This window comes from Aotus nancymaae, unplaced genomic scaffold, assembly GCF_030222135.1.
Source record: "Aotus nancymaae isolate 86718 unplaced genomic scaffold, 86718_ANA_hifiasm-v0.15.2.pri h1tg000032l_0, whole genome shotgun sequence".
Lineage (NCBI taxonomy): Eukaryota > Metazoa > Chordata > Mammalia > Primates > Aotidae > Aotus > Aotus nancymaae.
In genome coordinates, this window is record NW_026988445.1 from 6785938 (window position 1) to 7939370 (window position 1153433).

Genomic DNA, 1153433 nt, shown 5'->3' on the forward strand with positions numbered 1-1153433 from the left:
CCTACTCAAGAGGTTGAGGCAGGAGAATTGCTCGAACCTGGGAGGCAGAAGTTGCAGTGAGCCGAGATCGTGCTATTGCACTCCAGCTTGGACGACAGAGTAAGACTCCGTCTCAAAAACAAAAAAACATAATTCTGGAGGCTTTCCCTCTGTCCCAGTTTGCTTGCCCCAAGAAGGAGTGAAAGTGGGAACACGCTGGAATCTGTTGGGGCTGGTTACACTACCCTTTCCTCCATTCTTCCCAGTGTTCGGTTCCTTCTTCCATTCTTGCCAATCTAATAATTTACTCTTTTGCTCTTAGGAAGTAAAGAATGGATAGAAAGCACAAAAACTCCTTTCCCATTTTTTTTTCTTCTTGGGAATGAAATGGATTTTTTTTCCTTTCCAAAAAAATAAGAAGAGGTAGAGTTTAAATGTCTCCCTAAAAGTAATGAAACTACTATCTTTTTAGAAGTTTCTGGTTTGAATTTGCAGAAAAGATTAGAAATTGTTTCTGGTTGAGCTGAGTTGATTTTAACGCCTATACATTTTGTGATCAGAGGCAATACTTTAGCTTCCAAAGTGAAAAATTAATGTTGGCTCATCTGCTTAAAGTCAGATAACTCTACCCCTTGGTTAAGCAAGTGAAACACCAAGTCATTTTGGTGGAGAAAAGCAGTGAAGCCATTTGTTTAACCAGATTGGCCAAAAACAAAATGAGAGGGATAGATTTCAGATGCAAGCCATATGCTTCTGTTCCAAGGGAGAAGAAAGAAACCAGTCAGAACATTTGGTGGAGAATGAGGGCCTGAATGCTAATTTAGGTGAACAAAGGAACAGCGGAGGAGAAAGACATAAAAAGATGAGAAAACAGCTGCAGACAAATACGCAAGTTAAAGATTACTTTGATACTGGTGAAGAATGTTGATTAATTTGCTTAAGTTTTTGATGCTGAGACCACATCAGAAACAACTTTCACCTTGTTCAGGGATGAGCTCATATGTTCAAATTGCAAAGAACTTTGTGTGAGCCAGCAGCACCATGTTTGCATTTAACACAGTTGCTTAACTGAGGGACAAGATGATGGTCATGTCCAGTTTGATGCTTTTTGAGGCACATTGTGGCCAACATTGAGATTACGTAATGTGTTTTTCATGTTGGAGCTGTGGTTTCCACTAGAAGAGGGTCAAAAGTGTGACTCTGGTATATTGTGAATAGTTTGGTGATATATCCCAGATTTGTCTAGTGAATTTTAACTTTTTGTTGATTAATATTTACTGAGAATTCTTCACCTGGTCCTAGTTATTCTGAACATTCTTTGACATGGTTATATTCTCTTTCATCTCGAAAACACATACATCAGTCAACCACATAAACAACTCGCCCTTTACTGGAATTAGACCAGAATTTTCATCCCAGGTCTGACACTCACCCTTCTGTGAGCCTGGGGAAGTCACTTGATTCATTTTTTCAACAAATATTTTTTAGGTACCTATAGCTTTTCAGCACTGGGCATGATTTCTGCCTTCATGGACTCTAAGCTGAATGGAGAAGACAGACCATTAAGCAGGTCCTTAAAACCAAGTGCCATAAGTGCTATTTTAGGGGACCTGAAGGAAGGAGCCTATGGCAGTGCAGAGAAGGTGACACATCTGTCTTAAAGGGTCAGAGGGAGCTTTCTCATGGTTTAAGCTGAGTCTGAAAAGGTTAAAAAAAAATATTCGAGGGGGCCAGGTGCAGTGGCTCACGCCTGTAATCCCGACACTTTGGGAGGCTGAGGCGGCTGGATCACAAGGTCAGGAGATCGAGACTATCCTAGTTAACATGGTGAAACCCCATGTTAATACAAAATACAAAAAATAAAAAAAACTAGCCAGGCATTGTAGTGTGGGCCTGTGGTCCCAGCTACTTGGGAGGCTGAGGCAGGAAAATCGCTGGAACCCAGGAGGCAGAGGTTGCAGTGAGCCGAGATCATGCCACTGCACTCCAGCCTGGAGACAGAGCGAAACCTGGTCTCAAAAAAATAAATAAAATAAAATAAAAATATAAATAAATAAATACATATTCAAGGAACAAGCGTTTTGCAAGAAAGGAACCATGTCTTAGGGAGACAAGAGAGCTGTGCACAGGGAATTTTAATTCAGAGAATTTCAGTTTGCTGAGAACATAGACTGTGAGGAAGGCTGGAGGGAGCCTGGAGAGTTTGGGAGGCAGAGATAAGAGGAGTGTGGTGGGAAATAAGCCAGAGGAAGTAGGTAAGATCTTTGGTTTCTTTAAACACGAAATAGTAGTAATGATGTCCACTACACATACACATTCTGAGATTCACAGGAGAAAATGTTCACAGAACAGTTCTGTAATCTACAAAGCACTGGACAAAGGCAAGACATCATGACTGGTGCGTTAGCTGTAAACTGTGGTTCACTTTTCCGGGAGCAGGAACGGTTTTGCACAGAGTTATGCTCTGACAATCTTTTTTGACCAAAGTTGCAGTGTCACAGCAATTTTTAGTGAAAATATAAATTGTAATAATAAGGTGTATTTGTTTTCTATTTCCCTGTACATTTTTCGTAGATGTCTTTATTAGTTAATATTAACAATGCCTGGCATGTGCAACCAGCCAATATGAGAAATACTTCCCAGAACGCCGAAATCATATAGAGGCAATGATCTCATGTAGAGGTGGTCTTAAGTCCTCCCTGGACAATTCCTTTCTGCTCTGCCACCATCAATTCTAGGCCCTCTCAGTTGATAGCGGAATCAAGTTTAAGTTTTTTTCTATGTCCCAATTCATCCCTTCTTTCTAGTTTTGTTCTCAAGAATAAATTTTAGCAATGCATTTTGAGTAATTTTCTTCAGAAGAGCCAGCCAGTATTTCTCCTTGTTAGTTAAACCCAAAGCCCGGGTTTTTGCACCCAGCTTGTAGCTCAGGTCACTGTGTAAGCCTAAGATTCTTTATTTTCATGTTTTCTTCCTCTGATAAGAGCGACCCAGAACAGATAGGTCTTAAGCCTATCGAAATGTTTCGTCCTGACTGCAGATGGATTTTCCATTTTCTAAGGAAAGGTATTGTGTAGCAGGTGATAGCTATCTTATGTGTATACACTTGTAGTATGTGTGAACACTTATAACACTATAACCTCTCAGTACCTGGTTTCCAAGCTGCCAAGGTTCTTGAACAGAGTATGTGAGTGAAGTTCAAAGCCAGAGGAAAGATGTGAAGAAATTATTAACTTTTCAACTCTGTTACTTACAATTCCTGTATTTCTCTTAAGGATACAGAAAGGGAAGGGTCTGAAAAAAAGAACTTTATGCTTTAAACGGATACTTTGGTATTTGGTAATATTTAATTTTCTTACTTTTTATTTTTTTAGGTAGAGTCTCACTGTGTCACCCAGGCTAGAGTGCAGTAGCGTGATCTTGGCTCATTGAAACCTCCACCTCCCAGGTTCAAGTGATTCTCCTGACTCAGTCTCTGGAGTACCTGGGACTTCAGATGTGGGCTACCATGCCTGGCTAATTTTTGTATTTTTAGTAGAGACAGATTTCTCCATGTTGGTCAGGCTAGTCTCAAACTCCTGACTTCAGGGGATCCACCCGCCTCGGCCTCCCAAAGTGCTGGGATTACAGAAGTGAGCCACTGCACCCGGCCAGTAAGACTTAACAATTTTTTTTGTTGTTGTTATTTTTTGGCACAGACCTTTTTATTTGTTTTTGTTTTGTTTTGTTTTTTAATCATTTTTAGAATCACAAATGTCTCTTTAAAGTGTTTTCCTTTCTATTTGGAAGATGGGGGCGCTTGGTGAGGTGTCTGTTGGTGGAGATGTCTACCTTGAAAGGCAAGTTGGGGAGAGCAACGCAGAACATGGGGAAGGCTATTTTGGGAAGTTGTGAAGATGCGAATGATATATTTTGTGCTGTTGAGAAGTCTGGTTAGCTTTGGCTTTTGAGGATATCACTCTGGGAATGTGCGTGTGTCTGTGTGTGGGAACAAGAAGGAGGCCACACTAGTGGGATTAAAAAGAGACTTTGAACCGTACCCCCACCACCCCACCAGAATTGTTAGAATTAGTTCCCAGATACCCACTCAACTTTGGCAGGATCCCTGGGAGGCTCAGTTGTCCTTCTTGGAAGCCAGGAGAATTCTTCCTCGGCGGTTGTGGGGGCCAGTGTCTGGTCAGCTGCTCAGTAGCCATGGCTGCTCCTTCTGTTGCCTTGGCTGTTGGACTTGGAGGCTTCCTGGTTGCTAGTGACCTGGCCTGCTTGGCTGTGCCCTGTCCCCGCTGGGGCTGGTTTATGTGGCTCTGATGGTTATGCACGCCGATGTCACTTCTCACACTTGTGTGTTCCTCAAGTGCTCTTCGCAGTGGAGCCTGGAGAACCTTACTGTTCCTTTCTTTAGTTTCCCGAATGGCCTCACGCTGTTTCTTGCAGCGCCCCCTAGTGTTAGCACACTTCCCTTTGATTGTCTTTTCTGTCTCTTGGCTCAAGTTCCTACAGTTCAGGGTGGGAATCACGTAGGATTGTCCCGTTTAGTAAATAAAAATAGAGGATGCCCAGTTATTTGGACAGAGGAAGCTCTTCACATTTTAGAACTCAATATTCACTCCCAGCTTTCCTACTTAAAATTCATTTATTATCCTTCCCATATTTTCTCTAAACAAACTTTCTCAGAACGCTGTTAACATTCTGGTAGTGATGGCAAAAACTATTAGTACAAGAAGGGGACAGGGCAAGGATATGTCCAGTGGGAGAAAAGTTAAACCATTGCATGGCCAATAAAAAAGGTGAGTGCTGGAAATCCAACTGACCTGCTATGTGGTACGAATGAAAGAAACAAATCACCGTATTCCAGAAACAGGAAATAATGTCCATTAAGAAAGAAATGTTTCCCATTTTGTTCCATTGGTAATAAAATGTCATCACGTGAGTTGTGATCAGTCTGTAACTTTATCCACATGATGCTTCAGCTTTTGTTCTTTTTCTTTTTGTCGGCTTGGTCTTTGCCTGGGAAGACTTTATGGTTCCACTGGGAGAGAAGGGGAGAAAAAGATCTTCTTGGTACTACTTAAGCTTTTAAAGGACGTTTACTTTTTTTCTTTTCCTACAGACTACAGCCAATTGCTATTCCTTCCCTTTGAAAGAAACCCAGGCTGTACCTGCTCTTTCATCTACTGTGTGGAAAACATCGATCGGCGGGAAGCCCCGAGTCTTAATTTTCAAGGATTTTAGTTGTAAGCTGTTCAAGGCATAAGCTAAGGTTTCAGGGAAAGGTAATTTTAGTAGTTAAGCCTGATTTCTATTTCCACCCTCTGTCCTCCAGGGCTATAAGGGTAGCTTTCGGTGAGTGGATAAGCTCTTTAGCTAAGATAAAAACTTCTGTTCCTTGGTATCTGATAAAGGTTCCTGGAGACTGACACTTTAAAAAAAAAAAAAGTAAGTAAGTAAGAGAAGAAAAGAAGAAAAGGAGAAACTGAACCCAAAGGCGTACAAAGGGATTAGAAAACTGCACCCCAGATGGAAAACTTTATGGGCTCTGGAGAAAATGTATAAGTGAAAGTATCATAAAATAACAGGAAATAGTGTAATCTACCTGATGGAGAAAATTGTCACTTTAAAAAAACTATCCTAATTTCCTTCAAAATTGTTCTTGTTCTTGAGCCAATAAACGGCCGCTAAGCTGACCGTGGGTCCTTCTTCTGCCAAACTTCTACTTGCCAACAGAACCTTTGTGTGTTTACAATTGAAACTTTTCCATTCTATTTTTTTTAATTAAAATAAAACCACCCAGAGGCAGACAGAAACCATACAGTAAAAAAAGAGAATTGCTAATGATCTGGGTAAATTATGATCCAGAAGTTCAGAGGAAAATCAGAGTGTGGATTAGAGCAAAGACTCCAAACAAATTTGGGGTCAACCCAAAGAAATGGATGAGGGACAAATCCTGTGTTTTCATTTCATAAGTAATAATAATACAATTAATTTTAACTACGTGCACGGTAGAAGATAAATCAACAGATGAATGTCTAAGGCACTTACTCTGGGGAAATGTGATAGTCATGTAATTTTTGCTTTGTTTTTTTTCTCCCCGTTCAACTGCTAGGATAGATTATATGACTTAGTAAACTATTGCTGAGCATACGAGGAAAAATGTGTTTGGTTGCTTAGACCCGGTATTATCAGGATTAATTTCCTGTTATCTATGCAGATTATTCTGACTGGGATAATATGGCACTCCCAAAGGTAATGGTTTGAATTGATTTCATAATCCATGGTCTAAACACACAGACATGCACACACACATACACACAACCTATTCAACAATATGAAGGTTGATGAGGCCTTGTGGTAAGTGCAGTGGAGAATAGAAAAAAGATGAAGTAGAATTCAAAGATATAAATACAAATACAAAAATAATTCAAGGTAGAAAGTGATAAATGTCACAGGCGTGGGCAGATAAAATATGAGAGCTCGAAGGAAGAAGGGATGACTTAAAGATAGTATGAGGTCCAATAGAGTCTTCATAAAGGGATACACTGGGCGTGGTGGCTCATGCCTGTAATCCCAGCACTTTGGGAAGCTGAGGCAGGCGGATCACAAGGTCAAGAGATCGAGACCAGCCTGGCCAACATGGTGAAACCCCGTCTCTACTAAACATACAAAAAAATTAGCTAGGCGTGGTGGCGTGCGCCTGTAGTCCCAGCTACTCGGGAGGCTGAGGCAGGAGAATTGCTTGAACACGGGAGGCGGAGGTTGCAGTGAGCCGAGGTCACGCCACTGCACTCCAGCCTGGTGCCTAGTGATGGAGTGAGACTCTGTCTCAAAAAAAAAAAAAAGGGGATAGCATTTACAATGCACCATTAAGATTTGACAGAATTGAGACATGGTCTTGAATAGGTTTGCATAAATTTTCAATAGAACACTGCACATTTATGGACTCATTTGCGCATTTAATAAATTTTTATGCTACTACAGGTATTCTAGGTTCTGGTGGTGGAGCTTTGAACCAAATAGTCAAATATTCTCCATGGAGTTGATATTTTGTTAGGGTAGGGGTGGTGGTATTTGAACACTTTATTTTCTTCCAACATTTGTTGACTTTAGACTACTGACATTTGCTGCAAATGGAGCAAGCTTGTTTTTCCAACTAATCAGTTTGAACTTCTTAGAAGATTTTAGAGTACATGTCAGGGAAAATGCTGAGATAATGTTCAAGTATGCACAAATAAAACTTCAAGCAAAAATTACAGAAGTATTTGAATTTCCTAAAGAAACAATTAGAAAAAATTACATGGATTGTGCACAATCTGTCAGTAAATTGAGGAGAAAGGAAGATGATAGTGGTTAAGCAACCTTAAGCTTCTACTAGAGGTAAAGAACAAGAATTAAAGCAACAGGAATGAAGGGGCTTGCATCATTTGTAGTGCTTGATGCAATGCAGAAGAAATATGAAGTGTATGGAGTTAGATTAGGAAGCAGAAGATTAGATTGAGAAGAAAAATGCTTCTAATGGCCACTTGAGAATGTGAGAATTAGTCTCTTGATGCATTGCAAGCGACTTTCAAGTTTTTTGTCTTATGCAACTCTTGAATCTACTCAGGAAGATCAACTGTGGAAGAAAAGACAAATAGCAACAGTGTCTATATAATCTGCAGAGCTAGGACAGGTCCATAAATACACCAGGAATAGACTAATCCCACTTGCCAGAAAATAACTAAACATTTGCTCATTTGAGATTGTGTAACCACTAGCAAATGGTTTGTCAGTATTTATTTTTTCTTGAACATATAAATAAGCAGACAAGATTTCAAAGAGGAATTAATTTTCTTTCTTTTTGAAATTTTTGTTATCAAAGTGAAAGAAGGATCGCTGGATATTCTCAGATCCAGCTGTTATATTCTGCATCTTTTAGAAAACAGAGCCTGAGGCAACGATTAAAATGTCAACAAGTTATTATGGAGATGAAATCACAGGGCAATGGGAGTGAGAGGGAATGGCACCCTGAGAAAAAGGAAAGATGAGAATCACTGTGATGTGATGGATAACGTCAGTGACCACTGTGTCACAATGAGTTGCAAACATATATGCAGGTCACTCAAAATGTGTGTTCACCCATCTCATGGAGGAGAAATGTCTGGTAGGTTTGCAAAGAGAATCATACCTCAGAGCAGTTCATGCAGAGGATAACGGAGAGAGAAATTGTGAGCTGCATTCCCTCCTGTCTCCTGCTTCCCATTGGTCAAGGTTCAATCTCTGGGGAGTTAATTTTCTTGAAGTTTTAGCTGCAGCCTCTGCCTCTTTGCAGCCTCTCAGGGAGCCAGATCCCATGCTTCCTAATGTGGTGTTCCAACCAAGTTTGGAAAGGGAGGAACAGCTTGGCCTGTGTGGGATACTGACAGAGAATGAATGAAGCAGACAATGGAGCAACTGCAAAGACACACCAAGGTTTATATTCAATACACCAACCAAGGGATAGTAACAAAAACCCAACTCCGTGAATTTGCTCCTTCTGTTTGCATCTCTTGGCACTTAGACTACATTTCACTTTAGTCTTAGTTAGGCCATTCCACTGAAACACTATGTCTATTTTTTCCACTATATGAATTGTTTATGTAGATAGATGATAGATAGATAATTTTTTTTTCTAATTAGATCTTCATGAGCTCCGCAGTGGCAAGAACAAAGTAGGATTTATCTCTCCATCTTCAGCACTCACCAGCGGTCTTGACCTTCCTTCAAAAATATCAGAATGAACAGAAGCATAGATGGAAAAAAAGACAAAAAGCAGAGTTAGTTTGAGTGACTGAAAATATTCATTATTTCACTTACCTTCCTCTTCATCAAATGCATAGAAACCTCAACCAAGTCAGTAGTTACTTGGCAATAAACTAGAGTTCCCATGGCGGGTGAGCAGGAAGTATAGCGGAAAACGCAACATGTATCCGGAAAATTCTCCAGGTAAGTATGAGATACCCTCCTTTTCTCTACACAAATCACCACCAATGTAACATACCAACCTACCCTCAAAAGATTTGGATTCATAGCCTAGTGAAGACAATAGCATATCCAAAGGCATGAGAGTGAAGAAGCATAGCATTTTGAGAAAACATGAACTTCATTTTGGGAAAGAATAGTGTTTTGAGTTGCCTGGATTTTTGACAGTTCTTCCTCCTGAACTCTTAGTTACATTCCTCGAATGGACTGTCAGCAGAAGGCAGAAAAGGTCTGGGTGGCCTCTAATTTTCTCTATCACCTGAAATTTCTTTAAAGTGGGTATGTGTACTTCCATTATTAGCCAAACGAGGAAGCTAGAGACAGTCTCCTTCCTGCCACATAATTTTAGAAAGAAAGCATTCCTAAAAGAAACTCTTAGTTCCCTAAATTGGAAATGGGGGTGGGAAAAACATAAATGACTTGCCAAAAATATATGCTGCACTGATGCCGGAAGTCAGGCTTACTCTTACATCACAGCCAAGCTGTGAGCTTTCCTCCCCGACCTGGTCAGTGTTTTCAGCTTTCTTGGGGTTATACATAGCCCAGAAACATGTTGCTACAAAACAGAATGGAAAACACCAGGCCCTGTTTAACTCGATTTCTCTGGATCAGGGTGGGTCACTGTTATCCTGAAATAGCATGTGAACAGCACAATTTTCTCAAACTCCTTCTACCATATTAAATTACCAAAATAAATAGCAGCTATATTTTATCTGCAGTATCAGCAAGATCATATAACACAACGTAGGCTGGTATCACTTAACAAGTTGGGTTTAAAAAAAACAAAACCATGGCGTAGTATTGGAAAGAGTTGGGCGCTAATGCATACCACTACGTGTCTAGCTCCTTACTACATTATGATGAATTAAAGCTTTAGATCTGACTAATTGATTCAGAATCCCTGGGCTCTGCAAAGTGATGCCTCTCTCATAAACCAAATGTGAAGACTGAGTTCTACAGCTTAATGCGGCAAAGTGGGCTGCCCCTATGGAATGATTATACTCTTCTGGGTTGGCATAAGAGGTGTTCAGTACAGTCCTTCTTCTTTAGAACTTGAAAGACAGTGAAAGAAATATAGGTGTTACTTTACTAAGTGACTCGAGAGTGGAAAGGAGAGGAAATGTAGCTAAAGGAAAGATGTGAATGTTTCACGATTTTGATCGAACCACCTGTATTTTTCAAGTAGAGCCTATCCTCCATAATTAGACATTTTGAACTCTGCTGGGGACACAGCTAATACAGTGAAAATCTGTAGATTCATAGAATAGCTTTTTTACTTTTAAGAGTGTATGTTACTTAAACTAATTGCTGATGAAATGCTCCCAAATTCTAGCAGGCCTGCTAACTAAGCAATTCTTTTCATTTCTGTTAGTCTGTTATTAAAGGGTGCATGTTCTATAAAATGATTTACTTTAAAATGCAACAATCCTAGTAATCTTGTTTATAATATAACATAAACATTCTCTAAGTTGACCAGATCTGAAAATCTAACAAGTGAGTTTCAGTTTTTGTGCTCAGACAAGAGTGAAAAAACAAAACCCTAAGAAACACAAACTTTCATAATCTTTTGATTAGATGATATAAAATGGCGCTTTTAAACCTTTAAAGGTATTTTTATTCTGATTTACATAGGAATTGACAGCAAATAGGTGAATAATAATTTGTGTTTTTTTTGAGATGAAGTTTTGCTCTTGTTGCCCAGGCTGGAGTGCAGTGGCACAAACTCGGCTCACCACAACCTCTGCCTCTCGGGTTCAAGCGATTCTCCTGCCTCAGCCTCCCGAATAGTTGGGATTATAGTCATGCACCACCATGCCTAGCTAATTTTGTATTTTTAGTAGAGATGGACTTTCTCCATGTTGGTCAGGCTGGTCTCGAACTCCCGACCTCATGTACTCCGCCTGCTACAGCCTCCCAAAGTGCCAGGATTATAGGCGTGAGCCACCACACCCGGCCAATAATGCATTTTTAAAAGAATTACTGTGATCTCATTTTCATAGAAGCAAAAAAAAAATCATGGCGTTTCCAGTGGTATTCAAAGTCATCCATTTAACCCAATTCAGAAAGCCCTTCCGTCTGCAACTTCCACACAGTAGACCATTTATACTCTTGATCTCTTCCAGTGGTGGGGATCTCCCTACACGAGGCCACCCATTCCATCTTTGGATTACTGAGACAGTTAAAAAGTTCTTTCTTAAGATGAGCTAAAATCTGCCAACCTGTAACTTTCCATCTGCCTGCCCTACTTTTTCCTCTTGGAAAAATATAAACTAAACCTGATTTTTTTTCTATATGATAACTGTTCAAACATTTAAAAACAGTTATCACACTCCCTTTGCTTTTTGGCCATTAATTTTTCTTTTCATGTACCCTTCAGTCAAGCCAAGTTTCCCTATTTTACAATTATATGATTGTTTTTGGAAAACAAATGTAGAACTTCATATTTACATCTGTTAAATTTCATTTTGTGAGGAGAAATACAAATAGCTGATAAAGTGTAAGAAATAATTCCATCTTAGTAAGAGGAGTAAGCTAAAACAATGAGACCTCACTTCTAACTTACACGTGAGTAAAGATTAACAAAAGATGAGACCAAGAATTTTGGCAAAGGAGCAGGAAAACAAGGACCCTCACCAACCACTGTGGGAGAGTAAAATCTATACGGCATTTTTTGGAAAACAAGTTACCAACGTGTGTATATATATACACACACACACACACACACACATATATATGTCAACACTCATATTTCAAAATTATCTTAAGGAATTAATGGTTATGGGCAAACATTCAGTTATAAGAATGTTCATGGCAACGATGTCCAAAATAACAAAATTGAAAACAATCATACAGTCGTTAAGTAAATTACAGAATGCCTATTGTGATATTGAAAAGTGACATTACAGAAGAATATTTAATAATGTGGCATTAGCCAGAAAAAAATGTTTTACAATTGCATGTGATGCCTATTCTCTAAAAACTATAAGTGCACATTTGTCTTTCTGTATGCACACATGTATTTATATAAGCGGAGAGAGAGAGATAAATATGAACAAAAAATCTTAGAAGGATTTACACAAAAGTGGAGCCAGTGGTCATTTAAATGAAGCCCTATTTTGGTTTTATGTAATCATTTTATGTCATCGTTGCAGATGATGGGGAAACATTTTTCTGGCACACGATCTGTTAGCTCCTCCCATACCTCTTTGTGTTTGTATCATTTTTAAATTCAACAAAGACATCCCCTTTGCTTCTATCCAAATCATTCCGTAAAAGGTACAACAGGCCAGAGCCTAGGACTGTTTCATTGTTTGCCAATAGGATTGCACTGTTCCCTCCATTGGGTAAAGGCATGCCAGTGTGACTGAGGGTTGACAAAAAGATGAAATTTCATTAATTTAGTGATGTATTCTTTTATCAAATACTAATAAAACACCCAGTAAAATTCAGGCCTGTGCTAGATATTGGGCTTCTTAATCATCTATAAATCAACATCTCATTTTGCTTTAAGGACATTTAAACCTGGGCCAGGGACTCTTCATCCATTCGTTCATCTATTATGAATCAGCTGATCTGGCAAGTGCTGGGGAAATCAGACATGGCTCCTGCCTTTATGGAACATACAGCATACAGTCTTATATGTGTGTTAAGACTGAGTAAGAGAAGTTGCATAGCAAATTTTATTTACTTCTTAAAATGCATCAAGCATCATCATAAGTGATTTACAAGTATTATTTTACTTAATCCCCTTCCCAACCTTATGATGTAGTGTTATGTCATCTCCACTTTAGAAATGTGGCTGGTCTTGTTGGCAGTGGGAATTTAGCCACTTCCTTTAGAAGTCCTGGCTAGAGAGTGGTCTGGTTGATACAGTGTGCAGCTGAGTGACCCAAAGCACCCTGCAACTACACTCGACACCATTCAGTGTGAAGGAGAAGCTGTGAAAGCGTAGGAGAGATGCATGGTGATAGGAGATGGGCATAGCGAAGAGGTCAGGGTTTTCCTGTGGAGGCCAAGATCTGAAGGCCAAATAGGAGTCATGTGATGCAATGGGGAAATGAGAAGCACATTTCACTCAGAGGGAAGAGCACAGACACCCTGTGGTGGGAGGAAGGTGAGTGTAAGGGACCGAGAGAAAGCCAGGGCAAGAGCAGTGGAGAAGTAGGTAGGAGCCAGAACCTGGGGTATCTTTGTAGACCACATTAAAGAATTTACCTAAACTTCAAGAGTAATCGACTCTCCGAAGCCTAAGCCAAGGATGTTTGAATCACTACAACAAGAAGTCATTCTGGCTATAATGTGAAGAATGTACTGATGTTCAGAGATTAATTAGGAGGCTATTGAAGTAGTTTAGGCAAGAGCCCAGGATGGTGGCAGTGGAAGGAAAGGACAATGAATAGAACTGAGGAATATCCCTAGATAGGCAAGGGAGCCCTACCTGGGCCTGTCTCTTCACAGAACCTCATTCTGGTCTATTTCTGCCTGTGCTACTCCTAACAGAATTGACCCACACACAGCCCCACCCCCACCTGCTTCTAGACCACTCTCTGGTCCCCAGTACCTGTTTGGCCCTAGGTTCCAGAGTGTCTGCTACAGCCTGAATGTCCGTGTCCTCCAAATTCATATGTTGAAAACCTAATCACAATATAATACTATAAGGAAGTAAGGCCTTTGGGAAATATTTAGATCGCAGGGGTGGGGCCCACATGAATGGGATTAGTGCCTTGATAAAAGAGTCCCCAGATAACTGTTTTGTCCCTTTCATCATGTGAAGACATAGCGAGATACCTTGTAAGAACCAGAGTGCAGGTCTCACCAGACGCTGAATCTGCTGTCACCTTGATCTTAGACCTCTCAGCTTCCAGAACTGTGAGAAATGCATTTCTGTTTTTATAAGCCACCTAGTTTATGGAATTTTATTATACTAGCTTGAATGGACTTAGTAGGCTAGGAGCAGCAGCTATGCACAGAGGTTGTAAAGAGAGCCTGTGGAACTTGGACATGCAGCCTGAGTGCCAACGTGTGTGTCCATGAGGTCCCTTGCAGTAGGTCTCTTGCAGGTGGGATGGGACAACATGGGGTAGCCTGTTGTCTGCCATCTATGAAATGTGGTCCAGCAATCCCCAGTCCCTAATTAAGGGCACAAAACTCCAAGGAGATGGAGAATTTTTCATCTGAACCCTGCTCTCCTGGTCATTATGAAGATGTGTTTGTCAAGGTGGAAAAATAGAACTATCTTACCTAACAGCTTGTTCACTTTATTTATACCTTTAAATTATTTCCACATATGGTATGTGTTCCCTTGCTCTGGACCCTGCAAATGTTAGGGGAAAGACTATTTTAGAATTGTGTAGGGGACAAAGCCAACAGGATCTGGTGATGTAGTATGGGTTTTGAGGGAAAGGGGGATCTTTATGATTGTGGCTTTCTCTCTCAAGGGGATACATGGGGGTCACACATTCTGGGATAGAAAACACTGGGAGAAAGCTAGGACTTAGGGGAAGATCAAGAGTTCATTTTTGATATATTGATTTTTGGTGCCTTTGAGAAATTTAGGTGATGTCAAGCAGAATTTATCCATCTGGATCTCAGTGTGGTTATATCCCTAGTACTAAACGGCACAGAGGGTTACACCCCCTTTCTGCTTAGTAAGCATGAATAAATGAGGCTATGCTAGGCGTTAAGAGAAAGATGAAACCTCACCAAGGGCCAGATCCATTTGTGCTCTGTGGAATGACACAGCCCTGAATGAGAATGAGACTAATCCAAGGTGGGGGTAAGGGCAGCTGGGTGTGAGCAGTGGGTCTCCTGGGGATTCATTCTAAGACTGCAAGGATCTTTATGCTGTTGCTTATGTATCAGAACTATTCTCTTGCAAGTTAGAGTGTTAACTTCTCCTTAAAGTAGCATTCCAGCCATAAACCCTTATTGAGCCTTATTATTATTGTTATTGCAATATACCAGAAAACCATGTAAGTGGCATAGAAATTGTTGTGTCTTTTGCCCTTTTATTTTTGAAACAGTGTCTCACTCTGTCACCTAGGCTGTAGTAAAGTGCACAATCACGGCTCACTGTAGCCTCAACCTCCTGGGCTCAAGTGAGTCTCCCACCCTCAGCCCCCTGAGTAGCTGGAACTACAGGTGCACGCCACCAAGCCTGGCTAGTTTTTGTATCTTTTTTAGAGATGGGGTATCACCATGTTTCCCAGGCTGGTCTCGAACTCGTGGGCTCAAGTTCACTTCCTGCCTTGGCCTCCCAAAGTGCTAGGATTACAGGTGTGAGCCATCACACCTGGCCTTGCTCTTTTTAAAAAATGTTTATTTTCTCAATATATGCATTAAAAAGATTAAGATGGAAGTATCTACATCATTTCCTATGTGATTGAACAAGCTGAATCTCAGTAGATTGCTTCTTCAAAGTGGAATGGCTGCCTAGTAGAAGAGTCAGGAGAAGAACAGAGTCTCACTACTTTTAGGGTAAATATATGCTTCCTGTCCTTGGATTAGGGCACAGAAAACATGATGCCTTGGTCTTCAATGTGGCTAAAAAGCATGGAACTAAGTAAGAGGTTGAACTCCTTCCTGCTGAATTAACTGGTACAGCTGTAACGACTCAAGGTCAATGGGAGGACACCTTCCCAGAGCCTGAAATCACCTGTAGAATGAGCAGCCACACCTGGGAGGGAATCTTTTTTCTTTTTTCCCGGTCAGAGATCAAGACAAGAACTATTCATTTTAAAAATAAAAGTAGTGTCTTCCACATATAAAAACATTTCTACATGTGTATATTGAATATTTATGTTTCCCATGTGGTGATTTAAGCACAAATGATTCTGAAACATATGGAGTACATTTTCTTTAAAGTAAACAGAGATTGTTAATATTCAGGAAGAACTGATGGCAAAAGTGAGTGTGAGCTCCTCTAAATCCCTGAGTTTGAGGACGTTACCAACTTTAAGTTACAGAAGGAACTCCACCTTTCCTGTGATATAGAAATTTGAAAGCTAACACAAGTTTGACCTCTGTTTAGGAGTGATGTGGGGTTTATTTCCAAGTCATTCACTGTCTTGGTGCATGGCTAGCAATGACTTAACTGTTTAGGGGAGTGTCTGTGATCCGCACCAATACGTTCCACCGAAAGCAAACTAAATTTTTCTCAAACAATTTTTTATTAGGATCCCGAAAATGACTCTGGCTACTTCATAGTCACCTGACGTACAGGGAAGATTGAGTGGATAAAATATCTACGTTTTACAAATTTTACAAAAATATTTGAACATTTTAATCGCTTCGTCGTGGACTCTCATAGACATTGCAAGGGCCTCATGCAAGTGAGCGATCTTGAAGTTTAAGCCTTACAAACTTCATGGTAAATCATCTCCGTAGTAAGGCACAGGGGACAATGAAAAGCAGAGCGGGGAACAAGAGCTTGACACTTGCATGCTTCTTTCTTTTATTACTTTTGGAATTCTGGTTGAATCTATTTGTATGACTTAAAAAATGAGAATAAAGACCTCTGCTCTGCTGAAGGATTTCACATTTGTTTGAAACCCACTGGGCAACAATTTGCTCTTCAGCGATAGATTAGCATGGAGGTAAATGGCCAGCAGGTGGGCATTGGTGAGTGTAAAGACCTTTAAATGTATTGTTTTCAACACCAGGCCTAAGTATTTTTCTATATATGAAAAGTGTATTGAATGAGTTTTAAACCAGCATTTCAGAGCATGTTCATTACATTGCTCAAGAATGAGTAAACAGAAAAATATGAGACATTGAAAATATTTTGCAACGAGAGAAGAGTGAAGCATTAGTTACTCAGAAGTCTGCTTCCTCCTAAATAGGTTTATTTAATGAAGTATAAGAAGTATTTAGAAAACATCTTGTTCTCAATGAGGACATGTATTTTGACACAGGCTGAGATAAGAATTTTTTCAAAACAAAAACATTAATAAAAGTAAAATGCGTCTTAAAATAGGAAAAACAGACTCAATATAACAGGACATTTAAAGAATATATTAGACAATAAACTTAGAAACAATCTCAAAATTCAGAATAAATTAGCATAAAGATAAAAATGTGAGAGAATTGTTAGCACATATGAAGGACAATTCATGGAGACTGAACTCCTGAATAATAAGTATTTTCATTCAGAAACAAAGAAAAAAAAACCACAAAGAAATCTTTCTACATATTAAAGATTATGTGATACTAATAGATTTAGCTTTTTTGACCTGTATTAGTAAACAGAGATTCACATAATAAAATGTGTGTATAAATACATATTCAGAAGCTTCAGGTACTAAGAGATGGGGCCTTTGGGAGGTGGGGCCCTTGGGAGGCACTGCCCTCATGAATGCAATTAGTGTCCTTATAAAAGAGGCGTGAGCGAGCTTGTTTACTCCTTCTACCACGTGAGCACGAGGGAAGGCGCCATCTTCGACGAACAGGCCTCCAGACGCCGAATCTGCCGGCACCTTAATCTTGATGTAGACTTTCCAGGCTACAGAACCGTGAGCAATACATTTCTGTTGTTTATAAGTTTCCTAGTCTGGAGTATTTTGTTATAACAGCCTGAACAGATTAAGAAAGAAGTGGGGTGCTGCTGTAACAAACACCTAAAAATCTGGAAGTGGCTTAGGAACTGGGTAATGAAAAGGGTCTGAAAGAGTTTGGAGGTGCATGCTAAAAAAAAGCCTATATTTCTGTGAATGGAGCATTAGGGACGATTCTGGTGAAGGCTCAGTATAGGAGAGTTGTAGAGGAGACTTCAGTTCTCTTAGAAATTACCCAGGTGGTCATAAACAATATAGACCCTAAAGGGCATTTTGATGAGGCAGAAATTAAGACCAGGTTACTGAAAACTGAAGGAAATGTGGTCCCCGATGTAAAGATGTAAAGTGGCAATGAACTCGGCTGAACTTTGTCCATGTTTTAGTGCTTTGTGGAAGGTAAAACTTTGAAGTGTTGAAATACAATATTTGGCTGAAAAAATATCTAAGCAAAGTGTTTAGATATTTATATAACCATTTTCTTTTTGTTTTCCTGCATATTTTAGAATGATATCTTGAGATTATTGCTTTATACCAAAGCCTCACTTGATTAGATTATGTTGAGCATAAACTAGTTAGAAAGCAACATTCTTTTGCTTGAGTTTTACTGATTGGTGTGTATGTGTGTTTGTGTGTGTGCATGTGTGTGTGTGTCTGTGCACACATGTCCATGTGTGTATGTATATTAAAGATATAGTTATGAATTTGTCAATAGAACTAGATTTTCCATAAAGTAGACAAAAACATAGTTTTATTTATTACTTATATAATTTTATTTTTAAAATGAGAACCACTCAGACTGCGTCCTCTCTCTCTTCCTCTCCCAGAGTGAGAGAATAATGATCATTAGTGGATATGGCGGTTGCAGTGAGGGAACACCAACAGCCAGCCTCATACTCAGGAGAGAATGCTATACCCTCTTTTCATGGTTTCTGGTGCTCTACAGTTCAGAGAAACTGTAGAATTTTATCTGAAATAATCCCTGAAAGTATAGTCTTAACCTAGTTTTATTGATTCCACAAAGACAGATGGCTTATATTTGTTCTGATTGGTAATTAAGATAACTAAAATTAGGTAAATTAGGTAAATCAGGATGACTGTGTTAAGATTAATTTAAATATGTATCATTTAAATACTGTTTTAACGTGATTGAAAATAAACTAGCTACTAGGCTGGGCGGGGTGGTTAACAGCTGTAATCCCAGCACTTTGGGAGGCCAAGGTGGGAGGTTCATGAGGTCAAGAGTTCGAGACTAGCCTGACTAATATGGTGAAACCCTGTCTTTACTAAAAATACAAAAATTAGCTGGTCATGGTGTTGGGCACCTGTAATCCCAGCTACTTGGGAGACTGAGGCAGGAGAACTGCTTGAACCCAGGAGGTGGTGGTTGCAGTGAGCCAAGATCATGCCACTGCACTCCAGCCTGTGTGACAGAGCAAGACTCAGACTCCATCTTGAAAAAAATAAAAATAAAATAAACTAGCTACTATGTATATCAATGAAAAATTACACTTTTACTGGTATTTCTTTATTAAGATAAATCATGCCATTTCACATTTAAGTTTTTTTTTTTTTTTTTTTGACACGGAGTCTTGCTCTGTCGCCAGGCTGGAGTGCAGTGGCGGCAATCTTGGCTCACTGCAACCTCCACCTCCTGGGTTCAAGCGATTCTTCCACCTCAGCCTCCTGAGTAGCTGGGACCACAGGCACGCACCACCACACCTGGCTAATTTTTGTATTTTTAGTAGAGAAGGGGTTTCACCATGTTGGCCAGGATGGTCTCGATCTCTTGACCTCGTGATCCTCCCACCTTGGCCTCCCAAAGTGCTGGGATTACAGGCATGAGCCACTAAGTTTTTAAAAGTAAGAAACAACAATTTTACCAAATTTACATGCCCCAGTTTGTTATCAGAGTGGAAATATTTTAAAAGAAACTAAACTGGGAATTAACATAAGTGTTGGCTTTAAGATGTTATTTTAAAAGCCAAAAATGAATCCATGCCTCTCTTTAAAACATTAACAACTAAATTAATAGGTTATTGTTTGAATATAATTTAAAATCTAACTCATTTCACTGTTTTGTAAATCATGGTTAGCAAACGTAATGAAATTAATTGTATGTCAATTGAACATGAATGTTAATTTTAACTACCTAAGTTTCATTTTGCTAAACTACAGACTTGGATTATTTATTATTTCTATAAGCTACAAAAAGCAATATTGCCAATTTTAAAAGTAAAATTTCTGGCAAATGTTATAGTTGAAAAAAGCAAACTACCTATCTTCATCTTAACTACCTAAGCTTCATCTCGCTACCTCAGTTTCATCTTACTAAACACAAACCTACATCGATTTGTTTCTATTAGCCTGTCTCTTATGTGCCTATAAGGGAACAAAAAGAGTGATATTACCAATTTTAAAAGTAAAGTGTGGCAAATATTGTAGTTCAGAGAAGCAAAAGAATAAAATGAATTAGAGTCGGGGTAGGCTCCATAGTATGAGTTAAACCTTTTCTTGGTTAGTAAAAAATAAATGTTATTAACAAAATAGCCTGTTCTTTCAGTTTCTCCTTTTCCAAAGAGGAGGGTAACTAAGGAGGAAGGTACTCACTTTTAGATTGAAACCTGGGTGTTTAAGGAAGTGAGGACTTTGAAATGACTCTCCAAGAACTTCCAGTGGCCCCTGGCACACTTCCAGCTTTGTTGGTGCCCATCAGTCATTCAAAATCTGCCCAGGCCTCTAAAACTGTCCTTATTAAAACTAGACTTGAGCGAATCCACAAACATAAAAGTAAGACTAATGGGAACCTTTGCCGAAAATGCAAATCCAACCTAAATTGCCGCCCTGTTTTTTAGGTTAAAAAATTCTGGCGGGTTATTTTTTTTTCCAAATTAATTTTGGATCATAAGATTCTATTAGCTGGTTTTTGCTGGCACCACACTGTTGAAAGGATGACAAGAAATAGGGAGCCTTGGAAATTGTACATGTCTGCCCTAAGAATTCCAGTCCCATTTTATAACCCAGAAAGTCTTAGATCATTTGGATCTGGTTTAGATAAACTGAGTAGAATGAAACCAAATCAGTGCATCTTCTAAGCTTCTCCCAGCCATTCTTCATTAAGGGAAGAGCCATTTTTGCCTTTTATGAAAAGGCAGAGCCAAAAGATCAATATTTACTGGCTTTCCTTCCATCCAAAACTTTTCCCACAGCTCTGCTGCCAACTTATGAGCAGAAGTTTCAATTTTTGCATTGCTGTTTTTCAGATACAGGGAAGTTACATGGGACATTCCCTGTAGCCTTGTCAGTCCCTGGGCTTCCCCTTCGTTCGAAGTGTCTCTGTAGAGCTGTGTACCTGGCATTTGTGACAGCTCCGGCACCAGCATGTCCACGACTGAAGATGTGCCCTGCCACGTCTTTGCTGCTGAGGGTACACAGAAAACCCCTGAAAAGGATGCTGTAGTGTTATAAGCACTTTTTGGTCTTCTTCAAACTTTAGCCACAGGGGTACCTTGGAACCACCGCAGAAGATTATAGAAATAAGATGTGTATATTATTATTTTTAGGCTTCAAAACTATCTCTGTCAAACGTTGTTTATCAAACATGATAGAGAGAAGCATGTTGTAGAGGAGAAAGCACAGTCTTCAACCCTTGATGGACACACATTGCCTGACTTCCTGGGAAATCTCATCTTCAAGGACGATGATTTTTTGGCTCCCTGTAAACTTCTAATGAGTGGGATCCAAGACAGAGCAGCCTTATATTAAATTCCAGCCCATAGCAAATATAGACTCCTAGAACACTAGAAATAGAAGTTGTCTTTGAGATCATGTAGTCCAGTAGCTCATTTTACATAGAGAGAAATGTGGCTCAGAGAGATTGGGTAACTTCCCCAGGGTCTCACAGCCAGTTCGGGTCTGAGGTGCAATGAGAGTCTAGGTTCTTCCATGTTCGGCAGCTTCAAATCTGTCCTTGGAAGCCAATGGTTTCTTTCAGTTCTCATAAATTAGAACAGTTCTGAAAAGCAATCAAGTTGTCACTTTTTGTTCCTTCTGTTGTTATATTGCAAATTTTTGTTTAAACCTTTACAAATTTTATAAAACTGCCTTAAAACTTCCAACTTTCTCAATGATAATTGTGAATGTCTGAATACATAGTTTGGCTAAATTCAAAGACAGTTATTGATTGAAACTCTATAACATATACTGTCACAAGGCCCCATGAGGTTGTGAGTTCCATAGCAGCCATTAATTATGGATATTTTGTTCAGGACCTGGAACAGAACTTGTACATAGTAGATACTCGACAAATATTTTTGCAGTAAATTCTTCCCAGTCTCTATCTAACTTTTCCAACTTAGTAGTTCAAGTGATATTGTCCTCCTAGCAAAAACTAATATTCAAAAAGTTTTTTATTGTCAATTCATGAGTCTCACACCCAATTGAATGTCCTCAATTGTGTTGTATGATTTCATAGTTCTTCCATCGACTTGAACTAAGAATCAGTATCAGTTCTATGTATTTGTCTTAGTCTGTTTTCTGTTGCTACAGTAGAATCCCATAGACTGGGTAATTTATAAGAAAAAGTTTATTTAGCTCATGGTTCTAGAGGATGAAAAGTCCAAGAGCATTGTGCTGGCATCCAGGTGAAGGCCTTTTGCTGTATCATAACAAGGCAAAGGATATAAAATGACGAGGGGGCAAAAGCAAAAGAGCCAAAGAGAGCTTGCTTTCATAACAAAGCTACTTCTGTGATAATAAACCCTCCAATGATAGTGGTATTAGTCCATCAATGGGGGCAGAAAGATTGTTTCCAGCACATTATCTTTTGGGAGACACTGTCAAATGATAACAGAACATTATTCTGTTTGTTAAATTGTTGAATTGTTTTTTTGAGACATATTACTCAGTTGCCTAGGCTGGAGTGCAGTGGCATGATCTCAGCTCACTGCAGCCTCCGCTTCTGGGTTCAAATGATTCTCCTGCCTCAGCCCCCCAAGTAGGTGGGACCACAGGCATGTGCCATGACACCTGGCTAATTCTTTTTCTATTCTTTTTAGTAGAGATGGGGTTTCACCATGTTGACCAGGCTAGTTTCAAACTCATGACCTCAAGTGATCCGCCTACCTCAGCCGCCCAAAGTGCTGGGATTAGAGGCGTCAGCATTTGTGCCTGTCCTAAATTGTTAAATTATATTATGCATATGGAAAGATGCTTTTAAATGTGCTGTTCACGGAGTTTTCTCAACATCAACATTGCCTGGTTTTTAATTAAAAAATGTAAAAATAATAGTAAATCATGCTTCTGTCATTGATAATTTTGCAGTTTCTTTTTTTTTGAGACAGAGTCTTGCTCTGTCACCAGGTGCCAGGCTGGAGTGCAGTGGCACAATCTCAGCTCACAATTTTGCAGTTTCTTTAAAAGAAAATATGTACATAAAAATTAATTCTGCAAAAAACGTGTGAAACGTGCAGACTGTATGGTATTTCTTGGAAGAGCAGCGCAGAGAGAGAATACTGAGCTGGAATTGTCTGGGAAAGTTTTATGGAAGAGACAGGATTTAGACTAGGACTTAGAGGATAGACATGAATTGGGAGAGAACGAAGAGAAGGAAAGAATATCCGGGGAAGAGGAACTGACTGATCAGATGTTACCATGTTCAACATGAGACCAGTAGGTGAACAGCAAGTGGAGCTATATGGAATAAGAGGACTGAGTTTTTTATTATGGAAATTCTGTTTGGAAAGGAAGGATCTGATACTTTATACATATACTATATATACTTTATGCTAGATAAGTAAATTTTTTTTAAACTACAATAGAAATGAGAGAAGAAAAGGCTGATTGAGAAGTATAGGTTGTTGTGTAGTTGATGGTAATGGTACACCCTGGAGATGTTCAGTTTTCAACCTGTACAAATCTGCATGCTAGTCCTGGTGGAGCCTGACCTTGCATGACAGCAGCAGGAATGAAAAGAAAGTGAAGATGTGCTAGAGACTACAAATAATTGAAGTGTTGTTGAACATAGCTTATTGGGTAGTAAGAAATTAAAGGCAAACCATGGTTTAATATGTAGTTTCCCAAATAACATTTTAGGCTGAGCTCTTGATGTTTTAATTCCAAAAAATAACTTGTGAAATTTCACTATGAAGTTGGCCCAGAAGGTGATATATTTTTGGTCAAAGGCTTTTTTGATGAGCCTTAAGAAATAACAACTCCATACTTCTTTCATTTGTAAGCCTGACCCCATGTGGAGGTATGGGCTAGGCAAATAAATAACAAGAATAAGAACGCCTTTATTCCTCTCACATTCCCTTGACTTTGTCCTTTGTACCATGGCGAACTGGAAGGGGACATTGAAGCATTAATATGGTGTGTGAGGCTCTCACAGTGGCCCCTAAGGAACAGTTTTCAATATGTTACACTGTTATGCTAAGAAAGTTTGCAAACCAGGTCATTTGACTCAACTCCCCTCTAATAAGCATCAGCAGTGTCAAGTTGCTCAAAGAATCTTCACTAAATCTAAATAAATAGAAGAATTTTACAAACTTTCCACAAAGATTTATTGGGCACCTCTTGTGTGGCTACCACTCTGGAGTGTCTTCCTGGCATATAGGTTGGTGCTCAATAAATATTTATTGGATGAAGAATTAATGAATTAGTGAAAACCTGTGTTTTAGGAGGCTGATGTGCCGGATTGGAGAGGAGGAAGGCCAGTGACAATAAGAACAGTTGAACTTTTGTTGTAATCCAGACCTTAGACTGTGAAAGCTTAAATGAGAATACAAGGAAAAGGGCCGGGAAGTGGTGGCTTATGGGAAATGTCAGTGAGACCTTGTGGCTCACTGGTTACCAAGACACTATTAAGATGAAGGAGAAGAAAAGAGTCAAAGACAGTTGAGTTTTCAGATCTGAGTAGAAAGAGTACTCAAGTAGTGGAAGTGAGCAGGAATGGTATTATTTTTAGCTATGTTTGGTTGGGGTCATGGGAGAAGCCTTTGCATGGAGACGTCGTGAAAGCACAAGTCTCCAGCTGGTGTCTGGGTCAAAGCCAGAGCTAGAACTGCCTCAATTCATCAACGATTGGAAGTACACGTCAGCCATTAAGACAGATGGACATGTCACAACTCAAAATCAATTACTTTAGGTTTAAAAAACCATTTTTGTCTGTCTCATCAATCAAATTTCTTTTGCAATACTGATGAGTTTTATTTAAACCCAACATGCTTGCAATATGACTGTTAAAACAACATGTAATTCTGAACTGCATTAATATGGTTGAAGAAAGGAGCAATGTCGCTTAGCATTGCCTCTCAAACCTTTTGTCATTATCATTCCCTAATGAGCCTTTTTAGATTGCTTGAAACCGATGGTATTTGGCGTTAAGATAAAGGGATTAGTTCACAGGGAGAAGAGTGCAAAGAGCAGAAACCTAATGACCACATCAGGAAGACGGCAGGGAGGACTGGAAACAGAGATGATGTATTTAAAGGATTGAGAATGTAAGATTTGTGAGTCACTAAGTCAAGGGGGAAGAGAGTTTTCAATAGGCAGGTAATGAGAGAATTGTCAAGTACTAAGGAAAGATAAAAAAGAAAACGAAGAAAAGCCCATTAGATTAATCATTTTCAAACTGGATTTATAAAATTTGCGTCCGTGGTCATGAATAGATGACATATTAATAACTAGTCAGATCAGCTTTAGAAATTAAGTGGAAATAATTGCCTGCCCTCAGTTAGTTGGAGCCATGTATATATTTTAAAATAAAGCTGTTTGGTATGTTGTTTTTAATATGCTGTATGAATCCTGGGTAACTGTATCACAACAAGGATTTAGATATAGTTTCTTTTTCAGTAGTGAAGGCTCTTCATTGTTAGCGTCAAGGGAAACACAGTCCATCTAAGGTCGAGGCATATTTTCAGCAGGAACTGGCAGTTGTTCAGTTATTGGGTGGCTAACAAAGAATTTTCAGTGTAAGGACGAAGGGGGGTAGTCACTCAGCTCTGCCGTTCAGGTAGCCAATGTGCTCGGCGATGTGGTTGAATAGGAATGGACACACATCGCTAACTGCATAGAGATTTTCAGGCCACTGCCGTGTGGGATTTTGTTTATTGGTCAGTTTTGCAAATAACTTCCCTCAGAGCAAATATTCAAGTAGTTTATGCTTGGAGAAAATTAGGAAGATGGTTCTGCATATGCATTGAGTCCTAGACTTGATGGGTTTTGAGAGATCATCTATCCCGGCCCTCAGCCTATGATCTACTCTGTTTCACTATATTACTGACAGATAGTCAGCCAGTTTCTCCTTGATAGCGTCCAGCAAAGGGGCCTTCACTACGTTGCAAGGAAGTTTTTCCTGAAATTAGTAATCTGTATCTTAGAGCAGTTGCAATTTCCTGGTATAGTGCATAATGTGTACTCGCCAGTGTTCTTGGCACTTTAGAGATATTCACTCATTTAATCTTCACTTTAACTCCATGGATAAAATGTCCACATAACAAAGTAAATTACATTAATATCCACTTATTTTTAGATGAGGAAATTAAGGCATGAATTGGTTATGTAACCTTTGTAAGGCCAAAGGATTCGAACCATGATGATCTTATTCCCGTGTCAGCTCATAGCTAGTGTACTAAGGAACAAGTGGTTTTTGTCTATCCATTTCAGGCTCATTGGCATGGCCCTATATGTTAGGCTACTAAAAGACAGATTAACAAGAAAAAAATAAACAGAAGTTTATTAGCGTGTGCATTGTGCATGTACATGGGAGCACCCAGTGATGAGTAACTCAAAGGGGTAGTTAGAACTTGGGTTTATATAGCATCGTAAAAAAACACAATATATTTTTTAGGGGAGAAGTGACAAGACAAAGGAAAAGGACTTTGAGTTTCTCAAGGTGGCAAATTGTGAGAAAGCAGATATATGGGGGAAAGTAATAGTAAGTAAGGGCTAATTTTAGCAAAGTTTGTTATGTAAATTTTTCTGGTGCCCACCTTTGCACTGATAGGGTGTAGCACTGTCTCTGATGATTAACTTCTTCCTTTATGGTAGAGAGGGGAAGGAGGACACCTTGACAAATTTATGTCCTGCTATTTAGGCAAAGAGTGGAAGGGCAAGAGCTTTTCTTGTATTTGCTTCTTTATAATCCTTACACCAAAGTAGCAAGCTTTGGGGTAGCATCTTGTACTATTCTTCACTTGTTCGCTCTAATGTTTAATACCTCTTACTAGTTATTCAAATATTTGAAGACAGTTATTAGGGCTTCCCTAAGCATTCTTTTCCCAGACTAACTGTCCAGTTAATGCAATAATTTTTTTTTTTCATGCTGTGGTTATGATCTTCTAGGAAAGCGTAATTTAGTTTGTGATTGTCTCTCTTAAAACCAGTGCTCAGAACTGAACCCAGACTCCACTAGGACCTGAAGATTGCATAGAATTGTGTGGAATCATATAATTGTTAGGTTCTAAAATTAGTCTGGAAAGTAAGAATTGAGAATAACCAAAATGACTCCTGAAAAAGCCCTTAAATAACTCATAATAGAGAGTACATAAGATATTGTATATAATTCTGTACAGAAATTCTTCTGCCCATTAAAATTTGAGAACCATTATGTTGACTAAAGAATGCAAAAAAAGGAAAGTTGATATACAGATGCCTGCACGTAAAACATTTTGTCTTTAAGGTAATGATCAAATCACGAGTAATGAATAAAGGATGGATGCAAAATGCTCAACTGGTTCTATTTGCCTGAAATATTACTTCATTGTGATTAAATATTGATCTCTATAATACATATTAACATATTTGTGTTGCATGAGAATTAAGAAGGGGAATAAGGATAGGTTCTAAAATCAATTTGTAAGTTAATAGCCTGCTGAATAGCGGGCCTTGCCATTCAGCATATATTCTCAAGAGGGGAGATATCATTCCCAAGGCGGTAAAAATTGGTTCTTGGTGGGCAAAAGCATATTTCTCAAATATAAATCCCAGACATACACACAAAACATTTCATGGGTCAAGTGACAATTATAAAGACATGTATAAAGAAGCTCCTTAGAGGTGATAATGACAAAAGAATTGAGAAACACTGCTATATAACATTGCCCCTTGATCTGGATACCATATTAATGCAGTTCAAAATTGCATTTGTTGTTTTGGCAGTCATATTGCACACATTTTAGTTTTAAATAAAGCTCATAAGTTATATAAGTTGCAGTGAACCACGATCATGCCACTGCCCTCCAGCCTGGTGACAGAATGAGACTCTCTCAAAAAAAAAAAAAAAAACAAGAAATTTGATTATTGGGTTGTGATGAAACAGACAAAAATGTTTTCAAACTAAAGTAACTGATTCTGCATTGTGACTGTTGATCAATCTCAATGGTTGGCATTTGCAGTTCCATCGATTGATACATGGAGGACACTTTCAGCTAGGCAAAGGGGGTGATTTTGTTCAGCAGATGTGGGGCTTGCAGCTTATAAACTGTGCTCCCTGTGAATGCCTACAGAGGCAGATGAATAAGTTCATTTGGTTTTGGGTTTTGACTTATGAGCCCTTATGTTTCATCCTTGATGCTGTACTGAGAAAAAAGTAAAACCTGTGGCCATGACTAGTTCTGGCAAAAGGTCTCTCAAATATTTCTCAACTCTATCATCACCATCACCAAAAAATAAGCTCAAAATCTCACACCTTATTGAGATGGAAGAAGTGGTTTCAGTATGTTTGTTTGCAAAGGATGGAACATTTGGCTTTTACACATGTATTTGTGATTTTTTGTGGTTATATAGTTATTACCTTCTCCCTCCCCTTACCACTTAACAAATGGCATCAAATTCCTTTTCAGGAAGGAAACTGTCTAGGTAAGGCAAAATACCATTTACATAATAAAGTGCCATTTAGTTGTAAAATAATATATCCCAGGAAGAGTTTGGAAGGAGAGCGTAGAACATCATAAAAGCTAAATTGCTCTGCATAAGAAAATATGAAACATTTACCCTGTTTAACACTTCTGGAGAAGAAAAGAAAGAGAGACAAACATAGGATTGAGATGGGCTGTATGGCTGTATCTTGAAGAAGTGGTAGCTGGATAAAATGGCCATGACATTATTTTGAAAGAACCTCAATGTCTATCTTCCAAGGCTCAGGGGTAAATTATAATCCCTCCTCCATTATCTATTATTTTAGTGTAATATTTTAAAATGAAAAACATTTCAAATAATAACAGACACCCACATGTGCACTAAGAACAGATGTTAGCCTAGGTGCAGTGGCTCACCTCTGTAATCCCAGCACTTTGAGAGGCCGAGGCGGGTGGATCACTGAGGTCAGGAGTTCAAGACCAGCCTGACCAACATGGAGAAACCCTGTCTCTACTAAAAATACACAGTTAGCTGGGCGTGGTGGCACAGTCCTATAATCCCAGCTACTCGGGAGGCTGAGGCAAGAGAATTGCTTGAACCGGGGAGGCAGAGGTTGCCATGAGCAGAAATTGCACCACTGCTCTCCAGCCTGGGCAACAAGAGTAAAACTCCATCTCGAAAAAACAATAACAACAAAAACAGATGTTAATATTTTATACTTTTGCTTCAGATCTCTTTTATTTTTTTTAAAAGCCCCATAAATATAGCGGAAACTCCATCTCTACCTCTTCCCCTTGTTTCTCTTCCAGAGGTAACCAATTTCCTAAAATAGTGAATATCACTGTCAGGTTTTTTAAAGAGTATGTATTCATTATATCTTCCTATATTCATTAATAATTATCCGCTATTATTGTTTATATTTCAATTTTTTTACATAAGTGTTACCAAACTGCATTTTTATCTCAAAACTAACCTGTTTTATGCAGCTTGCTTTCTTCACTCAACATTATATCTTTGAGTTTTAGCCATGTTGAAAAACATAATCCTGGTTCATTCTTTTAACTGAACTGTAATATTCATTATATATATAAATTTAATGTAATTCACCAATTCTCCTGTGTAAAGAAGTTAAACTGTTTCTTTTTTTCTGGTCTCCAAACTTCCCTCAGTAGAAGTAAAGAGGAGGACTCCTTCCTTCGACACCCACATTTTTCTATCTCGTAATACTCAGACTCTCCACCATTATCTACCTGGATGAAGGCATTATGTCCTTTATGCTTGTTTATGTCAGTCACTGTGGTCAGTCCCAGACTCCTAGACTCTTTAATTCACATAAGGTCCTCCCTCCTACACATCCCCAGCCTCTGCACGCCTTCCACTTTGCCTTTTGGAAGCTATGCCCTTTTCTTGAGTTTTCAAGGATTTACACTCCGTATTTCCTCCAGATGTTCCGTTTTTGGTTCTTAATGAAACCTAGGCTTCCTCCTGAGGTCACTGCCTCCTCTGTGTCCTTTCACGTGGTGGCTGTTTTCCTCCCTTATCCTAGAGGGGATGGTTGGCCTCCTTGCTTCTCATTGCCGTTTCCAAACTGTGTACCATCCCACTTCCCTTTGAGTCTCCAGTTACCTACTCTACCCACAACCCTTCCTTGTAACAGTCACTCAAAACCTGGGTTACCCCTCATTTCACAAAGACATTTAGTTCCTAGGCCAATGCTTCTCAAACTTCAGTGAACACGTGAGTGTCTAGGGGGATCTCGCTGAACTGTAGATTCTGATTCAGTAGTTCTGCTTTGGACCCTCAGATTCTGCTTATCTGACAAGAGCCCAGTAATGGTGAAGCTACTGGACTACTCTTCGAGTAGTAAAGTTCTAGATCATTGTCACTTTCCCAACAATACTACTATCTTTTCTGGGGGAGGATTTCAATCTGTATAGAGACAATCCTTCGAGCACCCTGAACTTCAGATCATTAGCTTTCTCTCCTCCCGTAAGCTTGTTTCTGTCTTAGACATTCCCTCCCCTACACCTTATTATCCAAACTGGCAACCCTTTCATGATCTTAATTTTCAGCATCTAATTCTCCATCACCTCTTATCTTGCCTACTCATTGCTTCTAGTCCCCAAACAAACAATTCTTGAACTTCACTAATCCATTCAAACCCATAGTTTGTCCACCTCCCTCATTGTGTTCATGTTCACTCTTGACTTTATCCAGTTTAGAGACCATGGCAGTTGATTATAATCACTCTCTTGTACATGTGGCCAACTTCCATGTCCCTTTTTTCTTCATCATACTCAGTTGACAAAAATCTCAAACCTGGCTAATTACAATGCTCCGCCTACTACACACCTGCACCCATGCTCCTAAATGAAGACAAGGAAAAGGTTGCAGTCCTATTGCACCATTAGTCTCATGTTAAATTTATGAGGCCAAACCTCAAACGGAAGTGGAGTGCCATCTGTCAACCATGCTATATATACTTCCCTATCCCATTTTCTCTCTTGCATTCTTCCAGATAACAATTTTGTGTCTTCTCCTTCCTCAAATCTCCAACAGCACCTCCTCATTCCTCACTCTCAGTTGGAGACCTCACTTACTATTTTATGGAGAAATCAGGAATAATAAGAAGACTTCACAAACTTCCACCCTAACATACACTCAGATATTTCTCCTTCGAACTCTATTTCTCTTACCTACCCAAGGCCATGCCTCTAGAAATTCTCTCCTTCTCTTCTTGCATTATATCTTCCTCTCTAATGCATTGCATCTTCCTTTCAGCATAAAGCATACTTTATTATTATTATTATAGTTTAAGTTCTGGGATACATGTGCAGAACATGCAGGTTTCTTACATAGGTATACAAGTGCCATGGTGATTTGCTGCACCCATCAACCCGCATCTACATTAGGTATTTCTCCTAATGCTATTCCTCCCCTAGTCCCCCACCCCCTGACAGGCCCTGGTGTGTGATGTCCTTCTCCCTGTGTCCCTGTGTGCTCATTGTTCAACTCCCACTTATGAGTGAGAACATTTGGTGTTGGTTTTCTGTTCCTGTGTTAGTTTGCTGAGAATGATGGTTTCCAGCTTCATCCATGTCCCTTCAAAAAATATGAACTCATCCTTTTTTATGGCTGCATAGTACTCCAAGGTGTATATGTGCCACATTTTCTTTATCCAGTCTATCATTGATGGGCATTTGGGTTGGTTCCAAGTCTTTGCTATTGTGAATAGTGCTTCAGTAAACATATGCTTGCATGTGTCTTTATAGTAGAATGATTTATAATCCTTTGGGTATGTACCCAGTAATGGGATTCCTGGGTCAAATGGTATTTCTGGTTCTAGATCCTTGAGGAATCGCCACACTGTCTTCCACAATGACTGAACTAATTTACACTCCCACCAACAGTATAAAAGAGTTCCTACTCCTCCACATCTTCTCCAGGATCTGTTGTTTCTTGACTTTTTAATGATTGCCATTCTAAGTGGCGTGAGATGGTATCTCATTGTGCTTTTGATTTGCATTTCACTAACAATCAGTGACGGTGAGCTTTTTTTCATGTTTTTTGGCCACATAAATGTCTTCTTTTGAGAAGTGTCTGTTCATTTCCTTTGTCCACTTTTGATGGGGTTGTTTTTTTCTTGTAAACTTGCTAAGTTCCTTGTAGATTCTGGATATGAGCACTGTGCAATCTCTGCTCACTGCAACCTCTGCCTCCCAGGTTCAAGTGATTCTCCTGCTTTAGCCTCCTGAGTAGCTGGGACTACAGTATGTGCCGCCATGCCTGGCTAATTTTTGTACTTTTAGTAGAGACATGGTTTCACCATGTTGGCCAGGCTAGTCTCGAACTCCTGACCACAAGTGATTCACCCACCTCGGCCTCCCAAAGTGCTGAGATTATAGGTGTGAGCCACCATGCCCAGCCCCAAGTATACCTTCTTTTTCCACCTTAAAAAATAAAAGCCTCTTCCCTATTTGTCCTAGTTCTCTGCTCATTTCAAAGCAAGCTCCTCAAAATAGTTTTCTTCACAAAGGTCTTTGATTTCTCCCTCCCTTCCCTGTTTTAAGCCCACTACAATTAGGCTTTTGCCCATATTACACCTCTGAATTGGAATTCTTTTCTATCATAGCCAACATTAGATGTCTTATTAGCTGCAAATAAACAAGCTTTTAAAAATTGCTTAGTCATACAGAATGCATAAATTATTAACTAAATGTGAACAGTTAAAATAAACACAATAACTAGCTGCATGCATACCCTGAAAATATGGGTTTACCTTTGACTGCGAGTTACTTCCCATGTGGGAAGATGAAAATAGTTCTGCAGTCAGAGCTGGCTAGATCAGTGTCTTACTGCCTGCTCACCTGTTGACAGATAGATTCACCTAGTCATTTATCTACCTTTTGAGTTCTTAATTTACGAATTCACCCCACATTCTGCATTTTTTTCTTCGCCTTCCCCCACCTTTTTCCCCCTCTCTTATCAGTTAGTGGCTGTCATATAAGCTTTCAGATTCCCTCAGGGAGCCACAACACTCACTATGAGGATCTTTTTATGAAACTTTGTTGACCTCACTGCAAATCCTCATACACTACATATTTCACTTTTCTACTGCGTTTTCCTGATGTGTTTATTATATCCTTTTATACAAGAGTCATCCAGACTGTTGCTTATTCTTCTAGCTGCTTTAACTTAAAATAGGGAGATTTAAAAGAGTACTTCATCTTCAAGTGAGTCAACTAGTGTCTATACTTACTTTACTTTTAGTCTAAGCATTTACCAACATTGTAATTTTCTGCTCTTTCCTTGCTTTTACGTTCTGCACACTTTATTTTATTTTTGCTACATTTTTCTGTCTTTGACTCTAGTTTAATTTATGTGCTGTAATCTCCTAGCAGACCAAGTGCTCTTCCCAAATACAGCATAGAGACCTTCACTAAAAACTGCATTTTGTTATGAGTGGTAGTTGTATAGTGCATACCTTAACTAGCTTCAGAATGGAAACAAATGCTTATTTTTCATTAGGGATTCCATTGATTTGAAAGAAAAATTTTCTGGGTAGGGCAATCAAGGTTATCATTCCATGAAAAAGCAGCCATGTGTCAGTATGGCTTTTTGGGCCAGTCCCATTTGATGCAAAAGAACTGATGCTTGGAGTTGTAAATGCACCAAGTCTTAAAATTCTCTATGGAACAATTGTTTGTGTGCAGCAGACAAATAGGTGTTTGCCAGAAAATCATCATCATCAAAACTGTGTTTATGAAGAGGCTAGGGCATCTAGAGATTTTTGAGAAGTTTACATACCATATCCGATTTTTAAAAAAGGCAATACTTACTTCCATTATATGTTATGATTTGTGATGGATAAGTATATTACTGAAAACAGAGGGTTTTGTTTTTTTTTTTAATTATGCTTCTATGTCACATACTTTTTGCTATGCGGCTTATGCAAGTTTCTTGAGAGGTCTGTGATTAGGAGGACTCTCACCAGGTCAGCTGGGCATGTGCTTCTAGAACAGTCAGATTTTCCTTCTTCGCTTGCTACGGAGTCTCTGCAAGTCTTCAGATGTCTAGTACTTGGCACCTGTAAGACTACAAAGAGGAAGTAGATAAACATATTTTGGGTGTCAATTCCATGAAATGTAGTTTTAAGTTTGTGTCAGCACTGCTATGCCGCCTAGGGACTGAAACCCATTCTGTTTCTTTCTCTTTTGTGTGATCATTTGCTTTCTGCACAGAGGCATTTGTGGACAGCAGTCTCGGTGCAGTAAGGATGTTATTATGTTCAGGACTCTGTGGCAGAGGGGACTGGCAGACAGGAGGACATACTCAAGAGGCTGACCACTGGCCATAGGGCAGGACGGGATCAGAGTGAGAGTCCAGCAGGACACTCGCGTGCACCTGGCTCTGGGTTCACTCTGAGTGCACACAGGCCTCGGTCACATGTTGGCTCACAGCCAGTTGGCATCATTTCATATTGTTTCCTCCAGGTCTGGGCTGATGAGAACAATGGAGCTGTATTGGACACTTTATTCATGAATAATCAGGTCAACATTCTGGCATAAGGTACATCAGTGAAATCTCTTAAAAAACCAATAAAATACACATTTATATGTTAAATTTATCCTTATTATTCTATGTACTACTAATGAATGCATTATCCATAAAATTGTCTTTCAAAATTGTTTTCTTTAGAATACATACACACATACATTTGAGCATGTATACATATAGATATATATAATGTGTGTGTGTGTGTGTGTGTGTTTTACTCTTGTTTATGAAAGGATTTTTTTCAAATCAAAGGTCTCCCCAAAAGGCCTGTGTTTATGATTGTGGGAAGCAGAATGAAACGGTTCAGCAAACACTTTAGTGTGATCTACGGAGGTTCAAAATAAAAAACTGACTTCGTGGGTAGAAACTGAGTTTCACTGCTTGAGGGGTTCTGTAAACTGAAGAGAAAGGACCAAAGCCTTGGCTGTTAACCATGAAAATTAGCTCTAGGGCCATATAAATCTAAGCAATTCAGGTCACCTCCCCCCACCCCCCCGAAAAAAAATTCCTAAATGTCCTCATATGAATGAAGCAGATTTCAGTCCTGTTTCCTGTTAAGCTGTTAGGCAGAAAATTCAAATGGAAACTATTTTGTTTCAGATGCTTGTCCATCATGCAATCAAATACTTTTGTATTTACGATGTGCAAAACGATGTACTATACTAGGTGCCACTGTATGTTGTCTTTTCCTTTGGATCAATATCGGTAATAATAGAAATAAGACATGTATTAAAAATTAGAGCAAATAATCAGTGAGTGAAAATTATTATATCAGGAAAGTACATTTAATTGTCGAGAACAACAGAGAAAAAAGTAAATAATATAAGAATATAATGTAATGTAATGAATAAGGGCACCTAGAACCAACCAGGTGTACATTTGGGGTCTGTCGTTAACCTGCTGTGTGGCATTGGGCAAGTCATCAAATCTCTCTGTGTCTCAATTGGCATATCTGTAAAATGAGCATCAAAATCAGACCTGTCTTGTGGGATTACTCTGAAGATGAAATGAGTAAGTTTATGTGTGCAAAGTACCTTGATGAATATCAGGAATGTAACAGCATTCAGTCAGTGGTAGGTGCTACTACTGCTGCTACTATTACCACCATCATTATTACATTAAATGACGAATCTTCCAGGAAACAGTGAGTCTCAAATGAAATTTGTTAGGAGAAATATAGATGGGTTAAAAGAATGAGATGACGAAACTAAGAATACAGTTTCCACCTGGTAGAAGGTCCGCAAGTCAGCGCTCAGTCTCAGTCATCAGAATGCAACATTTCTCAGTTCCTTCTTCTTCTTGTCTATCATTCCTGAGTCTCTCTAGAGACTAAGTATATCTTGCTATACTGAGAATCCCTGGGTCCCCTCTGTTAGAGGGATCCAGTCAGCAAATAGTTGCTATTGGACCAGAACAGGAGATTCATCCAAATTTAGGCCTCTATGGCAAAGCAAGCTCATTCCTCTTTTGGGAGAGAATTTAACCTGTGATTCTCTAAAAGGAATGTATCTTTTATAGAAACTCTTAGTCATTATATTTTAGATTCAGTAAAATGGTTATATTTAAAACCCTTTCTCTTGGTCAGTAAAACTAACCTTTTGTCTTGCAATAGAATGTTCAAATGAAATATGCATATATTTAACTTCATCACATTGGTTGTTTTCTTGCATTATTTTATGGAAATAGTATGAAGATTGAACAAGTAACCTGTGGAGATAAGACAAAGCTTAAAATTTAAACCTGGAAAATTCAATAATTGCCTGCCTAGATTTAAATGGAACAGCAAGAATATCTTAACCAATAGCCTGACATCATATACTATACATGGAGAATTTCCTGGTACCTTTGCTGAGTTTAATATTTCAGTGAGAAAGTTTTACATTTCAGTGTTCCAGTTTTTTGGCCAGTACTCAAATATCTGCCACAGTGGAAGGAAAGGGAGCTGAGTCAAGGATGAAGAGGTTTGAAAAATGAATGTGGATGCATGGGGTTCTAGTTTCGTTTTGCCATTCAGTTGGCAAATTTGTGTGACCAAATGCAGAGGCTCTACTCTCCCAGATTTTTAGTTTACTCACTGTATATTATTGCCAGTTTGGACAACACAAACCATTGCTTTTAGCTGTGGAGTTCTGATATTCCTAGTGCTTCTTCAGATATTTTGTTTCTATTATAAAAAACATTTGTAGTAGAGACCAATAAGAATGTCTTACTGAGATGATATTTGGGCCATTATAGACAAAATGTATTGAATGCTTATTGTTTTAAGATATTAGATTAAGCATCTTATAAATATTGTGTAGGTTAAGGTAATCTTTACAATACTGTGAGATTACTATTATTATACTCAGGTTGCAGGTAAAGAAACGAGGCAGATAGAAGTTAAAGTGACGAAAGCAAACATATATCTACTAATATCCATTACGTCTTTCTTCCCAAATAGAATCTCTGATTTTCAGCTGAACACCTAGGAGAAAGACTACCCTTCCCAGCTTTCCTTGCAATTAGGTGTCGTCATACGGCTGTGCTGTGGTCACAGGACATAAATAAACGTGTTGAGTGGCAGGTTTAGAAACATCCCTAAAAGACAGTCAAACTCTGCCTGTGTTCTCTTTCATTTTTTTCTCTATCCTGTTTGAAATGCAGATACCATGCCTGAGGCCCTGGATGCCATCTTGAACCATGAGGAGGGGGACCTCACCCTTTGCATGGCAAAACTGTCCCTAAGGCCACTGTGAAACTGAGCCTTTATGCCACTCACTTAATAACTAAGTCCAGACTTTTACATGAAAGATAAATCAAGTTATTTAGTTTATGATACAGATATTTTGGGTCAGAATCAAAATCAATCTTAACTAATATGAGTATATTACCTAAAAAAAAATACAGCTAGTGAGTGGCAGAGCTGAGATTCAAACCCCGGTTTGTGTAATCAGAAAGGGCACAAGTGCACTGCTATAGTGTTACACTAACCTTAGGAGTAAGAGGCTCTTCACTCTACAATATTAGATATTTAAAATATGCATACTCGATCCTAGAATAGTTGATATTTCGTTTCCAGTTAGTCTATCCTTCTAATTAGATTTGATTCTGGCTGATATTAAATTGCACTCTATACCCTAAGAACATACATAGTTTTTGGCAAGAGAAAGGGTCCTAAGAAGACCAATTCGACCTTCAATTTTTGTTGCAGATGCTTGAACAACATAAATAATGCACACCAAAGCTCTTGAAAAATTAGATTTTCATGAAAATAATTCCCAGCTGCCTTCTTCATTTGGATTAAGGAAAATGTGCCTGAAGGACTTGCTCTGTGAGGAGCTGGGGTCTGTATCTGCACATGGAAACTGTATTGCTGGGGACCACATTAATTACTCACATAATTCAAATAATAAAACCATGTAACATTTCTTTGGCTATTTTAAATAAGTGGATTTGAGATCTCAATTATATGCAAGATACCTCAATTCTGCACTCAACATTATAAATAAGATGATAATGAGTTATAGTTTGTCCTTAAAGTTAACAGCAGCAGGAAGGGTAGAAAATAATCATTGCAGATAATTTGATTTCACAGCTCAACATCCCAAGAGAACTAATGAAAAGCTATTAAATTTATAAGAATTTATAAGGTGGCCAGGAGCGGTGGCTCACGCCTGTAATCCCAGCACTTTGGGAGGCCGAGGTGGGCGGATCACGAGGTCAAGAGATTGAGACCATCCTGGCCAACATGGTGAAATCCTGTCTCTACTTAAAAAATACAAAAATTAGCTGGGAGTGGTGGTACGCACCTGTGGTCCCAGCTAGTGGGGAGGCTGAGGTGGAAGAATTGCTTGAACCCAGGAGGCGGAGGTTGCAGTAAGCCCAGATCGTGCCACTGCACTCCAGCCTGGCGACAGAGCAAGCCTCCGTCTCAAAAAAAGAAAAAAGAAAGAAAGAAAAAGAAAATGACACTGAAGCCAGCTCAGAGCAGCTTCCACTAGTTAAATCGGGGAGAATTTGAGCATCAGAATGATCACTGACAGTAATGAATTACAGTGCATTGAATAAGACCATTGAGAGTCCATAATGATACTGAAAATATAAATAAGAAGTATAAATAAGTAAATAAAGGAAGGGAGAAACTTTATATTTTTGTTCATTTGTTTATATCCTATTCACCATCAGATAAAAACTAATAGAAACAGAATAAATGACAGACTTCGAGAGCCACCATTTTGCCACCATCATAAAAACAATTGATTTGTGCAAAACTCGTCAGTGGCAACTAAAGCCATTGAAAGTTTGTTTGGTAATCGGATGCTGAGTCTCAGAGCATCTTCCCACAGATCACTTATTAAGAAAGTTATAAAAGGTACCTTTGGAAAGTGGAGAAGCGTGGCAAACACCACCTTAACTAAATGATTAAAGTTAACCTCACTAACAGGGACCGATTGAACTCATGTACCTCTTACTAAAGGACACATATCACTTATGTCATAGCCCTGCAGAAAATGCATAACCTGAAGCCAATGAAGGAGAAACAGTCACACACAGGCAAATAGAAGGTCATTTAACAACACAATTAGACTGTACTCTCCTGTGAATTCTGCCCCCTTCTCATCTCTCCCATCCGATAAATCATCTCGTCCTGCTGACTTCATCTCCGAAATATTACTAGAATCCATTCACCTCTCTCCATCCTCTCAGTTACATCATGTCACCTAATTGCTAAAACAGTTGCTGGCTGTGTTCCCCTTGAATCCACGCTTCACAGGTTAGCTTGAGTGATCTGTCTACAGTATAAATCTGATCATGCCACTTTCCTGCTTAAAAGGTTTCTGTGCCTTTCAGTGGCTCTTAGAATGAATGCAGACTCTTAAATCTGTTTAACAAAGCCCACTCTGACCTGGCTCCTCCTTCGCCCTCTTGCTGTATGCTTTGACGGCCTCCATTGCCAATGCCTTGTTTTCAAAATCTGCTACTTCTTTCAGTTACCAGATTGAGATATGTTCTGTTCTGCATGAGCTTTTTACCTATGCCTGGAATATTTTCTCTTTCTATACTTTCTACTCAACTTCTCTCTTTCTGAGACAAAATCCTACTTCAGGTTTTAGCTTAGATAGGATTTATTCCTAAAGATTTTTCTTGTCCCTCCACCTACACCCCACCCAAGCCTAAGTTAGGTGCTCTCTCTATATGAATCTGACATACCCATCTCAGTGCTTCTCTTACTGCATTGTAATTCCTTGTTTAAAATCTAGTTCCTTGAGTTGTCTGTAAGTCTCACGAGAGCGGAGGTTGAATTTGTCTTCTTCACTATTTTGTTACCCAGTGTCTGCCTCGGTGTTGGAGACAAGGCAGAAATGCAATCAGTTTGTTGTGATGGAATGAACGGACAGTATAGTTGCAATGGGAGGAGAGAAAGAGGCATTTTACAGAATAGCGAATATTTCAAGTAGAGCAAATCATAATATTTAAAGGCTGAGAAGTAAGAACATTTCTCAACTTTCTATTAAAAAAGCATTGTCTGTGCCCACCTTTTAGTTGCTAAATATCATTCTCCAATAAGAGGAACCAGGGCTTCCTGGAGAAGTGGTTGATTCTGGGAATGGGACAAGAAAATAGGTGAACTTGGAACATATCATGGAACCTGAATGCAAGGATGTGCTTTAAAGAGAATGAAAGGACACAGGGGTCAATCAAAAAAAAAATTCAAATGGCAAAAGCCAGACAAATGTAAGCAGTAAAATAAATAAATAGTGTTGAATTGTCATCCAAAGAATAGGAAAAGATATCCATACCAAAAAATCCATACTGATATGAATTAATTGAATAAATAAATACATGAGGCGAGGGCACAGCTCTTCCTTACAGAAGAATTCTAATTAGTAAACATAGAAGAAATGAAGGAAATAGACACTGGGTAAATATCACAGTAATAATTGTTGCAGGCAAGTACCATCTTTAGATCCTTAAATTAATGGGTAAATGTATAGGGAGGTACAGATTATTTGTATGGTGTCAAACTATCTTCCCCAATATATTTGTTAATTACAAAAGGGGAGAAAAATAGTGACTTTACAGTCCGAAGACATGGCAGATACCACATCAACCAAATGACCAAACTTAACATGACCAGTAATGAGACATTTAAACATGGTGTACTCCAAAATGATTCACTGGGAAGCACAAAACATCACCTGTGTGGTATTTTTGTTAAAAGGCATAATTTTAATTTAATCATGAGAAAATATCACACAAACAAATTGAGTGGTATTCTGAAAAACAACTGATCAATACTTTTCAAAGAGTATAAATCTCCTAAAAGATAAAGACTAAAGAAGAGTCACAGATGGGAGGAAACTGAGAAGACATGACAACTAAATGCAGTTCTGGACCTTGTGTTGGATCCTGTCAAAGAAAAAGTGACATGAGTGGAAAAACTGGTGAAATCTCAATAAACTCTGTTGGGTGGTTAATAGTAGAGGGAAAAACTGTTGTCTTAGCAACCAGATTATTGTGGAAGAAAGCAACTGTTTGCAAACACATTAAAGTACATTGAAGGTGAACACATATGAAGTGACACATAATATTTAAGATGTCAAACATTGATTTTTTTTTTCTAAATTAAAATAAATCCTTCAAAGGTGCCTGTCATTTGCCAAAGTTCTAGGAAGTCTAACAATAGCCTTTAGAATATTTCTGGATTCCTCTCTCTCCTTTGGATTGTAGCAGAACATGAGATTTATATAGTCTAGGTCATCCATTTTTTAATAGACTGATTGTTGGTCCTTCTGCCAGAAAATTCTGTGGTGTGATGGTCCCCTAAATTTGGTCAGGCCTGGTGGGCTTAGATTAGTGCTTGCCCTTGAGGTTTGGTGAGGAGGTGCTTGTTGTAGCTCTTGGGGTACAGAAATGGCTCATTTTCAGACCGACAGGACCCATGGAACTATTATAATCTGAGGTTCTGCTAGGACTGGGTCCCTGGGTGCAAGTGAAGTTTTAAATTCTGTAATAAGAAAATGCCTCACACTTCTCCCAACTTTCTGAAATGTCTTCACCTCTTAGGAAAGCCCCCTGTAGGGCATGGCTGCTTGCCTGAGCACAGCTCCAACACCCCCCTTTGCCAGGTCCTCTGTGTGTGTGTGTGTGTGTGTGTGTGTGAGAGAGAGAGAGAGAGAGAGAGAGGCAGTGTGTGTGTGTGTGTGAGAGAGAGGCAGTATATGTGTGTGTATGTGTGTGAGAGGGGGCAGTGTGTGTGTGTGAGAGAGAAAGAGGCAGTATGTGTGTGTGTGTGTTTGTGAGAGAGAGAGGGGCAGTGTGTGTGTGTGTGAGAGAGAGGCAGTGTGTGTGTGTGTGTTTGTGAGAGAGAGGGGCAGTGTGTGTGTGTTTGTGAGAGAGAGGGGCAGTGTGTGTGTGTGTGTGTGAGAGAGAGAGAGGCAGGCAGTATGTGTGTGTGTGTGTGTCCCTGTGCTGCTGATGGTAAAGGGGATGTTTACAGGATGGGCTCTGTCCCCATGAAACTAAAGTCTGTCAAGTGCACCCTGGGCAATAAAATTCTAGAGTTCCAGCACTTTGGGAGGCCGAGGCGGGTGGATCACGAGGTCAAGAGATCAAGACCATCCTGGTCAACATGGTGAAACCCCGTCTCTACTAATACAAAAAAAAAAATTAGCTGGGCACGGTGGCGCGTGCCTGTAATCCCAGCTACTCAGGAGGCTGAGGCAGGAGAATTGCCTGAACCCAGGAGGCGGAGATTGCGGTGAGCCGAGATCGCGCCATTGCGCTCCAGCCTGGGTATCAAGAGCGAAACTCCGTCTCAAAAAAAAAAAAAAAAAAAAAATTCTAGAGTTCAGGCACACCAAGCTTTTTTGCTCATAGAAAATTAATTTAAAATTGTAATTTAATGTTAAATTATGAAGTATTGTCTAACATGCACAAAGGAGAGAGAATAATACAACAAACATCCATGTTTAGATGTTAGTATATGTTTTAGTAGAAAATTTCCTAGTCATTCTTTTGCTAATGAGCAACAAACAGCAACAAAACATGGAGTAATTAAACGACTGCACATCACTTTGCCACGGTAGTTTTCCTCTCCATACACATGATTTCACTTTATTCTCATGTACTTTTAAAAAATAACACATTCACAAAAGAACTGGATTAAGCAATGCTTTGAAGTCATTATACTTGAAAGAACTTGAAAGTTATAAATAATATTTCTTTTTAAAAACATAAATATTAACTCAGATTTTTCAAGTTTACCTTCCCAGTAACTCGTGAGGTTTTTTAACATTTTTTTCAAAACTCAGGATTGCAGTTTCTGTTTATGATGCACTTCCTCTGCTTTGAATGCTCTGAAGATGTTATTTGAATTTATAATATTTTACTCAGAAAAATCAGCGCAACTATTTATTCATGGACTGGTGTCACTTTGCTCATGTCTCCTACACTTTTGGAAATAGGATGTCCCCTCTGAGGAGCAGTTTAAAAGGAAAACACCTAAACAGCCCATGACTAAGACCGAGCACATTTCAAACTTTTTTCCTGAATGAAGAAGTCAAGGAGTTGACTCACCGAAATATGATTAACTCCATCCAACACCTTGTTCTGATATTTTGAAGTTGACTGATCATTGATTTGACCAAGATGCCTGGCTTCGCTTCACTAAAATGATTAATGTGTGTGGGTCTGGGCGCAGCCACAACTCTGCCGGTTTCCGGTCTCTCAGATGAAGCAAGGGAAGCGTTGGTCAGAGGCCCTCAATATACCCCGGAGAGTTCTCTCAGAGACACAACAACAACAAGGACAATCTTTCTTTGAGATTGATGAAAATAAGAAGAGTGACTGCCTGAACCCACAGATCTTGGCTGAGGATTTCCTGGAGGAAAACCTTAATTTTACCTCAAATCTGTTTCCTTCCATGTCCTGAACAAGGATGACTATTAAGGTTACCCCGTAGTTGACCAGTGTCCCTGAGTCTTGTCACTCTTTAATTGTGGAAGAAGGGAGGAGATTTCTTGTACTCCTTTTATATTATTTCCCCGTCTTCTGCGTTGTTTATTTAGCCTGCACAATACTCACATGATGGTTGATTTTAAGTGCGAACTGGGCCAGGCTGTGGTGCCCAGTTGTTTGGTCAAACACTGGTCCAGATGTTGCGGTGAAGGTATTTTCTAGATGTGATTCACATTTACAATCAGTTGACCTTAAGTACAAGAGGTCACCCTTTATAATTTGTGTTGGCCTCATTCAATCAGACGAAGGTCTTAAGAGCAAAAATTGAGGTTTGCTGAAACCATACCTGACTTTCCATCTGCGTGCCTGCCCTACAAATTTCAGAAAGAACTGCCCCCCACAATTGTGTGAACCAATTCCTTAAAATAAATCTCTGTAACTCTCTCTTTCCCTCTCTCTATATATAGAGGAAGAGAGAAAGATATAGCTGTATATCTGTACATCTGTATCAAGTGATTCATCTATCTATCTACCTATCTTACTGGTTTTACTTATCTAGAGAACACTGGCTAAGACAATTTATTACAGGTTTATTCTCTCTCTCTCTTTCTTTCTTTCTTTCATTCTTTCTATTCTTTCTTTTTTCTCTTCTCCTTTTTCTCTTTCTTTCCTTTCTCTTTCAGAGAAAAGCCTTTGTTTTTGCCACCAAAAAAGATATTCCATTCTACCCTAAAAATGAACAATTTCTTTATTTATTGTCTGGTGTATTGTATTTCTTTATCTTTTGTCTGATATTTAGATTTGATTACACACATGAAAATTGTTGAATTGGGACTGGGAAGTCATTCATATTTTGATAGATTTCCCCCTGCCACCACCATTTTCCTGTTTCACAGCATTAACTTAAAAAACAAAGTCTATCTGATTCATCCTCAATGGAGGATTTTCTTAAGCTCATAAAATTCCTGATAAATGGAGTAAAAAGTACACAAACAATTTTGTATTTCACAATGTAGAAGACAGTAAGATCCAGGAACATCTCCTAGTATGAGAATAGTCAAAGGATTATAGTATTTGAGTAGTAAGAACAGAGGGAGCTGAGGCCGTTACTTTTGATATTACCTTCAATAATATATAAGAGGCGGTATATGAATGTAAGGCACAGAAGAGACCAGTACTTGCCTCTATCGATTTTTACTTTCCTGAGATTTTTTTAAAATAGTCATCATTTTTCTGGCGTGACACTTCATATTTCAACTTTGATCTTAGGGTAGCTTCTTAAAACCAAGTCATCAATTCTCGAAAAGAAGGAATTATATAGAAGTGTGTCCAGTACTCTGATGTGTTACCAAGAGACAGGTATCAATAATATGCCTGATTGTCAATTTTTTTAGTTGTTCTTCTGATGCTAGTTACACTACAATGGAAATTAGACTCACAGATATGTAACCTCCCTATTTGCACTGTTTGAATAGGCTGCTCCTTTTTCAGCAGCGTTTTCCCCCTAAACAGGCTAATTTTGGAGAGTACATTTGAATGTGGAAATAGACATTTTAATCTGGACGCATCTATTGTAAACTCGCATTGTTACAGCAAATGCCCCACATTCAAAGAGGAAGCACACTCTCATCATTTTTGCTTTCCTTGATGTTTCATTTGAAACAGACTGGGGTATGTATTGAATGTGCAGACTTGGTAAACATGCACTTTCATGGTGTCTCTGTGAGCCGGCTTTGTATATGGTTCAGAGAAGTTTACAATGAAGAAGCCAGTCGGTGCTGGTTCGCCCAATGTCAACTTTAATGCCAGGTCTACCTGTGACTCCACAATCGGTTACAGGGATTTTCTTCTGAGAGGTTTGCTGGATTGGACTGGTTGTTTGGTGTCACATAGACCTAGTTTAATTTCCTAAAATTCATGGCTTCACTGACAACCAAGTATATTTGGTGATGATGAATTCGAGCATTTATTTTTTCCTCCGTCTAACAAAACATACCTCAGACAGCCTCACTCCCTACAGTCCAACAATAAGTAAGTTAGCATGTGATGCCTGTGACTTCAGCTTTAAAAATTTATGGTGCCTCCATTTATTCTTGTCAATTTTAAGAGTTAATGCAACTTCTTGAAAAATCGTTTAAGGGCAATGCGGTAAAACATGGGCATGTCTCACAGCAGAAATGTGAGATTTGCTCATATACAAAATCAAAACGGATCATAAAACAGCCACTGAAACCTTTTGCCAATTGTCTGTAAAAGGAGACCCCTAATGACCTACAGCAGGAATATAGATGCAAGGCTGTACTTTGCCTCATGCCCTGGGGAGGCTTTTGGCTTTGAGATTTTGTCTCCTTGCTGCCAAATGCTGAAGCCAAGTGCATTGCTAAAGCTTTAGACACATTTTCATCAATAAAATTTCTTATAAAACAGATCCTGAAAATGCTGAACCTATCTGCCAAATAGCCAATTAATTATTTTACATCTTTGTTGAACAATGGGTAAAGGTTTTACCGTCACAAGTCAGTGTTCTGAAAACCACAAGGCCTGGCTTTCAATTAGCAGGAGCCATCACAATTAAGGATGAAAAGAAGTAATGCTGGGTGTTGGAAATTCTCCCCGTAAAGAAATAAAACTCTCAAGGAACAATGACCCAACTAATTTGAGGGAGTTAGGTTTTTCGAAAAACAGGTCCTTGTTAAAGGGAAAAGTTCAAACACTGCTCAGATTCCTAGATGCCTCAGTTCTCATCCACCCTCCCAGTGGCCCTTTCTTTCCATAAATTGTAGCTATTGAATTTGGACTATGCTTCCCAGCCATGTGTTAGTGGCTATGAATCCCAGGTCAGACATTGTGAGTCCACTCTATCACTGACAGTCACAATCCTGCACTGGGTCCGGGGAATGGTGCCTCCAGTTCTCTGATTCTCTGCATTTTCCAGAGAAGAAGAAAACCTTAGTATTCACACAGTTGATCTGGTTTCTCAAGTTCAGGCATAGAAGGAGAGGCCCTGTAGGGGAGCATGTTTCAGGTCCCAGTCTGCTGACTTGGATCTTAAGGTAGGCCGATTGGAAACGGTGATGTCAAACTGAATGGGCCATGTAATTAACTGTCATGTTTGTTTACTTAATTAGAGCAAAACCAACAACCTGCAGGGAGACATAGAGGTTGACAGTTGGGAATGGACCCAGGAATTGTCTTTCAGCCTACAGTCTAGGGAAGAGGGAGACTAGAATCTTCATTGCTGAGTGAAATTCCTGAATCCTCTGTACTCCTGAAATGTTTAAGTAACCAGAGGTGTGTGTGTATGTTGGGGAGTGTGGGGGGTGTGTGCGCAGAAGTCTCTAGAAACTATTTCAAATGATAAAATGGGATGGAGCTTCTGTTGGGAAGCTTGATTTGTCTCCTTGAGTCTCAGTATCCCCAGTATTCTGTGGGATATTAAGATATGTCTGTGGTGGGTGGTTCTTAGGAGGCTGTTACTTTGGACTAGACTCCTGCACTAGGCCCCAACAGGCCAGACTAAAAATCAAAATAGAGTCACCTATGCTAAAGTTTCATGTCACCAAGCTGAAACTAAGTTGTTATCTAAATTTCAAAGAAATCAGAAGAGAGAGAGATAACAGCCAATTTCCCAAACAAGCCAGTTTGAGCATTCAATTTTCATGTGAAGTTCCCTGTGTTACCATCTTTAACTTGAAGTGACCTGATGTTGACCAGCCAGTTATTTTTCTATTATTCTGCCTCTCTGTCCCCATCGTATAAGGAAAGTGACTTTGAAATGACCAATCCTTTTTTTGGTTTTGTTTCTGCTTTCCTCAGTTCTTTTTCTGCCTATAAAGCCAATCTCTGCTCCACTCATCGGGATACTTATCCTATGTTATGGAATGAACTATTGCCTGATTCTAGAATCACAGTAAAACCAATTGAGATCTTTTAAACTAAATTATGTTTTAATTTTGTCTTTTGACAGGGTCTTTACTTTCTTATCTCTAACAATTTCAGGACATGGAACTTGCACCCGAAGAAAACACCCACTCTCAACTGGCTTTGCTTGAACAGAAATCCCCAGAGTTGTGAATTTTGACCTTGGAGTCATAGGGGTGGCTCCTGTTGGAATTCCTGGAAGCCACAGATTTACATCAGAGAAAAAAACATTTGGCTTGGCCTTTTTCTCTTTATCCAGTCCAGGATGAAATCCTATGCTTTCAGAAACCTGTTAGTGAAAATTGTTGGCAGGTCTTAGTACATGTGTTCAATGCTTGTACCTTCTCCTGTTCCATGTGAATGAAGGTTCAGCTCTGGCCTTGGGCATGTTTTCTATCTCTGTGTTGCTAGCCAAGTCAGAATCATCCACACTACTTCTTCTTGAGGGACCATGAGAAAGAATACCGATAGGAAGTTGGTATAGTTTTCTTTTTGGTACCAGCCCAGCATCTGTGACAGTCTCATCTTAAGATGGCCCACTCTATAAAATTTGCATTTACAAATAAGATGAATTAGGTAGAATATAATTTTCTTTAAGAAAGGAGTTTTTATTAGTGGAATAACCACCGACTCTCTTAGTAATATGCTCTTCAGTGCTTCTTTGCTGTGATTCAGATTTCTCTAAATGTGATTCCCAGAGAAGTTTTTAGAAGAACATTGATGATAGATCGATGGCTAGTAACATTCTTTATGGGGTCATCCATAAAGTCCTTTAAGCAAATAAGCAAATTATTCTTTAAAAATGTACTTGAAATTCAAACGTCTGAAAGGCAAACAAAACCCAACAAAGCAATGACTTCTAACGGAAATGTGTTCCCAGAGAAATAAAAATATTATGAAATCTCTGATTTGTTCAAGCATTACTTTCATAGGCTCAGGCCACCCCTGTCTTAGTCAGTTTGGGCTGCTAGTAACCAATATATCATAGACTAGGTGGCTTATAAAACAAATATTTATTTATCACAGTTCTGGAGGCTGGAAAGTCCAGGATTAAGATGCTGGCTGATTCATCATCTGGTGAGGGCTCACTTCCTGGTTTACAGATAACAATCTTTCTTGTATCCTCACCCAACAAAGAGCAGAGAGACAGAGAGAAAGAGAGGGAGGCCGGGCGCGGTGGCTCACGCCTATAATCCCAGCACTTTGGGAGGCCGAGACGGGTAGATCACGAGGTCAAGAGATCGAGACCATCCTGGTCAACATGGTGAAACCCTGTCTCTACTAAAAATACAAAAATTAGCTGGGCATGGTGGTGCACACCTGTAGTCCCAGCTACTCGAGAGGCTGAGGCAGGAGAATTGCTTGAACCCAGGAGACGGAGGTTGCAGTGAGCCGAGATCGCACCGTTGCACTCCAGCCTGGGTAACAAGAGTGAAACTCCATCTCAAAAAAAAAAAAAAAAAAGAGAGAGAAAGAGAATATCTCTCGTATGTATCTGCTTTTAAGGGCACTAATCCCATTCGGGAAGGACCCACATATATGATCTAATCACCGCTCAAAGACCCACCTCCTAATGACCCTTACACTGGGGACTAGGCTTTAATATATGAATTTGGGAGGGACACAGACATTCAGACTATAAAACTGGAGCTGTGCAGTTTATACAGGATCACACAGAAAGGTGGTACGACACAAGGTCAATTACTTCCATTTTGTGTCTTTAATCTTTAAATCTGTCTGTCTCAGTCAGACTGAGAACCTAGGCTGAAAAGAACATTCTCTGGTAGATGAGGGTTCATGCACACAGGTGTCAATTTCTCCAGGGACCTTGGAAGTCAAACCAAGCACCTACCGGTCCCCACCTTCGTTGCAGAAGTCAGGGCTGAAAGCTGAGGAGTGTTTCGCTTTCACACCTCCTGCTTGGATATGTTGGGCACTTTTCCTCACTACCATCACTGAGTGAAGCCCTCTTGGGCCTGAGTGACTATTTGAGGAGGGTTTCTAACTGCTGCCTATCAGAGGGTAGTGTTTTGAGCCAGGAAGTTGGATGACAGAAGAGGTTGCGTCTTGAGGGGGTCCATAAGCAATGGATAGCTCCATTAATGTGATAAATAAGGTTCCCACCTCTGCCTCCTCATTTTGCTAAGTTTCCTCCTTCCCCTGCAACAAATACACACATTATTTTGGTATTCTGTAAGCAGAGGCTAAAAAATAATATGCTGTGAATTATAAAATATCTTTAAGATCACAAATACCTTATCTTGCAGTATGATGAAAGACAAGGTTGAGGCAATTATCCCAGCAGTCAGAAAGAGGGATAGACTTTCAGGCCAGATTTTATCATTTGCTAAATTTGGTAGCTCTGGGCAAGTCTTTTGATCTTTGTGCCTCTCAGTGTCCTCATCTTTACTATGGGGAAGGTCATTCCAACCTTGATGGATTGCTAAGAGATGATGTATGGGAAACCACCTCGTATAATTCTTGGAACATCATACTACCTGAAAACAAATATTGCATCTGAAAAATCTGTATTACTCAATGGTGTTATAGAGTGGGTTCCTTTGTTCTGTTCAGCATGCTGCATTAACATTCAGATATTCAGCTCTTCTCTATATCTTTGAGCGTGCGTGTGACGGTGAGGGCACGGGGAAGAAGGGACAAAAATCCAACACCACTTCTTGATACACTTTTTTCCTTTGTGTACATTTCCTGTAAGCATTTCCAGTAAGCATTCTCATCCTTATTTTTTATCTCATCTTGTGATCTAACACTGGATTAGAAGGGCTCTGAGAGGTAGAAACCCTCTGTTTTATGGAAGTCTCCTCCCAGCTCAGCCTCAAAAAATGCACGCCCCAAGGGACACTCACAGCTGGCGTGGCTCTGAGAGCTGATATTTCTGAGAGAAATGCCTAAGTGGTTGGTCTCAACATAGAGCTGCAGGCGCCTCAAAGCCTGGACAAGGAATAAAAGGGATTCAGAAGTTTCCAACAAGCAACAAAGAAGATGACTGGATATTAATGAGAGGGTGGGTTCCCTAGAGAGGACACAGGGAAGCAAGAGCTGGTACCCTAGCAGAGGGCTGTGGGGTGGACAACTCAAGCTGAAAAGCAAATGAGAGCTGCACTCAGGTATTGGGAACAAGGGTGCCAGTGAGACCTGAGCAAGGGTCCCTGCAGCATCAGAAACAATAGAGCTTTGACTGCAATTAGCAAAGAAGACCTGTACTGTATGAAGTGTGGACACCTCGAGGATGCAGAAGCCAGTAGAGGGATCAGAAGGACCTTCCTCACCTGCTGTAATGCACGTCCAGAAGAGAGCACAATTTATTATAGTTATTATAACTATACAAACAAATTATTACAGGACATGTAGTCCCTTTGAGTACCTAGGAGTTGGTGGGGGTGGGGAGCTGGATGGTTTGTACAGAATCACATAGAAAGGTGGTAGGACACACCATCCATCACTTCCATTTTTGTTCTTTAATCTTTAAATCTGTCTGTCTCAGTCATATTGTGAAAATTGAAGCAATTACGAATTTATTTTGAGCCTCAATAATTATTGTCTATAAACAGTATTTGATATAATTTGGATGTTTGTCCCCTCCAAATCTCATGTTGAAATGTAATCCCCAATGTTGGAAGTGGGCCTAGTGGGAGGTATTTGAGTCGTGGAGGCAGATCCCTCATGAATGGAGTGGTGACTTCTCCATGGTAATGAGTGAGTTCTCACTGTGTTAGTTCATGTGAGAGCTGGTTGTTTAAAGGAGGCTGGCACCTCCTCGCTCTCTTTTGCTTTCTTTCTTGCCAAATGACATGCCGGCTCCATCTTTGCCTTCCATCTTGAATGTCAGTTTCCTGAGACCCTCACCAGAAGCAGTGCTGATGCCATGCTTGTACAGCCTGCAGAACCATGAGCCAAATAAATCTCTTTTCTTTATAAATTACCCAGTCTTGGCTATTTTTTCTTTCTTTTTTTTGCAACACAAAATGAACTAACACAGTATATCATTGTGATAAATCTACATCTATATATATATTTTGAAACATGATCTCACTCTGTCACCCAGGCTGGATGGAGTACAGTGGCATGATCATAGCTTACTGCAGCCTGGAACTCAGGCTCAGGTGATTCTCCTCTCTCAACCTCTGGAGTAGCTAGGACTACAGGCAGGTGCCACCACACCTGACTAATTTTTGTATTTTTTTGTAGAGACTATGTTTTGCCATGTTGCCCAAGCTGGCCTTGAACTCGTGAACTTGAGCGATCTGGCGGGCTTGGCCTCACTAAGTTCTGGGATTACAGGCGTGAGCCACTGCACCTGGCTGATAAATCTGTATTTTTAACACAGAGGAGCTTCATAAAGAGGACATCTACATAAGTGAAATCATAAACTTATAATGGAAGGTGTACTACTACTATTTTCTAAGACTGAATAATCTGCAGAAAACTTTCCTTTTCTAGCAATTAATGGTAAGCTCCACAAGGTAGGGAGTTTTGTGTATTTTGTTCACTAAATTTATCCCATTCCTCAAATAGGGCTTGGAATTTAAGTGCTAAGTATTTGCTGAATTGTTAATAAGATCATAGCAATCAGTAGGGTAGGAGAGAATGGGGAAAAAATAAGTAGGCAATCTACCTGATTTGAAAGACCAGCTTAAATTTTATATATATATATAATTATAAATATATGTATATATAAAAATAGTTTTTAATTTTTAATCAACTATTCAGACATAATTTATGTAGAATAAAATTCAACATTTTAAATGAGTACGGACTGAGCACCGCTAATTCCCAAATCCCAAATCCAAATTGTTCCAAAATAAAAACTTTCTGAGTGCTGATGTGATGCCACAAGTAGAAATCTCACATCTGGCATTTTGGACTTTGATCAGGGATGCTCAGCCTGTACACGTGTTCTGGAGATGCTGCTGTGCTGCGTAGTTACTCCAAACACATCATTTTTCACTGTATTAATGGTATGTCATTTATTTTTTACTGTTAAATACTTGTGTTTGAACAAGTATAAGAAAATGATTGCTTCTCAGTACATGTAAATTCAGTCAGGAATAATGGTGATGCAGAGCAACCACAGATTGTCCTCATGGATGGCTGAGATGGTAATACCTTTATTTCTCATGGTTCAGTGCACACAAACTTTGTTTCATGGATGGAATTATTTAAATATTGTAAAAATTACTTTGAGGCTATGTGTGTAAAAAACATAAACTAACCTTGTCTTTTGACTTGGGTCCCATCTGTAAGATGTCTCATTAGGTATATAGAAATATTCTAAAATCTGAGAAAAACAAAATTGGATATGCTTCTGGTCCCAAGCATTTCAGATAGGGGATGCTTAACCTGTAGTTTGATATGTCTTGACACATTCACTAGTGTAACTACCAATCCAGTCAAGACATAACCATCCCTATTTCCTTGAAGCTTCCTATTGTCTCTTCTCAGTTAACACTGGCAATCTCTGTCCCTAGACAACCACTGATCCTATTTAGGCTCTAATTTTAGATTCGATTTCATATAAGCATAATCATATAGTGTGTACTATTTTATATCTGACTCCTTTTTCACAGCATAATGTTTTAGATCTTCATGTCGTAGTGTGTATCAATAATTCATTCCTTTTTACTGTTGGGTATTATTCAATTGTATGAATATACCATCACATATGGGTATCCACTAGCTTTTTTGACATTTAATTTGTTTCCAGTTTTTTGAATATTATAAATATGTAACGTGAACTCTTATATACATAAGTACATATTCATGTGGACATATGTTTTATTTCTCTTGGGTAAATATCTTGAAGTAGAATTTATGTGTCATATACAGATGTGTGTTTATAAGAAACTGCCATACTGTTTTCAAAGTGTTTGTACCATTTTACATGCTGCTCCCACCAGCAATGTAGGAGAGTTTCAGATGCTTCATATTTTGGCCCAAAGTTGGTAGTGTCAGTCTTTTAAATTTTAGCCCTCACAGTGGTTGTGTAATGGTGTCTCATTGTAGTTTTGATCAATTATTTCCTTTTAAAATTGGTGAGTTTTTTTTTATCCTAAGAAGTCTCTGATTATCCCAAGATTGCAAATATCTTCTCCTATGTTTTCTATTAGTTTAATTAGGTTAACTTTTATGTGAAGACCCTGACACATTTTGATTTCGTTTTTAAGCATGGTGTAGAGTATTTTTGCATATGAATATCTAGTTGGTTAAGCATCTCCCCTCACTGAATTATCTGAGCATCTTTTCTGAAAATCAGTTGACCATATATGTGTAGTAATACTTCTGGACTTCCCATGCTGTGCCTTTGGTATATATATTTATTCTCTGTTAATACCTCAGTGTCTTGCATACTATAACCTTGCAGTAAATTCTGAAATTAGGTAGTGTGAATACTTCAGATTTCATTTTTAATACTGGTTTGGCTATTTTTGGCCCTTTGCATACAAGTTTTAGTATTGGCTTGTCAGTTTCTACAAAACAAGTATGAAAATTTTGATGGAATTGCGTTAAATCTATAAATAAATATGGGGAGAATTGATAATTTTCCAATATTTAGTGTTCCATTCTGTGAGCATGGCATATTTCTGTTTATTTAGGTCTTTAATTTCTATTCGCAATGTTCTGTAGTTTTCAGTAAAAGTATCTTTCATACTTTTTGTTAAAGTTATGCTGAAGAAGTTCATGTTTTTTGGCATTATTATAAATAATACTGCTTTTAAATTTTATTTTCCAGTTTCTCACTGTTAGTATGCTTGCTCACACATATGTGCATGCACACACACACCATATACACACACACATTTCTTTACACCTACAACACTTCTGATAGCAAATGTGTGGGGTTTTCACACCAAGCAATTCTCTAGTTCTCTGTGGACACGAACTCAGAGTCCTACAAATTAATTTTGACACTAATGATATGGAATTAGCACAGAACCCACAAGATAAGGGTTCAGTCTTACAGACTGTCCCTGTCCCCTGAACTCAGGAAGGCGCTTTAATTACTATTAGTGGTTTATTATTAAAGATACAATTCATTAACAGCCAGATGCATAGGTCAAGGTGTGGGGAAAGGGATGTGGCATTTCCGTGTCTTTTCTCATGCACTCCATTCTGGAACCTTAATGTGAAAATCAATCCAGAAGCTCTCCAAACTTCATTGTTAAGGGATTTTATGGAGGCTGCACTATGTAGACATGATTGATTAAATCATTGGGTGTTGGAGACTAAGTTAATCTTTAGTCCCTTTTCTCTCCCAGGAGGTCATGGGTGGGGCTAATTGTTCCAATTCTCTAATCACATTCTTGGTTCATACCAGGAACCAGTCCCTATCTTCTAAAAATTACCCAATTAGCATAAACCTGGATATGGTTGCAAAGGGCTTATTATGAATAACAAAAGATACTCCTCACCTCTATAGCTCTGTGCTAGGAATCAGGCATGAATACTAAATATGTATGACTTACTATATTACAATATCACACACATACACAGATGTATGTATGTTTGTATATATAATCAGTTTGTATGTATATTTATATAAAATTTCATCTAAGCTGCCAAATTTGACATAAAGTTCATGATATTCTCGTATTCTTTTGCTATTTATAGGATTTTCTTCATGTTTAAAATTAGTGATTTGTGTTCTTTTTTCTATCTTGATTTGTTTAGCTAAGAATTTATAATTTAAACAATCTTTTGAGAATGTCTTTTTCTTTTAAATTTACCTTCATTATAGAGGATGTTTTCATTTGATGTAGAATTTTGTCTCTACAGGTTTGTTTTCTTTCAGCCCTTTAAAAATGTTTCACTGTTTTCTGGCCATAATTGTTTTGATGCATAGATAAAATGTATAATTAACCTACCAATAATTTCTGTTTGAATGCATTTTGAAAATTGGTATATTATTATTGGTAGAGTTACATTAAAGTCTAAAACTATGATTGTAGCTTTGTCTGTTATTTCAGCTCTAGTGTATTATTAGTTTAGCTAGGTTACTAGGTCCATATGAATTTAGAATCATTTAATTTTTCAGGTTTACTGACACTTTTATTGTCATAACATACCGGCTTTTATTTCTAATATTGTTTTATGTCTTGAAGTCTACTTCAATTTTGCACAACTATACTTTCTTTTGCTTAGAGCTTTCAAATGTTCTGTCTTTCTAGTTAAGGTATGTCTCTTGTAAGCAACAAATAGTTGGATTATATTTCTTTTGTAATTAAGTCTGACATTTTCAACCCTCAGGTATACTTAGTCCATACTTTGATTTGATTACTGATATATTTGGATTTACATTCATATTCATATTTATTTGTTTGCTGTTTGTCTTATTGTTTACTGTGATCTTTTCTCTTTTTTCCTTCTTTTTTGATCAACCATATGTTTTTATATTCAATATTCATTTATATTATCTTTCTAGCTACATGTTATTTTGCTATCGTTTTAGTGGTTGCTGTAGGAATTACAGCCCATATTTGACTTACAGTTTTACCACTTCCAGAGAATCAAATGCTTTTGAAACACCTTAATGTCATTGGTTTTGCCTTATCTTTTGTATTATAATTTTTAGACATTTGATTCTATGTATATGTCAAGTTTCACAGTATATCATCACTGTGTATAGATACTGATTTAGAGGTACTCACTAGTTTAACCTTCCTTTGATCCTTTATTTCTTCCTGCATTTCTATGTATCTATCAGGGATTACTTTCTTCTACATTAAGATGTCCCTTTCATTTTTCTTAGAGGATGGGTCTGCTGGTAACTAACTCCATTATTGTGTTTCTGAAAATGCATTTGTTTTACCTTTACTTTTGAAGAATAATTTCACAAGGTAAAGAATTTAATTCTATTGTCATCTGACTTCCATTATTTATGCACTTCTGTTGAGTAGTCATCTGTCAGTCTTTTTGTTCCTTTCTTGGTTATACACAACTCACCCCTGACCCCACCGTTTTTAAAAATAGGTTTTACTCGTTCTAATTCATTATAAACAGCTTTATTATATTGTATGTAGATATGGTTTTACTTGTTTTATCTTGCATGATTCTCATAGTACTTCCTGATTCTGTGGCTTGATACGTTTCCTTAGTTTAGGAAATTGTGTGAACATTACCCCATTCATGTGGTTTTGTAGGTGTTCTTTGTCCTCTCTATTTCTGGGATTCAAATTTTTAGACGTCTTTACTGTGCCCCACGTGTTTCTTATGCTTCTTTTTTTGTATTTTCTATCTTTTTGGTTTTTCTTCTTCTACCTGGATATTTTCTTTTGTAGTGATCTGCCTTCTAGTTCTCCTCTCTGCCACTAAGTCAAATAAGCTTTTAAACCCATATGTTGAATTCTTAGTTTTAATTATTACATTTTTTGATGCTAGAGTTTGCGTTTGATTCATATATATATATAATATACATATAGATAGATAAATAGATTTGAGTTCTAAGATAAAATTCTCAGACTTATCTATGTTTGATAACTCCAAAAAGTGGGTCACATGAGTATGTTTTTATTTTTGGTTTTTTTTCCTTATACTATTTCCATATGCCTGTTAACTTTCGATCAAGTGCTGGGTGAATTAAATATGGTAAATCACCTTATTCCAATCAGAGAGTAAGCTGACTTGTAGCTGACTCAGTTGTAACTTTTGTAAAGCTCTATTTATTTGTGATTTGTCCTTGCCCCTAGAGTATGGTTTTCTAAGAGACCCGACTAAAAGCCTGGCATATTTTCTAAGGCTGCTCTTTCTTGGTAAATCCAAAAGTAAAATCTTTGCCTCATTTTCATTATATGATTCTAGAAAACACTGCTTTTATTATCTTTTTCTGTTTAGCTACTAAACTTCTAGCCCAGAGTAGCATAAGGATTCAGCAAATGTCTTGAGGGGAAAAACCACAGAGTATCACTCCCTCTGCCTCCCTTCTTACTAGGTTTTGGCCTCTCAATGCCTGGTTTCCTTGGTAGTCCCAAGCTCTAATATTTTTTTCCTGGTTCTGTAATGTTGCTTGAGACTGATGTCTTCTCTGTGTCTTAGCAGCACCCCTTTGCCTGAATTGTTAGCCTCTTGATCTATACTGAGAATCAGCAAATGCTCCTTAGGGGATGTGCCTTGAAGAATATCAACTCATCGGTCTGAGATTCCTTTGACTTCAGGATCTTAACTCCCCCAATTTTTCTTGCCTTTGCAGCTCACCAATGACCTTAAGGTAAACAAAACTGTTGTCTATTTTATCTGGCCTTGCTAGTTCTTCTGGGCTGAAATGTCAGTGTGCTGCAAACTAGTTTACCATAGCTGAAGGCTAAAATCATGCTTGAGAATCCTCGAAAATGTGTGTGTGTGTGTGTGTGTGTGTGTGTGTGAGTTTACAAATTTGAAATATAGTATTTTTTCTTTCCTCTTCCTCCCCAAAATCAAGTTTCTCTCATGCATTAATTTGCACAACATGCAACAGTAAGTTCAAAAGTTGGCAATTTTGTTCAAGTAGATGAAAGTCCAGCAAATATTTTATCTTTTCAGGCTTACCCCACATCCACACATCATGCTTTCGATAGTTAATGACTCCTGGCTTTGGATATTGCACCTTTATTTCTAACAATAGCTTCTTACCTTTCCTGCTCTGTTCTCAGTCTTAAACCTACTTCATCCCTTATTCCTTGTATCTATTCCATTGTCAGCCAAATTCTTGCTGTTTGGACTCCGGTTTACTAAATGCAGTTTAGTCCAAGCTTTTTGCAAATGATGTTGGATTCGAGTTCCCTTATGAACTAGGCTTTTAAAATGTTAGTAAGCTTGTAAAGAATGCAGGTTTCTAGGCTTTGGCCACAGATCCTGAGTCATAGTTGGTCTGAGATGAACCCTAACAATTTGTATTTTTAGCAAGCACCCTAGAACCCTTAAACTACTTTGAGGAGCATTGAGGATATCCTACCCTGGCTCCCACCCCAGGGCCTCACACTCTGGTATTGGCTGACTTCACCAGCTCTCAAGTCTGGTCTGCCCAGGGCCCCGAGAAGGGACATTACTCACTGTGAGTTTAACTAATGTGGTTTTGTGCTATTTGAAGTGATCCCTGCCCTCTAGGGAAAAATAATCAGAGGATTATATAGAATTATCTCCCCCAAAGGCTATGAGAACATAGTCCATTATCCACCTTAGGTGGCAATATGGTGGATTATGTGGCATTTCATCTTTGCTACTCTCTGACTCAGAATATTTAGAATGTAAAGTTAAACCCAGAAACACCTGCCATTGATTGTCTGAACTATTCTTGGGCAATCTGGAAAACCCTTTCTCATCTGATACACACAGTCTCCCCAACATTTTAAGCTATTATTTGGAACATTTCTATTCTTTATTTTATAAAGACTCTGAGCCCAGCCAAGAAGACATTTTTGTATTCCCCTGTCTCCTCCCTACCAGTGTTGGAGGAACGTCAACATGAAAGAAGAAGGGATATTATTTAGGGTGGCCCGAGGGGTAATAAGTAGGATTAATGGGATGAAATTGAGCAAGGGAAAATTTAAAGTGAACATCAGGAACATTTTCTGAAGATTGAAATCAATGATCCTGTGGAATTAAGATCCCAGGGGAGGTTGTGGGAACCCTATTACTTGAATCAGTTCAAACTAGACCGGACTAAATATTTGAATATAATCCTACCTTGGCAGAGAGTAAACCTGCAATAGCTGGAAGATGGAAAAAATGACCTAATAGGTCTTTTCCATCCCTGACTTCTATGAGTCATCCAATGTATGCTGTTATGCGTCACACAGCCAGCCAGACCCAGGTCATTCACTATACATTTTAGCCACAAAATCCTCAGATTCTGACAGAGCCCCAGCGAAACAGCTACCTCAGCAGAGATGGAGGGCCCCTTTGGGATTTCTGGTTAGTTTATAATCAATTAAATATCAGAAATGAATGCAGAAATAAGTCATAGAAGCAGAGGGTGGTGAGTAATTGAGTTCTTGTCCCTACCCTCTGGGAGGGTCACCCTCGAGTCTTTGCAGACAGTCAGAAATCTTTCCACTGCAGTTGTCTGTAACTCCGCCTCGCTGGCTTGGCTGGCCTGTGGAGTGTGCTGGGGCAGCCACTGCCCTCCTAACTGCTGATGGCAGGCGGACCAGCCTCCTGCGGCGGCTCGGGGCCTGCTGTGGCCTTTTCTATAGTGATCATTGCCCAGCAGTGGCAGCGTTAGTGTAAGGCTGTTTCCTCTCATGCCCCTGCCAGAGGAACCAGCCCTCAGGAACATTGCTTCAGGATTGTCAGCTCACATGAGTCCCAGAGCATTTTCCTAAGACATTAATGTTATTATTAGCTGCATCCTTTCTTCAAATACAACTTTAGAAGAATAGCTAAAGCTGATAAAAGCAACATTCCTTTGGTTTAAACAGGGGAAGGGGACCAAGGACTCCCAAGAACTCCCTTCCTGGCCACCACTCTGCTTCACACCTCTTCCTCTTCATTGAGGAACAGATAGAAGCCACCACGAGGCACAGATTGAAAACACTCCTCTAGGTCCTTGCGTGTATTTTCTTGCCGTTATAGACTCAATAAAACCGGCAAAGGCCGAATGAAACAATTGCTGCAGCTCTAGCTTTTACAGAGCCTCCTGACAAGGCATCTGCTGTAGACATTGGTTATATATCCTCTCTTTTCCGTCCTCTGATTCCTTAAGCTCCTGTGTGACTGGTGGCTGGAAAGTGATTGGAGAGGACTGCAGAAAGGAGAATTGGCTACTGGTGCTAACAACTTGTGTTTCACATTAATTACATTAGACCTTAACCACTGCTTTTTCTTCTTCTGCATTTTCTCCTCTCTCTGGTGTTGTTTTGTGTAACTTCAAGTCGGCCCTAAATGTAAGAATTGCCACCCGGTTTTCCTAGACAGGAAATATGGAGGCATACATACTGAGCTTCAGCACTGCAGCTTTAGGAAGTGTAGACAGCATCTATTGCTCCCTCTATGGCAGCGGTCCCCAACATTTTTGGCACTAGGGACCAGTTTCATGGAAGACAGTTTTTTCATTGATAGTGGGCAGGGTTGGAATGATTTTGGATGAAACTATTCCACCTCATATCAACGGCATTAGTTAGATTCTTTTAAAAAGTGTGCAACCTAGATGCCTTCGCATGCCGTTCACAGTCGAGTTTGCAGTCCTGTGAGAATTGAATGCTGCTGCTGATCTGACAGGAGGTGGAGCTCAGGCAGTGATGCTTGCTTGTCTGCCACTGACCTGCTGTGTGGCCCGTTTCCTAAGAAACCATACACAGATTGGTACCAGTACGTGGCCAGGGGGTTGGAGACCCCTGCGCTAGGGGATGTGTTAGACCCATCTCCTACACTGTAAGCGGCCTCCATGTTTTAGTTTTCCAACTCATGATTTTCAAAGCATCTTGAGCTAAAATACAAAATTCTTCCAACTAATTGGGAGATAAATAAATGGATTTGAACTCAAGTCTATATGATATGAAACATAGCTGATAGCAGACTCTTTTTTTTTTTTTTTTTTTTTGAGACGGAGTTTCGCTCTTGTTACCCAGGCTGGAGTGCTATGGCGCGATCTCGGCTCACCGCAACCTCCGCCTCCTGGGTTCAGGCAATTCTCCTGCCTCAGCCTCCTGAGTAGCTGGGATTACAGGCACGCACCACCATGCCCAGCTAATTTTTTGTATTTTTAGTAGAGACGGGGTTTCACCATGTTGACCAGGATGGTCTCGATCTCTTGACCTCGTGATCCCCCCGCCTCGGCCTCCCAAAGTGCTGGGATTACAGGCTTGAGCCACCACGCCCGGCCGATGAGCAGACTCTTAACCCCCGCCTTGTTCTTGCTCTCACTTGACTACATGGCCTGCAAAACAGAGGGAATTTGAATTCTGTATTTCTGGCGTATACCTACTCTGTGTGGGATTTCCTTGGTGCAGCCAGGTAAGGAACGTCACTGGATTCATGTTTATGTCTTTCTTCCTCTGACACTCCTTGTTTGGTGCTTTCAATTTCAAACAGTCCGAGATTCAGAGGGAGGAGTTAGAGGGTCAAGTCATGTGTCCTTTCTGGATCCCTGGGTAACTTTCTTTTCCCTATGTCTCTCTCAGTAACCAGACATAAACTCCTCCATTAACCAGAGATAAGCACTGCCCTTAACTAAAACCTAAGGCTCCTTACTTATTTCGTTCCTTCTGTGATTTCCTACCTTCATGAAAAGGAAGCTTCGAGTTAGGAGCAAGTTAGGAAACTGATTGGCAAACCTGGAAGTCCCTGAATCTCAGCTGGGTGAGGGGCATCAGCATCCTAGATCCAGAACTAGAAGGGCCACCAATGAGCCTTCAGTTCCTTACTGCCTTTTCTGAATGAGAAAAAAGAAACCTACAGAGAGGTTATGTGGCTCACATCCTTAAAGTAGAGAATTAAGAGTGAATTAAGGTTTGACTTCAAAAGTCCACGTTTTTTTATTTCGCATTACTCAGAGAAAGCAGAGATAAAGCGTCAGGGCCTGAGCTTGAGGAAAATGTGACAACTTTTAGTTTGTATAGAAGTGTCCTCAGAGGGCAATCTTTTACAAGCCAGTCCTCAGAGGGCTTTGTGTGAACACATCACAGACATATGGATTACAAACATTTAAGATCCATATGGGTTAGAGAACAGAGATGGGGAAAAATTTTGGCAAACACATTTGGTTTTTTAATATATGTGCGTGCCTATATATGTATATATATTATCAAATTTAAAACACTTGAAAAGCAATCCCAGGCATTTCAGCCTAAACCACAGAGTGGCTCATCCATCCCCACTAATAAGTTCCAATCCGTCTGTTGTGTGGTCTTTCCATTCCATGGGTTAGGACCCCGTAAGTCTGTTATACTTCAACCTGAATCCTGCCTGTTTTATACATTTTTAAAGATAGGTATAAAGAGACCAAATCTCGCTCTCCCATACAGGAACCCAACTCCCAGGAGTCAGCATTTAGCAGAATAGCTTCTTTGTGTTTTAAAATGTTTTAAGTCCACTTATAAATAAATTGGGCTATACCAATGCTTTTGTAATGCACGTTGTGAAAAATGAACAGTCAGCTTAAAATAGATTTTCTTTTACTGCCAAGTGCATTATGTGAAAAATGTACTCCATCTGGCAGGACAGACCGTGTGGTCGTGTGGATGGAGCTCCGATAAGGGAGCAGTCCTTTGTGTTAAGAGAATGCCGCTAGAGACCCTGATCTCTATCAGGACGCAAGCCACGATCGATGGAGCAGCTCATGATCAAACAAACCATCTCCTCTTCCTGCTGCACACAGGCAAGCTTCCCCTTCTGTGAGCAAAGGCAGCCCACACTCACCAGCCTGGAATCTGTTACTCTTCTGCCTCGCTTTCTCTATCACTTGCCAATGCACCAGCTCCTAGAACAGGGACCTAAAGTGGGTCAGTGTAAACCTGCAGTCCCGCCTTCATCATTCACAATAGTGACCTCCTGGAGCTTTCAACTGATACTTCTTCATTTTGACAAAGCCGATCTTACAACAAGCTCCTTGCAAGTTTTAATTTTTGCTCTTGTAACTTTACTTATATACTCTCCAACCTGACATATTCTCCCACTCTTTTCCCATGAATTCACGTCCGTCACTTTCTTCAAGGTTCACAGCAATGTTCAGGCTCTGAAAGACGGCATCCTTAATCCCATTCAAATGTAATCATCCTCTTCTTGGAATATAAGTACTCTGATTTTCTCAAGCTTTTCTCTCCTCTGGTGTTCCTCTTCCTTTTCTTCATGTTTAACAAGCATCTAACTAGGCCTGTGGGAGGAGCTGGCAAATTATACCAAATTTAAGATTGCTGCCAATCTGAGTTTTTCAGTCTAGCAGTTGGACCCACCATGAAATATCCTACTTTCTTTAACAGGAACACTTTCTAAGAATAGATAGGCATCTATCTTGATTACTATTCTCACCAGAACTCTACTAATTAACTGTCTCCTTGCTAAACTGTTAACTGGTAATTGACAATCTTCAGAGTATTTGTATGTTAGTGGAGAATTTTCAATCTGGCATTATTCTGAGCCCTTAAATTGAACCACTTCAACCATGCATCATATAACTAGCACCATATTAGGGCCTATTTTGGTTGAAAATCCTGGAAATGGTCCCCCCATTCCTGCTCAACACCGCCCATCCTGTTCTGTGCTTGCGCCCTCCCGGGAGGGTGATGTGGAGCGTAGGCGCTCAGATGCATGAGGCCGACAGAACTCACTTTGGCACCTACTAGCACTGTGACTTCAATCTATCCAAGCTTCAGTTTTCTTACCTATAAAACAGGGGTAATATTAGCACTCGATATTAATTATGTCCTTAAGGAAATTAGTTGAAATGATGCATGTAAAATATTTAGCCCAGAACCCAATAAAGAACCCTTGAATTTTAGTTGTTATTATTGTTGTTGATCTGAATCCTATTTTCTGTCTTGATTTACCCACAAAATGTGAGAAATTGATAGATTTTCCTTCTGATCTTTGACTCTAGGCTTTTTTCCCTAGATTTTGACAGCTTTTATATATGATTTTACATCTTTCTCTGTCCTAATCTAGGTGACTTTCTTGTCTGGTTTGCCCTCAGCTTCTGGGTTCCCTGCTCGTATTATTCTGTATCTACTCAGGAGAGGAATATTCCAGGAGCCAAGGAAGAATCTCTGTGGTTACATAGCAAGAATCCTCATATGTAATACCCATACTACCCAAAGAATCATCACTTGGACCACTCTACCACTTCTATACCTTCCATGGCAGGTGTGTTTGGAACAGCACTACACATGTAACAGGCAGTAATACAGGTTCACGCAGTGAGGGGAAGGTGTGCTAACAAAAGCTAAGGGGGATAAAGGCATTCCCATGGACTTTTTGGCCAAAATGATTAGTTAGAGTTTGTCCTGTATCTGAAATTTTCCTGAACTGTCTACTGTCATAGCAGAATGGAATTCATTGTTCAACTAAAAGTCACAGAACTGACAAGACTTTCTGACCTGCCTTCCCATAGATGCCAGGGTCAACCTGGAAGGAATCTTGGGTAGGTGAACAGATATTAGGTAAGAGCTTCTGCAGCTTAATACCCAGTGTAGGTCAGAAGCTGATAAACTCCTGGTGCCCACAGATAGCTCCTAACCAGGTAGGAAACTGAGGTGGAAAGACCATGCCAGACATCAGCACAAGTTCAAGATGGTAGACAGTGGAGTGCAGGATGGTCAGCACCACAGGTAAGTTGAGAAGTGGTGAAAGTGACCAGGGAGTGGGCTATAAACAAAACAGAGACACTGAAGCCTTGTACTTATTAGGGGCTGATCATGAGACAAGATTGGTTTGGCTGTTGGAACGTTCAGGGCTGGTCACAACTCTGGATTCATAGTCTACTCAAAGCTTTTATTCAAGGGTTTCAAACTCTGTTTTGGTATTGAGGGTTCTGTCTGCTTTTGCTGCCCTCCATCTCAACATACTAGGTACATATGGATTAAGGAAAATCAGTTTGGCATTTAAATTATACATCAGGCTGGGTGTGGTGTCTCACACCTTTAATCCCAGCACTTTGGAAGGTCAAGGAGGGCAGATTACTTGAGGCTAACCTGACCAATATGGTGAAACCCTGACACTACTAAAAATTAAAGACATTAGCTGGGTGTGGTGGCACACTCCTGTAATCCCAGCTATTTGGGAGACTGAGGCACAAGAATTAATTGAACCCAGAAAGCAGAGGTACAGTGAGCCAAGATCGTGCCACTGCACTCCTGCCTGGGTGACAGAGCCAGATTCTGTCTCAAAAAAATACATTATATACATCAAGTTTACAGGTATTTTTTGCTTTCGTGTTTGTTTTTAAACAGGAGAAGGAGGTCCTGCTTAGCCGTGTATTTTACCACCAAATGAGGGACTTCAACAAACCTTTTAGTTATGTTTAACACCACATAGACTGCTGGCGTAGGCAGAATCATGGCCCTCCAAAGATGTCCATGTTCTAATCCCTGGAACCTGCATGTTACTTGCATGGAAACGGGACTTCGTAGATATGGTTAAGATAAGGTTCTGGAGATGGAAAGACTAACCTGGATTATCCAGCAGAGCTCTGTAATCATCAGGGTCCTCACAAATTAAAGGGGCAGTCAAAAAAGTGCCTGAGGGAGAACTCTGAAGATGCTTCACTGCTGGCTTTGGTGAGGGAAGGGGAGCACAAGCCAAGGGATTCCAGGGGCGACCAGGCACTAGAAAAGGCATGGATGCAGGTTTTTCTATAGAGCCCCCAGAAGAGACACCACCTTATCAACACTTTGATTTTAGCCCAGTGAGAAGCCATTTTGGACTGCTCGCCTCCAGAACTGTAAGATAATGAATTTGTGTTGTTTAAAGCCACTAAATTTGTAGTAATTTGTTACAGCAGATACAATGTGCTGCCACTATTACCTTAAGGACTAGTTTTTTTTTCAGGTCTGGTATTTTTTTCTCTTAGCATTTCTTAGGAAATAGTGTCACCTGTTGAATAATTGAAACTTTATACTTCATGATCCTAACCACTTTTTTTGTAGAGAATGTTAATGAGATATTAGGCATGCCTTTTTTAACTTACTTTCTTTTAAAATAACAGTTTTTTAAAACTTTTCTTCCAAATTCCTGTTTAAATCAGTTTTATCTTTTTTTAAAAAAATCTCCTTAAACATATTTAGAATGCCTCTTTAAATTAATTTTGAATCTTTACCTTGAAAGGAAAAGCCTGTATGTTTTTGAAAAAGTTTATAAAAACCAAACTCTGTGGTTCCAAAGGAAAAATATTTCTTATGGTACTCAAATGTCAGGTATTGGTTTTTCATTTCTGAGCCCATTCTTTTTCTTTTTATCCTGGTCTTAGCAAACAAACAAAGAAAAACACTCTGCAGAAGACAATGGTAATTTATTTTCTTCATTTCTCTTCCCCACAATCCCTACATATCTGTATCATCAGGAACCTGTCAATTCTGAGAAAGAAATTCTTTCATCCTTTTAAAATCTACTCCTTTCAGCCTGAATTTTCAGTCTCACATATGTCTCATTCTCCTGGAATCTTGTTCCCTCAGTTAGCCCTTTTATCTTCTTCCCACATCTGAAAATGTAAACTAACAAACATACACCAAGTTATTTCATTGGACCCTGTTTTTTCTCTCTGTTCTTCCTTTTCTTTTCTCTCTTATGTGTTAATCCATTTGCATTGCTATACAGGAATACCTGAGACTGAGTATTTTATACAGAAAAGAGGTTTATTTTGGCTTATGGTTCTGCAGACTGTACAGGAAGCATGGTGACAGCGTCTGCTTCTGGTGAGGGTCTCACAAAGCTTACAATCATGACGGATAGCAAAGGGGGAGCCCGCATATCACATGGCGAGAGGGGGCAAGAGAGAGAGGAAGGGGCCGCAGGTTCCTTTTAGACAATCAGCTTTCTCAGAAACTAATAGAGGGAGAACTCACTTATCACCAAGGGGATGAAGCTAAACTATTCATGAGGAATCTGCCCTCATGATCCGACATCTCCCACCAGGCCCCACCTTCAACACTGGGGAATCACATTTAACATGAGATTTGGAGGTGACAAAACATCCAAACCATATCACTTGAATATTGGATTTTAAACAGTTCTTCACTTTTCATTCACATTTCAGCTCTGGCAACTTGAATCGCATACAAACCTCTCCACTGAAGTGATTTTTGTAAAAGTCACAGATGACCTATTGATTGCTAACTCCCAAAAGTATTGTAAGGTTTAAATATTCCATGACAGCACATATAAGAAACACTAATGGGCACATGACAAGATATAAAAAAGGTTTCAAAACATACTACAAGGAATTGACATATTTAATCTGTAAAAGCCCCTTACAGAAATACTCATATTAAAAGGGTAATTTGTATAGTATTATAATTTAAGAAAAAAATTATAATTTGTTTATAAATATGAGGCTGGGCATGGTGGTTCAGGCCTGTAATTCCAGCACTTTGGGAGGCAGAGATGGGCAGATCACTTGAGGTCAGGAGTTTGAAACCAGCCAGCCTGGCCAACACAGTGAAACCTTGTCCCTACTAAAAATGCAAAAAAATTAGCCAGGCGTGGTGGCAGTTTCCTGTAATCCCAGCTACTTGGGAGGCTGAGGCAGGGAGAATTGCTTGAACCCAGGAGGCTGAGGTGGCAGTGAGCTAAGATCATATCACTACACTCCAGCCTGGGTGACAGAGTGAGACTCTGTCTCAAAATATAAAAATAAAAAATAAATAAATATGAAAGCATCCACTTTCTTTGTTAGTCAAATACCTGTTTAGATATTTGAAAAGCAGACATGATTTTCTGTGCTAGTAAAACTGTGGTAAAATAGATACTCTCAGAATTGTGTGTAAACTTCCTTATTAAGGATATTCATCATGGGCTTATTACTAAGGGCAGAATTTTAGGAACGAATTAAATTTCCAAAAATAGGCAATTGGTTAAATTACATCAGAAGACTATATAGATAGTTTAATAACATTGTAAAATAGCTAAGATACGGGATGTAAGATGTGGTCAGAGAGAAGAAAAAAATGCAAAATGTTTTAAGTGACTTTTTTTCTTTGCCTTTCTGTATTTTCTGAGTTTCTGAAAAAGGTACTGATTTCATAACTAGAAACTAAACACGTTGCATTACAGACAAATCTTTTGTTATAATTAATAATGAGCTATAATAACAAAGGAGAGGTCACTATATCACTTCTAGGGGCTGAGATTTTGCTAGGTCTATGGAAAAGCCGTGAGTTGGAGGTGGTGTTGCTGGAAAAGTGCTAGCAGGCAACTATGCTGTAAGGTTAGATAAGATGGACTCCTGTGTTATAACCATCTGAGAAGCCCATGGTTAGAGCAGTCACCTCTTATGGAGCCTGAGGAGGCTGACAAAAAAAGTGCCCGAGTAGAACACTTCATCAGATCATGGAAAAGAAAGCAGATCTTGGGTTAAATGAGTAATGGAGAAGTGAATGTACCCTATTCTCCAGGGAGAAGAGTGGGGAGAGGTTCGGGGAGGTGTAATTTTAAATAAGTCTTGGACAAGTCTGAACTTGTTCCTGTAGGCCCAGCCCACAGGCAAGCAGGTAGGAGGCTGTAATGCTCCTTCAGGAATTAGGCCTGACTGAGGCCCTGTCCAGGGTGTTGGAAAGGAAGGGCCACCGCTAAGAAAGAATTGCCAGTACTTGGGGACTGTTTGAAGGCAGAGGTCACGAAAGAAGTTAAAGCAAAACATGATTATAATTTCTGAGGCAGGAGGGGCCAAGAAAATTGTGGAAGCTCCGTCAGAAATGCAGTTATGAGTGGAAGTTGGTTTTAGGTAGAAGATGGAAGGTAATGTGTTTACTTTTAATGCAACATTTGAACAAATGGTAGCTAGTTTAGTATAATGTCCAGCAGGCAGGTGAAAAAGCTTGAGAGAGGTTAGCGTTGGGCACGGAATATGTAATTATAAACTTTGTGGAGAACTTGAAATACAAATTGAAATTGTGTAATTGTCTGTGAACAAAGTCACCTCACGTCACTATTGGCTGATAAAGGGATAGGTCCCTTATTGCACATAAATTCCATTTTACAAGTGCCATCAGATTTCTAGGCAGTGCAGTTCAGAGATTCTTCTTCTTGGGTGGTGAAAACCACTGACTTTGGCTTCAGATTGTAACCTGACCTGTGATGGGTTATCAAATCCTGGAGATTAGCTTCATATAAGGAAGGCTTTTTACTGCATAAGAATGCAAAATCCACTAAATCTCATCACTGAGCTGTATTGTTGTTATGAAACTAATTCATTCTGGTGTAGGAGAAATTCCTGTCATCAAAATCTTCAACAAGACATCTGTTTCATTCGCTCCTAACACCTAATTCCCCAGATCAGAGTAAGGAAGAATTAAAGGTGAAACCAAGTGGATAATCTAAAAAATTTTAGTTTTAGGAAGAACTGTGCAGTTTAACAAAGTGACAGAGCATTTGTGTTTGTGTACAACTGCATCTCAAAGAAAGCCTACTGCTGTATTATCTTTGTTTTAAGTGGCAAGAGATTTGGCTTCTAGTCTTAGCATCTCCCCCAACAAATTCTGTGATGTTAGACATGTTATTTATTTTCCTTTGAGCTGCTTCTTCACCATTTACGTAAAGATGACACTATCCTATGATCCTAGCTCACAGGATCAGTATAAAATAAGATAATAGATGTGAAAATACAATGGAACCCATTCTAAGTTTATCTGCTATTTCTAGGTATAGATTATATTTGCAAAAAAGGTTCTTAAGAACATGCAAAAAAAAAAGCTTGGTGAACCATTTGGTAAGGTGATATTCCAACATAATAATTTTGTTGTGAAAATTAACAAGTATTTTTAAACCTTGTTTAATAAATGCTTCCTCAAATTTATGTCTTCACAAATGTGATGACATCCCTGTTCAGATGACGGTGAGCTTGCACGCTCATGCACGGGCACACACATATGCAGAGTAGGTATCTATGCAGGTGGTGTTTCCTGGTATTGACTGGCACTTGCTGTCACTAGTTATGAAATGTGAAGGTAATTGAATTATTATAACTAATCTTAAGTCAGTAAACTGAAGCTAAAGAAGCAATTAGCAAGTGGTGTAAGCCACCACACCTGGCCAATCTCTTTTCTTTATAAATAATGTGGCCTCAGTTATTCCTTTGCAACAAAATGGACTAAGACACTACATGACCTCACTTATCTGTGGATTCTAAAAGAGTTGAACTGATAAAAATAGAGTAGAAAGGTGGTTACCAGGGGCTAAGCAGGGAGATGGTTGGGAAGATGTTGGTCAAAGGATACAAAATTTCATTTAGACAGGAGAAATAAGTTCAAGAGATCTGTTGTACAACATGGCGACAATAACAATGTATTATATACTTAAAAATTGCTAAGTGGGTAGATTTTTCTCACCACACAAATTTAGTATGTAAGGTAATGCAAAGCTTTATTTAGCCATTCCACAATGTATACATATTTCAAAACATCATGGTGTACATCATAAATATATACAATTTTGTCAATTACAAAAATAGGACATATATCAGTCAGCCCACCTTACATGCTCTACCAGTATATTCTCCTTAAAGTTTGTAGGTTAATCTTTAAAGACTTTCCTGTAAAGCTAAGCCAGCACAGACGTCCACTGCTCTCAAAGCTTTCTGAATGAGGATACCTTTTGACCCTGGGGTGCCTGGCACTTGAACTTTCACAGCAACTATTGGCAGAGGCCAATTTCTTCCTGATATTTAAGTGGAAGGAAAATGTGTTTCAGCATGTTTGAATAAGGTCAGCACTTAAAAACAACTATACATACCCATGTGGGTGTGTATATTTTAAAAATATGCATCTACATTTGCGTATAATATGTGAACAAGATCAGCCTATAAATATGCAAAGATATATTTTATGTGTGCAGTTATACATGAAGGAAATATGGAAGGCATGGTGTGGCACCATTTATGGCACTGATGCTGTGGTGGATGTGAAACTTCCCCTAGGACTATCTAAAATATGAAGTTGTCTATATAGTATGTTGATCCCCAAAACACTTCCAGTCACCAACACTTCGCTGAGTGGCTTATGATAATAAAATCATTATTTCAACAGTGTCTTAAACATAGATGTATAAATTTAACAAAAACAATTTTTTTTTTTTTGAGATGGAGTCTTGCTCTGTAGCCAGGCTGGAGTGCAGTGGCGTTATCTCAGCTCACTGCAACCTCTGCCTCCCAGGTTCAAGCGATTCTCCTGCCTCAGCCTCCCAAGTAGCTGGGACTACAGGCACATGCCACCATGCCCAGATAATTTTTGTATATTTAGTAGAGACAGAGTTTCACCGTGTTGGCCAGGATGGTCTCGAACTCTTGACCTCAGGTGATTGACCCACCTCGGCCTCCCAAAGTGCTGGGATTACAGACATGAGCCACCGTGCCTGGCTAACACAGCCAATTTTTATGGAATACTTGTATGTGCTTTAAAATCATTCACTCATTTAATCTTAAAATGACACTTTGAAGTTAACACCATCAGAACCCTCATTTTGCCAATTAAAAAAAAAGAGAGAGATTGAACCTAGGAAAGCTACCTACATGCTTAATCACAGCACAGCCTTCTGCCTTGGCAGAGGGCTTCCTGGAAGGAGAACTTTCTATGTCATTAACATCTACTGCCCAGAAGTGGATTAGGTTGTTAGTTATCAAAAAGGATTCTGACAAAATGACAAAATGAGAATATTTCAGTTGGTAAAGAAAATCTTAAAATAGTTTGTGGAATAATCTACTCATACTCAAAGGGAACTCAGTGATTAGGAGGAGACCCCACAACAAAGAAATTCTTGAGACACAAATCATAGATCATTAATGATGATCCCCTGCAGAGAGTAAAAGTAGGTTTTGACTTAAATGGAGACGTAATTAAAATCAAGGAATTGGGAATTTTTCAGATGGAAAATTGCTTTGAATCACAGGTGTCAAGAGTTAGTTTGTGCCTCAATGTTTTATACAATTTCATACACACCTAAATAGGTATTTGTGCCCAAACACACATAGATATGTATTAGTGCACAAAAGCATTTACACCAGTCTCTGTCATTGCATACATGGCATGCCAAGTCAAGCACATGTCTAGCAGAAGCCTGAATAGCTGATTCCAAAATAAAACGTTCAAAAAAATAATTGTTTTTTCAGAGAGAAGGGGGGCTGATGGGGCAGGTAGTCTTTGATGTCAAACAATCAGCTGATTTGTTTTTAATGTATTTTTAGTGGCACATAGAGAAGTCAAACCAATATGTTGAAAATGCAAAAATCGACCAAATACATTAGGCTTGTGTCCAGAGAGGCTCATTTTGTGAAAAGACCTACTAAACTAAGTTGTATACTGAAGCACAATTCTTCCCACAAAAGGCTCTGTCAGCGACACCAAAGCAACAAGGTGATCAGGCTTGATAACTGTTACCAGGCAACACAAAACCAAACTCCACTTATATTTTCATGACATTTGTACCTCTTACGTAGCCATGACTGAATAGGCCAATAAAAGCAGGACACCTCCTGAGACCAAACTTACAAGTATTCTAGTGGATGAGAGGAGTGACGCTCAGAAGCTGATCAACAGAAAGTGAATTCTTCTTCAGTCAAGACCATGTTAGCTAAAATTAAGTCAAAATGAACATGCATTCATGTTCTATTCAAGGAAATTTTACTAGAATTGTTTCTATTACAACCCCAGTGTCCTGGCCTCAAACGGAAATCTATTTCAAAATAATGTTATTTACTATTTGCTATACAATAGAAAGAGCACACACAATATCACAAAAGATGCTGTTAAAACACAGGCAGCAAACAGTCTATGTATTGATTTGTTAGATGGGGGAGGAAGGGGTTTCTCTTTGAGAGGAAATCAAGGTCTGGAAAGACAGCTTTACAACAAAGAAAAAAAGGATTAATTTGCATGAAATAGCAGAATTTCTGAGGCTGAAAAGTCTGCATTGAGGGAACTTCATGGTACTTGGCTTTTGTCCCGAAACAGTAGATGTCCATGTGTTTTATTGTACACGAGGCAGCTTTCCAGTAGAAAGAAATGAAAATACCTGTCCTAAAAGTAATTTTAGATTTTTGAGATAGAGTTTCCCTCTTGTTGCCCAGGCTGGAGTGCCATGGCACAATCTCAGCTCACTGCAACCTCTACCTTTCAGGTTTAAGCAATTTTCCTGCCTCAGCCTCCCAAGTAGCTGGGATTATAGGCATGCGCCACCACGCCTGGCTAATTTTTGTATTTTTAGTAGAGTCGGGGTTTCACCATGTTGGTCAGGCTGGTCTCACACTCCCAACCTCAGGTGATTTGCCCGCCTCAGCCTCCCAAAGTGCTGGGATGACATATGTGGCCCACCGCACCCGGCCCTAAAAGTAAATTTAAACGTTCACCTTTCAGAAGACAAAGACTGTTCCTTTCTTTTCTTTTTCCTGGAGATATACCTTTTGTTTATTTCTTTTTTTGCTTGTGTAACATCGTAGTTAAAGCAAATAAGCAAATCAGTGTTTCATCCAGGGTCACAATTTTATTTTATTTTTTAAATTCTAGAGTCTGTCTTCTCTCTCTTCCTCTCCTCCTCCTTTTTCCTGTTTCTGTCTCCTGTCCCTTCTCCTTCTCCTCTCATTTTTCCTTCTCCTTCATCTTCTTCCTTTTTCTCTTCCTCCTCCACTTCTTTTTCTCCTCTCTTCCTTTTTCCTTTCCTTGTCCCTTCTCCTCCTCCTCTCTCTCTCTCCCTTCTTCTCCTCTCTCTCTCTTCCCTTCCCCATCTCCTCCGTGTTTTTCCTCTTCCTGTTTCTCTCCTCCTCCCAGTCACAGGCACGATTCTGGTTATTTGGCTAAGGTGATCCCCTCTTACCAAACTCATATAAATATTGCATGTTATAAGAAGTGTTGATTGAAAGACTCAGGTTTCTGTGCCAGGGCATAGTTTGGTTTGGAACACAGGTGAGTGGATGGACCCAGGAAGGCATTGGGCCCAAGGGAGTCTGTCATGGTCTGACTCAATATGCTTAAAAAAATAGCTTGGTAAAGACTGAATTGGACTGATTTTTTTTTTCCAGCAAGCAACACAGAGTATTTGGAGTAAGGCATTTTAACGCAAAGGCAAAAGCTTTGTTTCTTCTAGATAATGTCTATCTTCTTTCATCCTGTAATTCCCTATCCGCCTCTCTGTTACAGAACTCTTCACATTATTTAGTGAGTATCTGTGTTTCTCATTCCTCAAACTCATCATTGGCAGGTGTATTTACCTAACATATATACCTGGCAGGTATATTTCATCTAATGCAAAACTGATACCCTATCATTTTTAAAACAAAGTCATAAAAACATTGTATTGAGTCAGCATCATGGAGTGTAGAATTTCTTGAAAATTTGCAAGGGTTTATGTAAGCTTAAGGTTACTATTCTGTCATGTTGGATTAGGAAAGAGGTGCTGTGTATGATCCTGTGTTTTCCAGTCACTTGTGCCTCTTGGGACCATCATATTGTTGGATGGTACTGCTGCCCTCCAGGGTGGTGCTTGTAGCTGAAACTTGACACTTAGCTACTCTAAGATTCACTAGCAGCCGCTGCAAATGTTTGCTTTAAGGTAAACTTAGATGACCAATTCTGTTTGTGCTGAAAAGAGTCTCCATATTGCTGGCCTGTAGGGCAGAATCACCAGAGACAGGCTTTCCTAAGATGGGTCATCCTTAGCAATTCCTTCTTCTTTCAACCTCTGGAAAAGTGCAAAAAGCAAGTTACACAACTCCAACACATTCAAGGAGGATGCCCCTTTCTGAGAGACATTTTAGCCCTTTAGCAAAACAAAGGCTGCCACAAAAACACCTTTGAGAAATGTGTTTTCTCAAACAATTACTTCTTTTGACTTTCTGGTACTTTCTGGATGTTTTATGATCAAATGTGACTTCTTAAACTTGGAAAAACTAGTTGTCTGATGATTCAATTTTTTTTCCTCCTCCACACTTATTTGCTGTGTAGACACAACCTTGGTGAAACCTGTTTGATTAGGTAACACAGAGGAAATCTTCAGATGTGGTGGAGCCCCACCCATCCTTACCCAAATTTCCCAGTGGAATTTTGGAAAGCATTGATGGCCTTTCGTAAATGTACCACACCTCAAATTTTTATTTTTCCATTCTGTGAGCAGTTCTTTCTTTCTGACCCTGCTCTCCATCAAAGCAAACCAGACAACTTCAGGTACTTCCCTTAAATACTTTAGCAGCTGGGCTTTCGCACCTAGTCAGAGTAAGCAAGATTACCTTTGGTGTGTTCTCATAGCCACTGATTTTGATTAGTCTGAGGAAAAGTACAAATGACTTCCAGCTGAAGCAAGCTTCATCCCTATCCAACTGGCTCAAGCTGGGGAAAACTTCCTGTTGGCTCCCTGAACAGACCTACTGCCTTCTGACCAGGTCTTTGTAGGAGTTCAGGGAGTAGTAATGTGAGGTATACGCCCTTCTTAGTCAACCACTGGAGAGGGGATTCAGATAATTAAGTCCTCTAGTGTCTTTCCAACACTAGACAGATGCATTTTCTGTCATTGTGGAATATAAATAGAGCTGGGAATGCCTGTATAACAGGACCTTACAGCTAATTTTTCCTCTCTGATGGGTTGCCAGTACTTTGAAAATAAACTCTCGTGCTCTTTCATGAAAGAGCATCCACAATTCAGTTGATATTTAGGTTGAAGAATCATAGTGGTCCTCATTTTACAAATTCATTGCTCCTGATAAAAGAGAGCCACAGTAACCTACCAAATACCCACCACCTTCTGCTGCTTTTGGACCTACATGTTTCTCCTTCAGCTAAGTCTGGAAATGTTCTTTTTCACAACTTTGCCTACAAGAAACTGTAGAGTAATTATAGACACATTCTTTTTAAGGGACTCTTTTGGATCCCTTTGGGATTAGTAAGCAGTTAAAGGTCAAACTCTCTGGGTAATGGAATTGGGTTGGAATTGATCATAGGATACAATTCTTGGATACAGATGAAAATATGACTTCATTTGATCAACTACCATCCCCAGAAGTATCAGTGCAACATGTTAGTGCACTAGAGTCAGTATATGGAATCTAGAGAAAGCCTCTAATATTTTAATTTGCTTTCAGGCAGTGTCTTATTTACCCCCACTAAATGTCTTCAATAAACATTAGGTAATCTAATTTTCCAAGGAGATTGCATTTCGCTTATTTATCTCACTGAATATCATGTGTTAAGTATCTTCTTAAATACAGAAATAAACTTTGGGAAAGCATCAGTCAACGTTATTTGGCATCGTATTTGCACTGTTACCTGATTAGAGTAATTCTAAGTTATAAAGCTGTATGCAGCATTTGCAAATGAAACAAATGATGAGTATATAAAAGAACCACAGAATATTAGAACATGAATGAAATTTAGAAATCTATTTTAATTCCTTCACTTCACCAGCAAGAAAACTGAGTCCCAGGGAAATAAATGGACATACCAAATATCTCTGAAGAAATTAATGGTGAAGAGAATGAGAATATGCCACTCCAAAATATGCCACTTTGGCATATGGTTTATTTTAAGATGAAGGCAATTGAGAACCAACAGATTCAGAAAGACAGCTTCTTGGAGCTTCCCTTATTTAACTAAAAGTAAAAACTTCCAAGAAATGAAAACTGTCATAAATCCTGTCTCTGGGGGAGTTTTATGCCCATAAACTCACTGAGATCAGTCTGCACAGGCAAACCTTATAAAAATAACCCTCATCTTCCCATATACTTACCTTCTTACCATCTGCCAGCCTTAGAAATTCAATTCCCACCCTCTTTCTTTCATCTGGTAGCTTCTCTATAATTTATCACCCTTTGTTAAAATGGTATATAAGCTTCTGAGTCTAACTGCTTCTTTGGTCATTTACTTTTTTCTGTGAGGCCCTTGTTCATGTTAAATGAATTATATCAATAAAGAAACACATGCCTTTTCCCTTATTAATTTGTCTCTTGTCAGTTTAATTCACAAGCCTCATTCACTAAACTAGGAGGGTACAGAAAAAGAACTTTCCTCCTCTACCATAGAAAAGTTAAGACCAAGGCTCCTTGTGTTCATCTTTTGATTTTGTTTGGTACCTTAAAAAAATGAAAAGCAAAGTTATCTTCTATTTATAAAAAGTTCTTAATACATCATGATACTTTTTTGTCACTTTATATAATTTATTATATTCTTCTGATTCTTGTTAAGAAAGGTTGCAGGAACAAGGAGAATAAAGGAATTTAATTAAGACTGGGTCTACTTAGAATTATTGAGGTTACTATGTTGTTTATGTTGACAAGAATATTCACGTGTTGATAAACTGAGGAAGATAAATGCCAATTTACCTGTTTTTTGTTTTTGGTTTTCTCCCTCTGAACTGACAACAATTGTTTAAACAAATACATACAGTATAGTGTATAAAAGCTTGAGGTTTCGAGTCACATGGCTCTGGGTTAATTCAGTGATTTATTACATAAAGGCTGGTTCTGAGAGCTTTGACAATATTATGTTTAGTCTGTATTGACCCAGCAGATAAATCACTTGATGGTTCTGAAGTCTCAATCTGATGTTTATCTTAGTCCTTGGAAAAGCTATGCTGTTCCTGGAACTTAATATAAGTGATTGTTGAAAATCCAAAGAGATCAGGTAGAGTGAGCCTCCATCCTTGGTTTTCTGCTTTCTTCAATGAAATCCAGCCTATACTTCAGAGAAAGTTCTGTCTTTTTCTTTTTTTTTTAAACCAGAGCAAGAAGTTGATAGAATCCTTTTGGTACTGCACAGCAGAAACAAGCTGACTTGAGAAGGCCTACACTGCTTATTTATGTATGAAGTTTAATGCTAAAAGGTGCCATTAAAGGTGAAGACCACATCTAGTGTCAAAGCTGTAAAATCTTAAACATCCCTAATGACTGCTTTTAAGTCATTGCTATTTCTTACAAAAACAAACCACTGCTAGATTAAGTGCGGGGCACTCTACAAATGATACCAGTCATTTGAATTTCTCCTTATGGAACTTCTGCCAAGTTCAGACTCTGCCAAGAATGATTTAACCATTCAGAGTGTCAAACTGACCTTGTGCTTGAAGAAGTGGGTGGGGAGAAGTCTAATTGCCTGAACATCATTTTCTCATATTCTAAAATACTGAGGAGATTAAACCGTAAGTTTGACTACCTTTCTTCAACATTGTAGTTAAAACCTACATCCTATATAGTTGCACTATTGAAACTGCGTGCGCTGGAGGCCTTTTTAGCTTTCACTTTTTTTTTTGGAGACGGAGTTTCACTCTCGTTACCCAGGCTGGAGTGCAATGGCGCGATCTCGGCTCACCGCAACCTCCGCCTCCTGGGTTCAGGCAATTCTCCTGCCTCAGCCTCCTGAGTAGCTGGGATTACAGGCACGCGCCACCACGCCCAGCTAATTTTTTGTATTTTTAGTAGAGACAGGGTTTCACCATGTTGACCAGGATGGTCTCGATCTCTTGACCTCGTGATCCCCCCGCCTCGGCCTCCCAAAGTGCTGGGATTACAGGCGTGAGCCACCGCGCCCGGCCAGCTTTCACATATTAAATCAAACAAATATTTTTGGGAAAGCTTTTAGAGAACAATGGGAGAAAAGAGAGATAGGTAAATAGAGCCCAGAGTTGGCAAAATTAAATATGGTGGTTGTTCAATTGTAGGTGTCTGCTTATGGTCAGTATTTTTACTGCCCTGAGAACTATTAGGCTGCAGTGGTAGGTCTGTGTTATAGGGAATAAAATATTGTCTGCATCATGAGTCCACAGTTCTGAATGCATTCAAAAACAAGATCGTAAGTCCTTCTAAAAACACATAAGCACAAATAATTAGTTTTCAATGCTTTCTGGCCACTCTGCTATGAGACTGGCAGGTAAAATTGTTGCAGAGCTAATGTTAACAAACTTTGAGTCATCATGAAAGTAACTGAAAGTGCTACCTAATCATCCTTATTGTTAAACCTCCCCCCATCCTTTTATTCTGAATAGAATTGCATGTTACAGTTTCAGCTAAAGGGTTCTTTATATACTTTGGAAAAGATTTGTTATTTATATTATAGCAGTGAGCCAGTGCTTTCGTGGGGTTGAGGGGTAAGTCTTGCTAAGTTCTGCAACACACACTCAGAGGGCGGGCGGCCTGAACAAAAAGTACTCTGCATGAAGTGGAATTAGTGGTAAGTAAAATTGATGAGAATCTCTCACTCATCCAAACTGTTTTACAACTCATATGGAAACAACTTTTCCATGTAGGTGCGGCATTTGCTGATAAAAATTGTATTCCTACGTTTGAGGTCTCAGTTTGTTGGATTACAGATAATGTTGGTTTTCCCTCTATTTCTGGCCTCCCACAAAACCTGTAGAAGTCCCAGAGTGATGTTTGTGACAATTCTACAAGCTATCAGTAGCAGTGTAGGTCCATTTCATGAACATCTACTACAAGTCAGGTATGGTTTGACATGTTATCAAACTTAATTTATTCATGCAAATATCATGAGGAAGATTTTAGCTGTGTTTCCCAAGTGGACTGAAAGATAATTCAAGTGTCTTATTCAAGATTGTGCAACAATTACTATTTGGCGGAAGTGAGGTTTAAACTCAGTCCTGCTTAACTGCAAAGCCCAGTTTTCCACTACAACATTTTATTCATGCTTGTCCACACTTGTCCCCATCTATCACCTTGGTGATATAGATGGTTGTTACTTATTATTTTCTTTCACTGTATCTTATTTAATTCTGAGATTATGAATTTAGAAGAAGCTGTGGAACCTTTCATTGGAGGTTTTTTTAAAAAATAAAAACTAGGCCGGGCACGGTGGCTCACACCTGTAATCCTAGCACTTTGGAAGGCCAAGGTGGGTGGATTGCCTGAGTTCAGGAGTTCGAGATCAGCCAGGGCAAAATGATGAAACCCTGTCTCTATTAACATACAAAAAATTAGCTGGATGTGGTGGCATGTGCCTGTAATCCCAGCTACTCAGGAGGCTGATGCAGGAGAATTGCTAGAACCTGGGAGGTGGAGGTTGCAGTGAGCCAAGATCATGCCACTGCATTCCAGCCTGGGCGACAGAGCAAGACTCTATCTATAAAATAAAATAAAATAAAAACTAGTTTGGAAGAATGACTTGAATGTAGTCCTGCTCAGAAGCTACTTTGTGAGCCTATGATTCCAGGAACTGGCAGAAAATGTAGTACTCATTAAATAGTTCATTTTCTCATTCAATTTTAAGTTGCTTGCTAGGAAAGGGGTTTGAAAACTGAATTAGATGTAGTCACTGCCAAAAAAAAAAAAAGGTAGTCACTGGTGTATGCTACATTTTCTGGACAAATTAATTGTCTTTCTTAGGATCTAAATGTGATTTTCCGGAGACTTTCAGGGAAAACGTTAAAAATATTTAGCTATGCCGTCTTTGGATATCAGGAAGATGTAATATTTGGATAGGAGTTATAGAAGTTCTGAATCTGAAAAGCCCCTGAATATTTCAGTTTTGATTCTGTTTCTTTGTATTCTTCTTCATCTACATGTTCTAACACTTCTTTGTTTATTTTAGTGCTGAAAGTTTGCAACTTGTGGTTTATACTGCTAAAAGCCTCTTTGGACAGTCTTATCCTAGTTGAAGGACAAAATTATGCCCGGGGCGAAACGGTAAAACAGATAAAGTTTATCTTTGGCATCATCCTAAACTGCCTAGATCCCCATTCTTAGTCTTTTTAATTCATTTCTATTACCAATGCCCAACAGTGTCATAGTTCTTCATCTTCTATCCAGGGTAAAAGTATTCAATAAATCCATTCATATTACAGGATTACTAAATTAATAATATACTTTCCAGAAATCTTTTTTTTTTAATTATACTTTTAAGTTCTGGGGTACATGTGCAGAACATGCATGTTTGTTATATAGGTATACACATGCCATGGTGGTTTGCTGCACCCATCAACCAGTCACCTACATTAGGTATTTCTCCTAATGCTATCCCTCCCCTAGCCCCCATCCCCTGACAGGCCCTAGTGTGTTATGTCTCCTTCTCTGTGTCCATGTGTTCTCATTGTTCAGCTCCCACTTATGAGTGAGATCTCCCATTTATAAGTGTGGTGTTTGGTTTTCTGTTCCTGTGTTAGTTTGCTGAGAATCATAGTTTCCAGCATGATGCATGTCCCTGCAAAGGATATGACCCATCCTTTTTTAAGGCTGCATAGTATTCCATGGTATATATGTGCCACATTCAGAAATCTTTTTTTTTAATCTTAAAGGAGAAAATCTAAGGAGCAGATCAATAATTATTTCAAAGATATAAATGACTAATTGTAGCAGATAAATGCTTTGAGTGTTAGTGTATGTCTTTAAATTTCCTCCTTTTGGGAAGCTGCACTTCTGCTGAATGCCAGGGGGAGGCAGGTGAGCCAGGCGGTCTAATGATGGGTGTTTCATCTCTTTGACAATAAAGTTAGCTCCAGGTTTCTGTGTTGAGCATCTAAGACCAAAGTCCTTTCTTGGAATCAATACAGGGATGGAGGAAAATAATTGTTCTTTCTGCTGGGATTGCTAAAACAGGTAATTATGAGGATGAAGTACCTGGACAATCATTGTTGGTCTGTGAAAGAAGCTCCTATGCAGTCAAAAACAATAAGGGTAAAGTCAACACACAGTAAGAAGAGCTGCAAGACGGAGACAGCTCTGCTTTGACATTATGACTCCTTCAAGCCAACTTAATTACAACTGAAATTAGATTTAACCATGCTGTGCAAATGGTGTGTGTGCACACACGTGTGTGGTTTATATGTGTTATTCACATAATCCCTTCCTTATGTAGAACCACATTTCTCCCATCAGTGCCAGGGATAGACATGCAAATCAGGATAGCTAGGCATCTCAGTTATGGTGAACTGTAAGGCACCAATTTCCACCCTACTTTTAGGGTGTTGGGAGTTGGAGCTTGTACTAGGTTGACTTAAGTTTTTTTTGGTACTCGGAATCAACAGTCCTGACTCATTAACAGTAGGGTTTAAGATATTTTTGAGGGAGATATTTTTGAATGAGCTATATTTCTGTTGCCACTCTCTCCTACCCTGTGAATGTTGATTTGTTGCTGGTTTTGAATAATAATACTTTGTTGACATTGCCACTTGCCTTTATTTTCTGGTAAGCAGCTGTGATGTGGTTTCAATGTTTCTTTTTCTGCTGATGTTTTTGATAGGATTCAATTCAATTTAGTTTGAGTCAAATTTTTCAGTTTAATTCATCTAGGTGCTCAATGAGGCTCTTTTTTGGAAGGTAACCACTTTGCATTCCAACATTTATTCCACTTATAGAGGCCTAAAAATATGAGCCACTATTTCAGATTTTGTATGAAATCTGTGCATCTTTTAGGTAAATCTGTTGAGTACTGATAAAAATCAATGATTTGCCTCTGTTTTGACCTTTAATGCAATTCTGAGCTCTTTCATAAGTAGAAGATAGGATTGGTGATTACAAACTGATACTTGAAAAATTCACTGAGAAGAGAAAGATCATTTACGTTGGTATTTCTAATCCTGGGTGGTCATATAACTTTTTTTCAAACATTGTCAGCACCCCAATTAATGAAAGACTATAAACATAAGATGAAAGTATCAATCCTCTGTTTCTTGTTTTGACTTTATATTTATTCTAAGTGATAACTGTGTGTTTATTTATATATGAGTATGTCAACACATAATTCTTTAAAATAGAATCTATAAATGGCTATAATAACCACCCTAGTTAGATATCACATGGATTCTAATGGAAGACAAACTGGTGGGACTTTTATAACTCTCTATTACTGCTCACTTCCTTTTTGATTTTCTAATATGACTTTGCTTTTGGCTCCCATATTGTTGACATTGAGTGTGACTAAGCCTTTTCACTGAGGACCTTCTGTTCTCCTAGTCATTGCTTTTTACTTTCCACCTGGAAGCTGGGGTCATCTTTCCACTTCCAGGGTGACTCCTGGTTCACAGTGAAGGGTACTGGGTGAGAGGTTTTGATTGTGAGGGCAAGCCTGCCCAAAGGTCACTGCTGCTGTCCTGGGCACTAAGTCAACGTCCCCAGCATGTCAACTGAGGACTTTCTCACATTTGCTTTTATTATAACGCCATCTTTAATGGACCAAACTCTATAAAATCAGCTAGCCGAAAAGTTAAAAATTCAGGCAGTCAGCTGATCCTTTTGCCTGCAGATCAGCAAATAACCATTGTGAATGATTGCTTTTTCAAAATTAATTACTTTGGATTGAAGCTATGTATTCTATAACAAAACCCAGCATGCTTGCTTTGATTAGCCTGATTAGCTAACAAAGTCATGTGAAAAAACATGTATTTTTTGTATTGACTTAAATGAAAATAACCTTCACCTTTTTTTTGTGACTGACTTGAATCCAGTTTTAATCTTTATGTCATCCATAACCTAAATGAGATTCCTTGATGATAAGAATTATTTTGTAGTAAGATTCTTTAACAAGTGAAAATGTGTTTATAGCCTCAATCGAAGACTTTCTTAATCAGCTGTAGATTAGACTGTGACTGTAAATATAAATTACAGTAGTTCCTTTGGTTAAAGCAATTTTCATATATATGAGAAAAACTCAAGGACTAGTTTATTTAGTTAAACACTAATTATTTTCCCATCTCCAAATGACAATCACTAGCAGTTAAATTGTAACTTTTAAATTAATTATTTTGACTTTACAAATATACAGGCTTATGCATAGAAATCTGGCTTTTCAAATGACTAAATCAAGTTGACTAGCGATCATTAATGATGATGTCTGAAAAGAAAACACTGGCTGTCAAAATGGTACATCTAGTAAATTAAGCATGGATTATAACAAACGCTATGCTATAGTATAATGGGGCATTAAGTATTAAGATATAAAAAGTGTGAAATGTGGCTTTTGACATCAACCAATTTATGATCTACTAAAGGACGACTTGTACACATACACACACATAAACATGCACACAGGATAGTCTCTAAATAACAAGTAAATGTTGCAGTCAGAAGTGCAGAGAAATCTGAAAGAAGGAGCTGTCCCAGAGGACTAAGGCGACCAGGAACTTGATAGTAAAACAAGGATAAAACAATTAATATAGTTGAAGAGGGAGAATGAAATGCTAAAGGAAAAAAATCATAAAATGAGTCTTTGTTCCTCTTACAGCGCAATTGTAGCGATATTAGAAATGTAAGGAAGCACACGGTTTTAATAAAAAGATGGAAAAATGACCTGATGTCTCTGATGGAAGCTACATTATTCATAATATTTTTCTGTCTACATACTGTAAAACAAATGAACAAGTTATTGGATTAAATTAACAGGTCAGTGGCCGCTCTGGTTATTTATTGATATATAATAAATTTCCTCAAAATTTAGTGTCCTAAAGCAACAATAAATATTGATGATCGCTGATGGTATCTGTGGATCAGGAATGTGGGAATGACTTGGCTAGGTGGCTATGCCTTAATCTCTCATGTGGCAGCCGGCAGATGTTGGCTGGAGCTAGAAGAGCAGTGGTGAAGAAAGCTGAAGAAGCTGGAGGTTTGCCAGGCACTTCTCCTGGACTTGCACAGCCTCTCCATGTGGTCTTTTTGCAGAGGTTCCATTGGGCTTCCTCAAAGTATGGTAGTCTCAGGACAGTCAGACTATAGACGTGGCTGCCAAAGGCTACCAGAGTGAGTATCGAGCAATATAAAAGCATCCTCACATGCCTTTTAAGACCTAGCACTGGAAGTCACGTGGCAGCTCTACCACCACTCAGTCACATTGTGTCCTGTCTCTAGGGAAAGGGACATAGACTCCATCTCTCCACATCAAAGGCCAATTGTAAGAAGAGGATGCATGACGGAATATATTTATTGTGGCCATTTTGGAGAAATATAATCTGCCACATTCATTTTGGGCATTTGTCTGATTAGGCCTCATCCTTGACTTGTGCTTATTGGCTGAAATGTGTAGGTAATATGCACTCGAAAAGTGAACAGGATTCATTTATATGCTGGTACAGTCACACACATATTAGTGATTTAAATACTCCAGCTCCCATCCCCAGTTCATGGCTACTGGTTCATAAAAGTACTACAACATTTGGAGATTGGCTCCATTAAAAACAGAAATAAAAAGTAATCTTCCAAACACCTTGAAGAGTGTTAACATTTGCTTTCCTTACTTATCCTTCATCTGACTCCAAGGCCAATCTAGTAGTGTTTCATAGTAGTTTTCTTTCGGCTGGATTTAATTGCTTGAGAGATGTCTTTTGCTAATGAGATTGAGCAATCTAAACTGTAACCTGCATTCCTGAGACTTAGGCTCATGTATTTCAAAATATAGCTAAGGGTTAAATAGACTTTTGAAATAGAACAGCCTTTTTATTATTGTTGTTGTTATTGTTAATATTTTAAACATGCAGCTTCGTGTCCCAAAAATATTTTTGATGTTGTTTTAAAAGAAAGGCCAATTCTTTTTTAAATTCTCAAACATGAGCCAGAAAAAAATATTACTGAATTCCATTCTCTCACCTAAAGAGAAATAGAGTTTTTCTTCATTCCCTGGTGTTATATTTTTTAAGAGAGCTATTTTGTTATTTCTGATTTGGGTTTCGTTTTGGGTTTTTTTGCCTTGCTTTCTATTCTTTTGTAGGTGAAACATCATCACAGAAACATCAGCTACACTGCATATGGTTAACTTTCATTCACCCCGCTTTTACTAGGCACTTTGGACTGAACCAGATTACTCCTCCAAATGCTTCTCAACTGTCTAAAATGGCTGTAAAACTAAAATTCGTGTTTGTACCCTCTCCCTGAGCGACCTCACCCCTCCTCCAGCAGGGCCCTGCTTCACCAGGGATCGTTGATGTTTTAAAGGGCACAGTCTATTTAATATAAACTGTTGCTTGCACCAAAGAAGCCAAAGCAACTTCACAGAATGTCCATGGCATTGACCTTTACCTCTTATGATATCCCTTTTGCATATAAGGTTGTAATTCTTTAGTATTAATACCCAGTATCAAGACAGTGAACTAGAATTATGGTTTAGAAGAAGATCTGCTTTGTTTGGGGTCAACAATAGGGAGTTGGAAAACAATTTTCTAAATATGCTTAACTGTTAGCATTTCCTATCATAAAGTTAGACAAGTGTTGCAACTAGCTGAAATATTTAACTAGTAATCCCTTTAAGTATTACTATACAGATGATAAGCTCATGAAAAGATGTTCAACATCATTAGCTATTATTAGAGAAGTGTGAATTAAAACCACAAAATACCACTACATGCCTATCAATGGTTAAAATGTTTTTTTAAAAAACCTGACAATATTAAATGCTGGCAAGGATGCAGAGAAGCTAGATTGCTCACGCATTGCTGATGGGAAAGAAAACAGTACAGCCTCTCTGGAAAACACTTCGGCAATTTCTTTAAAAACTCAGCATGCACTTACATACAATTTAACAATTGTATTCTTGGGCGTTTATCGCAGAGAAATGAAAATGTACGTTCACACAAAAACCTGTACATGAATGTTCATGGAAGCTTTATTCTCTTAATAGCTAAAAACTGGAAACAAACCAAATGTCCTTCAACAGGTGAATGGTTAAACAAGCTGTGACATCCACACCAGGAATGCTGTGTAGCAATAACAACTTTTGATACAGGCAAAAGCTTGAATCCATCTTAAGGGAATTATGCTAAGTTTACAAAACCAATTTTAAAACACTACATTGTATGACTTCATTTATACAATATTCTTGAAATTGTAAAATTATAGGGATAAAGATAGAGAAGAGATTGGTGATTGACAGGGATTAGAAATGGGGTGGGGTGGGGGTGTCTATAAAGAGTTAACACAAAGGTCCTTTGGAGAAAGAGCAGTCTGTATCTTCATATATGGTGATAGTTATATGAATCTACACAGGTGATGAAATTCCATAAAATAAATAGATATATATGTACATAGATACACATATAGACACATATACATATACACATAAATGAGCTCATGAAGTGCCTGCACAACTCATGAAATCTGAAAAATCTCCCTAGATGATTTCATTGTCCTTTCCCTGGTTTTGATAGTTTTGCAAAATGTTGCTATTGAGGGAAACCGGGTGAAAGGTACATGAGAACTCCTACACATTTTTTTTTACTGCAACTTTCTGTGAACATACAATTATTTTGAAATAAAATGTTAAATAATGGTGTGCTGGACTCACTTTAAAGTCCAACCCTGTATTGTTATAAGGTGCATTTATTTCTGCTAAGGGCAAAGAACAAAAGCAACAAAAAATATATAAAAAGCTAGAAGCAAGAAAGAGCTGTAGTTGAAATTCATTGGTAATTCACTTAGAAATTCATGTATGGTAGATATGTTTGGGAATTATTGTACTTGCTTACATATGTTTTTCACGAATACATTTATTTATATGAGCGTGACAAAAAGGCAGAAGTAAATGTTGCCATAACACATTGCAAAGCCTGAGAGCCTGGGCTCAGGTTCCCACTGCTTTGCTTGTTGCAGAAGCAGTTTCTTCAGACATAAAGCCCAGGGAAGACAGTAAAAATAATTAGAAATATGTAAACACGCTGGGCTCAGTGGCTTACACTTGTAGTCCCAGCACTTTGGGAGGCTGAGGTGGGCAGATCACCTGAGGTCGGGAGTTCAAGACCAACCTGACCAACATGTAGGAAACCCGTTTCTACTAAAAGTAGAAAATTAGCCAGGTGTGGTGGTGGATTCCTAGAAACCCAGCTACTCAGGAGGCTGAGGCAGGAGAATCGCTTGAACCCAGGACGTGGAGGTTGTGGTGAATCGATATTGTACCACTGCATTCCAGCCTGGGCAACAAGAGCAAAACTCCATCTCAATAAACAAACAAATAAATAGTAATACATCTTTTTTCCCAAAAAAGTTTAATCAATATTTAAAAAATTTTCCATTTTGCATTCCCATGTTGGAATTCACTTAGGCATCAAATCAGATGGTTGTTTTTTGGAGGAAGAAAAGCAGCATGAGAGTAAAATTTTGAGATGCTATACACTTTTACTCTTTTACACAAACATATAAGCAAAGGTTGAAGTTTTTTAATGTATCTTTAACAATTGGAGTTTATCTTAAGAGCATAAAAACTGTTTATATAAACAGTATATGTAATATTTTAGATGGTTCCAAAGAAAATGTCATGCCTTTTTAAGAACCTTCAAATAAGTGAAAAACTTGTACAGTTTATTTCTGACAATCAGTTTGATTAAAAAACAAATACAATTTAAAAATAAAACAGCATTCATCATAGCAATAGGATACTTCTTTTACAAATTATGTAACATTTGCTCAATGGAATACTTTGCTGTAAGTTAGATATGTCATATTTCAATAGAGGACTTTTAGCAAATATGGTTCAGTAAAAACACAGAATAGAGAGAAATGTATGTAAAGTACTCACCATTTAGCTAAAATGGGGATATACAAAATATGTATACATATCCACTATGTTTAAACAATGAAAGGAGATACCTAAATATTTTAAAAAATGATTACCTAGAGGGAAGGTAGGAAATGAGAAGGACACAGGAATAGAAATTTAAATTCTCTCAGTATGCCTTGTTTAATAGATTTGACATTGACACCATATACATATTTTACATAATTTAAAAATTATATAAAAAAGAATAAGCAATCCCTAGAAATTGCATGAAAAATGAAACATATGGACTAACCTAAATATGTACTGAGTTGTTGGCATAACCTCACCGACAAGAGTTCACTGAGTGACTTTACAACATAGTAGTAAACTGTATGTTCCAGATGAGATATAGTTTAAAGACAGAAAGAGCCATAAAACACAACCCTAAATTTTTTGTTTCTTGCACTATTCATATGCAGCGATTTTTTTTCTTTTTTCTTTATTTCTTAAAAAAAACCACAAAAAACGGGATACACGTGCAGAATGACAGGTTTGTTACATAGGTATATGTGTGCCATGGTGGTTTGCTGCACCTATTGATCCATCTTCTAAGTTCCTCTCCCCTCACCCCCCATCCCCCAGCAGGCCCTGATGTGTGTTCGTCCCCTCTCTGCTCTCATTTGTTTACAATGTTCAGCTCCCACTTATGAGTGAGAGTTTAGTTTGAGAGTTTAATGAGAGTTTCCTGTGTTAGTTTGCTGAGGATAATGACTTCCAGTTTCATCCATGTCCCTGCAAAGGACATTATCTCATTCTTTTTTATGGCTGCATAGTATTCCATGTGTATATGGACCACATTTCCTTTATCCAGTCTATCACTGATGGGCATTTGGGTTGATTTCATATCTTTGCTATTGTAAATAGTGCTGTAATAAACATATGTGTGCATATATCTTTATAATATAATGATTTGTATTCCTTTGGGTATATACCCAGTAATGGGATTGCCGGGTCAAATGGTATTTCTGCTTCTAGATCCTTGAGGAGTCACTATAATGTCTTCCACAATGGTTGTACTAATTTACATTCCCACCAACAGTGTAAAAGCGTTCCTATCTCACCACAGCTTCACCAGCATCTATCGTTTGATGACTTTTTAGTAATGGCCATTCTGACTGGCATGAGATGGTATCTCATTGTGGTTTTGATTTGCATTTCTCTGATAATCAGTGATGTTGAGCTTTTTTCATGTTTGCTGGCTGCATAAATGTCTTCTTTTGAGAAGTTTTTGTTCATATCCTTTGCTCACTTTTTGATGGGGTTGTTTGTTTTTTTCTTATAAATTTGTTTAAGTTCTTTGTAAATTCTGGATATTAGACCTTTGTCAGATAGATAGGTAGATTGCAAAAATCTTCTCCCATATTGTAGGTTGACTATTCATTCTGATGATAGTTTCTTTTGCTGTGCAGAAGCTCTTTAGTTTACTTAGATCTTATTTGTCAATTTGGCTTTTGTTGCCATTGCTTTTTGCATTTTTATCATGAAGTCTCTGCCCATGCCTATATCCTGAATGATATTGCCTAGGTTTCCTTCTAGGGTTTTTACAGTTTTGAGTTTTACATTTAAGTCTTTAATTCAACTTGAGTTAATTTTTGTATAAGGTGTAAGTAAGGGGTCCAGTTTTAGTTTTCTGCATATGGCATACTAGTTTTACCAGCACCATTTATAGAATAGGATATCCTTTCCCCATTGCTTGTTTCTGTCAGGTTTGTCAAAGACCAGATGGTTGGAGATATATGGTATTATTTCTGAGGTCTCTGTTCTGCTCCGTTGGTCTATATGTCTGTTTTGGTACCAGTACCATACTGTTTTTGTTACTGTAGCCTTGTAGTATAGTTTGAAGTCAGGTAGCATTATGCCTTTAGCTTTGTTCCTTTTTTCTTAGGATTGTCTTGGCTATATGGGGTCTTCTTTGATTCCATATGAAATTTAAAATAGTTTTTTCTAATTCTGTGAAGAATGTCAATGGTAGTTTGGTGGGAATAGCATTGAATCTATAAATTACTTTGGACAGTATGGCCATTTTCATTATATTGATTTTTCCTATTTATGAGGATGGAATGTTTTTCCATTTGTTTGTGTCCTCTGTTGTTTCCTTGAGCAATGGTTTGTAGTTCTCCTTGAAGAGGTCCTTCACATCTTTTGTTAAGTTGTATTCCTAGGTATTTTATTCTCTTTGTAGCAATTGAGAGTGGGAGTTCATTCATGATTTGGCTCTCTGCTTGCCTATTGTTGGTGTGAAGGAATGTTTGTGATTTTTGCACACATTGATTTTGTATCCTGAGACTTTGCTGAAGTTGCTTATCAGTTCAATAAGTTTTTGGGTTGAGATAATGGGGTTTTCTAAATATAAAATCATATCATGTGCAAACAGAGACAACTTGACTCTTTTCCTATTTGAATACCCTTTATTTCTTTCTCTTGCCTGATTGCCATGGCAGAACTTCCAATACCATGTTAAATAGGAGTGGTGAGAGAGGGCATCCTTGTCTTCTACCAGTTATCAATGGGAATGCTTCCAGTTTTTGCTTATTCAATATAATATTGGCTGTGGTTTCTCATAAATAGCTCTTATTACTGTAAGATATATTCCATCAATACTTAGTTTACTGAGAGTTTTTAACATGAAGGTGTGTTGAATTTTATCAAAGGCCCTTTCTGCATCTATTGAGATAATCGTATGGTTTTAATCTTTAGTTCTATTTATGTGATGGATTACGTTTCTGATTTGCATATGTTGAACCAGCCTTGCATCCCAGGGATGAAGGTGACTTTATTGTGGTGGATAAGTTTTTTGATGTGCTGCTGGATTCAGTTTGCCAGTATTTTATTGAGGATTTTTGCATCAATGTTCTTCAGGGATATTGGCCTGAAGTGTTATTTCTTGTGTGTGTCTCTTCCTGGTTTTGATATCAGGATGATGCTGGCTTCAAAAAATAAGTTAAGGAGGAGTCCCCCTTTGCAATTGTTTGGAATAGTTTCAGAAGAAATGGTACCAGCTCCTCTTTGTATTCTGACAGAATTCAGTTGTGAATCTGTCTGGTCCTGAGCTTTTTTTGATTGGTAGGCTGTTAATTACTGCCTCACTTTCAGAACTTGTTATTGGTATATTCAGGGATTCAACTTTTTCCTGGTTTAGTCTTGGTAGGGTGTATGTATCCAGGACTTTATTCATTTCTTTTAGATTTTCTTGTTTATTTTCATAGAGGCATTTATAGTATTCTCTGGTGGTAGTTTGGATTTCTTTGGGGTCAGTGGTGATATCCCCTTTGTCACTTTTTATTGTGTCTATTTAGTTCTTCTCTTTCTTCTTCTTTATTAGTGTAGCTTGTGGTCTATTTATTTTGTTAATTTAAAAAAAAAAAAAACCCAGCTTCTGGATCTGTTGATTTTTTTGGAGAGCTTTTTGTGTCTCTATTGCCTTCATTTCTTCTCTGATCTTATTTCTTGTCTTCTGCTAGCTTTTGGATTAGTTTGCTTTTGCAGCTTTGTTTTTTTTTAAGATGGAGTCTTACTCTGTCGTCTGGGCTGGAGTGTAGTGACATGATCTCAGCTTACTGCATCCTCCACCTCCTGGGTTCAAGCATTTCTCTGCCTTAGCCTCCCGAGTAGCTGGGATTATAGGCACCCACCACCATGCCTGGCTAATTTTTGTATTTTTAGTGGAGATGAAGTTTCACCATCTTGGCCAGGCTGGTCTTGAACTCCTGATCTCATGATCACCTGCCTCAGCCTCCCAAAGCGCTGGGATTACAGGTGTGAGCCACCACACCTGGTGCCACTCTAGCTCTTTTAATTGTGATGTTAGGGTGTTGATTCAAGATATTTCTGGCTTTCTGATGCAGGCATTTAGTGCTATAAATTTCCTTCTTAACACTGCTTTAGCTGTGTCCCAGAGATTCTGGTATGTTGTTTCTTTGTTCTTATTGGTTTCAAAGAACTTCTTGATTTCTGCTGTAATTTCATTATTTACCCATAAGTAATTCAAGAGCAGGTTGTTCAATTTTGATGGAATTGTGTGGTTTTGAGTGAGTTCCTTAACCCTGAGTTCTAATTTGATTGCATTGTGGTCTGAGAGACTGTTTATTATGATTTCAGTTCTTTTGCATTTGCTGAGGAGTATTTTAGTTCCAATTATGTGATCTATTTTAGAATAAGTGCCATGTGGCACTGAGAGGATTATATATTCTGTTGATTGGGGGTAGAGAGTTCTGTAGACATCTACTAGGTCCACTTGATCCAGAGCTGAGTTCAAGTCCTGAATATCTTGTTAATTTTCTCTTGTTGATCTGTATAATACTGACAGTGTGGTGTTAAAGTCTCCCAATTATTATTGTGTGGGAGTCTAAGTCTCTTTGTACGTCTCTCAGGACTTGCTTTATGAATTGGGTTCTCCTTATTGGATGCATATATATTCAGAATAGTTAGCTCTTCTTGTTGAATTGTTCCCTTTACCATTATGTAATGCCCTTCTTTGTCTTTTTTGATCTTTCTTGGTTTAAAGTCTGTTTTGCCAGAGACTAGGATTGTAACCTCTCCTTTTTTTTTTTTCCATTTGCTTGGTAATTTTTTCTCCATCTCTTTATTTTGAGCCTGTGTGTGTCTTTGCACATAAGATGGGTCTCCTGAATATAGCACATCAATGGTCTTGACTCCTTATCCAATTTGCCAGTCTGTGTCTTTTAATTGGCACATTTAGCCCATTTACATTTAAGGGTAGTACTGTTACATGTTAGTTTGATCTTGTCATCATGATACTATTTGGTTATTTTGTGTACTAGTGATGCAGTTTCTTCATAGTGTCATTGGTTTCTATATTTTGATATGTTTTTGCAGTGGCTGGTACCAGTTTTCCCTTTCCATATTTACTGCTTCTTTCAGGAGCTCTTGCTGGGCAGGCCTGGAGGTAATGAAATCTCTCAGCATTTGCTTGTCTGAAAGGATTTTATTTCTCCTTCACTTATGAAGCTTAGTTTGACTGGATATGAAATACTGGGTTGAAAATTCTTTTTTTTATAATTGTTGAATGTTGGTTCCCACTCTCTTCTGGCTTGTAGAGTTTCTGTTGAGAGGTCCACTGTTAGTCTGATAGGCTTCCCTTTGTAGGTGACCTGGCCTTTCTTTCTGGCTGCCCTTAACAGTTTTTCCTTCATTTCAACCTTGGAGAATCTGATGATTATGTGTCTTGGGGTTGATCTTCTTGTGGAGTATCTTAATGGTGTTCTCTGTGTTTCCTGAATTTGCATGACATCCTGAATTGCTAGGTTGGGGAAGTTCTCCTGGATAATATACTGAAGTGTGTTTTCCAGCTTGTTTCCATTCTCCCTGTCTCCTTCTGGTACTCCAGTCAAACAGAGGTTTGGTCTTTTTATGAAGTCTCACATTTCTTGGAGTCTTTATTCATTCATTTTAATTCCTTTTTCTCTATTCTTGTCTGCATGTTTTATTTCAGTAAGGTGGTCTTCAAACTCTGATATCCTTTCTTCCACTTGGTCGATTTTTCTGTTGATACTTGTGTGTGCTTCAGGAAATTCTTATGCTGTATTTTTCATCTCCATCAGGTCGTTTATGTTCCTCTCCAAAGTAGTTATTCTAGTTAGCAATTCCTCTAACCTTTTATCAAGGTTCCTAGTTTCTTTGCATTGGGTTAGAATATGCTCCTTTAGCTCATCGTGGTTTTTTTTATTACACATCTTCTGAAGCTACTTCTGTAAATTTATTCATCTGATACTCTGTCCAGTTATGCACCCTTGATGGAGAGACATTGCAATCATTTGGAAGAGAAAAGGCACTCAGGTCTTTCAGGTTTTCAACAACATTTTTTTATTGATTCTTTCTCACCCCCGTGAGTTTGTCTAATTTCAGTCTTTGAGGCTGCTGACCATTGAATGGGGTTTTGTGGGGGTCTTTTTGTTGTTGTTGATGCTGTTGGTTGTTGCTTTCTGCTTGTTTTTCTTTCAGTAGTCAGATCCCCCTTCTGAAGGGTGTTGCAGTTTGCCAAGGGGTTCACTTCAGGTCCTATTCAACTGATTCACTCCTGTGTCTGGAGATGTCACTCAAGGAGGCTGGAGAGCAGCAAAGATGGGTGCCAGCTCATTCTTCTGGGCCCTCTGACTTCGAGGGGCATCAGCCTGATGCCAGTAGGATCACTCCTTTATAGGGTATCTGAAAATCCCTGTTGGAAGGTCTCACCAAGTTGGGTGGCATAGAAAGCAGGACCCATTTAACGAGGCACTTTGTCCCTTGGTGGAGATGATGTGCTTCACTGGGGCAAAACCCACTTGTCTGGGCTGCCTGGATTCCTCAGAACTATCAGGAGGAGAGGCTAAGTCTGCTGGTCCGTAGAGACTGCGGCCAAGCCTCCCTCTAGGTGCTCAGGCCCAGGGAGATCCAAATTCTGTCCTTGAGGCTCTGGCTGGAGTTATTGGAGCTCCTGCAGGGAAGCCCTGCCCACTGAGGAAGGATGGGCCAGGGTTAGACTTGAAGAGGCACTCTGGCTGCAGAGGGTCATAGTCAGTATGTTAGGCAGTGGGGACAAGTTTTAGGACCAAGCCATCCAAGCTCCCTGGCTCTAGCAGGGGAAAAGCATAGCCTGGAGCTATAGAAATGGGTTCTACCCTTCCCCTACCCAGGGAGCTTAATGTGTTAGGCAGTTGGGAATCCCAGTGCTATCTGCTTCCTTCCCCCAAGGAGCTCAAAGGGCTTAGGCAGCAGGCAGCCACAGCCAGTGCTGGTTACTCCTTCCCCTGGGAGTTTGGTAAGCTCAAGCAGATTCCAGTAGGGATGCTGTAAGAATCTGTACTTTCTGGGGTTGGGATGTTAGGCCCTGATGGCATGAGTTCACAGGTGGGATCTTCTGATCAATTGGTTGGACAGATCCATGGAAAAAGCACCGTTTCTGTGGCTGAGTAGCACACTCATTCACTGCCTCCCTTGGCTGAGGGAGGGGGTTTCCCCATTCCTGTGCAGCTCTCAGGTGGGCCGCCACACCATATGGTCTTTCTTCCATCCATGGGTCATGCCAGCCTTCTAGTCAATTTTGATGAGAGAACCTGGATACCTTATTTGCTGGTGAAGGATTCACACGCTTATTATGGTTTTTTTTTTTTTTCTATGGGAACCTCCAAACGGCCCTGCTTCTACTTGGCCACCTCAGCCCCACCCCACAACTTTTAATATCATGTATTTTTTCATGGTAGCGATAGAGACAGGAGACAGCCAAATGCCGCCCAGGTCATTGTGCACAGGGGGCTTGCCTAAACATGCTCACAATGAAAAATTCTGTCCCTAACACATGCACAGTTAGGAAAATAAATCAATGTGGAGTGGTTGAGAGTAAGAGCCCTCATGCACCCTGGAAGAATGGGGTGGAGCCACCAGGAGTTCATGCCTCATGAAGTGGCAGGAGCCAAGCATCAACTCACCTGTGGCCTGGTATTCAGTCTGTGAGGTGAGAGCCTATTGGCAGGACCCCTTCTTTTTTGCTGAGAGCTTTCTTTTAATAAATTCTGCCCTCCTCATGTTTCAGTGTGTCTACATGCCTAATTTTTCCTGGTCATGAGACAAGAACCCAGATATTAGCTGAGCTAAGGAGCAAAAAATCCTGCATTAGTAGTATTGGCATTGCTATTGAGCAGTGATTGAATATTTGATGATATAAAGAATTATTATTCATAATTTAAGAAGTGATATTTTTATCAATATGTCTGAAAGAGGCATTATTTTTTAGAGAAACATGCTGAGTTATTTACATAAAAAATAATCTGCAGCTTAGATTTGTTTCAAAATAATCCAGGTTTAGGGAAGTAGGTGGGTTGTAGTTTAACTAAGGCCAAGAGTTAATAATTACTGAATCTGGGTGGTAGGCGCATGAACTTTATTATTTATCCTATTTTTGTATATATTTGTCATTTTTCAAGTTAAAATATTAAACATTTGAATCAACAAAGGTCTAATATCCAGAATCTATATGGAACTTAAATCAACAAGCAAAAAATAAATAATTCCATCAATAAGTAAAAAGTGGGCAAAGTACGTGAACAGATATTTCTCAAAAAAAGACATACATGTACCCCAGAATTTATAATTATAATAAAAAATAAAGGAATAATAAAGACATTCAAGCAACCAATAAACATATGAAGAAATACTCATTATCACCGATTATCAGAGAAATGCAAATCAAAACCACGATGAGATACCACCTCACATGAGTCAGAATGGCTTTTGCTAAAAAGTCAAAAAAAATAACAGATGCTGGCAAGGCTGCAGAGAAAAGAGAACATTTATACACTGTTGGTAGGTATGTAAATTAGTACAGCTACTGTGGAGAGCAGTTGAAAATTTCTCAAAGAACTAAGACTTGAACTGCCATTCAACCTAGCAATCCCATTACTGGGTATATACTCAAAAGAAAATAAATCGTTCTACCAAAAGGACACATGCACCTGCATGTTCAGCATGTTCATCATAGCACTATTCACAATAGCAAAAACATGAAATCAGTCTAGGTGCCCATCAACAATGGACTGGATAAAGAAAATATGCTACATATATACCATGAAATATGATGCATCCATAAAAAGAATGAGATCACGTTCTTTACAGCAACATGGATGCATTTGGAGGCCATCATCCTACGTGAACTAAAGCAGAAACAGAAAACCAAATACTGCGAGTTCTCACTTATGAGTGGGAGATAAGCACTGGGTATACCTGGACATAAAGATAGGAACAACAGACAATGGAGGGGAGAGAGAAGGAACGGGGCAAGGGCTGAAAAGCTGCGTATGGGTACTAGGCTCACTACCTAGGTGACAATTTCGATCAAATCTCAAATCTCATCATCACATAATATGCTTTTGTAACAAACCTGCATGTGTACCTCTTAATTCTAAAATAAAAATTGACAAAACAAGTCAGTCAAATCAGACTTGAAAATTTAAAAATGAAAGATACCATTGCTACCTTCAATACCACAGATGTTCTCCTTAGAAATCCATTGTTGGGAAACCTAGACTAATTAAAAAAGAAATACAAAAGCAAGTGCTTTTTTTTCTAGTGCTCTCTATCAAGATTATTTAATTTTTTTTCAGACCATAAGAGTATTGCAGTCTAATATAAGATTTTGGAGGGTCTTGGCTGTACTGGTGGCAGCAGGGCGACTGGCGTAGTCCGGAGGTCTCGGGCCCGATCCCACGCTGGACTCTCCGTCCTGCGATGACTGCTGCCCTGGCCGCCGTCACTACATCGGGTTTGGAAGATGGAGTGCCTAGGTCCCATGGCGAAGGGGCCGGGGAAGTGGTCGTGGAGCGGGGGCCCGGCGCGGCCTACCACATGTTCGTGGTGATGGAGGACTTGGTGGAGAAGCTGAAGCTGCTCCGCTTCGAGGAGGAGTTCCTCCGGAAGAGCAACCTGAAGGCCCCATCCAGACACTATTTTGCACTGCCTACCAACCCTGGCGAACAGTTCTACATGTTTTCTACTCTTGCTGCTTGGCTGATTAATAAAGCAGGACATCCCTTTGAACAGCCTCAAGAATATGATGACCCTAATGCAACAATATCTAACATACTTTCCGAGCTTCGGTCATTTGGGAGAACTGCAGATTTTCCTCCTTCAAAATTAAAGTCAGGTTGTGGAGAACATGTATGCTATGTTCTTGATTGCTTAGCTGAAGAAGCATTGAAATATATTGGTTTCACCTGGAAAAGGCCAGTATCCCCAGTAGAAGAATTAGAAGAAGAAAGTGTTGCAGAAGATGATGCAGAATTAACATTAAATAAAGTGGATGAAGAATTTGTGGAAGAAGAGACAGATAATGAAGAAAACTTTATTAATCTCAACGTTTTAAAGGCCCAGACGTATCACTTGGTAAGTTTCATCAGATACATGCCGGACCAACAAGCAACGAATGTACATGATCTGCTGGAAATTTAAATGAGTAGAAACCGTTGTTGGCCATTGTTTTGTATGCTGTTTGTAAAGTAGCTCTCCAAATTGCTTTGCTGTATATAAAATGTTGTAATTATAGCAAATATACAAATCCAGAGGAGAGAGTGAGGCAGCCTCCTGTCTATACCACGGAAAATTGACACAGTGCTACTTATGCAGACTAAAAATAATTTGGCTGGTGGCATTTTTTATTATGAAGAGACATCAAATATTCTATTTCAAGTTATTTTACATTTTAATGGGCAAAGATTTAATGATCTTGATTATAGGAAAATATTTAAATTATAGTTCTTTAAATAAAATGGATCGACTGGTAGTTATATGGATAAGTAATCGGACATTGCTTTAAGTCTCTTTCAATTATGAAATATAGTCTGTAAAAGTACATATTCAATGAGATATTTCAGATATTTACGGTATTTTTACATTTGCCATGTATATAATATGTATATTATATGTTATATATTAATAAGGGATGTATACCTATTGCACCCTCAAAAAGTACATATGGAAAATAATACTGTTTTAGTCCTTTATTTAATTTTTCTTGTGTGAATCCTCAAAACAAGTTTGAATCTAGTTTTAGTTTCATATCATGAGGATTTCCTTGACTACTCCCCAGGATGATCTTTGTATTTATCATGCTAATGAGGATTAATAATACTAAGGCAGTACGGATGACAACTAGTTATTATTAATGATGCATATATGTGTGTGTGTTTTCTGCCCAACTTGAGATATAATGTTGTGGTCAACTTGCCTGAGTTTATGACTTGACTCTAATACTTACTTGGGCAAGTTTCCAAACTTCTTGTGCCTCATCTTTTTAAACTGTAAATGAGATAAAAATATGACCTCTGCCATAGGATTTTTGAAAATTAAAAGTTACTGCATGTAAAGCACTATAATATCTGTCACATAGAAAGTACTCAGTATTGGCAAAAACCAAAACCATATCTTTTTTCCATATTCCCCCCTCTGAAATCTGATTTGTAAGCTCCTTGATAACAGAGATAGCTATCCTTTTTAATATTCCCCATAACGTAACACAGAAGGTACCAAATAAATACCTCTTAAATGAATGAAGGTATCTTTTATTGATCAATTGAAAATTATATCAGAATAATATGTTAAAATTTAAATCTTTAGTTGTATCAATACTGTACATTTGCAGATCATTTTGTAGTTTTCAAGTACTTTAAAACACATTCTTTACTGACCTTTTAAAGTATTTGGGTAGATGTTATCTCCATTTTACAAATATAAACAGTGAAATTTATAACCTTGGGACAGTTTAATCTTTTAAGAAGCTTATAAATCAAAGTACCCGAATTTAAACTGCTTCTCCAAACTCCAAGTCTATTACTTTTTCCTCTTTACCTCATAACAAGAGTTGAACAAGGTGTAGATATGTTTTGATTCCTGCCTTTAGCAAGGACATTGTAATGTTGGTGTTTATGTAATGTGTGTGTTGAAGACGATGATGACAAAGTGCTCCTCAACTATGAGAAGAAAAATAAAATAGAGATACACATAATTATTCTTGGGAAAAAAAAAAAACAAAAAACAAAAAACAAAAAAAAAAAGATTTTGGAAAATTATTTTTAATTTTAGAAATGTAGGAAAAGCAAATTAGTTATCTTGGGGCATGGATGAAATTTAGCTTGAGCTTCTTAGTGACGATTTATGTGAGAAAACCCAGAGAAACACATAAGCACAAACTTCCAGCTCCTGTTTGCCTTGTGTGCTGATTAAGTCTTCATCACCATTATTCTACTAGAGAGGGTCGTGGCTCTGCCATTAGAAGGTGTGGGTTTCAGTCCTACCGCTAATCTTTCTAACCTTCATGTATAACTAACTGTAAAATGAGTAGATTATATCTACTTCATAAAAAAAAGGTGAGGTTTAAATGAAAAAAAGATAAGTGCTATATATGGTGGCTACAATTTAATAGATGTTTTTAGATATTTGTAAATGTTATTTATGTTTCCATTTTTTACTTCCTTTCTAAAGGGATAATATCCACTGCACATGGCTGTTGTCAGCATCGAGTGAAATAATACTGTGTTTAAAAGTGGTTATTAGTCGTTATTATGCTTGTGTTATCATTAGGTCACAAGATAAGATACCATTAAGCAGACTGCTCATCTCAAGTAGGGTTTTTGGGAAATATTGTTCATGGTTTGGTGGACTTCCAGAGACCCAAGTAAATTGACATCATCTCCAGAGCATGTTTATTTGGGTGAGATTGGTATTGATTTGTTGGAGCTCAGAGGGGCATGTTTACTAGAATGAGTCTGTCCTTGATTGTCTGACTTTCAGAAGGGAGGTGCTGGCACTGGTTTGTTGGCTTGTGAAAGTGTGTCGATCACAGAGGTGAGTTATTGATGGATTGAATAGGTTAAAACACAGTTCTGATGACTGTTTGTTACAAGGCAACAGAACAATGATGTTTTTCTAAGTTTGTAAGAACTTTTAAATACTTACCTCTCACTTTTTGCATGCCTACCAATTTCTCTAGGATATAGCTCATCTAGAAAAATAAATCTTGTACCCTCTGATGCTGAATACCAAGGCACAGCTCCCAAGAGAAAGGAAAGAAATAACCCCCTATTTATGGTTTTAGGATAAGCCAAGATGTTTTAATTCAATATAAAAATCTTGACAAAATTTGTCCACTTTGTGAATTCTCATTTTGTTTTATCTACACTTATCACCTGATTGGTTAGAGAGGTGAAATTTATTGGAGAACATAGAAATGTGAATGCTTAGCAAATTTCACTAGAATTACTCTTGGTGAGAGAAATTGATGGTCCTAAGGAGAGGGGGTCACCAATTCAACTATTTTCAAGGATGTTGAGCGAGTTATTGATGAATAGACATTTTCTCCTAACTTTGAATTTATTTTTTTCTATCAGTGTAAAGAGGTAACCAAAACATTTTTGAATAATTATGATGTTCACTAAACTTGTGTTTGTTTTGCTTAATGACTTGCCCACTGTGTTATTTCCAAGCAAGTAGCAAGCAATGAAACTCTCAAGGATAAAATGCACACAGACTCACAAAACTCAATGAAAGCCACCAGTCAGCTTGTGACTCCAGTCACAATTGCTTACTTCTGTCTACATCTCCTCCCATCAGCCATTATTCATGATCTGTTTAGCACAGCTCTCCTGAAGCTATTTCCTTTTTCGGAATAAATAGGTTAAGGATTAAGCCTGGAATAAAGATGTTACCTCAGTTGCCAGAGGCCTTCTGTGGTTCATCTAATTCCAGTCTTCACCCTGGTCTTTTAGTCTCAGATAGGGTTGAGCCAAGACATCTGGGTACATCTGGGCCAGGCTGATAACTGGCTTCTCTTAAAGTTGATATTTTAAAATATTTGTAGCACATTAAAATAGTGAGAGCAGGGATGATGGAAATATCAGCAAGATGTTTTTGTTTGTTGGCTGTTTGTTTATTTTTATTCAAAAGGACTGCCAACTTAAGTTGGAGTAGAACCAAATTACATGTCACCAGGTAGAATAGAAGGCTTGTTAATAGGCCTCCATTTAACCAGCTTGTTATATAATCTGACACCCTTACTCCTCTGGAAAGCATAATGGCTCATGCCAACATTATGCTGAATGTTCACAGTCAACCACTCTCTGGTACACACCCCACCCCAGACTTCTACCCTACTGTTCTCACTCAGCAGTCACCAAAGTTTAGTTTTGTTTCCAAACATGAATTTAAACAAGTGACACTTGTCATGGTGGTTATGCAACTTAATTAACTTTTACTCTAGCTGATTAAATATAGTGCACAAACATAGAGAATTGTTCTGTGAAATATGAATTGAATGTTTCTGAAAGACTTGATAACATCTGAGGGCTACAGTATGTCTATATAGTCTACAAAGCTTGGAAAAGAAATTTTAAAAAATCATAGAATATTTTTATACTTTTTTTTTTTGTAAATGTCTTAAATTCTTGGTTCACTTTGAAGAAAGTGAAACTCAAAATTATAGCCCGTACATTATGAATGTGGTGTGTGGTTTATACAAGAAAGGATAATCAGGGCAACAGACCATAATAGATTATATGAAAATGAAAGGCCTTGGTCCTACTTCAAAGATGGGTACATTCATGTTTTAGTTAAAATAAAATTTTAACATATATACATATATAACTTTTATGGATTTGTCACTAACTGATTTTTTAGATTGAGAAATTTCAATTGCATCTGATAAGGAACTTCTCTCCATGCAGTTGTCACCTACAGAGGGGGCCACATTGTCATCCTGGGCTTACTAGTATTCATATTCTTATCTCCTGGTCTTTACTTTTTGTCTTGTATTTGGACCTCTGCTTTTTCTGACACTTTGCTTTAATGTATTCATTACCCATATTTATTGGTTCTAACACTTGATCTGCTTGGGTGCACGGGCATATTGTAACCTCTACTTACCATCCCTGGTTTCTAAGTTCATCTAATTGATGCCAGGAAATGCATCTCTGACTTCTGGTCTTTCTGCTGATTCTGGCATAAAATTATACTAGACCCATGTTTGAATGGCCCATTTGAATAGGAATGTTCAGGAAGACACTTGTTACCAGTGAGTAGCTACATACAATAAATAGCAGCATTAATTGAAGACTAGGTTTTTTCCCACCACTGTGCCCTCAGCATTGTAAGTAGTCAGCACAGGTTTGTACAATGAACTGTTAAGCAGTTATTGCATGTCAAGAATTTATTGACCATATCTTATTTAATACATCAACTTTATGAAGCAGATGTTGTTATTCTCATTTGAAATGAGATGAATCTGAGGCAGAGAGGTTTAGTGGTTTGACCAATATCAGATAGCCAGAAAATGATAGTAAATAATGAAGAGGATTTGAATCCATACCTATATGACTACAAACACTAAACTTTTAACCTCCATGTCGGTTATGATTTATGTTAGCTTTGTTAAGGCAAATGCTAAAAGTGTTACAATTTAAATTAAAGAGGAAGACACAAATTAGTTATTCACTCATTCATTCATGCATCCAACACATCAATTGAGCACCTATAATTTGCTAGGCATTGTTGCTGATGCTTCTAAAGTTATGAGATAAATACAAGGTCATTGCCTTATTAGAGACTACATTCTAGTAAGGAGAGTTAGAAATAAATAAATATAAAATACATTAATATGACAAAAGGATAAGTTACTGAAGTACTGTGGTAGAGCTCGTTAAGTCCTTTGAGGAACTAATAATTTGAGGAGACAAAGCATGAATACATTAAAAGTTACACAGTTAAAAGTATCAAGCAACCTAAATGATAATAAGAACTGAATATAATATAAGAATAAGAATAGTAGAAGAATTGCAACAAAGCACTGAAGATTGATTTCTATTAAGTATTATAGAAAACAAATGATGGAAGTGTAGAAGAGGGGAAGATTTCTCTTGGCTACAGTATTGTGAGGAGGTTTTTGGGGAAGAGACTAAAAAGTAGGTAGGGTTTGGTTGGATGGAGGGAGGAAAGTACTCTGGGACAATGAAAACAAGTTAATTGTCTCAATGAGACAACGGAAAGTTCATTTTCCTGCTGATAGTTGCTAAACGTGACAGATTTAAAGAGTGCAAGTTTGGCCCTCATGGCTCTTAACACTAAATCTGAAGTTCCATTCAATTTCATCAACCTGACCTCAAAAACATCAGCATGGTGCCTGGAAGCTCATGCATCAATTTCTGAGCCTCAACAGATGGATATGCTTTTTATATAAAAAAAAAATGCAAACAAAACACTACATTTACCATGCCCTGTAGAGTATGAAAATCTAGCTGACATTCTCATTTACTCATCATCTGTCTCCTTTAATATGTTATCCATCATTTGCTCCTATTTCCCTTAAGAGCTTGTGAAAAGTTGGAGTGCAAATGGCCAAGTAGCCAAACGCCTTCCATTATTTCTCTGATGGGAATACAGGGGGGAAGTGAAATTCCTCTGACAACAATGGCTGATGCAAGACAGAGTAGGAACTTGAGTCTGAACTAGTGAAGCACTCCTCTGCTGGGCAGGGCATTGAAATGATGGTTGAAAGTAGGGCATAGCTCTGTATCTACACAGGGAAAGGTGTAGTTTGAAATAAGGTGTTGCCAAATCACCATTCTAAAAAGGAGCCTTTTTGTCCATGCTGTTTGGAATTGGAGCAGATGACCAGAAGGGTAGGGCCTGGACCTTTCACACATCCCCTGGAATCCTAAAATGGTAAATTCAAAATGAATCCTGAGGGCCAAGGTGGCTGAAACATGTGGGGAAGTGTGAGAGTATGATTTCAGGCAATGAAAGGAAGTGGTAGATGACTTTTTTTCTCCCTATATTGATGAAGACGTTGAGGAAAGAACAATACCGTATTATAAAAACTGAACCAACAATATGTCCTATTATTTAACTGTTGTTTGACTGCAGCGATGCCAGTTTAAAAAGTGTCAGAGACACTGTTAGAGTGAGGGGAGTTACATTTAATTTCCAGGGCTCAATAATTGCCCATGGAGTTTTGTAACTCGAAGACTCAATTGTTTTCTTATATGGGCTGTTTTTCCACTTGTAATTTTTTTTTTTTTGGAGACCTTTTTGGGAGGTGGGGAGGGGTGGTATGAGATTGAGAAAAAAGTAAAATTCACAATTGTTTGTGACATATACAACTTCAATTATTTAGAAATATTTGAGTTTATCTAGTAAGAGGCAAGTTATTCTAAAATTAAAAACTTTTCAGAGTTGAAATGTATTAATATTCCAATCACCAAAGTAAGTAAACTTTAAATAAATTCAGTGAGTTTATATTAAATTCTGAGTGTTTAATAAAAGTCACTATGCTATGTTCCATGGGAGAATATGAAGAGACATTATATTCATCTTTTGTGAAGTGCCAATCTTACTAATGTCCAAAACAAAATCTTAAAAAAGAAGCAAAAACATCATTGTAATAAAACTTTAGTGGCTGTGTTTATAAATAAGTATTGGTTCAAAATTCCTACCAATGTCAAATGCAGACCAAATAAGGTTTTCTACAATGGAGTCCACATACCCTCTAAGTCAGAGGAAAAATAAAAAAATTACAATTCTCATTTTGTCTTGATTTGTGCATGTTTCTGCTCACTTATCATATGATCAACACAGTCAGATTCTCCTTCAGCACTGGAATAAGTTACTGACTCTTGCTGTGCCTCAGAAATCAGGGCTGGTTTGTGTTTAGGGCTTTGTTCAGTTCTGTGCTTGGACCTGGGAAAGAGGAGCCCCTGGCCCAGGCCCTGTGTTTCAGACAGCCTTCTTGAATATCACACACACAAAAGTAAATAAATGTTTTAAAAACACATTACTACTTCTATCACTTGGAACCCAGAGCTCAGTGTTAGAACAGTGTGATATATTACCAAGGTGGGCTGCATAATCTGGATGGCTCGGAGCAAAATGAAAATGCCCCTTTTACAAAAAGCAGACAAAATACTATGAAATATACATATCAAATACTTTTCTTTCCTCCAGGGTCTCTCTCTCGTAATGCTGTTTTTATCTGTTCTTTAAGGCTATTCTAAGTAAGGAAATTTAAAATTGTTAGCATGAATCTTATTCTTCTTTATATTGTGCAACTCCAATTTTAAATACAAACATCAGAGCGTTTAACTTACATACAAACTCACTGAAATTATACCATCTACATTTTGTGGCTCAACCCCTAGAGCTGACCCAAAGAGAGAAACACAAGCCAGACCCAGAAAAAAAATAGAAAGAAAAGAGGATTCCCCCCACTGGCATGGAGCCAGGTGAGGGAGCACTTGGTAGGGAGATCGGAGTTGGGAGGACAGCCCCACACTACTGCCTGGGAGGCTCTGCCCTCCATGAGTCTCTCACACACTTGCTGGACCTGACAGCCACTGGGTTTCCCCTTCCACCAGCCCAACCACTGAACAAATGTGCACAACCCAGGCCAGGGGCAGGATCTAAAGAAGTGAGCTCTGCCTTTCTCTTTCCTACCTGCCCCACTCCCCAACTCAAGGCAGATTGGCAGCCCCACAAGTATCTTTGAAACTTTGCACCTGATGGTGCCAGTTACCTGGATCAAAGATGGGTAAGAGGCTTACTTTCAGGGAGACATGGTCTCTGTCTGGTTGCAGTCTACCACAGGGTGGCTACCTCTGGGCATACAAGCATGACTGCACCCTACCTTCCCAGGCCTCTACCCACACCCTTTCCAAGCCAAGTGTGGTCACAAGGCAGGGTTGAGGGAAAGCTGGGTTGGCCCAGAGTTTTAGGGGAGTGAGTGGCTTAGAATAGTCCTAGGGAGAGTGCAGGAGACAGATCCAGCCTGAGAAAGTTCCACACCCTCAGGTCATGCTCCATTGTACTATTGAACCTCACTTAGAAAACACAGACTCAACAAAATTACACTTATCTTGAAACAACTTTGCACCAGCAAAGTGATGTAGATATATTTTAAATGCTGGTACTGACTGACACTTGAATTTGCAGTGACTTCATGCAAGTCAAAAGAAAAAGACTAGCAGATAAGTTCATTGCCTATAAGTTTGTGACTTTTACAAACCCTACATTTACATCATTAAGTAGTAATACAGTGCAAAAGCTTTTTTTGTTTGTTTGCTTTTATTTTCTTGGTAAATATTCTTCTATCCCTTTATTTTGAGCCTATGTGTGCCTTTTGCACATGAGATGGGTCTCCTGAGTACAGCACACTGATGGGTCTTGACTCTATGTCTTTTAATTGGGGCATTTAGCCCATTTACATTTAAGGTTAATATTGTTATATGTGAATTTGATCCTGTTATTATGATTCTAGCTAGTTATTGTGCCCATTAGTTGATGCAGTTTCTTCATAGTGTCAATGGTCTTTACATTTTGGTTTGTTTTTACAGTGGCTGGTACTGGTTTTTCCTTTCCATATTTAGTGCTTCCTTCAGGAGCTCTTATAAGTCAGGCCTGGTGGTGAAAAAATCCCTCAGCATTTGCTTGTCTGTAAAAGATTTTATTTCTCCTTCACTTATGAAGCTTAGTTTGGCTGGATATGAAATTCTGGGTTGAAAATTCTTTTCTTTAAGAATGTTGAATATTGCCCCCACTCTCTTCTGGCTTGTAGGGTTTCTGCAGAGAGATCTGCTATTTGTCGGATGGGCTTCCTTTTGTGGGTAACCCGACCTTTCTCTCTGGCTGCCCTTAACATTTTTTCTTTCATTTCAATATTGATGAATCTGACGATTATATGTCTTGGGGTTGCTCTTCTTGAGGAGTATCTTTGTGGTGTTCTCTGTTATTTCCTTAATTTGCATGTTGGCCTGTCTTGCTAGGTTGGGGAAGTTCTTCTGGATAACATCCTGAAGTGTGTTTCCAGCTGGTTTCCATTCTCCCTGTCTCCTTCTGGTACTCCAGTCAAACGTAGGTTTGGTCTTTTCCACAGTTTTGTGTTTCTTGGAGGCTTTGTTCATTTTTTTTCCATTCTTTTTTCTCTAATCATGTCTTAACAGTTCATTTTATTAAGTTTATCTTCAGTCTCTGATATCCTTTCTTCTGCTTGATCAATTCGGCTATTGATACTTGTGTATGCTTAATGAAGTCATTGTCCTGTGTTTTTCAGCTCCATCAGGTCATTTATTTTCTTCTCTAAATCAGATATTCTAGTTAGCAATTCTTCTAACCTGTTATTGAGGTTATTAGCTTCCTTGCATTGGGTTAGAACATGCTCCTTTAGCTTGGAGGAGTTTGTTATTACCCATTTTCTGAAGCCTACTTCTGTCATTTTGTCAAACTCATTCTTTGTCCAGTTTTGTTCCCTTGCTGGCAAGGAGTTGTGATCCTTTGGAGAAAAAGAAGCATTCTGTTTTTTGGAATTTTCAGCCTTTTTGCGCTGTTTTTTCCTCATCTTCATGGATTTATCTCTGGTCTTTGCTGCTGGTGACCTTCAGATAGAGTTTTTGCATGGTCATCCTTTTTGTTGACGTTAATGCTATTGCTTTATGTTTATTTGTTTTCCTTCTAACACTCAGGCCCTTCTTCTTCAGGTCTTCTGGAGTTTGCTGGGGGTCCACTCCAGACTCTGTTTGCCTGGGTATCACCAGCGGAGGCTGCAGAATAGCAAAGATTGCTGCCTGCTCCTTCCTTTGGAAGCTTTATCCCAGAGGGATGCCTGCCAGATGCCAGCTGGAATTCTCCTGTGTGAGGCATCTGTTTACCCTTGCCAGGAGATGTCTCTTAGTCAGGAAGCATGGGATCAGGGACCCACTTGAGGAGGCAGTCTGTCCTTTACCAGAGCTCCAGCACTGTGCTGGGAGATCTGCTGCTCTCTTCAGAGACAGCAAGCAGGAACCTTTAAGTCTGTTGAAGCTGTGCCCACAGCCACCTTTTCTCCCAGGTGCTCTGTCTAAGGGAGATAAGAGTTTTATCTATAAGGCCCTGACTGGGGCTTCTGCCTTTCTTTCAGAGATGCCCTGCTCAGAGAGAAGGAATCTAGAGAGGCAGTCTGACTATAGCTGCTTTGTGGCACTGTGGTGGGGTCTGCCCAGTCCGAACTTCCTGAAGTCTTTGTTTACACTGTGAGGGGAAAATCACCTACTCAAGCCTCAGTAATGGCAGATGCCCCTTACCCACCAAGCTCAAGCATCCCAGGTCAATTTCAGACTGCTGTGCTGGTAGAGAGAATTTCAAGCCAGTGGATCTTAGCTTGCTGGGCTCCATTGGGGTGTGATCTGCTGAGCAAGACCACGTTGCTCCTTGGCTTCAGCCTCTTTTCCAGGGGAGTGAATGGTTCTGTCTCACTGGTGTTCCAGGTGCCACTGGAGTATGAAAAAAATTCCTGCAGCTAGCTCAGTATCTGCCCAAATGGCCACCCAGTTTTGTGCTTGAAACCCAGAGCCCTTGTGGTATAGGCACCCAAAGGAATCTTCTGGTCTTTGGGTTGCTAAGACCATGGGAAAAGCATAGTATCTGGGCCAGATAGCATGGTCCCTCATGGCACCTCACACCTTCCCTTGCCTAGGGGAGGGGAGGGAGTTCCCTGATCCTTTGTGCTCCCCAGATGAGGCAGTGCTCCACCCTACTTCCACTTGCCCTCTATGGGCTGCACCCACTGTCTAACCAGTCTCAATGAGATGAACCATGTACCTCAGTTGGACATGCAGAAGTCTCTCACTTTCTGTGTTGGTTTCACTGTGTTGGTTTCACTGGGAGCTGCAGACTGGAGCTGTTCCTATTCGGCCATCTTGCCTAGGAATTGATGAAAAGAAAATCTTAAAACAGGTAGAGAGGAATGTTAACTGTGTAAAAAGGAAACATAAGAGTCTTATAGAAGATGTCTGGGTAGCAACTACAGAATCAGGAATATTGTGAAATAATATCTTCAAATGTGCTGGCACAAAATAACCTCTAACCTAGATTTTTTTTTTTTTTACCCAACAAAACTATCTTTTAATAATGAACATTGACCTAAACTGTCAGTTTGTTATTATCAGATGCACATCTCGATTTATGCTTTTAATACATCATGTTTATAACCTTATGCTTTAAATCTTCTATAAGATGATGACTAGGAACTATCATATGTTTTTATATTAATAATTAGTATATTTCTCATCAGAGTGGTTCAATGAAGAACATGATGTGTCATTGATGTACTAATTGGAACAGCTCCTGGGATTCTTTCTAAGCATCTGGAACCACGTGTCACTCACTTATGTAAATCATAGTTAGATGATTTTGTTATTTTTATAGCACTAGATTTAAATCGGTTGTTTGAGGATATCCAGACATATTTGCTTTAGGGATATTTGCATAGGAATCTTCAATGCTATAATGCAATCTGTTTCATTTTATTGAAATTTACCCATATACCTCACAATTTCAATGAAAATAAATTATATAAAATGACTCTACAACTTATAAATGATATGATCTTGAGCAATACTACCCACCTCCGAGATAGGTAAAAACTAAATAATATAACTTAAATAAATTATTTATTATGATATCTGGCACATAGAGAGCACTCAATAAGTGAAATTGAATCCCTCATTTTCTGGGGATTGTGGCTTAAGTTCCAATGTTGAAGACAGTGAGAGTTGGGAGCACTCACATTGTTAGAAGGTAAAATAATGGGAGTTATATATATATATTTTCTCTATAAACTCTCCATGGTTTATTAGGAATGATAGAACTTCTCTTGTCTCTCCCCAGATGTCACCCCAATTTACTGACTTTCCTGGGTTCTCCAGCCAATATGAGCAAAAGATGAAGAGTTAAGGAAATCAACTCAGAGTGTTGTGATTCAACAAAGCATAGCTAAACCCACCAACTGCAGGACTATAAAATTATCTTAGAGTGAATTCACACAGTTCAATAAACCAGTCACATGTATTGTTCTTATTAAAATCAAGGCCAAAAGAATAGAAGTTCTCTGCCTTCCTGTTAATCTTAATTCTATTCATCCTAATATCAGTCATGTTTCCCAATTTCTAATTTATACTGTTAACATTAAGTATCTACATTTATACTGTAACATTAAGTGACAGTGTTTTCTCAGCATAGTTTGCCGTTTTCAAATAGTTATATATTGCTTTGTAGTTTATAAAGTACTTTAGCCTATATAATCTTATTGAATCTCCGTAACATTTGATACATTGTGCTGGAGGGAAAAGTTACGTTTTTTTTCTATTTTACATGGAAGAAAGCAAGTTTCTAAGAAGCTAAATGACTTGCTGAAATCACTCAACTAGAACTAGGCTGAGCCAGTATCCTTCATCTGACATTTAGCACGTATGCATTAAATATCCTGCTATGTCATGTACTCTTTAATATAATGGAGGTACAGCAGTCAATATGACAGACAAAGCACTATCTCTCTTGGAGCTTACATTCTAGTAGGGGTTGTCTGATAAAAAATAATTAAGGAAGATCATCTTAGTTAGTTCTAAGTTCAGTGAAGGCAAAACATCACTGTACAGTGTAGAGAGTGACTGGGCGGTAGAGGGGGAGGCCACTTGGGCTCAGTGGTTAGGCGATTACACTTAACCATGGACGTGAATGAGAAAGTGCAAGCCAGGGACAATATCTAGGAGAATTATATTTCAGGCAGCAGGTACAGCAAAGTACAATAGACTTGACATGAGTTTTCACTTTGCAGGCAACAGAATGTGTCTGAGTAAATGAGAGGAAGAATGTGAGGGAAGATTTAGGAGAGGTAAGCAATGACCAGATCCTGTAGTGCCTTAAAGCCCATGGGAAGGAGTTTGTGTTTTTTTTTTTTTATTATTATTATTAGTGAGATGGGAAGCCACTGGAGAGTTTTAAATTGGAGTGATTTGCATTTTTAGAAGTTCTTCTTGCTGTGCTATGTAGACTTGTCTCCTTGGAGGGGAACATGTATGTAGGCTAAGGGAACTATTCCAGAAGTCTTCTAGGCAAGGGGTAGCCCTGGGTTCAGGTGGTAGCAGTGAGACTTGCTGAGTGACTGGATGCAGACTGAAAACCATGGTGTTGGATTAGAAACTCACTACACCCTTCATTATGACACATCAAACTCCAAAGTTTCCAAATGTGTCTCACAACTCTGGGAGGATCCTGGCAGCACAGCCCTGTCTTCCCTTCACTAATGTGCATCAGTCACTTAAACTTTCTATGAACTCTCAGAACCCACCAAACTCATTCCTTTGAAACACTCTACCTTCCATCTTCTCACTGCTGTCTTCGTATCCTTCAGTTTCAAGGTACATGTAACCTGTTCGGAGATCTTCCCTGACTTCCCTGGAGAATGACGTAGCCTCTTTTGCTCTCCTCTATCCCTGCCCATACTTCCTATCAATTATCATAGTGTGTAACTATCTGTTTGTCTGTCTCCACTAGAATGTGAGCTTCTTGACAAAGACTGTGTCTTCCTTGTTTATAGTTATGCTCCCAGGGTACTTAGTTATGTTCCCAGCTCATAGGTTACCCAATAAACAGTAATAGCTACACTTTGAGTACTAAACACATGATAAAGAGTATCCTAAGCATTTTACATATGTTAATCTATTTAATCCTTCCAACAATTATAAGAGGTGGAGTCTATTACAATTCACCTTTTATGAATGAGAAAGTTATAAAGAATTAAAGGCAATTGCCGAGGTTCCAAAACTAGTAAACAGGTGAAGCGAGGATGTACATCCAGGCAGCCTCTCTCCCAAGTCTGTGTTCTTGACCATTACCTTGTTCTGCCTCCAAAATCATAGATGAACCAATAATCATGGTTCTTAATCCTCTGCTTAGCTCTAAATGATGCTTTAAAAAATTTTTCACTTGACTAAATTCTGTCATTATGGATGAATAATAACAAAACCTAAACAGCTTCTAGCTTCATCTATCCCTTTATTTAAATAACTCAATAAAGAAGATGTCACTTTCCAGCTTCTACTGGCTAAGGCTGGGTCCCTTTCATTCTTTTTTCCCTCCCAAATAATGGAGGACCAATTTTGCTTCTACTGCTTTTCACCCCCTGGTTCTGCAGATCATGTGATGTTTTGCATTTTATTGAGTTCTGCTGCTTCTAAGCTGCTAAATTCACTGCCACACTCATCTCTTAAATTATTTGGTTAGTTCTTGAGCAATTAAAAAAAGCAACTTTAAAAATATTTACAACATGGTTTTCTCCATAGCTTGCTGCTTGTAGACTGATTTACAGGTACAGGCATTGTTAGGTGGACCTAAGCCAGGATTTCCTCCTGTCTGTGGTCTCAGCACCCAGCACAGTTCTTAGCACGTAGTGAGAACTCAATACCTATTTGTTCAATGAATAATGAACACACCATATGAAACATTTCAGATAATTTTGGTCATATGTCTGTTTGGTGAAATCATACAAAATGCTCAGACCCTGGCTGGTAGGGAAACAGTAGCACTGAGCACTGGTGGCAGGCGGGGAGTGAGGTCCTGTTCTTGCTCATGCAGGTCCATCAACACCGTGTTTCCTTCCTGACTCTCTGGTCACCCACCTTTGCTCATCCCATGGCTGATTTCCCGTTCAGCCCCTCCAGCCTGAGTCATGGTGTGACCTATTTTCCAGGCAGATTCTGACAGGCATTCTCCTTCCTGGCACTGAGCTTCTGTGGACAGATATCTGGTAACAACCTCATCTTGTCATGCCCTGAGGAAATTTCATCCTCCACCCCGACGTTTCTCCCTTCCCCCAAATTACTAACTGCTAGCCCTGATGGGTCTTGTCCCAGGTTGGAATGATCTATTTTAAATTCATCTTGTTCTTAGAACTCCTTTGGTTGCTTGAACTTCTTGCTTTTTTTGTATGTCTTTTGGTAACCTCACTTATCCTCCCTTTAAAAAAATCTCTAGTTTCATCAAAAATTTTGCCTGTTTCAAAATACATCCAGCCATTCTGAGGACAAACACCAGCATCTCTTTGCTCCTTGAAAAGCACATCTTACCTGCATACGCTTGGCATGCGCTAAAAGTTGGACACACTGCTAGGCACAAAACTGTGATAACTGGGTTGTCATCCTTGTATTCCTGTGAGGCAATGAAGGGCAACAAGTATAAACAAAATACAGCAATGAATGTCCCCTAATTTTCACAATAGTCACGTCCCAAAGGTGGTTCCTATTTGTATTTTTATTTCTTTGTTCTGCCAACTCTCCAGTGTCTCTTTCCTTCAGACAATATTCCAAGTACAGTGGTATACAGTGTGGAAAAATTTGCCTTGTGTGCTTCCAGCATCAGAAAAAAAGTCAATGGCATTTTCTATTGAGGAAAATCAGCTTTTAATTATCTTTGTTTGGATTTTTGCTGTTTGTTCTGGATTTCCTGCTCTAAAACTCAACACCTCTAAATGCTATCATCTGTTTTATCCTGGTTAATTTTTATTTCAATAGTGAAAATAAATTCTAATATTAAGCAGGTAAATTGCTCTACAGAAAAACAAATTTCAGAGAAACACATGGAAAAGGAAGGAAAAATCTTAGACCCTTCACTTTTATGGTTGTGATGGTAACAACGAGGTAATGATGATGGTGATAATGATGAGTTGCTCTAATGACACTTCAAGACAAGATTCCACCCTTCGTTGTTGTTGTTGTTGTTGTTGTTGTTGTTGTTGTTGTTTTAGAACATCCAGCTGAGCCTGGCACAGTTTTGGAACTTTCTTTCAAATTAATTCAGAGACCATAATTTTGTCCTAAAGTTGAACAATCATTTGGAATAAGGCCATTTCATAACATTGCAAGGTTGAAAGAAATCTTAAAGTTTATATCAGACAAGCATCATCAATCGTTCTGGTGTCCTCTCTAACATTCCTGCCAAGAGGAGGGTTTGACCGCTCATAGAACACTAAGAGGAAGGTCTATTCTCTGAAGCATTGGGAGGTCCTGTCTTTGATCACTGATCATTTTTCTTCTCATTCCTGTTGCAGTTGTACTTTTATTGTGGTTGGGTAGCTGTACACTCCAAGGAGGTTTGGGGTAAGAATTCTAAGACAGTCCACCCCAGTCCAGTCACACAAAAGCAGTTTGCTATGCTGGAATTAGACCAAAATAGACACCATTCATCTTAATAGGAATCCTTTTGAGTTTGAATCTTGACTACATGAGCCAGTGAGAACATCAATTGCCTCTTGTAAGTTAACAGCTTTGCATACTTTAGAAGCGATATGCCTAAACAAAAAGGAATTTTCTTCCAGTAGTTTGTGGTAGAGCCAGTAGGAGCAGTAGTGCATACCATGTGTAGAAGGGATTTACTGGATTCCTGAACAAGTCTTCTTTTTGCTTATTGTGTATTGCGTTAGTCTGAGTCCCTCTACTGTCCCAGTACTAACTCTGACTAATGTTAACCATTAGGCAGGGTATAACTTTTTTCCTTTCTTCAGCAATAGCTCATGCTTAATAACTGCCATGACAAATAACTGTTCTAGTGTACTGATCACTAAAAGGAATGGATAACTTTCTCATATTTTCTTTTAAACTTGTTTATTTCTCATATAATTGACTTTTAAAAAGCTGACTTCACCTATATCAGGATTGTAGTCATTTTTGGAATAATATGTTGCATTTATAAAATGTATTTTGGTGTGAAATAAATCCTTCTTTCTCTCTTGCTGTTTTATATTTCACCAGTCAGAATTATAAAGAGGTAAGATTGAGCAGTAAGAACACTGTTAATGAACAGCCACTGAATACATCTTTGGAAGAATTGGGTCTGGGAACTCTTAGCAATTCATGGCAGAGCAATTCTGTTTGGTGGTCTTTGAACAGGACCACAGAACCACAGGCTTTGCAGAACATTAGACGATGTGAGTGATCAGAAGCCTCATGACTCATTCAAGGGTGAGCTGAGTGGGGTGATCCAGAGCTGGCAGGGAGAACTTTTAAAGAGAGACTGAAATGTAGCTGAATGACTAGCTGAATGGGCGGTGCTAGGAAACTTGCTGCCTTATGTATACAGGCGTTTGTTTGGTAAAAAGGCCCTAGGCATTAAGTTTAGGTGCAGGATTGGACACATCTGCAAGATGTCTTACTGGGCCTGGAATTAGTAAGAATGGTATTAACTTGTATGAAGGAGACTCATCTATTTATTCTACACCTTCTATGAGAGTCCAAACTTTAAAACTTGCATCTGAATTTTTCGGTTGCAAAGATTGAAATGATTCACTTATTTATGGATGTGAATTATCCTTGGGGTGATAAAATGTGGCTACTCTGGAAATGACTTAATTTGGTGAGATCCGTAAGTTTCTGAACCTTCCAAAAGGTGATTTCTATAGCTACAGAATGGTCTATGAGTGTGTGCTTCGATTCCATATCAGTATAATATGAAGAATAATGCTAATAATAGTCCATAAGTGAAATGAAATCTATTCAAAAATGTTACATTATAAGTGACAATTCACTGATAATATTTCTAGAAGATCAAAAGCAGAATTCAGACATTTATGTATACATAAAATTCCAGAAATATATAAATTAAGAGTGCATGTATATAATTGTATAGAGTTTACATAAATTTTTGAAAAAATTCTATGTATGTTTCTGTAGATCAAAATTGAGATCACAGTCCACATATGCTTTATTCTTTGGCTGCTTAAGGAAAGGTAGGAAGAGAGGCTTTTCTATGAAAAAAGACTGTTCTCATGCCATTTTCAGTCTGAGTGGAATTCAAAAGTATTAGAGTTTTCACAAACAGCCTTCTTCTCAAAGGTTTTTTGGCCAAGTTTTGATACCCCAAGAGGCTGAGGAAAATATCTGACCTTCTGGGCACATACCACACTGTCCAAACCTTTTTAGCCTGACCCGTCACAGGCAGTGACAGCAACAAAACAGGCAGCATCTTAAGCAAACAAGACAGCTAGACTTCGAATACAGGCAGCCTTATATTTTCGTTCTTGAAGAAATGGTCAATTCAAAAATGTTTTCTTTTAACAGAGTTAAAAATAGTTGAAACTGAAATAGCTCATCCTATGAAACACTTAAGAGTAAAATGTGTGTTTTACTTTTTTTTCATTTCTTTCTTGAAAAAAAACGTGTTGTGTTTGACGAATCAGGCCCCTGCAGCCAGGATGGAATGTTAACCATGCCACTGGATGGCAAATTGGAGGGGCACATGCCTTTCATCTTAATTATAGGCTGGACAGGGGAATGCACTATATTCTCTGCTGCATATAAGCAGGAGAAAACTTTCCCAGGGTATTTTTCTTTTGCATTTCTGACTCTTATTGGATTGGAAGCTTGTCCATGTGACCCAGCAGGGTCCACTTTCCATAATAAGGTTAAAAATATGCCAGAAATGTTTTCTTTAGCACGGCCTTTGAGTGTCAAATGTGAAAGCGACAGCACTCCCTTTCCTTCTGATTCTATTTCACCTTTTCCTGGAGAAAGTTCCACTGTTATCTTACCATTCTCTCCCAATGTTACTCTTCTGATAGGCTCCATAAACTGGAGTGTCATCTGAGATGGAATAATTGTAGACATTCATTTTGTGTCATTGTAAAATACAGATTTGCTTCTTTTTTATGACTAATGACTCACCTTCAGTAAATCACAGCCCTTGAAATGTTTTTCCTGTAATGGAAATATATTGGCACTGAGTCATGCATACTCTTAATCAGGGTCCCTTATGACCAGTGAGTTGCATCTAGAATTAGGAGTAGCCTATGACTGCAACAGAGTCTATCTAATGGGCTTTTAAAAGGGTAATAAAGTGATCAAGAGCATCTACTTTAGGTAAGAATTGGCGTTAAATTTGTGGATTGCCATGGCTCTTTGGTAGACTTTTTATTTGTAAATCTCTCCTTTATCTTTCAAGTTGGATATATAATGTTGTTGCAAGGATTAAATGCAATAATGCATCAGATGTGTTTAACAGAGTGCTGAGGTTCTTTTAAGGAGAAAGCCTTAACCTTATTCTCATTTCTAATCAATTGAACCAACTAGCTATAGAAAGATTACATAATTCCATGGGTAAAATGCTCTCAGTATGATTAGGACTACTGTCCCAGTCCTCTCCTGATTTCTAGACACTACTATCATTGAAACTGTTTAGATCAGTGGTTCTCAAGTAGGGACAATTTTGCTCCCCCAGCAGACATTTGCCAACATCTACAAACAGTTTCTGCTGTCATACCTTCAGGGCAGTGGATGTGACTGGCATCTAGTGGGTACAGGCCACTGATGTTGCAAAACATTCTATTATATAGAAGACAATCCCTGACAACAAAGAATTATCTGGACTAAGGTTCGGACAGTGCAGAGGTTGAGAGACCCTGGTTTAGAATAAGAACTTTAGGGTCTATTGTTTGGTCTGAAAAGCTATCACAGAAGACATTCAAATAAACAAAACTATTACATTTTTCTCCATGCCTCATTTATTCTAGGAAAAGTTTCTAGTGTCTACTGTGTTTGAAACGCAGCATTGTTGGTGATTCTGGTAGGTTCTGGGCTTGTGAATCCAATGCGCTTCTAAAGAGGTCATGAAGCTACATAATGGGTAAAGGACAGATGGAAGAATTAGTTAAATACTCCTGATGGTAAATGGATGCATTAAATCCTAGACATCAAATATAAATTAGAAACACTGTAGATGATTTAATACCATTGCTATGACTAAAAGAGAATATTCCAAACTAAATTCATTTCCATAAGAAGTTATTTTCACCTATTGAGGAGCTTGTACTAGTTTGTAAGTGTAGAAACTGGCCTGTCTACAGAATAACTGCTTCTTTCTCCAATCCAGGGGATGCCAGAGCCAGGTATAAAGAATGCCAGACTCAAGGCTTACACAAATCATAGTCATTAAAAAGATAAATGGTTAATTTTTATTAAATTTAAAATTAGAACTTTCCCTGTTAATTCAGTAAAAGTATTTTGTTTTAACCACATATCTTTTAAATCTATAAAATTCACTTTACTTTTAGGGAAGTATAATCTTCCTCTGTCAAATTGCAAAAAAACTGGGTTCAATTTAAAGATCTACATTTATGTGTAGTCACACTGATTAATAACAATCTGTAATATATGTTATTTTCCACGTGTATGTAATAAGTGTTTTCGAGGTTATTCTACTTGCTCCCTTCCCCTGCTCTAAATGTATTTTTCATAATTTGCTTTTGATTTTTTTTTTCTGATGTCCCCAGGATCAGTAGGTCACTCAATTCACCACAACTAAGTAAGGCAGTTTCATAATCAGAGAAATAAATGAATCTAGACCTCTGTCATTTCAAGTCTATGTTTATGGTTCATGACAAACCGAAAGGTTCTCAGCCACATATTATTCTATTCTTGGCACTGAGAGATTATTTTGCTTGTGTTGGCATGTTGCTCTGTTTAGATCCAATTTTCATTGGTACTAAAATTGTTGTGTTGTAATTGACTGATTAGAAAAAAATTTAGAAAAGTGTAGTGTAATATATATATAAAGGTACTTTTATTTTTTGTTATTTTAGCAGCTTTATTGAGGCATAATTTAAATACTATATAATTCTCTCATAAATGACCAATTCAGTGATATTTAATACATATATAAAGTTGGGCAAGCATCATTACAATCCATTCAATTTTATAACATTCCCATCATCATCATGAGATCCCTGGCGCTCACTGCATCACTTCTTCCTACCACTAGTCTCAGGCAACCACTAATCTACCTTCTTACCTTCTGTCTCTACAGATTTTCATTTTCCAGTTTGCAGAACTGGAATCATACACTATATAGTTTTATAAATGTCTGGCTTCTTTCAATTAGTGTATTGATTTTGAGGCTCATCTATGTTGCTGCATGTATCAACACTCCATTTTTTTAATCAATGAAAAATATCCATTGTAATACCACATTTTACTTATCCATTCATGAATGGATGGGCAGTGGAGATGAAATTGTTTTGTAAAATGTCTGCAGTGGCAGCATGTCCTCATGATATTAAATGCACTGCCCTTATTGTAACTGATAAGTTAGTTGGAGAACATTCACAATGGAGAGTGTGCAGTAGAAATGGCATTGTCAAGGGAATCTACAGATTATAGTTCTATTCCCAGATGCGAACTAGATATGTTCACCTAGTCCTTCTAAGTGTCCAATGACTCATTTATAAAAATGAAAGAACTGAACTCCATGGTCCCTTTTTAATGCTATCATTCTAGAATTTGATCAAAACAACACTTTATTTCAAGTAAGTGACATTACATAGAAAGGTCTATAATTAAAGTAGAGACTATGCAGCCACTGAGATTAAATAGTAAAGTAAGCTGTTTCTTAGCAAAAATACCAAGAAGGAACCTGTGACGTGTGAAATCTGTCATGCTCATAGCTTTGTTTTGAGAAACTGCCACTGGTGGCTCCTTCTACTTATGCTGATATTCTTGTTGCCCCATGAGTTTACTGCCTTGATCACAGGTAATCAGATGATTGGGCCAAGGATGCACCTGACACAAAGGCAGCAATATATATTTTGGCCAGTGGCCCCCATATGCCCTGAAATATCTCTTCTATAATATAAAGTAAATGGCTGGGCCAGTCCTTCTTGAGAAGTTTGGTAGGAGCAGAAGTCAGCAGGTGGTAGAGTCATGGAGAAACCAAGAGAACCATAGGTCAAAGGCAATAAATAGAAGAGATGAGGGATCAGAAACTACATGGAAACAGAATCTATGGGCAACAAAGGCCCAAGGTAACATTTAATTCAAGTAAGCCGAAACCCTGAGGTGGCAGCTAATGCTGAGTATGAAATATCTGGCCACCAGTGACATATTCAGAAAAAAGCTATCCATAGACAGACACATATATTAACATAAAAGTCAAACTTTTAGGTTGCAAAATCATCATGATTTTGTGTTCATCTCATCAACAAGAGTGAAAGACTAGGAGAAGAAAATAATGAACTTTTCTTAAATGGGATGTATTGTAAACAGGTGGTATTTATACACCTGTGAGTAAGGTTGATCCAGTGCCTCAGACGGCATCTCTATACTGTGCCTTGACTTGGGCTCCAGCCTTGAGTACAGTGAAGTTTGAATTGCGTTAGTTAAAATGTAGTATCATCTCTGGGGGTAAGTAACAGAACTTCAATATCCCCTCTTGTTTCTCTTCCTCTCCTTCTGCCCTTCCTCCCCCTCCACCTCCTCCTCTTCCTCTTTCTCCATGTTTGTGCCTTAAATATGCTTTCTTAGACTAGGAATATCTGAAAGAGACTAACCACTACTAACACTGTTTGCATTCTTGTCGACAGCCTAGTCTGGTGCCTCACACATAGTAAGTACTTAATGAATATTTGTTAAGGTAATGATAATTTCTTTTTCGAATATCTGTGGTTCTTATTTCAAATATACATATTCATAAAGTTAAAGCACTTTATGAAATAGTTAAGGTATTTTCTACATCTTAAAAAAGATAAACAAATATATGCGGGCTAGACATATTAAACATTCCCTGTAATATCCTGGCTCTAGTTACCTAAAGTCATCGCTGGGTCATGCATTCACCGGAGGTCAGTGCGTGGAGAAGGCTGCTTTGAAGCTTCTCTGAATAAGGGTGTAATTTCAAGTTACTAATAATTCAGGAACACTTGATCTCTTCCCTTATTCTTGCCCAGATGAGTCATTTTCTTGGTAGTTTACCTTGAGCTCTTCCTATTTATACACACAGACTAGCTGGCATTGAAAATTGTGTGCATCTGTCTTTCATTTTGAAATATATGTCTATATGTATTTGTTCTTCCTTACTTTTTTTTTCTCTCAATTTTTCATTTCTCTAGTCCCACTGTTTTTGCCTAAAACTAGGGAAGTTGCTTCCAGGGTGAGTTAGTTTTGTGTTTATCATGAAGATCGGGTCTCTACCTTTAACTGAATTATATGAAAACAAAATAGCAAAAAGATCAACCACATTGTTTCCCCCGCACCAAAAAAAAAACTGCCCAGAAGAATTTCTACTTTTGTGAGCCTCATTTGTTTTCTAAATCCCCAAAGAGATATTTGACTCAGCAAAAACGGTCTCTGAGCCTTCTTCAGCAGCAGCAACAGCAGCTGAGCTGTGGATCTTGGCTCTAGGACTGGCCTAGTTATTCAGCAGATACTCTCCCAGCCAAGCCCTGGAACAGCTTTTAGCCACTGCCACAAATGCTGCCTACCAACTGTTGCCTAGGTGAGGAGAGCCTTGGCCATAAATCCTGGCATTCTCTTACCCCCAAATCTGACTGATTCATTTGTTCACACCACACCTTTAGAGTGGAAGGTATGATTGCTTGCTTTTCCCTTTCTTTCTTTCTTTCTCTTTCTCTCTTTCTTTCTTTTTCCTTCTTCTTTCCTTCCTCTTTTTCTTTTTCTTCCCTCCCTCCTTCCCTATCCCCCCTCCCTCCCTCTGTCCTTCCCTTCTTCCCTCCCTCCTCCCCCCTCCCTCCCTCTGTCCATCCCTCCCTCCCTCCCTCCCTCTCTCCCTCCCTCCCTCTCTCCTTCCTTCTTTCCTTCCTTCTTTTCTTGCTTTCTTGCTTACCTTACTTTCTTATTTTCTTCCTTGTTGGCAAGTGATCAGACATAAATGGATTAAAGAAGGCATCTGTACTCATGGATCACCAACAGGCAAAACAAGAAAAGTGACTGTTGCTTATTTAAAATAGGTTTCAGGTTTTAAAACATTTCCATCATTTTTTTTTTTAGAGAATCTTGTACTTTGAGCAAGAGTTTGCTTTTTGTGGGTTTGATTTGAAGATTTAGCTTTCTTGATTCTATGTAGTTGCAAGAAAGACAACTGGCAAATGGTTAATAAGTGGTGTGCAATTGCTATAGACAGAAGTAGCACACCATGCTATAGGGGAATGCCCTCCCACCCTGTTCATATGTTGAAAGTTAATCTCCAATGTGATAGTATTTGGAGGTGGGGCTTTGGGAGGTGATCAGGTCATGAACGCAAAGTCCTAATGAATGAGATTAGTGCCCTTATAAAAGAGAACCCAGAAAGCTCCCTTGCCTCTACTGCCATGTGAGGACCCAGGGAGATGATGACCATCAGTGAACCAAGAAGCAGATCCTCACCAGACACTGAATCTGCTGGGGCATTGATTTTGGACTTCCCAGTCTCCAGAACTGTGAGAAATAAATTTCTGTTCTTTATAAGTCACCTAGTTTATGATATTTTGTTATAGCAGCCAGAGCTGACTAAGAGAGCCACACACCTTAGAAGCCATTAGTCAGGAGACATATGAATGAGGGGAAAAAAACTGAAACTCATTTCACAGGAAAAGGGCTAATTTTTTATTTATTATTTATTTATTTAATTTATTATTATTATTACTTTGAGACAGAGTTTTGCTCTGTTACCCAGGCTTCAGTGCAGTGGAGCAATCTCAACTCTCTGCAACCTCTGCCTTCTGGGTTCAAGTGATTCTCAAGCCTTACCCTCCCAAGTAGCTAAGATTATAGGTGCACACCATCACTCCCAGATAATTTTTGTATTTTTAGTAGATATAGGCTTCACCATATTGGCCAGACTGGTCTCGAACTCCTGACCCCAAGTGATCCACTAGCCTCGGTCTCCCAAAGTGTTGGAATTACAGGTGTGAACCACCATGCCTGGCCTAATTTTTTCTAATATGTTAAATGTTCCAACAAATTAGCAAGAAAAAGATCAACTCAGTGAAAAAATGGCAGTATATAAAAATAAACACTACATAGAAATTGAGATATCATTTTTACTTATCAGCATGGAAAGAACTCAAATGTTTGCGTACATACTGTACTGGCAAGATTGTGAATGGCTAGACACTTTCACACAGGGCTGGTAGACGCAGAAACTAGTGCCAACTCTAAGAAAACAATCTAGCAAAATCTACCAAGATTATAAATGCACATACCACTTGACCCACAATTCTGCTTCTAAGAATTTATCTTATGCTTATACTCAATGCTTGCCTATAAAAGTTAATGTGTATAAGGTCATACCTTGAGTCAGTGGTTATATAGCAAAAGATTTCAAATGACTAAAATGGAATACTATTCATCTGTTTAAAAAGAACAAGAAACCTCTTGTCTTGTACCAATATAAAGATCTCCAAGAAATGTTATTGATTAGAAAAGTTAACATGTAGAATTATATGAACAATACATTACCATTTGTAGAAAAAAAAGGAAAAATTATTGTCTGATACAGAATATCAAAATAAGAAACATGGAATTTCCTATATTTGCATAAAGTAGCTGGAGGCAGGATGCACACAAATTCCCATGAGAAGGGATTAAAATGGCTGAGGGCATTTAAAAAGTTTTATGCTATTTCTCATTTAATCAAAAAAATGGAATCAAAGAGGTTATTTGTAAAGAATGTGCCATAAAATAAGGGTCAAATACAGAAGACTGGCAGGAACAAGCTGAGGCTTCACTCCAACAGTGAGATGGTCTACACCACGTGTCACTTGAAGCAACTGGTTGCATCTTTCTTCCCCTAACACATGCCTCTTCTTATATTTTATATCTCATTTTCTTGTCATTTTCTTCTCTCCATCTCTCATCGATTTTCTAAATACATTTCTGCGCCTAAATTTTGTCATCCTATAATTATGTCTTTATATTTCTAATCACATCCATATTTTAGCCTCCTCAGAGCTTAAACAGCATTAAATCCTATTTGTAAACTTCATTCAGATAGAAGATGGAATGAGGTTTTAATCCTGTTGGCCTTATTCTGAGAATCAATAGAGACAACAGAATAGTTTTGATTTATGGCATGGACAATAGATTCAATCCAGCTGCTTCCTTATGGCCCAAGAAAACTTTCTTGTAAGAAGGTGGGCTTAAGCCAGGTATGCTAGCTAGGTTCAAGCAGATTAAGAAAACCTTCTAGTCCATGTCTTTCTTATTCTACTGCAGTTTTGTAGAACTTCCACTGACTAATAAAAGAAGATTTATGAACGGTCAGTGAGTTCCAAGCCACCATGACCAAGAAAAACCCAGCAACTAAGAACAACTTACCAGCAACATGACCTTGTTCAAAGTCTTTCAGAATCCCAGTATCTTCATTTCTACAATGTGGATGTTTTTGAGACGACAAATAAATTATAAATAAAGATAACAGCAATAACCATGTGGTAGCCAGTCTCTGAGATGGACTCCTGCCTCCTGGTATTCATACCCTGGAATTTATATCACTCCTCCCACATTGTACCAAGTTTGGCCTATGACAAACATAATATGGCAAGGGTGATGGCATTTTATGGCATAATATAGTAGGTAACTTTAGAGGTTAGGTTATAAAAGATGTGTCTTAGTTATGCTTCTTTCTCTCTCTGTCTCTTTCTCAAGGGGAGGTCAGCTACCATGTTGTAAGTAACCCTATGGAGAGAACCTCATGGTGGGCACTGAGGCCTCTGCCAGCAATAAGCTTGAGAACAGATCCTTTATCCCAGTCAAGTCTTTAGATGACTTCAGCCTTGGCCAAAACCTTTGAGTGCAACCATATAAGATATCCCAAACCAGAAGCCCTGGCTAAGCCATGCCTGGATCCCTGATCTTCAGAGATTCTGTGACATAATAAATGTTTTTTATTTTAAGTACAAAGCTTTGGGGGTGATTTATTATGCTGCAATAGATAACTAACATGACCATGTAACAGTAGGAATAATAACAAACAAATCATGTCCCTTTTCTTCATCAAAAGAACTTCATGGTATTGCTCAGGTCTAGACTTGGGCATGGTCATTCTGGTGGAGTGACTTCATCCTTCTGACCAGCATCTAACTCCTGAGGCTACAGTGTCCACTTACTGGAAAACTTGTTGCTTATTCCATGTTGCCTCCATTAATTGCCACTGCTGATACCTAGGACACGAGTCTCAAGAGCAGCTATTCAGAAGACCAAGGTCTCTGATAGAAATAGATGTTCTGTTCATCTTTGTTGCTGCTTACACTAAGCCATTGCAACAGATTTGTTGCCTTGATTCTGATTCTAGATTTTTTTGCATAAATTGTATCTATTTTTAAGTGGCAACAACCACTCCTAGAACACATACAAAGCATGATCAAACCCTCATCATTTATACCTCAGTCCTGAGCCACTTCTTCCATCAACCTGATTCCTTACCTTTTTGGCCTTTTTTCTCACCACTGGGTCCTTGTCTTGTCTCTGCTTCCCTAGTTTTGATTTTCTATTCTTCGGTAAATGTCCCACTCCATTTCACTTGGTTCTGGAATCTTTCTCTCCGGGTGCTGTCTCCATTGTAGAGAACTGGCCATGTATACCTTGCCACTGTAAGTCAGAGTCAGAGAAAGTCTAGCTCTGTTGTCTGTTCTCACCTTTAAGACATTGTCTCTGAGTATCTGGTTCTGAACAATGCCCCGTCTCTCTCTCTCTTGCTTTTTCCAGATGCCCCATGTGGAATTATTTAGCCTTCATTAGTCTGGGACAGGGTGGTTTCTGTACCTTTCTTCATTCTTAGATTTTTCAGCTTTATCTTGTTGTTTATATCAGAACCCCTTATTGATGATGATGTCCATTTTTAAATATAGACTGCAATGGTTCTCAATAGTGATTGGCATTAAAATCTCCTGAAGAAGAGAATGCTTATATACTGTTAGTGGGAATGTAAATTAGTTCATCCACTGTGGAAAGCAGTTTGGAGGTTTCTCAAAGAACTAAAAACAGATCTACCATTTTATCCAGCAATGCCTTTATTGGGTGTATATCCAAAGAAAGTAAGTCATTCTATGAAAAAAACAAATGCACTTGTACATCCATTGCAGCACTATTAACCATAGCAAAGACATGAAATCAACTTATGTGTCCATCTGTGGGACTGGATAAAAAACGTGTGGTACATACACACCATGGAATACTATGCAGCCATAAAAAATGAACATGTCCTTTCCACCAACATGAATGCAGCTAGAGGCCATCATCCTAAGCAAATTAACTCAGGAACAGAAAACCAAATACTGCATCCTCTCACTTATAAGTGTGAGTTTAATATTTGGTACTCATGGACATAAAGATGGGAACAATAAACACTGGGGACTGCTAGAGGGGGATGGGAGGAGAGTGAGCACAGAAGAACTAGCTGTTGGGTACTATGCTTACTTCCTGAGTGATGGGATCATTTGTATCTCAAACCTCAGCATCAAGCAATATAACCATGTCACAAACCTACATGTGTACCCTCTGAATCTAAAATAAAAGTTGAAATGGTTAAAAAAAATCTCCTGGGAACATTGGAAAATATTCAGATGCTGAGATTCTATTCCAGATCAGTCATAAATATTTATGAAAAGCTTTCAGTTGATTTTCCTGAGTATCTAGGGGATAGAACCAATAGTATTCAGTGAGGGCCAAGAAAATTCAAATGCTGTACCCACTAAACAAAAACCATCTGGGAGCCAGATTCACACTCGGGTGGCCAGTTTGTGACCTCCAACTAGAGAGTGTGTGGATGGTCTTGCTGGGAAGCCAGGGACTTTGTTTGTGTACTCCCACAAGATCCTCCAGATGGGTAAAGGAAACAGTGAGCAGAGAATTCAGAAGCAATTAGCTAGTGCATACGCTTCCAGGGTAGCCCTGCTCCATGAAGACATCTGATAACCTGCAGATAATTATAAGTTTATGGTGAACAAACCATTGCTGAAAGATGGCATCGTGCACAGCTGTTGTTTGGAAAAACCCGCTGTAGAGTTTTGGATTTGGCACTAGGAATCCCTAACCGTGGCTAAACAGAAAAATTCTGTTTGTGCAGATGGAGATGCAAGATAGAATGAGTGTCAAAGCTTTAAGAATGAAAGAAACAGAAGCTTGACTGTTTTGAAAAGAATAAAAGTGCTGGTGTCTAGCGATAGAGTTCTTAACCTACATATGTGAATGTCCATATGCTTTTGCAGTTGTTAACTCCAAATCCAACATGAAGAAAACTGATTTGATCTTTGCATTAGTTTGCAGAGCAAGATTCTCAAATTGAGTAAATTATGATTTTAATTGCTTTCCAATCTATCTCCCTTAACATGTTTATACAGTGTTTATAAAAGGTGCCAATAATATACATAGCAAGTGCTTTCTGATTTCTTTTTAACATTTTAACATAGCTATTTAAGAAGTTTTAATATAATCTCTGTTATGCTGATTAATTGATAGGAATAGTATTGATGGCTTTTTAAGATTTGAATTCATTTTATTCATAAGCCAGATGTACAAGTATTAAACAGTATCCATAGTCTTGAGGAATCCATAATAAAAGAAAATTCAGTATTTAAAATTGGAATTATTTAAGAAAATTTCTCAGTATTCTAGCCTCATTCTAGTTGGTGATTCAAGTTATTGGGGGTAAGAGCGCCTAGTGGGGTACATGGGGTCTGTCAGTCCCGGAGATATATATAGACATTTTTTGAATCCTGGCTTCACCACACACACATTATGTGACTCTAAGCAATCACTTAACTTCTCCCACTGAGTCTCTAAAAAGATAGTAATACCTGCTTTCCCAGCTCGTTTTTGTTATAATCAGAAACTGTAAATATAAAGCACATCATATGCAAGATACTGAGTGCACACTCTGAGCAGATACTTGGTTAAGTGCAGGGCAAAGAACAAGAAGCATAGGGTACAGTCTCTGTCTTCTAGCAGCTGACAATATATTTGAGAAAATATAGGCAAATAATTAACAGGAAATTAATTAAAAATACAAAGTACTTGCATTAAGTATGTAAGTTCAGATGAAATATCTATCTTTTAAAATTTGTGTATCTTACATCTAATATGCCATAAAGTTTCCTATTATTAAACATACCCTTTAACCCTCACCCTAACTCTAACCTCATATGTAAAACATATATAGTTTAATTTAATCTTTAACATAACCATTAAGAGATATCACTTTATTGATAAGAAGTCAGTTAAAATTTTTATTATAATGGTGAGATATGTAATTCATCTATGTGACTAGTCAGAGATTTGACTATGCATCAACTAAATGCTATTTGTAATACAGATGGGATTAGTGATTCTATCTATATATTAATAATATTAGTCTTGAGATATGTAAACTGCAACTGTCAATCTAATGGCTGTTGGTATCTCAGGCCAATTGAGTTGAGACCTAGAGCAAGTAAACCCCAAGGTGCGGACATAAGTCAGGTTTCCATAAATACCAGTGGTTTCAGAGGCAGGCTACTTTCCAAGGACTGATTTTCAGTACAAAGGTGGCCAAAAGGCTGCTGGAATAAAAGGTAGGTGTGAATCATCCTAGGTGTTAGTCAGAGTCAATCAAATTAGGATAACCAAAAACAGAGCAGGGATTCTGCACATACAAATTCAGACAGAAGACAAGGAGGTTTAATTTCTTTCCTTTATCTGTGAAGTTGCCCTAAGATGAAAACTTTTCATTTTGCATTAATGACAGTGTAATATTAATGATGGGTAAATTTCATGACACTTTCACAAAGATAGACCTTATCTTCATAAAATTATTAAACTTGGTTATAACATTAGGGAGTGTTCAGTCAGTGAGGTTATGGGTGTATATGTTTTCTATATTGGATTTTTGAAGATCAACCTCCTAAGTTAGATTTAAGTCTATGGTTAAAGGTAATGACATAGATAAGTGATATGATTCATGGTCATCTAAATTTTTGTCGTGTCCTTATGGCACAAATTGCTTTGACCATTTTAGTTAAAATGGTGTTTAATAAAATTTTGGGGGCTCTATAAACTATGTTTTTTGATGTAGTATAGAGCAAAAACAAAAAAGACAGGCTATGCTTTTCTTTCATTTTGCACAAGAATATTGTATCTCAAAATTTGAAGAATCATGGATACTCATGAGTATATGAATAGCATGGAAACCAGGACACACAAATTATGTTCAAAGATATAATTTCTGAAAGCCCGGAGGTCTTTAATGACAATAAAATAATCCATTAAAATATTCTTCTTTAAATGTCTGAACAAAAAAGCGTGGTGCTCTTAAAGGAGACACTTGCAATATCTAAGGAGCACATGAAACCCCATGCCTTAGAAGAAATTCAAATTCAGAGGGAAAGTAACTTTATTTGGAAGTTACAGTGTCCTGAAACTAACCAAACTTGTGGAAAACAAGCAGTCTTCTTTCCCTTGGAAGGCCTTTGGGAAAATATGTCTATGAGTGTCCCTGTGGAGTCAGTATTTCGGAGACAACATAGGAACCACATGTCCTTTTCCTTGCCTGTCCAGGGATGTCTAATGTGGGTGTTCATTGAGCCTGACAACCAGACTATCCTTAAAAGCAGCTGATCTCATTCTCTGTGGGCGCTGAGTTCCTCATTCTCAAAGTCAGAAGTTGTGTATGAGTCCAGAAGCTCCAGCCCTGCCCCATGACCCACCTTTCTGACAGTCTCCGTGAGAGAGCCCTCAGACCCCTGCTGCCATCAAGCAGCGAACACCCTCTTTTGCTATCAGACAGCTCCAAGAATGCGGATGCAGCAGTTAGCTCATTCTCTTAAGCCTCTTGTGGTTAACATGAATAGCATTCTTTCAATTGCTGCCGATATGAAATATCCCAAGTCTTCAAGTCAACAATTAAAAACTCAAGGTCATATTTTTACAGGAGACACTGAAAATGTTTGCATTTGGGAGGTAAAACGTTTTAAATTGGAATGGTATGTGTATTTATTCTGCATCTAGATGTTGCAAAATGAAGGAGAGGTTTGTCAGTTATTCAGGTTTTATTAGGCTAGAGAAAGTCAAGACAGATGATATGCTTCCCAAATAAGAGATATTATTGCAGAAGCTGACTACTTAGAAAATAGTTATTTTTGATTGTGTAAACCAAAATGAACTTATCTTCTTTATCCCTCAGTTTTCCTATAAAGAATAATTTAGCTCTTGAAGATGAGCATATCTTATACTTCACAAAGTTAGAAAACCCCTCCCCCTCTATTTTCAGTTTTTATATCTGTAAAATGAGGTAATACTACTACTTATATAGCATCGTCTCATCCTGTTTATCTGCAGGTATTAAGAAGCATAGCCAAGATGTGCTAACATGCTCTCTGGATTTGTTTTCTCAGAAGTTTGTTCCACCCAAACCCCCGTTGTTTTTTTTTAAATCGATGTCTTCATGCCACCCCAATTTCCCACCACTTCCCTGGAGTACTTTTTCCATAGTCACTCTCATTAAGATTCTAACAGTATTATGTAGCCTCCAGCTTTCGCTATCCCTTGGAATGATCCCTTTCCTCAAGCTAACTAACTGCCTCTGTACCTTTAAATGTCAGTTTAAATATCACCAACTCTAGGGTCCCTGAGAGCCCCACCAGCCCCACCGGGTGTTACACTCCTTCCATCTTCCATTAACCCCAAGGGCCCTCCAAGCATTCTGTGCATACCATTGCATGGCACTCAGGCTGAACTGTAATTTCTTATTTACATGCCCGACCTGACCATATTTATGACACTATATATATTTTAATACTGAAAGTTCTGGCAGAGTACTTACTTGACACATAGTAAGTGCTTATTAAATGCCCACTGAGTCAACCAATCAAATAAATAAGTGAAGTATTTTGTGAACCATTTGTTTCTAAATACCTGCCTAATTTCATTCCTTTTCTAAAAACTATTGATACGTTAGATGCACATGAGATACATTAGAACACATGTGAGAAAGATCCATTCATCAGATATTTCTCAACTGTTTGGAAGAGCTGACGTGGAAAAACGCAGGAAACTTGCTTGCATACTATGTCTGTGTACTGAACTCCCTATTTTGTGTAAAATATATAAGTAATAAATTTGAAAGTAATATGCTAATATCACCAGATCTTCACTGGTTGATAAATTTGTTAAGGTGACCAACATTACATTTGCCAAAGCAGATAAATCTGTTCCTTTTAGGAAGTTGAACAGTGGTCCGAGTTAGTTTGGCCACCAGGAAAGATGCTCTGACATGGGAGACAGGGTGGGAAGAATGCCACCATGAACCAGCAGCAAAGCCTTGGATACAGATGGCCCAGACCTAGAGAGGAAGGGACACAATATGTCTTAGTGTGCCCGGGATAGTCCCTGTTTGTATAGGCTGTTTGAGTGGAATTATTTGTAGTACTCTGTTTCTCTCTTAAAGGTGTTCCAGGTTGGAAAGTAGTTAGAAGGTAAAAAAGATGGATTTATCTGCCCATGAGCGCTCTCATCTTATTTCTTGTTCCTTGCCTACCAAGGAGGAAGAATCTACCCTCTGACACTACACTCGACCATTTTGCATCAGTGGGTAGTTATTTCATTTTTAACTGGTCTAATATTATTTCTATCCTTTCTCTTTATAAAATAATTTGGAATAAATGATATTGTTTCATAAATTAAATTATGTGAGTAAAATTAATGGTAATTGGACCGAAATCTAACCATGGGAATTGTCTGTCCTTATTTTTAGTCATTTTGTTCAAACAACTTAGAGCTGAAATGGAAGCATGCAAACTCTTCCCACAGATAAGTTCTTCCTCCTTGACCTTCCAAAATAATAAGTACCTGTAAATTTAGAGGAAAAGTGCAGCAGAATCAAATAGGCACAAAAAGTAGCATAGAATAATTCTTTTTAGATGGCCATTCCTGTCTAGATTACAAGTTGAGTCTTCGGAGTTTAAAGAAACAACTAATTGTGGTTGGCCTCATACATGGTTTGGGGCTGAGGTTGGGGAAAGGATAGCCACAGTGGCTGTGGACTCAGCAGCTAAATCAAGCTCTTTGAGTTCAGTGCACAAACCCTCCTGCAAAAATCGTCAAGTTGAAGATGCAGAATTGTGTACTGAATCCTCAAGGTTCAGTGCACAAATGCTCCTGCAAAAATCCTCAAGTTGAAGATGCCCTTTCACAGGCAGCAGTCTGCCATTGAACTGAGAACCCAAAGGCTTTGTCAGGCAGCTGGAGGATTTGTCTGGTACATGGAGAGGAAACAGACAGTGGCAGAAGCAGCTCAGATAAGTTTTGGAGAATTTAAAAAATGCGAGGGATCAGAATCAAAGTGTTCTAAGGAAGAAATAAAAACCTGCTGCCCTTTTCTCATTTCTTATTCAAACTATAAGCATGAATCTGAAATCCTCTAAACCTTCCTGACTATTGCTTCCTTATTCCTAGTGGGACATGTTTTCAGAAGCTCCTTTTCTTATTTTTTCTTTTCTTATGCATTTGACCACATGCGTTTGCTAATGAGCATATACAGCTAGAGCTTAGAACAGCCTTAGAACACCTAAGAGTTTCCATTTATCTTAGTCATGTTGTTAATTATCACCACCTCTTTTCTGTTTCCATGTATATTAATGTAATCTCAAGACCAATATTCTGTAACATATTGGATAATTGCACAAACTACTGTGTAGGCAGCCAAAAGGGAGCTTTTTCCCAGATAGATGATAAGGACGATAGTTTTATGTAATAGCTTGAAATGTTTGTTTTGATGATGGATGAATGAAAATACATATTGGGCATAGCAAAGACTAGTTAAGGGTGTCCATAGGAAAGTGTGGGATGTGCAAAGTTAGATGTATGAAAGAATACCTACACATCACACATACACATACACACATCGACACCTCTATCTACACATATACCAATGGCTCCATGGGTGCTCATGAAATTAGTTTCATAATTCACTTCTCAAGACCTTGTTTCCCACAATGTGCACAGTGGAGACTGAGCCACCATCACTAAAGATGAACTCATCTGCAACAATAGCCTTTTTTCAAAAGGAAAACAAAACCAAAAAGCGATGCTGCATAAAATAATTCAACCGTCCTTATGTTTTCCTTCAGATTCCTCTTTCATTTTCCACAGTGGCCATTTAAAATATCCATGTTCCTCAAATTTCTATGCCTATTATCTCCTGTTTCCAAAAGATAACCTGACGTCCCAATTTCCTACTTTCCAGGAAGGTAGGCACACTAGGATGGGTTCTTCATCAATCTCTACCCACAAATCTCGAGGGTTAATAGGCTGCTCCTATTATCTCTCCTTTGTCTCTCTCTCCCATTGTAATGGAAAGAAAGTAGCTTCTCTTAAAGAGGAACCTCTCATGGTTTGCTCTGGATCTGATTTTCTCTTTACTTCTTACAGACACCTTCCACTTTTTATTTCCTCACTCACTTTACAGAAGCTGTTTACTATGAGGTAACTAGCACCTTCCTTTTGGACATTTGTCAGTCTATCATACTCGCTTTCTCCAAAATATTTGACACTGTTGATCATTTATTCTTAAAATTCCTTCTTCTGTGGACTTCCATGATCCATGTATGTCATGTATGTGCAAGCGTGTGTGTGTGTGTGTGTGTGTGTGTGTGTGTGTGTGTGTAGCCCCTTCTCTTGTCAATCTTTTTGTCTATTTGGAGAATTCAGAAAATAAAATAAATTCTTTAATAAGTTTAAAAGTACTAAGTGTTAAGGAAAAAAGTAAAGCAGGGGAGGCGATAGGAAATGCTGAAGTGGACGAGGTTCAAATTTTAAATAGCGTGGTCAGAAAAAACCTCACATTAAAAGAGATAAAGAGAGCAAGCCATGCGGCTGCCTTTGGAAAGAGCCTTTCAGGCGGGGGAGCACCTGATGCAAAAGTGCTGAGGTGGGAGACGTTAGAGGTTTTCTAGTAAAGGAGTGACCTAGTCTGATTCATATTTTAACACCATCACTCTAGCTGCTGTGTTAATGGATAATAGTGGGACAAGAGCAGAAGCTGGGATGCTAACGGGAAGCTAGTGTCATCATGTGTTGTAAGGGAAATAGTAGTGTTTCAGGTGGGGTAGCAGTAAAAAAAATATTTGGAAGGGCTGAGATGCTACATAGTTAAAGGTCAGACAAGGAGCTAATGAAGTGGTGGTGGGAGATGACAGAGACAGGGAAAGAACGAAGTATGACATCACGGTTTTTAACCTGAGCAATTGAAAAGATTAAGCAAAATAAGGAAGACTGGGAATAAAATAGATTTGAGGGGAAAGATTTTAAACAACTCGAAAGGTCTGAAATTTTACACCAAGCTAACAAATTGGCCTGGCAGAAGACAAGGAATTTACAGCCATAGTGGTAGCCAAATCATGTCATATCATGTGCAGAGGAGTCAATAATTTATTATATTTTCTTTAAGAATTCCTGTAGGATTAAAAATACCAGATTGTATAATGTGCATATTTAGAGCCTGGAACTATTGCAGCTAATTTATTGCAGTAACGAATCAGTAACTACTAATTTAAGAGCAGCCAGCCTGAAACAGAAGTAACACCCAGGGTGGGTGTAGAGACTACAGAATATGATGGAGGAAGTGGAGTAGAAGCTTAGAGCAAATTATTTCTATAGCTTACATATCTCTGGAAGATTTTCTTTTTTCTTTTCTAGTAAAACTTCCACAAATAAAGTTCCTTAATTGTTTAACCCAGTTTCAGTTAGACTTTTTTATTGGTTGCCTCCCAAAGCATTCTAACAGATATCGATCTATCTATCGATTGATCAATTGATTGATGCCAGAAATGGGGCTCACCACATTTCAATGAAATACAAATTCAATGTGGAATTTGCTGAGTAGAGGAGACAGGGAGGAGAGCAGCGAGGCCCCCTTTTATTCCACAGTAGGAAGTTGGCCTACTGTTATGTTCAAGCAAGACAGGTGTCTAGGTTGTGGCTTTTATGTGTTGTTATTCAGACTTGATGAAGCTGTAGCTTTAGGCAACTTGATAGGTCATTTCCTCCACCTGCAGAAAGATCCTATAAAAAAGAGACAAGTCTAGGCTTAAGGTGGCATGTCTGACAAAGCATGTGTTGAGTGTCTACTTTGCCAAGTACTGTCCTCATCAGTGGATAGATGCATCCGTAGAGCTTACATTCTAATTCATACACATATGCTACTAGAAAAAAAATACCCAAAATAGGTAGTGACGAGTTGTTAAAGATAAAGCAGAAAAAGGAGATAGAAAATGATATGGGCTGCTCTTATAGACAGGATGACTAGGACATCTGAGGGGAACTTCCTGGGCAGAGATTTCAGCAAGCATAAATTCCTCAAGGCAGGAGTGTTCCTGGTATTTCAAAGAATAACAAACTAGATGTTCAGGATGGCAGAAGCACAGTGAGCATGCGGGTAGAGGATCAGAGGAGATGCACCAGACCACATGGGAATTTAAATGAAGTTATGGACATTAGAATTTGTTTATATTTGTGATGGGGCCCACTGGAGAGGTTTAAGCAGAGAAATGACATGATTTTATTGAGATCTTAGAAGGATGGCTCTGGTTGATAACTGGCACATGATAGTTTGAGAGGGGATAAGAGAGGACATGCAAGACCAAGTTAGGAGACTACTGTGGTATCTACAGCAGAGATAGTGGTGGATTGATTGGGCCATCTATGGGCTGGCAATGGTTGGGGCAAGAAGTTTTCCAATGTAGGAAATGTTTTTAAGGTAGAGCTGACAGACTGCCTTAGGGATTAAGTATGAAGTATAAGAGAAAAAGATGAGTTAAAGACACATATTGCTAGAGAGTCTACTCATCTAATCTGGAACCCTGTAGGGATAGAAATGTCATATTCTCCACCTCAAGCCAAGATTGGCAACAACAGATACAGGGAGTTGGGGAATTAAGCAGGAAATGAATGAGACCAGGCTTCTTCCAAGCTTCTCTTGCTAAGCACATATTTGCCAAACAAAAGAAGCAGTCATACCTGGAAGACAAAGATAGGGGTATAGTATTTAGGGGCATCCTAAATGCTATTAGGATCTCTGTCCATAAAGATATATTTTTTTAATTTCTTCAAGGCACAGGCCAAGAATATGGTTGAATCGCTCAAACAAGGAGTTGTGACTTAGGCTGAGTACAGAGATATACTTCAGGAAGACAAAACTGCGTAGATTCATGAAGCCCTAAACAGACAGGGGAGTTGGCTTTGATACTGGCCCATGGAATTGATCACAAGCACGTAGACCCAAAGCAAATAGACCAGCAGCCTACTAAATTTTTAAGTGAGCTGTACTGCCAAAAAAACCCTATGACTGGCCAAAAAGAGCCTGTATTTCTCAAACCTTAAGATAATCCCAAGGATCCAGGAATCACATCAACAGGAAGTGGGCTGCTCAAGTAGTCAGGCTCCAGAAATTGCATCCTTTCCAAAGTTTATCTCCATGGCAGACAATGGACAAGGGAAATCCATTCATTGCATAGAACCAGGGGCCTTCTTATTAGTCGACCAAGGAATGCCTTCCATTGCCAGGACAGGTTGTCCTTGTTATTTATGGCCAGAAGATTATAATATGTGCCATGCACTAGTGATTTCTGTGTGTTTCTCACTGACCTCTTTTCCAAATGGAAGTTTTGTTTCATTTATCCAGTTCTCTACTAACTTTTGTTAATGGAAGTGTTGGGAATCTATTACCTATGCTCTTGGCCTGTGTCTCCCAGAAGGGAGAACCTGAGGCAAAAGCATATGTGCTGTTACTTTATGAAGTTGTGCAAACCATAGATGCCAGATTGAGAGGCAAGGGAAATACATCAGGTAAGAAGAGAGAGCCGATAATAAGGTTACGTTATTGGGTTGGCTACTGCCAAGTGCTTAAGTGCTAAGTGCTTATCTCACAGGACAGTCCTCTGTGGATCCAGTTACAGTGTGTCTTTGGATAGTACATCGGTGAGGTAGACGGGTGGAGGGAGACGGAAGAGATTTTTTAATTAGCTCTTGTGTCCCAACACTTGTAAGTTTACCCTTTGGGTACTTTTGTACTTCTCGGCAGTGCATGTATGGATACCAAGTGAAGCTCTATGGTATCTCACACTTCAGGATCAACGGAGATGCCACAAGACAGGAGGTGACATGAGGTGGTGCCAGATGCCACCTACATGAAGTTGGTTGAGCCCCACTTACATATGGCATGGTGATCGTAGCAGAAAAGAAGAGGCAAGTGAGGCTAAGAGTATTCAAAGCAGTCTGTAAGAAGGGTCTGGTGAGGAGAATAGCTGGGTCTGATGAAGGAGACTAGCTATTATGTAGTAATAGGTAGTATAGGATTATATGGTAATCCTAGACTCCAAGTAATCCTAGATTACTAGACTCTTGGAGTCTAGGATTACTGTTATGGATACACTAGGTGAGAATTTGGCTTGCCTGTCTTTTTGGAGGGGCTTCATGAAGTTTATGTAATAAAATTTTTGAAAGCATATGTATCAAAATATGATATCAGTGAATGTGGTATAACCAAGTACTAGACCATAGCAGTCTTTCCAACAATGATTACACCTGCACCCACCATTATGTAATGCCCATGTAACTTTGTAGCCTTGACTCCCACCTCCTTTTCCAGGGGTGAACTCAATTATGGTGGCCTGATCAACACTGTCTCAACCCTTTGGGACCACAATGATTGGCTCATCAGTGTTCAGTAATCCAAGGCCAACACAACCCAACTTAACAACAAATGGTCAAGACTTTTGTTATAGAGGAATTCTGAACTGTATGTTTCGCAGATGTGAGACCTGGAGCTGCTGTAGCCCTTTGTTAACCATGAAGGAAGCCAGTCAAAGGATAAAGCCAGTTATGGAGGACATAAATGAAGATACAACAGAAAAACATTGTCAATGTCTGAAACAAACTGTGCCTGAAAACTAGGCTACAGCTTACATGAAACAATAATTCTGTCTATTGTTAAAATAGTTTGAATTTTCCTTGTCATGTAACAAAAAACATCCTAGCTGATATATTAATTGGTAGGTCAAAGCGGAGGACAATTTTGCCTCAGTTATACACTTCTAAATAAATCTATGGAGTCATAATAGTAACTCAGGCAACTGTAAATATGTGGTGAAGGACCTTTGCAAACCAGATCCAATCAGGGAGACTAGCATATAGGTTCTTGATATAGTTGCAAAGAAACAACACCAGAATATGCTCTAACTCTGTGTGCTGTACCTAAGTCAGCAAAATTGTAACTATATAGAATGTGTTATCAGAAGGGATATGAGCAGCATAGGAAATGGTGATTTCCAAGGAAAAAGGATTTTTAGTGTTCATCCAGTACTGACCATGGATATGAAATACTGGGTCATAAGCACTCTCATCACCAGAATGGTATATCGGGACTTTCAAAGAGTCATTACACTAATCCATTTCTCAGATAACCATCCAATCTACAGTCCTCTGCTCTACCACACTAATCCATTTCTCTTTGCTCAGAGTCTATGATTTTAAAACAGCTTTCAGGAAAATAAAATACAAACTAATTGGAAAGAAATATCTTTCAGTGTAATTTTTTTCCACCAGAGCAGCTATAAAATTAAAGCTAAAACTTAGGCAAACCAAAACAAAGACAGAATATCTTTTTAATTGTGTAGTTTCACATATACTAATCAATTCCAATGCACTAGAGGAATGGTAATATTTTGGCATCAATTCAAAAGCTAGTACTTCGAGACATTTATCATATCATCGTGAAATTTAAACTTCAACAAATTTTAATAGTGATATGATAAATGGAACCCATATTATTACAACTCTGATTTGGTAATGGGTATATTCATCATCATCATCATTATCATCTTAAAGCTGGGAAAGTAGTAATGTTGGTGATGGATAAAATATATGCAGTTATCTTCTCCATTATATATGTCTATATTAAGTGCCTCAAATGTGTCTACATCACATTTCAATATACTGCATGTATGTGCTTAATAAATATCTGTAAACCTTTTGGAAAGATGGCTTAACAGGTGAATGGTAAAAATAAATGAATTGTTAAACCTGGAAGAAACCAAAGCAAAACAAGATCTTAACATATAGAATTATAAAATTTACCAAATGCCTTTACGTTTATTATCACATTGAATCTGTACAACTTGTATGGTCAGTATCATTAGTCTCATATTACAGATGAAAGTGAGACTTGAGGTTCACACAAGCACACAGCTAGTGATTAAGAGAGTTAACTCTAGAGTCAGACTACTGGCAATGACTCTTAACTTCTTCACTTACTGACTGGACCAATGTCACAGCTGTCTCATCTATCAATGGGTAGTAATAACGATGTTGGGAGAGTTAAATGAAACAATTCATGTAAAGGCATGCGGAAGTGATAAACATTAAGTAAATAAATGGTAGCTATTAGTGTTGTTTTTGTCACCAGCTAATGTTCTAATTAAGACAAACTAAGAGGAATACAATGAAAACTAAAATGACCTCTTATGGAAATACACTGAACCTGAAATGAAAACACCATTGGGGACTTTTTGCATCTCTCTCTTTGTTTGTGGCCACAAATGCTTTAATTTTGTTTCTCTCTGTATGCCTATCCCATTGTTTTTCTCTGCAGAAGGCATCTTTCTCTATACTCATTAGTAGCAAATGACCAAGGTGCCAGTCTCTTACTTCTATATGTTCTTTTCTGTATAAATATACATGTATTCCTTTAACTTGAGTACTCACCATTGTCTGACTATGATTTCTTTGTAAGTGCCTCTAAATTGAGCTCTTCAATTTAAGAATTCCACTGTTTTTCAGCATCCAGTAAACTCTAGACTTAGACCAATCAGAAATAGTTGGATGATCCTAAGGTCACAGCATAGAGACAGAGACCCACATCATGTGCAAGACTTTCCTTTCTCAGGGAAGACAATGGCAGAGAGCTGGACAATCACCTCGAAACATTACATATGCAAATTACTGGGTACTGAAAACCCAATGGACTCTAGTGGCTTTCATTCTGACCATCTTGATTTCCAAGTGACTCTGATCATTTGATTCCATTTTGCTTTCACGTACTCCTATCCAATCTCATAGTATGCATTTCTAAAACTCCTTTTTTTGATTGCACACAGACACAGTAAAAGATCACCAATTGCTTTAGTGGTTCAGAAAAACCTGTGCTTCTGACGGAGAGCTCAAAGCTTAGCTACTTGCATTTTTTATTCTCAAATTGGTGTTGAGTCAATCCTATCATCTTGCAAAGTTGGTTTTGCCTTTCTTGGACTCATCTTCAGGCAAGCCTCTGCAGCAGCACAATCACCCTTCTTTGCTTGCTGTTACTGTTGTTAGTACGATTATGTGAAAACCCAGTAGACAAAGCAATGTGCTGGTCTATCATTATTCATTAAAATGTTGTTACCAGCGCTGAATGGCTTTCTTGCCTGTGAAAAATTTCTTTTTCTTTTTGCTTTTTGACATTCCTACAGTATTGATGTGCTTCCATTGAGAAATATAAAGACTTGGGTCTGTGATTATTATTATTCTAAAGTATTAAATAGAATTTCTGTCAGAAATTTCAGCAAAATAAATTCAACACCCACATAGAGCTGCGTATTTTAATTTCATTGGAAAAAGAAGACATGAGAGTCTGTTAGACTGATTAGTCTCCAAATGCTGGGCCTATATTAATCTCCAAATATTGTGAACCTCAGTTGTTGCTTTTATTTGAATCCTAGAGGGTTATCCTTTTAGAGGAAGTAGTGCCATCTTCTTGAACCATTCTGACTGATTATTCTTCTATTTAAATGACTTGCATGACTCTACATATGACTGGTTTGATGAATTTTATCTCTGTGTTGACCAACTGTTCCAATAAACTGCCTGAAATTTGTTGGGTATTTTAATGCTGTGTAGAGAAAAACAATGTGAAATCTTTCAGCACCCACTTCTACTGGGGGAGTGACTCATTCCCTTAACCGTAAACACAGGAGGTTTCTTGAGATGGTGAGGAAATAAAGGAGCTTAAAGGGAGAAAATGAGAAAAAAACAAAGCTCTTAAAATTGTTTACTTTGTCCAACTAAAAATAGCGAAATAACCAAGTCATATTTTTACCCAACTCATTCTATCCAAAGTTCCAAATTTAGAAAAAAATTGGACAAAGCTAATGTACATCACAGGGTCATGTTTGAGATAATTAAGTATGTGAGCCATTGGAAAGGAAAAGAGCTGAATGAGATGCCAAACTTCTGGCTCCAGTTTTAATAACCCATTCATGACTTTCTTGACTTGCAATTTTCATATAGTCACTAATCATAGCTTATCTCAGACATACATTTCTATAAAATAAAATATTTGGAGTTGTTTAAATATATTATCTCTTTTCACTCTTCCTGGGTTCTTTGAAACAATCCTTGGTAAGGTCACCTGTATGCACTGTGTTATTAAATCTGATGCATATTTTTTATTCTTCTCATTACTTGACCTCTCCATCGCGCTTGACAGTGTCGCTGACATGGTTGAACATCTACTCCTTCTGGAAATACTCATCTTCCCTGGCTTCTGTAACTCGTCACGCTTTCATTTTTACTCCTACTCTGGCTGTTCTTTCTTGACATCCTATTTTAAGCAACAGGCCCTTACTGGATCTTTAAACAGTGGTGTTTCTCAAAGCCAAATCCAGGATCTCTTCTTCTTACTCTATACTGTACTCTATAGATGAATCTATGACTTCAACTATTACAAATTTTCTCAAATTTAGATCTCTCGACTGAGTCCTAGTGTCTTAGTCAGTGTGGGCTGCTATAACAAATACCATAGATTGGGTGTCTTAAACAACAAACATTTATTTCTCACAGTTATGAGTGCTGGGAAGTCTGAGATCAAGGTACCAGAAGATTCTGTATCTGGTGAGGGCCTGCCTCCTGGCTTGTCAATCACTGCCTTCTCACTGTATCCTCACATGGGAGAGAGAAAGAGAGAAAAAAAAAGCAGTATAGTATTTTTTTCTTATAAGAGCACTAACCCCTTAATGGAGTCTCCCTCTTGACCTAATTATCTCCAAAAGCTTGATCCTCAAATACCATCACTTTGGGGATTAGGGCTTCAACATACAAATTTTGATGAGAAATTTGAAAAACACCTAGTATATCTAATTGCCTACTGAAAATCTCCACTAGGATGTCTCTCAGGCCCTTTAAATTCAACCATCTCAACCTAACCTCCTAGTCAGGATTCAGGGAGGGGTGGGGCTTAAATGGGCCTCAACTCTCCTCTACTTATCTTATATCACCAGGTAATCCACATGTCCATATCTAATTAACTTCTGCATGTAGCAGGTTGGCAGACAGTGGTGGAGAGAATGGTTTCTGAGGTTCATAGAGTCTTGAAGAAGATATCCGGTACTTTCTTCTGTTTGGTTTGGACAGGAGCTGGGGCCTTTCATCAGAGTTAATTGGTATGAATTATGGTGAGATTTTGGACACAGAGGTTTTGGGAGGAAAGGTGACAATGGCTTACCCGAGTGTGGTATTCTCTCTGGTGCCTAAAGAACTGAGGGAAATCTGAAACGAAGGTAAAGTCCTTGCTGCCTGTGAAGTATGCAAGTTTGAGCCTTTCTGGCTAAGGAGACTGGACAGCAGATGGGGTTTCACTCAGTGTCTCTACAGGGGTCAATGACTTGTGTGATACCATATTATCTACCAATGGGAGGAATAGTTATTGCCACCTCTGAGTCTAACCCTGTTGGTCCAAAAAATATTGTATTTCTGATATAATTAGAGACCAGAAAGAGGGGAACAATCAACATGAAAAACACAGCTGGACCAGAACTGCTGGAGAAAATAGAAAATGAACAATTAAAAGAGAATATTCAGAAAAAGTTTAAAGCAGATTTTCTGAAATAACAACAACAAAACCCTAAACCCAATGATTTTTAAACTCAAATAATACAGTCCATGAAGATGGTAATGGTCACTACTGAGACTTAAATTAGTAGTCCGAAGAAATACAAAGGGTGGAAATATTGAGGGAAAAAGTATGAGAATGTGAAGTTAGGTCTGGAGACCTAAATGTGGAAATAATAAGAGCATCAGAAGGATAAAAAGGAACTTTAAAGTTTTACTAAATAACTCAACAGTTTAAGCTACATTTCATTTTTGTCTCAACTTTAATCAAATTACTATTATATTTATATATCAACAGAAAAAAAAATCAGAGAACCAAATGGAAAGTCCAGTGATAGATCCCAGACTAGATATGTGATTTTAACATGTCAGAAGGATGGCATTTTCAGTACAGTAGAAAAACCGTGCTTTATTTAAGAAATGAAGCAAATATAACTGGCTTTCTCTATAATAAAATCATGTTGGACCCCTACTATATACAGTAAGTCCAGATGGAGGAAAGATTTAAATTTAAACAAATAGAACAATAAAGGATGTTAGGAGAAAATATAGGAGGTGGCTTGTTCAACTTAAGATCTGGAAATAATTGAGACCATGACAGGAAACTCAGAAGCTATGAAAGAATTAGGGTAATATTTTGACTTTATGATATTAAAATTATGTAGAGCAAAATATATAAATAATGATAGATTGAGAAAAACAATACAACACAAAGAAAATTTAATAGCTATAATGCATAGTCTCATAAACTGATTTAAAAGAAACAAATGAAATATAACCAAAAGACATTAATAAGAATTTTATGGAAAAGAAAATCCAAGTGATCAACAAAATGATTTTAAAGCCCTCTGGTAATCATGGAAATACAATTTAAAGAAACAATAAAAATATAACTTTTTACCAACTAGTCTAGGAAGAACTTAAAAAAAAGTGATAAATGCTAGTGATGGTGAAGTCTTTCATGCAATGCTATTAGAAATGTAAGTTGCTTCAGCCACACTGGAATATATGCTGATATTTACTAAAATTACAAGTAACGTACATTTGAACCAGCATTAGCATTCTCAGTTTACAGACCTAGTGTAGTCCCACTTTTGAAGATGAAGTTCATTAACGTGAAACTCTCAGGAGGTAAGAATAGCTATATAAGGATGTTTGAAGTTCGAGGGGGTGGTAACTAAGCTTGAACTGTTAACCCACATGTGGCTTCTCCAGCATAGCAGTTTCAGTGGGACCAATCTTGTACTCAGTGGCTCAGGTGTGTGTGGGTGTGTGTGTGTGCATGTGTGTGTGTGTGAGAGAGAGAGATTAAGAAAGAGAGAGAGAAAGAGAGAGAGATTCCAGAGACATAAAGTAGGGGTTTCTAGTCTCTGAAGGCCTGGCTTGAGAAACTGGCTCAGAATTACTTTTATATTCTAATTGTCAGAATAGTCACAGAGGTCACTGAGTATCTTAGTTATCTATTGCTGTCTAACAGTATCATCACAAATTTAGCAGCTTAAGACAACAGAGAGTTATTATCTCACAGTTTTGTGGATCATGAGTCTAGGCATAGCTTGTCTAGGTCCTCTGCAAGCCTGCCACCCAGGTGTTGGCCAGGGTTGAGTTCTCATCTGAAGGTCTGACTAGGGAAGGAGTTGTTTTCAAGCTCATGTGGTTGTTGGCAGAATTATGGTTGTTGTGGGCTGCTGGACTGAGGAACTAGATTTCTGGCTGGCTGTTGACCAGAAGTTATCCTCAGTTGTTTGTTCTGTGAGCTTCCCCAACATGCTGCTTACATCAGCAAAGATAGCAAAGAAAGGTGTCTGCTAGCAAGTCCAGTGTTGCAATCCTACATAATGCAATCATTTTTGCTGTGTTCTAATGGTTGAAGAACATCACTAGTCCTTCTCACTCTCAAGGGAAGGGTGTTACCCAGGAGTATGAATGCCAAGAGCTGAGCATAGGAATATCATCATCACTGCTCACCACACTCAAATTCAAGATGGTGAGCCTAACTCTTAATGTCCATGCAAGGAGTGTCAAATAATCCGTGGCCTCCTTTAAGCTGCCACAGATATTTATAACCTTGTATAATATGGCCTCCTTAGGCTCTTAACGTTTTGTGTTTCTATGTCACACTTTGGGAATTATTCTTCAGGGTATCCATGTTTCTATCTGTTCACTCAACCCTTTCTCTCTAGAGTCTTACTACTAATCAGGCAGCTCATTCATTCCTTCAACCTGTATTTATTAAGTGGCTGTTATTGAGGCTCTAGGGATAAATCAGTGAGTGAAATGAAGCCGCCTTTCTCATACAGCTCACAATCCAAATGTAAAAAATAGAACATGAACAACTAAGTGCTTAATAAACCAGGTCGTGATACAATAAGTGAGGTGGAAAGTAACAATAGGGAGGCTAAAGTGCAGTTTATATTTGCTGTCCTGGTATAAATATTGATAACGCCTGAATTCATTCTTGAAAATTCTCAGTATGGACAATAAATTATACAATCACATTAGCAATAGGTTGGGGAAGGAGTCACTATTTCCAATAGTTTGGATTCGCAGGGCTCTATCACAAAGTAACATTCAAGACATCACTGGATGAAGTAAGGAGTGAGTTTTGCTTATGTCTGGGGGTAAGAATTCCAGGTAAAGGGAACACGTGGAAAGGACTGGAGATAGCAGTGTACTGGTGTATCTGAAGAATGATGAGAAGGCCAAAACAGCTGGGGGACAGTGAAGGAAGTTGACATTAAAAGAGGAAGTCGAGGAGCTGGTGCAGGATGTGATGACATGGGCCTCCTAGGCCATTACACAGACTTTCATTCAGGGCAATATGGCAGCCTCTGGGGTGTTTTGAGGAGGGGGATGATGTGGTCTTGCTCATGTTTTAACAGGGTCCTTCTGTTTGCTGGGCAGAGAATAAGTTGTAGAGAGACAAGACAGAAGCAAGGAAGCCTCCCAGGAAGCTACTGAAATAATTAAGGAGAGAAATGAAATGAGGCTACTGAAATAACTAAAGAAAGGGACAAAAGCAGGCTATTGAAATGACACAGACTTAGATCACTGTTTGAAGCTGGCAAAAGCTAGTCAGATTCTGAAGTTAGAATTGAAAGGATGATTGGATGTGGGTTGGGAGCTAAAGAGAGGAGTTGAAATATCTCCAAGAAAAGAAGTCTTTTCCTGGGAAAAAGGCTATATAGGAAGAACAAATTGGCAGGGAAATCAGGAGGTAATTTATGGATTATTAATTTTAGGTGTCTAATGGACTTTTCCAGTGCTTCTAGAAGACAGATTCTGGGTCTTCGCAGCCTCAAAATTTACCAAAATTTCTGTGGTCATTCTTTTAGGTCTTCCATACCCTTATTCCTCTGGCTCAGCTATCATCTTCTAATGGGGAAGAAAAAGTCTACTCTCTCTGTTACTCCTTCGATGTGTTCTTCCTCTCCTCAGGAATTTCTCACATGATCTTCCCACAGATTAGCTAAGATCTCTTAAGACCTTAAACTTTTGGGGGAAAAGTCCAGAAAAATTGTTAATTCTTTGGCTAGCACCCTACCGTTTATTTCCCTGAAGAAAGTGAAGTTCATCACTCAAAATATTCTCCAGCCACAGTAATATTACACAGCGTGTGTTAGGAGTGCATTCCATTTCATACCTGTGTAGTATTTCATTTAGTTATCTCTGTAACTCCTTGAATAAATTCTGATAGTGGTACTTCCCATATTGTGAGTTTTGGAAGTTTTCCTAAGTTTGCTAAGTCTCTACTTCCTTGATTGTTAAATGCAAGGTATCTTGATCCCCCGGGGGTTGCTGTAAGAATGATAAGTGATGTTAGGTCTAAAGTCCTCAGCAGAGAATTTGGCATTAGATGCTTCTTGCATGGTAATTTTCTAGTTTATTTGTGGCAAAGGTTGTGTTTCTTTTTTTTAATAGAGACAGAGTTTCTCTATTTTGGTCAGGCTGGTCTCGAGCTCCTGACTTCACGTGATCCACCCGCCTCGGCCTCCCAAAGTGCTGGGATTACAGGCGTGAGCCACCACATCCAGCCTGGTTGTGTTTCTTATATGAATTAGAATGTTTAATTAATAAAATAGTGATTACAGAAAATGAATCATCAACTTTCTTACTATTTCAATGTAGTTTGAGAAACAAAAGATGGATAACAAGTCAGAAAGCATATATTAAGTGACTGTTAAATGCAATAGTGTGGAGAACAAAGTGCCCATCAGGCTGTAGTGCAGGAAGTACAGGAAGAGAAAGCAAAGGGCTTTTAGGCATAGGGCACTGAGTAAATCAAGATGTGGAGAGGGGATTGTGGATGTTTTGTTTGGGGAGCGATGGATAGACTGATTTGACCAGAGTGGCATTTTCAAAGAAGGGAGCATGGGACATGAAGTTTAGAAATAATAAAAGGGACCAGATAATTGATGGCATTTAAGGCTGGATGAAGGATTCAGATTTTCCTTAATGAGAAATAGAGTAGTTATTAAAGGCTCTTGAGTCAAGGATTGATTATCACTTAGAGAACATATTTATGAAGTAACTATGAAGAGTTCAGAACTCTGCATTAATCATGCAAAGAGACATCAGAAACGTTTCATTTGGCTATGGTATTTCAGTTTGATTGGATGGAGAAAAAGTGAAAATAGGGATTCCAGTCAGGAAACACATACGACAGGTGAGGCTTGAGATGATTAGGGCTGAGTGAGGAGGTCAGGAGTAGCAATTAGGAAGGAAAGAATAGCTGTTAGACACACAGAAAAACACAAGCTGACAGCACTTGTAGGGTGAATGGATGTGACAGAAGAAAAAGCAGAAGAAGGGTGTCATGGACAATTTCAAGGTATTCAGCTTTAGTGATTGATAGAATCATATTGTAGACAGAAAAAGGGAACTTAGAAGGAAAAATTGGCTCAAATAGGGGGATAAACTGAGGTAACAGCTTTCTGTAGTAGATGATAGGAAGAGGAGAAAGGGTTTTATTTTTATCTACACACAGAATGTTTTCAGTAAGATAGGAAAACATAGTTTTATACATTAACAAAAAAGTACATATCCCATATTCATCAATTTGCTTATGTGTTAAGATTAGGATTTGTATTATCACTAAAATTTATGATTTTAAAATAATACATTTTATTTTCAGAGCATATTTTCACCTAAATAATCTAGCTAATCCTGTTAATCATAGATGATGATTAGTATGGTCTTGGAAATGCCACTGCAAAATTGACAGTCCCTCCTGCTACACCACACCCTCTACATTACAGCTCAGCCCAGACAGATATGCACTTGGTTTAAACATCAGACATTTAATTACAAAATAAAAATCCCTAGAAAGGGAACCTGAGAATCATGTTAGAGAGAATCTTAGTGATTATCAGGTGCTGGTCAGTATCAGCAGCTTTGTTTTTCTTTTTTTTTTTTTAAATATTGTTTTACTTATTCATTTGTTTGTTTTTGGTCTAGATGGATTCTAATCATGGAATTCTCTTCCTACACAGAACAACAAATTATGTCCCCAGTCAACAAATTATGGCTTACTCTTCAGTGGAGTTTCCATTCCCTGTATATGGCCTCTGTCTGTTTCTACTCTGCCAAACTGTAGTTTTTTATTAGCCTAAATTCCCTGGACTGCAATTGTCTCTCTGCACATGCCTGGTGAACTGTTCAGTTATTACTTTTCCAATATAGAAATGGCCTTAACTTAGAGGGTTATGCCTCATTTAAAGGGAAGGAAGAAAAGTAAGATAAAGGGAATAAAAACTTTATTCTTTTCAGAGGCATTTTTATAGCCTTTAAAAAGTCTTCATATTTTCTTTGACATATGTATAGCATTCAGTTTTGTCCTTAGCTCTTACATTCATTTAAAGAAAGGAGAATATATTTCTTGTTTGTGAAAAACCACAAAGAACAAAATAAATTTGCATCCTGTTATCTTGAATCTTTAGTTTCCCCAAGAAGTTCGGGTATAAATAATCCAATAATTTTAGTACTGGGGGTGGATTGAGTTTGTTATAAGTGGCAACAGGTGGAAAGCATGCTCTAGCAATTAAACTGAGTATAACCATATTCCTTAAATTTCCAATGAAAATTCCATATGCATATTTGATCATTTTAAATGTGGTGGAATTTTTGACTGGCTCAGTGATGACTTGAGAGAGGAGATTAATTATGTGTCTTATGATTTTTTTTAAAAAAAAATAGTATTAATTTGATCTGGAGTAAAGGATGGGATAAGAAAAATACTAAGTGTTTTTCTGCGTCATGGTCATATTACTCAAATGCCATGCAATGCGAATCTAAAAGCTTTACCAAAATAATTATTTCATTCTTAATGTGAGTTAACTTGAGCTAAATGGCTTTTTTGTTAGCTACTGCCCTCCCCCTTTCCTTGGCTTCTAGGACCAAATGTAAAAAGAAAACTAAATTCAGTATTAGGATATAAAAGGGAAAAAATGCAGATAAGTTCCTGGCATCAGCTGCCTCAGAAATGCAGGCCAAGGAGTGCTTTGCATTTTGTTCAGAAGATTTGGAAGTGAACCTAAATTTCAGAGATGCCTACCTCTGGGAACCAAAGCACCAGGCAAAGGAATCCGCCAATGCTTGGGAAAGATGATGAGTGGAGCCAAAAACGTTTTTCCTGTGGTGTGATACAGAGTTGTTCAGTGTTGCCCACCCACACTGCCATCTCCCACACACACCATTGCAAACTTTCTCAGGACCTGAGCAGATTCAAAACTGGGCAGGGGCCTTTGCTTTGGCAGAGTCAAAAACATAAGCTGAGGAGCTTTCTGGCTTCTGGAAGCAGCATGGCTTGGTGATTCGCAGCTGATATCAGATTTAGAATTGGCTCATCTTTTGAATGAGAGGCATAAACTGTGGATGCTTCCTGTAATTGGGAAGGGTGATGGCTGAGGGTCAAGGGATGACAGTGAGCAAGAAGAGTTCCCTCTTGGTTGCTTGGCTTTGACCTGAATTTGCATGGGGACCTTGAGAAAAACTAACCTGTGGTGCCTCAGTTTCCTGGTACATAATGTCACTGCTTCTCTGAAGAAGCCTGGAGAATAAAGCTTGGCTTAAAATTCCCCCTCCATTTGTTGTTTATTTTCTCTTCCTGTTTGCTTTTATCTCGCATCCCAGTGTGACTTTAGGGACTTGCTTTTGGGAGGAAGACAAGGAACCACATTAAACAAAAAGATGGGGAAAGGTGTGTTGCCAAGTTTAGAACCCACTCAACTGTGCGGGTTTGGAGTTTTCCAACAACCTCCTGCCTCTTGAGCTTTCAGTTTGTTTATTCTTGGCAAAATATAGCTTCCTGTTTTTAAGAAAACCAGCTTATAAAATGCTTAAAAAATCTTCTTGGACATCAAAACACCCTTCCCAAACAATATTTTGATGATTTAACATGTAAATGAGTCAAAACAATGTGAGTATCATTTCCTATGAAGTACGCGTGGGTTTTAGAAATTAAGGGGGTAGTGCTTAGCTAAACATACTTTGGTTATAGAAGATCAAAAGCATTTGAAAACCAGTTTGAGATGTTTGCTAAGTCTAAATGATGCCAAATCCAACCAATCTCAGCTGAAATGCAAGCAAACAATTTATTATTAAAATAGCTCACGGATGTGATTCCTCTTCCATCTCTGGGCTTGTGACTCTTGTAGCCAAAATAATCTCCATGAAGTGATTGTAATAATGTTTATGAGCAATCATGGAACCAAAGCTCTCAGCCCATCCATGGAAGTGAACAAATAACTTGAAAGACCAAGCACCTCAATGTCTTGGCTCACTTATTTTTATGTTCAAGGATATGTGATATTCTCTATCACTGCCAATTGAATGTTTTTTGTGTTTGTTTAGTCAGATGAGAGCAACATATCTTTAACACTCAGACTCCAATATTCAAGTTTCTAAATCTACTTGTAGATTCAGAAGTTCAGGTTAACATCCTGCTGGGATAGACTGCTCCTCAGATATGTAATTGCTCCCAGTCAGGATTCTGTAAGTGCATGGACATATTAGGAAGTACACAAATTCCATATTATCCCCAACAAGATCTCCTACAGAGCAACCACAGTGACAGCCGTAGGTGTCAGTAGATTTAAGTTCTGGACTAATCCATAGATTTTATTAAACATCAACTATAAATATGTTATTATAATAGGCAAAACTCCAAATAAAAAACAGGAATAAGAGGCAGTCTTTGACCTTAAAGAGCTTTGGATCTCACAGAGGGACTTCTGTGACAGAAACAATATATGAGGGTCTGTGTGACAGAACCTCATGGAAGGTGTCTATGAAAATCTAGATTTTTTTTTATATGAGAAAGAAATTCCTCTTTTGAAGATAATCACAATCTTTTTAGAATATGGCACTTGGAAGAATGGGTAGAGTTTATAGACCCCTGAAGCGGGGAAGAGATAGTGGCATTCAGGTGGAATAGAATGATTACAGCCAAAGCTCTGAAGAAGTGAAGTATACAGAAAGTTTGTGAAAAGGTCTGGAAAAGCTGGAAAAGGAGCAGTATGATGTTTCCCAACTGTATTATCTTGAATAACATGTGATCCTTGAGAAAAGTTATATAATTAATTTAGGAAGTCTTGTGTGAAAAACACTAAAATTATTTGTTAATTACAAGATTTTGTGGGAATATTAACAGATTCTCTCCAAGAGAAGGTATAAAGACACAATACTTGTTTACTTTGGCCATTTGACAACTACACGTAGCAAAAAGACAGTATTACTAATTTGGCACATCAGAGAAAAAAGCATATAGGAGTTCTTGTAATGGCTTAATGAGCTTTAAATACGTAAATCTACAGTATTTGTGTACGCCTGGCACATACCTGATAAATTCTTTTTGTTATAGTTGTTGCTGTTACTTGGATAAGTTATTTGACAAAGATTTTCACGATATCTTTATAGACAAAGTGAATATGTATTATCTGAGTGGCATAAAGACTTAGGGGACTTTGTAACTGGTTGAATGATCAATCTTGGGGAATTCTCATTAACAGAGGCTGACAATCCAGTGGCAAGTCTTTAATGTTGTGCCAAGAGCCTCAATCCTCATCTTTAACCTGGTTAAAATATTTACTAATGACTTGAGTTAACTTATAAAGGTGTGAAATCAAATTGGCAGATCATGGGAAGTTAGGAAGGATTATTCCAGTAGTTCACAGGATCTTAATAAGAACAAGAGTCTCTGTGAACTGGCATGATCAGAACTAGCTGGAAGTCTATGCCGAGATAGTGAGTGGACTTTAAAAATGACCCACAAATTATAGACATATTGGGAATTTTTAGTGGAGTGAAGAGAAGCTTTAAGAGCAGGTATGGTAACTGCATTCAAATATTTGGACTTTTTTATTTGGAAGAGGAATTAAAATTGATTAATATCATGGAGTAGAATTGGGGCCAAGAAATCCACAACAAACTTTTCGTGAGTATTTTTTGAATGGCAACTTTGTGTCAGGCATCGTGCTAGGCAAGGAAACACACTTGCCCTAAACAAGTCCAAAATCTGTTAGGAGATAGACACCCAGGCAGCCTTATCCAAGCATGATGGGTGGGCCCCTAATTGAGCAATGCACTATGAAAGAGAAATGAACAATTTAATTGACCTGACACTGATTTTTTTGGACCAATGTTATACATCATATAATGTAAACATTCAAACAATTCTGTAAAATTTATACTTTTTTTTAAAAAGCCTAGTATTTTGCAGCTCTTGTTCTACAGTTTCTTTTTTCCAGAACAGTCATTGTCACCTTTTTTAGCTGCTTATTGTACTATTCATCTCCATGTCTTTACATGGTATGGTTATGTTGCTATTTCTTAGTTTTTCAGTTTTAGACTTTATCTATTGATTTTCTCTTATGGAAGATGATTTAACTCCCCCTCCCCTTTTTTTGGACCATACACATGTACCCTTTCATTCTTCATCCTCCCAATATAATAACGTGGAGTTTTTGGTTAAAGCTAATATTCTGTTACTGTGGCTATGAAAACTGTGTTCCCAGCTGAGTCATAAAATATGGTTGCTTTTCCTTTCCTGTACATCTTTGTATTTTCCCTACAATTAATATATTTTTATCTGTAAATTTATTATATATGTATTTATCACTAATTCAACCCAACACACTGTATTACTTGTCTCAGTCTTTTCTTTAAAAATTCAGGATCATTAGCTTGCCATTAATTTCATCTTCCAGATTTTCTCCCAAAGTCTTCTGAGCTGCTCAAACTGGTGGTTGTTCCGTGCCTGGGACATAGCTCTATTTGGGGGTTTCTTTTCACAGACATCCTGAGGATTCCTTTTGCTGTTCTCCAGTCTTGGATTCCCTACTGCTTGCATCTCGCATCTTTTAGTGAGCCATCTTCTTTGAATGACCACATGCTCCAGTAGTTTTCTTCAAGGGAGAAATGGAGAGAGGAATTTTTGAGACATTGCAGATTTGACAGTCTCTTCATTTTACTCTCATACTTGATTAATAGTTTGTCAGGGTTCATACATCTAGCTTGAAAATAATTTTCTATCAGAATTCTGGAGGTGTTGCTTTATTGATTTTTGTTTTTCAGAGTTGCTGGGAAGTCCAGAGTCTTTCTGATTCCTGATCCTTTCTATGTGACCTATTTGTTTTTTCATCATTGGAAACTTTCAGGATCTCTTCTTTGTTGAAATTTCACAATGAGTTGCCTCAGAATGAGTCTATTTTTATTTATTTTTCTGGGAACTTGGTAGGCTGTTTCAAAGTATCTTTCAATTTTGGAAACTTTTCTTGAATAATTTCACTGATGCTTTCCTCTTCTCATTTCTTTGTGGACCGCTTGTTTTTTGAATTTTGGACCACGTGTACAGGTCCTCTTATATTCACATCTTTCTCTTCTATTTACAACTTCCTTTCTCTTTTGCTCCTTTTTTTTTTTTAAAATCTCTGCTTATTACATGATTACATTAATTTTTATTTCCCTGACGATATTAATAAAAGCCTTAGGAGTTACTGAAGTTTTCTTCTCTCTGCAAATTTTTGTCTCATCAAGTTTTTTTGTGTGATGTGTGTGCACGAAGGGAAAAGGTTACTTTTCTGGTCTATATATACCACTTTTGAAGCTTTCCTCAAATGTCTGGTCATTTTATAATTAAGGGCAGGTCAGTCTTAAGCTGATTTGATGCTCTGAGTGCATGAACGGGGACTGTAAATTGTCAGTTTCACTATAGAGTGATTTGGCTGGACAATTTTAATAAGAAATCTCTGCTGTCAATACCTTTATATCTTTCTTTTTGGCAAATAAATATTTACCATGGAAAATTTTTTTTTCACTTCTTGCCTGGCAGCTAATGTTCTGGGAGCAAAGTGGACACAGACAGCTAGGGTGTTTACTTTCAGTATGCATAAAGTGACTTTTTTCATAAAGACATCTACACCATCAGTCATGCCTGCTGCCACTTAAGGTTCAGTGTTTCATGCTTTTTAGACAATAAACTGGGGAAGGACAACCTGGCATAGTGAGCTAGGAATCTGATGATCTGCCCATTTCTTAAAAAAAAAATACTTTGAGTTAATCTTCTTTATCTACTCTCCTTCACTTTCATTTCTCAACGTACCTGATGAGGCCAAATTTTGTCCCTTTGGGGATCATGTGTTATAAATCTGCTTTGATTTTTAGTTTTGCCTACTGCTACTTTAGTAGTTCCATTCCTTGGGTATTAAAGTCATTTACCATTAATTCTCTGCTTTCTAGCTTCCAAATTTGTTTCTTCTCTCTTGTTCTTTTCCTTGAAGATTATCTAGGTATCTAGACACACATCTAGCTATACAATATTGATTTAGGGTCAGTTGTATGCATGTGTTTAATCTACTCTCTTTCCCTGGAGGATTTGGGATGCTTTCAGAGAAAGTAACATTTGTGAAAGACTTTGAACAATGTCAGATTTTTCAGTGAAACCGGTGAGGAAGAACACACAAACAGCAAAAGAGATGTAAGCACTTTTATGGAGAATTCAGGAAATGCTGCCTATGGCTAAGACATTGTTGGCAGCATCAAGAACAGCATAGTTTTTAGATTGGAAAAGTGGTGACCATCATTAAGACATATGAAGAGTAAATTTTTGGCACCTTAAAAGTCATGTGTATCCCACAATTGACCAAGTTGTCTCAGCGACACATCCTTCTCTGTAACTGCTAAGCCCTTAGGTGGACTGTGATAGAAAACATTTCAAATTGCTTGGTCTGTGAAAAATGCCAACTTTTTTAGCATATATATAATTTTTTAAGCTACTTGATCTCAGGTAAGGTTTGAGAATCAGAGAAATGAGGAGGAGGAGAAAGAAAGAAAAAGAGATAGAGAAAGAAGAGACAAAGAGAAAACATTCATACTGATGACATCATGGCTGTGTTTTAAAACTGAGCCTTAAGTCTGTAAGAGTCATTTCTGTTCTATGTCAACATGGAGAAATGTGCTGAGCTCTTGGGGTCGTTGACTAACAGGTCTACCAGATGGATCCTGAGTTTGGCTGCAGGAGCAGAGCATTCCATCACAGGGTTTAAGATGCAACAATGCATTATTAAATCTGTTTGTAACACAATATGCAAGATGACATCATGTGCCTGGGTGTGTGTGATCTCAACAAAAATGTGTGCCCTGCTGTGTAGGAACAGTGAACCCCAGGATACAGAAAGAAATTCTAGTACCTTATAAATAGCTGCCCATCCACCCATTATACTTTTCTCTCTCCTCCCAAATCCAAAGTATTATTTAAACGATGAAGAAAAGTATTTCATGCAATTCTGCATCAAAAAGATGTAACCAAGAAATGATAAATAAGCATCTGAAATGAAAGAAAAATGGATATAGCTTCAGGAGACTGATTTTTAGTCTGAAATCTCAGTCATAGTCTGCCAGGAAATGAAAGCCATTGCATATTTAGAGCAGTAGGACTTTAATGCAGGGAATTGACTATACTGGTGATAGAAGAGCTAGGAAGCCTAATGGGACAATAGAACAACCCAGAAATTAGCAGTGGCAGGAAGACGCTACCACCTCTGTGCTGGACACATGAAGTGGGTGAAGCCTACTAGGTCAGTGGGAGAGACGCAGCTGCTGCCCAGAGATGTCATGAGAGGCAGAAAGAGAAGTGGCCAGGCATTCCCTCCATTTCTTGTACCTCCAACCTCCTACCAATGTTTCTTTCTCATAGGATGAGTCCAGAGAAAAGCCAGTGATGTAGGGAAACCCAGCTCTAAAAAGCAAAACAGAGCAGGGGAGGGTGAGAAATGGATCTGAGGACAAACAGGTCCAGAACCAGCACATCCAGAAATACCAACGTTGCCATAAAGGAAAGAGGATCAGTGTCTACGAAATCATCACTGATCTGAACACAGTGAAGAAATGATTATTTATCAGATCTAGAATCAGATGTGGAAGAATTAGGAGCAAACTTTAAAGGTGAACAGCATAGAGGACAATCACCTCTACCACCCTCATAGCCAGAACATTGGACTGGCGTCTTGCAATGGGCCCTCCTAGTATGTCTCATTGTCTTTCAGTTATTGTGCACTGATAAAATGAGGCATGGACAACATTAATGGAAAACATTATTTTGGCAGAAAAAAACTGTGAATTTCATAGATGCCTTTGTTGTTGATGCTGTTATTGCTAATAATAATGATATCCAGTATTCATATATGTATTTATGACTCAATAATTCACTACTAGCAATCAAGCTGTTTTTATGGTCAATCCTGTTCCCAGACATTCCTACTGTAAAATTGAAGTAATTTCTTTAAAAGTGATATTCAACAGTTGACTGTTGAAGCAATGTTCTGTTATTAACTAACATGTAATTAGTTCATTAAAAAATACCTCAACTGAATAGCATGTAACTTAATACAATCTACCAAAGTGGAGAAATCCACAGTTTCTCACAAATGGCAGCAAAATTACAGTGCAGGGAAACTGGAAATGAGAAGATGCCAGCTGGCAGGACACTAAGTGTTTCAGATTACTGTGTGTTTATGACCTCTGTGTTCTAGAAAAAAAAAATTAATTAGATTATGCTATTTGAGAATCTTGGAATGTCATGGCTCTGTGCCAGGCTTATCAGAACCACACATTTGAAGTTTAATTAAGCTGTTTTAAATTTCACCAGTATTTCTGAGTTTTGAAAAAGCAATAAATGTAGGAACTAATAAATAACAGTGGAAGAATGCTGAGATTCCCTCAGATGGCAGCCTTCAGTGTAAAATTATGGACTGTTTCAAAGTCGTCTATACACTCGTGTTATTGAACATAAATGTGATATAAAGCAGTACTCTTTGTTCAAGAGGTTTTGGAAAATAAATGGATGCAATATAGGGACTGTAATTGTAGATAGTTATGTTGTTTTGAAAATTCAAGTAACTGTTCAATAACATGTCTTTATCTCAGGCTGGAGTCAAACTGGGGAAAGGCACATGAATTCCAGTTTAGGGAAAGGGAAGCAAGGGAAATTTGCTTCTTGTTCACTTTGATTAGAGAATCCTACTGTCTGAATTTTTAGCTGGTTACTTTATACAGAAGAAAAACAGCTCATGTCATAATACAAGTGGGCTTAAATTTAATTAATTTATTATTTACTTTTTAATGGTAGTAAAATATACATTATATAAAATTTACCATTCTAGCCAATTTCAATTGCACAGTTCAGTGTCATTAAGTACTTCCATGTTACGCAACCATCAAGCACCATCCATCTCCAGAATTTCGCTTAAAGTTATTTGGCTAATTGCTTTCCAGAACAAGAAACCTTTAAAAAATTTTTTAAGAATGGTTGGTCAAAGTCTTAAAAATATGCAAGACACTACATCTGTGTCTATACATGTAGGAATCAGTATGATCCTGCCTCGTGACCCTACAATTGAAATATCTAAGACTACATTCCTAGAAAAAATGGGTTGTGACTGAATAACACTTTGCAATCAGATTTATGGAAGGAGAATATGAACCCCTTTTGAAAAAACAAACAAACCTGGCAAAACAAACACTGATATGACTCACTGCTTTGATTAAATAATTTCATTCATTCATTCAAAATACTTAGTGAGCCCTTATTTATTCTAGATATTCTTCTAGGCATTGGGGAATTTGTGGTGAACAAATATACTAAGTCCTCACTTCCAAAGATCTTATATTCCAGTAGGAAAGACAGACAATGTATTGATAAACATGCTGATAGATGGTGATAAATGCTATGATGCAAAACACGTATGGATAAGAAAAGTAAAAGCAAATTTGGTTCTCCTTTTCCTACTTCTTCCCATTTATAATATTTTAGTGACAAAAACAACACCTTCTTAGAATGGAAACCCCATTTATCAAACAAGACATTGGATCTTATTCCTTGCTATGACCTTAGTCTAGTACACGAGGTGATAGGCTAAGGAGATGAGGCTGAGCACATAAGAGTGTGGAAGCCTTTGCTCTCCTCTCTGTTTCTCAGTTTTTTCAGCATCTTGATTCCTTTCTCTTTTCTTCCTTCATTTCATTGAAAAAGCGATAACTAAGGATATCTATCTACTCATTTCTCCAACAAATGTGAGTTAGAAATCTGCCATTATGGAGCACTGTGCCAGCTGCTGCAGGGAGTCAGGAATGCATAAGGCACAGATTATCTCCTCAGAATGCATTGGCATTTATTAGGTTGGTGCAAAAGTAATTGCGGTTTTGCCACTTTTAATGCAGAAGCTGCGATCACTTATGTACCAACCTATTAGATATGTAGTTGCAGAAGGAGGCAACCAATGCTATATGTCACATAAACAGCAGAGATAACACATGCTTTGAGGCCTTCAGGAGATACTGAGAAAACTTCTGTTAAGGAAATCTTAGAAGAATTCATAGAAAAGGTAACTGTAGAGATGGAGTTTGTTGAATGAGCAGTGCAGAATTGTGAGAGAATTGTGAGGTTCTCAATAGGGAAAATGTGATCAATATGTCCACTGTGCAGAAACATGGAGGGGGAGAAAGACTGACCAAGGTTTGATGACAAGTGAGTACATTTGAGAGAGTATCTGTGTGTGGGGGTGGGTGGGGGACCCTGGCAAAAAATTAAAATTTAGTAAATCAATTGTTTTATCTAACTAATACCACCTCACATACTTGGTTGACTTTACCATGGAATTAAGCTCATTTATTCATTCATTCAATAGATATTAATGGATTGTCTATTGTTCGGGTACTAGGGATATGATAGTGAAGAAAACAGAAAAATTTGCAAGTTCGAAATCCATAGAGCAAGCTAGAAACTCCCGAGCAGGAGCTGATGCTTCATTCCACAGGTAGACTTTCTTCTTCTTTAGCGAGACCTCAGTGCTGTTCTTAAGGTCTTTCAATTGATTGGATCAGTTCCACTCAGAAAATCCAGGATAATTTCCTTCACATAAATTCAACTGAGTGTAGATGACTACAAAATACCTTTACAGCATCACATCTACCAAATACCTTTATAGCATCACCTCAGTGAGTGTTTGCCTGAGTGACTGGGTACCATAGCCTGGCCAAGTTGACACCTAAAACTGACTGTCACAGATGACTCACCAATTTTTACCCAATAACAAACTGACTGGCTTTGTGTAAACTATGACAACTCTTTCCTCTACCTTCTGTTTTTTTAACTGGCTCTTTTGAATTATGCATACAGCTTCAGACTTGGATTTCCTGTCTGGCAGGCTGTAGTCAGATTCCAAATGACAAAATATTAATTAGGAGGACTGCACACGATCTTGTTTGCCAATTCATTAGCACTGGGAGCTTGGCTTCAGCAGCTGTTTTTCCTGATGCCAAGGGGGTAAATTTCAGCCCCTAAATAGCAGCCATCTCGATCTCATGTCCGACTTTGTGGCCATTCTAATCTTCATCCCTTTCACATAAGAAGAGAGGTGCTGCTCGCACCGCTGCCGATAATTCAATATTAAAATGCTCCTTTAAGAACAAAATAGTGCCTGTGTGATTTGGTGTGTGTCATGGGGAAATTCTAGGGAGAAGAAATAACTGCTATCCTGTTCATCCTATTGACCCCAGTGAACTCTGTTCAATAAATATTTGCAGAGTGACTGAATGCCAAAGCATGCCTTGAGTTTATGCAACGTGGTGACATTTCCACCGCTAAAACTGTGCTACTACAAACTTTATCTTGGAGAACTCATGATAGGTGGTGAAGTTGTTCCGAACCTAGGAAGCTGCTATTGGCCAAATTATGTGCTCTTGGAGAGAAACATTTCCTGTGTATTCAAAAAAAGTGGGGGCTCGGCATGACTAATATGGTAAGAATGTTCTCATCTTCTCCAGGAGAAGAATGGAGTCAGGTAGAGCTTTGCAACAATCCGTGGTCACAAACCTCAGTAGACACCCAGGTCATTAACTAACCACATGCATGTGGCACATGGAATGGAACATCCCAGAGCTCTGAAACCACAGGCATCTCTCTGCTGGATTAAAGGAAGTAATTTCACAGGCCCAGACAGAAAAGGGATGTGGTGATTTTTCAAACGATTCTGATTTATAGTCAATAAGGTGCAAGGTTATGGTACACAAAGTAAATGAATCATTTATACTCCTCCTCATCACTCCCTTCCAGAAGCCCTGGCTTCTGCTGGTTTATAGGAAGATACCAAAAGTGTCACCTTTATGAGCACTATGCCTGGGCTTTGTATCTGTCATCCAGCCTCCCATCTGTGAAGTGATTCTTCAGAAAATCCTGACTTTGGTTACTAGCCAGTCCAGAGTGTAATATTTTTTCCTGTTTAATTAACAAACAAAAGGCTTGCCCATTTACTTCTGCCAGCTATCTGAAAGTTCAAAAGGTAAAGAACATTTCCCTCCTCAAATAAGCCATGGAATGTATTTGGAAATTGAGTTTTCATCAGTTGCTGTTTTGAGCCACTTATTCCACTGCTGAGGAAGGTGAACTGGGAGTTCTTTCCTGAAAGAGGGGAAAGGAACCCAGAAACTTTGTATTTAGAATCTCACATCTATGGGAGAGGTCTAGGAATTCAGGGTCATCTTCCCGACATTGATTTAGACTAGTACACCCTCAGATGGGAGGTACTTATCATAACCCTTGGTACAATGAAAGTTCAAATTTCTACTGAAAGAAAATAAGATGAAGGCATGGCCATTTTGATACCTTCGGATGGTAGTCCATAATAGTACTTCATAAACCAACCTATCCTAGCAAAAGACTTTTTTCATAAATTGCATAAATTACATTTTAAATTTATAATGATGCAAAGCTGAATGCTGAATGTGTTTGCTATGTAGGGCTGCCCATTAGGGACCAGGCATACTATTCATAGAACTTGGTTGAAAACCCCCAAAGTATCCCCTTTCATGCTGATCCAAGAATGCTGATGCCACATTTTGTGCCACTTTGTTAAGGAAGTGACATGTGAGTTGAACCCTGAAATGCAAGGAGGATTTAAACAACAGAGAAGGACGTAACATAAGTGTCTATCATCTGTCTAATCTAATCTCCCAACATTCTGAGGGTATTTTTCAATTATTTAAGAAAATTCGCTTGAATCCCCATCTGGCATATGGTACAAGGTCTAGTACCCTTCCTCAGCATACCTCAGCAGTATTTATTTATTTATTTATTTATTTTTTATTGCATTTTAGGTTTTGGGGTACATGTGAAAAACATGCAAGATTGTTGCATAGGTGCATACGTGGCAGTGTGATTTGCTGCCTTCCTCCCCTTCACCTATATCTGGCATTTCTCCCCATGCTATCCCTCCCCAACTCCCCATCCCCCCGCTGTCTCCCCCTCCCCCCCCAACAGACCCCAGTGTATAGTGCCCCACTCCCTGTGTCCATGTGTTCTCTTTGTTCAACACCCGCCTATGAGTGAGAACATGTGGTGTTTGATTTTGTGTTCTTGTGTCAGTTTGCTGAGAATGATGGTTTCCAGGTTCATCCATGTCCCTACAAAGGACGTGAACTCATCGTTTTTGATGGCTGCATAATATTCCATGGTGTATATGTGCCACATTTTTCCTGTCCAGTCTATCATCGATGGGCATTTGGGTTGGTTCCAGGTCTTTGCTATTGTAAACTGTGCTGCAATGAACATTCGTGTGCATGTGTCCTTATACTAGAACGATTTATAATCCTTTGGATATATGCCCAGTAATGGGATTGCTGGGTCAAATGGAATTTCTATTTCTAGGTCCTTGAGGAATTGCCACACTGTCTTCCACAATGGTTGAACTAATTTACACTCCCACCAACAGTGTAAAAGTGTTCCTATTTCTCCACATCCTCTCCAGCATCTGTTGTCTCCAGATTTTTTAATGATCGCCATTCTAACTGGCGTGAGATGATATCTCAATGTAGTTTTGATTTGCATTTCTCTAATGACCAGTGATGATGAGCATTTTTTCATATGCTTGTTGGCCTCATATATGTCTTCTTTTGTAAAGTATCTGTTCATATCCTTCACCCATTTTTGAATGGGCTTGTTCGTTTTTTTCTTGTAAATCTGTTTTAGTTCTTTGTAAATTCTGGATATCAGCCCTTTGTCAGACGGGTAGGCTGCAAAAATTTTTTCCCATTCTGTTGGTTGCCGATTCACTCTATTGACTGTTTCTTTTGCCGTGCAGAAGCTGTGGAGTTTGATTAGGTCCCATTTGTCTATTTTGGCTTTTGTTGCCAATGCTTTTGGTGTTTTGGTCATAAAGTCCTTGCCTACGCCTATGTCCTGAATGGTTTTCCCTAGGTTTCCTTCTAGTGTTTTTATGGTGTTACATCTTATGTTTAAGTCTTTAATCCATCTGGAGTCAATTTTAGTGTAAGGTGTCAGGAAGGGGTCGAGTTTCTGCTTTCTGCATATGGCTAGCCAGTTTTCCCAACACCACTTATTGAACAGGGAATCCTTTCCCCATTGCTTGTTTTTATCAGGTTTGTCAAAGATCGGGTGGTTGTAGATATGTTGTGTCGCCTCCGACACCTCTGTTCTGTTCCATTGGTCTATATCTCTGTTTTGGTACCAGTACCATGCTGTTTTGATTACTGTAGCCTTGTAGTAGAGTTTGATGTCCGGTAGTGTGATGCCTCCTGCTTTGTTCTTTTTGCTTACAATTGACTTGGCTATGCGAGCTCTCTTTTGGTTCCATATGAAGTTTAAGGTGGTTTTTTCCAGTTCTGTGAAGAAGGTCATTGGTAGCTTGATGGGGATAGGATTGAATCTGTAAATTACTTTGGGCAGTATGGCCATTTTCACTATATTAATTCTTCCTAACCATGAGCATGGAATGTTTCTCCATCTGTTTGTGTCCTCTCTTATTTCGTTGAGCAGTAGTTTGTAGTTCTCCTTGAAGAGGTCCTTTACGTTCCTTGTTAGTTGTATTCCTAGGTATTTTATTCTCTTTGTAGCAATTGTGAATGGCAGTTCGTTCTTGATTTGGCTCTCTTTAAATCTGTTATTGGTGTATAGGAATGCTTGTGATTTTTGCACATTGATTTTGTATCCTGAGACTTTGCTGAAGTTGCTTATCAGTTTCAGGAGATTTTGGGCTGAGATGATGGGGTCTTCTAGATATACAATCATGTCGGTATTTATTTTTTTTAATTGTACTTTAAGTTCTGGGGTATATGTGCAGATCATGCAGGATTGTTGCATAGGTATATACATGACAAGGTGGTTTGCTGCCTCTATCCCCACGTCACCTATATCTAGCATTTCCCCCATGTTATCTCTCTCCAACCTCCCCACCTCCTGCTGTCCCTCCCCTAGCACCCCCAACAGACCCCAGTGTGCGATGCTTCCCTCCCTGTATCCTTGTGTTCTCATTGTTCAACACCTGCCGTGAGTGAGAACATGTGGTGTTTGATTTTCTGTTCTTGTGTCAGTTTGCTGAGAATGAGGGTTTCCAGATTCATCCATGTCCCTACAAAGGACACAAACTCCTCAGAGGTCTTTAAGGATATATGTGTCCTTTGATCACCATTTCCTATACTATCTTGCTTCCACTGACTTCTCAGTCTCTTCTGTGTCTCATCTTCTTAAGCCATTTTTTCCCAGCCCTACATCGCTATGATCCTCAGTTTCTCAAGATACCACTGACATAAAGCTGTTCAATATTCAGACTTTACGATCACCAAGAAGAGTTGCAACATGGCACGGAAGTGGCAGCATCTTAGATTTTATGCCATCCATTGATATGGCTCAGCTCTGTGTCCCCACCCAAATCGCAGGTCGAATTGTACTTCCCAATATTGAAGGAGGGGCCTGGTGGGAAGTGATTGAATCATGGGGGTGGACTTCCTCCTTGCTGTTCTTGTGATAGAATTCTCCCAAGATCTGCTTCTTTAAAGGTGTGTGGCACCTCCTCCTTGCCCCCCTCTTCCGCTGGCCATGCAAAGATGTGCTTACTTCCCCTTAGCCTTCTGCTATGATTATAAGTTTCCTGAGGCCTCCCAGAAGCAGAAGCCTGTACAACCAGCAGAACCATGAGCCAATTAAACATCTTTTCTTTATAAATTGCCCAGTTTGGGGGTATTTCTTTATAGCAATGCAGGAATGGACTAATAAATACATTCCTGACCCAATTTCCTTGGTTCTTTCAGCCACAGAAGATATCTTACTAGCCTTTCTATTTAAGGTGCCACTTGCCATTAATCTGAGGCCACAGCTAAAGTAAGAAAAGCCTGATGCAATAAACAATAAAACATCTCCTGATGTTATGACTCAAAGAACTAAAAAACTTTCTCTTTCACAAATAAAATGATGATATGAAGTAGACCCAAAGGCTATCCTGGAAACCTTAATTCAGACTGCTGAATAAAAACCTTAATTCAGCAGTCTGAATTAAGGTTTCCAGGATAGCCTTTAGGTTTGCTTCATATAATCATTCAGGGACCTGGTTGTTAGTGAATTGTTGCTTTGCTGATCTCTGGGCCTTGTATTGTTCACATGGCCAAGGCTGGCAATCCCTAGTGGTTACAGCCAGCATGAAAGGGGAAGAGAATACCTACTATCTCTGGCTCTGGCTCAGGACTGGGACATCCTACTTTTGCTCCCATTTCCTGAGTGAGAATTTAGTCATAAGACCAAACTAACCTTAAGGTGGCTTGTTTATCCCAATTTCTTTACTACAAAGGAAGGTGAGAATAAATGGTATGAACTAGGAGTTCCTGCTACATCTTTCCCTTGTCTTTCAGAAACTTCTTCCTTTTGACTCAACATTTTTCTCCACTTCTCAGCTCCTAACTCCTCAATTTCTATCCCATTTTAAATGCAAAACAGTTTGGTTTCTCATGTTTGAATACTCTCCTCCCAAACCAGACTCAGTGGACTCAACTTTTTTTTTTTTTTTTTTGAGATGAAGTCTCACTCTGTCACCCAGGCTGGAGTGCAGTGGCGCAATTTCAGCTCACTGCAACCTCCGCTTGCCAAGTTTAAGCAATTCTCCTGCCTCAGCCTCTTGAGTAGCTGATATTACAGGCACATACCACCACACCCAGCTAATTTTGCATTTCTAGTAGAGAAGGGGTTTCACCATGTTGTCCAGGATGGTCTCGAACTCCTGACCTCAGGTGATCTGCCTACCTCAGCCTCCCAAAGTGCTAGGATTAAAGGCATGAGCCACCGCACCCAGCTAGTGTCCTCAACTTTTAACAGAATAGCCTGGTAAGCTCTTTTGCTATACAAAGAATCAGCTACCACTGAGATATTCCCTATTGGCATTCCCTATTCCTATAAGGCAGTCATCAACCCATTATTTTGCTTGGTGTGTGCATGTGAGTTCCCACTCAGGTACAAACATGAAAGTAGTTAATTTTTTTCCCCTCTCTGCTGCATAAGGGACTGCATGCAGTGGGGTTAAGGGATTGAGTATTCCCTGAAAAGGAAACATTGAAACAAAAGAGTGGAGAGAGGAAAGCATGGGGTAAATTCAGAAGTCAGAGATAGGTCTGGCCTTCCTGGCTCGTAGGCTACGTGAAAAGGAATGGGGGCATTAAGGACTCCTTTCAGTCAAAAGTAATACAAAACTAATGCAAATCAACAGAGGCTAAATAGGGTGATCATATGAGAGGTGATAGAGGCATTCTAGTTCCAAGTTTGGCTAGATCTAGGGCCCCAGAAGGTGCCAGATAGAGGGCAAGTCTTTGTTTCTGTCTGTGAACTGTTTGGCCTCTGTCTTTCAAATAGTATCTCTCCATAGGAGCCTTGACATCTCTAGGCCATATATTATCTGCAAAATTTTCAAGCTGTTTCCAGTGAGCCACCAAGGTAAAAATAAAGGTGGATTCCAGTGCCAGATTATGCCATGCAGAATTTACAAAGTAAAGGACAGAGAGCCAGTGCTAACCATTCTTGGATTCTCCTGACAGATGAAGGTTTTAAAAAGGGTTGGGTTGTATAGAAGTTGTGACTGTGAAGAGGGGAAGGATTTTTTTTTTTAAAAGAAATTGTGTGTGTGTGTGTGTGTGTGTAACTCTTCTTCCTGTTGTGAACTGTTCATGTGAGTTACCTCTTTCATTTCAAGCCCATTGAGAATTCATCTTTGAGAGCTCTCTAAATTGAAATAGAGACAACTGATGTCCAAGTCACAGCTGAGCAAGCTACAGACACCATGACAGCAGGGTAGCAGGGTAGAGGAGCTGCACTAAGATTGACTGATGCTTGCAGAGTTTGCTGACACAAGAGATGTGTCGGTGCTTCTGATGGACTAGAGGAAAGCCAGATAAGAGAAGAGCCAGTGTGGACTCAACCTGGGTCTGGCCCAAGAAGGTGACAAAGAGGGGTGAGGGTGACTCCAATAGCAAGGAACTGGAGGTGAATGGTGTGTTCTTAGGTTCTGCAGAAGGACTCACAAGAAATTCATCAAAATGGATAAGAAGAACAACAGAAAATAGCTTTCCAATATTGATAATATTCAAAGGTACCTTGAAAGTGCCTGCAAGAGGTAGAGATGGTTGTAAATATCTGCTACCTAGATAGCATGAAGCCAGCTTAGTTGAGAATCATTTTAAGTAGGGATCATCCTCACTTGTTAGCATTCCTTCTTCTCCATACATAACTCTGATCCCAAAGGGATCAGAAACTACTTAACAAGCTTGGGGGGTTGAGCTGTTAGGAAAAGTAGAGAAATATGGTAAAGAAATGTAAAAAAAGTCAGCCCTGTCAATCCTCCCCACCCCTATTCCCTGCTGCCTCCCAGCCTGAACCAGGCCTAAGTTGGGTAATAGGAGAGTATTTTACTTTAAATCAAGTTTAAAGTTGTCATTAACATTTTGGATTCAGCATTGTAATTTCTGAATTGGGACTGTATTGGTGACTTCAAGTAACTCTAAGACCTACATATCATCAGAAAATTGGCCAACAAAAAATTTTATCTAAGTCTGATGAAATTTTGAAGGGATAATGGAAAATAAAAATAATTTTATTTGATTACATTATAAGTACTGTTTATATCTCCCTAGATACCATGGCTTCAGAGGAAAAAGCACAGTCACTCTTCCAGAATCCATAACAGTTCCTGAAAAAGACTTCTTAAGTCAGTGTCCCCTCCACACCTACCAAATCTGTGACAAGGAAGCCATATGGTTATCAACAGCCCCATCTGGGTCACTTGGAGAAAGCAAGAGGCAGATTTCAAAAGAAGATGCTGGCAGCATGTAGATGTCCACTAGGACAGGAAGTCGTGGCACATGGATTCTGAAGGATTGTAAGATGAATCACTCCTAATGAAAGGGCTCAATTAATGCAGAGCCTCAAGTTCTGTTGGGTGGGCTGGCATACAGAATATGGGAACATTCTGTTGGCACTCAGATCTTGAATGTTAGAAACCCAGCAAGGCGCAAGAGTGACAGTAGGGGCTTCTCTGTGGGCTTTGTCATTCCTTTGCCATTCATGGTGACACTCATATGCCACTTGCTCCAGCCTGGACACAGGGGCATACAACCCTCTCAGAAATGCCTACTGGGCAGGGTGACAGGCTGGTGCCACAGCCATCCCTGTGGATTGTCCTAAACTTTGTGATGCTTCTATGAACCAGTTTAGTGGGTCCTCCAGTAGCCTGCAGACAGGTGTGAAGAAGCTAATATTTCCATACAGTGTTGCAGAAAAAATTGGAAGTACTTAGTCCATACTTAAAAGGCACCTTGTAAACATCTAGTGTTATAGGTTCATTCATTTATTTAAAACATTTATATATATATATATGTATGTATTTATACTCTGACTATACGATTGGCATTGTGTTAGAATCTGGGAATATAAAAGTGTTTAGAAAAAATGCCTATATATTTGTCTCCCTCACCAGAATTGAGTTCTTCTAGAGTGGACACCCTGCCTACCTTATTCACAACTGTGTCTTCAATACCTAGAACAATTTCTGGTATACAGCAGGCACTCAATAAATGTTACTTGATTAGATAAATCAGGACAATCACTGTCTTCAAGAAGATTAAAGTCCAATAGAGGAGAAAGATGTGTAAGCACAATGCAGTGTAGTAAGTTCTGTGACACAGGAAATCATAAAACTATATGTCAACAAACAGAGGGTGGGGGTAAGGGGGGAGTGAATAAGGCTCCAAAAGATGATGCAATGTGGGACATTAATGGATGAGTGGAGCATTGCCCATTTGTGCTGTGGTTCTCCTCCTCTATTCTTCTCTTTGAGGATTCTAGATTTCATGTATTCTCTTTTGATGGCTTGGGACAATGGGCAGAGAGTGAGCATTCTGGGCCTGCTGTGTCCTGGGTGTGGCTCTTTCTGTAGCTGTGCCAGTGGAATGACTTTACAGGATCTCAGCAACAAGCCCAGGGGACTGTAGCTTGTGGGATCTTGGCAGAACTGTCTCAGTGCTAAGGTCAGAATTGGGGAAAGATGTTGTAATTGCCTTAAAGGCACGTGGACTCAAAGGCAACGCGGACATTGAGCACAGTTCCTTTTGCAGACTGCGCTTGCAGGAAAGTGAATGGAGCTTTTCCCATGTGTGGCCAAATTGATGAGGTTAAATATGATTACACCTAAACATGTAAACATGAAATTCCCAAGTTAATGATGATGTAATATTCTGTTAGGGTTAGGCTAGATTATAGCTGATTGTGTTGCTTCATATTGGAACCTGGTCCAAAATGTTGACTCCTCTTATAAATCCTGTAGTCATCCCCAGGAATAGCATGATCCACCAAAAAGAAAGCTTTCTAAAGTTTCTAGAGAGTTTCAGTGAGAAACTGAACTTAGGAACACCTGGAAAAACCACAAACAACACTGACTGGCCCTTGCAGAGCCCCAGGAAAATGCCACACATCGGGAGTAGGGAGCTACTGTGCCCTTCTTAGGCATCCCAAGAGCGCAGGCCTGGGGTGAACGTGCTCTACCCCACATCCTAACAGGGAAGAAAAGCACAAGGCCATTAAACAAAAAGGAAAAATAATACCACACTTGGTTGAAATCCCATCCAACTGGGGCCAGGGCTCGATCTGCAATTCTTCATCCTTTCTGGTCTTCATTCAGCTGCCATTGACATCCCCACAGGATGGATTCTTTTTCCAGGGCAACAAATGCTCAATTCATCAGGGAACCGAAGCACAGCTCCTGTGCTGTTTCTCCAGGATCCTTACAAACATTGAATGTAAATGCAAACCAGAGAGATACTATCTTCAGAAGTGAACATATTTTCACCCTAGTATAGGATGTTGATCCTTATCACTCCCTTCCACATAGAGAGTGTCCCTTCTTTGCACCTTGTTCCTAGTGACTTCAAAGGAAGCCTAGAAGGAGCCCCGTAACGTGGGTTACCCTGCTCTGTTCCAATCACAGGGTTTCTGACAGCATTTAAGTGCAAAAGCAAATGTTTTATCTAGGTAAGGACCTAAAATAATGAAGTTTGGCTTTTTATTTATTTATTTATTTATTTATTTTTATTGCATTTTAGGTTTTGGGGTACATGTGAAGAACATGCAAGATTGTTGCACAGGTGCATACGTGGCAGTGTGATTTGCTGCCTTCCTCCCCTTCACCTATATCTGGCATTTCTCCCCATGCTCTCTCTCCCCAACTCCCCACCCCCCGCTGTCCCTCCCCTATTTTCCTCCAACAGATCCCAGTGTATAGTGCTCCCCTCCCCGTGTCCATGTGTTCTCATTGTTCAACACCCGCCTATGAGTGAGAACACGCAGTGTTTGATTTTGTGTTCTTGTGTCAGTTTGCTGAGAATGATGGTTTCCAGGTTCATCCATGTCCCTACAAAGGACGCAAACTCATCGTTTTTGATGGCTGCATAATATTCCATGGTGTATATGTGCCACATTTTCCCTGTCCAGTCTGTCATCGATGGGCATTTGGGTTGGTTCCAGGTCTTTGCTATTGTAAACTGTGCTGCAATGAACATTCATGTGCATGTGTCCTTATAGTAGAACGATTTATAATCCTTCAGATATATACCCAGTAATGGGATTGCTGGGTCAAATGGAATTTCTATTTCTAGGTCCTTGAGGAATTGTCACACTGTCTTCCACAATGGTTGAACTAATTTACACTCCCACCAACAGTGTAAAAGTGTTCCTATTTCTCCACATCCTCTCCAGCATCTGTTGTCTCCAGATTTTTTAATGATCGCCGTTCTAACTGGCGTGAGATGGTATCTCAATGTAGTTTTGATTTGCATTTCTCTAATGACCAGTGATGATGAGCATTTTTTCATATGTCTGTTGGCCTCTTGTATGTCTTCTTTTGTAAAGTATCTGTTCATATCCTTTGCCCACTTTTGAATGGGCTTGTTGGTTATTTTCTTGTAAATCTGTTTTAGTTCTTTGTAAATTCTGGATATCAGCCCTTTGTCAGATTGGTAAGCTGCAAAAATTTTTTCCCATGCTGTTGGTTGCCGATTCACTGTAATGATTGTTTCTTTTGCCGTGCAGAAGCTGTGGAGTTTGATTAGGTCCCATTTGTCTATTTTGGCTTTTGTTGCCAATGCTTTTGGTGTTTTGGTCATGAAGTCCTTGCCTACGCCTATGTCCTGAATGGTTTTGCCTAGGTTTTCTTCTATGGTTTTTATGGTGTCAGGTCTTATGTTTAAGTCTTTAATCCATCTGGAGTCAATTTTAGTGTAAGGTGTCAGGAAGGGGTCCAGTTTCTGCTTTCTGCATATGGCTAGCCAGTTTTCCCAACACCACTTATTACACAGGGAATGCTTTCCCCATTGTGTGTTTTTGTCAGGTTTGTCAAAGATCAGATGGTTGTAGGTATGTTGTATTGCCTCTGAGGCCTCTGTTCTGTTCCATTGGTCTATATCTCTTTTGGTACCAGTACCATGCTGTTTTGATTACTGTAGCCTTGTAATATAGTTTGATGTCCGGTAGTGTGATGCCTCCTGCTTTGTTCTTTTTGCTTACAATTGACTTGGCTATGCGGGCTCTCTTTTGGTTCCATATCAAGTTTAAGGTGGTTTTTTCCAGTTCTGTGAAGGAGGTCATTGGTAGCTTGATGGGGATAGTGTTGAAACTATAAATTACTTTGGGCAGTATGGCCATTTTCACAATATTGATTCTTCGTAACCATGAACATGGAATGTTTCTCCATCTGTTTGTGTCCTTTCTTATTTCGTTGAGCAGTGGTTTGTAGTTCTCCTTGAAGAGGTCCTTTACGTTCCTTGTTAGTTGTATTCCTAGGTATTTTATTCTCTTTGTAGCAATTGTGAATGGCAGTTTGTTCTTGATTTGGCTCTCTTTAAGTCTGTTATTGGTGTATAGGAATGCTTGTGATTTTTGCACATTGATTTTGTATCCTGAGACTTTGCTGAAGTTGCTTATCAGTTTCAGGAGATTTTGGGCTGAGACAATGGGGTCTTCTAGCTATACAATCATGTGGTCTGCAAATAGAGACAATTTGACTTCCTCCTTTCCTATTTGAATACGCTTTATTTCTTTTTCTTGCCTGATTGCTCTGGCTAGAACTTCCAGTACTATATTGAATAGGAGTGGCGAGAGAGGGCATCCTTGTCTAGTGCCGATTTCAAAGGGAATGCTTCCAGTTTTTGCCCATTCAGTACGATATTGGCTGTGGGTTTCTCATAATAGCTTTTATTATTTTGAGATACGTTCCATCAATACCTAGTTTATTGAGGGTTTTCAGCATAAAGGGCTGTTGAATTTTGTCAAAGGCCTTCTCTGCATCAATTGAGATAATCATGTGGTTTTTGTCCTTGGTTCTGTTTATGTGGTGAATTACGTTTATAGACTTGTGTATGTTGAACCAGCCTTGCAACCCCGGGATGAATCCTACTTGATCATGGTGGATAAGCTTTTTGATGTGCTGTTGCAATTGGCTTGCCAGTATTTTATTGAAGATTTTTGCATCTATGTTCATCATGGATATTGGTCTGTAGTTTTCTTTTCTTGTTGAGTTCCTGCCGGGTTTTGGTTTCAGGATGATGTTGGTCTCATAAGATGATTTGCGAAGGATTCCCTCTTTTTGGATTATTTGGAATAGTTTGAGAAGAAACGGTACCAGCTCCTCTTTGTATGTCTGGTAGAATTCGGCTGTAAACCCATTTGGACCTGGGCTTTTTTTGGGTGGTAGGCTCTTAATTGCTGCCTTGACTTCAGACTTTGTTATTGGTCTATTCAGGGTTTTGACTTCTTCCTGGTTTAGGCTTGGGAGGAGACAAGTGTCCAGAAATTTATCCATTTCTTCCTGGTTTTCTAGTTTATGTGCATAGAGTTGTTTGTAATAATCTCTGATGATGGTTTGAATTTCTGTGGAATCTGTGATGATATCCCCTTTATAGTTTTTTATTGCATCTGTTTGGTTATTCTCTCTTTTTTATTAATGTGGCTAGTGGTCTGTCTATTTTGTTGATCTTTTCAAAAAACCAGCTCCTGGATTTATTGATTTTTTGAAGGGTTTTTTATGTCTCTATCTCCTTCAGTTCTGCTCTGATCTTAGTTATTTCTTGTCTTCTGCTAGGTTTTGAGTTTTTTTGATCTTGCTCCTCTAGCTCTTTCAATTTTGACGATATGGTGTCAATTTTAGATCTCTCCTTGCTTCTCATGTGGGCACTTATTGCTATATATTTTCCTCTAGAGACTGCTTTAAATGTGTCCCAGAGATTCTGGTATGTGGTGTCTTCATTCTTGTTGGTTTCGAAGAACATCTTTATTTCTGCCTTCATTTCATTGTTTATCCAGTCAACATTCAAGAGAAAGTTGTTCAGTTTCCATGAAGCTGTGCAGTTCTGAGTTGGTTTCTGAATTCTGAGTTCTAACTTGATGGCACTGTGGTCTGAGAGACTGTTTGTTATGGTTTCTGTTCTTTTGCATTTGCTAAGGAGTGATTTACTTCCAATTATGTGGTCAATTTTAGAGTAGGTGTGATGTGGTGCTGAGAAGAATGTATGTTCTGTGGATTTGGGGTGGAGAGTTCTGTAAATGTCTATTAGGTTTGCTTGGTCCAGGTCTGAGTTCAAGTCCTGGATATCCTTGTTAATTTTCTGTCTCGTTGATCTGTCTAATATTGACAATGGGGTGTTAAAGTCTCCCACTATTATTGTGTGGGAGTCTAAGTCTCTTTGTAAGTCATTAAGAACTTGCCTTATGTATCTGGGTGCTCCTGTATTAGGTGCATATATATTTAGGATCGTTAGCTCTTCTTGTTGCATTGATCCTTTTACCATTATATAATATCCTTCTTTGTCTCTTTTGATCTTTGTTGCTTTAAAGTCTATTTTATCGAAGATGAGAATTGCAACTCCTGCTTTTTTTTTTTTTTTTTTTTTTTGCTCTCCATTTGCTTGGTAAATCTTCCTCCATCCCTTTATTTTGAGCCTTTGTGTATCCTTGCATGTGAGATGGGTTTCCTGGATACAGCACACTGATGGGTTTTGGCTTTTTATCCAATTTGCCAGTCTGTGTCTTTCGATTGGGGCATTTAGACCATTTACATTCAGGGTTAATATTGTTATGTGTGAATTTGATCCTGCCATTTTGATGCTAGCTGGCTGTTTTGCCCATTAGTTGATGCAGATTCTTCATTGTGTTGATCCTCTTTACCATTTGGTATGTTTTTGGAGTGACTGGTACTGGTGGTTCTTTTCTATGTGTAGTGCCTCTTTCAGGAGCTCTTGTAAAGCAGGCCTGATGGTGATGAAAGCTCTGAGTACTTGCTTGTTCGCAAAGGATTTTATTTTTCCTTCACTTATGAAGCTTAGTTTAGCTGGATATGAAATTCTGGGTTGAAAGTTCTTTTCTTTAAGGATGTTGAGTATTGGCCCCCACTCTCTTCTGGCTTGTAGGGTTTCTGCTGAGAGATCTGCTGTGAATCTGATGGACTTCCCTTTGTGGGTAACCCGACCTTTCTTTCTGGCTGCCCTTAGCATTTTCTCCTTCATTTCAACCCTGGTGAATCTGACGGTTATGTGCCTTGGGGTTGCTCTTCTTGAGGAATATCTATGTGGTGTTCTCTGTATTTCCTGGACTTGAATATTGGCCTGCCTTGCTAGGTTGGGGAAGTTTTCCTGGATAATATCCTGAAGAGTATTTTCCAGCTTGGATTGATTCTCTCCATCACATTCAGGTACACCTATCAAACGTAGATTAGATCTTTTCACATAGTCCCATATTTCTTGGAGAATTTGTTCATTCCTTTTTTTCCCTGTTTTCTCTAATCTTGCCTTCTTGTTTTATTTCATTGAGTTGATCTTCGACCTCTGATATCCTTTCTTCTGCTTGGTCAATTCAGCTGTTGAAACTTGTGCATGCTTTGCGAAGTTCTCATGTTGTTTTTTTCAGCTCCATCAATTCACTTATATTCTCTAATTTGTCCATTCTTGTTAGCATTTCATCAGATCTTTTTTCAAGGTTCTTAGTTTCTTTGCATTGGGTTAGAACATGTTTTTTTAGCTCATGGAAGTTTCTTATTACCCATCTTCTGAAGCCTGATTCTGTCATTTTATCACACTCATTCTCCATCCAGTCTCGTTCCCTTGCTGATGAGGAGTTGTGATCCCTTGTAGGAGGAGAGGTGATCTGGTTTCAGGTGTTTTCATCCTTTTTGCGCTGGTTTCTTCCCATCTTTGTGGATTTATCCACCTGTCGTCTTTGTAGTTGCTGACTTTCTGATTGGGTCTGCGAGTGGATGTCCTGTTTGTTGATGATGAAGTTATTTCTGTTTCTTAGTTTTCCTTCTAGCAGTCTGGCCCCTCTGCTGTAGGAGTGCTTAGGTCCACTCCAGGCCCTGCTTGCCTAGGGATCACCTGCAGCATCTGCAGAACAGTAAAGGTTGCTACCAGTTTCTTCTTCTGCTTTGTCCCAGAAGGATACCTGCCAAATGTCAGTCTGAGCTCTCCTTTATGAGGTGACTCTTTGGATATACGGGGGTCAGGGAGCTGCTTGAGGAGACAGTCTGTCCTTTATAGTAGGTCAAGTGCTGAGCTGTGAGCTCTCTTGTTCATTCAGAGCTGCTGGGCAGGTATGTTTAAGTCTGCAGCAGCAGAACTCATAACCCCCCTTTTTTTTTCCCAGGTGTTCTGCCCTGGGGAGTTAGGGCTTTATTTATCAGTTTCCTCTGTGCTGCTGCCTTTTTTTTTTTTTTTTTTTTTCAGGGCTGCCCTGCCCGGCAAGGAGGCAGCCTAGTCACTGTCTGCCTGCAGAGGCTTCGCTGAGCTGCTGTGGGCTCTGCCTAGCTGCCGTGTGAACTTCCCTGCAGTCCTGTTTATATGTGTGTAGTTAGAACTGCCTTGGCAATAGTGGCCCACCTCTGTAATGACGGACTCTCTCTGTAATGGCGGGTTGCCTCGGCAACGGCGGGCTGCCTCAGCAATGGCGGACTGCCTCCGTAGTGGTGGAGTGCCTTGGTAATGGCGGATGCCCCTCCCCCACAGAGCTGGACCGTCCTGGGTTCGGCTCTGCTTGCTGTGAAACTCTCAACCCTTAGCGTTTCCAATTGCTGTTTTTTTCTGTTTTTGTTTTTGTTTTTGTGGGGGTGGGACTAGCTGGGCCTGATCACCTGGCTCCCTGCCTCAGAGCCTTTTGTTTTTTAGTTGAACGGTCGGCTCTCTCCCAGGTGTTCTGGTCGCCTGTTAAAAAGGCACCGGGATCTGTGTGATTTCTGGTGCGGTGACCCACTGCACTGGCTGAAACAGCAGCTCTGAGATTCGTGGTGCTTTTTTGCCCGGGAATCTCCTGGCCTAGCTCCCTGTTTCAGTCCCCTCCTTTTTTTTTTTAATCAGATGAGTGAGCGACTCCACCTACCCAGAGCTTCCCAGATCTCCCCTTGCTGGCTAAGAGGGGACCCTGTCCCGTTTACTCTGCACCAGGAACCGCCACGCTGGGGCACCGGCAAAACAGCCACGCCAGCCTAAACAGCCGTGCTGGCGACCTGTGGGGCTCCGCCACATGGGAATCTCCTGGTCTGTGGGCAATAAAAATCTATCTGGAAATGCAGCGTCCACTCACCCTCTGTGCTTTTACTGGGAGCTGCAATCCTGAGCTGCTGCTAACTGGCCATCTTGGATCTCCAGCTGAGGTTTGGCTTTTTAAAAGATTAGCTACAAGAAAGGAAAATGCTGCAGGAAGACATAACAGTAACAGTTATCATGGTGTGTATATGCAACATCTGGATTCCAGAGATTATGCCAATAAGCACAGGAGTGTTGTTAAGGTCCTGGGCACAATTAAATCTCAACTCTGAGTGAATTAGAAAAAAAGAAAAACTGAACATAGTTCTTTAAATGTGAATCTGAGTCTGTTTTGTAAAGCTGTTAGGATTTAACAAAAGCTGGCTAATGATTCTATGCTAAAAGAAGAAATGTTTTCTTGTTTGATAAAAATATACAGTAGACTCTATACACTCAATTTAAATATAGCAGAGAGTTAAAAATGAAAATGCTTGTTATTGCTTGCATTATTCCCAGACTCATCTTGGAAATTCCTGTCCATATCATTTCTCTTGTGACCCTGTTCTTGTGGCTAATGTGTCTCCCAGATTCTTCAGTGTGATCACTTGCCTGGCCTGCTGTTGATGGTGTAATGGAAAAAAGCAGGAGTCTGCAAAATGAGCCTCTAGTCACCTTCTCGATGTGATGGCCTGGTGACAGGTTAGTTGGCCTTCTTAACCTAAATTACTTCATGTGAATAATAATATTTTGTCTGTCTAAAAGAAGGAGGCTAGACAAGATAAAAGATGTATCTCAATTTGATGTATAGTTTACTATTTATCTTAAAATAGTGCCCTGGATCAACCAAATCACTATGCTATGATCATAGAACTTATATACAAAAAAAAAAAAAAAAGCAAAAATATGGCTTGGCCAGGTGTGGTGGCTCACACCTATAATCCTAGCACTTTGGGAGGCCAAGGCGAGCAGATCACTTGAAGTCAGGAGTTCGAGATCAGCCTGGCCAACATGGCAAAACCTTGTCTCTACTAAAAATACAAAGAAATTAGCCAGATGTGGTGGTGCACACTTGTAGTCCCAGCTACCCGGGAGGCTGAGGCAGGAGAATTGCTTGAACCCAGGAGGCAGAGGTTGCAGTGAGCCAAGATTGTACCACTGCACTCTAGCCTGCACAATACAGCAAGACTTTCTCTCTCTCTCTCTCTATATATATATATATATGTATAATTATGTATATTTTGCTTATGCCTACTTATGTACTTTTGCTTATACCTACTTATTTTCACTTGAGCAACTTGATGTTTTCTTAGCTTATGATGAACTATTTATATTTGAAATATATCAGCAGATGATTTTTTGAGGTTTTGTTACCAGCTAGAAGATCCACAGCTCTACTGTTTTTCATAGAAATTTAAAATAATGTTGAGAACAAAAAGGTTGGTCACTAAAATGTCCCTTGAAGCACCCTTTCTTTCTCATTTTTATAGCTCAGCCTTACCTTAAGCCTTCAGCACTTCTTGCCTTGATTATTACTGGTCTCCCTGTATTCCACACTATCTTCCTCCAATTCAGTACTTTTCTACCACTTATTTTTCTAAATGTAGGTCTAATTATTATACTTCTGTGCTTAAAATCTGGTCATGCTCCTTCTTAAAAGGCTTTCACAAAGTAGCTCTAACTTGACCTTTCACCTCATCTCCTGTCACTCCTCAACATGAGATGTCTGGCCGCAAAGGACACTGGCCATCCTACCACATTCCTTGTGTACCTTCTCACCTACAAGATAGCCCATGCTATTACTTCTCTGTAGGATTCTCTTCTGTTTTAGTTTTCTATTGCTATAGAGTCTTTAAAAACCCACTCAATAGCTAAGTGGCTAAAACAGCATCCATTTATTATCATATGTAGGTTTGAAGTTGAGGCCAGGCAGAGCTGGGTTCCCTGATTGGTATTCCAGAAGGCTTAAGTCAAGATGTCAGTCAGCTGGAGACTTGACTAGGGAAAGATCTGCTTCCAAGTAGTTTCAGATGCTCAGCAGAATTAACGTCCTTGTTGTAGTTATAGAACACAGGTTCCCATGATATTGCTAGATGCTGTCTGGGGTCTGCACTCAGCTCTCAGAGGCTACTTTCAGGTCCTTGTCACAGGGTCCCCACCATAGACCATCTCACCCTTTCAATCTCTGTGACTTCAGGAAGGACTCAGACCTTTTAAATGTTCAACTGATTAGATAATGCCCACTCAAATATCCTCCTTTTCATTAACTCAATTGATTAGAGACCTTAATTACATCTGCAAAATTTCTTTTGCCATAGATACAATGCAGTCACAGGAGTAATATCTCATTATATCCACAGATGTCATGCACTCTCAATGGAAGGGAATTATACAAAGCCCAGGTCATTGGGGTCATCATTCTGTCCACCACACTTTCCTTTTCTTCTCTGCTGGAAAAACTGCTATTCATCATGTAAGAGCTAGCTTATATGAGTGAGTCTTCTATGTTAAGTAGTCTCAACATCCTTAGGCTGGGGTGCTGACCCTGCACTCACCATTGATCCCCATCCATCCTAATAGCATTATACTTACCATCTCATATTATACCTAAATATATGTAGTTGTTTGATTAAAATGTAAGAAAGGAATATTGATGAATTCTCAGTTTTGTTTTGCATAATCCAGATCCCATGTTTGTTGCTACTGTGTTCTCTGCATTAAATCCCCTTTCTAAATATTGTTTGTATTACTTGAAAGCGTGGTATGCTATGCTATCAGGTAAGGAATATTTTCCCAAATAAGGTTGGAGGCTTAATGTCAAGTGAAGCATGAGTCTCCCTTACCTTGCATATTAACATTGCACATTCAATAGCTCGGGCTTTTCATGGCCAGTGGCATTGATACAAGGAATCCAGTGTAAGATTAGAACTGCTATTCACGTTCATTATGCATTCACATTTGTTCATAAAGGAGGAGATCACATGAGACTATATCCTCAGCAAATTGGTTAGACAAATGCTAAAGAATAGGTGTAATGTTCTAAAATTTGTTTTTTTGTTTGTTTGTTTTGCGATGGAGTCTCGCTCTTGTTGCTTGGGCTGGAGTGCGATGGCACAATCTTGGCTCACCACAACCTCTGCCTCCCGGATTCAAGCAATTCTCCTGTCTCATCCTCCCAAGTAGCTGGGATTACAGGCATGTGCCACCATGCCAGGCTACTTTTTTTTTTTTTTGTATTTTTAATAGAGATCGGGTTTCACTATGTTAGTCGGGTTGCTACCGAACTCCTGACCTTGTGATCTGCCTGCCTTAGCCTCTCAAAGTGCTGGGATTACAGGCATGAGCCACCATGCCTGGCCTAAAATTTCAGTTTTAACAATTACTTTGCATCTTTATCCAAATGAATAAAGCTGGTGGTGGCCTTAAATGGAAGAATGGCCTAGATATAAATTTTTCCCCTGTGAAACTTTCTTTCATAAAAGAAACAGAAGGACTTCACCTTTAGTGTGCTTGATTTTTCCTCCTGAGAATCATTCAGGTCTCATCCAGCTTTCCCAGGACTAGTGAATCCAGCTTTTTATATTAGCCTGTCCAGGTGCGCACAATTGAGGTGAAAGTTATGTGAGATTATTGGATGGTACATAGACACTAATGTAAATTCAAGATTGGGAAGAAACAATTGTTTTTGCCTACTTATCAATGAAAAATATATCCTGCTTTGTCCATTTTCTGGAAAGAAAACTGGAATTTGAGTAATTTTATACTATAGCTGAATTTCAGGATTCCTCATTTTGAAAAGAATGAGCATGGGAAATTATCCAGAACCACAGCTCTTTCCTGTGACACTGAAAAAAAAAACCAGCTGGAACTTCCCTTTCTGTATTCTTTCATGCAGGACAACACCATTCAGCAACTATTATAAGTTCAGAACTTCCCAGATAACCGCCAGATGAAAGAAAAAAAATGACTCCTACCTTTTAACACGTTTGCAGAGATCTGGGTTCTAAACTCTGTGCCAATGGAATGCTGGAAACAGGGGCACCAGTTAGGATAATATTTAACAAAGCATTTTGAACTGGCACCAAGCTTCCATTAATGGAATTAAAAAAGATCTGCCAGTGTTCTGGGGAAGATGATTCCCACAGTTCCCCTCCAAAATGTTTTCAAATGTGCAGGGAAAAAAAGAGATGAATCAAGAATACCTCACAAATTTTCTAAGCTGAGATGAATTATGTTAGCTTCTGTTCTCCCACAATGTATATGGATACTGCTGTTGCCCTAATCAGCAGAGATGGTTTAAAAATTGATCTGAAAAATTAGCACTTGACCCTGTGATTCTGCTTTTTATCGACACTTTCAATCACATCTGGTCTTTTTAACTGTAAAATTGTTGGTCTATTCCAGAGCCCATTGCTCTGACAGCTGAATGCATTTTGCATGCAGAATAACTCCTCTCCCAGAGATTTAGGAAACCAGGAAAACACAGCTTTCATTGCTAGATCACTTAACCACAAAAAGAATTCTAATAAGTTTCCACAAAAAGGCCTTTGATTTAAAGTTGAACTCTTTCAGCCTCAGTTACACAAAAAAGTAAGGCATCATGTCCTCTGGCAAAAAAAAATAATAATAATAATAAAAATAATATATATATGTGTGTGTGTAGTAGGGGTTAAAATGAAGTACAACTGTCTTGAAAATACTTTAAAAATAATTGTATAAGTTATATTATTTAACTTGGCAGCATCATACTGACCTTCTAGTCCAGAACAACTTGGTATTTATAAAAAAATATATATTCGTTAATTCTGCAAGGATTTACTGAACATCTGCAATGTGTCAAACTCATTTCTAAAAATATGTGATATAAATTACCTCCCTATGATAATAAAGAGTAATTTGGATCACTAGAGAATCAACCTTTTGATTTTAAACTATTATTTTATAACGTAAGCCATATACTAAATGGCCCTCTCTTCAAAATGTTACATTTATTATACATCTACTGGGCTACCTCATTTAAACCACCTAATGGTCACATGAACTAAGATACCATTTCATAACTGATACTCAGAGGGTTTAAACCATATGCCCAAAGTCACATAGCTTGTTGAATAGATGAATCAGCCAAGATTCTACATCTGACTGCATAGTGTATGCTTATATCACCCCATTATGTTAACTTCTTAAGGATGTTGATTATTTGAATAAGGCAGAAGCTTCAGTAGTTTTCACAGGCTTTCAAAGAGATAGACCTCATGGCAACACAAAAATAATCCAGTATAATTAGGTCATCTGAAAAAAAGTTATCTTGCAAAGATTTTAAGATTTCTATAACTTAGGTTATGGGTTTTATATAAATTCCTTGTGATGGCATCTAACTTTGTTTATCCTATGACTCCATCTGTGTCTCTAGCTTTCTAAGAAGTTCCTGTCCTTCATCTTCCTGGGCTCTGTGCCACTGCACTCTGGCCACATCATGTGACTCATCATCCCCACATACCCTGAGTTTTACCTGATTCCACGACTCTTCCCAGAGATCTTTTCAGCCACTCTTTGACTCCAGTAGTTGGAATTGCAGACTCTTTTCAATTTGCTCCCATCACCTTCTGTGTGTATCTGTATTATTGTATAGATGATGATATTATTTAAATTATAGATTCATATTAGATTATGAATTCACTGTATATTATGTTTGTGATCCTATTGTCTGGTATAGTGTTAGCATGTGACTTAATACATGATCATTAAATGAGTGGAATGTAATTTCTCTGTATAACATTATACTACAAGAGAATGTAATTTTTCTTTTTGCTCTTTTATGTTCATGAAAAAGTAGAATGTTAGATGACTTCTTACTATAGTTGAATATTTTCAAAGCAAGGCTTTGGGTGATTTTCTCAACATCTCTTGTAGTCACACATGGAATTGACCAGTCAGTCATATATCCCTACCACATGAAAGCAGAAGAGCATGCGCATTTACACCACTCTCTCCACCACATATGCATATTCCAGTGCAAAAGAAGAACAAACACACAGTACATTCATTCAGTCATTCATTCAACTGAAATTTGCCACTTAATTTCTAAGGCATTTTAATCACAAATAAAAGGATTCCTTTTCCATGAACAAAGACTTGATACTCTCAATTCTCGTGATTACAATTAGCAGCTCTGATCTCTTATATTTCCAAGATATTCTTATTTAAGTATTATTGAGACTTCCCATTTTTGCCAAGATGTCAAAATAACATAGACTCTTTTCTTCCTCTCCTAAATTTGATATATATATATATAATATGTACTTTTTTTTGAGACAAGAGTCTCACTCTATTGCCCAGGCTGGAGTCCAATGGCATCATCTTGGCTCACTGCAACCTCTGCCTCCTGGATTCAAGTGATTCTCCTGTCTCAGCCTCCAGAGTAGCTGGGATTACAGGTCCCTGCCACCACGCCCTGCTAATTTTTGTACTTTTAGTAGAGGTAGGGTTTCTCCATGTTGCATAGGCTAGTCTCGAATTCCTGACCTCAAGTAATCCACCCACCTCTGCCTCTCAAAGTGATGGGATTACAAGGGTGAGCCACCATGCCCAGCCAAGCCACTGCAGGGATGTTAAAAGTTAAGACCTGGAATTTAGCTTCTCTCATTGTATACCCTATTAACTGATGTAATAATGCCTCCAGACAAATATGAGGTTACAATGAATAACAAGAAATTTTATAAGTTACCTGCTATAAAAGGAAGGTAATACATTGAATAATCTATACTAGAGGAACAGAATAATAGTATTAGACAGAAAACCAATTTAAACCAAACATAGTAAATATTTTCAAAGAGATATGAAAACACATAGCAATTTGAAATAAAGGCAAAAAGTTTCTTTTTTTAAAGAACTATTTGAAAATCCTGGATGAGAAAAAACACAATTGAAATAAACTGCTTAAGAGCTAAATTAAATAGCAAATTAGAGATGTGGCTTAAGAAAAAAAATTCATTTTAGATAGTAGGTTGAGAAATTTATCCATCATATATTGGGAAGAGGTACAGATTGGCAAAGTATAAAAGAAAATTCAAGAGCTATGAAGAGTTGAAATGAGTTATTATCATCTATATAACAGTCCAAAAGAAAGGGAAAACTAACAGAAAAAAATATTCTAAGAAGCTGTCAGAATAAAAGATTTAAGATTGAAAAGAGGGCAAAAGAAGGTGGATAAGGTAAAGCCAATAATTATCTGATGAAACTTAACACCATTAAATACAAAATTTTAAAAATTTTAGCTTTCTGAATAAAAATGAGATCACAAAGGACTAAGATCATATTAACATCAAACTTCTCTTATTGATGTATAGATTTTTCTTATAACACTTGATGTATTAAAATAATATATTTCAAATTATTTAAGAAAAAATTCTAAAATTATAATGTGATACATAATGTTTTAATACATGCATGAAATAAAGAGCTACTCGAACATCTATAAATTCCATTGAAAATATTATTTAAAAAGTAATCTGACAAAAGGGAAATAAATCTAGAATGATACCACAAGAAAAAGCACAAAATATGAGTAAAATTAGTAAAATTTAATGCTGGCTACAATAATTTGAAGCAAAAATGCTAGGTGAAGGGAATTGAGGGAAGGTGATATATTATGCTAAGGTAGTTGTCTTCTTTAGGGAGAAGACAAAAATATTTATAAGATTAAGAAATGAGGAAATAAAATAATCATAAGAATTTTACTATATTTGTAGTAACCATAAGAAGAATGAAACTAGGTTTAATAAAATATTCACACCAGGTAAAGAAATTTGGTATTTCCAATGGAAGACAGGAAAGAAGAAAACATAATATAAAATGTGTGGTAAATAAAAAATACTAAACAAGAATGCAGAAATAATGGTGTCTATTCTAATATATGTAAGTCAATGAAAATAACTAATCCAAAGCCAAATTATAGTACCTTGTGATTATAATAGAATATTGGATTATAGTATTTTGATTACAAAACATGTGCTTAAAACAAAAAGGTATGAAAAGACCAGAAATAAGGAAAAGAGAAACTCTAGGCAAAAATGAATCACAAGAAAGCCAGATAATTTTAATATCAGAAAAAAAAATAGAATTTAACTTGAAAAAATAACAAAGGACAAGTATGAACTATATATGCACATAAAGTCAAAATGATAAGTGATCATAATAATCAGGAACCAAATATGTATCCCACAATGTAGCATCAATATATATATAAAGTAGCAACTGATAGAATTATAGTGAGAAGTAGATGATTTAATGATTGTCTTTGGAGATTTAAATATAACCACCTTGTAATTAAATGATTAGTAAATAAGGAAAGATTTAGAAAATGTGAATAGTATGATTAATAAGCTCATTAAGAGAGATAAAAAAATTACACATAACAAATGACAAATATTTTTTAAATGTAAACACCAACAAAATAGCCATGGACTAATCACAAATGAAACCAACAAATTCCAAGGTCCAACTTGATAAACATTATGTTATCTAAACATATTAGATTTGCACTAAAATTAAAAAACAATACAAAAGTTTGGAGGAAGTCTGTCTAAAATGAATGTTTAATGGATTCCCAGGCCCACTAACTTAGCAGTAAATTATTGTGTTTTGAGTGTGTGTGTGTGTGTGTGTGTGTGTGTGTATGTCTATGTCTAATATCTAAACCTACCAGGACAAAAACGGAGATAGAAGGCTATAGTAAACAGAACCCCCAAAACACTAAATCACTGGCATTAGGTACCTCTGAAAGTCAATTGAAGGTGAGGCTATGTTTAAAAACAGGTAGATTCACCAAGACCATCTGTCCCTTTTTGCCATAAAGTGACTGCCTCTCCTCAACCAAGAAGAGGTAGAGATTGAAGATCTGAAAGAGGGAAAATAGATTCAGAGACACCAGTACTAGCTGGTAGAGATGGTATAACACACACACACACACACACACACACACACAGAAACTAATTCAATGGATACACTTAAAATGTTGAGAACTTCAAGCTTTTCTTTTTTCCACTCAGATCTCAAAACTGGCAGCCAGGATTATATTCTTTTAGTAGAATCTTCATTAATGAAAACTAGCCCAAGAGGAAGGCACCAATAGCAGTTCATTGTGGGTCAACAAGCCTATCCACGTTTCAATCAACCTTTTCACGGCCATTTCAAAATATGCCAGAAAGTTAACAACTAACAGATATTTTAAGATTTCTAAAATTAAATATAGAGGTTAAACAACATAAAACAGCAATTTAGGGGGCCCTAAGATCATTCAGGGAGAAGAAGGCTTCACATAAACTATCATATTGCTAAAGAGATGAAATATTGCTTTCATAAGACAGTAGGATGATATAATACAAATAGAACACAACATAAATAACAAAAAGGATCCATAGAAATTAAAAATGTTATAACAAATAAAATAATAAAAGAATTGAAAGACGATTTTCCCTCCAAAACAAAACAAACAAAAAACAGAGCAAAAGACAAATAACTGGTTATAGGTGAACCTTAAGATACTGATTTCCTAAGTGTTTGGGGTAGGTTTTTATCCCTTAGAGGACAGGGCTATTCAGAGAATGGTCAAAGTAGAGCAGGGCCTAATGGCACTCCCCATATGAAAAAGGTCAGGAAGAACTCTTTTGGATAACTGAACATAAATATAACAATAACCAGCTAAAGGAATTGAAAATATTTAGCTGGAAGAAATGGGCAGCATAAGGGAAATTCTACTTCATAGAATTGTTTTATTTTCTGTGTTATATGCATATGCAGAAAGAAGGAAATAGATTGATGGCAGTGCCTAAACTATGCAGGTAACACATTTGTCCCCTAGCTGAGGCCAATACTAGCTACTGATGGCTCACAGCTGATTTTCTTGTTGGAAATTGCCCTCAGCTTTAGGAAATTTCCCTGCCCAAGATTATGCCCTCCTTGGGTGGCCAGTGATCAGTAACTTGGAAATACCAAGTCCTGACCCACTTTCATTTAGTGAGGAAAACAGTGAACTGTTAGCTCAGCTTCATAACTCCCCATAGAATCAACTGAGGCATCAATTGCCAGTGTATTGAAGGTCAGCTGTTTCTTATGCTCAGTCCTGTCTTAAATATATTTTCTTATAGGTTTGTTTACCAAAAGCACTCCCCGATAAAGGTTATTCATGTGATTTCCTGTGTCAGAATTTCTTTCTTGGGAATCTAAGAGAACATCTAACATGTATTTGGAAGGCATCTCAATCTTACTACTAATTAGAAAATACAAACTAAATGATTAATCTGTTTATACTCATCAATGGACAAAAATTACATAGATAATACCAGGACAAGTTTAGAAGAAGGCAATCTCTTTCTTTTAATTGAGGTTTTTAGACCATTTTTATTTGATATTATTGGTAAGAGTAGGTTTAAATCTATCATCTTTTTATTTGTTTTTATTTGTTCCATCTATTCTTTGTTCCCTCTATCTTATACTTTGAATGGATGTTTTACTCATGCATGATCATGTAATATGGCCTTTGGAAAATATTGGTTCACTGAATTATGCAGAATTTCCAAATGTTGACACAAATCATAATACAACATCAAAATAATCATACCTGTTAATTTTACCACCAATCTCAAAATAGTCTTTAAGTAATGAGTGACTGTCAAATTTAGAATGGTGAATAAAGGTTTTCGAAAATCTAATTTTTGCTTGATGCTCAAATTTTATCAGACGACAAATACTGTCAATTGTTCTCCTTGAAGTGACTGGTTCACTTTGTTTAATTTCAAGAAGATATCTTCCAAATGCTAAAACATGAATGATGATAACTTGTGAGTTGTTCTTGTACATAAAGATGATGTCCTTTGAAAAAGTGGCTAGTTCCACTCAACTAATAGAATAGCACATGTGCTAACCCTGAAGACTCACATTGCATTTCAGTGTGCAACAGAAATGCTTCTGCACACTTCTCATTTTGTCACACAGAATACTAAAGAAACATGTACAAGTGTTGGAATTTAATATAATTAATTTTTACTGCTTCATCAAGGATGTTGTGAAATAAATTGGATTTTCTAAAAACTGTAATCCATGGCAGTAAAGAATAGAACTACTAGTATAATTTTCTGCCACTGCTTGATTTGTGTTAAGGTGCCAGATGTTTACCTACCCTTGATTTTGCACAACCAGCACAAATTTGAACCCAGTGAAGAAGGCAAATAACAATACTGTGGTTCCCAAATTGTGCACCTAAGTTCTCTGGAGTACCACAATAAACTCACAGGGTACCTCACGATATTTTAAAATTTCCAGGAAAACTCAGCAATATTCAACATCTGCTGCACATTTTGCAAAGTACTAGTTCAAGGTAGTTTTAAGGTAGATTCACTATATTTTTTATGATAAAATATCTTTGAAAGCTTGCTTTTCAGTGCTTTCTGTGATAAAAGGCAATGTGGAATAGTGAATGAGAGTTTTAGTATTCCATCTGATTCCAAGGCTTGAGAAGTTGTACCCACAGGTAGACACATCCTATTAATAAATAATTGTGGTTATTTAGGAATAAAGTAAACATACACAATTTACTTGTATTATTTTTTCAAATGGCTATTAAGATTTTAGGACATAAATACCTGAGTTCTTTTGACCTAAGTACATAATAAACAGACTGCTAAGTATTTCCTTTAGCCTAGAAATGCTGTGAGGAAAAAGTATTGAGACACTAAGGGTGCTATGAACTGAGAACTTTTGGGAACTTCTGTCTTTGTATTATCATGGAAAAAAAAATAATTTGAGCTTGCAGGGTCCCTGAAAAGGTCTCAGGAACTCTCAGGGATCCACAGACACCAGTTTGAGAACCAATGTATTAGATCAATTACATTCTTCTCAAAAGTCAAATGAAATTGTTAAAAGTTATATGAATTATCTGTCATCAAAAAATGGGCAATATCTTCATCTGCCTTATTTTGTTGCATTCCTGTCTGCTTGTTTAATGTCTGGTAGACTTTAAACAAGTCTGCTGGCCTAAGGTGCATACATACCTCACACTAGTCCCATTTTTTGGTTTGGAAGGGTATTTATGCATGTAAGATCTTCCCTCTGTCTACAGGTGGCTTACAGTCTTGTGGGAGTGAATGGCAAAAATGCAGATTGCCAATAGTCTTTAAGAAACACTATGATAGCAGTGAACAGAATGCTTTGGGAAAACATAGGTTTTCTAATGTAGCTTTGGTGGATCATGAAAGAGTCTCCCAAGAGATGATAAGATGACTATCTCAAAGAATAAAGGAATGAGAGCAAGAGAGAGAGAGAAAGAATACCTGTATGGCCGTATTGAATATGTATTTGAGGCAAAGAATGGTGTTAAATAAAGTTACATAGGGAGGTAGGAATGTACCAATGCCAAGCTGGTAAGTTAGGACTTTATTACTGAGATGCTAATGACAAGTCATTGATGGATTTCAAGGAGAGAACTGATTGATATATTTGTAAAACTCTCCGATAGCAATTAGAATGGTCTAGAAGGGGGCAAACTTGTTAGGAGCTGGCTGCAAAATTATGGTGAGAAATGGTGAGCACCTGAGCTAGAATAAATGTGAGGCAATGAAGAGAAGATGTCAGGTTAGAGGGGCTCAGGATAGTGCATTGTAGTTGGCTGGGTAGTGGGTGGGAAGAGTCTGAGTGGGGAAAAAATGACAAAAACAAAGGTCAATTTAATTTTTTTAAAATAGAGGGAGAAGCACAGGTTTTCAGAGAGAAGACCTTGAGTTTATTTCTAGTAACCTGCAGTGTCTATTGGATATCCAGACGACAGGTACTTACACAGTAATAGAGCTAACATTGTTTTGGCAATCATACATGGAAGCAGAGCAGGCTTTATGCTATTCAGTTCTTCAAAGAATTATTGCCTAAGGTCGGTTTATGATAGGCCTCCCAACCATTGAGCAAAGAACAGGAAAAAAAAAAATGTTCCTATTGTTTATAGTAAACTACGGTTAATATTGATAACACAATCCAGTGATGCCTGTAGCGATTTCCCATGACACCTACATGGGCAATCTCTGACTGATTTTTAGCATAGCACCTAGGAAAGGATGCTGATCATGTGGCTATTTATTTATATATTGAAATTGTACTTATTTCTCACTTTGTACAATTTCAAAATCATGTTGACAGGCAACATGATTTTGCTTACCTTCATAAGATAAATTTAAAGTCTGCATCTGTTTACCCCCAGTTGAAAGTATCGGTAAGTTCTATGAAACAGAGAACTTCTCCAGTCTCTGGAGCTCTGTTTCCTTTTCCAGAGGGAATTATGTGCAGCTTGTCACTTTTCCTTCTCATACAGACCCCCCTTTCCCAGACCCAGCTCTGTGAGTAACCAGTGAGACCGAAGGCCACTTACTAAGCCTGGGCTACTCAAACAAGGAAGCCTTGACAACTGAGCCACAGCCACTTGATTATTCAATGTGGGAGCTGAACAATCCCCTCACCCTTAGGCTGAACCCAAACAGCCCAAAGTGAATCAAAGATATCCCATCATATTTGTCTTTGAAAATAGCCTGGGGCTCTCTTTTGAACTGATCCTTGAGCCAAAGATCCAGGCCATTTGCAGAGATCTTGGCAATAGGAACCTCAGCTGTCAGCAAGCAGAAGCAGTGAGTTAACACGAACATATTTAGTGAGGTGGAGTTAAGGGAAATCCATTTTCCAAATCCTACATCAAGACATCTGACATTCTTGATGGTACTTTAGACAGAATCTGGCTCTTTCCAGGATAATTTTCCCCAAAGAGTAAAACATCTCTGTCTTGGACTCCACTGATTAGAAATTCAGACCTGAGAGTGACAGAAGTTTACTTTTGTATTACCTAAGAAAAAATGTTTTACTGTAAAAGAGTCATGTAGTAAAAAGACCACTGGACTTAAAATCAGAAGACAGGAGTTTTGGTGCATGCTCTATCACCTGCTACTGTGGCAGGACATTTTATGAGTTATTACAAATTTTACTGATTTTATTTTATTGATTTTATTGTTTTCTTTGTATTTACTTTCCAAGCTGATATCTAGGCTCTTATTATTTCTTTGCCTCCAGGAGTTTTGCAGGACAGAAAGCAGGAGTTATATGAAGTCAATAGCTTCTTCCGTCTTTTGTAAGTTCCCAAACTGATTGAATTAAGGCTAGTCGCAAATTCTACAAGGTTAATGTTTTACCTTAATTGTTCTGCCTGTCTTTTTCCCTGGCACTTCCCACTAAACAAACGCTGAGCACAGAAAACAAGCACATTGACTGAGGTATGCCAGGGAAAGTTAAAAAAAAAAAGAGAGAAAGACCTATGAACATAGCAACAAATTCTGCTGGCACAAACGTAACTTCTTTATTAAAGAAAAAAAAGGAAAAAACAAAACAACAACTTAGTCTATAATATCTGTGTTGCATCAGAATCGACCATCAAGTTGAAGATTCCCTACCATCATAGAATGTCAGATTCAGTAGCAATTTTGAATATTATCTGAAACCCGTTCGTTTTACAAGTGAAGAAACTGAGATTTTCTGATCGTAGTACCAGCAGCTATGCTTATCTCAAACACTGAGCTACAGCTTGTTGGTTGATGCAATCAAATTTTTAAAATGTATTTATAACTGTTGCAGGAAGAGATTAAATGTCTTGTCAAATTAATAACAGACTTGAGCTTTCCTTCCAGTTAAGTTTTTGGTAAATTATTAGCATGATGATACCGTTGCAGTATGTTAATATGCCCCCTTCCGACACTACAGAAATTCAAGAATGCAGTATAACTTCAAGGTTCCCTTTGCTGACATTGTTATTATTCTGGTTGGCCTCAATATAAGTCAGCTGACTGCTACTTAAGACTAATTGAATGGACACTTTTTGAGTTAAAGCGCCATCTGAAGGAGCTTGACATCTTGAAAAAGATGTCATCCAAACAAGCCTGACATCTTTTTCTCTGTTGATCTCTAAACATATATATTTATATCAATGTGGGTTCAGAAGAGAAAACAAACTAACAAACAAAGAATCAGGCTTAGGTATTTTAAGCAGAAATAATTTGATATAGGGGATTCGGTTTGCAAAATTTTTATAATGATTATAAAATAGGCTCCTCCAGGAATGATTTCTAGAACACAGAAACACACAGGGGAGAAGGTGAGCCTCCAGGAATGACTTCTAGAACACAGGGGAGAAGGTGAGCCTCCAGGAATGACTTCTAGAACATAGGGGAGAAGGTGAGCCTCCAGGAATGACTTCTAGAACACAGAGGAGAAGGTGAGCCTCCAGGAATGACTTCTAGAACACAGAAGAATTCTCCCCAGGAAAGTTATTGTTTTTATGATAATTGAAAAGTGGAGAATCAAGAAGTCACCTCTGGAACTATTGAATTTGTTTACCTAACAATGCTAACTGTGAGGTGTGCATCAGGAAGTTATGGCTACCACTTCCACAACTTGTTCTTGGTAGCCATGAAACTGGTGACTGAACACTGGAACAGTGACCATTAACTACTACATAAATGGCCTCTTGAAAGGCATGAAACTAGGATCTGGACACTGAAACCCTGCTGCAGATTATACCCACAATTCCATGATCTTTCTCACTCACAGAAATCAACCAAAGCAGCAAGAAGATGGTGTTGGCCTTACTTGTACATGGCAAATTTTATGTCACTGCAAATTCTTGGTGGAGCCTAGTCTATAGCTAACATCCCAGATACAAGAGGGTATGCATGTTACTTCTGGTTGTACATCTTCTGAAGTACAGGAAAACTGACCAAAAAAAGGGGGGCTGGAAATGGATGCTAAGTCCAATTTGCACATCCACTGTAACATCTGAGGATGTTTACCTCAGATGACATTAGAAATCGAAACTCATTATTTTTCTTTTCATATATACTTTTCCTCCTTTGTTCTGTCTTAGTTAGGGGCACTAAGGTGCATCCTGTTTTCAAGTAAAAAACCTAGAAGTTATCCCTGATTTTTCTTCTCTCCCTTTCCTGTATCACCCCGTATAGTACAAAGATCTTTCCCTTATACTTCCTAAATCTTTCCACATGTGGCCTTTCTCTTTATTCTTAAGGCTACTTTTTATTTCATACCCTCTTATTTTTCTTTGGGACTATTCCAACAACGTATTTATTTATTATTACATTTTTTAAAGACTGAGTCTTGCTATGTTGCCCAGGCTGGTCTTGAACTCTTGGGCCCAAGCAATCCTCCTGCGTCAGCCACCTAAGTAGTTGGAACTATAGGTGCATGCTATTGTGCCTGGCTATTCTAATAATCTCTTATTTTAATGTGCCCCTCACCTCCGTGGATCATCCACTCTGCAGTCAGAGAAATCTTTCTGAATGCCAGTGTCATCATTTACATCTTTCTGGCAATAATTGCATGTCCATGTTTCTAGCAAGGAACATGTCTCCCTTCCTCAACCAGTCCTGGAGTTCTTTTCCAGATTTATTCTCTGATGCTTATTCTTCCTTATACTTTGCACTCAGTCTTTCTGAAATACTTGTAGCCACAATGAAAATCTGCCATCTATCTATTCACCCATTTATTAAATATTTATTAAATATCTCACATTTATAAAATATCTAATATAGTCAGGGAAATGAAGACTAGTATTGCTTGGTATTGTCTATGAGGAGTTTACTGTTACAGTTTATAGTAAACAGAGGGCTACAATATAGTATAATAAATAATTTCTCTGTACAAGATTGTTGGATGGGGTAGTCAGAAAAGTTTTCCACATTGTGACACCTAAGCTGAGTCTTGAGTGGTGAGTACCAGGTAACTAGATGAAGACAAAGGGAGGAAAGAGTTAGGAAATAAACTCCAGATGAGAAAGAAGTGGACACAAAGTCAGTGAGGCCAGAGAGAGCAAGATGCTTTAAAGTTCAGATTGCTGATGAATAAGGAGGAAGCAATTCTTCAGAAAAACAGAACCAATAGGATGTGTATTAAAAACATATTCTAAGGAACTGGCCAATATGATTATAGTGGCTGGAAAGTCTAAAAATCTGCAAGGCGGGCTGGCAGCTGGAGCCCAAACAAGAGTCAGTGAAGTCTGAAGGCCATCTTTTGGCAGGATTCCCTCATGCTTGGGGGAGGTCAATCTTTTGTTCTAGGGAGGCCTTTAACTGATGAAATGGGGCCCACTCACATAATGGAGGGTAATCTGCTTTAGTCTGCCAATTTAAATGTAAATCTCATTCCAAAGCATTCCTCACAGAAACGACCAGAATAATGTTTTACCAAGTGTGCTAAGCCAAAATGACACATAAAATTAACCACCACAGGGATAAAACTGAATTCAAGGTAAGAAAGGCCAGATGGTGAATGCCATGCTTGGGAATTTGGAGTTTGATTTTGAGGTCAGATGGGATCATGAAAGAGTTTGGGTAGAACTATTTTGAGGAAAAATAGTTCTGCTCAGAGAGTAGAGGACCGAATGGAGTAATGATAAGGATTACAGGGAAGGGGGACCTTCAGAAGAGGAGGGAGAGAAATCAGAAACTGATAAATTAAACACAGGAGGCTCTTGCAGCAATCAATATAAGGAAGAAATCATGGTATTCATATACCTCTGCTGTATCCGCCAATTATGTGTTTTCACCCATTGTCCAGTTGGAAAAATGCTATTTAGCTACCAAAACCTACTTGCGGTAAACAGAATTCCAAAATGACCCCAAAGAGTCACACCCTTGTATAATCCCCTCCCACTGAGTGCTGGTGAGATGTGTGACTGTGAGAGGATACTAATCCTGTGATTAGATTATTTCATATGACATAATGGGGGGTTTTACAGATGTAATTAAAGTCTCTACTCAGCTGATTTTAAGTTAGTGGAAACAAAGATTTTCCAGGGCTGGCATGACCTAATCAGGTGAGCCCTGAGTTTGAAAAGTCAGAAATGGAAGAAGCAGCAGCGAATGTTTCACCCCTGGTCTTAAAGAAGCAAACTGCCATGTTTAGGAGAGGGCCATTTGGCAAGAATTATGTGGCTAAAGGTCTCAATCCCATAATCACAAGGAACTAAATTCTGACAAAAAAGCCTCACATGAGATTGCTGCCCTGGCCAACACCTTGACTATAGCCTTGTGAAGCCCTGAACAGAGGCTCTAGATAAGCCATGCCTGGATTTCTGAAATATAGAACTGTGAGATAATACATGGGTATTGCTTCAAGCCATTGAGTCTGGGGCAATTTATTTTGCAGCAATAGCAAATTGACATACCTCCTTAAAATTTCTCTCTTCTGAGATCTTCTTTGATTTACTTTTCTCCCTGAATGGAATTAGTTACTCTTCCTTCTGTACCACTACTATGAAGGGTAAATATTTATATTGTTGCATTTATGTTTTATTATTATGTATTTGTTTACATTTATTTTCCACTAGACTCTCAGCTAAGATCATCTCTCTATCCTGGAGCTCTACCACAGTGAACGAAGCATAGCAGGTGCTCTCCAAATTAGGTAATTGAGTTGATCATAAAGATAATAAATCACACTCAATAAATGGAATCAAATCAAATAGTAACTTTATCTTTGGGAGTTTTGGCCACTCTTTCAAGCACTACAGGTAAGATCTAAACGATGAACACATCATATTAATTACGATTGACTTTTAGAAGCTTGTAGAATTTTCTTAGAAAAACACAACCAACTTTCTAGACCTACACATAAACCTTCACAGAGTCAGGGACTGATTTAGTCACCACTAAAAATCCCTCTAATTATGCCACAAGGCATAATTTCCCAAGAATACAAATAACATAACAGAAAATAGCTTCTCAAGCTAGGAATGCAAGCTACCTCACATTTGGTAGCAGTTTAGAGACATTTCCCCTTTTCAATGAGATGAGGTAGGTGGTGATAGGAATAGTATCTGAGGAGAGTCCGGGAAAATATGAGTAGTTGGATTTAATCTGAACAAAAGAGAACTGTTTGCATCCCACATTTGGACTAGAAAACGAGAGGTGTTTAAGTGCTGACTGCCAAAAGCCATCATCTGGGATCTGGACATGTTTCAAGCTCCTCCAGATTATCATTCAAAGCTATTTTAGCTCTATGAAGACAGGTCAAGATGGATACATTCAATATGCTGATTTGCCCACTCAAACTAAAGTGAAAAGTTGAAAGAGTCATCTCATTAACTTACACAAATTCTAATCACTGAAATAGTGGTGGTAACCATGCTTCCTGATACTGAGGTTAAAGAAGAATTGGACCATATGTAAGTTAAATGCCAAGAAAAAAAAACTATTCAGATTTTATAATTCCCCTATTGCCCGTCCTGCCTAATGAAACACAAAATATGAAAGGAGAAAAATAAAGTACTGCATTATATTCAGTGACTAGATGTTTGAGCAAATGGAATTTACACATTAAATTAGTTGGTGAACTTCTCTAGAAGCTCCAGGAGAGTAGCACCATGGTTTACAGGGTTCACTCTGCATCCCTGGCACCAGGCACAATGCTTGGGAAATTGTAGGCAATCAATAAATATTTGATGACTGACTTTCCAGGAAAACACATCCTAATGCAGAAAATAAGAGCAAAATCTTAACTAAATGAAATTACTAAAATCTACAGCTGGGAGAGCTCTTTTCCCTCCCTTTTTCAGGAGATTAATTGCTGTACTTAACATTTGTAAAGTATTTCTGACACATCAAAATGGCCAGAAGGGAATTTGTACTGAAAATCTAATTCGTTATTATTAATAAATTGCCTTGTGGTCCCAGCTATCCCCTAGGGATGCAGAGATGGGAAAGGAAGGGAAATTTACTTTTAATATTTTTCTCAATGTCTTAATTTGGGAAAACTCTGAGGTTTTTTTGGTGGTTCATTCTGAAGTCTGGGCAAAGGTTCAAGCCCATTCCTGAGTTATCTAAACTGATTCATCCTCCCCCATCCAAAGCCAACAATTGCAGAGGTTTGCAACAGTACTCTGCCCTAACTACTTAGTGCTGAGAGGTTTTTAATCTTTTTCTTGTTGGTCTCCTTATCTTTCGGTGCTTCTCTGTCTCATCCCCTTTTCCAGAGGCTCCTAACATAATCAGCATCTCCTACAGCTGATGACAGACACAAGAAGCAGATGAACTAAAAGGTTAATGGAAGGGGAGTGGTAAGTCCAGCCTGACCTAAAGAAAGAAAAGGCCACTGGAAATTTAGCTGGATTACATGCGAGCAGAGATAGCTAAAAAATACTTTAAAGAGCTCAGAAATGGAGTCAGAAAAATGGCATTCAACAGGTCAGCTGGTTATTCTATCAGCCCCAGGTAAAATTATTGTCTCAGAAAATTTAAAAATATATAAATTTTTTATATTGAAATTTTCCCAAGAGCCAATGCATTCATTTAATGCATTCTAGTAGTTTGCCAACTTCTTCTCCTGGAAAGTTCTTCCAAATTGTGATTATCATGTGTTAGTGTTTCCTTTCCCACACCCATTCTCTTATTCTGACAAGATCACCCGTATTTGTTTATGGAGAATGATTTCTCTGCCATTGAGCGCTACCTTGATGAGACTCTGAATCAAGATATGCAAGGCTGAGCAAGTGACCTACAGTGATACTACTGGACTTTTCCTTTTAGGGATTTGAAAATGGAGTGAAACAAAATGAAATAAAAATGACTGGTGCTGTCCCAACACAGTGGTGGTGCCCAGAGAACTTTAGCATTAGTTTTTGCTACATAGAATCTCAGAGTTGGACTGTTTTTTTGGTCCTTTTTAAGTTTGTTACTTTGGTGTTCTCTCCAGTAGATGAATGTCCTACTCTCTATCCTTTCAACAAGTTATATTTTGCTTTTAACTTAGAGTTAGTCTCCATTGCTTGCCACAAAGAAACTATAGCAGACAAATGCCCAGCTTATGTGGTATTCTTTCAAGGAAATATACGGTGACTGATAACATGGGTTTATAAGTTCTCAGACAACAGGATGGAGCAGACAAAAGAGTCTAGAACTAAACAACAGCATTCTAGTTCAAACTCTGTTTACTCCTACAGTCCTTTTACAAATCTTTCAAAGTGTTATGACTGCAGCAGTTAAAACTTCTCCCTAGCTACACATGTATTACTTGTGGTTCTAGCTGGGAAGTAGAATTCTATATAGACTGGTACTAAGTGTGATTCCAGTGCTAAGCCTGGCCTCTTTTAAGGGTGGAAACAATAAGCTTACTTCTGAAGGAAGAAAAGGTTCAAAAATTTTCTTTGAGATACAAACAAGCTCCAGCTACAATGGACATGAATTATCATGCCTGGATCTCTAACTACGTAGCTTTTGTCATCCCCTACAGTCAGTGCCTGACATAATTGTGGAACTTCCTGAATCCTTAACAATTAATATGAAAAAATTAGGGGCAACCATATTAAATATATCGAGCTCTGTGAGAGAGACCATTGTAGCCTGTGGTATCTTAGAAAGGTTTTGTGGACAAGGTAGGATTTGCCTTGGACTTTGAATGATGAATAGCATTTGAAAAGAATGAAGTGGGAAGGCCTTTCAGATATGAGAAATGAGATGAGAAAAGGCATTCAGGTAGAAAATCACAAGGCACATCTGGAGGACAGCATTTAGGACAATAAAGGTATGTTTCAGCTGGATGGTGAACAACCTTGAAAATCCAGCGAAGGGGTTTGAGTTTTACAAATCAGGGTCTTGAGTATAGAAGAAATGTGGTGAAATGATGCTTAGAAAGGCAAATCTAGGGTGGGTTACAAGAGAGGAAAGCTTGGAGAAACTAAAGGTAAACACAGTAGAGAATTATGGGTAAAGGTTTGGAGAAAAAAATATAACCCCATGATATAATTTTTGATTGCCACTTGTTTTGTTACCATGTTCCTGGCATCGATTAGGTTTCTAATGGCTCCCATTCCTTCTCTGAGCAAATTATGGGAACTTTTCAGTTAGTTAAGGATCCTAATGGGTTAGGATCTAAATAATCAGTTTTGCTTGCCCTATATTGAGTTACAGATAAACCCCCGGTGCCACAGTAAATGCCAAGCCAGCCCAATGCACCCATTCCTGACATTTATATTTGGGCAATGAGGATTTATGTATCTTTTGCTACACTTTATTACTCTTTTCTTCTGCCATTCAAAAATATATTCAGCAAAACTGCTCAATCACTTTGGGTGCTAACTTAGCTTTTCTTGGCCAGGTTTCAGAAATTTAGGCCAAATATTCTTACAGGTCCTTAGTCTACCAATGAAGAGGAAAATAAATTTTGTCATGCTTGTGATCCTCAATCAGTCAGTATTGACTGACTAGGGCACTGCAGTAAGAAGAATTCTAAGTCTGTCTGGGCTCAGTGGGAAAGAGTCATGATTGATTAGGAGCAACATCCACAGGTGAGGAGATGCCGCTCTGATCCAGGGACTCAGGTAGCAGGGCTACGCTTACACTAGGTAAAGCATGATTTTCTTCACAATGTAATAGTAGGTCTCAGGAAAGCCCTAGTGCTTCCAAGGGTCCATTCAAATAATTCCAAGAGATCTTAAAGTTGAACTAATTCATCTAAAGTACAAAGAACTTACATTCTTCTCTGCGATGTGTTTGAGGGGCAGAGAATAAGATCCAGAGGTCTGAGGAGGAAAATAGAATCATTATCTTGGAGATTAAAATGAAATTAGAATTGTTTTGCAAATGGCTTTTTGATATAATGATCATCTTTTCTAAACTGATGAGTGGAGACACTACATAACAAGGAATTTTTTGTAAGTTAAAAATTCAATTATATTAACATTTTATTAAACTACAGTTAATAAGTTTGATTTAGTTATGAGAATAAATGATGTGAAATTGAGACTGTCCCTGAAACTCAAAATATCTATTTAACAAATTTCAAAGTACTAAACAGAGAATAGTACAGATTGTATTATTACCATTTGACTTGGATTTGTAAGGCATATAAAGATTTTCCTGCCCATTGGTTGTTATTTTGATAGATACTCTGGTTTATACTTTAGAATTTTGAGATCATCACATAAAGCCTATAAATGAAACTGCATGTAGCCAGATGTAAGTAGTCAATGATAACAATGTGTTTAACCTTAAAAAACACCAATATTATAAATCTTATAAGTCTTTATAAAACAGTCTGGAACTGGAGACTCATATTATGAAAACTATAAATTGTTACAAAAATGATATTTCTTTCCTTGATGGTTAAGTTACATTTCAATGATTATTTTTGCTTGCTGCAGGATTTGGGATGAGAAAGAGTGAAAAAGATACTATACACGTTGAAATCAATCAGAAATTAGATAGAAGGATCTTTACAAAGCTAAAATAATCCTTTGTTAGTTTTGGTTTGAGTTGTAAATATCTGATTAATAAAGGGCATGTATCTATTCTAATAATTCAACCACAAGTCTCAGATATGGTCATTGCAGTAATATGGTTCTCGAAGTCCACTCCCTAAGCAATACTAAATACGGAAATTTTCATCATAATCACATGGAATTAGAAAATATTTCATAAAACTTACCATTATCATCATCATGATGAAATATTTATTGATCATCTACAATGGTCAAGAATTTCTATTAGCACTCAGATAAACAAGAGCCTCAGATAAATAAGTGCCTAGCTTATAAAATGGCAAACATATACTACTAAAATAAATAAGTTTGGAAATAATAGGAAGGGAAGCAATGCCACAACAGTCAAACAAACATTAGCCTGACAGCAAGTTCATTGAAATACTTCTTTTTAAATGATGTATACTGTTCAGTCGTGTTAATGGAAGTTCAAAATGTTCTCTTCTATGATGCCGTGGTTGGGTCACTTGGTTTTGTTATTTGACACCCCCTTGGCCTGGATTCATGCTCCCCACCCTCTTTGCACTCCTCCCCATGCCCAGCTGGTGTCTGGGTGTGGGACTGAGGGGAGGCTATTGCACAACAACACACAGCAAGAAAGGGACAGACTCTGGCAACAGGGACCCCAAAGATTCAAACCAGCTGCTTTAAAAGGCATCTCTCGATGTCCCCACCCTGCCCCTGACAAAATTACAGTGATCTTGGAAAAGTTACAAGATCAACTTGCCGATTAGTGCAGATGTATCCAATGTAGGCAGCATAGCCTGTAGCAAAAAGAGGAAACCATTAGGTGTTAAGACCAGCTCCTTCACTACAGTCTTCTGTGATGCAAGTTATGAAACACTTCCTGCTTTTTAACTCAAAAATGGACCCTCCCACCAAAAAGACACAACTTTTCCCATTTCTAGAGGACACTGTGAGCACACTCCAAGAATATGAAGTAGGTAAGAACATATTAAACATTGTCATTGTCATGAAGATAAAATGAAAAAGAATAAAAGTTATAAATACTTCATAGAGAGATATTTTGAATTCCAGGAAACATATAAAACAAAGTTTTATAGGATGAATGTGGTGCTAGAAATGTGACCGTGTAAAATGAGAAACCTGCTTATTCTTATTGAGGTACCTGATTAAATAATCATTAAATCTGTCTGTGCTTGGCAGATTTCAGATCACATTCTTACGCATCTCTCACTGGGTGCACAGAAGCCACATGTAGCGAGCAGGGCAGCCAGCGTAACCACCTTGTAAATTAAAACACTGAAGTTCAGAGGTCTTGGTGGTGTGACAGAGCCCAGGAGTACCAGATTTAGAATTAAAGCAAGAAAGGTGTGACTAGGGGAGTGACTTTGAGGACAGATTTTTGCCCTGAGGAATATTCTTGAAGGTTCTTTCTTGCATTTTACTCTAAGATGAATCTGTAAGTAAGCCCAAGGGAGGAGCCACACTTCAGTATTGGTCATTGCTCCTTAAAATGCTTCTTAAAAAGTCAGGATGACAAACATGTTATAAACATGAACTTTATAAGGAGATACACTTAAAAAGAACCAAAGAAACTGAAGCTACAAAGATGTTAAGTGGATTCTCCAGGGAAATTTAGGTAAGGTGAAACTAAAGCTATGCCATGCAGCCAGTGAAGAAGGAACATTCATTTGTTGATGGCACTCTTTCCTTTGCGTCATCCCCACTTCCAACTGTTTTACTCTGAAATCATTTTCAAACATGCAGAGAAGCTGTGATATGGTTTGGATTTGGATCCCCACCCAAATCCCATGTCAAATTGTAATCCCCAGTGTTGGAGGAGAGGCCTGGAGGAGGTGCTTTGATTATAGAAGTGGATTTCCCCCTTGCTGTTCTAGTGGTAGTGAGTGAGTTCTCACAAGATCTGATTGTTTAGAAATGTGTAGCACTTCCCTTTCACTCTCTTCCTCCTGCTCTGGCCATGTAGGATGTGCCTGCTTCTCCTTATGCCATGATTGAAAGTTTCCTGAGGCCTCCCCAGCCATGCTTCCTATACAGCCTGCAGAACTGTGAGCCAATTAAACCTCTCTTCTCTATAAATTACCCAGTTTTAGGTATTTCTTTATAGCAGCACGAGAACTGACTAAAAAACGCTGAAAGAAAACTGATAGCTCATATTCCACTACCCATTTGCTGAACTATTTCTGAGTTCATTGCAGACATGACATTTCACTCCTGAACATGTCTACTTGTATCTCCAAAAAAGACAGCACTTCCCTACATAACCTTAATACTCCTTTTACATTTAAGAAAATTAACTGTATTTTCTTAATAGCATCCAATATTCAATCCATATTCAAAATTTTTAAATTGTCAACAAAATATTGTTTGTAGTTTTTTTCTGAAACAATCCAACCAAACTTCACACATTGGACTTGATTATTTTGTTTCTTTAGCCATTTTATGCAAGTACAGTCTTCAACCTTTTTTTTCCCCTTAACTTTGACTTTTTAAAAACATACCACATCAGTTTTCTCGTATAACGTCCCAAATGTTAGATTTGTTTGTTTTTTTAACTTGTGGTGAGATTTAACTTATGACTATCTCATGTATTTCCATTAGACAAGATGTTAGGTCCAAGGGCTTGTTTAGATTTTGGTTAAATTGTTTTGGCAAAAATATTCCACAGATGATGTTACAGATTTTATATTGCACAATGTCAAGGGATCTCACTATAACAATGCTAAGTTTGGACATATGGTCAAAGTGGGATCACTGGATATTTCTATAGTAAAGGTACGTCTTTCTGTGCCTGATTTCTTTCATTTAGCAGAATGTCCTCCAGTTTCATCTATGTTGATGCAAATGACAGGATCTCATTCTTTTTATGGCTGAACAGTACTCTACTGTGTGTACATACCAGATTTTCTTTATCCATTTGTCTGTATATGGAAACTTAGGTTGCTTCGAAGTCTTGGCTATTGTGAATAGTGCTGCAAAAAACATGAGAGCACAGATATCTCTTTGATAAACTAATTTCCTTAATTTGGGGTATATACTTAGCAGTGGGACTGCTGGATTATCTGGTGGCTCTGGTAGTTCTATTTTCAGTTTTCAGAGTAAACTTTGTACTCACATCCATAGTGGCTGTACTGGTTTATATTTCCACAACAGTGTATGAGGAGAGTTCCTTTTTGTCTACATTCTAACCAGCATTTGTTATTTCCTGTCTTTCAGATAAATCCATTTTAACTGGAGTGAGCTTATATCTTATTGTAGTTTTTATTTGCATTTCTCTGATGATCAGTGATGTTGAGCATCTTTTCATATACCTGTTTGCCAAATTTTACATGTTGTCACTTGTTTGTGGGAGCTAAAAATTAAAATAATGGAACTCATGGAGCTGGAGAGCACAAAGATGGTTACCAGAGGCTGTGCTGCAGTGGGGGATGGGGGCGGGAAATAAGGATGATGAATTAACAAAAATATAGTTATATGAAATCAACAGGATCTGGTCTTTGATAGCACAACAGGATGATTACAGTCAACAATAATGCATTGCACATTTTAAAGTAACTAAAAGGGTACAATTGGAATGTTTGTAACACAAAGAAAGGATGACTGTTTGAGGTATTGGAATACGCCACTTACCCTTATGTGATTACTACACATTGTATGCCTGTATCAAAATATCTTATGTACCCCATAAATGTACACACCTATTATGTACCCACTAAAGATGAAAAATTAAAAGAAAAAAACAAAAATAATTATTTCCCTTTATCACTTCTATTTTCAGGAAGTGACAAAATAATGTAATAATGAAATGTTAAAAGTTGAAAAGCACCCTTTTAAAGCATTTAGAAACACTGAGATTCTTTTTATAACCTGAAATTAGGTTGAACTAGTAATATCACTGTGCACATAATCTACTCTATTGCAAATTTATAAAAGCTAGACAGAGGACAATTATTAACTACAATCTACTTGCTTTAATGTCCATTTGGATCTTTATTAACTACAATCTACTTACTTTAGAGTCTATTTTGATCTAGATGATCAAATAGTTTATCTTCTACTCAGGAGAAAGCAGGGGTAAAATATAAGATTATGCTTACAAAGGATAGAGGAAGACTGTTTTGATATTGTGGTGGAATTTAACCAAAGTAATTGATAGGAAATTTCTACTCTACCAAGCGGGGAGAGTGTTTACTACATAGCTAGGTATTGGGAAAGGGACAGGAGAAGTATCGCTCTGACATAAGAAGAAATGAAGTGACTTATTGTTTCCCCTGCACTCAGCCCTCACCAACTCCTTTTTCACTAGTAAGCCATTTTGACTCATGAAAATAGCAGCATTGATGTTCCAGAACAAACTGCAGGTTTAATCTTCCCCCTTATTTATTTATTTTTAACCATAGGACATAAAAGGCATTTATTTCAATGCAGATCGTAATATCCCAGTGAATAATTTCCCATGACAGGACAAAGTCATCAAAAGTTCTGAGATGCCTTAAAAACTAATCAGGGTTTTCCTTGCCTTTCACTGCTCATCCCACTCCCCATGTCTCCTTCCTCCGAAGAACTGTACTAAAAGCATCAAGAGCTAATAAAAGCTATTGAACACTCTGTCTTCCTTTGTGAGGTGCCAGGCATTGATTTTGTTCCAAGTGTCATAGGTAGTGGCCACTTGTTCCATGCTCTTTGCCAGTCACTGGAATGAAAGCGAGGAAAGGAAGAGAACCAGAGAAACTACAGTGCAGGGAGGGAAGGAGGAGGTGGGGGCCAGTTCTTTACCTATAATAGTCTGCTGTACTACAAAAAGTCAGCCAGAACTGTGGTTTTTCAGTTGACAGTGAAAAAGAACACACATACTATAGAGAGAGTGCAAATTCTCTCCGTTCTTGTCTCAATTATTTCACTTTTGTTCCCCAAAGAAATGGTCAGTTGAAAATATCAAACCATGTTGGGCAAAAGGATTAGCTCAAATGTAGCTTCCATGGATGTGGGAATAAGGTAAGGAGGGGCAGTACAGCAGAAGCTGAAAGTGGGGAAGTATGATCAAGGAAAGACCACCTCAAAGTTTCACTGTGGGAACCCAACCCTGGAGAACAGGCAGAAAATGAATGCCAGCACAAATGTTAATGTAACAGGATAAGTGGGGGGAAGCTGCCCTTGGCAAGAGAACTAAGCATGTTCATTTTTATAATATAACAGAGAGAATGAGAAGGAGATTGTGTGCTAGCTCACCAGGTGCACTTTGCAAGCTTTCCCATTTCCTATTTCATTAGTTCCTCTAATATTATTGCAAGAGGCTTCAAAGCTATATATAAAGAGGCTTGCCATCCTGCTGGACTCATTTTGACTTCTGTTTGTATTTCATGGTTTGCCTATTAAAAAAAAACTTTTTGTCAGAGGAAAATAAGAAGCATTTCAGAAATGAGTGAGCTTCTATTTACAGAGGTCAGATGCAAAAGTAAAGTTTCAGTAATGTTTTTAGAACCTGTATGTCATGGGTTTGCACAACTTATGGTCAAGTGAAATGTTTATAGCATCTATGTGATGACTTAGTTGTTATTTACTGTTGTTTTATAAATTGTCTCTAATTGCAGACAACATGATTGTATATTCTGAAGACCCCATTGTCTCAGCCCAAAATCTCCTTAAGATGATAAGCAACTTCAGCAAAGTCTCAGGATACAACAGCAATGTGCAAAAAGCACAAGCATTCCTATACACCAATAACAGACAGAGAGCCAAATCATGAGTGAACTCCCATTCACAATTGCTACGAAGATAATAAAATACCTAGGAATACAACTAACAATGAAGTGAAGGACCTCTTCAAGGAGAACTACAAACCACTGGTCAATGAAATAAGAGAGGACACAAACAGATGGAAAAACATTCCATGCTTATGGTTAGAGAGAATCAATATCGTGAAAATGGCCATACTGTCCAAAGTAATTTACAGATTCAATGCTATCCCCATCAAGCTACCATTGACTTTCTTCAGAGAATTGGAAAAAAACACCTTAAATTTCATATGGACCCAAAAAAGAGCCAAGACAATCCTCAGCAAAAACAAACAAAAAACAAAGCTGGAGGCATCACACTACCTGACTTCAAACTATACTACAAGGCTATGTTATAAAAAACAGCATGGTATTGGTACCAAAACAGAGATATAGACCAACGGAACAGAACAGGGATCTCAGAAGTAATACCACACATCTACAACCATCTGATCTTTGACAAACCTGACAAAAACAAGCAATGGGGAAAGGATAGTAAATGGTGTTTGGAAAACTGGCTAGCCATATGCAGAAAGCTGAAACTGGAACCCTTCCTTACACCTTATATAAAAATTAACTCAAGGTGGATTAAAGATTTAAACATAAGACCTAAAACCATGAAAATCCTAGATGAAAGCCTGGGAAATACCACTCAGGACACAGTTATGGCAAGGACTTCATGACTAAAACACCAAAACCCATGGCAACAAAAGCCAAGATACACAAATGGGATCTAATTAAACTAAAGAGCTTTTGCACAGCAAAAGAAACTATCATTAGAGTGAGCAGGTAGCCTACAGAATGAGAGAAATTTTTTGCAATCTACCCGTCTGACAGAGGACTAATATCCAGAACCTACAAAGAACTTAAACAAATATACAAGAAAAAAAAAACCATCAAAACGTGAGCAAAGGATATGAACAGACAGTTCTCAAAAGGAGACAATCATGCAGCCAACAAATATATGAAAAAAAGCTCGTGATCACTGGTCATTAGAGAAATGCAAATCAAAACCAAAATAAGATACTATTTCATGCCAGTTAGAGCGGCAATCATTAAAAGTCAAGAGACAACAGGTGCTGGAGAGGATGTGGAGAAATAGGAACACTTTTACACTATTGGTGGGAGTGTAAATTAGTTCAAGCATCGTGGAAGACAGTGTGGTGATTCCTCAAGGATCTAAAAATAGGAATATCATTTGACCAAGCAATCCCATTATTGGGTATATATCCAAAGGATTATAAATCATTTTATTATAAAGACACATGCACACATATGTTTATTGCGGCACTATTCACAATAGCAAAGACTTGGAACCAACCCAAATGTCCATCAATGATAGACTGGATAGGAAAATATGGCACTTATACACCACGGAATAGTATGCAGCCATAAAAAGAATGAGTTTATGTCCTTTGCAGGGACACAGCTGAAGCTAGAAACCATCATTCTCAGCAAACTAACAGAAGAACACAAAACCAAACACCACATGTTCTCACTCATAAGTGGGAGTGGAATAATGAGAATATATGGATACAGGGAAGGGAACATCACATACTGGGGCCTGTCAAGGGTTGGGGGCTAGGGGTGGGATAGCACTGGGAGAAATATCTAATGTAGATGACGGGGTGATGGATGCAGGGAACCACCAAGACACATGTATAACTATATAGCAAACCTGCATGTTCTGCACATGTACCCCAGAACTTAAAGTATAATAAAAATAAATAAAATGTTATGGCAGAATGTTTAGAAGTAGGTCATGATTTCTTTTCATGTAAATACAATGGAATAATTTTTTATTTTAATTTTTTTGTCTTTTTCCTAAATGTGGTTTCTCTCTAGTATTTCTCATACCTTTATCTTCCCACCTCACCCCATTGACCTGCAATCCCTTCACTCTTTACTACCCCGTGTCAGGCAATTAAGCATTCTACTTTCATTTCTTTAGCAATGACATGATGCAGAACAAATGCAGAAAGAAAGATCGACTGTGACTTTTGAGCTTCAAAACAAACACTTCCAACTCATGGCAAAAAAGTATAATTTGAAAGTTCCAAAAGTTTGGGTTTGAGGAATTTCTAAAGTATTTGCTAAAAGGAAATAGGTGTATAATTATTAGATTTTAAAAATAAGCCATTATTTATTTATTTATTTATTTATGGCTCTTTACTTATTATTTTTGGCTCTTAACATGAGAAGAACAGAGAAGGAAGAAGTTTGATAAAGAGTGGGAAGTTGGGGTAGGTCCCTGAGAGGTAGCCTTGTGTCCTGCCCATCCTTCTTCTCCAGCAGTCTCCAGCTTTGAGGAAGTGAAAATAGACTCTGTTTAATCTTCAGGTAAAACCCCAAAAGACAACAAGTATCCTCCTTGTCCACAATGGCTCAGGAGGAGTAAATATCTAGGGTTGGTCTAGCCAGGGAGGACTTATGATCTAGACAGCATGATCTAGTTTCCTTCAAAAGAGTGTGCACTAAGACGGTGATGAATGTTGTCTACATGCCCCACATGAGCACAGAATCAACTATGGCACGCAAGTCAACCACCCAGCAGTGACCTCTGTCGACTAATGACTGGAGGTAGATGAAGGCTGATTATGTCAGCAACCCATGAAAACTAATGATATGTAGGGGTGCTGTGTATTTCAACAAGAATTCCATAGTTATATATGAGAGTTTAAAATCAACTGGATGGCAAAGAGAAAAATCAATTTCAAGCTTTCTAAAATTTTTAGAGCTCTAAAAGAGATGGTATATTTGATTAAACATGTGTGCAGCTCTCCACCCCAACCCTCCCTCACTCCCACACCCAGGTTGGAGTGAGGAGCTAATGAAAATGTAAATACAATTGGAAATTTTCATGCATTCCATCCGTACCCTTGCCTACCTCTTTTCACTTTCAAGACAAGTGGCTTTTGTGGCAAGCAATTATACAATTGATATTTCCATTTACATGTGAGTACCCAGTCCAGTATTTACACCTAAAGAGGCTTCACTGCTTCTAAACAAAGACAGAAGGACTTATATCTAGGTTTAATAAAGGTAGGCCAGCAGGAGGCAATGAAAACATTGTTTCTAACAGAAGAAAATTGCCTAAGAGGAGAGTTGATGGGTCAATGAGAACCAGTTCTTTGAATTTGGGAGAATACACTGTTAGTCTTCCAATAAAGGCACCTGGGAGTTTATTTTTGCGCTGCACTTTAATTCAAAACTGAAGAATTTTTTTTTTTAATTTCACAAAGCATTAAATCAGATTAGGTCCCTTGTCAATCTGTACAGCTGGGACCTGCACTATCAGTCAGTGAACACATAGAAAAACTTGTTTAATATTAATATCAGAAATATATAATTTGTAATGTAAACCTACTGCCAAAGGAGGGAGAAAAAACCTAGTGCATTCCAAAGAGAAATAAAAAGTTGTTTCTTTAAAAAAAATGTATATATCTTCTGTATCAGATTACCTGGGCCACAACTTCATTTTAATAGTATGGAGAACAGGATGTAAATTTATAATAATGTTATTTTATTTAAACTCTGAGTATAAAGGAAGTTATAATGTCAGTAATGAAATGTTATTTTCTAATTGCATCATGAACTAGGAATACAGACATGGGATTAGATTGTAGGAGGAGAGTTTTAGAAGAAACTTGAGGACAGTTTGTAAAACCCTGGAAGTTGTTTCAAAAGAGGTCATGAGAATTGCCAAGAAGGTAAGTCCTTGAGATGGTAACACAAATATTAAAATTGAACTGATATTGAGAAAATGTTAAATAGAAAATTGTTTAGGGTTATTGGAAAATAATTATTACTGGAAGAAGAGAAATTGAACAAATAACACAAGGCCCTAAGACTTCAGAATTTCCCTGATAGAAGATCTAGTCTCTGATGTTCTGGGCCACCCTTAATGGAAAGAAACCAAGGATCTGGTGAAACTGTGAAATCCTTCCTGTCTTCAGCATCTATGATTATAAGATAATGCCAAATATTCTGAAAATATATGCAATGTTTGGCTATTTTTCCATCAATGAAACTTGTTGATCTTTTCACTAAATAAATACCAAATAACTTTAAAATAATTGAGATGCTAATGCTTTTACTCACTATCATAGGACCTTTCAAATCTTAACTCTAAAACTTCTTTTTTTATTGTAGAAAATTATGATAGAGCAAAAACTTTAAGAGCTGATATTCAAAAGCAGGATGACTTGAGAGTGAAATGCTTATCCTTTGTCCGACAAAAATTTACTTTGTCTTTTTTGGGGGGATGACGTAGAGTACGTTCCTCTAGGTATGTCATTAGGAATAAGAAAGCTGAAAAAGATTGGACTTTTATCACCAGACAGAGTGTCAAATCCTGGGTTTCTAACCCCTATATCTGAATCATCTCGGGAGCTTTTAAAAAGTTCAGATTCCTGGGCTTCAACCCAGACCTCCGGTCAGAATCTCTAGGGGTTCAAGACTCAATAATCTGTACTTTAAACAAGATAAACAGATGATTTTTTTGTGTCCTAAATGTATGAGTGAAAATTTTAATAAAAATTATGTTGGGAAACTTTCTGTTCAGTTTCAGATTACATTTTAAATAAAACATGGAGATATTCAAATTCTCTTGAATGTTTAAAATCAAATTACAAATACTGGAAAAAGGGTGATCATAGGTATTGGCACAAATGCAGATTTGTCTTTGAACTATGCTCATTGTGAGAGAATTTTATAATTTATCTTCTAATCTTTGTCATTGTTTTGCACACATCTAATTTAACAGCCTTTTCTCTCTTTTTTTTGTCATTTTTTTTTTATTTACTGACTCATCTTCATGGACTCTTACCTGCATATTCAATTTAAATTTCAAAAATATATAATCTTAATGTGTATTTATATTTTGTCAATCTATTTATTATTTAATTAAAGTACATAAATACTTTAAAAGACAACCGACATAACAAAGTTTGGGGCAAACACAATGGACTCTTGACAACTAAGCTGGTGGTAGTGGAAATATGTGAGAAATTAGCCTTCTGGAGCTAGGAATTCAGTTTATCAGTAAGTGTAGTTGATAGATGAAATTCTGATCATTTAGGAAAAGCTATCCTATATATCATTGTTCTCTTTTAATATATGAGCTTACCATAACACTGAAAGTAAGCCATTAGGACACATACTCTCTGAGTGACAGAGATAACAATCAAAACCAAGTTATCCTAAGAGCAAGGCTCTCTCCTTTTTCCTATGGTTGGACCCCCTTAGTGTAAGCTTGCCTGCCCAAGACTAGCTTTATTAGTAGTAGGAGTAAGATACACATCTATTTGTGATTGAAGAATCCTTGGAATCCTCCCATCCAAGAAGTACCTCCTCTGGCAGCATGTTACAAGGCCTGGAATGCCTACCTTCATTCTGTTGTCTAGCTCTGTGACTGACAGTCCAAAATGAAATGCAAAATACATTAGCTGAGAGGATTTGCATATTAAATCTTCTTCAAACATAAAATGCTTAGTTAATTAGTTAGGGTAATGCAGTTTTCTAAAAACAAACTTGCCTGCATGACTTGGCACATTTTGGTTATACCCAGCAGACTAGCAGCATTGAGGCAATGTGAGACAGTTGGGGCCCCAAGGAGAGAGGTGAGAAAGGAAAGTAAAAGAACGAAATCACTTTTCCCATTTCATGCTAAAGTAGGACCTGATTTTTCCAACCTCAACAATATTGAATGAATGTCTAAGAACCCAAAACTTCTGCCCTTTATTAACCAAATAAAGAATTTTTGGCATTCTTTTGCATAAAAACTACGTTGACTATAGAGTAATCCTTTTGAAATGACTTAAAAGCTCCATCATTCTCTGACTCTGTTCTCTCCAGCCTCATCTTTCTCAGAATTCTCACCATTTCAGACTACCACAGGTTCTTTCAGGACTTTGCATAGAGTTGCAAATGACTCCCCTCAGAAAACCCCTGTTTTCTAGCAGAACCTGACCAAATTGTTGCCTCAACTATTCAATCGACCTATATAGTTCTAGACAGAATTTTTCACTCTCTTGTGATCTCAATATCACAAGATACTGTGTATATTCTTGTGTATACTTCTATTACTGATGTATTGCACTATATTTAGTTTATCTGTTACTCATCTGTCTCCCTAACAGTGTAGGGATATCTATCTCATCTTTATTTTTCCAAAGCTACTAAGAAGAGTTGCTTATAAATGAGTGAATTAACAGATGAAAGCTCTAGGCCATCAGCATTTAATTATGAGTCTTTAATGAAAACCGAGTTAGAGAGTATTGACCCATATCTTAGATCTATAGTGAACAGGGTGATAACATCACAGCCTCACCTGTTGGTAGCTGGCCATGACAGCCACCGAGACTGAAATAGCCTTTGCAGGTAGCCATTCTAGGATGCTATTTCCCTTTATAGGTTTTGTGTCCTGAAGCAGTTACTTTTGTTCCATTGTCAAATATATTTCCTGCTGCAACTCAGCCTGCCACTGATGCATTTCAAGAAACTTAAGCTTGTACCATAAGGTCCTGCATCTAAAATATTTATGTGAATTTTTCTACCTGTCATTTTTGGGCTGCAATGCTTTAAATTCTGTAGAGCATGGCTGTTCTGTTCTCTGCTTCCTGTATTGATTGCATCTTATTCAAGAGCATCAACAATGATTCGGCACTGGCAAATCAAACAGTGTGCACTAGTAAATCAAAGACTATGCTGGACAATGTAGCCCTTTTCTAGGTTCATGCCTGAGAACAATTATAAGCTTTTCATAAGAATATCAAATGCTGCCAAAGTATTTTTTAGGACAAGTTATTCAACACGCAACAAAACAAGTTTCTGTGTTTTTTTTTTCCTAGACAATGTGGGATAATTTTCCATATAACCAAGAAGGTGTAAGGGAGATAGTTATTAAATCTACCCCTGCTTATTAATCTTTTCTTTTACCAACAGGATTATAAACTCATAAGGGTTCTCAGTATTTCTGGTTAAATTTGTTGGGGCTGGAGCAAGGAGAGCCAAAATCAAATAAAGGTAGGTTTGAATCTAAGACTTCCTTCAAGATTAGGTTATTGTTTACTAGAATTTTCTAGCCATTGTCTAAAAGAGTCAAATTCAAATCAATAAGCAAAAATCTGTGTGAGGCTGCCATGTAGGAGCCCACTGAGGTTACAGAGATAATGTTGTTTCTTTGCCTCTAAAATCTGTTTTGTATTTATTCATGTGACATTGTTCTAGTCATTGGACAAATTATCACCACAACTGGGAGAATTTTTTGTACTCACAGGAGAGTCAGCATGGCCCATAGGATGGCAGAATAAGTTCATATCCCTGCACCATATTGATTCAGGCACAGGAATAAGAAAAGACCCAATCTCCCAGCCATGCCAAGGCATCTGTACCAATCAATGTCTTGAAAAACCCAGGGCCCGTATGAAGTGCTGGTATTTATTTCCATTCCATAGGCATAAAACCAAACAAATAGTACATGCATTTCAAGGGGCCTACAAAGGAACTTGTTTTAACTTCTACCATAGAGCTGTTAATTTCTAGCTAATGACAGTCAAAGGTTCTTTTGGAATTTTTTTCTTTTGGGTACCCAGAACTTAAACTTGGGATGTTGTATGATATTATAACAGCTTTTACTCAACATTTAGCACCAGACTGAATGACATCTAAATTATGAGCTTTTGCTCCATGCAAGGCACCCTTGAAGCACTTTGCATATGCTAACTCACTTAAGCTTCAGAATGAACCCAGTGAAACTCAGTGAAACCCCATTCTACAGATGACATGGTCAAATAGCTTAAGTAAATTGCCTGAGGTGAACACAGTGAGTAAGTGGGAAAAATAGGCTCCAGGGCCTGGGCTAATAATGATGCTAATAATTCAAAGTGGCATTATTTATAAGATTTATGACTTTCTGGCCATTCAATAATAGAAGATGAGAACACAAACTATATCTCATCTACACAATTGAAAGCTACATAGCCACAAATTCATGTAGAAAAGTGTTCTCATTAACATGGAAAAATAAAGGCAAGTTTTAGAGCCATATACTAGCATGCAATTTTTATAGGAAAGATAAATAAAATTATGTAATATATATTTAAATGAAAATACAAATGTATAACTAATTTATAAAAATATAAAATCTAGAAGAACATATATGAAAATGTTAACAGTGGTTCTTTGTGAGTAGTAAAATAATGGGTATTTTTTCCCTTTTTGTTTAAATTTATTTTCCCATTTTTACTACAATAATCACATTGTTATAAATCAGACCATTTGCTTTAAAAAGTTATATAAAGTAAAAATTAAAAGGGAGCCTCTAAAAATAAGTGGTTTTGTATTAAAAAATGGAGTTCTTTTGTGATAAGGCAGCAAAAAACTTGGACTTTATATTGTGAAATGGTAAACTAGCAACGAAGAAGGAAAATACTCTATGTGCCCATGGGAATCCATAGAGAAGGACCCAGGAGTTGGGTGATATCCCCAGTTACAACTGAATTTCACAGACTTACTGGGCCCTGGTATCACATCTAGGCATTCATTTTTCCTAGACATCATATCTCACAAGAGATGAAAACAATCGTTCTAAATTTAACTGATTGGAAAACAGGAAGAAACTTAGACAAGGTCATTGTATAAAGGAACTGTAATCTATGAAAGGCACAAAAGCCCATTTTCTTACAAAATGCCAACAATAGAAGTTTTTCAGGGCACAAAAAGTATCCTTGTCACTGACCCTTTGCAATACTCTGAAAACAATTTTTAATTTTCTCAACTCTAAAATAATAGAACCATTGCTTTTTTACTTGGATACTTAAGTGGGGGGCAGTAGCTAAGAAACATGGGAGAGATATGTTTGTTTCTATTGTATGAAGTGGTTGTGATTACTCTGCTGCAGTTGTGGTGTGGTATTTGATTTGTATCTTAGGGTCTAAAGCAATTCTCAATTGAGAAAAGGGCAATGAGTAAGGGGTCTAGACTGAGTCTGACTTCAACCCACTTCCCTTTATAAATCCCTTTAGAAATGTATGTTACCTTAGATTTCCAGGCATGACATCGTCCTGGCCACCCTTTCTTTTTCTCGTTTCTCTTTTTTTGCCATATCTCTCACATGTCAGCATGTCCCAAGACCCTCTCTTCAGCCCTCTAATTCTGTATCTCACCTTACAGAGAACTTGCCTTCTATTCTGCCTTCACACTTGCACAAGTAATCATCAAATTGATGTTATTAGTCCTGCAACCATCAGGGAAGGCTTTATAGAGGAGGCAGGCTTTTTGAGAGGTGTTGAATTTCAATTGGGAAACTGTGCAGGAGGAAAAGGCTCTCAGATAAGGGAACCTGTACTAACTAAAGCACAGAGAGGTAGAGAAGTTCTGGGTCTGTGAGGGAGACTGCTAGTTTGTGGGAAACTTGTTCATTGATCCTTGGAAGCATCAATAAATAATGCTTTTATTTTTCTGTCATACCTCCACGTTCCTTTTCTTGGTTTTATGTCTACAAGTACCTTTCTGGACAAATGAAGCTTCCTGGTCAATTTGTGCTTCATTTATATACTGGTTATTTTTCTCACTTCTGAGTATCTGAGGCTATCAAGGTAAAAATCCCAGTCTCTCCCTGCTGACTATTCAGACTAGAGCTGAATTTTTCTCCTTCTTAACTCTTATTAACCATCAGAGTTTATTCTGATGCTCTATGTTTAGAGTTGTTTGCTCATGTAATGTGTCTTTTTTATGGTTTGGTCTTTTACTCAGAATTTTAAATACCTGGAGCCAGCAGGACTTTAGTGAGACAGCATTTATGGTACATTATACTTACTTAGCTTATTGTAGTCCATGCTTGAACCAGCAAGACTCATACATATATCTCCTATTGAATTGTTTTGGAATGTAATAGTCAAAGACCAAATCCGTTTAATTTGTTTGGTATAGTATTCTTTACAATGGCCAAATCAGTTTAATTTGCTTGGAACAATCTACACAGCATTATGCAGAAATACATACTTCGTAGATGCCTTTTGACAAATGTGATATTGATGATCCAATCTTCATAAAGCACCTTGAGTTCCATGAAAAAGAAATCTAAATAGATTAAATGAATGCAAATTTACTTTTACTTAGGACACTTAATCCTGATCATTTAAGAACTAGTTTTTAAGAGAAAGGAAAGTGTTTTGAATCTTCACTGAAAAAGTTGTACATTTCCAATCAAAATTACTTTTAAAAGCTAACATAGGCTGGGCGCAGTGGCTCATGCCTGTAATCCCAGCGCTTTGGGAGGCCAAGGTGGGCAGATCACTTGAGGTCAGGAGTGGAGACCAGCCTGGCTAAAATTATGAAACCCTGTCTCAATTAAAAATACAAAAATTAGCTGAGTGTGGTGGGGCACGCCTGTAATCCCAGCTACTCAGGAGGCTGAGGCAGGAGAATCACTTGAACCCAGGAGGTGGAGGGTGCAGTGAGCTGAGATTGCACCACTGCACTCTAGCCTGGGCAACAGAGCAAGACTTCGTCTCAAAAAACAAAACAAAACAAAACACCCTAATATATGTTGAGGTCTTCTTAAATGCCAGACATTTAATAATACCCTTATGATGTAAGTATTATTACTACCATTTAACAGATGACAAAACTGGGGCTATAACATTACTGTAACATGACCAAGGTCATACAGCTGGTAAATGTTCAACAATAGTTAAGCAAATTATGTTACATCAACACAGCAGAACTATTTAAAATCATCAAAATGACCATAATACTGACTAAAGAAACATTAAAAAGTTATTTTAAGTCTAATGAAAAATTCAACTATGGCATTATGCATACCTAATGATAAGTGACATTTTAAAATTATAGACACAGATTGTGACAGTCTAGGAAGGAGAAAGAAAATAAATGATTACATTATTAGGATGATGGGTTTAATGCTGTTTCATTCGTTTAGTTCAAGTTATTTTTTAATGGAATTTTATGTGGTTTTTAAAAATAATTACGTAAAAGAATAAATGTGAATGTCAGCATATTTTTGGAAGGATAACTTATGTTTCTGTAAGAATTCTTGAGAAAGATACTATAGAATTCCATATCTATCTCCTCTTTATTCCCATCTATATATTATCCACTTTTGTAGATAACTGTTCCCTCTTAGAAATGGAAAAAGTGATTGACAAGGCAGAGCTTTGATCCCAAATTTGTATATTTTCTTTATATATATATATATATATATATATATGAAAAATTTATATATTTTCTCCTCAGAGAAGAAATAAATTTTGTTTACATAGTCTAAAAGATATAAGAAATTGGGATATTACCTAAGGAACAGGTTGAGTTTGATTGCCAATGTAGATTTCTGTTTGAGATGGACAGAAATAATGATGTTATCAGCTGCCTCATTTTGCTCTGCAGATATCTTGTTTCTTGTTGAAATGAGAAGGGAGAAACAACTTAGCTGCTGAAGCTTCCTTGTTTGCCTGTTGACAAGTACTGTGAAATATATTTGACGTTTTTTGGGGTAGAGATGATTATGGCTTTAGTCCCCCATCCCAGCCCCCACACACAAAGGGAAAAAATACTTAAAGAGAAAAATACAAACAAACAACAGTATGAAAACAGATTTTTTACAACCCCTGAAATAAAATGTTAATATATTTGTATTACAATGAGGCATAATCCAAAATAGCAGAAAAGCAACCTCCATAAATTGAAATAGGCAACGACTCTTAAAAGAATAACAGCCATTTATAGAAACATTTAAAATAATTCAAAGGAACTGGAGTACAAAAACAAACTCTATACCCATGGCTCCAAATCTCTGGTTCCACAAGAGAGGCAAGGACATGTTTCCGCATACATCTGGATCTATGCTGCCTGCCCTTCCATCCACTGACCGACACGCACAAAAGCCTCGGGGATAACCTACCACTGAAGAGGAGGCTTTCCTACTTGCACATAGTATGAAATCATGAATCCTACATTATTTAGATGAGCAGTGAAAATGGAAATCTTTAAAGTTTGTACTTTCCACAGGAAGTCTCCATCCTCCCTGAACAGATGATTTTGATTTCAGAGTACACAGTGGGCCTTTAACTTCTTCAGCTTCAGGGGGATGTTAAATTCCAAGACTCTTTCACTATCCTAAAGAAACAGCAATAAAACATGTTTCAAGATTCAATTCCTTCAGCTTCAGAGGCTGAGATGGATGAACTAGTTTGGGGGAAATGAGACATGACCCAACCCTTCACCTAAACGAAAATGACTCCAAATTGAACTTTTTAGAAAGTTCAATACTATGTAATAGAAACTTTCTTTAAAAGAAATACTGATTTTACATTGTATACTATCCAATTCCAATTGTGCCTAGAAGTAGAAGACCTGAAGTAAAATGGAAAGAAGGGATGGATTCCTTTCCTCCTACCAGTACAGGGAAATAGTGGGGAAGACCAATAAAGAGACAGAGGGCATGTTCTCCCTGTAACCAGTCACTCTGGAAAGTTTATGCAAGCTATTTGTAATCACTCATTTGGTTAAAAACGAATCTTCCCACCTTGCCATGAATGTACCTATGCAACAATCTTGCATGATCTGCACAGGTACCCCAGAATCTAAAGTACAAAACAAACAAACAAACAACAACAACAAAATGAATCTTCATGGCAGTTTTTAAGCCTTTTATCTCAATGGATCCAAAGACATATTCTGAATTAAGCTAACTTAACATCAGTTCATCTTCTAATTTCTTTTAACCTATAAGACAATTCTTCAAGGCACTGGAATTGACCAAATATGAATTAGAATTGACCACATAGGAAATTCTTTCATCAAAATAAACGAATGAGAAATGTATGTAAGTGATGCTTCTGAACTTTTTCCAATAGTGAGTGATTAATTTATTTTTTATCATCTCTGCAGTATGATCTGTGAGCAACAGCCTAAACTGTAAGACAACTGGCCTGGATCTGAGGTACTTTTTATGGCAATAGAAGAAAGGAAATGTACTTGCTATTGGGAGGAGTGAACCTATGTATTCAACTCTTCATTGAGACAGAGACCACAGAACTGCCAGTTACTTAGGAAGTCATGCCACAGTAGAAAGCACACTTGGACAGGCAAAGTGGGAGTCAGTTCCTGGCTACACTTACATGAATCTGGACAAACTACTTAATTTTTAAGCTGACTCTTTTTTTTTAATTTACAAAAGCAGCAGAAATCTACTTCATTCCTTTGTAAAATGCCTACATATAATAGGAAAAATAAAAAATGGAGTATGCTAGCTCTACTAAGTTCTGTTAGGCCAAGCTAATCAGGCATTGACAGAAGCAAGCAACCCTTACCACACAGTAAGTAGTGTACATTTTTAAGAGGCTACTTAAGCTTAATTCAAGAAAGATCTTACATCTTTAATTGTTTTTAAAGACCTATCTTGTATATTCTTTGGCAGCAAAGAATTCAAAGTGTGCTCAGGAATGGTGGAGAGAAGAAGAAAAATGGAGCCAGGGAATGGAAGGAAGATACTCTTCAGGAATTAGCGGGTTCACTGACAAGGAGAATCTGTCTGTGGGTTACAGTCAGAGGGAGGAGAGCATAACTGACTGCCTGTTAAAGGAGACAGCAAAGGAAAGCCAAGAAGGCCAGGGAAGCATCCTTTGTAGGCATCGAGACAGGTGGGGAGGTATGATAGCTCTTCAGCAATCTTAGTAGTAACTATCTCATTACAGTGTGGGGAGAAGGTGAGTGACTCATTTTAAGTAAAAGAAGATAGTGCTTGATGTAGGGAGGATCACAGAGACAAAGATGTAATACTATGTATTTCACTCAAAGAAACCATATTTTAAAAATCCCCAGCAAAGCCTTCCTTTCTTCCTGTTTAGAAAGTTGAATGAGCTGACAGTGATTCTGTAGAAAGCGGTATCACAGAGGGGACAAAGGTATTGCTAAACTCAAACTATAAATTCTATACTTTAAAAAAAAATGTAAAATTAAAGTGTCTATTCATGGTCTGGAACAAATCAGATACCTTCAGCAATTATTATACTTGATCTGATTATGAAGTTGACAAAAAGTGCATTTGAATGAAGCTCTTTGTGATCACAATACCACAATGTTGTTCAATAAATTACTCTCTACACTTTTCTAAAAGCTTGAAATACTTAAAAGCTTGAAATATTTGAAATTAAAAAATAAGAAAAGGAATTGTAAACATTAAAGACACACATCGTCTTACAAGTTCAGATAATCCCACTGGGGCAGTGTTTAAATAATTGATTTTGAGTAACTTTGGCCTCAAAGTGAAGCCTTGCTGCTTTCCCAAGTAATCCGGGGACTAAATGGGAATGCAGATGGTGTGATGGAAAATTTTAAAGACTTCACCTAAAATATTCTATTATTTCACCTTGTTGACTTGAACAAAATAAATCTACATGTCTGTAATTCCAAGAAGCATCTGTTTCTTGTGGATACACAAGGTCTAAAAATGTATAACATATGTTTAAGTTGCACCAAGAAATATGATCACAGTAAACTCAAGTAAACCTCAAACATATCTATCTCAAACGGTTTGTGCCTGTAGGTCTGCATGTAACGTGCCTAGGCAAGACCAAGTTTGCACCAGATATCATTAGGAGCATCATTTCTACTTGACTGGATTCTTGTTGTATTGTCTTCTCTAGTTTTCTCAAGAGATTTAGGAGGGAGGAACTCATAGTTTGCACTTAGCCAATGCTCCTTTCCTAACACGACCTCAACGCCAACCAAGATTTTCACTGTTTTATGTAGAGTTTATTTGTGTGTGTGCTACTTTGCTGTCAATTTTTAGCAACTTGTTTACTGAAATTCGTCTCTACTTTTCCCTAGCAAGTAAGTTCTTGGTTCATCCGTTTCTACACCTCGTGATGAGTAATATTCACCACTGGCTGCATCATCAAAAAGTCATAATCAAAACCATGTTATTGGAATGTGAGTTTTCTGTGTTAGTGAAATTTCCCAGCTTTATATAACCCATTGGATGTAATTTGCACGTAACCTTGCACTGGTAGGGCTAATAGTTACTCTGCATGACTATAGTCATTTGCTTTTACAACACAGCTATATTTTACCTTTCCAGGAAGAAAACATATTCCTTTTCAATCCCTGTATTATGAAAAGCTCTCTGCTTTATTTTCTCAGAGGCAGTTCTTATCTCCCCAAACTATTGAATGCTGTGGGCAGAGAAAGCATTATAAATGCATTCTAGTAAAATCTTCTCTGATGTCAGATAAGATACTGGTTTGCAAGTCAGTTAAAATATATTTCAATGCTGTAGATATCAGGTTACTATTTAAATCTTTAACAGTTGCCACCCTTCATAATTTGGAACAACAAAAAAAAAGCATTGTTTATTTAATTTATTTCGAGATTATTTAACAATTCCTGAAGCAGATTTTTAGGAGTTCTTTTTTCTTTAGTATTGTTCCTTTACCTATTTAATGAAAATTCTTGTTTGAGAGAGTTTCCACTAAGAGGTAGCCTGCATTTTCTCATTCTTCTCTCTACTTTCTACCCCTAAGTGATTCTGGTTTTATACAGAACTAAAATTTCTCCAAGCATGAGGACAGTTGACTTCATTTGTGCCACTTTATGGAAAGAAGAAAATGCTTAGTGGAAAATTAGTCTATTGCTGCTGTAAGAAACTACCATAAATTCAGCATTTTAAACCAATGTAAATATTATTTCATAAATCTATAGGTCAAAAGTCTGGGTGACCTTGTCTGGGCTCTTTGCTGACGGTCTCACAAGGTCAGAATCAAGGTGTTAGCCAAGCAAACACTTCTTAGGAGGTGGGGAGAAGGATCCCTCTCCAAGATCATTCAGGTTGGTCGGCAGAATTCAGTTTCATGCTGTTGAAAGACTGAGGTCCCTATTTCCTTGCTGATTGTCACTCAGGAATCATTCTGGGAAACTACTATGTTCCTTGGCTTATAGTCCCCTTCTTCCATCTTTAGAGCCAGAAATGTGATAGAGAAATCATACTTTAAATCCCTGGGTCTCCCCAGTCCACATCTTTTCTGCCTCTTCTACTGCTGCATCCTTCTGACTACAGCAAGACAAATTTCTGTTTCTGGGGGCTCATGTAATTGCTTAGGCCCACCTGGATAATCCAAGATAATCACCTTATTTTAAGATCCATACCTTAATCACACTGACAAAGTCACTTTGGCCATGAGAGGTAATATATTCATTTCAGGGATTAGGGAGTGGAAGTTTTGAGTGGAGTGTTATTCTGCCAAACTGAACAGAAGGTGTTTTTCTGTTAGTAGTGTGGGCATCAGGAAGACCTGAGAAAAACAGAATGTTTTCTTTTGCTACAACTTTATTTGCCCAGAAAAAAAATACGAAATAGGTAAACTGGTAACTCTGAGGGTCCTGGGAAAATTCTCATGATGATGTGTTAAGAGATAGGAATTCAGTTAGCACCTGCATTCCTGAAATCTAAATAATTTGGTAGTGCATTTTGTTAATAATACTTTTTGTAAAATACTAGGTTAGGACCTATCAGGCTTACTTTTCCAAGGCTTACGAGGGATTTCAACTAGTGTAAGTGTCTGAGGCCTTAGTAAGTGACTTGTATTCTTTGTTTAAGGATACATTTATATTTTTTTTACAAAGAGTTGTTTTTTTGGGTGCCACTTTTGGGAGTGGAAGTGGGTGTTAGGTTGAAGTCTAAGAAAATATAAACTGGATTTGAAGATTATGGAAAGGAAATTCATATATACTGATCAGTTCTGTTCTCAACTCTTAAAAGTATCAAAATATATGACCCTTATGTGGATTGGTTCCAGGTGGAGATGACACTCAGCAAGCTGAGGGCCAAGAATTTGCCAATTTTGAGGAGTTGTCTCAAACCTCCCAGGTTTATCTTCCCCTTGTCCTTCTCCCTGTGGCACGAGCTGTGCAGAGAATGGACTAATGTTTGGGATCCAGGTTTTGATATTTTCATTGTTCATACTTACATAACTTCCCTTTACCTGCTCCTACACTGCAAGCTAGGGACTTTCCATTTATGCTCACTTTGAGATTCCCCTGGGCTTGGCCTACTGCAAATACCATTAGGAAATGGGACTAATGATGACATAGAACCTGCTATATGCCATGCATTGTTAACACACACGATGGGAGCTCATTTAGGTTTTAAAACAATCCTATGAAGCAGTAAGAAAGCTATTTTTAATTTCCTCATAATGAAATTGAGATACAGAAAGGATCAATGTCTTATCCAAAGTCATGTAAATATCAAATGGAATTGGGATCATTCAAAACAAGAAATGTAAATGGCTATAAGATTGCCTGGCACCCTTTCATCAGCAATATTAGAGCAAAGTGCAAGCTTTAGGTAAAGAAGCCATTAAAGACATTCCTCTTCTTATGCATAACTGATAAGTGAACAGATTACAGCAGATTTTTTTTTTTACTTAGTTCCTTAGACATGGGCCTATAAGGCACTTCTAAGGTTTTAAGCTTCTTTTTCTGTCCCAGTGATTTTTAAGATATGGTTTCAATTGAGTTATTTTTCTGGACACCTTTGGAACACCAGGGGTTAATCCATTTTTACTCTGTTTGCAAATCTTCCCTTATGACAGTGAGCATGTGCATGTGCACCCCTCCCAGAGAACACCCCTCCTCTTTCCCCCAGAGAAGCACAGCACCAGAGATTAACTGGGAGCTAAATGCAGGCTGGTAGCCAAACCAGAGTGATAAGCATCCTGATTTTGATGGAACACTTAAAAATCATTTTTAACTTTTCCAGACCTAATCCAGTTAGGTCTGGAGGGGGAGGGAGGCCTTCTTGTGGGTTATACAAATAACTTCACTCCAGTAACTCCTCTTAACCTAAGGTGGAAGGAGTTGCACTAATGAGGGGGAGGGGACCCCAATTCTATGACATGGCCTGCCTCTACTCTTCAACTGGGTGTTTTTCATTTGCTTGTTTTGGTGGTTATACAACCTGGCTTATTTCTGTCAGTTGATTAAAAAATACCCCATTTTTCACAGAAGAGCTATGTGAGTGCAGTGCGTCCTGGTTTACTGCACAATCTTTGGCTGCATAGTTAGGGCACCATCTTACATGTGTCTTTCTGTTTATGTGGGGGCCATGATAAGAAGTGAGGCTGACAAACTCCAGGTCATTTCTGCAGATGAGGATGCTGAACAGGAAACACTTTTAGAGGCCACCATGGCAAGAATTTTCTCAGAGATCTACACTGATTGCATAGTTTTAAGAAATATTATTGGCTTTTGTTGCAGTGGGGATTGTGGGAACGAGCTTTAGCTAAGTGCAAGGCAGCTCTGAAAATGAGAGACTGAAGAAGGTGGGAGACCAAAACCCCCTTTTTTGCTTATTATCAAAGCTCCACCCATTACTATCAGTTTGAAGAAAACTATGAAATTCTTCACACACAGGCAAAACCCAGGCATGACTATGGTCAAAGCAATACTAACAGTGCTTGGTGTTCCCAAACTTTGTATTCCCAAGCAGCATGGGCATTTCTTAGAGAATAGGTAAAGCAGAGAGAAGGTTACAAATGAATTCAGCTCCTGCACATTAGTGTATAGCCAAGAGGTTTGTGAGAATATTGAAGTGCTCCTGTTATAGCTAGTACATAGTTTCTATAGTGGGCACTCTAAGTGCCTTCTCTAAGCATCCTCACCCTCCCACCACTGATATTTTAGCCTTTACTGTTGTTAACTACTTTGCCCCTGAAGAAGAAGGAAAGCCTTTCAGTTTTCCTTGGGTGTGGAAAGGAGTTTAGGAAGCAGAATATAAACCTAATTCATCTAAACAAAGGAAAATGCCTGGATCTGGGCTTTGCCAAGGACCACGTATATAAAATGGGAATAATATAAAGCACATAGGGTACTTTTAAGGATATTGGTTTTCTTCTGTTCAAAATGTACCAATCATCAGAAAGCTGGGGTGTACAACACTTAGGTGCCTCAGGACTGCATAGGACAAGCCATTGTATCAAAAGGGATTTACAGGACAGTCATATCATCCTTCCTCCTATGTCTTAAAGTTTTGCCCATTTTAAACCAGTTCTACTTGGTTCAGATAACTCCATTATGCCCTCCTGCCTCTTGGTGCTTATGTGTTTAGCTCCACAAAGCTCTACTCCATTGCTCTACTTGGTTATATATCTTTTAGTACTCTTTAAATCTTTCACATGCTTGAGTTTTTTCACCTGTTATGTTGGAAACTCCTTAGGATTGGGAACATGAGGCTTCCTTAGGACTCCAACTGCCCTTGGCCATCAGGGTTGGTGACTGACAGAGTGGCCCATGCACTCTGCCTAGCCTGGACACAGTTCACCATGCTCTTTCCAGAGAGCATTGGGCAGAGAAGTAATGTTGATCAGAGATGACTATTACTGAATATCTACAAAATCCAAGGCTCTTTCACTTCACTTAAATCTCATATTTAAATCTCACATTTAAATGTCACTTCATTTCAATCACTTGTGATGAAAGATGCTGTTATTTCCACTTCATAGATGAGAAGACTGAATTCTGAGAGGGCTACATTGCTGATCCCAGAACAGATGGCAGTTTCTCTTATCTCCCAATGTGATGCTCATTTGACCTTTATCTCACCATTCCTCTATGACCGTGTTCTCAGACTGTGTAGATGGCAGCTTGTTACTGGAGTTAAAGCTCTAGGCCAGGTGCAATGGTTCACGCTTGTAATCCCAGCATTTTGGGAGGCCCAGGAGGGTGGATCACAAGGTCAGCAGTCCAAGAACAGCCTGGCCAAGATGGTGAAACCCCATCTCTACTGAAAACACAAAAAAATTATCTAGGCAAAGTGGTGGGCTCCTGTAATCCCAGCTACTCAGGACGTTGAGGCAAGAGAATCACTAGAACCCAGGAGGCAGAAGTGGCAGTGAGCCAAGATCGCACCTGGGCGACAGAGCAAGACTCCGTCTCGAAAAAAAAAAAAGCTCTAATGGTTGCAGTCAGTTGTTGGGACAGCACATAATTCATCATAATCTGATATTGATCACCTTATTACCCAGAGTATTGCAAATCACCTTGTTACCCAGACTTTTCATTACACTTCTCTTTGAGAAGGGTAATGCTTAAAGCATAGAGATTATATGTCTAATGATACCCAGTGGGTGTGGTTCAGATATGGAAAGAGGTAAGGGGATACCAGGAAACCCTCATATCATGTTGCATGTTACCAAATTATGGATTTGGGTAAAAGTAGAATCTGATTATGTCATGTAAGATTTTTGTAGCTGATTTTTAAACTCTCCAATGACTGTCCTGCATGTACCAGGCTCAGATGGGAGAAGGAACAGAGGATGCAGAGAGGCAGGAGAGGTGGACAAAGAAGAGCTTTGCAATGCCCAACTCCAAAGCCATGTGGTCTGATGGAGAAGGCAATCTGTGTCCAAATCTCAGCCAGGTCATTCTTTAGAAGTTAGATCTTGACAGAATCACCTCAAGCATCTGAGCCTCAGGTCTACTCATCTGTAAAATGAGAGTAATAACAGCCACCAACTCCCTGGATTATGCTGAGGATTAAATTAGGCAGTATTTATGGAGCATGGCACATCCATGTTTTGTACATATTAGGTGGTTCTGTCTTACTCAACGCTCCTTTATTCATATTTAAAGGCAAAAATGGACTGACCAAATCGAAATAAATGAGAACCAAACTCAAGGGATGGGTATCATTTTCATAAACATTCACAGACCAACATTCAGACTGTGTGACAGGATGAGAAGTTGAGAATCTAGATGAGATTTTATCCAAGGATAACAAGCCCAGTGTGGGTTTGGATGCCAAAAAAAAAAAAAAAAAAAAAAAAATGGTGGCAATGCTACACTCTTTATTTTGGAGAATCACGATGGCTAATGAGTCACCACTATGGTTATAGCTTTGCTTTGGGTTATAGAGATCTGTAGATATATCCAATGGATCAAATTTTCCCTAGTAATGTTGAAAAAAGATGCACAGATAAACTTGTTTCTCTATCACAGGCTGCAGCCTTCTCTGTTCAGCAAAGAAGAAATGGTAATGTTTGAGTCCAAAGCCAGCCTGCCCTCCAGACCTGGAAAGTGCCCTCCATTATAGAATTCTGCTTGAGGTAATAATTTACATGAAAGGAAAGAAAACTAAAACTTAGCCAAAAACAGCTGCCCAAGTCCATCCCCCACCTCTGCTGCCATAAAGTTGATATAGCAACTGGGATTAAAATGTAACCTGAACCCAGAGAGTTTTTATAAATAAGATGAAAGCTGCCATTTAAGATTTTTCAATGGCACCAACTGGATTAGATCTGCTCTTGAGATAGGCATCTTTTGACAATCCCTGGGAACTGTATCTGCTTACTGGAAGGCACAGTTGATGCATGCAAAGTCAATTAAAAAGCTAGATGCATAAAAGGCAGTGGTTCCACACAATTCATGCTATGCATTTTCCAAACAACCCTGGCTTTGTTTACCAGGGTTTTATGCAGAGGAGTGGCAGTGTGGGTAGTGATTTGAGACTGAAGTCTGAAAGTCAAAAAATAAAATAACCAAATTAATTCCTGACTGTAGAGCATCAGAGAAATTCTATATCTGCCATAGATATTTCTATAAATAATAATTTAATCTGACATAGGACTTTAACAAAATAAAGCCCTTTATATTGACATTTGAGTATATGTATGTATGACTCTCGCGCGAGCGCGTGTGTGTGTGATGCTAAAATCCCAGGTTTTTACAACTTGTGTCATTTCTTGCAAACCGCATCTCTTTTTCAACAATGCTAGAGAATAATACTTTCATTGTCAGTGGAGCCAATGATGGGTGAACTGGGCTCACTTACACACTATGACTCAGGTCTGGTCAATCAAAATCTAATATTCAGAAATGTACAACTTCTCTCAAAGTCATTAGAAGCCATAAAAATTTGCTGAGACTTCTGGGACTCAGGTAGGTATTCTTTTCCCTTAGGCATAAATCTGCAAGAATGTAAATTCTGGAGCTGTATTCATCATCTTGCCCTCAGATGGAGCTTGTGGGAAAATAATACTAACAGCTAACCCTTACTGAGCACATGATTGGTGCTAGGGCAGAGTTCTAAGGGCTTTATGTTTTTTAACTCATTCAATCTTCATGACAACCTGTAAAGTATTTGCATGCTGTTGCTATGTCATGCCTGCTGCTTTCAGGCTCTGCCTGCTTTCTGAAGCCTGTGTGATGACAAGAAGAATACACAGACAGAAACCAAGTCTTGGTGCCACCATTTGGGCTCTGCATTTAGCCATTCCTTAAGATAGCACTTGGAATTTATATTACATGAGAAAATACATGGTGTTTCATGTAGGCATGTTTTGGTTGATTTCTATGTAACTAAAAATGTCATAAAGGACACAGACAGTACCAGCCCAAGCCTTTCAATGTGCAAATAAGGAAACCGGGGCTCACAGAATTTAAGTTACCTGCTGAAAATGACACAGCTAATTTAGGAGATTGGAACACAAGTTTCAGACTTCTAGTTAAATGTCATTTTCCCTTTAACATGGATAACTAACCTTCCTCGTGTGCGGGACCAAACTGTGGACATCATGGTAGTATCAGTGTAGGTCTAAGTAGATGTAGTTTTTTCTCTCTCAAGTCTACTTCACTAACCAGTTCTCCAGCTGGCTTCCCTCCCCTCCCATTTCACTAACCATACACTCACCCACGTGGACATACACTTCGTCTCACATATATCAAACTGAGTGGCTAGCAGCTCTGGGGCTTAGAGCTAGTCACAAATATCTTTATAATAGCATCACCACTGCTGTTGTACTTGTTGTCATCATCAGCACACTCATCACCAGTATTATCTTTAGTGTTTATATAGTAGTCCTTGGTAGTTTACAGCTTTTTTCCATGAAATGCTCACAACAAATTTGCATGGTGATATAGTTTGAATGTGTGTCCCCACCCAAATCTCATAGTGTAATGAAATTAATATCCCCAGTGTTGGAGGTGAGACCTGGAGGGAGGTGACTGGATGGGTGATGAAGATAGATTTCTCATAATGGTTTAGCACCATCCCCTTGGTGCTGTTCTTGTAAGTCCTTGAGAGATTTTGTTGCTTAAAAGTGTGTAGCACAGGCCAGGTGCAGTGGCTCACACCTGTAATCCCAGCACTTTGGGAGGCCGAGGCAGGTGGATCACGAGGTCAAGAAATCGAGACCATCCTGGCCAACACGGTAAAACCCCATCTCTACTAAAAATACAAAATTAGCTGGGCATGGTAGCATGCACCTGTAGTCCTAGCTACTTCGGAGGCTGAGGCAGGAAAATAGCTTGAACCCTGGAGGGAGAGGTTGCAGTTAGCCGAAATCATGCCACTGCACTTCAACCTGGCAACAGAGTGAGACTGTCTCAAAAAAAAAAAAAAAAGAAAATGTATGTAGCACCCGCCCTTCTCTCTCTCTCTTGCTCCTGCTTTCCCCATGTGATGAGCCTATTCTCTCTTCACCTTCTGCCATGAGTAGAAGCTCCTGGAGGCCATGTTAGTGCCATGCTTCCTGTACACTCTGTAGAACCATAAGCCAATTAAACTGCTTGCAAAAAAAAAATTGCGAGGTCTCAGGTATTTCTTTACACAATGCGAGAACAACCAAATACACATGATGAGGAGAGCAACAGTTATTATCATTGGTTTAAATGCAAAGAGAAAATACTTTCTAGTTAAAAGATCTTAGCTTAAATTCTCGCTCAGCTCAATTAAGCTCAGCATGTGTGGATGAAGCATGACTTTGCAACAAAAGTTGTGCTTGGTCTTGGATTTCTTCAACCTAAAAAGTAGCTCACGTTGCCAGAGAGTACATGAGCTGCCTCTCCTTCCCTTCACAATGCTAATGGTCTTTGTGGATAAATTGGTGGTTCTCAATTTTGTGTCTTAGAGTCTCAAGGTTTACACACAGGTGGAAATAGGGTCTTCAAGTTATTGTCAATATTTCAAAATCATAACCTTTACCATGGAAATTGAACCTGACCTTCAGGAAACACTGCACAGGCTAATGCACGCATTTCTGAAATGTTGATTTTGAAGGGAGACTTTCTATTTGACAGACTAAAGAATGCTTTGCTTGCCACAGGACATAAATTCAGAGCTTTCTTTAACATGCCTGTCTAATCTTATGCTGCTTTTCTATCCAGATCATTCAGTCCATAGTGCTAAACCTTCCCCAGGCAGCATTTTCTAGAACTGTCAAAAACTCTGGTGGTGTCACGAGCCTGTTTGCTGCATACAAGCCCCATCATTCCCAATTTTATGTTTAGTTCCAACACAAATGTGTTTGCAGATCTGAATACTAATTCTCCAGGGCCTGGCAGGGGGTTCTATTTAGGGAAACTGAGAAGCTTCTGTAAACTGAGGAGTTGGCTTAAAATTTTTCTTCAGAAGTCCACAAACATCCATTCCACAATTTCTCTCTAAGTGAATAGTATTTCATTTGCAGCAATCGATAGGATGGTGGGGTAGCATAGAAGGGGATAGGGTGAATATTTTCTCTGGGTTTAAATAGCAGGGCCGAGCCAAATACAGGCGGTGCTCTGGCTAGAAAATGGCCTTCACCTCACCCCAGGTCTCAGTCCCACCATAAACCTGAGCCAGCTCCAGCCATAGAATATGTGCTTATGAAAGCAGCTCACCTGCCCTTCTGGATCCCATACAATGACTCAGCTCTTTGTTAGGATGGAAGGAAACAGCTCCTGTGAAGTCAAGCATTTTAGTCATTGCAGTGAACCAATTATTTCTGCCATAATTAAGTAAATCTCTTGTCAACTTTTAGTCAGTGGTTCACATCACTTGGAACAAAATGTACCAGGGGAAAAGGAGATTCACCTTGAGAGTGGCATTATTATGCCACTCAGAGTACTTAAAAAAGTTAACAATAAAGTCAGTACACGCGAAGTAGACACAGGAGTGACCGCAGAAGAGCCTTTTTCTCCTCTCTCACTGCTTATGAAGTGACCTGCAGGAATGACCTCAGATGACTGCACCAATACCTTCATCTGCCACTGCAGTGCTCCCTGCAGAACAAGGTCCTAAGAATACTTGTAAGGGAAGGCTGCCTGTGTCCCTAGAAACTTGTGCAGTCTGATGACATTACGAGGCCCCTAATATAGACTGCCATAGAACATTTAATGTTAAATCATTATTAGTTTGCTAAGGCTAAGGGTAATGGCCTCCAGCTTCATCCACAAACCTGCACATGTACTCCTGAACCTAAACTAAAAGTAAAAAAATAAAAAATAATTATTAGGCTAAATGATAAACAAATTTCCAGGTGTCCAATGCTTCCCCATTTTGCTGTCTTATATGAAGCCAGAAGAAATAAAATTTGTTCTCATTCAAGTCTTTAGGCTGTTCTTACTTTCATTTCTTTGATCTTTTGGAAAAATAGCTAGAAGAGAAGATTTGAAATGTTCCCAACACAAAGAAATGATAAATATTTAACGTGATGGAGATCCTGAATAATCCAATTTGATCATTACATATTGTATGCATGTACCAAAATGTCACATACACCCATAAATATGTACATAATTATGTCTCAGTTAAAAAAGAATAAAGCAATACATAAATTTTCATAAAAATGGAATGAATATCTTGTAAGGAAAATAGCACTCATAATACTTTTTATTTTTCCTACCTTAACAATCTTGATTGCATACTGAGATTTTTCTGTGTGATTAAATTGGATATAGAGCAATGTATTTAATATTCTTAATTGAAGTAATATTCAAATATAGAAAAATGCTTAGTTGTAAGTATAATGATTTTGACAAATATATGTAACTGTGTAATCAATACCCAAATCAACACAGAATATTTCATCATTCTAGAAAGCCTCCTGTGCCTTATTCCAGACCTCTGTTCAGATTTCAATTGTCATAATTTTGCCTGTTCATGAACTTTATATAAATGGAATCATATACTATGTACTCTTCACTCTGCATGTTTCTGAGATTCATGTGCTTATCAGTTAATTTCTTTTTATTACTAAGTAGTACTCCATTCTATGAATATACCACACTTTGTTATGTATTTTTCTGTTAATTAATGTTTTAGTTGTTTCCAGTTTTTTTTGTTTTATGAGAAAAACTATTATAAATATTTGTATACAAGTCTTTTTTTTATTGCATTTTAGGTTTTGGGGTACATGTGAAGAACATGCAAGATTGTTGCATAGGTACACACGTGGCAGTGTGACTTGCTGCCTTCCTCCCCTTCACCTATATCTGGCATTTCTCCCCATGCTATCTCTCCCCAACTCCCCACCCCCTGCTGTCCCTCCCCTATTTTCCCCCAACAGACCCCAGTGTGTAGTGCTCCCCTCCCTGTGTCCATGTGTTCTCATTGAGAACTTCGCGAAGCATGCACAAGTTTCAACAGCCAAATTGACCAAGCAGAAGAAAAGATATCAGAGGTAGAAGATCAACTCAATGAAATAAAATGAGAAGGCAAGATTAGAGAAAAAAGGGTAAAAAGGAATGAACAAACTCTCTAAGAAATATGGGACTGTGTGAAAAAACCTAATCTACGTTTGATAGGTGTACCTGAATGTGACGAAGAGAACAAATCCAAGCTGGAAAATACTCTTCAGTATATTATCCAGGAAAACTTCCCCAACCTAGCAAGGCAGGCCAACATTCAAGTCCAGGAAATACAGAGAACACCACAAAGATATTCCTTAAGAAGAGCAACCCCAAGGCACATAATTGTCAGATTCACGAGGGTTGAAATGAAGGGTAGCCAGAGAGAAAGGTTGGGTTACCCACAAAGGGAAGCCCATCAGACTCACAGCAGATCTCTCAGCAGAAACCCTACAAGCCAGAAGAGAGTGGGGGCCAATATTCAACATCCTTAAAGAAAAGAACTTTCAACCCAGAATTTCATATCCAGCCAAACTAACATTCATAAGTGAAGGAAAAATAAAATCCTTTGTGAACAAGCAAGTACTCAGAGATTTCATCACCACCAGGCCTGCTTTACAAGAGCTCCTGAAAGAGACACTACACATAGAAAGGAACAACCAGTACCAGCCACTCCAAAAATATACTAAATGGTAAAGAGCATCAACACAATGAAGAATCTGCATCAATCAACAGGCAAAACAGCCAGTTAGCATCAAAATGGCAGGATCAAATTCACACATAACAATATTAACCCTAAATGTAAATGGACTAAATGCCCCAATCAAAAGACACAGACTGGCAAATTAGATATATACAAGTCTTTATGTGGATATATATTTTAATTTATTCTGGGTTATGAGTGAAATTTCTGGGTCATAGAATAAGTATATTGTTCAAATTTATAAGAAAAAGCCAATACATTTTCTAGAGTGGTTGAATAATTTTTACAATCTTATCAGCAATTTCGAGAGTTTAATTGCTTTCCATGGTCTCCAATATTTGGTGTTTGGGCTTATGTGCCATCTTAGTAGGTATAAAGTGGTATCTTACTGTTGTTTTAATTGGCATTTCTCTGATGATTAGTGATGCTGAAAATTTTTTGTGTGTTTATTGAGTGTTTGTATCTCTTTCTTTATGGGAACTTCAATCTTTTGCTTAATATTTAAAAAACTGATTTGTCTTTTTGATAATTCAATTTGTAGGAATCTGTTCTGTAGCTATAAGTTATAGTTTAGATATCTGTAATTGTAAATATTCCTCCCATTCTGTGTCTAGCATTTCAATCTTCTGAAAGGTATTTTTTTTTATAAACAGAGAATTTTATAGATTTTGATGAAGTTTACTTTATCAACAGATTGTCCTAGAGAAATCTTGGCCTAGTTAAGCCTTCAAAGTCCTATGTTTTTCCTAAGTACATCTTAAACTTAACAATAGACACCCTAGAACTCAAGTCCAGAATACAGCCTCATCTAACGGCTGAGATGTCCAATGAAGTGAACTTACATAGAGAATCCTGAGGATTCAGTAGCTCTGTGGGTCCTGAGCATCAGAGTATCATCCTTCACAGCATGACAAGGGTGAGGAGTTTCAAGGCCCTAATTTTGGTGTTATTTTTGGAGATGATTTGGGTTTCTGTAGTTTTGGCTTTCTCTAGGATCAGAGTCATGCTTTGTAGTAAAGGCTGCCAAGCTAAACTTTTCTCTGAGTGAGAAAGCACGTGTTTACCCACGTGCAGAGCTGAGCGCCAGTGTCTTGCTGTAATTGCATCTGTAAAACCTCTTCCTCAAATATTACTCTTTGCCTCCGTGGAAAAACAGCATCTTTAGCAAAAAGGACAAATGGGCAAAAGGTTTCTCCCACACCACCAGAGGGGTAGCATTTAAAAATGGAAGTGGCTTGTGTAACCTACTTTTCTTTGGTTTTAAAATAACAGCTCACGGACTTGCATTTGTTTTTAATTCTTGGCCCTGTGACCCCAGCTCCTGTTTTACTTGATAAATTCCATCTCGCCTTCCACAGGCAACCATTCAATGCTGAGCTTTTCCTAATGCATTTAATCAATCTATTTTTAGGTAAGTTACCAGTTTTCTATGCTGGGAATTTTGCATTGAGAAAAAGAAAAGTATTTGTCAGTAGTAATTTATTCCTGGATCTCTCATTTTAAATTATTTTTATAGCTGTCTAATATAATTACTGTGCATAATCAGGCAGGGTATAGAATATAACACAGAGGCCCTGGCAATTTTCTATAAAGTGATTCTTTCTATTTTTTGTTGTTATTCCCAGCTCTGAGTTAAAATACAACAAAAGATAAATCTTGTAGACTATCTATTTTGCCCACATAAACACACATGTGTGCATATGCAAATATGTATGCATGCATAGATTTCATGAGAAAAAATAAAGAAAAAAACCAATGTTTGAAAACAAAGAAGTGACTAAGTAAATTGAGAATTATTTCCAGAAACACAAGAAGAAACATCATTACAATATTTTTATTGATGAGAAAAGAATGGCTCCCTAGAAAGATTTTAGGAAATCTAACACAGTTCTGGATACATGACTGGTGGATGCATTCCATCCATATAGATGGAAACCAATAGGCATATACTATTCAAACACTAAGTAGGCATTTTTTTTTTTTTTCAAAATACTAGGTTAGTGCAACAGTAATTACAGTTTTGGACTGTAAATTTTATATCATTACAACTAGGCTCAAACACATCTTTATTAATCAAAATAGGAATCATTACAATCAACATATTTTTTGCTAATAAGAAATAAATTTGCTCATTCCTGTAGCATAAAAATCCATGCTTCATGATTCAACAAACTCTTGGAAAGCATTTTCTGCATCCTGCTGGTTGTGGAAGCATTTTTCCTGCAAAAAGTTGTTCAGATGCTTGAAGAAGTGGTAGTTGGCTGGCAAGAGGTCAGGTGAATATGGCGGATGAGGCAAAACTTTGTAGCCCAATTCATTCAACTTTTGAAGCATTAGCTGTGCAATGTGTAGTCGGGTGTTGTCATGGAGACTAACTGGGCCCTTTCTATTGACCAGTGCCGGCTTCAGGCATTGCAGTTTTCAGTGCATCTCATCGATTTGCTGAGCTGACTTCTCATTTGTGATGGTTTCACCGGGATTCAGAAAGTTGTAGTGGATCAGACTGGCAGCAGATCACCAAACAGTAACCATGACCATTTTTTCGTGCAAGTTTGGCTTTGGGAAGTGCTTTAGAGCTTTGTCTACGTCCAACCACTGAGCTAGTCATCACTAGTTGTCATAAAAAATCCACTTTTCATTGCATATCACAATTCAATGGAGAAATGGTTCCTTGTTGTGTAGAATAAGAGATGACAACACTTCAAAATGATGATATTTTTTATTTTTCTTCAGCTCATGAGGCACCCACTTAACAAGCTTTTTCATCTTTCCAATTTCCTTTAAATGCTGAACAACCAGAGACTGGTCAACCTTGAGTTCTCTGGCAACCTTCCTGTAGTTGTAAGAGGTTCAGCTTCAGTGATTGCTCACAATTGTCAACTTCCAATGGTTGCCCACTGCGCCTCATCTTCAAGGCTCTCCTCTCCTTTGCAAAAGGTTTAAACCACCACTATACTGTACATTTATTAGCAGTGCCTGGGCCAAATGGATTTTTGATGTTGCCAGCTGTCTTCGCTGCTTTACCACCCATTTTGAACTGGAATAAAAAAACTGCTCTAATTTGCTTTTTGTCTAACATCATTTCCATAGTCTAAAATAAATATAAAATAACAGCAAGTAAGTCATTAGCAAAAAAATAAAGGAAGAAATGCATATTACAATGATGTGCATTTCTTGTTGTTATAACCACATTTATTAAGATGTGGTTATGTTATCGTAACCACATTTATTAAGAATGTATTCCAATATCAAATGTCAAATTTGAACAGTGCAAAAACTGAAATTATATTTGCACCAACCTAATATAAGGGTTCATCAATTTTTTTTAATTGCAAAAGTATTCATGCATACTGTAATATTTCAAGCAATTGAGAAACAGGTTAAAAAAAAAAATGTGGCTCAGCCGAATGTGGTGGCTCATGACTGTAATCTCAGCATTTTGGGAGGCCAAGGAGGGTGGATCACAACAAGGTCAGGAGTTTGAGAACAGCCTGGCCAATATGGTGAAACCCTGTCTCTACTAAAAATCCAAAAATTAGCCGGGTGCGTTGGCAGCTGCCTCTAGTCCCAGCTACTCGGGAGGCTGAGGCAGGAGAATCGTTTGAACCTGGGAAGCAGACAGAGGTTGCAGTGAGCTGAGATTGTGCCACTGCACTCCAGCCTGGGGTACAGAACGAGACACTGTCTTAAAAAAAAAAAAAACAGTGGCTCTTTTGCTCAATAGTCCCATCCCCCAGGGAAAATAATATCAATTGCCTGACTGTCTGGTGTACATCCCTTTGTGTAAACATATAAAATCATGTAATTGCATAATTTATCACGTTTTGCTTTTTATTCAAAACAGAAAGTGAATTATACTGTGTATTACCCCAAAATTTGTTTTTACCATTTATTAATTCATGAAAGGCATTTTCCAGTTTAATATATATATTTGAATTATTCTTTTTAATGAAAGCATAAATGAATTTACTCACTGCATTAAGTCTGCTAGAGATGTCATAACAAAATATCCCAGACTAGGTGGTTTAAAGAGCATAAATTTATTTTCTGACAGTTCTAGAGGCTAGAAGTCTAAGGTCAAGGTGTGCTGGGGTTGGTTTCTGGTGAAGGCTCTCCGCTTGGCTTGCAAATGGCTACCTTTACTCTGTGCATGCACGTTACTGGTATCTCTTCCTCTTCTTATGAGGGCATCAATCCTACTGGATTATAGTCTCTCCCTATGACCTCATTTAACTTTAATTTACCTCCTTAAAGGCTCTGTCTCCATACGTAGTCACACTGTTGGGTAGGGTTCAATCTAAGAGTTTTGGGAAAGACAATTCAGCCCATAACACTGGCTAATTCCTCTGTTAGATTGGTATATAAAGTTTGTTTGTTGATCAATTTAACTATACCTTTCAAAATAACCTTAAGTTTTGTAAAGATGGTTTGTATACATCATATATATGTAACAGAAAATGCAATGTATAGAGGGAAATATAATTGCTCAAATTCCTTCATGCCAAACAAATCACTGTTAACATCAGGTAAACATTCTACACAGCTATATGGAAACAGAGGACAGGTAGGTAAGTAGGTGGATCAATACATAGATATGAGATAAATTTCCTTCTTGGTGAAGGAGGTGTCAGTGAGTTCTACTCTATTAATTCCCACAAGAGCTGATTGTTGAAAAGAGCCTGGCAACTCCCCATCCTTGCTTCCTCTCTCACCATGTTATCTACGCCCACACCAGCTCCCTTACACATTCTACCAGGAGTGGAAGCAGCCTGAAGCCTTCACCAGATGCAGATGACAATCTTAAACTTTTTCATCATCAGAATTATGCACCAAACAAACCATTTTCTTTATAAATTACCCTGTCTCAGATATTCATTTACAGCAACACAAAACAGACTAAGCCTCCTTCTACCTCTTACTCTCTCTTCTCTTCTCATCCCCAGGCAGTCGCTGATTCACATCGTGTTACTATAGATTCATTTGCACTTTCTAGAAACTTGCATAAGGAAATCATAGAGTGCATACTTTTTTATCCCTAGATTTCAAAACTCAGAATAATTATTTTGAGAGTTAAACATCTAGCTGTGTGTATCAATAGTTGGCTCATTTTTATTGTTGAGTTATATTTAACTGTATAGATATATCACAATTTATTTATACAACTATGTTTTGATAGACAATTGGGTTGTTATCAATTTTTGACTATTACAAGTAAACATTTGTATACAAGTCTTTGTATGGATATATGCTTTCAATTTCTCTTGAGTAAGTTTTAAGAGTGCAATGGTAGAATCACATGGAAGGTGTATGTTTGACATTTTAAGAAAGTACTCAACTGTTTTTCAAAGTGGTTGTACCATTCTGACTAGCAATGCATAAGAAATCCAGTTCCGTCATATTTTTACCTTTATGGATGAGGGCAGTCCTTTTAAATTTAGCCTTTCTATTTAGGGGTGTAATGATTACTCATTACGGTTTTAATTTGCATTTCCCTAATTACTAGTAATGTTGAGCATATTCCATGTGCTTATTTGCCATCCATATATCCTCTTCTGGGACATATCCGTTCAAATTGTTTGCCCATTTAAAAGATTGAGCCTTTAATTTTCTTATTACTGAGTTTTGAACATTCTTTATATATTTTAGGGATAAATCCTTTATCAGATGCAAATATTTCTGTGTGTGGCTTGTCTTTTGCTTCTCTTAATAGTATCTTTCAAAAAGCAGGAGTTTAAAATTTTGTTGAAGTCTAATTTATTGTGTTTTTCTTTTATGAATTGTACTTTGTCATATCTAAGGAATCTGCCTAATCCAATATCACAAACAGCTTTTCCTATGTTTTTATCTAGAGTTTTATAATGTTATACATTACATTTAGATCTCTTACCCATTTTGAGTTAATTTTTGTGAATGGTGTTTGGTGTAGACTGGAGCTTGTTTTTGTTGTTGTTGTTTTGTTTTGTTTTTGTCTGTGTATATCCAATCGACCTAGCCTTGTTTTTTGAAAAGACCATATGTTCTTTACTGAATTACCTTTGCCCTTTTGTCAACAATCTCTTGTCCATATATATGTGGGGGCCTATTTCTAGAATCTATTTTGTGCCATTGATTTAATTCTCTGTTATTTTACCTGTATCACACAGTCTTTATTACTGTAACCTTATTCATAATAAATCTTATAATTAGGTAAAATTAGTCCTCCAACTTTTTAAAAAACACTGTCTTGGCTATTATAATATGAATTTTGAAATGAGTCAATTTCTACAAAAAAATTCTGCTGGCATTATGATTGGGATTTCATTGAATCTAAGACCATTTTGAGGAGAGTTGTCATCTTAACAATATTATGTTTTTAACCCTTGGACAAGGTATATCTGTCTTAGGGTTCTCTAGAGAAATAGAGCCAAATACAATGTCTGTGTGTGTGTGTGTGTGTGTGAGATAGGTGCATATAGACAAAGACAGAGAGAGAGAATGAGAGAGAGTGAAAGAGAGATTTATTATAAATTGGCTTACATGCTTATGGAGGCTGGCAAGTCCAAAATTTGTAGGGTGGACCAACAGACTGGAGACACAGGAGAGCCAGTGCTGCATTTCCAGCCTGAAGGCTGTTTACTGTAGAACCAGACAGAGCCTATGTTGCAGATGAAGTCTGAAGGCAGTAAACTAGAGGATTTTCTCTTGTTCAGAGAAGAAGACTTTCAACTGATTGGGTGAAGCCCACCTATATTAGGAAAGGCAATCTGTTTTACTCAGTGTACAAATTTAACTGTTAATCTCACCCAAAACAACCTCACAGAAACACTCAGAATAATGTTTGATCTAATACCTGGGCACTCTGTGGCCCAGCCAAGTTGACATATAGAATGAACATATTCTTCATGTATTTAGGGTTTTGATTGTTTCAGCAATGTTTAATAATTTTTGATGTATAGGTTTTATACATATTTTGTCAAACTACTTTCTAAATTTTCAATTTTTTGATGCCATGGCAAATTTCATTTTTTGTTTCAATTTCCAATAGTTTGTTCCTAGTATATATAAAAATGGAATTGATATTTTAAAATTAGTATCCAGAAAACTTACTATACTGAATCCTTTAATGTCTGACTCATCAGGTCAAGGTAAAGTAGTTTTTCTGTAGATTCTATCACATATACATAGAAAATCATGTATTACCCAGTTTTACTTCTTTTTTTCCAATCTGAATTTCTTTAATTTCTAAGGAATGACAGTATAAATCCATTTCTACATCTTTAAATTTTTCTGTAAATGGGTTTTTGGTTAATGTTCTGAAGGTCTGAAAGGTTTGTTGTTAGCCTGATGGGGTTACCTTTATACGTGACCTACTCCTTCTCTCTAGCTGCCCATATTTTTTCTTTCATGTTGACAATGATGACCATGTGTCTCGGGAATGGTCATCTTGTATAGCTTCCCAAAAGGTTCCTCTGAGTTTCCTAAATTTGCATGTCAATCTTTCTAGGAAGGTTTGGGAAATTTGAGTGGAAAATATTTTTAAACATGTTTTCCAAGGTGCTTGCTCTCTCTCCTTCTCTTTCTGAGAAGGAGAATGAGTGATACATTTGGTCTCTTTACATAATCCCATATTTTCGGAGGTTTTGTTAATTTTTTAAAAACCTTTTTCTTTATTTTTGTCTGAGTTGATTCAAAGAACTGATCTTCAAGCTCTGAGATTCTTTCCTCAGCTTGGTCTATTCTGTTGTTAATATCTCTGATTGTATTCTAACATTCTTGTACAGAGATTTTCAGCTCTAAAAAATCAGTTCAGTTCTTTCTTAAAATGGCTATTTTACTTTTCAGTTCTTGTATCATTTTATTGGATTCCTTGGATTGAGTTTCAGCTTTCTCTTGAATCTCAATGAGTTTTGTTGTCATCACAGTGTATTTCTATACAGCCTATGTGCTAAAAACAGTTTTTAAGTTTTTACATTAAAAAAATTAAAAGAAGATTTTTTGATATGAAAATTACATGAGAATCAAATATTAGAAATAAATGTTTTATTGGCACACACTCACACCTATTTGTTTATATATTGTCTGTGGCTGATTTCCTGCTACAGGATAGAGTTAAGGAGTTGTGGTATTGACTGTGTGGACTGCAAAGATGACAATAGTTATTATCTGGTCCTTTAGAGAAAAAGTTAGCTGGCCCCTGATTTGGACCATTTGATTCTGATACTTATCTGGTTATTCCTACATCCTTAAATTATGCTGTTTTTCAAGATCTTGTTTGTTTTTTTAATTCAGCTATATATATAATTTCCAACACTGGGTTTATGATACCGTCATGTGGCAGAATTCTGGGGTTCTCTGACTCATGTATTGTATCTAGTTGTCATCCTGGAAGATGGGCTCATATAGCTATCAAGAGGGGACTTGGATATTTTGATAAAGTGAATGATGCAACAGAGAAATAAAGTGTGAGGTCCACTACTTAAGAGATAGGAAATAAATTGTTATATATCTAGATGGACTTTGTGAGAACCCAGATAAAATTGGGAATGAAGAAGACATCTTTAAGTAGTCTTCAGAAAACAGATGACAATTGAAGACATAACAAAAATATAATTAAAACTCAAGAATTTATACTTCAAAACTGACTATTTACCATACACTCTAGAAAAAATCCCCTTTCTACATTACAGTGCTTGTCTGAAAAGGCTGACTACATCATTTGTCATTTTCTGGAAGTAAAAGGATGATGGTTCTGGTTGTTACTCATTTACACTGATTTTTCCTTTTGCCAGGAATAGTTTAGGGTGGAGAAAAGAAACACTGGGCAGAATTGAAGAAGGAGGCATAAGAAGGGAAGCTGAGACTATTCTGGGCACATTCCTAACCTTTGATGATGACTGCATGGAGAGCAACTTTTACATTCTCCAATAATTCATTTCCAGTATTAAAATAAATGCCAGGCCAGCAGCAGCTTGATCCAATGCAGCACTCCCAGAGCTTTGTGATCTTGTGCCCCAGTGTATCAAAGAGAAAATCATTAGCTGCCTCCTAAGTGCAAAGCTGGCACTTTAGACTTTTCTCTCTCTTGCCATCAGGTTATAAGAATATATTAAGATTGTGCATAGCCTGAGGCCAGAGATGTCATTTTACTCATATGTATTTCACACTCACCCTAACCCCCAGCTTGGCACATGGCAAAGATATCATATGCCTGAATGAATGAATTGCCTGGTTTATCTGCCTGCTGTGAAACCACTAGTATGTTACCTTAATAGATAAATAATTCATTTTGTGTGTGTGAACTTTCAACGTTTTTATTCTTGTTTTCTCTTTTACATCTTATAGTCTGCCATTTAGACGCTCTGTCCTCCCCTTTCTCTTTCCAAATCCCTATCTTTCATATGAAAAATGCATTCATAATTGAATGCCTATGTGCTCAGCTCATTTTCAAACTTTCTAATCTCCTATTTACCTCTCAGCCTCTTATAATTTGGGTTCCACTATTCCTTAGTCCAATTCTCAATTTCTTCAGAATTTTCTATTTCTTTTGATGTTGGTTGTATTCTTTCTACAATTTTCTCTTTCTTAGTTTTTAAATTTATTTTATAAAATATAAGCTTATGACATTAGCTCTTCAAAAATCAAAACTTCATTTTATTGAAGTAATATTTAGACATGGAATAGAAAAAGATAAATATAAATATTATAATGAAAAACAATAGTTTTCTATGTTTTTCCAGATCCTGCAAGTTTATTGCTCATCAGAGGAAACCACTTTGGCCCCCTTTAGATATTTCCTATGGTATTTGTCTTATGTTTTTAAATAATAAGCATGTTTGGGTATATGGTCATTTCTCTATTTTTCTTTTGATGTTAACTATTGGATCTCTACTTTGAAAAATGAGGCATTAAATTTTTTTATCTAATTTACACATATATTTTCTTATTTTTCATCTTCCCAACAGTTACATCGCAAATTTTGCTATTTATCTTTTACCAGAATATAGAACATTATGTTCTAATGTAATCCCAAAATCTCTTCCAAAAGTTTAAACCATCTTTCAATATAGTCAAACAAGACAAGTTATCTTTCTGTCACGTTATTCTTCTTAAAGACATATCTTGGAACCCTCAGTCCTTCTGTTCTATTTTATACTGGTTGTTCTCTAGAAAGCCTGAAAAGGAAAGTCAGTAGAAGATCTTTAATTTTTCTATCCCTCCTAGGAACACCTGAAATAACCTTAACCTTGGACCAAAACACTGTGAAATAATGCCTGCAATATAAATACAGCTAAAAGATATGTGAAGATTCAGTAGAAATCACTGTATATTGATTACTAACCCAGAAATGCCTTCAACAGGATGTGCCTAGAATTTTTATTGTAAATAAGCCTATAATTCATAGATTAGTGGGCTATCACTGCACTGGTAATAGGAATTAGTTATGTAGTCAAAATATGATTATGATAACAAGATTTATAAATTGAGTGACCCCAAAACTTAGCAGCTTTCCTGTGCCAGCTTGCATCACACACAGAACTTAACCCATCACGACCAAAATGGGTAAGAGGCATAGGAAGCTGTGTCTTTTGGATTTGGGGACTCCCAGATATTGACAAGATAAAGGCTGTGTGTGGCTCCCTTCTTGTGTTATTTGACAGTCATTACTAATTGTTGTGTTTCCTGTGAGTCTGATTAGCTATCCAGGTCTTTGTGATCGCACACTGCTACACAGCCAATATTCTGTTTACTCCATCAACGGGAATAATCCTTATCTCTCTACTTGCTGAATTTTCTCATTTGTTTAAGAGTATAGACTCCAGAGAACAATTTCCTGGGCTTAAGTCCTGCTCCACTTACTAGATGTTTTTGGGCATATTATTTAATTTCTCTAGCCTGAAATTCCCTCCTCTGTAAATTGAAGATAGTAATATTTTCTATCACAGTAGACTGTTATGAATAAATTACATATGTAAAGCATTTAGAGAAGCACATGGGGAAAACAACTGTGTAAGTAATAGCTATTATTAAAGCATACTCTCAATAGTTTCATGAGAAAAGATATATGAGAGGTATATATTTTAAACCATCAAGCTGAAAACTTCATTATCACATCCTATTTGACATGATAATTTAACAGAATAGAGAACTGCAAGTTGGGAAACACTTTCCCTCAAGTTTTGAAAAGTGTTTCTCCATTATTTCTAGTTTTTGTTGTTGCTTTTGAGAAGATCAATATCACTTCAACTCTCAAATACTTTATGAACGCTTTTTTTTCTCTGTTTAAAAATGTCTCTTTGTGCATGGTATTGCAAATTTTACAATGGCATGTTTTATTAAGACTCTTTTTCCTTTATCTTTTGAGCATCTGGTCAACTCTTTTTATCTAGAATTTAATGTTCTTCAATTTCAGATTTTTTGAGTTATTCTTTCATTATTCCTGCTCTGTTGTCGTTGCCATTGTTTTGCATATTCATTTCTTAAATTTTTATTAGTCATATATTGGATTCATAGATTAATCTCATTTTCTTATCATTCTTTCTTATTTTTCATCTGTTTTTCCTACTTTCTTAAGAGTTCTTCTACTATAATTTCTTGCTCTTCTATTATAATTTTTATTTCTCTATATATATTTCTAATTTTCGAGCGCTATCTTTTTAGTTCTCTGAATGTTCCTCTTTATTGCTTCCTGTTCTTGTTTCATGGTTCATAGAAAATTGTGTATTTATACATATGTTTATATGTGTATATATAAGGTAACATATGTAAACATACACACATATATGCACTCATGGCTTTTGGGGTTAAATGTTTTTTTCAAATATCTAATGATCTTTGACCATTTGTATTTTGGAGTGAGGCACTGCAAAGAAAATTGGAGTCTATGGTAAATGAATCAGTGGTGAATATAGTAAGTACTATACTTACTTTCTTATAAACTGAGGCTATAAGAATTGAAAAAGGCATTAGGTAAATTTCTAGTTGCTGTTAATGTTTTACTATTTCTTGAGCTGAGTGATGATTGTAATAGCTTTTTTCTTTGTCATACGTCATTGATCTGCATACTCATTATTTGTATTTTTTCTATATTATATTTCAATACTTCAACAAAAGGCAGATTAGCAAGGGCCTTTGCCAAGAAGTTGGCTTCATTATATGATAATTAACCAGAAAAGGTTTTTTTTGTTGGGGGGAGGGTGTCATTAACTGAGACAATCCAAGTGTTGCTGTTGATCTAATCTCTTGGGCAATACCTTATACCATAGGAGTGATCTAAGTTCTACCTGGGTATGTAGGCTAAGCCTTACCAGCATTGTCCTGGAAGCAAAATGGGGAGAGAAGCTACACTTAGAGCCATTGTTAGTGGTTTTCACATAAACTCTTGTTTTCGGAGTGGCTCCCTGTCCTCAGTACATCCTGGATACCCTGAGTTCAGTTTCTTATGTTCAACCACTCTGAAGAATCAACCACTTAATCTCCCACACAACTGGGAAAGGAATATGCCTCTTGGCTGTTTGGTATTGATGTAGGAAAGGATATGGTGGTTTAATACTTTATTTTTTTTCAGAATCTGAACCAGTCCTTCTGTATTCAGACCCACTGCTACCCTCACCTTCAGAGGCATAAGCCACATCCAATTATTGAGCCTTTCCTAAAGACTGTCGTGAAATTAGGCTTTATTTTTGGCTCTGCCATGCATGCTACTACCTTCTTCATAATATTGGATCAAGTAACACTTCTGTTCCTTTGTTTCCAGCTTTTGAAATGTTGTCGATGTATCTCATTTGCTCTTCTCTTAATTGTTCTTTTTGTTTAGAAGTTTCCTTTTAATCCTTTTACTGTCATTCTGGTTATATTTTAGGAATAATCAGAAGTAACTGTACGTTTTCAATTGGCTCTGCTTGACTAGAAGTATTGATTCTCCCTTTTTCTCATCCCACTTGTCCTTGGATTTGAGCTTACACTTTTCCTAGACTTTAATGACCACATTCATTATATTGACTTCTGATTCTAGTCCTCTAGCCTTGATCCCTTCAAATTTCTAATCTTATGTTCAAAATGTGTTCCATGTGAGTGAATCATAGGTGCCTCAAATTCATTTTGATAAAAATAAAACCCATTATTTTACTTTACCACTACAAATTGACAAATATTTGACTCATTTAGCTTCCTCATTACTTGTCATCTTAATCCATTAACAAGTCCTATAAATTCTGTCTCCAGGATTTCTAGCAAATTTGACTTCTTTCCACTCCTCTTGTTCTGCTTTGAATCTGGGCAATCAAAATGGCCTCCTAAACTTCCAGCCTATTCTAAAAACATCTGCCATGTTTTGATTATTTTAACTTTACCATTATTGAAGAATCAAATTCAAATTTCTTGACCAGGCAATTCGAGACTTTTTATTATTATTATTTCACTTTAGAATATTTTTCTGATCTAATCTTTTATGATACTTCTCTTAATTTACCCACAAATCTTCTGCTGTAGAACCTCTGTATCCACTGTTCTGTGTGAAATTCTTTCTCCCTATTCCTTACTCAACTCCTGTTTTTCCTCAGAGTGCACTTCAGTTGTCTAGGTTAGTTTTCTTTCATACAGTCTTTCTTAGACTGTATGCATTTTCTTTTGTGAAAATACTGATTTCAGTTTGCTTTTTGAATAGTCTGATTACCCTTTGAGGGTGGGGGTGGGGATACTATAAGCTAATGACAATATTCTTCTAGCAGTAAATATTCCCCCAGAGAACCAAAGTTTATTGGACAATAATGAGATACCTTAAACATAAACTTAGCACCATCTGTGGCTAAAGAAGAACAGTTGAAGAGAATGGCAGGTGATCGGCACATGCTGTTAGAAAATCCAAGCTGATCATAGTCTTTTAAAGTGATGTTAAGAACCCAGTACCTAAGTATTATGGCCAAGAAATGATCATGAATGATCTTCGGATGTCAAATTGAAAATATTCCTATCTGAGCAAGATGAAAGTTTCTGAGAGAATAATCAAAACACAACTGGAAAATACCATACCACGAACTTGGTGTCATGATGACTTTACAATTCTTTATAGCTATAAACCATTTAATGTTCTTCAATAAAAGCTTGGAAAAGGCCAAATAGCATACAATTTTCTTTGGCAAAAAAATAGCCTGATTTAAGCACAGTGAAAAGGTTTGTATGGGTTCAAAAGGGGTGACAAAGACACTGCTTTTGCTGTCATTGGCCTGCTTTCAACTTTTATGTCCAAAACAAATGAATCTGGATTGAAGTAGTTAAAAGAGCAAAGTGAGCTAGTTCAAGTCTTTTAAAGATATTATTGCTACACTATCCTCCCCCATTTGAAATCTGTGTTCGGAGATAGAGGCCACTTCAACTCAATGAGTCACTTCAACTTCCTAGCCAGAACAATTAAACTTCTTGTATAAAATAAGACCTGAAGCCTACCCTCCGCCATATCATCCCACCTCAAAAAGCCCCAAGGGTCATGTCTGACATTTAACAGCTCACAAATTCAATTTTGTAATGAATGAAGCCAACTTAATGCTTTTACAAATGAATACTGGGTTATTGCAAATTTTCTTCTTCAACATTTGGGTAATATAAAAATGTATGATCAGTTCAACTGCCAGCCTGAATAACATTACATATGCCTCTTTATCATGATGGAATGATGAAGATAGCATTTGTAAGCCAGTGGTAGGGAGAATGAGAAAAGGACAAGCAAGTCTTCCATCCCTCACTCTTTCTCCATGCACAGAATCCCCCAAAGAAAGAGAGAAGAAACTCCAACAAATACAGCCCAGAAACACAGAGGTACAGTTTGTCTAGCTAGTACTCCTGCTGACTAGATGAAGAAGGTACTACTCTCAGGGATTAACTGCACTGTTCTACCAGTTACTGAAACAGTTAATGCAACTTGTAAATTTTCCTCTTCTTTATTGCTAGCAGCTGAGCAGCTTTTTTCTTCCCCCTCCTTTCAGTTGTTATTGATGTCTTGCCATATTTTGCATACAATCCCCTAAACAGCATTAGCTCATTTTTACTCCAGTCTTGCAGATTACCTCATCTGGGTTATGTTCTTTGGTGCGTTGGTGTTGAGTGCAGAATATGTCTTAATTTTTCATTCTTAAAGACATTCTCAACTGTAACAGGTACTTAATAAGTTTGATTTTTAGATCATGTGTTTGACCTGCCTATGAGAAGGACTCCCAGATTTTAATTTCTTCATGTGTTAGTATCTATAGCAGGTGGATTTATGTGGAAAGAGAGAGAGGGAGTTTTATGTTACTTTCCTTTATTTCTCAATTGTTTCTGAAGTCCATCCTCTTCGTGGAATGCATATTTGACATGATTGCAATGAAGGTTCTATTTTCATCCAGCTTAAGATAACAAAGGCTTCTGCTACTTATTTGAACACAGATTTTTCTCTAAGACATTTTTGTTTACACTTTGTTCAATCATATTCTCTATACTTGCTCCTCTGGACTCAGAGCTCAGTTTTAAAGACAATCAAATTTAATGCAAATAAATTAGTCACATGTACGTAGCAGCATTGCTATTCCCTCCCCCAAACCTTATCAGATGCCTACCGTGTTCATGCAATGTAATGCAAATTTAGTTACTACTCCTTTTTTCCCAGTTATGCTAGTTAAATCTTAAGAGTTGAAAAGATGCAAAACATCCTGTGCCATCGTGTTTCTGAACTTTTTCCTTTAGGCACTTGTAGCACCATCTCTAGCTCTCTGTCACTGTCTCTATCTTTCTCCATATGTATCTTTATCTCTGCCTCTGTGTCTGTATGTATATCACCATCTACCTGCCGTGGGTAACTAATGAACTAATTGTAACTAATGAAGCCTACCCACTGCAGGTAGATGGTGATATAGATGACACAGAGGCAGAGATAGAGATAAATGTATAAGCCTTTATGATTTCCTAGCTACCTATGAGGGACTGGGCAAAAAAGATAAAAGGGGCTCAGCTCCTTTTCTTCAGAAGTCCATAGCTGAATGTAGAAGAAAGAGATGTTTAAAAAGACACATTTCAATTAAATAGGGTAAAAGTGGAGTAAACAAAGTGGTATGAAAGCTGCACGAAAGACTGATTAGCTTTGCCTGTGAATTGGGTTAGGTTTACAGAGTGGATGAAATCTGCTGACAGACAAGTAGGAGTTTGCAAAACAGAAGTAGGGGGTGGTGGTAGTAAAGACAGAGAGAACAGTATGTGCAAAGGCATACTCAGTTAAATGTTTGGTGTGTTTGGGGAATGGCAAAAGAGCCAGTGTGGCTGGAGTTTGGGTTGTGTGGGAAGGAATGGCAGAAGCCCAGGCTACAGGGATGGAAAAGACCCATTAGCTCATAGTCCATCTTCCCCATCTCTTCCTTCTCTATCTTTGAGCCAAAGTATCCTTGATGTTCTCATCCATGGCTGGCCCAAGAAAATGTATTTAATCTCTTTGAACTAAAATAAAGGAGGTCAAGAATGGAGACAGACTAGAAGCCAGGTCACAACCTTTCTTCTCAATAGCCAAAAACTCTTTGGTTTTACATGAGAATGTCCTTGTGCTTTTTAAATTTGAGTTACTCAGTGTTTAGGTAATGTTCTATTTTTAATCTGTTTGCTAAAGTCAGCCATTCCTCATCCTAAGACCATTTATCTAGATCTACAAAAGGATAAAATGTCATTTGGTGTATCTTTATGAAATTGCAATTGACTTATTATTTGAGATTCAGAGCTGGCATTAACATGAGTGATGAAAAACAAATTATTTATTGAGTCTTTCCTCTTTCCTCCCCACACACAGTCAAAACATTTTTCTCTCCCCCAGAGCAACCAAGCAAGCTCTATTATACCTCCACTAAGGGACGATTTAATTTCTTCTTCTATTTAGCCCAAGAATGACTGCATGCCTTTTAATTATAGGAAGTATTCCTTTGCAATGATGGCAGTAGAAATTGCATAACTATAACTTCAGATAATACCCATTAGATTTCTTATTTAGGAAAACGTCAAAATTGTGCTGCAGATAGCAAGAACTTAGTTCATGAGATCCTTTCACCAAAAGTACTAAAATCTTTAAGGACCCAAAAGCACCTTTTCTATTTGTAGATATTCAGTTACCCATTAAACAAGTATTTTGTTGGGTGAGATATCAAAAAGTGAAGACCAAGTTGCCCTTGAGAATCAAGTTAAAAGCCAAGATTAGAGCTAAAAGGTATATGACAGTATCCTAGGAATCATCTAGTAATCTGTACTGAAAACAAGAAACTCAAAAGGAATTTTTTATTTTGAAAAAGCTGGCTGGGCACGGTGGCTCAAGTCTTTAATCTCAATACTTTGGGAGGCCAAGGCAGGTGGATCATAAGGTCAAGAGTTCGAGACCAGCCTGGCCAACATAGTGAAACCCCATCTCTACTAAAAATACAAAAAATTAGCTGGGCATGATGGCGGGCACCTGTAATCTCAGCTACTCAGGAGGCTGAGGCAGGATTATCACTTAAATCCAGGAGGTGGAGGTTGCAGTGAGCCAAGATTATGCCATTGCACTCCAGCCAGGGTGACAATGCGAGACTCTGTCTCAATTAAAAAAAAAAAAAGAAGAAGAACAGGCTGGCTGAAATGTCAAAAGTAGATATCAAAATATCAAAATACGCTAAATGAAGTCTCATGCATATGGCATGAAACACAATTCCTATTATAAAGCAATTCCAAGAAGATATGATAAAATTGGAATATCATAGAAAATTAGAAACATTTTCTATAGTTTTTAGGGAAAAATGTTTCTATTTAACCTTATTTTTTCTAAACATTTAGAGAAATAGATTTTTTAAAAATACAACTTTTAGAGTGTTCTCATTCACAATCTTAAAATTTGTTATCAAATGCATTTTAATTCAAGATGGTAAGTATCAAAATTAATTTTTTATAATCTATAATTACCTATTTTAAAACATGTGATGTACAAAGTGCAATTCATCATTATTAGTGTTCCGGCACAAATTATACTGTACTGTGAGACTATGCTTTAGTTACCTTTGTTCATTTTCCCTTAGTGATTTTATGTAACTATATACTTAAAAAAAGTAAGAAGCAAAGCATAGCAGATTCATTCATTTTGAGCCCTTCATAAAAAGTGTAAAGGTTAATAAATACTGTACATATATATATGTGTGTGTGTGTGTGTGTGTGTGTGTATAACACGTTAAAATTGATGTAACAATCATTTTATGCCAGGCATTTTGTCAATTGCATACATCCAATGTAAGCCTTAAAACAATTCCAGAAGATAAATAACATTAATCCAATTTTGCTGAAGAGAAGAAACTTGAGAGAAAAGTTTTAAGTAACCAGCCTGAGTTCAAAGAGCCAGTAAGCAGCAAAGCCTGAATCTGACATGTCTGTTAAGGCTTACTTACATCCCAGCTCTTAATCACTACTGTGTATAACCTTGCTGCCACTGAGGGAGTGGGTGTGTAATTCTTGGTTGACACACAAAGTGGTCCTGATTTATTTCTCATTATAAAATAAAAATGGGCAAGCTTTGAGTTATCAACAATAGAATCTAATGTAGGAGAAACTGAAACATTCAAATTAATGGTCTATAAATAGAGTAATTTCTATACTTAATCATTTCCTTTCTAAAAGAAAACACTACTTGCTATCTTCACAGTTTGTTAGAACAAACTACCAATTCAAAAGTTGTGTTTTTTTTAAAATCTACCTAATCAAAGTCATTCTTGCTGTCATTTGAATGTATTTTCTTTTCCTTGCATTATTTTAAACAAGGAAGCCAGGAATAATTGTTACTTACTGTCTATTCTACATGATTATTTTAACTCTGAAGTCATTGCTTACTATTTGTGAAGTAAGAGTTATTAGCTCTAATTTTCAGATAAGTCAACTGAGGCTCGGGTGGCTAAGTAACCTGTATATGCTTGTTTATGAGCCTGTGAGAAAGGTGTCCAGAGCAAATGCAGATGTGTTTTTCTTGTGTGTAAAGTGCTACTAATTTGTTCAAGACCTTTATTTCACATTCTTCATGCTTCATCTGCTATGACCCAGATAGGTGATGTTGTTGAACCATGAAGATGTTTCTCCATAATGTGGTACATGCAGTCCAAAAAGCAACCCCTTATTTTTGAAACTGTTCCCTTTGTGAGAAAGTAGGGGTGGGGCAGTTAAATCCTATGCACATTGGCAAATAGATTATTAGCAAAGGCAATAATAATATCAATACAATATAAGCAAAGCTTAACAGTATTTTGAATGTATACTAAATAAATACCATGGGAAGTACTGGACATTACTTTAGAAATAAAGTAAAAGACAGCTTGATGAAAGTAATACAAAGGAAAGTATTACAAGGCAGAAGGGTACTGAGTTATAGAGACAAGGGTCAATGCATAAAAAGCAGGGAGAACTACCCAGAAAGCACAAAACCTACTGTCAATCTGAGCCAGTGGGAAGAACATGGGGTGACTTGGCATGGGGGACCATGCCATGTTCCTTCAAGATTTACTATATCCAGCTGGCTTGGTATACTTGCAACCTGTTGCTTTGACTACTTGGCATGAAGTAGTAACATGCTAGAGGAAATTGCATATGAACGGCAAGACTTCCATAGTCTCCTGACATCATAACCTTACTTCCCAATCACCTATCAAAAACATTTATTATACTAGAGTAGACTGTATTGCCCTCAGAGGTGAATGATATGGCATTATCTTTTTTTTACTATATTTTAAAAAATATCTGGCAGTGTGACTGTATGATCATTAAAAATATACAAAGGCAATGCCCTAGGTGAGTAAATCAATAAGTCCAATAATTAACAGGATATGTGTTTTCTCAAACAATAGTTGGTATTGTTTTTTTTTACTCCAAAGGGTTGTTTGTTTTTTTTTTTGAGATGGAATTTCACTCTTCTTGTTGTTCAGGCTGGAGTGCAATGGCGTGATCTTGGCTTGCCGCAACCTCTGCCTCCCAGGTTCAAGCAATTCTCCTTCCTCAGTCTCCCAGGTAGCTGGGATTACAGGCATGTGTCACCACACCTGGCTAATATTATATTTTTAGTAGAGACGGGGTTTCTCTATGTTGGTCAGGCTGGTCTCAAACTCCCGACCTCAGGTGATCCACCTGCCTCAGCCTGCAAAAGTTCTGGGATTACAGGCATGAGCCACCATGCCCAACCAAAGGGTTAATTTTTAAGAGTATTCCTGGGTATTAAAAGCAAACAACATGTGAGCTCCCTATGCTTATTCCTTGGGTGTAGGAATCAGTGTTTGGCATGGGCTGTAACCAGGGGACTTAGATCAAAACTGATGCCATTATTGAAGAAGCTGCATTGGCTCCATCATTCACTGATATTTACTTAGCATCCTCTTGCATTGAAGGTCTCTCTTCGCTGACTCCAAATCTTGCCACCTTGGCTCTAATCTTGCTGGTGCCGTATTTTAGGGGAGTGATCAAGTGCACTAGAGAGAGAGGGACTCAATTATGTCCTACAATGTGAATGGTAAAAGCATGGCTAGAATTTTTTTAGACTCTGTGATTTTAGACAAGTTATTTAATTTTTCTGAGCCTTACTTTCTTCAACTGTAATATGGAGAGTAATAGTTCCCTATAACTTCCTATAATTATCCTGAGATTAATTTGTAAAAATGAACGTGAAGTGCTTAGTGAAAAAAATCACAACTAACATTTAATAAAACGTCATGATGGCAGTCACTACTATTACTACTGCTACTACTACTTAGTAGTAGCCACTCACTCTAGTGAGTGGCTGATTATTACATGGGTTTTGATATGTTAGCTGCCAGACTGTGCACCTTCTATTAGAGGTACATCCCCTAAACCTTACTATGTATATCATGATTAGCTAAAGCTGAATTGTTCAACTGGTTTATAAAACTGAGGTTATAAATTTATTTAAACAAATTTATTGAAAGCATTGCCAGGAACTTTTGATAGAGGCTGCACAGAAATTAATCAAACCTGTTTCTTATTTTGAAGGGGCTGATGAATCAGTGACAATAGCCTGTAGATGATAGTGTTGTGGAGTCACAGTAATGAATGTGGTTACGAAAAACACAAATTATAGTAGTTGACAAATCTGGGTTCAAAAATCTGCTCCACCATTGACCCCGGAAGAAGCTGATTAACCTCCAGACCTCACTTTCTTTATCGTCAGGTAACATGAACCTATCTTTGGATAAGTAAAAGTCAAGTATGTAAAAGGCAGGCACTGTTACAATGCCTGGCACACAAACTTATTCAATGCACAATGACAACAATTAGCTAAAGGACACAGTGGATAATTTTGATGGGGAGGGATTAAAGAAGGATTTATATACAGAAAAATGGAACTTAAATTGGACCTTTAAAGAAAATCCATTTTAATATAATTTGTCTGGTATAGATTAATGTGTGATTTTTTTTTTTCAGTGATTGATTTTGCATAAAGTACAATTGTTTAAAAGGTCAAAAGTAAGTTCATCAGTCAGGTCAAAAATTCAGGGTTGATCTTAAGAAAAAAGAAAAAAAATAAATATGAGATGTATAAGAAAAAAAAATTAAATACTTCTAACCCTAAAGTGCACTTTAGGAAGCCCTAACTCCTACATGGAGGAGTTACTTCCCCAACTCACTGGGAACTACATGCTTGTCCTGCACCCTGTGGCTGTGTTAAGAACAGCTGGCCCTGAGGTCGGAGCACAGCTTTGCACTCTGTGGCAAAGAGACAGCACAACAGGAGTTCTGTGATTGATTTCTCTGATTTTTTTTTGAAGGTAGAAATAAAAAAAGTGTTCTAAGAGAGACACAAGGCTCAACAAGTTGAAATTGGGATTTATTCCCGGTATTACTTGGATTTTCAAGAATTTTTGGAAATCTTGCCTTTCGGCCACAGCTCTCCTCAGCATTATGAGTTATTTGCCAAATTCATTTCAAGCTCTTGAATTTACAGTTAAAAGAGAAATAACAAAGTCTTTCATTTGTTCCTAAGCTGTTTATTTTGCTTGTAAAACCAATCATAACGTCTACCCAATAAAAAGAGAAATGCATAAAAGTTGTAACTCCAGAAAAGTTAACTGTTGAAGCCTGAAATTCCCCCAGGCAAAGCCAGAAGTCATTTTAATGAGACAGAATTTTCTCTTTGAACTTGGGAGGGCACACGAAACAAACTCACTGAGAAAATTCTTCTTTTATCCTTCTCTAGAATTCTCCCCTTCAAGTCAGACTGTGGCTAAGCTTGGGATTGGAATTATTGGCCATTAAGGTCTAAGCAGGCAGAAATCTGGAAACAGTCTTCTATTGCTTTGTAGCATAAGAAAAACTGCTTAAAGGGCAGCGTGATGTGCATGGTACAGTATGGCACAGGACAGCCTGCTGCAGTGTGGTGCTTACTGTGGGTGTGCTGTTGACCCCACCCCTCCTCTATTCCTGCCCTGTCACATAAACACCAAGTCTCACTATTGCGCGCACGCACGCGCACACACATACACACACACACACACACACACACACACACACCCCCTTACAAAGCCAGACTGACATCTGTGCGTTTGGAACCTAAGATACTAAAAGTGTTATGAAATGGCCATCTGCCTCCTCTCCTTTTGCAGCTAAAAGCCCAGAGCAAGGCTGATAAGCTTACTGAACAGCAAAACTTTCACAGAAATGAGGAGAAACAGAACAGCCAAATCTAAAAGGTGCATCATCCAATTTGTTTCAGACCTACTAAGACCAGGACTGGCCATATGGGATCCTGTTTTGCAAAAAAATTGGACACAAATCAAGGGTTTTGTTTCCTTGGGTTTAAAAACTTTTCATCACTTTTTCCTTCTAGCATAAAAATACAACACTAACTACTTTACCAGGAGAAGTAAAAGCGTTTGAAAAATAATTTCACCCCCTGCCAGTGCCTGCTATTGAGATCAGTGTCGGTTCCAATTTGTTCCTGACTCTCAAAATATTTTTTTTTCTCATTGGGAATTTTCTCCTTATGTGACTACTGAGGCAGAGCATCTGTGGCACACAGAATCAAAGAAGTGAATAAAATAACTTTATATGCGGACGCTATGCTCTTGAGGATGGCTTTCTCTCTAGACTTTCTAAGATCCTCCTCTGGATGATACATTTCAGCCCACAGAGTAACTCCCATGGAAGGAAGCAGCAGCTCAGTGGCTGGGCTCTCCCGAGATGGGGCGGAAACCATACTTTTGGCTGCATCATGAAATAACACACATTAAATTCATTCTTTTCATCTTCAAAGAACAATATAAATCTTCATCCTTTAATTCTTCTTGTCGGGTGGGATCATTGTTATTGCTGATATCATTGTTATTATATCTTTTGTAACTTTTTTACTACTTACCCTCTACTTGCCTTACACCTTTTTAATGAAACTGAGGCACCAACTTGCAGAACAGAAAACAAAACAAAACCACACCAAAGGGAGAATGCTGTTAAGGCTCCCAGACATGCCCTTCTCATCTTTCTGTGCTGTGAGGACACCTGGGTCCCTCAAATTATCTCTCACTGTTGTAAAGTATATCCCACACAGTACAGCAGAGAGTCATGAGAATTAAAATATCCACTTGTGGTGAAGATACATTTCTTCAGATAACACTTTGGAGAAATATTTAAGGACAGGACTGTGACTCAAGGATGACAGACCTCCTGTAATATTAGAGAACATAGAAGCACAGAGATTTTCAGGCTTCACTGGATCACTTGCTCACATGTGTCCTTGAAAAAGTGATTTACTTGCTCTAAATCATGGGTTCCTCACGTGTCTGGCATGTGAAGAAGAGGTTTAAGCATTTAGAATGCTTAGCACTATTCCTGGAACATAGAAAGTGTCTAATAGATGTGAGCTGTGATTGTGCTATGGTGGTAAATTCACTTGCTGTTGGGTGCCTTTTTGCAGAGTAACCATGAAATTCTCGAAGATCTATTTGCACTTTAACACAAGGCAGTGGGTTAGAGTAGATTGAACATGATCTCCCAGAAATGGATTTAATATCATTCCTCCATATAAGAGTGTTGCCAGCCATTCTAACTCCATCAAGAAATGTGTATTCTTTGAACTTTGACCTGTCCCAGGGTTATTTGAGGCTGGAATGGGATAGCATAATTAAATTGCTCAGCTCACAGTAGGCTCTCAGTAAATGCAGCTTTCCTTCTTGCACTTGTCATTCTTATAAGCAGAGCTAGGTTAGAAATTTACATGGTTGAAATGATCCTTTTATGTATTTGTTTCATGTCACTTTTTAAAAAACTATTTTACTTTAGGTTTTGAGACACATGTGCTGAAAGTCCAGGTTTGTTATATAAGTATACACGTGCCATGGTGGTTTGCTGCACCTATTAACCCATCATCTAGGCTTTAAGCTATGCAAGCATTAGGTGTTTGTCCTAATGCTCTTCCTCCCCTTGCTTCCTACCCCTAACAGGCCCCAGTGTGTGATGTTCCCCTCTCTGTGTCCATGTGTTCTTATTATTCAACTCCCATTTATGAGTGAGAACATGTGGTGTTTGGTTTTCTGTTCCTTTGCTAGTTTGCTGAGAATGATGGTTTCCAGCTTCATCAATGTCCCTGCAAAGGACATGAACTCATTCTCTTTTATGGCTGCATAGTATTCCATGGTGTCCATGGGCCACATTTTTTTAAATTTTGTCTATCATTGATGGACATTTGGGTTGGTTCAAAGTCTTTCTTATAAATAGTGCTGCTACAAATCCAGCATGACATCAAAAAGGTTATCCACCACTATAAAGTCAACCTCATCTCTGGGATACAAGGCTGATTCAACATATGCAAATCAATAAATGTAATCCATCACATAAACAAAACCAATGATGAAAACCACATGATTATCTCAATAGATGCAGAAAAGGCCTTCGATAAACATAAGCACCCCTTTATGCTAAAAACTCTCAATAAACTACACATTGATGGAACATATCTCAAAATAATAAGAGCTATTTATGACAAACCCATAGCCAATATCATACTGAATGGGCAAAAGCTGGAAACATTCCCTTTGAAAACCGGCACTAGACAACGATGCCCTCTCTCACCACTCCTATTTGACATAATATTACAAGTTTTGGCCAGGGCAATCAGGAAAGAGAAAGAAATAAAGGATATTCAAATAGGAAGAGAGGAAGTCAAATTGTCTCTCTTTGCAGATGACATAATTTTATATTTAGAAAACTCCATTGTCTCAGCCCAAAAACTTTTTAAGCTGATAAACAACTTCAGCAACTACAAAATCAGTATACAAAAATCACAAGCATTCCTATACATCAATAATAGACAAACAGAGAGCCAAACCATGAGTGAACTCCCATTCACAATTGCTACAAAGAGAATAAAATACCTAGGAACAAAATTTACAAGGGATGTGAAGGACCTTTTCCAGGAGAACTACAAACCACTACTCAAGGAAATAACAGAGGACACAAACAAATGGAAAAACACTCCATGCTCATGGATATGAAGAATCAATATTGTAAAAATGGCCATACTGCCCAAAGTAATTATAGATTCAGTGCTATCCCCATCAAGCTACCATTGAGTTTCTTCACAGAACTAGTAAAAACTACTTTAAATTTTATTTGGAACTGAAAAAGAGCCCGTATAGCAAAGATAATCCTAAGCAAAAATAACAAAGCTGGAGGTATCATGCTACCTGACTTCAAACTATATTACAAGGCTACGGTAACCACAACAGCATGGTACAGGCACAAACAGATATATAGACCAATGGAACAGAACAGAGGCCTCAGAAATAACACCACACATCTACAACCATCTAATCTTTGACAAACCTGACCAAAACAAGCAATGGGGAAAGGATTCCCTATTTAATAAATGATGCTGGGAAAACTGACTAGCCATATGCAGAAAACAGAAACTCAACTCCTTCCTTACACCTTACACAAAAACTAATTCAAGATGGATTAAAGACTTAAGTGGAAAACCTAAAACTATAAAAACCCTAGAAGAAAACCTAGGCAATACCATTCAGGACATAGCAATGGGCAAAGACTTCATGACTAAAACACCAAAAGAAATGGCAAAAAAGCTAAAACTGACAAATGGAATGTCATTAAACTAAAGAGCTTCTGCAAAGCAAAAGAAACTATCATCAGGTTGAACAGGCAACCTACAGAATGGAGAAAATGTGATTTATTCATCTGACAAAGGTCTAATATCCAGAATCTACAAGGAACTTAAACAAATTTACAAAAAAAAAAAACCATCGAAAAGTGGGCAAATGATATAAACAGACACTTTTCAAAAGAAGACATTTATGTGATCAATAAACATGAAAAAAAAAAGCTAATCATCACTGGTCATTAGAGAAATGCAAATTAAAACCACAATGAGATACCATTTCATGCCAATTAGAATGGTGATCATTAAAAAGTCTGGAAACAACAGATGCTAGCAAGGATGCGGAGAAATAGGAATTTCTTGTTGAACTAATTTACACTCCCACCAACAGTGTAAAAAAGAATGCTGTTACACTGTTGGTGGGAGTGTAAATTAGATCAACCATTGTGGAAGACAGTGTGGTGATTCCTGAAGTATCCAGAACCAGAAGTACCATTTGACCGAGCAGTCACATTACTAAATATATACTCAACAGATTATAATCATTCTACTATAAAGACTCATTGTCACCTTTTTAATGAACCTGTTTGATAATCTAGAGTATCACATGCCAGAAATAGTTCTTAACTACAATTACTTGGTCAGTTACAGTGGTGTGTAAACCCTCTGTCAATATGATTTGCAAGGTGAGGACAACAGAAGGACTTACACAATCAGGTTTTTATGAGAACTGAATGAGACAATACATGACAGACGTTTAGAAAACTGCTTGACACATATTAAATGTTATCATAAGCTGCTATTTTATTTTATGATTAAAGTATATTATTTTTAATTAAAACACTTTATTTCATCACCCTTTGTAGTCACATTACTCTTTTTTTTTTTTGAGACAGAGTTTCGCTCTTGTTACCCAGGCTGGAGTGCAATGGTGCGATCTCGGCTCACCGCAACCTCCGCAATTCTGGGTTCAGGCAATTCTCCTGCCTCAGCCTCCTGAGTAGCTGGGATTACAGGCACACACCACCATGCCCAGCTAATTTTTTGTATTTTTAGTAGAGACGGGGTTTCACCATGTTGACCAGGATGGTCTCGATCTCTTGACCTCGTGATCCACCCGCCTCGGCCTCCCAAAGTGCTGGGATTACAGGCGTGAGCCACCGCGCCCGGCCACATTACTCTTTATACAGTGTTTTAGCACTTAATTAGATAACAGTTTCTGATACCTAATTATGTGATTTCTTTGGTGGCACTTATTTTATTGTACATGTTATAATGGTTAACGCTATATGTAAAGTTGGCCAGGCTATGGCACCCAGTTGTTTAGATAAACAATAGTCTATATGTTTCTATGAAGGCATTTTTTAGATGTGCATAACATTGACAATCAGTTGAATTTAAATAAATCGATCACTCTCTGTAGCATGAGTGGGCCTCATCTAATTCACTGAAGGTCTTAAAAGCAAAAACTGAGGTTTCCAGGGAAGAAGATATTCTGCCTGAAGACTGCAGCATCAACTACTGCCTGAGTTTCCAGCCTGCTGGCTTGCTCTATGGATTTTGGACTCAAGATGAAAACATCAACTGTTACCTGAATTTCCAGCCTGCCAGCCAGCCCATACTTACCAGTCCCCAGAATTGTGTGAGCCAATTTCTAAAAATAAATCTCTCTCTCTTTCGCTTTCTCTCCTTCCTGCCCCTCTTTCAATAGACAGTGATGGCTATAGCTATAGAGATCTGTTTCTCTGGAGAACCCTGACTGCTACATATGCCTTGTTTCTTCAATTACAGCAGAGTTGGGAAATTACATCCCATCTTCCAAATCCGCTCTGCCGTCTATATTTCTACATAATATTTATTGGAACGTAGCCATACTCATTTACTTATTTATTGTCTGTGGTTGTTTTCATGCTATAATTAAGAAGCAGAATTGAGAAGTTGTTATAGATCATATGGCTCACAAAGCCAACCATATTTACTATCTGGAGCTTTACAGAAAAAGTTTACTGACATTTGAATTAGGGTAAAAGCTGCATGACATCAGACAGTATGTTGTCTTTTTGTAAAGAAGTCTCTGTAGGCCTCAAGTGTTGAGAAAATACTACTAGGACAACCAAGAAAGTTATAAGGCTTTGCTCCTGGAGAGAAAAACATACACAGTAGATGATTTCTTCCAAATAGTGGTCAAGATATTTACCTGTTTGTGGACAAGGCTGTGGAACAAAATAGTCTACTGAAAAGATGGTCCTATTATTTCTCTGGTCATGTATCTCCTTCTGGAATTTACAGCAGTATCCTATATTACTAAAATGTTATTTCTGTTTGACCCAGTGTTTTAGTCCTAGACAATAATCCTAAGACAATAAGTCTAAAAGAAATCTTCATATTTCCAACCAATATGGTAGGCTGAACTAACACAGGAGTCTTTTTAAAAATTTCATTCACACAAAAATATAGATTAACTATAACTACAAATTATATGGGGGGGTGTGTGTGTGTGTATAACTAAAAAGAAAAATTCCACACATGTAGAAACAAAGAAACTCAAAATCAGGGGAGTTTAATGGGAATTAAAGTTGAATGACCCTCAGAGGTTTACAAAACTGGACTGGAGTTTTTATGCCCCCCTTCAGGTAGGTACAGGGTTGAGTATGTGGAACATATGCTCTGTGAGGAACTAGAACTGAGCTCCCTGCATAAGGCTTCTGGTGAGAAAGGTCTGGAACATCTCCGCAGAAAGGGTCAGGAAGGTGGTTTGCGAAGTGACCACCTGCTTTTGGCCATGGATTGAAAAATAATTAGCCCAAAGAAATCAGAATTCTAACCTTAAGCTGTGCACATTTCACAAATTCCACCAATCAAATTGAGGTAGAAGTGGACTGACTTGAGAAATTGACATAAACATTCTTTTATAACAGGAATCTGAAGGTTTCCTGTAGGAGCAAGTAATAAACCACTCAAACTTTTTCCAGTGATTATTTCCTAAGATGTACCGATGTATAAAAGTGAGAACACTGAAATTCTGATTTCAAATCTTCCTTTCTGGCTAGAAAAAAATATATTTCTCTTTCAAGGTCTATTCAAACATAATTCGGTAATGGTCACATGAAAACCACCTCCCCACTCCCAACACTGGCTCCTTACACACACTTTTGCTTTCACTGTCCTTTGTTTATACCTCTAGACTAGAACTTTCACATTACATATTTATCTTCTTATTTCTCTATCTCCCTTCTAGAAGTGAACTGTCTGACGGCAGGAAGCATATCTTATGCACCTTCGTATCCTCTGAAGGGAATGTAAAAATGTCTCTTGAAAGCCCTAGAAACTTATTTGCATTAATCTTGTGAGGTATACAAAGAAGCAAACAGCATTGACTATACTATCAAGAAACTGACAATATTACTTAATAAGGAACATTTAAGAGATGCTTGGGCATCTAGCTAAAGCACTTGGATGACAACTGATCTGATGACTAAAAACTATGTTTGACTGATTATAAGAAGAAATATTATAGAAAGTAAGTTCTGTAGGAGTTCAGGAAACCAATCTGGCTAGCTCAGAATGGGGAGTGTTAGAAGTTAAGGCTAGAAAGTTTGAAAGGTTTGGTGGTGCCAGATTATGGATAACTTAGGAATGTACACTTTATCTTGTAGCTAGTTAATGGGAAACTATGGGTGCTTTCTGCATGGGGAAGTTAACACAAAGATCTAGTTTAGAAGTAAGAATCTGGCAACAATGTGTAGGATGACTTGGATTGGGGAAGCCACTAGAGGCAAAGGAACAGCTTGCAGAACTATAGCAACAATCTAGAAATGGGTGATAAGATTCTGGACCAGGTACTGAGCATGAAAAGGAAGGAACAGAAAGATATTTAGCAACAATCTCAAATACCCTTTATAAAATAGATAATTAAAATTTTAACTTTCTTATTGAGAAATGAAGATAAAAATATATGAATTCTTCACAGGACAAGGACACTGTCATAGATCAAACATGGTAAGAAATTGATAAGGTACGATGAAAGTATAATTTCCTTTAACATTGCATTCTTTAATAAATGAGAAAATAGATGTTCACCCAAACCAAGTAAAAAAGACTTTCATAAATATCTCTGTAAAGTGATTTACCTGATAATTCTTAAAAAACTATTATAAAATAATTATTCTAGTAGAATAGGGTTCTGAAAATGGGAAAAGTATGGAGGTGACATTTGGTTTGCTTTATAAATTCTAGGTTATAGGAAATTCACATATTACAAAGGAAGTCTTAGAAGTTCTGAACAAATAGAATAAATTGATTTGTACTGTAGAAACTTCCACAGTTAGGCAAAATCATCACATCGTGATAAAAGAATGCAAAAATCCTGTGTCTATATAAGAAATATAACATGCAATGCATAGTAGAAGAACCTCAGGGTTAGCCAAATTGATGTGGTTTAAGTTAATAAATAACTTAGCTAGTTCCTTTCTTCCTTTAGTTCATTACAAAGCTTTTTCTCTCTTTATCAGTAAAGCAATCAAAAAATGCCATTCTTAGATTTAAATAAGTCCTCAGTCATCTATGAAAGCTAGAGTTCCAAAGCTCTGAAACACTGCAATTCTCTTTTTATTCCCCTAATATAGTATAGCACTTAAAAAACTTTGTCTCTGCCCTAATCATTGTCATCATAAATTAAGAGATCATAATCAGTGTCGAGTAGTGGATCATCTACTGGATGGAAAACTCTTGGCGCTACACATCCCTTAATTAGAGTGGAAGCCATGATGATTCAGCCAATAGTCACTCTTCTCTTGGGTAGGGGATAGAGAGAGGCTCAGTTAAAGCTCTTTGAAGACTAAAGTAAGAAGAACACAGGTTTTGGAGTCAGACTAGCAAGAGTGCCAGACGAGTCTAGACCATCTATGCGCTGTGCACTATATTTGTTTGCTAGAGCTGCTGTAACAATGCACCACAAACTGAGTGGCCTAAACAATAGAAATTTATGTTCTTACAGCCCTGGAGGCTAAAAGTCCAAGATCAAGGTGTTGGCAGGATGGCTTTCTTCTGAGGACCTCTCTCCTTGGCTTAAATGGCTGTCTTCCCACTGTGCTTCACATGGTCATTTCTCTGTAACTACTTGTGCCCAAATTTCTTCTTATAAGGACATCAGTCATATTGGAGAAGGGCTCATCTTCATGATCTCATTTTATCTAAATCATCTCTTTATGGACGCTGTTTTCAAATCACATTCAGACATATTTGGGGTTAGGATTTCAACATATGCATCTTGGGTGGACATAATTTAGTGCATCACATGTACCCTCAGCTAAATTCTTTAGAATTCTGGGGCTTGGTTACTTGGAATGTGTGACATGGTCAATTCTGAAGAATTGCAGATGTTGACCATGAGGTGAAGACCAAGCTTTACATACTCAAGGCAGCGGTCATTGTCTCAATATAAGCATATTCATGTCAATCTCCACTTTTCGCCATTAAAGTTAAGTTGCTTTTAAAAATAGTAACAGGTCGGGTGCGGTGGCTCACGCCTGTAATCCCAGCACTTTGGGAGGCCGAGGCGGGTGGATCACGAGGTCAAGAGATCAAGACCAACCTGGTCAACATGGTGAAACCCTGTCTCTACTAAAAATACAAAAAATTAGCTGGGCATGGTGGCGCGTGCCTGTAATCCCAGCTACTCAGGAGGCTGAGGCAGGAGAATTGCCTGAACCCAGGAGGCGGAGGTTGTGGTGAGCCGAGATTGCGCCATTGCACTCCAGCCTGGGTAACAAGAGCGAAACTCCATCTCCAAAAAAAAAAAAAAAAAAAAAAAATAGTAACAATGGCTTTACTTGATGTATTCAAAGTATACATTTTTTTAAAAGTCTGTGTTTCCCAGAGTAACTACCAAACCTAGCATATTATAAATAAAAGGATATTTATGTAGGTTGAAACTATAAAGACTGGAGATTTATTTAGAATTTGCATACTTGGAGATTACTGCATATTAAGATGGCATGGGGTCATATATATTCCTATATAATAATATTTATTATTTTGTTTCTTTTCCCTCAATTTTCACATCAAAATAATCACCAGAATCATGATTATTTTGTGAATATGTCCCCCCACTCCAAATTCGTATGTTGAAATCTAACCCCAAGGTAATAATATTAAACAGAGAGGCCTTTAGGAGGTGATTAGGTCATGAGGATTCCACCCCAATGGATGGGATTAGTGCCCTAATAAAAGGGTCCTGAGGAAGCTTGTTTGCGCTGCCTGTCATGTGAGTACAGAGCTAGAAGGCAGTATCTATGAATAATACGTCCTCACCAGACACTGGATCTGCAGGTGCATCAATCTTGAACTTCTAAGCCTCTATGAATACATGAAATAAATTTGTGCTGTTTATAAATGACCCAGTCTAAAGTATTTTGTTATAGATTGTTGCCATAATGGACAAAGACAGTCTACCAGCATCTGCTTGCTACATATGCTTTTCTCTCCATCTTTACAGCCCTCATCATAGTTCAAGGCCTCAGCATTTTTTTGGTGGCTGGGGTGTGGGTCCTTGACCATTTTAATAGCCTTCTCATTGGTTTTTTTCTCCTTTTGGTCTTGCCATATCAAATCCATAAATACTGCGGTCAAGCTAATATTTCAAACTACAAACGAGATTACATCTATAACTCATAATCTATCAATTGTGTGATATTGTATATAGCAGTCTACCTGAAATATTGTTATATTGGGACAGAAACTGTAGATAATGTTCAGGTGTGTGACATAGTCCAAGTAATTATCAGAATACTATGAGAGGCTGTTCCATAGATAAAATTGACTTGATTGCTCCAACCATTATATACTTTCCTCTCCCACTTGTACATGATCAGTCCATGCCAGCACTGATTTAGGAGAACCCCCCAGCCAGACCTGGGCCTTCCCTCTAGGTACATGGAAGTCCCCAGAGTTCCCCTTGTTGCCAGTTGGAACTCCATTCCTCTCCTTGTTACTTCAAAATTTCCATGAACAGATATTCACCTTCTGGTCTGCCATCACATTTCCATGGTACCTTTTATGCCATATATCACATCAAGCTCTCATGATTCCTTTGCCTGCTAGTCTCACTCCTAGCATAAAAGCACCTCCACAGTGTTTTCTTCACTTTTATTTCTCTAGTGCACTTAGCAATGTCAAAGTGTTGGGGTTTTGGGGTGCAGGGGAGCCCTCAGCTCCCCCAAGAGGACGTTCTCCAAGATTCTTGGGACCACGGCAGGTGTGCTCGTAAATACCAGACTCAAAAAACTTTGGCAGAAAAGTGATTTATCTAGATAGAGAAAAAGAAAAAAGAGAAGAAGAGAGAAAGAAACAGCTAACTCTCACACTGAGTGAGAGAAAGAAAAGCTGCTCTCACACGGTGATAAGGGTTCCCAGAAGGGGAAAAACCAGAGAAGGAAAGCTCCTCTCACACTGAGTGAGAGAATCCAGAAAGATGGAATCCAGGAGAGGAAAGCAGCTTCCACACTGAGTGGAAGAGAATTGAGAGAGAGAGGGAGTTTAGGAGCGAAAGACAGGCTTCCACGAGAGAGTGTGAAAGGGGACTCCAGAGGGGAAATCCAGGAGAGAGAAAGGTGGCTTCCATGAAGGGAGTGTTCATGGAAGGGGATCCAAACGTGGAGTCCAAAGGGGTTGGAAGAAGGGGACTTTTAACCTGGGAGGAACCCCCAGCTTCTCCAAGACCACTAGCCAATGAAAGGAGTTCCTTAAAACTTCCACTGGAGTGATTGACTTTTGATTCTTCTCGCTTCCGCGAAAGTTAAAACAGAGACCGTTAAATCTCCGGATAAAGAGAGATGGGAGCAGGGCATGGTGCTAGGAAGTTCTTGCCCTTAAAACTATGCCCCTTTGTGGACCCGGAAAGAGAATACATTCCCTCAAAAACAATAACCACTTGAGATGAAAAAAAAAATCACAAGGTATGGAAATGACAGACACTTTCTGCACCTAAATATTTTTAATCTTCATGTTTATGGATATCTTCATGAAGAAAATACAATAAGAGAAGAAAAAAAAGAAATGAAGGAATAAGTACGGTAACAAAACAATGAAAGAACAGTGAGAGAAAGGGTGAATTCATCCTTATTTTGCATAACCTATCCTAAGATTTACCCACCCAATAATCACCGGGCCTGTACACACAAGTGTAATCCAGCCATCCCAAATCTGCTGACTACAAGCATGCTGATCTTGCTGCCTTCATGCTGTGTTCCTCCTCTCTTCTTTTTGAGAACATGCCCAGCTCCTGATCTCTTGTCTTCATCTTCTCTTCCTATTTTTGTTCCAATTCTCAATCTAGCTCAGTCATTGAGAACCATTTTGGCTGTGGCAGCTTGGTCATCACTCCAGACAAAGCTTTGCCAGAAAAAAAAGATTAAAAAAGGCAAGGAAGAAGAAATGAAAAAGCAAGGGGAAGAAAAAAAAAAGAAAAAGAAGAGAAGAAAAAGACAAGAGAGAAAGTGTCAAAGCATTTCATGGAGTGAATTTATCATTTTTCTATACATGGTCTTTTATTTCTATTTGAATTATTCACTTAAATCTCATTTAGCATAAAGGCAGAAAATGTTTTCCTTAAATGTCCCATAAGAGTGCTTAGATTTTTCACTCCTTAGAGAAATCACAAAATTTTGACTCAAGTAAATGTAACTAAAATGGTTCCAAACAAGAATTATTATTAAAAAGCGCTTGGCTGTGAAAATGAGAGTAGCTTTAGTCTGCAAAAGGATTTTGGGGAAAAAAACAAACACCCTCCTTCTGCCTCTGAACTAAAGGGACATGGAAACCATGATGATAAGACAGACCATTCAACTTTCCATGGAAAGCTGTGACCCAAAAGCTTAACAAATAAGGACAGTCTTGAATTAGCAATTATGCTGATGTTCCTTATACACACACAGACAAAAAAACAAATGAGGATATTTTGCCAATCCTTTAGTCCTGGGTCAAAGTATTTAGATAATTCTATGATGAGTAAAGTTCATATTTTCTTTTAAAATTTTTAGGCTCAGGGGTATATGTGCAGGTCGGTTGTAAGGGTAAATTTGTGTCATGGGGGTTTGCTGTACAGATTATTTCATCTTCCAGGTAGTAAGTATAGTACCTAATAGGTATTTTTTTTCCTGATCCTCTCTCTCTTCCCACCCTGTATCCTCAAGTAGGGCCCCATGTCTGTTCTACGCTTTGTGTTCATGTGCTCTTGTTATTTAGTTCCCATTTATAAATGAGAACATGTGATCTTTAGTTTTCTGTTCCTGAATTAATTTGCTAAGGATAATGGTCTCCAGCTCCATCCATGTTGCTATAAAGGAGATGATCTCATTATTTCCTGTGGCTTTATAATATTCCATAGTATATATGTACCACGTTTTCTTTATCCAGTCTACCACTGATGGGCATTCAAGTTGATACCATGTTTTTGCTCTTATGAATAGTGCTGTAATGAACATAACACATGCATGCATCTTTATGGTAGAACGATTTATATTCTTTGGGGTATATACCCAATAATCAGATTGCTGAGTGGAATGGTAATTCCGTTTTTAGTTCTTTGAGGAATCACCACACTGTTTTTCACAGTGGCTGAACTAGTTTACACTCCCACCAGCACAGGATAAGCATTCTCTTTTCTCTGCAACCCTGCCAGCAGCTGTTATTTTTTGACTTTTTAAAAATAAAAATTCTGACTGGTGTCAGATGGTATCTCACTGTGGTTTTTATTTGGATTTATCTAATGATTGGAAATCTTTCTTAATGATCTAAACAAGCATTTACCTTCCCTAACACATCTCCCACTTAATAAAGTTATTCTTTCTACAATGCTGCATTTAACACAACTGACTGAACAGGGGTCTTTACATATAAGAAGAATGATCTACCTTTAAAAGCTTCAACCAATCAGATTTTTTATATTCCAAGATGACTTTTAATTCATAGTTTCAGCAAATATGTATTGAACATAAACCATGAAATAAGCCATATGTTGAGACGTAGGGAGATAGTCTTCTTTGAAACAATTGAAGTTGGGAAGTGTTGTCATTATTACTTTTATTTCAATAGATAATCCATAATTTAGGAATCTTAAGTATTTATAATTGAGTATAGAAATATAGATCAAGTTACATTTACAATTCAGCAACCACTCAAAATCTACATAAAGAATGCTGTCTCTGTAGCATACTTCCTAAGTGAAACATGTAAGGAGATTACCCACTTAAAATGTGTTGTTCTACCTTAGTGCTGGTAAATTGGTAAATGTTGTGGATGTAGCTTAATAACCACTTACAGAGTCTACAGTGTTGCCTCAGCCAGTGCAAGATGTACTCAAACACACTTTGAAGGCAACTTGTTGTTTGCCTACTATGATAGTTCTTTGAACTGAGTTTCATTTAACGTAAATCATGTGAACCAACACCCACAGTTCACAGCTTTATGTTCCCCCCAACACTTCTGTTTGCACCATTGCATTGTAGGCTTACCCAATGTCAGTTGTGCTTGTTTCCAACTGTGTTTCTATCTACTTTCCTTGTTCCTGTAATTATGCAGCATACAAAGCAATAAAATGTGAGCCTCCAAAGAGAGTTTTAGTTTCTAATATTTCTGTTAAATTGGGTGCAGGCAAGTTGACTGTAAAAGATAGGAAAAGATTCTAAACATCTTTAAGGATTCTGGGCTCAGATTGCTTTGTGTGTCTCTGTAATTTTGGCCTCACTTTAAAGAAACCAAACTTGTTGAATCATGGAATAATACATTATGGGTGTGAGTATATGAGACTATGTGAGCTTCTATTAGGTAGCCCATGTGCATGTGCACACACACACACACACACACACAAAAGCCATGGGTCTATTTAAAAAAAAAGATGGGCACATAAATATACATTCATTAAATTCAAATAAGCAGTGAAGGATATATATGCATTACTTTCACGATTCTCTCCTTATCAGGCTCTTTCAATTAACCAGCCAACTGCAGGTCCAATTGATTCAGGGCAGGTAAGACCTAAAATCGGGGCTTATCCTGGGAGGGCTTTTGGCTTCACCCAGGAAAGAATTCAAGAACGAGCCTGTGATGTTAAACAGCAACTTTTATTGAAGTCACAGTGTGCAGCAGCAGCAGAGATACCGCTCCTTGTAAAGCAAGGATAGCCCATAGGCAGTATGCCCAGAGTAGCAGTTCAGAGGCAGTTTTACAATCACATTTATACCTACTTTTCATTATATGCAAATTAACGGATGGTTTATGCAGAAATTGATAGGAAAAGCGTGGTAACTTCTAGGTTGCTGGGTTGTTGCCATGGAAAGGGGCAGTAACTTCTGATTGTTGCCATGGCAATAGTACTGTTTTAGCTAGTCCTCAAGTTGGTTCAGTGTTCAAGCCTCATCTTGGAGTTAAGTCCCACCTCCTACCTCCCTGTTACTTTTACACTAAAATGCAGGGATGACTGAGAAAGAATATGGTGTGTGTAGCAAAAGGCACACTGGTTTCTACTCTTCCCTCTGCCATTTTGAGCAAGACATTATTCTCTCAAAATCTTGAGAGAATCAAAAGATTTGACTTCTTCTTTGTAATATTAAAAAAATAATTCCTGCTATGCCTTCTGTGAAGTTTCAAAGGGAATGCTTCCAGTTTTTGCCCATTCAGTATGATATTGGCTGTGGGTTTGTGATAAATAGCTTTTATTATTTTGAGATACGTTCCGTCGATACCTAGTTTATTCAGAGTTTTTAGCATAAAGGGCTGTTGAATTTTGTTGAAGACCTTCTCTGCATCTATTGAGATAATCATGTGGTTTTTGTCTTTGGTTCTGTTTATGTGGTGAATTATGTTTATAGACTTGCATATGTTGAACCAGCCTTGCATCTCTGGGATGAAACCTACTTGATCAGGATGGATAAGCTTTTTGATGTGCTGTTACAATCAGTTTGCCAGTACTTTATTGACGATTTTTGCATCTATGTTCATCATCGATATTGGCCTGAAGTTTTCTTTCCTTGTTGAGTCTCTGCCGGGTTTTGGCATCAGGATGATGTTGGTCTCATAAAATGATCTGGGAAGGATTCCCTCTTTTTGGATTGTTTGTAATAGTTTCAGAAGGAGTGATACCAACTCCTCTTTGTATGGCTGGTAGAATTCAGCTGTGAACCCATGTGGATCTGGGCCTTTTTTGGTTGGTAGGCTATTAATTGCTGCCTCAACTTCAGCCCTTGTTATTGGTCTATTCAGGGTTTTTACTTCTTCCTGGTTTAGGATTGGGAGGGTGCAAGTGTCCAGGAATTTATCCATTTCTTCCAGGCTTACTGGTTTATGTGCATAGAGTCGTTTGTAGTAATCTCTGATGGTGGTTTGTATTTCTGTGGAATCGGTGGTGATATCCCCTTTATCGTTTTTTATTGCATCTATTTGATTATTCTCTCTTTTCTTTTTTATTAATATGGCTAGTGGTCTATTTTGTTGATCTTTTCAAAAACCAGCTCCTGGATTTATTGATTTTTTGAAGAGTTTTTTTGTCTCTATCTCCTTCAGTTCTGCTCTGTTCTTAGTTATTTCTTGTCTTCTGCTAGGTTTTGAGTTTTTTTGATCTTGCTACTCTAGCTCTTTCAGTGTTGATGATAGGGTGTCGATTTTAGATCTTTCATTGCTTCTCATGTGGGCATTTATGGCTATAAATTTTCCTCTAGACACGGCTTTAAATGTGTCCCAGAGATTCTGGTATGTTGTGCCTTCGTTCTTGTTGGTTCTGAAGAACATCTTTATTTCTGCCTTCATTTCCTTGTTTATCCAGTCAACATTCAAGAGCCAGTTGTTCAGTTTCCATGAAGTTGTGTGGTTCTGAGTTAGTTTCTGAATTCTGAGTTCTAATTTGATTGCACTGTGGTCTGAGAGACTATTTGTTATGATTTCCGTTCTTCTGCATTTGCTGAGGAGTCATTTACTTCCAATTATGTGGTCAATTTTAGAGTAGGTGTGATGTGGTGCTGAGAAGAATGTATATTCTATGGATTTGGGGTGGAGAGTTCTGTAAATGTCTATTAGGTCTACTTGGTCCAGATCTGAGTTCAAGTCCTGTATAACCTTGTTAAGTTTCTGTCTCATTGATCTGTCTAATATTGACAGTGGAGTGTTAAAGTCTCCCACTATTATTGTGTGGGAGTCTAAGTCTATTTGTAGGTCATTAAGAATTTGCTTTATGTACCTGCATGCTCCTGTATTGGGTGCATATATATTTAGGATCGTCAGCTCTTCTTGTTGCATTGATCCTTTTACCATTATGCAGTGCTCTTCTTTGTCTCTTTTGATCTTTGTTGGTTCAAAGTCTATTTTATCAGAGACTAGGATTGCAATTCCCCCTTTTTTTTTTGCTTTCCATTTGCTTGGTAAATCTTCCTCCATCCCTTTATTTTGAGCCTTTGTGTATCCTTGCATGTGAGATGGGTTTCCTGAATACAGCACATTGATGGGTTTTGACTTTTTATCCAATTTGCCAGTCTGTGTCTTTTGATTGGGGCATTTAGTCCATTTACATTTAGGGTTAATATTGTTATGTGTGAATTTGATCCTGCCACTTTGATGCTAGCTGGCTGTTTTGCCCATTAGTTCATGCAGTTTCTTCATTGTGTTAATGCTCTTTACCATTTGGTACATTTTTGGAGTGGCTGGTACTGGTTGTTCCTTTCTATGTTTAGTGCCTCTTTCAGGGGCTCTTCTAAAGCATGCCTGGTGGTGATGAAATCTCTGAACAATTGCTTGTTTGTAAAGGATTTTATTTCTCCTTCGCTTAAGAAGCTTAGTTTGACTGGATATGAAATTCTAGGTTGAAAGTTCTTTTCTTTAAGGATGTTGAATATTGGCACCTACTCTCTTCTGGCTTGTAGGGTTTCTGCTGAGAGATCTGCTGTGAGTCTGATGGGATTCCCTTTGTGGGTAACCCAACCTTTCTCTCTGGCTGCCCTTAGCATTTTTTCCTTCATTTCAACCCTGGTGAATCTGACGATTATGTGCCTTGGGGTTGCTCTTCTTGCGGAATATCTTTGTGGTGTTCTCTGTATTTCCTGGACTTGAATATTGGCCTGCCTTTCTAGGTTGGGGAAGTTCTCCTGGATAATATCCTGAAGACTGTTTTCCAGCCTGGATTCATTCTCTCCATCACATTCAGGTACACCTATAAAACGCAGATTAGGTCTTTTCACATAATCCCATATTTCTTGGAGGTTTTGTTCATTTCTTTTTAATCTTTTTTCTCTCATCTTGCCCTCTCATTTTATTTCATTGAGTTTATCTTCAATCTCTGATATACTTTCTTCTGCTTGGTCTATTCGGCTATTTAAACTTGTGTATGCTTTGTGAAGTTCTCGTGTTGTGTTTTTCAGCTCCATCAATTCATTTATATTCCTCTCTAAGCTGTTTATTTTTGTTAGCATTTCGTCAAACCTTTTTTCAAGGTTCTTAGTTTCTTTGCATTGTGTTAGAACATGTTCTTTTAGCTCAGAGATGTTTGTTATTACCCATCTTCTGAAGCCTGTTTCTGTCAATTCATCAGACTCATTCTCCATCCAGCCTTGTTCCCTTGCTGGTGAGGAGTTGTGGTCCCTTGGAGGAGGAGAAGTGATCTGGTTTTGGGTGTTTTCATCCTTTTTGCACTGGTTTCTTCCCATCTTTGTGGATTTATCTACCTGGTCTTTGTAGCTGGTGGCTTTTCAGATGGGGTCGCTGGACGTCCTTTTTATTGACGATGAAGTTATTTCTTTCTGTTTCTTAGTTTTCCTTCTAACAGTCAGGCCCCTTTGCTGTAGGACTGCTGGAGGTCTATTCCAGACCCTGCTTGCCTGTGAATCACCTGCAGTGGCTGCAGAAGAGTAAGGTTTGCTGCCAGTTTCTTCTTCTGTTATCTTTGTCTCAGAAGGTACCCGTCAGATGTCTGCCTGAGCTCTCCTTTATGAGGTGTCTCTTGATATACGAGGGTTGGGGAGCTGCTTGAGGAGACAGTCTGTCCCTTATAGGAGCTCAAGTGCTGAGCTGTGAACTCCGTTGTTCCGTTCAGAGCTGCTGGGCAGGTACATTTAAGTCTGCTGCAGCAGAACACATAACTGCCTTTTTTTCCCAGGTGCTCTGTCCCAAGAAGGTGAGGCTTTATTTATAAGTTCCTGTAGTGCTTCTGCCTTTTTTCAGAGATGCCCTGCCCAGTGAGGAGATAGCCTAGTCACAGTCTGCCAGCAGAGGTGTTGCTGAGCTGCTGTGGGCTCTGCCCAGCTGCTGGGTGAACTTCCTGGCAGTTTTGTTTATAGGGGTATAGTTAGAACTGCCTCGGTAATGGTGGTCTGCCTCAGTAATGGCGGACTGTCTCTGTAATGGCAGGCGCCCTTCCCCCCACAGAGCTGGACCATCCCTGGTCCAGCTGTGCTTGCTGTGAAACTCTCATTCCAGAGCGTTTCAGATTGCTTGTCTTTGTTGGGGTGGGACTGGCTGAGCCAGATCACCTGGTTCACTGTTTCAGCCCCCTTTTTTTTTCAGTTGAACGGATGACTCTGTCTCCCAGGTGTTCCAGTCGCCAGTTGAAACGGTGCCTAGATTTGTGTGAGTTTTTGTGTGGAGACCCGCTGCGCTGGCAGAAACAGCTGTGCTGGAGACTCATGGTGCTTTTTTGCCCAAGAATGTCATGGTCTGTGGGCAGTAAAAATTCGTTTGGAAATGCAGTGATCACTCACCCTCTGCGTTTTTGCTGGGAACTGCAATCCAGAGCTGTTCCTATTTGGCCATCTTGGATCGTCCTCTATCTTGCATAACTTTAAATTCTGAGAAAGCCCATAGGATGGTGCTTGCAGAAAATTAAAATAATAAATCTTTAATAAATAAGTTAATATGTGAATGAACTCATTCTTTTACTTTTCCAAGAAAGAACACAGTGCAGTCATGTGCTGCCCATAGAAACATTGTCTCCTGACCTATCCTTTTGATACTGTGTCAGGTTGGCTTGATGGACATCTTAGCATTTGTCTTTATTGTGATTATTGTGCTGTTATAGAGAAAGTATGCGCCAACCTTCTTATACAAGTTTATGTGGTACAAGATAGGTATTTATTAAATTGAACTTAATTGTGTGAATGAATGAATAAAGAATAAGCAAATGAAATAAAATGGTTGGACTTTTCTTGGGACACTTTTTTTCCAGAGATTACAGTGAAAGCAATAGAAATTAGTGGTTGTTCAGTTAACAATAACTGAATAGCCCTCAGGAAATATTTATTGAATCTTTTAGAATAAATGTGTGGATGCAATGTATAAACATGGAGATAAACTTGCCTTAAAGTCACTAAATGTTTACACTAACAACAGAAGGGAAATTAAAAAGGTAATGTTATTTATGATAGCATCACAAAGAGGAAAATACTTAGAAATAAATTTGACCAAAAATATGAAAGACTTATAGGCTGAAAATTATAAAATATTGGTAAAAGAAATGTAAAAAGACACAAATAATTGGAAAGACATTTTGTATTCATATACTAGAAAAATTGATTGTTAAAATGTCCATACTTCTCAAAACAATCTACAGATTCAACATAATTCCTATCAAAATCCCAATGTCATTTTTTACAGAAATAAAACAATCCTAAAATTTATTTGGAACCACAAAATGACCCTGGACAGGGAAAGCAATTTGGAAAAAAAGAACAAAACTGGATTCATCATATTCCCTGATTTGAAAGCACATTATAAAGCTATAGCAAGCACCAGGATATGGTACTGGCATAAAAATATACATAGAGGTCAATGGAACAAAATAGCTCCAAGATACTTTCATGCATATATGGTTGGCTGATTCTCAGTATGGGTGCCAAAAATATATAATGGGGAAAAGATGGTATCCTCAATAAGTGATGTACATGCAAAATAATGAATTAAAAATTATCTCACACCATATACAAAAATCAATGCAAGATGAAATTAAAAACTTACATGTAAAACCTGAAGTGATAATACTCTTAGAAGAAAATACAGGGAAGAGCTTCCAGACCTTGACCTAGTCAGTGATTTCTTGGCTATGAGCCCAGAAGCACAGGCAACAAAAGCAAAAAAATAGACAAAAGGAATTACATCAAATTAAAAATCTTCACAACAAAATGCCAAGTCAACATATGTAAAGGGAGAAAATATCTGCAGATCATATATCCAATAAAGGATTAATATCCAAAATATATAACTCTTATAACTCAATAGCAAAAAATCAAATAACCTGATTTAAAATGCTCAAGGGGGCTGAATAGACATTTCTCCAAAGAAGACATACAAATTACCAACAGGTATATGAAAAGGTGCTCAACATCACTAATCATTAGGGAAATGCAAATCAAAACCACAATGAGATTTCGCTTTTCACCTGTTAAGATGACTATTATCAAAAAAAAAAAAAAAAAGGACACAAGTATTGGTGAGTAAGTGGAGACAAAGGAACCCTGTACATTGTTGGCAAAAACTTAAATCAGTACAGTCTCTATGGAAATCAATATGACATTTCTTAAAGAAATTAAAGATAGAATTACTATTTGATACATTAATCCCATTTCTGTATATGTTCAAAGGATTTGAAATCAGCATGCTAAAGAGATATCTGTCCTTCATGTTAATTGCAGCATTATTCACAATAGCCGAAATATAGAAACAACTTAAGTATTCATTGATGTATGAATGGACAAATAAAATGGGGTGTATATACAATGGAATACTATTCAACCATAACAAGGAAATCTTGCTATTTCTGACAACATGAATGAATCTGGAAGACATGGTCTTAAGTAAAATAAGCCAGACATAGAAAATAAAATACTGCATCATTTCATTTTAGATGTCGAATCTAAACTAGTCAAATACATAGAAGCATAGAGTATAATGGTAGTTGTCAGGAGTTAAGGGGAAGGGGAAATGGTGAGGTGTTGGTAAAAGGATACAAAATTTCAGCTATGCAAGGTAAATTAGTTCCAGAGGAAAATAAGGTATTAAGGGTAGCTTAAAACCATTTGCTACTCATATTGTAATAGAGCAGCTTTTTTAAAAAAAAATGAGAGCTGTATCATGTACATGATAAAATATTCAAAGTTTAAGAAGCTATGTAGTGAAAAGTAAGTGTCCTTCCCAGACCATATCATAGACACACTCCTTAGGGGAGCTATTGTTAATGTTTTTTTGCTTATTCTTTCAGAAATTTTATATCTGCACAGAAACATATTTATATACTCCTTATATATTTTTGACCTACACACTAAATATATTGAATATACTTCTTTCATTGTAAACTTAACAATGTGTCTTACAAATTTTTCCTTATCAGTACACATAAATTAATGTCAATGTGTTTAACAGCTTTACTATCACTCATTTAACTGTTTTCTCATTGATATTTAGTTTGTTTCACATTCTTTGTTATTCTGAAAATGTTTTAATAAATCAGTTTGTGTGTCGGCACACACACGCATGCATGTGTGCATGCACACACACATGCACATATACACACACACACTTGTTTATAAGCCTGATAACATCTGTAGAATAAATCCCTAAATGTAGAATTTGAGGGATAAAATTTTGAAGTTTTTAGCTCCAGGGAGCAGAGAAACAGGCTTATTAAACTTATTTTTTCAATTTTAATGATGTTTGAGAGTTATCAGCCCTGCTGGGAAAAATAATCAATGGATTTTATTTCCTCTTAAAGTTAAAATTGGACATTAAAGGCACTTGGCACTTAAGGTGGGATAATACTAGACAATCAGTCTCAGCTCTGTACATGGGAACCATTTAATTTTAAATGTAGGAAAGACTTTGTGGAAAATCTGAAAGACTTCCTGGAATAAGAATGTCAGGAGACCATCTTACTCTCTTTGGAAAATTCATCTTAAACGTGACAGAATTGATGGAAATGTGCTTTTTTCAATTATTTCATGTGTTATTTTTTTCTTCAGATGGGATTGCTTTTTTTCCCCCAAGAGAAATGATTATTTTCTTCAGCTTTTCCCCTCTTCCTGGTTTCTTTTCTATAAAGCTATAAGCGGATAAGACTCATAAGAAAATTTATATGCATTAGTTATTCAACAGAGAAGAAATATTCATATATGGGAACACTAATAGGTATATATATATACATACACACACACAATTGATGGACAACTAAAGCATGATTTCAACTTTGTTTAAATAAAGATAGTTTAAAATATATCAACCAAATGAGTTTAAATTTGGCACAAAAATGAATCCTTCTATAAATAGTCACAATGAGTTCTTATGAGAACTTGGGATGTATTTTTTAAACTAATTTATTAGGAACAGTTTTTAGAGTGATTAGGCTGTGTCTATAAACACAGAGAAAAATTTTAGCACAAACTATTCCATCCAAAGATGTTGGTTGAAGCAATAAGTCGCCATTTGTTTGTATTAGTTGTTCTCAGCCCTTGTTGCACATTAAAATCATTATTTGAGCTTTTAAAATAATACAAATATTCAACCAGGCCAATTAAATCAGAATTTCAGCCTGAGAAAAGGAGTAGCAGGCATCCACACTTTTAAAAAGCTTTGCTGGTGATTCTCATTTGTAGTCAGGGTTTAGAACTGCTGGCTACAGAACGATAAGAAGTAGCAATTTAGAATGTAACCCTTTTTGATAACTATCAGGACACCAGAGTGAGTGTAAGTTGGATCATCTCTGTCAGTGCATACAAAATTACAAAGAAAATGACTCCAAGGACCTGTTTTATTTTCCTGAAACACTCAACAAATTCAAGAATGTAAACATGGAACAGAGAAAAGATTTCAGAAGCGTGTTAGTGTAGACCTCTTCAGAGAGAGCAGATGCTGTGCTGGAGTCCTCATCTGCCAGTGAAAGAAACATGGTGGATACTACCTTTTCCTCCAAACATATAAAGAAAGACCTCAATGGATATATTCAGAGATTCATGGTAAATGTTTCTTGCCACTGAGAGACAGAAGACTGTTGTCTGATCTATGCAAGAGAAAGCTTAATTAGGAGATTGGAGTCTGTTTTCTACCAGCCAAATGCTCTGTTGGTGGACAATGGTATTGTAGGATGAGATTCAGTCCACTTCTCAGAGTTTGTCAGGAAGCCTTAAGTGTTTTCCTGTACAAAATGGCAGTGTCATGGGAGAGAGAGTCTGAATGGTTCTTGAACCAAATGGTTGACAGGTGAGGTGAGCCAAATTCAGCAGAAAGGTTAGAGATGTATCATCAGATGGGATGTATGGTTGCAGGTGAGTCAGCAGAAGAGCAAAACCCCAAATAGCCCACAAAACCACACATAAGAAGGAGTTAACAAAGCTATCTCCCAAGTCTACATTTTAACCAGCTTCCAGACAGAAAAAGAGAGAGAACATGAAGCCATCCAGCTCAGTAAAAATCGGCTTATTCCTTGTCCTCATTTCCCTTCTCTTACAATACTAAAAAGAAGAAAAGAACTAGCAAGTACAGAATGAGGTGAGCAGGAAGAGGAGGAGGTAAAGCCACCCATATCCCCTTTCCCACTTACAGGCTGCCAGCTTGAAGCCTGTCCCAACTTGGAGAGAGGACTTTAATGCTAAGTGGACCATGGAGTTTGTAGGCTTTCCCTATGACTCTTGAACTTGTGGAGCACAGCAGAAAGTAAAGATTGAAGTTTAGTCCATTGACATTCCAGATAATAATTTTATTCTTATGGCATAATCATCCTTTTACCTATCAGATCTTTTTGTGTCTTTGATCCCAAACGTCTTCTTGCATCTTAATCTGTGACCTCTTTAATTGAATTTCTTAATCTGTATCTTGCTGACTTCTATTTGACAAATAGTAGCTTATTTCTTCTCAACTTTTTTTGAGAACACCAATTTCTCATTTGCTTCCCATTCTGATAGGCAGTGACTATTTTCCAGTGACTCCTATGCATATTCAAGTCCTCATCCTCTGCACTGCCAACCCTCACCTGAAGCTAGACATGTCTCATCATGGAATAAAACTGGACTGTTCATTAGCTAATTTACCTTCCAACTTCTTTTGTTAGAATTTTAGAGATGTAGACAAACAACAAAGAGCAACACAGTGTAGAGCTCAATCCTGTAGCATACCAGTACTCACCTGAATGAAACTGCAAAGTACACTCTGAGCTCAGCAAAATTCAATGGTTGCAAATTTAGTTTTATTTGCATTTGATTAACTGTGTGTTAAAATGGTTGCAAATTTAGTTTTATTTGCATTTGATTAATTGTGTGTTAAAATGCATTGGAAATCATAGGCCTAATTAAGGTAGTGTAATTTTTATTAAAAACACGTACAAAATTAGGTACCTTCACTCATACATGTTTACTTTGCTTTTAAAATGGTATAAAAAGCAGGCTTCAAAATGTTAAAAACACTCTGTGAACAATTTTTAAGGGCTTGAATTTTGAACAAAAGGGAAAGTCAGCAGATTATTGCAAAGATGAATTTTATATGCCTGTATAATGTAATTCTTTGGTACTGGAAATTACTTTCTTGTTACTCGCTATGATATTTCCTAGTCTCTCTTGCAAACTATGTTAGATTGGCTTTCTGAGCCAATGTCAAATCAGACCTCTAGGGAAGGCTCAGCTGCAATGTATAAAGCAGCAATAGTTCAGTATTGCATTTTTTATTCCTACTATGTAGAATTCTAATAACGGTGTCACATACCCCTATTTTAATGAGAAAGTTGGTAATGGTGACATTTTGTTAATTTATGCAATCTTTATTAAAAGTACACACAATGTTAGGCAATGAGGTGTAAATTATCACTGTTAATGATCTATCCATGAGTAGTAAGGTGATTCTTGTATTCCTGCCACATTCATTCATAAATTCATTTAACAATCATTTATTGATAATCTAGAATGTGCTAGGCATCGTGCTAAATGTTAAGGATATAAAGTAGGGTAAGATACTATACTGCCTCTGTTCTTCAAACTTGGTATATTTGCAGAGAATGGGTTGTAAAAGGCAATTTCAGTACATGACAAGTGTTAGAAGTGTGCATCAACTCCAGTCATAAGACAGAAAAAGGCAGGACAAATTGTTTGAAATGATTTTGGAGGAAAATGTTTCAGAGAAAAGAAGATCCTTGAATGAGTTTCCTAAAACAGAGTGAGTATTCTTAGGCAGATATGGCGATGGTGAAAGAGGCATTGTATATCACATAAAGGAGCAACACGGCACCTTCAGGAAACCGTCAGTCATTCACTAGGACAATAGTGAAGGTATGAGAAAACTCTTGGAGATACAATGATAAATGAAAGCAAGTCTTGGATCATAAAGTATATTTTACATATTCTGCAGAATTTAATGTTTATAGACAACGGAAAGCCAATGGAGAATGTTTAGAATAATAATACCATTGTCAAATTTGTGGTTTTAAATAGATCACTCTGAAAGCCATACAGAAGATTAGTTAAAAACTAAAATTTAAATATTTCAAAACTGTGATCAATTGACCTATAGATTCAGATCTGTTAAATTTCTCTAATTAAATGCAAAACTTGCGTGCCTGTACACTTTTTGAGGGGGGAAGTTCCATAACATACATCTGACTTCCGATTACTAGAAGTTGGGTGATGCTGGAGGCCAGGATGCTGGGTGACAAAGTTATCTTGTTTTGTGTAAAACTTTTCTGGTTTCATTAATAAAAGCCATGCATCCCAGGAAAACTGCAAATCTTAGGGAAATCAAGACAGTTGGTCACCCTATCAGGAAGTCAGTTATATGACTGTGACAATAGTTGCTGTGAAAGAAAATCAGAAACTTCAGCTAGAGCATAAGCAATGATCTTGAGAGATATTCCACAAGACTTAATGTTTAATGGGCGTAAGGTATGGCAAGAGGAATGAATTGAGAATAAGGCCTGTGTTTGGCTCTAGTTACTATATTTATGTGGTTACCATAAAGCAGAGAGAGAGAATGTACAGGAGGGTCAATAAAAGTGAGCTCCATTTTGAACATGTTGCTATTAAGTATTTATGAGATATTCTGATGGAAAAACCCAATGGGAAGTGAATATATGGACTTAGAGTTGCAGGAAATATATATAGGATGGATATGTAATTTTGTGAGTCATTATAATCTGAGTATTAATTGAGGAATTATTCTGGTATGATGTGTACAGTGAGAAGTCAAGGACAAAGAAAATATCTAGAAACAAGAGTTTCTAGATATAAGGACATCTATAGGAAGAAAATCCAGCAAAGGATATGAAAAAAGTCTGCTTAGAACTATAAGCAGGTAACTAGGAGACACTACAGTCTTAGAATCAAAGAGAAGAAAGATTGTAATTATTATTTAAATCTTTTAAAGTTTTAAATATCTCTCTGGAAATGCTAGCCAATGTAAATAATAATGAGAAAAAATGGAATATAAAAATTAGATAGAAGGAAATAAAATACCATTATTTGAAACACATCTGATTATATACAGTACTGAGAAAATTGGCTGGGAGAATGATTGCCAAACAATGAGAATTTAATAAGCTGACTAGATACAAAATAAGTATATCCAGATACCAATAGTTTCTACTTATATAAACAATAAAAAGTTGGAAGATTTATGGAAAAAAGACAATCATCTACAATAGTAACTATGAGTTAATCATGAATGCTCATTATGCACTAGGCATTCTTCTGAGAGCTTTCACAGGCTTGTAGTACAAATGAAGAAATGGAGGCAAAGCATTTAATTAACTTGCTCATGTTTCTACAGCTCGTAAGTTTTAGAACTATAATTTAAATTTAGGGAGTCTTAATCCATAGGCTATGGCTTTAATTGCTGTAATATGTAGTCCCTTTAAGAAAAAAAGTCTCTTTAAAGTAGTAAAGAATATACTTAACAAGAAACACATAAAATCTGTATGAAGAAAATGTTAAAATGCTACCAGTGGAGAAAGGAAGTCTTAGACAAATAGAAAAGCATATCATATTTTTGAATAGGAAAATCTAACATCATAAAACGATAAATTCTCTCAAAATTAATCTATAAATAAAACTTGATTCCAATAAAAATAACAAGGAATTTTTCTGTGGAATTAGTTTTAAAGTTCATATGGAAATTTTTAAAAGGAAAATTCAGAAGAGTATTTTTGATAAAAGAATAGCACAAAAGATATTTTAAAATGATTAAAATGTTTAACAGTAATATGAGGCAGTGTTGGCACATAAGCAGACAGACATGTAAATGGAACAAACTAGGAAGTCCAGAAATAGTCATATAATATATTTCATACATCTTTGGGGGAAAAGATGGATAATTCAGTAAATGGTGGTTAGACAATGGGGAAGCCATCTAGACAATAATGGATTCACATTTTATCACTGAAACTAAATTCAAGAAAATTGAAGAGTCAACTGTAAAAAATATAAAATCATAAAAGTAATGGAGAAATAAATCAGTTTGTAATTTCAGAGTATAAAAGACCTTTATGTGTGTGACACGAAGACTAAAAAAATCACATTGATAAATTCAGCTACAAAAAAGGCAGTTTATCCTTCCAAACTATCATAAAGAAAATCAGAAGACAGATGATACAGCAGGAAAACGTAACAGATCTTATTTCATTTTCTGTTGCTATAAAAGAGTACCTGAGACTGGATAATGTATTTTAATAAAGAAGTTTGCCTCACAGTTCTGGAGACTGAGAAGTTTCCATACTGGGTGGCTGCATCTGGCGATGGTCTCATGCTGCATCGTAATATGGCGGATAGCATCACGTGGCTGGGAGCCTGTGCAAAAGAGAACAAGTGTGTATATTATCAAAAGTGTGATAATATACCATATAGATGAGGATGAGGACAAAGAGGCACTCTCATACATTACTAGTGAGAGTGTAAATTTGTACATTCACTTTGCAGGGCAATTTGTCAATATCAAATTTAGCCTTTAGAAATGAGTATATCACCTATCATGAAGAGTGAATAGTAAGCCATTTGGTTTATTTCTTTCACTGGAAAGAAACAATAACAAAATATGTGTTCAAAAACATCTGAATATTTTTAAAAATAATTCAAGAGGCCAGGTAAGGAAATGTTAGTCCAAAGTGAAGAAAAAATAACTACAAAAATGAATACTTAAGCTAGTTTATTCTGAGAGCATTTGCAGAACCTGATCATTTTATTTTTAATCTTGATAGCCTTACCAGGTGATAAGGAGAGAAAAGCAGAAGACACCTTTCACCCACCCACCCACAAAGAAGAATCAAAGGACTATAACCTTACAGTAAGATAAGAGTTAACCGAATATCCCCATGAATCATTTAAAATCCTTTGGAGGGTCAAGTACAATGGTTCATGCCTGTGATCCTAGCATTTGGGGAGGCTGAGGTGGGAGGATGGAAGGATTGCTTGAGGCTAGGAATTAGAGATCCATTTTGGCAACATAGTAAGTCTTCATCTCCACAAAATAATAATAATAATAGTTATCATCTGTGGTGGATCACACTTGTGGTCCTATCTACTCAGGAAGCTGAAGTGGGAGGATCACTTGAGTCCAGGAGTTCGAGGCTGCAGTGAGCTTTGATGGCACCACTGAACTCCAGCCTGGGTGAAAAAGTGAGACCCCATCTCTTAAAAAAAAAAAAAGGAAACGGAAAAGGAAAACCTTTAGACCTTGATTGGAAGTGATCCCAAACTGTAAGAGATCCAGCAATCTGGCAGGAACAATAGCAAACTATATCTGGATAAATATTCAGATATTGTAGGTCTCAATAATTATTTCTATAAATTATTATTTTATGTAAAACATGTAACACACAGTGAAGATAAGAACACAAGGAATTTATACTTGATAAATGGGGGCCACTGTAAAGATACAAAATAATAGAAGCAGACTTGCAAATATTCAGATATTGCCAGGCGCGGTGGCTTACGCCTGTAATCCTAGCACTTTGGGAGGCCAAGGTGGGTGGATCACCTGAGGTCAGGAGTTCAAGACGCAAGTATTCAGATATTGAAATTACCAGATGAAAACAAAAAATTAAGTGTTTTTAAAAGATTAAATACGTCTGCAGAGAACTCAACTATAAAATAACATAATAGACCAACAAATATACTTTCCAGAATTAAAAAATATATAACTAAAATTTAAAACTAAATGGACAAGTTTAATAGGAGAATAGACACGGCAAAAGAAAGAATTGGTGAACTGAAAGGTAGGTCAGACAAAATGTTTTAGAAAGCAGCACTGATGTTTTAGAAAACAGCAACACACTCTTTTCTATACAGCCTCCTGTACAACCTGTGGAACTATGAGTAGAATAAAGTGAGAAATGATAACATAAGCTTAATCAGAATCCCAAAAAGAGAGGAGAGAACCAAAGGGCAGAAACAATATTTTTTAAGATAATGGCTGAGAACTTTTCATATCTAAAGAAAGATGCACATCTATAGATAAATAAATCTCAAGCACAATAAACAAAGAAAAGCCCATATGTATTCTTTTGCTACTGAAATTTCAAAATATTAAAGACAAGGAGAAAACAGAAATCTATAAACCAGTAAGAGAGAAAAAAAAGCCCTCTTTACCTTCAAAGAAGCAACAACTAGACAAAGAAATGACTTAGGAAAAATAAGTTAGAAATTATTACAATGATATATTTTCTGAAAGAAAAGAGCTACCAATTTAGAATTCTCTGCCCAGAAAAAAAATCCATCAAAAATCAAATAAAATAAACATGTTTAGATGAGCAAAAACAGTAAGTTTGACATTAACATATCTACCCAAAGGAAAATTCTAAAGCACATATTTCAAGTAAAAGAAAATGATCTCAAAGAGATGTCCAAATTACCAGAAAAACTAAGAAAAGAGAGATTTATAAATATGCAGGGAACTTTAAATTGACTATATAAAAACAGTAATAATACTGATTGCTTGAATTTTAAAATGATTAAAATACACCATAATAACAGCATACTTTGGAAAGGTGAGTAAATGGACTTAAAGTAAAGTATTCTATAGTTCTTATTTTCCTGGTTGGATGTCAAAGTTACGGATTACAGTAAGTTAAAGATGCACATTTGAATTTCCAAAGTAAACACTGAAAAAACAGAAAGAAAAAAAACTTTCATAATGTATTTCTGTGTAATAAACCACCCCAAAATTTAAGATTTAAAACAACACTACCTGATATGGTTTGGTTCTGTGTCCCCACCTAAATCTCATCTTGAATTGTAATCCCCAGTGTTAGAGGTAGGACCTGATAGGAGATGATTGGCTCACGGGGTTGTTTCTAATGGTTTAGCACCATCCCCCTACTGCTGTCTTGTGATAGAGTTCTCATAAAATCTGGTGGTTTGAATGTATGTTGCACCTCCCCTTCATTTTCTATCTCTCTCCTACCAGCCATGTGAAGATGTGCTCACTTCCCCTTCACCTTTCGCAATGATTGTAAGTTTCCTGGGGCCTCCCCAGCCATACTTCCTGTACAGCCTATGTAACTGTGAGTCAATTAAACCTCTTTTCTTCATAAATTACCTAATCTCAGGTAGTTCTTTATAGCAGCGTGAGAATGGACTAATACACTACCCTATATCAGGACTTATATTGAACTGTAGGTCCTAAACATTTTAGTAAAGCAAGGAAAAGAAGTATAAAGATTGGAAAGAAAGAAACAAAGGTATTATTACCCACATACGATATAATATGTACATCAAAATAAAAAAAATTCTAGTTCATTAATGAGAGATTTAATCAAGCTTGCTAGGTATATCAACAGTATATAAAAACAATCATTTTCTATATGCTATCAAAAAATAATTTTAAGAAGAAAGACTTACGTTAACATCAAAAGTATCAAGCAAGTAGATTAGGAATTATTCTAACCAATTTTGCAAACAGCCAAGAATAAACAAGGCATATTTGAAGAAGAAAGTATGGGTGAGAGACAGTCTTGCATTGTAGACATGGAGATTTATAGAGCTATAGTAATTAAGATAGTGTGATGTTGGTACAGGAATATAGAAATAGTTGGATGAAATGAAATAGAAAGTTAAGAAGTGGACCCAAACATGTACAGATCTTAGTATATGACAAAGGTGGCCCTGCAGGCAGCTGGGGAAATGACAGTCTTTCAGAAGCAATGTTGGTAAAATCAGATAGTCATATGAGTGGCAAAGGTTGCAATCTGTTACACATGTGTAATAGGGAGCTGTAAGCAGGTTACATAGCTGAATATAAAAATTTTTAGAAGATAATACAAGGGGATACCTTCATGATCTGGAGGCAGAAGATATTGCAAACAAGACACAAAATCTATAGATCATAAAGCAAAAAATAAATACATTCATGACATTAAAATATGAAAAAGTGGTTTGTTGAAGCATAGCCTACAGTAAAATGTCAAGCTACAGAATAAAAATACTTATAATACATATATTTGGCAGAAGGGTCATATTTGGAATATATAAAGAAGTATGATAAACCTATAGGTAAAAACTGAGTGAAAAAAAGCAAACCCATAAAACATAGAGGAAGAGCTTGAACAGAGTCTTCATAAGAAAGCAAATCCAAGTTAGTCTGGCAAAATTATAAAAGAAAATCTGATAACAACAAATGGTAAGACTGTGGAGTAACCAGTAAACTTCTTCATTGCTAGGGGTAACCTAAAGTAGTAGGTACAGGCTATCATGCAGAAAAAAAGGATACATCAGTCCTTCACCCAAAAACAGATAAATCTTTAAATATAATTTTTATTGAGCAACAAGAGCCGGATCCCCCAATATATGCAGCATGTGATTCCATTTATATAAAGAATGAATGAAATTATATTATTTAGGGTTAAATACATAGGCAGTTACAGTGTTAAGCAGAAAATGATTACTAAAAAATTCAAGTAATGTATTGAGGTCCCCTCCCTGATACACACACACACACACACACACACACACACACACACACACACACAGCTTGAGATTAGAAAGCGGATGGTAGAGTGAGAAGGGTTTAATTGCTTCTGGGAAGCTGACATTATCTCATTTCTGCATCTGAAAGCTAGTTACTCATCTTTCACTTTATATTATTACATTAAATTATAAATTTATATTTTACTCAGTTTTCTGTATTCATATGTTTTATACTTTAAAAAAGATTAAAAAGAACTGATTTTAAAAGAGGGTGAATGTTGAGTGCTAGTGACTGTAAAGTAGCTGTAAATGGGACTTTGCAGGTGCTGGTGCAGATTTGTTTGTGAAAATTCATCAAGCTGTACATTTAAGATTTATGCACTTTCCACATAGGTACTTGTATAATTTTTAAAAAAATTAAATTACAGAGAGCAAAAGGAAGCTAAGAAGGAAACAGTCAGTGTAGATTGTTCTTTATGTAAGCTGAGATTGGAATGGAAGTAAAGCTTAAGGCAGTAGCTAGTACAGCACAAATTTTATGAATTTTTATTTTATAGAGGAGACCAGCATATTTATAAATGGTGCAGAAAGCATCAGCAAAGTGAATGAAGGGAAAACAATAGAGAGAAGATAACCAATGGACATGCCTCAGTTTTATAGGGAATAGGGAAGGAAGTAGGTGTACAGATGGAAAGACAAGTCTTGACAAGGAGAGGGGTCCCTTTCTGTTGGAAACTGTGGGGGATAAATAAAAAAGTCAGGTCATGGCAGGAACAGAGGAAATGATGATTTAATAGGCATAGAAGCAATAAACTTAGATGTTTAAGCCTAGGACTTCAATAGAACATAGTAGCATTTACTGAGAGAAAAGATCTAGGAACTTAAAGAGGAGCATGAAGGATTTGAAACCTAACAATGAAGAAATGGCAAAGGAGAATGGCTAGAGAAAGATGCAAGGACTGTTGAGTGGCGCAGAGGGTCCACAGCACTGGGGTCTGTGCATTTAGAGGCATATTTCCAGGGTTAAGCAGTTATCTTTCACAATCTGGGGACAGGGAATGAGGTGGGAAATGATTAGAATGAATCAAAATTGAGCAGAAGTTGGTGGAAAAGCAGGTAGAAGTGACTGGTTCTGTTGAGAGGATGGCTAATGTGTGGAGGGTCTGGGACGCTAGAGAAGAAAGCAACCTTGAGAAACAACGATCCAACAAGGAAACTGGAAAATGATGGACGTTAAGTCTGGGAAAGGTAGAAGAAAGCACAAGCAGGGAAAAAGCAAGTGAGAGGATTGCATCAATATTGTATCCCAAATCAACTAACTCTGGCAACAAGTTTGAGCAAGGATAAAAAAATTTCAGTTTTACAATGGAATCTTCTAATTCTTCTCTGTAATGGAAATTATGCAGCCAAAAAACATATGAAAAAAAGCTCATCATCGTTGGTCATTAGAGAAATGCAAATCAAAACCACAATGAGATACCATCTCACACCAGGTAGAATGGCAATCATTAAAAAGTCAGGAAACAACAGATGCTGGAGAGGATGTGAAGAAATAGAAACACTTTTACACTATTGATGGGAGTGTAAATTAGTTCAACCATTGTGGAATACAGTGTGGTGATTCCTCAAGGATCTAGAAATACCAGAACCAGAAATACCATTTGACCCAGCAATCGTATTACTGGGTATATACCCAAAGGATTATAAATCATTCTACTATAAAGTCACATGCACATGTATGTTTGTTGCAGCACTATTCACAATAGCAAAGACTTGGAACCAACCCAAATGTCCATAAATGATAATCTGGATAAAGAAAATGTGGCACATATATGCCATGGAACACTATGCAGTCATTAAAAAGGATGAGTCTCATGTCCTTTGGAGGGACACAGATGAAACTGGAAACCATCATTCTCAGCAACTAACACAGGAACAGAAAACCAAACACTGCATATTCTCATTCATAAGTGGGAGTTGAACAATGAGAACACATGGACACAGGGAGGGGAACATCACACACTGGGCCTGTTGGGGAGTAGGAGCTAGAAGAGGGATAGCATTAGGAGAAATATCTAATGTAGATGACAGGTTGATGGGTGGAGTAAACCACCATGACACATGTATAGCTATGTAATATACCTGCACGTTCTGCATATGTATTCCAGAACTTAAAGTATAATTAAAAACAAACAAACAAAAAAAACCTCTAGAATTAAGTAGAAGACATATTTGTAATAAAGTAATAATTTTACACAACTCCTTCTCTTAAGCACAGGACTTGAGCACAGTATTTATTGAGACTTCACCTTATAAACGGGAATACAAGATAAATGTCATGGAGGAAAAGGTAAATCTGCTAACAAAGAAAATGCAATCTTGTGTCCCAAAGCTCCAATATGTATTTGCTTTTCGATTATTCCCTGTGTTGGCCTGTGTCATGGCTTGCCTTTGCACTAGAATGGCTGCTGCTTCCTGTGGGTTTTAGTATGGCTTGAAGATTAGAATTCTGCCAAAGGTTCTTCCTAAATTGCTCATGGTTATAAAAATGAAAATAAAATAAAATAAAAAAACACAGTTAAATGGTTCTGACTGAAGTTAAAGTTATTTCTGTCTGCTTTGTCTATGATTCTCTTCTTAGGAAATACAGCTGCCTGAGGGCTTGGTTAAAAGCCTTTTCTTTCCCCCTTATGGCCATTCCCAGTCCTGATTTCAGGACTTCAGTTGGTCTAGCTGTTGCTGTCATTTCCCAAACATCCACAGTGATATTGCACTACTACCATGTTGAATAGAAAGGGTGCCCCCATAAGCAAAGTAAAAATAATAATCAACTAGGAAGTAATTATTGAGCAGCCCTTAAGTTTTAAGCATAATGAAGGATATAGAAAATGCATAAACAAAGGTTCTTGTCTTTAAGAATCTTTTGTATTAGAGGAATAAAGCAAAACATGAACATTTAACACATCCAGACACTTAGGACAAGAGAAGACCAGATAGAGATTTCAAGGTAGATTGGTTTGATTAGCAAAGGCTACATGGAGGAGAAGGGATGTGAACTCAGAGATAAAAGATTTTACAAAATTTCCAGAGGTGAATACACTGAAATAGCAAGAATCAGGCTTCTATTATCTCCTATTTCTCAAAAGAGCTCCTAAAAGGTAATGTTTTCATTTGAAAACAAATCTGCGTTTAATCAACTCACAAATTACTTGTGCCAGGGGAAGGAATAACTCAAAAACAATTCACTTTGAAATTGGAAGATCATGTGTGAATTTCCATCAAGTCTATTTGTCCTCCTTGCTTTGGTTTGTTCGGGCCAAGTGTTCAAATAAGCTTGCATTCTCTGAACACACATAAGAGAGCACAGAGATGTATGGGCTTAGCACTAGAGAGTGGGGGAAAGCCAGGCTAGGATAAAAAAAACGAAAAATGTTTCTGAATCAATTTCATGTTGTCGTGGCTAAACACAAACAGCCTTAGAACATCTGTGATTTCCACATTTTAATTCCAAGTTATCATATTTTCACACATTCTTGCTTTTTGTTGCTTGGACTGAGAGATTTTTTTCTAATGTGATTTGTGTCCCCTTGCAAAATTATTAGGAATTCCCATCAAATGCGGACCTTTGATTTTCCCACATTGCCTACTTCTTATAATGAGAAAGTCAGCGAGGAGGGAGAAAAGGCTAGAAAAAAGTAAACAGAATTTCTGAATTAAAAAGCGACAACATCAACAACAAATTAAATTATTAAAGAAATTTTCTAAAACCTTTCTTTAATTTTAAAGGGATAAGTAATTTGAAATTAAGGTCAACATCAGGATGACAGATTCCTGAACACCTTTCTATCTAAATTTCCAACTCCCTGAACCTTTTCACCTTTCTGTCTCTCTTCTCTGCATTAGTGTTTTTCCTTAAAGTGCAAAGCTTTATTTGAATGATGGTGAATATAATTAAGAGTAACTTTAGTAGAATAAAATCTTTAATAATAATTTTTACTATTTCACAATGGTTATTATTAAGTAACATTTATGTATGAAGCCAGGATTCCTCATAAATAACTGATTTAGATATAGAAAAGACAGCTTTTACAGGCAATTAAATAGTGTGATAGGCTGCCAAGATAGATGTGCCACATACAGATAAAAAAAGGTAATAGTTTCATTCTGTATCCTGGACTGGTAAAAATATCTAGAATTTTTTTTTTTTTTGAGACAAAGTTTTGCACTTTGTTGCCCAGCCTGGAGTGCAGTGGCATGATCTCAGCTCATTGCAATCTCCGCCTCCTGGGTTCAAGCAATTCTCCTGCCTCAGCCTCCCAAGTAGTTGGGACTGCAGGAGCCTGCCACGATACCCGGCTAATTTTTGTATTTTTAGTGGAGACAGGGTTTTACCATGTTGGCCAGGCTAGTCTTGAACTCTTGACCGCAGGTGATCTGCCCGCCTTGGCCTCCCAAAGTGTTGAGCCACCATGCCCATCCTAGAATATTTTTTAAGAAACATATTCTAAGTGGATCATTGGCAAACCAGAGCATATATTGGGTTAAACAACCAGGATGGTGAGATGTTCAGAAATTATTTTTAATAAGAAACAGTTAAATAAAATTTATTAATTAAAAAATCTATCAATTACACTAGATTTGATTCTTTTACATTATTCTAGAGGGTCTAAAATGAATAAAAAAGTTAAATACAAAGAATCAGACTTAAGTATACTGTAAGAATTTGTTAGCAATGTGAACATCTCAAAAATATAATTAATTGCATTGTGAAGCAGTAGATACTTTGCCACTGCAGGTATACAAACTATATATTGTGGATATCCAAGAACAATGGGCATTTTTTATTCCTTTTTATACTTTAAATATGTGTAATGTGTGTAAGTGTAGAAGAATATCTATAAAGCACTCAAGAGACTTTGGTTGGATAAATGAATGGAAAGACAGGGTTTGGAGCTCCATGAATATTTCCATGTTTCTGTATGGTCCAGGCTTTGTGAGCGAAGAACACTGGTGAACTTGGTTCCAGGATGACTGAATAGAAAACATGTCTTGGGAGGAAGAGATGGTGTATATTGTACAAGTTTTAAAAACATCTACCCTGGAGCCACTTGCTTACATTCCAAGTTAGTAAGAAACTTCCTCCTTCCACCCCACCCAGGAATATTTGTTTACAGTTCAGAGTGAAGGACTTTCTTTTTTTGGAAGGGAGGTTAGGCCGATATGTTAAGCAATCTGTATAAACTTTGAATCTCATGTTTTCAGAGCTTCTCTCCCATGGTCCAACCCTGATAAATGTTCAAGTGAACATTTTCTCTCAATTTGTTGCCTACGAGGGAGTAGAAAACCTATGCTAAGATGTTCTGTGAGTAGCAGTCTGTTCTCTGATTCAGAGATCTGTGCTTTCTGTCAGACTCCACCTGTTATCTATCTATGATCTGTCTATCTACCTCTATCTATCTATCATCTGTTATCTATCTATCTATCTGTCTGTCTATCTGTAATCAACTTAATAGATGAATGGAAGAAAGCAAAATTGAATATTTACCTTTTAGAAATCCTCTATATTCCTACATTGGGTAGAAAATTTTACTAGATAATGATGGAGGCCTATTTAATTTACTTAGATACATGTTGTTCTACATATATATATTTCCAGATCACTCATAGTATTTTAGGTGATGTTTTCAGTCCTATGTCAACAAACAAAACAAACCAAATTCAATTTCTAAGAAAAAAATTAACAAGACTAAAGAGTTTGCAAGATTTTTGTTTTCAGAGTATTTTCTGGAAAGTATGTGGCTTTCTTAGCACAAAGAGTAATTAATCTTTTACTTCTGATAAGGCATTAGTGAAAATTTGTCCTTGGAAAGGCAGGATAGTTTGAGGTCAATTTGTCAAATAAGAAGGAACCCATTTTCTGAGATAAAACAAGTGATTTAATAAAAATGGTCTCTTAGAATGATCAAAATAGAAAAAAGAAGCATTTGGCCTAAGTTTTTCTCAGAAGAGACTCAAAATATACTGGATTCTCATCTAAACCGAAGAAATAACAAAACCGGTTAAACCTAATATTTCAAAAACTTTTGCTATTTTGCTGGAGTTTTAGGTCTTGAGAAGAGATTGAGTTAAATGAGCAACTCTTCAATGTAATTATAGGAATTTAAGGGTTTTTGTAAGTCCATTAGGGTTTAGGGTATAAAATGATTCATGGAAAACTTCAGAAGAATTGATTAATGTATATTTAGTTTCTGTAGTGAGAACATATGAAAGCTCTTTACTCCCCCCAAGTTTTATGGTGATTCACCTAAAGAAATCTTTCTCACTGGCAGAAGCACATGTTAGCTACATTTATACACTTAAAAGAAAAACCCATAGAGACCAAAATATTATGTTACTAAGTTAATGATATGCATATCTCATAGAATTTGCTGGAATCGATATCTGTGACCAAGTTGGCCACAGATCAAACAATCAAACAGTGCCCTAGATCAAATCCCTGGCTGGGCCCCCTCCTCTGAGTGCCTCACCAACTGACCATTACAGAATTCATTATATGGTTCACCTTCAGACAATAATTCCCTGTCAGTGTGTGGTTTTACTTCAGCTGCTGTATATATATTTGAGGATTTCTATCTAAGTGCTCAATGTCAATAACATGTACTCATATGTTAACAAAGCAGTATGATTCATTTATTGCATACTTTCACTATATAGATATTCTTTTAATACTATGTTTTCCAGTGACCTAGGCAAGAATTGTGTACCCAAACTTTGAGATCTGAAGATGGTTTAAAAAAAAGGTCATAATGTATGCTAAACATATTCCATATTTGTCTGTTATGCCATTGAACATTTTCAAAGCAGTTTGGCATAATTTTAGCTGATCTTTACAACTACAGGGTGACTCAGCTTCTGATTTTCAGGGCTATCATGTGATTAGGGGATTAGGCTCATTCCAAACAACCCCAGAAGGAAGAACTAAACCAACAAATGAAATCTGTAGGGAGTCACATTTTAACCCAAAATAAAAGGAGACTCTTCTGCCTATTAGATATCTATGGGTGCATTAGTTTGCTTTGTAGTTAATTTGTTTCTTATCAACACAAATTTCTAAAACAGTGGCAATATGATGTGACATATCCATTTAGTAGCTGGATGAGATGGTCTTTCAAATTTCTTAGAATGTTGAAATTCTGGGTACACACTCTAGGATTCCTTTACTTAAGGATAAGGCAATAGTTTGCTGTCTTTCGAATTCTAATAGGGAATACATCTCTCCTCTCTTCCCTTTCTATATTCTTCAATGCTGCTGGACACATGCCCACTTAAGACGAAGAACAGTTCAGCCATGCACTGCAGCTGCTGCGTGGCTAATGGAAAAGAAGCCCAGGAATGCACACTCTCCGTGTCTACTCAATGCCAACAGGCTTGCCTGATTTGAACAAAAATTCAGTCAAGCCGCCTATTTGGCACTGTACAAGCTATAGATCCCGGTGCCTCACAAGATTTCCAACTGAAATGAGGGGCTATTTTTGAATGGTGTAGGTTCAATATTAAATGCTTTCTTCCTCATTGGCTGTGGCATAAGTCAGTGAATATTGGTATCATGAAATCCATGGTATTTTGGAGTAGCAGAGGATCTCAGAAAAGATCTTATCCAACATTTCTCAAAATGTGTTCCATGGAAACATGGAACTGTGAGCGGCTTAATGGGAACAATGGTCTGAGATCAAAGAAAGAAATATTGTATATGTAAGTCTTTCTAGAAGATTCATGATGCATATTATTATATTAAATGTTTTGAGAAGTCTTATTACAAAGAAACTTGAGTAAACACATATCTAACAAAGTTTTTCTTTTTTTCCCTTGCATGATGATCATTAACATTCCATGGAAAATACCATGGAAATTCACATTTCAGTATAAACCCCCCATTTTTACATATGAAGAGAATTAGGTCCAGAGAGATAAAGTGACTTGTCCCAGACTTAACATACTTATAAATTTTGAGTAGAATTCAGAGATTTGTGACTTGCTCCTAATTCAATGTTCTTTTCTCTGGAGAACTGATCATATTCTTGACTTTCATACTTCACTTCATTATGCCCAGATCAGGTGTTTATCCATAGACTGACAGCTCTGGCCATAGACTAGAGTCTGGCAAAAGCCTTGGAATAAGTACTTGCCTCTGGTTCGGTCTACCTGGCCTAGGTGTTTGGGATCATGTTGTATAAATCCCAAAATACATCAGGCTGAAAAGAGAGGTTTAAAAAAATCTGGAATTAGCCATAGTCAAAAAGTTATCCACTATATATTCCATCCTATGGTTGCTCCTAACACACGCATTTCCTCTTTTTCATACAGAATTCCTAATGAGCTCTTGCTTAATGTGATTCACGTGTTCCATCTCATACCCCCCCAAACTACTAACTTAAAAGGTAACAACTCAATATTGCATCTTGTTTATATTCCAGAAGCAGTATGATCATTCGAAGTTCAGTGACCCAGGATTCCTTTGCTAGATGGCTCAGTCAGATCCAGATATGACTCTTGAGGAGCTTAAAATATATGGATTAACTGCTATAATTTGAATATCCCCACAAAAACTCATGTTGAGATGGCTGAGTGCAGCCAGATTTCTGTTCATCTTGTGTGTTCACTTCCACTGTCCATCCTGCTCCCATAGCATGACCCCTCACCATATGCCAGCGCCCTGCTCTTGGACTTCCCAGTCTCCAGGACTGTGTGCTAAATAAACTTCTGCTGTTTATATATAAATTCCTCAATCTGTGATATTCTGTTATATCAACAGGAAAAAAAAATACAGAAAATTGGTTGCCAGAAGTAGGGCCACTGCTATAACAAATATATGAAAATGTGAAAGTGGCTTTGGAATTGGGTAATAGGTACAGGCTAAAGTATTTGGAAGAGATTAGGAAAAGCCTGAATTGCCATGTGCAAATAATTAAGGACAATTCTGGTAACAGCCCAATAAAGAGGAGAGCTGTGGTAAAAGTCTGAATCTTCCTGGAGAGTAGGTAGGTGGTCATGAGCAGAATTTTGGTAGAAATACGGACGGTAAAGCCCATTCTTATGAGGTCTCAGATGAGAATGAGGAAAAAGGTATTGGAACCTGGAGTAAATGTAGTTCTTTTTATATAGTGGCAAAGACCTTGTATAAACTGTGTCCATGTCTGAGGGTTTTATGAAATGTGGAACTTAAGAATGATGAACTAGGCTATCTGGTGGAAGAACTGCTTAAGCAGCAAAGCATTCATGTGGCTACATGGCTACTTTTAACCATATACAGTGAGATGCAAGAGCAAAGAGATGACTTAAAAATAAAACATAATTAAAGATGAAGCAGAGCTGAAAGATTTGGAAAATTCACAGGCTTGCCACGTAGAGTGAGAAAGAGAATACTAATGGTGTGGCCAAACAACTGATTGCTAAAGAGTTTACCATAGATAGAAGGAAACTAGGTACTATTCATCAAGAAAATGGGAAAAAGACCCCAAAGGCATTTCAAAGATCTTCAAGGATGCCTCTTGCATCACAGTCCTAGAGCTCTAGGAGGGCAGAATGGTTTCACGGAACAGGCCTGCGGTGCCCTCCGTGGGCTTGCTGCCAGAGGCACCTTGGATCTCTGCTCCCTACATTCTGGTTCTGTACTTTCTGGACACCCCAGCCACAGCTGAAGTGGGCCCAGATGTGGCTTGACCCAATTATCTGGAAGGCACAAGCAGTGAGCCTTGATAACATCCTCACAATGCAAGTTTGGCAGGTATGCAGAATGCAAGAGCTGTGGGGGCATGACTACCTTCACCCAGATTTCAAAGGATGCTGTGGACTTCCTGGAAACTCAGGAAGAAATCTGCCACATGGATGGAACCACTGCAGATAAACCCTACTGCATAAATGCTTAGTGAAGCTATGGGAGTGGGGCAGACCCTGAGATCCCAGAACTGCAGGATCACTTGCATACAACTTCAACCCAAGAGAGTTGAAGCATGGACCAAGCCCAGCAGAGCCATAGGTGTGGCGCTACCCAACACTTTGAGAGTGTAAACCCCCAATATGTACAAGAGGTGATACATGGAATAAACAATTATTGCTGGATCTTAAAATTTAATGAGGTCTGTCCTGTTGAATTTTGGACATACTTGGGGCCAGTTACTGCTTTCTTCTTGCTTATTTCTCTCTTTGGAAATGGGAATGTCTATTTTATGCCTATATCACCATTGTATTTTAAAAATAAATAACTTGTTTTGATTTTACAGGCTCACAACTGGAGGAATTTGCTTTGGGAAGGATTGTGCTTTGAGTCTCACCAATATCTGTTTAAGATAATACTCAGGACTTTGGACTTTGAGTTGATGCTACAATGAGTTAAGACTTTTGGAGCTATTTTAATGGAATGAATGTATTTGATGTGTGAGAAGGACATACATTTTAGAGGTCCAAGGGTGGAATGCTATGGTTTGAATGTCCCCACCAAAACCTGTGTTGAAATTTACTTGCCATTGTAACAGTATTAAGAGGTGGGTACTTTAAGAGGTTATTTAGACCGTGAGGGTTTCACTCTCATGAATGAATTAATGCTGTTATAGCAGAGTGGGTTAGTTATTATAAGAGTATGTTTCTGATGAAAATGATGAGTTTGATTAGAGCTCCTCTCTCTGTTTCTTGAGCTCATTTCTGCCTTCCACCCTTCTGCCATAGGATAACTTTGCCATATGGCAGTGCCATGCTCTTGACTTTCCATCTCCAGAAATGTTAACCAAATGAGCAGGTATTGTTTATAAATTACCCAGTTATTCTATGATATTCTGTTAAAACAGCAGAAAATGGACTAAAATACTAACCAATACACTTGGCACTCTCTCTTCCCCTAATGCAGCCCAGTATATAATCATTGAGAAAAAAAAAAAGCAAAAATAGCATCAGTTAAATTACTCATTTTGAAAATTAGAAATGTGAATACACCAGACTCTGGGCACTTCTAGATGTTAATAGCAAGATGGGCATTGGATGGGTGATTAACTTCTTGACAATTGACTAAGTCTCATAATTGGTGAATAGGGACTCCTGAAATCCTTCTCCTGGGAAACTTTCTCCCGTCTTTTTTAGGACTAGCCATGAAAGTGGCATTGTAGAACCCTCTTGGGTTGTTCTAACTTAGTTGTTCAATTCCCTTGATGCTGATTTTGGTGACTGTGAATTGCTTGAGAGGCTGAGAAACATGGTCAGCTTTTCTAGTGCTAAAAATTTTTCATACAACTTCCATAAAAATGCTAAATAGCTGCTGCTCAATGTCATTGTTGTAGATGCTCTTTACCAATTAGCAATATAGAAAATCCAGTGGTCAAATGAGGACTGAACTACAAACCCCAAAGATTGTTCCTTCTCCTAATATCTGCTTGAAGTCACCAGCCTTGACGCATAGATAAAAAGCAATATGCTAGATTGAAACAGCTAGAAATATTTCCTCATATATGATATTGTACTAAATCATAGCTGTCCAATAAAATTTTCTGCAGTGACAGAAATGATCTGATTCTGTGCTATTCAGTATGATAGGGACTAGACACATATAGCATATGTAGCTACTGAGCTCTTGAAATGTGGCTGGAACTGAATTTTAATCTTAATTAATTTTAATTTACATAGCCACATGTGGTTAATGATGACCATACTGGACAACACAGAACTAGAATAATCTTATGCCAAGATTAATTTCTAACCACAACTATATATGCTAGCTATTAGCAAGAAGTGCTTTGTGGAATAAGAGGAAAGTACAATTTTAAATTGTAGTTCTCTGATTTACCTCTTTGTGTATCTCCATTTCAAATGACAATTTGTTATCTTCAGTATCAGAAGCAGGGTCTATTAGAAAACACTGTATTAATTTTGCAGCTTAAAGAGCCAATGATTATTTGATAATTAGTTTTAGATTTTTCCTCCAACAAAGTTGTGTACTTATCCTGTTATTTCTGATTTTACTTTTAAACAAATAAATCTTGGACAGAAACTTCTTGCCCTTTGAAATATGTCAATGGAGGCCACTAGAAATATTCAGCAATTTCTGATAATCTACCAACATACTACTAAATTGTTAAATTTTCAGACCCAAATAGCACAGTTTTTAATGCCAAGAGAGAAACTAAGTAATTGTTATCAAAAACATACAACCTTTCATTTTGCAATGAGCAAATACTCTCTGCTTCCAGTACTCACGAGTCAGTTCTATATTTTTTCTGAGGTGTTTTGTTTCATCTTGTTTTGTTTTACAATTGCCAATTTGAGTACTAGCACTTTTTTGTTGCAAATGACAGAAATCATGTAAGAAAAAAGGTTGGACAACTGTATGGATATAGAAAGCCCTCATAGAAGACAAAGACAGAAATAATCAACAGTATTCATAAATAGAAGCTGTGTTCCAGGTATTCACTGACAGCTGGTGAAATGCATGCTATCTTTTAAAGTGATATCACCAGCCTCAACTTGGACATAAAATTATACATTGCTTTCATCTGGTTAAACCTTCAGGAATTCTCCCAGACTCTGTGTTGCTTTGTTTTTGCTAGAGACTATTTACATTTTAGTTTTTCTTAGTATCTTCCAATGAAGATTTTAAAATTAGTGGTGTTCCATATTTGTAGTTTTCCAAGACCTCTTGAGAACCGACTATCCTCTGTGACAATCTGTTCTCACTTTAGAGTCTCTCTATTGCATAGCGCTTTGAATTCTCTGCTTGGCTTCCTCCATCCAATTACTTCTAGCTTCACTTCCTAGGAAAGACTTTTTTTTTCCGACCTGCATTTGTATTCCATCTACATTCCTATTTTGCTTCATTTGTTTTTCATTTCTATTAGTATGCCCTTCACATGCACAAAACCCAAAAGGACTGAAACAGCAAGCAACATGTCAACAGCAGCCCCAACATATTGAACAGTTGGCACCACTTGGAAAATGAGAGGAAGGAGCGTGCACATGAAGTGTCAACAGTGCTGTAGTTGTTCTGCTACTGAGAACACTCTGACAGAGACCCACAGCAGATGTACCAAAAAACACTCGAGCGAAATTCCATAAAACCTAACAAAACTGTGTAGCAATTAGAACAACAAGAACAACAAAAAAAACAAAAAGTTCAGCTCCTGGAACACTGTTTGCCTTTAGATAAAATTGGTCAGAATTGTGGATGGGTTTGTAGCATGATTAATTGAAAATAATATGAAACTTTAGCCTAGCATCAGAAAATTACAGAATCTAAGGGTAAAAGGGGACCAAAAGTTATTTCGTCCAATTTTCTGCAAAATGTTAAAGTTTCCTACCAACTGCTTGTCTATCCTATGCTTAAAATAACTCCAATGAGGGTAAGTCTTCCTTCCCCAGCAAAGCAGTTCTTTTAATAAAAAATATTTTAAGGTAAGTTTTTATTGATATATAGCATGAATACAGAATTTTTCACAAATCCTAAGTGTACAGCTTGACAAAAGATCAAAATTGTGAACTTCCTCTTATAACTGCCAAGAAACAGGTAGTTAACAGCTTCTAGAAATTCCTCCCAGGCCCCCTCTCGGTCACTACATCCTTGAAAGTAGCCACTCTTCTGAATTCCATCATCAGTTAGTTTTTCCTGGATTCAAACTTCATATAAAATGAAATCATACAATATAATGTACTCATTTATGCCTAGATTATTTTATTGTCACATACTCTTTGGGGAGTAATATTACTATTAAGTTTGGAAAATTATTTGTTATTACCTACTAAAGATGAACATAAATTCATCCTAAGATGCAGACATCTCACCCCTTAGTCCTAGGCATATAAAAAACCTAAATATGTATATAAGTCCACTAAAAGGCAACTTAAGAATGTTCATAGTACCACTATTCATCGTGGCCCTACATTGAAAATATCCAAATGTCCATCAATAGTAGAATGGATAAATAAATCATGGTATATTCACATAGTTGAATGAGAATGAATGAACTATTGTTTCTTACACAGTAAGGATGAGTCTCACAGACATTTATTATTCTGACAGCTATGATTCTTGAAAGATTGTCCATATTTGGGTGAATGCCTGACTCTAGCTCTTTAACCAAGTTTAATTAAAGAACAAATTTAATTTTGCTTCCACATTATGAATAAAATATCATGTACTATTTAGAGTTTGTCAGATTTATCTGAACATGTTTAATATCAGAGTAACATTTTAAAAGATAAAAGAACATTTAGAATACATCCATTGACAAAGTCTAATTTTTTTTATCGCATTTTAGGTTTTGGGGTACATGTGAAGAACATGCAAGATTGTTGCATAGGTACACACATGGCAGTGTGATTTGCTGCCTTCCTCCCCATCACCTATATCTGGCATTTCTCCCCATGCTATCTCTCCCCAACTCCCCACCCCCTGCTGTCCCTCCCCTATTTCCCCCTGACAGACCCCAGTGTGTGATGCTCCCCTCCATGTGTCCATGTGTTCTCATTGTTCAACACCTGCCTATGAGTGAGAACATGCGGTGTTTGATTTTCTGTTCTTGTGTCAGTTTGCTGAGAATGATGGTTTCCAGGTTCATCTATGTCCCTACAAAGGACACAAACTCATCGTTTTTGATGGCTGCATAATATTCCATGGTGTATATGTGCCACATTTTCCCTGTCTATCATTGATGGGCATTTGGGTTGGTTCTAGTTCTTTGCTGTTGTAAACTGTGCTGCAACGAACATTTGTGTGCATGTGTCCTTATAGAATGATTTATAATCCTTTGGATATATACCCAGTAATGGGATTGCTGGGTCAAATGGGATTTCTATTTCTAGGTCCTTAAGGAATAGCCACACTGTCTTCCACAATGGTTGAACTAATTCACACTCCCACCAACAGTGGAAAAGTGTTCCTATTTCTCCACATCCTCTCCGGCATCTGTTGACTCCAGATTTTTTAATGATTGCCATTCTAACTGGTGTGAGACGGTATCTCAATGTAGTTTTGAGTCGTATTTCTCTAACGACCAGTGACGATGAGCATTTTTTCATGTTTGTTGGCCTCATGTATGTCTTCTTTTGTAAAGTGTCTGTTCATATCCTTCGCCCACTTTTGAATGGGCTTGTTTTTCTTGTAAATCTGTTTTAGTTCTTTGTAAATTCTGGATATCAGCCCTTTGTCAGATGGGTAGACTGCAAAATTTTTTTTCCATTCTGTTGGTTGCCGATTCCCTCTAATGACTGTTTCTTTTGCCGTGCAGAAGCTGTGGAGTTTGATTAGGTCCCATTTGTCTATTTTGGCTTTTGTTGCCAATGCTTTTGGTGTTTTGGTCATGACGTCCTTGCCTACGCCTATGTCCTGAATGGTTTTGCCTAGATTTTCTTCTAGGGTTTTTATGGTGTTAGGTCTTATGTTTAAGTCTTCAATCCATCTGGAGTTAATTTTAGTGTAAGGTGTCAGAAAGGGGTCCAGTTTCTGCTTTCTGCACATGGCTAGCCAGTTTTCCCATAACCATTTATTAAACAGGGAATCGTTTCCCCATTGCTTGTTTTTGTGAGGTTTGTCAAAGATCAGATGGTTGTAGATGTGTGGTGTTGCCTCCAACGCCTCTGTTCTGTTCCATTGGTCTATATCTCTGTTTTGGTACCAGTACCATGCTGTTTGGATTACTGTAGCCTTGTAGTATAGTTTGAAGTCAGTAGTGTGATGCCTCCCACTTTGTTCTTTTTGCTTAGAATTGACTTGGCTATGCAGGCTCTCTTTTGGTTCCATATGAAGCTTAAGGTGGTTTTTTTGAGTTCTGTGAAGAAGGTCATTGGCAGCTTGATGGGGATAGCATTGAATCTGTAATTTACTTTGGGTAGTATGGCCATTTTCACGATATTGATTCTTCCTAACCATGAACATGGAATGTTTCTCCATCTGTGTCCTCTCTTATTTCATTGAGCAGTGATTTGTAGTTCTCCTTGAAGAGGTCCTTCACATTCTTTGTTAGTTGTATTCCTAGTTGTATTCTCTTTGTAGCAATTGTGAATGGCTGTTCGTTCTTGATTTCGCTCTCTTTAAATCTGTTATTGGTGTATAGGAATGCTTGTGATTTTTGCACATTGATTTTGTATGCTGAGACTTTGCTGAAGTTGCTTATCAGTTTCAGGAGATTTGGGGCTGAGACAATGGGGTCTTCTAAATATACAATCATGTGGTCTGCAAATAGAGACAATTTGACTTCCTCCTTTCCTATTTGAATATCCTTTATTTCTTTTTCTTGCCCGATTGTTCTGGCTAGAACTTCCAGTACTATATTGAATAGGAGTGGTGAGAGAGGGCATCCTTGTCTAGTGCCAGATTTCAAAGGGAATGCTTCCAGTTTTTGCCCATTCAGTATGATATTGGCTGTTGGTTTGTCATAAATAGCTTTTATTATTTTGAGGTACGTTCCATTAATACCTAGTTTATTGAGGGTTTTTAGCATAAAGGCTGTTGAATTTTGTCAAAGGTCTTCTCTGCATCAATTGAGATAATCATGTGGTTTTTGTCTTTGATTCTGTTTATGTAGTGAATTATATTTATAGACTTGCATATGTTGAACCAGCCTTGCATCCCCGGGATGAATCCTACTTGATCATGGTGGATAAGCTTTTTGATGTGCTGTTGCAATTGGCTTGCCCGTATTTTATTGAAGATTTTTGCATCTATGTTCATCATGGATATTGGCCTGAAGTTTTCTTTTCTTGCTGAGTCTCTGCTGGGTTTTGGTATCAGGATGATGTTGGTCTCATAAAATGATTTGGGAAGGATTCCCTCTTTATGGATTGTTTGGAATAGTTTCAGAAGGAATGGTACCAGTTCCTCTTTGTATGTCTGGTAGAATTCGGCTGTGAACCCATCTGGACCTGGGCTTTTTTTGGGTGGTAGGCTCTTAATTGCTGCCTCGACTTCAGACCTTGTTATTGGTCTATTCAGGGTTTCGACTTCTTCCTGCTTTAGGCTTGGGAGGATACAAGTGTCCAGGAATTCATCCATTTCTTCCAGGTTTACTAGTGTATGTGCATAGAGTTGTTTGTAATAATCTCTGATGATGGTTTGAATTTCTGTGGAATCTGTGGTGATATCCCCTTTATCATTTTTTATTGCATCTATTTGATTATTCTCTCTTTTCTTTTTTATTAATGTGGCTAGTGGTCTACTTTGTTGATCTTTTCAAAAAACTAGCTCCTGGATTTATTGATTTTTTGAAGGGTTGTGTCTCTATCTCCTTCAGTTCTGCTCTGATCTTAGTTATTTCTTGTCTTCTGCTAGGTTTTGAGTTTTTTTGATCTTGCTACTCTAGTTCTTTCAATTTTGATGATAGGGTGTCGATTTTAGATCTCTCCTTGCTTCTCAAGTGGGCATTTATTGCTATATATTTTCCTCTAGACACTGCTTTAAATATGTCTCAGAGATTCTGGTATGTTGTGTCTTCATTCTCTTTGGTTTCGAAGAACATCTTTATTTCTGCCTTCATTTCCTTGTTTCTCCAGTCAACATTCAAGAGCCAGTTGTTCAGTTTCCATGAAGCTCTGTGGTTCTGAGTTGCTTTCTGAATTCTGAGTTCTAACTTGATTGCACTGTGGTCTGAGAGACTGTTTGTTATGATTTCCCTTCTTCTATATTTGCTGAGGAGTGATTTACTTCCAATTATGTGGTCAATTTTAGAGTAGGTGTGATGTGGTGCTGAGAAGAATGTATATTCTGTGGATTTGGGGTGGAGAGTTCTGCAAATGTCTATTAGGTTTGTTTGGTCCAGGTCTGAGTTCAAGTCCTGGATATCCTTGTTAATTTTCTGTCTCGTTGATCTGTCTAATATTGACAATGGGCTGTTAAAGTCTCCCACTATTATTGTGTGGGAGTGTAAGTCTCTTTGTAAGTCATTGAGAACTTGCCTTATGTATCTGGGTGCTCCTGTATTGGGTGTGTATATATTTAGGATCATTAGCTCTTCTTGTTGCATTGATCCTTTTACCATTATATAATCTCCTTCTTTGTCTCTTTTGATCTTTGTTGGTTTAAAGTCTATTTTATCAGAGATGAGAATTGCGACTCCTGCTTTTTTCTTTTTTTTTTGCTCTCCATTTGCTTGGTAAATCTTCCTCCATGCCTTTTTTTTGAGCCTTTGTGTATCCTTGCATGTGAGATGGGTTTCCTGGATACAGCACACCGATGGGTTTTGGCTTTTTGTCCAATTTGCCAGTCTGTGTCTTTCGACTAGGGCATTTAGCCCATTTATATTCAGGGTTAATATTGTTATGTATGAATTTGATCCTGCCATTTTGATGCTAGCTGGCTGTTTTGCCCGTTAGTTGATGCAGTTTCTTCATTGTGTTGATGCTCTTTACCATTTGGTATGTTTTTGGAGTGTCTGGTACTCGTTGTTCCTTTCTATGTTTAGTGCCTCTTTCAGGAGCTCTTGTAAAGCAGGCCTGGTGGTGATGAAAGCTCTGAGTACTTGCTTGTTCGCAAAGGATTTTATTTTTCCTTCACTTATGAAACTTAGTTTGGCTGGATATGAAATTCTGGGTTGAAAGTTCTTTTCTTTAAGGATGTTGAATATTGGCCCCCACTCTCTTCTGGCTTGTAGGGTTTCTGCTGAGAGATCTGCTGTGAGTCTGATGGGCTTCCCTTTGTGGGTAACCTGACCTTTCTCTCTGGTTGCCTTTTGCATTTTCTCCTTCATTTCAACCCTGGTGAATCTGACGATTATGTGCCTTGGGGTTGCTCTTCTTGAGGAATATCTTTGTGGTGTTCTCTGTATTTCCTGGAATTGAATATTGGCCTGCCTTGCTAGGTTGGGGAAATTTTCCTGGATAATGTCCTGAAGAGTATCTTCCAGGTTGGATTGATTCTCTCCATCACATTCAGGTACACCTATCAAATGTAGATTAGGTCTTTTCACATAGTCCCATATTTCTTGGAGACTTTGTTCATTCCTTTTTACTTTTTTCTCTAATCTTGCCTTCTCATTTTATTTCATTGAGTTGATCTTCGAACTCTGGTACCCTTTCTTCTGCTTGGTCAGTTCAGCTGTTGAAACTTCTGTATGCTTCGTGAAGTTCTCGTGTTGTTTTTCAGCTCCATCAATTCACTTATATTCCTCTCTAAGTTGTTTATTCTCATTAGCATTTTGTCAAATCTTTTTTCAAGTTTCTTAGTTTCTTTGCATTGGGTTAGAACATGTTCTTTTAGCTCACAGAAATTTCTTATTACCCACCTTCTGAAGCCTGATTCTGTCAATTCATCACACTTATTCTCCATCCAGCCTTGTTCCTCTGCTATTGAGGAGTTGTGATCCTTTGTAGGAGGAGAGGCATTCTGGTTTCGGGTGTTTTCATCCTTTTTGTGCTGGTTTCTTCCCATCTTTGTGGATTTATCCACCTGTTGTCTTTGTAGTTGTTGACTTTCAGATTGGGTCTCTGAGTGGACGTCCAGTTTGTTGATGATGAAGTTATTTCTTTCTGTTTCTTAGTTTTCCTTCTAACAGTCTGGCCCCTCTGCTGTAGGAGTGCTGAGGTCCACTCCAGGCCCTGCTTCCCTGGGGATTACCTGCAGCAGCTGCAGAACAGTAAGGGTTGCTGCCAGTTTCTTCTGCTGCTATCTTTGTTCCAGAAGGATACCCGCCAGATGTCAGTCTGAGCTCTCCTTTATGAGGTAACTCTTTGGATATACAGGGGTCAGAGAGCTGCTTGAGGAGACAGTCTGTCCTTTATAGGAGCTCACGTGCTGAGCTGTGAGCTCCATTGTTCATTCAGAGCTGCTGGGCAGGTACGTTTAAGTCTGCTGCAGCAAAACTCATAACCCCCCCCTTTTTTTTTTTCCCAGGTGCTCTGTCCTGGGGAGTTAGGGCTTTATTTATGAGTTTTGGTTGTGCTGCTGCCTTTTTTCAGGGCTGCCCTGCCCAGCGAGGAGGCAGCCTAGTCACTGTCTGCCTGTAGAGGCTTTGCTGAGCTGCTGTGGGCTCTGCCCAGCTGCCATTTGAACTTCCCTGCAGTCCTGTTTATATGGGTGTAGTTAGAACTGCCTTGGCAATGGCAGCCCACCTCTATAATGGCAGACTCTCTCTGTAATGGCAGGCTGCCTCGGCAATGGCAGGCTGCCTCAGCAATGGCAAACTACCTCCGTAGTGGTGGACTGCCTTGGTAATGGCGGATGCCCCTCCCCCACAGAGCTGGACTGTCCCGGGTTCAGCTGTGCTTGCTGTGAAACTCTTAATCCAAAGTGTTTCTGATTGCTGTTTTTTTGTGGGGGTGGGACCAGCCGAGCCTGATCACCTGGCTCCCTGCCTCAGAGCCTTATTTTTTTTAGTTGAACGGTTGACTATCTCCCAGTTGTTCCAGTCACCTGTTGAAAAGGCGCTGGGATCTGTGTCATTTCCTGTGAGGTAACCCACTGCGCCGGCTGAAACAGCGGCACTGAGATTCGTGGCGCTTTTTTGCCTGGGAATCTCCTGGCCTGGCTCCCTGTTTCAGTCCCCTTTTTAATCAGATGAATGGGAAACTCTGCCTTCCTGGAGCTCCAATCATCAGCTAAAATGGCACCCAGACCCGTGTATTTTGTACAGAGACCCGCCGTGCCAGGGCGCCAGCCAAAACAGCCTGCCAGCGAAAACAGCCGTGCCGACCAAAATAGCTGCGCCAGCCAAACCAGCCGCACTGGCGACCCGTGGTCCTCCTCCACCTGGGAATCTCCTGGTCTGTGGGCAACAAAAATCCATCTGGAAATGCGGTGTCCATTCACCCTCCGCGCTTTCACTGGGAGCTGCAATCCTGAGCTGCTCCTAATCGGCCATCTTGGATCCCTCGACAAAGTCTAAATTAAGTTGAAACTCAACTATTTCACATAAGAAATATTTAAAGAAAGTGGCAAGAAGTCAAACAGAAGAAGACCATAATTCTGTGGCTCCTTTTCACTTACAAGCCCCTTTTCTACTCCAATTCTAAATAACATCTAAAGGAGACAGAAAATGACTTATTGTAGAAAGAGAAATAAATATTATTGTGTAATTAAAAGAGGATAATTTGTCCACATAATCTCCCTGGTACCTAACTGGCCATAGATATGTGATGTAAACATTCTATTTCTCAATTCCTAATGAATTATATCTCTGTGTCTACATCCATGATCTGGTCATACACTAGTATTCATTCATATTGCCAGATGTGGGATAGTACCTTCAGTTTCATTAGTTCCATCAGTTTCATCAGTTTATACAGGAAGCCATTGCAAGAACCATCTGGAAATCCCCTGACTCTGATTTTATAACACTTCATACGCTTTATTTGGATGAGATGAGTGGAGACTCCTTTCCTCAGTCTCCATCTAAAGTCTGGTATTTTTCACAGGGTCTCTTTCAAATTCATTAAACCTAAGGGAAAAGATCTCTCCCTTCCCTCAGTAAAACAAGAAACTGCTCAAGGAAACAATTGCGGACTAACCTGGGAACAGATCAAGATAAAATCTTGATCTAACATCTACTTGTAAAATGCAAAGATCATGACTAGTTTGCCACCATCTAAGTTGAATCTGATAACTCAATTATAATAATCAAGTCTCCCTGAAGTGATAGGGTCTTTAAGAAGTTCATAGAAAAATGCATATTATGAAAAACTATGTGTGTGCTCCATAAAGATGAGCCCAAATAAAAAAATAAATATGAGCAAAACAAAACAAAACAAAACAAAAAGAAAAAACTATGTGCAGACTTCAAAACATTTTTTGCACCCATGTAAACTCATATTGGCTTGTTATAATATACGTGAACAGTGTCTAGTTGGAGGCACAAAGAAGGATAAGGCATTAGTTTGAAAACAGTCCCTGTAAGATCAACATGAATTCATCAAATTTATGGTGGAGCTGGAATGAAAGAATGATGAAATTATTGATGTCTTACAAAAATGGATGGGGGAAATGCTCCAAATAATCAGCATTTTGCAAATAATCAGCAGTTGAAGAAAGGATGAGATGATGTTGAAGATGAAGCCCTCAGCAGCAGACCATCCAATCTGCACAGAAAGAATTAATCTTGTTCTTGCCCTAATTGAAGAGAACTGAAGATTAACAGCAAAAACAATAGCTGACACCATAGATGCTGCAATTGGTTCAGCTTATACAAGTCCAACTGAAAAATGAAAGTTAAGCAAATTTTCCACCTGATGGGTTCCCAAACCAGTGCATCCAGATCAGATGCAGATAAGAGCAGAGCTTTCAATGGAAATTTTAAGCAAGTGAAATCAAGATCCTGAAACATTTCTCCAAAGAATTGTAACAAAAGCTAAAACATGGCTTTACCAGTAAAATCTTGAAGAGAAACCATCACCAGAGCAATGACTACTAAGCAGTGAAGTGGTCCAGTCAATGCATGAGAGCAAAGGACATGGCAACAGTTTTTTGGGAATGCACAAGGCATTTTGCTTGTAGACTTTCTGGAGGGCTAAAGAATAATCACATCTGCTTATTACAAGAGCAATTTGAAAAAGATAGCCAAAGCTTTAGCAGAAGAATGCCCAGGAAAGCTTCTCCAGAGAGTCCTTTTCCATCATGACAGTGCCTCTGCTCATTCCTCTCACCAAACTAGGGCAACTGTGCAAGAATTTTGATGGTAAATAAATCATCACAGTCCCAGTTTGGCTCCCTCTGACTTCTTTGTGTTTCCTAATCCTAAAAACATATTTAAAAGGCACCCATTTTTCTTCAGTTAATAATGTAAAAAAAGAATGCATTGACATGCTTAAACCCCAAGACCCTCAGTCTTTAGCAATGGACTACGTGACTGGTAGCTTCACTTACAAAAGTGTCTTAAACTTGATGGAGTTTGTGTTGAGAAACAAAGTTTATATTTATATTTTTATATTTTAGTTTCATTTTCTCCACAGATTTTTGAAGTCCCCTTGTAATTATTTTTTAGCTTTAAACTGGAATGACTGTATTAGCATTAATTTGTTAATGTAATTGATAAATCTTTACTAAGCCTCTATTAGGTGTCAGATACTATTCTAGGAACTGAAGATAAAACAATAAATAAAACAGACAAGAATAGTTTAGTACTTAGACATGATTTAAGAATAAAAGTTTTGATGTGCTTTGTAAGGAAAGAAGGGGGTAGGGCCCAAAGGGCTTGAGATGACATGTGCAGGACCCTGGGCCAGATAAATAAGTCAACACACCTATAAGTAAAATATCTTCTACCTTCTACTTCACAAAATATACCTTCATAAGGACCCAAAAGGGCAGATTTAAATTTAAAATTTTGGGACTTCCAGGACTCCTGGGAGCTCTGTGTTGGATCTTGGCAGCATAAGGCTACCCAACTCCTGCTTTCCTAGTCCTGAACCCATGGCTCAACCCACCAACCCCTTTTCTTCCCACAGTTGCTCCAACTGTATCAAGAGAGGCCTCACATATATCCATGTGCATTCCTGAGTCCACAATTCCACGCTCTGTTCCCCTCCTGACCACCTTTTAATCTAGTAGTAGCTGTAAAGGTGACAAAAACCATCTCAAGGAGGGTAGACCTGAGCAAGAGGCCCTTGGAGATCCAAATAGGCTCAGAACCAATTAAGCAGGAAATTTTGGAGTTTTTAACACATAGAGCATTGTCTGGAAGGTGAGGGAGCCAAGCCCCAGTTGGCCTCACAGGATCCTGGTTCTACAGGTATAAATAAGACATTCAAGAGTGAGACCAAGGGCAAAAGCCAATCCCTTTGACCAGGTTTAAGTATGTTACTGATTGCCAGTATTTTTCAAATCTCCACTCAGTGGAGGGAGGTTACTTGGCCCATAGATTTCTCCTGATCCTATGGAGATATCTGTATTTATATCTATGTCTATATCTATCTACATCTACTTATATCTATCTCTTTTATATCTAAATATGCATACGTGTGTTTATACAGGCATGTATATAATACATATACATATAAAATACATGTTATATCTGTTCATCACATATGTATTTTGTATACATATGTGCATTATCTATCTGTTCATCCATTCATGTTATAGAAATATGTATGTCTGGTACAAATAGTTGGGAGGTATTAACCTCTGAAATTATATCACTACTTCCCCATTTTTGATTTCATGTTAATCAAGCACAGTTCTGATTTCAATTTGGTTTTCTATGTGGTTTGGCTGCAAAGACAAAATGTGCTATTATGTCATAGTGTAATATTACATAATATGGTCCTTTGGGCATGTGGTAGTCATGTTGTTCATTGTGTTTAATAATTGATAATGTTTTATATATTATCCTCTTGTCAGTTTCACTACCATGTGTCAATGCTCCTAAGTCCACTAAACTGAAAAACTCTTGAGATCATGCTTCTGAAATTGAAAATTTGAAGACCAAATTACTTGACAAAGAATTCACTGCTAGTAATGCCACCTGAAGAAGCCACCCAGCAGTCAGCCATCTGTTCTTCTGTGGCATACCATGAACATGGCTTGCACTAATTCAAATTTCCACAGTAAGTAAGAGTCCAGCAGGTGTTTACTGTGTCTGTGCTCAAGAAATACATGATAACTCACAGTGACACAGATTTCATCTAACCCTGTGTGCTACCAGAACTGCAAGTAGCTTCCTGGGGTGGGAATAAGAAAAGGGGACCCTACAGTGGTGGCAGAAAGAGTAGAAAAGAAGAGCAGCACATCTTACATTCCCTCTCCTCCTACTACTCTATTTTTTTTCACAATTAGATTCCTTCCCATAAATCCTTCCAGTCAGCAGGACTGCCTTTATGCACATATGTGTCACGGCAACATGATGCAAGCACTGTTCTCACTGAATCCAGGATGTAAACATAAAACTAATCAGAACATGTAAGGTACTCAGTGTTACATAGTGTTTAGTAGTCAAAAAATATATATTCATTTTTAAGAAAAAGTATTAAAATAAAATGGTCTATGGTAAAACAAAAATATTCAATTGCTCTGAACACCCAATTTTATGAAGATGCAACACTAAACCAGGCAGATAGATATCTGGTGGAACCCAACCTTTAAAATTATGACTTACTTCCTAGTAAGAGGTTGTTCATTCCAGTCAGCTTAATAACAAAATCAAGAAGCCAACAACACAGGAAGAGAGCTATGACTATTTGAGCTACAAACAGTGCCCAGTTTGGTACATACAACATAGAATCCCTCCCTTCCTCCCTACAACACAAAGAGTCCCTTCCTTCCTTTCCTCCTTCCCTCCCTCCCTTCCTTCCTTCCTTCCTCAACACAGGAAGAGATCTATGACTATTTGAGCTACAAACAGTGCCCAGTTTGGTACATACAACATAGAATCCCTCCCTTCCTCCCTACAACATAGAGAGTCCCTTCCTTCCTTTCCTCCTTCCCTCCCTCCCTCCCTCCCTCCCTCCCTTCCTTCCTCAACACAGGAAGAGATCTATGACTATTTGAGCTACAAACAGTACCCAGTTTGGTGCATATGACATGGAATACCTCCCTTCCTTCTTTGTTTCTTCATTCCTTCCTTCCTTCCCTCCTTCCTTCCTTTTTTCCTTCCTTTTTCCTTCCTTCCTTCCTTCCTTCCACAACACAGCAAGAGATTTATGACTATTTGAGCTACAAACAGTGCCCAGTTTGGTGCATATGACACAGAATACCTTCCCTCCCTCCCTCCCTTCCTTCCTTCCTTCCTTCCTTCTTTCCCCCTTACCTTTCTTCCCTCCTTCTTCATACTTTCTCCCCTCTTCTTCCCATAAATATTTATTGGCACATTTCCATTTGACAGGCATATAAGCAAGTATCAGGGATGTAATAGAGACACTTCAACCTGTTTCAGACAGTCTTGAAGTTTAGAATCTAAGACAGTGAGTCTCACTAAGACACAGATAAATTCTCATTAGGATAAAACTTGCAGACCAACATGCATAGCAAGATATAGTCAAGTTTATTGGGATGGAAGGGACAGAGAGTTACTTTCTGTTTAATTCTAATTTATCATTTTAAACCACAGCTATCCCCACACAGCCATTTATTAAAAATCTACTGAAAACATATAACAACATACTGCAAACGTGTCTATGTGCCATGGAAATATTACACAACTTTGTGACATCTTGAATGTTAGGATCCTTAAGTGAGTTACAGATATACTAAAGCATTATCCTATGTTAACAAATCTTACATGAATACACTTGTTCGTATATTGCTATATATTGCTAAGGGAAGGCATGATATTTTACCTCAAACTTTCCTCTTTGCCTCATTTAGCCCAATAACGTCCCAATATATGCTGAATATGCATATCAAATGGTACTCAAATGATGTCAGCTAAGTTGAAAAAGAGTTTAAAATGAGACAGACCACTTCTCTTCTACTGGAATGTTCCAGATGTATAAGAAATTTAGAACTTAGGTATTTTCCCATTTCTAGGCACCAGAATTCAAAAGAATTATTTCTGTAGTATTAGGGATATTACCCATTTTTACATAAATAAGAAACACAATTTTTTATGTAGATGAGTTTAGAATGTATGAATTATATATAAATGGTGAATGAGAGACATAGATCAGCAGTATATACCTTTCAAGTACGTATCTAATGAAATAGTGTACCAATTGTAATTCAAGAAGAGCAATTCTGAGGAATAGTTCATAAGGCTTTGTTCTTGTGACACATTGCCTGGTAGAAATATGTTATCTTAGACCTTGACCCTGACTACATTACCTCCTTAGCACCCCTATGTCTGGGAAATTCCAGCCAGCTCTACTTGTGTGGCACAGGAGAGACAAACATTCTTCAGCAGAATGAGTTATGCAACCAAACGTATCAGTGATAACTGGTTTCAACTACATTGAAGAGTAGCCAAAAATCGAACTGACCAAACTTCAGATCGTTCTTGGCCTTACTCGAACTCATTTAATACATCTGTGACTATGAACTTTCTGCCTTATAGAATGAACACTAAAACGTTCTATACTAATAAGCAGGTAAGACTCAGTAAAAATAAAATGCTTTTCTAGAAAGAATTCAATAAGTTATTATTTATTGATAAAGAGTTATTTTTCCTAATTAGATTTTGATGCAAATGTATCATTTAAGGTCTGTAAGGTACTTTAAGTTTTATAGAGGAAAAAATTTTTATAAACATTATATGTAATTATGGGCGTAAATATTCATAAAATTACAGTGATTCACTAGCGCAACAGAGTATAAACACAAAATACATCTGGAAAAGAAGATAAAGAAGAAAACATGGGTGGTCAATTTCCCAACCTATACTCTTCCTAATAAATCAGACATTGCCTCTACACAAAAATAATACATCACATCTCACATCTTGAAAGCTGCTAGAATCATTTCACGGAAAAGTGCCCTAATACCTAAACCATCTCCAATCAGACATACAGCTTCCTGAATAACTGAATGAATGCCACCTGTTTGTAAAGCATTTATTTTCTCCCTTGCACAATGCAGGCTACTTTTCATCCTCATACCCAGTTTGTTGTAGCCTTCAGATAATCACAGCTCCCAACTGTGTTTGCAGAATATTCTGCCATCTCTCCCTTATTATTTCTTTTGAATCTGGCTTCTGCTTATATCCTTTGGATCTCTGATTAAAAATTCTCAGAAAAAATCCTCCTGGGAAGATACTTGTTCTTTTCACTCTCTTAGTTGTACATTGGATGTCAATACAAATAAGAGACTTGGAGCAAAAACAGAACAAACCATCTTATCTTTCAGCTGTGTAACTGCAAACAAAATCTCTTTGTGATACATAATCATGTAATATTTTACTTTACTTTGTCAAAAGACGGGACACTTTTAAAACATCTGCACTTTATAGCTTCATTTACTAGTGGTGATGACAGCGGGGTGGGGTGGGGTGGAAAAGGGGGTCAGAAAGTTGATGTTTTTGTGTCTCCTACAAAAGTAATTGTTTTGAAAGCAGCAACTAAATTCATAGTCAAAATGTATAAATTTAGTGGGCATTAAAAGTAATCTGAGTTTTCAGCAGAGAAAGATAACTGATAATCACCAATAAGAAATAACTCTCTCTGGATTTTCTTTAAACATACCCAATCCCTCCTAGATATTTCCCACTTTGTGAATTGCATTTGCAGTATTGGGAAAATGCTGATGTAATAAATGCTTCAGAGTTTTCTCCTGGATTCCACACAATGCTAGAGAATACACATGATTATATGCACCTGTATTATTTGTTCATTTTGTCTCCTTTGGGAAGAATCAAATGGATGAATTGATCCAATTTGGATGGAGAATCCATGGGAAAAGCAGCTTTTACTATGAGAATACACTGCATTTATAAAACTGCACATATAAAAACAATATTGAACTTTTGGAATGCTCACTCAGTATGTGTTTGTGTGTATGTACATGTGAAAGCTCCTGTATACATCTATGTGAATTAACTGGCCATTTCAGACATCAATAACTGCTGGATCTTTCATAAAGAGGATGTTGTATCTTCCATTTTGGACACACATGAAAAATGTTCTTAAATCACTTTCTGTTTTCATCATTAAATGTGGGAATATACCTAAAAACCAGAGCAAAAACTATTCTTCATGTGAGGTCTGAAACATTTATCACTTTTTTTCTATAGAAGTAGGGAAATTCTGTGTTTAGCCTTTTGTGGTAGAAGGTAATGAATAACTCTGAAATCAGACAACTACTAGAAGGTTTACTCTATTCTATAAATTTTATTAATAAACTAATAATTCTTACATTTATGGTTTGAATGGGAACTTTTAATTAGCAATTGATCTTTATAAATTAAAAAAGAGTAGATAAACATCTTATTCTATATTTCACTTTTAATGACAATGTATTGAGGAGTTACAGAAGAGTTTTCTTTTTATTGACAAGAAAAATGGCACTCTTCCTCTGAAAAGTTTTATTTAAAAAAAAAAGATGAAACATGGGAATAATGGAAGAAACTTAAAAAAGAAACCAAGATATTACAATAGATATCTAGTGGATATTCCATTCACACAAACTGCCACACTGAAATTTAGTAAAAATGTTGTGGTTCCTTCCAATCTGTCTCCATTACTAATTCTTAGCCACCACCCTCTGCGTTCACCAACAAATGCCCGGTATTTCAGTCATACAAATCAAAGAAGCCTTTTTATCCAACAAGAGAGGCTCCTCTTCTCAGTATGTCTGAAGGGATTAAGATTGCTTTACACTCTTCAGTTGGAATATCAGCACTGTAAAGCTTTTTAACATGCTGTACTTTCTTCCTTGCTCACATATTGCCTACTGGTTAACTTTTTCTAAAGTAGACCTTTCATCTCCTTTGGAAATCACTGAGGCAGATGATTTCCTCTTTGATTTCCCCAAAGGTTTTATAAAACTCCTCAAGTTCATTCTGTACCTTGCACAGCTGTGGCTTGTGGTCTCAAGAGGCATCTGAAACATGTAGCAACTCTAAAGCATCGGATGTTAGACAGCTGACCAGCGTGCATGCTCCTTGTCCAGCCACCAGTCCCCATGAGCTGATTTCTTACAATTCTCAAACTCAAACCTTTTTTTTCAATTAATATTAGATTTCTGACTTTGATGCCAGTCTCCTCACCAGACACATAAAACCTGACTTTGGGCTGGGTGTGGTGGCTCAGGCCTGTAATCCCAGCACTTTGGGAGGCTAAGGTGGGCTGATCACCTGAGATCAGGAGTTCAAGGCCAGCCTGGCCAACATAGTGAAACCCTGTCTCTACCAAAAATACAAAAATTAGCTGGGCTTGGTTGCAGGCACCTGTAATCCCAGCTACTCAGGAGGCTGAGGCAGGAGAATCGCTTGAACCTGGGAGGTGGAAGTTGCAGTAAGCTGAGATCATGCCACTGCACTCCAGCCTGAGCAACAGAGTGAGACTCTGTCTCAAAAACAAAACAAAACAAAACAAAACCTGACTTTCAGCCACAGTTTTTGTCTTTCCTTTCACAGATGAATTGGTTGATTCCATAGACCTAACTCTATTTCCAGGTTATTCTTTGTTTTCAGGTAATATATAAGTTATTGTTTATTGCTCAGAATTATTCCTCCTGTCAAATGATTCTTTCCATATTCCACATCTATTCTCAATTTTCTCATCACTTCGTGTTTCTTTAATCAATTTCTTTTGAACTGACAAATTTAAAAAGTATATATTTATCAGGAACAATATGATGTTTTGAAATATCTATAAATTGTGGAAGGGCTAAATCAACCTCATTAACACATGCATTACTTCACATACTTAACATTGTTTTTTGCAGTGAGAATATTTAAAATCTACCCTCACTGATTTTCAAGAATAGAATACATTCTTATTAACTATAGTCACCATGTTGTGCAATAGATCTCTTGAAGCTAACTGAAATTTTGCCTCCTTTGACCATCATATTTCTAGTTCCCCACGTCTCCCCACCAGCATTTCTCCACTCTCACTTCAGCTTCTGGTAACCACATTCTACTCTCTGCTTCTATGTATTTGACTGTTTCAGATTCCACATATAACTGAGATCATGTAATATTTGTCTTCTGTCTTTTGTGCCTGGTTTATTTCACTTAACATAATGCCTTCCAGGTTTATCCTTTCACAAATAACAGGATTTACTTTCTTTATTAAGGTTAATAAAGTATTCCATTGTGTGCATATATACCACATTTTCTTTATCCATCTATCTACTGATGAACACTTAGTAAGCTGATTCCATATTTTGGGTATTATGAATAATGCTACAATTGACACGAGAAAGTAGTTATCTTTTAGATGTCCTGGTTTCATTTTATTTGAATATATACCCAGTAGTGGGATTGCTAAATCATATGGTAGTTCTATTTTTAATTTTTTGAAGAACCTTCATACTGTTTTCCATAATAGCTATATTAATTTGCATTTTCTCCAACAGTGTGCAAAGGTTTCCTTTTCTCCACATTCTCACCAACATTTAGTATCTTTCATTGTGTGATAGCCATTCTAACAAGTGTGAGGTGATATCTTATTGTAGTTTATAGTTTTAATTTGCATTTCTCTGATGATGAGTAATACTGAGCATTTTTTCATGAACCTCTTGGCTATTTGTGTGTCTTCTTTGGAATAAGGTCTATTTAGATCTTTTCCCTATTTGTAAATCAGGTGATTTATTTTCTTACTATTGAGATGTAGGAGTTCCTTATATATTTGGGATATTAACCCCTCATCACATCTAGGAATTGCAGATATTTTCTCCATTTCTGTAGATTGTCTCTTCACTCTGTTGATTTTTTACTGTACAGAAGCCTTTCAGTTTGAGGTAGTTGCATTTGTCTCATTTCACTTTTGTTTCCTGTGCATTTGGGGTCATATCCAAAACATACTTGCCCAGATCAACGTCATCAAGCTTTTCTCCTATGTTTCCTTTTACTAGTTCTATAGTTTTGGATCTTATATTTTTGATCAATTTTGAGTTAATTTTTGCATATGATGTGAGATAAGGATCCAATTTCATTCTTTTGAATATGGCTCTCCAGTACCATTTATTGAAGAGACTGTCCTTTCCTCATTGTGTATTCTTGGCACATTTGTCAAAAATTAACTGACTACAGATTCATAAATTTACTTCTTGGCTCTTTTTTCTTTCATTTGTCTATGTGCCTATTTTTATGCCAGTTCAATGCTGTGTTGATTACAATAGACTTGCAATATATTTTGAAGTGAGGTTGTGTAATGCCTCCAGCTTTGTACTTTCTGCTCAATATTACTTTGTATTCAGGTATTTCTGTGGTTCCATTAGAATTTTAGTATTTTAAAAATATTTCTGTAAAAAAATTGAAATTTTGATAAGAATTGCATTAATTCTGTAGATTGTTTTGGATAGTATGGGCATTTTAACAATATTAATTCTTCCAATTCATGAATGTGGAATATTTTGCTATTTATGAGTATTTTCTTTAATTTTTATTCTTCATTTATTTGATTTTATAGTTTTCAGTATACAGGTCCTTCACCACTTGGTTAAATTTATTACTAGGTATTTTATTATTTTTTGTAACTTTTGTTAATGGGATTGTTTTCTTGATTTTTTTGGATAGTTCATTGTTATGTATGGGAATACTACTAATTTTTATATGTCAATTTTGTATTCTAAAACTTTATTAATTTTAATAGTTTTCTGATGGCATCTTTAGGATTTTCTATTTATAAGATCATGTCATCTGTAAACAGGCAATTTAGGTTTTTTTCATTTCAATTCGTATGTCTTTTATTTCTTTCTCTTGCCTAATTGCTCTGGCTAGGACTTCCAATAGTATGTTAAATAGAAGTGGTGAGTGGGCATCCTTATCTTATTCCTGATGTTGAAAAAAACCTTTCAACTTTTCCCCATTGAGTATGAGGTTAGCTGTGGGTTTGTTACATATAGCCATTATTGCATCAAAGTACATTCCTTCTATATCTAATTCCTTGAGAGCTTTTATCATGAAACGATATGAATTTTGTCAAATGCATTTTCTGTGTCTATTGAGATGATCATCAAGTGTTTGTCTTTCCTTCTGTTAATGTGGTCTATCACTTTACTAATTTGTGTATGTTGATCCATCCTTGCATCCCTGGGGTAAATATCACTTGATTATGATGGGTGAGCCTTTTAATGTGCTACTGAATTCAGTCTGCCAGTATTTTCTTGAAGATTTCTGCATGTGTGTTCATGAGAGATATTGTCCTGTAATTTTATTTTCTAGTAGTGTCTGGCTTTAGTATCGGGGTAATGCTAGACTTATAAAATGAGTTTGAAAGTATACCCTCCTCTACATTACTTCCTGAGGTTTTCTTTAAAGTAAACCACATCTAACTTAATTTCTTTTGTAACCATTTACTTTTTACGAGCATTTGAAATATGTTTCCTATATATCTAAACTAAGAGGGATAAAACAAAGATTGGGTTTTCAAACAATGCCATATACTTAGCCTCTTCATTTTTTCATCCTTTTCCGTACTTTTTATCGAAAGAGGATGTGTGTCTTTTCACAATCTTACCTCCTTTAGAAACAGTTAATGATCTTGTTTATATAAGAGCATTCACAGGCCAAAATAATCAGCATCTAAGAGCTGCTTTCCACCCAGCTTTTACCTCAACTATGCACTGCTCTTAACCACGACATTAAATTACCCAGTCAATCTTTACATCTAACAGGCATGGAAGCTTCATGTTGAGAATGACAGGTTGACCACATAAAAAGAGCCTAGTTCCTTGACACTTCAAAACTGCCTTTATCAGCTGTGGACTGCTTATCCTCTGACAGTTAAAGGAGAAAGAGATACACTTTTTAATATAGAAGATGCAGTACATTTAGCAAAGATATTTTAGTTACTGTTTAATTTTATTCGTTGTTACAGCATCTGGAACTTATGTCCTAATCAATAAAAAAATAGAATGAGGTCTTGAAATAATATGAAAAGGAAGTTTCATCCTTTTATGTGAAATAGGACTATAATTTTGCCTTCTGAACGTGTGACCTGAAGCTTATATTTGCTGCATAAAAGTATAATTTAAAATTCTGGTAATTGCTAATATGGAAAAGATCAAGATATTGCAATAAATGATAGGAGATGGTAGATGCTTTTCTTAGATATGGTGATCAGAGAGAACTCTGAAGAAGGGATGTCTAAACAGTGATATTAACGGCAGCAAGAAGATGGCCAAGTAAAGAAAAAGAACAACCTTCAAAACAGGGCAATCTGCCTGAGTGAAGGTCCTGGAGGAGATAAAACCTTAGACTGTGAGAGAAGCTGAAAGAATTTCGGGGGCATAGACTTGGAAGGCTTTTGGAGCCTGAGATAAAGAGGTGAGCTAGGCTGGGGTCAGAATGTGCAGGATCTTGTAGGCCAAGTTTAGGAGTATGGATTTTGTTCTTGATGCAATGATAAGCAACAAGAAAGGTGTAGCAGCTTTCCATCATATTCAGTAGGGATATAAAATAGTCTCCCAAATAAATTTGAAAAAAAAAAAAAAAAGAAGAAGAAGAAACACATGTTAAAAAAAAAAAGAAGAAACAAATGTTCACTTCCGACATTCTAACCTAAGCATCTCAGGGATTATAAAGATGATCACTCCTTCTTTGTTACCTACAAAAGGCTGTGCAATTTAACTGTAAAAAGAAGATACTGTGTAGATATTTGAAAAGTTACTAAAGAAAACAATGGGATATGTCAAAGAGAAATAAGTAATTACCAAATATATCATATAGACACGCATCACACATTCAAGGGAAGGAAATTCACCACAGTCTAGAGTGAGTTATAGAAGTTTCCTGAGTAAAAGTTTTATGTGGGTTATGAAAAATATGTCAGAGTTGTCCAAGAAACAAAGATGAAAGAATTTTTGTTTTTATGCAGAGAGAAATCCATTATTAAAAATGAAATTTTCTCTATTTAAAATAACTGCCTTTTTGTCATAATCAGCACTCTTTTAGAAACAACAAATTTAAATAGGGTGAATAATTATTTAGTAATCAGCTATTAAATAAATACAATCAAAATGATGTTTATGTGGCTTAATATAAATTTTCTCTTTCCAAATATGCTTGTGCATACAGGCGCAGCCTCAACTGCTAAACAAAGAGTTAGCTTAGTCACACTTTGAGCTCAAATCTATGACTCACTTTCTTTGGTCTCAGTTTCCTGCTTTACACAATAAAGGAATAAGATGTCAGGGCTGTCCAGGGGATCCAGGTAATTGTCAGTTGGCTAGGAGAGTTTCTACATGTTTTATATACACAGATATGATTATATAAGAAACAGGAGAAAGGTTGAGCAATTAGCAACAGAGTCAAGAAGTGGGAACGGAAGATGATTTGTCTTTTTACATGCACAGAAATAACTTACTTCAATTGCTATGCCTGTCATAGGGTTCAGATCCTCAGATCTAGCAATCAAGCTTGGAAGAGAAAGCCAGGCTTGTAAAGAACCATCATGATTCACTTCTTGCAGACAGCCTTTGGCTATATATGAAATAGATTGATAATGATTATAATGTTACTAATAATAATAATGTGCACTTTCTTAGTAGCTTTCATGCTATATTTTCAAAGATGTTATAAACATTAACTAATGAAGCCCTACAGCAATTCATAAGGTAGCTATTACCTGTACTGTGCAAATAAATAACCACGGCCAGCAAAGGTTAAATAGGCAGCCCGAAATCATATAGTAATTCAAAGCCAAAGAAACAGAGATTGATTTCTAGCTGCAAGGTTGACTCCTTGATGTCTAGACCACTGTCCTTTCCCAAGGGAAGGAAGCTAACAGTTTTCAGAACAGAAAATGGGTTATGAGGGAAAGAGCAGAAGTCTGAGGATTAGGAATATGCACAGGAGCTGGGTTAAAATTTCTCAGAGTCAGTAATCCAATATGGACACGAAACACTGTTCCCGCCAGAGCTAGCTTCCTATGCAGGTGCTCTGCTGCTGCCCTCACAGAGTCTCACGGCAGTGATCCAGTGACACACTTGGCTTCTTTAACACAATACAGGCAACTTGTGGGTAGAAATAAGGCTATTTCCTTGAATTCCTTAACATTTAGCATAGTTTCTGGCATATCAGAGACATAATAAATAGATATCATGTAATAAATATGTTTTGAATAAATAAATGAATATGTAAAACATTTTTGTAAACTTAGTCTGAAATATACAAAAAAATCAGTGTAAAGTGAAGTAATTTTAAAAACCAGTGAAATTACTGACTGAATTGAAAGAAAAGGAACCTTCATGTAGAAACCTGAAACATTAATATTTACATTGGTCGTAAATACTGAGCTTGAAAGACAGGCCGGTATTTATTTGTCCTGACAACTAGCTACTCGACTATCTTCAGCTTACTCATTTGTAAAAGGTAAATATAATAACAATACCAGCTTCAGAGAATTGTTACAAGAGTCAAATGAGATAGTTTGTGCAGGTCATCTATCATTAGATCACGCCAAGTCCCAAATACATATTTGTGTTCTTTCCTCCTTTGAAAAGCAATTGTATCTCTAAACCTTCATAATTGTAAATGTTTAAAAGTAATCTTCTTGCCTCTATGTAGGAAAAGCTATTTTCATATGGTCAATGCTTTCTCAGCAAGGCAAAAGGAGGGGAATATTGAAACAGTTTTCTCCCTAATGCTATGTGAGAAAGAAAAGACTAAAACACAACTAGCATTCCATGTAAGCTGCACAGTCTCAGGAAACACCACATAAATGAGCAAGTTGGCGGTTAGCTAATTTATCTGATACAAACAGTCCCAAATTAATTTGAGGACCTCTACATATCTAATATAGTTAGGAGCTGTGTGTATTAACTCATAAAAGCATATGATTTCAAAGGCAATTTCACCCAATTCTGCAGATTCCGTGTTTTAGGATTTAAAAACAAGATTGAAAGAAATTAGTTGGAGGAAGAAGACAGGCAGGGATGAGAAGAAAAGGAACAAGTTCAGGTGCAGTGGGAGGGGTATGAGCAGGTGCAGAAAGGGGTCAGAAAGGCAAGAAAAAGAGAAAGAAGAGATTATGCAAACCACATACATGCAAACAAACACACACTCCGCTCCTTAATCGTGTGTTTACTTTATAGATACATGCCGTGAAGGTTAAGTCTACAGAAGGTGAGAAATGGACCTTAATCACATCGTACATTAACCCTTCTCAATGTAAATAACCATATAAAAGTTAATTTGGCTATTTGCAACAGTCTTGAAGATAAATCTATTCAGCGTTGAAATGACAGCAGATTTTGTTTTAGCAGCCTCTAGAAAATTCCACTTTAGATAATAGTTTATACCTTTAATTTACGTTGTTGAGCTCATTCGGTGTCCTTAGCTTCCTCTCCTTAGTTATCATGTCCCTAAATAAACTAGGGGTTCCTGAGAGAGTAATGAAGGATGAACAGGGAGGGGATGGAGGGAGATGTGGAGAAAGCTCCCTGGAAAGCTTAGTTCAGGAATCTAGGAGACAAATTTGTAAGCTGCCTGATAGTGCTAGCTCTGCAAATATTAGGAAAACAGAGTATAATTGGGGTTATACCTTAGATTGCTACACAGTAAATTAGTTATCATCTTTATTAGTTAATTAACACCTTAAATATATTTCTGGGTTTAACACAAATAGAATGTGATATCACTCATTCACATTCAGCTTGGTTCATAAGCTGAACCAAGCATCATGTATTAGTGTGTTTGGCTCTATTAAAAGCTTTGTGAAGAAGAAATAAAAACTTACTTTTAGATGGTGAACAGACATAATTTTATCATCTGTCATTGCCATTAAGATACACCAATGTGGAATTGAGGGAAGTGAATGTTACAACAGAGCAATTATGTTTTTGATACATCCTCAATGCATGAAATGTTTGTATCACACTAAATGATTTCTCTTGCTTGATGTAACAATATTCCATTTGTAAGCCTGTTACTCTGTCAGATAAAATACAAACTTGTTAATAGTTGTTAACGATAAAGGAAACAGTTTAAATCAGAACATCAAGCAAATATAGTCTTTTTCTTGAAGCCAAATTGGTTCACATACCCATGCCTTTCATTAAATCTGTTGGTTAGCATGATTCAAATTCTGTTTTAGAAATTTGTAATTGCAACTTAATTGATACTTGCAACTATTATTGTTTCTTATTATACATATTCAGCCTTAGCGTGGATTTGAAGTTAACATTAATAAATTTAAAATGCCTGAATTTACTCTTCTCATTCTTTCCTCTCTCTTATCTTCCTAGTGATTATATTTATCACCAAGGATCAGGCGCAAGAGTCAACCTTTTACAAATATACTTTGATCTCACAAAATCAAAATACACAAAATCACAAGATACATAAAATTTGTTTTTAAAAATTAATATAAAAGCAAGTAAATTTAAGAAAATACACGGGAAACAGAATCAGCTCAATAATTAAATTACATACTTCTTTTTGAAAAAATTACTAAAAGTATTTCTAAAAAGTAACCTACCAAATTCTTCTGTAGTGTTTTTAATGCCTTCCCTGTTCACCAGCATAGACATCTGCATAACAATTCTCATTCAAATACAGTGCATCTATTTGCAAATAATATAATGGTTTGGAGATGTATTAAGAGTACTAAAGCAATTCAACACTAACTATACTTTAGCCATGCTTTCAACATATTTGAGAATAAGTTTCTTAGAATGAAGACTAAGTAATCAGAATAATAAGTTAAATAATAATCATGATAGATGGAAGTATTAGTTTTTGAGAACTTTGCTTTAATGACTTTTGAGAAATGTTGACCTAAACATCTTAAATATTATTATTGATCCTAAATGTTTTCTGTGTCCATCAAGTCATTTGTAACTGCGACTATTTTCACAGCTAAGCTGCTGTTCTGAGCATACCCTAAGCTGAATGGGACACATTATTTTCAATTTGACAATGGCTACATTCTAATATTTTTGTTGATGATCCTGTCTTGCTGTTTCTGTTACATATAGATTGCAGGTATCATTAAGAAACTCATTCAGAAAGGTAAATATGTCAAGTATATGCACTATAATGAGTATTAAAAAAGGTTTCTTCTCTGGCATTGGCGTTAAATACTATTCACTGAAGTACATTACCTGGGAAAATGTTGAACGTTTTGTACAGACTGGGACACTTTTGCCTAAAGACAAGAGGATAGACGAAACAAATTGTTCAGCTTTCTTCTGGCACTGTGGGTTTCCAAAACAATGACTTCTGTGGGTATCTTTTTTACTTCCAATATGCAGATTTTTAGTAGCATTTCTTTTCCTGGGTTATTTAATTATTGGTGCTATTTGATATAGACTAGGAGTGAGTCTGCTTTGAAACACTTTGAAATGTTTTTAAACTTGCTCTGAATTCTATGAATTGTATTTACATGTGGCTTGCATGTGAAATGTATACATCTGTTCAAGAAAAAAAGTCTTAGGTGAAAAATGATCAGGGAATAATACAAAAGCCTTTTTAAAATCTGTTCTAAGCTTCACATGCCAAATCCAATTAGTTCATGTTTGATGGGTCAATATAGGAAATTTATGTTATACAAATGATGAAATAGAGTTTGTTTTACAACAGCAAGTATGATTACATTAAATGTTTCTACTTGGAATAATATATAAGAATATTAATAGTTTTGTTGATTTGAAACCCAAGTTGATTATATTACTCCTTTTATGAGAGATTTATTCTTTGATGGGAAATGAACACACAGATCAGAAAGTCATGGTCTGAAATGAAAGTGTGACTCAGCATTTCCTTGGGTAATGTTCTTGACTTTCAGGGCCTCTGTTACCTCATATAAAAGGTTTTGCTATCACTATACAATCTCCAACCTCTTTTCTAGCTTGAAATACTGCGATTCTAAATGTACTCCTGGGAAAATTAAAAAATAAAGTCATGTGCTACTTACTACTAAGCATTCAGAATTTTAAAAATATGAATGACAGAATTAACCAAAATAGTTTTTCAAGGAAAAGGAACTAAATAATCAATAATGAGAAAAAGGTCAGCATAATGTTAATACAAAATGTTTATTTATTTATTTCTAATTTTTTTTTTTTTTGAGACAGGGTCTCACTCTGTTGCCCAGGCTGGAGTGCAGCGGTGAGAGTATGACTCACTGCAGCCTCAACCTCCTGGATTCAAGCAATCCTCCTGCCTCAGCGTCCCAAGTAGCTAGGACCTCAGGCACACACCACCATATGCAGAAAATTTATTAATTTTCTGTAGAGATGGTGTTTTGCCATGTTGCCCAGGCTGGTCTTCAACTCCTAGGCTCAGGCAATTCTCATACCTCGGCTTCCCAAACTGCTGGGATTGCAGGCATGAACCACCATTGCACCAATCCAAAATGTTTAAACTGACATAAAAAACAGTCTAAAGGCTGTGTTGGAAGCTCGTGATTTTTGTGACAATGTTCACTTCTTTTTGGCATTTCTCAAATGATCAGTTTACAGTAATTTTCCCCTTCCTACCCAGGGGTGGCAAAGTGATACAGCCTCTCTTTTTCTCTTGCTAAAGTATTTTTTGGAGCAGGCAATCAGAAAAAAAAGAAATAGATCCTATGGCCTTTCCAGAAAGACCATGATCTGTTGTCACTGGTTTGTTCATCTTGTCATCTCTATCTTGAGCCTACAATCATTACTCAAGGGTCTGGGAGAGAAACTGCTGCAGTAATGTAGGGAGATGGTCAAGCCCTTTCCTCTTAAACCTCTTGTCCTGCTGGTTTCCCTACCCCTAGACACGATAAACTCCCTTCATTGAAAGAACTGTCAGATCTCAAAACCAGCACACTGAGGATGAACGGAGGTTGTATTTTTACGTAGATTGCTATTTAGTACCATACAAGGAAATAAAGCCTTACACACTTAAGCCTTTAAAAAGACAAACCCAAAAGGGAAGATCCTGCGTTGCTTCCTAATTTCTGGATATTTTCTATCTATGATCCTTTATTTACCCAAAGACCCATGAAGGCCTCTAGTCTTGTGTACACCCTCTTTTATGCCCAATTAGGAAAACCCTAAGGGCTTTTCTCCTCTTGTCCTTTGAATTTTGACAGCAACCTAGTACTTTGGCCTTTACATAAATGTTAATGAAAGCCCTCTTAGCCTGGACACTGTTGATTCTCCTTTTTTCCCTTTTGGTTGATAATGACCAAAGATGCCTGCTTTATTTCCTATTAGGTGATTGCATTTCAGGCTGGTAACATCAAGTAACAGTCTGATTACCAACTAAGTACCTCTGAACTACAAATCAATAATCTCTTTTGGCAAGAAACAACAGTGTCAACAGCTTGTTGTGAGGAGCTGGGTTTTCCAAATAAATGGTTTGGGTTGGCAGAGTGCTGAGTGGAGCCAAGGGTAAAGTCCAGGATTATTTAAAGACTTTGACACCTGCCTGAGTGAGGCTACAACCGCATGAGTCCCTAGGCCAAAGCCCTTCACCCCAAATCCTGAGAGCATAGCTGTTGCTTCTCTTTTGGTGAACTACGGTCAAATAAAAGGCCAATCTGCCTGGGCCTAGCCAAGGGAATCCAGTGCCTACTCATAGCAACATGCCCTCTGCCCTCACTCCCACCCTAGGGCACAGCTCCTTCTGCGGAAAATGTGAGGCTTCTGATAATTCTTTGTCTTCTTAGTTTTGCTTTGAAAAGAAAAGGGAATGACCATAGGGTAACCAAAGTGGATGCAGGCAGCTTGGCAGAGGTCCAGTGGCCTCAGACACAGAGCTGGGTGGAGTGAGAGGTCTGTGCTGGCTAGGAGGTGCTCCTCTAAGAACTCAGAGCTGAGTTTCTTGGGAATAGATATACAAAGGGAAAGATCATGGGAGCTGGTCATATAAGCATGCAGAAACTCAGGGAAGGTCAAGATCAAGGAAGAGAGAGAGAGATGAAAGAATGAGGAGCTCTCATCATGAGGTGGGAGCTCAGTAACAGTAAAGCCATTACTGTATGAACTATTACCTTTGTTAATGGTTTTTCTCACCCTAAAAAAACCCACAAGCTTCCTTTTACATTTGAAAAACTCTTCTCTAAGAACACATTGATAAGCTGCTGTTTTTCCCTCAGACTAAGAAAAGCTATCACTTAGAAAAGGATTTTCTCATCAACAGCTCTAAGCTGAGGCCTATCAAGGCCAAGACTCTTTCTCTGCTCCACCTCCATGTAGGTGTCACCAGGCAGTTCCTCTGGCTGGCTGGCTGTGTACGTGCTGATACCAGAGTCAGAGCAAGAGCCCTGATCCACTGGCCCTTCACACTTACTCTGTGGAAGAAAATCCTGGCAGATCCTTCACCAAAAGCTAGTGACTTTGCCAAAGTGATGCTGTCTCTGTTCTGACTAGGCTATGCCATCTCATGTTCCCAAGCAGAGTCTCCAACCATGGTGGATTCTGCTGCTGCTGAGAGGACATGTACCCCAGGGTGCTAACCTGGGGAGTGAATGCAGAAGCAAGGCACCACAGACAGGTTGGACACTTGGGTTGTATAATTCAGGACACATAAGTCTAAGGGTAGAGGGAAGGAAGGGGAGGAGGAGAAGACTAAATTGTAAATAGCATCTCAGAAGGCCAGGCCCCATCAGATGGGCTCTGGATTGAGTTTTTCTGCCAGGAAGTTATTCACAAAGTCCTCTACAATGGTAGGGGTGATCTCTTCCATGACCATCACGAACTTGGCCAGTGCTGACATGTCCAGCATAGTGAGTAAAAGGGCAGCCTCTGGAGGGTTGATGTAATCTCACAGGAAATCAGTCATGTCATCCTCCCCAGGTACAAAAAAATGGAATTGGTGTCTCCTCCTTTTTGGCTTTGCATTTCGCAATGATTTTCTCAGCTATTGGCTGAATCAGCTGCTTGGCTCCCTGGGACTCTCTGTCATCCTCAGAGTCTACAAAAAAAAAAAAAAAAAAAAAAAAAGGAGGCAGGGTCCAATTGAACTGCACAGTGAGTCAGAGATCTTCAGCATGGGCTTGGAGTGCCATGAAACTCCCAGCAGTCCTCATCGTTAAGCAATTCTACTTGCACCCCCCAAACCCCGGCATGATCATCTTGCCCTGTGGGTCCAGCACAATGAGCATAGGGAATGTCTTGGATTCCGTACAGCCAGCTGGAGTGTGACTTCCAGGCCTCCTCAGTGGAGGGTATAATGAGCCAGAACCTATCACTGAAGTACTGTTTGAAGGACTCTTCTGACCTGTCTTCACTGACTAGGATAATCTCAAAGTTCTGGTCTGCCTCCTTGATCTTCTAATAGGATTCCACCAGGACCTGGGTGAGGCTTTGGCAGGATGAACACCCATGTGCACAGAAATAGCATCCTATGTGAGACCCTTCCAGGCTGCTGCTCTCCAGGAACTGTGAGTCATTTTTAAGGAAGGGCTCTGAAATGACTTCTCTGAAGAGTTTAGGTTCCCAAGGAATTCCATACCTTCTGGGTCATCTCAGATCACCAGCAGCCCATTCTTGCATACAACCTTTCCAGTGGTAGCATCTATGAATATTAGCAATGGAATGTTGGAAATTTGGTATTTGTTCCAAAGTTTAAGCTTCTGTGCTTCTCCTTGTAGGGCAGCTCCAGCTAGGGCATGTCCTGTATGAAGTCCTACCACTGCCACTGGTCATCCTGCTGCTGCTTATCACCAGCTTCTAACAAAGCGGTTCCTCCACGAAGCTCACCATCCTGGCCCACCACAACCCTAGCATGCAGGTCTGTGGGTAGGCAGGCAGCAGCAACTCCACTTCCTCTGTCCACGTGGCCTGGACACTGCTAATTTTTAATGGTAACAAGGGTGTTGGTGGGCACTCTGATGCCAGGTTTAACTCTCTGTCATGGAGCTGATATTTTTCTAATTACCTAAGAAGCAGCATGAACATCTCTCCAAAGTGAGTATCACTTATTTGTCTTGGTAGTATATTAGTCCATTTTCACGTTGCTATAGAGATACTATCTAAGACTGGGTAATTTATAACAAAAGAGGTTTAGTTGACTCACAGTTCTGGATGGCTGGGGAGGCCTCAAAAAACTTAAAATCATGGTGGAAGGCAAAGGGGAAGCAAGCACCTTCTTCACAAGGTGGCTGGAGACAGAGTATGCAAGGGAAACCACTATGTTAAAAACCATCATATTTCATGAGAACCCCCTCACTATCATGAGAACAGCATGGGGGAAATTGACCCCATGATCCAATCATCTCCTACCAGGCCCCTCCCTTGACATGTGGGAATTAAAATTTTACATGAGATTTGAGTAGGGGCACACAACGTATCATTCAGCCCCTGGCCCCTCCCAAAACTCATGTTGTTTTCACATTTCAAAACACACTGCTATAAAGATTAATACCTGAGACCAGGAAATTTATAAACAACAAAAAAAGCTTCAATTGAATCAGTTTCGTATGGCCTGGGGTGGCCTCAGCAAACTTACAATTATGATGGAAGGAGAAGGGGAAGCAGGCACATTCTTCACAAGGCAGCAGGAGAGAGAAAACACGCAGGGGAAACTGCCACTTTTAAAACCATCAGATCTTGTGAGAATCCCCTCACTATCATGAGAACAGCATAAGGGAAACTGCCCCCATGATCCAATCACCTCCTAAGAGGTCCCTTTCTTGACATGTAGGGTTTAAAATTCCACATGAAATTTGGGTGGGGACACAAGTCCAAACCATGCCAGGTAGTAAGTATTCTAGGTTCATTTAAAGAAAGGATAGTTTAACATGGTTTTAATCTTGTACCTTGCAAAAGAGAACCCTTGAGATTTGTACTTCTATGCCAGGGTTTCTTGACTGTGGCATTATTGTCATTTTGGGCCTGATAGTTTCTTGTTATGAAGGATTGTCCTGTGTGTTAGGTTCCCAAGGGAATTCCATACCTTCTGTGTCATCTCAAATCACCAGCAGCCCATTCTTGCATACAACCTTTCCAGTGGTAGCATCTATGAATATTAGCAATGGAATGTTGAAAATTTGGTATTTGTTTCAAAGTTTAAGCTTCTGTGCTTCTCCCTGTAGGGTAGCTCCAGCCAAGGCATGTCCCGCATGAAGTCATATCACTGCCACTGGTGAACCTTGTGCTGCTGATCACTAGCTTCTAGCCAAGCTGTTCCTCCGAGAAGTTCATCATCCTGGCCCACCACAACCCCAGCACACAGGCAGGTGGATAGGCAGGGAGCAGCAACCCTACTTCCTCTGTCCACGTGGCCATTAATTTTTAATGGCAACAAGGGTGCTGGTGAGCACTCTGTATCCAAAGCATCTACTCAGAAGACACCAGTTGTAGCTACACATTGGGACAACCAAAAATGTCTCCAGACATTACCAAGTGTCCCATATGGGCAAAATTGCCCTTTTTGAGAACCACTCTCCTAGATATATCTTATAAGAACTTTTACAATAGCTGTAAATGGCTTTCTGTTATCCTCCCAGATGTCACCATTAATTAGACTTTTTGACTGTTTCCAAATTGCTCCACACCCTGAAAAATCTGTGTATCAGTAAAGACATTATTCTTATAATTAAATACCAAGAACTTATATTGAATTGGTTTAGTAAAGACTGTAAGAGTGCTCTGCTGTTACAATCTCTTTTTCCTAAACGTTTCCAAAATTCTGGTTTATCTTAGCCTGACAATAAGTGAGCATTTAACTGCTCAGCTGTTGGGCCTTCTCTTTTATAGCCAGTGTTCTCTAGAGAATTGAGTTGTTCACAGAAAATACCAATGGGACATCTGTAGTCCTTTCTGCTCTGCTTCTGCCTTGATCCAAATTCTCTGCATCCTTAAGGTTCGTGGTACAGTAATTGGAGGCCCAAAGAAAGCTAGTTCCTCCTGGTGATATAAAAATAGTTACTAACTTACATGTACAGTGTTCTATGAATGGTTTTAAACATATTCTTTTAAAAACATGTACAGAACTTTATATACGAAAGCCAGGCGGAAGACAAACTGGATTTCCTTTGTCCTTCCTTCCCCTCTGCATTCCAATATTAGTTTAAATGTGATCCACGTTCATCTTTTCTTGGAAAGTATGAATTTTAAAAATACAGCTTTCCAATTTTCCTTACAATATATGCCACGTAGTTAAATGCTCTTCAGGCTTCTAATAGCAGAAAATATCCATTTTGTTTTGTTTGCGACAATCAGGGTGGAAAAAATAATGTTTTGGCTCATCTGAGGAAGAAAGAGCTTCTGGAAAAATGCTAGCAAGTGTTTAAATAATTATAATCACACACATAAAATTAAGTATTCTTAGAAATGCACTATGGTACTTTTTTTTTTACTGGGTAGGATAAATAAGGAACAGATTTTTATTTTTATTTTTTTTAGTTTTATTGGGGACATTTTATAAATCACAATGCAGTGAACCTCACCACATGAGTCGAGCTGGCCCACTGCCACTACTCAGCTCCGTAAAAGCACCAGCTCTCCTTTGAATTCCGAGAACAGCTCTTGGCCTGTGAGAACATCTGGGGCTCAAAGTTTTGGAAAGAAACAGTTCAGGTCCCTTTAGAAGGGCTCTCCCTATGGTGGGAACTGGAGTGTACACATACTTAAAAAGGATTTTGCAGTACCATTGGCCAGAGGCATTGGCTTAGAGCTCTAGCGCCAGGGAGGATCAATGTGAGACCAAAACAAATCCCCAAGAAGCTTTATGAAATCATTCAGTGGGATTCAGGGGCCCAGAGTATGTTTTGTATCTCTTCTCTAGTCTTTTTCTGTGTTTTCTCAGGGGAAACGAGTGTCTTGTGGTTGATGGGTCCTTGCATTCTCATAAAATAGTGATGAAGAAAGGGGTACAATCTGAAAAAGGCCGGGGTTTAAGGATGTATTCAGAGGAACCCAAGCAAAGCTGATTCCACATATAAAGTGCTGCCTGCTAAATTCTGACAGTGATTTTCAAAGCACAGAATGAAGACACTAACAGGTGAATAGTTTTGTCTAACAGTTACATGGAGGAAAGTCAATCATGAACATAAAACTGGTGGTTGTCTAATCTACCAGACAAAAGCTCCCTTAACTGCACCCCTGTCTATTCACTTTGGGGGCTCTGCCTCATCAGCTGCCAATAATGACATCTCCTGTTCCTTGGGGAGGAGGGAGAAACAGGAAACAGTGGGTGGAGAGAAGTGTACACACTCACAGGCATGTGTGTAGTTATCTTCAGCAAGAATATTTCTCTTTCTAACTCATTCAGGATGCTTTAAGATGAAGAAAGATAAAATTCATTAAACATAATTACCCGAATGATTTTAATTACAAATCATTAAGGAGAGATATAGCCTTGTATTTTCTGAGAAAATGGAGCACTTAAGAAATCATGTTGCCCCTTTCTCTGATCTTTTGGCTTTACAGATGCATGTTATGAGTGTGATTTGGATAAAGCTGTGGGAGCTCTGAGGTATATAAAATTAAATTACACTGCCAACAAAATAAGATTTCTTTGGCTCACCGTCATCCTCTCTTTTGAGACTCAAAAACCCTGCCAAGTGCCACAAGACGATTATTTCTCAGAGCCCCCACGTGGCACAGGTTACTAAACTTTCCTTTTGAATCTGCCGTTGTTCACTATCTTTGGTGCCATCTTGCTTTATGGGTCCAAAGCCACCTTGCTGTGACAGTGCCTTAGTGCAGTGTTCTCAATGACATGGCTGCTGGGGGTCTGAGTTGGTGAATATTGAGTACTACTGCAGTCTCTAGAACTCAGGAAATGTCAAAAGTGAGCTGTTACAAGCCCTAAAATGTGGTGCATCTCCGTTTCCCTTTTCATACTGTAAAAGAGGGCTGTGTTGCACTGCCAATAATTCACAAAGAGTTCTATTCATTTCACTTAATGTTCATTTTTGCCTACAACTTTATGGGGCTTTTTTGGGTGACAAAGAAAATAACAGACATTGTACTCATTGTTTGCTGTAGGCTCAGTCTCCCTTTGAGCTACTTTTGAGGCACCTTTTCTCTGGGTAAGTCTTCCTCAGGGAACTCTTAGGTTCCTTATGCAAATGAACTTATGGAAGGATACTTTCCAGGGATCCAGACAGGTGAAGGTGACAGAGTGGGTTCGAGCCCAGCCCCAACTCCTATATATTAGTTGTATTCTGAGGATATTTTAAATACATTCTATCTGAAAATAAAATCAAGGAAAAAATGGGACAGTAATCTGTATATGCAAAATCTATATACTCTACATAAGAGAACAGGACAAGCCAAGATGAACAATCACCTGACATTCCAATTTTGTTTGGTTTGGTTTTTGGTTTGCTTTCAGTCAGTCTTAATTAAGGTATATATTCTTTCCTAATGAATATTTATTGGAAATGTAATGTTCTGTTTTCAGCAAAATAACAGACTAATTATTAATAGATATGTTTGAACTTTCTAGCTAAATAAACTTATCTGTATTTCTTTCTTTCAAATTAGCTTTATGTGAGTCATTACAGAACAAGTGGTTCCAGAAGGTCACTGGCATTCTGGAATATTATTGTCTTCACTATAGCTGGATATATACATTTCAAGATCTATAGAAAATACTGGCTGGCTTATCTAACATTTCTTCATATAGAGAACAACCATTTCTATTTATCTATGGAGGACAAGATAAGTTGAGTTTAAAATGGAGGCACTTCATCCTTGGTTGACTTCTGATTCTTTAGTAACTTCTGATTCAGTAACTTCAAAACTTTTAGTAACTTTTGAATTACCATGAGTAAGTTAGGTTTAGCTGAGTTTTAGTGTATTTTATTGCAGTCTGCTGAAATTGGCACTCCATATCCATTATACACAGTGACTATGCATTAAGTGACATAGTTGAATAACACAGTCACTATCCATAAAATATGACAGAAACTTTTCTGAGGCCTCCTTGTCCTATCTCAAGCATTCTTGTGGATTGAAGTATGAATATGTTATCCTTCTTGGTCAGTGAGCCACACAGTGAATGACAGATCTATTCACCTGGCTCTCACTAGCTGCTTATGAGTCCATTCATGAAATTTAGGCTGTCAGTAACACCAACCAGAAGTCGCTGGACAAGTAGATAAAGAAATGCCTACCTACAACTTAAGATTGACTTGTTTGGAGCTGTCAATGACATTTCTACTGGGCTCTTCACTTTCTGAAAAGAACAATAGAAGCAAGTGTATGCTATTACCTCCCAGTCACCTCCAACCCTCACAAAAATATCGAAAGCCTTCCCAGTCTTGGGGAAATCTGACAAGAGACAGAATTATGAGAGTCATCTACTCTGTGTTCAAAACATTTGAGTTATTTTATAAGTCAAAACCTAAGAGTATTTTTATGTCTGTAGTGCTATTCACAGGAGGCAGGGAGGGAGCACCAAATCCCGACCCTGTGTTGATTGGTGTGAGCCCTGGATACAGGACAACGGGAGTGACCTGAGACCATCCCATATCATACTAAGTCAAAATGCTGTAAAAATCCTCAGGAATTCAATGCTTTTAAGGAGAAAAAGCCAATGACACTCTCATGGTGTCATTCAAAAGGAAATTAATATGAATAAAGACAACTAACAAAGAATGGTAGTAGGGAAATCTGTGAGCTACGTCATAACCCCTGGCAACAAGCATGCACTGACTCCACTTCCTGGCCATCATTCACGCCTGACGTTCTTGGGAATGTGTGTTTTGTCCCTCGATGCTTGACAAAACAGCTCTCTACAGGATTATTCCATATGACCAGATCTAAAGGTTTTTCCAATCTAAACGATAAGCCCCCACACCCCCATGGGCAGGGACTTCTGTTTCTTTTATTCATTGATGTGTCTCCAGTACTCATTACAGTGTCTGGCATACATCAGTGCTCAACAGATATTTATAAATGAATACACAAATGAATTCTGTGGTATATTTTATTTCTATACAGCATTTGACAGCTCTGAAGAAGACTTGAATTTGCTCCCTCAGCATCCAGGCCACTGCAATTTTCTGGTTTTCTCCCTACCTCTCTGACTACATTTTTGTTTTGTTTTATTTTGTTGTTTGTTTGTTTTAAATTTTTCAGCTCCTCTTCCTCCCTTCTCCTTTATTTACTTTCGTTCTTAAAAATCATATTTATGTTCAATTTTCAAAAATCATGCCACAATAAGAATCGATTTCACTTGGACCTCCATTACAGGAGCTGTGCTTTCAGGTTAAACTAGTATAAACATAAATACAGGAGAGGATTAGGAAGCACTTATTGGCTACTTAAACTGAAAACTATAGAAGGAGAGTTAGTCCAAAGCACAGCCAGATTCAGAGATTTTGGAGTTGGCTGTTCCCTGAAATTGTGCGGTGGCCCCTCGGAACTTCTAAACTCCATCCTCATTATTCCCAGTTCAATCAAAGAGAAGCTACTTCCTTGCTCTTTCTGACACACACGGCAGTCTGAAATGAGAGTGCATTGATTGCTTTGGTATATATTTCATAATCTACCAAGGAGCCCTGTATATGGAGTCATTCTCAATTGAAATGCATGGGCTGAGAGTTGGGAGGGGTTATACACCCAAAGGGAAATTCTGGGTTGCCTGGATTCTTGGCTAGCATCTTAAAAGATGCATGTTATAAGTAAACTGTGTAGTTAAGGCCACTCTAATGCTGAACTTTGTTGTGGGACGATACTTGGTAATGCCAGGAAAAATATATTAGGGTTTTCTGAGTTGCTAGTACCATATTTGTTGATTTAGATGCTGGTTACAGGATAAAAAATCTTCCAAATCATACTATAGTTGGAGCCTACCTTCTACATGGATTGTATACCTCAATAAAAAGTTTACTTTGAAATTTAAAAAAGAGGCCAGGCATGGTGGCTCACACTTGTAATCCCAGAACTTTGGTAGACCAAGGCCCATGGATCACTTCAGCTCAGGAATTTAAGACCAGCCTGGGCAACATGGCAAAACCTCCTCTCTGCAAAAAATTCAAAAATGTATGGTGGCACATGCCTGAAGTCCCAGCTACTTGGGAGGCTGAGGTAGGAGAATTGCTTGAGTCAAGTAGGCAGAGGTTACAGTGAGCCATGATTGTGCCACCGGACTCCCTCCTGGGTGACAGAGCAAGACCCTTCAAAAAAAAAAAAAAAACCAAACAATTAAAAAAAAGAAAGAAAATGATGTTAAAATGTGTTTGCAGGTAAATACTCCCTCATATCTGATAGTTTATTATCTATGGAGATTTATCAGTTGTTATATTTCTGACCTCTCTTTACCTCTCTTTTGCTTAGCCTGTTTCTAGAATGGGAAATGACTTCTCCGATGGGTGAGTCTGAAAGACAGTCTATTACACCAAAAGTTATTTGAGGGTAGGAAGTATGTTTTATATATTTAGATAGTCTCCACAGCCATATAATAGTGCTTTACTAAATAAATACTAAGAAATTTATGAGTGAATCTATCATCTATAAAAGTCCAAGGAAAGAAAACAAAGTTATAATAGGATAGTTGGCCCCAAAGTCATAGGACATTGTATTCCATCGACCCACAATCATGGCCTATGGGCTAAATACAGCTCGACACCTGTTTTGTGAATAAGGTTTTACTGGAACATAGGAACACAGCCATGCTTATTCACTTATATACTGTCTATGACTGCTTTCACTACAATGGCAGAGTCAAGTAGTTGCAACAGAGACCATATGGCCTGCAAAGCAGAAAATATTTATTATTTGGCCCTTTGTACAAAATGTTGGCTGATTCCTGCTATAAACCATCAGCTTGAACTTAACTACTTATTTATTAAACCACTATTAGTTGATTCATTCACTAGATCTTTGTTGAATGTATAGTATTATGATAGACACTGTGCTAAGTACTGAGGACTAGTGAATGAACAACAAAGATGAGGTTTCCACCACTGTGAAGTTTACAGAGTGGTGGGTTACACTAACTAGGGCAATATTTGAAAATGTTTAGTGTTTCATCTTTCCCTCAATTCCTATTTCTAGGGCTTCAAATAATGATGGCTTCAAATACATAATCTAAACCCCAAACCAAAGGTTTGCTTTGTAACTTTTCAACAAATTTTGCATTTGGAAAAAATACCTGTGATAAAGTACCAACACAGTGTGCTCCTGTCATTTACTTTTCAACATTGAAAGAGAGAATGGGTTATTGATGCTGTTTTATAATCAGAAAATGCTTAGGGGGTAAAGATCTGCAAACTCCTGGTCAGCACAGCATTTTGGAAATTAAGCAGTTAATCTCATTTTATTCCCTTCATTGTTAGTGGAACAAGTTAGGACTTAATAAACTTGCTTTTCAAATGTAACTCTTTTTAATGAAACATGAGGTTACAAAGTTCTCATTCTTCAAATCAAACCAAGCTGAAAAAAAGTTTTCAGGTCAGTTAACACATGCTTCCTATCCACATCATGACATTCTGTAGGGGGAAAAGGAGGAGTTGTGCAAAGAAGGGATTTAGCCATTATTACTGCTCAGATGTCCTAAAATTTGCAATACAGCCAGCTGACAGACTATTTTGCTTTTACCTATGCCCCTGTTACAGGTATAAAAAGAAAGAATTTTGAAACATCTATACTTGTTCTCTCATACTAGTAACATTAAATGATCCCAACACGGATGTGTGGGGAAATATACTGCAGATTCCACACTTTCCTGCTCTGTAGACCTGCAGTGTTTCTCAGTGGTTCAGAGCACATGTGATAAGGTCAGGTTGTCCTCAACACTTGCTCCCTACATTGAACTTTTGTTCAGAAGCTGCTGTTACCACTCTTAGCAAGTATTGATGTTGCCACCATTTTGGTAGGATTATCCTGGAAAAATCTGGACTCTGATTTTGAAAGGCTCAATTCACATTCATGTGTGTGGAAGCAGGTGGGCAATGCCATAAAGAGGAATGATTTCAAATGCAAAAGGGATTCTTTCCTTTTCAGCAGAAAACATGAAAAGATTTTTTTTTTCTCTCTAACACTTGCACCTATGCTACTTCAAATGAAATTAGACTTAAATTTTGTCTGCCTCCTAATCACGTAGCCAGAGATCCATCATGATAAGTGAAGTCATCAGAGACCGTGAAAGGAGAGCACAGAAATGTTGCCATAGTATCTAAAATACTCTTCCACTCTAATAAAAAAATTTCCAGAATATCTCAAAATGCCATGAGGCCTGACAAATAATTTTAGAAGGAATTGGAGATTCTTACACATTGGTCAGAAAAGAGACTGGCTCTGCAAAGGTTCTTAACCCATTTGCCTTTTTTAATTAATGGAAGATGTTGGGTATATATTATTTATATGTTACTGCATAAGTCTAAGTTTACATCACACAAACAAATCAGGACCTGGAGCATCCTGGTACCTAGGGTTGCTTCATAGGAACTGGCAGTTCTAAGCCAGAATTGTTTTTCACTTTGAAGGTGATTCTGCTCAGGGCTGAAGCCACTGCATAAACAAACTGACGGTTTGAAAAGAAACACCCCAGTTTTAATTCCATTTGGAACTAAGTTTAGATCATAATTCATCTTGTAACAGAATTACATTTTTATAAAGATGTTTGTAATTTTAGCCATTACTGTTTCTGTATATAACAGAGACAGCCAAAACTGTCAAATTCAAGTACTTTCTTCTGCAGCAAGGAGAGTAAGTGAGAGCTATCAGTTACTCCATACAGGGTACAAAGACCAGGACAACTGAAGACTTCCAGGAGGAGCCACGAATGACGGTCTCCTTTCTTACTGTCTTTTCTATCAAAATTAAATACAGAGGCCATGGGACTCTGGGGGCTATCTCTAACTTCCATCCTTGCAAATAGCTTCCAATCAGAAGAGGACTTCCACACATTCCTGCTAACACATCTCAGAGGGTTCAGAACGGAACAAATATTTCACATATACAGTGCTTCTCAAACTCTAAAGCACATCTAGACCACCTGGGGATCTTGTTTTATAAAGATTCTGATTCAGTAGATCAGGAGAGGTACTGAGATTCTATGTCTTCAACATGCTCTTTGGCAATGCATCTGGTCCTCCAACCATACTCTGAGATCTGAGCATAAAGAGCAACAACTTTGGGGTAGCCACCTGGAGTTCTATGTGGAAAAGAATATTCCGACGCTCAATTCTCACTTTTTGGGAAAGAATAATGTCATCTGTGAGTGAACTTTTCCTAGGTTATGGTGGCAGTAGCAATAATGTCAGGTTGTTTTTTTTTTTTTTACCACTCCTAGACAATCATGACAGAATCTCTCCACCCTGCTTTAGGGGATAGGAGTTTACGGTATTCTCTTATTTTCAGAAGAACTTAGAATTCCTGCATACTGATGAGATAATAAGATGGTATAATTATGAAGAATCTTTTGCAGATGGAGGAAGTTTCAACAAAAAGGTTAAGTACAGTAGATAAGGTCACAGAGAAAATCAAGAATACCCTTTAGTTTTCCTGTCTCCTAAAATATTTCTATGATTACATTAGCCTGCAACTAATTTTTTTGGTATCAAGTGTATGTGAAATCCAAGCAGAAAATAGATATGAATTGACCTGTTCTCAAAAATCCTATGCTTAAAAATTCATTGCTTTTTGTTGCAAAATATAAAGGGAAAATTATTTAGATTTGTAAAGATATCTTTATAGTAAATTCAGCAAATAAATTTTAAAATAAAATTAGCTTTGTCAATTCTCCACATATTTTTAGTGAAATGTACTTATAGATCCACTGGGGTATAACTTACAGATCCATTGGGGTATAAATAATAATGTTGTTGAAAATTGGATGGATATATTATTGAATGGAAAGAGCACTGGAATGAAAGAAAAACTGGATTTGAATTTCTGCACTGCCATTTTTTAAATTGCGTGAACTTGGACAAGATGCAGATGCTTCTAGACTTATAATGAAGTTATGTCTTTATAAACCCATGGTAAGTTGAAGATATCAGAAGCTGAAAATGCATTTAATACACCTAACTTACCCAATATTATAGCTAAGCGTAGCATATATGAAACATGTTTCATATACTCAGAGTAGCCTATAATTGGGCAAAATCATTTAGCATATGGCCTATCTTATAATACAAGGTGGAATACTGTACACAGATGAGCATTTTGTAGACATAATGGGATGTGAAAACAGAAAACACGATATCCAAAAAACACTGGCAATGCAGTATACCGTAAAGTCTAGGTGGTTTACCCTTGTGATCACATGGTTATCTGGGAACTGTGGTTCACTGCCACTACCCAGCTTTGCAAGCGGTGTTATACCACATATAGCTAGCCTGGGAAAAGATAGCAATTCAAAAATTAAAGTGTAGTGTTTGTTGTATATGTATCACTTTCATACCATCATAAAGTTGAACCATCCTAAGTTAAACCTTATACGTTGGGGACCATCTGTTCTGTGTGTGTCTGTGTGTACATGTGTGTGTGTATTCATGCATGCTCATGCACATGCTTGTGCATATGAAGAATAATTTTCCCTGTGCATATCACTGAGGTATAGTGAGGGTCAAATAAGGTGATCTGAAAGGCTCCATAAGTGGAAAATAGCTAAATTATTATTTTATAACAAAAACCTTAATGTTAACCCATATGTGATAGCATGAAGCATATAATAATATTTGTGTCTTGTGTTAGTTGATATGGGGAATGCATAATGTCATTAATATAGTTGCACTCCAGGGTCTGTTAAAATAAGGATTTTTGGCAATTTTGTCACAAATTTCATAATTTATATGTGTTTATGTGTGTGTGTGTCTGTGTATGTGAAAGAGGAGAGAGAGAAGGTTTTGTAGCTGAAAGACAGTATACTTTTGACAAAAGTGGGTACATACACTACCTGATGCTTACAAATCAGTAGACATCTAAGAAGTAACATGAGAAAATAAAGTCATTTAGAACCAGGGTTGATATTATTCAAGCTGAAAACCAAATTAAAAATCCCCAGTGTTACACCTCAGAATTCAATTTTGAGAATGAGTCCAAATGCAGCTAAAATGAATATCGCCAAACTGTATGTTTGGGAAGTATTTTTATTGTTTATTTTATTCTAATTTTTCAATTAAAAAATTGTAATAAGAACACTTAACCTGAGATCTTCCTTCTTAACAAATGTTTAGATGCACTATACAGTATTGTTAACTCTAGGTCCAATGTTATAAATGACACACAAATGCTTTTAGAAAGTGGGGGGAAAATATTTTATCTACAAATTTTTAAGCAATGGTTGCTAGCTATTTTCCATTGCCATAACTATACTAAGGACACGGAGGACAGAAAAGCAAGTTTTTACACAATGTTTATGAATCCCTAAGTCATCTTTCCTCAATCATATGACAGAAAAGTAGTTTGCTACACAATGTTTATGAATCTCTAAGTCATCTTTTCTCAATCACTGACTTACATAGATTCAGAATGACACTTGGTTAACTGTTTCCAGATAATTTATTACTGCAACCCAAACCAACCAACCCTCTGCAAAGTTGCAAAGGTGGTTAAGATTATTGTTGGTTGCCTCAGCTTCTCCACTTTATATCCCTTCTTACCTTTATACCCATCCTAAGTGCAAAATCTACTTATTTTCCCCTTGTCTTTGAAAACATAAATGGAAACTCTATCCAAGAATCAAAAAGCAGATATAAGCTTGTGTAGTCACTTTCTTTTAGGAGCATTTCTTTATTTAAATAAGAATCGATGCCTAAGCACCCTGCAAATACAGCTTCCAGAGGACCCCCTGTTTGTTTTTTTGGCACAGGGCAGGGATTGGATAGTGCTGATAGACAAGGGCTGATCCAAACTCAGCAATGAAGCATAGATGTTTAAGAATGACAGGCTGAGAATACCCAAGATCAGAATGCCTCTCCTTCTACAGGTGATCACAGTTCCTCATCAACAAGAGAACAAGACCTGATGGAGAACGAGTGCGTTCCATTAACAGACTTAGGCTTCAGAAAGTGGATAATAAGGAACTTTAGTGACTTAAAAGAACATGTTCTAGCCCAATGTAAAGAAACTAAGAACCTTGAAAAAAGGTTTGACGAAATCCTAACGAGAATAGACAATTTAGAGAGGAATATAAGTGAATTAATGGAACTGAAGAATACAATACGAGAACGCCACGAAGTATGCACAGGTTTTAACAGTCGAATTGATCAAGCAGAAGAAAGGATATCAGAGGTCAAAGACCAACTTAATGAAATGAAACGAGAAGACAAGATTAGAGAAGAAAGAGTAAAAAGGAATGAGCAAAGTCTCCAAGACATATGGGACTATGTGAAAAGACCTAATTTACGATTGATAGGTATACCTGAATGTCATGAAGAGAATGAATCCAAGTTAGAAAATATTCTTCAGGATATTATTCAGGAAAACTTTCCTAATCTAGTAAGGTAGGACAATACTCAACTCCAGCTAATCCAGAGAACACCACAAAGATATTTCTCAAGTAGAGCAACTCCAAGACACATAATCGCTAGATTCACTAGGGTTGAAATAAAGGAGAAAATTCTAAGGGCAGCTAGAGAGAAAGGTCACGTTACCCATAAAGGGAAGCCTATCAGACTCACAGCAGACCTCTCACCAGAAACCCTACAAACTAGAAGAGAGTGGGGGTCAATATTCAATATCCTCAGAGAAAAGAATTTTCAACCCAGAATCTCATATCCCGCCAAACTAAGCTTTATAAGCGAAGGAAAAAGAAAATTTTTCACGACCAAGCAAGCACTCAGTGATTTCATCATCACCAGGCCTGCTTTACAAGAGCTTCTAAAAGAAGCACTACAAACAGAAAGGAAAAGTATCAGTCATCCCAAAAACTTACCAAAACATAAAGAGTATCTCTATAATGAAGAATCTACATCAACTAATGGGCAAAATAGTCAGCTAGCATTAAATGACAATATTGAACTCACAAATATTAATATTAATTCTAAATTTAAATGGATTAAATGCCCCAATCAAAGACACAGACAGGTAAATTGAATAAAAAGTCAAAACCCATCGGTACGCTGTATCCAGGTCTATTTCAGAAGCAACGACATATAAAGACTCAAAACAAAGGGATGGAGGAAGATTCACCAATTAAATGGAGAGCAAAAAAAAAAAAAAGAAAAAAAAACAGGAGTTGTAACTTTCGTCTCTCACAAAATAGACTTTAATAGTAACAAAGACTAAAAGAAACAAAGAAGGACATTACATAATGGTAAAAGGATCAATGCAACAACAGGAGTTAATGATTATAAATATATATGCACTCGATACAGGAGCACCCAGATACATAAGACAAGTTCTTAATGACTTATAAAGAGACCTGGACTCCCGCACAATAATAGCGGGAGATTTTGACACCACATTGTTAATATTCGATGGATCGACGACATAGAAAATTAATAGGGACATCTATGATTTGAACTTAGACCTGGAATAAGTAAACTTAGTGAATATTTATAGAATTTTCCACCCCAGGTCCACAGAACATACATTTTTCTCAATATCACATTACACCTATTTTGAAAGTGACCACATAATTGGAAGTAAATCACTTTTCAGCATTTGCATAGCATTTCACAGACTTAAATGAAATATTGGTTGGCTGTTTGTTTGTTATTTTCTTCCCTTATTCCTTCCTGTCTCTGTTGTTAAGCACAATTATCAGCATAAAAGAGGTTTTTAATACCTATTTTTAGATTGCATTCCAGCCTGGGAAATAGAGCAAGAATCCTGTTCTCTCTTCCCCCTTTTTCTTTCTCTTTCTCTCAAAAAAAAAAAAAAGAAAAAAAATTGAAAGAAAAAAATAAATGAAATTAAAATGAAGAAAACAATGCAAAAGATCCACAAAACAAAGACTGATATTTTTTTGAAAAGACAAATAAAACTGATAGACCTTTAGCTAGACTAAGAAAGAAAAAGAGATAAGATCCAAATAAATAAAATCAGAGATGAAAAAGGAGATATTACAATAATATCACAGAAATTCAAATGATATTACAGGGTATCATTAACAACTTATACTAACAAATTTGAAAACCTAGAAGACATGGACAAATTCTTGGACACATACAACCTACAAAGCTTGAACCATGAAGAATTCAAACCTGAACAGACCAATAATAAAAGTAATAAAATTGAAGCCATAAAACAAAAAAAGAATGACTCAGTCCCTTGCCTCTGGGTTCATTCCCTATAAAGGTTCAAAATTATTTTTATCACTGTACCTGAAATTCTATAAAGGCAAATCTTACAATGAAAGTTATATCTCATTTACTTAGTATGTGTTGTTGTAACTCAATGTTCCCTCTTTGCACTATTACTAAAATTATGGTTAATTTGAGACTAGGAGCTTAGGGGTCTAGAGACCTAGGGAGGCTGAAATGCTGAATTTGAGGAGTACATGATCATGGCATGTCTCAGAAAGCAGTAGGCATGATGGATGCCGATGTCTGGACCTGGCAGGTAGACCCTCCAGTGTGAAGGTGTATCCATGAATCTGAAGTCAAAACAGTGTTAAGTGTCAGAAACAGGTGAGACAGATATAGGTAAGATAAACAGGAATAACAAGTGGGAAATTTAAGTTTTGTATGTGTTAGGATTAATATATCATGAGGACAAGGTCAACTTTGAAGATCAAAGCAGTAACTAATATTCTGGAAGTTTGCACATTACAGTATTATAGAGATCAGGCAAAACAGAATTGGAACTTGGACAGAGAGTCATACAAGTAAAGCACAGAATCAAGATAACTATCCAAGCCAATTTTCTCCTTAATCAGTATCTTCCTTTAGTTTTTGGATGCTTATTTTTAACACAGGAACTATGTCCCAAGAATGGCTGGCTTAGAATCTGCAGGTGGAATGAGTGAATATGAGGTAGGGAAAAGGAATTTTCCATCCTGTTGATCTAGATCTTTATTTACTCCTATTTAATGACAAATTGGTCCCTGAGTCCATGGTTGTGCTGCAAAGACAGAATAGGATGAGCATACAATGTACTAAACAGGCAGCCTCCCAAATCAATAGGAAGCATACCTGCCTAGATGAGCAATAGAAAATTCATCACCTATTGGCAAAGTAATTATTAGTAGTAGACATCTAGTACAGGAGACAGAAGGAGGGAGAGGCAAGTGGATGGAATCAACCCTGCTTGGGAACTCCTGAAGGCACAGCGCTCATGTGGGCACTGACTTACGCCATACGTAAAACTGCCTGCATGTAAGTTGATCCTAAGAGATCAAACCCAGAAAACATGGCCCTGAAACATCTTACAGGATTAGCAATGAATGCATCACACTTGAGCACCAGAAGAGAAAGGGATAAATTCTACTTTGCTATTATTTAGACTTGTGATCTACTAGTATAATAAAAATGTGAAGTGAATTTTTTAATGACTGCATTAATACAAAATAAAGTTCAGACTTGGATAGTGTTTGTTTTCCATCATCAAAGAGTTGCAGCTTTTCTACAGATAATTCATAGGCTTACTAAAGCCTGTTTGAGACACCTTCTGCAAAACAGTTCAGCAGTAATCAAGAAAAAAACTGGCAAATGAACTGTTATTAAAGAGAAAGTGACACATAAATGCTTACCTCTTGTCCATTTAAAATAATTAACCTGGTAGGCATGGTGGCTTATGCCTATAATCCCAGCACTTTGAGAGGCCGAGGCAGGCAGATCACTTGTGGTCAGGAGTTCAAAACCAGCCTGGCCAACATGGTGAAACGCTGTCTCTACTAGCCTGGCCAACATGGCAAAACCCTGCCTCCACTAAAAATATAAAAATTAGCTGGGCATGGTGGCAAATGCCTGTAGTCCCAGCTATTCAGGAGGTTGAGGCAGAAGAATCGCTTGAACCTGGAGCAGAGGCTGCAGCGAGCCTCGCACTACTGCATTCCAGACTGGGCAACAGATTGAGACTCCATCTCAAAAAATAAATTTTAAAAAATGAGATAAAATAAAATAAAATAATTAACCCTTACTTGGAAACAGTTTTAATGTCAAATGGTTTATTATTAGGTTGATGCAAAAGTAATTAGAGCAATCCTTTTGATATTACACATTGAAGTTTTCCAGAGAAGAAAAAACACACTTTGTTTATTAAAACAACTCAGGACATTGTTTTCCGTAGATGTATATCTTTCAAAAGTAACCTTTGATTTTCTATATTATGTGCAGAAAAATACTGAGAAGAATAAATCCCCAGTGTGTAATGGCAGTTGGTAAGAAATAAGACACAGATAGTCACTTGCTCTAGCCATGTAGAGAAATCCTTATTTCCTTCAATAAATTTAAGGAGTGGAGGCAAATGTAACTCACGTCCACACAGAAGCTTCCCCACCCCCACACCGCCCAGCGATGTCTCTGGGCTAGAATCCTGTGCCTAAGACCTTTTCTAGTTAAACTTGGTCATGGTTCCAGTTCACTGAGTCTCAAGGCAGTGAGAATAGTGACACATTCTGATACACATAGGCCAGTCCATTGTGTAAACATTTAAATTTCTGCCAGAGATAATACTAATCAACAAAATTGGGGGAAATATTGTCATTTGCATTTTGAGTTGTTCTTAGAGGAAAAAGAATCAGCATTGATTTGACCCTGTTTGAGCTTTCCTTAACAGCTTTGGTAATGAGAATGGCAATTCTCTTTCTGACTGCCTCTACTACTGGCAAATATCAACGCCAATAATTTGAAGTACTCCCCCAAGTTAATCAGTGTATATGAATTAGGTTTCAGTTTTGAACCTTCCTCTTCCTTTTTATGCAAAACCCAAGGGAAAATAGTGTTTGAAACATTCCAATTCTTCTTTGATATTCTACATGATCTTGGGTAAGTTATTGAACCTTTATAAATTCAGAGCTTCCTTTTGAGAGAAATGATCATTAAGCTCTCTACTCATGTATATTATAGTGGTTTGTGAAAAGTCATCTCAGTTGTTTTAGTTTTTAAAATATTGTACTAATGAGTGAAAGGCCACATATTTAAGCTCTGGGTGGGCTGTTTAACTTTGTTCTGTTATGTGATCATACACTTTATCATAACCAGGGACTTGAACCAAATAAAATATCGATTTGGTTCAAATTTATTTCAGAAAATATTCTAATGCTCTAATTTCATTCTGGTTCAGTGGTTTTCAAAAATACAGGTTTGGTGTCTGTTCAAAAGTTCTCACTGGGTTTAAAAAAAAAAAATGGTTGTGTTACTTCTTGGTAAATGATGCTCAGCTCAATTTTCATTAGATCAAAAGTTCATTCCAACTTTGTATAAATTGAGTTTATAGTTGGAAATGGTTCAATTTTCAGCTACTAACTTGAGTCAGATATCTCAAAAATAGACATTGCTAGTCACAAAAGAAACAAGGAAAGAGTGAGTGGAAAGATCTCGTGCATTTCTTTAACCTACACTATCAAAATAAATTCTACTGCAAGTGGAAAAATTACATCATGGTATATAAGCAGGACTCATGAGGACTCAATCATAAAAGTTGGTTTTCTTCTCTTTCCCACAATATTGTTAAACCTGCTTAGTGGGGATATTCCTTCCCTTCCCATAGGATAAAAACTTAGACAGCCTCATAATTTCCTGGTTATTCTTAGAAAATAAGGGAAAGAGAAAACTGCAATCTCAATTCAGTAATTCATTGTGTCTAGTAATAGTCCCTTATAATAGTCAAAACTTCAAAGATTCTTAAAATTTAAATTTTCTCCACTCCCCCAGCTGGTTCTGCTGTAGGGGACACACTGCATAGAGAAAGTATGCTCCTTCCTCTCTCTCCCTGCTCCTCCTGCTCCCTACTGGCCCACAATTGGACCATCCAACAAAGGAGTGAAGAAGCTGTGTGTGCATGAGCAGGAGACATCTCACAATTAGGGACTATATGAGACAGCTGTGCACTCCCGGCACCTGGCAGATTTGTCAAATGACTTTTTCTTTAATGGAAACACTTATGAACATCAGAAAGCAGAGACCTTCTCTTCTACTTTGGTGAAACTCTCCCAATGTTTCATATGTAATATTAAGTTGGGAAAGAAGAAGAAGAAAATAAAGAAAATAAAACAAGACAATATAAACTTTGTTATGAAAGCACTTGCCATATACTGAGGACATCAGCATTAAAAGCAGAAAAATTCCACATAATACTACAAATAATATAGGAATAAAAAGACATAACTGAATACATCCATGTACATAGGAGTGGAGAGGGTAAACGTATAAAAGGAAGGATATGGTGAATATCATGGAGATAATAAAACTGAGCAGAATTTAGTTGGTAGAGGATGAGATAAGGCATTTCAGGCAGTGAGAACAGCATGTAAAATGTCTGAGAGGGGGCCAGTGTGGTGGCTCATGCCTGTAATCCTAGCACTTTGGGAGGCCGAGGTGGGAGAATCACTTGAGGCCAGGAACTCGAGACCAGCCTGGCCAACATGGTGAAATCCTTTCTCTACAAAAAATACAAAAATTAGCTGGGCACGGTGACATATGCCTGTAATCCCAGCTACTTGGGTAGCTGAGGTGGGAGAATCAATTGAATCTGGAGGGCAGAGGTTACACTGAGCTGAGATTGTGCCACTGCACTCCAGCCTGGGTGACAGAGCAAGATTTTGTCTCAAATAAAAAAAAAAAAGTCTGAGAATTAGAAAGATATATGACAATTAAGGGAGGACATTTGAGTGACTTTCTCAGTGTTGGTAAATCAATCTCTAGCAAGAAATCAAAACTACTTGGGAGGTAAGAGGGCACCATTCATTATGAATAATCAGAAAATTTTAACTTGATAAACAGGGAATTGGAAACTCTCTTGGGGACTCAAGAAAGAAAATCTGATGATTAAAATACTGAGAATGATGACCTTGAGAACGTGTGGGTGGGGGACCAAAATAGAGGGTTATGTCTCTAAGATATCTGAAGAACCAGGTCTGGTAAAAATAGAATACTCTTGTGAAATTCAACTGGTCTCATATTTTCCAATTCAAAGAGATAAACAACTTTTCCCTATGTTTTTAAAATCATTTAAAGTTTCTTCTCATTCTGCCATAATCCTATCAACAGATCTTTCCTGGTGAGTGGTGAAGAAAAAGGTCCTCTATGTAGCAATGTCACCGCCACCATATGGTCATACCATTCTTTCATATAGTGCCTGTGAGGCATGAGAACAAAATGTAGCATTATGGCCTTTGAATAATACACTTTTTTAAATCCCAGGAAGAAGTGTTTATTGGTGTTTTATGGAAATGAAGAGGGCTTTTCTCCTCACCTTGGACAATGGAACCTCTTCCTATCTGACGCAAGGTGTTATGAACAGAGCATCTGGATATTTGGTGAAGTGTTTTAAAGCACCAGAGCCTCTATTCTCCAATTATGATGTAGATTATTATTTATTCAGCCCTGTGAGGGATGATTTCCATTGTCCAAATAAAAAAATTGGAGTTCAGAAGGAATATGTGAGTTACTCAAGACACACAACACAAACAGGAAATGCAAGGACCCAAATCCAGATCCTATGATTCCAAGTTCCAGGCTATTTTTCTCAACACTAAGCAATTGGCATGAACAGCTGTCCATGTGCTAGTCATTGAACTTATTCTGTCTGCTTCATTTTATGAAATCATTACCCCACGTCCTAGGAACAATGTGTTACTATATCATTAGCAAATTTGTTAGTATGGACATGCCATGTTAAGTCACAAAGAGACTACTTCAATTATCTTCCTTTGATTGATTTTTGGTAAGGATACAGAGGACTTTTAGTTGTGGTTTAGCCTTAAGACACGTTATAAACATCAACATACACTATATTAACTGTCTAAAAGGAGCTTACTGTTTTAAATGCTTGTTAAAGAAAGACAATTTTAAGCCATATTAATAATTCAATTCCAAGAACCACTTTTATGAAAACCACTAAACAATTCCTTCAAGACTTGATTGATTATGAAAGAAAGAGGCAATGAAACAAGGAAGTATCTAATAGGTAGGATGTAGTGGCATTCAGATTAGGAAATTTTCTATATGTGAAAAAGCCTCTCAAATGTTTCTGGGTTGTATACATTATGATGGATTTTTGTAGTCTTTATAGAATTTTAGGAAATAAAGAAAAATTAAAGGATAAGAAAATCACCCATATTTTTAAGATGGTAATGATTTTCAAAGAATATTTATTAATTCTCAAAACTAACTAGTGTCTTGATAGTATTGTTTATTAATTCTCAAAACTAACTAGTGTCTTGATAGTATGGCCTGAAACAAATACAGTTCCATCTGTGGAACTTACTTCATCCAGGGGTTGAACTCCGATTGTGGGAGATTTACAAAATAAAGCCAAACCAAATAATTACAAATACAAACAAACTTACATTCCCTCAAAGTAAATACAGTGGTGATGATGATGATACTTATTATTATTATTATTATTATACATTTTTTCGTTAAGGATTTGGTAAAAATTATAATTTCTTACTCTCACAACATTTTGTTAACAGAGAAAAGTGCCTTAATTGTTAGACAGGTTTGAGGCTGCATTTAGAGATTTGCATCTAAATTTGGTGAGTTTTATATACCAGGAGCTGCCACCTAAATATTATGAAGAAATGTGGTTAAGTACCAATCATGGGCATATATTAGCACACCAGGGCCTTGGAAGGAATAACTCATGCATGGTTGGCTATGTTTTAACCTCTAAGTCAATCTAAGAAATCTAAGGGTAAAGGAAAACAAACAGATGCTTGTTTCAATCAAATTGCTCCAAAAGTCAAAATAGTTCAATAATTCAACACACACACAAACTTCTCTTTACAGAATAAGTTGCTAAGGATTCATTATTGCAGAGATTAGACCCATCATTCTGGATATTTGAGAAAAAAAGTGAACTCACAAAAAATTAATCATTACTTGTCTTTTATAAATGATAAAATGTTTAAATTATCTAATTCTTAGTATGTTATATATAACCAGAATTTCTATCCTTATTAGAAAATCTTTGTTTAAAAATTTAATTTTTATTATTTAAAAATATTGATCATATACATCCAAAATATTTCTCTGAACAACATCTAGCTAGGCATTTCATAATTTAATCTGTCATACTGTCTTTGTTACTAAATTATTTTAAAATTTGTAAAGCATTTTGGAAATTTGGATGGCATATCTTAGATTAGCACATTTTTTAAAAGAATGTGGATGTTGTTATGACTTAGGTGACCAGAAAAGTTAGTTCAATTCCTAAAATGAAGAATCTAAGACTTTTCCCTGTTACAGCTCCTAAATTTGAACTCAGTCTTTGATCTTTTGAGCCTGCTAGCCAGTGCCTACAGACTATTACATTTTCTAGTATATTCTCTATCTTGCTGCCAGAATTATCTTTCTGAAACCAAATTCTCACACTTTGACATCAAAATATCAGTGGATTCCCTTAAGCTGTAAGATAAAATTTTAACACTTTAAAACGCTTTTAACATATATCAATTTACAGCCCCAATTCTTGACACTGCAAGATATACATAAAACACGCCAGTCCCATTGTATTAATCTTTTCTCATGTTGCTAATAAACACATACTTGAGCCTGGGAAAAGGTATAATTGGAAAGAGGTTTAATTGACTCACAGTTTCACATGCCTGGGGAGTCCTCACAATCGCGGTGGAAGGCAAAGGAGGAGCAAAGTTACATTTTGCATAGCAGCAGACAAGAAAGCTTGTGTAGAGGAACTCTCATTTATAAAAGTATGAGATCTCGTGAGACTTACTACCACGAGAAAAGCTGCCCAAATGATTCAATTATCTCCACCTGGCCCCACCCTTGACACGTGGGGATTATTACAATTCAAGGTGAGATTTGGATGGGAACACAGCCAAACCATATTACCAATCAGCAATTTTCTGGTCTTCGGAGATACTGTGTTTTTCGGTAGTAATATTTCTTTGCATGTGGTATTGCCTCTGTCATGCTAATAATGATGATGATACTAATAATAGTGATAGTGACAACCATTAATCAAGGATTTGCTATGTAGTACAAATTGCTAAGCACTTCATACAGATCATTGTCTTTTGATTTAGTATTTTCTATGAACATCCCTGCTTTGCAGATGTAAAAACAGATGCTTATGGGAAATAAGTTGAATAAACGGTTAAGGGTGTTTCCTGCATAAAAAACTAAAACAGAGGCCGGGCACGGTGGCTCACGCCTGTAATCCCAGCACTTTGGGAGGCTGAGGTGGGTGGATCACGAGGTCAAGAGATCGAGACCATCCTGGCCACGATGAAACCCCGTCTCTACTAAAAATACAAAAATTAGCGGGTGTGGTGGTACGCGCCTGTAGTCCCAGCTACTCGGGGGGCTGAGGCGGAAGAATCGCTTGAACCCAGGAGGCGGAGGTTGCAGTGAGCCGAGATTGCGCCACTGCACTCCAGCCTGGCGACAGAGCAAGACTCCGTCTCAAAAAACAAAACTAAACTAAACTAAAACAGTCATTTTGGAGGGTATGCCTATAATCCAAATGCAAGGAATATTATTTTAACAGATTATTAATGCATATATTCTTTGGTCTTCAGAGAATTATTTTCCTTTTGTGAGCCTCAGCTTCTGTCATTTTCCATCTTTGAAATGAAAGCATTTGTAGATCCTTTGACTTGGACTTCCTGCTACCCACATACTAAGTAAAACTGGCAGACTAACGAGGCAAAGAGTTTACAGCAGATTTCAAATATTAAGTGTAATGTAAATACATGCAAAATAACACATCTGTTTATTTACCTTTACAAATCCAATCATTGCATTTTCAAGTGAGTAAGGATAAAGAGAGGACTGGAGTATTGCCTTAGTAGCTATTTCACCACATGGAAGGAGTAAGCAAAACTATTTCTCCTTTGGGAGGCCGAGGCAGGTGGATCACGAGGTCAAGAGATCGAGACCATCCTGGTCAACATGGTGAAACCCCGTCTCTACTAAAAATACAAAAAAAATTAGCTGGGCACAGTGGCGCATGCCCGTAATCCCAGCTACTCAGGAGGCTGAGGCAGGAGAATTGCCTGAACCCAGGAGGCGGAGGTTGCAGTGAGCCGAGATCGCGCCATTGCACTCCAGCCTGGGTAACAAGAGCGAAACTCCGTCTCAAACAAACAAACAAACAAACAAACAAACAAACAAACAATTTCTCCTAACCTCTCTGTTCCTGTGATTCAGATAGTGTTTCTTATCCAACATTTGTGAGTGGAAATCTAGCTATAAATAAAAGAGGCTGCAGAGAAGAAACATGCTTTTATCAATCATATGGAATTGAGAAGAATTTTCTCCATGGCCTCTTGAGAAATTCTATGAGAATATATTAGAAATTTCTTTTTGAGATGGTAACCCATATGGCAATCTGAAGCCTGGTATGATGATATTCAGTGTGAGAAATACCTTCTGTGAAAGAGATACTGCTGTTTGTTCTCTGAGTTTGTACTCTAGACACTGTGCTAGAATTATACAAGAAAAATGATAATAACATTACTGTTGAATAAATGAATGGTAGCTAAATTTGAGCACTTACTATGTGTCAGGCTCTATTCTAAGCACTTAGTAAGCATTGGTTTATTTAATCCTTATTATATCCTGTTGAAATCAATACTATTATTAACCTCATCTTACTATTAAGAACAAGGGCACAGATAAGTTAGACAACTTACTGAATATCACACACTAGTGAGTGGCAGAGCCAGAATTTTAACTCAGGCAGTTTGGCTCCAAGTTTTCATCTTCAGAATTAAAGAAGACTAAGTGGCTTAAATTCAGCAGAGTGACCTCTTCAGATCCTCTAACTACATAGAAAACTATTTGTCATTTTATTCCCTGAAAGACCAGAAATCAAGCAACTATTAGCACAGACTATCTTATTGTCTTTCTTTTATTTATTTATTGCATTTTAGGTTTTCTTATTGTCTTTCTATAAATCTTTTTAAGCATACAACACTGGTTGTTTTGTTGAAATTTCCTGCTTACTTATTTTTCAGTAAATAGGATCCTCTTAGTAGGGCGTGGTTCTGCAACGTCAAATTATGTGAGCTGAAATTCCTCAAAGAGAGCAGAGATCACATCATCATTGTCAAATACAGTGATACTAGTTATAGTCATTAGAAATAAAATATTAAGCTAAACAAATTTGTTTTGTTTTTTTTCTTCTCAACAAGAAAAAAACTCCTGTATTCCAGGTAGATTTTGACGGCTGACAGACTTTAGTGGAAAAGAGTGAAAGAACAGTAAGAATGATTATAACCCTTAAGCATGCAATCTAAAATCTGCTAGTTTTTCTACCTTAACCTAATAAAAGACACTGAAGCTTGTTTTTTTTAAAGAAACAATTATCAAGTGTTCATGCAGTGAACAAGTACAATTTTTATGTGGACTGCAATTTAACTTGTTTAAATGTTCCTATATGAAATACTTATCTTCATCAAAATGATAATGCTACCCCAAATGGCAAAATACTAACAGAGAATAAATGTAGAAAGCAAGTAATTTCATCCAATATGAGGTATGAAAAATGCCACATATTCCTGGGATAAAATGAAAGAGTCATATCTGACTATTTTCTTTAAGGTAACAGCTTTTTATTTAATATAACTAAAAATAATAAGGTTCAGACACCATCTGCTAGTACTATTGTATAAAACTTGAATAATCTCCATCAAGAAATGTGTCCATGTTTGAATTATTTTGTGTCAGATTCATTCATTTCTTTCTATACAGCCATATATATATATGTGTGTGTGTGTGTGTGTGTGTGTGTGTGTGTGTATAGTGAGTCATTAACCAGTCTTGGCTAGTAAGTAATAGTCTATCTGTTTTATAAAGCTGCCCATCTGTCACATGTTACAATAATCAACCTTTATTTATTAATTATCTAGCATGGACCAGACATGCAGTTTGGCATTAGGGATACAGGGCTAAACATGAAATATGCCTTATGCCATAATGTGGCATTTTATCTGTTCTGTGATTCTGTAGAGAGAAGTATAATAAAAAGGTATAATCTTTATTATGCTTCTGTCTGAATACCCAGATTAAAAACATAATCATAGTTTTCAAACCAACTATCGCTAAGCCTATTTCTTCACGATAGCCAGAATCAATATTGTCTAAACAAGAATTCTGGAAAAATTAGATCAAACATAAAGAAAAATAGATTATGCATAGATTATGCAGTGATGCCATATTTTCAATCAAGATGTAACATAATTAGTGCACCAATGCAGGATGGTAAAGATCTAGTGGTAACTGAGCACCTAGAGCTGCCTTCTGTGGCTCTTCTGATTTCATTTGTCCTTTGAAACTGTAGCAAGAAGAAAATGGGATTTCTGGTCAGTAAGAACTGGGTGTGAGTTCTGACTTCTTCACTTTCTAGATTGGAAACCATGGTTAAGTCACTTTACCTCTTTGAGACCTAGCTTTTTACTATGTAAAACTCAGGTTAATTATATACCCATAATAGGGTTAAACAATGTGAATAGGTAATTTATTTTAAAGCAATTCACAAAAGATGTGACATTATATTAGACAATCCATATTTTTGGTTGAATCTTAATGTAAAGCACATGATGGAAATAGGTTTCCATCATGTGTTGGATACATGTGTTAGTTATCTATTGCTGTGTAACAAAGTGCCTCAAAACTTAGGAATTCAGGAGTGGCTTAGCTCTTTAGATGTGGCTCAGGGTCTCTCAAAAAGATACAGTTAAGAAATTGGCCATGAACACATATCGTTGGCCAACACATGCCATCATACGGAAACTTCTGAGGTCTCCCAGGAGAACTTCCTGATCATTTAGGGATTCCTTACAGGAAGGTTTCTGAGACTCTTGAAACACTTTCATTAAATTTGCTGCTGTAGGATAATCATATTCCCACAAGATGGAAATCCATCTTCAGCTGGTTTCTGTCACCAGTAGGTTCTCATAGTATTCCCAAGTTTGGCCCCAGTGCTCAATAAACTTGGCTCAGTAGTTTCTTACAGGTCTTAAGAACCCTGACTTATGATTCAGAGAAACTTTATCTTCTGGCACACAGCAGGCTAAATGTTTCCTAAATGCAGAATATTTTCATAACCAACAGCAATTGAAAGGCCACCCAAGGCTTCTTTACTGACCTTAATGTTGTATAGAAATGAAGAAGCTGTATTCCATTTTTCAAACCTCAAAAAATGAGATTAATATAGGATTACTGAGTGTCTTCTCCAAGGAAGGCCATATGAATGAGATACGGTGAATCAGACACAAGCCCTGGGCATTAGTGACATCCAGGCTAGTTGAGGACACAGATTACTTCAATGTAATATATTATGTCTTTGACAGAGTGAGGAACAAATTGCTGCAGGGGCACAAATTAGGGGCAGGTAGCCATGCAGAAAGACTTTCTGGAAGAGACAGTATTTGAGATTAGTAGTGAGATCTAGGTTATCTAGATGTTATCTAGATATCTAGGTAAAAGAATGTAGTCAGGTAAAGGATACAATATGAGGAGGAATGAAAGAGAATGGGATGTCCAACGATTTATAAAAAGTTCAGAGTCACTGGAAGTTTAAGAGATGATTTCCTGGGTAACAGACTGAGGCAGGGCTTCACCTCTGAGGCAGAGGTTTATTGAGTGGAGCTCTGGGAAAATCACCTGAGAGAGGATTCAGGATTGAATGAGGGAAAAGTGAGACACAGTTGCAGCAGAGGCCTTGGCTAAGCTTGAAGAACTCTCTGGAGCTGGGATAGTCCTACAGAGACAGCATCCCAAACTGATGCAAATGGTCCAGGACTTTGTATTCTTGCCTTGACAAGAAAGTGAATTCAGGCTGTCCCCAACCAGGGAGGGTAACCCTGGTTGAGACCGCATTCTATGTATGACTGAGGGATTCCCAAAAGGAATTCATCTGAGATATAACAGGAGCCAGGACTCCCAAGCAGCTGGGAGAATGAATGCTCAGGTTTAAGGGGTGTGGGAGCAGAGAGTTGGCAGCTACCAAAGCATCTATTACACCAAAACATAGGGTAAGGGCAGAAGGTGGCAAGAGAGGAGGATGAAGAGAAAGGGAGGATCAAAGTCCTGGATAATCTTGGATGACATTCTAGGTATTTTGAACTTAAGTGTGTAAGCCAGTGGTTCTCAAACATTTCTATCTCAAAATCTCTTTACAAACTTAAAAAGTAATAAGGACCCTAAAGAGCCATTGTTTATATGAGTCACAGCTATTTATTTCATCATATTATAATTTAAAGTGAGAAATATGCATTTTAAAAGACATTTATTAACATTTTTTAGAAAATAATAAGCCCATTACATATAAATTATGATAAAATACCTTTATGAAAATAACTATATGTCTTCCAAAACAAAGAATATATTATATATATTATATATGTATATATATTATATTATATATAATATATTAAATATATATTCTATATATTATATAATAAAGGGTATTTAATTATAATATATTATTATATATAATATATACGTATATATATTATATATAGTGCGTGTGTGTATATATATATACACACACGCACATATATATAAATTAGGATTTTGTATCCTGAGACTTTGCTGAAGTTGTTTATCAGTTTAAGGAGATTTTGGGCTGAGATAATGGAGTCTTCTAAATATACAGTCATGTCATCTGCAAATAGAGACAACTTGACTACCTCCTTTCGTAATTAAATACCCTTTATTTCTTTTTCTTGCCTGATTGCTCTGGCTAGAACTTCCAATACTATATTGAATAGGAGTGGTGAGAGAGGGCATCCTTGTCTAGTGCCAGATTTCAAAGGGAAGGCTTCCAGTTTTTGCTCATTCAGTATGATATTGGCTGTGGGTTTGTCATAAATAGCTTTTATTATTTTGAGATATGTTCCACCAATACCTAGTTTATTGAGAGTTTTTAGCATAATGGGCTGTTGAATTTTGTCAAAGGCCTTCTCTGCATCTATTGAGAAGATCATGTGGTTTTTGTCTTTGGTTCTGTTTACGTGATGGGTTATGTTTATAGAACCAGCCTTGCATCCCTAGGATGAAGCCTACTTGATCGTGATGGATAAGCTTTTTGATGTGCAGTTGCAATCATTTTTGCCAGTATTTTATTGAGGATTTTTATATCTATGTTCATCATGGATATTGGCCTGAAGTTTTCTTTTTTTGTTGAGTCTCTGACAGGTTTTGGTATCAGGATGATGTTAGTCTCATAAAATTATTTGGGAAGGACTCCTTCCTTTTGTATTGTTTGGAATAGTTTCAGAAGGAGTGGTACCAGCTCCTCTTTATATGTCTGGTAGAATTCAGCTGTGAACCCGTCTCAGCATGGACTTTTTTGGTTGGTAGGCTATTAATTGCTGCTTCAACTTCAGCTCTTGTTATTGGTCTGTTCAGGGTTTCAACTTCTTCCCGGTTTAGTCTTGGGAGGGTGCAAGTGTCCAGGATTTACTGGTTTGTGTGCATAGAGTTGCTTGTAGTAATCTCTGACGGTAGTTTATATTTCTGTGGAATCGGTGGCGATATCCCCTTTATCGTTTTTTATTGCATCTATTTGATTCTTCTCTCTTTTCTTTTTTATTAATCTGGCTAGTGGTCTATTTTGTTGATCTTTTCAAAAAAACAGCTCCTGTATTTACTGATTTTTTGAAGGGTTTTTTTGTGTCTCCATCTCCTTCAGTTCTGCTCTGATCTTAGTTATTTCTTGCCTTCTGCTAGCTTTTGAGTTTTTTTAATCTTATTCCTCTAGCTCTTTCAATTTTGACGATAGGGTGTCGATTTTAGATCTTTCCTTGCTTCTCATGTGGGCATTTATTGCTATAAATTTTCCTCTAGACACTGCTTTAAATGTGTCCCAGAGATTCTGGTACATTGTGTCTTCGTTCTCGTTGGTTCCAAACAACATCTTTATTTCTGCCTTCGTTTCATTGTTTATCCAGTAGACATTCAGTTGTTCAGTTTCATTGTTTATCCAGTAGACATTCAGTTGTGCAGTTCTGAGTCAGTTTCTTAATCCTGAGTTCTAATTTGATTGCACTGAGAGACTGTTTGTTATGATTTCTGCTCTTTTACATTTGCTGAGGAGTGATTTACTTCCAATTATGTGCTCAATTTTAGAGCAGGTGTGATGCGGTGCTGAGAAGAATGTATTTTCTGTGGATTTGGGGTGGAGAGTTCTGTAAATGTCTATTAGGTTTGCTTGGTCCAGGTCTGAGTTCAAGTCCTGGATATCTTTGTTAATTTTCTGTCTCATTGATCTGTCTAATATTGACAGTGGAGTGTTAATGTCTCCCACTATTATTGTATGGGAGTCTAAGTCTCTTTGTAGGTCCTTAAGAACTTGCTTTATGTATCTGGGTGCTCCTGTATTGGGTGTGTATATATTTAGGATCGTTAGTTCTTCTTGTTGCTTTGATCCTTTCACCATTATGTAATGCCTTTCTTTGTTTCTTGTAGTCTTTGTTGGTTTAAAGCCTATTTTATCAGAGACTAGGATTGCAACTCCTGCTTTTTTTTTTTTCTCTCCATTTGCTTGGTAAATCTTCCTCCATCCCTTTATTTTGAGCCTTTGTGTATCCTTGCATGTGAGATGGGTTTCCTGAATACAGCACATTGATGGGTTTTGACTTTTTATCCAACTTACCAGTCTGTCTTTTGATTGGGGCATTTAGCCCATTTACATTTAAGGTTAATATTGTTATGTGTGAATTTGATCCTGCCATTTTGATACTAGCTGGTTGTTTTGCCCATTAGTTGACACAGTTTCTTCATTGTGTTGATGATCTTTACCATTTGGTACATTTTTGGAGTGGGTGGTACTGGTTGTTCCTTTCCCTGTTTAGTGCTTCTTTCAGGAGCTCTTGTAAGGCAGGCCTGGTGGTGATGAAATCTCTGAGCAATTGCTTGTCTGTAAAGGATTTTATTTCTCCTTCGCTTATGAAGCTTAGTTTGGCTGGATATGAAATTCTAGGTTGAAAGTTCTTTTCTTTAAGGATGTTGAATATTGGCCCCCACTCTCTTCTGGCTTGTAGGGTTTCTGCCAAGAGATCCGCTATGAATCTGATAGGATTCCCTTTGTGGGTAACCTGACCTTTCTCTGGCTGCCCTTAGCATTTTTTCCTTCATTTCAACCCTGGTGAATCTGATGATTATGTGCCTTGGGGTTGCTCTTCTTGAGGTATATTTGTGGTGTTCTCTGTATTTCCTGGACTTGAATGTTGGCCTGCCTTGCTAGGTTGGGGAAATTCTCCTGGATAATATCCTAAGGAGTGTTTTCCAGCTTGGATTCATTCTCCCCGTCACATTCAGGTATACCTACCAAATGTAGATTAGGTCTTTTCACATGATCCCATATTTATTGGAGGCTTTGTTCATTTTTTTTCACTTTTTTCTCTAATCTTGCTTTCTCATTTGTATTTCATTGAGTTGATCTTCCATCTCTGATATCCTTTCTTCTGCTCAGTCAATTCAGCTATTGAAACTTGTGAATGCTTCACAACGTTCTTGTGTTGTATTTTTCGGCTCCATCGAGTTGTTTATGTTCTTCTCTAGGCTTGTTATTCTAGTTAGCATTTTGTCTAACCTTTTTTCAAAGTTCTTAGTTTCTTTGCATTGGGTTAGAACATGTTCTTTTAGCTCTGAGAAGTTTGTTATTACCCAGCTTCTGAAGCCTGATTCTGTCAATTCATCAAACTCATTATCCATCCAGCTTTGTTCTCTTGCTGGTGAGGAGTTGTGATCCCTTGGAAGAGGAGAGGCAATCTGGTTTTTGGTGTTTTCATTCTTTTTGCACTGGTTTCTTCCCATCTTTGTGGATTTATCTACCTGTGGTCTTCGTAGTTGGTGACTTTTGGATAGGGTCTCTGAGTGGTCATCTTTTTGTTGATGTTGAAGCTATTTCTTTCTGTTTTTTTAGTTTCCTTCTAACAGTCAGGCCCCTCTGCTGCAGGACTGCTGGAGGTCCACTCCAGACCTTGCTTGCCTGGGAATCACCCATGGGGGCTTCAGAACAGTTAGGGTTGCTGCCAGTTTCTTCTGTTATCTTCATCTCAGAAGGGTACCCACCAGATGTCAGCCAGAGCTCTCCTTTATGAGGTGCCTCTTTGGGTCTATGGGGGTCAGGGACCCCTTGAGGAGACAGTCTGTCCCTTATCAGAGCTCAAGTGCTGTGCTGGGAGTTCTGCTCTTCTGTTCAGAGCTGCCAGTCAGGTATGTTTAACTATGCTGCAGCAGAACTCATAACCACCTATTTTCCCAGGTGCTCTGTCCTGGGAAGGTGGGGCTTTATTTATAAGTTCTTGACATGCTGCTGCCTTTTTTCAGAGATGCCCTGCTTAGCAAGGAGGTAGTCTAGTCACAATCTGCCAGCAGAGGCTCAAAAACTATATTTTTATGCTTAGGTTTGATTAAGAATAGATAGTCCTATAAATATATAACTAAACAAAAAGGAGGTATGACCTAGTGTTAATAAACTGGGGAGAAATTAATTCTGTTTGTTCAGATTCTTCTTGGCTTTTCTGTGTAGTTTCTCCCCTCCGTGTATAAAACAGGATACTTATCACATGAGGGTCTTTAAGAGAGAAGGTAAGAGGTAACTTTCTGCTTCCTCAGTTTTCTCAATTTCCTTCAGCTTAAAATACTCAGATGCTAATTGTGCCATATCTTTGGTGGGATTCTCTGCACCTCATCACAGCCAGTTGGGTAGCTGTCAAATGCATACACTAGCTGATAAAGGAAAATAGAGTACCTCAAAAATATGTACATTATTATGTACCAATTTTAAAAGGGAAACAAAATTAATAAAGTTAAACATGCAAAAAGTACTTCATTGCTAAGAAATGTTAATGATCACCTGGGCCTTCAGTGAGTCATAATCTTTATGCTGGAGAGAGTCCTGCCTCAGTGTTTATGGTTGTTGACTGATCAGGGTGGTGGTTGCTAAAAGTTGAAGTGGCTGTGGCAATTTATTAAAATAAGACAACCATAAAATTTACTGTAACAATTGATTCTTTCTTTCATGAAAGATATCTCTGTAGAACGAATGCTTCTTGATAACATTTTACCTGGAGTAGAACTTCTTTCAGAATTGGTGTCAATCCTCTTAAAACCTGCTGGTGCTTTATCACTTAGTTTTATGTAATATCCTAAATCCTGCATTGTTATTTCAACAATGTTCCTGGCATTTTCACCAGGAGTAGATTGCATCTTAAGAAACCACTTTCTACGCTCATCCATAAGAAGCAATTCCTCATCCATTCAACTTTTATCATGAGACCGCAGCAATTACATCACATCTTCAGGCTTCACTTCAAGTTCTAGTTCTTTTGCTATTTCTATCACACACCTCTGCAGTAACTTCCTCCACTGAGGTCTTGAATCTCTCAAAGTCATCTCTGAGGGTTGTAATCGGCTTCTTCCAAACTCTATTAATGTTGATATTCTGACCTCCTCCTATAAATACAAATGTTCTTAATGACATCTAGAATGGTGAATCCTTTCTAGAAGGTTTTCAATTTATGTGGCTTAGATCTATCAGAGGAATCACTACCTATGGTAGCTATAATCTTTCAAAATGTATATTTTAAATGATAAGACTTGAAAGCAAAATTATTTCTTGATCTGTTGGCTTTAGAATGGACATTATGTTAGCAGGCATGAAAACACAGCATCAGTGAGAAGTAACATATTGAAACTAGGCACAGTGTCAATGAGAACTAATATATTGAAACTAGGCACAATGTCAATGAGAAGTAATATATTGAAAGGAGTCTTTTTTCTGAATAGTAGATCTCAAGAATGGGCTTAAAATATTCAGTAAACTATGCTGTAAGTCGACAAGCTGTCATCAAGGCTTTGTTGTTACATTTATAGAGCACAGGAAGAATAAATTCAACATAATTCTTAAGGACCCTTGTATTTTTAGAATGGTAAATAATCATTAGCTTCAACTTAAAGTCACCAGCTGTATTATCCCCTAACAAGAGAGTCAACCTGTCTTTGAAGATTTGAAGCCAGGCATTAACTTCTCCTCTTTTGCTAGCAAAGTCCTATATGTCATCTTCTTTCAATAGAAGGCTGTTTTTCTGACATTGGAAATCTGTTGCTTAGTGTACCCACCTTCATCTTAGTCAAATTGTCTGGATAACTTGCTGCAGCTTCTGTGTCAGCACTTGCTGTTTTTATGTTACAGAGAGAGTGTTTTCCTTAAACCTCAAGAACCAATCTCTGCTTGCTTCCAACTTTTCTTCTGAAGCTCCCTCACTTCTCTCAGTCCTCATAGAATTGAGTAGAGTGAGGGCCTTGCTCTGGATTAGGTTTTGGCTTAAGAGAATGTCATGGCTGGTTGATATTCTATCTGGACCACCAAAACTTTCTTCAATACCAGCAATCAGGCTATTTTTGCTTTCTTACCATTCCTGTATACACTGGAGTAGCACTTTCAATTTCCTTCAAGGGCTTTTACTTTGCATTCACAACTTAGCTAACTGTTTGGTGCAAGAGGCCTAGCTTTTAGATTATGTTTGTTTTCAACATGCTTTCCTTGCTAAGCATAAATATTTCTAGCTTTTGATTTAAAGTGAGAGATGTTCAACTATTTCTTTCATAATAAACAGGGTTATTAGTTGTCCTAATTTCAATGCTGTTGTGTCTCAGGGAATAGGGAGGCCCAAGGAGAGGGAGAGAGACAGAGGAACGGCTGGTTAGTGGAGCTGTCAGAACACACATGGCATTTATTGATTAAGTTTGTTTAATCTGTACCCAGTCTGATGTGGGCACAGTTCATGGTGCCCCAAAACAACTACAATAGGAATATCAAAAATCATTTATCATAGATTACCATAATAGATACAATAATAATAAAAATTTGAGATATTGTAAGAATTACCAAAATGTGACACAGAGACAAAAAGTGAGCACATGCCTTTGGAAAAATGACACTAATAGATTTGCTCAACTCATGTTGCTACAAACCTTCAATTTGTGAAAAACAACATATAAAAAACAGAATAAAGTGAAGTGCAATAAAATGAGGTATACCTTTACCTCATTTTCCATAAAAAATTTAAATTGTATCCAGTGACTTCCTTTCAGGGGGTTAATGCATCACAGTTCTAGAACCATTTAATTAGGAGCTGTACTTGAAAATGGAGCAGACAACATATCGACCCAATCTTTAAACTGTAAAGGAATTCCAGGGTGCCCACCAAAATACTCAACACTGTCTACTACATAGGCTCAACTATTGAGAGAAATATTCAGAATCAGGTTATAAGTGAACCAGCATTCCAAAAAGAAGAAGAATGGTCAGTGAGGAATACTAGAGTTAATTCTACCAGTTACTCTTACAACTTTAGTCTTTTTTCTCTCTTAACCAGGTGAGCACATAAGTGGGAGTAATTGTGTGTCCTATTTTGATTTATGGCTCCTAGAATTGACACTCTACATTTTTCTTTCTAGAATAGTGAAAACTAGCTGAGTGCATAGAAGGACCCAAACCTCTTAAACTAGATTGATTTTCATTGCCTTAATTCACTTTTCCTTTTCTGCTTTGATGTCTTACTGACTGTTGAGCCAGAATGCTAAATCACAGGTATGCACATACTCACATGAGGGACTTATAGACAGGAGGCTTTAATGACCACCTTGTGCCCAGATAATTTGGACCCATGATTAAAATCAGACATTTTAAAAGTTATTTTCAACCTGAGGCCATGTGCTTACCTTTTACCCCTCCTCATCAGTGCAGAGCCACAGTTTGCAAAAGATCCTGTTTCTTTGATTTTATTTTGTGGTTTCAAAGGTAGGAAAGAATTCCACCTAGTTTGGAATTATAGCTAACTACAGGTAAAGAATGTTACTATGTGTGCCTTGGTCCACTAGAGCCAAGGATAATATAGGGAACTAGCCCAAGACATTAAAATGTCTGCACCAATTGTGGTCATTGTGTCGGGGTTCAGGACTCATTAGGAGCAATCTTTGTTGATGGATCTTGGTGTGTGGGCTTGTGTCCCAAGTGAGGACCATCAAGCCAGTGAATGAGCTGGCACTGCCAGAAGGTTTGCAGTCAGGCTTTGAATCTGAGATCATATTTTAAAACTGAGTTCTAAACTTACTAGAGCAACCGCCTCCAGTTATTGTCAGTTCATGAAACTTCAGAAAGGAGAAAGACTTGGGTGGTGCAGGCAGGTAGGGAACAAAAGTAAAACTTTCCCTATGTCTGTGAATCCATGAATCTGAAGATCTTGGTGTGATGTACCTGGTTCTTAGAAGTCTGTGGTTTACAAAAAGCAGTTTGTGTTCCATTAGTTGATCAGGAAATTAACTGAGGAATCTGCAATCACCTTTTGCAAAAAATCTCAAAATAAATAGGAAAAAAAAAATCAAAGTATAACACAAGTAGTCAGAATAGAAATGTTCTATAAAATACTTATTTCAACTATATTTATATTCAAAATTGTATATGTGTTTGATTGTGATGCAAAATTTAGTTTTTTAAATTATGGTCAAAAAGTTTGAAAGCCAAAGTTTAGGTAGCCCTGCAGCCCAATAAGAAGAGCAATGCTTTTTCTCTGTATCTTATGGTCCTTTCTGGTATAAATAGGAGATTAAAGTCACTCATTCCACAGTGATGTTGGTTCTTTTAAAGGAAATTCCTCCTAAACTAAATAAATTCAAATGAACATATATATCTCTGTTTTCCCTCATTTCCCTGAAAGTACTGTTGCCTAAAATCCCGTCTTCACACCAGAAGCCCAGTCTGCCTGCTCCAACAATTCCCTTCCTCCCTCCCTCTTTCCTTTCCTCCTTCCTTCCTTGCTTCCTTTCACTGTTGGAAGATTGGAATGAGTATTTTCAGAGTCAGGAAGGTTTAGTAGGCAAGGCAAACTGTGGTTGGGAGCTGAAATTGTAGCAAATAAGCAATTAAGGTGGATACAATGTCCCCATACACCTTCCACAAATATTCCCATCCTGGGGCAGGCCCTCATCACTTCACACCTTGGTTATTGCCATGGCTCCCAGCTCGCTCCCTAACTCTAGTCCTTCCTCATGCTACTCCATCCTGCCCACATATGCCAAATTAATACTTCCAATATATTGTTTTCATTATGTAATTTTTCTGCTCAAAATAACCTAAGGCCGCTATCCCCTACAGGTCAAATCTGAACTCCACACCATGCCATTCTGGACTCTCAATAATCTTGCTTCTTCCTATCTAACCACACTTAACTCTGGGTGCTTCTTAACTTGAAGCCAACTTGTGCCCCCTCAAACTCCTGATATTCTTCTCAGTACTCTTCATCTATTCTTTATATCTCAACTTATGCAGATTCCTCCTCAAGTTGAACACATGTAAAATTATCTGCATCATTTCTTTGAAACTTTTCTACAGATCCTCATCATTGCTATTTTACTGTTTCATATTAATGTATCTAGTCTCCTCAAGTTACTCAAATGCAAGTTAATCAAGGGCAAGGTCTCCTGCAGGACCCTTGATATGGTTTGGCTCTGTGGCCCCACCCAAATCTCACCTTGAATTGTAATAATCTCCACATATCATGGGATGAAGGAAGTGAGAAGTAATTGAATCAGCAGGGTGGGTTTTCCCATACTGTTCTCCTGTTAGTGAATAAGTCTCATGAGAGCTGATGGTTTTATAAACGGAGTTTTATAAAGGGGAGCTCTCTGGCCTGCCACCATGTAAGACATGACTTTGCTCTTCCTTTGCCTTCCACCATGATTGTGAAGCCTCCCCAGCCATGTGGAACTGTGAGTCCATTAAACCTCTTTTCTTTATAATACCCAGTCTTGGGTATGTTTTTATTAGCAGCATGAGAATGGACTAATACACCCCTCCTTCCTCTCGGGGTGCTATTTAATATTTGCCTATTAAAACAATAGCTAATATTTGCTGAGCATTACCAAACGCTGTGTTAAAAGTGCATTGTTTAATTTTATTTTAAAACATGTATTATTTTATACGTTCTGTACAGATGATGGAATGGAGGAAAGAGAAGTAAAGAAGAGCCATTAAATCAGACAAAAGCTATCTGTCTCTTTGAAGAGACAAACTCTGGGCTTACCCACTGCATTACATTCTTAGAGCTTATAAAACATGGTTCTTAAATATTTTCAAGGCTTACAGATGCTTTCAAGAATTGATAAAAGCATAGAACTCCTTTCCACAAAAATGCATGTATTGCACACTAAATGTCTGCATACAGTTCCTGGGGGCATGACCTCTGAGGCCTATCTGTGAGTCTTCAGTGTCTATAAGCCCACGTCAGGAATTCCTGTAACAAACATTATGTGATTATAAAATACTCAAAGAAGAGGTTTCTAAAGTGTCCTCCAGAATCAAATTCCATTAAGCAAGCAAATTTGTATATTACCCTAGAAATTGGAGAGTTGGTGTAATGTGAATGGGAGATATAAGCATGTGTGTGTTGTGTGTGCGTGCTTGTGTGTGCCTTCACATCTTATCTATAAACACATGCTAAGAAGTCATCTTTATCACATCTTATCTATAAACACATTCTAAGAAGTCATCTTCAGTTACAGCCTTATTCCTGTAATAAAAATGTCAAGTCTTAAGAGGTGGATAGATTCATAGGAGGATTATTATAACCCCCATTCAATCAAAGAAGAAGCTAAAGTTAGAGAAGTTATTTGATCTACCTAAGATTACACAGCTGACTCAGTTTTCTGCCTCTTCACTAGACCTCATTGAAAATCAATGTTCTCTGTAGAGGAACCAGTACTATTAAAGGCAGGTTATTGAATGAGGGCTAAGTTGAAAGCAAAGAAATTGGAAATTCATGTTAAAACCATTAACAATAAGTAGTAACAATAGTGCCTTAACAATGATTCCAGATGCCTGGCCTTCATACTTTCACCTGCAGGTGATATTGGTCAATATTTGCAACCATATGGGATAGCAAAAGTGCTTTTTGAGAAGGTGTAAAGGCTGTTATGATACCTCTACGTGCTAAGTCAGTCCATAAATGTCAATGTATCTCTTAACATAAACTAGGCTTTCAAGTCAAAAATCACCTGGTTTGTTCTATGTTTGCATTCTGGTGAAATATGTATATTTAAAAATTAGAAAAAAGAATATTAGCAGCAGCTTATTTATAGCTCATTTCTGGACTTTGAAAGTCTCTGTTTCCAGAACCCCTTACATTTTCTGCCCCATGAATTCCTAATGAGTTCCAGTTGAAAGTGCTACAGTTCCACATTCAGGCCATTAAAGAGAAAAAAAGAAAAAGAGAGAGAGAAATAAAAAAGAAAAGAAACCTACAAAGTATGTTTCCCCCAACTACTGGGACTTCTAGCTGATATAACTTACCCCCTCCTCTTCCCTCTTAGCAAATGTTGGCAAATATGTTTGCAGTTGGACAGGTCTGCTATGTTTTTAAATCCTTTTAATCCTCTTTATAGTAACAGAAACATTTGAGGCTGATCTTTGAAGACTCTGTGGAGTGCAGAACACCTGCAGCTCAGTGCTTTGTGTTAACAAACACCCAGTGTGAGCTTAACACGATTGGGCAGGCACAGAGCTGGCCCCAGAATCTTCCTGGAGTAATGAGGGTCTCTCTTCCCCTCTGACCTTGCTTTCCCCAAGTTAAACCTGCTCTGGTAAATGGCACTCTTGCCCTCTGACCCTCACCAAATGACTCAATGAATCATATAAGGGCTCATAAAAATGATTTGCCAATATGTCAGAAAGTAGAAAAAACTGAGTTGATTCCAGATTGAGAATCACTCAAATCACTAACTCAAATCACTAGCAAAGCCTCCTTGCCTCCCTATTCAATGGCTAGAAAAATTGATTACCAAAGATTAAAACCAATGTTGACGATAGTATCCCAAGTAGAAAAAAAACAGGACTTTATCCTCTCTTCTCTTTATTTTTTACCTCAACTAATGAGATGAAAGTAACATTGTTCACAGCCTCTTTGATAACAACTCTTTGAGATCTGTTTACAAGTTAGTAGATGTTTATCTCCCTTAGAGTAGAAATCATATTTGTTCTTTACCATTTATATTTCTGTTCCCTTATGTTAGTTGCTCCACTAGTAATCTTTAAGTGGGTTAAATATAATCCCACTGTATTGAAGTTGAATAACTTTTCAAACCAACTCTACACTGAAAAATTTTTATCTAAAGCATACATATATGAATTACTCTTGGTTATCAAAATGATTCACCATAAGATTTTTAGATAGAAAAACACTCTCTTGTTTTAAATTTATTTGATGAATAAATATATGCAGAGTTTTTGGAAAAATACCCAGTGGAAATGTGAGAAACAACTTTGAGTGTTGTCAGGCTATTTCACTCATTAGTTGAAAACAAAAAGACATATATGTTATTGAGATCGATGGGGGAATTCAAGCATACACAGTGTCTCAGGTCACTTGGACAAAGGGAAAAAAAACAATACTCTTCTTGTATTTTTTTCTCAGCCTTATTATGGTGTTTGGACTGCCACTAGTCCAATCAGGTCTCTGGGGCTCAGCTCAAGCCTGGGCATCAACGCTAAATGTCTGTCCTTTCGAATTCAACATAAACGGTATATCTTTCCAAAATTTATTCTTCATTCCTTCAACTAAAAAATCAAAGTCCCTCTTTTCTTTGAATTACTTCCATGTCCTCTACAAACCTTTACAAGTCACCACTGAGTGCATCTGCTCCAGCTCACTGATGCTGGGTTTAGGCTGCAGAGCATTTCCAAAGTGAATTGTTGAATATTTTTAAAACATGCATTTTGACAAGTTTGAGCAAGCAGGTTTCCCCATGTATTCAGATCTGTTGTTTCTCTGGTGGTTGGTTAATTTGCCAATTTAACAAAAAGGAACTAAGAGAAACAGAGAATATGACAAACACATTCATGCGCATACCTAGTGCTTCTGGAACCATAACATTGCTACTCTGGTGCTGCTTGTGCATTTAAAATGCAAATATCTTAATTCTAAGATATATTGCCATTTTCAATTTATTCCTTAACCTATCAAAGGGCAAGTTTTGCATGAATACTGAAAATCATTTGGCAATTCCTGAATTCACTTAAAATATTTATGTTCTTATAGTTACAGGTTTTAGTATCTTTATAACGAGGAAGATAAAATAATTGATTTTCTTTTTCTTCTCATGACTACTTGCTTCCTCAGGTGACGGGTGGCATGAGCAATATGGTAAATTAACAATATTTGACAGGAAATTAGCATTTTAAGTGTAGACCACTTAATATACCTAACTCTGTGAACTTGAATAAGTTATATAAATTTTTACTCTAAGTTTCTGCATCTATACAAGTATTATGGGATTGAATGAGATTTTATCTGAAGTATTTTTAAGGTCTAGAATCCTATTATCTTATAAAATTAAATTTGATTGAAACAATGAAAATAACATATTACCACAAATATGAATCTGAATACAATAGAGATCACAGATGTAAAACTTATTTGGTTATCCACACATATATATATCAATACACATATATATACACACACATGCACACACACACATATATGTATATTGATAGATACCTACATTTACAAAATTGAAGTTATTTACTTTGATTAATATGATCCCACAAGATAAGTAATTTTTAAAAATAGAAGAGTGATAATCTAGAAATAGTAAGAGCCAAAGAAAGCATACTTAGATTCACTGAATAAAAAAAGTGTCTGAGGACCAGATGGGAGGCTTCTGATTTTAGTTATTAAAGGCAAAAATAAAAGAATAAATACTGGACTCAGAGCTAGCATAGGACAGTAGAAAGGTCTTCCCTAAGTTAATTCAGATAAATGTGCTAGACAGATGAAGGAGTTAACACTGTTTCAATGCTTGGAAACCCTTGCACTCAAGAATATAAGCTTTTGTGGGAAGCGGGAGTATTTCATATGAAGGCAGAGTATTTGCTATAGGAACATACAGTTATTTTTATCAATGTAGTCTCTGAGTTCTATTTCTACTTGCACATTCTTACATTCTTAATACAGAGCACATGGAAGTACAAATAGAGAACTATAATACAAAGAACCACACAAATTCCTACTGCTTTATCCTGATAAACACCTGGAATTTCTTAGATACTTGCCCTGATGGCCATTTCACTTATTACATGATGGTAAAGTAGTCTTTCTAATAGTCAAAATGCTCTTTAAAGTTATATTTAGAGCCAAAAAAATCATAAAGAAGACAATACTTGGAGCATATACTATAATATTAAGCATTAACAATAAAAAGTCACAATTTTTTATTCCATTTTTGTTCAATTCTCTAATAAGGAAAATAATCTTCCAATTGAGAAGATATCTATATCACTGTGGCTAAAAGAATGTGGATGAGAAAATAACTTTCTCTACCAGATGTTCTTCTGTTAGTATAAACTGATAAAAGAAGCAGATCAAGCTATAAAAAAAAAGACTATACTAAGTGCAATATATATATAGATTATACTAAGTGCAAAAATATATATAAGTATATATATTATGTGTATATGTGCATGTATATAAGTACATTCATATATATATTTTGCACTTAGTAAAACCTATTTCTTTTAGAGCTTGATCTATTTATACATTGTATATATAATACTATAATGTATATTTTATACATAATATATACTACACTATAACATATATACTATATAATATAATATATATAATGCTGTATATATTCTATATTATATAATAAATATATTTATAAATATATAATTTATGTATTTTCTAAATTGTATTATATATACAATATAATATAAATTATATATAAAAATTTTAAATTTATGTTATATATTTTAAATAATATAATTTTATAATATATTATGTATTTATATATAATAATAGATATTATTACATGTAAGAATATATAATACATGTTCACACACACATTCCTATATTTATATATAGGAGCTGTTACACACAATATAATTAGGTGATATTGATTTTATATGTAATTTATAAGCACACATACACACACATGCACACACATGCACAAACATTCACACTGGGAGGCCATGCCCTTGGGTATGTTACCTGGAAAAGATTCATAGAGGCTACACTGACTGAATCCTGCAGGAGAGATCTGATTATAGTAGACGTTGCACCGCAGAATTATCAGGTAAGAGAGCTGCAGTGTTTCTACACTAGTGTACCCAACAGTCACTGGTTAAGAGCTGCCCTCAGGAAACCATTTATTCCCATAAAGCCTCTGCATGAGCATAGGCTACGTAGCTCTAACCACCTGAGGCAGCCCTCCAGAAAAAAAAAATGGTTGCTGGATGAGAATGGGAGAGCAACCTTGTGGTCAGTGTGCAGAAAAATGGAAATGGATTTGAGGGAATGTGAGCCAAGCACTGACAGCTGCTGCTACATTCCCTCAGAGGAGATTTGCACTCAACGTGTGTCTGGGCTCTCTTTCTTCAGATTCTCACCAACTATTGGAAAACTATTTAGACAGCAGATATCAACTCTACAGATGACTCAAAGGAGGGAGGAATAGCTAAGTTAGATCAAGACTGGAAACTGTTTTTGAATCACAGACTCAAATTAACAGAATAAAATTTGATGGGGATACGATAAAGCCTTCCCACTTAGCCTCCAAAAATCATCTGGATAGGTGTGAGATGAGGAAGAGGTGGAGTAACAACAATTTATGTGGAAAAGACAAGGCCTTGCAGTTAACGCAAGTTCAATGTGAGTCAATTACGCCATAATGCAATAGTACGCCGGACCTCACACAGAGAGACAGTTAAAGAACTAAATAAAGCTGCCTAACACAGACCAGGAAAGAATTAGGATAAAAAGACTGACTGTGAAAGGAGATTATATTTATTTCATATTCTCTAAAGGAGAAAACTAAATAAAGAGTAGAAAGTACAGGAAGGCAGATTCTGACTCAGGGTAAGGAAGAAATTTTTAATCATTAGTGCCAGACACATGCTTTTTAAAATAAGTGCTTGGAGTTGTCTGACCTGCGGCTGAATGAAATTCTCCAGATATGCTGTGGAGGGGATTTTTGTTTAGAATACGGAAGAGAGGGAGTTTGGAGTGAGCACTCTGCATCCCCATTCAACCTAATCATTCCATGATTCTGTAAATTTGTTTGGCAATTTTGAATGAAATGGCTCTCATATAAGCAGGAAACAACCAGAGGCACAAAGAGAAATACACAGGAGCCTGGAGAGTCCACCAGTAGATCTCTAAGTCACGGAATTATTGAAATTGGCAGTACATATTGAGCATCATTAAAAATTCGTGCTCTACTGTCAGTATTTGGAAGGTAATGGGAAAGATTTGCTAACCCTGGTTACCTTTGCTTATGTGCATGTAAAGAAAGCCAGGTGGAAAAAAAAATCTTGGAAAATTTTCTTATGGAGAAAAGGGGAAACTTGGACAAGTAAGGGGAAAGAAAACACAATGATGGGAAAAGAGAAACACTGTGCATCTACTCACCTTTGCTCACCCCTATTTCCTACTCATTGTTGTTTTGGATGTATTTACTTTCTTCTCCTCTGGGTCCGATCAACGGCTGACCACATCTGTTCAATTGGAAGTATACGTCATCTTGGTTTTGGAATATAGGCAAATATGCACTTAGTTTTTCTCCAAGCCAGAAGGTTGCTCAATGTTTAAGGCTTGTGCCGGTGGAAAGCCAGGAAACAGGGAACAATAGTATCAGGATAGAGAGCCATGCAGTAGAGAAGATTAGATTGTTGTCATTCTACATGCCTGTGGGCCATTGCTGTGACCTTTTCAAAAGAGGATCATGCTACCCATAAACTAGAACACCACACAAATTATGATGATATCTTTATCTGAAAAACCTCTGTCTTCTAAGATCTCAAAGTATTTTGACTAATTAACAAATTAATCTTTACAAATTTCCTAAGGAGATTGCAACAATTATTATCTTCATTTTACATATGGAAAAAACCCCACAATTAGTGAAGAAGTAGAAAGAATAAATGGAAGGATCTGGAGAGGAGAATGGAAGTCTCTTGGAACCCAGTTCAAAAGCTATGTAATAATCAGCCAGGTTTCCCTGAACACAATTTTTATTAGAACTGATGATCCCTAAATGAATATGTTAGAGGCCTTAGGAAATAAGGTCACCTGGAGAGATTTTGAAATGACAGAATAATTATGTTACATCCATCATATTTGGCAAGGAAACTTTTAAAACTTGCTGCAATATAAGCTTTAAACACTGCAATCTTTTAAACAAAGGACATGTAGAACTGTACTGATTATTCTCACTTTTGGGGATAAATTTCCTACCCTAGTTAGGTATGTATTTAGGTCCAAGGTGTTTACAAACACTACTGTTTGAGGTACTATGGCTGTTTTTATTATCCATATTTAAACACACACACACACACATACACACACATATACACACACAGCAGAAGAAGAAAGTAATGCATAGGCTATATCTTAATAATAATAGAAGATGTAATCTCAAAATTCTCTAGATTGGTTTTGGAAGAAAACCATAAAGATGTAATGTTCAGTTGCTGGGCATGGTGGCTCACATATGCGATGGCAGGAAGGCCAAGGTGGACAGATCACTTGAGCTCAGGAGTTCGAGACCAGCCTAGGCAATATGGCAAAATCCCATCTCAAAAAAAAAAAAAAAAGAATAAAGAAACATACACACACAGAGGAATTCGTTGTTGGAATTAAAGGATCAACCGATTTTTATTTTATTTTATTTTATTTTATTTTATTTTTGAGACAGGATCTGACTCTTGTCACTGAGGCTGCAATGCAGTGGCATGATCAAAGCTCACTGCAACCTCTGCCTCCTTGGCGCAAGCCATTCTACCACCTCAGGCTCCCAAGTAGTTAGGATTATGGGTGCATGCCACCATGCTTGTCTGATTTTTGTATTTTCTGTAGAGATGGGATTTTACCATGTTGCCTAAACTGATACTAAACTCCTGAGCTCAAGTGATCCTCCCATCTCAGTGTCCCTGGGATTAAAGGTATGAGCTACTGTACCCAGCAACTAATCATTTGATCTTTATGGATTTTTTCCAAAAGCAATCTGGAGAATTTTGAGAAGATGTAGACTATGCATTAAATAGTTTCTTCTTTTACTTCACATTCAGTGCCAAATTACACAAGCAAATGATTTACACTAAATGCATTTAGAATATTCTTGCAGCAGAAAAGTGGACAGGTATTGTGAAGATGATATCAAAGGCTGAGGCAAATACACATGTGCAAAGGTTTGATTCCTGGCTCTGCAGCTCTTGATGGATATAGTGCTTTGGTGGCAAAGGAGAGCAAATAACAGATTGAATAACTTTTTCAAGCTAGATGAGCATAATAAAAATGTACTGGACCAAAAATTTCCTGCCTACAAGGATAAGGAAATCAAAACAGCTGAATGTTTAAGAAACTTAAAAACTATTTTATTCAGTAAGGATGAACAAATATGCCTGGAATCCAATGTTCATTTGCCTTTTTGCTCTCCTCCATATAGAAACAGACTGAGGAAAATCCCATATGTAAAAATTGAAACCAGGCAACAACCTTTCTGATTATAAACTGAAACAAAATCTGGAGCCAAACTAAGAAAATAAAACAAAATCTACAATAAAAAGAATGGAATATAGAAACTCCTGAGAGTTTACTATTTGTCTCTTTAGAGGTGTTAAAAAAAAGCCACAGCACCTCCAAGAGTGAAGTTTGTAAATACCTTGGACCTAATAGATTGTAGAGGTCATTTGCACTTAATAAGCTGCAAGTTCCTTTTACAACTACAATAAAGCTCTCTGATGTTTACTTGTTGTGAATAAAATGGACGTAGAGATAGTAGAGACTGCAAAGCAAAGCGAAGAACTCTTGAATCCAAGACTGAGAAATCCTAAATATATACTACTGGACACTAAGAGAAGCAATTAATTCTCATCCAAAGTGCGATGAAAAATATGTAAACATTTGTAATCAGTTCCTAATTAGCAGGCAGTTATTGAATGTGGACTATGCTTTGAGTGCCGTGTGTAACTGTAGCTCTTAAACTTTATAGCTAATTGGAAACCACCTGGAAAGTTTGTCAAAAATTCAAATTCCCAATTCTCATCTTTGGACATTCTGATTAGTAGGTCTGGGGTGGAACCAATATATCTGCATGTTAATCAAACACTCTAGGTTGTGCAGATATTCTCTTGGTCAAATTCTTTTTTTTTTCAACATGTATTTTAGATTCCAGGAGTGTATTTGCAGGTTTGTTACCTGGGTTATTGTGTGATGGTGAGGTTTGGGGCATGAATAATCTCATCATCCAGTACTGAGCATATTACTCAATAGTTTTTCAACATTTTACCCCCACCCTCCCTCTAGTAGTTTCATTTCTGTTCTACTCTTTATGTCCATGAATACCCAATGTTTAGCTCCCACTTACAAGTGAGAATATGTGGTATTTGGTTTTCTGTTCCTGTATTAATTCACTTAGGATAATGGCCTTCAGCTGCATCCATGTTGCAGCAAAGGACATGGTTTCATTCATTTTTATGGTTGCGTAGTATTTCAGTTTATATGTACCACATTTTCTTTATTCAATTGACCATTGATAGGCACCTAGGTTGATTCCATGGTTTTGCTATTGTGAATAGGGCTGTGATGAACATGTAAGTGCATGTGTCTTTTTGTCACATGTAGAAAGATTTTTAGTAGGAGAGACTTGTTTTCTTTTGAATATATACCTAGTAATGGAATTACTATGTCAGATGATAGTTCTAAGTTCTTTGAGAAATCTCCAAATTGCTTTCCATGGTGGCTGAAATAATTTACATTCCCACCAACAGTGTACAAGCGTTCCCTTTTCTCCCCAGCTTCCTTACCAGCATCTTTTTTTTTTTTTTTTTTGAGCTTTTAGTAATTGCCATTCTGACTGGTGTGAGATGGATCTTATTGTGGTTTTCATTTGCATTTCTCTGATAATTAGTGATACTGAATATTTTTTCATGTGTTCATTCGTTGCTTACATGTCTTCTTTTAAGATGTGTCTGTTCATGTCTTTTGTCCATTTTTTAATGAGGTTATATGTTTTTGGCTTGATCGATTTTTAAGTTCCTTATAGATTCTTGATATTAGATCTTTGTTGAAGGCATAGTTTGAGAAGATTTTCTCCCATTCTGTAGGTTGTCTGTTTATTCTGTTGATTGTTTTGATGTGTAGAAGCTCTTTTGTTTAATTGGGTCCTACTTATCTATTTCTGTCTTTATTGCAATTGCTTTTGAGGACTTAATCACAAATTATTTCCCAAGGCTGATATGCAGAATGGTGTTTTCTAGGTTTTCTTCTAGGAGTATTACAGTCTGAGGTATTCCATTTAAATCTTTAATCCATCTCGAGTTAAATTTTGTTTATGTAAATGGTAGGGGTCCAGTTTCATTCTTCTGCATATGGTTAGCCAGTTTATTCCAGCACTGTTTATTGAATAGAGTCTGTTCCTCCAGCTTATTTTTGTCTACTTTGTCAAAGATCAGATGGCTGTAGGTGTGCAGCTTTATTTCTGGGTTCTCTATTTTGTTCCATTTGTCTATGTGCCCATTTTTGTACCCGTACTATGTTGTTTTGGTTACTGTAGTTTTATAGCATAGTTTGAAGTTGAGTAATGAGATGCGTCTGTTTTTGTTCTTTTTGTTTAAAATTTCTTTGACTATTTGGACTATTTTTTGATTCCATATGAATTTTTGAATAGTTTTTCTAATGCTGTGAAAAATGACTTTGGTAATTTGATAGAAATAGTGTTGAATTTGTAGATTGCTCTAGGCAGTATGGTCATTTTAACAATATTGCTTCTTCCAATTCATGAGCATGGAATGTTTGTCTATTTGTGTTTTGAACAAATTCTACTAATAAGAATTTCTGGGTAAATGAGAATCACAATTTTTGAGGACTTTTAGTCATAGAATAGGTTTGCCTCTTCTATTCATCTTAGACACAAGCTTGATTTCCTCATCTTCAAGGTAGATGACAAAATTACAGTTAGAATTGTCATATCATATATGTAGGGACTAGATACACAGTAGGTGTCCAACAAATGTTCTCTTTCTTATCAGTTCTATTGCTCTACTAAGAAGTAAATGAGGCAATATGTACATGTCCCGTCTATATGGTACTCCAGATATGTTTAGAGGAGCACATTATATATCCCAAAGATATAAGAATGCTATTTCAGTAATTTCAGTGAGACTGCATCAATCTAAAATGAATTACTAGATCATATTTTACATATGCATTAATTTCTCTTGGAAATAAAATTAGTGAGTCATATGATACTTACATGTTTAATATTACAAGAAACTCCCTGTTTTTCAAAGGTTTAACCAATTTATAACTCCCTTCAGCCACGTACAAGGGTTCCAGTTGGGCTCCACAGCATAGCTAGTCTTTCAAATTTTAGCCATTCTAATGAATATGCAGTATCTCAAATGTGTTTTTAATCCATGTTTTCCTAACAACTGTTGACTTAATAATGTTGAGTCATTGTTGGATGTTGAGCATCTTTTCATGTGCTTATTAGCTGCAATATTGGGTGTATTATTGTGAAGTATTCACTCAAACATTTTGCCCATACTTTAAATAGAGATAGTTGCCTTCTTATTCTTGAGTCTTTATTACATGCTGGGTAGAAGTCTATTAACAGATATACAGAGAATAAATATTTTCTCACAATCTGTGGTTTGCTTTTATATTTTCTTAACTCTTTTGAAAAGCAAAATTTTAATTATGATAAAGTCAAATTTTATATATATATAGAAAAGTATATATATGTATATGCATACATATATATACATGTATAACTGGCTTACATAGTTAGGAGGCCAAGAAGTTTCAAGATGTGCAATTGGAAAGCTGGACACCAGGAGAGCCAATGGTGTAACTCCCATCTGAATCTGAGGACCAGAGAACAAGAAGAGCCAATGGTGTGATTCTCAGTCTGAGTCTGTCCAAAGGCAGGAGAATACCAGTTTCCTAGCTCAAAGACAGTCAGAGAGAGCACATTCTCCAGTACTTAGCATTTTGTTCTATTTAGGCCTTCACAGATTGGATGAGGCCCACTCATACTGGGGAGGGCAATCTATTCAGTCTGCTGATTCCAATATTAATCTCATCCAAAACACACTCACAGGCACACTCAGAATAATGCTTAATCAGATACCTGGACACCAAATGGCTCAGCCAAGTAGACACAATATTATTACATTAATTTGTTCTTGTATTATTAAGTAGAAATATAGACTCATTTTTTTCTAGGTACATGATGAGTAACATTTGTTGAATTATTTTGGTGCCCTAGTCTATTATAAATTGATCTTGTATCTTTGGATCAACTTTTATGCTTTTAATTTTGTTTCTTTGATCTTTAATCTCTTTTCAATGCACCATTGTTTTGATTGCCACTTTTATACAAAGTGTGGGAAACAAACTTATTTCCTTTTTTCAAAATTGTTTTGGCTGTTGTAGAATTTTTTCCATTTCCACATAAATTTTTGAATCAGCTTGTCAAGTTCTGTGCAAAAAACATGTCTGTCTTGTACATATTTTATTAAATATATTCTAAAGTGTTTCTGTGTTTTTGTGATACCTTTGTAAATAATATTTTAAATAGTATTCCTACATTGTTACATATAGTGATACTCATGAATAGTAATATAATTGATTTTTGAATATTAAACTTGTGTCTTACAACCTTCTTAACTTCACTAATTCTAGTAGGTTTTTAAAAAAATTTTGGTTTTGTAGATTCCTTGTAATTTACTATGTATGTTATAAATGCTGTCATTTTGCAAATACAGTTTTATTTCTTCCTTTCTAATTTGTATGCCTCTTATTTATTTTCTTGCCTTATTGTACTAGTTAGAATTGCATTATTTTGAATGTAAATGATGAAAGTGAACATTTGCCTTGCTTACTATTTCAAGGGAACAGAATTCAATTTGTTGTAATCTTAATTATAGGGTTTTTTTGTAAATAACATTTATTAAATTAAAGCTTATTTTGTCTGATATAAGAATAGCTACTCCTGCTTGCTTTTGGTGTCCATTTGCATGGAATATCTTTTTCCACCCCTTTACCTTAAGTTTATGTGAGGCCTTATGTGTTAGGTGACTCTCTTGAAGACATCAGACAGTTGGTTAGTGAATTCTTATCCATTCTGCTATTTTGTATCTTTTAACTGGAGAATTTAGGCCATTTACATTCAATGTTAGTATTGAGATTTAAGGTAATGTTCTATTCATCACGCTATTTGTTACCTGAATTTCTTATTTGTATGTTTGTTTTTTCATTGTGTTATTGTTTTATAGGTCCTGCAAGATTTATGCCTTAAGGAGGTTCTATTTTGGTGTATTTTGAGAATTTGTTCAAGATTCAAAGCTCCTTTTGGTACATCTTGTAGTGCTTGCTTCATAGTGGCAAATTCTCTCAGCATCTGTTTGTCTGAAGAAGACTGTATCTTTCCTTCACTTATGAAGCTCAGTTTTGCTGGATACAAAATTCTTGGTTGATAATTGTTGTTTTTAAGGAGGCCAAAGACAGACCCCCAATCTCTTCTAGCTTGTAGGTTTTCTGCCGAGAAATCTGCTGTTAATCTGACAGGTTTTTCTTTATTGGTTACCTGATGCTTTTGCCTCACAGCTCTTAAGATTCTTTCCTTTGTCTTGACTTTAGATAACCTGATGACTATGTGCCCAGGTGATGATCTTTCTGCAATGAATTTCCCAAGTGTTTTTTGAGCTTCTTGTATTTGGATGTCTAGATCTCTAGTAAGACTGGAGAAGTATTCCCCTATTATTCCCTCAAATATGTTTTCTATATTTTTAGATTTCTCTTATTCTCAAAAACACTAATTATTCTTAGTCTTGGTTGTTTAATATAATCCCAAAATTGGAGCCATTGTTCATTTTTAAATTCTTTTTTCTTTGTCTTTGGTGGATTGGGTTAATTCAAAAGCCTTGTCTTCACATTCTGAAGTTCTTTCTTTTACTTATTCTCATCCATTGTTGAAACTTTCCACTGCATTTTGTATTTCTTTGTGTTCTTCATTTCTGAAGTTGTGATTGTTTTTATTTATGCTACATATTTCATTGGAGATTTTTCACTCATATCCTTTATCATTTATAATTTTTTTTTAATTTGGATTTCACCTTTCTCTAGTGCCTCTTTAATTGGCTTAATAACCAACTTTCTGAATATTTTGGTGAAAATTCAGAGATTTCCTCTTGCTGGTAAGCAAATGTGATCTTTTGGGGGTGTTAAAGGACTTTGTCTTGTAATATTACCATAATTGTATTTCTGATTGCTTCTCATTTGAGTAGATTATGTCAGAGGAAAGATCAAGGGTTGCTGTTCAGATTCTTTTATTCAATGAGTTGCTCCCTTAATTTGGTGTTCTCCCCAATCCCCTACGGACAGGGCTTCCTGGGAGCCAAACTGTGGTGATGGCTATTTCTCTTCTAGATCTAGCCACCCAGTGAAGCTACCAGGCTCTGGGCTGGTACTGGGGAGTATCTGCAAAGAGTCCTGTGATGTGACCCGTCTTCAGGTCTCTTGTCCTTGAATACCAGCACCTGCTTCAGTGGAGGTAGCAGGGGAGTAAAGTGAACTCTGTGAGGGTCCTTCGTTGTATTTTTGTTAAAAGCCCTGGTTTTGTGTTGGTTGGCCTCCAGCCGGGAAGAGGCACTTTCAAGAGCACATCAGTTGTAGTAGTATAGGGTGATACAAGCTTGTCCTAGGGTCAGGTGGTGGGCAGGGCCAGAAAGCTCCCAAGAGATTACATTGTCTTTGGCTACCAGGGCAGGCAGCGAAAGACCATCAGGTAGGGCAGGGTTAGGTGTGTCTCTTTGGGCAGGGCTTGCTGCAGATGCTGCGGGGAATGGTGCTGTGGTTCCCAGGGAGAATATGGCTGCCTCTGCTGCCTCACACAGTTGCCAGGGAAGTGGGGGAAAGCTGGCAGCCACATGCCTCATCCAGCTCCCATTCAGCCTGCAGCCTGAAAGTCCAGTCTCACTCCCACTGTGCTCCTCCCAAGAGCATCAAGTTTATTTCCAGGCAGCCAGTCAGCAGGGCTGAGAACTTGCCTCAGGCTAAAAGCCTCCCAGCTGAGAGAGCAAAGAGACTCACAGTTTCGTGGCTGTCCCATAGAGCCTGCAGCAGCAATCCACCTCCTTCATAGGGTCTGTGGATTCTCTCACCTTTCCTGATATATTCCTGTGATAGTTCTTGGAGCCAAAGTTCACAACATGAGTCTCCACACACTGCTCTATCCATCCGAGTGGGAGCTAAAAGTTAGGCCTGCTTCCTTTCTGCCACTTTTCCCTGTAGTCTTTCTTTTTTCTGTATATCTGAGTATCCAACTAGTGTCATTTCCCTTCAACCTTAAAAACTCCCTTTAACATTTCTTTTTATAGTTCAGTTCTTATGGCAATGAATTCTCTTTAATTCTATTCTTATTTTGAAGATTATTCTTACTAGTCAAGAATTCTTGGTTGTCAGGTTTTTTAAAAATCACTTTGAAGATATTATAGCCTATTATAAGACATATAATTAAAAATTATGTTATATATAATATATAATGTATATTACTATATGGCGTTATATATTTCAATATAGTGTATTAGAGTACATCATTCATTGTTCCTGAGGAGAGGAAATGTATCATTTTTGTAGTTGTTCCAATTACTTTTTCTTCTCTGGCTTCTTTGAGAAATTCCTCTTTCTTTGGTTCTAGCACTTTTCTATGATGTACACAGCTTAGGTGCTGGCCAAGAATACATGGTGAATCCCTATTTAAACTGCTTTTGCCCTCCTTCTCTCCATTATCACCTCTGTCAACAGCTCTCTTTCCATACTTTTCTTCTCTGGAAATGCCAGTACTTATGTCATCAAAAATTTTTATCTCTGCTTCTTCAGTTCAGCATGACAACAAATATTTGCTTGAGTTTTACTTGTATGTACTTAGGCAATTAGCAGGGATAAGAGTAGGGTTTGCCTCATGTATTTACTTTCTCCAAAGATCACAGTCTCCAGACTGGTTTTTAATGTGTAAAATAAGTTTCTCATATATTTTGTCCAGTTTTATAGTTGTTTATGGTGCAAGGGCATGTCTGATTCCTGTTAACACAGTCAAAGATGGGAGTTCAATTGCCAAATTTGGACCCAATCACCTTGATTATATTCAGATATTGGAGAAATATATATAGGTATCTGTGTGTGCATAATTTTGTGTGTATCTGCATAATTACATAATTTTACTAGTTTTGTGCTTATAGGGCTTACAAGCAATCACACAATATTTGCAGTGAGTACACTGAGCACTCAAATTTTGGCTTCTAAATACTAATGAAAAAGCTTCTAAAAATAATAAGGCAGAATATAAATGAATTAGCATAAGCTGTATGCCTACTATATAAAAACTATAATCAGTTACAAAATATAATTGAATATGGTTCCCCCATTTACAATAATAGCATAAAAGTTAAATACTTTGTAATAAACATTGTCAAAAATGTTATAAAAACTTTAAAAGCATATTAAAAAAACACAAAAAATATACTTGAGTTAATGAACAGCCACACCAGGGTCTTAAAGAGGAAGATTCATCGTCAAAAAGATGTAATTTTCACTGAGTTAATTTTTTTAATGTTACAAGACCTTGATTATAATACTAATTTTGTTTGCAGTTAGATAATAGATTTCTAAAATCAATAAAGAAATAATAATGAAAGAAGAATAGTCAAAGTCAATAATAGCATTCTTGTGCATTTTTCCCCCAAGAACAGTATGAATCATTCCTTACACTAAAACCTAGTTGTTAAAATATGCACTCTGAATAAAGAGACCCCCAAATAGGCTTTGTGTGAGCAACATGGCTGTTTATTCACCTGGGTGCAGGGAGGCTGAGTCCAAAAAGAGAGTCAGTGGAGGGTGGAGGGATAGGAGTTAGTTTTATAGGTTTGGGGTATACAGTGGAAAGTTACAGAATTTACAGTTTAGGGCAATTTTTGCAAGCTGGGAGGGGGTCGTAGGGTCAGGAGTCACGAGGTTGACCAAGGTTGGTTATAAAGTCTAATGGCCTTATCAATTGGGGCTGGAATAAGAAACAATAGAGGCCGGGCGCGGTGGCTCAAGCCTGTAATCCCAGCACTTTGGGAGGCCGAGGCGGGTGGATCACGAGGTCGAGAGATCGAGACCATACTGGTCAACATTGTGAAACCCCGTCTCTATTAATACAAAAAAAAAAAAAAAAAATTAGCTGGGCACGGTGGCGCGTGCCTGTAATCCCAGCTACTCAGGAGGCTGAGGCAGGAGAATTGCCTGAACCCAGGAGGCGGAGGTTGCGGTGAGCCGAGATCGCGCCATTGCACTCCAGCCTGGGTAACATGAGCGAGACTCCGTCTCAAAAAAAAAAAAAAAAAAAAAAGAAACAATAGAATGTCTCAAGTCAGTTAGGCACCACAGGGTTTGATGTTCTTCCACTTTTCAGTTACTTCAGGTTTTCTAATTCTGGAAGGCCCTCCAGAGGTGTATGTGCAGGTCACAGGGGTCACCATGGCTCAACTTAGGGTATGGCCTATGGTACAGTCAGTTAGCCTACAAGACCTTACACTAGTCACCTTCTCCACCTGACTATAAATAATTAGCATGGGCTTTACTTTGTAAAAATCCACAGCAGGACTCAAAGGAAAAAAAATAAAAGAGTTTAAAAGAGTTTAAAAGAAAGAAGAAATCATATAATACAGTTTGGCTGTGTCCTCACTCAAATCTCAACTTAAATTATAACTCTTATAATTCCAATGTGTCATGGGAGGAACCTGGTAGGAGGTGATTGAATCATGGGGTTGGATTTTTCCTGCACTGTGCTTGTGATAATGAAATAGTCTTATGAGATCTGATGGTTTTCAAATGGGGGGGTTTCCCTACTCAAGTTCTCTTTATGCCTGCTGTCATCCATCTATGATATGACTTCTTCCCCCTTGCCTTCTGCCATGATTGTGAGGCTTCCCCAGTCGTGTGGAAATATAAGTCCATGTTAAACCTTTTTTCTTTTGTAAATTGCCCAGTTTCAGGTATGTCTTTATCAGCAGTATGAAAATGGACTAATACAGTAAGTTAGTACCAACAGAGTGGTATGTTACTGAAAAGATATCCCAAAATGTGGAAATGATTTTGGAACTGGGTAATAGGCAGAGGCTGGAACAGTTTGGAAAGCTCAGAATAAGACAAGAAAATGTGGGAAAGTTTGGAATTCCCTAGAGACTTGTTGAACGGCTTTGACCAAAATGCTGATAATTATATGGACAATGAATCCAGGCTGAGGTGTTCTCAGATGGAGATGAGGAACTTCTTTGGGAACAGGGGCAAAGGTGACTGTTGTTATGTTTTAGAGAAGAAACTGGTGGCATTTTGCCCCTTCTCTAGAGATTTGTGGAATTTTAAACTTAAAAGAGATGATTTAGGGTATCTGGTGGAAGAAATTTCTAAGTAGCAAAGCATTTAAGAGGTGAGTTGAGTGCTGAAAAAGGCATTCCATTTTAAAAGGGAAACAGCATAAAAATTTAGAAAATTTGCAGCCTAACAATGTGAAAGAAAAGAAAATCCCATTTTTCTGAGGAGAAATTCAAGTTGGCTGCAAAAATTTACATAAGTAATGAGGAGCTCAATGTAATCCCCAAGACAAACGGAAAGATGTCTCAGGGTATGTTATAGGTCTTCACAATAGCCCCTCCCATCACAGGCCCAGAGGCCTAGGAGGAAAAATATTTTCGTGGACCAGGCCCAGGGTCCACATGCTGTGTGCAGCCTAAGGACTTGGTGCCCTGCATTCCAGCTGCTCCAACCAGGGCTGATAGTGGCCAATGTAGAGCTCAGGGTGTGGCTTCAGAGGGTGCAAGCCTCAAGCTTTGGCAGTTTCCATGAGATGTTGAGTCTGCCAGTGCACAGAAGTCAGGGGTCTAGGAACCTCCACCTAAATTTCAGAGGATGTATGGAAATGCCTGGAAGTCCAGGAAGAAGTTTGCTGCAGGGGTGGGACTCTCAGGGAGAACCTCTGCTAGGGCAGCGTGGGAGGGAAATATCGGGTCAGAGCCCCCACACAGAGTCCCTACTGTGGCACTGCCTAGTGGAGCTGTGAGAAGTGGACTGCCATCCTCCAGACCTCAGAATGGTAGATCCACTGAAAGCTTACACCATGCACCTGGAAAGGCCCCAGACACTCAACACCAGCCTGTGAAAGCAGCTGGGAGGGAGGCTGTACCCTGCAAAGCTACGGAGCTGCCCAAGATTATGGGAACTCCCCACTTGCATCACCATGACCTGGATGTGAGAAATGGAGTCAAAGGAGATCATTTTGGAGCTTTAAGATTTGACTGCTCTGCTGGATTTTGACTTGCATGGAAACTGTAGCCTTTTTGTTTTGGTCAATTTCTAACATTTAGAATGGTTGTATTTACCCAATGCCTGTGCATCCATTGTATCCAGGAGTAACTAACTTGCTTTTGATTTTATAGGCTCATGAGTGGAAGGGACTTGCCTTGTCTGAGGTGACATGTTAGACTGTGGACTTTTGAGTTAATGCTGAAATAAATTAAGACTTCAGGGGACTGTTGGGAAGGCATGATTGGTTTTAAAATGTGAAGACATGAGATTTGGGAGGGGACAGGGGTAGAATGATATGGTTTGGCTCTGTGTCCCCACCCAAACCTCATTTTGAATAGTAACTCCCACAATTTCCACAACTTGTGAGAGGAGCCTTGTGAGAGATGATTGAATTATGGGAACTGGTCTTTTCTGCACTATTCTCTTGACGGTAAATGAATCTCATGAGTTCTGATGGTTTTAAAAAGGGAGAGTTTCCCTACACAAACTCTCTTTGCCTGCTGTCACCCATGTAAGATGTGATTTATTTCTCTTTGCCTTCTGCCATGATTGTGAGGCTTACCCAGCCACGTGGAACGGTAAGTCCATTATAAACCTCTTTGTAATGCCCAGTCTTGGGTATGTCTTTATCAGCAGCATGAAAATGGACTAATACATCAACTATGTTCTAATATTGATTTGGTATTTGTCTGTGAGCCATTGGTAATATGCTTTGAAGAGGGTATAAACTGAATTTAATTAAAAAACTTAGCTGTTTAAGTGAGGCAGAAACTGAAGGCAAAGGGAAAGGAGATCCATAAATTTAATTTGATTGATTGTGCATTGCCTACAGAAGGCAGTTTGGGGACTGAATATTTCTATGTGACACTTTGAGCCACCAAAGGAAGCATGATCATGGCTTTAGGATGCTGTGGTGGAAGCAGAGGTTTCCATATGGTCCAAAAAGGGAATGTGTGCCCTAAGGTGGTCCATTTTTCTTCTGTGCCCTAAGGTTGTCCATTTTCCCTATTTTACCACTCTCCTCTCCCAGCATCTTCTCATTTTAAAATCATGCTTCTTTCTGCAAGAGCTGGATGTGGGGTGGTGAAAACAGAAATTTTTAGTGAGAGAATAATGAACTCATATTATTAACAATCCAGTTCATTTTAAATAGCAAAGAATGTGCTACAGTGTTCTTAGATGCTTGAAAATGGACAGAGGTCTACCTTATTTAAGACTCAAATGCTAAAAATTGGGTTGAAAGTTATTTATTATTTGGAAAACACTTTTTTTTCTGAATCCAAAATGTAATTTCCTTTTATTCATATTTTTAAAAAATTTTGACAGATAGCGATCTTCATAAAAAAGCAGATACCCTGAAGATTTATTTAATCAGAAAACTATGGAGAGTTCCAGTACATCAGAATTGCTTCTACACAAATGACTCCATTTATATCCATTACTGGCTTTGTTTATGAATGATGAGCCAGGATACCAAAGAGCAATCCATGATTTGTCCCCTCCCAATTTTGTTTGTCTCTCTGTGGAAAGAATTCTGGATTATTATTCAGCACTGGGCAGCATGCCAGAGTTCAAGGGTTGGCAGGAAGAAAGGGAACCCTCCTTAGATCAGGGGCTCCCAGTAATGAACAAATGAAAACAAAGGAAGATGAGAAAAGGGTGGAGGCTGGCTGTGGGTTGCTGACTTTCTGAGTTTCTATTTTAGATCATTTGCACAGAATCATTAGGGCGGATGCCATTTCTAAACTATTATGAAGGTCACCAGAAATGGGATCTGGCATCTGGATCCCTTTCTAAGTGAGTTTTATACTGAAGCTTTACCAGAGAAAGCGCCTTAGCACTTACTGTGAAAACATTATCTGAAGGTGTAGCCTGACACTGTGCTCTGCCAGCAAACACAGAAATACTGAGCATAATAAAACCTTCCATAGTTCAAGATCAGTGAGGGCTCCAGTGCAGAAAATTTATCAATTTATCAGATTGGAGCTGTCACTGTAGAATGTGAAATCTCTTCTCTCTTGCCTAACTAAACAACACTATTCATGCTTACTGTTTGTCCTCTTCTTTGGCATTTTCTCTATCTCTGCTGTTTTCAGACCCTAGACACATGAATTCCCCAAAGGCCATCATTTATTTTTCTTTCCTTATTACCCTTTCCTCGACATCACACTAAATCTCAGCTCCTACATCTATATAAATACTTCCCCAGCTCACATTCTGACCCCGACCTCTATTCCGAGATTGAGATACATATTTTCAATTGTCAATATTATAACTTATATACCCTGTCTATCTAGATGAACCTTGTTCAAAACACCTTAGATGAAACATTCATGTAATGTTTCTTTAATAAAAAGCATGAGTAGGTTGCTACAGATGTCTTAAATTGGCTTTTATATTCATAACGCAAGTGTCTGCCACCCGAATGCCTCCAAACATCCAGACACCTGGAATTCTTTCATAATTAAAGAGGATGAAAAGTTGAAAACTGCATCCCACATAGTGTCCCTCTTGATATCTCCAAGAATGTTTGAAGGAGAGGGAGCAGGTGGGATGGAACGAGAGGCTATATTTCTTCCAGTCACTTTGCCTCGTCCTCTTGTGCTCCAATTTCCTGCTGTGGTTAAGCTCTCTGTCTTAGAGGCTGCTTTCTTCTTTATGTTGCTTGTACACCAATGACTCCCAGATCTGATCTCTTCCTTGAGCTCTGGAATAAATTTCCTAAATGCCTTTTCAACACTCGATGTAGATATCTAACAAGCATTTCACACTTAATGTACCCCAAATTGGACTTGTCCCCCACTCCACACCTGTTTCTGAAATATTCCCCATCTCAGAAAACGATTCTACCATTCATATTGTTCCTGGGGCTAAAAACCAAGGAATCGTCTTTGACTTTCCTTTTTTTTCACATACCCTGTAACCTGTCTGCCCTATTTTCAAAATACATACTGAATACAACCATGTTTCACTCCCTCTGATACTATCAGAGCGCCCCACCTGGATAACAGCAATAGACTTTATTGTCTGTTGTCTTATTGTCTTACTGTCTATTGTTCCACGCTTGCCTCTACATTCTAATCTCTTCACAAAAATCACTGTGATACTCCAAACATCAGTCAAATCATGTCACTCTCACATTCCAAACTGTCTTGTGGCACCTGCTCACACTTCAGCTAAAATTCAAACACTTTCGTGTACATGGTCGACCATGACCTTGCCCTCACCTACCTACCTACCTGTCTTCACTTCCTGTCATTTTCTCCATGGTTTCTTCAAGCTCCAGCCACCATAGCTTTCTTGTTCTTTTAACGCAACAAACTCTTTCTATCTCAGGACATTTGTACTTGACGTTAGTCTACATGGAATGCTCTTTCATCAGTTTTCTATGGTCTCTAATTTTGTTTAGAATTTTTCAGCATAATAGGATTCATTTTAACCCACACTATGGCAGTTGATAGCTATTGGATTGTCCTAAACTAGAATGTACACATGTTCCATTTTCTTAACTCTTAACTTTTTTCCTTATAGCATTTATGTTCACTTTAAATTATATTGCCTATTTTAATTTAAATATAAGCTTTATGAGGATAGGATCTCTAGTGCCTGGCAATATATGTTTGTAGATTAAATAAACATGTGGGACTTGTCAGTCAACTTTTTAAAATTTTATTTTTCTCACAAAGAATAATAAGATTGAAGTGAGTATATCTTTGAATATTTGTATTACCTTTTCTATTTGTCTGGAGAACAATTCAGTTGCCTTTTCATCTGGCCCATCTTGGCTACATCCTGGTGGAGCAGTCCCATTCATATTAAGTATGCTACCAGAGTGCCTCAATTAATCAAGGACAGCTTTATACCTTTTTAAAAAACTTTAGCTATCTGTGTATTCGATTTATATGGGAATGTCTCTGTATGTATGCATTCATATAGGTATGAATTTACATATTCTATGTAATTTATATAGTGAATTATATAAAATATACCCAATATACCCAATGTGGGTATATTCGTGTACTATTTCTGTAGACACAGATTATTTATCCTTGCATAACTAAAGTTAAAGTTAAATGGACATTGTTCCTTTGTATATAATTTATTACAAAATGTATCCAGTATGACTGGGAGTGATGATACAGTATTCATCAAGGCGTTCTGTTTTGCCTTATAGATAAAGGTAGGGATTGGCTAATAGAGTGCTCATTGTTTCATGTGATGACTCATTACTTTTCATGTGATGCCAAAAACATTGAGCTATGTGATTAAGCATCAGCAAATCTATAAGTGCCACCTTAGCACAAATGCTGTTTTTCTCACCTCAGACTCCCTCCTATTTAATTTTCCAGAGGAAATAGCAAGATGCAGTATGAAGAAAGCTGAGTAGGACTTAACCATGTTTCTCTCGCTGGAGATGTGGCAACTCTTGCATCACCTTGGTCCCCAGTCCCCACAGCTCAGACATTGTAACCTAATGGCCATGGGCTGGGTTCCTTATGGCCATGCCTGGAGTCACTGAGCTGGCTGGAACAGAGAGGTTATAGAAGCTTGGGCTGTAGGCTTATATCGTTAGTGACTTCTCTTTCATCTCTGGATTTAGTTTTGGAGGCTGATTCCCTATTGGAAGACTGGGTACAAGAAAAGAAAGGATAAGACTCCTTACGAACAGCAGAGCCATCAGAAAGGAAGAGGTTGTGTATGGCAAGCCTTAGATTAACTTATAATTCAGTCTGAAACAGTACCATAAAGATGGCAGCATCGGTGTGCTCATAATTAGATTGCTTAGGGCCATATTAAAAAAAAGATAACTTGTATTATTTTGGTGTATTTTCTATAAATCTCCAAATATCTACCACATTCAGATACCCCTTCTGAGGGGCTCCTTACACACAGGTCACAAGAATGCACTATCAGTCCATCATTGATTGGGCACAAAACAAAAGCAACTATAAAGGTTGATCAGTAGCCTATTAATAGGATGGCATGAGAGCTTGGGGAACTCATTCATTTTCTCTTTGATTTTAACAGCTGAAATTATTGGATTTCTTCAGAGTATGAACTCATATAGTATCTCTTGGAAATATGTACATATAGAGAGAGTTAATTTGAAAACAAAAATTAAGTGATTAAGTCACAACAATGGTTAAATTTTAAAAATGTGAGAAAGCAATCACCAGAGTTCCTTAAGGTTACTATCATTAAGGTTACTATCAATTCAGAACTCCTGCTGTGTCCTGTTTTCTGAGAGGATCAGTCATTTCTCTTTCTTCTCAAATGACCTTATAATGAACTCCCACTTCCTAGGGTAAGCAAAGGGTATTGCTCATTTTTTCACCTTAAATTAGGCCATAAATAATAGTCTACTTAGTGACTAACACACAATGTTTTTACCTTTTGCTCTTTATCTTCCACAGGCCTTGACAACACAGGGGCACTGAAAAGTCAAGATCCCTTTCGTTTCCAAGCAAATAAGCATTGTTACCTCCCATGCTTACCTAGGACCAAATTACAAGGATCCCAAAACACCACATGCACATCTGAGGACAGGCATATTGGAATAACAAAAAAAAGCAGAAAATGTACCACACATTTTAAGAAAGAGTAGATTATCCCGGTCTATGGCATACATTGCAATCTTTCTTATATGTCATGACTACCTGCTTCTATTTTTTTTAAGCACTGGTGGAGGCCAACGTTTTTGAGAGTGCTCTTTACCCAGGAGAGAGACAGATCAGAAATCAATCTTTCTTACTACTTTCCATGAATGAAAGGTTACTTATGTTTGATTAGTGGACCTGAACCTTGGCTAAACTAACCACGTCCTCAGTCAAGGCTCTGAATCCTGCTGAACACGATCTATAGACAAAATAGAAGGTGTTTCTCCTACTTGACAAATTCATTGTGTTATTTAGAGTTCTCCAGAGAAACTGAACAAATAAGATGCATACATTCGCACATATGCATACATATCCATTCATATGTATATTTAGAGAGAGACAGGCAAAGCGAGACAGAGGCAGAGACAGGGAGACAGGGAGAGAGAGAGCAGAGAGACACAGAGGAATGTTAAGGAATTATCTCACACAGTTGTGAGGGTTAGCAAGTTTGAAATGTACAGTTCAGGTCAGCAGGCTGGATACTCATGCAAGATTTCTTTTTCAGTCTTGAAGAGAATTCCTTCCTTGGAAAATACCAGTCTTTGCTCTTAAAGACAACTGATTAGACATAGGCCATCCAGATTTTGGGTGGTAATCTGCTTTACTATGCATCTACTGATTTAAAAGTTAATCACCTCTAAAAAAAATACCTTTATGGCTACATATAGACTGGTGTTTGATCAAACAAATGGGCGTCATAGTCTACCCAAGTAACACAAAAATTATCACATACATTATTTTTGACTTAGACTGAAGCTTACCTTTTAACTCTTCATGGGAACGAGGTAAAAGAACAGTCTAAACATAACTGCAGAACAAGTTTATATAAAATATACAGGTAAATGGTTTTGGCCTGTTTGTTTCCAGTATACAGATGGTGCTCCTAATGAATCTGTTTGACTAACAAAAGCAGAGGATTTACTTTTTGTGTCATTTGGTTGACTGACAATGATACATCTCCAGGGCTACCGCATATGGTTGTGTGGATTGTGTATTGCATCAAAGTGCCTGACAGAAGGGACACTGAGGACTGCAACTCATCCCACACTCCACTTTCCAGGCCACATGTCCCTGTGTGAAGCTGTGCCCTTCCTGCGGCAAGAGCACCTTTCTGTCTTCTTTGGGCAGGAGTGCCAAGAATTAACCAAGGCAAGCCAACCGTGTGCCCACAGGGCTCTGGCCCCCCAGAAGAGGTACCTTCTTTAAATTTGCACAAAAATATGCTAGAAGCTGTTCATGGGCCCAAGCATCTCTGTATCTTTAAACATTCTTTAAGACACACATCCCAACAACTCAAAAAGGTTTTTCCTCCCTCTAATTGAAAGATGAAAACAGAGATTATTGTATGTTAAATGCATAATTAGCTTTTCATTCTTCCAGTTGCCAGAACCACCTCCTTTTCTTCCTGCTGGTACAGGCCCCATGGCTCTCTCAGAAATGTTTCCTCCTAGTTAATCCTCCTCTCAAAACAGTGTTGAGTCTAGAGATTGTGCTCTTTCATGCCTTACTCTGCCGACAGATAATATAAATGACCCCCTTCTTCTCCTTATCCTTCTTTTCCCTGCCCTGAGTCATATCATGGTTTCTCTTGTACTGGTTTACCCCTCCTTAGCCAAAAGAAAGAAAAGAAAAGAAAACCACTGTCAATTTTTTGTCTTTAGCTTTCAAAAAATACTCTGGCAGCATTTCCTAAACTTTTTTTTTTTTGCATATTCATCAACTATGTAGTATCTGTGCTTTGTATCTTACTTTTCTCCATTTCTATGCTTACTTTTTTTTTTTTTTCATCTGACCAAGACTGGCTAACTGCCCTTGGAAATCCCCTGATCATTAATTTTGTTTGTCCCAAAATGGAGGTCTCCACCTTGAAGGCATCTGTGGAATGCTTTCCTCAACCTGCTGGAGATAGGTACCATACTACCTGAAACTCCAAGTTAATCATTTCATAAATTAGGCCAGGAACCTAATCTTCTTTGAGTAGATCACTTTCTTAAACTAGGCAGTTTTCTTCTTTGCAATTAACGTTTCAGGAAATGATTTATCATGACTATGGTTATTTATTATTTCGTATGAGCAAGTCATGTATCCTGTGATAAGTAGCAAATTTAGTAATTACAGAGTAACTTTCACCAAAATACCAACATCACAACCTTCAGTTTCAGACAGAGCTATTGATTACAGAAGTCACTGGAGAAATTGAGGGCATCCTCCCTGATGCTACCCTGGAAGAACTGCTATTTCTTGGTCACCTACACATGAATGATTACAGAGCTGGGATGACAATAACAACACTTTAATAACTCTATACAGATACTCATATATCTGTATCTTATCTCAAATCCCCTCCTCTCTCCAAATTGGATGGTAAAGTGGGCAAGAGAGCATTTGTTGAGGCCAAAATGAAAGCAAATATCTGGTAATGGATGCCACAGAAGGAGGAACAACAGGCTTTCTGTCCCAGTGTATCTCACCTGGCTATTTTGTATATACTCAATGCCTCTAAAACATTTCCATGTTATTTTTCAATTATTAATACTGTGCCATCCTCCAATCATCAAGCTTTGTGGTTATTGAGTCATTAATCCTTACCAACATCTTTGGGTAGATAAAAGACACCTCACTTTGCTGAGAAAACACACTGAAATAAATTAAATGACTTGCTTGAAGTTACCCAGGAAGTTAAGAGACTGAACTATTTTTCAAACCTACATGTGTCTAATTCTGAAGTCCAACCTCTTAAATCCAAAGTTACAGAGTTCACCTCTTATACTACAATGTGTTTCTCTATGTCGAGTTATTGGTAGAAGTGCTAAAAGCTAAAAGCTTGGATCCGAAGTCACAAAACCTGGTTCCAAGACTGTTCTCTGTCACTTGCCAGTTGTGGCAAGTCACCTACCTTCCTCATATATTAAATGAATAATAATAATTTTACCTTCCTTATCAGAAATCAAATTAAATAACATGGGAAATACTTGCAAAGCTGCAAAGTACAGTTAAATACTTGGCATTATGTGACTTTGTAAGCATTCTTAAGTCACTTTTTTTTTTTTTGAAAGAAAGAAAAAGAATAAAGAAGAGGAGGAAAAAGGAAGAGAAAGAGAGAGAGAGAATGGAAGTATTGCTTTCTTGCCCAGGCTAGAATGCAGTTTAGAAATGGGTATTGAAAACCTCTTTTATACCAATAATTATACTTGATGTAAACAGGAAGGAATAAGGGAAGAAAATAACAAACGAACAGCCAACCAATATTTCATTTAAACCTATGAAATGCTATGCGATTACTGAGTAGTGATTTACTTCCAATTATGTAGTCACTTATGGAATAGGTGTGAGGTGGTAATGTATGTTTTATGTATTTGAAGTGGAGAGTTCTATAAATGTTTATTAAGTTTACTTGTTCCGGGTCTGAGTTCAAGTCCTGGATGTCCTTGTTAATTTTCTGTCTCGTTGATCTATAAAATCGTTAGCTCTTCTTGTTACATTGATCCTTTTGCCATTATGTAATGTCCTTCTTTACCTCTTTTGTTCTTTGTTACTTTAAAGTCTACTTTATCAGAGGAGAGAATTGCATCTCCTGCTTTTTATTTGTTTATTTTTACTCTCTGATTGGTTGATAAATCTTCCTCCTTCTCTTTGTTTTGAGTCTTTGTGTATTGTTGCATGGGAGATGGGTCTGGATGCAGCATAGCAATGGGTTTTGGCTTTTTATCCAATTAGAATATATATAACTTTATGTCTCTTAAGTCACTTTTTAATGCAAATAATACGTCTAAAAGTGGAGAGACGCTCCTTAAGGGTGGAAATCAGGCCTATCAGTTATTGAGTGACTTGCTCTAAGAACTCATCTTGTGTCTGATATAAAAGACCCTTCTGACCCTAATCCACTCATTCATGTTACATACAGATTTTACATGATTAGTGCACCCTCCTGTCCCTTAGAAAGAGAAGGTAGTGGAGAATTTTAGAGAGTTTATGACTGTTGGGTGTTGGCGACAGGAATTCTAAAATGTGTAGTGAGGTGTGTATGTGTTGTTGAGAGGCATGGATTGAAGAAGGTGGAAAGGTCAACTGATGTAGCTTTGAGTTATGTCGCTTAATATAAACACATTACCAGGTTTTCCTTTATCTGTATTATTTTCATCCATCTCTTTCTATTAGTCGCTTTACCTGTCCAATGTTACTGAGATACATAACCATTAGCTCAGAGAATGACTGCTTCCTTATTTATCTATTCCCCTTCTTATACATACTACATTGACAATCATCTGTCCCTGTGACTTACTCATACTGATCAGTTCAATAAACATCTTTGGGATGAATTCTTTTCTTGGATTACACAAACATTCCTATGATCTTTTTTTCTGGTTTCACTGCAATTCGAAACTAAGGAAAATACTACTTTAAAAAATATGTCTTGGAGTAATAAATATTTCTAGGGTCCCGGAGTCCCTTAAGATCTACTTTTTTCCCTATTGGAGGAAAATATACCCCCATTCTCTCTCTCCCACCCCTAACTCCACACACACAAATAATAGTTGTATTATGATCATCCTCATTGTGCAGCTTATCAAAGAATAATAGTAAGGAAGAGTCTTATCAAGCAAAGCACAAGCTAGGTTTTCTTTCTCTAATGAGTATGATTCTTAGGGTTTTATATTATTTTCCTAGGGCTGCCATAACAAATTACTGCAAATTTGGTGGCTTAAGACAATGGAAATTTATTCTCTCACCATTCAAGAGGATAGAAGTCCAAAATCTGAGTGAACAGAGTAATGCTTTCTCTGAAGGCTCTAAAAGAGAAACTCCTCCACACCTTTCTCTCAGTTTCTGGTGTTACCAACAATCCTTGGCCTTCCTTGGCTTGCAGCTGTGCAACCCAATCCTGTCTCCATCATCATATAGTGATTTCCTTGTATTTTCACACTGCTTTCCCTCTGGATGTGTCTATCTCTGTGTCTTTTCTCCTCTTCTTATAAGGATGATTATTATATTGGATTAAAGACTCACTCTTGTCTAATGCCCTCATCTGAAATTTTACCTACTACAACTCTATTTCCAAATAAGTTCACATTCTCAAATCTGGGGAAAGGCATGAATTTTGGGGCAACGTAATTCAATCTAGTACAGGTTTCAAATGAGGCAACACCAGAAATCAACACTTGAAATTTATTTGTTGCTTTGGTGGTAAGTTTGAAAATAACTAACATAAACCTGCAGAGGTGAAAATGGCTTTGGGAGTAGGTTCTTCTAGAAGAAACTGAGTGATAAGTAGTGACTTTTCTGGCCCCACAGCAGAACTCTTTCTTTACTTACACCTATGACTACTTCAGCCAAGAATACAGTATTGATACATAATAATTGGCCTCTGTAATGATGAGCTTTATAATTACATCCACAATTCCTTATCCTCAATTCCAGAATCTATGAAAAAGTGATTTTTTTTTCTTTGGTCTAAGCATGATACCAATTCTCCTTTGGTATCAAAACCTGACTTGAACTGACATAGTTTTTTTTATAATATAAATGTTTACATGTTTCACTACAAAAATATTATTTGATTAGGGGTGCTACCCCAATCCCACTAGGAGTTTTATTTACTATATAAGCTACTATACTATGTATACTCTGTATTACTTTTTAAAATTCTACAAAAAGAATCCTAAATATGAACTCCCAAATACATATGAAGTTAAGGATTTTGGATAAGCAAATACAGGCCTATTTTTTTCAATTTAGGTTACTTAAATGAAGCGGAAAAGCTGCTACCACTAGCTTTGAGTTTTTCTAGTTCAGTGGTTCTCAGACATGCCTGAACATTGCAATCACCTAGGAAGCTTTTGAAAATCCTAATACCTAGGCTTCATCTCAGACCAAATTAGAATCACTCAGGGTGGGACCTAGGCATTGTAAACTCCCCAGCCAATTCCAATGTGTTCCCAAGTTTAAGAATAACTGTTCTGGTACTAACCCAACACAGTCCTTTCTAGTGGAGCCAACCAGAAGCCCACACCAGCCACTTCCCGTTACCACATCCTGACAGCAACTCACCTACCATGAAGCATGAGCAGATGCAAATGATAACTGGCACTGGTCAAAACAAAAAGAGCCCATATGTTATGAGTTGAATTTTCTCCCCTGAAAAGATATGTTGACATCTTAACCCCCAGAATCTCAGAGTGTAACCTTAATAGAAATAGAATTATTAGTGATATAATTGGTTAAGGTAGGGTCATACTGGAGTAGAGTTTACCCTTAATCCATTATGAAGAGTGTTCTTATAAGAAGAGGAGATGGAGACACCCAAATAAGAGAATGCCATGTGATGGCACAGAGACATAGGGGGAGAAGATGGCCACATGGCAATAGAAGCCAATATTGGAGTAATGCTGCTAAAAGTCGAAGAACACCAGGGATTTCTGGCAAACAACAAAAGCTAAGAAGAGACAAGGATTCTCTTCAACAGGTTTCAGAGGGAGCATGGCCCCACTGAGATCTTAATTTTGCACTTTGTGTCTTCACAACTGTTAAATTAGATTTCTGTTGTTTTAAGCCACCTAGTTTGTAGTAATTTGTTATGACAACCCTAGGACACACTATACATATGGGAGTAAATCTCAGCACTGTGCTACAATGACCCCAGAGCCCTCTAGATCCATCATGAAAAGCTATTCATGAATGTCCAAACACTGCAACTAAGGATGCATTGAAAGGGGCAGCTAGCTCATCGTGGAAAAGGGAAATAGTAGTAGCTAACATTTATTGAGCTTAATCCACCCAGGCATACTTTACCTATGCTAGTTAGTTTAATCCCAAACAACTCTTGGAGGCAAGTACTATTTTTATCTTCAATTTAGAAAAGAGGAAGCTGAGGCTCCCATAGATCATATAACTTGCCTAATATTGCTCCAATAATAGGAAGCTGAGCCAGAATTTGAATCCAACTGTACTGGACCCTAAAGCCCCTGCTCCCAATGGCAATTTGAGAGAAAGGCTCTTGGTAAGTCCAGAGATCTCACCAAGGCTTCTTTCTTTAAGAATAAGAGGCACAGTTCAGCCCACCGTGCAGCAAGAGTGGGAGTCATGGCTCTGATGTGACAAGCACAGGGGTTTGGCGTCCAGCTCTCGCAGCTGCCAAAAAGAATTAAACAAAGTCAATGAAAGCGAAGGAAAGGCAATAACAAAAATGCCAGCAGCAGCAGCAGCAGGAGGGAGGGAGGGCCCAATTACTACTGGTTGAAGTGTGAAGAAAATTAAAGTTGGTGATGTTTCAAGGTTATGTTGAAATTCCAAGGCAATGGGCTTGCATAACCATAAAACATGGAAATTAAAACATTACTGATGTTCATACTGTTTATTTCAGGACTTCACTCTGTCTCATTTTGTCTCAACAAGTCTCAGTTCAATCATGTGCTAACCAACACAGAGAAATAAAAAAAGATGGAGAGCTCGCTCTCTCTTTGTGTGTGTGCATTAAAAGTGTAAATAAATTAGAAATAGGGAAGACTACAAAAAGTACAATATAATCTTGTTTGCTTCTGGTGACGACCATTTATATTAAACACAGTGAAATAAATTGTGACTATAATTAGGCCACCACAAGTCTAAAACATTTTTCAATCAAAAGCTTTCTGAATCCCCCGCCCCCTTAGCAATAAACAACAGTAGTTTTTTTGAGCATTTCTTATGTCCCAGACACAGTAACAGTCAAGCCTCATCATAGTCTTATTAAATAAACATGACTATCACCGTTTTGGAGAGATAGAAACTGAGCCTCCAAAAGTGGAATAATTGTTCCCAGCTAACAGAGCTACTCAGAGGAAGGGATAAGATTTGAACTGCTGTTTGTTGGACTTGAAAGCCAGACCTCTGAGTTTTCCCATTACTTTTCCCCTCCGTACTTGGCCACTCTAGCTGATGGTGTCCACCCTGCCCTGCTCAATGCCTTTCCTCCCGCTTAGGGCTTGTTACTATTCTGTAGATGTGGTATAAATGTATTGAGGACTAGCTGCAAAGATTTATTTTTCTCAGATTAAAGATTTTTAAAGAATCAAATCACAAAACGCAACCCAGGCTGACTCTCACACACATTTGATTTCAATGCCTTCTTCAGTGGGATTGTACTTACAGCAAACAATGGATTTTCCTGCAGACTTTTCAGAGCAGAGTGACTACACAAACTCTCAACTAAGGCTCCCATTCAATCTTCAGAACACAGTTTGCTTCAGAACATTTGCTAACAATGGATTTACCAACTATAGTTTAAAGACAAAACTTTTTGTATCTGTATATTAAATTTGATTTTATTCTATTTACTTAAAAGAACAGGGAAAAAATGCTTGCTGCACATCCTTCCCTTCTTCATCGCTGAACTCAAGTAGGTCCCTGAAGTATTGCAAACATAGAGTAGACATTTTTTATGCCTCATTCTTGAAGAATATAGATCCAAGACTAGAAGTTCAAACTCAGCAAAATTACCCTTAATATGATTTTTTTTTAATGATCAGATATTTTGTAGAGACAAAAATAAAAATAGTAAGAAGGCTAACTGGAAAACAATATACAAATTTCAAAGTCCAATCCAAATAAATTTCTTTTATAAAAAAAGTTGGTTTAACCTATTATTATACTTTCTGACCAATTGACAAAAATAATAGAAAAGAGTTCTCTGTAAACAGCATTGTTAAATGTTCAGCCAATCCTGTTTCATTGTCCCCACTTCTAGAAATATTAAAAAAAAAAAAACTACATTTTTCAATTCCTTGAAGGTAAGTAAAGTCAAATGATGAGTTCTAGCCAATAAACTGTGAATAAGAGTGATAAGAGTCACTTCCAGAATGAGATTATGAAAAGGAAATTCAATCTTTCTTTTTCTCCTCCTCAGTGATCCAGGAGGTCTTTTATTGAGATAGTAGAGACATAACATAGGCTACATTACCGAGTCATGGAAAAAGTCATGCTGCAAAGTTACCTAGACCTACTACAGCAGGTTTTGTGTGAATGAGGAATATAATCCAAGAGGAAAGCCATTTGGTTCTGCTGCTTTCTTGATCGAAAGGAGTCAGTCAGATATAGGATGAACTTGGTCTGATATAGGAACATCTTGAAATTAAAGTATTACTGATCTTCATACTGTGTATTTCAGAACTTCATCCTCTGGCTCATTTTGTCTCAACAAATCTTAATTCAGTCAGTTACTAACCAATATGTTTGTACAGGAACTTTGTTAATTTATCTCTGTTTTTAGTCCTTTATAGTTTTCATTGATTTTTACTCATATTTATCACTTTTTCCTTAATACTTATTGTAGTTATTGGCTAGAGTGCTTTATGAACATCAATTAGGTCAAAATCGTTGATGGCATTGTTATATTTCTTTAATTTTTTTTCTCAAGTTGTTCTATTAATTGCTTAGATAAGGCTCCTAAAATCTTTCACTACAATACTGGATTTTTCTACTTCTCTGTTTAATTCTACCAATTTTCATTTCATATATTTTAAAGTTCTATGATTATGTAGATATTAATATATATATCTATGATTGTTAATGCTGGTGAATTATGCAGAGGAAATGATCTTGAATTACTATGAAATAGCCCCTCTCTCTGGTTATCTCTTTGTCTTGGAGTATTCTTTGTCTGGTCTTAATATAGCCATTTTGGCCTTCTTGTGTACTTTCAATGTATTTGTAGCTTTACATTTAAAATACACGTCTTATTGATAGAATGTAGTTGAATATTCCTTTTAAAAATTTTATTGAACAATCTCTGCCTTTTGGTTGGAGTGTTAAGAGTATTTATACTTAATATCATTTTTGAGATAGTTGGTTTTAGGTCTAACATTATTTGTTTTCTAGTTGTCCCTTCAATTTTTGTTCCTCAGTTTCTCCTGTCCTGACTTATTTTAGATTAATGGAATGTTTTTAAAATTCTATTCAAATGTATCTATTGGCATTTTAACTATACTTCTTTGCATCGATTTTTAATGGTTAAGAGATTATAATATACATCTTTCAGTTTTACAGTCTATGTAGTATTAATATTGCATCACTTCCTACAAAATATAACAAATTTGCAACCATACCTGGCTATTTACCTCTTTTCTTCTCTTATTATATATGCTAAAATTTGTCACATGTATTGCATGTACATATATTATAAAATATCACAATAAATTATTCTTGTTTTTGCTTTAAAATTTGTATTAAAAAAAGTTAAGAGTAAAATGTAGAGTTTTATATTTATGATTTCTAGGGTTCTTTATTCTTTTGTAAAGGTCTGAGTTTTTATCTGGTATCATTTTTCTTTAGCCTGAAGTATCCCTTTTATTACTTTTTAGGTTATAGGTTTGCTGGTGAAAAATTATCTTATTTTCTTATAAAAATTTTTATATGAATTTTTTAATAAAAATTTTCTTTAAAAATTTCTATAAATATTTCTGGGTTGAGAGATTTTCTCTCTCTCTTTTTTCTATTCTGCCATTAAAGATGTTGTTCTACTGTTTTCTGGCCTCCACTGTGACATGAGAAGTTACAAATAGTTTTAATCAAATATTTGCTCTCTTATATGTAATGTACCTTTTTTCCTCTGCCTGTTTTCAAGATTTTTTCTTTATATTTGATTTTGAGCAGTTTGACCTTAATGTGTCTAGTCAATTTTATTTGCATATATATCTATCTTAAACATAAAAATTTTTAAATCTGAAATTAATTTAATTTTCATTAATTTATACAATTTCAATAGTTATTTCCTGAAAAATTTATTCTCTACTATTATCTATCTTTTCTTAGGGGGTTATAATTACCTCTTGAAATTTGTGCAAAAGGTCCCTAAGACTTTTTCATTCTCTTAAAACATGTTGTTTTCCCCATTGTTAAGTTTGGATAATTTCTATTCATCTATTTTCATATTTACTATCTTTTTGCCCTGTCATTTCCAATCTGCTATTAAGCTCAGTCAGGGAACTTTTTTTTATTCCAGATATTATATTTTTTAGTTCTAGAAGTTCCATTGGTTTTTTTCTGTTACAGTTTCTACTTCTCTGTTAGAATTTTGCAGATTTTAATTGATTATGAGCCTATTTTTCTTTATATTCTTAAGCATAGTTGTAGTAGCTATTTTAAAATGTTTGCCTGCTAATTTTAAATTTGGGTTGTTTTCTGGATTTTATTTGAGTGTAAAATAATTTTGTATCTGTTCTGGATATTATGAATGTTTCATTGTGAAGACACTCAATTGTTATTTCCTTCAAAGAGTATTCATTTGTTTATGGAAGACAGTTAAGTTGGCCGAACTCAAAATACAAACTCTGTCTCCTCTGTACTTAAAATAACAGACTCTCATTTCTGTTCTTTTAGCCTTTGCTATGCTTCTTGGAGCCTGGTTCTTGACGCTCTAGGCTTCAAGACAGTTATGGAAGACAGTTAAGTTGGCCGAACTCAAAATACAAACTCTGTCTCCCCTGTACTTAACAATAACAGACTCTCATTTCTGTTCTTTTAGCCTTTGCTATGCTTCTTGGAGCCTGGTTCTTGACGCTACGTAGACAAATGATTTATGTATCTGTTTTCTCAGCCCTGAGAGATCAAACTGGGACCTGCCATCAGGCTACAGTTCTTTTAAAATTCAGAAACGTACCCAGTGCTGTTGTCTTCTGCCTAGTGTTGACCTTTCTCAGGTACTTGCCTGTTTTTGTCACTTTCACTTGCCTCAAGGTATTTATTCTTTATATTTTGTGTTTGCAAATATTACCTCCTGGAAGATTACTCCAATAGGAGTTATTACCGGAACCAAACCTACCATGATTGAGGAGTAAGCTTTGTGTGGTTAGCCACTGGTATTTGGAAGTGATTGTTACTACAGCATGATTTAGCCTATCTTGATTAATATTAGGTACCAAGTAAAGCATTTGTTTTGATTTTAAGATAATCAGTTTGTTTTAGAAGCAGAGCTTCTTGAGCTTTTATGATAGTGTGTAAAAATATAGTGCCATTTTTGTTGACTTTTGTAAGTTTTCTGTAGGGCATTGATCTTGAAAAATAATTTTGTCAGTTATGGTACTTTTTAGAAAAGTAACTCCTGCAAAGTGTGCAAAAATATATAATTCATCACTGGTTTTCCTAATATTAGTACCATACCCTCCTGCCTATGAAGATCCCCTTGACACATTCTAAAGAAAATTTTTCCTCACAATTTAAATTATTGTAGACATTTTATATTTCCCCATACTTTGCTTTTGAGACTTAAACATTGTATCCAAACTAGTTAATTATTTGTATACAAGTTTTATTTTATTATAGAATATTGTCTGCCTTTTCTCCTCCATGTTTTTATAATCAATGTGTATTTACTCCCTCCAGTTACAGGAGTCTGGATTGAAAAAGCTAATTTTATTTCCTACCATGCAATAGAATTAGAATAATAATGAAATCATCTTTGTTTGAATTTCATTTGTTTAACATTCACTGAGAAATCATTGAACCCCTACTTTTTACAAACCCGTCATTTGCTTCTATCTTTGATAGATAAGAGTAGGGCTACCTAAGGGTCAAATATTCCAAACTAGCAGGGGGAGGGGGAGGAGGTTGGCGAGAGATAACATGGGGAGGAATGCCAGATATAGTTGACGGCGGGGGGTGCTGGGGAGGGCAGGATGGAGGCAGCAAACCACCTTGCCACGTACGTACCTATGCAACAACCCTGCATGATCTGCACATGTATCTCAGAACCTAAAGTACAATTTAAAAAACTATAAGCCAAAAAAAAAATAGAGAAAACACACATAGAGTTTATATAAAATTGTCCAACAATGCAGATTGGGTTTATATACTTCCCAATAGGAGAGATTATACAAAATTCTTATAACAAAAGAAAAATTCTATAATAAAAAATTTTGAGGTAAGAATTTTGTGTAGCTTCTCCAATTGGGAAGTATATAACAAAATTCTTATAGTAAAACTATAACAAATATATCAAAATTCTCAAGACAATTTGGGGATTTGGGTAACTGATCAGATTCTTTTATGTATTCAGAGCCTCAATCCTCCATTCTCAAAGGCCTTCTCATCATTTAAGGTAGAGAGAAGTTTTGTTCCCACTTATCTCCTATCTCTTCCTCTATTCTTTCAACTACTCTAGGTCCTTTTTGTTTCTCACCCCTGAGTTTCCATCTTCTTCTCTGTGTGGTTATCAGTTCTGCCCCCATGGCTCCCAACTGCAATGGCCCAGGTTATGACAGATTCTTTTTGGTGAAGAAGAGTAGAAGGGAAAAGTAATTCTATTCTACCTTCAGAGTGTGGGATAAATAAGAAAATGTTCACACTACATGGATTAATTATTCCATTGACATTATGCAAGAGAGTCTGTACCCTTCTCATATCCTCCCCTTGGTCTGTGTCCAAACCTGATAGAAGAAAAAAGAAACTCCCAAAAAACATTGTGACACATATTGCCATAGGTACAGTATTTTCATAGGTACAGTAAATCAATGGTGAATGAAAACCCAGCCTAGTGATAAATCAGGCTTCTACACAAATAATTCAACATAATGTAGAATGGTTCAAAGCAGCATGATTTATGACTTAATCGAGTACCAGGAAAGGAGCACTCACTCTGCTGCTTTGCCTGGAGGGTTTCAGGCAAGCTTTTTTTTTTTTTTTTTAACTTACATTTAAAGTTCAGGGGTTTAAGTTCAGGTTTGTGACATAGGGAAATTTATGTCCTGGAGGTTTGTTGTACAGATTATCTTATCACCCAGGTATTAAGCAGAGTGTCCATTAGTTTTTTTTTTCCCTGATCCTCTCCTTCCTCCTGCCCTCTACCCTCTGATAGGCCGCAGTGTGTGTTGTTCGCATCTATGTGTCCATGTGTTCTCATCATTTAGTTCCCCCTTAGAAGTGAGAACACGCAGTATTTGCTTTTCTGTTTCTGCGTTAGTTTGCTAAGGATAATGGCCTCCAGCTCCATCTATGTCCCTAGAATGTGACATTTGAATGGAATCACACCTGTAACCCTTAGCATTAGCAGTCCTTTCTTCCAGTGGCATCCTTTCCCTAACTCTTTTGCATGACTGACATGTCTTCTTCAGGTATTAGCTTCAGTGTTACGCAGTTAGAGGGGTCTTCATGATCACATCTCTGTGATAGTAAATTCTCGGTGACAGTAAACTCTACCATTTTCTATTACCGCTCCATCTTCTTTCCTTTTTAGAACAAATCACCTTCTGTATTATTGTAGATATTTTATTATTTAATGTGTTCATTAATTTATTGTCTGTTTTCCCACTTGAATGCAAGCTCCAAGACGGCAGTAAGCTGAGTCTTGTTCGCTATTACATTCCTGGTGCCTACTCTCATGTCTAGTAGAGTAGATGCTGAATAAATACTTATTGAATAAATGAATTACAATATAGCTACTCAGAATAACCATAATTATTTGTTATTACAAATAATATTGCAATATAATGTTTGCCTGTATATAATCTTGATTCGATTGTGAGCTTCTTAAAAAAAGATTCCTGTTTTATTCATTTTAGATTCTTTTTTACAATAGCAATTCTTTTTGCTCTCTCATAACTAGAATGTATTCAATCAGTTCTTTCTTCATAAATAAATATACAGATTGTCATTTATTCTTCCTTTATCCACTGATTTTACTTGAAGGAAGGTAAGGACATTACAAAGGAGACTTTTAAAAAAAATCTATCAAAAAATTTAAGGAAAAATACTAAGTTGTGCTGTTCCAAGCTGAGCAAAAATAATTCTGCCATTTGGCAGAAAGAAAAAAAAAAAAAAAACAAAGAAAACTTTTGAGATCACTTTCTAGATAGAATGTGCATAAAAATTAGGACAAGATGAAATATTCAATAATTTGACCACTAAACAGAGCCCTGCTGGAAACTGTTTTGATTTTTATCCTTGGACAGATCTTGAGAGGTCAGCAGTCTACAAGGTGACCAGAGATGGCATTTCCTCCCTGCCAATGCTTGGTACATTCACTTTGCCTCAAATGTGGCAAACATTTCAGATTTATTTTTTGATGTCTCAATATTAGCATGAACTCATAAGGCCCTTTGAGTTACAAGTTTACAAGCATGAAGATTAAGCAATATCTATTTAAAAAAGAAAAACATAGACTTCATCGTACTAAAACTCTTTTTAGTGTTATGCCCTAGCAGGACTTTTTAGTGTAGTACCACCGCTTGTCAAAGTAACCCTGGAGTCCAATTTACTCTTTTCTTTAACACGATGAAGGAAATTGTTATATAGGTTGATGGAATAATAATTAAACATTTGGCTGGAACTTGTGCCTTGTGAGTCAATTCAAACTAAAAAAATACTGAGTGCCTACTATGTGCACAGCCAGAACCAGATATCACTGGTCCCTCATTGTTTGCACTCTAGTTGGAGACACAGACATAGAAGCATGGAATTTCAGTGTCATGTGGTATTAGTCTAAGGCATACATGTGGTGCCACAATAGCTCTTAGAAGGAATATCTCATCCAAACATGATCAGGGAGAGCTTTGTACAGCTGCATATCAAATGCCATAAAAGCAATCTTAATCCTGTTTTATTTTTTCCAGAAGAAACTATATCTTCGGAATAGCTTTTATTTAAGCATCGCCATCACACTTGCTGATTTTTGTTTGTTTAAAATGTTCATTCTTGCTTGCATCAATCTAGCCTATGTCTAATTTATACTGGTACTCACATAACAAAGCCATCTCTGGGCTCCAGATTATGAGAATTCTGTGCTGCTGAAAACATATCTGTTAAGACCAGTTTTGTCCTTAAATAACTAAACTTTAGTGTATGAGACCCAAGACTGATCTGCTTTAATCTCCAGAGTAATTATGATAGAAAGTGTCTGATGCATAACAATTTTTGAACTGTCAAAGTCTGAATTTATGAGATGAATTAAATTTGACATAGACAACTAATGTTTCATAGTGCAGATTTTGTAAAGCATAGGTAAGCACGTAAGAAAAGGGAGGTCACATCTAGTTGGTTCCAACTTCTGATATGGCAGATCTAGAGAAAATATTGGTCATTGGAGATAAAAAAAAAACATTGACTACCAAAATTAAGTGGCCCACTAGTATTGAGTATTCACTCTATTGTGGTTCATCTGAGTAATTATAATAATTTATCATATGTATTGGCTTAGATGTCTTTCTTCACTGTTAGACTGAGAGCTCCTTGAGAAGTGGGATCAAGTTGTTGTGTCCTAATACCTAATAGAGTAACATAACTTTGGTACATAATTCAGGTTTAATCAAGATCATATAATTAATTAGTTGGCCCAACAATTTAAATCACTAAACATTATGCAAATGTGAATAGCTGAGTGAAGACAGCTATCTTTGATTTGTACACTCTTTGTATCCAGAGCACCTAAAACATTTAACATGCTTTTATTGAATGAATGAGTATGGTCACTCATGTCTATATGGAAAAGACATGGTCTTTACAGATAAAATTCTATTGACAGAGTGAGCATCCTGTAGCTATCTTTAAGATGCTCAGGACTGCAGGCAGTACTTACAGAGACTGCTTGATTCATATGTTCATATCTTGGTTAGAGAAGAATAGAGGCCTGGTGTTGTGGGTCACACTTGTAATCCCAACAATTTGGGAAGCCAAGGTAGGAGGATCACTGGAAGCCAGGAGTTCAAGAACAGCCTGAGCAACATAGTGAGAACTCCTCTTTCCAAAAAAGGAAAGAAACCCTCTCACTTCCCCAATTTTAAAAAATAGCTGGATATGGTGGTGCAAACCTATAGTCTCAGCTGCTTGGGAGACTGAGTTGGGAGGATTACTCGAATCTAGAAGGTTGAGGTTACAGAGATCACACTGCTGCACTCTAGCCTGGGTGACACAGCTAGGCTCTGTCTCAAAATAAAAAAAGAATGAAAGCCTGTTTTCTTTTCTGGGTATTCCTTTTGCTTGCTCACTCCGGTGGTGAGGAATGACCTTCAGTAATAAGCAATGAAAAGTATATCTTGCATGAGAAGAAGAATAAGAAATAGATTTTTCCAGACTCCAAACCAATTTTACTTATTTATTCTAACCATAGTTAACTTATTTATGATGGAATTTTATTTGTACATCAAGATCTATCCTGCCAGGAATAGTGCTATGTAAGAAAGAAAGAAAAAAAACCCAACCACCACAACACTGGCAAAAAAAAACACATTTTCACAGGTTAGCAATAAAGCAAAATATTTTTCATTCTTGCCTCAAATTTTTGGCACAACCAAGGGACAATTTTCTTGAGTAAAAGGGAAGAGCAAAGAAGAGAATGGCGATATGAGAATGAAGTGATCTTAAATACTGGAAGTGGATGAATATTGCTATATGCTGCTCAGAGACCTGATTGCTTGATTTCTGTATCTGCTTTTTCTTTTTCACTAAAGGCATAAGTTTCTATCTATCAAGTTTTGTAGTTTTCTGCCAACTATTTCACTGGAATAAGTTTTCTCTTTAATTTAACAATGCATATATTACTATACTGTACCCGTACAAATTTGTTCTAAGATAATGCTTATAAAATGCATGTCTTCAAGACTCACGATGAATAGAAATACGGTATATGCAATTTAGAACCAAGTAGCTTTCATTTATTTATTAGAAAGTACACTGATGGCATAGTCATTTGACCAGCTTCTGACACCCACATAATCCAGGGGCTACTGAGAAAAAGAAAATGTCACTGATTTTTTTGGCTCATTGGATCTTCTCTATGGCTTTACCCATTAGCTAGGGCTCTAAGAAGCATTCATCTTCATTTTCCCATCATTGCCAGACCCATGGACTTTGTGGCATTTGACATAGCACACACCAAAAAACAAAGGTTTAAAGGGGATTTAAAAAGAGAGAAAAATTCTTAATCATGCTTTCATAACTTTCGGTCAACAGTTGGTTTAAATTTCCAAATAACCCCTTTCAAAAGGATAGCATCAAAACACATGCAAAAAATAAAAGTCTAAATAAAGCACAATAAATTATTTCACTGCTAAGATATTAGATTTCAAAGAGAGAAGAGAGTACACATAAGGATATTAGAATGGACTATATTGGATCTTTGGGAATTGCTGTCAGATATTGCTGAAAACAGAGGGACTGTAGGAGATCAGATAAAAGAGAGAAATGATTACATTTGGAAGAACAATGTGAAATACGTGGCCAACAGAGATTTCAAATGTAAGCTAATAGCAATCCACGAAAGAACAAAGTTGGAGCAAGTCCCACATCTTTAACCACATTTACAATCATTCAGCATCTGTAAAAATTTTTATGTAGCATTTTTCCTCATTTCAAAATTTGCAAAATACATATTTAATAGGTTTAGCATGTCAGTCAGTAATTTTGTCCACAGGCAGTGAAAAGGATTTGTGTTTTTCGAAAATGAGTTGGGTTTTGGTGATGCTATCCTTTCAGTTTGCCCCAGCCAGCTGCAATCACGGCTGCTTCACAGCCCAGAGATACTGTAAACAATGGTGTTCTCTGCATTTCACTATCCATGCTGGTGAGAAAACATAGCATCTTAGGCTTTGATCTCCTTTCTTCTGAGTTTCCCACCTCTTCAACATGAAACAAAGAGAGTCCAGGTTCAATTTGCTTGCATGCTTGCTTTCCTCACCAAACAATCACCAAAGAGAACGTGACGTGAGAAAGATGTTCCCAAAACATGTTTTCCTGTCTGATAGGAACATTTTAAACAATATATTCTAATGATCAAAGATTACTCAAACTGAAACAAAATTTGGTAAGAAAAATTTAAAAGCCAGCTGAGACAGTAACTGAGAAGTTGAGCTGGGTCAGCCAGAACTCCACAGTCAAGGTTGTCAGGTACACCTGGTAATCAAAGACCCCTTTGCATTCTCATTTCATTAAGATAACCTGAAGGGGTCACTGTACGAGTAGCAGTCTGGTTTATTTCAATCATACAGATGTCACTTCATGACATGACGGAAGCACTTCAAATGGCCTTAGTTGTATTCCCTCCTTTGTTCCTGTCTATAGTTGTCTGTACTTGCCTAGGGGAGCAATTAAAAAACTAACAGAGGGAGAGAAAAAAAGATAGCAGATGTCAAAGGCATGCTAGCGGGGAATCCTGAATCAATTAATTAATACCATACATCCTATCCCTTTTATATCTTAGGATCTATTACAGGAGAGATTTGCTTTCAGGTTGGGGCATGAGCACCTCAATTAGTAGCTGTTTTTACATTGGAAACCTTTCATAACTTTGTGGGCAATGTCAATTTAAAAGGAAATTTGTAGGGGAAAACCTCTCAAAGCTACCCAAACTCCACTATCATTCATGAGCTCTAAAGTGGTTTGATTTCACAGCTTTGTTTGGTGTTGTGTAAACAGGGGTTCAGAAAGGTTTTCTACCCAGCTTATTCGTCTGACATCTGTAACAGCTCTGTATTTATATTTATGGGACTCTCTATTCAAGAGGTTTATAACAGAACACTATGCCCTACAGCTGAATTACAAAAAGAATTAAACATATTTGGTATTCTGTGGAGATTTCTCTTAGTGGAGATAGTTCAGGAAGGGGTTTATTTTCTTAATTTGCTTTCTCAGGTATAAAATCTTCCCAATTTCACTGTGAGTGGAAAACATATCTAACCATAGTCCTGTTATTAGAGAATTCATATCTGTTGGCATTTTTGAACAATATCCCTGGGACAGATTTTTGAATTTGTTTCAATCTTGATTACAGTCTACACAATGAACAAAACATATTTCTATACAATGACAAATCCTAAGTGGAAATAATATTGTTTTAGTTTAGGAAAAATTATTTTTTAAGTAAAGCTATCCACTTGGTATTGTGAAGAGAAAAAACAGTACTAGAGAGAATTAATTTCTTCCTCATAACAAGTTACATTTTCATCTGAAATGATTTAGGTGGCATGATGGTAAAGATATGAGCAAAATAACCTTTAGTTACAATTTCTTGCAGTTCTATAATGGCTTGATGCCACAGCTCATTGGGCATTTTTCTTCCCCAGGTCTTCCATTGTATTTCAGTTTCTAAGGAATATAATAAATCTAGTATTGTAATTAAATAAAGATGCTCTGACGTTAGATAGCCTGGGTTTGAGTCCTTAAGTAATCCCTTGGTAACTAGTATGAACCTAGCAAGTCACTTGACTTTCTTGAGCCTCAGTTTACTCATCTATAAAACTGTGATAATATTTCTGGCATAAAATGTAAAATGGAGATAATGTGTCCAAAGTGTTTTACTCACTGCCGATGATAAGGTAATTGCATTATATTTATTGTTATATTGGCAATGTTTTTATAATAAGAGAGTGATTTTTCTGCTGCCTTTAGTAATCAGGCGAAGAAAATCTATAAAACTTCCAAAATGTGGACACCCTATTTTTCTTCCCCCTAGGACAATACCCTTAGCTTTCCAGCATATGGTTTCTGCCCATAATCTTTTTCTACTCACAGTCAATGTCGTTATTATTCTTTCAAATTAGCCCAACCTTCTCTTCTCTTATACCTACACACCTTCCTATGACCTGAGCTCTCTATATCTTAATGGGCAGAAGGACTTTCATCCCATGTTTTATTATACTGTTACTCCTATCCTAGTGACCACTCCTCAAATCTAAGTTTATAATCATAAAACTATTATTGTAATAAGTCAAATTCCAAAGAAAAACAATGTCAGTAGATTTCACTAAATATGTTATAGAACAATATAAAACTTAGGGCTTAACCAAACTAGTGTCCTCAGTCTCTGAAGAAATGCCTGCAGGTTGATCTGTAAAGTTAATTTCATATCACTGACTCCAGTAAGAAATATAAAAATAGAGAAATAGTGTCCCTGCTGATTGCTTTTGATGAACCTCATGGGATGGATATGTGTTCAGTTGTAAGAGGTTTTTCAACTGTATGTTGCTAGTTGTTTCTTTTTATGATTAAATTGTATGATTTTATTCACTTCAAGGATGTCATAGATGAAAATATTATGCTTTAATAAGCTCATAGGTATCAGTTCTCTATCGCTATAAAAAAATACCAAAACTTATGACTTAAAGTCGTAACCATTTTATTTGCTCATATTTGGTCTGGGCTCAGCTGGGAAGTTCTGCTTATATCATGTAGGGTCACTTCTAAAACTGCAGTTAGCAGTTATCCAGTGGCTAAATTGGGGCTTTATGGGCTAACTTGTCCTCAAAGATGTCTCTAGAGTTGTAGTCACTATCAGCTGGGCCACATGTCTCCAGCAGAATAGTCTGGACGGGTAGCCAGGTTCCAAGAGTGCACAAGCAAAAGCTGTGTGGCCTCTTGAGACTTAGGATCACACCCCCATCACTTCTGCTGCATTCTATTTGGTCAATGAAAGTCAGCTGGATAAGCCCTGAGGCACACATACTTAGAGGAGAATTACAGTAGCTATGTTGCAAATAATCTACCATATACCACATAAAAACTTTATAAAAATAAATCAAATCATATATAATTTCTACTTAACATCCTGATTCTTTTAGATGACTTTTTCTTTTAAATTATATACTGCATGACAGGTGCTAGAAATACAAAAGAAAAAAGATACAGCTCTTACTCTAGGGGATTTTATATCTGATAGAAAAGATTAAAAAATAAATAGACTTCCTGGATGGTTAGTGATTAGTTGTGTTGAGCCAAACTGCTGAATCTGGGGAGGTATTACAGAAAAGTGTGTCATTCATTACAAAATGGACTGAGCAAGAAAGTTTATATGTGTTGTTTGTAAACCCAACCCCATTGCAACAAAATAATAGAATCAAGTAAAAGTCAGGAAACATTTCTTGCTGAAATTGAGTTAATGACAATATCATTGCACTTGAATGACCGCATAGTTTTTAGGTCCTCTTTTAGAGGCAGATTAGTGTAGTAGTTAAGAGCGTGGCTGTCTTAAAAAATAGCATAGTGTCTCAGTATCCTCACTGTAAAACACAGGCTATGTTATTGTATAATCTAACTCACTTACTTATATTGTAGAACAAAGAACAAAATGAAAAGTATGTAAAATCATCCTCTTCAGCTATAAGAGCATTGTTTTATAACTAATGAAAAATATAAACCCTCTTTCAGAAATGTTTGAGTGAAGATTCAGAATTTGAATGTACTCAAGTACCCAGAGTTTCTTTCTTTTACCTCCTGATGTTCAAGAACCTTGAAAAAACAAACAAAAAGGCTGTAGATATAGTATACTGATTCAAATGAGGAATCCGTTTTCTCTTCCTGAAACGTGTTTCACTGAACACAATATGAGGGAAAAAGTGTGTATCTTTTATGTATGTATTTACTGCTGATGATAGCAAATAACTATTGATTTTCTTTCCTTCTGATTGTAACTCTGTTTTCTTGTAGTGGACATTTAAAAAATTCCTAACTGCCCAAGAAGTACTGAGCATGGAAGAAAGAATACCCACTCGATGTGCCCTAAGGTGCAGCTCTATCCGTCCAGAGATAGGCACCAAAATTTATGACAACAGAAGGAAGGTAATATTTCAGTGTTTTCAGCACAGATATGCCAAGAGCCTTGTATTTAGGGCCATATTTCCAATTTAAGAAGTTAGTTTTTATTTATTCAAAAATTATGATGCGACAACAATTAAATAATGAAAGACCTCTTCATTTACGGACACTATGCAGCCAATGCCAGAAAATTCTTGCAGCTCACAATGCTTGATTATAGGTTGTGACTTTGGACTTCAGTTGGTTATGTCATCACTTGAGCATTATTTAAATATGTTTATCCTTTTACTTCAATTTCCTGTTTCGTTTTCTCAAAACCATAAATCATCTCTTAAGAAATTTTGCAAAATGCATATCGTTCTCCCGTGAGACCTGTGCTGCTCCTCAGCTGGGCGTCGCCTGCCAAAGGACATTTTTTTTTTTTTAATTTTCCTTTTATTGGTTCTGCATAATGGTTACAACCATCCTCAAGTAATGAAAAAAGAATGAAGAATGTATGTCCTTTCCAGCACATAGCCACACTGTTAATGTTAAGGGGAAGCAAAACAAAACAAAAACTCACCCTAAAAGTGGTCTTGGACACCCAGCCCTCCTCTCAGCTCCCTTATTTGGACTCAATATGTTTCCTATCTTTTCTCCTCTTTTTCAAAATAAACTATTTATGCTCAAAGAAAATCTGTCATCTAGGACATCTGTGATAATGTTCTTGTGGTCTGGGTTGGACTCTTGCTCCACTACCAACTAGTGTAAAACTAATGGGGACACGACTTAACCTTTCTGGGCCTATATTTGTCTCATTTGTAAACCAGGAATGACGGAGCTTACTTCACTATATTTTTTTGAAGATTAAATAAGAGAAGGCATGTAACAGTGCCTCACACAGTGTGAACTGAAGCTATATATATTAATAAATCTACTGTCTAATCTAAGAATAAAAACACCATTCTCTGCCTCCATTACATAGCTGATAGACAACGTATATGAATTAAACTGAGTCTTAACTCACTTTGTTATCTACAGCAGCACATAAGAGACACTAATAGTCTACAAACAATAGTCTGCTGAATTTTTTATTGTCAACACATATAATATTGTATATAGCAGCCTATTGTATAAGTCAGTAAACTACAGCCTGTGGGCCAAATTTGGACTACTGTCTATTTTTATAAATAAAGTTCTATTATGACAGAGCCACACCCATTTATTTAAGCATTGTTGACGCAGTTTTAGTACTACAATGGAGTTAAGTACTTTCAACAGAGACCATTTTATTGTCCACAAAGCCAAAATAGTTACTATCTGGTCTTGGCCCTTCACAGAAAAATTTGCCAACTTTTTACCTACAGGATTGAGTTACCTGTTTACTCCTGCCTCAGGACAGGGCTTCCTAAAGAACTCCTTAGTTCAGGTGTTATGAACTTCTTTGGGGAATATGTTTTAATGTAATTGCTTCATTTTCCCCCAGATGATATTGGTGGATTGCTTTTTTAAAAAAAGAAGAAAAAGAAACTGATTTTATTAAAAATAAAAAAGAATGGGTGCTTATGAGGTACAGAGACACGCTGCTAGCCACATTGGGTACTTTAAAATCAGTAAATGATACTATAATGGAGCCGATGAATGAGGGGCTCTGGTCTCAGCCCCTCCACGCTGACTTTCAGTATAATGGCAGCAGTGGTGTCACTACAAGCTGATGAAGGAATACTACAGCTTTTGTTTTCATCTCCAGCCTTTCCCTGGGTCTGTGTGTCTACTTTAGTCTCATGAATAATGCTACCACTTACAGAGACTGGACAGCCATGTGACAAAAACAGACAGATTCATGGAAACATGGATTGGAGACTAGTTCCATTATTCATTCTACACCATGGCTAACAACCCTGCTTTTGCAGAATATTATATATATGTGCCCCCAATTCTCCACAGTCACAGAATAGATGCTGTAGCACATTGTGCAGCTGTGGTTTGCTGACCCTAAGGGGAACTAAAACAATTAATAATTGACTTGGGGTTCTCTCTTCTCTATCTGGCAGCTACTCACACTGTACTTACTGCACAAATTGGCATGGCTTTCGACTATCTCTGCAAAATCCATTTGGATCCATTTCTACAACTGTGATCTAGTATCAACCTGGGGGGCAAAGGAGAAATCAGCCCCAGGAGCGTGGAAACCACTATACTTAAAACTATATCCTTTGCTTATTTATTTCAAGTAAAAGGCCACACAGACACAGAAAATTAGAAGTCTCGTGAAATGAGATTTAAGTTCCATTCTGGTTACAGGGTCCTCCCTGATGTTCAATCCTAGAGGTTCTACCTCCCACTCTTGAAGAATTTCCAGCCCTTCCAGGCCCAGGAGAGTTTTCCATGTTGAAAGATTGCAGGATGGGACCCCATAACAATCCCCCAAAAGTTCAGGCTGAAATTACATGCAAGCCAAGTCTGTATGGTGCACTCCTCTGTAATTGTTGGGTCTCTTCCAGAAGGCTCTCAACACATGGGACTCTGATGAAGTTCAGCATGTGGAAAGGGCTGAAGCTTGAAGCCTGTGTATTTGTAATGGAAACACAGCAGTGACCCCATGATCCAGGTCTGTATCTGTGCTGCCATAAAATGTGTTTCTCTAAACAGAGCAGCAGGAGTGCCAGTGATGGGTGGGAACAGGGAGGTTCTGGAAAGACTCCCTCAGGTAGGGAGGTAGCAGGGCCTCCTAATAAAAACTGTGCACTTAGGGAGTGCTATGTTGTTTGCAAAGTACTTTTACATTTAAGATTCTCAGGATAAGCCTCTGAAGTGCGTAAGACAAGCATTCTTTTCCTTCTTCAACACGTAAAGCAACTGAAACAGAAAAGCCAAATGATTTTCTCAAGGCTTATTAGAGACTTTGCCAGAATCAGATCTAACATCCTTTGACATCCAGCTCAATATTGATCTATGTTCCTATGTGACTATCTAAACTGGGATAAATATTCTAACACAATATCAAAAATGAGCAGCTATCATTAGAAAAGAGAATTCACCATAAATCAAGCTTGCCTTTGGGTTAAGCTTTGTTTCTTCACCCAAATCTCATCTTGAATGGTAATTCCCATGATCCCCAAGTGTTGAGGGAGGAACCTAGTGGGAGGTGATTGTGTCATGGGGGTGATTTCCCTCATGCTGTTCTTGTGACAGTGAGTTTTCATGAGATCTGATGGTTTTATACGTGTTTGACACTTCTTCCTTTACTCATTCTTCTCTCTCCTGCTGCCTTGTGAAGATGGTGCCTGCTTTCCCTTCCTCCATGATTTTAAGTTTCCCAAGGCCTCCCCAGCCATGAGAAACAATGAGTCAATTAAACCTTTCCTTTATAAATTACCCAGCCTTGTATGGTATCTTTATAGCAGTGTGAAATCGGACTTAGATAGAAAATTGGTACTGAGGTAATGGGGCACTGCTATAAAGATACTTGAATATGTGGAAGGGACTTTGGAACTGGGTAACAAGCAGATGTTGTAAAGTTTGGAGGGCTCAGAAGAAGACGGGAAAATGTGGGAAAGTTTGGAACTTCCTAGAGACTTGTTTTATTGGTTTTGATCAAAATGTTGATAGTGATGTGGACAATAAAGTCCAGGCTGAGGTGGTATCACATGTAAATAAAAAACTTATTAGCAACTGGAGCAAAGGTCATTGACTATCGGCATTTTGCCCCTGCCCTAGAGATCTATAGAAGTTTAAACTTGAGATGATCTAAAAATGGAACTTATGTTTACAAGGGAAACAGAGCATAAAAGTTTGGAAAACTTGTATCCCGACAATGTGATAGTAAGAAAAACCAATTTTCTAGGAAGAAATTCAAGCCAGCTGCAGAAATTTGCATAAGTAATAAAGAGCTGAATGTTAATCACCAAGACAATGAGGAAAATGTCTCCAGGGCATTTCAGAGAGCTAGGTGGCGGCCCCTCCCATCACAGGCCCAGAGGCCTAAGAGGAAAAATGGTTTTGTGGGCCAGGCCCAGAGAACTGGCTGCTATGTACAGCCTCTGGACTTGGTGCCATGTGTCGCAGCCATGGAGAAAAGGGGTTAAGGTACAGCTTGGGCCATTGCTTCAGAGAGTGCAAGCCCCAAACTTTGGGGGACTCCACATGGTATTTGGCCTGTGGGTGAACAGAAGTCAAGAACTGAGGTTTGGGAACCTCCACCTAGATTTCAGAAGCTGTAGGGAAATGCCTGGATGTCTGGGCAGAGGTGTGCTACAGGGGCAGAGCCCTCATGGAGAACCTCTTCAAGGGCAGTGTGAAGGGGATATGTGGGGTTGGGACCCCACAGTGGCCCTCTTCTCACAGGTCCATTAGGCATTGCCCCAGTGGGGAATCTGAGGTAGTCCCCACTGGGGCAATGCCTTAATGGACCTGTGAGAAGAGGGCCACTGTCCTTTAGATTTTAGAATGATAGATCCACTGTCAAGTTGCACTGTTCACCTGAAAAGTCACAGACAGTCAATGTCAGCCTGTGAAGAAGCTGCCCAAAGCTGTGGGAACCTAGCTGTTGCATCAGTGTGCCCCAGCCGTGAGACACAGACTCAAAGGAGATCATTTTGGAGCCTTAAGATTTAATGACTGCCATGCTGAGTTTTGGAAATATATGAGGCCTATAGCCTTTTTGTTCTGGCCAATTTTTCCCATTTGGAATAAGAGCATTTACCCAGTGTCAATACCCCCATTTTATCTTGAAAGAAGTTAACTTGCTTTTGATTTTACAGGCTCATGGGAAGAAGGGACTTGCCTTGTCTCAGATAAGACTTTGGACTTGGACTTTCAGATTAATGCTGGGATGAATTAAGATTTAGAGAGACTGCTGGGAAGGCATGATTGGTTTTGAAATGTGAAAGGGACGTGAGATTTGGGAGGTGCCAGGGGCAGAACGATACGGTTAGGCTTTGTGTTCCCACCAAAGTCACATCTTGAATTGTAATCCCCATAATCCCCAGGTGTTGAAGGAGGACCCTGGTGGGAGGTGATTCAATCATGGGGTCAGTTTTCCCCATGCTCTTCTTATGATAGTGAGTGAGTTCGCAGAAGATCTAATGATTTTATAAGTGTTTGACAAGTTCCTCCTTCACTCATTCTTCTTTCTCCTGCTGCCTTGTGAAGAAGGTGCCTGCTTCCCTTTCCACCATGACTGAAAGTTTCCTGAGGGCTCCCCAGCCATGCAGGACTGTGAGTCAATTAAACTTCTTTCCTCTGTAAATTACTCAGTCTCGGAGAGTATCTTTATAGCAATGTGAAAATGGACTAATATACCCTTCCCACTCAAACCCAAATCTCAAACAAAGAAAATATGTTTGGAGATGCAGAGGCATTGCATTGTTTTTAAAATTGAGAATTGGGACCCACGAATAGGCCATGACATCACAATTCATGATGACAGTAAGAGGAGTATAGATACTTGTCAGTCTCAAGGATTATATTAATAAATACCTTGAAAACACAAAACTTCTTTCAGGAAATACAATCTAGTATAATTAAATGTTTTAAATGGGCCATTCAAACCTTGTATGGGAATGATTTTATCTTTACTGATGAGTCTCAAGCAGAGCTAACTAGGCACTGCTAACAAGAAGTTCTGTCATAGCCATCAGTCAGGGTTCAAAAAGCTGTGAGTTGCCTAAGAGGACTCACACACTTCCATTAAGACATCAGTGAGTAGGATAAAGTTTACACTAAAAAGTGAAGCCCATGATAAAGGTTATTTGGTTAGAGGTACAGATATGGCTCTCTTCCTGGCACACATACCTACAGAGGCCTTCCACCAGTCATGCAAGAAAGCCTTTTAACTTGTTCCTTGTGACTGAGTTCATCAGATGTACAGCACATCCCACTGCCAGCTCCTCCCACTGCTCCTAGGCAGCCTATGCCTCACAGTTGTGCTTGGTGCCTTGCCCACCTGTCTCCAATTTCTCTCTGTCCCATCAACCTACCCCAAAACATTAAAGACAAAATTGTAGTGATGCGGACTATCTTGTTTCCATGAACATTTATCGAGTGTTTTTGTACTATATGGCCCTAAAAAACAAAGTCTAGCCAAATCTCAAGCAAAAGGCATGTGATAGGAGTCAGGCATCAAGGAGATTCATCCTAAATTAAAAGACTTCAGTAAGAGACCCTGGTTCCAGCTTAGCTAGATGTTTCTGCTAGTCTTAGGAGCATTGCCTCCACAGATACTTGCATTAATTAGAGACCAAAAATATAAACATTTTAATTACTTTTCTTTTTGTACATTTTAGTATGAGTAGAGCTCCAATTCATGTAATATTCACTAAAAATAAATGACAACTCTTTCAGTCTCTCAATATAAAAGTGATCACAGACAAAATAAAGCCAAAGTTGTACTACATTCACCAGAAACTTCTGCTTTGTTTTGTTTTGCTTTTAATTACATGTTGAGGAAAAGAGAAGCCTACATGGCACCACCGGTTTTTAATGATAATTTATTCAAAGTATCTGTCTTCTATGGAAGAGTGTCCCAAATTGTTCATTAGAGCCATGGTTCATCCAGCTCAAGATCTCGGCATGGAAACTTCATGGAGGAATATGAAGGCTGTCCTCCATGTTGCCACTTTTCAATTGTATGCCATATATATTAATAAGAGGCATCAAAGACCCTACCACTCTGTGCAATTGTGTAGGTTGTGCCCTGCATAAGAGGGCCAGGCTGAAGAACACCTTGAGGCTGAAATCTGACCCACACTCAGGAATTCACTTGCCATCCACCTTGAAGAAGAGTATGTTTCATTTTGTTAGACCACAGGAGCTGCATGAGCTGATGGGGGCCTGGCCTACCTCTGAGTAAACTCACTATTGAATGCAATGAAATCAGGGAAGCTTATAAAACAGATCAAGGAACTTATTGTGAACCATTTCCTTTGGGAAAAGGTTCATAAGTGACATTGTAAGAGAATTAGAGTTAAAGAAATTTAATGATTTAACAAGCAAAGCTTATGAGTTTTACCATTTTTATCATAGATGGCATTAAATGACCATCACCTTCATCAAAGAATAGTAGCTTTTACTTTGTGGTGGCACTGAAAATTATTACTGGATCAATATCTGCAGATTTCCTTCTTCCCAACTTCTCCCCAAAGAAGGATTGTAGATTGCTATGTCATTGCTGAGTTCTGGCTAACAAAAAGATTCTCCAGGTAGTTGGTGAGTGGCAGAGTGGAGAGTTGACTCTCTGGGACCTAATCTCAAAGGAACAGGGATAGAACAAATATAGGGAACTATTTAAATAAGAACAGTGGTAGCTACTGGACTCTGGGGAAAAGAGAAAAGTATTTGGAGTATTTATAGGAAGTTTTTCCATATTGCTCAGAGTAAAACCCCATCTTATACTCTTTTAAACTATAGGAAAAAAAAAAAACAACATTATTTTTTAAGGCTTTTGTTGAAGTAACTCCATGCAAAGAGGAAGTCATGCAATAATAAGTAATTATTCTTTAGCATTTGGGACCAATAAGAAGATATTCCAGTACTGAATGCTCGTCATCATGACATTTGCAGATTAGCAAGCTTAAAATTTTTAAAAATAAAGCCACAAAAAAATTTGACAAGCATTAGAGAAAGGCTTTCTAAGTACAAAGCAAAAACCATTGAGGAAAACATTCATATATTTACCAAAAATAGTAAAATTATGTGTATATTAAAAACACTACAAATAAGAAACCAGGGAGGCAATATTTGCAACGTACATGGTAGACAAAGGGTTGCTATCTGACACATTTAAAAAAGATTTTACATCAACAGGAAAAAGAGGAATTCTTTAATTGAAAAATAGGCAAAGAACACAAAGAAGCAAATTACAAAAGGAAAATAAACATAGGAGTTTAAATTCAACCATACCAGTATCGCACAATAAGTTCCATATTTGGCTATCAAATTGGCAAAGGTTAAAAACCAAAATGAATTCCCTGTGATGGAAGATTATGAGAAAGCAGACACTCTTCTACTCTGCTGTTTTATCAGTATTTCTATGTAGAGGATACAACAGTGAATGAGAAAGACAGACCCAGCCCCCATGAAACTCAAGGTCTGTGGGGAAAGCATCACAAACACATAGAAATAAAATAGTCAGGGTGGATTTGGGGTGGAGCTATCAGGTAGAGCCCACATACATTACCCAACTCTTCATCTGAACCCTGTGATGTAGATATCGGGTAGAAAGGCCAGAATCCAATCTTTTGGAATGCATGTGGCATACAACATATGTTTCCATAGTAGGGCTTCTCATTAAAATCATCTCACAGGTGGGGTCAGAGCCAGGCTCAGGGAATGGAGGAGCACTTTTTCTCTTTCTCAGCATTGAAAATAAGCAAAGAAACAAACAAGCATAAAGCTATTTCTGCTTCTTAAGAAAAGTGTAAATATTTATAATGTAACATGAAGATTAATCTGATGTGTTGGATGTTTTTAATTCCATGATCTCAAGCGAATTCTGCTCTTTAAAAATGGCCTTCCTGCCATTTAGAGTACTTTTAAGTACTTTTAACTGTCTACATCTTAACCCATTTACTCTAATTCTGGAATATATTCTAAAAAATAAAAATTAAAGAGAAGTTCAAAGTTTTATGTTCCTCTCAGTATTGTTTGTAATAGAAAAATTGAAATTAGAATATTCTAATACTCTACAACAACTTGAAAATTATTTAATAAAAGATTACTAGAAATAGTTATTTTTTATTATTTATTTAGAGAAGGAATCTTCCTCTGTCACCCAGGTTGGAGTGTAGTGGCGTGATCTCAGCTCACTGCAACTTCCACTTCCCAGGTTCAAGCAATTCTCCTGGCTCAGCCTCCCAAGTAGCTGGGACTACAGGCATATGCTGCCATGCCCAGCCAATTTTTTTTTTTTTTAATTTTTAGCAGAGACAGGGTTTCACTGTGTTGCCCAGGCTAGTCTCAATGCCTGAGCTCAGGCAATCCACCCTCCTTGGCCTCCCAAAGTGCTAGGATTACAGGTGTGAGTCATTGTGCCTGGCCAAAATAGTTAATATTTTTGTTTGCTAAGTTTTTTTTAATGAAGAAAAGTGCTCTGAGCATATTTTACATAAATAAATAGTTTATAAATTGGTATGTTTACTACATCCAAATAGTTTTAAGATTAGATATAGATATAGATACAGATGAGAAAGACCAAATGTATGCATTAAAATGTTAATAGTCACTTCTATGGGTAGGGCAAATGCAAATATTTTGGCTTATATTTTGAAATTTTCTATACTTTCTAAATTTTCTACAGAAATAATTGGGGAAGAAATGTATAATCCTTTCAAGTTTTACCTTTTTGGAGTTATGTATGTCATTTAATTTCTCAAAATGATGAGGTACATAAATGATTAAAATTTTTCTTTTTATAATCATGAATCATTAGGAAATCATGGTTAAAATTTTACTCTTTGAAAAATGCTTTTAGTTTCTTGGTAGAAAAGTACAACCTGACTCCAGTGGTATCTGTTATTTTCATTTAGGAAAGATAAAAGAGTACAATTACATCCCAGAACTGTGAGAAACTATCCACGTTTCAGTGTTTAAGTGAGCTATTCCCAGGAGTGGTTTTGTGATGCCCCATCCTGTTATTTCCAATGAATATTTCTGATGTTATTTCATATTTCTCAAAGAATTTTCAAAATCTATGCACCATCTTTTGCCTCACATACTCTTTAATCTTTCATATGTAATCTGTTGGAAGTTCTCCTTGATGCTTCTTTCCAAACTGATGTGGTTATTTTGAATGTCTTTTGGAATGTTTAAACTACATTTTAAATTTAATTCTTTTTAATGGCAAAATCCATTTCTGATCAATGTGGAAAAGTTAGAAAACACAGGTGAATCAAAAAAGAAAATGTCTCATAATCCCACAGCCCAGAGAGGATGACTAAATCCCATGGTATATTTTTGCCTTTTCTCATGCATAAATTTTCACTACACATCACACACACAAACACACATTTTCACTAAATAGGATTAAATTACATATACATTTTGTCTTTTCACTTAACAATATACAGTGAATATTTTTCCAAATAAATAAACATGTATCTATAGTATCATTCTGAAGTGTAAAATTATTCAACTGTGTAATATTTAGCATTTATTTAATTCTCTAATAATAAAAATTTTAGTTTTCTATTTAAATGTTTTTAATCATTATTGTCATAAAGTACACTCCAATGAACAACCTTGTAGTTAAATTTGCATGTCATCTAGCTTGAGCTACATGTTTTGTATATATGTTAGATGTTAACAAAGTTACCAAAATATATTTAGAATTCTCTCCTCTACATTTGTACATTTTAAATCAGTATTTCTTATATTTAAAAAAAGTGTGAATCTCTTTTAAAGGAAACATTTCTGCAGATCCCAATTTGTATTTAAATTATTTTTACTGAGTGCCTTCTTAATATTTAGTAACATAAAGCAGGTATAAATTATTAATGCTACAGCTCTCTACAACTATAAAACCAAAATGAATTTACAAAATAGGTAAAACTTCAGGACCAATACAATTCAAACAAAGTTATTTAATATGACAACTAGTGTTGTTTTGCTAAAACTAAATTGCTGCTTGTATAGTGATAGCCGAGTTCACCTTCTACTAGGCAGACATGCAGGACATGTGTATCCTGTGATGGCTTTGTTCTCTCATGCCTTTTTCAGCTTGAAGTACGGAAAAACATTCATTCCTACTGGCCACCTAAACATTGCTTACCCTTCATTTTGCTGGTGGTTATTACTTTGGTGCTGGCTGCCACTCACTCCCCTACCTCCATTAACCCAAGAAAAAAGGAGTATGACTTGGCTTGGGTGTCAGCACCGTCCTAAATATAAATGCTAACATAGACACTGAATTCACCAGGTTGTTCTTGCATCTAAGGAGGTCATATAACCCAGGATATAGTTCACTGTTTTTTTAAAAATAGCACAAAAACAGAATGTAAAATTTTAAAATTTTATAACAAACTCCCTGGTGTTGTTTGGATCTGTGTCCCCACCCAAATCTCATACTGAATTGTAATCTCCAATGTTGGCATGGGGCCTGGTGGGAGGTAATTGGATCTTGGGTGTGGATCCTTCATGAATATTTAACACTATTCATGGAGGGGTGGGGAGGCGATAAAAGAAAAAAAAAAAAACACCATTCGTGTGGTGCTGTCTTGTGATAGAGTTCTAGGAAAATCTGCCTGTTTAAAAGTGTGTGGCACCTTCCCACTCTCTTTCTTCCTCCTGATCCTGCCATAAGACGTCTGCTCCCGCTTTGCCTAAGATGCCTGTTCCCACTTTGCCTTTCACCATGAGTAAAAGCTCCCACCATGTTTCCTGTACAGCCCACAGAACCATGAGCCAATTAAACCTCTTTTCTTTGTAAATTACCCAGTCTCGGGTATTTCTGTATAGCAGTGTGAGAACAGACTAATACACCTAATACACCCCCAAAACCCCCGTATACCCTAGTGAAAAAGGAAAAGAAATTGGTTGTCATTGATTCACAGCAAATTCCTTCAACTTTCTTGTGTGAAGGAGAAACTTTTGACTTTCCTTAAGGAAGAATAAATGCTGTAGAGTACCAGAAAGATTTAGAAGAGGATTGGTCACAATCTTGAATATTTGAGGTACTGTACATACATTGAAAGGCTTAGCCAAAATCTGGAGGCAGTATTTTTCAGTGGTTATTTGAGAAACAGGCTTTGGAGCCAATCAGGTTTGGTATATAATCCAGATTGTTTCTCACTTATCTTGTTCTTTGGAGTATGTTACTTAAATTTTCCTACCACCTTCTTTTTATTTGAAACTGCAACCTGAAACTTTCAGGTTTGTTGTAACAATCAAATGAGGTTTTATGTGTAAAGAAACTCTAACACTGCTTAGTACTTGTATAAAGTCTAAACTCCTTGGTATGGCCCATAAGTCACTGTCCTTCTGATATTATCTCCTCCCATTCTTTTTGTAACTAATGGTCAAACTCATTCTCCTATGAACATTTTGAGCTTCTTCCTGCCTGGAGAACTTTACACCAGCTGCTCCGTCTCCCTAGGAAATTCTTCTCCCAAAATTACCAAGATATACTTCTTTATCACTCTTCAGTCTCTGCTAAGACATCACTCCTACCTAAAATAAAATAGTCCCCATCACTCACCTAGAATTCTTCCCCATTTTAACTCTGCTTTATTTTTCTTTTCTATAGATGTTATTGCTCCTTGAAATTACAGTATCTGTTATTTGCTTGTCTGTTCTTTGTCTATCGCCCCATTGAATGTAAGTTTCCTAACATTAGCAACATCGTTTTGTTCCCAATCATACCTCCAGTGTCACAACTGTACTTTCCCAAAGTGAGCACTCAACATTTGTTAGTTGAATCCTTAACATCCCAGAAGGAAAGCTTTGATATCAAGTTGCAAAATATGTAAGTCTTTCATACAGACAATTATAAGATAAATTAACATCAATTACTAAACTCCTACCACATATTTAGCACTGTGATAAGACCTCTAAAGAATGGGAAAAACATATGACAAGAAGCTCAAGCATGGAGCAATTGAGATGACATAAAATAAATATAGTTTAGTGCCATATGCAAGACTCTAGACTTTTTCACTTAAATTACTAATAAAAGGAACTATAGAATATAGAGAACAAACGGAAAAAAGAAAAGCATTTTTAAAAACCTACAACCATAATGACACTTTTATTTTACTGGCACCTGGAGCTGCCCACCCCATCACAGCCACTGGTGTGCTTGGTTGTATGCAGTGACAGGACCCTACACTGCCACACCCCTCACCACTTTGTGCCTGCTAGCCCTTGGCAGGTGTGGGATCCAGGCCAGTAGCCTGGATCTTACCTTTATTGTTTTTTCAAGTATTTGTATTTGTAAGAAAAAACAGAAACTTTAACAAGTGTTTCCATAATTTCAGTGGCTTAACACTCAAAAATTCACAGTCGAATGAGGGACTCTGTTCTACATAGTCAATCAGTTACAAAGTTTCTTTATATCTGAGGCTCTGTCTTCGTCTATATGCTTGGATTCCTCTCCATTCAGCCAATAGGTGAGTAAAGAGAGGACTCCATGTTCTGTATGGGTCAAACTTGGAACTGCTGGATGTCAGTCCAGCCTCCAGAATCTTCTATTTGTTCTGGAACCCAGTCATGTGGCAATACCTAAAGTAAGGAACCTGGAAACTACAGTTTTGCTGTGTGACTAAGAAGAGAATTATCATGGATTTACTGAGCAAAACAGTCTCTACCACAGTACTAAAAAAAGATAGTTGTAATATTATTTAGTAATGTTATTTAATAGAAATAATAAATCTGGAGATACATTCTAACAGAGATGTTTCTGTTACATTGGGAATAATTGCACCAAATCACCAGTTTATTTCAAGAATAAATTAAAGAACTTACAATTGTTTTAGTTTAATTTTTAGCCAGGTACCATATGAAAGCCATTATCATGCTACATACTTTCTTAAAATTCATTCTGGTGATCATTTCAAATGTTTGTGATTCTGAGGTACAAATCATTATTATAACTTTTGTGATAACAGTGCATCACAGCTGGTGATAGTCTTGTAGGCTAATCTATCAGTCCTTTTATAATATTACTGTCACAGTATCCCTGGAGTGTTGCTTCACCAACTGGAAACCTCTATGGCTGGCAGTGTCTTCTGCCTGAGTATTGTTCACACCTGCTGGGCTCCTTCTACCCACTCAGCCCAGCAGGCTGCACTTGGCTCGTGCTACTGGCCTGGATCCCCCACCTGCCCAGGGTGAGCAGACACAAAGTGGTGAGGGGTGCTGCAGTGCAGAGTTCTGTCACTGCATACAACCAAGAACACCAGTGGCTGTGATGGGGTGGGCAGCTCCAGGTGCCAGAACATGTGCCAGCTCCATTCAAGGCTGTGGCTGGACCAGAGGTACCGCATGCAGCTTCTTCTGTAGGCATCCACATCTGGACAAGGGGAACACAGTGGTGCCTGGAAGCCTGGAAACACCAGGAACCACAAAGCCCCAAAGAGGGTGTCACAGCCCTGGCTTAGAGAGCCCCTAAGGTCTGGGCACCCCAAAGGGTCACAGGTCTTCTTTTCTCTACTTGTCATCCCCAACCTGTTCCACATCCAGGAAGAATAAGTTCTGCAGACAACTGGAGAGTCAGCAAGGCAGAGAGAAGCTTCACTGAGCAATAGAACAGCTCTCAGGAGACCTGAAGTGGGCAGCTCCTTTCCATAGGCAGGTCATCTCAAGGAGTATCTAGTTCTTGGTGGAGGGGAGACCCTCCAACAAGAAGAGACCTCTAGTCAGTAGCTCATAGCTCCTTTCCACAGGCAGTTGGATCTAATGAGTCAAGGAAACCCAAAGTGGGTAGCTCCTTCTCCCAGCTGGTAATCTCGACCTCTCTCAGAGTCTGGCTGAGTCTGGGGTTTTTATGGGCTCAGATGGGAGGAAGTACATGCTGACTGGTTCATGGGCAGCCATGGGCAGCCCAGAAAAAACACCATTAAGTTCTCACTCCAGTTCATGAAACTGGCAGCCTGGCCACCTGGCTTCAGGCTGTCCTTGGCTTGAAGGCAGGGCTTCACCAGGGACTTGTCTTTTTCCACCCAGGAGCCATTCTGCCTCCTGTTCCCATCAACCTGCTGTCCATAATGCCCATGGCACCTAGGCTGTTTGTACTGAGGGGCACCTGCAGGCCCCTGCCAAGCTGCCCTCAGCACCCCCCTCAGTCTCTCTCCCATGCTTATCGGTTCCCAAAGTCCAGAGGGGACCCAGGTGGCAGGGGACTAGCATGTCAGCACTGCCCTAAGCACAGGCACACCTGGTCAGATCATGACAGCACCTGGACTGGCCTCAACTTTGCTCCAAAATCAGAATGGGTGCCAGGAGCAGGGAGAGGCCAGACAGAGGGAGCAGGCACTTCTGAGCCTGCAGGGGCTGGGGGTGGGGTTCCTGGGTCTCTGAGAGCACATAGATACCCAGTCTGCAGCTGCAGCTGAGTAGCTGCAGCTGCACCTGGCAGGGCAGGGCTCCTACCCTGCCAACTCAGTATGGGGTGGGACTCCTGCTTGTCTCTGTTGGCAGGCTCCACCTAGTACGTGGCTCTGGCCACACCTACCCTGCTGCAGCTGGTGTCCCCATAGCAGCTGCTTCAGACGGGCCACCCACCATCTTTACTCATCCTATTTTGAGCATTTATTTTCATTCATAGCACAGTTAAGATGAACTACATCTTAGGACATTTTTTCAAAATGTTTACAACATATTTTCTGAACCCTTGCCTATCTGATGATATTTTTCTATTGCTTTCACATAGGAAACACTAATTGTCTGTGAATAAAATGCTTATATCTCAACATTTCTCCTTCAAAAATTATAACTATGGCAGAAAAATGAAAATCAGCCTGATGTTTTGTTTCTTCTTGCTATCTTATATTTTACCCAAATAACATGCAAATTCTTTTTTATTAGTATTGCCAAGAATGTGCTGAGGTTTTCCAATTTCATAAGTAAACATTTTTCAGCTCCACAAAATTTTCTATAATTATGTTATTTCTTCTCTTCCTGTTATTTTGATTTCTTGCAGAGAAAAAATAACCCGGAATTCTTAGTTAGATGTGTGTTTTCTGTCCTCCATATCTACATATTTTCTTTCATAACTTTCATCTATTTTATATTCTTGAAAAGCCTCTCAAGTTGATTTAATTCCTGTTTTAATGAAACTACGGAAAATAAAGTCATGAAAGGAGTAATGAAAAATACAATGGAATGGAAATTAATAGAACTATATATAATATTTTGTGAGACCAGAATTGCAAGAATATTTAATTTTTCCTGAAGTATAGATGTGGGAAGACATCAGGCAGGAGGTATATGTGACATAACTCTGGAAAGACAAGTACATTTCCATCAGTTGAACAAGTCAGCAAATGTTATTTTAGGCAGATAAAAGAACATATTTAAGGGCATCATGTGTCATTACAAAATGAGCTGTTTTCAGGGGCCAGAGAGATGGTCAGTGGGGCTGAATCTTAAACTCTCAGGAGTAGTGTGGTAGGAAGCTGATATGGTTTGAGGCCAGATGGTGACCCCTGTGATATACAGGTGGATTAGAGTAAGGCAGTGGATAGAAGAAACAGAGGAGAGAAGGAAGCCTCTAGCATTCTAGCTTGGAAGACTGGTGAGATGATTCTTACAATTATTAAGAAATAAAAATAGAGAAGCGTATTTGCTGGAAGATAATTTGCACAATTTAAAAATATGAGATTTGAATGTCTGCAAGGTTTTTGGATCACACTATCATTATGTATTTAGAACTATGAGCCTTGAACTAAGAAGAGATATTAGGATGCAGTGGAGACTTGAAAGGATATAAGGGAGTTATATCTCAGTGTTTCAGATTTCCCAGAGTAAGCATCTAGAATGGGCAAAGAACGGGTGTTGGACCAATTGTGAACACCTCTCTTTAGTTTTCAAAACAAGAAAGTGGTCAGCAGTGCCAAATTATTCAGAGTGATCCAACAAGATGAAGAATTTAAAATGCCATTTCCCAGCTTGAAAATTAGAGGTGATTGAGACCAGGATGAGATCAGCTGCAGCTGAGTAATGTTTGGGGAAGCCAGAAGCCAGAGTGCATTGGGCAGAGCAGTGAAAGCAAGGTGACAAAGAGGAGGCAATAAAGGTCTCGCTTAGCAATAACAAAGCTCACTGCATCTCTCCTGATTCACAACTCTGAAAACAGCATTTTTGCTATCACCAAAGTGTTTGCATAAGGACAATTTTGTTGCCCTTGAGGGAATTAGACTGCCAATATCCTCCTATCTGAGTATCATGTTGTAAATAAAGCTATAATTAGAGAAGAGAAGCACAATGGTATGCATTACTCCGGAGAGCCTGAAGTTGTGGAAAAGCATCAATAAAGACTCTTTTGCAAATCACTATGTGTAAGAATAGATTAATACTGTAGCAGGTCACAATGTCTCCCTAGGGTCATGGCCCACACAGACCATTCTGTCACCCTCACTCTGCCTCCATATTTCCACTTTCACTCCCATCTCTTTGCTCAATTTCAGTCCCCTGCCCAGATTCTGCTGTTTGTTATAGCACTCAGCAAAGAGTTCAGAGTTCCTTAAGTGATGTGGATACAGCAGGGGATGTAGAGGTACCAACCTGTAACAAGCTATAAAACCTTTTTTTAATCTCTTCTCCTCCCTTAGTTCTCTATTCTCCAATAAAACCTAGAGATTTATCACATTTTGTTAGCATGAGAAACTTTCTCTATTAATCCTTACTTTTAGTTGCCAGGATATATGAATCTCAAGAATACAAATGTTCTCTTTGTATCATCCCTCTTCCTTCCAGGAATTATAATCCACAGCTCAAGCAAGCTGTTCTATAAGGAGATCATTTGCCTCAACTTATATCTATTTAACTTTTAACTACTTTTAAACCTTACTATAATGTAATGCATGCTTATTGAGAAAATTAGAAAAATACCAAAAGAGCTTGATGAAAAAAATTCCACAGTAATTCTATAATACTCAGATAACTATAATATTTTTATCTTGGTATGAAACTTTCAAATTGACTTTCAATTTTCAAATATGACATACAGAGAAAAATACATATACACTTTAGCCAGCTTTTTAAAACTGAAAAGAACATGCCTGGAACAAGGACCAATAATTCAAAAGTTATATATTAAAAGTAAATCTATCTCTCTTGTCTCACAATCTTGATCCTGTTTCCCAGGAGCAACCCATGTTAGCATTTTATTCTGTACTCTTCCAAATGTTCACTGGCATGTCAAAGCATGAAAATTATAGAAACAGATTTACTTTAAATCAGCTTAATATACTGCAATACTGATTTATCCTGCCTTTTTAACTTAACTTTTAATTTTCTCTTAAATATTTTCAGAGAAAATTACTTTTATTAATTATATGTTATTTCTTTATTCAAGTGAGAACTTGTAATATTTGATTTTCTTTTCCTGTATTAATTTGCTTAGGATAATGGCCTCCAGCTCCACCTGTGTTGCTACAAAGGACATGATCTCGTTTTTTATGGCTGCCTAGTATTCCATGATTTATATATACCACATTTTCTTTATCCAGTCCACCACTGATGGGCACCTAGGTTGATTCCATGTATTTGCTACTGTGGAAAGTGCTGTGATGAACATACACTGGCAAGTGTCTCTATGGTAGAACAATTTATATTCCTTTGGGTATATAACCAGCAATGGGATTGCTGGGTCAAATGGTACTTCTGTTTTAAGTTCTTAGAGAAATAGCCAAACACTTTCCATAATGGCTGAACTAATTTACATACCTAACAGCAGTATATAAGAATCCCCTTTTCTCCACAATCTTGCCAGCATTTGTTATTTTTTGACCTTTTAGTAATAGTCATTTGACTGGTATGAGATGGAATCTAATTGTGGTTTTAATATGCATTTCTCTAAAGTTTAGTGATGTTGAGCGTTTTTTCATATGCTTGTTGGTCACATGCTTTTGCAAAGTGTCTGCTCATGTCTTTTGCCTACTTTTAAACGGGGTTGTTTGGTTTTTTGCTTATACATTTGTTTAAGCTCCTTATAAATTCTGGATATTAGACTTTTTTCTGCTAGCTTTGGGGTTGGCTTGCTTTTGTTTCCTTTTTTTTTTTTTTCTTTTTTTTACTTGCCCAAGTCATGCAGCTACTAGTAAGTGAAAAAAGGCTTTTGTTTCTTTAGTTTCTCTTGTTCGAGTGTTAGGTTGTTAATCTGTGATCTTTCTAACTTTTTGGTTAGTGGACCTTTACTGCTATAAACGTCCCTCTTAACACTACTTTAGCTGTGTCCCAAAGATTCTGTTATGTTTTACTTCATTCTCACTGGTTTCCAAGAAGTTCTTGATTTCTGCTTTAATTTCATTATTTAGCCAGAAGTCTTTCAGGAGCAGGTTGTTTAATTTCCCTGTAATTGTATGATTTTGAGTGATTTTCTTAGCATTGATTTCTATTTTTATTGCTCTGTGGTCCAAGAATGTGGTTGGTATGATTTCAGTTATTTATGAATTTGCTGAGGATTGTTTTATGACCAATTGTGTGGTCAATTTTAGAGTACATGCCATGTGCAGATGAGAAGAATGTATAGTCTGTTGTTTGGGGGTTGAGAGTTCTGTGAATGTGTATTAAGTCCATTTTGCCAAGTGTTGAGTTTGGTTGCCAAGGCACCGAATATCTTTGTTGGTTTTCTGCCTTGATGATTTAATGCTGTCAGCTGGGTGTTGAAGTCTCCCACTATTATTATGTGGTTATCTAAGTCTCTTTCTTAGGTCCTTAAGAACTTGCTTTATGAATCTGGGTGTTTCTACGTGGATAAAAGCACCCAGATTCATATATGATGTATATGTTTTATATATATATATGTTATACGAATCTGGGTGCTTCTATCCAGATTGTTGTACATATATATGGGTGTTGTATGTTGTGTGTGTATATATATATATGTACAGAACATACAACAAGAAGTATATATATCATATATATATATATCATAGTGAGGTCTTCCTGTTGTATTGAACCCTTACTATTATGTAATGCTCTTGTCTTTTTTATGTTTATTATTTTAAAGTTTATTTTGTCTGAAATTACAATAGCAACTCCAGCTTTTTCTGTTTTCCATTTCCTTACTATGTTTTTCTCCATCCCTTTCTTTGAGCTTATAAGTGTCATTTCATGTGAGATGGACCTCTCGAAGACAACATACCATTGGATCCTGTTTCTTTATCCACCTTACCACTCTGTGCCTTTTAACTGGGGCTAGCCCATTTACATTCAAGGTTTGTATTAATATATGAAGACTATATTCAGTCATTGTGTTATTATTAATACACAGTTATTAGGCAGACGTGGTGTGGTTGCTAAATAGTTTTACTGGTTTATGTATGTAAGTGTATTATTGTAGTGGTTGGTAATGGTCTTTCTTTTCTGTATTTAGTACTTCCTTCAGGACCTCTTTTAAAACAGATCTAGTGGTAATAACTTTCCTTAGCATTTGCTTGTCTTAAAAGGATCTTATTTTTCCTTTATTAAGCTTAGTTTTAATGAATATGAAATTCTTTGTTGGAAATTATTTGATTTAAGAATGCTAAATATAGGCCCCCAATCTCTTATGGCTTGTAGGGTTTCTGCTGACAGATCTGCTCTTAGCCTGATGAGGTTCCCTTTGTAGATGACCTGCCCCTTCTCTTTAACTGCCTTTAACATTTTTTATTTCATTTTGACCTTGGAGAATCTGATAACTATGTGTCTTGGAGATGATCTTCTTGTGTAATATTTTTCAGGGGTTCTCTGCATTTCCTGAATTTGAATGTTGGCCTTTCTAGTGAAATTAGGGAAATTTTCATGGATAGTATCTTAAAATATGTTTTCCAAGTTGCTTGCTTTCTCTTCCTCTCTTTTAGGGAAACTAATGAGTCATAGATTTGGTCTCTTTACATAATCCCATGTTTCTCAGAGATTTTTTTTTCCTTTTTCTTTATTTTTGTCTGACTGAGTTACTTTTTAGATCCAGTGTTTATTCTCCCAGATTCTTTCCTCAGCTTGGTCAATTCTGTTACTAATTCTTGTGATTGTATTCTGAAATCCTTGGAGTAAGTTTTTCAGCTCTATAAGATCAGGTTGATTCTTTCTTAAAATGGTCATTTTGTCTTTCATCTCCTGTATCATTTTATTTTTATTCCTTAGAATCCTTGGATTGGGTTTTGACTTTCTCCTGAATCTCAATGATCTTCATTCTTATTCATATTCCAAATTATATTTCTGTCATTTCAGCCCCTTTAGCCTGGTTAAGAACCATTGCTGGGAAACTAGTACAATTGTTTAGAGGGAAAAAGACACTGGCATTTTGAGTTGCCAGAGTTCTTATGCTGGTTCTTTCTCATCTTTGTGGCTGATGTTTTTTTTGTCTTTGAGTTGTTGTCTTTTGGGTAGGTTCTTTTTTTTAATTAAACCTTTTCTATGTCTTTGGGGGTTTGACTATGGTATAAAATGGGTTTAGTTGACTGGATTTGTTTCTGTAATAGTTTAGGGGGGCCAAACCCCAGCTCAGGATTCCTGGGCTGGATGCTCTAACTCTGGGGAGTTGGTATTAGGACCCTGGCTTTGTTCTCTGTCCCCTTGAGGTTAGGGATCTACTGTATTGTTGAGGCTGAGGTATTCCCAGACTACTGGTCACAACACTCTGATGGGTGGTGTTAGGCAAAGTGCTTCATTGGGCAATGGTAGTGGGACCTGTGATCATTTGCAAGTACCACTAACAGCAGCAGCATGGCAGGGTAGATCCTTATTGATTGAGGTGTGGCACTGGCAGGCACATGGGTGCTGGCCTCCATCAGGGTGTTTGCAGTGTTGGTGGTGACAGAGTGGCATGGGAGAGGGGTGCGGGGCTGCTGGCATCCATGGGTGTGTTTGCACCAGCAGTGGTGGTGGCACAGGGGCAGAGCACTGGCAGGCATGGGGCTGGCACCCTCTATACATGTGTTCATGCCAGTCAGCCTCTGTACTTGACACTTCGGATACTGCCATGAACAAGACAGAAGAAAGTTTCTTCCTCTGTAACAGGAATCCCTAGTTATTCATGTTGGGCTGTTTCCAACTTTATATATTGTAACTATGAATCTTTTGTGTGCCTGTAATTATTTCTTTGTTATATATTTCTAGAAATGCTTGTATTTTATCAAACAGTGCGAACATTTTTTAAGCTTTTGGACAAATATACCAAATTAGCTTCCAAAAGGTTTACACAATTTATATCACACACCACAATTGAACAGCATGACTATTTCAACAGTCCCTGACAAACAGTATCCTCCTGTCTCCTTCCATTCAGACAGTAAAATCAATCCTTGACTAAGCTACCAAAATAAGAGCACACAGGTTTAATTCAGATACGTAACCAAAAATAGGCTCTTGTTTTCAGCCTCAGCACATTTATATTTAGTGTAAGAAATTTAAATATACTCTTAATCATTGTTTCTAAACAGTATATCTAAAAACTTTATAGATAGTCCTTATATACAAAGATTTCATTTATGAACAGTGCAACTAAAATAATAATAATAAGAAGAAGAAGAAAACAAAATGTCATGGGCAAAATTAAGTCATTCTCATATTTTGGGAAAACTAGAAACCTGGCTGCCTTATTCAAGCAATGATTCATTAATACTAATTGGTGCTTTTTTTTTTCCATGCAAGAGAGAAAACTGTTCTAGATCCTAATCATTCCTCATTACAGTAACAGCAGGCTGTATGTAATCTGCTCCTCAACTTTTCAGTTACAGAATCAGCTGACTTGTAATTAAAAGACATTTAGGTCTTAGAGGGAAAGAAAAACAAATCCTAATGACAAACAGATAGCAGCAATTCCCAACCCTGCTTCCCTTACCTTGGTCTTTCCACTTCTGCAATCCTGCTGTCAACTTCACTCAATTCTGATCAGGGAAATGGAAAAACTGTTCCTTCTCCACTCTAAAATTAAAGAATATGAATAAGCATGTGACATTCACAATTACACAAATATCTGAATATGCTAGGCTGGAATTACAGTTTTCTGTTTATATTTAATATTAACTGTGTCTTTGAATATAAAATTAATACATATTTATCTGAGAATTTTGAAAAATACAAAATAAGAAGAAGTAAAAAACCTTGCTGCAGAGAGGTATACACTATTAATAGTATACTGTTTTCTTTCACTCCTTTTTCTATATTTACATGCTTTTGTATTAAACATACACATACAATTTCAATGGTTAGAAAATTGAGGCAAGACTGTGAGTTGAAAAGCATTCAGGTTCTACAATTGGACTGCATGGGGAAAAATTCTGATTCTGTCTCTTTACATGTGTGTTTTTGAGCCAGTCACTTAACCTCTCTGAGCTTCAGTTTCCTTATCTGTAAAATGGTAATAAAAATAGCACATATCACATGAGGATATTTTAGAGAATAAATAAGACAAGTATCTGTCATGTAATAGTCAGCAAATGTTAGCTACAGTAAAGCTTTTTAACCTGATTTTTTTTTCCAGTTGAACACATACCACTGTCATTGCCTCTGTAGCTAAAAAATGCTAAGAACATCACTTTAAATAGGTCTATAATATCCTATTACATGAGTGTTCTTCTGTGTTGAAAATTTCCCTTATTGGCCATTTTAGATAGTTTTCATTTTTTTCACCTCTGTAAATAGTATTGTTATGAACCTCCACTGATTATTATCTCTGATTATAAGGAGACTTACTAGATTTTGAAATACTAAGTCAAAAGGATTAAAATTTTAAAGCTCCTTGAAACATATTTCTCAAGTGACTTTCAAAAGTAAGTTCTCTTTTTCTCCAGCAAGCTGTACAGTCTCTGGTTTAGCACACTTAACAATGCTGGTGACAATCATATGTAAACCTTTTTGATTGATTGAATATGTGAAAATGCATTTTACTGCTCATTCAATTAGAAATTATTTTATTATTAAAGAAGCTAGACATGTTAAATCACTTCAGAATGCATTTCTTTCACTTATTTTTGTGAATTGTGCAGTCATTCAAGTTCCTTGTTCATTTTTCTGTTGTAGTATTATTTTATCTTATTGATTTTTTTAGTGACATTTATTTAGCAAGCATATTTCTAATTTTGAATTAAATATTACATTTTTTTTAGTGTTTTTTGTCTTTAAACTTTGATTTTGGTCTTTTTGAGGTAGTGAGTTTTTGATTTTCAGGTAGTAAAAACTATTATTTCTTTCTTTCCTTTGTGGTTTCTTCTTGTTTTCCATGCTTCAATGGCCTTTTTCGTCAAACTTATTTTTAACTACCTATCAGAAACAACCAACACCATTCATCAGTGTCATGAAGAGTTGTATCTCATGCAACAAATATAACAGCAAGAAATTCTCATTTTTATACAAATAAGAAAGTATACATTTTCATAGTAGTTCATATTTGTCAAGACAGATCCAGTTTTCTTTCATCTTGCTAGTATCTTCATGATAGTTACTAGTTATGGTGGCCAATTAGAGTAAACTATGTCAACTTCCAAATACGAATTTCTTTGTAGAATTTCTCCTTTGAGAATTTTTATAATAAAGAGAGACCCAATTTGTTTTTCTAATAATATTAGGGATGAAGTTGATAATGGTGTGTCTAAGAATAGTTCTTGAATAAAAGAATGGCCTAGATTAAAAACAAAAGTGCACTTGTTAGCTCCAATAGATTTATCATAACTTTATGGAATGAGACACTGTAAATAATGTTGAGGCTCAGCAAGAGCTCAATGGTGAAAATAGCTGTGACTGACTTGTCAAGGTTGTCCTGGGAATGTGAAGTAAGGGGGTGGCATGTGTGTCCAGTGTTCATCTGCTTACTGTTTCCTTTTAGAATCTATTCTATTTCTATGCTTTCATAAAGAAAAGTTGTTTTTGTTTTGTTTTGTTTTATAATGAACTAAGGCTTTTAAAAATCCTAGACAAAAACAAACAAAAAGTTCCCATGAGCTATAGTCTTCTCTAGCCAGCATTGGGGTACTCAATATGTGGGTTTTTTTTTTTTTGAGACTAATACACTTTTCTAAGCCTCCTTCTGGATTATTTTCATGCTTTATTAAAACAGGGACACCCTTACTTGAAGTATTAACTTCTCTGTCAAAATGACAAATGTGGTTTCTCAAATGAATTTTAGTAGCTGTTTAGTGGATTGTTAGATTACAGATCATATGTCACAATGATGCTATATGAGTCAAGGGCACACTTAAAAAAAAACAATTATAAACACATACCTGGGTGAAGGAGTCAGAAAGGAATAGACTAGTGTTGGAAAATGAAATCAAGTATGATACCCATCTTTATAATATCTCCTTCAAGTAATGGTCTCACCCAGGCTTGAACATCACCAGATACTATGAGCTCTCATGCTATAAGAACTTGCATTTCTTAAACACCTGCCTTTACACAGCAACTCTGAAAAGGGGATTTTTTTTTTCCTATTTAAAGATGGGAAAATCAGCTCAGTGTAGTTAAATGGCTGAACCAGTATTTGAAATCAGGTATGTACATGTACAACTTTTAAAAATGATAATGTAACTCCCAGGGTTATCACGAATGTAAACCCCCAAATTTATGAAATAATAAATTTCTTCATTATTTGCTTAAGAGCCTTGTTTAATAAGTCAAAAATTATTTTACTGATTTGAAGAAACTGAAAGATAATTATGCTTCATAAAAAATAGTATTTTTAAATTTTCAAACAGCTCAGGAACTGTTTCTGCTTTACCCTCCAATATACTCATTTGACCTGTTAATACTGTTGCAAAATCAAAGTCTTAGCTTGATTTAATGACTAGCCAAGACTATCGGAGTTGCTATATTGATTGCCTATGTAAAATCTGCTAAAAGATTTGGAAGCATTCTGAGCTTTTAAATAAGTGAAGCATCTCTATGTTGCCTCAATCTTACTCATTTATTGAATTAGCATGAAAAATTCTATGAAGATATGGAACAATTTAGTTCCTTAATGTTTCCTCACAAACTAGAATTTAAACACTTCTCATTTCACGTTAGCTGATAGGTGCATTCTACAATATGCCCACATGGTTTGTATGTGTATTCTATACTTTCTGAAAAACTATAGTTTGGCCCACAGCTAGATACTAGCAAAAGGAAATTGAGCAGTAAGGCTTGTAATTATCAGTTTGCTCATGAAACTGCCTTTTTGTAGTTAGCAAATGAAGATTTCCTAACAATCTTCATTTGTGATTTAGAGCAACATTTGCCAAGTTTAGAACCTACTCAAACTTTGTTGATTTCAAGTTCTGACCCAAACTTTAGTCATTGGTTTTGTTGGCAAAACAGGACTTTCTGTTTCTTAGAAAATAAGTAATAAAAATCTTCTTGGACATTTAAATTGCTTTACAAACCATTTTGATGAGTTAAGTATAAATGAAAAAGAAGCATAAGGCTTACATTTCCTTTAAACACACAAGAGATTGTAAATAAAGGGAAAATGTGCAGGGAAACACGTTTGGGAATATGCTGAAACTCTGAAAAATACTTAGGGACATTTGATGAGCCCAAGTGCAGCTGGATCTTGCTCAGCCATGATTCTTTTTTTTTTTTTTTAAGGTAATGGATTATAAATAAAAACATATATTAATAATTCACATAAGGGATTATAGCAATGGAAGAGAAAAATCCCTCTCCATTACTCATCCAGATGGAAAAATTCTATAACAGGTTTGAAAAAATAAAACATGAGAAAACTGAAAAGTTTTATCTCTCACATAACACAGTTGCTTTTCCTGCAAAACACAACAGAATTACAAAATCCAGATGATTAAAAATGTGGAGGATTAACTGAATATCACGTATGGCTATCAAACTGAATTCTTTTTATTCTCAAACTGTCTGATCTGAAAACTAGAACTTTTCACACTGGGATACATGGGAGATCATATTATACATGCACATATAATCTCCCGTGTGTATACACACACACACACACGTATATATACACACATATTTATATACACACACATACACACACACACACAGAGGGAGAGAAAGAGAGAAAATCTATAATGTAGATTTTAAAACGTTTAAAGAAAATACAATTAAAAATGCTTAAAATGTCTGCTGGGTGCAGTGGCATGCCTGTAGTCCCAGCTACTCAGGAGGCTGAGGCTGGAAGATTGCTTGAGCATAGGAGTTGGAGTCCAGCCTGGGCAACATATTGATACCCCTGTCTCTAAAATAATTTTAAAAAATAAAATAAAATAAAATAGAACTTAAAAAACCCTCTTAATCTGTACTTGTGTAATAAGAAAGCAGTAAGAAAATCTGATATTTGGACCTATCCCAAATGCCTTCTTACTTTAATCAGTGCAATATTCATGCTTTCAAATAACTGTAGACTTGATAAGTAACAATGAAAACTTTGATGAATATCCTCATATCGGTAATTCTTAAATCTGGATTTCAAGTCCTTGGATTGCAGTAACGTGCTTTGGGAAGCTCTTAAAGGGTATTCAATGAATTAACATACCCAAATATCATGTATATGGAGCAAGTTCAAATTTCCTCCCTGAAATAAACCACAGCTTAGTTGACACTAATATAGCTCATTCACTCTTGCATTCACTCATTTAATATATAATTATTTGCACCCACTACTGGTACTAGTCACAATATTAGCTAGGCACTAAAAAAAAAATACACAGTATGATCCCTGTGGTATAATAAAAATATATATATTTGGTCTTTGTTTCAAGTTCTTGGCAGAGAGCTTCTAAACCACTTGGAAATTTCTGAGTGATAAAAGTGTCTTCTATTATTCATAATGAGCCTGTTTGGTCCATACCTGAGCTTAGGCTAACAGGCTGACTCATGGTGGGGTTAGACAGTTTCCAGGGGGAAGCTGGCCACTCCAGAAATAATGTCAAGCACTGGAATGGAGCGTTGGAACTTTCAGCACCACTTCCTGGCCTCCAGAAAAGAGAAGGGGGCTAGTGATTGATCTCAATCACATGCCCAATGATGTAGCAAATTGTGCCTATGTAATAAACATCCAGATAAAGCTCCAAAACAACAAAGTTCAGGAAACTTCTGGGTTGTTGAAAACATTGATGTTCTAGGAAGGTGGTATGCTTCCAGAAAACATGGAAGCTGTGTATCCTCTACTTCCTCAACAAATACCTTGCCCTATCTGCATCTTTGATTTAGCTATATGATACAGTGCTTTCAGTGACTTCTGTGAGTTCTGTGATTCTAGAAAATCATCAAAACCAAAGGTGGGTCATGGGATCCTTTAAATATGGTCAGAATTACAAGTAGCCTAAAGGCCCAGGACTTGTAGCCAGTATTTGAAATCAGGATAGTCTTACGGTGGACTGAGACCCTTAACCTGTGGGATCTGTGCTGACTCCAGGTAGTTGGTGTTAAAATTGAATTGAACTGTTGGATACTCAGCCTGTATGACAGAATAGCTGCTGAACATACCCTTAAGAGCTTCCAGCCCAGTAAAGAAGACAGTCACATTCCTTGAGGAAGAAAAACCTATAAACCAGTCACACATGTGAATATCAATTTGAAAATCTTAAATAAAATATTAGCAAGCATCAAAAATCCCACATTCTATTAAAGAAGGGTTCACTACAGGAAAGCAAAGGTGATTGGAACTAAGGAAATTCATTAATGTAATCTATTAAATTAGCAGAGACAAGGATAAAGATCATATGACATATTTGTAAATGTGAACAGGCATTTAACAAAAATTCAATATACACTCATATTAAAATATTCAATCATATATATTAATGCAATTTATAGTTATATATCAGTGTAAAATATGAGTTTAACATGAATATCCATTAATGTTAAAAGGTCATTCAGTTCAATTATATATCATTTTTTTAACATGCTGAGTTAATTTGTGTATATACATATTTTATATAGGTATGCACGTATATATATATGTGCACAATTAATATATATCAATACCAAAGAAAACTACCAGTCATGGAAAAAGGTACAAAATTTCAACATTTAATGAGGATAAACATCAATAAATCAAACAGATCCAGAAAAATTTTTTGTTAAATTTGTAAATTAACTTAGGAAGAATTTTCATCTTTATGATGTTGATTATTACCATGCAAGAACATATTTAACCTTTCTATTTCTTCAAGTCTACTTTGTGTCATTGTGTGTCATATGTATGTGTATGTATTTATGCATTTTTCAACCACAAAGCCAACATCTTATTTAATATACAGACACTAGAATTTTTTCCAAGTCAAAGAAAATAAGGATGTTCAATATATTTACTTTTATTCAATATTGTATAGATGTAATAGCCAATGCAAATAGCCAAAAGAAAGTAGTTAAAGACATGAGTTAGAAAGAAAGAGATAAAATTATTTCTACTTGCAGATGACTTGATGGTATATATAGAAAAACCTGAAAGTATCGATTCAGTAACTAACATAAGCAAAATAATCTAGTAAAATAAGGAATTATAAAATTATAAAAATTCATATATTAAAACCAAGAAAGAAGATATAATGGAAGAAATGCTCCATTTGCAATAATAATAATTTCAAAAATGAGATAATTAAGCATAAATTTAACAAGAAACATCCAAAATTTACATAACTAAGAAATTATAACACATTCTGAATGACACAAAGTAGACTTGAAGAAATAGAAAGATTGTATGTTCTTGATGGTTATACATAACATCATAAGGATGAAAATTCTTTTCTTTCTTTTCTGAGATGGAGTTTTGCTCTTGTCACCCAGGCTGGAGTGCAATGGCATGATCTCGGCTCACCCCAAACTCTGCCTCCCAGGTTCAAGCGATTCTCTTGCCTCAGCCTTCCAAGTAGCTGGGATTACAGGAATATGCCACCATGCCCAGCTAATTTTGTATTTTTAGTGGAAATGGGGTTTCTCCATGTTGGTCAGGCTGGTCTTCCTAATTTACAAATTTAATGAAATATTTTTCTCAGTATCAGTTTGATTTATTGATGTTTATCTTCATTAAATGTTGTGATTTTGTGCCTTTTTCCATGACTGGTAGTTTTTTTGTATTGATATATATTAGGTGTGCATATTTTGGGGGAAACACGTAATTTTTTATACTTGTATATGATGTGTAATTATCAAATTAGGGTAATTGGGATATTATTGCCTCAAATGTTTACTTTAGTTTTGGGAACACTACAAATCTTCTCTTCTAGCTATTTTGAAATATAATAAATTGTTTTTAACACAATCTTAAATATGCCTTTGGGCTTATTTTTCCCCTATGGGGCTAGACAAATAAACTATAAAGTTCATTAGAGAGAATAAAAAAGGAAGAATAACTAGGAAATCCCAGAAAAAGAAAATCAAGAAATGAAGAATAACTTAAACAGATATTAAAACGTATCACCAAGCTTTTATAGTTAGTGCAGGATCAGTACATAAATACAAAGACCATTGTAACAGAAAAAACAATATGTTGATTTACTTATGCATACAAGATTCATATACAAGAAAGGCATTATTGCAAACCACTGATGACAAGGTGTATTATTTTATATACATATACCATATGTAACTGGATAGAAAATGAAAAAGAAAATTAGATTCTTTTTTAAAAGATGGAAAGTACATTTTATTTGTAGTGAACAATAATTTTAATTGAGTTGAATTATATTACTGTTGACTTTAGAAACTATAAAGGCTTTACATATTTCTCAGATGCAGAAGACAATCTGTAAGATGATTACTATGTGGAGAAAAAAAAGGATAAAAGAAACCAAAATTGGAAATGGTGCATGTTAAAGGAAAACAGAAGTGGGCATATTCCCATTATTTTTGAAATTAGAACAAGAAAAAATAATTTCAGTTTGTTTAGCATAAGAGCATTTGCATTGCAGGCTTTTTTGATGTGTAAGAAAATGCTTGCAAAGTTCTAGCATTGTGCTCAATAAAAGTAATACTATTGTTGGATTTCATATCCCCTTAAAACACCAACATGATATGTATATATAACTAGTGACAGATTAATATAATATATATTTAAATTTTTATGTTTAAAAATCAATTTACTCAGGATGCTGAGATCCTCTTATAATTTATCTTCATTTTTAAATTAACTTTTTATTTTATAATGGATTAGAATTTACAGAAACATTGTGAAGATAAGACAGAGAGTTCAATGTACTCCACCCGCCATTCACCTAATAACATCTTATGTTAGAATGGTAGATTTGTTACAATTAATAAACCAATATTAATACATTTTTATTAAAGAAAGTCCATACTTCATTCAGCTTTCTTTAATTTTTACTTAGTATTATTCTTTCTTTTCCAGTATCACATACAGGATGTCACATTACATTGACTTATCATGTCTCCATAGGCCTTTAGAGTAATTCAGACTTTCCTTGTTTTTGATGACATTGAAAGCTTTGAGAAAGCATTTGAAGAATGTCCCTCAATCAAGATTTAAATTGTTTTTTTCATGCTTTGACTGAGGCTATGTGATTTGTCAGAAACTATTAAAAAGCTAAAGCATCTCTTTTCATTATATCATATAAAGTGTATATACTATTAATGTGAATTATCACTGTTGATGTTAATTTTGACCACCTGGCTGATGTAAAGTTTGTGAGGTTTTTCCACTGCAAAGTTAATATTTTTTCCCCTTTCCATACTAGACTATTTAGAAGAAAGTCTCTATATGCAGCCCACACTGTAGGAGTGGGGAGTTAAGCTCCACCTCCTTGAGGTCAGAGTAACTGCTTTATATAAATTATTTGGACTTATTCTGCATGGCAGATTTATTTAATCTCCCCAGTTCTTTATTCTTTCAATTATTTATTTATATTAGTAGCAACTCATAGATACTTATCTTATACTTCGGGTTATAATTCAATACTCTTTATTTCATTGCTTCAATTGTTCCAGCTCTGGCCATTGGAGCTCTTTCAGTTGGCTTCTGTGGTTCATTGACATATACCCATCATTGTGGGATTTTCTTTTGTTTAGCACTTTTTTGCTTTCTGGTACTACAAAATGCTCCATGTTTACCTTTCATATTTTCTGCCCAGTCCTATGAATAACCAATGTCAATGAATCAACAATGTAAATAGTCATTTCATCAAGGAACTCTGGTTCCCGTTTTACTGGAAATTGCTATTAAAAAATAAGATCTGGGTACTAGGTGGTATGCTTATTTCTACTGGGGTGTCATTGCTTTGAAGTCCTCTTAGCTGAAAAAGTAAGAGAAATATGTGTGTATACCAACCCATACATATATATATATATATATATATTTTTTTTTTTTTTTTTTTTTTTTTTTTTTTTTCTTAAGACAGAGTCTTGCTCTGTTGCTAGGCTGGAGTGCAGTGGCATGATGTTGACTCACTGCAACCTCCACCTCCTGGGTTCAAGTGATTATCTCCTGCCTCAGCCTCCCGAGTAGCTGGCACTACAGGTGCGTGCCACCATGTCCAGCTAATTTTTGTATTTTTAGTAGAGACAAGGTTTCACCAGGGTGATCTCGATCTCTTGACTTTGTGATCTGCCCACCTCGGCCTCCCAGAGTGTGGAATTACAGGCGTGAGCAACAGTGCCTGGCCCCATATATATTTCTATGTGTACCTGTAATTAGCTAATCATGAGTTCATACTGATATCTCCAATTGTAACCCATTAGCACAGGGATGATTATATCCTCATCCTCTTGGTTATTTGTAAGGTTGTACTCCAATAGCAAGAAGGCTGGCTCCTACTCTCTTCTATCCATTTACTTAATTGTTCAATTACAATGCATATGTATAAAAGTATTAGAACTCTTCATTTGTATTTCCCTAGAAAACCACTTCATCAAATAGAGTACAGTGCTTTATGTAGAGTTTCTTTAGCCCTTATTCTCATACACTACTTAGTTTCAAAATTACTTAGGTTAGCACCTTTTTGCTTACCCGCTTCAGTAAGTTTGTTTCATACATTTATAATAGAGTTGGATTGCTTTGTCATATTCTGCATTTCATTCTGGTACCCTCCAACCTATGAAATGATTCTTTAAAAGTTTGCACACATTAAGTCAATTCGGGTTTTGACAAGTGCATATTGTCATTTATTCACCATTACAGTATTACACAGAAGAGTTTCACTACCCTCAAAAATCTCCTATACCTCACCCATGTTTTTTGTCTATCATTAGTTTTGAAAAGCTGTCATCCATTTTTACTTCACATATGTACTCTGCTCCTTCTCTCCTGTTTCAACTATATATATGTTATACTATACATATGTTATACTTTTTTTAATTCCTTCACAATTTTTGGATGTCCTGTTCTGTTTTTTTTTTCTTTTTTTCTTCACTTTCACATTTAGGAAGTGTTTATTAACATTAATATATCTTCTAACTTATTAAGTCTTTCTTTGCCCATGTGCAGTCACCTAGAATTTTCTTTTTGCTGTATTTCCTACAAAAATAACAGGTGTATTTTGAGCTTCCAGAATCTGTGATTTGGTTTCATCTTTGGGGAACATTCTCAGTCATTGTTGTTTTAAATATTTCTTCTGTTTCTTTCTCTCTTTCTTCTTATTCTGGTATTCCCATTATGCATAAGTTACACCTTTTATAGTTCTCTCACAGTTTTTTTGTCTTTTTTTCTCTTTGCTTTTCAGTTTGTAAGTTCCAACTGATATATCCTCAGAGATCTTTTCCTTAGCCATATCCAGAAATGTGGGCCCATCAAAGGCATGCTTAATTTCTGAAATGTTTTCTCATCTCTAGCATTTCTTTTTGGTTCTTCATTAGAATTTTTATCTCTCTTCTCATATTGTCCATCTGTTCATGCGTGTTGTCTATTTATCCTTTAGAGTTCTTAGCATGTAAATCATAGTTGCTTTAGATTCCTGATATGATAATTTCAACATTCCTACCATATTTGTTTCTGGTTATTTCTCTATCTCTTCACACTGGGCTTTTCCTCCTTTTCCTGTGCCTTTTAATATATTTAAAGCTGGGCATAATGTACTGGGTATAAAGAACTGTGCTAAATAGGTCTTTAGCAACGTGTGGTAAGTTTTGGGGAGAATTTGGTTATTCTATAGTCCTATGACTAAGTTTCAGTGTATTGGTGAGCCTGTACCCCTGGACTGTGAACTTCACCAGGGCTTCAATTTATTTACCTCACCTGAGGTGGAACAGGATGACTAGAGTGGGCTGGAGTTGGGTACTTCCCTTCCCTCAGGTCAGTTAGGCTCTGAAAACACCCTAGCAGGTTAGGCTTTGGTAAAATAGTTTCTCTTAAAGACAGGCCTTGTGAAAAACAGAGTGATCTGAAGTCTTTCAAGTTGGACACATTCTCCTTCCCTCTGCCTGTGGTATGAGGGGATTTTCCCCCAAAACATTCATTGCAAGAATCTGATCAAGCTTGCAGAAGTAAAACTCATAAGAGTGTGAAGGCACCCCTATGACTGGGTCCCTTGAAGTTTTTAACTCAAACTTGTCCACACTCAGCCTACAGAAATTCATCATTTACCATGTGGGAGCTCTTAACTCTGGCCCTGGTCCATGGAGATTTCTGCTTATGGGTTTCTGCTGTAGTACCTTGTGACTCTACATTCACCACGCTCCCATTCTGGCGGCAGTGGTTTGCCCTGTGACCTTGCTTCTCTGAGGGATCTACGAAGAGTTGATTTTGTTTTGCAGTTTGTTCAGCTTTTTACTTACTAGAACAAAGTGATGACTTTCAAGTTCCTTACATGCATGACTGGAAACCAAAAATCCTAATCTATTTTATGTCACCCTCTTTTCTTTTTATCTTATTCTGTTGTCTTCAGCCTCCGTTAATTGATAACGCAGATCATTACCCTTAAAGTAAGTTTATTTGTTTCCTAGTAAAGATTTTTCAGACTAGTTCTTTTAAGGAGTGACATTCATTTTCTACATTTTGCACCATTTTCCATTTTGAGTCAATTTGTTTTTCTTCTTACTTACCTAAAAGTAAAGAGAGACCCCTCTAGATTCAATGCTTATCAACACCCAATGTGGGGTTGACCTTGGCTTCATTCTCTGTGTAATCTGATACTAGCCCTCTTCTCCTCTGTAGATTTGGTATATGTGAGCAACATAGAACACACTTGCTTGATTGAACCAATTTTCGACTTGTGCAATTTTTCTAGACTAAGCCTCCTCCTGCACTCACTGTCTACTTCTTAAAAACAGAATTACTAACATTTATTGATACTTGAATTTTTGCTGTCTTACATAGTATTTTATTTGTGAAATTTTTCCCATTTCTACCATAATCTTCAGATTGTCATGTGCTCAAATTCATGTCTTTCCAATTGTTCTCTGACAGGTAAATACTGAAACAGGGGAGGTAGGGAAAAGATATTCTAGTTGGCTGAAAAAATACTCTTTATTAAGAGAAATTGCTGTCCATTTTTCTGTTTGGTACAGACCTTAAAGCCTCTGTAGAAAAATACAAATTGAAAAAACAGAATATTATTCCAGGGACACAGAAGAGAATACAGGTGAGCATTATTTATTAGAACACAGAGGAATTTTTTTTTAATTCACCATCATCAGTGAAATTCAAGAAGACATCTTGAAAGAGGAAAAGAAACTTCAACAAGAAAAAAATGAAATGCCAGCCAGAATATGTTTGGAGAATGAAAATGGTCCCCTCCAAAAGGACCTTTCATGATGTCAATTAAAACTGTTGCTAGCAAAAGAGCATGAAAGATGTCTTCTGGCAAGCAGACATTTCTCTTAGATCCTAGAAATAGACTGATGGTCAGTCCAAGTGTTTGATGTTGAGGAATTTTTATATTTTTCACTGTCTGCATACTAATTTTAGTGGGAAATAAGGAGAGGCTAAGTTAGAAACTGCTGGCCAGTTGACTTTGTGTCCATAAACTGTCTCTTTTAGTTCTAAACAGTATCTTCAGGCAAAAGCAAATGCTTTGCCAGTGAGAAACATGGATAAGACTCCAAAAGTTGCAAGGTTAGTGGCATGTGGCCTCTGGCTTCTTTCTTGACACTGTTGCTGTCTACTGATGCCAGATCAGGGTACTGACTCTGCAAATTCTCACAACTTGGATAATTACAAATTGATGTCTTTTCCTTTTTGGATTAGTGGAAAGAGCCATGAGGAGGAGGAACTTTGGGTCAACTACTTTGGGTCTTCATTATTGCATCTATGAAATTAGAATAACACAAACTTTGCCATACCTATTGTCAAGGGTATTATGAGCACAAACTAAGATATAATGATTTGGAAATTAAAAAAGAAAAGTTAAGAACAGATTATCTTTTTCTGGAGCCCAGAAAGTAGTGTTAAAATTGATTCTAAGGAGATGATTGACCTATGATATCATAGTCATAGATTGAGCAATTTGGTAAACAATTGCACCTCAAGAAAAGACGGGATGTCAGGGAACATTCTCTTTCTCATAAATCTAAGTAATTCAAATATTAAAATTCTGATCACTGAATGAACAAAATACATGTTGATTCAATTGTATTCTTTCATCACTGAGAAAAAAAATAAACCCAGATGAAATTGTTTTGTTTAAAAAAAAAGTCATCTGGGTCCGGGCGCAGTGGCTCACGCCTGTAATCACAACACTTTGGGAGGCTGAGGTGGGCAGATCACAAGGTCAAGGGATCTAGAGCCACTGCACTCCAGCCTGGTGACAGAGCAAGACTCCATCCCAAAAAAAAAAAAAAAAAAAAAAGGTCCTCTGAAATTGATTGTATTTTCCTATCACTTAAATAGGTGCTAATTTTTAGGATCTGGATGTGTTTTGAATTTAATTATTGTAGAACATACTATGAGAAAAGAATGAAACGCAAGATTATTAGACCACAGCACACAGCTTAAAAATTCACATATTATAAAATTGTCTTGGACTGAGAACAGCTGCCAATATCAGTAAAAATGATATCTGATGTCTCAGAATAAGGTTTAATATTCTCACACCTGTGATTTTATATTTGTCAAATTGCATAAAACTGGCTGTTTTGGTTTATTTTCATATTAAATTTATTATAATTATTTTCATGCTTTGATTTAAAAATTTTTTAAGTATGAGTATAGAATTAACATTAGACGTATCACCTATTATCATAATAAAAATCAAAGTTTCTGGCGTCTATTTCCAGTGTAATTTGTTTATTCATTATTTGCTCAATAATCAAGCTAAATTTTCAGGCAAGAAGATATTTCCAATTTAAAATTTCAAGGCTAAAAGAAGAGTTTTTTTTCAAGGTAACATCATTTACTGGCAAAATTATGACTAAGTTTTCTTATTGCGATTAATTCTTCAGTCCTTTACACATTTTCAATCACCACAAGTTAAATATTCAACCGTATAACTATATTATTTGTCTTTCTTTTTTCCCTCCTGATTTTCTCCTTTAGAATCTTGTCATAACATATATATATTTATATATATATATAAAAAATCATATATATATATGATTACATATCATAGTTTTCTCCTGAATGAGATTTTTCAATATTTCTAATTTCTTTATTTGGTTTTCTGTGACATATTATGTTTTATCTGGTTTTAGCTGTTTTTTCCTGTATACAAAGAATATTCTTTCATAATCTGCATTTTAGATTTTATTTGTGTTTGGGGTGTGTGTGTGTGTCTGTGTCTGTGTATAAAACAATCCTAGTACAAAAAAGGAAAAGAAATGTAATATTAAAGTACAGGTTATGAAGGCTCAATTTAGAAATATGTACAGAGAAGTTAATCATTAATCAGGAGAAATATTAATCAAAAGAGATGCAACGACCTTCTTTTTTTTTTTTTTAAAAAAGTCTGTAAGCAGGTCCTTGTGTTTTTAAAACTACAGCATCCACAACATGAGAGTGAGGGTGAAGATTAAAGAAATCAGGATAATGATGTAAACAAAATCATAACACCAAAGTTCAGAACATCAGAGACCTGCACAGAAGCAAATATCCTGTATTAACAATGAAGCTATCTAGAGTCTATCTTTTTTCCTGGATAAGTAAAATTATTACAATAATATATATCTCAATGAGACACAACATAAATATTAAGTACTGAGTGGAAAACCTGAAGAAATATAATTAACATGCTTTCTTATTATACATGTATTTATATATAATTATATGATATCATATATATTATATATGTACTACCTACACACACACACACACACACATACACACACACACCCTCCAGCATATATAAAAGGTATGGGGACCTCTAGGGAAATGACTACTGTGGTGTTAATGAAATTCAAGAGCTTACAATATGGGGGTATATTAATAGTGACAATGAACATTCTCTGCTGGACTGATATATCAGGAGGTAATATAAACAACATTTTGAAAAAATCAAAGAAAAAAATACAAACATATGAAGAATCTGATCATCCTCTTACATTTTTGGATATTTTAAGAGTATTTATCCATTATTCATGTGACAACACTACTAGGTGCTTTACAAAAAGAACTAAATAAAGCTTCTATTCTTTGTGCCTAAAATAACAATGACATAGATAACTTACAAAAGGGCAAGAAAACATAAAATTATCTTCAAAATATATGAACAAAAATAACATGGTATACTAAAATGTTCAGTTCTTCTGTGCAATCTCTCTTGGTGCAAAATCTACTCACTGGCTACTTTTAGTAGAAAGGAGTTAAAGCCACCTTGCCTTCAAATAAATCCCTTTCCTGGTGTTTAACTACTCCATTTGCCAGTCCACAAATAGTTATTTTAATGTTTGTGCTCCAATTAGAACAACCCTGATTTTTTTTCCTGTGATGTTATCATGCTAAAGGATATGCAGCGTATCCCCATGGTGAAATGATACAAGACCAAAACAAAACCAGAATTCATTAACAGCCTATAAATTTAATTTTCTTTCCTGCCCTTTACCAAAAGTGATAGCTATAAAATTTAGAAGTTCTCTTATTGAGTAAGATTTTCTTCTAGTCATTGTTTTGCACATAATCCAGAAAAGATTGTTGGTTGCAATTCTTGCGATGTAACTAAAGTATTTCTTTAACCTCCCAAGTTACTATTTTGCGTATGAATAGAAGACTAAGACAGAAGCTGAATTTTCCTATTGGGCTTAATCACATGGAATACAGGGATTCAAAATCTGGCAGGTTTTAGTAAATACTGCATACGCTGAAAGAGTTTAGAGTTTTGGTTCTTCTTATTGTCCCCCACACAATTTCCCCACAGGCTCACATTTAATTAAATTTCCTTATTCAAGTTTATGCTTGCTCCAAACCATAGAATTCCACTAATAATTCACATATTTTGGTAAGAAAATAGAACAAGCATATTTTCCATCAATTATTTTTGTCAACAGGAAAAGATGCAATTGAGTAGTACTTAAGTATTGACTGATCTGAAAATCACTCATTCCTATGAAGCTCTTAGAAACTGAAGCTCTAAGTACTTATTCCCCCCTTTTTTTTTGTCTAAGTCTACACCTTTAAGAGGTTTCAAAATATTTCTGAAGTAAAAGAATGACAGGAAATTAATGTGGGAATTAGTCATTGCAGGCTTTTACTCAGCTCAAGGTGATATGTTTCATTAATGAAGATAAGGCTTGAGCACATGTCTAAAGTTTTGCTTCTGAGCTTAAAGTAACTATGACAATAATTTTCTGTCACCCACCCTCAAAGTTGACTGCTCTTGACTTGACACAATAAAGTTGTCTTGAAAACCTAAAGCAAACAGAGAGAACTTCAGCATAAATAACTTAAGGAATTACCTTTGGAAGTAAAGACTTGTTTTTTATGATAATTTTAAATAAAAGTTCAATAATTGTGCCTGATTTGTAATCTGTCAATGTATATCTGTTTACCTTACTCTATTTATAGACTTTACTAATTTAGAATTTAATAGGCCCTTTATATTTGTGGGGAGAAAAAAAAGGTTGTTTTAATGATTTAGGGTCTTAGAGAATGTTTGTGTATTTAAAGTAGATTCCCATTTAGCAGTGCTACACCTAATACATTAAAAAGCCATATTTTATGTGTTCATTCAACAAATGCCAGACAGTGACTGAACCACAGAACTTTCCTGGAAATGCCCTCTGTAGAGCTTACCTTCTGATAGGGGGATGAGTTCAAACCAGCCAATGGACCAGCCAATTACCAGCAAATAAATTAATTATGTATTTGAAGGAATGTTCCTAGCGAACCTAACAACATTCTAAGGTAAAAAAATAATGAGGAAGAGGAAGAGGACCCACTTGTATTTAGTAATAAGGGGCTGCCTCTCTGGCAAGGTGACTTAAGCAAATGACCTTGCTCATGGTGACTCAGGGAGATAAGAAGCCAGCCATGGAATGAAGTTGAATATGAGCATTTTAGATTGAGAAAAACTGTATGTTTAGACCTTGAGATGAAGAAAAGCTTGAAATATTCGAGGATTTTAAAAAAAACATATGGAAGAGCAGGATGAACTAGGAGTTAAGGAGTTAAAGAATTTGTTAGATAACTAGTCAAAAGGTGTCTTAGGAATATGATGTCTTGAATTCACATTTGACTCACTTTCTTCAACCCAAATGCAAAGCAGTAGTTAATGAAGTAGGAAAAAATGAGAGAAAAAAAGACATAGAGTGGCTCAAAGTATTAACATCTTTATGGAGTTAATGGGTTTAGATAAAACTATATAGATGACAGAATCAATGTATAGAAGTTGGGAGTAATGAGGCTTACTACTTGGATCAAAGAACTGAGTTATGTGCCCTATATCGAGGAAAGTAGACTAAAACAAAAAGTGCTAATGACTGCCTGAGGCTCCAGCTTTTAATAAGCTGCATATCTAAAAGTGTAGAAGGCATGCACAGCCTCTTGCTCAGGAACTGAACAGTGCCCCACTGGCATGGCAATTGAATTTTTAATATATTTTATATCATAAAGTAAGAGTGCTGAGTGTTTTTATATTATCTAGTTTGGACTTACAGCAAAGGAAACTAAGAGAAGGTAACCAAAAAGTTGTTAGAAAGTACACAGAAAGGAATTAAGAGAATATCAAAAGATATCTTTCACAAAAAAAGAAACCTACAAACAAAAATTACAAAATACACGAAGAACTGAACAAAATTTAAAGTTAAAAAGCATTAAAATCAATAATTAAAAGATATTTCACTTCAAATGAAATTGATTTTATAGATGTCTGACAAATAATTTGAGACAAATTGATTAGTATCCTCACAGACAAGAATTAAAGAATAATTTCTATTTTAAAAAGGTAAACATTTATTATACAGCATAGGCAAAATTGAGCAAGAACTTGGAAAAAATAAAAAACAAGAGATGATAAAAATGATAATTTTTAATCATTGAAATAAAAAGAGACAGTTTGGTTTCCAGATTGGAATATAAGGAGCTTGGAAGCTGACACTCCATTCTAACAAGTAAAATTCCAAACAAACTGCAAAATAAATTACTCTTCTTCTAACAGGTATATACACCTCACAGAAATGAGGTCACAGGGTAAACTACTGCCCCCAAAATTGGTGAGACAGACAGGAAGTTACTGAGAATAACAACTGACCAGAGCTGGAACTTTGTAAGAACTAGGACTGAAGTAGGAAAATATAAACTGTAATTGAGAAATAGCTGGAGATCTAGTGAGAACAATTCTAGGAGTTAAAATCTCCAGGAAGACCTCATAACATGGAGGCCAGCACATTTTTGAGAGATTTGTCTCCAGAAGCTCTATCAGGTTTTCATTGTAAATATCAGAGAAAAATTTCATCATGCTTCCAAAAGGGGAAGAGGAAAAGTAACTGTTCTGAGATATGGCAGAGTATTCTGTTCTTTTTAGCAAGGTTTGACTGCAAGATAAATTATTTTATCTGAGCCTACCTATGGCATTTTTATCAGCACCTAACTGACCTGGAGGGAGGAAAATATTCAACTTTAGTCCAGTATAGCCTTCCCTTCATCTGGAGGATGTAAAATACCCAATTCCAGCTTACACCAGCCTTTCATATAAAGGAATAAAACTACCCAACTTCTGTCCCTACTAGCCATCCTATATCACCTAAGGAGTGTGCGGTGGGCTGTGAAAATGAGAAGAACTGCTGAAGTTCTCAGTTTATCAACTCACCAAAAGAATAAGACTTAATCATAAGACTATAAAATGCTCCTCCTACTCCCAAGGCTTACCATCACATTACTAAAAGCCCATTTACCACAGATACCTTTACCCAGTACATTATGCTCAGCTTTCACCAAAAAATTAAAACTATACCCGAGGGAAAATATAATTTGAAGAGACAAATAAAACAACAGAAACAGACATAGCAGAAATGCTGGCATTATCAGATTTGGAATTAAAACAACTATGATTAATATGATAAGGGATCTAACTGATAAAGTAGACAACATGCAAAACCAAATGGGTAATGTAAGCAGAAGGATGAAAAAATAAGAATAACCCAAAAATTGCTATAGATGAAAAACACTATTTCAGAAATAAAGAATGCCTTTTGTAGACTCCTGAGATGACTGGACATAGCTGAGGAAAGAATCTCTGAGAATATGTCAATAGAAACATACAGACTGAAATGCAAAGGAAAAAAGACTGAGGGGAAAAATAACAAAACATCTAAGGACTTTTGTAGTGGGACAACCACAAAATGTGCAACTTATGCATAATGGAAATATGAGAAGAGAAGAAACAGAGAAAGAAACAGAAGAAATGTTTGAGATAATGACTGAGAATTTCCTCCAAAGTAATGTCAGACACCAAACCACAAGTCCAGGATGCTCACAGGACAACAAGGAGGATAAATGCAAAAACAAAACAAAACAAAACAAAACAAAAACCCCACAAACCCACACCTAGGCATATCATTTTTAAACTATATAAAATCAAACATAAAGAAAAAATTTTGAAGGAGGTCGGAGGAAAGAAAAACACCTTACCTATAGAGAAAAAAGATAAGAATTGCATGACTTTCCTAAAACACCATGTAAGCAAGAAGAGAGTGGAGGGAACGATTTACAGTGTTGAGAGAAACCTTACCTATAGAGAAACAAAGATAAGAATTGCATGACTTTCCTAAGAAATGATGTAAATGGCCGGGCGCAGTGGTTCACGCCTGTAATCCCAGCACTTTGGGAGGCCAAGGCAGGTGGATCACGAGGTCAAGAGATCGAGACCATCCTGGTCAACAAGGTGAAACCCCGTCTCTACTAAAAAATACAAAAATTAGCTGGGCATGGTGGTGCGTGCCTGTAGTCCCAGCTACTCGGGAGGCTGAGGTAGGAGAATTGCTTGAACTCAGGAGGCGGAGGTTGCGGTGAGCCGAGATCGCGCCATTGCACTCCAGCCTGGGTAACAAGAGCGAAACTCCGTCTCAAAAAAACAAAACAAACAAAAAAAAAAACGATGTAAACAAGAAGAGTGGAGGGAACTATTTACAGTGTTGAGAGAAAAACTGTCAACTTAGAGCTCTGTAACCTGTAAAATTATTCTTCAAAAGTGAAAGAACTCTTTCTTAGACAAATTCAAATGAGAAAATTTGTTGCCAGTAGACATGCTTTGTAAGAAATGTTAAAAACCAAAGTCTTTAGAGAGAAGGAAAATCGTATAGGTCAGAAACTTGGTCTACGTAAAGAAAGTATTAAAGAACAAATAAGTTAAGGTAAAATAAAACCTTTTTTATTCTTAATTGATCTAACAGATAACAATTTATTCTAAAGAGTCATAGCAACAATGTATTCAATTAGGTATGCTTATGTGTATGTCATATACATATATATGCATGTTTATATATAAATGAAATGAATAATAGCAATAATACAAAAAATGGCACAGGCATTAAATTTATCTGGTTCATATAAAGCACTCACACTATGTGTGAATTGTAAACTGTTATTTAAAAGTGGGCTTGGATTACTTTTAAATACATATTAAAAATTATAGAGCAAGCACCAAAACAAGCAAATGAATATAACTGATACGCTAAAACAGGAAAGAAAACAAAATTATAAAAATTGCTTAATTAAAACTACAAAAAGCAAAGAAAAAAGAGTAGAAGGCAAAAGTAGAAAAATAGTAGCAAACAATAAGAGTAACAATATGATAGATATTAGTCCAAATATATTTGTAGTCACTTTGAACATCAATAGCCTAAATACAGCAATTAAAAGGCAGAGATGGTCAGAACAGATCAAAAAACAAGATTCTACTATGTGTTGTCTACAAGAAAGCCACTTGAAATGTAAAAACACATATAGATTAAAAGTATATAGATGTGGAAATATGTCATGCTAACATCAATCAAAAGAAAACAAGAGTAGCTATATTAATTTGAGACAGAGCAGACTTCACAGCAATGAAAATTATCAAGAATAAAGAACACTATTACATAATGATAAAGGGTTTAATTCTTCAATAAGACACAATAATCTTTAATGTATATATACATAACAACAGAACACCAAACTAAATGAAACAAAAACTCAAAGAATTGCAAAGAGAAATCAATTAATTCACTATGATAGTTGGAGACCTCAAAAATTCTACTGAAAATGGACAGATCCAGTATGGAGAAAATCAGTAAAAACATAGTTGAACTGAAAAACACCATCAATCAACTAAATATACTGGACATCTATAGATTATTTTATCTGTAAGTAGCAAAATACACATTCTCCTTAAGCTCACATGAAACCTTTATCAATATAGATCACATTCTGGGCCATAAAACACACTTCAACACAATTTAAAGAAAGAGAAATCATACAGTATATGCTCTCAGAACACAATGGATAAAAGCTAGAAATCTGTAATAGAAATATAACAGAAAATTTTGAAAATAGTTGGAGATTAAGCAACACACTTCTCAATAACACAAGGGTCAAAGAAGAAATATTCAGTAAAACAAGATATTTTTAACTAAATGGAAATAAAAACACAAATTAACAGAATTTTTAGGATGCAATGAAAGCAATGTTTAGAGGGAAGTGCATAACACTGAATGTACATATTAGAAAAAAAAAGATCTAAAATCAATCACCTAAGGTTGCACCTTAAGAAACTAAAAAATAGAAGAATTTAATCCATAATAAGCAGAAGAAAAAATAATAAGAATTAGAAAATAAATTAATGAAGTTGACAAGAGGAATTAATAGATAAAGCAAACAAAACCAAAAGTTGATTCTTTAAAAAAGTCAGTAAAATTAGGCCAGGCGCGGTGGCTCATGCCTGTAATCCCAGCACTTTGGGAGGCCGAGGCGGGTGGATCACGAGCTCATGAGATAGAGATCATCCTGGTCAATATGGTGAAACCCCGCCTCTACTAAAAATACAAAAAATTAGCTGGGCACGGTGGCGTGTGCCTGTAATCCCAGCTACTCAGGAGGCTGAGGCAGGAGAATTGCCTGAACCCAGGAGGTGGAGGTTGCAGTGACCGAGATTGTGCCATTGCACTCCAGCCTGGGTAACAAGAGCGAAACTCCATCTCAAAAAAATTAATTAATTAATTAATTAATTAAAATAAAATTGTGAAGACTACAGTCAGATTACCTAGGAAAAAAGGAAAAAGGACATGTATTATTAATAGCAGACACAAAAGAAAAGGACACCACTATGATATCATAGATATTAGAAGGATAATAAAGGAAAACCATACATTTGATAACCTAGATGAAACAGACTAATTCCTTGGAAAAGACAATTTGCAAAAACTTACACAAGAATAGACAATCTGAATTTGCCTATATATATTTCAAGAATATAATCAATAACTAATAGCCTCCAAAGCAAAAATCATCAGGCTCAGATGAGTTCACTGGTGAATTCTACCAAACATTTAGGGAAGACATTATATAATTATCCTATCATTTCCTTCAGAGAACAGAAGCAGAGAGGATACTTCCAAACTTACCCTATGAGGCCAAGATTGATTGCCCTCATATCAAAACCAAAGACATGACAGGAAAACTACAATCTAATAACTCTTATAAACAGATGTGAAAATCCTCAACAAAATATTAGCAAATCAAATACAATGTATAAAAATAATTACACACCATGACCAAGTGGGATTTATCCCAGATGTGCAATAGCTAGTTCAACATTTGAAAATCAATTAATGTAATTCATCACATTAACAGGCTTAAAAAAGAAAAATCATATGATAATATCAATAGATACAAAAAAGCATTTGACAAAATCTAACACCCACTTTTGAAAAAATTCTCAGTTATCTAGGAATAGAATGGAACTTTCTCAACTTCATAAAGAACATCTGCAAAAAAAACCCTGCAGATAACACCATATTTAATGGCAAGAAACTTAAGGATTTCCCACTAAAATTAAGAATAAAGCAAGGATGTTCCCTCTCACAACTTCGTTCCAACATTATACTAGAATAACTAGCTGATGCAAAAACAGAAGTAAAGGAAATAAAACTAATACAGATTGACAAGGAGGAAATGAAACTTGTTCACAGATGACATAATTTCTTATGTAGAAAATTCAGAAGAATTAACAAAAAACTCCTGAAACCAATAAGCAATTATAGTAAGTTGCAGGATCTAAGGGTAATATACAAAAATGAATTGCCTTCCTGTATGCCAGCAATGAACAAGTGGAATTTGAAATTAAAAACATAATACCATTTACATTAGCATCCCCCCAAAATGAAATACTTAAGTATAAATCTAACAAATTGTATATAAAATCTATATGAAAAATTATAATATGCTGATGAGTGAAATAAAATAAACTAAATAAATGAAAATATATTCCATGTTTATGGATAGGAAGACTTACTATTGTCAAGACATCAGTTCCTCCCAAATTGATCTATAGATTCATTGCAATCACAGTAAAAATTCCAGCAAGTTATTTTTAGGATGTGGATAAACTGACTCTAAAGTTTATAAGAAAGGCAAAAGACCCAGAATAATCAACACAATAGGAAAGGGAAAGAACAAAGTTAGAGTGTAACCAGGTCACAGGACGGGATGGGGCTCAGCTCCCTCCCTGATGGGATGTGCCCTGAGTTTCTTGGTCTCTTTTGCCCCAGGAATGGGGAAGAGGGCCCTGGCAGCACGGTGAGCTTACCGTTCAAGTAAATATTGGACCCAAAGAGTTTAGCAGAAAGCGATTTATTAGGCAGAGAGAGAGAGAGAGAGAGAGGGAGAGAGAGAGAGAAAGAGAAAGAGAGAAAGCTCCCACACTGCTGTGAGAGAGGAATTAGAATGGGATAACGGCACGGGTAGAGAGGGAAATACAGCTCCCACGTTGTTGTGGGAGGGGACCCCAGAGAGGGAAATATGCACAGGTAAGCTGCTGTGGAGTTTTAACTTTGAAGTTATTCCTGCCCCATTCATGGTCTTGTCCAATGAGAGGAGTTCTTTTAAACTTCCTCTGGAGTGATTGATCTTCGACTCTGATGGTGGATTGGCGGTCCAGCCCAAAACAGAGGCCCTTTTTCCCAGAGCTTTCTGCAGGCTTTTTTAAACAAAGGAGGACACCTGAAATTTTGCCTAGCCTGGGAAAGCTAGACAAAGAACTCTAGGTTCCCAGATGGGGAGGTGGATGGAGGCATGGCACTGGGAAGTTCTTGCCTTTGAAACCACACCCCTTGTGGACCCAGGAAGAGAAGTTAACATAGTCCCTCAGGAGGGCATTACCTGACTTGAAGAATTACTATGAAACTACAATAATCAAGATAGTGTGGCACTAATGAAAGAATAGAAATAGATGAAAAGAATAGAGAGACCAAAAGGTCATAAATATAAATTTATATTTATGTCATAAAGATAGTCAATTGATCTCTGACAAGGGAGCAAAGGTAATATCATGGAGCAAAGATTGTCTTTCAACAAATAGTGCTAGAACAACTGGACGTTCACTGCAAAAAAAAAAAAGAAAAATCTAGACATAGGCTTTACACTCTTCACAGATATCAAGTTGGATAATAGACCTAAATGTAAAATTAAAAAACTGTAAAATTCATAGAAGATGACCTAGAAAAAAGCATAGATAACCTCGGAAATGGCAATTCCTTTTAAGATATAGCAACGAAGGCACAATTTATGAAATAAATCATTGATAAGCTGGACATCATTAAAATTAAAAACTTCTGCTCTGCAAAAATGATACCAAATTAAGAAGACAAGCCACAGATGGAGAGAAAACATTTTCAAGAGCCACATCTAATAAATTACTGTTATGAAGCTCAACAATAAGAAAATAAGTAACCCTATTTAAAAAATGAGGCAAAGACCTTAACAGATACCGTTCCAAAAAAGACACATAGATGACAGATAAGTGTATGAAGATGTTCCACATCCTGTAATCAGGGAAGTGCAAGATAAAACATCAATGAAATACCACAACACACCTATTAGAATGGTAAAAATCTGGAACACTAGCAACATCAAATGCTCGCAACAAAAATTCCCATTCTTTGATGGTTGCAATGCAAAACAATACAGCAAATTTGAAAGACAGTTCAGCAGTTTCTTGCAAAACTAAACCTATTCTTACCATATGATGCAGCAGTCACACTCCTTGGTATTTTACACAAAGGAGTTAAATACTTATCTCCATACAAAAAGCAGATTTTTATAGCAGCTTTATTCATAAATGCCTAAACTTGGAAACAACCAAGATATCCTTCAATAGGGGAATGGAAAAACAAGCTGTGGTAAATGCAAACAATGGAATATTATTCAGCTCTTAACAGAAATGAGGCTGGGTGCAGTAGCTCACACCTGGAGTTCCAGCAGTTTGGAAGGCCAAGGCTGTAGGATTTCTTGAACCCAGAAACTTGAGACAAGCGTGTTCAACATAGTGAGAATCCCTGCTAACCGCTACAAAAAATTTAAAAATTAGCCAGGTGTGGTGGCACATGCCTGTAGTCCCAGCTACTCAGAAGGCTGAGGTGGGAGGATCATTTGAGCCCAGGAGGTTGATGCTGTAGTGAGCCATAATTGTGTGACTGCACTCCAGTCTGGATAACAGAGCATGACTCTCTCTCAATCAACCAATCAATCAATAAAAATAAATGAGGTATCAAGCCATAAAGAAACATGCAGGAAACTTGAATGCATACCAGTAATTGAAAGAAACCAATCTGAAAAGGCTATATAGTACAGGAGTTCAACTATATGACATTCTGAAAAAGGGAAAACCAAATAAATGTATAATAATATGTACATAATATGTATATGACCCTTTACATAATAATATGTATATGACCCTTTTACTGTCAGTAGTTTCCATGAATTGTGGGGAGGGAGGGATGAATAGGTAAACAACAGATTATTTTTAAATCAGTAAAACTATTTTGTATATCACTATAATGAAGAATACATATTATTATACATCTATTTAACACATAAAATTGACACCATCATAGGTGAACCCTGATGTAAACTACAGACTTTGGTTGATACTGATGTGTTGGTGTAGGCTCATCAACTGTAATAAATGTACCACTCTGATGGGAGAAGTTGACTGTGGAGGAGTCTGCCATGTGTGGGGACAAGAAGGTATGTGCAAACTCTCTTTATTTTCTCCCAATTTTTCTGTGAATCTAAAACTTCTCTAAAACATAAACTGTGTTTTTAAAATGTTAAACTAAAGGACAGAAAAAGAAAAAAATTCAATATATGAGATACTAGACATCACACAATTGAAAAGTGAATTGGTAAATTATAAATGAGAAATTCACCTAGAAACAAACACAAAGATAAAACATAATACATTTAAAAGATGTGCATCAATGGATTGTGATAGTTTAATATATATATAATAGAAATTATAGAGAAAAAATATAAATAATGGAGAAGAAGTAATATCTAAAGTGGCAGTAAAAAAACACAGTCTCATGGACTCATATTTTCAAATCAGCTTTTAGTGTCTAACTCTGAAGTATCATCAGACATCATAAGGACCAGGAGGTGGAAATTCTAAATTATAGACTTAAAAAAAAAAAAAAAACACTTTGGAAGAAAAAGAGACAATGATTTAATAAAAATGTGCCAAAATGATATATTAGTGAAGATAATGAAATAATGACCTTTAAAATTTGCCATTCCATAAAAGTAATAAAATAACTGGAGGAAACTATCAGAATAGACTTTTTCAGAACTCTTGAAATTAACCAAAGGCTTATAGCATCCTTTGGAGCTTTTAATCAAGAAACACTGCTGAATCTCGGTAAGAACATCAAGATTTGTGGTACTTTAACTTTCCTCCCATTTCTGCTCCCAAGCTCATCTCTCATCTAGAAAATTACACTTCAGATTCCTAGAAACTAAGGGAGTAAAATGAAGTTAGAGTCTTTTAAAAGACTCTTTTTCAAAGAATGATTATCTGGTCTCTCTGGTGGTTCCTAGGATGACCCCAATCATGACATGTCTTTATTTGACCTCATTCAAACTTGTGAAGCCTCTCTTTGGGAAGTGTTTGTTGAATGTTTTGACACCCATTTTTGCTTGGGACAATAGACAACAGTTGGGAAAAACTAGAGTAGCCAAAACCTTAAAGGAAAAGCTTAGGTGTAAGACGTATATAAGAGCTTTGAAAAGCTCTGACTTCTATTTGGGAATGTAGAAGACTGTGTGAATATGTAGCACTGTGCCAAGCACACTCGAAATCTGAGAAGGCCCTAAGCTCTCACATTCTAATTGGCCTTGAGTCTCTGAGCAAAGGAAGTGGTGACTAAGGCAGAGTTGTAAACTGTCTGAGTGTTGAAAGCATACCTCATCATGTATAAGGCCCCTTAGTGAAGACTGTGAGATTTATTGCTTCCAGGGCATTAAGGAAACCTCTTCCAATGATTAGCTAATCATCAAACTTACTGAGTAGAGTTTACAGTGGCCACAAATGAGAAAGATACAGACTTTATAGAATTAATTCAGAAGTCACTAAACAAGCCAACAGCAACAATTAAACAAGTAGCTATAAGAAACTCTGGGAAAGAAACACTGATTTCCAGAGTTGGCACATTGTGTTATTTAAAATACTCAGTTTTTAACAACAACAACAACAACAACAACAAAATGAGACTTGCTAAAAACGCAAGAAAATATGAACCATAGACAGGAAAAAAGACAATTCTTAGAAACTGTGCCTGAGGAGGCTGATTCTCGAACTACTGGATAAATACCTTAAGTCAGCATTTATAATCATATTCAAAGACCCAGAGTAAACTAGGTCTAAGGATTTTTAAAGTATAAGACTGATATCATACTAAATAGAAAATATCAATACAGAGATGGAAATTAATTTTTAAAAATAAACACTTAGAGTTGCAAAGTACAATATACTAAAATAAAAAACTCAGGTGCAGAGATGGAGCAAAATTACCAAATATAACTCTCCAGTGATCATCCCTGTACAGGAGCAACAAATTAAACACCTTTTCACATAAGAAAGCACCTTCATAAGAACCAAAAATCAGGTGAATTACCATAGTACCTGGTTTCAACGTCATATCAATGGAAAAGTCACTGAGAAGGGTAGGAAAGAAAGCCTTGAATTGCTAACACCACTCCTCCCCCATCTGTTAGCAGTGGCTACATGTCAGGGAGAGACAATCTGTCTGTCTAAAGGAGGAAAAGCACAGTAACTGTGAGACTTAGCAGTGGAACTCAGTGCTGCATGTCACAGCAGAAAGCAACACTGGTCAAAATTCAGCCAACACCCAGAAAAGAGCATTTAGACTGGACCAAGCCAGAGGAGAACTGTCCATCCCAGTGGTCAGAACCTGAGTTCCTGTTAAGCCTACCACCACAGGCTCCATTGCTCTGGGGACATAAATAAACTCCAAAGGCAGTCTAGACAACAAGGTCTGCAGTTCCTAGGCAAGTTTTGAAGTTGTGCTGGGCTGGGATCCAATAAACCTGGGGTATACACGACCTAGTGAGATGTAAGCTAACGTGGCCAACAAAGTGCTTGCATCATGCTTCTCATAACCACAGGCAATGCAGCTTGCAGCTTTGGGAGAGATATCTTCTTTGCACTTGAGAGAGAAGAGGGAAGAGTAAACAGGAGTTTATCTTTGCAACCTGGATTCCAGCTCAGCCACAGTAGAATAGGGCACCAGGAGGATTCCTGAGGCTCCCATTCCAGGCCTTAGCTCCTGAATGACATTTCTACACATCCTGGGGGCCAAGAGGGAACACACTGCCTTGAAGGGAAGAACACAGTTCTGGTGGGATCCATCACCGGCTAACTAAAGAGTTTTGGGGCCTTAAATAAATACCAGTAGTAGCCAAGCAGTATTCACTGTAGGCCTTTGGTAAGAATCAGTGCTGTGCTGGCTTCAGGTGTGACCAGCACATTCCCAGTTGTGGTGGCCATGGGAAAGCCCCCTTCTATTTGAGAAAAGGAGAGGGAAGAGTAAAAGGGACTTTGTTTGGCAGCTTAGGCATCAGGTCAGCCTCAGTGAGATAGAGCACCAAGTGGGCTATTGGGGACCCCAATTATAAGCATTGGCTCCTGGATGACATTCCTGGTCTTGACCTGGGCCAGAAGGGAGCCCACTTTTCTAAAGAGAGAGACCAGGCCTGTCAGCATTTAGCACAAGCTGACTGAAGAGCCACTGGGCCATAAGTAAACATTAGTGGCAGCCAGGCAGTAATAACCACGGGCCTGGGGTGTCAGTGCACATGGGGAGAGAATTCTTCTGCTTTAGGAAAGAAGAGGAAGGAGTGGGAGGGACTTTATCCTGTAGCTTGGATGCCAGCTCCGCTGCAACAGAATAGAACACCAAGGATATTTCTAAAGTTCCACACTCCAGGCTTTGGCTCCTAGATGGCATTTCTAGATCTGTGCTGAACCAGGGAAAAGCTTGCCACCTGGACGGGGAAGGACACAAGCCTGGCTAGATTTGCCACCTACTGATCAAAGAGCCTTTGAGTCTTGAGCGAACATTGGCAGTAGCCATGGAGTGGTTCCTATGGGCCATGGTTGCAACACAGTGCTGTGGTGGCTTCAGGAAGAACCATGCGCTATCTCAGTAGTAGTGACCACAGGGGTACTTGTGTCACCCCTCTTTCAGATCCAGGCAGCTCATCACGAAAAGAGAGACTTCATTTGTTTAGAGGAAAATAAGGGAAGAGAACAAGAGTTCCTGCTTGGTAATCCAAGGAATTCTCTTCGATTATATCCAAGACCCCAAGGTGGTACCTAATTGAGTTTGCAAGAACTACAACATTACTAAGTTTGGGGTGCTCCCTAATGTACATATGGCTACAGTGACCAAAAACTTAGGTTACAACACTCAATTCCCTTTGAATACTTGGAAACTTTTCCCAAGAAGGACAGGTACACACAAACCCAGACTACAAAAACTACAATAAATACCTAACTCTTCAATGCTGAGACACTGATGAATATCAAAAGCATCAAGACAATCCAGGAAAACAGACCTCACCAAACAAACTAAATTAAACGCCAGTGTCCAATCCTGGAGTTACAGAAAAATATGACCTTTAATAGAGAATTCAAACAAATTGTTTTGAAGAAGCTCAGTGAAATTCAAGATAACACAAAGAAGGAATTCAGCATCCTATCAGTTAAATTTATTAAAGAGATTAAAATAATGTTTAAAACTCAAGCAGAAATCTCAGGAGCTGAAAAATTCAACTGACACACTGACGAATGGGTCAGAAACTCTCAACAGCAAAATGGACCAAACAGCAAATTAAGGATCTTGAAGACAGGCTATTTGAAAATACACAGTCAAAGGAAACAAATTTAAAAAAAAATGTAATGAAGCATGCCAATGATATCTAGAAAATAGCTTCAAAAGGACAAATATGAGACTTATTGGCCTTAAAGAGGAGGGGTAGAGAGAGAGAGAGAGAGAGAGATCAGGATAGAAATTTTATTTAAAGAAATACTAACAGAGAACTTCCCAAAGATAGAAAAAGATATCAAGATTCACATACAAGAAGATTATAGAACATCAAGCAGATTGAACCCAAACAAGACTATCTCAAGACATTTAATAATCGAACTCCCAAAGATTAAAGATAAAGAAAGAATCCTAAAAGCAGCAAGATAAAAGAAATAAATAACATACAAAGGAACTCAAATGCATGTGGAAACCTAACAGGCCAGGAGAGAGAGAGGCATTATATATTTAAAGTGCTGAAGGAATAAAACTTTTTATACTAGTACATCCAATAAAATTATCTTCAAACATGAAGGAGAAATAAAAGACTTTCCCAGGAAAAAAAAAACAAACTGAGGGATTTTGTTAACACCAGACCTGCCCTTCAAAAATTGTCAAAACAAGGTCTTCTATGTGAAAGGACATTAATGAGCAATAAGAAATCATCTGATGGTGCAAAACTCGTTAATAATAATAAGTATAGTAAGTACACAAACACCAAATATTATACCATTGTAATTGTGATATATAAATTACTTACATCATGAACAGAAAGACTAAAATATGCACCTTTCAAAAATAATAACTGCAACTTTTTAAGACATAGTATAATAAGATATAAATGGAAGCAACAAAAAGTTGAAAAGTGGGAGCATGAAGTTAAAGGTGGAGTTTTTATTAGTTTTTGCTTTGCCTGTTGTTAGTTTGTTTGTGCAGTGGGTTAAGTTGTCAAGAATTTAAAACAATGGATTATGAAATGTTATTTACATGCCTCATGGTTACCTCAAATCATAAAACATACAACTGATACATTTTTAAAAAGCCAGAAATTAAAACATGCCCTCAGAGAAAACCACCTTCACTAAAAGAAAGACAAGAAGAAAGGATGGAAGGAAGAGAAAAACACAAAACAACCAGAAAACAAATAACAAAATGTCAAGAATAAGTTCTTACTTATCAATAATAACACTGAATATAAATGCACTAAACTCTTAAATCAAAAGACACAGAGTGGCTGAATGGATTAAAAATGCAATAGCCAATGATCTGTTTCATATAAGATTAGTAACCAGAATATATATGAAGCTCAAACAACACAATAGGAAAAAATCTAATGATCTAATCAAAATGGGCAAAAGATCAGAATAGATACTTCTCAAATGGCAAACAGGTATATAAAAAGGTGTTCAATATCGTTGATCATCAGAAAAATACAAACAAAAACTACATTGAGATATCATCTCACCCTAGTTAAAATGACTTTTATCCAAAAGAAACACAGTAACAAATGCTGGAGAGGATGTGGAGAAAAGGGAAACCTCTAACACTGTTGGTGAGACTGTAAGTTAGTACAACCACTGTGGAGAAAAGTATGGAGGATCTTCAAAAACTAAAAATAAAACTAGCACATGCTCAAGTAATCCCACCGATCGTTACATACCCAAATGAAAGGAGATCAGTATATTGAAGAGATATCTCAAGCCAAGATTTGGAAGCAACCTAAGTGTCCATCAACAGATAAATAAAGAAAATGTGGCATATGTACACAATGGAGTACTATTCAGCCCTAAAAAAGATCCTGTCATTTGCACCATCATAGACGGAACTGTAAACCACCATGTTAAGTGAAATAAACCAGGCACAGAAAGACAAACTTCAAATACTCTCACACATTTATGAGATCTAAAAATGAAAACACTTGAACTCATGAAGATAGAGAGCAGAATGATGGTTACCAGAGGCTGGCAAGAGTAATGGGAGGCAGAGAAGAAATGGGGATGATTAATGGTGACAAAATATAATTAGATAGAAGAATAAGATCTAGTATTTGATAGTATAATGGGATGATCACAGTCACGAATAACTTATTATACTTTTAAAAATAACTAAAAAAAGGCTGGGTGCAGTGGTTCATGCCTGTAATCCCAGCACTTTGGGAGGCCAAGATGGGTGGATCACCTAAGGTCTAAAGTTTGAGACCAGCCTGACCAACATGGAGAAACCCTGTCTCCACTAAAAATACAAAAATTAGCCAGGTGTAGTGGCAGGCACCTGTAATCCCAGCTACTTGGGAGGCTGAGGCAGGAGAATCACTTGAATCAAGAGGCAGAGGTTGCAGTGAGCTGAGATTAGGCCATTGCACTCCAGCCTGGGCAACAGAGTGAGAGTCTGTCTCAAAAAATAAAAAATAACTAAAAGAATATAATTTGAATGCTTAACAACAAGGAAATTATAGATGTTTGAGGTTAATGTATATCCCACTTTACCCTAATGTGATTATTACACATTGTATGCCAGTGTCAAAGTGTCTCACATATTTCATAAATTTATACACCTACTATGTACCCATAAACATTAAAAGTAAAATAAAAAAGAAAAATTCAATAAAGGGCCTGAGCAGCATATTTAATCAGGCAAAAGAATCAGTGAATTTAAATATAGGTCAATTAAGATTATCTAGCATAAGAAACAATGATAACAACAAAAAGAATGGAAGGGAAAAAGGAAGAACAAAGAGGAGGTAGCAGAGCTTCAGAGACCTATGGGACATTATCAAAAATATGCAAATATACAAAATATGAGTCCCAGAAGAATAGAAAGAGAAAAATGTTTGAGGTAGTAAAGGTCAGGCATCACAGACTTTATAGAATTAGCCGATAGTTTGAGAAAATAATGGCCAAAACTTTCTCCGTTTTGAAAGAAATAAAGAAACATTTGTCTACACAGCCAAAAAATTCAACAAACTCTATTTAGGACAAATTGAAACAAATAGACACCCAGATACATCACAATCAAAATGTGGGAAGCTAAAAAACAAAGATACAAATCTTCTTCTTTTCTTTTTTACTTTTTTTTTTTTTTTGGAGTCTCACTTTACTGCCCAGGCTGGAGTGCAGTGACATGATCTTGGCTTACTGCAATCTCTGCCTCTCGGGTTAAAGCAATTCTCCTGCCTCAGCCTCCTGTGTAGCTGAGACTACAGGTGTGCGCTACCACATCTGGCTAATTTTATATTTTTAGTACAGGTGGGGTTTCGCTAGGTTGACCAGGCTGGTCTTGAATACTGACCTCAAGTGACCTGTCTGCTTCAGCCTCACAAAATGCTTGGATTACAGGCATGAGCCATGGCACCAAGCCAAAGATATAATCCTGAAAGCCACAACTGCTTTATTATGTACAGGGATCTTTCATAAGATTGATAAGTTTTTTCTCTTCGTGAACCATGGAGGTCAGAAAGCAGTGAAATGACATATTCTAAGTGATGAAAGAAAAAGCTGACAATCATGAATTATGTATCTAGCAAAACTAGCCTTCAAAAATGAAGAAGAAATGAATACATTCCCAGATAAATATAAACTGATACATGTTCCTCACAGTCCTGTCTTATAAGAAGTACTAAAGAGAGTCCTTCAGACTGAAATGAGAGAACATTGTATTAGTCAGCATTCTGCACAGAAACAGAACCAGCAGAAGGTCTACAAGTGTGTATGTGCGTGTGTGTGTATGTGTGTGTGATTTATTATGGAATATGACATATGTAATTAGGAGGCTGAGAAGTCCCACCATCTGCTGTCTGTAAGCTGAAAGCCAATGGTGTAGTTCAATCTGAGTTTGAAGCCCTAAGAACCAGTGCAGCCAATGGTGCAACTCCCAGTCCAAATCCAAAGGCCTGAGAATCAAGGGGCAGGGTTGTGCACTCATGTAAATCCTGGATCTTAAAGGCCTAAGAATCAGGAGCTCTGATGTCTGAGGGCAGGAGAAAGATGGATGTCCCAGCTCAAGAAGACAGAAAATTTGCTGTTTCTCCACTTTTTTGTTCTAGTAGGGCCCTCGATATACATTAGATGATGCCTACTCACTTTTGGTAAGGGCAGAACATTTTTACTCAGTTTACCGATCCAAATGCTAATATCTTGTAGAAGCACCCTCACAAACACACTCAGAACTAATGTTTTACAGCTCATCTGGTCATAGTTTAGTCCAATCAAGTTAACACAAAATTAATTATCACACATATTAATTGGTAACTCAAAACCACATGAAAAACTAAAAAGCACAGTAAATGTAAAGACATAAATAAATATCAAAGAATATATAAATATATCTTGTTTGTAGATAATATAAATATATCCTTTGTAACTTTTGCTTCCTATCTTAATAGTATATGTTAAGTTGATGGACATACAATGTATAAAGATGTAATTTGTAACAATAAAGCAATAAGGTGGACAAAGCAATACTGAAGCAAAATATTTGTATGCTATGTTAGATTGCTAAGTCTACCATAATAAAGCACCAAGGACAGGGTGGTTCAAACAAATAAAATTTATTTTCTTACAGTTCTAGAAGCTAGAAGTCCAAGATCAACGTGTCAGCAGGGCTGATATCTACCAAGGTCTTTCTCTTTGGCTTGTAAATTGCCATCTTCTCCCTGTGTGTTCACATGTTTTTCCCTCTATACAAATCTGTGTCTATATTTCTTCTTCTTGTAGTAAAACACATCATATTAATTTAGAGTCCATTCTAATGACCACATTTCAACCTAATTACCTCTTTAAAGACTCTGTCTCCAAATATAATCCTATTCTGAAATACTGGGTGCTAGGACTTCAACATATTAATTTTGGGTAACATAAGCCCATAATATGTACTACTGAACATAAGCTGGTATTAATTCAAACTAGATTATTATAAGTTAAGATGCTTAATGAAATTCCAAGGACAACCACTAAGAAAACAATTGAGAAATATTTAGTAAAAGATAAAAAGGGAATTAAATGTCAAAAGGAAAAAAAATCAATTTAACAAAAAAATGGCAGTAATGAAGAAATTAAGAAACAAAAAGGACATGGCAGGTGAAAAGCATATAGCAACATGGCAGATGTAAATTCTACCATGTCAGTTATTACATTAAATGTGAATTGATCAAATACTACAATTAAAGTTAGAGATTGGAAAAATGGCTATGGCAATGATCCACCTATATACCTTTGATACTTTAGATTCAAAGATACAAATGGATTGAAAATAAAAGGCCAGAAAAAATATATACCAAATAAATGGTAATCAAAAGAAAGTTGGAGTGGTTATACTAATATCAAAAATCAACAAATAGACTTTAAGACAAAAAAATTGTTACAAGAGAAAACAAAGGATATTTTATAATGATAAAAAGTCAGTCCATCAAGAGGATATAACAATTATAAACAGAACAATGGAACCCCATAAATCCATGAAGTAAATAATGATAGAATTTAACAAAGAAAGAGACAACTAAATAATCATCATTGGTGACTTCAATACCCCACTTTCAATACTGGATAAACAATTAGACATGAGATCCCAGGATGTAGAAAACTTGAACAACACTGTAAATGAACTAGACCTGAAAGACATCTGTAGAACACTCCATCAACAACAGTATGATACACATTCTTCTCAACTGCACTGGGAACATTCTCCAAGACAGGCCATATGTTTGGCCGCAAAACCAGTCCTAACAAATTTGAAAGAATTGAAAACATACAAATTATGTTCTCTGACCCCAAAGAGATGAAATTTAAAGTAAATAACAAGAAAATTTGAAAAATTCACAAATGTGGGGAAATTAAATAATATTTCAAAGCAATGAGCGGGTCAAATAAGAAATCACAAAGTAAATTAGAAAATGCTCTGTGATGAATAAAACAAAAACACCACATACCAAAACTTAGGGAATTAAGTGAAAGTAGGACACAGAAGGAAATTTCTCATTGTAAACATGTTTTTAAAAAGTTTGCTAATCAATAACTTATATTTCTACCTCATGAAACAAAAAAAGAAAGAAAAATCTAAACCCAATTAAAGCAAATGGAAGAAAACATCAAAGATTAGATTTGGAATACACAAAATTGACACTAAGAAAACCAGAAAAATAATCAATGAAACCAAAAGCTGATTCTTTTGAAAAGATCAACAAACTGACAAAATGTTAGCTATACAAACCAAGAAGAAAAGAGAGAAGACAAATTAGTAACACCAAGAATGAAAGAAGAGGCATGACTAAAATCATCACAGAAATACAGGATTATTATGAACAATTATATGCCAACAAATTAGATGATCAGGTTGAAACAGGCAAATTCATCAGCATATATAAGAAATTATATACCATGAGATTTATCTCAGAATGTATGAATAGTTCAATATATGAAAATTGATCAATATAATGCAACATAATAATATAATAAAGGAGAAAAACACATGATCATCTCAACAGACAGAAAGACTGTTGACAAAATTCAACACTCTTCATGATAAAACACTTAAAAAAAAAAAGAAAAAGAGGGAAACTATTTTAACCTAATAAATGGCATCTACGAAAAACCCAGTTAACTTTATCCGTAATCACGAAAAAAACAACATTTGTCACTTAAGATCACGAGAAAAGGTAAATATTAACTTTTACTACTTTGATTCAATACTGTGCTTGAGGTTAGACAAAAAGAAAAAAAAAGAACCGAAAAGCATCCAGATTGGAGACAAAAAAACAAAACTATTTCTATTTGCTAGAGACATAATGTTATATAAAGAAAATCCTAAAAAATGCACATGCATACACTCACATAAAAAACTGTTAGAGTAATAAACATTTACGGCCAGGTTGTAATACACAAGTTCAACATACATAAGTCAATTGTATATACATTAGCAATGAATTATGTGAAAATGAAATTTAGAAAACAATTCCATATGTAAATATCATTAAAACAAGTAAAACACAAATTATTTTTTAAAAAATTGTAAAAGTAATACTTTGAAAACCCAAATTTAGTGTTGAAATTCATGAAAGAAATTGAAAAATACCTAATAAACAGAAGGACATCACATGTTCATAGATTTGAAGACAAAATATTGTTAAGATGGTGATATTTCTCAAATTAATCTACAGATTCAATGCAATCCCTATCAAAATTCCATCTGTATTATTCACTGAAGGAAAAGTTGATCCTAATCTATATGGAACTGCAAGAGTCCCAAAATATCCAAAACATCTTAGGGAAAAAAAATATGTTAGAGAACTCATATTAATTTCAAAACCTACAACAAAACTACAGTAATTAAGACAGTATGATACTGTCATAAAGATAGAATATGCCTCTATTATAAAGATAGACACATCCTATCTTTATGACAGAATCACACTATCATACAAAGCTACAGTAATTAAGACAGTATGATGCTGACATAAAGATAGACATATCACTTAATAAAATGGAACTCAAAGTCTATAAACAAACGTATAATTTAGTTTTGACAAAGGTGCTAAGGCCATTTAATCAGAAGAGAATAGTTTTTTCAACAAATTGTTTGGGGACAACTGAATATCCATATGAAAATAAATGAATTTGAGTGCATACCTCACAACATATACAAAAATTAACTTCATATAAATCAGAGTCTTAAGACTATTAATTAAAACTGTAAAACTCTTAGGAAAAAGCAATGAGGAAAATATTCATGTCATTGGATTTGGCAATTATTTCATGGGCATAATACCAATAGCACAGCCAACAAAATAAAATATAGATAAACTGGACTTCAAATCCAAAACATTTGTTCTTCCAATGACACTATTAAGAAAGTACAAAAACCCACGAAGTAGGAGAAAATATTTGTAAATCATATGCCTGATAAGGGATTAATATCCAGAATATATAAAGAACTCTATATAACTCAACAATTAAAAAAAACTCCAGTTTAAAATGGGCAAAGGATCTGAATAAACATTTCTCTAAACATATAAAAATAATAAACATAAAAAAGATGATCAATATTATTATTCATTAGGAAAATGCAAATCAAAGCCATTATGAAATATTTCACCCAGTAAAATGTCTATAGTAAGTTTTTTTTTTAATGGTGAAATTGTGATGAAATTAGAACCCTCGTGCATTGCTAGCAGGAATGAAAAATGGTGCAACCTTTGGAGAACAGTTTGTCAGTTCCTCAAAAAGTTAAATGTAGAGTTACCATGTAGACCAGCAATTTCACTTTTTAGGTATATATCCAAGAAAATTCAAAACATATTAATATACAAACTTGTACATGAATGTTTATAATAGACAATAAACAGCAGTGTTTATAATAGATAAAAAGTACAAGTAATTCCACTATCAATTGATAAATAAAGTGATACAGTCATGAACATTAGATGGCATGAAACATCTAATGTTCCTATGAATGACAGACCACATATATGAGTAGTACCATAAGATTACAATGGAGCTTAAACATTCCTATTGCCTAGTGACACTGAAGCTCTTGTAACATAGTGCAATGCATTACTCATGCATTCGTAGTGACACTGGTGTAAAGAAACCTATTGTGCTGCCAGTCATACAAAAGTCTAGCATATATAATTATGCATTTTATATTACACTTGATAATGATAATAAACAACTATGTTACTGGTTTATGTACTTACTCTCTAATACTTTTAGCATTATTTTAAAGTGTCCTCCTTCTCCTTATAAAAAAAAAAATCTAATGTAAAATAGGCTCAGGTAGGTCCTTCAGGAGGTATCCAGGAGACACTGTTACCACAGGAGATGACAGTTCCATGGGACTGCCCCTCAAGATCTTCCAGTGGTCTTGGAAGATGTGGACAAGATGTGGAGGTGGAAGACAGTGAAACCGATGATCCTGACCCTGTGTAGGCCTAGGCCAATGTGTGTGTTTGTGTCTTCATTTTCGACAAAAAGTTTAAAAGTAAAAAAATAAAATTAATTTAAAAATAGAAAAAAGCTTACAGAATAAAAATGTAAAGAAAGAATATTTTTGTACATCTCTATAGTGTTTTCAAGCTAACTGTAATTATAAAGGAGTCAAAAAGTTCTACAAAACTAGCTAAAAAGTTACAGTAAGCTCAGATTAATTCACTATTGACAAAATCAAAATTTTAAAAATAAATTTAGTGCAGCCTAAGTGTACAGTGTTTATAAAGCCTACAGTGGTATTTAGTAATGCCATAGACATTCACATTCAGTCACCACTCAGTCACCACTCACTCACTGACCCACCCAGAGCAACTTCCAGTCCTGTAAGCTCCATAAGGTAAGTGCCTTATGCAGGTATCATTTTTTATCTTTTATACTGTAGTTTTACCATACCTTTTCTATGTTTACATACACAAATACTTAGCAATATGTTACATTTGCCTGAAGTATTCAGTTCCATAATATGCTGTATGAATTTGTAGCTTAGAAGCAATGGGCTATACCATATAACCTACGTGTATAGTAAGCTATACCATCTAGGTTTGTGTAACTACACTTTATGATGTCACAGGACAATAAAATAAAATAATAATGCATTTTTCAAAGCATCTTATTAGTAAATGATGCTTGACTGTTTATCCATGCAATGGAACATTATTTGATCACAAAAATGAAATACAGTACTAACATATGCTACAACTTGGATGAACCTCAAAAATATTAGTTTAGGTGAAAGTATCCAAATAAAAAAGGCCACATTTTGTATGATTCTATTGATAATAAATGTGTAGAATAGAAAAAATTATAGAGATAGGAGATTATTTGCCAGCAACTCAGGAAATAGGAATGGGGTGTGACTGATAACACAGTTTCTTTTTGGGTTCACGAAAATCTTCTGGAGTTAGTAATGTTTGCACCATCTTGTGAATATACTAGAAATCATTGAAGTGTACACTTTTAAATGGTGAATTTTACGATGTGAGAATTATTAATATATATTAATTTTAAAAATAAAGGCTGAAGCATAAATACATTCTCAGGGAGATAAGGGGAAAATATAGTATTCAGAGAAATAATAAAAAAATAAGTGAATATGAAAAGGAACTGTCAAAGAACAAAACATTAAAAACTTTTAGAAAGTAAAATTTGACAGTAAATTAGGGAAAATGACTCAAAACAGAGGAAAGATACAAGTGAAGATATTCACAAAAAGTAGAGCAAAAAGACAGAGGTGAAAAAAAAGAGAAAACTTAAAGACTAGACCAGAGCACACCAGCCAGAAACAATGAATAGAGAAACCTGCTTGGTAGCCTCATTATCGACGCAATAATTCAAGAGATTTTTTTCAGAGTCAAGGAATAAAATTTCAAATTGAAAGGCCCATGCTCAGGTACATTATAAATTTTCATGACATTGGGAGCAAAGAGAAGGTTCTCTGAGATTATGTATTGAAATTGGACAATATAGTTCTCAAAATACTAGGAATCTAAGTATTATTTAAAATTTTCATCAACATTACTAAAACTAGAGATGATTGAGAGAGGTTTTCAAAACTCTGAAGGAAAATAATTTCTAGTCTAGAAATCTAGACTCAGTTTAGCTAAAAATTACATGTGATGGTAAAATAAAGATATATTTTAACAAGTTGAGTCTCAAAAGTGCATCTCCATTGAACCTTTCCTCAGGAATTTACCAGAGAATGTTATCTACTAAAATGATATTGTAAACCAAGAAGGAGGAATGCATGGATACAGGAAATGGAAGATCCACTTCAGAAGAAAGAGTCAAAGAAAATCCTAGGGGAGTGCTGAAGATCACAGGTGACAGCTGGTGTACCAGAACAGATTGAGGACAACTAGCCCATGGTGGAGCAGATCAGAAAACTCTACGATTACTTTGGTAGAATAACTGATTTATCTGAGTGTACTGCAAAAAGATATGGACAATTTGTAGGGTGTATGAGAATGATTTAGCAATTTAAAAATACATTAAAATAAGCAAATGAAAGAGAATTTAATAATTAATTACAAAAGAAAATCTGTACACAAAAGACAGTACTCAAAGTATACTAAGTGGTATAGCTATGAAACATTCACGATATTTACATAGTCATAAAAATGTATATAATACTGGTCTCACTAAAATTATATTGGTATAATGAAAACAAGAGGATAGGGAAATTGAGAGAGTGTTTGGTGAGGCCAGTGTGTATGTATTTTGGCAGGGAGGGTCTTCTGCAGTAGATTATATTAGTATTCAGCAAATACTCATTTTTCTTGTTGCCTGGCCCCTTTGATGTAGACTTGGGCATATCACGTGCTTTGGCCAATAACATGCATAGAAGCAATGTGAGCAGAGGCTTTCTAGGCACCTGTGTGTTGACTTGACTGTCACATGTATTTCCTCATAAGCAGAGCTTTCCCTGGGTAGTTCACTAGCTCCAGAATGATCCATGGAGCAGATATGAAAATAACTCCACATCCTGAAGCAGAGCTGCTCACACTAATCTGTAGAGTTATAATCAAGAAACAAGTATTTGTTTATATAACCATGATATTTAGGGAGTCCTTTGTCATGCAGTATTATTTCAGCAACCTGAAAAATAGTCATCCATACCTAGTCCATTGATTTTTAATTTTTTAATCATGGGAATACAATAGGTGATTAAATAATTTAAAAATCAAGAGTGCATATATTCCTTAAAGATATATTGCTGGCCGAGAGTAGTGGCTCATACCTGTAATTTCAGCACTTTGGGAGACTGAGGCAGGAGAATCATTTGAGCCCAGGAGTTCAAGACCAGCCTGGGCAACAAAACAAGACTCCATCTCTGCAAACAGTTTAAAATTAGCTGGGCACAGTGGCGTGTACCTATAGCCCCAGCTATGAAAAAGGATATAGGCTAAATGACAAAAGAATTATCTAAAAAACTAAGGTGATTATTTTTGGAAAGAGAAAATTAGAGCAAGGAGAGTGAGTTTGGGTATCTGCTTCTTTTTTTCTTAACAAAGCTAGTAAAATTATTTGATCCTTCATATTATGTGAATGTATAGCTGACAAATTAATGACTTAAAACAGTAAAATATGTACATATAACAGTAATAATTGCCACAATGAAAAGATTAAGCAAGATATTGTATCAGAATTCTGCAAAATTGAATTGAAAATTGACCTGAGTGCTCCTTTTGGAAATTTGAATGTCAAGCAGGTCGTTTTGTGGGGGTTTGTTTAGAGCTATTTCAACTAGTTTTTAAATTATTATTTCTCCTTCAAATGATACCTATTTGTCTTCTTAAATTTTGTAGACCATCTAATTTTCTATCGCTTCTCATCCTTTAAGCATCTTTTATCTGTATATGACTAACTACATTACAGAAATAATAACTAAGGCTGGGCACTGTGGCTCACGCCTGTAATCCTGACACTTTGGGAGACCGAGGCGGGCAGATTGACTGAGCTCATGAGTTCAAGACCAGTCTGGACAATACGGTGAAACCCCGTCTCTACTAAAATACAAAAAAATTAGCCGGGTGTGGCAGCATAGGCTGAAGTAGGAGAATCACCTGAACCCGGAAAGCAGAAGTTTCAGTGAGCTGAGATTCCGCCACTGCACTCCAGTCTGAGGGGCAGAGCATGACTCCTTCTCCAAATAATAATAATAATAATAACTAAACAGATTAGTTATTTAAAGAAAGAATTGGGAGAGTATGGTAGTTATAGTACAGTATTTCTCATAAATATCATCAATAACAACTAAGTTTCATTGCTGATGATTACAGTGCTACCTAGTTGGGAAGACCTAATCAGAGTATTTGTAGTAATTTAGAAGAAATATGAAGCTGAGGCTTTTGGCTAACCCGTATTTATATTGGTGACCTTCTCCTACTCTTTAATCCTCAGAGATGCATGCTCAGTAAAATCAAAGACCAAGGTCATGATTTTATACAGCTGTATAACTACTCAAAGTGCAGGTTTAACAGCAAGCTTCTTGTCATTGCTCAAAGATATTTCAAAGCTTCAACACAAATGCTAACAAATTATTTGTAATGTCCTCAATTCCTTTCTTGAGTCTCTAGAGTTCCCACACTTTTTTAACCTTCACTTCCAAATAAGTACTTAAAAAAGAATCATAGAAAAATGCCATTAATTAGATAAATCCACAGCCTTATTTTCTTTTCTTAGCTGATTTCCACAGCTTCTGTTTGCAATCTTTTTCTTTTCCGTATTTTCTCTTAACATTTCCTATTACACCCTCTTTCCCTAAGATCTTTTGAGATGAAAAGTTCATTAGAACAGTGAGGAAGTGGAGCATTAGCCCTTCCCTGACTTCTCATGGATAAACTAAAATATACTAAAGACTTTTCCCTTAGAAGAGAATCATGTCATTGCCTATAATCCTAATTGTTTAATTTGTCTGTGACAAAACTATTTGAAATGAGCTATTTATGAACCAAGATAAAAAGCTTCCTAAAGGCCGGGCTCAGTGGCTCATGCCTGTAATCCCAGGACTTTGGGAGACCAAGGCAGGCGGATCACCTGAGGTCAGGAGTTTGAGACCAGCCTGCTCAACATGGGGAAACCTCGTCTCTACTAAAAAGACAAAAAAATTAGCTGGATGTGGTGGCGGGGACCTGTAATCCCAGCTACTCAAGAGGCTGAGGCAAGAGAATCACTTGAACCCACGAGTCAGTGGTTGCAGTGAGCCGAGATTGTACCACTGCACTCCAGCCTGGGAGACAGAGTGGTACTCTGTCTCCAAAAAAAAAAAAAAAAAAAAAAATAGTGTAGTGCTGTTTTGAAGGACATTTTTTTTGAGTTTCTGCCAGAGGTCCCTTCTTTAGGTAACATATTTCAATTCAAGATAAAAGAGTGTTTCTTGGAACATAATGCCCCAGTAATCAATTTAGGTTTGAACATTTCATAAATTCAGAGCTTAAGGTTTCAGTTTGGAGTATTCCTTATGAGAGTCACTTTTTAAGAAAGTTTGGATCATTTGGCTTTCTGAAGATTGCATAGATTTTATGAGGCATGATGATGAGTTAGCTATAAAGGTATAAGGATTTATGGATTCTATGTCCTATTAAATGCACATAAGTTTAAAAGAAAGGAGAGAATTAGACTATACAATATGCATTTCAGATTTTGCTGAATATAGATATTTTAAAGTAGATTAAAGTGTTAGCCAAACCAAAATTCAGTTAAATATACCCAATTCTGATTTATACCATGGATTTAAGTCCTCTTCCCATTGGGTTGCTTCCCAGAGTGTGCATTATCTGTTCATTGCTTTGAAATATAGATCGATTTCAGTGAAAAATTACATAAACAGAAAGAAATTATTTTGTTCTGCTGCATCAAAACTAAAATGCAATCTAACATAACATTTGTACTCTGTATCATTGGGCTTGTTTTTTTTGTAGGTCAAAAAAAGTTTTTTTAGGTACCTAAAAAGCTATTATGATAGTTTTGTATTACAATAAAAACCCTACTGATGTGCACCTGTAAGGTTTAAAGTTATTTTCAGTGTCATTTGTCTTAATGCCTTTGATCTTACTTTCAAATTTCACTTATATTACAGCTAATGAAATGTTACTTTACAACCAAAAAGTATACAAACACGTTGGCTTGTTAAATATCAGGCAAACACAGATTAATGTGACTTATTTAATTTCACCTCTAATAACTATAATAATAGTAAAAAAAAAAAAAACCTATGTATTTTCTCAATATCAACTATAGTACATAGAACACTAGAGTATGTAGGTTTGTAACTACATGTTTAATGTGACTACCATTATGGTCAGTGCTCTCAAATACATTTTTATCTTTAGGAGATACTGTATATTGTATTCTGTTTGGTTTTAATAAATCCCATTAAAATTCAGATAAGTATCTGAACTTTGTTATCTGAACTTTACTCGAACTATCCAAACTTTCTTTAATTTGTCATTCAAGTCTGAAAATCTCATGAGAACAGATGCTCTTGTAGCTTTTCCTTACTTCCTGCTTCCACTGTGGGAAACAGGTTTCCACAGAAATTCTTAGACACGTAAGTCTGAATGCATGATGCCTAGTGACTTTTTTCCATTGAAATTCATATTCAATATTGTTTTTATCCAGTTGAAATTTCAGTTCTTATCTGAACTTATCTTCTCATCTGAAGAAAGCTTACTATCTCTATTATGTTGTAGTAGTTTAAGTCTCTGTTTTCTCCTTAAAGCTCTTTCCTTGTTAATCCTCTGTGACACTGGTTTTTCTCAATACTCCATCTAGAAATACTTCATCTCTTGATTCTCCAGTTCCAGTTACACCTTCTCAATTTTTGCTTTGACCTTTGCTTACTCTAATGATCCTGCATTGTTTGGTATTTTCCAGCCTCTTCATCCACAAGGTATATACATTGAGCACATTTTACGTGCCTGACACTGTTACATGCACTGAGTTTAAAGCAATAAACAAAGAAAGAAAATCCCAAATCCTGCGCTCATGGAACACAACTCCTATTGGGAGTAAGCAGATAATCAATACAAATATATATATATATATATATTATATAGCTGTAAGGGTTATGGGGAGAATTAAAGCAGAGGGATGAAAGAAAGTGTTGAGAAGGGGCATGATATTAGTAAGGTTGGTAGGTAATTAAAACTTAAGGAAGTGAGGGTATAAAAAAGAGCTATCTGGAGGAAGGCCACTTAGGCAAAGGGAAATTATCTGAAAAGACCTGGAGACTGGTGTATGCCCTGTATAACATTTGGCTTACTTTTCTTCTCTCTCTATATATTGTCTATTGCCATGGACTAAGTTGTCAACAGATACACTCATCACTCCTGTTAAATAAAATGCATAGGAAGCCATTGGTTTGGACTGAGTTCCAGCACTTAGTCCCAACAGACCAAACCAAACTGGAGGCACTCATGCTAAAGTTCCACACCCCAAACCAAAACTAACTGACTTCACATCTGATTTTCTAAGAAACCAGAAGTGTGAGAGATAATAGCCAAAACCCCAAACAGACCAGTTTTAACTGGCACGATTAGAAAGCCCTCCCTGCTTTAATCCCTACAAGAAAAGTAACTTTGAAACAACCAATCCACTTTTTGTTCTCGGTTTCTGCTTTCAGCAACCCATTTCTCTCTACAAAACCAGTCTCCTCACTAAGCCACTGGAACACTCATTATATTTTATAGAATAAGGTGTTTCTAACTCTAGAATCACAAAAGCCAATTAAGATCCTGAAACTAAATTTGTTGTAATTTTATCTTTTATCATTCTGGCAACCATGAGGGGACCCCAATGACACGGTTGACAAATCCTTAGACCCCTTGAAGAACACAAGAGAGCACTTCTAACCCCTTTTGAGGTTCTCTGTCTTCACAGAGCTGGGGTTTGCAAGTTTCTCTCAAGTAAAAGTCTGCTCTTTTTTCATTGAGCCACTTGATCTTACGGCTTTCAAATCCAGGGTTAGCTTGTGTTGTGAGAGGGTACTTGACCTTTGGGTTTGCAGGAGCTGAGGAGTTACTGGCAAGAACTGCAGTTTTAAAGGTAAGTGACAGCAGTTGCAGTAAGTGGTTTTTACTTCAGGAAGCACAAACTCTGGTTTGGAATTTGCAGGCATATGGGTACTGATATGGTTTGGCTCTATGTCTCCACTCAAATCTTATCACAAATTGTAATCTCCACGTGTGAGGGGAGGAATCTGGAGTGAGGCGATTGGATCATGCTGGTGGTTTCCCAATGCTGTTCTAATGATAGTGAGGGAATTCTCATTAGATCCGATGGTCTTAAAAGTAGCAGTCCTCACCCCTACCTACACCACAAGCTCTCTCTCCTGCTGTTATGTAAGAAGGTGTTTGCTTTTCTTTCACCTTATGCTATGATTGTAGGTTTCATGAGGCTTCGCCAGCCATGTGGAACTGCGAGTCAGTTAAACCTCTTGTAATTAAATTACCCATTCTCAGGTAGTTTCTTCATAGCAGTGTGAAAATGAACTAATACAGGTGTTATCCTCTTTGTTTATTTTTATTGCACACTTACTTAGGTAAGGGAGGCCTCAGGTGTCTGACTGGATCAGATGGAAACTAGCAAATTATTGGCTAAGTAGGTCAAGAGGGTCTCAGAGCCAAAACCACAACTTGACTGGTAGGCATGAGTTGGACACTTAATAGCTATAGCGTGCTTACCACCAAAAAAATAAAACTCCCGTTTTAGGATAAACTAAACACAGAATTGGGTAGTGCCTGTGAGCCTCAAGAAAATGCCCTTAAAACAAAGTACATTGTGAAAGCATTACACAACCCAACCTGTGGTGTTTTCCTCTCAGGCTTTTATCTTGGCTTTGAGAGATCCAAGATTCAATGACAAATTAAGAATCCTTAATTTCTAAAGAACTAAGTACTAAGTACTATACGTTCCAGCTATTTCTGCCTTTACATATGTAAGCATTTGGCATCAGAAGCTGCAAATACTTACAAAGATGATGAAATTTTACTAAAGATAATTTAAAATTACAACAGCCATTAGAGGGAATGTTCCAGATGAAGAACATTGCACTTAAAGAACATTGCACTTAAAGAACCCTAATGAGGGTTCCCAAATTAGGCCCATCTGGAGTCACGCCTATTGATGTGCAGAAGCTTCTAAAAAGATTTCCAAACATTTTATAGCCTCTTTTAAAGGATGCTTTTCAAAAGCAAATGAAAAGCTTAAGTGACTGATTGATAAGAATACGGAATTGGCTAATCTTGCTGAGTTACTATCCTATGGAAGAAGAAGGCCAGAAGAATGCGATAGTGTTTATAAAGGTTAGGACATTAGGTAAAGTGGGTTTGCTTCTTCATCAGAGCTATCCATGCTGAGTCCAGGCATGAAGAATGCTTTCTTTGCCCTATTTGTTAATGGGCTCCTCCCTGGAGTCATTAATCTAGTTAAGAAATAAAGTAAATTGAAAAGACCACTCATGGAACTAAATCAGTCTCCAAAATACACCTTTCTGGATTTGGCTGGCTATTTTGAAGCTTTTTGTAAAAATTTATATCTATAAAGAAAATCTCTGCAAATTATTACATTGATGAGAGAGCCTGGGTCTAAACAAGATTTACTTTTGAACATTTTGTCTTAACTGGGCTTTCTACCTACACCTATCTTTGCTTAGGATAAATGGGCTCTTCAAAGAATAGATGATAATTTGTAACAAGTTATGTCTCAGTGTGAGGAAGTCTCCTGTCCTTTGATAATAGTTACTCTTCTCTAGTTGCTGTAACTCCCTGGGGAAACGACTGATGACAATTGAGGCCCTTTGGGAAAGTCTGTCTTCAGGCAGATAAGGAAAATTCAGAAAGACGCATCTTGCATTGTATTATTTTCCAAGTGCATTTAGCTCAAAATAGTGAATCTATCAAAGCAATATATTTTGGGATGGCATGTCCTGTGACCTGAGCTCCTTCAATGGCTAGTTTTGTTTAAGAAGTAATTCAAGTATAACTGTTAAGAATGAGGAAATTAGGTGGACATTAATGGGATACATTAGTCCTCCTTTAACCAAGGTTTTCTTTTCTGTGGTTTTAGTTACCCAAGGTCAACTGCGGTCTGAAAATATTAAGTAAAAGATTCCAAAAATAAACAAATTATAAATTTTAAATGGCCTACCATTTTGAGTAAAACGATGAAACCTCATGCTGTTTTCCTCCAGCCCACCCAGGATATAAATCACCCCTTTGTTCAGCATAAACAGGCTGTATGCATTACCTACTAGTGAGTCACTTTGTAGCTATTTTGATAATCAAATCAACTGTTCTCATATCACAGTGCTTATGTTCAAGTAACCCTGATTTTACTTAATAATGGCACCAAAGTGCAAGAGTAGTGATGCTGGCAATCAGGTATGTCAGTGAGAAGCATATCTCTTTGAAAGGTAAACGTTTTTGACCTAATAAACAGAAAAAACAAAGTGTGCGAAGTTGTTTAAGATCTATGATAATATTAGATCTATTTGTGAAATTGTGAAGAAGAAAAAAGAAATTCATATATAGTGTTCAGTACTATCTGTGGTTTCAAGCATCTACCAGGGGGTCTTAAAACATATCTCTTGTGGATAAGGGAGCCTACTGAAAGAACTGTTGCAAAGATTCTAACAGCGAGAGAGGTCTAGCACAGCTGACTCCATCTTGCTTTCAGCCTCACAGGCTGGCTGTCCTTGCTCATTCCTGGGCATAGGCCAAGCTAACCATGGGAGGAATTTAGCTTACAGTTTAACTTTGAAGCAAGGATGGTCCTAGTCCTTCCCTAAAACTGAACTGCCTTTGTAAGACTAATGAAAGGTCACAAGATTAGGATTATGCGAGAAGCCTGAATTCCGGTAAAATGTAGGTGTGTATAGTCAAATGATCATTGTTCCATAGCTTGCTTTCCTGTAATCCTTTACTGCTCAAGAGTCATGAAGCCTGAGGTCACAGATTTGTGACTTCCTCACTTGCTCCTATAGATAACATCGCTATTGTAAAACCCGAGATTGGTCTTCTGAGATGTTTTTCGGTTCTTTGCATTCCAGGACCCACAACTGACTTCACATGGACTGTTGACTCATAACTCAATGGGTCCTGTGACTCCCCGCCCAGAGGCTGACTCAGCATGAGGGCCATTTTCCACACTTCTATAATTTGATTCCCAACCAATTGGCAGCACCCATTCCCTAGCCCACTGCCACCCAAATTATCCATAAAAACTCAAGCCTCTGAGTTCTCAGAGAGGCTGATTTGAATAATAATAAATTATTGTTCTTCCACTTAGCAAGCACTGCAATTATTAAATTCTTTCTTTGCTGCAAAAATCTGGTATTCTCAGTGCATTGACTTTTCTGGGCAGTGGGCAAGATGACCCCATCAGGCAATTAAACTATTGTAAAAGTTTATAGATGATCTTGTCGTAATTTCAAAAATATTTTTCAGTCACTTGAAATCTTAAAGTCAGGTCATGGTAAATAAAAAACATACATGAAATTTCTAGGTCATTTCTAAGTAAAATACTGAAACATTAATTCCTGAATATAAATTTTGGCATCTTTTTATATGATATAGAAAAGCTAAGTATTTTTGGATCTGTCAATAAATATTTTTAAATAGTATGAGAAAATATATTTGTAAAAATTATGAAATAGTGCTTACTATAAAATGATGATATAAAATAGTTCAAATTTGCTTACTTGTTAGTTTTTACTAGAAATTAAGGTCACTAGATGTTAAAAATTCTAGTTAGTATATGGTAAGTAAAACTAGGGATAATAGAGAAACAACTGTGTGTGTGACGAAAGTAAGGCATGTTTATACAGCATATTATACAGCATAAGAATATGTTCTTGTTAAGGGAGAAAGAGTAGTTTTTTTACTAAAGTAGAGTAACTGGTTGTTTCAAAATAAAAAAAAGCAGGGGGTGGGGGGAAGTAAAGAACAAAAATTGAATAATTCAGAATGCTGTAGGTTTTTAGAAGATGAATCCTGTAAAATGAGTTTTAGTTGGGAGCAAGCTGGCAAAGACATTTATATAAGTTTTTCCAAAAATTGATCATTAGTATCAAATGCGAAAGCAAAACTAGAATTTCATCCTCTCAGTTTAAACAATAAAGTTTTCTTAGAGTATTGATGTGTTCTTAATAGGACACACCAGATTTTTCTTTACCTTTTAGATAATTAGCCTGGGAAACAAAGATTCTGTATTTTATCAAGATGATTCCCCATCCTCCATGTTGTTATTTATTAAGCCTTTGATTATTTAAGAAAACTGAGTCTTCTTTACTAAAGAGCTAAGGTTTTCTATAATTATCTATTAATATTTGCCTTTATAAGCTTTTAAAATTGTCACTATGGTTAAATGAATGATTGTTATTTCACAGTGACCTGTAATCCTGTTTTGATCAAGTGTTTTAAAGCTTTTGATATTTTTGACAAATCTCCCAAAATTAAATTCTAAATTAGGTCTTTTAAACCTTGAATAACTTTGAAATTTTCCAACTGTATCCCTGAAAATCCTTAAAGGATGTTTCTCTCACCTTGTAAAAGAGAGATATTGGACTAATTAGGCTTGTTTGATATGGAAAGCATTGTAAAATAATACATGATGCTAAACCTTAGGTTATATTTATGTATATGTTATTGATACGACTGTCTCAAAAATTGTATGAAATTCCTAAATATGTGATACATTATTAGTCATAATTCTGGTTTTTAGGTTAAAATGTTGTGTGCCACAGAAATAACCAAATTTCCTTGTGAGCCACATCATTATTATAATAAACTCACATCAGAGTTCTAACCATGGCTATTTTAAGTCCTGTTGTCCACAGTTAATTGCTTTATTATGATGCTTTTCTGAAACCTTTTTGCAAGCAACTATACAGACAACCCTCAAATTATGATGAGGTTCAGTCCTGATGAGCCCATCATAAATTTAAAACATTATAAGTGGAAATGCACATAATACCATTATAAACTCATTATAAAGTCAAAAGATCGTAAGTCAAACCATCATAAGTTGGAGACCATCTGTAAATCTAAAGTGCTATATTTTCAAGTAGATTCATGAAAAGGGTAGAATGGAATCATAAGTGCAGGTTTCTGATAACTTTAAGATCATATCATTGGACTGGGTAAGAATTTCTAGAACTCTAGTGAAGAAACTGATGAGTTTGGGAAACTGCTAAAATCAAGCAAAACAAAAATTAACTATATGAGATTGAATGAAATATTGAAGAATTATGGGGTTTTATGTTTTTTTAATTTGAAACATTGCCCATTCTTGCTGGAAAATAAAAAATTTTCCAGATGTGAAGTAACATTTTGTTTCTTTTAAGCTATCTAACTATACCTTAGAGCAATGTGGCAAATTATACTTTTGTAAACAGAATAAAACATTTACGTTTTATCTCCTTTTGATTTGGAAACAATAAATGAATATTTTACTTTTAAGGCAATATAGTTACTTGCATAAGTTCAATAAGAATATGTTCCCTTTTAAACAGAATACAACTGGAAATATTGATTATATTAAAGCTTAGGCTGGAATGATATATTTGTGAATGTGACTAGAACTAATTTATAGACATTACATGTGAAGTCTGAAGTCTGCCTTGGTTTGGCTTCCTAAATTCTAGAGGTTTTTCAAAGTCCAGTCTGAGATTCTTTGTCAAACATCCCAGTGAAGCAAACAAAACTAGCCTATGTGGTCAACTGCTATTTGGGGCATACTTATGTAAATAATCAGGCCAAGTTTAGTCAACTACATCTATTTGGTAAACAAATTTGTCTTACTCTGATTATCTCTGGTAAAAGAGGGGGTGACTACAGAGAAAAAAACTTATTTTTCTAAATAAATATTACAGTTCACCTTTAAAAAGTTCTAGCTGTGCTGTTTGCAAATTTTTATGTATCTACCTGTAGAATGATCTAGATTCTGAATTATTCTAGTTTTCTCCAATGTCTGGCTACAACTCTTCAAACTAAGAATAAGAATTGCTCTGTTTCTGAAGCCCTGTAAGCTGAAGCTGGACAACTCAATGTAAATTTCAAGGAGCAAGTCTCGTGCCTGATGGATGGGATACCCAGAGAGTTCAACAAAATGCCCGATGCCCTAACTAGAGACATTTAAACTGGAACCCAGAATGAGAAGCTGATGATTTCATGCAGTGGATAGCTTTTCTTAGGATGTTGAACTAAGACTTCCTATCAATAATGGAACCCTTACCTCTCTTAATTTTCCATTGCTTATGCCTACCTGTCTCACTTGGCAGGATAATGCTGTAGTTAAAATCTCAAAATCAGTAGTTTGTGCAGGCAATTTGACAAAATGTCAGATCTGTCATGCCAAATCCAAATCTTTATATGACCTAAGGGACTTTTTAGCCCACTCAGTGGGTAAACCATAGCAATATCTATAATGCAATTATTGTTTGACTTGTACTAGTGGTCCCTTTTTATAGAGTCATACCTCTAGACCCATTTGTTCTAACTCCCTGCTGTAATGTAACCCTGTCATGGGATACTAGATAATAGAATTGCTACCTACTGGCTGAACAAGAAGGAATCTGCACAGTAGCTGACACTTCTTGTTGCACATGAATAAGTAGAACAGACAGGCTGCTTGGCTAAAACGGGCAGATTCCTCATCTGGCTCATTCTTTCACCTATTTGATTTTTGCTGGTTTAGTTTATGGGCATCCTAGCTAAGTGACAAACTCCAAACTCTTCGTATTATTATCCAGATAGCCATAATAGTATTCTCCCTGGTGTGCTGTATTCTCTCACATATTTTAAATGTTTGCATGTAGCCATATGTCTAATGTCAAATGATTTCTCTTTAGCCGGAACAACAAAAACTCAATGATCATAAGGATACTATAATCTATAAATAGCATGTTGAGTATGGAAACCCAGAATTTTGACAACTGAGAGTAACAATAATGCCCTAAGCTTTGGTCACACTCTCACCTAGGCCCAGCAAACCAAACCAAAATGGAGGCACTTGTGCTCATATCTCCATGCCAAAACTAAGTTGTTTATCTGACCTGAGAAATCAGAAGAATGAAGGAAAATAGCCAAATCCCCAAACAGGCCATTTTAGCCAGTGTGATAAGGAAGGCTCTTCCGCTTTAACCTTTACAAAGAAAGTAACTTTGAAACAACCAATCTACTTTTTGTTCTCTGATTCTTCTTTCCTCAGCCCTTTTCTGTCTACAAACCAGTCTTCTCTGTTCAGCTCACTGGAACACTCATTCTATTTTATAGAATGAGGTGTTTTATGATTCTAGAATTGCATTAAAAAGCCAATTAAGAGCTTTAAACCAAATTTGTAGTAATTTCTGTAATTATTGTTACAACAGTCATTGTAATTGTTTCTTTTCACACTCCCAAATTTATATCTCCATTTTGAGTGCCATATCTCAAACTTTCTGCCCAACATCGCCACATAAATGTCTTATGAACATTTTAAACTAAATATAATCTCAAATCTCGTGTGTTTCTTCCCCCTGAAATACATAATTCTTCCTGTACTTCTTTTTTTTTTGAGACAGGGTCTCATCACTCTGTCAGGCTGAAGTGCAATGGCATGATCATAGCTCATTGTAGCCTCAGCCTCCTGGGCTCAAGCAGTCCCCCTACCTCAACCTACGAGTAGCTAGAACCAAAGGCATGTGCCATCACATTCAGCTAATTAAAAAAAAAAAATGTTGTTGAGATGGTGTACTAGTTCCTTCTCACACTGCCATAAACAACTACCCGAGAATGGGTAATTCATAAAGAAAAGAGATTCAGGCTCATGGTTCCACAGACTTTACAGGATGCCTGGCTGTGGAGGCCTCAGGAAACTTCCAATCATGGCAGAAGATGAAGGAGAAGCAGGCACAATCTTCACATGACAGAGCAGGAGAGAGACAGAGTGAAGCGGGGCATGCTACATACTTTTAAACAGCCAGATCTTGTGAGAACTCACTCATTAGCACGAGAACAGCAAGAGGGAAGCCCACCCCATGATTCAATCACCTCCAGCCAGGCCCCTATCTCCAACATTGAGGATTACAATTCTATATGAGATGTGGATTGGGGACAGAGCCAAACCGTATGAGATGGGGTTTCATCATATTGCCCAGGCTGGTCTTGAACTCCTGGGCTTAAGCGATCCTTCTGCTTCAGCCTCCCAAAATGTTATGACAGAAACGTCAACTTAGTGATTCAAGCCAAAAAGCTAGAAGTCTTTTTAAGTTGCTTATTTCTTATTTTCTCTACATCTACTTTGCTTTTCCATTTAATACTAATCATTGAGAAAATACTTTGTGCCAGCTGCTGTGCTTCATGCTGTGGATGAAAGATTAATCACGTGCTGAATGTTGGTTCCTTTCTATTTCTCTGTATTCCCACTGTTACACCCTAAGTATCTTTTGAGATTATAATAACAGTCTCCTCCCTGGTCCCTGTGCACTCAACCTTCCATCCCTGGAAACTTTGTTTTTAGAGTCATCCTTCTAGAATATCAAAATTAAATATAATTGAGAATAATATTGAGAAAAAAATCTTAGATTTTAACATTTGGGAAACTATTATTACATTTTAACTTTTAAATAAAATGCAAAATTTTTCTCAAAAAAAAAAAAAACAGTAAAATACAATGGATGCTGCTTTGGAAAAGACAGCAAAGAATCCTAACGGCGTGTGTGATTATGGACCAATAACCTCAGCTGTCCTTACCTAACTCTTCTCCTTTTCAAAATAAATGGCTTGGACTAGATTATATCTGCAGACACTTATAATCCTTATTTTCAATAACAAGCAAATGACAATTCTACTATAATATTAGTCTCAGAGGAAAAGGTAGATTTTCTATGTGGTAGTAGATAAAACTGAATATCCTAATCTAGTTAGTAGATAAAACTGAATATCCTAATAATGATAAATCCTGTTAATTTTCACTTTACAAAAAGAAGTACATTACTTTCCCCTTATCTACAGTTTCACTTTCCACACTTTCTGTGATCTGTGGTTAATTGTTGTCCAAAAATATTAAATAGAAAATTCAGAATTAAAAATCTATCAGTTTTAATTGCATGCCATTCTGAATAGCATGAAGTCTTGTGCTGTCCTGCTTTGTTGTGAATTATCTACTTGGGTTGTGAATTATCCCAGCATACCCAGGCTGTTCACACTACTTGCCATTAGTCATTTAGTAGCAGTCTCAGTTATAAAATGGACTGTTATGGTGTCACAGTGCTTGTTTTCAAGTAATCCTTATTTTACTTAATAGTGTCCCCAAAGCACAAGAGTAGTAATTCTGGCAGCTTGAATGTGGCAAAGAGAAGCCATAAAATACTTCCTTTAAATGAAAAAGTAAAAATTTTTTACTTAATAAGGAAAGAAAAAAAAAATGTATGCTGAAGTGGCTAAGTTCTATGCTAAGAATAAAACATATCATAAAATTATGAAGAAGAAAAAAGAAAGTCATGCTAATTTTGCTATCACACTTCAAACAGCAAAAGTTATGGTCACAGGGCCTATTAAGTGCTTAGTTAATGGGGAAGACATTGAATGTGTGAGTGGAAGATAGGAATATAAACGTTCTGATTGATGGCAATAAGGTTTGGTAATATTTGATGTTTTAAGCACCCACTGAGGGTTTTGAGATGTATCTCTCATGAATAAGGACTTGGGGGACAATTGTATATGATCTGATGTTCAGTGTAGCCTAACCTGTAACAAGTGACTTCTATAGTTATTTTCTAAGTATAGTACTGTATTTTTATTGCTATAGTATTATAGTTTGATTCTACCAGCGAATGTTCCAGAATGTCTCAAAATACAAAATCACAAATTAAAGAACTAATAGGGAAAAATAAAAACAGAATTGAAAACAACAAGGCTCTGGGCAAGTTATAAAATTTCTTATATAACTAAGAAATCATATCAGATGATTCTACTTGAGAGTTCAAAGACCAGAGAAATACATAAATAAATAGCAGCCTTAAAACGAAAGCACCCCCACCCCAATATTCCAGCAAAATTACCAAACATTTGCTGAAAAGAAAGAGAATTGCTGAAAGGTTATAAAAGCCCCGAGAAAATGTAAACCACATTTCTCCTTCTAGTATTATTAAGGAATTTATTGACATTCTGTAGTAGTCATGGGAATATTTATAAATCATTTGTCTAATTATCTGCCACAAATAATTATAGATTCTCTAATTTATATCCCTCTACAACTTTGCTCCTAAACTCCATCTGTACTCCGATGTCTACTATGCATTCTAAAGTTAAGGTATCAACACAGTTTTTCATTCTGCTTACTCTTTCCCCTAACTTGTTCCTCTTCTTGTTTCCTCCATCTCTGTGAATGACACCTCTGAGTATTGAATTTCTCAGGCAAAAATGGTGGCATCATTCTAGATCATTCTCCGTCCCTTGCTTCCCCATGTGTAGTGCCAGAGAAAATCCACTAGTTCTACCTGCATGATATATACAAAATACAGATTCTTTTCAGTCTCCATTACCATCCCATAACCCCACTTTCATATTTTTCCTGGACTACCTCAACAGCTCACTATGTCAGGAGGACACAGCCTTTGGGTTTTCTTTTTATGGCAAATAGAACAGTTTGCACCAAGTCACCTTTTCTTTTCATTACAAGACTGAGACCCAGCCCTTTGAAAGATGTTGATCTGGAAGAGGAGTGATGTCTGTGGCTGTGGGAGAAAGAAAAGTTTTTCACTATGTATAGGCTGTGGCCAGTATGAGACCCAACTTTTGGCTGCATTGGCAAAAGCCATTTTAGTCAGCTGAACAAGTTTCTGGAAAAAAGGTTGTATCCATAGAGACCACAATAGGCAGGCTACAGTACAGAAGGATTTCAGATCATGTTTTCCTGTTGTTTGAGTTGTGGTGGGAAAGTGTGCAGGAAGATGCGGCATTGGAGAGAGAAGAATGAGGAGGCTGGCACAATGGAAGAGCAGCTACATTACCATCCTCCAAATGTAGAGAAGTAAAGAAAGAAAATTACATGTAAGCTGAAAAAGAAAAATAGAACAAAAATGAAAAAATAGAAAGCCTAACTTCCATTTTATCACATTTCCACATTGTTGATGTCCATTAACCTCTTCATCTCTCATCATGTTATCCAAATTCCCTTCCAGAGCTCAAAATAACTGACTATTCTGGGGGTGCTGAGCAGAAAACATAAAGTTTGCCTGCAAATGTGGTGCTGTTTGCTGATCCATTGCCTGGAACTAATTGTTTCATAAGGACAGCTTGCTTCTGGCATTCTATGCTAAAATCGAGATGCTTGACTTTTCAGCCTCCAAAGCCTAAATGTTTGGCATGAATACAGAAATCTGGCATTTTTCAATGCTCATATGTCCCAAAGCTGGAGAGCTGAAAAACACTATGAGTACCAAACTGGTGTCCACTTTGGAATATTTGGCCCAGGAAAACGTATATTCTCATGCCGCAGGAAGTTGGTTTTGCAAAATGAAGGCTGAATTGGGGCCAACAAGAAAGCACCATTTGCCAGAGTGCAGATGAAATGTGATAGTTTGCCGCACAAAGTTTCTTTTTAAAAGTTATTTGCAGCTGCCATGACATATCTTTAACATTGTAATATGCAGAATTGTTATTTAGAAATTCCAAAAGAGAGAAACAAATCTCAATTGTTTACATTTAAACATGATGTAGTAAAATACTAAAGAATAAATGTAAACATTATAGATTGGACAAAGAAATGCATGTGAAACATGGCTCAAATCACAGCATAGACTGAAATGATCCAGAGTTAAAAAAAAAATTGTTATTTTCATGGAAAAGCTAAATTTACAATTATCTTAGTTAACAGACCTGCTTATGATGTGCTGTGAGAAAATACACTATTTTGGAAAGTATTTAAGTCTTTTAAATTAATATGATGAGGGAACTCCACTGCTTTTAAAAGAAGCTTTTAATTTTCACAAATAATAGTAACCTTAATTACACTTGTAATTCCTTCTGAAGACATAAACACAATTATAAAAACTCATTATGTGAGATTTATGGGTTTAGTAAAATTCATTAAAGATTTGATTTAAACGTCAGAAACTACATGTAACCAACACTAGACTATTAAAATAGACTAAAATTTGGCAAGCACATAGGAAACAGAATGTTAGCAAAAATGAAGAGAAAAATCCAGAGAAAGGAAGAAAGGAAAGAAGGAAGGAGAGAAGGAGGGAAGGAAGGAGGGAGGGAGGGAGGAAAGAAGGAAGGAAGGGAGAGAGGGAGAGAGGGAAGGAGGGAGGGAGGGAAGAAGGAAGGAAGAAGAAAAGGGAGGGGGAGGGAGAGATGGAGGAAGGAAAGAAAAGAAAGAGGGAAGGAAGAAGGAGAGGGGAAGAAAAGAGAGGGGAGGAAAGGGAGGGGAAAGGAGAGGAGGCGAGGAAATAGAAGGGGAGGGAATGGAAGGAAGAAAAAGACCAATGAATAAAGAGTAAAATACAGAAGACCAAGGGGAGAGGGTTTTAACTTTATTTTCATTTTATTTTATTCAACAGTAACTTAGAGAGTGTCAAGATGCAGTTTCTGATGCTAAGTTTTTATTCTCTAATGACATTAGAAATAATTTAAGGTGCAAAGCATACAGGTAAAGTGTGTATAAAAAGTTGTTTCTGAGTTCCCAGTTGACTGCATGTTCTTATTTGGAGAGATGATAGCTAATGTTGGAGACAGCTGTCATGTGTTCTTCATTCCATATCTATTTACCATCCACACTAACTTGTCCACTGATTTACTGCTGTTTCTATGAGATATTAATTGCAGAAATGGCAAGTTTTTAGTGAGAAGAAAACCATTGACCTTGGCTGATTTGCTCTTTGGTGGCTCTCTATTACTCTTCACTTTAAAACACAAAAAGCAAAACACCTAGCTCAGGAGCCAGACTTCTTGAATTCAAAATTGGCTCTCCCACTTACCCAACCATGTGACACTGGACAAATCATTTAACATCTCTTGGCACAATTTCCCCACCTGTACGATAGAGGTAATAATCATAATGCCTACCAGAAGGTAATAAATACGAATTAAATGAGATAACACAGGTAAAGTGCTTAGTATGGAGTTTGGAATTCAGTAAGTCATGGTTATTGTTATGATTGCATTCTGCCCATATACGTGGTTGAAGAACACACATGAATAAATAAAGTTCGGTTGAATCCGCTTCCCCTGTACCCATATTAATAAAGCACAACATTGTCTTACTATCTAATTCCAGTCTGTATGCCAGAGATACTTCATGCAATAGACCACATGTATTCCCTATATTTCCCAGTCTCTTTTCCAGTTAGGTTGAGACCATATATCTGTGACCCGGTCAATGCACAGGAAGAAGTGATGAATGACACTTGTAGATCCACCGGTAAAACCTTCAGCTCTCTCTTCCTCAGCCACTGCAGCCCTGAAGGCTGTGTGCACCAAGTGGTGAAGTGACCAGATGAAGGAGAGCACTCCACTCTGCATCAGAATTTTCATGAATGGGAAATAAATCTTTCTTGTGTTAAGCCACTGAGAATGTGTAGTTTGTTACTCTAACATTGCCTAGTATAATCCTCATTACTACAGTGACCAAAATGATGCATAACTCCTTGGTAAAGGGAATAAAATCATGTTATTCCAATTCCTTAACATGGCATTGAAGCTTGCTCTCTCAATTAAAAAATATTTCATTCCTCTTGTCTTAATTTTTCAGCCTGGCACCACAGTTGTTTCTTAGCCATAGTATTGTATTTTATGTCCAATTTGGCATTATTTATTTTATTCTGAAGAGTATATTCATTATATGGTCTTAACACTCTGGACTGTTTGCTAGAGCTAAACATTTAAATACAAACACAATGAGTAAGTTTGTGCTGATTCTTCTCTTTAGAGGATGCAGAATGCAAAAGGACCCTTTGAAATAACTATGGTGCAGGTAGGAATTGTGATGCAACCATGTAGCCCTTGTGCACTTCAGGGGCCCTCTCTTACATTTCAGCGATGCCTCAGTGGTTAATATTTATCTCAGTGTTGTTTTTCCTTTTGTAATTATTATGCAATATATTATTCTATTATTTCATGTTATTTGAGTCACTAGTGGTTTTAAGTTGAGTGGAAAGATGAATGCACTATAATTAGGCTATATTGTTAACTTTATTTGAAAAATTCTTTAAGGATGTTTTATACTTTACACATCTAAAAGGTAGTGGAAACACCCGAATACAAGATTATCAAAACAACCAAAGATCTTCATTGTCCTACCCAAATGCCTGAGCACATATTTAAAATCAAAGCAAAACGGTGGACTAGAAAATGAGAAGTCAAGGACTAAAGTCATAATTGACATGCAAATTGATTTGAACACCTTGAAGTTTTTAGAAGCAGACACTGAAATATCAAATATTTTCATTAGGGACTATAATGGCCCTATAATCTAAAGTATAGAATCTCCTTTAGGGGAAGGAGAAGTATAAAAGGAATGATACTGAAAGTCTCATTGGATAAGGTGATTTTAGTGTTCAAGACTAAATTTTTTCAAAGTAAGTATCTGTTATCAGGTGTATTTTTATGACATTATTCAATTAAAAGTTTTAAAAGCCATTTGCAAAGTTATTTATATGCTATAATAGGACTCCAGGAAGCTAAGAGTCCTGGGCCTGATATTTTAGTGATAAGCCCAATGTACAGTCATGATTATTTATGTTAAATTTGGATTTTATAGACAGAAATAAAAAAGAAAGGATAAAATATATTAGTACTTCAAAAGAGTAACACATTTTGAATAATAAAAACACAGCTCTGTACTAAGTATTTATACTGCTCTGTAGAAGCAGCAAAACATGCCAGTAGAGAAGTTTTACAGTCCTTTTCTATCTGAATAACAATGATCTACTTTTTAAAAAAGTGTGTAAAAGCAATTGCTAGTTTGTTTAAAGCTAAATTTGCTTTGGTAAAATAATGAGATATATTAGCAAATGATGTGAAGGAATTGCATGATTGTGTAGATAATTTTGCATTTATAATAACTGTTTTCACCTAAAATATTAAAGTAATTCAGCCTCAAATATTTTTAAAATACCTTTGCAAAATGAATTGCAGAGCTTAGTTCAGCTATTACCTGGACAGAAGAGATCTGTGTGGTGAGCTATTACAAAACTTAGGATAAAGGAATTTTGGGGGTGCTAGTATATTTGTAAAATAAGTAATTCATTTCACATTTGATTTGTCTTCTGAATGTGTATCTGGCAAAGAAAATTATCCTGACATTTGCTTGGACATGGCAATGGTTAACGACTTTATGTGTTAACTTGGCTGGGCCACAGGATGCCTAGATATTTAGTTAAACATTATTCTGGATGTTTCTGTGAAGGTGCTTTTATATAAGATTAATATTAAAACTGGGAGACATTGAGATTGCTGTTTATAACATGAGTGGGCCTCCTCCGTCAGTTGAAGGTCTTAAGAGAACAAAGTGAATGGCCTCTCTCAAGCAAGAGAGAATTCTACAGCACACAGCCTTCACACTTGAACTGTGGCATTGGCTTTCCTAGGTCTTCAACCTGCCAGTCCACACTGCACATTTTGGACTTGCCAGCCTGCATAATAATGTGAGCAACATTTTTTTCTTCAGGTCTCACAATTTGTTTTCAAGCAATTTGTTATAATAAATCTTTTTATGACAAGTATGTGTGTATATACATACATATACATTACATACATGTGTATATATAATATATGTGTATATATAGATTAGTGCAAGAGTAACTGTGGTTTTTGCCATTGAAAGTAATGGCAAAAATCACAATTAATTTTGTATCAACCTAATATATATACACAGGTGTATATATGTGTGTATATATGTAATATATGTATACACACATACACATACACAGACACACACAACATTGTAAAAATACACAGAGATCATGGAATCATGACAGGTCCATGTTATCTTGAAAAGCTTCACAATGCCAACCCAGGGAATATTATAAATATTATATTGGTCCTGTTTCCCTGAGAAACCTGACTAATACAGGCCGTAAGTACAAACCTACAGGCAGGTTATCCTGACTTATCCCTTGAAGGGAATATATTAACAATACAATTCAGGTGAGCATGAATTATGCTCAGCAACCTCCTCATGGCATTATTATGTTTTTATAAGAAAAGCCAGGCAGTCTAAACTGTCTATGATTCTTAAAAAATGCCATGAGGTCTTCTTACAAAGTACATTAGGTAATATTTTCTTCTTGCCATGGAGAGCATTTTCTTGGTTTGCTTATAATTCCAAAACTGAGGAAAATGGTAAGTAAATAAGTTTTCATTCTAAAGTTCTGATTAATCATCAGAGATTAAATTGCTAGAGGATGAGTCTAACTCTATTTAGGTCTTGGAAAGGAGCCCCATCTACAACTGACATGAGAGCGGATCCTTAATAGATCCTCTTGAGGACACAAAGTTGAGAGTAAAAAAGCAATCCACTAAATGTTCATCTTCACAGCATGAATTTTTCCTTCTATGGAGTTGTTTAAGAAAAGGAGGGAGGAGACAGAATACAGATTTAGAAGGCTAGGTTCTATAGTATTTGTTGAAGAAACATTGTAAAAATATATAGAGATGATAGAATCATGTCAGGCCCATGTTATCTTGACAAGCTTCACAATGCCAATCCAAGGAATATTTCAAAGGTGGGACTCAAACCAACAAAAATCTTTAGGACATGAGATAAAATGAATGGGATAGCTGAATATGCTACAAATGGAAGAAAGATTCTAGAGTTAAAAGTTATATTTATTCTCTCAATATACATTACTAGACATGTACTATGTGTCAACTACTATGTTAAATGATAAACTATACAAGTTTTGAGCTTAGATTGGCAAGCCTGATAGTAAGCAAAATAAATATCAACAAGAGATATATTAGCAAATGATGTAAAGGAATTAAGTGATTGTACAGATAATTTTGTATTTATAGTAACTGTTTTCACATAAAATATTAAAGTAAAATATCAACAAGAGATATATTTATAGTTTATCTTTATTTGCTACCAGCATATTCTTTAGTCACTACTATTTAAACATTTAAGAGCACATACTTTATTCAGATTTGTACAAGTAAATGTGAGTGACATGTGTTTTTAAAGTATTTTGCATCTGATTTTCTGTTTTTAAGTGAACAGCAAATTATGCCACAGAGAAGAATTAGAAAAGAATCAGACCATTAGAGAAAGGAAAAAGGAGACAGAGAGAGCATCATTCATTTTGCTGAGAACTGAAATAGAACAAAAGGTAGGGGAATGAGAACTTAATCTTGATATTGAGCTGGGACATCCATCTTCAGACATCAGTGCTAGGGAATTTAACACCATTTCCCCTATCCCCCTACACTAGGTATTAGGCTTTCAGGCTTGAAATAAATTACAATGTAGGCTTTCCTCTTTCTCCAGCTTGCAACTTCTCAGCTACTATAATTGCATAAACCAATTCCATATATATAATATGAACATATAAGAAGCATATACACACGCACACTATATACATACACACACACACACACACACACATCTCCTATTGTTTCAGTTATTCTGAAGAACCATAACTAACACAAATTTTGGTACTGAGAGTGGTTCTAGAGGAACAGAATTTTAAAGATAACTTTTCTGAATTTGATTCTGGGGTTTCAGGAATTGTCATTCTAATTTGATTCAATTTAAATATGTGAATGACTCTAAGAAATAGAGTTATAAATTACATGACAAATAATTCAAAATAACTGCCATAAAAATGTTCAATCATCTCAGGAAAATGAATCAAAAAACAAGAAATTAACAAGAAAAAACATTAAAACAAATTTTGGGGTAGATGAATACAATAACTCAATTGAACTATTTACTAGAGAGGTTTGGCAGAGACTCGGTTATATAGAAGAAAGAATCAGAAACCTTGAAGACAGATCACTTGAAATTAACCAGTCAGAGAAGCAAAGGGAAAAAAAAAACAGTAAATAAAGCCTAAAGAACTTACAGAATACAATCAAGTGAACCATTAGAGGATTCTACTTAACATTTAAAGAAGAATTAACATCAGTGTTTTTCAAACTCTTCCAAAAAATCGAAGAAGAGGGAAATACAAACGTATGAGGCCAATTTGGAATTCTGAATCCAAAGCCAACAAATATTACAAGAAAATGAAACTATGGATCAAAATCTTTGATAAATATAGATGTAAAAATAATCAACAAAACAGTAGCTAACCAAATTAATGCCAAATTTAATGGCACAATTAAGAGGATATACACCATAGCCAAGTGGAATTTATCCTTGTCATGCAAGGATAGTTTGCCATATGAAAACCAAACAATATGAAACTCCACATTATCAGAACAAGTGATAAAAATCAGATGATCATGTCAAAAGATGTAGAAAAAACACTTAACAAAATTTAATACCTCTTTAAGACAAAAACACTGAATAAACTGAGAACAGACAGAAATTACCTCAGCATAAAAAAGCCATATGTGAAAAACTAACAGCTAAAATAATAATCAGTGGTTAAAAAAAAAAAAAACCTGGACTTTTTTTTACTAAGATCAGGAACAAGGCAAGGATACCCACTCACACCACTTCTATTCAGTACTATTTCTAGTACTGAATGAAAGTCATAGCCAGAGCAATTAGGCAAGAAAACAAATAAAATGCACTCAAGTTATAAAAGAAGAAATAAAATGTCTCTATTAACAGATGACATGATCTCACATATATAAACCATGAAGTCCACCAAAGCAAACTTGTTAGAACTAATAAACACATTCAGCAAGGTTGCAGAATACAAACTCAGTATATAAAAATCAGTTGCATTTCTATACACTAATAATAAACATACAAAAAGGACATAAGGAAAACAGTCTCTTTTTATTGTTAAAAAGAATAAAGTACTTAGGTAAAACTTAAGAATATGAAAGACATGTACACTGAAAAATACAATTTATTGATGAAAAATTAAATAAGATTCAGTTATGTCAAAAGATATCCCATGTTCATGGAATAAAATAACTAATGTTTTAAAAATGCCCATTCTACCCAAAGTGATCTACAGACTCAATGCAACTACCATAAAAATACCAATAGTATTTTTTGCAGAAATAGAAAAAATAATTATAAAATGTATATGAAACCACACACAAAAAAAACCCAGATAGCTAAAAACAACCTTAAGAAAGAAAAGCAAAGCTGAACCCCTCACACTTGCTGACTTCAAAACATATTACAAAAGTAGAGTAATCAAAATAGGATGGCACTGGCATGAAGACAAACCTATAGGCAACAGAGGAAAATAGACAGTACAGAAATAAACCCTTACATAGAGAGTCAAATGATCTTTGATAAGGGTACCAAGACCACAGATGGGAAAATGATAGTCTGTTTTACAAATGAGTTTAGGAAACCTGGATGCTCACATGCAAACAAATGAAATTGGATTGACCTTTCACATTATACAAAAATCAACTCAAAATATATTAAATCTTTAAGTGTAATACCTAAAACTATAAAACTCAAAAGAAAAAAACAGGAGGAAAGCTTTATAACATTGGTCTTAGCAATGATTTCCTGAATATAACACTAAAAGCAGAGGAAACAAAAGCAAAAACAGACAAGCTATATTAAATCGAACTAAAAACCTTGTGTAAAGCAAAGGAAACAATCAACAGAGTGAAAAGGAACACATAAAATGGAAGAAAGTATCTGTAGGCCACATATCTGATAAGGAGTTAATATCCAGTCATGTAAGGAACTCCTACAACTAAACAACAAGAAAAAAATGAAATACTTGATTTTTAAAATAAACAAAGAACTTAAATAGACCTTTCTCTGAAGAGGACATACAAGTAGTCAATAGGTACATGAAAAAATGTTCAATATCACTAATATTCAGGAAAATGCAAATTAAAACCATAATGAGGTATTACCTCATACTTCTTAAGATGTTCATTATCAAAGAAAGAACAAAAAAGAAATAAAAGCAACAAGAAATAAATTTAGGCAAGGATGTGGAGAAAATGGATCCTTGTGTATACTGGTACAAATGTTACTTGATGTAACCATTACGAGAAAAAATATGGAGATTTCTCATCATTAAAAGTCAAAGTATCATATGATCCAGCAATCCCACTCTCAGGTATTTATTTAAATAATTCAAAACAGGATCTCGAAATAATATTTGCACTTTCACTTTCATGTTCATTTTGGCATTATTCACAATAGACTAGATGTAAAAACAACTAAAATCCTTTGATGGATGAATGGATGAAGAAAATGTGGTTTACAACAACCTTGCATGTTTTTCACATGTACCCCAAAACCTAAAATGCAATTAAAAAAAAAAGAAAATGTGGTTTAAACATGCAATGGGATATTTTTCAGCCTTGAAAAAGAAAAAAAAATTATCCTATGATATGGGTGAGTTTTGAAGATATCATGTTAAGTGAAATTAGCTAATCATAGAAGGACAAATACCACATGATTCTACTTATATGAGGTATCTGAAGTAGTAAAAACCCATAGAAACAGGAAGTTTAATGTTAGCTGCCAGTGACTCAGGGTAGGAGGAAATGGAATTTGCTATGCAGTAAGTCTAGAGTTTCAGTCATGCAAGATGAAAACGTTCTAGAGATGTGTTGTACAACAATGCAGATGAAAATCTGTTAGTAGAGTAGGTGTCATGTTACACGTTTTTTACCACAATAAAGAAAAAAAATCATATAAAGTATGACCTTTGGCCACAACAAAATTAAACTAAAATTAAATAATGTGAATTCATCCTGAAAATACCAAAATATGTGGAAATAAGACAACATACTTCTTAATAATCTCTGAGTCAAAAAAGAACTAATAAGGGAAATTGGAAAATATTTTGAACTAAAAGTAAATAAAACCACAAGTGTGTTAGGTTCCAATCAGTAGATAGAAACCACAACAATATGTTCAACATGACCATTTTAAGATGAAGAACTATTAACTAGTAAAGGGTGATTAATATAGGTAATTAGTGGAATATAGGAGTAACAAATGCAGAAACCATATATTATCTCTGGTAAGAATACAGATGAAAGGAGTTTAGAATTTGGAAGAATATTCCCCTCCTCCAGCTTGTCTAAGTTATAGACTTTAATGGAGAGACTATAACTACTACAAAAAACTACACCTTGCCTATGGCAAACAAACTTGACAAAGGTTGAAGCCACAGCTCGTTCATAAGAACCCACTGGGTATCTGGAAAACTCAGTAGACAGTAGAGTAGACTGGAGCTTTTCTATAGGAACTTCCTACAGGGTGTCCATGAAGTGACAGGCTGGTCAAAGGTCAATGGTGGCCCAAAGAAATAATCCCTTGCTGAAATAATGGAGGGCCACAGCCACTCTACAGAAAGAGGCCCTCATGGCAGGTGCCTGTAATCCCAGATACTCAGAGGCTGAGGCATGAGAATCACTTGAATCCGGGTGGTGGAGGTTGCAGTGAGCCGAGATCACACCATTGCACTCCAGCCTGGGCAACGGAGCCAGACTCTTTCTCAAAAAAAAAACAAAGAAAGAGACCCTAATGTAGCTCTGTCTTCCTGGAGCTCTTCCACCAGAAGCAGCCCTCTGAACTGCTGGAGAAACTCACTGATGATTGAGTATTTTTGAGCCCCCTGCACATCACTGGTTACTATGGAAGAAAAAGAAAAGTCATACCAGAAAGAAGCTTCTTTCTTTGCTTTGTCTTGCAGTGATTCTCCAGCACCCAATAAGGCTAACACTGAGCTGCTGTCTAAAGGGAAAATTTTACAGGGTTCATTTTCAGTTTCCTAAAGCAAGACAAAAATGGATGGATGTGAGATGAGAATCAATTAATAACCAGCATAATAACATATCAAAATCTATAGACTGAAGCAAAAAGTAGGATTTAGAGTGAAATTTGTAGCATGAAATGCCTGTAATCGGGAAGAAAAACAAAGTCTCAAATCTGTAATATATCATCCTTAAGTTCTCAAAAAAAAATCTGTGATATAATCTTCCACCTTAGAAAAAAGAGGAAATTTAACTAAAATATGCAATAAAATAGGAAAAATAAAAATAAGTATGGGCATAATTGAAAATGAAAACAGAAAAACAAGGGAAAAATGGATTAAACCAAAGGATGTTTCTCTGAGAGGGTCAATAAAATTGATAAACAACTAGTCAGTCTGAAGATACCAAAAAAGGATATTAGGAATAAAGGAGGGAACATTAATACTCATCCTACAGGAATGAAAAGGATAATAAGGAAATGTTATTAATATAGTCCTATACTAGTAATGAAACTAAATTCATGAATAAAAATCTTCCCACAAGGAAAACTCTAGGTCTAGATTATTTCATTGGGGAATTTAAAGAAATGTACTTAAGTAGAAAATTGATACTAGGAGTTTTCAAACTTCCAGAAAATGGATGAGAAGGAAAAGCTTCCCAACTCCTTTTATGAGGCAAGCAGTACCCTGAAGTCAAAAATGTCAGACATTACAAAACAAAATAAATTGTTGACCAGTATCCCTTGTTAACAACAGACACAACTGTTACTGTCAGAAAATTAAATTAAGGAAAATATAAAAAAAGATAACACATTAATACCAACCTCCTTTATTTCAAGAATGCAAGGTTGATTTTACATTTGCACATCAATCCATGTAACTCATTGTTTATTACAAGAAAGGAGAAAAGACATATTAAATCAAGTTTGCCCTAAAGCTGCCTCCTTACATATTTTGAGTTCAGCCTAAAGGTTTCTCTGAATATCCTGAACTATAACAAGTGGAGGTGTAAACAGACCCTAGCCTACCCTTGTGCTAGTCACAAAGTGTTGGCCAATCAAATGTAGCCAACTGTTTGAACCATTTTCAAATAAGGCAAACTCTGAGTTGTAACCAATCTAGCTGTTTCTGTACCTCACTTTCCTTTTTCTTTCCATAAAGTCAGCTTCTGCCACATGGCTGCACTAGAGTCTCTGAGCCTACTCTGACTCCAGAGGCTATGGATTTGTGAATCATTTTCATTGCTCAATTAAACTCCTTTAAATTTAATTTGGCTGAAGTTTTTCTTTTATCAGCCATAATAGATGCAGGAATAGTATTTGACAAATTCTACTACCCATTTATGTTAAAAACTCTCAGCAAACAAAAGAAGAAGAAAATGTCCTGAATGTAAACACACACACACACACATATATATACATACACATACATATATACACATATACGTACATATATTTTTTGTTTGTTTTTTGGGGTGTGTCTCTGTGTGTGTTTATACAAGTAACATAATAGTTAATGGTGAAAAACAGAAAGCTTCTCCTCAAAAATCAACACTGATTCATAATACAAAAATTCTCAGCAAACCAAAAGTTGAAGGCAACTTAGATATTCTGAAAAAAAAAAAATCTATAAAAACCTACTACTGACATCATATTTAGGGGTTGAACACTGAGTAATCATGAGCAAGGCAAGAATAACTGTTCTCACCAGCTCTTTCTGACATTATCCCGATAGTAGTAGCCAGAGCAAAAGGCAAGGAAAAGAAAGGAAAGACATACAAATTGGAAGGGGAAAATGAAATCTCTTCATGAATAGATGCCATGGTTGTTTATGGTGAAAATCTTAAGTCTAACCAAAACCTGTTAGAATTAATAAGTGAGCTAACACTTGTATCTTAAAAATTAAATTAGGATATTAACAATAGCATAAAATATGAATTATGAATAAACTTGACCAAATATATGCAATTCCTCCACACTTAAAACTATAAATAAATACTAAGACAAATTAAAGAAGACTTAAAAATGGTGGTATATGCCATATTTGTTGAATGGAAAACATATTGTTAAGATGTCTCTCTAAATTGTCTCCTCAAATTCATCTCCTCAAATCAATCAATATGAACTTATTCATTAAAATTGGCAATCACAAAATTCTAACAACCTTATTTGTTGAAAGTGACAAGTTGATGTTAATTTTATGTGGAAATGCAAAAGACCTAGAATAGTTAAAACAATTTTTAAGAAGGAGAACAAATTTGGAGGAGCTACACTATCTCATTTCAGACTTTACTCTAAAACTATAGCTATCAAGATATTGGTTATTGGTATGAATAAAGATATACAGATCAATGGGACAGAATACAGAAAACAGATATACACACATACAAATATGGCCAATTAATTTTCAACTAAGGTGTCAAGGCAATTCAAAAGGGAAAAGATAGTCTTTTCAATAAATGTTTCAGGACAATTGAGGATATTCATATGCAAGAAAATAAATAAACCTCCCTTACTTAACAGTATATATAAAAACTAATTTCAAATCCATGCTAGATCTAAATAGAACGGCTAAAATTTTAAAACTTTTATAATAAAACAGAAAAAAAATCCTCTGAGCTGGGAGTAGAAAAGATTTCTCAGAAATGAAAAGCAAAAATCATACAATGATAAATGAACTTCATCAAAATGTTTTTAAATTGTTATTTAGGGGATACTGTTTTAAAAATGAAAGGGTAAGTTACATGCTAAGAGTATGTTCATGACATAATCTGATAAAGGAGGTTTATATTAAATATATAAAGAACTCTCACAACTCTGTAATTTTAAAAATGCAATTTAAAAAGGGAGAAATATATAGACATAGTACCAAAGAAGACATACAAATAGCAAATAAGCACACAAAAAATACTTAACAACAGTAATGATTAGAAAAACGAAAGTTAAGAGAACAACGACACATCTCTACACAACCACTAAAATGGCTTCAATTTTAAAAGCTGATGATCCCCAGGGTTGAAAAGGATATGAAGTGACTGGAAATTGCATATATTGCTGGTAGAAATGCAGAATATTGCATCCACTTAGGAAACAATATGGCAGTTTCTTAGAAAGGTATTATACGTTCCAGTGATTCTACTGATTCTACTTCAGGTATTACTTTTTTTTAAAGTAAAACATTAGCTACAAAAAAAAAATCTGTGCTTGGAATTTTCATTGAGCTTTATTCTCAACATAGGTCCAAACTAGAAACAAACAAAATGCCCATTATATGGTGAATGAAGTCATTTTGTTATAATTATATATATATTTTATATATAATATTTATAATTATATATATTATATATTGTAATATATAATATATAATATATTATATATTGTTACATATATAACAAAATGACTATCCATTCACCATACAATGGACATATTATATAATATATATGTATTTTATATGTAATATATATTATTATAATTGTATAATTATATATAGGCTCAAGAATTTTAAAAAAAGTTTAAAAGAAGTTAAACTCTCGATACAAGAATCTCAAAAGCATTATGCTAAATGAAAGGAATCCAGTACCAAAGACTGCATAGTGACATATTACATGATCTATAAACCTCCATTAATATGAAATTCTGACAGAACTGGAGTAAAAGAAGGAGATCAATGTTTGCTGAGAAAGGATTGAGGGTGTAAAGACTGACTGCAAAGGTCATGAAGGAAAATTTGGATTGATGGAAATGTTTTATATCATGATTGTGGTGGTAGTTACACAACTTAATTTGTCAAAATTAATCAAATGTTACTCTTTTAAGGTCAGTACATTTTTTGTATGCATATTATACTTCAATAAAATCTCGTTACATGAACAAATTAGAATAAGACCACTACTCTGTAATGTCCTAATTACTTTAAAATCCCCCAAAATAACCAAATAAGAGGAGTCCTCTTAATACTCTTCTTATAAAGGAAGTCTTATGTGTGTGTTCTGGTGTTCAGTTAAAATCTTGGGGTGTTTCTGATAACTTTTGACTGAACAATCTCCCTTCAAACCCTCAAACTGTAGCTTTCAAAAAACAAGAGGAGCTGCTGGGTACAAACATATTCCTAACATGGTTATGTGTAGGGTAATTTCATAAAATGATCCCCAGTATTATAATTTTGTGGACACAAAATGTATCATCACACATACTGTTTATATCAATTGTTTTTTTGTTGATACACTTAATTCTCGGTCTTTGGTTTCCCTGAAAAAGCATTTGCTTTTCCAGTTGTTTTCAATCTTTTTCACTGGTGTTATTTGAAAATACTCAGTTGGTTAACATTAAGAAGTCTAATCTCTGTATCTGTCTGTCTACTAAAGCCTAGAATTTTTCATATTATAAAATTTTACATATCATAGATATTTTGCCTGCCATGTCTATTAAGCATTACATTTTAATCTGTTTTGTGTTTAGTATAAAATTTCAAATCATATACCACACTGGTTTTAGATTTTGTGGTTTAAAAATCTGTAATTAAATTAGATTTTTAGAGTTTTTAAAAATGATCTGCGAGATACTTAAGCTGTATAGATTTTAGTTTCTTACATTTGTGTTAAAATAAAATTTAAACAGAATTCATCAAAAAACATTTATAGTAATTCTGATGTAATTTAACTTAAATTACCTCAGTTTCTATTTCTTTAATTTTACTTTTCTAAAACAAGAAGGGAAGTGATTCTAAGGCTTTAGATAAAAACACGTACTGAGTGAAAACCTCTGTGAAATTAAGCAATACTTAAAATTGATACTTAGCTAAAATGTTTTTCATACTCCCACACACTGTAATATTGTAAATATTCTTTATGCCCAAAGTTTGCTCTTTGTGAAGAAAATTAATGAGTTATGAGGAGAAATAAAACAGGTTTTATTACTCTTTGTTTTTTTTAACCACTTACCCATGTCTTCCTCTTAAATATCTGATAGCAGTTTAGTACGGGAAGTCTGATATAAAGGGAATATCTGTGGCTAAAGCTATATACAGGTGTTCAAATTATAAAATTAAAACATGAGAACGGTTTTGTTCCCATAATTACAGTCTTGGTCGTTACTTTCCTGCTTAGAAACTGAATTGCTCAAGTTCCATCTTTTAGGCAGAATTGTCGACATTCATCACATTTACAGATTCCTGAGGAAAGTGTCAGCATTATATTCAGTTTTGTTGCAAAAACGTCAGCACTGTCTTGTACTTGAGATGACTGGTTGTGTGGGATGGCTGAGGTCAACTGAGGGAAGGGCACTCTGTGACTGAATCACATGAGACCACAGATAGAAGTTGCTCTGGGAATAATGAGAACCCGCTGATCAGAGGAGGAGCAGAAATGTGGAGCTGTCCAAAACAGAAAGGTGGAGAACTAGTTTGAGGTCAAAACCAAGTCAAAAGAACTGATGAGGTTAAGAAACCAGCAGGAAGGCATACTTGAAGTGTAAGCAAGTGATGCTTAAGACTGAAGGTGTGGGACTGGGCTCAAGCTGCCCAAAACAACAGTGATATTTTCCTTCCTTCTCTTGGGGAAAGAGCAGTGTCAAAACTTAAACATTGTATAAGAACCATTTTGCCATTTTAAACAAATCAACACTTGCAAACCGTGTCCCTCCCTGCCCTATGATTGCCCCGTGTAAGCTTTTGGTTACAAAAAGCACTCAGAACAAAAAATGCAGGCCAGTTGTAAAGCCTTCATTCACGAAGGCCTAGCCTCAGGGCTAAATGGGAGAGTTCTGCCAGCCATCAAACTTAACAGCCTTTAAACATGTGCAACATTTCTCTAAGCAAATTGGTTCCTTAATATGGTAAAATGTGCAGCACCCAAGGGGAAATACTGGTGATCTCATTGCCCAAAACTGATGGAGTCACAGCACTGTATTCCTGAAAAGCACTCATATTTTCCACTTTGATAAAACCAGAAGCAAATATGAGAGTTAGTAGATTTTGACATCCATTGTTCATTCTCACTTAACTTTTCTTCCTATATAGCAGAGCACAGTGGTTTAATTCATAGCTCATGGGATTTTTAAAAATATAAACCATTCAAATTTTTTCTATATTAATCAGTGGTTTCTAAAGATCCACAGGGATAAATAAACCCTGCAAGCTGGCAGGGGTTTCTTGTGGCACAACCACTGGTAGTTATAAACAGTAAACAAAACATAGTAACCATTTTAAGCACAAGAGATTGCTGTATCACACAGGGCATAAATCATTAGCTTAATAATTTCAGCAGCAGTGTCTCTAAAGCAAAATTAAGCCAACAGTTCCCCCTGTGGCAATAATAAAGTACTGTAATGGTAAAAGAAAGAAAAAACAAAACAAGAGAAGGCACGATTATATCTCAGAAATGATTCAAAATTCAAGATCAATATATTAACTGTAGGACTCTCATCTCTGTCCTGCTCTTTGGAGGGTAGGACAGGGCTTGCCTCCAACCTCCCACGTCCATACTTGTAAGCAATTTGACATGCACAAGTGCACTTTCCCTTAAGTCCATATAATTTGTATGTGGTATAGGTAGGGCATGAAAGCGATGACATATTACAACTGAGAAGATGACAAATTTCTCTCAGCTGTATAGGCAGACATTATTCAGAGATTTAGAGAGAGCCGAAAGAGTGCCAGGCCCAAGACAGTCCAATGTTGAGCTGGGCCACAGGACCTGGGTACATGTCTTCCTCATGAATTCACCAAGTAGCAAAGTTCATTTTTAAAAAACTGGCTAACAATTTGGTCATTTTGGGTAAGTACTATGGGATATTATCACATAAAAGGAGTTTAGGGAGACCATCTTGATTCCTCTGCTGTGTCGAGTCAATACTATAGCATCATCATTTTTTACTCTTTATTCATCCATTTTATAAAATCAATATAGTCTTCTCTCTCTTTTAAAAAAAGCTCTGAGTTGACACAGGATTTCTTTAAATTTTCTGAATAATACTATGTATTTAAAGTAGCATTTTACCTTTAAAAACATTCCCTATGTTTTTGACTACCTATTATGAACACGTTTATCTCCCTGGAATGTATTTTGTCTAAAATTTCTATGATTCAGTCAAGTAGAAGGTATGTTATTTTCACAAAGCTAACTACCAGCTTGACTATCTTATTAATAGATTGAGGGATGATTTGATTTGATAATACAGGGATACAGATTAAACTAGAGTGTGTAGAGTCTGTGCCACTTGTATAGCGTGCACAGAGCCCAGTCATTTAAGAAATAATCAACAAATGTCAATTTCCCCAATTTCATTGTGCTTTGTTTTTAACTATGACACTCAGGCTAAATTGTCTTAGAGTCCAATGTCTCTGCTTAGTACGTTAAATTGTAGATATATATTTGGATATCCATACTCTCCTTTATTAATCTAAAATAAGAAAATTAAATGGGAAATGGCCTTCTCTGCATTTATAGGAAAAGACTTTTCTCCATGAACAAAATAAATTATCATATCTTTCAGCTCTCTGTAAAAATAGAAACAGCTAGCATTAAATATAACCATAATACCATGCACTGTAAGTGTGGCATGGAAGTAATTTTGCAAACAAAGTTGGAAATAGTGGATCTAATTTATGGTCAAAGAAAGGTTAAAGCAGCATCCTAAGTAAATGTATAAGGGAAATTCGATTTGTCTTTATTGCTGTTCTTTCCTCTCTTCTCCTTGCCCTTTCCTCTCCTTAACTCCTTTTTGTTCCACCTTACTTGTTCAAAAATGCTATTTATTAATGTCATCATTCACATTTAAATATGGTGGCTTCCAAAGTTTCCTCATGCTTGTGATCAGGGGAAAGCCAACGATAATAGGATATATGCAGTCATGTGTTGCTTAACAATGGAGAAAAGTATTGTGAAATGCATCGTTAGGCAATTTCGCCCTCCTGCAAACATCATAAAGTGTACTTACCCAAACCTAGATTGTATAGCCCACCACATACTTAGGCTATATGGTATAGTCTATTGCTCTGAGGCTACAAACCTGTATAGCATGTTTTCACACTGAATACTTTAGGCAATTGTGACACAATGGTATTTGTGCATCTAAACAGAGAAAGGATACAATAAGAATACAGTATTATGATCGTATGGGACCATTGTCTTATATGTGGTCCTTATTTGGTTCATGACAGTATTTGGATATTAGGCTTATCAGACATATGATTTGAAATATGTTCTGGCATTCTATGGGTGCAACTAGTAAATTTTGACGAGTATTCACTTTGGGAGATCCTTTTGACCTGTTAGAGCACAGCATTGGCAATCTATCCTGACTAAATGACTTTAGGTAGATTAATTCTTAGCCTGTTCTTCCACTTTGTACCAATTATATCTTGTATATATTTGTACCTCTGGGTAACTGGAGAGGGGATTTTAATAATAATTTTTCAATATGTATGATATATATACATATATAAAGCATACATGTATCTTATATATATTTTGTATGTATAGTATACATAAAGAAATCTTATAATGCATTAATAGAAAGGCAAATAATTCAAAAATGGACAAGGAGTTTGAATAGAAATTTTTACAAAGATATACAAATAGCCAACATGTACATGAAAATATGTTCAATATCATTAATCATTAAGAAAATTAAAATAAAAACCACAATAAGATGCCACTTCACACCTACTAGCAAGGCTATAATCAAGGGACAAACAATACCAAGTGTTGAGGAGGATGTGGAGAAATTTCAACTTCAATACATTGCAATCGGGATTGTAAGCGTTGCAGCTGCTTTTGGAAAAGTTTGGCAAATCTTCAAAAAGTTAAACATAGTGTTACCATATGATCGAACAATTCCATTCTTAGCAATATACCCAAGGTAATTGAAAATATATATACAACACAGACTTGTACATGGATTTTCATTCCAGCATTCTTCATAATAGCCAAAAAGTAGAAAGAAATGTTCATCAACTGCTGAATGGATAAACAAAATATGATACATCCATATAATGGAATAAAATCCATAAAAAGAAATGTAGCACTAATACATGTTATAATATGAATGGACTTTGAAAACACTATTAATATGGTTTGGCTGTGTCCCCACCCAAATCTCATCTTGAATTCCCACTTGTTATAGGAGGGATCCTTGGGGAGGTAATTGAATCATGGGGGCAGGTCTTTTCCATGCTGTTCTCACGATAGCAAGTAAGTCTCATGAGATCTGATGGTATTATAAGGTGGAGTTTCCCTGAACAACCTTTCTCTTTTTGCGTGATGTCATCTGTGTAAGACGTGACTGCTCCTCCTTGCCTTCTGCCATGATTGTGAGGCCTCCCCAGCCACTTGGAACTGTAAGTCCATAAAACCTCTTTCTTATTTAAATTGCCCAGTCTGAGGTATGTCTTTATCAGCAGCATGAAAACTAACTAATGCAGTAAATTGGTACCAGTAGAGTGGGGCACTGCTGAAAAGATACCCAAAAATGTGGAAGTGACTCTGGACCTGGGTAACAGGCAGAGGCTGGAACAGTTTGGAGGGTTCAGAAGAAGACAGGAAAATGTGGGAAAGTTTGGAACACCCTGGTGACTTGTTGAATGGCTTTGACCAAAATGTTGATAATGATATGGACAATGAAATCCAAGGTGAGATGGTCTCAGATGGAGATGAGGAACTTGTTGGGAACTGGAACAAAGGTGACTCTTCTTATGTTTTAGCAAAGACACTGGTGGCATTTTGCCCTTAACTTAGAGATCTGTGGAACTTTGAACTTAAGAGAGATGATTTAGGGTATCTGGCGGAATAAATTTCTAAGCAGCAAAGCATTCAAGAGATGACTGGGGTACTGTTAAAGGCATTCAGTTTCAAAAGGGAAGGAGAGCATAACAGTTTGGAAAATTTGCATCCTGACAATGCAATAGAAAAAAAATATCCCATTTTCTGAGGAGAAATTCAAGCTGTCTGCAGAAATTTACATAAGTAACAAGGAGCTGAAATGTTAATCCCTAAGAGAATGGGGAAAATGTCTCCAGGCATTACAGAGGTCTTTATGGTAGCCCTTCCCATCACAGGCCCCATGGCCAAAATGGAAAAAATAGTTTTATGGGCTGGGCCTAGGGTCCCCAGGCTGTGTGCAGCCTAGGGTCCCCAGGCTGTGTGCAGCCTAGGGACTTGGTGCTCTGTGTCTCAGCTGCTGCAGTCATGGCTGAAAGGGGCCAAAATAGAGCTCGGGCTGTGGCTTCAGAGGGTGCAAGCCTTAAGCCTTGGCAGCTTCCATGTGGTGTTGAGCCTTCTAGTGCACAGAAGTCAAGAACTTGGGTTTGGGAACCTCAGCCTAGATTTTGGAGGATGTATGGAAAATGCCTGGATGTTCAGGCAGAAGTTTGCTGCAGGGGCAGGGCCCTCATGGAGAACCTCTTCTAGGGCAGTGCAGAAGGAAAATGTGGGGTTGCAGCCCCCACACAGAACCCATGCTGGGTACCACCTAGTGGAGCTGTGAGAAGAGGGCCACCATCCTCCAGACTGACCCCAGAATGGTAGATTCACCAACAGCTTCCACTGTGCACCTGGAAAAGTCACTGACACTCAAGGTCAGCCTGTGAAAGTGGCTGGGAGGCAGGCTGTACCCTGCAAAGCCACAGGGGTGGAGCTGCCCAAGACCATGAGAACTCACCTTTTGCATCAACATGACCTGAATGTGAGACATGTAGTCAAAGGAAATCATTTTGGCACTTTAAGATTTGACTGCCCTGCTGGATTTCGGACTTGCATAGGGCCTGTAGTACGTTTGTTTTGGCCAATTTCTTCCATTTGGGATGGCTGTGTTTACCAAATACCTGTACCCCCATTGCATGTAAGAAGTAACTGTCTTGCTTTTGATTGTACAGACCCATAGGCAAAAGGGACTTGCCTTGTCTCTGATGAGACTTTGGACTATGGACTTTTAAGTTAGTGCTAAAATGAGTTAAGATTTTGGGGGACTGTTGGGAAGGTATGACTGATTTTGAAAGGTGAGGACACAAGATTTGGGAGGGGCCGAGGGTGGAATTATATGGTTTGGCTGTGTCCCTGCCCAAATCTTATCTTGAATTCCCATGTGTTATGGCAGGGACCCAGTGGGAGGTAACTGAATCATGGGGGCAGATCTTTCCTGTGCTGTTCTTGTGATAGTAAATAAGCCTCATGGCATCTGATGGTATTATAGGGGGAGTTTCCCTGAACAAGCTCTCTCTTTTTGCCTGCTGCCATCCATGTAAGACATGACTTGCTCCTCCTTGCTTTCCACCATGAAGGTGAGGTCTCCTCAGCCACTTGGAAGTACAAGTCCATTAAACCTCTTTCTTTTGTAAACTGCCCAGTATTGGGAATGTCTTGACCAGCAGCATGACAACTCACTAATACAATTATGTTAAATAAAAGACACCATATATAGAAGGCCAAATAATGTATGACTTAATTGATATGAGAAAAAATCATAGAGAAAGAAAGTAGCTTAATAGTTGCTAGGAAATGAGGGGAAGGGATGCTGGAGTGTGACTGCTATAGAGTACAGGATTTTTGTAGGGTAATGAAAATGTACTGGATTAGTAATAATGGTTGCACAACTTTGTAAATATGCTTAAAATCACTGCAATGTACACATTTTATAATATGTGAATTAAGAATTTTGTTTTATTTCAATAGCTTTTAATGCATAAGCTGTTTTTTGTTAAGGGATGAATTATGTAGTGGTGAGTTCTGACATTTTGGTGCACCTGTCATCTGAGTAGTGTACATTGTACCCAATATGTAGGTTTTACCCCTTGCCCTCATCCCACCTTCCCCCTTCCAAATCTCCAAAGTCCATTATATTACTCTGTATGCTTTGACTACACAAAGCTTAGCTCCCATTTGTAAGTAAAAATATACAATATTTGGTTTTCCATTCCTGTGTTACTTCACTTTGACTAATGGTTTTAAGCTCTATCCAAGTTGCTGCAAAAGACATACTTGTTCTTTTTATGCCTGAGTAGTACTCCTTAGTATATATATATACCACATTTTCTTTATCCACTCATTGGTCAATGGTATTTAGGTTGCTTCCATATCTTTGCAATTGCAAATTGCACTGCAATAAACATGTGTGTAGATGTGTCTTTTTCATGTAATGGCTTCTTATCCTTTGGGTAGATACCCAGTTGTGGGATTATTGGATCAAATGGTAGATCTATTTTTAGTTCTTTTAAAAAACCTCCTTACTGCTTTCCATAAAAGTTGCAGTCATTTGCATTCCCACTAGCAGTGTATAAGAGCACAGTTTTTTAAAGCGTTTTTAAAAGTACTAGTTGCCATTTCCATATCTCAACCCATCTAGACAAAAGCTAGCAATTCCCTCTTCATCCAGGTCTGATTCAATGCAACTTTAGGGTTTAATTGAGTTGTATATTCATCTCTTGTTGTGTCTAAAAATGCCTCATGTACCTAGGAGGTCAAAAAAACTTTCTGGAAAACAATCTGAATAGTACATACCAATGTACACAACCATCATTGTCCAATTTAACAGTCACCTTTCCAGTTACACAACCCTTTACTCTCCCTTGACTTACTCCTCTTGATTTTTCTTCTATAAAAATGGGACATATCATGTATCTTTTCATTTTTATTTGATTATCTATTGCCTACCTCCCTGTCTAGAATTTAAGTCCCACAGGACAGGAAAGCTAATTTTGTTCCTTGCTGTTTTCCTATCACCTAGAACAATGCTTGGCACAGGGCAAGGGAGGAACTGAAGAAATATTTGTTGAGTAAGAAGAATTCAAGTATGTGCCTTTCCTCAGTGGGAGGTGAGAAGGAGTAAAAATGAAAGAGTTATCCAATAATTAAAGCCCAGAGTGTCAAGTTCTCCCCTAAGCCCTCTCATTTCTGATAGGGACTTGCACATATTCCTGTGGCCTCTGAAACTGAGCTCTTATACATGCCTGGCCCTCTGGGCTCTAAATGTCAGTGTTCCCACCTTCTTCTTCTGCTTACTGTATCTGCTTCACTCAAAGATCTTGTCAAGTGTTTCTGAAAGCCTAGAAATGGAACCTTTATTCCCAATTGAAATGTATGCTGGATAGTTAGGCTTGGGAATATAGGCTTTAACCTGAAAATAAATTCTGATTATGAGTGCTGTAGTGGTGAAATCAAAGGCTAAAGTTCTTTCCCTTATCTACTACTGTTCATTCCAAATGCATATTTTGGCCAAACCAAATATTCTAGGGATATGCAAGTCAAAGCCTGTGGCCTTAGGAAAACTAGTCACAGAGATCTCCTCTAAAAAAATTAATTATGTAACCTCATTTTTGCTGGTGTACTTGTTTTTTCTGTTTGACCTTAAGATTTATTTTTAATTATCACATTGTATAGGCCTATGTTGAACTATTCCAAATCATTCCATTTGTTTATAGCTGCTTTTCTGTATTTCTGCTGACATTATATATTAGATAAAACCCATTTAATTGTCTTTCAGACAATAGGATTAAAGTACTAGATAATATTCATATTTAAAAATGAATTATTCAATTATTTCTAATGTACCATATCTAATTCTATCACTAGAATCTAACAAGTTGAAACCCTGATATGGTTCTTAGAGCTCCTAAGGCACTAAGAGGAATTACTACTCTCCATCTTTACATAAGCTCTTTGTAGGTTGAATATGCAGAGCTCTTTGATGCCTTAGTTTTATTTAAGCCTCCATTTCAGGATGATTTCAACTGAATAAAAATATCTGGGTGGTGGGGAGTGTGGGAAGACTATTTGCCTTATCCCCACATACTCCCTAGTAATGTCCCTGATGACAAGACACATGTGTGTGTTTTGAATCATCCTGATGATTGATTTGAGTTTTCCACTCCTCACCTAGACTTTTGGCATTGCCTAGACAAAGCTATGGCACTTTGGGCTGTAGTCAGCCACTTGCTTCCAGCCGCATGTTTTGCTCTACATTCTGCTTCACCTTTCTTCTTGGCCACACTCACCCTTGATTCCATATGTTTTTCTCCATGTGTCATCCCAGCCTAACTGAGCACCAAGTTTCTAGCTGTTCCCTTTCCAAGACACACATCTTCCTTGAATCTTGCTCAGTAACAATTCAGTGTGTTTAATCAATCCTTTATAGCTTTACAGGACATAGCAATGGGTAAAACTAGTGTGGTTAGAAAACCCAACCTCATAGTTCAGAAATCAATAAGCATTTACTCTGTATCTTCCTTTATGTTTAGCATGCAACCAGATCTGGAAAACTGAAATTATGAATTTCCACTCTCTAATCTTACCTCTGACCAGGGCAAGCTATGATGGAACAAATCAATTCCATTTAGCAAATGCTGTATTTTTTGAGAGGCAGAGTACTAAGATGCCTCAGGGATTACAAATATAAATAATTCTCTACACTCAGACCGTTTATACAATACATAGAAGTAAGATGGTAAATTATGAAACTGTGGGATTAAAGAAATGTTCATGCCAAATTTGAACTGATGAGAAATCCAATTTATATAATTCTTGCAAAATAGCATAATTTGAAAACATAGTTAATTGCAAACTGTGTTTATGTTATTGCCATCACCTATGCCACCAGCAAAATGAAACACAAACTCTCCTTTGTCATTATCAGGAGAACAATTACTGATTACTTTTTGCATCAGAATTTCTGAAAGTGACTCTTGGTTTTATAATCTAAGCAAGCAGTGTTATCATTTCTAATCTGGTTTTTCATATCCTTGCACAATGTTACTCAAGTTCATTAAATGTTGCTGCTAAAGCTGGTGCTGAGAAAAAAACAGTAAAATCAGTAACTCTGGAATACACATATGAAGTGATAAAGCACTATGAAGGAAAGCAAACCACCACCAATATTAATGCTGCAAAGAGTCCTCAGCAAAATAATAAAGAAAATGTAAAAAGCAATTTCAAAGCAAATATATACTAAATACATACTAAAGAATTAGAAATTCGTAAGTTCCAAAAATGCATTCCACCTTTGGGAAAATTTGTTTTGAATTATTTGAGTTTTAAGTTATGCAAAGTCTCCAGGAATAACACTTCTCTCATATGAAAAGCAAGTGCCCGGCACTTAAATTTTATTTCCCACAGCTCTACCTTACAATCCCTGCAGTTTAGTTAGAAAATTCTCTTTATTATTCCACACATCCTCTGCCAAGGAAACCAGTATTATTCCTTTCACTATTTCTTTTATTATGCTCTTCTTCCTGTTTTAAATATCTTCACTCTTCCTACCCACTAATCCAAATATATGGCCTAGTTTCAAAGACCTATTCAAGCACCACTTAATCGGCAAAGTTGTACCTGACTTAGTAGAGTCACAGGATTTTATACTTGGAATAGCTCTTAGAGATTATCTAGTTCAAATATTTTCCAACTGTGCAACATAGAGACACTTAGAAGGCTTTTGAAAGAAAGTTAGAAAGGAAAGGAAGTAAAGTGGGCAACAGAGTCCTGGATCTCTCACCTACTTTAATCCAGCACTGCTTTCATCATTTTAATTATTTATCTTTCCCAGAAAGACATTGTTTGAACAAAAGTTTCCAGAGCTTTAGATCATAAAAATCCACAGTTCAACATGATGAATGAAGAAACTAAGGCTGAGCTGAATATTTTATCCTGATACACAAACAATCTAGCAAAACTAAGCTAAAACCCTAGGATCTCTGGACTGCCAGCCCAGCTACACTGATCTCTCTATTTTGTTTATCACCAAAATACTTACAATTCCTATTTATGATTCTATAGTGTCTTTTGTTGTTTACATGTATGTTGTCTTGTCTGTCTAATACACTGAGAGTGGCTGCTTTATGCCTGGGTGTAATTCATGCTCTTCCACTCTTCTCTGAGCAGAGAACAGGGTTTATAGTATTCTTGCTGACTTTTCTTCCCAGAAGGATAGACATTCTTGATTCACATATAAAATTAGACAAGCCAGTACTTAGACAATCAACTCCATGCATTGACTGAAATAACATAAACTGCATCCTTCACAGAAACTATTTATTTATGTTGACATTAATGGTAGTACAGCTGCATGTTTCATAAAAAAATTAATATTTCTGCTTTGTGTTTTATTCTCATGTATACAAATCTAGGCTTAATCAGTTAAACTCCTTGTTCTAAATGACACTCAGTTTTTAACCCTTTAATCTCATTTTTGGGCAGCTTTCATTATTGCAACAAGACATTTTAACAAGAAAAACTAACCCTTGATCTTTTTTTAAAAAAATCCCTTAAATCTTGATTCTTTGTAAGCTCTTCTTGTAGCTGTTTATTTCTTCTGATACATTTCTTGTAAGGGTACACTGCACTTGCTACCTTTGTTTCCTCCCCTCCCAGCTCCATCTTTGGATACTATATAATTTACTTCTTAAAAGTGGTAATGTCAACCATTGTGGAAGACAGCATGGCAATTCCTCAAAGATCTAGAACCAGAAATACCATCTGACCCAGCAATCCCATTACTGGGTATATACCTAAAGGAATATAAATCATTCTACTACAAAGATACATGCATATGTGTGTTCACTGCAGCACTGTTCATAATAGCAAACACATGAAATCAACCCAAATGCCCATCAATGATACACTAGATAAAGAAAATGTGGTACATATACATCATGAAATACTATGCAGCCATAAAAAGGAAGGAGATCATGTCCATTGCAGGGACATCGATGGAGCTGGAAGCCATTATCCTCAGCAAACAAATGCAGGAACAGAAAAACCAAACACTGCATGTTCTCACTCTTAAGTAGGAACTGAACAATGAGATCACATGGACACAGGGAGAGGAACATCATACACCAGGGCCTGATGGGGGGAAGAGCATTAGGAAAAATAGCTAATACATGTGGGAATTAATACCTAGGTGATGGTTTGATACGTGCAGCAAACCACCATGGCACACATATACCTATGTAACAAACCTGCATATCCTGCACATGTATCCCAGAACTTAAAATTAAAATTAAAACAGGTGGTAATGACCTTTTATTTGTAATGTAAATTCCTTTCGATACTCCATCTTTCTTATCCCTCTATACTTTATTTTATTCACTCCCATAAATGTTTGACTGTCAAATCAACTTTTCTAGGAATCTCTTCTCATCAACCCTTTTAGACCAGGGCAAGAGAAGTCCCCTTCTAGACTCCAAGTTTTAGACATTTGCTCTATCTCCCATCCTCCCCTTCCAGGGCCAGTTGTTTCCCAGACCCACCCTCCCTTCTGATTCAGAAGCTGGGTACCTGGAACCACCATAATTCCTATTCATATTCTCTATCTCACTGAATCTGCTTCCAGGGTTGAGTGGCTTCTTGACTTCAGGACTATACTTCTAAACATCCAGTGTATCCCAAGATCCAAGCAGTGGCTAAGGAGGGGTTGTTTGTGAGAAGCAAGGATGCAGTGGAGGTATTATCATGCTCACATTCCTTCCCTGCCTCTATCCCTGCCCCATTTTCTATAGAATAGAAAACAAATTTGTTCTCATAGTTTCAAGATCTTCACAGTGGCTTCACATATCTCCTAAGCTTGGAACTTTCCACGAGTGACCCTGAGGTCTCTGCATGGATAGGGCTAGTGGGAAGGAGGGTAAGTGGGAGGAGAAGAGGTCCTTTCTGAGCTACTGCCACAATATTTTACCATGGAACTATAATTCAAACTTGGCCTTTGAGGTTGATATGAAAGCATATTTGTCATGGTAGGAGGTTAGATATTTTATTTAACAGTTTGTGGCTTGATTTATAACTTTAAAATATTTAACATATGGTACACAGTCCTCCATTTGCAGTCTTGATTTAGGAACTACAAATCTTAGAGAAAGAGCTGGATCTTTTCTTTCTAAGGCCAGATTAATTTCTGAGTTCCTACTGGTCTTCTCTTTAAGGGTGCCTTATTTGCATATCTAGCTTAAAATATCAAAAGCTAAGTTGATATTCTCCTTCTCCTCTTAAACCTATTTGCCTATGTTTGTGTCTTCTTTTAGTTAATGCCATCACTATCCATTTGGTCCCCAGCTATAGGTCTTAGAGTAATTCTCAACTTTTCTCTTCTCTAACCCTCAGCATTTATTCAGAGAAAAAATATATTCTGTGTCTGAAATATCTTGATTCCATCTTCTCCTTTCAAGTCCCATCTGTCAGCTGATTCATTTTAATAGCCATTTTACTACCCTCTTCCTTTTCCTCCTTAATTCACGTCCACATTTCCACCAGAATTATTATGTTCACATTCCTCTCCTATTCCCCTTCCCTCCCCCATTTTCTATAGAAAAGAAAACAAATTCCTAAGGTCTTCACAATATGACCCAAGCCTACCCCCACAATCATGCTTACTTCCCACAATCATTCTTATCTCTTCTTTTTCACACTCATCTACACAGCCATACACACATGCACTATAATCTAGATGATACAGACTACTTGTTAATCCCAGACTATTTGAGCATATATAAACTTGTCATAAACTTTCACCTGCATGTACTTTTACCTATGCCACTGCTTGTGTCTGGACTATTCTCTCCCTATTTACACTTCTGTAAAAATGCAATTAACTATACTGTTGCCATTTACTCTGTGAAGTCTTCCCCAATTGCTCCACCAAAATCACTGTCTTCTATGATTACCTAACATTAGTTTATGCCAATATTATTCTACTTAAAAATACTGGCCTATAGCCATATTATAAATGAATGTCTCTACAGTCCTTAAATAATACATTTATTGTATACAGGGACTAATCTGTATTCATTTTTTAATATTCCTTGTGCCTCGTGTATTGTCCCAGAGTAGGTGCTTTGTAAATGTTTGTTTGTTTAATTTCTGAGCAAAATTATAAAGAGATCAGCTTTAAGAAAAAACAAACCATACAACATATTTCCTTAAAGAGGGCTATCAGGATTTCTTTGTTCTATTCTAGCCCACTCCGCAACCTTTAAACATTTACTTTATCATAGAATTCTAAGATTTCCCTCTCCAAAATGGGTTTAACATCCCTTCTAAAAGCTGCAGCAGTATATCTGCAAAACCTGTCAAGAAGCCCTGATGAAAGGCAGTGCAGAATTGTAAGCATTATTACAAAGACAGGTGTGCTGTTCAATTCAGAACCAGCCACCTGTGCATCCTCCATTTTCAGAGATGATTCGCACATGTTCACCAAAGGTTCCCCAAGTCCCTTATCACCCGTGCACTCCTTAGAGGGAGACCATCTGGAATTGCACAGTTTTGTATCCTAGGCTCTCTTTTAATTTTTCAATCACCTTCTCTGACATAAGACGGGTTCATTTTGTGTTTATAGTATGTCTCATGGGCAGTTTATAGATCTGTTTCTGGCATTTTCCCTCCAATCATCTTGGGAATCACAGCATGAAGTTGGTGGGCATGTGGGGGGGGGTGGTAGGAGGAATCCAAGTTCGACTGTTTAATTTTCCGTTGTAGGATTTCTGTATCCTTTTGGTTTTTGGAACTGGTAATGCCAAAATGCTATGTCTTTACTCAGTATATATGCAAAGGCAAATCATTTAAGTCTATCAAACAGCTGGATAATAGTGACGGTATTAACAAATTACTTGATAATTCAGAAGTGATTTTCACGTATATTATCTAATTTAATTCTCATTACAATCCTGTGAAGTACATTTCCTGTTTCACAGATAAAAAAACAATGGTTCACATTTTTTTTCTTTGCAAGATTATAGAAATAATAAGAGCTAGAGTGTAAATTTTCTGAATCTAAGTCCCATGATCTTTAGTACAGTATAACATATAGGGAATAGCCTAATAATTAAGAAACAAATATCAGCTATATTTCAGATAAGTGATATGCCTAAATTATTTACAGAATTAAGAGTTATGTGTAACATACTAAAGTCTCATTCATATGTAATAAAGTGTGCTTGTAAAAACATAAAGTTCAATTAGAAAAGTCCAAATTGCTATATTTTAAGGCAGTTTTAGTACTAGCAAATATGGTATGTATGACAAACTAAAAAGTAAACGGACAAGCAGTAAAATACCAGTAAGATTATGCTGGGTCACATCCAAAGCCAGCACAGTATTGGGTCTCTTGCCCAAGGTCCATGGTGACCACTCCTTGGCTATTGCCAATGTTCATTCAAGGCCCAAGCACTCTTTGTTCAGCTGGTGGTAAATCCAGGCAGGCTTATGTTTTTCCTTTCAGGGTGACAAGCTCCCCCTAAGCCCAGGGCAAGTCCTATAATGTCATCTGGAAGCCAAGGCCTGGAGTCGGGATCCTTAGGAGTCTACTTGGTGCTGTATTCTACTATGGCTGAGCTGGCAATCAAAGTGCAAGGCAAAGCCCTTTACTTTTCTTTGTTCTCCTTTTCTCAAGCAGATGAGTTATCTCCCTGCAGTCACTGATGCCCCAGGCCTGAGGCAAGTACTGAGACAAGTACTGCCTGGATACTACCAACGTTCACTCAAGGCCCAATGGCTGCTTAGTCAGCTTATGGTAAATGCTGCCAGTCCTGTGTTTCTGTCTTTAAAGAAGTGGGCTCCCCTCTGGCCCAGGATGGGTTCAAAAATGCTATCCAGGAGGCAAGGCCTGGAACAAAAGAAGCCTGTTTTTTTTTCTCTTTACCTCATTTGACTGAGCTGGTACCCATGTTGCAAGACAAACTCCTCTTACTCTTCCCTCTCCTTTTTTCATGCAGAAGGCGTCTGTACATGGCCACCATAGCTGGGAATATACTAGGTCACACCTGAAGCCAGCATGGCAGCACTACCAGTACAACCAGGCAGTACTCACCACAGGCTTTGGCAGTATCACCCAAGGCCTGTGGTGACTACTGCCTGGTTACCACTCATGTTTTTTCAAGGCTCAAATGCTATTTAGTCAGCAGGTGATGTCCCTGCAAGTACAGGTCTTTCCCTTCAATGCAGCAGGTTCCTTTCTGGCCCAGAGTGTGTGAAGAAATGTCATCTAGAAGTTAAGGCCTAAAATATGTGCCTCAGGAATTTGTCTGGTGCCCTATTCTACCGTAGCTAAACTGGTATTCAAGTGGTAGGACAATGTCCTCTTTACTCTCTTCCCTCTTCTCTCTTCAAGTGGAAGGAAGGAGCTGTGAACTGCACTTCCTGGGGTTGTGGGAGGGTGACACAAGCACTCCCCTAGCCACCCTCGCTGGTGTTTCACTAGGTTGGGTGCACCCCAAGTTCATTGGCTCTGAGCCCAGCACAGCAGCAAAACTTGCACAGGGATTGCTGTCCTTGTGGCCTAGACTGCTTTTCAAGTTTATTTAGGACCCCAGAGAGCATTAGCGTGCAGTGGTGAAAATAGCAGGAACCCAGGTTCCAAATGCTGGCATGGACTATTTTCCTTTGGCTAGGGCTGGTCTAAATGTTCCCTCTGTGGTTCCTGGCTGAGTTCTGTACGTGTTGCTTTTCACTGTGGCAGGCAGCACTGAATTCCAATGCAAAGTCCCATAATCACTGAGCTCTCTCTCCCCCAAGAACACATATTCTCTCTCCATGTAGCCGCTGCTGATGGATGGAGTGGGGGTGGTGCTGGCCATTCGAGATTGTCTTTACTACCCTCTTCAGTGCCTTTTTCCTTGATATGATGTCAAAACTATGTACAATGATCACTCATCAGATTTTTGGTTCTTATGAAGGTGTTTTCTTGTATAGACAGTTGTTCAATTTGGTGTTCCTGTGGGGAAGACAATTGCTGGAGGGTCCTATTTGGCTACCTTGCTCCACATCCTCCCAAGGGTTTCATTTTAGCAATGACTATATTACTTTCATTTCTAATAGTTTCATTTTGTTCTTCAGTGTTTATGATCTGTCATTACATTAGGTTACTATTTCTTCTTCAAATGTTTTGATAATTTTATATTTTGTTAAAGATCTATGAACGGACTTATTAATCCCAAATTGTTCTATTATCACTGTTTTTAGTGTTATTTTCATGCTTTTCTCTGCCTACTCTCTCTCTCAAAATTGTGTCTCTGTAAAAAGATTGTGTGTGTGTGTGTGTGTGTGTGTGTCTGTGTCTGTATATGTATATATATGAGATATTATCTTCAGTTGGTGACTGCTTTCCTCTGTTAACTCTCTGTATAGATTGTGGCTTTGTAAAAAATAAATAAGTTATGTATACACAAAGAGAGATCACTTTCACTGGGTGATTTATTTTTTCCTTTGTGTGTCTCATACATCCAGGGATGCAGAATTTCTTTATAGAGTGACTGAGGTTTTTTTTTTGCTTATGCTCAGTACAGAAGATTCGCCTGATATCAGATCAGTTTTTTCTAATTAATTTCAAAGCTTGTTATTCCTACTTTATGTATTACCACAAATTTTGACCACATAATTTTGATGCAGCTTGGGTTCTTGACTTCTCTCTCATGAGATGTTTTATAGCTACTTCCAGAGCCTGGGAAGTCAGTAAGATTGTTTTTGAATTTTGCTAGGGCTATCTTTAAAATCTTCAAAGATATTTTTTCTAATTCCCTATCCTGGAGAGACTCAAGGCTGCGTCTGACAGTCCTATGGACTGTGAGGGCGCCACTTTAAGGTTCCTTTTGGAACTGAGTTCTTTATTTGTTTCTGGCACTGAGTGATTTCCTTTTCTTTCTTTTGAGATTCACTATATTTTTTCTTAATTAATTTACATGGTATTAAAATGTGGCATTTTTCTGTGTTTATAGTTGAAGAGTGATCATACAAAAGGCTTCATACGAAAATAAATTCTGCCTGTAATTAATAGTAATTTAGGTTAGAACATTAAATAAGAGGAATGGCTTGAGTAATTATTTCACTCTTTGATTTTACATTTTAAGATACATTTTCTAGAGTGCCTAATTCCCTATTATACCAAAATATGCAGAGATATGTACACCACTTTTTTCCCCATGACAGACAACCATTGTGATTCTCTTAGAATTTAAATCAGATTATGTCACTCCAATGGCTTTCCATCTCATTAAGTATAGAACCAGTCCTTCTCATGGACCCAAAAGGGCCTGCAAATCTGGCCCCCTGATAACTCCTTGTCCTCATCTCTTACTATTAATACTTCCCTCTTAGCCTACTTTATTCCAGTCATATTAGGCTGCTAATTGTTCCTTGATATACTAAGCAAGATATTACCACAGACACTTCACTCTTGCTATTTCCTGCATTTTGCATGTATTACATGAACCATTTACTCTCGACTTTGCCTTAGTACTCTGTTACCTTCCATGGCAGCCCAACAAAAAAGAAAAAAAAAAAAAAAAACACACTTACACATTCCCTATTCCTCCAACCCTGCTGGTTTCTCCTGTTTTCACCGCATCTGACATAATATCCATATACTTGTTTATTTATTTTTCAGCCTGCCCCATTTTTCATAGAATATACCTTCCAGGAAAACAGATATTTAACATGTTTTTGGTTTTTTATCTGATGATGTATCTCAGTAACTTAAATATTACCTGGTACATAAAAATGATTAATCTGAGAGACTACAATAACACTATAGTATAATTTATACTTAAAAAAACCTAGATAAATGTAAACAATTTTTTAATTGAAATTATTTAAGGAATATATACATAAACACATACTTAAATTTTAAATTTTAAATTTATTTTTTTATTTTAATTTTTTAATTTTTTAAAATTTAAATTTTTGAATTTAAAGTATGCAAACTTTAAAAAAAAATTTAAATATGGATTTAGGAATCCAACTGATAAGAATTCCTGTTAAGTTAAATAATAATGGGAAAAAATGTGTTCTTTCTTCCTCACAATTTCTCTGAAGAACATTCCATCTTTACCCAATCCACAGAGGATACAAAAATAGCCCCAATAAAGTTTCTTTATCTGAACCATGACTGATGCCCTATTAAAATACAGAAGACTATGATTCAGGGCAGTTATCTCAATATAATCCCAGGAAAGATGATCTAGAGGAAGAAAATGTTACTGCAGTGAACACCCTGAAAACTCAGTTCATGCTGTCTGTGACTCAAAATAAGAATTATAATGACAATAAGTCACTAAATATTCCAAAGATTTAATGTGAAGTGTTGATGGCTGAGAAAAACATTTTCTCTTTATATGCATATGCTAAAGCTTTTAATACATATTTCAGTTATGAGTTAGGATTAAGCATTAGAGGAAAGTGCTGTTGAAATACCAGCTGTACTCTCAAAGCACTAAAACTTAAATAATAATAAATAGCAGAAAATCCAGGGAGAAAATGAAGAGATAAAGTGATTTATAAATCTCTGGTTAGCTAGGAGTACATTACATTTATTTAGCATTAGATAAGAAATAGTAATTTAAAATAAATAGTATTTGAATAGGAAAGAAGATGGAAATAAAGAGGTACTTTTTGATAATTAATTTCCGAACTCACATGGAATATCAGTGGCACAGGATGGAAAGAACAAGGAACCTGGAGATGTAGGTAACCCATATGCTAATTTAGGGGCTTTAGTTACTAATATTACCACATAATATATCAGATAAACATATTCAGCCTGAACCATGAAACAAATCAGATGTACAATTGGGCCTTTAAAAAAAAAAGTTATTTTCATCAGCAACTTCCCACAGTTCGATTAATTTGGCTGCTGACATTAGCCAGGGAATGCCCAATCTGTCTATCATTTCATTTGTCTGTCACAAATAAAGTCTAAGACAGAGTGAAATAATCATAAACATTCAGTTTCCCTGCAAAGGCCAATTTTAAGAAAAATAATTAATTTTATTTTTTTATTAATTAATTAATCCACTCCTTATCCTTCCCTACTTCACTTTCTACATTTTAGGATAGATAAGTGACACCACAGACAAGTCTAACAATTTGCTCTAGTCTCTGAGTAACAACAGAAGCAGTCCAAATGAGAAATTTCTGGTGTTCATCCCCAAATGGATTTCTCTAGGCCACTCCTGTAACACATCTCCCTCAATTTCTACAGATTATTATGTTGTATGCTAATTTCCATGGCTTCTTTACTCACCTGGAAAACAACAGTATCATTACCAGAATTATTCAACCGGTATGTGACAGCTAAAATTAACACTTGTTCCTTAACTTTGTTTTATTCTACTCCTCTCAAAAAGCAAACTCCTGGCCGGGCGCGGTGGCTCAAGCCTGTAATCCCAGCACTTCGGGAGGCCGAGGCGGGTGGATCACGAGGTCAAGAGACCAAGACCATCCTGGTCAACATGGTGAAACCCCGTCTCTACTAATGCAAAAAATTAGCTGGGCATGGTGGTGCGTGCCTGTAATCCCAGCTACTCAGGAGGCTGAGGCAGGAGAATTGCCTGAACCCAGGAGGCAGAGGTTGCGGTGAGCCGAGATCGCGCCATTGCACTCCAGCCTGGGTAAGGAGCGAAACTCCATCTAAAAAAAAAAAAAGAAAAAAAAAAAGCAAACTCCTATTGACAGAGATAGTTTAATTTCATTTGTGCACCCAGATACTATTTGTGAGACCCTAATTATTTTCCTTTTTTGGCAGACTGGCACAGAAATTTATCACAATCAGCAAGAAGAGAGATGAATATAACAGTCAGTACTTATCTAGATCACGTCTCCCCAAAATGTCCTCACAACTCTATTTCACTCAAGTTTGGGTGTACCACTTAAGACAATGAAGAAGTGGGAAAAAACAAGAAATACCTTAAAATGCCAGCTATGTGTGATTTAAAACAAAAAATATTTAAGATGAGGTTAAAAGTTATAAACATTTATGTACATTATTAGTTGATGTAGATCAACAAAAGAGCACAGTTTTTCCACTGCAAATTAATAGATTATAAAATCAGTAGATTTTTCATGAAAGTAATTAAGAAACATGGGGGTAGAAACTAATTCAATCTTTTAAGAATGTTTTGCCTTTAAAACAACTTTCTCTAAGATCACCTAAAATAAAATATAAGTTAACTCTGACTCTATGAGTTCAGTGGAGTTAAATTTAACTTGAAAACATCTTTCATTTCTATAGCTACTTTATTATATTTATACAAGACTGCAAAAAATTAATTGGGTGATTTAAGTGAGTCAACTGTCACATATATTATGAGCTCTGCGTGTGTGTATTATGAAGCAATACTGACTATGAGTTCAGCCTTTTACCAACTTATTTAGCCAAGGTTGCTAGAAGTTATTTAATGAGCATGAACACACAAACTTTCAATAAACCTAGAAGAGGAAAAGTGGCCCATGACCTAAAAGAACCCCTCTGTTATGCCAGGGGGATGACAAAGTCTGTTAAGTCACTAGCCCCTCTGTGCTATGGTGGTTCATGTTGCCAAGGCACATGTGGCAAATTTGCAGCGTTGGGGAAGTGAGTAAGAGAGGGTCACTTGCTAAAAATTTATCTCACAGAGTGTATAAAGTAAAAAGCCTGGGAGAAATACTTTTTCCAGTTAAAACTTAAGAAGGTATAAATATTTGTAGCATCTAGCGTTTGATCTCTCAGTATCTAAGCTATACCTGATTTATACCTGGCAATCTGTATTTATGCTTTCAGTTCGTAGAATATTAGAGTCAGGAAGAAAGCTTTAAAATCACCCATTGAAGAAGACTTAAAGAGTAGCAATTCAAGAATCAGGCAGAGCTGGCTTGCATTCTGGTTTCACAGTTTACAGGCTGTCTGGTACTGAATAAAGTACTTCAAATATTGAATCCCCAGTTTCCCTATCTGTTAAATGAGGATAATAAATAACACTTCCTGAGGAGAGAAACAGAAGATTAAATGAAATAAAGCAAAAAGTAATATACCATAATTCCCTCAGAAGCATTGTGTTTCACACTTTTCAGAATTCTGAGTTCTAAGCAACAGAAACTGACTTTGGTTAAATTAATCACAAAAGGAATGTATTGGCAAGATATCAGTAACTTAGAGAATTAATCAAGAGTTAAGAATGAGACTGGCAGAAAAACAAGGAAAGCAGGTTATGAGCCTGAAGTCTGCTTAGGACACAGGAACTGATACTGCTGGCTACTGGATCCTTGCTGCCTCACCAGCAGTCTCTCAAACCTTCCACATTGGCTGGGACAAATCTCTAACCATCTACTTCCTCATTATTAAGAGCTACAGGCAAGAGAATCTTACTAGGTAAACTTGAGACATGTATCTGTATGCTATTGTCTAGAGGATAAATAAGAACCCTTGTGCTTCTATATATTGAAAGAGAGGGTCTGTCTCTTATCTTATGGTCCTCCACATAGGAACAGAATGGGATATTACTAGGCTTTAAAGCAAGTCTCAATAAATTTCAAACACTTAGTGTCAAACAGAATATATTCTCTTACCACAATTTCAATTCCATTAAATTACAACTCAGTAAATAAAGAATGAAATTTAACTAGCCTAATATTTTTATAAAGTATAAAAAGTAAATCTGGATGTAACTCAGTCAAAAAGAAGCTATAGGTTGGCCTAATAGAACTCTCCAACAATAGTCCCCCTACAGGAACACTAAACTGAACAACTACCCACACAAGAAAGCACTTTAATGAGAATCAAAAATTAAGTGAGTGATCACAATACCTGGTTCTAACATCATGTCAAAGAAAGAGGCATTGAAGAGGTTAGGAAAGATAGTCTTGAATTGCTGATGCTGTAGAGAGGATCTGTGTGCTTCTTGGGGAGAGAGTGCAGTGATGTGGGACTTTGCATTGGAACTCAGTGCAACCTAGCCACAGTAGAAAACAGCATATGGCAGAACTCAGCCAGTGTCCATGGAGGGAGCCTTTAGACTAGTCCCATCAGGAGAGGAATTGCCCTTCCCAGTGGTTGGAACCAGAGTTCTGGCTAGCCCCACCACCACAGGCCAAAGCACTCCGGGATGCTACATAAACTTGAAAGGCAGTCTGGGCCACAAGGACTGCAATTCCTGGGTAAGTCTTGGTGTGGTGCTGGACTAGGAGGCAGCAGACTTGGGCTGACCTAATGAGACACCAGCCAGGTGGACAAGGGAGTGCTTACATCACCCATCACCCAACTGAGGAAGTGCAGCTCAATAACCTGGGGAATTCTCCTTCCTTCCACTGGCAGTAACCAGGCAGTGGTCACCATGCGTCTTGAGCAAGATCCAGTGTTGTGCTATCTTAGGGTGTGACCCAACACAGTCTCAGCGTAGTAGTCACAGCAGAGCTTTCATCATCCCTCTACCAGAGGGGTATGAGCAAGTGCAGACTGCAAATATTACAATAAATACCTAACTATTCAATGCCCAGCCATCGACAAACATCCAGAAGCATCAAGACCATTCAGGAAATCATAACCTCACCAAACAAACTAAAAAGTCACCATCGATCAATCCAAGAGTGACAGAAAATTCAAAATATATATTTTGAGGAAGCTCAATGAAATTTAAGATAACACAGAGAAGGAATTCAGAATCCTATCAGATAAATTTAATAAAAATACTGAAATAATTTTTAAAACATCCAGAAATTCTGAGCTGAAAAATTCAATTGACATACAGAAGAATGCATCAGAGTCTCCCAATAGCAGAACTGATAAAGCAGAAGAAAGAATCAGGCTATTTGAAAATACACAGTCAGAAAAAACGAAAGAATAAAAAAGAATGAAGCTCACCTATAAGTTCTAGAAAGTATCTCAAAAGGGCAAATTAAGAGTTATTGGCCTTAAAGAGGAGAGATCCAGGTATAAACTGTATACAAAGGGATAATAACAGATAACTTTTCAAATCTAGAGAAAGATATCAGAATTCAAGTACAGGTGGGTTGTAGAACACCAAGTAGATTTCATACAAATAAAACTACCTCAAGACATTTAATAATCAAACTCCCAAAGGTCAAGTATAAAGAAAGAATCCCAAAAGCAGCAATAAAAAAGAAACAAATAACATACAAAGAAGCTCCAATGTGTGTAAGAGCAGACATCTCAGTAGAAACCTTACAGACTAGGAGAGAGTGGCATTACATATTTAAAGTGCTGAAGGAAAAAGTCTTTTATACTAGAATAGTATTTCTAGTGAAAATACCCATCAAACATGAAGAAGAAATAATAGGCTATCTCAGAAAAACAAAAGCTGAAGGATTTCATCAACACCAGAAGTACCCTATAAGAAATGCTGAAGGGAACTCTTTAATCTAAAAAGAAAGGCCACTAATGAGCAATAGGAAGTCATGTAAAGGTACAAAACTCACTGGTAATAGTAAGTACACAGACACAGAATGTTATAACTATTATAACACTGTAATTATGGCCTGTGAACTATTGATATCTTGAATAGAAAGACTAAAGGATAAACCTATCAAAAATAATAACTACAACTTTTTAAGACATAATAAGATATAGATGGAAGTAACAAAAAGTTAGAAAGCAGGGGGATTAAGTTTAAGTGTAGAATTTTTATTAGTTTTCTCTTTGCTTGTTGTTAGTTTGATTGCTTCTATATCCAGTGCTAAGTTGTGATTGGTTTAAAATAATGAGTTCTAAGATGTTATTTTCAAGCCTCCTGGATACCTTAAATCATAAAACCTACAACAGATACACAAAAAATAAAAAACAAAAAATTAAAATAACCCACCAAAGAAAATTAACTTCCCAAAAAGGAATACAGGGAAGAAGGAAGGAAGAAAGAGAAGGGCACACATTAAAAAAGAAATAATAATAACATAAAACAAATAACAAAATGGCAATGGTTAAGTCCATACTTAACACTAATAACAATGAATGTAAATGGACTAAACTCTCCAATTACATGACATAAAGAGCCTGAATAATAATAATAAACAAGATCCAATAATCTGTTCCCTATAAGAAACATACTTCTTTGGGAGGCCGAGGCAGGCAGATCACGAGGTCAAGAGATCGAGACCATCCTGGTCAACATGGTGAAACCCCGTCTCTACTAAAAATACAAAAAATTAGCTGGGCATAGTGGCGCGTGCCTGTAATCCTAGCTACTCAGGAGGCTGAGGCAGGAGAATTGCCTGAACCCAGGAGGCGGAGGTTGCGGTGAGCCAAGATCGCGCCATTGCACTCCAGCCTGGGTAACAAGAGCGAAACTCCGTCTCAAAAAAAAAAAAAGAAAAAAAAGAAACATACTTCACTTATAAAGACTAACTTAATCCGAAAATATAGGAACTGAAAAATATTGCATGCAAATGGAAACAAAAAAGCAGAAGTAGCTATATTTACATCAGACAAAATAGATTTCAAAACAAAAACTATAAACAGAGATAAAGAAGGTCATTACATAATGATAAAGGGGTCAACTTAGCAAGAGGGTATAACAATTGTAAATACGTATACACCCAACACTGGAACACTCACACATATTAAGTAAATATTAGTAGAGCTAAAGAGCAAGATAGACCCAAATACAATAATAGCCGAAGACTTCAACACTCCACTTTCAGCATTGGACAGAACCTCTACCCATAAAACCACCACCACCAACAAAATTGGACTTAATCTGCACTATAGACCAAATGGACCTAATATATATTTACACAACCTTTCATTGAAGAGATGCAGAATACATGCTCTTCTCCTCAGGGCTCGGATCGTTCTTAAGGATTGATCATATGTTAGAACAAAAAATAGGTCCTAAAAAATTCAAAAATTGAAAAAATATCAAGTGTCTCTTCTTTCTGATTTTATTCTCAAAGGAATAAAACTAGAAATAAATACTAAGAAAAGGGTTGGAAACCATATAAACACATGGAAAATAAAAAATGTGCTCTAGAGTGATCAGTGTGTTAATGAAGAAATTAAGAATGAAATTTAAAAATTCCTTGAAACAAACAAAAATGGAAATACAATATATAAAACCCTATGGAATGCAGCAAAAACAATACTAAGAAGAAAGCTTATAGCAATAAGCACTCCACATCAAAAAAAGCAGAAAAACCTCAAATTAACAACCTAATGATGCATCTTAAAGAATCAGAAAACAAAAGGCAAACCAAAGTCATTATTAGTAGGAGAAAATAGATAATAAAGATTAAAGCAGAAATAAATGAAATGGAAACAAAACAAACAATACAAAGTGTCAATTAAACAAAAGGTGGTTTATTTTTTAAAAAAAAAAAATGAAATTGACAAATATTTGGCCAAAGACATAAAGAGAGAAGATCCAAATAAATAAAATTAGAGATAAAAAGGAGATATTACAACTGATACTGAAGTTCAGAGAATTAAATTAGAGACTACTATGAGCAACTACATGCCAGTAAATTGAAAAACCTAGAAAAAATAGATTAAATCTTAGAAACATACAATCTACCAAGACCAAATCAAGAAATCCAAAATCTAAATAGACCAATGACAAGTATTGAGTTAATTCCATAATAAAAAGTGTCCCAGCAGAGAAAAGTCAGAGACCCAATGTCTTCAACTGCTAAATTTCATCAAAAATTTAAAGAACTAATACTAATCTAATCCTATTCAATCAATTCCAAAAAATAGAGAAGCAAATACTTCCTTACTCATTCTATGAGGCCAGTATTATCCTGATACCAAAACCAGACAAAGAGACATTAAAATAAGGAAACTACAAGCCAATATCCCAGAGGAACACTGATGCAAAAGTCCTCAGCAAAATACTCACAAACCAAATTCAACAAGACATTTAAAAGATAATTCATCATGACCAAGAGGGATTTGTGCCAGCCATGCAAGAATGATTCAGCATATACAAATAAATCAATGTGATATATCACATCAAAAGAATAAAGGACAAAAACAGGCAATCATTTCAATTGATGGTTAAAAGCATTAGATAAAATTAAACCTCCCTTCATAATAAAAGCCCTCAAAAACTGAGGTATAGAAGAGTGTATCTCAACACAATAAAAGCCATATATGGCAGACACAGCTAGCATCACACTGAATGTGCAAAAACTGAAAACTTTTTCCCTAAGATCTGGAACAAGAAGAAAATGTCCACTTTGACTACTATTATTCAACATAGTACTGGAAGTTCTAGTTAGAGCAATCAGACAAGAGAAGGATATAAAGGGCATCCAAATTGAAAAGAAGTAAGTCAAGTTATCTTTGTTTGCAGATGATATGGTCTTATAACTGAAAAATACCTAAAGACTCCACCAAAAACTATTAGAACCAATAAACAAATTCAGCAATGTTGAGGGATACAAAATCAACATACAAAAATCAGTAGTATTTACATATTACAACAGTGAACAATCTGAAAAAGAAATCAAGAAAGTAATCCCACTTACAATAGCTACAAATAAAATAACATACCTAGAAATAAACTTAACTAAAGAATTGAAAGATATCTACAATGCAAACTATAAAACACTGATGCAAGAAATTGAGGAGAACACAAAAAATGGAATGATACTCTGTGCTCATGGATTAGAAGAATCAATATTGTTAAAATGTCTGCACTATTCAAGTAATCTACAGATTCAATGCAATCATTATTAAAATACCAATACATTCTTCACAGAAATAGTGAAAAATCACTTCAAAATTCATGTGGAACCACAAAAGTCCCAGAATAGCCAAAGTCTTTTTGAGCAAAAAGAACCAAATGAAAGGAAGCACATTCTCTAACTTTAAATTATTCTATAGAGCTGTAGTAATCAAAACAGCATGGTACTGGCATAAAAAGAGACATGTAGACCAAAGAAACAGAATAGAGAAATCAGCAACTAATCCATACAGCTATGTTGAATTTATTTTTGACAAAATCGCCAAGAACATACATTGAAGAAAGACAGTCTCTTAAACAAATTGTGCTGAGAAAACTGGATGTCTATAGGCAGAACAATGAAGCTAGAATCCTATTTTTTATCATATACAAAAATCAAATCAAAATGTATTAAAAAGTTAAATGTAAGACTTAAGATTATAAAACTATTAAAAGAAAACATTGGGAAAACTCTATGAGACATTGGTCTGGGCAAAGGTTTCTTGAATAACACCTCAAAAACAGTGATAACCATAGCAAAAGTGGACAAATGAGATGACATCAAGTTAAAAAGCTTCTGCACAGAAAAAAAAATTAAGAAAGGAAAGAGACAATCCACAGAATGGGAGAAAAATTTTCAAACTATCCATCTGTCAAGGGATTTATAACCAGAATATATAAGGAGCTCAAACAACTCAACAGGAAAAAAAAAATCTAATAACCCAATTTTAAAATGAGCAAAATGTCCAAATAGTCACTTCTCAAAAGAAGACATATGTCAAATAGGTATGTAAAAAGATGCTCAACATTACTGATCATCAAATAAATGCAAATCAAATATCATCTCATCCCACTTAAAATGGCTTTTATCCAAAAGAAAGGCAATAATGAATGCTGGCAAGGATATGGAGAAAAGGGAATCCTCAAACACCATTGGTGAGAATGCACATGAGTTTAGCCATTATGGAGAACAGTATGGAGGTTCTTCAAAAAAACTAAAGATAGAACAAGTAAATGATCCAGCAATTTCCCTACTGAATATTTATCCAAAGGAAATGAAATCAGTGTGTTGAAGAGATTTCTGTACTCCCATATTTATTGCTGCACTACTCACAATATTCAAATTTAGAAGCAACCCAAGTTTTCATCAACAGGCAAATGGATATGAAAATATGGTACATATACACAATGAAGTATACTTCAGTCCTAAAAAATTAGATCCTGTCATTTGCCGTGACATGGATGATTCTGGAGTACATTATGTTAAATGAAATATGCCAGGCACCAAAAGACAAACTTCACATGTTCTACCTTATTTTTGGTAGCTGAAACTTAAAGCAATTGAATTCATGGTAATAGAGAGTAGAATAATAGTTACCAGAAGTTAGGAAGGGTGGTAGGTAAGGGGGAGTGGGAATGAGTACAAAAGCATAGTTAGAATAAATAAGATCTAGTATTTGATAGCACAATACGGTGACTATAGTCAACAATTTGTACATTTTTAAATATTATAAGAGTATAACTGGAATGTTTGTAACACAACAAAGTGCTAAATACTTGAAGTGATGATACTCCATTTTCCCTGATGTGATTATTATCCATTGTATGCCTTGATCAAAATTTCTCATGGTCCCCATAAACATATGTACCTACTATGCATTTTTAAAAATGAAAATAAAAATAGAAAACAAGTGATAAGTTAAGACACCTCAAAATAAATAAACCATGATAAGAATTATAAAATACTTAGATAAGAATGAAAATATCAAAGCAAGGAATAAAGCAGAATTGATATTTTGAGGGAGGGAAATTTATAGCTTTAAAGTTATAGCTATATTTTTAATAATATTTAAATTTATAGCTTATTTTTCAAAACAGATAAATGCTAAAAATTAATGATGTAATTATGTTAAAAAGAAAAAATGTATATTTATTTTTTAAAGTTATAGCTTTAAAAAGTTTTTTTAAGTTATAGCTTTAAAAAACATTTATTTTTTAAAGTTATAGCTATAATTTTAATAAAATTTAAATTTTAAACAGATAAATGCTAAAAATTAATGATGTAATTATGTTAAAACAATAATAGAATTAATATATTAATGCCAATCAATGAACAGAAAACAGATATAATAGGAAATATAAATAACCCAAAAGTTGGTTATATTGAAATAAAAAAGACAAACCTCTGATAACTTAATCAAAAAGATGAAGAAATTTCCTGAATAAAAAATTTGAGGAATGAAAATGTGGGTATATCACAAACATAACAGGGATTTTTAAAGTCTGAAAGCAAAATAAAAGACATAAAAACAAATTAGAATTTAGATAAAAAATTTTCTAAAAATAAATACCATACCAAACTTACTCAAGACACAAATTGAGAACCTATATTTATCTTGTGTATACTAATGAGAATGAATGAGGGGTTGAAAATCTTCCTAAAAAGAAAATATCACACTAAGATTATTTAGTTGATTTACAAGGAGCAGCCATTCTATTGTATTGCAATTCTAGAATATGGAAAAAGAGGGACTATTTCTCAACTCATTCTACAAGGTCAGTAGTATTCCCCTAGTATCAAAACCACACAAACACAATAGAAAAGATAATTGTGGGTAAGTCTCACTCACAAAAAGATTCAAGTTTTTGTTAAAAATACTACCAAACTAAATTTAACAAGTTAAAAAAATAAAAGCACATATAACCAAGTTGGGATTTATCACAAACTTGCAAGGCAGTTTAAATCAGAAAATCAATAAATGCCATTCACCAAATAAACAGAATAAATTTTGAAATGTTTTATGTTATATGGAGAAATAATTTATAATTTTCTTCATCTATATCTTTGTTTATTTAGGCCTTTTAACATTTTTCTCAACAATACTTTTTTGGTCTTCAGTGTAGAGGTCTTTCACATAGCTTTTCAGATGTACCCATAAGCATTTTATATATATTTTTTCTTATTATACTTTAAGTTCTGGGGTACATGTGCAGAACATGCAGGTTTGTTACATAGGTAACTTCATGATAATACCTCTTACCAAACATTAGCAAGAAAGGACTTCCTTAGTCTTAAAATGCATGTCTGCCAAAAATGAGACATCTTTCAGTATGGAGAAGCATTAGAAGAGTTCTTTTTAGAATCAATACAAGTATTGATTCTAAACTTGATAGAGCATGATTCTTTCTATGCTTTAGCAAAGAAACTGGTGGCATTTTGTCCCTGTCTAGAGATCTGTGGAAATTTGAACTTGGGGGGGATAACTTAGGGTATCTGGCAGAAGAAATTTCTAAGCAGCAAAGCATTCAAGAGGTGACTTTGGTGCTCTTAAAAGCAAATACTAATTGCCAAGACACCAGGGATAATGTCTCTAAGGCATGTCAGAGGTCTTCACAGCATCTCCTCCCATCACAGGTCTGTAGGCCTAGGAGGAAAAAATGGTTTCATGGGCCAGATCCAGGGTCTTGCTGCTTTATACAGTCTCAGGACTTGATGCCCTGTGTCCCAGCCATGGCTAAATGGGGCCAATGTACAGCTCAGGCTGTTGCTCAGAAGGTGCAGGCCCTAAGCCTTGGTGACTTACACGTGGTGTTGGGCCTGTAGGTACACAGAAGTCAAGAACTGAGGTTTGGGAACCTCCTCCAAGATTTCAGAGGATGTATGGAAATGGCTAAATGTTCAGGCAGAGGTGTGTTGCACAGGTGGAGCCCTCAGGAAGAACCTCTGCTAGGACAGTGCAGGAGGAAAATGTAGGGTAGGAGTCCCCACACAGAGTCCCCACTGGTGCACTGCCTAGTGGAGCTGTGAGATGAGGGTCACAATTCTTCAGACCTCAGAATAATAGATTCACCAACAGCTTGCAGTGTGCACCTGGAAAAACCACAGACACTTAATGCTAGCTTGTGAAACCAGCCAGGAGGAGGGGCTATACCCTACAAAGCCACAGGGGTGGAGCTTCTCAAGGCTGTGGGAGCCCACCTCTTACATCAATGTGACCTGGATGTGAGACATGGAGTTAAAGGAGACCATTTTGATCTTTAAGATTTGACTGCCTGCTGGATTTTGGACTTGCATGGGGCCTGCAGCCCCTTTGTTCTGACCCATTTCTTCCATTTGGAACAGGTGTATTTACCCAATACCTGTGCCCTCATTGTATTTAGGAAGTAAATAACTTGCTTTTGATTTTACAGGCTTTGGACTTAGACTTTGGAGTTAATGCTGAAATGAGTTTTAAGACATTGGGGGACTGCTGGAAGGGCATAATTATGTTTGGAATTGTGAGGACATGAGGATTTGGGAGGGGTGAGGGGTGGAAATGATATGGTTTGACTGTGTCCCCAACCAGATCTCATCTTGAATTGTAGCTTTCGTAATCCCCACATGTCATGGGAGGGACCCAGTGGGAAGTAATTGAACCATGGGGGTGGGGCTCCCTGTGCTGTTCTCATGATAATAAACAAGTCTCATGAGGTATGATGGCTTTCTAAAGGGCAGTTCCCCTGCACATGCTCTGTTGCTTGCTGCCATGTAAGACATGCCTTTCTCCTCCTTTGCCTTCTGCCATGATTGTGAGGCCTCCCTAGCCAAGTGGAACTCTGAGTCCATTAAAGCCTCTTTTTCTTCATAGATTACCCAGTCTCAGGTATTTCTTCATAGCAGTATGAAAATGGACTAATACATCCAAAGACAAATAATAAGAAATTACAAGCATGTTTAGGAAGAGAGCTAGTTATAAGATCAATAGACAAAAATCAATATATGTCCTCAGTAGGAAATATAATTTCAAAAGGTGACACTTTCATAGAAGCAATGAAGACCATATAAAACCTGAGAATAAATCTAATGAAAGATATGCAGTACCTACATGCAGAAAATTATAAAAATCTGCCAAAGAAATGTAAAAAACAAAAAAAAAACTTGGAGAGAGACATGAGTTTTGGGATAAGAAGACAAACTGTAAAGACATTAATGCTTGCCAAATCTAAAGTGGAGTCAAGTGGAACTTGACAGGCTAATAAAAGTTTATGTGAAAGAGCAAAGGATCAAGAAGAACCAAGACAATTTGAAACAAAAGAAGAAAATCAGCAAATTTCCCCACAGATATTTGGATGTATTATTTTGAAACTATAAAGTAGGACACTGAGTGGAGCAGAGAAAGAAAAGTGGGGCAGAAAATGTATTTACCACTGGAATGGAATTAAATGAAGACAGACCCAATATTATGAAACATTCATATATGACAAACGTGTTGCAGGTCAGTAGAGAAAGGGACTCATCAGTAAATGGTACATGACTGTCATTATCCAGAATGGAAAACAATTTTTAAAAAATCTAAATAGGTATGAAATTCAATGTGAAAAACAGCATTAAGCTGAAAATGCAGGAGAATGACTCTCTGACCTTTGGTTAAGGAAGGCTTTTGACATAAAACACAAAAATCACTAATCAAAATAATATGATAAACTTAATTACATTAAAATTAAGAACATATGTTCAGCAAATGATATGTGTGTCAATGAAAGAAAGATTTTAAAAAACTAGCCACAAACCAAGAGAACATATTATACATATATTCTTAACAGAGTTAAAATTAGGTATTCATAAAAAACTCCCACAAATTAATAATAAAAACAAATAAGTTAATAGATAAACTGAAACAAATATATATTTCATGGATAAGGAATTGCCAGATATACAAGATGCTTAATCTCATTTACAATCAGAGAAATAAATATTAAGACCAAAATGAGAAATTTTATATTTGATAGACTGGCAAAAATTAAGAGGTCGGACTACATCTAGTGTTGGAGTGAGTAATTTATATACATTGCTTTTGAAAGTATAAGTTTGTATAACTGCATTGGTAAATTGTATATCACTTATCTTCCAAAGTTTGAGCACTGTATACCCTATAACTCAGAGATTCCACTCCTAGGTATACATCCTAGAAAAACTCTATTAAAATGACTACAAGATATGTAAAATGTTTATAGCAGTATTGTTTGTATTATCAAAAAACTGAAAGTCACCCAGAGTCTAACAGGAAAATAGATGAAAAATTGTAGTGCAGTCACATATTTGAATATTGCATGACAGTGAAAATGAAAAAAATTCAACTGTATGTAATAACATATACAGACCACAGACGCATATGTTGAATAAAAATAAGACCCAGAAGACTACATACAAAATAATTGACCCAATAGTCCCAAATATAGTTTTTTGGAAAAACATAGAAGTTGATCCCTGTAGTCTTAAAGCTTGAATCTTAGATTTGTTTGATCTGAGTTTCTTCCTCAGGAAATGACCTTTAGGCCTCTCAAAGTACCAAAGAACTGAAACTCACCAGAGCACCACATCCAGATAATGAGATGCCAGATCCCTCATTCATCATGATTGCTTCCTTGCCCCTTCCTAGTTCTTGTTTCTTGCACATTGTTGCATTGTTCCCTGCTGTATAAACCTGTAGTTTTAGTCAGTCAGGGAGATGGATTTGAGACTGAGCTCCCATCTCCTCAGCTGTAGCACCCAATTAAAGCCTTCTTCCTTGGCAATAATTGGCATCTCAGTGAATGGTTTCCTGTGTGGCAAACAGCAGGACCTAGACTGAACCTACTTTTTCAATAACAATATTATGTGTGTAGAAATGTAAAACAGGCTCAACTAAACATATAGCTACTTTAGACACATATACATATGTAATAACACTATTTTTTAAAGAGGATAAAGAGGCTGGGCATGGTGGCCCATATGTATAAATTTGAGAGGCCAAGGCAGGAGGATTGCTTGAGGCCAGGAATGAAGACCAGCCTGGGCAACAGTCTGATATCCTGTCTCTACAATTTTTTTTTTAATTGGCTGGTTGGGGTGGTGTGTACCTGTAGTCTCAGCTATTCCAGAGGCTGAGGTTGGAGAATCACTTGAATCCAGGAGTTGGGGGTTAAAATGAGCTATGGTCATGTTTCTGCACTTTGGCTTAGGTAACAAAGCAAGAACCTGTCTCTAAAAAAAAAATAAATTAAGTCAAAAGGAAAAAGAAACAAAAACTTCACGGGGAATGTGGGGAAAGTTCAGAGACTGTGAAAGAGACCTAGGTATGTGTAAGATACAATTTTAAAGCCCTCATTGGTATTTTTCTAAATTAAACAGTATTACTCAGTAAAAAATTTTTTTAGTCAAGCAATATTCTTTTATAATATATTCTTCTCATTCACCCCAATGTCCTCTTCTCACTCTTCTTCTGGCTACAGCTGCATCAAGAAGCTGAGGCAGAGACAAGGTGAACATAACCATAAGTGGTAAAAAATAATTTAAAAAGACACAAATACTTCAAATAGAGTTAGCAAATAAACCATCCCACATTTGGCTGGCTTTTGGTGAATTATTCTAGAACTAGGGAAGAGCAAAAGCAGAGATTACAGTCTGGAGGCTACTGCAATGTTCCAGGTAAGAGATGATGGTGGCCTGGAGTAGAATACAAAGGTAAACATGGAGGAAAATGAACAAATTCAAGAAGTATTTTGTAATTGTCATCACCTCTGTCCTTAGAGTCATAGCAGTTGCAGTAATAATAGTAGAAACATTTTAAGCATAGTGATTATCCAGTCCAACTGACAGAATCTCTGGTTGCCAACCGAGAGGTGAACAGGCAATGGCATCACTCCATCCCAAGGTAATTGCATCATTTGGTCATCAGCTACTGTACTCATCTCCTAAAAGGTGTTGTGATCTCAAAGCTTATTCTACATGTTTTCTTTATTTCATTTAACTGACTTTGCTGACTCTGATCCAGTTCTTATTTCTCCACTCAATTCTGAAACTTCTAAATCTTCTCCTTTGCAGTCAGCCTACTCTCTCTCCCCTACCATTGTTCAGAATGTTCCCTTTATTTTAACAGCTTTATTAAGGTGCAATTGTTATGCTCAAAAAGCTGCACATAATTAATATATACAGTTTTATAGGTTTTAACGTGGGGTGCTTTTCCATTTATTTGGTTTTCTCTAATTTCTTTTAGCATTTTTTGTAGTTTTCAATCTATAGGCCTTTCACTTCTTTAAGTTTATGCCTAAGTATTTTATTATTTATGATGCTATTATAAATGGAATTATAAACCATAAGTAAAATTTTAAGCCCCCCAACTGACTGAATGGACCCTTCCTCTTGGCCAAGAAAATTCCAAAACAATCTGAAAAACTAGTTCAGGCCATGGTGGGAAAGGGGTTCAGTTATGCCTCATTATACTCCCATTCCTTCGGATTTCAGGCACAACTGACCAACATTAACATTAAAACAGAGATCTTTACACTGACAAAATTGATTCTTTGTAGCAATATGATACCAAATTCCAACCTGATTCTAGCAGAGCATCACATGACAAATAGCAGGCCCTAAAGGAAACTGAAGTATTTAATTCCAAAATATATTTATTTGACATATGTTGAAGTGGCCTAGCAAAGCTGTCTCTTGTGGAGGAAATTTACATTCTGTAGAGAATTGCCTTTCCCTTCCAGGTCTTTTTCTGAGCCTGGGGAGATTATTTGAGAGTCTAACACCTTTAAAAGAACTGAATTAGGAAATATTTACCATCTATTGCATCTAGGGGTGGCTGCCTTTGAGATTTCATCTACATAATAAGAACCTTCATCTCTACAACCACTCATCTTAACCCAGACACTCCTTTTTATTGATTCCAGGTCTTTAAATAATGACTCCTTCAACCAATTGCCAATCAGAAAATCTTTGAATCCACCTATGACCTGGAAGTCCCTGTTTTGAGTTGTTTCACCTTTCTGGATCAAACCAATATATACTCTACATGTATGGATTGATGTCTTATGTCTCCATGAAACATAAAATTAAGCTGTAACCCAACCTCCTGATGGGCACATGTTTTCAGGACTTCTTGAGACTGTATCTTGGGCCTTGTTCACTCATATTTGGCTCAAAATAAATCTCTTTAGGTATTTTACAGAGTTTGGCTTTTTCATCAATATAATCATTTTCTTAATTTCCTTTTCAGAGAGTTTAATGTCAGTATATAGAAATGCAACTAATTTTTGTATGTTGATTTTCTTTCCTGTAAGTTTGTTTAACTTGAATAGCATCCAAATTATTGGTGTGTAATTTGTTAATTGGAATCTCTTGTGATCTTTTTTATTTCTATGACATTAGTTGCAATGTCTCTTCTTTCAGTTCTGATTTTTTTTTATTTCAGTCTTCTCTCTTTTATAGTTAATCTAACTAAAGGTTTGACGATTTTATCTTTTTAGAAAAAACAATTTCATTAACGTTTTCTATTGTTTTTCTTTCATCTATTTCACTTATTTCTGTTCTAATCTATACTGTTTCCTTTCTTATGCTAACTTTGGGCTTAGTTCATTTTTCTTTTTCTAATTTCTTGAGGTATAGAGTTACATTCTGTATTTGAGATCCTTCTTATTTTCTAATGTAGGTATTTCTTGCCATAAAGTTCCCTCTTAGTACTGTCTTTTTTGTGTCCCACATTTTGGTATGTTGTGTTTTTGTTTTCATTTGTCTCAGGATAATTCATTTCTGTTTTGATTTCTTATTTGACTTACTGGATTTTCAGAAGTGTATTATTTAATTTCCACATATTTGTGAATTTTCCAATACCTCTACTACTATTGATTTCTAGTTTTATTTCATTGTGGTTGAAAATGTACTTGGAATGATTTAAATACTCTTAAATTTGTTAACACTTATTTATTTAGTGACCTAACATCTATTCCATCCTACAGAGTCTTTTATGTGTGCTTGAAAAGAATGTGGATTCTGCTGTTGTTGGATGGAATATTACCTATATTTCTGAAAGGTTCACTTGAGCTACAGTTTTGTTCAAGTCCATTTAGTTTACTTATTGCTTTTTTCTCAGGATGTTCTATTAATTACTGGAAAAGGAATATTAAAGTCTCTTACCATTATCTATTGCTAACTATTTCTTCCATCTGCCAGTATTTGCTTTATATAGTTAGGTGCACTAATGTTGGATGCATATATATTTATAATTCTTATACCTTCCTGATTATTTGATTCTTTTATCATTACATAATGTTATTCTTCATCTTCTGTGACTTTTTTAACTTAAAGTGTATTTTGTATTTTGTTATAAATATGGCCACACCTACAGCTGATCTCTTTTATCATTTACACGGATTATCTTTTTTCAATCTTTTCCTTTTAAGCCTACCTGTGTTCTAAAATCTAAAGTGTGTCTCTTATAGACTGCATATAATTGGGTTTTGTTTTTTAAAATCCATTCAGTTTCAGCTACTATATATCTTTAACTAGGCAGCTTAATCTATTTACATTTAAAGTAATTATTAATACAGAAGGACTCACTATTGCCATTTTGTTAATTTTTTAGGTGTCCTGTAGTTTTCATTTTTCTTTTCTTCTCTTGCTGTCTTCCTTTCTGTTTCATAGGTGACTTTTTAGGGACAGACTTTGATTACTTTCTCTATTTTCTTTCTTTCTTTTTTCTTTTTTTTTTTTTTGAGATCAAGTCTCACTCTGTTGCCCAGGCTGGAGTCCAGTGGAGCCATCTCAGCTCATTGTAGGCTCTGCCTCCTAGGTTCAAGTGATTCTCCTGTCTCAGCCACCTGAGTAGCTGGGATTAAAGCTCAAACCACCACATCTAGTTAATTCTTTTATTTTCTATAGATATTTTCTCTTTGGTTACCATGAAGCCTACATAAAACATCTTATAGGTATAACAGTCTAAGCTGATTAGAAACATAACTATTAGGTTGGTGCAAATGTAATTGCGATTTTTGCATTGTTGAAATTTGCTATTTGATATTGGAATACATTTTTAAATAAATGTGGTTATGTTATACATTATTTTAATGTGCACTTCTTACTTTTCTTTTTTGCTAATGACTTAATACTTGTTTATTTTGTATTTAATTTAGACCATGGAAATAATGTTAGACAAAAAGCAATTTTGAGTAATTTTCTTATTCGAGTTCAAAATGAGCCATAAAGTGGCAGAGACAACACACAACAACAACAATGCATTTGGCCCAGGAACTACTAACAAACGTGCAGTGAAGTGGTGGTTCAAGAAGTTTTGCAAAGGACGTGAGAGCCTTGAAGATGAAGAGCATAGTGGCTAGCCATTAGAAGTTGATAACGATCAATTAAGAGCAATCATCAAAGCTGATCCTCTTACAACTACACAGGAAGTTGCTGAAGAACTCAACATCGACCATTCTACAGTTTTTCAGCATTTGAAGCAAATTGGAAAGGTGAAAAAGCTCAATAAGTGGGTGTTTCATGAGCTGAACAAAAATGAAAAAAATTATCATACAGAAGTGTTGTCTTCTCTTATTCTATGCAACAACAAGGAACCATTCCTTGGTTGGATTGTGATGTGAGATGAAAAACGTATTTTATACAACTGGCAATGACCAGCAGTGGTTGAACTGAGAAGAAGCTTCAAAGCACTTCTCAAAGCCAAACTTGCACCAAAAAAAAAAAGTCATGGTCACTGGTTGCTAGTCTGCTGCTGGCCTAATCACTACAGCTGTCTGAATCCTGGCAAAACCATTATATCTGAGAAATATGCTCAGCAGATTGATGAGATGAACCGAAAACTGCAATGCTCACAGCTGGCATTAGTCAACAGAAAGGGCTCAATTCTCCTTCATGACAATGCTGGACTGCAGATTGCACAACCAACATTTCAGAAGTTGAATGAATTGGGCTATGAAGTTCTGTGCCACCCGCCATATTCACCTGACCTCTTGTCAACCAACTACCACTTCTTTAAGCATCTCTACAACATTTTGCAGGAAAAACATTTCCATAACCAGCAGGATGCAGAAAATGCTTTCCAAGAGCTCATCAAATCCCGAAGCATGAATTTTTATGCTACAGTAGTAAACAAACTTATTTCTCGTTGGCAAAAATGTGTTGATTTTGTAATGGTTCCTATTTTGATTAATAAAGATGTGTTTGAGCCTACTTTTAATGATTTAAAATTTGCAGTCCAAAACCACAATTACTTTTGCACCAACCTAATATAATCACATACAAAAGCTTGACACTTTAGCAACACCTAATGTTATAAATAAAACAATTTACATTTTTTAACAAAATGTATTTGTTAACAAATTTTGTATTTATATTCTTAATACTTTTGCTTTTTGCTTTTATACTAAATTAAAGTGATTTACACACCAACATTGTAATATTATATTCTATATTTGTCTATATATTTATCTTTACTGTAAGTTTTATATTTTCTTATGTTTCTGTGTTGCTATTTCACATCCTTTCATTTCAACTTGAATAATCCCCTTTGTATTTCTTATAAGACAGTGATAGTAGTGAGGAACTCTCATGTTTTGTTTGCCTCAAAAAGTCTTTATATTTTCCTCATTTTGGAAGGATAGTTTTATTGAATTGAATATGGTATTCTGTTTCATAGATTTTCGTTTGTTTTTTCTTTTAGCTACTTGAATATATCATCCCACTCTTTTCTGTCCTGCAAGGCTTCTGTTGGTAAATCTGCTACTACTCTTGAGGGTATATTCATTGGACATGGCAAGTCACTTTTCTCTTGTTCCCTTCAAATTCTTTGTCTTTGAATTTTGATAATTTGATTCCTATGTGTCTCTGTGTATACTTCTTCGGGTTCATTATTTTTTGCATTCTTTGGGTTTCATGAATCTGGATGTGTATTTACATTTCCAGATTTTGGAAGTTTTCAGGCATTATTTCTTTTTTGGTTTGCTGTTTGTCTGATTTTATTTCCTAGATCTCTTGCTAAACATGTCAACTTTTTAAAAATAAACTTTGTTCTTTCTCTTCTTTTTCTGAGTCCCCCAAATTACATATTGTTTCTCTTTATAGTTTCTTGTAAGTCCCTTAGGCTTTCTTTACTCTTTTGCATTTCATTTTCTATTTTTGATTCTCTGACAGATAATTTTAAATGATTTGTCTTTGAGTTTGCTGGTTCTTTTGTTTCATGATCTCTGTTTTTGAAGCTATTTAATTTTTCAATTCAGTTTTTGTATTCTTTAGCTCTTAAATTTCTGTTTGGTTTTCTATTTATGGTTTTTATCTCCTTGTTAATATCCTCATTTCGTTCATGTGTTGATTTTCTGATTTTGTTTAGTTGTCTGTCTATATTCTTTTGTAACTTACTGAGCTTATTTAAGATGATTATTTTTAATTCTTTGTTAGGCTATTCATAGATCTCCACTTCTCAAAAGATGCTTACTGAAGATTTATTTTGTTTCTTTAGTCATAGTACATTTCCCTGTTTCTTCATGATTCTTGTAGTTTTGCCTTGGTATTTGCACATTAGAATTATCAGCCATGTTTCCCAGTGTTTGTAGACTGATTTAGATGGGATAAGACCTTCATCAACTAGATTTTGTTGCTAGAGATTCTGGGAGCCTCTTAAACTGTTTCTATAGATTTGCATGTACTCTGCCTCTTCCTTCCTACTGTGGAAAACTCCTTAGTTCTGCACTTTCTCTCAATCTCACAGAGCTGTACCAGTCATAGCAAGAAGCTCCCCGCTTTTCTTTGTTCTTAACTTCCAAAGGGATCTGAGCTATGGCAGATTCATAAACACTACATATGAGATGAGACATATAAGATTCTTTAACATCACTCTGAAAGAAGAGTGACATGAAGGCTCACTATTTCTCCTCAAAAGAGAAGTCATGGGCCAAGTGAGCTCTCTTGACACTGAGCTGTGTTGTCTTGTGGGAGGGACTAGCATGGGTAAAGTGAAACTGTTCTTCTTACTCATTTTGATGGGTTTTACCTTTGTGCTCATCTGGAATACTGCAACTTTTAACTATATTCTAAACCTCTTATAAAGGAATTTTGTTTAGTATTTTGTTATGGGGGAATGAGTTCTTGGACTTCTTATTCCATGATCTTGCTGGTGTAACTCCAGAATATTCCTTTCTCTTTGCATCAACTCAATAATACTCAACCTGATTGCATATATGAATTGTCTGGAGAAATTTAAAATACTAATGCCTGCATTTGATTCATAGATATTATAGTTAAATATATTTGGGGTGGGATCCAGGCATTGGGTTTTGGCTAAAGCACACTAGAAACTTCCAATGAGCAACCATAGGTGGTAGCTATTCTCTTAACTTAAAACTAGACTTCTATTGAAACCTCTAAATTGAGGATTATTGATCCTTTCACGCTTTTATGTATCTCAGGGTTGTGTTCTTGACCTTCTTGCTTTCCATTTCCTCTTTGAAACCTGTACTTTCTTATCAAAAACATTTTTGCTCCCATGAGACTCACCACATCAAAGATTTCTTAAACATGACATCAAAAGCATAATCCATGAAAGAAACAAAAATGATAATTTGTACTTTATCAAAACTTAAAATATCTGATTCTCAAAGGTACTGTGGGTACATAAAAAGACAAGACACAAATGAGGACAGAATATTTGCAAATCAAATATCTGATAAATGTCTTAGTTCAGAATCTATAAAGATCTCTCAAAATTGAGTAACAAAAAGAAAAATGACCCAGTTGTTTGAATGGGCAAAGGATTTTAACAAACATCTCACCAAAGAAGACATATACTTGCCAAGTAAAATTATAAAAATATGCTAAACATCATTATTCATTAGGAAAATGTAAATCAGAACCTTCATGAGATACTACTACATACCTATTAAAATGACTGAAATTAAAAAGACTGATCATATCAAGTATTGGTTGGGAAAAGGAAGAACTTGTAGAAATGTAAAATGGTACAGTCCCTTGGATAACAGTTTGGCAGTTTTTTAAAGAAATTAAAAACTACACTTACATATAATCTAGCCATTTTACTCCTATATATTTAACTAAAGAGAAAAGAAGAAATATATCCAGGCAAAGACTGGCATAAGATGTTAATACCAGCTTTATACATAATAACCCAAAACTGGAAACAATTATTTGCTCACAAGCTGGTGAATGAGTGAACAAATTATGAATGATCCATACAATTAGATATTAATTAGTAATAAGAGGGAATGACACGTGCAACTAACAACATGGATATGTGCAACAACATGGATAAATTATTGATACACCCAACAACATGGATAAACCTCTAACTAGGGTGAGTGAAAATAACCAGAAAGAAAAAAGAATAGATAATGAATGACTGACTCAGTTATATAAAACTAGAGGAAATGCCAACTAATCTACAGTGACAGAAAGCAGAGCAGTGATAGCCTGGAAAGTGTGGGACAGGAGAGAAAGGATAAAGAAATTACATAAGGGCATAAGGCAACATTTGGAGATAATGAATACATTGTGTTCACTATCCTGCTTGTGGTGATGGCTTCACAGGTTTATATACGTAACAAAACTTATAAAATTGCACTTTCAATCTCTTCAGTTTATGGCATTTTTACTATACTTCGATAATGCTGTTAAAAATAATTGAGAAGGAGGGCAAGATGGCTAACTAGACACAACCAAGTGGTCTCCCATCCAAGTACTAACCAGGCCTGACCCTGCTTAGCTTCCGAGATCAGACGAGATCGGGCGCATTCAGGGTGGTATGGTCGTAGACGACACAACCAAGTGGAATAGCTCTCACTGAGGGACTGAGACAACTAGCATACTCCTAACAGATCTTCAGAGGGAAGGACCTGAGAGTGGGTAGAGGGAAGACAGAAGCTGAGCTGAAGGGGGAGAAAGCTGGAAACCTTGCATGGGCCTACCACACATGAGGACTGGTTCCCAGTCCCCAGTGGCTCCAGGAGAATGAGTGAGTTGAACTGGTAAGGAGAAACCAACTCCCTCTCACGATGGACTTCTTGTATACCAGCAGGAGAAGACCCCTTGACCACGGCAGACACTCAAGTTGGCAGGGAGCTGCTTAGTGAAGTGGTGGGGCAGGAAGCCAGCAGATGCAGGGCCCAGAGGGTTTGGTGAATGCCCACAGAGAGAGGGGCACCCTGGCACCTGCTAGCATTCTGGCTCAGCTGCCACTACTGCTGCTATTGGCATAGGTGAATGCAGACAGAACCTGCTGTCACTGCATTATGAAACACTTTGCCTGACACCATGCATTGGAGTTGTTGCATATATTTAGCAGGACACAGCCAAGGGTGGCCAACCCCCTAAGCTTGACTTGTTTCTATAAGAGGCTTTAGCCCTAGGGGAACTATCAGACCTGAACTCTGCAGGGTGGTCTTGCCCATCAGACAGAGACAGTCTAACCTGAGTATTCTTTGGTCTGCTGGTCTCTTCCAGGCCCCATCCTGGCCATTCCTGCTTGCAAGGCAAACTTAGGTGCCTGAGAAGTCCACGCCATAGCTTCTGAGCTTGCAGACTGTGCTTGACTGGCAGAGAGCTCCAGCAAAGTGCCCCTATGGCCACGCACCAGCCCACCTGCTCCCTTCCCACACGGCAGCTTCCTCCCAGCTCATGGCAACTCCCCACATCACTTTGCTGGTGCATATCTGCTCAGGTGGGTTTTGCTTTCCTTGCGCCTGCAGTCTACTCCCACATCCCCCCCAGACTTCCATTGTAGACTGAGCCTTGGCAGCCACAGAGCCAGCCAGCCCCACCTCCACCAGTGCTCTGCCTTTGCACTAACACTGCACAGAGAACAATGGATCCTCCCCTGTGCTGAGTGACCACTCCCACCTGCAAGGCACAGAGAAGAAATCCAGAACTATGCCCACCAATGCCCTGCCCCCAAGTCAACACCACCTCCACTATGACTGCATACACAGTTGCCAGCAGGGGTTCTCCACCTGCAAATGGCTGCATTGCCTCTGCTACTGTGGTGAATGCCCACAGAGAGGCAGGCACCCTGGCACCTGCTAGCACTCTGGCTCAGCTGCCACTACTGCCGCTATTGGCATAGGTGAATGTGGACAGAATCTTGCTGTCACTGTATTATGAAACACTTTGCCTGACACCACGCATTGGAGTGTAGCAATCAACCCAACTTTGGGAACACCTCAGCTCCCCAAGCACAGCGGATTCCTAATCTCAAGGAGCAAGAGAACAAAGTTGAGGCCCAATACAAGTCTCTCGAATAAGTAAACACATGGTTCAGGAGTTAGAATCTGAGGGTTGGCCCCCTAAAAATCTTCTGAAATGAAGCCAGGCAGCTGAATCTACCTTATACTACAATCAAACCCTGAAGGCCATCAAATAGAATAAAAGATTTTTTTTAAAATCCAAAGGTTAGCAACCTCAAAGATTGAAGGTAGATAAGCCCACAAGTTGAGAAAGAATCAGTGCAATGACCTTGAAAACTCAAATAGCCAGAGTGCTTTCTTTCTTTCATACAACTACGTCATCTCTCCAACAAAGATTCTGAACTGGGCTGAGATGGTGGAAATGACAGAAACAGCATTCAGAATATGGATAGGAATAAAGATCACTGAGCTACAGAAGTATACTGAAACCCAACTGAAGGAAGCTAAAAATCATGATAAAACAATTGAGGAGCTGACAGACAAAATAGCCAGAATGGGAAAAAAAAGTAACCTACCTAATAGAGCTGAAAACCACACTACAGGAATTTCACAATGCCATCACAAGTATTAATAAATAGACCAAGCAGAAGAAAGAATTTCAGTTTGAAGAATGGCATTCAAAAACAAGACAATCATATAAGAATAGATAAAAAAAAAAAAAAAAAAGAATAAATAAAACCTCTGAGAACTATGGGGTTATGTAAAGAGACCAAACTATGACTCATTGGTATCTTTGAAACAGATGAGGACAGCATAAGCAACTTGGAAAACATTTCAGGATATTATCCATGAAAACTTCCCCAATGTAGCTAGAGAGGCCAACATTCAAATTCAGGCAATTCAGAGAACTCAAGTAAGATACTTCACAAGAAGATTATCCCCAAGACGTATAATCATCAGATTCTCTGAGGTTGAAATGAAAGAAAAAAATGTTAAAGGCAGTTAGAGAGAAAGACCAGGTCACCTACAAAGGGAAGCCCATCAGACTAACAGTGGATCTTTCAGCAGAAAACCTACAAGCCAGAAGATATTGCGGGCCAGTATTCAATATTCTTAAAGGAAATAGATTACAACTTAGAATTTCATATCCAGCCAAACTAAGCTTCATTAAGTGAAGGAGAAATACGATCCTCTTCAGATAAGCAAATCCTCAGAGAATTTGTTACCACCAGATGTAACTTACAAGAGCTCCTGTAGGAAGCATTAACTATGCAAAGGAAAGACTGTTACCAGCCACTACAAAAGCACAAAGATCAGTGACACTATAAAGCAACCACAAGTCTGCAAAATAACCAGCTAAAATTATGATGACAGGATCAAATCCACACATATCAATACTAACCTTGAATGTAAATGGGCTCACTGCTCCAATTAAGACACAGAATGGCAAGCAGGCTGGATAAAGACAAAGCATATCCATTGGTATGCTGTCTTTGAGAGACTCATCTCACATGCAAAGATATATATATGTAGGCTCAAAACAAAGGGATGGATAAAAATCTACCAAGCAAATGGAAAACAGAAAAAAGCAGGGGTTGCAACTCTAGTTTCAGATAAAACAGACTTTGAAACAACAAAGATCATAAAAGATAAAGAAGGGCATTACATATGATAAAGAGTTCAATTCAACAAGAAGATTTAACTAACCTAAATACATATGCACCCAACAGAGGAGCATCCAGATTCATAAAGCAAGTTCTTAGAGACCTTCAATAAGACTTAGACTCCCATATTATAATAGTGAGCGACTTTAACATTCCATTGACAATTTTAGACAGATCATCAAGACAGAAAATTAACAAAGATATTCAGGACATGAACACAGCACTGGATCAAATAAACTTGATAGACATCTGCAGAACTCTCCACCCCAAAACAACAGAATATACATTCTTCTCATAGCCACATGATACATACTCTAAAATATATCACATACTCTAAAACTTACCACATAATCAGAAGTAAAACACTCCTTAGCAAGCATAAAAAGATTGAAATCATAACAATCTTATGGACCATATCACAATCAAATTAGAAATCAAGACTAAGAAATTCACTCAAAACCCTCAAAACCATGCAATTACATGGAAATTGAATAACCTGCCACTGAATGACTTTGGGGTAAATAATAAAATTATAGCAGAAATTAAGAAGTTCTTTGAAACTAATGAGAACAGATATAAAATACCAGAATCTCTGCAACACAGCGAAGGCAGTGATAAGAAGGAAATTTATAGCACTAAATGCTCACATCAGTAAGTCAGAAAAATCTCAAGTTAAACCTAGCATCACAACTAAACGAACTAGAGAACCAAATCCCAAAGCTACTGGAAGACGAGAAATGACCAAAATCAAAGCTGAACTGAAAGAGACTGAGATACACAAAAAAAACTATTCAAAAGATCAACAAATACAGAAGCTGTTTTTTTTTAAAAAAAGAACTAAAATAGACTGCCAGCCAGACTAATAAAGAAGAAAAGAGAGATGATCCAAACAAACACGATCCAAAATGACAAAGGGGATACTCCCACTGACCCCACAGAAATAGAAACAGTCATCAGAGAATATTATGACCAACTCTATGCACATAAACTAGAAAATCTAGGAGAAATGGATAAAATGCTGGACACATATACCCTTCCAAGACTGAGCCAGGAAGAAATTGAATCCCTAAACAGACCAATAACCAGTTCCTAAGAAATGACTCAGAAATGAATAGCCTACCAACCAAAAAATGCCCAAGACCAGACAAATTCACAGCTGAATTCTACCAGAGGCACAAAGAATACCTGGTACCATTCCTGCTGAAACTATTCTAAACAATTGAAAAGGTGTAACTTTTCCCTTACTCATTCTTTGAGACCAGAATCATTCTAATACCAAAACCTGGCAGAGACACAACAAACAAACAAACTTTAAGCCAATATCCTTGATGAACATCAACGCAAAAATCCTCAACAAAATACTAGCACACCAAATCCAGCAGCACATCAAAAAGCTTATCTACCACAATCAAGTAGGCTTTATCTCGGGATGCAAGGTTGGTTTAACAAAGGCAAATCAATAAATGTGATTAATCACATAAACAGAATTAAAGACAAAAAACACATGATTATCTCAATAAATGTAGAGAAGTCTTTTGATGATAAAATTTAACACTCCTTCATGTTAAAAACTCACTATGATAAACACAGCTAACATCATGCTGAATGGGCTAAAGCTGGAAGCATTCCCCTTGAAAACTGGCATAAGACAAGAATGCTCTCTCACATCACTCCTGTTCAATATAGTATTGTAAGTGCTGTCCAGGGCAATCAGGTAAAAGAAAAAAAATCATCCAAATAGGAAGAGAGGAAGTCAAACTATCCATTTTTGCAGACAACATGATTCTATATATAGAAAACCCCATAGTCTTGGCCCAAAAGCTCCTTAACCTGATAAACAACTTCAGCAATGTCTCAGGATTTAAAATCAATGTGCAAAAATCACTATCATTCCTATACACCAACAACAGTCAAGCCAAGGGCCAAATCAGGAACGCAATCCCATTCGTAATTGCCCCCCACCCCCCTACACACACACAACCTAAGAATACAGCTAATCGGGAGGTTAAAAATCTGAAGAAGAACCACAAAACATCGCTCAAAGAAATCAGAGATAACACAAACAAATGAAAAAACATTCCATGCCCATGGATGGGAAGAATCAATGTCGTGAAAATGGCCATACTGCCCAAAGCAATTTATAGATTCTAGGCTATTCCTATTAAACTACTATTGACATTCTTCACAGAACTAGAAAAGCTATTTTAAAATTGATATGGACCCAAAAAGAGCCTGAATAGTCAAGGCAATCCTCAGCAATAGGATGGAGCTGGAGACCATTATCCTTAGCAAACTAAGGAATGGAAAACCAAATACCACATGTTCTCACTTATAAGTGAGAACTAAGTGATGAGAACACATGGACACAAAGAAGGGAATAACACATACTGGCGCTTGTCAGAGGGTGAAGGAAAAAAGAGGAGAGGGTCAGGAAAAGCAATTAATGGGTACCAGGCTTAATACCTGGGTGACAAAATAATCTATACAACAAACTCCTATGATACAAGTTTACCTATTTAACAAACCTGAACATGTACCACTGAACTTAAAATAGAAGTTAAATTTTAAAAAATAAAATAAAATAAATTTAAATCAATTGCAGTGTCTTCTAGGCTCTCATAGTAGAAAAAATAATTATTTTATACATAAAGAAAAGAGAAATGGAGTGATATCACAACTCCATTTTAGATATTGGCCAAAGAAGAAAACCTCAAACTCCAAGCTATCCAATATTTATTAAAATTCAGCTAAGAATACTATGACTGACTTAAATGTATTATTCATTCAGTCAAGAAATACTTATTAAGCACTCAATATATGCAAGCACTGGAGGCATAACAGTGAACAAAACAATTTACTTGCTTTCATGGAACATATTCTAGTGGAGTGAGGTCAATAAGCAAATAAATAAATATGTATTATGTCATAAGTGCTAAAGAGAAAAATAAAGCAGAATGTTTTCTCCTGACACTCCTCAGATTTTCATCTGGATTCAGCTATTTGCATTCCTTTTACCCTAGTTGAATTTCTAAAATTTATTGTACTTTTATAGCAATGTGATTTATATGTACTGAACAATCCACGCTCAACAATTTCACGAAAGTCATACATATAAAACAAATAGGTGGCAAGTTTACATCTAACTGATTTTACTTTCTAAAAATGTTATTTGACAAATACTTCTGTTGCACTTAGCTTCTGCCAGACACTGTTTGTGCTTTATAAAAATTTACTTCTTTAGTTATCATAATGATATGAGAGATACATACTAAAATTATCCCTATTTTCAGATGGGCAAAGTGAGATACAGAAAAATTGGATACTTGTCCAGATCTCCCATAGCTAGTGCATGGCAGATGAACAGCTGGCACTAGAGCTCATTATCTAAATCTCTACTTTATGATACTTTCCTGGAGCAAGAACATTTTAATAGGGATGACAGGATTTTAGATAGATTTCAGTAGTGTTATATAGAATAGGCATATTCCAAGACAGGTGACAAAAAGGGATAAATAAGTTTTTGAAAGTAAAATGTTACATGAAGAAATGATACTTTGAGCAAAGACAACAAAGAGTAATTAAAACATTTAATTTTTAACCAATATTTACTATAAACCTAGAAATAGGAATAAAACTGGTGGGCCAGTTGCAAATCTAGCTTGCAGACATTTCTTTTTCAGCAAGAAAAGTGTTTTCACTATGCATGATTTTAAGCAATACGTGCTTTTCTAATAGTTGCAAGCTCATCACTCCTGACAGGTTTACAAGGGGCAGGGTTGCTTCACACATTTATGTCATCTGCCTGGCCTTTTAAAATATTAGCTACTCAGTCCCTTGGAGCAAGAAGATAATTGAATACTAAGAATGGAGAGAAATAAGATCCAGTCCTTGTGTTTGAATAGCTCCCCTATGTTCATTCATTCTTCGATTCACCAAACATGTTTTAAGTGTCTAATATACGCAGGATCCAACCAGGTATAGGACAATATGATGAATTGAACCAATAGTCTTTGCATACATGTAGCTTTCTAGCGGGAGAAGCAAATATTACCTTACTAACTTTATGATTAAGTTATACTGTTATTAGTTGTCATAAAGGATAAATTTAATTGTTGGGAAGATACAAACTTATAATTAAAATTTAGAGAGAGAACCAATATCTCTCTAAATAATAGTAATAATTATATAGCACTGAGAGAGCAGAGAATAGGGACACCAAACTGAATCTTTGTAAGTTTGGGGACAGAGGAAGGGTAGGTGGAGTCAGGGAGGAAATTTCAGAGAAGCAATCTGTCTTAAACCAAGTATTAATATAAGAAAAGAGGAGATCATAGTTTCTATTATTATTTCTTCATGAAGGTTTCAGGGACATTTACAGAAAATAATGATTTCCTATTCCAAATTATTTTATTTTCTCAACATATAGGTTTGTCCCAATTTTAATATTCCACTCATTTCTATATGAATCTGAAGGGGTGTGTTACTAAATGTGCACTGATGGCACCACCCTTGCACCATCTGTTTCTAATTAGGTAATCCAGACTCTATGTGGATGAATGACTTAGCATGACTCTGCAGCCTAAAGTTTTTTAAAGAAGCCTGATAATTTTATGATACAAACAAGTTATAGAAAACAAAGCTAATTCATATCCTACAAAGCAAAAAAAAAAAAAAAATACATATCTTTACCAGTGAAAAGAAAGGCTAAATGACATCCAAATTGCCTCTGACAGCTGGATTTTAGATTCGTACTTATTTTAAAACTAAGAGCATGCTCTTTGATAAGTAAAACCTGAGTTTGCATTTTCTGATTTTCTGAGGGCTCTTCCTGTAGAACATTTCTTTCAGCAGCCTCCTTTGTTCATTTTTATGAGTTAAATCCAAGTTGTAAATAAATGGATCTGTCATCATTTCTCAGAATGTGTTGTTTTCAACATGACCTGCTGATTTTCCCAAGTGCTCACTGTTATTGCGGAGTCATGGTAGCATGGCCCATCAACCCCTTTTGCTTGCTTTTTGGCCACTGAATCCCTTGCCTTTCCTTTGACCTCCACCCAAGTATATAGCCTTGCATCACTCTTTTCTCCAGATGTCTCTACTTTTTTTTGATTCAAGTCCAAGGTATTTTAACTTGAATTTCTTGACTTCTCCCAAGAATAAGAACAGTTGCTGGAAAAAAGCCCAGGCTTACACAGTGAAATCTGGGTAGCAGAACTCCCTCACGTGCACAGCAACTTCACTGTCATAATCTTGAAAAAACCCCTCTAATTTTTTTCACTCCCCATGGTGTTGTTGAAAAAAAAAAAAACAAATGAGATCAAATAGGTAAAACTGCTTGTATGCTAAAAAAAAAAAGTGTAAGGATAAGGGGAATAACTTTATTGCAGTTTTTTTCTTTATTTGAATTAGCTTTACTAATCTGGTAAACCATAAATTGAACAAACGACTTGTTAGATTATGATGCAGACCTACCAACTGATTAATGACAGCTACTTCATCTACTTCAAGGCTTCTTATGTACCATCTCCTTTTGTAACTAACTGTGAACCTTAATCCTCAATTGGCTGCTGCATATTAGAATCAGCAGGGGAGATATTTAAGATCTTGATGCCCAGGCCACACATCTCAGAACAATACATTAGAAATTTTGGAAGTGGGAGCCAGGCATTAGTATATTTAAAGCATCTCAAGGGATTCCACTGTGTGGCCAAGGATGAGAACCATTGATCTATGCTCCTAAACACCATGTGCTTGTGGAGCATCTGTCCAAAACTGTCTGTCCACATGTCTATCTCTCCTCCTGGACTGGACTCCTCAGACACAAGAATCACGGCCTTTTGATTTGTTTTATTTCACTTTATGTCAAGTTTAAGCCTAGCACAATGACTACTACACAATAGGTGTTCAACAAATGTTGAATTAAGTGGAAGAGAGTTGTACATTGCTCCACATTCCCCTGCATCATTTTTCTTATACTGATCAGAAGAAAAAAGCTAAAAAAGTAGCTGAGAAACAATAATTGGGCAAAAGTTGAACTTTTGTTTGTTTTGAATATTTAAACTATTGGCTGTGAATTTTAGAAGAGAGTTGGGAAAAAAACCTACTTAAATTTCATCTCTGAGAGAAGAACAACTTTTTCTTATGCAGTGTTTAACTTTTAGAGTGAAAGTCATTGAAGTGAAAACTGGGTGGTAGATTTATTAACAAATTTCAACAATTTTGAAAGAAATGTATTAGAATTCTTCAAAGATTATTTTAGCATTCTAAAACACTGCTCCTTGAACTTTAGTATGTTTAAGAATGGTTTTGCAAGTTTATTAAAAAGTATAAGATACTAGGCATTACTCTTAGAATTTCAGAATCAGGAGGTCTGGAGTGAAACAAAGGCATTTGTGTAGGTGGTTTTTTTTTTTTCTTTTCTATGTTTAAGAATGTTTTATTTTCAACACAAATTTACACTACTCCAAGTTCCAACTAATATGCTGGAAAAATACAATCAAATATTATCATTTAAAAAATAAGATATCACTATCAAAATACTACATTAATATCGGACTACTTTTTATGGTAAAATATTTTTAAGACCAATATTCTAAATCACATTAGGGGCTTTATTTTGTATTAAATAAATATAAGACATGGTCATTCAGACACTCAAATCATGTTGTGGACCACACAAGATTAAATTAACACAGTCAAAGCTAGTTAGATCTCTCCCACTTTTAAAATCATTTTCCTTTATGCCAAGGCTCTTGCTATTATATAATTTGATTTGTTCCCAGCTCAAACTGGCTGCTGGTATCATTCATCCTACAGAGCAATTATCAAATATGCTAGTATTCTTAGTTGTGATAACAGAATTCACTCTACCTTCTTTAGGAAGAAAGGATTTTGTTACGAGATTTGGGTGGTTCCACAGAGTCATCATGAGGCTGAGGAAACAGATATTAGGCTAAGTTCCAAGAATGACTCCCAGAATCACACTCCCAACTAGCCCACCAAGGAAGCTGATGCCTCTGCCAAAATAAGGAAGCTAGATTCAGAAAGCTGTGATTACAGCTCTGCCACAGTCCACTCTGAGAAAGGAAGGCATCATATCTTTCTGTTTTGTCTACCTGATTCAATTCCTAAGCAGTCTTCCCAGGTGTATTTAGAAACCAAATTAAATGTTTGTTTCCAGGAGAAACAGATTCTTCCTTGGAAAGGGATTTACACTGTAGGGAACTACACAAATGTAGAAGATGGTGGCCGAAAGATATAGGGTAGTTGATGCCCACTGTACTAGGTAAGTTATTACATTTTGCATCTTGATACATGCTTAAATGCTTTCTGTTTTTTGAGTGTCTTGAAATAAAACACAAGAGTTTCTAGGCATTTCTCGAGGCATTTTGGCTACTTCGAAATCAATAATTGCAAAAATTTACATTTCACTGGGGCTGTTTATTCACCCTTGGAGATGTGCATATTCTGGTTTTGAATTTATAACAAAATAAATTTTGATGGAAATGTTTAAGCAAGAGGCTCCATAGAGATGCAATTTAGGCAGTCACTTCATCTTTCAAAGTAAATAGATGTTTTTTTCTCATTTTGTAAATTGAGAGTATACTAAAATGTTTAATTTGGGGGAAGAAGTATGGGACAAAAAATTTGTTTATGGGTCAGGCTGCAGATAGAATAGCCAATGAAGTCTTTTTTCTTTAGTTTTATAATGCATATAGCAAAGAGGACAAAATGTGACATGCTTGCCAATATTACCCCATATTCACTAGCACACAACTGTGATCCATAATAATAAAAAACAAAAAAGAAAGAAAACACACCAAAAAAATGCCATTTGCTTTGGTTTAGACAAAGTCACAGAACATTTGGGATGAATGTCAATTAAAGTAACAGACAAAATGCTGCCAAATTTGACAATTTTGTAAAGCAGCATGGGTTTCCTTTAAATAAGAAGGGAGGTGGCCTGAAATTAATAGTGAGCTTAGCTCACTGCCTCTCTCTAGTGTGAATTATCTAGTACTAATACAATGCATCTGAAGAGTTTCTCAGAGTCCATTATCACTTGCTATTGGAATCTCTGCATGTGCGCTCGATGAAAACTTTCCAAATCATCTCATGAAACATAGTCTGTTCAAACTCCATTTTCAATGAAAGGTTTCTCTTTCTTTATTACAATACCTGATCAAGGCTGTGAAGCAGTCAAAATTTTTTATTCTCAGTGAACTCAGTCTTCCTATCTGGGAACATAAGTAGCTCCTTTGCTTTCACCTAGCAGACCCAGACTTTTAATGTCTACTGACTCCCTCATTCTAAATGTATTATTTGATTTTATTCAGATGCAGAAAAAAAATGAGTGATAGCTTAAGACTCAGTACCTTATTGGGAACTAAAAAAGCCAAGCCTTGCACTTACAAAAAGACACTAATGTCAGTGTAGGTTATCACCTAATAAATAGGAGGATTGTCATGTGGATTTAGGAGAAAGGTAGACACACATATAAAGGATACTGTTCTCCATTCACATGTGAGATTGGCAGTATTTACAAAGTAACACAGGTAAATTAATTGCCTTTTCAGAGAGTCATAAGCCACATATTGTTAGAAACAAACATTCATAAAGGAGTAAATTGGTATTCCCCTATATCTACTTCTATGCCCATAGTCATTGACTTAATTCAAACCATTATTACGTAACCTATCTTAAGGCAAAAAACCTCCTGATGACATTACCACCAGAGTCATCTTCCAAAAGAAAAATTATGTTTGGTTACTTCACTTCCAAAAATTCTTCAAAGATTCTCAGTTACCTCAGGGATAAATCCCAGACTTCTTAGCGAGACATAGAAAACTTGCCGACTACAACCTATTCAGCTATAGACCCAAAAGATTTTTACTCAGAAGACAACCATACCAAGGTTTTTTTGTTTGATTGGTTTTTGAATTTTGTTTATGAGATAGTCTTGGTCTGTTGCCCAGGCTGAAGTACAGTGGCAAGATCTCGGCTCACTGCAACCTCCGCCTCCCAGATTCAAGCAATTCTTGTGCCTCAGTTTTCAGAGTAGCTGGGACTACCAATGCATACCACCATGCCTGGCTAATTTTTGTTAGTAGAGATGGGGTTTCACCACGTTGGCCAGGCTGGTTTCAAACTCGTGGCCTTAAGTGATCTACTCGCCTTGGCATCTCAAAGCGCTGGGATTACAAGCATGAGGCACTGTGCCCAGCCCATACTAAGGTTTGGAATGGATTCTACCTGAGTCAGTTAAACTCTTTGGGAGGATCAGGCCCTAGGGTTCAGAAACAGTCTTCCTTCCCTAAAACTGGTCATTGTTATGTTGTGTGTTAACCCTTAGCATGTATAAGCCCACCAAGATTCAGCCTTCTCACTGACCTTTCAATGTTTGTCTAATTAGGGATGTTTAGGCTTTAATTTCCTTGTTCATCCTCCACTTCTAACACCAGGACTCTAGCTTTGTACTGAAGGTTAGCCTGCTTCAACAGGTTTGTACCATCCTACATAACTAGAGAAAGAGTCATATCACTGAACCTTCACTGCTGGCTGGATATCTGACCCAACTTAAACACTTACATGAGACTTTGTTATCACCATCGTCTTGAGAATCCTACAGCTGTGTTGTATGCAGGAGTTCAGAACTGCAGCCTAACAATGCCAATCCAAATAGCACCAAATGGGCCCTCTGAAGCCAGTGTATGCTGAAGTTAATTTTCGTAATCCAGCCCTACTCTTCTAGGATTACTGCATCTTTACCCGTTTGTGCCTAACAGGACCCAACTTTGGCATATTCCACATAAGTTATTGTTCTACAGTCTAGACACTGATTCTTAAATGCAACATGATGCTCTTTTTGCATCCACCCTGACCCATGTTATTTGCTCCTCTTAGGCTTTCCTTACCTTCATCCAATCATTTAACATCTATCTAGTTTTCAAATGCCACTCCTATAAAGTCTTCATTAAAATAATCAAGTTTTCTCCTACTTGGAGCATACCTTGTGTATACAACTTCTCAGATTACATTGCTATTTTTTCATTCTCACATATGTTTACCCCCAAAAGACTGAGACCTCCTCAAGATCTAGCTTGGCCCTTAACAGCTCCTTCCTCACTCACAGCTGAGACCATATGTGCCCTATAAAAATGTCCCTGGGGCTACTCCAACATTTCATGGAGTATATCCAGAATCCACTCCCACTCTTTTGTCCAAATCCCTTGTTCTAGCCTAATATTCACTTGCCTTAGTTCCAAATGCCTTATTCCTGGATAAACTGATAGTTTCTGCCCTCTCTGCCTTGCTTCTTAAGGTTGAGCTCTTAAACTGTCTCCCTGGCTTTTAATTTCAATCGCATCCTTGGATCTACTTGAGTTCCTTGCTCTTACGCTCTCTGGCCAGAACCACACAGTTTGTGTCCAACCCAGTCTCTAGGGACTCTGAGTTAGGTCCTATTTGTCAAGAAAAGAAAGAAAGAAAACAAACAAACAAAAAAATAGGTCCTATTTGTTAAGGCAGGGACTTTTGACAAAATAAATAAACATTTGAGGTTTATAAAGATTTTCCTAGTGAAAGAGAACAATGGTCTCTTCTTCATTAGGAGCAGTTATTGATTTATGTTTTGAAAAGTAGAGTGCAAGATATCTGCATTGCAACATAGGATTTCTAGCCAGGAAAGGGTTCCACAGATGAAACCCAAAGTGACATAATGTAAAACTGAAGACCACTTGAGATATTAATTTATTCAGTGAAAAAGATGACCACAATAGGAACAGTCATAGAAATACTTTAATCATCACTTCACTCCTCCTCCCTCCCCTCTCTTTATACTGACCTTTCCAAACATGACACACACATGTCATGGTTTTCTCATGCTGTTGCACCTACTATAAACTCTGCCAAGAATACTCTCCCCTCTATTTTTCCCCTCATTATATTTTTGTCTTTCAGATTTGTGTAAATATCATTAACTCTAGGAAGTCTTCTTTGACTTCCTAATTGCACACAGTGCTCCTCTCATTAAAGATAATTTTTGTTAATTTGTTTGCAACTCCCATAAGACTTTAAAATCAATTAGGACAGAGATTGTGAGTTTAGATAGTTGAGCAGATGGTACAGCATGTAGTAGTTAGCTCATGTTGAATATATATTTGTTAAGTGAATGAATGGACAACAGTAATTGCTATCACTTATACATGATGTAGCTGTACACAGGAGACATGACGATATGTATGTAGATGGAAGTGATTCAGAATAGATGTGTTCTCTATGGTGGGATAATAATAGGAAGGTGGGGGAGGATAGGAAAGGACATATACATATGTGTGTTCTTTGAAACACATATATATATGTATATACATATATTTCATATACGTGTGTGTGTGTGTGTGTGTGTGTATTCTATGTAAAAGATGTTATCAATGGAACAAAGAAGACCTTCTTAATAAATGGTGCTTGAATAACTAGGTAATTATTTAGTAAAAGATAAAACTAGATTTATTCCTCGCACCATAACCAATAATAAACTACAAATGTTATCAGCAATCTAAATGCAATAAATGAAACCATACTAGCACCAGAAGGAAACATGAGTGAATTCCTCTTTATTAACCTTGGTATAGAGCCAAACGTTATAACTATGGCCCCCAAATCTAGATGCAATAAAAGGGAAAATTGATAAATTCAACTATATAAAAAGTTATTTAAAAGCTTTTGAATGGCAAAACAAATTGAACAAACAAAAAGTCACCATAAGTAAACTCAAAGATAAGGGTCAAACAAAAAAATTACTCCAACAAATATGAAAGAAAAATGCTAATATTCCTAATACACAAAAAGCTTTTAAAATTGAAGAAAAAAATACTTTTAAAATCTTATTGAAAATAGGCAAAAACATAAAGATATAATTAATCAAGTAGCCCCTAAATGTAAAGCTGACCTTACTCATAGGAGAAATGTACACTAACACTCACTGAGATAACTTTTCTCATCCATCATATTGGCAAAACCTCAAAAGCGTATTTTGAGGGAAGGTCCTTTCATATGCTGCTGAAGGGAAGGCAAAATGGTGCAACTCTTATGGAAGGGCAGATTTAACAAAACCGTGTATGTATTTATCTGTTGATGTAGCCATTTCACTTCCTGGAATTTACCATGAACAATATGAAAATACATGCAAGGGCTTATTCATTACCTCATTATTTGTAATTGCAAAATATTGGAAACTACCTAAATATCCAGGCATAGGAGATTGGTTGAATATACTATGCTACATGCACACAACACAACAGTATACTATTGTATAGCTATAAAACAGAATGAAGAAGAATTCGGTGAAGCAGTAGGGAGTTGCTTCCAGAATATATCAAGGGAAAATAGCAAAGCATAAAAGTATATATTGTATCAATTGTATATTTTCTGAATTTGACCGTTTGAGTATGGTTATGTAAGAAATGTTCTTTGAAAATAATACATAGATTAGTAAAGAGTAAAGGGAAATAATGTATGCAATCTATTCACAAGTAGTTTAGAAATATAGAGAGAAAAAGCAAGCAAGAAAGAAAACAAATGTAACAAAATGTTGAAACTGGTGAATTTGGGTAAAGTACATAAAGAGCAGCAGGCAGGAATCAGTGACTTTTCTTGAGTACTTATAGTACTTTTTCTTGAGTACTTGAGCACTTTTCTTGAGTTGAAAACTGTTAGTTTTCAACATTGTTCATCATGAATTGTGAGTTTATTAATTCTTTCTTTTTTGAGATAGGGTCTTGCTCTGTTGCCCAGGCTGGAGTGCAGTGGAGGATTCTGGGTTCACTGCAACCTCCACCTTCCAGGTTCAAGTGATTCTCATGCCTCAGCCTCCTGAGTAGCTGTGATTACAGGTGCATGCCACCACACCTGGCTGATTATTGTGTTCTTAGTAGAGACAGAGTTTCACCATATGGGCCAGGCTGGTCTCTAACACATGGCCTCAAGCGATCCACCTGCCTCAGCCTCTCAAAGTGCTGGGATAACAGGCATGGGCCACTGTGCCTGGCTAAGATTATTAATTCTTACTCACTTTTGTCCTCATTACTTCCATCAGGATCTGGCAAATGGGAAGATTTCAAGTACAGTGTGAGTGAATTAATTAATGAATTTTTAAAAGAATGAGAAAAGAGATTGTATGAATTGGTTTATCCAGGGAAGGTATCTTAGAGGAATTGAAACTTAAATGTGGTTTTAAAATTTCTACAACGGTGGCGGGGGTGGAATAGAGGGTGAACATGAGAAAAGGGAACAAGTTAAGGCACAGAAACAGCCGTGAGTGCCCTAGGGCTGAAGACAGGGTCATCATATCAGAAACAGGAGCTTTAGAATAAAATTAGTGGGAAATGAGTCTGGATAGCTGATGAAGAGAATCAGACTGTAGAGTTACTTCAAATAGAGGCAGGAGGTTTGGGGAGGCATTCCCATTGGGCGCTTAGGTAAGAAACATCCAGATAGCCACCATATACAGTTCCCCCTGGTGGCCTATGTGCACAGAAAAAAACACGCCAATTATGAGGGTTTTGTCATCTCCCTTTCTTGTGTTGGTCATTGATTTTCATCAGTGAAGCAGGCTTGTCAATGTTCAGTTACTCCTTTTGAATTTTGAGATGGGAATCTAGACAAATGGCACCTTAGTTTGACCTTGCCATTACATAGCCACAATAAAAAGTTACAGTTTTTTTTTATGTTACCCTAACCACATGATTTCATGCTCTGGGAGTTTTACTTTGGTGAAACGATATGAAAAAAAAAAGATCATCTTAAATAAGTTTTAACTTTAAAGTACAGAAAATAAGACTGTCAACTCCCATGATTAACTATCCTAGGCATGGCTTATGCTCTATGAGGTGCCAAAACTTAATGGGAAGAACATTAAATGCTTCAAGATGTGCAAGCACATATATCCTCAAATGGGCAGAAGTGATTATTGTGAATATAGGCGAATCCTTAGCTAAAGAAAGTGCATAGTTGCTTCATTACACAGGATTTACAAGGTCTACAGTGTATTTATTCATTAATTTTGTATTTTTTTCTGAAATTATCAGGGTTAATTCCTGTAAAGGCATCTCTATAAGTTATATTCATAATATAAGAATATATATTCATAATATAAGAATATAACTACAATATACGGACAATGATCAGATTGAATTTAACACTACATGGCATAGATCAGAATGAAGAATTTTTTAGAACTTAGCAAAATGCTACCCGTTCTTCTCATTGGCCCAAGCAGGGGAGAAAGATAACTGGAATTAAGAAAAGAAAATGACAATTTCTTTTTTCATTAGAAGCATATTTGTTAGCAAAGGAAGGTACTTATTTTAAGCATGACTCAAAAACACATCCTCGAAATATTAATAAATATATCTTTTAAATTCCTATATATGCAGTTGTCTTCATGTCAATGCATTTTTAAATTAGTTTAATTATAAAGGCACTCATTAACACATATTTATTATATATTAAGAAGCTGCCAAATACTGCTCTGTGCCGTCGGGATATAAGCAGGGAGAAAAAAGGCAAAGACAAAAATCCCTGTCCTCAGGAGCTTACATTCTAGTAGGAAGAGACAGATATTGAACATCATAACTAAGTATAAAATATAGTGTGCTGATGGTGACAAAGAGTGTGAAAAAAATTAAGCAGGGGAGGATAGGAAGTGTTAAGTGGGTAGTGTAACCATCAAATGTGTTAATCTTGCCTGCTGCACAGATATAGCCAATTCATCAAGATAGGAATTGAAATAGAGAAAGAGTTTAATACACATAGAGCCAGCTAAGTAGGAGACTGGAGTTTTATTATTACTCAAATCAGCTAATCAGCTGATGCAAAAATGGAGAGGTTAGGGCTTTTCAAGAATAATTTGGTGGGTAGAAGAATAAGGAATGGGTACTGCTGGTGGGTTGAAAATGCAATCGTAGGGGTGTGGAAAACAGTCATTCTTCACTGAGTTCCCTTTGGGATGGGGACCACAGAAGAGTCACTAGTCTGGGTGGCGCTATCTGGTTGTCAAACAGGCAGAAGCCCGAAAAAACATCTTAAAAGACCAATTTTGGGTTCTACAATAGTGACGTTATTTATAGGAGTAACTGAGGAAGTTGCAAATTTTATGACCTCTGGAATAATACCTGGTAATTATTTAAGTACACCTATGTCTTAGCAGAATTCAGGCCTCTCTCATCCTCCTAACCTGGTGGGCTTTCATTAGTTTTACAAAGGCAGTTTAGTTTGGGGAGGGACTATTATTATTTAAAATATAAACTAAATTTCTCCCGAAGTTACCTTGGCCCATGCCTAGGAATGACAAAGGGCAGTTTGAAGATTTAAAGTAAGATGAAGTTGGTTAGGTTAGATCACTTACACTGTCAAAATTTCCTCACTGTTGTAATTTTTGCAAATTGGTTTCAGTAACAATTTTAATTAAAGTTTTTGGGAAAGTCTAGCTAAAAACATATTTGAGAAAAGAACTGAAAAATGTGAAAGAGTGAGCCATGTAAACAGCTTGGGAAGAGTGGGCAGGAATACAGCAAGGGTGAAGTAGCCTCCTAGTGTGTCAAAGGAGCACCTAGGAGGGTAGTGTGGCTAGAACACTTACTAGGGACTTACAAACAGAAGCCATGTCACCAAATGACATGGTGGATCCACATGCCATTATTCCTTAGAAAATTTGTCTAACGGCAGCACTTACGGTTAAGTATATGTCTATGATAATATCAAAGTTGTTTTGACCTAAGGACAGGGTTTACAGTAAGCATGTGAAAGTAGAAATCTTAGAGGCATTCTCAGAATTGCAGTTCATCAGAAGTTAATATGGTGGATTAGGATCCAAGATGGAGTTCCTTTAACCTCCACAAACTCCATGTAAGATTAACACAAAGCGACACATACCAGGACATGTAATGAAGCTTTAGAAAGACAAATGCAAAGAGAGAATTTTGAAAGCACCAAGAGAAAAGCAATTCATCACATACAAGGGAACCTCAAAAACATTATCAGATTTCTCATCAAAAAATTTAGAGGCTAAGAGCCATTAGGCTGATATATTCAAAGTAGTAAAAAATAAAATAAAATAAAACCTGTCAAATAAGAATTCTATATCTAGAAAAGAAAATGACAATTTCTTTTTTCATTAGATGCATATTTGTTAGCAAAGGAAGGTACTTATTTTAAGCATGACTCAAAAATAACAGAGAAATTTTAAAATATCCATATAAACATTAGACATGCCCTGCAAATGTTTAAGGGAAATGTTCAAGGGAGTCTTACAAGGTGAAATAAAAAGTCACTAGACAGGGCCAGGTCCAGTGGTTCACGACTGTAACCCCAGCACTTTGGGAGGCCGAGGTAGGCAGACCACGAAGTTAAGAGATTACTATCATCCTGGCCAACAAGGTGAAACCTGTTTCTACTAAAAATACAAAAATTAGCTGGGCATGATGGCACACACCTGTAGTCCCAGCTACTCAGGAGGCTGAGGCAGGAGAATTGCTTGAACCAGGAGGTGGAAGTTGCAGTGAGCCAAGATCATGCCACTGCACTCCAGCCTAGCAACAGAGTGAGACTCCATCTCCACACACACACACACACACACACACACACACAAGAAAAATAAATAAAAATAAAAAAATAAAAATAAAAAACACTAGACAGTAATACAAAGTCATATGAAGAAATAAAGATCTCAAAAAAGGTAAATATATGAGAATAAATGTTGGTATAATATTATTGTAATGATGGTTTATAACTCCACTTTTATTTAACAGACATTTTAGAAAGTATTGAGCTATAACCCAATATTATTATAACTTTGATGTGTAACTCCAGATTTTGTTTTCTACATAATTTAAGAGACTAATGCATTTAGAAAAATTCTTAATTTCTATTTTTGAGCACACAATTTAAAATGACATAATTTTATAACATTAACAACTGAATGGGGAAAGAATTGAGCTATTAAAGTAGAGCTTTTGTATATTATTGAAGTTAACTAGTATAAATTCAAATTATTGTGTTATATCATTAGGATGTTAAATATAATCTCCATGATAATTGCAAAGAAAATAGCTATAGAATATACACAGAAAGAAATGAGAAAGAAGACAAAAATCAACTGAATACAAAAGAAGACAGCAATGCAAGAAATAGGTTACACAAAAGCTATAAGTTACATAGAAAACAAATAGTAAAATTCAGAAGTAAATTATTTCTTATCAGTAATTACTTTAAAATTAAATTGATTAGATTTTTCAATCAGAAGAGAGATTGGCAAAATGGATTTAAAAAAAAACATGAACAATCTAACTGTATGCTGTCTACAAGAGACTCATTTTAGAGCCAAAGACACACAAAAATTGAAATTGAAAAAATGGAAACAGACATCTCATGCAAATAGTACTCAATATAGAGCAAATATGGCTACACTAATAACAGACAAAATAGACTTAAGTCAAAAAGGTCATAAGAGATAAAAAGGTTATGATATAATGATAAAGGAGTCAAATTATCAAGAGGATATAACAGTTTATATAACAATATAAACATTTATGCACTTAATAACAGACTTATCAAAATACATTAAGCAAAAAGTGAAATAATTCAAGGGAAAAATAATTATACAATAATAATTGAACACTTCAATACATCACCTCAATAATGGATAGAACAATCAGACAAAAGTAAGAAAACAGAGTACTTAACACAATACACCAATAATACATAACAGCTATATACAGATTTTTCTTAAGTGCACTTGGGATATTTTCCAGGATATACCACATAGTAGTCCACAAATTAAGTCTCAATAAGTTTTAAAAGATAGATATTATACAAAGTATCTTCTGTGACAGCACTGGGATAAAGTTAGAAATGAATAATAGAAGTAAAACAGGAAAATTCACAAATTTGTGAAAATAAAACGACATGCTCTTAAACAACCATTGGATCAAAAAATGAAGAAAATATTTGGAGATGAATGAAATAGGGAAAATGTGGCACATATACACCATGGAATATTATGCAGCCTCAAAAACGATGAGTTCACGTCCTTTGTAGGGACATGGATGAACCTGGAAACCATCATTCTCAGCAAACTGACACAAGAACACAAAATCAAACACCGCATGTTCTCACTCATAGGCGGGTGTTGATCAGTGAGAACACATGGACACAGGGAGGGGAGCGCCATACACTGGGGTCTGTTGAGGGGAAATAGGGGAGGGACAGCAGGAGGTGGGGAATTGGGGAGAGATAGCATGGGGAGAAATGCCACATATAGGTGAAGGGGAGGAAGGCAGCAAATCACACTGTACCCCAAAACCTAAAATGCAATAAAAAAAAAAAGAAAATATAACATACCAAAAATTACGGGATGCAGCAAAAACAGTACTAAGGAAGAAACATATTGCTATAAATGGTTACATTAAAAAACAAGAAAGGTCTCAAATCATGAATCTAAATTTATAATTGAAGGAACTAGTAAAAGAACAAACTAAACACAAAGCTATCAGATGAAAGAAAAAAATAAATATTAAAGCAGAGATAAATAAAGTAGAGAATAGAAACACAATAGAGAAAATTAATAAATCTCCCAAAATTAGTTCTTTGGAAAGATTAACAAAAATGACAAAGCTTCAGTGGCTAAATTAAGAAAAAGAGAGGCTACTAAAATAAATAAAATCAAAAATGAAAATGAAAACAAGACTACCAATTCTACACAAACAAGAAGGTTATAAGAGAGTACTATGGACAATTGTGTGCCAACAAATTGGATCACTAGATGAAATTCACAAATTCCTAAAACCATAAAATCTACCAAGACTAAATTATTAAGAAATTAAAAATCTAATTGGACCTATAACTAGTAAGGAAACTAAATCAGTAATCAAATATCTCCCAACAAAGTAAAGCCCTGAACCTAATGGCTTCACTGGTGAACTCTAACAAACATTTAAAGTAGAATTAATACCAATTGTTCTTACCCTTTTCCAAAAAAAAAAAGAAGAGGAGAGAAAACAACTTATTCTATGAGGCCAGTTTTACTCTTATATTAAAGTCAGATAAAGATACTACATGAAAAAAAAATTATAAGCCAATTATTTCTTGTGACCATTGATACTAGCACACTTATATCAGCAACATATTAGAAGAATTATATACCATAACCAAGTGAGGTTTAATCTGGGAATGCAAGGATAATTCAAATACAAAATCAATCAATGTAATATACCACATTAACAGAATGTAAAAAAAAGCACATCATCATCCCAATTGATGCAGAATACCTTTTTACAATAAAAATATTCAACAATCTAAAAACAGAAAAAAACTACCTGACCATAATAAAAGTCATATACAAAAAGGAAACAGCAAACATGGTATTCAATGGTGAAAGACTTAAAGCTTTTCTTCTAAGATCAGAAAAAGACAAGAAAGCCCACTCTCACTACTTCTATTCAATGTAGTACTAAAAGAGCATTTAGTGAAGAAAAGGAAACAAAAGACATCTAAGCTGGAAAGAAAGAAGTAAAATTATTATCTCTGTTTGCATATGATATGATCTTATATGTAGAAAATCCTAAAGATTCCATAATAAATCTGTTAGAGCTAATAAATGAATTCAGCAAAGTAGCAGGGTACAATATCAACATACAAAAATTGGTTGCATTTCTATACACCAATAATGAACAATTTGAAAGGAAATTACATTTAAAATTGCATTATAATTGCACTGAAAATAATAAAGTACTTAGAAACTGACTTAACTGAAAGATGGAAGACTTGTACAATAAAAACTACACCACATTGCTGAAAGAAATTAAAGACATAAGTAAATGAAAACACATTCTATATCCATAGATCAAAAGACTTAATATTATTAAATGCCAATACTACCCCAATGTAATTTATTGATTCAATGTAATCCCTGTCAACATTCCAATATTTTTGCATAAATAGAAAAATCCATTTTGAAATTTATATGAAATCTCAAGAGACCCTGAATAGACAAAACAATCGTGAAAAAGAAAAACAAAGTTAAAGGATTCATATTTTTTTATTTCAACACTTATTACAAAGCTACAGTAATCAAAACAGTGTAGTACTGGCATAAGGACAGACATGTAGTTGAATGGAATAGAGAGCACAGAAATAAACCTTCATATATATGGTTAAATAATTGTTGATAAGGTTGACAAGAACGTCTAGTGGGAAAAGGACAGTCTCTTCAACAAATGGTTATGAGAAAACTGGATATGCACATGCCAAAGAATAAAGTTGGGCCCTAACCTGATACCATATACAAAAAATTAACTCAAAATGGATCAAAATCCTAAATGTAAGATTTAAAACTATAAAATGTTTAGATGAAAACGTAGGGCAAAATCTTTATAACAATGAAGTAGGCAATGACTTCTTAGATATGAGACCAAAGTTACTGTCAACAAAAGAAAAAATTGACAAATTGGATTTCATGAAAATTTTTAAAATGTGTGCATCAAAAGACAGTATCAACAAACTAAAAAGGTAACCCATAGAATAGGATAAAATATTTACAAATCAAATATCTGATAAAAAAAATTAATGTCTGGAATGTATAGAGAATTCCTAAAATGACAACAACAACAAGAACAACCTGATTGAAAAACGAGTAAAGGACTTGAATAGATAGTTCTTCAAAGAAGATGCACAAATGGCCAATAAACATATAGAAAAAAATCCTCAACATCACTAATTATTAAGGAAAGGCAAATAAAAACCACAACAAGATAACACCTCACACCCATTAGGATGGTAAGATGGTTAATTGTATGTGTCAACTTGACTGGGCTAAGAGATGCCCAAGTAGCTAGTAAAACATTACTTCTGGATATGTCATTAAGGATGCTTTCAGAAGATATCATTAATAGAATTTGACTGAGTAAAGAAGATCCATTTTTATCATTGTGAGTAGGCATCATCCAATCCATTGAGGGCCCAAATAAAACCAAAGGTAGCCAAAGGGTAAATTCTCTCTCTCCTTGAGTTAGCACATCCTTCTATTTTTGCCCTCACACATAGAAACTCCTGATTCTGGGAACTTTAGACTCTGGAGCTTATACCTTCGGATTCAGACTGAATTATACCACTTGCTTTCCTGGTTCTCTTGCTTGCAGATGGCATATTGTGGCACTTTACAGCCTCCATAATCAGGAGCTAATTTCCATGACAAATCTCCAAATTTCTCTCTCTCTCTCTCATTGTTTGTTTCTCTGGAAAATTCTTACTAATACAGATAGCTACTATTTACAAAAACAGAGAATAACAAGTGTGGAAAACAGTATGGCATTTCCTAAAACTATTTAAAATAGAATTATTGTGTGATCAGCAATTCCACTTTCAGGTATATACCCAAAAAACTGAAATCAGGGTCTGGAAGTGATATTTATATATCCATGTTCATATAAGCATTATCCACAATAGCTAAAACATGGAAGCACCAAAGTGTTTATCATGAATAAACAGATAAGCAAAATATGTTAATATAAATACAACCAAATATTATTCAGTCTATAAAAAGGAAGGAAATTCTGACATGCACTACAACATACATGAACCCTGAGGACATTATTCTAAGTGGAATAAGCCAGTTACAAAAGACCAGTACTGTGTGAATCCACTTATATGAGATAGTTGGAGTAGATCAAAATCATAGAGACAAAAAATATAATGGTCATTGCCAGAGGCTAGAGAAAGGGAGAAATCTGAAGTTTTGGCTTAATAGGTATAGAGCTTCAGTTTTATGAGATAAAAAGAGTCATAGAGATGGATGGTGGTAATGGTTGCACAGTATTAGGAATGTATTTAATACCACTACACTGTACACTTAATATGGCTATGATAGTAAATATTATATATGTATTTTACTATAATTTAAAAAAATTGAAAAAAATGGCCACTTTGAAGTTTTTCCTAGGGGATGTGTTAGAGCAGTGCTTGTCAGGCTACTGAATATTTGCACTGCTTTTGAACATCAGCACCCTGTCTTGACCCCAGGCACTGAACGCCTCTAGCAGTGGGACATAAACAGATCCACAAGAGCTCTTACAAAATTAGAGAATGAATAAAAAGGAGAATTAAAAAGAGAAGGAAAAAAAACAGAGAAAAGGAATATATGGAAGAGAGAGCTAAGAAGGAAGGGACTGTGGAAGAAAAAGATAAACATAGAAAATAGTTTAAGTGTCATAGCAATTGTCCTGGCTGCTGTTCTGTGATGTTCATGGTCTCAGCAGCAAAAGCTTCATCAAGGGCATGCAAGAATATGGCTGAACAAGGAAAACAGATGTCTGAACTACATTGATTTCATTAGCTTTGTAGATCTAGGGGACAGACCATATGGGTATATTTTGAATATAATCACTGCCATTTTTTTGGTAATAACTGAATAAAGATAAAATGCTTTATCGTATTACTAAATTATCTCAGATTGCTTTAACTCCCTTTGATTGTACTGCTATTTTCAGCTAGAGATGTAGACAATGATTGAATAAAAACTCAAATCTGGATGAAATTCAACCCAAAACTTCATTAAAATTTGATTAATCTGATCAATTTAGACAACTAAACTAGATAATTCAAGCCTCCAAGTGGATTTTTTGGATCAAGTAATCACACCAAAATGACTAACCCAGTTTGGCTGTCTGAATCGATCAAGCAAACCAGCTAATTGTAAAATTCCTCCCTTGTTTGCACTGGATACATAGAGTTCAATTTAATTATATGAAGGTGGCTTTATAAAATTCTAACAGAATTAAAGTAGCCATGGAATTTTCCATAGTTTAATTACCAGCATCTTCTCTTAACAACTTACTTGGCCAGAAATGTAGTTAGGGTCCAGGGTTGAGGAGAAATAGTGCTGGACTATTTATTATAATTTTGTGAGCTCTTTTAGCTTTTTTATTGTAGTTCATGTCCTTGTCATGATCCTAAAGTCAGGTTGCTAGGTCATTACTTTTTTCCTCCTCTTCCTGACACACATCTGGAAACCTACCAGCTATTTTCCTATCCAACAGCTGAGTAGGCCTATTTAGAAAGCCAGAACCAAGAAGAAATTCTGAGTAACTACCCTTCTCCCTATTCTTGACATGTATCTTCCTCCCCTTTTCCAGTATAAATCATGCACTCCCAAACTGGCCCCTGCTTGGAATTAATACAAAGGCAAGCCAACAAGGCAGTGTAGACAGGATCAGGAACAATAATGTCTCCACACATCTGACTACATTCCATTCTCTCCTACTACTCCCTCTTTTCTATGTGCACACTTCTACTTCCTATCGCACATCGCTGGTATACCCCAATCATATTGGTTTCCTTCTCTCCATTTTACGAATAGTTGCCTTATGGTACTACTACTACTACCAACAGCTAATGAATTAGAGCTTAGTAAGTGCCAGGCACTGTTTTAGTCAATTTGTATGCATTGGCTTATTCGATCTTCATTTAAACACTGTGCACTGGATGCTACTATTGGTCACACTATTAACATCTGGTAGCCTGGCTGCAGAACCCATAATCATAACTGGTATGTCCCACCGCTTCACAGCAGGGCCCGCTATAGCTATGTGCATACCTCGGGTCTTAGCAAATTATTGAGGGGTTTCTCTGCTGGTTTTTCTTTAGTCTTAGAACAGTGCTTCTCTACTGCATTAAGGGAGCTTGAAGTTTTCCTCTCTTCCCAGGACCTGGGGTCACAAACGAGTTATATGAAGCTGTGACAAAAGATCAGGACCAGCATGGATAATGCCATGGAGTCCCTGCCTCCCCTAAGATTACCCATTCCTTTAGTTCTCAAAGGCTGTGGAAGTAGCTGAAGAACAAAAAGCACAGGTGTACACTGCTGAATCCCATACAGGTGGCTAAAAGGAAACATCACTGGTTGATGTGTAGATGTAAATTCAGGTATCTACCTAAAAGCAGACTTATACAAAGCTCATGGATGTATTCAATCTCAATTGCTACCTCTAATTTGTGTCAGATACTAGATCAGATTTTGGTGTTCTCAATGCCCCGTCTGATTCCATAACAATCAGCAGTTCTTTTTTCTTTGATTCACCTTATTTTATACACTCATTGTTGATTAATTCAACTTTTACTAAGTACCTATGGGTAGCATCAGCTAATGTGCTTAGTGGGAGGATACAATGATAGTTAAAATAGTATCTCTGGTCTGTAGTTCCTCCTATCTAACTTAGGAATCATTGGCATGGTGCCCCTCGCAATATTTTATATTCTTTCTTTATGGTAATTCATGTGTTTTTGTTCATATAGGCCTACAAACAGCAACTTCCTAGAGTCCCAAATTTTTGGCCATCAGGAAAGCCCTTTAATACTAAACTGTAGCCAATACTTCTATGGCTTACCAGTATGGAGTTTCCATCTCTTTGACTTTTTACAGAATTCTCCACTTATAAAAAAATGCATTAAGACAGGAAAGGGGATAGGGGTATATGTAATATATATGTGTTAGCATTTGCCTCAAAATAGTTTCTAGCTGAATCAGTTTGAGAAGTTAATCTCTGAAGCCTCAATTTCCTCATCTGGCAAATGAGGTAATAATGTCTAATTTGTAAATTGTTGTGAAGCTTAAATGAAATAATATGTAAAGTATGCTTATATGAAATAGACGTTAAAATTGCAGTAGATGAGACAGAGAAGGAGAGCAGAAGAATTTGACATGTGATTTTTCTTTTAAAGAGTGAAAGTACTGTAATAATATAGTAACTTCCATGACTAATGCAGAACCAGGATGAGGACTTCCTTAAAGAAACAGTGTTTTCTGTTATTGTTTTAATTTCTTTGTTTGTTGATCGTGGAGATCTTTTTAGTGAAGTATGAGAATCGATTCTGCATTTTTCAGTTCTTTAATAATATTCCTGCATGGCTTTCCACGCTTTCTTAGCCTACATCAGAGGCCCCATATTATTGGGAAACTGCTCTGTGCTCATTGCCCTCCCAACTGCCTCATAGGAAGATAGTATTTTCTTTTCACATGTAATTGCATTTTCTTCTATTTAAAAGTATCTCTGAAGTAAAATATAAGCCTATATCTCTTTGTTTAATAAAAAAGCATTTGAGAAAGCCATTGGTGACAGCTAGATTGAGAAGATGCAAGAATTTTCGTTTTCAGAAGCCCAATTTTACATTATGCAAAGAATTTTTGAGGCCAAAAACCACAACGAAAAAAGCAGGACTCATAAATATGTTTTATCCAACTTTTAGGAAAATATACATAAGATGACCAGATATGAGTTCAGTATGATCCAGCTCAGAATATGATAGGAATAATTAGAGGACTGTCTTTGAAAGAAAGACAATAGCATCCTGATTTGGTTTTCTGAGGGCTTATGGGAACATACCATAGGAAAATAAAATAGACTTAAGAAACAGTTCAAGACTCAGCAATCGAAAATATTTCAAGTTAAAACCAACCAGAGCAAGGAAATTATAGGCCACTACACTAAAGGGGGAAAGGGATATAAAACTTTTATATGCAGAAATCCTTCAAAAAATATAAAGAAATCTAGTACTGTTAACTTGAAGGTGCCATATGTAAAAATAAGTAGAAGCCACTTTGGGAGGCCGAGGCGGGTGGATCACGAGGTCAAGAGATCAAGACCATCCTGGTCAACATGGTGAAACCCCGTCTCTACTAATACAAAAAATTAGCTGGGCATGGTGGCGCGTGCCTGTAATCCCAGCTACTCAGGAGGCTGAGGCAGGAGAATTGCCTGAACCCAGGAGGCGGAGGTTGCGGTGAGCCGAGATCGCGCCATTGCACTCCTGGGTAACAAGAGCGAAACTCCGTCTCAAAAAAAAAAAAAAAAAAAAAAAGGTAGAAGCAAGATAAGGGAATTTAGCTTTAGCAATGGGTGAAAGAAAAGTGTCAAACCATAGGAAAAGTATTTTAGCTGAAAATAATGGGCTCTTGAAATGTATTCTCAGAATAAAAGAGCAAAGGAAAAACCTGTTCATCTGTCAAAATACTAATCAGAAATTGAAGATGGGAAGAATAATTGACATGAGTAATAGACCCAGTGATTGTTATTTCCTAAAGAAGCAGTACCAAGAAAAGGCAGCTGGCCAGCACTGGGAACATACTTCCTGGAATAACTGGGAAGAGGTTTGAGAATGGAATGATAGAAATTAAAACATCAATGGAAAGGCAGACAAGTGATAAGGTAAAATATACACCGGGTCTTAATAACATGTCATTATTATTTACACAATCTGTAGCATACTATTTGACTATATCAAAACCTTTTATCATAAAGGGATAATGTAAAAAAATCAATAAAACAACACTTTTAAACAGTAAAGCAAACATATTCCAAATGTTTTAGAAGAAATGAAGACAAAATTAGTTAAGATGTAAGCTTATTTAGGTCTCTTCTGCCTGGTTGGATCAATAAAAATTCAAAACAGAAGTAAACGTTATTTTCCTAAAGTAAAGTTGAGAATTTAAATTCAGAGGAGTGCAGGCAGTATGTATTGAAGATCTGGCCATCTTCTGGTTAATTTTTTTTAAATGTGGATAGCTTCAAAGTATTTCTTAGCTTTTATTATTAGAATTAACTTTCTATAACATTAACTGTGTATTGTCAAGTGTCCTGTTTATACTATGTAAATACAGCATGGAGAAATACGAGTGTACAACTTAAGATTTTTCAGCAATATTTAGACCAATAAATTTTTTGATAAACATAGACTAGGAAAATTATATATGTATATCTATATAGATATATACAGATATATATAGATATAATAGGTGAGAAAATACACATCTTCTTTACATTTATTAACTTATTTACACATATTAATATAAGTGGGTTCTTTACATATATTAACTCATTTATTCCTTACAAAAAGCTTGTAAGGTAACTTATATTATCATCCTAGCCTTACAAATGAGAACACAAAGACTCAAGATTTGATTAACTTGCCCAAGATCTCAGAGCCAGTTGCTTTGATTTGAATCTAAGTTGTCTAGTACTCTTACATGGGCTTTTTACCACTGTGTCATGCAACCATCACATAAACAGGGAGGTAGATATAAACTTCTGAAATTATTGTTAAAAGTATGAAAAACACATATTGAGAACAGGGCAGGGTGTACTTAACTCTGAGCAGTTGGAGGAAAGGTTAGAAACTTCTTACTCGAAAGGTAAGAATTTGCTGAGATGGTAAGGTGGAGAAGGACGTTCCTGCAGAGAGGTGTGAGAGAGCATGCGTTTGGGGAAGAGAGAGATGACAAATAAATGCTGCTGACAACACAAAACAGAAGCATGTACAGTCACTAATTCTAATTAATTTATTTTCACTTCACTGGAGAGGAAGTGAATATTCATTTGCTAAATTTATCCTCCTTAATCTGAAGCCAAAAATATATTCCCCAAAAGTGAAGTAGACTTCCATATTAACTTTAAGATATAATAACTAAGCAATTGATTGGTGTGCTAAAGATAAATTAAATTTCATCCGATAGCTAAAGTGACTGCCTCATCACTTCAAATTTCAAGTACTGTGATACTACCAAAAAGTAAAATAGATGAAATGTTTCATGTAATTGATTGGGTCAATCTAAACTATATAGATACAGTTCCAAAAAAACTATTTTTTCTCTTTTAAAATCTATCTGTAGAATAAGTCTTCAAAATACTCTACCTTCCTAATAACAGAGCTCTCTGTTAACATTAACATGTCTGTTTTTGCAATATCTGTTTTTAAATTAGTTGAGGAATTTTTAAAATACCACAATCTGGTCTATTTTTTTTTTCATGGAATCTTTATTTATTAAGAATCCAGCCAGGTGTGGTGGCTCACTCTGTAATCTCAGCACTTTGGGAGGTCAAGGCAGATAGATGACTTGAACCCAGAAGTTCAAGACCAGCCTGAGCAGCATGGCAGAAACCCATCTCTACAAAAAAAAAAAAAATACAAAAAAATTATCTGGCAGATCACCTGTAGTCCCAGCTACTCGTGAGGCTGAGGTGGAAGGACTACCTGACCCCAGAAGGCTGAAGCTACAGTGAGCCGAGATTGTGCCACTGTATTCCTCCTGGGTTACAGAGTGAGACCCTGACTCAAAAAAAAAAAAAAAAAAAGAATCAAAATATAGACAATAATATAATGGAATGGCTCTATATTAAGATAGACTAGGCTATTAACAATTTTTAAATCTGTTAGTTTCTCTCATACTTAAAATCATTGAAGTCTTTGTTTTAATTTTCGAAATGCTGAATAATATTCTCAATGAAATAGGTTTCTTGAACAGCTTTGGAACTTCCTCTAATAAAAAGTTAATCTTTAATGTTTTGGTACATAATTTGTATCCCAAGTTAACTAAATTAGACAATTGATTTTGAGGTTCACCATATTTCAATCCCACTTGTCACTATTACCTCAATATTCTACCCTTATGTCACTCCTATTTGAATTCCTTGCATTTTTCCTGGAATAAAACTGTACTTTAATTTTGAAGCCACTCTTGGAACTCTGGTGTCTTCATTTAGTTCCTGCTACTGTTTCCACTACTTCCCAGCCCCCTATCCCCATTAAGAACCAAAGCCCTTTGAAGATTCAGCTCTTGTACTTACACTCACTGGTGAGATCTCAGGTAATGATGCCAGACAAGCCAGAATCTGAGTTAGCCATGCTCTTTAAAGAAATTCCCCACGAATGACTCTAAACACTTCCAGAAGGGCACCAAGCGATCCACTTTATAGTTGCTCGCATACTGATAATAATAATAATAAACACACTGTCTGATTTCTCCACAGACTGGGAGCACTAAGGCTCCACTCTTGCACTCATCAGAGCTGCCTATAGTACTGTTGTTGCTGTCTACCCTCTTAGAACACTTAAATTTCAAGCTGACAGCTCCAACAATGAGGTTTCCATGACATGACCATCTCTCCAATAGGACTGGACTCAATCAGAACATACATATTTCAAGGACCATAACTGCCTAGATGCCAACTAATGACAGCATCTTAGTTAGCCTGGATTGGTATAACAAAATACTATAAACTGAGTGCCTTATAAACAACAGAAATGTATTTTTCATAGTTCTGAAGGCTCAGAAAATCTAAGATCAAGGCACCGAAAGATTTGGTGTCCAGTGAGGGCCTGCTTCCTGGTTCACAGACAGCATCTTCTCGCTATGTTCTTACATGGCAGGAAGAGAGGGAAAGTGGTCTCTGGGGTCCTTTTTATAAGGACACTGATATATTAAAAAGGGTTCCACCCTAACGACCAGAGTACCTCTCAAAGAGCCTACCTCTTAATACCATTATGTTGGGGGTTAGGATTTCAACATATTAACTTTGTGGTGCAAGCACAAACATTCAATCCACTGCATTCTACCCCAGCCCTTCAAAATTCATATCCTTCTTACATGCAAAATACATTTATTCCATTCCAATAGCCCCAAAGGTCTTAACTCATTTCAGCATCAACTCTGAAGTCCAAATTAGCATCTAAATAAATATCATCTAAATTAGATAGGGGTGAAACTCAAGGTACAATTCATCCTAAGGCAAAATTCCTTTCCAGCTATGCTGGTTATGTGCTTTCCAAATACAATTGTGTGACAGGCATTGGATAGACATTCTGATTTCCAAAGAGAAAAACAAGAAAGAATAAAAAAGAGTGACAGATCTCAAGCAAGTCCAAAACCTAGCAAGGCAAGCCCCATGAAATCTTAAACCTCAAGAACAATCCTCTTTGGCTCAATGTGCTGCCTTCCAGACACACTGGGGTGGCAACGTCACCCCCAGTTTGGCTGGGCCCTGCTTGCCTAGCTCTTTGCAGCAGCCCCACCCATGCCTTAATTCTCTTTCAGGGAAGGGGTCCATTATAAGCAGTGACCCTAAATTACCACAGCCCCAAAAGAGGCTCAGATACAGGGAGTTGCCTCTATCAAGCACCATTGGCTGAAAGATATTGTCAGCCTAACATGTTGCATTTTCCAAGAAAGATGAGGTAAGAAGGAAAATGATCTCTCCAGGACACCTGGAAAGTCTGAAAATGATAAACACCATGACAACTGTATTTTTGTATGGAGGTAAGTGCCTTAGTGCATACACCTTACATAAAACTTCATGTTTCCATCAGAAATATAGTTTGGTGAGATGCTTTTTGAGAGTTATCTTTAGATATCTTCTGATACCTGAAACTCAGGTTTTCTCTTCTGTTGTTTTTTTTTTAATTATTCACATGAACTATGGTTCTGAGTGATACATTGATATTAGAAAACAAAAAAGAAATTTTCTTCCCCACTATGCTTTATACATTCGTTTTTGCATAATATTCTTTAGTGAAATTAAAGAGTCACTAAAGGACCCCAAAATAACACAGGGTATGACAATAACAAAATCTAATTAACTCAATCTTCTTTCACTTGAAGGACTGTTAATTTTAAAAAGTCAGACTATGTTTAAGCATTTCACATGCAAGATAATTTCTATTTGTTTTTAGAGTGAGAAAAAAACTGTCTTCTGTAATATGCTAAGTTACATGAATACTAACTTAATATTCAACTTAAAAGAAAGAATGAATACTTTCTTTGGGGAATAATAGACTTCCCCACTTTAGAAGAGCCACTTTAAAAAAAAAATCCTATAATATTGTTTATAATTAAACTATATAGCAAGGAATATCATATCTCTTGAGTTTATGATAATTTAGCATAGTTTGATTTAAAGTCTTCTATATTCCTTAAAGGTAAGAGCCATGTTTACTTATTTAAAAAAAAATCTTTCTTGCTCTGAAACACCTATGGACAGTGCTTTAAACAATACTAAATATTGATGAATAAATTAAAAAATGTATGCACTTGAAATGACTTAAATTCAATTTATTACATAACTTTGAGTTCACCATTTCACAATTTCGCTTATTTGTGATTGGTCCAAATTCCTTAAGTGTTTTTTATGCATCTGAATTATGTCCAACTACAGCATCATTTGCTGTGATAAATCTTATTACTTCAGATTTATATAAAGAACAAGATTGGTAACTTCATCATTATATGTTACAATTATTTATGGATTTATCACATCACATAAAAATGTAAGTTTAAGGCAACTGAGAAAACACACTATTAAAAAAGAATAAACTGGAATGGACTCACTAGAAAATGTTAAACTATTTTGGTAGATTTCAGTTTTGCTAAATTCCTAAATATGTTTGGCCTTACACATTTCCCTTTAATTCCCTTAATATACCCTGTGGATTTTCACAGAAATTTGAACCATATGTTTCTGATTAATTTAACTCATCAACATGTTTGGTAAGAATGATTTGAAGCACAAAGCCTCCTGAACAGTTTAGTGGGCTCTTTTATTTTAGTTAGTAAACAATTGGAACCTGAATCCAGAAATCTTGGGGCTTCATTTAATACTCAAATTCCATAAAGAATGAGAGAACTCTTAACTGGATCAGGCACACTTTGCTTTTGACAGTGCCTAGCTCCAAATCTTGCAGCTGGGAGGAATTATTCTGATAGTTCACTCTCTTTCTTGTCACTTTTATTTTAGAGGATATAAGCCTTTGATGGTGTAAAACCTGTATGAGTCAGGACTAGCTGCCACCCCGTCAGTCCTATTTGTTTACACAAGTCAAGGTAAGTGTGTCACTGCCATCAGCTCACTCATCAAGGATTCTGAAAGGAAGGCTTTTCTCTCCCAGATGTAAATTAAGAAAATTAAGCAGTGCAATTCAGTAATCTCTTATGACCTATCTACTATAATTTGTTTATGTGTTTATGTAGAGAGAGAAAGAAAAAGATGGAAATTTTTACCTGGCTGTCTCTGGGGTCTGAGTGAATAAGTATAAGGTTATCTGCTTAATGACTATTTCCACAAGCTAATTATTTCTTCATTTTTCCAGTATAACTCCAGCATCTTTGGTGAAGCATGGGATCAATCCATTCCCCTTCTCTGCCAACTCAGGGAAACATACACTAAAGATCTGTGTCTGAGTGTTTCATGAAATATATTTGGTCCCAGCATTACGAATGTTGGTTAGTTGTGCTCTGTCATCTATCATCCCATGGGGCTTTATTTTTCCCATAAAATGGCTGATTTTTTTTTTTTTTTTTTTTGAAATTAGCAACCACACCTTCTGTTCCTCCTCCTTCCCCACAGGCATTCCTCCAACAGCTGTCAGATCCCGGTTTCCTTGTGGTTTGTGTTTATAAAGACCCTTAACACTCTGTAAAACATTAGAGATAATCTGCTTATATTGATGTCTACTTTTCCCTCTACCCACTCCCACTACCTCCTTCATTACCAAACTCCAAGCCTTCGCTGTTACTTCTAAGGACTCCTTTGGAAAAAAGATCTTAGGTCTAAAGGCATTCCTTTCCTTCTGCTACCCATTGAAAATTAAAAATAAAAATCCTCTGGCTTTGAGATATGTGTAATTTCTGTAGAAGAAACTTAAAAACAGAAGATTAGTGTACTGAAATAAGAATAATCCGAAGGAAATTCCTAAGGAGAAAAACAGCTCTCTTTCATCAGCTCTCCCAGGAATTAAAGAGAGATGAAACAGATACGTGTGGTATTTAGAGAAAAAAAAAATGCCCTTTTCAATACACAGCATAAAATCTACCTTCTGAGTTTCATAAATAAAGGTCCTAATCTTTTCTTTTATCAAACTAGAGTCGTATAACTTAACAACAACAAAAAAACTACAGTGGAAAAAAAAACTGTGCAGAAATGGGTCCTGAGCCAGTCGTTTAATAAACATTCCTAGACCAAGGTGTTGTGGAAATAAGGCACTAGGGATGGAAGTATGTTACCTCTTACTTATAATCATTAAGGACTTTTTATTTCCCTGACATAAATGACATTAATCATTTTGCCCTATTAAGATAAAAGGCTGAGTGGCCTTGCTCCAAAGCAGGGAGATGAAAAAATTTCTTCGTCTTTTGTATACCATTTATTTTCAATTTCATCCTTTAAAAATTTATTTTTAAAATATATTGTATAATATGATTAATATATTAGTTAGTAGCACATGTAAACATTTTACACGAGTACAAAGCTGTTGGAAGGACTGGCTCAAAATGTCTATTTTGTTTTACTAGTAAGGATACACGATCATAAATATGTTTGGAGCCCACTGACCTATTAAAAAGAATCCTGGATAGGTAATTCTGGATTTGAGACACTGAGACCCGATACCACTCATCTTCCCTTACATAAGTCTCTGACTTTCCACTTCAAGTTTTATAGTTAAATTAGATACTGCCTGAGGTCTCAATCAGAAAAACGCCAATCATCATTTTTACACATGATTGTTAAAACCAGTAATTTCACTTTTTCTTTTTTTTTTTAATTGCATTTTAGGTTTTGGGGTACATGTGAAGAACATGCAAGATTGTTGCATAGGTACACACATGGCAGTGTGATTTGCTGCCTTCCTCCCCATCACCTCTATCTGGCATTTCTCCCGATGCTATCTCTCCCCAACTCCCCACCCCCCGCTGTCCCTCCCCTATTTCCCCCCAACAGACTCCAGTGTGTGATGCTCCCCTCCCTGTGTCCATGTGTTCTCATTGTTCAACACCTGCCTATGAGTGAGAACATGTGGTGTTTGATTTTCTGTTCTTATGTCAGTTTGCTGATAATGATGGTTTCCAGGTTCATCCACTATAAGGACACATGCACACGAATGTCCATTGCAGCACTGTTTACAATAGCAAAGACCTGGAACCAACCCAAATGCCCATCGATGATAGATTGGACAGGGAAAATGTGGCACATATATGCCATGGAATATTATGCAGCCATCAAAAATGATGAGTTCGTGTCCTTTGTAGGGACATGGATGAATCTTTCCTTTTTTTTTTTTGAGACAGACTCTCACTCTGTTGCCCAGGCTGAAGTGTAGTGGCACTCAGCTCACTGCAACCTCCACTTCCCGGGTTCAAGTGATTCTCCTGCCTCAGCCTCCCAAGTAGGTGGGACTACAGGCACATGCCACCATGCCCAGCTCATTTTTATATTTTTAGTAGAGATGGGGTTTCACAATGTTGGCCAGGCTGATCTCAAACTCCTAACCTTAGGTGACCCACTCACCTTGGCCTCCGAAAGTGCTGATTATAGGCAGGAGCTACTGAGCTCAGCCAGTAATTTCACTTTCACAGTGACTTGCAAATGAACAGGCTGCAAGGGTAAATAATACTTTCATCAAAGAGCTGAGAGTCTAATGGTAGAAGAAGAAATTAAAAGGTTCATTCTATTTTAATTGTTACAATGAGGCTGCCAGAAACAGCACCATCCTACTGTAGATGACTGTTGGATGCAACACTTTCCCTTTCTCAGGATTTTCCTGGTGGTAGGTTTAGGAACAGAATCATTTATGCACACAGGGGAGGAAAAGTTCTTCATGGTTATAGTTTGGAAGCAAATGCAGATTCAACTGTTCAAGATCAAGTAAGAAAATAGTTAACCAAATTGAGGGTCAGCTTTGATAAGTATTTCTAAACCTTCCCTATTTACATTCTCACATTTCTAGTATAGAAAACGTTGTAGACTTATGGTTTATTCTAGGTCCATTTTATTAAAATATTCTGATTCATTTTCTTATATCAAGATTCTTGAATGTGTCCCTTGTGAGTTTAGGGAGTCCATTCTTATGTTAACCCAACTGATAAGTTTTGCCCATTTGTACCTCTAAGGCTGCATGTTTGTGGGACTTTAACAGCAGAGATTTTATTATAGTGGTGGAGGATTAAGGGCTGTTTGAAAGTCGTGACTAATAACGGCTGCAACGTATTGAGTACTTATGCTAGATTTTGTTTTATAGATATATAAATATGTATTTAATCTCACATTAATTCCTGTTTATTAGGGTAATGTTATTGGATCCATAATAAGAATTATGATAAGAAAATTAAAGCAGGAAAAAATGGTAAGTAACTTGCCTGTGATCACACAGTAAGTGGTAGAGCCATTCAAACCTTGGCAATGTGGTTCTAAAATCCAGATGTTTAACCACTATGCAAAACTGCCTAACAAGAAAAGATAGTAAAGAACAAAGCTCTAGGGAGTTTAAGGGAGAAACAGATCATGTGCTGCCATAAGAAGAAACTGAGAAACTAATGACATGCTTCTGTAGCTGTGGGTTACTGTAAGCAATTGTAAAGATATTTCATAGTCTTTTCCCAAATAGCAGTTGCTCAGTTGCTCTCACATCCTCTACACTCATCACAATTGTACTTCTGGGAGCAGGTGGCTCTGGTAAATCTTAGTATGAGCTTTCACTTAGGGAATCAGGGTTCTCAGTGTGGGGGCAGGAAAGTGTGAGAGTAATGGGGAGGTTCTCAAAATACAAACTTTCATCTCAGTAGTCAGGGGCACAGGTCAATTAAGAAGAGAGCTAAGACCCAGAACTACCTGTGTTATTGAGATGGGACACACAATTCAAGTCATTAAGCATGTATTAAATGCCTGCATATGCCAGGTACAATGCTAGTCTCCGGTGGGAGAATGTCCTCTGAATATGGAAGAATATCTAGTAGGGCAAGAAGTAATGGAATAAGGCAAATTCCAGTCCCTAGATCTAGTGAACAAACATAGGAAAGGTCACAAAGTAGGTAGTTCTTACTGAGAGATCAGCTTCGAACACTGATTAAAGTCTCACAGTATACCTAAAACCAAGTATTCTCTTTCCCGCAACAAGGTAGGATTTTTTTTTCCAAAGTAAATCCTAAAAATAAAAATGACAAAAGGGAAAGTTATTTGAAAAAATATGCAACAGAAAGTACTTTTCAGCACGAATATTTCAGTACAACTCAGCATGCATTTAAAATGAAAGGTGAATTATTCACTATCAAGAAACTTCAAAGCCCTTCAATTAAATTTGTTTGGCAGCAAAATCATATGATGGGTGGTCTGTTCACGCACCTGTCCAGGTCTAATCACATTACATTTTCATAGTATCAACATTTAAAAGCCCGATCCTTGTTGCATCAACAGCAGTGCATAGGAACCTCTCCCAAACACATGGCAACCAACACATTATACAAATATGTTTGCTCCACAAGCCAGACTCTGCCGTTTTCCAGAAAATACATACTCAGCAAGTGAACGAAGGATTCGCATGTTAACAACTCAGAGCTCTACCTTGGAAACATATCACATGGACCTGAGGAGTAAGGATTCATCTGATTAATAGTCAATTGGCTTTGCAAAAACATGGACATCATTTTCCAGCTCAAATTGTCAGAGAAGAGGCTAAAATGCAAGTTTTCTGACTTTGAAATCAGTTCATTTTCCATTTCATAGGATGCTTCTCAGTTCAATTTTCCATATCACTGAGTCTAGGATAGAGTTACTGTATATCCACTAACTTTTTCCCCTCTCTCCTAATATACAAGGAGTGGCTTATAGGACTGACAACATAGATTTCAGTCCACAACTGTTACTAACTCAGTGTACCTAAGCAAGTCACTTGACTTCTCTGAAGTAGTATAGTTTTTTAGCCTACAACCATATTGATTAAATTGAATGTTTTAAAAGGACTGAATGAAAATGATTGCAAATTGTAAGCACTAAATTTGAATTAAATTTGAATAAATTAAATGTAAATTGTAAGCACTATGCAAATATGTTAGTATTGATAATAATAATCAAATCACCTTCTTGAGGTTAAGGAAGATATACACACCTTTGTTCAACTAAAATTCCTTGTGTAGAGCAATAATAATAATTGAATACTGTTGAACATTTCATATGTGTCAGGCCCCATTCGAAATGCTGTACTTCCGTAAACTGATTTAATCTTTACCACAAGCTTATGAAGTAGTTACTATTATCATTCCCAATCTACATATGAAACAACTGAGGTTCAGAAAGACGACTAGAGCAATTGAGATTCCAACCCCAGAGCCCTGCTTTATGGCCACTACTGCATAAGGCATATAATATAATGAATGGCCACTGGACCAATAATCAGCCAACCTTTAATCAGTTTCTGGTTCAGGGACCTCCTAGTCATAGCCTAGAACCAAGCAGATGCTTATGAAACACTGGACTTATTGATGAGCCACATGTTCTTTCACAAGTCTCTGAATCCCGATTCACCTTTCCACCTTGCTGATACATGTGACACTCGATGAGAAAAAGCGTACTTCGCAAGTGTTAGGTATTATGGGCATATTTGTTAAGAAAACAGTGACACTTGAATGAGTGGCTTAACTGGTGTGCTTCCAAACTCCACATTTATTTTACTCCTTTTTTGTTCTAGTCTAGTATGTGGTGAATTCAGTTTAGGTATCAAGGCAGAACTTGCTGATTATATTTCCACATAGAGAAATGTCAGAAGATCTTGGAAGACACATGCAAGGCCAAGGATCTTGCTGCAGGTCCATCTGGTGAATCCTCTATGGAACATGCAAGGCCTGAGGCACAGCTCTATTGCCAGACCACTTCCTGTGTTCCATCCTGAGGCCTCCACATTTTTGGCCACTCACCCTTGCAGGCCCTCCCCTCTACAGCTGCTCTGGCTGATAACTTTCAAATCATAAAATTATACAAGCCTAACACATTATTACTATCACTTTTAATGGGTTGAGCATTGTCCTCCCAAAATTCACGTTTACCCAGAACTTCCGAATATCACTTTATTTGGAAATAGGATATTTGCAGATGTGATTAGTTAAGGATGTCAGGTGTAAATCATTCTGGATTGAGAGTGGGTACTAAATGCAGTGCCTGGTGTTCTTATGAAGGAAGGAGAGAGAGATTTGGGCACAGAGACACAGATGCAGAAGAGCTGGAGATACCGTGAACACCATGGAAAGCTAGAGGCAGAGACTAGAGTGATATTAGTACAGACCAAAGAACACAAAGGATTGCCAGGAGCCACCAGAAGCTGGCACAAGCAAAGAAGAATTCTTCCCTTGAGCCTTAGGAGGGAGCATGGCCCTGCTGACATTTTGCTTTGAGACTTCTAGCCTCCAGAACTGTGAGAAAATAAATTTTTATCTTTTTAAGCCACCCGAGTTTTGGTGATTTGTTATAGCCCTAGAAAATAAATCGACTATTACTACTCCACTCCTCCTACTCTTTATTCTAGAAATAATTAGAAAAGGTATTTCAATGACTCTCTGAAGCTCTGAAGAGTCAGAGATTCAAAATATAAAACTAAGTAAAAATTCTGAAAATCACACTCTACATGGGGAAAACTTATGAATCTTACTCCACACAAGCAAAACACAAGCCACTGCTGGCAACATTTATTCTCACTTTTGATGGTCCAATAATTAGGGCAAAATTTACTTACAGCAAGAGCCTTTTTTCCCTTGCATAGCATACTTCCACATAATTATAAAACCGCATGCTCTTAAAAGACACATTCTAGTTCTATAAACATAAAGTTAAAGGAAATATTTTAGAAAAAATTAATTCCAAAAATATAATAAAATGCTGTCATTTTTCTGCCATGAAACAACCATTTCAAGAAATATTTTCATTACTCTTAGTTACTACTGATCTATCTAGCCCAATTTTAAATCTATTACACAGTAAAGTTCATTTAAAATATTCATTAATCGACTTTTTTCCACAACCTAAGTAACTAGGAACCATCAAAGATTATTTTTTTAAAAAAATATTTGAACTAGGCCCACTTGCACACTTTCGAATATTTTGTCCCAGATTATTACCCAAATGCAACATAGAGGAGACCCCAAATTTTAAATTATTAGGGGAAAAAAAGCCTGTAAAAATTTTATGCTTTGCAATCAAAGGTAGTGCTCCCAGTATGGTGCCTGCTACCCATATGCAGCTGTGACTGAAAAAAAATCAAGGTGTGATTAAATGGTGTTTTTCATATTATCCTCCCTTAAAAGTTTTTTAATTGGAACACGGACATCATTAACAGAGCCTGTTCACCAGAATTCTTTGCTCCAAATGACCAGATGAGGCACCCAACTTCTGATTTCTTCATACCAGGTTGATACCTGCTACTGACAATCTCTCAGCAGTGTACTGCTGTGTCACACATCAGTTTTAATAAAAGAAAACAACATGATAATAATTCTGTTTATGAGCTTTTGACACCTGTGGCTTCATATGAAATTAATTTTTTCATAGCTCAAACAAGAAGCATCAGAGTTTCCTGATTAACCAGCTCCCTCTCTCCACCCCCACCCTCTCCTTTCTAATTTCCCTACATCTCTTAACAGAAAGATAGTTTTCTCGTGTCCGAGCCTGGAAACGTTAGAACCACTTTAACTCTTCCTTCTGTATATCCCCTGTATACAATCTGTCACGAAATTTTGTCATCTCTTAACTGGGGCTGTCTAGATTCATGTTACCGCTCCCTAGCTCAGACCTCCCATCTCCTGTATTTTGAGCCTCTTGATGACACCCTGAAGGTATAGACTCCTCTTCTCTGAAATCCCCTCCACAGTGTCCATCCAGGTAAATGTGTCCAAAACATCACTTTCTTCATGGCATCGCTGCTTAACATTTTGTTATGGTTCCCAGTTGTCTGCTAGATAAAAGCTCTCATCCCACAATAGGTTTTCAAACCCTTCTGTAATTAGCTCAGTCTATCTAACAGTTTAAAAAAGAAATACAGATAACTTTCTCTTTTAAATTTCAGTACACAGTTACTGCTCCAGAGAGATTACTGCTTCCTTTCTAGCTGGACCTCCCCTTTCTCTAGGCTTCATGATCACTCTTCCAGCTTGTCCCCATTTCTTTGACTTTGAACACAGAATATCCTTGCTCTTCCTCACCATTAAAACCCTAACAGTCTGGGCCATCTCACACTATCATACTCTGCATTATAATATCCTACCTCTGAAATAATTGACTCTCAACATTTTAATATGTCATTTCCTGTCCTTTCATCTCTCTTATTCCTTCATTCCCACTAAATTGGACAGAGACTCCATTGAAGATCTACAGGCTTTATTGTCTCATCATTTTTCCTGTCTATTTGCCCTTTCTTGCTTTAATTCTCCTCCTACTTAACCGATACAGTACTACATCCTCGCCAGTCTCACTAATAGCTCCACCACACCTTGACCTTCTGCCTTGCTATCGTCAAAAACAGATCAACACATTGTTTATTTATTTGTTTTTTTTTCCAGAAGCTATTGGTATAAATTTGATGACAATGTTCATTAGCTCCTTTAAATGTTCTATTTATATTTACAGTGAATTAGTGATTATTCCCTATTCTTATTCAGTTCTCTTTTCCTTTAAACCTCTATATTTTTTAAGCTCCTAATCTGTTTTCTATTTCTTTTATTCTTAGCAAATACATTGCAGGGTGTAATGTATTCTCACATTCAGATTCACCTCTATTTCTTTACCCATTCTTCCCTTTCTAGTGTTAGAGGCAACATGTCCCTGCTCTTCCAGGCTCTGGCTCCCTTCTCCTTTCATCTTTGAGTTCTGGCATGTGATTGTTCTATTTATTCCTCTCCTTTGATTTCTTTTGTCAGTTTATAAGTTAGAAGCATCCCCATATTTTAAAATACCTTTTTGCAGCCCTGTCTGTTATTTGGCTTTACAAGTAAACTATTTAAAGGAATAGACTACACTTGCTGTGTACATTTTCTCATTCCAGATTCCCAACTGGAGTTGCTGCAATCTGACTCTAGTCCCACATTTCTACTGAACCTGCTCTTAGAAACTTTTCACCTCTCCCTTACCTGCCAAATCCAATGGATTCATTCCATCCTTCTACAGCACCCCACAGTCGTTACCTACATCTCAAAACAACTGTCTCCATTGCATTCATGACATTCCACCATATTTCCTTCAACTTTCATGATTCCTCCTGAGAGGTTTTCACTAATTTGTCTTCTTTGATATAGCTTTTAAATGTGGGTTTAATAAAATGATTCCTAAGTTATCTTTATTTCTCCTACAAATTTTCTCCCAACATGATTTTTCAATTCCTGTAGTTGTATCTGATTCCTATTTGCTAATGACTCACAAAATTTATTTCTATCCCCAATCTGAGCTTCAGACCCAAATTCCCAGTTGTCACCAAATTCCCATTAACACCTCAAACAACCCACCAAAAGTTAAACTAATTATCTTCATTCTACACTTGCTTCTTTGTCTGTATTCTTTATATTTGTTGATATCCTCACTAGAACACTTTAAAATAGCCATTTTAGATTATTTCCTATACCTCCTCTCCAAGTCAAATGGATAACTAAGTCCTAAACCATTCAACCTTTCCAATCTGCCCTTTCTCCCATCCTTCTCAGTCTATTGAAGAGCCTATAATCCCAGCCCTTTGGGAGGCCAAGGCGGGCGGATCACCTGAGGTCAGGTGTTTCAGACCAGCTTGGCCAACAAGGTGAAACCTTGTCTCTACTAAAAATATAAAAATTAGCTGGGTATGGTGGCACATGCCTGTAGTCCTAGCTACTCGGAAGGCTGAGGTAGGAGAATAGCTTGAACCCGGGAGGTGGAGGTTGCAGTGAGGTCAGATTGCACCATTGCACTCCAGCCTGAGCAACAAAGCAAGACTCCACCTCCAAAACAAAAAAAGAAAGAAAGAAAGAAAGAAAAAGATTACTAATGAATGCCTTCTCATAGCCTCTCATTCACTCTTATTATTTCTATGTGCCAGAGCTAGCCTGTTATGTACTTGAACATGTCACTCCTATGTTAAAAAAAAAAAATAGAAAAAAGCCTCTGATCTGATATAAATTTCTAAACACTAGCCTGTCCTTTGTGTCTTCCCAAGTAAAAATATGGGCTACATATTAAGGTTGGTTGAGAAGTCCAATGTGTAACTTTTGCCCATGTGTATTTTATTTGAGTGATGGTACTTATTTTCTTCTATTGTTCAAACTAGCAGGTGCTGTCTGTGAAACCACTTTATACTCTTTCCATATGCAGTTCTCTGTGCTCAAAATGAGTCTTTCTCTGTAAGTGGCTACATGCCAGCCTCATTTGCCAGCTGCTGTTTTTTCCTTGCATCTCCCAACTATGGCAAAAAGATAGAATTTGGGCATCAGTGAGCTCTCTTTAAGATGTCTCATTTATTTCTAAGGAATAATCCTTACACTTGGCATAAAAATTCATGTCGTTAGTTTTTAAAATGCCTGCTGCAATGTCCAATGTCCTGGCCTTCTATCTGGAATAAGATTATGATTATAGAGATTAAAAGAGCTCACTTAATTGAAGATAGCCCTGGAGTTTCAAGATTATTTTAGAATGTATACAATTACTACTTTGTATTTTACATATACAAACAATGCCATCAAGTCAATTAAGGCTGCTTTCAGTTCATTCTGATGGTACAGGAGGGTATTTATGTACTGTCAGTGCCAGCCTGGGCATTGTGCAAGTCTTGACTCGTGGATCTCCCCTCCCACCCTGGCTAGAAAGATATTTGAGCATCTCTTTCAAGCTTATTTAGGATGTGTAAAGGCTCTTTGTCCACTCAACTTCCAATATAAAGTATTACTTATAAGAAAGCTAAAAATCTGATTTTGTGTTGATAGTTAAGCCTTTCATATAAATATAAGGAGTTTGATCTGAGTTTACTTGTACTGTCTCACTCAAGATGCAGTTTTAAAAATCACCCCCTGGCCGGGCGCAGTGGTTCACGCCTGTAATCCCAGCACTTTGGGAGGCCGAGGCAGGTGGACCACGAGGTCAAGAGATGGAGACCATCCTGGCCAACATGGTGAAACCCCGTCTCTACTAAAAATACAAAAATTCAGCTGGACACGGTGGCACGTGCCTGTAATCCCAGCTACTCAGGAGGCTGAGGCAGGAGAATTGCCTGAACCCAGGAGGCGGAGGTTGCGGTGAGCCGAGATCGCGCCATTGCACTCCAGCCTGGGTAACAAGAGCGAAACTCCATCTCAAAAAAAAAGAAAATACAAAAATTAGCCAGGCGTTGTGACACTCGCCTGTAATCCCAGCTACTAGGAAGGCTGAGGCAGAAGGATCACTTGAACCCGGGAGGTGGAGGTTGCAGTGAGCCCAGACTGGGCCACTGTGCTCCAGCCTGGTGATAGAGCAAGACTATGACTCCAAAAAAAAAAAAAAAACGCCCCCTTGTTTGTCGCATGCTAGGGTGTATATGAGAGCAGGAAAGAAGCAGCCAAGGATTAAATTCGTTGGTCTTAAAATTTTTAGCTTGTAGTCAATAATTTCACTTCAATGTGCTACATCATGCTACAATAATTGTTTTAATCCATTTCCTGGTGACCATAGCAAACCTTCTGTGAAATCAATTTAATTTTGTCCTTTTGAAATTGCTCTCTAGAAAACAAGCAATATGAAGTTTTAAAGCAATTATACAAATAATTATGTCAAAATCCAACTGTTTAAGTGGAGTTTGTATTTTTCTCTATTGGCTCACATATTTAAACATATTTTTCATGCAAGACACTCAGCTACACATTTTGCAGGATATCAAAGTGCTTAGATTAAATGGGTCAATCAATTCATTAACAATTAATTAATAACTTCCTACTTCACTCTTCTTCTAAATACATAGCTGCTAATATGGCTTTGGGGGAGCCAAACACAATATACTGATAATTATTCCCATAGCTATTATTTCCTGTTATAGAGGTTTTGTAATACAACATCACAAAATTACAATGTCCTTTTAAAAAAATCCCTTCCCCCACCCAAAAGAAAGCTATAAATTTAAGCCAATATAAACTTGTCAGAGTTCTCTCTCTCTCAATTTCACACCAGGGCGTGGTGCTACACAGCTGGGGAGCTGAGCTAATAAGTGTTGAAAAATGAAAAATACTGCTTTATGGCATCACATAAACTGGCAAAAAGAATACTTTTACCTCCACCCCATTTTTGACAAACAAATGCCAGAATGTAGATGCTGTAACAATGAGACTTTATGGTAGTAGGCCCATGGGGCAAACAGAATTGTTTTGTGGGATTTGATTTTTATTGAATACTATATGTAATAAGAAGTGGCATAACATTTGTAAAATCTAATCACTTTTGGTTCATTTTTGAACCTCAAAGGGGTCATTTCTAGAAAAGCTGTTGGAAACACTGCATAATGATCTATTTATGCAGTAGTGAAACAGGATTATCCCTTTTACAAGGAGACAGCTTTCCCTAACAATGTAAATACTATAATACAAGTGTACAACTTGAGGATTTTGAGGAACATCATGTTCAACAAATATTTATTGAATAACTACAACAGAGTTCAAAGAATGATGCTGAGTTCTTGTGAAATTTATATGACATCATATAGTCAGGACCCAGCTGTTTTTCTTGAGCTGGTTTGTTTCCCAGCTGATGGTCATTCACCCACTCATTCACCCTCTCACTCAATCACTCACGAGTCACTCATTCAACATTCAATCAGTAAATGTCTATTGTGAGTTTACTATATCCAAGTCACACAAGCCTAATAAATCACAGAGAACGTGCTGTTTTAGCAAAAGATCCCAAATCAATCACAGAAAAAAAAAAAATCCCTTTACACAAGGGCTTGAAATAAATGAGCTGCAGCCAGAACAAGGTAAGCAAGAAAAGAGAGGCATGAGGGTGCATTGGTAGGGTACATTCCTTTCTCATAGGGAAATACTGAACTTCGATGAAACAAGAGGACACAGAGTAGCTCTAAGCACTACCTGAAGGCTCCTAGGTGCTATTGACTCAAGTGGCTGGGAATTTCTGATTATAGTATTTAGAGAACTATGATTGTCTGTTCTATAGATACCTTCCCTGATTTTACACAGCTAGAAATCTATTCTCTCCTCTGAACTTGTAAAAAAAATTGCTATGACCTTATTATAGCAGCTATTGTTAGTTATCTTATTTTGTAAGTATACATCTCATGTCTCTTTACTAAATGTAAACTCCTTAAAGGTAGAAACAAAGTCTGGTTTATCTCTCATTTTGCATAGTACATTACAATTACAAACATTCTATACTATTTTGTTGGATAAAGTTTTCAACGGATTCAACCAATATATAGTCAAACACTTACAACTTAATAACGCATTGTAGTAGTAAATAATAACAAAAACTATAAATACTAGTTAGAAACCCAAAACGTTAACTAACATTTGAGGGAAGTACCATTTTGGTAGTCTAAATCATGTGCAAATTAGAAAATAATGGAACAAAAGAAGGAAATCCTGTTTGCACCTTTTAAAATGTAGAATTACATGAAGAAGCCACTGAAAAATGACCCTTTTCAAATTCCCAAAAAGTATCTGAGTATATTGAGTGTATATTAAAGGACACAATACAAGGCTGCAGTTACATAAGCTGTATGATATTACCTTTTTATGTTCCATCATTCAATAAAATGTGGCACTGGAGTATTTTCCTTACAAACAAATGCAAATTCTGCAAATAGCAGATGATTTCCATGAACAAATTCATTCCCCTGTTATTATTACTATTCTTTTGCATGCATGTGTGAGATGGAGTTTTGCTCTTGTTGCCCAGGTTGGAGTACAATGGCACAACCTTGGCTCCCTGCAACCTCTGCCTCCCGGGTTCAAGTGATTCTCCTGCCTCAGTCTCTCAAGTAGCTGGGATTACAGGTGCCCACCACCATGCCCAGCTATTTTGTGGGTTTTTTTTTTTGGTATAGATGGGGTTTCATCATGTTGACCAGGCTGGTTTTGAATGCCTGACCTCAGGTGATCTGCCCGCCTCAGCCTCCCAAAGTGCTGATATTACCAGGCGTGAGCCACCATGACCAGCCTGTTACTACTCTTTGTGTTATTAATGTTAAGTATCATGGAAATGGTAAAAACAAGAACCATTTTGGTTAGTTTTAGTAGGTTCCAACACATTTTTTAATAGTACAGACTTACCAATTAGCTTCTGTAATAGTGCTCAGGCATAGCAGGCAATCTAGCAGTGCTATTAACATTTTAATGAACTTGATTAAGTTTGATGAAAAGTTTCTATTACTGATCCTCAGGTAATTATCTATCCTTAGGTAACAGCTACTAAATTTTTGGTATCTAGTTGAATTTGGAGGATGACTAACACTGTGAAGATAAGTCTGCCTCATTTCCACATAATCTCTAGGAAACTGATTCCTGATTTTACTCTGGAAGGAAAGATTATTAAAAACTTTTTAAGAATCTTCTGCTTACATTGGGCAAGTGGTGAATACTGGACAATTCTGCATTGCCATGAGACATCTGGGTATGTGAGTTATTGCTGATTTTGTATCCTTTACAATGAGATTTTCATCTACTTGAATTCAAATTATGTTGATCACAATACACCTTCACTGGTCTAGGCATAAAATACCCTAAAGGCTTTAATGAGTTTAAGTGGATCAACTGCAAATAGCAAGATCCTGACAGACACACTCTTATAGAAGCAGTAAGTACTTCTTCAAACAACATAGGAGGTAGGCAAGAAACAGCAGCAGAACAACTAGGAGCACAGTAATGTGGAATGTGGTGACATCTTTTGAGAAAAGGATTTAGTCAATCACCAGTCAATAAAGACACTAATTAAAAACACATTCAGCTTTTGAGAACAAGAACCATAGCTACAAATTAAAGTTCTGCCTTCAAAGAGCTTCACTTTAAGTTACAGATCCCATAATAATTGCCATAATTAGCATAATCTTTGTATATAAAGAAAAACCTTTACTTTCTTCCTAACTTGTGACATAGGCCATTATTAAAATGAAAAAAAAAAAACTGGTTCTTTACAAGATTTGTGTCTTTTTTTTTGAGTTCCTATGAACCTTTTAAATGCCATAGAATCTACAGGAACAGTCATAGGGACAAAATAAAAATGTCATCATTATTAAACTGTATTTTAAAGAAATTGCGAGAGAAACTTCTTGGATTGATACTATTGAAAATGCCTTAGAGATATGTGGAACACAGTTAAATGACTGCTGTTCAGTAAAAGAGTATGGCTAAATTTTTTATATTACACTCTGTATTTTTTTCCACACTCAGAAATGAACAAGTCTGGCGAATAATGTTATGAGAGAAACTTGGTGCTTTACACAAAGCACAAATTGTAGGAAAAAAAATGCATGCACCTTGTGTTTATGGCCAGGGCCATGGGTCAAAATGAAAATCAGGTCCTGTGTAAACTGAAATAATCAAGAGATTTCACTTTCAGTGCATTTTTATGTTTTCTGGAAGTTTGTTTTAGGACAAAGAACATATTTATTTGACAGTTCAATCTTTTTACTGGCCTAATGGATGACGTAAAGAGAATGATGAGATTTGAGTCCTCATGTGTCAAAAGAGACATAGAATTTACCTTCTTTACTTCCATTCTGGTATGTCTCCTCTGAATAAGGAACAAATCCATGGTAGTTATTACCTTGAGTGACTTCCAGATGTTAACTATGCCACATGGCTGAACTCAACTATTCTCTAACAAAAGTGGCAAAGAGGAAAATTGTTAATATATATGATAATCTTAATAACCATGAAAAATACTTTTTTTGTCTATCACATCCATCTGCATGATGTAAAAATCCTACATAAATAAAATACTTTTTGTGGAGAAGAGGAAGACTTAAATATGTATAGCATGGGTGAACTTTCTCTTAAAAATTAGCTAAATTAATGAAACCTGACTACAATTTATTATCTAATCCTTTGTTTTTAGATTTTAAATTATATGCCTACAGTCTATAGAAAGGGAGATATATTATTATGGTTTATGTTAATTTATGACAATCCCTTTTACTGTTTTCCATTTTCTACGTAAATATATGCTGTTAAATTGTTTTCAGCCAAATATTGATGTACTTCACATTTTCTATTAAGAAAAATAAATAATTCCCACTTTTGCAAGGGAAGGTATGTTCTTTTTCTGGCTTTCTTGAAGTTATATTATTACTAGCAGCAAGTGCCAGCAGACTTCATGGGTGGTATTTCTTAGAAAAGCAAGACATGAATCAATATTTTTATTAGAGTTAACTCACTTGTCTTCATAAATAAAATATTAATGTTTTTCCATTTTGATTTTAATGCTAGCAAGAAGAATATACAAATTGTTAGAAAAGAGAAATAAAATACCTGGATAAATAGTTTTTCAAAGACTGTTATTGGTACTTATTAAAGCAACAGTTGAGATTGTCAGTTAAGGTTCCAAAAACTGATGTGTAGTGTGTGTGTGTGTGTGTGTGTGTGTGTGTGTATGTGTGTGTTTTAAAATCTAAATTATGGAGTAAATTGCTTGTCTTTTATACTTTTCCTATAGAGACAGACGTGGATAATATAATTTGTGACTGTCCTTTGTGTATTATACATTCTATGATGACCATGCAAGTATAAATTAATATGAGAAAAAAATTAAGCAAAACTTCTTTCTACAAACACACACACACACACACACACACACTAAGTGTATGAGAATGATTAAGGACTTAAAATAGTAATTAAGTGAGAGAATGATTAAGGACTTAAAATAGTGCCAACACTAAGGGGAAGCTCTTTATTTTTGTTGATATTATTGTTTCTCAGGCACACAATGCAGGTATAAAGAGAGAAAGGCAGAATAGTAAACAGTCAAATGTGCAAATGCTATGTTAGTGGTAGCTGAGCTTGCTAGGAGCCAGTAGAAGAGGACTGACCAAAGGAAGAAAAGACAAACTTGAGTTTTGATGAGTAGGCAGGTGAAGAAGTAAATAGAGGAGGGCTACACACTTGGCTGAGATTAGCATGGGCAAAGGTGAAGGGACAGGAGGTAGCTCCACACATTTTTAAAACTCCTGGTGTTCAACATGGTGAAAAGTGCAGAATATAAGACCGTATGTCTCCAGATATAAAACTGGGAAGGTAAGTGGAGGTGTGTTCCCAAAGAGCTTTTGGAAAACTAGTATCAATCTTTCTATTAGATGCACTATAAAAGCATCTTTTTAAAAAGACAGCTCTGTGAAGAATACTTTTATAGACATTGAGAAATGAAAATGAAAAAAAAAAATCCAGTTAGCCTGTAAGAATTAGACATTCATTGAGATATAAGTTATACATAATCTGTCTTATATATATAGTTATATATAGTTATATATAAGTTATATATATAATCTTATATAGTTATATATAATCTATCTTATAAATTTAGACTTTGGGATATTTATTATACTTTCTTAAAATGAGGCATTCCTATCAAAATGACCTTACTTGCTTTTGTTTCCATGCTTAGATTTACCTAATTAACCTAAAGAATAGTATTTTCTAAATAAGATTACTATACCTCAAGGGTGTACAAGACAGTTCTTTGGCACGTGGAAAGAAAATATTAGAATTTGTTTATATTTTACTTTTATCCTCTGTTTTATATTTCTACTTTTTGCTATGTTAAGTATGCACATAATGCATTACTATAATAGTACATTAATATAATTTATAAATAAATACATACATATTTATAAGAGATGTTCTAGAAACTTTTTACTGATAGGTACATATAATAGAAAAATTTCTGAGACAACCACCATAAAAGTTAATTATTTTTATTATACCAATTAAACTGGACAATCATAGCTAGCACCAGGTAAATGGTACTGCGTTGATTTAGTTGAAGACATAAAGCACAGGACGTCTCATAAAGCTTTGCCTTGTTGGGAATTGGAAAGGACCTGTGGCCATTAATTTTATGTGTTGCTGTCCTCAAAAGTATAAAAGCATGAGGTAGGTGAGTCACACTCTGAGATTCACATTTCAAGGGGTTCACTCATTAGTTCTGGTGGGTTCACAATCCTCTAAATAGCATTCAGAGTACAGTGTGTGTGTGTGTGTGTGTGTGTGTGTGGTGTATATTGGTTTCCCTTTCACTTGAGGGGTCTGTAACTTTAAGTTAAATCTTAAATGAGACTATAAATACCTCCTGCCACTGTCACCATCAATTTAATTGCCTTGCCGTAGTATAGAGTCCCTTCTTCATTGGCTGACTGACCTCAGTACTCCAATCATACATGCCACATTTTAAGCTACCAGTCTTCCTGTATTATGACTCTTTCCTTTCCTTGTCTTTTATGACCTACTTATTCCTTGCTCAGGGTCATATTTAGCTTTGCTTGGTTCTCACTACAAAATTTGACATTGGACTTTGCAATTTTCAAAACTGTTGCTTCCCACACTAAGCTGAAAATCAGTCCCAATATTGTGATCCTGACCCTGGCCTTGGCTGGTTTTCTCCAAGAGGTGGCCTGTTACCTGTCTACCTCTGGTTACTGCTTACATGCCAAAGTAACAAGTAGATGCCAGGGGAGTGTAGTGTTTCCCTCTTTGTTCATCCTTTCTGTTCAAAGTATAACTCAATTAAAAGCATAATTTAACTCCAACAAGTAGTATCTAAGACATTGTTATAGGTATTTCAGGAGGATACGAAGAAATAAACAGTTCTTGCTATTAAGGCAACTTCAATTTAGTAGTTCGCAGGGCTAGCCATGGCAGGAAAAATATTCAAACCGAGGTTTTCCTACCTCAAATCCATTGCACCTTCTACCACAGATCAGTGACAATTTTGCTTATAATTACTTTGAAATTGTGTGTGGATTTTCAGGTTTGCAAGAGTATCTAACAAAGTATTTGTTTTCATTTATATTATTTTACTCTGTTAACTCCTGTGGGGAAAATGAAATAAATGCATATAAATGAAAATATATAATGAATGACAAATTAATATTTTGAACAATCACTGCTTTAAACTTCCCTTGTTACTTGCATCCTGTTTTCTACTTGTGAGTAAAAAAAGCACATAATGTAAAACTATCTTAACCATTTTTAAGTGTACAGTTCAGTAGTGTTAAGTATATTCCCATTGTTATGAAAGAAATCTCCCAAACTTTGTCATCTTGCACATCTGAAAATTTATATCCATTAAACTACTAATCCCTTTACCTCCTCTCTCCAGTTCCTTGAAACCACCATTCTACTTTCTATTTCTATGAATTTGACTACTTCAGATATTTCATATAAGGGAAAGCATACAGTATTTGTCTTTTTGGGACTGGCTTATTTAACTTAACATAATGTCCTCAAGATTCATCCATGTTGTAGCATGTGACAGGATGTTTTTCATTTTTAAGGCTGAATAATATTCTATTACAGGTACAAACCATATTTTATTTATCCATTTATCTGTTGATGGATATTTGAGTTGTTTTCACCTCCTAGTTATTGTGAATAGTATAGCTATGAGCATGAGTGTACAAATATATCTTTGAGCCTCTGCTTTCAATACTTTTGGGTATATACACTTGCATCCGTTTTTAACCCACACAAAGAATATCTGCTCCTGAAGACTGACATTTTGCCATCAATCTATAAGAAAATAAATTCTTTGGAAATATGATAAGACAAATGAATTGTATTAACTTGCCTTTAGAATATGAACTAAGGTGAATTTTTCAAAGCTTCCTTATTTTCTTCATATAAAATTATGACAATGGAAAATCCATTTTCATACCTTGATGCCAATTATACATATATAGAAAATATTCATATATATATATATATACACAGAGAGAGATATGCATACACACAGACACATCCTGAAAATAGTCTACTTCAGAATAAACTGCACTACCATATTCCAAATTGCAAAGATTGACTTCATATTTTCTAATTATCTTTTTTAAAGGTCCTTTTTTACTTTTTTTCCTGTTAAAAGTCATCACAGAAAGAATAGGAAGAGATTAAGGCTGCTAAACTCAGCCAGGCAAGGAGGAAGGAGAATCACATGTGCTGAGCTTTCTCATATTATTAAATAAAAGTTTATGTAGTGCAATTAAGAGTTTGGAACCATTATTTTGTAAGCAGAATTAAATATCAGAGGTATATTCATAAAAGAGTGGCACATGTCATATGTTTAAATTCTTTCAGGATCTCAATTGTAGAACCTGGGGCTTCTCCATCAAGTCCTACTCCCTTATTTCACAGTTGGAGAAATGTGTCCAATGAGACTAAATGACCTAATGTTACATAGCTTGTCATCCCCGAAGCTGAAACAGGAACTCCTATCATTTCATTACTTCAATATTTTTTATATCTACCTATCTAATCTCCTCTTACGTAAATGTAGCAAAATACAGTAGACATTCAGACTGTACTAACAGGGAAATTAATCTTTTTGCTTTTCTTTCTTTTCTTTGTAATAACATATGCAATGCAAGGACTTCCCCCTCTCATGGGAGGATTTGAACTTCCCTCCCCTCAAAGACCCAAAACCTGATTAGGAGTTGCTGTTAATTCTTACCCTGGGTTTGAAAAGCCATCAAGATTTGTTATAGAAAAAAAAAAAGAAATAGGTTCTACAGTACGTAGACAAATATGAAGATTGAAGGAGGGACTACTGAGACTAATAAACACTGAGTGGAAGTTGAATGAGAAGCGTTTACAGAGGGTGACTTAGGAATTTGAGAACTGGCCATGAGAGGTGCTCAAATGAAAGAAGACCCATTTCCCAGAAAGAGGAGACAAATGGCAATGCAAAGAACCTTGTTCTGGTGTCCAAGCATATACACTGACCCTGTAGCCTGCACCCAAGGGAGGAAAGTTCACTGTCCTCCTCTAGGACCTACACACTGCTTTGGTGTGGATCACATTGATTGTTAATAATCCAGCAGAATAATCACTATCCATGTTCCAAGGCTGCGTTTGGTTTGTGTTTGAGGAACTCATGTATTCCCCTACCCCCACTGCCAATGCCATCGCAGCCCATCTCATAATGCCCCAGGTGACCCATCTACTCTAAAAAGAGAATGAGACCATGCACATCTAGTAGTGGGGTGAAGTAGAGGAACCACCCACATCTGTATCTAGAAAGACTGGACTGAAAAAGATTAAGGTCGCCAGAACTGAGGCAATGGTTATATTAAAGTTTATAAGCTCATTTTTAAAAAGTATAGTTTTTCTGTTTTATAAGAATTCAAGACCTGTAAGCTTTTTTTTTTTTTCTAGCTTTTCTTTCATGAATAAACAGGGGGAATATATAAAAGAACTCGTTTTGTTAAATCTATAAAAAATGTTAAATTACCTAAAGTTGAAGTATTTTGTGCAATGTGTATGTATTATTTATGTATATGTGTTTCTCTCTCTCTCTCAATGATGCAACAGATGAAAACTAACCAATAGAGAGGATATAGTTTGATACTTAAGAATGAGCCAAACAACAAATGCATAACTGTGTACTATCTGCATGACTAATGCAACTTCATTTAACTGTTACCATTTGAAAACACCAAGTACACTAATCTTGTTTATTGTTTTTGCTTCTTTTTTGAGACAGTCTTGCTCTGTCACCCAGGCTGGAGTGTAGTGGTAAGATCTTGGCTCACTGCAACCTCTGCCTCAGGGTGCAATCAATTCTCGTGTCTCAGCACCCGAGCAGCTGGGATTACATGCATGCACCACCATACCCAGCTAATATTTTGTATTTTTAGTATAGACGGTGTTTTGCCATGTTGGTCAGGCTGGTCTCAAACTCTTGGCCTGAAGTGAACCACCCGCCTCTGCCTCCCAAAGTACTGGGATTACAAACATGAGCCACTGTGCCCAGGCAAAATATACAAATCTTAAAGGCTGAACCGTCAATTGCTTTTCTGTTTTTTAAGCCAAGTGTAGCCTAAAGCATTTCTCAACATGCTGAAGAACAGTAAACTAAACTTTGCCATTTACATGTTAGATCCTAATAGATATTGAAACCCTGCAAAACAGGAGATTTTTTTACTTTTGTTCTGTTTACTTGCTTTTTTTAGTTTATAGAGTGGCAGAAAGCAAACAAGTAACAACAAAAAAAAAATAATTAGGAGCTATACAAAAGTAAAGGAATGTATGAATAGAAATCTTCCAGCAATAATATTCCCCCACATTTCATAGGGCAAAAGATCCACCACAAAAGAAGCAAATAGCCATTCTGAAACTTAATTACATTTCAAAGTAGTACAGTAACATGAAAGGAACAAAACATTTTTGTTCAACAGTTTGCCTACCAGATGGCATCTCTAAATATAGTAATCTAAAACCTTTGCTTATCCTATAAATAAATAAATAAAGATGAAAGGAATAGCAACAAAGCTAAGAATTTAAATCACTGAAAATAAAATAGCACTTTGGTTAGGTTTGGAAGAATCTGGTTCATTCTAATAATGAATCTGAGAAGGCTGGAGTTGTCAGTGAAATTCAGAATACAGAAGGTTGCTTCTGGTATATACCATCTGCTTATTGACCTGTTTAAACTGGTAGAATAGTTGGAAGAACAAATCAGGAACTAATAGCAGGAAACTTGGGAAAAACTAAAGAAACACAGGAACACCTAATAAATAGAGACTGTAAAGGGCCACAATACAAATTCCAGATTTTTGCTTTTGAACTAAGAGTTGGGACATGCCCTTGCTTTATTTCTGTGCACTTATGTGTAAATATGGGTAATAGTTAAAAATCTGTGCTCTGGAGTTAGGCCCAGCATATGAATCCAGGTTCTACAATTGACTGGCACTATGACTTTGAGCCAGGTTCCTTAACTCTTTGAGCCTCATTGAAAAAAGCAGATAGTAACAGTATTGAGTTTTATTGGAATTCATATATGACAGTTTTTGGCACCTAGTGAATCCCATGAATATTAGTTGCTTATTATTATTAATAATCATGACTCTTAAATAACTATGTTCTGATTTTTTGCTGTCTCAAAAGCATGGGGTGGTGTACAGCAAGATTTTCTGTTAGTAAATGGAATTCTAAGAGTAGAACTCAAAGCCTTCCCTGGCATATCTCCAAGTGGTCTCTCCTAGTAGCACTGCCCTCTTCTCACCTTGCTATGGAAGGTTATCTAGAATTTATATGTGGAAGGCAGGTCAAAAGACAGAGGCGTTTTTTCAGAATTGGCTATCAGAGCTCAGCCTACCCTAGTCTGTCCTCCTCAGGGACTTCACTTGTACTACTCTTAGCTGCAGATCTATGGGCTTTGGAGAAATGACTCAGAATTTCTTTTTGATCTGGTTAACTAATGGCATGTAGGACCATTCTGGTTGACGGTATTGGTATTAATACAACACCGAGATAGCTGCGAGTTGATTTTGGCAACTAACCTTTGATAGTAAATAATTTAGTTACCTGGAAGTAGGGTGATTACCTGGAACAAATAAAAGATAAGTTGTAATTGCTTAAACGTGATGCAGACTGCAATGAATGGAAGACCAGTGTTTAATGGCACTTAAGCTTCTACTGTTTTACTTTGTTAAATTTTACATGAGGAAAGAGCGACCTGCTGGTGCCACAGCCTTCAGTATTAAAAGATACCTGTTTCAGCCTTTATAGAGGAAAAAAATCCGTATTTTAGTATTTTTTAATTGTGGTAAAATATACATAAAATTTATTAAGTGTACAGTTCACTGGCATTTATTAACAATGTTGTACAACCATTATCACTGCCCATTTCTAAAAATGTTTCACTATTCTAAGCAGAACCTCTGTACTCATTAAACAACAACCTCCCAACCCCCCTTCCCTTAGACCCTGGTAACCTCTATTCTACTTTCTGTCTCTATGCATTTGCCAATTCTAGATATCTCATGTAAGTGGAATCATACAATTATTTGTCCTTTTGTGTCTGGCTTATTTCACTTGGCATAATGTTTTCAAGGTTCAACCAAGTTGTGGCATGTATCCAAATCTCATTCTTTTTAACGGCAGAGTAATACTCTATTCCAATATGCACATAGCACGTTTTGTTTATCTCTCCATCTGCAGATGAACATTTGTTTCCACCTTTTAGTACTTGTGAATAGTGCTGCTATAGAACATTGAAGTATGAGTATTTGCTTGAGTCCCTGCTTTCATTTCTTTTGGGTGTATACATAGGAGTGGAACTGCTGGATCATACGCTAAGTCAATGTTTAACTTTTTGAGGAACCACCAAATTATTTCTATTGCTGCAACATCATTTTATATTCCCATCAAAAATGAACAAGGTTTCTAATTTCTACACATCTTCACAAATACTTATTTTGTTTTTTTTATAAGAGCCATTCTAATGGGTATATAAAGTAGAATCTCAATAAATTAGATTTGCTTTGTAAACTATTAAAAATAAGAGACACAAAGAGAAGTTATTATATGTCTGACTTACCCTGTATATCAAGAGCTGCAAACATCCTGCGCGAGTCCCAAAGTGAAAAGTAAAATATGGTTCTATTAAATTTTAAACATAATGAGACTAATATTTCTACAGGTAATCTTGACTTTGGGGATTGTATTTAAAATTTCTACAGCAAATGCACGGGATATAAACATATCCATTAGTCATTACAGAAGTCCATACGAGGCTGACACACGTAGAATACCATTCTTGGAAAAACTAAATTCAGTAAGGTTACAACTGCCTCAAACTTAACTCCAAACTACTGAAATTTCCTCAGAGAGCGGGCCAGCCACGCTGCGCATGCGCGCTCCCGGGCAGGCTCCCTCCCGTGCGTGTTTGCGTGCGCGGCCCCGCTCGGCAACGCAGGGGCGGAGCCGCATGACTGGCAGTGGTATCAGCGATGGCGGCTGCGTCGGGGTCAATTCTACAACGCTGTATCGTGTCGCCGGCTGGGAGGCATAGCGCCTCTCTGATCTTCCTACATGGCTCAGGTGGATTTCAGTTTTACGTCCTGGTTTTCTACAGCTCGGGAAACATCCTCCCCTCGGTTACCCCAGTTTTGCCCAAGTGGAGGTGTCGCTGGGCCCACATAGGGCCCGGTGGGTAGCTAACCCGTCTCCAGCCCCGGCTGTGGATTCACGGGCAGCGCCACCTGCCCCCAGCCTCCCCTCTTAGTCTTCCTCTTTCTATCGGGCGGTCACTGGCCCACCACCCTCGCTTAGGGGCCTTGTGTCCCGCTGCTCAGCCAGCCCTCCATCCACACATTCTCTCCAGTGCAGCCTATACCACATCCCCATTCCTCGCCCCAAGTTTAAACAGAGCAAGTTAGTAAGGTAAGTCTTCTGCTAGAGGGAAATTATTTAGTTTTTGTCATGATCAGCTACTAGTGATTTTTCAGTCGTAATTGCCCATTGCTTTCTCCAGGCTCCCCTACTAATGTAGACAATTGAGATTCACAGTTAACTTAGATACTGTTTACAGAGTATCTCCTTTCTGTGAGCCACTGTGCCATGGCTGGAGTCCTTTCTCTCCCTTTCCTTTTTCCTGCTCCTCTTTCCTTCCTTCCCCTTTATCGCCTGTGTCATTAAACTTCCAATATAGACTACAGGGGCAGGAGCCCCAAAGGCAGGTATATCTTCCACTGCCTGCCCTTAGTAACGTGTACTTAATGCTGTATCGTTTCTTACACTCATCTGTAATCACTTTTGTCTGTCTTCCCCACTGAATTATGAGCTCCCCACTGGATTGTGAGAGTAAGGGTCCTTGTGTCAATCTTTGCACCCCCAGTGCTTGGCCCAGGGTAAGCTCTCAGGAAATGTTTTTTTTTTTTAAGAAATGCGATGCAGCCCGTGTCCTTAGGGGGCCTACCTAAAGTTAAAAACAAAAACAATTCAATTAGCTTGAGTCAGCAGTGCATGGAAGATCACAAGACGGTGCCTGGTTTCCTGCCAAGTGAATTGTAAGAGAAGAAAATGTGGTTAGGCATTATTAAGGCATTTGGAAGATGAAAAGCTTGTCAGACTTTTCGAAGAAAGTGGTCTTTGAGCCGAGACGGGTAGGCTAAAAGGAATGGTGATTGGAAGGGAATTGGAAAGGTACTGGGCAGAGACCTGGAAAAGGCAGTTGTGGGAGGTGTTCTCTTTATTTTGAAAATGAGGCCAGACAAGTTCAGCAGCTTGGCCAACGTCTCTTAGCTGTTACTGAGTGGTGGCGGATTTGGGATTAGAACCCAAAGCTCTCCGACCTCAAACTCAGGGCTCTGGTTGGGTAAGGTGAAAAAGCTTGAACCAGGATGTATCGTTTTGGAGACAGGGAAGAAGAGGGCTTATGGTGTTTAAAGGGAAAGACTTGACATATATTTAGAAAGTGAGGTGTGCAAGATGACAGCGGTACTTAACTAGGAGGTTAGTAGTGCTGTTTAGGGCTCCAAGAGTGTTCATTTACAAGTACCCAGAAATTCCCCAACACTATACCCTTTCGCATAAATAATCAATTCTCATTATCTTTAGGAAGAACTCCTAGACTGTGTTCTTTTTTTCCTTCCTGGAGCACTTTGCTTAAAATAACTATCCTTATTCTTTTAAATTTCAGATTACATTTTTATAACCTGTAAGGGTATGTCTCTAAAATTCAGTCATATATTTTCCTTTGTACTTTGAACAAAGAATTTATGCAAAGAATTCTGCAAAGTATGCAAGTATAATGTGATTCCTATATATTTAAATCTCCATTGAAGTAAATAAAACCCTTATTGGGAGTAGTTCTTTATCATCTTTGTCTTTGGGAGTAGGTGTTTATCATCCAGTAGGTCCTCAGCAGCTAATGATTTTACATTAAACTTTAATATATGTGGTTATGTTATAGGAGATGTTTCGTTTCTGTTTAATTAGAATATGGGCAAACCAATTCTAACAGTTTTATCACACTCAGTTTTACCATACTGTTAACCAGTTCTAACAGTTTTACTCTGGAATAAGGTGCCAGCTTTTTAAAAAGTGGATATTGTGAATGGATAGATAGATGCTATTTTGCAGCTTCATTCTTACTCTTCAAGGTCGAAAAAATGTTACTAATGACAGTTTTTTTTTTTTTTTTAAACCTTAAAAGCTTGAGATTCTCCTCTAGGAGATAGCAGCCATAGAAGAACATATAAGAGTGTAAATTGTATATAGCCAATTTAATTGAGCCTTTTCTATTAATAAAATACTAAAGACAGACCTTCTTTTAAGATGCTAAAAAGAAATGATAGGTTAATTAGTTTTGTTCAGTCTCTCAGATCAGATTAATTCACTCTGTTTTTCTCCCATAGGACACTGGTTCTTCTTTCAGTGGTAGTCATATCTGTAATTCTGTAATGTCTGTATTCCACATTAAGCTATTAGGCTCACAAAGCCCAATCCATGTGTCTTGTTTATGGCTTTCTTCCTGTATACTAAGGCTCAGCAAGTTGACTGAGTAGCCTCTTGGTAAAGTCACCAGTAAGCTCAAGCTCTGTGTCACTCAATGTAATGGACATTTTTCAGTCTTCCTCTTACTTGAACTGTCATCCACATTGAACTTCCTTCTCAAAAAACTCTGCGGGTTCTTTTTCTGTCTTGATTTTCTCCTTCTGCTTTCTTTTGCAGACTCATCCTCCTCTGCCTGGCCATTAATGATAGGGTTTCTCTAAATATGGTCCAAGGTCTTTTCACTCTATATTTTTCTCCCTGGGCCATTCACAGAAATCTAGAGATACCCATTTGTGTCACTCATATATAGGGAAAAATAGAATCTTTGAATTTCAACTGCCTGATAGACATTAATTAATGAATCCATTCATTCAAGAAATATATCACAGCCTCTATGTGTAAGGCACTGTTCTGTGCTCTGATCATAAAGCAGTGAACAATACAAATCCATGCTCTCATGGATCTTATGTTCTAATGAAAGAAATAAATACTGTAGTAGAAGGTAGTAAGTTTTATGGAGACAAAGAAAGCAGGATAAGGGAATGCTTCCATGGATGAGGAGTTGGAACAGTGTTACAATTTTAAATAGGATATGCCTCACTGCAAAGATGACAGAAGATAACACTTTACAGCTAGACTTAGGTGAGAGAATAATGTACATATTGGATTAGACTGTTTAGACAAAGGAAAAGCCAAGTCAGAGGCCCCAGGGTAGGTTCCTTGACATGTTCAAGGAACAGCAATAAGGCTAGTGTGCCTAGAGTGAGAAGAGTAGGAAGGGATATCCAAGAGGGTACTGGCATCAGGTAGTGTAGGGCAGGGGTTGGCACACTTTCTGTAAAAAGTCAGGTAGTAAGGATTTTTCGTTTTGTGGGTCATGTAAGGTCTCTTCCACATGTTTTTCCCTTCTCTTTCTTTTTAAGAAATGACACTTTAATAATATAAAACCCATTCTTAGCTTATCCTCCTTAAGGACCCTAGGCTGGATTTTGTCCTCCCCTCTAGCTGGCCATAGCTGCTCCATCAACCCATGGTATAAGAACTTGTTGTATTCAGACTCAACCTGTGTATACCTGTTGCTTCTTGTGTTTCCTGTCTAGGCAGGTATCTAGTATTATTGCTCACCCAGTTACTCCAGCCAAAAGCCTGTTAGTCATCCATGAAACCTTTCACTATTGACCCTTCATAACTAATCTGTTGTCAATCTCTATTAATTTTATCACCTAAATTTCTCTAGTATCTGTTTCTATCTACATCATCACCCTAGTCTAAGCATGAACAGTAGTTTCCTAACTACCTCTGTACATCTACTTTTGCTCTCTTTCAGTTCTGTCTTCACACGGCTTCCAGATTGATCCTTTAGAATCATGCCAACATTTCTGTCAGAAATATTCATGGCTTCTCCATGAACAGATTTGTCAGGTTCCTACAGTTTCTCTGGTCTCATTTTGTAGTCACTGCTCTTCCTTTCATTCTCTGCTTTTCAGTTCTTTTTTTTTTTTTTTTTTTGAGACAGAGTCTCCCTTTGTTGCCCAGGCTGGAGTGCAGTGGCACAATCTCGGCTCACTGCAACCTCTGCCTCCCGGTTCAAGCGATTCTCCTGCCTCAGCCTCCCGAGTAGCTGGGATTACAAGCATGTGCCACCATGCCCGGCTAATTTTTGTATTTTTAGTACAGACTACTTTTCAGTTCTTACCTGTCATACTGCTCCCTCTTGTCCAGAATCTTGGCACCTCCCCTTTCCTTGGCCTGAGATACTTTTTACTTCTGCATTGCACTTGTCACCATCCTGCAGACTTTAGTTCAAACCATTCAGCAACTATCTTTGGATACCCACTTTTTGTCAGTCCTGTTCTTGGCAGTAGGTGAACAAATAACTCAGATAAAATACATTATAAACTTAATCTTGCAGAGTTTATAGGCCTAGTGCATTTATCTTTGAACTCCTTAACCCAATCAGTTCTAAATCCTTGCAGCACCAAGTGTCTCATCTTTGCAGCAGTTACATTTCTCTTTCACATTTATTTATGTGATATTTTGACTAATTTCTGTTTCTCACAATATGCTACGTACTGAACGAGAGTGGGGACTCTATTCCTCCCTCATCCCGCCATCGTTGCCTCTCTAGCAGTGAACACAGTGTGTGACACATTAACAGGGATTCAATAGACAAGTTTTTGAACTGACACCCTAATGAGTTAATTGATTAAAAAATTAAAGTTGTGACCTCTCAATTTCCTCCTCAGGACTACATAAGATGGATTTATATTCCTTCCATTTTTTGTGTAAATACATATATATTAATTTTTGTAGAAGTTTTTATTTTCAGCTTTGGAGTAGATAATCATTCTTTTAGGTCATGTAAATATGTTTTCAAATTTAAGTTGTAATTTCTTCAAGTTTAAAATTACACTGAGTACATCTTTTGGGCTTTTTTTTAACCAAGAAAATTATATTAGATTGTTCTAACTACAAAAGTTTAACAGTCACTTTGGGAATTTATTAGTATTAAGAATAAGATAAGAAATGACTATTAAAAATCACATATAAATAAGGAAATCATTGTTTTTAGAAAAGTCAAGTTATTTATTTATTCCTTTAATACCCGCTAAACAAATTAGGAAACTTAAAACTTAAGCTTAAACAAAATCTTCAAAGTAATCAATGGTAAAGCCAGGAATAAAATAATCAAAATTATTGCTAGTTATTGAGGCTTGGTCAGTTGATTTATATTAATGAGTCAATTTCTATATGGTTATTATTACATATGGAGTTTTTTTTAAATCCCTTATTCCATCCTCTGTGTGGCATAAAAGTTTTAGATTGCTTTTAAGTGCATTGTATTACTAAAATAGTTATTTTAATCTAGATTTTGTGATTCATCAGGTGATTCTGGACGAGGTTTAAGAATGTGGATCAAGCAGGTTTTAAATCAAGATTTAACATTCCAACACATAAAAATTATTTATCCAACAGCTCCTCCCAGGTATGCAGTAATTTATCTCACTTCTCAATATAACTCTGTGGCATAAAATATATGTAAAGAGATGTGCCAACTAGGTTTTCTTTAAGCTTAATTTTGTATTTAAGATACTTTAAATTAGAGTACTTTTTCCTCAGAATGTATTCTTTATTGCAGTTACACTGTTGGGCCAAGTTTTGCCAGTTGAATAATTTATTCCCTCTCTGTAAAGCATTCCCTAAAGCTCTGAATTTAAACTGTGTCCCAAGCATGGCTTATGTAACTGCTTCCTCTTGCCCTGCAGATTGCTCAACTTTCATACTTTCTTCTTCCCTACATTCACCCCAAAAGGAAACTTAATAACTCCAACAAGTATAATCTTTCTATTAATTTAGTTAAGCCAGAGTTCATAATCTCTGGAAAAGGGTTTTATGACATTCTTTCCACATTTAAAAGGATTATTAAGAAATAATGTTATGCTTTTTGAATCAGTAAACCAGAATAGAAAGATGGAATTGACTACTTAATAAATATTTAGGTTATGTAAGCTATAGGTGTGTACAACAAAGTTCACAGTAATAAAACTAGTATAGTTTTGAGGTTAAACTGCTTTTTGTAAATATTAACATCTGCATAGTCTTTTATTCTGAACACATGCTGTAAATCAAGGATCGGCAATATTTTTTGTGTTAAGTGAAATGATGTGTGGAACTACGCCCCAATCTGATTTTTCATAATCTGTTCTTGTTTTTTTCTTTTTTGAGACAGAGTCTCGCACTGTTGCAACCTTTGCCTCCCGAGTTCCAACGATTCTTCTGCTTCAGTTTCCCGAGTAGCTGAGATTATAGGTGTATGACACCACATCCAGCCAATTTTTGTATTTTTAGTAAAGACGGGGTTTCACCATATTGGCCAGGGTGGTCTGGAACTCTTGACCTCAGGTGATCTACCCACATTGGCCTCCCAAAAAGTGCTGGAATCACAGACATTGAGACACTGTGCCCAGCCTATTCTTGATTTTTTTCTTAGTAGGCATACTATGCAAATGCTTTGCTTTATCTTTCCATTAACTTAGTATTAAGGAGAAATAGAGCCAGAACTTCAAGGACGTTTTTATATGTACTAATAAGAATTTACTTACTTTAATTGATAGCATTGAAAAAAGGACAAAAGGATAATGTAAGAGTGAAGATTCAAAGAAGTTACTATTTAAATGTAATTTTAGTAGAGTTTAAAAGTTTGGTAATGTAGTTAAAAGACCCAATCAGCAATGGGGTTTTTTTGTGTGTGTGCTGTAAATTGCATGTCTCTGAAAATGTCAAAAGAGCTTCTTGTTACTGGTTTTTAGGATAGTTGAAGTTGGAAGGGAGAAACAGTGGTATTTCTGCGGGGATGAGAGATAAGTTCATTTCTGCCTCAAATAAATACAATTGGATAAATAGTCATAACACCATTGAAAACCTTATTCTAGGAATTAGTATTTTTTATCTTAAGAATTTCATGTCATGGCTGATTGTGATAGTAATTCTAGACAGTATTTTTCAAACTTTAGGCCAGATATATTTCAGAAAATTCAAAAAAATCTCCATGTGCATTAAGTATTATTTGTGGGTACTGTTGTGATTTAGTAAAATATGAAATTATTAGACCAGCTTCATAATAACTTTTTGTTATACATTTTTATAATAGCTATTTGGACAGATCATCAAACATTTTAAGCCATACTCACCAATAGAAACATAATCTGAGCTACATATAAATTTAAATTTTCTTGGCACCACATTATAAGAAGGAAGAAATGGGTAAAATTAATTTTAATAATATATTTTATTTAACCCAGTATATTGAAAATATCCAATAAGTAATAAGTATAAAATTATTACAGTGATAATTTATATTTTTAACACTAAAGCATTGAAAATTGGCATGTGTTTTACATGTACAATGCATCTTATTTTGGATGCGAATTAGTTACATTTAAATTAAATAATAGTAAAAATTAAATTCCTCAAGTTGCACTAACTACATTTATGTGCTTCATAACCTTATGTGGTTAGGGGCTGCCATTTTGTACAGCTTAATTTTAGACCTTAAAGAGGAGTTACCATATGCAATATGTTGGGAGCCACAGTTATAGATCAAGTCATCATTTTTACTTATGCATACAATACTCATTGGTTTGCTCATTCACTTATTAGTAGCAAAACATAGATTTCCAATATTACTTTAAATATTAAATTATTTAATTGCAATAGAAAATTAAACTGGCATAAACAAATTTGAGAACAAACATAGTTGACTCTTGGTAAGCATAAAAAACATAAGGCTCCATTTGTAGGAGCAAAAGTGTGAGGCGGTGCAAGAATGAAACCTCTTGATCTAGACCATTTATTCTTCCATGAGCATTAGACATAGGAATACACGGCTTTGGTTAATATTATGAGGCAGTTCAGTGGAGGTCAGTTAAGAGAGATAATATCATACTTAGTATATTATAATTAGTTGATTTGTTTTCTACCTTGTGCTCTAGACTAATTTTCTAGAGCATTTTATATGATACTTACTTCTGTATCTTTACAGACACTTAGGGATACAGTATCTCTAAGCACTTAGCATAGAACCTGACAAATAGAAGACTTTAGTGAATATTGAATAAATATCTTGCAGTATTTGTTTGTTGTTATAATTTAAAATAGTATAGTAGGAATGAGTAATTGTGGGTATTTATATATAATACTAATATTTTAATTATATAATAGTTTATGCCTATGTGAGGTTTTAAAAAGTGTATTTTGTTGTGGTAAATAACTTAAAAATTGTTGTTCATAAGGGCTTGCAGTTACTTGCCCTAGGACTTGACCCGTAATAGTTTAATTGAGTGAGCACAAGATTATGGACCACTTTTAACTAATGAGTCTCAAATTGAGGAGGACTGCAGTATTATTAAGCCTATAGCTCTTAACTGGTTTCTAAATTTCAGAATGCTGTTAGATAGTATTTTATTAGAATGCTCTGGTATTCATGGTGTACTTTGCTGTTCTAAGACTTCTGACTGATGTTCCTAACATGTTACTCTGTTTAGGCAAGCGGTTTGGGCATAGATTTATTGACCTTGCTTTTGTAGCATAATATGGCTTCATTTGGGGTTATAAGGATAGCTGCTGCCTTCCATCTATTATGGCAGTGTTTCTTGTGCTGCTAATAGAGAGACTGGTGTCATCTACCTTGCTTGCTACCTTTCCAGTGGCATCTAAAGGAGGCATATGGTAGATGCATGCCTTCCTTAACTCTCACTCTTTTTAATGTGATTGATATAGGATAAAAATGAATTTTAACCACTTTTTTAAAAGTTTATCAAGGTTTCATGCTTTAACATTTTGCTACATACTTTCTGATATTGTCCACATTTCTGGTATTTATTATCTCTCCTGTTTTTTTCTTTTACCACATGTAAACCTGTAAGTTTTTCTATATTATGGATATTACATTGACTATGTTACTCTATAAGGTATACTGAAGATATCACTTGGCTTTTAAAATCATTCCATTGATGGCATAATGATATTCAGGGTTCACCTGCCTATTAGTTGGCCAGTTTTGTCCTGGAATTTATCTAGTCTCCCATTACATTGAAATGATGCTTACTATTATTTGCCTTTACCCAAGCCAGTATTTATAGAAATGAATGAAAATGAAATGTATAAAAGCAGGGTAAGGTTTATTAGCTTTGGTACACAATGCCAACATATTTCCAGAGAGGCTATAACAATTGACAGCCTCACCAGCAGTATTTGAGAGTCCCATTTTTCTCACATCCTCCTGAACACTTTCCATTGTCAGTCTTTTTAATTTTAGCTAAACCAGTAGATATGTAGTGGTATCTTATTGTGCTTTTAATTCATATTTCTTTAATATTAATGATGTTGTACACTGTTTCATATGCTTATTGAACATTTAGATATCTTCAAAAGAAATACCCACTCAGATCATTTGCTTATTCTTTTATTTAGTCATCTTTTTCTGTTGATTTGTTGGAACTTTGTAGTTTTTTGGATAGTTTGTCATTGTTGTTGAATATATGAATACAAATATCTTCTCTTTGTGGTTTGCATTTTCACATTCTTAATGACATCTTGTGGACATAAGTTCTAAAATGTTTCTTTAAAATTTACAGTGAAATACAAAAATTGTATGTACATAGTTAATTTTCATAAATTATTGTACAGAGAATTTTGATAAAGCTATCTAGCTATTGTCTCAATTAAGTTGGAGAATATTCTCATTACCCCAGAAAGTGTCCTCCTGCTTCTTTCAAGTTAGCTCCCATCTCACATAGGCTATTATTGTTTGGATATCTATTACTGTGACATAGTTTGGCTTGTTCTTGAATTTCAGTTAAATGGAATCCTTTAAGGAAATAATCTAATGGAATCTTTTGTCTGGCTTCTTTTATTCAGCTTGGTATTTTTGGGATTCATCTATATGTGTATATCAATAGTTCAATTTTAAAATTCAAAGTAGGTATTATATAAATGCTACCACAATTTGTTTATCTGTCTACTGTTGTTGGACATTTGGATTATTTCTAGTTTTGAGATCTACTGTATAATGCTGCTATATATATTCTTGTTACAAGTCTTTTTGTGAACATAATTTGAATTAATTCTTATCTAGACTCTATTCCATTGGTCTGTTTATCTAATCTTCTAGTAGTATAAAATTATTTTAATTAACACAGTTTATAGAAAATTTTGAAATCCAGTGGTGAAAGTTTGCTCATTCTATGTTACTTGCATTTACGTGTAAATTTTAGAGGCTACTCTTCAATTTAATGAAATACCTGTTTGGATTTTGATTAAAATTGCCTAGAATCTACAGTTTGATTTAGAGGAAATAGATGCCTTCTAATACATACACATGGTATGTCTCACCATTTATTGAGGTCTTCATTAATTTCTCTCAGAAGTGATTCAGAGTTTTTAGTGTAGAATTCTTTGGCTAAATTTATTTACAAGTATTTTGTTTCTTCATGTTATTGTAAATTGAATTTTAAAAAATTTAATTTTCAGATTGTTGCTAGTACAGAGAAATAAATTTTTTTATCTTCTTGTATCCTGCTGTCTTTCTAAATTCACTTATTTCTAGTACTTATTTAATATATTCCTTATGAATTTTGTGTGTGTGTTTTATTTCCTTGTCTTGCTTTTTGAACTTGTTTGAATTTTCAGTACAATGTTAAATAGAAGTGAGTACTTCCCTTCCTGTGCAATCTTAGAGGGGAAGTGTTCAGTATTTCACTGTAAAGTATGATATTCGTTATAGGGATTTTTGGATACATGCCTTTTTTTATATTGAGGACATTTCTTTCTTAGATTAGCTGAGAGTTTCTTTGTGAATTTATCAAATGCTTTTTTGTGTCCTTTGAAATAATAATGACTTTTATCTTTCATTTTGTTAACACAGTGAATTACATTAATGGATTTCCAAGTCATAAACCAGCCTTACATTCCTAGGATAAACCCTTTTGTGATGTATTATTCTTTTTATATATATCTAAATTTTTTGTGCTGATACTTTGGTAAAGAATTTTATGTCTGTGTTCATGAGGAGTATTGTTCTGTGATTTTCTTTAATGCCTTTGAAAAGCTTTATCATCAGGATTATGCTAGTCTCTTAAAAGCATCGGGAAGGATTCCCTTCTCTGTGTCTGAGTTTGTTTATATTATTTCTTCCTTAAATGTTTGATAAAATTCACTAGTGAAATTATCTGGACCTAAGATTTTCTTGTGTAAAGGTTTTGATGACGAATTCAATTTCTTTCATAGAAACAGAATATTCAGATTTTATATTTATTTTGGGGCCAGTTTTGATTATTTGTGTTTCTCATGAAATTTGTATCTTTTATCTGATTTTTCAAGTTTATTGACACAAAGATATTCATGATATTTCCTTTTAATGCTTTTATGATTTGTTGTTGATACTTTTTATTTCATTACTGGTAATAATTTGTATCTTTTCTCTTTTATTTCATGGTTCATCTTACCAAGAGGTTACCAATTTTATTAATCTTTTATAGAACCAGCTTTGGCTTTGTTATTTTCTCTTATTTGCTTTCTATTTTATTTACATCTATTCCTACATTTTTTATTTCTGTCTATTAACATTAAATCTATACATTTCTCACTAATCACTACTTTAAGTTCCACTAATTTTTTCTCTTTTTATTTATGTTGAAATGTTTTCAAATCTTCATGGTCCCATTTCTATACTTGTATAACAGACACCTCAAATAATAACAGTTTTGTTATATTCACAAATTTTGTGGGCAAAGAATTCAGAAAGGAGACAGTGGTTATGACTTGATCTGGGGACTCTCCTGTGGGAAAACTTGAAGACTGGTGATGACTCATGATGTGATTGCTAGGAACTGGAATCATACTCACATGTATGGCATAATGCTGGATATTAACTGGGACCTTCCTTTGGTCTTATTACTGTAACACCTATGTGAGACATCACCATGTAGTATTTTGGACTTCTGGCAGCATGGAGTCTAGGTTCCAAGAGCAAGTGTCTAAAGAAAACCAGAAGGAAGCCGTATTGCCTTTAAAGACCAGAAGGAAGCTTTATTGCCTTTAAAGACCTAGTGTTAGCAGTTACGTAGTACTCTTCCCTCATTAGTTAAAAGACTACTTAGATTCAAGCAGACAAAACATAGACCTCTGTCTCTTGATGAAGTACCAGACAGAGTTACATTGTAAGAAGGGCATGTGGGAAGGAATGTATTATTTTGGCCAGTTACGGAAAATATAGTTCTAGGACCTATATTACCCGTGGGACCTAAATAACCCATGAGTTATTTAGAAATATGTTGTTAGTTTCCAGATATTTAGAGCTATTCTAGATATTGTTGGTATCTAGTTACATTTCATTGTTGTTAGAGAAAATATCCTGTATGATTTTATTCTTTGATACTTATTGGGATTTTTTTTATGACTTTGCATATGGTCTGTCTTGGTGACTATTATTGTGCATTTTTGTGTATCATGTTCTATAAATGTTAATGGTTCAAGGTGTTGGAAAACATTACACAAATTCTGTATATGCTTAGTGATTACTTTTCTAAGTTGTTACATTAGTTACCAAGGGATGGGTATTAAAATCTCTAACTATGATAGCAGATTGGTGTGTTTCTCCCTTTAGTTCTGTCAGTTTTCTCTTTATGTATTTTTAGGCTACATTGTTAGGTGCATACTCATGTAGTATTATTATCATCTTTTTTATGGCTACTTTTATAAATTGTTCCTTTTTAATTTGTGGTAATACTCTAAAGTATACTATGTTTAATAAAAATATAGTATACCTCAGCTTCTCTATGCTTACTGTTTACATGGCACTTCATTTTTCATCCTTTTACTTTCTTTTTATTAGAGCTGTACAGTATGTCTTTTTCTATCCTTTTGCTTTTAACCTACCCATATTATTATATTTAAAGTGGATTTCTTATAGACAACACGTAGTTGGGCTTTGTTTTCATCTTTAACCTACCTCATAATTTGTCTTCTAAATGATTTAAGCAATTTACATTTAATGTAACAATTAATATACATGAATTTAGGTCTACTGCTTTTCATTCCTCTATTTCCCTTTTACACTTTCTATTGAATTATTCATTTTTTAATATACCATTTTATCTATTTTTTTTCTGATTGCCGTAGGGATTATGATATACATAATCAGAGTTCTTTTTTTTTTTTTAATTATTATTTTTTTAAATTGCATTTTAGGTTTTGGGGTACATGTGAAAAACATGCAAGGTTGTTGCATAGGTGCATACTTGGCAGTGTGATTTGCTGCCTTCCTCCCCTTCACCTATATCTGGCATTTCTCCCCCTGCTATCCCTCCCCGACTTCCCACCCCCCCACTGTCCCCCCGACTCCCCCGCAACAGACCCCAGTGTATAGTGCTCCCCTCCCTGTGTCCATGTGTTCTCATTGTTCAACACCCACCTATGAGTGAGAACATGTGGTGTTTGATTTTGTGTTCTTGTGTCAGTTTGCTGAGAATGATGGTTTCCAGGTTCATCCATGTCCCTACAAAGGACGTGAACTCATCTTTTTTGATGGCTGTATAATATTCCATGGTGAATATGTGCCACATTTTTCCTGTCCAGTCTATCATCGATGGGCATTGGGGTTGGTTCCAGGTCTTTGCTATTGTGAACTGTGCTGCAATGAACATTCGTGTGCAAGTGTCCTTATAGTAGAACGATTTGTAATCCTTTGGATATATACCCAGTAATGGGATTGCTGGGTCAAATGGAATTTCTATTTCTAGGTCCTTGAGAAATCGCCACACTGTCTTCCACAATGGTTGAACTAATTTACACTCCCACCAACAGTGTAAGAGTGTTCCTATTTCTCCACATCCTCTCCAGCATCTCGTCTCCTGATTTTTTAATGATTGCCATTCTAACTGGCGCGAGATGGTATCTCAATGTAGTTTTGATTTGCATTTCTCTTATGACCAGTGATGATGAGCATTTTTTCATATGCTTGTTGGCCTCATGTATGTCTTCTTTTGTAAAGTATCTGTTCATATCCTTTTGCCCATTTTTGAATGGGCTTGTTTGTTTTTTTTCTTGTAAATCTGTTTTAGCTCGTTGTAAATTCTGGATATCAGCCCTTTGTCAGACAGGTAGGCTGCAAAAATTTTTTCTCATTCTGTTGGTTGCCGATTCACTCTGTTGACTGTTTCTTTTGCTGTGCAGAAGCTGTGGAGTTTGATTAGGTCCCATTTGTCTATTTTGGCTTTTGTTGCCAATGCTTTTGGTGTTTTGGTCATAAAGTCCTTGCCTACGCCTATGTCCTGAATGGTTTTGCCTAGGTTTTCTTCTAGGGTTTTTATGGTGTTAGGTCTTAGGTTTAAGTCTTTAATCCATCTGTAGTCAATTTTAGTGTAAGGTGTCAGGAACGGGTCCAGTTTCTGCTTTCTGCTTATGGCTAGCCAGTTTTCCCAACACCACTTATTGAACAGGGATTCCTTTCCCCATTGCTTGTTTTTGTCAGGTTTGTCAAAGATCAGGTGGTTGTTGATATCTTGTGTCGCCTCTGACGCCTCTGTTCTGTTCCATTGGTCTATATCTCTGTTTTGGTACCAGTACCATGCTGTTTTGATTACTGTAGCCTTGTAGTAGAGTTTGATGTCCAGTAGTGTGATGCCTCCCGCTTTGTTCTTTTTGCTTAGAATTGACTTGGCTATGCGGGCTTTCTTTTGGTTCCATATGAAGTTTAAGGTGGTTTTTTCCAGTTCTGTGAAGAAGGTCATTGGTAGCTTGATGGGGATAGCGTTGAATCTGTAAATTACTTTGGGCAGTATGGCCATTTTCATGATATTGATTCTTCCTAACAATGAGCGTGGAATGTTTCTCCATCTGTTTGTGTCCTCTCTTATTTCGTTGAGCAGTGGTTTGTAGTTCTCCTTGAAGAGGTCCTTTACGTTCCTTGTTAGTTGTATTCCTAGGTATTTTATTCTCTTTGTAGCAATTGTGAATGGCAGTTCGTTCTTGATTTGGCTCTCTTTAAGTCTGTTATTGGTGTATAGGAATGCTTGTGATTTTTGCACATTGATTTTGTATGCTGAGACTTTGCTGAAGTTGCTTATCAGTTTCAGGAGATTTTGGGCTGAGACAATGGGGTCTTCTAAATATACAATCATGTCGTCTGCAAATAGAGATGATTTGACTTCCTCCTTTCCTATTTGAATACCCTTTATTTCTTTTTCTTGCCCGATTGTTCTGGCTAGAACTTCCAGTACTATATTGAATAGGAGTGGTGAGACAGGGCATCCTTGTCTAGTGCCAGATTTCAAAGGGAATGCTTCCAGTTTTTGCCCATTCAGTATGATATTGACTGTTGGTTTGTCGTAAATAGCTTTTATTATTTTGAGATACATTCCGTCGATACCTAGTTTATTGAGAGTTTTTAGCATAAAGGACTGTTGAATTTTGTCGAAGGCCTTCTCTGCATTAATTGAGATAATCATGTGGTTTTTGTTTTTGGTTCTGTTTATATGGTGAATTACATTTATAGACTTGCGTATATTGAACCATCCTTGCATCCCCGGGATGAATCCTACTTGATAATGGTGGATAAGCTTTTTGATGTGCTGTTGCAATCGGCTTGCCAGTATTTTATTGAGGATTTTTGCATCTATGTTCATCATGGATATTGGCCTGTAGTTTTCTTTTCTTGTTGAGTCTCTGCCGGGTTTTGGTATCAGGATGATGTTGGTCTCATAAAATGATTTGAGAAGGATTCCCTCTTTTTGGATTATTTGGAATAGTTTCAGTAGGAATGGTACCAGTTCCTCTTTGTATGTCTGGTAGAATTCGGCTGTGAACCCATCTGGACCTGGGCTTTTTTTGGGTGGTAGGCTCTTAATTGCTGCCTCGACTTCAGACCTTGTTATTGGTCTATTCAGGGTTTCGACTTCTTCCTGGTTTAGGCTTGGGAGGAGGCAACTGTCCAGGAATTTATCCATTTCTTCCCGGTTTTCTAGTTTATGTGCATAGAGTTGCTTGTAATAATCTCTGATGATGGTTTGAATTTCTGTGGCATCTGTGGTGATATCCCCTTTATCATTTTTTATTGCATCTATTTGGTTATTCTCTCTTTTCTTTTTTATTAGTCTGGCTAGTGGTCTGTCTATTTTGTTGATCTTTTCAAAAAACCAGCTCCTGGATTTACTGATTTTTTGTAGGGTTTTTCGTGTCTCTATCTCCTTCAATTCTGCTTTGATCTTAGTTATTTCTTGCCTTCTGCTAGGTTTTGAGTTTTTTTGATCTTGCTCCTCTAGCTCTTTCAATTTTGACGATAGGGTGTCAATTTTAGATCTCTCCTTTCTTCTCATGTGAGCACTTATTGCTGTATATTTTCCTCTAGAGACTGCTTTAAATGTGTCCCAGAGATTCTGGTATGTGGTTTCTTCATTCTCGTTGGTCTCGAAGAACATCTTTATTTCTGCCTTCATTTCAGTGTTTATGCAGTCAACATTCAGGAGAAAGTTGTTCATTTTCCATGAAGCTGTGCGGTTCTGGGTTGGTTTCTGAATTCTGAGTTCTAGCTTGATTGCACTGTGGTCTGAGAGACTGTTTGTTATGGTTTCCGTTCTTTTGCATTTGCTGAGGAGTGATTTACTTCCAATTATGTGGTCAATTTTAGAGTAGGTGTGATGTGGTGCTGAGAAGAATGTATATTCTGTGGATTTGGGGTGGAGAGTTCTGTAAATGTCTATTAGGTTTGCTTGTTCCAGGTCCGAGTTCAAGTCCTGGATATCCTTGTTAATTTTCTGTCTCGTTGATCTGTCTAATATTGACAATGGGGTGTTGAAGTCTCCCACTATTATTGTGTGGAAGTCTAGGTCTCTTTCTAATTCTTTAAGAACTTGCCTTATGTATCTGGTTGCTCCTGTATTAGGTGCATATATATTTAGGATTGTTAGCTCTTCTTGTTGCATTGATCCTTTTAACATTATGTAGTGTCCTTCTTTGTCTCTTTTGATCTTTGTTGCTTTAAAGTCTATTTTATCAGAGATGAGAATTGCCACTCCTTCTTTTTTTTGCTGTCCGTTTGCTTGGTAGATCTTCCTCCATCCCTTTGTTTTGAGCCTTTGTGTATCCTTGCATGTGAGGTGGATTTCCTGGATACAGCACGCTGATAAGTTTTGGCTTTTTATCCAATTTGCCAGTCTGTGTCTTTTGATTGGGGCATTTAGTCCGTTTACATTTAGGGTTAATATTGTTATGTGTGAATTTGATCCTGTCATTTTGATGCTAGCTGGCTGTTTTTCCCATTGGTTGATGCAGATTCTTCATTGTGTTGATGCTCTTTACCATTTCGTGTGTTTTTGGAGTGGCTGGTTCTGGTTGTTCTTTTCTATGTGTAGTGCCTCCTTCAGGAGCTCTTGTAAAGCTGGTCTGGTGGTGATGAAATCTCTGAGTACTTGCTTGTTCGCAAAGGATTTTATTTTTCCTTCACTTATGAAGCTTAGTTTGGCTGGATATGAAATTCTGGGTTGAAAGTTCTTTTCTTTAAGGATGTTGAATATCGGCCCCCACTCTCTTCTGGCCTGTAGGGTTTCTGCTGAGAGATCTGCTGTGAGTCTGATGGGCTTCCCTTTGTGGGTAACCCGACCTTTCTCTCTGGCTGCCCTTAGTATTTTCTCCTTCATTTCAAACCTGGTGAATCTGATGATTATGTACCTTGGGGTTGGTCTTCTAGAGGAATATCTTTATGGTGTTCTCTGTATTTCCTGGACTTGAATCTTGGCCTGTCTTGCTAGGTTGGGGAAGTTTTCCTGGATAATATCCTGGAGAGTATTTTCCAGCTTGGATGCATTCTCTTCATCACATTCAGGTACCCCTATCAAACGTAGATTAGGTCTTTTCACATAGTCCCATATTTCTTGTTGACTTTGTTCATTCCTTTTTACCCTGTTTTCTCTAATCTTCAGAGTTCTTTTTTTAGCCACTTTAAGTGTACTGCAGAAACCTTGTAACTATATAGGTTCCTTTATCCTCAACTCCTATATGTTATAGATTTCATGTGTATTTCATCTGCATACATTGAAAACAGTACCAAACAAGGTTATAATTTTTGTTTTCAATAGTCAACCATATTTTAAAGAGCTTAAGAGGAGAACAATGGTTTATTGTATTTACTCAGTTATGGTCTATTACAGCAAATAAGTATGTTTTGATTAAATTGTGAATTACTATTTTGATTATAAGGTATCCTTTTTCCTCAACTATATTTAATAGATGTTTTAAATTAGCTAAGGTAGGGGCATATTAAGTAAAAGTCAGCAGTTAGTTTGCTGTGTTCATTTAGATAGAAAATACTGCTTTTTTTTTCACTATGGTAATTTGTAAAGTGCCCAATAAAGATTTTTATTTCTGTGACATGCTTTGACTGTATTTACAATGAGAGGTTTTCTTAGTTTGTGTTTTATTATTAGAATTCCCATTTAAAAAAATAATTTTAACAAGTTATTTATGATTTATATGATAATATAGTTTCTTTTAGTGTTTTAAAAAATTCTAAAAGTAATAAGATTTGCATAGTGCCTATACTTTTGGATTCACTGTTTTTCGTATTTTTCAGTAAATATATATTCTAAAATAGACTGGGCACTTGTTATTTAGACATAGTCAACAATGAATTCCTCTTTACTCCATCACTTAGGATTCCTATCTGAAGCATGATAGTAGGAGAGTCCTTTCCTTCTATCAGTAGATCTATACTACAAGTATGCTAGTAAGGAACCCTACTAAAAACAGCTATTTTGAAGAAATAATATACTTCTTTGGTAAGTATTAGATATGTTTAAATACTAGTATGAAAAAGTTTTCTTAGAAAAAGTGGTTTTTAAACAAAGAAACAAAAATGGACTGTTTTCTACTAATAACAATATAGTTTTTATAAGTGTTAAAGTCAGAATATGTTCAAAGCAAAAATAAAATAACTTTAGACATTGTTATTTCTACCTGACACAAATTATTCCCAAGTGATACAAATGATCACTGAAATTTATTCAGCAAATATTTAGCATCTGTTCTATGTCAGGCTTTGTTCTTAACACTGGGACTGTATCTGTAGAAAGGATAAAGTCCCTGCTCTCAGTGAGCTCATGTAGAGACAGAAAATAAACAGAAATTAAATGTAGTAATTTCAAATAGTGATACATGGTATTAAAACTGTTAAATAGAACAATGGGATAGAGAGTATATGTGTATATTGCTGGGTAAAAGGGAGATATACTTTCAGCCCTGAGAGGGTGACTCTTGAGCTGAACCTAAATGGACAGTGGGAGCCCACCATGCAGAAATGTTGTCAAGAGCCTTCTAAGTAGTGGGGATATCAGATGCAAAGCCACTCAATAATGAGCTTGTCCTATTTGAAGAAAAGGAAGTGACAGATGTGACTGGAACCTAGTGAATGCTGGGAGAAGTGGTGTGAAATGAGGATAAAGAGGAAGACTGGTGCCAATTTGTTATCGTAAAGGTTATGAATGACTTTTTGATTTTATGACTATAAGGCAACACAGATCAAAACAACTTGGTATCAAGCTGAGTGTCAACTCTTTTTTTTTTAACCTTGGACATTTTATTCTAGTTTAGTATTTTACGAATGTGTAATAGGTTGATTGATTGATTGACTTAGGAACCACACAGATGTTCTTTGCCAAACATATTTATTTATTGTGGTAATGTCTGAGGAGTTTTATACCAGCTAATAAAGTGATTTATTTGGCGAAGAAGGTGAATGAGTATAACATATGTGACAGTTTTTAGCTGTTTAAAAAACCTTTATGTTTTATTTAAATGTTATTCTAACATTTTAGGAGATTTATACATTCTTGGTTATGCTTTCTTAGCAAAAAATTTCTAAATTATTTTTTGACTCATTAAATTTTCCAAATATTCCCTTTGAACAGAATTTTAATTTTCTTAGCTACCACATTAGTAAAATACTTACACTGGGATTCTTACCTCTACTGAGCATCTATCTCTAATTAAGGCATTGTCAAAGAAAAAAGTTAAGTGAACGTCACTTTTTTCCATTAATGGCTGAGTTCCCAGAATGATTCACATTTTAGCCTATGATATCATCCTTATTTAAGTATTTAGACAGACAAATAAACACAGAAATAGCAGAATAAAATGAAAAGGGAAGTAGAAACAATTCAAAAGGGTAATAGTCTCATTTGAATTTTACAGTGAGTATTGTATTTTTGATATTTTGATTAAGAATTTCACTGTGATTTTTGTGACAGTTTAACTACAATTTGGGGTTTCATTTTGTCTGACAATGACTATTTGGAAAGCACCTACTCTCATTTTCAGAGTACTTTAAGAAGCTAGCTAATTTTGAGAAGGGATTTTGGGAGGAGGAGGTTTGAATGCTTTCTGCCTTCTCTTCCCTTCTGATTCCAATGTATCTACCTTGCTAGAGCCACACAGCTTCTGGGGTCAGAGGCATATGGGTTTGTGGGATAATTTAGGCTCCCTAGGAGTCCTAGTATAGAGTGGGTGCAAGATTTTATCTTTTCTGCACCAGTTGACAGCCTGGATAAAGAGCAGTGAAGGAGAAGCTCAGTCTGCAAAAATCTGCCCTCCTCGCAGCTTTATGTCATAAAATGTTAATTCTCAGACAATAATGCAATATTAATTAAAATTCCAAAAGGATTTTTTAAGGATAATTACTTGAAAGTATTTTGAAGTTTACTAAATTTTTTGATAAATTTCTTCGATAATAAAGAACAATAGATGACTGAGAATAGCTAGGGCAAGTATGAAAACACAGACTAGTAGTAATGATGGTAAGGAGAGGGGTACTTACCTTACACAACTTCGAAACATGCTCTAAAACCACTGTAATATGATTAATGTGATACTAACTGATACTAACTTAATAGATAAATAGATTAGTGAAACAAAATAGATCCGTTCTCAACAAAAGCACTTCACCTTAGTCACAAGACATAGAAAATTGTTTGAGTGACTGTTTACCCGCCACAAATAAGATACAGATCTAGTACCATTCTAGATTTTTAGAGGGAAGTCAGTTCATTATATATAGCATATGTCTTAGGTCTTGGGCCTTAATTCTCTCACAGAAACCAGGTTTAAAGAGACTAGATAATGCAGAACTATTATGTGACAAAGCTAAAATTTCACTGTTCTCTGAGAAGGGTGTCTTCCTCCCTCCTCCTTTTCTCTTTCTTTTAATAGCACAAGCACAATTGACTATCCTATGGGATAAATGAATTTGAATCCTTAGGTTACTCCATGTATGAAATACCCCCAAAATTCAAGGCTTAAATGTAAAACTGAAAACAAAAATCTTAAAAGAAAATCTGGGCTTCCATATATAAAAACATGTATGGATTGCCAGGAGCTTCCTAAGCAAATCTGGAGACCCAGAAATTTATTTTTTTTCAACGACATTATGTCAAATGTAGAGCCTTTTATCCAGACAAAAAAAAAAACCCTTAAATATGTAATAACAATATTAATATTCAAAATAGACTTGGAAAAAATACTTGAAATAAATGTAACAAATATTTGTTAATAATAAACAAAATACTCTTTTAAACAAGAAAAATAATTGAAACCCCAATAAGAAAAAGAAATAGCAAAGGACATCAATCAGCAGTTCCACTTGTGTGGAGTTTTAGAACAGGCAAAAGAAATCAATATTGATAGACTCAATTAGTTGCCTGGGAAGTTTACAGGAGTTGCTTGTGAAGGGACATGATGGAATTTTTCGAGGAAAAGGAATGTTCTGTATCATTGTGGATATGGTTGTTGCATTGTAAAAAGTAAATGAACTATATACTTAAAATGTGTAGTTCAATATAGTTTAAATATATATGTAAATTATACCTCAATAAAGTTGATTTTAAAACTTCAGTTGATACTCTTAAATGGTAACATTTTAATATATGTCAGTACCCACTGCTATTATTTCTGTGGGCAAAAGGACATTTCACTACCTTTCTTGTAGAAAGGTGAATTTTTACAACTTTTATGGAAGCAACTTTGAGACATCTGTTAAGACAAAAATTGTACCTTTTAATCCAACCTGTTTCTTGACTTCCATAGGAATAAAAGTTCCAGTAGATAAAAACATGCATGCATATGTTTAATGAAGCATTGTTTTTAGTGGCTAAAAGCTATGTACCAAATTAATGCCCATTAGTTGGGAATGGCTGATTAAATTGTGGAATATCCTTATCATAGGGTATAATATAGCCATTAAAAGGGTAAGTTAGCATTATATCTGATGGAAGGATTTCCATGAGAAATTGTTGAAGGAACAAAGCGTGACATACATAAGAGAATCAGATAGGCTACTTTATTCTTGAAAAGCAAATAATGCTCCAAGAAATAGCCTGTAAATATGCATGTTTATAATGTGTAAGAAAAACATTGAAGGATACATTTCAGATTATTTACACCATTTACCGAATATAAAGGACAAGATGTGTGAGGGAGTTGGAGAGAAGAGGAGGAATGGAGAGATGGGTAAAAAATGAATAAGATTTATATTAAAAACATCTAAACAATGTATATATGTATATATATAATCTCACATCTTAAACATTTTATTTATCTGCATAAACTAAGGGAAAACATTAAGTTTTTATGTACTGACTTTCAGAGGTATTAATCATATCCGTTTAAATTTTTTAGAAAACATGTTACAAAGTAATGTTTATATGATTCTATTTGAGTAAATAAAAGATACCCTGTATATGAATTTTTGTTAAATTTTAGTCAGCACAACTTTCTTGTTTCCAGGTTTCTTCTTCAGTTTCCCTGAGAAACTTTCCAAATATTCCAAGGAGCTTGACGCCCAAGTTCCTTAAGTGGATGTCCATTTATTTTGGAGTGTTATGATCAATATAGAAAAATGGTATAATTCTGTTCCCTTCCAATACCACCCATGAGTCCTAAAGATTATATACATCCCAAGGCCAATGACAGTTAAATATTTCTAGCTCCTTGGATTTGCTGAGGTTTTACTTTGGTTTTTCACGAGAAGAAGTACAAAAGCATGTTCAGGTCTCACCTGTTGTCTTTTAGCCCTCTATTTTTCTTTCTCAATTTAGCTGCACCTTTTTTATGCTTTTATTTCACTAACTTTGGTAGGTGATAGTATACAGCTAAATTTGAGATGGCAAAGTAGTGCAGGTATTGGTATGGGAAGAAGCCTGTATCTGTGTTCATCAAAGGGAAATGTTACTTGTCATTGGTTTAGAGTTCTTTCAAATTGCTATGGGTACTTTTGTCACTGGTTATGTTTTCTGTGGCACTCTATTTTTCATTATTACATAAGGAGAAAGCAGGGCATGCCAAGGGATAACCATTATCTTTACAACTCTTCTGTTCTCTGTGTTTATCTACTGTATCCCTCGTGCCTCTCTGTGTTTGCCCACAGAAATCTCTGAGATTTTTTTTTGTTCACCTTTTATTTATGTCTACAAACATAGTACTTGAACACAGAGCCCCCTTTACTCCATTACAACTTGGAATATCTTGGTGTGTATGTCTGTGCATGTAAGTGTGTGTATTTAAAAAAAAAATCAACATAGTATTCCAGAGCATGAATATACAATGAATGGGTTAAGATTCACTGGTACTGTAACTGTTCTACCTCTTAAAAGATGGAGGGAGTAAGTAAAGATGATACGAACTGACATTAGTAAATTTTAATGGATTAAATATAAGTATAGGATAGTTAATACAGTGTACATGGCAGTATTTTTAATATGCATTGAATGTATAAAACTTAGAGGAAATTGAAATCATTTATTCAAAACACTAATATTTTGGGAATTCAAGCATCCATTTTCATATTCCTTTTTCCTTTCTTCTCTTTTTTGGGGGGCGGTTGTTAAATAGATCGTATACTCCCATGAAAGGAGGAATCTCCAATGTATGGTTTGACAGATTTAAAATATCCAATGACTGCCCAGAACACCTTGAATCAATTGATGTCATGTGTCAAGTGCTTACTGATTTGATTGATGACGAAGTAAAAAGTGGCATCAAGAAGAACAGGATATTAATAGGTAAGACTTTTAAATGTTGGTAATTTATAGCTCTTTTCACTTTTGTCTAATTCTCTACATCAAATCTTACTTGTAATATTATTATTATTTATTTTATTTTTTTCTTTGAGACGGAGTCTCACACTGTTGCCTGGCTGAAGTGCAGTGGCACGATCTCGGCTCACTGCAATCTCTGCCTCCTGGGTTCAAGTAATTCTTCTGCCTTAGCCTCCCAGGTAGCTGGAACTACAGGCGCCTGCCACCACATCCAGATAATTTTTTATATTTTTTTTAAGTAGAGACAGGTTTTCACTATATTGGCTAGGCTGGTCTCAAGCTCCAGACCTCATGATCCACTTGCCTCAGCCTCCCAAAGTGCTGGGATTGTACAGGTAAGCCACCACACCCGGCCTGGAACATTATTTAGAAGCACTTGTATATCATTTGATGCATTCATAGTTTCAGATAAACTTTACATATTGAGGATTTCAAAGATACTAGAATTATAAACAACAGCTCATAAAACTTTAGTTGATTTTCTTTTTGAATATTAACAGATTTTGAGAATCTTATGGCAGTTAAAAATTTTCTTCTAGTTTAATTTTCAGTTAAGAGATTATTTCAATTTTTAAAACATTTTACTTCTATTACCTTAAGTCTTATAAGTTTAAACATCTATTGTCATTATTAAGATATACAGTCAAAATATACCATTAAATTTGTGAAAATTATAATCTTCAGAGTTAATCTCACAAGAATAAAGTATTAATCTCACAAGAATATTTATAAGTTTTCCTTAAACTTGTCTTTAGCAAGCCCTGTTCTTAAGGGAATAAAAATAACTTTATATAGGCTCTTTATTCCGCTTAATACCTTTTTCTGTTTCTGTACTCAGCATATACATAAATTATTAAAATCTCTTTTTCTAATACATACAAAAGTGAGATGGAGCATGTAGAATGTGAATGGTACAGGACATTTTGGTGAAAGGGTTTTATTTCCAAATATAACTATTTAACTTATAATGAATTATATTTAATTATGAAATTAAAAAGCAAATTAAGTATTATATTCAAAATAACATTAAAATGTACATTGAAATTCTTTATAGATGAGATTTGAGTAAACTAATAAACTTTTTTTGTGTTTATTGAAGTACTGAACTGTCTGTTGAGTTATGAGATGCAGCATGATATAATGGATAAAGTCCATTCTATTCTGTCTTGGTTTTAGTTTTCTGCTTAATTAAAAGCAGTGTGGCCTCTAGCACAGTAACATCACCTTTCTGGTCCTTAGTTTCCTCATTATGTTTAACTCTATATTTCTGTGTTTCTATGTTTAACGTTGATATTTAACGTTGATATTTAATAGAGATAATTTGGAGCATTATGAGAGGACTAGGAAGAGTATAGGTAAGGGAAGCCTGACTTAGTCTAGGGGATTATGAAGTAGTTAGAAGGTAGAATTCAAAATATGTGAATCATATATCGTTCAGTTATCATTCAGTCTTTAGAAAATACTTTTTAAGTCTCCATTATGTGCCATGCAATATTATAGGTATTCAGAGGGACACAGAGAAAATTAAACAAGATCTATCTGCCTTACATATTTCTTAGAACTGGAAGGGCCGATGAGGTTCTTAAAGTGGTAACTGTAATGCCAGCTAGGCTATGATGAGTACTCTAATGTGGTATAACTAATAGCTTTTCAAAGCAAATGATAGTGTATATTTCTTTTTATTTCCAAGGACCTATCACAATGCCTGACACAGAGCAAATACTCAGGAAATCTGTGATGAATAGCATCACCTGATAGGTAAATTGTCAGTTAGTACCATAGGAATTCAGAGGAAGAAGTAGTCATGCATTTGGGGCTCTAAGAGAAAGATTTAATAGAAAGATAGCTGTGCCATTTGAGATGCAGTGGCATTTAAGATGCACAAATTATTAAAATTTTAATTATTACAGCGTAGAAGTCTAGGTGTAGGGAATGGTATGAACAATAAAATGGAAGTAGACAAAGTAATGCTTGTTGTCTTTGTCTGTCTGGACATTAGTTTGCTGACACAAAGTTTGTGTCCAACTAGAAAGTACCTGTTGACTCTGATAACCACAGTAAGAGACTAGAACATGATGGCATAATGGTGACAAAAATGGGTTCAAATCTAAAGTCCACCATTTCCTAGTTGGCTCACCACTTATTACCTACACTTAATTTTGCTACCTAATCTGTAAAGTGGAAATAATAACATGTCTGTTTACTGAGAGATGAACAAAATAATTGGTTTATTCTAGACTCTCAGTAAATACCCTCTTCAGTTTTTATCCTTTATTCTGTAGGTATAATAACATATGTAATTGGTAAAGGATCATTAAATAATGTCTTCAAGTCATAGTTAATTAGAATTATACTTTGAAAACTTAATTTGGCAGAAGGGTTAACTAAAAGGATGAGAAGTCTGACACGGGGAAACCAGTTTAATGAAATGAAAGTCTGAAGTGGTGTGGTGGCAATAGGAAAAGGAAAGATTAGGATAAGAAATTGCTAAAAAATAAAATTACACAGTCTTCATAAGCAAAAAATAAAGGAGAAAATATTCTGAGTAGTACTTTTAATGAGTGTGTATTGAAGAGTTTATCACACTGAATGGTAACTGCTGTCCATTTGTCTCTTGCCCATCCTCTTTCTTCCTTCCCTGGATCCATTGTTTTATCTAGTTCATTTTTGAGTACCAGAGATACTATGCATTTTTCTGCAATATATTATATTTTAAAAACTCCTAGTATAACAGCATCAAATCTTTAAAAAAAATTTAGTTTTAAGTTCCAGGATACATGTGCAGGATGTGCAGGTTTGTTACATAAGTAAACAAGTGCCATGGTGGTTTTCTGTACCTATCAACCCATCACCTAGTTATTAAGCCCAGCATGCATTGGCTATTTATCCTGACTCCTTCTCACCACCTCCCTGCCAGGCCCCAGTGTGTATTGTTCCCCTCTGTATGTCCATGTGTTCTCATGGTTCAGCTCCCAACATGCAGTGTTTGGTTTTCTGTTTCTTTGTTAGTTTGCTGAGGATGATGGCTTCCAGCTCCATCCTTGTCCCTGCGAAGGACATGATCTCTTTCCTTTTTATGGCTGCATAGTATTCTGTGGTGTATATGTACCACATTTTCTTTACCCAGTCTATCATTGATGGATATTTGGGTTGATTCCATGTCTTTGCTATTGTGAATAGTGCTGCAATGGACATATGTGTGCCTGTATCTTTATAATAGAATGATTTATATTTTGGGGGGTATATATCCAGTAATAAAATTGCTGGGTCAGATGGTATTTCTGGTTCTAGGTCTTTGATGAATTGCCGCACTGTCTTCCATATTGGTTGAACTAATTTACATTCTCACCAACAGTGTAAAAGTGTTTCTATTTCTCTACACCCTCACCAGCATCTGTTTCTTGAATTTTTAATAATTGCCACTCTGACTGGCATGAGATGGTATCTCATTGTGATTTTTATTTTCATTTCTCTAATGTTAAGTGATATTGAGCTTTTTTTAAATACATATATATGGTTTTTGGCTGTATAAATGTCTTCTTTTGAGAAATGTCTGAAGAGTCATTTATGACAAACCCACAGCCAATATCATACTGAATGGACAAAAACTGGAAGCATTCCCCTTGAAATCCAGAGCAAGACAAGGATGCTCTCTCTTACCACTTCTATTCAACATAGTATTGGAAGTTCTGGCCAGGGCAATCAGGCGAGAGAAAGAAATAAAGTGTATTGAAATAGGAAGAGAATAAGTCACACTGTCTCTATTTGCAAATGACATGATCCTTTATTTAGAAAACTCCATCATTTCTGCCCCAAAGCTTCTTAAGCCAATAAGCAACTTCAGCAAAGTCTCAGAATACAAAATCAGTATGTAAAAATCACAAGCATTCCTATATATCAACAAGAGACAAGCAGAGAGCCAAATCATGAATAAACTCCCATGCACAGTTGCTACAAAGAGAATAAATTGCTTAGGAATACAAAGCACCTCCTAAAGGAGAACTACAAACCACTGCTCAAGGAAATAAGAGAGGACACAAACAAATGGAAAAACATTCTTTGCTTATGGATAGGAAGAATCAATATCATGAAAATGGCCATACTGCCCAAAGTAATTTATAGATTCAGTGCTATATCCATTAAACTACGTTGACATTCTTAACAGAATTAGAAAAAAATACTTTAAAATTCATGTGTATGCCCATTAAACTACCATTGACATTCTTAACAGAATTTTTAAAAACTACTTTAAAATTCATATGGAACCAAAAAGAGCCCATATAGCCAAGACAATCCTAAGCAAAAAGAACAAAGTTGGAGACATCATGCTACCCAACTTCAAACTCTACTACAAGGCAGCAGTAACCAAAACAGCATGGTACTGGGAGAAAAACAGACATACAGATCAGCGGAACAGAATAGAGGTCTCAGAAATAAGACTGGGCATCTACAACCATCTGATCTTCAACAAACCTGACAACAAGTCTTGGGGAAAGGATCCTCTATTTACCCAGTACTGGGTAAACTGGCTAGCCATATGCAGAAAAATTGAAATTGGACCCCTTCCTTACACCATATACAAAAATCAACCCACGATGCATTAAAGACTGAAATGTAAAACTCAAAATTATAAAAACTCTAGAAGTAAATCTAGGCAATATCATTCACAACATAGACACAGGCAAAGGTTTCATGATGAAAACATCAAAAGCAATTGCAGCAAAAGCAGAAGTTGACAAATGGTATCTAATTAAACTAAAGAGCTTCTGCACAGCAAAAGAAACTGTCATCAGAGTGAACAGACAACCTATAGAATGGGAGAAAATTTTCATAATCTCTCTGTCTGACAAAGGTCTAATATCCAGAATCTACAAGGAACTTAAACAAATTTACAAGAAAAAAATAACCCCATTAAAAAGTAGATATAGGACATGAACAGACACTTTTCAAAGCAGAAACAAATCTTAAATGAAGTTAAATATACACACACAAAAACAGTAGCAGGAAAGGTTACCTGTTTGAGCACCTATATTTTCTTAGAGGGGATTATGTCTTAGCAGCCAGAGCGCCCATAAACCTCAAAAAAAGTCACCTGGGAGAAAAATATAACATAAAATTTAATTTTGCAATGTCTCTAAGCCCCCCAAGCCCCAAACTTGGGGCTCACTGAATACAGAGAATTTGTTTTTCTATTGCTTTCTTCCTGAGAAAAAGATGATTTTTGAAAATCACTGCCTTTGATATCTTCTCAAAGTCTTATTACGTTTCTTGTAAATTCACTTGATTAAATCAAGTCTCTTGTTGACTTTTTCTAATGTTCCGGGGTAGTTTTCTGACTGACAGCATATACAGAAAGATTTCAAAGTTTATTGTAGAAAAGCCAGCAGAAATGACCAATTATGGACACCAAAAAAGAAAAAAAAAAGCTATTATTAAAAATTTTAAGTAGAATAGTTTATACTTATATGCATATATGTGTAAATTGTTTTTAAAGTATAGTTTAGAATTGTAATTTTAACAATATAAAAATTTACAATAATTTTTATCATGGTTACACATTGGATAAATATATTTTATCTCACAATGGAAATGAATATTATAGAAAAGTTATTAAATAATTATGAAAATAAATTTAACATTCACTTAAATATTTGTTGCTATTTCCTTTTGGTTCTTCCAGAATGATTTCTTCTTATTCTTTATCTTAATTGTTAAGGGAATTCAAGAAGATCCCATGTTTATAAAATCTAAATTGACCCTTTCTTCTCTTTTCATTCTAATATACGAGTGTATGGCCCAGAAATAGATTGCTAAAGCTATGGTTTCAATATTATATGAGTGCACAAATATGCATAGTAAGTAAAACTGTAAGTGAACTAATTTCAGACATTTTCTGTGATAAAGTTGGTTAAGTTGAAAAAAGGCTGAGTACATTTTTCCTGGTTCCCATATCCTACCAACACAAACTTGAGCTTTTCATCAAATACAGAGGTTATTCAATTTGTGTTTTTAAATGCATTTATCTACTTACACATGACATGTAACTATTCAAAGTATATATATCATAATATATGAGACAACCAGAAGATCTGTACATGAACATATGAATGATGATTTAATTAATCAGTTCTCTCTTCCCCATTTATTTCTTGATACCAAGTAATATGCATACTCCAGAGTATGGTCATTCAGTGAAAAAAATGTATTAAATATTTCTTTCTGTTAATGAGCCAGAGGTACTAATATGTATATGTGAGTCCCTCAATTACCCCGTGCAAGGTAAATTCTTTTAGATATGATTAGAATATCTTAAGATAAATTGGAAACTTCTCTTTTGTATCTTTTTTCTGAGGTGAAATGAGATACTCTACAGACAAGAAGTATTAGTCTGTTCATGAATAATGAACATTTCACTCAACTTTAATATTATTTAAGTCTATGAAAAAATTTTATTACACTTCTTTTTAAAATGGGGAAAAATTGTACAAGTAATCATGATCAAACCTCTGTTAAAGCTGGTTAATACTGATCTTTTATTATTGCCTTCAAGTGTCCAAGAAGTTGAATTTAAGGTCCATCTGAAGAAATTTAGCAAATTTTATTGGCCTCACATAGAAGGAGCCATCATCTTTCATCAAGAGGTCAGTGCCACACACATCCATCCCCAGGATATTAAACACCTGGACAGATAGCGGCTTCCCTTGTTTACTCAGTGAGCACATCATCTCCACACCACCTAGTGAGCAGTTGCTTTGCATCCTTCTGTCTATGGAACAACGTAACATGGTGCCAACCATACCGCCTCCCATGACAGTGGCACATACATCCTGTCCATGAAACTCTTCGACATACTTCTGGAACAGGTATAGAACTTCATGATAAATAAGATGGCTTAGATCAGACAAATAAATTGTGCTTATCTCAAGCCAATAAAACAGCTTTACCTCTGTGACCCCATGTATTCTTCACTACCACTGGTAACTCCAGTACTTCTGCGTCATCAATCATTTTAGCAACATTTTCTTAGCCATCTTAAGAAAAAGTATCTGGCAGAGGAACACCATGGCCAGTCAACTCTTGAAATGTCTAGGACTTATTAGCGCATTTCAGGATGACTTGAGGTTAGTTCATTAACTGGCATCTCTCTAGATGGTGCAAAACATTGATGTCACCCAAGGGGTTGATATTCTCACTGCCATTATGTGGGGTAAGCAATTGATCCTTAGACCTGGTTTCCTTGCTTGATTGTCGGCACCACCTCATCCATCACTACAGCCCTAAAGTCCAGTTTCTTCTCACAGCATTTGGCCTTCAGCGCTCATAAGATCTCTTTGAGGGGTGGTCTACCTGATGCTATGATCTGTCAAAAACCACAACTTGGCAGCCAAAGAGCTACACATCTTGATCTGCTGCTCTTCCTTGCTTGAATATAAAGTCTTGATTATAGAAGATACTATAGATAAAGGAACAGCCAGGTAAAGAGATATGTATGGGAAGGTCTGGAAGGGTCCTGAGCACAGAAGCTTCTGTCTCCATGGAGTTGCCTCCTGGCACATGGAGGCAGCCCACTAACCTGAAATCTCTGGATTTTCTTAAGGTCTGAGAGCCAATATGAATTTTGAATCTAACTTTATTTTATTTTAAAGCCAACTATTCTTTAACTTAGCTGAACATTTTTAAGATTCTCGATACGTTTTATCAAATTCCCTTCACAAAAAGTTGTACTAGTTGATACTTTCATCACCTTTCATAGAATTAGAACCTTATTATATTGAATAATATGGTCTTGAAAAAATTTTTTCAAAATAAGTATGCAGGAAGTGGTAACTAATTTTAATTCGTGCTTAATTTGTTATTTTCAGTTCAATTATAGTTTGACATAAAAGGCTTTTTAAAAATCTGTGTCTTTTCAAATAAATATACGTTTTCTTCTCATTAGAACTTGGGCAAATATTGAAATAAATTTTCTGCTGGTTTTTCTAGTGTGGCTTTTTTTTTTTTTTACACTGAATTCTTTGACACATCTGGAGTTTATTTTTGTTTCTTTCTACCATATAATGGAAGACTAATTATTTTCTGAAGTACCAAGAGAACCTTGTTAAACAGTCTTATTTATAATTCTAAAGCAACAGTTATATGGTCAGGATTTTGTTAAGGCTCTTTGGATTTATGAGAATAAAATTTCTTTTTGGAAGATTTGTTGCCTATTTTGAAATTATAAAATCTAAGATTTATTAATTTCATATTATATATCAAATTTTAAATGGGGTAAAACGTTTTTGTGAGATAAGCTAATTAATATCTATAAAGCCTTTTTTTCTACATTGAGATACAGAAACAGACCACAAAAGTGCAAATACAGTCATGTTTGTTTTTGTTAACTGTGTAGTTCTTTAGCCCGTGAAAATAAATCTTCACTAAGTTTTATGGAATTATACACATGCCACAAAACACACATGTTTCTTGACCTCTAATACTGTGACGAAACATTAGTCCTATTACCCCACTTTTCATATGCTGGATTCTTCACATATGTTAGTTATTGATTCATAGAGCAAATAGTATTAAAGCCTTTTGTTGCTGTTTTTTTGTTGCAGTTGTTGTTTGTCTTAGTAATCTAGTTGAATCTCTCATATATTTGGAAATATGGTACAAGAGACAATATCATTACTCTATTGGAGATGATTTAGGATTATTGGTACATGTGTTCCCTGAGTTAGGAACATCATAATTACAAATACCTTTAAGCTGACATCATATAATGTAGTTAAGAACTTGGGTTCTAGACCCAGAGTGCTGAATTCTAGTCTTATATTCCCTACTTTGTAGGTGTCCAGTCTCCTGAGCTTCTGTGTCTTGGATGATAGTAATAATACCTACCTTTTAGAGTTGTGATAGTTGAACAGTCAATTTGTGTGAAATACTTACAAATGTGTCTGACATGTAATGTTGAAAAAGTTTTCTTGCTGTTAATACTTTATACCACCCATCCCATGGTCACCTAGATAGCAGAAGGCCACACTGGAACAGTGGTACCACTTGGAGACTTACAGGTAGCTCAATTGTTTCTTCCCTGCCAGCTGCTTGTTTTTGTTTTTTTTTTTCCAGTAGTATATGAGCTATGCTTCCCTCTTTTTCATTGCTCCTAGCTTATTTAAACAAGAGTTACTGTCAGCATTTTTCTACTAGCTTTTATACTTGTGTACAATGTCTATTAGGATACATTTAAGTTGTTAAGTCAGATTTAAGTGCTATTCATAACATTTTAATAAAGGAGGGATACACTGGAAAATAAAACAATGCATGAGATTCCAAACAATTTTTATTAAGTATGCACAACCCATAGTGAGGAATAAAATGAGATAATTTTGTTTTTTGAGACAGAGTCTTGCTGTGTTGCCCAGGCTGAAGTGCAGTGGTTTGATCATAGCTCACTGCACCCTCAAAGTCCTGGACTCAGCGATCCTTCTAAATCAGGCTCCCGAGTTGCTAGGATGATAGGTGCATGCCGCCATACCTGGCTGGTTTTTTTAAAATTTATTTTTTGTTTTATGTAGAGATGGGGTCTCTCTGTGTTGTGCAGGCTGGTCTCAAACTCCTGACCTTAAGTGCTCCTTTTGCTTCAGCTTCCCAGAGTGTGTGTATTACATCTGTGAGCCACCATGCCTGTCCAGGCTAGGTTGCTTTTAAAAATTAATTATAATGCGAAAAACTATCAAAATATAAGATTGAAAAGAAAATATGAAGGTAATAGGCCCAAAAGTTGTTACTCTTACTCATTTTGTTGAATAATCTGTTCAGATATCTGATTTGATATAAGATAATATGTCCTAATGGAACCCTGTCTCTGAGAGTATAGTTTCATTTGTGTAACTTTATAAACAAAACTACTCTCTATTTGATGTAGATAGGAGCCCATTCTTTCTTTGTGGTTTTATTTGATTAGTGGTGTTTTGTTATGTTGAACTCCGTTTTAGAAGCAATTTTTTTAATAGTATATGATCTTCCACCTTTTCTAGGTAGTGAGATTATCTATCTTAGATCAAAAATGATGCTTCTCACTAAATTTTATTTTCAAATTGTCAATAAAATTTTAAGTGCTGGAGTTCAAAAGACACTAAGAAATTTACAGTTTAGTAAGGCAGATATGGAAGTAAAGTATTCTAATACCATGGAGGTACTATTGAAGAACAATGTAGAAGGTGTAGTGCAGGCAGCAAGGAGAGGAGTAAGTCTTTCTGGGAGTTGGGAACTGCTTCGTTGAAGTGGCAGCCGAGTCCTGAAGAATGATTGAGAATGTGACTGGTAAACAAAGAGAGAAACATTCATGAAAGAAAGCAAGGGACACGTTAAATCCTCCCAGGAAACAGTTTGGTGTACATCCCAAACCCTAGCATCAATGAATTGTATACAGGGAGTGAGTGATATGATCAAATGGGCATTTTAGAAAGATTATGCTGACAACTCTGGAGGGCTGACCAGTCAGTGTGAAGGTCAGGAAAACAGCAGGAAAGCAAATGCAATAGCTCGAGTAAAATGATGAAAGGCTAAACTGACCACTATTTTAAGATTTGAGGAATACTAGGATGAGTAAAATTACACTTAAAATTTTAATCGTCTTTGGGGTTTAACTATGAAGACTTTGTTTTCTAAGTTTTCTGCAATGGGTATGTACTGGTTTCTTAATAGAAACAATTAGTAAACTTTGTTAAGATAGGAAGAACTCAGCAAAAGGCTCACTACAGGGGATGTTCAATTAAAGGGGTTCCTTGGAGACATTCATGAATCCTCACTCTACATTAGGAATATAATAAAAATGTAGATTTTTTTGAATTTATTTTTGTGTCTTTATGTTTCCTATGATGGGGTTAAGATAAAACTTAGGGAAAATAGGCAATAATAAAATAGTGACTTTTAAATTACTTTTCAAAAGGTGGCAATATAGTCATTGACAGAACCAGGATTCAAATTCTGTATTCTAAGAAAATTATTAATAATATATTATCCTGCCTTCTTCTGACTTTATTAACATATTAAAGTGTACAGTGTGCAGAATGTAAGCATTTTATTGTTAGTATATTCTCTATCACTGTTAAAGCTTGTCTGGAACTTTTCATTTCCTTCTAGTTTGCTTCTGTAAGACAGGAAACTGGAGAAAGGTATATCATTTTTCCCTTGTGTACTGTTGTGCTTAGAAAGTATATGTGGTAGCGATAGCCTTAAATTAACTGCATCTTTATTGCACTGGATAGTTTTTATATATCAGTGTTTTATATTTAGGTAGTGTTTTAAGTTCTGAAGTTGTTTTCACATACATTAGATCTCTTGGGCCTTGCAGTGGGTCAAATAGGATATGATTTTTCTCATTTCAGAGGTGAAGAAACTAAAATTCAAAGAAATTCCTGGCTAATAGAGAGTTGAGACTAGAACCCAGGTCCCCATAATACCTTCCTTCATTGGCCACTAGGTGGTGATAATTTGTTGTTAAGAGAAAATATTGATATAATTTAGGCTTAACTTAGGTCTAGGTTGTATAGAACCTGACAAATGATATGAACAGATTTATCAGAATGTTGAAAATAAGAGCATATTTTCAGAATTTTGAAGCAGAGAGAATCCGTGCTTCTGAAACTACACTTGAGTAATTTATGTGAATGATCTAAATACCCATCATGACGGGAATGGGTAAGGGAATTATGGCCCATTAATAGAATTGAGTATTATGTAACCATTAAGTACTATATGTGCACACACATAGAAGGTACTCAGTAAGTATGTTTTCAATTAAAAATAATTATAAAATTTTGTAATTCTGTACACTTTCAAATTAGTATTACATGAAAGAAAAAATTTTACATTTCGAGCTAGTTTCACGGTTAAAATGTAATTTAAGAGAACATGTCACAATTATCCTGTACAGTACAAAATATTGTAAAATTTTGTACAAGGCATTTTTGTACAAGAAACATTTTGTACAATAGGTGTATATTAATTTTGCAATAAGATTAAAAATAAAAATAAATGAAGGGGTAGTTGGAATTCCCAAAATGAAGTCTAGCAGCAAAATTTCCAGGCTGCCTTTTTCTCAATTTGTACACGATTTTTTCTGTAGCCCTGCTGGGAGCTAAAACTTCAGAATGATAGCATTCTTCTACTTTCTTTGAACATATATGTATTTTAATTAAACATTTTATGTTTCTTCAACAACTAGTAAGACTTTAAAGGCTCTGGACGGTTGTTCTAACAGTTTTCCATAGAGGAAAATATATATTTTGTTTATCCCACAAGTTTTGTATGAGAGGAGATATACAAATAAGTATGTTAGTCATAATTTCTGTATTCCCAAATATGAAGAATAATTAAAATAGTACATCAATTAAATAGAGGAGCTGTTGAAAGTTAGAATGGTAATGGACTTTATTGCATGTTTAAAGTTCTTTCCAGCTGATAGCACTCTTTAATTGTAAGTGGATTTTTTTTTTAGGATTTTACATTCAGATTGATTATCTTAATTTTCCCAATATAGTCTTTTTATAGATTGTTTCTGTTTTATTTTATATAAAGAGTTCATAAAGCCAGGTTTATTATTTTTTAACATGTTTTATTCAGCTTGTTAATCTTAAGTGTATGTTGAAATGTTAACTCGACATTTTACATACTTTGCCAGCAACTGTAAATATCCGTTATAACCATTACCTACAATGGATTTACTATTTTGGTATTTACTTATTGAATGGTAGATTTTATATCATTTTTTAGACTCTTAGGTGGAAAATTGAATTCAAATAACTAGTCCTTTGTGTTAAATTTTCTTCTGTTATGAAAAAATACACAAAGTCCCTTTTCACAGTAGTGTCCCATGCTAAAGGTCATTGTATTGTCAAAGACGGCTAGTGAGGAATTACAGATTACCTCACAAAATCATAAATGGGAAAGGGACTTTAGATTAAATCTTAAAATAATAATATTCCAATGAGTATATTTTTCTTCATTGTTACTTATGAGAATTGAACATGAAGTTAAAATGTCTGCTGGATGCATTTATGTGTGTTCATAATGACATTTTATGAGAGGGAAATGTTTTCTTTCTCTCTCTCTTTTTTTTTTTTAAAGTTGTTACCATCAAAGGGCTTTGAAACTACAAAAAATGATTACATTCCCTGGTCAACAAAAATGAAGTGTTCGTCACTTAATATGTAAAATGTTCTTGATAGATGTGCTTTTAAAATCTTTTTTTAATGTAAGTTTTTGCCTACTAATCTATTTTATTTACATTTTATCTTTTAATGATCTTTATGTTAACCTCAAAATTATCTATGAAATACTAACTTTATTTTTGCTTCATTTATACATTTTGAAGCTTTTTTCAATCATTTGTACAGCTTACATGATCTAGAACTATGGTAGCCACTAGCTACATGTGGCTCTTTAGTTAAAATTAAATAAAATTAAAAATTTTGTTCTTTGGTCACACTAGCATATTTCAAATATTAATTAGTTACATTTGGCAGACACATATTTCAAGCTCTTGAATTTCTCAGAAATATAACAACTTTACTCCTGCAGCCTTGGTATCTATTGTGTATGGATTTTTCTTTAAATCATGACTGTATTTTCACTTTTTGTTTTTACCCATTATACTTAATTTTGAATTATTTGCCCACACAGCTGTGATTCTAGACATCTGATTTATGGTATTAAAGCTTTTAAAAATTAGACATATGCAGTGAGACTTTTGTTAGTGGGTCTGGGATTGGGTCTAAAATCTTTTAAGAGGTCGGATTAGGAATGATGGGCCTGGAGCACACTAATCATTTGTTCCTTGATTTCCTAGGTTTTTTTTAAGCTTTATTTTATATCAGACTAAATCACCAAGAACCTGTATTTCCTGATGATAAATGTGTCTCCTTGCAGAGATACTCTTATTGAGTTACAGTTACATTGTTTGTTTAATAAATATTTATTAAGCATTTTCTATGTGCCAGACACTGTTGTAAGCATACAGGAATATATTGGTGAATAAAACACAAAAATCCTTGCTCCCATAATCTTTAAATCCTAGTGACTGTTAAGTCTTTATGTCCCTGAATTTTATGAAAAGAATCAGCAAAAGTTCCATTTAATAAATTTCATTAAGGAATTAAGTGCTGAGAAAAAAGTGCTGAGAAAAATTGTTATGATTCCATCTCTTAAAGAATATTGCCTTGCTGCAGAGAAACTGTTAAACGCCCAGTTGCACACTTAATTACTGCCCCCACCCTAACATCATGGTCTTTGAGTCTTTTTTTGTTCTCCATGTCTCACTCTTTGCTCAGATCCCATCTTTTCCTCTCTTACATCCCCTCTCTCATTTTTGAAATGTAGTTTTCTTGTTAACAGTGTGTTTGATTTTAAGCAACCCAAAATTATTTTGTAAGTAAATGGGCTGTAAGGAACAGAGGGGAGATTGGAAGAGATGAAGGAAGTGTTTGCTAAGATCTATGCTGTGAACTTTTAGGAAAGCTAGAATTGTGTCTGAGATACAGGGATTCTTAAACTGAAAGTAGATTTCTGTATTTACAATAACTGTACATTTTAAAAGCTCTTGGAATTTCATTTTTATAACTGATTATTAAGTATTATTTAAAAGCTTGATGGAAACTCTAGAGATTATCTAGTCCATCTCTCTAGTTTTACTATAAATGAAATCCAGCATTTTAATTAATTTACTCAAAGACATTCATCTAGGGAGTGTCACAGGGGGACTAAAGTGTCCTTATGTTAAGCCTAATGTTGTCTCTTTGATAAGTTTAAGAGGTATTTGTAAATTACTACGTTCATTAGAAACCTATAACATATGGTTTCTAAATATTCAGTTAAACTTTTATTGAGTTACTGCTACATGCAAAGCACTATACTCACCACTGGGCATGTAAAGTTGAAACTAACTCATTAGTATACATACACCAAGAGGGCAGAGAAGACATTTTGTTCAATTAATCATAAGCATTTAATGAAAATTTGATTATTGAAGAAAAACTGTTTCATACCCTTAAGGGTTTCAAAATCTGAAGAACTGAGTTATATTCAATAAATTAAATCTTGATAAGAATTTTATTTTAAAATATGTTACCATTACAACCCTCATGATGTTATTACAGAGAAAACTTCAGAAGCAGAGAGAGATCTGTAACTAGAATTGTGACAAAAAAAAAAATAAGTTGAGAATTCTTTCTGTGTACCTACAATAAATGTTTAATTACTAGAAGTACTCATTTTGTTTATTTACAGCAACCTGTTCATATCCAAATGGGACATATCAAAGATTTATTAACGCACAAATTCATGGATAATGAAGCCCAGTGGTTTTTAACCTTTTGGAGAATCTTATGTACATTTGGAAATTTTACATATAGTGTTAAGATGTTCATGTTCCTTTCTCCTTCAACATCATTTATGAACTTCTAATTAGGTGTATCTGCATCTGGAGTTATTAAGAGGTATTTTGAAAGAGTCTTTCAGGTGGCTCTTGTCAATGTGGGCTACTGCTACTGATGATGAGACCCCATTATTTCTTGCTGGTATGTTGAAAATCACAGATAACTTTTATTCATTATTTACATAATATGCCCTTTTTAAAAATGTAAACTTTGCCAGACTGGTAATCCTCTCAGGTATTGTGTTCTGAGTCCAAAATAATATTACTTGCCTACCCCAGTTAAAGTAGTCCTATTTTAATAAATATCAAGGAATGGTAGAAAGGATATTAAACTCTGTTGCAAAAGATCTGAATTCCAAAATTGCTATTTTTTTTATTTTTTTATTTTTTTTGAGACGGAGTTTCGCTCTTGTTACCCAGGCTGGAGTGCAATGGCGCGATCTCGGCTCACCGCAACCTCCGCCTCCTGGGTTCAGGCAACTCTCCTGCCTCAGCCTCCTGAGTAGCTGGGATTACAGGCACATGCCACCATGCCCAGCTAATTTTTTGTATTTTTAGTAGAGAAGGGGTTTCACCATGTTGACCAGGATGGTCTCGATCTCTTGACCTCGTGATCCACCCGCCTCGGCCTCCCAAAGTGCTGGGATTACAGGCTTGAGCCACCGCGCCCGGCCCCAAAATTACTATTAATAGCTCTATATCTCAATAATGGGCACACCTTAAGCAGGTCATCTAATCTCCTTGGGCCTCAGTTCCTTTCATGTATAAAAGATTATTGTAGTAAATTCAATTTATAGTCTCTTAAGAGCTCAGCTTTATACTTGGTTAAGTGAAAAAAACCACAGACTGGAAATTAGGAGATTTGAATTCTACATCAAAATATATTTTTGTATTTTCATGATTGTGTGGCTACATGATTAACATTCTATATTTATTTTCTCATGGAATGTAATGAGATGTCATTTAGCTTTCTCTCAAGCTTAGGAAAGTCACACTGAATCAGTGGCTTGTTGTCAGCCTTGAAATTGCATTCTCTCTGCTGCCGTCACCTCACACACCTATCTCCATATTCTGTGTTGGATGTGTTTCCTCATCAAAGTTCTCCTGAACAGGAGGGCCTGTGTATTTTAATCTGTATATGTGACTGACATAGAGTTTGGTACATTAAAGAGACAGTAACAGTTTCACTAATTTTTTTTTTTTTTCAAACTTTGGTTTTAAAAACTACATATAGACATGCATGTTTTATTTTTATTATACCACCATAAGTTAGTTTCCAAAATAATATTGTAATCCAAAAATGTGTTAACTAGCTCCCCAAATTTTTTATCTTTCTTCCTAATTCAAAATTCACTAAGCATCTGTTTTATACCAGGTACTAGAAACATAACTCCTCATGGAGCTCACAGCTTAGCAAGTAAGACAAAAAGGTGCAAGTTATTAATTGTAGTTGCAGTGTGAGGATTTCTGTAACTGTAAACAAAATATAAGTAGATATTAAGTAATGCTTGTAATATCACTCATTTTGAATTATGATAGATAATTCAAATTCAATATATCATGATGAACATGATATATTTGTTTAGTCCTAGCTCCTTGTATAGCACAACTCTCTTTACCAGTGGTGACATCGATGGAACAGGGTTATTTATGCATCGCAGGCCTTTTTCTATGAGACTTACAGGAGACAAAATTTCTTTTTATCACTCTATCTCTTTAAAGGTCTCCAGATATTTTAAAAATATTTATGGAAAATAGTTATATATCATATTCTAAATTATTTTATGTATTCTGCTTTTTCTGTTAAGTGTGTTTTTGCTGCTTTTAGGAGGATTTTCTATGGGAGGATGCATGGCAATGCATTTAGCATATAGAAATCATCAAGATGTGGCAGGAGTGTTTGCTCTTTCTAGTTTTCTGAATAAAGCATCTGCTGTTTACCAGGTAAGTTCCAGATTTAAAAAACCAAACAAAGCTGGAAAAAAAAAAAAGAAATACATACATGTTGAAACTAAAACAAAATTGGTAATAAAGCTGTAAAAACACAGCTGATGTACACTTTATGTAAATTGAGCATTCCTGGAATTCATGGCCAGTGAGTCATAGTGATTAAATTCCAGCTGATTATTAATGTTTTGGGAATGCCCTGTACAAGAAATACTGTTAAACAAAATGTCAAGGAGGAAAGTATAAATATGTGTGTGGTTGTGGAGAGCATATATGTAAATTTTATACATATTAAAACTGCATGATGGTTATAGCTGGGTTTGCTTATTGCATCATGAACATAAAACAAAAATCAATTGCATAGTTGATAGTTCTTATCCAGCAATATCCTCACATATAAATATGATGCAACTTCAATTATAATGTTACACCTTCAATATCAGAAGTAGAAATGATAAAGCAAATATAGAATAGAGAACTAAAATGTAATTGTCTCCTTGATTGTACCTTAGTTCTGTACTACTCCCTCCTTCCACATTGTATGAAGAGGTCTGTCTTCCCAAGTCACTCAGTTTCTTCAGGAAATGATTTGGCCATTTTTTGAGACATCCTCTATAGAGTTAATGTAAGTGACATACAGCTACAGCTTAAGTGGTGCCAGGAACCAGCTAAGCCCCCAGGCCTTGCCCACCAGTGTATACCTCAGACAGCACTACCTCTGTCTATTGTTCTTGTGTTTTTTACCCCATTAGTTATCGAAGCCTTGGTAAAATTGGAATTTTCCTGGTCTCTCTGATTTCTAAGAATGATCATAGATGGAATTTCTTAAACTTTTCTGTCTTTATATCTTCTTCTCTAGGCTCTTCAGAAAAGTAATGGTGTACTTCCTGAATTATTTCAGTGTCATGGTACTGTAGATGAGTTAGTTCTTCATTCTTGGGCAGAAGAGACAAACTCAATGTTAAAATCCCTAGGAGTGACCACCAAGTTTCATAGTTTTCCAGACGTTTACCATGAGCTAAGCAAAACTGAGTTAGACAAACTGAAGTCATGGATTCTTACAAAGCTGCCAGAAGAAATGTAAAAACAAAAATGAATGAATCAAGAGTGATTGTTAACATATGTGTCATATCTTTGTGAAAAGTGATTTTTACTGCCAAATTATAATGATAATTAAAATATTAAGAAATCTCAATTTCCTGACTTATCATTAAAATGCTTATCACTGTAGAGAGTAGCTAGCCTTATTAATGAAAATCAATAGACTAAGCATCTGCATAATTTTTCAGACACAATTCTGCAAATATTTGGAAACCTTTTAAGTATTTAAATGTTTAAATTTTTGAAATAAAGTATTTTTAACTAATATAAATAAGGACAATGAAAAAACATGAAAGGACTTAGGATAGTGTTATTTTATCTTTTCTACAACTTTATTTAAATTACATTTCCAAAGATATTTGTGTTTGTGTAATTTTCCACAGAATAACATTAATACTCTATAAAGCGATTTCACATTATCTCATTTGATCATCACAAGAGCTTTGTGCAGTAAGCTGAGTAGTTGTTACTGGTATTTAATAATGATGATAGAGGGGTTAAAGACTTTCCCACAGCTTCCAGGTCAACACAAGAAATTCAGGTTTCCTGATTCTCAGTGGAGCTCTATTCCTGTTAACCCAAATTGCTGCTCTGCTTTAGGTCTCAATCTCATCTGTAAAATGATACTAATAGTACTTATCCTATGGGATTTTTATTGAGATTTAAATAAATAAATAAATAGCCAAAAACCAGTACATGATAAACACTCAATAAAGATTAACCATAAGGAGAGTCATGATCTGGTTCCAGGAATATATTGTTAAATAATGACTGAAAAATGAAATTGTATTACTTCAATGAAAATACTATAAATAATATTTTCATATATTAGTTGGTTCTCTCTCAGGCATGTATCTAATTTTATTTGATCCTCACAACTTTTTAAGTTTGATAAAATGTACATTATCCCTATTTGTGTAAATAGAATCATGCAATGTCTGCCCGCTTGCATTCAACAAAATTATCTTGAGATTTTTCCATGTTGTGTGCCTTAATAGTTCATCTGTTTTATTGCTCAGTAATACATTGTGTGGATGTATCACTATTTGTTTATATATTCACCACTGACAGATACTTAGGTTGCTTCCATCCAGTATTAGGCTGTAATAAATAAAGCTGCTATGAATATTCATTCAAGAGTCTCTGCATCGATCTATGTGTGTTATTTTTGTTTGGTAATTAAGTAGGAGTAGAACGTCTGGGTTATATTTTAGGCATACCTGCAACCTTCCAAGAAATAGCCAACTCTTTGAGAAAATAGTTGTGCCATTTTATATTCTAGCAGCAGTGAATGAGAGTATTATTGCTCCAGATCCTTGCCAACAGTCATTATGACTCATCCTTCAATTTTGTCTATTCAATAAGTATATAGTAGTATTATATTGTGGCTTAATTTGCATTTTCTAAATGAATATGTTAATCCGTTTTTACATGCTTATTAACAGTGTCTCAGCCCTATTTAGTAAAACTAGTATCTTTCCTATACTGGAAATACTTTTGCACCTTTGTCAAAATCCAGCTAGATCTTGCCTGTGTGGTTCTGTCTTCTGTTCCACTGATTGATGTCCATGCTTCAACCAGTATCACATAGTCTTAATTACTATAACTATATATATAAGTCTTGAAATTAGGTAGAGTAAGTCCTCTCAATTTATTCTTTTTCAAGATTGTTTTTGACTATTTTTGTTCCTTTCCTTTCCACATAAATTTTAAAATAACCTTGTCTGTATCTACAAAAAAAATCTTGCTGGGATTTTGATAGGAATTATTTTAAACCTGTATGTCAATTTGGGGAGAATTTGCATCCTTACTATGTTGAATCTTCCAGTCTACAAACTTGATATGTTACTCCACTTATTTAGATACTTCCTTTCTTTCATCAGTGTTTTTGAGGATTTCTACATACAAGTTCTGTACGTTTTGTTACATTTATACTTGTGTTTTATTTTGTAATTGATTTAAGTGGTTTGTATTACTATATTCAGTTTTCATGTGCTTTTTCTCTAGCATATTGAATCACAATTTTTATATGTTGGTCTTGATCTTATAGAGCTCAATTATTTTAGGAGTTTTTCTGTAGATTTTTAGGATTGTTATGTCATCTACAAACTAAAGCAGTGTTGTTTTTTCCTTTCCAAATATATGCCTTTTATTTTCTTTTATTTGCTTATTACACTGGCTAGAACTTCTAGTACTATGGTGAACAAGAGTGGTGAGAGCAGACATACTTGTTCCCAGTCTTCAGAGAAAGCATTCAGTCTTACATCATTAATATGTTAGCTATAGTGTTTTAATAGATGCCCATTATCAAATTGATGATGTTCCTCTGTGTTCCTGCTTTTCTGAGAGTTGTTACCATGAATGGCTGCTGAATTCTGTCAAATGACTTTTTTGCAACAATTAATGTATTTGTGATTTTTCTTTTTCAGTGTGTTACTGTGGTGCTCAATTTTGGTATATTGAGTCAGTCTTGCATTCCGGAAATAAACTCCCTTGGTTATATTGTATAATTCTTTTTACATATTGCTGAATTGTATTCACTAATGTTTTGTTAAAGATGTTTGTGTCTATGTTCACGAAAGATTTTGGTAGTTTTGGCTTGTTTTAAACTATCTTTGTCTGGTTTTGGTATCAGGACAATATTAGCTTCATAAAACAAATTGGGTAGTATTTTCTCCTCTTCTGTTTACTGGGAGAAATTATATAGTATTGCTATTAATTTGTTTTTGAAAGGTATTTTCACTGAGTGTAGAATTCCAGATTAATGTGTTTTAGTGTTTTAAACACATTGTTTTCCTATCTTCTTACTTGAATAATTTCAGACAATACATTTTCTGTCATTTTTATCTCTATCTGTTGTGTTTTCTTGTTCTTGCTGTTTTTAGTAGTTTCTTTTGATCACTGATTTTGTCCAACTTGATTGTTGTGTGTCTTGGTATAATTTCTCACATGTCTTGTGCTTGAAGTGCCCTCTGATATTTTTGGGTGGTTCTTTCCCCAGCCTGAGGGCGTTTACTCACACCCGTGGTGATCAGTAGTCTGCTTAATACTCAAGATAGAGCATCTCAAGATCTCAGGGCTTCTCTGTCTGTGTACCTCACTAGTCTCTGATACTCTGCCCTATCTCATAACTCTGCATCTCACCTCAGGGAGTACACCAGGTTTTGCATGGATTTATCCTCCCTGTACCATGGACTGGGAACTCACTCAAGTCAGTAAGCCAGAGTAGTCATAAAGCTCACCATTTCTCATCTCTGAGGGTTCACTGTCTTTTACTACCCAATGTCCACTGCTTTTGAAAAGAATTTTTTCCAGTATTTTGCTATTTATTTCTTTCTTTGTCTCAGGTGAAAGAATAAGAGTCCCAGTTACTACATCACAGCCTGAAGCTAAATTATCCTTTAAAAATATTTTTAAAAATTTTATATTACCCTTACATTTTCCTTTTCTAATGTTCTTCATTTCATGATATCACTTTAAATTTCCATATGATGTCATTTTTCTTCCGCCTTAAATACTTCGTGAAGTTCATTGATCTTTTATTCTAAAATGCACTGTATTTTTAATATCATATAGTGTTCAACTCATAGTTTTTTTCGGTTTCTTACTTTTTTATATATAATATGCTTAATCTCTGCCTTTTTTAATATATGGAATATAATTATAGCAATTTTTAATATCCTTATTTTCTGAGTCATTTATGAGTCTGTATATATTGATTCATTTTTATTCTCATTAAGGTGCTATTTTCTTGGTCCCTTTATAATGTCTAATGACTTTTAATTGGATTCTAGACATGTGAACTGTATCTTGTTAGGTGCTTGGTATTTTTGCATTTCTATAAATATTCACAGCTTTGTCATGGAATACAATTATTGAAAAGTGTTTTACCCTTTCAGGCTTTCTTTTGCGACTTCCGGGTGGTAGCAAAGCAGTGTTTAGTCCAGGACTAATGGTGCTCCACTACTCAAGCAATACATTTTGACATACTCTATATGATACTGTCTGGATTGTGACGTTTTTACACTACAGCTAGTGGGAACATAAACTTCTCATCCACATGTGAACCCCAACTATTGCACTTCCTTTCAGGAGGTTCATGGTTTCCTCACACATATCTGATGACTAGTACTCTACTGAAGACTTGTAGGGGTGCCTCTGTAGATATCTGGCACTCTGTGTGCAGTACTCTGCTCTGTGAGCTCTAAGCTTTTGACCTCTGTGGACTTCCAGCTCAGTCTTCTCATGACCCCAGCTTGATCTCCTTCCCTAGGCCGCAGTGTGAAAGCTCTGATTCAGACAGTAAGCTGACTCTGATTCAGACAGTAAGCTCGAGCATTCCTTAGAGCTTACCTCATTTGTCTTCCCTTCTTAAGAGATGACTGTCTTGTGCTGCCATAGTCCAATATGTAAAAGCATTTATGTAGTCCAGCTTTCTAGTTGTTTCAGGTAGAATTAATTTGGACTCTGTTACTCCATCTTGATCATCTTGGTCAAAAGTAGAAGTCTCTTCATTGCTCTGAGATTGAGAATTTAATAAAATCCCTTCAGAAAAGACTCAACTCATGCAGTGCTTTAATTTTGTAAAGCTTTTAATGACCTTCACCTTTTTGAAATTTTGAATGTTTCATCTTGACCAAATTCTGTGCCATTCATGTTTAAAATCCTCATGGTTGCATTTTGCCTTAAGAGCATGCATATTATATGCATGTGTCATCATGCCTGTGACAGATGTTCAGTGTATATACCAAATACAGTATAAAGGAAGGAAGTCCAGATCTTTTAATGAATGCTTGTTCTGTACTTAAAAATTATGTATTCTAGGGTAAATCTCAACTTCTGTTTTAATATACTTTTTTGTGAAATTGAGGATCCATTTAAATGGTATATGTGAAAGTCTTTAACAAAATGAAAAGTTAAACAGATTCAAGGTATTGCTAGTATTGTTTTGCCAGAGGTGGAGGGGTGTGTGTGTGTGTGTGTGTGTGTGTGTGTGTGTGTGTAATGATTATAAATCTTTCTTCATAGACTAAGTTAGGTGTGGAAGAGACATTGAAATATTTTATGTGATCTTCAATTCTAGTCCTCCATCTAATCAGCTGATAGGATATTCAGTCTTAGTTATGAACTCTTACTTCATTCTAAATCATGCAAGGTCTGGGCCCCTTGCACAGGGCAGTGTATTCAGAGGAGACCTTCAATTATCTACTCCTCATTCACCTTGAGATGGTGAATGCCTGTATATATATATATGTTGTCTTAAAGCCAAGTATTTGAGCCTGACAAATCATTGCTAAGGCTGAGAACCCTGGAGTTTCAGGTTTTATTCTAAAGAAGCCACTCAACCATTCTCTGCATTCCCACCCCACCCCCGGCCCCACTCCACCCCATAACTTTCTGTTGCTTTGCACGTATAAACATTTTCTAAGGCCAGGAAGTTGAAGTAGCCTTGATACTTTCTTACATGAGTGAGGAGAAATTGCAACAAGAAGAAAGCATAAATCACTATCACAATAAATTATATTTATGTGTTGGGGGAACTGGATTTTGCAAAAGAGAGAGACAGGTTAGGATATGAGTAAAGGGTGACTTTCAATTTTTATTGTATCTTTCTTCTGCTTGAATTTTTATAACAGGCTTTATTACTTTATAAATTCTTAAAGAGAAGTAAAATTCTTATTGATTTCATTTTTTCTCAGCTGAAAACAATACGAAAAAGCCATCAGTAGTAAGGAAATTAAATATATTGTTTGTTTATAGGAAATTGGATAGTTCAATTGAAGAATAACAAAAAGAACTGAGAACAAAATAGGAAGCAGACTGGTTATAATTGAGCATGTATAGTACTTTCATATGTAAATGTCCAGATATTATTATTCGAAACATATTTAAACAATGTCTTCATTAGATGAAAAAAATTTCTTGATATACGACAGGAGCACAGAATTAGCAAAGCCATTTAATTACAAATTACCAAACATTTCAAGAAAATACCAAAAGCATGTAAACCAAGATTGTCCAACCCACAGCCCTTGGGCCACATGTGGGCCATTACAGCTTTGAATGAACACAAATTCATAAACTTTCCTAAAACAAAGAGACTTTTTTTTTGCCTTTGTTTTTAGGTCATCAGCTATCACTAGTGTTAGTGTATTCTTTTGTGTGGCCCAAGACAATTCTTCCAGCGTGGCCCAGGGAAGCCAAATAATTGAACACACTTGTTGTAAACATTTCAAGAAAATATCTGATCGCTCAAGACAACTGATTTACCAGCCTTTGAGAAATTTTACCACATGAAGAGCTAGAACTGTATTTAGAGAGAACAAACAGGCTATTTGGTATATTTTAATTCTTTTTCTCTTAAGAAATGTTGGATGTACACATGTAAACTCTTCTGATGGGAAGACTAATCATATCCTATAGTGAAGGTAAGATACAGACCCATGCATGTGTTGTTTTTTTCATATTTGTTCAGTTCTGCCATTTAGCTGCAGTGAAATCAGTCCAATTTGTTTCATGTAGCATTGAATTAAGACAGCCATGAATAAGAATGCAAGCACCAGAATGAGGCCAACCTGAAGTACTGACATCCACTGTGCCCCCTGGGGGTCTTGGCCCCATTCCACCAAACAAATCCCATGATGATTAAAGGTATGCCTTAGGGGGCCAGCTGTCCTCCTCCTTAAGTTTCTATATTGACCTTCCTGCTTTGTCCAAAGCATTAGTCCCAGCATTGTAAGATGTATGAGCAAGTACACAGATTCCACTTCGGCCTGCAAGGAGGAAGTTTAGGACAAAGTTGCCATCCATAGCATCCATAGCCAGTGAATTGAGGAGGACCTGAATGCTTCCAGGGCCAAGATGGTATCATTAATCATTTTAGCTAAAGACAGGCACAAACTTCATACCAACTTTTCTAATCATTCTCACAGTTATTCCCATTGTAGGTATCATGGGCCCTCAGGCTGTACTTAAATCAGTTCCTCTCCAGAAAGTTTTCCTTAATAACCAAGGGAAGCCTCATTTTGGAGAGATCCCTGCAGTCACCTGAAGTCTACAAGAGTGATTTGTGGTATTTCCTTAAGTTACAAAGTTTCTTACAAAAGATGAAAGTCACCATGTTTTCTAGAGACAAGTTAACACTTATTAGGCCTCCTCAAACAGGACCAATATCAGTCATGGGAATAGGTGACAGTGTCCTCAGTGTAGTCTTCTGACAATCTGGTAAGCCTTCAAGTTCCCAGTTCAGTTAAAACAATTGGGTTTAGTTCTTGGTTTATGCAGGGGATGCCCAGGGTCATTCCTGTGCCTTTTGCCTGCACCACCAGCTGGGTGGCATCTATCCATACCACAGAATGAATAGTGACAACTGTTCATTCTATGGGAAATGGGGAAGATAACCGGGGGTATTAGTAGGTTGGGTTTGTGTATGCATGTGTGTACACACACACACACACACACACACGTGTGGTACAGGAGCTAGGGCTCCCTTTTGCTGTTTCCATAAACTTCTCAGTAAGATTGAGGAAAATAGTATCCTCTGTTGAGGTATGGCAGGCCTAGCAGTCAAATTTAATTTCAGCTTTAAATTTAAGGTGCCAGCAACAGTTTGAGAGAACAACATCATGTTGTTTTCCTTTGCAAGGAAAGCTCCAGGGGTGGTTGTGGAAGACAGCAATTATTAAAGTTCCTTCTGTGTAGCAACTGGAGTGTTCTCAGGCCCTAGAATTGTTGCTTTCCCTCCTCTTACACATTATTTGTGTCCCAATTCAGAAGCTATAACTTCATCTTTTTTCCAGTCATCCCTAATCCAGAGCTTTCCTTCAGAAGGACTAAGTACAAAAGGAACTAGGGCATTTAAAAAACGTACAGAGACCCATTATGCCACCCTACTTTGGCCCACGTGGATCACTGTAGGGCACTTGTTGAGTAATGTACTCAACCAATTAGCCATTTTATTTTTGATCTAAGACCATGTTAGGGCAACAAGTAAATCTGTATCTGTTGACCAGAATTAAGTTTAAATATCCTGCCTCCTTTTTACTAAGCAGCCTCCCAGAAGGTGTACCAACAAGGACAGCCATCTACTAGTACCAACTACCATTAGAGAAAAGAAGGGCTTTTCCCTGGGGATACCATTAGGGAAAAGAGCATCATTATGCCCAGTAATGGTCAGATGGAATCCCAGATTTTCAAAGTAGCTCTCAATACTTTCTTTCTGACCCTCATCTGGAATATCATTGAAAGGAGATGATCTCTTTCTGGGAACACCTGCATTTACTGACCAAACTGCCTTACTAAGGCATGTGAACCGGAAGAAAGTGCGGGAGGTAAAGCTAGGCATGACATCTCTTGAGTTGATTTTTGAAGAGAAAACCCTGATGTTCAACAATTCTAGATCGCTGAGAATTGCAGGGAGCATAAGAAGTCCATCAAATCTACTAGCCCATTGTTGAACTGTTTTGCAATAAAAGGCACATTATCGTCAGATACCAAGTGGCCAATAAAGTAAAAAATACAACAGATTAGTTTCATAGGCCACATTGTTGTGCCTGTAGTAAACTTATGAGGCTGGAACAGCAATACATAACCTAAAAAGTGTCAATTGCAGTAAGGCAGCATTTACAACCCCTAGGAGAGATCATAGGGCAGAGGTAATTAATGTGTCAAAAACAGATATGGTCAATGTCAATGACCCATGTTGTATGGCTGCCCTTATTACAAGACAGCCGGGTCAACTTTTAGCAGGAATCAAAAATCTGGCATGCAGTCATAGCCTATGCATCAAAAACACAGGGTCTTTTGCTTTTTGCCCAATGTGATGGTTGATGTGTTGCCATATCTGCTGTGATGGTGGTTTAGGTAAGCAAGGGTAGCAATCTAGGCAGTGCAGGCTCAGTTGACAACTTGACTACAGACAGTATCGACACACAATGGGTCCATGTACATGAGTGACCCAGATGATTCAATCATCTTTGTTTTCTTAGTTTGCAGTGCCAAAGAGGAGTGTTTTAAAATCTGCCAGTCTGTAGTTTTCCAAGTGACAGTCCAAAATATATCAGGCCATGGCAACAATTCAAGAGTCAGTAAAAATATAATAAGGTTCATCAAGGGTAGTATTTGTCAGAGCTGTGAGAACAGCCTTGAGTTCTGCCCACTAAGTGCAGTGATGACTGTGTCTATTTTTGGTTCTGAATAGTTGGCCTTGCCTGAGACTGAGGAGTTGAAGCCACCCAGTGGACACCAGCAGATTTCAGCATAGCCAAACTATTGGTGAAGCAGGCGAAGGCATTATGGGGAACCTCTATGAACCTCAGGGTCTCCGTTGAGCCAGCAGCTTGCTACAGATGGTGGAGTAGAAGAGCTGCATCTTTTCATGTAGCACCTAGGTGTCATCAGGGTCAGGCTAACTGTGTTCTTGATTTACCATTTCTATTTGACAAGTAAGCTTTTTTGGACCCTTTTCACTTAGTTAGTCATGGAGTCTGAGTTGGTCTTGCCAAAATGGAAATATCGAGCCAAAGAGTTACAGTTCCCCTGGGGGTCGGGTGCTCAGTTTCAACAAGAACCCACCTAATGGTAAACTAATAGCTGCTGCTTTTTAAAAGAGGCGTAACTGCTGGTAGCTGTGTCAGGGAGGCAAAGCTCAGATTCTAAGGGGCACCTCCAAGTGGAGGCCACCTCCCTTTGCCAGAGACTCCCATTGGCAACATTAGTGTCACGGAGATGTGTAACTCAAAGGGATCATTGAAGATGTGGGACTGCAGAAGTATTAGCACCTTTCTACATCTGGCTGTTTCCAATTAGTAAAATCCCTTTTGGTACTTGCAAGCATTCACAGTATAGGCATGTGACATCAACACCACTTATACTTTCAGCCGTGGAAGCCAAAACAACAATATGTTAAAACAACAGAGGGCTCAACCCTCAGGTTATGGTAACTTCCCTTCCCCACTTTGATCTCTGTCCAAACTCACATTTGGACATATCCTCACGGTATGGGACCCAGTAGGATGATAACTCACATGCTAGGATCCAACAGAGCCACAAAAATTGGAATCCTTTCCCTACCCGACATTCTTGAAACTGTTCAATAGGTGTATGGCTTTTAATCCCTCTTGGGAGCAGGGAGATGTTGTCCTATCTCAATTCATCCTTCTCATACCAGTTAAGGCAGTGAGAGGAGGAGAGATGGTTGGATGAAGGGGCTCTCCATGGAAAAGGAGAGTGGCACTATGCAGTAAGCAAACCACATTTCAATTTTGAGCAATGTGGCAGCTGCTTGCAAGAATTTATTTTAATTTCGAGAGGTCAGTTTCTCACTCTTCAGGGCATCAACCTCTTCAGCTGTGTAAACTCAATCTAAACAATAAGACTCTTAATACTAATCAATGCCCATTTTTGGTTTCCCATGGGAAATTGTTTGTCTCCGGGAAATCTCCCTGAGAGGGCCAAAGCTTCCTGAAAGCAGGCATGACCAGTTGTAAAGAAAACAAAACAAAGTTCTGAGGTGGTTCACTGCCATCTTCAAATGGATCAAAGTTTCTCATGATGGACTCTAGGAGAAGTCCCACTGTTGCCGGTTTTTCCTTAGCAACTATCATGCACACCACCCACCTCATCTTCTAGGTGTACCAGTCAACTGTCTATCAACTTGCTTGGTTTCTGCTTAAAAGGACTGTAAGTTTCCCTTCTTTTACACTCAGTGCAACTGTGTGTCTCTGTAACTGTGTTAGTCTGTTCCCACCGCTGTAACAAAATACCATAGAAGCATTAATTGATAAAGAAGTTTAAGAGCACAGTGCCAGCAGATTTGGTGTCTGGTGAAGCCTGTCTCTTTTCTTGAGGATGGTGTCTTTTTGCTAAATTCTCACATAGCAGAATGTTATGTCCACACATGGTGGAAGAGGAAAGGCAAAAGACACTAGGGAGGTTCCTTCAACTTCTGTTATAAGAGCACTAATGTATTCTTGAGGGCAGAGCCCTCATGACTTCATCAGTTTCCAAAAGGTTCTGGCTCTTAATACCATCACCTTGGGGTTTAAATTGCAACATGTGAATCTTGGAGAGACACATACATTCAAACCATAGCAGTAACTGTTGTCTGAAAGAGGGAAGAAACTTTTACCCATCCAGAATGAATGTTAATACTAGATATAAAAGCATGGGCCCAAGGCTGAGATGGACCAGGTTTCTCTCACCTGAAAGAGAAATAGCAAGAAATAGGACACCATTTGGGTAGTTGTTTGGATGTCTTCCCTCAGCCTACAATCACCTACCTCCTTAATTTCTCCTCATTAAGAGGAAATAAAGTGAAAAATAATTTATTATCCAGAGACCGTACAATTTGATCAACATTTTCAACATTTTCCATTTACTTCCTTCAAATCCTTTTAATCCTCCTGCAAAACCTTTATTCTTTGCTTTCTAGCCCTTCAGTACTTTAGAAAATTAGTGTGAAATTTTATTTTAAATATTGAGTGGACTTTTACAAAAATGTAAGATATTATTTCAAAATATATTTTTGTGCTATCTTCTCGTTACTATGTGCTTTTTCTTTGTGATGTTATTTAGGCCTTTTGTTTTTTATTTGATTTGGAAAGTCATGTGATTTTTATAACGAGAATAGAATTAATGGTTCCATGATGAATAGTGGATGTCCTGTTTTGAAGAAATCATATTTTGGGCAAAATGCACATAAGAGGCTTATGGTTTTGCCAACAGTTTGGTTCAGAGCCTCTGGCATCTTTTTTTTTTTTTTTTTCCTTAAGAAGTGATGAGGAAGTCTGATGCTTTTGCATTTTATTTTAAATTCGTTTTAGGGGTGATTTCAAAATAACTTGTTACCTCAGTTTTTATTGTGATAATTCATAATTGGTGTTTTGTTTTGTTTTTCTTTTGGTGTTTCCCTTTCTACTCTTAAAGGCATAGAATTACTTTAGTTAAAAATCACTCTTTCATTTTTTGTCTCTCCCTTTCTTCCCTGCCCTGATTTTTCCTATTCAGTTGTCGGCTTGTCCAATTGAAACTAGAGATATACTTGACATATTAGTTACTTAACATATTAATTTTGGCAACTTCTGGTATGTGTTCTTTTGCCAATGAAATTATTGAAATTGAAATATTGTGTGGGGGTGTCCATGAGAGACAGAAGTCTTTCCTTTGGGCATTAGGTATTAAGTCAGCTTCTTGATTATACAACAAGAAAGAAAGAAGTGTTAAAAATGAGAGTTCACGAATTGAACTAACTGGCAAGAGCAAATAAATGGCTCTATTAAAATATTTTACTTCAACAGCAATAAATCTCTAGGTAAGTCTAACAACAGTATTTTTAAATGGCAAGAGAAAAAAAAATCAATGTCAAATAGTAGCTGAAATGCATTTTTGAGGGGGACTTCTTAATTATCCTGTGAAGTGTTGTGTGTTTTAGGTCAGCTGGTTAACATTGTCTTAGTTCTTCCGTAGAATTGAAGAACTTTTATTACTGGAGGGGAATTCAGAGATATCATTTTATACATATAGAAACAGAGGTCCAAAGAAGAGCAGTGGCGTGCTCATGGTTCTGAATATGCAGGACGAAAACATAATTCTCCTTATGGATGCTATTGTCACTGTGCCACACTGCCGTAACAGAAAAAAAAAATGGCTAAAAATTCACATAAAATTCAAATGTTCTAGATTCAGAGCTATTTCCTTTGTAGATATTTTATATTCAAGCTGCTTTTAGCTCAATTTTTACTATTTTGCCAAAGGAATGCATTGGTCTCTGCCTCTGCCTCAATGTGATAGCAGGCCCAATCTAATTTTTATAGTCATGGTATAGAGTTGTATATTTAGGAGTTTTTGAAGGTTATTAATCGTTTCTTTCAGAGTTCTAATTTTCTAATTCCATAGCCTGCTTCAGTCCTTATCTTTTCCATATCTTTATAGGGTTTGATTAATCTCTGATCCTAGAAACTTGTACCTTCCTGTCTAGTTTTTCTTGGTCTTTCTCAGCCATTTCCCTGTTTCTTTCAATGACTGACTCATTGTTAGCCCTTTAATGTGGAAGGTCCTTTTGGCTCTGTTGTTTCTTTTTATTCTCTCTCTGGCTGAGCTGCTATTTCTATGGCTTCAGACTACTGGCTCCATGTCTATACTTCTGGCCCCAAGCACTCATCCTAGTTCCAGACTCATGTTTCTAACTTCCTGCTGGGCCTCCTCTCCTGGTTGCTCACCAGCCATAGTACGTTCAAAACAATTTACCAAACGTGTGATTTGGGTTGGAAAATTTAAAAAAAAAAAAAAAAAAAAAAAACGCTAATCTCTCTAAGTTTTTGTTTCCTTACCTATAAAATGGGTGGTGAGATTGAATATAAAGAGCCAGGACAGAAGTTGAGAGTTACTGTTCATCCTGGAACTTGCTTCGCCTTTTGTGATCTTTAAAAAGTGACTTTCCTCCACATAATTCCTTTGTGTCACCATCTATTCATCCCTGCTCTCATCTTCTCACTTGTCAATTAACAGATGCTTTTGATGTTCTATAAGAGTAACATCTTTCCATTGTGGCCTCTAAACCCTCCTTGTTGTCTCCATATTATTTCTAGGCTCTTCATCATCAGTTTGGATGGATCTCCCAGCCTCTGGTTTCTCCTCTCTTCCATCTGTTTATTTCCCATGTGTCCTGAGAGTTATTGGTCTGTTCCACTACCTAATAAGCTCTGCTGGCTCCCCATGTTAGTTTGTCTTCAGAATAACACTCAAATTATTTACTCAGCAGTAAATCCCTTCTCAATCTTGTCCTTACCTATCATCACAACTTCACCTTCTGCCTCTCTTGTCTCCCATGTTACAGTGCATATGCATAGACAAACAGACACACACACACACACACACACACACACCCCTGATGTTTCTACCATGCCAATATTTCCTGGACAGGCCAAACCTTTTCATGACTTTGTGTGTAGCATATTATTCCTTATATCTGGAATGCTCTTTTCTCCTCCTCAATTGACAAACTAAACATTTAATATACAAGTTTTGAGTGACCCAATGCCTTGCCCCAAGTGTCTATGATCACTCATGTTCTCTGTTCTCCATGTTTCTATGTTCATCTTTTACATGTTGACCCTGTACCCATTATAAATTTTGAACTCAAGGGTAAGGGCTATCTATCTCTTTATCTTTTCTTTTCTCTCAGTGCCTAGTACAGTGATTATCAGACAATTGACATGCAATACTGAATGATAACATAACTGTCATTTCTGGTTGGCTTTTTTTAACTGCTAGTTTATTTGGATGTTCTTTTATATTTATTTCATAAGAATCCAGGGATCTGATCCTCTGTTTTCTGCCTCGGTTTTCCCTGAGGTTAGATTTAGTTTTTATGAAGGCAACATTTTGTTTTTGACTATAAAATGCTGCCAAATATACAGCATGTGTTCTGCTCCCACTCAGTCCTTGGAAGACACTGATCATTAGTCAAAATATTCTTCCCAGAGAAGCCATGTAGATTCTTAACCCTTCTCAACACAGCACATCAAGTAGCTGCTATCAGCTGAATGTAGTTGGTAGCTGATGTGAAACCTCTTTGAAATAACACATAGTCAAAAAAAAAAAAAGGTGAATACTTGATGACTTCAAATTCTGATCCAGCTTTGTTGCTGACAAACAACTCTAACATGCATGCCAGGGCACTTTGTGTGATATTTTGTGTGCCATAGTTATTCAACAGCTAACTGTTTATTAGTTAATATTCATTGCTAAACTATTTTGCCTCATTTTCTCTATTCAAAAATAGAAGAGTTAATTTCCAAGCTACTTTTGGTAGTTGGTGTAAAGATGAATATCATGAGGAATGTGTATTAACTAGGAGAAAAGTTTAAAATGATTAATAAAGAATAGTGTACCTTATAAAGTTACTTGCAAAGCAATTTAATATCTTATGATTGTGTTATAAGAACTAGACAAGTAGAAAGTACCAATGTATACTTTAAGACAATTTCAACTCTTCTATCTTTGTACTCAATAAGTGATATGTAGAAAAAACTGCATCTGTCTGTTTGAACTTGTTCACACCCCTCTGCAGGGGCCCAATTCTGCCAAGATCACAGTGTACGTATTTATGAATTCAATGAACATTCATTGAACATAATTGTAAATGCTGAGAGATGATGGTTAACAACGCAGACAAAAATCTCTGCCCTGAGGAGCTTACATTCTAGTAGCACATCCATGTTCCAGTAGAGAAAAAAATCTAAATCAGAGGAGAAGATTTTCAGAATTACCTTTACTTTCTGCTCTGCTTTCCTCTTTCAAAAACAGGAGTTGGATGTTGATTTGTGGTGTCTGTTTTGATACTGTGTTTTTCCTGGCTAATATTTGTTAGGTTGGTGAAATCAATTTAGGCTTTCTTCCTACTTATAAGTATTAACACTTGTTAAGGTTATTTTTGCATCCTTTTGTTAATTTTGACCAATTGTAGTGCCAAAAATGTTGTAGTCTTGCACTTTAAACAGCCAGCCTTCCTTAAATTTAGTGTTGTCCCCTTTGGGGAAGAAGTGTGTATTTTAAATGGAAACTTTTGCTATACAACATGGCTTTGGAAAACTGCCACAGGAATGTTTTTAGATTGTATAGGACTTGGCAACAAAACTAATTGAAGAATGACATTTAAAAAATTTAATCTTAGGATTTTGATACTTATAGAAGAAAAGAGGGAATGTTATTGTATTGCCCTTTCTCCATGATATGGTTTTCTTAAGGAAAGCAGTATATATGTTTAACTAAATAATAACTTATTCCTTATTGTCTATTTTAAAAGGATATTCTATCAGCTTGGATGCTTTGGAACAGCATATAATAGAAAATACTAACTCAAACTGACTTAAGAAATAAACATATTACTTCATACAAAAAGAAGTCCAGGAGTTGGGTAAGCCTAGAGCACTCCACAGTGCAGCCAGGCTGTTACGAACCCAAGTTCATGCCATCATTTGGCACTGCCATGGTAAGAGGGCTGGTTTTGCTCTCAGATTGACACCCTCTCTGGTAGACAGATGGCTTCAGAGGTTCCAGGCATCACATTCAGATGTAACATCATCAAGAGAACAAAGATAAACCATCTATTTTCCTGGCTCTTTCTTGAGAGTGAGAAACCTTCCCTAAGGGTTTCCATAAGACCAACTCTCACATGTTATTGGCCAGATGTGGGTCATATGCCCATTTCTAAACCAGTCACTGATGAGAGAAGTGGAATTATCATGATTCGCTTAGACAAATTGGAGTTACTACTTACAACTGGGAATAGAATCATCTTTTCATGAAGCATATGTCTTTGCGGAGAGCAGATACCTGAATGTAATTACGTTCTGCTAAAAAAAAAAAAAAAAAGTTGGAAAGTGAGAATATCAACGCTAGGTAGGCAACTGGAATTCTCTCCAGTGTAGAAAACTTTCCCCTTAAATATTGCTATGTCTTATCATCTCAAGTAAACATAGTTGTTTTTTCCACATGACATAATTTATTATTTTGTTTACTACAATTACATGTATTTCCTCAAGCTTCCCATATAGAATATATGCCTGATGGCTCATTGTGTATCTGTGGTAAGTCATTATCCGGCAATATATTATTTCAGATACAATTATAAGCACTTTTTTTTGAGACAGAGTTTCGCTCTTGTTGCTCAGGCTGGAGTGCAATGGTGCAATCTCGGCTCACCGCAACTTCAACCTCCCGGGTTTAAGCTACTCCAGAGTAGCTGGAATTACAGGCATGCACCACACACTCAGCTAATTTTACATTTTTAGTAGAGGTGGGGTTTCTCCATGTTGGTCAGGCTGGTCTCGAACTCCTGACCTCAAGTGATGTGCCGCCTAGGCCTCCCAAAGTGCGGGGATTACAGGTGCGAGCCACCCCGCCCGGCCTTAAGCATTTTATATGTAATGTAACTCTTTTAATCTTCACAACAACCCTTTGAAATAGATACTACTAATATTCCCATTTTATGTATGAGTAAACTGAAAAACAGAAAGGATAATTTGCCTAACGTCACCTCCAAGTAAATGCATTTTTAGCTATTTAGAGTAAGTAAAAGGAGAGATATCTAAATATTGCTTTGTGATAAGGAAGTGCTGGGAAGAGAAGAGCGTGGTCCCTTTAAATGATAGGGAAGTGGAGAAGGATGTGGTCCCTTCACTCCCATGGACCTAGATGAGGCCAGGCATTTTTGGTTTCCTGCCCAAATGTTGCATTTCGCAAGACCACCCTGATCTGCCACACCCTCATCCTGTGCCTATATAAACCCCAAGACCCTAGCAGGCAGACACAGGTGGGTGGATGCCAGAGGAGCACTCAGTGGAGGAACATACAGGTGGCTGGATGTTGGCGTTGAGAGGAACATGCCAGCAGGCACCGAGGCTGACTAGCAGTACAACGCAGAGTGTGGCTGGAGCAATTGGAGGAGAGACCCGGCCACTGAGTGGCCCCACTCCTGGGGAAAACCATCTCCCTTCTGGCTCTCCCATCTGCTGAGAGCTACTTCCATTCAATAAAACCTTTCACTCATTTTCCATGCCCATGTATGATCAGATTCTTCCAGTACACCAAAGCAAAATCCCGGGATACAGAAAGCTCTCTGTCCTTGAGACAAGGTACAGGGTCTAATTGAGCTGGTTAATACAAGCCACCTATAGATGGCAAAACTAAAAGAGCACCCTGTAACACACGCCCACCAGGGCTTCAGCTGTATACATTCATCCCTAGACACCACCGTGGGGTTGGAGCCCTGCAGCTCCGACCTGTCTGTATGCTCCCCTAGAGGTCTGAGCAGCGGAGCACTGAAGTGAGCCACGCCCCCATCACACTCCTTGCAAGGAGGAAAAGGGAACTTTTCTCCTTTCATTTGGATCCTTTGCCCTAAACTAATATTATCAAGGTCCTCTAATTATACAAAATGAAATGTTTTGAAGAGGGCAAAATTTCCTTTCAAAGGTTGGAAATATTTTCTGTCATTTAAAAGGGTGAGACTTAAATTTATCTGTACCGCAATGTATTATGAAGACTACCACACAAATGGTCTTTTAGTCATGTAAATAAAAATAAAAGAGTTTTATCTAAAATAGAGACTTTTGAAATAATCTAGCTTCAAGGAATTATAATACTACATTCTCATTTCATTCCATGTAATAAATATTTACTGAGTGAACCGTTCTGGGCTAAAGACCACACCAGGTGGTAGGAATATAGGACTGAACAAGCAAGGAACATTTCCTGTTCCCAAGAAATGTAATAATACTAAGCCAATGAATTAAATGAGAAAATTATTAATTCTAGCCAATATAAGTTATTCAGGGGAGGAAATATAACCATAGAATACTACATATCTCAGCTCTAAATGGAGTTTACATAATTACAGTAATCATTAATAAAATATAAATATTCCACAATGGTTGAACTAATTTACACTCCCACCAATAGTGTAAAAGCATTCCTATTTCTCCACATCCTCTCCAGCATCTGTTGTTTCCTCACTTTTTAATGATCGCCATTCTAACTGGCATGAGATGGTATCTCAATGTAGTTTTGATTTGCATATCTCTAATGACCAGTGATGATGAGCTTTTTTTCATGTTTGTTGCCCACATAAATGTCTTCTTTTGAGACATGTCTGTTCATATCCTTCACTTACTTTTTGGTGGGGTTGTTTGTTTTTTTCTTGTAAATTTGTTTAAGTTCCGTGTAGATTCTGGATATTAGCCCTTTGTCAGATGGATAGATTGCAAATATTTTCTCCCATTCTGTAAGTTGCCTGTTCACTCTGATGATAGTTTCTTTGGCTGTGCAGAAGAAAATATGGCAAATCCTCAAGAATGTAGATCCAGAAATACCATTTGACCCAGCAATCCCATTTGGGTATATACCCAAAGGATTATAAATCATTCTGTTATAAAGACACATGTACATGTATGTTTATTGCAGCACTATTCACAATAGCAAAGGCTCGGAACCAACCCAAATGCCCATCAATGATAGACTGGATAAAGAAAATATGGCACATATACACCATGAAATACTATGCAGCCATAAAAAAGATGAGTTCATGTCCTTTGCAAGGACATGGATGAAGCCGGAAACCATTATTCTCAGCAAACTAACACAGGAACAGAAAACCAGACACCGCATGTTCTCACTCTTAAGTGGGAGTTGAACAATGAGAATGCATGGACACAGGAAGGGGAACTTCACATGCTGGGGCCTATTGCGGGGAGGGATACCTTAGGAGAAATACCTAATATAGATGATGGGTTGATGGGTGCAGCAAACCATCCTGGCACATGTATACCTATGTAACAAACTTGCACATTCTGCACATGTATCCCAGAACTTAAAGTATAATTAAAAAAAAAAATTAAAAAGACATTTTTGTTCACAAAAAGAAAATATAAATATTATATGTATTTAAAAGTATATACATATATAGAGAGGAGCGAGAGGAGGGAGGAAAGGAGACAGATAAATACAGAGATGAATAGACAAAAAGATAGATAGATAGATAGATACTGCAAATAGAGAACAGGAGGATGGAGAGGAGAGAGGTGCATGTGTGGGATAGGTAAATAAGAAAGCACAGGTAAAAGAAGGTGTATATGTCAGGGTTCTCTAGAGGGACAGGACTAATAGGATAGATGTATATATGAAAGAGGGGTTATTAAAGAGTATTGACTCACATGATCACAAGGTTGAGTCCCACAATAGGCCATCTGCAAAGTGAGAAACAAGAAAGCCAGTCCAAGTTCCAAAACCTCAACAGTAGGGAAGCTGACAGTGCAGCCTTCAGTCTGTGGCCAAAAGCCAGAGAGCCTCTGACAAGTGACTGGTGTAGGTCCAACAGTCCAAAAGCTGAAGTATTCAGAGTCCATTTTTTAGGTGCAGGAAACATCCAGCACAGGAGAAAGATGGAGGCCAGAAGACTCAGCCAGTCTAGTCCTTCCATGTTCCTCTGCCTGTTTTTTCCCTAGCCACGCTGGCAGCTGATTAGATTGAAGGTGGTCTACCTCTTTCAGTCCACTGACTCAAATGTTAATCTCCTTTGGCAACACCCTCACAGACACACCCAGGAACAATACATTGTATCCTTCAATCCAGTAAAATTGACACTCAATATCAAACGTCACAGAAGGGTAGATTCACTGTTCCCTACTGGAAAGATGATAAAGTCTAAAACTGAAAAGAAATAGCAGCTAAAACATATTATTTAAAAATGTGAATGTAAATGCTAGAGTAAGCAACTAAAAAAGACGTAGGAGTCTGCTGTTTTATGTGACAAACCTTACTACACTAAATTTAAAGTGTTAATAAAAATAAAATGAAAACAAATGACATGTGAAAGTATTTTATAATTGCTAAGATATCCAAATCACATCAGTATTTTAAGTCATTGAAATGTCATGGAGAAGCCATGTTTCATTGTTCAAGAGAATACTTTCTATGCTTCTTGCTTTTGGTTAATATCTTAATTTGTGTTTTTCGCTAACTTTTCCAAGTTAGCTCTTATGAACTATGGTGAATCATTTTGTATAAAGGCCATTTTGAAAACAAGAATAAAAGTCCTGAGTTACTTTCACTATTCAACTACTTAATAACTGTATGGTAGGCTTATCTTGCAATTTGATTGACTTAGCAAAGTCAATTCATTAGTCAACAGAAAGTTTGTTTCTGTGGGATTGTATTTTCCTGATTCATGTTTTCAATGGTGTCTAAAAGAAAGATACAAGAAAAATATGTATCAAGCTAATCTTATGGCATTAAAGTTTTAAAATGTAATTATAATTAAAGTTTAGCAGACAACCTCCTATCCCCAAGTATGACAATCTGCCTCCACCTGTGTCACCTTTAACCCTATTCTATTAATTCAGCTGTTTCTTAATGCCTAAAGGGTTATCTAAATCCTCAGTGAATACTTACATTCAAAATGTTTGTTCAACTTAAATACTCATGAATTGAGGCAAAGAAGCTTTTTGGGGTGCTGATTGGAAGTTGTTTTTACTAGCCAACATTCTAGCTGAAGAGCTGAATTCTATAGGACAACAGTGCCAGTGCAGGCCTCCATCCAATATCGTGCCGGACTCACAGAAACCCACTTGTCCACCCACCCAAGTGGACATTGTTCTGATTCAGAAGTCATTTTTAGAGACTCTTAAAAAATTACTTGTCAAAATGTAATTATATATATTTTTGCAATAGCTAATAAAAACCACTAACAATGACAGCTAACTCATATAGGGCATTTCTAAAGAAATAGAATTCTACTTTTAAATTAGTCCTTCTTGCTGGTATATTTAAATACCCCTTAACAATTTTGTACAGATGGAGGGCCATGTGGGTGAATACCTTGCATACATGGAGATGAGATCCAGATGACAAGAATGTAGAAAGGGTCAGTTGAAACATGTTATAGGAGAGCATTGAAAACATCAAACACTGTGATTGTAAGCAATGGAAATAACTGTAAAACAATGCAAGAACATGAAGATGTCAAAGCCCGTGGTATGTTCATTTAGTCATTCTCTGGACTGAAAATATTTGTATTTTCTATCAACAAGAGTTTAGCTTGATATATAAATGTATTCAAGCAAACATGCATATTAATAAACACGCATGCATGTATATAATACACGTACCTTGTGTGTATATATATATATGTATATGTGGGTGTGTGTTTCCATGTATTGAGGTTTTTCAGAGAATAAATATCATTAGTAAATGATAGAAAATGTTTGTTATTAAACCTTTATTTCCTAATTTTCTTAACACCACCACCAAAGCTAGAAAATAATAAGGATCATTCATTTTGAAACAGATGGCAAAAACACTCCCTGGGGAAGTCCAACCAGTCTGATGTTTTGTCTGCATCAATTTTCCTGTAGACTGTCTGCCATGCTTTGACAAGCTCGGCATGCCTTACATGTTGAATATCAGTATCTAGAGGCAACTCTATATATGTTCTCATGAGGGTAAAGGCTATGTCAAATAACTACCAATATGTGTATGTATTTCTATGTGGCATATACTAGCTGTCATATTTTCACTAAATACTAAACTCTTTCAGAAACAGGAACCCTTTTGTATTTTTTCTATGTTCTCCATGATACATACCTTAATACTATTCCTTCCTATACAATTGAAATTATATATGTTTCTGCCACAGTCATTTCCATACAACTGGCCTTTGTGTTTCAGAAGACATGTTTTCTCTTTGAATTCTACATTTTATTATTTTAACTCTCATACTGTGTTTGTTTCAGAAAGGGTATTAGTACTACCTGTGTTCATCTAAAGTCTCTGAGTTTTTAAGGAAGATATTTATTACATAGATTTGAGATAGTCAAAGTGGTCATCTTTACCCTCAAACAACTTAGCTCTTTTATAACTCAACAGTAACGCCCAAGCTCAGATTGACTCAGTGCAGTTCATTTAAAAATATAAATACACATATACATACAAACATATATCCATACTTTTTTTTTTTAATTCTAAAGAGCTTTAATAAATAAAAAGCCCCATAGTTTCCAAATGTTCATCAAAAAGAGAATATCAGTCCCATCCACACGGGAGAAAAATCAAAGAAAAAAAAAAGGAGAGGGTGAGATGAATGAAGGTTGACAACTATTCTCCTTTATAAAGAGAAAACACTGCTTCCTCAATGTCACTTAAGGATAGGAACAGGCAGGAGGAAAGTAACTGTCCATATTTGCCTTATATACAGTATTGGGTAATTAAATGCCAATTGCGCTGTTTAGGAATGGCTTGCTAAAACATTGAAAAAATGAAAGACTTCATCCTTGTCATAGACTGCCACTTTGGTGGAACATTCGGTGCACATGACTGGGGTGATAGATTTCTGCCACATCTGTCTCTGCCTTCTCGGCAGCATCTTCCTGGTCAGACCTCATCTTCTTATGGCCCTGCCTTTTCTTCCTGTTCTCTGAGGCTTTATATCTTAGAACCTCCTCTTTGTTAATAGAACAATTCATCACAAACATCACTCTATATTGAGTATTGTACGATTCATGCCTTTGGCAATCAAGGCACAGTGTGGTCATGCAGGCAGGACAATTCAAGACAGCGTCACTATTTGGAACAGGCTGTTGTTGATGTGACCTCTGTCGTCCCAAACCATGGTAACCCCGTCTCTGTGCATCAACCCAGGCCTGATCTCTGTTATGTTTTTCAGGATCATATAGTAATTAATCATTTGTTGGAATATTGTGTTGTTTCTTCCTTTTTTTCTTGGTCACCTGTACTGCTTTGTCTTCATCCTCAGAATCAGAATCAAAATATATATCATCATAGTATCTTTCTGGAGCTGTTGCAACTTTTCCATTTCCTGAGGAAGATCTAGTTCCCAGAGAGGATAACTTGTCCTGCATTGTTTTCATGGTAGAATTTAATTCAGCTTCCATTTCCTTTTCAAATTCATCTTCACTAGATGATTCACTTTCTCCAGTAAGACATTCTCTGATGAGTTTTCGTTTTGGGTCAGGAGTTCCATGTAAAAGCACATCCACTTCATCTTCAGAGCTGCTCAAAGCTGGCTCCTCATCACTAGGCTCTTCAATTGCATAGGGGTCGTAGTCATCCGGAAGCTGGCTCATCGTGGCCTGCAGCGGCCTACACCTTCCACTCTGTTTACTCTGCAAGTGCCGTCCCTAAAGCGTTCCATACTTTTTATTTATTTATTTATTTATTATTGTACTTTAGGTTTTGGGGTACATGTGCAGATCATGCAGGATTGTTGCATAGGTACACACATGGCAACGTGGTTTGCTGCCTCCATCCCCCGTCACCTGCATCTGGCATTTCTCCCTGTGTTATCCCTCCCTGACCTCCTCACCCCCACACTGTCCCTCCCTTGCCCCCCCAACAGACCCCAGTGTATGATGCCCCCCTCCCTATGTCCATGTGTTCTCATTGTTGAACACCCGCCTATGAGTGAGAATATGTGGTGTTTGATTTTCTGTTCTTGTGTCAGTTTGCTAAGAATGATGGTTTCCAGATTCATCCATGTCCCTACAAAGGACACAAACTCATTGTTTTTTATGGCTGCAAAGCAATGGGGAAAGGATTCCCTGTTTAATAATTGGTGTTGGGAAAACTGGCTAGCAGTGTGCAGAAAGCAGAAACTGGACCCATTCCTGACACCTTACATTAAATTAACTCCAGATGGATTAAAGACTTAAACATAAGACCTAACACCATAAAAACCCTAGAAGAAAACCTAGGCAAACCCGTTCGGGACATAGGCATAGGCAAGGACTTCCTGACTAAAACACCAAAAGCATTGGCAACAAAAGCCAAAATAGACAAATGGGACCTAATTAAACTCCAGAGCTTCTGTACAGCAAAAGAAACAATCATTAGAGTGAACCCGCAACCAACAGAATGGGAAAAAATTTTTGCAATCTACCCATCTGACAGAGGGCTGATATCCAGAATCTGCAAAGAACTAAAACAGATTTACAAGAAAACAAACAAGCAAACAAACCCATCCAAAAGTGGGAGAAGGATATGAACAGACACTTCGAAAGAAGACATATATGAGGCCAACAAAAAACATATGAAAAAATGCTCATCATCACTGATTATTAGAGAAACGCAAATCAAAACCACATTGAGATACCATCTCACACCTGTTAGAATGGTGATCATTAAAAAATCTGGAGACGAGATGCTGGAGAGGATGTGGAGAAATAGGAACACTTTTACACTGTTCGTAGAAGTGTAAACTAGTTCAACCATTGTGGAAGACAGTGTGGTGCTTCCTCAAGGACCTAGAAACAGAAATTCCATTTGACCCAGCAATCCCATTACTGGGTGTATACCCAAAGGATTATAAATCATTCTATTATAAAGACACATGCACACGTATGTTCACAGAGGCACTGTTTACAATAGCAAAGACCTGGAACCAACCCAAATGCCCATTGACAATAGACTGGACAAGGAAAATGTGGCACATATACACGATGGAATATCCATACCTTAAAAAAAAAAATTAGTGTAATAGGAAGTTGGACTCTTACCCTATACTGTATGGAAAAATTAGCTCAAAATGGATCAAAGACCTAAATGTAAGAGCTAAACTAGAAAATTCTTAGAAGAAAACATAAAAGGAAAAGTTTCATGATAATGGGTTTGGCAATGATTTTTTGGATATGACAGCAAAAGTAAAAATAGATGGATTAGACTACATCAAAATTACAAACTTCTGTGTGTCAAAGGATACTATCAACAGAGTGAAAATGCAGCCCATGAAATGGGAGAAAATATGTGCAAATCATTTATCTGATAAGAGGTTACAATCTGGAATACATAAAGATCTCCTACAGCTCAACCACAGAAAACAAATAACCCAATTAAACAATTGGCAAAGGATTTGAATAGACATTTAACCAAAGAGGATATATAAATGACCAATAAACATATGGAAAGATATTCAACATCACTAGTCATTAGGGAAATGTAAATCAAAACCTCAACATATCACTGCATATCTGATAGGATAGCTACCATTTTTAAAAAAGGGAAAATAGCAAGTGTTTGTGAAGACGTGGAGAAATTGAAACCCTTGCAAACTGTTCTGAGGATGTAAAATAATGCTGCCACCATGGAAAACGGTATGCCAGTTCCTCAAACAATTAAAAATAGAACTAACTTATGATCCAGTGATTCTTATTCTTGCTATCCAGAAACATTAAAAGCAGCATACACCCATGTTCATAGCAGCATTATTCACTATAGCCAGAAGGTGAAGCAACCCAAATGTCCATCAATAGATGAATGGATGAAGAGAATGTGGCATATATACGATCTAATATTATTCAGCCTTCAAAATGAAAGAACTTCTGACATGCTACAATATGGATGAATCTTGAAGACATTATGCTAATTGAAACAAGCCAGTCACAATAAGTCAACCACTTATTTGAGGTATCTAGAGTAGTCAACCTCGTAAAACAGAAAATAGAATCTTAGTTGCCTGGGAATAAAGAAGGGGGTGATAGGGAATTGTAAAACAGGTATAGGTTTAGTTTTGCAGTAGGAAAAGTTCTGGAGATTGTTTGCACAATAATATGAATATGCTTAATATACTAAACTATACACTTAAAAATGGTTAAGATGGCCAATTTTGGCTGAGCATGATGGCTCATGCCTGTAATCCCAGAACTTGAGGAGGCCAAGGCAGGTGAGTCGTTTGAGCCCAAGAGTTCAGGATCAACTTGGGAAACATAGGGAGACCTTGTCTCTACAAAAAAGAGTTTAAAAATTAACTGGGCATGGTGGCGCAGGCTTGTAGTTCCAGCTAGTTTGGGAGGCTGAGGCAGGAGGATGGCTTGAGACCAGGAGGTCGAGGCCACAGTGGACCATGATCACACCACTGCACTCCAGTCTCAGTGACAGAGAAAGACCCTGTCTCAAAAAAGGAAAAAAAAAAAACTGATGATAAATTTTATGTTAGGTGCATTTTAGCACTTTTAAACAAAAAAGCCTAACAAAATGCAGTCAGATGTCAATAATAAAGAAATGCTTTCCAAGGTGGTGATAATCTCTGCCTCTAAGTATGATACACATAGGGGACAGAAGCTGTGATTGAGATTCTGAAAAGAGATGTAATGTGTGTGGGTGATGGTATAGAGGAGGAGAAGTAGAGAAATCAGAAAGACTATAGCATCTCGAGTCATTTACATTAGAGTTTGAACCATATTGCTATTTTGGGCCAAGCTTATTAAATGTTCTGGTCCCTGACTTCTCCATGTTAAGTAACGATAGTATAAACCTTATGAGATTGTTTGAGAATGAATTTATGTATATGTGTTTGTTAGGTATACAATACACAGCCTGGAACAAAGAACATACTAGTAAATCATTATTATCATAATTATTGCTTATCTTCAAATCAAAATGTTTTTGCTTCAAATCAGAATTGTTTTGAACTTTGAAAAACGAAATAATAATATACTAAAAGTTATACTTAATGGATGTAACTCTCTTATTCATAAGCATTTTTTTTTTTTTTTTTTTTTGAGATGGAGTCTCACTCTGTCCCCAGGCTGGAATGCAGTGGCACAATCTCAGCTCACTGCAACCTCCACCTCCTGGGTTCAAGTTATTCTCCTGCCTTAGCCTCTTGAGTAGCTGGCCTGGCTAATTTTTTTTTTTTTTTTTAGTAGAGACAGGGTTTCACAATGTTGGTCAGGCTGTCTCTAACTCTTGATCTTGTGATCTGCCCACCTCGGTCTCCCAAAGTGCTGGGATTGCAGGCATGAGCCATCGTGCCCAGCCTATTCATAAACTATTGAATCAAGTTATTATAAAGCCCAAAAACAAATAAATCTGTCTCTATTAGATAACTTCCTTAAGTTTCTTTCCCAAACCAAATAAACAATACTCGTAGAATACTAAGTGTAGAGGATTCCCATATTTGCTTATGCACAAAAGATAATCTAATGTTAGAAATGTTAGAATTTATATTTAGAGAAAATATTGAAAATTATATAAAATAATAATAATCGTCAGGTCAAACTAGAAGAAAATTATTTCTTTTATGTTAATAATTACCCATCACTCCAAAAACTTCTTTTTCTGTCTAGTGCTATAAAACACTTTGAAGCATTCATGCCATTGCTATAGAATTTTAAGTTTTGAAATATCTTTTATATAGGTCATTTATATAACATAACGTGATTTCTGAACTGATATTTTTTATCACTTAGGAACATTTATTCATCGTGATTTCTGAACTGATATTTTTTATCACTTAGGAACATTTATTCATGTGCACCCAACTGAGTGCACATTAAGCAGTCCCTAAGACAAGTTATAATTGCAAACAATGGACAATGTATATGCAGCCTCTAGTTTGGAGGCAAACTGAGACTTTTATCTTAAAACTTTTTTTTTAAGTCTATTCATTTCTTTATCCCTGCATTTAATGAAATGAGAATATGACAAAATTATAGTCACTTAAAATGATTACTTAAGTATTAATTTTTCACACTAGCTTACTATGTATATCTTACATAATGTAATACCAAGTCTCTCATTTGTTTACATTATAATTCACTTTGACCAAGATGTCCTGAAGAAAATTGTAGATTAATTTAACTAAAATATTATTGGGGCTTGACTGCACAACATATGCTTTTAGATGGCTGACAAGACACTTCACAGGCTTGAGATAACCATATTGTTAAATCACCAATGTATTTGTTTATGGTACATACGTAAGCAAAAATGTAAACATCTGAAACATAAAGGTGACATTCTTAAAACAGAAAACTTTTTTCACTGAGAGCATAACTTTCTAAGGTTAATATCGAGGAATCCTTGATTGCTACCAGACCCTTCTGAATGAGAAAGTGAGGCTGTCAAGCCAAGCATTTGTTTATAGAACATAATTTAATTACCTATGGATCAATGTGGAAGAATAGGCTGGGATCCGACTTGACATCAGTGCACTTTTAATATTTCAGATAATGTATTTTACATTCAGTTTTGGAATATGTGCCATGACCAAACATGTTTTTGCAGAGTAGAACAGAAATCAAAGTTGCCATTGCTACTACATGCGTACACACATATAGGGTGTATTCAGAAACAAAATTGCCTACTTCCTACGTGGTTTTCTAAGACATTCATTATGTTCGTGAGCCCCTAAATTCAAGTATAGTCTTGGCATCAGGAAGATTTTTCAACGCCAATATGGAGATTAAGTACACCATGCTTGCTTTATATACAAATTTCCAGCATTTAATAAAGTTCCTGTCTGCTTTCAGTGCATTTTCGTAAGGAGCCCAGAGAGAGTAAGCTGACATTGTGAAGTTCCATTAATTCCGGGAGAGGACCAAAGCCATGGTTCTGAGGTCGGGCATTTGTTTGGTGTTCCAACAATATTGTTTTCATTATAGTGAGCTTAAATAAGCATTAGCAGCCTTTCTATCAAAGAAATTAGTCCTTATATGAAGGGCCTATAAATAAAATTGTTATATGGTGGAATAATAGGAGCATGTAATGAAACTTGATTTCTAGCCAAACAAACATATGGACATTAAAAATAAAAAAAGAAAAATGTGCACTACATGGGTCCCATGTGGGATGATTGAAGCCATCCACTAACATCTGGATTCTATCCATTTAGGAGCACTAGATTCTTTCAGGCAAGAGACTGCTCTTACTGTCTAGGAGTGTTGGATATGAGAAGATGTGGTTTCCTGCGGAGGAGGAGAGGCCAAGTTTTCAACAGTTACCACACTTTCATTCAACACATTTTATTGGATAATGTGATACTAGGTGTCATGACATAGGCAGTATTAGTAATTACAGCTTTAGCTATTATCTCAAAGCAAGTAATGATTCCTCCATTTTGTATAAAGAGTAACTTTACACATATCTGCATAGTTTTAGTTGTCTGTATCAGACCTCGTGTTAATTTCATATATTTGTTTTTACTTTTGGGCATTAAGTCATTCAAAGCCTTTATGGAATCCGTAACTGTCAATGAGACATTCTCTTAAGAAATAAAAATACATCACTTTATCTACCAAAACAGTCCATTCATTCATAAAATCCTAGAAACAGTATTTTCATATACCTCTGAGTTTCTCTAGTCTTCTGTGAAGTGTAAAGTATGAAAATAGCGTACTGAATTATATAGTTGGAAAATCTACTTGAACTTTTTACGAATTTTAAAATCAGTGAAATACCAGTTGCCTATAAGATAAAGCACTTAAAAAAATTAACTTCTGGGGGATATATGCAGAATGTGCGGGTTTGTTACATAGGTAAACGTGTGCCACGGTGGCTTGCTGCACCTATCAACCCATCACCTAGGTATTAAGCCCAGCATGCATCAGTTGTTTTTCCCAATGGTCTCCCTTCCCTGCACCCCTTGACAGGCCCGAGTGCGTGTTGTTCCCCTCCCCATGTCCATGTGTAAGAGAAAACACTTTATTTGTTTTTGTTGTTGTAGCACCTAAAATTGTATTGATCCATAAAAATACTAAATGAAAAATGATGCTGTTAACTAAAATATCCCACTGAGTATTTTGACAATAAGAAATTAATGGTTAAGACAACATAAAAAGTCAGCTCAGCACAAATGAATATACATGCTCATTGGAAATCTCCTACTATACGTTTGAGGCTGAGAATATTTTAGTAAGCTATTGTGCTAAATAATAATGTGATACAAAGCTTCATCACAGAGATGGTACTAGTAATGACAATATATGGCACCATCTCAGAGCAGTAATGGTGACTCCATGTTATATAGAGTTATTTATTTTTGTTATCTTGTTGCTAGGTCTGGTTTGATAAAGAACTTTCTACTATTCTTACCTCTGTCTTCTTTCCTCCCTTTGTCTAGTTTTGGTCCATACTTTTTTTTTGCTTTCAAATTTCAGCTTAGACTTCTCTCCCTCCAGGAAGCTTTCTGGGAACACCAAGACTCAGGTGGGCTTTCCCGGGTTTTATCATAGCACCTTATGCTTCCTGTTTTATGGCACCTATATTATAATTCTTTATTAATATTCTCTTCACCTGTCCCACAGTCACCTCCCCAATTTATGCTCCATAGGGCAGGACTGTCTCACTGGTAACTTTATTATCCCCAGCATCTAGCACAATCCCTGGGCTAGAGAAGCTGGCTAGCATATGCTTATCGAATGACTGAAGTCATGAATTAAGGAAAAATAAATGAATGGGAAATCCATGGACCTGGCTTTTAGACTTTACCATTATTGCATAGCTTTTGGAAAATCACTGAACACGTCTCAGCATTAGTTTCCTCAAGTTCCAACTGGGAGGTGTGAGCAAGATGATTTCTGAAATCTTGGTGGACCTAAACTTTTAGTGTTTTTGTGATGAGCCCTTTGGAGTAATCCTTTTTCAGGGTACCATTTCATTTGCCTGAGACATGTTTTCCCGAACTTCATATGCCATGTTGAGAAAAACTTGCTTCTATAAGCAAATTGATAGCTACTAATCCAGACACAGAGCATTTGTTTAGCTTCTGGGACAAGGTCTAGAACTATTGCAGACTTTGTATATACTCTCTGCTCTACAATGTTTTGAGATCATCAGAGAAAATCAAATAGGAAATAATAAAATAAAATAGGCCCTTACTTTACAAATACCAGCACAGATAAATAACAATATAAACCTCAACTTATTTAAAATTATCATTAGCCATTTTAAAAATAAAACAAGATAATTGATGGGAACATATGATCACATTACTATTACTTAGATAAATATGTTTGGGGCATTGTTTATAAGAATTCACCTAAAACTTAATCAGAGAAGATATTATTTTTAAAATATGGCAAATATGAGTATAGAATGACTGACCTTGCGAAGGTGTTCAAAGATGTGTGGTTTGTCCTAGGAAATTTGTACATCAAGAGAATTACTTTATTTTTTATTTCTCTGTCATAACCCCCTTCCTATTCCTGTCCTTTCTGATAGCCAGGGAGACTTATCAGATGATAATAGCTAACATTCATTCAGGATTTACTTTGTGTCAGGCACTGTGCCAGGAAATATGTTATTATTTCCAGTTTACAAATTATGAAATTATAAAATAAATGGGAGAGCTGGGATTTGAATAGAGGTTATCTGAACAAAACCCAGACGTGTAGTTACTACTGTGCTGCCTTGGCCACCTGCTAGCCCTTAGTGCATGTCCAGAATCCAGCACAGTCCCTGGTACTCAGTAGGTACTAAGTTTATGTTTTCTGAATGAGTAAGTTAGTGAATCAATGAGTCAGTAGCATTCCAGAAGTAGAAGGGAATACTAGAAATATGAAGATACTTCAGAGAGTTGGTCAAGATGACAATGAAATTCTCTTTATGAAAGAATCACTCTCTTGGGATATAGAGAAAAAATTTTGTTCATAGAAATATGTTTGTGATTTGCAATGTGTGTGTGTATGTGTTCTTGTGTTAGCACATATAATAGTTTAAACATAATAAGGTCTAAAATTAAAATTGAGATTTAGGTATTATATTCCAATTTATACTCAACTAAATGTGACAGAATACAAACTCCTGACAAGTAAGGATTATAATGGCAATCTTGGCAGGTCCTCAAGTATGCTGCTAGACTACATTGCAATATTTTAACTCTCTCCATATTTAGGCCTGGAATAAAAAAATACAGCATCTTCCTTACAGGCATTTAATCCAATAATTATTACTGAATCTGTTCAGTTGCTCATGTTTATGTGATCACTAGACATTTCCCTGCTCATCAGATGGTAATCAATGGATTTGCAAAAGATTCACTGAGATGAAATGTTTCTACTTGGGGTGAAGAAAAGGTCACAATATTTCTACTATCATTAAAACTTGTCAAACAATGAATCCGATGGGAAAAGGCAATATGATGCAGTCTGAAATGTTGAGGTCCTGGTTATAAGACATATGGAAAAATATAAACTTGATTTCATAGCATATTACACAACAGTTGTATGTCTGTGTGGTTTTCATAGGCCAGCTGGGAAACAGTGACTGCTGGAAGACTTTAAAATCATGTGTGACCTTGTATATTCTCCTGGACCTAAGAATGGCAATAGAAGTAAATTAGTGAAGTATGCCATGGAAACAGCCTAGAGGAATATAACTTATAAATATATGCATATTGAAAATACAAACTTTTAAACAAGCATGGAAAAATCTTTAGAATTCTCAGTGGTATGCCTTTAAAATGAAACTGACATGACAAAGTGACAGACCTAGGGTTTTATATAATTTTGGAAGATTTTTCTACAAAATTCATTAAAATAAAATCTCATTGCATATTGGCACAACTGTGGCACACAGGCTTAAATTGGAACATGTACAGATCCTTAAGTCTATTTGCATATAGGCTAATTTCCCTTCCCATTTATGGTTATTTGAAAATATTGTTAAAATGTAAGCAGAACTATAATATAAAGAAGAAAAGAAAAGAACTTTTTGCTCCCTATGATTTTAAATTATAAAAGCCAAATTCCCCAAAATGAATGTTTTAGAGATAAATTCTCATATTTCATTCCTTTTTAATAAAATTGTTTTCAATTTGTTCAAGTAATATTTATTGTGTATGGAGAGAGCACTATGAGTTAAGCTTCAAGAACTGAGAAAATTGGTTTTTTTTTTGTGTGTGTAAGAGACGGCCTAAATGTTTCCAATTCCATTCTCTCTTCCTGCGCACACAAGAGGACTATATTGCACTCTCTCCCAATGGAATGTGGGTACAAATGATGTCCACCATTTCTAGGCCTGATCCTTAAAATGTCACCTGGGTGCAGTGGCCTACACCTAGAGTCCAGCTATTCAGGGAGGCCGAGGTGGGAAGATCACTTGAGCCCAGGAGTTCAAGGCTATAGTGAACTATGATCATGCCACTGCACTCTAGCCTATCTCAAAAATAAAAGGGGGGGGGATTTTTCATGATGCACTGTTAACATGGCCAGAAGTAGAGATATCCATGATGGTGATGCCATCAAATAGAAGAATCTTGGATCTTTGAATGACTACTTGGAGTAGAACCACACAAGGAGAAGCCATCCAACCTACATGAGGCTAGGACGTGAGCAAGAAATACAATTTTATTATATTATCCATTGAAACTGAGAGATGGTTGTTTATAAAAGCTAGTTTTAATTTTCCTAACACATACAAGAAAACTTTCCTCTAGACACTGCTTTAAATGTGTCCCAGAGATTCTGGTACATTGTGTCTTCGTTCTCATTGGTTTCGAAGAAACTCTTTATTTCTGCCTTCATTTCATTATTTATCCAGTAGTCATTCAGAAGCAGGTTGTTTAGTTTCCATGTAGTTGTGCAGTTTTGAGTGAGTTTCTTAATCCTGAGTTCTAATTTGATTGCACTGTGGTCTGAGAGACTGTTTGTTATGATTTCCATTCCTTTGCATTTGCTGAGGAGTGTTTTACTTCCAATTATGTGGTCAATTTTAGAATAAGTGTGATGTGGTGCTGAGAAGAATTATATTCTGTGGTTTTGGAGTGGAGAGTTCTGTAGATGTCTGTTAGGCCTGCTTGGTCCAGGTCTGAGTTCAAGTCCTGGATATCCTTGTTAATTTTCTGTCTTGTTGATCTGTCTAGTATTGACAGTGGGGTGTTAAAGTCTCCCACTATTATTGTGTGAGAGTCTAAGTCTCTTTGCAGGTCATTAAGAACTTGCTTTATGTATCTAGGTGCTCCTGTATTGGGTGCATATATAATTAGGATAGTTAGCTCTTCTTGTTGCATTAATCCCTTTACCATTATGTAATGTCCTTCTTTGTCTCTTTTTATTTTATTTTATTTTATTTTATTTATTTATTTATTTTATTGCATTTTAGGTTTTGGGGTACATGTGAAAAACATGCAAGGTTGTTGCATAGGTGCATACGTGGCAGTATGATTTGCTGCCTCCCTCCCCTTCACCTATATCTGGCATTTCTCCCCATGCTATCCCTCCCCAACTCCCCACCCCCCCGCTATCCCCCCTCCCCCCCAACAGACCCCCGTGTATAGTGCTCCCCTCCCTGTGTCCATGTGTTCTCCTTGTTCAACACCCACTTATGAGTGAGAACATGTGGTGTTTGGTTTTCTGTTCTTGTGTCAGTTTGCTGAGAATGATGGTTTCCAGTTTCATTCATGTCCCTGCAGAGGACATGAACTCATCCTTTTTTATGGCTGCATAGTATTCGATGGTGTATATGTGCCATATTATCTTTATCCAGTCTATCATTGACAGGCATTTGGGCTGGTTCCAGGTCTTTGCTATTGTAAACTGTGCTGCAATGAACATTCATGTGCATGTGTCCTTATAGTAGAACGATTTATAATCCTTTGGATATATGCCCAGTAATGGGATTGCTGGGTCAAATGGAATTTCTATTTCTAGGTCCTTGAGGAATCGCCACACTGTTTTCCACAGTGGTTGAACTAATTTACACTCCCACCAACAGTGTAAAAGTGTTCCTATTTCTCCACATCCTCTCCAGCATCTGTTTTCTCCAGATTTTTTAATGATTGCCATTCTAACTGGCGTGAGATGGTATCTCAATGTAGTTTTGATTTGCATTTCTCTAATGACCAGTGATGATGAGCATTTTTTCATATGTTTGTTGGCCTCATGTATGTCTTCTTTTGTAAAGTATCTGTTCATATCCTTCGCCCATTTTTGAATGGGCTTGTTTGTTTTTTTCTTGTAAATCTTTTTTAGTTCATTGTAAATTCTGGATATCAGCCCTAGGAATACAACTAACAAGGAACGTAAAGGACCTCTTCAAGGAGAACTACAAATCACTGCTCAACGAAATAAGAGAGGATACAAACAGATGGAGAAACATTCCATGTTCATGGTTAGGAAGAATTGATATCGTGAAAATGGCCATACTGCCCAAAGTAATTTACAGATTCAACACTATCCCCATCAAGCTACCAATGACCTGCCTCACAGAACTGGAAAAAACCACCTTAAACTTCATATGGAACCAAAAGAGAGCCCGCATAGCCAAGTCAATTCTAAGCAAAAAGAACAAAGCGGGAGGCATCACACTACCGGACATCAAACTCTACTACAAGGCTACAGTAATCAAAACAGCATGGTACTGGTACCAAAACAGAGATATAGACCAATGGAACAGAACAGAGGCATCGGAGGCAACACAACATATCTACAACCACCTGATCTTTGACAAACCTGAAAAAAACAAGCAATGGGGAAAGGATTCCCTGTTCAATAAGTGGTGTTGGGAAAACTGGCTAGCCATATGCAGAAAGCAGAAACTGGACCCCTTCCTGACACCTTACACTAAAATTGAGTCCAGATGGATTAAAGACTTAAACATAAGACGTAACACCATAAAAACACTAGAAGGAAACCTAGGGAAAACCATTCAGGACATAGGCGTAGGCAAGGACTTTATGACCAAAACACCAAAAGCATTGGCAACAAAAGCCAAAATAGACAAATGAGACCTAATCAAACTCCACAGCTTTTGCATGGCAAAAGAAACAGTCAATAGAGTGAATCGGCAACCAACAGAATGGGAAAAAATTTTTGCAGCCTACCCGTCTGACAAAGGGCTGATATCCTTCTTTGTCTCTTGATCTTTGTTAGTTTAAAGTCTGTTTTATCAGAGACTAGGATTGCAACCCCTGCTTTTTTTTTTGCTCTCCATTTGGTTGGTAAATCTTCCTCCATCCCTTTATTTTGAGCCTATGTATGTCTTTGCACGTGAGATGGGTTTCCTGAATACAACACACTGATGGGTCTTGACTTTTTATCCAATTTGCCAGTCTATGTTTTCTGATTGGGGCATTTAGCCCATTTACATTTAAGGTTAATATTGTTATGTGCAAATTTGATCCTGCCATTTTGATGCTAGCTGGTTGTTTTGCACATTAGTTGATGTAGTTTCTTCATAGTGTCAATGGTCTTTACACTTTGGTATGTTTTGCAGTGGTTGGTATTGGTTGTTCCTTTCCATGTTTAGTGCTTCCCTCAGGAGCTCTTGTAGAGCAGGCCTGGTGGTGACAAAATCTCAAAACCACATTGAGATATCACCTCATACCAGTTAGAATGGTGATCATTAAAAAATCAGGACAACAGATACTGGAGAGGATGTGGAGAAAAAGAAACACTTTTATATTGTTGGTGGGACTGTAAATTAATTCAACCATCTGGAAAACAGTGTGGCAATTCCTAAAGGATCTAGAAATAGAAATACCATTTGACCCAGCAATCCCATTACTGGGTATGTACCCAAAGGATTATAAATCATTCTGTTATAAAGACACATGCACACATATGTTTATTGCAGCACTATTCACAATAGCAAAGACTTGGAACCAACCCAAATGCCTGTCAATGATAGACTGGATAAAGATAATATGGCACATATACACCATCGAATACTATGCAGCCATAAAAAAGGATGAGTTCATGTCCTCTGCAGGGACATGAATGAAACTGGAAACCATCATTCTCAGCAAACTGACACAAGAACAGAAAACCAAACACCACATGTTCTCACTCATAAGTGGGTGTTGAACAATGAAAACACATGGACACAGCTAGGGGAACATCACACACTTGGGGCCTGGGGGGTGGGGGACTAGGGGAGGAATAGCAGGGGGTTGGGTGATTGGGGAGAGATAGCATTAGAAGAAATACCTAATATAGATGATGGGGCAATGTATGCAGCAAACCACCACCATGGCACATAATACCTATGTAACAAACCTGCACGGTCTGCACATGTATCCCAGAACTTAAAGTATAATAATAAAAAAAAAAAGACAGAAAGAAAAAAAGAAAACTTACATTGGATGGAGTTAATGATGAAATGAAAACCTAAATAATACAGCATTGACCTAGAATTTGGGCATGAGCTTTACAGAAACAAAGCAAGCTGGATAGCTAGAAATCCTTACCTTCTTGGGTTGTAAAATCCAATTATATCTAGACCTCAAAAAATAAAAGTTAAGACTTCTGAGCCACATTGACCCAGTACAATTTCTCAGTTTAATGAAGTGACTGAGAACTGTCAATGGGAGACCACCACTCACTTTCTAAACCAAACAAACAAGAACCTGTAATTATTACTTACTAAGAAAGGGAGATGTGTGCTTGTGAGATAGTAAGTCTATATAGAGAGTTTGGGAAAGCATGGAGTTAAGGACTTGGCAGATTTTCAGAAACAGAGTTTGGAGGTTGATTTTTAGCTAGGAAATGAGGAAGAAAACTGGCTTTCAGAGCAATGTTAACTAGAGTGAAGGTGATGTTTATTGGCTGGCTTTTAAAGTGTGCTTACAGATGCAAAGTTGTTGTTGATTAAATAGGATGGGTTTAAAACTAATTCGAGTTGTTACTGGCTTTCTGTGGCCAGTAAACAGAAAACAGTCTATTTCTTCTTAGGAGGTCAGTCTATGATACAATCTAAAATAGAGCTTTTTTTACCCATGGTTTAAGGTAGTTTTAAAATACTCACTATTAAGTTGAGCGGGTAAGGCATCAATGTGAGCAAAAGCAAAATGTATCAGGCTAAGAACTATGTCCAGAAAGGGATGGAGTGGGGTTATTGACCAGTACTATTATTCACCAGTACATATTTCAACTGACTGGAAGCAAACAGATCAAAAGCCTACTAAGGTTTAGAAGTAATTATTTTGCCAGAGAAACCATGAAGATGGACTTAAATCAATCACTGGTCTCCAACTTTCCATTATTACAAAGTTGGCATACTATGCCATGCCCACCTCCAAGCAGTCCAAAGAGACTAGGAATAACCTACCAGAAAACAAGTCAAGGGTCATGGAGAATAATGGACAAAGTAGTGCCTTCCAGAGAATAGAAGCAGGGCCCATTCAGAGCACTTCTACACGCCTGCAGTAGAGACCTTTACAATGCCTGCCTTGCTGGATCCATCACTGCTATGGAATAGTAACTGCTTGTGCTTCTCACTCTTCATTTTTCTAAATGGAAACTTTAATTATGGATTATTCTGTCCCTGCTCCATCATTGTATATTGACTGGGAGCATGTAGTAGCCACAAAGTTCACTCACAATCAATCTTGCTATAAGAATTACTAAAGAAAATAGTTGAAAAAATTTTATATATATAATTGACATGTATAAATAAATATAGTTGTAAAAAATTAATACAGTTTTAGAACTAAAATCTCAGATGATATTTATAAGCTATTTGGAGATGGAAAAATAACAGTGGAAATTAAGAATTTGGCGTAACAATTTTTTGTTACCTCTAGTGTTTCTGAGTGAAGCCTGCATACTAAAGTTTAAACTGTGAAAGCATCTCAGTGGGCTCTAACTGCACACTAAAGTATGAACTGTAAAAGCACCTATGTGGGCTAGGGAGCACCGGTGTGTGTCACACCAGGCATCCGCAGTTTTCCACATTTTAGCTTTTCTTTTTTTTTTTTTTTTTTTTTGAGGCGGAGTTTCGCTCGTTACCCAGGCTGGAGTGCAATGGCGCGATCACGGCTCACCGCAACCTCCGCCTCCTGGGTTCAGGCAATTCTCCTGCCTCAGCCTCCTGAGTAGCTGGGATTACAGGCACGCGCCACCATGCCCAGCTAATTTTTTGTATTAGTAGAGACGGGGTTTCACCATGTTGACCAGGACGGTCTCGATCTCTTGACCTCGTGATCCACCCGTCTCGGCCTCCCAAAGTGCTGGGATTACAGGCTTGAGCCACCGCACCCGGCCCACATTTTAGCTTTTCTTATAACTGAAGTCTGAAACAGGGGAAAGAACGGTTGGAAGGGAGTGCCAGCCAGCCTTTTGCAATCATAGTTTGGCCACAGGTTTTTACTCCCCAAACATGTGGTCTCTAAATCACTCTACATGTATTAATTACATAAGTTCTGATCATGGCTTCAGATTTCAGAGAGATTTACAACACAACGACTTTACCCATGGAATGGTGATCAATTTTGTTTATATATAATTTTTTTAACAGAATTGTATTTTGGGATTGAAGAAATAAAAAACAAAGCAATTGAATTTGGAATACAGGTCCAAAGGCAAAGAGGACAATTAAGAAGGCCTATGTCTAGAAGAACACTGTCTCTAGAAATCAATTTAAATCATATAATGAAGGAGGGATTAGAATGCTTTGAGACATATGCTTTGGCCTTACTATTAGAAAGGAGCAATGAGGCAGTGAGAATAAAAGCAAAATAAAGGAAAACCAGGTTTATTAAGCTGAAGGGAGAAAGATTTCCTTAGGAAAATTGTTGAGGTTGCAGGCAGGTTAGGTAGGTATGATGGAGAAAAGGAGTTCTGAGAGGATATGTTAGAATTTGGAAAGGGAAAAGGAGGTATGTCCAGGTATAGCTGCTTTAAAAAAAAAAAAAAACCATGGGCCAGGCACGGTGGCTCATGCCTATAATCCCTGCACTTTGGGAGGCCAAGGTAGGTGGATCACCTAAGGTCAGGAGTTCGAGACCAGCCTGGCCAACATGATGAAACCCCGTCTCTATTAAAAATACAAATAATTAGCCAGACACTGTGGTGAGTATCTGTAATCTCATCTACTTGGGAGGCTGAGACAGAAGAATCACTTGAACCCGGGAGGCTGAGGTTGAAGTGAGCCGAGAACGCACCACTGGACTCCAGCCTGACAACAAGAGCAAAACTCCATCTCAAAAAAGAGAAAAAAAAAAAAAAAAGATTTGGGAGGTAGGGGAGTGCTTTTTTTTCATTACTAACAAATCCAACAAAATGACCCAAACTCACAGAAATATACCAGAGGAAGGCAGGCAAGATCTCAGAGAGCAGCCTGAAAAGAATCCCCCCAGAGGGACCATAATCAGAAAACTATTGATATGGGCCTTTTAAAAGTTTCTGGTAAAGTCCATAAATGCAATTGGAAAACCAACCCTCAAGGACTGAGGATTATTAAGTGACCTTCACAATGGCATAGTTATAATAAGTACAGATGCAGTTATTGCCTATGCCTTGAAGAAACATGCCCAATAAGAAATATTAAGAAAGGCACAGGGTAGTGAAAATACTGAAGGAAAGCCAGGCAGGGCAATGGTTGATAGAGTCGGTTTGTATTAGATGGTGGTTTGATAGAAGAATACCTCTTAGGTAGAACTGTATAACACTCATGATTGAGATAATGCAAGTTATTTAAGACCTGGACAGTTCCAAAGTGGAGGAGGGACATTGCCTGGTAGAGCACATGGCAGAGGGATGGCCCCTAATAGGAGAGAGGTGTCAGACGCGTCATCAGCTTTCTCAGTGAGGAATATGTGGAAGGGAATTCTCTAGCTCCAGCTAATACACTTCGGGATTAGGAAAAATGTTCCTAAAAGTCAGATTTCATTATTCCTACAATTCCAAAGCCAGGCTACATGGTAGAAACCACAATATATGTCATAAAAGACCACTTGTGGCCAGGGTTGGTGGCTTATGCCTGTAATCCCAGTACTTTGGGAGGCCAAGGTAGGTGGATCATCTGAGGTCAGGAGCTTGAGAGCAGGCTGGCCAACATGGTGAGACCCGATTTCTACTAAATATATAAAAAATTAGCCAGGCATGGTGGTGCATGCCTGTAATCCCAGCTACTCGGGAGGCTGAGGCAGGAGAATCACTTGAACCCAGTCGGCAGAGGTTGCAGTGAGCTGAGATTGTGCCACTGCACTCCAGCCTGGGCGACAGAGAAAGACTTCATCTAAAAAAACTTTGAAAAAGTAAATAACCACTTCCCATAGATTTCTTCCTTTCTCCTCCTTCCTTCCTTCTTTCCTTTTTTCCCTTCTTCCTTTTTTCTTCTATCTCTCTTTCCTTCCTCCCTCCTTCTTTTTTCCTTTTCTTTCCCTTCTTCCTCCTTTCCTCCTCCTTTCCTCCCTTCCTTCCTTTCTCTTCCTTCTCTTTCTTTCCCTTCCATCTGTTCTTTTTTCTTATTTTCCTCCCTTCCTTCCCTTCCTTCCCTTCCTTCCTTCTTTCCTTCATTCCTTCCTTCCTTCCTTCCACAGTTCAGATCCTTAGAGGGAGCTCATTTATCATATCACATTACAGTTTCAGAATTACAGGGTGAAAAGGGGAAATCAAGCTGCAACTTAGAATCCCTTAAACAGGCTGGTCAGGGAAGATGAGTATCTCAGGAAGTTTTAGTCTGCTCTCTGTCTAGAGTCCTAAAGGAACCTCATCCATTCTCTGCTGCAGTTGCTAAGGAATCCCTTAGCAACCCCCAACTCAACACAGGCATTGAAATAAGAATGATAAATTGGGAGACTGATTTTCAGATTTAAATGATTGTGAACTTACATATAACTGCATTTTAACTAATATGAGAGCAAGGGAATTTTTACTTTAATTATATCCTGCAGATTTGATAATAAAAAGACTTTATGATCAAATTTGAAGTATTTGTACCTATATAAGTAAAAGATCTGTACTGTGTACAACTGGAGAATGTATGAAAGAAGGATCTGTATTGTATCATGTTATTTTAGGCTTTGTCTCTGATAAGCTATATTGAATTACATATCTCAACAGTATTTGAAATAGGAAATAGCGGAGAGAATTTCATCCTATAATGAAATTAGGCCTGGAGTTAATTTGATTCATATAAAATTCAACCCATTTCAGTGCCTTCTGGTGACAAAATCTAAACTGCACACCATGGGTTCAGGTGGATAAACAACAGAGAGACTAGGACTTCGTGAAGAGAGGAGCTGGACTATCATGAGGGAATAGCCTCTGTGTGTCAGGGGGATGTGGGGAGTGAGCCACACCTTTGGTTCACGTTAGGTTTAATGGTTAACAAGTTAAAATGCTTGAGAATGTTATGAGGGAACCTCTTTTCCCTTTTGTCTTCTGATTTTCTGCAGAACTTCTGTTAGCATAGCGATCTCGGTTTCCTACCTCATCTTTTCCTTGCTCCATGAAGGAGAATGGAGTTATCTGATTGGTAGATGCCATCCATGGTCCATATATCTCAACTGAGTAGAACTGACTCACTGAAAGGCAGCAAGGCCCAGATCAATGAGAGACAAAAATCTTATTATCTGGTGATACTGCAGGATCCTCTAATGAGATCCTGTAGGCAAGTTGGACCAAGGTCTAGACTTAGACTTCATTAACATATCTAAAGTCATGTTATCCAGCTGGCTTTATGAGTACTAAAGCTGACAATTTTATCTAGGTATGATTTCACAATGTATCTGAACATGAGAGGAGAAGAAAAGGATATTATTTACTGATTCCTTCTTATGCATCCTGCATGCTCACCCTAGCCTGGAGTGGCCGACAAGAGCACTCTCTCCCTTTAGGACAAGCAAATGCCCCATTTACCAGTAGACATCCCTAATTTACATTATTATTTTTTTTTTTTGAGATAAGGTCTCACCCTGTTGCCCAGGCTTGAGTGCAGTGGCACAGTTATGGCTCATTGCAGCCTTGATCTCCAGTGCTCAAGTGATCCTCCTACCTCAGCCTCCTGAGTACCTGAGACTACAGCACATGCCACCATGCCCAGATAATTTTTGTATTTTTTGTATAGATGGAGTTTCATCATGTTGCCCAGGCTGGTCTCGAACTCATGGGCCCAAATTATTCTCCTGCATTGGCCTCCCAAAGTACTGAGACATCAGGCCTGCACCACTGTACCCAGCCTAATTTACATTTTCTTTCTTTCTTTTTTTTTTTTTTTTTGAGATGGAGTCTCACGCTGTTGCCAGGCTGGAGTGCAGTGCTGTTATCTCGGCTCACTGCAACCTCCACCACCTGGGTTCAAGCAATTCTCCTGTCTCAGCCTCCCGAGTAGCTGGGACTACAGGTGTGTGCCACCATACCCAGCTACTTTTTTATATTTTTAGTAGAGATGGGGCTTCACCATATTGGCCAGGTTGGTCTCCATGTCTTGACCTTCTGATCTGCCCCACTCAGCCTCCCAAAGTGCTGGGATTACAGGCGTGAGCCACTGTGCCTGGCCAAATTTGTTTTTTGTTTTTTGGTTTTTGGTTTTTTTTGAGACAGAGTCTTGCTCTGTCACCCAGGCTGGAGTGCAGTGGTGCAATATCAGCTCACTGCAACCTCTGCCGACTGGGTTCAAATGATTCTCCTGCCTCAGCCTCCTCAGTAGCTGGGATTACAAGTGCCCACCACCATGCCCAGCTAATTTTTGCATTTTTAGGAGAGATAGAGTTTCACCATGTTGGTCAGGCTGGTCTTAAACTCTTGACCTTGTGATCTGCCCACCTTGGCCTCCCGAAGTGCTGGGATTACAGATGTGAGCCACCACACCTGGCTTCTAATTTACATTTTCTATAAAATAAAGAAACATGTAATGGGAAGGCAGGAACCTTAAATTGAAAAACACCTAAACTAAACTGCTGGCCCATATGATGTGACTGTGGACACATACCCCTTCTTCCCTGTATCTGTTTTCTCATTTGAAGAGTGAGGCTAATATCTCTCTGGCAAGACTATTTTGAGTATTAAAATAGACATGTAACTATGTGCCTAATATCATATCTGGTGCAGTAGATATTAAGCAAAAGATTATTCTATGTTAACAATTTTAATGACTTGTTAAGCAAAATCAAAACTTTATGATAAAGTGTTGCAGTTTCTAGTATATTATGGTCAATAAATGTTCATTCCTTTTACTCCAGACTTACAGTCTGACGAATGACTAATAGAATCCAAAGTAAAGAAGTTTTGTTTTATTTGTTAAATTAAAAAGTGCAATGCAAATATCTTATAAAGAAACATCTGTCAAGTGAAATTCATAAGTTTCTTTACTTGGGAAAGTTCTAGTTTGTGCTTCGTTATTTATGGTACGGGTTTAAGATCATGTTGGGTGGCCCAGCTGTTTCTCCTGTGCATTAGGAGCGCTGGGCACTGCATGCTTCTTAAATCCAAAAGCAATAGCTCTTTCCCTTATGATCCAGCTCAAGATGTAGTTAGAGTTAGCTGGACCAAAGGCTGAGTAGGACTATTAACCAGAGCTAGGCTCTGCTTTTCCAACTTTGCATGTTTTCTGTGATTTATAATATGATTGGTAACTAGGAAAGCTCAATATAACAATGTGGGTTAAAATGTGTGCAAAATTATAAACAACAGCTTCAGCTTAGGAGAGGCACCATGTTTATTCAAAAATATAGCATGATAGCTGTTGGCTTCTGGCATATGATTTCTTTCTTAAAGCAAAAATCAAATGACCCAGGTTCGACATTTTTTATTAAAGCCTCATGCACATGATGCTTATTTGATTTTTAGAAGAAATCAATGAGAAATGTAGGTGAGTAAAGGGGCAAAGGGTAGAGAGGGTTAAAAAAATCAATGAAAACATGAAATCAACTTTAGGGATTTTTTTTATCCTTGAAAAAGTAATATTACTGAACCAAATGATAGTCTCTCTATTAAGAAAACACTGTACCACTTCTCAAAGTATTTCTTAATATGCATCTAAAGTTTCATTGTTAAAGAGTCAAATTTTCCAAATCAGAGAAAAGTATTACTCATGGTTCCCAAGTTTCCAATCACTTAACATATGAAACATTGAAGTTTAAGAGTCAAATGCTCCAAGTGAAAAGCATCTGTTTGATGTCGGCGAGGTCCTGACAAATTCAGTGTTAAAAGACTCTTTGTGCTGCTCTTTGAAAATATATCACTTTATAATAAATCTCTGGGCTCTGACACTCTTGATGATGAGGTTTGCTTTATAGACTTATGCAAGAGGATCTGTTTGCCACACCTGGCTCTGTGTGAGAAGAGAGTGGCAGATTTTAAAATAGAAATTAACAGAGAGCTTCAGGTTTAGATACTGACCTAAGTGCCTCTATTTTCTTTACATTTAAGACATATTCTCAGAGGGGTGAACGTTCTCTTCTGTCCTAATTTTTTATTTCTCCTTTACTGACAGAAAAGAAGTTATCAAATTATAAAAGATGCTAGGAATTAAAGCTGTTGAAAAATTCATTATGAAAATTGTTAAGGTTGTGTCATTATGGCACTAATAACTTCAGATTGTTGGTATGATTATTTCAGCCATTGTGGGGACTGGCTTATTTGCACAGAGACTGCATTCAATGCAAAATTTTCTATTTTGTGGTTGCTTCAGGACATGAAGCCTATAGTAAAAATAAATAGCTTATTCAACATTGAAGAGTATTGTGATGGTGAATTAGACACCTAAAATTAGCACACTTCTTTAAAATATTTTATGTTCACTATAGAACCACAGATAAGTGCAAATAAAATGAATCCTGCAATCTAGAAACAAGCACTTGGACATACAGTGATTTCTCTTTACACTTACAAATTCACAAAGACATAGAAATATGTCTTTAAAAAAAACAAGAACTCCTTCACAAATTGTTCAAGACAGTGGTTGTATTCAAATATATTAGGACCATTATTCACTCTCTCACTCTCTTTTTCTCTCTGGTGTGTATGTGTGCTTGCACACACACACACATACATATTAATTATTGCATATGAAATATGCATATGCATTTCATTATATGGATATCTCACAATGAAACCATCACCTATCTAAAGAACTAGATGGTCACCAGTGACTTAAATATACTCTCAGGCTTCTGACCTATTTCATTCCTCTTCCGTCCACTATCACAAGGCTCCTGGTTTTCAGTCATTCTTTCCCTTAAAAAAAATAAACTATACACACACACACAGTATTTGGCTTATTTTCCTGGTATATGGCCTTTGTAAAATTGGGATCATCTTGTTAATGGCCCTCAACATTATGTTTAAAGATTCATTCATATTATTGAATGTAATTCACTCTTGTGTAATATTTCATAGTATTAAAACATTACTATTTCTCTATTCTGCTATTGAAGGACATTTGCGTTGTTAGGGATTTGTGTGTGTGTGTGTGTGTGTGTGTTGTTCTTATGAATACCACTGACATGAATATTCTCGTGCATGTCTCCTGATGTGCAAAAATATCAAGGAGTGAAAATGCTGGATCATAGATGATGCTAACGTTTGGCTGTACAATAAAATATCAAATTATTTTTCAAACTGAATTCTATCAATTTACATTCTCACACAAATAATACAAAAGTGCAAGAAAGTACTAGTTGCTTCATATTATTGCCCACCCTTGGTAATTTCTACCTTTTCTCATTTTAGCACTTCTTGTTTGGCCTTAGTGGCATGGCACTGTGCTTAATTAGCATTTCCCTCATAACTAGGGAATCCGAACATCTATTTGCATGTTTATAGACATTTGGATGTTTACTTTTCTAACGTGTCTGCTCATATCTTTTATCCATTTCTCATTTGCTTTTTGTTTAATTGTGAGAATTTTGAAGATCATAATCTGAGTTTATTATTGCTTAAGTTAGTGACAAATGGGCTCCCATTCCCTGCTTTTTCACTCTCTTTGTGGTGTCTTTTGATAAATTAAGAAAATCTCAATTTTAATTTAATCCAATTTATTAATTTTCTTTTTTATGTTTAACAATTTGAGCAGCACCAGTTGTGTTTAAGAAATGTTTTGTCTACTCCAAAGTCACAAAGATATTCTGTGTTTAAAAGCTTAAGTGTATAACTCTTTAGATCTATATTCTATATAAATTTGATTTTTGCATATGGTATAGGGGGAATCAAGATTCACTTTTTTCTTTATGGATATTCAACTTACATAGAACCATTTACTGAAATAATTACCATTTCCCTACCACATTGCCCTGTTACCTTTGTCATAATCTGGTGCCCATACATCTGTGTTTGTTTCTATCCCCTCTGTTCTATTTACCTATTCTTAAAACAATGGCTCAAAGTATTAATTACTATCATTTTATAATAAGTCTTGAGGCCTGGTGGCATAAGTCTTAGCATTGTATTTCTTTTTTATTTTAACTTTTATTTTAGGTTTGAGGGTACATGTGAAGGTTGGTTACATAGGTAAACATGGATAATGGGGGTTTATTGTACATACTATTTCATCAGACATTATTTTGTTCATGTGTTAGTTTTCTGAGAATAATCTTCTCCAGCTCTATCCATGTCCCTGCAAAAGACATGATCTCATTCTTTTTTATGGCTGCTTAGTATTCCATGGTGTATACGTACCACATTTTCTTTATCCAATCTGTCATTGATAGGCATTTAGGTTGATTCCATGTCCTTACTATTGTGACTAGTGCTACAGTGAACACTCATGTGCATGTGTCTTTTTGATAGAATGATTTATATTCCTCTGGATATATACCCAATAATGAGATTGCTAGGTGAAATGGTAGGTCTGCTTTTAGCTTTTTGAGGAATCACCATACTGCTTTCTACAATGATTGAACTAATTTACACTCCCACCAACAGTGTGTAAGTGTTCCCTTTTCTCTGCAACCTTGCCAGCATCTGTTGTTTTTTGATTTTCCAATAATAGCCATTCTGACTGGTGTGAGATGGTATCTCATTGTGTCTTTGATTTGCATTTCTCTAACGATCAGAGATAATGAGCTTTTGTTCATATGCTTGTTGGCTGCATGTATATCTTCATTTGACAAGTGTTTGTTTATGTCCTTTGCCCACTTTTTAATGGAGTTGTTTTTCTCATAAATTTGTTTAAGTTCCTTATAGATGCTGGATGTTAAACCTTTATCAGATGCATAGTTCGCAATTTTTTCCCCATTCTGTAGGTTTTCTGTTTATTAATAGTTTCTTTTGCTGTGTGGAAGCTCTTTAGTTTAATTAGTTCCCATTTGTCAATTTTTGCTTTTGTTGTAATTGCTTTTGGTGTTTTTGTCATGAAATCTTTGCCTGTTCCTATGTATTGCCTAGGTTATCTTCCAGGATTTTTATAATTTGGGATTTTACATTTAAGTCTTTGATCTGTCTTGAGTTGATTTTGTGTATGGTGTACGGAAGGGGTCCAGCTTCAATTTTCTGCATATAGCTAGCCAGTTATCCCAGCATCATTTATCAAATAGGGGGTCTTTTCCCCATTGATTTTTTTTGTCAGCTTTGTCAAAGACCAGATAATTGTAAATACGTGGCTTTATTTCTGGGCTCTTTATTCTGTTTCATTGGTCTGTGTGCCTCTTTTTGTACCAGTACCATGCTGTTTTGGTTACTGTAGCCTTGTAGTATAGTTTAAAGTTGCATACTGTAATGCCTCCAGCTTTGTTCTTTTGGCTCAGGATTGCCTTGTCTCTTCAGGCTCCTTTTTGGTTCCACATGCCTTCTAAAATAGTTTTTTCTAGTTCTGTAAAGAATGTAGCTGGTAGTTTAGCCATTTTAATGATATTGATTTTTCCTATCCATGAGCATGAGGTGTTTTGCCATTTCTTTGTGTCTTCTCTGATTTCTTTGAGCAGTGTTTTATAATTCTCATTGTAGAGATCATTCACCTCCCTGATTAGCTGTATTCCTAGGTATTTTACTCTTGTTTTGTGCTGTATTCCTAGGTATTTTACTCTTTTTTGTGGCAGTTGTGAATGGGATTGCCTTTCTGATTTGGCTTTTGGTTTGGCTGTTGTTGGTGTATAGGAATGCTAATGATTTTTGCATACTGATTTTGTATCCTGAGGCATTACTGAAATTGCTTATCATCTGGAGGAGCTTTTAGGCTGAGACTATGGGATCTTCTAGATATAGAATCATATCATCTGCAAACAGAGATAGTTTGACTTCCTCTCTTTCTATTTGGATGCTCTTTATTTCTTTCTCTTGCCTGATTGGTCTGACTAGGACTTCCAATATTATGTTGAATGGAAGTGGTGAGACAAGGCATCCTTGTCTTGTTCCAGTTTTCAAGGTAAAGACTTCCAGCTTTTGACCATTCAGTATAATGTTGGCTCTAGGTCTGTCATAGATAGCTTTTATTATTTTGAGGTATATTCCTTTGGTACCTAGTTTATTGAGAGTTTATAACATGAAGGGATGTTATATTTTATTGAAAGCCTTTTTCTGTGTCTATTGAGATAAGTGTGTGGTTTTTATCTTTAGTTCTGTTTATGCGATGAATCACATTTATTGATTTGCGTATGTTGAACCAACCTTGCATCCCACGGATGAAGCCTACCTGATCATGGTGGATTACCTTTTTGATGTACTGCTAGATTCAGTTTACAATTATTTTATTGAGGATTTTTGCATCAATGTATATCAACGATATTAGCCTGAAGTTTTATTTATTTTTGTTGTTGTTGTTGTGTCTCTGCCAGGTTTTGGTATCAAATGATGCTGACCTCATAGAATGAGTTGGGGAGGAGTCCTTGCTTTCCAATTTTTTTGGAATAGTTTCTGTAGGAAGTGTACCAGTTCATCCTTGTACATCTGGTACAATTTGGTTGTGAATTCATCAGTTCCCAGGCTTTGTTTTGTTGATAGGCTATTTATTACTGATCCAATTTCAGAGTTTCTTATTGGTCTTTTCAGGGCATCAATTTCTTCTTTCTGGCTCAGTCTTGAGAGGATGTATGTGTCCAGGATTTTATCCACCTCTTCTAGATTTTCTAGTTTGTGTGCATAGAGGTGTTTGTAGTAGTGTCTGATGGTTGTATTTATTTCTGTGAGGACAATAGTAACATTCCCTTTGTCACTTCTAATTGTATTTATTTGGAGCGCTCCTCTCTTTTCTTCTTTATTAGTCTAGATAGTGGCCTATTCTATTAATTTTTTAAGTCAAAAAGTCCTGGATTTATTGATTTTTTTTAATCACTTGTGTCTTGATTTCCTGCAGTTCAACTCTAATTTTTGTATTATTCTCTTCTTCTGCTAGCTTTGGGGTTGATTTGTTCTTCTTCTTTAATTCTTTCAGTTGTGAAGTTAGGTTTTTAATTGAGATCTTTCTAAGTTTTTGATGTGGGCATTAAGTGCTATGAATTTCCCTCTTAAAACTGCCTTAGTTGTGTTCCAGAGGTTCTGGTATGTTGTATCTTTGTTCTTACTATTTTCAAAGAACTTCTTGATTTCTGCCTCAATTTCATTATTTACCCAAAAGTCATTCCAGAGCATGTTGTTTAGTTTCCATATAATAGCATGTTTTTAAGTGATTTTCATAATCTTTACTTCTATTTTTACTGTGCTGTGGTCCAATAGCGGATTTGGTAGGATTTCAGTTATTTTATATTTGTTGAGGATTGTTTTATGTCTACTTATGTGGTTCATTTTAGAGTATGTGCCATATGGCAATGAGAAGAGTGTATATTCTGTCATTTTGGGATGGAGAGTTCTGTGAAGGTCTATCAGATACATTTGGTCCAGTGTTGAGTTTAGGTCCTGAATATCTTTGTTAGTTTTCTGCCTCAGTGATTTGTCTAATACTGTCAGTTAAGTGTTGAAGTCTTCCACTATTATTGTGTGGGTGTCTATGTTGCTTTGTAGGTTTCTAAGAACTTGCTTTATGAATCTGGGTGCTCCTGTGTTGGGCACATATATATATTTAGGATAGTTGGGTCTTCTTGTTGAATTGAACCCTTTACCATTATGTAATGCCCTTCTTTGTCTTTTTTGATCTTTATTGGTTTAAACTGTGTTTTGTCTGAAATTAGGATTGCAACCCCTGCTGTTTTCTGTTTTTCATTTGCTTGGTAGGTTTTCCTCTATCCCTTTATTTTAAGCATATGAGTGTCATTATGTATGAGATGGATCTCTTGAAGACAGCATACTATTGGGTCTTACTTTTTTATCTAGCTTGCCATGCTGGGCCTTTATTTGGGGCATTTATCCCATTTACATTCAAGGTTAGTATTGAATGTGTGGATTTGATTCTGTCATTGTGCTATTAGCTGGTTATTATGTTAACTTGTTCATGTGGTTGCTTTACAGTGACACTGGTCTGTGTGTTTAAGTGTGTTTTTGTATTAGCTGGTAGTGGTCTTTTCATATTAAGGGCTCCTTTCAAAATCTCTTTAAGGCAGGTCTGGTGATAATGAATTCCCTTAACATTTGCTTATCTGGAAAGGATCTTATTTTCCTTTCACTTAGGAAGTTTAGTTTAACTGGATATGACATTCTTTGTTAAAGATTTTTTTCTTTAAGAATTTTGAACACAGGCCCCCAATCTCTTCTGGCCTATAGAATTTCACCTGAGCAGTCCACTGTTAGCCTAATGGGGTTCCCTTTGTAGGTATCCTGCCCTTTCTCTCTAGCTGCCTATAACATTCTTTCATTTAAACCGTGGGAAAAAATCTTAATGATGTGTTTTGGGGATGATCTTCATGTGTAGAATCTTGCAGTTCTCTTTGTTTCCTAAATTTGACTATTGGCCTCTCTGGCATGGTTGGAGAAGTTTTCATGGATGATATCCTGAAATACATTTTCTAAGTTGTTTGCTTTTCCTCCTCTGTTTGAGGGATGCCAATGATTCAATTCTTGGTCTCTTTACATAATCCCATAGTTCTCCAATGTTTTGTTCCTTACTTTTAATTCCTTTTTCTTTATTTTTGTCTGCTGTCTTATTTCAGAGAACCAGTCTTCACATTCTGAGTATTTTTCCTCACCTTGGTTTATTCTGCTATTAACATTTCTTCCTCAAGAAAGCCTTTTTATAAGCTCTTTAAATTTCTACATAAATATTGGAACCAGCATGTAAATATCTATGTAAAATATGTTGACATTTTGTTTGAAATTGCATTAAAATTATAGATGAATTTTGGGAGAACTGACATTATTATAATAACTTTTATTTTTATTTCTCATAAATATGGTATATATCCTCCATTTATTTAGGACTACATTAATTTCTTGATAATGTTTTTAGTTTTTAAATTGTTTTGTTTTTAATGTAGAGGTCTTGTACATCTTTCATTATATTAATTCAGAAATGTCTGCTGTTCTTCATGCCTCTGTAAATGTATTTTTAAAATTCAATTTTTTATTTATTTGTTGCAAGTATATATAAATATAATCTGTTTTTATTGGTCTAGTATGCAGCAAACTTGTTAAATTTAGTAATAAATTTAATAATTCTAGTAGTTTGGTTATAAATCATTTGGGTTTTCACTGTTTAAAATCATTTTGTCTCTCCAAATTGCAATTTTATTTCTTCCTCTCCAATTCTTATGCCTTTCATTTCTTTTTCTTGCCTGTTTTAAATGGACCTCTGGTGCAACGTTGCACAGAAATGACAAGAGTAGACAAGCCTGGCTCTATTCCTAACAACAAGAGGAAATCTTTTAATAAATCACCATTAAATATGCTGTAAGTATGTTCTAGATACCCTTTATCAGATCAGGAAAATTTCCTTTCATTCCTAGACTCTAAGAGTACTTATCACGAATAAATGTTGAATTTTATCAAAATATTTTTCTATATTTATAAAGATAACAAACACAAAAATATCTACATGATTTTGCTCCCTTTTCTTTTAATATGATAAGTTACATTGATTGAGTTTTAAATTTTAAAGCCATTTGACCATAATATGCAATTTATTTTATCCATCGCTAAATTTGTTTGGTTAATATTTTGTTTACGAATTTTTTCATGTATTTTATAAGATAATTTTGACTGTAATTTTCCTTTTTGTAATATTCTTATCAAGTTTTTCTATCAAAGTTTAACTGCATGATAAAGTGAGGTAGGAAGTGATCCTTTTTTCTTCTTCTCTAGAAGAGTTTTTATAATAAAATATTTGGGAGAATTCACAAGTGAAGCCATCTGGGCTTAGAGTGTTCTTTGTGCAGAGGTGATTGGATAACTGATTCAATTCTTAATAGGTAAAAGACTATTTTGATTTTCTATTTATTCTTGAATTAGTGTCAGTAAGGTGTGGTTTTCAAGAAATGTGTACATTTTATCTAAATTTTCATATTTACTGGAGAGTAATTATTTATAATTTTCTCTTATTATATTTTGAATGTCTTTACAAAATGTAATAATCATCCCTTTTTCCAGAAGGCTAATTTGAGCTTTGCTTCTTTTTTCTTTCTCCTTTTCTTCCTTGCTTTCTCTTTTCTTCCTTTCTCTCTCTGTCTTTCTTTCTTTCATTAGTCTTATTAGTGTTGCTACTTTTCCTTTGGAATGAACAAACTTTTGGCTTTCTTAATCCTTTCATTGCCCTTTAGTTTTTATATTTTATTAACTGTTGCTCTAACCTTTATTATTTTCCATCCCTTCTTTATTTATATTGAATTTGCTGATTTCTTTAGTTGGATATTCAGTCACTGAATTTGAACCTTTCTTCTTTTCAATATACGTATGTAAGGTAAAGGATTCCTTCTATGCATGACTTTAGCTGCATTCTACAAGTTGTCATATCTTAATTTAAATTATTTTCTATTTTCCATTGTGTCTATTCTTGATCCATAAGTTATCTAGAATATATTGCTTACTTTCCAAACATTAGAAATTTTCTGGGATTTTTTGTTATTGCTTTTTACCTTAATTTCACTGTGGTCAAATGATTTTAAGCTTTTAAAACTCATTGAAGCTTGCCTTATGACCTAGTATAGTGTAAACTTTAGTAAATATTCCATGTGCACTTAAAACAAATATATACTTTGATTTTATCCCAGTTTGTCAGTTGGATCAAGTTTCTTAATTATCTTTTTCAGATGCTGTATATCTTTGTGTTTTAGATCTGCTTTTTCTATTTTATTATTTGTAAAAGAATTGCGTTAAAGTCTCTGCTATGATTGTGGATTTGTCTATTTTTAACTCTTTTTTTAAAGTTTGGTTTCACACACATTGAGGCTGTTAATAGATGTATATACATCTAGAATTATTATATACAGTATTCCTAATTCATTACATTTTTAACGTTATGAAATGTATGTTCTTTGCTACAAAATCCACTTTGGTTGATTTTAAAACATCTATACCAGTATTTTTTGGGGGGGAGTTACTGTTTGAATAGCATATTTTACTCTACCTTTTTACTTTCTTTCTTTTTTGTTTTTTGAGACGGAGTTTTGCTCTTGTTACCCAGGCTGGAGTGCAATGGCGCGATCTCGGCTCACCGCAATGTCTGCCTCCTGGGTTCAGGCAATTCTCCTGCCTCAGCCTCCTGAGTAGCTGGGATTACAAGCACGCGCCACTATGCCCAGCTAATTTTTTGTATTTTTAGTAGAGACAGGGTTTCACCGTGTTGACGAGGATGGTCTCGATCTCTTGACCTCGTGATCCACCTGCCTCGGCCTCCCAAAGTGCTGGGATTACAGGCGTGAGCCACCACACCCGGCCTACCTTTTTACTTTCAACCATACTATGTTCTTGAACATAAGGTGTCTTTTTTGTAGGCATATCGTTGTTAAATTTCAGTAATTCAAATTATCTTTATACAGTTTTTAGTTCATTTACATTATGTCATTACGAATATATTTGGATATAAATCGGCCATCTAACTATTTGTTTTCTATTTGTGCCATCTTTACTACATTCCTTCTTCTTTCTTTTGGGTGCTTTTTTAAAATTCCATCTCCTTTGTATTAGCTTATTAATTATGTATTCTTTTATTATTATTGTGTTTACTTTTATTATTTCATTTTATTTATTTTTGAGATGGAGTCTCACTTTTTCACCCATGCTGGAGTGCAGTGGTGTCATTTCAGCTCACTGCAACATCTGCCTCCCGGCTTCAAGAGATTCTCCTGCCTCAGCCTCCGGAGTAGCTCGGGCTACAGGCATGTGTCACCATGCCCAGCAATTTTTTTTGTATTTTTAGTAGAGACGGGTTTTCACCGCATTAGCCAAGATGGTCTTGATCTCCTGGCTTCATGATCCGCCCACCTCGGCCTCCCAGAGTACTGGGATTATAGGCGTAAGCCACCGGGTGTGGCCTACTTTTAATTTTTTAACTTTTATTTTAGATTCAGGGGTACATATGAAGGTTTGTTATATGAGTATATTATGTGATGCTGAAGTTTGGAATATGATTGATCCCATCACCCAGTACTGAGCATAGCACTCAATTGTGAGTTTTTCATCCCTTGCTCCAATCCCTCCCTTCACCATCTAGTAGTTTCCAGTGTCAACTGCTGCCATCTTTACTTCTGTTAGTACCCAATGTTTAGCTCCCACTTATACATAATAACATGTAATATTTGGTTTTCTGTCACTTCATTAATTTATTTAGGATAATGGCCTCCAGATGCATCAATGTTGCTGCAAAGAACATGATTTCATTCTTTTTAAAGCTATATAGTATTGTATGGTGCATATGTATCACATTTTCATTATCCAATTCAATGTTGATAGGCACTTAGGCTGATTCTATGTCTTTACTATTGTGAACAGTACTGCGACAAACACATGAGCGCATGTTTCTTTTTGGTAGAAATATTTATTTTCTTTTGAATATATACCTAGTAATGAGATTGCTGGATCCAATGGTAGTTCTTTTATAGTTCTTTGAAAAATTTCCAAGCTGCTTTCCACAGTGGCTGAACTAATTTACATTCCCTCCAACAGTGTGTAAGTGTTCCTTTTTCTCCACATCTTCACCAGCATCTGTTGTGTTTTGACTTTTTAGTAATAGCCATTCTGACTGGTGTGAGATGGGATCTCATTGTGGTTTTGATTTGCATTTCTCTGATGATTAGTGATGTGGAGCCTTTTTTTCATATGTTTGTTGGCTGCTTGTATGTCTTCTTTTGAGAAGTGTTTATTCATGTCTTTTGCCCATTTTTTTCAGTGGGGTTATTTGTTTATTGCTTATTCAATTCTTTAAGTTCCTTACAGATTCTGGATATTAGCCCCTTGTCAGATGCATAGGTTGCAAATACATTCTCACATTGTGTAGGTCATCTGTTTACTCTGTTGATAGTTGCTTTTGCTGTGCAGAAGCTCTTTAGTTTAATTAGGTCCCGCTTGTCAATTTTGGTTTGTGTTGCAATCGCTTTTAAGTCCTTAGTCATTAATTATTTCTCAAGGCTGATGTTCAGAATGGTATTTCCAAGGTTTTCTTCTAACATTCTTATAGCTTGTGGTCTTACATTTAAACTTTAATCCATCCTGAGTTAATTTTTGTATGTTAAACATAAGGGTCTGGTGTCATTCTCCCGCATGTGACTAGCCAGCTATCCCAGCACAATTTACCAAATAGGGTGTCCTTTCCCCATTGCTTGCTTTTGTCTACTTTGTCAAATGTCATATGGCTGTAGGTGTGCAGCTTTATTTCTGGGTTCTCTATTTTGTTCCATTGGTCTATGTGTCTGTTTTTGTACCAGTACCATGCCATTTTGTAGCCTTATAGTACAGTTTGAAGTTAGGTAATGTGATATTTCTGCCTTTATTCTTTTTGCTTAGCATTGCTTTGGCTATTTGGGCTCTTTTTTGGTTTCATATGAATTTTAGAATAGTTTTTTTCTAATTTTGTAAAAAATGATATTGGTAATTTGATAGAAATAATATTGAATCTATAGATTGCTTTGATCAATATAGCCATTTTAATAATATTGTTTCTTCCAATCCATGAACATTGAATGTTTTTTAATTTGTGTCTTGCCCAACTCAGAATCACTGGGTAAATGAAAAGAACAGTGTTTGAGGACTTTTAGTCATGGGATACCCTCTTGCTATTTATCTTGGACTCAAGCTTGGTTTCCTGATCTTTGAAGCAGATGACAAAATGACTCTTAGAATTGCTATCAGGGCATATATGTAAGGACTAGATACATAACAAGTGCTTAGCAAGTGTTTATTCTGTCTCTTTCTCATCAGTTCTGTTGCTCTACTAGGAAGTAAATGAGGCAACAAGTGTATTTCCTGTTTATATGGTACTCCACATATGTTTAGAGGAGAAAAGTATGTATCCCAAAGATATAAAGGATGGTATTTCAGTAATTTCAGTGAGTTTGCATGAATCTAAAATAAATTTATATTCATAATTAAATACCTTTAAGATACAGCCAGTTAATTGCATTTCCAAAACTTTCAAATGTTAGTCATATTGTCAAAGAAGCTACCCTTTGTGACTTTTGGTGATAAAAATTATGCAAAGAGAAGTGGAGGACCACATATATGTATATATTTTTTCAAACAAACACTTAATTCAGTCTACATTGTTGAAGAGATGATCAAATATTTTAAATCAATTTTATTTAAATATATTTTTCCTAGAAAAAAAATTTCAGTGAATTTTGACAAATGTGTGCATTAAAATAACAGCCTAATCAAGACATTGTTAGTTTGATAGAAATAACGTTGAATATGTAGATTGCTTTTGGTATTATGGCCATTCTAACAACATTAATTTTTCCAATTCATGAGCTTGGAATATTTTTTCATTTCTTTGTTTCATCTACGGTTTCTTTCAGCAGTGTTTTTAGTTCTTCTTGTAGAAATCTTTCACTTCCTTAGTTGGAAGTATCTTAGTTTTTGTGGCTATTGTAAATGAGATTGCATTCTTAATTTGGCTCTCAGCATGAATGGTATTGGTGTATAGAAATGCTACTGATTTTTGTACATTGACTTTGTGTACTAAAACTTTACTAAAGTTGTTTATCAGTTACAGGAGCTTTTGGCAGATTCTTAAGGGTTTTCTAGGTATAGAATCATATCAAAAGTGAAGAGAGATAGTTTGACTTCTTCTTTTCCTGTTTGAATGCCTTTTATTTATTTCCTTTTGCTATTCTTTTAATGCTTAGTGTACATATTATAACATATATCCTTGACTTGTTCTAATGATAATATAGACTAATACTTTCCTACTTCTCAGACAATACAAACACCATAAAGCACTCTGCATTATTTACTCCCCTTGTACAATTTTGCTATTTTTGCTATGTATTTTCATTCTACATACATTTTTAATTCCATAAGAAATTATTATCATCACCACTTAATATGCTCACTATTTATTTCAATTTACGTATTTACATGTTCTTAATTTTTTTCCTCATTGCCATGTTTCTATCCAGGTTGTTTCCTTCTACCTAAAGAACTCTTGATTATTTCTTTTCATGTGAGTCAATTAGTAACTTTTTCTTTTGCTTATTTGGGAAGGAAGTGTGATGACTGGTTTGAAAATGTCTTTATTTTCCTTTTATCTTTAAGAATATATACACTGTATATTGAATTCTAGATTAGCATTTATTTTCTTTCAGCACTTGAAGATGTCATTCCACTGATATTAAGTTATTTCTGTTAAGAAGTCAATCATCAGTCTCATTGTTTCTTTAAACATAATATGTATTTTTCTTTGGAGGTTCTGTTAAGATTTTTACCTTTGTATGTGGTATTCAACAATTTAAATATGATGTTCCCAGTAGTGGCAGCAGGGTGAGGCAGGTCTGAGCTCAGACTCTCCTTGGGCAGGGCTTGCTATGTCCACTGTGGGAAATGGGGAGGTGGTTATCAGGCCAACGAGTTATGTTTTAAGTGGAATTATGACTGCTTCTGCTGCACTGTGTAGGTCAGTAGGGAAGTGAGTGAAAGCTAGCAGTTACAGGTGTTACCCAGCTCCCACACAGCTGATGAGGCCAGTCTCACTTCTGCTGTGCCCCACCAATAGTGCCAAATTTATATCCAGACAGCCTGCAAACAGGGTTCAGATCTTGCCCCAAGGTACAAGCCTCTCCACTGAGAAATCAAGCATGGCTTTTAGGTCTCATGCCTCCCCACCTGCCCACACTGAGAGCCATGGCTCCTATGCTTATCTGTAGCAATTCCTGTTTGCCCCCCAGATTCTGCTCAAGAAAATTCATGCTTGATCTAAATTATTACAAAGTTCAGTTGGAAGATTCTTTTACCCTGTGACCCCTCCCGAGTTCTGATGGCTACCTTCTCCAAGGACCCCTGTGAGACAGAGTCAGAGATGGCTTCCCTGGGCTGGGGACTGGGAGTGGCTACAGGGCTCTTCCTGCTGCTTCTTCTACTTTAATATTTTGCTCAGCTCCCTAAATTTTTTCCAGCTCTAGGTAAGGTTAAATCTTTTTCTCATGACCTGGATTTTTCAGGTTCCTCAGTGGAAATGTGTGTTCAGAGGAACATTTTCCCCTCTCACACTTTAGGAACTCACAGTTTTTTGGCTGTCTCATAGAGTCTGCAGTGGTGAGCCACTTCTTCTGCAGGATCTGTGAACTCTTTCCGTCTTCCTGGCATGTTCCTATGGTGGGTCTTGGAACGAAAGTTCATAGTGTGAGTCTTTACTTGCTGTTCAGTCTGTCCAAGTGGGAGGTGCCCATTAGGTCTGGCTTCTACATGCCATTTTCTCTCCTCAATCCTGATAAACTAATCAGATTTTTATTTTTTATTTTTTCGAATCACTGCTATACCTATCTCCAGTATCGAAATCTTTCCAGAGTAATCCTGTACTCAGGTCTGTATTATACAATACTAATCCAAGAGTCAACTCTGTCTAGCAGCTGAATTTTTACTATTGGCAATAATATCAAAGAAAGAAAGAAAAACTGAATTTTCAGACTACTAGTTGAGTGGACACAGGAATTTATGTATATTATCTCTTTTTTCTGGGCAGATATGATAGAGTTTCTGGTCAGTTGAAAATACATTTTTTTCTGTAAAATTCCTCATAAACAGCTAGGAAAATATTTGGTTAGTTATCCCTTTATATTTAATCTAGATTTACACTGCAAAGCCAAACATTAAGTATGTTTACAAATTTGGGCAAAATAACTTCATGGATTTTCCAAAGTAGACTTCATCCTCACATGATGGCTCTATGCCTAAGGATGTAGGCTGACTTTATAGTCTTTGGGTCTGTCTGTTTGTGACATGTGAAGATGAATGCTTGGTTGGTTTGGGGGTGGGCCGTCTGGATTCCTGTGTGTGGCATTCTGGACTAACCTAGTCTTCTAGGTGATCTTTTCTCCGATTTGGTTTTCAAAAAGTCAGTATGAGAGCCACTTCAATGCCTCCCACTGTTTTCCTTTGCATTTTACAATGCCTGTGTGAGCTCCAGGAGGGAGTACATTTATTGTGCATGCCATTCAATTTAGATTCTACTAGAGCAAATGATTACAACAACTCAGAGGGAAAAGCTGGAAAATAAGTCCCTGATGTAAAACTGGTCACAGGGCCAAAACGGTAGTGCCAATTATGATTTCAGTGCCTTATACACATTACGTCGCCAACAGCCTTTTTAAAAATATATAATTTATTATTGGCTAGGGTGGGCATATTAAACATTATTTCTTCTCAAGTAGCCAGTTGTCTTTGTATTAGAAGTTAGTATTAAAAATTTACATTCACTTATGTTAATTTCACTTTTTTTGTTTTTAAATGAGGACGTTAATGGCAATAAATGGGTAAAAGAGAAAGAATGCCTGGAGGGCTGACACAGCATGGGTGTGGCCCTGGGGTATATATAGCACTCTCTATAATTTTCTAGCTAATGTTCCTTTCCTTGATTACATGGATTAAAGCAGCATGTTATTATATCTGGCAAGCCAATCATACAAACAATAAAGGCTTATTACATTCTTCTTATGGTGAAGTCACAGATTCAGGTCCCATAAAAGCCTTGACATGATGCTTGCTCCTACATTAAGGCATTTGTGAAGAGATGAATCATAAACAAGTAAACGTTAATCCTGATTCAAGAGATACACAATAATCTATTATGATTAAAAAGATTGTAAAACAGTGCTTGATGGTCAAATAAACTGCAATTCTCTTTCCCCAATTAAATTGAGTTATAGATGACAATTAAAAACAAATAAGTATTCGAATGTTCTACTACAGACTTCTATTTGAATAATATTAGCATTTTGTTCTCTAGTTTAATAATCATCACTTCTATTGTAATATAGTCAAGCATCACTTAATGACAGAGATACCTTCTGAGAAACGCATCTTTTGCATTGTAATTGTGCAAACATCATAGAGTGTACTTGCACAAACCTAGGTGGTACAGCCTACTTCACACCTAGGCTATACGGTATAGCCTCTTGTTCCTAGGCTACAAGTAGGTGCAACATGATATTGTACTGAATACTGTAGGCAATTTTAATAAAATGGTAAATATTTGTATATCTAAACATACCTAAACACAGAAAAAGTACAGTGAAAGTACAGTATGAAAACATAAAATATGGTAAGCCACTATAGGTCACTTACCATGAATAAAGTTTACAGGATGGGAATTTGCTCTGTGTTGGTGAGTGAATGGTAAGTGAATGTGAAAGCCTAGAACGTTACTGTACACTACTGCAGACTTCATCAACACTGTACATTTAGGATATATTAAGTTTATCTAAAAATATTCTTTCTTCAATAATAAATTAACCTTTCCTAACTGTAACTTTTTTACTTTATAAACTTTAACATTTTTAAACATTTTTGGCTCTTTTGTAATGACACTTAGCTAAAAACACAAGCACATTTTAGAGCTGTACAAAACTATTTTCTTTCTTTATATCCTTGTTCTATAAGCTTTTTTCTGTTTTGAAAATGTATTTTTCTTTTACTTTTCAAACTTTTTTGTTAAAAACAAAGACACAAACACATACATTGGCCTAGGCCTACAGAGGGGGAGGGTCATCAATATCACTGTCATCTACGACCACATCTTGTCACAGTAGAAGTTGTGCAGGGGTAACGGCAGGCATGGAGTGGTCATTTCCTATGACAACAATGCCTTCTTCTGGAATACATCCTGATGGATATAGCTGAGGTTGTTTCACAGTTAACTTTTTTTTTTTATTAAGTAGGAGTATACTCTAAAATAATGATTAAAAAGTATAGTGACAGTAAATACACAAATCAGTAACAGTCATCTATTATCATTATCAAGTACTGTGCACTGCATATAATTGTACATGCTATACTTTCATATGACTGGCAGCATAGTTAGTTTGTTTAGATCAGCATCACCACAAACATGTGAGTAATGCATTGCACTCTAATGTTATAATGGCTGGGTCACTTAAGGATAGGGCTTGTTTAGCTCCAGTATAGTCCTATGTGACCACTGTCCCACATGCAGTCAGTTGTTAATCAAAATATCATTATGCTATATTCTCTTCAGCAAAGTTCCCCAGATATCTCCCCCCAAAATTATTTTTCCCATTATTTCTTTTTCTCCAAATTGTACTGCAAATTGAGAGTATGTGGAAGATAAATAGTTTTATAAAATGTGTTCCTATTATTTATTGTGTCAGAGAAAGAGCACAGTGAATTTACGGCTGAATTACTGAATGCTAGAAAATACCACCCCAATTTTTCTGTGAAAATAAACCCCAGAGTTGCAGGAAAACTTCAGCTTTTGTACGGTAGATACATATGAGCATTCATAAACCCTGGATTTCTTAGGCCACTGAATCAACTCTCTTTGTGGGTTTCCAAAAACCCTCGGAGGAATCTTCTGGAGTGTCAATCATTGAAGCCAGAGAATACAAGGTCATTTTAAATAAGACCACTTATTAATCCCCCCAGCAACACACCTCTTTTTTTTTTTATTATTATTAAAATGTACCCATCACATAAACTTGGTACATTTTCCCAAAGAGTTTATAACATGGAACCTCTGGCCAAGGTCAGTAACAACACTAACATAATCTGCTAGCTTTAGTCAACCCCTGTCTGCTCCATGTACAGAGATTAAATACTTCACGCCAGGATGAAGCCCCAAAACTCACCCTCTGCCAAACCAAGAAAGCTGCAAATATGGACTGGATACGCCTCCGCTTATTTGTTAAATATAACTATGCCTGGGAAAAACTAGGTCATTAATATCTCTTTAATGCCTCTTAATGTATCAGGCCTATGTTACCTTCATTAATTGTGGTATGTTGTTTATGGAAAACCTTTTTAGGGCTTCTGATCCATTCCTGCATTCGAATATTCATTCACTAAATATTTGTCTCCATTTTACAGATGAGAAGACAGGTTGGTAGAGAATAAGCTTCAATAAGTAATTTGCCCAAGATCACACAATCAGCTAATCAACTGCAGAGTAGAGACTCAAAGTTAGACAGATATGACTCCAAATTCATGTTCTTTCTATCATTCGGAGCTTCCATCAGGCTCATCTGAGGCCCCCATACATATTTCTGAGTCCTATCCTGTATCATTGAATCAGAATTTTCTTTGGTGGAACCGAAAATCTATTTTAACAGGAGTTCCATGTGATTTTGATTTGTACCTTGGTTTAGGAACAACTAAAACACACAGTAGTTTTTCAACTTCTATCATAACTGGTCCAAAACACCTTATAAGTAATAATTCATTTGACAAGTATTTATTAAGCACCTACTATGTGTTAGGCATTGTTTAAGGTATGACAGTAAACAAAACACAAGCATTTCTGCCCTCATGGAGCTTATATTCTAGTGTGGAAATGAAGGCAGGCCACAAGTGACAGACAAAAACATAGTAAGTAAGTACATTCTGCATTTTATTAGGAGAAGGTAAATGCTAAGAAGACAATAGAGCAGTGTAAGGTGATAAGGAACGGTGGGGTGGGGGGAGTACATTAAATAAGGTGGTCAAGGTTGTCTTCTGTGCAAAGATGAGATTTTAAGGAGGTGGGGAATGTGCCATGTGCTTGCCTGGGTAAAATCACCAGGCAGATGGAGTAACTAGCGCAAGGGTGCTAAGGCCTCTAAGTGTGTACCTAGTGCATCTAAGAACTATCAAGGAGACCAGTGGAGGTGGAGGAAATGGGCGAGAGAAAGAAGTGAAAGCTAAAGTCAGCAAAGTAATAAAGGGAACAGCCAGGTGAGCTCATGCTGGGTCTTACAGGCTATTGTAAGTACTTTTACTTTTTCTCTGAGTGAAATGGGAAACAACTGTCAGGGACTGAGGGAAAAAGTTGTAAGTTCTGATAAATAAAAAATGAAGAATTCCATTTATAAAAGCTAGAGGAAGATTTTAAAATATATGTCATCCAGACTCCTCTGCAAAGGCAGGTGTTTTTCTACATTACTTTAGGAAAACTCATCAATTTCACACAAAAGCAGCCTTTATTATTCTGCAGTCACTCATCCATTTAATGCATTCATTAACCAAATATTCATCAATCTCACAGGCTACCCTGTATAAGGTGCTTGCTAAGTGCAGAAGGCTTTCTGGGATTTATAACTTGGTCCCCAAGGTGTTCATGGGTCTTAGTAGCAATGCATGTGGTCCAGCTTGCCTGTGAAGTAATTGTTTATTCCCAACCTACTTACATTCATTGTAATTAAACCCCCTTTCCTGTGGCTGATTGTCAAAGGTGACGTAGCCGGTCAAGGTGGTCACCAGCTCTAAGTCTGTGACAAGCCATGGCCAGCAGTCTCTTCTAAAGGTTTATTAGAAGAGAAAGATATTATATGCCCAAGTTTATATGAATGGAGAGACTGGAGATTATTGTCAGAGAAGAGAGGAATTTTTCTTGTGTGTTCCACAGGTGAAGATGGAAGAAGAATACAGTGATGCCTGGGACTCTTGGGGAGTAGACGGGAAGCATGTGTTAGCTAACTGCTTTTGCTTATGTAGTATGTATTTTGAACTTCATTGCTAATGAATAGGGAAATGCTTCAGAGCAATAGCAAAACATGGAATGAAGGCATGCCAAAAAGAAAAAATCTGAACATAGTGACTAATTCTTTTAAAATGATTTAGCTCACAGACTTCACAGGTAGTGGAAATAGTGTGGTAATGTACAACATAACAGAATAATAGTCACCTCAGTTTTCTTACTCAGAAGGGATAAATAGGCAGGGACAAAATATTTGAGTAATATCTTATCAATGCTTTCAAGCAAGGACATTTCAATGGTCACATTTAAAAGATTTTTCTTTGTGGTTTACATCCAGACCAATTAATCTATGCTGACTTCATAGCATAATTTTTTCGTTTTATAAATACATCAATCTAATGGACAGTTGAAACACATCTCACCTCCCCTATTCACTTTTTGATTCCTAGAGATTTAAATTGATAAACTGATTTTTTACTTTTATAAGACATGCTGACTACAAACATATCATACTATGAAGAAGTAGAAATTTTCTGATATAGAGGCATCATTTTCTAAATATGTTCTTGCATTTTATATTGAAGAATGAAGATAAATGGAAAGTGACTAGAAATCATATAAATACCAAACTGCTATCTCCAAGAAGTGACAAAAATATGAACAAACTTTTTAAAAAAAATTGTTTAGATGGGCTATAATACTTGGTTGAGAGTTGAAGACCTACTGACAACGGAATTTCTCTAAATCTCAAGCCTAGATATTACTGATGAAAAATGGGCAAAAAGGCTAGATTCTGGCCTCCCTCCAGTTATTGGCAGAATCCAGAGGGAAGTGCCGTGGTGTAACATCAAAGTATCCACTTCACTCAGTCAGAGATGCCAAGTGGTTCTATTGAAGTGGTGTCATTGTTTGGGGTAAATATCTGAGATTCACTGTCTTATGGCCATGAAAAAATTAGGATGCAGACTCACAAAGCGTGAAGTTAAGAGTGGAAGTTTAATAGGTGAAAGAAAGAGAAGAGCTCTCTCTGCTGAAGAGAGAGGAGTCCTGAAGAAATGTGTTGCTGCTTTTGCAATGAAAGGCGAAAGTTTTATGGATGAGCTTGAGGAGGTGGTGTTTGATTTACATAGGGCATGAAAAATAGGTTGGACCAGGTGTGCCATTTGTATAAGGCATGAAAAACTGGTTAGGACTGGGTGTGCCATTGCATAGCTCACAAAAAGACTGGCCACCCCACCCTAATCTTTTATTGTGCAGATGGTTCTCTACGTCGCTGGTGCCATGTTGCCTGATTTTTTACAAAGAAAAGGGAAGATGGAGTCTCTATGTTGAACATCCCTGGCTTCCAGGTACCTCTTTTCTACTGGCACAGCTATCGCCATTCACCCGTGCTAGCTTCCAGCTTGCTTATCTACGTTTGTAGATAGATTTTTCAGGTTGCTCTTTGTTAGAAAATAAACGATTTGGGGGCTGCTTTTTTTTTGTTGCTGTTAAAAAGGAAATTCACTGAGGACTCTGTTGCCCTTACTATTTGCCTAATAATTTATTTCTATCTCCTGTATCACTATGACAAGAGGAAACAAACAAGAAAAGAAGGGCTCACCTGTCTGGTACATACGTGGTGCTGCTGTTTGTTTATTTATTGGGCACTTTTTTTTTTTTTTTTTTTTGAGACGGAGTTTCGCTCTTGTTACCCAGGCTGGAGTGCAATGGCGCAATCTCAGCTCACCGCAACATCCGCCTCCTGGGTTCAGGCAATTCTCCTGCCTCAGCCTCCTGAGTAGCTGGGATTACAGGCACACACCACCATGCCCAGCTAATTTTTGTATTTTTAGTAGAGACGGGGTTTCACCATGTTGACCAGGATGGTCTCGATCTCTTGACCTCGTGATCCACCCGCCTCGGCCTCCCAAAGTGCTGAGATTACAGGCTTGAGCCACTGCGCCCGGCCTATTGGGCACTTTTTTTTTGAGATGGCGTTTCACTCTTATTGCCCAGGCTGGAGTGCAATGGTGTGATCTCGGCTCACCACAACCTCCGCCTCCCCAGATTCAAGCGATACTCCTGCCTTAGCTTCCCGAGTAGCTGGGATTACAGGCATGCACCATCATGCCCAACTAATTTTGTATTTTTAGTAGAGACAGAGTTTCTCCATGTTGGTCAGGCTGGTCTAGAACTCCCGACCTCAGGTGATCCACTCACCTCGGGCTCCCAAAGTGCTGGGATTACGGGCATGAGCCACCGTGCCCGGCCTATTAGGCACTTTTAAGTGACATTTTGTGAAGATTCTGTGGGACATGGAAGAACTTCCTCTTGGGAGTTAGCTTGTGCTAATCCCCACAGCACAAATGGGGATTAATGTGTGCTCATTGATTCACGCTGGATGAAGTGTTTCTTTTCTGAAGGCCATTTTTCCTTTGACATTTTCTGTATTTCTAACTAAAAGACCAGCTCTGTGAGGTTAAAGGATTATAATCATTTGCATTTATATTTTTCTGCATGCATTGAAGAGCATTTAAAAATATTGCCAAAGACTATACATTTAATTTAGAAATATGAACTTAATTAGCTAATGTTCATCTTTAACAATTTCTAAGGCTGAAATGCTAATCTCTTTCTTTTCTTATGAAACTAATGTTCAGCTCACACCGGCTTGATATCTGACTCATTTTCTCAGTGCAGTGATGGGTGGCCACCTGCCAAGAAATGATGCCTAATACTGCAGATAAAGGAAAGGTAAACTTTTGAAACCTCTTTGCAAAAGGCACAATTCTAGTATTTTGAATGAGGTAGAACTTCGGCTATGAAGAAATGAAGAGATCAGCAAATCATTTTCCCCTAAACAACTATAAAGCTGGACAAATTTGATGAAAACAATTATCCCAGTGACCTGGAAATCTTCCAAGGCATCCTGTGAAAACCAGCAGCTTTGCTTTGCAGGAGACTGACTTTATTTGGAGTGGAAGAAGGAAAACCCATACCCAGCAGCAAATGAGAAAACTCTGCCACTCTCCTAAACTAAGGTTGCAGTCCCTGTTGGGGTGTAAGTAGAATACCAGAGGGTTAGACAGGGAGATCCTGGAAACGAGATAGTCATTGAGGGCCTTAATAAGCGTTTCATACACCCCTGGCTCTCTGGAAGCTTCTACACTTATGCAGGAGAGACTGAGAGGGCCTGGCAGAAAGAAAGAATTGGGGCTGATTTTCAAACTGCCTAGACTTAGAATGCAACCCTGTAAACCAAACACAGATCCACAGAGAGTAGAAGCCTTATTGACTACAGGTGTTGGAGCACAACTCGTGACCAGTCATTGGCTGACCACTAAGCTACGCAGACACAGAGATGACCCCTAATCTGAGCCAGGTGACAGATTCTACTGCTTAAGTCTAGGTTAGTTCATTTTAAAACAAGAAAAAGGGGCCGGGCCTGGTGGCTCACACCTGTAATCCCAGCACTTTGGGAGGCCGAGGTAGGCGGATCACCTGAGGTCAGGAGTTCGTTACCAGCCTGGCCAACATGGTGAAACCCCATCTCTATTTAAAAAAAAAAAAAAATACTGAGTACAGTGGTACTCACCTATAATCCCAGCTACTTGGGAGGCTGAGGCAGGAGAATCACTTGGAGTTGGAACTCGGGAGGTGGAGGTTGCCGTGAGCCCAGATGGTGCCATCGAGCCTGGGAAACAAAACAATACTCTGTAAAAAAAAGGTGGGGAAGTAAACAAAAAATCCACCAATAATAAAAATCCTCAGGAGAAAAAAAAAGAAAGAAAGAAAATTAGAATCAGAATTGCTGTATTATCAAAAATGTCCAGTTTTCAAAAAAAAATTATAAGACATGCTAAAAAGCAGAAAAGTGTGAACCATACTCAAGGGAGAAAAAAATCAGTCAATGGAAAGAAACTCTGAGAGGTCCTATAATTGGATTTAGCAGACAGCCACTGTATTAAAGAACCAACAGAGAATACGACAATGACTCAATATGTAGAGAATATCCATAAAGAAATCAAATCTGTTTAAAAGCACCAGATAAAAATTTTTAATACCATGTGTTAAGATTATTTACTATATTTTGCTCTCCACATGAGCTCACTTTCTGGATAATTGCAAAGTTAAGTAATCGCCTGGAAAAGGTAAACATTTTTAAAGTTCTTAAAAGGAGGCTTAACTTACTTGATACAACTGCAATAAAATAGCAGTTTGAATCAACATACAATCTTTCTTGTATCTATCAGATGATGTCATGCAGAGCTGCCAACACACACTTTTTGATGTAAGACTTTCTCAATATACTTCATTCATAATCAGAGCCCTAACTGTGATATAATTTTTCCATAATCTCTGAATAAATAAATAAAAGTATGTTGACTTTGATTTATTTGTGTTTTTCTTAGGCACCTAATGACGACAGCTTAGGTTAGGAAGAGTCAATTTATAGGTGTGATAGAATTAAACGGCTAATGACTGAGGTGGTGAGGCATTTTAAATTTTAAACTAACAAGCTGAATTCCTTCAATATTTATACCTTACTTTGGGCTCATAATTTGCCGCTGAACTTCTGATCTTTCTTCTCAAACAGAATTGTTTCTCTGTGAGCAAGAACCATACATGTTGTCCTCTTTCTATGCCTCCTACAGTGGTTTCTGTATGTGTGTGTGTGGCGGGGGGGTTGTTTTGTTTTGTTTTTTGAGATGGTGTCTCACTCTGTCGCCAGGTTGGAATGCAGTGATGCGATCTTGCTCACTGCAACCTCTGCCTCCCGGGTTCAAGAGATTCTCCTGCCTCAGCCTCCCGAGGAGCTGGGACTACAGGCACCTCCGCAACCACACCCAGCCAATTTTTTATATTTTTAGTACAGACGGGGTTTCACCATATTGGCAGGCTAATCTCAAACTCCTGACCTCGTGATCCACCTGCCTCAGCCTCCCAAAGTGCTGGGATCACAAGCATGAGCCAGCACACCCGGCCCTGTATGTGTTTTGTAAAGTTTTGCTGATGGCGTAGCTGTAAAGGAATGAAGACAAACTTGTGTGTAGAATTTGAGCCACATCTTGAAAATGGAAAGAATTTTTAACAAAAATGCAGTGAAGTGGGATAGTGGAGTCAATCCTTTCAGGCACCGAAAACAGCATGCCCAAATGCAGAACAGAAGGAAAGCACACTGATGTAGGGGCCCAACAGCCCGACTAGTTCATCAGGGGTTCGAGGGTGTGCAAGAGGACACCCAGAAATGATAAAACAGAAGACCTCCCTCTTACCTTTCAACTGAGGAAAACTTGAAGCATGAAAGGGTTAGTTTTGGTTTTTTGTTTGTTTGTTTTTGAGACTGCCTCTCTCTGTCGCCCAGGCTGGAGTGCAGTGGCACTATCTCAGCTCACGGCAATCTCCGCCTCCCAGGTTCAAGTGATTCTCCTGCCTCAGCTTCCCAAGTAGCTGGGATTACGGGCCCCCACCACCACGCCTGGCTAATTTTTGTATTTTTAATAGAGATGGGGTTTTGCTACGTTAGCCTGGCTAGTCTCGAACTCCTGACCTCAAGTGATCTGCCCGCCTTGGCCTCCTAAAATGCTAGGATTACAGGTGTGAGCCCCTGTGCCTGGCCAGTTTTGTATTTTTTTAAGAATTAAAGTGGTATTGATCAGCATAGTTCAGGAAGTAGGTTCTATTTTATATGCTGAGTTTTAAGGATTCAGTCTCTAAAAGCAAAGAGATGGATTTTCCTTACACTATCATATGAGATCACTGAGGATGACTTGTTAAAAGTTTATATGCCCTCCTCTTATATGAAGCTTTGAAAAATGATTTTACTGCTAATTATTATTATTATAAGTTTTATATACTATTCTTCAAAGGTAATGCTCATTTCTTTAATATCACCCAATCAATATGAGTTATTTTTCATAAGTCATTCCTATTGTCCCTTCGGGCTGATGAAAATCTTGACATAAACCTAAAGGAAAATATGGTTTTTCTCAAATGTGATTTTCAACAAAAGTTCTCTATTCTCTTCTCTCTTCCCTGCCTACAATTGGGACCCAAACTCCTCCCCAGCCTCCATCCAATTTTGTTTTCTGTATTTTGGAATATGTATTAGGAAAAGAAATGCAAGTCTTTTCTGACTGATCTCACCCCACAGCAAGCTTTCCCTCATCTCAAATGTCCTTGACCCCAATGTCTGTAACTACTACATGGGCTCCGATTTCCTTGTGTAACCGCCTAATAGTCTTCAGGGACATCCTTTAGTCTTCCCACTGGTTCCCAATTTCCTGGAGAGCAAGGACAGTGTCCTCCACTTCTTCTGTATACGCAGTGTAATCTTGTATGGTGTAGACATGATGGTTAACGAAATGCACAAACACGGGAAAGGCATTCATAATTTTCTGTATATTCAGAAATATAGACTATATTATATCAACTCTAATCTATATTTTCCTCATCAAATTTTAAGTTGATTTGCCTTGATCAAATGAAAATATTTAACAGCAAAGTCAATTTCAGAGAACATTTTCTTCTAAAAGCAAATTATAAGTCTATCATAAATATTAAAAATATTTCCATAGAGTAGATCAAGAATGTACTGTTTATTAAGGTAATCTATAGGTAAAAAAATTATATATTTTATTTCAAAGAATTAGCACTTTAAGTATTAAAATATTAATATAGAGTTAAGTATATAAATATATTATACATTTAATATATGCTAAAAATAATATTTAAAATATTAAACCCACCTAATGCTCAAGATTCTAGACCCTAGCTTCATTCTTTTCTCCTGAGACACTAAAACAGATCTTGCACACTTGAACTTTATCTGTTGCAATTTTAACTACTTTTTAAAAGGAAAATTTAAGTGTTTCCTTCCAGAGAATTGGAGCAAACAAAATTAAAGCCATCATCTGTGATCTTTTACCTCGACTAGTAGAAAAGGGTAATCCTAATGTAATTATTGAAACAGTGATGATATAGAATATAAAAATAATGTTCACTGCAGCTCCCTCCCTGCTCCCCAGCTGGCCTTTGGAGCGAGGTAATTTCCAAACCAATTTGCCTCTCAAGTCACTTCATCTTTCAGCTAGGCCTGCTTGAAAGAAAAAAACATTAATTGGATTTGCCATTGTGTCTTGGACTCTTTTGGTGACAATTTTCTGTGACGAGGAAAATAGTTGCTAATTCATTGCTTCAGGAAATGAAGGCCTAATAGCTTCACATCTGGTAAATTACGGCCTTCCTGCTCCTCAAGGCAGCAGCGGTACATAAGGCATTATTTGGAATTAAAGGAAAAAAACAGCAAAGGAAATCAATTTTACATTTGCAGTGGACTCTTTTAAAAAAATTAAGATTTATAAGCCAAGAACGTTTCTTTATAAAAGCATCCATTGTCTAAGGCATATAATTGAGTCAGCCAGAGGGTAAATTGAGCAAAAACCCTTCCAATATCTTAATGGTAATTCTGAGAAGTCACTGTAGAGGTAAATCACGTGGCACAGCTTCTTGCCCCTGGGTGTGAGCCATGTGTAAATTGTGCAAATGTAACGATACAGTCTTTTAGGCTTTTGGGGAATATGACAAATAAAGATTGACTTGACTTTGAGTAGAGATCATGTTGCATACTGGATGGGAAATTCAGTTCGGCCCCATTTTTACATGATGCCTAGACAGATCGGTTTGCAAAAGAAGTATGGAAGAGGAGAAGAACGGGGGAAATTTCCCCAAAGGACACATACGGGACACTGCAACCTTCTTTATGAAGAATTACAAGAGTGCAGGTATGGAAATCGAGATGTCTCACCCCAGTTATGTCCCTATGGCAGGATTGATGGTGAATGGCTTTATCACATCAAGACCAAGTTGCACCATGGACTTGTGAAATTATCCCAATGACTTCCATATTTGTCCCTATCTAGTTCATAAGGAAAAATGAACCATGATAACCAAAGAGGCAAACTGGAGAATTTCAGCAGTAGAAGTCAGAGGTCTGGCAAAAACAAATGTCATATCTAGAAGGTTCTGGTCCTTAAAGATGAGGGCTCTTTTTATCCTGGCAGAACAGTGACCACCACAATCACAGCTTGGAATTTACTTCCACCTAATCCTCTGTAATCCCCAATTGGAGCAATTAATTTTACAAGGGGTCGTGCTCCCTTTCAGTGGTATTTCTATTGAGAGCTTAATGATGTGTCCATTATGATGCATTTCGACAGCTCCTTTCACCCAGAGCTGAGAATATGCATTGATTATGATCAGCAATTTTGGTGTTGTAAATGGGGTGTAGCTGAAGCGTTTCCTTGATCACAGAGCACAGAACAGCATAGAAAGGGAGAGAGAAAGGGAGAGACAGATGTGGGTTTAGAACTCATTCCACTTAACTAAACATGGTCCTTGTCATACAGATGACACAAACAAGAAGTGAAGTGGGAAGCAGAGTGGATACTAAAATCAGAAGCTGGAAAACAAAAAGAGTCTGACGCCTCACACGCTATCTTTGTCTTATTCACTTTATCCCACAACCACTAAATGATCCATGTTCAGATGTCTGCTCACCTGAAGGCATTTAACAAATTGACTTAAATAATTGACATATTTTTCCTAACCTCCCTTCATCTCCTAATATTAGGAAATTATCATTGCAATTTTTTAAAAATCTTTTTTTAAAAGTCGAGGTAAAAACAATTTTTTTTTTTTTAAATTTCCGAACAAAGCTTTGAAAATTAATTCAATTCACTGGCTTTTGTCCAAAAACAAATCTAGGGACTTCAAATAAGTTAAACTTTTCCAGATCCACTGTTTCCAAGGAGATGAAGAATTTTTATTGTTGTTGTTGTTATTATTTTTTAGAGGAAATATGAGGGAATACAGAAAGATGTAAAATATACAACTTTAAATATTATTCAAAAGTTTAAATCCAGCACAACTTTAAAAATTGTTTTTATATTTATTATCTCATTTTATCTTCCCAGCAACCTTATGATGTGGCTAGTGCCAACATCCTCATTTCTCACATGAGAAAACTGAGGCCTGGATTGCTGTGTAAGTCATTTTGCCAAGGATCTTAACAAAGGCGAACTAGAACACTAGAACATAACCCACCCCGGACTCTTTTCCATAAACCACATTGCTGCCAGGTCTCTTGCTTCCCTTTGTGGCAAGTTAAGCCTCTTTTGGTCTGAGGACTCATAATGTGTCCCAGGCATCTTAAGTGGTATATAGGGAGAGAAGGAGAAAGAGAAAGGAGAGATAGGAAAAAAAAAATTAAGTTTTTACTATGTGGCAGGTTTATTCAAAGACTTTATATGTAAGAATTCATTTAATCATCGCAAGATTACAATGTATGTCCGGCTGTCTGGGAGTATGTTACAGATGAGAAAATATCCAAAGAGGGTATGGAACTTGCCCGAGTACACACAGCTCGTGAGTGATGGGGCTGGGGTTTGAATGGAGGGAAGTCAGTCTCTTGAGGCATTACTCATTGTACTTTATTCCCTCTCTTAAGTCAGTGAAATTCCTTTTTATCTCTCTCAATTTTGAGCACAACTTTTGTCACATAAAAATCACACACATACACATGCAAACAAACCACGTTTCATGGACTGGGAAAGAAGGGAGGACACCCTGCCATCTTGCCTACTTGCCTGTTGCCTAGGACCGGGTTTTATGGCCTCCCCAGTATTGACATTTGCACCTAGATAATTCCTTGTTGTGGAAACTGTCCTGTGCCTTGTAGGATGTTTAGCAGCATCCTTGGCCTCTACCCTCTAGATGTTGGTAGTGCCCCTCAATTGTGATCATCAAAAATGTCTCCAGACATTTCCAAATATCCATGGCAAAAGGGGTAGGGGGATGGAAAATCACCTCAAGGTTGAGAACTTCTGGCCTAGGGCATGAAAAGAGGTATAGCCTTGAAAGGAATCCAGTGTCAAGAATGCTCCTGTGTGACTGCCTTTTCTCGATGCAGTCTGGAAAAGAGCATGAAGGGCTTGTGCATTTTTGCATCCTCTGCCAACAGCTAGGAGATAACACTTGTTGGGTTAATGTCCTTGCATCCAGGCAATATTCTGACTACATGGGAAGAGGACTGTGGGTGGGCAGGGGATTCCCAACAGGGAGAGGATGGCATAGTAGGCACTAATGTTCCCATATGACTATATGTATATTTAGTGGAAATATTAGAAACATTAGAAACACTTCGCATGTTTCTGAAAAAATAAAGAAATGAGGCTCGCCATCAGGTAATAGATCCAATCCGCAGATGAACTGAGATATGGCAAGGCCCCCCCGAGCCAGGAGCTGACTTCAGAATAATGTTGCTTTGATGTCAAGCTGTAAAGACATTGGATGAAAAAAATCCAGAACCTGCTTATCTTTCAGCATGGGAGACGTTTGTGTGTTTTCTGAGTCATCTGAAACACGGAGTGTAGGATTTTCCTGATGGATAAGGAAACCTGATGTACTCATTTATTATAACAATGAGGTCATTGGAAGACCCATAAAACTGAAGTCTGCTATCCAAGTTCAGATCTAGTTTGTTATTCAGATAATGGTTCCAAGCTTATTTAACAAGCCAGTTTTGACAAGTCGAATTTTTTTATAGGATGTTTGTTTAATTGTAGCATGGCCATCCTATCATAACAGTATTTTCAACTATGCAGAGAAAACCAAAGTCAAAAGGATTTTTCACAGTGAGATTTACATGTCCTTCAAATGAAAATTCTGAGTCATATTTTCGTCAGACTCATTTTAATTTTCAATAAAGGAAAAGACTCCAAAATATCCACAGGCATTTCTAAAAGCCACATCAGAAAAAGAGAAAAAAAATGGGGTAGAAGGAATTACAGATAGGCTCATACGTTTAAGAGAGCTCAAGATGACTGAAAATCTGATTACAAAAATATGAAATGTCTTAACTTCTTTCACCAAGGTGAGGTGGCAGAATAGAATAAATATTACGTAGACAGATGATTCTCAAGGAAAGTCTCCAAAAACGTTTTTAAAGTTTATAGGTGAATGCCATTTTCATAGCTTTCTACTACAACACGAAGTTTGCAGGCTTTAGAGCCGTGCAGACTGCAGTCCAAAACCCTTCTGGAGCTTCACTGAGCCTCGTAACATTTCTAAGCCTCATTTCCACGTGTAAACAGGCAGATAATACCTATTATATAAGGCTTTTTGATGCCTAAAGGATGTATTTTTAAAACTTAACAAAATACTTGAGTTGGAATAGAAGCTATTATTATAACATTATTATTCCTAATATCTTTATGACAGCTCATTTAGACAACTGGATATCTGCTGTTCCAGGATTTGAAACTCCAAATTATTCCTCCCATCACACTATATTTTTACCTATTTTATTGAGATATATGCAGGTGGGGAAGGGAGGATGAAGGGATAATGTCTAATTTTTTCACATTCATTGGAATCACATTAACAATTTGCTTATTACCACATTATGCATTCTGAACAACATATATGTTTAGTCTAGGAAAAGGCATACAAGTTGATTTCCATAAGCATCATATCACAAATAATAACAACACAATCTACTCTCATATTTATTGATTTTTTTGCCAGTTTCAGAAAACATCCATCAGCTCTTTTTAGGACCCTCTGCAAAAAGACTCTAACATTTAAAAAAGACAGATGGTAAGCCGGGCATGGTTGCTCATGTCTGTAATTCCAGCACTTTGGGAGGCCAAGGCAGACAAATCACCTGAGGTCAGGAGTTCAAGACCAGCTGTGGCCAACACGGCAAAACCCCATCTCTACTAAAAATACAAAAATTAGCCAAGTGTGGTGGTGGGTGCCTGTAATCCTAGCTACTTGGGAGGCTGAGGAAGGAGAATTGCTTGAACCCAGGAGGCAGAGGTTGCAGTGAGCCAAGATTGCACTGCTGCACTCCAGCCTGGTTGGCAAGGGGAGACTGTCTCAAAAAAATAAAATAAATAATTAAAAAGACAGATAGTAAAGGAATGAGACTTCACGAATTAATTTTAAAGAAATACTCAGGGTGATTGAGATGACATTCCATTATGTTCCCCTGATTAGGATGGGCCTGGCAGTTTGATTCATAGAACACTATGTAGAAAGTATCTTTGCTTTTGGCATGGAATTAGTTAAGCTGGCATGTAAACAGGTGCAATTAATATCTCCCTCTTCTACCCTGTGTCAGTAACTTAAAAAGCAAAAATAAAGAAAGAAAGGCAATTATTAATCCATAAAGACAAACAGAACTGGGAAAAAGACAATAGTAGATAAAAGATATATTTGAAAATTGGAAAACAGTAAAATAAAATAGGCAAAAATCTAAATAAGGTAAATCTAAGCACTTACTATCAAGGAAATAATAAGTGAGTTAATTCACCCTGTAAAACCCCAGAAAGGCTAAGAATTGGAGGACTTAGTTTCAGAAGCAAGTTTGGTTTCAGGGGAAGGTTTGGAACCAAGTTTCTCCCTCCACTGCATGCAGCTGAGCAACTACTATAGGACCACCCTCCCCAACACACACACACAGAGGCAGATGAGACTGGAGAAGGTTCATTCTCTCTAGAGACCAGACAGGGGAGAACTCTAGGAAAAATGAAACTGTCTCCCCTCAGTCCTACCCTCTCACCTGCTCCCAGGATGCCAGTTGTCAAACTTATGCTGGTCCCTCCACACCCATTATCATGCTCCACCTGGCAGAAATTAGATTTTTTCTTTTTTTCTGAAAAAAGACTCTAGATAAATATTTGGAACTCCTCAATGCAAAGGGGAGGTCATCCCCACAGACCCTGCAGTGATCCCTGAGAATCAGCACCTCTGCTCATAGGTACAGTAGTTCCAGCAGTGTTTTAGCCACTCTTTCTTAGATGTACATGGACAGACAAGAATAACCAGACATTGGAGGAAAATGTGCAACATGAGCATGGAGACCAAACCCTAGAAAACAAGCAAATGACTAGACACAGAGGACTTAGATGAATAAAGTCAATGCAGACATTGAAAGAAACTTTCAAAAATCATAACATCCTCAAAGATACCTAGGGAAACAAGTCTGTAATATAGATACTGGTTACCATGAGAAAGGAACAGAAGCAAATAAGAACTCCTGTCTATAAAAACTATAAAAAGTAAAATACAAGCATTAAATAGAAGATTGTAAGAGAGGACCAAGCAACGCTCAAAAGTAGAACAAAAAGAAAAGAGAAGTGGAAGGGAAAAAGATAAGAAAAAATATGTCATAGATCTTGTGAGCTCTGCAGCTACCAATTAGGACTTCCAGAAAGAAAAGAGAGAAAATGAAGGGGAAATATTACTGAAGAAGTAATTTTAAAAATTTTCAGACCGAAAGATATGTGTCTTCCCATTAAAAGAGCAATGGAGCAGCTAGCACAATGAATGACAAAAAGCAAAATCCCAGGTAGGTCATGGCAAAATTTAGAACACTTGAAATCAAGAAGAGATCCTAGAAGTTTCCAAAGGGGAAGGGGAAAACACAGTCAAATACAAAACAATGGTCTTAAATTTCCTTCTCTCTCTTTTTTTTTTTTTTTTTGAGACAGAATGTGGCTCTTGTTGCCCAGACTGGAGTGCAATGGTGCGATCTTGGCTCACTGCAACCTCTGCTTCCTGGGTTCAAGCGATTCTCCTGCCTCAGCCTCCTGAGTAGCTGGGATTACAGGCATGCACTACCATGCCCGGCTAATTTTTGTATTTTTAGTAGAGGTGGGGTTTCTCCATGCTGATCAGGCTAGTCTGGAACTCCCGACCTCAGGTGATGTGCCCGCCTCGGCCTCCCAAAGTGCTGGGATTACAGGCCTGAGCCACCATGCCCATCCTCTTGAATTTCTTAATAGCAACTAAATCTTAGAAGACAATGGAACAAAGTCTGAAAAATTCTGAGTGACAGTGATTTTCAACTGAGAATTCTTTTTCCAAAAAATCAAATGTAAGAGTAACATTTTTTATTTAAAAGAATTTTGTCATGCCAGAAATATAAGTGCTTCAGCAAAACAACAGAGTAAACCAACAAAGAAAATGCAAAAATTGCTGTCTATCATATGAGAGATGAAGGGAGAGTTCATGATTACTGCAGAGTGCATAGTGGGTCTAGAGAATAATCCGCCATAAAGGAATGAAAATTATCATTATAAGCTGAAATTATCCATCTTTCTCTTGGTGGGGCTCTAAGAAAGAGAAAAATGGGGGATGAGGAGATGGAGTGAATGTGCTTGGGTGAATGGATTGTTGATAGGCCCTTGGCAGACATGAGGAAATATTTGGAAAATAATTACTACAAGGCAGCACAGAATGTTGAAGTGATTTATCCTGTGTCATATGTCTAATAAATGATGGAACTAGGTTTACAACCTAGCTCTAGACTTGGTGCTCTTATCCAGCACCCAGTAGGACTTTTCAAGCAAGTGACAACAGGGCATGTTCTTTGCCATGTTAATTGTGATGTAACTGTGACAATAATATGGTTAAAAAAAAAAAAAACCAATTCTGTGTAACTTTATTGAGAGATACTGTTTAGGGTAGGGGCAAAGATCAATATTCTCATCATCCATACCTGGAATTATCAATGAGGAAATAGCAGTGCATGCATATGATTCACAAACATGGAGCTAAGTACGAAGCAGAGCAGCTGAAGGTATTTGCCTCTGGGAAGCAGGACCTAGGTGTGGAAAGGGATGGAAAGTGGAAAAATCCATTTTTTATCATAAGCTGTTTAGTGTTACTTGAAATTTAAGTTCTTCCCCTATTACTCTGGCTAAAATAAAATTAATAATATAATATTTTTAAATTAAAGCACAGGATTTTTATTGAAAGAGATACTGTAGTGACTGACAATTGCCTGCACAGCAAAAAATATTAGGAACCATAGAATCATTCAATTTTTAGGTCACTGTAGGCATTCCTGTACATTTTTAACAAAAAGATTGTATTGCTGCATTTGTGATCTGTTGGTAGAGCCTTAGTCATTGAGACAAGGCCTTGTACAGATCAGCTTGATCTTGTTCATATCAGAAGAGGGAGGATGCAGTTGGTGATGTAGATGTTCTATGCCTGGGCACTAGTCAGGCATTTCATACTCAGAATGAATTATTCTATGGTAATATGGTTTGGCTGTGTGTCCTCACCCAAATCTCATCTCAAATTGTAATTCCCATGTGTTGAGGGAGGGAGGTGATTGAATCATGGGGATGGTGTTCCCCATGCTGTTCTCATGATAGTGAGTTCTCAGGAGATCTGATGGTTTTATAAGACAGTCTTCCCTGCTCTTCCTCTTCTCTCTCCTTCCGCCATGTAAAACATGCATTGCTTCCCCTTCTGCCACAATTGTAAGTTCCCTAGCCATGCAGAACTGTGAGTCAATTAAACCTCTTTCCCATATAAATTACCGAGTCTTGGGTAGTATTTTTATAGCAGTGTGAAAACAGACTAATACACATGGCTTAATGAGAAAAGTCCTGATCACCAGAATCATTAGAGATCAAGCAACTCCAGAGGAGCACTCTGCCTCACTCATCCTGTTCACAAGAATAAATAATAAGTAACACAAAGGGAAAATGTTTGACGTGATGGATACCCCATTCATCCTGATGTGAATTATTACATATTACGCGCCTGTATCAAAATATTTCATGTAACCCATAAATACATATACCTACTATGTACTTACAAAAAGTAAAAAATAAATAAACAAGCAAACATTAAATGGATTCTCACAGTAAATAAAAAACTGAATAAGAAGCAGCAGCAAATATATATATGCTACATATATGCCAAGCACTGTTCTTTATGCTTTTTATGTATTAACTAATTTAATTTCACAACAACAGTATGAGGTAGGGCCTACCCTTATTGTCTCCATTTTACAGATGCAGAAACTGATATCAAAGAGATGTTAAAGACCTTACCTTGGTCCACAGGAGAGTTGGGGCTGGCTCCCAGGCCAAACTTGTAGCCTCTCCCTGCCTCCATTCGCCAACTCCCCTCTGTGCCACTGCACTGGTGCTGAGACAATGACAACAGAAGGCAAATTGGATTGGATCTTCTGTAAAGACAACTGATGCATTTGAATATGAATTTTAATCCAAGTAGTTATCAACCCAGAGGAAAAAAATGGCCCACTGAAAATACTGACATGAAATTAATGGTAATGACACTTTAAAATTATACTATGATAGTGTCTACACAGTTAAGAAGGCAAGCAAGACTAAAACTATTATGTAGAAAATTCAGATTAAAGAACTCACCACAATATTAGTAGAAAGAATACTTAAAAGGTATTTTTCATGAATAAGTTTTCAGTTGTAGCCTTTTCTTGAGGAAACAAATAAACTTTATCGATAAAGCATTTTTCTCATCTTCATCTTTAAATATACAAAGAAATAAGAAATAAATTAAAGATTAACTGAAAAACTTACTGTTTTGTGTAACGGAAGTTTTATTGGTAAAGAAGACAGACTGCTGTATAATACATTGCCAACTGAAAGCAGTCATAAAACACTAATCACATTGGAAATAAATGAGAGGGGCTTCACATGTGTTTATATCACTAGAGGGACATTAGCACAGGGTGACATTTAAAGTATCTAACACATTATTCACAATAGCCAAAAGGTGGAAACAACCCAATTGTCTATCAACAAATGGAGAGATAAAGTGTTACATCTGTACAGTGGAATATTATTCAGTCACCAAAAAGAATTGAGTACTGATGTATAGCTACCACGTGGATGAACCTTGAAAACACTATGTTAAGTGAAAACTGCTAGACATGAAAGGCCACATATTGTATGATTCCATTTACATCAAATGTCCAGAATAGGCAAATCTAGACAGACAAAATAGATCAGCGGTTGCCCCAGGGTCTGGGGGGAAGTAGGAATGGAAGATGAATGTTAATTGGTAGAAGGTTTTCTTTCGGGGACAATGAAGTTGTTTTGAAGCTAGATAGAGATGGTGGTTGCACAAATGAGAGAAAGTACTAAATATCACTGAATTATACACTTTAAAATGGTCATCTTTTTCTCCTTCCCTCCTCCCATACACAAACACACACACACACACACACACACACACACACACACACATTACTCAGAGATAGAGACAGAGTTAGAGACAGAGATAGAGATGAGGAAGAGAAAGACAGCTAGAGACATACACACATCAAAACAACCAGCTACAGTGCATTTGGAGGGCTCCAGGTCCCACAGGCAAGCAGGTAACTGAAGCTCATGGGAACCAGGTGGCCACCAGGTACTGGCCCTCTAGAGTTCCATGGATGCAGACTCTCCCACTGGGGAGCAGGAATATGGGGATGGTGCGTGACACTTGCAATAGGCTGGCTAGTGGCCTTCCTTAAAGTGACAAACTAGGGCTCCTGGTGCCATGAGATCATTTGGGGAACTAGAGGCAGGAGCTATTTACTAATTGGAAAGTTACTATTTTAATATTAAACAACAAGCATAATATTGATGAATTTCAGTTTTGATTGGAACCAAACTCAGTTTAAACTTTCAAAACAAACAATGTATCATTCTTGCTCATATGATATGAAAATAATCACAGTTTCATAGCAATAGCTATCCCTGGCTTGGGGAGGGGAGGTCAGTCAAGGTCACTAGGAAAAAAATAAAGATGCTTTTCTTTAAAATGCTTTCTCTCTGAATTTTGTAGCATCCTTCTGTAAAATACATTACACCAGACTGAGGAGTCCCCTTTCCTGAGTGAAAAGAGAAGCTGCCAGGTCTCCCAGGCACAGGCTGCGAGTGGGACAGTGTCACTGCTGCTGCATCCCACTGGTCAGAACAAGTCACGTGACACTCATCTCACCAAGAGCACCATCCAAAATTCCAAAAAATATACTTGACTTCTTCTGCACAGCCAATTTCAGCTCCATGAAGACAGCCTTTGGCTTTTGCTCCATAAAGGTTTGTCATTAGGCATGCTCCCATTTAAATCATCTTGCTTGAATGGGGTCAGGAAATGTTAATGTCTTAATACATCTGGATGATAAACATGTGTTCCTTTCCTTCTAGGGAGGGCATGCAGAAATGCACTGACACGAGTTACCTCTTGGGTTTTTTTTGTTTTTTTGTTTTTTTGTTTTTTGCCTTTGGAAATTTCTTTTTCCAAAGGCACAGGACCCAAGGGTGTGTAACTGAGATATATTTTGAAGGGCACAAGGTTAGGGAGAAAAAGGAGGTGGCAAAGAAAAATTCGATAAATATCAGAGTACATGCTATGCTTAATGCTGAAACCTGATCATTACTTAGTCTGTCCACCTCTTAATCATTGTGATCTGAGAACCAAGAAAGCCCATGAGAGGTGCGATGAGATCAAATGAGGTGATGCATGTGAAATGATTTTGTAAATTGTAAAGTGCTGTACATTTGTATTCTTATCACAGAATGGAGGCTCTGTGGGGAGTTTTTATTAGGTACTATGGAAAGAGAATATAAAAGAAATTGAAGTCACAATCCTTATGCCTAATGATCTTACAGATTAATAGCAGACAGAACATGGCAAGAGAGCTAGTGTGAGAAAAGAATATGCCACACATGTAAAAATCTATAACTCAACCCAATAGGCTGTAGAGTGTAGGCATGGTCAGAAAGTAGCATGTTGTTCAGTGAAGACTCTGCTTCAAGTAGAAAATTACCCTCAGTCCTTTCACCCACGTTATCTTTTAGATGTTTTCCTTTTTCTTGAGCTCCTGGTATTGTCAAATACTTTCAAACATATTGCTTTAGCTAATGTCCACAATCACTTATGCCCTCCTCATTTTATAAATAAAGTTAAATAAACATTTCAAAGATGGCATAATTAGGTGACCAAATCTGGGTTTAAATCCAAGCAAATCTCTCTGATACTAAAGCTCCTTGGCCACACTACTTTTTTCATCAGAGAAACACATTAGTTGTTACCCCTTCCTTAACTGAATGAGAAATAGTGTCTAATGGCCAATCCTACTGCTCCAAAATCCTCCAAATCTAGTAACCTGGGACTCAGAGCTGCAGGTAAGCAGCAAGGTCCTGGAGGTTTGGCTCTGCCTTTCTAATGCCAGGAGGCTGAGAAATGTCAGGCTAAGAGAAACAACAGGTCACCTTGGCGCTCTTGCCAGGACCCATCAGAATGCTCAGGTGTGATGTCTTGGTTTCATGCTACAAATAAATAAGCAAATAAAGGGACACGATTGTGGCTCTGTACTGCTGTGTCATCTTAGGCGTATTTGCTTTCTCCTGCTAGTGTGCTTCCATGGCTTCCATCTCACTGTCAGAGGCATTTGAACCAGAGCAACTCCATCTTGACTGACGGCTGGGACTTTCTAGGCTACATTCCCGGGAAGTTAGTTATTCCTAGCCTCTACATGTTTAGGGTTAAAAGAACAGATTAATAATGTTTATTAAACAAATCCAGACTCAGGAATGTTCTGATATCCCAATATCTTGAGAAGCATTTCTAATTTTGCTTTAAAGATAATAATTTGATTCTTACAAAATATGGTGATTAAGAAAATCAATCCTTTACCACAAATGCTTATAGTAAGTAGAGCACATCTCCCTATGATTTTTGCTGTTGTTGCCGTTATCCTATATATAAACAAGCATTGTACCTAGAGTGGGAATGTTCCTCCTCTTACTTTCGGGAGTGCCCTACTCTGTGGAGTATTCTTTCACCACTTTGCTTTCTTAATAAACTTACTTTCATTTTGCACTGTGGACTCACCCCAAATTCTTTTTTGTGCAACATCCAAGAATCCTCTCTTGGGGTCTGGATACCCACATGCACTATCTTTTCTATATTCTATACATGTACCTTATATATGACTGGTATTAACAAAGTTTTGTTGAATATACTTTATTCACAGACCAGCCTGGTGTAGGAGGTAAGCACAGTTTATGGTGATGGAAAACCTGGGATTCAATCCTGTATCTACTATTACTGGCTGTAAAATCTCAATCGAGTTGCTTAGTATCATTCTGTCCGTTTCCCTGTTTGTAATGTGGGGAATTAATAGCACCCACTTCAAGGGTTGTTAATCATCGCTTGGGTAAACTTCTATAAAGTGCCTAAACTAACACTTGGTATACAGTAAGTGTTAAATAACTCTACTCAATTATGTTATTTCATACAATGGTGTTTGTTGACAGAAAAAAAAATATCAAACAAAAAGGAAAATACTCAAATAATCTTTGCATATTTATAAATTTTCAACATGTTACATAATGCAAGACCAACGAATCTCTGATCCAGATATTGCCAGTTTGTGTTTTAGTTGTCTTCTAACTTCTATTAGATGTGGAGGAAAATAGTTTCTTATTTATTTTTTGTCTGCTCTTTTGGATGCTTTGGAAGTACAAGAAGTAAAAAGCATACAAATATTTGAAATAAGTGCCAGCTCTCAATCTTCTCTACAATCTACTGTCCCTTGTTTTGTTGGGAACACATGTCAACCGACTTCACTAATGATTCTTCTCTAATGATAATAATCATGCTTACTATGTTTCAGGGGTACTAACCCACCTCCTCCCTAATATTCAGGTTTCACCAGGCCTCCTGACTCTTGGTGGGACTGGAGATAAGATTTCTCCCCCAATCTCTTAGCTCTCTACTTAGGTGCCGAGTTAGGCCAAGTCTTTTTCTTCTATCTACGTAGATTAGTCATTAAAATGACCTGTCACAGGGTTACAGATGCCCTCACGCTATGTTCATGTGTGCAAAAAGAAAAAAAGACATGTAGCTTATTTATTATGTTGCAAAATAGTCTGTCATCAAAAGCCTCCACTCATTGGGAGCAGGATTGCAGAATAAAGCCAAAAAAAAAAAAAAAGAGAGAGAGAGAGAGAAGGAAAGAAAAACCCAACTTGCTTGCTTTTTTTTCAGGATTGGTTACAGTTTAATGCAATAATTGAAATAATCTACATATCAGGCATTTATGAATGTAGTTCTTCCCATCCTCCTGCTCTTTCAAGCAGGCACCTGGGTGTGTGGTGGGGGCCACATGATAGAGATGCGCGTGTGGACTCTTCGCCTGTCCTTTTGCTCCTCGGGTACTGCAGCGATGCCTTGTCTCTCCTGACACCACCTTGTGTTGCTGCTTTCTGATCCTAAAATCTCAGCTAACGGGACAGGTTGTCCTCCCTGCTGACCCCCTCCACCTCTCCCAGGGATGTGAAAGCCCTGAGATCTCAAAAGGACTCAAATTTGATTCCCAGCCAGATACTATGCCCTGAAGTTCATAACCGCAAGGCACTTTCACACCAACCACTGGACTCCCCTCTTGTAATCCCAGATTCCCAGCAATGTCACATCCTCCATTTGGAACAAGTAGGAATTGCTGAGTCCTGCCCATGCAACCTGGGAGTCCAGCCGAGGGGTTTAGGAAGATCTAAACTCAAATGCTCTCTCTGCCTGTCAGAGCAACCTTTTTGGCACTCATGCTACCTTCTGCTGATGCCCTACCAGTCTGTAGGACATGCTTCCGTCAGAGTCCGAAACCTAAAATTAGGACTAAAACCTCTCTGCCCTCCTCATTTCTCCAGTACAGCTGCCTTTTGCACCCCATCTAGTCTCCTCGCTACATCCAGCTGATTTAAAAACTGATTCCATCTTTAGGATATTCACTGAGCACTTTAGATGTACTACAGACTGTGCACTACACTGGGGTACAATGTCAAGTAAGGTAGATCCTCTGTTTCTAAGGTTATTATAAAAATATGTGTTTTATAGTTAGTGTGTTGAGATAGAGAGGCAAGGCTTTCTGTGCACCCATAGAAGAGCTATTGACCTAGTCTGGCAGTTGGGGCTTCAGGGAACGCTTCCTGGGGTAGGAGACATCCATTCTTACCAAAAGCAATGACCTCTGCTCCCACCCAAAGGCATAGATGATTGATATCTTGTTAATATACTAGTGGCCTCACTGCTTGGGGACCTTTGGAGAGCTCTGCCACTTGTTAGCTGTGGCCTCCAAATAATTTTCACATAGTAGGTTCAGTGGTTCAAGATTCAAGGAAACTTCAGTTCTACTGCATCTAATCATTTCTTTCAAAGACTACAAAATCAGTCTCCGAGTTTACATCTGGGGTGGGAGAGCTTGCAGGAGCCTTTTGAGGAGATTCTGAGCACTTCCTTAGCAGATGAGCCAGAAATGAGAACAGCTGTTCTCCACAGAGTTTTGGCATTTCTGGTCTCAGCAAACCATACAGAGCTGAAAAAAAAAAAAAAGTAAAAAGAGTGAGAGAGATAGTAGAAATGGGAAGGAATACAGGGTATTTCCCTCAAACAATAGGTTGATTATAATATTATGTAAAAGATATTAGAAAGAATGAATCTCATGACCCAAATTTATAATTTTGGTTTTTATATCCCTGGCTTACAGTTTAAAAATATAGTCTCTCTTCCCCCAACTCTCTCCCCTCCCCCAAGTTGGCAATTTAGTGCAGTCATATCACTGGAGACATTGTTTTTCTCATCTGTCACAATTTGTTGTTTATTTAAATATGGAATCAAGAAATTCACATTGAAATTAAACATCTTGTTTTCTATGGCCAAAAGCCAGCAAGAATTTGTCTTTGGAAGGCTGATTACAAAACACGAAACAGTATTTTTGTGTAATATCTCTCCTACTGATTTCATCAAGTGATTAGTATCTGATTATGACTGAGCCACTACATGTGCATATATTAAAAAACAGCTTATGTATCTTAACATATAATATATCAAGAATAGAATTAATACATATTGAAGTAGCTTGTATTTCAAATACGGCATCTGAGGTTAATAAGAACCTCAGGCTTCAGGAAGAGAAAAGATGCCCTTGGAAAGACAATAAAAACATGCATTACAGGGCTTACATTTTCTCTGCCTTGTCCGCCAGTTTATTCAGTCTCCATGCTTCACATGCCCAGCACAGACCTGTGTGGTCTATGGCACTAATTCCTGTGGAAATATCCAAACTGCAGATTATCTCCAAAGCCATTTGACTATTTTCTCATTGTTTTCCCTTTCAGACTACCATTGAAATGGAAAATTTGCTGGAGAAAGCTGATCAAGTAAGATTTCACGGAAGAGGAGAATTTTAATAGCCATTTGATAGAAGAGAGATGTCCTTGAACTCATCTACATTCATATTAACTCTATCCTGAAGATGTTCCTGAGAGGGCAAACAAATAACATCTCCCTGGAAGGATGCCTGCCTTTGTCAAAGCTTTCAAATTTCTGTGACTTCTATCTTTCCCTGGCTTCCCTTATTCAATTAGTCAAGAATCTTTGAGGATGTTTAACATAAAATGTCACTCATATTTACTCTCCTCCTCAACTTTCCTTTCTGTCTTGTCCACAGATGCCTGATTCATTTTCTTCTGATTCAGTCTTCTGTTTTTCATGGAGAACAGAGTGAGACAGAAGCTCCTGACTGTGGTGTCCAAGAGCCACCTGAGCTGCTCCCTTACTTGTCTCTGATAATGACTTGAATGCTTTGCTCTTGCCAGATGACTCATCTAGTTCATTGCTCACTAAATATTCATTTCCCCATTATTCCTTGTGGCCTAAGCACCAAATTTTGGTCTTTGAAAATCTACTCTTCCTTTAGGTCTGGTTCAAATTCCTTATGATGACTCTTCCACTACTTGGCTTAATAGCTAAGGACACATGCATTGACGTCAAGCCTTCCCACAGCTCAGGTTCCCGAGGCACAGACTCTGGATGGAAACTAGAACGCAATAGGTTTATTAGAAAGTGTAAGTTTTTTTTTTTTTTTTTTTTTTTTTGAGACGGAGTTTCGCTCTTGTTGCCCAGGCTGGAGTGCAATGGCGCGATCTCGGCTCACCGCAACCTCTGCCTCCTGGGTTCAGGCAATTCTCCTGCCTCAGCCTCCTGAGTAGCTGGGATTACAGGCACGCTCCACCATGCCCAGCTAATTTTTGTACTTTTAGTAGAGACGGGGTTTCACCATGTTGACCAGCATGGTCTCGATCTCATGACCTCGTGATCCACCCGCCTCGGCCTCCCAAAGTGCTGAGAGAAAGAAAGTTTTAAATGAGAGGCAATTAATCGGCTCCCGGGCGAGGTTCTGCGGCCCAACAGGAGGGGCCGGAGAAGTCGCACGGACCCCTCGCAGACGTCGGGTTTTATAGGGAGTGGAGGCGTTTGATTGGTTGTGGGAAAGCAGGACGTGGACGTAGCAAGCTGCTATTGACAGGTAGGCGGGATTTCCGGTGAGCGGGCCGCCCAGGGGGAGTGGGACCTGGATGGGACAAAATGCTTTTGGGCAGGTTCTGGCGGGGCCGCTTTTGAATTTTGGCGGGGTTCTTTAAAAGCGAGCTAGGTGCTGAGTGCAGAGCTTGGTGCCGGGCGTGGAGTGGTGATGTAATTTCTAGGCGCGGAGCGGGGGTGGGGCGTGTCCCAGCTCCTGGCGAGGCGAACGGCCTTACAGAAAGTGCTCCTGGAATTAACATCTTTGGAGGAAGAAAAGAAGCAATATTGTCCAGAGGCAGAAGTTGAACTGCAATGAAGTTGCCACAGAGGCCTCAATGAATCCTTCTGGGAGTTCTAGAGCTGGGATTACCTTTCCAGAGTTTTCCAATTAAGGCAATTGTATCCCACCTCAACCCCTAGTCTGAACCTTGGGTGGAGGCAGCTTCTTTCAGCCAATGACAGTTCCTGAAGGAATCAGGAGTTATGAACAGTCAATAGTCTTTCTTTGCTCTTGGGAAAATGAGTACCTTCTTTGGTCCTAAAAGCAGCTCTGGGCAACACTCCACAGCATCCACTACAGACTTTTTGAGTTCACCCTGGCCCTCCCACTTACGGATATGTGATTGCAGGTAAGTTTCTTAACTTGCCTATGCCTTTATCATCACTGCTACCAAAAACCTACATATGCTGCCTTCTATTGTCATTTAAGAAACCTAATTATGACGCACATCACAGTTGTTCACAACACACAACCATTGAGAAACATGGAGCTGGTTTATGAAGTCTCTAAGGGACTTTCATCTTCTCCCACACAAGGAACTTTTGTCATTGTAAATTTGCTTGATTTGATATTTTTTTGGTTTAGTTCTGAAGTCACGTATTAGTAAAGAATGACATAAGACAAAATTTCCTGCTATTTTTATAAATTCAGTATTTAAAAGAGATTCTCAGTTCCCAGCTTTGAGGCCTTTTATTTTAAGCAACATATGCTAGCAAAAACTGTCTGTTCTAAAAGAGGTGTGCCATGAGGTCATGTTGACTTATCTTCCTTCAATTCCCTAACGTGCCCTTCTCTTCAACTTCTCTTCACTGCCATAATTCAGAGCCTCCAGATTGCCAGAGTCTTTCTACTGGTTTATTTGCCATTGGTCTGTCCCCCACTCCAGCTACCCACCAAAACTACAACTAACACCATCATTGTTCCTCATCACAAATCTGATCATATGCTTTTTTAAGCTCTCTTTTGCTTACAGAATCAAATCCAAAATCCTCACCTTGGCATTCGGAAGGTCTTTGCAATGAGCCATTTCAGCACCTTCCCCTAAGTCCCCCAGCCTTCTAGCCCCTAGTTGATACTTGTCTTCTCCAATGAATGAATGCTAAGCTCCAGCCACACTGACCTACTCATTTCCTGCAATATATTATGTAGCCTTTCTTGTCTTTAAAATTGCTTTTTCTCTTTCTAAGTGTGCCTTTTCCCTCATTTCTTTTGTTGGCACATAGTTGGTGTTAAATCAATATCTGATAAATAACAAATTAATGCATACATGATGAAAATTTTATAAATTTTAAAGTTCTCTGCCCATGGGGTACAAGAGGGTAGCATCTGACATTTTGGAAATAAATGAATATATAAATGAATCAGTCATAAAAAATAATAACTTCTGAAAATCCAGCCCATATAAACAGTTATTTCTAGATCTATAGAGCATCTTCCTGGGCCAGGAAGATGCCTTTGATGGCTAGGAGATTTGCAGATTTCTGGGTTACTTTCCAGCTGTCACTCTGTGGAGGGCCTCTGGGGTTCTGCACTTGAATAAACGGTTAAATCTTCAGTCCTAATATGGCTGGGCATTCAGTTTGTCATGACTGAGACAAAGGGTAAGGAAGGTGAGTGCCTCTGTGAACAGTGATTAGTTTGTTTGGGCATCTAACCAAAAGGGTACGCAGGGTCTTTGAGACACCTGCAGACGGAATTATCCATCAACCAGGCACGTAAGTGGAGGGGACAAGCTCATGAAAGAAAAACATCACCCTGAAGACGGGTAGCTTGGAGGCAGGCAAGGGAAGCTAACAAAACACCCTTCTTTTATGAGTCACTTTTTTAAGGTCTTGCTTAAATTTTTTTGTTTTAAAAAATTATGATTTAAAAGGTTCAAACAGCCTAGAGAAGTAAATCCATGCATACTTCCAACATTAGTTAATATTTACTAAGAAATCATAGGCTACAACAAATTAAACTTTTTGGCTCTCTCACTGAGCTTTTCTGGCCAACCATGTTAGGGACTGTTCCTACAGATAGTTTATAACTGTTTTTTTACCCCTCTAAGCAACTAAAGTGCAACGAATCAGAACTCTGGTTCCATGTGGTTCTTAAGCCAGGGTCTTTGGAAAATGGATTTGAGGTTGAGGAATGGATCAATGTGAACAGGCAGACACTAGACGTGCCCGCTAATAACTGGGAAAAGTGAGTTAGATTTCACTTTTTGAGGTGGAATTCCTTCATATAAACCTGGGCACCCTCAGAGAGAAATGCTTTATAGTCCAAACTGATGTTTATTTTGGACTCTGTTTCTCTGTCAGCTTTCAGTTGTGACCTTAGGAATGAGCTCACAATTGGAAGCAAATCTGTCTTCTGTTTCTACTGTTAAAGAATTACCTACCCACTGAAAAAAACACATTGGATTAACAATGGCTTTGTCCCAGATAGATGCTTTCTGGAATTGTACAAACTGTATTTATGATGCTTGTACATTTTGGTTCAACTCTTAAATATTTCAATAAGACTGATTGAATTCTTAGTAAATAGAATACTTCCTCTGTTCAGTTTTGCTCTGTTCAGTTGAATGCTGGAATTTGGTGAGTCTGGCCTATTACACATATCTCAGATGATTTTTTTTAAAAAAAGAGGCAGGCCATTTGGTTTTGATACTGGGTCTGTTTTTGGCAGTGTCTCACATTGAAATCCTGTGAATAAAAAGTGGTCCTGAAAAGTTATTCTTAGCCACTTAGGTATAGGCTCATAGTCTTGAGAAATGGATGAGGCTTCTGAATGTCTGATTTAGTCATACAAATAATGATTTGGCATATCTCTTTTGTGGATTTTTGTTGGTATTGATTCAAAAACATTTTCAAAATTACTAAAGAAAGTACTAGTACATTTGTACTTCATTGGCTGGATCCTTCAACAGATCCTTCAAAGTTATTCACATTGGAGTTGACATTTCCTAAATTCTCTGGATGTGATAGAGAGGGTAGAAGGAACTAACACTTATTTATTCATTTGTTTTACCAACAAACTTTTAGTAGGATCTATTCAAACACTGAGCTGCATGATTAAGCAGAACAACCACCTTACTCCCCTTAACAGTTCCATAAAACCCATTTTATAGATAGAGACTGAGACTCACAGAGGTTAAGTAACTTGTAAATGAAGGAACTAGTAAATGGAGAACTTGAAATTTAAATTTAGATCTACTGGCCTGGCCTAGTAGATCCCAGCATTTTGGGAGGCCGAGTGGTATGGATCCCTTGACCCCAAGAGTTCAAGACCAGCTTGGGTAACATGGTGAAACCCTGTCTCTACTAAAAATACAAAAATTAGTCAGGCATGGTGGTGTGCACCTGTAGTCCCAGCTACTTGAGAGGCTATGGTGGGAGAATCACCTGAGCCCGGGAGGTTGAGCCTGCAGTGAGCTGAGATAGGGCCACTAAACTCCAGCCCGGGTGCTGGAGTGTGACCCTGTCTCAAAAATAAAATAAAATAAAATATATTTAGGTCCTTCATCTTAAAAGCCAAGGCTTTTTCATTAAGCATGCAACCTCATGAATGTGTCATGCATATGAAAACATGACCACTAAAGGAGGGGCTGAGGCTCTGATTTGAGCACAACCAATTCCTCTAGTCACTAAGGGAATGAGAATATATGAAAAACACCTTCCTCCTCTTAGGGCAGTTACTGAACCTCTCTCTCCCCCATATTTCCTACTTCTGTCCTTTTCCCACCACCCAAGACGTACCATGAACTCCCACAACAGGCAAATTAGGGAACATTATTCTGAGAGTTCTCCCAAGCAGGCCTCTGAGACATCCCCTGGCTTTGAATAGCCTCAAAACATTTCCTAAGAGAGGATTTTAAAAAGGAGGTTTAAAAAGAAGCAGACCTGGAGCTGCACAGAGGCAGTGAAGACATCCTTGAGGTCATTCTTTTTTTTTTTCTACACTGATGTATTCTCTCCAGAGTGATAATAATCTTTTTTGAAATGCAGGTCTAAGACGGAAGGAATTTTTATCTGGAAGAGTAATATAAATTAGCTTTGACTGCCAGTTTCCACTGATTATTACTTTCCAGGCGGAATTCCTACAAATTCTTGAGGCATGACCTCCAATGAAAAAATAAAACCCCTTTAAAAACTCGTTGAGAAATTCCAGATAACTTTCACAAGAGACTTAATTTTAGAGCATTAACACAATCTTGGTTGGAAAGATAAAACTACAATGCAGTTATTTGGTAAAAGTCATTACTTCACAATGAAGTCATTGAGGATTATTTTACTGTGCTTATCTGCCCTCCCCCCTCACTTTTATTTTCTTTTAAACTTGGTTCTTTTACTCTAAAACTAATTTTATTATGCATTACTCAGTGCACTCTAGATTCACCCTTATAAAAGGGTAAAGTGTTTCCACAGATAACCAATTGGAAGCAGCCAATGTGGGACTCACCATAGCAAGGTGAGCAAACACTGTTATAGGTTATTACATCATAGTAATATGTACTATGCATTATCACATACATTTGGTTTTGGAAACCACAGAAAATGTTTAAAAAAAAAAAGAAGATATTATGTGAAATAATAGATTCAATAGATTCAAAGAGATATCTGTGTGTGTGTGCGTTTTTTTTTTTGGAAGGGGTTTAGGTGTGGGGGATGTGAGAGCATGCATACTGGTGTTTATCGAGGGCCTGATAGGTAATGGGTTGGTGGTGAGTCATCCCCATTGGACAGATGGGGAAAGTTCAAATCAGAAAGGTGAAGTGATTTGTCCAAGGACTCGCGACTTTTAAATAGTGGAGCGGCAGCAACTCAAGTCCAGGAATGCCTGACTGTAAAGTTGGTTCTCTTCCCACTGTAGAATGTTGCCCTTTCGTGAGCTGGCCTAAGCTTAGATGGGAAAACATGAAGACTGGAGCCACATGTGCAAAATATATCAATGCTTCAGAATGACCTGAAGGGGAAAAAGTTATCACCAGCTACCACTGGCCCTAAAATTTTCACTTACTTGAAGCTGACTAGTTTTTTTCTCAAAGCTGATTTTTTTTGGGGGGTCGTACATATATATATGTACACACACATAGGTATATATACAGTATTTCCACAAATAATCAATTGGAAGCAGCCAATGTGGGACTCAACTTACCAGGGTGAGCAAACACTGTTACAAGCGAGACAAGGTCTCGCTCTGACACCCTGGCTGGAGTGCAGTGGTACGAACACAGCTAACTGCACCCTCAATCTCCTGGGCTCAAGCAATCTTCCTGCCCCACCTCAGCCTTTTGAGTAGCAGGGTCTACAGGCAAGTGCCACTTTGCCCAGCTAATATGTTTCGTTTTTGTAGGGACAGGGTTTCTCTATGTTGCCCAGGCTGGTCTCAAGCTCCTTGGCTAAAGGGATCTTCCCACCTCGGCCTCCCAAAGTGCTGGGATACAGGTGTGAGCCATTGTACCTGTCCTATATAATACTTCAATGTTTTTATACAAATATAATCATAAGGAAAAAATTGTTAAATTATTATCTTTTGGGGCATTTACATGAAGGAGCATGACTATCTTGTGAAAATAATGGTTATTTTTGGCACAGAATTTATCTTTCCTATAAATTTTTAATAATCTTTACTTATGGCCCATGTACAGGTGGAAAAGAGATTTATAAAAAGAAAAGAGAAAAAAAGGGCGGGCACTTTATGAACCTATGAGATTCTTTATCCTAACATTTTCTAATGTCCTGAGAGTTCAGAATTAGCTAGTGATAGAAATTATCTTTTAGCTATTTAAAGGTTTGCTTTCTCTTTTCAAGAATAAGAACTATATAGAAGGAAAATTGTACTAGGCTAAAAGGAAGTTGTGATTATAAAGCATGGGAAAAATATGTTTGTTTTCAATTCTATGTAGACCATACTTTTATTCTAAGATATATTTCAATAAACCTCCAAAAAAAATCTAAAGAAGTTTCATATGCACTGTGCCTCTTAATCTTGTAGTTTCTGGGACATGGAAAAAGGCAGGTGCTTGCTTTTATTTTTAATTTATAAATGAATGTGTATCTTAACTTCAGTTACTCAGTTGCCCCCCAGCAAATATAGCATAACTCTATTCAGTAAGATTCTTTAAAAAGTTTTACAAACTCTGAAAAACTCTATTATACTCTCCTATTTTTAATTAACAGAGTTCTTTTTAAATGTACATTTTGAGTCTTTTTCTCATTTTTGATTCTTGATATATTTTAAATGCTTTCTCTTTTTTATCACTTACAAAAAGTGGCCAGTAACTAATTCTCCCTTTTCAAATTCCTTTTTGATTTCACAATAATCCATATTTATTTTGAATTTTTAAAAAACACATGATACAAATAAGAAAAACAAAGAAAAGACAGAATGAAAAAGAGAGAGGGAGAGAGAACGGGGGGATAGGGGCTCTAATTAGAAAAAGGTACTTCTGGAATGACCAAAAGGGGGTGTGCATAGCAAAGGAGTATGGCCAGCAGTGCTATGGCTGCACATTCCTCCTGTGATGTGGAGTCGGTGCTAAGGCTGACTTTCTCCCTGTGATGATCCCATAATTCCCCAAATCCTACATGCAAGTTCATCCATTATACTTATTTCTTTCTATTTCATTTCTACTTACCTCAGTGCAGAGATGCTTCAATAAGTGTTAACTGATCTTGCTTCTCTCTCTCTCAATCCATTCAGAGTACATTTCCTAAGTTAATATTTGCCAAGAGTCACTCGTCTGGGCAAGCATTTCCAATATCTTCACTTATCTTATAGTATAGAATACCACTCCAGGTCCTGAGCATATTCTAACAGCAAGTTAATTTCAGCCTCATTTTTTTACTATTGCCCTCTCCACCCCTGCTCTCCACAGCCCAGAAGCTCCTGATGTTTGCGAGGTGTAGGAGGACCACAGTTCCCAGAATCAAACTGATCTGGGTACAAATCCTGGCTTCATCCCTACAGAGAGGCTGTGAATCTAGGCAAGTTTCCCTGTCTTTCTGAGTCTCAATTTTTTCATTTGTGGAATAGACATATTATTTTTCGCCTTGCAGGAATGTATGGAGGATACATGAGAAAGCTATCCGAACATGCGTTGCCTAGTGTGGGGCATACCTTAGGTTCTCATTAAGAGTTAATTTCTTTTCTCTCCAGTCAGATTGTCCTTCTCCCTTTTTCACGTCCAATCTTTGCCTGGGATGGCCACTTTTTCACGTACTTCTATTCTGGATGTTTTTCTCCTCTTTGAAGATCTTGGTCACGCCGGCTCACAGGAATTCCCCTGCTTCCTCTAAATGCCTAATGCATTATACGGTGTCCTGCTTAGTCATTCAGCATTTGTTGGTGGGATCTTTGAGATCTTTCTTGATACACTGTTGTGTTTTATTATTCTTCTCCTGTCTATAGTCCTCCATGCATTCTTGCTTTGTTTCACAAAATAGACTATGAGCTCGCCAAAAATAGGTCTAGTCACTCTGTTTTCTCAGTGCCTCACACAGTTCCAGAAGTATAGAAAATGCTCAACTCTCTCTTTATTGAATTGATTTTTATATTTTATTATCTTCCTTAGGTCTTCCCCTGAATCTTTAAGCATGAAATATTATTCATTAATCAATTAATTCATTTATTTATTTGTGCATTTGTTTTCAACAGCAATGTATTGGATGTTTAGTATGTTCCAGGCACTGATCTAGTCACTCAAGACATAGCTGTGAATAAAACAGACAAGTTTTTTGCTTTCATGGATTACATTATAGTCTAGTGGATGATAAAAACAATATACATGTAGATTAATAAATAATTTAAGAGTCATGAGTACTCTGAGGGAAATAAAACCAGGTGACAGGAGAGCTACTGACAGATAAGAAGGGTTGTGCCTGGGGCCTGGGAACCCCGAAGACTTTCTGGCCATGGGGCAGATGGTCTGCAGCTGGCAATTGGTTGTTTCTTGTCACCCAATGGCACTGGTAGTTGGACCTTATCTGCTGTGTGCATAGCATTTATGTGAGCAGTGAGAGAACTCAACAGAGATGCAGTCCAGCAATTCTCAAATACTATTTTATTGCCATATATTTATTCAAGTGAAATCTCATAGGGAAGCCCATAACTCCTAGAAATTTTCATAATTCCACTGAAAACCTTTGATGTGGCATGTGTTCTTTACTTTTACAAATGAGGAAACAGGTACAAATGACACGTGGAGATGAATGGTCAAAAATTAGATGCCAGACAGCTGTGAATAACATCATAGGTATCTTATGATACCTGATTGGCTTAGGTGGCTATTACATTTTTCTGTTTGAAGAAAGTTTCCTTCAAAACAAGTTTCCAACCTAAGGATATGATTTATTTCTCCATTCCAATTTTTTTAATGTTATTACCCAGTTATTTACATAACTTATCCCCTAACTAGTTCTAAGAAGCTTTTAGTTGTTGCTTAAGACCAAAACAGTTATCTTATAAACATTTACAATGATTTACAAAGATAAAGATTGACGTTGCATGTGCCCTTTAGGCTCAGCTGTAAATTACCTCTTCTCTTTCTGATCCCCATAATCCTTTAGACCTCCCTTATGATATTTGCCACATTTTACCTTGTATAATTGCTGTTACAACCTTTTCTGACCCTCTACATAAAACTGCAAACTGTCTGAGAACAGGGAATTATATCCTAATATCTTTGTGGTACCCACTAAAAACAGTGCCATGAATTTATAGTAGATGCTAAATAACAAATATTAAATAATTGTCCAAGATGCTCGGTTTAATTCAAGCAGAGAGAGTCACTGAAAAATTATTTTGAGCATTGATAACATCACTGGCATATATGGGTAGCCTCCCAGATGTCAGCCTTGCCAAGGAAAGCATTCATTTGAATGTGTAAGATCTGGTATGTCATCAAAAGCCATTCGTATGATTTCATCGTCATGGCACCTATTTAGTGAAGGACTGTTAGGTTACTCAGAGCAGGATGCTAGGTGCTTTGGGTGGAATTCAGAAGAGGCATAAAATACAACCCATTCCTTTAACAATTTACCAGTGTAGACTGGGAAACAAGAGTCCAAAAATATAAAGTCATGTATAATTAAACTCTAATTGTGTGGTGAAAAAAGTGAAGCAGAAATCTAAGGAGTGATCACTAAATAGTGGCTGTGGAGGGCAGGGAAGGTACCAGATCCTAGATTGCCATGAAAACACATATTGAGATGCCAAGTCGTCTACACACACCTCTGAGGGAATTAAAGGCTAGTCTACACAAGATCATAGCACAATGAACCAGTCACAAGAATGAAGAACAAAATTGGCTTTCATTTTTCCTATCAGGAAGGAGGCTTGGCTTGACACAGTACTGCAGGTTTCAAAAATTCCAGTGTCAGATATTGTTCCTAAAGGAGAAACATTCTAAGAACTTGTGAGAATGCAAATTTGTCCTTGCACAGGAGGATGTCAGCCAGAGTTCCCAGACATTACTCACTAGTTCGGCATATCCCTCAACCTGCTAGGCTGAGTTGTGCCATGTCACTGAGGGGACCACAGTCTGTTCTTACATGGACTCTGGCTCAATAAATTAGAAATGGGCAGGACCAGAATTTACAGTATGGAGATGAAAGGTACAAGCCTTATAAGGAGAGATCACAAAAGAAAAATGTTAGACTATCTGGAATGCCAGGTGATTAGATATAACATGTAACATGGGTAGTTAACCCATCAGGACTCTAGACACAAATATGCTCTCTGTCTTTCAGGGTGTAGAGTATTCTCTAATTGGGAAAGGAAGCATATAAAGTACTGTTTTCATAAGTCTTTAGCCTGGATGGAAAGTTGTGCAGAAGTTAGAAAAGAGATATACCTGGCCGGGTGCAGTGGTTCATGCCTGTAATCCCAGCACTTTGGGAGGTCGAGGCAGGCCAATCTCGTGAGGTCAGGAGTTCGAGACCAGCCTAACCAACAGGAGAAACCCTGTCCTTACTAAAAAAATACAAAAATTAGCCAGGCAGGATGGCGCATGCCTATAATCTCAGCTACGCAGGAGGCTGAGGCAGGAGAATCACTTGTACTCGTGAGGCTGAGGTGGTGGTGAACCGAAATTGTGCCATTCACAACAAAAGTGAAACTCCATCTATAGGAGAGGAGAGGGGAGGGGAGAGGAGGGGAGGGGTGGTGAGAAGAGAATTCAGTTTAGAGTTTGAGAGGCCAAAGTCCAACAAACTTTTGGAAAATCTCTTTGGAAATTGTCTTCAACAAATGCATTGTGTTCTCTGGTTTCTTAATGCTGTCAAATATGTAACTTGTAAACAACAAATTTTATAAATAGCCAAAGGTCACTGGGGGCTCTGATGGTTAATTTTGTGTCAATGTGACTGAGCTATAGGGTGCCCATATATTTGGTTAATAATTATTATATTTCAGAGTCATTCTGGAATTGTATTGATTGTACATTCGTTTGTGTCTATTCTGTTTGTCAAGTGAGTCAAGGCTTCCTTTTTGTCCATTTTGAAAAAAAAAATAATTATTCTAGTGGGTCTGTGAGTGTGTTTCTGAATGAGATTAATACTTAAATTAGTAGACTGAGTAAAGCACACTGCCATCCCTAATTTGGGTGGGTGTCATCCAATTAGTTGAAGACCTTAATAGAACAAAAGGTCTGAGTATGAAAGAATTCCTTCTGCAAAACTAAAGCCAAGATGGGACATAAATTTTTTTTTATTTGTTTTCCTTTGGACTTGAATGAAAGCAATGGCTCTTCCTGGGTCTCCAGCCCATTAGACTTGGACTGGAATTACACCATCACCTCTCCTGGGTCTCCAGCTTGCTGATGTAGATATTGGGACTTGTCATCCACCATAATCATGTAAGCCAAATCTTTAAGATACATAGGTAGATAGATAGATAGATAGATAAAATAAATCTCTCATTGGTCCTGTTTCTCTGGAAAACCCTTACTAATGCAGAGGCTAAACTCAATAAATACATTAGTTGATAGGCTGGTAATGTAATTTCTTGTCACATGTACCCCAAAAATATATATAAACATACATATACACACATATATATATGTATGTTTATATATATATGTATGTGTGTGTATATATATGTATGTTTATATATATTGTTTGGGGTATATATATATATATACACACACACACACACATATAAAATCATCTCATCCCTTATTTTTCTTATGGGATCATAAACTGACTTTGAAAGTAACTTTAAAATGGGAATTTCAAATAAGTCTTGAGCAATGGAAGTATGTGGCAGAGACCACTAGTGAATCACAAATCCATTTCTTCTTTCTCCTCAGAATGTAGCTTGACTGCGTTTCCTGACTATCTTGTGTGTGACTGAGTCTTGACATATACCCCTTTTAGATATGGCTCATAAAGACCTCCAACACAAGATTTCACACTCTTTTCTGTTCAGTGGTGACGTTAGTCATGAATTGAAGATGACAGGATGTGAGATGCTTTCTTCCAAACCCAAGTCCCTGCATCAGCTGGAAGAGAGCTGATTAGGAATACTCATTTTGGATTTTATTTGACTAAAACATAAGCTTGTATTTTGTTAAGCCACTGAGATATGGGCAGTGTGGCTGTTTTGTAACCTGAGTTGATGGCTGAAATTGCCTAATGAATTAACAGCATCATTAGAATTAGAGCAAAGGTGAAAACATCAGAGGACAAGATGCATGTCAATAACATCTGGTTTTAATATTTGATATAGTTTGGCTCTGTGTGCCCATATAAATCTCATCTTGAATTGTACTCCCATAATCCCCATGTATTGTGGGAGGGGCTTGGTGGGAGATAATTTGATTCATGGAGACAGGTTCCCCCATACTCTTCTTGTGGTAGTGAACAAATCTCAAGAGATCTGATGGTTTTATCAGAGCTTTCTGCTTTTGCTTATTCCTCATTTTCTCTTGCCACCACCATGTAAGAAGTGTCTTTCACCTCCCATCATGATTCTGAGGCCTCCCAGCCATGTGGAACTGTAAATCCCATTAAACCTCTTTTTCTTCCCATTCTTGAGTATGTCTTTATGAGCAGCATGAAAACAGACTAATACAGTAAATTGGTACCAGTAGAGTGGGGCATTGCTGAAAAGATACCTGAAAATGTAAAAGCCACTTTGGAACTGGGTAACAGGCAGAGGTTGAAACAGTTGGAAGAGCTTAGAAGAAGATAGGAAAATGTGGGAAAGTTTAGAACTTCCTAGAGACTTGGTGAATGGCTTTGACAAAAATAGTGTTAATGTTATGGACAATGAAATCCAGGCTGAGGTGGTCTCAGATGGAGATGAGGAACTTGTTGGGAACTGGAGCAAAGGTATTTCTTGTTATGTTTTAGCAAACAGACAGGTGGCATTTGGCCCTAACCCTAGAGATTTATGGAACTTTGAACTTGAGAGAGATGATTTAGGGTAGCTGGTGGAAGAAATGTCTAAGCAGCAAAGCATTCAAGAGGTGACTTGGGTGCTGTTAAAGGCATTTAGTTTTAAAAGGGAAGCAGAGCATAAAAGTTTGGAAAATTTGCAGCCTGACAATGTGATAGAAGAGAAAATCCCATTTTATGAGGAGAAATTCAAGCCAGCTGCAGATATTTGCATAAGTAACGAAGAGCCGGATGTTAATCCCCAAGAAAATGGGGACAGTGTCTCCAGGGCATGTCAGAGACCTCTGCGACAGCCTCTACCATCACAGACCCAAAGGTTTAGGAGGAAATAATCATCTCATGGGCAGGGCCCAGGGTCCCCATGCTGTGTGCAGTCTAGGACTTGGTGCCCTGTGTCTCAGGTGCTCCTGCCATGGCTGAGGGGCCAATGTAGAGCTCAGGTTGAGGCTGCAGAGGGTACAAGCTCCATGTCTTGGCAACTTCCATATTGTGTTGACCCTGCGGGTGCACAGAAGTCAAGAATTGGGTTTGGGAACCTCCGCCTAGATTTCAGAAGATGTATGGAAACGCCTGGATGCCCAGGCAGAAGTTTGCTCCAGGGGCAGAGCTCTCATGGAGAACCTCTGTTAGGGAAGTACAGAAGGGAAATGTGGGACTGGAGCCTCCACACAGAGTCCCTACTGGGGCACTGGCTAGTGGAGCTGTGAGAAGAGAGCCATCATTCTCCAGACCCCAGAATTGTAGATCCACCTACAGCTTGCACTGCACACCTGGAAAAGCCACAGACACTCAACACTATCCTGTGAAAGCAGCCGGTAGGGAGGTTGTACCTTGCAAAGCCACAGGGGCGGAGCTGCTCAAGTCCATGGGAACCTACCTCTTGCATCAGTGTGACCTGGATGTGAGTCAAAGGCAATCATTTTGGAACTTTAAAATTTGACTGCCCTACTGGATTTCAGACTTGCATGGACCCTGTAACCCCTTTGTTTTGGCCAATTTCTCCCATTTGGAATTGCTGAATTTACCCAATATTGTACCCCTATTGTATCTAGGAAGTAACTAGCTGGCTTTTGATTTTACGGGCTAATAGGCAGAAGGGATTTGCCTTGTCTCAGATGAGACTTTGGACTGTGGACTTTTAGGCCAATGCTGAAATAAGTTAAGACTTTGGGGAACTGTTGGGAAGGCATGATTGGTTTTGAAATGTGAGGACATGAGATTTGGAGGGGCCAGGGCGGAATGATAGGGTTTGGCTCTGTGTCCCCACCCAAATCTCAACTTGAATTGTAACTCCCATCATTCCTATATGTTGTGGGAGGGACCCAGTGGGAGATAATTTGAATTATGGGGACAGTTTTCCCCACACTTTTCTCGTGGTTGTGAGCAAGTCTCAGGAGATCTGATAGTTTTATCAGGGATTTCTGCTTTTGCATCTTCCTCATTTTCTGTTGCCTTTGCCATATAAGAAGTGCCTATTGCCTCCCTCCATGATTCTGAGGCCTCCTAGCCATGTGGAACTGTAAGTTCAATTAAACCTCTTTTTCTTCCCAGTCTCAGGTATGTCTTTATCAGCAGCATGAAAATGGACTAATACAATATTCATCTCAAAACACAGGACTTACATCTTAGCTTGTTAGAACCTAGGTACTCCCATGTGTTGCTTGTCATGTTGATGACTAGAAGTCACAGAAACCAAAATGGTAGGTGACTTGGAATCCTAGTCTTAGTTTTGATCTACTTAAGTTGCCCCCACTAACACTGAACCGGTTACATTGTTTATTTAATGCAGATAAAATTTAATATTTAAAAGGTGGTAATAGTGTGCTCTCTGGAAAAGAATATTATTAGGGATCAGAAGATCTGAGATTGAGCCTCAGCTTTGCTACTTACGGATGAAGTGAACACTCCAAGTCTGTTACCTCATCTATAGACCAAAGTGGGATTATAACACTCTTCACTGTGTTCTTGAGCAGATCAAAGTGATACACACTGAAAGGGAGGGAATCTTTTTGACTGTTTTCAAGGCATGCAAACATTGTGCCTATTTATGGGGGTGCTGAATACTAAAGCCAACAGTTTTTACTCCCTCATTTTCTCATGTGCAGCCAGACCTGCCTGCTCCCTATCTGAGGTTCCCATGGCTTTCCAAGAACCTGGGAACCTTAACTCACCAGAGCCTAGATTGGAACTTGTGGGTTTGAATAGCTGATTTGAGTTGGAGGATGTGCCATAAGCAAGCACTCAAGTATCCTGAAAGCAGGAACAAACAGATCAAAAGATCAAGGCCTATGAGTAAAATAAACAAAATGAGAATGCTTTGAGGATGGTTGGAGCCTGCCCTTATCTCACTTCGTTCAAGCTTGGACTTCAAAGGACATTTTGTAACCCAGATTAACTAAAAGCAAAGGCCATGCTATGAATTATGGAGTATGGGGGAAGGAAATAATGACAGTCTTGAGAAAAAAGTGAAGTGAAATAAAATTCGTCTTCATGATTTTTATATTTCTATGAGTGTACCTCTCTTACCTCTATGGAAAAAACTAATAATACATGTAGGAAAGTGGTTAAGAAAATGGATTTTGCTGTCAGAAAATCCTGAATTAGCATCTCAGTTCAACTACATGTTCTCTATGTTCTCTTGGGAAGGTTAACTCTTAGTAACCTCCAATTCCTTATTAAAGTGAAAATAGTTCTAATGTCTAAGGATTGCTGAGAAATAAGAAATATCTTGATGCAGGTGAAGCATTTAGCACAGTTCCTGGCACATAGGGAGAGATATTAAATATTCACTTTCATTGTCTTTGGCTTATTTATTCTATCATTTTGGTTTATTCATTATACATTACCCACCCTGTAGTCTTATCCCTCAGATAAAATTATTGCAGAAAATGTTTTTACCTTAGTTGCCTAGTCTAAGAGTTTTTTTTTTCTTTTTCCCTGAGCCTGGACATGGAGTTTGTGGTTAACCACAACCTTTATCTGTCAGTCATAGAATGGAAAATAGGGAGTGGGAAATTCAATATATGTCCTTGAAGTTTAAAAATTGTGAGATGCAGCAATATCACCTCAAAAATGTGAAGTGTGAACATGCATGGACTGTGTTGGATGCTGCAGTCTACAGATTCCTGATTGGCCATCAATCTATTTTTCTGGAATAACATTTGTCAGTAATATGAACATATTTGCTTGGAACTAGAAGCACATGTATTCTTGGTAGGAACGATATCAGCGTTTTTGCCCTCATATCCACACCAATCCCAATCTTGGATGTCATTTACATGTCGGTTTGCCTTCCCTTCTATGTTGCAGGTTTTTTGTTTGTTTGCTTGTTTTTTTAAGGGGATACCATGTCTTTTTCATCTTTCTATCACTCTCCTTTCACAACCAACATGGTGTTTTGGATATAGTAGTTCCCTAATACAGATTTTAAACAAGATAAAAGGCTTAAATACATTTAATCTTTCTCATAAAGAAATGCATCATTATTATACCACCAGGCCATTAGACATAATGGTGAGAATCTGAATATATACATAACGCAATAAACATTTATTAAGCACAGATTTTTTACCTGCTGCTGAGCATTTTTTCTTTTCTATATTTCATGTAACTTTCTATTTAAAATGATGTTGGCTAAATAAATAGAATGCTTTTAATAACAGGTGTCTTACTGCTAACCAAAAAGAAATCTTTCACCAATAATATTTTGAATTCTATACATTAAAAATATATATCGTGTGAAACAGGAAACCCCTTGGAAAGTTACAGTGGAATCATCTCACTTTTGTGTGACTTACTGTCATTATTCTGCTTTCTGAGCACTTGCCAAGCTTCTGTAAAAAGAGGAGGTTTGTGATGTGAAAGTAAAGAGGAACAGTAAATGCTGGTGCATTGCAAGTTTGGTGTCTTGGGAAGTTGAGAAGGACATATTGCAGGGAGGAGGAGGGCACTGAACTTCTGAAGAGAGCTGGGGCAAGAGGGAGCTGCAGAGAGATGGAAGAGGGTCAGGGGCTATAGAGGAATGAGTGAGAGGACAGCTTGGATAAACTTCACTTTGAAATTTTGCCAGGGACCCCAAGTATTCCTTTTCCTGTTTTTTTTAGACCAAGCACACCCTTTGTCCTAGGCTCTTTGTACCTCCTTTCCTCCTCTCCTTAAAAACAAAACACAGATAATCACATCATTTCTGGAGTTGAGGAGGTCTCTGTGAAGGCTGTGTCCAATGAGCAGCTGCATGACAATACAGGCAGACCCCCAGGGAAACCACAGCAGCAGGCCTCGGGCTGGGAGTGCCCTACGTAGAAACTGAGCATGGGAGAAAGATTTTATGGGGCACAGTTTGTGGGCACACCTTCAAGAGTACTCTCGCAAAAGAGAAGGCAATGAGGGGCTCTCTACCTCTTTCTCTAAAGCGTTGTTGTGGGCACCTGTCTGTTTTTCCAGTGCTCCTGGGGATTTTTGTCCCAAATCTAACAGCAGTCAAAGCATGTGACTTCAGGTGGTATTGGGCAGAATTTGTACCTGAAGGGGATAGATAGGCTGCATTGGAGAAGGTAGCAGATGCTCTTCTCCTGGTCTGTTGGTGGGCCCTCCAGAGGTGTAGAGAGGAAGCACTGAAGTGACAGCTTACTAACCAGAAGTCTTATCACTGTCACTACAACTACCGATAATGGTCCTTACAGTGATTATGAATGATGATACTAATAATACAGTCACACTTTAATGATTCCTGTCTTCTAACATCTCTTTTTCTGTTTAGTATTATAGGTTATAGTGTTACAGGTTATTGTGACAATGCCTCCTCTTGCCTGCCTATCTGTAAGTTTTTGGAAGGCGGAGCTCGTTGTTCTGTCTCATTCATGTTTATAATCCTTTATACCATCCAGTGTGGAGCCGTGTGCTCTGACTCTTGGGAAATGATAACATAAAAAAAGTCATAAGTGAAAGAACGTGGGCTCTGGACAAGTGGAAAGGAGTTCACTATCTACCTCCACTACTAAGTTGTGGGTCACTAACAACAAACTACTTAACGTCAGTGTGTTTAGGATTATGGTGGGTTTGTCTTAAACAAATAGTTTTATTTTTCTTATGTAACAAAGACCACCTTTAAGGTTATGGCTTCCATCCTCACATTGGTGACTTTGCACTCACAAGACAGCTGCTCCTCTTTCAGCAGCACTCCCAAATTACAGCAAGAAGGGGAAGAAGAGCTGCGTGAAAATTTATTCAAAAATAAATTTTTATAGCATCTTATGGTTTTCAGAGAGTTTTCTTTTTTAAAAAACTTTTTTTTTTTTTGAGATGGAGTCTCACTCTGTCACCCAGGCTGGAGTGTATTGGCGTGATCTTGGCCCACTGCAACCTCCATGTTGAGGGTTCATGTGATTGTCCTGCCTCAGCCTCCCGAGTAGCTGGGATTACAGGCACCCACCACCACATCCAGCTAATTTTCGTATTTTTAGTTTCACCACGTTGGCCAGGCTGGTCTCCAACTCCTGACCTCAAGTGATCCGCCCACTTCAGCCTCCCAAAATGCTGGGCTTACAGGTCTTTAAACTTTTATTTTAGGTTCATGTGCAGGTTTGTTACACAGGTAAATTGAATGTCACAGGGGTTTGGTGTACAGATTATTTTGTCACCCAAATAATAACCATAGTACCTGATAGGTAGTTCTTTTATCTTCACCCTCCTCCCACCCTCCACCTTCAAGTAGGCCCCAGTGCCTGTTGTTCCCTTCTTTGTGTTCATATGTACTCAATGGTTAGCTCCCACTTATAAGTGAGAGCATGCAGTATTTGGTTTTCTGTTCCTGTGTCAGTTTTCTTAGGATAATGGCCTCCAGCTCCATTTGTTTCAAAGGATGTGATGTCATTATTTGTATGACTACATAATATTCCATTGTGTATATGTACCACATTTTTTAATCCAACCTACCATCGTTGGGCATTTAGGCTGATTCCATGTCTTTGTGAATAATGCTGCGATGAATGTACATGTACATGTGTCTTTATGGCAGAACAATTTATATTCCTTTGGGCATATACCCAATAATGGGATTGCTGTATCAAATGGTAATTCCGTTTTAAGTTCTTTGAGAAATCACCAAACTAATTTCCAAAATGGTTGACAGAGAGTTTCTAAATACACCATTTCATTTAATAACATATTGTGAATCTTGGCTTAGCATATCTTTATTGATCCATTAACACAGATATTTTGACTCAGTAGGTCTGAGATGAGGTCGTAGAATCTTCGTTTGTTAACAAATACTGTAAGTGATTCTGATGCAAGTGACTCAGTGAAAATTCTTTGGAAAACAGTGTCTTAAAAGAATATCTAAATAATTGAATAATAACTACATGTTTGCTATCTGTGCATGTATGTGTAGGGGAGATATTTGTGTGTATGTCAGTCTGTGTGTATGTGTGTGTGTGTGTGTGTGTGTGCGTGCACATGCATGTGTTTTGAGGAGGAGTTGATTCTATAAGCTTTACTGTCGGTAACATAACCAGATCTTAGCATAAATGAGAAATAAAACATATATTTTAATTATTATTGGGAATCTCAAATTTAGATTAAAACTGAGAATAATGTTTGCCTTTAAAAAGTGTGAGATATTATTATAGAAATGCTACCTTGCAAGAATAGTTAAGATGAAGTGCAAAAGCAAAGACAAAAAATTAATGTTAACATCATCAGGATTCATATAAATTTTGCTAAGTCAAAAATTTTTATGAAATTCAGGACTTTTGACTGATCAGGCAATTTACAATTGGTAAAAGCTGCACTTGAGTCAATCTTTGCGTAGAAAATTTGACTTTCTGTTTCTAAGAAAAAAAATACTCCTCTTAAAAAACTCTCATAAAACTCCCAAGGCTTCTTGCACATCAAATGGCTCTTACAGAAACAAATTTTGATGAGGTAAGTGTAAGGAATTTAGTAACATATGGATTAAATTTCCCTTAAAATAGACACCATTTTAAAATTAGGAGGAAAAAAAGTTCTTGGTAAAATATGAAAATATGTTTTGGTTTTCCTTGAACCCCAAACAGAATTTGAAAAATAATTCAAGATGTTCACCAACCTCCCCAATACAGCTGGTTTCACCCATCTTTAGTTCCAACATATGAACTATTGGGAGTTCTAGTGATTATAAATATTACAAAAATATCAGCAGATACTGGCAAAATGTCAGAGACAAATAAGGAAACAGCAAAACTTTAGAAATAAGTACATTTAGAAGTTAGGGTTTTTTCTTCAAAAACTTAGGAATGGGCAGTCCATCTCCTAAAAGCTGATAATATAATTTGAATTCTTTATTATATTTCAGAAGAAAACATTTAATGACAAATGTGGATAGCTAAATATTTCACAAATACTTCTGATCATAATAAAATGGAAAAAAATGTCCCATGGCAAGAAAAAAATTGGTGAAAAGCTACAGGTACCTGTAAGGACAAACCTATCTCAAAGATCCAATAATATTAATATTATTTTAGAGGAGCAGATACTGTTATAAATTTTGATCATGACTATTTAGCTCAGTTGATGAAGGCTGGTACTAGCAAAATTAAGATCATGGTGTTTATTATCAAAGATTATTGAATTTTTCTTAAATATTTTTTCTGCATCAATTAAAATGACCATTTCTACCCCCTCTTTGGGGGTATATTACATTGATTGACTTTTTTATGTTGAACCATCCTTGCATTCTAGGAATAATTCCCATTTTATCATAGTGTATAATACTTTTAACATGCTGTTAAATTTGGTTGGCTAATATTTTGTTAAGGATTTTCATATCAATGTTCAAAAGGATTATTAATTTATAGTTTTCTTGCAGTGTCTTGTCTGGATTTGGTATCAGGGCAATGCTGTCCTCACAGGATGAGTTGGAAAGTATTCTCTCCTTCTAAATTTTTTGGAAAATGTTTGAGAAGGATTCATATCCTTCTCTTTTGGTTCTCCTTTGAGTGACTGATAAGACTTCACTAGCAAGGCCATCAGGTCCAGGGATTTTCTTTGTCAGGAGATGTTTGCCCATAGCAGCATTATTTACAATAACTAAAATGTGGGAGTAATCCATGTGTACATTGATGGACAACTGTATATGCAAAAATGTGATATGTATCTATAGCGGAATATTTTTCAGCCTTAAAAAGTAACAAAATTCTGATATATGCTATGATGTGGATGAATCTTGAGGACACTACACTAAATGAAATAAGCCACTCACACAAAGACAAATACTGTTATCATTCCACTTATATGAGGTACCCAGAGTTTTCAAAATGTTGGAGGCAGGAAATAGAATGGTGATCATTATGGGCTGCGGGGAGGAGGAAATAGGGAGTTATAGTGTAATAGCTATCAAGTTTCAATTTTAAAAGGTGAAAAGTATTATGGAAATGGATGGTGATGATGGATGCACATTACTAATGTATTGAATACAACCAAACTGTATATTTTTAAATGGTCTAGATGGTAAATTATGTTATAGGTATTTTACATAATTTAAAAAATTGAAAAAGAATTAAGGTCTTGGTTCAAATTGTTGTTTAATTTTTATAAGCTTGCCCATTTCAATCAGTTTTTCTCACCAGAATGGACTTTCTAAAATCCAAATACTTCATGTCACTTTTCTGAAATCCATCATGGGTTCTCCATTGCTTCAGAAGTAAATCCAAACTTGTTAGCATGTCAGCAAGGACTTTCCTGTGTACTTCTGGTGTCTCATTTTTGACTATCTCATGTTTCACCATCTCACCTAAATAGCTATATTCCATTCACATGAACTATTTTCAGCCCCTCCAGTGTTTCTGCATTAAATGTCTTGTTGAATATTTAACTTGGATATATTTTTTTCTCTCTCTCTACTGAGAGAGGTGCAGGGAAGTCACTTTAACCATCTATAGAAATACTAAAGATGGTTAAACCATCTAAAGTAAATACTCTTTAGGCCCTGAACACAGTGTTCCCAAACAGGGAGGGGCTATATATATATTTATAGTTATGTATACAAACCCTAAAGATAAGGTAGTGATGAGGAAGTATGCAGTTATCCTAATTGTCCAGGAATAAGTGGGTAGAAAGAACCTATTTTCAGGATCAAAAATAAATAAATAAATAAATAAATAAATAAATAAGCAAGCTAGCTAGACTTTTAGTGGTATGAATTCGTAGAAAGGAAAAAAAAGATAAGTAATTTTAGGTCCGCAGAGTATAAATGCTTGGTTTAATCCTGATATACTCCTGCTGTAGTTGTCATCTCAGAGAATGACTTTATATGGGATCAAAAGACCCATGCTTTGAGCCTAAGGCATCCCTCACTCCGCTGGACCAGTGCTGAGGATGTGGACCCTGCAGCCTTTAAGACCCGTAGAAACAGGTTCGTGGTCTATCAGCATCCTTTGCGGACTGTGTAGGTCCAGCTGTCAACAGTGTCACCAAGTGGCAGCAAGAAGCAAAAGCAATAGCAGAATGATCAGACCCCAGGCTCTTCACTCTTGGGCGTTCAAGTCAGAGTGATCCAACAGACCTTCTGTTGGATTGTGCAAGCCTTTGGCATTTGAGAAAAACTCAGAAACATGAAAACCTGCAAGGGGGAAATAACCGAATGTCAGGTTAATCTAATGTGCATGGGCTTGAGCTAGTTTTCTTTGGGGTTAAAAAAAATAAGTAGACTCTCCCCTTAGGCCAATTGTGTGGATCAGTTATTATTAATATCTATCATGCTTCTCTATTTTTCCATCACTTTGAGTGTTCCTCATTCTCCTTGTCTTACTGTTAACTCAAGTGTCACTCTCCCAGCAAGTCTTCCCTACTTCACCAAGACTGAAGTATCCCCTTAGCACCCTATGCAAACATCAGTATTACCCCCACCCCTTTCCATAGTCCCCTAACCCAACAAACTATGATCTCTTCTTCACATTGCAATTTGAATTGCCTAATTTAAATGTCTGGTTTTCTCACCTTCACCCAACTGTGAGATTGTATAAAACAACAATTGTATGTCATTTACTGTTGTGTTTCTACTACCCGGGATGTACTTAATAAATACTTACTAATAGTAAGAGAATGAAAAGGTCTCTTATTAGAAAAGAGAATATCCATGCCAAATTTTACGCTTAGAGACTGTAGATTACTAGTCCTTGAAATTAAGTAAGTAAAAGAGATCACAATTTGACCAAGGTCATTAGGGAATTTTGTGTTTAGAGAAAGGTAAGGACTAATGATGAAGTCGTGGGAGTGCTCATTCCCTGATGAAACTGCCATGTCCTCAAACATGGTAATTTCACCAAGAGAAAGGAGAGAACCCCCAATGAATCCCTAGAAAAATGGACAGGGAAATGTTCCAGAGTGCAGAACTGGAGGCTGACAGGGCTTGTCCAAGGAACTTACTACACTGCCAGTGTAAGAAACCCTGTTTTTCTTTCCAGAAGAGTATGGTTGTGCTTTGGATTACTGACCCATAGGGATTGCTTCCCATTCTTTCTCTTTTCAAATGAAAGGCTTTATACCAGTTAACTTTTTCTTTTTCCAGGCAGGGTCCAATCAAGAAAGCAGAAACCGTATTTCAACAGAGATAATATGATGCAATGAATAAATTAAACAGGTGTCGGTAAACTAAAAAGCAAACTAACACAGAAACAGTAATTGCAGAAAGTGAGGACTGGAGGAGAAAGGAAGAGATGGTAGTTAAGCTCAGAGCACGTTGCTGGGGAGCTGGACTCACACTGCTGAGGATAGGGCTTTCTTTTGACTGCTGTCATTTTCCATTAACTTTTGCTACTGGGCATGGAAGCACAAAAAGGTGCCCTGAGAATCCCCTAGAATCCAGCCATAATTCCTCTTGTCCCCGCTGTGAAGCAGCAATCTAACTTCTTCCTGATCAAGATCAATCACCCAAGCAAACATTAAGTTCCTTTCTCATATGTTGATTTAGTAGCATGAAGACACCAAAATGGTCAGTGACACCATCAAAATATGGAGGTAGTGGGAGCATAAAGCAGATTCGTTTGACAAGTCCTTGAGACTGGTTCTTGGGCTATTCTTTGAAGTTTACCAGGAATAAAAGTTAAGATTTGTTTCAAGAGATGAGGAAGAGGAAAAGAGAAAACTATAATGGGAATTAAGAGTGACAGAATGGCACCCTTTCTACTGGGTAGTATACCCTAGACCAAAGCAGCAGTTCTCAAAATATTTGAAAATATTTAAAATTTTGGAAACTGGAAGCAACATTTCTTGCTGAACTTGAGTCCCAATGCTTTGGATAAAGCTAGACAAAATTTGGAACATAATGGAGGTACAGTTTTCCCTATGTTTAGCATACCTATATTTAGTTTTATTTTATGGAATATCAAGAACTGGCCTAGAAATATTTGTGAAGAAGGCATTTCCCCAAATTCTTCACTTCAGTTTTCATTGTTAGAACCTCCTCACTGTCTTATGACTTCCCTCAGTACAATAATGGCCAGGTTTATCATCACTGGCTGGGAAAGCTCGAAAGTCCGAGATTACATAATCTGCCTATGATGTGCTTGTCATTTACACACACTCTAAAACCCAACCTTTTAGCTCTCCCATTTGCTCAGTTGATAAATGCACCCACGCTGATTAAAAAGGATATAGGAGCTGCAGCAGTGTGATTAATATACTGGCTTGCTCAGATAAACATGGTGTTTATAATAGTCAAAAGTAAATTCATTCTGGAAGACAATGAGGTTACCAATTTAGTGAAGCGTTGAAATCATGCACAGCGATTTTGGAATCAGAAAACTCATATAAAATGTATTCTGTATTTTATAGAATATAAACAATGAAATGTATTTTTCTTTTCTTGGGAACTATTTTTACATCTTGAATGCTTTTAAGCATTCTCCCAGAAGTCAAGCAAAACAGGGTAAACTGTTCACTTGAAACTTCTAGGAAGTAAGGAAGGTGATAACTTACACAGGTCATCTCTGAGCTTAAATTGTATGATGCTAAGAACAAAGAAATCAGAGGGGTTAAGATTCCTATGTGTTTTTTGCTTCCTCACTTAGCCCATTTTCTTTCCTGGTTATTCAGTATTCTGTTGTTTCTGTTCTTTCATGAGCGTCAGTGTGTGTGCAAATTAAAAAGTGAATGCTTAAATACTGCAGCAAAGGAAAATGAGAAAGTCTAAAGTTAGCTTCAGTTTCAGATTTTAAGGCTTCATTCTAAATGCTTTGTTTTAGCAGTGCTTTTCCCTTTGATTCTAGGTATTGAAATAGAAAAGTTCTGTGTGAAATTGACTTCCCGGTGTGACATGCAAGACTTGAAGTTTAAAGATACTTGTGAAATCCAGTCCTTGTTTTGTTCATTAATTTCTAAAGGCAATTAATTAATAGTACAACTATTTAGCTAAACAATTCAAGACCTGACTGAACTGTTAAATGCATAAACACCAGGTTGACCATGGGAATTAACTGCCCTTCCTTGAGATCCAGCAACATTTGGGGAAAAGTCACCATATGCACATTTCAAAAGCTGCAGGTGCAACCACGTGGAAATGTTAGGTCAGTTATGGAATTGAAAGTATACTGAAAATATAATCTAAAATGAGCTAGGAAAGAAGACCACATGAGGGGAAAGAAAAATGAGAGAGAGATGGATGGATTCAGACCCTTGTACAGACTTCCTGTCAATAGTCCTGCTTTCTCAGGGAAGCCTCATTATGTGGCCTTCATTAGGTTACTTTAAAAGAGGTTAGGGAGGAAGAAGCCGAGCCAAACAGGGAAGCAGCAGGGCACCCCTTCTCATCTGTCTGTGCCCCACGAGGTTGATGATTGCTGGAATGGGTGGAGCAGCCTGCCTGTTACATGTGGTATAATGAAATTCCTGCCCACCTCTGTTGTGAGTTCTCTCCTTTGAAGCTGGGCTCTGTTACTGCTGCTCCAAATGAAACATGTACCAAAGTGACCCATGGACAGGGAGAACTGTGGTTTCCATAGAGCTGGCATTTGTTCAACAATGTATAGTATAAGCCTTAATAATAACTGCAGCAGTTTAGAAGGGATGAGAACAAAGGAAAAAACAATAATAAAAACCCTAGAAAAAAGTACAGTGGATTCCTGCAGTTGCTTTAATCTCCCCAGTATAACAATATTTATGGAAATATGCTATCAACACTGGGAGAGAAATATACACACAAATGCATATACACCAAAAGACACACCCATAAACACCCACATAGTAATATTTAAAGGGCTGTGACTTGAGCCTCCTCACCTTTCTGAGCATCTGTCTTGTTTTGGCAAATCATCAAAGCCCCAGGAACAGGGTGTCTGGCTAGTAAGACCGTGCTCTCTTCACTACCAAGTCTAAATGTGTGTTTCTCTCTGGTACTGTTCACTTTGAGAACCAAATACTGGTTTTTTCTTACCCACTGTAAGCCCTCTTTTATCTCACAGTGTGAATTCATTCTTTACTCTGCAAAAAAAACAGAATGTGACCAGATGGTTGTTACTAGGAAAGAATTATCCTGAAAGGAAACTGGAGGCTAGTTTCTAATTCTTAATTCTCACTCTGTAACTTATGGGTCAAAGGCCCTGAATTTTAAGCTTCATTTTTTTTTTTGGAGGGATAAGTGTGACCATGGGTTCTCCTTTTCTCCAAAGACAAGTGTATAGCTCTTTGATAGAATGTTCTGAGATGCCTGTAGGAACTGGGTCAGCTCCGCAAACAGTACCTACTATCATTTCACTCTGCAGAAAACCTCACCTTAACAATCCCACATCTATCCAAATAAAAAGAACAAAGGTAGTGACTTGGGCCCTCTCTGTCATCCCTTCCCCCTCTGCACTCCTGTTTCCTGCATTTAATAAAGGCAGCAGCTAAAATTTAACAGCAATTGAAAAACCATGAAGCCATCTCCTGGAGTTACATAGCATGTTTCATATTATAGTGCTAGGATTAAGAAAGGAAGAAGGCTAAATCTGCCTCTTGCTACAAAAACTGGTTTCCTGACATCAAATTGATATGGATGGTGAGTGAAATACAGGATGAAGCCAAATAGGGTATGTGTGTGTGTGTGTGTGTGTTTGTGTGTGTGTAGTGAGTGTGTGTTGGGGGGTTAGGTTGAAGAGTTGCAAAGTAAAAGTCAGTACATATGCTATTTGTTTTTATGGCAAATTATTGCTCTAACTGATGTTTTACTGAATCATCTAAATGTGCACATAGTAACCTCCTTAAATACAGAAATGTATTCCAGTAAAAGTGCTATAGCAAAACTCCTTGGCCTTTTTCAAACAAGGTGTTTTCAAGCTGACATGTTGTTCACTGGGTTTGGTAGTGCACACAGGAGATCTGTGGGTTCCGAAATTCCCCAGCCTTCTTAACCATCACTGGACTTGGGCTATTTCCTATGGGAAATACAAACTTCTTTGTTTTCAAAAAAACATATGGGCCAAATTAGAAAGTAAATAAATGAATACCTCTTAAGAATCCATGATAACACTTGCCGAGCAGTGGGTCAGGCCAGATTTAATCTAAAATCTTTCTGCTGCGTGTAAATGATTATGTCATAGCATTTGTCTTTAATTACTCACCTCTTTCCAAAGGCTTGACTCATAATGCTTTTCTCGGTTAACCACAAACACTTGTACTACAAGATTTGTCATATAGATTCACTCACTCCCTATCCCCACCTCTACTTTTTTGCTCTTTGCTACAACATTGTTAAGTCATAGCCCCTGAAAAAGAAATTCTGAGACATTGTCTAAACCACCCCCTCCCTGATGTTTTGAAAATTTCCATGCAAAGAAAAATGGCACTGTCTTCTCTTGACTCATGAAGACCATTATAATAGACTTAATAGTAGTGGAAAATAGCAATACGCTATCATCATGGTTTTACACTTATATGACTTTGTTCCTCTGAGAATTTCTAAGAATTTCAGAGCATATGAAAAGAATAAAGACAATGGGTTATAGCTTGTAAACGAGTACAAGTCAATTAAGCACCCACATACATATTTTTTCTTCTTCATCATTTCACTTCTCACCTCACCTTCCCCTATGAGAAATAGAATGAATTCTGATTTAATTCTGAGTGAATTACATCAGTCATGTCCTCAGCCCACTTAGCACATATTGTTAATCCACTTGGTTTTAGCAGAGGTGTTGGCTCTCATGGGTGATTGTTGCCATATCTTCTGACCAATCCTGTGGGAAGTTTGGGATTATAGAATTTGGGAGAAATGTAAGAAGTGATGCAATCCTAAAGGTATGTCCATCCAGGATTGGCGTTATTTGTAGGTAAAGTAAGAATCACCTATATGATGTAATTTGGGAGGTTTAAAGACTTTTTTTTTTTTGAGATGGTGTCTCACTCTGTCTCCCAGGCTGGAGTGCAATGGTATAATCTCAGCTTACTGCAACCTCCACCTCCCGGATTCAAACAATTCTCCCTGCCGCAGCCTCTCGAGTAGCGGGGAATACAGGCACTCACCACCATGCCCAACTAATTTTTGTATTTTTAGTAGAGGCAAGGTTTTGCCATGTTGGCCAGGCTGGTCTCAAACACCTGACCTCAGGTGATCCACCCCCCTCGGCCTCCCAAAATGCTGGGATTTAGAGGAGTAAGCCACCATGCCCAAGGCTTTTTGACTCCCAAATCTTGGTCCTACTAACCTTAAATTTCCACTTTGTGAAGGGTATTTTTTGGTTGTGGGGGTGGCGGTGGAGTTTGAATTAAAAGCCCTCTCAACAGCCATAAGTGTTTTTTTTTCGGGTTAGAATGAACATCGCAATACTGGCAGGGCTTAATGCCATATTAGTTTGTGCCTCCTGGAAGGAGGTAGAAAAATGGCTGGGATCCTGAATCTTCAAATTCTGTACCTGTTGTCTATTATAATTCCAGTGGTGGTTATTACTAATAGGACATGATCCCCAACTCCTTTCTGGGATTCTTGACTCAGGGCAGTGGCCTAAGGCCCTGTATCAATAGGAAAATTCCTTTTACCTATTAGATTCGAATTAGATTAAGTAGACTCCTTGGCTCCTTTCCTTTAGTGTGGGCCCTACTAACTCAGATCCTGAAGTCTTATCATTTTGACAGTGAGAAGCAAAAAAAAGATGAGCCTTTTAAAAAGTGTCAAGGGAAGAAGTGTCTCTTACTTCTCCTAAGCCTCTCATTCCATGCTATTTTCCTCTGGATACCACACAGCTTCTCCCATGGGATTGCATCAGCCTATGGTGAACAAAAAAAAATAGAGAATCAGCACAGAATATGTAAAAGGAGAACCAAAGCCCAAAGAGAAAAATGCTGAGAGGTTGCCAGCCAAGAAAGCACAGTAAACAACAGCAGGAGGAGGTTTTCATAATTGTACACCTTCTACTGATGTGCTCTCCATTACCCAGCCTTGACTTCACCAACATCACTGCTTCTCCTTCTCAGGTCTGTGTGGAATGGGGTTATTGTGGAGAGTGCAGAAAAGCTTTAGCCACCCCAGGTGTTAGAGAGTGCAGCACAACTCACTCTAATTGCTCATTTATTCTACTGGCCCAAGCAGTCTGCAAGGCTGTAAGTGAGTTGAGGAACACTGACTAGGCAAGTGAAAACAAGAAGAATTGAGGTCCCGAAGAAATGAAGCACATGAAGATGGGGGAGAGCTCAGAGCATCAGGAGGCAGTAATGCGGTACTGGGTGATTGGAGGGGAATACACGGTAGTGACAGTGGATTTCATCTGATCAGCAATTTTACTAGACTTAGTGTGACAAACAGGCCAAACAAATAAACTATTCTGTAGTCGATGATCCCTATAATCATTCCCTAGGAATAGGGTAATATGGTTTGGCTGTGTCCCCACTAAAATCTCATGTTGAATTGTAGCTCCCATAATTCCCACATGAGAGATAATTGAATAATTGGGGCGGTTTTCCCCATACTGTTCTCTTAGTAGTGAATAAATCTCACGAGATTTGATGGTTTTATAAGGGGAAACACATTTCACTTGGTTCTCATTCTGTCTTTGCCTCCTGCCAGGTAAGATGTGCCTTTCACCTTCCGCCATGATTGTGAGGCCCCCGCAGGCACACGGAACTGTGAATCCATTAAATCACTTTTTTTTAAAAAATAAATTACCTAGTCTTGGGTACATTTTTATCAGCAGCATGAAAATGGATTCATACATAGGGAAATTGATTTTTAAACTAAAAACTGTTCTTTCAAGATGAGAATCTTTATCCTATACTTCCTACTATCTGTATCTAAAGATTGGCTTATGCATGCCATGTTTTGCCCCGTATACCTGTCCTCACTTCTCCAGCCCAGACCAACTTGAGCTTTTTTTTTGTATATTTCCTTGTTCAGCTGATGAAATATACCTCTTGTTGGCTTATTTCTTACATACAAACTGAGCTCCAGTTCCTAACATCTGGGTTAGTGATACTTCTCGTTTCTCATTCATGAACATCTTTCTGATCCAGTTTTCTTGGCACTTTTTTTCTGACTGAGAAAATTTTCCTCAGCTGTTCTTACAGTTATCATGCCTTCCTAGGTGAACGATTTTCTTTCTACATGATGGTAAGCCTTCAGTATAGACTTAGTTGTCCTACATTCTGGTCTGAGCTTCAATATAATTCCCTTCTCTTTGTGCCTGCCATTACCCTACATGCTGGAAGAACTGTCATTTTCTTTTCATTAACACTGTCTAGTTGTGTTTTGTCTGATAGAGTCATCATTCAGATCATAACTGACATCTTGCACATTTTCTATTATACTTGATATGAAAATAAATTATGGCATAATATACACATGTCCACAAATGGAACCACCCTTACCTTGTGGTACAACATTATATAAATAAGCCACATTAATAAACTTCAATCAAAATTATATACAATATCTGTATCAATAAGCTACATTAAGAAACCTCAACCAAAATTATAAAATCTCACTTGTACTACTAGTGCCAATGTTATCATTTGCCAACACCAAAAGTATTTTTGTTGCAAATATTTCCTTCTTCTTTCCACTATTCAAAGTTTGAATACCTGGGATTGACTAAAATTGCAAAACTAGTTCTATGTTTAATGTTTTCATTCAAGAATAAGTGTCAGACCCTTGTTTTCTATCCTCATTGCCTTTCTTTCTTGCTACTAAGGAATTTATTTTATTTCTTATACCATAGGGGTTTTCGTAAGTTACCTTCAGTCCTTTTAGGAACAAAGCAGAAGTTATGTGGTAAATTTATTAATGTAAATATTGTTTTATTCTCTTTTACTTTGTTGCTTCTCCCTTTTTGTAGTTCAACATTTTTCAAATCAGTCTTAATTCATCGCCATAACCCGTAATTGGAAAGAAAAAGTCTAAGTACTGGTCTCAGTTTCACACTTAGAGAAGCTGTAACCTCAGAATGTTCCTTAACTTTGCTTACTGTAAAGAGGACTGTCCATACGATGAAGACAATGGGACAAAAAACATCATAAATATGAAAAGTCTTAACATGATACCTGATCCATACTGTATCCTTAATAAATGCTCCTTGATTCATGAATTATAAACTATTATTTTCTCCATCCTGACCTAATAGCTGTCAAGCTTTTAGCAATGACAATGCATGACTTACAGAGTAAGATTTCTGCGAACCTTCTTTCTGGCTTAAACATTTCCCCAGGGTCCCAGTTGTGAGTTAATTAATCAAATAGGTATGTAAAAAATTTTAGATGTGGACAAATCCTTTTCTTCTTGAGTAAACAAAGCATTCTAAATAGCCACATCTATTTTGTCTTTTTATTACACATTTCAAAGAGGGCATGAGTGGGTTTTCTCTGGAATGTCTGGTGAGCCTTCAGTGCTGAAGTTAGGGTGATACCCATTTTTCTTTAGCCAACTCTGATAATGCTTAATGGGAGTGAGAGGAAGCAATTGGTCTTCAGAGGAAATGCAATGAACAATTTTCTTTCTCTCAGTCAGCTATGACAGCATATAGAAAGAACTTGAGTTTCAAAGGCTTTGACTGCTGCAGGAAACTCTAGAACCTGTGGCGTTCAAGTGGGATAACTGTCTCCCTCAAAAGCATTTTGGTAATCTCCTCCTTGCCCCCACCTCCTCTGATTTATGGCTGTAGCTTTTGACCTTCTTTCTCTCTTCATAAAAAGCACTAAGTTGCCATTTATATAGCAGAGGACAGCAGATAAATGTTAAAATTACTGTAGGTCCTCACTGGGGAATGGGCTTACAGATCTCTCAGGCACAAAATGTCACAAAAGCATGTGGGTTTTGATATCCTTCAGTCATGTGAGGAGTAATCATAAAAGGACTAAGTCCTAAAAAAAATATTAAACTTTCCATAGACAGAACATAGCTGCATTTTAAGTAACCACTTTAAAGAAATGACTGCTGTTCTGGCAAAAGCTAGTAAGCCACAGAAAATTAATTTCATGTTTCATTGACATTACTTTTAGGAATTTCATGTTGACATAACCTATAGAATAAGGGTGAGATACTGCAGACAATATATTTAATGCAGCTATACAAGCAGAAAATATTTTAAATCCGAACAAAGACTCAGCTTTATGAAATAATCATCTTCTGTGTGGCAATGAATGAAACTATAATTTTCACATCCATTGTCTAGATGCTAATTGCTTCTAGAGCAAAAGTTTAAATCAAATTGTGAGCTCTTTTCAAGGCCCCTGTGTTGAACCTAAGTTATATTTCAACCTATTTCTTTTGTCTTCCATGTAGATAGCCATGCTTTTATATGATTGATATATTAAAAATATCAACTAATGTGCGATCAATTGTATGCTAAGCTAAAAAGAAGACACCTATAAACACATACTTCTAAATACATTCAACAAAATAGTTGCTTTTATGCAAATCAAAATGTCTTCACTTATCCACAGTTGAGAGAGAGGGAGATTGTTGGCTTTGACCAGCAGTATGCATGTGTGTCTCATAACAGCTGTGTGTCCTCATTCTTTGCATCAGCATCTGTCACCTTGAATCTATGATCCACCTGCTGAGAAGACTATTGATTGACTATTGTTTGACCAAGGCTTTCTTTGGGTCTGAGGTAACAAGCCTTGTTTATATAATGCATAGTTTCTGTTTCTACCTCTTGGCTTTGAAATCTGCTCAAAGTCACATATTAGCAATTGGCAGAAGTCTGGCTAGTATTCCTGCTGTTGTAAAGGCTTCTCAGCTAATTTCCATCATGCAAAAGTATGAATCAACACATCCATTAAATGTTCTTTTCGTCCTTCCGACTTGTCATGTATACTCTTTCAACTGTACCGTAACGCTGGGAATTCACTGAGTCTGGCGGATTTGGAGAACATTTGGTAATACAGGTATCTCAGGCATTGGCTAGGTGGTTAGATTTCTTTGATTTTATGGTTCCCAAATTTCATCATGGCAACCGTTGCTAGAAGTCACAGGAAAAATTTCCTCTTGTGATTTAGTCTTGCCATGTGTATTAGACAATTATTACCAAAATAATGCCGCATGATAGGCCATTCCAAACTCAGTAGCTTAAAACAACAATTACTCTCACTCACAGATCTGTAGGTTGGCTGATGCAGGTTGGTCTTCACTAGTCAGTGCTCTAATTTTTGTGTTAAAACTGGGTCTACTTAATATATTTCTCATCTTTGAACTGGTGGACCAGCCGTGACATACTTATCTCATGGCAATGGCAGAAGCATAAGAGAGGAAACAAAAACACGCAGTGTTAAGGCCTGTTCTCCAAACGGGCAACTGTCGTTTATGCACACATGCCATTGCCAAAGCAAGAGTCCAACGTCAAGGACTGAGAAAGTACACTCCACTTGTAGTGGGAAGAACTACAAAGTCATAAGGCCAAGGGCTGGACACAGTGAGAGATTAGGTATTGGAGCCAACAATGCAATCGTCACACTGCCAAATGTCAAATAGGGTGAAAATTCGGTCTGCAGCCATAATTCAAGTAGCTAATAGTCATACATACGAGAGGTACAATTTTGTTGGTAATGAAGAAGGCCATGCAACATCCCTCCCTTGACTTTTGCCAGCACCTTGCTGTCATGCAAGAGTCTCACAGCTTCTGGGGCCTTATTAAGGGATTTCACAGTAGAATTTTAAATCTTTGTTAATTAATGCTAGGTTGCATTGAATGCTGATAGTTACCATCTGTGGTAACTCTAGCTCGAGGTTTACCGAGATGGACAAGAGAATTTTACAGAGATTTGTAAATTTCTTTAAGGAAAATACTCTGAATAGAAGTGATATATCGTTTCAGACCTAGACTTTAAGAACACTGGTAGCTTCTGCTCCCTCTTTCTGGAAGCCCACCTACCATTCAAGCAGTCAGGTTACCCTGCTAAAGACACCACATGGTAAGACAAGGTGGAGTGGGGGATGTGGGATAAGGGAGATGAAACCTGGATGATAACCAAAGAGTCCAGCCAACAGCAAGATCCTAGACCCTAGACATGCAACATTAGTTGAGTTGTTTCAGTCAGCCCGCATTTGTTCAAACCATCCGAGGTGGGTTGCCAGATATATGAGTGAAGAGACCACCTTGGCTCCTTCAGCCCCAGCAGGTATCATATGAAACAAAGATGAGTAATCCCTGCTGTGTTGCTTCTGACTTCCTGAACCACAGAATTCTGAAAAATAATTAAATTGTTACTGTTTTAAGCTGCTAAGTTTTGAAGAAGTTTTATATGCAGCAATAGATAATTGAAACACTTCTCATTGGAACTTCTCCAAAAGGCAGCATTCTTATTTAGCCTTTATCATTTTGCCATTTGGAACCATTCTTTCTAGGGAACATGGTATTTTTATTGCAGAGAATATTGGTAAAAATGATGAAGAGAAGACATTTCTTATTACTGCATGAGTTTGGAGAAGAGTTAGTTTATTCTTTTGCAATTAAATGTGATTTAATTTTAAAGCATAAAACCTACAGATGGATTGTCCAAAGAAAGGGGTTCAACAAATTAATGTATTAGCTGGTTTTCTGGCCCCCAAAAATTAAACCAGCTGAAAGGACTACCACCTACTGGAGGCTCTAGGGGATAATCCATTTCTTGCTTATTCAAGCTGTTGGCAGATTTAGTACGTTTTGAGTATAGAACCTAGGTCCCAGTTTTCTAGCTGTCTGTAAACTAAGAACTGTTCCCAGCTTTTAAAGGGCATTTGAACTCCTTGGCTACAACTCTCTTCTGTCATCTTTAAAGCTAGCAATGGCTGGTCATGTCCCTCTTATACTTCAAACTGATCCTTTCTCTACTTCTATCTCATTTTCTCACTCACTCCCTGCCAAGAGTACATGTGATTAGACTGGGGCCACTTGTGTAATTCAAGATAGTCTCCCTATTACAAGGTCAACTAATTAACAGTCTTCATTCCATTTGAAACTTTAATTTCTGTTTGCCATATAACATAACAAAGTCCCATATCCCAGGAACTAGGACACTGATGTCTTTGGAAGACCCATTATTCTGGCCACCATAGTGAGATTCCCACATCATTCCATTCCAGGAAGCTCCTTCAACATCATAGTCTATGTAAATAGTACTCTCAGGAGTTGCACACTGGGCAGCTTGTACAGTCATACATGACAGCCCTACGAAGTATATTAGAATAGAAATAAGGGAGATTGTACGTCTAGGGCTCCATTTCTCTGTCACCAATCCTCCAATCTCAAACTGGAAGATCACTGCCTTCCTTTCATTCCAGAGTAGGACTTCTTTTTCCATCCCATCTTTCGACTAACCCGAGGAAGATTTTCTCTTAGACATAAAGAGATAATTGAAGTTCTTGAGAGAAATGTTCATAACAGATATAAGAATTTTTTAAATTACAGAAAGAACAAGTTTTAGGACAGACTATTTAGCAAGGCAAAACTCATAGGTATCGTTGATCCTTCAGCTCATTCTCAGGCCTAGCTATTCTTCTTATAGCATCCTGAATGGATTCTAGCTCAACTCACTAAGCTATCTCTCACTGTCCAGCTGAATCAGCCTTTGTCATATGTCACCAGCTAGCACCTTGACCAGGAGACAGCTGCCAACTTGTCTTTTTTCTGTTGATGATAATATTATTCATGACTATTAATTCCCTTGCAATCTAATTTTGAAACCATGAGATTGACTTGAGAAAGACTGACATAGTGTAATGTTTCTGAACTTTATGATGGAAAACATTTTTCAAACGTATCTAATATAAAGTATGTATTATTTAAAGAGTTCAAGTGGAGCCTTCCTTGTTTATTCAGTTTCTGCTTCATCTTCCCTTGTAGCTCCTGAAACTCTACCATAGAATCCCAAGGCTTCTTTGATTATAGCTTTGAAAACTTACTATAATAGAAAGAACCTTGAAAAAGGAGACAGGATACATTTCTTAATTGTATCAGCCTTGTGACTTTGAGCAACTCTCTTAACTCTGAGTTTCCCTTCTCATCTAACTAAGAATAATATCTGATCAATTTGTAGGATTGCTTCGACCATCAGTCTCATCTGCCTCTGCAATTCTGCTCCCCATTTATACTTTAATCTTCTAATATTGTAGGATTATTCGCTCTCCCCCAATACTCTGCCAAGTTTCACGACCCTGGGCCATTGTCCACCTTTTCTTCTATATCTAGAATAGATTTTTCTTTTTTCTTTCAGTGAAATTCCCACTCTTCTAGCATAAATGATAGCTTTCTGACCCAATCATAATGAAGAGGGGTGTGTGTGAGTGTGTGTGTGTGTGTGTGTGTGTGTTTAATCTGTGTTTGCATGGTATTTTGTGTAACAGCTTTTTACACCACGGCTGAGTTTCCATAAAGAAATAATTGTGGGCCAGGCACGGTGGCTCACGCCTATAATCCCAGCACTTTGGGAGGCCGAGGTGGGTGGATCACGAGGTCAAGAGATCGAGACCATCCTGGTCAACATGGTGAAACCCCGTCTCTACTAAAAAAAAAAAAATACAAAAAAATTAACTGGGCATGGTGGCGTGCGCCTGTAGTCCCAGCTACTCGGGAGGCTGAGGCAGGAGAATTGCTTGAACCCAGGAGGCGGAGGTTGTGGTGAGCCAAGATCGTGCCATTGCACTCCAGCCTGGGTAACAAGAGTTGAAACTCCGTCTCAAAAAAAAAAAAAAAAGAATTGTAAAATTTGTATCTAATTTAACTGGTACCTAATATAAACCTTAGCATGAAATCGATTCCCAGTAATTGTTTTTAGAATGAATAAATCAAAAACCTAAAGTTTCACATTCTGTATTTACTGTCATTATACTAGCTATTTCTGTGTGAAGACTATTTTTTTTTTTTTTTTTTTGAGACGGAGTTTCACTCGCTACCCAGGCTGGAGTGCAATGGCGCGATCTTGGCTAACCGCAACCTCTGCCTCCTGGGTTCAGGCAATTCTCCTGCCTCAGCCTCCTGAGTAGCTGGGATTACAGGCACGCGCCACCGTGCCCAGCTAATTTTTTGTATTTTTAGTAGAGACGGGGTTTCACCATGTTGACCAGGATGGTCTCGATCTCTTGACCTCGTGATCCACCCACCTTGGCCTCCCAAAGTGCTGGGATTACAGGCGTGAGCCACCGCGCCCGGCCGAAGACTATTTTTTATTCCTCTACATATCTTGCCTTAGACCTCTAAACTTTGGTTGTATTAACCTACCAATACTCCATTCACACTAAAAGCATTGTTGGTTATATGAAAGGCACAGAGAAGTTAATAAATGAAGAGAATTTGGATATTTTGTAGCACATTTTTCCAAATTTTTGCCGCATTTGTTTGTTCTCCCAAATTTTTTATTTCCCACACTTGCACTCATGGTTCTGCTCTGCCATATCTACCTTCTTTCCATATCCACTTCTCGAAACATCTCTACCATATACAGAAAACGCTCATAAATCGAGTCAAATTTTCTTTATCCAACTACGTATTTACATTAATAGAGAACTGAGCACAATAATTTTTTACTAGTTTAGATCTCATATTTCGTTTCTTCAGCTCTCTTTTCAATTACTTGTATTTATGTATCTTGAATCAATTCCATTGATACTATCCCCTCCTGTTCACACTCATTTCATTGGTTTAAGTTACCACTTCTGTATATTTTTCAGGGTAAGAACTGCTCAATTACTTATTAAGTTAACTACAAAAGTGAAAGAATCAGGATCTACTTCACAAAGCATCAAATTCCAGACCTTAGAACACAGCATTTTCTCATATGTATGTAATTTTTCTGGGGTATATCTTCACATGCACATAAGTTTTAGCTTTCCTTTTAACTTAGCTGAGAAAAAAACACTAGAATTTATAAGAAATATAAAGTATGATACGTAATTAGAAATAGTAATTTTGGTAATAGGAAAAATGCTGTTTATATTGTATTCTTATTTAGGTAGTTGTGCTGCAGAATAGAATTTTTAAATAAACTGCAGTAAAAACTGTTCCCTCTAGAATGAGAACTCTCCTTCCTCCCTTTTGGTAAAATAATTCATGAATCTATTTATTTACATATTATTCATTCACTTGTGCCTCCATCACTGAACTTGAATGTGCCCAGAATTGTGCTACAACTGGATACACAGTTGCCAGTAAACAGGTTTATTGATATCACAAAGCTTATGAGAGAGACTGATAGACATCCAATAAGCACAACCAAGTAGGTTGTGGACTGACCCTACTACAGAAAAATACTTGATCAGGGGCATAGAAGAGTGAAGTCAGGAAGAGGTGATGCCAAGAACGGCTTTACAGAGGAAGTGATGCCTGATTATCACCTTGAAAGATGCCTGGGTGTTCTCTAGGTGACCAAACAGAAAGGCATTCTCTCAGCAGAGGGAGAGAATGCCTTTCTGTTTGGTCACCTAGAGAACATTTTGACAACATTGTTCACAAACAATGCAAAAAACCCTTGGCACAGGTGTTACATCAACAAAGTGTATCTTTGATGCCCCATGATATCCCCTTTTATCAAAGATCCAGTTTCTTTCAACCAAGAGTTCTATTAGCTACACCAGCTAATTTTGGAGGAATGAGGATGACAGCTTCAAAATTGAGTTCTTGCAAAAAGCCTGGATTTTATTAGTGAACACACCAAGGTTTAATTAATTCTACTGCTACCACTTACTTGACGTGATATATTGGGGAAATAATTTAATCCCCCAGAGATTCACATTTTTCGTTCACTAAATGGTGATAATGACACCTACTTCACTGTGTTACATGAGGATTAAAATAATATATAAAAAATACTTAAGACAGTACCTAGCTGTCTTTTTGAGCGTTATGCACTCAAAAAATGGTGACTTTTATTACTAGCACTGATACCAACACTATTGCTGTTGCTAAGACTACAACTATTGATAATAATAATTGTTACTGTTTTTTGAGTTCCATGGGCCAGCAAGAGTACTAAGTCCTTTATATGCCTTAGCTAATTTACTTGCCATTTCTACCACTGTTATTCCTACAACTAGTATTGCCATAAAATCATTGTTCCAGGTAATGATATCAAAGTGTCCATAAATGTTAATTTCTCATGGCAGTGTGCAACCTACCTATAACCAATCAACTTGGGAAATGAAAAACAATGTTTCTTTTTTCTTGCGTGAGTGTGCTTTCACCACTGAATTCAGTAGAGTAGAAGAAATTCGCCACAATATTGTTTTGAGATATAGGACTGTATTATTTTCCTAGGCCTGCTTTAAAAATTACCATAAATTGAGTAACTTACGACATCACAAGTTTGTTATGTTTCCGTTCTGGAGGTAAGAAGTCCAAAATGAGTTCTACAGGGCTAGAATCAGGTAGTTAGTGGGGCCGTTTTTTTTTGTTTTTGTTTTTTCTGAAGGCTCCAGGGGAGCATTTTCCTTACCTCTCCCAGTTTCTAGAGGGTTCCAGTGTTTCTTGGCTTGTGACTGCATTACTCCATTCTCTGCTTTCATCATCTCATTGTCTTCACCTCCTTAACTTTTGGGTATCCTGCCTCTCTTTTCTAAGAAATCTTGTGATTACATTGGGTATTGAGTCTACTTGGATGAACCAGGATTAACTCTTTAGTTTAAGATCTTTAACTTAATTACGTATACAAAGTCCTTTTTATGTATAAAGTAACTTACTCAGAGGTTCTGGGGATTAGGACATGAATGTCTTTTGGAGGGCTATTATTCCATCTAGCACAAAGACTGTCAAAATTGATGTTAAATTATTCAGGGAATAAGAACATCTGAAGAAGGTTTACAGTAATATTGTGATAGAGAAAATATCTACATAATGTAGAACATAAAACACATAGTGTAACCCATAAAATAAATATTCTCTTTGAATGCGTTCTCTTTCTTATATTTCATTTGATTAAAGCAGGAGCATATGGGAGATTTGCAAGTAGACCTCACCTTGACTGGTCACTAGCCATGGGCTGGTATACTTCATTTAACGATATTTTTCAACTACTCACATCAAAGAAGCTGTTCCATTTCTGCTCTGTATGTGAAGACTGTGGCTGATCAAAATTATGAAAAGTGGGGTGGAGGAATCAGCAAACCATAGCACACCAAATCTGGCTCTTCACCTGTGTTTGTAAATGAAGTTTTATCGGAACACAGCCATGCCTATTTGTTTCTGTGTTGTCTATGACTGCCTTTGTATAATGAGGACCAAACTGTGTATTGCCACAGATACTTTATGACCTGCAGAATCTAAAATATGTATTAACTCACTATTTATAGAAAAAAGTCATCAACCCCTAGGTTAGAGAATAAATTTTAGAATTAAGACATGAGTGTGAGTTCCAGCTCTGCCACATGCTAGCTGTTTGATTTTGGGCATGTTACCTGCAGTGGGCATTTGTAGTTATTTGGCCTCTAAGCATCTATTTGTCTCTATTATTATTTTGGTAATAGTTCACCTAAATTTTGATGACGGACCACTCCTTCCTCATTCTCATTTTACATGGTTTGGATGGAACTTATCCTACCCCAAGTTTCAAGGTCAAGCATGCAACCTAGACCTAAGCCAAAGGGCTCATTTAGGAATTTTGTCAGGGAGAAACACTTAATCCAATACGGACTAATGTCAACCAGGGACAGATGCATTCCATTTAGGCAAGAAAATATCTACAGCTGCTGCTCACTGTATAACTCCTTTTAAAACTTGGGAATGAGGCCAAGAATAGAGAAAATAAGAAATAGGGAAAAACCTGAAGTCCGATAATGTTATTTGTGACCCTGCATGAAACCACACATGAAGCCAGCCATATGCATGGAGTTTTCAGTTACATGTATTAAAACATTCTGTTTTTGCTTAAGTCAGTTTGGGTTTGGTTATCTCTTACATGCAAGGAATAGAGACCTAAATGATACAGTATCTAAACTTGCTAAGCCTCAATTTCTTTATCTTTAAAAATTAGAGAGAAAATATCCACCTCAATATTTTTTGTGATACCTAATTGAGATCATGTACCCAACACATGGTATGAAAAAGAAAAAAAAAGAAGTGGTAATACCCATTTTCATCATCAATATCATCATTAATATTAGGTAGACTTAACATTGCTTCATACCAGTAAATTGGAGAAAATGCACATTTGAACTCTGACCTTGACTTAATATAGAAAGTTTAGTAACTCCATGCATGTCTTAGATATTTTTATTTGTAAAGTAGAGACAACTAAATATTCATCTTTTTTTAGTGTTTTATGAATCAAATGCTATCATGGACATAATCATTTTAATAACAATGTATTACATTAATTTTTGCAATAAATCTTTATAATAATCTTTGCAACAAATCTGTAAATTTATTAGACCAAATCAGATCAGATCAAATGCCTAGATATGTGTGAATACATATGTGTATTTACTCAGCCATTAGTAAGGTTGTCTCACCCCATATGAGGGTCAGAGATAATCTAGAAAAAGGGGCTCATACAATGTCTGTCCCTGGCACTAACAAGTCCCTTAGTGAGACCCATAATGAGTTCTATGCACTGGGTCATCCGTGTTGCCATGAAATAGGATATCATCTTACCCTGTGTGAGTCATGGGGAGGCATAGACATCACTGTTTGTCCAAAAAAACAAAAGTTTAGAGCTAAGAGAACTGAGTCCCAGGACTCTTCTGCCATGGCACTGCTATGCAATATGGCAAAAATTACTTGATTTATCCAAGCTTCAAGTACTTCAAGTGTGCAATGCAGATGAGCGTAACTACCTTGTCTATCCCACAGTATTATAAGAAGACGCAACGGTGAGAAAGTTTTAGGAAAAAGTAAAATGTGTTGCTGTTCTCTCCATTATTATTAAGAATTAAATAATTTTCCATGGATTTTTTAAAAACAAAAACCTTTTTGCATACACAATTTTCACAAATAAGCAGCTAATTGTTGTTTCACTCTGAGTCAGCAGCTGAATGGTGTCTATTGTTTGCCAAGTTTAAAAATAGATGCTAGTCTTCTATTAACACTGGGTTCAAGAAAATTTAGGTTTGGCAATGGGTACCACTTGCATCTATTCCCATTTCTAGCTTAGAGGTCTTCAGAAGACTGTTTAGAAAACCTTTGGGCAAAGAATAGTCTTACAAAACAACATTTGATGAGTTGGAGTAAATGAATTAGAAACATATGGACCAAATTTCCCCAAAAATACATCAGGGTTGAAAAATTAGGGAGAAAAAAACACTTGGCTTTACTGAAATATGTAAAGGCTAGCTTGAGAAACTTGACTAACCCAAAACTCCACAGCATTTTTGCACCACATATTGGCAGGAACTTGAGCTTCCTCTTCACTGACTTTGGTATTGTTAATCAATTTCTCCCTTTCCAATGCAGGAATTTGCAATTATTATATTGTTTTCTCCAGTATCCTAAGACTCTCAAAAGAATATTCATGGAAAACTTAACACAATTATTACAAATATTATGTGTTGATGAAAAAATATACAGTATATATTTATCTTATAAAAAATTGACATAATTTATTGAACAAAACACACAGCTTACAAAATAACTAATACTTATAACTAATTACTATAGTTGTGAGTATCAACAAAGTGATAGAAAGAAGTTATAATGTTCAGTTTAGTTAAGCCTCTCCGGGACAGTGTTAGTAGCTCTGCTGTTAGCTCACTTTAATATTCCAGGTGCCAGAGTCTCTTCTTGAGTTAACTCAAGGCTCGATAGGTGGGCTAGGTTTTCCATGCATAAACTTTTGAGAGTCTTAGAATCTTATTGTTCTTCTCACTTATTTTAGACTTTTTCTCTTTTATCTAAATTCTAAACAGATTTTTCCATGCTTTTAATGAAGTTGAATCAATGGTCATTTAAAAAAAAAAAAACTATTTCAGTAACTGTAATGAGTTTCCCATTTATACTGAGTAACTTTATGAGGCTGAGATGAGAACATTAAAAGGATCATCATTTGTTAATAGAAAATCATCAGTGAAACAACAACTAGAACTGATTTCAGTGATGAGTTCACTGAAAATCATCAGTGAAACAGTAAGTAGAACTGAGGGCTTTCTGTCTTTGCCTTTCTTTATATAAACTAGGAATGCAGTTTTTTGGAAGGAAAGAAGGCAATGGGTAATATATATGATCATCTGTTAAAGCCTTTTCTAGCCCCTCCCAGGTCCCAGGGATTCCTCTAACCTGCCATAGCCCTTGTCTGAACTCATTCAGCATTTATCTTAACATACAAGGCCTTATTCACTAACGTTCCATGTGCATGTATCTGTATTTGTCTAATCTATGCATTCAAATTGAATATTCCAAAGACAGGAACAGCTTATGCATCATAAAACCCACAGACTTATAATGCATATGGAGTGCATTCAAGAAACAGCTTTTTATTATTCCTTTTTTGGTCATGTTAGTAATAACCAACTTGTCTGATATGTGTTTCACTAAATAAGCTCAAATACTTCATGGAGTGTATAAAGTTAATAATCTGATACACATTCCCAGATTTCATTACTTTTAACAATATATTATGCTAGTTCTAGAATACATGTACTTGCAGTATACCCACATGCAGAAATTCCTTCAGCTCTAAACTTTTACACATTTTCTTTCTTCTCAGTTTATATTAATGTGGGCTGTTCTATAAGCAACATGGCTCTCTTTTCGGAAAGGGGTCAATTTTATTTTATTTTATTTTTCAAAGTGGAGTTTATTATTTTGAGTCAACTTGATAAATTGTAAGATTCAATATTAGACAGTTGGGTAATGTATGTTTTATTTTGTTTCCATGTGCTGCATTTATTATACTTCTCTGTCCTGAACCAAGTGGTCTTTTTATTATTAAAAATCTAGTGAAAACAAAGTTCACAAAGAACCATTTTAAAGAATACACTTACCATTTTTTTCTAGTAGGTGGACTTACAAGAACCTGTTTTTATAGGTCTAAGCATGAATGACAAGCTGCTTGCTTGAGATTTATGTGGAATTTATAATAAAAATGAATTTTACATTTATTTTAAAACTAAATCTAAATTAAGTGGATTCAGAAGCCATTGAAATGAAAAGTTGATTGAAATCTGAACCATGACAGTTTCTCAATAAGGAGCATTTGACATCTTTCTAATAGATTTGTTTTACTGAAGAGAAGTTTTAAATTAAGGTCAGGCTGGGAAAGAATAATAGGACTATTCTCAATGCTTTTTATTAGAAAAATTCTTATACTTACATTATATTTATATGTTTATTTCAATGTACTTTTTTGGTAAAACAGTCAACAATCACAACTTATCCATAGCCTTCTTGTGGTTAAAAATTCTAAAAATATTTACTAAGTTTTGATCTTCCCTTTGCATCTGGGTATCAATAATGAATCATTTCAAACTTTTATTGACCCACTAGCTGCTGTGAAACACTTCTCCATGAGTCTCTCATGGTTCTGCATGACTTGTAAGCAGAGGCACCGACTGACTTTATTCTGGGTTATTTTTTTAGTGATGTTTGAATATAGAACAGCTTTAGGAGACAGAGATAGTAAATCCCCCCAGAGATAAAGACAAGGTTAGTGATTATTTAAAATGATTAGGGACCCCCCTCAGCTTGGGGTTTCTCTCTTATAATGCAACCCATTACATTTATAGGCATCCCCTGGCCCTTTTTGCATCACCCCGTTAGGCCCCAAGGAACCTGCACAAGCAAGTGATGCTCTGGCTACTGCTGCTGTTATGAGCAATAAATTCCATTGCCTCTGACCCAGGAGTCTCGTGGTTTCTGCAGACTCCATGAAACTGACAGGCTAATTTGTTAGTTTTCAAGTAAGGGAAAATCCCAGCCCTTTCGCCATTCTTAGCACTAATCTTGCATTTTCCGAATTGGTTTAAAAAAATTCTTCTTTGACTTGTATGAAGTTAAGGCTACATAAAGACAAGACTACTGGTTAAAAAGTGAAAAATTCAGTCAAGTGTCCAGTGGAATGATTAGTGTTGAAACTAGATTATTTAGTTAAGTGACTGAGTTGACTCATTGTTTTTCTAATGCCTAAATAATTTAAGTTGGTTAGGGTTTTAAAGATTAAAACAAAAAGTAAAATGGTTTAATTTTCAATTTTCAGTTTATTGTTTTGAAATCACACAGAGAGGATTGATTTAGTCCCTTTTTTCTTATTGAAATTTAAATAATAGACTGTTTATTTCATGAACAAGGTTATGTGATGCTTCATGGGAGGAGCATGGATGTGACAGTGGTCAATAGGTGGGGCTCTATATCGGGCACTTGAGGATTTGGGCTTCAGCCCTAGTCCAACAACTTAGCCATTGGAATGAGCTGGAGCATTTGTAATATGGATGTGATGACTGACATCTGTCCAATCTTGTTTTTCTCCTCCCCAACCAGTAATGATTTTGCAAAACATTGAAGAAAATGAACTTTATTAGAAACAAAATTCATGAAAATGTTGAGCTGAAATTATACAAGTGAATAAGACAAAGATGAGTCCAAGGCCCTAGGGGAGACCTTCATTGACCCAGAGCATAGAAACATGTCAAAGAAAGTCAACAAATTCTAAATGCCTCAAAACTAGGAATCTAGATGAGAATGAAAGGGATCCATGGTTTTACCATAGACTTCATTTAGAATCTTTACCAAATACTATGAGGACTAGTTAAGAATTAATAGCAGGATCCTAACATGTATCCTATTGTACTTATTAACCTGAGGTTAACTCTCTAATAAGTTATATATTATTCTCAATTTATGGTAACAGCTCAATTATTTTTAGTCACTCTTTTTACCACATTCAAAATGTTGCAGTTGAAAGAATATTTTCATTACTATTCTAGATAGAGATCTAGGATAGACTTCCATCGCTCAAAATTCTGGTGTCAGAATGGACTAAACTAGGAACACTCCTCACTATAGGATGCAAACTTAGGTGGCTTATTTCATCGTGGCTTACTTCACTCTGTGGCACTCATGTCTTCATTCTACACCTTCGTTTGCTATACTCATCTAGAGACCTTACCTTCTGTTTATAGAGCTCCTTCATCTTCCTTCTCTCTGGACTTTGCCTTCGCATATCTACCATTCCTTCTTTTGCACTATCCAATCATTCCTTTTTTTTCCTACCACTTACAGTAGAAAAAAGTAAGTCACTCGTCTTTCCTAAAGGTGGTATCTCCACAGCTAATTGTATTTCCATTCACACTTGTCTTTCTCTGATTTTTCTTTATAGGTGATTCCCTCTAAATTCTGTGGCAACTTGAATTCTCACTTCCTGAGGAAAGCCTCTCCTCCACCTGAGACTTGCTCAGGTAAGTCCAGAGAAAATCTTTTCTGAGACTTGCTGCCCCCCTCAAAATGCATACTCATCTTTGTCCCTCTTCGAGTTATGGAACTTCTAACAGAACAGATTCTGTCTTGCTGCTGCACTTCCGTACTCATTGGTAAACTCAACGTAGTTTGTCTTCTCTCACCATCTGCCTGCAGCCCGTTCACTCAAAGGCACCGTGACACCCCCATTGTTTTCTCAGACCATATCCAGTTGTTATTCTTTATAGCATTTGGCACTTGAAAACTGTCTACCTTTCTGAAAATGGCTCCTCCTTTGACTTTGGGGCATTGCATGATTCTTGTCTCTCTTCCCTTTCCAAACTCTTTTCTCTCTCCTTTACTAGCTGTTTGTCCTCCTCCCGTTCTCTAACTGGGAGTCTTCCCCCAGGATTTATCCTTGTATACTTTGCGTCTATTTTACATGTATTTTATCAGAATTCTTCAACTTATGGTTTTAAATAAGTCCATAGCATAGGTGACTTCCTGTTTTATATCAACAGCCTTAACATTTTCTTGACATTTCTCCCAAATTATCATTGTCTCCTGAATATTACTGCCCCACCCTAATCTCTCCAGCTCTCTGTCTGGGACCTAGTTCATGTTTCTCCCCTGAGCCAGCTCTCCCTTTGACATCCCCAGACTTCCTAATGGTAACATAGTTTCTGGAATAAAATTATTGGAGTCCTCCTTGACTCCTTCTATTTTACTTGTTCCAAGGAGTCCATTAAAATATCCAGCTAATCCTTACTTTGACATGTTTCTGAAAATACTTCCTTTCTTTCCAAACTCACTGTATCCTATACGTACATTAAACCTCCCCAACACACATATTCGGTGTCTTATTACTGAACTTTTTTTCTGAGATGGCTTCTTAACATCCTCGGCCCATTAAAATCCTACCCATATTTATCTTAAATGTGACTCAAAACTCTACTCACATATGATTTTGTCCTCAGTATTTTTCCTAATCATAATACTCAGAAGTGATAACTTTCTTTTTAGCATTTAATTTGTAACGCTTAAGCTTCACTTAATAAATAGGAATATTTCCTTTCATATTTATAGTTATAGGCTAGAGAGTGTCTTTAAATATGATGTATCAGGTAACCATCACTTGTTTATAGTTATTATATGTTTGTATACATATTTAATCACCTCTACTAGAAAATAAACTCTCATGAGGATTAGTATCTTGTATTTTTCGCCACAGTAATAGCACCTTCCACAGAGTAGATGTCCTAAAGGATTAGCAGAAAGTGTAACTGAATGGATAAAATGATAACGGTCCTGAACGTATACCCAGGAAAAAGCATGAAGTTGCCTCTATTTTCTCCTCTCCCTTACCAGAAAGCTGCTGCTGCTTGTGATGAATAGGTTTTTGGGGATTTGTTTTTGTTTTTGATTCATGAATTAACTCTCATTCTAAGATGCAATTAGGAAACCCTAAGTTATAATTAAATATCAAGACAAATGATGTACATGTGTGCTGCTGGAAATACATTTCTAAGGCAAGTTTAGGTGAGAACACAAATAGACTTTAACTTGATGCCTGCATTATGTGAACCCTAATAGGTTAGGAGGAGATCTGGGGTGGGTGGGGTGGAAAGCAATCCCATTCATTTCCCTTTGCCTTTCCTTCTTTTGCTTCCTCCAAACACGTATTGGAAAGGTCACTGCTGTTCAGAACAAGGTTTTTGAAAAAAGGGAGGAAAGCAACAGGAAGAAAGCATGGACAGGACGTGGCTACAGCAGGCTTGATTCAAAGGCAAATTTTGACCACTTCATTCCAATGCTGTCTCTGTCTGTCTTCCAAGCCCTTCAGTGTTATTCTCACACTCTCACGAGTGGCTCTCCTTTATCCCTGTGATGTATTTTCCAACCTGTTCTATTTTTATCAGTTCCTCTGGCCCCAGGGTCAGCAATGTCTGGAACATGGAGTTGGACAAGGCTGAACTCCCTCTAGGAGAATCCACAGAAGGGAGTCCAGGTATTACTGAAACACCAGGGGTTTGGTCTAGGGCCTGTTGCTCACCACACAGAAAGCCAATCACTGAGACGATGAGTATTGCCAGAGAAGAAGGCTTTATTGGGGTGCTGCAGCCAAGGAGATGGGAGATCATTCTCAAATCTGTATCTCTAACTGACTAAAATCGGGAGTTTATATAGGCAGAAAAGGAATGTAGCTATGTGTGGGTAAACAGGAATTAGAAAGGGTAAGGAAGGAGAATTGGCCAACAGAAAGTAGGTGGTCAGTTAGGGAAACGGGAATGAGGGACAAGTAAGGAAAAGGAGTATCAGTTCCTTGACACTATCTGGGAGAACTGAGCGTCTTTCTGAGAAAGTAACTCAGACAAGATAAACGTAAGTTTCAACTTTTAAGACCAGGAGGGTCAATTTCTATGTTTTTTCCCAAAAAACCCATAAACATCAGCTTTATGAGAAAATAGGGCCAGTTTCATAAGAGGGCTTTGGTACTGAGCACCCATTTGGCACACAAACGTGTGCAGAAAAAGAATAAAAAGATAGGGCTGCTGTCAGAGAGACACTGTGTTGGACCAACTTTCCAAGACATCCCCAGGAGACCCTGTGACGACAAGTGGAAAGTTTGTGGGGGAATCAGAGCTTAATGTATATGTGACCATACTGCACATATAGGCTGGTAGCCCCATAAGTGGGGGCCATAAAAAAGAAGTTGCTAGTCAGAAAATAAAGGTTAACTAGAAGCTGGAGACTAAGGTAGAAGCACCTGAATAGAAGGGAGACCAGGAAGAGCGCCCCTGCCTCTCTGAACTCAGCCTGGGGAAGGCAGTTTGAATGTATTTTAACAAACACCAAGAGCCCCTATTTTGTTTCTTTTATTTGAGACTTGACAAATCTTGTTTATTATAGCTAAGGTGTGTTTTTAAACCACACAAGCACCCCCGACAGTACTTCAGTTTTGCTTCTTGTTAATCTTCCTCTTTTTTAGCCTCGTTTCTGTTTCATTCACATTTCTCTTAAATTGACATCATCAATTTTGCTCTTGTTACCCACGATTTTTCAAAAATGTTCCTCAATTTTTTACCTTATTATCACTTTTCCTTTTCCTTTCTCTTATCCTTATTTCTAGACAAGCTGCTATGCCCAAGCTTTTGATGAATTCATTTTTTGGCTATACTTTTTCTTTTTGGCTAGGTCTGGATTTTGGCCTCTGAATGTGTCAGTGCTCTCCCTTGATCCATGTGCTAATTAACAACCACCAGCCCCACATTCTTTCATACTTTTTAGTAGTCTCAATACAAGGACTGTTTAAGTCAGCACCTTCCATATTTCCTTCTTTGTCACTGGCAAAAAGGTGTGAGAATGACTCTTGATGCCTCCACAATCACCCGGGCCTTGTCCTGAATCAACGAAGACTGTCCAGGCTTTGTTACTCATCACAACTAAAATAATATCACCCCCCAGGATTCTGTCACTTTTTTGTTTTCCCTTTTATTCAAAAGGAAAAATAGCATGTAGCTGCCAATAGATGCTGTGATCTACAAAATATTTGCACAACATAGTTTATCTTTTTATTAAGAGGTGTGGCTAGAATGATTCAAATAACCCATTACATTCTTCTCACATGTCCTACCACCCCATCAAGAAATAATGAATTCAACTTTGTCAGAAAAACTTATTTCACTGGACGAGACAGGTCAATTAGGTGCATGAAGCATATTTTCCCTTCCTTTTCACAAAAGGCTCCACAGATTCTCCTTGATGCATAGAAAAAAAAAAAATCACCAGGCCCTTGAGCTTCCCTGCAGGAGCAGCCAAAAGAAAAGTCTAAAATATGTTCCTTGGCAGAGAAGCACTCTTATTCCCATGGAAAAGAAAAAAAAATAAAGTAAGAAATCTGGATTATTGCTCATCTGAGGGCCATGTGGCTCTCCAAAGGGACTTTGTAGCAAATATGTGCTTCCTGTGATCCAGCAGTGACCACGGCTAACCTGGCCAAGTCAGCAAAGAGAGAAAGTCAAATTTCACATGGGAGGCCTGTCCATAAAACCAACGCAGCTCTCCTCAGGTTGTGTGTATTGCCCAGCTGCTGCATTTATGTGGAAGTCAGGCAAACCCTGCTTCCACGGTGCCAGCCACGCCCTCTGGGCCAGGGGCCAGTGGTCATTTCCAGCAGCACAGACTGAGGGCAGGGCAGGGTTGGAAGGAGCTGCTGTAGTGAGTGAAGTGAGAACACCGGCCAACGTGGGAGAAAAGTAGCAAGCCAAGGCTTGCTTGGGGTCAATTCATGCGGGTCTGTAAATCTCCTTCATGGATCATTAGTGCTGAAAGGGGCCTCTGCAGGTCATTCCGTGTATTCCTCAGCTTCCTCCGGGTCACTTCCACACATGGTTTTCCTTCCAGGTCTGATAGATTTTCAAGAAAGAATATGTCTTCAGCCTTCTTTTTTTTTTATCTCCTAAATTCTCCATTTCATTATTCTTGTTTACTGATATATTCAACTAATTAGGTCAAGAAGCTAAAATTTTAGGTAGTTAAATCATCAGGTTTGATTACTACACAGTCTATGATAAATATGCAGCCAGCTATCTTGCAAATGTCCAGAAGAGCCAGAGAGAGTGGATGAAGCTGTATCATCCATTGTCATTCCTGGGAGAAAACCCTATATTTACATATTTATTCAACAAATAATTGATTGAGTGCCTTCTGTATACCAGAAACTTTCTAGGCACCGTCTCTAATGGCAAAGAATGAAAAAAAAAAAGACAAAAATCCCCACTTTGTATTTACATACCCTGGTGATGGAGTGACATCACCTCTAATATAAAGGCAATCTGTATCACCATCTCAGCTATTATAGCATTGAAGGCTACTGTACTTCATATAATTATTTCATTTTAGACTTACAACAATTTATGTAGTAGACAACATTATTATTTCTTATTTATAAAAGAGAAAAGTGGGCTTTAGAGAGGTTAAGTACCTTGCTCAACACTGTGAAAAGGTGAAAACAGGTCTGCTGGTTTCAGAGCCTGGCTCATAACCACTGGACTGACTACACACAAATACTTGACATAGATAGTCCCCATGTCTTGACCCTCTTTTTTTAGCGCTCTTGAAAGTATTCCAAGAGAAATCCTTTTTAGGATGATTACAGACTTATAGTTCATTCAGTTCAGCATTAACTGAAAAACTACCGTGTGTTAGGAGCTAACCTAGACCTAAAAGCTGATAACACAGTGAAATGTGGTTCCTGGCTTCACGAAGCTTTTGATATATGGAGAGGAGAGAGATGTAGGCAATACAGTGAGGTAAATGCTATGAGAGAGATGTGAACAGACTGTTAAAGAAGCATAAAATAAGGGCATCTAAGCCCACCCTTTGATAGTCAGGGAAAGTTCCTCAGGGATGATAACATCAAGTAAAGAAGAAAAGAGTGTGTGTGCATGTGTTTATATGCCTGTGTGTGCATGTGTACTCAGGTGCATATGTGTGCATGCATGGTGTGTGTGTCTGTGCTTGGGTGTACATGTGTGCGGTGATCAAGAGGGCAGCATGAAAACAAAGTGGAGAGAATGGGAATCACTCTGGCAACAGGACAGTCATGAAACAAATTGGTACATCTGATAAACTTAGAGCAGCGCCTTTTAAATTTAGACTAAGAAAAGCTTCCAGGCATGATCTTACTCTGCCCATCACTTTCACTCAAACCTCTCACTGTATATGTTTATTTTGCTTCAATCTCTAAATAACAGGGAAAATAGCAACATGATCTTAGAAATGTCTTTACCTTCTCTCTTTTTACCTAGCAATCGGATTTTCTTTGAGTAGTATAAGTCATTACATTATTCAATGATGCCTTTGATTTCACTGAAACTGTTGAGATTAGAGTGAGGTTCTACTGCATATTGAAAACAAATAGTTTTCCAAAACATAATTTTTACATGTAAACTCTGATGTTCCTTCAAACTAATTTCTGTGGATAGAGATGGATAGAAAGAAGAATTTTAAAAGGTGTCTATTTTTTAAGTGATTTTTTTTGTAGTACCAGAGGCTCATGTCTTCTGTTCGGATCGATGAAGCCACAGTCTGAGATCCACACGCATGCCCTGCCACACTGTGTATGTTTTCAATCAGTTCTACAAGATTGTTATTTTTTTTTTTCAATGTCAAAACTTAACCCACACACGGTCTCATGAGGCACAGAGATGCCTAAGCCACAATGCTGGGTTGTAGGACCTAATATCCATGTAATGATGGGATTGGCTGCAGGGCACATTTGGAAATAATCTTCAGCTTTTGGAATTGAGACCAAGGGCAGGAAATAATAAAACTGTGTGAAGCTACACTGCCTCCTCCTTCTGCTCCCAACATTCTGCACTTTGGGTAGAGAGTATCTACATTTCACTGGGTTCAAGGAAACACTGAGAGTTGCCAAAAGATAGCAACGTGTAGAGCCTAGCAGAGTGAGTGAGCACTTTGGAGAATGAAGCAGAGGCAAGAGGGCGTTTGGCAACAGTGGAGGCTGCAACCGATACACAGATGTTGGAGGTCTCCAAACATCTTATCAAACAAATAGACAAAGGGAAATGCTTTTCTAAGTAGCATGCACTTAAACCAGGAAACTCGATGACATATGATTTTTATTGAGCCAAGGAACTCTGTACTTTTGTCAAAGAGCTGGACACTGTGATGAATATGAATAACATCTGCAGCTCAGCTAAGTGAGGTGAAAGGGATGAGCCTGATCCATCTTCTAGCATTTGCTGCTGAAACCAATTCCTGGCAGGCTTCTGCAAGAGGGTGAAGAGCCCAGTGGGTCAGGGGCCATTTTCTGAAGTATTTGTTCATCTTGCTCTGAAATATTACAACAAACCATAGATAGAAAACAGAAAGACCAGGAGCCTTGTTCAACCTCTGCTGTGACTACCTAAGGTACTAAAGATCTTTCTCTGTATTTGTTAGTGCAGATTCTGTCATGTCATTGCCACTGATTTGTATTGTTATCTAGTATTTGCCAAATAGATTAACGCTTTCAGACAGAACATATTGGACAAAGATTAGACGAGACATAGTAATTCTCAGACAGACTTACACACATATACACTTTCTCTCAGGACCTTTTCATTTGCAGATATCCTGCTGTTGAAATAACTTAACTGGTAGCTCATTGTTGGGATGAGAATATTTATTCTGGCCCAGCAGTACAAGTGGTATAGAAAAAAGGAAAACGAGTAACGGAGCAGAGACAGAAAGGAGTTATGGAGGACACATCGTCAAAGAGAAGTCTCTTTATGCTTAATGTTACCAACCCACTCTCATGAGGATCATTCAATTACCTTTCCAGTGTTAAAATAGCAGTGTCTATGCCATGAATGCCACCGGTTTATGTCTGATAATAACCAAATACTTCACAGAGAATGCCCATTTGGTCACTTTATCTCCAGCCTATCCATTTCATTGATGGTGAATGTTCTCGTAAGGGAAATAAAAACCCCTCAAGAAGTTGTTGCTGAATCTGGGAAAGTAGCAAATCATGCCTACATTTTCTCTTGTATTCCCAAAGTTATTCAGAGGGTTTTTAAAGCTAAACAGAAGATGTTTTTGATGCGCTAAGACTCTTAGTAAACAAACACAAACAATTAATTAGGGCATTGAATGAATAAACCTTAGATACTTCACCTAGGCATGTACCACTGGCCATGGGAAATTATCTGGTAGTTGGAGTTAAGCTAAAATATTTAGAAGCAACCAGTCTGCCATATAGATGGTAAAAAGTCACCTCCAAATTCCATTTTGGTGGAGATTTGTCAGAGATTTCAGGGCTTTGTAACTTATAATTCTAATTCTACTTGGGTAGAGCATGTTAGGTTTTTGTAAATTCTATTTTTAACGTTGCTAACACTTTTCCATTGATATGAACATGGCTTCTAAGAGCTACATCTGTTCCACTCTATAGAGGAAGCATGATTAAGGAAAGAGCTTAAAGTTTGCAGATAACCAGATCTGAAATTGAAGGCTGACTCTATCATTTCCAACTAATTTTACTTAGCCCAGTGACTTTACCTCTTTGAGCCTCAGTCTCCTCATGTATAAATTGGGGATAACATCCACAGGATTATTTTTGAGGAATAAATAAAATAAAATATGAAAACATTAAGAATGTAGTAGGCATTCAGTAAATGTTACCATTTATTAGTACTTTTTCTTTCTTCAAGTGTCCTTCCAGGAACATTTTAACATGCATACCTTCCCAGCCCAATTTCTGCTGAATAAGCCTAGAGACAAGGTTTCCGCTCCTAGTAGTGCATGTTCATTGCATCACCACTAGCCCAGCTTGGGTTCTGTACAGCCTACGTTTGGCTTTCGACTCTCTGTATGGTTTTTCTGGCCCTAGTTTGTCTACCATCGAATCCATCTGTCTTTCTCAGTACTGATTCTTCTCAAATACAATATTTACCATGTCATCCTTTTGCTCAAAAACATTCAATTGTTTCATATTTTCTATAGTGTCAAAACTAAACATCGGTTTCTGATTCCAACTATAATATGTAACTGGTACCAACTAGCCCTCCTGCTGCAAGCCAACTACAAAACAGGACTAAATTATTAGACAACAGTTTGAAGACATTGAAAAGCTGTCAGCACAAGAATATAATGATGTTTAAGGGAAGTGAAACCCAGGATGTAAGCCTTTCTATCACTCTAGGTTTTTGCCTGGAGGCATTTACTAGAACCTGGCACAGGAAGGAGCAATCAAAGATCATGTTGGTCTCACTGAGCCGAGAAGACAGACTAGTGCTCAGAAAGGCTGAAGCCATGGGAATTTGTGAATCAGAGTACCAGATAAAAGGTAACTATGCAAAGACAGAGCTCTGGATATCTACATAAGGGTTCCTTCAGTGTTTACTTGAATACTAGGTTTGCATGCCAGACACAGGGTGAGAAACCATGAGTCCTGGGAAGGGACCACTGTTGGAAACAAAGAAACTGTTGGGGAGCTCAGTCATTTCTAAAAGTGGCACAGTGCTGGGAAATGTTGTGTTCTCACCAACTGGAATGCAGACGCTTTCTAGAACATCAAAGGCATTTGATAGGAAGGCAGGACCTCAGGAGTAAGCTCTAAAGGAAAGGCCATGTTAGACACACCTGAATGAAGCTTTAAAATAAGCATGGAAGGATAAAGCAACTGATAGCCCATGTAACTTAGCTGCCTACTCAAATAAAATTCAATCCTCTTTAAAGAAAGAAAACAGAATTCACACCCTGGACAACACAAAAATCATTATGTCTAGTATCTGATCAAACATTTCTAGACATGTGAAGAAACAGGAAAATGTAACCCAAAAACAGGGGAATCTTTACCCAATAGAAATATATCAAAATACAAGAGATAAATTGAAATTAACGAACAAAAACTTGAAAATCAGTATTATAAATACGTTTAAAGGCTAAATGAAAACATGAATATAATAAAGAGACATGGAAATTATCACCAAAAAAAATCTGGAACAGAAATAGATATGTGAAATTTAAAAAAATCACTGTGTGTACATAATAACAGATTAGACACTGAAGAAGTAAAGATCAATGAACTTGTCATCATAGAATAGAAACAGTCCAAACTGAAGTAGAGAGAGGAAAGAGAGATGAATAGAGCATCAGTGACCCAAGGGATAATGTCAAGTCTATCATACAGTCTCAGAAGCAGAGAAGTGGAGGGACAGATACATAAAGAAAAAGAAGCAAAAATTCAATTTTTTTTTTTTTTTTCTGAGATAGAGTCTTGCTCTGCTGCCCAGGCTGGAGTGCAGTGGTGCTGTCTTAGCTCACTGCAACCTCTACCTCCCAGGTTCAAGCAATTCTTCTGCCTCACTCTCTCGAGTAGCTGGTATTATAGGCACCCATCACTATGCTCAGCTAATTTTTGTATTTTTAGTAGAGACATAGTTTCACCATGTTGGCCAGGCTGGTCTTGAACTCCTGACTTCAAGTGATCCACCCACCTTGGCCTCCCAAAGTGCTGGGATTACAGGCATGAGCCACCATGCCCAGCCAAAAATTCAAATTTGATCAAAGCAGTAAACCCAGATGAAAGAAGATCAATTAACCTAAAGCAACATATAACTAAAACAAACAACACAAAGGCACACTATAATCAAATGGCAAAAAGCAAGTAACAAAGAAAGAAATGTAAAAAGTAGCTACAGGAAAACAACATGTTATGTACAGGCTAACAAAAATAAGAATGACCACATTTTTTTTAACAAAGTTAATATTACTTGTAGTTAATAGACATAAACTAAAAGAATTGTTAAAGGATAGTTTTCAGGTTAAGGAAACCAATTACAGATAAAACTCAAATATATAAAAAAAATTGAAGAGTACTCTATAGAGTAAATGTGTAGATTAAATATACTTTTTTCTTATTTGTTAATTTTTAAAGAAGATATTTGATAATTTAAAGTCAAAATAATATTGTATTATGGGGATTTAAACACAAGCAGAAATAAAGTGTATGACAAGAACACAAAGGACAGGAGTGGAAAAACAGATGAATATTGTTTTAAGGTTCTTAACCGAAGATGATAATGTTATCTGAATGTAGATTGTGTTAATCTAAAGATGCATACTGTGAGCCACAGAGCAGAGCTATCTAATAGATCTTTCTGCAATGATGGATGTGTTCTCTACATAACCAACACAGTAATCCTTAGCCACACTAGGCTAACGAGCACTTGAAATATGGCCCCTGTAACTAAGGAATTGAACTAAGGAACCAATATGGCTAGTGGCTACTGCATTTGACAGCACAGCCTACAATAACCACTATAGGCCGAGCGCGGTGGCTCACACCTGTAATCCCAGCACTTTGGGAGGCCGAGGCGGGTGGATCACGAGGTCAAGAGATTGAGACCATCCTGGTCAACATGGTGAAACCTCGTCTCTACTAATACAAAAAATTAGCTGGGCATGGTGGCGCGTGCCTGTAATCCCAGCTACTCAGGAGGCTGAGGCAGGAGAATTGCCTGAACCCAGGAGGCGGAGGTTGCGGTGAGCCAAGATCGTGCCATTGCACTCCAACCTGGGTAACAAGAGCGAAGCTCCATCTCAAAAAAAAAAAAAACAAAACCCACTATAAACAAAACAAAACAAAACAAAACAAAATAAACAATATACAAAGATATAGTCACTGAGAAGCCAAAAGAGGAGATAAAAGGGAATCCCTAAAACAAGCAAGCAATCCCAAAAGAGAGAAAAATCAAATAAAAAGGGAACAATGAACAGAAGAGATAAAGTAAATTAACAAAATCATAGCAACAATTATTTAAATATAAATGGATGACATACTCTGTTAAAAAGCAAAGATCATCATTCTGTACAAAAAAAAATCAAGACCTAGCTTTATTATTTTAGAAGAAGTAGACATCAGAGTAAGGAATATGACCAGAGATACAGAAGAACATTAAATGATTACAAAAGGATCAATCAAGAAAACTTTTATAGAACTTTATACATAAAATTGCAAATATACCTCTTACAAGAGTACATGGAAAATTCACCAAGATAGACCATATGGAGGGCCATAAAATATGTCTCAATAAATTTAAAAGGATTGAAACCAGAGTATGTTTTCTGACCACAATGGTATTAAATTAGAAATCAAAACCAGAAAGATACCTGAAAAAAAAAAAAAAAAAAACCCTAGATATTTGGAAGCTAAGCTGCATACTTCTAAATAAACAGGACAAAAAAATCAGAAAGAAAATTAGAAAATACAAAAAAAAAATTAGAAAATATTTTGAATTGAATGAAAATAAATGTATGGAACAATGCTGCAGTAGAGCTTGGAATAACATTCTCAAAATGTTTTCTCTTACCCTTCTTTATACTCTTAAAAATTCTTAACAACTCTAACAGGTTTTTGTTTATGTGCCTGTCATATTTACCCTATGTGAAATTAAAACTCGGAATTAAGTAAATAAAAATAAAATAAAATTGTTATATGAAAATCCAGCAATAAAAGGTACATATAAGCAGGTTTTCTCTAAGAGAAAATTTAAATAAATAAATAAAATGGTTAATGGTTAAAAAAGGGAAAACAGAATTTGTACAAATATTTATCAATGGAAAAATTAATCCATTGCCTGTTATTATTAGAATATTTTTAATAGATCCATTCAATCTGTTGCCATACATTGCTTTGGTGGAAGTATATATGAAGAAAATCAGCCTCACAAAGATTTGTAGTCTTGGTAACATTTAAAGATAATTATAGATGGTTTTGTTTGACACTATGCCAGAATTTGAGAAGTAGTAGTTTTAAACATTAGTTGCATGGTGAAATCTGAAGCCATATTCATGAACTTTCGTTAAACTAATTTAAAACCCACTAATCTATTTTGTGTTTTAATGAACTTTTACTCATACATGATTTTGCAAGAACATATATTCATCATTTGGAACATTTTGGTTCTTTGAATTAAGCAGGAATTCTGAATGTTGACACACTGTATTATAATTATACTTATTAATATCACCATCAATGTTATTAGCAAAAGTCTTTAAGAGGTGAGTTTTCGGCCGGGCGCGGTGGCTCAAGCCTGTAATCCCAGCACTTTGGGAGGCCGAGGCGGGTGGATCACGAGGTCAAGAGATCGAGACCATCCTGGTCAACATGGTGAAACCCCGTCTCTACTAATACAAAAAATTAGCTGGGCACGGTGGCGCGTGCCTGTAATCCCAGCTACTCAGGAGGCTGAGGCAGGAGACTTGCCTGAACCCAGGAGGCGGAGGTTGCGGTGAGCCGAGATCGCGCCATTGCACTCCAGCCTGGGGTATCAAGAGCGAAACTCCGTCTCAAAAAAAAAAAAAAAAAAAAAGAGGTGAGTTTTCAAGCCAACTGTGGCAGATGAAGTTTTCCAAAATTTTAATTTTCACTTGAAAATCCAACTGTTATCATTAGGAAAAATATTTCAGTTGATTTCTTGAAGTTATAGGTCCTCTTTGTTCATTTTTAAGAAAATAATGGCCACACATGCCAATTTTTTCATCAGTGTATTTTTTTCCCCAGTAAAGCTGGTGTTCTCAGAAGAAAAAAAGCAGTTACTTCAGCTTGTAACTCAATTGCACAAGTTCTTTCCCTTAAGACAAACATTGTATTCCAATATTTGGCAGCAACATTTTATGTACGCTTCTCATTTCACCATAAATAATACTAAAAAGACATGAACTCAACAATAAGAAAACAAGCAACACAATTTTAAAAAATAAAACAAGTATATGGATGACAAATAGCATGTGAACATATGCTTCACATCATACATCATTAAGGAAATTAAAATAAAATGAGATACCATACTAATGACTAATAGTCAGTTAGCCATTGACTATTACAATGGCTAATTATCAATTGCTGTCAGAGATGTGGAGCAACAGAAATTCTCATTCATTGTTGATGGGAATGAAAGTGGAGCTTTTATTCTCACCAAGTGGATCAAAGGTGCCATTTTGAGAGACAGTTTGGTGATGTCTTACAAAACTGATCATGGTTTTGCCATATAATCTAGAAATCATATTAGTAGGTATTCACCCAACTAATTTGAAAACTTGTGCCTACACAAGATCTGGATGCAAATGTTTATAACAGCTTTGTTTATAACTGCCAAAAACTGGAAGCAATAAAGATGTGAATAAATAAACAAATCTTGGTACAGTATACCATGGAAAACTATTCAGCAATAAAGGAAATTAGTTATCAAACCAAGTAAAGACATGGATAGATCTTTAATGTATTATACCAAATGAAAGAAGCCAGTCTGAAAAGGGTACATGTCATATGTTCTTTTTATATGGCATTCTGATAAAGGCAAAACTGTAGAGGCAGTAAGCAGATCCGTGTTTGCTAGGGGTCCACACAGGGGACATCTTGGGGTGGTGGAAATATTCTATGTCATACTTTAATAGTGGACACATGATACTATGCTTTGACAAAACTCATGAAACTTCACGACACCCAGAGTGTATTTTAGTGTTTGGAAATTCTGAAAAATCATTTAGAAGGTTCAGAGATTTCAGGATTGCATGCAGAATGCTACGAAAGTTTCTAACTAAATTATAAATATATGAAGCAACCTCACTAAAGGGGGCAGAAGGGAAAGGTACTGCCTATAACTTTGGAAATGAGTGAACTCTGTGAAACTAAAGTCAAAAGAAACTGCACAAGTATTGTACTCTAGTTGATAAAATTGCTTCCTATAGAAATACTAGTTAATTCTGAAACTATTCAAGTGAACATACTATTCAAGTGAAATAACAATCATTGTACTAGTCCATTTTCACACTGCTATAAAGAACTGCCTGAAACTGGATAATTTATATATATTAAAAAAAGAGGTTTAATTGGCTCACAGTTCCACCTGGCTGGGAAGGCCTCAGGAAACTTATAATTGTGGCAGAAGAGGAAACGGGCACGTCTTATATGGTGGCAGGTGAAACAGCAAGAGCAAAGGGGGAAGCACCTCTTATAAACCCATCAGATCTCATGAGAATTCATTCACTATCAGGAGAACAGCATGGGGGAAAACCTCCCCATGATCCAATCACCTTCCACCAGGTCCCTTCCTCAACATGTAGGGATTACAGCTGAAATGAGATTTTGGTGGGGACACAAAGCCGAATCGTAACAAGCATTACTGCTGTATTATACATAATCATAGTGCGTGTGTGCATGCATGAGTGCGTGTGTGTGTGTGTGTGTGTGTGTGTGTGGTCATCTGGGTCATCCTATTTCAGGCCCCAGTTGACATAGAGGTTATCACTTACTGAATATATCCACAAGATTCAGCAGCAGTATCACTAGGCCTTCCCAGGAGTTGCAAGATGAGGATTTTATTGATTAAGACAACTTACAGAGGCATAAAACTTCACTAGAAAACAAAATCCAAAGCTCAGACAACATTACAAATTCCATCTAAGTGAGAGAAATAAGGTGTTTCTTCCAGATGGAGAAACCTTACATCATACTTAAGAATGTGAAAAAAGCAAACAAACTCCTGACAATTAAACTCATTCTTAATATGATAAAGAGATTTGCTGACCTACCATTTACATTTCTGGCTAATTACTAATCTTGCTGTGGGTGTCACAGACCATTTTAAAGCATTGTGCTTACCTCAGCAGTGCAGCAAATACCTCCAGGATCACTGCCGTGTTCAACTCTTAAAGAACATACAAAGCAAACTGTGTTTTCTTACATCAGGGATTTATCCCCTTTGACTATTTCCAGTGTTACATCAGCCTCATTATTTGGGGGCTTGAGCTCTTTTAGAGCATAAAACAACCATTTCTTTGGAGATCAGACAAGTGGTTTTCTTGTGAACAATGGAAAAAACAGAAGCAGATACAGCAAAATTCACTCACCATGGTCTTTCACAAAGCTTTCCTTTCTTCTTAAAAATAACAGCCTTCACCTCATTTTATACTTGAAGGTCATTTGCTAAAACATGAGATGTGGATTTAATGATCCAATTTCTTAAAATAAACATGGAGTGCATAGTAAATAACATCCGTCTACTTAAGCAGAGAAAAAAATCTACAAACAGACACACAAAGGTAATGAAAATGTCACTGAAGGGATATAAACTGATTGTAAAGAAAAAATGCATGTCCGAAATTTTCTATTACCTGACACACCTGGAATCAAAACCATCATTTCTATGGCATGGTAGTCAAAGGCAGCTTTATTTCAAACTTTACATGCAACACATAAAAAGACTGGTTATGAAAAGTCCACAAGACTGGAATGGGGCGTGACATCCGGTTATATAATGCATAGAAAGGGAAGTATGTAGGTATCTACACAGGCAGCTGCATCAAAATTTCCTCCCTCTAATAGTCGGCCATCCTTGTTTGCCCAAGGTCCTGTTAAGTCTCAGTCAGAACTTTCATGTATCCCAAAATGGCACAAATTAGTAACTTTGGGAAATTCAGCCAGGATTATCAGCCTGTCTCTCCACATGTAAGAAATTCCAAGAGAGCATTGTTGAGAATGGACTGTAAACAGCAAGAGCTGTACCTAGCAAGAGAGAAACTGCAAACCACACCAGGTTGAAGTTCAGAATCTTGAAAGCTTATCTGAAGTCCCTCCAAGTTTGGTGTGCTTTTAGCATGGAGCTGGATGCCTTGCATGAAGAGAACTTCTTGGTGATAAATTTTAGTTATTCCTGGTTCTTATTCGTCCAGACTTTACTGATGAGATGTATTGGAGGTTGCCATATTTCTCTTCAGACTGATAGTACTCTCAGGCTTGCCTTCAAAATCTTTATTGATATTCGTACTCACAGACATTGGGGTAGTCATCTGACAGAGATCTGCCTCCCATATGAAAGCGTAAGTTCCCACGAGAGAAAATACCATAATTATTTTTATTCTTCCTCATATTCCAACTTGCAGAAAAGCCCCTGGCAGAGAGTAAACTCTCAGTTACATTTGCAGAGTAAATGAAAGGGCCAGAATGAAAAGGATTTGTGTGTGCTTGTGCATATGTATGTTTGCACATATACTCATGTGTGCTCACAGGTACATATGTCAGGGTCAGAAAGGGAGATATAAGAGGACATTTGCTGCTCGGTTCATACCACTTCCAATAAAACCAGACTCCTGGACCTCTTATCTTCAAATGAAGGCATGATGAGCCCGTTTCAAGAGCACGCTCCCTGATGGTGAGAGGAGAGAGAACTCTTGGGGAGAAGGAACACAATGCTGCCAGTATCTGCGTGGACTTCTCTGCTGGAGATGAGCTGCTTCTTACCATGTTCTTTCTGCCTCATCCGTCGAAACAAAGCAAAAGATGATTAAAATACAAAATGAGAATTTATGATAAAAAAGAAGGGAACTTTTCTAGTTTTGAAGACTCCTTTTGAAGACTTCTTCACACACAACAAAATACTCAAAACAGACATGTTTATTTCATAACCGCTTATCTTGAGATGTGTGCAAAATATGTGTTTGCCTGTGCACACAAGAGTGTATTATCTGATTCCTACTACTGTGGGAGACCAGCAAAAAGTCTGTTTTGCACAGATTAACAGCCATTAGCCTCCAATCTCTCACTTGGAGAACAGGCTGGTGGGCTACCTATGCCCTATGATCTCTTACCCAAGGACTGTAAAGATTTGGGCAGAGAGGGGAACGGACTAGTTGATTCTTTCAGACCTGGTCTAGGTCTCTCATAGTACAATTTATCTGTCAGATGTTTTTCCTTTCACTGCAAGAGCCTAGCTGGGGATAAATGTTAAGGTGGATCTTTCCTTCAAGCCACCTATCAGAACAGCTATATTTGCTAGGGAGTGTATGCATCTGTGTTTCAGTTTGCTGCACATCCCAAGCTATTTCTCTGTGTGGAGAGCTCAGAGAATGCAGGAATGTGCTTTACCTTGCACTTTTTTACTCAGCTTCTAAATCCAGGCTTTGGGCTCCTTCACACTCCACTTAGCCACATATTTTTAAAATATGTGAACCAGAAAGGTTGATCCGATGTCCAGGAAGTCCAAGGAGCTTTTTCAGTGAGGCCTTATTTCTTAGAAATAGGAAAAGTTGATTTTCCAATAGTAACACACAATGACCTCCAGAAGAAAGGTGTTATTAAGAGAAAATTACTGTTCACATTATTCATGACAAAAGTGGTGGGGGAAGAACTTGAATCTCAGAGGGATTGAGCTTGGCGAGAACTTCTGATTTTAAAAACATTCTATTTTGGCAAATGCCATCTTTCAGTGTCAATTTTTATATTTCTGAGAAGTAAGATCATACCCTCCTAAAACATTTAATCTCTCCTGCATTTGGAAAGATCAGCATGCATGCTTTGTCCCCATTTGGGCCAGTTTCCTCAAACCAGTGACATTCTGGGGGGATACCAAAATGAAATGTTAATCCTCTTGAAAGTTCTCTCTCCTCTGTGTTTTGATAGATTAATAGAATGTTATCGTAGGAGGAGGATACCAAGAACTTTTACTTAAATCTTCTTATTCTGACACCCGCAGATGTGAAACAACTTGTCCAAGGTAACACAGCAAGGAAATAGTGTATAGACCTCTACTCCAAGCCCATTGACTGTGTGGTATGGATGAAAATGATATAAACATTTTGGACACAAAGGCAATTAGGCTTATTATGTTTCTGCCATTTACTAGTTGTGTGATCTTAGACAAATAACCTCTTGAAAACCAGTTTGTTCCTTTGTCAAATAGGAATCATAGAGTACTCCTCTCCTTCGGTTGAGAGTTCAAAATGAGATAACCCATGGAAAGAACTTATCAGAGTTTCTGGAACAGGTTAAGCATTTTAAAACAAGCAAAAGTGGTATAAATGAAGAACTCAAACATTTCCAAGGCCCAGACAGTATTTCTTATGTCAGTAATAAAAGAAAATCATTTTTAAGCAGTCTTGAAGGATAAAGTAAACTTACCACAGGAAGACACGTGGAAGCAGGAACCCCAGAATGGGCTACGGAGGTGGCAAATCTCAAGGTACCTGCAGGAAATGGCAAGTAGTTAAATTTGGACCAAATGAAGATAGAGCACACGGAGCAGTGAAAGACATGGTTGAAAAGTGATATGGTGTAAGATGTTTGGAGTCCTGGTGAAAAAGTTAAATTGTATTATACAAGTAGTGAGTTTTGTTCTATTTTAATAAGAGGAGTAACACCAAAGTGATATTTTAGGGAGATCAACCAGTCACACTCAGGAAAGATTAGAGTAAGGAAACAAACATTAGACTCAGGAGACTTTATTCAAGAGGCTATTGTGATTGCCCAGTAATAAGGTCAAGCAGGAAGGGGGTAGATAGATGAATGCAAAAAAAATCCCAAGGAAACTTTTGTTGCTGTATTTTCTTTCCTTTTTCCACACTTCATTATAGAACTCTGATTGTGCCTACACAATACTACATTCTTCATTGTTTTTAAAAATTAAAGGCTACCTATGTAAGAATTAAAAATATGGTCAAAAAGGTTTAAAAATAAATTTTATCCAGTACTTTTAGGAGAGTAAGGATTTAAATAAGTTAATATTTCAGGTCACCAAAACCGTTGCTAGGAATATCTATTCCCTGCTTCCTCTATTCTTTTCTTCCTCTTCATAATCGGTTATCTACTCCTGCACTAATAAAATGGCTACTACTGAGCACTTGACATATGCCTAGTAAACACTAGATGTTGAAGACTCAATACCAAATAAAGTATGTAAAATATTTTATAGATTTTTAATATTGATTAAATATTGAAATGATAACAATTGGGGATATGGGTTAACTACAACATATTAAAATTATTTTCATCCTTTTACCTGTTTATGATATAGCTATTAAAAAACAGAAAATTACCTATGTGGTTTACATTATATTTATATTAGACCGTGTAGATCTACAGAAGAATTTGTAAAACTGTAAATCTGATCATGTTATTTTTGTTCAGCAGCTTTCCATTTTACTTAAAGTAAGTAATACTTATTCTTCTTTCCAGGACCTAGAAGGCCCTAAATAAACTGATTCCTGTCTACCTCTTCAAAGTCATTTTGAACCATTCTTTCTCTCATTCACATAACTCTAGCCACATTGACCTGCTGAGGCAGACCCTGATGGTTGGCAACCCATGCCCAGGCTGCCTTTTCTTCTTTGCTAGCAAAACTCTAACTTTTTTCTGATACTCAGTACTCAGTGAAGGTAATATCTGGATACACAGTTTAGTGGGGGGAATTCTGACCGAAGCAAATTCATCATGGTAATTCCAGACTCCTGGACAGTAATTTGCTTAGGCCCTGAAATGTGGTATGATTCTATGCAGTGAGCCACAGGGGAAGTCTTCTGAAGCCTTCTTGAAAAGATCTCCCTCTTAAAAAAGAAAGAAAGAAGCAGAGATAATCGCTTCTTCAGCTAAACATCCCTGTCTCGCATGTGATGAGCAGCTGGAACTATTAATTTATCTTGGGACCCTAAGGGGACCTATCTAAAGGACAAAGATGACAGGCTGAATATAGTGCATGAAACATTGAAATGACTCCAATTCTTCATAATGTCATTGAACAATTGAATAACCTAAGTCTAGCTCTACTTTCTAAAGTATGATAATCTATACTCCTTAGTGTATGTGTGTACATGTGTGTATTTAAATGTGTTGAGTGAGTTGAATGTTCTGTTGCTTGTAGTCAAAATCATCTTAACTCCTACAGTCTGCCTGCTTTCTGTTTCTCTAATATACTGTTTCCTGCATTTTGACCTTTGCACTCTAGCCTCTGATCTTGAGTTTTCGTAGTTGGCTCTTTTGTATTATTCCAGGATATGCCCTCCCTGATTAATCACTCTGATGTAGCCACTCCTCCCCATTCTTTTTCACATCTTCTTGTTTGTAGTCTCTTCAGAGACTTCATCACTATTCAATCTTGACTTTGTGATTACTTTTTAGTTTGTTTTCCATTAATCGCATGCAAACTCCATAATGTGGAAGGCATGGAGGAGAAAGTCAATAAATTTTTGGGGGATAAATAAACAAATAATCTGGAATTTAAATAAAATAAAGAAATATGTCACTTACGCAGAATTAAATAGTCTCTTTCTGGATTTATTCATAAATGAATTTGTGTTGGAATTACATAAAGTATACTGAGTCTTTAATTTTAAGCCTCTAGATAATCAGGGTATCATTTTTATGCACTCCATCAAAAGTCAAGTTACATGCCTATTGGAGCTAAGTCTTTATGAAACCACTACGATACAATCACCTGATAGGTAAGAAGATTAAAAATTCAGTTAAATTGTGTGTTTCTTTATTCAACAGTATTTAAACAACCTATTTGGATTCTTTTCCACGTGTTTGGTGGAAAATCTAATAGTTACATTAGATATGTGATTTTTAAAAATTATTTTGTCATACTATTGATATATCCTGTATTTGAAAGCACAGCAGCACAATGCAACAGTGCTGCAGCAAAGGTATGATGAAGATATGTACAAAGTGCTAAGATAGCCCAGAAGAGGGGTAAATGAACTGACTAAGAGGGATTGGAAAGGATTCACAGGGAGGTGATTCTAGAATCTTTTCTTAGAGGATCAGTAAGTGATCCTCAGTTAGACAAGATGGAAGAGGTTGGCTGGATCTCCATTTAAGTGATTTCCAGCCAATGCTTAATGATTTGTACACTTTCATGTGTGAATTAATTTATAATCTTCACATCTCAATGGTTTAGCATCCTCCATGCTAACTTACTTTCTGAGCTACTTAAAGTCGGCAGAACACTTTCTGCTTTTCTGGTACGAATGTTAGTAAAGACCAAAACAACTCAAGAGAAGGCTTCAAACAAAAGGAATAGGAGAACCTGAGTTTTGTGGGGCTTGCATAAACAGCCTTGGATCACCAGGAGTTGACCCATTTCATTTGACTGTCAATGTCAATTAATAGCAGCTCTTCCCTGGATACCTCCACAAAGTTTAGACCTGGGAATGGTGCCAGGCCAGACCCCCTCTTCACTTTTCTTGACAGTATTCCACAAAACCAAAATTCCTTTTATGTTCAGTCATAAAAGAAGGACTATCATATAAGTCAGAAGCACAGATGTGACCATGATAAATGGGAATCAGGTCCAACACCTCCCAGGACAGCACTGAAATTTTGACAATAAAAACTTCTCTCTACTCTTAGAAAACTGTTAGCTTTGTCTTGATGGCTTCTCTGGGAGCCTCAGCTGTGATCTAGTGAAGCCATAAACTTTCAGCCAACATGGCTAAGACCATCTATTCAATATCTGAAGGTTGAGTGTGTTGACAATAAAAAATATCAAGATGATTGACTACCTTTTAAATTTTAATCCAGATGTTTGATTTTGTATATTGGGCCTTATCTCAATTGTGGTTAGCTAATTCTACAACTTAAAAGGCTTCATCCAGACATTTTGGCTTCAGGCTGAGTCTATATCATGTTGCTATAGTGGGAGTGAGCTACCTAACAATATAAATAATTTCCCCCTTACTCATATTTTGTCTGACAATGATCACAACTGCAAAACTCACCAAACTGCCCCAAGAAGAAACAAAGTATCTTATGAAATAATTGCGAATGATAATGAATGTTTAAAATCCAATATGCCCTGAATTTTAAGAGAAATTATAAGTCTAATATTAAAAGGAGTTAGAAATATGACAAAGAGTACCTGGTTACAGAAACAAGGATAACTGTGATGAAATAAGAAAGTTTACCCATAAATATCAACTTACATTTATTATTTTTCTCTAGGTTATGTTTCAATAATAATAATAATAAACACTCCGAATTCTAAGTGGCTTACACACAAAGGTGTATTCCTTGCTCATGTGACTCATTACTATATACCAGATTCTGTTCCATGAGTCTTTATTCTCTGGGATCCAGGCTAAAGGAGTAACCTCCTTTTGGCGCATGCCATTTTCATGTCAGAAAGAAAGAATGATAGTGGAACCACCACACTTGGTCTAAAGCTTTAGCTGTTAAAAGGTACACGTCATTTCTGCTCACACTGGGGCCAAATCAAGTCACATGACCAAGCCTGAAGTCACTGGAGCAGGAAGCATATTCTTACCACAGAGCACACAGAAGAGGAAAACTGTTTGGATGAGCCTCATGAATGAGGGAAAAGAATAACATATACATAGGACCAATTGTACACTCTACTCCACTGCTCCATCACTGCTTCAGTTAAAGTGAAGAGTGGTACAATTTCATATCCCTTCATTTGTTTGTGAATGTCTTCCAGAAAATGAAAAAATGAAACAATTTTTTATCCCTTGATGATGACTTTGGTAGTGCCCACATAGGAAAATAACTTGATTAAACTCAGTTTATTTTTAAATTAAACTTATTATAACAGCATTTAACGCTTTTCCTGCTTGCCCCAGGGCTACTTGCCTGCTGTGCTTGCAGAAGCAGGGTTTATCCTGAGATAACTTAGCCACGAAATATCTTGCTCTGATTATTATTTCCACATCACTCTAGTATGTCAACTTTGGAAACCAGGAAATAAAAGACATCATTCTATTTATAGCAGTCTTTTTAGTAGTAAGATTTCCATTTACAAAATATATTTAATAGTAATTCTTGATCATTGAAAATGTCAAATCCTAGAAAACATGGCATTCCTACACGTGTTGTTAACATTGTTCTCAAAGAGTTACTGGCCAAAGATTAGTTTGATGAATCCAATTTTTCTGAAATTGACAATTCTGATGATTCAGATGATTTTGAGGGGTTGAAAATAAGTCAGATTTAATTCAGCCTCGAAGAGCATAAAATTAACCCCTTTTCCATTAAAAAAAAGTACATCTCACTGCCAGCACTCATTTAATTTAATATAAACACACTCTTTGAGGCCACCATTGAGTATTCTCAAGGCAAATGAGAAAAGGGTTAAAATGTAAGATAACTGCTCTGACTGAATTTTTCACTTTTTTTTCTTTGGTCATTTCCTATGTGGATTTGCTCTCTCTAAATAAAGTATAAGCTGGGCCAAGCGTGGTTGCTCACAACTGCAATCCCAGCATTTTGGGAGGCCGAGGTGGGCAGATCATGAGGTCAGGGGTTTGAGACTAGCCTGGCCAACATAGTGAAACCCTGTCTCTACAAAAAATACAAAAATTAGCCGGGCATGGTGGCGGGCACCTGCAGTCCCAGCTGCTTGGGAGGCTGAGGCAGGAGAATTGCTTGAGCCTGGGAGGTGGAGGTTGCAGTGAGCCAAGATTGTGCCACTGCACTTCAGCTTGGGAAACAGAGTTGTCTCAAAAAAAAAAAAAGAACTATGTATTGCTACTAGTTTACATTCCTCTTTCTCTAGATGAGTTATTGTACTTTTAGTAGCAAATAACGAAAAAGAAAAATTTATCTCATTTGTCTTTGACAAGGAGGGTATTCTCCATCTCTCTCCTAGCATTTTAATACTAAGGTAGAGTGACTTCAGGAATGCATAATTCAGGGGCTCGAGGACCATGCCAAGGATCCAGGTTCTTCTTACCTTTCTTGCTCTCATTTCCAGCATGTCAGCTTTATTATTTGGTAATTCCAAAAACCACAACTACAAACAGGCACTACAATTTGTAGAGACAGGTAGTTTCTTCTTTTCATCATTTTTTAATTTTAACTTAGGACTGAAGGAAATCTTTCCTAGGTAGCCCCCATAAGACAGTTTCTTGTATCACCTTGGACAGAATTACATCTATGACCTACACTGAAGTCAGTAATTACTGGCATATGCAATCAGAATTTATTCTTGGAACTGGAGGTAGTCACTATTTTCATAGTCTCATGGAAGAAATGTAGATTCCCAAGCAAAAACACGGTGAGGGAGGGCTCTGTCAGCCAGAGAAAAATGGAGAAAGGTCACTGACTAAGCCACCAAGAGTGTCTGCTGTGATATCAAAGACAAGGTTTTCTACCATCCAAAATAAAGAACAGAATTGAAGCAATCATGTGTATAATTCAAACTAACAATTCTGAACTATCTACATCATTAAAGTAAAAGCAGAGTCGGGGTAGCAGTAAATATAATGAATCACTTGTTTTTGTTCTCACAAACCTGGCACCACACAAATATGTTTTCCAGCAAGAACAGAGAGAGTGTTCCTTCTTTCTTTCTTTATATTCCAGTTAAGCCCCCAAAGGATTTGAGAAGGCTCATTTAACTTTGAACAGGGGTGGGCGTACAAATCTCCTTAATAATGAAACCAAATAAAATGGGATGATATATTTTAAATTTTTTTTGTTTTCTTTATATAACCTTCCCATATAACAGGCTCAGACATGTATGAAACAGACCAGAGACAATAAAAAAGACCACTCCAGACTTATAAATTGTCACATCAACATCTGTCATCTTGTGAATAAAATGAAGGAAAAGAAGTAGAATTTTACTAATACCCTTTATTTTAGTTGTATAGTTTTTTTTTTTTTTTTTTTTTTTTTTTTTTGAGACAGAGTCTCGCTCTGTTACCCTGGCAGGAGTGCAATGGCACGATCGCATCTCACTGCAACCTCTGCCTGCCAGTTTCAAGCAATTCCCCTGCCTCATTCTCCCAAGTAACTGGGACTACAGGCATGCTCCATCACGCCAAGCTATTTTTTTTTTTTTTTTTTTGTATTTTAGTAGAGACAGGGTTTCACCATATTAGCCAGGCTGGTCTCAAACTCCTGACCTTGTGATCTGCCCACCTTGGCCTCCCAAAGTGCTGGGATTACAGGCAAGAGCCACTATGCCCAGCCAGTTGTATAAAATATTTTAAGCCTTGTATGTGAATGTTAATGAATCAAGGCAAGTATACAGTAGAAACTTGGATATTTGGATTGATTAGAACCAGACTGCATCTGGATTTATTCTGCTTCATGTAATATGTCCTGGTCATATGCACCACGTAAGGCACCTTGCTAGATGCTAGGGATACAAACATGACCAAGCTGAGATATATGACAAAGACAAATGCATCCGCATACAACATGTGCCAGACTGTAATAAGAACAAGAACTGAGGTCATTTTAAAAGAGCTTCTGGAGTGATTTGAGAAGGCTACTGCTTTGGACTGAAGTAGAATAATGCTGTGCAAACTTCTCCAAGGAAATCACCTTTGAATTTGTCCTTGAAGGGAAAGCAACTTATTGCCTAGTACAGAAAAGAAGAGTGTTTAAGGTAGAGCTAAAGCATAAGCGATGGCCAGCTGTGACTCTGTGGCTTCGTCTTGGGATGAGCCACACTCAGAGGAGCATGACAGAACCAAGAACTGCCTTTTTGACTTGCGGCAGTTCAAGAACATTAATGAAGATCTAAGCACATTGTCCATATCAATTCTTGTAAAAAAGAAAAACACCCTGGGATGTCCAGTTTTCTAGCTCCCTACAACTGGAAGAACCTCTGATTCTTTGACCTGAGAAGCATTACCTTCCCACCCCTCCATTTATTTCACCCTGCTCTCCCTGGTCTGCTTTCTCCATGCCCTCTCACTCCAAGCCCTGTGAATACTCACCCTCTTCAGCTCTGGTTTCTTTTCTCGTGGGCCATGATTCAGGTGACTCAGACCTTTCCCTTCATTCCCCTTTCTTCCACACGTGCACTTGCTTCTCTCCCTATATCTCGATTCTGCATTCCCAAAACTCAGAAACAGAATAATCCTCCAAAATTGGAGGAAGGAAGGTAGAGATCTTGAGTCTCCTCTCTGCAAAGGCCGGGGGCTCACAGATTAAGCCTTTTGATCCATAAGGAAGCATGAAAGTGCTAACTGCACCAAGTCCCAGCAAACAACAGTGGGAGATAGAAGGCTGAGGATAAGATTGAGCTGTTGGTTTGCGGCCAGATTGTGAAAAGTCTTCAGTCTAAAGCTGGCATCGTGTTGAGAACACCAACAGCCTCTCAAATAAGTGCTTTTGAGAAGGAATGTCATGGCCGTATGGAGTTCAGGAAAGCAATAATTTCCAACACCCTGGCAGTCTTTTGGGGCCCTTTATAATCGCCCCAAGAAGTTAAGCTTCTGCACTAATAAAGGAAGCCCTCACTAGCTTTTTATACTCACACTTAAGATAGAGCACCAATAAAGGAGTTTGTGCTGAGACAGTAACCTTTCTATCTCCTGGTCTCTCAGGCTTCTAGCAAAAAGAAGAAGTATAAACTAATTTCTCTTCATACAACCTTCACTACTATATGCATGAGTAGATGACTTGGTTGATTCTTGGTGCTGTCTGTTTCTGGACATATTATCCTAGTTATATTACTTAATTTCTCTGGACCTTAACTGCTGACAAGCAAAACACCTAAAATCATTATTGGCAGGCAGATATTAATCACCAAATATTGGCTTCCTATCTCCTACCTTCCTTCTGGTACTAAACTGTGGGTACGCATTGCTTGGAGTCACCACTCAAAGGCACTAAAAAGAGGCAGGATGTGAGGACCTCAGTTGTTTGCTCCTGCGTCATGTTCTTGTCCCCACCAAGCCCTTGTTTTTGGGGTCCCTTAGGAATGAACAGTCTTCCTCAGATAGCACAGAGAGAATTACATCAAAGGAAGCATTGCCCTCCTGGGAGTGTTGGGGATTTCTTTTGCTCTTTCTGTAGGCAAAACAGTCATTGACTAATGAACAATGTTCTGTCAGTGATTCTTGGTGTCTTTGTATGGACATTATTAAACTTGCACTGTCTCAGCAATAATAATTGTTAAGCCAAGTTAGCCTAAAGCTGCCTCCTTACATATCGTAAGTTCGGCCAAAAGGTTTCTCTGTACATAACATAACTAGATGTGTAAACAGACTGCAGCCTACTCTTGTGGCAATCACAGAGTTTTGCGTTTTGGCCAATCAAAGGTAGCCAACTGCTCAAACTAGGTCCAAATAAGACAAATGCCAACCTGTAACCAATCCAGCTGTTTCCCTCACTTCCATTGTCTGTACATCACTTTCCTTTGTCTGTCCATAAGTTTTTGACCATGCAGCAGCACTAGAATCTCTCTGAATCAGCTGTGATTCTGGGGTTGCCCGATTTGCAAATTGTTTTTTGCTTACAAAACTATGTTAAATTTAATTTGTCTAAGGTTTTTCTTTTAACATAACAATAATAATTTCAACGTACTCCACTGTCCTAGGGTCTTCCTACCCCACTGTCTGAAACCATCGGCCTTCCCATCAGGTACCCTCTAGCCTGTCCCTGTTCCTGGAACACCCCTTTCCTGGTCCCACATTCAGTTCTGTTCTATGGGGATCCAGCTCCATGTGAATAAATTACCAGGAAAGAATGGCTTAGTGCTATCCCTTCTCCCCTTCTCACATAGCAAATTTTGTTTTCAATAAAATCTGAAAACTTTTCAGATAAATAAAATTCTTCAAAGAATTACCTTCCTGGCAAATATTCAGGCAGGCAACCCAGCATGTGAGGTGATAAGGGCACAAACATTCTGAGACAGGAAACCTTTGCAATCATGTTTATTAAACAAACAAAACACTTTTCTTCTTATGCAAAGGGTCAGCCCTGATTTGAGGATTTTAGAACTTCTAAAATGTTAGAATCCAAGAAGAACTTAAAAATCATGTTCAATTTTCTCATTTTCCGAGTGAGGAGGCCAAGACCCATAGGTGAAGTAATTGAGATAGCAGCAGAAAACTCTCAATTCAGAAGGTCCCCTCTTTTGACCTTCACTAGGACTTTTCACTTTTGGGTACTAATGTGAACTCTCAATTCTGAGATAACAAAAACAGTTTCACACACAGTGCCAATGTATCATAAATGTCTTTTGGTGGTGCCTGAAAATATAAAATGATAAAAATTGGCCCGGGCATGCTGGCTCACACCTGTAATCCCAGCACTTTGAGAGGCCAAGGCAGGTGGATTGCCAGCTACTTGGGAAGCTGAGGTGGGAGGCTCACCAGAGCCTGGGAGGAAGAGGCCACAATGAGCCGTGATCATGCTGTGCACTTCAGCCTGGGCTACAGAGTGAGACCCTGTCTTAAAAAAAAAAAATACTGTTCTACATTTTTTTTTCTTCAGAAAAGCAATTGGCTCAAACATTCAGAGATTAATCACTAAAATTTGTAAGCAGTATCCCAACATTGTCCTAATGGCAAAAATAACTGAGCTGTTTGTGCCATGCCAACAGTAGACTGGTCTACTGTTTTAATGATCAGGCATTCTGATGGCTGAAGAAAGGAGTCATTTATTCCAACATAACAGTTGACTGTTAGTGCACATTGGTGTGTGTATGTGTGGCTATAACTGAACTTACGTGTAACAGCATGGAATGTGCAGTGTTTTCTATAATAAATGGTATAAAACAAGGCTTTGGGAGCTCACCTGTACTACATGCACATGTAAGACACAATAGGAAACCTCTGCCATCACTTCCTTGCGAAGTCAAGACAGTTGTGGTAGCTAACAGAGTACATTGAGTTGTCGGGGCTCAGTTTCGCATCATAATGGTATTTCCTTTCAAATTACATGGAGGAGAAATCTGGCTCCTGTTTGCTGAATTATTACCCCAGTCTCAAAAGGGGTCTCTTGGTCTCTTTTGCTGTTAATTATGTGCACTCTGTAGCAGCTTAATCTAATTATGACTCTCTCCAGTGATTACATGATAAGACATTCCCAGGCCCATTTTTTTAGTTCTGTTTTTCCTAGGCTTCTCTGCCTCAACTCTCCTTGTGAAGTTACACTCAAAAAGCTTAGTAACAATTGGAATCTAACTACATTTTAACATAACACTTACATTCATGCTTCTGTTCACACTGTAAAAGGTAATCTTTGAATGGTTTAAGCATCTGGATTCTATTATAGCGAAGTATAGCACTCACAATGGAAGAGACTTTTTACATTTGTGTGGAATTCAGGCAGCTGTCTGAGCCACCCTTGGGCCTAGTTGTTTCAAAGAGATTTGCAACAGGCTTAAGTCAGAAATGATAAAATTGTCAAAAAAACTTTGGAATTCCTTTTGGAAGACAGCTAAAAAAATTAAACCAAACCAAACCTCCAAAAGGAAAAAGGAAAAGATTTCTGCCTGCAAATTTTTAATAATACAGTTTATTGGGTCAAATACTGAAACTCCAAATAGTGGCTGCTGTGCATATCCAAGAAACGTTTCCACTTTTTTCTACTCAAATATAACATTGGTTTTACAGTTCTACAGATTACAAATCACATGGTTTTGTGTGGGTTTTTTTTTTTTTTTGGTGGGGGCAATATGGATATTGGATTTTTCTTCCATTTGTCTTATTTTATTTAAATAGTCTAAACTTTTGTGGTTTGGTCATTAAAATCCAATTGGCAGAGAAAGGCTGAATCTTTATGTTCTCCAGCTGTGTTCTTACCAGCTACACACAAACATTATTAACCATATGACCATATATATATCAGCCATCAGTGAGCATTTTTGATCACCCATCCTGATAGCCCACAGAGATGTCCAGTGCCTGGGACCTATGATGTCCTTGAACAGAAATAAGGCAAAAACTTCCAAAGAGTGATATTGATGCTACTGTGAAATAGCTGAAACCATCCTCATATGATTAACAAGAATTCTGGACAGAAATACTGTGATAGTTAAGCATTAATCAGACTGCACCTTGACCCACTTCCTTGTAACCAAAAGTCACTAGATACTGACTATTATATCCTCATTGTTCTTATAAATAGGATTTTTGACATTAGGATCATGAGACTGTTTAATAATTGATTTGCATCTAATTGTTCCTTTAGACATACTCTCTGACATTAGAAGCATATGGATTTTGTTTAAGGATTACTTAAGATGTTTTTCACGTCCCAAATTCCAGCAAAACAGCTGACACCAACCAGCTTGAAAACCCCACAGATGAGCAGAATTAGCGTGAGAATACAGTTTCTTCAGCTCCCTGTTCCATGATGTCACCCTGCACTCTTCAACCAGTCAGCAATCTCTATACTTCAACCCACTCCAAAACCCTTTAAAGCCCAGCCCCAAATTACTTCAGGGGATGGATTTGAGGTTCCCTTCCATCTCCTTATCCAGCAGCCCCACAGTTAAACCTCTTTCTTTGCTGCACACCAGTATCTCCACATATTTACTTGCTATGTGCATCAGGCAACAGACCTATTATCATTACATAGCTGTTCAAGGAAAGTGACGCCAGCCTAATAGCTGTTGTCAACTAATATAATTTAGAAGGGGCAAAGCACAGGGAATACAGTAGGCAGATTAAAAAGTCATTACTCTGGTAGGGCAAAAGAGTGAGCAAGTAAAATAAAAGGCTCAAGTAACAACAGTGGGAAAGAGAAAGAGGAAAGGTTTTGGTTTATGTAGCAAATGTCTCAATAAAGTATATTTGATACAATGACTTTTTTACAGATACATAAAAATTTATTCTAAAATTCATGTGGAATCTAAAACACCCCAAATAACCATAGCAGTCTTGAAAAAGGAAAACCAAATTGGAGTTTTTAGGCTTCCTGATTTTCTAACTTACTACAAACCTATATTAATCAAAATAGTGTGGTACTGGTATAATATGTAAAATCAAAAATTATAAAACTCTTAGAAGAAAATATTGGGAAGAAACTTTCTGACATTACTTTAGCAGTGATTTCTTGAATATGACACCAAAAACAAAGGAAACAAAAATAGGTAATTGAATTATTTTTGAAAACTTTCATGCATCTAAAGATACTATCAAAAGAGTGAAAAGCCAAGTCATGAATAGCAGAAAATTCTATGTTTGAGCATGGAGGCTAGCATCTATAATATGTAAAGAACCCCTAAAACCCATCAAGAAAACAACTAACAACTTGATTTGAAAATGGGCAAAGGGTAAGAATATACATTTCTTTAAAAAAGATATGCAAATTGCCAATAAGCACAGGAAAAAGGTGCCCAACATTGCTAATCATTATGGAAATACAAATCAAAACCACAATGAGATATCACTTCACAATCATTAGAATGGCAATTAGCAACACACACACAACTACAACAACAAAACACATAATACATGTTAGCATGGATGTGGAGAAATCAGAATCCCTGCCCATGGCTAGTACAAATATAAAATGGTACAGCTGCTATGGAAAATAGTATGGTGGTTCCTCAAAAAATTAAACAGAAAATTACCATATGGCCCAGCAATTCCACTTCTGGGTATATATCCTGAAGAATTGAAAGCAAAGTCTCAAAGAAATATTTGTACACTCATGTTCATAGAAGCATTATTCATAACAGCTATTAGGCAAAAGCAACTTAAAGTGTCCACAGACAGATGAGTGGGCAAACACAATGTGGTATATAAATATAATATGGTATTATTCAGCCTTTATAAGAAAGAAATTCTGACACAATACAATACAGGTAAATGCTGAAGACATTATTATGCTAAGTAAAATAAGCCAATCACAAAAGAACAAATACGGTATGATTTCACTTATACCAAGTATCTAGAATACTCAAATTCTTGAAGCCAGAGACAAGAATGGCTGTTTCTAGGGACTGAAGAGAGTGAGGAATGGGGAGTTAGTGTTTGATGGGTATAGAGTTTCAGTTTGAGAAGATAAAAATCTTCTGGAGATGGATGGTGGTGATGCTTGCACAACAATGTGAATGTATTTAATGTCACTGAACTAGATACTTAAAAATGTTTAAAATGGTAAATTTTATGTTATGTTATTTATATTTTATTACAGTAAAAAAGTATACTTGAACAATTTTTAAATGTCCCCAGATACCTTTAATTTATTTTTTTTTAAAAAAGGAGTCACCTGTAGAAATAAAAGCTGGAGACTGCCTCTTGTTTAATCAGTACATAGCTGATTCTACATAATGGATACTTATCTAAAATATCTATTGCAAATGAAATTATTATAAATTATATTATGTAAGTAATAATTTTTCTTAAAGAAATTGCAAAGTAAAAATTTTAATGACCCAACTCTTACATCTTGGTCTCTATCACAAATTCGTAATTTTTTGTATGAAGTTCCAAACTGAAAGACACCCAGCTTCCAAAAGGTGTGGGCCACAGATAGCAAAACATTTTCTGTAAAGGGCCAGAGAGTAAATCTTTTGGCTTTGCTAACTATGTGGTTTCTGCCTCAACTGCTCAAGTTTGCAGCATTAACAAGAAAGCAGAAATAGGCAATACATAAACTAATGGGGATGTCTATGTTCCAATAAAACTTCCCTTTAAAAAACAGGTGGTGATCAGGATTTGGCCATAGGTTGCTGACCTCTGGTGTAGACCAAATAAGGTCTCTACTTCATGCAAAAAGCATTCAAAAAACTTCTCAAGAAAAGTGGTAGCTGAATGGAGTCAGGAAGGACAAGCGTATTAGTCTGTTCTCACGCTGCTAATAAAGACATACCCAAGACTGGAAATTTATAAAGGAAAGACATTTAATTAACTCACAGTTCAGCATGGCTGGGAAAGCCTCAGGAAACTTACAATCACGGCTGAAGGGAAGGCAAACACATTTTTCTTCACATGGCAGCATCAATGAGAATGAGCAAAAGAGGAAAAGCCCCTTATAAAACCATCAGATCTCATTAGAACTCACTCACCATCATCAGAACAGCACGAGGGTAACCACCAACAGGATTAAATTACCTCCCACCAGGTCCCTCCCATGACACATAGGGATTATGGGAACTGAAATTCAAGATGAGATTTGCGTGAGGACACACCCAAACCATATCAACAAAGAAATGTTATTCAAGCAAAAGTAGTGGAGGTGAGTGGGGATGAGAGTGAAAAAAGAATGGGGTGGGGTGAGAGAAGGTTCTCCATTAGAGGAAGCTACACACTTACAGACCCAGAGGCTAAATGGTGAAGCCCACTGCTGCTCTTAGAAATCACTGAGGGCATGATGAGAGGTGGAGTGTTGGAGCCTGAATATTTAAGAATATACACAAGGGCTTTTTGGTCAGCAGAGACCTGAAGGGTTATACAGGCTGAGGGGAGCTGGAGGAAAGTACAGCTAGACAATAGACCATATATTTTTAATCAGAACTTTAATAGATCTTTTGAGTTTTGAACTGATGCAATAAGTAGTTTTGACAAGGCAATGCCCTGTAATTACCTTACCAAGGACAGCTTGTTCACCATTGAATGCTGATCTGTTAAAGGGAAACACAAATTTGTAATTCAAACTATTTCAGTTTTTGCTTGGAGGCCAACTAGCAGCATAGACTATATTTCATTTTAACATCTCTTTCTATATATAGTATGTATCTCTGTCCTATACTTTAAGTTTGATCATAATATTTGCCAGTAAATCATAAATACTTCTGCAACAAATGTCCTAAAGGGCATTTTGGTGACTTCTTTTAACCTCTAATCCACTATGTTTCAAACTTTTGACCAACTATCAGCAATGTTATTGCCCCAACTTTGTTGCTGAGTTGCCTTAGGCACAATGTAGCATAGTAAGGCATAACCCGAGAATAATCTTTCATCCTTGGGATGGGGGAGGGAAAGGGGGAAGCAGAACTCCCGGAATAGCACTGCTTCTGCCACCTCAGACCAGATGTACATTGTCCCAGTGTGGAAGAAGCAAACCATCTCTTCACTTGCTTAAGGTGTTCAATCACTTTTTGGCAGGACTTCAAGCAGTTTTTGCTGCGGTTAGGTCTAAAGCGGGCATAGAGTTTTACTGCTTTGAAATGACAAGCTTAAGGACATCCATGATTCACTCAGGAGGGTCTCTGTTGGGTCTCAGGACATGTGTCATCAAAGTTATTCTCAGGAGTTCCAGGACAGGACTGCATTTTTGGTCCTAAATTACTTTGCCCTCTATGCAGTGATTTCTATGTCTTAGAAAGAAAAAATAATAATAATGCTGAATGGGAGGAGAAGTCCCTTTAAATTCCATTTTATTATTCGTTTAGATGGATAATTATTTGAGAATACATTGATGAAATTGCATGCTATATAAGTAAGAAACTATTTCATGCATGTCAGTTCTTTCAGGATGCTGTTGCTGTAATCACTCACTGAAAAGACCTATTGTTAATTTTTCAAGAAGCTTAAAGGAGAAAAAAAAACATGCCCATGGCCACAAGGTTCAGAAAGCAGTCATAACACGGTGAAGAAGAGGCAGGAAGGAGGCCCAGCAGGCAGGAACTGGCTGGGGGCCATCCCAAAGGCCATGGCAGTTAAGGGTATACTTGGATAGATGCCAAGAACTGTACCAAAACAATGCCCAAAATGTTGTCTACCATAATTACTTAATCCTTACAGAAACTGTATGATATAGTTACCATCTTTAGCATCCTCTTACAAGTGAAGAAATTAAAGCTCAGAGGAGTTAAATAATGTGTCAGTTGGGTCCTGTGAGGAGAAGAAGCTGAGACAGGTTTAGAAATGCAAGAGATTTATTGAATAAATGCCTGTGAAAACTAAAAAGAAGGGAGCAGGAGTGGACAGGGAGAATGTTCAGACCATAGTGTGGATGGGACACTATAAAAGGAGAGAGGGAAGGAAGGATGAATAGCAAGAGCACCAGATCACAGCACACTTGGCATAGCTTTACCCAAGCCAATGGGAGTCCCCAAACAAACATGCTCATTGGAAGAGTCCTAGGGAGGGAGGGTTGTGGTGGCATCATTAGTCTTGTCATGTACAGTCACTGCTGGGAGCATCCCAAGGGAAGTGTAATCTTGATACCAGCCTGGTGCTGGATTTGAAGCTGTCAGCCAACTATGCACCTATGGCAGGTTCTCTTGGAGAAGGTCTGAGCAGGTATTTCCACAGATGCCACTGTAACTTGCCTCAGAGGTGAAACTCGGATTTGAGCATGGCTTGTCTGAGTATTGCACAATGGTCTGAAACCTTCCTTGATCTGGTTAAAGAAGTCAAAAGGCAATATAAATACATTGACACTCTATTTGCTATATTTCAGAAGTTGGCCAATTTTTTCCATAAAAGACATAAAGTAAATATCTTATGCTTTGCAGGTGTATAGGGTGTCTGTCACAGATACTCAATCCTGTTGGTCCTAGTGCAAAAACAAACAAAAGAGGCTATGTTCTAATACAATTTTACTTATGCAAAAGCAGGCACCAGGCTGAATTTGACCCAGAGGCCATAGTTAGCCAACCCTTGCTCTATATGACAAGAAACAAATGTCAAATCAAAGAGGAAACAAAAGTAGTAAGCTATAGACATGGGAACCCATCATCAGTTCTGATATGGTTTGGCTGTGTCCACACCCAAATCTCATCTTGAATTGTAGCTCCCATAATTCCCATGAGTCATGGGAGGGACCCGGTGGGAGGTAATTGAATCATGGGGTGGGTTTTTCCCATGCTGTTCTCATGATAGTGTGTAAGTCTCATGAGATCTGATGGTTTTATAAAGGGGAGTTCCCCTGCACATGTTCTCTTGCCCACTGCCATGTAAGAAGTCCCTTTGCTCTTCCTCCATCTTTTGCCATGATTGTGAGGCCTCCTCAGCCATGTGAAACTGTGAGTCCATTAACCGCCTTCCTTTATAAATTACCCAGTATCAGGTATGTCTTTATTAGCAGCATAAGAATAGACTAATACAAGCTCAATCAGCCCATTTTCTTCACAACAATTTTTTAGCTGTCATGTAGACTCACATACGGTCTCTATTTTCTATTTAAGAGAAAATTCAGAAATACGCTCTTAGTGAGGACAAACTAGAAAATAATTTCTTCACATTCCTGACACATTCTTTCCCTGGGCCAGGAAAACAGAGTGGACCATGCGTGACTTAGTGATATGGATTCTGCTGAGCCCCCACACTGGAATGACAGGGAGGGTTGCATGCTGAACACAAAATAGAAGAGTGCCTTTTTGAAGGCATTTGAGAAGGACTAAGAAGTTTTCTATCTGAAATTGACATTATGCATCATTCGTTCATTCATTCAAATATTAATGGAGTCCCACTTTAATCTTGATCATGTGCTGATATTAAAAATACAAAAAAGTCTAAATCATGGACTCCACACACGAAGAGGCCACATTTTACCAGAGAAAAGACCGCACAGTACAGCAGGAGCTATGGTACAGGAAAGCAGATGGTCTATATGGATCTGTACGGATCGCCCTTTTCTGGGCAGCCCTCCACCCCTTTCTTCTCCCCTGGGAAAAGGTAAACAGATTAGCCTCCACTGGCCTAGCTCGGAATGGATGTTTACACGATCTTTCCTTTCTGACAAGAACACTGTATTGGCACATGAGGCACCTGTTATCCCGGATGTGTTGGTGCACAAAAGAGGCACAGTCAGGGAGGAGGGCAGTCTGAATATATGAAGTCCACTTCACAATTTTGTATGAAGTTGGCCTCTCTGGATCAAGAGTCTGACTCTACATGCCACGTGTTCCCTTCAAAAGGAATACAAAGCTCTATAGGGTCAGGAAAAGACCTGGAAAGCCTCAGTCTGTGGTCACTCTTCATGGCAGGAAAACCTAGACTCATGGTGAAGAAAAGCTTTTCCTTATTGCATACTGTATTCCAAGTTGTCACATATTTAAAAACACCACCTTATTCTACATAATGCTTAAATAAACCAGGCAGGCAGAAAAGTACATAAAACTTAAATTTCATTTTTAAAACATCATTTTATAACTTGTATTTATACCCAGCTACAAATCAGAAAAATATAAAACATATACATTAAAGAAACAGATTTTTTTCAGAAAATATGACCAACTCTAAACAAAGATGGCACAAAAATGCCCACCTACTCAGTGCAATATTTTTGCTGTCTGGATGAGGTAGTAGTTGCATCTATCTGATAGTATTACATGAACATGAAATTAATTACTTATATATAGATTTCTTAAATTATGTATCTAGAAAAACTATCTGGACTGTTCATGAAGTCAAAAAGCAACAGCAAAACAAAATAGCTGCTCACTACTTGGCTCCATGTAACCATAATGTCAATTTCCAGACTATCATACTATTGCTTTCTAGCTTAGGAAAGTCTTGAATTACAGATCATTCCCACTAAAGCATATTCACTTGTCCTAAGAACATTTACTTCTTCACTTTATATTCTACTCAAAACTCAAGCCAGTCCCTTGGTATATGAAAAGCATCAAATTTACAGATAGTTTGAGTTGGGATTTCAAAGCTCTGAAAGTGAAATATAAGAAATTGTATTGGACTTGTGATAAATGAGAAATGTAGTGGCATATTTATGATACTTTAACTAATTGGGCTGGTCATTTTGCTTCCTGGTTCAGATGTATCACTGCACTACTGTAGGTCAATATATTTCAGGTGGTGTTCTCAACTCAGAAAATGCACAAGCACATTTCTGGTGGAGCTCTTACATTCCCTGATATTCAACAGATGCCTATAACCCACATGGCAAACAGATACATTCAGTCAGTAGTTCACCATAACATTATATTGAAATGAACACAAGAACCCATGCATAATATTTAATAAAAACACAAAGAATTATAAGCGGCATAACTCCAGCGTTTATTACTGCTCAAACTGTCTCAACTTTTGTAGTAGCATATACTGCACTGACCAAATCAGTGTGTATTTATTGTCAGATTCTCTCTTACCCTTTGGCAGAGAAAGCAAGTGGAATATTCAATATGAGCTTGATTTAGGATAGAGGGAGACAGACCTTGTGGCTTTGGACGTTAGTAAAAAGAGAAGTGATTTATGATGTCATTTCTGTTTACATGTAATTCATTTTCTGTTAGGGCTGTAGCATTTTCTTCAAGTAGAAAGGCTTCTTGGGATGGTGTCTCACTACTCCCCTTCTCTTCCCGGCCAACTTTCCCCTCTCCTTCCCTACTGTTTTCCTCCCCTTCACAGTCCACATGTCTTACAGGACAAGTTTCACTTGAAAATGAACAAAAACTCTGTGAAGAAGTGAGACCAGAGTTAGAAATGGAAACATTTATCTTCATCTTTACCAGTGATTCCAAAATTCTTGTGATTCATTTATGGGAAAGGAAAGAACAGTAAAGCAGAGAAATCTTTCTTAGACATCCATTGTGCTAATAGCAAAGCTTTTAATAGGTAAAGGAAACTGTTGAGAGGTGATGCTCTTGCCAGTTTTTAAAATTCTGTATTTGTACTGAAATTAACAAAGGATAGTCACCTGCAGTTTCAAATATATAAAATGCTCTTCTCCATCATAACCCTCAAACTACATTTGAATAATACTTATGTTGGCAATCAAGAAGCAGTTGGGAGGCAACCCAGCAGTGGTTTTTAGGAGAAAATATTTGATTCCTGTTTATACATTCTAGTTTATTGTAGAATCTTCTCAGATCAAAGGTAATGTCAATTGATTAAATTAAAATGTACAGAATAAAATCCACAAATTAGGGCAGATGTCTGATTATGATCTTTGGTCAAAAAAAGTATATGAAACACATTTTCTGAATGTTTTAAAGTGTTGTCAAGTATAGTATAATACAGCATTTTATAAGGAGATTTAATAAACACAAGTCAGTGGAATTAATTTTTTGTTTGATCTGTTTTAGTGTCATAAAATATGTATGGAAATGACATATCCAGAAATAGCATTCCTAAATGACCTGGCATTGATAAAATAAGAAGAAATTAGTCAAACAGAAATATATATAGCTCATCCAGATATTAGATAGCATTCTGATATAATTACTGTGACTCTGTTTCATTGCCAGCAAATGAGGAAAGATACTGCGTAGTAATTCTCTACTCCCACATATTTTTGGTTATAAAACAGGTCCAAATAAGACTCTACTGATCTTGGATTGTCCAGGCTATATGACTTGACTATTGGTGGGCTTTTTTACTCTCCCAGTAATGTTCTGCAGGTGGTGGTGGGGGAGAGGTCAGTAAAGCTGAGTTGGCTATAAATATGCCCTCCAGAGATCTGCTGGGGATTTTAAATATTCTAGGTCTGAGGCAGAATCAATTCATTTTGAAAAGAAAGCACTCTATGTCTGGAGAATATACATTTCTTAGGACCAAGAAAAAAACTGCCAGAATCAAACTTCTATACCCAGGAATACCATGGCATGATTCCAATAGGTTCAGTTCTGAGATAGGGTGGAAGGCTAAACTCCAGGGCTCCTTCTTGCAGTTCCTCCAGCCCCATACTTGAGTTTGAATCCCAAAGCCACTCAAAAAATTGTTCAAAAGCTTGCAATAGATGGGTTCCAAATACACTGCATTTAGAAATAGTTGGCCTATCCTTGAGGTATTTGGGCACAATATATGATGATAATATATCTCACTTTTAAAGCAGTGTTCCACCATGAGTCCTGATTTTGGACTCTAAAAATAATTTTATATTATGTCCATATTTGTTAAGAAGCTTGTAGAAAAAAGTGTTTGTGGTAGACCAGTAGGGCAAGGGCAGGAAAGAGGAAAGCTTCCCATATTCTGCATTAGTTTAATTTCTTATTTCTCTTTGCAAGCTTCCAAAAGAAGGGGGAAAGGATGAACTTATCGAAGGAACAAGAGAGTAAAGAAATAAAGATAAACAGAGTTAAGATGTAATTGCACACTATAATTTGCTAACAAAGAATTTTGTAGGTTGCCAACCTGTGCAAATTACATACAGTTGGGAAAAGACTTCCAAGCAAAGAGAAATATAATCGCTCCATCTATTTTTTTTTCCCAGTGTTTCTAACACTGACTCTATTGTATGACTGAACTGTACAAAATTAAGTTAGTTTCACAGATACCCTTTGAAATACATTGTAGGCCCTGGGACCTCCAAACTGTCACCTGTGTGGTGAGAGCCCTCTAGTGGATGGGGGACTCCAACCATACAATTTCCTGAACTTTGCCAGGAAAGGTGAATAATTCAGTCATCTCACATTACCACTGGGCAACAGAGGGGAGACTACAGAGCTTCCTGGGTGTATTTCTCTAGCTCAAATATAAAATGGGAAGCCTACCTCCTCTGCTAGTTGCCATTTAACATTTCTATTTTTCCAAAGTGTTTCCTTGACTTTCTGACAAATCTTTGGGTAGAATCAGTAAACAATGACCTTTGGATTACTGTAGAGAAGAGAGTTCTGCATTAAGAGAAAGTGAATCATCATTCTAGCACGATTCTGTCACAAAGCTAGCTGTGTGACTGACTGCTGGCTGATTTGTCATAACCAATATATTTCCCTGAAATTTGAAGAGAAATTGGAGATTCCTCAAAAGTTGCCAGGAATTATTTAGCAATGTGTGGCCGTATAGCCAGAGTTCTCCCGGTGGCTCTCTTCTCATCCTCTGGTTGTTGCTTTTTAGTCTCCTTTGTTAATTTCCCCCTATACTGGACCTTTAAACCTGGGATCAACTCTCCTCTTCTGACTTTGTACAATCTTAAGACATCTCAAAGATGTATACTCATAAATGTTAAAAACTGTACCCAGATCTGCTTTCTTAGACTCTGCTTTTAGATGTCTCATAAGAGCTGCAAACTCAATAGAAACACAAGTGAACTTAACCCAAACCTGCCCCCTCTCCTGTGTTTCTAATCAAAGCAAATGATAACGTACAAATATGACCATCCTTTTGAATTTTCCTCCTTTTTGGGATACATAGTCACGTCAATTAATTCCACCTCTGATGTTGCTTTCAAATCTATCTCCTTTCGTGTATTTTAACCATCATCACTAGCCTAACCCAAGCCATACAAATTAGTGCTATCACTTTCTAACAAATATTCCTATATCTACCCCCTAATCCAATGTTTTAACAATACAGACTGGATCATACCATTTCTCTGCTTTAAATCTTTGATGACTTTTATGATAAATGTCCATATTCTTCTTATGGTCTCAAAATACTGCATAATCCTGCTCCTGCTTATCTCTCCAGTCTCTTCCCATTCTTCCTCTCATGCTCCTCTGTCCAAATATAACAACATTTTACATTCTTTCCTGACTTGGAGCTTCATTCATCTATTCCTGCCTGGCATGCTCTCTGACTACACTTACCTAGCTAATTATTAACATTCATATAGCATTTTAAAGCTATAAGTCTCATTTTTGTTAAAATAAAATGTAGGTAGAAAAATTGTATATGTACATGTCCTTTAGCTGAGCCATAATTAAAAGGAAAGAAATGAAGCAAAGACTCTTGCCCAGGGAGGAAGCTGTCTCCCCTCACCTGTAACTGCTGTGTTTACACAGATGGTGTGCTCTGAAAGGTCTTGCTTTCAGTTGATAAGGAAACTAAAATTTAACCAAGACCTTTGATTAGCTGATTAATCAAGTTGAAGCCAGTTCCCCTAAAGACAAAATCTATCTAATTCTTTCTCTATATCCCATGTGGCAAGCTTCAGTTTCTTTGTAATTTTTATTCATCCAATATAGAGATAATAACTCTCCTGAGGTCAAATTATTTTTACGAAGGTTGTCTTAAACGCTCGAAATGTTATTTTAAACTCCGAGTTTGGAAGACATTCGCAGATGCTTAGAATCATGAATCGCTGTGATGTGATGGTGGGGAATATGTCTATTGCTCTTCACTTTATTTTAAATGACATTCCCTCTCCTGGTTTTCTTTCTTTGTTCTTCTAACCATCTGAATTACCTGTGAAAATTTATGAGTGGAAAGAAAATGGTTTAATATGCTTCCTTCCCAGCAGTATTTGGTATTTACGGTTGAAAAATGACCTAGGCTCATTTGTAATTCACACACAAGTAAAGCTTGCTATTTCTATATTTTATCCATCGGCCTCAGCCTAAACACTACTTCCTTATGAAAAGCTTTCCCAATACCTCTAGGCTGTATCAGGTGGTGTTATTATTATGCCCACAGCAAATGTTTTATCTCCTCTACTAATTACCATCATTAATTTTAGTCTTTCGGTTTATGAGCTCCATATCATGTCTACCTTGTTCATCACACCCTGAACAAAGCACAGTGCATTACTATGGTAAGCATTCAGGAAATATATGTCAAGTGAAAAGATTCAATGCTTCCTTATATAAAGAGTGGTTTCCTGACAAGACCATGCAATCAGAGAAGAAAATTACTGCTAAGAATACAGACTTTCTCAAAGTTCCCAATGGCAGGATCTCTTTCTCTCTCTCCATCTCTCATTTTACATCTCTCCATGTTTTGGTTTCATACATTTCCATGTACACTTATTCCTCTGCATCTACACGTATAAGATACAGGATGTTATCTTATAGCTCTGGAGTTTATATGTTTCCAGTTCACAGGACTAGTAGAGTCTAATATTCTCATCCCAATGCCAAACTCCAAGAAGAGAGAGAACTGTTTAGCACTGGGCAGAACTAGTGGGGCTCCTATTTCAATCAGCTGTGACTAGAAACATAGTCTTAAGGAATAAGCATGATTTCAAGGGTTCAAAACTCTGTCAGCATGATATTTGTGTGGGTTGTGGGTGAGGCACTGAATACTGCAAATACCCCAAAAGTTGTCTCCTACACCATTTGTCTCCTTGAGTGCTCTAGAACCATGTCATAAATGACAATATCAGTAAAAACAAAAAAGTACAAAATGCCCTTGGCTTCCATGCAGGTGTTGATAAACATTAAGGGAAAACCAAGGTTTTATAGAGATATACTGAAAAACATTTCTCTTTTTTCAAATAAGGAGTATGTTCATTATTACCTGATGAGACTACTCCTTTCTTTAAAATATCTCTAATATTTAATGGTTTTCCCTTAACTCATTATGTGGTTTGCAACTTCTTAATAGCATCGTGGACTAGCATACACAGCTACTCCATGCCTGACATTTTTTTCCTCACATTATCTATCTAAGAGGAAGAATTTCTTTACACTTTTTAAATATTATTTTCACAATTTAAGTATGCCATAAATCTGATTTTAAATGCATTCAGTATAAAATGTATTCTCAAATGAAAGAATATGATTGAAAATACTGAATTGTATTCACTCTTTTTCATTCTGCCTCTATCTTTGTTAATAATTCAGACATGCAGAAAAGATGTAAACATGAGACTTCAAGTCATTACTAACATGTATTTTTCAGACTTTTCTTTGAGTAAATATGAAGTGCCTTATTTGATACATCTCTTTTCTAGTTTCAAAGATTCCATTACACTTCCTGAAGTCCTGCAAGAATGAAATAATTCTGGCACAAATTTAACAAGAAATTGTTTATTTTCAATTCATAATAAAGCTTATAATAAACAACCTGAATAAATTTGGGAACAGAATTTACTCAATGCCTTTGGAAAGTGACTAGAATATAATTTATTAATGCCATAATAATATCTTAATAATTAATACTAATAAAACTAGCAAACAGCATATATTAACTTGGAAAGTTTGAGATTTTAAAAGAGCCTCTAAAATTAAAATTTAGAAGACTCAAACACTAAAGAGATTTTAAATTTTGGAGTTTAGTTCTCTATCATAGGTAAAACTAATAGAAATTTTAGTAAAAATTTCATTATCATTCTTTTTGAAATTAATTCACTGTAGTCTAGGCTGAAATATATTTTTGTAAGTTTACATCTTTCAAATGACATATTACCTTAATCACGACATCAATAAACCATCTATAATTGTTTATTCTTTGATATAGAAGTAGGATTCTCTTCTAGCTTTAACATTTATCAATTGTATGCCTCAGACCAAGCTGCTTAGCCTTTGTGAACTTTATTCTTCTATAAAATATAAATGATTATTATTACAGTCACATTGCTCTTTAGAACTACTACAAAAAATGAAGGTCCATAATCCCTAGAACCTCTAGGCTTTGGTAGGGGACGGCCCATGGACCATGTAGAGTAACAGGAAAAATTCTATGTAGATGGATATGCATCTTTTTCCAGGGAATACCTGAATCTCAAATGAACCTGTAAACCAAGAGATTCTAAACATGTACAATAGACTGTAAGCTCTGAGAGGACAGACTGTGTTATTCATCTTTGTGTCCCTAGACTTAACACACATTTAGCTGTTAAAGAACACTTTGAAAGCATGCTTAAGAAAGTGAATGAAACGAATCTTATCTGTGAAAATATAAACTGTAGATACTATGCAAATGTTATTAGCACCATTTTGTATTTCCTGAGCTGTTCAGTATATAGAATTTCCCAAAGTTGTTAATTTAATTTGCTAAATTAAAGCTGCAGTTCTGAAAGGTGTTACTAAATCCTGCTGTTTAAACCTCATGAGCTAGTGCTCATGAGGATCTAGAAGAAGAAACTAAAAGCTATGTCAAAAGAATTTGTGTATCTATCATCTATTAGGTAATACTAATCAACATCAAGTCTTAATCTAAACTCAAAGTCTAATATATTAGTGGAGGCCTGGGGTATTTTCTTTCTGCCCTATGCAGTTCTCAGTTGGGATGGACTACTATAACAAAAGACAGATTAACAGGAGAAAAAAACAACCAGAAGTTTATTAACATGTACATTTCATATGGCTCTTAGTATTGGATTAGACATGGGAGATACTCAAGGAATGAGTAATTCTCAAGAGTAGATCTGGAAAAAAGTTGAGACAGGAATAATACAGGGTGGCCACAGAAGAATAAGAATTCCAGATAGCAGTTTTACATGACTACAGCATGGGAACTGATAAAACTCTGAAAAGTAAGATGTGAACCAAGCTGGCTAAGACTGAACGGACCCAACATGGCACTGGATTTGACCTAGGTTTCTCCTAGGACCTCATTATATGCTCATGAACATACTCAGTCACATACCCACCAGCACCATGACAATTCTGAGAATGCTCATATTTAGTGTAAAAATGGGTGGTACCACAGTTCTGAGAAATCTCTACCTTTTTCCAGGAATTTTTACGAATATTCTACCCTTTGGTTAAAGAATCCCATAAAGATAGAAATGCCAAACCCCCTTGCATATGACACTTCTTGCATATGCCCACACTCCCCTTCCTTGAATGTGTACTTTTTTCTTTGCAATAAACCTGTTTACTTTCACCGTTTTCTAACTCATCCTTGAATTCCTTCTTGCAATGGTGTCAGGAATTGGAACACCAGCTGGGGTCAGGGCCCCACTGAAACTTGGGGATCTCTCCCAGCCCACCAGTATCAAGGTGATTCACATACCACCATCCACTGAAGCAAACACAAGAGTGCGGGGAAGGCCTGAGTATGAGGAGATGCCCAGGAAAAGCATCTTAAACAAGGGTGAAGTTTGTTATATTTCTCTTCCTGGTGCAGAGAAGGAGACACCCTTACAAGTGAAGATTTCCTTTATAAATGTTAATTTTCCCTTAAAAGGGGCAAATTTTACTCTTGTCTTCAGAGATATTCCTGTGTTGGCTATTTGCCAAAGTAATCAGCTCAAACTAATCTTTATGCTAAAGCAGGATGTTTTGGGTTATCATGTCCTGAACTTCATCATTAGCTAGATTAATATCAAATGAAAAACTGTAATCTACCATGTATAACTGATGTTTGCTATCCAGTCTCTCTGAGTCAGATATTTAAGTGGCGCAAAAGTAATTGTGGTTTTTGCCATTAAAAATATTGCAAAAACCGCAATTACTTTGTGCCAACCTATTATATCAAGAATGGATGATAAAAGCCATAAAATTAATAGCGATATTTTCTACTGTAGAAATCCAGATTTGCATAGATTAATTTTCAATTGAACTAGAAATTGGAAGACCTCAATATCCTTATACTTTATAATTTGATTTTAGTTCATTCACTTAATTCTCCTGATTCGCCATTTTCTCATCAGTAAATTAGTATTGGATTGGACAATTTCTACAGTTGGCTCTTGTTCTATGTGTCACAAAACACTTTGTAGTCTCTAGGCTTCATTTTGTCTCCCATAAGCCCAGAAGCTAAACAGGACAATACTAACTACATTGTATAAGTGACAGAAGCGGAGTTGAGGCTCAGAAAATGAAGCCTCCAAATATGGTGCTTTGACATGATAAACTAAACAAGCAGCCTCAAAGTCTCTCCCTGCCTTCCTGTCTCTCTGATCCTTTTTCTTTTCCAGAGCACCAGGAGGGGCTTTGCCTGGAAGCTCCTTTATCACATTAGGAAAACTTCTCCTGAAAGAAATGCAATTGTCTTAAAATCCCCTCTCCAAAAATCTCATTAAATAACCAAGGAAGATTAACTACCAGAGAAGAGAAGAGACTGGGAGTTATCATCACAACCAGACAGATAGTTCGTCTATTCTTCTGAGGTCAGTTCCAAAAGGTTAGCTAAGGAATGCTCTCTGCAGAATATGACAACCTTTGCCTCCAATGCAGTTCTATTCTCGCCCTTTCCATAATTTGTCCACAAGCTGTTGTTTGTCCTTTGGTCCCATTCAGCATCCAAAGAGAATCATTTACAAAGCTGTTAGGTCTTCTTGCCCATTTATTCACATCTTCACTTATTTTCCTCTTCCCAGTGAAGAGGGTATTTAAACATCAACCATCTGGCCCTTTTCTTGAGTTTTTCGTATTTATTTATATGACTTTCATGCACTATGCACCTTAATAAATTTGTTGTACTTTTACCTTTTAAGTGTCTTTTGTTATAGGGGTGACAACTTCATTGGCATTTTGGGAAGTTTAAGATCTCCCCGAAACTGCCTCTCTAAGACTTACTCTTGTATTAACTTCTGCACCTCCTTTTATAATGGGGAGAAAAGGTATCATCCCCTTTAAATCTCTACAGTTCTGGTGACAAGAAGGGGATGGCTGAAACACTTGCTGCATTCCAGAGCCCACAGATGAAGTCCTGGGACAACTGACAAAAAGCCAATAACAAAAGGTTAAATTTTTTACCAAAATCAGTTTCCCCGGTCCTCTATGTGCAGCGACTGGTAAAGAATGAAAGGTAAAAAATTTGTCTTTATTTCTTTCTTTCCAAATTCAGTTTGGCAAAAGCACATTATCCGCTTGGATTGCGACTCTGGTGTAAATTTGTGGGTACCCATTTGTTATTGATCGTTTTTCCTCCGTGGACTGCTATTGTTTTCCCGTTTGTTTCATTTTATGACCTGAGAACTTGGCTCAGTTTGCCACCTGTCAGAGGCATGCAGATTGTCAAGCCTGCATGTGCAGACAGCCAAGCAAAAGGTTGTGGGGGACCATCATAAAAAGCTAAAATACTGACTGTTGCCAGCTTTCAAGGCATTGTCTAAATCTTTCTTGCTTTTAGTTGTCTTTGGAGGCAGCTAAATTCTCAGAGGGCTGTGTCTTTGCACCTCTTTGGAGACATCTCATGCATTTTTGGTTAACCAAAAAAGGCTTTTTGGTTTTGGTTCTTAATCAATTGGTAGATACATTTAGCTTGAAAAATATTTTAAGCCAGGACTATTTTCTCTTTGTCTCACTGCAATCTGATAATGAAGATTTTTTAAAAAAGAGTTGTATGACAAACAGTCAGTACAAGAGGAAACTGATATTCAAGCTATCTATTTTTAAAGTCACTCTATTTCTTTCTGTTGTATTTTGTTTCTACCCATGGGAACTCCTCAGTCTACTGAACCCCTTTTTCTCAAACCCCTGCCAACTAGAACTTCATTGGCATTTTGGGAAGTTTAAGATCTCCCTAAACTGGCTTCTCTAAACCTTGCACTTACATTAACTTTTGCCCCTTTTTCTTTTTGACACCTTTGATTGCCCATCCAGTTCTCTTTAATCATTGATATGTTCCCCATTCAAGCCTCTACTGCCTTCATTTGATGGTCAGTGTATATAAAATTACTAAGACAAAGCATCAGTGTTCTGGCTATCACATAAAGGTACCTAGGCAGGCCTTCTAGCAGCACTGAAACCCCTGGTAGAACACCAAAAAGCATCTCAGACTCCCCTCTTTGGGGTCATCTGTCTTACTCAGGGAGCCCCAGGAGTTATGGGTGGGTTCCTCTCAGGTCAGAGGCTCTGCTGTCTTTTGCCTTGAGCTCCCTAATCTCTTTGTCTTTTGGGGATACCAAGAGTTACTTTATACTGTTAGTGAACACTTGGTCCTTGATGTGCAGTAACTGAGTCACTGCCAAGAGCTGTAATTTTAAAAATAAATGACAGTGGTTGCAATGAAAGCTTATTACTACAGTAGGCAAACTCCAGCTCTCTATTTGTATATATATTTAAAATTTGTTTATATATTTATAACAAATTTTGTTTATATATTTAAAATTTTACATCTTCTCATTTGTTTATATGTTTAAAATTTTGTTTATATATTTGTTTATATTTAAATATATAAATAAATTTGTTTGTATATTTAAAATTTTAAGTCTCAGAATTCTGCTTGAGTCTTACAGAAACTGACAGTAAATGGCAATTTGGTGTAAGAAAAGTCATTAGCTTGGATGGTCAAGGGAATCTTGGACCTGTAACCATGACCTAAGTCTTGATAGGTGCAGTATGGGCACTTGGAGGCTGTGTGAGCCCCACCCTGAGCACAGTAATATAGTTAAGAAACAGAAATTAAATTAAAAGCCACCTAAAAAAATTAATTTCCAAAATATGGCTTTATGATATTCAGCTAGTTATTTTAAACAGACTTCTGAAATTTCTTCTATCCTCATCTATGTATTTCCTTATAAAATCCAGTTTTAACAGAAATAGATATTTTATTCACCCTGATGAACTCTGAAAACATTTGGAGCTAAAATTTAGTCCATAGCCTCCATAAAATGGATCTCTGATAATAAACAATATGCCCAGGATCTTTCTTGGAGATAAAATATGTGTATAAATAAAATAAAACTAACTCAGATACCTTTTATATAATCTGAAATAATCTTTAGAAAGTAAAGCTAGTTTTTAAATTGTTGGAAAAATAAAATAATGTCCTCAGAATTTAATTTAGATATTTTTGCCTGGATCTGCTGGTCAGACAGATTTACCTTCTCTGCTAGATATTTTAAGGTCATATAACTGTTGCTTCTGTGATATTTTTGATGCTTGCTTAATTTTTCTGAGGTAAAGCTGTAAGGGTTGGTTACTGGGCTCCCCTAAAGCCTTGCACACATCTTATAGTGGGCTTATGTCTTTGGTTTTGAGCTTCTGGACTCTGGAGTCTGAACAGATGGCCATGGAGGCCTGGAAACATACCAGTGTCCATAGTACCTGGGCCATCAGCTGCGCAGCAGAATCAAGCCCCAAATGGCCTTGTCCTTGGCACAGCTGTGTCTGCTGGTCATACTGAAAGAGGCCAGATCCTCCAGGCATTATCTTCACAGTTCTGTCCTTTGTCCTGGGCTCTGTACGTCATATGTGAACACAAGACCCAGATATATACTGGCCTTCATTGCCACCCTGGGGTGATTTCAGGGATAGGAAGACACTGGGGAGGATACCTGTGTCCAGTATTCCAAATCCCTTGGTTAAGACAAGCCTGGCTGATGTAGGTTTAGCCTGGTTTTGCTTTCTGAAAAATAAAGAAATAAATAAGTGGCTAACTTTGTTTTCCATGAGCAATTCAAATATAATTGTTAATAATGAGTAAATTGGGTAAATGTTAATGAAATAGCTGCTTATAAATAAATGTCATTTCAAATTTTTTTTCAGTCATTTAAAATCTTAAAGTCATATTATGTTAAACTAGGCAACAGATAATCATGACATGTCCAAGTTGTTTCTAAGTAAGATAAAATACTGAAACATTAATCACTGAACATAAGTTCAAGTGTGTCACTTTTGGTTTTTTAAAATTTATAAAAAGACTAAAGATATTTGGGTTTGCTAGTAAATATGTCCTGTTCCACATAAAAAATACATTCTATTAGAAAAAACTTGTGTTTCTAAAAATCATAAAATATGTTTTTATAATATGTTCTGGTATATGTCAATTAAAATTGCTTACTTCCTAGATTTCTCTTGGAAATTTATGGTTATAAAGAGTTAAAATTACAATTAATATATTTAATTAAAACTACTAGATATAAAATAAGCAATTCTGAATACAAGTGTAAAAAGAACATGAAGTATGAGAATATGTTTTTGTTAAAAGAAGGAATAATTTTGTCTAGATGAAAGTTATTTAAAGGTTATTTCAGAATAAATTTGAAAAGAATGATATAGATAAAATTAGATGCATTTTCAAAGTTTAAAAAATTGTAAAAGTTTATAAAAGGTTTATAAAAATCTTATCTTGTGTAGTTGCAGCTGATTGAAAGTCAATGGATGTTTATAAGATTTTGTTAAAATTAGCTTTAGTATTAATTATACATTGGTACAAAGGTAAAGTTTGATTTTCTTCCTTAAGATTTTCATGTACTATTGATAAAAATTAGTTTTAAGAAGATTTCAGTTCACTATTTGAGTAGACTAAAAAAATGATGAAAAAGTAACATTCTATGTGTCTCATGCTGTCTTTATTAGATCTTTGGATTACTTCAAAAATTCAGTTAAACATTTAAAGATTTTTTTTTCTCAAATATATAACTATATTTTTTTAATTTTTAAACTATTACTTTGACTAAATGAATGAATATTATTTTATAGTGACCTGTGATCCTATTTTGATCGTGTTATAAATGTTTGATATATTTAACAGACTTCCCAAAATCAAATTGTAAAATCAAAATTAAGTCTTTTTGACCTCGAAGCAACAGTGATATTGAGGGTTTTTTTTTTTTCATATGCCTGTTGGCTTCATATATGTCTTCTTTTGAAAAGTGTCTCTTCATGCCCTTTGCCCACTTTTTAATGGGGTTGTTTTTTTCTAGTAAATTTAAGTTTCTTGTAAATGCTGAATATTAGACCTTTGTCAGATACATAGTTGGCAAAAATTTCCTCCCATTCTATAGGTTGTCTGTTTACTATGTTGATGGTTTTTTCTGCTGTGTAGAAGCTCTTAAGTTTAATTAGGTCCTTTTTGTCAGTTTTTGCTTTTGGTGCAATTGCTTTTGGTGTTTTTGTCATTAAATCTTTGCCTGTTCCTACTTCCAAGACTGTATTGCCTAGGTGGTCTTCCAGGGTTTTTATAATTTTGGGTTTTATATTTAAGTCTTTGATTCATCCTGAGTTGATTTTTACATATGGTCTAAGGAAGGGGTCCAGTTTACATCTTCGACATATGGCTAGCCAGTTATCCCAGCATCTTTTATTGAATAGGGAGTCTTTTCCCCCATTGATTTTTTTTTTTTTTTTTGTCATCTTTGTCGAAGATAAGATGGTTGTAGATGTATGGCCTTATTTCTGGGCTCTCTATTCTGTTCCATTGGTCTATGTGCCTCTTTTTGTACCAGTACCATGCTGTTTTGATTACTGTAGGCTTGCAGTATAGTTTGAAGTTGTAAAATGTGATACCTCCTGTTTTGTTCTTTTTGATTAGGATTGCCTTCACTATTCAGGCTCTTTTTTGGTTCCATAGGAATTTTTAAATAGGTTTTTCTAGTTCTATGAAGAATGTCATTGGTATTGAATCTGTAAATTGCTCTGGGCAGTATGGCCATTTTAACAATACTAATTTTACTGAAAAGCAAGTTCAGCCCTATCTATGGTCATGGAATGTTTTTTCATTTGTTTGTGTCATCTCTGAATTTTTTTTTTTTTTTTTTTTTTTTTTGAGCAGTATTTTGCAGTTCTCCTCATAGAGATCTTTCATAATGCTGGTTAGCTGTATTCCTAGATATTTTACTTATGTGTGTGAGGCAATTTTGAAGGGGATTGCATTCCTGATTTGGCTCCTCCCTTGACTGTTGTTAGTGTTTAGGAATGCTAGTAATTTTTGTGCATTGATTTTGTATGCTGAGACAGGATAAAGTTGTTTATCATCTGGAAGAGCTTTTGGGCCAAGGCTGTGGATTTTCTAGGTATGGAATTGTGTCATCTGCAAACAGGGATAGTTTGACTTCCTCTCTTCTTACTTGGATGCCCTTTATTTCTTTCTCTCGCCTGATTGCTTTGGCTAGGACTTCCAATGCTATGTTGAGTAGGAGTGGTGAGAGAAGGCATCCTTGTCTGGTGCCTGTTTTCAAAGGGAGTGCTTCCACGTTTTGCCCATTTAGTATGATGTTGGCTATGGGTGTGTCATAGACAGCTCTTATTATTTTGAGGTGTGTTTCTTCAATACCTAGTTTATTGAGAGTTTTTAACATGAAGAAGTGTTGAATTTTATTGAAGGCCTTTCTACATGTATTGAGATAATCATGTGGTTTTTGTCTTTAGTTCTGTTTATGTGATGAATCACATTTACTGATTTTCATAGGTTGAACCAACCTTGCATTTCAGGGATAAACCCTACTTCATCATAGTGGATAATCTTTTTTATGTGGTGCTAGATTCAGTTTGCCAATTTTTTGTAGAGGATTTTTGCATCAGGGTTCTTAAAGGATATTGGCCTGAAGGTTTTTGTTGTTGTTGTTATGTCATTGCTAGGTTTTGGTATCAGGATGATGCTGACTTCATAGAATGAGTTAGGGAGGAATTCCTTCGCCTCTGTTTCTTTAGAATAGTTTCAGTAGAAATGGTACCAGCTCTTCTTTGTACATCTGGTAGAATTCAGCTGTGAATCTAGCTGGTCCCAGGCTTTATTTAGTTGGTAGGCTATTTATTACTGACTCAATTTCAGAGCTTCTTATTGATCTGTTCAGGGATTCAATTTCTTCCTGGTGCAGTCTTGAGAGGGTGTATGTGTCCAGGAATTTATTCATTTCTTCCAGATTTTCTAGTTTATGTGCATAGAGGTGTTCATAATATTCTATGATAGTTATTTGTATTTCTGTGGGGTCAGTGGTAGGATTTTCATTCATCATTTCTAAATCTATTTGTTTGGATATTCTCTCTTTTCTTCTTTATTAGTCTAGCTAGTGGTCTATCTGTTTTATTATTTTTTTTTCAAAAAACAGCTCCTCGATTTGTTGATCTTTTGAATGGCATTTCATGTCTCAATCTCCTTCAGTTCAGCTATGGTTTTGGTTATTTCTTGTCTTCTGCTAGCTTTTGGGTTGTCTTTCTCTATTCTCTAGATCTTTTGGTTTTGATGTTAGGATGTTAAATTGAGATCTTTCTAACTTTTTGATGTGAGCATTTCATGCTATAAATTTCCCCCTTATCACTGCCTTGCCTGTATCCCAGTAATTGTGGTATGTTGTATCTTTGTTCTTAGTTTCAAAGAACTTCTTGATATCTGCCTTACTTTTATTATTTACCCAAAAGTCATTCAGAAATGAGTTATTCAATTTCCATGTAATTGTATGGTTTTTTGGAGTTCTCGCATTTCCTGATAAGCAGGACTGCCTGCTAGAGTTCAGGTCTGACAGTTCTGCTAGGGTTAAAGTCTCCTATGGGAGCAAGTTGAGCCCAGGAGGATGGCGTTTCCTGGTCATGTTCCACTACTGATGCTTCCACACCAAACCCTCTGATCTCTACATCAGCTGGTTTGCTAACCCTACCACTTCTCTAAGCAGCATTCTCTGCCAAGTGGAGTGTCTATGTTGGTCAAGGAGTCTCTTCTTGCAGTTATTCCAGAGGCCCAAGGTAAGAACATGTTGTTCCTTGCCAGTTCTACTCACCCATTTCCCCAGAGTCTTTGGGAATCAGAAACAAGTCCTGATTCACAGTAGCCTTGTGCAGGGTTCCCAGCTTCCTTCCCCTAAAGCCCAGCTTCTGCATCTTCCCTCTGACCACTCTCAGTGCCTTCCTGCTGAAGATCTGTTAGGAATACAACAGTTGTCTCAGCCCCTCGGTGGCAGCTGTTCCACATGGCAGAGCCTAGTTGGCCATCTTGCCCTTTCTCAATGTAAACTTTTGTTTAAATGTCTCCTTTTTCATACCACAACTATTGTTAAAGAATGCATCACCCAGAGGAATAAATCTATGGAAGCAAGGCAAATACTATCAATAAGAAATTCTGTATCCTCCAATGCCGGATTTTACCCAGGCAGTAAACTCATGGCAAGGCTCTGTGCCTTACCTATCTGTCTGTCTATCTATCTGTCTATCTATCTATCTATCTATCTATCTATCTATCTATCTATCATCTATCTATCATCTATCTATCTATCTATCTATCTATCTATCTATCTATCTATCTTTTTTTTTTTCTGAGACAGTCTTGCTGTGCTGCCCAGGCTGGAATGCAGTGAAACGATCTCAGCTCACTGCAACCTCTGCCTCTTGAGTTCAAACAATCCTTATATCTCAGCATCTCCAGTAGCTGGGATTACAGGCGCTCGCCACCACATCTGGCTAATTTTTGTATTATTAGTAGAGATGGGGTGGGGTTTCACCATGTTGGCCAGACTGGTCTTGAACTCTTTACCTCAAGTAATCCACCTACCTCAGCCTTCTAAAAGTGCTAGGATTACAGGCATGAGCCACTGCATCTGGCCTGTTGATTAAGAGATTGATCGATCAGTTGAGCTATCTATCTAACTATCTAATGATTAGAATATTCAAACTTTATTAAAAAGCATGCTAGAAAATTTCACTCTATTGCAAAACACACCATCTTTTTATTTCTCCCATAGCCAATAAAAAAGGGCTAGATGAATATTTTCAATTACCTTGTATCTCAGTCTATATCTCAGTTGTATATTTTATGTGATTTTAAGGAGGAAGAGATTGAAAGTTATACTATTATTTCTTATAAATCAATATTCTATTTTTAGATAAAAGAAATATATATTGACCCACAGCCAATGTCATACTGAATGGGCAAAAACTGGAAGCATTCCCTTTGAAATCTGGCACTAGACAAGGATGCCCTCTCTCACCATTCCTATTCAATATAGTATTGGAAGTTCTAGCCAGAGAAATCAGGCAAGAAAAAGAAATAAAGGGTATTCAATTAGGAAAGGAGGAAGTCAAATTGTCTCTATTTGCAGACCACATGATTGTATATCTAGAAGACCCCATCGTCTCAGCCCAAAATCTCCTGAAACTGATAAGCAACTTCAGCAAAGTCTCAGGATACAAAATCAGTGTGCAAAAATCACAAGCATTCCTATACACCAATAACAGACTTAAAGAGAGCCAAATCAAGAATGAACTGCCATTCACAATTGCTACAAAGAGAATAAAATACCTAGGAATACAACTAACAAGGAACGTAAAGGACCTCTTCAAGAACTACAAACCACTGCTCAACGAAATAAGAGAGGACACAAACAGATGGAGAAACATTCCATGTTCATGGTTAGGAAGAATCAATATCGTGAAAATGGCCATATTGCCCAAAGTAATTTACAGATTCAGTGTTATCCCCATCAAGCTACCAATGACCTTATTCACAGAACTGGAAAAAACCAACTTAAATTTCATATGGAACCAACAGAGAGCCCACATAGCCAAGTCAATTCTAAGCAAAAAGAACAAAGCAGGAGGCATCACACTACTGGACATCAAACTCTACTACAAGGCTACAGTAATCAAAACAGCATGGTACTGGTACCAAAACAGAGATATAGACCAATGGAACAGAACAGAGGCCTCAGAGGCAACACAACATATCTACAACCATCTGATCTTTGTCAAACCTGACAAAAACAAGCAATGGGGTAAGAATTCCCTGTTTAATAAGTGGTGTTGGGAAAACTGGCTAGCGATGTGCGGAAAACAGAAACTGGACCCCTTCCTGACACCTTACACTAAAATTAACTCCAGATGGATTAAAGACTTAAACATAAGACCTAACACCATAAAAACCCTAGAAGAAAACCTAGGCAAAACCATTCAGGACATAGGCATAGGCAAGGACTTCATGACCAAAACACCAAAAGCATTGGCAACAAAAGCCAAAATAGACAAATGGGACCTAATCAAACTCCACAGCTTCTGCACGGCAAAAGAAACAGTCATTAGAGTGAATTGGCAACCAACAGAATGGGAAAAAATTTTTGCAGCTTACCCATCTGACAAAGGGCTGATATCCAGAATTTATAACGAACCAAAACAGATTTAAAAGAAAAAAGCCATTCAAAAGTGGGTGAGGGATATGAACAGATACTTTACAAAAGAAGACATACATGAGGCCAACAAACATATGAAAAAATGCTCATCATCACTGGTCATTAGAGAAATGCAAATCAAAACTACATTGAGATACCATCTCACGCCAGTTAGAATGGCGATCATTAAAAAATCTGGAGACAACAGATGCTGGAGAGGATATGGAGAAATAGGAACACTTTTACACTGTTGGTGGGAGTGTAAATTAGTTCAACCATTGTGGAAGACAGTGTGGCGATTTCTCAAGGACCTAGAAATAGAAATTCCATTTGACCCAGCAACCCCATTACTGGGTATATATCCAAAGGATTGTAAATCATTCTATTACAAGGACACATGTACACGAATGTTCACTGCAGCACTGTTTACAATAGCAAAGACTTGGAACCAAACAAATGCCCATTGATAAGAGACTAGACAGGGAAAATGTGGCACATGTATACCATGGAATATTACGCAGCCATAAAAAACGATGAATTCGCGTCCTTTATAGGGACATGGATGAACCTGGAAACCATCATTCTCAGTAAACTGACACAAGAACAGAAAATCAAACATCGTGTGTTCTCACTCATAGGCGGGTGTTGAACAATGAGAACACATGGACACAGGGAAGGGAGCATCACACACTGGGGTCTGTAGTGGGGGAACTAGGGGAGGGACAGTGGGGAGTGGGGAGTTGGGGAGAGATAGCATCAGGAGAAATGCCAGATATAGGTGATGGGGAGCAAACCACACTGCCATGTGTGTACCTATGCAACAATCTTGCATGTTCTTCGCATGTACCCCAAAACCTAAAATGCAATAAAATATTTTTTAAAAAAGAAATATATATTGGGATTTGTTAACATTTTTTCTAATTATTTATTCAGACTCAGAAAACATTTTCAATAATTTTTCCCCAAATTGCTCTCACTTATTAATTTTTGATCTGCTAATTTGTCACTAATGTATGTTTATTAATACTGTTTATTTGGTATAACTTACAAATAAATGATGAATTCTCCTGTAAATAATGCTCTTAATAAAAATTATTAATAATGTTTATAAGCCCCATGCTATGTGGTGGCCTAATACCTTTTCTTCTTTTAAATTTCCACTTAACCCTGCCTCCTTCTTACAATAACAAATATTCATTCATGTATTAGTGAATAATTGGTGAAATGAAATCCCATACATCTATCAAGAGATATATTTTCAATAGTTTTTCTTTTATAAAAATATTTCAGTTTTGTGATAAATTTTATAAAAGTATTATAAAATAGTAATAGTTATAATGAAAAGCATATCTTTGACTACTATTTTAAATTACAATGAAACACTTTATATGTCACATGCAAATACAGAAGTGGATTCATAGTTTTTCAAAAACTCTTTTAGAAGGTATGTCAGCAAAATATTATAAAGTTTACAGTTGTAGCCATGTGTATAATGATTCAGAGTAATTAAATCCATAAGTAGCAATTATGTATAATATGTAGCTCTGGTATACCAAGATAATTTTGCTAGTCCTATTGCTAGTAAGATATATGCTTTAAGTTGGTATTGTTTTTCTAGAAATAGGGATGGATTTGAATAGAGTGATTTGTGTTTTCAATCCTCTGGTGATCAGTGACCTCCTTGTGTTTATGTATTTGACAAATGCCCAGGTTAGTCAATTGTTAGCAACAAGGAAAATCTTACATGATTATGTAAGTATGTTGCCCAAGATCTTGGCCTCCTGTTGCACAGAGAGGCTTATTTCTAAGAGAAATGTACCCACTGGGTCTTTCTTGGACAATTCATCATATATTATTATGCAAAGTAAAAGCTGGCAATAAAAAGCTTGTTTTTTTTTTTTAAAAAAAAAAGGAAAGAAAAACAGAGAATTGGATTAGTTTCAATTTGTTTCATTTAACTTGTATTCTGTTATTTCCAAGTTTCTGTTTGGAAAATATGAAATGCCAACATTTTATATAATGATGTCATTGCTATAAAATCATTTTTAAAATTTTTCCTTTGAGCTTTAGTTAGTTCTGCAATAAGCTCAATTGAGGCACTTGAATCAGATCCCAAACAAAAAGAAAGTAAATTGCCCACCATTTTAAATAAAAACTGAGTGTTTATTTTGTTTTGTTTTTTAGTACCATATTTGATACTAGAAGCAGTTTGTTTAAACATGATCGTTTTTATTTGAAAAGTGCATTTCTCCCAAGATAAGCCTTCACATCAAAAGGAACATTATAAAGTGTCATAAACAATAAAGTCAATCAGTTAATTATTCTTGGACCAGTATATTGACTTCTGGTGAGTTTCTACTAATATGCTTTTAAAAATAACTGGATTGTCTTACTTGCCAAAATACCACTAAAGGAAAACTCTACCAGAAACCAAAGGAAAAAGCCAATAGAAAAAAAAAATGCCATTTTTCATTGTATAGTATGCATCATTTGGTAAGATTAAGCAGTACTGAAAGAGATCTTTTATGTCACCTAAATTCATATTAATGCAGTCTGAATTCAGACTAATCTAGGCAGTTAATTCACATAATTGTGAGAAGGAGGAAGAAGTAAAAAGGGAGAGAGAATAAAACCTAAGAGAAGGGTAAATGTGTTTTGGGAGTGAGGAATAGTGCCAGAGGGAATACAGACATTCCCAAGAATCTATTTCTTTCCTGCCTGAAACTTCTATGTTGAGAATGAAGAGCTTCTCACACTGTGCTTATATCTGAAACCCAGAGAAATACTGAAACCCAAGGATCAGGAGAGATTAAAGAGAGATTGAAATTTAGGGGTCATTTGAACTAGAGAGATACAATCCTCAGGTACAGAAACCAATTTCAGGCTGTGACTATAAGTTATCACTGTCATAGCAGTCAGAAAGACCTGGAAAGCAAGTGACTCATGCAATTATTTTCTGAGTGAAAACTTGGGTACATGCACATGTCAGTTATTGGTTTAAGTTCTAGGTATACAATGAAGAGAAGTAGTCCTTGCCTTCTAAGAGTGTATAATATAGTGCCAGAGACAGACAAGAAAACAGTTACTCACAACACAGGGACCTAAAGGGGATGTCTAGAGTGGGCGGGGATTAAAGAAGAGGGTATCTTTCCAGCTTTCAGAAAACCACGAGGGCTGACCAAAGAAGACAGGATACCTTGACTGAACTCTGAAAGCTGAGTAGAATTTAATTATTGAAAAGTGTGGAGGAGAGGGAGGAGCAGGGAACTGGGATCACAAGAAGAGTAAACAACCTATGCGAAAGGCCTAGGGGGAAGAGAGCTTATTGCAGGTGAACTGACTGCAATGGCAGTTTATGCTTTAGGATAATAGATAGGGTGCCAATGGGAAGATTTTGAGTAGAAAAATAAGACACATCATGTGAATTTTTGTGTCAAAATATCACCTCTGGATGCAGTGTCCAGAGAATAGTCAAAAGGAGAAAAAACTGAAGGCAGAAAGATTAGGAGACTGTTGAATTAATTCCTTTATTTCTCTTTTTTAAAATTTAAGAACCTCAATCTGGGATTTCTCATCCATGCAGTGAGAACTTTCAAAGAGCCATATATATATATATATATATATATATATATATATATATATATATATATATATATAACCTTTCTGCCAATCAGGAACTGCTTTTAATGAGCTCAGTTTAGATATATATCTTAATTCAGTTTGACTGCCATAAAAAATACCACAGACTGGGTGGCTTCAAGAATAGAAATTTATTGGCCGGACGCGGTGGCTCATGCCTGTAATCCCAGCACTTTCGGAGGCTGAGGTGGGCAGATCACGAGGTCAGGAGTTCAAGACCAGCCTAACCAACACGGTGAAACCTCGTCTCTGCTAAAATTACAAAAATTAGCCAGGCATGGTGGCAGGTGCCTGTACTCTCAGCTACTTGGGAGGCTGAGGCAGGAGAATCACTTGAACCTGGGAGCCAGAGGTTACAGTGAGCCAAGATTGTGCCACTGCACTCCAGCCTGGGCTACAGAGCGAGACTCCATCTCAAAAAAAAAAAAAAAAGAATAAAAAATGTGCATAACTGTAAACTCCCCTGCAGTTTTGCAATGTGTTGAGCCCGAATAAGGATAAGTACAGGGCACTATGAAAACACAAGAAAAGGGACACCAAAGCCCAACCTAGAAATTGAGGAGAGGTTGGTTCATGGGTTCAAAAATACAGTTAGATAGAAGGAATAAGTAAGTCCTAGTGTACAGGAGCACACTAGAGTGGCTATACTTAACGGTAATTTGCTGTATACTTCAAAATAGCTGGAAGAGAACATTTGAAATGTCCTCAACACAAAGACATGATAAGGGTTTGAGGTGATGGATATCCCAATTACCATGATTTGCTCATTACACATTTTTCACCTAAACTTCACTGAGTCCTCCTTGACCCCACGTCCTTTTCATAACTTCATCCAGGAAAGTGCTTTATACATTGTTTATGAAAAGCAACTCTCCATCAATTGGTAAGTCTTTGAACATCAAACAGGAAAGAGATGCATAGAAACTTTCACCTTTTATTAATCTGTTAATCATCATCTATTTAATCAGTAAACATTTTCTGAGCACCTCGCTATATAAGGTACTTTCCAGATACCTGTGGGGGAAGAAAAGAGGATTTGCACAGACATAGTTAAGTGTCACTGCACACATTTCCATCATAACAGTTAAAGGTGAATTCTTTTTGCCTCTTCTGCATTAACAACGTAAGTCTGCATGAAGCTCATATTGACTATTTTCTTATGCACTAGATAAGCTTCAGCTTGGTTGAGTAGATACCACCACCAAATAAATTCCCTTGGGGATTAAAATGTGTGTCGTATCAGTGACCTAGCATAAACACAGACAAATAATATCTGCAGGCCAATGGTAAATCTGTATATTTGTTTTCTGAGGTATACTCTTTGAAAATTCCAAGAATGATCTATCTTAGGAATAGATGTTTCTCTTGAAAGAAAAATGGTACATCTCTAGCAAGTAATCAGAGGATATGTGAGCATATTATGTACACGCACATACATATCTACTACTTTTCATTTCTAAAACAGAAGAATTCTCAAAGGACCATTTTCTGAAACACTAAAATTCTCAAAAAGGTTCCCAGAACAGCACATTACTATAACTTGACACCATGTTTTAGATATTACCCAATAAATGTTTGCAAGGTAGCAATAAACCTTTTTTCTAATAGCAGGCTTCATGCTGTGCTACCAAAGTGCAGAGGAAATGACTGAGCGGAAAGCTCATATACAGTATGCAAAGGCAGCATCAAAGCCCTTCCAAGGCCAGTTTATTACAGTACCTCTGAGGAGGTTCAGAGCCTGCCCTGAGTCCTTCCTCGTTATAGGTCACTTGCTTCAGTCCTTTCTAATAACCCCTAAATATGGAAGCACTCAGCAAGGCCACACTTGAGGTAGTCAGAGGTGTTTGGTCCACTGGGTTGAGTAGCTGAAAGTTGGAATGCCTTGCAAGCCTACTTATAATTAAAGTGTCCCTTCCGCCTATTTTTCTTGACAGTCCTACAGCTGCTGACATTAGCCAGCTCTGCATGTCCCCAGCTTCAAGTGCCAACTGCAACCCAATACGCTTGAGATTTGAGAATGTCATTTTCTTAAAAGGTTATAGACGCATTCAGGCAGAAGTCCACCTTTTAAAAGAGGAAATAAGTTATTATTATGCAAACAATTTTCTCTGCATTGGGGCCAAGAGCTTTTCAAGTTAACTGATTTTAATTTGCTAAAAACGAATGTGACAGTTTGCCTCTTATTCAGGAAAGGGAAGCTTTGAAACTGAGAATGAAGTTTGAGCTATCATGCTTGGCACAAATGCTTAGAAAAACATCATACAGGTTTGAAGCGAGTTTATCTCTGTTCAGATATATATCTACTGAAGTCAAAGAACTTCACTGCTTTCATTAACTTTGGGCAGACTGTGTGTCACTAATCTGGTTAATAAGATTAGGAGCTAAACACACTTGCACGGCTTTATTTTCTACTAGGCTCTAGTTACATTTATAAACATTTACAGTTTCTTTTTACTTAGAGATTGTACTCTTCTAAAATAGAGCTGAAATGACCATTCTGGTATTTTTCTTAGATTCACAAGATGTGAAGAAGAAGGAAATAAAATAAAGAACAATTTGTGTTTGTTTGCTTGTGTATCATGAAACCCTATGGTGAACCCAGATTTTGTAATGCTTTTAGGGATTGTGTCTTATTTGTACATAGCAATTGGTACAATGTCAAGAACATAGAAGTTGTATAAGTCTATACCTTAATCGAAAAAAAAAACCCCTGCATTTACTATTATGTGTCATTCCCTGACTTACAGTCCTTCCCTTAAGTCACATTCACCTTACAAGGTGAATCGGTGGGGAGTGTGTTCAGCTGCAAGTGATATAAAATGAGAATGATCTTAATTCAGAGAGTACCTCAAATATATCTGAATCTAGAGGTAGACACCTGTGAGCATGAATTCAAGGGCATGATGGTTGACATCTCTGCAACTGTTTTGACCTTTCCTTAATGATGTTTCACATTGCAAAATGATGACTAGGCAGCTGAAAGGGAAAAGGAAGGCAACCCGTATGTCAGCTCCCGTTCATCAGCAAATAAAAACTTTTTCCAGAAATGCTTAGCAGATTTCTTCTTTTGTCTTCTCAGCCAGAACCGTGTTACTCAGCATCTCTGGCTAGAAGGGAGGCTACAAAAGCAAGAAAATGACTAGATCTTTATGATGGTTCAAAGAAATGGTGATGCGTTGTTTGATTTGGACACATTTTCTCTCTAAACAAATTTGAAGTTCTGTTTGCAAGGAAAAATCAGATTAGAAAATGACTATTAAGTATCTAATATTGTTTACCATAGGAAGTTAAAACAAAGTTAGACACCGTATATAAGAGACGCCATAACATTAACTAGAACACTGTAAGTGCTTGACAAACAGGAGGTTTGGTAAATGTAATGTTATCAATGAATAGTAAACATGAACATAATGAGCTTGTGAGTATGTATGTATATTAGTGTAAGTATTTGCTCTGTGGATGTGACATGTATGTTTTATTTTTATTTGTGAATAAATGTTCATTAAAAAGTATAATAGCATCCATCTCTACAAAAAGAGATGAAAATTCACCTTTGGAGCTGACTTCATTAATTTCAGGAAAACAACTGAGTGGATGACATACATATGTATCTTAGTTTCAAGTATTACAGCAAACTACCATAGACTGGGCAGCTTAAACAACAAACATTTACACTCACAATTCTGGAGGCTGGGAAGCCCAGTTTAAGACCCCAGCAGATTCTGTTTCCGGAGAGGAGCCTCTTCAGGTTGCAGATGACCAACTTCTTGCTGTGTCCTCACATGGCAGAAACAGAACAAGAGAGCTCTCTGGGGTCTCTTTTATAAGGACACTAGTCCCATTCATAAAGATTTCACCTTCATGACCTATTTACCTCCCGAAAGTCCCACCTCCCAGTACCAACACACTGGGGCTTGGAATTTCAACAAATGGATTGGAGGGGAACACAAACATTCTCTCTATAATAATATGTCAAGTGTTTACATCTACTGTTCTGGGATAGGGGAACTCCTTAAGCAGATGGACTCTTATCATCACTCCCAATAACAACTCTTAGAGGTTTCTGAAGAGGAATGGGCAAACTGGCTTTGAAAGAATAAGGTCTGCAATCAGGTTCTTTCTCTGTGATGTTGCACGCAATGAAATATGTTAAATTGACTACCGTATCTTAGACCAGTGGCCTAGACTCAACTTCTAGATCTAGTTTACTTGAGAGAGGAGAAACTTTGGGTTGTTGACAGAACCCCTTTTAAAATGTGGATGCTGGCTGTGGGTATGCCTGGAGGAAGTGGCTCTGCATGGGAGTTGAAAGCACAGGTCACTAAGAGCTTATGCTGAAGTGTATGAGACATAGTGTTAGAGAAAAATGGTCCTACCTTGGAGACAGAATCCTGTTTTCACAATCAAGGAAAAGGTAATTAATATCTCAGTAGAGTGTTTTATAAATATACAATAAGCAGGCTAAATAATCAGCCCTATAGGAGATTGGGGGGCAGGGGATAGGGGAAACAACTTACCAGGAGGGTGTGCTTAAAGGTTTCATGGAGAAGACTGAGCTTGAGATGAACCATGAATGATAGTTGTGACTTTCGGAAGTGAGAATGGGAAAATAATATTCTAGCTGGAAGGAAAATGTGTGGACAAATAGGTGGTTAAAAGTCTAGTGTATGTGAAAAATAGTGAATATGTCAGGAGGATTCTCTTAGGGAATAATGGGAAATGTTTGGAAAGGTGAGTTGGCTCCAGGTAGTGAATTCTCTACTGAGGATTTTGGATTTTTGTCCATTCAGCAATAGGAAAGCTTTGGAGAGTTTCAATTTCAATTTGAAATGATAAAACAATGTTTAATGTGCCGGTAGAATGCAGAATGGAGTAAATTAAGTAAATTTAAGCCACAGATATGACTTAGAAGTGTACTTCAATACTTTAAACACAAGAGGTAAAAGCCTGAACTTGGGTGTGGCAATGAGAATAAAAAGGAAGGAAACAATGTGAGCAATATTGCAAAGAAAAACTGAAAAAAACACAAAATTGGGTGTAGCGGCTCACCCCTGTAATCCTAGCACTTTGGGAGGTGGAGGCGGGCAGACTGCTTGAGCCATGAGTTCAAGACCAGCCTGGGCAACATGGTGAAACCCTGTCTCTATATAAAAATACAAAAATTAGCTGGGTGTGGGTGGCCCATACCTATAGTCCCAGCTACTCAGGAGGCTGAGGTGGAAGGATCACTTGAGCTTAGAGGTCGAGGTTGTAGTGAGCTGGGAGCATGCCGTTGCACTCCAGCCTGGGCAACAGAGTGAGACCTTGTCTCTCTCTCTCTCTCTCTCTCTCTCTCTCTCACACACACACACACACACAATTAAATTGAACTAAATAATTAAATAATTTGAAAAGAGAGAAGTAAAAAATTACTGAGCTTTTGAAACTGGATGTCCAGAAAAGGATAAATTTTTGCTTTATCAGTTAAGGTAGACTGCTACGACAATTAAATACTTAGATATAATCAAGTTTACTTCTTGCTTATCTGATTTTCTTTAGTGGGGATGGGTCTCGTCAAATGGTTCTTCAAGGGTTTGAACTCCTCAACAGTGTGGCTCCTCCAAGTCATGAGGCTTCGTTGTCATTTGCTTCCAGCCAGTAGAAGGGGAAGGAGAGTGGAGGCTGAGCACGACAGGTGTCTATGAGCCAACGCTGAAGGAGCACCATTACTTCTGTTCTCAGAACTAACAACAGGGGAGTCTGGGACACACCGTCTAACTCTATTTTGACAAACACCCAACAAGCAGTCTCTTCCACATTCATTTTATGAGAGGAATATTTATATTATCAAAATAATTTGTTTTGAAATTAAAAAATGTGACATTTGTACCATTTTTTTTTTACTATTTCCGATGTGAAAATTCTTCCTCACCAAAGTTCTTAATTGCTAAATGTCCTATGTATTGCTTATTTTTCAGAAGCATATCTATTGCATTAAGTGAGGTGAGCTTGCCTGATTTCTCAGTAACTCTTTAGAAGGTTAAGATTAACAAATAAAGAAAATGATCATGTTGGGAGAATTTTAAGTAAGAAAGGTATATTTGCTCTCTAACCATGAATTGGATTAGATCCATTATTTATATTTTCTGCTAACTGCCTTTCTAGCTAGCAAAGGTTAAGTGTAACCATGTAGCTTGACATTCAAGGTTCTACATACCGTGATCCCAATTTGTTTTTCTGGCCTTTTCCTTCCTCCACTCCCTATCACATACATCTTCACTGGAAAATCAAGCAATTTTATTATTGTGTTACTAGCAACTTGTAGAGGAAAAAACAAATTAGATAAGAAATCATTTAACCTTTTATTTCTTACATGCTAGTTATTAGAACCTAGTTTAATTTTAAAAAATAGATGGGAATATTTTATTTTGATCTGCATGCAGCACATGTGTTTTGGGGGCCTTCAGAGTGTGGTGGCACCTTTTAAAAAATGACACCTAATTCATGGCTTTTGTTTGTTTGGTTTGATGTTGAAGAATCGTTTGCCTCCTACAATTAGGATTCATTCAAGGATGAGAGAAAGTGTGGATAGTGAAGGGTATGGATCAAAAAAAGAAAAAACTGAAGGGGTTGAGAAAAGATATTTGAGGGAGGAGATTTAGAAGAATATTGCAAATGGAATGTGCTTAAAAGCAGTATTGTGTATAGTGTTAGGGACTCCCTATTCCATTTGTTTGTTTGTTTGCTGTTTGTTGTCATTGTTGTTTTAACAGACAAGCTCTCACTCTGTCACCCAGTCTGGAATGAGATGGCACCTTCTTATATCACTGCATCCTCAAACTCCTGGGCTCAAGTGATCCTCCTGCCTCAGTCTCCCAGCAGGTACACACCACCATACCCAGCTAATTTTTTATAGAGACTCAATGTCATTATGTTGTCCAGGCTGGTTTCAAACTCCTGGTCTCAATGATCCTCCTGCCTCAGCCTCCCAAAGTGCTGGGATTACAGGCATGAGCCACTGCACCCAGCCTTATTTGGTGGCTTCTCTTCTTGATTTAATGTTGTCACTTCCTCCCTTAACTTCAAGACTTTGGGTAATAACCCCTCCATAATGCTATTTCTATATTTTTAAAATAATAAAAACAATAGTATGGACCGTATAGGGTTATAATCAAGAGTAAATGGTTTACTATGAGTTAGATGCATAGCATGATACCTGTCACCCAGGAAAAGCTCCATAAATAGGTAAATGTCTGCTATTAGTGCTCAGAGAGAATAAAAGGAGCATGCCTCAAAATGTCTTTAAAATCACCACAAAGAATCCATATCCTTTCTCACATTCATACAGAACCTCATCTAATTGAAAAGTTCATCCCTAAGGACGCTATTACTTATCACTTGTATGGTGATACGAAATGAGAAGTGTCCTTTGGGAGCCTCCATGAGAATCCAATGTTACCGACACAGGCAAGATGCACAACAAAGACAAATCAAAATGAAGTCCCATGCTAAGAATTTACATTAAGTACAACAAAAGAGATAAATGCATTTTTTTGGTTTACTTCTTGAGACTTCTGGTATGATGAGTTGGCTCAATACATTTGCCTTTTTTTAAAGTATCCTATGAGACATTATCCAGAGACTTTTCAATCCAATCTATTTGTGATTGCATCTTTGTGTTCAAAGAAACTATTTTTGGAATTGTTGGCTTAGAGTTCCAGCTCTTAGTGCTGTCAAAATTAACTACTTAGAGACACTGGGCAGGATGTTACTGAGTCACTAATGGAACTCATGTGTTGAAGAAAAATTTCTTTACAAAAAGAATGGAAGGTTAGGGGTAGGGGAAGCACCCATGGAATAATACTGTGATGTAGATGTTCCTTACTACATTGGGATCTGAAAAGGTTTCATATCATCTTCCTTCTTCAAAGGAAATTAAATTGCCATAAGAGGCTAGCTATCCTAAAACAGTAGCCATCTTTTGTTTATTTTTAATTAAATTCCATCCAGATAAGGGATCCTCATCTTTCCTATGGGCTTTTTGGACTGCCACCGATCCATGTACCAGATAAACAAAACATCTTCCAAATTCAATCCATTTGGGATAGCTACTTTTAAAAGCAGTGTTTTAAGAATTAGATAACTCCTAATATCTTTTGGTAGGGAAAGAGAAATTCCTGTTTATTTCAGTGGCTGAAATTACCTCTGAGGCCTGAGAGAAAAGATATCCCCGCCCCCCACAAAAAAGAGTATTTAATCTAATTCTGAGTACTTAAACTAGGAAAAGTAAACAGCTGTCTGCTGTCATTTGAAGGGCTCTGTTACAGCTCCCTACTCTTTAAAACAAGCAAACAAAGAAACAAAAATAAAAACCACTTATCCCAGCACTTTGGGAGGCCGAGGCGGGTGGATCACGAGGTCGAGAGATCGAGACCATCCTGGTCAACATGGTGAAACCCTGTCTCTACTAAAAATACAAAAAATTAGCTGGGCACAGTGGCGCGTGCCTGTAATCCCAGCTACTCAGGAGGCTGAGGCGGGAGAATTGCCTGAACCCAGGAGGCGGAGGTTGCGGTGAGCCGAGATCGCGCCATTGCACTCCAGCCTGGGTAACAAGAGCGAAACTCCGTCTCAAAAAAAAAAAAAAAAACCACTTACATCCATTAGCCCTGCCAAGGTGCTCACAATTCTCACATGCATGCATTCATACGTTCACTTGTTACTGAGCACTCATCACGCCGTGTGCTAGGCACTAGAAGCACAAGCCCTGTTCTCACAAGCTCACAGTCTAACCATATTAGGCAACCTTTGGTAGAATACTACTTTCCAGACTGTGTTCTGCAAAACAGGTTTACAGCATAATATAAATTGTGGTCTATAAAAAAGGTAAAGACTTCTGTGAGCAAATACACTTGAGAAATAGGTTAAAAACCATATATACAATTTTCATTTCTTGAGTACTTCTCAGCACCTTTAATATGCCCCCAGACACTACTGAGTACATGCTGAATGCAGAGGGAAGGATGGACGGATGAGAGGGAAGGATGAATGCAGCAGGGTTTGGATAAGACCCTAACTAGAATGGTCAGACTTCTTTATCAGCCCTTTCAATTTTTCCCATTATCACTGCATTTCAGTTTGATTATTGCTCCTAAGATTTGCAAGAAATGCCAACATTAAGTTTTAGTTTTGTCTCTTTATAGGGACCCAGTCCTATATTATTGCATGTAACTAAGCTATGCCAGTTCCCATCACTTGCACTGCTTGGTGACAACAGGGATGGTGAAAAGGGCATGAGTTTGAGAGTTAAGATAGCCTTAGCACACTGACTGGCACTCAATGGAGCCTCAATAAATATTTGTTAAATAAATGAGCAAATATCTGGACTTAAATTCCAGCTCTGCCATTTCCTAGCTGTTATTTGAACATTCTGAGCCCTGGTTTAGTCAACTGTGACATGGGACAATGGTATTCATTTTAAAAGAAAGTGATCAGTAAGTCAGCTCTTTTCACGTCGAGTGGAAGTAAATTTTGCTTTTCTCTTTTGGAACTATCTTACCTAAGTTTGTATGACTCCTCCTATTATTTCTTTCACGGTTTTAATACATATACTGACTAGGTCACTTTTTCCAAGGCTGGGCTTCACTATTTGTTCTTGTCAGCATTAAAACTTTCAGAGAAATCTGAAGGACCAATTCAAAGGTCACTGCAGTTCTTTATTTCTGGATTCCATCTTTATTCTATAATTATTTAATGAATGCTGAGTATTCTGAACCTTCTGTGCTAGGCACTGAGGATATGGCAGGCAAGGGTCCCACCCTCATGAATATTAGCATGAGAAACCAGTGGGACCCAGGATTAAAGAACACCCATCTCTAGGCTGAAAGATCCTTGTGTATCCAGCATATGAACAGAAAAAATAACCACAGCAAAGCATATCATTTACAGTACTTCAGTACACCAAGAATAATGGGAAGATGTCAAAAGTAAAAGAATAACACAGGACACATACAAAGAAGCAGAATGCCAACAGCCTTCTCACCAGCAGTATCAGTGCAAGATGCCTAGGGAGAAATGCCTTCAAAAGTCTTTTATCTGTCATCACTCTTGATTAAGAAATTATTGGAAGACTTGTACCAGCAAAATGAGAAAAACTATAATAGAAGAAGACATAGAACCCAGGAAACAGTAGTTTTAACACCCAAAAATCAGTGAAACTAAGTCCTGGGGTGACAACTATAGAGCAGGTTTACAGAGGAGACTGTCCAGATTGAAGCAAGAGGAAGAAATCCCTGGAAGAGAGGTTTTCATGAAAAGTGTGAGGACTTAAAGGAATAGATAATGTAGTGATACATTCTGAAAAGTGTATAAAATTATGCAGGAGAAAATACTGTCCATAGTCATAAGGAGAATCACCACTTAGTTCTGCAGTGAACGATGATAAACCAAGCATTTGCACTAGTTTCTTAAGGTACCAAAGAAAAATACTATTGAGAAAATACACCTGAGAAATACGAATTCTTGCCCTTCAATGCAAACTGAGGGATGGGTTATTTAGAACTTTCTAGGAAAGGGTCAGTCACTTCCGGGTCATTGTCATGGCATAAACTGTGTGGCTTCAAACAATAGCAATCAGTTTTCTCCCAGTTCTAGGGTCTTAAAATTCAAAACCAAGATGTCGGCAGGGCCATGTTCCCTCTGGAACTTGAAGAAGACTCTTTCCTTGCCTCTTCCTAGATTTTGGTGGTGGCCAGTAATCTCGAGTGTCCCAGCTGAATCACTCCAATCTTCTCCTCTGTCACCGCATGGTTCCTCCCTGTGTCTGTCTCTCCCTGTGTCTGTCTTCACACAGTGTTTATCTCTCCTTTTAAAGAGAACAGTCATTTTTAATCCATTTTGACAGGTAAATTTTGCTCTGATTAATTCTGCTATTTTTTAAAATAAAATTTTGAGCCAGTTTTAGATTTATAGAAAAGCTGTGAAGATAACAGAGTTCCCCTGTACTCCAGTCAGTTTCTCCTATTATTATTAACATGTTATTAACATACATTTGTCACCACTAATGAACCAATATTAATAATTAACTAAAATTTATTTTTTATTCAGATTTATTTAGTGTTTACCTAATGTTCTTTTTCTGTTCGGGGATACCACATATATTTAGTTATTGTCTCCTTAAGCTCCTCTTGGTCGTGACAGTTTCTCAGACCTTCCTTGTTTTTGAGGACCATGACAGTTTTGAGGAGTACTGGTGAGGGATTTTTGTTGAATGTCCCTCAGCTGGGATGTGCCCCATGTTTTTCTCATTATTATGGTACAGGACAGGCAGATCTTAGCCCAGGAGAGTTCTTGGCTTTGCCCAGTAAAGAATTCAGGAGTGAGCTGGTGCTGTTAGACAGCAATCTTCTATTGAAGGGTATTGCTCCTTGTAGAGTAGGGCCAACTCAAAGGCAGTGCACCCAGAGTCAGCAACATACGGGCTTTTGGCAACTCTATTTATACTCACGTAAAGCCATTTTCAATTATATGCAAACTAAAGGGTTGGTCAATGCAAACTGAGGGGTGGGTCATCTAGAACTTTCGAGGGAAGGGGCAGGGGCAGTAACTTTTGGATTGTGTCCATGGAAAAAGATGGTAACTTCTAGGTCATTGCCATGGCATTTGTAAACTGTCATTGCGCAGGTGGGAGTGCCTCATGCGAATGAGCAATGAGTGCAGTTATGGATCCCTTTTGTTGCCATCTGCTGGTTGCTACTGGTTTCTTCTCTTCATCCTGTCTGGACCAGATCCTGTTTTGGCCCACAAGGTTGTGACCAGAATATAAGTCCTGCTGGCCTCTCCTGCTGGCCTCTTACCTCAATTAGCCTGGGCATATGGATTTTAAGAGGAAGGCTACAGAGGCAAAGTGCCATTTTCAGCTCATTATACTAAAGGTATGCACTACCAGCATGATTTGTCACTTATTACTAATAGCCCTGCACACATGGCTAAGATAGTGTCTATCAGATTTCTGGACAAAATGTTACTCTTTTTCCCCCTTTCCAAATTATATCCATTGAAAGAAGTTACTATGCACAGCCCACACTTAAGGAGTGGAGTTATTCTCTACTCTGAGTGCAGTGAGTCTACATACAATATTTGGAGTTCATTTGTATAGGAAATTTTTCAATTGTCTTCTATTGTTTTTGTTTTGTGAGGCAGCCTTATTAGCATAACCACCATGACTATTAATACCGTTATTATTGGACTGAACTAATACTCTAAATTTTAAAACTTTGATAGAAAAAAGTAGAAACTTGAAAATCTATGTTAAAGCTGCAAATGGTTTGGACTTACTTGTCATGCACAGGTAGCAAAGATCATCATTTAAAATTGAGATCTTTGAGGGCAATTGTTCTAAGGAATTGCACTGTATAACATTCTATAAAAGGTTGTTCATGGTATGGGCAGATATTATGGATGAGACTTTGCAACCAGAGCCACTGATATGCTATAAATAGTATATTTATTTTTTTCTAAATAAATGTGAATCTAATCCTGAATCAGTTCAATCTCAGTTATTACTGGGTCTGACAAAAGTCTTAGAGTTTTAAATACTCCTTTCTGGACACCAGGAATGGGTGTCCTTTGTTTCATAATGCAGGGGCTCTTCACGACCAGTGGCTTTGCTACCTCGATCCCATAATTGAAACACAGGAATCTCTGCCAAGGAATCATATGGCAAAGTGTGGCCTTCCAAGGCATGTCAGGCAGTCATCCCTCTGGGCCTTGCCCTGCACCTTTTCAAATTGGCTTCTTTGATTCAGTAATATGCATTTATGTTTCCCCCATTTTTTTTTTCTTGGCTTGATAGCTCATTTCCCTTTAGCACTGAATAATATTCCATTGTCTGTATAAACTGAATATTATTCAGTTTATATATCCATTCACCTACTGAAGGACACCTTGGTTGCTTCCAAGTTCTTGCAATTACAACTGAAGCTGCTATAAACATCCATGTGCAGGTTTCTGTGTGGACATAAGTTCTCAACCCCTTAGGGTAAATATCAAGAAGAGTGATTGTGATTGCTGGATTGGGTAAGAGCATGTTTAGTTTTGTTAAGAAAACTAAACTGCCCTGAGGAGAGCTTAATGGCCTCAGGTGCTGACACTGAGTAGATGCCGGGACCTTTTCTCCTTTACTGTATCAAGAATTCTGTTTTTCAACTGGCTTTTGGATACTCTTCCTTAACTTCCCCCTGCCTAGGATGGGTTTAATTAAGTAATTGCAGCTGATGAAACAAATAGGACCCTGACTTCATCGGCTTCTTCATTCTCCCCTGCAGGAATTTTGGGGTCATGGAAATCTAAAATGCCTGGTTAAGTATTTAGAATCAGAAAAAAAAAGAAAAAAAAAAAAAAAAAACAATGGGATCAAACCACAAGTTAAAACCTCAAAAAAAGTTATCCTGCCATTTTCTTTGCTTGTAAATTTGTTTCAGTCAAGAGAATGTACTATCTATTTTTTTTTTTTTTTTTTTTTGAGAAGGAGTTTTGCTCTTGTTGCCCAGGCTGGAGTGCAATTGCGCAGTCTTGGTTCACTGCAACCTCCACCTACCGGGTTCAAGCGATTCTCCTGCCTCCGCCTCCCAAGTAGCTGTGATTACAGGCATGTGACACCACTAATTTTTATATTTTTAGTAGAGATTGGGTTTCACCATGTTGACCAGGCTGATCTCGAACTTGTGACCTCAGGTGATCCACCCGCTTTGGCTTCCCAAAGTGCTGAGATTACAGGCATGAGTCACCACGCCTGGCCTGTACTTCCCATTTTAATGTTCCCCACTGAGAGGCTGGATCCTAGATCTCTGTCCAGAGTGGGACAACTCCCATTCACAAATAAAAGATAAAGGGTAGCAATTCCCACACATAAAACTACCCTATCTGTGTGGATATATCCTCTCTAGGCCCAATGAGAACTTGAACCTCCCCAGTCCTTCCAGCACCGATTCTAGCCTACCCTAGTGGTTCTGCCTCAGTCTGTGTTTAAAGACTAAAGATTTTTAATCACAGACTATTTTTTAGAGCAGCGTAGGGTTAACAAAACTGAGCAGACAGTACAGAGAGTTCCCTTACACTTCCTGCCCCTACACAAGCCCAGCCTCCCCAGCTATCCACCTCCTCCACCAGAGTGGTACATTTGTTATGACTGATGAGCCTGCATCAATATCACCCAAAACCTATAGTTTATATTAGCGTTCACTCTTGGTGCTGTACTTTCTATGGGTTTGGACAAATGTTTAGTGGCATGCATCTACCATTATAGTAACATATAAAGTAGTCTCACTGCTCTAAAAATCCTCTGTGCCCTGCCTATTCGTTCCTTTCTCCACCTCCTCTCACCTCTGGCAACCCATGATCCTTTAATTATTTCTAGAAAAGTTTGCCTTTTCTAGAATGTCATATCGTTGGAATTATACAGCACGAAGCCTTTTCAAATTGGCTTCTTTGATTCAGTAATATGCATTTATGTTTCCCCCATTTTTTTTTCTTGGCTTGATAGCTCATTTCCCTTTAGCACTGAATAATATTCCATTTTCTGGATGTATTTCAGTTTATATATCCATTCACCTACTGAAGGACACCTTGGTTGCTTCCAAGTTCTGACAATTATAACTGAAGCTGCTATAAACATCCATGTGCAGGTTTCTGTGTGGACATAAGTTCTCAGCCTCTTAGGGTAAATATCAAGAAGAGGGATTGTGATTGCTGGACTGGGTAAGAGCATGTTTAGTTTTGTTAAGAAACTGCCAAACCGTCTTCCAACTATTTAGGGATTTTAAAACTGGCAGAAAGTCCAGTTGGTCCTCAACCAGTTCTATAGCCATGTCTCTGCATCTTCAGAGTCCCTGCACCAGTGATCGGGAGTGAGTTCTCAGGACTATGGTGGGTGAGTAGTCAGACCCACCAGAGCCAGGCAGTCATCTCTCAATGAAAAGTCTGGCCTTGATATCTCCTCTTCCTGATTATTGAGAAAAAGGAATGCTGATGACTGGGCTTGTGCTCTTCAGAGATAGGAGTTGGTACATGCTCTGGTTCCTCTTTGGGTTTCTGAGCCCCACCTTAACACACACACACACACATACACACACACACACACACACACACACACACACACAGAGAGAGAGAGAGAGAGAGAGTGAGAGAGAGAGACAGAAATGTGCTTTAGCTTCCACTTCGTTAGCTTACACATGATTAGCTGGACCAAGAGAGTGTTTATGGCTGTTTCCCCTCTGAGGCTGGGCAGTGGTTCTCTCCTGTTATGTCCTGACTGTGGGGGTAAGGGGTCCCGCCTCTGCACAGGTGTCCGAGGACATCACCAAAAATAGCAGATTAAGGGACATGCAGGTAAACAACTGGGAGTGTCTTGCCTTCATTGTATAATTAAGGAGTCTCTGGAAGGAAATATTTTTACAGCTAGCTTCCCAAAGTCTAAAAGTGGTAGTCAGAGTTCTTAATTTCTATACTGAATCCTCATGAGCACTACCTGGTAGGCCTGAAGCTGGTGCCAAAACCACAGGGACCAGGTCCCCTTGCTGGGGAAAGGGATCAACTATCTTTACTTCTTCCACATTTTTTATTATCTACAGAATGTGGGCAGAGTTCACAGGGGGGTTATTTTCTGCAAGGAGAGGACCATAGATGTTGGCAGGAAGACTTGGAGCAAAGCCCCTGAGGAAAGAAACTGACTTGTGAACGCCAAGAACAGCCATGCCAAGTAACAGATGAAAGTCACTCACAGTGTTAAATATTCATTTGTTACCCCAACAAGAAAAGTCTTGTTGAAATTCAGAAAACTCAGAATTACAGTATTCAATTTAATTTCACCAAATAAAAGGTTTGTGGAGATGCTGCTGTATGAGCCAAGATTATAATTTAAACATTTACCCTAATAATTTGCACTCTGTTTTGATTGCATCCTCTACCTTTTCATAATCCTGAGAAAAGATCATCATCGTACTGCAAAATCAAGAATATTCTCAGTTTCCATGTGCTTCTAAACTAGTGCTGGAAGCTCTTCTTGGAAGTAGAAATCACCCACTTATTCCCCTTAATCTTGTAGTCTAACGTTTAGTTCAGAGCGGCTCACACACTGATGGTTTTGCAAATCCCATGAGCAGTGTACCCATAGCCTAATTCTTTTTTTCTCCAGTGACTTGTTTTATAATTTGGTAATGTTTCCTTTGTATGAGTGGGTTTGTGATTTCTTAATAAAATTGCTGACTACCTGCAAAAGAAATACTGAAGTATCATGGAAAAACACATCTCAGGAGAAAAAAAGACATAATAAATAGAACCATGTATTTTTTCTTACTGTGGCATCTTTTAAAATTTTTTTCTAACTACAAAATTCCATTACTGTAAATTCTGGCTTTCTGAGCTTCAGGAATTACTTTTAAATGTGAATTTCATATAAGTAGATGTAGCATGCTCTTTCAAAACAGAGTAATTTAAGTGGACACTTAAATTTTTATTTATATATCTTAGTTCTTTTAATTTGGAAATATATCAGTTATTTTTAAATGGAGTCTACATTAAGCAAATACTCCTGGGAAATCTGAACCAGTTGTGAAATTTGGATTTTTAAATAAAAATTCAAGTGAGAAGTAAACAATTTGCTTGAGATTTGACATGGCCAATAAACCAGAAATACCTCTCAGTATGATCTGAAATATTTCACAACTTTTGTGAATAGAGTGTAATCTTTCAATAATGATTTTGACATAAAGGGTTAGGCCCAATTTATTAACTAGTTAGGACATCTATTCAATCCAGCTACAGAACTGTCAGAGTTAAATAGCATAAATACAAAATGAATTTTTAACTATTCAATCCAGTGGCCCATCATGTTTTTCAGGGTAAAAGTCCATGACTTCACTATAGGAAAATCAGATTATAAAGGAAAAACATGAAGACCCTACCGGAGAACCCTGGAGAAAAGCATGGTGTCAGCCAAAGCTGTATTCACAGCCAATTCTACCGTTTACAAGCGCCTAAGCTGGCCACTCAACTTCCTGAAATCTCAGATAGATTCTTCACAAAGTTGTTGAGTTTAAGATATTTTTACTATTGAAAGTGAATAATCCTTATGCCATGTTCATCATATTAATTACATAGTATTCAGCTGATAAAACTCAAATGTGAGCACTGACTCCAAAGACGTTTGTTCATCCTCAAAGCCATTGGAAAACATCTAGGGATTCTATTAGCCTAAAAGATATATGAGTAGTGCCATGAGATCGATGTGTGACAAAGCAGAAGATGAGGAGGAATAAAAGGAGGAGGAGGATGGCAGGAGGGTGAAGGGAGTTTCAGGATGAGTTAGTTTCTTGGAAAAAAAAAAAGGTAGATTTAGAGAGTAACTCAAAATGATGTAAATAAAGAAATACAGAAAGAATGGGAAAACCTTACAAAGTTAAAGGATTACTTTAACTTTTTTTAAGTGGGTACTCTTTGTTATTCCTCAAGCAATCGTTTGCATTTCATGTATTTCTCTTCAACTAACAAAAATTTGATTGTGCCCTTTCAGGATGACAGAGGAGTTTATAACACTGTCCTTCCAAAAGTGGTCAGTCACTCTAAGGTTTGAAAACATCAACCAGTAAGTTAACACAACCTATGCTGGTTGGTCTCTTAAGAAACACCACATACCATTTTTTCCCCAAGGTTAACCGTCACATTTCCATTTGGAAAATAGTTATTAGTACTATGGTGAACAAGAGTTGGAAGATGTTTTCTGTAAAAGAGCAACTAGTAAGGCTGGGCGCGGTGGCTCACGCCCGTAATCCCAGCACTTTGGGAGGCCGAGGCGGGTGGATCACGAGGTCGAGAGATCGAGACCATCCTGGTCAACATGGTGAAACCCCGTCTCTACTAATACAAAAAAAATTAGCTGGGCACGGTGGCGCGTGCCTGTAATCCCAGCTACTCAGGAGGCTGAGGCAGGAGAATTGCCTGAACCCAGGAGGTGGAGGTTGCGGTGAGCCGAGATCGCGCCATTACACTCCAGCCTGGGTAACAAGAGCGAGACTCGGTCTCCAAAAAAAAAAAAAAAAAAAAAAAAAGCAACTAGTAAATTGTTAAGATTTCTGAAACTTTGTTGGAATTACTTAATTCTGTCATTTTAGTGCAATAGCAGCCACAGATCATATATAAATGAGTGGAAATAGCTCTGTTCCAATAAAACTTCATCTACTAAAACAGGCTGCAGGCCTGGTTTGGCTTTTGGGTCATAATTAACCAGTCCCTGACCTACAGAACCAAGGAACTTTGTATTTTTCCTTCACATCAGCTTCCTTCCTGAAATACAAGGCTTCCCAAGGGTGGCAGAGGAGAGTGTTAAAAACAAATGCCATGCACAGGGCAGGAGAGACAGATTATGGCAGGACAAAGGGTATACAGCATCATTTATATCACCTATTCCCTTTGCCCAGAAGAAGATAACTTGGTGATAAGAAATACAGAAAAATATAGTAGCTATGAAAATAGCGTGAGCCCAACAATTACACAGAATAAAAAAAAATTTTTTAAGTACATCTTAAAGTAACTAATAACAGGACAGCAAAAACTGAAAGCCAAGATGAACTTAAAGTAATACCCAGGATGCACAAATAACTATTTTGCTTCTGGATAAAATTGGCATTTGGATGTTGGGTGGGGGCAGGCTTTTAACTATCTGTGTGTGCAAAGACAGCAGAAACTTGATCTTGCTACTTAGACTTCTTAGTAGAATATGGAGTTATAGACCTATGGAAATTCTAGTAACTTACAAATTTTGGTGTACATGTACCAAGTATTAGTCATCTTTAGTCATTCACTTACTCAGTTAGTAATGATTTGTTTTTAGTCATTATAAAAATGAAAATCCATGAGCTTGCACATCCCTCCTTCCCACAAGAACCCGTGACAGAGCATGCAATTGTTCATCATTCACAAATCAGGAAACCCCCTGACCAAACTTTGAGAAACAGCTGTCTAAACTTTTCCCACCTTGATGTCTTTGCTCACAGAGTTCATTTTGCCTAGAACATCCCTCTCTACCCACTCATCCTCTCTTTACGCCTTACTTCTGGCAGCCACACATACAACACACCATTACTCAGGGCTGAGGAAAACCTTTGTTCTTCATACAGCGTTCTTGAACTTTCTGGCTTTCTGCTCTTACCAACTGGAAGTAATCTTCTGGCCCACATCCCCATGCAAAATGTCCACAGAACTGGGCCTGAGCTCATCACATCCCAGCGTTAGTGCCATTCTACTTTGTGTTACTGTTATGTGTCCCTGCTTTCCTAATAAGCTCCTGGAAGAGGCTGAATGTGTCACGGTGATTTGAGCAGTAGAATGAACATAGGCAAATATCAAGTACATAAATGAATTTCTGAATGAAATACATAAACCTGTAATAACCTATTACATCCAGGCTCTATGTCATTTTCTAAACATTAAGGCTGAATTTTAGTTGTACAACGAGACAACTTCATTGCATTGTATATTTACTTGTTTGCTAGGTATACATTAATGATAACCACTTTGATACAATTATATGGAGTTTATGGAGAAGTTATTTGAACATTCTTTAATTAGAACCTCACAATAACCCTGAAAGGATATTAAAGCATGTTACAAATGAAGAGCTGAAGCTCAGAGAGTCTTAGTGGCATCACCCAGACACTATACTTAGTGAGTGGTGGAAAATAAATGTGAGGTGTTATGGAAAATAGAAATATTTTCACTCTCTTACTCTCTTTCTCTCTCTTTCATTTCCCTGATCCTTCGAGGTTTTATAAACTTTTGAGTAGAAGACAAATAAATCTTATCATAAGCCAATCTCTTATACTGTAAAGTATATATCATTCTTTATTATATACTATATTATAAATACAGTGTATATTATATATCACTATACACTATAGTATATAATTTACTATATATGTTATATATTATAATATACTATATTATAAAATATGCTATTAGGCATATTTACACAGAAAATAATTAAAATCACTGTATATGGCACTAGATTTATTAGAAAAAATTGCATGGAGAAAAAAATTGTTTCTGAAAATTTGTGAGGGAAGGCAGATTTATGTAAGAGAATTTCAATCCAGTTAATTTTGGCTTAATGACTTATCTAATTAAATAAAACCATAAACTTAGTATTGACACTCTAGGTTAACCATGACATCATTCTAGGAGAAAGTCAAATATACTAGGCTCTGATATGAAACTTTCTAAAATATAATTCCAAATGACTTAAGGTAATCTAACTTTGGTCAAGAAAGTACAGTCATTCAATATCTGAGATTCCCTGTGAGCTCAAGTTGGAGGACTGAAAACCACATCATATTAGCTATTTAACTGCCAGATCAATTGTTCACAATCATAACTGGATATAATTTTTTGCCCTGGGCCATTTCAGATGAATGGAACCAGGCATGGGACAACAATGAGATTGTCAGAGGATAGTGAAGAATCAGAGGAGGACATCTTTCCTCATTTCTCCATCCAGAAATAACACAGGTCCTGATGACACCCTCATACCAACATCATCATCCTTCCATTCACTGCAGCAGAGGCCACAACACTGCTTTGTCATCTCATTATGGCCCTTCCTTCCTGCTTAGTCCAGCAGGACCATCTCTCTCCTTAGCTGAGACTGACATTTAAGGAGAAAGATAACTAAAGGCAGCAGGTCTTAGGATCTGGCTTGGACACATTTGAGATTTGCCTTTTACCCCATGGCAAAGTTACTTTGACTCCTCTATATTGTTTTCTCTTATATATGAGAAGAATAAAAATATGGCTAACATATATTGAGGTCTTATTATGGGTATTCTTATAAGCACTCAAAATATATTAACTAACTTAATCCATGCAATAACTGTCACTATTTGTCTTAATCCATTCAAACTACAGTAACAAAATGTCATAGACTGGATAGTTTATAAACAACAGAAATTTATTTCTGGTGGTTCTGAAGGCAAGGAAGTCCAAGACAAAGGCACTGATAGACTCTAGTGAGGGCTTGGTTCATAAAGGGCATTTTCTCACTGTGTTCACATGGTGCAAGGGACAAGGGGCTCCTTTCAGGCCTCCCATTTCTAAGGACTCCACTTTCATGACTTAATCACCTCTCAAGGCCCTACCTCTAATACCATCACCTTGGGAATGAGGATTTCAACATATAATTTGGGGGAGACATAAACACTCAGAGCATAGCACCATTAGTATCCCATTTATAGATGCGGCACAGGCTAGGTGATTTGCCCTGGTTCACAGCTAACCAGTGACAGAGCTTTGATTCAAAATATAAGCAGTAAGGTGCCAGATCCTGATTCTTTACCTCTATCCTCTACTGGGTCTAAGTATAAAGTTAATATCGTTTAAAGTCATATAAATATCTCTGTGACTGTTAGTGTAACATCCGGCTCCCTTGCTAGACTTAAGCTACCCAAACGTATTAATCCTCAATTGCCTCACTTGTGGAATGGGGACAATAATAGTAGCACCAACCTCACTGAGTTGTTGTTAAGCTTCTGGGAGAAAGTACATCTAAAGAATTTAGTATAGGACCTGGCCATAGGGAATGCTGAATTCTAGGTGGCTCATGAAATTTGTACTTTAGTGATCAAATGCATTTGTTATCCTATAGTTAATTCTGCTACCATTTTGGTCATACTGTACAAAGACAACATATTCTATCTAAGTCTTTCATTACACTTGAGCTATATGATTTGTTGCCTAAATTCAGGTAGCCTACAAAGAGAAAAAAAAGTTTTTAACTCAGACAATTAACATGTTTATCATTTCAGGAAAGTTCTATAGTCCTTGAGATCTGCTTCCATTGTTGAAGAGTTTTTCTCCTCACTGTTGTTCTAAAGAACTAACTAAAAATTGCTTTTCTAGTTCTGTGCAGGTATAAGATCCACACAGCAGAAACTGCACAAGAAGTTTTTAGGGCTCAGCATGGGAAAATTAACATAACCGACAACTGAGTCTTATAAATGAGTGTGTTTATGTTTTGTCTGGGCCACAGGTAATTTGGGTTGTTTGCAGAGAAGCTGAGGGAAAAGGTGAAATGTAAGATGACCACGCATATACATCTAAGCTTATGACCAAACTATCTGGTGAATTTGTCCTAATAGGAAGTTAGAAAGAATTCTGCCATCTGGCAATTTATGTCATTAGTGGTTTTTTAAATGTTCCTCTTACTTTGTTCTCTCAGTGCTATCAGCTTTTAATTCTGTTCCTCAGAAATGTACTATTTACATTAGAGAAGTTTCATAGGAAAAAAATTGTATGACTTAGATTTTGCTTTTGTGGTAGGTGTTTTTAAAGTACTAGTTGTGGCCATTGTCACAGTGGTGGCAGTGGCAGGATTATTGATAGTAGCAGCAGGAAGGGCCAAAATTTATTAGCTGAGGCATGTTTCTAAGACTCTGACTCATTTTACATCTTACATAATTACCACGGCAACTTCATCAGGTAGGTACTTTTTTTTGAGACAGAGTCTTACTCTGTCACCCAGACTGGAATGCAGTGGCACGATCTCAGCTCACTGCAACCTCTGCCTCCCAGGTTCAAGCAGTTCAAGTGCCTCAGCCTCCTGAGTAGCTGGGACTATAGGTGCAAGCCACCACGCCCAGCTAATTTTTAAATTTTTAGTAGAGACGGGGTTTGGCTATGTTGGCCAGGCTGGTCTCGAACTCCTGACCTCAGGTGATCTGCCCGCCTCAGCTTCCCAAAGTGCTGGGATTACAGACATGAGCCACTGCACCAGCCCAGGTAGGTACTTTTATATCCTTATTTCACAAATGAAGAAAGATAGAAGATGCTGATTATCTTGCCCAAGGCAATATGGCTTGGAGGGAACAAAACAGAGAATCAGATTACTTTGCTCTACTATCTCCTAGTCCCATATTATAATAATATGCATCATATTTAAAAATAATTGTCACCTTTATTCAAGTAAGTGTTAAGCATCCTCAAGTTTTAAGATTTCCAAGGTAGTCCTATGGACTTTCTAGACATTCTTTGCCCTATTAATAAAAAATCTTCATCAATATGGTCAAAACTGCCTTCCACATGGTATGTAGCAGCTTTTACAACCATTTATTAAAGTATAAAAATGTGGAACTCAAATGAAAAAGATTTTCCTACTTTACAGATGTCAGGTTCAGTCATATTTGAAACATGGAAAATATGAATAGGTCTAGAGAAAACGTAAATATGACTTTATGGGTTAGCTCTTTTGAAAATACCAGGTTGTTTTGTGTATGAGCTTTTGAATTTCATATGCACACACTTCATAGAAATGTATATTGTATATGCAGCCATCCTGTGTGTGCAAATTAAACATTGCTTTCTTAAATGTGACAGGTACTATATTCACTGAAGCTGCTCTGCAGTTTAAAAATATGAAAGTTAGAAATTGCCTGGCCTTTGCTCTACCCCACAACCTCTCTACAGAAGTACGACAGTGACTCTGATTGTCGTTGTTAACCTGCCAGTGTTAGAGAAGCATGCTTGGAAGAGGAGCTCATCAACTTCCAAGCTCTGCTTCATTCTTTTCAATGACTGTTTCTCCTCTGAGATGAAAAACAGCATTACAATTGTCTCTTGTGTTCATGAGATCAGAAATTTCTGAGAGTTTTGTTTTCCATTTAAATTGTAATTTAAGTTTGTAGGAAAACCAGAAATGGCCAAGTTTTCCGTTTAAGAGATCCCAGCAAAGTTTGTGACCCCGGGCAATCTCTAAACATAAACTCCCAAATTAGTTTTTCTTGCAACTTTGGCCCTTAGGCAGGTACCAGCTATAAAAGGCAATGAGCATGATGGGTCTACCCGGGACCATGCGTTCAAAGATTTCCAGGCCTTCATCTTGCCATGACTGTTGGAAGACTTTTGGCTTCCCTGTGAAAGCCATAAAACCATAAAGCAGATCTGAGAAAAACCCACAGCTGCATACATCTGATGACAGTCAAACTGATTTTTCCAAAGATAGGGAGCTCAGCAAAACCCAAACTCCATGATGTCAACAATGCTGGACCTTTACTCCCCCAAGCAGTGGGTATTCAGTGGAAGATTTAGTCCATGTGTTCCTGATCTACTTACAGTTATCTCATCAAAATGCCATTTACATAAGTGTTTCCAAAGTTTCATGAGCTTTTATTTCTCAGTCTCTCACATGGATTGTAGGGAAACATGACTCCCAAAGTCTAATTTATTTTCAGAACCAAAGTTTGTAAATGTTAAGTAGCTACTTTAAGTAACACTTACAACAGTCTTTATTTTCAGCAACAAAGTATCTCATCATTAAAAGTGTTGTAGAAAGTGGCCTTTCATCACCCATCAGAATTAATGAGACTGGTTCTTTGCCAGTCCTCCTACTTCCTGTATTTTTTTCAGTGTAATATACAAAACCCAGCCCCTGACCTTAAGGAGCTTACAATTTAAATAAATACATTGGATATGGGCACAAGTAACTACACTATGTGGCACACAGGATCTGACAGTAGTTTATAATCCTGTAGTGGCTCCATCTTATACTGAATTAGAATTTAACAGCTTAATATTCAAACAATCATCATTCGCCTTGCACACACAAGTAATTTTCTTCAAACGAATCTTTCAAACAGCATGTGCCTTTTTTCTTTCTCTCCACCTGGCATGTTCTTCCTTTTCTCTTGGCAGTACATTTGCATTTATCTTCCAAAACTCTGCCCATACTTTTATCATAGCCTTCCTTCTTATGCATGGATTCTTAGCTAGGTACAGACTAGTGTGGCAGAGTGACTGTCTAAAAATTGTCTGTGCATCTGTGTGTGTGCACGTTTCCATACTCAGAAATCTGGCCTTATCCAGACCAGATTTGCTGAGAATTGTGCCTACCTTACCTTTGTGAGAAAGTAAGTATTTCATGTGTTGCTAAGTGGGACACTTTCAGATTGTCCATCAAACTTTTCATTTTGTGTCACCAAAATATTTGGTAAGAGAATGAAGCAAAACAGGCTTTTCAGAGCTAAGCAAACTTGAGGAGGAATAGGAGACAGTATGTAGCCAGCTTGTACTTCAGATCTCACCCACCAATTACAGCATGTGTGAGAATATATGAGTCATCTCTGTACTTGAGCATCAAGATTGCATATACCTATCCTTGGACCATCACATCATGATATCACCCAATGATAGTTGGGGTAAGAATTCCAGCAGGGCACAGTGGCTCATGCCTGTAGTCCCAGCCCTTTAGGAGGCTGAGGGAGGAGGATTCCTAGAGGCTAGGAGTTCAAGACCAGCTTGGGCAATTAAGTAAGACCCTGTCTCTACAGAAAATTTAAAAATTAACCAGGTGTGGTGGCACACACCTGTGGTTCCAGCTACTTGGGAGGCTGAGGTGGGAGGATTGTTTGAATCCAGGAGGTCGAAGATGTGATGAGCTATGATGGCACTACTACAGTCCAGCCTAGGTGGCAGAGTGAGATCCTGTCTCAAAACAAAACAAAACAAAACAAAACAAAAAATTCCCATCTCTATTTTCCGGTTGCCGTGGGGTGCCATTTTGTATCCCAAGCTGAAGGCAATTTAATCTGAATTCATTAGACCATTCAATAAATATATAATGAGTGATGTTGTGAGTTAAAACTGTAACATAATTTAATGGAAAATTCAGTTGTACATGAAGTGTGATCCCTGCCTTCAAGAAGCAGACAGGTATCTTGTACTTCAAAGCACAGATCCTTAGCAATAAAAAGAACCCCCAAAGTCTAAGTGTCTCATTATTTAAATGAGATAACTGAGATCTAGAGAGTTCATGTGACTATCTTTAGTCAATGCTCTTGTCTAGCTCAGGCACAGTGGCTCACGCCTGTATTCCAAGCACTTTGGGAGGCCAAGGCAAGCAGACGGCTTGAGCCCAGGAGTATGAGACTAGCCTGGGCAACATGGTGAAACCTGTCTTTACCAAAAATTAGCTGGATATGATGGTGCGTGCCTGTAGTCTTAGCTACTCCAGAGGCTAGGGTGGGAGGATCACCTTAGCCCAGGATGTCAAGGCCATAGAGAGCAGTGAAGATGCACTCCAACCTGGGTGATAGACCAGATCCTAGCAAAAAACAAAACAAAACAAAAAAAGCTTTTGTTTTCTTGTCTAGAACCCAGGTGTTCCCGATTCAATTCTATGTTTTTTTCCATTATGTGATACTTTGAGGGCTTACTTTATTTTGTAGTTATTTTTCTTTTTCCCTCCCTAACTAAACTGTAAGTCTCTTAAAGGCAGGCAGTAATGTCTGATGTTTCTTTCACATTCAGCCCACCCAAGTATGTTACACATAATTAGACAGACTTAAGTATTCAGTAAATGTTTGTGGGATGAACAAGCAAGTAAATTAATGAATGAATACGTAGCACTAACATAAATCACTAAATGGGAGAGAAAGCCTTGAAAACCCACATTCTTTCCTATTTCATGTCTTTGTGGTGATTGCCCTTTGGTTTGTGGCTTAGCAGCGGTCAGTGTGAAAAACACTTAGAGGCTTAGTTGACTCAATACAACTGAAAATACTAATGTAAACTTAGGTCTCCTTAAAGGAGGTGTACTTGTCCGAACTAGGGACATCATAGCTCCACTCTGAACACTTCTAATGCTCTATATCTAGGTGTAGTTTTTAAATTTAATTTAATTTTTATTAATTTTTAGGTAGAGATGGGGTCTCACTATGTTGCCCAGGCTGGTCTCAAACTCTTGGCCTCAAATGATCCTCCTGCTTTGACCTCCCAAAGTGCAGGGATTACAGGCATGAGTCACCATACCCAGAACCTAGGTAGAGTTTTTAAGGGGGCTTCTGACAATAGTCAATATTATACAATTGTCTTTAAGAGATACTTATAGACACTAAACATGCCTTATTTAAATTTTGTATACTTCGCCTAACAAAATGCTTTTCACAAAAAGGAACTGGCACTATAATGTGCTTGAAGGAGAAAGACTATAATGGGGAATGGTTCAAATCCACACAATAGGAAGGATGGTTAAGAAACCAGCTGGGGGTGTGGGAAAAGGCTTTGAATATCCAAAGAACTATCACGTGGGAAAGGGGTTGGATGTTGTCAGAAGACAAGACTAACAACAAATGCTTGTGAATGCTACCCAGACACCGATTTGGCTGAAGACAGTACATTTTTTGCAATCAGAATTATTTGAAAACAAAACTGGCTGTCTGCTGAGGTGGAGCATGTTCTGCTACTGACAATGTTGAAGCAGGGTCAGGATGAGCCCTTGTTGAGGGGTTCTGCTGTGCCAGATCTTCTTTACAGGGTCTTCAGACCTTGGGCTCTGATGAAGGTGACGGTGTGGCTCTGTCAACTGACACATGGCATGGGGCCTGTCCTGTGTAGCTTATTTCTGCTTCTGCCATGGCCCTTACCTTTAATACCAGTTTCTTAGCAATCCATAACTGTCCATGGAAACTAAACTTCAGAAGATTATGGGAGTATTTCTCCTTTCTTGCTTGTTCCGGAAAATTAGTCTCACTAAACAGTGTGTGTTATATACAACCTCTGCTACCCTAACCCAACCTAGTGTTGCTTAAAGGCAATGAAGCAACATCATACAGTGCCCAATATGGCCAAATCTTTGTTCCAGCACTTGCCAAATGGGGGGATTTTTCTAACCTCTCTACTCTCCTTTTACCAAACTATACAACAGGGCCAATGATATTACCGATCTTAGCAATATGATTGAGGATTAAATGGTGTAATGCATGTAGAATGTTTACCTGCAGTGCCTGAAATACAGTAGATGCTCATTGATAGCAACTATATTTCATTGTTAATAAAAGAGACAAATTTCTTTCAGCTGCTTTGATTTAAGAAGACAATACCATTTCCAGACATCTCTTTCCTGGGGCTAACTATATTAGTATTCTGCCCCATGGGAAGGAAGAAACTTCATGGGCAATAAATAGTCAATTTAGAAGCAGGAGGAATATGAGGTAAGCTAAAATGTTACCCCCTGCTGGCTTTTTGAAATGCAGATTCATCAATCTCTTTGATGTCCTTAGCCACTTCCAATGAACATCTTTCAGCATATTATTTGCTTTCTTAACCACATCACTTTTCACTGAGTTCAACATTCCTGGAGGATTCAAAGGATCTTGGTACATTCCTCCAAAATGAATTCAGAAGGTAAGTGGAAAGAAAGGGGAAAACATCTTTGAATAGGATCCAGGTTCAGACTGGGGGTGGAAGGAGGTCGTGGAGGGGGAGTGGGTGGAACTTTGTGACTCAAAGGTTAACAGTGAGTTCAGCTTCAGGATTTCCGTGTGCCAGTCTACTCTGCCAGTGCCCTGATGACTAACTGCAACCAAGCAACCCACCCAACTCCGTTGTCTAAATAAGTGGACACGATGGCATCCAGCTTCCTGAAGGGGAAATGGAGGGACCACACAGGGAGTCAGAGGGTCTCCTTGGGAAAGCAGGAATTAAAGTGCTCATCACTTTCAGGCTTCCCTTAATCTCCTTTGCTGTTTTAGGGAGTCCACATTCATAGCAGAATATTTTCCCTTTTAAAGGTAAGCACTTTGAATAATGCATTTTCAAGTTTATAATCAAATCCCGGTGAGCAGGCTCACTGTGCACTGGCCACTTCAGCCCACTGCATCTTGGGCTGCACTTTCACTACTTGCTCCAGTAAGAGAGAACACTCATACATACAACGGGTTCTGTGAAGGGGCGGCAAGGAACAGTAGACACCTAGGATTCACGGTGAGCAGGTTTCCCATGCTCAGGAAAGCTGCCCAGGGCAGGTGGAGTCTCGTCTGTGTGTGCCTCACTTGCACCACCGATGAAGGACCCTGGAAAGCAACCCTCTCTGGGTTTTCTACTCCAGGGATAACATGACCTGCTGGATTAATGTGTTGAAGGACATCCTGTTTCTAGGGGGGACTGGAACAGAGCCTAGGCTCTGGAAAGCTGCCCAGGGCAGGTGGAGTCTCGTCTGTGTGTGCCTCACTTGCACCACCGATGAAGGACCCTGGAAAGCAACCCTCTCTGGGTTTTCTACTCCAGGGATAACATGACCTGCTGGATTAATGTGTTGAAGGACATCCTGTTTCTAGGGGGGACTGGAACAGAGCCTAGGCCTTATCTCAGGATGTTGCATTCCCAGCACATTCTAGTTATTCTTAAGAACTACAAGTGAGAAAGGGGGAGAACTGGGTTGGTCCAAGGCCATCTGGAGAACTGTCCTACACCAGATGCAAAATATCACTCAGCAGGGTTCCTCTTAATACCTGTCTCTAATCCTGGGCTGGCAACAGTGAAGTATACTTCTTTGTTCAAGAGTCTGTCTGTCTTCTTACTAAACTGCACACTTCTTAAGGACTGACTCTTATTTTGTATCCCAAGCAGGGCAGAAATGGACATCAGATACTACACATTGGCATCCTTAACTACATTCAATCTTTCTTCCAGAAAACCATACTGTATGCTGGAGGCCAGAAAGCTAACAACATTAAGGTTGTTACATAGACTCCCTGAGAGTCAAGCTGCATCTTGAACCAACTTCTCCAAATAGACTCACCCACGTGAGAGCTTAAAAACAGTATCACGAGGCAGGGCCATGCTCCTGCCGACAAACAAGCACAGTCATGAACACATTTGGCTGTTCTGCAGCAGCTGGAGTCTCAGTTTCCAGGGTCTAGCTACATGGGCGTCAGCCTAGAGCCTGGGCTTCCAGCCCTTCTATTTTGTAAGCACCTAATTACCCCTATTAAGTAGCTTTCTAATGAAATTAGTTCAACTGGTTTTTGTTATCTGCAGCTGAACTCTAATTTGGTGCTCATCAAATGTTTGTCGAATGAATGCACTGGGTAAACATTGGTTCCACCCACAAAGTCCACCTTAAATCACTTACTCACACCTGGGCTCCTGAAATTACCTGTTGATTCTCAAAGGGGATGATTCATTAACAAGAAAAAGTTGCCTAGAAATGCCTCCAGTAGAATTCTACAATGCAGTAAAAAGGGAAAAAAAAAAAAATCACTGTAAAATACCACTTGGAAAAAAAGGTGGCTTTTTATTCTTACATTTTACCATTATCTAGAAAACTCATGAAGTGGCTTATTTTTGTCACTTAGTTCCAATTAAAATCAAGTATTTCTGTGTTTTCTAAATGATCACAAAACTACAGGTAAGAAAAGATTGTTAAAGGTTTACAGTCTGAAATAAATGGTTTGTGTGAAGTTGGGGAACTAGCAGAATTATTAGAGTGAACAATTCAATCTTCAGATTTGGGTCAAAGACTTGACCTTTGAGAACATACATTTAAATGCTATTTATTCCTGTGAATCCCATAAAAGGCCTAGAGCTTCACTGGATTAACTTAAGGCTTAGTGAGCAAGTATCAAGCTGAGCCCTCTGGGGCAAGGCCTGACTTCTGACATTGAAATGAGCAAGGAAGCAAAGAGCTCTCCTCTGAATTTCTTACATGCAAGAACAGCAGTTGGACTCCCCAAGCTAATGCATTTCCGTGAAATTATTGTCTTCTTGCTGAAGCTTCCTGACCTAAGACTTATGCCTCTCCACCTGAAAAATGCCTTCTCTTTTAGCAATGCTGTGATTTTTCAATTCTTAAGGCTGAATGATCAGCACTACTCCAGTTTAGTTAAGGATTAACTTGGCTAGCTCACATGTTTCTGTAATGGATCCATGTGTTGACTGACAAGAAGAGGTGCCATCTAAAAGAAGATTGGAAGAGTGCTGGCTTGCCTTACAGGAGAAGGGAAGATTAGTCAGCCCTTTTTGCAATCATGAAATAATCAGCTGTGTTCTTAGGAGATTTCACTCTGTTGTAAAGGAATGTGATGCTGTCCTGGAAAAAATTATAAAGCAGAGTCTTGGGCCTGGGATAATGTCCAGCTTGTCTGGACCCCATGTCCCCTCGTCATGGGAGAAAGCATTTATTCCTTCTTTCACTCTTTGCTACAACAGATGCCAAGTGAGCATGTACATGCACACGCTCTGTGTGGTAGGCACTGGATATTCCTGGGTGAACAAAACGTGCATCGTCATTGATGTCATGGCGATCACAATCAAGTAGGGTGGAGCAGACAATAAACAAAATAAACACACAGATGAAGCTGCAAATCCTGCAAGGTCTTACTTGATGCCAGAAATAAATATTCCCACTAAAAATCTCTTAGACAGTAAGGAGATTTTTAGTGGGAATATTTATCTAATACTAAGACATACAGTGGTTCCAGGTCCAGCAATTCAGTGATGTCACTAAGGACCCAGAACTTTCCATCTTTTCACGTTCCATCTTCAGCATGCTGAAACTTTCTACTTCAGTGGCTTTTTGAGATATTTTTCTAAAGACAGTTTCTTCTCTACAAGAAAATTAACAGCAGCTGATAGATAAAATTCACCATTAAGTTATTTACAGAAAATTGTTATTAGCCTGCACTTAACTTGCATCTCTTTGATGGGCTTAGTGTACAATGTTATCTTCTTAATGTTAGTAACAGTGAAGGATCAGTGACACTTCCCACATTCAAAGCATTTGCAACGTCTGTTCTCATACAACTTGCTCAAATAATGCTGTCTACACAGTCTGCACCAGAATGCAATCTTGTGAAGAGAACTAGCCCCAGCCCTTGCCTCCGCTCCTTTTCATTCTGCCCCTAACGCCATCTCCTATTACAAAATGACTCACACATAGACACAGGAACACGCTAGGCCATACACCCACACTCCAGTCACAGACTATACAAGATCAGCTGTAGTCACTGGTGTGCTTTGGGGTGCTCATACCAGTGTGCTGTCCACTCTTCAAAGAAGACACCTGGGGAAGAGACCCTCGTAGGCCCTGGAAGTAGGCTTGGACCTCTTGGACATCAAAGTCTAGGGTTCTAGCTGCCTAGAGGAAGAGCCACTTTACGTCTTTACTGAACTCTAGGTGCCTTTGTATTTGTGGCTCTCCTTTTCCATAAAATACATCACAAGTTAAATCTTACAACTGTGTTGGTATAGAAATGAATATATTGATATGATGTCAGATATGTTTTCAACTTAAAAGTTCATTCTTTCCTTCTGATTTTAAAAGAAACTTGAATGTTTTTATGGCCCCTAACAGTAACAGGGACCCTTGGCAGTGCACCTATTGAATCTGCCTGCCTGGAGCTTAGTCTTGAAGGGGGAAGGAGAATGTGCTCTAATGTGGCCTAGAGATTCATTGCCCCATGAGAAGAGGCATAGTCAGAGCAGAGCTAGAATTCTGGACCCTTAAATCGCAGGGCTTAGATTTGGGGTCCCTCATCCACAAGGCTAAGGGTGTTACCATTTCATAATAAACCCTGTGCCCTCAAGTGGGCAGTGAATTTTATTATTATGAAGAATATTGAATTAATACTTGTTCTGATTTGTATTACTAAAGATCCCATTCTGGTGGCTCTCCCTCCGTAAGAGTACAGCTGGCCCTGAAAAATGAAACAACTTCTAGGGAGTCAAAGAAACAGCTTGCAACTTCTAAATGATGGCTTTTCCAGGTTCTTTGCTTCAGTGTTTCAAAAAAAAAAATAAAGCTCAGGGTTTAGTTTGAGATTGAGAACTCTGTTACACTATTTTTTCCTGATATATTAGACAACACAGAACTAACCAAGAAGGCCAGGAGAAAACTTTGGGCACATGTGGAGTTCTGTGAACCACCTCTCCTACCTCTAGTGCATACAGAGTGGACTAGGTGTTTAGTGTCATCTTCTGAAGTAGCTGTAGTTTGCTTCTCCTCCTCCCATTCAAATGCTTTAAGCTGCCCAGTACTTCTCTCTGGAAAAGACTGGGAGTGTGACCCCATCAGTTAGTAGAAGTCGGAGTGCCACAGGGCTGGGAGAGCTCAGAGCAGGAGCAGGAATGCCACCATTAGCCTGTGGGACTCTCCCGTTTTCACACCATCTTTCCATGTTCTACCCATTATTGCACCTAAAAGCATTAATAACTATGACATCTTGTTTTCCTTCTCTGCTCCCACCCTACTCCATCCCTCCTAAATGGCTTTCAATCTTCCACCTCTTCTTCATCTCAAAGCCAGTATCCCAGCTAAGGACCTCACCATCTCTTATCTGAACTCTTGCAATAGACCCATTCCTGGTTTCTCTGACTCTGATCCTTCCTCTCCCTCCCTACGTTTCCATATTAAATGGCAATAGGAGGGATCTTACAAAGAAACTTTTATCTGTGCTGCCAGGTACCTCTCCCAAACTGGAGTTTCAGGAAACCTTTCAGTAGATATTAAATATATTTTTTCTCTTGCCCCCATTGGTACAATCTTTCATTCTATTGTTTTTAGGGAGTGCAACAATTAAGTCTCTTTCCTCCCTCTGTCCAAAGACACTCTGTCTCATTTATTATATCTTAACATTTCATTTCATTTTTTGAGAAAATGGTCACTCTGTCACCCAGGCTGGAGTGCAGCGGCACGATTTCAGCTTACTACAACCTCCACCTCCCAGGTTCAAGTGATTCTCCTGCCTCAGCCTCCTGAATAGCTGGGATTACAGGTACCCACCATCACGCCTGGCTAATTTTTGTATTTTTAGTAGAGACAGGGTTTCACCATGTTGCCCAGGCTGGTCTCGAACTACTGACCTCAAGTGATCCATCCACCTTGGCCTCCCAGAGTGCTGGGATTACAGGTGCGAACCACCACACCCAGCCCACTCTGTCTCTTTTAATTTCAGTGAGGAAAAAAAGACCCCTCTTAGAGCAAGAGGCATAGGCCCATCAAAGAATTTAATTACCCTTTACTTCCTATCAAATACAATCACAAAGCTATTTAGATATCATCAGCATTATGTTCAGTCCTCATCTGGAAATTTGAGACTTTGGTGGTTAACACCTCTAGAGTAGACACCCAGAGGGAGCCCATACCTACGGTTAGGTGTCTGTTGGGAATTCCCAGGCTGTCATTCAAGCTAACAGGACGGACTCTTTTCATTATATTTCTTAAGGTAGGGTTTTGGGAAAGGGATGAGATCCATGACTTTTGTCCAATAGAAAGGTCTATAAGATATTTTGTATTTAGTTCCTCGTGCAAAGTACCTGCACATGATTTATTCCTCTTATTGAACATGCAAGTAACTAACAAGAAGGACTAAGAGAAGTCTATTACTCTCCGTTGTTCTGTAGTAAACATGAAAACTAGTCACATAGTGTTGCCACGTTATCATCAGCACCTATTTGGAAAGTTTCTTGGGGATTCCCATGCAACAATTATGAACACATTTCAGACTTTGCATTTAAATGTTTTATTTGCAAAGAGATAAATTAGAGGGTGAAATTATTCATGCTATAGAAAGATGCTTCACAATAGCAAAAGATCACAAGGATCCTTACTCAGTCTTGTTTCCAGATCACTAAATAATTCAGAGGAGAAAAATCTAAAATGGGAAGTGTTTTAAGCCACTGTTGATTACATATCCACCCATCAAAAATGAAATTGTAATGACAAAGGACATTAGTATGTCAATGGTTATAGTTTAGTTTACATTTTACAATTTTTATTTCTTTAGACAGAAAGCTAAGCACTTGACAACCCTGTTAAATTTTTTTCATGCTCTCCCTTGCCTACCCAGTATATAAGGAAGACACTTCATCCTGAATGTTCCTTCAACTTTTTTCTCTTTGCTCTCAGACCCACTCAAACACTATTTTACCTTCAAACTCATTTCAGAACTATTTTCTGGTCTTGCCTTGCTCTACACTCCACTCCCACTTATACCTAGTCCATCCTGCACACTCACCTGACAAACTCATACTCCTGCAAGACTCAGACTGGGCCTCAGATGCTCCATGGGTACTTTTCTGACTTCCTTTGGGCTTACTGAAGAACCCTCTTGCACACTTCCTTTGTGCCTTCCATATACCTCTATTAGAGTACAGATAACATGGAACCCTTGGTAACCTCTCCAACAGATTACAAGTTTTTTGAGGACCAGAGTTGCCTTCCTCGTTTCATAACCAGTGTGCAGCTGTTCAACACCTCCTCATGAATCCCTCCAGTTCAAATCCTGCCTCCTCCATGATATGTTATCCAACCTCAGTAGCCCAGAATACTCCCTTACATTCCTACTCTCCAAAACAAATTAAACTGCCATAGTACTTGTTTATATTTTGCTTTGTGAACAGCTCTTTTCAAGGAAATGTGCAACACACAGTCCTTATCTTTTAACCACAATGTTAGATATATCAAAATAGTTAGAATAGTATGGACGCTCCTTGGATTGGACGCCACTAAATAGTGGCTATTTCATCAAGGCTTGTTCGGCCTAATGGAATTAGTGTGAAAGAAGAAATAGCAGGATCTGGTATTGTGGATATATACTGTTTGCACAGCATCCTTGCTGTTGGGAGAAGGATTTCTATTATAACTTATGGCCTTGTGGCTTTTGTGGAATCATCAAATATTTTTCATGATTATATAACAAAATTAAGTTTGAAAAAAGCAATTCCTAAAGGACAAAAGCAAACTAAAACAAGTAAACCCAACTAGACATTGCGCTGTGGCATAACTATACACAGAGACACTATTCTAGTTGTCTTAAGAAGACAAACTGACTATATATATATATATATATATGCTCAGTGGGATTTGATTTTCCCTAATGATACTAAAAAACTCAAACTCTCTCTCTCTCTCTTTCTTTTCAGCAATCATATTATTGGTAGTGCTATTGGTATTGTTATTCTAAGATTCACCTATTGGGAATTCTGTATTTTCAGCCTACAAAAAGAAAAAAACATATGTAACATAAATTAGATTAAGCAAAAATTCTAGTCTTAAATTTGCTGACATCAGGTCTGGGAAGGAAATGTACAATATACAAATGAGCCTGGATCTTGGTGTACCACAGAGAACAGATACCATCAAAGACCACTGAAAGCGTGTAAAAAGGACTCAGGAGCCATCTGGAGAAGCCTCTTAATGGCCACAGATGAGTCAATTTAAAAATCAGTAAAGATAATGGCAACAGATTGAAAGGCATGGAATATATTTAAATTTCTTAGTTAATAATGACTATAAAAATAAAAACAATTGGCCACTTTTGACCAGCGAGTTATTTAACTATTTTGAAAACTAGCAAATAAAAAAGATTAAGCATTTATTCTGACTTTTCCGTATGACCAACACTTCAAGTCAACCAAGTAATGAATAAGAATTTTCTCTTTGTGGAAGGATTCCAGGTTACAAATTTAACCACCATAGCATGTGTATACTTATGTAACAAACCTGCAACTCTGCATATGTACCCCAGAACTTAAAGTATAGTAATAAAAATGTAAAATAAAGAGTATGATAGAATTATAATATCATCTTTTTGCTACTCCTAATGATATAGTGTATGAAATAATCATCATCAATCACTGCTGACTTCACAAAAAGGGAGACAACCAGACATTTTATATGCCCTAATCGAGGCTCACAGCACCATTTATGAAGTTGACTTGCCAAATGAATCAAAACTGAATGTGACTGAGCCTCTAGATCCAACTAATAATTTGCAGAAAACGCATGGGACAGAAAAGCATGATACATGACACCACAAGGATCCAATTAGCAAATCCTGACAGTGGGAATTTCTACAGGGAAACAATGTGTTTAAAAAACAAAAGAGTGGCCGGGCGCGGTGGCTCATGCCCGTAATCCCAGCACTTTGGGAGGCCGAGGCGGGTGGATTACAAGGTCAAGAGTTCGAGACCAGCCTGACCAACATGGTGAAACCCCATCTCTACTAAAAATACAAATATTGGCCAGGAGTGGTGATGCATGCTTGTAATCCCAGCTACTCAGGAGGCTGAGGCAGGAGAATCACTTGAACCCAGGAGGCAGAGGTTGCAGTGAGCCGAGATCACGCCACTGCACTTCAGCCTGGGCAACAGAGCAAGACTACGTCTCAAAAAAAAAAAAAAAAAAAGTAAGAGGAAAATTGAATCTAAATCTACACATTAAAAGAAACTTAAACAACATATGGACCAATTGCAATGTATGGAACTTACTTTGATCCTGATTTGAAGATATTTTATAAACTTATCAAAATTATAAGATAGAGACATCTGAATATAGAGATTTAATATTTAGAAACTATCATTAGGTAGGATAATGATATTGTGCTCATTTGTAAGAGAATATTTATATTTTAGAGATAAAGAATGAACATTTTACAGATGAAATAATATGAGGCCTGAGATTTGTTTGAAATAGTACAGGTAAGGGTGGAAACTGATAGAGATGCTGATAATGCAAGATTGTCCATGTGTTGATAATTGTTTAAGAAGGAAATTGGTATATGGAGGCTTATTATGCTACTCTATATTTTTGCATGTGCTAAATAGTCTACAACAAAGCATTTTTGAAAAAGATACTGAATAGCTAATAGAGTATTAGAAGTGCTAGGAAACAAAAGCATAAGATCCAGCTTCTAGGAATAATGCAAAATTAAGTCTCCGAAACACTTTCATAAGGAAAACCCTGCAGCCACCACTAGCATCATTGGACTTACCTGCTTTTACAGCAGAGAGAGAGAGAGAGAGAGACAGACAAAGAGCCACTGCCAGAGAGCACAAGCATACTCTCCACTCATTCCCTCTCAGACACTGTTGAGGAAAAATCTGGGGCAGATGCCTGTGGTTATCAGAGCCTTTGCCATAGCTTCAAGGGAGTCTGGGAAAGAGGGGAAAGTGAGCATCTAGTATTTTCTCTTCCAATTACAAGAGGTTTCCTGTCCCATCCCCACTGCAAAGAACCAAAATGAGAGCAGTTCCAAAATTCCGGAAAAGAATTCAGACATCAAAAATCCAAATTGAATGAACAATATTTACCTCCCTGGGCAAGTAGCAATCTCCCTGAGTTTCAGTTTCCTCATCTGGCAAATGATTAAACAACACCATTCTCCCAAGACTGCTTTGAGGATTGAAAGCAATAAAGTGTCTATTAAACAGCATAGAAGATCACCCAGCAATCTTTCCTTCCACCCTCTCTCTCTGTTTTTTTTTTCCCCCTTCCCTTCCTTTCTTTCGTTTAACTTCCTAACTCACTTCAGTTCCTACCTCCTTTGTGTTTTCAGAATAATACTCTATTTATTTAAGGGACACAAAGTAAATAAATGTTTTTGAAACTGAATGGGATTGAATTGGATCCAGATTTTCATAGGAAAAAAAGTTTCCTTTCTCCTTAGTCCTTACACACCTGGTTTTGCAGGAAAAGAAATTAGCATTTGGAAACACAGAGCCACAGGTGAGATATTAATGCATTCCCACATGTCTCAAATCCTCAGTCTTTGGTCAGTATGATGGGAACTTTTATTGTCCAATAAAGCAAGGGACAGACGCTTTGTTTCATTCAAGTCAGTATTTCTTCTAACAGAAACTCACCCCAGGATGAAACAGCCCTGCATTTCCAGCAGCCTCTGGAGAGTCAGGTGGCCCTTCAGCCTTTGAATGGCATGGACTGAATTGACTCAACCATGGTTAGCTGACTTTTATTTCTTTTCTTCCTTCCTGCTCATTCAATATCATCAACCAGAGAGAAGCAGCTCTGTGTCATAAAAGCGACCACAGCTGAGCAGATCTCTCCCTATGCCAGTCCACGTGGTAATTTTGGAAGGGCCCTGGGATATATGACCTTAGGACTATAGGAAAGTTTTGTGATTAATGGTGGTTTTTATCTTCAGACTTCAAACATTGACTCATGCAGAGAATGAGCAATCTATAGGTCAGATATCCTACATCCCAGTCATTTTCTTTCTTCGGTCAAGAATTTAGAGAACTAAACACCGACCAGCTGTAAAAGACATCTATCCTGTCTGCAGAAAAGCCTATTTAATGGGCCCCTGAGGGGAATTGTTTAAAATAATGCTATGCAATTTCTCCAAGAGTTTCTGCTGGAAAAAAAAATAGAATAAATGGAAAATTTAATGCCCAAGTGATCGATACTTTATTCATGAAGCAAGGTTATTCTCTTGCCTTTTTCTCTTGTTGATGAGGTACTTTGCAGGCACTTTAAGTGCAAAATACCTACCTTTTATTCAGCAATTTATCAGATATTTATTGTGGGTTTTCTTATAAGATACCCTACAGGCCTATGGGGTTGTAAGGGCAGAAATGAATGGTACCCAGCAGTGAAAGATTTTAATAATGTTAGCAATGCCAATCACAACCCCTAATGCATCTACTAAGATATACTTTTTACAGTGCTTTAATATGTTCTAAGTCATTTTAATAATCTTATAATTTATTACAATGAGATAACTTTTTCAAGATCATTTTACTAATATATTTTATTTCACCTCATCTTCTAGTTGATAATTTAAGATGCTTAGCCCATTGTGTGCCCAGAAGTACACTAAGTCCTTTGACGATAGGTTCTTGGAAACTGGGACTTTAAATGAAAGGACATATAACAAAAACAGCTTTACCATAGGCTAATTGATCTAAACAAGAGTTAAGTTGCTATGGCATATTTCTGGTCACAAAAAAAAAATCACCAAACTTCTAAATAAAGACCCAAACACTTCTAATATTGAAATAAATATCAAAATAACTTTGAAATGAATATGAGTTACACATACATTTAAGAAAGGTTAACAAAAACAAGTAAGATAATCATCTACCCACTTATTCAAGTTCAGGAGCTCAAGTGGCCAGAGCCAATTCTGGTAGCTCAGGGTATCAGGCTGGAACCAGCCCCAGACAGACCACCTTTCCCATTGCAGGGCACACTCATACACACCGACACTCACTCACACTGGGACCAGTGAGACACACTGATTCATCTAACGGACACAGCTTTGGGTTTTAGGAGGAAACCAGACATGGGGAGGACTTGCAAAGTCCATATACACAATGACTTCAGCTAGGAATTCATTTTGTTTCTCATCAACATTATAAGGAAATAATATTGAACTTAAATGACATTATTCAAGAACCTGCTACGTAAGCTCAGGAAATAGTAGAACCCCTCCCCCCCCACGCAGATACCTTGTTCCATTAGGTATAATGAATTTAAAACTGCATTTGCATGTTCACATCAAGCACTTGTCACATAGCTGCTTTCTATTTTGTGTAGCCATGAGGATTTCATAACTTAATGAATAATCTAAACAACAACTGCCTATTTTATGTTGACCTAGCTTCCTCGTTCCTTTGTGTACACAGGTAGAAAAGGCTTGGACTACATATTTGGTTTGAAGTTTGAAAATCTGAATCTTTCCCCAACCATCAAAAATATTTACCTCCCTCCCTTGTCCCACAGTCATCTAAGCAGCCTTCTTGAATTGACTCCCACACCTGTTCATCATAGAAGGAAAAAAATAAAAGCAAATGCCATATAAAATCCCTTCTTCAACTGGGTCTTCTGTTTTGAAATACTGAAACAGTTCCTGTTCTATTATCTCACCAGCTGTGGCCTTTTATCTCCTAAAGGGAATAACTGACGTCTTACCAGTCAAAGTCATTGTGCTTACGGAGGCCATAAATATCTCCTCTAAATCCTACATGATAAATTTCCCTCTGATTGGTAAAGCAGATACTGTAACGTGCAAGGGGGAAGCGGGAGAGGCTTTGATGATGCTAAACTAAGCCCCTAGAGATATCCCAGCCCTTCCTCCAGAATTTTACTTTCCAACAACTGGAGTCACAAACACGGTAGAAAATGTTCTCTGGATTACCCATTCCTATTAATTTTTTTTAAAACTGTTTTTCAATGATGGGCAACCTAAAATTTACTTACACAGAACACGAAACAGTTGAATTTGTTAAAAGTCCAAATGGGAACGTGCTTCTTGTACAAATCACAATATGCTTTCTAGACCACAACCTGAAAAGGAAAGAAAAAAAATCCTGTGAATAAAAAATAAAACAAGGTATTTTTTAGTTTTGTACATGCATTTGAAATGATTTTATCTCTGACTCATGTTCTACTTTATTTTTGATTCTTGGGAAGACCTATCCCTACACTGTAATTTTTTGTTTTAATAACAAATTTCCGTTTGTAACTATTAGTTGGTCTTTCCACAAAATTGGTTTGCTGGAAAGGACTGAGAAGAGAAAGAACATTCCTGGATCAGATGGGACTGGTGAGTGTGGAAGTCCTTGAACTTGACCAAGCATTGTCAGTTCTCATAGTCTGACCAAAAAAAAAAAAAAAAAGATTATTCGGTGTGTTTTTCTTGGTGCTCCTAATGTAAGTTTTTTCAAATGGGAAAATAAATAAGTAGACTGTAATTGTAAGAGAAAAAAGGTAAAACTAAATTATTTTGGTGTTTTGTATTACTCGGAACTTTATTTATTGTAGGATATAGATTTAAGATAGTTTTTTGTTTTGTTTTGTTTTTATAAGCAACAGATAGTCTTTATAATCTGTAGAATTTGGTATAATATAAATAACGACATACCCAAAAAGTGGGCAAAGAGACATCCACCCTGACGCTCAATCCTTTTCATGCCAACCCCACAGGCAGCCAAGAAGCACTGACAATGGGGAGAAAGGAACTAAAGCTAGAAGATAAATGAAAGATAATTGGTAGCTTTAGGGCTGCTACAGCAAAGAAGTTAAAAGTGTCTGCCTATTTACCTTGGGATCTGAATGATCCATTTCTGTAAGTGGCCTAAACCCCATCACCAATTTAACTCATGCCCCCAAAACACATATTTCCCTGGCGATCCCACCTTAAACAGAATAAGACAGACAGGTTACTGTATATTTCACTAAGCATTCGAATTTATTGAAGTCTGCACTTTGCTCAGATGAAGGGTTTGTGGTCTTGTTCACTGCTTCTAGCTGGGAGATGGAGTGTGTTGCTCAGTTAATATAGTATGTCCTCTGTATGTTCTCCTGTAACAACTGGACACTGTTTTCCTTGGCCATAGGGGCTGAGTTGTATTCATTGGCTCAAGGACTCTAAGGTACCTAGTGGAATATTTCATGTTTATTGCCTCTTAATGGACTACTACTGAGGACTGAGAGACACAAACTGTAAGCCATTCATGCTCAGTCAAGCCTCATTGGAGGATGCGGAATTCCCCCTGTGATCGCTGCCACCCTGCTGATTCAACCACCACTCAGACTGCCATCAGAGGTTACTGGCTTTAGGCTGTAAGTTACAGGAAACCTTTCGGCCTCTATTTGGTTATTTATAGAGGAGTTTATAGGATTCTTCCACAACTCGAGGGAGGAAAATCAAACAAATGTCACCTCCTATTATCATGGCAACCAAGTTCCACTCTGAAAATAGAAGCTGGAACTTTAACCTGTTAACTAGTAAACCAATCCACTGGTATATTTATGTTTTAGCAATACTTTTTACATTAAAAAAAATATTTCAAATCTTTACCCCTCTTGGGAATTTTCCCTCATTAGGCTCACTCTTATTTGCACTATTTGACACCTCTATATTGGGCTAATGCTTTAATAATGGACTTCAAGTGCACGAAATTTGATTATTATTTCTTTCTTTTTTTATTCCTTCTTACTTTTACTTCTTTCTCTCTCTCTCTCTCTTTCAGCTTTCACAAATACTAATATAAAACTTATTACATACCAGGCATTATTCTAAGAATTTCAACCTTCTAACAACCCTAGGAGACTAAGTAGTGTTATTAATTCCATTTTAAAAGTAAGAAGACTTGATTTTTGATATATATCATCACTGGTCTAATCATGACTTTATTTTATTTCTTCATTTCCCCATTAAATTCCCTGGCTTATTACTTTGTTGGTGGTAAAAACCAACTACCCAACCCAAGAATTTGAACATGAGCAATGCTTGCACCTATCTATCCAATCTTCCCCATCCCATTACCCTTCTGCATAACCCTGACATGCTGAATTTTGTGTATTATTTTCTTTCATTTTTTTAAAAGATAATTTTAGCAAATATATGTTGGCTCAAAAATGTTATTGCTTATAAAATCATGCTGTGATCATCTGAAAAATCACTATTACTAAGCATCATATTATCACATATACCTGTAGTTCATTTATTTTCATTGCAGTAAGTTATTCCAGATATACTACAATTTGTTTCTCTCTTGATAGGCATTTGCTATCTGCTCTTGTTATAAATAGTACTTTTATGAACACTTTTATGTGTTACTCTGGGTACACAAATGTAATAATTTCCTTTAGCATACACACCTAGAAAATTGTTGGGTCAGAAGGTGTGTGAATATTAAACCTTAAAAGATAATGTGAAGTGGTTAACCAATTTATACTAGCACTATATAAGAAACATGGTTGATCCATATACTTTTCAATTTTTTTATAGTTTAAATTCTTAATTATTGTCAATAAATTGAAGATAAAGAGATATCCATTATAGTCTTGATTTGCTATTCTACATATTGATTTGCTCATCAATATTGCTATAAGACTCAAGATCCTTCCATATATTTTTAACTGTATGTGTTTCTCCTTCTCTTTTTCCTCTGTAAAATGCTTACTGTTAATTTTTCTTTGGTCTGTAGTGCTGTTTGACCTTTCCTTATTATTTTATGTGTCTTTATATATACTTAATACTAAACCTTTCTCAATTAGGTGTTCCAAATAAATTTTTCTCAGGTTGTAGCTTGCTTTTTCATCTTCTTTAAGAATTCATCTGATGAACAGAATTTCTTAATTTTAATAGTCAATAATCAAAAATCTTTTATGGATTGTATTTTTTTGTGCCTGTTTAAGAAATCCTTCCCTACCCCAAGATTGGAAAGATATCCACCTATATTTTTCTACTAAGTGTTTAAAATTTGCTTTTGACATTTAAGTCTCTAATCCATCTGGAGTTGATTTATGGGTATGGTGTAAGGGTGGGATACAAATTCATTTTTTTTCCAAATGGACAACCAATTTTTCCACCTCCTTTTATTGAATAATCCCTCTTTTCTCCACTGAAATGCCAGGCCATCTCTGTCCTCATTAAAGTTCCACATATGCATGAATTTATTTCTGGGCTCTCTATTCTAGTCCATTGGTTCATTTGTCTACACCTGCAGGGTGGTAATTTGGTAAGAGCACAGTACTTAGTCAAAAGTACTGATCATTTATAACTAAGGGGACTTGAGTAGGTCATCTGACCATTCTGTTCAGTTTTCTCTTTCATAACACTTGGATAACAATTTCCTTCCTCATGAGAATGCTGTGAAGACTAAAGGGAAATCTATGATACTGTTTTTTAACATATAAAGTTTTTTGAAATATTTTAGGTCGTTTCATAAACATTCTCAAAGTGTCTTTTTGTTTTGTTTTGTTTTGTTTTTTTGTCTTTCAGAAATCTTTTGGTTATTTAACAACAAAAAACCTGACTTGAACTGGCTTTAAAAATAAAATTTAATGGCCCAAGTAACTTAAATATTCAGGTGGTAGGGCCTGCCTTAAATGAGGCTTTAAACAGTTTTTTTCCCTCCCTTCCCTGATTCCTGCAGTGTCACCTTTATTTTGAGACCTTATGGTCACACTGTGTCTGTGAGTGGCTTCTGGGGCTGCATGAGTCGATGTTCACATCCAGCTTTAAAACAACCCTCTCTAGGTAGCTCCCAGAGAAGAAAGAGGAAACTTCTTCCCCAGATATTCTGGCCAGAGTTCTCTGACTCATCTTGTACAGGCTTCATCTGGGGCATGTGCTCCGTCCTTCTCTAAGCACTGGGCAGACAGGATGGGATCTGCAGCTGAACTTCCTTCTTTCTAAAGCTTAGGAACTGTGCACAGAGGGTTGAAAATCTGATTATTATTACTGAAAAGAAGCAGCGAATGAATTCTGGGGGATAAGGGGTAGCACCCATAGCAAATGGACATTACATTTTAATTTTAATTTTTGAACAAAAGAACAAAGTATATGGTGACAGATCAAGTAGTGCTGAAGAGTTTACAGAGAGAAAAGCAACCGCCACTCTCACTAACACCAGTCTTAACTCCTAGAGGAAAATATTTTTAACTCCATCTTCACTGGACTCTCCCACTGGACTGCTGCCCTAACTCTTAAACAATTTAGACCTAATTTCTTTATGAATTCAGTTTTACTCATGCCAGTGCGCTTCTACTTCTCCATCCTTACCACTTGCTCTTTTCGAAGTTTGATGGTAATGCTGTTATTTTAAAATACTTTACTGTTTACCTTTGTGACTTTAAATAATATACTTGTATTTCTTTTCCCATCTATTTTAATTAGTATCTCAACTTTCTTCTCTGAAGAATTTTAGCTAGCTTTTCCAACTCCTCTACCTGTTCTTCGTTCACTTCCTCTGTCATGTGCATCTGTCTTTTGCATTGTCAAGATTGTGAACATTCATATTGTGTCCCTCAACAATAAATAAGGCCTTCCTGCTCTTTACATATTATAAGTTGAATTTGCAAAACTAGTTCACCATTGGCTCAAGTTTTGCACTAACATAACATTTCCTTTCCTGTGGGTTACTCAAAGCAGACCCCTACACTACTCAAAGTAAAATATCCTTTTGCAGCAAGGCTAAATGGAATCTGTTCTATTTTACTTTTTCAATTATGTTTTTAATTTCTGTGTTATTTGCATAATAACTTTCTCCAACATAGTTCAGTTTTGGGACACTATTTCATATTTTTTTCTTTTGTCCTCCTACACGAAACTGGAATGTTTTCTCTTTGAGTCTGTTTTGTAGCAGTCATTTTACATCTCCCCTTTTCTGCTGTCCTGTGTTGGAGCCATCATCCTCAGAACCTCACGTCTCCCAGTTTTTGTTTCTTTCCTCCTGTTGCTTAACTATATCTTCAATTAACTTCCTTAAAGAGTACAATTAAAAGTTTAACATTACCCTCCCTTGCCTGTCAGAAAAAAAAAATTTATTTTGTTCTCACAGCTGATTGATATGCTGGCTCAGAACTGTGAGGGAACATTGTTTCATTTTCCTGTAATATCGAATTGTTTATGAGAAGTCTGACATTTATATGAACCTTATTCCTTTACATATGGCTTGTTTTCATATGTCCAGAAGATTTTATAACATGCCTTGATCCTAGATACATTATAATTTAATCAGAATATTTTATATTGCTGATTTTAGATTCATCTTGCTTAACAGTGAACCCGTTCCATCTGAATATTCTGGGAAGTCACTTGTGACAGTAAAAACCAATCCCCTTCCCCTATTTTTACCATTCTTTTTTTAGGTGTCATAGGTGTAGGTGAGTTTGGAAACTGCTTTGGTTTAAAATGTCCCCTCCAAAATTTATATTAATATTTGATTGTCAGTGTGGTGGCATTAATAGGTGGGACCTTTAAGAGGTGATTAGGTCATAGGGCAAGAATGGATTAAAGCCGTTATGACAGTAGTAGGTTAGTTATCTTAGGAGTTCAGCCCTTTTTCCTCTCTGTCTCCTAAGCTCCCTTGCCTGGCTGCTTTCCTTCATGGGGTGACACAAAAATAAGGCCCTCACCAGATGGCTGAGCAGATGTCAGTGCCATGCCCTTGGACTTCCCAGTCTCCAGAACCATCAGCACAATAAATCTCTTTTCTTTATAAATTTTCCAGTCTGTATTATTCTGTTACAGTAGCAGAAAGCAGACTAAGACAGGATCACCTGAATTGGTCTCTTGTTTTGTCTAAATTTTATTTAACCATACATATGATGAAATGTGTTAATCTTAAATGTATGTACACATTTATATACTCATATAACACTACCCAGATAAAGATATGGAATGCTTCCAGCATCTCAGAAGTCAATAACCTCATATTTCAAGGTATCATCATTTAGTTTTGCCTGTTCTTGAACTTTCTATAAATGGAATTATACAGTATACACTCTTATTTATCTGGCTTCTTTCATGTAACATAATGTCTGTGAGATTCATCTGTGTGATTTAAAATATCAGTAGTTGGTAAAATGCTGTATAATTTTCCATCTTCCACAAATATTAGACCTCCTGTTGGGGGACATGTTTTCAGTTTGGAGTTATGAAAAATGCAAATGTGATCATTCTTGTATATCAGTTTTGAAAAATAGATTTCTTATTTCTTTTAGGTATGTATCTAAAAATGGAATTATTATTGGGTTTCTATGTTTAACTTTATAAGAAACTGTCAAACATTTTTCCAAAGTAACTATACCAATGTACACTCCTGCTAGGAGACTGTATGAGAATTCCAGTTGTTCAACCGCCTTACCAATATGTGTTACTGTCAGTCTTTCAGTGTTTTTAATTTTAGCCATTCCAGTGGGTATAAATGCCATTTCATTATGGCTTTGCTTTGCATTTTTCTAATGAGTAATCATGTTGAACATTTTTTCTATATGTGTGGCCCTTTGGATATCTTCTTTTATAAAATTTTTGCTCAGGTGTTTTTTATGCATTTTAAAATTGAGTTATATGCATTTTCTCATTGATTTGTGGAAGGTTCCATATATTCTGGACAGTAGTAGTTTTCAGATATATGTATTACAACTATCTTCTTGCATGCTATGGCTTGCCTTTTTTCTTAATGATGTTTTTACGTTAATAGAATTGTTTAAGTATAAAGAAGCCAGCTGTGGGGGCTCACACCTGTAATCCCAGCACTTTGGGAGGTGGAGGTGGGTGGATCACCTGAGGTCAGGAGTTCAAGACAAGCCTAACCAACAAGAGGAAACCCTTTCTCTACTAAAAATACAAAAATTAGCCAGGCGTGGTGGTGGGCATGCCTGAAGTCCCAGCTACTTGGGATGCTGAGGTAGGAAAACTATTTGAACCTGGGAGGCAGAGGTTTCAGTGAGCCAAGATGGTGCCATTGCACTCCAGCCTGGGTGACAGAGCAAGATTCCATCTAAAAAAAAAAAATATATATATATATATATATATATATATATATGTTCTTAATCTTTTCATTTATGATTAGTGCCTATTTAAGATATATCTTCTTACTCCCAGATTCATGAAGATATTCTCCTATATTTTCATCTAAAAATCTTTTAAAAAAATTCTTTATATTTACATTTACAATCCATTGCACATTAATTTTTGTGTATGACATGAGACAAGAGTCACTGGCATCATTTTGATTGAAAATGCCACTTTTTCCACTGAGTTGCAGTACCAGTGTTGCTGAAAATCAACTTACTATGTATGTGTGGGCCCTTTTCTGGACTCTCTATACTATTCCATTTACCTGCTTGTCTAGTCTTGCACCAATACCACATCCCCTTAATTATTGTTATTACTGTGAATGTTAAAATCTGATTAAGTGTTGCAATTTTATCTTTTTTTTTTTTTTTCCAAAACTGTCTTGGAAAGTCTATGACTTTTTTATTTCCATACACACTTTAGAAACAGCTTGTCAATTTCCACAAAGAAAAATTTGTTGGTATTTGATAAGGATTGCACCGCATCTACATTTTAGTTAGGTAGACTTGAGATCTTAACAAAACTGAATTCCTAATCCATAAATATAGCATTTTTTCATTCATCTCTAATTATTTTAGACACATTCATTTTCTCTTAGCAATATTGTATATTTCTAAGTCTTACAAAATTTTATTAAGTTTCTTTCTAGATATTTGCTTATTTTACAGCTATTGTAAGTGGTAATTTAAATCTTTTTTTTTCATTTTGTACCTCTAGTGCATAGAAATATTTGAATTTTGTATACTGACCTTGTAGTCAGTGTTCTTGCATGCTTCACTCATTATTCCTAATGGCTTTTTTCCCAGTTTAAAAGTTTTCTAGATTTCCAATTACTTCATCTGTGAATCTTTTTCTGTCTTTTTTCCTTATTTACTGAGTGATTTCCTTAGCTTTATTTTCCATGAACTTTTAGTTTTTGTTTTTAACTTTGGAACTCTATCACTTCTCTTTAAAAGCTCATTCTCATCCTTTGATTTGTTTAAAAAACACTTTGCTCTTGTTTTGTGGATGCAATGAAACCTCAAATTACTCAAGTTATATTATTTTTATGTTGCTTTTGTTTTCTGATTTTTTCCTCTATGATAGGTTTTCTGTTTTTATTTTAAAAATCTTTCTCTTTCGTGCCACTTTTTCTTACATATCTAGTAATCCTTGTTTATTTATATTTAAGAAATAACTGCGTAGCTAATAAGGATCTTCTCTGCTGCTATGTCCCTTTTCCCTTCAGTCTCTCTTTCAGATGAGAATATTCCTGGCTGCCAGCAGGAGACAGAGCAGAACATGTCAGCTAGTCAGCTTTCATTTGCTTCAGTGAAGAAGGCAAAGCTCTCAGACTGTTACCCTTTCTTTTCTAAGAATGTTGAGAAGGACTTAAACTGTGATGCCAACATCTACACTAGGCATATTTCTAAATAGCTCATTCAACTTCCTTAGAAATGGCAGCCTTGCTGCCTGTGCTAGGTAGGGGAGATTGGGAGCAACTATTCCTTATGAACACTCCTTTAGGGAATTCTTTTGTTTTTTCCTCATTTCTAATAGTTTGATCTCTCAAACATATGTACTGCCATTTCTCTGAAGCTCCCTCGTAGCATATTCTGAGCAGTGGCTCTTATGCACTGTCTTCCCTCAACATGCTCTACCTAATGTGCTTTCACAGGTATGTTTATTACCTGGTGGTCACTAACCTCCTTATCTATCTTACCTGCTTTGCTTTTTGTGTCTATTCTTACATAAATACTAGTATGTGTGTATGTGTCTGTGTGAACACACACAATTATATATATGCATATGTAATATGCATATTTTATGTGTAAAACTACATATGAGGAATATATAAAATATGCAGATTTTATATATGCGTGTCTATGTATATGTGTGTGTATATATGTGTGATTTTTCATTGGCTACTTGAGAAGAACAAAGGGTAATATAAATCTGCTATCTTGAACCAGAGTCTTGAAATTTTTTTTGCATAGTATACAGTCAAACTACAACTTTAATCTTCTTAACGTTGGAATCCTGTTGCTTTAAAATAATTATTATTGAGTTTTATCATTGTTGGTAGACAATTCTACATGGATCTCATGTTTATGTACAAGGATATTTGTCTAAAGGAGAGCCCTAGAAAATAGAGATAGCCTTCTTCTGGAGCAATGTACAGATTTGTTTGCTGTCCAAGATAATAAAGAGAATGCTTATCACCAGGGCAAAAGTTAGGAAGATTTACTAGTCACCTATTATAAAAGATTGGGATTTTCTAAGCTGAATCCCTCAGCTGTGATGCTAACCTTCAAGTGGACAGCATCTCCCTGGATGGTTCTGCATCACTCAGGGGGACTTCAGAGGCAAGGGGAATCACACAGATATGAAGATCTGCCATCTGTTGTGTCATGTGTAATAAAGTTCTTCGTCTCTGACCCAAGAAACTTGTGTCTTCTACCAGAATTTATGGTATTATGTCAGGCTAACTTGTTAGTTTGCGAACAGAATACAACTTGAGAAGTACATATTGTATAAGGACAGAATATAGCAGGTGGAATTAGTGGTTTCAACTTGTATTATACTAAATCTTGATATTTTCACCAGTCTCAAAGATACTAAGATTTAGTATAAAATAAGTTGAAACCACTAATTCCACCTTCTAAACTTTGGTTGTTATCATTTTGTTTGACCTTGATAATTTATTGTAATCTTGACATTCACATTCAATCTCTTTTACAGTCATTTTGAGGGTTTCTAGAGGCATTAGAACTAAACAGATATATTCAACCTACCATTATTAACTGAAGTCCTACAAAAATGCTGTAAAGTTTACGTCTTAAACTATAAAAAAAGTAGAGATATAATCTGTTAAAAATGATCTCAAGTCATGGAGGGTGAAGATGTATGCAGAGAAAGACTTTAGTTTTTATCTATATATTTTTCACTCTTCTGTGAAGCTTCAGTGTTCTTGTCACTTACAGATGTTACTTTAGTCTGTATACTTTCGCTTAAAATCATTCAAACTAGTTTAAAAATGTTAATATTTAAGGGAAAAATAATTGGAAACAGGAACAAAAACCAAAAAACTAATTATGTTAAAAGTGGTTTTGTCTGAGTGAAGGAAATAATTTGGGGTAATATTTTCCTATAGTTTTCCAATTTTCTATATGCATAGTTTTCAATCATAAAATGTTACAAATCATAAAATGTTACAAATTTAATTTTAAGAGTGGGATAGTAAAGAAGAGATAATTATAAAAAATTAACCTGAGATCAAAAACTCACCTAAACCAATGTCTAGGGAATATAAAATGGTTAATTCAGGGAAAGACCAATTTCCTGCACCATCTTGCCCTCTAACACTTATATGAATATTTGTGTTTGCAATATTGACATAAAGGCCCTAAAAATCCTCAGACAACAAAGAAAGATGTAGCTATGCTTGCAACATGGGAATTTGCTAAGGGCATTTTGTAAGGATTACTCAAACAGTGTTGAAATAATGATTTTCTGACTAACCTGCAATTAACCACAACATTAAGTTAACCCAAGTGTTGCAGTTCCTTCAAAGTTCTGCATAATTACCATCTTCCCACTGTTTCATACTTAACTCCCTAAGACTTTTTTCCTAGGGAATTATTCTACATATTAAATCATCAAACACAGTCCAGTCATTCAAAGCTGAACTTCTTTCTGTACTTAAAAAAGAACAACACTATTGGGTATAGCTATGTGGGAATCTGGCAGAGGACCTATCCCAGTGTCTTGGGCTCATTGAGTTACTGTGGCCCCAGGAGGCACATTTTTCTTTCTATCATTTCAGAATTCTGATTTTTGAAGTTTTAAATTAATTTACTGCTTCAAAAGCACCAGTGATATTCTTTCATGTCTCTGTCCCAATCAAAATCTTAATATGTGAGCAGCACATTGCAAGACACAAGAGAGGACATACAGAAGAAAACAAGATCTATCTTTGAGAGGCTTACCATTCAGAAGGAGAAACCAGATGTAAACATAGCAAACCATAAAAAAAAAAAGCACACTGATGAATTGCAATAGGACCCTCACACAGGAGCAGGAACTGTGTGGGATGGCAGAGTGTAAATGCCCAAGGGAATAAGAATATACAATCAGGAATCTGAACTATACCCAGCTTTTTATGAAATGGTGATAAAGGCTCCAGCTTGAAACTAAAAGAGATTCAGAAGTGTCTGGGGACATCTGGCAAAAAAGCAGTGTCAGCCCCCAGAATCTTGTTTGCATAAAGACTGAGAAAGTTTCTGGAAGAGAACTGGCCCTGAGAGAGGAAAGATCCAGGAACGATTAAGTTGACTCAGTAAATGATTAGGCTGACTCTTTGTCATGGGATGAGGAAGATGATTCTGAACACAGCAAGTCTGAGATTCATCCCTATGTTAACTGCAGTTCAGCTTAGTCTAAGTACAATGGGAAGCAGAGAGTTCTAAGTACATGCTGAAGTAGTTCTACTTTGTGACATAAGCAACTCTGCTTTGAGATTCCCTCTAGCAGAACTTAGCAGAAAGAAGTCTCCCCCCACTACTTTTCCATAGGATATAAGTCATCGCACAGCTTTGCTGCCCTGAAGTCACAGCATGGTGCCTGGCAGAGCTGGCATGTTATCTGCCATGCCTTGCCAAATGCCGAAGGGTGGTCAGTCAGGAGAAAATGCCATGCCTTGTGGATCAGTCACAAAGGCAAGGTACCTGACAATGGAATAGAGGCAGCATCTGGTGCAGGCTTTTAAACCTAGCACAGCATTAGCAGCAGCCAGGGGGAGATTGCTGAACTAGTCAAATGTCAAGCATGGAACAGCAAAAATGTACCAGCCATGCCCAACAGAGCAGTAACAACACCAACTTAAAAACAGCTATGTCCCACAACATAAGATCCAACTTATTCGTGGCCATATGAGAAAGTAGGGCAAAATCTTCTGTAGGGTAAAAACTTCCAGGGTTTGAGGGGACCTGTGTCAGCATAAGAGGACATGTGATCGTGACATGTGATAGTCTTTAATGTTAGCATGCTGCACAGATATCTGCATGAAGGAGAGATCTTGAGCAATCTGGGCTATCCAATTAGTCATTTCTCAATGCAAGTGTAGGAAAGACAGACAGCCTTTATCTTTGGTGTTCAATATTAGGTTTATAACAAAGCCAAAAATAACAAGTGTCTAAATGCCCCATGTTGATTATCTATTATATAAGGAGCCTTAGAGAATCACAATACTAAGATGTTACAATGATAGAAATCAAGTAGACCAACCCTCTGATGTTCAAATATGAGAGAGAGAGACCTTGAAGAAAGAAAGCCAAGCACTGACTTGTGGTGGAAAAGGAAGAACAGAAATCTTCTGACTTTCAACCCAGGGATCTTTGCAAGACACTCTGAGGACTCAGGGAGACCTAATGAGAAATAATAAGCCTGACCATTTGATCCTAGAAAGTGTTAGCAAATGACTTATCTTTAGCCATTCTGTACAAATAAAAAGAAAGTGAGGGATATGTGTAGAAATGTTCAGAACGCTCTTTCCTTGAATGTGAATGCGTTTATATATACATGTCTGTTGGTTTGGAAATGTAAATGCCAGACTTGATTTCTGGAATAATGCCTTAAAAATTAGAAACACCATTAGAATTAGATTCAGAACAGAAAAAGTTTGCACAACTTTTTGTTTTCTCTGAGGAATGGATGAAAAAAAACATGGGGGGGTGGAATGAAGAAGGGAGGGGTGCAAGCAAAACCAAGAACTAGAATGAGGAATGAAAATAGAGGAGGAAGTAAGGAGAGCGAAGAGCCACATGAGAAGCCTGGAGTGTCTACATGAATGAGACGGGTGGGTAGAACCCCATGAAGACGATATTGAACGTGAAGTTTATCGGTTTTAACTGGTATGATTTACTTGACATAAGTGACAGCCCGAAACGGAAATAATAATCATCTGTCAAACAATTCGTTCCACTGTTTTGTTTGAGAAGAAAACTGTCCTGCCTGTTTTCTTTTTTTAACCTAACCTGCCTGTTTTCTTGACCAGTCAAGTCAAAACAGAAAACCTGATGTGTACATGTTAACGCCGGCTCTCTCTTGAGTTGATGGCTCAGAGGTCTGAGTCATTGCCCTGAGAACCCCAGATTCTAACTATTCTCTTCTTCTAAATTAGAATGGGATGGCCTCTGTTTACATTTTCATTAAATAGAACCACATGATTGCAACCTTGCCACCGGGGGTTGTTAGCAGAGAATTTATTAGCATGAGCCAGTATCCCTGACTGCAGGGCTGGTTGGGTTGCTGCAGCACACCCTTGGTTTGCTATTTTCCCTGAGTTCCACTTTAGTGGGTTTCTTTCAGGGGCCTGTGTCTATATATTGAAGGAGAAAAGAAAAATATGAGTACATCCTTTACATGATCCAGCTGTCTCTGCCCAACCCTTTCTTATCAGAGCTTTCTCCACATGAAGCTGAAGTCTCCACAAAGGAAAAGGAAAAGATTTTCTTTCACTTAACCTAGGAAAATATAATGGACATATTCCTGGGAAGTGGTAGTGGCTTACTAGGTCTCTGATCCTTTTTCAGATGTAATAATCAAGTTGGAAATTTTCCTAAGGGTATCTTCCTTTTACTTAAAAGTTTCTCTCCTCGTTGAACTCTCATATACCCTTTGAGGCCCAGCTTAGATGCCACCACCTCCATGATGTTCTCCTTGATTCTTCCCACCCCATCTGAAAATCCACATTTTTTGGAATTTGTATGTCCCCCCTCTGTGTCCTCAGACTCCACTTCTGCATTCGCTGCTTTGTATAATGCTGATGGCATCTGTAAATGTGTCAGCTCCCTGATGCTAGGAATTATGGTTTAACCATCCTCACATTTCTAATAGAGTAATGAATGTTAAATCAAATTGAGCTGGCAGAAGGCTAATGGGAAAAGCCTAAGGATGAAATGAGGCAAAAGGAGGGAGAGGTTATTGGTAGCTGAAAAGAATGTAGAGGGAGAAAGAGGAAAAGGCAAGATTATTTGGCGTTATCACAGAAGACAGTACAGTGTGGTGGGAGGCGCTTGCAGGATAAGACAAGGGGAAGCTCGGAAGGAGGAGCGCTAAGATGAAGACAGAACAGAAAGTGGTCGGAAGTCAGTGAAGTGCTGCAGTTGGAGTAAATGCTGCCATAATGGTGTGGACAGTAGTCCCTTCCTTGTGGGAAGGGGAGGAAGGTGAGGAGGGCAGGGAAGGGCAATCATCTCATCCCAGACTACCTCTTCTTTTCATTTCTTCCAGAAGTCTGCCTTGTTGCCCAGGCTTATCAGCCTCTGCGATGCCTCCTTGTTCTGTCACCAGTCCTCACTGAGAGGTTTAAGCCTATTCTTCTCTCCATATCTCCAGCACCAGAGGGATTCTGAGATTAAATTCCCTCAGTCTGCTCCATCTTTCAGGTGTAAACAAAATAAGATTGTCCTTAGACTATAAAAGTGTGCAGTTAACATGTATGTATGGTCTTATTTTTCCTCTGTCATGTATAGATACATGTACATACAGAGGTGAGATTTTTGACTTTCTATATCCCTTCTCTTATAATCAGGTAATCAAATTCATTATGAAACCCCAGAAAGGATGTTGAGTCTTCAATAACACTGGGAAGGAAGATGTGCTGTTCAGAAGCAGCAAGTGTTGACAATGTAAACAACAGGCCAGTCCCTGGGGTTCTAGGAAGAAAATAAAAAGATATCAAAGAGTAGCCTGGGCCAAGAAATCACCTTTGAGGCCTTATATGGAATAAAAGGTCTCCCTATCCTAAAGGAGCCATCCCTTGGTCCCACCCCTCAGTCATCACTGTTCTCACTATTTCATTGCCTCCTAACCACTTTCTTAAAATGGGAACCACCATGTGGAATTTGAATTGCAAGTAGTCCCTGGTCCTCTTGCTGACAAGGTTTAGGAAGGAAGCAGAGGGAGAATCTGTGATTCCGTTATTTCAGTGGAAGGTGAAAGTAGTTTTTGAGATATTTCATACGTATTGCCTTATTCGAGCCTTGCAACAATAACCCAGTGAAGACAAAAAGCAGCTTTTATAATCTGCCCCTCTCCATTCAGTTACAGAAACTCAGAGCTAAAAAGAGTTCTGGGAATTGTCTAAAACTGGCGAGAAGCCAGCCTGGCCCTCTGCTACCAAAGGTAGTGATGCTTTCACCACCTCTTCCTACTCCTTGCTTCACTGATGATGGCTCTATGCTATTAAGATGGAAACAATTTACTGGGTACATTATGGGTCCAACAGGCTTTTGTGAACTGGGCTGACCTGTGGAACCAACAATCAAACATGACTTTGTTTCATTGGAAAAATTTGCTCTGGGTTCTAAACAGCTGATTTACATATAATATTTTAGTACACAGCTCATTTTAAATTGAGGACTGCCTGTACTCAGCTTCTAACTTCTAAGGATAGAAAGATAGTCCCTTTTATTTTTCCTGTTCTGCTTTTGGAAACTACCAACAAGGGTGCCAATTAGCACCAGATGGGACAGGGACTGTGTGATGTGGAACTCCGACCACTGGGAACTGGAACAAGTCCACTAATGTATTAAGCAATTGAAGAGCCAGAAGTTGGGCAGGCTTCAAATTTGGCACAATGTAAAGTTCGGATTTGTAAAGGCCAAGCTTTATACACAGAATCTGTCCTTTCTCTACTCATTGCCTGTGAAGACTAGCAAGGGGAATGGGAATTTAGAACTCAAATACCCTCAAGACTGTAGACTTTTATTTGCATATTGCCTTTCACTCTGTATCTTTTCTCCATTTTGAACTTGAGTAAATCGTTATGGAATAATTAAGAGGAGGTGTAAATGCCTGTTTATCTTGGAAACTTGGATTTTAAGTGTATAATTCTTACTTAGCTGTCTTTACACTTCTGGATATCTTGATTTTTGAAATTATAACTTTGCATATGTCCAAAGTCAAGAGTAGAAATGAAACATCAGGTTAACTCAAACTCAAAGTAATTCAGATATAAATGGTGTTTACTGAAAACGCAGGTAAGTGAAGCAACATGAGAATTTCTATTGATATTATTCAGATAAATGTCTATTTTTTTTCTCCTCATTTATCCAGCCATGTGCCTTTGATGCAAATTTAGCTTGCTGAGTTTTGCCACTTACAACTCACACCATAATTCCTCAGCTTTCCCAGGCAGTGATTTAAGTCACCTTGAAGACAGTTGAGCACAAGACAGATGGCATGCAGTTTTGCCTTCGCTTCATACAGCCTGTATTTAATAGAAATGAAGTTAGGTTTTTCCCATAAAATTAGTGGGTTGGATCTGAGCACTACTTTCCAACTTTTTTTTCTTACTATGGCACACATGGAAAATGATTTATTTAGTTGCACTCACTGGTCTAAAGAGACAGATAAGATAGCTCATGGCTAGGGGAAAGTGACTGAGGACTGGAGGCATCCCAGCCTCCGCCCAGCCATAACAGGGCTGGGGTATCAATACCTCAACACACCTGGATTAGTAGCACAATGTGTTCACATCTACCACTGGGCACACCAGATTAGAAGCTTTGGAGTAAAAGATATTTAAGGACTGTTTGGAGATTCTATGACTTCTTTATAGTATAATTTTACTGGGACTTGACCACTGATGTGTGATTTGGGTATTACGGTTCAAAACCTTCTAAATCGTAAACTGATCCCAGAATGTTTGACTTTCGGTTAACAGCACGGATAAGGCCCCTAATGCTGGGATGACTACCTGTCCCAATTTGACCAAGAATGAGGGGTTTCCCATGATATGAGATTCTCAGTGCTAAAACCAGGGCAGTCCTGTATAAACCAGGGCAGTTGATCTCCTACCTACAATGCATAAAAATCCCTTTTAAAGGAAACAAAGAAAACAGAAGCCAGAGTTTCTGCTTCCATGGGCTTGATGTGTGTTAATAGTCTTTCTTCCCTGTCCTTTGGAACCAGAGGCAGCACCCCTATGAATTGGTCATAGAGTCCAGGTCATCTGTGGTTTAAAAAGCAGAAAGGCTATGATTTTTCGTATAAAATGTTTTCCTTTATAGAGTTGTTTTTGCCAGTTCCAAGAGGAAACAGTGGGCTGAAGTCAAGAGGCACGACTGGATGACTAGTACTAAGCAAATGATTCGTGCAAAGATTTCATTGGAAACATTCAGAGTCATAACAATAGTGGTTCTGACATGACTACCTCTTGCCTGAGAAACTCATAAACATGGCCTCTAGGCTATACTTTTTCAGCAGCTGCTAGTTCTTTAATTTAATTATAAGCTACAAGTAAGCTTCTTAAAGAGGCAATGTGTGTACCAAACAGTGTTCAGAGGACACTCTGTTCACAAATTTTATGACAGTCAGCACTGTTGGAATTACATGTTCTAATACGAGATGGGTGGACTGGTGTGGGAGAAATAAGAGCCACCATTCTCCTCCTCCCCCACCCAGACTTAAACCAAAATTGTTTCTGAGGTTCAAAAATATTCACATGACAGCTTTCTATGTTTGGCTGGAGCAGACTAAACTGCAGTGCCAAAAAAATGGTTTCTTCTATCTTTAATGCTAATACAGATATCACAGGACCTGAGAGGTGCTTTGGTGCTGGGTCCTCCCTCTCATGCAGAGCTCCTGTTTCATTATGAACATTTATTACACACTTACTTATGTGCACAGAACCAGGCTTTGCACTGAGAGAATGAGAAATGAGTAAGATCACAATTTGCCCTCGATATACACATCATGTCTTGAGGGAAAACCATCAAAGCAAGTAAATAATTTTTACACAAATCACAATAAAAGAAAGAGAATAGAAATGTAAAAACATAAAAAAGGACGAAATGGCCTGTGAGCTGGTAGCATTTGGCAGAGTTCACCATGTCAGTGAAAGGGGTGAAATCTGAAGTTCTAGAAATACACAACAGGAAGTTTTTTCTCTTCCCATTGCCCACTAAGACGAATATACTCTTGCTTTTCTGAGATTCGTGTCACACAGAAGCTCTCTTTTCTGAATGAACATTGACCTTGAAATCAGATTTGAGTTTGAATTCCATCTCTGTCAGGCATGAGCTGTGTGACTCTGGGAAAATCAGTGTCTTTAAATTGATTTTCTACCCTATAAAAGAGAAAAACCAAAACCAGTTTTATAAACGTAGAAGAGGCAAGATATGGAAAACTCCCTCATACAGATCTTATACAAATTGGGAAATTTATAAGAGAGAGGGAGAGCTACATGCAGTGGAAAACTTGCACTGTACTCTCTAATGGTGTGTAATAGCCCCCAGTTCTTTCATTATTAGAGAAACCAACAATACATTTAAAGCTTGTGGTAAATTAGTCATTAGAATCTCATATCCTAAGAATGGAATCATTAGAATTGAACTAGACTCACTGTTTTAGTATTAATGTGTTTTTCTGCAGGAGACAGTGGAGTTGAAGATGACTACAGGGCGTGCTGGAAGGAAGGAAAGAGATGTGTAGGTATGTGGACAGGCAAAACTTAAGACAAAAATGATTGAATATAGTTCAGAAGAAATGCATGTTTCATGTCATATTGTCCAGTAAAAACTAGTGCATATTTCTCTTTTACATGTGTTTTATTATATCTTTGGTTACTGATATTTGGTCAAATGTAAACAAAATATTCATTGGACATACCAAATATCACTTATAATGATGCAGCTTTATTCTCACGGAGAAATTGTTGGAGGGAATTGCAATGTGGTTTTACAATACGTGTAACATTTTGGCACATACTAGTAATAATATTGCAATGATTTTTTCCCTTCATGAATATATTCCAGATATTAATTTGAGACTCTAATATGAGGAGAGCAACTTAGGTGACCCAGTGCTTCAGTGTTAGCAGGTTGAATATGATTATCCCTAAAAGTCAAGTCACCACTCCTGTCTCCTTTAGCCATCTTTTCCACTGCTTATTTCTTCTTACAATTATTAATATTTTTTTCCTAATACCTATTTCAGCTTTTACTTCCTCAATAAATAGCTGTCTTCAGTAAAGGAAAAAAAAAACAAAAACAAAACACACTCTCTCTTTTAAACTACAAAGATAGTATTATTTTTTCCCTTTTAGACCCAAATAAGAAGAGAAGCTGTACAAGGAGTAGAGCTTGGAAGAGGGTGGAAGAGGTGCAGAGGATGAAAAGAGAAGGGCAAGCATGGTCTCTATTTCTCTCCTTTTCTTGGCCCTCCAAGAAAATACATAGTATTTTCCCTCCAAGTCTCTAATTACAAATTCACTGTAGGAAGCTGTTGTGCTTTCCACCTGGTTTCTATTGCATGGGAAAGAGATCAGTGCCCAAAACACATTTCAGTGCCTGACATGGAAATGCCAAGAGCTAAGACACCACACTGAGCAGTATTGATAGAGAGTAAAAAGTCACATCTCTATCAAGTCATTTTTTAAAAACATCTACATCAGTTTCCTTCTGCTAGATGAGTCAAATGCTTACAACTCTAGTTCTGTCATACTTGGCAGGGTAACACTACAGTTCTTTTTCTGGTTAAGAATTCTATGATCTTCAGCAAATTTGCTTGTTCTATCACTGGTTCCATTTCTTTGAAATTTTTCTCAAAATTATCACAATGTTCACTGCCCTCAGTTTCAATGTTGGGTACAGTATGTCTATTAATTTTTGGGTAATGCTAAAATTTATTTTTCAACCCTCTAGGAAATTAACTATTGAATACATCAAATGTGTAGAGAAGGCAACCTACATCCATTCATTTGTTTATTCATTTATACACCAATATATAGTTAACTCCTACTATGTAACCAGCACTGTACAGGTAGTGGGAATACAGCAATGAAGAAAAAGAAACAAAAATAAAAGACAAAATCCTCTCTATCATGAATTTTACAATAACTATTCTGTGACGAAAGAGACAAAATACATAACAAACAATTGGATGACATAATATTTCAGAGAACAATACTTAGGATAACAGAGATGAGAGGTGCAGGATGACAAGAGGACAATTTAATATAGAATCATCATGAGTATCTACAAATGTAATATTGAGGAAAGAATTACAAGAGGTTAAAGAGCAAACCAAATGGATAGAAAGGAATACTACTCCAGGCAAAGACCCTGAAGTGGAACATGGTTGTGAGAGAATACCAGGTGCACTGGCTGACCATGTTATCTTGGGCTGTATGGAAAGTCAGGAACATGATTTTACCATAGTACTTGAAAATCAAGCTAATAAAACATGTTCAAATAAAATATTACTCTATTTCCTTCGTGTTAGGCTCAGAAAAATTTTACGCTAAGTGAAATCAGTGTTCCCTCCTTTCAGACCTATCCACTGATATAAACAAAACACTAAACGATATAACTACAGAGCAAGTGTTATCATTGTTCAAAAACATAAATGTTGTTTTCCATTGTAATATCATGAATACACACTGAGATGTTTGCTTTTGGAAAAAAAGTATATATTAGAATACATTCTATAAACATTGTTTAAGTTACGTTATAAAGTTACATTTTATAGGCAGTTTTACTGAACTTATAGCCATCAGCCAAAAGTCTCAGGTGCTTAGGTCGGTGGAAAAATAAGCTACTGTCTATAGGGTTTTCAATAAAACAGTCAAAAATGAGGTTGATGTTAGAGAAAAACTAACATAGAAACTAATATTATTTTAGAGATCCATTTTTTTTCTGTTTTACTTTATATTATGCACATTAAGATACTTTATAGGTTTATTTTCTCACAAAGGATTTAGATTTTTTCCAAAACGTCAACTTGGTCTTCAAAGTTTAGTTTAAATTAAGACTGAAAAAAATATTTTTTAAACTCTTGTAATTTCTAATTATTTTTTATCATGTCTTTGACATTTCGCTTATCTATATTTTAAAAAACTCAATTCATCCACGTAACAAAAAACTACTTGTACCCCAAAAGCTATTGAAATAAAATTTTCTAAAGAAAAATCTCAAAAAAGACATTAATGATGGCAAAAAGGGACTCCTGAATCGCCAACAGAAGGAAAACTTACATTTTCCAAGGAGGCTATAAGTAAAACTGATATAGTCATCTTTTTCCAAAACATAGTAGGAGAATAAATTGCAAATAATTAAATTGGGTTTCTAGGCTGAATGATAACTTTTGAAAGCTGACATCTGATCACTGAGCTCACCTATTCAAATAAACGTAGTATTAGTTGGTCTGTTTTTCTTTCATTATATTTAAAGCTAGGAAAATCTAGATGAAATAACCAGTCTGTCTCACTGACAACGTTGTTTTTTTTTCTGCTGCAAATGAGTTAAATTTTCTTTCTTCATTTTTTCTATGTTTAAACAAACTCCAAATAAGCTTTATATTTTTAAACACTTATGTTTACACACCTAACCCAAGAGAAGATAAAGTTAAATTTTAGTAGCCTTCTTCATTGAAGCCAACATGGAGTGCCTCCTTGTTCTCCCACAGCCATGTCACTATGAGACTCAGAGCCTCCACACAATCTGTCTCCAAAGTCTTCTCATCCCTCCACTTCATGAACCTTATCCCTCTGAGTACCATGTTCTTAACGTTTCACAAGGGAGCTGGCCCATTTGCTGAAGGAAATCCACACAAGCATGACATTATCATGTCCCTTTTAACACGATAATCCTTACTAGGGCTTCTCTGGGACAATTACCAAAATGTTCTCAGAGAATAAAGTGAAGCAGGAAGATCATGAGAGCAGATTGGAGAACCAGTACCAGTGAAATCATGCTAGAGAAAGAGACCAAAGAGAAAAGAGGAACTTAGCACTATTGCCATTTGCCATGGAATAATTCTTTGTTATGGGAGGTTGTTTATACAGTTTGGCTGTGTTCCCACTCAAATATCACCTTGAATTCTAATAATCCCCATGTGTCAAGGGTGGGGCCAGATGGAGATAATTGAATCATGGGGGCAGAACCATGAACCACTAAAATCATGCTAGAGAAAGAGGACAAAAGAGAAAAGTGCACATCAACAGCAAACACTCTCCTTCACTTAGAACCAACATAATGGAGGCTGAAGGACTTTCTGGGTTTGGTCTCAAAGAGGCCTGGAGAAATTAAGGCTGGTAGGCATCTGTTTTATCTAACTAGATACAAACTTGCAAAAATATTAGAAAAAAAAAAATTAATCTTCCTTCACCCCAACCCCAGGTCACATTCACAGAAATAATTACTGTTCACTATAATAGTAGCTACACCTATAGAATATCGGTATTCTATGCCTATACAAAGAGGATATGTGTATGTGTGAGTATAACATACAAGATATACAAGATACATAAATAAATATATATAATTCATATATATGGGTGCATACATATATTCATCTGCTATCTCTCTATCTATCTACCTACCTATAGATGTGAAGTGTACCCATACCACCCATTGCTGGCGTTATTCTAAAATGACTATCTCAGAGTTTGTACACATTCTTCTGTGATTTCTCTGTGTTGCACCAGGAGGATTGATGAAGAGAAAAAAGGTATCTAAGATAAGAGCAAATACAGAATTGGGCTTTTCCACCTTGGGAAGAGGCTAAAGAAATTAAGGAAATTTCAGAGGATATGATTTTTAAGAGAAAGTAAAAGCATCTATCGGGTGAGAGGAGCAAAGCTAACATCTGTGGCTTGGACATAAAATTGTGGCCTCTGCTGATCTCTCTACTGCTCAGGATGGAGGCACATCATCAAAGGCAAGAGATCCAGACTTCCAGGAGTGAAACAACAGCAAACAACCAGGGGCTCGCAGTGACACTGGAAATGGCTATGAAGAACATAGAATACTGAGAGTCAGCTGTCAAATGGATGAACATGGAAAAGAACTAAGACAATCCCTCAATTTCCTAAATATGCCAGATACAAACTTGTAAAAATATTAGATGAAAAAAATTACCATGAGATAACAAAGCAAAGCCTCCCTTGGGGAATGACTGATGCTTGAAATATAGATGGCATGTATATTATTTAGTTTACAAATTATTTAGTTTACAAATTAGGGTCAGTTTGACATTATATCATAAGCTGTAGGGAGAAGAAATCTCACCTCTCTACATTCCTAATTTGGCTATAAATGTGTGCTACAGGCAAGTCACATTGGCACATGAGAGCAGACTATTAAATTCTCAGAAATTTTATAAACCAGTTGTTAAACACAGCATCACTAAAAATGAAAGCATATAAACTTTCAAATAAATACATTTTATCAAAAACAAAAATCTATTTTTCAAAACTCAACACTTCCTAATTATTATCATTTTACTATTACCTATACTCTTGAAGTATTTTTATCTATTTGATAGGCATAATGGAAACAATATGTCCAGCTCCCTTTCCAACTTTGCCTTTAGTTGCATAACATTGATAGTTTGAGATTGGCTAAGGTGGAGGTATTAATATCACAAAATTGGCAAACACTATGAATCAGGACTATTTGTTTTGTTGACTGTCTAGACCACTGTTCTCAACCAAGGTCAAGTTTGCCCTTCAAATGCCTAACGTTTGGCAATGTCTGGATAAATTTTTGGTTCTTCCAACTGGAGATTACTACTAGCATCTAGTGGGTAGAGACCATGGATGCTGCTAAATATCCTATAATTCACAAGACAACTGTATTACTCTCTTCTCACACTGCTAATAAAGACATACCCAAGACCGGGTAATTTAGAAAGCAAAGAGGCTTAATTGATTCACAGTTTCACATTGCTGGGAGACCTCACAATCATGGCAGAAGGTGAATGAAAAGCAAAGTCACATCTTACATGGTGGCAGGCAAGGCAGCATGTGCAGGGGAACTCCCATTTATAAAACCATCAGATCTCATGAGACTTATTCCCTACCATGAGCACAGTATAGGGAAAACTGCCCCCATAATTCAGTTATCTCCATCTGGCCCCACACTTGACACATGGGGATTATTACAATTCAAGGTGATATCATCTGAGTGGGAGCACAGCCAAACCGTATCACAACCTCCCATAACAAAGAATTATTTCATGCCAAATGGCAGTAGTGCTAAGGCTGAGAAACCCTGATCTAGACCTAATAAAGTGATACGAAAATGTTAGTAGTGCAGATTAAAGTATCATATCTGTCCTGGTTACATTGGCCTATATCTGCCCTCCTTTCCTATCATCACAGGCGACGTTAGCTAGCCTTCTGTCTTCAGAATTTTCCAGGCAAAGGCAGGTATAACTTCCTCAATTCTCTAATATCCCTAAACCTGACAGAACCCTCTTCAGGTGCTCTGGAGTGATCTCTTACCATGCTTCACTCCTGTACCACAAAAGTATCTGACCCATGACTCTCCTGGGGCCCTTTCTGACTTACTTGGTGGACAGAGTGACAGTAACATTCTCTTATTCTATGAATTACCTCCAAACATAGCCTCCTCTAATAAATCTCTAACTTCTACTTTCTATTGTATTTTCTGGAATTAGCTAATAGGACATGGATATCAGGACTGGCTTTGTTATCTCATGATAAATCTTGAAAGTTTATGTTAAGAGTGTGCATACTTAGAACTCACTGCTCTCAGCTTTGAGGCTTCAAATGAAACTTTAAATAACAGAAAAATACTTGAAGAGTCTCATTGCAAGAGCTGGACAAAAGCAGGCTCTGTTTATACAAAACCACTGAACAAAACTGAAACAAGTCTGATATTCAGTGTGAAACTATATAGTGGACAACAAACAGGGCCTCTAAGGTTGTGCAACCCCACCTGGGAGTGGCTGATGGGGTTCAAACTCTTCAAAGTTCCAAAGGGATTCTCTGGCCTTTAGTATTTGGACAGAAAGACACTGTGCAGATAGAAGACCCACAGACAGAAACTAACTAGTCATGGTGGGTTGGGTTCACTTACTGGACAATTTAGGCAAACAGATTCAGTAAGTCTAATAGTCATCCACCCGAGTAAGAACTTCACACTGTGGCAGAGGCTAAGTCTGGATGACCTGTTCCATGTTGTCACCTCTCCTTGCCTTCTCCCATGGATTGTCATGGAGCTCCAATCAGAGCTTCATGCTCTATCCACCTCAGTCCACACAGAGGTGTCTAATAGCCCAATGTTAGTTTTCTTTGAGAAACCTTAAAAAAAATGGCTATTTGTACATGGTTCTTAAAGTCTGTCAAAATCAAATAATTGAAATAGTAGAGAATAAAGTGAGTGGATTTGAAAAATCGACACCCCCCACCAAAAAAAAAAAAGAAATTCCATAAGCCAACAATCTGAGAAAATGAAAGCCAGAACTAAACAAGTAAAGATGTTCTTCTTCCTTGTATCCAAAATTTAAGGAGTTTGTCACTTTCTTCTAGAAGGCACTTCACATAGTAGCTTTTGGTAACTGCTGACTTTACAGAGAGATTTATTGGAGGTAGAAAAGCTGTAGTCACTGTCTTGTCAAAGCAGTAAACATAAGGGATTTGCTTTCCATAACAATTTACTCATATATTTTTTAAAATACTTCAGGAAGAATGTATATTCTAAGAAAATTTAATGGAAATGGGCATAAAGATCCTAATTATAAGTCTGTGAACTTAAAAGATACTGCATATTAAAAACAAAATTATTGTCAAAAATTGTCCTACGTAGTGGAATTGTATAACCATAAGTCATTGTATGTTAAAAACTAATTTATTTCTTGCTATGATAACCAACAGGGACTCAACAGACATATAAATTTCTTCTTATATGGTGATTACCTGATTGTCACTCCTTTGCCTTCCTCTGAATGTGTAAAAAAACTAGGCCAATGAGTGGAAGGTACAGGATGTCAAATGTAAATCTATATAAAAATAAGTTTTTATCAGAGTTATTCCAAAGTGGAATGAGGATGGAACATTATTCAGCAATAAAAAGGAATGAAGCACTAAGACATGCTGCAACACAGATAAACTGCTAAGTAAAAGAAGCCAGGTACAAAAGGCCATATGCTATACGATTCTATTACAAAAAGATTCACAATGGATAAATCCATACAGACAGAATGCAGACTGGTTTTTGCCAGGAGCTGGGGAGAGGGGAAAAGAGGAGAACCTGCTTAAAGAGTAAAGGGTTTAGGAATGATGGAAATATTTTGGAACGGGATAGCAGTGGTGGTGGCACAGTGCTGTGAATGGACTGAACACCACTGAATTGTTCACTTTCAAATGGTTAATTTAGAAATAATAGAGAAAAAATAACAACAAAAAAAAGTTGAATGACTAGTCACGGACTTCCAAGTTCCCTAGCAATCAGGTTGTTGTCTTCAGCATAAGCCAGAAGTTCACTCAAGAGAGAAAGAGTGACAGAAATAAAGTCAAGGTTTAGACTAGAGAAACTCAAGATTCCTTCTAGTTTGAAACTATGATAGTCTGTGGTGATTTGACATGGTCTCCAGAGCTCTTCAAATAAAAACAAAAGTATCTCCAATGACCCACAAGTACTGCATGGCCTCACTGAACACACTCTGTGGCCCACCCCACACACCCCCAACTCACCTCACCCCATGTTGCCCCTTGTTCTAACTGTCCTGCTTTCTTTCAGTCCCTCATACACACCATGATCCCCCCCCACCTTTCTCTAGACCCTTGCACACTCCCTAAAATGTCCTCCCCTTTCTACCTTGTTAATTCTCACTCATCCTCCAAACATCATGCCTTCTGAGAAGACGTCTGTCACTCATTGCACCAAAACAACAAGGATCAAAGACAGTGGAACCAAAAAAGGAAAAGAGAATGAAGGAAGAAGTGACTGTGGAGGCAGAATGCGCAAGACTTAATGACCTTGGGGATTAAGAGTGATTGATTGGATCACAGAAGCTTTGCCAAATGCAAACTTATTTTCATTTATTTGGCTATTTACCATAATTTGCATCATTTACCTAGTACATCTTATTCATACACTTACATACTATGTATATAAGTATATATATATAATATACTAGGTATTAAAGTTTGTCTTCAACACTCTAATGTCCTTTCTTCATCTAACCATATGCTGCTTAGAAACAAATCATATTCATCTTTCTATGCTACATTTCACCTAGCCAAAAGCCTTGTCGGTGGTCAGCATTCTTTCTAAATAAATATATATTCGATGAATGCATGAATGAATTGTTGCTGTGGTTTGCTGTTTAAGTTTCCAGGTCTGTTAGCAAACTCCAGACTTGTAAAACACTTAAAGGGCTCCTTCTTTGTATCTTTCTTTGTGCACTGCTAAATCCTTAGCATACGATAGGGCTCAGGACATTTCTGAGGAAGAAACAAATGATGAGTGAATGATTTCAGGATATCTCTCCAGGAGAGTGCGGAGTTTATTCCAGCCACCATCAGTTTCTGTGCGTATAATGAATGCATTCAAATGTAAGTCTACACAAAACCTATTTAGGTAAGGCAAGCGGCCCCCCAACCTGAAAACATATTGGATAGAGAGGATTATTGCTTTATCATGGCTGTCATGCTCACTGTGAACTTGTGTGCAGCATAGTTCCAGCACCTCAGGGGGATTGTCAGCTGTGGATGTTGAAAACACAGTTCTGCCACCAACAGCCCCTTTCTATTACAATGAATGACCCTCCTGTAGTTGGTGGTTGCAGTTTCAGCCATGGCAGTGGTGAGGGTTTGTAACACATCTCTCTGCCTTTCACTCACGCCATCTCCCCAACACATTCTCGAGTGAGAGGCAGCAGCTAGCTATTCGACCAGGTAGTTTCCCTATAAATCTCAGCAGGAAGCAGCATGGTGAAATGGGAAGAACACAAGATTGAGAGCCAAGACTCTTGGGTTCTGCTCCCAAATATTTAACAACTCCATGTTGTTGTATCTAACAACTCCATGGAAATTTTAGGAAACAGGAAGGCAACTAGTGGTTTGCTGAGCACCTATTCTGTGCCAGACACTTTGTATGTCATTTATTTAATCAGCACCATAGCTTTACCTCATACTTAACATTGCGTCTTTTTCACAGCTGGGGCAACAGAGAAGCTGCACGACTTGCCCAAGGCCAAACATATAGAATGTAATAGAGAATCTGTACTCAGCTTTTTCTGGTAAACTATTTTCCTTTTATCCAAGCCTCAATTCTATCTATAAAAGAAAGAGATTAGGTGTACATGATTTAACACCTGCATACTTTTTCTAGAAATGTTTAAGCTATTCCCTAATTTGATGCCATTACCACAGGAAGTAACCATTGCAGCAAGAAGTAAAACAGAAACTGTCACAAATAGACAAAATGATGCGATATATAAAAATGAGTTTATCTCTTGCAATACTGGATTATGGACAAGGCAGGTAATCTTCATATCTCACCCTTGTGTATTGCAATAAATATATTTTTAATAAATTCAGGTATAACATTTTAGTGATTCAACAACTTTTTTTCAGATTTTAAGCATTATGATATCCTATTGTTTAGTTTGTCCAAAAGACGTATGTTTTATTGAAGCTCTCAGTGCACAGTAATCTCACTTTTGTGCCTAGATTGAGACCTTTAGGAAAAAAGTTTGAGGACTGGTGAATGGACACTTTTCAACATATGTCTATTAACTCCAAGGGGGAAAAAACTACGTTGTACTTATTCACTCCTATATAAGTCAGTCTAAATAGAAGGAGATTAATGTCTTTCTCAGATGAAGGAGCTAGACAGTCCGGTAAGCTTGTTTCACTGGCACATAATAAAAAACTTTGAAGCCAAGGACTAGGCTGCTTTGCCTCTTTAGGCAAGAGAGATGTCCTCCTCTTCCTGAGCTCTTCCCCCATGCAGAGGAAGGATGGGGATCTTCGACTTTATAAGTATCTCTTATGGGAATTGCCAGCCAATGTGAGCTTTCAGAGACGCCAATCTGGCACTCACAGAAGAATTAAGGTCACTTAAGGAATATGCTCAATAAAAAGAAGAGGGGAAAAAAAAAAACAATTTTGGAAGGCCATCAAAGACTTACTTAAGAGAGGGCATTCCATGGCCAGGCAGAAAATGATAAAGGATCCAGGATTTATGTGCTTAGAATTGAACCTCACTGTTATTACAAAGCCATAACAAAACCCTGGCTCAAGCGCCATTCTGCCTGTAAGTGCAATTTCTAAAAGGGAGACTAGATTCACAAGGAAGACTATGATTTGTTTGGGATTTTGCCCCCAAAGTGTAAGAATAGCTTAGGCATTAGGTATTCCTAATTTGTTATAACTTGTGAGCAACTGGCTAAGCTGGCAACTGTAAAGAGGCTAAGACTGCAGTGGAGTCTAATAAAAACCCTAATAAAAGTTTTAAACTAGTTCACACATCTGCAGTCTAACGGGGGGTATTACCTAATATGTGCCATCCCTGCAGCAGCCCCACCCCACACCGCTGGCTACTTGCTAGGGAATGAGGGTGGGGAGGGGTATTGGTGCAACATTTCCCCCAGGCAGAATTTACTGCTTCTTTGAGAACCACAGCCATGTCCACAACCATCTTCAGATGGACCTTGAGGGGATTTATTTAAAGAAATATAGCTAATTCTCTCGGGTTCCCATAATTTGCACTTGCAAAAATTCTTTGAACAGGGCTGAAGCATGCCTCTTCAGTGTATAGATATCTTCACCAGGAGACAAGAAATTGATGTCTGGCATTTTAATGCCCCCGTGCAAAAATAATCAACTCCACCCCCAAGGCCTCAGCAGCAGCGGTTCAAAGAGCAATCCCCTCCAAGTGCTGGATTGCATGATTGCACTAGAGTGGAGGAAGAAGCGGGAAGCCTGTGGTAGGAGGTGGGAAGCCCAAGATTTCTTTCCACGCTTTGAAAATTAATCAAGAACCTTGAGAAAATGCAAAACGTAGAATTTTAATAAAATATCTAAAGCTTAGTAAATTGTTGATATTAAATGCAAAAAAAAAAAAATTCTTTTCCCATTCCAGAATAAGTAGTATATTTTTCTAAGAGAAAGTGTTTGCACCATGAACTGACATTATAATATGTTTAATTAGGTGATGCTAAAGGTTATTCTAGCACACACATAAACCTGTCCAGCATAAGGCCACATCATTGGCTCGGTCTCGAGAGAGGGTGCACATGACACTTAACTGCTAACAGTAGCAGCCTTCAAGGCCTGTGCCCACCAAGAGCACATAGATCAAGTCAGCTCTTAGAGTCTAGTCACATATTTATATTAAAAGGGAGAAAAGCCACCTTCTGGGACTTTTCCAGAGCTTCAAATAGTCTCCCTTCTCTCAGCTCATCAAGTTTAAAATGGTTTTCTTTGTTAGCTTTCAGCCACCCTTGCCTTCCAGACTAAGGAGATTTGAAACCCCTCTCCCCAGGTTATGGAAGATACAAAGGACTTTTCAGTTCACCATATTTTCCTGAAAGAAAATCTATCTGTCTCATAAAAGCAGCCCAAAACCACACAAAAGCGTGGGGGCCGGGAGGAGAGAGCCCAAGCCAATTCTCCTTTCAATCACCTTAACTCGCTGCTGAGAACGGCGAGGTGTCCTGTGTCCGATGATTAGCATCAGGTGATGCCAGGGTGCCAGACAATTAGCAAAATAACCTGCCTTATTCTAAGAAGGAGCCTCACGGCAATGAAATTATTGTCCTAAAAGTGAATGTGTTGATTAGGTCTTTGTATTTGTGCATGCACTCTCAGACAAAGAGACAGAGGCATGCTTCTAAAAGGGGCATTTTGGGAGAGAGTACCATCCTCCTCCTCATGTCCAGCCCGGCCCATCCAAAAAATAAAGCATTATTATATTTCAATCCACTAGGGAACAACAGCCAAAGGTATGTTAATTCTACGTATCATCTCTGTTCTATAGTCGTGCTTGTGATCATCTCCTGTTCTCTAGAGGAAAACTAGAATTGCCTGAATTTGAGCTGTAAGTTACTTTCCGACAATTCTATAAAATCACAGAACATTTCTTCTTCTGCAGTGTTTTTATTTGTTCTGTTTGCACATCAAGTAGCCTGTTCCCTCTAAATAACACAGTATTTACTCCAGCACACGCAGCCTGGAGACAAGTTCTATTCTAATTTGCCTTAGCGGTATCTGAGGTACAGGCTTCAGGTTGTCTGGAAGAGCCCCCATGAAGACCCAGGAGGTCAACAACTGAACTACATTCTGGGGACTTTAGATTAGTATCTACACATTTGGGTTAAGACACCTTCAAAAAGGGGTGCATGGGAGTCACTCATAAGGTAGCTAGAATTATCCCCATTGAGTGAAGTAGTTGGAGTTAAAGGAGGGTCATTCATTAACAAAGCTGGTAGAAGAGCAAAGATTCAAATTCAGATCTGCTTGGTTCTAGAAGCTGCACACTCAAGTCCTTCATGATACGTCTTCCCTATCAGCAACATGTAACAGACACAAAAGTTCTGACTCAATGCTCCAGAAAGCAAGAAACCTGAGGATAAACAGCATTCCCTTGTCTTCTCTAACTGCAACTTGTAACAACACCCCATTTCCCCCACTTCTGGCCCTAGTGTATTTTCTGGCCAAGAGACATACATGTGTGACTCAGAGATATGGTGTCCAAAGAGGTCTGGAACAGAGGCAGTGAGCAGGTTCTTTGAGGCGGTACCTACCAGTCCACAGGTAGGAGTCAGGGAAGAGGAAGGGCTGCGGCAGAGGAACTAAGCCAGGTAGGAAGTGGAGCACAGTATAGGCTGCAACAACTACATGTGGTAACTGGCCCCATACATCATGGAGAGAAATTAATATGTATTCAAGAACACTGCCTTTCCATAATAGAAGATATTTCATTGCCAAGTTACCAAGAATGTCTAGAAGTGTCAGAACTGGGCTTGGATGAGGATTCCAGCCAAATACAACTTTTCTTGTGGCTGGTTACCATTATTTTTCAGTGACAATAATGACTCAGAAAACAATCTTTAGAAGTATTTTTATCACCTAGATCTGCTCAGTCAAGTTTCCTTCTGTTGCGATGCCTCTCCTCCTGAGTTGGACCCATATTCTTTCCAGTTTTCTGAGGTCACTATACTGTGCTATTTAGAGGAAACAACAGATACATACCATTCTCTATTCTAAGCTCCAGCTTCAGTCCCACCACTCCAGCTAGGAGGCTCTCAACCCTGGTTGCAAATTAGGATTACATGGAGGAGATCGGCATGAATGTCATGGTAAAACAAAATAAACATGTCTAATGTTCTCAGTAAAGAATGAGTATGAAATATGATCTATTCATATATTTAGATAGGATTTCTCTCTATGCATGCCCCCAACCTGTAACAAAACTATTAACAATTAGTCAATGATGCATTGAGTTTTCACTAGAAAGCCAGTTATGATATATGGTACAAATGAGCAAAAGTTGAAGTCTGAGTTCATGTAAAAGATGATTACATGTAATTTCATCTGCCCTCTGCCCTCCATGTCTCTCAAATCATCAGTGGGAAGCTATAATACACATTTATCCACAATTACAATGATGTCGAAATAAAGAAGATATTGTAGACAAATAGTTTTTCCATTTTAAAAGTTGTAAGGTTTTTTGCCTACTTCTTATCCATATATATTTAATTAGATGTGGAAGAATCTTGCTTGGCCATTTTGTACATAATTTGATTTTATAGTGCCTTCATACAAATAAGAAAACAGTGGCCACTCTGGATGACTTCTTGGCAAGAGGAAGATACTTTTTTATAGAAGACAAAGGTGGTGCCTACCCACTTCTTCCAGGCAGGACTGAGCACAGTCTGGGTCACATCTTCCACTCACTCCCTTCATCCGGCATTTATAGGTAGGGCTTAGAATGTGCAACCCTAAGCATGTAGCCCCAAAGGACTGCACACATTCAATTCACAATTATTCTTTCACTCACTGTCATTTGATGGAAAATCTCACATTTCAGAACTCTGTCATAATTTCTCAGTTGAGACAAAGTTTGGGAAGTTTCTAGCACTTAGTGAGAAGAGACCAGGGATGCTACATGCCTTATGATGTTCAGGAAAAAACCAAACTACAAAAAATTGTTCCACACCTTCAGATTTAAAAAATATATTTAAAAAACTTTTAACTGGTACAATTACCTGAAGCTTGACCCTAATTCCTTCATAAATAATCTATTTAATAGTTTATATATATATATATAAATTTTCCAAAAATGCAGCTACTGTATAAATGAAGAGAAGACTGTACATTGTTACCTTACAAAGGTTTGCTCAATATTTTGGAAAATTATGCCACCAAGAGAAACTCAGGTCATAGGATTCTTGTTTCTCATACAAGATACTTATAATCATCTATACTAGTAGTTGTTCCATTCATGATGATTGAACATATGTATACATACGCATCTTTAGACCTTGTTTCAAAATATCAAATATAAAAGATAATGGCAACAAGATTCAGCTGACAATTTGAAATTGGCTTATATAGCTTTGCCTATAAAAGAAAAGTTACAAGCTGGGCACAGTGGCTCATGCCTGTAATCCCAGCACTTTGGGAGGGTGAGGCAGGCAGATCACATGGTCAGGAGTTCGAGACCAGCCTGGCCAATATGGTGAAACCCTGTCTCTACTAAAAATTACAAAAAATGAGCTGAGCATTGTGGCGCATGCCTGTAATCCCAGCTACTCAGGAGACTGGCAGGAAAATCGCTTGAATCTGGGAAGCAGAGGTTACAGTGAGCCGAAATCACGCCACTGCACTCCAGCCCGGGTGACAGAGTGAGACTTGTTCTCAAAAAAAAAAAAAAGAAAAAAGAAAAAGAAAAGTTATGGAAATACCTTCTCTCCCAATGTATTTTTTTTAACGAAGTAACAAAGTCATAAAGATTAAAGAGACACTTTACAAAGAAACATCATAATAAAGTTGTCAAAAGTATATCACATTTCCAAGGGGTCTTGTCCCTGGAATACTTACAAATAGTCTTTTAATCAAAAAGGACAAATCTTAACAATACAAATGATTGCTAAATTTTGGTAAGTTACACAATACTGGGGAAAAGCTAACTTTACTAGCTAAGCAAGAATTTAGTAAAATGATCATAGAAAAATGCAAATAATTTTTTTTACTTTTCCTTTGAGCAATATTACTGTGTGAAGAAGAGTTGATGGCAGTGTTGAAAAATTAGCCATGTAATGAACTGCAACAAGCAAACTTTTATGTCCAATACATGAAAGTGTCTTGTATAATAATGAAGATTGACTGCTCATATACAAGGGATTTGCACAAAAGAAGAGTTGTAGATAAACTAATATTTTTAAAATTACCAATCAAGTACAAAAAAAACTATGTCAGGAGTTAGAATTCTTAAAAAATATTAAACAGAAAAAAAAATTCTTTTTCCAGTCATTGATTGTACCAAGAAAATGGGACCAGCTATGATTTGCCGACAAGGCTTTGCAAACAATTTAAAGTATCACCTTGTTTTAGCAGTTTCTTCTATTTCTCATCAATGCCTAGTAGGTAAGAATCCTGGTGAAACATTTCAGAAATCAATAAATTATTTAGTCTCAAATTAATAAAATTAAAACATCTATGAATTATTTAGAAACCTATGAATTGACAAAAATATTAAAAATTTTATCCAACATAATAAGTAATCTTTTCTCTTAAAATTATACTTTAACTTCTAGGGTACATGTGTAGATCTTACAAGATTGTTACATAGGCATACCATGCCATGGTGGTTTGCTGCCTCCACTTCCTTGTTACCTACATCAAGTATTTCTCCTAATGTTATCCCTCCCCAAACTCCCCAGCCCCTGCTATCCTTTCCCTAGCCCCCCTACCCCCAACAGACCCCAGTGTACAATGTTCCCCTCCCTGTGTCCATGTGTTCTCACTGTTCAACATCCACTTATGAGTGAGAACAGGCGGTGTTTGGTTTTGTTCTTGTGTCAATTTGCTGAGAATGATGGTTTCCAGATTCATCCATATCCCTGCAAAGGACATGAACTCATCCTTTTTTATGGCTGCATAGGATTCCACGGTGTATATGTGCCACATTTTCTTTATCCAGTCTATCATTGATGGGCATTTGAGTTGGTTCCAAGTCTTTGCTATTGTAAATAGTGCTGTGATGAACATATGTGTGCATGTGTCTTTATAACAGAATGATTTATAATCCTTTGGGTATATACCCAGTAATGGGATTGCCGGGTCAAATGGTATTTCTATTTCTAGATCCTTGAGGAATCGCCACACTGTCTTCCACAGTGATTGCATTAATTTACACTCCCACCAACAGTGTAAAAGCATTCCTATTTCTCCACATCCTCTCCAGCATCTGTTGTCTCCAGATTTTTTAATGGTGTGAGATTGTATCTCAAGGTGGTTTTGATTTGCATTTCTCTAATGACCAGTAGATGAGATGTAAATATCTGGATGAATTAGTGATTAATACATGATCCATTCATTTGAAATGGAAAAAGGGCACGTCAGCCAACATTTACAGAGAGTCCCCTAAGGGAGGAAGAAAAGACAAGGGCCCGAGAATTTAATCATTCTAATCACAAAGTTAACCCACTCCTTTTTTTGTTTGATTTTTTTTTCAATTCTAATATAATGTTTAATGAACAATATGTTTAATGAAATAGTTTTAACATCACTTAACTTTTATTCAGTCTTTCTCTTAATCTGCTTAAAGGATTGATGTCTACATTGCCAGGGCATATAGCTATTACATATTATATTCCCTCCTTTCTGACCCTTATTTGGTTTTAATTCTATAAGTAACTATATATTTAATGCTCACCACCAGTACTTGTCATAATTATCACTAGTATTTTTGGTTATGTGATGCTCATTCTTTAATACATTCCTTCAAGGGTTCGTGGGACAGAGATATCCAAAGTTCTTGCCTGTTGATAACAGTTGGCTTCTCCTCTTTGTAGTTAAAAGTCAGTTTTGTCGGGATTAAAATTATCAATTATGTCTAAAAATTTCTCTAGACTACATCTGAGGGTTGATTGTCTTGCTTAATATTCTCAGGTATGGGATCTATTCTTTCAATATGCAGTTTCTATTATTGTTGTTGCTATTTTGGAAAAGTTCCTCGAATTATACTGTTAGTATTTGTTCTGTTTCTTGGCTTTGATTTGGTTCTTCAGGGACTCCTTCATTTGCATTTTTTTTAAAGTGGCCTCTTTTCAATCTTTGTCACTTTCCCTTGAATCTTTTTTAAGTGTTAAATCTTTTTTAAGTGTTAGTGTTAAAATTTTAGACTATTCCATAATCTTCATCTATTTTTTAATCTATTTTTCCATAAGGCATTATCTGTTGTGTGTATTCACTCATGTTTCTCCTGCAAGCCCACTTCTTTAAAGAAAGAAGTTGAATTACTTATTAGAGCATTTTGAACTTCATATTTAGGGAGAAACAGTTTCGGTTCTACATCATGGTTACTAAAAGTACAGTTATTATAAAACATATATATTTGTTATATATTTGTTAACATAACAAATATAAACAGTGTGAACAAATTCCAAAACAAATATTGTCAAATTAGTGGAGTCACATGAAACAAATATACTTTTATTTTAAGGATTGTTTTTAAAGAATTTTGTATTATTGCTATTCTATATATGTATGGTATGTATGTATTATAGCTTAATGATAGGAAACTTTTGCTGCAAAAAAATGTTTGGGTTGCTCATTCTCTTATAAATGTAGTATTTATTGAGCCAGTTGTTATCTTAGAAAGTTAGAATCACCGACAGTTTTTGTTTTCATTTAAAACATTGTATTTCATTTAAATGTGCATTTTTGACTTATCACAGTCTGCCTTCAAATAATGTTATATTCCCTTTACAAGTAACACAAGAAGCTTACAGCAGGAGGTTTTCATTTTTCCCTTGTTCTTTGTGATATTATTGCCATTTATTTTTCACTTCTACCTATGTTACAAATGCCACACTACACAGTTGTTTGCTTTATATGGTTGCAAACATTTGGAGAAATCGAAAAACAAGCGTCTTTAACATTTGCCTCACATTTACCAATTCCAATGTTCTACCATATTGATCAAGTGTCTCAGTGGTATTGCTCACCTTCAGACAAAAGAATATTCATTAACATTTCTTGTAATACTTGGAACAATTCTCTCAGCTGTTGATTGTGCGAAAATATCTTTTATCGTCTCCATTTTTTAAGGACGATTTTGTTGATTGAGGAGTCTTAATTAACAGAGGTTTGTTTTTCTTTCAGTATTTAAAATATATTCTTCCTTGTCTTCTGGCTTGCATTGTTCCTAACAAAGTCAGTGCTAATTGTTATCTCTGTTCCTAGCACATAAAGTGTCTTTTTTTCCTCTGGCTGCTTTTGAGACTTTTTTTCTCTTTCTCACTTATTCTCAGGAATTTTATTATAATGTGCCTCTTTTTAAAAAAATTCTAGGTTCAGGGGTACGTGTGCCTGTTTGTCATATAGTTAAACTCATGTCATGGGGGTTAGATATTTTGTGTTTGTCCTAGTTGGGGTATGTTAGGTTTCTTGGACCCGTGTGTTTACAGTTTTCGTCATCAGGAAATTTTTTGAGCATTATTTTTTCAAATTTTTTGTATTCTTCTCCTTTCCTAGAACCCCAATTAACACATTTGTTAGACCTCTTACATTATCACAAAGCTACGTGAGAATCTGTTTTTTCTTTCCATGCTTTAGTGTGGAAAGCTTCTATTGTTACGTATTCATGTCCATAAATCCTTTTTGCCTCCAATATCTTTTCTGCTGTTAAGCCCATCCAGTGAATTTTTTTCTTTCAGATATTGTTTTCATCTCTCCTTTTTTTAAATCTCTATTTTATATGTATATTTTTGTTTAAATGCTTATTAATTCCAACATTTCTACAATCTCTGAGTCTATTTCTATTATTTTTTTCTCCAGATTATGGGTCATGTTTTTCTGTTTCTTTGCATGTCAAGCACATTTTGATTGATTTGATTATATTGCTGATTTTTTTTTATTTTGTTGCCTTTCTTTAGATATCACTGAATTTTTGTTCCAGCATCAATTAAATTATTTGAGGATTAGCTTGATTCTTTGGAGTCTTGTTATTAAGCTTTCTTAGGTCAAGCTTTGAGTAACTATGTTGGGAACCACTCCTAAGACATTACTTTGCTAGGGTCTCTGCTGAATGTTCCAGGAGTTTAATGAGATCTTTCCACTGTGACTAGACTAAATTCAAGCCCTTCTCACATTCAAGCCCTGTGCATGCAGTAGTACAAGTTTGTCCAACTGTGGCCCACGGGCCACATGCAGCCCAGAATGGCTTTGCATGGGGCCCAACACAAATCTGTAAATTTTCTTAAAACATTTATATGATTGTTTTGAGATTTCTTTTAGCTCATTGACACTGTAAGTGTATTTTATGTGTGGCCCAAGACAATTCTTCTTCTTCCAGCACGGCCCAGAGAAGCCAAAAGACTGGACACTGCTGCTCAAGCTGAAAGATTGGACACCCTTGGTCAGTTTCTAGTTCTTGGGTATTTGTTCTTTCCCCCGTAGTTGTTCTTCTCTAGTCTCATGGAGTTCCATCCTAGATTCAAAGAGACATTTGATGTAGATTTCTGGAACTTTCTCTTCATTTCTCATTTCTCTCTGGTTCTCTGATCTCTGTCTCCTCAGCGCAGCAAGATGGCTGCACTTCATTTGGCTTCCTGTTTTCTGTGCTGTGGTTCCAGGACATGCCTCCAAATTGAAAACCAGAGTAATCATATGACACATCTTACTGGTCTTGCTTTTCTCAGGAATCAGTCTTGTGCTGGCTCTTGTCCAACACCTGAAAACATTTGTTTCATATATTTTGCACAGATATGCATTGTTTACCACAGGAACTGTTTCCTCAGTTGTGACCAGAAGCAGAAGTGAGTTGCCTATGAATTTTAATTTTTTGCTTATACTGCCCCCAGAAGCATATCGTAAAACAGTTTTCTACAGCCTCCTGTATGTATTACCTTTTTTTTCCTAATCCACTCTCTGCTCCCTACCACCTGCCAAAATATTTGGTCTTCAAAGTCTTAATAAATACCAGAAACTGAAAGTATTCCCCAACACGTGGCAGGATTTTAAATAGAAGATATGTTTTCTGTGCTGCTCTGTCATTACTTTGCCCTAGGTCATTCCATATGAATTATTTTGACCCTCCACTTACAAGTAAGATACAGCTCATTTGTTGGACTGTCTACTTCCTCATTTTCTCCACTTTGCTGGCCTGCAATTTTTCTTGGCATGTTATCCCAACTTCAATTAAAGTTACTTCTCTCCTTCCTTTATTATACACAAATGAATCTAGGTTGGTATAACCTATTCAAACACTACTTTTTATTTAGTGTCACTCATAGCTCTACTATTTCATTTTCCTGCTTTTTGTGTAGGGAATGATTTCTTACTTTCTTACTTATTGAAAAACTCAAACTTATTCATTGTGAAGTTGGGGCAGGAATCTCACTACTTCACTATATTATCTAAGTAGTCATGTCTAAGCACTTACATAATAAATGCATGTTATTTTGTGATAAAATGTTTTTCTTTTATTTGTCCTTTTCAAGGGCAATATATTTATGTGTAGATATTTTATTAGTATTTGTGAAATTATATATGTAGAAAGAGTATACTATTTGTTACTTCTGTTACAGTATAGCAAAAGGAACATTACAAAATACTGTCTAAAAGACAGTATTGAGTCTTATAGGGTTAAAAGCCACTGATTTACTTTACAACTTATTAATTGCTTTCCATGTTCAAAGCAGTGTCCTGTTGGAAATACAAAAGTAAAATGGATGTTGTCCATGGCCCTCATGAGTTCGCAGTTTAATAGAAGAGGTATCCTGGAGCTTCATGAGTATAGGTCACTTATAATATTTATTGTTCCTAGGACAGCCATTGACACAGAGAGGGTGGTTAATACATACACATTGAATTAAAGAAAGTCAGTTTTCAAATAGCTTAATAAAGGTCAATAAGTAAAAAGTGAACTAATAGTGGTACGAGTGGAATATCATAGGAGTTTAGAAGAGGAAAATGGCAGATCTAATGTGACCACAACAGGACTCTTGGAGGAAAAGGCTTTTAATTTAAACCATGATGCACAAACCAGATTGACATAAAGGGAGATGACAGGGGATTCCAAAGTGAAGGACAACCAAAACCTCACAACTGAAAGATTATACAATATGTGGGAAGAATAATTAGTAGCCAAGTTTGTCTGAACCTTAGTAATCAAGTTCAAGTAAAGAAGTCACAAGGCTTGAAAGTTAGCGCCAGCCAGATTGCAGAAGAAACTATACCACAGACAGCAGAAACCAAGGTTCGTTTCTGACACAATAACAATGATGCCTTAGGAAGATTAATCTAGCTGTGGTTGCGTAGGAAAACTATGATGTCAAAGAACAGGGCTTAACCTAGGGGATATTCTTATATCAAATGCCCCACCAAATATGTAAACCACAAAGAATCTCCTTTTTGAAACTAGTAAACCTCAGGATGACATTATTATTTTTAATATCCTGTACCTGCAATGAGGAGACAAAGAGAAATGAGATAATATTTATGTCACATATATGTTTCAGAAAAAAGATAGATACAATGTTTGAAATAAAGAATAATGTAATGGGATAAGAACGGGTCATTCTAATAAATTGTACACTTTCTTCCTCTTCATTCTCCATTATAGACACTTTTAATATCACCCTGGGCATAAGATGCAGAGAGCTAGGCAAAGTCACAGTAGACTAAGTTTCAAGAAGTCTGTCCTGAAAGAGTTTCCCATATAAAAGAGAACAGACTCAGATACGTGTTGACTTTTGTTATTAATTTTAACAATGCCTAAAAGTATGTATATTGTTGGCACGAGAAGAATGTAACTGGATGGAGTTTACTATTTTTTATATTCTCCTGTATACTTTAAATTTCTTCTAAGTAACAGAGACTTGAGAGTTATTATTCTGTTTTGGATGATTAATCTCATATACTTTACAGTTACCTGTAGACAAACTTTAAACTATAGAAGCATCTTATGCATACCTTCCTGAAAGCCTTGGATTCAGTCAATCTCTTAAGATTTGCCTCTGTGACAACAGCTAATACCATTTTACTTATTCCAAAGCCCAGGCAGTGAGATAAAGTCCCCCTCTGAAGACCCAAGCTGAGAGGACACACTGAGGCTGGACTGTGGATTAAAATTTTCACTGGTCAGAAGAGATGGTGAGCTCAGTAATCTTGTGGTATAACATTAGATTCTCAGCTCACACCACAGAAGTCCATTATGGGCCTCAGAAATCCCCTGGTTACTTCTGCCCCCACTTCCTATGAAAATAATTACTAGTTCATGCCCGAAGATTAAAACAGCCACAGCATGAAACAACTTCAGTGTTCCTCTTAGCCTACTTATTTGCTTAAGTCTCCTTCCAGAATATCCCATCAGTCAGAATTCCAGGCAGTGCTTAAAATGTGTGAAGTTGCTAAGCTTTCATCTCTGACTATTTTGACTAGGTCCCAGTCTCTTCCTCTAAGTGGGGTGTGATTTTTATTTTCATTCTTTCTCATATAAATCATACTTCTCTTCCATTTTGTGTCTCCTCTTTTAGCTAATGGTAACTAGGCATAAGATCGCTTCCAAACTGAGTAGAAAAAAAAGAGAAAGAAAGAAAGAGAGAGAGAAAGAAAGAAGAAAGAAAAGAAACCTATTTAGGGTTTTTTTTTTCTTAATCTAAAGCTAAACAAATAAAAACTGAAACATTGAGTGGGCAAGAGAAGTAATCAGCATTCTTGTGAATGGATGGGGCAATTCAAATTCACTGGCAATTGACATAAATAATAATGGCAATTAATTCTAATAAACCTCATTGTAATGAAGCTTTGGTTTTGAACTAATTGGACTATGATAAATTGGAATTATGCTAGAAGTAGAATACTAATAGTAATAATAATAGCATAATAAACATAAACTAATATAATTTCATGTCACTTTTGAAAGAAATAGTAAATAAAATTGAGTTGATTTATGGATGTCAAATTGAGGCAGGACAGTATAGCATCTAAAAGTTTGAATTCTGAATTTGTAAAGTAGAACCTCAATAAAACATAAGAGGTTTTATAAATTAAAACCTTTAGCATGACTTAATACATAAAATTATAAATATTAAAAATATAATCTTTATTGAGTTCTTACTATGGGTCAAATGACTGTTTCCCATGCATTTTTCTCTTTTAATTCTTATAGTTTTTATTACATAATCCTGTCCATTTTACAAATACAGAAACTGAGGTTTAGAAAGAAAAAACTAGCTTGCCTAAGTGAACTAGAGGGTGGTGTGGCTGGTGATCAAAACTAAACCCTTGTTCTTAAACACCGTGCTATCCATTTTGTTTATTCTTTATACACAATGGTTAGATTAGAGTATGAGTTCCAATCGCATCTCCTGACGTAAGAGTTTAAATAGAATCCTGCTGAATTTGTTATTATCTATTCAACAGTTAAGACTACATTTGGGTTCATGCTATGATATCTCATGAAGTTTGGGGTACCTGTTTACTGAAGTGGGTTAAGGAGCTCAACAATGTTTTCAAGGACCCATGCTCCCCTGTCCATTCACCACTCTTTTTTATGGCTAAAATGGTAAAATTTATTTTGTACATATCTTATCACAATAAAAAAATAAAATTTTAAAAATCCTAATATATAGACTTTTTTGTTGTCAGGAAATTAGACGCTAAATTTTTTATTCTAACAGAAGTATGTCAAAAGGGAAGGTCCCAAACAAATTCTCCAAGTCCCACATAAGTTCACACACATCTCAGGGTAATTTTCAGAGTGCCACCAGCCTTACCTGCCAGTCTTTATTTCTCTTGAGGTTGAGGTAACCTATATCTATTAAGACCCACTAATATAGATGACTTAATGGAAATTACATTCCAAGATTGGAACATGTCAAGAAAGAAGCAGAAAGAACAAAGTCTGTAAGCCATTCACCATTCTTAACACAGAAGAGAACCGCTCAGTGCAAGATGGCACAGATGGCCAGGCATCAGGTTCATGTTCAAGTCAGAAATGAAGGTGGAAGCCCGGAGCCAGAGACATCTATCCCTTTTGTTAGGAAATTGAGGGCGTTCTCAAAAGTCCCAGCAGATTTCTCTCATATTCTATTGCCCAGATCTATGTCACATGGCTATACATAGCTTCAAGGGACGCTGCAAAGGCAAGTAATTATTTTGGCAGGTCTGTAAGTGGAAATGGGCAAAGGAGAAGAGGGCCAGGCATGAACACAAGGCCTGCCACCCAACAGTATCTATGGAAAGTAAATATTCAGAAGATGGTGTCTTTAGTCTGTTCAGGCTGCTGTAACGAAAATATCATAAACTGAACAGCTTAAACAAATAAAAAAAAATTTCTCACAGTTCTAGAGACTGGGAAGTCCAAGATCAAACAGACTGCCATTTGGTTCCAGGTGAGGGTTTGCTTTTTGGTTTGCAGACAGATGCCTCCTTGCTGTGTCCTCCCATGACAGAGAAAGCAAGATCTCATATCTCTTCCTTTTTTATGAAAGTATTAGTCCCATCATGAGGGCCCCACCCTCATGACTTTATCCAACCTTAATTACTTCCCAAAGGCCCCACCTCCAAATACCATCCCACTGAGGGATAGGGTTTCAATATATTAATGTAAGGGGGATATCACATTCAATCCATGGCAGAAGGGATTATTGATCAATTTATTAACTGGTTTTAGAATTCTTCTAACGCATTTTTTTTCAGTAATGAGGTCTTGTGGAAAGGAAAGCAGCAGCTTTAATCTTGGTAATAGTTGCTGAAAAATGCCAATATGCAGGTCTGGACCTTACTGACAGTTGAGTGTGTGTAGTTCATACCCAGGTCTCTCGAGCAGTATGGAGAATGGATGCGGAAATGATTCAGATTAATAAGCACATGACTATAAGGTAGTATATGATGCATACTATGAAAAAGCAGCAAGTAAAATGCAGCAACTTTAGTGGAAGAAAAATATATTTTTTACTGGGGAAAAAGTTTTGCTACAAAAAAAAGCACTTGCCTATTTTGTAAAGAGAAAAGACTATCCTTAGAGAAATACCTCTCCAATGATAGAGTTTCAGATACTACAATAACTATGTAAAAGAGATAAAAATGCCAGCATAGTATAAACACCAAAAACTGCCAGATGAATAAGAATCTTCCCTGACAGTGTTTCGGCTACACAGCATTGTCAGAATGTGGCTCGGGGCATTCGAATTCCCGTGTGCCCACATGAATGTGAGCATTCTTGATCATTTATGTTTAGACACCACCACGGGGCACCTCTGGGATTTCCTCTCCCTTAATCATTTCATCAGTTTGAGATTCTAGTGTGGTTGGGGACTGAGAATTGTTTGGTGTGTCAGAGAAGCACATAGCATTTTAATTGTGCTTGGAGACAGTGAGACTGAATGAGGGAGAGTAATTAAGAAACATAAATAAACTAGGAGCCCTGCTTTGCCTCACATCATATCATTATGGCTCCGAATGAACTGCCGAGCTTTATTATGAGTCAAAGAAGCAGACAAGGCCACTGATTTAGGAATAAGACTAAGGGCTATATGGAATATATAAGGTGAAGAATAGAGGCAACTACAATGTTATTGTAATTATTTTTTACTGTACATGCACTTCATTTATTATAGAAAAACACACTAATTATGTATGGGGCATATAGCATGTGCTCTGGCCATAATCCATGAACATCATTGTATCATTATATCATCATTTATTTATTTATTTATTTATTTTTGAGACAATGTCTCACTCTGTCACCCAGGATGGAGTGCAGTGGCATGATCTTGGTTCACAGCAACCTCCGCCCCCTGGGTTCGAGCAATTCTCCTGCCTCAGCCTCCCGAGTAGCTGGAATTACAGGCGCCCACCACCATCCCCAGCTAATTTCTGGGTTTTCAATAGAGATAGTGTTTCATCATGTTGGCTGGGCTGGACTCGAACTCCTGACCTCAAGTGACCCACCCGTCTTGGCCTCCCAAAGTGCTGGGATTTCAGGCATGAGCCACCGTGCCTTGCCAATATACATTTTTTAAATTAATTATCAAATTAAAGCTGTGAGATGGATACTCTCATTACCTCCATTTTATAAATGAAGAAAATAAGGCTTGGAGAGTTCAAGTGACATACCACAGCCTGTGTATTCCTTTCTAGGTGCTTTGCAGGTACTAACAGCCATTCAGTGGCAGATCTTGCTTTTAATCATGACCTATCAGACACCCAAAGCCATAATTTTAACTATCATGTAAAATGATATTTCTGTAACCAAAGAAAAGGCAACAGAACTCAAATTTGAAAAAATTTTGGCAGATTCCAGGTCTAGAAAGGATAATTGTCTTGAACACAAGCAATTAAATGTAAACATGTATAATGTGAAATATTCAAATGTACATTGAAACTATCCCTGAATTAGATGCATTTATTAGTAAATTTATTGCTATAATTTATTAACAGAGATGAAACTGATATACTTATTACTAAATAGATGAATTTATTAAGATAGCTAACAATATGTTAAATAATTATATGAAGGTTTGTTTTCATAGTAACATCATTAATGCTGCTAAATGTCCATCTCTGTGCAGATATTGGCAAATCTTTTCTCTAAAGATCAGACAGTAACTATTTTCAGCTTTGCAGGTCATAGAGTCTCTGTCACAATTATTTAACTCTGCTGTTGTCACATGAAAGCAGCCATAGACAATACATACATGAATGGGTGTACTTGTGTTCCAATAAAATTTGATGTATAAAACAGGCAGCAGTGAACTTGAGTCATGGTCCAAAGTTTGCCAGCCCCAGCGTTAGAGAATTAAAACAATCCCATTTTAGGGAGAAAGCTCTAAAAGAGTGCTAATACAGCAAGCAAGAAAAAAATGGATATATTTAAATTTTAAGCAACACTTGAATCTCATTTTTATAAAGGGAAGGAGTCAGTATGGCTTTCATTTTCATTTTCAGTTGTATTAAATAATGATTATAAGGAAAGAAACTTATGTTAAATTACAAAACTAATTTATAAGGCAAATTGTCTAAACTGTCAGATTAACTAAACATCAGAAGGCACGTCAGAGGCAATGTTAGTACACAAAATAATGTTTAGAAGGACCAGAATAAAGCTCACCACCAGTGAGTCAATCTATACATATTTAATGACCATGCAGTATGTAAGTTCTATTGGAGAAATGCAAAGATAAAAAAGAAAGACAAATATTAGACAATTAAATTTATTTAGTTTATGAGAAATTATCGTGTGGTTATTAAAACTGTTTATTTCTATGTAATAGCCTTCTCTAGATATAGCAAAGAATAGATCAATCTTTATAAATTAAGATTTTTAATCATCTGACATAATAAAATTGATGCATATAAACTCTTGAAATCAGTTTTACCTCTATTGCTCTAGTTTTGTGAAGCAGACATAAGATATATACATGTGGTTGCGTATGTGTGCATACACAGACATAACCATTTATATGTACATTACTTATTTGTTCTCCGTATAGTATATATAGTGTGTATATTATATGTGTGTGCATATATACTGTGTCCATATACTATATATACACAAGTACAGTGTTTATATAATATAGTGTTTATGTAGACATATATACCATGCATACAGTATGTGTAGTATATATATACACACACATATGTAGAGTTATCCCTCAAAATCTACCTGGGATCGGTTTCAGGATCCTCATGGATACCAAAATCCACACATGTTCAAGTCCCTTATATAAAATGCCATACTACTTGCATGTAACATACACACATCCTGCCATATACTTTAAATCATGTCTAGATTTCGTACATCTAATGTAATGCAAATTCTATGTAAATAGTTGTTAAACTATACTTTTGTTTGTATTACTTTTTATTGTTGTATTGTTATCTTTTCCAAATATTTTTTATCTACAGTTGGTTGAATTTATGGATGTGGAGAGCCAATCGTATTGTATGTCCATATATATGTATATATACTATATAGAGAATGAAGGATAAGTGATGTACAGATTACAAACATTTCCACATTATTCATCTCATTAAATCTTCACATCAAAAGGTAATACAGAAAAGGTAATAATAAAAAAAAAAAACACTTGAGTGAAGATAACAACCAATAGATTTGTAATGGAGAGACCAAGTCAACTTTACTTGTACTTATCAATCAGTTTGAGTCCTCTTTTCCCCAACAGATAGTTTGGAAGGAGAAAAATTGGAGTACATCATGCTGTGCTCCAAATCATTTATCATCTTAAAAATGTGGGAAAGCTAGAATTGGTAAACAAGACTTTCGTAAGCATGCATAAAACTTATTAAATATTTGGTGGCAAGGGATTTCCACGAGGCTTTCACGGGAGTTCATAAATCAACAGAAACCACTTACCGAAACATTTTCATGGGTCCAGTGGAATTCTAAGCAAATATCAGGTTTAAGAATGAAAAGTCAGTTATATTTTCAACGTAATCTCACGTTCAAAGAAGTGTAAAAGATGCTTAAGTGTTAATATTTTATGTTTCCCCACTCTCAGCAGTAAATGCAGCCCATTAAAAAGAATGCTAAGCCATAGCTGTTAGCACTGGCACGGGACCAAGGAAACACTGAACCTTCACAGAAGGGGGTTAATTGCTACATGAAGAGGTAATTTATTAAGGAACACTGAAGCCCTGTATATTCCCCAATGCGAGGCTGAACAGCAAAATCTTATGTGAATATTACATTTGATAATCAAGGCTTTTTCTATGGTAGACTTCAGAACTAGCTAAGCTAAACAAAAAAGGGGCAGTGGATGGGGAGAAAGAAAGAAAAAATTCCAACACCATTTTTCTCTATGGCTCCCATAAACCTTTACATGGTGCCCTCCAGTCTGCCGCCCCACAACCAGGAAAAGTTTGCTGCTCCATAAACTTCTTGGTGGCTGATGAAAGTCTCACCTAACTACCAGGTGGGGGGTGAGGGGGCAGCTTCTACTGTTTTTATTTGTCCAGATCTGATGCTTCAGTATTCTTCCGAGTGTCAAACTTAATTTTCACCATCTGTCAGCGCAACGTTTTCAGAACCTTATCATGTTGAACTAGGCCTTCTATTCCATCGCAGTTCAGACTCATATCACGTGGCCTATTAAACATCAAGTGTGAAGAAAATAATGGCCCCGCGTGTCCCATGCTTAATGTCTCCCTTTTGGCAGGGTTTCTTTCTTAGTCCAATGGGCTCCTTGTTCTGTCCTGGGCTTATGATTTTGTCAATGGCAAAGGTTCAAGAGACAAGTAGAGTCCAAAAGCAAGTGGGAGGGCCAGTGTGGCTCTGAGAAATCGTTTTACCTAAGAAGCTGATGATTTTCTTGGCTGTGCTGACAACAAATTCTAGAGTCTCAGAGAACTAGGGAAGGAGATTAGTTTTAACTCTGTCTTTCCTTTTTTTTTTTTAACATCTCCCACAGCAAGTTGTCATTGAAGAAAAATTCCCTTAAAAAAAAAATAGAGCAAAGAAGAAACTGGTTGCTCCATCTTTTTTATTTTGAGTTTAGTCTTCTAGCCATCTCTAACCAAGCCCTCAAAAAGTAAGTATTTATGGGGTACTGATCTTCCTCCCGGCACTGGGCTGAGAGAGGTCATAGAATACAGAAGGCATATTGCGTGTAGCCTGGCCCAGTCCTTAAAGTGTTCAGTATCATAGGAATTTTTTTTATTATACTTTAAGTTCTGGGGTACATGTACAGATCGTGGTTTGTTACATAGGTATACACGTGCCATGGTGGTGGTTTTCTGCATCCATCGCCCTGTCATCTATATTAGGTATTTTTCCTAATGCTATCCCTCCCCAATCCCCTGACCCCCTGCTATTCCTCCCCTAAGCCCCTGATCCCCCAGGACCCAAGTGTGTGATGTTCCCCTCTCTGTGTCTGTGTGTTCTCATTGTTCAATACCCACTTATGAGTGAGAACATGTGGTGTTTGGTTTTCTGTTCTTGGGTCAGTTTGCTGAGAATGATGGTCTCCGGTTTCATCCATGTCCCTGCAAAAGACATGAACTCATCCTTTTTTATGGCTGCATAGTATTCCTTGGTGTATTGTAGATACTATAAAGTTGTTATTTGTTTCACATAGATTATTTTTAAAAATTTCCTTTATGATAGACCGGATAAAGAAAATATCTTTTTAAATAATCTATGTGAAACAAATAACAACTTTATAGTTTCTACAATAGGGGTGATAACAGAGATCAAACACTTTGAGAAGATTTTAATGGTCCTCATTCTTCTCCCTTACTGAGCTTCTCTCCTACTTTATTTTGTATTTTTATTTCTCACCCTCCTCTATGTTTTCTATATCTTGTTGGCCTTTTCTTGTGCCTGAGCTGCAGATGGCCAAAGCCCTATCTGGACCTTTCACCACCCATTTAACATCATGCAATCTTCAAGTGCTCTGTGATCAAAATTACACCTCACACTTGCAACTAATCTCCCTATGACACCCAATTTCTTCAATATCAATGGTGTTAGGGGAAAAATACCAATTAAGCTAGTTTACATGAAGCGGTAGGTGGCCTAAGCATCCCCTTTTCATCTCCTCCTTCTTCTTCATATACTTTTCAGATTGTTGACTTTATATGGGAATAACCTATCTCATTCTAAGACTAGACCTTGAGCATGTATCACATGATAGCGTGGCCAGGTCTAAACCAGGGGAGGGGACAGAGAGGTTTCTTTCACAGCTTCTGAGGACTGTTCATCCACCTTCCCCTTTTAAACTATCATCAAGTTTCATAACCATTCTTGCCCGTTTTTTATTTGGAGTTTGACAGCATGTTGCCGTACTTCATATAAGATCTTATGGCAAGAGAGAAGACGAACTACTCTTTCTATAGAGCAAAGGGAACAGTCTGCCCTAAGCCAAGAAATGCAATACATGTTCTGTTTTCTAGTTCCTGGGTAGGGGATGGCGGGGGCAGGGATGTATCTGTCTCTTGGAGACCCTTAGAAGACAAAAGATGGGAATTGTTCCTGTTAGAGAAGAGAGAAAAAGTTGGATCCACCAGGATGCAGATTGGTGTGGCTTCCTAGGATCCTCAAGACACTTTCTGTTCTCCTTTCTTTCCTCTTTCCATTTAGAATTTCAGATACGTATCTTAGCTACATGTAACTAATACATGTGCTTACATGGTGACTTACGTATGAAAACCATTTTAAGTAATTTTTATATTTTTGAATTTTTTCAGCTAGTTACGTTTATTTTTTTTACTGCATAAGTGCCTTCTTAATTGGATTAGTATATCGTCCAGTTAAAGCAGCCTCTATTCAGGATTATTTTTCACTTAGTTCCTCATCCTGGGCGGATTTGAAAGTCACATTAATAATCACTATTAAGCTCATAAGATGAAACCAAACCTACACATACATACACATTTCCAAAGGTTGGAGTCTTTTGGGTTTTTTTCTTATTTTTAAAGAAAGCCTGTGTTGGTTCTTATTTTCTACAAATACTCCATTGAAGAGTGTCTTATCTTTTCAATCTTGAAGTTTATTTTGGAATTTATCTAAAAGGAATTATTTTGGTCACCAAGGTGAACACCCCTTTTCTTTTTTAATTTTTGTTTTTAGTTTTCTTTCTAAGGAATCGGAAGAAAACACAGGCAGATGAGTAGTTAAGCAATTCCAGAACTTTGCATGTCACTTGGCCAAGAGCCAGGCACATGTAAAGGTCTTCACTTGCCAAAAACACACCAGGGACCTCTTAAGCAATCAAGAATTGCTACATGTGTGCAAGAGCTAACATCTTGAAGACAATAGAAATCAGTAATTCAGTTACCCTCTGTTTCTCATACATTTATTCTCTGAGCCTCTCAACATGCTGGAGCATGGAGATCCAAACTGGAAACCGTTGAATGCACCCTTTGCTGGTGGAAAGGTGACAAGGGCACTCCCTCCTGTTCACAAATGGGCATAATGAAGAGGAATGGAGGACTTGTCTCTACTCTAAAGAATCCCTGGGGAAATGAGAAAAAAGGGAAACAATGACAGAAGAAAAAGCAGCAAAACAGAGGACACACTAAAATGAAGAAGAGTGAAGTAACAAAAGGAAGCCAAAGAGAAACTCAACCAAGGGTCAATTTCTACTTCTTGTATAGTTCTTTTGGGACCACTGATAACATGAGTAGAAACTGATCCTCAAAAAATGGGGCCTTTATCTGCATGAAACAAGGACTTACTTTTGCTCTTGGCATTTGTTCTATTTAAAGGGAAGTGAACTACCTACCTCCAGTCTTTCCCACATACGAGTATTCTACTTCTATAAATGGGATCTCAAATATATAAGACATTATTCACTACCTGCATTTGATATGAGAAGAATTAGAGTATTCCCCAGCAGTTTTATTCACATTTATTATAGTGGGCCAGGAGATTTTCCATAAAAATGAGTAGCTCCCAGAGGGAACAAAATGTATAGAATTTGCTGATCTTGAACACAGTGTATTTATATAATACGTTTTATCACCCATAGACCTAACAGAGCTAGGTTTTCTCCTGGGAAGCACTGTTAATATTTCAACCTCCGTATATGCCAAATGGAAACAAAGATTGTTTGAAAAGGTAAATACAGGGCTTTCATTCTTCCTGGCACAATACCGATGCAGCATATTTAACTTGAGTTACTAAGAAAACTGAGGATCTTTTACAAGATGTGGCAACAGTATGCAAATGACTAATTCCAGTTAAATTCTTTTAAGTGAAATGTGTTACTCGGGGTCTTTTGATTGCAAGTGACAAAAAACTAAATCAAATTAACTTAGAGGAAATTTACTCAGAGATAATCAAGCATCTCAAGTCATCAAATGAAGGGTTAAATAACCAATTCACTGGAAGAACAAGAATGTTACTAGCCCTGAAAAATAAATGCAACCTGAGTTTCAAACAGTGAGGACTTTCTGTGACTCTTATAGTTGCTTTTCTCTGTATGTTGATTTCTTTCCCTCTTTCTTTAAATTTCCTCCACAAGGCAAGAAACATGCCTTCTGGCCAGTCCTAAGCATCAAAGTATCATAGCTACAGCTTTTAATAACAGAAAAGGTTTTACCGTATTCTTTCTTCAAAAATCCAGGCAAAGGGTTCTGATTGGTTTGACTATATTAGGTGCTCATCCTGTAAGCCATAGAGTGGTCCTTGCATCAGACTATCAGAATATGCTCTTTCCTCGTGTTCCATATGCCTCCATCATATGATTAACGTTTGGCAAAGCAAGAGTTCTCTTCCTTTCAGTTCAGCACCAAGAGCAGCATCATGGTAAGTAATCTAGGAAGCATAAAATCAATGTGGGAGTCCTAGTCTACTTGTGAGCTGAGACCTTCAGACAAATCGCCCGCCTCTTTGAGTTTCCACCTCAGTAAAATTGGAGAAAGAAGCTCTTTCTCAAAAGAAGGGCTGATTGATGCAACAACATGGATGAATCTTACATTCATTACACTGGATGAAAGAAACTGGGAGCAAAGGAGTATATAGGATATCATTCTGTTATCAAATTCTAAATAGAGCCAGGCACAGTGGCTCACACTTATAATCCCAGCACTGTGGGAGGCTAGAGCAGGAGGCCTGCTTGAGCCCAGGAGTGTGAGATCAGCCTGTACAACATAGAGAGACCCTACCACAAAAAAAAGAAAGAAAAGAAAATCTAAAAGAGGCAAGACTGTCTTACAGTGACAGAAACTTAATCAATGGTTACCTGAGTTGTGTAGTGGAGAGTATTGAATGAAAAGAGCATGAGGTATCTTTCTGGAAGAATTTAAATGTTCTACATCTCAATTCAGGTGGAGTTACGTGAGCATATATATTTGTCAAAAGTCTTTAACCCATACATTTAAAGTCTAAGAATTTCATTTTATGTAAATTACATCTCAATAAAAGTTGAATTTCTTTTAAAAGTATATCAGAGGTTTGGGCTGGGGACGGTGGCTCACGCCTGTAAACCCAGCACTTTGGGAGGCCGAGGTGGGCAGATCATGAGGTTAGGAGTTCGAGTCCAGCCTGGCCAATGTGGTGAAACCCTGTCTCTACTAAAAATACAAAAATTAGCTGCGCGTGGTGGCGCGTGCCTGTAATCCCAGCTACTTGGAGGCTGAGATAGGAGAATCCCTTGAATCAGGGAGTTGGAGGTTGCAGTGAGCCGAGATTGCGCCACTGCACTCCAGCCTGGCAACAGAGGGAGACTCCATCTAAAAATATATTATATCAGAGGTTTGAGATGAGCATGAAATGATGCAGGGCATATCAAAGCACTTTTTCATCATAAAATGATATACATAGATCTTTGTTTTTTAACTCTGTCTCTGTGGCTAGTTTGTTTAGTTAAGTCAGGAAGCTGATACAGCTAACTATTAGTCAGACTCTACTTCCATAATTTACGGCTGCCCCTTTGGGCATATTTTCTCTTTGCTCTTCCCATTGCAGGAGTCCACTCCACTAAATCCCAGGTGATAAGGCCTACACAGTCATCCTAATCCCTGGTGACACTTGCAACCATTTGATCTGCAGGGGAGCCACAAATCGCAACAGGGACAAACTACACACAGCACAAGTGGCATCACTAAAGACTCCTGCCCCATAGGGAAGTAAGTGCTTCTGGGATTGGTGAGTCTGGCTTGCTATGGGTTTCAGTTATTTATCACTGCTTAATAAACTACCTCTAAACATAGGGTTTAAGACAGCAATAGTTTTCTATTTCTTATCACCCTGTGGGTTGGCTGGACTCAGTTGGGCCCTTTTCCATAAGGTGTCAACTGGGGTCAACCATGTGGCTGCATTCAGCTAGGAGCTTAGCTAGGCCTGGAACACCCAGGATAGTACACTCACATATTTGGCACCTCAGCTGAAGTGGCTGGAATGGCTGGGAGTTGGCTAGGCTTCTCTCTTTTTACATGTAGAAGTCTAACCCAAGTTTTTTTCAGTAACATCTAGATACCAAAAGGAAGAAAACAGAAGTTGCAAGTCTTCCCAAGGTCTGAGCTCAGAGGCACCAGAAAATCACTTTCACTGCATTCAGTTGGTCAATACAAGTCATAAGCCCATCAGACTCTACTGCTTGATGGGAGATTTGTCATTCATGCTGGGAGATGGGAAGAATTGTTGGTGGACATCTTTGCCAACAATGTACAGCACTGTGCCATTCATTTCTTCCACCTGTTATAAATAATTAAGTTCAAGGTCAGTCAGCCCCACAGATGTAGGCCTCAAAATAAGGGACTTATTTGTCCATGAATGGATTCCCATTTAAGTCACAAGTATTAAAAATTCACAATGCGTCAGGTATGTTGTATGCTAGACATAGTAAACAAAAACTCCTCTATCACAATTGGTCAGGAAACCTCCTGGTGTGTGGAACTGTTGGGTCAGCAAGGTCAACAGTGCCATGAATCACATGACGAAGAGTTCCCATTTGTCTAGATTTTGTACATAGCAGAATACTTTGGAAATCAATGGGCCTTTCTTCTGGCTCTAAGACCTACTCCTTCTAGCCCCTTAGCTGGATGATAATCTTTTCTCTTTTCAAGGAAGACTAAAGAACATAGCAAATAAATATAGACAAATAGATGTTCAAGTGAATTAAGAGAGGATCTTTTGAAGATGGATAGAGTTCATTTTTTGCGACATCATAAGCACTTCTCTTTCCTAGCATAATGGAACACTCCCTTTACCTATCTTTTCTTTAAATTAACAAAGTTTCAGGGCCACCTTTCCATTTTCATATGCTGGAGGTCATAACTCAAATAGACTCAGCTGTGAGGATGGTTGGGACTGAGACAGGGAAGGAAGCCTACCAGGAGAGGTCTAAAGCCAGGGTATTAAGATTCCTTCAGGTATGACGTGTCCTCTTCAGGGGTGCTGACTGTCCCAGGTCTCCACTTGCCAACTTCTCCCAGGTCTCATCCACCAGTCTGGTTCCTTTGAGCCAAATGTGCCTTTTCCTTCTCCCCTTCTCTCTGTAGACCAAACTTTACTGATTCTATGACCCAATTCCTAGAAGGATTAACTGAATCACAAAAGGATGTTAGAGATTGACAGAAGCCCGTGTGCTTGCATTTTGATTTTCAGAGCAGAAGCAAATGATTTCTAAGGCATGAAGCTCTAAGGGCGGCAGCAGAGGCAGGAGGGAGAGGCACTGGGACCAAGGTCTCACCTCAGCATTCCTCAAGTCATAGAATGTATGCCACTTTTATCCGCGTGTGAAATAAATCGGCAACTCAAAAAACCCCACTCATTTTCTCCTGGAAACTTTTATTTTTAATTCTTGGTAAATGGATGTCAAGAGACATTTCAGAAGACAGCAGTTGATTTCTTGTGAAAGCAGGCTGCTGAAACATCCTCATTTCTTTTAGTCAGAAGCCTCTACTACAGAACTTTGGTTTCTGCGAATTGATCAAGTCCAAGTGCTCAAGGGGGCAATGAGGTCAAGGTCACTGCAACACTGTCTGGCAAGGGTTCAGCTCACTGTTGGTGTGTGGGTTTCCTTTAATGATGTGGAGCAGACTAATAAACAGAACATGCTATATTTTGGAAAGTGAATGAAGCCCAGTACTGAGAGACTCTTGGGTGGAGTGTGTGTTAACCCTCTGCTGAGCCAGAAATGGGACCTCTGAGGTTTCTCGTGGAAATTATAATATTTGTGGATTTGAAAACAGAGAAGCGGCCAAATCTTAGAAGCTGAATGAGAATGAGTCATTTTGGTGAGGTACTTCGCAGGCCATATAAACAACTTCTCAGTCATTGTCAGGACTAGAAATGTCGTTAGGTGGGTTCTGAAGAAAGCTCTTTGGTTTCAAATCTTGGTGATGGCAGCAAAATTAACTTATTTGAATCTTCATTTCCAGTGTTATAAATGGAATGATAATAAGAGCATCTACCTTAGACATTATGGCAAGAAGTCAGAGAAGGCTTTGGAACACTCTGAACAGCATATGTGATATTCTAAATGCCCCATAAATGTTCCTCATTACTATTTAAGTATTGTCAACTCTTTATCATGCCTACTATGCAATAAGAGTAGTTGGACAGGTATCCTTAACAGTAATGATGGGACAGACATCTATCTGGCGTTGGAATGGTTTCTAAGCTTGCATTTTCTTGCAACAGATTTACTCTCCTAATTATGTTGCCTGGTCTTGGCACTTTCCAAGCTATCAGTGAGGGGAGAAGGCCAAAACTTTGCTGAATGTTAAGAAGAAGGTGGTCTGGCCTCTCAGACCTCTTCCAAACATAAGATTCTGTTACCTAGAAAACAAGTTTTAGGTGAGTAATCTGCCATGTGCCTACATCCCTAATAGCTAATAAGGCATTGGCTCATTATGCACAAGTTTTTCTTTAGGGTTTCCAAAGCGAAGTGGCAACACTTTTTCTCCTAATCTCACTATCCATCTTTCTCTCTTGAGCATCAGTTATCTATTCCAGGAGGAGGCAACTGTGTGTTTCATTGCCAGGTGAGCAAATATTCTTTTATCTTAGTCAAAGTTCTCTGTGTGTTCTGAATGGCTGTTTAGCCACAAGTGTATGTACTTTTATGGCAGGATATAAAGTAAGCAATGTTATATAAAATACAAACTAGCAGGTTGAAGCAGCAGGAGCACTTTAGGGGACCCTAGGCAGAAGTGGTAAAAACAGTACCTAACCCTTGAGAGGACTCAGCAGAAGCTGACAGTGCAGGCATGATTCATTCATTCACTTTGAAAATTATGCAGGAATATTCAGGAAGAACTCGAAGGCAGGACTCAGCCTCATTGATTGTTTCTGTGAGCGGTTTTCTCAAATTGTGAAAAATCCTTTCCAACCTTCTGCATCCAGGGAAAAAAGAGAAGCCCTTGTCAATGAGAAATTCAAAAGAAATAAGCTTTGGTTGTTGTAAACGAATAATTAGATAGATTTCAAAATGTCAGTCAACTGACAAAATGGTGACATATTCATTCGACAATAAGAGCATTTTTGAGCCCCTCCTCTGTGCTCAACCCTTTTCTACAAGTCAGGGATATAGAGGGAACCCCCTGGTTCTTGTAGTTTACAATCTGGTGAAAATGGCAAATAATAAACAAGTAATCAAATGAATACATAGTCTAATTCCAGATAGTACAATGAATAAAAATGGGGAAGAATAGGGGTACAGTTGATGGAGTGGAGATGTAAGGGAAAACAAAATGGTATGGATCTCTTGTTTCCGGAACATCATAATGAAGTCAAGTGAGGCCTCTCTGTATGACGTTGATCGTCAGACTCAACTTCTCCTTTTCAGATTCGCGACTATTTCCTATTGTTGGTCAAAGATGTAAAACTAAGGAATGGTTAACAAGGTGACTTTCCTGAAAACCAGCACTAAAGAACTTTGAAGTTTCTTTCAGCCCTGTAACAAATTGTTCTTTTCCCGTTTATCTCCAGAAGCTGAGACTCACTTGTCCCCAAGTAGCTTGAAAGCTGCTCAGAAGAAAACAGTGACAACACTCTGAAGGATTTGCTATTCCTCGATTTGCAGTCAGTATAAATAAAGAAGTTTTTTAAAAAGTGAGCCCAAAAAAAACCCAAAAAGGTGGAAAAATAGGGAAGCTAAAAATAAATGACTAAAAGAGAAAAGTTCCTGTAATTTTAGGTTTAAAATACGAGGCTGAGTAATCAAGGAAAGTATTTTTACTGCCTTGTCAATATTTTTCCTGGAAGCTCGGGTAAATAGCCCTTCTTCAGATCTGTAGTGTGCGTGTCTAATGGTCTTAGGTGTCTCTGACCACAGAATAACTTTGTGCCTAAGAAATAGAGCAAACAGGAACTCTGTGGTTTCAGCACTCCCCACAAATAAGTAAATATATGGATGTACATTAAAAAACAAAAAAAGGTTCAGGGCCATAGGACAGACAATTTGGGTCTAGTTGAGAAAGGTTCCCCTCCTAGTGGAATCTTTCATACAAGCCTTTCCATGCATTTAAAGGAATCCCTGCTTACCTAAGGTGATCTTGATCATATTTTCTGCATCACTTATACTCTCTTTCAATTTAATGCCGAATGCCCAACAGCTGTGCCAGAAAACCTAAGAAAGGCCGTCCTTTTTCTAAGTTGAGTCCTCATTTATTTACCCTGCTGGTGAAAAACCCACTGGCTTTCATCTCTTCTGAATCCATGGCAAGAAAAAGCAGGGGGTCAACATGCTGAACAGAGTTTAAAGGGGGAAAAATGATCGTGAGGGCCTTCAAGCACACATACCTCCCCAGTTCTAGCTGTCTTTGGGTTTTACAAGGCATTTGCTCAAAGCCCTGCTGTTCAGGCAAGGGGAACAGCACGTGGTTTTCTTGGTAGCCAGCAGTTCTTCCTCTCATTGGGGCATGCCTCCAGTGGCAGATTCATTAGGTCCCACTGATCCTAGGTTTAACACAAATCCAGCACTTGAAAAGCAGCCCTTCCTCCTGCACTCCCAGATCCTTGGTTATGTGATGCTGGCTGGAAAGTAAGTGCTGAGAATTGTCAGGGGAAGTAAATACCCTATCAAATGCCCATACATCACCCTGAAGGCCAAGGATACAGTGTATGCTTTCTTGTCAGACATGACCAATAGATCCTCAATCTAGACTTGGCCAATGTGAAACCAGCAGAGGTAACTATGAGGACAGTTCATTCTCTCTTCAGAAGTCCAGAGTAAACCAGTTTCTCCACTTATCTGATGGGTCCTGGCTAAAAGATCACTTGGAGTCAAGAAGCTCATAATTTGGCCCCATAAGGAAAAAATGATATTCTTCTTCTAGACTTTTTGGCCCCTTCTGATTTCATCAGCATGCCAAAACTTTCACTTAATTCAGTCAAAAAAAAACAGACCAGTCACTTTCAGGCAAATAAAAGTAAATACCTCTTCAATTAGTGACTGGCAAATTACTTCCAAGATATTGTATGGGTTAAAAATATCAAATGCTCTAAGAAGGGATTAGATAAATCTATTGTTAATCAACCTCATATAGTTTATCATGAGAAAGCTAGAAAATCCTAAAAATATCTATAATCAGATGAACATTGAAAAGGACATTAACCCATTTTTAAACAAAATGGCTCAAAGAGCCAGAATGCAAAGCTAAATGTGACTTTCTTGATGTTTTAGAATTTGATATAATGTGGGCAAATATGAATAAATAAAAAATCAGCTGCATATTCTGTCATGTTGATGCAATCTTGTTTTATCGCTCACAGGAAATATTTGAGATGACTGCACTGTATGCCAGTTTGTCCTCACCATTTGACACATCTGTGACATTTCTTCCTCCAGAAAGGCAGTAAACAGTAAGCAGACTAAGGCAAGAACTTTTTTCCCACAGTGTCTTGAGTCTGGTCCTGTTTATCTTTCTATAACAACAGAAACAGATGTACTTTTGTGCTTGCAACTTTCCAGATGTATCACTCTAAAATGCCGTCTGCTGTTCAGAGATGTTGCTAGTATTTAGAGCAGAGAAGGCTTTGCCAAGTTAATTATTTGACTCAAGACATCGCAATTTCTGCAGAGTCCACTCGCTGTGGTAGACATCTCATTAGGAGTTAACTTGGGGTTCTGTTGAAGTATGTTGTGATCACAGACTCTCAGCAAAGTGGACCCCTACCAGAATTTAGGGCTCCTAGCAGCAGTGACTGATGGCAGTGAAGGAGACCTGAGGCTCAGAATTAGTGATGGATAAAATTGCTTAAATCCCGTTGTCGCCTTTGGTCGGAATTGATCCCAAGGCCATGTGCAAGCCTCAGTGTCAGGTTAAGGTTACAGAACCCTGGTCATAGAAAAACACAGAGCCAGAAGAGCAGGCAAAACCTGATAGAGTCACACTGAAGCAGAGAACCTGTTTTGAGAGGAGCATCTTTCCTTTTCCCTAAATTATAGTATTCCTTCACTTACTGTGCTTGCTCCTCCCACAAACTGAAACCTTAGCCAAAAGGTATACATTTTGTCTTTATCGCTCACAGTACCAAAATACTAAGCAGTATAAACATTAGACAGACTTTCAATTTGAAGCTATGTAAAATGCAACACTTACGACAACAGTACAAGATAGTCTGCACACAAAACATTCAACAAGATAGACTATATTTTGGGCCACAAAACAAAGATTAGCAAATTCAAAAGAGTAGAATTTATACAAAACATGTTTTTGAATCATAAAGAAATTAAAATAGGCATCAATAACAGAAAGATATTTGAAAAAAAATTCTGAAGCTTTGGAAATTAAAGAACACATTTATAAACAACCTATGATTCACAAAGGAGGTCTTGAGAAAATGTTAAGATACTTTAAACTGAAACGTAATTAAAATACTATGTAATAAAATTTGGAAATGTGTTGTATATGGCTAACACAATGATTATAACTTATCAACAAGAATGAAAGAACAGATTATCACCCCTGACCTATCAGACATTAAGAGAATAGTAAATGAATACTACAAATAATTCCATGCATATAAATTCAACAATTTAGAAGAGATGAACTGATTCCTTGACAGATACAACCTACCAAAATTCACTCAAGAAAGCAAAAATAACATGAATAATCCTACCTCTATTATAGAAATTAAATTTGCAGCCAGAAACATTTACACAAAGGAAATTCCAAGCTTGAGTGATTTCACCGGTTAATTCATCAAACATTTATGGAAGAAATAATACCAGTTATAAACAATCTTTTGTGGAAAGTAGAAAGGGAAAAAACACTCCTCAATACATTTTATGAGGCCGTCATTACCCTAAAATCAAAACCAAAAACATCACACGAAAAAAGAAAAATACAGGCTAATATCCCTCACTTTCATGAGCATACACACAAAAATCTTCAATAAAACTTTAGCAAAATAAAGTCCAGCAATATATAAAACAGTTACTATGCCATGACCAAATAGTCTTTCTTGCAAAAATACAAGACTGGTTCAAGTTTTAGGATGTCCTCTCTCAACACTCCTATTCAACATAGTATTGGAAGTTCTGGCTAGGTCCATCAGGCAAGAGAAACAAATAAAGGGTATTCAAAAAGGAAGAGAGGATGTCAAACTGTCCCTGTTTGCAGATGACATCATTATATATTTAGAAGACCCCATCATCTCAGCCCAAAATGTCCTTCAACTGATAAGCAACTTCAGCAAAGTCTCAGGATACAAAATCAATGTGCAAAAATCACAAGCATTCCTATATACCAGTAACAGACAGAGAGCCAAATCATGAGCGAACTCCCATTCACAACTGCCACAAAGAGAATAAAATACCTAGGAATACACTAACAGAGGACATGAAGGACCTCTTCAAGGAGAACTACAAACCACTGCTCAATGAAATAAGAGAGGACACAAACAGATGGAAAAACATTCCATGCTCATGGTTAGGAAGAATCAATATCTTGAAAATGGCCATAGTGCCCAAAGTAATTTATAGATTCAATGCTATCCCCATTAAGCTACGAATGACTTTCTTCACAGAGTTGGAAAAAAACACCTTAAACTTCATATAGAACCAAAAGAGAGCCTGCATAACTAAGACAATCCTAAGCGGAAAAAAAAAAAAAAAAACAAAGCTGGAGGCATCACACTACCTGACTCCAAACTATATTTCAAGGCTATAGTAATCAAAACAGCATGGTACTGGTACAAAAACAGAGATATAGACCAAAGGAACAGAACAGAGGCCTCAGAAAGAATGCCACACAACTACAACCATCTGATCTTTGACAAACCTGACAAAAGCAAGCAATGGGGAAAGGATTCCCTTTTAATAAATGGTGTTGGGAAAGCTGTCTAGCCATATGCAGAACGCTGAAACTGGATCCCTTCCTTACACCTTATATAAAAATTAACTCTAGATGGATTAAAGATTTAAACATGAGGCCTAACACCATAAAAACTCTAGAAGAAAACCTAGGCAACATCATTCAGGACATAAGCATGGGCAAGGACTTCATAACTAAAACACCAAAAGCAAGGGCAACAAAAGCCAAAATAGACAAATGGGTTCTAATTAAACTTAAGAGTTTCTGCACAGCAAAAGAAACTATCAGTACAGTGAACTGGCAACCAACAGAATGGGAAAAAAAATTTTGCAATCTACCCATCTGTCAAAGGGCTAATATCCAGAATTTATAAAGAACTTAAACAAATTTACAAGAGAAAAAACAAATAACCCCATCAAAAAGTAGGCAAAGGATATGAACAGACACTTTTCAAAAGAAGACATTTATGCAGCCAACAAACACATGAAAAAAAGCTCATCAACACTGGTCATTAGAGAAATGCAAATCAAAACCACATTGAGATACCACCTCACACCAGTTAGAATGGTGATCCTTAAAAAGTTTGGAGACAAAAGATGCTGGAGAGGATGTGGAGAAACAGGAACCCTTTTACACTGTTGGTGGGAGTGTAAATTAATTCAACCATTGTGGAAGACATTGTGGCAATTCCTAAAGGATCTAGAAATAGAAATACCATTTGACACAGCAATCCCATTGCTGGGTATATACCCAAAGGATTATAAATTATTCTATTACAAAGACACATGTACATGTATGTTCATTGTGGCACTGTTCACAATAGCAAACACTTGGAACCAACCCAAATGCCCATCAATGATAGACTGGACAGGGAAAATGTTGCACATATACACCATGGAATACTATGCAGCCATAAAAAAGGATGAGTTCATGTCCTTTGCAGGGACATGGATGAAACTGGAAACCATCATTCTCAGCAAACTGACACAAGAACAGAAAACCAAACACCACATGTTCTCATTCATAAGTGAGTGCTGAACAATGAGAACACAGGGACACAGGAGGGGAACATCATACCTCACAGTCTGGGAGGTGAGGGATAGGGGAGGAATAGCAGGGGGTCAGGGGATTGGGGAGGGCTAACATTAGGAGAAATACCTAATGTAGATGACAGGGCAATGGATGCAGCAAGTCACCACTATGGCACATGTATATCTATATAATAAACTGCACGATCTGCACATGTACTCCAGAACTTAAAATATAATAAATAAATAAAAATAAAAATCAGTCAATGTAACTCACTATATTAACAGACTAAATAAGAAAAAACTATATAATCATGTCTATATATATATAGAGAGAGAGAGAGAGAAAAGGTATTTGGGGAAAAAGTCAACACATTAATGATTTTTAAAGATCAGCAAACTAGTAATAAAATAGAATGACTTTAACCTGATAAAAAGCACACACACACAAACCTTGCAGCTAACATCAAACTTTCTGGTGAGAGTCTGGATGTCTTATTTCACTGAAACTATTTTGCATGATGCAGTATGTCCTAATCAGTGTAATAATGCAATAAAAAATACAATGTATACATATTTGAAAAAAAGTCTCTATTCACAGACAACATAATTGTAGATATAGAGAATTTCAAAGAATCCACAAAAAAGGTAATAAAGTAACAAATGAGTTTATCAAGGTTGCAGAAAACAAGGTCAATACACAAAAATCAGCTGTATTTCTAGATACTAACAACAGTGAGAATTTGAAAAAAATAAAAGTACTATTTACAACAGCACCCAAAAAATTATTAGGTATACATTTATTAAAAATGTATGAGATCTAAATGTTAAAAAGTACAAAGCACTTATTAAAATAGCAAATCATATCTAAATAAATGGAGAGCTATAACTTGTTCATAAATTGGAAGGCTCAATATTAATACGCTTTCACTTCTCCCCCAATTAAATCTATACACTCAATGCAATCTCAGCAGACTTTTTTGTAAATATCGTCAGGCTACTTCTAAAAGAAAGGTACACAGAAAGGCAAAGAAACTAGAATAGCAAAAACACATTTGAAAAAGAACAACATTAAAAGAATCTATTCCATTTCAAGACTTGATATAAGACTTACTATAGGCCAATACCCCTCATGCACATAGACACAAACTCTTCAGCCAAATAATCACCAAATCAAGTCCAGCAATATAAAAAGGTGAATGTATCATAACAAAGCAGTGTTTATCTCAGAAATGCAAACATCCAATAATTATTAGTGAAAGGATACACATATTCACAGGAACTTATCAGGTTAAAATCAAGATGTCAGCTTGGCTGGACTCATATTTGAAGACTCTGAGAAAAATATCTGCTTTTAAGTTCACATGGTTGTTTGTATAATACAGATCCTGATTATTAACCTCCCTGTTGGTAAACCTGAAAATCAACATATTAGTAACCTTAATGACATCCACATAATCTTCTATACCTTGTATAGTAGCATAATCAGGGTGTATTATTTCATCATATTCATAGTCCCAGGAATTAGGGTAGAAAATCTTGAGGGGACTATGTTAGAATTCTGCTTACCATATCATCTATATGTTAAAGAAAGAACCTCATGGGTACTTTAAATCTTATATAAATTAACTCAAAAGGGATGATAGAACTAAATATAATACATAAAATTATAAAACTTCTAGAAGCAAATATAAGAGAACAACTTTTTGACCTTGGGTTAGGCAATGCATTTTCATATTTGACACAAAAAGTATAATTCAATTAAAAAAAACAATAATTTGGGCTTTTTCAAAGTTGAAAACTTTTATGCTGTGAACACACAGTGAAGAATAAAAAGATAAGCCACAGAATGAGAGAAATACTTTCAAGTCATCTTTCTGACAAATTGTTTGTTTCCAGAATGCATAAAGAACTCTTGAAACTTAACAAGAAGACAGCCCAATTAATAATGAACAAAATATATAGACAGACTTCACCAGAGAAGATAAATGGATGGAAAATGAGCATCACTAATCTTTAGAGAAATGCAAATTAAAACCACAATTAGATATAACTATACACCTATTTGAATGGCTAATACAAAAAAAAAATTCATACCATGGAATACTGCTCACCAATAAAGGCAACAAACTATTGATCCTCACAACCACATAGATGAATCTTAAAATGCGTTCTGCTACGTGAAAGAAGCCAGACCTAAGATGTAATATAGAAAACTCTTTATGATTCTATTAATAAAACCTTCTGGGCAAGGCAAAACTCTACAGACAGATAATGAGACAGTGGTTTTCAGAGATGGGGATGCGGAGAGGGGTTAATTAGAAAAATATCAGCAAAGATAACTTTTGGGTTGATGCAACTATTTTATATCATGATTATAAAAGTGGATATGTAACTATGTATTTGTCAGGACCTGTAGAGCTATATAAAAAGAGCAAATTTTACTGAATGTAAAAAATTTTTTTAAAAAACCAGGATGTTGTGGAAGGACCCAAAATGGACTACAGACTTAACAAATGAACCTAACTATATTACAAATGAATAGCATGACCCTGCTAAAGAGTGTAGGAAAGAAAAGGACTTGCCTGAATTACTTTGAAAATTAGTATTTTGATCAGATGCTGTAAGACTAAATACTAAAAGAACTGTACAATACTATATTCTGGTAAGTACATTTTCTTCTCTCAGGGTAATGAGTTAGCAATCCTGAAACTATTTTATGTTTGTACTATAAATAAGTGAATATTTGGTATATAATGAGAACTGGGATTCTCACTTCAGAGAAAGAAGTTACAAATAAGAAAACGCAGAAAGCTAGAATAAACACTGTGGTGTTGGACTAAAATCAGATGTATCAGTAGCAATTAATGTTTTTTTTTATATAAATACAAATAGATACAGAAATGTAGATATACATGCCTCAATTAGTGTGTATATATATGTATATATATTATGTATATATATGTACATGCCTCAGTGTGTGTGTGTATATATATATACACATATATACATACATATGTGTATATATACTAATTGTATATATACAAATATGTATATATGTGTGTGTATATGTATATACACTAATTGAGGCATGTACATATATATACATACATTCAATCTTTGTGCACTGAGAGGGTCTAGAAGTAATGACACCCTTGTAGAAATGAGCATATCTATTCCTCTTGGTTTTAAACATAATTCTCCCCAACAAAAGGAACTAGAAGTCCTTGGAGAAGAGGTAGATTCCAGGGCTTGGCAGGGAAAATACAGTGGTGAACTTTGAGCATTGCATGGTGTCAGAAAGTAAGGAAATGGTACTCAAGGAAAGAGGTATGTCAAAGGGATGCACAAGCCAATCTAAGAGTGTCACATGACCAAGCTGGAAAAATCTGAGCAACAAAATAAACAATGATAGTGTTATATTATACCCATAAAATATAATAAACATCAATTAGTCTACTTGATATGAATAAATAATGTGAGAGACAACTCTTCCTGATAAGAAACTTCAATTAATAAATATAGAAGAAATGAAAATCACCATTAGTCCTACTAACTGATGCTAAAGAATTAGAAAAAAGCTTGATGAGAAATAAGATATTTGTATAGTCACAAAGTATTTCTCAACATCTCAAAGACATTTATTAATCACAAAGGAAAAGTTAGCAACTTACAGTGGAGAAATCCATCAGAAACTGCTTTGACCATGTGATCAAAGTTAACATAATCACTAATGACACATATTTATTTCATATGCCCTCAATATGATACACAGAGAAAGACATAATCACTTCTGTGGCATCCCTGCCAAAAATGAATAACTTCAATCTAATCATAAGAAAACATGAGACAAACCCAAATAGAAAAAATTTTATCAAAAGACCTTGAAAATGTCTTTTATGTCTTTGGCCCTTTAAGAGTATTGGTCAGTAATTTTGAGAAAAGAAATTTTTTCTCCAAAAATACTGTTTTCTAGAAAAGCCAAAGGTTGAGGAATTGTCACAGGTTGTCAAGAGACTAGAAGAGATGTGACAACTGAATACAATATAGAATTCTAGATTATATCTTGAAACAGAAAAAAAAAAGACATTAATGGGAAAACTAGTGAAATCTAAAACAAAGTTTCTGATTTAGTTAATATGATTTTGCCAATATTAACTTCTTAGTTTTGATCATTATATTATGGTTATGCAAAATATTAACTTTAGGGGAAGCTAGGTGAGAGGTATAAGAAAACTTTATATTCATGCAGCTTTTTGGTGAGTCTAAAATTATTTTAAAATAAAAAATTTAATAAATAATTAAAAGAGAATACTGGAAAATACATCAGTTGCTTGTCCATAGGAATTACGGAATTCCGATTAGACAGGTCTTTGAAGATTCCCTGCTTTGGCACCTGAGGAAGTTCCTTAGTTGACACTAGTTCTGCTCCCTAGAACTCTTGACCATTGTCCTTCATCCCAAGTGACATTGCTAAGTTTTTGTTACTTCATTATCCTTCAAGGCCGTATCTAAAGTAGGTGGTGGGAACTGTGTTCTCTTGGCAACCATACAACTTTTGTATCATACTTTCTGCTTATACAATTTTGATGTCCTGTATACTGGTTACGGCTTAAGCAATTATCTCTTTGAAAATACAATTCCCTCAACAGCTTCATAGAACTAAGATACTTTGGCTCATAATTAGTTCCATGTGTTAGCAACCTGACTAAAGTTCTTTTGTGGGCATAACTAATTCTTGCTTCGTTTCATTATTTAACACACACCTCTTTCTTACTTTAATGGCAGCTACTTTTGGGTCTTCTGAACCAAGAGGCCTGGTTTGGAAGGCCACACCCTTGGTCCATTCTTTCCCTACCTAGCCTGTTTCTCCCTGGGAAGTTTAATGTTTTTGTTTTGTTTTTTATTCTTCTTCAAGGTTATATGTAACAACTGTCTTTTCTTTTTTGCTTAAGGTATAGGAGGTTAGCTTTTCCTCTTATGTTTATAAGAGGGTCTAAATTTCTGGACACTATTTTTCTGAGTCTGTATCTTTTTAAAAACATTTTTCTAAAGCAGCAAGGAGCTAGAAACACACAGTAATCTAGCTACATCCAGTTGTTTCTCTTTACCCTATAGTCTTGGTGAGTGCAGGCCATATAGTTTGTTGCAGGCCACGGCTTACCAAATGTTTCGTTATAGCATTATAAAGGTCATAAGCATTCTAGTACGTCTAGGCCACCTGCCGCCTGACCACTATGCAGATGCCATATATATTGGCTTAGTTAGGAAAAGCCCCACTTCTAATATCAATTGTTAAAAAGAAACACTTTAGACAAATTAAATTTAGCAAGAGTTTATTTGAGTAAAGAAAAACTTATGAATCAGGCTGCACCCTGAAACAGGAAAGGTTCACAGACATCCACCCAGCAATGTGGGCAGACAGAATTTACAAACAGAAAGAGAAAGTGGCATCCAGAACCAGTTTGATTGGCTACAGCTGGGCATTTGCCTCATGTGGACACGGTCTGATCTTTGGCAGTCTGTGACTGACTGAATCTCAGCTACTGCGAGCGGCTGGGACTCAGCTATTTATTACATATACTTTTAGGTTAGTTTGCAGCATATTTATTTACATACTAAGTTAGGTTGCAGTTTGTTACACAGGAACTCAAAGACAAGACACACCTTTGGGCCAAATTTAATTTAATTTAACACAATGTCTGAATTAACTAAAATATACCTAGTCAAACAATATAGTGGCTTAAAGACAAAAAAGCCTTAACTATACCTTGCCTTAAAGAATAGTTATATTCATTTCTCTCCCACAAAACAGACCATATATGAGGTTTGCTCTGCTCTCCATTTCTGTTTCTTATTTCTCTACCATTCCATAGCGTGATGAAAGCCGGGTGTGGGAGGGTACATGTGCAACGTGGTAAGGCTACGGCCTGGAAATGGCATATGTCATTTGTGAAGATTTAGTCCCGTGGTCACATATTGGTACAATGAAGCTTAGAAATACGGTTTTTCAATGGGTGGCCACATGCCCAGCTGCTAGTCTAATTCTGTGGAAGAAGGAGAGAATGGATTTTGGTGGACATTTAGTCTCCATCCACTCTTCTCTGGGATTATCTATCACCGCACTTTCCTGGTTTTCTTTTTACCTTCTTGACCATTTTTTTTTTCCAGTCTCCTTTGCTGACTCCCAACTCTACTTAACCTCTAAGTATTTTTTAGGGATCAGTGACAAAGGTACCAGTCTCTGGGTCTCTCCTCTTCTCTAGCAACACTCTTCTTTGATTATCCCAACTCATGCTCTGGTTTTTAAGTAACATAAAAATGCTAAATCCTAAATTCCTTTTTCTAGCTTTGTTCCTTCTACTATATTCAAGATTTGTATATACAATGGCTATCTTATAACCAACTACTGGAGAACTCAGCTTGGCAACCCAAACTTATCATGGACAAAATTGAACTCTATTTTACCCCAACAAAACTGATTCTCCCCCAGTGTTTTGTCCATCTGGATACGTGGTAGCATCATCCAGCCAGTTGTCTGAGCCAAAAAAATCCAGAAGGCATCCTTGGTTCATAAATCCTTCTCTCAATCCCTACATCCAATGGATCAGCAAAATTTTTTGTATAGTACCTGTAAAACACATCTTGAACCTGTGCATAGTAGGCTGAACAATGACTCCCCTCCATGCCCCAGAAAAAAAATTTCCATGTTCTAATCTCCAGAACCTGTGAATATTGCATGGCAAAGGGACCTTGCAGTTGTGGTTAAGAATCTTGAGATAGGGAGATTATCCTGGATTCCCTGGGTAGGAACAATGTAATCCATAAGGTTTCTCATAAGAGGGAGGCAGGAAAATCAGAGTTAGATCAGGGAGAGAGAGAATAAAAAGAGAGACAGTAAGGTAAAGGTGATAAAGGTGGCAATGGAGGGAGAGAGGAAAAAAGGCTTTGTGATGCAGGGCCATGGAATGATGCAGGTCAAGGAATGGGGCTGACCTCTAGAAGCCAGAAAACACAAAGAAATGAATTCTCCCTTAGAGCCTCCAGAAGGAACATAAGATTGCTTAGGTTTTGATTTTATCCCAGTAAAACTTCTGACCTACAGAATTCGAAGATAATAAAGACATAAGCTACAGCCCACTAAGTTTGTGGTAATTTGTCACAACAGCAATAGAGCACTAATACACTATCCATGTTTCTCTATCTCCACTGCTTCTACCATGATTGAGGGCCAGCTGAGAGCACAAACTGACTTCAAATTGCATTTCTGCTACTTAACAGCTATGGGCAAGCCATTCAAGCTTTTTGTGCCTCAGTTATCTCATCTGTAACATGAAATTATGGTAGAGTTGTTATGAAGACTCAGCGTGTTGCCATATTTAAAGTCCTTGAAATAGTACTTGACATATTGTAAGCATGTTCAAGTGTTTGCTATTATTACTGCTATAATTTATATCCTGTATCATTTCAATACTCAGCTGGTCTCCCTGCTTCCTCTCTTGCCCATATAATCTCTTATTCACAGAATATTATTCATGGTAAGAATGATATATTTAAAACATAAAATCAAGTAATCTCTTGGATTGTAATCCTCCAAGGGCTTCCCACTGTAATTAAATCACGTCAGAAATTCTAACCAGCGCCTACAAGGCCTGATATGATCTAGTCCATGACTTACCACCCAACCTCATGTCAGTCAACTGTCTCTGTTGCTTACTCGCTTTTACCAACTACCGTTCGTTTGGTTCTCTAAACTCACCAACTTGTTTCTGCCTCAGGGCCTTTAAGTGGGCTGTTCCCCTGCCTGGAATGCCTTGTCCCATGTCTTCGCTTGACTGACTCCTTTTAGAAATTCATTCAAAGCCTCCTGTTCAGAAAGGTTTTCCCTCACAGTTCAAACGAAAATAGCTGCCTCTACTATATACTTACTTATTTCATGTATCTTCCATGAAAAGAGTCTGCTGCTATATCCTAGTGCTCAGACTATAACTTGCAAATTATAGATCATCAATAAATAGTTGTGAAATGAGTGTCACTGACATGTGTGAAGAGACCATTTGTTGAGGTGTCATACTGGTGAATCCCACTTATGTTCTGAATCAGATGAGCGCAGTTGTAAATCCTCCCTCTCAGCAGAAAGGTTCTACCTAAAGACAAAGTAATTCATCCAGTGATGATTAATGTAAGTCTGTTTTCTCACATTTTTCTGATTATTTTTCTTAACAAGTGTCTCCAGAAACACTTTCCAGAAAACCACTGAAAAGGGACTTTAGCAGTGTATGAGACCTATATTTAATCTCCAAGACTCCTTCTTTCTCAATCTTTTTTTGTTTTGGGGGGTGGGAGTTGTGTGTTCATGAGATCAGGTTTTGCTGTGTCACCCCGGCTGGAGTGCAGTGGCCCCATCACAGATCACTGCAGCCTCAACCTTCCAGGCTCAAGCAACCCTGCCATTTCAGCCTCCCGAGTGAGTGGCAGACATGCGCCACCACACTCGACTCATTTTGTAATTTTTTGTAGAGACAGGGTCTCCCTGTGTTGCCCAGGCTGATCTTGAATTCCATGCTCAAGAGATCCTACCATCTCAACCTCTCAAAGTGCTGGGATTCTAGGCATGAGCAAATAATTTTAAGTTGTTTGTGTTAACAATGAAAACCTGTATGTATGATACCTACATGAAGTGAGTCCTGCCTTTAGAGTACAGCATTCCAGAGATGCATTGTTGAAAGACCTGGGAACTTACTTTCTCAGAAGATGCAAAGAAAACTGAGATACAATAGCAGAAGGAAGGCAAGCCTCACACAGGCCATAGAGTAGCTACTAGGAAGTCCCCACATAGTGTTAAGCTCATATGTGTGGCCATCAGTTTGCACAACTCTGCACCCTATTCTTCTATGTTTATTTTTTCTCTCTTCTCAGCACGAGGCTGTGCACAAATAGTAAAGGAGGTTTTTTTCAGTCACCATCTACCTAAAGTGTTTCCAGCATTTCTTTAAAATATGAATTATTGCATGGGCCTAAGTTGTATTTTCATATGGATGGGGTTTTCTGGGTCTTTCAACATATATCTCATTGGTTAATTTAGAGTGTAAGTTAATAAAAAAAGAGCTGATAACCACTCTGTGGTCATTTTAAAAATGTGACAAGATGTAACACTGGGGTTTAGGGTTAACAGGAGAAAACAGACAGTTGGATGGTGATTCACTCTTTTTCCCCAAAGATACCAACATGTAACCCCAGGGTGGCCTTGTCGACATTGCAACTGCATACCTGGCATATCATCTGACAGCCCGAGAGTGCCTGCTATTACTCAGAAGAAAAGATGGTGTATCTGATAGTCTGAAAAGAACAAAGACTCCAGTTACTTCATCACTCTTGCCTGAGGGTCTGGAATTAATTGTGTTTCTTTATACCCCATCTAATTTTACAAAATCATACTTCTCCATGGCAGTTTACTAATTTACCACCTCATCTAAGATAAGACTTTGCCAACAGTAGTAACATTTAGAAAATGCTGTCAAGCCTGCTTAGTCTCCCATTCCTCCAACCTCGCCCCCAGCTCATAGACACACATCTACACAGCTCACTCAGGACATAAAGCAGGTTGACCCAGCCTCAAAAGACAAAAAAAAAAAAAAAATCAGCATTATCTGGTGCCTCAGAAGTTTATCTTCACAACAAGAATAACTAATTCTATTCAGGCACCTCTTTGAGTATCTGCTCCAGTGTCTGTCCAATGGGTAAAGAGAAGAGAAAGAAATAATTGGTCTGCACTTCAGAAAGGCATTTTAGTACATTTCCCTTGTACACATTTGTTGTGTGCTTATTGTATAAAGGGCACTGTATGGATTACCTCCCCTCAAATTTGATGGGCAGAGAGAAGAGCAGGGAAATTGCAAATTTTGAAATGAGCATGGAAATACCAAGCCTGGAGATTCTAAATGGAACATTTGGTGTTGTTATGGTATTTGGGGAACAGAAAATGACTGGGGTTTTTGGATATTCAATTCAGTTGCAAAGTCAATTTCACCAAATTCTACTCTCTGGCTTAAGGATGAGTAAGCAGGCTCAGTACACCGAGTAAACAAATATCTCTAAATTTCATCATGGGAGTATGGCATATACATGGGGACTTAGAGAAGGGATGACAGGGCAAAGGTAACCAAATCTTAATAAGTGTTTCCCACTAGTCTAGTTTCTCTAGGCCATCAAGCAGTGCATCCCTGATCTTTAAGCATGATATGGTATGTGTGTGTGAATTGTGTGTGAGTGTGTGCTTGTGTGAGTGTGGGTGGAGTACAAACTACAGCAAAAGAGTGTATGTTTCCCTTTTGGCTCAGATTCCATTTGTAGATATAATTATTTGTTTAACATAGTCACACCATATTATGTTACATTCTATGATTTATTAGCAAAAGCATGCTCTTTTAAACTTCATTTTCCCAAGCAATGATAATTTCTTGACATGTTTCATTACTGGGAAATGACATAGACATCTGTTATATTCCCAGACAATAAAATATCACCCTGCTCACATACCTTCATGGAATATTAAACGAAACGAATGCTGTTCCGTTTCTGTGTTTATCACATCATATTGAAAGTGAAGACGTAGCCCTTATGTTTTCTTTCCTGATAGACGAGACATTGGAAAGAATGAGTTTAGTTTACCCTTCTTTCCAACTGGCTTTACTTAGCTATTTGCAAAGCCTCCAATAGTGCTGTTAGAGTATCATTTCAATCATCCAGCTTTTCAAAAGCCATTTCCAATGTACCTTTCTTTCAAATCATCATGAAGAATAAAAATTCAAAATTTCCCCTATAAACGTGTTTCTTGTCTCAACCCCAGATTCAGTTAGTTTCAGGTAGTGATGGAAACAGCAATGACTGGGGAGCGATCCAATGTAAGGATTACACAATTCTTCATAGAAACTGGTTGTAGACCAACTTTATGAATATATTGTAAATATTTATCAGTCCACATACTGGATTTTTCCATATGTATATAAAGACCATATGAAATATACAATCTTTACCACTAACATATCAAAAAGTGTTATCTAGTGTGAGTGAGAGATTACATACTCACAGGGTGGTATATCCACACCCATAACCACACAGTTGCACACATTTATTATAGAAAGACTTTTAAAATACTATTTTAAAATATATAAAGCAGTTCATCATGGAGTATAATAAATTTTCTAGAGTTTCATCAAATGTATTGGATATTAAGCAGGATTTTTCAAGGCTGTGCTTAGAGTTGAGTTGAAGTCCTAGCTCTCCTGGATAGAATCAGCAGAAAGCTGAGGGAAACATTGGTAAACACCAAAAATTTTAAATAAGGAAAATCTGTGCACTTTTTGACATGACTCTGAAAAAATAGCCTAAACATCTAAAACAACCTCAAGCTTAAAATCAAATGGATGGTCTAGGTTCTACACTTAAATTTTATTACTACCTTGTTTGAATTGAGGCCAATAAATAAATTATTCTATACATCAATTTTTCCAGTATTTCTCAGGGGAGAATAAATTTGCAGTATCTACTTTTAAAGTGGTTGGGGGAATAAAATAAAACTGTATAATCAGTGTAGCTCTCTGCTGATGGTGAGACTGTTTGCAGTTCACAGGGTTTGCTCAACTGAAGGGCCACAGCTTAATGCTTAGTTGTCACTGACTTAAAATTCATAGTAATTTGACCTTTGAACTCGTGTTTGGTAGGTGAAGTCTGATGAGACAATGAAACATGATCAGAGCAGACATGACAGATGTGAACATGCTGTGTGCAGGCTTGGGTCTTCTGGAATCCTGAGCAATGGACAGAAACATCAACAGTGGCAGCAGCTGCCATGGCTCTGGGAGAGACTATGTGCTCTGCATGGGGGCAGCACCAAGATCACGGCTCGCGCTTCTACCCCCAAAGCCTGTCCTTATAGCACCTGTACCAAAATTAACTCTCTGGTCTGAGTACTAGGACAGGAACTCCCTGTACTCAGGCCATAAACTTTGTCAATAAATTATTACAAAATAAACTGTGCTCATGGATATTGCACTAAAGCATATCAGAGAGTAATTAAAACTATCTGGTTTTAAAAACTTCTGCAACATTGCAGAGCAAATATCCAGGGACTCAGAAACAGAAACAGTTTAAAGTCATCACATTCAAAAGAAAAAAATTGTATTCTTATATGAAGCTTTGGATGAACCAATCATTAACAAGGAAGACAATTTTAAGACTAATTTTTCTGCCAAGGGATATATAGTGATAGAATGCATAAACAGTTGTCCTGAATTGTATACAAATTATGAAGCCATCTTTGGTTTCTTGTATGACTGCCATAAATTATAGGAAATATTAGACAAAACAATATTTTTAGAGAAATGTCAGAGAAAACAATAAAATAAAATGCTGTTGTATATTTTTACATGTAAAATTAAATTCAGACTTATGATAAACCAATTTGAATAGAGTTAAATCTTTTTAGAAAACTTTTTCTGCAAGAATCATTAGCTCTTGGCCAGGCATTGTGGCTCACGCCTATAATCCCAGCACTTTGGGAGGCCAAGGCAGGCAGATTACCTTAGGTCAGGAGTTTGAAATCAGCCTGACCAACACTGTGAAATCCCATCTCTACTAAAAATACAAAACTAGCCTAGTGTGATGCCAGATCCCTGTAATCCCAGCTACTTTGCAGGCTGAGACAGAAGAATCACTTAAACCCAAGAGGTGGAGGCTGTGGTAAGCCGAGATCATGACAATGTACTCCATCCTGGGCAACAAAGTGAGGCTCCATCCCATTAAAAAAAAAAAAAAAAAAAAAAATCATTAGCTCTTGATGTGCCAAAATGCGTATTTCAAAATAGTGTATCAGGAATTTATCTCAATGTTCTCACAGCCTATAAAATACTACTGGCAGGTTTAGTCGACAGTTGCATCAACAGAAAGGTCCTTTTCAAAACTGAATTCTATCAAGAAGTATTTGCAACTTTGCATTTGCTAAGAGGACTGACATTGCTTTCAATTATATTAGTTGAAAATTAAATTGATAAAAGTATAAATTTTGATGACCTAATAAATGAATTTGCAGAAAATTGAGTCAGAAAAATTACATAATTAGTTGTTATATTACTAATTATTATTTATTTTAAATTATGATACCAAAATATTATTGCAATTTGTAAGTTTGTATTGTTACTCATACATTACTATTATTCCTGTTATGGTTTACAAGTAATAAAATTGTTTTAAAGAAAAAGCTTTCTCTTTTAGCATGTTTTATAACATTTTTTCCCTGATTTTTTCACAAGGAGCCCTGCATTCTTATTCTGCACAGGACCCTGTAAATTATGTACCTGGCCCTGGATGGAATACAGGATTTTTGCCACAAATTTGCTGAGTTCTATTTAACCAAAGTGAGGCTCATTTTTCTTTAAACATTTGAACTATATTAATTTTATGTCCTTTATCCAATAATCCTGCCTTGTGGACATTTGTTTCCCTATGTGTTAGATAAAATTTGATTAGTGTGTTAGTGTTCATTCAGCCCATGTATCTCTGTGACAAGCCTGTGCATCAGGGTTGAAATCTTCCCCCGCAGTGGAAATTTACATTGCCTCAGCCAGGCACCCCAGGATGTTAATAGGCCACCTGAGGTTGGGGTTTTTAAAACCAGAGAGGTCACATAAAATTGGCTCTAAACCCCTGCAAGGGAATATCTATATTATAAATTCTCAGAGATGTTTTTCTACCAGAGTCCAGGCAGAAAAAGACAGCTTCCTTATCATCTCTTTTGTGCGAGAATTTTTTTTTCCTAGTTCTCACTTTCACAAAAGCAAAACACCCATCAAACAGCCCAACTCCCCTCCTTGCCCTGACCCAAGGCCTTGCACTGAATTCCGTGCCCACCTGAAGAACTGTCCAAAACCATCATTAGGTTAAGAAATCTTCAGCAAACCCAGGCAGCAGCAGCGGCGGCCTCCATGTCCCTTCGCCACATGGTTTTCATTTTCCATTTTAACTGAGTACCTGGTAATTGCGACTTACTCTGTGCATGGGAGATAATGTTGATGATGTTTTATATGCCATTTTTAAGTGTTTTATAGAACATTCTCCAATCTGGCACATTGCCAAGAAAGAAGGGTGGGCCTTCATTTTCTTCTGTTTTGCAAAATGAAGATGACTGAATTCAAAGAGCCCTAAATTACAGTTCACTCACCCCTTCAATCTTCCACTCAGTGTTGGGAGACTGTGTGCTGGACAAACAGTGCAAGGTGCTAAGGATACAACGATGGATAAGACATAGCTTCTGACCCCAAAGGGTTCACAGCTTGGGAATACCGAGTTGGAAATATAATTTAAGTAAAATGCAAGAATGCAATCATAGGGTCATGCACAGGATAGCACACAGGTGTGGGATAGTGAAGGTTTTTAGCAAAAATTCAATGTAAGCTGTTTGAGAGGATAAGTTATCCTGGTGTTTGGGGGCAGGAGACAGGAGAGTGCTGATGTTGGAGTGGAAAAGGTGATTCTAGACAAAAGGGAGAGCATGGCAAAACAAAAGAGGTGAAAAACCACATGGTGGAAATAAGAGCTGACTGATCCAATGAAACTCCCTTGTTCTAACCATCTTTTACAAAAGAACCTTAATAGATCTATGAAGATAGAAACTAAAAGACTATTAGGTTCTCCTGATTCAATTACTTCTTAACATAACCTAAAAGTTTTTAAGTTACATTTTATTTAACTTTGTTACTTTTTTGAAATTTTATATACACTAAAATATCCTGAAATAGCATGAGTTTGTAACATCCCAAACATAAAAGTGTACAGCAAATTACATATTGCTTGCAGATTTAAGAATGTAGTTCCGATGGAAATTAATCAAACCCCTTATCTAGAGTGTTAATGAGCCCCTTAGCCAAACTGTCGAGAAAAATATTTTCCCCCATTTCCTTTTTCTATTGTCTCAATACTTTCTCTAATCCAGACTGCTTATAGCTACAATTATTGAACCAAGCTGCTCTGATTGTATCCCTCATAAAGTGGTCAGTCCTCAATTTCTCTGCAACTGTTGAAGGTTTCCATCTTATATGGGACTTTGGCTTCAACTGCCCCAAGATTTGCAACAGAACATTTACTGTGTCTCTAACTGGTAAGCCTGTTCCTGATTTTTATTGCACAATTCCATACAGTGTCAAACCTGTAAGTGAGGTCCCTCTCAGCTTCAGATGAACTCCATCCTATGGCTTTAAGTAGGAAACTCTCCTCATATTCACATGGGTTTCTCTGTAGCATTAGATGAGAAGAAAACATTTTCTGAGCTAAGTTCCTGCCGTAACACAAATAATCTTTTTTTAAATATGTCTTCCTCACCTCCCTTCACACTGAAGAAAAAATTGCTTCTCCTTAGGATTAATCTTAGTCCAATGGGCTTGAAATGCTGTTGGCTTTTTGGGGCTCACTGCTATCGGTCACAAGTTCACTTTGAAATGGTTATCAGTGGCATATAAATGTAAAGCACTATTATTATATGTAAATTACTATCTACTTTCTGTAAATCTTTCCTCTCCCTTTTCCAAAAACACATTATATTGAGATTGAATATTCAAATTCTTTCTGCAGATTTCTGTGAATAGCTTTATAATACTCAAGTTAGAACTCACTTCAATTCAACTGAGATTTTATCAACTTTTCATTTTCTAGCAATATGAATACCAAATTACTTTGTGTTTAAAGATTACATGAACCAATGTACTGTTAGAATGCAAGATTTTCAACTATGAAGATTTGTCTTAATTTCTTTAAAAGGCAATGTTATGATGTTTGTAATTTATATTAAAATACATTACCATAGGTCTTATAGTACTACAAATATGCTATTTAATTTAAGTTTGAGATCGGGTGCAGTGGCTTATGCCTCTAATCCCAGGTCTTTGGGAGGTGAAGGCGAGTGGATCACCTGAGTCCAGGAGTTCGAGACCAGCCTGACCAACATGGTGAAACCCCGTCTCTACTAAAAATATAGAAATTGGCCAGGCATTGTGGTGCTCGCCTGTAATCCTAGCTGTTCCAGAGGCTTAGGCAGGAGAATTGCTTGAACCCAGAAGGCGGAGGTTGCAGTGAGCCGAGATCACGCCACTAGGCTAGGAGACAGAGCCTAGGTAACACAGTGAGACTCCATCTTAAAAAAAAAATTAAGCTTTAGCTCTAAAGAGAGTCAGTCACTTCCTCCGATTGAAAATCTGCACTCCAGGGAAAGCAACTATAATTTTATTAGGAAGGCCACATTAGAAATACAAGCACTTCTATTCGTCATATCTAGATCAACCCCTGAAGCTTTGATATTGAACATAATAAGTTAGATTCTCCAATCAGTATTTAGAATGATAAATGTTAAAATTGGGAGTTTGTTAGTGAAATTTAAATATATTCAAGATATATAGATTGAATAAAATATTTTATAAAGTTAAAGATATTTAAGATATGTAGATTGGAAATTGGATGAAATACTTTGGATTCACTCCTCACTCTTTGGTAAACAGCCTATAAAAATCTGGCCAGGTCCTAATTAGCCCTTAGGTTTGGTGGTGAGAATAAATTTTTTAAAATCAGTAAAATTATGACTCTTTATAATATAAAAAGAACATGTATGTATGAAGGATTTTATTTGCCTCAATCAGAGAAGAAGTAACAGCTTATTCAGAGAAGACCTCTAAGACCAGACAAATATAAGCCCATGAGTAATGCTGAAATGAATCTTAAATAGGTACAAAACTGGTTTCTTCCACTGTAGGGAGGGGAGTCAACTGAACCTCCACTAGACAGAATTTCTTTGCATGTGTATAGATAAGAATTATCTGCCCTACTGCCAGTTTTCTACAAGTTAACTTATACCTACAGAATTGTAAAATAGCTCAGACAATGAAAAGCAGACACTACATAGAATCTAATAATCAGAAAGGTATTCTTTAAACACTTTTGGGACCAGGGGCCAGTTTTGTGGAAGACAATTATTCCACAGGATGGGGGGCGTGGGGGATAGTTTCAGGATAAAACTGTTCACCTCAGATCATCAGGCATTAGATTCTCATAAGGAGCATGCAACCTAGATCCCTCACATGCACAGTTCACAATAGAGTCTGGGCTCCTATGAGAATCTAATGACAGGAGGCTGAGCTCAATTGGTCATGCTTGCTCACCTGCTGCTCGCCTCCTGCTGTGCAGCCTGGTTCCTAATAGTCCACAGACACTACCAGCTGGGGGTTGGCGACCCCTGCTCTAAACAATGCATATTTTTCTACTGAAAACACCTACTAATCTTTTGGTCCATTTATAAGTCTTTCACAATTTTTCCTTACTATAGTCCTATATTCAACCACTGGTTTAGAAGCATTTCTCAATTATCACTAAATTTCTGTTACCTGTTGCTGCTAAACAGATAATAGAAGTCTGCCTCTAGAATGCTGTCTCCTTTTCCTTAGGCTAACCTTTCTTGAAGAATGTCGCTTGGAGCAACTAAAAAAATAAGAGAACTGGGACCACATTGGGCTTATAGAACAGACTGTACTGTGCTTGCCTGCTCATAAAGGTTTGTTTAAAAATGTCTACACTAACAATGAAATTTACCAAAAGCTTGCTTTCATTATAACTTTGTAACAAGGTTGTGGCAGAATAGTAGCCCTTATCAACTTCAAACATTTTGGGCTATTACCTTTATCTATCAAAAAGAACCCAAGTTGTACATAAACAAATTGACAGGTAAATTTAAAACAGGCATAAATTACTACCATGGTTAGTTCCCCCCTTTTTCCCCCCTTTTGGAAGAAGGTTATCAATTCTGCTTAATAAAAGTCAGAAGTAGCATTTGTAAAAGATTTTGAGTGGGGGCCCATAATGAATTTTGACATCTGTGAGCACACATCTGACTGTTAATATTCTGCTCCTAGTTCACATTTTGCCTAGTCCTAGTGTGTCACAGACACAACCTACTCAACCTGACGTCAAAGGAACGAGAAAACACAATTTTTATTCTTTACCTATTCCTCCCCCACTCCTCCAGCCCCAAATCTCTTATCTTGATGAAAACCTTCCTTTATTTGGTCTTTGAGGAAGGTGGCAGTGGGAAGAGGAGGGAGGCAGGTGTGGAGCCCCAAGCTCAGCATCTCTGAGTCGATATTTTGTGCTCTTTTTAAGTAAGAGTATATCACTGGACTATAAGATACTTTGGCAGTAACTACATCAAGATGTAAACACATATGACTGGTGAGTAAGTACACTCAGCTTACCCAGCTTGGTTTTAGAATTAGAATTTCCATACACCTCCAAATGAACTCCTGAAAGCAGGCCTCAGTGAAAAGGAGGTAAAACAAAGACTACAACATATGGTTTATCTTTTCAGTAATTACATTTTCAAATGTAATCCTATACACTTTTTCCCCTTAAATAAAGTCTTGTTTAAAACCAAATGTTTCTCTGTTAACACAGAGTAGGCAAATGAGAGTCCACACGCGGATATTGAGATATTCAGTGGTTTCATGGTTTTGAAAAGTTTGAATTAACATGCTGTACTTGTGGCCTCCTGGAGAATAAGGCTGTGCAAAGGGAAAAGTGGTTAAGAACTGGGCTTGTGTCTTCCACATGGACAAGCTTTTTCAGGCCACACTCAGTTGCAGAATCAGCATTTTTTTCAAAGGACAGGGCAACTGTGCACTATAACATATCCCATATGTCCATATCAGAAACAGCAAATTTCTTGGTCTGAGAAAAAAAATCTACCTTCAGCTCTCCTCCTAAGTAGAAGGCTTCTACGGAATTCTTTATGTCTCTGCAGTCACTCTAAGCTGAAAATGTAGCTGTTTTTAGCTTTTAATAAAGCTAACATGATCAACTGTATTTACGAATGATTACATTTTGAGTCTGTTTTCTACTAATCTGGTGATAATCTGAGATTACCACACCTTTCCAAATGCCTGAATTTTCTGTTCATGTGTCAGGAAACATGTTATTCCTTCATGGGGAAGAAAAAATCGCCCTTGCTAATGTAACTTAGTAAGAAATCAGACAGCAACAGGGCAAGAGTCTGATGGCAGAACAGGGCCTTAGAGATGGACTAGTGCAGATTAAGTAAGAGAAAGGCAGATGACATTTAGAAGTCAAAGAAGTATGGCAGGTACTGTGGGTTTCTTTGTTCAACCCCTATTTAACCCTCCTTCCTCCTTGTTCTGCAGAGTGAGACAAGCTGAAGTCTACATTTCCCACACTTCTTAGCTACTGGGGTTGTGAATACAAATTAGATTCTACCAGTCAGATGTATTTGCCTGAGATTTAGAGATAAGCAGAGGAGGCCATTTTCATGCAGATGTCCCTGCTGGCAAACCATGCCATAAAGATGTAACTATTGAGAGGCCATTTTGCTGGTGTCTTCGTCTGTTTTGTATTGCTATAGCAGAATATCTGAGTCTGTGTCATATACAAATTAAATAACTTAATTTGGCTTATGATTCTGGTGGCTGAAGAGTCCAAGATTGGGCAGCTGACTCTGGTTAGGACCTCATGCTGCTTTTCCACTCACAGTGGAAAATGGAAGGGAAGCTGGCCTGTGCAAAGAGCTCACATGGCCAAAGAGGACGCAAAAGAAAGAAACTAAGGAAGCCAGCCTCTTTTGAACAACACTCTGTCCTAAGAACTAATTTACTGACTCACCCCTGACCCTGTGGGAGGGCATTAATCTATTCCTGAGAGATCCACCTCTATGACCCAAATACCTCCCACTAGGCCCCACCTCCAACATCACCACATTGAGAATCAAATTTCAACATGCATTTTGGTGGGGATGAACCATATCCAAACCACAGCAGCTGGTCACTTGCAGGGTTGCAGTGTCAAATAACCAGTCTCGTGAATGTCAGGAGGCAGCAACAGGGACCACAGCAGCACAGCAGCAGCCTGCTGATGCCTTGGCCACAACCATGAATAGTCCTGTGCTGGGACCTTGATCCTAACTCCTTCAGTCCTTCCACTAACTCTATAGGCACATAATTTTCTGTATTAAATCACCTTCTGTCTAAAACACCCACAATGGTTTTGTTTCTTGTGATTCACTCTAATTTGGAGGATCAACACAAACAGATACAGAGTAGATGAAGGAGTTTATTTAGAAACATAAAATCAAATAAAAAGTAAAACGGTAAAATAAATAAACCAACCAACACTTACAAATAAGGCAAGCTAGTGCTCTTAGGGAAAATAAAACACACCTCAATCTAGGCTGGTTCAATCTAACAGTGCAAATAAAAGCAGGGATGGAATTATTTAATAATTCAAGTATCTTAGCAATCAAAAGGAAATGAAACTCGCCAATTAGGCTACCTAGAATTATTTTCATCAGTGCAATAAAGTAAGGTGGTCATTACAGTTGACCCTTGAACAACATGAGTTTGAGTTGCCTGTGTCCACTTTTGTGTGGATTTTCTTCCACCTCTGCCACTCCTGAGACAGCAAAACCAACCCCTCTTCTTCTTCCTTTTCCTCAGTCTATTCAATGCGAAGATGATGAAGATGAAGATCTTTAGAATGATCCACTTCCATTTAACAAATGGGAAATATATTTTCTGTTCTTCATTATTTTCATAATATTTTCTTTTCTCTAGCTTGCTTTATTATAAGAATATAGCATATAATACATGTAACATATAAAATATGTGTTGATTGACTGTTTATGTTATTTTAAGGCTTCCAGTCAATAGTAGGCTATTAGAAGTTAAGTTCTGGGGGAGTCAAAAGTTATACATAGATGTTTGGCTGCTCAGGGGGTTTGATGCCCTTAACCTTGGCATTGCACAAGGGCTGACTCACTGAAAATAGCTCCGATATGTTTCTCCTTCAGCCTCTTCTCATATCATTTTCCTTCTCTGATTCATTACTTTAACAAATATTTATTGAATACCTAAGGTGTTCCAGGCACTGTTCTAGACATTGTAGGTACAGCAGCAAGTAAAACAGACAGGGACCCTCACTTATGGAGCCTGCCTTCTGATGGAAGAGATGAACAATAAACACATAAACAGACACATAAAATAAGGTCACAGAATGGTCAGTATTAGAAACAAAGTAAGGCAGGGTAATGGGATAGAGAATGACTGGAATTGGTTGGTTCAAGTTGATATAAGATGGTCAGGGAAGGTTCTTTAAAGAGGACCCTCTTGGACAATGACCTTCTCAGTTAGCAAGTAAAAGTCATGGAGGAGAGTTTTAAAACCCTAAGGTGGGAAGAGCAGAGGGACAGTACAGAGGCCAGTGGAAGTCAGAAACAGGGAATAAGGGAGGTGATAAGAGATTAGATCAAAGACATAAGCTGGGTCCAGATCACCAAAAGTCTTGTACGCCATGATGAGAAATTTAGATTTTATTACCATCACCCCTACTGTATATGCAACCATCTGTTAAACACTATTTTGACAGAATCAGACCTATAAGGTTCTTATTTTTAAAATTAGCCACAATATGAAGCTTGAAGAATAATATGTGACATTATAATTAAGTAGAAGTTTAAAATAATAAAAGCCTAAAGCATACACACACCTTCACACCACACATTCAAGAAATCTGACCTGCAATCTAGGAGTTTTTACATATAGGAGGTGGACAGTATGCCATCAAGCACTCTTCATTGCCCATTGCCACTGCAAAATCTATCTCCACAAACAATAAAAGGAGTCCTTCCTTAGTCATGAAGTCCTTGACTATGCCTACGTACTGAATGGCATTGCCTAGGTTTCCTTCTAGGGTTTTTATGGTGTTAGGTCCTATGTTTAAATCTTTAATCCATCTGGAGTTAATTTTTGTATAAGGTGTTAAGGAAGGAGTCCAGTTTTGGCTTTCTGCACGTGGCTAGCCGGTTTTCCCAACACCATTTATTAAACAGGGAATCCTTTCCCCATTGCTTGCTTTTGTCAGGTTTGTCAAAGATCAGATGGTTGTAGATGTGTGGCATTACTTCTGAGGCCTCTGGTCTGTTTCATTGGTCTACGTCTCTGTTTTGGTACTAGAACCATGCTGTTTTGATTACTGTAGCCTTGTAGTATAGTTTGAAGTCAGGTAGCGTGATGCCTCCAGCTTTGTTCTTTTTGCCTAGGATTGTCTTGGCTATGCAGGCTCTTTTTTGGTTCCATATGAAGTTTAAGGCAGTTTTTTCCAGTTCTGTGAAGAAGGTCAATGGTAGCTTGATGGGGATAGCATTGAATCTATAAATTACTTCGGGCAGTATGGCTATTTTCACAATATTGATTCTTCCTAACCATGAGCATGGAATGTTTCTCCATCTGTTTGTGTCCTCTCTTATTTCATTGAGTAGTGGTTTGTAGTTCTCATTGAAGAGGTCCTTCATGTCCTCTGTTAGTGTATTCCTAGGTATTTTATTCTCTTTGTGGCAGTTGTGAATGGGAGTTCACTCATGATTTGGCTCTCTGTCTGTTACTGGTATACAGGAATGCTTGTGATTTTTGCACATTGATTTTGTATCCTGAGACTTTGCTGAAGTTGCTTATCAGTTGAAGGACATTTTGGGCTGAGATGATGGGGGTCTTCTAAATATACAATCATGTCTTCTGCAAATAGAGACAATCTGACTTCCTCCTTTCCTAACTGAATACCCTTTATTTCTTTTTCTTGCCTGATTGCTCTGGCTAGAACTTTCAATACTATATTGAATAGGAATGGTGAGAGAGGGCATCCTTGTCTAGTGCCAGATTTCAAAGGGAACACTTCCAGGTTTTGCTCATTCAGTATGATATTGGCTATGGGTTTGTCATAAATAGCTTTTACTATTTTGAGATACATTCCATCGATACCTAGTTTATTGAGAGTTTTTAGCATAAAGGGCTGCTGAATTTTGATTGAAGGCCTTTTCTGCATCTATTGAGATAATCATGTATTTTTTGTCTTTGGTTCTGTTTATGTGATGGATTACATTTATAGATTTGCATATGTTGAACCAGCCTTGCATCCTTGGGATAAAGCCACTTGATCGTGATAGATAAGCTTTTTGATGTGCTGCTGCACTCGGTTTCACAGTATTTTATTGAAGATTTTTGCATCAATGTTCATCATGGATATTGACCTGAAATTTTCTTTTTTAGTTGTGTCTCTGCCAGGTTTTGGTATCAGGATGATGTTGGTCTCATAAAATGAGTTAGGGAGGATTCTCTCTTTTTGTATTGTTTGGAATAGTTTCAGAAGGATTGGTACCAGCTCCTCTTTGTACGTCTGGTAGAATTCAGCTGTGAACTCATCTGGACCTGGACTTTTTTTGGTTGGTAGGCTATTAATTGCTGCCTCAACTTCAGACCTTGTTATGGGTCTAGTCAGGGATTCAACTTCTTCCTGGTTTAGTCTTGGAAGGGTGTAAGTGTCCAGGAATTTATCCATTTCTTCTAGATTTATTGGTTTATGTGTATAGAGTTGTTTGTAGTATTCTCTGATGGCAGTTTGTATTCCTGTGGAATTGGTGGTGATATCCCTTTTATCATTTTTTATTGCATCTATTTGATTCTTCTCTCTTTTCTTTTTTATTAGTCTGGCTAGCGGTCTATCTATATTGTTGATCTCTTCAACACTCATAGACGGGTGTTGAACAATGAGAACACATGGACACAGGAAGGGGAACATCACCCACTGGGGTCTGTTGAGGGGTGGGCAGCTAGCGGGAGGCATAGCAGGAGTTGGGGAGACTGGGGAGGAATAACATTGGGAGAAATACCTAAAGTAGGTGATTGGAGGATGGAGGCAGCAAACCACCATGGCATGTGTATAGCTATGTAACAATTCTGCAAGATCTGCACATGTACCCCAGAACTTAAAGTATAATTTTAAAAAAAGAAAAAGAAAAGTAACAATCTCAAAAACAAAAAAAGTCCTTCCTTAAAATACTATGCCCCAGGTTCCTAATTTCAGACCACAGCTGAAGATAAGTTAAGCACTGTGAAATTCTTTGGGTTTCATCGTCTTTTAAAGCCAACAAGAGAGTCGTTCAGATTCTTCCTTTTTTCACTAGGTTCTTGAGATGACTCTAAAGAGAGTCCATGTGATTTTTGGAAATTTTAATCCTTTCTAACCCCTAGAGATGGGGAGGAAGTACCAATTGAGTGCCAGAAAAGTGAGCTGAAACGAATTATGTAGTGGGCTTAACAGAACCACCATGTGACAAAATATTCTCTGTTTTAATTTATGAAAAGTACTTCCTTGCATGTTCCACACCCACCTCCCTTGGGGCTTCCTGGTCAATCCATTCAACTGCATCACTTAGGAATTAATTTTTTTCTCCACAGCCAAGGCTATTAGGGCTACAAGACAAAGACCACCATCTCCATTCCACTGGTTCAAAGGTATTTCCCTCAGGAATTTCCTTCCTCCTCTACTCCAGTATGATTCTAAATAATACTTACCCACCCCAGTTTTGAAACACAGTTTAACTTATTCATTTACTTAGTTGTTAGAGTTTGAGAACAAGGCTACCAGCTCACAGATCAATTTTTCAAGGAGCCTTTCCCAGGCTCCACTCCTATATGAACAACGTCTTATCTTACAGTCAGGATATAGTTTTAAATAATGTGGAAACTCCCACCTATGGTGGGATCCTAGACAATCACTTACTCTCTCTGGATCTCAGTTTGTCCACATATAAGGAAATAATTAAATAGGAGGAGGAAAAAGCAATATGAACTAAGATGCTCATAGGAGCACTAAATATAATGGTAAAAAATTAGAAACAACTTAGGTTCCAAAATGTTAAAACCATAACAATATTTTACTAGCTTTGTACAATAATAAAATCAACTAGAATTTGTGTAGCATATTACTTTGTAAAATATTTACAAGTACATCACCTAATTTGTAAGCAGCCTAACAAAAAGCAGGCCAATTTATGATTTTTATTTATTTTCATTTTGCAGATGAGAAAACGAAGGCTCAAGACACAGCATGGTAGAATGCAACTATCATGGAGTTTGCAGTCAGGCAAGGCTGGTCTCTTATATTAGCTCTACTACTATGTAGCATTATATATTTTTTGAAGGTTGTTATATAGGCCTCAGTTTTCTTATCAGCAAAACTCGATGGGTAGGTGTGCAATTAAACAGAAGAACATATGTGGAATGTAGCATCTAGCATGTAGCTGTGATAATAAATTCTAGTTTCCTTTCCCTTCTTTTAATTGTGAATCCCATATCCTAGTAACTATGCCATGCTACCTCTGCCATGACTAGAGCTAGCTACCAGGTAATTCTACTTTCTCCTATCTTCCCAATCTGAGGCAGTGTTTCCTACCACCAAATTTATTGATACCCCCTGGCCTAGGGCTACCCACAACCAACAGACAGTAAGAGAAAATAGCCTTTCCACTGTCCTCAGAGTCCAACAATCTCATTACTCCTGACTGACTTCTGAATTTCTGCTTGCCTCTTTAAATCTGTGGCACTTGACTCCTTAGTTGAGCCGTCTATTGTCAGAAAACAATGGGAATATTTTCACAGCCCTGCATGCTCTGGGATTTCTGAGCAATCTGGGTTAGAAAGTGAGCAAATGGCAAACAAGGGTATAAAGTTAAGGATAGTAAGTTACCTAGGAGAGATTGACAAGTTTCTCTACCCTGGAGCCATATGTTCACATTTCAAAGGATTCTAACACCCTAGGGCCCTTCCCTTCTCTCCTTAGAGAAGATCCGCTCCCATTAGAAAGCAAAGGTTTTATTCCTTCTCTCCGGTGGGAAGAAAAGACAGCTGTGTAGCTGCTCCTATATGAGCTCCAAGATTTGTAATTTCATCACGATGCCCTGAAGAAGAAATGGACATGTAGAACTGGCACTGAGACATAGATCATCAGTCTGCTGCTGACCTAGAAACCTTGTGTTTACTGTAAGGATAAAATAAATGAATGCAAATGTAAAATATTGTCTCCTAGACTTGATTTATTATCCACAGAAGTCTGAAATATCTTTCAGCTCCCCTCCTGCTTGGTTGAACCTGGGTCATTATCATCTACAGAGTCATCTCAAATGAACGCATAGGAAACTTGTTTGATAGTAGTTCCAACCCTTACTAGGTAGAATCAAATGGAAAAGAGAAATCTGCTGTCTTGAGAACCAGAGTTAAACACTAAACTGAATATGATATTTTCGTTTAGAGAGGATGGAGAAAGTATATGTTGGAGGAAAGCAAAGGGTGAGAGACCCACGAAATTCACCAGCCACTATTAAACATAAGATTACCACATAACACTTCACTGTTTCAACTATTTGGGAATGCAAAAGGGTCTCTCAGGCCATCTATTCATTCTTTTGTCGGAGCAAAGAAACTTCCAACAAGATGATGGCCCCAGTAACAGAAGAGTTGGGAAGAACATGAGAATGATGCTTCTTGCCCTCCTGTACCTGGTTCTGCCAAGATGTTGGAAGCAAGCCTCCTAATCCCAATCGCAATCAAAATCTTCAGGTTTTGGCAGCTAACTTTTCTTGCATGTCTGTTTTCTAATGACCTTTTTGAGTCAAAACAATCTTCATTCAGAAGCACACAGGAAGTCAATCTCAGTAGGGTTAGATCAGAGACTTTTGTGTTACTGTCAAAGTGCCCTGGATCCAGGTCACAAGATTAGTTGAGTCAATACAAATGAGCCACCTCAGCAAGAATATTAGTGAGTGAAACAAGCCAACCTATGGCTGATTCACTTCTCTTGATTCTAATGAGTTCAGGCTCCCAACACAGCCTTGCCCTCAGACTTTAGATTTCTGGTGTGCTTCTGAGCCATTCTTTATTGTCCTTTTGTATGAGGCCTAAAGGGACCTGCTACTCAGCTGAATTGCTTCTCTCCAGATCCAAAGCACAATCTGCAGCCTGGCTGGCATCTCTTTGCAATCCACTCTGCCTGATCCCACTTCTTACCGCTAAATCCAATCCGTTCAGCATTTGACAAAAGTGAGAATTTAGAAAACCTGTTTTTGTTTTTCCTTTTTTACCATCTCAAAGGCAGATTTATTCTATGGCTTTGGACAAGTCACTCAACCATTCTTATCTTTGTTCTTCTAAAACATAAGTAGCCAGTGTGGATTGTCAGCACATAGCTATCTGTGTTTCCAGGAGTGGTGTTCAGTAAATTATGAAAACCCTCTGGAAGCGTTAGTTTATATAAAGCAGCCAAATTCCAACCTTGGAGAGGTTAATCCCCTCATAAAATAGCATAAAAACACAGAGACACTAAGTTTCAAGAGGATGGAATATGACTCTAGCTAGCTGTCCTGCCCTAAACCTCAGCCAATGTCATAAGCCAAAAAAACCTCAATAATTGAATGCATTTGGATAAGACAATGACAAAACCAATTTCCTGAATGATGGAAATTATATCTGCCCCCAGTGGCTTTTCTCTGTTGCATGATGGCATAGAAACTAGCAGGGAAAAACTATTTTATTGGGTAATGGACCAGTATGCCAATATATCATCCTCACTATTTTTCAATTTCTGAGGAACAATGGATAAGATCAGTGCCCTGCCACTGTGGGGTATCAACCCAACTGAAAATATTAATACATCTAATTTACTAAGAAAAGGCTTTAGGATTACAGGAATGATCATTGTTGCCCATGGAGTTAAGCAATTTGGCTGCACTGAGGAGGACGGCTGATTGTGCTTATCTTATCTGATTCTGTTATCATTGTAGAGTCAGCTTCTGCTGGGGGCCTGGAATCCTGGGAAACTGACCTCTTTGCTCTGGAGCTGCTAAATCATAGAAGCCTGTGGGCCCCACTCAGCTCACTTAGAACATCTAGGCAGTTTTTACTCTTTACTGGGTGAGAAACCGCAGAGAACAGCTTACATCTCAAATTAGTAATGATCATGGTCTCTGTTCTGTAAGGCACGCATCTACAAATTCCTGCACCCAGCTTCAGTGATTAGGCCAGCTTTACTTTTGAAGTAGACAGCAAATGGATAATCCCATTTGCTTATGTAAATATGAGAAGAGTGTGCTCTGTTTAAGCACAGTGCAAGACTCTTTTATCAGCTGCTTTATAAGCCTAACATTCCCTTCCCACCCAGAATGGCCAGTTAATATACCAGGGCTAAATTTTTTGAGAATTACTCTACCATATGGAAGTAGCAAATGAAGAACATAAAAAGCAGAAAGAGCTAAGCCCTGGTGTATAGTGGTCTCAAATTCACTCATTATTCATATGAGTGTAAGAAACACAGGGAACAGGAGAAGGTCAGTAGGGTCCATGGAGGCCATTCCTTTCCAATAAGCTCTTTTTTTCCTAGGGCAGCATCTAATTGCTTCTGTGCTGCTTACGGTTGGGCCTGGGATTCTGTTCCAAATATTCGTTACTTTCAGAAAGGAAAAAAACGTTGCTGGTGACTGTTCTGTATTTCAGTTTTTGAGTTTCAAATACTATTCAATTATAGTATTCCTGCTTTGTACTATAGCATAGTGTTGCTTGCGTACAAGTTCTTAAGCAGAGGGGGGTTACAGATGAGCCTCAATTCTACTTCCCAGGACTCTTTTCTCCTTTCTGAGTGATAGAACTAGCCACTTTTAACCCCAAGGTTTGTTTATCATTCTCCATGGGGGATGTGCTACTGGAAAACAGTGGGGAATAGAGTCAGTCAAGTGGGATAGATTTTTTTTTTTTAAAAGGAAACATGCCCCTGGTTCTCAGGGAAATAGAGGGGTAGAAATGGCCTGAGTATTATCTACTTTCCAATGATTATAACTTTTTTCTTCCTTCCTTCCCTCCCTCTCTCTCCTCTTTCCTTACTTCCTTCCTTTTCTCCTTCCTTCTGTCTGTCCTTTCTTTTCTCACTTTTTTCTTTTTAATATCCAGAGCCCACTAGAATAAAGGTATCTTACCTGCAAGGTCTTTCTTTTGCCCTGATCATTCTGGTTCTGAGGAGTTTTCCAGTCTCCTTAGATTAGCTATTGGCCCCCGCTTGCAGATAGCTTCAGAGATCTGAGAACTAAACCACAATTAGCACCCCAACTTCTTGACACCAAACCTTTTAATGCCCAGAGACAGTCAAAATCAGCAGCTGCTAAAACTAGGGAAATGAGAAAAATAAAACACTTACTCACCCTCAAGCAACTTGCAGTTTGCTGAGAAGGTAATATTCATGTATATCAAGCAGCTAATCAAAAATACATGACAGTATATTGACACATTGTGAATAAGCTCTGAATTCACTAGTGCTAGGCCAATCTAAGCTCAGGTTTTAAAGTTCTACAACCAGCAACTAGAAAGTTTTATAAGCTCTCCTACTTTCTACACTCAAGGACTTTTATGCTAATACGTTAGTCCTTAAAAGATGGTTAAGAGCCACACATTCTTTGTCAAGTGAATAGAATTACTAATACTCTAGCTTCATAATTGTATTTCTTTAACTCTTATGAGTCCTTAGGGCGCTTCACATCCTGGTATATGCAAGGCAACTCTGTTATCAAACAAAAAAATTTTTCGTGTGTGTGTGTGTGTGTTTCAATGCATCAAGTAATGAAATCATGCATTTGGGCTGTAATTCTCTCCTTCCTGGGACTGAACATTAATCATCCAATTAGCTGGTCTGTTCTTCCTCAAAGCAAAGTTTGGTCTATTGAAAGCATTATTCTCACACATGGGAGCTAGACAACTTTTGACCACTATGGGTTGCCTGCAAAACAGAATGGAGTTTTCAAAGGGTGCTATTCATTACCTCACAAATCCTACAGTATGTCTGCCTTGGGTTTATTAGTTCAGTGAAATTTTGATGGATTTTAAAATATATGTAAATAACTGTAGTAAAAAGCCTGTGCAGCTTTCACCCATACATGAACTGAAGAAACTAATAGGCACAAGTGCTATGAATACAAACACACCCAACCGGCTTTGTTTGGTGGGATGGTGATTTCACTCTTGGAAGCCCTGCTACTCTTGGATATGCTTTTATTTTTTTTTCTAATGTAACAATTTTATATTCAAAAAGGTAAAGCAGAGTGGCTTCTCACTGACTTCTACCTCTATAAATACCTACATAAAGGGAAGCAGCTTAGGTTAGAAATAAAACATATAAACCTCAGTCAAAGCAGAGAGATTTATGAGTTTTCTGATGAATTTTATCCCAGTAACCTTGATCAGGCAAAGAATGCCAAGTAATATTTACTGACCCCATGTCTCAGTTGAGATACTGGATAAAGGAAGATAGACAAAAGAAACTTAAAAGTAAGCACACAAAAGAAACTTAAAAGTAACAAGAAGGAAGAGTAAATAGCAGAAAAATTAAGGGAAATGAGAAATAAGAAAGTTCTACGTATGTTAAGGAGCTGTTAAGAGCTAATAGTCCTAGATTCCGGCTCCATTAAATACCCTGTATTCTGGGGGAGGGATGAGTTTGTACGAGTTTCCAAGCCTTGGGGTCAATTCAGGAAAAAAACATACACAAAAAACTTATCTCTTACTTGTTATCACTGGAAGTAATCTCAGAGAGCTTTCAGTTCAAATTTCACAATTTATAAAATGAAGAAATTATGTCTCAGATAAGTAAAGTGGTATTTCAAAGATCTCTCAGCTGATCAGTAGAATAGCTGAGCCTAAAATTCAGATCTATTTCCTAACCCATTCTTATTTCCACTAAATGTCATTCTGTATGTTTGCTAGACTTGCATAATCTCCCATCATTTTGTGTATACCCCTTGCCCTTCATCCTCTACTCCAGTGGCGCACACACACATACACATACACTTGTGCTATGTTATTGTGAATATAGCACAAATGTGAGTTCATCACCAGTTAGAATAGGCTGGCAAGAAATAGCACGGAATGCACATTGACAGCCAGCCATTTGCTTGCAAACTGAAAGCAAATACTGTGTATGACTGTGTAGCACTTCCAGCTATTACATACACCTGCATGTGACCTTTGGGAAACTTCTGTTGAAATGCACAGGGTTTCCTATCCCTGAATCCACCAAATCATTGAACAACACAAATCCAGTTGTGTGATTCCACCCCATAGAGAAGCAAGAAACTCTGGGGCTGTTGCCACTTCCTAGTGAATTCGTTTTTTGGAAGCAATTCTGTTGCTATCACCTGACTGGAAAATAGCCATTTGTTTTGTTAGAATTTTTTGATTCAGTGGGCTTCTTCCATGTCACATAACATATATCTAAACTCTGCCACTTCAAGCACTTTACTTCTTGGGCAGTAATCCCCCCTTACCTATGCCCACCCTCCCAACATTTTACTCCATACACACACTCCACCTTTTGTTTCCACCCTCAGCTTAAAGGCAAGCCTTATTAACTTACTATAAAAGGCCAAAGTTAAATAGGGAAAACATGTTCACTCTAAATTTTCTTAAAGGGGACTTGTGTGATGCAATGTCCTCTCCTTCCAATAAGCATTGCTGTCACTGAGAAGCCATAAGAAGAACTTAAGCTTTGGCTGTTTTCTTAATAGAACGGATGGAGCTATAGAACTCAAACTAGACGTGTAGTATAGTGGATCAGGTGAAATGATGTCTATCCTTAGGAACTATTTAATGATAGAAGAGCAAATGTTCAGGTCAAAAATTACAAAGATATATATGACTGCTATACAAAAGAAGAAACTTCAATTTAAGACAAAGAAGGACTTTCTAATGAAAAAGAGTTCTATGCTCTCTCTGGTATGTCAATGGAAGGTGGATGACCATGTTTTTATATCCCTAACAGGAATTCATCAAAGAAAGGCTGGACCAGAGATGCCTGAATCCTTTCTAATTCTCCACACAGAGCACTATGGAAACTCTTCTGACGGTTGGTTGAGAACAGGGTAACATAACACGGGTTTAGAAAAGATAAATATAACTGATCAATACAGGTATCAAGAATGGGTCCATCTCCAGGTTGCTCCAATTAACTGTGGAAATGATTCTGTAGCTCATGCTGTACGTTGTCACTAATAAAACCTTCAAAGACCTTCTGTAATGAAAACAAAAGAATGTTTTAAAAATATCACACCAAAAATGTAGTTGACTTTTTAACTGTATGAGCATACTTGAAGTTTTTTCTCTTAAGTAGTATAAATAGCAACTTTTAACACAAAATTAGGGGAACAATAGTCCCTACTTCATAGAGGGTGTGATGTTTAAATAAAATAACATGTGATATCTGCTGGACAGATCACCTAGCATAGTGAGTAATGAGTAAGTGCTAGCTATCTTATTTACAACCACTATTAATTTTCTCAATAATGTATTTCTTGATAGATATTGCCTTGGTAAATAAGCCACACTAAGTCAGAAGTATCCTGATCTCAAATTTCCAGAGCTGCACAATGTGGTCTGCATTATACTCCAGAGCCTACAACACTGAAAGCAGTTATCATGCAGATGTTGAATGCTCATGCACATAACATGTTGGTTATCAGTGTGACTGGCATGACCTAGCGGGCATAAATTTAGAGGGGAGTTGCAATAAAAGCAAGTACTCAAAAGGCTCCATTTCTTTTCTATGAAAGTAAATAAAACCTGATTGGTGGAATGAACAAAGCAAGTAGAAAGAATTGGGTCAAGAGAGACTTTATGCATCAATTTTTGTGTGTGACTAATTTAGTGGGTTAGTGTTTCCTTGCAACTTGTGGTGTTTTCCAGCTGGCTTGGAGAAATAGAGAATTTAGGGCCAAAACATTTGGTGAGTTTTCTAACGAAAAAAAAAAAATTAAACAATAGCTGCTCTGGCTTTTTGTAATCAAAGATGTCTCAGTTGAACTCTAGGAAAAAAAGCAGCTATCATCCTATTCTATATTTATGAATCTCTATGCCAAGATTAAGGTGAACACCCCCCAAAGTCCCATGTTACCACTCTTCTATCACCATACCAGATCAAAAAGCAACATACATTGAGAGAAATGCTTAAAAAGCTACTCAGAAAAACAAGCAATAGACTATTTTTACCCACAAAAGCACAGAAGGCACAAATTGCCCAAAGGCAAATGGGTAAATGCCCTACTGCCTCCCATTCCAAACACAAGACCAAAAAACTGGGAAGCTTAGATCCTTAGTGGACTCTGGACTACTCAAACTCCTTGGATGACATAATCTAATTTGAGATAAACCACTCAGCTGACCATCTAGCAGAGGTCTTTATTCCAAGGGCCAGCAGCCTTGCAGTGAGCATCTGTATTTCTTCAGCTGAAGTCTGCATGAAGAAAACTGAAAAGCTGAGATTCTAAAGCCCAGCTCTTCCTGGACATTAATTTCTAGTGACTATCTGGGATGTTTAATTGAGGTATTCCTAAGCATAGAGAAGTTAAAATAGTCTCCAGCTATCATCACTTCTCAGGTCACAAATTCCAGTGGATAATAATTACCCAGAACAAAAACTACCCACAGGACACACAATAATGATTCCTCTTTTAGCATGAAATTATCCAAACTGAAACCACAGAGCAGATGGCAACTTTTCAGTGGCACATTCTGTGACTGGGATATTGGCAGATCCTTGGAGTCTTAGCCTAATGCAATGATAACATCAGGACCATGGAAGGTGGAATTCCAATATGGCTCCCAAGGTCTCTGTCCCTGGGTACACATGTCCTGTACAGTCTCCTTCCCTTGAGAATGGGAAGGGCCTATGAATATAATGGGATAGTCATTCCTTTGATTAGGTTATATTCTATAAGCTTCCATTTTAACAGACCAGAGAGAGATTCTCCTATTTGCTTTGAGAAAGTAGGTTGCCATATTGTGATGAGGCTACATGCTTTAAAAGTGAGTCCTGATTTAGTCTCTGACAACCCCTGGATGACTGCATGCAAGAAAACAGGACCTCATTTTCTATAACCACAAGGAGCTAGATTCTGCCAACAGCATGAATAAGCTTGGAACAGAACCCTGAGGTCCAGATAAGAACCAAACCAGGTGACACCTTGATTTCAGCCCTTTGAGATCTCAAGCAGAGGATCTAAGAAAACGATGAGATAATAAACATCTGTTGTTTGAAACCACTAAGTTTGTGGTAATTTGTTACATAGCAGTAGGATACTAACACATAGCCTGAGCGGAGTGGCTGTAGGTCCTCATTTACCCACTGTGTGACCTCAAGTAGGTCAAATAACTCTTTTGAGCTTCAGCTTCCTCATCCTTCAAGTGTAGATTATGAATATAACTGCTCACTTGCTCCCATGTATTTGAAGTGAGGGTGAAAATAGATATTACTGTGAAAGTATTTTGAAACTTCATATTATTAATGAAGTAAGTGGCAAAGTTATGTAAAACATTTGAGGTCTGTGGAAATCCAAGGGTCATCATGGAATAAACGAAGGACTCTAAACTAACTTCAGCTTTTCAAACCAGGGTGGGGTTATGAGAGCTTCTGCTCCCATGACCTATCTCCAAAGCAAATGCCAGAAAAGGCTTGGGTTTGTCCAACAAAAGATACAAACATGGAGAAAATTTTCTATTTCATAGAAATTGGCAGTGCCTCGTCTGCAAACGATTTACTTATTCACTCTATGTACATTTCCTGTGACAAGTGCTAGGTACTACGGATAGGATGCAAACGAAATTCAACTTGTCTTTTTAAGCCAGTTAAAGTCTCTAAGAAGACACAGATGAGATGAACAGTTACCAAACTGTGTGAAAATGGTATACTAGTTGGTAGGCAGACTGCTGAGTGAGCACAGGCAGCAGGGAGTCAGAGCACCTGCTTGTCATGGGGATAGGCAGAAGGGTGTCCTAGAGGAAGATGGACTTGTATTGATTACCAAAGGACAAGTAGGGGACATTAAGCAGACAAGATGGGCAAAGGGCTAAGGAAGAGGCATTTCATGGGAAACAGTTGAATTTAGAACCCAGAGGCTTGAAACCATGACCCTTATATGAGACAAGCACATTAGTGCCATCTGGCTTTATAAAAGAGAACAGGAAGGTACATGAAAAAGTTAGAATTGAGAGTTAGGGAAAGAGCAGATCACAAAGGACTTCGTATGCTTTAATGAAGAATTTGATATTTATTCCGAAGGTGATAAGGAGAGCTTGATGACTTTTAAAAAGATCTGCACTGAAGAAAGTTAACTTGGGCAGCAGTGTGGATAATGGCTTAGAAAGAGTAAAGAATTCAACTTGAAGGTAATTTGAGTAATCTACCTAAGAAAAGATAAAGACATCGGTGCAGATGAAAAGAGGGATGAATTTAAGAGAAGCAAGAAAGTGGGACAAGCAGGATTTAATTGGGCAAATTTAATCTAGGTGAGAAAGAGGTCATGTTGAATCCAAGGTTTTCGGCGTTAGCAAGTGTATAATTGTGAGATCTGTGAGTACTCCAGTTCTTATCCTGATAGAGGAGGAAGAATTTAGGTAAGAACATCAGGAGCATCCCAAAGCTGGTTGAGAAATAGGAGGAGGAAAGTATTAATACAGGCAGACAATTTATGTCCTAGATCCAGGGAGGCAAACACTGCCCAGGGTTTTTCCTCACTAATAAAAGAGTAGTTTGGGCAACAAAAGTCCTGTTTGGGACTACAACAAGACAGTAGTTCTGGGCCTGCTGCCTTAAAGAGCCAGGCCTATAGGTGGTCATTAAGTGCATCATAGACGATTTCTTAATGGGTGGGTCCTCAACTTGCTAAAACTTAACTGTAAGCATTTAGAAGGCAGACTGGCATTTGTTAATTGACTGGCTTACTGGCCTAGGAGTTGAAGGTAACCATGGCTTAGTTCAGCACATATGCACACTTTTAAAAGGAATTATAAAGTGTCTCCGATAACAAAAGAAATCTTAGTCTTCAGAAGCTGCTCTTGCAGTCAAGACGGCGAGAGTGGTGAGAGCTCAGAGGCTTGTCAACATTTTTTTAAATTCCATTTTTAGAACCACATCATTCAAAATCATGTTTTCAATTATTCCTGCTTTTAAATTGAATTTTCCTGAAAATAAATACACCACATCACTTTTAGTGCGAACACCCTGTAAAAGGCACTGAGAATGTGGAATCGATTTTTAGACTGTACACGAGGCCTCATATTCGCCAAATCACACCACTCCTTTTAAAACGTACCTCAAGTTGGTCATCTGCTGGGGAGCATTGCTTCATTCTTATTGATCTTCCTCCAACCCACCAGCACTAACCCGAATCCACCTTCCTCAGTGTGCAGTGTTGTGGTTTTTGTATTTATCTGTCCTCATGCCTATGTTTTTTGTCTGAATGTTTTGTCTCTTTTCCATCTCTATTTGATTGGGCCCAACCTCCCTCTTTACTAAGTGCCCCAAGAAACATGACATGACCCTATCATTGTGGCTAATCAACTAGTTCTTATTTACTATTATTCAAGCAATAAGCAAACACACAGAATAACTGCAACTGAAAAGATATTTTCTATTATAATTTTCTTCTTTGCCTGTCACCTGGAAATTGATGACTGCCTTCTTTTCTCCTTCCTTCTCCATTATAGTGGGTGAGGGACACATGATGTATATTAGTCTGTTCTCATGCTGCTAATAAAGACATACCCAAGACTGGGTAATTTATAAAGGAAAGAGGTTTGATGAACTCACAGTTCCACATGGCAGGAGAGGCCTCACATCATGGTGGAAGGCAAATGGGGAGCAAAGTCATGACTTACATGGTGGCAAGCAAGAAAGCATGTGCAGGGGAACTCTCGCTTATAAAACCATCAGATCTCATGAGACGTATTCACTACAATGAGCACACTATGGGGGAAATCACCTGAATGATTCAATTATCTTCACCTGGCCCTGCCCTTGACATGTGGGATTATTACAATTCAAGGCGAGATTTGGTTGGGGACATGCCCAAACCATGTCACAGTGACAGAAATCTTCTTGGATTTGGAATAGGAGACTTTCAGTTCCCACAAGAGCTGAGGGACTCAGCTTAGTGAGAAAGCAACATGCCGGGTCAGTGGCAGAGATTGCAGGGCAGCCTAAGGGGGTGCTATGGAAATGGGGACTGAGAGGAAGCCCTGTAGCACCTACCAGCAGGTAAACCTAAAGGGTGAAGATTAATACAGGGGAACAAACAAGCAGCTTGATTGGTACCTGGGAGAATCAGACCTAAGACAGAATTAGATCTGAGGAAATTGTTAATGCAATCAGAGTTAATGCAATAAAGAGCAATATCGGTTGCAGTTCACCCTTTTACACGGTTCCCAGATTATTCTGATTGATGGAATTAACCCAGGAAACAACACCGGGGGCTCAGCTCCACTTTATGTCACTCTGAAAACTGTGCAACCAAGAGTAAACTAGGATTTTGTTTTGCATAGCAGGTGAGGAAACACAGGCTATGGTCTCTTGCAAAAGCCTGTCTGTGACTTTTCTCACTCTATCCTAATCCTATTTTCCTTAAACTCAACACAAGCCAGCCAGCAAGTAATTGCTCCCCAGATCACTACCTGATCTTACTTTCAGTTTGGGATTCTATACCATGTATTTCATTTGCTAATTTACCACTGAAGTTTGCCTAGAAGATTTATTTATTCAATAAACAGTGGAATGACTTTGTGGGGAGGGAAAGGAAGTGGTTAAAATGAAGAATGTAGTTAATCAACTGATGCTCCATCTATAAGATACAAAAAGGATCCAACTCTTCCCTACCTGGACTCACTAGCAATTTATGATCAATCACCTTCCTTCCTCCTGATAGTTCAAAAGCATACAAACTTGCTAGATGTCCTAGTTTTTTTCCTAGGATTCAATAGTTTCTCTTTCCAAAGATTTCCTTGCAGAGTAGTCTGAGTGGGTTTTCACAACTTTGGAAACTCAGCACAACCTGGCTTCACCTGGCTTAGCCTTTTCTCTAGGAAAGTTTCTCTAGAGGTTTCTCTAGGAACCTCTTCTCCAATGCTAGACAAAGGGAGGCCATGCTGGAAAGCTCAGCTTATATAACTTCATTTGACAAATATAATACATGCCAAAAATCTGACATTTCACAATACAAACTTTTTATGAAGCAGCTTTATGTTTCAAACACAATACGGCATTCAAAGAGCATGTGATCATCCAACCACCTCCCCAAGTCCCAAGGGTTCAGTTAAAAATATATGTGGAAGAAACAAAGCTCTTTCACATAATGATATCGAATCCACTGTGTTCCCTTTGATTCTCTCCTTTTCCCTTCTGTGTTCTCCAGGGTGGCCAGGCTAGTACCCTTAGAGATTCGTTTCACCACCACTCCCAGGGGCTGGGAGGAAAACCTCCCCTTTGATCTGAAAACAAGTACATTGAAAGTCCTCTCTGGGGCAGGAGTATTGTGATACATAGCCATTATCTCAGATGAGATAATGAATAAGAAAATGCTTTGTAAACCATAAAGTTTTAAATGTTAGTGATTGTTTTATTATTGTCAGTAATTTATTTATTAGAATTGTTACTACTACTAATAAAATGAATCACCAAGCTTCCTGCTCCAGAGTTCCAATTTAGGCTGCAGTGCCTCAGGAAGATATGGAAGCTGCAAGAGACACGGGGAAGAGAGATGTTATCCATCACGGCGTTAGTCTCCTGGAAGAGTTGCTGTGTTTACAAGAGGCCATCAGGACCTCGGCTGACTCTAAAAGTAACTTTCCACTGTTAAAGTTATTCTTCATTATCATTGATAACGCACCCACATATCCACACTGTGAAAGGAGGCTTTTGCTGCTGAAGTCTCCAGTAATCCCACTGAGAAGATCATCTCTCCCACCCGAAAGGCTTAAGGACCTGGCCACCTGCCCCCCGGCTCCTCTATCCCTCTCCCGGTGGCCTTTTCTGAGACCCCTACCCCTAATAACCCATAACTTGGAATCACCCACAAAGAAAAAAGAAAAAAAAAGATTATGATTCAAGTGAAAATCTGAGTAAGCAAACGTATTTGGCATTGAGAGCTATGGAAAGTTGAGTCTGGAGCCAGAGGTGGTTACCCGACTCTGCCCATAATTTTACACAGACAGCTCCATGCAGCGATCTTGGTGGGTTCAGAGGAGTGTAAAGGGAAGCACTCTAGAATTTTTACTTTTGAGTATTTTTCAACAAATAAGTCCATTTAAGCTGCAATGGAAAGGACTGCCAACTACTTTCTCAACCAGGACTTTAAAAAGAAAGAAACAAAAAAAGGAATAATTTATAATGATCAAAGATAAACTGAAATATTAGTCTGGAAGAAATACAATTTCAGGTCTAGAAGTTGGGTTTTATGAGGGAGATAATCCTCTCCTATTTTTTCCAGGCCTATAAACGCAATTTTTATTTTATTTTTTTCCCAGCCCTAGGGTTGCTACAAAGGTTGAACATGAGGAAGATTATTCCATTTATTTTCAGGGGGTACTTGGCAATAACATTCTGCAGACCCACCTTGTGCTATTTAGGAGCATAAGTTGGAAATGCTCTGCCAGCTGCCGCTTGTCAATGGATCTAATCTTCTACTTTTACAGTCTAATGAAGACCCAGCCCTTCTCTATCTGGGGACAATCTGTGAATTTGGTCAGTGTCTGCCATTGCATGTCTTGTGCTCATTATCAACAATTAACACAAAGAACAGATAGGATCTTGGCTGCTTCTGCCTTAGGGAAAGACCAATTTTTTTTAACGGCAATTAGAATATAAAACTTAATACCAAACCATTCATATTAAACTCACAGGCTATTCTAAAATACGTCTAATATAAACAATAAACCTGGTTATTAGCATTCTACTCGAGTCTCTCCTTTGTGCTTTAGAGGGTCCAATAAGGTATTATGCCAGAACAGGAGAGGGGAGGTGCTCAGGCGTTCAGCTTCACACGGGCATCCCTTGCATCATGATCGCCAATGCATGGGAATTTTTCTCTCTTTTTTTAAATATTGGATCACATTTTTTTTAATTTCACCTGAAAACAGCTTTATAACATTTCATGGTAAACATGTATCGTCATACATCTTAGATGAGGCTACACTATTGAGTAGAAGAATGTAAATGAGAAAAAATGGCACTGCTCATCAACCTCTAAAATGTTCGAATATGGGCATAACTAAGAAATAGAGACAGGACAGTAATGTTTTATCCTAAATTAAGTTTGCCAGTTATACTTAGAAGCTGATCACGCTCTTCTTGATCCACCTACTTAACAGTGCCGCAAATTTTTGTACAAACACACCAAGGAACTTGTCCCATTATGGGAAACTCAATCGCAAACCAAAAAATCGCCCTTCTCATTCAATTTGGTAGCCATATATTCTCCAGGGGATTTTGGGACAGATTTAATAGTGTAACAAGGCAAATGTACAATACAATATTTCCAAGTAATTCCCTTGGTAATAGAAGTGAGTTTGATTTCTACATAATGCATATTTTTACATAATGTAATGTGAGTACTTTGCACTTAGCCAGCTCTGGGTTTGGGACCCAGTTTTTGTGCTAACATGTAACACTGGCAAGGTGACACTGAACAAGTTACCCAATCTCTCTGAGATGGCTTCCTTATCTGTAAAATGAGAATAATTATAGTTCCTGTCCCATAGACTTTTTGTTGAGATTAAATGTGTTAAAGATACAAAGCAATTAAAGCAGATTACTGGCACATAGTAATCACTCAATAAATGCTAGCTTTCATTAATAGCCCTAGACCTTCCTCCTATTGTATCTTGATTTCCTATAGTCATATTAGCTCTGGCATCACTTAAAGGAGACAATGAATGTCTTTCTGAGAAGTAGCTCCTGTACTCAGGATTCTTCTGGACCTCAGCTATTGTACCTTTGCATTTGGTTCATCCATATCCTTTATAATACTCTTTAAAATAAGCTGGTAAATGTAAGTAAATGTTTTCCTGAGTTTTGTGTACCATTCTAGCAAACCGAGGAAAGGGTGATGAGAATCCCTGATTAACTCAAGATCAGTCAGAATTGAAAGTGATCCAGATTGCAATTAGCATCTAAAGTAAAGGGCAGTCTTGTGGGGCTAAGCCCTTAACCTGTGGGGTATGTGCTAACTCCACGTAATGAGTGTTAGTATTGAATTGAGTTGTAGGACACCTGATTGGTGTCCAGAGACTTGAATTGCTTGATATGAAGAAACAAAAAACCACACACACACACATTTGGTGTCAGAAGTGTTGCGAATAGAGGAACAGTTTTCCCAGAATAGGGCATGATGTTTTTTGTTTCCTATATTGATTTCTGGCCCTCTTCTATGTCTGTAAACAGATTCCAATGACATGTTTTCCAACAGGGAAAGCAATGGGGTAAACCAGAACATTGAGAGAAAATTGCCTGCAATCTCCACCACACTCCCACCTCCCACCAAATAAACATAGCTAAAAAATGGCAGGTGTGTAGTCAATCTCTGTGTTTGTTCTGTTTCCTTGGAAGGGTATTTCTAAGAACAGAAGTAGACTGAGTTGGTTTCTTTGCTTTGTTGTTGTTTGTTTCTTGCTTAATGAAAAGCCATGCTGCCAACAGATTTGAGACCAATATTTTCAAGTTAGAATGGTTAACCAAATCATCAAGGGAGAAATCTAGAAAAAATACTGGAAGTTCCTTCCAAGCATGAGCTTTTGACACAGACAGATACAGCTTTAAATCTTAAATGATGCTATCATTTATGAGCTTTAGGATCTTGGGCAAGTTAGTTAATTTATTCTAGCCTGTTTCCCCATCTAGGGTGACTATTGATTTTAGTTTTTTTGGTACAGTACAAGCTAAACCAGTTGTCCCTTGGTAATTAACAGAAGTTGCCTTATCATTCTGAAAGGGCCCCAGTTTGGATAATAAATTTTATGGCTGCATCCATTCTTCTGTAAAATGAATATAATAGGCACCTCACAGGGTGGTTATGAAAGCTAACCGTAGTCTATATTATTAACTACTATCATACCTTGCACATAGAAAGTTCTCAGTGAAAACTAGTTCCTTCTTTACCTGTTCCCTCCAGATCTATACTGTCCAATACAGTAGCCATTAGCCTCACATCACCACTGAGCAATGTGCTACAAATGCAAAAATTACACAAGATTTTGAAGATTTAGTAAACAAAGGAAGATAAAATATCTCATTAATAATTTTATATTAATTACATGTGTCCAAATGATATTATTTTGGATATACTGTATAAAGTTAAATAAAATATATTATTAAAATTAATCACACCTGTTCAATTTTACTTTTTTTAGCATGACTTCTTCAAAAAACCCTGGATCCCAGCTCCAGACATTCTGTTTATGTATCTGCTAAACCCCCAACCTCATCTGCCATCACCACCTTACTCTTAGCCTCCCCTGCCCAGGAATTCTTCCTTCCAAAACTCAATGCAAGAAATCAAGTTCTCTTTCATCATATTTACCAACATGTTCTTACTTTCTCTTCTGGATTTTTTGAAGGTAAAAGGTAGTCAACTAGGGGGCAAAATAAAATCAACCTTCATCATGGCTCTCAGGAATGGTTTTTCCTTAGGGATAGCAACACTGACCTTGAATACATTAGGAAAACTGAAGAATCTGGGTCAACATTGGAAAATGTCCACATTAGCAAAGAAGAAGGAGCTTGGTTTGCCAGAAAAGATATTGCAATCTCTCCCTTGATCAGATTTGCTAATGCTTGTGAATTCTTGTGAAACACCTCAGGTCTCAAATCCAAATCACATGAAGAACTGGGCCCTTGAGCACATCATTAGTGCTGTCTCTCTTTGACAAAAAACGTTTTTAGTTGATGGAAAATCACCAGCTTTCACCCCCAAAAACATCTTTGAAGAGCAGGAAACAGCCTGACTCTTATAGATGTCCCTGACAAGTGAGTTGAAAAGATTTGGAAGAACAAAGTATAGAGCAAATTTACTCCAAAACAATAATTTAATTCTATCATGTCCACGTTACACTGATACAGCTAGTTAAAAAACACAAATGTTCAATTTAAAAAAAAAATAGCATGTTGGATTTTTAAAACATTTTTAATCAAATAGTATACCTACCAGAGTATTTTCAGATATGCAATGTTTTTAAAATGTTTTTGTTGGGAAGAACCCATTGGCTGGGGTGGTTGTCCTGGCATCACATGCAGACACCTGACAATTCTGTCATAGAGGCAAAAGAGAAGTTGGTTTCTTAGCACAACCAAAAATGAGTTTTACTGAATGTACTGAATTTTTCGCATTTCAACCAGTTGTTTCAGCACTGTGCAGACATAAACGTGTATATCACTCCCCAGAAGAGCACCATGTCCCCTGACAGTCTTACAGCTTAGAAGGAGAAAAATAGACAATATGAGGAGTATGTGTTGGATAAATCTAATATTTAATGTGTTTCATGAGATGGTTTGTGTCTGAGCTCCACCACCTCTCATCAGTTAATTCCCACATCCACTCACCCCAATTAAATAATTCCCTTCTGTTTTAATTATCTTCTTTAATAATAAGCCAACCTCGGGAGAAGCAGTGGTTTGGAACAGCAGCATCTGAGATGGAAGAAACACAGTGGGCCTCTCACTTTCGCTCTCTAACCACAACAACTGGAAGAGACTTTGGCCTGAAAAATCTATCTGCTACTAAATGGTACCCAGATGGAAATCACAGCTGCTGTCTTGTACCAGCTGTACCTACGCCCATCCATCTTCAGAACATGCCTGGGGCAGAGGAGAGAAATTGAGTTGACAGGGCAGTTAAAGAGCCTCTCTTTTCTCCTGCATACTTTTCCTTTTATCTTTTTCTCTTCAGTTTCAGAGCTTCTTGTTCTCACCTTCATGCTGTGGTAGTGCTGACAAAAGAAAACTGCAGCCTTTGAGAACCAGTGGTGAGTAATAGCCCCAGGCTCTGAATACCTAATGCCTATTGTATGTGTGTGTGGGAGGGAGAGCCAAAGGGAGGAGAGGAATTTGGTCAAATTGCCTGTGTAGAAACAGGACCTTTCAGTGGCAACCCTAAATGCATCCAGAGAGTATCTGAGTTTTGATACCTCTCTTCTAATTAAATCCAAGGATCTAATATGCATGGCCTTTAGGAATGCGTTGTTCAAACAGATTTGATTCTTGCCCAGAGGCTTTTCAAGCCACTGACCACTTTGAACCTAATTAGAAAAAGCAGAGGACACTGGAGACGTTTAATAAAAGGAATTGAATTGCTGCTTCATCTTCATGACCAGGGATTTATAAGGGAATTTCACTGGCTTTGTAGCAATGTAAAATAAATAGACATTAGATGATGACAGGGAAAACAAAATTGCTGCCAAAGCTAAAAAGAGCTTGGCAAAAGAAGAAAGAACTACTACATAGTTGGTCATTATTTACTGTACAAACCTTTTCATAAAGCAGAGAAGAGAGATACATAGGAATAATGGGCCCTTGCTAAAAGATGAAAAGGGCTTTCTATAGCTTACATTATCCCCTGACGAAGCCACTGACGTGTCTCAGTTGTTACACAATCTTATTGTTCTATTCAGCCATTCAGAAAGCTGAATGAACAGCCCTGCTCTGAAACTTTTAAAGGCTGAAATAAACAGGCCACTCATTTCCAAGGAAAAGAATAAAAATGTAATGGATGGAAATAACCAATTAATTTGTTAATCTTTGCAGACTGCCACGGTCCGCTGCATGTGCTCTAGCCAGTTAATTAGTCTTTATCCTGTAATGCTAAAATGTAAATAAGTGCAGTTACCTCACCCACCAGCTCCTAACAAAAATATCCAACTGTTCATTATTGAATTTAAAAGAAAGAAGGCTTTGCTTTTCATTGTTGGTGGTGTTCCCAAGATGTTAACGAAACACCGTGACCTGAAAGAGTTTCATTTCATCACACTTTATTGAAATGGTTTTATTCTCTGGTATATGACCCTCTCCCCACTCCAGAAAGCTAAAATCATGAGGCTTCTTTAACTAAAGTCGGGTCTATCCAATCCAACAACAGATTATTTTTCAGATGTTAATGAAGGAAAATGTCTCTGTAAAGTGCTCGTAGCTATCAAACACTGTAACTATAAACTTGAACCAAAGTACATTATTTGTTGATGTTAAATAATAGTCTATTATTCTATTAGATTGCATTTCAGTCACTAAAATCGTTAGTAGACTCATTCAGACTTTCAAGTGTGTATGTGAGGTAGGGAAGGAGATTGGTGGGATGGGGCAGAGAGTGGAAGCAAATGTGTTCCTATGGCATTCAGAAACATGGAAGAAAGCCCTAAAATGTATCCAAAAAATCACAGCAAAGGATTCTTCTAACAAAGAAAAGGACATTGATCCCCTCAGCTGTGCTGGCATCTTTTACAGTACCCAAAGCAGAGCAAATCCCCATTTAACTAGGGTGCTCAGAAAATGGTGGGTTATTTTTACTTCCCCTCTAAAGCACCGTGGGCCCTGTAAAGACAGTACCTACCGGACCCTACATCTTTGTGATCACAGGGCCTTGGGCAGGACACTCTTCCTCTCAAAATGTCTTTGTTCTGTTTTTGAATGTTTATAACAGAATATCTGAAACTGGGTACTTTATAAGAAACAAGATGTATATCTTACAGTTCTGGAGATGGAGACATCCAAGGTTGAGGGCACATCTGGTGAGAGAGAGCCTCCTTACTGGTAGGGACTCTGAAGTGGCCCACGGGTATCCCATGGAGAGGGGGCTGAGGGTGCTCCCATGTGCCTGCTAAGGACTCTCTTCCCTTCTTATAAGCCACCAGTTCCCTTCCCATGATAACTCATTAATCCATTAACCCATTAACTCAAGAATGGATTAATCCCTTCATGAAGGCAAAGCCGTCATAACCAATCACCTCTTAAAGGCCCACCTCTCAATACTGCCACAGTGGAGATGAAGTTTCAACATGAGTTTTGGAGGGGACATTCAAACCACAGCACTAAGCCAGTGCTTCTTCCTCTACAAGGAAACTGACACTTCCTGCCTCATATTGTTGCAGTTGCTAAGATCAAAAACCAAGGTTATGGGAAGATGTTCTGAAAGTTTTGAAGCTCCATATAAATAAGTAATTTAATTTATTCCAATAAAGACTCATTGCATAGGCTGGGCACAATGGCTCACACCTGTAATCTCAGCTCTTTGGGAGGCCAAGGTTGGCCGATTGCTTGAGCCCAGAAGTTAATGAACAGCCTGGGCAATATGATGAAACCCCGTCTCTATAAAACAATACAAAAATTAGCCAGGTGTGGCAGTGCATGCTTGTAGTCCCTACTATCTGAGAGACTGGGGTAGGACAATTGCTTGAGCCAGAGAAACAGAGGTTGCAGTGAGCAGAGATCATGCCACTGCACTTGGGTGACAGAGCGAGACCATGTCTCAAAAACAAACAAAGACTCACTGCACATATAAGCAAAGGATCAACCATTTTCAAAGAGCATAACAAGAAAAATCCAACACTACACAAATATTGAATATAATTTAATCTTTCTTTGAGGGTTTAGAAAGTATTTGAAGATAAGGCAATGCTCTTCTCTACCATTAATACAAGCATCAATTATGGAAATTTGCCCAAGTTAAAATTCTGATGATTTCATATAGGTGATTGCTTGAAATATGAGGTAGCAGTAGCTACTATATCCCATTAGGCCTTTCAAGTTTCATGTCCTAAGTTGTATGAGAGATAGGACACATCCATTGAAAACATCAGTTGACTTAAACAATTTCAGTCAAATATTACTGATTCAGCAATATAAGAAGGGGATGAAGGGACATGAGTTTGGGGAATAACCAGAGACACCGCCAATTAAGGATACCTCTTACTCAAGACACTTTATTTCTATCTGTTGGAATACTGTCATAATATACTGTCATCTACTAAAAAAATTACTGTAATAAATACAAAAATCTTCCCTGTCTTCCATGACAGGAACCCCATGGGCTGCTGGGCCCTTGTGCAATGCAGAACTTTCCCAATCATGTATGGTGGCCCTGAGATGTGTAGTTTTCTCCTTTAAACCTTTATTTTCTATTATTACATTTACTTTTTTAAAAAAGTATGAACTACCATTTGCAACCTGAAAAACATCAAATACAAAATATTGAAGAAATATATCGCTAGAACCCAAAATGAATCTTAATGGCAATCACAGACTTCAACCTCTTCAAGCAGATTTCTGAGCACCTTGAACATAGATGTAGGCTCAGAGAGAAACTGTAATTTATAGCTTGTTTTTCCTAAATAGTCACTATGTAATTGGGACACTCACTTAGCCCCTTTGTTCCTTATATCATTTATAAATTTTATAACTATATTTTAATAAGGTACCTAATATCTATATAATAATTTTTCCACAATCCCTAATTTATATACAATAAGTCTACCAAGTTTTATAGAAGAACTTCATAAGTTTTAAACTGATATAATATTTAATTTTTAGTATATAAACATCTGATATGGTTTGGCTGTGTCCCCACCCAAATCTCTCCATGAAGTGTAATAATCCCAGGTGTCAAGGGCAGGGCCAGGCGGAGATAACTGAATCATTGGGGCGGTTTCCCCCATACTGTTCTCATGGTCCTGAGTCAGTCTCCTGAGATCTGATGGTTTTATAAATGGGAGGTCCCCTGCACAAGTGCTCTTGCTGGCTGCCATGTAAGATGTGACTTTGCTCCCCATTCACCTTCCACCATGATAGTAGTAAGGCCTCCCCAGCCATGTGGAACTATGAGTCAATTAAATCTCTTTACTTTATAAATTAGTCTTTATTAGCAGCATGAGAACAGACTAATACAACAGCCCATCAAATTATAAATAAATCTGAGCCTCTGATTCAGCCAAAATAATTTTTTCTATTCCTGCTTATGTTGTCCAGCCTTATCCTCAATATTTTAAACAAGTATTAAAAGTATATTAATATTAGAAACCATTCAGATCGGTTGTTTGGGGATTGGTTAATTATAGGGGATTAGTTAATTATAAGTAGTAATATAATTAAGTTAATTATGATGTAGGAATATACTGGAATACTACAGAGTCATTAAAATGATGAGGCAAATGTATATAATGCTTAGGGGAAAAAGTTAAGCTAAAAAACTTGTGCACAGCATGCTAGTTAGAATAAATAGCAAAGGGTGGATGGATTGGTAGTCACATTTATCTATAGAAAAGAAACTAGAATGACATACAGTACAATGTTTCATTGATTCATGAATGGTTGGAATATGGCAATTTTCATTTGCATGTTTGTACATTTCTGTATTTGCTGAATTTTGTATAATGATCATGAATTGTTTCTGTTGAGAATGTCATTGGAACAGTTGTGCTGGGAGAATCTCTACCTCCCACAAGATATTTTGGAGAAAAGAACTGTAAACAGCTAGAGGAAGATTTGATATTTAACTCAAACAAGTGGCATCCACTATATTCACACTGGCAGAGGTTTTCAGAATTAGAGTCTTGCTTTCTTTTTGTAAACATCAAGGTCAATTTCTATATGTGTTCTAATCTTAGTTTAGTCCTTTAACCATTTTTCTCAGGATAATAGAAACAAAAGAACGTTGTATTTTGGCTTGCCGAGTTAGAATGAGTGGAAAAAAACCCAAAGGAAGCAGCAGAAGGAACAGTGAGAATGACATACATTTTCTCTAGATCACTGCAGCCCAGTTGAAATATGCTTCTCTACCTAGAGCATCTCCTTATTTACACCTGTATCTGTGCACCAACATGATAGGCCATTATGTTCTCAAATCTGTTTTCAATATGAAAATACAGAGATGAGAAACAGCCAATGCTGCTCTCAGGATCTTGCAATTCATTTTGCATCTATGTGGTCCTGGAGTTCCACACGCAGATTGCCATAACAAGAGAATTAGCCAGAGCACTGTTTTCAAAATAATCACTCATTTCACTAAAATCAGTAAATGGCTCTTTTCAAAGCATAATTATACTTTCTAGGGGAATATATTAGGTCTACTGACAATAAGTCACCTAATTTACAGATACCAATGATGAAAATCTTCTCAGGGCCCTGGGGGGATAAAAGACATTAATTCTCAGTTTGTAAATGAACACGAGATGTGATGTGCCCACGGCCATGTGGGTGTTTCTCTGCAGATCTGCCAGTATGCAGGGATAATGTGCCAGTAAGAAGGCAACCTGGAAAACATAGCCAGGAACTGGGACAGCTTGGGAAGCTGATAGAAAGAGTTGTTTAATGTGTAAGCTGTCATCTGCACACACAGAAGCATTCCCATGGCTATGAACAAAGGGCAACTGCAGGGTGGTTTATTAATTGAAAATAAATGTTCTTTTCTTTGTGAAATGGCTAGATATTTAAAAACCAAACACATGATAAGAGGACATGCACAGTCAGCAGAGAAACCTCAGCTTTGAAAAATCTGCCAACAAGGAAAAAGTTTAGAATGGATTTGTTTCCTGGCTCTGCACAACAAATAAACCACTGAGGGATTCCCAAGGATCTAAATAATAATCTCTCTCTCTCCTTTTCCCTTTCTATCTCCCTCTCCCTCACTCCCTTCTCTTAAGTGCATTGGAGAATGGTGAGCAAATACCCAGGGAACTACAGTATTTTGGGTCCTCTTTCTCATGAGGCAACTAACACCGGGCGGGGGGGAGGCGGGCGGACGGGGAAGAATCCCACACATCTCATACTAAAGAACTTGGAGCTGACTATAAGATGAAAGAAAAATTAGATCTTGAGTTTGCAAGGCACTTTTTCCCCGTCGTTAAATAAATATGGTCAGCATTCAACAACTGTGTTCATGAAGTGAGTATGTGGATATACTACAGAATCAATTTTCTTACCTATTTTATTCCTAGGCTCAGAATCAGGTTGTTAATTTGTACATTTAACAATGCAGCTGCATTAGGAGGCTCTAATTGGCTATATGGACCAAATCCTATGTGGATGAATTTAAATTTACTACTGGGCACTACTGTACATTCACCAATGAAGATGGATTTTTGGGGGCCTCCCAGATCTGAGCCCAAAGAATTCTTTCATAATGCAATAATTAAGACCACAAAAACATCATATTACTATATTTGTCCTCAAACTGATAAAGTGCTGGGCTCAGGAAAAAGCTATACATACACACAGCACGTTTTATGAGATTCAGTACTTCGAGCTTTTAGATAGATGTAATTTGTGCCTTGGTGTGAATTCAAGTCAATGAAGTACATTCTCAACATAATATTTGTTCATCAATGATGTCTACGTGTACAAGGAAAAACTTCAATTACCTTTCCTTCTTATAACTGTTTCATGCATCACAGAAGGAACTGGGGAGGTAGCATGGTTAAAAGTATGTATCAGAGTTTCTCCTACTGAGCAAATTAGTCCCCTTTGCAAGAGACAGAATTGCAACCTAAAGGGAAGCAAAAATGTGTTCTGGGAATTAAGCCCTGTCACGAAAGACATTTTTCTTTTCTTGATGTCTGAAAAACTTTAATAAAGACGTTTTCCAATTAAGTCTCTGGGAAATTTGCTCTGAGCTATACACAGAACAATTTAAAAAAACATGATTTTGGTTCCTACAGTTCATTTGTCAATCCAGTGTTATTTCTGATTTTTTAACCTTTGGAAATCCATAATCACATCCCTGGATTTCCAGCATGAGAGTCTGCTGGCTTTGGTGGACAAGAAGGTAGATTTTTACTTGTTTATTTGACACTGCTCTTTGAGTTACTTCCATTTTCTTCCCAGTACTAACAGAGAGGAAAATAAATTCTTTCAGGGGAGTTGTGGATCTGGCTTGGTGGTTTTAAAAAGAGACAAGGGACTTGTGAGAATCAAAGGGAAAGGGAGATGGAGCTGGGGAGAAGATGGGCTGGAAAGGAGGGCTGCAGCAAGACTGAGGCTGCTGGGATGTCTCCAGCCACAAACCAGCCCAAGTCACTCGTCACAGCTGAGCCCAAATTTCCCTCTGTGTCTGTTATTATGAAGGCACATGTGATATGTGCCATTTTCAATACTGAAATGAAAATGATTAAAAAGATTATTTTATAAACCTCAAAAGCAAATTATCCTCCCTTCATTTTTTAAACCATAAATGGCATTCACTTTTTCTTAATAACATTAAAAAAATTTAAAACAAAAGAGGAAAGTCTTTCCAAACACGCACAAACTCCAAACTCTATATCTTCCGATGCTGGAAACAAGGTTGAACAATGTAAGAAATCATTCCAACAGCTGTTTCTATACATGAGCTATTAAGGAGGGAATCTCATGGTGTCATTTAACCAGCTGTCATATTGAGGAAAAGTGAATGTACCCATTGATGTAATGCTCCTAGGAGTTGGGAGGAGTCATGGTTTCTTTGAGAAGAGAGGGAAGAAGGGTCAGGGAGGTATGGCTCTAACCTGCGAACAGTGGTTGAATTGTTTAGAATGTTGATTCAGGATCCTACAAAGACCCCATTATCCGTATTCTCAGGTCGATTGTACACCTGACAAATGGTAGCAGCAACATTACCAGACCTGAGAGAGTTCTGCAGCTCTCTAATGTGTGCCAGTATTAAGTCTGATAGCCTCTCTTCTCTCTCTCTCTCTTTCACTCTCCTATTTTGATAGCTGCCTGCTGTTTAAGCAAAGCCCTGAGTTTCCTGACAGCTGATGCCCAGGTGGTCTCACTATCAATCTAAACAACTTGACGTGAAATTGATCTTCCAGGGCTGGTGCTAGGGGAGCTGGTGTCAACACAGCATTCCAACTTCAGTAAAGATAATTCTTTCATCATCAAGGGCAAGGGGAGGGAGGACTAAGAAGAGCTGACACAGGTGTCCAAGTTGCCCACTTGTATTTGCTTTTGAAACTCTCATTGTGATGACATCACCCTATCAAAGGGCTGTGTTTGTTGATGTTTGTTTATGTGGGCTGTCAGTATATAACCATGCACAATTACAGCTGGGCTCAACCCACTATATTAAAAAGATGGAAAAATTGAACCACAAAAGGAACTATTTGAGCAGAGAAATGTTGATGGAAGCAAACAGGGAGAGTGCATCCTGGATGGAAATTTCCATAGTTTTAAAAACAATCTGGACCGTGTGGGCAGACGCGTGGCTCACAAAAATACACATAGTTGACTCTTAATTGTGCCCACCGATAAAATCAGGGCTTTGCTTAAACAGTTATAGAATAGGTTATCCAGAAATAATTTTCTCTTTAGGTTTTCAAATCGATAAGTGAATTTTCTTGGAAGTGGACTTGCTTTGTTAACTATGTTTGCCTTAGGATTCACTTGGCTTGGCTTTGGCACTTCATTATTCTTTTGGGGCAGTATATAAGTTCAAAACAGAAGTCAGAGTGACCTTTGTGTTTGCCTGAATCTAGGATTGTCAAAGGCAAAGGAAAAAAAAAGTCTTTGTAGAGAGAAAATGAGTCGTACCCAAGAGTTGAGTTTGGTGGCCTGAACAGCGGCATTGCTTTCTTGAATCTCACTGAGTTGGAACGGCTGGAAATGAGGAGTGAACGAGAGCTGCTATGCAGGAATAACACTAATCCCTTGCCTATCCGAGTTGTCCTGAGATTAGGCTAGATCTTACAATCACTACAAAAACTTATTGGAAAGTGAAAAACTTAGATAAGCAATTGCTTCTTCAGTTTCTGTAATACTAGAATGAGTCGATGCTGGAGAGGCCCAGACTTTTCCACTTAAAGAGTGTTCTGAAAACTTATCAGCCTATAAAGATGAAAACAATTTACATTTAAAATACTAGTCCAATGCATTATAGAGCATCTTCTAGTTTAGAGCAATGTGAAACTACAGTTAGCAAATGTACAGGCTCTGCAGAGTGGTGGAAGAGTTGGGCATTAGCAGTGGAAGTCCTAAAGATACACAGGCCTGCTCCGTGATTTTGTGTGGGCTGAAGTTGAATATGCAAACTCTTTAAGTGACTTTATCCCTGAAATACAAAGGAAATAATAAGGAACATTATAAGAGTAGTAAGAATCTCATCAAGATGACTGGGAATTTATGGTTGAGCATATTGAAGAATTAAATAGGAACAATGGTCGAGGTCTCGTCTCTACTCGAGATAAACAAACTCTTCAAAGTGTTTAGAGAGGTAAAACAAACTACTAAACTTGAGTTCGAACCTACACCCGAACCTTCCAGAGACATTTCCCAAAGCATGATGAAAAAACATTTTGAGTAAGGAGGACTAAATTCATCTCACTTCTCTACTCCAAACAGTGACCCTTCATCCTCCTCACATCAAACATGAGATTTTCCACCCCGACCTAGAGAGTACTAAAAGCCAGAATATTGGGTGGGCGCATGAGCCACCTGACAAATAAGATAATTTTTATAATGCAATATTTTATAATGCAATAAGATAATTTTTATAATGCAATTCTGTTCTGTTAAGAGATGAAAGCTGTAGCTTCTTAGCACTTTACCTGATTTCTTCATCTCATCTATCACTAAGAAAGTTGTATCACAGTTTGTCAATATAGGAAAACCTATTTGATAAATCAATTTTGATGTAGTACTGAATGTTTTCCACTGATCACTACTTTACAGAGGACTTGAACTAGAGCTGTAAGTATTTTAGGTCTGTTGTGTTCAAGTGCCTTTGTTCTTCATATGTATATAATACAATGTACTAATGTCTTATTTATTTGGTATCATAAAGACATAAAATATGCAATTGAAGGCAACACTTCAGATAACTTGTTTACCATTCTATGCTAGAATCTAGTTCAGTTCTTGGCAAGCAGTAGATGTTCAAAGTAAGCAATTCAAGCTTGTCCTTTTAATAGCATGACTTGTTTTTAATCTTAACCATTTTATCACATACATTTCAAGGACAGGGCACTCTAAATATATTTTCATGTTTTAGCAGTGTATCAAGTTTACATGGAAAGCCACAATCATTTAATTGTGCTGTAGTGATGATGATGCCTTCAGAGACAGCGTTGAGGAATGTAAAGCTATTTTTCCCTAAACTAGATGGTTCCTTCCTAACATCAGGCTCATAAGCTTGCTTCCCTCAGCTTCTGCTTGTCTCTACTCATCATCCAGTCATTCCACAAGTATTTATTGAGCACCTAGCTTGTATTACATCAGGCATTAAAGTCACAAAACTCCTAGAAGCTTTATTCCTGTAGAGAAAGGTGCTTGCACTTTATAACAATTTTCAATGCTGCTCAGAAACTCTTTTAACTTATATATGATTTTTTGTTTGTTTCCTAAATGACTGAAGTTTCTAGATTTCCAAATTGTAGGTTAGTGGGGCATCAGTGAAGTTAATCTTCTTGCTTTATATCTTTACTCAGTGCTGGCATTTTCTCTCCATCATGTTTTATGTCTTTGCTTCTAAGGACTAATAGCCAGGAGACAGTAAAGACTTTCCTTTACTTGATAGTGCTGATCCCGAAAGTATATCTCAAAAATATTATGGGTTGGTGGGAAATTACAACTGAGTAGGATTTGATTTTTTAAAAGCCTTAGGGACCACATTCATATAGCTCAAAAAGTATAAGCCTCGCTCTTTCCAAATGTTGCTGTGATTTCATTCTCAGTGATGTCTGTCTGCTCAAATCAATGCCATTTTGCTGTCAGGCTTGCACCCAATTCATGCTATGCCCTGACGCGAGGTGCATGCAATAGTATTGAGGGACTAGGCAAATTTGAAACAGCCCATTGCCCATTAACTAGTTTTACAAACAACAATGAAACAGGAAATAACAAAGCATGATCCTTGAATTAGTACCTCAGCAAAAATACTCAAGAGTTTTTCCAGTCTGTAAATTGCTCCAGCTGTGTTTTCACAGTTTATGAAATCGAGAGAGGCAAACTCTAGAGACAAATTAAAACCTTGGATCTGGTCAGAGATGATTTTACAGTAAAGGTGTTCGGTTATATGGCATAGTCTATAGATGCACACAGAGCTATAAGCCAAATTCTGTGGAAAATATAGTTTATCTTATACATTGTCCATCGGAGGGATAAGAACTGGTATATATCAAAACACATATCAATCCAGAGAATAAGGTCTGTTTTATTGCTATGTTTTACCAGGAGAGGATGAGGGTATAATATTTTATTATGAAACGACTAATAGAAGGAACAGAAGAACACGTGGAGATGGCCTCACTTTGGAAAAAAATGAATAGTGGATAAGGAGTGCCACCTTTTGGCTATTGGATGCTTTGACATTCCCAAGTAAAAATGGATTTTGGCTTGGTCAATATTGACTTTGCAATTCAATTCAGAAATGTTTCTAAAAGTTATTTTCCAGGTATCTCTCGGTCTCATCCTGCTTGAAATGAGCCTTCACAGAATTCCCCAGGTTCTCCCCAGTTAGTTACTTCCCAGAAGGTTAATGTTAACCATTACTGCTCCCTATTGCTCCCCAGAGCACCAAAGATGTAGCCAAGAAGCTGGGAGAATATTGAAAAGCAGGGTGCATTTTAAAATCACAATGCACTTCTGGTTGGGTTGGTACAGAAGGAATGAACAGAAAGTCTAATTGATCTAGCACAATCCTTAGAGTCTAATAGACCTGAACTTAACCCAAACTATGACATTTGGGAATAGATTTATGGTACCTAGTTGGGTCAGTGTAGTTTTCCAGAGAAATAAATTAAACATACATGTAACACAAATAGCACACAGGTTATAGATGCATGTCACTTAGAATCCCCACCTTGAGAAAATCTAAAAAGAGCCACATGGGTGCCCTCTAACTGTGGCAAAATGGAAAGATTTTGGAAACTATAAAGACATACGTCACCACATCATGGAGGGATAGGAAATAAAACTCCTGGTTTCTCACTCTCTAGAAGAATAGGAGCTTCAAAAGAACACAATGAAAAAGAGTTCTCATTTCTATCCCAAACAGGGCAAAGACAGTAAAAGAAGCCAAGATTTTAAAAGTCTTCCCTGTAGAAGCCTTTCCTGAATGCTCCAGAGATTTCTACTACCACTGACAGTTTCATAAAAGGAAGCAACAATTCTTTGAGGTCCTCCTACATGGGACATAACATAAACACGCCCTATATGTTCCAAGCCTTGAACTTTGCCTAAGCAATTGTCATGTGTCCTTCACCTACTCTCAGGGTTTGCTAAGTTCCTACTTCGGGTCCATGTGCCTTGTCCCTACAGACTCCTACAAGGGAAACAGAAGAGTTGCTGCTTAAAAAAAAAACCTGTCCCTGTCTTCCTGTAGGTGGGTGGTCAAACACCCCATGAGATAAATCAAAGAACCAAACAAGACAAGGTAGAACTGAGTGCTGAGATGCTGAATATAACCCAAACAAAAAACAGGCTGGGAGGACCTACTTCAGTGTTTGGCACACATCACACACTCAGAAAAATGTTAATTTGCCTTTCCTTCTTTCCTTCCTAATGGTAACAGTGACTTCCTGATCCGCCTTATCTCTGAAGCTTGGCTGCCACACATAGTTCTCACTCTGATGGACAGTTATTGACAGGTCTTCTTCTGAGAGCTACTGTTCTGTGCATTCTTATCAGGTGACACTGATAGGAGGTTTCACAGCAAAGTTCCAGGAGGTCAGCCCCCTTCCTAATGATGCTGAGAGGACTGATAAGCCACGTTGTCTCCACAAGGGCAGAGCCCAGATGCCTGAGTCACCCCTGCCTGATCAACCTTACAGGCTGTACACACAGTGATACAACCAGGGAGAAGTAGGAAAATGAGCAGTTCCCTTTATCCTAATTCCATCATGTTTTACAGTATATTCTTGCTGACCAAGCCAATTCAAGCCTGACAAAAAAGGAGAGGATCTGATCAAGAGTTTGTCTAGATGATACATTTCGTTCACTCACAGTCATCCGAATGGCCTCTTTGGGCCAGCACTGCCTCCACATTCACAGGCCCAGGACACGGCCCCTGTGAGGTGGTGGAAAACTGGACTCCCAGTTTTCATGAACCCCACAATCAGCCCAGAGGGCATGATGTACCTGGAAATCCATTGAAGAAAATCCACTTACTGACTCCACAATAAATAATGAGGAAGCTAAGCTGCAAAAAGGTAACATCAGTGTCTAAACCCAGAAACAAATTTTCTTACCTGTCAACAGCATGGAAGGAACTGATAGGAGAAAATAGTGAAAATAAAGATAAAGATATCTTCTGAGAGGTTGGAGGTCTGAGAGGGGCCAGAAATGAAAGAAAAGAAAAAATAAAAGCCTGGACACAACAGATAAAAGTATTCTAAACCAATTAGAAATAGTAACTCTAAAAATTCTCCAAAAGCTATCATTTTAAAAACTGCAAGATAAGGTAATGTGTTAATAACTGAAAATATTTCTAATTATAATTATTTACCTTTATTTTCTGCCTTATGGTTATATAAATTTAAGAGGCCAAAATGGGTGGCCACCTGTGGCTTGAGTCCAGGAGTTTGATACCAGCCTGGGCAACATGGTAAAACACCAACTCTACAAAAATACAAGAAGTTAGCTCTGTGTGGTGCACACCTGTAGTAGCTACTTGGGAGGCTGAGGTAGAGGACTGCTTGAGCCTGGAAGGTGGAGGCTGCAATGAGCCAAGATCATGCCACTGTACTCAGCCTGGATGGCAGAGCAAGACCCTGTCTCAAAAAAAAGAAAAGACAAAAGGGAATGGAACAGAAAAGAAAAAGGAAAGGAAAAAGTAAAAGAAAGGAACCAAGGTTTCAAGAAGTCAAGTGTCCTGACTAGAGTTGCACGCTTCATGAGTGTGCAGATGTGGAACATAAGCAGGGTTCTGTACTTGGATTCCATCACTTTTATTTTTCAATATTTATATATCCTGGAAAAGTCAAATAAGCCCAAGGTTGCCTTTCTCAGGTGTAGTTAAAATAGATGGTTAAAAGAGACTCAGCCAGACTGAAGCCAATGTTGTTAATATTCTCCCCTCCACCCCCTCCAAAACAAAGTACAGTACTAAGGGTAGGAGATCAAAGGAGAACAACTGAGTCACAGCCACATGCTAAGGAACCAAAGCCAAAGAATTTTTCTGGGGATGGGACTTTGTTCAACATCTAAAACATAACAAAGTAATCATTAATTTTTATTTAATTCTATTTTTTAATTGATGAATTTTGTTCCAAATGAAAATATGAACTTTTTAGCAAAAATGCGAAATTCCATATCACTGTATTATTATTCTCTAAAGGAACCAACTTCACCTTTGGAGAGATTATGGACTATTTATTTCAAATGTGCTACAATAAAATTATAGATAAGTATAGATTATGGGTCACATTAGAAGCAACCTGCTCTTTTAGAACACTGAGACATGACAAGTCTTGAATTTTATGACCAAGAGAAAAAGAACTGTTTTAGAATAAATTAATGATAAAAGTGAGTGAAAAAATGGAAGTTGGTAGCAAGTTTAAGAAATAAGATGCAGAATTATTATCACATTCTTGGAAAATAAATGTGCATTAAAGAGTGCCTTAAGGCTGTAACATCAAGAGCAAAGAAAAAGGGAGCGGAAGGAAAAATGACCATTTACTTCATTTCTAAATTTCAAAGGAGTTCTGCTATTGCTGGTATCAGGAGATTAATATAGCTGTCAGTGTGATAATTCTCAGAAAGCTGGCTCATTTCCAATTGGAACTGACATATTCAAGTTATAATAATGGTTTCTGGCTTCCTAACTAATTTGGACTTGGCTCTATTTTTTAAATAGACTTTTTTTTTTAAAGAATTGTTTTAGATTTGTAGAAAAATTATAAAGATAAAGAGAGTTCTCATATATTCCACATCCAGTTTCCTCTATTATTAATACCTTACATTAGTATGGTACATTTCTTATAATTAATAAGCCAATATTGATACAGTATTATAGTCTAAAGTCCATATCAGATTTCCTTGGTTGTTCTTTCCCTAATGTCTGGGTTTTTTTTCCCCAGGATCTATCCAATATACCACATCGCATTTAGTTGTCATGTTTCTGTAGACTTCTCTTGGTTATGACAGTTTCTCAGATTTTCCTTATTTTTGATGACTTTGACAGTTTTGAGGAGTACTGGTTAGTATTTAATAGAACATCCCTCAATTGGGATTTGTCTGATGTTTTTCTGATAATTAAACCTGAGTTATGAATTGTAGAAAAGAAGACCACAGAGGTAAAGTGTCATTTTCATCACATCCTACTACAGGTACATACTATCGTCATGATTTATGACTGTCGATGCTGACTTTGAACACCAGGCCGAGGCTGTGTTTATCAGGTTCCTCTACTGTAAAGTTATTCTCCACTCCCCGACCCTTTCCATACCGTACTCTTTGGATGGAAAGGCACTAAGCATGGCCCACACTTAAGCAGTAAAGAAGTATGCCCTCCCATAAAGGCAGAATATCTGTATAATTCATTTGAAATTCTTCTGCAAGGGAGATTTGTCTCTTCTCTCTAATTTATTTATTCACACATTTACGTATATCAGTATGGACTCATGAATATTTATTTCATACTTTGCATTATAACTCAACACTCATATTAATTTATTTATTTTTGCTCAAAATGTTCCAGCTTTGGCTATTGGGAACTCTTTGAGTTGGCCTTTCCGTCCTTTTCACATACCCCCCATCATGGTTAGTTGGTTGGGTTTGGGGTTTTTTAGTATTTCCTTGCTTTCTGGCACTACAAGATAGTTTAGGCTCATCTTGTATATAGTTCAGGCTCATCTTGTGTATTTCCTACCCAGTTCTAGAATCAGCCATTTCTCTGAGTAGCCCTGCTTCTTTTTCTTAGAAAATGGTAGAAACATTCCAGGAGAGGAAACAGCTAGTGCAAAGGCCCTGACGCAGGAACATGCCTGGATATGCACAGAGTGGAAATGAAACAGGATGTGCCTGGATGAAAGAGAAGAAAATTATAAAAGCTAAAGTCAGTAAAAATCATAGCATGATGCTGCAAGGGGTGGGAAGAAGGTACAATGTCTGTTGAATAAGTAGGCCATTGTGAGGGTTTTGACTTTTACTCTAAGAAATATGGAGGGAAGGACAACTAAAGCGTTTACAGCTTCTTGGCTCATTATAAATGGAAACTGTCATTGAAAATGAATGAATGAAGAAAAAAATGTATTTTTAACCTGCACCAAGGATCATGAAAACACATTTGTATTCCAAAACAAAACACACACATACACACCCCAAAGAAGAGGTTCTACATTTTTCAACATGGCCATAATAGAAAGTAGTGAGTTCATCTTGAGAAACCCCAAGTGCTTCTTTGTCCTGGGATATTTCTGTTAGCTCCTGAAGGCACAGTAGGGAGCCCTCCTGGTGGGGAATTCCAAGGTGCTGTCTTCAAACATCTAAAAAGGAGCAAGCATCCAAAACATTCTCCAAGCTCCTTCAGGGTACTCAGGAAAGGGGTTTCATTATCAGTCTTACCATTAGAGTGTTTGGTAAACTGATGTAAAGATTAAGAGCTGGTTTTAGTGAGCAAGGGGGAAAAACCTACTTGTGAAGCTAAGTAACTTCTCAGATAGGAGAGCAGCTAAGTGCACAAGTGGCAGCTGCTGCCAGCCAGACTTTAACATGCTGTAACTCACATCTCTTATTCTCCCTTTCCTACCTTTGATCTTTTCCTCTCGCCTTGGGAAGACCCCACATGTTTTGTATTAGGCACTTCTAGGGATACCCAATCAACAATTACTGAGAGTTAAAAAGAGTTTGGGGTCCCTGATTTAGAAAAGGCCTTCCATAATTCCTGAATCTAGGATAAACGTCTCCCTCTTCATGCCCTACCTTTCTGTCTCTCTCTGGATGCTCCTGGAGAAGCGCTGGACTGCTAAGAGAAGAGAGGAAGTCAGACCCATTTTCACTGCTTATGAACTGTATACCCTTAGTTAATCTCTTAGCCAACTGGAAGAAAGGGTGCATGATAAATATTTACTTCAAATGGCTACTGTGTGATTTAAATGAACTAAAAAATGTAAACTGCCCAGAACATTGCATGGCAGGTACTACATTTTCATTAAACTTTCCTTCCCTCCCCTTTCCTTTGTTTTGCTACAGTGTAAGGTCTGTAGCTACCTCTGTCTTATTTATTTTGGTAACTCCTTCAAAATCTAGCAGTAAAGGGCTTAGTAGGAGCTCAACAGCTGTTAGCTGAATTAGAGAATGCATGAAGTTTACAGGATCTCCTCATACATGTTTAAGGGAGAACACACACCCACGTATGCACTCACATTAGCTTGAAGGAATCATGGTGCACCTTAATGCACGTGTTATTGACTTACTCTGAAACTTTCCACAGCTCAGTAATAAGTGTGGGCTCAATAAATGTTGTTGACTGACTGATAGCTCAAACTGCAGGAGAGTTGGAGAACTATTAGGTTCAACAGTTACCACCTGTGGTTCCTGAAACTATTGCTTTACTCTACACACAGGAACACTAGGAAAAACTAAACACTCAGATTGCTGTTGTTGTCAATGACACATAGATTTTACCCAGAACTCACATTGGGCTGTATTTCTGCCTGATCATGTGCTTTTCAAGTTCTTAATTAAAGGGAAAATTGAATGTGCTTATTGTAAATGGAATGAAGTCAAAATGATGGATGAGCTGCCTTTCAGGGAATTGCCACTCTGCAACCATTTGATTTCTCACTCTTCTAGGAGACTTTCCAAAGGCTGGCTTGGCAGCTTCTAAGAAGTGGTGGAACAGAGACTGCCCAGGACTACCTGAAGCTAGGATCTCAGTGCTTAGCCACAGGACAAACTTATATCTCTCCTGGATCTGCTGTTCTCATATTGATAAGGAACAAAGTAAAGGCATCCCTAAAAGTTAGTCTCAATGCACAGCAAGTGAGGCCTCAGAGGAGGGACTGAAAGACTGCAGAGAAAAGGCTCTGACAGGCCACGTGAAGGCATTTTAGTTCTACAGGCTCAGCCTGCAGAGACTTGATGCTGCCTGCCAAAGAGCACCCTCTCCTAAAGACTTCTCCAAGGTCAAATGCTGGCAGCTGCATTTGGACTATGGAAATGTTGCCTGGTCTACCATCATGGGAGTCCCTTTGAACTAAATGTGCTTTTTGGGAAAATTCTTAGGAAGTGCTAATTGGAGAGTGGTTAAGCAAAGGAAAGTAGAGGTCTGGCTAGGGCAGGGGGGAATATACCAGCTAGATATTCTCTCCCTGGGCTAGACCTACAGTTAAAAGCAGATCTAGGCGGACAAAGAAGGTCTGAAGACTGATCTCTTCTGCCTTGGTCTTACTGACAACCAGAGGGAGCCAAAACAGGGGAGAAATGGACCTAGACAGAGAGCCAGGAGGTGTGTGAAGGGAGTTCATTTAGGCCAGCAGATCTCATATTTTGTTGCCATTAGAATCACCGGGGGAATTTTTAAATATCCCAGTGCCCATGGTCACCTCCATGAGCAATTAAATCAGATCTCTTGGGGTGGGCCCAAGTATCAGCATTTTTAAAACTCTCTAGGTTACTCCAAAATGCAGCCAAGTTTGGGAACCAATGCTTCTGACCATCAGCATCCACCACTGCAGAGAAAAGTCAGGCTCTGCACTAAGCCTCAGTCAGCCCCAGGCCCACAACTTCTGTCTATGGGTAACCTTCATCCAAAGCTGATAGATATATCTTCACACATAGCCTTCTTGTTTCTATTTTGCCTGGAGGGCAGAAAGCTGCTGTGAGGTTTTTTTCTAAGATATCAATTCAGTATGCATAACCAAAAGGTTAGAGACACATCGGCAGAGGTGATTCTGTTTCAAGAAAAAGGACTTTAAGAATAGAATTAGTCTCTGCTCAGTTTACAAGGACAAAAAGCAACTGCTGCACCACCACCAATGTGAGCCTCAGATGCCAAAGGTTTGGTAAAGGCTAGGTTTAATTGTTTCTGAGGAGAACAGGAAATATTTATTTAGGATTAGTGGCAGCTGCTCCAGGGGTACAGCTGGGGATGGTGGAAGATATAATTAAGAAAATTGTGTGAGGGAGGTCTGGAAAGCCACCAGAAAGGACAGGAGCCTCGGTAGAAGCTGTTTGCATAGGCTTTTTGTGTGTGGGCAGCTGAGTGCTAATAGGCACTTAGGAGGAGAAAAAAGATAAATATGCAGTCTAATTAGCAGCTGACTTAGGGTTGCAAGATCAAATGCAGGTAGAATCCTATTATAGCCTACACCACAGGTCCTCAAAATTGTTTTGTTGAGTGATTGCATCATAATGAGTACCTGGTAGAAATTATCACTCATATCTCCCTGTATTTTCTCACAATGTTCCCTCACCTAGAATGTCCTTCTAAAATAGATATATTTGAGAAGAGAGTGGAAGTTAAGTTTATAATCATCATCAGAAATGTGCTAAAATTATCGAAAGGAAAGGAAGTGAGCCATGCAAATAATGAACGAAAGTTAGGATTCTATTCATTCTCTAGTAATATCAAATTTGAATTGTTTCAGCAACATAAAAAACAAAAGTGACTATACCATGCACAAATACTCTGTGTCCTTAAACCCAAACAGTTTAGTCAAACCTGATTCCTCATCTTCTCTCCCTGCTGAAGGCATCAGTCTCTCTTCCAAGACCTGAGTGGTCAAATGCCACCCACCCTATGGATATCCCTATGAAAAAAGACCTTCCCTCTGTGGCCTCGCCCAAATTGTATGCACATTTATTTCATTCTGTCTTGGATCCTATTCAGTTGTCTTACCTGCCTCCTCAACCAGGTTATAAACAATAAAAGAGCAGATAATTTATTTTATCCATCTTGTATGGGACTGTGTTTACAGTAGATAAAGACTCAGTATCTATGAATCTGAATTATGTTAACCCAGATCCTCTCCAGAGAAAAGCTGTTGGGTTTTTTTCTCACAATAAGTTTCTCTCTTTGCCTACTAGTTTAACAATACTAGAATCAGAATGACTTTTAGGTATGCCTACCAGGGGAAAAAATTTGGTTACAATGTGCAACTACTCTTCTTTCAAAAGATATTGGGATTTTAAAAGATCTTAAAGAAAAAAGGCCCAGGGCGGGTAAGTGGCTTATACAGGGATATTCAGCAGGTTAGGGTAGGCCAGAACTATAAGTGAAACTCAAAATTCCACAACTTCCAGCCTCTCCTTGAGGTCCTTTACCCAAACTCCTGGGTGACATGACAGCCATTCTGAAAAGTTGTTCACTAACTGTCCTTCTGTTCAATAAATCCTTGTCTACTGAATTACATAATTTCAGAAATAGTTCAATCCTCTGTTCTAATTAAAATATCATTATCAGTGTTTCCTCCTCCATTTTTTTTAGCTTCTCTATTAATCATCAATTCTAACAACTAACAAATATACTAGAGCCCCTCTCCCTCCAATATAGCCACTAGGCCACAGGAAGACACTCTAAATTTAAATTTACTAAAATTAAGTAAAATTGAAAATCTTATCCCTAGTTTCCATAGCTACATTCAAAGGCTCAAAAGCTGCATTTGGCTAGTGGCATAATACCAGATAGCACAGATATAGAACATTTCCACTGATGCAGAAAGAAGCTACTAGGAAACTTGATTGGTGAAAGAAAGGATCCTTGTAATGTGAACAAGCATACTCAAGATATCTGCTTGAAGTCTGAATTCTCTTATTGAGATTTCTTTAAGGAGGCAGATATGTGCATAGGTTTATCAAAGAATGCCTGTAAACTTAAATTTTCGTTTCATAGCATACCTTATTCAATCACCAGAAGACTTTAAGAATAAACTAGCAAATGTTTGGAACTCTCCTGTGGTGTAGAAAACTGTCCTTCCTTATCAAGTACCCCATCAAACCAAATTAAGTACATGCTAATGTGATCAACATGGTTTAAGGAGCCTCCAACTCCAAAATTTCATAGCCAGGAAAAGGTTATTATTTGCAGCCAGTATTTCTCAGTTTCTCCTACGAACCAGGTATGTGCTGGGTGCTTGACATTTTGTTGCTTTTAATCCTGTTAACAGTTCTTCCGGGTAAGTATCATTGTCTACGTTATCTAGGTGAAGAGAATGAGCTACCGGAGAGTTAAATTACTTGCCTATTTTAGGGTGAACCAGCCATCTCAGTTTGCAAGGAATTGAGGGATTTTTCAGGATGCAGGATTTTCAGTGCTAAAACTGGGAGCGCCTCAGACAAATTAAGATGGTTGGTCATCCCATCAGGTCACAAAACAATCTCAGAACAAAATCAAACTGAAGTCTTTCTAGCTCCCATGCCCAAGTGTGGATAGACCTAGAACAAAATTCAAATGTGGTTATATAATGAAAATTTCTCTTTTTTAACATCCCTCTTAATTTTGTCCTTATTTCCTTCCTCTGTTTCTAGTTATCATTGGATTGCAAATCCATTGTGAAAATTTAGAGTCTGTGTGATCAGATTTTCTGTTTTTGCTCATTCCCAGTTTTCTTCCTACATAAATTAAGCTTTGTGTTGACATTCCAGTTATTAAAACAATCCTAAAGGATTTCAGGAGTTTGTTTACTGGCTTGACAAGAATTTGTTTACTGATTTGGCACCCCTTGCAATAAAATCCAAAGCTTCTGATTCATTCCTTTATATAATTTGACTTGTCCTTTCAAAGATTCAGGTGAACACATTTGACAGTTCACATCTCTACAATGTTATTTGCCTGCTCCATATGCAGGAAAGAGAGAGAACTGATGGGCCACCCCAGTGCTAATCAAAATGTGAGTATCATCATCACCAGAACACTGGTATGAAAAGCAAATTCAAGAGTCTTACCTCAGATCTAGAGAATCAGAATCTCTATGAATTCAGACCAGCAATCTGTGTTTTAACCCTAAGCCCTCCAGGTGATCTATATGCACATTAAGATGTAAGAAGCACAGCTGGGCAAGGTGGCTCACACCTGTAATCCCAGCACTTTGGGAGGCCAAGGCAGGTGGAACACAAGATCAGGAGTTTGATCTCTACTAAAGTACAAAAATTGCTCTATTAAAAGTACAAAAATTAGCTGGGCGTGGTGGCGGGTGCCTGTAATCCCAGCTACTTGGGAGGCTGAGGGAGGAGAAGAGCTTGAACCCAGGAGGTGAAGGTTGCAGTGACCCGAGACCATGCCATTGCATTCCAGCCTAGGCAACAGAGCAAGACTCCATCTCAACAAATAAAATAAAATAAAATTTAAAAAAGGATTTAAGAAGCACTGGGCTATACTAGACCAGTGGGTTCCAAAGATTGCTAAACATTAGAATCAACTGGGGAGCTTTTAAAAATTCTAATGCCCACACCACAGGCATATCAATAAAATCACATTTCTGGGTTGGAAACCCAGAGATTAGCGTTCTTAAAAACTTCCCAGATCATTCCACGGTGCAGACCAAGTTGAAAATTGATTGATTAAAGGAGATGAAAGTGCTAACTTGCTATAATTTTTTACAGTAATTCTATGTTTCTGCAAAACAAGGCAAATACTTGGAGTGATATCTAACATATTTTCCAAATATATCATCTTTTGGAATTACAATGAACAAGGACAATGATAGCAAGTTATCATATTTTTTTTGAAATGTTGAGTGGATTAAATAGTCTCTTTCAGGAGTGGCTTGGAGTAAACGCTGAATACAAATTGTATGTTTTTAACATAAATTTCAGTTCTTTTAACAAATAATTTAAGCCAATACAGGATGATATTTTCTTCCTAAGGTCAAAGCAGATGACAAGCATAAGTTGACAACCGAAGAGATGACTTTTAGATGTCTGATTTCTGTTACTCTAATTATTGAAAGTGATGATAGTCTATTTGCTATTACTATTTCTACAACTCTGTGATCTGTGGCCAAATATTGAAGTTTACTTGATGGTGTGGTGACTTTCAGCATAGCCAAATGATCAGAGATAAAGGAAAAGTGTTGAAACTGGACATTTTTGAAACACTGGGAGGATAGCTCTCCTTTTTAGCAGTTGTAAGCAATGGTGTAACCTTGATAGCCCGTGACTGTGTTTATAAGCCCAACCAGTTTGACAGGATTTGACTGAATTAATAACTGGCCAATTCATTCAACCAATTTGCACGAAGTTAAATTTGATGAAAACAAATTAATCAAATATTTTGGCCCAATCAACCAGTTTTTTGTTTGGTGGGTTTTTTAACTTGAAAAATAATGTGCTTCTCATCACAACTTGAGAGATGATGCCAGCGTCTCCAAAATTTAATTTTCTCATTGAAGAGTCATGCACTATGGTGACATTGCAACAGTGTGAGGGGCTGTAGTTGAGAAATCTGTATATATCTGGCAAGCTACTGGGAGTCTCAGGATTGGTTACTTCTTTAAAGACAAGAAGCCATGGAAACCATGTAAACTTGAAGCTGTTTTAGCAAATTGTTTTTCTAATCCTAAAAGAAAAAGTTCTTGGTTGTAAAAGTGAAGACCTCAGCAAAAGGAATGAGACCAACCATGAAAATAGGCACAGCCTAGGTATTCATGATCAGAGAAAAGCCATGAGAAACGAGCAATGATGCTCAAAAGACATAGAATACTATAGTCTCTGTGTTTTAAGACCATATGGTTCCAGTATATCCAGGGCAGTATCACATTCTAAGACTGAATATTTTATAACTAGAAGAATTAACAAAAGTGTCCTAGAGGTGCTTTATGATCTGATGTTTCTTTGTTTCTTCTTGGCAAGAAAAGCGACCATTTTTTAAAGTGTTTTAAAAACAGCCTCATTGAGATATAATTCACACACTAGAAAATTCACCCATTTAAAGTGTACAGTGTTGAGGTGACTTAATATATTTATAGAATTATGCAACCATCACCACAAAATAATTTTAGGACATCTTCAGCATACCCTCCTCCCAAAAAAGCCTGTACCCATTAGCAGTAATTCCCCTTTCCCTCATCCCTCCCCCTCTTTCAACCTTTCCACCCCGCAACCCCAGTCAACCACTAATCTACTTCCTGTCTCTGTGAAACCTATACTTTTTTTTTCCAATCTGTATTTCTGACAGTAATTGAATTTAAAGGACCAAATCCATCAACACATTTATTATCACTTTTTTCTTTTGCTTTCTAATTTTCATATAATTGTACATATTTATGGGGTACAGAGTGATATTTTGATACATGTATTCAATGTGTAAAGGTCAAATCAGGGCATCTAGCACTTCAAACATGTCTCATTTCTTTGTTCTGAGAAGAGTCAAAATCCTCTCTTCAGGCTATTTGAAAATAGCAATAAATTTTTGTTAACTGTATTCACCCTACAGTACTACAGAATACTAGAACTTATCCTTATCTAGTTATAATTTTGTATTTGGTAACTAACGTTTCCCTACCCTTCCCTACCCTCTACCCTTTGTAGCCTCTAATAATCACAATTTTACTTTCTACTTCTATGAGCTCAATTTTCAGCTTCCTCCTAGAAGTGAGAACATGTGGTATTTATCTTTCTGCACCTGACTTATTTCACATTAACATAAAGCTCATTGATGCTGCCATGAATGACAGGATTTTATTCTGTTTTTAAGGGGGAATAGTATTCCATTGTGTCTGTGTACCACATTTTTTGCTTTATTCATTCATCTGTTGATAGGCATTCAGCTGATTTCACAACTAGGTTACTGTGAATAGTGCTGAAATAAACACAAAGGTGCAGCTATCTTTTCAATATGATTTTTTTTCCTTTGGATAAAGATCCAGTAGTGGGATTTCTGGATAAGATAGCTCTATTTTTAGTTTTTTGAGGAAACTCCACCCTGTTTTTAATAATGGCTGTACTAATTTACATTCTTAACAAAATTGCATAGAAGTTCCCTTTTCTCCACATCCTTGCCAGCATTTGTCATTTTTTGTCTTTTTAATTACAGCCATTCTAACTGGAGTGAGATAACATTTTATTGTGTTTTTTATTTGCATTTCCCTGATGATTAGAGATATTCTAATCATCTCTATCATAAAAATGGACAAAAGATCTGAATAGCCATTTGTGTGTTTTCTTTGTGAAATGTCTATTCATGTCCTTTGCTCATTTTTTAATCAGATTATTTAGTTTACTGTTAAGTTCCCTGTGCATTCTGGATATTTATTCCCTATTGAATTAATAGTTCGCAAATATTTTCTCCCATTCTACAGGTTATCTCTTTACTCTGTTGATTGTTTACTGTGCAGAAGCTTTTTAGTTTGATATAATCCCACTTGTCTATTTTTACCCTTGTTTTCTGTGTTTTTGAAGTCTTACCCATAAAATCTTTGCCTATACCAATGTCCTAGAGAATTTTCCCAATGTTTTCTTCTAGTAGTTTTATGGTTTCAGATCTTATATTTAAGTATTGAAAACATTTTGATTTTTATATATGTTGGGAGATAGATAGGCATCTAGTTTTATTCTTCTGCATATGAATATCCAATTTTCCCAGCACCTTTTACTGCAGAGGCTGTTCTTTTCCCCAGTATGTGTTCTTGGTGCCTTTGTCAAAACTCAGTTGTCTATAAACACATGGATTTATTTCTGATTTCTCTATTCTGTTCCATTGGTCTATGTGTCTTTTTTTTACACCAATATCTTGCTGTCTTGATTACTATAACTTTATAGTATATTCTGAAGTTAGCAGTGTAATGCCTCTGGTTTTGTTCTTTTTGCTCAGGATTTCTTTAGCTACTCAGGGTGTTTTGCAGCTCATTACAAATTTTAGGATTGCTTTTTCTATTTCTGTGAAGAATGTAATTGGTATTTTGATAGGGATTGCATTGAATATATAAATCTCTTTGAGTAATATGGTCATTTTAACAACTCATGAGCAGGGATATCTTTTCATTTTTTGTGTCCTCTTCAATTTCTTACATCAATGTTTTACAGTTTTCATAGTAGATATCTCCCACCTTTTTGGTTAAATTTATTTCTAGATATTTTTGTAGCTATTATAATTGGAATTGCTTTCCTTATTTTTCAGCTAGTTTGTTATTCATATATAGAAACACTACTGATTTTTGTGTACTGATTTTGTATCCTGAAATTTTGCTAAATTTATCAGTTTTAAATTTCCTGTGCCTTTTCTTATCTCTTCTCATTCTGAAATTCCCATAATGTGAGTATTTATTTGCTTAGTGGTGTTAATGGTGTTCCATATTAATGGTGTTCTATAGGTACCATAGACTTTCTTCATTCTTTTTCTTTCCCCTCTTCCCAACTTCTTTTTCCATCTGACTGGGTTATCTTAAAAGACATGTCTTCAAGTTCAGACACTCTTTCTTCTGTTTGATCTGGTCTTTGTTGAAGCTTTTAGTTGTATTTTTATTTTACTCATTGAATTCTTTAGTAACAAGAGTTCTGTTTGGTTCTTTTTTTAATGATATTTATCTCTTTGTTGAATTTCTCATTCAAATCATGAATTGTTTTTCTGATTTCATTAAATTGACTACCTCTGTTCTCTTGTATCTCACTAAGTTTCCTTAAGAACATTATTTTAAATTTCTTTTCTGGCATTTTATCGATTTCCTTTTCTTTGTGATCTGTCACTGCAGAATTCATGTGTTCCTTTGAAGGTGTTGTGTTTCCTTGCTTTTTCATGTTTCTTGTGTCCATATGTTGATATCTGTATATCTGGTGGATCAGTAGCTTCTTCCAATTTTTTGGAGAAGCTTTCATAGCAAAAGATATGAAAGCTATTTCTGTTAGCATGTCCTATAGCATTGGTTGGGTGAGATGCTTTGGCTTTCATTCTCGGTAAGTTCAGTAGCATAGTCTCTTTATGGTTTCTTAAGCTATAATCAATGTCAGTGGTGTTTGTGACTGCCTCAGTGGCCTAGGCTGTGGTCAACTGTGGAGGTTTGGGTGAGACTGCTGGGAAGCAGAGCACTGGGTGGGCCAGTCCTTGGGCCTCTCAGAGGTGCATGCTCATCCACGGCTGCTTCACCACTGGAGAGGAGGAGTCACCAGCAACAGCAGCAGATCCTGGGGAAGCCTGTCTTCAAGCCACTTGGGCGCATGTGCAGGCATGCAGAAGCTTTGCTCTGTATGAAACAGGGTTACTGACAGCAGAATCAGTGGCCTGGGAAGGCCAGTTCTTGGGCTCCTGGGAGGGTGCTAACTCTGCTGCTAGAGGAAATGAGGTCACTAGTGGTGGCAGCTGTAGTCCCCAGGCCCTGGGGAACATGCATGTTGGCTCTGTCTGTCCTGGGGGCAGTATTCTTGTTGAGTTGAACTGCCTGTGCTTCAGGAAGTAGTGTGTTGTGTGCACTCCAGTATCAAGGTCGTGGCTGCACAGCTGGGTTCACCTGATGTTGTGACATCACAGCCCACTAGATGGATGTGACAGGACATCAGTGGTGCATGAGGGATATGGAAATGCAGGAGCCTTAGGGAAGGATGCACTCTGGTGGTTACTCCATTCTCAAAATGGTGGCAGAATGGTGCTGCCCAAGGGGGCAGGGAGTACCCAGCATGCATTTCCTCTTTGTGACAATGCAATCATGTGGACTTCAAGCAGCTTTCTATACTGAACTCAGGTCCTGCAAGGGCTGTGGGGGCTCTCCTGTAGCTAGGATTGCAGGTGTTCATGGTGGGAATGTGGACTGCTGGAGATACCCTGCTTACATTTTACTTGTAATGGAGAGTTCCTCCTGACTCCTAGCCAATTCTAGCTGGGTGCTTTTCTTCCCTCTCCATTCTACCATCCTGAGTCTTTGTGCGTCAGAGGGTCTTTATCTCTTCTTTGCTAAAATCCAGTGTTCTCCCCAGGCACTCTTTTGACATATGGTTATCTATTTGTTGTTTTGGCCTTTCTTTATGGTCTATCATATTTTAGAGTGCCGTGTACCTGTTTCTCTTGAGTCCACCCACCCACCCTCTACTTAGTGTTTTGCAAAGCATAGCATTCATGTCACTACTGGAACATAGCACTATGTCTCACAGAATTTTAGAAACATAGCACTTAAAAATATGAGCTTAGGATAAGCCCTGGGAAGGAGTTAAAGGCCCTTCCCAGGGTTCTAACAGAGGCCCCTAGCTCACCTTCTTTTCTTACTTTGAACCGTGCCCTGCATCACAAGGGGTCTCCCATACATGTCTATGGACTCAACAACCCATATATCTAAGTACCAAATACATCCTGCCTACCTGTCTCCTCTTGCCTACCCCTCACACTTAGGGTACATACACACCAGCAGCACAGTCCATCTTCAGCAGGACAAACATGGGGAGAATCTGATGGATAGGTATTTGGAGTGAGCAGTGAATGTCAAAAGTGAATACAGTCTGAAAAGACCTGTCCCTTTGATCTCATGGCCTACTCTTCCTATGGGTGGGGAGGAAAGCCCAAACAGGGTTCTTTAAAGTTCAGAAGGGGCCAAGCTTCTGGAGTTCAAGGATATACTGTCCACTCTTTCTCTAGCAAATGTTCTTCCAGCCTGTCTAAACACTTCAAAGACTCATCACTACATAAGGTGCTTCAGTATTTAGTAAAAGCCACAAACTCAAAAAGCTAGAAGACCCAGATGGTAACATAAATGACTGAAGGAGGCTGATGCACATCCTCCAAAGAAAGTTGTAGGGAATGTGATGAGCTGGAAAGCACATGTGCTTTCCAAAGGAAACAGCCTCCAGGCTAGAGGAAGCCTGAGCTCAGTATCGCTGGATCTCCCAATTAAAAAAGAAAAGCCAGAAATAAAAAATGTTGTACGATTTCTTGCTTTTTAAATGTTAGTAACTAATTCAAAATTTGTTTCAAACACTCTGTGAGACCAATAAGCCACATTTGTTAGTAGGTTTTAGCTCACGAGCTGCCAGTTTGCAGCCTCTGAAGAAAAGACTTCTTCATTAGATTGTGTTGAAATCTGCTTCCTTGAGAATGCACACATACAGAGGAGCCAAGAATCACTATCCCTCTTCCACATATCTCAGTTTGAAGGTGGATCACATTTCCCCAAGTATCTTTTGGAGACTACTTAGACAAAACACATTCAACTGCTACTTCTACAGAATGGCTTCTATATCTCACAGTGTTGCAACCACCCCACCTCTAGAAGCCCCCACCATCTGTTTTCCTGGGAGAGCAACAGAATGAACAAAATATTTCAAAGATGATTGCTTCCCCTTGCTAGTAATTATTTTTCTTAGTATCGCATGCCTGGGTCCAGAAAAGGAAATAATGATTCAATCATCAAGCTTCTTATACAGGGCTGGCGATTTCAGGAAGTAGAAGGAAGACTAACACTGTGAACAGCATTCTTGATTAGCCGGCAAGTATAAAATGAGGTGTGTATTTGATCTACTGTCAGAGTAGCAGATGGAACACAGCAACCATGACACGGTAGAGGTAGGACTTAATGGATCATCCTGAAGTGCCTGGGACTGATTAGCCGTGGTGCAGCTACATGCAGTTTTTAATTGATTGATTTGAGTTTGTGGTCAGAAAATGACTGTCGGCTCCAGCTTATCTATAATTATCAGTAATCAGAACCAGACTTCTCTCTCTAATAGGCCAGGGCTCTTCCAGCGTGCTTGACTTTTCTACTTTTCAAGACTTTCTGTAACCACTGCCTGAATGCTTTCACGGTCATAACATCATACCTGGTGCCCATCGGGAGAAAGACTCTAGGGGAATGAACATAAAGGTAACAAGAACACTGCTCTTTCATTAGCTTCATAGTTTGACTATTTTGAGTTCAAGACAGTTTTAAATTAATATGAGGCCTCTTACAATTTAGCCAGTCTATTATAGGCAAAACCAAGTGAAAGATTGAAATAAGAATTCCTGTAACTCTAGCCCAAAGCTCATTTTTAACCTAAAAAAAAAAAATGATCTTGACACTAATTAGAGGCTGGAACTATTTCTAGGAGTCAGAGTGTCCTTACCCTGGGTAAAGCACCATTAGCATTTCAACAGACCACCCAAATCAGAAACAGGGAATTATTCTAGACCCCTTCTCCTCCTCACAGTCCCCTGTCCCCTGACACATCCAATCACTAAGATATCTGATCCTGGCTTTTGAAGCTGAGTGACTTTATAACAAGTATCCTGGAGTCAAACAGACCTGGCTTCAAATCCTCCTGCCATCACTTATGAATTGTGAGACTTTAAACAAGTAATTTTTTCTCCTATGCCTCATTTCTCTCAACTCCATTGCAAAGTTACTATACCTACCTTAAGGGATATTAAATAATGATGAAATGAGACAGCGTATGTATCAAATGCAGCGTTTGATGTATATGTGCTTAAAAATTTATTTAAAATATTATTATTGATTTGCTATGTCTCTATCCTCACCGGTACAACCTAAGTCCAGGACAAAAAAAAAAAGTCACAACTAGATGAAGAGGACAGAGGAGGAGGATGAAGAAGAGAGTGGAGGAGGGGAGAAGAAGGAGAATGAAGAGGAAGAGTAAAGGAGGAGGAGGAGAAGTTTATGATGGTGGTGACAGCTACCTACTTTCATTGCCTCTAAATGTGAATTCCCCTTGCTGACACCTTGGTGCCACAGCCAGATGCCTGGGGGTGTACTTGTGCCAATGGTGCTGCCACTAACTGAAGTTACAGGGCTGTGACTGCCGAAAGCCCATCCACCACCTGTTACTGCAGACTGACAATCCACTGTGCTAAAATATCTTTTACTTCTGATCTCTTAAATGCCATGCTTTGTCACTTTAATCCCAAAGGTGCAGTATCTAGCTCTTTCAAAAATCTCTCTGACACTTTGTGAGAAAACAGGTCCTTTGGCTTTTTAGAGAACCTGACTCTTTTATGACCAAAGGAAGGATCATTAACCCCATTTTAGAAATGAGATAAACAAGGTTTTTAAAAAGTTTTTCCAAGTCACACAGCAGAGCTGGGATCCTCTGATTTAAAGTCCAGGTTACTTAGGTGAAATAAAATGGTCTCATCTCTTCCCTGTGAATTCACTGTTATAGGTACCATTTTCTCTACGCTTTCTCTTCTTTCCTGACAGTGGTGAAGAGCAAATGCTGGAGTGATCTGCTGAGGAAGGATTGTGGCCTTGACTCATTCCAGTCTTCCTAATCTCAGCAAGGCAAGCAAAGAGTTTCAAGGAAGGTTCGCAATATCACCGGTGTTTTGCTATATGTTCCTTCCTTTAAGGGACTCTGGTTTTGAGAATACATAGAGGAAATAGCCTGGATTTAGGATGAAGACGTGAATTGAAAATCTGGCTCCTTCCCTTCTATCATTCATTAACGAATTTTCCTTAGTGGCGCCAGGCTCTGTTTCAGGCCTGGAAATACAACAATAAATAAAACAAAGTCCCCATTCTCATCCAGTAACATTCTTGCAGGAGAAGACAGAAAATAAACAAATGAAGAAATAAACAAATAAAAGTCAGGTGGTAGCAAACACCGCGAGAAAAACAATGAATCAGGGTAATGATAAAGAAAGTTAGGAAAGGGGCTATTTTATATAGGGTAGCCAGGGATGGGTTTGAAGGAGAGGCAACATTTAATCAGAGATGAGAATCAAGTGATAGATTCCTGGCAAAGAAGACAGAGCAGGTGCAAAGGCCCTGAGGTAGGAACTTGTCAAGCTGTGTGGAAAATGGCAGCACTGAGTTCAGGAAGCAAGAGGGAGAGGTGAGATCCAGGTGACTGGGAAAGTGAGGGAGTCAGGAATAGATGATATATAACCTTAGAAGCCCTACTAATGCTTTGGATTTTACTTTGAGGCATATGCCAGGGAAAGGTTTCAGCAGAGGAATGGCATGATCTGCTTTATGTTTTTAAAAGGCTCACTTTGGCCATTACATAGGGGCCAAGGTAGAGGTAGCAGTTAAATTGATTTTACAATCGGTCAAAAAAGATATTGGTGGCTCAGAGATGGAGGTGACAGTGACAAAGGTGTCAATGGCAAGCGATTTTTCAAAGGCAGAATCATTTAGCAGCTGGGCTACTTCAACTGAGATATTTTGCTCCTCCTGGTTCAGGTCCCTCATCAGTAACATGAAGATAACAATACCAATCTCATAAAACCACGGTATGAATGAAATGAGATGATTTGTATGAAGGCTATTCCTATTGTTTTCCTGTTATTCAAGACAAAGTCTCCAACCTTACACAAAACTTCATTGCATATACACTTGAAGACCGAGAGGTAAGAACACCTTGTCTTCAGAGTAGCGGAAACAATTTTGAGTATAGCAAGACTATTTACGCTCATCTATCTCATCCTCTTAAATAAGAAAACTGATTACTATAAATATGTCTTCCAGCTTTTATGGTTCATTTTAGAATCTTAGTGCATCAAAAAGTATAAACTGGTCAGACAAGTGAGGGATAAGGAAATCATGAGAGAGTCTTATTTATAGAATAAAAGCCAAGAATATCTGAAAACATCTTAATCATGATTATGACTGGTAGATGATATTGCAGAGTTTCAAAAAATTCTTTGTGCTTTTCTACATTTTCCACATCAATATGATGAAAGATGTATTTTAAGAGGATTTATTCCTATATCCATTTAGCAAAGAGAGTTAGAATCTTGAGAGAAAACATGAGACAAGAAAGTAAGTATGTTAAATTATGAGGGAAAAAGGGCAAAAATTAATATTTTGTGTGTATTATCTATGCACAAGACACATCAAGTAGATATTTGATTTTTGCAAATTAGTTTGATTATTTATATCCTGCACTAATGATAGTAACAGATTCATGGGGCTGAAAATGACAATATTTAGGAATCTATGGTTTATTATGGGAAAAGGATACAACAGAGCAACAGCATTCAAGTAAAGAATGTACATTACAGCAAGGGGTCTGCAAGGGCCAGGCCCACACTTCAATTATCCCCTTTTTAGAGGGCCCTTGTAGCAGGATGTGCTTTTTTCACCAAATCAAGAGCCACTGAGGTGTGCATGGAACACCTCAGAACCAGTGAGCCTGAGATGGAGCCTGGCCTGGACTTTTTTTTTTTTCTGAGATGGAGTCTGGCTCTGTCACCCAGGCTGGAGTGCAGTGGCATGATCTCGGCTCACTGCAACCTCCGCCTCCTGGGTTCAAGCGATTCTCCTGCCTCAGCCTCCTGAGTAGCTGGGACTATAGACACGTGCCACCATGCCTGGTTAAACTTTGTATTTTTAGTAGAGATGGGGTTTCACCATGTTGGCCAGGATGGTCTCGATCTCTTGACCTCATGAGAGGTCACCTCGGCCTCCAAAAGTGCTGGGATTACAGGTATGAGCCACCGTGCCTGGCCTGGCCTGGCGTTCTTACACCCTGCTGGTCACATAGATATATCCCTGCTGTGTAACCAGCCCCAGTGGCAGCACTTTTGAGGTCTGACTGAGATTAGGTGCAAAGCAGCAGTCTCACTGTTATTAATAAGTAATGGTGACAAGCTGGTACTAACTTTCCCAAAACTCCTGAGACCCATGGTTACAAAGTGACACTGTTAATCGGTACCTTTCATGACTGAGCTTGAAACTCCAGAATTACTTCTTCCTCTTTAAGGCGACCATGCTTTCTGCATTTCATCTGGTTCCTCTCTCTCTGTGGATACGTCCAGATAATTAGATCCTGCATATACAAGGAGAGAATGAAGAAAAAGGTGACCTGTCTAGTCTAGTTACAGGGTAAATTATCTGTTAGGTAAGCACAGAATCCCTTCTTAGCATAAGTCTAGCACATTAATTAGGCTAAGCATCTCCACCTCTTTTCTCTGCCTTGCAAATATCTCATTCAGTTATCATATCTTGGTATGAGGAAGCTGTGACGGAGAGGAGAACAGAAAAGTATCCTGCCACACAAATAAGGAAAATGAGATTCAGAAGGTCTACGTGACTTGCCTATTCTCTGACCCTAAAGAAATCTAACTTAGTAAAGCCTTTTCTCCTTCATTAACTTTCCATCTCTAATAAACCAAATCTGTGCATTTCACCAGGCATCACACTGTCTCTCTCGCTGATTTTGAGATAATGGCCAGGACCCCTACTAGCTCACACAACACCTTTGTGCTAGTCAGAAAAGGCATCCTTTCTTCCTGGCACATGCAGCCCCACAATGGCCAGAGCTCAGCCTCCTTTTACCCTGGGCATGGTACCATAGTGCTGGTTATAGCCTACACGGCTGTATTGCAGCCCCTTAATATGGCTGGACAGCTAAGGTGACTCCCAACACAAAGAAACTTCCTTGCAAAGAGCTTGTTGACATTTTAAATTAGAGATGTCAAAACTTGAGGATATTATCTTCTTCACTAAGTCTTTTTCCATTTTTTCCGTTCCCATCAGTGACCCTCCCAGAAACCTCTGCCCTCAATCTTGGAATCAATATTTATTCTAGCTGGCTTGTCTTCATTCTCACATCCAGGTTGACACCAAATCTTTCCAATTCCTTTTGAAAAATAGCAATTATATTTTTTTTCCTTCCAACTGCAACCCTCTTTTAGCCTGTGGATTTTATTCTTAGACTCCAGAAACAAATTCCCAGTCTGTTTTATATTTTAGCCTCTTACACTTCCAGGCCTTCCAATGCAACAACAAGAATCATATTTCTTGGCCACCATTTTTAATCATGTTAATCCCTTTCTCAGAATACTGCAGCTGCAAAAAAAAAAAAAAAAAAAAAAAAACCACCAAGGTTTTCATACTCTCTATTAGTTTTAACTCCACAAAAATCTCCATAGTCTTACAAGCACTGCTATGGGTTTGGTTGTCCAACACTGTCTCAGACCTGAGACAATGTTTAGTGTTTAGTATGTTTCTAGGGCATCCCTTGAGACTAATAGCTGTGAAAAGGAAGGGAAAACAGGATTGAGCAGAGGGAGAAGTCAGGTTGTGATGCAGACTTGACTGCCTTAGCCAACTCCACAGGAAGCCCCAGAGCTGTAGGTGCCTGTGGGAGTTGCCTCACTTAGGGTGAACATGTGCATCAGTCACTGCATGCCAACCTCTAGGGGGTTGGGGGTGGCCACCTGTTTAAGGCCACCTGTTAAGAACCACCTTAAGGCCACCTGTTTAAGTTGCACCTCTGCAGCTAAAACAATCCCTGAAGGAGCTGAGCCTTAGAGGCTATCTACTGGCAGCACTACAAGCAACCGGGACAACTTATCCTTCCGGGATGCACATCTGTGTTTCTACCACGGTCTATCCCTAGTGCAACTTGAATCCACTTCCTCATATACATTCAAGGAGCAGTTCCTCCACTGTACCAGGAGGCATCTCTTCCCAGGGAAATCTACAAAAGGGGAAGTTAATAGGAGGACCTACACCCCCTGCACCAGTCCCAGGGCTGCAACTGATACTCATCATCTGCTTCCTTCACTATCCACCAAAATTTCTCCTATATCAGACCATGCCCTTATCAGGCTACATGTGCTTTTGTCTTCTCAGCACTCTCTATTCCTTTTCAAATCTCTCATTGGCTGGGAGATCCCTCAGAATATCTGCATATTCTCAATCTTATTTGTAGTCAGAAAAAATGCAAATTAAAACCTCAGTAAGATACTAATACTACTTACCAAGGAGAATAACTAAAATAAAAAAAGAGAGAGAATCCCAAGTGTGACATGGATATGTATGTAGCAATGGGATGTCTCTTATATTGCTGGTAGGAGTTAAGCTGGGACAATGATTTAGGGAAACTGCTTACATTATCTACTAAAGTTGATCATGTACATACCTATGACCCAGATATTGCACTCCAAAGTATGTACTCAACAGAAAGGGGATCACGGAAACCAAAAAATATTTCCAAGAATGTCCAGAGCAGCATGATTTATAAAAATGAAAAACTAGAAACAATATATTGTGATAAATTCATACAGTGGAATACTATACAACAGTCATACTGAATGAACCACAGTTATTATATTCAGTAACATGGATGAATTTCACAAACATAACATGCAGCAAGAGAAACCAGATGCAAGATTCATACAGAATGATTTTATTTATATAAAGTTGGAAAGGAGACACACTGAACTCCTGTGTTAGAATGAGGACAGGAGATAGGAGTTACATTGAGGAGGAAAGAGGGAGTAGTGATGGGGAGGAGACATCAGAAGACTTCTGGATCTGGAAATATTCTTTCTTAACTTGAGTAGTTTCACAGCAATGTTCATCCAGTGATAGTTCATTGAGTGGTATGCATTATGTAGATTATTCTCTATGTATCTTTTTTTTTTTTTGAGACGGAGTTTCGCTCTTGTTACCCAGGCTGGAGTGCAATGGTGCGATCTCGGCTCACCGCAACCTCCGCCTCCTGGGTTCAGGCAATTCTCCTGCCTCAGCCTCCTTCTCTATGTATCTTAATACTCAATAAAGTATTGAATATTAAGAACACTGAATATTATTTATATTTAATATTGAATAAGAATATTTTCTTTATTGAATATTAAGATACATAGAGAATTATTAAAAATTATTTTAAAAATTAAGAAACAAAAGCATAGACTTCCACCTTATCATGGTATTTGAGAGAAAAAAACAAATAAAATTAGAATGTCTATGAATTAGAAAATTCTGAATAGAAGTAGTAAAATAGTCTACTACACTGGACTTCAGATTTGACATGCAGTAAACTATCCACCAGACAACTGGTGATTTTCCATTGAGTATGAGGTACAGGTACTAATGTATCCCTATGGCTACAAGTCAGAGATGGTTATGTGTGCCCTGTGAGATTCCATTCATTTGAACAGGTATTAAAGTGGGTGGTCTCAGCAAATTCCACAACTATCAAGCACTGGAATGAAAAGTGTTTTGGTGATATAATTTACTTTGAGTTATCAATCAATTTAACAAAATTAGTCAAAGTTATCTTTGACCAGGTTTTGGAGAAATATAAACAATGACCCTTCTGTATGGGATTGTTAGTTGAAATAGGACTGAAGTTTTACCCTGAAAAACAGACCTTCAGAAATGTATTCCATAAACAAAAATCTAAGTGAGTGAACACAGTTCCTAAAAATCTTCCCATCATCATCATTGGCTATGTCCATCCTTGGGTACTGAGTGAAAGATGTTCCTGGAGTTCAATAGATACAAGATTTGTGAAGAGCTAGCTGCAACTCTTTTAATGGTATAGATATTAGGTTTTAGCTGGAAAACACACACACACAGACACACACACACACACAAACACACACACACCCCCCATAAAGGGAAGTCCAAAGAAGAGAAAGAGGGTTGAGCGCTTTTGAATCCTTTAAGGATTGATAAAGAGACGCATTAAGCAAATGCTTAAGACTTTCTTATCCTGTTTTATGCATTCAATGGATATTTATTGAGTGCCCTCTATTTCTTGTGACAGGCACTATTCTAAGTGCTAGGAATAATAAAGCAGGAATGAAAACAGATAACAGCCCAATGTCATGGAGCTTATGTTTAATTGGAAGAGACGGAATAAAAAATGTTTAAAAACCTATGTTAGAAGTAATGAATGCCATGGAGAAAAATCAAAACAAGGATTAACAATTGTGGAGGGGGGTTTCCATTTTAAATGGGGTGATCATTAAGAAGGTAACATTTGAGAAAATACCTGAATGAGATAAGGAAGCATGTAAGCATGTACACACACACATGCATGCACACACACATACACAGATCGACACACCTGCAGGAAGAGCAATCCAGGCAGATGGGATAGCCAATGGAAAGGCACTAAATAGGGAAATGCTTGGCTTCTGTGAAAAAACAGTAAGGTCAGCAAGGCTGAAGTGGAGGGGTGGTGGATAAAGTTTTAGAAGACAAGGACAGAGTCATTGCAGGGGGTCTGATCAGGTACGACCTTGCAGGCCATTATAGGACACAGGCTTTTATTCCTATTAATGTGGGAAGCTCTGGGAGGTTTCTGAGCAGAGGATAACTAACAAGCTCTGACTTATGTATTGAAAAGACTACTTTGACTGCTACATTGAGTACAGACTAAAGTTGGCTGACAACAGAAGCAGGGAGACCAGTTTGGAGGCAATTACAAGGCCTCGTAGGAAATAAGGTGGCTGGACCAGGTGTTTGCTATGAAGATACTGAGAAGGGATCAAATTCTGGATATATTTTGAAGGTAGAGACAAAGAATATTTAGTAGGTAGACTGTTATTTAGATAGTTTGAACAGCTGATGTGAGAATAACAGAGGAATCAGAACTGACTACAAGATTTTTGGCATGAAACACTGGAAAGGTGGAGTTATCATTTATCGAGATACAGAAAACTGCAGGAAGACCGTATTTGGAGGCAAGATTAGGAGCTCAGCTGTGATCACAGTATGTCTGAGATGCCTGATGGATACCCAGATAGACAGTTGAATAAGTTTTGAGTCAAGGGAGAATTCTGGGCTGATCCTTTAAGTATGTATTAATTATGCATGTATTGGATCACTTCTTTATTCTAAACCTTCCTATTACTTCCCAGATTATAAACTAGGGAACTGTCAACATTTGGATGGTTTTTAGAGCCATGACGAAAGATGGGATTGCCAACAGAATCAAAGTAACTAAAAATAGAGAAGAGGTGCAAGAATAGGGCCCTGGGTGACTCTAACATACTATCTCACCAGCCCTACCTATGGGGAAAAAAAATATCCCCCAGATAGTAGACCAGGGCCACTAGACTTGTAGGGTTCAAGATCCTCTACTTTAAGAGGTGTGAGGAAAGCTGGAGTTTGCCTTCAGGGTATGTGTCCATGTTGCTGGTGTAGGGAATCTCTACTACCTCATCTTGGGGTTGAGGACTGGAATAAAGCAAAACAAGCAGCTGTTAAATTGGAGGAAGTGATAACGCACTGATAATCTGAAGATCCCAGGTCAAGAGGATGAAAGCTCCCTCTTAAAGAGCCAGAATTTAACTTTGAGATTGGCATAAATTACAACTGATTACAGAAACATTGAACTAGGTACTTCCCAGTGAAAATGAAAATAGAAAGATCTGTTTAACATTGAAGCTTTGCCCCTGTGTTCCTGAGAGCATACTGTAATAACTATGACCATGGAAAAAGGAAAAAAGCCAATAGCTGAAATGAATCAGGTTGTTGGGGGCCTAAGATAAGTAAGTGCAACTTGTCTACATGTGAAACATTTGTCTTATCAATTTGGACATTTTATCTGGAAATTATCCAAAGCAGCAATTATCTAGAGCTAGCATGCTGGATTTCTTATCCCTAGACACAGGTAGGGCATGAGGGGATAGAATCCAGGTTTTCATGGAGGTTATATAGTTTGGGAGGTCTCTCTTTTTTTTTTTTTTTTTTTTTTTAAAGAAAAAGAATACAAAATTGTGCATGGGGCCTTGGAAGTGACCTACGAGAGTGAGGGCCCTAAAGCTATAGTTTTCTTAACTTCACAGAAAATTCATCTCTTACCCTAAACCTACATGACAGAAACCTTGGGAGCAATAACTGATCACTTAATTTATCATGACCAAGTTTATCTTACAAATGCCAGGAGGTATTCAGAGTTAGTCAAGCATCATAGGAAAACTCTCCTTGATGTCTATTTCTCACTCAAAGTTATTAAAATAAAAGGAAACATATTAAAGGCACTTATATAAAGGAAGGCATAGTAAATATTCTTGTTCCACGAGATACCATCTTCCAACTACCTTAACAGATGCAACAGTTGAACAATCTAGCTGTGTTTGTTGATATTAGGAATACTGTGAACTGAGTCAAAGGGCCAGTGACAGCATCAGGAATGATTCACTATATCATATATATATATATTATGTGTATATATATATATGTTTACCAGATAAAATACATGATATCCAGCTAAATTTAAATTTCAAATATATAACAAATAACTTTTAGCACAAGTATTCCCCAACATACTTAGGCATAGGACAAACTTATCTTTTCTAGTACATACTAGAAACATATACTAGTATATTCTAGTATGTACTAGAAAAGATAAACCTATCTATATTTCTAGTATATGCTAGAAAAGATAAGTTTATACTAGAATTTTTAAAATCCAAATTTAACTTGGCATCCCATATTTTTATTTGCTAAGTTTACTAATGCTACCTATACTAGTTTCTGCTTTAGGATACATAATGAATGATAATTTGGAGAGACCTACTAAACAGAGAATCTAAGAGACAGAGTATAATATTGTATTAGTAGGTCACATGGTTGTTGCCCACCTTGGCCCTGACACTTATAATTCCCCCTAAAATAATGCTCAACTGTCATATCAGAGTCTGCAAAAGGGGGCTGAGGGTTGTACAGAATTTATGCATATTTAATTGGCACAAAATTAAATATTAATTTAATTAGTAAAAGCTATTCACTTTTAACTAATGAAAAGGATGGAAATGCTGCTTTTGTAAATAGGCAGTATTACTGAGAACACAATATTCTGCTGTGTTCCCAATATTCCAGATGGCTGAAATACAGATGCTTCTCCATTTACAATGGCGTATGTCTTGATAAATCCATCCGTGAGTCAAACCATCTGTAAGTCCAGGATTCAGTGTTATATGTAATTGCTGAAAGCACAATATTGGTCAAATATGCATAAAGCAGCTAATTACGAAATCTTAGTAATGGGTCTATTTGTTCAATGGGCAATACTCACTTTTCCTCATTTAACATAGAAAATAGTAATATGTTTACATATTAAAATGTAAAACCTATGCCCTAGCCCATAGAAAAACTTACCAGAACCGTGTCCAAGTGCTTTACCATCCAACCCTTTTAGTTATATATCTATGAATATTAATATTGTAGTACTTTATAGTTTTTAAGTATTTATAGATATACATATGTTCTCTTATTCCTTCCTCAAAAAATATTTTATCATCATCCCTATTAAAAATAATTTATTTTATTAATTTGAAAGACATTTAATGGATATCTATTCTGTGCTTGGACAACAATAGTGAACAAGACAGAAAAAGTTGGTCATTACAGAAATTTTAGTAAGAAATAAATAACATTTTTAAATAATAATAAAATTTTAGTTGGCAATATTTCCATGAAGAATATAAAACAGGGCAAGAGGACAGAGAGACAGTGGCTGCTATTTTAGATAGGATAGTGAAAACTCATCCGAAGTGGTAACATTTGAGTCAGAGATGGAGCTTATATGATAATGATAAGCCAGCAAATGGAAATGGGAATCTCTTGAGAAGTGGGGACATTCCTTGAAGAAGAAATAAGCCTAGCAAATGAGCTGCTTATAGAACAGTAAGAACTAGATGACTGTTTCAGAATGAAAAGGGTGTGGAAGGAGCCAAGGTTCAGATGAGGCAGAAGAGGTAGACAGGGCAAGGTCACATGGAGCCTTGAAGGGCATGCTGAAGAGTTTGAGGTTTTTTGTTTTTTTGTTTTTGTTTTTATTTTTATTTTTGACTACCAAGGGTTAGTCTGTTTGACTAATCCTTGGTATAGTGTACGTGGGAGGGACCTTCACAAGAGTGTGGGTACTCAGAGGCAGGCAAGATCATTGAGGGTCATCTTGGAGGCTGGTCACCACTGATTCTGATATGACAGAGTCTCACTCTATCACCCAGGCTGGAGTGCAGTGGCACAATCTTGGCTCACTGCAACCTCTGCCTCCGGGGTTCAAGCGATTCTCCTGCCTCAGCCTCCTGAGTAGCTGGGATCACAGGCGCGTGTCACCTCGCCCGACTAATTTTTATATTTTTAGTAGAGATGGGTTTTCACCATGTTGGCCAGGCTGGTCTTGAACTCCTGACCTCAAGTGATCTGCCCGCCTTTGCCTCCCAAAGTACTGGAATTACAGGCGTGAGCCACTGCACCCAGCCAAGAGTTTATATAGTCCTCCAGTACAATGGAAGGACCTGAAGGGTTTAAACCAAGATAATACTGTGATCCAATGCATACTGAAAGGGTCAATCTGGCTATTTAACCAAGAAAAATTGAATAGGAATCAGAGGGAGGAAGACAAAAGAAGTAGTTTGGAGGCCACTTGTCTAGGCAATAGATGTTGGTGCCCTGGATCTTGGCAGTAACTGTGAAAGGGAGAGTAGTCACATCTGTTTGAAAGTAGGGGCAACTGGACTTGCTGCTAAATTGGCAGTAAGAGGCAAGGGGAAAGATAAATGAAGGATAACCGTACGATTTTTACCCGGAAGGTTGGTTGCTATTAACTAAGATGGAAACTGATGTTCATTAAAATTAAAACACATTCCCATAATCACACTTTAAGTACCAGAACCAAGATTCAAATTCAGTTCTTCATAATGTTCCAATATTTTGGAGTTGGTGAACTAATTAATGTCTAGTGTGTTTACTTATTTAAAAGTCCCCACTTTAAACTATATGCTCCTCAATGACAGAGACTTGGTGATACCTGATATTTAGCCATAGGAATAAGAGGCACATGAATAATGCTTTTTTGAGAACATCTGTAACAAGATAGGACAAGTCTATCAGGCCCCATGTTTCCCACCACCCTTGGTTGATTCACCATTTTTTTTTTTTGAGGCAGCTATAGATGCTTTCTATCTTGTTGGCTTTGAATTCTGCTATGAAAGTACAAATGTCATTTCAGAGGCCTGCAAACTTTCCCCTTCTAACGAAGTGTATGGGTGCAATTATGAACATATGTTAGTGGAAATAAAACACATGCTAATTATTTCCCTACATGCAAAACTGTCTTGATGGAACCATCAACAGCCTTTATTCATTTGAGAAAATCAAATGAAAGAATATCTCACCAGCTATCTCATAACATTCTGTATTTGATTACCAGTTGAAATACTCCAAACTCCATATTAGATTTTTATAATTTTTTTAACCCTATCGGTTTTAATACCAATGCAGTTCTCAATTTCTGAATGACTTTTTTCTCCTTGTAAACAATTAGGAGCCATCTGGTTCCACAGATTTCCCCATCTTCCTGAGAATTTAAACTTAACACACCAGAAGGTTTGATTCACCCAAACACTACTATTACATTATTCAACTGGTTTTCTAGTCCTGGATCTTAAACAATTCTTCCTTAGAAAATCAGAAGAAATTTTCTCTTCATATAATCCTCTTGCTCTATGTATAATACTAAGCTTTGAGGACCTCCTCAAAGCTATCTTGAAATGATTTACCAAAATAATTATTTGTTACCAACTGGCCTCTTTCTATGGCAACATATAACTCAAACTGTATCACTATATAAATCCCAGTTTTTCTAAGAACTCATCGAAAAATTCAAAGGAACTGGAGTTAGAGAGGTAGAAAAGAAACAGATTCCCCTTGGCACCTGTTCTTACAATGTTGAGCTATGTCTGGGTACCCACTTTAATCTGAAACATTTGGCATTCCTGATAAATAGGGGAAAATTTTTCTGAGAGGGCTAATGAAAACAGAGATCTTTCTCACTCAAGATACTAACCAACCTAAAACATCTTGGCTCAAATCTCTTTCTGATAAACACCAAGATCTTATCATGTGATAAGGTTTATTGATACAGTATTAAATGGCCCACTGAGACATATCCTAAGTAAAATTTTTTGGAGATTTTTATTATGGCATATCTGGTAAAAAAAAATTGTTTTTAACTTGTCGGCAAGACATTATCTAAAAGCCTCTTTACTCAGGCTGTGGCAGTGGTTCACTCCTGTAATACCAGCATTTTAGGAGGCCAAGGTGGGTGGATCACCTGAGGTCAGGAGTTCAAGAGCAGCCTGGCCAACAAGTGAAACCCCGTCTCTACTAAAAATACAAAAAAGTAACCAGGACTGATGGTGTGCACCTGTAGTCTGTCCCAACTGCTAGGGAGGCTGACGCAGAATTGAACCTGGGAGACGGAGGCTGCAGTGAGCCGAGATTGCACCACTGCACTCCAGCCTGGGTGACAGAGTGAGACTTCATCTCAAATACATAAGTAAAAATAAAAGGCTCTTTATTCAATAAACACACACACATGGAGAGAGAGAGAGAGAGAGAGAGACAGAGACAGAGAAAGAAAGAGAGAGAGAGAGAGAAAGAAAGAAAGAAAGAAAGAAAGAAAGAAAGAAAGAAAGAAAGAAAGAAAGAAAGAAAGAAAGTGGGAGCGTTGTGGGGAGTGAAGAAAACTTCCAAAGTTACCTAGGTTTGTGTTGGGCAAGATTAGATACTATAATGCTCCTCATTCTTATGATTTTTACTCCCCAGAATGAGGGGATAACAACTGATTTTTTCTCGTATACTCTAAAGCCACAGTCTCAGAAAAACATATCCCACAATTTAGGGGAAGAGTGGTGATGATGGTGTACAGAGAAGGAATTACGTTTTATACAATAAATTAAAATATTCCAAGTGATTTGTGGATGTATTTGAGAATTAACGAATTGAAGCTCTTGAAAACTGCTAAGAGAAACTGAAAATGGAAACATTAGTTGTTCAAATTAAATCTAAACATGTTTATAAAAAGTTTAGGGACTACCACTTCTCCATGTGATTGAATAACTGGTACTGTATCTGTCTCTCTGCTGTAAAAAGCTAGGAAACTGGACAAAATATGAGACGGCTGTTTTCAAACATTAGAAAACAGACACATCACAGAAGTGTGAGTCTTGAGAACAGGAAAAGAAATGAGGTAAGCCCTATAACCAACATGGCTTTCTGGCTGTAGGCACTTTGCAGACTGCAGCAAAAGAGGAGGAACTATGACAGGGCAGATTCATCTCACTGAATTTAATAGACAGAGATCAGAGTTAGAGGGGGCTAAAAGAGCTGAAATGTTGGGGGCAGAGAGAAAGAACTCCAGATCTACATAAGCAACTATCCTGAGTCTTTCATTGGATATTAGGCTACATATGTATGAAATGAAACTCTGTGAGGCCAGGCAAAAACAACTGCTGGGATTTGTGAGCTGGGGGTTGAGTTGCAGCCAGCCAGAATGGACGCATTGCTGACCACCCTGAATATTTCCGAGAGCCTCCTGAAGAGGCGTGCTTCAAAAGAATTAAATTAACCCTAAAGAAAAACTTACTCTATGTGAAGGACCTCTTCAAGGAGAACTATAAACCACTGCTCAAGGAAATAAGAGAGGACACAAACAGATGGAAAAGCATTCCATGCTCATGGTTAGAAGAATCAATATTGTAAAAATAGCCATACTGCCCAAAGTAATTTATATATTCAATGCTATCCCCATCAAGCTACCATTGACTTTCTTCATAGAATTGGGAAAAAAAATCTTAAACTTCATATGGAACCAAAAGAGAGCCCACATAGCCAAGACAATCCTAGGCAAAAAGAACAAAGCTAGAGGCATCATGCTACCTGACTTCAAACTATACTACAAAGCTACAGTAATCAAAACAGCATGGTACTGGTACCAAAACAGAGACATAGACCAATGGAACAGAACAGAGGCCTCAGAAGTAACGCCACACATCTACAACCATCTGATCTTTGACAAACCTGACAAAAACAAGCAATGAGGAAAGATTCCCTGTTTAATAAATGGTGTTGGGAAAACTGGCTAGCCATATGCATAAAGTTGAAACTGAATCCCTTCCTTACACCTTATACAGAAATTAACTCCAGATGGATTAAAGATTTAAACACAAGACCTAACATTATAAAAACCCTAGAAGAAAACCTAGGCAGTACCATTCAGGACATAGGCATAGGCAAGAACTTCATGAGTAGAACACCAAAAGTGATGACAACAAAAGCCAAAATAGACAAATGGGATCTAATTAAACTTAAGAGCTTCTGCACAGCAAAAGAAACAATCATTAGAGTGAACCGGCAATGAACAGAATGGGAAAAAATTTTTGCAACCTACCCATCTGACAAAGGGTTAATAACCAGAATCTACAAAGAACTTAAACAAATTTACAAGAAAAAAAAACAAACAACTCCATCAAAAAGTGGGCAAAGGATATGAACAGACACTTTTCAAAAGAAGACATTTATGTAGCCAAAAAACATATGGAAAAAAGCTCATCATCACTGGTCATTAGAGAAATGCAAATCAAAACCACATTGAGATACTATCTCATGCCAGTTAGAATGGCAATCTTTAAAAAATTTGGAGACAACAGATGCTAGAAAGGATGTGGAGAAATTGGAGCACTTTTACACTGTTGGTGGGAGTGTAAATTAATTCAACCATTGTGGAAGACAGTATGGCGATTCCTCAAGGATCTAGAAACAGAAATACCATTTGACCCAGCAATCCCATAACTGGATATATACTCAAAGGAGTATAATACATTCTATTACAAAGACACATGCACACGTATGTTTATTGCGGCACTGTTTACAATAGCAAACACTTGGAACCAACCCAAATGCCCATCTATGATAGACTGGATAAAGAAAATGTGGCCCATTTACACCATGGAATACGATGCAGCCATAAAAAAAAGATGAGTTCATATCCTTTGCAAGGACATGGATGAAGCTGGAAACCATCATCCTCAGCAAACTGATACAAGAACAGAAAACACCACCACATGTTCTGACTCATAAGTGGGTGTTGAACAATGAGAACACATGGACACAGGGAGAGGAACATCACACACCAGAGCCTGTCGGGGTAGGGGGACTAGGGGAGGGATAGCAGGGTGGGTGGGAGGATTGGGGAGGGCTAACATTAGGAGAAATACCTAATGTAGATGACAGGGGGATGGGTGCAGCAAACCACCATGGCACATGTATACCTATGTAACAAACCTGCACATTCTGCACATGTACCCCCAAACTTAAGGGGTACCCTAGAACTTAAAGTATAATAAAAAAAAATTTAAAAAAAGAAAAACTTACTGTAGACTCATGCTCCCAAACTTAAAAATAAAGTTAAAAAGAATCAAGTTGAATGGTAAGTAACTTAATTCACTGGCGAAACAAAATTCAACTTTCCAAAGGAAGACTACAAATCTAGACTTTCAATAAAATTATTACAATGTCTAGCATCCTAATAAAATTATTTAAAATGCAAAGAATCAGGAAAGTATAAACCATAAAAGAGAAAAATCAGTCAATATAAACAGACACAGGAAGACAAATAATAGAATTAGCAGACGAGAACTTTAAAGTAGTTATAGCTGTACACAAGGATTTTAAGATAAAAACACAATGAGGATAAAAATGGAACACACACACACACACACAAAGCTGGCTCTTTGAAAAAAATTAATAAATTAACAAAGCTTTGTCAAGACTGAAAAAAAAATGAATTGACAAAGATTTGTCAAGAAAAGAAAGCAAAGAGGCAAGATACAAATTACCAGTTTCAAGAAAGAGAAAAGTGATATCACTACAGACATAATACACTCTACACATATAAATCTAACAACTTAGATAAAATGGGCTAATTCCTTAGAAAACACAAACTATCACGACTCACCTAATGCAATACAGACAATTTGAATCGTCATATAATTCTTAAGAAAATTATTTTTAACTTTAAAACTTCTGATTAAAAAAATCTCCAATCCTAGAATATTTTGCTAGAGAATTCTATCAAATATCTAAAGAAGAATTAATGCCAATTTTCCACAATTTTTTCAGAAAGTAGAAGAAAAGGGAACACTTCTTAATTCATTTTATGAGTTTCACATTATCCTGATATCAAACCAGACAAGGACAGCATAAGAAAATTATAGAATGGTGCCTTCTATTAATACAGATACAAAAAGCCTAAAGAAAATATTAGCAAAAACTTCTGAAATATATGTAAAGAATTCTGTATCATGACTAAGTGGGATCCAGAAATGGTTTAATATTAGAAAAGTTAGAATAATCTACCATATCAACAGGCTAAAGAAGAAAAATTATGTGATCATCTTGATCAGTTCAGAGAAAGCACTGACTACTTATTCATGATAAAGAAAAAAAAAACTCAGAAAAGTAGGAATAGAGGAAACTTCTTCAACATGATTAAAAGCATCTACACAAAACCTAGAGTTAACATCATAATTAATAATAAAAGACAATGTTTCTTCCATAAGACTGGAAACAAGGGGAATATTCACTCTTATTCAACATAATGCTGGAAGTATTTGACACCACAGTAAGTCAAGAAAGGAAATAAGCATACAGGTAATTTTTTAAAAGAAATAAAACTGTCTCTATTTAAAGATTACATGATTGTATACATCAAAAATTCCAAAGAATCTATAAGAAACTTATAATAACAAGTGAGTTTAGCAAGGGTGCAATATACATGATAAACATATAAAAATTAATTGTATTTCCATATATTTTACCAATGAACATGGAAACACCAAATTTGAAAGAACAATTTTATTATTATTATTATTATTATTTTTTTTTTGAGACGGAGTTTCGCTATTGTTACCCAGGCTGGAGTGCAATGGCGCGATCTCGGCTCACCGCAACCTCTGCCTCCTGGGTTCAGGCAATTCTTCTGCCTCAGCCTCCTGAGTAGCTGGGATTACAGGCACGTGCCACCATGCCCAGCTAATTTTTTTGTATTTTTAGTAGAGACGGGGTTTCACCATGTTGACCAAGATGGTCTCGATCTCTTGACCTCGTGATCCACCCGCCTCGGCCTCCCAAAGCGCTGGGATTACAGGCTTGAGCCACCGCGCCTGGCCAAGAACAGTATTATTAATAATAACTCTAAAAATTAAATACTTAAGTGTAAATCTAAAAAAGAAATGTACAGACTTATTTGTTGAAAATCTCAAATGCTAATGAAAGACCAAAGAAGATCTAAATAAATGAAGAAATTTCACCAGCTTCAAAGGTTGGAAAACTCAGCACAACAAAGATGTCAATTTTTACCAAATTGATGTTTAAGTTTAATGCAATTCCTATCAAAATCCCAGCAATATTTGTTACAGACGTAAACAAAACTATTCTAAAGTTTATAGGGAAAAGGAAAGGAAATAGAATAGCTAAAAGAGAAGAATGAACTGGGAAAAATAAGTCTGCCCAATTTCAAAATTTACTGTGTAGCTACAGTAATCAAGACAGTGTCACATGGACAAAGAGACACATAAATCAATGGAACAGAATAGAGAACCCAGTAATAAACCCATGCAAATATACCCAACTGATCTCTGACAAAAGTGCAAAAGCAGCTTAATGAAAGAAGAATAATCTTTTCAACAAATGATACTGGAGTAATTGGATATCAATAGCCAAAAACCTCGATCTAAGTGTTACGCCTCATATAAAAATTAACCTAAAATGGAGCACAGACTTAAAGTGAAATGTAAAACTATGAAGCCTTTTTTTTTTAATAGGAGAAAATCTTCAGGATCTAGGGCTAGGCAGAGTTGTTAGATTTGACACCGAAAGTGCAATCTATAAAAGAAAAATTAATAAATTTGACTTGATCAAATTAAAAACTTTTGATCTGTCAAAGACTGTTAAAAAGATAAAAAGGAATGTCACAAGCTGGGAGAAAATATTTGTAGACCACATATCTGAGCACTATTTTGAATATATTGTGAAACTCTCAAAACTTAACAGCTAAAACATTTTAAAAATCGAATTAGAAAATGGCATTAAGACAAAAGACAATAAAGAGGATGTACAGATGGCAAACTCCACTCCAATGTGTTTACCCAATAGAAAACATGCCCACACAAAGACATGTCTGCAAATAATCATAGCAGCTCTAATCATAATGGCCAAAATGGAAACAATCCAAGTGTCTATAAACAGATGAATGAGTAAAGAAATTGTGATCTAGCCCTACAATGGAACATTACTCAGCAATAAAAAGTAACATCTTAACAACAAACTGGAAGAGACGACGACATGGAAGAATCTAAAAAATAACACACCAAATTCAAGAAGCTATACATAAAAGAGTCCATACTGGATAATCCTATTTATACAAAATTCTAGAAGAGGCAAAACTATCTTGACGGGGAGATCAGTCATTGCCTGAGTTAAGGTGGGATATAAGTGGGGACTGACTTCAAAGAGACCTCAGGGAAATTTGGGGTGATAGAAACATTACGTATCTTAGCTGTGGGATGTTGATTACACAGCCGGGTACAATTGCTGAAACTCATCCAGCTGGAAGATGTTTTGTATATAAATTTTGCCTGAATAAAGTTGATGAAAAATAATGCCCAAAGCATTCAACAAATATAGATACTTAGTAATACACAAAGCCAATGAAATTCTGTAAAATTGGTTTCAGAGTAGCTAAAGATTAATTAAAAGAAGATGATGAAGTTCATCTTTTGTCTCTGAAAAACAAAATCATGAACTCAGAAGAGTTCACATTTTTCAAATGTGACCTTATTGTTTATAAAGGCCACATTGAGGAAGGAAGGAGGGTGCTCTCCAGCCAGAGGTTGGGGATTACCAGTTTTTTAACTCATGAAAATTATGGGTTTGCTTTCGCTCAAGGGTTCAAATTAAGACCCTTGAAAAAACTGTGTGTGTGTGGTCAGGAGGGAAAGAGGTTCCTCCTCTGAGTCAGGGATACAGGGGAAATTTCATGATACTCAGCAGGAGCTGGGGAAGAGCTGACTCGGTAGTCTCAAGAAAGGAAACTTCAAGAAGGTTATTTTGAAAGAAGGATCAGTAACACATCCTAGATGGAGCTCAGAGTGGGTCCATAAAACAGGAAGAACCTATAAAAGGGTCACACTGAGCCTGGGCAACATAGAGAGACTCTATCTCTAAACAACTGTTAAAAGCCATGTGCAGTGGCACACACCTGCACCCAGCTACTCGAGAGGCTGAGGCTGGAGGATGGCTAGAGCCCAGGAATTTGACCCTGCAGGGAGCTATGATAGTACTACTGTACTCCAGTCTAGTCTGCAGAGTGAGTTTCTATCTAAAAAAAATAAAAATAAAAATAAAATAAAATAAAATAAAAGGGTTACACTGTTTGGCAAGGGGTGTAAGACATTGAGAATTTACTTGCTGAGACTTTACCTTCCTTGGAAATTACAGGCACATAGCACTGTCTTATTATAGTAGGGTCAATGACTTCATTTTTTGGTGGGTCTGAGGCCATCAACCCACATTCTGGTCAAAAACATTTTCAGAAACCATTCTTTTTTTTCAAAGAAAAGGCAAAAAAGAAACATTACAAAACGTTAAACCTAGTTGCCTTTAAATGCCAAAAATATGGATATATTTTCACTAACTTTCTATATTTCCAAATATTGTTTTATAAGTATTACTTTTGTAATGGAAAAATATGGCAAACATGTTATTATGGTCTGCATTTATTGGTAATGAAAAAATTTCCAGGGACAACAAATTGTTCTGTTGTACTCTTCTAACTTCTATAAATTTCTGTTACCTTTACAAGAAAATTACTGCATATTCTAGTCTTTTCTATTAATAAACAAAATGTGCTTTCCTATACCACAATTTTATCCCTGTTTGTGTTTTTTTCCACTGCACGTATTCAATACGTCAATGTTCCCTCCTACACACTGTAAGCCACACAGACCACAGCCACCTGGGGAAAAGGGACGGAGTCTTCTCTGATTGTGTCTACCTAGGGAAGGGATTCATTCTACTTCATCTCAACCTAGTTCAGTTACTAATATGTTCAGTTTGTTAATAGCCAAGGGGCTTTTACTTAGGAGGAATGATAAAGAATCTCAAATAGGCATAAAAAGGCAACTTAAAAATTATATACATTTATATAATATATATATTAAAGAAATGCCCCCTCCCTCCTCAAATTAAGTTTATCTTTTAAACTGCTGACAACTGAAGATACTACTGAATTATGACACAAAGGAACTGAATACTAAAAGCAAAATTTGCAGCTCTTTACAGGCAAAAAAGATTATTCCATGATCCCTTCACACCTCCTCAAATATTAATAAGCTTAAACATATGCCAATATACTGCCTGCCATGTCAGAATTCAAAGATATGCTCAGGAGCAGAGCTTAAGCTTGGATTTGAAAATATTTTTGTCTTTCCCTCCTCAGTAAATCATAACTGAAAAATTATTATCAAAAGTATAACTCGTTTATAGCTTTTGGCCATCCTGTCTGGTGTCATAGGCTATCTCTATATTTATGACAATCATCTCATTTCTTTAAAATAACTCTCAAAAAATATTTTAATTTTTTTCTGGCAAGCCTTCACTTATTTCTTAGCTCAATGAAGATAAAGTTGTTTGAGAACCTGGAATCCAGCATCCCCTATGATCTAGGTAGCTTTTCTTATGTTTGTGGTGCTGGTGCCATATTATGGAGAGCCAGAATTATGACACTGCTACGTTCTGCCCTCCAACTGACTCAAAGAGGACCGGACAAGGAGTTTGTGTATATGTGTCCTTCAAGTGTGAATTCTGTGTTACCTCTGACTACATTCCAAATAACAAGTTAGTGGATCCTAAAGTCAGATGGAGAGCAGGGCAGATAGACTATTCAGAAAGGAGAAGGAAACACATATTTACTGAGTGTCTCCTGTGTACCAAGCGCTGGAAATGAATAATCCTCTTGCCATTCATGGTCGACCAGCAGCATCAGCATCACCTGGGATCCTGCTAGAAATTCAGAATCTCAGGTGCCATTCAGACTTGCGTTCTAACAGGATCCTCAGCATTGCATTTATATCATTTCATCCGCATCAAAATCCTGGATAAAGATGGTATTATCTCCATTTTACATTAAGAAATTAAGGATCAGGAAGGTTAAGACATTTCTTAAAAAGTTACAAGATAATAATGAGTTAAGCTGGATTTGGGTCCATTTTAAAACTCAGTATATTTCCACTTCACTAGGATAAGTCCTAAACCAGACTAGAGCTTTGAGACTTACGTTTCAATCCAGGTTCCACCATGAATATCTCCCTGGCCTCATACACTACAAGCCAGTTAACCTCTCTGAGTCTCATTTTTTTGTCCTGCATACTTCATGGAATTACTACAAAACAAATGAAATCAATACATGTGAAACACTTTGTAAAACATATAGTACTGACCAAAATTATTTTGTTAATGGAATCTTATGTGTGACTCTTTCTCATTCAGTTTTTTCTAAGACATAAAGACCAAGAACAAAACACCAGATGCCAGGGAACTCCACATTATACAGAGGGAGGCTAAGCTGCCTATGTGGTTTTGAAACTGGCAGGTCAGCCTTAACCCATCACCCAGCTCTAGGGTGTAAAAAATTTGAAGTTAAAGGGACAGAAGAGTTTTCTCCAGAAAGTGTTTTTAACTGGGGGTGGGGAGACATAATTTCTCCTTCATCTCGATCTACAGCAAGAGGCTCTAAGAAGACCACACAGAGAGTTTATTTGTCCCCTGAAAGAAGACAACTTCATCTGGAAGGAGAAATCTACCATAAATCTCTCCTCCCCTGTTGCTTTCTAAACTAAAATAATATTATCTTTTAGTATTGCCATGCTGATTATTAAACAGGACAGCAAATTTTAATTATGTATCTTGGGGATAAAAGCGACTAGTGGACTTTTTAATTATCAAAAAGTGTTTGAAAAGTTAGGACCCTGCCCAAAATGTCGACTAAAAAGCAAGGAAAAACTAATCCACAGATTTTGTCTAAAGGGATGGTGAGAAAAAAATAATAATATAGTTTGCGGCTTGCACCCAACAGAGCACCACTCTTTCAATACCCTGGTTACTCTATTACCAGTACCATAAAAACCGATACTAGATAAACAAGAACAATGCTTCCAAAGCGAAAGTCTGATTTCAAAGATAAAAGTTCCAGAAGAGAGGTGAAACAGGTGAGTCAGCTTTCCTAAATTACCTGCTTTTATCCTAAATCCGAAACCCTAAAAGACATCCTAATCCTTCGTCTCACAGCTGCTAATCAGCCACATGTAGGTGAGGCTTCCCATCATGAATTGGGCCTAATTCCATTTTTCTCTAAGAAACTACAGAGGTTTAGAGCTGTAGAAAACTTCTTCCCCACAATCAAGTACTAACCCAGCATATAAGATAAGAAAATAGAAGAGCAGCCTCTTTGCCCCTCACAGAAATGCCTAATGAGAATGAAGGTATCAGTCAGACGAGCTATGAAGGGGAAAGCTGAGAGCAGAAGTCTAGGCAGACCCAGCAGACAGGTACTGGGACCGTGGACACAGAAGCAAGGTCATAGGTTGTTGGTTGTAGATACAGTCACACATAGGTAGATCAATACATGGGTTGGAAAAAAGAAATGGAAAAGATGCACTTTGACCAAGGTGTTCAATTACCATGTGTGTCAGGATGACTTATGCATATCTGCATCCCAAACCTTTGTAGGAAGCTCAACACAGCAGACATCTCCTTTTTTTCTCTATCTTCTGATTCTAGCCCCACTCCCAATTCCTCTCATGGCCATCCAAAAGTCTAAGACTTTTAAAAATAGTCACATTCTTAATCTCCTTAAACTGCTTTCATGGCCTTCACAGCCTTTTGATTAATGCCAGGGGTCCTTGGCTGGCCTCCAAGGTCTCTCGTGACCTGGCTCCTATTCACCTCATCTCTCACTGACTCCCATTCCACACCTCACAATCTAGCCAGATGGAGCTGCTCAGTTTCCAAACACTCCTCACCTTTGAGCCTTAACATATTCTACACTACAGTTTTCTAAGCTGGCTGACTCACCTGAAATGCTTTTTAAAATGCAGATTCTCATATCCTACCACAGACCTACAGTTCAGAATCAACAGGGAAAGGATGCAAGAATCTGTGTTTTTAACTAGCTCTCCAGGTAAAATTTATCATCTGGCAATTACAGTATAATTCTATGAAGCAAGGACTCTGTCTGCTTTTTTCTTTTTTTTTTTTTTTTTTTTTTTTTGAGACGGAGTTTCGCTCTTGATACCCAGGCTGGAGCGCAATGGCGCGATCTCGGCTCACCGCAATCTCCGCCTCCTGGGTTCAGGCAATTCTCCTGCCTCAGCCTCCTGAGTAGCTGGGATTACAGGCACGCGCCACCGTGCCCAGCTAATTTTTTTTGTATTAGTAGAGACGGGGTTTCACCATGTTGACCAAGATGGTCTCGATCTCTTGACCTCGTGATCCACCCGCCTCGGCCTCCCAAAGTGCTGGGATTACAGGCTTGAGCCACCGCGCCCGGCCTGTCTGCTTTTTTCATAGTGTTATATCCATAATCCATGATAAGTGCTATTCGTTTTGCGTACAATGCCTGTCCTCCTCCAACATTTTACCTGGCTGAATGCTGTTTTGTTCAAGCAGCACCCAGTACAGTTTGTGTAACATAATAGGCAGTCTATATACATTGAATAGCTAATTAATAAGAAAATAAGTGAGTGCAACAAATGAGTGGCACAGGAAATTTGGGGAAATGAGGTGTGAGGTTACAAGTGGCAGGCAACAGCTGAATGAATGTATCGCACATTGTGGACATCTGGGAGACCCAATTATAGGGATGGAGATTGCAATGGCCTGAATTTTTGTGTCCCCTCAAAATTCGTATGTTGAAATCCTAACCCCAAAGGTGGTGGTATTAGGACATGGAGCCTTTGGGAGATGATTAGGTCATGAGGGTGGAGCCCAGAGAGATCCCTTGTTGCTTCCACCATGAGAGAACACACCAAGAAAACTGCTATCTATGAACCAAGCAGCAGCCACTCACCACACACTGAATCTGCCAGCACCTTGATCTTGGACTTCGCAGCCTCCAGAACTGTGGGAAGGAAACATCTGTTGTTTATAAGCCACCCAGTTTATGGTATTTTATTATAGCAGCCTGATAGGATAAGGTAAGAATTCTGGGTTCAGAAACAGTACACTCAACCTTAGGGAACGGGCTACCAGATAAATGTCTGGTCACTAGAATAACTAGGGTCACAATGCAGAAATCTTGCCATTAAGAAAATGGGCAAGAGGATAGATAATTCATTTTCTAGAGAAGTAATTAGAGGGCAGAGATTCAGCCACACCAGGACTTAGAAACAATATAAGAACCCAATAACTTGGAAGAGCATTACTGAAATTTGAGCGGTACTAATCACAAGACTAGTATTCTTAATGATGAATTACTGAGGTCCCCTTAAAAGGTAGAACTGGGGCTGGGTTGGCACATAGTTACATCTACAGGAGAGTGCTGTAACCTACCTCTAAAGATTAGGAGGAGATGCACGTTCAAGAGCCTGGCAATCACTTCTATCATCCACTCTCCTTCCTCAGGTACAAGAGAGATCATCAAATTTATTGAACTGTTGTATTATTATCAACTAAGAAAGTAATTTTCTACAGTTGTAAGTTATAAAAGATAAATATGATTTAATACTTGGAAGTATATGGAGACATAAATTTTAAAGTCCAGGAAAATCTGAAAGCTGGACAAATAGAGAAACAAGAAAGAAATCAAGAAGACTTCAGACTGTGCTCTTTAGCTATCAGACCCACCTGGTGAAGCTGGGCATGCTTGTTAATTTTCCAAAGCTACATTTATTTATGTAATAAAAAATTCATCCATAAAGCTTCAGTGATAATACAAAGAACAGAAAGAAGAAAGCCAGGTATATTTGAGGTTTTGTGAAGCTCTTAAACTCTCCCTCATCCTTCCCAGAGAGAAGAGGAGGGGCTTGAAGAATCAGAAAGAAAGAAAACTATGAAACTTACAAGATGTAACCACTTTTCCATTCATGTTTACACCATGTGTATTTCAGCAGAAATGTAGCCCATGTAATACTGATCATTTTCGCTGTAATCACCAAACTACTGTTTTCCAGGAGGAATTTAATGTCCACAAAGAGTTTTGAGCCTTTTCGAAAACTTTTTTTTCAATCCAATCTCCTCATAAAAACAGGAAGCTACATTTGCTAACTGTCAATTGACTCAATCATGAAAAGTTCAGATTCTCTTCAAATTTTCAAGGCCATAAATTTCAGTAGATTCTCATTGTGGCAATTAGGTTCCTTAACCCCACAAAGAAAGGACAGTGTTTCCTCAGATGGGTGAGTCAGTTTTCCGTTACCAGAGCTAACCTCACCCAACAGGTAGAGTTCCTGGTCATCGGTACACAATCCCTCTGTTCTTCACTTTTCCATGGTAATCTTGCTCCTTCTTTCTTCCTCTCCTGATTTCATTCTCTCCCTTTCCACATTTATTTCCACAATGAAGAACAGTTGGTATTTTATTTTTATTAGGCTCTATTCTATTCAACATGGTTATCAATGACTTAGATGAGAGATATAGGCAGCTCAGATGCTTATAAAGTATGAGATAAAGTGTGAGATATTAAAATAAAAGGGCAGGATAATCTACTAAATGACACAGATGGCTGGTTCTAATAACAATGAATTTTAAGGAAAAATAAAAGTGCTTTTCTTAGGTATAAAATATATTTATGCAGATATATAAATGCACAGGAAAAAGTGGAATTTTTAAAGAGGCCACAATTTAAGAGGAAAGTCGGCAAACTAAAGTGTTTCCAGTGGAGGAAAATCTAGATGAGAATGAATCTAAATGTCTTAATGTTATAGGAATTGGGATCATTTGGCCTGAAGATGAGAAGACTTTGAGGGCATAAGACCACTCTTCAAATAAATTAGAAGGCTAGTGAACAACTGCCAATACATTTTATAGTCAGATTTATATCAAGACTGCTGAACTAGTTGATTCTCAAAATCTTTTCTTGATACGAGATTCTGTGTTCTTCTCCACCAAGGCCTATCCATACCTTTTCCTTCAGAGCATCTCCACCAGTTTAGAAATGTACAAATACTAACAACTGGTTTGGAAAGCCCCAGTATAAAGTTTTCAATGTCAAAGATGGTTCTGGCTTTCACATCAACTTTTTGATAGTTTTGTTTTGTTTTCTCAGACTCTTCTAAAAGGTCTGCCTGACTACATGGAAGTTACTTTCTGTAAGACTGAAATATATAATAAAATCCATGCCTAAACTTGAAGCATCTCATCAATTTGTAATCAAGATCCTTCTGCATAGGCACATTGCCCAAGTCTTTTAAAAAAGGTCCACAAGCAATTCCTTCTTTCCTTCCAGGATTTTTAACTATTCAATTGAATAGCAAGAAATGGGAAATGAATTCAATGATAGGAGAAAATAACAGTCATGGTTTCCTATGACATTTAAGAAAATGGGAAAGTAGGATAAACTCATCTAAGTAACTATTGTAAAGGTTGAGTACTTGGCTACCTTCTTTCCCAGCATAACCATTAACAGTTGTGATCTAAGGAGTTCCAGGACATAAGGCTGAGCATTTGAATGACAAGCTAGGAGGGTGCCTGGTGGTGAGAATTTGCTGTGTGCACTATCCAAAATGTTTCATATGGGAAACTAAGACAAGAAAGTTAATTAACTTTACAAGATAGAAGAGAAAAAAAAGTCCATTTTCCCTTCAGTTTACCACTGTGAGAATTGAAAAGATTCCACTTCCAAAAAAACTATTAATTTTTACAGTGTCAGCATGCTTTTTATAAACTGCATTTTTATGATACCATGCTTGGTGTTGGAAACATTTTATACTCCAGAGGAAAATCTGAGTTTCTGCAAAGTGGAGGAACAGTATCATATTTAAACCATTTGATCTATTTTTAAAAACACTGTAGTTAAGCCTACAGAATGTCTTTTAAAGTTTTTTAAATAGAGCCTTTTACAAGACATCTCATATGGGTAATATTCTGCTCCCTCTCTCCTTTGTCTTACTTTCTGCACATTCTGTGTGTTCCAAGAATGTGCCCTGTCCACAGAGTCAGATTGCTGGGTGTCCAATCCACAACACACATATCGACAGAGACTCCTCAAACTCCAGCATGAATTAATCCACTGCCTCCCACATCCTCTTTTGGGAGAAGAGCAATCAATGTGACGAAAGAAATTGGAAAGAGTTCTTGCAAGAAAAGGTTAAAGGAACTGGAGGTGTTTCACCTACAGAAGAGAAGCAGTGATTTGTGCACAGCTCTTGCGTCTGTTGAAGATTTCTTTTCTAAAGGCAGTAAATAATCATGTTCCATGTCCACAGAGAATCAACAAAAGAAACTGTGTTTAAGTTATATTCAGGGAGTTTACCACTGGACAAAAAAAAAAAAAAGTATTTTCAAGGTTTAAGTGATAAAGCAGTAAAATTATCTCTTCTAGGAGGTTATAGAGCTTTTCTTGCTACAGAGCTTCCATAAGAGATATTCCCTTTGTCTTGAATGGCATAAATAAAGAAGTTCTGGGACTAAAATGCGGAAGTGGGGTCTTGTGGCCCAATAACCCAAGACAGAGATGAATACATCTGGAATTTGCCTTGGTAATACATTCTAGTACTTAACAACCTTCGCTCTCAGGGAATTCCTTTTCCTAGGCTCAAAGTTCGTATGTCACATTCAGATCTTTTTCAATGGGAGCGAGGATATACCACACCCTTGAGTGGTCCTTGCAGATGAGCTGCCAACTTTCACCTCAGTATGGTAGTGGTCTATCTAGGCTATTATCTAACGTGCCCATCACAGGGCCATAAAGAGAAGAGCCCTTCATAGAGAACATTCCTGACTCTTCTGACCACGAGGAGCAGAGTCACATGTGCTCTTGGCTGACCTCAAAAGAGATGTGGCATCAAATTCAACTGACCTCAAGTACATTTTTAGTAACTCTTATTTGCACAGCTCTAGGCTAAGTGCTGGGCAGAAACATAAAAATTTTAAGTCATTATCAGCCTCAAGTTGCTGAAATATTGGGAGTAAAAATAAGACATATGCATATTAAAGAGGTAAGAGTGAAACAGGTGTTGTTAAGTGACACTAAGACTGAAGAAGCACTGAAGAAATCAAAGAAGACAGGGACATCTGCAGACTAGAGTAGCTGGAAAAGGCTTCATGCAGAAGATGGGACAAAGTTTGGAAATCTGAATACCTCTCTTGCTTAATTTTTCATCTAAGTGACTTCCCAGACTAACCTACAATCTCCTGTTCTCTGTAAAGTATATTAACCAATACCCGCAAGCAGCTGATCGCTTTTAGTCTGCAGTGACTTGCTTCTAAAAGTTAACACTTTTATACCACCTGGATTTGTTTTTACAGTTTAGTAAAATATTATATAAATGGATGAAACAATAAAAAAGAGCATTCCTAGAAAAGCTAAGTTATATTCCTTGAAAATTGCTGATATAGGTGAGTTGCTTAAAAGTATCCTCCAACATGGGTATTGGTGAGAGAACTGTAAAGATAGGTAATTTTTACTAAAATTTGAAGAATCCTATATGCAGATGGCTTCATGAGTATTTTTCTGTTCTTGCTCCACTTCAAAGAAATCCAATTGGAAATCATGGCTTATGTAAAGAAGACAACATGAGCTCTATCTAATCCCTGAATTCATGCTTAGAAAACATAAATTAATCTTCATCATACATTTTAAGTTATTCTGTGCTCAGTTATATGTTTTTACAATAAAATAAAATATTAAAATATATGTTACCATTTTTAATGATTCTCTGCTTTAAGTGACTTAACCTGTCAACTACCTATTCCATAGCATAAGCATGGTTAATAGGGCTTTTGTTGGCAAAAGAAACCTAAGAAACACTGGACCAGAGGGACAAAGACATGGTTTCTAGCTTTGCCTTCTCACTGGAACTTGGTCAAGACAATTCCTTGCCTGGCTCCAGTTTTATACTCCATAAAGTAACTGTGGTAAATTAGGTCTCTCTACAGAATACCTCCCCATCCGCCCTCCACACCAAGCCCTGGCATTCTGCAAATCAATGATACCAACTTTCATAAGCCCTTGGTGCATGGCAAACCCATAATAAATACTTGTTAACTAACAATCATTTGCATATTTTACTGTCCTGACATAGCACATTTTTAAATGTCCCAGCCCTCCAGTGCCCCTAGAACTGATCTTATTTCTCCTTAGGACTGCTTTTTCTCAGAGAAAGTGTACTACTTAAATTTTGATCTCCACTGGGTTTGAAACAGAATAGAGATCAAGGTGTGTGAGAAGAAGACACTTCCCACAAATGAAAAAATATGAGAGACAGTTATTATGTGGCATTAACTTTAGGCAAAAACAAATCCTTGATGCTTTTGGCCCGTGCCTCAAGAAGAGATCTGAGAAATACAGTAAGTTCTTTCTATATACGGCCAGGATGCGTCCTTCCCAACAAAGAAGCACTGCTACATCCTTAGCTGGGGAGGAAAAAAAAGGACTATAAAATACAAATAAATTGAGGAGGATACCAAATGAGGTATGATTTCATGGAGTAGGATATTAGTGGAAAAACTGGTGAAATCTGAATAAATATTGTAGTCTAATTAATAATAATGTACTAAGGTTAATTTTTTCAGATTTAACAAATAAACCATGGTTATGTGGGAAGTTAAAATGAGGAGAAGCTGAGTATAGAATATGCAGGAACTCACTGTACTAACTTTGTAAATATCTGTACTAACTTTCTATAAATCCAAAGTTATTCCAAAATAAAACATTCATACTTCAAAAGATGAGATGTGCAAACGATGACAGAGCCTTATAGGGAATGAGAATTTCAGAGAGAGAGAGAGAGAGCAAAAAGGAGGTATTAAATGAAGAAGGGAAAGACACAGACAGACAGAGAAGTGGGACTACATTATAGAGAATTTTAGCTCATGGTTGGTTTCTATTTACTTCCTTTGCAGTCTTCTTAGTCTGTGCCTTTAAGGGTCTATAGTTGTAATCTACAGGAAGTAGGATACAAGTGTTCAACAGTTTTCTGCTAAAATGGTGCACTGAAATAAAAGCACCTCAACCCACTTACTGCTATATCAAACACTACTAGGATGGGAGAGAAGTCCTGCAATTTCAACTTAATTTGCATAAAAACAAGGTTTAGTAATCAAGAGTGTCCCATGCTGTTACCCTTGCTCAAGCTGTCACCAAGGAAAAATATTTTTCCAGCAAAACTGGAAATCCCCCTGAGTCACCCAATTCCCTTACTCTGATATTGGGTTTCCTCCGAAAAGTACCCTTTGGCATGACTCTGTTACCCTTTTGTTTGGAGATTACCACCCTGCCCTGCAGCCCAGTGAAAAAAATGTTCAGCCCATGACCAGAACCCTGTAAGGATAACTTTTTTTGCTATCCTTTAATTGGGATGACTCCCTTCCAGGGGACCTAGATTACTCATAGGCCCAAAATACATTCCTGTAAGTTATCAAAGCCAAATCTGAGGAACAAAATATTTGCCAAAGCCTACATAGTGGCATGGCTATCAGCCCAGAAAGGCAATGACCAAGTAGCTCACACATGGAGAAATTAAAGGATATATATTTTCCACTGAAAAGCAGAGAGATATTCACAGATGGATTTTCTATGGGTCGTTTGCAGATGTGGAGTAATAAACGCTCGTGGTCTTTTCAGTTGCCTTTCCCCTTTCTAAGCTTCTCCTTCCATCCAGGGCCAGTGGAGCCAAAGTGGTAGAAGGAGGAAAGAAAAGAGAAGGTTATCTAAGAAAATATAATCTTACGTGCCTCTAGAGGAAATACGGCTACTTTGGGAACTCTTTTTCCCTCTTTATGTTCCAGAATCTTATTCCTAGTCATATCATGCATTCTGTACTATTGGTTTAATTGAATCAAATAGCATCACATAAAAATAGAATTTTAGTGCCAGGGTTTGTCATCTCATCCAATTCTTTTATTATTTGGACACATTGCCACAAAAATAAAATGAGAAGCATAAAAAAGAGCAGTTAGTAGGGGCAGGACTGCTCCTCTCACTTATGGCCATTATCTTTCACAAATAAATATTAACCATGGACTGTAGCTGCATGGAGCCTGGGAAAATGAGTCAAGGACTGGACCAACTGCTGATGGTGAAAGCTGCCAAGCAGACACGTCAGCATTTACCTGGGGCAAGGCAGTCAAAGGCAGGCAAGATATATGATATCATACACTTAGAAAACCTTGAGTGAGCCACAGTCAGTCTGTATTTTAAAATATTGATTTAAATTCCAACCTCAGAACATTACTTCAAAGGAACAGAGAAATCCTATGCAGTTCAAATTCCAATTTGAAATATAAATAAGAACTTTTACAACTCTTATGGTGGTACATGAACTGTAAAACAAATTATCTATAGCTGTACTCTATGTGTATATCTTTTACATAAAAGTTTCTTCATTGTAAATTTTTTAAGTGGTTAATGGTGCAGAATGATCATATGTCATCAGGCCCCAGAGAGTCATGAGAGGAGAAGGGGACTGAAAGAGAGAAAAAGAAAAACTTCTGTCTTTCCAACGCTTTCAAAATGGTGCTCCTCCCTAGGGAAAGTTGCCTGTAACTTCAAATGAAGCTTCTGTGGCAGCAGGCATACAGAGGTAAGTACACCTACTTCAAGGGGGCTCACTCAGGACAGCTTAATGAGTTACTGATCTCCTAAAAGCATCTGGAGGTCAACTACTTTGTGGGAGTGGAGGAGGGCAATAGGCAGGGTTAATCCCATCCCTAAGGACAAAATAAAATAAAAGGTGATAACTCAGCCACAGAGAGTAGAGGAAACTACTCTATTGCCTGTGTGGGTGAAGTCCAAGCATTGCAGGCTGGAAGTAGATCCCGAAATACAATATATTCCTTTTTCTATTCAAAGACATTTGAAAGAAAAATAATGCAGTCCTCAAATTTTATCCCTCTGAGAAAATAGCCCTCTACATTAGGAGCATTGTTGTTCAAAAAATGCCCTTGAGATTCATGCCTCACAAGTAACACCACCTTATAATGAGGTATTGTTGGCCCCTTTGGTTTCTAACTCCCCTCAAATGGTATCAAAGATCATCCTGCCTCAGACTGGATTCCATTCGATATTAAGACATCATACTGAGGTTTCAGCATTTATTTAAGAGCCAAAGGACAAAACAGCCAGCTGTCAGTAGCATTTTATATGTTCTATCATTTATAACCAGAGAGCAACTATTTTTACCACTTTATGATATGCAGCCTAAAAGCCATATATTCAACTAGAAAAGCTTCTTCAGTAATAACTGAACCTTGCTTAAAATCCAGAGAGAAAAACTGCTTCATTTAAATGTTGGTAAATTCTTAGAATAAGCTAAGGGCCAGCAAATTATAACCCAGGGTTTGGCCCCACTGCCTGTTTTTAGTAAATACAGTATCACTGGAAAACAGGAATGCCCATTCATTGACTTCTTGTCTATAGGTACATTTACAATACAACGGCAAAACTGCTAGTTGCCCCTGAAACCATATAGCCCACAAACCCAAAACTATTGACTATCTGAAGCTTTTCAGAAGACATTTGCTGACCCTTGGATAAGCCATAACTTGTTCTTTTTAATTCTGAAACAGAGAAAAATATCTCTTAAAAGACAAAATAATCTCCTCTGAATGGACTTAGGTTAAATATGTCTCTAGAGGTATGTACGTTATTCTGCATAATCAAATTAGTTCTCTACATTTACTTCCTCTCTGATAGAGGCCAACTATTCTACCATATTGGAGCAAGGGCAAAGTCATGAAGGCATTCAGTCTTTGTATACTGTAAATTAAATCGGACTTTACAATAGCTTTTGTTTGAAGAATGCTTAAAGACACCTTAGTTTGTTTACATGGCCATGTGTTTTCTTCAGAACTAAGTAGAAGTTTTATTGAATCATTTTCATCTATTTAGAAATCATCTGAAGATTGTGGAAAGGCCATCATGATTTTTAATAATTATTTTTTTTATTTCAAGCAGTCTTTATGATAAGGAGGGAATGTAAAGAGAATTATACTCCAGCTCTCTCAACATAATTTCCTGAAGACCACACATTCTGACTCTCTTTTTTGACTCTAAAAAAGCATTTTGTGTGTCTTTCTATATTATCCATTTAGCTAAAAGAGACAGATGAAAAATGAATAAAATAAATTCTGTTTCAGTTCAATAGTTTCTTTTTAGCTGTTTTTATTTTGCTTAACCAAGTCACTTGGCCTCAATTACCACGGTCATGGGAGCTTTGTTCATGCTGGATACCCTTCACTCTAATCCCCAAAGCCTCATATCCTGTTTTTCACTCTTTCTCTTGACTTTAGCAGATGTTGTCTATTAATGTGTCTGAGAGCTTAGGATGTTTCAATTATGGACCAAAGAAACAGGTTATTTTCACTCCTGTGCTCCTATGAAGTTACTATCTATTTGTCATTTGCAAGAGTGTGATTATCAGTATGAATAAATTGCAAATTGAACCGGCCATCCAGATTCAGATTCTATGGATCAGAAAGCAAAAATGCTCCATTGTCCCATTTTATTCATCATAACTTGTAAGTACCTACTTCCAATCTACTAAACAGTAAATATTTCAGATGGAAATTAAATAAGATAATTTACATATAGCACTCAGGACAACGCTTGACATGTAGTAAGAGATAAGGGTTAGCTTTGTCATCATAATCACTAATAGGTCACAATGGGAATGTTAGATGAGCATTAAGGAGAGCGCCACAATACTATCCCACATCACTGTGGAGTGTGAACAGAGTAATTCCAGTGGATGAATTATGCTAGCTGATAGATGCCTTTCTTGGCTTGATGAGTAGTGCACATATGAGCTGCTCAAAGAATGTTAGTTCCTGCATGCAACAAGCATTCTCTAAATATGTGCTGGGTGCCTAATTCATACCACTCAATGTAAAATATATACCACCGAGCAAGAAAATCTATAGTTTGGATTTTACAAGCCAAAACCAAACAGTGGGGGTTGCTAAAGGAATGCTAAAGGAATGCATTTCAGGGCTGCCTAGTACAGCCCAGGAGGGTCGGAGAAGGCTTCCTGGGAGGCAATAATATCTAAGATGAGACTTGAAGTAGGAAAAGGAGTTGGCCGTGTAAAGCAGAGTGGGACAGGAAGAGTATTTCATTAGAGGAAACAAGATATGGGAAGTCTGAGATAAGAGTGATCGTAGCAATCCATATACTGAAAGACAATTAATATGGCTAGAGAGTAGGATATGTCAGGGAAATATAGTGGAGGTAAGAAAGATTCTGATGGCGGAGGGCACTGAATGTAGGTGCATGTGCTTGGGCATTATTCTGAAGGCAACAAGAAGCAATTAAAGGGTTTCAAGCAAGGGAATGAGAAATACTTAGCATTTGACAAAAACTTAAAACAAATGAAGTCTTTTTTTTTTCTGTGTGGAAAGTGAAGTTATCTAGCTGAAAGGTGCTGATTGTTTCTATTCTCAAATCTTAACATTCCACCATAAAGGGCAACAGCAGGTAAGTTTGAGGGATCTGGGAAAAATAATTGAGGAATTGAAGCGGGGGAATGAGGCAGACTACACACTTCTAAGAATAGATGACGATCTTGTTTTTATTTCTGAATTCCAGTTGTGTTCAGTGATCAAGAATCATATTGTTTCAATATAAAAGCACTGTATGTGACAGGAATAAAAGAAGAAAATTCTATATTAAGTTATGTGCTTGTCACCCTTCTCATCTCCCCCACCCTCACCTGCTTTCCAAGAAAGAAGGATTCTTACTTTTGGCTTCAGTTTTTAGATCCTCCTTTGCTGCAAGGAATGCAGGGGAAAACTCCAGCAGAAAAATTAAAAGACGTCTCAGAGACCAAGCCAGCTTACCTAATAAGTAATTGAGCCAGAAAGAGGAAGAAAGAAGCAAGAAACATAGCTGGGTTTGTAAAAGATTGGGAAAGCCTGACATGGTTACTGAGGAATACTTGGGAGTGAAGTAAGGTATAGGAGACATTAAGAATAAGAATAATACAATCTGGGCACGGTGGCTCATGTCTGTAATCCCAGCACTTTGGGAGGTCGAGACAGGTGAGTCACTTAAGGTCTGGAGCTAGAGACCAGCCTGAGCAACATGCTGAAACCCCATCTCTACAAAAATACAAAAATTAGCCAGGCATGGTGGTGCGTGCCTTTAATCTCAGCTACTCAGGAGGCTGAGGCAGGAGAATTGCTTGAATCTGGGAGATGGATTGCACTGAGCCGAGATCGTGCTCCTACACTCCAGTCTGGGTGACAGAGTGAGACTTCATCTCCAGAAAAAAAAAAAAAAAGACAAATACAGAAAAACACTGTAAGAAGTGTTTCTGTATTATAAATGATGTAATCACATAGAAGTACAAAAAGTAAGTTGTTTTTCAATTATTTTAAACGTAGGAGAGTCATTTCCTTCATTACAATATCGTGCTGAAGTGGGACTACGACCCCTCTAAGCTATGGGAAGGTTATCTATATAATAAGGAGGATTCCCTAGAACTTAAAAAAAATCCATCTCCAGAAAGATCTCCTCAGAATTCTTGCCAAGAAGGAAAAAAAGAGGGAGAAAAAAGTCATTCTTTTATGTCAAAATATGTAAGATGTAAAGTAAGAAGATGGCAACTGGTCTGTCCCTTCCAATGTATGCTCAATTAATAATATTTCATATGAATGTTCTCGAGAAAGATAAATAAAAATGAAGCTCCAAGAAAAAAAAAATGCAGACCCAGGATACCCTGAGCAGCTATATAACAAAGGGTGAGACATCACAGGATAATCATTATCTGCTCAGAACAGCGCAGAGGAAGAGTTTGTGTTCTGGTGCTGCTTAATATATTTTACATAAATGAATCAGCCAAAGAGTAGAAGCTACATCAAACAATTTAGCAGACTAAAAGTAGGAAATCGAAAACCACAGAAATGAGAAAAAAATACTGCTTTAACTGACAACAATTTAAATTTGATTCATAAGAAGTCACATTTAAATTGTTATAGAAGAATGCAATTACCTCGAGCAAACAATTGTCCAACCTGTTTCAGAGCAAAGAATGTTTAGGAGCGTAAGAAAGCATGTAGCCCAAGAAGTCCAGGACCACTCCTTGTGAAATTATGTCTCTACTTTGCAAAATTACGTCTCTGAATCGAAAGTTTAAACTGGGCCAGTCACAGTGGCTCACGCCAATAATACCAATACTTTGGGAAGTCAAAGTGGGAGGGTGCTTGAGCCCAGGAGTTTAAGACCTGCCTGGGCAATCTGGTGAGACTTCATCTCTATAAAAAACTTAAAAAACTAGCCAGGCATGGTGGCACACGCCTGTATTCCCAGCTACTTGGGAAGCTGAGGTGGGAGGATCACTTGAACCCAAAGGTGGAAGTTACAGTGAGCTGTAATCATGACATCGCACTCCAGCTTGAGCAACAGAGCAAGACCCTGTCTTAAAAGATAAAATAAAAAAGTTTAAATTTATAATGTTTACATGGGAGGATTAGGATTTGGGGTGTTTGTTATTTTTATCCTAAAACAATAATGAATTTGTCTCTGAACAAATATTGTACCCAATCCACTGTTTAGGGAATACAAAATTGGATATAACTGCTGCATACAGCCCTGGTGCCACCCAAATGGCTAAAAAGCTGTGCTTTCACTCCAGAGCTAGATTATGTGAAAAGGGAAAATTATATGTGAGAAAGAAATATATTTGAATACTGGATCTTCAGTCAGCATTCACATCTATGGAAAAACTGAGATATTCTATTTTTAAACTTCAATGTTCAGCCATAAAGGAAAACCAATTTGAATATGCATCATTGGAATAGAGTTTCTTCAATTTGTTCCATATACTAAGCACCAGTTACCAGCTCTACACTTTTTGGCAGCTCCCAACAGAATGTAACAATGAGACACTTACACTATTCCACAAATACCAAAACAACAGAGTGTGTGGTCTTTGTTAATCAGCAGGATACGCCAGTACATGAACACGCTTTCCTCCCTGTGGTCCACCAAAGAAGCATGGAAAGAATGGAATCCAATCCCTGCACTGCACAACCATGGCGACCAAGTGACTTGTCAGAAAGAAGAATGCTAGAACAATTTCCAATTACTCAATCCAGGTTATCTCCAAAGGAAGATGCAGATGATCATTAATGTATATGTGCTAAAGATGATCAGTACGTTCTTCCCAATCTCCCACGAGAATCAGAATCAACAATAATAAAGTCATCACAATTTCGCTCTACTTTTTCTTCAAAATGATTATCTCAGCTTGGCAAATAAGTTATCATTTTTACTTAAAAAGTAAGCTGAGCAAGGAAAAATGCCCTTTCACAAATTTCCTAGACTATTAATAAGCATTCAAACCCAGAAGTCAGTCCAAATTCCCAGTCCAATATTTATCCTGAATTCCCAGACCAATGCTTATCCCACAAGACTGTAGAGTTTCCTGTAACCACCCCTCTATAAGGGCTAGAGCAGCGTTTCTAACCCTGACACTATTGACAATTTGGACCAGATAATTCTTTGTTGGGAAGTGAGGAGGGAAGATGTCCTGTGCATTGTAGGGTGTTCAGCAGCACTCCTGGCCTCTACCCACTAAACACCAGTAGCACTCCCCAGCTGTGATGACCAAAAATGTCTTCAGACATTACCAAATGTTTCCTAGAAGACAGAATCACTTGGTTGAGAATCTCTGGGCTACAACAATATGAAATTATCTCTTAATTTATCAACAAAGTAGATGAGTCCATTTTATAGGAACTTAATCACACTTTTTTAAAAATTGCACTTTGTTACTAGAAACATTTTCATAAACCCTAATATAAGTTTATAATTATACTATGGCTTAGCAGTGAGTTAAATCATGTCTTTGATAACTATTAAATAATATAGAGGATTTCTCTCACATAACTATAGGTATTACTTTTAAACCCAATAGCAACCATACACTGACAGTCTATGTGCCTGTTAGATGAGGTGAAAATATATCTTATAATCAATCACTTAGCTACAACAGCATTACATAGATATTCTCCAACTGCTGGTATCCATCCTGTCACATCATGTTACATATGGAAGAGGTGGGACCTAAAAGTGTTTTGAGAAGTCACTAAGTTTTGGCTACCTCTAGATTTATAGAGCTACCAACCAGGAAAACTCAGATTAGCAGAGAATATTTATAATTGTCCACTGAAGCCAAACATAGATTCTAAGTCAGTGAGCCTAACTATCTTCTGCAGTTGATGAATCCATTCGTAATTATCTTCCTGAACCCATGAAGTAGTTAAAAGGATTTTCCCTCACAGGTTAAGTTATGAAATGTGAAATTCTCCACTTGGAATATTTTAAGTCTGAATTTTACAGAGTCTTTGTAAAACTGGCCCAAGTATACTCATCAACGATCATGGAAATGGAAATATGGCTAGTTCTTCACTTGGACCATATTTACATAAAGATATTGGGTGAAGTCTACTGTAGTATTTACCTTTTATTTTGTTTTTCTTTTTATAGGACATTCTAATTATGGACATATAAAAAATGTCACTCTTAGTTGGGTCCAAGAATCTTTCAGAAATAACACCACTACAGGACATACTGTAGGACAGTAGCATTGTTTCTTTAAGCAATATGATTGTGTGATGATTTGATGTACACAAATTAAATACTGTAAGAATTACTCAAAACCATGACATCTTGATTTCAAATGGAATTATTTATTCAGAACTTGAATTTCTGTTCTTCCTGGAATACAAGTTCCAAAGAAATAAATTTTCTTGGGTTGAAAATCAAAGTAGACAAACACTTTTTGGAAAGTGACAGGTTGCCTTTATTAATATAAGGTTTTAAGTATAAGATCTTTTTCTGAGTGATGACTCAGTGTAAATTTATCTCTATTCCTGGGAAAAGGATAATAAATGACAACTGAGGCTCATACTTAAAAGAACTATTTTCCAGCAGTCATAGTGTTTAGTAACCATCAGTAAGAAAGCTTTTAGCTACCTTTCTGAAAGGGACCAGAACTTTGACCACAGTATAACTGAGAAAATGTCCAGCATTGTATAACCATTATCACTAACCCTACCTCAACCTGTCAAGGACTTAAGTTAAACACTGGAGTTAGAGGATAACAAATGATCATTCAAAGAGTCTCTTCAGGTTGTACATGGTAGAAATTGCAATGGATAGTTACAAACCTAAATAGAGAACTGTTTTCATATCAGTGAACTTAAAAATATTGTCTTATATAAAAGATTGCAGTTTAGGACTATTAGAATGAAAAGCCTGACCTTGAGGAAAAAGAAAAGTTGTAGTGTATTTGTGCCATAGAAAATGTAGTGTTTCTATGAGGTAATATAACAGACCCAAATTAACCTCAAACAAATGCCACTCTGTCAATAAATATGTTGCAATCATATTAGCAATGACAGTATGCAGAATTCCCTAATCTTGCCTGATTTTTGAATATTAAATCATTCACCTTCATAGAGAACAAAAGTGGGTATAAAATCATGGGAATTCAGATGGTTTTGGACATTTTTCCTAAACACATTTTGCAAAGAAAAGCCATTTATTTGTGTATGGAAAAACAATAATCTAGTCAGGAGCAAGTTCCCGTGTATTTTGCAATCAAAAGGATACTTGTGGAGCTCTAACTTGTTTGCCAATATTACAAGGAGTCTTCAAAAAGTTAGAATAGCAGAGGTTATAAAGTCCACATGTTTGCTGACCTGTTTGTTCCTTTTTGAAAGAGCAAAGGGAGTTAAGGGTAAGCAAAGGGGTAGGGTTATGGTAGATGGGTTACAGGGTATTAGATTTGCATTTGGTTGTTTTTCATACTTCTATTCAATGAGAAGTGGTGGAATCCCTAGAATAATACTGGAAACATCTTTCTGGCACTGCTAAACAAGAGTCATTTGACCAAACTATCCCATGACACAATCATGGAAACAGCAATAAGATCCAGGCACATGAACGGGAAGTATAGTAAAACCTGAATATAAAGATTAATTAGAGCTGATTATAGTTCCAGTCCTGGCAGGATTCATCACCTGCTGACTAAAGAGCCCTCAGGCCCTGAGTAATCAGCAGTGGTAGCCAGGCAGTACTCACTGCGGGCCCCAAGTGAAAATTAAAGTTGTGCTATCTTCGGTTATGACCCAGCACATTCCTAGCTGTGGTGGCTACAGGGAGAAACTCCTTATGCTTGAGCAAACAAGAACGGAAAGTAAAGGAGATTTTGTCTTGTAGCTTAGGTACCAGCTGAGCCACAGTGGGGTAGAGCATCAAGTGGATTCCTAGCGTCCCCAGTTCCAAGCCTTGACTCCTGAATAGCATTTCCGGATCTTTCCTGGGCCAGAAGGGAGCCCACATGCCTGAAGGGAGAGACCCAGGCCTGACATCATTCACCACAAACTGACTGAAAAAGCCCTTGGGTGAACATTGGCGGTAGCCTGGTGGTAGTCACTGACAGCCTGGGCCAGTGGTGGCCATAGGAAGAGACTCATCTGCTTGAAGAAAGGGGAGGGAAGAGTAGGAAGAACTTTGTCTTGAGACTTGAGTGCCAGCTCAGCTGCTGTAGAATAGAGCACCAGGTGGATTCTGAAGGTTCCCAACTCCAGGCCTTGGATCTGCAAAGACATCTCTTAACCTGCGCTGAGATAGAAGAAACTAGCTGCCCTGAAGGGAAGGATGCAAGCCTGGCTGGATTCACCACTTGCTGATTGTAGAGCCCTTGGGCCATGAGTAAACATAGGTAGTATCCAGGCAGTGGTAACTGTGGGTCTTGGGCAAGACCCAGTGCTGTGCTGATGTTGGTCCTGACCCAGTACAATCCTAATGGTGGTGGTCACAGGGATTCTTGTGTCACCTTTCCCCCAACTTTAGGCTCAGCACAGAGAAACCAACTCCATTTGTTTGGAGGAAAGTAAGGGAAGAGAACAAGAGTTTCTACTTGGTAATCTAGGGCATTCTCCCAGATCTTACCAAAGACCACCAAGGTGGTACTTCTACAAGTATACAAGAGCCACAGGGTTACTGGCCTTGTGGTGACCCCTAATGCAGATATGGCCGCAGTGACCAAAGATTTAGATCACAATACCAAGTCTCTTTGAATATTTGGCAAGCCTTCCCAAGAAGGGTAGGTACAAACAAAGACTATAATAAATACCTAACTTTTCAATGCCCAGACACTGATAAATACCTGCAAGCATCAAGACCATCCAGGAAAACAAGACCTCACTACTAAGTGAACTAAACAAGAAACCAGAGACTAATCCCAGAGTGACAGAGATATGTTACCTTTCAGACAGAGAATTCAAACTAGCTGTTTTGAGGAAGCTCAATAAAAGGAAACAGAGAAAGAATTCAGAAGACTATCAGACAAATTTAACAAAGAGATTGAAATAACTGGAAAGAATCAAGGAAAAATTCTGGACCTGAAAAATGCAATGGACATATTAAAGAATGCATCAGGGTCTCTTAACAGAAGAATTGATTAAGCAGTAGAAAAAATTAGTGAGCTTGAAGACAGGCTATTTGAAAATACACAGTCACAGAAGATAAAAAAAATAAGAATAAAAAAGAATGAGGCATCCCTACAAGACCTAGAAAATAGTCTCAAAAGAGCAAATCTAAAAGTTATTGGCCTTAAAGAGGAGGTAGGGAGAGACATCAGGGCAGAAAGTTTATTCAAAGGGATAATAAGAGAGAACATCCCAAATCTAGAGAAAGATATCAATATTCAAGTACAAGAAGATTATAGAACACCAACCAGATTTGACCAAAAAAAGACTACCTCGAGGTATTCAATAATTAAACTCCCAAAGATCAAGGATTAAAGAAAGGATCCTAAAACCAGCAAAAGAAAAGAAACAAATAACATGCAATGGAACTCCAATACATCCAACAGCAGACCTTTCCGTGGAAACCTTACAGGCCAGGAGAGAGAGCCATGACATATTTAAAGTGTTGAAGGAATAAAACATATTATAGGATAGTTTATCTGGTGAAAATGTCCTTCAAACATGAAGGGGGAATAAAGACTTTCCCAGACAAACAAAAGGTGAGGGATTTCATCAACACCAGACTTAGTCTACAGAAAATGCTATGGGGGGTTCTTCAGTCTGAGAGAAAATGGTGTTAATGAGCAACAAGAAATCATCTGAAGGTGCAAAACTCACTGGTAATAGTACAAACAAAAAAAAACCCACAGAATATTATAACAATGTGATTGTGATATGTAAACTACTTATGTCCTGGTAGAAAAACTGAAAGATGAACCTATCAAAAATAATAACTACAACAACTTTTCAAGACATAGAAAGTATAAAAAGATATAAATAGACACAATGAAGGGTTTAAAAGTGGGAGGGGCAAAGTGAAAGTGTGGAGTTTTTATTAGTTTTTTCTTGTTTCTTAGTTTATTTATGCAATCGGTGTTGTCAACAATTTGAAATAATGGATTATAAGATAGTATTTTGTAAGCCTTATCAAAAAACCTCAAATCAAAATACATACAACAGATACATAAAAAACAAAAAGGAAGAAATTAAACCATACTGCCAGAGCAAATCACCTTCATTAAAAGGAAAACAGAAAGTAAGGAAAGAAGGAAGAGAAGAAAGAGAAGACCAGAAAACAACCAGAAAACAAATTAGAAAATGGCAGGAGTGAGTCCTTACTTATCAATAATAACATTGAATTTAAAGGGACTAAACTCTCCAATGATAAGACATACAGTGGCTGAATGGATTAAAGAAACAAACAAGATCCGATTATCTGTTACCTACAAAAGCACACTTCACCTATCAAGACACACGTAGACTGAAAATAAAGTGATAGAAAAGATATTCCATGCCAGTGGAAACCAAAAGGGAACAGGAGTAGCTACAGTTATATCAGACAAGATAGATTTCAAGATAAAAACTATAAAAAGAGACAAAGAAGGTCACTATATAATGATAAAGGGGTCAATTCAACAAGAGGTTATAATAATTGTAGATATATATGCACCCAACACTGGAGCACCCAGATATATAAAGCAAACATTATTAGAGCTAAAGAGAAAGAGACAGACTTCAATACAATAATGGCTGGAGACTTCAATATCCCACTTTTAGCATTGGACAGATCTTCCAGACAGAAAATTAGTAAAGAAACATTGGATTTAATCTGCACTATTGATCAAATGGACTTCCTCAGCACATGAATTATTCTTAAGGATAAACCATATGTTAGATCACAAAACAAGTTTCAAAACATTCCAAAAAATGAAATAGTATCAAGCATCTTCTCTGACCACAATGAAATAAAACTACAAATCAATAACAAGAGGAATTTTGGATAACTATACAAACACATGGAAATTTTAAAATATGCTCCTGAATGACCAGTGGTTCAATGAAAAAATTAAGAAGGAAATGGAAAATTTTCTTGAAACAAATGATAATGGAAATACAACATACCAAAACCAATGGGATACAGAGAAAGCAGTACCTAGAGGTAAGTTTATAACTATAAGCACCTATACCAAGAAGAAGAAAAACTTCAAATTAACAACCTAATGATGCACCTTGAACTAGAAAAACACAAGCAAACCAAACCCAAAATTAGTAGAAGAAAGTAAATAATAAAGATCAGAGCAGAAATAAATGAATTTGAAGTGAGAAAAACAATACAAAAGATCAACTAAACAAAAAGTCGGTTTATAAAAGATAATAAAATTGACAAATCTTTAGCCAGTCTGAGAAAAAAAAGAGAGAAGACCCAAATAAATAAAACCAGAGATGAAAAAGGAGACATTATAACCAATACCACAGAAATTCAAAGGATAATTGTTGGCTACCATGAACAACTATATGCCAATAAATTGGAAAATCTAAAGACATACAACCTGCCAAGACTGAACTAGGAAGAAATCCAAAACCTAAACAGACCGATATCAAGTAATGAGATCGAAACCTTAATAAAAAGTCTTCCAGCAAAGAAAAGCCCAGGACCCAGTGGCTTCACTGCTGAATTCTATCAAACATTTAAAGAACTAATACCAATTGTACTCAAACTGTTCCAAAGAATAGAGGAGAAGGGAATACTTCCAAACTCATTCAACAAAGCCATTATTACCCTGATACCAAAACCAAAGACACATCAAAAAAATAAAAGGCCAATATCACTGGTAAATACTGATGCAGAAATCCTCAACAAAATACTAGCAAACTGAATTTAACAACACATTAAAAAGATCATTCATCATAATGAAGTGGGATTTGTCCCAAAGATACAAGGGTGGTTCAACATATCAAATCAACCAATGTCATACATCATATCAACAGAATGAAAAACAAAAACCATATGATCATTTAAGTTGATGCAGAAAAAACATTTAACAAAATTCACCATCCCTTCATGATAAAAAACTTCAAAACCTAGTTATAGAAGGAACATACATCAACAAAATAAAAACCATATACAACAGACCCATAGATAATATTACTCTGAACAAAGAAAAACTGAAAGCCTTTCCTCTAAGATCTGGAACACAACAAGGATGTCCACTGTCACCACTGTTATTCAACATATCCCTGGAAGTTCTAGCTAGAGCAATCAGACAAGAGAATGAAATAAAGGGCATCTAAACTAGAAAGGAAGAAATCAAATTATCTTCATTTGCAGATAATAAGATCTTATATTTGGAAAAACCTAAAGACTCCACCAAAAACTATGAAAACTGATAAATAAATTTGGTAGAGTTGCAGGATACAAAATCAACATACAAAAAATCAGTAGCACTTTTATATATCAACAGTAAACAAGCTGAAAAAGAAATCAAGAAAGTAATCCCATTTACAATAGCTACAAATAAAATTAAGTACCCAGGAATTAACTTAACCAAAGAAGTGAAAGATCTCTACAATAAAAACTGTAAAACATAGATGCAAAAAATTGAAGAAGATACAAAAAAGTGCAAAGATATTTTATGTTCATGGATTAGAAGAATCATTAATGTTAAAATGCCCATACTATCTGAAGCAACCTACAGATTCAATGCAATTCCTATCAAAATATCAATGACATTTTCCCCACAATAGAAAAAATATTTCTAAGATTTATATGGAACCACAAAATATTCAGAATAGTCAAAACTATCCTGAGCAAAAGGAACAAAACTGGAGGGATCACATCACCTGACTTCAAATTATACTACAGAGCTTTAGTAACCAGAACAGCATGGTATTGGCCTAAAAACAGATACATAGATTAGTGAAACAGAACAGAGAACCTAGAGATAAATCCACACACCTTCAGTGAACTCATTTTTGACAAACGTGCCAAAAATATACATTGGGGAAAGGACCATGTCTTCAATAAATGGTACTGGGAAAACTGCATATCCACATGCAGAATGAAACTAGATCCCTACTTTTCACCACATACAAAAATCAAACAAAAGCAGATTAAAGACTTAAATATAAGACTTCAAATATGAAATTACTAAGAGAAAACATTTAGGAAACTCTTTAGGATGTTGAACTGGGATAAGATTTTTTAGTAATACCCCACAAACACCCCTGTGCTTGTGGGGTATTACTTAAAAAGCAAAAACCAACAAATGGAATCACGTGAGGTTAAAAAGCTTCTGCATAGAAAAGGAAACAATTAACAAAGTAAAAAGACAACCCATAGAATGGGAGAAATATTTGTAAATTACCCATCTAACAAGGATTAATAACTAGAATATATAAAAAGCTCAAACAACTCTATAGAAAAAAATCTAATAATTCAATTTAAAAATAGGCAAAATATCTGCAAAGACATTTCTCGAAAGAAGACATACAAATGGAAAGTAGGCATATGAAAAGGTGCTCAACATCATTAATCATGAGAGAACAAATCAGTATATTGAGGAGATATCTGCACACTAGTGTTTGTTGCAGCACTGTTCACAATAGCCAAAATCTGGAAGCAACTGAAGTGTCCATCAACTGATGAATGGATAAAGAAAATATAGTACATATGTACAACAGAGTACTATTCAGCCTAAAAAAAGAATGAGATCTTGTTATTTGCAACAACAGGGATGGAACTGGAGGACATTATAAATCAAATAAGCCAGGCCACAGAAAGACAAACTTTGTATGTTCTCACTTATTTGCAGGAGCTAAAAATTAAAATAATTAAACTCATAGAGATAGAGAGTAGAAGGATGGTTACCAGAGGCTGGGAAGGATACTGGCAGTGCAGAAAATAAAACAAACTGAGCCTTACTTAGTCTTCATAGAACTACATTCTATGAAGAAGATAATAGTAACTTCAGAGAACTACATTCTGCTGAAGACAATAGTAACACAATTTTTCAAATAGATAGGTAATATTTCAAGAAGTAATATGTGCTATGAAAAAAACAAGGTAAAGAAATATAAGTTGTCAAGAAGTATCACTGTAGATTGGCTGCTCAGAGATGGCCTTTTTGAAATGACATATGGGGTAAGCAAAACGATTAGAGAGAGGGAGCCAAGGGGAGATTTGGGGGAAGATATCCCCCTCTACTTCAGGTCTAAGTTTTTTATAACAGCTTAGACAAGATGCTCTGCACTGACATCTGCAACCTAGCCCCTCTATTTACTCTCTCTCCTTTTCAATCAGCAACATCAAACAGCCTTCAGGTCTCTCCATAGTCACCACTTCTTACTTTTTCTCCTTTTCACACACTCTGTCCTCTGTCTGAGAGCCTTCGTCCCAGATTTGACCGAACTTCTGGCAGTTTTCCTGATTGCCTTCTGCATGCGCGTGCACGCACACACACACACACACACACACGCACACGTGTACCCCCAAAGCATCTTGAGCTTACCTTTGTCATTGCACACATCGTATTGCTTTATATGGTAATCACATTGTATGATACTTTGAAATATGCAAATTTGAAATGTAATCCAACATAATAAAATTTCACTTCACCCAATTTGAAATAATGTACATTATCAATTTTTTAATTCATCAAGTGTTATTTAATTTCAAATTCATCATTCTTCATACTTCTACCACTAAAAAATGGCAGTATCACTTAGACTGGTAAATAGAAAGAACTGCCATCTTTGGCCAATTTTATGGGGAAAATTGTCTTGAATTTTGTTTTTATTTTTATTTCATGTCCCTGTCAGGTATCTATAGTGTGTTTTTAATTCCTCCAAGTCCAAATACAATTTTCCAGTTAGGGGTCATTTTTGCCATAACCAATGTTGCCTGGCAACATAGGTATCATGCTACTCTACACAACTGCCAGAGGAACACAGCTAGAAAGTTAACTGATGGTCAAATATGCACACATAATAGGAAAGGATTTTGCTACACTTTTTTAAAAAATAAACTTTTGAGATATAATTGAAATATAACTAGCAACAGGTTTTCATAGTACAAATTGGTTAGTTCTTGACAAAAATATACATTCATGAAACCATCAACACAATCAAGATAATGAATAATGCATCACCCCCAAATGTTTGCATCGGTCCCTTTGTGATTCTCCCTCTACCCTTTCTGAACTGCTCCCCTCATCTCCAGGCAACCACTCACCTGCTTTCTATTAATATAGATCAGTTTGCATTTCCTAAAATTTGACATAAATAAAATAATACAATATATGCTTTTTTGGAAAAGGACAGACTGGCTTTTTTCATACAACATAATTGAGATTCCTCAATTTCATATGTGAATCAATAGATTGTTCCTTCTTATTGATGAATACCATTCCCATTGTAAGGATATACCACAATTTATTGAACCGCTCACCCATTTAGTGGCCATTTGAGTTGTTTTTAGTTGCAAGCTAGTACTTTTGTTGTTGCTTATTTGCTTTTACAGTATATTCATTTGAAGCAAAATCCAAGTAAGATCCATGCATAATTCTATAATTCATGCTGCATTTCTTAGCTGGAATATATATATCAAGAGAAATTTTTCCTCATCAACATTTTGGTTACACTAAAGTATGAAATGAACTGGAAGGATAGCATTTATGCTTGATTGAACTTTAGTTTCAGAGTATCTTCTCACCCACAGGAACAACTTGGTAACTTGGATCACGGCTCTTGCCTGACCTATAGGACTCCATAGATGTGCTTATATTTGACTGGATTCCAGAGACAAGAGAAGGTGCCAGGAATATCTTTCATTGGTTAAAGATGGTAGTTTCTTGAATTATGGTGTTTTGAATTATGAGAGCTTCTCAGGAATGCATCCTTCACAATTTAAGTTTATACACCTATGTCCCCCTGTAGACTGTGAGCTCCTCGAAGACAGAGAATGTGTCTGCAAAGCTGTGTGTCTACAACATCTAGCACAGTGCCAGAATATAGTAACCTCCCAATAATTGTTTCTCAAGCAAACATAAGTATTGAATTAAATCCCATTGTAAGACTCTAGAATCTGGTATTGAAACAGCTGAAGCCCTGATTCTCAGTAGCACATTAACTGAGAGGAAGAGGATTGAAGTCACCTGGAAAAGAACAGCTTTGTGTATATTCTGCCTCTGGCTTCGTCCTTCATTTTACCCCTGAATCCATCTCTTGGCAGGCTGCTGTTTTGTTTTTGAGCTTATTAAGAATTTTTAAAGTTATCTATACCTTCAACTTAGGGATGGAAGTTAATTGCTATATTGCTACTTAGTGGTAAAATAAATACATGATAGATAGATGGATAGATGATGATAGATTAATAAATAGATAATAGATGGACCAGATAGACAGATAGACAGACAGACACAGACAGACAGACAGACAGACAGACAGACTGAAACACACTGTTTCCTTCCTGTCTTCCTGACAACCATATAAACAGCCTACCCTTACATGGTGATTCATGATTGGTAGGGTCTCCCAAAGTATTATGGTAAAAAGTTACTTAACATAACAAATCTATTGGATCTGGAATAATTTTTTAATCTCATTGTATTCAGGATAATAATTTTTAAAACAGAAACCCACATGGACTTTGGAGAGAGACAAACCAGGGTGTGAGTCTCGGTTCCACCCACTGTATGCCTTTGAGTACAACTTAACCTGCCCACCCCTCAGCTTCTTTATCTGTAAACTAAGAATAATAAAACTTCTGTTTAGGGTTTTTGTGAGCATGATAAATAATAGATACAAAATGTACAATACATTGCTCAGTAAATGATAGCAGAGATCACGACAAGCCAGGAGGAGCATGATCTTAGAGTGGACAGACTTTGGAAGGTCAAACCCTGTGCTAGAGAAAATCTAGACTTTAGAGTTAAACAAATTGGGATTCAAATTTTGGTTTTGCTATTTTTTGTTCTGCCACCTTTAGTAACTTAACCTAACTGAACCTTAGTTCCTTCCTATGTAAGATGGCAATAGTAAGATATCTCCTATGTTGGTTGACAGGAGTCAGTGAAAAAAACATTTGCATAGCATTTGACATATAGCAGGCATAACAAATTTTTATTGTCTCTTCTTATCATTTTTACACTAATATTTATTTTAATACTTTTCATCTACATTCTTTCTATATGAACAGCCTCCTAACTTTCTGAAGGTCTGTAATTAGTATTTGCTGGAAGCAAAACTTGAACAGTGACTCCAGTCTAGACTATCCTCTGGGAAGTGAACCACAGCTATCCACATATTTGATTCTTGCATCCATCTAAAGAGCACAGCTCCTATTCCTCTAGCCAAACCATACTTTCTCTAAGTAATAATCTCATCCAGAGCTTCCCTCTCACTTCTTTCCTACTTCCCTCCTACAGAGACCATCTATTGCCATTATCCTCAATGCCTTGGCTAGTGCTCCATGGAGCCAGCCCAACCTAGGTCATCTTCAGACCTGGAACTTGCTCTTCCCTGAAATATTTATTTTGTTAAGGCAAACCAAAGGATTCTCAAGTTCACCCAAACAGCAGGTGTCTGTTTTTGCCAAGAATGCTCCTTTCATTTTAAGGACATTGTTTCAGGCACCAGAAATATAAACGATGGAAAAGCTGAGTGCAGGTCTGTGTGGTTCCATTGGGTTTAGGTTACCACCGGAAACTGAGCAAAGAGCAGAGAACTGACTAATTCATTAACCCTTTCCACTCTTACAGTGGCTGAGAAGAAAGCATCTTTGGCTCAAAAAGACAAGAGGTTTAGAACTGTTCTTACTCTTTATCTGCAGTGTGACTTTTGCAAGCAAAATTTACAAGTCAAGTTGCAATCCCAAATTAAAACATAAAGAGGTGAAATTGAGTAGGGGTTTTTAAAATAAAATTTAAGTAATGAATACAGAAAATTGCTGCTCGTACACATTGTAAATCTCTAAGGTGGGACACAAACAGAGACTACAGAGACATAGAATAAATTGTGAATGGTGCCTAATAGCTGCGTCTATTTCTGAATTGCAATGCAAAAATTGGGTGACATTTTTAAAAGGCACAGAGAGTTTGATTTAAAGGTGGCTGCTAAAATTCTCCATATATAGCTCTTTTAATCAAGTAATCTTTTAGTAACTCTCTTGCTTCGAATTGTTTCATGTGTGCTGGCTTCCCTGTTAGAAAGCAATAAGATCTGAAGAATACCTCCCCATTTCTTCTTATATCCTTTGCAGTGTCCACCATGATTCCAGTAGTTTGTTGGTTGAATAGGTAAATATAATGTGTGCTAGATAATGTCATGTTATACTTATGTCCTAAAACACAATTTATATTTGGGTTACTACAATGAAGAATAACTTTGCCTATTCAAACTAATATTTTGAAAGGTTGACAAAATTTCCCAATAAAAAGAGGGAGCTGAATTACCATTCAAAAACATATAAAAGTTACAAGAAAACGTTAGAGTAAAATAACCAGTTGTATTTCTATTCTACCTTGTTCCATAGAGGATATAAGGTAGACTAATTCCTTATGGTAAGTTTTAGAAATAGATTGCCAGGGAATAATGTCACATTGCATTTGTAAGAATTTTACACTTTGGAAAGCATTTTCCTATATCTTATCTCATTTAAGTTCTTGAGTAACTCTATAAGGAAGGTATTTTTATGCTTTTTTTACTGACAAGGAAAATTAGTTTCAGAAAAGCAGTGTGCTTTTGTGAGGTCACAGAATAAGCATATTTTGGAGCCAAGTCTCACATCCCATTTCCTTACCTCAGGTTCTCTGTTTTACCCTGTTCTCTGAGAAAGGATAATTAGAGATTTTGAGAGGTTGAAGAGACAGATCGAAATGGACCAGGCAGGAAGAGATGTCTCCCTTGTAGCATGTGACAAACAGTAGCCTTGGCTGGGAGTGATTAAGAAAACAAAGTAAGAGCTTGAGAATCCAGATAAAAACCCAAGATCTTCAAGAACCCCCAAATTCAAGACTAGTATATAATTTACCTCATAAAAAGTCCCTGTAGTGATGAGTAGATGACAGACAAGACCAGTGAGAGGCACATGCTGGGCAGTGAGCTTGGCTCCCTCACAAGCTGTGTGGCTAAGAGCAGAGAGATCAGCATTCCTGCTTCACCAAAACCCCATGCCACGGGTCTTCTAGAGCTCAAGATTTCAGACTGTGAGGTCCAAATGCCTGCCTGTTTCATGAACTAACTCTGAGTAAGCTTTTTAGAAGGTACTGACAATTTCACGGAATTGCATCTACTTATACTCTTGGAAAACTTCAAAAGTCGAAGTGGATTTGTTTACATGTGTATGATCTGTTAAATAGTGATACAAATTGTTACTAAATATATATATGTTCTTTTAGGATATGTCAGATATCTCATCTTGTAGGGGCACATAGGGATATGTCAGTCCAGACATGAAAGTTTCTCTTCACATCATCTAAGATTAGCAAAGGTGCCCTGAAACCCAACGAGTTCCCTCTACTTGATCTGGGAGTTGCATCTCTGACAACACATCTAAGGTCAGTTCTCAAAGCTGATACTGGAGACACATTCTAAAAATGGAGGAGGACAAATGCTGAATGCAATGGGGGGATAGGAAAGGATGGTGAAATGTAGTTCATGTAATGAGAAGTCAGTAAGAAGAAGGGTGGGCCAGGACTGAGCCTGGTATCAGGTTATCATAGTAGCCCATAGTCAGATCTTAAACAGACTGAAGAAGAGCGATACAGTATCAGACACTAGCATGAACATGAGGTCAGTCCAGAGAGAAAGCCATATGTAAGTAACCCACACCAACTGTAAAGGCTCAGTTCTCCAGAAGCCACATCCAACACTGAGTGACTCTCTCTGAGGGCAGATATTGAACTTCTAGAAGTAAGGGGGAATCTACAAATATCAATTGCCCATGATGAACTGAGGAATACTCTATTGCCTGAAGAATGCCACATTTATTTCAGATAAAAACATTATTTCTTTTGTTTTATTTTTTATTTGTATGGGCATATATAGGTGTCTGTATTTATGGGGTACATGAGATGTTTTGATACAGTAATGCAATGCATAATAATCACATCATGGAAAATGGGATATCCCTCCCCTCAAGCATTTATCCTTTGTGTTACAACAATCCAATTGTGCTATTTCAGTTATTTTTAAATGTACAATTAAGTTACTATTGACCATAGTCACCCTGTAGTGCTATCAAACAGTAGGTCTCAATCATTCTTTCCATTTTTTTTTGTACCAGTTAGTTATCCTGATCTCCCTACCACTGCCCTTCCCAGCCTCTGGTAACCATTCTTCTACTCTCTATGTGCATGAATTCAATTGTTTTGATTTTTAGCTCTCACAAATAAGTAAAAACATGCAATGTTTGTCTTTCTGTGCCTGGCTAATTACATGTGTATGATCTGTTAAATAGTGATACAAATTGTTACTAAATGACCACCAGTTCCATCCATGTTGTTGCAAATGACAGGATCTCATTCTTTTTTATTGCTGAATAGTACTCCATCGTGTCTATGGACCACGTTTTCTTTATCCATTCACCTGTTGATGGACCCTTACGTTGCTTCCTATTTCTTATTTAAAATCCCCCTCAGCTCTCTAAGGAGACTGCCCCCAAAGTGGGGCCTGCCTTGTGAGATGATGTTGTGAAGTGCAAGATGAAAGAAGCTAAGAGAAGACTCAATTGCTTTACATGGAAAAGGGATCATAAAATTTCTGGCAGGCAAGAAAAGGCTACAGGTTAAGAGTACCAAAGAGTGAAAAGAAGCAGTTGATGACTGAAGAGGCATGGGAGGCGGCAAGGTGTGGTTGGGAATTTTACTAAGTATTGTTATATGATGTTACCATCCCCTCTTTCACCCTATGACACATTGAGGAAAATTTACCTTATTCTCTATTGTTCTGTAGAACTGTATTGACTTTGGGGATTTGATGAAGAGTAAGTTCTACTTCAAAGAAAGAGAAAAGTACAATGTTATAAACTAATCCTGGAAGCAGAGTAACACTTGGAACATACAACAGAGTTCTTTTATTCTTTAGTTACTATTCTAGGGGACTCTGATCACAAAGAATTCTGACCAACGTGCACTCTAGATTACAAAGGATCTAGAAAAAAATTCAACTCACTACTTTTTAGGTAGTCTCAAAATTGCAGAGGACCAACATAAAAAGAATGATCTTCTCACCTTCAAATCTACTTATTTTGAAATTAAATGATGAAGTAGTTCACATATAAAATAAGAATTGGAGCATTTATTTTTAATAGTACTCTAAATATTATTAAGATAGCTATCTCGATTATGAAGCAGTCATTTTATCTGAAGCCAATCATATGCCAACTCTGGTCCTAATTTTGTTCATGTGAAAGATGATAGGGTCAGGCCAGTAAACACAACATCCCTTCCAGCTCTCAAATTTTGTTGATGTCACAAGTTCAACCTCATCTCACTTTCACCCTACATTATCAGTCTCTCAGATTTTTCAGTCAGATTTCAATCTTTGGTTTCACTCATCAGAAAGATGAGCAAAATTAGTAAGTCAGAGTGCAGGCTCTTGTGAATGTATAACCAGTTTAAATAAACTGGTTATACATTCACAAGAGTTTCAATGAATAATTGCTTTTCCTTTATTCTCCAATTACTGCCTTCAACCCTGCTGGGTTGAAACTCTTTGTGCTCCCCAAACGTCTTCAGAAGATTCCATCATTTTCTTGTGCCTTCATTTTCAGAATCCAGCTGAATTTTAAACTCATATTTTCTCTTCCAACACAGCTGAAGTGCAGAAGGCATTATCCGCTTTTATTTATTCCTATCCCTTCTTCCTTAGAGTTAGGGAAATTCTATTCTGGATTTGGCATCCCTCTTCCTGCTTTATTCTTCTCTTACTCCTGAGGGTTGGAAGGGTAAACAAGTAAGAAAGAAACACCCACCTCTTGCTTAATTTCCCTCTTCTGTCTGTTGCAATTTTTTCTCTCCATATATATATATATATGGCTGTTGTTCACCAGCATCAATATCCTCTGAGTTAACAAGCACTCAATATTAGCTCTTTAACAGGACACATGTGAATGTTCTTTGGAGCATTCTGCAAGACCATCTATGCTGTACAGTTCTCTGAAGTAGGATTTCTATCTCTGGCTTGACATCCTGTAGTTCTTCATAACCCTCTGCCTTGGCAAAGCATCCCACAGCCTCTTGATACCTGGTGCCTTCTCATTGTGGCCCATACTCTTGAACAGGGAACTGCTCAGTGACTTCACTACAACTTTTTTTCAGGTCCATTTGGCCCATGAAAAGATCTCACTTTGTTGCTGTTGTTATTTCCTGTGTCTTTGACATTCCAACCAGTGTGAGTGTGGAGTGTTCCAATGCCATCTCCTCTCTTTGTCTTGCTATTGGTCTTTAATAATTGTCTTTTCTCTGCTAAGATAGACACAAGGAGTACTTCAATAAGTTTATTGCCTAAGCAGGTGATCTATGAGAGACAGTCTTCCCTTCTTTCAATTATCTTCAATCTCTAATAGTGAATCCTTGGAGCCCCCATTCACTTGGTGTTGAGAAACTGATGAAGCTATTGTGCTTCCAAATATGCCAATAAGTCTACCACAATGAATGCTGATTCTCACTAATTTCCATGTACTTCTTTACGTTTCTCTGACTCCTTTCAGTCAGGCTAACCATGTGACTGTTTCTGGCCAATGGAAGATGAATAAAAGCAGCACGTGCCGACAGGATGACCTTGAAAAGCAGGCTGGCAGAGCCTCAAGATGGTAGTAACAGCACCTAGAAGCCCCTAAAGAGATTTCCTGTACCAATTATTGGTTTTTCTTTTTAGATAGTGAAATGCTTGATGCTTCTTTGTCCTCAGCTTTGAGCCCTATTTGAAGGCAATAGGAAAAGTCATCCAGCTACCAATGCTATTGCCTTTGCCTCCTCATTTGGTGATCTGAATAGAAGCCCAGTGACTCAGCAAGTTCACAAAGCCACAGAGAAAATACCCAGAAAGGCTGTCATGAAATTGTATGTGTGTTTCCTGCAATGATACTCTTTTCAGTTCATTCTCTAATGTTCTGTCTCTCTCCACAGGTTTGGGGAACTGTAACGTCTTCAGTCTGCACTGCATATCTCAAAATCATGTATTTAAATGCAATGTTTAATGTCTAATACCTTATTATCTGAAATACAGAAAGTAAAAAAAAAAAAAAAAAAAATTGACAATGACTCCAGCTTAAATTCTGAAGACTCCTATATATATAGGGCTCCATATATGGCTCCTTGAGTGACAGCCTTCCCTCATATCTCCTCAGTTCAAACCCTCAATATTGGCATGGTCAGAATAAGTGGACATTTGTCACAATACTTAACAAGGAGGTACATGACCTTAAAATTTGTTTTTATCAAATTGTTAGGACGAATTGGATCCCATGGTGCTTTGAGTTCTTGTGTTCTGCCCTATTTACTGTTTCCTATATGCACTGCTTCTTAGGAAACTTATGGTTTCAGAATGTAACATGGTGAGAACCTACAAAGAATGCTCTGAATAAGGGACATTTGCCCGAGTTCCTGTGAGTGTTTTTCTTTAACTAAAATTTCCTAATACAAAACCATATAAAGTACAAATGCCAACTTACAATAATTTCACCCACAAACTATATTTAAGCACAGCATAGTTACCAAATAAAATAAGACTACAGAAACAGCTTTACTGCCTAGGAAAAAAAGATGTATGCTTTCAGAATAGTTAACCCACAATAGCACAGCTGACAACTTCAAATGAAGGCCACAAGCCTGTGAGCCTGTAACTCAATTTTACATTGGCTTGGTGTAGTGTTTCATGCCATGGGTAGAGTTTCCTTACTGCTTTTAATGGTGGACTTTAGAAGCCTTCTTCCTGCAATTAGTATAATAGAGGATATAAGGGTAGAAATAGAAGACTTTTCCCCTGTTCACCTAGGCAGTGAAAAAGTTTAAAATTATAAATAGTCCCAAGGTTAAACAGAGGTCACATCACTTTCCCCCTGACTCCATAATCTTGCTCATGTTTTGAGAGAATTTTCTGCTCAAAAAATAATTCTCTAGACAGATCCAGTTCATTGTCCATGGACAAATACATGGCCCCAGTGGAAATTCTTGACTGCCCAGGTTACACCTGGCATGGCCTGTGCAGCCTTCTCATTCCAGAGAGAGGCAGTGTGCTTTCTCAAGACCATGGTGGTCAGAGCTGGTTCCTCAACAACCTTCTTTAAGTCATCCCCACTTTGCCTCCAGGTTATCAGTGCATTATTGTAGCTCTCTCTGATTCTAGACTGGGAACTCTCTATACAAAGACCGTGCATCAAGCCAACCTTTTAACTCTTCAGCACCAATGGTTCTTGGCTTATAATAATCCATCACTTAAAAATATTGAATAAACGGCCTGGCGCAGTGGCTCACACCTGTAATCCCAGCGCTGTGGGAGGCCAAGGTGGGCAGATCACTTGAGGTCAGGGGTTCGAGACCAGCCTGGCCAACATGGTACAACCCCATCTCTACTAAAAACACAAAAATTAGCTTGGCATGGTGGCTTGTACCTTTAGTCCCAGCTACTCAGGAGGCTGAGGCACGAGAATTGCTTGAACCCAGGAGGTAGAGGCTGCAGTGAGCTGAGATCATGTCACTGCACTCCAGCCTGAGCAACAGAGCAAGACTCCATTTCAAAAAAAAAAAGTTTCTTTTGAATAAATGAGTGAATGTAAATGTTTCTTATCTAATGGTCTTTCTAGGTAAGTAACTAGTGAGATAAATTATTTAATCTTTAAGTTCTGGTGATTTAATAGATGATATGTATCATGCCTTAGTTACCACCAATGAATTTAATTTCAAGAACATTAAAAAGTTTCCAGTACTCTAAAAAAACATGTTCCAATGTGTTGACCAATGCTTAAAATTCCCATTCCATACTTTATTTCTTAGTGGCTAGATTTGTTTCTAGTAATAATTAAATGTTCTCAGGAAGAGTAGCATATTAGATTGTTATCAAATAGGTGTGGTAGAAGCAGAAATTAGACTGTTCTGAGGAGAGAAGTAGAATGAAAATAGAGGAAGAGGAAAAGAACTAAAAGATTGAAGGCACAAAGGATTGCTTTAATGAGTAGTTAGTGTTTCTGTCCCAGTAATTCTGGAAAGTATCAGTCTTCATCAAAAGCTAAGTACATTATTTGACAGCTCTTTGGAAGTACAGTTGGGAAGAAAAGAGCTTTTTGAACTTAAATAACAAAAATGGCCTATTTTGGAATGCCTACTTTTGAATACGTTCTAGGGACTCCACATATATTTTTCTCAGCTTTCAAAACAATCAATGGCAAGAGGTCCCATTTTACAGATGAAGAATCGAAGATTAAACAATGAATGGAAAAACAGAGTTTCTAACCACATCACATACTTGATCACCTATTCCACCACCACCATCATCACCATTTCCCATGAACAAGTCCTCCCAAATGTAACAATGCCTATGTGAGCATAAATGATTCTGTATGGCTCTGATCCAACTAAGTGCTTTGCCACAATGCTGCTGGTTCTCACTCAGTAATGTCGCAGAACTATATATTGCACTGCCCTAGCACAGAATTCTTTTTCAAAAGTGACTCAAATAGAAAGCAGCATTAGTATTAACATTAAAAAGTCTTTCTTTGAAACTCAGAAAGCTGGATCTAAGAAATGGCCACTTTAAGCTTGCAGTAAATCTGAGTGTTGGTGCTTAGCACATTCATGCTTAATGATCTGAGCAATACACAGTGCATCTCCCAACTGGTGCAGCTCATTCCCAGCAGCCTAGATGAAGCTGGTGGTGAGTATCCAGTCATTAGAGCTGGAAATGGACTCAGCACCTAGTATGAGCCAAATTATGACTTCATGCAAGGCCTTTTATTCCTTTTCCTTTTTTTTTTTTTTTTTTTGTTTGTTTCTGTAGCTGTTCTGTTGCATTAAAGAGGAAAAAACTAATATGAACATTCAGTTCAACAACTGCCTTTGAACCTCTTATTGCAAAAGCCCCCATGCAAAGTAGGCACTGTGGAGATGAATAGATTTTAAAATATGCCCTCAAGGAAACTGTGAAATTGCTGGTACAAATATTTAAGGGAAAATGGACCACACTGACATTCCAGAAACTGTGGAGAATTTCACTTCCAAGGTAAAAGAGAAAACCCTTACTCATATTGAAATAATGTTTTGGTCTTCTTCTGAAACATAATATACTTTCCTGTATTTGACAAAATTGACTTACCCACTTACGCCTGCTGTTTAAGGAGCCCCTACTGAGAACTGAGGTTTCTGTCCTGAAGTCACCAGCTGAGAGAGCTGTTGCTAAACTCTTCCCACATTCTGTCTCCCAGTGGCCTCATAGTCTTTGAACACAATGTAAACACATGCTTAATTTTAAGACTGACATTATCTACATTCAATATCTCTGTTTATCAGAGCCTCTCTTAGTCTCCACGTCTGTCTACTTATTGCAAACCTTAGTACAACCCTGCCCATCGCGAAGGTTGATAAACGTGACACAGATTGCCGTTTTTCTTTTTATTCTAATGAGCAATCTGGTTCTCATTAGGGCCAATTAAATTAGAACATCTTCCCAAAAAAGAATATTTAAAGTTTATTCTGAGAACAAAAGAGCAAATGCAAGTGTAATCTGTCAGTTTATCAGCAATATTTTTACTTAATAATAATCTATTGGCAAAAAGAAAACTGCCTATTAAGGTATAATTTAATCTCCTCATCTCCGTTTTGATTATAGGGTAAAAGTTCAATAAACTTGTTCATCAATACACCACAGAGACAGAAGTAAAATATTCAAGACTTTTAATCAGGTAATTCACACTCCAGGAAGAAGGCAGGAAAAAAACTTTGCCTCAATTCCCTCAAAATGTTGAACTAAAAATCTTGCTTTGGGGTGACTTAACCTCTCACGTCTGATTTTATGAACAGACACTACCTGAGCGCTTAGAGACCATTTAGGTCAACGCCCTCATTTTACAAATGAAGAACAGGAGAACAAAGACTAAGGGAGGTCCCTGGGGGTAAGCGCTGGGCTGAGAACCAGGTATCCCAGGTCAGCTTCTCCCACCTCACCTCCCTTACAAAAAAAAGCAGGTGAGGGGGATACCCCTGTTGCAAAGAAGAGGTGGGGCAGTGCTTAACCTTTGTTAGCACCATTCAGTGGGGTGCTTAGGAAGTTTGGCTCCCGCTGAACGTGATGACGTCATGCGAGCCAGGGGTTTTCCTAAAGGCAGCCTACAGTGCTGGCGAACAGGACCGAGTTGAGCGGGTGTAAAGGGGAGAATGTGGCTGGTGAAGAGAAGGCGATAGATGCTAGGCCAGGACAGCTGCAAAATGACTGACAACGAGAAAGAGAATATGGGTTCCTCTCTTGAGTCCCCAGAATTTTTTTTCAAGATCTTCAGCTACATGCATTTGGCTCTTTGGCGCCCTTCGTTTTCTGGCTGATCATCCTTTTCTTTCTCCTTTTCTACATTTAAAAAAAAAGAAGAAAAGAAGAGGGGAAGTAGGATAATTGTTCCAACTCCTCGCCTTTCCCCTGCGTGGCCGCTTCGCGGCCTCGCAGCTAGTCCTCGAGCTCCCCCTGCCGTTTACATGGGAGCTCTTTGTCTTAACCTTGTAAGCGCTTATTTTTGGGTGTTGCGTTCCGCTATCAACAGAAGGTTAGAGCGGTATCTTTGCTTCTGACTGCTGCGGAGGAAAAGCTTGGAAAATAAAATTAGGTTGATAAAACTTGTTTCCCGTAGGAGTCTCTCCTAATTCAAGTGCAATGTCACTCACCAGTGGCCTTAAATAAACCTTTAATCTTAAACATCCGCTTTATCATGAAAATAGCACTGTTTATTCCACTGGTAATATCTTGTGTCGAAATCTAAACAGTATTTCTTCTCTAATGGGAGTGAGACAGAAATTCTTGCCAATCAAGCAGGAAAAAGAATCCTCCGTCAGACAGCAGGCCTCTGTTTCAAGGGATAAAAACCCATATTCATTCACCCAGGACCGCGGCAACTTTAAAAAGCAATGTCAAAAGGAAAAGAACGCATTGTTGCAAAAGAAAGCTCTGCTGTTTGTTTGTTTCATCTTTTTTTTTTCTCTTACTTTCTTCTCTTAAAGAAAAAACTAAAAGTTGGTATAATTTCTGGTTTGCTTAAAGGCTAATGTATATTTACAGAAGCATCCAAGTCATGAATGGCTTTGAATTTAGTCACTCTTAGATATACAATAGGCCTACTGTGTTGCAAAGAGTCTGGCCACCCATCATGACCCCCTATTCAGTCGACCTTCCATTAATCTAAACAGGGGCTCTCTCAGAGACATCCAGAAGCCAACAATGGTGTACATTTTTTGGATGCTACCTTCTGGTTACTGTACCTAAGTGAGGAAATGTTGCTGAGAGATATTCCAATTTGACTCCCAAACGGTTTTTAAGCAAGTTTCCATCCACTTGCCCTAAGCACAAAAGAACAGGCTTTCTCTTCCTCTGCCAAGTATCAATTTTTATATCAGATAGGCGTCAGTTATTGCTAAAAGCTGACACAATAATAACGGAGCAGCACGCAGTGGGCAGAGTCCCACTGCAGTGAAACTGGATGAAGATTTGGTTTGATTATGTAACTTTTTAGAGCAGCATAGTTTCTGCTAATAGCATGATAAATAAACAGCATCTGAAGAATGACAGTTTTAAAAAGGAAAAAGGAAAGTTGATTCTTGAATGTCTCTGACAACTAATCAATTTCTGACTACATTTTTAGTTCCTTCTCTTTACCTCACCAACAACTGCATGTCACCAAACAAGGTTTCCCAAAGAAATCTCCTTTCTTTCCCCTGCTGGATCAAGTGACTCACAGAATCCACCAAACAATTGACAAAAAGTTTTATTCTAACATAAAGCAATGTAAAGGTTAAATGTAAAGAAATGGCCAGACTTTGCATGGAATCTTCTTCTTGTTCAAATTCACTGTAAAATTTCCTTGGTTTAAAACAATGCAAGGTATATGGCCATACCACCCTGAATACATCTGATTTCATCTAAAACAATGCAAGAAGAAAATCACATATTCTGTTGGAAATTATTTATTTATCTGTACTGTAAGACCACTGACCATTCCCCATTATTTTCATAGTTTTATTGATGCTAAAGAAAGAGAAAACAACATTTTTTCCCCAAGATCCCTTCTCATTTTATGGAGTAGACATTTTGAGGCATTACCTAAGTACTCCCAGGCATCCAAGTATCCAAATCTAAAATATCCCAAATATCTAAACACCTCAGACAGGTGAAAGCCTACCCTTTTTGGAGAATATTCATATGAGGAAAAGGAAAAGGGCTCACATTCTTATTTTTAACTCATTGCTGTGTCTAAATATCCCCACTACCAGCATCTAAGCTGAATTCTCCCTAGAAATGCTCAGTGCTGGTTATCAGAGGAGAATATGACATACTGATTAGCCCAGTAGTGACTGTTTCTATTTATCACCATCATGACTAACTGCAAGATCAAACTTCTAATCCATCACTCGTTTTTGTCCACAAGAAATCAAAAACCAATTTGACCCATTTATTCACTGAAATGCTTTAATTAGGTGGCCTCAGGTACTCTCCAGAAATTACTTTCATTTTCTAACTTCATCACACACAACTTTCGCCAACCATCACCCCTTTAAAGAGACCTCCAAACACATGAAAAAACTAATGTTCCAAATATACCACGATGATCCACAACCCTGTGTCTCTGCAAGTGTTATTGTTCTCTCAACTTGTTGTACTCCTTTTCATCCTTCAAAACTCAGTATGTACGTGATAAGGTCTCTCTTGACTCCACTCCTAAACAAACACAGTCCCACCTTCTCAATGTTGCTTCTGCCTCCAGCGTACCAATGCTCCCCTCCAAATGTGAACCATGAGCACCTGCATCAGAATTGACCAAGTGCTTATTAAAATTGCAGAAGCCCAAGCTCCACTTAGACCTACTAAATCAGAAACTCTAAGATGGAAATCCAGGAATCTGCATTTACTAAGCTTCCCCCACCACCAGGTAATTTTGCTGCAAATACATTTATTTTTATTGCCCACATAATTCTGAGGAACCATAGTAGCATAGTAGGAAGATCCAGCAGCTAACATTTATTAGACTTCTGCTTCATGCCAGGCACTGTTTGAAGCACTTTGTACATACATTAATTATTTAACTTACCACAATAACTTTATGAGAAGATACAGTTCTTACTCTTATTTAGTTGTTGATGATCTTTTCTGAGATAAAGTGACATTAGGACACTTACCCAAGGGCACACAGTTGGTAAATGGCAAAGAAAAGATTCAGATCCAGAGGATGTTATTCCAGGGCCTGTCACTAAATCACCAGGGTTTACAGTCTCTAAAATAATTATTTGTCCTCTGGCTTCTCTACTAGGCTCTGAATTTGTTAAGGGCAGGAATCATGCCTTTTCATCCTGGTAACTGTAGCACTCATCAAAGTGTGTGATGCACTCAAGAAATGTTTATTGAATTGTTTATTAGGTTGGTGTAAAAGTAATTGCAGTTTTTGCCATTAAAAAAAAGGTAAAAACCACAATTACTTTTGCGCCAACCTATAAAGTGTAGAATAAACCAAGATACAATGTTTTTGTCTATGGATAGTATTAGGTTGGTGCAAAAGTAACTGCGGTTTTTGCCATTACCTTTGCACTAACCTAAGATCAGTGAGATTTAAAAAAAAAAAAAATCAAAACCTCATAGACCACAAAAGTAAATAAATAAGTAAATGTGGCAGTGCTTTGGTGAAACACCAACGAGATTATGTCTGGTTTTCATTAAAAATCATAAGTAATATAATAAATATATTAAGTTAATTCATACCAGAAACCAATGCCTACATAGAGTCATACTGTAATACCTCAGAAAGCAGGCCTGGGGAAACCAAGAGGTTCCCAGGGGATTACTAATGATCCCCAAACCATATTGCCACGTCCCTGGGTCCAGGTGTAACTTCAAAACATAAAAAATACACAAGACTATATTGCAGCTTCATTTTGAGGAGAGGCATGGCTCTCCTCTTCTTCCTTATCAAATACCTAGAAACTGCAGCCACACAGATCAGTTAAGTAAACATTTCCAAATCTGCAAAGGAAGATCCAGCTAGCTGTACAGCGGTCTAGTGCCTTTCAAGTTTGGATCTGCTCCCTAAAAGGCATAGGCATTCACCCCTTTCACCAAGGTAGGGTATTGTCAGGTGTGTTCAAATGCATTAGAAATGTCACAGATGTTACCAGCGGCTTCCTAAGAAGAAAAAGACCTAGACCCCGAATTATAAACAAACAGTATCTTATTTACATAACTGATACCAGAATTCACATGCTGTGTCTACACTTAGTCTAAGTTCAAATGAAACTGAGAAAGCAAATAAACTATTCAGCCAGATATTTAGCATTTTATATATTTACAAGTATAATTATATATCTTTATATATCCATATATATGGATAACAATGTAGAAATTTTTCTATTTTTTAATCCAGATATGTTGATGCTATATTTACATATGTATACACACAAATAGTCATAGTTATCAAATTTCTAATCCATTGCTTCACCTCCCACATCTTCCAAGTTGTGGAAGTAGCTCTGACTCAGCTAGGATCACAGGTACCCACTTCTGGATGCACACACCTCACATACAATGCTGACCCTGTTGGGATTTTTAGATGAGTTTCAGTGGGTCTCAGGCAACCTCATCAAAAAAAAAAACAAAACCTGTCGGGCTGGAGAAATTAACTCTCTTCTTGTTTCCAGGCTTGCTGAGAAAATATTTTTCTCTTTTTGAAAGAAAATGTACATATAATGTCCTACAAAAGCATGTGTCATCTAAACTGTATAAGTATAAGGGACTGTTTGCTCTTGGTGACTTCCAAGTTCTGAATAAATACTCAGAACAAATATATTGAAAGACAAGGCATTACCAGACATAGACACAGCAGCACAAGCACTCTCTGCTGCAGAGAGTTTGCTTTATAAGCTCACGACTCCATGACAGTCCAGCCTTCCAGTCGCGTGGGGCTAAGACCAAATTATCGGACTGGATAAGAAGCGGCCTTGCTTGTACAGAGAAGTGGAGTCACTGGCATCCTGATTACTTTTAGTGATAGAATATATAGCTCCCTTTCTTTTCTCCAAGAGTCGTTATAAAAATGGTGATGAAGGATGTTCTGGATTCAGACCCAGAGCCCTTCACACCCTCTGGATCTGAATTTTTTCTCTCTTATCCAGGACTGACAACAAAAAGTGGAGACCTCACCACTGAAAGTAAGATTTTATATGATTTCTGTTTCCTTTTGTGATTTGCCTCCACATCTCTTGCCAAAGAATGCAATGGCTTCATAAACGGTGACATGAGGACAGAGCTTGGCTTTCCAATCTAAGTCAGAAGTGGTTTGGTTTGGACCTGCTAAGGGGAAGCATTCTGTGTTCAGTCTGATTGGTTCACTCAACCTTCCTTCTAAAGAAGTCTTACACCCCAACTTTCAGAACCACAAAACACGAAACCATTCATCTCTCACTTTAGAACTTCGCCTGAACCACTCAACACCCCTAACTGAGGCATGCGTCTCTCCATTCAAGGAAGTCTGTTTCTCAGAGCCAAGCACATTTCTATAAATGCTTCATGTGGGAAGGAACAAAACCAGTAAGTCAGAAAGCTGACTCAGAAATGATTGGAAGTGTTTCCTTTCTTCCCCCAGCAGATTTGTTGCTCCATGGTGATTTTCCGGTGTGATCATTATGCAAGGCTTGGCTGACCGTCAGTAAAGGACAAAGTATTTGGCTATCACTATTACGACTTTTACATTTGGGGCAATTGCTTTCAATGAATACAAATGTGCCAGTGAGCAGGACTAAAGTACACAGTTATGCTCCAGAGCAAGCTGTGATGAGCAAATACCTCAGATGTTTGAGAACCTATGGCCTGGCCTCGTTTATCTTTCTCAACAATGGAAGCCACTGCAGGGGCCATAGCATTGGAAGCCTGGGACCCAGCACCCACTGGAGTCTGGACAATAGGCATGGACCTCAGGACTCTTGGGCCCTCAGTGTTGTGCCAATCAATCAGCAAACGCTTACTGATCATTTTTACCAGGTCCAAATGGCATCAGGTTTTTCACTTGAAAGTGCCGTCATTAGTAACAAATTTTGCATTATACAAATAGTGCTGCCTATAAAACACGTGCAAATGAATAACACGTGTTATTCATTGACAACAGCTCCACTAGATAGCTGCCACTCTTGTCCTTACTGCACAGATGAGAAAACTCTACTCGGAGGAATTCAATGTTATGCCCCAAATCACAAAGCCGGTAAGTCCAGAGCCGCATTTAGGCCTGGTCTCTTTCCACTGCCCATCAGCTGTGAGCATTAACAAGGAACTTGGTCCTGGTGCTCTCCTTGGAAGAGTTCCATGTTCCCAAGGGTGGTACAAGTTCCTTGAGAATCACACAGCCAGGGCTACAGGAGGGAGAAGCCCCTGCCCCTCTTGCATACCCAAAGGCCACCAGACCTCCTTGCTGTGGTTCCTTCAGAATATACCACCAAGTAGATCATTCCTGAATCTTATGTATCTAGCCCATGTCATCAGGAAAAAGGGAAGGTGAGACAAGACTTATGTTCATGACAGAGTGTTTAAATGCAAAAGCTCCGGAACCAAAGAGACCAGCTTGGAATGCTGGTTCTGCACTAATTTGGTATGTGAGCTTGGGCACTTTTGGTTTTCTTGTTTTGTTGTTCTTTCTTTCTTTCCCTCTTTGTTGTTCTTTCTTTTTCTCTCTTTCTTTCTTCCTTTCTTTTTCTTTCCTCCCTCCCTCTCTCCCTCTCTTCCTCTCTCTCTCTCTCTTTGTTTCTTTAGAGACAGGGTCTTCCTCTGTCACCCAAGCTGGAGTGCAGTGGTGCGATCTCAGCTCACTGCAACCTGTGCCCTGTGCCTCCCAGGTTCAAGCAATTCTCCCACCTCAGCCTCTTGAGTAGCTGGGATTACAGGCTTGTGCTACCTCACCCACCCAATTTTTTTTTTTTTTTTTTTTTTTTTTTTTGGTAGAGACAGGGTTTCACCATGTTGGCTAGGCTGCTCTCCAACCTCAAGTGATCCACCTGCCTCAATCTCCCAAAGTGCTGGGATTACAGGCTTGAGCCACAGAACCCAACCTGTTTTGTTTTTTAATTACTTTAGCTTCAGTTTTCTCATCCATGAAACAGAAATAATAAAAGTGCCTACTTCCAAAGGGTCATTATAAGAATTAAATAACATTGAAAGCAAAGCCACATATTGCCTGGCATATGGTAAGCACTCAATCAATAATCACTATTCATATTGTTATCATTGTTAACTTTCTATTTATATAATACTTCTGGACTAATGTTCTTCTAAAATATACCCATTTCCTGTATGAAGCCAGTCTAACAAATATCGTTGGGGTGCCTGCCACTGAACAAGGCTCCAGGAATGCCAGGAGGCATCAGAGAGTCTCTTCAGTAGGGAAAGGTGATCGGCATAGGAGGAGCTTGATTTAGGAAGGAGTAAGTAGGCATTAAGTGAAGCTCAGAGATTTTTTTTTTAAACTGTTAAACATTTGAAAAAGGAAGTTTTATGCAGGCCCATGTAGGCACACGCTGTTAACGTGCAGTACCACGAACGATAGTACTTGATTCTTCACCTCTACTCTAAAACTAATGTCTGCCTTCTGCCCCTGTTCTCTTTGGATTTTGCTAAATGACTGTCTAGTTTGTTTGAAAAGAAAAATTATGCAAGGAAGTGTTAGTAACTTAACTTTACTAGTCTTAGAAAATAAATTAGAATTGGAATGGGAGTAAAGTTCTCCCCATTGGGAGCTTCAGGCAATTGTTCTCAGGAGTGGATACTTAGGGTTTGGCAGGTGGAAATGTATTCATTTATTTATCTAGTCAGCCAACCAGCCAGCCAGCCAGCCAATCACTCAACAAATGTGCCAGGGTATAGATGTTGAACAACGCAATCATGGCCCTAACTTTACTGAACTTTGAATCTAGAAGGAGTGGCAAGCATTCAACAAGCAAACTAATACAGAAATAATTACAGACAGTGGTAAAGGCTAAAGAAATATAAAAGATAAAATGATAAAAGATGGGGCAGAGGGCATGCGTACACGCAGTGATATCATGGAAGACTTCTCTGAGGGCAGGTATTTAAATTTAGGTGCACAGAAGCCAGCCCTACAAAGACTAGGTCAAGCAGCAGATGAGATGGCAGCAAAAGAGCTTGGGTTCTAAGACTCAAAAGAGGCTAGCACCATCGGAGCTTAGGATGAGCAACCAGAGAGAGATCATGCACTGCCTTGGAGATCCTGAAAAGGAGTACAAATTTTACTGAGGGACTAGAAGATCAGGAAAGCTTTCCAGATCTCTTACATGTGTAGGATCCTTTAATTTATATTTGTATTTCAAGAAAGTGTAATCTCATTTTAATTTGGGACAAAAACCCTTAGCTCTCTTAACTCTTAGTCAACACCATCTCACTCCTCTGTCACTTCAGACTCTTGGCCTTCCCAGCACACTGTGCTGAAAAGAACACAGGTTGCCTTTGTTCTTTCTGGTGCTACCACTGCCAGCAGCTCGACCTTGAGCAAATTACTTATGATCACAAATCTTGTCTCCTTCATCTATAAAGAAGGTGGGATTGGGGTTGATCTCAAAGATCACTTTTGCTCTAAATTAATTTGACTAAAACAAGAAAAAGATAATGTCTTACCCTCCCAGGGCTTGGCACTTACCTTTCCTGATGCAGAGAAAGTGTGATTTGGGGGTTAAGGGTGTAAACTTTGGTATTACAAACTTAAATTTTAATCATTGTTCTGCATGCTAAATTATTCTACCTTGAGAAAGTGACCTTATCTCCCTAAGCCTGTTTCCTTGTCTGTAAAATATACATAATAGCCATACTTACTTTGTTGGGTTCTTATGAAGATCCAGGGGCATAATTATTCACAATACCATTAACATCTTCAATATGCATAGAGCCTCCCATAACAGGATGGCAAGACTTGGACTGGGGAAATAATGGGCGTAAGACTTGAGGCATAATCCCAAACAGGTCTCGGGACTTACTCTCATGAATCAGCATCTATTGTGCCAATATTAAGGGTGAACCAACATGAAGACCAGATCTGTTTGGAGCCAGAGGTAAAGTCTGGTCTGGAAACTTGAGGCCGTTGAAAGGTTTTCAGCTGAAAAGGTATTAGCTCACTTGATGTGAAACACATGGTCTATAGGGAACCTCAAGAAAACACCAGCCATCCATAGTTCCCATCTCTCGTGTATAAAGAATGAAAGGGGGTGGCTGACAAAGCTTTATTCTACCAGATATAGTCACTGCCAGTAAAGAAAGAAGAAGAAAACAATTAAACTTCTCACATGAGCTAAATCAAATAAGCCCACCAACCTCTTAGTAAAATATACAGGCACTAAGCCTGGCCGCCTTGACACGTGTTTAAAGACTACCCAACTTTCAGAGGAATTGAATAAATAGACTTCAAGTTGTGCGGCTCTCAGGAAAATTTCAAAAGTAAATGCTATTTGATGGCATTGTTTTCCCCCTCCTGTTTATAAAATTCATAGAATCACAGTGTTGGGAAAAAAATAAGAAATCATTTCACCCCAACCTGATTTCTAACTGATTGATTCCATAGGCCAAATGATTCTGGGCAAGAAGATCCCAAAGTTCAAATTGTGACTCAACTGCTTAATCAAATAAGAAGAGAGCTGGAGTAGAAATGAAGACTAAGGAGCAAACGGGTAAGTCCGATTTTGACAACATTTTTATTACTCTGAGATCTCAACAACATATTGGCCAGCTTCATTTTGTTTAAGAATACTCTGCTTATGCAAGTGCTTCCCAGTCAAATACATCCTTTGAAATTAGTATTAGTGTGTTTCCTGGACTTCGCTGCTTCCAGTTGTTGGACATTTGGAAAGCCAGGAGGAAATGAGGATGGGAGATAAGGACAGAGGGCAGGCGGGATGCCAGATCCAGTTCCATTCCTGACTCGATGCAGAGGAACACAATGGTAAGTAGTCATTGTAAAAAAAAAAAAAAAAAAAAAGTGAATGGGGTGTGGGGCCCTGCTTTCTTAATAATGATTACTCAGTTTAAATAGACAAAATAACATATGATAAGTTGGTTACCATGTTGTATATAGACCACAGTTTGTATATTGGAAAGTAGGAAGGACAGAAGGAAGGAAGTGGGGGTTGGGTTGGAAGAAAAGCGGGGGAAGACAAACGGGTAACCATCCAAAAATGCACTAAAATATGAATTAAATGGTCAGAACCATTTATTGAGGACTAGGCTCTGTACTCTATGCTTTAAAGATATTTTCATGTCGGTTCTCAAAGATATTATTTTTTGAACAAAAAAACCCTTCATGGTTTGTTATTACTTCAGAAGGTTTAAGTGGCTTTTTTCTCTTCTTATACTATGGAAGCGTTACTTTGAAAATGGAAAACAAATGTTTACTGCTTTCTTTTTATTTAGGCAGAGTCTCACTCTGTTGCCCAAGCTGTAATACAGTGGCACGATCTCAGCTCACAGCAGCCTCTGCCTCCCAGGTTCAAGTGACTCTCGTGCCTCAACCTCCCAAGTAGCTGAAATTACAGGCATGTGCCACAACACCCTGCTAATTTTTGTATTGTTAGTAGTGATGGGGTTTCACTATGTTGGCCAGGCTTGTCTCAAACTCCTGACCTCAAGTGATCTGCCAGCCTTGGCCTCCCAAAGTGCTGGGATTACAGGTGTGAGCCACTGCACCCAGCCTCCTTTCTGCCTTATGATTGGCCTGTGTCTATAAAGCACTGAGTAAGGCAGCTGACCTCCCAGCAGACTGAGGACTCAGAGGAAGATACCAAGGAGAACACAGAGCATAGCTTACTCCTGATTAGAGTGCACAAGAGACCCAAGGAGCTCAACAAAGGTTGATGCCCTGTCAGAAATCCTTTCATTTACCCTGCTTCCCTCTCTGCAAACTGTATTGCACATCTTAACTCTCCAAAAAAGGGTGGTTAAGATCCACAGAAACTTTCCCTGTTGTTCAAGCTAGTCCTAGATGGACTATTTTAACCGAGTCAACTTGTGACTGCCAAGCACTTACTTGAGAGTATTAGTTTGTAATATAAATAACAATTAAACATACACAGTTTTCCCTTATTGAAAAAGAAATTGTCTTATATTTTAGAATTGTAACAGTAGAGGTATTTAAGAGAACAAGCTTGTAACAACAGAACAATCATCTCTAATTGGGAGGGAAGTTCCTCATCTTTCCATAACGGCATGGACATTACATCTCCAGATGCTCTGCCAGCTTGTTAACTCTACACCCCATAGCGTCTGATTTTGGCAAGCTTAGATCAGGACACACAACTGAAGCCAAAACTGCCTAGGAGCCATGTGAATAAAGACCAAGCCTCAATTAGCAGGTCAAGAAACAAGCTAATCAATTAGCAGCCTGGCTTTCTCCAACTCACCAAATTAAGATGCCTTTATGTGCATAGCTGATCTTTGTAAATGAACTTTCCTCTCCAGTCCCTCCTCTGGGAGGTTAGACATTATAAGAAAATAGTTGCATGAATCATCCATATTTCTAAAAACTACTGAGTGCCTCCAGGTGTGACACAGATGGTGGACAATAAAGGGGGAGAAACCATTTTTCATGAATAAGGCACATAGATACAGGTACTCATAAACACCAAATCCTCCTTACTTCCCAGCAGAACTCCCCAGCTCTCCACCAACATCAACAGTACCAATGTTCCCACATTCCACATCCAGTAAAAATGTCTAAAGGGACAGAGAAATCTAAAAAATGCACAAACAAATCTCAAAGTCAGATTGCCTGGATTCAAATTCCAGTGCCACCACTTACAGGTTATGTGAAATTGGGTAAGCAATTAAACCTCTGCAAGCCACAATTTCTTCATCTATAAAATTGAGATCATGTTAGCACCTTCCTCTTGGTGTTTTGTGAAAATTAAATGAGTTAATGCCTAGAAAGTAACCTGCATGGTGCCAGACACCAAGTTTTATGGTCAGAACATAATTGCTAACCTGTAATATTCCTACAAATAAAAAGAAAGAGGAAGAGAAGAGGGGAGGAGAAGAGAAGAGAAAAGGAGGGGAAAAAAGGTTTACTTTAGCCTCTTCATATTTATGTGACGATGGAAGAAAATTTAGCTGAACATCTTTAGGATGTGTTGCAGCCAAGAAAAGTTAGATGCTCTTTAGAAGAGGGAAGAGGAAAGCCAGGAAGAAAACAAGTGTCTTAGTCTGTTTTGTCCTGTTCTGTGCTATAACAGAATATAACAGACTGGATTATTTTTTATGTATTTATTTAGAGACAGGGTCTTGCTCCATCACCGAGGCCGAAGTGCAGTGGTACAATCATGGCTCACTGCAGCCTCAATTTCCAAGCTCAAGTGATACTCCCACCTCAGCCTCCTGCATAGCTGGGATTACAGGCTTGCGTCACGTTACCTGGCTAATTTTTTTATTTTCTGTAGAGACAGGGTCTCATGATGTTGCCCTGGCTAGACTTGAAATCCTGGACTAAAGTGATCCTCCCGCCTAAGCCTCCCAAAGTACTGGGATTACAGACATGAGTCACCTCACCAGCCAGGTTGGTTAGTCAGTCAGTCAGTTAGTTAGTTAGTCAGTCAGTCAGTTACTGAGAAAGGATCTTGCTCTGCCACCCAGGCTAGAGTGCAGTGGCACAATCATAGCACACTGCAGCCTCAGCTTCCCAGGGTAAAGCAATCCTTCCCAATTAGCCTCCTGAATATCTGAGACCACAGGCATGTGCCACCATTCTGGCTAATTTTGTATTTTATAGAGATAAGATTTTGCCACGTCGCTCAGACTACTCTAGAACTCTTGGGCCCAAGTGATCTGCCTGCCTCGGCCTCCCAAAGTGCTAGGATTAAAGGCATGAGCTACCATGCCTGGCCCAGCCACATAATTTATAATGAACAGAAATTCACTGGCTCATAATTCTGGAGGCTTGGAAGTCCAAGATCAAGTGGCTGGCATCTAGTGGGGGTCTTCTTGCTGTGTCATCCCATGGCAGAAGGGCAAAGACGGGGGTAAAAAAGAGATCAAACTCACTTCCTCAAGCCATTTTATAATTGGCATTAATCTATTCATGAAGGCAAAGTCTTCATGGCCTAATTACCTCTCCAAGATCCCATCTATTAACCCTGTTGTACTGAGGATTAAGTTAAAAGCACATGCTTTTGGCGGGGAGCCATTCAAACCACAGCAGCAACAGAAACTGGCATATCATGAATATGGATGATGTACCAATCATTTTGGCCATATCACCTCACTTTCTGAAGAAACGCACACTCCAGAGCTTCAGGAGTCTGCCACATGTCACACAGTCAGTTGAGCAGTGGAATTGATATTTAAACCCAGCTCTGTTTGTCTCTAAGATTCACCTTGTACCACCACAACTGAGATGTCAAATTTGATCCAAAAATCATTGGCATGGCTTGTCTTATTTTCTCTGCCCTTTCCAACAATGCTGGTAGAGAAAAAATTAAGGGGTAACATTTTTCCAAAGGAAATTATATGATCCTTAGTTTTTAAACTCAAATTTTGATTGACATACTAAGGAGTTATAGGCTTGGGTTATTATTGTTGTTGTTAACGTCAGAGTCTTATCAAAAGAAGGAATTACACTTCTTAGGAAACACCCTGAATACAATTAAGTTTAAAATAGGAGCTGTCTTTCCAGATACCTCCAACTCCACAGGTTTCAAATTAGTCTAGACATTCAATGGCCTGGAGGCACGAGTCTGGAACAGTTGGTCTATTCTCACTAATCCTGTTAAGAAGGACATGAGAAAGACTGTCAAAGAAGTGTTTACTGCACACAAGGTTATCAGTGGATTCTTTCTCCAATTCTCTTGCCCAGATTATTGAAAAAGCCTCCATGCTGCTCTCCCAGCTTCTACTTTTACCCATCCTGAGTTGTGGTAAAAGGGATCTTAATATGCATTAGATCATGTCACACTCTCTCAAAATGTTTTTGTGTCTTTCAATTATCCTTAGAATTGACTTCAAAATTTTTAATATGGCCTTTGAAGTCTTGTATGATCTGGTCCCAACCTTATCTTGAGCCACACTCATTATCCAGGTCTTTGAAAACATGAACAAATTTGGTTTTCATGACCAACTCTCACCAAAGCTTTTCTGCTTCAGAACCTTTGAATACACTGCTCTTCCTACCTACAGTAATCTTCTTTGCCTCTCCTATAGTGCCAAACCCACCAACACACACACACACACACACACACACTCTCAACCATTCTCAGTGCCACTTCCTTCTCATACTTTAGGTCCTCAGAGAACCCTTTCCTTACCCACTATTTTCACGCTTCTGGGCCCACACAGGCCTCCATCCCAGCCATTGCTTCTTGTCAATCTCAGCCCCTTGCTTTCTTCATAGTACTCAGGACAAAGTTGAGTCTTCATTGGCTCTTCAGTGCCTTCCTGATAAATGTAGGGCCTCCATAAAAATTTGTTGGGTAAATGAGCAAATGAACAAGGGTGTATGCAGCATGTTATCCTCACTTTGTTTTTCTTCAGATCTCTAATAACTCCCTCAAGCTGTAGTATAGCTTTCTTTGTTTACTTTTATTGTTTGACTCTCCTTCTAGAATGTATACTCCACCAGAAGAGAGACTTTGTTGGGTTCATTGTGTTATCCAGTGCCCAAAATGGTGCCTGGCATATAATATTCATCCAGAAAGTATTTGCTGGATGAGTGAATGAATGAATAAATGAATACTTGTATCCCTAGGGTCAAGTGCAGAGTCTAGATCAGAATAAATGCTTACTAAATGGAAACGTGCACTGTTTTCTTCTTATAGTTTAGTAACAATTTGATTTTGACCCACATAGAAGCTACAATTAATGTTTCATATAGTCAAAGGAAATAACAGACTCCATTTTATAAACAGATAGTTTATGTTCAGGAGCAAGGAGGTACCCTTTGCCTCAGCAAACCTTTACACTGGTCCTCTGTTGCAAGTTCTGAATTGAAAAATCTTCTCCTGGTATGAGCTTTTGGATGACTTTCGACTCAGTGGTCCTCTACCACTTTCCCTTAGGGCCAATGAAAATCAACCTTGGGAGATGTTCTGTTGAGACAAAGCAGCAACGTGCCCTTCAAACAGCTGTTTCCATGACCAAATCCCAATTCAACTCTTTCAAGTATTGCCTATAACACTCACAAAAGAAAACAAATCTCTCTTGACACAACATTTTGACCAAGTTCAATCTGGTTATTCATGTTATTCCAACTTTTTTTGGTAGAGAAGATAAACATGGTCTCTGAAAAATACATAATCAAAAAAGCACCACCCAGGCCCTTCCAAGGCCCAGCCCTGCTTTCCAGATGCTCTCTCTTTTCAGCTTGGTTTAATTAAAGCTCCATATGTCAGCAACCCATCAGCTTCAGGTGTGATTCAGATTGCCCCAAAGCATCAGAAAACCTGCCAAGCAACCCAAGCATGAGAGTGAAGTTGAGAAACGTACTCCCCAGAACAAAGTTCATCATTACAAAAGGAAGGCTTGCAGAGGAGGAGCAAAGTGATTATCTCTCTCTCTGCTTCAAATTTACCCACGTAGCAAAAACAACTCGGTTCAAATGCAATCTGTGTCTTAGATCAGTGACAATGCTCTTGAGGGAGGTGTGATACTTCTAAAGTCTAACTTCTGGTCAAACTTGGAGACCTTTCAAACTGTGGCCATGGTATGCAAAAGATGCTGAGAACCTTAGTGAGTCTGTACCCACACAGTAGAAAGCTCACAACTCGCTTGTTTATTCTTTTTCCCCTTGATGTGTCAGATCTGAACTTTTTATAGTGCCTCTGGGTTCGTAGTTAGACAAAAATGCAATTAGCTAACAGAGTTTTCTGGCTGTGTTAGCCAGAAATTGAAAGATAGCTCCCAACATGATTCAGTCATAGATGAAAACCAAACTCCTATGGGAGAAGGGGAGAGAATTCTCTTTGAATAAACAGGTCCCTTGCTCAAGACCTGAACCCCAGAATGCACAGTCCCTGCAAAAACAAAGAGAAAAAAGCATTTAAAAATCTCCAGTTCCGTAATATGGAATGCTTATCTCCATATGAGCATTACATTAATGGAATGCTTAGCCAAAACTGTTAAGAATTTTTTATCATGCAACCAAAACAAATGTAAAACAAAAATGGTACTCACATAAGGCCAGACTGTACAGACAATGAGTCTTTATGATTCTGCAAATCATCAAATATCTTTTCATCACATGTCCAAGAGATGTCACCAGAGGTTTTAGGTAATATGTGAACACAAAAGTAGTTCACTAACATTTATTTGATCTACAAGCTTCTAGAGCAGCTTTTGAGTGGTGCACGCTCTGAACCGAGTGAACTGGCTATGCTTCTGGCAGCTCAGCAGTGATGCATGTGGGTTAAGAGAAGTTTTCTTGCAACAGCTTTCATGGTGTAAACAGCACCTTGAAACATTTTCAGGAGTAGCTAAAAAGAAACAAAAACTAAAGCTCCTGGCATGGGCTTGATACACAGAATGCAGAGCAATGTGCAACTAGATAGGATGGTTTATCACTAGGATGTGAGATGTGGCTCCTTAGAAATTTCACAGAAGCTACCATACTCAACAGGCCATAACATTTAATTTTTTAAATTCAGCCTCTGCAACAAATTAGCTCAATGGGATAGTAGCAAGATATAGTGGAAAAGGCAGTGGATGAATTAAGATGCGCTAATTCTCCTTCCAATTCTATTTTTAAATTTCTGGATGACCTTGGGCAAGTCACTTAATAAATCCCCCTCAATTTGCATGTCTGCAAAATAGAAATAATAGCATCTGACCCAGCTACCACACAGAACTGAAAGAAAGTGATCTATGCAAAAATGCTTTGGTCCTGGGTATATGCCCAAAGGAATTAAAAGCAGGAACTCAAACAGACACGTGTACACACCTATATTCAGCTCAGCATTATATACAATGGCCAAAAGGTGAAAACAACCCAAATATCTATCAACAGATGAATGGACAAATATGGTATATACATGCAATAGAATATGATTCCATGTTAAAAAGAAATAAAATTCTAGCACATACGACAAAATGAACCTTGAAAACATCATGCCAAATGAAGTAAACCAGACATCAAAGGACAAATACTGTATAATTCCACTTACGTGAGGTACCTAGAAATCGGCACATTCACAGAGACAGAAAGTAGAATAGGGAGTACTGAAGCTGGAGGAAAGGGGGAAATGAGTGGTTTTGTTTAATGGGTACAGAGTTCCTGAGATGATGACCAAGTTCTGGAAATAGATAGTAGTGATGGTTGTACAACCTTAAACAACGTTCTTAATGCCACTAAACTGTACACTTAAAAATGGTTAAACAGGGGTGATGGAGAAGGATGCAATATGCTATGGGGTCCTGGGTCAGAGTGGATGGTGAGCAGCATGTGAAAAAAAAAAAGATTAAAATAAATTTTATATGTTATGTGTATTTTTAAATGTGCTACAATTTTTAAATGTGCTATAATACCAAAAGTTCAATACAAGTGCTGAATATTAATTTTTACAGTACTGACTTTTCCTTGTATCAGTTTACCAGCTTCACTTGAAAATGGAATCCCTACAACTTAGACGTTTATACCAAAGGGGATAAAAGCACGCTCAAATTTCTACTACCTTGTTGAAGAAAGCTTTTGATCAGTACGTGCTACCTGTTGGAAGTTTTGGGACTACATACAGCACAACAGCTAACTAGTAAATAAAAAAATTCTCTTTACGAGATTTTAGAAAAAAAATTTTCTTAAATATTTTTGTTCAATGGAATCTAAAAACCGCTATCAAGAGCATTTACAGTTGGTTTCAATAAAAAATAACCAGAACTGAAAAGTCAGGAGAAGACAATAGGGTTTACAATAAATAAATATATGGGAAATAGAAGGAAGGGACTGAATCCAACTTTTGATGAACCTATATAATTTGTTGCCTCCAGTACTCGGATGGTCTCCTAAATCAGCAGTTCCCAACCTGTTTGACACCAGGGACCAGTTTTGTGGAAGATAGTTTTTACCTGGACCAGGGAAGTGGGGTGGGGGATGGTTTCAATATGATTCAAGTACATTATGCTTATTTTGCATTTTATTTCTATTATTATTACATTGTAATATATAATTAAATAATTATACCACTCACCATAATGTAGAATCAGTGGGAGCCCTGAGCTTGTTTTCCTGCAACTAGACAGTCCAATCAGGGGGTGATAGAAGACACTGGCAGATCATCAGGCGTTAGATTATCATAAGGAGCATGCAGCTTAAATCCCTCGCATGTACAGTTCCCAATAGGGTTTGTGCTCCTCTAAGAATCTAATGCCACCACTGATCTGACAGGAGGTGGAGCTCAGGCAGTAGTGTGAGCAGTGGGTAGCAGCTGTAAAAACAGACACAGCTTCACTGGCATACCCAACTCTCACCTCCTGCTGTGCAGCCCAGTTTTTAATAGGCCATGGACTGGTACTGGGCCCATTAGGTTCCCCAGTCCCTGGTACCAGTCTGTGTGGCCCAGGGTTTGAAGACCCCTGTCCTAAATCATCTGCCATGTGGTTTACTTCTCAGGTGCTTCCTCCCCACTCTGTTAGTGTGGAGATTCATCAATGGCTACCATCCATTGTACACTCTTTACATGGTATACTGGGTTGAATTGTGTCCCCCCCAAAGTTGATGTCGCTATTCACTGCTAAAAAGAAATGAGCTATCAAGCCATGAAAAGACATGGAGGAAACTCAATGCATGTTACAAATGAAAGAAGACAAAGTGAAAAAGGCTACATACTATACGATTCCAGCTACAGCATTCTGAAAAGGGCAAAACTATAGAGATAGTAAAAGGATCAGCTGTTGCTGGGGGTTAACAGAGAGGGAGGGATGCATAGGCAGAACCAAGAGGATTGTCAGGGTAGTGACACTCCTCTGTGTGATGCTGTAATGATGGGCACATGTCATTATACATTTGTCCAAACCCAGGGAATGTTCACAACACCAAGAGTGAGGCCTAATGTAAACTATGGACTTCACATGATAATGGTGTATCACTGTAGGTTTAGCAATTGTAACAAATGTACCACTCTGGTAGGGGGTGCTGATAATAGAGAAGGCTGTGCATATGTTGAGATAGGGGGCATTTGGAACTCTCTGTACCTTCCTCTCAATTTTGCTGTGAATCTAAAACTGCTCTTTAAAATGGTTTTCAACAATAAGTACAAAAATGGAGGAAAAAAATCATGTCCACCTAGAACCTGTGAATGTGACCTTATTTGAAAATAGTGTCTCTGCAGATACAATCAAGTTTTAGATGAGATAATATAGAATTAGGGTGGGCCCTAAATCCAATGACTGCTGTCCTTATAACAGAGAAATCTGGGCACACAGACATACACACAGAGGGAAGAAGGCCATTTGAAGACAGGGCAGCCACTGGAGTGATGCAGCTATAACCCCGCAACACCATGGGCTGCCAGAAATCATCAGAAGGTGGGAAGAGATTAGGAAGAGTTCTTCCCTAGGGCCTTTGGAAGGAGCATAGCCCCATCAACACCTTGATTTTTTATTTCTGGCCTTGATTATGGTGAGATAAATTTCTAATATTATACACTGTTCAGATTTTGATAACTTGCTGTGGAATCACTAGGAAACTCATACACTTGGCGAACCAGGGCCTTCACAATCCATACCACTTTATCTCCTTAAATAGCTCCTCACACTCCATGCTTCAGAAACACCAAACTACTTGTCATTACCGAAACATGACATGCCAATTCCATTCTTCCATGCCTTTTTACCTGTAGTATCTTCTACCTTAAAAGCTTTTTGCCCCTCACTTACCTAAAATAATCATACTCGTTCTTCTAAACTGAGATTAAGCAAATTAACATTATTTCCATGAAGTCTTCCAGGATACACAGCTAGCAAAACTGGTCATGCTCTCCTCTCTGTCCCACATAGATCTTTGAGTTAGGGACTGAATTCTATTTATCCCTACATTCTCTGTACCTAATGCAGTGCTTGATACATGATAGCACTCCAAGGAGTTTCTTTAGATCAATTAATTATCAATTAATGCCTTGATAACAGATAATTAAGCCTCCCAAAAGAAGCCAAAGAAATGTCAATTGAAAGAAAATGAAGCAATCTTTCAGTCTTAGTAAGGCTCATTTGTATAATTCACCAACATTTTTCATCTACATAAAATTGTTTTAAAAACAATGCCTTATCTCTTCTCAAGAAAACAAACTAACATGATGACATATACCCTTATCAGAGCTTATGAGCACATTCCACACATGATTGATGAGGGATAAATCAGTGCTTCAAATTATTGAAAAACTATCCAAAAACTGGGAAACTCAGAGAAGAATATTTTATGACATTGATCATATTGAAATTTATCATAGATCAAGTCCCTTGTTACCCCATGTGGAAAACACAAAAGGAGACTGACTAGCATCAAGAGAATCATTGCCATAGAAAAGAAACAAAAAGAGTAATTTTATATGAGGATATATTGGTCTAAATTATAACACGTTTTCTTTGAAACAAAGAAAAAAATTTATGTGCTCCTTATTGTAAGGTTAAATAAACACTAGTTAGAAAGAAGAACTGTGGGTTCTTATTTCTAATTATGGGCTTGCAGAGTTTGTAGAGAAAATATTTAGCCAAAATATCCTATCTCAGGGACTCCTACTTGATAACATCCTAGATAGTGTATACAATGGCACCATTTCTCTCTGGACACACTGAAGTTGAGAACAAAGGGGCAATTATGGTTACCAAGGGCAACTCTCTAACCTGGGTTGTCAAACAGTTACTAAAATAACTAAACAAGAGATTAGTTTCAGTACTTCAGAACAACAGAAAACAGCCAACAGTGGAAGTAAACATCTAGTAAAACATGATCAATAAATGGGAAATCACAAAAATTGGATTCCCTTCAAACAAGAATGCCCCTTCTGCAAATCCACTGGTTTCCTTACACTATGGGAAAATTTGGCTCAAAAATATATGAACATGTTTCTGAATACAAACCTATACATGTATGTATCTACACAGTATATATATAAATATATGTGTGTGTATGTGTATGTGTGTGTGTCTATGTATGTATTATATAAAATAAACCTTGTATAAATTCACACAGAGGTATAACACTTGATTAACCTACACTTGGCATATTATTGAAATTGAATTTATAAATATAAACCAACTCCCTTCCATGACAAGTCCTCTCCAAGACTCAACTCACTAGAATTTACATAACCTCATGTTACATTTTTTGTTATTAATCTTGTTAAACTCATGCCCCTTCATTGTGAATCCATTGGACTCATTGAGATCCTTGAAAAGCTTTGGGAAGGATGAAGAGACACCTTTTCTTCCCATGCACAGCTTCATAGTACCTTCTTCTTCATTGACATAGCTAAATTCATCAAGACCCCACCTCCCCCTGCCCCCAGCGCCGGCCACCTTTAGTAATCTCCAGATGAAATGCAGACACCAGACTCCAAGTTCATAACTTAAGTCAGCCCCATGCTCAGTGGCACTTTCAAGACTTCCAGGATAGGTCTATGGGCTCTAATCACAGCATGCATCACCCAGGAAAGAAAAAAAAAGCCTTCCTCTGCTAGAGTTCCAATCTCAGTGAGTGCTTGTCCACCCCATGAAAAAAGGAAGAAGACAAATTCTTGTAAACACTGCATTCCCAGTTCTCTCTCTTCCCTCCTCACAGTCTGCATGTAGGATAGAGGAAGAAAACTGGCATGATGGGCAGAGGAAGCAGAGCTGGCTCAGCCTTTCTTTTCACAGATTCTGTGCTCAAGTCAGCAAATGGGTCCTCCTGCAAAGAAGGCTAATGAGAATGTGAAGGACAACACAGCTCCTGTTGTTTTCAGTTGTGAGCTGTTAGCAACAAATTCAGAGCAACAACAACAACAAAAAACACACATCTTGTACATATTTTTCTCCATTTCTAGGAAATCAGTAGTAATATAATGTTGGCATTAGAGCTATATAACTATGTTAATGTAGATTATCGATTTATTCATCTAGTATAGAAAGTAGCAAATGATCATATTATCAAACTTTAGATAATTCATCACTCTTAAGAATGTATGTATATATTAACAAACATACTTACAAATATTTTCTATTTAAAAATAAAAGTACTATGCAAAACACGTTTTATTTAGCCCATTGTTTTCTAGGTAACTATATATTTAGGTTCAACACAGTCTCCACAAACCAGTTTTCAGATGTAGTCAGTGAGTTTTACATATTTGGAAATATTTAACACTGCTTAACTGAAATTATTACTCTTTCCATCCTAAAACCAGAAAAAAAGTCTAAATAATTATTTCCATGGTTTCTATGCAGAATAAAAGGAAAAGCACCTTCAGGGGAAAAAAAAGGACATTTCTGCATACAGGCAGCAGACAATATGCCACAAGAAATATTGAGGTAAAATTCATTTTCTTAAGTTTCATAAACACAAAGGCCAACTTATCAAATTAGGAACCATTAAGACTAGAGGTTTGGGCCGGGCGCGGTGGCTCACGCCTGTAATCCCAGCACTTTGGGAGGCCGAGGCAGGTGGATCACGAGGTCAAGAGATTGAGACCATCCTGGTCAACTTGGTGAAACTCCGTCTCTACTAAAAGTACAAAAAATTAGCTGGGCACGGTGGCGCCTGCCTGTAATCCCAGCTACTCAGGAGGCTGAGGCAGGAGAGTTGCCTGAACCCAGGAGGCGGAGGTTGCGGTGAGCCGAGATCACGGTGAGCCGAGATCGTGCCATTGCACTCCAGCCTGGGTAACAAGAGCGAAACTCCGTCTCAAAAAAAAAAAAAAAAAAAAAAAAAAGACTAGAGGTTTGTCAATGCTGTGTGTGGAAACTTATAAAAAGAAGGAAAGGACTAGAGGTTTGGAGAGTTGTATCAGAGGAAAGCTCTTCCCAGGTCTCTTGCTTCTCTGCAAATCTTTCAAGTAAAGCTAACAAGCAAGACTACCCTTTCCCCTATCTTTCAAAGAATGTTGATATCGCACATATCCCTGTAATATAGAGATACCTATTTGCTCTCACTCTAGAGCAAAGGGAGGTATGTGTTTTCTATCAATTTGCTTTCTATATATATATATATATATATATACACATACACACACGTATATATTGTATGTGTGTGTGTATATATATATATATATATATAAAATTTTATTTTATTTTATTTTTTGAGACGGAGTTTCGCTCTTGTTACCCAAGCTGGAGTGCAATGGCGCGATCTCGGCTCACCGCAACCTCCACCTCCTGGGTTCAGGCAATTCTCCTCCCTCAGTCTCCTGAGTAGCTGGGATTACAGGCACGTGCTACCATACCCAGCTAATTTTTTGTATTTTTAGTAGAGACGGGGTTTCACCATGTTGACCAGGATGGTCTCGATCTCTTGACCTCGTGATCTACCCGCCTTGGCCTCCCAAAGTGCTGGGATTACAGGAGTCAGCCACCGCGCCCAGCCGCTTTCTATATATTTTTTTACGGATAAATAAAAGATACAAATATGTTTGGGGTATATGTGATAATTTTATACACTCATATAATGTGTAAAGATCAAATCAGGGTAACTGAGATATCCGTCACCCTAAATATTTACCTGTTCTTTATGCTACGAACATTTGAATAATTCTCTTCCAGCTACTTTGATATGTATTATACGGTAAACTATCGTCACCTTGCTGATCTATCAAACACTAGATCTTATTTCTTCTAACAATATATTTGTACCCTCTAAACATCTATTTAAAGACCTGACCTTTAAAGACATGACCTTTTTAAAGTCATGCATATTCATACATAATTTGTATGCAGTAAAATTTTCCATTTTTAGTTGTACAGTTTTATGAATTGGGACACATATATACAGTCATGTAACCACCATCTCAATTAAGGAACAGGATACTTTCATTACATCAAAAAGTTCCCTTGTGATCTTTTGTAGCCAATTGTTTCCATCCATCCCCAACCCCTGAAAACCACTGATCTATTTTCTCTTCTTGTAATGCTGCCTTTTCCAGGCTATCATATGAATGGATTCACACAGTATGTAGACTTTTGAGTCTGGCTTCTTTCCCTTAGTATACTTTGGAGATTCATTTATGTTGTAGTGTGTGTCCATTGAGAGGCTTCTTCCATAACGCAAGTGAGGGATGCGTGGTCATGTCAGTGGAGAATGCTGACAAGTTGCAGAGACACAAAGAAGGACAAATGAAAGTGCTCATTTGAAGAAAGAAATTTAACAGCTTTAAAAAGAAAATCCTTAAAAATAAATCGATTTCATTTTTTATGCCTGGTGCATATATTCCACATTTTCTTTATCAAATTATCTGTTAATGAATACTTAGGTTGATTCCATGACTTTGCTTTTGTGAATAGTGCTATGATAAACACATGCGTTTGGGTAACTTTTTTACATAAAGATTTATTTTCCTTTAGATACTCAGCAATGGGATTGCTGAGTTGCATAGTAGTTCTATTTTTTGTTTTTTGAGAACTCTCCATACTGGTTTTCATAGAGGTTGTATCAATTTACATTCCAACCAGCAGCGTATAAGCATTTGCTTTTCTCTGCATCTTTGCCAACATCTGTTGTTTTTTGACTTCTTTTTTTTTTAAGATGGGGTTTCACCATGATGGCCAGGCTGGTCTTGAACTCCTGACCTCAGGTGATCCACCCACCTTGGCCTCCCAAAGTACTAGGATTACAGACATGAGCCACCGCGCCCGGCCCGTTTTTTGACTTTTTAATAAGAGCCATTCTGACTAGTATAACGGGGTATCTCGCTGTGGTTTTAATTTGTTTTTCTCTGACAATTAGTGACATTGCACACTTTTTCATGTTTGTTGGCTACTTGTTTGTCTTCTTTTCAGAAAAGTCTATTTATATCAAACTGAGTCTGATGTTCTGATTTCACAAAATGAAGAAATGGATGTCCAGGGAGGAAAAGTAACTTTACACATTGCCATTAAATCTTTATTGGTTGGTTGAAATATTCACAAGTACAGAAAACGAGGCTCCTTGAGGAGCAAAAAACTGGGTACAAAAGAGTAGTAGCCATGGTAACCAGAAACCTTGGGGTCATTTCACAGCTCAGCTTCCCAGTCCTCTACGTAAGCCCCATTAGACCCTATTTTTCTTACAATCATTTTACCAGTGGGGAAACAGAGATGACTTTTCTCAGGGTTACATTGTGAATTGTTGTTGTCAAGAGCAAATTGGAGACTTCTAACATCTGGTCCAGCACTTTGCCACCACTTCGCTTTTGTTCTGGAAAAGAGCCAAAATTAGCTCATTGTAAAGAAGTCACCAAGCTCTGATTTTTGTGCAAATAAACACTATGGTTTGCCATTTAAAAAACGATTGCTCCAAGATCAGTTTTCAGAATTCAACCAAACGAGGACCCCTCTCTCTCAAAAAACACACTATCATGCCCCGCAGATGACGAAAGGACACAGTGGGCTCATGCTCTACATGAGGTAATGCCACATGGATCACACCCTATCTGTTAGAAGGAAACACGAGAGATGAGAGCCGATCAGGTTGCAGGCTCCAGAGACTTCCCATTCTTCTCTGTCGAAACCCACAGAAGTGGCAAATTTAACCCTATTTGAAAATAATTTGAGTTCTCGCTGACCTGAGGAATTTCATTCAGCAGATAACTCCTTAATGCATATAAACGGGGCTGTATAAGCGAGACTGAGAGATTCCTACCATGAGCATTTTGATGTGAGTCTCTTAACCTTGGGAATAAGTCTCAAGTAACTCATCAATTAAGGAAGGAAAACACTCTGAAGTTGGTTGTTTTGCATCATGGAGCTAGAACAACTGGTTGACTGTTAGATGTCTCTGCTTGTCCATTAGTCCTTCTGGTGTCTGAAGATGATGAATCAATAAAGAGCCTGAGGGGCTCTCTGGAGTCTCAATGCATCTGTTATCACAGCAGAGACTGGCAAAACTATGTAAAAGCCTGTGGAGCTATTCACGGAGTCGTGTCGGCTCAGAAATGAGGAGTGAAATGACTGTACAAGTCAAAATATGAGAGCTTCACAGGGTGCTGCTATCCAAACTGAGACCACGTACAGTAAAGTAATTAGTACACTGAAGTATTATTTGTTCCTAAGAAATGGGACTACATAGCAGACTTTTAATTTCTTCTTATACGTCTCAGTATTTCCAAAGTTTCTGCAAATGTACAGTGAATTGCTTTTGTAAGAAGCTGGTCATAGTGATATATGTCTGAAGTCCCAGCTACTCAGGAGGCTGAGGTGGGAGGCTCACTTGAGCCTGGGAGCTCAAGGTCACCCTGTACAACATAGTGAGAGCCAATCTCATAAAAAAAAATTGAAAAATTAATACTTTTATTTAAAGAAATAGCCTTCAGAGTTAAAAAAAAAAAATACACTGTATAAACTGAAATAGTGAGTGGAAAACAACAGTGAAATCCAATGAATGTAAAGTTCTGTGTTATGGTTCAGAGAAGTCTTTGGCAAAACAGCAAGAGAAGCAAGGTCTAGCTGAAAAGTTTGTATTCAAAAAAGAAAGAGAGAAAGTGAAGGAGAAAAGGAGTGTTTAAAAAGTAAACGAAAAGGAAGACTGTTAAAATGAATTGACTCCAATTTCAAAATTAGCCTACAAGGTTGACCTGGCTATTAAAGGCAGTGGCAGTTAATAGAATATGAGGTTTCATTAGCATATCAAAAGAAGAAAGCCTCGTATCCTCTGTACCACTCAGCCCAATCTTTAGCACCACATTTTAAGAAAACTGTCCAAATGGATTGCATTCAGAAGAAAGCAACCTGAATTGTGAAAAAAAGTCCAGAAAATGTCTTTAGAAAAGCATGGTTAAAGGAATTCAGCAAATTTAACCTGAAAATTGGATATAAGCAACAGCACTCAAATGTTGTGGACAGACTCAAAAAAAAAAAAAAAAAAGGATCAGCCTAATTCTAGACTGGTTATTCCTTAGACAATGAATTTGTCTCTTCTGTGAATATGAAAGCCAACACTGGGAAACACAGACCCTCAATCCTTGGAGTGTTAAGGGGCAGCTCTCTAAAAGGAATGTTCACAAACCCTCCTGCTAAGCGGAGGGGTAACAAGGTCCCTTTCCCTCTTGATTCTTATTGTTCAATATTGCCAGGCTCTTAAAATAATTTTGCAGTTAATTTTCACTTTATAACATTTTATAGTTATCAAGAAATTGACTAACAAAGACATTGGCTCTAAGAATCAGTCTAGATGCTGATATTTAAGGGAGTGGTGTTTGAATGGGGCCAATTTAATGTGTTTAGTTTGTGTACCAATTAGGTCATTGATAACTGCAGTAACAACAACAAAAAAACCCTGATATTTTATTGGCTTCCAAGGTTATCTTGGCCAGTGATTCCCTATCAGCAGATAAAGAAAAAAAGAGATTTGCACATGGGTGGTTTTTCTGAGCCACACCTGGAAATGTGCACACATCAGATCCACCCACTTTCTATTTGCCAGAACTCAACCATCTGCAATCCCAAGAGACACTCCCTGGAGAGAACTCCCTTGTCCATTGTTCTTATAGGCTTTGGCTATGATTTCAGAGAAGCACACTTCTGTACATGTTATCTTCCAAAACAACACAGGAAGTTGGAGAGCCTGGTCTTCTTAGAGACAGTACAATTTTCACAGTTCACTTCCCACCCAGTTCCACTTGACAGCTCTAAGATGTAAACCATCAAGGCTCTTTAGTTCAGATTTATCATCTCTTTAACAGTAGAATTCTCTTGAAACTTAATATTGATAGGCTATTGGGTTGTTTTTTTTTTCTTAGAGACAGGTCTTGGTCTGTCACTCAGGCTAGAGTGCAATGGTGCAATTATAGCTCACTGCATCCTCAAACTCCTAGTCTCAAGTGATTATCCTGCCTCAGACTCTCGAGTAGCTGAGACTACAGGTGTGCACCACCACATCTGGCTAATTTTTTTTTTTTTTTTTTTTTTTTTTTGAGACAGAGTTCCACTCTTGTTGCCCAGGCTGGAGTGCCATGGCCCAATCTCAGAGGCTCACTGCAACCTCTGCCTTCTGATTTCAAGCAATTCTTCTGCCTCAGCCTCCCAAGTAGTTGCAGTTACAGGCACCCACCACTACACCCGGCTAATTTTTGTATTTTTAGTAGAAACAGGGTTTCATCATGTTGGCCAGGATGGTCTCGAACTCCTGACCTCCTGATCTGCCCACCTCAGCCTCCCAAAGTGCTGGGATTAGAGGCATGAGCCACCACACCCAGTCAATTTTTTTAATTTTTATATTTGGTAGAAACGGGGTCTTGCTTTGTTGCCCCAGCTTGTGTCTAGCTCCTTGTCTGAAGTGATCCTCCCACACCATCCTCCCAAAGTGCTGGGATAACAAGCATGAGCCACTGTGCCTGGCCCTTAGTAGATTTTGTATCTATTTGTTCCAGTCAAGTTCATGTGCTTTTGTTTTTGCTAGATATAATTCTCAAACGTGTTTTATCTTTCTGACTTATTGCCACCCTCCCTCTCCTCACCATGCCTATTTTTCTCAATTTAATGACAATTATCTTGAGGCCATTGTTAAACGTGAGCTCTGAATGAAGAGACCCCCAAAACAGGCTTTGTGGGAACAACATGGCTGTTTATTCACCCGGGTGTGGGCAGGCTGAGTCAAAAAGAGAGTCAGCAGAGGGTGGTGGGATAGGAGTTGGTTTTATAGGTTTTGGGTAGTTCGAGGAAAGTTACATAAGTTATAGTTCAGGGCTGTTTTTTCAAGCTGGGAGGGGGTCATAGGGTCTGGAGTCACAAGGTTGACCAAGGTCGGTTACAAAGTCTAATTGCCTTATTAGTTGAGATGGGAATAATAAACAATAGAAGAATGTCTCATAGTTAATTAGGCACCACAGGAGTTGATCATTTCTTCTCCTTTTGTGGTTTTCCAGTTACTTCGGACTTTCTAGTTTTCAGGGATTCATCTGGAGTGTACATGCAGGTCACAGAGGTTACCATGGTGTAGTCCATGGCACTGTCAGTTGGCCTAAAAGAACTTACCGCCGTCAGATTTGAAAAGAAAGTCTCCCAGCTTAATTTGATCTTTGAAACACAGCTGAGTTTTTTTTTTTTTTTTTGAGTTTCGCTCTTGTTACCCAGCCTGGAGTGCAATGGCACGATCTCAGCTCACTGCAACCTCCGTCTCCTGGGTTCAGGCAATTCTCCTGCCTCAGCCTCCTGAGTAGCTGGGATTACAGGCATGCACCACCACGCCCAGTTAATTTTTTGTATCTTTAGTAGAGACGGGGTTTCACCATGTTGACCAGGATGGTCTCGATCTCTTGACCTCGTGATCCACCCGCCTCGGCCTCCCAAAGTGCTGGGATTACAGGTGTGAGCCACCGTACCCGGCCCCCACAGCTGAGTTTTAATACGCCTTTGTCACTCTATTGAAATTGGCTATTTCAATCTTCCCTTTGTTTCAGATCTAGAAGCAACTGGCTTTGACAATGTCTTAGGTCCCCCCATTTTGTTTCCTATATATATTTTTTTAATTGCTGCTTGTTAACCAGTCAATTCTTGCCTGAGCTCATATCTTTCTTTGAAAAACTAACTAAATGAAGCCATCAATAATTAACACACTCTTATAATATTCTATTTTCCAACTTATTTTCCTAGGGCTGTATACTTTGTCTTCACTTTTTCTGTTTTTCAAGCTCTCATAGGATAATGGCTTTGCCAAATGCTTTGCCACCAAATAGCATGAACCTCTACTTTCCAGATTCCAATATCAATTACCCTACTGCCCATTGCCAGGAAACTAACTGCTAACTCAGTGTCACATATTTCGACTTTGATGCCATCACACCACTTTTGATATCAAATTCTACATTAATTAAGGTGATAGTTGCTTTTTTATCATCAAACATACTGTATTTCATGTTTTGCTGAGGAAAGTATTAATATGTCTTGAAAGAGTTGATAAGCACATTTTAAGAGTTAGAGATAGTATGAATAATAAAATGATTACAAGATCTTTAGAATTTGAGCAAAGTGACAGTTCCAAATAAAATCTTAAACACAGATAAGCACTGACTGTAGAATTTCAGGAGCCCACAGTTTTGCTATCTCAAAGTGCTAGTCTAATCTTGAAATCACACTTTATGAGCTGATTCTGCATTTTTAAATTTGAATTGCATTTTAAGGTTTCAGAGAGCAGAAGTCATAGTGAACTGATTTCCCTAAAAATTCTGTCCAGAAAACTAATACTAAAATTCCACTCAGTTGTCATGAAGGAGTTACAACAGCGTAGGTAGGAAAAAGTAATAAAAGAAGAAAGGGAAAAAAACTTATATTTAAAACCCCATTTCTATGCTATATAGAAGTTTTGATGTGGCAATGTAAAACTTCAGCAACACAAGCAAAGGTCAGCAGCTAGGGGAGAAGGCAAAGACCCTGAATTACATAAAATGATGCTATTCTATCAACAAAGAAAAATACATGAAAATTTGGTCAAGTGCATCCTGGAAATCCTAAGCAGTCTGAACACAGATGACCTACAAGCATTTTTGAGCACTTACTATGTACAGACATTAAACTAGATGGTAATACGTACATTAACTCATTTCATCCTTTGCAGTATACAGCACTGGCCTAACTTTTATAGTTAAAAGCACTGAGAAGTTACATGATTTTCTAAAGTCTCAGCTAAGTAAGGAAGGCAAGGGCAGCATAATTTTAACCCTGGTTGGTTTAACTCTTGAATTTGTTCTTTCCTCTCTACCAGGCCCTTTATTGTGCATCCTTCTTACGTGCTTGGTCAGCTCAGAACCATTTCCCCACCGTTTCCTATCCTTGGGATGTCACTGCCAGGGACATAAAGGTCAGAGGCAGTAACTTTCTCAAGGATCTTCTACTTCTACTCAAGTTGAAGTGAAACATTCAGAATCTGATTTTCCCATAGCAACAAAAAAACACAAAGTCAAACCAATATGCAGCGAGAGAGGGTAGGAAGAGGGTTCCTGCTAAGAGATATCAAAAGAATACATTTTTTAATAACTTCCTTCAAAACACTTTAATAAAGAAGTTACCTAGAAGTTTTTAAACATTGGCTCTTACTTGAGGGGAGGGGGTAGAAAATAACAATAATGAAAAAATTCAATACCTTATAGTGTATCTTACGCCTTTCCACATACAACCAAACTTGTTGCATAGGAAAAATTATCTCCCTCTCTATTGTAGAAGGCACAGTCAGTTACAGGCAGTTTTACTTTTCCTATTTTTCTAACAGCATTATAGCCAAGATATTCCAAATGGATTAATCTCTTGAAGCTGAACCCAGTGAAATATAAATGAGAAGCCATTTACAGCACTGGAAATGTATGCCTGGTGCATTTTGCTCTTTAAAAATCGAACGTAAAGTCTCAATTATGAAAGATGAATAAGTTCTAAAGATCTGCTGTACATCACCATGTCTATAGGTAACAATACTGTATTGTACACATAAAACTTTGTTAAGAGAATAGATATCATGTTAAATGCTCTTACCACAATGAAAAAAAAATTCCAAAACTGGATGAAATGAAGAAGGGGATATGTCAAAAACTGGTCAGGACATTCTTGCTTAGTAATTTGAGAGGTCTTAAGAATGCACTCTTAAGGGACCAATAATGACAGCCTGCCTAACTGGAAATCTTTCTTTTTATGTAATGATGAAAGGTTATTTTTAAAGAAGGTGGAATTAGATACTAAAGAATCTTTTAACATCTTTTATCAAAGTAGAAGAGTTTCTAAGAGGTGAATGCCAATCAATCACTTTTCATGTCTGTAGTGATAAAACAAAGGGAAGAGGTTTGAATTACACTTGAAGAACTTTCATATCAACCCAGGAGAGAGCCTTCTTGAGGTTAATAAAGCACTCATTTATAATACTGAGAAATGTGATAAAGCCTTCGTACTTAGAGATCTTCAAAAAAAAAAAAATTAAATAAGGCCAGGTGCAGGCCCATGCCTGTAATCCCAGAACTTTGGGAGGCTAAGGCAAGAGGCTCACATGAGACCAGAAGTTCAAGACCAGCTGGAAAATGTAGCAAGACCCTGTCTCTACTAAAAATTTAAAAATCAGCCAGTCATGATGGCATGCACCTATAGTTCCAGATACTTGGGAGGCTGAAGTAGGAAGATCACTTGAGCCCACGAGTTTGAGGCTACAGTAAGCTACATGGTCTTGTTCTGTTGTCCAGGCTGGTCCAGCCTGGACAACAGAACAAGACCATATCTCTTAAAAAAAAATTATTGGATAAGCATCCCTCCCTAAAGTCATGGGAACAAGAAAAAATGTTTTCCTAAGGTTCCACCACCCAGATCTAACTCCATAAAATAAGTATCTCCCAAAAGTTCATGAAAGCAGATGATTTGTTAAAATATATTTTCTCTGTAAAGTCAGGGCTGAAATTCAAACTTAAGATAGAATGGTTTCAATGTCGTTTTTGATTATACTGGAAAGTGACAAAATGGTCCTTCACTGAAAATACTTACTTTAAAGATCAAATTTAAAATAATCACATCTGTGGACTTCAGGGAGTAGGATTCATTCATATTTCCCCTCAGTTAGGTGGAGCTGGCTCATATCAGGTCATAAGAGCCAATTGTGTGTATCTCTTCCCAACTCCACAGCCAGTATCTTCACAATAGTAGCTTGAAATCAGTCATAGTATCAATATTTATACCATGGAAATTAGCCAAAACTACAAAGCGGGGCAGCAGGGGTGGGGAGGGGGTGGCAGGGGTGGGTTTTAGTGGTTGTTATTTTCCAGAAAGCTAGTTTTAAATATTTTGCAATTTATCACTGTTTCCTATTGTGTTTCAAGAGAGAAACATAAACTGCCTGCTTAGCAGGGATTCTACTGTACTACCTTAGGCAAATTACTTAATCCCTCTAAGTGCCTCTGCCTCCTCATTTTTTAAATAAAAATAATCATTCCTGCTTCACTGAATTGTTAGCACCAACTGTGATAATTAGTGTGAAGTATTAAGCACAGTGCCTGCACTTAGGAAGGAGCTGGCTATAGTGATGGTGGCGGGTGGCACCAAGGTGATGTGCTAGTAACAGGCATCGTCATGGTGTCAGCAGTATTCATCTCATAGTCAATGTTTCAAAAATTACTGTAAGTATTGATTTTTAAACACTATTATTGCAGATTTTTAGACCAATTCTAAGTTTCTGATACTCAAAACAAAATAGGTAGCACTAAGTTGAATAGAAATGATTTGCCTTCAAACTGTCTGAAATTCCTATCCTTCATGAATAATTGTATTTATCTGGGTCATTTAAGTCTGTGCTTCTAAAATTACCAAATCATAAATGTCACCTGAGGGATATCCAGGGGAGAAGTATAAGAAACTTTATTCCTTTATTCCTACCCCCGGCCTTTAAAATATATCTCAAAATATATATTGGTTTTCAAACTTTCATATATATCAAAATCATTTGGAGTGCTTGTTAAAGCACAGATTGTTGGACCCTCTCCTCAGAGTTTCTGTTCAGTGAGTTCAAGGTGTCAGTTAAAGGTATGTATTTCCAACATGCTGCTAGGTGATGTTGATGCTACTAGTCCTGGACACAAGCTTTGAGAACCACTGCTCTATTTCATCATCCACTCTGAAATGGCCCATTATCTTTGTACCAAACTAAGGTTTGTTAGTGACCCCTACTCAGGACACTTGCTTTCCCAGGAGATACCCTGGTCTCTGTGTCAATATGTATCGCTGCATTTAGGACTTAATCATCCCAAAATGTAGTCATTTAAAAAATTATTATTGTTGTTAATGAGTCTATGATTCAGCAAAATGTTTCTGATTTGAGCCAATTCAGTTGATCTCCAGCTGGGCTTAATCATGTATCTGGGGTCAACTGGCCAAAGGCTGGCTGTTCCCAAATTGTCTCATATGTCTGGTGGGTGACTGGCTGTCTGTTGTGTTGACAAGGGTGACCAGGCTGAGTGTTGCTTGTCCCCCAGTAGGCCAGTGCAGGCTGGTTTCTATGGTACTGATGAGATTCCAAGAAAAAAAGCAGAAGCATTTATGGTCTCCTGAGACCCAGGCATAACACTGTTATAACTTTATTCCCCCCGCATTCTATTGGCCAAAGCAAGTCAAAAGACCAGCTCAAATTCCAGAGGTGAGGAACTAGATTCCATCCCTGATAAGAGGAGCTACAAACTCACTTTGCAAAGGACGTGGCTGAAGGAAAGGATGGAAAATAGGGGTCATTTTGTGATCAATTTCTCACAATCCCTTCTGCAAGTAAAACACTAGCTAACCCACTTGATATCCTAAGAAATAGCCAGACACATCTAAATTCTAAGGTGAAAAAAAGTTTGTATTCTCTAGCTGAGATTTCTACTGTATAAATTATAGCTGTTTGAGTATGCATTACCTCTTCCTATATCTGAGGATAACAAAAACATCCCCCAAAATCGAGTTTTCCATAGCCACGTATTCCAGTGCCAATCTTCTGCTTCTCAGTTATAGCTGGATCCTGTCCACTCCTGCATGTGCTCAACAGACCACCTACCACTTGTTTAATCTTGGAAGAGAGTTGCTACATAATAATCTTGCCACACTATTATGAAATATTTTCCCTGGATTCCTATATCTCCCTCCTCAAGTTTGCTCTTAAACATATTTTGTATTTTAATAACATTTTCCAAAGACATTGCACTAAAAAAAATTAGAGAAGGGTTTTTTAAAAAAACACTTTGATCTTACTTCCCACATGAAATCTCCCCAAATCCATTTAACTCTAATTTTACATTAAAATGCCATGTATTGTTTCCTTAATAGAAATAATGCGAACATTACCACCACAGGAGAAGGTCAAAGAGATGAGAAGACTCAGTGAGCCACGTCATAGTTATGCTGCATGGGGATATTTTTTCTTCTTTATTCTTTTGCTATTGACATTAGCCTTTGAAAATGCATTAAGAAATTTAAAATTACAGCTGCCTATTGGGATTTATTAAAATATCTATGGAAGCCAGAACTCATTTTTAACACTTTGTGCTCTTATAAGAAAATCCTCTCTAAGATTAGGCTCCAAATTATAATATTGCAGAAAAAAATCCATAAATGAATGAATGTTGTATGGAGTAACCCTGGAAGTTTGCTGATGAATATTGCTAGAGGATCTACTGGAGCAAACAAATCTATAGGACCTCTTCCCTTCCTTTCCTCCACTTTTCCCTTCCTATATGCCTCCTTTTATACAAATGTATATCGAGATTCATCTTTGATGAAGAAAATTCACAAAAGAGCAGCATATCTCCTAACACAGGAATCTGTGTAAATGGAGTGGATCAGTTCTTTCCATTTCACTTTGGTGATACTTGGAATGGAATACATAAGCTCCTTGTATGTGTAGTGAATATGAGATTTCTTGGTTACAATGTTGAAAACTATTTTCTACCACTGATCTCTACTCTGGGTCCTCCATTATGGCTCAGAAACAGAAAAATCTGGTACAACATTATCTAACTCAAAACTCAACTGAAATTCAGTTTTTTAAAAGGAGTTTTCAAAGCTTATTCTGTACTCCCACTCACATCACCCTCTACTGAAAGCATGGAAAATTTGGACAGTCAGGCACAACAAGTATCTGGCAAACAAGACACGGAGTGGGGTAGTATATTCTCATTCTCAGTGTGATTTTGCTCATCTTCTCAGGTACATGGGCATGTGGCTGTATATTAAGAATAAACACCTGATACAGACTCAGGCACCCAACTGGGTCCCCGTGCAACTTCCTGGCCTGAATGATCTGGTAGCATGGACACAGCCCCCATCTCCAGTGATTAGTCTCCTGCGTAGACTTCTTTCATGAAGTGTGCTCACTTTGCCTAGTGGCCTCTTGGATCCTATTCACAGCTAATGTCTTTGCTTCATATTCTGAGTCCAGGGAAACTCACAGACATTTCCCATCCATGCAAGGAGCTCAGGTTATTCACTGGCCTATCTCTTACCAACTTCTGCCACAATGCTTCTCAGGCTCTCCAGCTTTATGGGAATATAGGCCCAGCCTCTTTCCAATTCCTCCATGAAATAACGTGTGTGTGTGTGTGTAGTGGTTTAAAATATTTAACTTTACATTAATTTTTAAACCACATTCACATGTTTATGCAGCCTAAGAGAAGTGAAATTCAGAAGGAAAAATATTCCTGTAGTTACTGATCCAAGAAAATCTGAATCTATTAATATATGGAAAATGAGAATTAAAAATGAAAATTAGGCTGGGAATTGTGGCTCATGCCTGTGCTCCCAATGCTATGAGAAGCTGAGGCTGGAGAGCTGCTTGAGCCCAGGAGTTCAAAACCAGACTGCGCAATGTCACAAGACCCTCGACTCGACAGAAAATTTAAAAAATAGCTAGGTGTGGTGGCACATACTTGCAGTCTTAGCTACTCAGAAGCCTGAGATGGGAGAATTGCATGAGCCCAAAAGTGTGAGATGGCAGTGAGCTATGATTGTGCCACTGCACTTCAGCCCAGGTGACAGAGAAAGAGCCTCTCTCTAAAACGAGAGAGAGAGAAAGAGAGAGAGAGAAGAGAGAAAGAATTCACCTTATATATTAACTATGAAAAATTGACCAGGTGTGGTGGCTCGCACCTGTAATCCCAGCACTTTGGGAGGCCTAGGCAGGAGAATCATTTCAGGTCAGGAGTTCAAGATCTGCCTAGCCAACATAGTGAAACCCTGTCTCTACTAAAAATACAAAAATTATCTGGGCATGATGGCAGGCACCAGTAATTCCAGCTACTTGCAAGGCTGAGGCAGGAAAATCACCTGAACTTGGGAAGGAGAGATTGCAGTGAGTCAAGATAGAGCCACTACACTCCAGCTGACGTAACAAAGCGAGACTCCATCTCAAAAAAACAGAAAGGAAAAGGAAAACTTGACCTCCATATTGACCAAGCCAGTATCTATGACTGGACAAAACATCCTAATTTTTCTTTAACAGACTCACAAATAAAATTAAATTATAAAATAAGAATTCCTGTGTACTTAAATCGGTCACAGTAGGCAAGTAATTAGGAGTACTATAAAGAGATAACTGTATCAATAAGCTTGAAATATGTTATTATTTTTGCTAATTAAATCAAAGGATTTTGCTCTTCGATGAATTTCAGACAATATAGTTTATAGATTGATCTCTACTCTAATTGTTCTGCGAGTATTAATGATTTCTCTCTAACAAGATGGTAAGCTTTGTTGGGACAGGTACACTTTTATATTTCTTCAGATGCCTCAGCAAAAACTATAAAACTGAACACATAGTAAATGAATTCATAAATATTGATGATTGCTAATTAATTGAGAACCTTAAATTCAGAAAATTCCTTGGAAAAAGACATCTTTTGTTAGGATGATCTTAAATCTGGATCATATTCTTCTTCCTCAGTCAACACTTCTCTCTGAATTTATGAAAAAGATCTTTCCACATTTGTGGAACTGGATTAAGATAAGAGAACATAATTGATGAGTGCTACATTTTTAAAGAAAACATGTTAACCGCACAGTCATGAAAGTTCTTAACCGTGACAGGAAGGTTCATTAGACCATATGAGTGAGCTATTGGGCAGGTAATAATAATAAATAATAAATAAATAAAAGATCCTTTCAACAAAACAGAGAACTGCAAATATATAAAAATGCATACTTTATTTCCATTTATGTGTCAGAAGTTTGCAAAATAACACATTTTTTCGTAACAGAGAGAGCTGCAAACTTAAGAAGCAAATCTCTTTATAGAAACTATTAAAATCACTATAAATTTTGAGCATACTCTGGAGCAATGTTTCCCAGTGAGTTTTGTTTTAAATATTAATAGTCATTATGTGGACAAAAAGAAGCCCAGGGTCAAATAATTTGGGAAATACTGGATTAAATAAAATTAAACAGGTTTCTTAAGTGTAGGACTTCTCAAAGCCTTACCTATGCTAATAAGCATGATGAATCTCAGAGAGACAGTTATAATGTGTACACTGCCAAATTTATTTTAAGAAACACCTTCTCTCAGAAGGAAAAGGTTTGTATTTGTGAAGAAAAATAAATGTATTTGTAAGACCTAGACATTTAAAACAGTGAACATGGTTCAAATGTGCATCAAATAATTTATTTTCATGCTTTTAGGTATTAAGTCCATCCAAATGGTTGGATCCATCTGTCAAATAGCTAGATCTACACAATTCTTAACATTTACCATTTCTAAATATCTGGATATTTGGCATTCATAAAAAAGCTTAGCTGGTGGGCAGAACTTTTCGCAACAGTCACGGATACAATCTATATAATAGATATCATTTTTTAAAAGAAAAAAGTCATAGTTTTTACTATATAAGGTTTATTTATTCATTCAACAAGTATTTACTGAGCACCTACTATGTACCAGGTAGGCATTCTTCCAGGGCTGAGGCTACAGCAGTGAGCAGGGCGGGACCCAGGGAAGATATAGATAATACATAAGGAAGCAAGATAATTTCAAATGATCCATGAATTTAATAAAATGGGGCTATAACAAGAGAGAGACCAGATGGATACTTTCGTCTGCATGATCAGGGAATGTGTTGCTGTGGAGGTCATAATTTATATGCAACTGAATGATTCGTATGAGCCAAACAGCAAAGATCTGGGGAAGAAAATTCCAGCCAGATGAAACAAATGTCAAGCCCTAAGGTAGAAACATGCTTGGCATTTTCAAGGATCAAAGAATCTCCCAGATAGTAGGGAGAGGAAGATGATAGGTACTGTTTTAATAGGCTATGTGGAAATACCTTAGGATTCTGCGTGACCCACAGTAAGTGCTCAATTGGTTAAGGCAATGATGATGATGATGATGATGACGATGACTATGATGTTTTAAGAATAGGAATAAAACAGAATAAACACTCTCTCTCTCTTTTTTTTTTTCTTTGATGGAGTCTTGCTCTGTCATCCAGGCTGGAGTAGAGTGGTGTGATCTCAGCTCACTGCAACCACCGCCTCCCAGGTTCAAGCGATTCTCCTGCCTCAGCCTCCCGAGTAGCTGGGACTACAGGCACGTGCAACCATGCCCAGCTAATTTTTGTATTTTTAGTACAGATGGGGTTTCACTACATTGGCCAGAATGATTTCAAACTCCTGACCTCAGGTGATCTGCCTGCCTTGGCTTCCCAAAGTGCTGGGATTACAGGTGTAAACCAAACTCTCAAATGTTAATGTCAGGAAATACTTTTGACTAAACTTAAGAGTTAAAATAAATGCCTGTGGTTTTTTACCTTTCTGTCAGATATATATTATAGAGTATTAGTCAAGAGAAGTAACACTAATAAGTAACAGTTCATTTCCCTTAATGAATGAGAGATCACAATCTGCTTTGATTTCACAGCTCTCCCCTGAGTGGTGATGAGAAGAGCCTGAAAGAGAGATTCAAGCTCTTTTCATCATGCTGCTCTGCCATCTTGGAACCCTCTATTTCTTGTTCCAAGCAAACAGGAAGAAGAAGAGAGAGTAAAGAAAGTACACCAGATACCTCATGATCTCCCAAAAGTAATATACACATCTCCTGCTCACACTTCATTGACGTGGATTAATCAAATGATTCTATCTAGATTCAAGGGCTGGGAAACACAGTCTTTCTGTTCACCCAATAGAGAAATGAACCAGTTTAGTGACTACCTATGAGCACATTGCACTGCCTTTGCCACAAAATGCTTAATGTTATGGGCAGAGCCAGATTCTGAAGAAAAAAAAAAATTCACCCTCAAATTGAAAGAGAAGTATAACAAATAGTGCAGCAAACTTTCTGAGAGATTTAAAAATCTCTCATTTCAGGGTGTGAAAACACCAGACAGATTCCGGGTTATCCTACTCTTTTCTTTTTCTTTACTTTTTCTTCTTTACTTTTTCTCATTCAAGAAGTTTAGCCCATTCTCAGTGACGGCCTTGAATTAGGCTGTAAACTATTTTTGTAATAAATCATTGGAAAACTGTTTTAACTCTTTGTGAACACACCTCAGAATGGTTTGCTACACAGTATTGTGTGTAAACATCAAGGTTAGGAGTTGCTAAATGTATCATATCACAGTATAACACACACACCAAACGTAAAAGACTACTCATCACTGTCCAGTCCATTCACCCATTCTTTCAATGATCATTTACTAAGCACCCACTATGTGCCTTTGGCAGTCATATCAGGACCTTCCTGGCTCAGGAACAGTTTTATCATCCTCATTCTGAAAGTCCAATAAGACTCCCTTCCCTGAGGCTTTCCCTGATGACGGCTCCACGTTAACTAAAAGGTAGGGTGTGAGAGGTGAAGAGACAGAAGGCTCTTATAGACTTCCAGGTCTGAGGCGATTGTGGAACTGCAAATGAACAGAAGATAAGGGCACCACTACATTGAGAAAGAAGAAAACAGAGGACAACGTGAAGGAACACAAAATTTTTCAAGCAGTGGGACACTGCAGTAGGAAAGTTACTTCATCTCCCTTGGCCTCAGTTTGCTTATCCATGAAATAGGTGTCAGGATTGTGATGAGAATTAAATGAAAATATGCATATAAATACTTATATAAGTACTTATTTTCCAAGTAGTAAATGTCTACACATAGTAGGGCAAATGGAGGATGTAGGTAGGAATCCAGGAAACATGTTCCGTGGGATTAGCTGAGGTAACTGATAAACACCATCCAAGAGCAAACTAAAGTAAGGATGACTAACATGATGAAGTGAACAGAAAGTGGAGAAACCACAAGGAAATGACTTGGTGAATGTTTTGCTTGGGGTGAGGGCAGACAGGGAGTAAGGGGAGAAGTGTGAACACAGTTGCCCTGCAGGGGAGTTCAAGGTATGAACTGCTGTGCTCCATTCCCACCACGCTGCTGAAAGGAGCCTTCTCTGAGCCAGGACCTCCCACTCCCTGATTTGACCCAGTCCTGCCAGAATTTCTGATATAATGCAGCAGCGACACAACCCACAGCCTGTGGCCAGAGCTCCCGTAAGGGGAGGAAGAGACAGACCCTATTAAGAAAAAAAGGAGACCATAAAAGAAAATGGGGGCCAGGTGCTGTGGTTCACACCTGTAATCCCAGCACTTTGGGAGGCCAAGGCAGGAGGAATACTTGAAGCAAGGAGTTCAAGACCAGCCTGCACTACATAGTGAGACTCTATCTCTACAGAGAAAAAATAATAATAATTTTTTAAATAGAAAGAAAACGGAGTGCAAGGAGAAACCAAATGTGTTGATGTCAGCTGTATTAGGTGCCTACAATCAGAAAAGGTAAGAAACTGAAGTCTAGACAGTCTGCCATTAAACTAAACTTAATTAGTATAATCAAATACAAGTTAATGCATAAATATAATTAACGTATACTAATTTAATTATAGTACCATGTGAAGCCTGCTGATTGATGGGCTAGATTAGCAACTCAAGTCATTAACAAGAAAAAAACTCTAGCATGCAAGACAGATTGTCCTTAAAAGTTAAGCAGGTATTATTCTAATTTTTGGAATCTCATATTGCCAAATTTATTTCAAAAGTCGTTAACTAAATTTCAACATTCTGGATCTGAGAAAACATATCAAAACATATCCATTGTTCAGGAGACATCCATCAGCCACAATGAACAAGCCTAGCTTTACAGCCCATGGTTTCTCCCCATCAAGTTTCTGAAATCTTGTTTGTTTCACTTTTGGTTTTAAGCCCTGTGATTCTAGGTCTATATATCTATATATTCTAGGTCTAGAGAAGGGTAGCACGTTAACCCATTACCAGCTGTTAAAAACCAACCACAGGTTATTGTGTCAAAAATAACTAGAGATCACCTTAGAACACAGAGTAGAGCTTTGAGGGAATGAGATGCTGGACAAACTTCCCTAGAGGAAGATCACAGTGCACCCAGACAATGGCTAAAGGGGAAGACTCTCAGCCCAGAATCCAGAGGAGGGCATTAGCACCTCGGGTAGAGAAGGAGCATAATGACATGAGGAAGACCTCAAAGGTAAACCTCCTCCTCTGTAACTGTGTGTGAGCCAAGTCTACACAAGATAGATGAACACATGCAGTCTGTGAAAACTGAGTTCAGATCCTACAGCAAGAACTGCATGATACAACACAGGAGAGATATGACCCCACATGTAGGTCTCAGAATGCTCTATTCCATTGGGAAGGTAAATATTTTTACTCAGTTACATCAGATTGCTTTGTGTCCCAGCCTATAAATATGTAGAATCCTCCCGAGGGTTGTAAACCTTTGCTATCTTTATCAGAATGTTTCCATGCTGGTGAACATTTTGGTGAGTCCAGATCCTTTTTAAATCTTTCTACAAGTCTGGTTACATCCATCTGGCTCTGATTAATATACAATTAACCTGCCAAGCACTGTCTCAGAACCGCAGAGTCCAAGGCATCTCTGAGCCATCATCTTGCTAAAACTAGATGTTACAAGAGCATATGAAGTCAACAAGAGTACAAAGGAAGGTGGTATGACTGAGGGCTGGAGGCGTCAAGAAAGTCCTCGAAGTAAAGGGAATGTGGGCCAAGCTGGAAGGAAGTCAGAATTTATATTCCTTTCTAGCCACCCCAGTGTTTAACAAATGATAGATACATAATAACTATGTGTTGATTGAAAAGGGGGCTAACGAGGACTAATACACTTCTCAAGAAATTACCAATGGCAACGTCCCTAAGATTTCAGTTAGTGGAAGCATTCATTAAACATTTTTCAAGGTTTTGGGACCCCACATGTCTCCAGTGAAAAACTGTGCCTTCCTGAGCATCTGGCAACCCGCTGGGGAGGAATCTGGAACCCCTGACATTCCCAATTGCTTCTGATGGAGGCTTTTGTCCAAATCAGTTCATCTGCATGTGGATAGTGAAAAATCTTTTATATACATGTGAAGAGGCAGAAAGAAGAAGATGTAAGAATTGGTTGTTTGATTAAATTTGTTAAGTTTACTTGTGGGTTGTTCTTTTATTCTTCTGATTTCAGTCTAATATATTTGGGTGGAGCAGGTATTCAGTCTCAGTATGCTGTACCCAAAATATTAGTCAGGGAAGGGAAATAGTATATTCAGGGACAAAGACAAGCCCAGCAGGAAGTGATGATGTTTGAGCACCTACTTCCTCACTTTTTAATAAGTTATTTTGCTATTTCATAAAAATATGGCATATTTTGGCTTTTAAAGAGAAATAAATGTTTTCCGAAGATTCAACGATCAATGGTTCTCTCTTTTCTTTTTGAGATTGACAAATTCGTCCCCTTTGATGTTATCAGTGGCTTTGACCAACGATGACTTTCCTTTTCCCCACCCTCCATGGATGGCTCCTCTTCCTGGTTCCTTGCCCAGGCTTCTGCCTTCAATCTCTTCTCTTCTTACCCTGCATAATCTTCCTTGGCTTATCAGGTATATTACATTACCACATATTTGGTCATTGCTTATAGACTGATGACTCACAAGTCTATATCTTTACTCAGATCATACGCTTGAACTTTAAATGAGTTACTGGACATATCATGTCCAACTTGAAGATATTCCTCCCTTACTCATGCATTTTCCTGCTTTTCCAGCTTCAGAGAATATAAAATAGCTACCCACCCAACACCCAAACCAGATACCTACAAACACATCCTTTCTCTCTCTCACTTCCCTTCCCAGCATATCACCAAGCCCTGTTAACACTGACAGTTAGATGTCTCTCAGAGCCATCCACTTCCCTCCATCTTTAATGCCACCACCCTAGCTCCAGCTGCCTGAATCTCACCTTGACAACCACAGCAGGCTTGATGGATCTCGCACAAGGCTCCAGTCTTGTTCTCTCCAATCCATTCTCTATGCTGTGACTAATGTGATCTTTATAAAATTCATACAGTTCAACTAAGGAAATAAGGACAGATCTCTCTCTCTCTCTCTCTCTCTCTCTCTCCCCCACACACACACACACAAACACACACACACCCCACTTTGCTAAAACCTCATATTTTCCCTGAGGATAGGTGCCAAAATACTTTGCACAACCTTCGTGGCCCTGTGTGGCTGCCTTCTACCTTCTCTCCAGCTGTCCCTCACACCACTCCCTACTTTTTTACATTCCAGCTCCCCTATTTTTCTTTCAGTTTCTCACTCTTATACTTCCCACAGCCACAGGCCTTTGTTAATACTGGCTCTGCCTGTAATTCTCTCCTCCACAACATCCCTTCCAGCATTGATTTTATTTCCATCTACCCTTAGGATCCCAATTTAAACCTCTCTTCCACGTAGCAATCTCCCCTTAACTGTGGACTAGGCTAGGCTCTCTGTTATACATTCACATTCCATACCATCCTGCCCCCATATTTCAGACCATTTATGATTTTATATGTATTTGTGATTATTTGACTTATAAGTCCTCTACCAAAATATAACATCCATGAGCAGAGACTACATCTGTTTTATTTACCATTACTTCTCCAGAGCCTAGCACAGTGCCTGGTACATTGTAACTAGCTAAAAAATATGTAATGAATAAATGAATGACTACTATATTCTTCTTCCAACCAATATGTAGCCAAGATTTTTTTTCCAAGTCTACCTTTTTACAAGTCTTTAAAAACCAAAGGCTGGGGCCGGGCGCGGTGGCTCAAGCCTGTAATCCCAGCACTTTGGGAGGCCAAGGCGGGTGGATCACGAGGTCAAGAGATCGAGACCATCCTGGTCAACATGGTGAAACCCCGTCTCTACTAATACAAAAAAAAAATAGCTGGGCATGGTGGCGCGTGCCTGTAATCCCAGCTACTCAGGAGGCTGAGGCAGGAGAATTGCCTGAACCCAGGAGGCGGAGGTTGCGGTGAGCCGAGATCACACCATTGCACTCCAGCCTGGGTAACGAGCGAAACTCCGTCTCAAAAAAAAAAAAAAAAAAAACCAAAGGCTGAAATATGCTATATTTTTATGAAATAGCAAAATAGCATATCTCCCAGAGGCTTCATAGATCTAATCTCCCGGTACAGGTACATCTCTTTTTATTGCCCTTCCCAGATACTGAGATTTGTTTTGTTTGGTTTGTTTTTTTGTTTTGTTTTTGCTTTTGTTTTTGTTTTTAACAAATTGAAGGTTTGTGGTAACCCTGTGTAAAGCAATTCTATCGGCACCTGTTTTTGAACTGCATGTGCTCACTAAGTGTCTCTGAGTCACATTTTGGTAATTCACAAAATATTTCAAACTTTTTCATTATTATTATCTTTGTTATGGTGATCTGTAGTCAGTAATTTTTGATGTTACTATTGTAATTGTTTGGGGGCCCACAAATCAACAAATGTATGTGTTCTGACTGCTCCATCAACTGGCCATTCCCCCACCTTTCTCCCTCTCCACAGGCCTCCTTATTCCTTGAGACACAACAATATTGAAAGTAGGCCAATTAATTATTTTGCATTGCCTCTAAAGTTCAAGTAAAAGGAAGAGTCATATGTCTGTCACTTTAAGTAAAAACCTAGGAATGATTAAACTTAGTGAGGAAAGCAGGTCGAAAGCTGAGATAGGCCACAGGCCAAACTAGGCCTCTTGTCAAACAGTTAGCCAACTTGTGAATGCAAAGGAAAAGTTCTGCAAGGAAATTAAAAGTGCTACTCCAGTGAACACACAAATGATAAGAAAGCAAAACAGCCTTGTTGCTGATATGGAGAAAGTTTTAGTGGTCTGAACAGAAGATCAAACCAGCCACAAAATTCCCTTAAGCCAAGCCTAATCTAGAGCAAGGTCTAAACTCTCTTCAATTCTATGAAGGCTGAAAGAGACTAGGAAGCTGCAGAAGAAAAGCTAGCAGAGATTGGTCTATGAGGTTTAAGGAAAGAAGCCATCTCCATAACATAAAAGTACAAGGTAAAGCAGCAAGTGCTGATTGAGAAGCTGCAGCAAGTTATCCAGATCTAACTAAGATAAGTAATGAAGATAGCTACATCAAACAATGGATTTTCAACACAGATAAAACAGCCTTCCATTGAAAGAAGATGCCATTGGGGACTTTCACAGCTAAAGAGAACTCAGTACCTGCCTTCAAATAATGAGCTAACTCTTTTATTAGAGACTAATGTAGCTGGCAACATTAAGTTGAAGCCAATGCACATTGACCATTTTGAAAATCCTAGGACCTTAAAAATATGCTAAATCTACTCTGCCTGTGCTCTATAAATGGAACAACAAGGCCTGGATGACAGCACATCTGTTTACAGCATAGTTTACCAAATATTTTAACACACTATTAGGATCTATACTCAGAAAAAGAAAACATTCCTTTCAAAAGATTACTGCTCATTGACCATGTGCTTGGTCACTCAGGAGCTCTGATGGAGAAGTATAAGGAGATGAATGTTGTTTTTTTATGTTTAATAACAACATTCATTCTGTAGCCTATGGATAAAGAAGAAATTTTGAATTTTAAATATTATTATTTAAGAAATATATTTTGTAAGGGTGTAGCTACCATAGATAATTATTCTTCTGCTAGAACTGGGCCAAGTAAATTGCAAACCTTCTGGAAAGAATTCACCATTCCACATACAATTAGGAAATGTGTGATCCATAGGAAGAGGTCAAAATATCAACAGTATCAAGAGTTTGGAAGAAGTTGATTCCAACCTTCATGATGACTGTCAGACCCCGACAGGCCCTGATGTGTGATGTTCCCCTCCGTGTGTCCATGCGTTCTCACTGTTCAACTCCCACTTATGAATGAGAACATGTGGTGTTTGGTTTTCTGTTCCTATGTTAGTTTGCTGAGAATGATGGTTTCCAGCTTCATCCATGTCCCTGCAAAGGATATGAACTCATCCTTTTTTATGGCTGCACAGTGTTCCGTGATGTATATGTGCCACATTTTCTTTATCTAGTCTATCACTTATGGGCATTTGGGTTGGTTCTAAGTCTTTGCTATTGCGACATTGCTGCAATAAACATATGTGTGCATATGTCTTTATAGTAGAATGATTTATAAACCTTTGGGTATCTACCCAGTAATGGGATTGCTGTGTCAAATGGTATTTCTATTTCTAGATCTTTGAGGAAATCACCATACTGTCTTCCACAATGGTTGAACTAATTTACACTCCCACCAACAGTGTAAAAGTGTTCCTATTTCTCCACATCCTCTCCAGCATCTGTTGTTTCCTTACTTTTTAACCATCACTATTCTAACCAGTGTGAGATGGTATCTCGCTGTGGTTTTGATTTGCATTTCTATAATGACCAGGGATGATGAGCTTTTTATCATATATTTGTTGGCCGCATAAATGTCTTCCTTTGAGAAGTGTCTATTCATATCCTTCACCCACTTTTTGCTGGGGTTCTGTTTTTTTCTTGCAAATTTGTTAGGGTTGACTGTCAGCATTTTTTCTAAACAATAAAGTACTTTTTGAATTGAAGTGTGTAAATTTTCAGATATAATGCTATTGCACATTTTTAATAGGCTAAAATATAGCATAAACATAACTTTTATATGCACTTTTAAATGTATGCAAATCACTTTATTGCAATATTTGTCTGATTGTGGTGGTCTAAAATAAAAACCCACAATATCTTTAAGGTACATTTATATTCCAATCCAACATACATACTTGAGAAGAGTGAACTTTCTAAAATACAAATCTGAGCATGTCTCTCCCCTGTTCTAAACCCTTTATGTGCCTGTAAAAATGGCAGTAACTCACACCTCAGTTTCTTTGCTCTGAGCCTTCCCTTTGCTGCTCTTTCCCCTCCCCTTCTTTTGGCTTAGCAGTGATCACCAACTTTTTTATGTCATGGCATGCATTTCAAAATGATAATACTTATATAGCAGGCCAGAATATAAAGAGGAGCTCCAAGAGCCCAAAGACTGAGGAATTCAATAATGTAACACACCTCTAATCCATGTAGCTTATCACCAAGGTTGGGGAATTTTGGCTTAGGAAATACTAGTTCAACATTTGAGTCTTGCTGGAGAGTGGCTTTCTCTATGAAATTTTTCTTTACTTTTATGACCCCAAAACTGCCTGGAAAAATTTTTAATAATACTCTGAATACTGAATTTGTTTACATTCCTGCCTTTTTCTATGAGACTGAAAACCCCTTTGGAACAGAAAACATAGATTGCTCATCTATGAATTCTCAGAACACAATGATGGTACCCAGATGAATTGATAATGAGCAGAAAAAAAAGAAGAGAAAAATCCCAGAATCTTTAGTCCAAGTATCCTGGATGGTTGTTGGATTAATTTCTCTCGGTCATCACTTTTATATTTGTAGACTGTTTTTTTTAAACTAAAGCGATTTCTTTCTGTTCCCCCAAGCCCTTTTTCCTAGAGGTAAGCTTTCAAACTACTACTCTGACTAAGCAAAGTGCTGGCATTTCAAATGATAAATATCTCAAAAAGCAAAAAATGGTTACTCTGTGAAATTGAGTTCTAAGTGCCCAATAGACTCCTGAGCTTTTTGATGCCAGAAAATTTTCTGTCAACTGATGCTTCCAGAATCAGATGTTTCTCATCATCAAGAAGAGAGAGATTCCAGAAGGTGAAGATTTTATAAATGCATTGAAAAATGTCAGCATTTTTCTTTCAAGTTATGATTGAAATGAGCATAACCTCATATTTTAAAATGCTAGGAACGCTCTTGATGCGGTGAAAAGGCAAAAAGGAAAGCTGAGGCTGCCAGCACAATTTTTTTATTTCTCAGATGAACTTGGCAACAAAATGAGCATGGCCAGAAGTCCATCCTCATCCGTAAACCACTCATGTGCTCACTGAGAAACCAGTGAACATCATAGCTGATGGCCAGTTCCAAGGAAGCTCATTCAAGCACATCTATCCAAGAAAGGGTGGCTCCAAGCAACATTGCCCAAGTGCAGTAATTTCCTTCAAACTTTACTTGTGACTGTCAACTTATTGCTACTGACCTAAAAGCTAAATTATGTTTTTGTGGTAGTTATTGCCCTTGCTTCTTTCTCAAACTCAGCTTCCCTGGTGAATAAGCACTCCAGTACTCTTCACTGTAAAGTGTAGATGATATAATGCTTATCTCTCAGGGCTGCTGGAATAGAGAGAAGAGCCACAAAATATCATGAGTCTATACATTCTAGCACTAAACATCAATTGAAATAGAAGATGATGCTATTTTCTCTTTCAGTAGGGGCAAAGAATAATTCACTGGGAAATGTGGGAGACTAAGCCAGCTCTGGGGCTTCATCTAAATACCTAGGGGAAAAAGGGCTCCTATGAAGATGTGGTTGGTGGCTTTGTTCTGTGCCCTCTTTGATAAGCTGAATTAAGTATCTCAGAATTTCCTTCCCTGCACGAGGTGAGGCTAGGATTGACAACAAGAGAAATGCTCATAAGTTTTCAAAAGCAGAGTGAAGTAGCAGCCTTTACACACTGAAGGTAGGTTAAGGGCATGAGGCATGGTTTCAGCTCCTGGATGTTGTGACTGATCTGTGGGCTCACTTTGTTGACATGGGACCCTCCAGGCTTGCAGCAACTCTCATTCCCACCAGACAGCTCCCTTCTGCTTCCTCAAGTCCAAGCCAGTTTGTCCCAGAGGGGTTTAATTTAACCTCAGGGATTCCAAGGGAGTTTTGCTCTTTCCCACTTCACATCTGGCTTTCCTTCCTGACAGCCCATCCTACCCATCCACAGCAACTTCAAGCCTACACTAGGTGCAGAAATCACAGCATCCCATAGAGTTGTTTATCAGATCCCACAGTTATGGAGGATCCATATCATACTCCCCTTATTTCAGATCATTTATTATGGCTCTGCTTCACTGATCAAGCCAAACTAATAAAGTAGAATTCCTTCCCACCCTACTTTTCTCTCCAACTTTCTTAGAGAGATGAAAGGAAGCTTCCTAAGGAAATGCACTCTGCCATCCTCTGTCACAGGTAGAAAAGTTTCCATCATAGTCATATGACTCAGGAATACACAATCACCAGCATTTCATCCACCTTCATCCTTAATAGCCAGAGATCAGGACTAACATTTATATCATCATAAAAGAAATACTTGTAAGGCAAATTCTTTATCTTTAGTCTGAGACATCCAAAGTGCTCAGATCCAGTGGAGGCAATTCTCCATTCCTTTAACACAGATGGGACCAGGGAGAGGGGATCCTAGTCATCCTTCAAACTTCTGGAGTCCCTAAACTCCCTAAACCCCACATGAAATAACTTTTCTACTTTAAAATACTCACTCTAGCGTCCTGGCCCACATCCTCAATGGCCTTTCAGAGCAGGAAACAAAAGTAAATGGCCACTCACATTCTATGGAGTTGGTATGTTTGCTAAGTTGCCCAAGCAACATAACCACTGACTCAAACTCTTCTGTCAAAACTTTCCTGAGATAGTGATTTTTACTGCAGCAGAAAACACCTTTCCACTTGTAAAATACAACTCTTGTAGTTCAACCTTTCTTTAGAGTAACACAGCTGAACAATAATTGTGCGATCTCAAGAAAGCCTGGGTGTGTTTAAACACTTTAAACCTAAGCACCTTGCTATGGTTTGAATAATGGTGTCCCCTCCAAAATTCATGTTGAAACTGAATCCCCAGTAAAATCTGATTAAGAGGTCTGGCCTTTTGGGAGAGAAGTGGATATAAACAATGGAAAGGAGGTCCATAAAGTAGGCAGGAAGTTTTACTTGTGGTATCTTTGAGGAAGGCAGGAGAAATGGCACCTGTAGAGGACAGCTTAGTATGTTTCTCCCAGCCCAGGCCTAGAGGACAAGTCTGCCCTATCCTCAAGGAGGCTGCAGACAGATGCCAAAACCACTGTTTCCAGTGGAATTTATCTCTCAGGATCAATCAGGATTACTCCAGGACCCGAGAAACCAAATTCATCCAGTTGGGGAATGGGGACATGTTTACAAGAAAACACAGTGTTGCTGTGGGCACTGGAGAGGACCTGGGAGGAACAACAGTGGGTACGTATGGGCTCCCACCAGGGCAGCTCCAGGCCTGGAAGTAGCTCTCTCCCTAGGGCCCCTGTAATAGTGGCCACCAAATATTTCCCTCTAGCAGCCAATGGGCAGGGGATATTGGCAGGAAGTAAAATGAAGAAAACTGCATGTGAGTACATAGGTGACACCTAGGGACTCCTAAAGTCTTCATAGTTGCTGGAGATACAATTTTAATATAATTCCACAAATGCCCACAGGCTAGAGGGTTGGAGAATACCTGGGTTCTATTCCATTAGATTAGAGTGAGATGAATGAGAAAAATGCTTATCCCAAAATTTGCAGATAACATAATTGTATATTTAGAAGACCCCATTGTCTCAGCCCAAAATCTCCTTAAGCTGATAAGCAACTTCAGCAAAGTCTCAGGATACAAAATCAATGTGCAAAAATTACAAGCATTCCTATACACCAAAAACAGACAAAGAGAGAGCCAAATCATGAGTGAACTCCCATTCACAATTGCTACAAAGAGAATAGAAAACCTAGGAATACAACTAACAAGGGATGTGAAGGACCTCTTCAAGGGGAAATACTAACCACTGCTCAAGGAAATAAGAGAAGACACAAACAGATGGAAAAACATTCCATGCTCATGGTTAGGAAGAATCAATATCGTGAAGATGGCCATACTGCCCAAAGTAATTTATAGGTTCAATGCTATCCCCATCAAGCTACCATTGACCTTCTTCACAGAACTGGAAAAAAAAAAAAACCGTACATTTCATATGGAACACATAGCCAAGACAATCGTAAGCAAAAAAAAAAAAACAAAAAAACAAAACAAAAAACAAAGTTGGAGACATCACACTACCTGACTTCAAACTATACTACAAGGCTACAGTAATCAAAACAGCATGGTACTGGTACCAAAACAGAGATATAGACCAATGGAACAGAACAGAGGCCTCAGAAGTAATGTCACACGTCTACAACCATCTGATCTTTGACAAACCTGACAAAAACAAGCAATAGGGAAAGGATTCCCTATTTAATAAATGGTGTTGGGAAAACTGGCTAGCCATATGTAGAAAGCAGAAACTGGACCCCTTTCTGACACCTTATACAAAACTTAACTCCAGATGGATTAAAGATTTAAACATAAGACCTAGCACTGTAAAAACCCTAGAAAAAAAACTAGGCAATACCATTCAGGACATAGGCATAGGCAAGGACTTCATGACTAGAACATCAAAAAGCAATGGCAACAAGCACCAAAATAGATAAATGGGATTTAATTAAACTTAGGAGCTTCTACATAGCAAAAGAAACTATCTTTAGAGTGAACCACAACCAACAGAATGGGAAAAAAATTTGTGCAACCTACCCATCTGACAAAGGGCTAATATCCAGAATCTACAAAGAACTAAAGCAGATTTACAAGAAAAAAAAAAAAAAACTCATCAAAAATTGGGTGAAGGATATGAACAGACACTTCTCAAAAGAAGATATTTATGCAGCCAACAAACATATGAAAAAAGCTCATCATCACTGGTCATTAGAGAAATGCAAATCAAAACCACATTGAGATACCACCTTACGCCAGTTATAATGACCATCATTAAAAAATCTAGAGACAGATACTGGAGAGAATGTGGAGAAACAGGAATGGTTTTACACTGTTGGTGGAGTATAAATTAGTTCAACCATTGTGGAAGACAGTGTGGTGATTCCTCAAGGACCTAGAAACAGAAATACCATTTGACCCAGCAATCCATTATTGGGTGTATACCCAAAGCATTATAAATTGTTGTACTATAAAGACACATGCATACATATGTTCATTGTGGCACTCTTTACAATAGCAAACACTCGGAACCAACCCAAATGCCCATCAATGATAGACTGGATAAAGAAAATGTGGCACATATATACCATGGAATACTATGCAGCCATAAAAAAGGATGAGTTCATGTCCTTTGCAGGGACATGGATGAAGCTGGAAATCATCATTCTCAGCAAACTGACAAAAGAACAGAAAACCAAACACCGCATGTTCTCATCTGTAAACGGGAGTTGAACAATGAGAACACATGGACACAGGGACGGCAACATCACACACTGGGGCCTGTTGTGGGGTGGGGGGGCTAATGGAGGGATAGCAGGGGGTGGGGGGACTGGGGAGGGATAACATTAGGAGAAATACCTAATGTAGATGACGGGGGGATGGATGCAGCAAACCACCGTGACATGTATATACCTATGTAACAATCCTACACGATCTGCACATGTACCCCAGAATTTAAAATATAATTTTAAAAAAGAAACTACAGAATAAAAGTTCAAACTAACCCTTCCTTACTTGATACTTATACTTACCAGGTAATTGTTTTTTTAACATATTCGTTTTTAAAATTGTCCTCAAATAATGTATTTCTTTGCCACTTGACACTAAGTTGGCTCTCAATTCATTGTTTGCAGGATCACATCCACTAACGAAGAGGTTGGTCCCTGTTTTTCAAGCCAGAAGATTTAATTTTGTTGATGCTTCCTGCTCAGTGTTTCTTACAAAAACAATGAATTTTGTCTCATGCTGTTTATAGAAGAGAAAAACACAGAAGGAAAGATTTTGTGAATGCCATCTGTGCTATTAACAAGTCATATCTCAGACTTTCACAGTGCATGGCAGTGTCCCGGGCACATTTGGTCTGTGTCATGTACAAATGCCTGAGGTTTCAGCTGCATTATTCCTCACCTATGCAACTCAGGGGACTGTCTAGATGTTCTTAAAGGATTCCTTCGACTTCAATATTGTATCTCAGGATTTCCAGCATGATATAACCTCCTAGGAACTCCTTCCACAGAAATAAACCTTCCAAAACCTTTGTAAGACATTTTTTAACTACTGAGAGGTATATTATTAAATAATCACTTTAAATAAAGACTCACTTTTATTTTCAATTGGAATAATATTGACTGTGTTATAAAAGCCCTATTATCATTAATAATAACCATACTATATGAAGAGTTTCACCTAAGCCTCATTACATTAATTCTGTAATATAAAAGTTTATAAAAAAAAGTTACAATGGCATATGTCATATATGATTTGGAGACCATAGAATATAGATTATATAACTTTATACATGAATATATATGTATGTGCAAAAGTTATATATGTATATGTAAATGTAGACTGAAATTTAACTAAATATTATGGCAGTAAAATAGACTTCTTCATAACTTTTGCATTTTAGTTTTAAATTAATTGAAAAAAAGGCTTTAGATTTTTACTTGTAAACTCTCTTCACAAATAATGTATTGCTGGCATATCTTTGTTCCCAATAAAGTGGATAAAATCATCATCACAGTTTCTTGTAAACATTAGTTAAGAACTGAAAACCTATAAGAATTTCCATTAAATAATTGAAAGTTAAATGAAGTTTATCATCCTGACCTTTAGTGAAGATCATCTTGAAATTAATCTACACAATTATACCCATGTTTCAGGATCAATGTTCATTATGATCTCATATTTAACCAATAATTTATGATGGGTACAAATTTTAAAATATGTGAACAAGAATAAAAATCATTTTTAATTACACAACCACAAGAGAAAGAGGTGTTTGGCTGATAAATAAATTACTTGAGTAACAGAATCATGAGCAGCGTCTTAATAAGCTCGCTCACATATTCACTAGGTCCATCCTCAGCATCCTTCATACTGATTTGTTTTGAAGGGAAAAAAAATTAATGGCCTATGTATTCACTTTAAAATGTGGCATTCTGTCTTTAATAATGTGATCCCACCAAGTATTTTGCAAGCCCCCAAACTGACAACCACAGATTAGGAAATGTCATAATGCTGATAATATTGAACCATTTCCTAAAAGGTTCTGCTGTAACTGAGTTCTGTGTGTCAAGATCACCAGAACTTAGGAAAAGACACAGCTTCCCCACTGCTGTCCTGGGACTGGCCATCTTACGAGGCACACAATCATTGGAACATCTAAATACATGGCCTTTCAACCAAGGCAGGCCCTATGGAAGACCCTTTCTTGCTAATATATTCTCTCTTTGTGGGGACTGTTTCTGTGGCTTGGCAAATTCTTTGCCATCTTCTTCATCCATTCCTGGTTCTGAATTATCTACATACCTTAATCTGAGACTTGGTTTTCAAACCTTTCCTAGACTTTGCTAGCCTTCACTTCTAGTTTTCAATCAGCTGCTGTGCCTGACTCAGCACTCTAAATGAAAGCAATACATACTGAAAAATTATGTATTACTTTTTGGCTCTGAGACAACAGTGCTGAAACTAGACCTCGGGGCTATAGGAGAAAAGTGTTAAGTTCTAAGAGTATAGGATAACATCCATGGTAACAGGCAAGAGAAAACTCCTCAAACTGCTTTTCTAGACACACTGACATCTCATTTGAATGAAAGAAAAAAATAAGAGTTTGTGAATTCTCTTAATTAGGTCTATTTTTTTCTGCATCTAAATTGTTTCTAAGATCGAAAAGGATCAAAGAAGTCTCCTGAGGCTGTTTTCTTGTCATTTAAGTTTCGAAAACAGTATAGTATTTTAATTTCACTTAATTGCCATAAATTCAACACAGCTTAAAGAAAAAAAGTTTATAGTGCTGGTTTTCTTTGTCAAAATCATTTTTACAAATCCCCTCTATATCATTCCTAATTGTATTTTATATTTCCCAATTCACGCTTGTTAACTTTCTTTGCCTATTACATTGGGTCAGACCAACAGATTTTGCTGACGGAATAAAAGTATTATACACATACAAAGAAAACCTCAGGTTGAGCTCTATGAGATCATTCACATATGTCACCCCTAGCAATAGGAGAAGAGGTTGTCTTGCAACTATAAGAGTAGGAAGGGGAGTCTATGCCTGCTAAGAAGGCAAGAGCCAAGGGCTACTGGTAAGAGTGGTCTCTTCCTCTCCAGAAGTGACTTCAAACTATACATATGGCAAAACAAAGTGGTCCAGATCAGCAGTTTCTACCTACTATGCCAAGCATTTGCAAGAGGAGAGCCTCCGAAAACTCAATTAAAATCTCCTGTGGAGTGGACAGCCACAGCCTTGACACTGCCAGATATCAGAAGAAACGATCCATCAACCAGAGAAACATGCTTCCACCCTCCTGAAAGTTTATGTTTTACAAGACCTAACAGGCCATCCTAACCCCAATCAGGGTTGCAAGGATAAGAAGGCTTTCATTCCCTGGGAAGGTTCTGGGACCAAAGACTATTCTCTGACACCACCATTGTCTTTGGCTACTGGAGTCACCATTGCAACATTTACTTGTCTATGTATAGCTTACTACTTCAGGAAAATTATTTACAAAGAATAAAAGATGTAAAATGTAAGAAGGAAGTAGAGGGGAACAATAAACTAAATATACCCAGTGCTATCCTCTCTGAGGGTATAAAGGAAGAGGTAAATAAATCTCAACATGGAAAAACCTAGTCTTTTTTATTCTTGATAATTTGGCTTGAGAAAATTGAAATCCCCTTATAAACCAAAATTAGCCCAATACTCCGGCTCTGACAGTGACATTGGCAGTGGTGTGATGCAGCTGGCTCACTCAGGCTGTCAAAGAGCCACTTGTTAAAGTGTCAGGAAATTTGTGAGCTCATGGTAAACACGGCCATTTTAAAAACTAAATTACATAAGCGTAAAATTAAATGCTTTATATCAAAATACAAAGATAAATAAAATTCTCACTACTTAATTATTTTACATTTTACAATTATGTATGCTATTGATTTATAGACACATAATTTATCAGTAAGATGGAAATACTATAAAATAGTGTGCTACTACTGTACTCCTCTTTCCCAGTTGCTCTTTCAGTAACATCACTTTAGTAACTTGAAATCAGACATGGGATGAGTATTAATACTATGGAAATCCACAAAAGCTAAACATCAGGATTTTAGTTATCATTTTGATTGTCTAGGCTTAAGAAAAAAATGGATAAAATGTTAATAATGAAGATAAACTTTAAAATGTATATATATGTAGCCTTGCATTCTGAACACAAAATATCTTTTAAAAAATTTTTCCTCGATTTGAAAATTATTATCTGACTCAGCAAAGAAGTTACTTATCATTAAATAAGTGACATTCTGACAAACATAGTCCTGAAGCTGAAAAAGATATTTGCTTAATAAATGTAAATTGTATAAGGATGAGAAATAGTTTAATTATAAGACATATAACAAACGTAATGATGATAGACTGTACTGGGGAAAAAGCAGATTGGAAAGAAACTATTTTTCAGGTAGCGGTTGCAAACATAAGTTGGTTAAAGACAAAAGAGTTCAGCAAAAATCAGCAGAACTGAATCTTTAAGAATCAATTGGCCATATGGAATTTATAATAAAATGTATTGTATATATTATTTGTAAATGTGTGCTACACATTCATATATCTGTAATATTTATGATAAAAGCACATAAGCATGTATGTATACAACACACACACATACATGCATATATATGTGCTATGGTTTGAATGCGTCCAGCCAAAAGCATGTGTTGGAAACTTATTTCCAAAGCAACAGTGTTAAGAAGTGGGACCTTTAGAAGGTGAATAGGTCGTGAGGGTTCTGCCTTCATGAATTGCTTAACTTTGTTATCATGAAAGTGGGTTTGTTACTATGGAAGTGGGTTCCTTATAAAAGGACAAGTTTGGCCCCTTCTCGTTCTCTCTCTCTCTCTCTCTCTCTCTTTCTCTTGCTCTTTCTCGCCCTACTGCCTTCTGTCATGGGATGACATAGCAAGAAGGTCCTCACCAGAAGCTAGAGCCACGATGTTAGATTTCCCAGCCTCCAGAACTATGAGCCAATGAATTTTCATTTGTTATAAATTACCTAGTCTCAGGTATTCTGTTATAGCAGCACAAAATGAACTAAGACTATAGGTATAGGTATATAGACACAGATAAAAATATACAGATATCTTTTCTGGTGTAATTAATATTTACCAGTATACCATTAGACATTAGACACAGGGATCCATAATCAAAATTTATTTAAATAACTATGGAAATGTACATAAAGCAAACAGATACAATAAAACCAAAATGAAGGATAATCATGGCAGCATAGAAAAGGAAGACATGGATAAAGTTAGCATACTAACATGCATGCACTGAGGTCTTGCATCACTGCTAAGGAGTAAATTGAGAATACACCTCTATGTGTAGAAAATTTAGTACTTAAAAAAGAAGGAGGCCAGGTGTGGTGGCTCACGCCTGTAATCCCAACACTCTGGGAGGCTGAGGCAGGCAGATCAGCTTATGTGGGGAGTTCGAGACCAGCCAGGCCAACATGGAGAAACCTCATCTCTACTAAAAATACAAAATTAGCCAGGCATGGTGGCACACGCTTGTAATCCCAGCTACTCAGAAGGCTGAGGCAGGAGAATTGCTTGTGCCTGGGAGGCGGATGTTGCGAGTGAGCCGAGATCACACCATTGCATTCCAGTGCAACAAGAGCAAAACTCTGTCTCAAAAAAAAAAAAGAAGAAGAAGAAAGAAGGAGATATATAAACTAACTTTGTCAGACTGGGTTACAAAAACTTCTTGGCATTAAATATTTCTTGTTCACCACTGAACATCACTGGAGAAAGTAAAGGGCCATTCTCTGAAAAGACTGAAGAACAAGAGCTCAGGAAACTTTGGTGCTTCTACCAGTTCTCTGGGTGATGCTTCTTGCTGTATTAGGTGAACAGATTATTATTTCAGTGTTTCACTATACCACATTGAAGTGGTCCTTATGGAAGCCAGAAGGCTTGATGGGTGAGCTATTAAGATCTCTACTGAACTTCTAATTTGTTTAATGAGTTATTCATAGGGCAGTCCAGAATGCTCCTGTCAGTTCTGTTACCTAATTATCATTCAAAAAGTTTGTTCACTTAAGCAACTCTCTGGAACATAAAAGTCTTTCCTTTCTTCCACCACTAATTAAATTTTACTAATCACTCAAGGCCCAACAGAAGTCCCAGCTGTTCTATTATCTGATTATATGTTAGTCGATTAGAAAGCTTATCTATTTTCCATGAACAAATCTAAACATCTTCCTGGATACTATTTCCCAACCAGAATTACTTGAGATCGGAGACCTATTGGCAATAGGCACTCCTGGCTAACTGACTAAATGATGTAAATGCTTTACATGCATAAAAAGGAAGTGTGAGAACCAAGGCAAAATGTCAACTTTTAAATCATAACCAGATCAACAAAGCAACTTTTAAAATCCTGACATGCTTATATTGCACAAATATTACAGTCAAGGCACTGGGAACATTACACAGAATGCACTTTCATGTAGGCATACTTTCTTAAAAAATACATTATGTCTGAAAATAAAAACCTACTTCTCTCTTTTAGGGAAAGAACTATATCAAGAAACATAGTTAGATGACTTCCCCTTTCAGGAACTTTGGGTAGATGTACTTTCCCTATTTCTCCCACCAAGTACAACTAAAAGACGTGTACATTATAAGTCAAATAAGCAGAAGAAAAAAGGAGGAGAGAAGGCAGACCACCTAGGGACTTCATGATGTGAGGAAACACAGTGGTGAGTTACCTGGGTTTTCTTTGTGTCCTCCTGTATACCAGACTGGGAGCTGCAAGAAGCTGGTAACCCAGAAATGAAAACAGGTACAGACAAAAGAGCTCCAACGAAAGCCTCCCCGTCTAGCCAAACGATCAAGAAGGAGAAAGCCCAGCAAAACAACAACAGCAATTTTTAGACAATAACCATATTACTCTAGCCAAACACCACAGGAAAAATGGTGGCCCCCACCATGCCTGTGCAAGAAAAGGTCAAGCAGAAAGCCCAGATTTCCACCCGTATGAGGCTATGATGAAACACCCAAGACTCTGCTCAGGTAACATCAGAGAAAGCCAAGTATGGAGGCAGCGTTTATATCTCTTCCAGCCAGTTACAGAGTCCCTTCCAATGGTGTCAGTGGGGATTATACGGGGAGCCCGAGCTGCCAGCCCAGCCAGCAATAACAAGGAACTTCCCTACTTCAGATGTCAACAAATGCCAAATGGGAACCTGGACTTCTACTTCCACCTGGAGATAATGAGGTAACACTCCCCACCAATTATGGCAGTGTGTTACAAAGAAAGCCAATTAAAACTGAAGGTTTAAGTAATATCTAGTCTCATAACATAACACAAAACTATCCAGACCTCAGTAAAAAAAAATTACTCACCACACCAAGAACCAGGAAAATCTCAAACTGAGTTTAATAAAAGGCAATCAATGAATGCTAAAACTGAGATAGTAGAGATGCTAGACTTTTCTTACAAAGATTTTAAAGCAGCCATGATAAAAGTGCTACAATGATCAATTAGAAGATCTTCGAAAAAAATGAAAAAATAAAATTAGCAAAATCTATAAAAGTATCAGCAGAGCAACATAAAGAATAATCAAAGGAATAATCAAAGGAGAATTCCAGAACACAATAAGCAAAATAAAAACTCAAAAGATGAATTCAATAACAGTATAGAAAAAACAGAGGAAAGAATCCATGAACAAGAAGGTAGACCAATGGAAATTATTCAGTCTTAACAACAGAGAAAATAGAATTTTAAAAAAACAAATAGAGCCTTAGGAATCTGTGAGACTACAACAAAAGATCTAATCTGTCATCGAAGCCCTAAGAAGAAAGGAGAAAGAGGGTAGGTCTAAAGAAAGTACTCTAAGAAATAATGGCCAAAAACTTCCCTAATTTGGGAAAAGACATAAACCTATGGATTCATGGAATTTAATGAAGGCCAAACAGAATAATTTCAACCAAATCAATATCAAAACACATCATAATTAAACTTCTGAATATAAAGACAAAGAAGAAAATCTTGAACACAGTCAGAGAAAAACTACATCTGAGCAATAGGGGGAAGACAATTTTAAGACAATAGATTTTTCATTAGAAAGCATGGAGGC

General features: G+C 37.3%; 2 protein-coding genes, 3 long non-coding RNA genes, 1 other non-coding gene and 3 pseudogenes across 13 annotated transcripts; 3 read left to right on the forward strand and 6 right to left on the reverse strand.

Moving 5' to 3' along the window:
• Window positions 1–18311: 18311 nt before the first annotated feature.
• Window positions 18312–18520, reverse strand: LOC135277622 (small nucleolar RNA U3). Its single transcript, XR_010345233.1, has one exon. It is a non-coding gene; the product is annotated as a small nucleolar RNA U3 (small nucleolar RNA).
• Window positions 18521–97582: 79062 nt separating this feature from the next.
• Window positions 97583–99282, forward strand: LOC105722271 (intraflagellar transport protein 57 homolog). Its single transcript, XM_064383461.1, has one exon. It carries the CDS (start codon window positions 97583–97585, stop codon window positions 98300–98302), a length of 720 nt encoding a protein of 239 aa, XP_064239531.1. The 3' UTR covers window positions 98303–99282.
• A 7239-nt stretch (window positions 99283–106521) lies between these two features.
• Window positions 106522–126134, reverse strand: LOC105722272 (uncharacterized). Of its 2 annotated transcripts, none has more exons than XR_010345075.1 (7): window positions 125881–126134; window positions 124774–124823; window positions 122303–122365; window positions 117355–117387; window positions 113767–113848; window positions 109463–109564; window positions 106522–108722 (listed from the first exon to the last, which is right to left on the reverse strand). It is a non-coding gene; the product is annotated as an uncharacterized LOC105722272 (long non-coding RNA). The 2 variants fall into 2 exon arrangements; XR_001108537.2 differs by lacking the exon at window positions 106522–108722 and adding an exon at window positions 108847–109134.
• A 55741-nt stretch (window positions 126135–181875) lies between these two features.
• On the reverse strand, window positions 181876–615865 carry LOC135277471 (uncharacterized). Its single transcript, XR_010345074.1, has 4 exons — window positions 615607–615865; window positions 439354–439436; window positions 283727–283825; window positions 181876–182340 (listed from the first exon to the last, which is right to left on the reverse strand). It is a non-coding gene; the product is annotated as an uncharacterized LOC135277471 (long non-coding RNA).
• Window positions 330013–364603, reverse strand: LOC105721948 (nucleoredoxin-like; annotated as a pseudogene).
• A 131-nt stretch (window positions 615866–615996) lies between the features above and the next one.
• Window positions 615997–747257, forward strand: LYPLAL1 (lysophospholipase like 1). Of its 7 annotated transcripts, XM_012459689.3 has the most exons (7): window positions 615997–616109; window positions 621453–621552; window positions 639999–640168; window positions 711292–711370; window positions 724791–724882; window positions 726176–726269; window positions 746534–746958. In XM_012459689.3, the coding sequence occupies exons 1-6, from the start codon at window positions 616019–616021 to the stop codon at window positions 726241–726243; spliced, it is 600 nt and encodes a 199-aa protein (XP_012315112.2). In that variant the 5' UTR covers window positions 615997–616018; the 3' UTR covers window positions 726244–726269; window positions 746534–746958. The 7 variants fall into 7 exon arrangements, with proteins under 7 accessions (XP_012315112.2, XP_064239581.1, XP_012315111.2 ...); XM_064383511.1 differs by lacking the exons at window positions 724791–724882; window positions 726176–726269 and having other exon boundaries at window positions 746534–746575; window positions 746866–747257; XM_012459688.2 differs by lacking the exon at window positions 746534–746958 and having other exon boundaries at window positions 726176–727907.
• LOC105721900 (beta-citrylglutamate synthase B-like) lies at window positions 646750–647604 on the reverse strand (annotated as a pseudogene).
• On the reverse strand, window positions 681185–682348 carry LOC105722273 (E2F-associated phosphoprotein-like; annotated as a pseudogene).
• Window positions 747258–747398: 141 nt separating the features above from the next.
• LOC135277473 (uncharacterized) lies at window positions 747399–849513 on the forward strand. Its single transcript, XR_010345077.1, has 3 exons — window positions 747399–747723; window positions 794028–794106; window positions 849315–849513. It is a non-coding gene; the product is annotated as an uncharacterized LOC135277473 (long non-coding RNA).
• Window positions 849514–1153433: the final 303920 nt, after the last annotated feature.

Bases quoted from the DNA above. Each gene is read 5' to 3' on its own strand.
- LOC105722271 (XM_064383461.1), top strand. From the start codon at position 97,583: ATGACTGCTGCCCTGGCCGCCGTCACTACATCGGGTTTGGAAGATGGA.
- LYPLAL1 (XM_012459687.2), top strand. From the start codon at position 616,019: ATGGCGGCTGCGTCGGGGTCAATTCTACAACGCTGTATCGTGTCGCCG. The intron at 640,169-657,450 runs GTAAGACTTTTA...TGCTGCTTTTAG, and splicing joins GAAGAACAGGATATTAATAG to GAGGATTTTCTATGGGAGGA. The intron at 657,567-658,428 runs GTAAGTTCCAGA...CTTCTTCTCTAG, and splicing joins AAGCATCTGCTGTTTACCAG to GCTCTTCAGAAAAGTAATGG.